Here is a 1,153,433-nt window from a genome sequence, read left to right as displayed (position 1 = left end):
ACCCTCCCTTTTCTATCCCTATCACCAAACCTCTCTTCTGGAGTGATCACTTTCTCCTGTCCTCCCAGCTCACCATCTCTACCCTTCTGGCCAAGCCATCTCCAGCACTGCCACCCACCTTCATCCAACCCATGAAGCGCGTGTCAGTTGAGGCTTTCACCGCTACTTTCACATCCCCCACCCCCATGGCTGACTCACACAATGACACAGCCCTTTCCATGCTCCACTCTGCTGTATTTGAAACTCTAGACACTCTTGTCCCTGTCATGAGGATCCGCTTTAAGCCCAAAGCCAAGTGCAACTCCTGGTATGATTCAGACCTCGTCACCCTTAAACGCAAGTGCAGGGTGGCTGAGAGGAAATGGCGTGCTTCATATACATCCTCTGACAAACTGGCCTGCCGCCTGTTCCAAAGGCAATACTGGCTCTCTGTCCTCACCAAGAAGAGAGTTCACATCCAAGCCCGTGTGTCTGCGGCTTCTAACAACTCGGCTGAACTCATTAAAATCTGCAAGAAACTGGCCTATCCGGCTGCATCCTCTACCTCTCCTGTCCCTTCCCAGGCCCTCAGAACAGCACTGGCTTCTCATTTCATCTCTAAAACTCAGGACATCCCATCCTCGCTCTCCTCCTCTCCCCTTACTCCTTCCTCCTCCTCTGGCCCTTCTTCAGCCACCTCTGCTCCCACATTTTCTGCCTTTTCCCCATTCTCACCAGACGAGGTTGCTAGACAAGTCCGATCTATGAAAGTCTCATCAAAACAGGTTCATCCCTGTTCCTCCAAAACCATTAAGGACCACATTGACTCCTTGGCTCCTGCTCCGGCTGACTTCTGCAACCATTACATCCCCACTGGAGCCTTCCCTTCCCCCCTGAAGCACTCCCTCATGCACCCTCTTCTCAAGAAACTATCTGCCGACCCTTCCTGCCCAGCCAACTATCAACCAATCTCCATCACTCCTTTCCTGGACAAACTCTTGGAAAAGCTGGCCAACTCCCAGCTCAATCATCGCACTGAATCTGTTGGTAGTCTCCATGATCATCAGTCTGGCTTCAAGGCTGCCAGAAGCATGGAAACTGCTCTCCTGAACATCAGTGAAGACCTGCTTTCCAACCTGGACTCCAAAAACCCTGTGTCCTCTTCTTACTTGATCTCTCTTCTGCCTTTGACACGGTCAACCATGCCAGGGTGCTCAACTGTCTCCGTAATAACCTGGGTATCACCAGTCAGGTCCTGGCATGGTTGACTTCTTTCCTCTCTGATTGACAGTCCGAGGTTCAACTTGGGTCCTTCCTCTCCACTTTCTCTATCTCTACCTGTGGTGTTCCACAGGGGTCTGACCTCTCTCTCTGGCTGTTCAACCAATACCTGGCACTTCTTACCCACTGCATTGCAACACTCTGCCCCAATTTACAGTGCTATGTGGATGATACCCAGCTCATCTTCAGGCTACCCTCAGCCACCTCTTCACCCTCTCTCATCTCTGACTGTCTTTCCGGCATCCAGGAGTGGTGTGCCGCCAATGATCTCTGCCTTAATGCCAGTAAGACTGAGATTCTCCTCATCAGCACACCCTCTCCCTCCTTTCCTGTCACTCTCTAGCCGGCCTCTCTTGGCCCTCCCTCTGCTCCTACCTTTGAGGCAAAAAACCTCGGGGTCATCTGTGACTCCACACTCTCCTTCTCTCCTCACATCTCTGACGTGTCTAAGAAGTCACATTACCAGCTGCACCTCCTCAGAGGTATTCTTCCTTTCCTATCCTTCCCCTAGAAGCTCACCATCTCCAGAGCTCTGATTCTCTCCAGGCTGGACTATTGCAACAGCCTCTTTCTAAATCTACCTGCCTCTACTCCCCCCCTCTCCAACTTATCCAAAACAGGACTGCGAGACTTCTCCTTGACCTCAAGCCCAGGGATCGTATCTCTCCAGGACTGAAATCTCTGCACTGGCTCCCAGTGGCTGCGAGGATTAAGTTGAAAACCCTCTGCATTGTCCACAAGGCCTCCTGGGGCCTGGGGTCTCAATACCTTCAAATCTCTCTTCCTAAATACCTTCCTTCTCGAGCCCTTCGCTCAAGGAGAATCATCTCCAGTTCCGCAGACACCTCAAAACCTTTCTCTTTGCTTATGCTTTCTCTCCTCCTCTCCCCTGCTGACTTCCTGGCTGAATCTGACACTGCACTGGTTACCTGGCCACCTTCTGACCTATGACCCAGGTCTCCTCCCCTGCCAGATGCACACCTGAACTGCCTTCGTGGCAACCCCCACGCTTCGGGAATGTTTCTGTATCCCTACAAGTCCTCCTACCAGCACTTGACACCTGTTGTCTGCACTTACCCTTGCACTTGCCACCTGCTGGCCGTACTTTTACTTATTGCTATTTATTTATCCCATGTTCTGTACTGTTCCCCCTCCCCAGCACTTTCCCACTTCCCCATCCCATGCACTTGCGTGATCTAAATGACACCTGGCCTGGTATTGAGACCCCAGGCTCCCAGTGGCTGTGAGGATTAAGTTGAAAACCCTCTGCATTGTCCACAAGGCCTTCTGGGGCCTGGTGTCTCAATACCTTCAACTGTCTCTTCCTAAATACCTTCCTTCTCGAGCCCTTCGCTCAGCCGCCTCCAACTCCCTCAGGGTCAGTCGCTTCTCCAAGCAACAAGTTGGTGGTAGGTCTCTTTGCTCTGCTGGGGCCTCCCTCTGGAACAGCCTCCCAGCTTCCTGAAACTCGAGGAGAATCATCTCCGGTTCAGGAGACACCTCAAAACCTTTTTCTTTGCTTATGCCTTTTCTCCTCCTCTCCCCTGCTGATTCCTGTCTGAATCTGACACTGCACTGGTTACCTGGCCACCTTCTGACCTATGACCCAGGTCTCCTCCCCTGCCAGCTGCACACCTGCACTTCCTCCCTGGCAACCCCCACACTTCGGGACTGTTTCTGTATCCCTACAAGTCCTCCTACCAGCACTTGACACCTATTGTCTGCACTTACCCTTGCACTTGCCACCTGCTGGCCGTACCTTTACTTATTGCTATTTATTCATCCCATGTTCTGTACTGTTCCCCCTCCCCCGCACTTTCCCACTTCCCCATCCCATGCACTTGCGTGATCTAAATAACATCTGGACTAGTAGGATCGCTGTCCGTCTTCCCTCTGTTCCCCCTCCCTTGCCTCGTCGCGCCATGAAACCCTTGTGTATAGGCGCGTTACAAATGCCATATCATATCATATCATATCATATCATATCATATCATATCATATCATTTCTAGTAAATTTTCATGCAAGTAAAGTCACTGCTGACATTCCTAGCAATGCACAGTACAAACGACTACGTGCATTCTACACACCACATCTCATAATGTACCCTGTTCCTCAAAAAGGCAAACTTTGTCAAAGAAAGGTGGTGCAAACTCAATTTATGATCTCACAACAATAGCACCAAAGAATTTGAAAACAGCTTGCACTTCATCAATTATCACAAACAAAGAAGGATGTACTGAAAAGACAAATGCATACCCAACTGCACAAACAAAGACAACTACCTCTTCAAAGAAACTCTGTGCACTTCTATCAAATGAGTCAGACACAGAACTGTCTGGTACATTCAAATTTTCCAATACAACTGGTGTAAATTGTATGCAAATGTAGCAATCAATGTTCTATTCCAATTGCCACCAACTGTTGAAAACATTGACTTAAATGGCCCAGACCAATTGTGTTTGCAAATGTTACTCCTTCACAGAAATGCAACAAACAATCCTGACAACACTTACAGTGTTTCTGGAATAAGGCAGGAATTGAACTACTTTACAGGAATAGTGAGATTCACTATAAACACACAAGAAGATCCACCAGAATTTCTAATGTACTTACTACAAGTACTGGAAAATAAAAACATACCTATAAATGAAATCTTCCACATTTCATACATGTGGAGGTATCCATGCACTCTCTGCAGCCATGTGATGCATGACCAAACCCCTAATGAACGCTTTGTGTATGTATCTATACCTAACTGCCAATCCATTCCATTGCAGCAGCTCATACAAAATGCAAACCATGGCATATTATGTACTACTTGCCATTCCGATAAGCGCTCCACCTTACAGATACAATCACATAGCCAGTACGTAATAGTAATGCTTTTACGATACAATGCAGATGGTACCAAAAACAACTGCAAGCTTACTGGCTTCACACATGGACAAGTATCACTTGGCAACAAAACCTTCACAACAGTCAGGTCACTTAAATGCATAACTTAAAAATAAATGTGGGTGAATTGAATGCAATGATACTTTCATTACTCTGAAGCAGAGATTACCAGCAAATATTGCAAATGCCTACTTAATATTCTTGAAACCAAAATGTACTCACTGATCTGAGTATGAGAGTCTACAAACTGTACTCAATAACCTTTGAAACCACCAACTGGTAGAATAAGGCAACAGCTGTATAACAATGCCCATACCAATGCAAGCAATACGCAACTACATGTAACTGCACCCATAGTGGTACTACACCACTTCACAAGAGTGAAAAATATAAATCCACCAACAAGAATGAACATGCTTGAAGACATACCCTGCAAAAGAGTGAAACTGGAAACAGTTAGAATGTGCCAACTGATATCTACCTGCAACCATAATACTACAATATTACTTCCCATTACTACACAATTTGAAATCCACCCGCAAAAATGAAAGTTCTTCTGAAGGAATCCCTTCAACACTTATTAAGTATAAACATACCCTCAAAAACTTCGAAACTATCAACAGTTAGAATATGCCAACTGCCCCCACAATTCTGAAATATTACTGTGCAATACCACAGTTCTTAGACTACATCAACAGCAACCAAACGCTTAAAAAAAAATACTGTTAAAAAGAGAAAACAAATAAACAGTTAGAATACGCCAACTGGTATCTAACTGCAACCATACTACCATCACTTCCAAAACAAAAATCATACACCATTTCAATTCCTTCTACTACAACAGACCACATTAAACATTGCTATAATTAGTGCACACATCGCTAAAGCAGACTGTGCCACATAACAACAAATAAACGTAGAAAGGGATTTTTTTAAAGCGGCATGGATATTTTACTTTACAGACCGAATGATTATGCGAACAAACACAGGAACTTAGCACATTGCACAGTACACTTGTTTGAAGCATAGTACTTGTGAAGTACTAATTATGAGGGTGCACAAAGTACACACATGTCTGCAATGCAATTAAATAATACATTACAAAGTACCTACCCTAACATTTTATGCTTTCTTTTATCACAGAGAATGAAACAACAATTTCTGCTGCATTTCCACATGCCATGCAAAGCACTGCATAGGGCCTCAACAACACAAACAGTAAGTATAAAATGATTGATGTCATACTTCTCTGCAAATTTCATTCTGTACACATATTTGTGCAAATCATATACCAGTATCACAATGTTCACTGCATAGCTGTATTATGCTGTGGTGGTTGTGGCCAGGCCCTACGCTCTTGGGTGCATGGCCTACGGCCTACAGTCTCTGGCCATGCACCTAATAGTCTAGGGCCTGGCCACAACCACTGCAGCATAATACAGTCATGCATGCAAACATCTACCCACTGTCCACAAATCACACACCTAACACAGCCGCCTGAGACCCTATCGACTTCAGTTCACATACTGTTACAATACTTCCAGCCAGTTGACAGACTCTTGGCTGCACACCCAAGACTCTACTAACTGCCCATAACCAATATAGCATAACACAGTGAAGTACCCAAGAATCTGCCCAGTGGCAACAACCCAAACAAATAACTCATCCACCTAAACCCCTGTCCACTTCACTTCACATACTTTATTATTACTTCCACCCACTGCACAGACTATGATTGACCCAAGAAACGCAGGGCACTACAACAAACCATGGCCCTCATTACAAGGTGGGCACAAAGGGATACCAGGCACCGGTAATGACACCGGTGGCGGTAATCCCTTTGCGCCCTATTCCGAGGTCCCTTAACACCTGGTTTTACCAGGCGTTAAGGACGGGATCCGCAAAGGGATACCGGGGTCAATAACGGTACCGCAATTTGCGGTACCATTATTGACGCCTTCCCCCTTCCCATGTGGGGGCTCAAATGGGGAATGGCTTTACAATTGGGGACTTACCGGTCCTGCCAAGGTCGGACTGGACCGGTAAGTCCCCATACCACCAAGTCGGTGGCGGTACCGGTATTGGTGCTAGTCATGGCGCTAATATCGCCATGACTAACACCAACCTCGGAATGAGGGCCCATGTGTCACACAGCCTATCCACATACTATTACACTACTTGCAGCAAGTCACCTCACTATTGTTTGCAGTAAGTAAGCCACCCGAGGCCCTGTCCACTTTTCTACACATACCATTAAAGTACTTTAACCAGTGGGCACACTCTTGAACTCTTGAGTGTATCGCCTCCAGCCATGCACCCAAGACTATAGTAGCTTGCCACAATTACCCGGGGTGCTAAAAAAAGGATTTTTCTTCTTACCCCGGGATGCCTGCAGTGTCCCGGTGTAGGAAGCAAAATCCTTTTCCAAGAGGGCCACCATAGAAAGGGAAGGTGGGGTTAAATACAAGGCCCCTCTTCACTTTCCATGGCAGCCTGCAGAAGGCAAAAAGAGAACCCTACGACCATATTACCACAAGCACATTTTTCTTCCCTTTCAAACCTATCCCGATTTCAAATAACTTTTCCACAAAGTCAGTCCGAGGTGGACACGGCCACTTTAACTCCATATGTTGTCCCTCGTGGTCATGGCCATTAGTCATATTATCCACATCATGACCTTATTCCATGACCCAGACAATCTGGACACTATCCATGGCCACGGGCTACCCCTCAGTCACCAAAGGTATATCATTATTTTTTGACCCGCATTATGACACTTGTCCAAAAAAAAACACGGGCGCATTTGAAAAACCATGCTTTCAGGTCCTTGCCAATGCTCCTTACACAAGTTTGGTGGAAATCCACCCATGTTTTATTTTTTCAAAAGTGTCAAATGAATGCACGTACAATAGTCATATAACCTAGCCCCCACTTGACAAAATTCATTCAGACTTTACAAAAACATTTATATCTAGATCTATAATCTTTTTGCAAACCTTTGAGTAGATTCATCAAATGGCAACACATTTATAAGCCTTTGCAATATTTAGGTCCCCCCCTCTAATTTTGCGCCCTCCTGACAAAATCCCACCAAACTTTGCAAAAGCATTTATATCTAGATCTATAATCTTTTTGCAAACCTTTGTGTAGATTTGTCAAATGGCACCACATTTATAAGCCTTTACATTATTTTAAGAAACCCCCTCTAATTAAGCCCCCTCTTGACAGCATCCCACCAAACTTTGCAAACTCATTCTGAATCAGGTCAGGAATATAATTGCAAAATTCCATGCAGTTTCATTAAGTGGCCCCAAAGTTATTAGCCATCCAAGAACTACTTTTCACCAAACCTGTAATGCAGAGGTGTCAGCGAACTTCACAGGACTGTTCGTGGACTTTTATGGCAAAATCCCCCCATTTTGTTGCTTCTAGCAGCCATATCCCATCCCATCCTCATCACCCCTCACCTCCCCAGAGATTATTTGATAAGTTTGGCAAGTGCAATGTTGTGTTTTTTAATATGTTTTTACCTCGATGTCCCCTGACAGCGGCCGAAGTCTGCGAATGCAAGATGGCGGGCGTTTCCAAAAATCTGACGCTCTTCACACTTTTCACCATCTAATCAGTGGGTGCGTCCAATGTCTGCGGATAGCACATTGCCTGCTAATCTAATCAGAGTACGGTCAGCAGACCGAACAGGGCAATGGGCCTCATTACACGGTAGGCGCTAAAAAATGTGATTTACCGTCATGGCGCCATTAGCGTGTCCGCCATCGTAGGAGACCGCTAATAGCGTCACATCACGAGTCAGCGGACACGCGCATAGGGCCATGACGGTAAATGACCCCACCGCCATGGCGGAAAAGCACCTTACCGGCTCCGACCAAAGTGCTGATAGCACCTCCGCCCTCATGCTGCACGCTATTAGCGGCCACCGCTGTTAGCGGTCACTGCTATTAGCGGTCACTGCTATTAGCGGTCACCGTAAAACACCGGAACCGGAAATAGCGTCATCGCACCGGAACGGGAAAGAGCCCGGCGGCCATCTTTAAAAACACAATCCATTGCCATCCCCTGCACTCAGGACCTGCAGCAACACCACGACTGGCAAAACCACATCCCAGAAGAACAAACAATGCCCAAGGCCCTAAAGAAAGCCGATGCGCGCCAGCGCAAAGAACGCTTCTCAAATGAGGAATTGAAAATGCTGGCAGACACCCTGGCTGCAAATGCAGAGGTAGTGTTCGCTAGCGACATGCGGCGCCCGGCACTCCTGAGAAAAAAGGAAATCTGGGCTGAGGTGGCGCAGAAAGTCAGTGCGGTGGGCTCCACCCCCCGCACCGTAAAGGACGTGCGCAAGCGGTGGGATGATCTGCGCCTCCGTGTACGCAGCATTTTATCGGCCAACAGGAATCTGGCCATGGGCACAGGAGGCGGAGGTGGATCCCCGATGAAGATGCAGGAGTGGGAGGAGACATGTGCCAGCACCATTGGCATAGAATCCATCGAGGGAGTGGGCCGAATGGAGTGTGGTGTGGCAACAACGTCAGACGGAGGTGAGTGACCACGCAAGACACAGCAATGCCAAGCATGAGTCCCTCCCCTAAATGTGAATTGGGAATCAGCTAATGGATGGGGTCATCACACACACATGTACACAACCCTGCATATATGCCCTGCACATCCCCACACAACCACATGCATGCAGCACCTCACACACGTGTCACCCTGACACATGTCCGGATGACCCACCCATCTGGCCAACAACCTGCAGGCCCAAAGTAGATGTCCAAATGCAAAGAACTGCAGCAACAACAACATATGCATGATGCACGTTGACCCATCACTGATGTTATCCCTGTCTTGCTCCCCCACAGGGTCACAATCTGACAGTGAGGAGCTGGACGCTGCAACGCAGGCCCCACCACCCAAAAAGCAGGCCAAGGGAAAGGATGCAGGCACCAGGCCCAGTACATCGAGGGGCACTGGGATATCTGGAGTGGCCCAGCGCACAAAAGCCACCCACGCAACGACCACACCAAGGGTCGAAATGCCATCCGACACTGTGGCAGCACCCCCACCACCCACCCCCACCACTCAGGAGCCAGTGCCAGAAGGCACGCCGTCCGCAGCCAATAGCTCCGTTGGGGAAGCAGCAGCCACGGCACCTATGAGTGATGTGGACGACCCATGTCCGACACCGGAAGGGCAGCGTACACCCAGCCCCCAGCTGTCCCCACTCCACAGCCCATGCAACACATCCAATGGCAACATCCATGAGGTGCATGCCGGAGATGCAATGGATGGGTCATTCAGTCCCGTGGCGAGCTCACCTGATGTCGGCCACATGCAGCAAGCTGCGCCGAGGAGTAACAGGGGCAGGGCCGCAGACGACACCATGAGCCTGATACGCCAGCGCCAGGAGGAGCTCAATGCCCTGGTTGCCCGGCAAGTGAGCGAGGCTGCCTCGACCAGGGAGGAGATCCGGGGGTTGTCAAGGGACATGAAAGCTGCCATGGACAGCAACACGACGCGCCTATGTGAGGAGATGGCCGCTGTGAGGCAGGTCCTAACGCGCATTGCTGAGGCGATGGAGAGCATGCGTCACTCACAGGGAGCAGATCAACCAGCCACGCCCTCGTCTACTAGCTCCGACCAGACAACCATCCTGCGCAGGTCCAGCCGGTCCTTGCGGCGGTCAGACTCACAACCCCCCAATGGTGGTAGTGGAGGAGGGAAGTAGGGCCAGCCTGTCCCTGTTGACACTTGGGAACTAATGCAGCACTGATGTGCACACCATGTTCGGTGGAGTTGTGGGGGAAGGGGGGTGAGGGTGTTTGGGGGAGTTGTGGGGGGAGGGGGGTGAGGGTGTTTGGGGGAGTTGTGGGGGGAGGGGGGTGAGGGTGTTTGGGGGAGTTGTGGGGGGAGGGGGGTGAGGGTGTTTGGGGGAGTTGTGGGGGGAGGGGGGTGAGGGTGTTTTGGGTGGAGGGTACATGCACGTTTGAATGTCATAATGCTCAATACAGACGTAATGGCATGGATAATCACATGACTGGACATTGATAATTGTGTATGTGTGTATTATTGTTGAAGGGTGCACTGTGATTATGTCCTCCATACACCCCGTGCCCTGAGCTGAACACCAATTGCACCCTCCTAATCCATGTGCATCAGAAACAATGGTCTATCATGTGCTGCCGCACAGCACGTCCCTCATGGGCATCGCCACCTGCATGACCTGCAGCCCCCTCTCCTCCATCCTCATCCCCGTCATCATCCTCAGACGGTGGTCGCAGTTCTATGTCAGGGGGCATTGGCACATTCCGTCTGATACACATATTGTGAAGCATGACACATGCCATGGTGATCTTGGCCACCTTCTCATGCCCGTACAGGAGTGCCCCGCCCGACCTGCTGAGGCACCGGAAGCGTTCCTTCAATAGGCCGAATGTCTGCTCGATCACCACGCGGGTACGGGTGTGTGCATGATTGTAGTCCTCTTCGTGCCTGTTCTGTGGGTTCCGCACAGGGGTAAGGAGCCACCTCTTCAGGGGATAACCTGCATCACCTGCATGGGTGCAACAATGGGTATGTGTAAGTGTCTACATAATGTGGAGCGTGCACATGTCACACAAACAAACATTGCATATTCAACGACATCCACTGATCCAAGCACGCATGGCAATCAGGGTAACTGCAATGTGGGAAGGTGAGGTGGTCCTTGCAAGTGGACATGCACCATGCATGCATACAGCAGGGATTGCCATGTCCCGCCAGAGTTTAAGTGATTTGTGTTTCCTGGCCCTGGCAACGTTAGTGCCACACTGCTAGTACACTGCCATTCCTTAGTTGATGTCCCCATGCTGTTTGATGGCAATTCTGTGGTGGGGTACGGGTGTGCCTCACCACAATGGCTACAGGGGATCCATTTGTATGCACTCATGTGCGCGGACCATTTCTGATGTAGTTTAGCGTACATTTCAGTTGTGATTTTGATATGCATGTTGCTGATTTGTGTAATGGGGGAATGGTGTGTTGTGCGGTGTGCATGTTGTTTGGAATGGCCTGTTTGGCGTAATGGATTGATATGTTTGCCGTGGCACTCACTTCCGGCATGTGGTTTTGTCTCTGGTCCATTGTGGGCTGCCTCACTGTACAGTGATGCAAATATGTATGTCCATTCTTCTCATGACACAAGTTCACGCACAGTTGGAGTATGCATCTCCCCCCCCCCATTCACGCCCAGTTGGAGTATGCATCTCCCCCCCCCCATTCACGCCCAGTTGGGGTATGCATCTCCCCCCCCCACTCACAATCCACATCACACTGACATGTGGTCAGCCTGCTACTCACCAAGTAGCCACGAACGTTGTCCAGCATGTCGCTCCATGTATCGTGGTATTGTCGAGTTCCGCAGGACCATTGCATCATGGGTTGAACCGGGATATCGGGCACAGCAATGTGTGATGATCTTATTGGAGTCACATACCATTTGGACGTTGATGGAGTGGTATTGCTTTCTGTTACGGTACACTACCTCATTGGCATGTGGGACCACCAGTTCTACATGGGTACAGTCGATGGCCCCAATGCAACTTGGGATGCCTGCCAGTGTATGGAAGCCTACTTTGGTGTTGGAGATCTCCTGGGCAGTCCGTGGCATGTATATGTGTTGACTTGTGTGCTGCAGGAGGGCATCGAGCACCTGGTTCAGTGTGCGTGAGAATACTGGTTGTGATATGCCATGCATCTGACCTACCGTATGCTGGTAGGTGCCTGTGGCCAAGAAGTGGAGCACTGTTACTACCTTCAGTAGAGGGGGGATGGCAGTACGGATGTCAATGAGACTCACAATGTCGTTGTATATCATGTCTACTATGGTGGTGATGGTATCCCAGTCCAGACGGTACAGGGTGTGTATCTGCTCAGGGGTTAGGTTGACTGGACTGGCTCTGATCCTGGGAATTGGTGGCTGCCTCTGTGGTATCACTAGGTGCACTGGTGGTGCTTGCTGCGCCTGTCTTGCCCTCCTCCTCCTCCTCCTGCGTCTCCTCTGTGCTGCCTGTTGTTGTAGCTGCTGCACAGCAATCATGTCCTCTAGCCCATGTAATGCTGCTAGTATTGCATCCATCTTGGTGTGGGGATGGGTGTGGGGAGGGGTGTGGTGTGCTCTTTTGTGCTGCCAGTCTCCATTGCCTCCACCTGTGCTGATTTTGTCCACCTGTGGCAGGTTGGAACTCTGCTGTGCTCTTTTAACGTGTGGTTCGCGATGCCGGTATTAGCGCCTTGCCGGTAAGGGTTCTTTGGGTCTAGTACATGCCGGTATTGCCATGTACGCATGGCTCGCGATGCCGTGATATTAGCGCTATGCCGCTATTTCCGGTCTGAGGGGCCGCGCGCTCACGGACTTGCCGCTAATAGTGCCACCGTACTTTGCGGTGCCGCTAATAGCGGTATGTCCGGGTCGTGATTGGGGAGGGGATTTACCGATATCGGTAATCCCTTACCGGTAACGGTATGTCCCTACCGCCTACCGTGTAATGAGGCCCAATGAGTCCGTGGACCAGACCCAGATTTCACACATTTTTGTTGGATCAACTTTTTGGTCATTTTAAAAAAAACTACTGGATGGATTTCCACCAAATTTACAAAAGCACGGCCAAGTTGCCGCTCGTGCCGCAAATTTGGTAAGAATCTGTCCAGCGGTTTGGGCTGTAGGCCTGAGCAAAATCGGTCTTCTTTCAGTCTCTGGAGAAAAAAAATGTGCAACCCCGCCTATAACTTTGCCCCCCCTGGACGAAACCTCACCAAACTTTGCAATCAATCAGAGTGGGCCATATACTTTTGCTGCAGAGTTTGGTGAGGATTCGTCCAGGGGGACCGAAGTTATAAACCACCCAAATAGTGTTCTTCCTATGGGTTTAGCAACTTAACCATAACTGCACGGCCATATATATATATATTCAGTAAAAAAACTTTGTTAAAGCGACGTTATGGTTCCAAGTAAAACCGAAAACTCCCTGAAATTCGCCAGTTATGGTAAGCTAAGCAACCTTAACTCATGCCACCACCATGCACTGCTAAGACTAACACCCAGGACATCAACGATGACATCACAAATGTCATTGATGACATCACTGATGACATCACATGTGCATTTACTTTTCATGAAAAGTCTGTACAAGTGATTCTTATTGTAATGTTGATAAAAAAGTGTCAAGGTTCATTGGAAGATATATCATGAGGTACGTAGAGCATTAAGCAATGCATTGATACACATAGCATTCTTTTTCAAGTATACTAAGGTACACATGTATAAAAATAAGCATTGTGTGCATCAGACAGGATGGAGGTGCAATATTAATAATCTTGCCATGTTAAATACTAAAATTATAAATGATTTCTTATTAGAGTTTTGCATATTGTAAACATTTAATAAGTTCCTAATAAAATCAACTTACTACATAATTGCATTATTGCAAACAAAACACAGACATCATCATATACAAATAAGAGCATATAAAGGGAAAGTGAAGTAAAGAAAAAAAACAGCAATATTACCAGACAATATTCATAACCTAACTGATTATCTTCATACACAGAAATTATTGCTCTACTTCAAAACTACTACTTCTCTATGTATAACTATCATATGATGTGACTGACCCTAAGGAAAGAAGTGTGAGTACAAATATGAGCATATCCAGAGAAAGTACAGTAATACAACAGCAGAACAATAAGAAAGTGTTGATAACCTTACTGATTATCTTCCTACACAGAAAACATTGCTATCTTTCAAGTCTGTGTTTTCTCCTATGTATGTGTTTCATATGCTGTGAATGGACCCCAAGTGAATTACTGTTAGAACATATTTGAACTATATGTCTCCAAATATAGTACATTTTGAATTTTTAGTTCCTGACTGTTACTGGCCTAGATATATCAGTGAAGGAAAAAAGAGTGAGTCAGGCATGTGATGTCATCATTGATGTCCTGAGTGTTAGTCTTAGCAGTGCATGGTGGTGGCACGAGTATGGTTACTTAGCTTACCATGACTGGCGAATTTCTGGGGTTTTTCGGTTTTACTTGGAAACATAACGTCCCCTTAACAAAGTTTTTTTACTGAATTTTATAGGTTTTTGGTAGAGCAACTTAACCATAACACGCCCTTAACAAAGTTTTTTCACTGAATTTGATACCTTTTTAGAAGCTCAACCCAATCATAACACCCCTTTAACAAAGTTGTTCACTGAATATAGATATAGATAATATAAATTTGATAAATGTTTGCTAGGATTCCCTTCGTTTATATACATTTAACATAGAAGATACTGAACCCCCTGCCCCACGCTAGTAATTTTTGATGTTAGCGGACCATGCACATGTCCGCGTACCGACGCGGTCAAGATCAATACTATCCAAAAACTAAGGGGCTATCTTACATTGTTGTCATGCATTAGAAACACTGAACATGTTCAAAAAGCAGCACATAAACACATTACATTTAATAATAAATAAGAAGTGGAAACTGTATATGTAAGACATCAACCGTCCATTTAAAGAGCATATGCAACAGAATATACCAAAACAAAATAAATATGATTCCAACATAATGACCTCACAGAAACTGCACAGCAAAAAGCAACAGCAGACCTATGCAGCAGTAACAGCAAAATTTAGCAAGAAACTAGTAAGCACACTATATTTATTTTATATATTTATAAACTCTCTGTATTAGGTACACTAAAACTAATATTATTTTTTTTACACAGAAATGTCCAGTACTTTGGAATGGCTGAAAGAAAATTTCCCTCGGGACGAAATGAGTGAAGGCAGTGATACTAATGATAGACACTTCACTTCTCTATATAAACCAATTAATAATCATTACTTTATGTGTACTTAACAATGTTTTTTTAACAGACCATACAGACACAAAAAATAATATACCAAGAGAGACGTTAGAAAATCCTCTGCAGCGAATGGAGCGAAAAATTGATATGTTAATGAAAAATGTCATTCTTTTAAAACACTTTGTGGAGGACCACATAAAAGAAAACATATCACTGTCCCACATGAACATGTTCCCCCTCTCCATGTCCCAGCCAACTATCCCCAAACCCTCCCAGAAAGAAAAATGTTATAATGAGGCTTCAATCCCTTCCTCCCCTCCCATCCATCATGTCCAAACCCCAAATTCCTGTGTATTTGTTTCAGTTTCTGCTTCTCCCACTCTTTCGTAATTTTTATACTGTTTTACAATAATAAAATATTAAGTGTGTTGCTAGTATATTCCTGTATCTTATTATTTTAAAAAGGCAGTTGGGCTGTCCGCAGACAGCGCAGCTATCCGTGATGTCAGCAATTAACAAAAATGGGGGTGTCCTAAGGACGCACAAGATGTCCATCTGTCTGCAATTAACCAAAATGGGGTGTCCTAAGGAAACTTGCAGGACGATTCATGGAATTAATGTGGGCCGAAAATTCCCACGCAGAGGTGCCAAAACGTGCGATTCGCAGTAAAAGTGCGAAAATCGCAGTGCAACTGCGTAAATCGCAGGGAAACCAGCGCACATCGATTCATGGAAGTCCGTGCGCGAGAAAAATATTGGATGTGCGCTGAAAAAGTGCGCAGCGCACAGGTCATCCAACGGCGTGCGCCACGGCCGCTGCAAAATCGCACATAGCGCGGCGCACATCACAAAAGTAGGCGGAACACGGGGCGTAACACTCGGAATGGGGAACAATGCGTGAAAATATGGGCGTCACGGGGGAAGTACAGGAGGCAAGTGCGCGGAACGCCCACACACTTGCCTACAACTCGTATTCATGGAATCAAATAGGGCAAACCAGCGCACGGGCAAAGACGCGCACAAGACCAAACAAGTACGCCACAAGAAAGCAGGCGGTAGCGTCCCTGCGCCTGAAATAAATGTGCGCCAAAATGTGCGCTAACAAAAAGCACCCATATACAGCTATGATGAATGATCCATACAGTGGCCCTCTAGGACAAATGAGGTGCAAAGGGGTACCGACAAACATGGACACCCGCTGTGTGAAAAATAGCATGTGCGTGTATTACGGGGTTCGTGGGAAGTTACACACGCGATTGGCCTGGGCACGTGTATTCCGGGGTGCGCGGGAAGTTCCACACGCAATTTCAGCAGGGTACGTGTACTCCAGGTGTGCGGCAAATTACACACGTGAATCCAGCAGCCTACGTGTATTTCAGGGGTGCCGGGGAGTCCCACACGTGAATTGGCCGTGTGGGTCCTCCCAGCTGTTCCCTCTACACCCTCCACGACCCCTGCAGGCAGACCACACCACAGGGGTCTACCCTGCACCCTTGCACATGTCCCGCAGGCAGGCCATCCACCATGGCCATACCCCCAGCCAACCCACATGTCACCTTGCACTACTGCCCACCAACGCATGTCTCCCTGCACCCCCAACACCCAGCATCCAGGGGCACCCTCCACCAGGCCCCCACTCATGTCTCCTAGCACCCCCACCCCCCTGCATCCAGGGGCACCCTCCACCAGGCCCCCACTCATGTCCCCCTGCACCCCCACCCCCCTGCATCCAGGGGCACCCTCCACCAGGCCCCCACTCATGTCCCCTTGCACCCCCACTCCCCAGCACTGTAGGGCACCCTCCACCAGGCCACCACTCCTGTCCCCCTGCACCCCCACCCCCCTGCATCCAGGGGCACCCTCCACCAGGCTGCCACTCCTGTCCCCCAGCACCCCCACCCCCCTGCATCCAGGGGCACCCTCCACCAGGCCCCCACTCATGTCCCCCTGCACCCCCACCCCCCTGCATCCAGGGGCACCCTCCACCAGGCCCCCACTCCTGTCTCCCTGCACCCCAAGCCCCCAGCCGTGCGATTTTCCTGGGTACGTGTATTCCAGGGGGGCGCAGGTAGTCTCACACGCGATTCCATCAGGTTATGTGTATTATGGGTCCGCGTGAACTTCCACACACGATACCAGCAGGGTACGTGTATTCCAGGGGTGCGCGGGTAGTCTCACACGCGATTCCATCAGGGTACGTGTATTATGGGTCCGCGTGAACTTCCACACGCGATACCAGCAGGGTACATGTATTTCACGGTGTGCGTGAAGTTCCACATGCAATTTCAGCAGGGTACGTGTACTCCGGGTGCGCGGAAAATTCCACACGCGAATCCAGCAGCCTACGTGTATTTCGGGGGTGTGGGGAGTCCCACACGTGAATTGGCCATGTGGGTCCTCCCAGCTGTTCCCTCTACACCTTCCACGGCCCCTGCAGGCGGCCCACACCACAGGGGACTACCCTGCACCCCTGCAAATGTCCCGCAGGCAGCCCATCCACCATGGCCATGCCCCCCAGCCAACCCACATGTCACCTTGCACTACTGCCCACCAATGCATGTCTCCCAGCACCCCCACCCCCCAGCACTGCAGGGCACCCTCCACCAGGCCCCCACTCCTGTCCCCCTGCACCCCCACCCCCTGCATCCAGGGGCACCCTCCACCAGGCCCCCACTCCTGTCTCCCTGCACCCCCACCCCCACCCCCAGCACTGTAGGGCACCCTCCACCAGGCCACCACTCCTGTCCCCCTGCACCCTAACCCCCCTGCATCCAGGGGCACCCGCCACCAGGCACCCACTCCTGTCCCCCTGCAACCCCACCCTGCTGCATCCAGGGGTTTCCCACCACCAGGACCCCACTCATGTCCCCCTGCACCCCCACCCCCCAGCACTGTAGGGCACCCTCCACCAGGCCCCCACTCATGTCCCCCTGCACCCGCTCCCCCCAGCACTGTAGGGCACCCTCCACCAGGCCCCCACTCCTGTCCCCCTGCACCCCCACCCCCCTGCATCCAGGGGCACACTCCACCAGGCCCCCACTGATGTCCCCCTGCACCCCCACCCCCATGCATCCAGGGGCACTATCCACCAGGCCCCCAATCATGTCCCCCTGCACCCCCCAGCACTGTAGGGTACCCTCCACCAGGCCCCCACTCCTGCTCCCAGCACCCCCACCCCCCAGCACTGTAGGGCACCCTCCACCAGGCCACCACACCTGTCCCCCTGCACCCCCGCCCCCCTGCATCCAGGGGTACCCTCCACCAGGCCCCCACTCCTGTCCCCCTGCAACCCCACCGCCTGCATCCAGGGGCACCCTCCACCAGGCCCCCTCACATGTCCCCTGCACCCCCATCCCCCAGCACTGTAGGGCACCCTTTACCAGGCCCCCATTCCTGTCCCCCTGCACCCCCACCCCCCTGCATCCAGGGGCACCCTCCACCAGGCCCCCACTCATATCCCCCTGCACCCCCACCCCCCAGCACTGTAGGGCACCCTCCACCAGGCCCCCAATCCTGTCCCCCTGCACCCCCACCCCCCTGCATCCAGGCGCACCCTCCACCAGGCCCCCACTCCTGTCCCCCTGCACCCCCACCCCCCTGCATCCAGGGGCACCCTCCACCAGGCCCCCACTCATGTCCCCCTGTACCCCCATGCCCCAGCACTGTAGGACACCCTCCACCAGGCCCCCACTCCTGTCTCCCTGCACTCCCGACCCCCAGCAGTGCGATTTGCCTGGGTACGTGTATTCCAGGGGTGCACGGGTAGTCTCACACGCGATTCCATCAGGGTACGTGTATTATGGGTCCGTGTGAACTTCCACACGGGATACCAGCAGGGTACGTGTATTTCAGGGTGCGCGGGAAGTTCCACACGCGAATTTGCAGGGTACGTGTATTCCGGTGTGCGCGTGAAGTTCCACACGCGACTGGTCCTGTGAGAGTGAGGTACGTGTATTCCAGGGGTGGGCGGGAATATTTATTCACGACTGGGCCTGGGAGAGCGTGTTACGTGTATTCCTGGGGTGGGCGGGAAGATTTACACGGTCGCCTACATTGCGCCAAAAAATAAAAGGTCCAATCCTGAAACACGTACGCCAGCATGAAGCAGGCGCACGTCCCGCGCAGCATAATAGAATGCACAAACAACAAACAAGCTCAGACGCCAGGATGAATATACCGTTCCTAGCAGCAGTGGCCGTGGGATACCGCAGGAGGAGGAGAAGGATAGTCAGGGCCAGAATCTTCACACCCAGAACCAGCCTATTTGGTATGCCTGATGACCAGGTGTATGGGAGGTACAGGTTTCCACCACACATAATACTCGACCTGGTCAGTGAGTGGGAGGATGACCTCACATCACCCACCCTGGGCTCCCAAGCACTCAGCCCCATGGAGAAGGCTGCACTTCTTGGCTACCAGATCATTTCAGCGGACAAGTGCCATAGTGGGGGGGGGTGTCACAGGCCACGCAGTCACGATGCCTACACCAGGTGTTGGCCATCATCACTGCACGCCCATCAGTCCGCAGGCACATATACCTGCCCAGAACACCTGCAGAAAGGCAGGCTGTCAGCCAGGATTTCTACAGGGTGGCACAATTCCCCAAAGTGCTAGGTGCCATTGATTGCACCCATGTGGCTCTACGTCCCCCCAGGGCATCTGAGCACATCTATAGAAACCGCAAGCACTGGCATTCCATCAACGTCCAGTTAGTATGTGATGCCAAGGGAATCATCACCTCAGTATATGCCAACTATCCAGGGTCCACCCACGACAGCTTCATTTACAGGATGTCAACCCTAAACCGGGACATGGAAGCTGGGCGGCATGGCGATGCATGGCTGCTTGGTGAGTAAAAATGCCACAGCACACGCATGCATGACAGATACAGAGTAAGGCCAATACCCCACTAATGATCCCCATCACCACCTTCCCAGGGGACAGTGCTTACCCTCTGAGCACACACATGATGACGCCAATTCGGAACCCCATCACGCCTCCCGAGGTAAGATACAACACAGCCCATATTGCAACACAGGGCATAGGGGAGCACACATTCGGAGTGCTCAAGTCACGCTTTCGCTCCATTAACCGTTCTGGTGGGCAGCTGTTATACGCTCCCCCAGTAGTGTGCAGGATCATAGTGGCAGCATGTGTCCTGCACAATTTTGCAACACGCCGGGGCCTGGCTGTGGACATGGTGGTGCCACCACATCCCAAACCACATGCACGCCCGCTGCGCATGGGAAGGGAAAGGGCACGGGGTGAGGCAGCCTGTACGCAGCTGGTGGCTAATTACTTCACATAGAAGTAATGTGGAGTGCACACAGCCCTGGCACATACCATCTGACAATCAATGATGACTCAATCTGACAATTCTGATTAATTAAGGGACAGTCAACTGTCAGAACCATAGCAGCCTGAGATTGTTCATCTGGAAGTGTCACAAGGTGTGCATCCCTACCTACACAAACACCACCAATGCAGTGTTATCAAAAGACACACTTCCATGCAGCAAAAATGAATACCCACTTGCAAAATACAACATGAGAACAGTGCCATGTCACCCAACCCCTCCCCGGCATGGCCACACAACACACCATGGCATGTCATGCAATGTGAGAGCAAACAAATTAATCCCCACAACATGCCCCAGGTGTCACCAACTACAGTGTCCCTAATGGAAACTGGCCACACATGAAATGCTCACAGTAATGCAGGACCAACAACACACATTACCAAATACTTACCAATAATACCAATCACCTACACAACCTCCAACCTACCATAAACATGACAGTACGGACTTAAAAAATTGGTAGCCTCACTACCTGATAATGCCAGCACTTCGAACACTTCCAACTATACAGTGTTAGCGCCACGCAAGAGTGTAGGTGCACTGCTTACAGCATGGACTCCAGTTCCAAAGTAGACCGCCTTGTGAAGACATGAGAAATGGACCTGCAAATTAGTAGGATGAGATGGATGCAGAGGCACATATCAATACACCATGCAGTGTACAATACAACCACAATATGCACTAGTTGTCATGCACTATGAATGTATACACAGTATTGACTACAGACTACAAATCATGTCCAGCACTGCAACATCTGGCACCACTGACAACCCCCGGCCAGAGAGGCAGAGGGGCACCAACTTCACTGCCACCGAAGTTGGTGTCCTGGTGGAGCAAGTCCTGGGGCAGTATGATGCCCTCTTCGGAAGTTTGGTGGAGGTGGAGGGTGGCCCACAGTGCTGGGGGGTGGGGGTGCTGGGAGACATGAGTTGGACATGAGTGGGGGCCTGGTGGAGGGTGCCCCACAGTGCTGGGGGGTGGGGGTGCAGGGGGACCTGAGTAGGGGCCTGGTGGAGGGTGGCCCACAGTGCTGGGGGGTGGGGGTGCAGGGGGACATGAGTGGGGGCCTGCTACTGTTGGTGCTACTTCTGCCTCAGCACCATCCCCACCCCCTCCACCACCACCACCTTCCCAGAGGGCAACCTTCCTTACCCTCCTTTCCCCTCCTTTCCTTGTATGTCGTGTTTAAAAAAAAAACCCGCCTTTCACAGTTTAAAAATAGAAGTGGCAAATAAATAGTGCTTGGCACTGTGCATTTTTAGAAGTCCACGGACAGTGCACAGACTTCTAAAATATTTGCAGTACTGCCCTGTCACAACCATTGTACTTTTCTCTGGGAGGAAGTCATGGCTCTGAAAAGAGCCTTTTTGTGGTGTTTTTTGTGATTCAAAAACTTTAAATGGTCAACACCTTCTGCAAAATGGATTGCTATATTTCCAAAAAGGGTTGCAATGCTTTTTGTATATCTCGCAGAAAAATCCGATTGCCAGCATAAGTAAGATGTACACCATCTCTATGAAAAATGTGTGTGCTAAGAAACATAATATTGTCATTGTGAAAAGAGGACATGCCAACATCTTTCAAAAAGGCACAAACAGCCTTGTTGAGATTGCGTCTCGCTTTCTCCATTTGTGGACGAAATGAAGAAGAACGCAGCCACATTTGTCTCTGCGCAATATGAGAATAAATTACTCGGGACTTTGGAAACATGTCCATCACTTTCTCAAGTCCTTCTTTCATTGCAAATTTCAAAGAGATTCCAGAGACATGTCCTAAACTGTTCCCTCTACAATGAATAATAATAATGTCTGGATGACGCTGTGTCACCAAAGTAGCACAACAAGGTACCAAATCCAGCCACTTCATTTCACGCACTCCATGCCACTGCACTTCCACATGAGGGAATCCAAGATATGCCACAACTCCACGTTGATCTGCATGCACCTCCAACCAATTTGTCCATGAGTCTCCCAAAATCCAGACAATCTGCTTTCTGAAACACACAGTCAAAGCCATCTGTTCTCCTCTCAGGAAAAATACTTTCTGTCAAAATCTCTCCTTACACATCACACCCAGTAAACCTTATTGACCAATCCCTTCTCTATTAAGTCTCATTTGCATGACTCTCAGCCTCAAAATTCTGTTTGTATTATGTGCTGTCCGCGGACAAATCAAAAAAATCTGAGCGTGGGAAATCAAAATTTAAATGGTGTGCCCCATTTTCTTTTTTTTAAGATGCTTCAGAAACACCTTTTCTTTTGTATTTTATTGTTTTTTTCTTATTATTTTCCTCCAAAATTCTTCACATTAGCTTCTCCAAAGCAATCCCTATGTTCCAAAACAGTATGGGATTTCCCATAAAAGTTAAAGACATGCCATCTTCTTTAAAATAATCAACATTACCAAAGTAAATGTCATTGTTACAAAAGAACATGCCAGCTCTAAGCATAAAAGCAAACATGCCTCGGTTGATTAAACACATAGCAATATTTTACTGAGAACAAAAAACAGAACTATTGTCCCATATTTTGCCTAGGTACCAAACCTGAAAAAATTACCTTGGCATTTGGAAGTAGTTTCATTACTGCCTCAAACACGTTTTTGAGATCTTTCAACAAAGTAGGGGCACTGACATAGGCCAAATGCAAAGCACCATAGTGCCGAACAACCACATGTGGACTATTCACCCTACCCATATCTTCACAAACTTGTACAATTGCCTGCAAATTGAAACCAGGCACAGTGCTCCACACCCCCTCCACCCCTTCTACATCAAAATTGCATGACACATTCCTACATTTTTCATACTGCTCCAAACCATGCACAAACATATCTCTAAGCACCAACACCCTGACTTTCTCCACCTCAGCCATCTTCACTACACACAACCTCTCTCAATACAAAGCAGAACCTCCACACCTAATTGGCTAATACCTACAGTCCCCTTTCCATGCTGGATTTGCTGAAAAACCCTGCTGGATGTGGCACATCCTGTCTGTGGACAGCTGCGGTGTCCGCGGAGCACCTAACACTGGGTCAGCCCTTCTACCCATTCCACTTCACTCTCTACACCATTCCCTCATTGGCTACTGTTAAGCAGTCACACAACCATCCACCAATCACATCCAAGAATTCTACATCTAACTCCATCATCACAATTCAGCACTTTAGATGTACTGTTGATCACTCTGAGTAAAATTGGGCTGTGACTGTAAAGCACTCACAGCAACTACTAGTAAACTCTCCAACATTTCTACTTGCAGATTCATGCACATTCACATGCGTGAACACAAACTACAGGTATGAATATTTTCTGCACAGTACATTTACATTTCTTGTATGAATGCATATAAACAGAGTAACTGCCACTTACCCTGTATAACCTGTAAAACAAACTTACTGCCATTTCTCCCATCTAATATGATCAAGTGTCACTTGCAAACCTGTATACTCTCCAAATTGTTATTTACACACACAACTATCTAAGAAAGTGTCATTTCATGTTAAAAAATGAGAGAAATAACAGTATAAGTGTGGAAAAAGGCTTTGTGGTGTGTTATAAAATGACACGCAGCCAGGATGAGTACATGCATCTTTATTCATGCACACAGATAAGCAATATCATTTAAAAGGCTCCCAGCTGAAACAACACCACTGCTTCTACAGCAAATCCTTCTGCTTTATTTCCCACACCTTCACAAATGCATACATTGCATGCTTTTCTGTACAGTTTCTGTCATTTACCCTGTAAAAATAGCAAAAAGAAATATGATTATATCTTCTATTTCCATCCAATAACACTGCCTTAACATACCAAGTGTGCTTTGTGCTCTTACTATTGTACTCATTTGTAAAGCACGTTCAACTAACAGATTGTAAGTAAAATATACAGGATGCACATAGGCAAAGGAAAGTGCATGTACATACTATGTTCAGTTATCAGAAAGCACTACTACTGCAAAAACGAAGAAATCAATGACTACATTAACAACAGTACTATTAACACACATGTTTACTAACTTCTTTCTTTCACAATTGCAGTGAAGACCACTCTCCTGAAAAGCAGCATCGTCTGAAGTACGAAAAAGAATTCAGAAGAAACCAACTCTTTCCATACTAAAAAGTAAGTGCAATACTACCATAATATTCTGTTACTCAAACACAGTAGAATTCCAGTATTTTAGAACAAACAATTGTATTATCCCTGTTATATTAGATTCAATATTAGTGTTTCCCCTCACCAGCTGCATACTTTGTATTGTCATCTAACCCCCAGTATAGCAACACACTAATACGAGAATTGCCTTCTCAACCTGATGTAGCTGCCATTGCCTAATCACACACCTCCACATACATCCTTACCATCATACTCAGACACTCATGCACAAAGCAAACATACACTGCATAACAGCCCAACCCACACTTTCATTTTTTCTCCAACAGACCCCAAAGAATGCCTACCAAAAAGCAACTACATAGAAAGCAACGCAAAAGTAAACAACATCAAACTAAAACTCTCCAAAATAAGCATCCACCTCTAGCAGAATTTATACAAAAAGTTAAAACAAAACAGGTAATACAGTCATTAAGCAAAACAAAACAAGCTTCCAGTAAAGAAACTTTGCCTCCTTTTTCAAAATGTAAAATGAATCAGAAAGTGATTAACAAGACTTCAGCTACCACTACTGCTAACACTGCACCTATAAATCTTGATGTAACTAAGCATACCAAAAAAATTATTTTACAAAAAATGTTCTGCCTCAGAGTCCTTCAGAACCTTATAAAAACAGGAGAGAAATCACACCCAACCCATAAAACCTACAGTAGAAAATTAATCCTAGAAGCTCTCTTAGACAGTGCAATCCTTCTCAAAAGGAGATTATTTATGTTAGTTTTACACAGAATGAAACCACTAAAAAAACTAAATTCTAAACTACAAAAAAGACTTCACAATAAACGGAATATCAACAAAAATAGCTTCTCAAACATCTGAGGAGGTGAATCGAGTCACACTACAAGCACAAAACCATATTTCAATGAAGAAGCATACAAACAAAAGCAAACAACCCAAATTGCCATACATAGCAATGGATGAGTGTATGAAAAACCTAATAATACCATTATGGAACAAGAAATGCTGCTCCCAAAAATATCCCCAGAAAAGTCAGCATCACCTCTCCATTCCACTGACCCAATACATCCAGTCTACAAATGGCCGTGGACAGCAATGTGTAAAATTGCCAAAAAATCTTTCAAACCTTTATGCCAGTTCCTCAATCAGTATGTGAAACGCAAAGACCAATTCAAAATGAAACTACTGCAAAGTTGGACGCCTGTCCAGTGCGCAAATACACAGGACTACAAGGACATTCATTAGCCTGCATTTCTGGGCCTATTTGCAAAAGCACCTTCCATCAGATCAAAATGATATCAACACATCATTCAACTATAAGAAATTTGGTCGATAAACTGCACTACGCCAAAAGTCCTGCTTTAGCACTAGCCAATTTAAATAACAATTTTCTACATGGAACAGCCAAACAAATACTTGAACAAATAGAGCATATCCCAAAAAATATTTTGGAAGTGAAAGCCACTTACAAAATGCAATAGCTTTACAACAAACTAGCAACAGCTGTACAAATGGCAACCTTCTACTACAAACATACAAAAAAGAAATACTAAAGCTTAAAAAGTACATCTGCTGAAGTACCAAACCATGTGTGTGTCTGTTGCCGCAGGACTTTTTATAAAAATAGCACAAAAACTGTAGACATAGCGTACAAAATAGAAGACAATGAAGATTCCAAATGGTTCCAATTAGCACTCTATCTTATAGCAGAAAACAAATACGACATTACTGACCCCTTAATACTTTGCAGTTACTGCACTGCAAAACTTGACAACAGCCAAACACCTTCACGTGCTATCAGAAATAAATGTGAATTATTCCCATTACCAAAACCCCTGCAACAACTCAACTTATATGAGACCATCATAATTCAAACTGTGCACCCATTTCAAGCAATAATACGCCTTCAACCAAAAACAGCAAAATGACCTCCCTCTGAATTAGTCCAAGGCATTCTTGGCAAAGTAGTTTATTTGCCATTAGAGCTCAAAGAAAATGTAAACAATCTGGGAATGCAACGTCCAATAGATCAATCTTTACTGTCTTAGTAAATGGCGTACCTACAAAAGACAAAAAAATTAAAATTGGCAACAACTTGTGGACTTACATAAAGTTAGACAAGCCCTGCAATATTTAAAAGACAACAATGAATATTACAAAGACATTAATATTGAAGAAAACCTGAGGGAAACCACTGAAATAATTCAAGAGTCATCAGAAACTGGTCAATTTCAACTTCTAGATCCTGCTACAGAATCCAATATTTTAGACCATTATACAATTCATCCATTACACTCTAAAGACATCATAGATGATACACTGGAAACATACCAAATGTGACAAGCCAAAGGTGCTCCAATCAGCATGTGGGAAAAAAGTATAGAAGCACGTGCCTTTCCTCTACTCTTTCCTACTGGAAAAGGAGGAAGGTACGATGATAGACCCACACAAATAAAAGCATCAGAATACCACTCTTTACGAATATATTCTGAAGACCCCAGATTCAGACAAAGGGCCTCATCACGACTTGGGCGGTAATGGTAACGCTATTAGCGTGGGCAGTATTAGCCCTACCGCCGAACTCCCCGGCGCTAATAGCGCCGGATCACGAGTTCGGCGGTGATGTAAGTCCCCATTCCCCACTGAGCCCATTCGAGAATGCCCCATTCCCCATTGGGCTCAATGGGGAATCTTCACGCTAATACCGCCGGTGGATTCCCCGCTGGCGGTAATAGCGCAAATTTTCAGCAGATTTCCCCCCAACTCAGAGCGGACCCTTAAATCCGGCGGTAATAGCGCTACTGCCGGATTTAAGGGTTACCGCCGAACTCGTGATGAGGCCCAAAGTGTTGAATACATATTCCATCTTCTCTTTGAAAGTGAACTAGCAACTCCATGCTGCGGAGTTGCACACACATTAAAATCAGGTATCCATTTTCAAAATATGTCATCTACGCAATTACTACAAAAAGTGCAAGAAAAAGATGAGGTTTTACAGTCAAGCATCACAAATTGTTTAGCAAACATGCGTGGTACAAAAGAATACTGGTTCTGACATCACAGAGATGTATGCTGTATGATAAGAAACCTTGGCCCACTCATTTGGTTTGTGAAATTAAGTTGTGCAGAATATGCATGGGAAGATGTACACGATTTCCTATGCATAGCAAACAAAAACAAAACAAACATAGATGTAAAAACACCAGGAGAACTCTGCTCTCCAGATCCTGTAAATGTATCAAGATATTTCCATCATCGCTTCAATGCTATTACACTTCATTTGTAATAAAACTGTTCCTCTCTTTGGAGAAGTGAAAAACTTCTTTTGGAGAAAAGAATACCAAGCCAGAGGAGCACCACACATCCACATGCTTTTGTGGATTAAAGATGCTCCTAAATTTGGTCAGGACAGTGATGCCACTGTTTTGCAGTTTATCCAAAAATATGTCATTTGTGAAATCCCTTCACAAACAACACATAATGACCTTCATGCACAAATTGTACAATTTCAAAGACACAAATGTGGAAAATATTGTCATTGCAAATATAAAAACAAAGGGAAATACTATACCAAATGCCACTTTGGTTACCCTAGACCAGTTTCAACAACAGGTCAGGTAAACAACTTCATGTCTTCAGTTAGACATAGGGCCTCATTACACGGTAGGTGAGGACCAAGGTGCTATTAGCACCTTGGTCCATGCCGGTAAAATACCGGTACCGCCTTGGTGGAAAGGGGAATTACCGCCCTAGTCCAAGGTTGGCAGGGCGGTAATTCCCCCTTCTCCCATTGCCCTTCCCCATTCCCATGTTTGCCCTATTGCGGTACCGTAATCAGCTCCCTGGTCCCTTTGCGGGTTGGTTTTTACTGCCTGCAAAAAGCAGGCGTTAAATTCTCCAACCCGCAAAGGGACCTCGTAGTAAGGCGGTAAGGGTTAACGGTCACTGCTACCATTAACGGTGACCGTTAAGCCTTACCACCGTCCATGTAATGAGGCCCTATGTCTTGGTCCTGCTAAATCTAGAAAAATAATTCTCAAATCATATGAAGACATAGAAACAATAGTAAAAAATGAGCCCAACAGCCAAGACACATTGAAAATCAATTTACTGGATACATACTTCCCAAACAGGAGTACCACTTTGGAAACCATGTGTTTATACCACGTAGCCCAAAACTTCACATACAAAAATAATATTAGACCAGATGAAAGGAAAGGTTGATACAGAGTGTCAAATTGTGAAGGCAGCTTAGTCAAACGTACCAAACGCAGCTTAATTAATCATATCAAGTTATCATTAAAAACTCCTCAACATACAGAACTGTATTACATGTCCCTGCTACAACTTTTTAAACCATGGAGAAAAGAAGAAGAGTTACTAGATACATATGACTCCTATGAAGATGCTTTCAAAGCAAATGAAAGCACTACAACTTTACACAGTACCAAACAATGTTGCACAGTGAACAGCACCACGAAGAAGAGCTCCAGGTACAGCTAGATATGGACACTCCTGACAGTAGTCAACATTCTGTAACAGGAAGCCAAGAACCACTTGGACAGCCACTGATAGGAAATGAGGCAGAATTAGCCATGATATGAGCAGAAAGTACTCTGTGCAGTATGAGAACTCTACAGAAGACTTTGCTGTACTGAAATCACAGCTAAACAATGAGCAGCATATCATTTTCCAAGAAGTAACAAAACAAATTGAACATGGTGTGCAACATGAAAGTAAAAACTATACTTGCCAAGACTACAAACCTATACTACTGTACGTGAGTGGTCAAGCTGGTTCAGGCAAAACATTCTTAATCAAAATCATCAGCAAGTTCCACCAACAGTTGACAAACAACAAACTGTCAGCTGTTGTAACTGCCCCGATAGGTTTAGCTGCCTACAACATAGGCGGTGTCACTTTAGACTGATTACTACTCCTTCAAGTAGAACAACAAAACAAATTAGACTACTACAAACTTTCTCCAGAAGCTGCAATGGAACTACGCAGAGTTTTCAAACAAATGAAAATGCTGCTAATAGATGAGGTGAGCATGGTCTCCAACCTAATGTTGGCTTTGATTCACCTCAGTTTACAAGAGGTCCTCAAAACAGACTACGAAGAGCTCTTTGGAGGAAAACACATTATTGTTTTTGGAGATCTTCTTCATTAACACCAGTGAAAGGTGAACCTATTTTTAAAACCTTAGGGCACAAACTGTGCTGTAAAACTCTTGGCAGCATAGGAAATGTCAACCTTTGGCAACATTTCCAATACAGAGAATTAACTGAAAACATGCGTCAGTCTGTAGACCTCACATACACCAACATTTTAAAAAGTATTAGAGTTTGTGTACTATCTCAAGAAGCACAAGCTATATTAAAAGCCAGGCATATCCATGCACTATATGGGCATAACTCATGTGCTACTGATGTCATGGAACAATTAGCACATACAAATGTCAATTGTATGTCCTTGATGCCAACTCTTGCAAGCTGTTCAAAATGTTATGAAACAATGTTAAAAAAAGAAATGCAACCAATAGTTAAAATTGGCTCCACGGACAAACTGGACGCACATGGTTTGACACTACCCATGTGTCAACAAGCCACAACAAGGCGAAACACCTTGGAAAACTCTATCTCTAACACAGCTGGTTTGGAGAAAATATTAAAATTATCTTTAAACTGTACAGTAATGCTTAAACGTAACCTTGACTTGGAGCACTTGGTACAGTTGTTGGCTTTCAAACATACCCACATGACAACAAAATGCAATTTGTCAATATTCTCTTTGATAAACTATCTGAAGTTAAAAGAATAGGACGCTAAACAGCCTGTTTCCTTCTTTACAAAGACATGTAGCATGCAGAGAACAGTTTTCTCTAACTCTAGCATACACAGTCACCATTCACAAATCACTAGGTCTTACCCTAGATAAAGCATTAATAGATATTGGTAGCACAGTTTTTAAAGAAGTCATGAGCAATGTAGCACTATCACGCTTACGTATACTTGACAAACTAGTTTTTAATCAACTTTGAAGCAAGTAAAGTAAATTCTGATATTCCTTGCATTCTAGAATACAATAGAATGTGTTTACTCAATACCTCATCTAAAAACCTATCAAGTTCCGCAAAAAGCAAAACGTTGTAAAAGAAAACTACTTCGGACTCAAACTATGCAGGATCTCACAGCAATTCCTCCAAAGAAAGTGAAAGAAGCTAATACTTCATCAAGGACAACAACCAAAGAAGGATCTACTGCTCAAAGTAACTAAACTACCTCTTCAAAGAAGCAAGGCACACTCCAAACAAATGACTTGGACACAGAACTGTCAGGTCCATTCAAATTTTCAAATACAACTGGTGTAAATTGCTACGGAAATGTAGCAATAAATATTCTATTCCAGTTGCCACCAATTATTGACAACATTTACTTACATGGTACAGACCAAATCCACAAGAATTTCTAATGTACGTGCTACAAGTACTAGAAAACAAAAACACTCTTTGCAGGCATGTAGTACAAGAACAAGTTCCTAATGAACACTGTTTTTTAATCCAGCATGGATTTTTTTCCCACAGACCCAATGATTTAATAAACAAACACAGGAACTGAGCAAATTGCACACTACACTGGTTTGAACTATAGTACTTCTAAAGTACTAACTATGAGGGTCAACAAAATACAGAAATGTCTATTATGCAATGCAATAACTCATTATGACCTACCTACACTAACATATAATATTTTCTTTTATCACAGAGATTGAAAACGAATGTCTGCTCTAATTACCCATGTCATGAAAGAACTGCATACAACCACAAACAGTCAAACAGTAAGTATATCATGAATGGACTCACAGACACCACAGCATAGCACACCCATTCAGGCAAACATCTAACCATAGACCACAATCCAAAATATTTGCTTACATGGGTATCTTATGCTGCAGTGCTTGTTGCCAAACCCTACAATCTTGACTGCATGGCCTGACCAAAACTCTACATACAGCCTCAACAAATGAAACAGTACACAAACCTGTGAAAACATATATCCCCTAAGCAGCCCACATACCACAGTCAAAATATTTGGTAGCATGGGTGTGTTCTGCTGCGGTGGTTGTGGCCAGGGCCTAGAATCTTGGGTGCATGGCCTACGGCCTTTGGCCATGAACCCATGACTCTAGGCCCTGGCCACAATCATCACAGCATAACACACCTATAGAATCAAACACCTACCAAATATCTACAACCCAAAAACATAACACATCCAGCTGAAAACCTATACACTCCAATTAACATTCTAAAAATAATTACAATCAATGCTCTACTAACAACCCAAAACCAACATCATACTAAAGTAAAATAGCCATTATGGCGCCCAGAATTTAGTTTTTTCCGCGGACAACTGCAGTGACCGCGGACACCGCAACCACATCAAGGCCTCCTGCCACCTAAACAAATACAGCATTTGACCCTTCTCTTACTCCCCCACCCTCTCCAAGCACTCCTATATAACAACATACTCCCCAAAATTGGATTTATATTCACTTCCACGTTGCGCTGTCCGTGGATCCAATAGGGCGGGCGCATTGAAACAATATGAAGCACCTCACACTTCATCCCAGCCAATCAGAAAATACGTCATGTGTATGCCAACATGATGCAAGCCTTTTAACCGATCGGTGTCCTGTCCACGGAGCAAACAGGGAAGTGTGTCCGCGGAGCGGACATGGATATCACTAATTTGTTTAGACTAACTTTGTGGTCATTTAAAAAAAAAACTACTGGATGGATGTTCACCAAATTTACAAAAGCACGCTTTTGGGACCAAACCGCCGCTCCTGCCGCAAATTTGGTGAAAATCCGTCCATCGGTTTGGGCTGTAGGCACAACAGAAATGTTTTCTCCATTCACTCTATGGGAAATAGTACATTTTGCGACCCCCCCCATATAACTTTGCCCCCGCTGGACCAAACCTCACCAAACTTTGCAAAAAAATTCAGAGTGAGCCATATGCAGAGGGAGCAAAGCTATAAGCCACCCAAAAAGTGGTCTTCCTATAGGGTTTTAGCAACTTAACCAGAACTGCATGGCTGCTACCGCAGGCCGTGTAATTACATGCAGTAGCGGCCATGTAGTTATGGTTAAGTTGCTCATCTCATGGGAAGAGCACTTTTTGGGTGGCTTATAACTTTTCTCCCCCTGGACGAATCCTCATCAAGCTTTGCAAAAAAAGTATATGGCCCACTCTGAATATGTTTGCAAAGTTTGGTGAGGTTTGATCCAGGGGGGGCAAAGTTATCAGGGGGTCCCAAAATTTCTTTTTTTCCCCATAGACTGAATGGGGAAAAAACTTTGCTCACGGCTACAGCCCCAAACCGCTGGATGGATTTTCACCAAATTTGCGGCAGGAGCAGCGGCTTGGTCCCAAAAGCGTGCTTTTGTACATTTGGTGAAAATCCATCCAGTAGTTTTTTTAAAATGACCAAAAAGTTGGTCTCCAAAAATGTGTGATATCTATGTCTGCTCCACGGACACACTTCCCTGTTCGCTCCGCGGACAGGACACCAATTGGTTAATTGTCTTGCGTCATGTCTGTGGACATGCAACGTGTTCGCTGATTGGATGGGGGAGAGCATGAATTGCATCAGATTTTTGGAAATGCCTGCCATCTTGGATTCGCGGACATCTGCCGGTGTCTGCGAACATCACGGTAAAAACATATTAAAAAACACAACATTGCACTTGTCAAACTTATCAAATAATCTCTGGGGAGGTGAGGGGTGAGGAGGATGCAATGGGATATGGCTGCAAGAAGCAAAAACATTGGTGGTTTTTTACTGCGAAAGTCAGCGAACAGTTCGGATGTTTGTGAACAGCCTGAAAAGTTTGCGGACACCTCAGCCTTACAGGGTTGGTGAAATGCAGCTGTTGAATGTCTTATAACTTTGGCGCCATTTAAGAGAACTGCATGAAATTTTGCATGTATATATCTGACCAGATTCCGAATGAGTGGGATTTTGTCATGAGGAGGCAAAATTAGAGGGGGGGTCCCAATATAATGTAATGGCTTATACATGAGGTGCCATTTGATGAATCTACACTTAATTTGGCAAACTGATAATAGATCTAGATATAAATGTTTTTGTGAAATTTGGTGGGATTTTGTGAAGAGGGGGCAAAATTAGAGGGGGGTGCCAAAATAATGTAAAGGCTTATAAATGAGGCGCCATTTGAAAAATCTACACTTCATTTGGCAAACACATAATAGATCTAGATATAAATGTTTTTCCGAAGTTTGGTGGGATTCTGTCGAGAGGGAGCAAAATTAGAGGGGGGGGTCCCAAAATATTGTAAAGACTTATAAATGTGGAGCCATTTGACAAATCTACACAAAAGTTTGCAAAACGATTATAGATCTAGATGTAAATGTTTTCGTAAAGTCTGAATGGATTTTGTCAAGTGGGGGCTAGGTTATGTGACGATTGTATGTGCATACATTTGACACGTTAGAAAAAATAAAACATGGGTGGATTTCCAGCAAACTTGCGTAAGGTGCATTGGCAAGGACCTACATGCATGGTTTTGGAAATGTGCCAGTGTTTTATTTTATGACAAGTGTCATAATGTAGCTACAAAAAATAGTGATATACCTTTAGTGACTGAGGGGTTGCCTGTGGCCATGAGCAGTGGCCAGATTGTCTGGATCATGGAATAAGGTCATGATCCAGACAATCTGGCTACTGGCCATGACCACAAGGGACAAAATATAGGATTTAAGTTGCAATGTCCACCTGGGACTGGCTTTGTGGTAAAGTTATTCAAAATTAGGATAGATTTTAAAGGGACGAAAAATGTTCTCGTAGTAATATGTTCATAGGGTTCTCTTTTTGCCTTCTGCAGGCTGCCACGGGAAGCGAAGAGGGGCCCTGTATGGAACCCCTGCCTTCCCTTTCCATGGTGGCCATCTTGGAAAAGGATTTTCCTTCCTACACCGGGACGCCACAGGTAGGGTGGCCAACTGTCCCTCAATTCATGGGTTTGTCCCGTAATTGCGGATGGCGACCCGCAGTCTGCCTAGTGGCTCTGCGGGATGTGGGATGTCCCGCGGGATGTCCCGATTTGCTCTTTACGAGCACAATCAGACATGCTGGGAGCGGCCGCTGCAGGGCATGCAATCCATGTTGCACAGATTAGCTGCCACTTGGCAGCCACTGTTATTCCCATTCACGGGAAATGTATGTATATGACCTCCTGCCCACTCCTAATAGGTATAACAGTGGCTGCCAAGTGGCAACTAATCCGTGCAACACTCTTAATGAGAACTTTTGTATTTCATTGCAGCCGCAGCTGCTTACATGACAGGCCTGCTGTGCAGAAGCACTAGAAGTGCATTGCCTGGAGTCCTGCTTTAATGGAAGGTGATCCACCTCCCATTAAAGCAGGACTCCAGGCGACACACTTATAGTGCATATGCGCAGCAGGCCTGTCACGTAGGCAGATGCAGGGCACAATGCATTGATTGGATGGGGTTGGGGAGAGTTTCAGATGCCAAATATTGCCAGTCTAGTTGGTCAGTGGCAAGAAGTTTACCTGAGCCTGAGGAGAGAAGAAGAACCAGCTGTCGCTGCCTGCCTGCTAGTGCTAGGACCTTTGCTGATGACAAGGTGAGAGGAATCTGCACTAGAGGGGCAGAGGTGAGGAGCTACACAGAAAGGGAAAAGAGGCACATTAATAATAGTGTGTGTGAATGGTTAAGCAAGGTAGATGGTAGATTGGATAAGGTGCTGTAATACATGTTATGAGTGCAAGTGTGTGGTGTTTTTTATGTGAACTGAACCAGGTCCAGTGGGCAGTGTTGGTGTGAGTGATGTTTCTGCAGAGTTAACAATTGGTGCGAGTGGTGCTGCCTCTGAAAGGGATGTATGTTGGTTAGATTTTTGCGACTGCTGAGGGCATGGTTTGTGGCGGCGGCACTGCCATGGAGGGCATTATTGGTTGGTGTGGTGCTGCGTGTAAGGCCCTGGGTGGTGGCAGTACACTGGGCCCTGCATGGTGGTAGTTTTCTTGCCAGTGGTGCTGGTGTTGCCCCTGAGGTCCTGGGTGGTGGTGGTGCCAGTGCTGCCTTTGCAGCCCTGAGTGGTGGTGTTTATGGGGCTAATTCTGGCATTGGGGCCATGGTGATGTACTAAAATGAGGGTGTGTGTGATGGTGACAGAGGAAAAGTATGTGCAAAGATGTCAGTTGGTGAACATGCATGCAAGGCACCGAGAACAAGAGAGCGCATGCAAGTGTTTGAGAAGGTAAGTATGCGTGCAAGGGTGTGAGAGATTGTGAGTGCAAGGGTGCGTGTGTGTGTGGATGCTGAGCCAGTGTGCACGCTGAACCAGTGTGAGAGTACTGTGTGTGTAAGTTTACCTGATGGAAGTGACACAAGTGAATCAAAATAAACACGGGATAGAAGGCAGATGGACATTCAGATTTGCAAGAGGGAGTTACAGTGAAAGGGTGACGAAACATTGAATGGGGAAGCAAGAGGAGTAGGGACAGTTGTGAAATATATACGGATAATATGGGAAAAGAGACATGGGGCAGGTAAACGGGGGTGTAGAGAGGGCTTCGGGAGTAGCACAGAGAGGAAGGAGCAAAGACATTGTTGGGAATAGGATGGCCAGGCTTGGGGAGGAGTTGCCTACAGGGGATGGAGGCATAAGGGGATCGTGGGTGGAGGAGGGTGTGTCTAAGTAAGGTGTCTTAAAAGGCACATGGGGTATAAATTGGCAAGGAGGGAAAGGTGAAGTAAATAATCTGCAAATAAATGGGAAAGGGTAGTCAAGTTCAATTACAAAAAAAAAAATAGAACAATAAAGTCACCTGACAACATATACATCCTTATAGCAATATGTTAAGGCAAAGGAATATAATTGTGGCTTTAATTTTCACATCCTGAATGGTAAACTAGTATGTGCCAGAATGCAAGATAATGGCCAACTGAAAAGTATAGTTAGCACCCCACTGTACTTTCAGTGATTTAAGACTGGTAATAAAAGAAGTTGTGTAATAAACAAAGATAGATATACAGATGATTTGTCGCAAATGTACAGCTCGTTGTCATTCATAAGGTTAAAAACATTTCATTAGTGACTTAAAGCAACTTTATTTTTTTGCATGTCAAGATTTAATGATTTTAGGGAAAACATTTTGCTCTGCTAGATATCCATCCCAATGGGTACCAGATTTGGAATACATTTTAATGTCTTCCTTCCATAATATTCCCCCTATTTTGTTTCTGTACAGCGAAGCAGTTGCTTGAGTGACGTGAGAGCCTAATAGAAAAGTGGGTAGCTAAAACCCAGGAGGAAACACCACAAAGGCAGCTGTGGGAGAGTAGAGAGGAGAGTGGCCAGAACCAGGAAGAAACTTTACCAAGAAACTTGCTGGAGGCAAGCCTTAGTGGTATATTAGCCACCCTCAAAGACTTAACATGTCTGCTATACTCAGTGAATGCAGCAGTGATGGCACTGATAATGGCAATGATATTGAAGTTGGTGGCAAGTATAATGTGAACCAATCCCAAAGCAGCATTGTTAAAAAATGTACCATAGAAGAAAAGAAAGCGCAGTTGTGTTTACCAGAAAGAGTGGGAAGTAGAGACCCACTGGTTGACTGGCTGTAAGGAATGTGACAATGAAGCCAGGTGTATCCCATGGGGAAAGTCATTTTTCATTGGCCATGGAGGTTTTCATGAGGTACAGCGACATGCGAATACAGATTTCCATAAAAGGTCTGTGCAGTCACTCTCTGCTAGGCAAGCAATCCAGTGTTTCTTTGTTAACCCTGTGGAATAGACCACAGAACATGACAAGGTTGTACTGGCAGAAGATTCCAGTGTGTACCATGGCATAATCCATAATGATTCTTATCGTTCAATGGACTGCGGAATGAAACTCGCTGCTAAGTTATTTCCTGACTCCAACATCTCATGCAAAATAAGCTGTGCTACAAAAGCCAATGCAATATCAGTTAATCTGCTTGGTTCTTATTATATCAAGGATAGTGTCCATTCTCTGAATGGGCAAAACTCTTGGAGGTTTTTCTACATTGGAAGCGATGCCTCCAACAAGGGTAACATACAACTATTCCCATTGGTAATGAGATATTTTGATATTGACAATGGGGTGAAAGATTGCTTGATTTCTATGAAGACAGTGAGGAACAAATGGCGCTGCATAAAATCTTGCACGCGCGTGCGCACATGTTACAATCCATTTTTGAGCCTCACCCCGTAAAAAGTGTCCTGCAAAGCCATTTTGAAAAGTTGGCCTCCCTAGTCACAGGTGTCCCGGTGTAGGAAGAAAAATCCTCTTTTTTAGCACCCCAGGTTTTCTTCCTAGGCTGATAATGGCCTTCATCCCCCATGTCAGGGGCTGGAATGGGGGGATAATGGTCCAGAGACCTCGTTATCCACCCACGCTTCACTTGGGCTTATAACTTGGGCTGCTGGGCCCGTATCCACCGTTCCAGTCCCTGGAACGGAGGATGAACGCCACAATATTCCCATTAGCATAACTCAAAATGCAAATGGAAATGTTGGAAAATCTTATTGAGTCTATGTACTTTACTGAGAAATATAAAGTAGATGTAGACAATATGCTTTTTTTAGTTCTATTTTTTAACTGTGAAAGGTGGTTCCTTTCTTTAGTTGTTTTTGGATGTATTTGTTTGGCGGGAGAGCTAAGAACGAAAGGTGGGGAGGAAAATGAGGGAAGAGGAACCAAACGCTAATATGGAGGGGTAGGTAGACAAGGGAAAATGTTGCGCATGTGTTATTTCTATGGTATGGGGCAGTGTTTCTCATGCTCCTTGAGTACAGCAATGGTGGTGGCTCTTGGGGAGAAGGGATGGCATTAGCTGATGCCATTTTAAGATAAATAGTAGTTTTTCTAAAAGTATGTACTGTGTACTATATTGTTAATGGGTAATGAGTAGGAATAGGTGTTGGAGCTGTGCAAGGGAAATTTTGAAGTTGAAAATTCCTAGATCAGCAGAAAATGCAGTTCCGAATTGTCCACGAAGCAGAGATCTTATCATGAAGTGCGGAGGGTTCTCGGACACGTCATTATGCAGCGCGCCAGCGAATGGTCATGTGGCACTGACCGGAAGGTCCGCTATGAAGTCAGATGTTCGTAGACATCTACGGATGCAAAACTAGTTGAAATAGTTGCAAAAAGTGTATAGAAGAGTTAAAAATGATTCCAGAAGGTGGGAAATGGCAGAGTTTTAAGGTGACACTTTGTAAATGGGACACAAATATTGCTATATTGGGTAAGTATGATATTATTAAGTTGTAGGAAAATAGCATGCACTGGTAAAAACCCATTACATTCACTGAAAAAACTTTGTTAAAGGGCCGTTATGGTTAACTTGCACTAATAAAAACCTATGATATTCAATGAAAAAACTTTCTTAAAGGGACATTGTGGTTAAGTTGCACTAATAAAAACCTATCAAATTCAATAAAAACACTTAAACACTTTGTTAAAGGGACGTTATGGTTTCAAGTAAAACTGAAAAACCCCAGAAATTTGCAAGCAGAGATCTTATCGTGATGTGCGGACGGGTGATGTCATCAGTGACATTTGTGATGTCATCTTTGATGTCCTGGGTGTTAGTCTTAGCAATGCACGGTGGTGGCGCGAGTTATTGTTGTTTAGCTTACCATAACTGGCGAACTTCTGGGGTTTTTCTGTTTTACTTGAAACCATAACGTCCCTTTAACAAAGTTTTTTCTTTGAATTTCATAGGTTTTTATTAGTCCAACTTAACCATAACGTCCCTTTAACAAAGTTTTTTCATTGAATAAACTTTGTTAAAGGGACGTTATGGTTAAGTTGCGCTTCTAAAAACCTATGAAATTCAGTGAAAAAACTTTGTTAAAGGGACGTTATGGTTAAGTTGTGCTACTAAAAACCTATGAAATTTAGTGAAAAAACTTTGTTAAAGGGACGTTATGGTTCCAAGTAAAACCGAAAAACCCCTGAAATTCGCCAGTTATGGTAAGCTAAGCAACCATAACTCGCGCCACCACCGTGCACTGCTAAGACTAACACCCAGGACATCAAAGATGACATTACAAATGTCTTTGATGACATCACTGATGACATCACATGTCTGGCTCCCCCTTTTTTTCTTTACTGACATATCTAGGCCACATGGTTTTATTCAGTAACAGTCAGTAATTAAAAGTGGAAAAGGTAGTATATGTGTAGACTTATCCTTCAAGTATGTTCTTACAATAATTCCCTTAGGGTCCAGTCATATCACATGAAACATATACATAGGGGAAGACACAAGCATGAAAGACAGCAATCCTTTCTGTGCATTAAAATTATCAGTAGAGTTATCAGCACTTTCTGATAGTCCTGTTGTTTTTTTATTAATGTACTTTCCCTGCATATGCACCTATTTTTATATTTTGTATTCACACTAATTGCTCTGCATACAGGTAATCAGTTAGGTTATGAACACTTGTTGCTACTACTGTTGTTTTTCTTACTTCAATTTCCTTGTATATACTCATATTTGTATGTGGTGTAGTCTCTTTGTGTTTTGTCTATAATAATGCAATTATGTAGTAAGTGGGTTTTATTATCTACTTATCACATGTTTCACAGTATGCAAAAGTCTAATAAGAAAACTGTTATCATTTCACTATTCAACATGGCAAGCTTATGAATATTGAACCTCCATCATGTATGCTGCACACAATGCCTATGTTTCTACATGAGTACCTTAGTATACTGGATGGACTAATTAGCCCTTGATATTTATTCCAATGATCCTTGGCACTTTTTTTTATTAACATTACAAAAAGAAACCCTTGTACAGACTTTTCATGAAAGGTAAGTGCACATGTGATGTCATCAGTGATGCCATCAATGACATTTGTGATGTCATCTTTGATGTCCTGGGTGTTAGTCTTAGCAGTGCACGGTGGTGGCGCGAGTTATGGTTGCTTAGCTTACCATAACTGGCGAATTTCAGGGGTTTTTCGGTTTTACTTGGAACCATAACGTCCCTTTAACAAAGTTTTTTCACTGAATTTCATAGGTTTTTAGTAGCACAACTTAACCATAACGTCCCTTTAACAAAGTTTTTTCACTGGATTTCATAGGTTTTTAGTAGCGCAACTTAACCAAAGTTTAACAAAGTTTTTTCACTGAATTTCATAGGTTTTTAGTAGCACAACTTAACCATAACGTCCCTTTAACAAAGTTTTTTTACTGAATTTCATAGTTTTTTAGTAGCACAACTTAACGATAATAACTTTGACTTTATGTACATGTAATATGGAACATACTGAACCCTTTCTACTGAATTTGACTGTCCGTGGACAGGTTCGGACAACAGTACCACCACCTAAAAACTCTGGGGGGGTATGTGTAATTGTTATATCATAACATAGGAACATTTAACAAATTCACAAAGCAGCACACATACAAAGTATATGTAGTAATACTTAAGAAATGTAACCCATATTTGTAACACAGTAACCATTCATTTAAATACAATGGGCCTCATCATGTCCCATTCCCCATTGGGCTCAATGGGTAATCTTCGCGCTAATACTGCCGGCGGATTTCCCGCCGGCGGTAATAGCGCACATTTTCAGCGGATTTCCCCCAGCTCAGAGCTCGGGTGAAATCCGCCGAAACCCTGATTCGGCGGACCCTTAAATCCGGTGGTAATAGCGCTACCGCCAGGTTTAAGGGTTACCGCCGAAGTCGTGATGAGGCTCAATATGTTCTAAAATGGAATATACCAAAAGAAGATAAAGTGGCTTCCAACATTATTATCTCACAGACACTCCACAACTAAGAGCAAGACCAGATAGACTACTCATCACATATCTTACCTGAAATAGTAAGTGCACTTCATTTTACTCATATATTTCTAAACTTTCTGCATTAGATAAAAAAAAATATTACTTTTTTGTTTTCTCACAGAAATGTGTAGTACTGTGGAGTGGTTAGAGGAGCATTTCCCACGAGAGGAAATGTCAGAAGATAGTGCACCTAATGGTACACACTTTTCTATATAAACCAATTAATAAATATTATTTTGTATACATTTAACATATAGTTTTTTTTTGTACAGACCATACAAAAATTGAAACTGCTACAGAAAAAGAAGCGGTGGATAACACTCTGGAACACATAAACGGAAAAATTGACCAACTTATGGCAAATTTTACCAATTAAAAAAACTTTGTGGAAGATCACTTAAAACTAACTCTCTCCATGGACCAAAACATTTTGATGACATTTCCATCCCTTCTTCACCTGATCCCAATTATGTTCAAATCCCTAACTCTCCTGTTTTTGTTTCCGTTTCTGCCCCACCTTCTCAGTCATAACTTGTTAATTTATGTCAAATAAAGTTACTTTTTTATATTGTGTTGAAATTAGTTTCAGTTCTTTTTGTTAAAACCAATATAGGTGTCCATGGACAGCGCGGTTATTTGGAAATGTTCGTAAATAGACGAAAATGTAAGTGTCCTGAGGACACTATATCTGTCCGTAATGTTCTCATGCAAGTTGAAACTGTTCTAAGAACACTCGTAGTGTCCTGAAATGTTCGTAAATAAACGAAAATGGAGGTGTCCTTAAGAACACTATGCCTGATCGTAGTGTTCGCTAGCAAGTTGAAACTGTTCTAAGAACACTCGTGGTGTCCTGAATTCTTTGTAAATAAACGAAAATGGAGGTGTGCTGGGGACGCTATGTCTGTCCGTATTGTTCGCTAGTAAGTTAAACTGTGCTAAGAACAAACGGCTGTCCGTAACTGTTCGTTTTACGTGTGACACACTTTTACAGGCCGATTCATGGAATTAATGTGCGCTGATAAAATAGGCGCACGCGTGCGAAAACGTGCGATTCGCAGTGAAAGAGCGAAAATCGCAGTGCAAGTGCGAAAATTGCAGGGAAACAAGCGCACATTGATTCATGGAAGTCCGTGCGCAAGTAAAATGTGGGATGTGCGCTGAAAAAGTGTGCGGCGCACGCCGGCGCACAGGTCATCTAACGGCGTGCGCTAAGGCCACAGCGAAATCACACATAGCGCAGCGCACATAACAAAAGTAGGCGGAACACAGGGCGTTACACGCAGAATGGGGAACAACTCGTGAAAATGTGGGCGTCACGGGGGAAGTACAGGAGGCAAGTGCGCGGAACGCCCACACGCTCGCCTACAGCACGTATTCATGGAATCGAATAGGGCAAACCAGCGCACGGGCAAAGACGCACACAGGGCCATACACGTCCACCACACGAAAGCAGGCGGTAGCGTCCCTGCGCAGGAAAAAAATGTGCACCAAAATGTGCGCTAACAAAAAGCACGTATATACAGCCATGATGAATGACCCATACTGTGGCCCTCTAGGACAAATGTCGTGCAAAGGGGTATGCGACAAACACGGACACCCGCTGTGTCAAAAATAGCGTGTATGTGTATTCCTGGCGTGCGCGGGAAGTATTACACGCGATCGGGCCTGGGGGAGCGGGTACGTGTGTTTCAGGGGTGCGCGAGAAGTTTTACACGCTATTGGCCTTGGTACGTGTATTTCAGGGGTGCGCGGGTGTTTCCACACACGATCGGGCCTGGGGGAGCGGGTAGGTGTGTTTCAGGGGTGCGCGAGAAGTTTTACACGGAATTGGCCTGGGTACGTGTATTTCAGGGGTGCGCGGGTGTTTCCACATGCGATCGGGCCGGGGGGAGCGGGTACGTGTATTTCAGGGGTGCGTGAGAAGTTTTACATGCGATTGGCCTGGGTGCGTGTATTTCAGAGGTGCGCGGGTGTTTCCACATGCGATCGGGCCTGGGGGAGCGGGTACGTGTATTTCAGGGGTGCGCGAGAAGTTTTACATGCGATTGGCCTGGGTATGTGTATTTCAGGGGTGCGCGGGTGTTTCCACACGCGATCGGGCTTTGGGGAGTGGGTATGTGTATTTCAGGGGTGCGCAAGAAGTTTTACATGCGATTGGCCTGGGTATGTGTATTTCAGGGGTGCGCAGGTGTTTCCACACGCAATCGGGCCTGGTGGAGCGGGTACGTGTATTTCAGGGGTGCGCGAGTAGTTTTACATGCGATTGGCCTGGGTACGTGTATTTCAGGGGTGCGCGGGTGTTTCCACATGCGATCGGGCCTGGGGGAGCGGGTACGTGTATTTCAGGGGTGCGCGAGAAGTTTTACACGCGATTGGCCTGGGTACGTGTATTTCAGGGGTGCGCAGGTGTTTCCACACGTGATCGGCCTGGGTGAGCGGGTACGTGTATTTCAGGGGTGCGTGAGAAGTTTTACACGCGATTGGCCTGGGTACGTGTATTCCAGGGGTGCACGCGAAGTTTCACACGCGCGATTGGTCTGGGTACGCGATTTCATTGGAGGCGCGTCTGTGACGTGACACGCGCAGGCGTTTCCCTGAACCCGGGTGCATGTTACACGTCTGAGAACTGCACGTCCCAGTGTCATTTTGTGTAATTGGAGGATAGGGCCTCAGTGCGTATACGGGAAGTGACGTTGGACGTTTGGTCCGGTTTAAAAAGTACGTGTAGGACGTCATTTCCTTGTACATGCTTTTCATGGAGAGCGAGTGGGTGAATACTGTACTTCTTGTCGGTGCACACGCGATTTACTTCACAGCGTTTCTAGTTCGTACTCCCTGTTACCTCTGTCAGTTTTTCTGATTTTCTCTTGGACCTGTTTTTTCAAACAGCTTTCACTTCTTCTTTTGGCCTGTCTCCTCAGACAGCGTACAATTCTTCTTATGGCGGGGGTGTTGCCAACGTGCACACGCGCGTATTTTTCACGCTCTTTTCCCAGGCAGACGGTGAGTCGTGCACGTATTTACCAACTGTGCTTGCCCTGTGTGTCACGTACTCCTTCAGAGGTCATTGTAGGCTGCGTGTGACACGCGTACGTTCATTATTGTGTTTCTGGGTGCCACAGCGTAGTGCAGGTTCATTTTTCCACACACGTGGTCTACGAGGGGTCGCGTGCACGTCATTTTCTGTTTTTGGGGTGCCTGTGCATTGCGTGACCCGTCATCTTTCCCCAGTGGTTCCATACAGCCTTGCTAGAGCACTAGGGTATGAATTCCATCTAGTACCCTACCCCTTTGACCCCCAATTCCCAGGACAATAGTTTACTGCAACTCCCATACGCACAACAACATCAGTGCCATGGCCGGGAGGCGAGCAAGCAGTAAGGGTGGCAAAGGTGGCCGAGCCTCAAGAGGTGGGCGTGGTGGGCGCGGTAGGGGACGTGGCCGGGATTTGCAGGCCCCCCCTAGCCCTCCACGTGTGGAGGGCCAGTCAGGGACACCCATGCCCCCCTCCCCTTCCGTGGTTCAGGGAAACGTGGCTAACACCATCTCTGCTCAGCCCTTGTCGGACCGGTCCATTGTGGCACCTGACCTGGCACAGGATGACTCCCAGGCAGGTCACCAAGTCTAGGCCACGGGTGGCGATGCAAGTCAGTGTCACCAGGTCACGTGGATCAGGGGCAGCCATGTCATCTGCTGCCCCGAGTAGGCGGGGTGGGGAGGCTGCAGGGGCAGCTGCAGCTCCGTCCACCCCAGCTCTGACTCTCCCAGCCAGGACAGTGTTGGTCCCCGTCCATCAGACTGAGGTTCCCCCTGCCAACATCACACTTCAGCTAATGCCTGCGTAAAGTCATATGGTCAGTGTGCCATTGCACACTACTACTACACAGTCCACCAGTGCTCCTGCCCCTAGTGGCCAGAGCGGCGTAGGCCACTCAGGATCCCCACCACCTTCAAAAAGAAAGAGGAAGAGTGCTCGTCCAGTACAGGCTGATGCCCCAGACAGGGCTACACAGTCCGACACGCCAAGGAAGCCTAGCTTCAATGATGCCGAACTGGATGCACTTGTGCAGTATGTGTCCGCACATGACGGCGAAATGTTGATCACTTCAGGGTGTAAGATCACACCTGCTCGACGTCAGGCACACTGGCAGTCCATCACGGACAGCATAAGTGCCCTTGGGTTTGTGAGGCACACAGCTGGTGAGTGCTACAAGCGTTGGAACGACCTTAAGCGCAGGGAAAAGAAAAAGCTGGCCTCAAGTCATGCCGCAACTCTGGTGACTGGAGGTGGGTCTCCACAAGAGGACATTGAACTCACTCTACATGAGCATGTTGCTGGGACCTACGTCACAGAGGAGCAGATCCAAGGTGTGGGAGAACTGCCAGATTACGAGGCATTGTCCGGTGAGTGCACATGCATGTGTGTGTTATCCATGTGTATGTTGTTTGTGGGAGGGGTTCTGGTTGAGTGCCAGGTGAGGGTGTGTGTGCCTGAGTGGTTCGGGTCACCCATGTGCTTCATCCAATACATTCTGCGGCCCTGGATTTGGGTATTACAGTATCCCTTCTGCCCACAGTAGACATTTTGCACTACATCACGCCAGTTGCCCTTGAAGTGGCATCCTGCAACAACATTGTTCAGTATTTTGCTGTGTTCATTCAGGATGATTGTTTGGATTCCCCCACTTTTACTACGCATTTCTCTGCCCTATTGTCACATATATGACATGCCTATGGTACATGCCATCTGTGTAATGGCATGTGTCATGTATGTGGATTGGACATGCCACTCACAGGCCAATGTGTGATGGCACTGCTAGCCAGCATGCAGCTAATGTGTTGCTCTTCCATCTTGGTGTCATCAGTGTCTGACATTTTCCTCCCCTTCAACTCAGTGACAGTGCATGCATGGGAGGGTTATAGTCATGTGGGACATCTGTCAATCAAGTACTGGTTCTGTAGCTTGTCTGGCCTAATTGTGTGCCATGGTGCTAATGCCTGTTTCCATGTTTTGTCTTTCATGTTTTTCCAGAGGATGAAGCACTTGATGCTGTTGAGGGTGAGGAGATGGTGCAGACCCAGGAGGGATCTCAAGCACGACTGGGCACCAGTGGGGGACGTGGTTTGGTGGTGGGGGAGAACCCTCTCTTGCTGCAGGCCATAGTGTCCAGGAGTGTCTCTGGCTGCACCTCCCCAGAACTCTTTTCAGGTGTTGATTCGGATGAGACCTATGTGGATTCGCAGGTATGTTTTCATGGAAGGGATACTGTTCTGTCCGACCCACCTGCACCAGGGATAGAGCCCACTATGGGGATGTCAGTGTTGGTAGGTGCGCCTTTGGTGGTTACGGATGCAGGGCCACACTCCGCAACATCTGATCCTGTTCCTGGGCCAGCAGATCAGAGGGGGAATGCAGTCCTGCAGCCTCAGGCAGTGCCGACACAGCAGGGCGCAGTTCGCCTTGCCCCAGACAGGTGTGGTGCCTACCAACGCGGTGGCCGTCAGCCACCAGGCAATACCGCATGGGGGCAATCCATATACAGTATGGCAAACCAACAGGCAGCATCATCTGAGATGATGGCTCAAGCCATGGAGAGGGTGGCCACTTCCATTGTCCCCTCAGAAAGGCAGATGGAGCAACTACAGCAGGCAACAGACTCCATTTGCCAATCACTCAGGGAGGACATGTTGGCGTCCAACAGGGACAGACGGGCGGCCCTGTACAAACTGAGGGAATCCATTTCTTTAGAGGCCCAGGGCCAGAGGGAAGCCCTGAAGGGAGAAGTCTGGCACCTCAGGCAGACTCTTGTGGACCTTGAGGCTTCCACTGTCATGAAGACGGAACAGCTGCTGGAGCGCGTCACCAGTACGCTCTCAGCAGAAATGCAGGCAACTCGGGCGGAGGTCCGGGCATCACGTCGGGTGGTGCATGGGGATCTCTGCACCATATACCTCCAGAACGAGACCTTCCACACCCGCATGCTTGCTGCCATGGAGGACCAAACTAGGGCTTTATGTGGGCTGCCTCCCATAGCACCACCACCTCCTGTGGCAGCAGCAGCAGAGGTTGAGGAGAGCGAATCCAGCGATGAATCTCCCACGATGTCGTAGCCGTGCAGGCCATGCGCCCATGGAGGTGTTTTTTTTCTCGCAACATCCACACAGGTGGCTGTTGGTGAGCACCCTGTCCTCGGACCTCCTGGGTGGCCTCCCCCACCCCCCGGCCCACACATGGCCATTTTTGATTTTTGATTTTTTGTTGCAGTGTGTTGCCTTGTGTGGCTCCCGTGGGCATCCACTGTATTCCGGCTGGGCACATGGAGGCTTGTCCTGAGTTTGGGTTAGATGCTTGGGTTCGTGAGATACACACCCCTCTTGCTTCCCGTTTCCATGGGCTTGCAAAGGGTGTGCCCAAGTGACAGTGACTTACACAGTGACGTTGGACTCCCACGACATGTGTGGGCAGTCTGTACTCAATGCTGTGTATACATTCCTAGTGCATATTGTTGTTGTATTGTGCACTGCATGGTGTATTGATGTGTGCTTGTGCATCCATGTCTCCCTCCTAATTTGCAGGTTCATTCCTCATGTCTTCACAAGGCCGTCCACTTTTGAGATGGAGTTCATGTTGTGAGCAGTGGACTTCCAGATGTGCGTGGCAACAACACTGTACAGTTGGAGGTGGTGGATGTGCTGGCATTCTCATGTTGTAAGACTACGTATCCTTTACCTTAGTACTGTCATGTTTATGCTATGTTGTATTGTGGTAAGTATTTGGTCATGTGTGTTGTTATTTCTACATTTATCTGGGCATATTGTGTGTGGCCAGTTTCCATTAGGGCCACTGTACTTTGTGACACTTGTGTCATGTTTGGGGGATGACTTTGTTTGCTCTCACATGGCATGTCATGCCATGGTGTGTTGGGTGGCGGTGCTGGGGAGGGGTTGGGTGACATGGCACTGTTGTCATGTTGTATCTTGCAAGGGGGTAATGATTTTAGCAGCATAGAAGTGTGTCTTTTGATGACTCAGCATTGGTGGTGTTTGTGTAGGTAGGGGAGCACACAATGGAACACTTCCAGATGTACAATCTCAGGCTGGTATGGTTGTGATAGTTGACTGTCCATTGAGGCATCATCATTGTCAGATTGATTCATCATTGATTGTCAGCTGGTATGTGCCAGGGCTGTGTGCACTCCACAGGGGTGTGATTTTATGTGAAGTAATTAGCCACCAGCTGCGTACGGGCTGCCTCACCCCGTGCCCTTTCCCCTCCTATCCGCAGCGGGCATGCATGTGGTTGGGGATGTGGGGGCACCACCATGTCCACGGCCAGGCCCCGGCATGTTGCAACGTTGTGCAGGACACATGCTGCCACACTATGATCCTGCACACTACTGGGGGAGCGTATAACAGCTGCCCACCAGAACGGTCAAGGGAGCGAAAGCGTGACTTGAGCCCTCCGAATGTGCGCTCCATGATGCCCCGGGTTGCAATGTGGGCTGTATTGTATCTTACCTCGGGTGGCGTGGTGGGGTTCCGAATTGGCATCACCATGTGGGTGCTGAGAGGGTAGGCACTGTCCCCTGGGGTGGTGGTGATGGGTATCATTAGTGGGGTTGTGACATTACTCAGTATCTGACATGCATGCATGCGCAGTGGCATTTATACTCACCGAGCAGCCATGTATTGCCATGCCGCCCATCTTCTATGTTCCGGTTTAGTGTAGACATTCTGTAAATTAAACTGTTGTGGGTGGAGCCAGGATAGTTGCCGTATACTGAGGTGATGATTCCCTTGGCATCACATGCTACCTGGACTTTGATGAAATGCCAGTGCTTGCGGTTTCTATAGATTTGCTCAGTTGCCCTGGGGGGACGTAGAGCCACATGGGTGCAATCAATGGCACCTAGCACTTTGGGGAATTGTGCCACCCCGTAGAAATCCTGGGTGACAGCCTGCCTTTCTGTAGGTGTTCTGGGCAGGTATATGTGCCTGCGGACTGATGGGCGTGCAGTGATGATGGCCAAGACCTGGTGTAGGCAGCGTGACTGCGTGGCCTGTGACACCCCCCCACTATGGCACTTGTCTGCTGAAATGATCCAGTGGCCAAGAAGTGCAGTACATTAAGTACCTTCTCCAGGGGGCTGAGTGCTTGGGAGCACAGGGTGGTTGATGTGAGGTCATCCTCCCACTCACTGACCAGGTCGAGTATTATGTGAGGTGGAAACCTGTACCTCCCATACACATGGTCATCAGGCATCCCAAAAAGGCTTGTTCTGGGTGTAAAAATTCTGGCCCTGACTATCCTCCTCCTCCTCCTGCGGTATCCCACGGCCACTGCTGCTAGGAACGGTATATTCATTCTGGCGTCTGAGCTTGTTTGTTGTTTGCGCGCACTTTTATGCTGTGCGGGTCGACATACGCCTGCTTCCTGCTGGCGTACGTGTTTCCGGATTAGCCACGTTCGATTCCATGAATACGTGTTGTAGGCGAGCACTTCCCGCGCACCCCTGAAATACATGTACCCAGCCCGATCGCGTGTAATACTTCCTGCGCACCCCTGAAATACACGTACCCAGCCTAATTGCGCGTAAAACTTCTCGCACACCCCTGAAATACACATACCTAGGCCATTTGCGTGTAAAACATCTCACGCACCCCTGAAATACACGCACACGCTCCCCCAGGCCCGATCGTGTGTGAAACTTCTCGCGCACCCCTGAAATACACGTACCCAGGCCAATCGCGTGTAAAACTTCTCGCATACCCCTGAAATACACGTACCCAGGCCAATCGCGTGTGAAAACACCCGTGCACCACTGAAATATACGTACCCAGGCCAGTCGCGTGTAGAAATTCCCGCGCACCCCTGGAATACACGTACACCGCTCCCCCAGGCCCGATCGCGTGTAAAACTTCCCGCGCACCCCTGAAATACACGTACCCAGCCCAATCGCATGTAACACTTCCCACGCACCCCTGAAATACACGTACCCAGGCCAATCGCGTGTGTAACTTCACGCGAACCCCAGTTATACACGTACCCACTCGCACAGGTCCTTTCGCGTGTGGAAGTTACCGCGAAACCCGTAATACATGTTCCCCGCTTGGCGTTTGCTGTTTGGCAGTCCGGTAAACTGCTTTTGGGTTGTCGCAGACCTTTGTGCTGGATTGGGGATTTTGATGCCTTTTCCTTGCGCAAGGGCGTTCTTAGGGGCGTAACTGGCGCTGCTGCAGGGTCGCTGCGCCACTCTGCACCACGGCTGGTTTTGGAGGCTAAAATCCATCATTACGCTGTGCGCTGAAATGGATTTTATAGCACACTGTGCGCCAGCCGCTTGCGCCACTTTTGTGCGAATTTCCATGAATTACCCTGTTAATTAGTTCAGGACCCGAACACTGTCCGTAGAACATCAACGAGCATGCGCAAAAGCAATGTCCGTACATTGGGTGTCCTACGGACGGCCGCTTCCTTAGTGAACATGCTCATGAAGCAATCATGTGACCGCGCCCACGCTGATTGCGTGTTCTGAATGCGGACACTGTTCGGGTCCCCGAACACTTTAAAAGTACATTTCCAAGTAATCCACAATATTTCTCATTAAAAACTCACCATACTACAAATCCCACATACTAATCCTAAGTTTTCACATAGTTTTTGTGACTTTTTGAACCTTTTTTGGTGTTCGATCTGTCTTGCAGACGGCGCGCATGTCTGTGAACCGCGTACAAGCACCCCTATAAAAGACCACACCCTAAAGCTCATTCTCATTGAATTTCTGGCTATTCCACAGAGCACACAGGATTTTGCTGCATACTTTGCAGATTTTTAGATTTCCATCTCCAAGCCGATGACATCCATGGCTCCACTATTGCCACCTGGTGCTACATCTGCTTCAGCACTACCCCCACCCACTCCACCACCACCATCTCCCCAAGGGCCTGAAGAGGGGAACAGGAGTGAGGAGACAGAGGAGGAAGAAGAGGATGACGAGAATGAGGTAGAGGAAATCCCTACTACCTGCCCTCAGCGTGATTCTTGGGTGTGGCGGTTGTTTACCGTTCATGGGAATGGTCCTAAGGCTCGTGCGAACCGTGTTGCCTGCAATGAGTGCAAAATGGTACTCAGTCGCGGGAGGCAGGGTTCGTACAGCTTTGGGACCACTACCATGAAGTGACACCTCAACTCATTCCACACTGGGGCCATTTGCCAGGTTGTACCTTGCAAAGAGCGTAGTAGGTTGATTGCCTCTACTTCATCCTCCGTTTCTGATCCTGTCACCACAAGGAACACCTCTGTGGGACAGCGTCTTCCTCAAGCTGCCTCACAGGCCATACAGAATTCTGATGACCCTTACCTTTCGAGGGTCACAGTTGTATGTATGTACTGTGACACAGTACTCTGCATGGGGGAGCGACTTCCGAGTGCTTTTGAGGCTATCGTCTCACAGCACAAGAAGACCTGCTCACTATCCAAATAAAACCCACTCTACATGTTCCTCTCTCAGCTCGCCCTTTCTTATCCCTGTGGTTGGTTTCCCCTCTTTCCCCTCCTTTCCCCGCCTCTCCTAGTGTGTCATGTATAAAAAACCAAAAAAAATACAAAATAACAAAAAAAAAAAAGGATCTTTTCAGAGCCGCCTTTCACAGTTAAAAAATAGAAGTGAAGATAAATAAAGCAGGGTATTGTATTTCTTGAAAGTCCGCGGACAGTTCACGAACATAAAAAAAATTGTGGTACTACCCTATTGTAACCATTGCATTTTTCTCTGGGAGGAAGTGGAGGCTCTGAAAAGAGCCTTTGGGAGGTGTTTGTATGTCAAAAATTATAAATACTTAACACCTACTTCAAAATGGATGCTGTATTTCTAAAAAAGGTTGCAATACTCCATCTCTGCGAAAAATGTATGTACGAAACATAATATTTTCATTGTGAAAAGAGGACATGCCAAAATCTCTTAGGACGGCACAAACAGCCTTATTAACATTACGCCTTTCTTTCTCCATTTGTGGACCACATGAGAAAGAACAAAGCCACATTTGTCTCTGCGCAATCCGTGAAAAAATTACTTTGGAGGCTGGAAACATGTCCATGATCTTCTGAAGTCCTTCTTTCATTGCAAATTGACACATGTCCTAAACTGTTCCCTCCACAATGAATTACAATGATGTCTGGATGTTCCTCTATCTTCAAAGTTGCACAGAGAGGTAGCAAGTCCAACCACTTCATTCCACGCACTCCATGCAAGTGCACTTCCACATGTGAGAATCCAAGATCTATAGATACTCCACAGCTTTCTGCATGCACCTTCAACCAATGTATCCACGAGTCTCCCAAAATCCACACAATCTGTTTTTTGAAACACTCAGCCACAGCTACCTGTTCTTCTCTCAGCAAAAAGAATATCTGAGAAAACCTCTCCTTGCACAACACACTCACTAAACTTTACTGACCAATCCCTTGCTACATTCAATCTCATTTGCATGCCTCTCCACCCCAAATTCCCCGGATGTAAGACGCAGTGTCCTAGAACTACCGCCATGTCCGCGAACATATCGTAACATGGACAGCCCTTCTACCATTTCCACTTCACTCTCTGTGACATTCCCTCATTGGATGTAGCTAAGAAATCACATCACCATCCACCAATCAAATCCAAGACCTCTACATGTAACTACATCATCATAGATCAGCACTGCAAATGTACAGTGAATCTCTCTGAGTACAAGTCTGATCCCATTGGCATGCACGATCTACGAGAAATACTATACAAGTCTCCAAGATTTCTACTTGCTGCTTCGTCCATATCCATATGCATGAACACAAACTACAGGTATGCATATTTTCTATACAGTACATGAACACATTTTCTAACCAAATTTTACCTTGTATAATCTGTAAAATGAATCTACGATAATTTTTTCATTGTCCTAAAATTAACTGTGACTTACAAAACGTTATACCGTTTAATTTCTTCATACACACACACACGCAAATAATGTTAAACTAACATTTTTGAAATAAAATATATAGACTACATATAATCAAACATAAATACATGCACACTGTATGATCAAATCTCAAACAATAATATTTGTACAAACACATAATTGGTTTGAATTTTTTTAATTTATATAATTACTTACATTTATATAGGACAAGCAAGCTATGACATTGACTCACTATTACGTGGAAAAGCAGGCTATGACATTGACTCACTATTACATGGAAAAGCTTAGTTAAAGGAATAGTGGTATACAGTGGTACATTATGAATTTCACAAGCCATATTAAAGATATTTTCTTTCCTACAGTCATAAGATAGTTTTAATGGTTTTGAGGAAGGCGCTGAGCATTTCAATTTAAAAAATCTATGTCTAAATTGAAAACAGTGCTATATACAAACCAAATTACTAATTTCTTTCTTTTACAATTGCAGTGAAGACCATTCTCCTGAAAAGAAGCAGCCGAATTTGAAGTACAAAGAACAACTAAGAAGAAAACTGCTCATTTTAGAAAAAAAGTAAGTAGAATGTTACCATAATATTTGAATTATTACTCAAACACACTGTATGGTTAATTCATGCTATTTCTGTGTCAAAAAATAGAGATTCTGCACCATTCTGACCAAAAATCCCCCCGTCTTAAACAGTGATTTACTGGCAGAATGGCCCACAAATTCCTATTTTTCAACACACAAATTACCCAACTTAGCCACTAGAATTTAGATGTTGTAGAACAAACAACTGTTTTAATTGTATAGCTTTAGATATACTATTTAGACTTCACAACACTGGCTTTCTTTTTTTCTGTCATCTGAACACCAGTTTACTAACAGATTAATTCAAGAATACCCATCCCTAGTAATTGTACTTCCCAATGCACAATCACACACCATTACATACATCTTTATCATCTTACTCAAACACTCATGCACACAACACACATGCATTGCAGAACACCCCAACCCATACCTTCTGTATGTTTTTCAACAGACCCTAAAGAATGCCTACCAAAAAGCAACTCTGTAGAAAGGAACGCAGAAGTAGAGCAAATGAAAAGAAAAGTCTCCAACATAAACATCCATCTATAACAGAATTTGTAAAAAAAAGTTGAAACACAACAGCTAATACAGTCATGTAGTGAAATAGAAGAAGTTTCTAGTACAAAAACTGTGCCTCCTCTATCAAAAAGTAAAACAACCCAAAAAGCAATTAATAGAAAATCAACTATCACTATAAATAAAACTTCTTCTATAAATCTTGATATAGTACAAAGTAAGCATACCAAGAAAAGTATTTTAGCCCAAATGTTCCGTCACAAAGTCCTTCAAAATCTTATAAAAACAGGAGAGAAACCAGGTTCAACACTTCAAACCTATCGTAGGAAAGTAATTTTAGAAGCGTTGATAGACAGTGCAATTCTTCTCAAAAGAAAGCTATTTATTTTAGTGTTAAACAGAATGAAACCACTAACAAAACTAATAACTAAATTACAAAAAAGACATCTCAATAAACGAAATGTCAACAGAAATAACGTCTTAAATATCTGTGGAGGTGAATGGAGTCACACTACAAGCACAGAACCATACTTTAATGAAGAAGCGTACAAACAAAAGCCAACAAATACAATTGCCATACATAGCAGTGGTCGAGGTTATGAAAAAGTTAATAATACCATAATGGAAAAAGAAGTACTCCTTACAAAAATATGCCCTGAAAACGTAGATTTACCCTTCCATTCAACTAAATCAGAACATCTAGTGTACAAATGGCCATGCACGTCAATATGTAACATTCCCAAAAAAATGTTCAAGTCTTTACGCCAATTCCTCAATCAATATGTGAAAAGCAAAGACAAAATTAAACTACTGCAAAATATGGATGCTTGTCCAGTACGCAAATACACAGGACTACAAGGACATTCATTGGCCTGCATTACAGGACCTACTTGCAAAACAACCTTCCATGATATCAAAAGGATATCAACGTATCATGCAAGTATAAGAAATCTAGTTTATAAACTGTACTATGCTAAAAGTCCTGCTTTAGCACTAGCCAATTTAAATAACATTCTTCTACATGGTACAGCAAAAGATCTACTAGAAGAAATCAACTATATCCAGACAAAATATTTTGGAAGTGAAACCCACTTACAAGATGAATTAGCTGTAAACCAACTTTGTAACAAGTCTGCACATGGCAACCTTTCACTACACACATACAAAAAAGAAATACTAAAATTTGAAAGTACTTCAGCTGAAGTACCAAACCACGTGTGTGTATGTTGCCGCAGAAATTTTATAAAAGTAACACAAAAACTGTAGATCTATCATACAAAATAGAAGACAATGAAGATTCTAAATGGTATGAATGAGCTCTCTACCTTATAGCAGAAAACAAATACAAAATAACTGACCCCATAGTACTTTGCAGTTACTGCACTACAAAACTTGACAACAACCAAACTCCTTCACGTGCTATTACAAATAACTTTTTTGTATATACACTACCAAAACCCCTTCAACAACTTAATTTATATGAGAGCATCCATCCAGTGCACCCATTTCAAGCAATAATACGCCTTCAACCAAAATCTGCAAAATTACCTCCCTCTGAATTAGTGAAAGGTATTCGTGGAAAAGTAGTGTATTTACCATTAGATCTAAAAGAAAATGTGCACACTCTAGGAGTGCAACGTCCAATGCAACAATCTTAAATTATCTTGGTAAATGGAGTACCTACAAAAGACAAAAAAATGTGGCAACAACTGGTAGATTTACATAAAGTTAGAGAAGCCCTGCAATATCTTAAAGAGAATAATGAATATTACAAAGAAATTAATATTGAAGAAAACTTGAAAGATACAACTGAAATAATTCAAGAGACACAAGAAGCTGGTCAATTTGAGCTCCTAGATCCTGCTACAATATCAAACACTTTAGACCATTATACAATTCATCCATTGCACTCTAATGACACCATAGAAGATGCACTGGAAACGTACCAAATGTGTCAAACAAAAAGATCACCAATCAGCATATGGGAAAAAAGTATAGAAGCACGTGCTTTTTCTCTACTCTTTCGTACTGGCAAAGGAGGAAGGTACGATGATAGACCTATTCAAATATCAGCATCAGAATACCGCTCATTACGGATGTATTCTGAAGATCCCAGATTTAGACAAAATGTGGAATACATATTCCATCTACTCCTTGAAAGTGAACTAGCAACTTTATGCTACGGAGTTGCACACATATTAAAATCAGGATCACACTTTCAAAAAATATGACAGCTACACAATTATTACAACAAGTGCAACAAAAAGATGAGGTTTTACAATCAAATATTACAAATCTATTAGCAAATATGCGTGGTACTAAAGAGTACTGGTTTCGACATCATGGAGATTTACGTTGTATGATCAGAAACCTTGGCACACCCACTTCGTTTGTTACATTAAGTTGTGCAGAATATGCATGGGAAGATTTACATGATTTCCTACGCATATCAAATAAAAACAAAACAAACATAGATATAATAACACCTGGAGAACTTTGTTCTCAGGATCCTGTTAATGTTTCAAGATATTTTCACCATCGCTTCATTGCTATGCTACATTTTATTTGTAGTAAAACTGTTCCTCCCCTTGGAGAAGTGCAACACTTCTTTTGGAGAAAAGAATACCAAGCCAGAGGAGCACCACATGTCCACATGCTTTTATGGATTAAAGATGCTCCTAAATTTGGTCATGACAGTGATGCCACTGTTTTACAGTTTATTGAAAAATACGTCACTTGTGAAATTCCATCAGAATCCACAAATAGTGATCTTCATGCAAAAATTTTACAATTCCAAAGACACAAATGTGGCAAATATTGTCGTCGCAAATACAAAAACAAAGGGAAATACTACACCAAATGCCGATTTGGTTTCCCTAGACCAGTTACAAATACAGGTCAAGTGAACAACCTCATATCTTCAGTTAGACATAGTGTTAAAGGTAAGTCACCTAAAAATACATATTGCATAAAAAGAAAAGAAGAAGAAAAATATATCAATGATTACAATGCAATCATTGCCCACTTATGGAATGAAAACATAGATGTGCAGTACATTGCAGACAATTCTACTGCAGTTGCACGATATGTCACAGCATACTTAACCAAATCAGAAAAGACAGAGCTCCAAGACCTCTGGAATGACCTGTCATCAGATAAAACAGTGTCTCAGAAATTATACAGCTTGGACATAAAAATGCTGTCCCATAGAGAATGTGGATCCTATGAAGCAGCTGATCGATTAACTGGAACTGCATTGTATGGTAAATCTGAAAATATAGTATGGCTAAGTCTTGGTCCAGCTAAATCTAGAAAAAGAGTTCTAAAATCATACGAAGATAAAGAAACAATAGCCAAACATGATCCCAACAGCCAAGACATTTTAAAAAACAATTCATTGGACATTTACTACCCAAACAGGAGTACCACTTTGGAAACCATGTGTCTATACCACATAGCCCAAAACTACACATACAAAAATAATATAAAACCTGATGAACAAAACCGTAAATACAAAGTGACAAACTGTGAAGGCAGCTTAGTAAAACTCACCAAACCAAATGTAATTAATCATATCAAATTGTCATTAAAGACTCCTCAACATACAGAACTATGTTACATGTCCCTGCTACAACTCTTTAAACCATGGAGAAAAGAAGAAAGATACTAGATAACTATGACTCATAGGAAGACGCTTTCAAAGCAAATGAAAGCAGTATAACTGATGTAAACTTTGCACAGTACAAAACAATGTTGCACAATGAACAGCAACATGAAGAAGAACTCCAGGCCCAACTAGATAAGGACACTCCTTACAGTAGTCAACCTTCTGTCACAGGAAGCCAAGAACCACTGGGAGACCCACTAATAACAAATGAGGCAGAATTAGCTATGATAGAAGTAGAAAACACCATGTGTCAGTATGAATATAAAGAAGACTTAACTATACAATAATCAAAGTTAAACAATGAGCAACGTAGCATTTTACAAGAAGTAACAAAAGAAATTGCACATGGTGTACAACATGAGAACAAAGAATGCACCTGTCAAAATTACAAACCTATTCTATTGTATGTCAGTGGTGAAGCTGGTTCTGGCAAAACATTCCTAATCAAAATCATCAGTAAGTTCCTTCAACAATTGACAAACAACAAACTGTCAGCTGTTGTCACTGCCCCCACAGGTTTAGCTGCCTACAACATAGGTGGTGTCACTTTACACCGATTACTACTCCTGCCGGTAGAACACCAAAACAAATTAGATTATTACAAACTTTCAGCAGAAGCTGCAAAGGAACTACGCAGAGTATTGAAACAAATGAAAATGCTACTAATAGATGAATGAGCATGGTGTCCAACCTAATGTTGGCTTTGATTCACCTCAGCTCACAAGAAGTACTCAAAACAAACTATGAATAGATCTTTGCAGGAAAACACATTATTGTTTTCGGAGATCTTCTTCAATTGACAGCAGTAAAAGGTGAGCCTATTTTTAAAACATTAGGACACAAACTCTGCCGTAAAACTGTTGGCAGCATTGGAAATGTCAACCTTTGGCAACATTTCCAATGCAGAGAATTAACAGAAAACATGCACCAATCTGCAGATCTCACTTATGCCAACATCTTAAAAAGTATCAGAGTTGGTATACTTTCTAAAGAAGCAGAAGCAATATCGAAAACCCGGGACATTCATGCACTTTATGGTGATAATGCATGTGCTACAGATGTTATGGAACAATTAGCCTTCAAAAATGTCAATTGTATGGCCTTAATGTCAACTCTTGCAAGCAGTTTCAAATTCAATGAAATAATGTTAAGTAAAGAAATGCAACCAATAATGGAAATTAGCGCCACAGACAAACTAGATGTACATGGAATGACACTACCCATGTGTGACCAAGCCACAACAAGACTAAATAGTTTAGAAAAATCAATCTCAAACACAGCAGGCTTGGAAAAGATATTAAAATTATCCTAAAATTGCAGAGTAATGCTGAAACGTAACCTTGACGTGGACCAAGGACTAGTTAATGGAGCACTGGGTACAGTTGTTGGCTTTCAAACATAGCCACGTGACAACAAAATTCAGTTTGTTAATATTCTCTTCGACAAACTTTCAGAAGTAAAAAGAATAGGACGCTCAATAGCTCGATTCCTTCTCTTCAAAGACATGTATGTACGCAGAGAACAATTTTCTCTAACTCTTGCATACGCAGTCACCATTCATAAATCACAAGGTCTTACCCTAGACAAAGCAATGATAGACATTGGTAACACAGTCTTTAAAGAAGGCATGAGCTACGTAGCACTGTCACGCATACGTACAATTGACGGTCTATTTCTAATAAACTTTGATGCAAGTAAAGTAAACGCTGATATTCCTTGCATTTTAGAATACAATAGACTTTGTTCACTAAACACCCCCCATCTACAAACATATCCTGTTCCACAAAAAGTAAAATGTTATAAAAGAAAAATAAATCAAACAAGAATGCAACAGGATATCACTGCAAATCCTCCAAAGAGAGTAAAAGAAAGTAACACTTCATCAAGTACCACAAGCAAAAAAGAATCAATTAGGGAAAGTAAACCAGGTACTTCTTCAAAGAAGGAAGACAAACTCCAAAAAAAGCAGTCAGATACAGAACTACCTGGTCCATTTAAACACTCAAATATAGTTGGTGTAAGTTGCTACGCAAATGTAGCAATGAATATTCTATTTCAATTACCACCAATTGTTGACAACATTTACTTACACAGTACACACCCATTGTGTTTGCAAATGTTAGTACTTCACAGAAACGCAACAAACAATCCTGACAACCCATATAGTGTTCATGGAATAAGATGACAATTGGACTACTGTGCTGGAATGGTGAAAATTTACTATAAACTCACAGGAAGATCCACAAGAATTTCTAATGTACTTACTATTAGTACTGGAAAACAAAAACATACCTATAAATGAAATCTTCCAGATTTCATACATGTGGAAACATACATGCACTCTCTGCAACAATGTGACACAAGAACAAATCCCCAATGAACGCTTTGTGTATATATCAATACCTAATTGTGAATCCGATCCATTTCAGCAACTTGTACAAAATGCAAACCATGTTAGATTATGTTCGACCTACAATTCAGATAATCGCTCCACGTTAGTAATACAAACACATAGTAAATACGTAATAGTAATGCTTCTACGTTACAATGCAGATGGTACCAAAAACAACTGCAAGCTGACTGGATTCACACATGGTCAAATATCACTTGGTAGGAAAACCTTCACAACAATAGGTATAATCTACCACACAGGAGCCACAACCAATTAAGGGCACTACACTGCATATATAAAAAAGAAATGTGGATGGTTTGAATGTAATGATAGTACCATTACTCTAAAGCAGAGATTACCAGCAAATCTTACAAACGCTTATTTAATGTTCTTAAAACCAAAATTTGATAACTAAACTGTACTTAAACAAACCTTACGTACACTTGTAGTAAAACAATATAAACTGTCACAATATTCCAAAAGCTATCTAACTGCCCAAAGATGCTACAACAACTAACCAGATACATTAATACCACTCAAATATAGAAAAAAAACAGACAGTTAGAATACGCCAATTGGTATCTAACTGTCCCAAAATTTAAAAATATTCAAACAGATAAATCAATACCACGAAATTATATAAAAAAATAAACAGTTAGAATACGCCTACTGGTATCTAACTGCACCAAAATTTTACAATATCCAAACAAATACCTAATATCTTACTGCTCCCAAAAACTGGAACAATCCAATGTATAAAGCATTAGCCAGAAACAACAAGTAAACACTGAAAACAAACAAACAAATAAACTGTAGCATAACAGAAAAAGTTTTTTTTTCAATCCAACATGGATTTTTTTTCCCCTCAGACCCAATGATTTTAGCAACAAACACAGAAACTGAGCAAATTGCACAGTACTCTGGTTTGTCATCTACTAAATATGAGGGTCAAAAAAAGAAAATGTTGATTGTACAATGTAATACGTCTTTAAAATACTAATACTAACATGCTATTTTCTTTTATCACAGAAATGAACAAGAAAAACATGGACTTCCGTTACTAAACCAAATAGTAAGTATAACATGATAAATACAACCATCGCAGCATATCACACCCATACTGGCTTATAACAATGTTCCTTATAAATTTGTTTTTGACCCAAAGTTATAAGCCACTATGAGTGTGATATGCTGCGGTGCTTGTGGCCAGGGCATAGACTCTTGGGTGCATGGCATATGAGGGTGATATGCTGCAGTGGTTGTGGCCAGGGCATAGAGTCTTGGGTGCATGGCCAAATGGCCATGCACCCAACATTCTATACTCTGGCCACAACCACTGCAGCATATCACACCCATAGATTCAAGCATTGCAACCATTTTAATGTCTGCGGACACAAGGAAGTTCCTAGAACACATTCAACTTGCCAGAGGATGATACGGACAGCGTCCTCAGGACACCCCCATTTTCTTTATGTACGAACATTTCAGGACACCGCAAGTGTTCTTAGAACACTTTCAGCTTGAAAACGAACAATTCAGACAACATCTTCAGGATACCCCCTGCGAACTCAGGACCCCACGAGTCTTCTTAGAACATTTTCAACTTGACACCGAATCCATTCTGTTTATTTACGAACATTTCAGAACAGCCGTGTTGTCCGCAGACAAATCGAACACAACAAAAGCGTCTAGCACATTAAAAAAATACAACATTGCACCTATCTCATACTCCCCAAACACTTGTACACACCAACTTAACCATAACTACATGGACGCAATGTAGTTATGGTTAAGTTGGTGTTTCCATAGGAAGAGCACTTTTTGGGCGGCTTATAACTTTGCTCCCCCTGGACGAATCCTCACCAAACTTTGCAAAAAAGACTGAAAAAGACCATAGACTGAATGGGAAAAAACTTTGCGCACGGCTACAGCCCGAACTGCTGGATGGATTTACTCCAAATTTGCGGCAGGAGTGGCGGCCTGGTCCCGAAAGCGTGCTTTTGCAAATTTGGTGTAAATGCGTCCAGTAGTTTTTTAAAAAATTACCAAAATGTAAGGCAAAAAAATTAGTGATATCTGTGTTCGCTTTGTGGACGGACTTCCCTGTTCGCTCCGCGGACAGCACCCCGGTTGGCCCAGCGGCTTGCGTCATGTCCAGACATGCGACGTGTTCGCAGATTGGGCGGCGCGGTGCGTGATGCGCATCAGATTTTCTGTTGCGCCCGCCATCTTGCATTTGCGGACGTCTGCGGACAGCGCAGTGAAAGTTTGTTCAAAATGTGTATTTAGTAGAGTGTGGTGGTGTGTAGAAGTCTTTGGGGAGGATGGGGGAGTATGAGATAGGTTCAAAGTTGTATTTTATTTATGTGCTAGACGCTTTTGTTGTGTTCGATTTGTCTGCGGACAACACGGCTGTTCTGGAATGTTCGTAAATAAACAGAATGGATTTGGTGTCAACTTGAAAGTGTTCTAAGAACACTTGTGGGGTCTTGGAATGTTTGCAGGGGGTGTCCTGGAAACGTTGTCTGTATTGTTCGTTGGCAAGGTGAAAATGTTTTAAGAACAATCGCGGTGTCCACAAATGTTCGTACATAAAGAAAATGGGGGTGTCCTGAGGACGCTGTTTGTATTGTCCTCTGGCAAGTTGAATGTGTCCTAGAACCTTCCCCCTGTCCGCGGACATAACAATGGTTGCAATGTTTGCATCTATGGGTGTGATATGCTGGGGTGGTTGTGGCCAGGTTATAGAATGTTGGGTGCATGGCCATTTGGCCATGCACCCAAGAGTGTATGCCCTGGCCACAACCACCACAGCATATCACACCCATAGTGGCTTTTAACTTTGGGTAAAAACTAATTTATAAGGAACAATGTTATAAGCTTGTATGGGTGTGATATGCTGCGATGGTTGTATTTATCTTGTTATACGTACTATTTGGTTTAGTAACGGGAGTCCATGTTTTTCTTGTTCATTTCTGTAATAAAAGAAAATAGCATGTTACTACTAGTATTTTATAATGACTTATTACATTGTACAATCAACATTTTCTTCTTTTTATTGACCCTCATATTTAGTAGATTACAAACCAGAGTACTGTGCAATGTGCAAAGTTTCTGTGTTTGTTGCTAAAATCATTGGGTCTGTGGGAGAAAAAGAATCCATGTTGGATTAAAAAAAACCCTTTTTCTGTTATGCTACAGTTTATTTATTTGTTTGTTTTCCGCGTTTACTTGTTCTTTCTGCCTAATGCTTTATGCATTGGATTGTTCCAGTTTTTGTGAGCAGTAAGATATTAGGTATTTGTTTGGATATTGTAACATTTTGGCCCAGTTAGATACCAGTAGGCGTATTCTAACTGTTTATGTTTTGATATAATTTCGTGGTATTGATTTATCTGTTTGCATATTTGTAAATTTTGGGACAGTTAGATACCAATTGGCGTATTCTAACTGTCTATTTTTTGCTCTATTTGAGTGGTATTCATTTATCTGATTAGTTGTTGTAGAATCTTTGGGCAGTTAGATAGGTTTTGAAATATTATGACAGTTTATATTTTTTTACTACAAGTGTACTTAAGGTTTAAGTACAGTTCAGTTATCAAATTTTGGTTTTAAGAACATTAAATAAGTTTGGTTTACTGGTTTACTTCCCCTAATTGATTCTTTTTTGCTTGTGGTACTTGATGAAGTTTTAGTTTCTTTTAGTCTCTTTGGAGGATTTGCAGTGACATCCTGTTGCATTTCTGTTTGATTTAGTTTTTTTTTAGAAAATGTTCCTTTTTGTGGAACAGGATATGTTTGTAGATGGGGGGTGTATAGTGAACAAAGTCTATTGTATTCTAAAATGCAAGGAATATCAGCGTTTACTTTACTTGCATCAAAGTTTATTAGAAATAGACCGTCAATTGTACGTATGCGTGACAGTGCTACGTAGCTCATGCCTTCTTTAAAGACTGTGTTACCAATGTCTATCATTGCTTTGTCTAGAGTAAGACCTTGGGCCTCATTACGACCCTGGCGGAAATCGGAAAACGATGGCGGAAATGCAATACCGCCATCGAATAGCGCTCGGTGCGACTATGACCCGTCACCGCAAAGTACGAAGCCATTAGCGACACCGTAGTGAACGCCAACGCTAACTGCACCAAGTACGCGCTCGCGCGCCATGCCAAACCGTAAATACCACCATGGCGCAAGGGTACGCGAATTCCGACCCTAGCGGACATGTACCTAACGCCATCAAGCATGGCGGAAAGTACCAATCCGCCATGGTGAGAAGTACGGCATCGCGAATCAACCGTAAACGGCCCCACTGAGTGCCTGTACACCGCTCCCTGGCCACAAAGTACAACTCCCCGTAGGTGCAATGAAGTCACAATGCAACCAGTGAAAAGTACAAGTCACCCATGCATGCCAACGAACAAAAGAATCACAAGAGGGGCCAATGGGAGCTGCAGGGCACAGATGGCACGAATACAGAAGCCATTCCAATGGACATGACCACAGTCCCCCCCCCAGAAACGCACGCAAACACAGGCACCTGTGACCAGCAATATTCCGAAAATCACAACATTCCACCAGTCCACCTGGCTGACCGGCATCTGTTACACAAAACCCAATCCCCCGCCCCTGAGCATGACAACATTCAAACAGTCATATTGGCAGCCCCCATCCCTGACCTCACTGGGCTCCGTAGGCAAACGCGCCCAGCACAGTACCACGCAACTAAACTCCGAAGCTGGAACCCAATGCAGATCTCCTCACAATACATCGCTCCCCAAATAGGAATATGCCACATCACTCGCAAAGAAGAACGCTACACGGCCCATATCAGAATAGAAATTTAATGCACAACAAAATCACCAAGCCCATACAGTCATTAGTCCATGAACTCCAAAACACATTTCACCATTGTGGGCTGCATCCGCAAGGAATGACCAGCTACTACTTGTGTGACGCCCTGTTCCATCATGGTACACAGAGCCACATTCACGTACGAAAAGGCAACATGGAAGCGCACAGAACCGCAGGGCCGTCCCAATGGGGAGGCACTAGTCCAGCTGAAAGGCCGAAATGTTGCTCCGAGCCACTAGTACTGCGTAAGGGCATGTGGCCCATTGGCGATCGTCCCATAAGATCGTAATGCTGCTCCACTGATTAACACGAAGCAGCAGGTGTTGGGAGTAAAAGCCATCTGCAGGAGTGGCATACAGATGGCAGTGGCAAAAGGGGAGGAGATACCTGTCAACCAAAAGAAAAGAAAAAGAACAGAATGGCCATCAGAACTACATTCGAACAACTCACTTCAATGATCACACTAAATCCACAGCCATATGCATGCTAGCCCACTCCAAAGGATCATCACCACCCCAAAACCACTTGCGACTCATAACCATCTATATCGAGGTGTAAACACCATCACAAACGAGTGTACCTGTGCATGCGTCTGTCAAAACAGATTCCATCAGATGGGAATGTTAACGTGCATGGACACAAGTGTCTGAAGGCGCGTCGAGACAGGGAGGGCTCAACAAGGCCAGATAGACGATGGTCCCACTATGGCAGCCCTGCATCACATAGCGCAGGGGAGGCGGATAGATTCCAAGAAGCCCTGTACATGGCAAACCCTGTATCAAATCACCTGCCCATGCATCCATTCATCAATCCCTCATCCCGGTATAAAAACGCCTGAATATTTACTCACATAACATTAGAAATTTCCATTGAGTCTGTGCGTTATGCAGCCTGCAAAATCCACAGTGCCCCAGCCCGTAATTCCAGTGTTGTGAAGTAACATGTATTTGGGAACGTCCGGCCTCATCGCCCACGTCGCTATTGCTCATCCCAAACTATTCATATCAATCATTGCATCCTCGCCATGGCCCCTGTCTCAAGGACATTGAACAATAGAACGTTATATTTGCAGTCAGACCTGTGGGCATCTCCTCGCCGCTAGCTGAAAACCGAAAGCGCCACCCTTCGAATTCCTCATTTGCAACATCACGTCGAAAAGGCATCTGTGGCCGTTTGAAATCACAAATTAGTCCATCTAGTGCGGCTGTGTGTGAAAATGGCAACTGCCTTCACCCACTAATGGGACGCCCCGCCCGTCGTTGCAACTCGGTACAGTGATGCATGAGGGCCCACCGTTACTCGAGTACTACGTTCCACTGACCCATCACAAGTCTGTTCGCGACTGCAAAGATTGTATGTGAAACAATGGGACCATAGCCGAATGTACATATCAACAAATGTTACACGGCCATCGTGTACAAATACATGATTGCAATAGCAAGATGCCATTCCTCGAATTGCAGCGTTGTGTGCGGGACGTGCTCGCCCAAAGGGGAGAGCAGCTTGCACAGGTGGAATGATTCACCACAGGTGGAGGCCATACAGCCTGAAAACACATAAATTGCACACCCAGTCTCCTCCCACAACCACACCCACTCCGAAATGCTACCGGCAGGACTCGCGATGTTGGCCCTGGGGGACATGATAGCACTGCAAGTACTCCAACTCCAAGAAGAAGACGAACACCAACTACAACCGGCCGCACGGAGGAGACGCAGGAGGAGGAGGAGGCCAAGGCAGGGCCAGCAAGGGCCGCCAGCACAGCCACTACCACCACGCAGGCAGCCCGCAATCCCACGCCTCCGAGCACATCCGTTCAACCTCACTGATGAGCAGATCCACACCCTCTACCGTTTGGACCGGGACACCATAGCCGCCATTGTGGACATGACACAGGCTGACCTTGTCAGCATGATAGATAGCCCAACCGCCATCCCACCCCTACTGAAGGTGGTGTCTGTACTCCACTTCCTGGCCACAGGCACCTACCAGCACACAGTCGGACAGTTGCATGGCATTTCTCAGCCACTGTTCTCACGGACACTATTGCAAGTGCTCGATGCCCTCCTGCAGCACGCAGACGACTACATCTCTCTACCACGCTCGGAGCAGGAAATTACCAACACAAAAGTGGGATTCCATGCACTTGCCGGCATACCGGGTTGCATTGGTGCCATCGACTGCACCCATGTGGAATTGGTCGTCCCACATGCCATGGAGGCCCAGTACCGCAACCGAAAACAATTTCATTCCCTGAATGTACAAATGGTGTGTGACTCCAACAGGATCATTACACATTGTTGTGCCAGATTCCCTGGATCAACCCATGATTCTATGGTCTTGAGGAACTCTACTATACCACGCTACATGGAGCGACACGCAGGGAACAGATCCTGGCTACTCGGTGAGTCTCATTTCATGCATGATGATGTGGGGTATGTGATGCGGCAATGACCTGGCAGGAAGGGGGGGGGGTGTGCGTACGTAGCAATGGCTTTCCACATCATACGTTTATCGTCCACATACAGGTGATGCTGGGTATCCACTGAAGAGATGGCTCCTCACACCAGTCCGGAACCCACGGGACCAGCATGAGGAGGACTACAACCATGCCCACTCACGTACCCGTGTAGTCATTGAACAGGCATTCGGCCTACTGAAGACTCGTTTCCGCTGCCTCAGCAGGTCTGGCGGGGCACTCCTGTACCGCCATGAGAAGGTTGCAAAGATGGTCATGGCATGTGTCATGCTCCACAACATGTGCGTACGTAGAAATGTGCCCATGCCCCCTGACGCAGAACTGCAAGCACCTGATGATGGTCATGATGAGGGTGGGGATGTGGCAGCACCTCAAGGAGTCTGCGAGGCACCGGAGGCCCGTGACATTCGTCAGCATCTCATTGATGCATGCTTCTAGCACTCACGCCTGGTGGCTGATACATGGACACGGGACTCGTGGCACTGTGTGTGTCTGGTACATGCACAATATGGACTGTACGCCTATGATGGCCTAGTACACAAAGATCATTGTCCACACATCTCATTGGTTGATCGTGCACTGTTTATGGCATATGTGATATCATGTTGAACACCCTATCGACCCGCCACCCAAGTGAGCCCAACACACCCCCTCCACCCTCCCCCCCGAACACCAGTGTCCAAAGATGCTCATTGTCAGTGGGCTGTCGCTATTGCAAGCCCCCTCTGCGGGTATCAGGGGCACCCCTGCCTGTGGAGCGCAGGTTCCTCCCAGATCTACGTTGGGGGCTGCCCTGGACGGAACTTGCAACGGATGATGTCTCTGCCTGCTCACGTCGATGCATGTCCCTAAGGGTTTGTGAGAGCTCAGTGAGCACACGGCGCACTGCGGCAAGTTCGGCACATACGTCTTTGGACGTCGCATGCAGTTCCCCCCTCAGGCTCTCGGTGCTTCTCTCCATTTGGACTCTCAGGCTCTCGGTGCTACTCTCCATTTGTGCCCTTAGTGTCTCTGTACTTCTCTCCATTTCTGCCCTGAGTGTCTCAGTTGATGTTTCTATGTCTGCCTTAGTGCGCCCACATTCATCGGCATGGTCCTTGAGGAGCGTGGCCAGTTGCTGCTGTTGCACGATTAACTGGTCGAGGGACTGTTGCCTCTGCTGGGCCATGGCCATTTGCGGGGGTGTCACAGAGGGGCTGTTGACCTCATGTTGCCTTGCCACAGGGCTTGTGGGGGATGGCCAGTCGTCGTCTTGTGGGTGCCCCTGCATGGTATCCTCATGTTGTACGGGATGGGACAGACAGGGGGAATGGGACAGGTCATGGATGGACCTGACTTCGACATCCCCGTCTTCTGTGTCGGAGCATGCTGCCATCAATGGGGTGTCACCTATGGTGCTGCTGCCACCAGAGGCAGTGCCTTCTGTGGCATCCGTTGGGGGGACCTGTGGTGGTGGTGTTGTGGGCATGCTGGCTGCTGGGGTGCCTGTTGATGTTCCCTCCTCTGTGCTGCCACCTGATGTGTGCAGCTGCCGTGTCTTGATGCGTGCAGCTGAGGTGGAGGGTCTTTGGCCGTTGGTCTTGGCCCTCTTTGCAGGTGTGCTGGTAGGGGTGTCCTGATGCTCGTCGTTTGGATCGGACCCTGTGGTGGAGTAAAGGAGGGCGAGGGTTATTAATGGGTCTGTGGGTATTGGAATGGCATTGTATCACATGCATTGGGGTGGTACCTGAGGGTGATTTGGGTCGGGGCCTTGGAGGTGCTTTCATTTGTGTGTGGAGTGAGGGTGCAGTTGTTTGGCAGCCTGCAGTTAGGGTGTGCCTGCTGCACGTGTAGTGGGTGTTTTAGGGGTTTTTAATTATTTATGTATTTATTGTGAGTTTTAAAGTGCGCTATCAGGGCGATGTGTGTGGACGTTCTCCTGGACATGTGTTTCTGTTGCACTATGTGGACACATGGTACTTCACATGATTGGATATTGTGGATTTAGCATTGTTTTATCTGGCCCACCTACCTGATTCTTCGGATGTCTGCACTCCTTTCTCCATCCCTCCGACTCCCTCTATGCTCTCCATTCCGATGGTGGAGGCACAGATTTCTTCCCAGGGGGTCAACTTGATGGGTGATTCAGGACCTCCCCCGGTGGCTGTGGCAATGTTGCGGTTGGCAGAGAGTATGCTGCGGACGCGTATCCGCAGGTCGTCCCATCGCTTTCTGCATTGCTGTGCCACCAGAGCCCATATGGCCTTCTTGTTCGCAAGTGCCGTCCTGGTCATTTGCGTGGAGAAGACGACGGCAGCATTCTCCTGGAGGGTCTCTGTTAGCACGGTGAGTTCCTCACGGGAGAAGTGGACCTGCCGCTTGCGGTCGCACGCTTTCTTCGCTACTTTTCCCATTTTTCTTGGTTTCGCTAGGGTGGATGACGGGTTGGGGTGTGTCTCGGGGTAGTGTTTTTAGTGGTTGTGTAGTTTTTGTGGTTTTATAGGTGTACGGCGGGATGTTTCCCGTTCCGGGCCCATGTTTTTACTTCCGTTTCCGTATATTTACGGTCACCGTACTTTCCGGTAGGCGCACACTGCGGTGTCCGCTGTGATGGGTGGCGGTATTGCACCTAGGGCGCCGTACGGCGGCGGTGTGGGCCGTTTTGGGGTCATTTCCGCCATCGCGGACTTTGCACTTCCGCCATGCCGTGGTGCTCGTGCCCGATGGGTCAGAATGGGCCGCACTTTGCTCCCTCGTGCAATGGCGGAAACGCTATTTACGCTGTGGCGGTGCGGTCAGTCACTTTCCGCCAGGGTCGTAATGAGGGCCCTTGTGATTTATGAATGGTGACTGCGTATGCAAGAGTTAGAGAAAATTGTTCTCTGTGTACATACATGTCTTTGAAGAGAAGGAATCGAGCTGTTGAGCGTCCTATTCTTTTTACTTCTGAAAGTTTGTCAAAGAGAATATTGACAAACTGAATTTTGTTGTCACGTGGGTATGTTTGAAAGCCAATAACTGTACCCAGTGCTCCATTAACTAGTCCTTGGTCCACGTCAAGGTTACGTTTAAGCATTACTCTGCAATTTAAGGATAATTTTATTATCTTTTCCAAGCCTGCTGTGTTTGAGATTGATTGTCTAAACTATTTAGTCTTGCTGTGGCTTGGTCACACATGGGTAGTGTCATTCCATGTACATCTAGTTTGTCTGTGGCGCTAATTTCCATAATTGGTTGCATTTCTTTGCTTAACATTATTTCATTGAATTTGAAACAGCTTGCAAGAGTTGGCATTAAGGCCATACAATTGACATTTTTGTGGGCTAATTGTTCCATAACATCTGTATCACATGCATTATCACCATAAAGTGCATGAATGTGTCGGGTTTTCAATATTGCTTCAGCTTCTTTAGAAAGTATACCAACTCTGATACTTTTTAAGATGTTGGCACAAGTGAGATCTGCAGATTGGCGCATGTTTTCTGTTAATTCACTGTAATGGAAATGTTGCCAAAGGTTGACATTTCCAATGCTGCCAACAGTTTTATGGCAGAGTTTATGTCCTAATGTTTTAAAAATAGGCTCACCTTTTACAGGTGTCAATTGAAGAAGATCTCCGAAAACAATGATGTGTTTTCCTGCAAATTGCTCTTCATAGTTTGTTTTGAGTACTTCTTGTAATCTGAGGTGAATCAAAGCCAACATTAGGTTGGATACCATGCTCACTTCATCTATTAGTAGCATTTTCATTTGTTTCAATACTCTGCGTACTTCCATTGCAGCTTCTGCAGAACGTTTGTAATAATCTAACTTGTTTTGGTGTTCTACTGGCAGGAGTAGTAATCGGTGTAAAGTGACACCACCTTTGTTGTAGGCAGCTAAACCTGTGGGGCAGTGACAACAGCTGACAGTTTGTTGTTTGTCAATTGTTGAAGGAACTTACTGATGATTTTGATTAGGAATGTTTTGCCAGAACCAGCTTCACCACTGACATACAATAGTATAGGTTTGTAATTTTGGCAGGTGCATTCTTTGTTTTCATGTTGCACACCATGTGCAATTTCTTTTGTTATTTCTTGAAAAATGCTACGTTGCTCTTTGTTTAGTTTTGATTGTAGTGTAGTTAAGTCTTCTTTATCTTCATAGTGGCACATGGGGGGTAATTCATAGAAATCAGCGCACAAGTGGCACACGCGGCTGGCGCACAGTGTGCGCGTGCGAATCCCTGCGCCAGCCGCGTGCGCCAAAACCCATTTCCGCGCACAGCGTATTCATGGATACCAGCTACCAAAACCAGCCGTGGCGCACAGTGGCGCAGTGACCCTGCAGCAGCGCCAGTTATGCCCCCAAGAAAGCCTCTCGCGCAGGGAAAAGCCATCAAAATCCCCAATCCAGCGCAAAGGGCTGCGCTAACCCTGTACCAGCACGGCAAGCGGGCTACGTGTATCACTGGGGTGCGCGGGAAGTACCTCACGTTATTTCAGCTGGGTACGTGCATTTCAGGGGTGCGCGGGAAGTTCCACACGCGAATGTCCTGGCTACGTGTATTTTGGGGTGCGCGGGAAGTTTCACACGCGATATCAGCAGGGTACGTGTATTCCAGGGGTGCGCACGAAGTTCCACACGCGAATGTCCTGGCTACGTGTATTTCGGGGTGCGCAGGAAGTTTCACACGCGATATCAGCAGGGCACGTGTATTCCAGGGGTGCGCGGGAAGTTCCACACGCGAATGTCCATGCCACGTGTATTTCGGGGTGCGCGGGAAGTTTCACATGCGATATCAGCAGGGTACGTGTATTCCAGGGGTGCATGGGAAGTTCCACATGCGATTTCAGCAGGGTACGTGTATTACAGGAGTGCGCTTGAAGTTCCACACGCGATTCCATCAGGGTAGGTGTACATCAGGGGTGCACGGGAATTTTCATACGTGAATTCAGCAGGGTACGTGTATATCAGGGGTGCGCGGGAAGTTCCACACACGAATGTCCTGGCTACGTGTATTTCGGGGTGCGCAGGAAGTTTCACGCGCGATATCAGCAGGGTACGTGCATATCAGGGGTGCGCGGGAAGTTCCACACGCGAATGTCCTTGCTACGTGTATTTCGGGGTGCGCGGGAAGTTTCACACGCGATATCAGCAGGGTACGTGTATTCCAGGGGTGCGTGGGAAGTCACACACACAACGTCAGCGGGGTACGTGTATTCCAGTGGTGCGCGGGAAGTTCCATACGCGATTTCAGCATGGTACGTGTATCACAGGGGTGTGCTTGAAGTTCCACATGCGATTCCATCAGGGTATGTGTATTACAGGGGTGCGCGGGGGGCACCACACATGAATTGCACGTGTGGGTCCTCCCAGGTGTTCCCTCTACACCCTCCACGGCCCCTGCAGGTGGCTCACACCACAGGGGCCTACCCTGCACATGTCCTGCAGGCACCCCATCCACCATGGCCATGCCCCCCAGCCAACCCACATGTCAACTTGCACTACTGCCCACCAACGCATGTCCCCCTGCACCCCCAGCCACCAGGGGCACCCTCCACCAGGCCCCCACCCATGTCTCCCACTACTCCCACCCCCCAGCAGTGCAGGGGCACCCTCCATCAGGCCCTCACCCATGTCTCCCACCACCTCCACCCCCCAGCAGTGCAGGGGCACCCCCCACCAGGCCCCCACCCATGTCTCCCACCACCCCCACCCCCCAGCAGTGCAGGGGCAGCCTCCACCAGGCCCCCACCAATGTCTCCCACCACCCCATCCCACAGCAGTGCAGGGGCACCCTCCACCAGGCCCCCACCCATGTCTCCCACCACCCCCATCCCCCAGCAGTGCAGGATCACCCTCCACCAGGCCCCCACCCATGTCTCCCACCAACCCCACCCCCCAGCAGTGCAGGGGCACCCTCCACCAGGCTCCACCCATGTCTCCCACCACCCCCATCCCCCAGCAGTGCAGGGCCACCCTCCACCAGGCCCCCACTCATGTCTCCCACCACCCCCATCCCCCAGCTCTGTGGGGCACCTGCCAGCAGGCCCCCACCCATGTCCAACTCATGTTCCCCACCACCCCCACCCCCAGCACTGTGGGGCACCTGCCAGCAGGCCCCCACCCATGTCCAACTCATGTCTCCCACCACCCCCACCCCCCCAGCAGTGCAGGGGCACCCTCTACCAGGCCCCCACCCATGTCTCCCACCACCCCCATCCCCCAGCAGTGCAGGGTTACCCTCCACCAGGCCCCCACCCATGTCTCCTACCACCCCCACCTTCCAGCACTGTGGGGCACCTGCCAGCAGGCCCCCACCCATGTCCAACTCATGTTCCCCACCACCCCCACCCCCCAGCAGTGCAGGGGCACCCTCCACCAGGCCCCCACCCATGTCTCCCACCACCCCCATCCCCCAGCAGTGCAGGGGCACCCTCCACCAGGCCCCCACCCATGTCTCCCACCACCCCCATCCCCCAGCAGTGCAGGGTCACCCTCCACCAGGCCCCCACCCATGTCTCCCACCACCCCCACCCCCCGGCACTGTGGGGCACCTGCCAGCAGGCCCCCACCATGTCCAACTCATGTTCCCCACCACCCCCACCCCCAGCAGTGCAGGGTCACCCTCCACCAGGCCCCCACCCATGTCTCCCACCACCCCCACCTTCCAGCACTGTGGGGCACCTGCCAGCAGGCCCCCACCCATGTCCAACTCATGTTCCCCACCACCCCCACCCCCCAGCAGTGCAGGGGCACCCTCCACCAGGCCCCCACCCATGTCTCCCACCACCCCCATCCCCCAGCAGTGCAGGGGCACCCTCCACCAGGCCCCCACCCATGTCTCCCACCACCCCCATCCCCCAGCAGTGCAGGGTCACCCTCCACCAGGCCCCCACCCATGTCTCCCACCACCCCCATCCCCCAGCTCTGTGGGGCACCTGCCAGCAGGCCCCCACCCATGTCCAACTCATGTTCCCCACCACCCCCACCCCCAGCACTGTGGGGCACCTGCCAGCAGGCCCCCACCCATGTCCAACTCATGTCTCCCACCACCCCCACCCCCCCAGCAGTGCAGGGGCACCCTCTACCAGGCCCCCACCCATGTCTCCCACCACCCCATCCCCCAGCAGTGCAGGGTTACCCTCCACCAGGCCCCCACCCATGTCTCCTACCACCCCCACCTTCCAGCACTGTGGGGCACCTGCCAGCAGGCCCCCACCCATGTCCAACTCATGTTCCCCACCACCCCCACCCCCCAGCAGTGCAGGGGCACCCTCCACCAGGCCCCCACCCATGTCTCCCACCACCCCCATCCCCCAGCAGTGCAGGGGCACCCTCCACCAGGCCCCCACCCATGTCTCCCACCACCCCCATCCCCCAGCAGTGCAGGGTCACCCTCCACCAGGCCCCCACCCATGTCTCCCACCACCCCCACCCCCCGGCACTGTGGGGCACCTGCCAGCAGGCCCCCACCATGTCCAACTCATGTTCCCCACCACCCCCACCCCCAGCAGTGCAGGGTCACCCTCCACCAGGCCCCCACCCATGTCTCCCACCACCCCCACCCCCCAGCAGTGCAGGGGCACCCTCCACCAGGCCCCCACCCATGTCTCCCACCACCCCCACCCCCCAGCAGTGCATGGGCACCCTCCACCAGGCCCCCACCCATGTCTCCCACCACCCCCATCCCCCAGCAGTGCAGGGTTACCCTCCACCAGGCCCCCACCCATGTCTCCCACCACCCCCACCTTCCAGCACTGTGGGGCACCTGCCAGCAGGCCCCCACCCATGTCCAACTCATGTTCCCCACCACCCCCACCCCCCAGCAGTGCAGGGGCACCCTCCACCAGGCCCCCACCCATGTCTCCCACCACCCCCACCCCCCAGCACTGTGGGGCACCTGCCAGCAGGCCCCCACCCATGTCCAACTCATGTTCCCCACCACCCCCACCCCCCAGCAGTGCAGGGTCACCCTCCACCAGGCCCCCACCCATGTCTCCCACCACCCCCACCCCCCAGCAGTGCAGGGGCACCCTCCACCAGGCCCCCACCCATGTCTCCCACCACCCCCACCCCCCAGCAGTGCATGGGCACCTTCCACCAGGCCCCCACCCATGTCTCCCACCACCCCCATCCGCCAGCACTGTGGGGCACCTGCCAGCAGGCTCCAACTCATGTTCCCCAGCCAACATGTCATCACAATCTAGATCCCTGGTCCCTATGGTCAGCCTCCAAATGCAAAACACCCACCCGAGTATTGCATCCACCCACTCATAATTGGCAATTACATGACAGAACACCAATTGCAAGTTTCGAAACAAAACACATGTCCCTCACATACACCCAATGGGTGTCAGTGAATCTCAAAACCCATACCATGATATGCATGAAACCAATGAGATGATACTACACATTGAAGTTTGATAAAAAAATATGTATTAAAGGAAACATAAATAGAATCAAAAATAAAGAAACAGAAATGGGAATGTACAAAAATTAAAAGAAGCATGTCCGCGAAAAAAAGCAAAACCAAAAATCATAATCCAAAGTAATGGTGTCCAAAGTCACTGTCCACAAAAGAAAATCCAATGGGAAATAATAATTGAAAGCCATTGCTCCATGGGTAAATGGTGAAAGAAAAATAAAATCCAACAATGAACTATGTACAGACGAACAAGCCAGGGTCCATTATCCCAAAAAAAGAAATGAAACCTATCTAACTACACTAACTAATAAAATAAACTATATACAAAAATGTGGCCAATGTCCAAAAGGTCCAAAATAAATCAAAAAACAAAGGAAACCTAACACTACCTACATAACTATGTACAAGGGCAGCGGGCTAGTCTGACGTCTCACTTTTGGATCTCCCGGGCCAGGGCATCATCGAACTCCTGCTCAATGTCCCGGAGGCGGTCCTCCTCCATGGCCCCAAGGGTCCGCAGGGCCGTCGACGTGTCCACCTCCAACCCCCTGAGGATTGCCTCGAGGCACTCGGCCCGCCTCAGGGCCCTCCGCATGGAGTTCTCCACCCTGACCATTGTGAGCCGTGCCTCTTCCGCCCGCTGCCGCTCTGCATTTATGGCGTGTCCCAACCGCTGCCACACGGAAGACACTCTCTGTCCTGGGTCCTCCTGCCCTCCGGCCGATGCCTGCCCCTCCGATGTTGAAGGCCCCGAGCCTTCATGGCTCCCACCACGCTGCTGCTGCTGCTGTGCCTCTGCCCATGCACTGCCTCCTGCTGCCTGCACATCCTCCGCTGGCTGGGGTGCAGTCGTTGATGTGGCAACCCCCGCTGGACATCCGACTCCCGACTGTGGCAGGGATGTCTCCTCCACCAGCCTTGCCGCACCGTCAGAGGCAGCTCCACAGGGCACCCAGGTGACTGATGGGTGGGAAGATGGCACGGAGGACGACTGGCCGTAGGGGGTTCAGTTGAGGAGGGGGTCGTAGCAAGCCCCATCAAACGGAGGAATCCAGCCTGGGTGACCTGTCCCAGCAGGCTGACGTGGTCAACGAGCCATTCGAGATGACGTGCAGTCTTCTCATGAAAAGACTGCAGGTCACCTCGCATGGCCCGTTGACGAAACGCCACACCAGTCAGGACAGGCTCAACCCGGACCCGGATAGCCACGTCCGCAGGCAGAGGAAGGCCAGTTGTCGTTTGCTCATCCCCTGCCTGAAAACGGGTCTGGACGTAGGCATCCCTGCTGGTGCAAGATGATGCAGGGACAGGATCAGGGACAGGATTGCACACAGGCACCTCCGCGGCGGCCTGTGCTGCCTCCTGTCCCTGGTCCTGCACTGCACCACTAGCACCAATGGGATCCCCACCTCCAGACCCCGTCTCTGTTGCTTGCCAGGCCTCCTCCTCCACCAAACCCCCCCACCAACCTGGATGACTCCGTGCCATCTTCCCCCGTTGGGCCCTGTGGGGTCCCAGCTGCCCCTTCTGCTGCCGAGGAGTCCAACTCCAACCTCTGCCTCTTGGACCTCCCCCCGGCAGCTGCGGCCTGGGACGCGGCACCGGACTCCTCACTCCCCGATGAGATGACAACATGGGAGGGGAGCCGGGCCTTGCGTCTCCGGCTGGCGGTGGGTTCCCCGCCACTGTGCTCCACAGCACCTTCTCCGCCCTCTTCATCAGTTGACGCTGCAGACAGGGAGAAATAAAACACAGGCATCAGGGCACTGTACAATGGACACATACTCACATGACAGTTGTAAATGAGTGGCATTGGCAAACCTCAGACATGCCATCACAATCCCCAACACACCTGTCATTTCAACTCACACACATGAGCCATACCACAGCCATATCGCAACTGCCAGCACCATCCATACCCATACAACAGCTTGAGCAGGCAAAGCTGAGCCAGACATCACATGCAACACAGGAAGTGCACCACACATGTACACCACACACCACCACACCACATGCATGTCTACACCTCTGCCAAGTGTCGCAGTGTTCAGATGGGCATCCATGTCACAACTGCCAATCAGGCTTCCACATCCGGCTGTCACATGCATCCATGTTGCATCACTGTTGCACCCTTGTCAAATACACACAAATGCACATGTGCACAGTGCTGATACATGCAGCTGAAAACAACATACATGCGTGACATCACGGACATGTCTACTTACATACACATTCATCCAAACATGTGTGCCCACACAACTGCATTTGGCATGCAAGCCTACACACACAAGCACCATCCATGTCTCACACATTACAGCCCTCGCATGTGTTAGCCCCACGGCCCTGTACACTCCCACCCATACTCGACCCCATACAAACAGATGTGCACACTACTGAAACATCACCACACGCACAGCTCACAATCAGGATGCATGTACAATTACCGCTTGACTCCAGACGGGTCTGCCTCTCAAGGACCTGGGCATGGAGCACTGGGGATATGCGTTCCAGGACCCTCATCTGATCTTCCGACAAGTGGCCCTGGCGCCCCTTGGCATCCGCTGCCTTCAAGAGGCGCCGGGCCTTGTTCAGGGTCCTGGACCTGAAGTCCTCTCAGCGCTTCTTGACATGTTGGAAGTCGCGGACTGCCACCCCCTCCGCGTTGATGGCAGTCACAATGTCAGTCCAGATCCGAGTCCGTCCTTCCTTGTCAGCGCGGGAACTTCCGAAGAGGGCATCATACTGCCCCAGGACTTGCTCCACCAGGACACCAACTTCAGTGGCACTGAAGCTGGTGCCCCTCTGCCTCTCTGGCCGGGGGTTGTCAGTGGTGCCAGATGTTGCAGTGCCCGACATGACAACCCCAGAGGCAGGAGTGGGTGGGCGATGGAATCCCAGTCAGGAGTCTTCAGTTCCAGCAGGGGTGGTCACAGCAACAGCACCCCTGGCTGATGTGCAGGCAGCAAATGGCAGGGCACGTGGGCAGCAGGCAGTCAGGCAGCAGCAGATGGCAGGTGGGAGCAAGCTCGGGGCTCTGGGGGGCAGTAGTTTGGCCTTCTGGGCAGGAGCGTGGTCTTCCGTGTGCTTACGCGTGGCCAGCTTGATACGGAGTGATTTGGCACGTGAAAATTCGGCACGTCAGCGTGTAATTCGAGGAAAGGCCCTTAGCGCGTAAGCGCGTATACGCAATTTCATTGGACAGAAGGCCCCTGAAGCGCAAGCGTCCCTGTGTCGTGACGCGCATAGGCGTGCATGGGCATTTCAGCATGCGTGAAAAACTGCACGTCCACGTGTAATACGAGGAAAGGGCCCATGCGCGTAAGTGACGTGACGCTCGCGTGCGTTTCCCTCAGCACGGGTTAAAGGTGAGCGGGCCCAGCAGTTCGCTGTACGTGCCTTTCGTGGAGACCGACGTGTGTTGCTGCTTCCTGTTGTTTCGCGCGCCATCACAACTTCACAGCTATCAAGGACGTATCTCTTCTTTTGGCGGGGTATTGGCTACATGTGTTTTTCTGCATCGCGCTAGTCAGACGGTGAGTCGCACACGCTCTTTTTCCCACTGCGGGTGCCCCTGTGTATCGCACCCATTTTCGATGTCATAGTAGCCTGCGTGTCCCACGCGTACGCGTTATTCGTGTTACTGGGTGCCACAGCATACTGCGGGAGGTTGAATCCACGCACGTAGGCTGCAGGGTTGCGTGCATGGTTTTACTGCAGTTTTGGGGTGCCTGAGCGTTGCGTGACCCGTCACCACATCACCGGGGTCACATACAGCCTTGCAGGTGCAGGGGGGCTGTTAACATTTTGCTTCCCACCCCCTTTACCCCAATTACCCCGGTCAATTGTGGTGTACACCTCCCATTGGCACCACTCCATCTGTGCCAGCACTACTACATCAGTGCCATGGTTGGGAGGCCACCAAAGGTGAGGTGTGCCTCAGCTGGGCGTCCTCCTCGTGGCGGGCGTGGTCGGGGAAGTGGCCGTGGTGACGCGGGAGTAGGGGGACTCCAGGGTGTCCAGGGCGGCTGCAGAGGGGGAAGAGGCAGGGGTGCGCCACTTGAGCACAATGTTGTGCCATGTGCCGGTGCAGTCATGCCACCACACCCTGTGGTTCCGGGGGATGCAGCTCCTGCATCTGGCACTGGCACCCATTTGACCCAGCAGTCCATTTCATTGACTGCCACTGGCCCAAGGGTAGTGGTATCTGCAGGTGCAGCTGTGGACACCACCACCCAGGCTCGGGGTCTGCCAGCGCAGGCTGCGTTGGCACTTGAAGAGCCCTTGGTAAATCTCCAACAGGCCAGGGGGGAAACCATAGGGGCAGTCATGTCATCTGCTGCCCCGAACAGCCGCGTGTTGGCAAGTGCAGGTGCCCGCAGGGGTCAAGCCCGCCAACGCGGTCGCTGCGCCAACCGCAGTATACTGAGTGGGAGTAAGACATGACTGCCCATTTAAACGGCAGAGGGCAGCAATGGAAAACATTGCTGAGAGCATGGAGCGTGTGGCCCGATCTGTGCTCCCCCCTGCTAGTCAGGTGCTTCTCCAGCAGCAGGCGGCACGGTCCACGGCCCGCTCGCTCAGGCTGGGCATGGCGGCCTCAGACAGGGCACGCCAGGCTGAAATGTCGTCTCTGCGTCAAGCAATTGCTGCTCACGCAGAGGCGCACATGGATGCCCTGAGGGAGGAGTATGCTTCCCTCAGATCCACTCTGGGTGTCCCTATGATGTCCCAGAGGCAGCAGGCAGAGGAGAGGTTTGCACATCTTGAGCGTACCATCTCGGCTGAGCTACAGGCTTGCCGGGAGGTGCAGCGGTTGTCCAGCCAGGCCTTGCAGGCCTTGCAGGAGGAACTCTGTGTTACACGTGCTACCTTGCAAGTGGAAGCACGTGTATCACGTGAGGTTCTGCATGCAGACCTACGTCACATCGCCACACAGAACCAGGCTCACCCGTCCGGCAGACTTGCTGGCGACGAGGGGCAAGCTGTGGCTAGGCATGGCCAGGCTACTGTGCCACGTCCTCCTTTCCAGGATGAGCCAGACTGGGACGACCATCTATCTCCCACATAGGTCGGGCTGTGCAAGCGTTGAGCCCATGGAGGTTTTTTTTTTGCCTCAGCATCATCGCATGTGGATATTGAGCAGCACCCTGTACCTCCCCCCTCCTGGGTGCCTCCCCTCCCCCGGGTCGTATGTGGCCATTTTTTATTTTTCTTTTAGTTTAGTTAGTTAAGTTTCTGTTTGATAATTAGTTTAATTAGGTAATGTAGGTTTTCCCTTGTTAGTGTAATTAGTTAATAGTTGATTTAGTATGAAATTGCTTGTCTATTGTGCTTTCATGTGACGGTGCGGTGCATTGTGGCTTTTGAAGGCATCCACTGTCTGTTCCAGCTGGGCCCTTCAGGCTTGTCTTGTGTATGTGTTTGCTGCTTGGGGTCCTTGACTCACATATGCCACTCCTGCCTCCCTTAGCCATGGGCTCGCAAGGATGGTTCGGTGTCACAGACTTTTACACAAGGGCTTTGGACTGTCATATCTGTGGCATGTCTGGTGCTGTGTGACTTGTGTTTACACCCCTAGTGGGGATGATTTTAGTGTTATTGTCCACTGTTCAGCTTTTGCTAGATGGGGTGTGTCATGATTAATGTGTACATTAATTGCTATGCATTGTGTAGTATGTTTCTTATCTTTACTGTACACCTGCTTGTTGCAATTCATGCTGTAGATAGTGTTCCACACTTTGGATGTGAAAGATGGACTGATGGTGTGATTTATGATGTGACTCTCTGACAAGTAATGAGATGCCTGATGAGACACACACAGATGACTTTGAAGCATTAATCATGTGTTTCATGTCCTTTCTGCAGGGGGATGAGCCTCCAGAGCACCTTTGCCAGCAGACATGGCCCATTGGACGACGGAATTCTGGACACGTTTGTTGGTGCCCACATGCACATGTGTGCACAAGCAGAGGCACAGGGGTTGCAGACCTACATCCTAGAACTGCTGACGTGTTCCAAGGAACTCCAGGCAAGGTGAGCAGCACAGGGGGGCCACAACACAGCAAAGCTTGCACCAGGCGAGTTGCACATGCAGGCTTAGTCACAGCACTGAGGGTGAGCTTAGACGAATATTGGTGTTGAAGCACACAATGCAGCTCACATGTGTTGGTGGACTGATGGCTGTTGATTGTAAGGTTGTCTGGGACACGTGCAGGGGCAGTGGCACATACCCTCCGGTACATCAAGGTCCATTGAGGCACTTGTATCACCCATGTAGCCTTCCGAGACATGGAAAGGGGCAGCTCACAGGGACATAGAGCAAGGGTGCAGTGCATATCATTTCCATGTACTTTATTATAAATGCACTGCCAACTTTGTTTCGGTCATGGTGGTACGCAACTTGCTCAGAAGTCATGGCTTGCTATATGGGTCTGTCTGCTTACCCAGGGAACATTGCATGTTGTGTGAATTGTGACACATTGGTGTTCCATTTGCTACGCACCCACCGGCGGCTGACTTACTGCAATGACTGTGTATGACCCGTCACAGGGGTAATGTTATATATGGGTACATCTACAACAGATTGTCTGTTTGGAGAGTAGTTTGTCGCTATGGGGCATGTTTGGTGTTGTGTTTTTGTGTAATTGGCACGTACAGGTTGTTTACTGTGGCTCTCTTTGCAGCATTGCAGTTCTCCTGTAACCTGACCTGAGAGTGCGCAGGCAGGAGGCCAGCACTCAAAACCAGAGCTAAGTGTCTTGTTGTTTTTCTTTCAAACTGCTCTGCATAGGCTTGCTGGGGAGTGTACTAATGCATGGATGTATCTGTGGTTCAATTTGGTATGTTTTTTCCCCCTAATCACCCAGAATCTTACGCAATTTTGAACCCTGTACCCTCTACCCGGTGTTCCTGCTTCCCGTACCTATCCAAGCAACGTTCCCTAACCCTCTTTCCCTGCTGGGGTTGCGGATGCCTGTGTAAGCCCCGAACTTGCAGGTGCCAAAACCCTAGAGGGGGTGGTTGGTTCGTACCACTCCTAAGCCTGGACTACAGAAGGCCATGACAATGATGTCCAAGTTTGTTTGGATTGTGTATGTGTTCATGCAGGTAGTACATTTTCATGCATTCCCTAGTTTCATGTGTCCTTCCTCCTCCCCTCTCCTGCCACTCATTCCAGTCATCCAGTGTGTCAACACCTGTCCCGACTGCATATCCCTGAACCTCCTTCCCCACCAGGGTCTCAGGGGCCTGTGTGAGTTTGACCTTGCAGGCACCCGGGACACGGTGGGGGTGGTTGTTTCGTGACACTCCCGCGTCTGTACACGGGACCTGTGACAGTACACATCCGTTCATGGTGCATCATCCTATGTCATGTACCACACGCGGTTCACATCCTGTTGTGACATTGTTTTACTGTGCTACCTTGGTTGTTGCATCATTGTGGTAGTACTTGGCCTTTGTGAGGTACTGCTACGTCAAGTCATCTACTGGAGGGTGTTCTGGTTCGTTTTTCTGGCTTGGATTTTGTGATTTTGGAAATGAGTGTGGATTATGAGGGTGCAGGCACCTTTTTACACACAAGGTGGGAGATAGTGACGAAGGGTAAAGGTGATCCTGTGGCCAGGTGGAATTGAGGTTTGAAGGCTCCATGACCCAGGTGCAGTTGTTCAGTGGGTCATGGTCATTTGTGAGGGAGGGGGAGTTGTTGTTGATAGTTGCCTTGCCCTGCAGTGTGATGGGAACTCTGAAATTGTAATGGTAGTATCCTATGTACAGTTTGTGTTCTGCTGATCAATGCCTGTTCATGTGTTGTGTTTACCTTTCAGGTGCGAGGGGATAGTTGTGGTTTGACATGCTGGGGTGTACACATGGTAAATGTTCACATGTGATGTGTAGAGAACACTGATGGTCACTTGAGTGCACATGCATATGTGGAGTGCATGTCCTTGCAGAACCACACACTTGTACTCTGATGCACTACATGTACTCCCACCCTTGCATATCCACGTGTACAATGTTTGCCTTCTGGTGCCCACTGTGTCCCTGCAGCACATGTTCTGTGACCAATTATGGATCCTGTACATGCCTAATTTGCTTTTTGATGTGGTCTGTCACTTAGATGTGATGCTCAGGGTGTGCATCACACACAATGGCTGTTCACTGTGCTGTGCGCTGAGCAGTGTGTTGCAGGAGTAGGACACAGCACACAGAAGCTGCAGTGTTGATTTTGCAATGCACAATGTGCATGTAGACAAGCATTCATTGTTATGTTACGTCTACAACTCTTGTAATGAATTTGGAAATTACTTATTTTGGGTGGGAGGTTGTTGGTCTGTCATTTCATCTGATTCCAGGTCAGACATCATTGACTGATGCCACTGTAGATTTTGGACATGGCAATGTGTACCTTATCGTTACTGTGTTGGTGTAAGGGTATTGCTTGCCATGTCATGTTGTGGTTTGGGAGGGTTTGAGTGACATGACAGTGATGGCCATGGCCTGTTTTGCAGGTGTGTGTGATGCACACCTTGCATGTCAGGGTCATCCGCTTCTCAGTGCAACTAGCTGGGGGTAGATCTCTCTCCGCGGCAGGGCCCTCCCTCTGGAACAGCCTTCCTGCCTCACTTGAACTTGAGGGGAACCATCTCCGGTTCGGGAAGCACCTCAAGACCTTCCTCTTTGCTTCTGCTTTCTCTCTGCCTCTCCCTTGCGGAATTCTTCACTGGAACTGCACTGGAGCTGCAACTGGGCCACTCTCACCGACCTCGGTCCCTGGCCCAGCCACTCTCCACTTGCACTGCCTCCCTGGCAACCCCTGCACTGCGGAACTGTCTCTCTATCCCTACAGCCCCCCCTTCCCAGCACTTGTCTGCATTTACCTTTGCAGTTGCCACCAGCCGACCTATTTATTTGTTTTTTGGTCTACTTCCCCTGTACTGCACTCATCCTGCCCGCCCCTTCCCCTTGCACTTTTCCCTTCCCCCTACACCTGCACTTGCACAATCTAAATGACACCTGGCCTAGTAGTACCGTTGTCTGTCTTCCCTTGTTCCCCCCTCCCTGCCTCATCGCACCTTGAAATACTTGTTTATAGGCCATATCATGTCATATGTCATATGTGTGCCTTTTGGTCACACAGGATAGCTTGTGTTTAAGTAGCTAGGGATGCAGACAATGTGGCACTTCCATGGCAACTATCTCAGGGTGGTAGGGTTGTGACAGTTGACTGTCTCTTTGTCATCATCGATTGTCACCTGGTATGTGCCAGGCCTGTGTGCACTCCGCAGGGGTGGGAGTTTAGGTGAAAAATGTGGCCACAAGCTGGGTCCGGGCTTCCTCGCCACGTGCCCTGTCCCCTCCCATGGGCAGCGCCTGTGCCTGTGGTTGGGGATGTGGGTGCACCACCATGTCCACCGGGACGCCCTGCCGTGTTGCAACATTGTGCAGGACACATGCTGCCACAATGATCCTGCACACTACTGGTGGTGCATAGAGTAGTTGCCCGCCAGAGCGGTCAAGGGAGCGGAAACGTGACTTGAGCACTCCGAATGTGCGCTCCACTATGGCCCTGGTTGCAATATGGGCGACGTTGTATCTTACCTGGGGTGGTGTGGTGGGGTTCCGGTTTGGCGTCATCATGTGGTTGCTCAGAGGGTAGGCACTGTCCCCTGGGGAGGTGATAATAGTTGAGATTATTAGGGTTTGGGTATTTGTCTGTGTGTGACTTGCATCCATGTGCAAGGGCATTTGTACTCACCTAGGAGCCATGTGTCGCCATGCTGCCCAGCTTCCAGGGCCCGGCTCAGGGCGGACATTCTGTATATGAAACTGTCATGGGTGGAGCCAGGGTAGTTTGCATAGACAGAGGTGATGATTCCCTTTGCATCGCATACCACCTGTACATTGATGGAATGCCAGTGCTTGCGGTTTTGGTAGATGTGCTCAGTGGCCCTAGGTGGACGTAGGGCCACATGGGTGCAATCTATCGTACTGAGCACTTTGGGGAAATGTGCCACCCTGAGAAAATCCAGGACAACGGCCTGCATTTCTGCGGGTGTTCTGGGCATGTATATGTGCCTGCGGACTGAGGGGCGCGCTGTCATGATTGCCAGTACCTGGTGTAGGCAGCGTGACTGCGTGGCCTGTGAGACCCCCCCCACTATGGCAGTAGTCCGCTGAAATGACCCAGTGGCCAAAAAATGCAGGACATTGAGCAGTTTCTCCAAGGGGCTTAATGCTTGGGAGCAAAGGGTGGGGGATGTAAGGTCATCTTCCCACTCCCTGACCAGGTCTAGGATGATATGGGGTGGAAACCTATACCTGCCATATACCTGGTCATCAGACATCCCAAAAAGGCTTGTCCGTGGTGGTAAAATGCGTGCCCTGGCTATTCTCCTCCTCCTGCGGTGTCCCACGATCAGTGCTGCGACAAATGGGGCATTCATCGTAGCTGTATATACGTGTTTGTTGTTTGCACGCACTTTTGTACTGTGCGTGGGGACGCTTCCGCCTGCCTTCGTGTGCCGGACGTGTTGACGCCTGTGCGCGTCTTTTGCCGTGCGCGAGTTTCCCGTATTCGGATCCATGAATACGGGTTGTTCGCGTGCGTGTGGGCGTTCCGTGTAGTTCCCTGCAGTACTTCCCCAGTTACGCCTTCTTTTTCACGCGTTGTTCCCCATTCCGTGTGTTACGCCCACTGTTCCGCCCATTTGGTTGTGTGCGCCGCGCTATGTGCGCTTTTGCTGTGCGCGTAGCGCACGCCGTGTATGCCTGCGTGCGCCATGGCTGGATTGGGTGCACGGACAGCGGGAAACACGCGCAGCGTCTTCCTTGAATCACACGCGTGCGCGCACGCTGCTTTTCTCACGCTTGCGCTCCCTTGCGCCTGCTGGCGCATGGATTTTCGGCGCACGTTTGTTCCATGAATCGGCCCCATGGTGTTTTCTAATTCTATCATAGCTAATTCTGCCTCATTTGTTATTAGTGCTTCTCCCAGTGGTTCTTGGCTTCCTATGACAGAAGGTAGACTACTGTCAGGAGTGTCCTTATCTAGTTGGGCCTGGAGTTCCTCTTCGTGTTGCTGTTCATTGTGCAACATTGTTTTGTACTGTGCAAAGTTTACATCAGTTATACTGCTTTCATTGGCTTTGAAATCGTCTTCATATGAGTCATAGGTATCTAGTATTTCTTCTTCTTTTCTCCATGGTTTGAAGAGTTGTAGCAGGGACATTTAATATATTTCTTTATGTTGAGGATTCTTTAATGACAATTTGATATGATTAATTAAATTTGGTTTGGTGAGTTTTACTAAGCTGCCATCACAGTTTGTCACTTTGTATTCACGGTTTTGCTCATCAGGTTTTATATTATTTTTGTATGTGTAGTTTTGGGCTATGTGGTATAGACACATGGTTTCCAAAGTGGTACTCCTGTTTGGGTAGTATGTGTCCAATAAATTGTTTTTTAAAATGGCTTGGCTGTTGGGATCATGTGTGGCTATTGTTTCTATATCTTCGTATGATTTTAGAACTCTTTTTCTAGATTTAGCTGGACCAAGACTTAGCCATACTATATTTGCAGATTTACCATACAATGCAGTACCAGTTAATCGATCAGCTGCTTCATAGGATCCACATTCTCTATGGGAAAGCATTTTTATGCCCAAGCTGTATAATTTCTGAGACACTGTTTTATCTGATGACAGGTCATTCCAGAGGTCTTGGAGCTCTGTCTTTTCTGATTTGGTTAACTATGCTGTGACATATCGTGCAACTGCAGTAGAATTGTCTGCAATGTACTGCACATCTATGTTTGCATTCCACAAGTGGGCAATTATTGCATTGTAATCATTGATATATTTTTCTTCTTCTTTTCTTTTTATGCAATATGTATTTTTAGGTGACTTACCTTTAACACTATGGCCCTCATTACGACCCTTGCGGAAATCGAAAAACGATGGCGGAAATGCAATACCGCCATCGAATAGCGCTCGGTGCGATTATGACCCGTCACCGCAAAGTACGATGCCATTAGCGACACCGCAGTGAACGCCAACGCAAACTGCACCAAGTACGCGCGCGCGCGCCATGCCAAGCCGCAATTACCACCATGGCGCAACGGTACGCGAATTCTGACCCCAGCGGACATGCACCTAACGCCATCAAGCACGGCGGAAAGTACCATTCCGCCATGGTGAGAAGTACGGCATCGCGAACCAACCGTAAACGGCCCTACTGAGTGCCTCTACACCGCTCCCTGGCCACATTGTACAACTCCCCGTAGGTGCAATGAAGCCACACAATGCAACCAGTGAAATGTACAAGTCATCCATGCCTGCCAACGAACAAATGAATCTCAAGAGGGGCCAATGGAAGCTGCAGGGCACAGATGGCACGAATACAGAAGCCACACAAATGGACATGACCTCAGTCTCCCTCCAAGAAACGCACGCAAACACAGGCACCTGTGACCAGCCATATTCTGATAATCACATCATACCACCAATCCAACTGGCTGACCGGCATCTGTTACACAAAAGCCATTCCCCCGCCCCTGAGCATCACATCACCAAAACAGTCACATTGGCAGCCCACATCCCTGACCTCACTGGGCTTCGTAGGCAAACGCGCCCAGCACAGTACCACGCAACTATACTCCGAAGCTGGAACCCAATGCAGATCTCCTCACAATACATCGCTCCCCAAATAGGAATATGACACATCACCTGCAAAGAAGAACGCTACACGGTTCATATCAGAATAGGAATTTAATGCACAACAAATTCACCAAGCCCATACAGCCATCAGGCCATGAACTCCAAAATACATTTCACCATTGTGGCCTGCATCCGCAAGAAATGACCAGCTACTTCTTGTGTGACGCCCTGTACCCTCATGGCACACAGGGGCTACATTCTCGTACGAAAAGGCAACATGGAAGCGCCTCGACCCGCAGGGCCGTCCCAATAGGGAGGCACTAGTCCAGCTGAAAGGCCGAAATGTTGCTCCTAGCCACTAGTACACCGTAAGGGCATGTGGCCCATTGGCGATCGTCCCATAAGATCGTAATGCTGCTCCACTGATTAACACGAAGCAGCAGGTGTCGGGAGTAAAATCCATCTGCAGGAGTGGCATACAGATGGCAGTGGCAAAAGGGGAGGAGATACCTGTCACCCAAACGAAATGAAAAAGAATAGAATGGCCATCAGAACTACATTTGAATAACTCACTTCAATGATCACACCAAATCCACAGCCATATGCATGCTAGCCCACTCCAAAGGATCATCACCAACCAAAAACCACTAGCGAATCATAACTATCTATATCGAGGTGAAAACACTATCACGAACGCCTGCTTCCATACTCACATGACATGTGAAACTTCCATTGAGTCTGTGCGTAATGCAGCCTGCAAAATCCACTGTTCCCCCAGCCCGTAATTCCAGTGTTGTGAAGCAACATGTAATTGGGAGCGTCCGGCCTTATCGCCCACTTCGCTATTGCGCATCCCATACTATTCATATCAATCATTGCATCCTCGCCATGGCCCCTGTCCCAAGGACATTGAACAATAGAACGTTATATTCGCAGTCAGACCTGTGGGCATCTCCTCGCCGCTAGCTGAAAACCGAAAGCGCCGTCCTTCGAATTCCTCATTTGCAACATCACGTCGAAAAGGCATCTGTGGCCGCTTGAAATCACAAATTAATCCATCTAGTGCGGCTGTGTGTGAAAATGGCAACTGCCTTCACTCACAAATGGGACGCCCCGCCCGTCGGTGAACCTCGGTGCAGTGTTGCATGAGGGTCCACCGTTACTCGAGTACTACGTTCCACTGACCCTTCACAAGTCTGTACGCGACTGCAAAGATAGTATGTGAAACAATGGGACCAAAGCAGAATGAACATATCAACCAATGCTACACTGCCATCAGGTACAAATACATGATTGTAATGGCAAGATGCCATTCGTCGAATTGCAGCGTTGTGTGCGGGACGTGCTCGCCCAAAGGGGAGAGCAGCTTGCACAGGTGGAATGAATCACCACAGGTGGAGGCCATACAGCCTGGAAACACATTAATTGCACACCCAACCCCCTCCCACAACCACACCCACTCCGAAATGCTACCGGCAGGACTAGCCATGTTGGCCCTGGGGGACCTGATAGCACTGCAAGTACTCCAACTTCAAGAAGAAGACGAACACCGACTACAACCGGCCGCACGGAGGAGACGCAGGAGGAGGAGGAGGAGGGCAAGGCAGGGCCAGCAAGGGCCGCCAGCACAGCCACTACCACCACGCAGGCAGTCCGCTATCCCACGCCTCCGAGCACATCCGTTCAACCTCACTGATGAGCAGATCCACACCCTCTACCGTTTGGACCGGGACACCATAACCGCCATTGTGGACATGACACAGGCTGACCTTGTCAGCATGATAGATAGCCCAACCGCCATCCCACCCCTACTGAAGGTGGTGTCTGTACTCCACTTCCTGGCCACAGGGACCTACCAGCACACAGTCGGACAGTTGCATGGCATTTCACAGCCACTGTTCTCACGGACACTATTGCAAGTGCTCGATGCCCTCCTGCTGCACGCAGACGACTACATCTCTCTACCACGCTCGGAGCAGGAAATTACGAACACAAAAGTGGGATTCCATGCACTTGGCGGCATACCGGGTTGCATTGGTGCCATCGACTGCACCCATGTGGAATTGGTTGTCCCACATGCCATGGAGGCCCAGTACCGCAACCGAAAACAATTTCATTCCCTGAATGTACAAATGGTGTGTGACTCCAACAGGATCATTACACATTGTTGTGCCCGATTCCCAGGATCAACCCATGATTCTATGGTCTTGAGGAACTCTACTATACCACGCTACATGGAGCGACACGCAGGGAACAGATCCTGGCTACTCGGTGAGTCTCATTTCAAGCATGATAGTGTGGGGTATGTGATGCGGCAATGACCTGGCAGGAAGGGGGGGGGTGCGTACGTAGCAATGGCATTCCTCAAAATACCTTCATTGTCCACATACAGGTGATGCCAGGTATCCACTGAAGAGATGGCTCCTTACACCAGTCCGCAACCCACGGGACCAGCATGAGGAGGACTACAACCATGCCCACTCATGTACCCGTGTAGTCATTGAACAGGCATTCGGCCTACTGAAGACTCGTTTCCGCTGCCTCAGCAGGTCTGGCGGGGCACTCCTGTACCGCCATGAGAAGGTTGCAAAGATGGTCATGGCATGTGTCATGCTACACAACATGTGCGTATGTAGAAATGTGCCCATGCCCCCTGACGCAGAACTGCAAGCACCTGAAGATAGTCATGATGAGGGTGGGGATGTGACAGCACCTCAAGGAGTCTGCGAGGCACAGGAGGGCCGTGACATTCATCAGCATATCATAGATGCATGCTTCTAGCACTCACGCCTGGTGGCTGATACATGGACACGGGACTTGTGGCACTGTGTGTATCTGGAACATGCACTATATGGACTGTACGCCTATGATGGCCTCGTACACAAAGATCAATGTCCACACATCTCATTGGATGATTGTGAAATGTTTATAGCATATGTGAAATTGTGTTACACACCCCATCGACCCGCCAACCAAGTAAGCCCAACACACCCCCTCCACCCTCCTACCTCCCCCCCGAACACCAGTGTCCAAGGATGCTCATTGTCAGTGGGCAGACGCTATTGCAAGCCCCCTCTCCGGGTATCAGGGGCACCCCTGCCTGTGGAGCGCAGGTTCCTCCCAGATCTACGTTGGGGGCTGCCCTGGACGGAACTTGCAACGGATGATGTCTCTGCCTGCTCACGTCCATGCATGTCCCTAAGGGTTTGTGAGAGCTCAGTGAGCACACGGCGCACAGCGGCAAGTTCAGCACATACGTCTTTGGACGTCGCATGCAGTTCCCCCCTCAGGCTCTCGGTGCTTCTCTCCATTTGTTCTCTCAGGCTCTCGGTGCTTCTCTCCATTTCTGCCCTTAGTGTCTCTGTACATGTTTCTATGGCTGCCTTGGTACCCCCACATTCATCAGCATGCTCCTTGAGGAGCGTGGCCAGTTGCTGCTGTTGCTCGATCACCTGGTCGAGGGACTGTTGCCTCTGCTGGGCCATGGCCATTTGCGGTGGTGTCACAGAGGGGCTGATCACCTCATGTTGCCTTGACACAGGGCTTGTGAGGGATGGCCAGTCGTCGTCTTGTGAGTGCCCCTGCGTGGTATCCTCATGTTGTACGGGATGAAACAAACAGGGGGATTGAGACAGGTCATGGATGGATCGTACATCGACATCACCGTTTTCTGTGTCGGAGCATGCTGCCATTAATGCAGTGTCACCTATGGTGCTGCTGCCACCAGAAGCAGTGCCTTCTGTGGCATCCATTGGGGGGGCCTGTGGTGGTGGTGGTGTTGTGGCCATGCTGGCTGCTGGGGTGCCTGTTGGAGTCCCCTCCTGTGTGCTGCCACTTGATTTGTGCTGCAGCCGTGTCTTGATGCGTGCAGCTGAGGTGGAGGGTCTTTGGCCGTTGGTCTTGGCCCTCTTTGCAGGTGTGCTGGTAGGGGTGTCCTGGAGCTCGTCGTTTGAATCGGACCCTGTGGTGGAGTAAAGGAGGGCGAGCGTTATTAATGGGTCTGTGGAAATTGGAATGGCAATGTATCACATGCATTGGGGTGGTACCTGAGGGTGATTTGGGTCAGGGCCTTGGAGGTAGTTTCATTTTTGTGTGGATTGAGGGTGCAGTTGTATTGCAGCCTGCAGTTAGGGGGTGCCTGCTGCACGTGTAGAGGGTGTTTTTAGGAATTTTAATTATTTATTTATTTAATTTGACTTTTAATGTCCGCTATCAGGCCAATGTAAGTGGACGTTCTCCTGGACATGTGTTTCTGTTGCACTATGTGGACACATGGTACTTCACATGATTGGACATTGTGGTTTTAGCATAGTTTTATTTGGGCCACCTACCTGATTCTTCGGATGTCTGCACTCCTTTCTCCATCCCTCCGACTCCCTGTATGGTCTCCATTCCAATGGTGGAGGCACAGATTTCTTCCCAGGGGGTCAGCTTGATGGGTGATTCCGATCCTCCCCCGGTAGCTGTGGCAATGTTTCGGTTGGCAGAAAGTATGCTACGGACGCGGATCCGCAGGTCGTCCCATCGCTTTCTGCATTGCTGTGGGTTGCGGGGTGCGGTCCCCACCGCACTTACCCGCTGTGCCACCAGGGCCCATATGGCCTTCTTGTTCGCAAGTGCCGTCCTGGTCATTTGCGTCGAGAAGACGACGGCAGCATTCTCCTGGAGGGTCTCTGTGAGCACCGTGAGTTCCTCACGTGAGAAGTGGACCTGCCGCTTGCGGTCGCACGCTTTTTTCGCTACTTTTCCCATTGTTTTGGTTTCACTAGGGTGGATGTCGGGTTGGGATGTCTCTCAGGGTTGTATTTTTAATGGTTGTGTGAATGTTCTGCTTTTATAGGTGTACGGCGTGCTGTTTCCCGTTCCGGGACCATGTTTTTGCTTCCGTTTCCGTATATTTACGGTCACCGTATTTTCCGATTGCCGCTCTTTGCGGTGACCGCTATGTCCAGTGGCGGTATTGCACCTAGGTCGCCGTACGACGGCGGTGAGGGGCGTTTTGGGGACATTTCCGCCATCGCGGACTTTGCACTTCCGCCATGGCGTGGTGCTCGTGCCCGATGGGTCGGAATGAGCCGCACTTTGCTCCGTCGTGCAATGGCGGAAACGCTATTTACGCTATGGCGGTCCGGTCGGTCGATTTCCGCAAGGGTCGTAATGAGGGCCTATGTCTAACTGAAGACATGAGGTTGTTCACTTGACCTGTATTTGTAACTGGTCTAGGGAAACCAAATCGGCATTTGGTGTAGTATTTCCCTTTGTTTTTGTATTTGCGACGACAATATTTGCGATGACAACATTTGTGATGTCATCTTTGATGTCCTGGGTGTTAGTCTTAGCAGTGCACGGTGGCGGCACGAGTTATGGTTGCTTATCTTACCATAACTACCGAATTTCAGGGATTTTTCGGTTTTTCTTTGAACCATAACGTCCTTTTAACAATGTTTTTTCACTGAATTTCATAGGTTTTTAATAGCGCAACTTAACCATAACGGCCCTTTAACAATGTTTTTTTACTGAATTTGATAGGTTTTTGTAGCGCAACTTAACCATAACGTCCCTTTAACAAAGTTTTTTTACTGAATATATATATATATATATATATATGTATATATATATCACAAAAGACTAAGAGAATTGAGATTTCCAGATACATTGAGCAATGGGGACAGATGGACTCATAGTTCAGGCCTAACCTCTGTCCAACAATAGTCTTGAGCGAGGGGGAAAGCAGCACCTAATAAGAAGAACATTCACATATATCTAATAATCTTCCCCCCAAGAGCCATTCCAAAGTATTTCATGGTGGATACAGGCTTTCAGGGTAATTCATAGAAATTCGCACAAAAGTGGCACACGCGACTGGTGCACAGCGTGCCCGTGCAAATGTCTGCGCCAGCCGCGTGCGCTAAAATCGATTTCCGCGCAGAGCGTATTCATGTATTTTCGCATCCAAAACCAGCCGTGGCGCAGCGTGGCGCAGCGACCCTGCAGCAGCGCCAGTTACGCCCCCAAGAACGCCCTCGCGCAAGGAAAAGCCTTCAAAATCCCCAAATAATCGCAAAGGGCTGCGCTAACCCTGGACCAGTTCACAGGGCTGGCAAACAGCAAACGCCAAGCGGGGAACGTGTATTTCAGTGGTTCGCGGGAAGTTCCACACGCGATTTCAGCAGGGTATGTGTATTTCAGGGGTGCGCGGGAAGTTTCACACGCAAAATCAGCAGGGTACGTGTATTTCAGGGGTGCGCAGGAAGTATCACACGTGATTCCAGCATGGTATGTGTATTTCAGGGGTGCGCGGGAAGTATCCACGCAATTCCAGCAGGGTATGTGTATTACAGGGGTGCGCGTGAAGTTACACACGCGATTTCAGCAGGGTACGTGTATTTCAGGGGTGCGTGGGAAGTTCCACACGCGATTGGCCCAGTGCGAGCAGGGTACGTGTATTTCAGGGGTGCGCGGGAAGTTCCACACACGATTGGCCCCGTGCGAGCAGGGTACGTGTATTCCAGGGGTGCGCGGGAAGTTCCACACGCGATTTCAGCAGGGTATGTGTATTTCAGGGGTGCGCGGGAAGTTTCACACGCGATTTCAGCAGGGTACGTGTATTTCAGGGGTGCGTGGGAAGTTCCACACGCGATTTCAGCAGGGTATGTGTATTTCACGGGTGCGCGGGAAGTTCCACACGCGATTCAATGGATTTTCGCATCCAAAACCAGCCGTGGCGCAGCATGGCGCAGCGACCCTGCAGCAGCGCCAGTTACGCCCCCGAGAACGCCCTCGCGCAAGGAAAAGCCTTCAAAATCCCCAAATAATTGCAAAGGGCTGCGCTAACCCTGGACCAGTTCACAGGGCTGGCAAACAGCAAACGCCAAGCGGGGAACGTGTATTTCAGTGGTTCGCGGGAAGTTCCACACGCGATTGTCCTGTGTACGTGTGCATCAGGGGAGCGCTGGAAGTATCACACGCAAAATCAGCAGGGTACATGTATTTCAGGGGTGCGCGGGAAGTATCACACGTGATTCCAGCAGGGTATGTGTATTTCAGGGGTGTGCGGGAAGTTTCACACGCAATTCCAGCAGGGTATGTGTATTACAGGGGTGCGCGTGAAGTTCCACACGCGATTTCAGCAGGGTACGTGTATTTCAGGGGAAGTTCCACACGCGATTGGCCCCGTGCGAGCAGGGTACGTGTATTTCAGGGGTGCGCGGGAAGTTCCACACGCGATTGGCCCCGTGCGAGCAGGATACGTGTATTCCAGGGGTGCGCGGGAAGTTCCACACGCGATTTCAGCAGGGTACGTGTATTTCAGGGGTGCGCGGGAAGTTCCACACGTGATTTCAGCAGGGTACGTGTATTTCAGGGGTGCGCGGGAAGTTCCACGCGCGATTTCAGCAGGGTACGTGTATTTCAGGGGTTCTGGGGAGTACTACATGTGAATTGGCCGTGTGGGTCCTCCCAGGTGTTCGCTCTACAACCTCCAAGGCCCCTGCATGCAGCCCACACCACGGGGGACTACCCTGCACCCCTGCTCATGTCCCGCAGGCAGCCCATCCACCATGGGCATGCCCCCCAGCCAACCCACATGTCACCTTGCACTACTGATCAACAATGCATGTCGCCCAGCACCCCCACCCCCCAGCAGTCAGGGGCACCCTCCACCAGGCCCCCACTCCTGTCTCCCTGCACCCCCACCCCCCAGCAGTCAGGGGCACCCTCCACCAGGCCCCCACGCCTGTCTCCCTGCACCCCCTACCCCCCAGCAGTCAGGGGCACCCTCCACAAGGCTCCCACTCCTGTCTCCCAGCACCCCCACCCCCCAGCCACCAGGGGCAGCCTCCACCAGGCCCCCACTCATGTCCCCTATCACCCCCACCCCCCAGCAGTGCAGGGGCAGCCTCCACCAGGCCCCCACTCATGTCTACCACCACCCCACACCCCAGCCACCAGGGGCAGCCCCGACCAGGCCCCCACTCATGTCTCCCTCCACCCCACCCCCCAGCAGTGCAGGGGCAGCCTCCACCAGGCCCCCACCCATGTCTACCACCACCCCCACCCCCCAGCCACCAGGGGCAGCCTCCACCAGGCCCCCACTCATGTCTCCCACCACCCCCACCCCCCAGCAGTGCAGGGGTAGCCTCCACCAGGCCCCCACTCATGTCTACCACCACCCCCACCCCCCAGCCACCAGGGGCATCCTCCACCAGGCCCCCACTCATGTCCTTTATTACCCCCACCTCCCAGCAGTGCAGGGGCAGCCTCCACCAGGCCCCCACTCATGTCCAACTCATGTCTCCCACCACCCCCACCCCCAGCCACCAGGGGCAGCCTCCACCAGGCCCCCACACATGTCTCCCACCACCCCCACCCCTCAGCAGTGCAGGGGTAGCCTCCACCAGGCCCCCACTCATATCTACCACCACCCCCACCCCCCAGCCACCAGGGGCAGCCTCCACCAGGCCCCCACTCATGTCCCCTATTAACCCCACGCCCCAGCAGTGCAGGGGCAGCCTCCGCCAGGCCCCCACTCATGTCCAACTCATGTCTCCCACCACCCCCACCCCCCAGCCACCAGGGGCAGCCTCCACCAGGCCCCCACTCATGTCCCCTATCACCCCCACCCCCAGCAGTGCAGGGGCAGCCTCCACTAGGCCCCCACCCATGTCTCCCACCACCCCCCAGCCCCCCAGCCACCAGGGGCAGCCTCCACCAGGCCCCCACTCATGTCTCCCACCACCCCACCCCCCAGGAGTGCAGGGGCAGCCTCCACCAGGCCCCCACTCATGTCCAACTCATGTCTCCCACCACCCCCACCCCCCAGCCACCAGGAGCAGCCTCCACCAGGCCCCCACTCATGTCTCCCACCACCCCCACCCCCCAGCAGTGCAGAGGCAGCCTCCACCAGGCCCCCACTCATGTCCAACTCATGTTCCCCTGCACCCACACCCCCCACCACTGTGGGGCACCTGCCAGCAGGCCCCCACTCATGTCCAACTCATGTTCCCCCTCACCCCCACCCCCCAGCACTGTGGGGCACCTGCCAGCAGGCCCCCACTCATGTCCAACTCATGTTCCCCAGCCAACATGTCATCACAATCTAGATCCCTGGTCCCTATGGTCAACCTCCAAATGCAAAACACCCACCCGAGTATTGCATCCACCCACTCAGAAATGGCAATAACATGATAGAACAGCAATTGCAAGTTTGGAAAAGAACACATGTCCCTCACATACACCCAATGGGTGTCAGTGAATCTCAAAACCCATATCATGATATGCATGAAACCAATGAGAAGATACTACACATTGAAGTTTGATAAAAAAATATGTATTAAAGGAAACATGAATTGAATCAAAAATAAACTAACAGAAATGGGAATGTAAAAAAAATAAAAAGAAGCATGTCCGTGAAAAAATGCAAAACCAAAAATCAGAATCCAAAGGAATGGTGTTCAAAGTCACAGTCCACAAAAGAAAATCCAATGGGAAATCATAATTGAAAGCCATTGCTCCATGGGTAAATCGTAAAAAGAAAAGAAAATCCAACAGTGAACTATGTACAGGTGAACAAGCCAGGGTCCATGATCCCAACAAAAGAAATGAAACCTATCTAACAACACTACCTAATAAAAAATAACTATATACAAAAATGTTGCTCACTGTCCAAAAGGTCCAAAGAAAATGCAAAAACAAAGGAAACCTAACACTAACTACATAACTATTTACATGGGCAGCGGGCTAGTCCAACGGCTCATTGGATGTTGTCATGGGCCAGGGCATCATCGAACTCCTGTTCAATGGCTTGGAGGCGGGCATGTTCCCTGGCCCCGAGGTCTCGCAGGGATAAAGCAGTGTCCAGCTCCAACTCCCTGCGAAGACCCTTGAGGCACTCAGCCCGCCTCAGCGCCCTCCGCATGGAGTTCTCCGCCCTGACCATTGTGAGCCGTTCCTCCTCTGCCCGCTGCTGCTCCGCACCTATCTGCTGGCCCAACTGCTCCCACACAGAAGCCACTCCCATTCCAGGGTTCTCCTGCTCTCCGGCCGATGCCTGCACCCCTGATGTTGATGGCCCCGAGCCATGATGCCTCCCACGTTGAACCTGCCGCTGCCTCCGACGCAACTGCCTGTGCCAGCACGACGGCATCCAGGCTGATGGAATCCACCGACGCCGTCGTGCACGTGCCCTGCCCGATGATGCCGTCACATCCTCCATCTGCTGGGGTCCAGTTGCTGGTGTGTCCACCCCTGCTGGACCTCCGACTCCTGACTGTGGCAGGGATGGGATCCCCACCAAGCCGGCTGCATTGGTCGTGGCAGGTCCACAGGGGGCCCTGGTGGCATCTGGGCCGGAAGACGGCATGGAGAACGACTGTTGCATAGTCTCCACAGAGGAGGAGAGGGTCGGCAGATTGGCCGACACATGTAGGAAACCCCCGACCATGGCCGATCCCAACTGGGTCACGTTGGCACGGTGCTCTCCGTGATGACGTGCATGCTCCTCCTGGGAAGCACACACCTCATCACGAATTGCACCTGTGCGCAACGCGACACCAATCAGGACCTTCTCCATACGGCCAGGGGTCCCCTCGTCCGCAGGTGGAGGGGAGTCAGATGACATGGACATCCCCCCTACCTGCGGACGGGCCTGGGATGGGGCATCCCTGCTCGTGCATGGTGGTGCAGTCACAGTGTCAGGGACAGTGACATGCACAGGCCCCACCACGGCGACCTGTGCTGCCTCCTGCCCCTGCCCCTGGACTGCAACACTTGCACCAGCAGGGATGCCCCCACCAGGCCCCATGTGCGCCTCAGTAGCGGCCTCCTACTCCTCTGTGGAAACCACCAACCTGGATGGCTCCACCCCGTCTTCCGCCATTGCAAGCCCCTGTGGGGGCTCACCCACCCCTTCCGCTGCAGCTGTGGGGGCATCCCCGCCGCTTTGCTCCACAGAGCCGTCTCCGCCCTCTTCTTCACGTGGCGCTGTGTAGAGGAAGACATAGAACACAAACATCAGGGTACTGTACAATGGTCCCCTAGACAGGAAGCAATAGCAGATGAGTGGCACTGTCAAAGATCACTTCCATCATGTCCCTCCACACCACATGGCTCAGTGCAGGTAAAACACATGCGGTAACAGGCATGGCGCATGCTATGGACATTAGCATACATGTCCAAGTGATTCTTGAAACATACACTGTTGTTTTGGAACTCACATGCATCATGGGCCATGCCTATCACATGCACACACTTCACCCTAGTTTCATCCATCTTGCCTCGTACACCACAGACACAGTGGATACAAGGATGACTAGGCTGCATCAGTGAACCTGAACATTGCGACAGACATGTGTCATGCATCCCTGGCATTCACAAGTCACAGACACCCAGATCAGACACACAGACATGGACAGCATACATGTACATGGCATCAGCACCCATCCCTCACCCATGTCCAGGAACAGAGACTGGGATGATTTCATGTGGCCATTCCGCATAGGGCAACCCATGTTGCATTTGATCACATGCACCAACCGTGTGGTTCACACATTACTGGTCTCACATGCATGACGTCCCTGCACACACACATGCATACATGGCCTATGTCACACATACAGGCAAGTATCAGACAACCAGCACACTGCGACATGCCCTGTCTCACACAGCAATGCTTGGCCACTTACCGCTCAACTCCAGACGGGTCTGCCTCTCAAGGATCTGGGCATGGAGCGCTGGGCCTATGTGTTCCAGGACCCTCATCTGGATGGTACTCATGCGGGCCCGCCCCCCCTCCACGAGGGGCCGGGCCTTCAAGAGGGTCCTGGACCTGCAGTCATCCCAGCGCTTCTTGACATGTTGGTAGTCGCAGACTGCCACCCCCTCCGTGTTGATGGCAGTCACGATGTCCGTCCAGATCCGAGTCCGTCCTTCCTTGTTGGCGCGCTTACTTCCGAAGAGGGCATCATACTGCCCCAGGACTTGCTCCACCAGGACACCAACTTCGGTGGCAGTGAAGCTTGTGCCCCTCTGCCTCTCTGGCCGGGGGTTGCCAGTGGTGCCAGATGTTGCAGTGCCCGACATGGCAACCCCAGAGGCAGGAGTGGGTGGGCAACTGGGTCCTGGGGCTGGGCTGTGGAGTGATGGTATCCCAGTCGGGAGTCTTCTGTTCCAGCAGGGGTGGACACAGCAAATGGACCCCTGCAGATGGCTGATGTGCAGGCACCAAATGGCAGGGCACGGTGGCAGCAGGCAGGCAGACAGGCAGGCAGCAGCCGATGGCTCGTGGGAGGCTGCTCGGGGCTCTGGGGGGCAGTAATTCGGCCTTTTGGGCAGGAGCGTGGTCTTCCGTGTGCTTACGCGTGGCCAGCTTGATACGGAGTGATTTGGCATGTGAAAATCCTGCACGTCTGCGTGTAAATCGAGGAAAGGCCCTTAGCGCGTATGCACGTCAGCACGCATATGCGATTTCATTGGACCAAAGGCCCTTAGCACGTAAGCGCGTCTGTGACGTGAGGCGCGCGGGTGTTTCCCTCATTACACGTGATGACAGAGCAAACGTGGATTTCCACCAATCACGTGTGGAACTTCCTGCGCACCCCAGAAATACACTTACCCAGGCCAATCGCGTGTACGCTCACTTCCCTCTGATTACACGCGATGACACTCGGACGTGCAGTTTCACCACGTGTGCTCGCATATGCGATTTCATTGGCCCAAAGGCCACCATGCGCAGCTGTGACGTCACGCGCATGGCCGTAGAGAATGGCGCGTGTAAAAATGAAGAGATACACGTCTGAGTGTCAAAGCGCGTAATTGGTGGAAATGGCCTCATCGCGTATGCGCGTCTGTGACGTGTGTATAAAAGGTATGTGTAGAACGCCATTTCCTTGTACGTGCTTTTCGTGGAGAGCGAGTGGGTGAAATCTGTACATCTTGTCGGTTCACACGTGATTTACTTCACGGCGTTTCTAGTTCGTACTTCCTGTTACCTCTGACAGCTTTTTCTCTTTTCCTCTTTTTCCTGGGCCTGTTTCCTCAAACAGCGTTCCCTACTACTGTTGTCTTGTCTCTTCAGACAGCATACAATTCTTCTTTTGGCGGGGGTGTTGCCAATGCGCACACACGCATATTTTTCACGCTTTTGTTCCTGGCAGACGGTGAGTCGCGCACATATTTAACATCTGTGCTTGCCCCGTGTGTCGCGTACCCCTTCAGAGGTCATTCTAGGCTGCGTGTGACACGCATACGTTCATTCTTGTGTTCCTGGGTGCCACAGCGTAGTGCAGGTTTATTTTTCCACGCACGTGGTCTAGGAGGGGTTGCGTGCACCTTGCTTTGCTTTTTTGGGGCGCCTGTGCGTTGCGTGACCCGTCATCTTTCCCCAGGGGTGACATACAGCCTTGCTAGAGCACTAGGGTACGATTACCATCTGGTACCCAACCCATTTGACCCCCAATTGCCCAGGACAATAGTTCACTTCGACTCCCATACGCACAATAACATCAGTGCCATGGCTGGGAGGCGACCAAGCCGTAAGGGTGGCAAAGGTGGCCGAGCCCCAAGTGGTGGCCGTGGTGGATCCAGTAGGGGACGTGGCCGTGACTTGCAGGGTGCCCCTAGCCCCCCATGTGTGGAGGAGCAGTCAGGGAGTCAGGGACACCCATGCCCCCCCCAGGTTGAGGCTACCGTGGCTGACACCATCCATGCTCAGCCCTTGTTGGACCAGCCCACTGTGGAACCAGACCTGGCACAGGGTGACTCCATGGCTGACTTCCAGGTCAGCAGGTCTAGGCCATGTGCGCCGGTGAACGTTGGTGTCATCAGGCCACGTGGATCAAGGGCAGCTTGGTCATCTGCTGCCCCGCGTAGGCAGGCTGGGGAGGCTGCAGGGGCAGCTGAGGCTCCATCCACCCCACCTCTCACACACCCATCCAGGACAGTATCGGTCCAAGTCCATCATGCTGACATTCCCCCTGACACCATCACACTTGAGATAATGCCTGCACCAACTCCCATGCTGAGTGTGCAATCCCACGCTCCTGCCCCTAGTGTCCAGAGCGGCATAGGACACTCAGGATCCCCACCACCTTCCAAGCGGAAGAGGAAGAGTGCTCGTCCAGTAGAGGCTGATGCCCCAGACACGGCTACACAGTCCGGCCCGTCAAGGAAGCCCAGCTTCAATGAGGCCGAACTGAATGCACTTGTAGAGTATGTGTCCGCACATGACCGCAAAATGGTGATTGTTGCAGGATCCAAGACCACACCTGCACAACGTCAGGCACACTGGCAGACCATTGCGGACATCATAAGTGCCCTTGGAATCGTGAGGCGCACAGCTAATGAATGCTACAAGCGCTGGAATGACCTGAAGCGCAGGGCAAAGAATAAGCAGGCCTCAAGTCATGCCGCAACTCTAGTGACTGGAGGTGGGTCTCCAGCAGACGACATAGAACTCACTCCACATGAGCAGGTTGCTGGGACCTACGTCACGGAGGAACAGATCCAAGGCGTGGGAGAACTGGCAGATTACGAGGCATTGTCCGGTGAGTGCACATGCATGTGTGTGTCATCCATGTGCATGGTGTGTGTGGGAGGGCTTCAGTTTGGGTGCCAGGGGAGGGTGTGTGTGCCTGAGTGGTTCGGCTCACCCATGTGCCTCTTCCTATACATTCCTGGCAACAGCATTTGGGTATAGCAGCATCCCTTCGGCCAACATTAGACATCCAGCCCAACACCACGCCAGTTGCCCTTGGAGTGTCATCTTGCCACAACACTGTTGCTTATTTACCTCTGTTTATTCAGGCAGATTGTTTGCATACCACCACTTTTACTCAGGATTTCTCAGTCCTATTGTCACATGTCTGACATGGCTACGGTACAGTGGACTAGCTCAGTTTCGTGGACATGATTAGTTTGGACATGTCCCTGTGCTATAGGACCATTTTTGACTGGCAGCTGCAGGTTAAACATTTGAACCATTACAATGAAAATAATCAATTATATGAACAAACTGGACTGAATGAACAATTGGTTACCTCCTCTCCCTCTTCACTTCATGGCTAGGGTACATGCCATCTGTGTGATGGCATGTGTATTTGACCTGCCAATCACTGGCCAATGTGTGATGCCACTGCTAGGCAGCATGCAGCAAATGTGTTCATCTTCCATTTTGGTGTCATCAATGTGTGCTATCTGCCTCCCCATCACACGCAGTGACGGTGCATGCATGGGAGTGTTTTAGTCATGTGGGACATGTGTCAATCAAGTACTGTTTCTGTAGCCTTTCAGCCCTAATTGTGTGCCAGAGTGCTAATGCCTGTTTCCATTTGTTTTCTTTTATGTCTTTGCAGGGGAAGACGCACTTGATACTGCTGGGGTTGTGGAGATGGTGCAGACCCAGGAGGGGTCTGAGGGCCGACCGACCACCAGTGGGGGACGTGGTGTGGTGGTGGGTGAGAACCCACAACTGCTGCAGGTCGTGCTCTCAAGGGGTGTCTCTGGCTGCACCTCCCCCGAGCTGTACTCAGGTGTCGATTTGGATGATGAGACCTACGTTCCGTCGCAGGTGAGTGTTCCTGGGAGGGATTCTGTTCTGTCCGACCCACCTGCACCAGGGTTAGAACCCTCAATGGGGATGTCAGTGTTGGCAGGTACGCCTTTGGTGGTTACGGATGCAGGGTCACACTCCGCGACATCTGATCCTGTTCCTGGGCCAGCAGATCAGAGGGGGAATGCAGTCCTGCAGCCTCAGGCAGTGCCAGCACAGCAAGGCGCAGTTCGCCTTGCCCCAGACAGGTGTGGTGCCCGCCGACGTGGTGGCCGTACGCCACCTGGCAATACCGTTGGGAGCAATCCATTTACGGTATGGCAACCCAACAGGCAGCATCATCAGAGATGATGGCTCAGGCCATGGATAGGGTAGCCACTTCCATTGTCCCCCCCGAAAGGCTGATGGAGCGACTACAGCAGGCAACCAACTCCATCTGCCAGTCACACAGGGAGGACATGTTGGCGTCCGACAGGGACAGGCGGACAGAACTGGCGACTCTGCAGGAAGCCATCTCCATAGAGTCCCAGGGCCACAGGGAAGCCCTGAGGCTGGAACTCCTTCACCTCAGGATGACTCTTGTTGAGCTTGAGGCTTCAACAAACCGAAGGACAGAACAGCAGCTGGAGCGTCTCACCCGTATGCTCTCAGCTGAGATGCAGGCAACTAGGGTGAAGGTCCGGGCATCCTGTGAGTTGTTGCATGGGGACCTCCGCACACTTATCCTCCAGAACGAGACCTACCACACCCGCATGCTTGCAGCCATGGAGGAACAGACTAGGGCTTTGCGTGGGCTGCCTCCCATAGTGCCACCACCTCCTGATGCAGCTGCAGAGGGTGAGGATAGCGACAGCAGTGATACTGCCACAATAGGGTAGCCGTGTAGGCCATGAGCCCATGGAGGTGTTTTTTTTTTCGCAAGATCCACACAGGTGGGTTTTGGTGTGCACCCTGCCATTAATGGCCATTTTTGTTTTTTATTTTTTATATTTTATTTTTTTTGGATAGTGTGTTGCCTTGTGTGGCTCCCGTGGGCATACGCTGCATTGTGGCTGGGCACATGCAGGCTTGTCATAGATTTGGTTCAGATGCTTGAGTTTTTGCCACACACACCCCTCCTGCTTCCCGTTTCCATAGGCTTGCAAAGGGTGTGCCCAAGTGACATTGACGTACATGGTGACATTGGACTCCCATGAGCTGTGTGGGCAGTCTGTAGTCAATACTGTGTATACATTCATAGTGCATATTGTTGTTGTATTGTACACTGCGTGGTGTATTGATATGTGCCTCTGCATCCATCTCATCGTCCATATTTGCAGGTCCATTCCTCATGTCTTCACAATGCGGTCCACCTTGGAACTGGAGTCCATGTTGTAAGCAGTGCACCTACACTCTTGCGTGGCGCTAACACTGTATACTTGGAAATGTTCGGAGGGCTGTCATCATCAGGTGGTGAGGCTAGCTAATTTTTAAGTCTGTAATGTCATGTTTAAGGTAGGTTGGAGGTTGTGTAGGTGATTGGTATTCTTGGTAAGTATTTGGTAATGTGGGTTGTAGTTCCTGCATTACTGTGAGCATTTCATGTGTGGACATGTTTCCATTAGGGAACTGTAGCTGCTTACACTTGGGGCATGTTTTGGGGATTAATTTCTTTCCTCTCACATTGCATGACATGCCATGGTGTGTTGTGTGGCCGTGCCGGGGAGGGGGTGGGTGACATGGAACTGTTTTCATGTAGTATTTTGCAAGTGGGTATTCATTTCTGCAGCATGGAAGTGTCTTTTCATGACACTGCATTGGTGGTGTTTGTGTAGGTAGGGATGCACACATTGTGACACTTCTACATGAACAATCTCAGGCTGCTATGGTTCTGACAGTTGACAGTCCCTTTGTTCGTCTTAATTGTCAGGTCGAGTCATCATTGCTTATCAGATGGTATGTGCCAGGCCTGTGTGCACTCCACTGGGGTGCGATTTCTATGTGAAGTAATTAGCCACCAGCTGCGTACCGGCTGCCTCACCCCGTGCCCTCTACCCTCCCATGCGCCGCAGCCGTGCATGTGGTTGGGGATGTGGGGGCACCACCATGTCCACAGCCAGGCCCCGGCGTGTTGCAACATTGTGCAGGACACATGCTGCCACTATGATCCTGCACACTACTGGGGGCGCATATAACAGCTGCCCGCCAGAACGGTCAAGGGAGCGAAAGCGTGACTTGAGCACTCCGAATGTGCGCTCCACTATGCCCTGGGTTGCAATGTGGGCTGTGTTGTATCTTACTTCTGGAGGCGTGATGGGGTTCCGAATTGGCGTCACCGTGTGGGTGCTCAGAGGGTAGGCACTGTCCCCTGGTGAGGAGGTGATGGGTATCATTAGTGGGGTAGTGACATAACTCTGCATCTGACATGCATGCATGTGCAGTGGCATTCATACTCACCAAGCAGCCATGTATCGCCATGCCGCCCAGGTTCTAGGTCCCGGCTTAGGGTAGACATTCGGTAAATGAAGCTGTTGTGGGTGGACCCTGGATAGTTGGCATATACTGAGGTGATGATTCCCTTAGCATTACATACTACCTGCATGTTGATGGAATGCCAGTGCTTGCGGTTCCTATAGATGTGGTCAGATGCCCTGGGGGGACATAGTGCCACATGGGTGCAGTCAATGGCACCTAGCACTTTTGGGAATTGTGCCACACCGTAGAAATCGAGGGTGGCAGCCTGCCTTTCTGCAGGTGTCCTGGGAAGGTATATGTGCCAAACGACTGATGGGCGTGCAGTGATGATGTTCAAGACCTGGTGTAGGCAGCGTGACTGCGTGGCCTGTGACACCTCACCCACTATGGCACTTGTCCGCTGAAATGATCCTGTGGCCAAGAAGTGCAGTACATTCAGGACCTTCTCCAGGGGGCTGAGTGCTTGGGAGCACAGGGTGGGTGATGTGAGGTCATCCTCCCACTCACTGACCAGGTCCAGTATTATGTGTGGGGGAAACCTGTACCTCCCATACACCTGGTCATCAGGCATCCCAAAAAGGCTGGTTCTGGGAGTGAACATTCGGGCCCTCACTATCCTCCTCCTCCTCCTTTGGTAACCCACGGTCACTGCTGCTAGGAATGGTATATTCATCCTGGCGTATGAGCTTGTTTGTTGTTTGCGCGCACTTTTATGCTGCGCGGGTCGACGTACGCCTGCTTCATGCTGGCGTACGTGTCTCAGGATTGGACCATTTATTTTTCGGCACGTCGTAGGCGAACGTGTGAATCTTCCCGCCCACCCCTGGAATACTACATGTACCCCACTCTCACAGGCCCAATCGCGTGTGGAAGTTCACGCGCACCCCGAAGTACACGTACCCAGGCCAATCGCGTGTGGAAGTTCACGCGCACCCCGAAGTACACGTACCCAGGCCAATCGCGTGTGGAAGTTCACGTGCACCCCGTAGTACACGTACCCAGGCCAATCACGTGTGGAAGTTCACGCACACCCCGAAGTACACGTACCCAGGCCAATCGCGTGTGGGACTTCCCGTGCACCCCGAAGTACACGTACCCAGGCTAATCGCATGTGGAAGTTCACACACGCCCCGAAGTACACGTACCCAGGCCAATCGCGTGTGGGAATTCCCGCGCACCCCGAAGTACACGTACCCAGGCTAATCACGTGTGGACTTCCCGCGCACCCCGAGGTACACGTACCCAGGCCAATCGCGTGTGGAACTTCCCGCGCACCCCGAAGTACACGTACCCAGGCAAATCACACGGCTGGGGGGTGGGGGTTCAGGGGGACATGAGTGTGGGCCTGGTGGAGGCTGCCCCTGCACTGCTGGGGAGTGGGGGTGGTGGTAGGCATGGGTGGGGGCCTGGTGAAGGCTGCCCCTGCACTGCTGGGGGGTGGGGGTAATAGGGGACATGAGTGGGGCCTGGTGGAGGCTGCCCCTGGTGGCTGGGGGATGGGGGTGATGGGAGACATGAGTGGGGGCCTGGTGGAGGCTGCCCCTGGTGGCTGGGGGGTGGGGGTGGTGGTAGACATGAGTGGGGGCCTGGTGGGGGCTGCCCCTGTACTGCTGGGGGGTGGGGGTAATAGGGGACATGAGTGGGGGCCTGGTGGAGGCTGCCCCTGGTGGCTGGGGGGTGGGGGTGGTGGGAGACATGAGTGGGTGCCTGGTGGAGGCTGTCCCTGCACTGCTGGGGGGTGGGGGTAATATGGGACATGAGTGGGGGCCTGGTGGAGGGTTCCCCTGACTGCTGGGGGGTGGGGGTGCATGGGGACATGAGTGGGGGCCTGGTGGAGGCTGCCCCTGCACTGCTGGGGGGTGGGGGTAATAGGCGACATGAGTGGGGGCCTGGTGGAGGCTGCCCCTGCACTGCTGGGGGTGGGGGTGGTGGGAGACATGAGTGGGGGCCTGGTAGAGGCTGCCCCTGCACTGCTGGGGGTGGGGGTGGTGGGAGACATGAGTGGGGGCCTGGTGGAGGCTGCCCCTGGTGGTTGGGGGGTGGGGGTGGTGGTAGACATAAGTGGGGGCCTGGTGGAGGCTGCCCCTGCACTGCTGGAGGGTGGGGGTAATAGGGGACATGAGTGGGGGCCTGGTGGAGGCTGCCCCTGGTGGCTGGGGGGTGGGGGTGGTGGTAGACATGGGTGGGAGCCTGGTGGAGGCTGCCCCTGGTGGCTGGGGTTGGGGGGGTGTGGGAGGCATGAGTGGGGGCCTGGTGGAGGCTGCCCCTGCACTGCTGGGGGGTGGGGGTGCATGGGGACATGAGTGGGGGCCTGGTGGAGGCTGCCCCTGCACTGCTGGGGGGTGGGGGTAATAGGGGACATGAGTGGGGGCCTGGTGGAGGCTGCCCCTGCACTGCTGGGGGTGGGGGTGGTGGGAGACATGAGTGGGGGCCTGGTGGAGGCTGCCCCTGGTGGCTGGAGAGTGGGGGTGGTGGGAGACATGAGTGGGGGCCTGGTGGAGGCTGCCCCTGCACTGCTGGGGGGTGGGGGTGGTGGAAGACATGAGTGAGGGCCTGGCGGAGGCTGCCCCTGGTGGCCGGGGGGTGGAGGTGGTGGTAGACATGGGTGGGGGCCTGGTGGAGGCTACCCCTGCACTGCTGGGGGGTGGGGGTGGTGGGAGACATGAGTGGGGGCCTGGTGGAGGCTGCCCCTGGTGGCTGGGGGGTGGGGGTGGTGGGAGACATGAGTGGGGGCCTGGTGGAGGCTGCCCCTGCACTGCTGGGGGGTGGGGGTCCATGGGGACATGAGTGGGGGCCTGGTGGAGGCTGCCCCTGCACTGCTGGGGGGTGGGGGTAATAGTGGACATGAGTGGGGGCCTGGTGGAGGCTGCCCCTGCACTGCTGGGGGGTGGGGGTGGTGGGAGACATGAGTGGGGGCCTGGTGGAGGCTGCCCATGCACTGCTGGGGGGTGGGGGTGGTGGTAGACATGAGTGGGGGCCTGGTGGAGGCTGCCCCTGGTGGCTGGGGGTGGGGGTGGTGGTAGACATGAGTGGGGGCCTGGTGGAGGCTGCCCCTGGTGGCTGGGGGTGGGGGTGATGGGAGACATGAGTGGGGGCCTGGTGGAGGCTGCCCTTGGTGGCTGGGGGGTGGTGGTGATGGGGGACATGAGTGGGGGCCTGGTGGAGGGTTCCCCTGACTGCTGGGGGGTGGGGTGCATGGGGACATGAGTGGGGGCCTGGTGGAGGCCTGGTGGAGGCTGCCCCTGCACTGCTGGGGGGTGGGGGTAATAGGGGACATGTGTGGGGGCCTGGTGGAGGCTGCCCCTGCACTGCTGGGGGGTGGGGGTGATGGGAGACATGAGTGGGGGGCTGGTGGAGGGTGTCCCTGACTGCTGGGGGGTGGGGGTGCATGGGGACATGAGTGGCGGCCTGGTGGAGGCCTGGTGGAGGCTGCCCCTGCACTGCTGGGGGGTGGGGGTAATAGGGGACATGAGTGGGGGCCTGGTGGAGGCTGCCCCTGCACTGCTGGGGGGTGGGGGTGGTGGGAGACATGAGTGGGGGCCTGGTGGAGGCTTCCCCTGCACTGCTGGGGGGTGGGGGTGGTGGGAGACATGAGAGGGGGCCTGGTGGAGGCTGCCCCTGGTGGCTGGGGGCTGGGGGTGGTGGTAGACATAAGAGGGGGCCTGGTGGAGGCTGCCCCTGCACTGCTGGGGGGTGGGGGTAATAGGGGACATGAGTGGGGGCCTGGTGGAGGCTGCCCGTGGTGGCTGGGGGTGGTAATAGATATGGGTGGGGGCCTGGTGGAGGCTGCCCCTGGTGGCTGGGGGGTGGGGGTTGTGGGAGACATGAGTGGGGGCCTGGTGGAGGCTGCCCCTACACTGCTGGGGGATGGGGGTGCATGGGGACATGAGTGGGGGCCTGGTGGAGGCTGCCCCTGCACTGCTGGGGGGTGGGGGTAATAGGGAACATAAGTGGGGGCCTGGTGGAGGCTGCCCCTGCACTGCTGGGGGTGGGGGTGGTGGGAGACATGAGTGGGGGCCTGGTGGAGGCTGCTCCTGGTGGCTGGGGGGTGGGGGTGGTGGTAGACATGAGTGGGGGCCTGGTGGAGGCTGCCCCTGCACTGCTGGGGGGTGGGGGTAATAGGGGACATGAGTGGGGGCCTGGTGGAGGCTGCCCCTGGTGGCTGGGGGGTGGGGGTGGTGGTAGACATGGGTGGGGGCCTGGCGGAGGCTGCCCCTGCACTGCTGGGGGGTGGGGGTGGAGGGAGACATGAGTGGGGGCTTGGTGGAGGGTGCCCCTGGTGGCTGGGGGGTGGGGGTGGTGGGAGACATGAGTGGGGGCCTGGTGGAGGCTGCCCCTGCACTGTTGGGGGGTGGGGGTGGGGGTGCATGGGGACATGAGTGGGGGCCTGGTGGAGGCTGCCCCTGCACTGCTGGGGGGTGGGGGTAATAGGGAACATAAGTGGGGGCCTGGTGGAGGCTGCCCCTGCACTGCTGGGGGTGGGGGTGGTGGGAGACATGAGTGGGGGCCTGGTGGAGGCTGCTCCTGGTGGCTGGGGGGTGGGGGTGGTGGTAGACATGAGTGGGGGCCTGGTGGAGGCTGCCCCTGCACTGCTGGGGGGTGGGGGTAATAGGGGACATGAGTGGGGGCCTGGTGGAGGCTGCCCCTGGTGGCTGGGGGGTGGGGGTGATGGGAGACATGAGTTGGGGCCTGGTGGAGGGTGCCCCTGACTGCTGGGGGGTGGGGGTGCATGGGGACATGAGTGGGGGCCTGGTGGAGGCTGCCCCTGCACTGCTGGGGGGGTGGGGGTAATAGGGGACATGAGTGGGGGCCTGGTGGAGGCTGCCCCTGGTGGCTGGAGGGTGGGGGTGGTGGGAGACATGAGTGGGGGCCTGGTGGAGGTGATATGTGGGCTGGCTGGTGGGCATGGCCATGGTGGATGGGTTGCCTGTGGGACATGAGCAGGGGTGCAGGGTAGTACCCTGTGGTGTGGGCTGCCTGCAGGGGCTGTGGAGTGTGTAGAGGGAACAACTGGGGGGACCCACATGGCCAAATCACGTGTAGCATTCTCCAGCACCACCGAAATACACATACCTTGCAGAAATCGCGTGTGAATCTTCCGCGCACCTCGGAATACACGTACCCAGGCCAATCGCATGTGGAACTTCCTGCGCACCCCGAAGTACATGTACCCAGGCCAATCGCGTGTGGAACTTCCCGCGCACCCCCACCCACCCAGGCCAATCGCGTGTGGAACTTCCCGCGCACCCCGTAGTACACGTACCCAGGCCAATCACGTGTGGAACCTCCCACGCACCCCCACCTACCCAGGCCAATCGCGTGTGGAACTTCCCGCGCACCCCGTAGTACACGTACCCAGGCTAATCGAGTGTGGAACTTCCCGCGCACCCCGAAGTACACGTACCCAGGCTAATCGCGTGTGGAACTTCCCGCGCACCGCGGAACATGCGCACATACTATTTTTCACACAGCAGGTGTCCGTGTTTGTCGGTGCCCCTTTGCACCTCATTTGTCCTAGAGGGCCACTGTATGGGCCATTCATCATGTCTGTATATGGGTGCTTTTTGTTAGCGCACATTTTGGTGCACATTTTTTTCAGTCGCAGGGGCGCTACCGCCTGCTTTCTTGTGGCGTACTTGTTTGGCCCTGTGCGCGTCTTTGACCGTGCGCTGGTTTGCCCTATTCGATCCATGTATACGGGTTGTAGGCGAGCGTTTGGGTGTTCCGCGCACTTGCCTCCTGTACTTCCCCCGTGACGCCCATATTTTCACACATTGTTTCCCATTCCGAGTGTTACGCCCCGTGTTCCGCCTACTTTTGTGATGTGTGCCGCGCTATGTGCGATTTCGCAGTGGCCGTGGCGCACGCTGTTGGATGACCTGTGCGCCGGCGTGCACGGCGCACATTTTTAGCACACATCCAATGTTTTTCTCGTGCACGGACTTCCATGAATCGCTGTGCGCTGGTTTTCCTGCGATTTTCACACTTGCACTGCGATTTTCGCACTTTTCCTGTCATTCGCACGTTTTGGCACCTCTGCGCAGGAATTTTCGGCGCACATTAATTCCATGAATCGACCCCTTTTTTTTGAGTATACTTCATCTCTTTGCATTGAATAGAGTTTGATTAAGTCATTGTTTATACTTTCAATCATGGGTTTAGTCGATCAGGTGCAGGTATCATGATGGTGAGAGAACCAGCTGCCTTAATTCTCTTCTTAAACCTTTTAACATCTATTCATGTTTTTTTGTGATAAACTGACTTGTGGGTTTTCCTAGTTTGGACCCCAAATAATAGTTGGGTGCAATTCCACCAAATACTCTATATAAACCATGCCACATTCTCTATGAACAGCAGCAGAAGAGGAGCAGACAATGGAAGCCCTATTATGTTTTTCAGAAAGACATTTTCTGCCTGTTGCAATGACACAGGGTTCTCCTATCCCCATAAGTGGCAACAGAGATTTCCTTCGTATGATAGACTTTTTGAGTTTGTAGTTTGGATGGGATAATGGTTACATAATCTTGGCATACCCCCTGTAGGTCGCCACACTGCAAGGTACTGATATTTTATATGTGGGCACCTTCTCATATTCCTGGTAAACCTTATTCTGAGGTAGTCAAATTCCTCCACATGCAGAAATGCTTTGCCAATTACTTTTGTAGCACTAATGTTAAGGTCCTCTAATGCCATTTGGCTTTTAATGAAGGGCCTTTGTAGTCCTAGCAAGGAGGACAACATCATCTGCATAGGACAATACCGAAATGTGTTCTCCCAGGACTTCCTTCTGCTCAGTAAGACTATCTTATATATCAGTCTGCCATATAATTTGGGAGCATTGGTGAGGACTGTTCTGGGCCTATAATAAATGATAGCCCTCAATACCCATATAAACACTACTGATTGGTAATAAGAAAATTACATCACTATCCCCTCTGTAATCAGTTTTTGTAGTTGGGCTGTGACATCAAAATGCCTGCTGCTTGGGCAAGCACAGAAAATAATTCCAGCTGTTGCGCAGCATTTAATTAAATCCATGACACGCTTTTCAAAAAGCCTTTCTTTTAAAATGGCTTTTTGCAGCCATTAATGAATATGGAACATTTATGGTAGTATGTTTATTTTTTGAAGCATGTTTATTTTTTTGCACTGTTAAAACACATGTGAGCATGAATCAATCTGAAGTTATTATATATTTGAAAGCACAAACCTTTTTAGTTACATTTTACGAACCTGTTTAAACTATTTTTGTGCACCCCATAGAAGCTGTATATTGTTTTCTTTGACCCAAACAGAATCTACATTGATTATATGTATCAGCAAACGGAAGATCTCAAACATTATATTAAACAAGAGGCCAAGTATTCAAAGGGATGATATTGTGTGGCCATTTGTTATGAGGATTGAAATACCCTCTTCCCTACATAAAAAGGCCTGGCCACGGAACACTTATGTGACTAGCAATATCCTTACAATGTATGATAGGGGGTGCTTCATCGCATATATATGATAAAGAAACAGTCTCTTCCTCCACTTTAAAAACCTTTGATTGTACAGCTCGATTGACATGCCATCTGATCTGAGCGCTTCCATGTGCTTTGAACATTACCTTTATTTCCTTATGGTTAAGTTGCTGTTTCCCAGGAAGCGCACGTTTTGGGCAACTTATAACTTTGCTCCCCTCGGACGAATCTTCACCAAACTTTGCAAAGAAAGGTATATGGGCCACTCTGAATTATTTTGCAAAGTTTGGAGATGTTTGGTCCAGGGGGCAAAAGTTATAGGGGGGGGTCCCAAAACGTCTTTTTTCCCATAGACTGAATCGGGGGAAAAACTTTATGCATGGCTACAGTTCAAACCGCTGGACGGATTTCCACGAAATCTGCAGCAGCTACAGGGTCTTGGTCCAGAAAGCGTGCTTTTGTAAATTTGGTGACCTTCCGTGCAGTACTTTTCTTTAAAATTATGAAAAAGTAGGTCTGAAAAAATTTGTGATATCTATGTCCGCTTTGCGGTCACACTTCCCTGTTCGGTCCACGGACAAGATACCGATTGTCTAAGGTGCTGGGTCATTACCGCGGACACGCAACGTCTCTGCCCATTGGCTGCTGCGAGAAGTGTTCTGTGCCAGATTGTTTGGATGCGCCTGGCATCTTGGATCCGCCGAAGGCGGAGCATCAACCAGCGTACATATGCTCTATTTATAAAACTCTTTTGGGAAAGGTTCAGACAGTAAGACATGGGTGATCAATGCATTTGTTCTGGGGGGTCGGTCTTCATGATGTACTTTCCATGGACAGCTTGTAGGCGCAGAAAATGAGGGATCCAATAAGGGCAGTATTTCAGACCATGCAGTGGACAGGAAACTTCTAACTGTTGAAAGCACACGCGTAGTGGTAGCCAACATTGAAATTGACAACATGCCGTGATTGCATTACTTTTCCCGATGGCTATTATTATATTCATTAGTACGCCGCCATGGGTGTCACATGCTACAGTGGTTGTGGCCAGGCCTAGAGTCTTGGATGCATGGCCGTCGGCCGAAGGCCACAGGCCTTACTTCCAAGACTGTAAGCCCTGGCCACAACCACCGCATAAGTATTATGTAGGCACTCTGTGATTGTATCAGTAAGGTGGAGCGATTGTCTGAATTGCAAATAGTACATAATCTGCCATGGTTTGCATTTTGTACAAGTTGCTGAAATGGAATGCTCTCACAATTTGGTATGGAAACATACACAAATCGCTCATTTGGGATTTCTTCCTGTATCACTTTGCTACAGAGAGTGCATGTATGTTTCCACATCTACGAAATCTGGAAGATTTAATTTACAGATATGGTTTTGTTTTCCAATACTAATAGTATGTACATTAGAAATTCTTGTGGTTCTTCTTGTGAGTTCATAGTGAATCTCACCATTCCAGCACAGTCGTCCAATTATTGTCTTACTCCATGAACACTGTATGTGTTGTCAGGATTGCTTGTTGCATTTCTATGCAGCACTAGCATTTGCAAACACAATTGGTCTGTGCTGTGCAGGTAAATATTGTTAACAATTGGTGGCAATTGAAATAGAATATTCATTGCTACATTTGCATAGCAACTTACCCCACTTTCATTTGCAAATTTGAATGGTCCAGCAAGTTCTGTATCTAAGTGCATTTTTCGGAATTTCTGTTGCTTCTTTGCCGACGTCCCTGGTTTACATTCCCTAATAGATTCTTCTATGTTTGTGGGAATTGATGAAACTTTAGCTTATTTTCTTTTCTTTCCGGAATTTGCTGTTGGATTCTGTTGCATTTCTGTTTCATTTAGTTTTCTTTTACCACGTTTTACTTTTTCTAGAACAGGGTATTGTTTCAGATGAGGGGTGTACAGTGAACACAATCTATTGTGTTCTAGAATGCAAGGAATATCAGCTTTGACTTTACTTGCATCAATGTTCATTAGCAATAGACCGTCAAGTGTACGTAAGCGTGATAATGCTATGTAGCTCATGCCTTCGTTAAAGACTGTGTTTCCTATATCTATCAATGCTTTGCCTAGGGTAAGACCTTGGGATTTATGAATGGTAACTGCATATGCAACAGTTAGAGAAAATTGCTCTCTACGTACATACATGTCTTTGAAGAGAAGGAATCGAGCAATTGAGCGCCCTATCCTTTTCACTTCTGAAACTTTATGAAAGCGAATATTGACAAACTGAATGTTGCGATCACGTGGGTATGATTGAAAGCCAACAACTGTGCCCAGTGCTCCATTAACTAGCCCTTACTCTATGTCAAGGTTACGTTTAAGCATTACTCTACAATTTAAGGATAATTTCAATATTTTTTCCAACTCAGCTGTGTGAATTTTTTAAACTATTTACAGGCCGATTCATGGAATTAATGTGCGCTGAAATTTTCGGCGCAAGCGTGTGAAAGCGTGCGAAAGTGTGCGAATCGCAGTGCCAGTGCGAAAATCGCAGCGAAACCCGTGCACAGCAATTCATGGAAGTCCGTGCGCGTGTAAATCCTAGGATGTGCGCCAAAATTCTGTGTGGCGCACGCTGGCGCACACGTCTCCAAACAGCGTGCGCTACGCGCACAGCGAAATCGCGCTGAGCGCAGAGTACACAACAAAAGTAGGAGGAACAGGGGGCGTAACACGCGGAATGGGGAACAACGCGTGAAAATGTGGGCGTCACGGGGGAAGTACAGGAGGCAAATGCGCGGAACGCCCACACGCACGTTCAAAACACGTATTCATGGAATCAAACGGGGCTAACGCGTGTGCCAAAAAAGACACGCTAATCCGTAAACATGTACGCCAGCAGGAAGCAGGCGTATGTGGACCCGCGCAGCATAAAAGTGCGTGCAAACAACAAACAAGCTCAGACGCCAGGATAAATATATATTGCCGGAGGAGGAGGAGGATAGTCAGGCCCAGAATTTTCACACCCAGAACCAGCCTTTTTGGGATGCCTGATGGCCAGGTTTATGGGAGGTACAGGTTTCCACCTCACATAATACTCGACCAGGTGAGCAAGTGGGAGGATTACCTCACATCACCCATCCTGTGCTCCCAAGCAGTCAGCCCCCTGGAGAAGGTCCTCAATGTACTGCACTTCTTGGCCACTGGATCATTTCAGCGGACAAGTGCTATAGGGGGGGGGTGTCACAGGCCACGCAGTCACGCTGCCTACACCTGGTCTTGGCCATCATGACTGCACGCCCATAAGTCCGCAGGCACATATACCTGCCCAGAACACCTGCAGAAAGGCAGGCTGCCGTCCAGGATTTCTACGGGGTGGCACAATTCCCCAAAGTTCTAGGTGCCATTGATTGCACCCATGTGGCTCTACGTCCCCCCCAGGGCCTCAGAGCACATCTATAGAAACCGCAAGCACTGGCATTCCATCAACGTGCAGGTAGTATGTGATGCCAAGGGAATCATCACCTCAGTATATGCCAACTATCCAGGGTCCACCCACGACAGTTTTATTTACAGAATGTCAACCCTAAACCGGGACCTAGAAGCTGGGCGGCATGGCGATACATGGCGGCTCGGTGAGTATAAATGTCACAGCACATGCATGCATGTCAGATACTGAGTAATGTCACAACCCCACTAATGATACCCATCACCACCTCCCCAGGGGACAGTGCCTACCCTCTGAGCACCCACATGATGACACCAATTCGGAACCCCACCACACCACCTGAGGTAAGATACAACACAGCCCACATTGCAACCCGGGGCATAGTGGAGCGCACATTCGGAGTGCTCAAGTCACGCTTTCGCTCCTCCAGTAGTGTGCAGGATCATAGTGGCAGCATGTGTCCTGCACAACGTTGCAACACGCCGGGGCCTGCCGGTGGACATGGTGGTGCTCCCACATCCCCAACCACATGCACGGCCGCTGCGCATGGGAGGGGAAAGGGCACTGGGTGAGGCAGCCAGTACGCAGCTGGTGGCTAATTACTTCACCTAAAATCACACCCCTGTGGAGTGCACACAGCCCTGGCACATTCCAGCTGACAATCAATGATGATGCCATAAGGGACAGTCAACTGTCACAACCATACCAGCCTGAGATTGGTCACCTGGAAGTGTTACATTGTGTGCATCCCTACCTACATAAACACCACCAATGCTGTGTCATCAAAAGACACACTTCTATGCTGCTAGATTCATTACCCCCTTGCAAAATACAAGATGAAAACAGTGCCATGTTACCCAACCCCTCCACAGCACCGCCACCCAACACACCATGGCATGTCATGCTATGTGAGAGCATACAAAGCAATCCCCAAAACCTGACACAAGTGTCACAAAGTACAGTGTCCCTAATGGAAACTGGCCACACACAATATGCTCCCAGTAATGTAGAACTAACAACACACATGACCAAATACTTACCAACAATACAATGCAGCTACACAACCTCAAACATAGCAAAAACATGAAAGTACTAAGTTAAAGTAGTGGTAGTCTTACAACCTGAATATGCCAGCACATTGGCCCTTCCAACTGTACAGCGTTGCTGCCACGCAAATGTGTAAGTGCACTGCTTACAACATGAACTCCATCTCCAATGTAGACGGCCTTGTGAAGACATGAGGAATGAACCTGCAAATTAGGAGGAAGACATGGATGCACAAGCACATATCAATACACCATGCAGTGTACAATACAACAAGAATATCCACTAGGAATGTATACACAGTATTGACTACAGACTGCCCACACAGCTCATGGGAGTCCAACGTCACTGTGTAATTCACTGTCACTTGGGCACACCCTTTGCAAGCCCATGGAAACGGGAAGCAGGAGGGGTGTGTGTCTCACGAACCCAAGCATCTAACCCAAACTCAGGACAAGCCTGCATGTGCCCAGCTGGAATACAGTGGATGACCACGGAAGCCACACAAGGCAACAGACTGTAAAGAAAAATCAAAAATCAAAAATCAAAAATCAAAAATGGCCATGTGGGGGCCAGGGGGGGGAGGCCACCCAGGAGGTCTGAGGACAGGGTGCGCCCAAGAGCCACCTGTGTGGATGTTGGGAAAAAAACACCTCCATGGGCTCATGGCCTGCACGGCTATGCCAATGTGGGAGAACTGCTGCTGTCGCTCTCATCACCCTCTGCTGCTGCATCAGGAGGTGGTGGTGCTATGGTAGGCAGCCCATGCAAAGGTGGAAGGTCTCGTTCTGGAGGATTATAGTGCGGAGATTCCCATGCAGCACCTGACGTGATGCCCGGATCTCCTCCCGAGTTGCCTGCATCTCAGCTGAGAGCGAACATGTGAGCCGCTCCAGCTGCTGTTCTGCCTCAAGTTAGTGGAAGCCTCAAGGTCAACAAGAGTCTCCCTGAGGTGATGGAGTTCTACCCTCTATTGATATCGATTGGCGTAGAGTCTCCAGTGCCACCCGTCGGTCCCTGTTGGACGCCAACATGTCTTCCCTGTGTGATTGGCAAATGGAGTCTGTTGCCTGCTGTAGTTGCTCCATCTGCCTTTCAGGGGGGACAATGGAAGTGGCCACCCTCTCCATTGCTTGAGCCATCATCTCAACTGATGCTACCTGTTGGGTTGCCATACCGTACATGGATTGTTCCCATATGGTATTGCCTGGTGGCATACGGCCACCGCGTCGGCAGGGACCACACCTGTTTGGGGCAAGGCGATCTGTGCCTTGCTGTGCCGGCACTACCTGAGGCTGCAGGACTGCATTCCCCCTCTGATCTGCTGGCCCAGGAACAGGATCAGATGTTGCGGAGTGTGACCCTGCATCCGTAACCGCCAAAGGCGGACTTACCAACACTGACATCCCCATAGAGTTTTCTACCCCTGGTGCAGGTGGGTTGGACAGAACAGAATCCCTGCCAGAAACACTTACCTGCGAAGGCACGTAGGTCTCATCATCCGAATCAGCACCTGAATAGAGGTCTGGGGAGGTGCACCCAGAGACACCCCTGGACAGAATGGTCTGCAGCAAGATTGGGTTCTCACCCACCACCACACCACGTCCCCCACTGGTGCCCGGTCGTGCCTGAGATTCCTCCTGGGTCTGCACCATCTCCTCAACCTCAACAGCATCAAGTGCATCATCCCCTGCAAAAACATGAAAGACAAAAAATGGAAACAGGCATTAGCACCATAGCACACAAATAGGTCTGACAAGCTACAGAACCAGTACATGATTTACACATGTCCCACATGACTATAACCCTCCCATGCATGCACTGTCACTGAGTTGGAAGGGGAGGCAAAAGGCAAACACTGATGACACCGAGATAAAGAACAACACACTTGCTGCATGCTGGGTAGCACTGCCATCACACATTGGCCTGTGAGTGGCATGTCCAATACACATACATGACACATGCCATCACACAGATGGCATGTACCATAGCCATGGTACATTCCACAAGTACATCAGTATGTCAGTGAATGAGTAATGTCAGCCATCCATGTGAGATGGACATGATGAGATGAAAAATGCTACATAGTGTGACAAAATACGCATGTGCCACACACTGCAACACATCCAGTGTACAAAAATACAGTGATTGCAGGCCGATGTACACATCAATGGTTGTACACTTCAACATGACAGGAAACAACTATCATGTTCCACATACAAACAGGCCCCAAAAATGTATGTGATCAGGCCAATACTCAATCAGCCTGAATGGTCAAATCATTCACCTAACAAGGTAACACATGTGGGCCAATGTGGGGTTCATCAATGACAGAAGCATGTTACAAATGTGACAATAGGGCTAAGGAATGCGTAGCAAAAGTGGGAGAATTTAAACAATCAGCCTGAACGAACACAGAAAAATACAAAGTTGTTGCAAGATGCCACTTCAAGGGGAACTGCCGTAATGGTGCGCTAAATTACTACTGTGGGCAGAAGGAATACTGTCACACCCAAATCAAAGGCCGCTGAATGTTTTGGATGAAGCACATGGGTGACCCATACCACTCAGGCACACACACCCTCACCTGGCACTCAATCAGAACCCGTCACACAAACAACATACACATGCATTACACACACATGCATGGGCACTCACTGGACAATGGATCATAATCAGGTAGTTCTCCCACACCTTGGATCTGTTCCTCTGTGATGAAGGCCCCAGCAACAGACTCATGTTCAGTGAGTTTGTTGTCCTCTTGTGGAGACCCACCACCAGTCACCAGAGTAGCGGCATGATTTGAGGCCAGCTTGTTCTTTGCTCTGCGTTTCAGGTCATTCCACCGCTTGTAGCAATCATCAGCTGTGCGCCTCACAAATCCAAGGGCACTTATGCGGTCGGCGATGATCTGCCTGTGTGCCTTACGTTGACCAGTTGTGGTCTTGGACCCTGCAGTCACCAGCATTTCGTGGCTATGTGCCGACACATAGGTCACAAGTGCATCAAGTTCCGTGTCATTAAAGCAAGGCTTCCTTGACATGCCGGAGTGTGTAGCCGTGTCTGGGGTCTCAGCCTGTCATGCCAGAGCACCCTTCTTCCTCTTCTTTAAAGGTGGAGCGGAGCCAGAGTGGCTTACACCGCTCTGGTCAGTAGGGGCAGAATCACCGGTGGACTGGGTAGTAGGAGTGTGGGAATGCACAATGACCATAGGTCTTGATGCAGGCATTGGTTGCAGGGTAATGTTGGCAGGGGGAACGTCAGTTTGATGGACCTGGACTGACACTGTCCTGGCTGGGAGAGTCAGAGCTGGGGCGGATGGAGCTGCAGCTGCCCCTGCTGCCTCCCCACCCTGCATACTTGGGGCAGCAGATGACATAGCTGCCCCAGATCCACGTGGCTTGGTGACAACAACTTGCACTGCCACACGTGGCCTAGACTTGCTGACCTGGAAGTCAGCCTGGGAGTCATCCTGTGCCAGTTCAGGTGCCACAATGGGCTGGTCCAACAGGGGCTGAGCTGGGATGGTGGCCACCTTTGCCTCCCTTACCGCTTGGTCGCCTCCCAACCATGGCACTGATGTTGTTGTGCATATGGGAGTTGCAGTAAACAATTGTCCTGGGCAATTGGGGGTCAAAGGGGTAGGATACTAGATGGAATACGTACCCTAGTGCTCTAACAAGGCTGTCTGTGAACTCTGAGGGAAGATGACGGGTTACGCAACGCACAGGCAGCCCAAAAGCAAAAATTAACATGCACGCAACCCCTCGTAGACCACGTGCGTGAAAAAATGAACCCGCACTACGCTGTGGCACCCAGAAACACAAAAATAAGCATACGCGTAATACACGCAGCCTACAATGACCTCTGAAGGGGAACGCGACACACGGGGCAAGCACAGTTGCTAAGTACGTGCGGAACTCACCGTCTGCCTGGAAAAACAACGGGAAAAATATGAGCGTTTGCGCGTTGGCAACACCCCCACCAAAAGAAGAATTATACACAATCTGAGGAGACAGGACAAAAGGAGAAGTGAACTCTGTTTGAGGAAACAGGCCCAACAAAAAATCAGAAAAGAGCTGTCAGAGGTAACAGGGAGTATGAACTAGAAACGCAGTGAAGTAATCGCGTGTGAACCGACAAGAAGTACAGATTTCACCCACTCGCTCTCCACGAAAAGCACATACAAGGAAATGGCGTCCTACACGTAGCTTTTAAACCGGCCCACACATACATGTCAGATATGCGTGTACGCGGGCCCTTTCCTCCAATTTCACGCGATGACACTCGGACGTGCAGTTTTTCCACATGTGCTCTGTCATCACGTGCTATGAGAAAACGGCCGCGCGAGTAATGTAACTTACGCGCTTACGTGCTAAGGGCCTTTGGTCCAATGAAATCGTGTGCGTGTGCTGACGCGCTTACGCGCTAAGGCCCTTTCCTCGAATTACACGCTGACGTGCAATTTTTTCACGTGCCAAATCACTCCGTATCAAGCTGGCCACGCGAAAACACATGGAAGACCAGGCTCCTGCCCAGAAGGACGAATTACTGCCCCCCAGAGCCCTGAGCACGCTCCCCCTGCCATCTGCTGCTGCCTGTCGTCCTGCTGCCCACGTGCCCTCCATTTGCTGCCTGCACGTCAGCCAGGGGTGTAGTTGCTGTGACCACCCCTGCTGGAATGGAAGACTCCCGACTGGGATTCCATCGCTCCACAGCCCAGCCCCAGGACCCAGTTGCCCACCCACTCCTGCCTCTGGGGTTGCCATGTCCAGCACAATACCATCTGGCAGCACTGGCAACCCCCAGCCAGAGAGGCAGAGGGCCACCAGCTTCACTGCCACCGAAGTTGGTGTCCTGGTGGAGCAAGTCCTGGGGCAGTATGATGCCCTCTTTGGAAGTTTGCGTGCCGACAATGAAGGACGGACCAGGATCTGGATGGACATCGTGACTGCCATCAACGCTGAGGGGGTAGCAGTCCGCGACTTACATCACGTCAAGAATCGCTGGGAGGACTTCAGGTCCAGGACCCTCAACAAGGCCCCGCGCCTCGCTAAGACAGCGGATGCCAAGAGGTGACGGGGCCAGCTGTCGAACCATCAAATGAGGGTCCTGGAACGCATATGCCCAGCGCTCTACGTCCAGATCCTTGAGAGGCAGACCCGTCTGGAGTTGAGCGGTAAGTGTACATGCATGTTGATAGTAAGCTGTGCATGTCGTGGTGTGCCAGTAGTGTGCAGGTTGCACATGTGTTTATGTAGGGCCATGTAGGGATGTGTATGAACATGGGCATGAGGCTGCCACATGTGAGTCCTCTCAGTTGTGAGACACATTGATGGTGTATGTGTTGGTAAGCAAGCTGGGCAAATGCAGGTGTGGGAGCACACATGTTTGAATTTCTGTGTATGTACATTGGCATGGTTGTGGCATGGATGGTGGTCCATAATGCATCTATCTGCACTGTGTACATGTGCATGTATGTGTATCTGACAAGTGTGCAACTGTGATGCAACATGGATGCACGTGACACTGATATGTAGAAGGATGAATGGCAGGTGTGACATGTATGGCGATCTCATCACTGCAACAGTTGGAGGAGATGTAGACATGCATGTAAGTGTGGTGGCGTGTGCATGTCTAGTGCACTCCTTGTGTTTCATGTGATGTCAGGCTCACCTTTGGCTGTTCATGCTGTTCTATGTGTATGGATGGTGCTGCCTGGTGCAATATTGCTGTTTAAATGTTCCTGTGTGTGAGTTAAAATGACATGTGTGTCGTGGAGTGTGATGCCGTGTCTGTAGTTAAACAATGCCACTCATGTGCAACTGTCATGTGTGTATCAGTCCATTGTACAGTGCCCTGATGCCTGTGTTTTATCTCTCCCTGTGTGCAGCGTCAACTGAAGAAGAGGGCGGAGAGGGTGCTGTGGAGCACAGCGGCAGGGATCATCCCGCCAGCCGGAGACGCAAGGCCCGGCTCCCCTCCCAGGTTGTCATCTTGTCAGGGAGTGAGGAGTCCGGTGCCGCGTCCCAGGCCGCAGCTGCCGAGGGAAGGTCCAAGAGGCAGAGGTCGGAGTTGGACTCCTCGGCAGCAGGAGGGGCAGCTGAGAACCCAAAGGGTACGACGGAGGAAGATGGCACGGAGTCATCCAGGTTGGTGGGGGGTTTGGTGGAGGAGGAGGCCGTGCAAGGGACAGACACGGGGTCTAGAGGTGGGGATTCCACTGGTGCTAGTGGTGCAGTGCATGGGCAGGGACAAGAGGCAGCACAGGCCACCCCGGAGGTGCCTGTGTGTAATCCTGTCCCCGATCCTGTGACTGCATCATCCTGCACCAGCAGGGATGCCTACGTCCAGACCCGTTTTCAGGGAGGGGATCCGCTTACAACAACTGGCCTTCCTCTCCCTGCGGACATGGCTATCCGGGACCGGGTTGAACCTGTCCTGGGTAGGGTGGCGTTGCGTCAACGGGCCATGCGAGGTGACCTGCAGTCTTTTCATGAGGAGCCGGGCCGGATTCCTCCATTTGCTGGACCTTGTTCCGACCCCCTCCTCAACTGAACCCCCTATGCGCCAGTCGTACTCCATGCCATCTTCCCACCCATGTACCACCTGGGTACCCTGTGGAGCTGCCTCTGACCCTCCGGCCAGGCTGGTGGAGGACACATCCCTGCCACAGTTGGGAGTCAGACGTCCAGCAGGGGTGGCCACATCATCAACTGCACCCCAGCCGGAGGAGGATGTGCAAGCAGCAAGAGCCAGGGCACAGGCAGAGGCACAGCAGCAGCAGCACCAAGGTGGGAGCCATGATGGCTCGCGGCCTTCATCATAGGAGGGGCAGGCATCGGCCAGAGGGCAGGAGGACCCAGGACTGGAAGTGTCTTCCTTGTGGCAGTGGTTAGGCCATGCTTTAGATGCGGAACGGCAGTGGGCAGAAGAGGCACGGCTCACGATGGTCAGGGCGGAGAACTCCATGCGGAGGGCCCTGAGGCGGGCCGAGTGCCTCGAGGCGATTCGCTGGGAGTTGGAGGAGAACATGTCGTCGTCCCTGCACGTGACACTGATATGTAGAAGGATGAATGGCACCCTCTGGGCCATGGAAGAGGACCGCCTCCAGGACATTGAGCAGGAGTTCGATGATGCCCTGGCACGGGACATCCAAAAGTGAGCCGTCGGACTAGCCCGCTGCCATTGTAAATAGTTTTTAGAGTTAGGTTTCCTTTTCATTTTCCTTTTATTTGTGGTCAATGGACAATGCCACACACATTTGTATATAGTTATATTTTTAGGTAGTTTCTTCAGTAGGTTTCATTTGTTTAGTTGGGCTCATGGACCCTTTACATCGTTGGACAATGGATTGATTTATTTTTGGGATTTTTCCACATGGATTAATGGATTTTTATTTTGGACAATGGATTGTATCTAGTTACATCGTGGATTCATTTGGATTTTATTTTTCATTATGTACATGGAGTAATGGTTTTTTTTTCAGGACAATGTATTGTAAATAGTTGGACTATGGATTGATTTCGCATTTTTATTTATCATTATGAACATGAAACAATGGATATCTTTTTTTACCTTTTTTTGGATTTGCGTTGGTGGAGGGAGAGTTTGGACTGTTTTTCTTTCACATTTTTTTCAATTGCTTATCATTTTCATTCACTCATCTTTTTCACATGCTTTTCATTTCATGTTTGATATTTTGGTATGCTTTCATTTCATTTATTTATTTATGTACATTTTCATATTTTAGTTCCATGTGTGGGATTTGCTCATTGGGTTGATGCATGTGAAATTATGGGTTTACACACGCAATGCCAACCAGTGTATGTGTGTGATGGACATGTGTTGTTGTACATAGTTGAGTTTTGGTTTGTGTCTTCAGATAGGCATGTTAGTGTGGGGTGGATTGGGAAATCATTGCGTCTCAAGAATGGGTTGCGTGATGTGGTATTTTTTGGGCCCCTGCCAGCAGGCCCCCACTCATGTCCCACTCACTGCTGACTGCTGGGGGGTGGGGGTCCAGGGGGACATGGGACATGAGTGGGGGCCTGCTGGCAGGTGCCCCTGACTGCTGGGGGTTGGGGGTGCAGGGAGACATGAGTGGGACATGAGTGGGGGCCTGATGGCAGGTGCCCCTGACTGCTAGGGGGTGGGGGTGCAGGGGGACATGAGTGGGACATGAGTGGGGGCCTGCTGGCAGGTGCCCCTGACTGCTGGGGGGTGGGGGTGCAGGGGGACATGAGTGGGGGCCTGCTGGCAGGTGCCCCTGGCTGCTGGGTGGTGGGGGTGCAGGGGGACATGAGTGACACATGAGTGGGGGCCTGATGGCAGGTGCCCCTGACTGCTGGGGGGTGGGGGTGAAGGGGGACATGAGTGAGACATGAGTGGGGGCCTGCTGGCAGGTGCCCCTGACTGCTGGGGGCTGGGGGTGCAGGGGGACATGAGTGGGGGCCTGCTGGCAGGTGCCCCTGACTGCTGGGGGGTGGGGGTGCAGGGGGACATGAGTGGGGGCCTGCTGGCAGGTGCCCCTGACTGCTGGGGTGTGGGGGTGCAGGGGGACATGAGTGGGACATGATTGGGGGCCTGCTGGCAGGGGCCCCGACTGCTGGGGGCTGGGGGTGCAGGGGGACATGAGTGGGACATAAGTGGGGGCCTGCTGGCAGGTGCCCCTGACTGCTGGGGGGTGCGGGTGCTGGGGAACATGAGTGGGGGGCCTGCTGGCAGGTGCGCCTGACTGCTGGGGGGTGGGAGTGCAGGGGGACATGAGTGGGACATGAGTGGGGGCCTGCTGGCAGGTGCACCTGACTGCTGGGGGATGGGGGTGCAGTGGGACATGAGTGGGTGATCAGTAGCGCAAGCTGACATGTGGCTTGGCTGGGGGGCATGCCCATGGTAGAGTGAACAACTGGGAGGACCCACACTGCCAATTCACGTGTAAGACTCCCCGCGCACCCCCGAAATTCAGTACACCACTCTGACAGCAAAATCGCGTGTGAAACTTCCTGCGCACCCCAGGGATACATGTACCCCACTCGCACAGGGCCAGTTGTGTGTGAAACTTCCCGCGCACCCCCGAAATACACGTACTCTGCTCAAATCGCGTGTGAAACTTCCCGCGCACCCCAGGGATACACGTACCCCACTCGCACAGGGCCAATCGTGTGTGAAACTTCCCGCGTACCCCTGAAATGCAAATACCCTGCTCAAATCGCGTGTGAAACTTCCCGCGCACCCCAGGGATACACATACCCCACTCGCACAGGGCCAATCGCGTGTGAAACTTCCTGCGCACCCCTGAAATACACGTACCCTGCTCAAATCGCGTGTGAGACTTCCCGCGCACCCCAGTTATCCACATACCCCACTCGCACAGGGCCAATCACGTGTGAAACTTCCCGCGTACCCCCGAAATACACATACCCTGCTCAAATTGCGTGTGAGACTTCCCGTGCAACCCAGTTATCTACGTACCCCACTCGCACAGGGCCAATCGCGTGTGAAACTTCCCGCGCACCCCTGAAATACACGTACCCTGCTCAAGTCGCGTGTGAAACTTCCGGCGCACCCAGTTATACACGTACCCCACTCTCACAGGGCCAATCGCGTGTGAGACTTCCCGCGCACCCCAGTTATCCACGTACCCCACTCGCACAGTGCCAATCGTGTGTGAAACTTCCCGCGCACCCCCAAAATACACGTACCATGCTCAAATCGCATGTGAAACTTTCCTGCGCACCCCAGTTATCCACGTCCCCACTCGCACAGGGCCAATTGCGTGTGAAACTTCCCGCGCACCCCTGAAATACATGTACTCTGCTAAAGTCGAGTGTGAAACTTCCCGTGCACCCCAGGAATACACATACCCCTCTCGCACAGGGCCAATCGCGTGTGAAATTTCCTGCGCACCCCTGAAATAAACGTACCCTGCTCAAGTCGCATGCGAAACTTCCCGCGCACCCCAGGAATACACGTACCCCACTCGCACAGGCCCAATCGCGTGTGAAACTTCCCGCGCACCCCCGAAATACACGTACCCTGCTCAAATCGCATGTGAGACTTCCCGCGCACCCCAGTTATCCACGTGCCCCACTCACACAGGGCCAATCGCGTGTCAAACTTCCCGCGCACCCGCAAAATACATGTACCCTGCTCAAATCGCATGTGAGACTTCCCGCGCACCCCAGTTATCCACGTACCCCACTCGCACAGGACCAATCACGTGTGAAACTTCCCGCGCACCCCAGTTATCCACGTACCCCACTCGCACAGGGCCAATCGCATGTGAAACTTCCCGCGCACCCCCGAAATACATGTACCCTGCTCAAATCGTGTGTGAGACTTCCGCACACCCCAGTTATCCATGTACCCCACTCGCACAGGCCTATCGCCTGTGAAACTTCACGCGAACCCCCGAAATACACGTACCCTGCTCAAATCGTGTGTGAGACTTCCCGCGCACCCCAGTTATCCACGTACCCCACTCGCACAGGGCCAATCGTGTGTGAAACTTCCCGCGCACCCCCGAAATACACGTACCCTGCTCAAATCACATGTGAAACTTTCCTGCGCACCCCAGTTATCCACGTCCCCACTCGCACAGGGCCAATCGCATGTGAAACTTCCCGCGCACCCCCGAAATATATGTACCCTGCTAAAGTCGTGTGTGAAACTTCCCGTGCACCCCAGGAATACACATACCCCACTCGCACAGGGCCAATCGCGTGTGAAACTTCCTGAGCACCCCTGAAATATACGTACCCTGCTCAAGTCGAATGCGAAACTTTCCTGCGCACCCCAATTATCCACGTCCCCACTTGCACAGGGCCAATCGCATGTGAAACTTCCCGCGCACCCCCGAAATATATGTACCCTGCTAAAGTCGTGTGTGAAACTTCCCAGGAATACACATACCCCACTCGCACAGGGCCAATCGCGTGTGAAACTTCCCGCGCACCCCTGAAATACACATACCCTGCTCAAGTCGCGTGTGAAACTTCCGGCGCACCTCAGTTATACACTTACCCCACTCGCACAGGGCCAATCGCGTGTGAAACTTCCCGTGCACCCCCGAAATACACATACCCTGCTCAAATCGCGTGTGAGACTTCCCGCGCACCCCAGTTATCCACGTACCCCACTCGCACAGTGCCAATCGTGTGTGAAACTTCCCGCGCACCCCCGAAATACACGTACCATGCTCAAATCGCATGTGAAACTTTCCTGCGCACCCCAGTTATCCACGTCCCCACTCGCACAGGGCCAATTGCGTGTGAAACTTCCCGCGCACCCCTGAAATACATGTACTCTGCTAAAGTCGCGTGTGAAACTTCCCGTGCACCCCAGGAATACACAAACCCCACTCGCACAGGGCCAATCGCGTGTGAAACTTCCTGCGCACCCCTAAAATACACGTACCCTGCTCAAGTTGCATGCAAAACTTCCCGCGCACCCCAGGAATACACGTACCCCACTCGCACAGGCCCAATCGTGTGTGAAACTTCCCGCGCACCCCCGAAATACACATACCCTGCTCAAATCACATGTGAGACTTCCCGCGCACCCCAGTTATCCACGTGCCCCACTCACACAGGGCCAATCGCGTGTCAAACGTCCCGCGCACCCGCAAAATACATGTACCCTGCTCAAATCGCATGTGAGACTTCCCGCGCACCCCAGTTATCCACGTACCCCACTCGCACAGGACCAATCACGTGTGAAACTTCCCGCGCACCCCAGTTATCCACGTACCCCACTCGCACAGGGCCAATCGCATGTGAAACTTCCCGCGCATCCCCGAAATACATGTACCCTGCTCAAATCGTGTGTGAGACTTCCGCACACCCCAGTTATCCATGTACCCCACTCGCACAGGCCTATCGCATGTGAAACTTCACGTGAACCCCCGAAATACACATACCCTGCTCAAATCGTGTGTGAGACTTCCCGCGCACCCCAGTTATCCACGTACCCCACTCGCACAGGGCCAATCGTGTGTGAAACTTCCCGCGCACCCCCGAAATACACGTACCCTGCTCAAATCACATGTGAAACTTTCCTGCGCACCCCAGTATCCACGTCCCCACTCGCACAGGGCCAATCGCATGTGAAACTTCCTGCGCACCCCCTAAATATATGTACCCTGCTAAAGTCGTGTGTGAAACTTCCCGTGCACCCCAGGAATACACATACCCCACTCGCACAGGGCCAATCGCGTGTGAAACTTCCTGAGCACCCCTGAAATATACGTACCCTGCTCAAGTCGCATGCGAAACTTCCCACGCACCCCAGGAATACACGTACCCCACTCGCACAGGCCCAATCGCGTGTGAAACTTCCCGCGCACCCCCTAAATACACGTACCCTGCTCAAATCGCATGTGAGACTTCCCGCGCACCCCAGGAATACACGTACCCCACTCGCACAGGCCCAATCGCATGTGAAACTTCCCGCGCACCCCCTAAATACACGTACCCTGCTCAAATCGCATGTGAGACTTTCCGTGCACCCCAGTTATCCACGTACCCCACTCGCACAGTAACTGGCACTGCTGCAGGGTCGCTGCGCCACTCTGCGCCACGGCTGGTTTGGGAGGCTAAAATCCATGAATACGCTGTGGTGGAAATGGATTTTAGCGCACGCGGCTGGCGCAGACATTCGCACGCGCACAATGTGGGCCAGCCGCGAGCGCCACTTGTGTGCGAATTTTTATGAATTACCACCTTAGTCTTGTTGTGGCTTGCTCACACATGGGTACTGTCATACCATATACGTCTAGTTTGTCTGTGGCGCTAATTTCCAGTATTGGTTGCATTTCTTTATTTAACATTGTTTCATTGAATTTGAAACAGCTTGCAAGAGTTGGCATTAAGGCCATACAATTGACATTTTTGTGCGCTATTTGTTCCATAACATCAGTTGCACATGCATTGTCGCCATAAAGTGCATGTATGTGCCAGTTTTTCAATACAACTTGTGCTTCTTGCGATAATACACCAACTCTAATACTTTTTAAGATGTTGGCATTAATGAGATCTGCAGATTGCCGCATGTTCTCAGTTAATTCTCTATATTGGAAATGTTGCCAAAGGTTAACATTACCTATGCTACCAACAGTTTTCCGGGAGAGTTTGTAGCCTAAGGTTTTAAAAATGGGTTCAACTTTCACTGGTGTCAATTGTAGAAGATCTCTGAAAATGATAATTAGTTTCCCTGCAAAGAGTTCTTCGTTGTGTCTTTTAAGTACTTCTTGCAATCTGAGATGAATCAAAGCCAACATTAGGTTGGAGACCATGCTCACTTCATATATTAGTAGCATTTTCATTTGTTTCAATGCTCTGCGTAATTCCATTGCAGCTTCGCAGAAAGTTTGTAGTAGTCTAATTTATTTTGATGCTCTACTGGAAGCAGTAGTAATCGGTGTAAAGTGACACCGCCTATGTTGTAGGCAGCTAAAACTGTGGGGGCCGTTACAACAGCTGACAGTTTGTTGTTTGTCAATTGTTGAAGGAACTTGCTGATGATTTTGATTAAGAATGTTTTCCCTGATCCAGCTTCAGCACTGACGTACAGCAGTATAGGTTTGTCATTTTGGCAGGTACATTCTTTATTTTCGTGTTGTACACCATGTACAATTTGTTTTTTACGTCTTCAAAAATGGTGCGCTGATCGTTGTTATGTTTTGCTTGTTGTACAGTTAACTCTACTGTATCTTCTTGATACTGATAAATGGTGTTTTCTACTTCTGCCATAGCTACTTCAGCCTCATTTGCTATTAGTGGTGTCCTAGTGGTTCTTGAGTTCCTGTTACAGAAGTTTGACTACTGTCGGAAGAGTCCTTATCTAGTTGGGCCTAAAGTTCTTCTTCCTGTTGCTGCTCATTGTGTAACAATTTTTTGTACTGCGTAAAGTTCACATCGTTGATAGCACTTTCATTTGCTTTGAAAGCATCTTCATAGCAGTCATAGTTATCTAGTATGTCTTCCTCTTTTATGCATGGTTTGAAAGGTTGTAACAGAGACATGTAATATAGTTCTTTCTGTTGAGGATTTTTTAATGACAATTTTACATTATTAATTAAGCTTTGTTTGGTAAATTTCACTAAGCTCCCTTCACAATCGGTCACTCTATTTGCCTTCATCGGGTTTTACATTATTTTTGTATGCATAGTTGTAAGCTATGTGGTATAGACACATGCTTTCCAGAGTGCTACTCCTGTTCGGATAGTATGTGTCCAGTAAATTGTTTTTTAGAATGTCTTGGCTGCCGGGATCATTTCTGGCAATTGTTTCTATGTCCTCAAATGATTTTAGCACTCTTTTTCTAGATTTTGCAGGACCAAGACTGAACCATACTATGTTGTCTGATTTTCCATACAAAGCAGTACCGGTTAAACGATCTGCTGCTTCAGAGGTGCCACATTCTCTATGAGAGAGCATTTTTATGCCTAGACTGTACAATTTCTCTGATAATGTTTTATCTGATGCTAGGTCATCCCAGGGGTCTTGAAGCTCTGTTTTGTCTGCTTTTGTTAAGTAGGCTGTAACATATCGTGCAACAGCAGTTGAAGTGCATGGAATGTTCTGCACATCTATGTTTGCATTCCATAAGAGGGCAATGATTGCATTGTAATCATTGATATATTTTGATTCTTCCCTTCTTTTTATGTAATATGTGTTCTTAGGTGATTTACCTTTAACATTATGTCGAACTGAAGACATGAAGTTGTTTACTTCACCTGATATGTAACTGGTCTAGGGAAACCAATGCAGCATTTGGTGTAGTATTTACCTTTGTTTTTGTATTTGCAGCCACAATATTTGCCACATTCGTGTTTTTGAAATTGTAAAATCTGCCCATGCAGCTCACTATGTCTGTTGAGAAGGGATTTCACAAGTGACATATTTTTGGATAAACTGCAAAACAGTGCCGTCACTGTCGTGACCAAATTTCGGTGCACCTTTGATCCTCCCTTGGCCCTCTTCCTGCTCCTTCCTGCAAGGCAAAAAATCTTGGGGTCATCTTCGACTCCACACTCTCTTTCTCTCCTCACATATCTGACGTCTCTAAGAAGTCACACTACCAGCTACACCTCCTCAGAGGTATCCTTCCTTTCCTCTCCTTCCCCAGAAGCTCACTGTCTCCAGAGTCCTGGTTCTCTCTAAGCTGGACTACTGTAACAGCCTCTATCTAAATCTGCCTGCCTCTACTCTCCACCCTCTGCAACTCATCCAGAATAGGACTGCAAGACTTGTCCTTGGCCTCAAGCCCAGGGACCGTATCTCTCCAGGACTGAAATCTCTGTACTGGCTCCCAGTGGCTGCAAGGATTAAGTTCAAAACCCTCTGCATTGTCCACAAGGCCTTCTGGGGCCTTGGGCCAAAATACCTTCAACTCTCTCTTCCTAAATATCTTCCTTCTCGAGCTCTTCGCTCATCCACCTCCAACTACCTCAGGATCAGCCGCTTCTCCAAGCAACAAGCTGGGGGTAGATCTCTCTCCGCAGCAGGGGCCTCCCTCTGGAACAGCCTTCCTGCCTCCCTGAAACTTGAGGAGAACTATCTCTGGTTCCGGAAGTACCTCAAAACCTTCCTCTTTGCCTCCGCGTTCTCTCCCTCTCTCCCCTGCTAAAATCACTGAACCTGCACTGAATCTGCAACTGGCCACTCACCGATCTCGGTCCTTGGCCCAGCCACTCTTCCCTGCACTGCCTACCTGCACTACGGGACTGTCTCTGTATCCTACAGCCCCTTCTCCCGGCACTTACCTTGCATTTGCCACCAGCTGGCCGTATTATTTATCTTGTATTCTACTAACCATGTACTGCACTCTCCTTGCACTTGCCACCAGCTGGCCCTATTACTTAGCTTGTATTCTACTAACCATGTACTGCACTTCCCCTCTCCCCTTCCCCTTGCACTTTTCCCAGTCCCCCTACCCTTGTACTTGCGCGATCTGAATGACACCTGGCCTAGTAGGATCGTTGTCTGTTCTCCCCTTGTTCCCCCCCCTGCCTCGTAGTGCCTTGAAACACTTGTGTATAGGCGCATTACAAATGCCATATCATATCATATCATATCATATCCACAACAGCATGTGAATATGTGGTGCTCCTCTCGCTTGATATTGTTTTCTCCAAAAGAAGTGTTGCACTTCCCCAAGGGGAGGAACAGTTTTATTGCAAATAAAGTGTAGCATGGCAATGAAACGATGATGGAAATATCTTGACACATTAACTGGATCTAGAGAGCAAAGTTCTCCCGGTGTTAATATATCTATGTTGTTTTTGTTGCTGTTTGCTATGCGCAGGAACTCATGTAAATGTAAATCTTCCCATGCATATTCGGCAAAACTTAGTGTAACAAACCAAGTCGGTGGTCCAAGGTTTCTGATCATACAACGTACATCTCAGTGACGTCGGAACCAGTATTTCTTCGTACCACGCATGTTTGCAAACAAATTTGTTATACTTGATTGTAAAACCTCATCTTTTTCCTGTACTTTTTGTATTAACTGCGTAGCTGACATATTTTGAAAGTGGGTACCAGATTTAAGAATGTGTGCAACTCTGTAACATATTGTTGCTAATTCACTTTCAAAGAGTAGGTTGAATATGTATTACACATTTTGTCTAAATCAGGGATCTTGCGAATACATTCGTAATGAACGGTAGTCTGATGACCCAATCTGAGTGGGTCTATCATCATATCTTCCACCTTTGCCAGTAGGAAATAGCAGTCGAAAAGCACGTGCTTCTATACTTTTTTCCCATATACTCATTGGTGACCCTTTGGTTTGTCGCATTTGGTAAGTTTCTAGTGCATCATCTATGCTTTCATTGGAATGCAATGGATGAATTGTGCAGTGGTCCAAAAGAGTGGATACTGTAGCAGTATCCAGAAGTTGGAATTGTCCAGTTTCTGATGGCTCTTGAATTATTTCAGTTGTTTCCCTTAAGCTTTCATCAATATTTATTTCCTTGTAGTACTCATTATTGTCTTTTAGATTTTGCAATGCTTGTCTAACTTTGTGTAAGTCCACTAATTGTTGCCAAATTGTTTTGTCCTTTGTTTGGACTCCATTTAACAAGATTATTAAATAATGCTCTATTGAACGTTCCACTCCTAGAGTGTGTACATTTTCTGTCAGATCTAATGGAAAATAAACTACCACAAATGCCTTTCACCAATTCAGATGGAAAGTCATTTTGCTGTTATTGGATGAAGGCGTATAATTGCTTGAAATGGGTGAACTGTTTGAATTATTATGCTCTCATCCGTGGCGTAGCCAGGATTATCTAGCAAGTGGGGCCTAAAGCTAATGTAGTTGGGCCCACAACAATGACATTAACCCCTGTAAAATGCCCACTCAGCGCTGCTGAGTGGGCATTTACAGATTATGGGTGGGCCTTGCCCACTCAGGCCCTACCCTGTCTACGCCACTGGCTCTCATATAAATTGAGCTGTTGCAGGATTTTTGGTAATGGAAACAATTCCAAATTATTTGTAATAGCACGTGAAGGAGTGTGGTTGTTGTCTAATTTTGTAGTACCGTAACTGCAACATATTAGGCGTTCAGTTAGTTCATATTTGTTTTCTGCTAAAAGGTAGAGAGCTAATTCAAACCATTTAGAATATTCATTGTCTTCTATTTTGTATGCTATGTCCACATGTTTTGTGTTCCTTTTGTAAAAACGTTCTGTAGCAACACACACACACATGGTTTGGTACTTCAGCTGATGACCTTTTAAATTTTACTCTTTCTTTTCTGTATGTGTGTAATAGAAGGTTGCTATGTGCAGAATTGTTGCTACTATGTTTTAAACTTTTGCATTTTGTAAGTGGCTCTCACTTCCAAAATATTTTCTCTGAATACGGTCAATTTCTTCTTGTATGTATTTGGGTGTACCATGCAGAAGAGTGGTATTTAAGTTGCCTAATTCTGAAGCTGGACTTTTTGCATAGTATATTTTATACACTAGATTTCTTATCACTTTGCTACAGAGAGTGCATGTATGTTTCCACATGTATGAAATCTGGAAGATTTCATTTACAGGTATGCTTTTGTTTTCCAATACTAATAGTATGTACATTAGAAATTCTTTTGGATCTTCTTGTGAGTTCATAGTGAATCTCACCATTCCAGCACAGTCGTCCAATTGTTGTCTTACTCCCTGAACACTGTATGTGTTGTCAGGATTGCTTGTTGCATTTCTATGAAGCACTAACATTTGCAAACACAATTGGTCTGTACTGTGCAGGTACATTTTTTAACAATTGGTGGCAATTGACAAAGAATTTCATTGCTACATTTGCATAGCAACTTACCCCACTTTCATTTGCAAATTTGAATGGTCCACCAATTTCTGTATCTGAGTGCATTTTTCGGAGTTTCTGTTGCTTCTTTGCCGACCTCCCTGGTTTACATTCCCTAATAGATTCTTTTATGTTTGCAGTAATTGATGAAACTTTAGCTTCTTTTCTTTTCTTTCTGGAATTTGCTGTTGGATTCTGTTGCATTTCTGTTTCATTTAGTTTTCTTTTACCACGTTTTACTTTATCTAGACCAGGGTATTGTTTCAGATGAGGAGTGTACAGTGAACTCAATCTATTGTATTCTAGAATGCAAGAAATATCAGCTTTGACTTTACTTGCATCAAAGTTCATTAGCAATAGACCGTCAAGTATACGTAAGCGTGATAATGCTACGTAGCTCATGCCTTCCTTAAAGACTGTGTTTCCTATATCTATCAATGCTTTGTCTAGGGTAAGACCTTGGGATTTATGAATGGTAACTGCATATGCAACAGTTAGAGAAAATTGCTCTCTACGTACATACATGTCTTTGAAGAGAAGGAATTGAGCAATTGAGCGCCCTATCCTTTTCAGGGGTGGAGACGCATGCAAATGAGAATGAGCTGAGCTAGGGATTGGTTCTTAAAGTTCAGTAGGTGTGTTCTGAACGGCGCACTTTAGTAAGATCGTCTTCTCCCTGACAGGAGACCACACAGCCATGGCTTTCCATGCTCGAAATCAGACTATCTGGATTTTGGGAGACTCATGGATACATTGGTTGAAGGTGCATGCAGAAAGCTGCAGTTTATCTGCAGATCTCGGGTTTCCTCATGTGGAAGTGCACTGACATGGCGTGCGTGGCATGAGGTGGCTGGACTTGGTACCTCTCTGTGTTAACTTTACTGACAGAGCGTCCTCCAGATATACTTATCAATCATTGCGGAGGAAACAGTTTAGGCCATGTCTCTGGAATTTCTTTGCAATTTGCAATGAAGGAAGGACTCGCGAAGCTCATGGACATGTTTCCAAATTGTCAAATACTTTTTTCCCATATTGCCCAAAGACAAATATGGCTGCGTTCTTCTGCTTTTGGGCCACAAATGGAGAAAGCGAGATGCAATGTGAATAAGGCTGTTTGTGCCTTTTTAAGAGATGTTGGCATGTCCTCCTTCCACAATGAAAACATTTCGTTTCGCAGCTCTTTCATTTTCCGCAGAGATGGAGTCCACCTCACATATGCTGGCAATCAGATTTTTCTTCGCAGTGTACAAAATGCATTGCGACCTCTTTTGAATTCACATTAACCTATCTGACAATCCGTTTTCTCCAATCCACAGTTTTTGACCCACACAACACACCACTGAAAGGCTCTTTTCAGAGCCACCACTTACTCCCAGTGTACACTTCATTGTGTTTGCTCCGCTTGCACCCTCCCTTTTTCCCCTAAGACTGTCCGCAAACTTTTCCACCACTCTGCGGGGGTCTACGACCGTCACTTCATAGTTCTATCTTTAAACTGAGGAAGGCGGCTCTGAAAAGAGCCGTTTCTGTAATTATTGTTGTTTTCATTTCATTCTACATGCTTATTAAATGTGTCCTTTTCACATCTTCAGGTTTCCATAATTACTTATTACTACTTATAATATCTTTATGTCCTTCTACGTTGTACACTTTTTGTGTAAGACAATAGTACATTTTCAGATACCCCTGCCTCTTTGGGTAATGTTGATCCTGTGCGCCCCATCCACAAACAGAGGCTCAGTCCGTCCCTTTCTATTATCAATATGGAGGGGGTTCTGTATGTTCTATGTTAAATGTATATCAAGTATGTAGATTATACTACATATCTCCCAAAATCACATCATCACAGTGTATATTCCACACAACACCTTCATTGACACACTGTCATGATTAAGTTCCCCTTCCAAAAACCTGTACAATTCACTACAAAGAAAACTTTGTTAAGGGGACGTTATGGTTAAGTTGCCCTCCCAAAAACCTGTACAATTCACTACAAAAAAAAAAACTTTGTTGAGGGGACGTTATGGTTAAGTTGGCCTACCAAAAACAAGTGCAGTTCACAAAAAAAAAATGTCAACCACAATGTTTGTGATGTCATCTTTAATGTCCTGGGTGTTAGTCTTAGCAATACGCTTAAATGGACCGAGTTATAGTTGCTTATCTTACCATAATGGGGGAATGAGCAGTGTTTTTTGGTTACGCTGTGAAGTATAACATTCCTTTAACAAAGTGTTTTTACTGAATGTACATATATATATATGGCAGGGAACGAAAACAAAGGGACTGAACTTGTGATGTCGTCAGTGATGTCATCAGTGACATTTGAGATGACATCTTTCATGTTCTGGGTGTTAGTGTTAGCAGTGCACAGGGGCGGTGACAGGTTTGGGGGCTTAGGTTACCATAACTGTCGAATTTCTGGGGTTTTTCGGTTTTAATTTGAACCATAAAGGGGAGGTTGAAATTATTTTTTAGTGAACTGCACAGGTTTTTGGTAGGGCAACCTAACCATAACGTCCCCTCAACAAAGTTTTTTTTGTAGTGAATTGCACTGGTTTTTGGGAGGGCAACTTAACCATAACGTCCCCTCAACAAAGTTTTTTTGTAGTGAATATTATTATAGGTAAATCTTTTCAGCAACCAGAAAATCCTATAATTGGGTTGAAACATGGCCGGATTTATCAGTAGGATGCTATCTTTACATTTTCAATAAAAGCATCCATTGATCGCTATGATGGAACATAAAGTTCTATCAAGAACCTATTTGCCTTTTTATTGAAGATGTGGCTATCAGTTGCAGAATGTTTGGGAATTTTACAATGTCACTGTCCATTCAAATTCATTCAAATCAATGTCTTTTAATTCAATATTAACATAAAATTAATCCAAAGGCAGCGATTTGAGGGGGGCAATTAGACTCTTTTTTGCACTTCAAGTCAAACCAACTGGATACATGCAGTCTCAATTTGTGTGACAGCTTGGCCGTTTGACCGTCAAGAAACAGCCTATCCCAGAAGTTGTAAATAATTATATTATTCTATTCAGTGTTAGGTCACACTCTAGAGGTGCATAGATTTCTGCATCACTATTGTAAGATTAATTCCACTATATATAGCTTCCGTTTTTTGAAATCCTGCCTTTATTCACAACTATGGTGACCTACGTCTTGGGTACACCTTTATGAGGTGGCAGAATTATTTAGCGAGGATCGTGGTTTCTCCTGGGGCTGGGTATACTCCCATATCGAAAAGCAGTTGCCTGTAAGATTACAAAAGAAAAATGTCATCATTAATGGAGTTACAACAATCTCTAAAAAACACCCAATTGCCAGAAGAATCTGATTTGCTATGTTGCATAACCATACGAAGTACCCATTCTATTAAAGCAAGGTGTATTTCCTTTCCCTTAGAGTCTGTGGAACAAGATCTTCCAAGACTGATTGAGGAATTGCTGCTGTGTTTTCCTCTTCCTCGTCCAACAAACCACCCATTAAGTAATTTCCAAGCTTGAGGTTGAAGTTGCCACTGCTTATGAAAATAGGGACTATTCTAGCTTGAGGAACAGTTATTTTGGCAATATCTCCCTGTGATAATGGTAAAGGGGAAATACATATTTTAGAGCTATACAAATTGACTATGTATAATGGGATTTTACCTGCCTCATCCAGTTTTTAAATAATGCCATAGAGAGAGACAATGTAAAGAGATGTATTGTAGTTCAGATGGTTTGCCACCTATGTATAAAGACTCAACAGATTTACGGACCTTCATTTGTTTTGTTGCAACGACTGCATAAGATAAAAGAACATTGATAAGGAGAGAACAGGATTGAGGTATGGGAAACAGCAGAAGTTATTAGATGCCGGAAAAAGTTTAGAGCCCTGGGTCCTGGCAGATTAGCCATCATTATCCTGATGGCTGACACAGAAGCCTGGGCGAGGATTGCTATCCCTCTCTTCAATTAAATATTAGAGACTTTTCCTCTTTCATGTAAACAAGCTGTTTTAATGCCCATCCATAAAAGGCTTCACAGCAGATCCTACGGCATATAGGTTGATAGCCTATATTTAGTTTATTTTTTATAATGTAAATGAACAAATTGAAATGTTTATTGTAAAGCTACATTTTCATGTAAAGTATTTGCTCTCAGTATTTTATTTCTAAATGAATTGTATGTATATTTTGTTTTTAATTATGGAATATGTTTGCATTATAAATATGTTATTGTTTTTTGATGATGTATTTACAGCGTAAATGTAATTACTTTTTTTAGAATTTTACTTTATAAAAAGTTGATTTGTTTGTATTCATATAATTGTATTTATTATATAATAATATTTGATGTTTTATGTTTATGGGTGAGTTAAGGTTACCATGATATTTGATTTAAATATGAAATTTCTAAATGTTTTAATACAATGATTTTATGTTGTTACCTTAATGTTATGATTTCTCCTGTGAGGCACTGTTCTAGCGGGCAAACAAAGCGGCCCTCATCTGTGCATTTCATCTCATGGAATTCAAGGGGCCACTAGTCTTTTTTGTTGGACGCTAGGGGTTGTGAGCAATTATACCAGGCACAGGTTTTCCTAATTTGGCTTACTGGCTTACTGCGCCCTTCACCATGGACGGTTTCTGTTTGTTTTTTTGCTTATCTCCATTGCATGTTCTGGGTCGCCCCGGGGGGGCGGGGCAATGCATCAGAGTTAGATGAAAGTTCTCTAGATTAACTGCACCTGGTGTGAGGGTTCATCGTAATCTCTTGTCTGTTGTGATCCTGGGATTTCCCTTAGGCACAGGCAGCACGTTGTTGGCCACGCTATATGATCTGCCTGGGCATACCATGTCTCAGGAGTTAAAAACTGTTGTAACGGATACCTTATGATCATGATCTGAATAACCCCAGAAAAAAAAGGCCTAATCCTCACATGAGATTTTAATGCAGACTGCTCCCCTGCATGTAGTCGCGTGAATAGTAGAGGGTGCAATGCCTTGGCTGAAAAAAAGGTACGGGAATGGGTGGCAGTGTTGGGTAAATTCACTCTCCATCCTTTGATCCTTGGACCAACCATTAGCAAACCGACTTGGTCTAATGGTGCTCAGGCTACTACTTTAGATTTCATTTTTGTTAATTCTGTTATCCTGAATTTGGTATCTGAGTTTAATGTGGATGATATTGATACTAGTGATCATGAGATGCTTGGCTTAGAGAGTGAGCGCTCCCCCTTCTCTGCCATGTAATCCTTTGGTAAATCATCAAGGAAATAGGCTAACATGGACAACGTGTAATATTGACAGCTTTAACTCGGCCTTCGTCTTTAGTGGCCACACTGGTGGGGAAATACTGATGACAAGCCATTGAGATGTAAGGGGAATGATGGATTTATACTGGCCCGTAGGGTCCAGACACCTTGTAGTTAGTAAATATAGTGGGAATCCATGTTCTACTTTTGACATGGGAATTGCGAAGAGGAAAAAAGGAGTAAGTAGGTCTCTATGTAGAATTACGAGAAGTCAGGCATTGGTCATTATTGAGAAAAAGGTCTGTATTGATAAGATCAAAAAGCAATATAAATAATGGTTGGAGTAAACAAGTGGCAAGACTGCTCAGCCAGGTGGACATTTATTAACATCTTAATTAGAACCCACAACATGAAAAACTTTTGGCAGTTGGTGTGGCACCATACAGTGGGCCATGCATCATATGAAGTCTCAGCTATCTCTGAAACAAAGTGGGAAGCATTCATAAAGGATCAATTCTGGCACACTAAGGGATAGTCCTTGAGTTCTGGGTTTATGGCCCTGGTGGGTACAGCAGTATGGAGGCACATTAAAGAGGCAATTCTGGAGGGTACCATTAGAAAATCGAAAGCATCCCGGGAGATGGGCATGGATTGGTTGCACTGTGATGAACAAGAAATATCCTATGTTTTGGGTGGCCCTATTAAAAGAACTGTATCTGGAAATCTGTAACAACGGCATATTCCCTGAGTCATGCAAAGAATCTATTTTAATCCCTGTTCATAAAAAGGGATCTCGCGTTGACCCTGAATGCTTTAGATTGTTGGCAATGCTGATTGCAGTGCTAAAGTGTTTGCCAATCTTCCTTTAGAAATGCTCACAGAGTGGTCTTCCTCTCAGCATTTGTTGCACACTTACCAAACGGGCTTTAAAAAGGGCATTAGTGTCTCGCACCCCAATTTGGGTTCTCCTCACTTTAATTTCAGACACTTATCGCTGCACAGGGTCCTCTTTGTACTTATGTTATGTGGATTACTGTGCTGCTTTTGATAGTGTTAATAGGATGACATTGTGGGAGAAATTGGATAAGTGTTCTATTGTTATATTGTATAAAAATGTTATACAGCGACACACGTGTCAGCGTCAGAACCTTGCAGGAGGGAGGGCTGTATGCGTCCTTTCCCACAAATGTAGGTGTGAAGCAGGTGTGCGTTCTGGCACCCCGGCTTTAGAATCTGTACACTGCTGATTTTGCACAGTTTTTGAGTGGGGAACACAATCACACTGCCCACTTTTACGAAGAGGATATTGTGTGCTTAACTTATGCTGATGATACGGTCATCCTAGATAGGATTGCAATAGGATTACAGCACTCCCTTAGTGCATTCTGCCACTATGCCAATTTAAATGATTTAAGTATAAACATCATGAAGGTAAAAATAATGATGGTGGGCAAAGGGTCTTATGGTGGTTCTAATTATAGTTGGTGGTTAGCGGGGACTGAAGTGGAACAGACCTCTAGTTATAATTACCTAGGCATTCTTGTTAAACCCTCTGCTTCCTTTTCCTATCTGGCCGAGGTTATACCACCAAGGGCCTGTAACAGATGGTTGGCAATTCGTAAGATTATTGACACAAATAGTGGCCACTCCATAAAGGCCAAGCTTCTGGCATATAAAACACCAATTATGCCCGGAATTATATTTGCCTTGCATATCTTGCATGAGACTGCAGTGAAATGGCTGTCTAAAATCGAAGCCAAAATCCTACGATCCCTCTTGAGTCTCTGTGTGTCTGTCCCTTTAGAGGCGATTAGGTTAGCGTCAGGTCAGCAGTTGCTGAGGTCACTTTTGTTGGTCTCGGTTTGTACATTCTCAGTAAATCTTAAATATTGGAGCCCTGTTGGGAGTACATTGTTGAGTCAGGCACAGGCTCACGCCAGGCGTTACTCATGGAGTACGTGGTTTAAGGACCTTTAGAGAATGGACAAATCCAATTGTATGGAAGTTGGATTGGAATGCACCTCTGAAAGAGAGGTGCCATTGTTTCTGCATAAGTTAGGCAAAAATACAGGGATATCAGGATCATGTGCATTCTCTTGTATGCTTGGCCATACTACCTAAACATGTGGTTTATTCACAGCAGGGAATGTTTGAAGCGGTCCCCAGGAGTTATTTGACCAAGCAGCTTGAACATGCATTGATTCGTTTTCTTCTATATTTGCGGTTTGGTATTTTGCCAGTTTTAGCCAATCCAGGAGCATGGGTGGCCATTCCAATGGAGAGGAGGGTCTGCCGCCTGTGTGGTGCTGAGGTAATAAAATACCCACATACTCACACATTGTACTGCCCTAAGTGCAAACTACAAGAAAGGCTACTCCGGGTTCCCATCATATGATTTGGACCAGTTCTGGTGAACGGGAGGAGCTGCTGCTGCTCCCCTTCAACAGCAAACTGCTGCCTGATGCTAAGGTGTTTCCACCATCCCAGAGGGGAAGGTACGGAAGAGCGGGTGCGTCCCTGCAGCTCTCTGGCCGGCCTCTCTTGGCCCTCTTCCTGCTCCTACCTGCAAGGCAAAAAACATCGGGGTCATCTTCGACTCCACACTCTCCTTCTCTCCTCACATTTCTGATACCTCAAAGAAGTCACACTACCAGCTGCACCTCCTCAGAGGTATTCTTCCTTTCCTCTCCTTCCCCCAGAAGCTCACTGTCTCCAGAGCCCTGGTTCTCTCTAAGCTGGACTACTGTAACAGCCTCTATCTAAATCTGCCTGCCTCTACTCTCCACTCTCTGCAACTCATCCAGAATAGGACTGCAAGACTTGTCCTTGGCCTCAAGCCCAGGGACCGTATCTCTCCAGGACTGAAATCTCTGCACTGGCTCCCAGTGGCTGCGAGGATTAGGTTCAAAACCCTCTGCATTGTCCACAAGGCCTTCTGGGGCCTGGGGCCGAAATACCTTCAACTCTCTCTTCCTAAAGATCTTCCTTCTCGAGCTCTTCGCTCATCCGCCTCCAACTCGCTCAGGGTCTCCCGCTTCGACCAAGCAATGAGTTGGGGGTAGATCTCTCTCCTCGGCTAGGGCCTCCCTCTGGAACAGCCTTCCTGCCTCCCTGAAACTTGAGGAGCACCTTAAAACCTTCCTCTTTGCTTCTGCTTTCTTTCCCCCTCTCCCCTGCTAAATTCCTGATTGAAACTGCATTGAATCTGCACTGGGCCACTCTCACTGTTCTCGGTCCCTGGCCAAGCCACTTGCCCCTTGCTCTGCCTCCTTGGCAACCCCTGCACTGCGGGACTGTCACTGTATCCCTACAGCCCCCCTCCCAGCACTTGTCTGCACTTACCTTGCACTTGCCACCAGCTGGCCCTTATTATTTATCTTGTTATGCTACTACCCCTGTACTGCACTTTCCCCTCTCCATTTCCCCTTGCACTTTCCCTTCCCCTCTTCCCATGCACTTGCATGATCTGAATGACACCTGGCCTAGTAAGATCGCTGTCTGTCTTCCCTTTGTCCCCCCTCTCTGCCTCAACGCGCCTTGAAACACTTGTGTACAGGCGCGTTATAAATGCCATATAATATCATATCATATCTGTCGTGGCAGGGCTAAGAGCAAGAGGCTGCCTGTTAGCCTCATTGACCACAGAGCACCGAAGATGCTGGGCGTTCTCCGGACGACCAGCAACTGCAGCATTCATGGTACGGCATGAGGAAGAATGAAGAAGCCAAACACAACTGGTGAGCACAGCTGGGGAACTTGGGATGCCGTGGAGCTTTTGGTATGATTGACACGCACAGGGGGAAAGAGTTGAAAGGCCGCTTGGGAAGGGCGAGAAGCCCTGGAAGAGAGAGACTGTTGCAAGAAGGGTCTCCAACCTGTTGGATTTTAAATGCATGTAAATAGGTTGCAGCCTAGGAAACTGTGTGAGTCTGGGACCCGCAGTCATATTTTGAGAGAGTTGTGTGATATGAGAAAGCCCTGGCAGGAGAACATACCAGGCAAAGCCAAGTGTATAAAGAGAATCCTAAGGAAGACCCTTGCCCTTGGGATTGTGAACTGAGTGATACGAGAAAGTCCTGGCAGGAGAGTATACCAGGCAAAGAAAAGTGTGTAAAGAGATTCCTAAGGAAGACCGATGCCCTTGGGATAGTGAATTAAGTAAACTCTCTAAGAAAATCCTAGAAGGAGGGTATACCAGGCAATGCCAAGTCTGTGAACTGAATTGCAACTACCAAGGGAGGGAGTTCGCCTCTTGGGCTATAGAGAGCTTGGTTATTCTTTGTGGTGTAGAGAAACCTGGGGAAAGGACTCACACCCAGAAACTGGAAACACCTTTTTGGAGGTATCCTTTTCTTTTGGAACTTTGAACATTTTGTGCATTTTCAAGGCCAAACCAATACCTTTAGCACCTTAGAGTTATATTTAGAATGTGAGGGCTAGATTAGGATATTGGAAACAGGACATTTTACTTGAGGCATCTTGACACAAGACATACCCTTTGTTTTTGGTTGAGGTAAGAAAATACCTCCTAGAGCAGGGACAGTGAGACATTCTTCAGCCCCTTTTATTTTGAATACAAGTTTATAGTATTCACTGTGAGTCCTGAGTGTCTGCGTCTCATTCCTGGTTCCTCAGAGAACTTTATAAGGTACAGGTTAATTTCCTTTTTCTACACTTACAGTGCCTATATGTTTTATTGCAGTATGTTGTTTTTAGTTGTACTAACTACAGTGGAACCAGATTATTTTTTATTGAAGTTTATTCAGTAGTTTGATTTTTATAAACATTTCCAAAATATATTTGTTTATGTTTATTTTGCATGTGTGCTAACATTGCTGAATTTCCTAAATCATATTTTTGAGGGTTACCCCGTTTTAATATTGATTTGCAGATGGTGCAAATTAAATTTAGCACATCATCTGGTTCAGGGGTTTAAAAGTAGTCGCCTAGATCTTAATTATGCAAAACAGAAGTGTTTCAGAGGTAGTTATATATTTGGAATGTTGCTTTTTGTGTTGGCTCATAAAAGTGCTTGAAATGCTTTTATCCAGTCAGTACTACATTTAGTTGTGGTATTCGTTCAGTTGTTGAACTTTCTGATTTATAAGTGAAAGGATTAGTACTAATAGGTAAATTATCTTTTTTTTGGTTGGTGGGCCACACTAGTTTTACTTTTTAAAATACTAATAATTGAAAGCAAGTATAATGTTATAAGAGTTGCCATTGGCACATACTTTTTTTTTAATACAAGTAGTGGAAGTACTACAATGTTTTTTTTTTCAAAAGCAGTTCTTTGCACCATTGAAATAGTACTAGTAGTACTAGTGGTAGTAATAGGGAATTCATTTCTGTTATTTGTTTTGATTTGTAGACTTTGAACTGTAGCAATCGTAGTATATTTATTATTAGGTGGTGTATGTTTTGTTTTATGTGGTGTAACATCACTTTCAATTATTACATCAGTGCTAGAACTAGTAATAGGCACTGAAGGTTGTATTTCTATTATTAAAGGAGAGGTTTGTACTGTATAACTACATTTTAATTTTGACTGAGTGCTTTTTATTTATTTTAACTTGTCGACTTTATGTGGTTTCAGAAGTGAATGTAATTCATGAGGTGTGGTACAGGTAGCTTCAGTGGTAACATTGTTAGTATTGAAAGTGTATTCATGTTTTCTGTGATTTCTTTAACATTTTCTAAAGGGCCTGAGGCTACAGATGATAAGACTTCAGCCAGTGAAATAAATGTTGTTGTTTCTGTTGTAAGTTGTTCTTATAAAAATATATTTTGTACTACATTTTCTGTGACATTACTAATAGTTGGTATAATTGTAATGTCATCATTAGGAATGTTTAGTTCAACACCCTGCTGGATAATTATATGCGCTTTTATGTTCTTTTTTTGTGTTCCTTTTTTTTAGGACTGTTTGCATTGTTTTTCTTTATGTTTCTCTTTTTTCTTTTACCACTTTCTTTTCATGCTTGATACATTGTTTATTAAACTACTGTGTTTAGTTTTTTTTACGTATTTTTACATTTTTAGGTTTTACATACAATTGTGTTTTTGTTTTTTGTGAAAAATGTACATTTGGTGAATGTTTTTATAATAAATTATACTTACAAGATTTATGATGATGTTTGTGTTATTTTTTCTCATCTTCTCATCTTCTATTAATGTTGATGTTTCACCTACACAAAAAAGACATGTTGTTAAAATATGAAATTTTATGCTGTCTACTATATACACCTATGTGATACAATTGTAAAGACATGTAATGCTACTACTTACATTCCTGTTAGCATTTTGTATAAAGTGTTATCTATGGTGCGCATTACAAATATAACTGAATTTTACATGCACACTTCTTGAAGCTATGCAGCATATGAAGTGTATTGACTTGTTGAAAAATGAATGGTATACTACCGTTTTAAGTTGTAATTATAGTTTATACTGATTGTTATATTGTATAATAAAATTAGTAACTAAAACAGTAGGTTTTATTATTTACAATTTCACATTTAAACAATGGTTGCACTCACTGATAACAGGCGGTTTTATAAACAATTATTATGATTAGTTTAACATTATTATTAAAAATGTATATACATTTGTAAAGGGCACTTACATTCCATCTGCACTGGTCACTGTCTTCAATTGAAGTGTTCAATATTGTTGAATAAGTTGCACATTTGGGTTTGTGTCTAAAGCAGAAACCGCACATGCATTTGTTGTAACGTAAGTTTGGCTGAGTGTTTTTGTATGTTGATTGGTTGGAATATCACACCCCGTGTCATCACTGAAATATGATGTTACGGACATGAACATGTGTATAGTTCACAATCTTCAAATTGTGTTTTAAAATAATAAAAAGACACATATTTACATTACATTTAAATTATAATACATTATGAAAGTGAAGGAGAATCACTGTGGGAAACAGAAATAGTGACATTTTGGGGTGGTATATGTACATGATTAGAAGAATTCATCAAAATGTTGATATGCAATGTCCTCTTGAAATGATTGGGTTGATTGATGGAGAAAGGGTCACATGCACAGGTAGGGCAATGAAAATCTATATTTCAATTGACATGATTTTTTACATAGCAGACAGTTCTGCAATTTGATTTGTCATTTTCTATACATAATTTGTTCATCCAATCTTCAATATTCTCCAATCTACTTTCAACGTTTTCTTCTTTTTTTTTTAACTCTCTTTATTGAACAATTCACGTTTCATCAACATTATTCAAACATAATTACATTACGGTGTATAATTGGAAATCTGGTGAGTTCAACATAGAGCCCATACACTGTTGGGCAAGGCACACATTCAGGATGTTGAACACTTCGGGAACATACAATGTTTGGCAGAGCACCATGGACATTTTGGGAGGTTCACCTGCTCTCCGGCCGATTGGGTCGACCCCCACAGAAAATATCATAAGCAGACTTCATCACTCCTCCCATCCCCGGTTCATCCGTTAAGCTAGATCATTGTTCCCGGGACAACAAGTAGGTGGTAAAAGGGTTCCAGATATTTTTGGGCTGGTTCTACAGCCACATAGATTAGAATATTCCTTGTCCGTATCACTAAACCAGACGAGGTCTTTCAGCCACACATTTAACCCTGGGGGGGCATGCACTCATCCACTTTGTCAAAATGGGACACCTGGCAGCAATCACGCAGGCCGAGAAGAGCTTACGGTATTGTTTCGGTAACCCCGGGAACCACCTAAAGCATGCAGCACAACAATTCATAGTGCAATGTCTGCTGCAATATCTCAGACATAGTTTCTATTACTCCCTTCCTGAATGAATGCAGTTTATTGCAGTTTATTACAGGCTCACATCATGTGCAGGAAGTCAGTCGAGTCAGCATTGCACCTCAGGCAGGTCGCAACTCTAGTGTTGTCAAACTGGTGCATGTGGGCCGGAGATAGGTACACTCTGTGTAGTGTCTTAAGCTGAATCTGTTGTAGTCAGGTGTTGAATGCCCCCCTGTGTGTAGTGTTGCAGAGCACCAGACACTGTTTGTCCGTAAGGGGCGTCCCTGCATATTCCTCCCATTTCTGTTTACACTTTAAAGCATCCCGGGGAGATTCTGTCTGGATTAACTTGTAGAGTGCACATACCACTCCCTTACTCCCGGGGGAACACCTAATGTATTTCAGTAGCAGGGTAGTGTGCAGGATTTCCAGAAACCCAAGGGACCATTCCCTGAATGCAGCTCTCATTCTAAAATACTGTAACCTCAGCTGAAATTCACCTCCCATCTTTTCTGCAAATTGCTCCTGTGTGACAAAAGTCCCATCTGGGTACATATCCTCTATACAGTGGATTCCTGCCTCCTGCCAGTCCTGGCCGATACCTTCATCACATGTTGGTGTCAAGGACTCAATGTTCCAAAGAGAGATACCCGGGTCATAGGGGAGCTATACCCCAAGCCTCTTCAGGGCTCTTTTCCAAGCATGCATTGTACATGCAACAGGATCAAATTTACATCCATCTGCTACCTTGCCTGAAATCAACACCCCCTGAAGGGAGGACGGGTACACCAAGCTTTGTTCTACATGTACATGGGGGGCCTCCGGGCTCCCGGCATCCACATTGATGTAAAGAACAACTGGGACACCAGAAAGTACAGTTCCATATCTGGTGCACCAGCTCCTCCTCTGTCCCAGGGTAAGGTCTGTGTTTCCCGGCTAATATGAGGGCTCCTTGGTTGCCAAGCTAGCCTGATCAGTAGCGCTTGTAACTCCACGAAGTAACCCACCCCCAGCCACACTGGGATGGTCTGAAAAATATATAGAAGCTTAGGGATCACTATCATATGTGCGACCTACCCAATAGTGAGAGAGGGAGTCTACACCCCTGTTTCACACTTGCCCTCAGGGTGTGTAAATATTGAACATGATTATCTTCTAACAATGTTCGGGCCTCTCTACTCACCCGCACTCCCAGGTATGTGACCACACCCTGCTCCCAACTATATCCCTCAGTGTTTGAAAGCAGTATAATGGCCTTGTTTAGGGGAATAAAGTGGATTTAGCCCTGTTGATCCTGAGACCCAAGGCCTCACCAAACCTCGCCACTTCCTGCATCAGTGGGGCCAGATTATTAGCAGGATGCTTGAGATATAAGATTGCATCATCCACATACAGTGTTATCAGTTCCCAAACCCCCCCATCGCCAGACCCCCATTTCCATTAAATCTGTGCAGCCGGGCTGCCATTACCTCTATTGCTGTAGCAAAAAGTAAAGGCGAGATTGGGCAGCCCTAAGAGACGAGATCACATGCCACCAATGCCAATCTGAGCACTTGACCCAGCACACAGGAGCCGCACTGCGGAGAGGTAATACTCTGGGACACCCAACTGGTACAGTATTTTGAATAGGTAGTTCCATTCCACTGAGGTGAGTGCTTTTTCCATGTCAAGCAGTGCCGCCACTGCTTGTACCTTGGGATCAATCTGGGCTAGTATTGAAAACAACCAGCATAGATTTAATGTGGTCAACCTCCCTGGGATAAACCCAGACTGGTCTACATGTATAATATGCGAGATGTGTGGGAGCAGCTGGTCCGCCAGCACCTTGGCGAATATGTTCATGTCAAGATTCAGCAAGGATATTGGGCGGTATGAGGAACAGTTGAGGGGGTCTTTATCTGGCTTGAGAATTAACATTATCACTGCCTTGCGCATTGTTGGGGATAGGAACCCTACCCTCAACCCCTCTTCCCATACTGCTAGCATATGTTTGGCTACTTCAGGGCCCCATTCCTTATACAATTCGGCAGTGATCCCATCCGTGCCTGTCGCTTTGGAAGAGAGCAGGGCGCGCACCGCAGTGAGTAGCTCCTCAGGTGACTATTTTCTGTGGTGACTGCAGGTAGGCTCAATTGAGGATGGGGAGTGGATTGCAGATGATATGAGGATATTTACATTGGGTGTACTATGCTGTGTTGTGTGTGGTAAGGTTCTAGCGCCTTGGGTGCATGGCCGGAGGCCTTGCACCGAAGAGTATGCCCACTGGTTGCAAGTAGGTTTCACACTGTTGGCTTGTATGTGTGGTTTGTGCGCAGTGTGCACATTGTTGGTTGCATGGCTGTGGTGATTGTTAGCACGTCCTACAGTTTTGGGTGCATGGCTGGAGGTGATGGAGTCAATAGTCCTGGACTGTGTCCACTGGGTGAGGTGTTGCAATACTGTGTATATGGAAGTGGATATGGTTCAAGTGAATGGTTTATGTGTTTGGGTTGTGCCCATTGGCCAGATGACTGAGTACGTTGCTGTATTATGATGTATTGGTTGTCAGTAGTTAATACAGTCTTGGGTGCAGGGGCAATGTTCTGAAGATTTTGTGGTTTGGTTGGAAGTAGTATAATAGTATGTGAACGGAAGTGGGTAGGGTTGCCAGAGGCTGTGTTATGTTTGTGGCTACTGGTAACTGGCTAGATGTTTGCATGCATGGCTGTATTATGTTGTGGGGGTTGGGTAAAGGTGTCGGTGGCTGTGTTACGTTTGTGAGTTGTGGTAACTGGGCACATGTTCGAATGCATGGCTGCATTGCATTGTGGTGGTTGTGGCCAAGGCCAAGCCTCTTGGGTGCATGGCCAGAGGCCAGGCCCTGAGCACACACCCACTGCAACCTAATGCAGCCATGCATGCAAAAACTGTGAGACTTGTATATGGATTTCACAAATAGGTTTGCATGCACCCAAGAGGCTAGGCCTTGGCTCCGCCCACCACACCGTAATGCAACCATGCTTGCAAACACTATGATACTGGCATATGGATTCCACAAATATGTTTACGGAGTGAATTTTATTTTGCTTCGATCATTTGGATAAGTTCTTGCCAAGGCCTAGCCTCTTCAGTGCATGGCTGGAGCCCATAGGCCTCCGCATGCACCCCAGAGGCTAGGCCTTGGCCACACCCACTGCAACGTAATGCCGCCATGCTTGCGAACACTGTGATACTGGTATATGGATTCCACAAATATGTTTACGTGCACCCAAAATGCTAGGCCTTGGCCACAGGCACTGCAACGTAATGCAGCCATGCATGCCAACACTGTGATATTGGTATATGGATTCCACAAATATGCTTACGGAGTGCATTTTTTTTCCTCGATCATTTAGGTAAGTTCTTATAACCATACGTTGCTCTATCGTACACACTTTTACAAATTCTACATATGCATCTCTCCTAGGGTGGTCACCTTTATAGAATGGTTGTGGAGGACATTTTAAACTTGGTAGAGCACTAGAGGTGAGCTGAAATGCGTGCACTTCTATATGGTGCACTTCATTAGACTTGTTGCCCATTACGGAGTGACGTGACAACATTTGCATGTGCAATGGTTTGGCCCTGATCAGACCCTTTGCTTAGGGAGTGAAGTAAGATATTGCGACATGAAAAGATTACCATAGCATTGAACATTTGAAATATGGACAATGTATGCAGCTACCCACATATAATAGAAGTTTTTCTTGAAATACCTATGTATGAAATATTGTCTTTATAGAAATGATTTGGAAAAAAAAACATATCCCATTAAAAGTAAAGGAGCATTTCACAGTGACTTACCCTTGCACTATATAATTAGTCATAGAAATATGTTCAACAAAATGAGTATGCTGTTATTCTTTTCTCCTCCATCCTGCATGGAAGGTCCAGCAGTACTAGACACACTACCGTGCGAGATAAAATGTGGACTTTACTCTGAAAATTACAGTGTTACTTGAAAGACAACATGGTGCACTGTCGCTTGTAATCAGTTTGATTTCACTTTCCTTAAGGGAGATTAGTCCTTGCTAATATCCCCTCCTGGCTCCTATTGATGTTTATCTGCTGCCATTGTAATGCTCTGTTTACACAGAGCAAAATCTTCAAATGCCACTCGTCCTGGGAGACATTTCTGCCCTGGTGTTCAATTATCACACAGAAGTGTGAGCTCAGGGCACAAAAAGTTTTAATCAGGCAGGGGGGTGAAGGCAAATTCACCATGTTTAGAGGTCCACATAGATTGCCAGCAAATGACCGGACAAAACAATCAGTGCGGGTAAGTCCCGCAAAATACAGGACGGTTGGCCATCTCACTATTACCTTTGTTTTGTGGACTTTTTCAGATGCGTAAAGAAAGCGCTCGGCATTGCCATTTTGTGCTATTATGATGTGTGCATCGCGTGCACTAACTTTACCTGAGGGTGCGGCACTACATCACAACACTCGCCTCCATAGCTGACATTAGTTGTTGACAGTAGTTGCTGAAACTGTGCATTCCAGCTACTTTCATAACGTTTTTGGTCAGTATAGCCCAACGTGCCATGTGAGGATCTAGGTCCGGAAAACAGGAACATAAACAGAAGCTAAAACAGGCATGCGCACACAGAGTGTACAGCCTCGGTCTTGTTGTACATAGTGATTTTATTTTTCATAGAATGTTCACACGAAAGTGTAAACTGCCTGAAACAGTTTTTTTTTCATTTTGCTGGTAAATTCCAGTGTAAAATGCTGTCTGTGCTTTTCTGTACTTCTTTTGTCATCTGGAAAAGTAGCAAAAGGATCAATTTATGGTCCTTGGTGATTCGTGTGGGAGAACACACTTTCTTTGTAAGTTAGGAAAGCTGACAGTTGTTGTCTCCATGATGTCTTACCTCATAAATGTTTGCATGTTGCTTCTTATTGCCGGAAAAGCAAATGGATATACAGGGCCATAGCGGTCGTCCCAGATAACGATGAGCAAAAACATACTGCTTATGGTAATCTTGTAATGATTGTTCCACATTCCATCTGTTGGCATGTGAAAGGGGTAGCACGGGCAGTAAGGTATAAGGTATCTGCGAACAAAGAGGCATAAGGATACATTTAAGTAGCCGTTATCAGTGGCAACGTAAATTATAAGGGTTCTGAGGGAAGGATGTCACAAAGGGCCCTAGGTAGCTCACCCATGGACCTTTGGGTGAGCTACTGTGCGTTATTGAGTAGCGTTGACTGTTCACCCACTGGCTTGCTCTCTGTTTTGTAGGTGCCACTTTCCTTCCACAGCTACACAAATGCGAATCGTCTTTCAAACATTGCCAACATACCCTCCTTTCATGTGTCTTAGCTTTTTACAAAAGATTCAGTGCCAGCGAGTGTCGTCAGACCCACGGCACATTCTCTCTGTGTGCGCCTAAAAATGTGTTTTCTTTTTAAATCTCCTGGGTGACCGCTCCAATTGCAGGACAATGCAGGACCTGTTTTGCCAAAACATCCAACAGTAAAAAATTACCTGTCGACGTTTCTGTGCTGGCAGAGTGGTATATGGGCATCTGGCTGTTACTAATTTTAATAGAATGAAGGCGCGTACAACTCTTAAGTGTTTGAAAAGTCATTTTAAAAACAATACAGCCAATCTTTCAGCACACTCTTGAACATACGGTGTGCTGTTTCAGTGCAGAAGTTGCATTCACTTTCAGTGTTGTGCTCTATGTATTCATTTGAATGGGTTGGAGAACCATGTCAACAAAACCAACAACAATCATAGCAGTCATTTAGGCTGAGTTCTGGAGACATGGCACTGTAACACAGCATGAAGGCTGCTGTTACAAAACCCAGTACAGTGCACATGGACAAAGTCTATGGGATGGTACCTTCATAATTATGCATACAGAACTGTATCCTACTAACTTTTAATCCCTATAAACATGTTATGTAAAGTTGTACTTACATAACTTCTGCAAATTCCATGGTTATACTGTGTTGACAGGAAATTGCTCTGTACGGCGTATTGGACAGTTGCAGACTACCTCGGCAGAGAATGTGCACTGCGACTATAATGTAAGTTATCTATCATTTGTTTTAAAATTTCATACAATATCTGCCCTTGGAGCAATTAATGCGTACCGCTTAAGGCTATTTTACAATGAGCATTTGTCCTGTTGAAAGAGAGGTATGTTAGGTTTCGATTTATGGCCACCATGTGGCTAAAAAGAAAAGATTCAGGTGGCAAGATGTTAAGATTTCACCGTGCATTTCAGAGTGTAAGTAGTGTACTTACATAGAAGTTAGTATTACGTACATGGAAAGATGATGGTACCTTATACATGGTGCAAGGAATGCACAGATTACACAATGTATTAATGTACATTTATGGGCCTCATGTACTATTTATATTTGCAGGGTCTTACAAAGCAACAATGTATGCTGGCAGACTGTGTGTGCGATGGCTCCGCATAGGTGGGTGGCAGGGCCATCTTACGCCCTTTGGTGTCTTTGGGCACAGAGATATTTGAGGTTCTCGTTCATGAAACAGGAATTACTTTATTACTTCTCCAAAAAGTGTAAATGGCGTATGGTTTTCAAATTGTGTCTCTATTACACATTAAAACAGAGAGGCAGAAGTTTGACATTTTAAGGAGTATAGCAGACTTTCGACTATGGTTGCCGAGTTGTGCACCATGTGCTCCACTCTATTGTATGCTGTATAGGTTCCAGTGAAATGGTGTTCACAAAAACAAAGATGAACTAATAGCCTAAGGGATGCCAGTGGCATGTGCAGAGGCAAACCTTACAGAAGCTAAGACAGTTACGTAAGACATGCGGATGCATGTTTGTGTTTGGGTTGTGGTGATTGTGTAGATTACTGGGTAGGTTACTGTACTATAGTGCATTGAATGTGTCCAGGTATTACAGACCTGGGTGAAGAGGGCATTCAGCAAAGAGGTTGTCCATTGTGTGGAAGTAATGTAATACTATGTGAACTGAAGTGGCTAAGGGGTAGGTGGCTGTGTTATGTGTCGGGTTTGTGGTAAGTGGGTAGATGTTTCCATGCATGGTTGTACTGTGCTGTGTTAGTTGTGGCTAGGATCTACAATACTGAGTGCATGGCTGGAGCCCGTAGACTGTAGAGTGTAGGCCGTGGGTACAAGCAGCACAGTGTAAGATAGCTGTACATTGAACATTGTGACATTGGTATGTGGATTGCAGAAATATGTGGACATAAAGAATTATTTGCAGATTATAAAGAAGTCTGACATCAATCATTGTATACTTACTGTTTCTATTGTGGAGGGCGTTTGAAGTTTTGTGTATGGGATGTGAAATAGTGTAGTAATCGTTGCCTCCTTATCTGTGGAAAAAGAGAACATAATTACATGTTAAAGCTGCTATTTCGTTATTTTGCAGTTCATTGCATTGCAAGGATTTCTACACTTTGTGGACCCTCATAATTAGTAATTCATAAGTACTATGCTTTAAACAAGTGTACTGTGCGATGTGCGCAGTTCCTGTGTTTCTTTGCATAATCATTTGGTCTGTGGGAAAAATAAAATCCATGCTGGATTAAAACTTCCACATTTATCTGCTCTTACGTTGCACAGTACATAGAAGTAAAGTTTGTACTGTTGCAGTAGGAGGAATTGCAATGGTGTACGACTTCTGCTTTGTATGTGTTGGTAGTATGGTTTCAGTTATATAGCAGTTGGTGTTTACCTGCTTCCTTTTTGTAGCAGTATTTCTTATGCATTTGGTTGCTGCTGATGTTTTGCAAGTACTGTGCCATTGCACTGTGATACTACAGAATTGTGAGGGCAGTTACGTACCTGTTGGCGTACTGTAACTGTTTACAGTGTCTCATTTTCATAGGGTATGTTTAGAAGCTTGTGGATTCCTGTTGGTAGTTTCACATCTTTCCACATTCTGAAGTGCTGGTGCGCCATTATGGGTTTACATAATGATATTTGCATATGTATTGCATTGGTATGGGTATCTTACACAGCTGGTGGCTCATTTCTGTAGTTGGTGGTTTCAGAGGTTACTGAGGACAGTTTTGAACCCTCATACTTAGTTTTTCTTAAGTACCATGTAGGAAACAATATTAGTGTGATTTGTGTACACTTATTGTTTTTCTGACTGTAATCATTGGGCTCATAAATATTGTAGAACAGACACAGTGATGTATTTATTGGATAGTTACTGTATGCTAAATTGTTCCAGTTCCACAGTGTAGAAGGTAATTCTTTTTGTGTGCAATTATGTAGGTACTGGTGGGTGTTGGGGAGAAGGGTATTCTAACTGTGTACATACATGAGTAAATTTTGGCTTCAAGAATATTAAGTAGGCATTTTCAAGATTTGCTGGTAGTCTCTGCTTTGGAGTAATGAAGTATCATTGCATTCAAAACATGACCATTGATTTTTAATGTATGCAGTATAGTGACCAGCACTGGTTTTGTGTGAAGTGTTGCAGAGCACCAGACACTGTTTGTCCGTAAGGGGCGTCCCTGCATATTCCTCCCATTTCTGTTTACACTTTAAAGCATCCCGGGGAGATTCTGTCTGGATTAACTTGTAGAGTGCACATACCACTCCCTTACTCTCGGGGGAACACCTAATATATTTCAGTAGCAGGGTAGTGTGCAGGATTTCCAGAAACCCAAGGGACCATTCCCTGAATGCAGCTCTCATTCTAAAATACTGTAACCTCATCTGAAATTCACCTCCCATCTTTTCTACAAATTGCTCCTGCGTGACAAAAGTCCCATCTGGGTACATATCCTCTATACAGTGGATTCCTGCCTCCTGCCAGTCCTGGGCGATACCTTCATCACATGTTGGTGCCAAGGACTCAATGTTCCAAAGAGAGATACCCGGGTCAAAGGGGAGGTCTACCCCAAGCCTCTTCAGGGCTCTTTTCCAAGCATGCATTGTACATGCAACAGGATCAAATTTACATCTATCTGCTACCTTGCCTGAAATCAACACCCCCTGAAGGGAGGACGGGTACACCAAGCTTTGTTCTACATGTACATGGGGGGCCTCCGGGCTCCCGGCATCCACATTGATGTAAAGAACAACTGGGACACCAGAAAGTACAGTTCCATATCTGGTGCACCAGCTCCTCCTCTGTCCCAGGGTAAGGTCTGTGTTTCCCGGCTAATATGAGGGCTCCTTGGTTGCCAAGCTAGCCTGATCACTAGCGCTTGTAACTCCACGAAGTAACCCACCCCCAGCCACACTGGGATGGTCTGAAAAATATATAGAAGCTTAGGGATCACTATCATATTTGCGACCTACCCAATAGTGAGAGAGGGAGTCTACACCCCTGTTTCACACTTGCCCTAAGGGTGTGTAAATATTGAACATGATTATCTTCTAACAATGTTCGGGCCTCTCTACTCACCCGCACTCCCAGGTATGTGACCACTCCCTGCTCCCAACTATATCCCTCAGTGTTTGAAAGCAGTATAATGGCCTTGTTTAGGGGAAAAAAGTGGATTTAGCCCTATTGATCCTGAGACCCAAGGCCTCACCAAAGCTCGCCACTTCCTGCATCAGTGGGGCCAGATTATTAGCAGGATGCTTGAGATATAAGATTGCATCATCCACATACAGTGTTATCAGTTCCCAAACCCCCCCATCGCCAGACCCCTATTTCCATTAAATCTGTGCAGCCGGGCTGCCATTACCTCTATTGCTATAGCAAAAAGTAAAGGCGAGATTGGGCAGCCCTAAGAGACGAGATCACATGCCACCAATGCCAATCTGAGCACTTGACCCAGCACACAGGAGCCGCACTGCGGAGAGGTAATACTCTGGGACACCCAACTGGTACAGTATTTTGAATAGGTAGTTCCATTCCACTGAGGTGAGTGCTTTTTCCATGTCAAGCAGTGCCGCCACTGCTTGTACCTTGGGATCAATCTGGGCTAGTATTGAAAACAACCAGCATAGATTTAATGTGGTCAACCTCCCTGGGATAAACCCAGACTGGTCTACATGTATAATATGCGAGACGTGTGGGAGCAGCTGGTCCGCCAGCACCTTGGCGAATATGTTCATGTCAAGATTCAGCAAGGATATTGGGCGGTATGAGGAACAGTTGAGGGGGTCTTCATCTGGCTTGAGAATTAACATTATCACTGCCTTGCGCATTGTTGGGGATAGGAACCCTACCCTCAACCCCTCTTCCCATACTGCTAGCATATGTTTGGCTACTTCAGGGCCCGGTTCCTTATACAATTCAGCAGTGATCCCATCCGTGCCTGTCGCTTTGGAAGAGAGCAGGGCGCGCACCGCAGTGAGTAGCTCCTCAGGTGACTATTTTCTGTGGTGACTGCAGGTAGGCTCAATTGAGGATGGGGGGTGGATTGCAGATGATATGAGGATATTTACATTGGGTGTACTATGCTGTGTTGTGTGTGGTAAGGTTCTAGTGCCTTGGGTGCATGGCGGGAGGCCTTGCACCGAAGAGTATGCCCACTGGATGCAAGTAGGTTTCACACTGTTGGCTTGTATGTGTGGTTTGTGCGCAGTGTGCACATTGTTGGTTGCATGGCTGTGGTGATTGTTAGCACGTCCTACAGTTTTGGGTGCATGGCTGGAGGTGATGGAGTCAATAGTCCTGGACTGTGTCCACTGGGTGAGGTGTTGCAAAACTGTGTATATGGAAGTGGATATGGTTCAAGTGGATGGTTTATGTGTTTGGGTTGTGCCCATTGGCCAGATGACTGAGTACGTTGCTGTATTATGATGTATTGGTTGTCAGTAGTTAATACAGTCTTGGGTGCAGGGGCAATGTTCTGAAGATTTTGTGGTTTGGTTGGAAGTAGTATAATAGTATGTGAACGGAAGTGGGTAGGGTTGCCGGAGGCTGTGTTATGTTTGTGGCTACTGGTAACTGGTTAGATGTTTGCATGCATGGCTGTATTATGTTGTGGGGTTTGGGCAAAGGTGTCGGTGGCTGTGTTACGTTTGTGAGTTGTGGTAACTGGGCACATGTTCGAATGCATGGCTGCATTGCGGTGGTTGTGGCCAAGGCCAAGCCTCTTAGGTGCATAGCCAGAGGCCAGGCCCTGAGCACACACCCACTGCAACCTAATGCAGCCATGCATGCAAAAACTGTGAGACTTGTATATGGAATTCACAAATAGGTTTGCATGCACCCAAGAGGCTAGGCCTTGGCTCCGCCCACCACACCGTAATGCAACCATGCTTGCAAACACTATGATACTGGTATATGGATTCCACAAATATGTTTACGGAGTGAATTTTATTTTGCTTCAATCATTTGGATAAGTTCTTGCTAAGGCCTAGCCTCTTCAGTGCATGGCTGCAGCCCATAGGCCTCCGCATGCACCCCAGAGGCTAGGCCTTGGCCACACCCACTGCAACGTAATGTCGCCATGCTTGCGAACACTGTGATACTGGTATATGGATTCCACAAATATGTTTACGTGCACCCAAAAGGCTAGGCCTTGGCCACAGGCACTGCAACGTAATGCAGCCATGCATGCCAACACTGTGATATTGGTATATGGATTCCACAAATATGCTTACGGAGTGCATTTTTTTTCCTCAATCGTTTGGGTAAGTTCTTATAACCATACGTTGCTCTATCGTACACACTTTTACAAATTTTACATATGCATCTCTCCTAGGGTGGTCACCTTTATAGAATGGTTGTGGAGGACATTTTAAACTTGGTAGAGCACTAGAGTTGAGCTGAAATGCGTGCACTTCTATATGGTGCACTTCATTAGACTTGTTGTCCATTACGGAGTGACGTGACAACATTTGCATGTGCAACGGTTTGGCCCTGATCAGACCCTTTGCTTAGGGAGTGAAGTAAGATATTGCGACATGAAAAGATTACCATAGCATTAAACATTTGAAATATGGACAATGTACGCAGCTACCCACATATAATAGAAGTTTTTCTTGAAATACCTATGTATGAAATATTTTCTTTATAGAAATGATTTGGAAAAAAAAAACATATCCCTTTAAAAGTAAAGGAGCATTTCACAGTGACTTACCCTTGCACTATATAATTAGTCATAGAAATATGTTCAACAAAATGAGTATGCTGTTATTCTTTTCTCCTCCATCCTGCATGGAAGGTCCAGCAGTACTAGACACACTACTGTGCGAGATAAAATGTGGACTTTACTCTGAAAATTACAGTGTTACTTGAAAGACAACATGGTGCACTGTCACTTGTAATCAGTTTGATTTCAATTTCCTTAAGGGAGATTAGTCCTTGCTAATATCCCCCCTGGCTCCTATTGATGTTTATCTGCTGCCATTGTAATGCTCTGTTTACACAGAGCAAAATCTTCAAATGCCACTTGTCCTGGGAGACATTTCTGCCCTGGTGTTCAATTATCACACAGAAGTGTGAGCTCAGGGCACAACAAGTTTTAATCAGGCAGGGGGGTGAAGGCAAATTCACCATGTTTAGAGGTCCACATAGATTGCCAGCAAATGACCGGACAAAACCATCAGTGCGGGTAAGTCCCGCAAAATACAGGACGGTTGGCCATCTCACTATTACCTTTGTTTTGTGTACTTTTTCAGATGCGCAAAGAAAGCGCTCGGCATTGCCATTTTGTGCTATTATGATGTGTGCATCGCGTGCACTAACTTTACCTGAGGGTGCAGCACTACATCACAACACTCGCCTCCATAGCTGACATTAGTTGTTGACAGTAGTTGCTGAAACTGTGCATTCCAGCTACTTTCATAACGTTTTTGGTCAGTATAGCCCAACGTGCCATGTGAGGATCTAGGTCCGGAAAACAGGAACATAAACAGAAGCTAAAACAGACATGCGCACACAGAGTGTACAGCCTCGGTCTTGTTGTACATAGTGATTTTATGTTTCATAGAATGTTCACACGAAAGTGTAAACTGCCTGAAACAACAGGTTTTTTTTTTCATTTTGCTGGTAAATTCTGTACTTCTTTTGTCATCTGGCAAAGTAGCAAAAGGATCAATTTATGGTCCTTGGTGGTTCGTGTGGGAGAACACACTTTCTTTGTAATTTAGGAAAGCTGACAGTTGTTGTCTCCATGATGTCTTACCTCATAAATGTTTGCTTCTTATTGCCGGAAAAGCAAATGGATATACAGGGCCATAGCGGTCGTCCCAGATAACGATGAGCAAAAACATACTGCTTATGGTAATCTTGTAATGATTGTTCCACATTCCATCTGTTGGCATGTGAAAGGGGTAGCACGGGCAGTAAGGTATAAGGTATCTGCGAACAAAGAGGCATAAGGATACATTTAAGTAGCCGTTATCAGTGGCAACGTAAATGATAAGGGTTCTGAGGGAAGGATGTCACAAAGGGCCCTAGGTAGCTCACCCATGGACCTTTGGGTGAGCTACTGTGCGTTATTGAGTAGCGTTGACTGTTCACCCACTGGCTTGCTCTCTGTTTTGTAGGTGCCACTTTCCTTCCACAGCTACACAAATGCGAATCGTCTTTCAAACATTGCCAACATACCCTCCTTTCATGTGTCTTAGCTTTTTACAAAAGATTCAGTGCCAGCGAGTGTCGTCAGACCCACGGCACATTCTCTCTGTGTGCGCCTAAAAATGTGTTTTCTTTTTAAATCTCCTGGGTGACCGCTCCAATTGCAGGACAATGCAGGACGTGTTTTGCCAAAACATCCAACAGTAAAAAATTACCTGTCGACGTTTCTGTGCTGGCAGAGTGGTATATGGGCATCTGGCTGTTACTAATTTTAATAGAATGAAGGCACGTACAACTCTTAAGTGTTTGAAAAGTCATTTTAAAAACAATACAGCCAATCTTTCAGCACACTCTTGAACATACGGTGTGCTGTTTCAGTGCAGAAGTTGCATTCACTTTCAGTGTTGTGCTCTATGTATTCATTTGAATGGGTTGGAGAACCATGTCAACAAAACCAACAACAATCATAGCAGTCATTTAGGCTGAGTTCTGGAGACATGGCACTGTAACACAGCATGAAGGCTGCTGTTACAAAACCCAGTACAGTGCACATGGACAAAGTCTATGGGATGGTACCTTCATAATTATGCATACAGAACTGTATCCTACTAAATTTTAATCCCTATAAACATGTTATGTAAAGTTGTTCTTACATAACTTCTGCAAATTCCATGGTTATACTGTGTTGACAGGAAATTGCTCTGTATGGCGTATTGGACAGTTGCAGACTACTTCGGCAGAGAATGTGCACTGCGACTATAATGTAAGTTATCTATCATTTGTTTTAAAATTTCATACAATATCTGCCCTTGGAGCAATTAATGCGTACCGCTTAAGGCTATTTTACAATGAGCATTTGTCCTGTTGAAAGGGAGGTATGTTAGGTTTCGATTTATGGCCACCATGTGGCTAAAAAGAAAAGATTCAGGTGGCAAGGTGTTAAGATTTCACCGTGCATTTCAGAGTGTAAGTAGTGTACTTAGGTAGAAGTTAGTATTACGTACATGGAAAGATGATGGTACCTTATACATGGTGCAAGGAATGCACAGATTACACAATATATTAATGTACATTTATGGGCCCCATGTACTATGTATATTTGCAGTGTCTTACGAAGCAACAATGTACCTGGCAGACTGTGTGTGCGATGGCTCCGCATAGGTGGGTGGCAGGGCCATCTTACGCCCTTTGGTGTCTTTGGGCACAGAGATATTTGAGGTTCTCGTTCATGAAACAGGAATTACTTTATAACTTCTCCAAAAAGAGTAAATGGCGTATGGTTTTCAAATTGTGTCTCTATTACACATTAAAAAAGAGAGGCAGAAGTTTGACATTTTAAGGAGTATAGCAGACTTTCGACTATGGTTGCCGAGTTGTGCACCATGTGCTCCACTCTATTGTGTGTTGTATAGGTTCCAGTGAAATGGTGTTCACAAAAACAAAGATGAACTAATAGCCTAAGGGATGCCAGTGGCATGTGCAGAGGCAAACCTTACAGAAGCTAGGACAGTTACGTAAGACATGCAGATGCATGTTTGTGTTTGGGTTGTGGTGATTGTGTAGATTACTGGGTAGGTTACTGTACTATAGTGCATTGAATGTGTCCAGGTATTACAGACCTGGGTGAAGAGGGCATTCAGCAAAGAGGTTGTCCATTGTGTGGAAGTAATGTAATACTATGTGAACTGAAGTGGCTAAGGGGTAGGTGGCTGTGTTATGTGTCGGGTTTGTGGTAAGTGGGTAGATGTTTCCATGCATGGTTGTACTGTGCTGTGTTAGTTGTGGCTAGGATCTACAATACTGAGTGCATGGCTGGAGCCCGTAGACTGTAGAGTGTAGGCCGTGGGTACAAGCAGCACAGTGTAAGATAGCTGTACATTGAACATTGTGACATTGGTATGTGGATTGCAGAAATATGTGGACACATTACACTTTGCAGATTATAAAGAAGTCTGACATCAATCATTGTATATCATTGTATATCATCAATCATTGTATATCATTGTATATTTCTATTGTGGAGGGCGTGTGAAGTTTTGTGTATGGGATGTGAAATAGTGTAGTAATCGTTGCCTCTTTATCTGTGGAAAAAGAGAACACAATAACATGTTAAAGCTGCTATTTCGTTATTTTGCAGTTCATTGCATTGCAAGGATTTCTACACTTTGTGGACCCTCATAATTAGTAATTCATAAGTACTATGCTTTAAACAAGTGTACTGTGCGATGTGCGCAGTTCCTGTGTTTCTTTGCATAATCATTTGGTCTGTGGGAAAAATAAAATCCATGCTGGATTAAAACTTCCACATTTATTTGCTCTTACCGAGCACAGTACATAGAAGTAAAGTTTGCACTGATTATAGCAATGTTTAAGGTGCACTGTTGCAGTAGGAGGAATTGCAATGGTGTACGACTTCTGCTGTGTATGTGTTGGTAGTATGGTTTCAGTTATATAGCAGTTGGTGTTTACCTGCTTCCTTTTTGTAGCAGTATTTCTTATGCATTTGGTTGCTGCTGATGTTTTGCAAGTACTCTGCCATTGCACTGTGATACTACAGAATTGTGAGGGCAGTTACGTACCTGTTGGCGTACTGTAACTGTTCATAGTTTGGACATTTTTGAGGATTTGTTTGTAGCACTGTGGTTGAGTTTGGCAGTTTGAATGCTGAAAGTAATATTGAAGTATTATGTTTGCAGTTAGATACCAGTTGGCGTATTCAAACTGTTTACAGTGTCTAATTTTCATAGGGTATGTTTAGAAGCTCGTGGATTCCTGTTGGTAGTTTCACATCTTTCCACATTCTGAAGTGCTGGTGCGCCATTATGGGTTTACATAATGATATTTGCATATGTATTGCATTGGTATGGGTATCTTACACAGCTGGTCGCTCATTTCTGTAGTTGGTGGTTTCAGAGGTTACTGAGGATAGTTTTGAACCCTCATACTTAGTTTTTCTTAAGTACCATGTAGGAAACAATATTAGTGTGATTTTTGTACACTTATTGTTTTTCTGACTGTAATCATTGGGCTCATAAATATTGTAGAACAGACACAGTGATGTATTTATTGGATAGTTACTTTATGCTAAATTTTTCCAGTTCCACAGTGTAGAAGGTAATTCTTTTTGTGTGCAATTATGTAGGTACTGGTGGGTGTTGGGGAGAAGGGTATTCTAACTGTGTACATACATGAGTACATTTTGGCTTCAAGAATATTAAGTAGGCATTTTCAAGATTTGCTGGTAGTCTCTGCTTTGGAGTAATGAAGTATCATTGCATTCAAAACATGACCATTGCTTTTTAATGTATGCAGTATAGTGACCAGCACTGGTTTTGTCACCTGTGTGGTTGATTATCGCTACTGTTCTGAAGGTTTTCTTGCCAAGTGATACCTGTCCGTGTGTGAAGGTAGTAAGTTTGCAGTTACTTTTGGTTCCATCTGCATTGTATCTTAAAAGCATTTATATTACGTATTGGCTATGTGATTGTACATGTAAGGTGGAAAGATTATCGGAATTGCAATTAGTACACAATATGCTATGGTTTACATTTTGTACCAGCTGCAAATGTAATGGAGTCACAGTTAGGTATAGATATATAGACAAAGCGCTCGTTAGGGACTTGTTCCTGAATGACATGGTTGCAGAGAGTGCATGCATGTTTCCACATGTAGGAAATCTGAAAGATTTAATTTATGATATGTTTTTGCTTTCCAGTATTTGCAGTAAGTACAATAGAAATTCCTGTGGATATTCTTGTCTGTTTAACGTGAATTTCACCATTCCACCACAATAGTCCAATTCCTGCCTTATTCCTGAGACACTGTGTTTTCAAGATTGTTTGCTGCATTTCTGCGAAGGATTAGCATTTGTAAACACAACTGATCCGGGTCGTTTAAATAAATGTTTTCAACAATTGCTGGCATTTAGAATAGAACATTCGTTGCTACATTTGCATAGCAATTTACACCAGTTGTATTGGAACATTTGAATGGAATAGGCAGTTCTGTGTCTGAGTACTTTGATAGAAGTACACATGGTTTCTTTGAAGAGGTACTTCTCTTTGTGTATGGAGTTGGGTATGTGTGGTCCTTTTTGGTCCATTTTTCTGTGTTTTTGGTAGTTGATGCAGTATGAGCTGATTTCAATTTCTATGGTGGTACTGTTGGGAGATCATTCAGAATTCTGATTGCATGAGTTTTCTTTCAAAACCTTTGTGTTTTTGAGGAACAGGCTACATTTTGATATGGGGTGTGTAGAGTGCACATAGTCTATTGTACTATATGATGCAAGGAATGTCAGCGCTGACTGCACTTGCATCAAAATTGACTAGTTAGAGTCACTTCAAGTGTACGTAGGCGTGACAGTGCTGTGTAACTCATGCCTTCTTTAAAGACTGTGCTGCCAATATCAATTAATGCTTGATCTAAGGTTAGACCTTACTATTTATGAATAGTCACTTCATAAGATAGCAATACAGAGAACTTTTCTCTGTGTACATACTTGTCTTTGAAATGAAGGAATTGAGCTGTTGTGCGTCCTATCCTTTTAACTTCTGAAAGTTTGTCAAACTGGATGTTGACAAACTGAATGCTGTTGACACGTGGGTATGTATGGAGAGCAACAACTGTGCCAAGTGCTCCATTAACTAAACCTTGCTCTACATCAAGGTTAAGCTTTACCATTACCATACAGTTTACACATAATGTTAAAAAAATGTTCAAACCAGTGTGTTGGAAATAGAGTTTTCTAAGGTATTTAGTCATGCTATGGCTTGTTGGCACATAGGTATTGTCATACCGTGTACGTCCAGTTTGTCTGTGCAGTGAATTTCCACTAGTGGTTGCATTTCTTTTTTCAGCATTGTTGCATTGAGTTATGCACAGCTTGCTAGAGTTGGCATTAAGGCCATAGAGTTGACATTTTTGTGTACTAATTGTTCCATGACATCAGTAGCACATGTGTTATGGCTATACAGCTCATGGATGTGTCTGGTATTTAGGGTGCACTGAGCTTCCTTCGATAGTACACCAATCTGCATGTTTTAAAATGTTGGCATAGATGTTGTCTGCAGACTGCTGCATGTTTTCAGTTAGTTCTCTGTAATGGAAATGTTGCCAGAAATTTGCATTCCCGATGCTTCAAGAGTTTTATGCCACCGTTTGTGTCCTAAAGTTTTAAAGATAGGTTCACCTTTCACTGGTGTTAATTGAAGGCAATCCCTGAAAACAATGACATGTTTTCCTCCAAAGAGTTCTTCGTAGTCTGTTTTGAGGACCTCATGCAATCTGAGGTGAATCAAAGCTAACATTAGGTTGGAAACCATGCTCACCTCATCTATTAGGAGCAATTTCATTTGTTTGTTTCAAAACTCTGCGTAGTTCCATAGCAGCTTCTGCTGAAAGTTTGTAGTACTCTAATTTGTTTCGGTGTGCTATTGGAAGGAGTAGCAATCGGTGTGAAGTGACACCACCTATGTTGTAGGCAGCTAAACCTGTGGGGGTGTTTACAACAGCTGAAAAGTTGTTTGTTAATTTCTGGAGGAATTTACTGAAAATTCTTATTAAGAATGTTTTCCCTGAACCAGCTTCCCCACTTACATATAGCAGTACAGGTTTGCAGTGTTCACAGATACAAGTTTTAGTTTCGTGCTGTATACCATGTTCAATTTCTTTAGTTACTTCTAGAAAAATGGTACACTGCTCATTGTTTAGTTGTGATTTTAGTAGAACAAATTCTTCTGCAGATTGCTCATACTGACACATGGTGTTCTCTAGTTCTGTCATGTCTAATTCTGCCTCATTTGATATGATATGATATGATAGGTTATTTATAACGCGCTTAATACCCAGAGGTTTCTAAGCACGGACCCGTGGATCAAACCTGTGTGGCTCTGTGTCATCTTGCTTCCAAGGCAAGCATGTTGCCGCTGAGCTATCCTATGAGTGGCTGTCCAAGTGATTCTTGGCTTCCTGTCACAGAAGTTTCACTGCTCTCAGGAGTGCCTACATTTAGTTGTGCACGAAGTTCTTCTTCTTTTTGGCGTTCATTGTCCAATATGGTTTTGTGCTGTGTAAAGTTTATATCTGTTATGGTACTTTCACTTGCATTGAAAGCATCTTCATAAAAAGCATGGGTGTCTAATAAATCATCTTCTTTTCTCCATGGTTTGAAAAGTTGCAGTAGAGCCATGCAGTACAGTTCTTTGTGTTGTTGAGTTTTTAATGGCAACTTCATATGATTAATCAGGCTGCGTTTGGTAAGTTTCACCAGGCTGCCTTCACAACTTTCGACTCTGTATCTACCTTTTCTCTCTTCTGGTCTAATGTTATTTTTGAATGAGAAGTTTTGGGCAATGTGGTACAGGCACATGGTTTTTAACGTAATACTCCTGTTTGGGTATTATGTGTCCAATAAGTTGTTTTTCAAAATGTCCTGGTGGTTGGGATCATTTTTGGCTATTGTTTCTATGTCTTTGTATGGTTTCAGAGCTCTTTTTCTGGATGCAGCAGGACCAAGGCTTAGCCACACTATGTTTTCAGATTCCGATATAAGGCGGTGCTGGTTAAATGGTCTGCGGCTTCATAGCAGCCACATTTTCCATGGGACAGCATTTTTATGCCAAAGCTGTACAATTTCTCTGACAGTGTTCTGTCAGATGATGTCATCCCAGAGGTCTTTACGCTCTGTTTTCTCTGCTTTGGTTAAGTAGGCTTTGACAAATTGTGAAACTGCAGTGGAATTGTCTGCAATGTACTGTACATCTAGATTTGCATTCCATAGGTGGGCAGTTTTTGCATTGTAATCATGGATGTACTTTGACGCATTAGTTCTTTTTATGCAGGATGTGTTCTTAGAAGATTTCCCTTTCACACTGTGTCCAACCGAAGACATGAAGCTGTGTACTTGCCCTGTTGCTGAAACTGGTCTAGGGAAACCAAGGCAGCATTTGGTGTAGTATTTGCCTTTGTTTTTATATTTGCGCCAACAATACTTGCCATACTTGTGTCTTTTAAACTGCAAAATGTGTGCATGTAGGTCACTATGTGTACTTTCTGTAGGGATTTCGCAAGTGACATATTTGTGAATAAACTGAAAAACAGTTGCATCACTCGCCTCACCAAACTTAGGCGCGTTTTTAATCCACAAAAGCATATGGATGTGTGGTTCTTCTCTGCTTGAAATTCTTTTCTCCAAAAGAAGTGTTTCAATAACTGAGGGGAGGAAGTTATTTATTGCAAATGAAGTGCAGCATGGCCATGAAGCAATGATGGAAGTACCTTGACACATTTACAGGATCAAGAGAGCAGAGTTATCCTGGTGTTTTCATGTCTATATCTGTTTTGTTTTTGTTTGCTCTGCGTAGGAAAGTGTGCAAGTCTTCCCATGCATACTCTGCACAATTTAAAGTGACAAACCATGTGGGTAGGCCAAGGTTGCATAGCACACACTGTACATCTGTGCAACTTCGAAACCAGTACTCCTTTGTACCACGCATGTTTGCCAAGAGATTTGTAATACTTGACTGTAAAACCTTATCTTTGTCTTGCACCTTTTGAAGTAGCTCTGTAGCAGACATGTTTTGAAAATGGTAACCTGTTTTCAATGTGGGTGCAATTCCAGAACATAGCGTTGCTGGTTCACTTTCAAAGAGGAGGTGAACTATGTATTCCACATTTTGTCTAAATCTAAGGTCTGCAGAATACATTTGTAAAGAGCGATATTCTGATGCTGTTATTTGTGTGGATCTTTCATCATATCTTCCACCTTTTCCAGCTGGGAAAGGCTTGTGCTTCTACACTTTTTTCCCATGTACTGAGTGGCGATCCTTTGGCTTGTCGCATTTGATATGTTTCTAGTGCACCATCTATGGTGTCTTTGGAGTGCAGTGGGTGCCTTGTATAGTGATCTAAACTATTGGAGGCTGCAGTAGGATCTATAAGTTCAAACTGGACAGTTTTCGAGGAGTCCTGAATTATTTTGGTGGTTTCTCTCAGGTTTTCTTCAACATTTATTTCCTTGTAGTATTCATTGTTCTCTTTATAGTATTACAAGGCTTTCCTAACTTTGTTCAAGTCCACTAGTTGCTGCAAATTTGTTTTTTGTCCTTTGTAGGTACACCATTTACCAGGATAATCAAATATTGTTCTATTGGCCTTTGCACTCATAGAGTCTCTACATTTTCTTTGAGATCTAATGGTAAATAAACTACTTTCCCACAAATGCCTCTTAGTAATTTGGTGGGAAGCAATTTTGCAGTTTTTGATTGAAGTTATATTATTGCTTGAAATGGGTGTACTGTTTGGATTATAATGCTCTCATACAATTTAAGCTGCTGGAGTGTGTTTGGCAATGGAAATATTTCCAAATTATTACTGATAGCCTGTGAAGGCATTTGATTATTGTCAAGTTTTGCAGTGCAGTATGTGCACAGTATGGAGGTGTTAGTCATTTCGTATTTGTTTTCAGCTATAAGGTACAGAGCTAATTGAAACCATTGGGATTCCTCACTGTGTTCTATTTTGTGCATTATATCTATAGTTGTTGTGCTCTGCTCTTTCTATAGAAAGTTCTGCAACAAAACACACATACTTGGTTTGGCACTTCAGCAGATGAGCTTTTGAACTTTTGTATTTCTTTTTTGTATGTGTGACATAGAAAGATGACATCTGCAAAGGTGTCACTACTGTTTTCTGAAAGTGCTGGAGTTTGTAAGTGCTCTTCTGTTCCAAAATATTTGCTTTGTATGTGGTCTATTTCTTCGAGCAGCTGTTTGGCTGTACTGTGTAGAAGAATATTACTTTAATGTTCCAGTGCTAAACCTGGACTTTTTGCATAGTACAGTTTGTAATCGAGATTTTTTACACTAGAATGGTGTGTTGCTAACATTTCGATATGGTAGAAGGTGCTTTTGCAAGCAGGTCCAGAAATGCAGGCTAAGAAATGTCCTTGTAATCCTGTTTACTTGCACACTGGACAGGAGTCCATAGTTTGTAGTATTTTCATTTTCCCTTGGTTGTTGGCTTTGACATAGTGATTGAGGAACGTTACACATTGATGTGCAAGGCCATTTGTAGATGGGGCATTTTGGTTCAGTCGAATGGAGAGTGGAATCTAAGTTTGATGGGGATATTTGTGAAATAAGTGTTTCTTCTTCCATTCTGGTATTGTCTACCTTTTCGTACCCTCGTCCACTGATATGTATGGCAATCTGTTTTGTTTGCTCTTGTTTGTATGATTCTTCATTGAAGTATGGCTTTGTGCTGGTGGTGTGACTCCACTCAACTGCACAAATGTTGCCAAAGGTATCTATGCTGATATCGCATTTGTTTCGAAGGAGTGGTTTTACTTTACAAGGTAATTTTTTAGTGGTTTCCTTCTGTTTAAAATTAATATAAAGAATTTACATTTGAGAAGGATTGCACTGTCTACATGAGCTTCCCGAATTACTTTTCTGCAGTAAATTTTAAGGGTTGAGCGTGATTTCTCCCCTTTATTTCTAAGGTTCTGGAGGACTCTGTTGTGGAACATTTTTTGTAACATACGTTTTTTGGTATGCTTCCTTGTGATGACATTCACATTTGTATGTGCTCTGTTAGTAGTAGTGATAGTTGCACTCTTTTTGGTACATTTCTTTTAATTTCTACATTTTGACAGAGAAATTACAGTTTCTTTACTGGTAGGTGCTTTTGTTTTCTTTAGTGAGTGTATTAGCTATTCTCTTTGCACTTTCTGTACACATTCTGCTAGGGGAGGATGATTACTTTCTATGCTTTTAGGTGAGCTGATCTATTCCTGTGTTCTTTTCTATGGAGTTGCTGTGTGGTAGGCATTCTGTGGTAGCTGTTGGAAAAAAAAAGGAAAGTGTGGGTGCGCAGATTTTTAAATGTATATGTGTGCACTGTGCATGAGTGGTTGAATATGAGGGTAGGCATATAAATAGAGGTGTTTGACTGTGTAATGGCCTGTAACTTTAGGTTGCAAACACTATATTGCTGTCTGGGGTAGTTCAATGGTGGCGAGATGATTATATATATTGAGGACCTAGAGAGGTGTAATGAGTAAGAATGAAGCACACACTGGTGAGTTGATGGAATTCTGTATTTTACAATACAAGAACACCACACTCTCTCAGTAAAACGTAACACAGTATGATGGTATTGTACTTACTTTGTTGGTTGTTGAGAGTAGGTTTATTCTAGGTTGTATTTTCAAGTTGACACTCCAGTGGCTTTCAGGACAGAGGTGGGTACTGCAAATGTACAAGAAGATCATAAGAAATTATGTTTGTTAATGGCACAGTAATTGCATCTGGAGAATACATTCCTTAAAAGTGTAGGGGGATGTTTTGGAAGGAAGAGTTAGCGTGTGTGTGTTATTGCATGGCTTTGTATATGAATGGGGACTTGGGAAAATCAGCATGTTTGGTAAGGGGGTAAGTGGTTTATTTGTAAGTGTATTGTATGGTGTGCACTTTAACATGTATGCGTATTGGTGTTGGACTGTTTAGTTTGATAATGGGTTAGTCCTAATTGTAGAAGGGTGAGAAAAAGGTTCGGAAAGATGTACAGATTGGAAAGGAGAATATTTTTGTGTGTGCAATTCCAGTCACTTGTCTGCAGACATATGCTTGCTACCTCAGTGGAGCATTTATTTCAGTTGTTTGATTTATTTATCCACATTTATGAATGGTATTGTTGTCAATTGACACATACTTTTTGGGGGTTTTTAAGTAATGTTGCTTTCTGTGAAGTGTGCATGGTAAGTGGCAGGCACCCTGTTGTAATGCATGCAATGTATTTACTTGGTTTTGCTTGGTAGGATACATTCAGTTATCGTTTTCTGTGACAATTTTACGAATTTCATAGGCGGTACATTAGTGGCGGGAAAAGTCGTAAATTTGCCAGAAGGAAAGAAGAGAGTAACCGTTTGCATGTTAACATGACTGACATGATTAAATGCAAACTTTGAAAGCACATACCATTGTAGGTGGCATTTGATGGTAGATGATGGGAGAAATGACAGTATGCTTTTTGAGTAGGTTATGGAGGTTCAGTGGCAGGTACCCTGTTGAGAGGCACTTATAACAGAGTTGCACATGTACAATATAAAACATGTTGATACCTGTAGGTTGTGGTGATGGGTGGCGATGTGGATGAATCTGGATGCAGAAATCTTGGATAATTTTACAGTACTTTCCATTGGAGATGCTTTTGAATAACAGGAGACTTGTACTCTGAGTGTTTAACGGTAAGCATGTAGTGTTGAACAGAGATGCTTGTGTTAGATGCAAAGGTCTTGCATGTAATTGGTGAATGTGTGTATGAAGGTTTAATAGTACCCAATGAGGCAGTGCTGGATAAACAGTATTGGAAAGGGAAGAAGGAATACCCCTGCTTTACTGGGGCATGGCCCTCGCACTAGTTGGGGAACCACACGTGCCACATGCTGTCCTTCTTAGTATGCTTGGCATGGAAAAGGGAGCACGGATTATCCAATCAGGTGTTGAGGGTGTGCTTAACAGGAAGGTGTTGTAATACTTTTTTTATTGTTGTGTACCGTGATAATGGCAGATATGCAGAGAGTACTTATCGTGGATGATTCGTTTGTGGGAGAACTTCAAAGATATGCCCACGGTAGCGGCGTTGATGTCAATTCTTTTCAGGAATGAGTGCACGCTTTGCCGTGTTTTGAAGCTGTGATTGCAGAGTGCAGAGATGTGGCCACTTAGAGTATTGTTGATGTACTAGTACTGCATTGTGGAGCACTGCATGTGTATTTTAGCACTGCTGCAAGTTTGCTCTGTGAACTGAAAGAGTTAATGAAAGCACTAATACGCCTTTTTCCCACTACAACAGTGATTTTCTCATGCATACCACCTAGACCAGCCTGGAACAATCCCGATGTACTTTCTTCTGAGGTAGAGAAGGACAGGTGTCTTGTAAACAAAGGCATGTCCGCTTTTTTGTTCGTTCCTGGGATGTTGTTCTGTGCCCATGAGTACATTAGTGCTTCTAATGTGAGGTTTTTCAGTACTGGAGCTGATTTTTTTTGTCCCCAATTGAAAATGCTCTTGTGCTACACAATCTAAAAGCTATTTTGGAGAAGCTTGTGTAATAATGTAAGGAGGAGAAGAAGAGAACAATCCCCAAAAAATACAAAAAAGGTGTTTGTTTACAAGCAACAACAAAATGGAGTCGAAAGGCCCTCGCCTCCTATCTATACCTCAGTACTATACCACATTAGTGACAGAGGGCTAATTTATTAACAAAGTTATTCCTAACAGAAGCTAATTAGCCCTATATGTAAAAAATCTCATGTCCATTTGTTTCCGGCCCTAGTTAGTGTGCCGACTACAAACGGATGTCGAGATCCTGACCCTATCCTCTCTAAACCACTTTCCTAGTGTCTAGAAATAAGTGCACACAAGGTGGGGGTCGGTATATATATTTAATGTTTCTGCCTCCAGAGCGTGTGTCTTATCACTAAAAACAAAAAAAGGACTCTATGACATATGGTCAGTAGAATAATATAAAATACTTATTTTCTCACCACTGTACTATGTTGAGGAGAAAATGAGTGGTGATAACTTAGTACATTTCTTTATACAAGCCCTTTTCTCTATGTGTAAGGGTATCGGAGTCTGGGTTATCAACCAGTACTACTCTAGAAACAGTCAACCAGTTTCAGCGGGATTCATAAGTGGCCACTTTCTTCAGGACGAATACTTGTGGATCTAGTATTCTATGGATGGTCTTCAATTCTGTGAAGTTTTGAGGATATGTTCCGGTGTCCAATGGGCTTATTGGATCAATCCCTAATCCTAAAGGATAAAAAAACAAGAGAGACAAGTGGAGCTATCATCAGTCTCAAGGTGCTTCTAAACCTAATTCCAAATGTATTTTAGATGGTTCTTCCACCTACTCAGGGGTAAGACACTTCTTACCTCTATGTGCCAATTTGCTTGTTCATGCCTTCTGTGTGCTGAGAGTGTCTTAAACTCAACTGCATGTGTTCTTTGCAGGATTCTGAAATATGAAAATAGCCCATACAGACTATGATGTAGAATCTTGACCGCGGGCAACGAAAACTCAATTTTAAACGCTCACCTCAATTTCTTACTTTTGTTGCCGCCTCTCGTATCGTGGTCCGTTGAAGCGCCATCTTGGTTTGGTGTTTGTTTATATAGTCACGTCGCGCTCACGTGATCGTGACGCCGCATATGGACTACAGGTTTACCCCAGTCAGTCCTGGGAACTGTAGTTGGTAACCATGTTGTTGAATCTTATTGCGATAAAATTTTATACGGTACACGTACTTCAGTCCGAGTCTCTGTTTGGAGCTGTCCTCCTTACTCCTCTAAGATGGCTATTCTTTTATTGTGTTGCCAGCGCTCACCTGACCATATTGTGGTCCTGTGTAGACTATAAATCAGTCAAAAGTAGTGCTGGGATTTGTAGTTCATTTTCACAAGTCCTATATTATTTTATTATCACGGTCCATGTCCTTTCTTGCGATTTGTCCCATGTCTACCAGGTGAATGTTGGCAATATTGTGATAAATGCCAAGTGGCCGTATTTAAGCAGTGGGATCGTGGTTATACTCCAAAAAGGGCAGAAGGTTATGGTTATGCTCCAAAAAGGAAGTTTTGTTGTTACCATCCCGTGTGGCGTAAATTACTTCTATATTGAACCATGTTGACCAATCTTTTCGTTTAAAAGGACCAGAGCAATTCACCCGACACGCCACAGCTATAGATATAGGCTGGAAATATCCCTGGGAACAGAGGAACTTGACAAATTGTAACACTACCAATGTAGTGTACTTAATCCAGTGCCCTTGCAATAAAAATTATATTGGAATGACGACAAGAGCCATAAAGATACGTATTGGGGAACATAGATCTAACATCAGGAGCAAAAAAAGAACTGCCCCACTGGTAGAACATTTCATTGAAATGGAACATTCTGAAAATGACCTAACATGGACTATATTGGAAAAGGTTAAAATACCAAAGAGAGGTCGAAAAATAGCAGCCCTATTACCGAGAAGAGAACAACATTGGATATACAGGATTCGCAGTCACGTGACAGGCCTTAATGAAGAAATTTGTTGGCTTGCTTTGGCAGTCCTTTGAATAGACTCCGAGAAATTATTAAACGTACTGTGAGGAAACATTCTGTTACCTACACCTAGAAGAACCTTGCTCTGGTCCTTTTAAACGAGAAGATTGGTCAACATGGTTCAATATAGAAGTAATTTACGCCACACGGGATGGTAACAACAAAACTTCATTTTTGGAGCATAACCGCAACCTTCCGCCCGTTTTGGAGTATAACCCCGATCCCACTCCTTAAATACGGCCACTTTTATCACGATATTGCCAACATTCACCTGGTAGACATGGGACAAATCGCTAGAAAGTACGTGCACTGTGATAATAAAATAATATAGGACTTTTGAAAATGAACTACAAATCCCAGCACTACTTTTGACTGATTTATAGTCTACACGGGACGACAATATGGTCACGTGAGCGCTGGCAACACAATAAGAGAATAGCCATCTAAGAGGAGGGAGGAGGACAGCTCCAAACAGAGACTGGGACTGAAGTACATGTACCGTATAAAATGTAATCGCAATAAGATTGCACAACATGGTTACCAACTACAGTTCCCAGCACTGACTGGGTTAAACCTGAAGTCCATATGCGGCGTCACGATCACGTGAGCGCGACGTAACTATATAAAAAAACACCAAACCAAGATGGCGCTTCACCGGACCGCGATACGAGAGGCGGCAACAAAAGATAGAAATTGAGGTGAGCGTTCAAAATTGCATTTTCGTTGCCCGCGGTCAAGATTCTACATCATAGTCTGTACAGGCTATTTTTACTGTAACCTGTATATTAAACTATGTTGGAGTGGCAATAGGAATACAGGATCAGCACCCAGTAATAACGGGAGCTGTCTTGAAGCTAACTAAGCCCCAAAACTTGACGTGGTACCCGCCATAGGTTGCCTTTATAGAACGTAGACTACTGACCGTAAAAATACATTTAGGACTCTATGTAATTAATGGGAGAATGAATAGCTGGATCTTGGCTGGCATGACACAACAGAAAGGCAAATGAACAACAATTGAGCCTCCTGCATAACAACGTATAGATCAGTATAAGAACTTACATCACAGCCTAAAAATTCCTGTCTTTATTACAGGAAGAACACTCCAAGGAGATAAGAAGGGATTGTGCACCTTCCCCCTCTCACAGGACTGAATGTTAAAGACAGGTAAATGGACAGATTGGGCTCTATGCATATACAGCGGGTAACTTGATCAAGAAAGTGAGATTCTAGTGTTTATTTCCCATTTCTTACAGAATCCTGCAAAGAACACATGCAGTTGAGTTTAAGACACTCTCAGCACACAGAAGGCATGAACAAGCAAATTGGCACATAGAGGTAAGAAGTGTCTTACCCCTGAGTAGGTGGAAGAACCATCTACAATACATTTGGAATTAGGTTTAGAAGCACCTTGAGACTGATGATAGCTCCAGTTGTCTCTCTTGTTTTTTTTATCCTTTAGGATTAGGGATTGATCCAATAAACCCATTGGACACCGGAACATATCCTCAAAACTTCACAGAATTGAAGACCATCCATAGAATACTAGATCCACAAGTATTCGTCCTGAAGAAAGCGGCCACTTATGAATCCCGCTGAAACTGGTTGACTGTGTCTAGAGTAGTACTGGTTGATAACCCAGACTCCGATACCCTTACACATAGAGAAAAGGGCTTGTATAAAGAAATGTACTAAGTTATCACCACTCATTTTCTCCTCAACATAGTACAGTGGTGAGAAAATAAGTATTTTAGTCCTTTTTTTGTTTTTAGTGATAAGACACACGCTCTGGAGGCGGAAACATAAAATAGATATACTGACCCCCACCTTGTGTGCACTTACTTCTAGACACTAGGAAAGTGGTTTAGAGAGGATAGGGTCAGGATCTCGACATCACTTTGTGTTCGGCACACCAGCACTAACTAGGGCCGGAAACAAATGGACATGAGATTTTTTACATATAGGGCTAATTAGCTTCTGCTAGGGACTCAGAGTTAGGAATAACTTTGTTTGTTTACAAGCACCTTTTAAAAAGAAAAACACTTTTCGATGCTACCAATACAGAGGGGATCCTCTACCCTGGTTGAAATGTGTTCCAGCTCCCACGCACAAAGGACAATATGTCTGCGGAAACCACGGTAGTTTGAGGAGCGCACGTGCCACATACAGGTCTTTAGAGGGTGGTGGGCATGGAAATGGGACTGTTGAGGCATGGGGATTGGTTAATAAGCTTTCCTGGGTGTGGTGTATACGGAGAGATTGTGGCAGAAGGCGTGTTTGCAAATAGGTGTGCTGATGCCTATGGTTATGGCTGTGCCGTTCAGGAGGCAGAGTGTATGGCTTTTGGAAGACTCCTGGATGCATTGGTTGAAAGTGCATGAAGAACTCTGTGGAGTGGTTGCAAACCTTGGGTTCCATCATGTGAATGTCCACTGGTACTGAGTACGTGAGATGAAGTGGCTGCATGTGGTTCCTCTTTGTGCCACTTTGGTGACCCTCAATCATCCAGACATTATTCTTATTTATTGTGGAGGGAATAGTTTAGGACCTGTTACCTGAATCTCACTGCAGTTTGCGATGAAGGAGACACGTGGACATGTTTCCAAAGACTTGAGTAATTTTTTCACGTATTGCCCACAGACAGATGTGGCTGCGTTCTTCCACATTTGGTCCGCAAAGGGAGAAAGAGAGGTGCAATGGCAACAAGGCTGTTTGCACCTTTTTGCGAGATGTTGGCATGTTCTCATTCCACAATGAAAAAACATTACGTGGTACTAAACTGTTTTGCCCCATGATGTTTTTTATTTTTTCAAAGTTACGTATACCCAACACTCGGTTGAGCTTGGAAGTGTTATAAGCAGGGGGGAGGAGGGTTGGGGCTGTGAATTAATGTTAAGCATTCTCCTACTGTGTACTTTTAGTTTGTCGCCAGGTCTGGCCTGGCGACCCCTGTATAAAAATAAAGTTTAACACAATTTCTTTTTAAAAGAATTGAAAATACTACGTTTTGTTGTGCCAACATTTTTCGTAGAGATGGAGTGCATCTTACTGATGCTGGCAATCAGCTGTTTCTGCGTAATATCCAAAATGCAGTGCAATGCTTTTTGCAAGTATAGCAAGCATTTCCCCAGTAGGTGTTGACCACTTCAAACCTTCCAAACACAAACAGCACAAGAAGGCTCTTTTCAGAGCCATCACTTGCTTTTAGGAATGAGTGCAATGTTTTTGACGGATCCACCCCTCACATTATTTTCCACGCTGTCTGCGGAGATTATAGGCTGCACTGCGGCCTGCATCATTTCATTGGAATTCTATTTTTGAACTGTGAAAGGTGGTTCTGAAAAGAGCCTTTTTTAACTTTTTGGTTATTTTGTATTTTTCTTGTTTTTGTAACAGACGACAAAAAAGGAAAGGAAGTGAAGGGAGGTTAGGGAAAGGACACCAACCACAGTGATAAGAAAGGCCAAGAGAGGAAGATGTTGTGTGGCCCTTATTTAGGTTGCAGCAGTCCTTCTCATGCTCTCGGACCGAAGCCTGGAAAGCACTTTGGAGTTGCTCCCCCCTGCAGAGTACCGCCTCACAGTATATACACAATACAGTGACCTTTGAAAGGTAAGTGTCTGCTGCAGTGCATATGGCCTGCAAGGCTGGTTTAGGGATCTGCTGCCCCACCGGAGTGTCCCTAGTGGTGACGGGAGCAGATGCAGCGGATGCTGTAGAAGAAATTAACCTACTGCCTTGTTCAAAGGGGACAACCCTCCGAACTGATGCCTGGTGGTTCGATTTGAGGTGTAGTCGCATGGAGGTGGTGCTGTAGCTGTACAAGCCAGGTTTACCGCGACTGAGTACTATGTTTCACCCACTGCATTTCACCTGGTTAGCATGAGATTCGGGCACATCTCCTACGGTGGTAAATAGTTTCCACACCCAGGACTCACGCTGGCTGCAGGCAATGGGGAATTGCTTTACTTCATCCTCGTTCTCTTCCTGATCTCTACCTACATTACCATGCCTGTTCCCTTGTCCAGGCCCTTCAGAAGGGGGTGGTGGTGGTGAGGGTGAGGGTGAGGGTGTGGGTGCTGCTGAGTTAGATTTAGTAGCAGCAGCAATGGTTGCCATTAGTTGCAAAGGTAATATAGCACAGCAGAATCAATCACAAAGCAATTGCAGCATGAAGCAATGTGCACCGCTGCTCTGTTGTGGAAAGCCAAAAACAGAATGCGGAGCAGCTCTGGGGTGTGGGTTTTTATAGGGCTGCTGTGGAGCATTTAGATCATTCTCAAAAATAGTTAGATGTGCAGGGGCACAGTGTGGGCACTCTGTGAGGGTGCACTTTCACAGTAACACTCCATACATTTCAGAAAACTACTTTTCCGATGTCCAGGGCCCCGGATCGTGTCCAGCAAATAAGGGCCCACGTGCAGTGTGGGTGCAGTAACATGGTGACGTCACAAATGTTCTTGAATGGGACGGCTGTCCGCAGGATGCATACTGGGTGGAATACTTTGTGCGCATGTGCATAGGTGTCCTACGGAGAGGGTTGGGATCCCTGGCACGGAGTAATAAAAAGTGCGACACACGTGCAGCGAACATTTTCAAACAAGCTGGGTGTTTGTAGGGTGCAGCCGGTGGGGTGTTCATGTGCACAGCTATCCATAGGATGTGGGAGGGTGCTTCGAACTACTAAAAGTATGTCACAAGTTTTTTCCAACATGCTGGACAGAGGCAGTGTTACCAGGACACAGAGGAAGAGATACACATGTGTGTACTTGTGCAACGGAGAAATATGCGCCCCACAACTAAATAAAAGTGCATAACAAGATGCGGATATGCAGCCAGTAGTGGCGTCGTACGGATACCTCCATTGAGATTGCAGATAGGCCGTGCAGGTGCGGTGTCCTTAGGATACCTCTATTTTGCTTAATTGTGGTCATCCCGACCAGTACTGTGTGTCACAGAGTCATAACGGGGTTAACGAAAAAATGGAAAAGCCACACACACACTCAGCAACAATTTACATATAAACCTTTATTTTCACATCATTCCATTAGGAAAGGCAAGGGGTATCAGAAATGGATACATATACAGGGGAATTGGGGAATTGTACAAGTTGGTCGTGAGGGGAGGAAGGAATTGAGGTCTCATCGTAATGTCTCTGCTCACAGAGAGTTTGCAGGGAATGTGGGCTGGGAAATGGGGAAGGGGTGCAAGTGCAGGTGGGGAAGTGGTATTTTACTTTTTCCATAATTTGTCCTTGTACAAAATCTTTTATGGCAGCAAAACTGTTTAGCAATTCCTCCATTTTGGTGTTCAGGCTGTATAGTTTGTTATTTACAGAGTTTCCTTCACTTCCTGTGGCCGTATGCTGTTGTGGAAGAGGTGCCGCTTATGGTGCATTCCCTTCATTTCCAGTATGTTCTGTTAAAGAAGAAAATATCTGTTAGGTTTATATGAAGCAATATATATTAACTATTTTACTTTTCACACTGTGGTGCGTACCAATGGGGTTACTATCGTCACTCATTTCTTCATGAGGGAAATTCTCTTTTAGCCACTCTAGGGTGTATGCCATTGCTGCGTAAAAAAATAAACATTATGCTTTTCTACTATTGTACACTGCACAAACTATGCAATTATAGGACAAACTTTAGTGTACTTACCACGTTGTAGTGACGTTCTGCTCTCAGTACTTTGCTGTCCTTACTCTGCCAATTCGTTCTTCGTTCCTATGTAAAGCAGCAGTGGGGTAACATTGTTGAAGGCAGATGTTCCTTCTCTTGTTGGTACATTCCATTATGGTGCATATCCTATGCCTTTGCTCTGTTTGTTTCATAAGTACAGAGTTTGCAGTCCTACTCTATTTTCCCTTGCAATTGACATACATGGTGCTGTTGTATATGTGCCTTCTCTTTGCTGAATGGTACCGCTATGTAAGAGAACCCCTGCCTTTTTCAGTAGGTTGGATGCCCCTCGATATCCGCGAACAGACGCACAGTCCACGGTTACTAGGCCCATCGGCATGGAGCCATCCATTTGCTATGTTGTATGGTACATTTATACAAACTAAGGGTATCCTGGTAAAAACCTATGAAATTCAGTGAAAACACATTGTTATTAATGGGACGTTATGGGTAAGTTGCACTCCTAAAAACCTATCAAATTCAGTGAATAAACATTGTTAAAGGAACGTTATGGTTCAGTTGCCCTAAGAAAAACCTATCAAATTCAGTGCACAATTTTATCTAAAGGGACATTATAGTTACTTTGCATTAATAACACCCTATCCATATCATGGTTACAAGTAAAACCAAAAAAATGCAGAAATTCGCCAGTTATGGTAAGCTCAGCAACCGTAACTCACACCACCACTGTGCACTGCAAGGACTAACACCCATGACTTGAAAGACAACATCACAAATGTCATTGATGACATCACATAAGCATTTACTTTTCATGAAAAGTCTGTACAAGGGATTCTTATTATAATGTTGGCACAAACCTGTCATGGATCATTGGGTGAAATATCATGAGCTACGTAGTTCATTAACCAATGCATTGCTATAAACACCATTGCATTATGCAATTCTTTCCAGCATAGGAACCTACTCATAGAGAAACAGAGGCATTGCCGGCAGCATGCACCATAGAAGTGCAATATTCATAATATTGCAATGTTGGATAGTAAAATGATGATTGCTTCCTTATCACAGTTTTGCGTACTGTGAAACATGTAATAAGTCACTAATAATGAATCACTTACAACATACTTGTTCTACTACACACAAAACGCAAAGAGACCACAATGCATACAAATATGGGGCATATATAGGGAAAGTGAAGTAAGCAAAAAACAGCAGTATCATGAGAAACTGTTCATAATCTAAATTATTTTAGTCATGCACAGAAATGATTACTGTGTTTTAGGCCTGCTTCTTCCCTTGTGTATATGCATCATATGATGCGACTGCACCCTAAGGAAAGTACTGAAAGAACATATGACAAGGGTAACGTCTACAAAAATAGCAGCTTTGGAATTTTCAGTTCCTGACTAGCATTGAAGAAAACCACCAGGCCTAGATATGTCAGTGAACAAAAAAGAAGGGGCCAGACATGTGATGTCATCAGTGATGTCATCGATGACATTTGTGATGTCGTCTTTCATGTCATGGGTGTTAGTCCTTGCAGTGCACAGTGTTGGCGCGAGTTATGGTTGCTTAAGTTACCATAACTGGCGAATTTCTGGAGTTTTTTGGTTTTACTTGTAACCATGATATGGATAGGGTGTTATTAGTGCAAAGTAATGTCCCTTTAAAAAAAGTTTTTGCACTGAATTTGATAGGTTTTTCTTAGGGCAACTGAACTATAACGTCCCTATAACAATGTATTTTCACTGAATTTGATAGGTGTTTAGCAGCGCAGCTTAACCATACCGTTCCTTTAACAACGTTTTTTCACTGAATTCGATAGGTTTTTAGTAGCGCAACTTAACCATAACGTCCCTTTAATAAGGTTTTTTCACTGAATATACATATATTTAACAGAACATTCTCTTGGGTGCTCTGAGACATAACACAACTGGATTTACATCCAGTTCATTTTTCTTTTCTCTCTAGCCTAGAGCTGAGGAAAGCTCTCTTTTCCCACTGAGAAGCTGTTTGTAAAATGCACTTTCACTGATTCCTTACTGCAGTGTCCCAGGTGCAAGCTGGTCGAGTTTCTTCTCCAGAAGAGGGACACACTGCAAACAGAGTCTTCTTGCTGGGGCAGACATTGGGCCTTCGACAAGCTCCGCTAAATGTCACTCACCACTAAGCACTACCATGGTAGCATAATCTGTAGGCCGGGCGGCCCCCGGGGAGCCGTGTTTGTGGGTGCTCTGGCTGGGGCAGACATTGGGTCTTCGACAAGCTCTGCTAATGGTCACTCACCACTAAGCACTACCATGGTAGCACAATCTGTAGGCCGGGCGGCCCCCGGGGAGCCGTGTTTGTGGGAGCTCCGGGACCCAGGCAATCCATGAGAAAAGAAACTCTGCTAAATGTCCTGATACTTTCAAGGGCACACCCCTAAAATCTGGCTACTGGCATCCCCTGGGAAATTTGTAAGTTGGCTGCCCCTATTCTTCGAAGAGTTTGCATAGACTCATTGCACGCTGTCAATCCCATGCCTGATTGAGCACTTGAATTGGATGGTGTAATCTCCAAGCAGGCATTTAAGTACACCCACGGGGGGCGAATGTTAATTTCCGTGCCCACCTTGTTCTAGTTCTGTTTTGCATTTTGATAACCGAGCAATCCTCGGGGTCATTCTGAGTGGATTGTGGCACCGCTCAGGCCAGGTAAGTGGTATAGGTCCACTCTGGGGAAAATGTGAGTGTCATGGGCCAATTCTGTGCCAATGTGAGGCAACTGGTCATGCGGGATGCTACGTGAGTGGCATGGGGCCATTCTTGTGGGAAATGGGTGTGGCATGAGATGCACCATGGCAAAGGACTCTTGCCTGAAATCTGATAGATCGCCCCTGTTCAATTTTTGAAATGATTTCCTGCTCTTGAGGCATGCGCGGTGATGTTGCTTCGGACTTAAACTTTCTTTGGGATTCTTTAGGCTTCCTTCATGTGCTTTTTAGTTGAGCTTTAGAATATGTTTGCCTTTTAGTGCATTTTTTCCCTGTACAATGTTGAGGAATTGTGGCCAATACTTGGCTCTCTGACTAGATACAAAAAAACAATATGTCCACGTCAGGCACGGTGCTCTGTGCTATTATTGTATCAAAATACTTGGGGTGATGGGAAAATGTGGGTATTATCTAACCACAGCCCTCGGCACAACTTCACCTTTCTCCTTCATAATACATGTATTTTGCCAGCTTATTTCTTTGCATGCATGAGGCCATGTCGAGTAAATGCAAACCGCAGAGGCCAGCAAATGTTTCGGAAATTTCTAGGTATCTTCAAAACTTACAAAACGTGTTTCACATTTGTAAAAAAAAAAAAAAAAAAAATAGATGGTGGAATAGGGGGTTGAAATAATAATTACTGTAATGTTTTTCTTTGGAACGCCTCCGTCAACCGTTCCAAGCATCTTCTGGAAAACGTTCCAAGTCAAACTCTTTGCGCGCCAAGTTGTGGCATGTTTCCGTGTCAGAGACCGGTGGGTCAAGGAGTCACTTGATATGAACGCTGCTAAATAACGGAACTAGTTTAATGCGTTGTGTAATAGGTCAACGCTGCTTTAAGTTGTGTCCCTTCTATCACTCCAAAGGAGAACTGTCGCATGTGTGTCGTGTCATATGTGGAAAGTGCAGCTGCTGTCTGACAGATTGTTTAAGCTCTTAAAATTCAGTAAGGAAACTAACCTTCAGTTCCGTACATATGGTGTCTAATTCACGGATTTTTGAGTTTAGCTGACCCGGGAAAGGACATTTGCAACTCAAGAACCAGAGAACCTATTTGGGATTTCTCATTCATCTTCCACTCAGAGTTTACGCCCGATTTTTCTTGGAAAGACTAGGGGCCTCATTACACGGTAGGCGGTGGACCAAGGTGCTATTAGCACCTTGGTCTATGCCGGTAAAATACCGGCACCGCCTTGGTGGAAAGGGGAATTACCGCCCTATTCCAAGGTTGGCGGGGCGGTAATTCCCCCTTCCACCATTGCCCTTTCCCATTCCCATTTTTGCCCCATAGGGCATAATGGGAATGGGGAAGGTGCTAATTACGGTACCGCAAATTTGCGGTGCCGTAATTAGCACCAAGGTCCCTTAGCGGGTTGGTTTTTAACGCCTGCTAAAAGCAGGCGTTAAAGTACCAACCCGCTAAGGGACCTCGTAGTAAGACGGTAAGGGTTAACGGTAACCGGTACCATTACCGGTGACCGTTACCCCTTACCGCCTACCGTGTAATGAGGCCCTAGGAGTGTTTTAATTTCAAGTTTTTATTTACAAACGTATTCTTTATAGAGTAATACATACAAAAAATGTATCCGAATGTAAAACATCCCTGTATATTAATATATAATGTACCAGCAATTTTTTAAAGAGACATGCGGCCATATTGCAGATACTTTGCACTGATGAAAATGCAATTGACACTGCCAACATTAATCCAGTGAAAACCACTTATTGTTTAAATGCATTTGTTAGACCAGGGTAATGTTTGCAACTACCCATTGTCATTTGACCCGGTTTAAACGTGCTCATTTTAAATGGGACAGGGAGGAAAATTGTTTTCATGGCTCCATTTACCTCTTTGCCCATTTTGTAACAGGGATGAGGGGCATAAGGTGGAGATAAGGGGCCTCGGGAGTTGGGCAGAGCGGTACAAATGCATCAATAATGCTGCATTACTGCTCCGCCCAATACCGAGTTTGGGGGAACCTCAGAGAATTCACATCCAGCAGTGAGCTGGAGGTAAATGCGTTGACTTTCCCCACATTTTCAGTGAGGTTAGCGTGGTACAATTACCGCCGCTGTAATTGCCCCGAAAATATCCCATTGATTCCCATGGACTCAAGAAAAATGGGGTATTACTGCACCACTGCAACTTGGGATCCGGCACTAATAGCCCCGGACCAAGTTGCGGTAAAGCTAATTGCATTGGGCGGTATCCCAGCAGGTTTACCACTGGGATACTGCCCACTCGTGATGATCTCAGCAATGCAGTCCTACTGCGTCTCATCAGTGCACCTCATTGTACACCTCCATGACGTTTTTATACACGTGTTCAACACATGGGGCCTCATTACGAGGTGGGCGGTAAGGGATTACCAGCACCGTTAAGGGCACCGGTGCCAGTAATCCCTTACCGCCCTATTACGAGGTCCCTTAGTGGGTCCCTTCCTTAACGCATTATGGAAGGGACCCGTTAAGGGACTTCAGAGCTAATAACGGTACCGTAATTTGCGGTACCGTTATTAGCACCTTCCCATTGAGCCCGAAATGGGAATGGGGAATGGCTTTTTCAATGGGGACTTACCGGTCCCGCAAAGGTCGGAATAGACCAAAATAGACCGGTAAGTCCCCATTGAATGGTACCGGACACGGTACCGGTATTGGAGGTAGTCATGGCGCTAATAGCGCCATGACTACCTGCAACCTCGTAATGAGGCCCATGGACTCCTTTGCAGTCCACATCAGTTTTGCATCTTGTCAAGACCATGCAGATTCCATAGCAATTCATTGGCAAATGCCAACTGCAAAGTGTAATATTTTCCACTTGATGGACTGGAAAATGGTACTAGTAAAAGTGGGTTTTCCTGGATTTTTCTCTTTCCTTGTCCACTCCGCCACATGGACCTGTAAAATTGCATGCAGGGGACCCCACAACATGTAAGTGCAATTTAGATTTTTTGTAAAATGTCCCTGAATATGTGTTTGCAGTAGGGCTCTCTTGACATTGAATTTGTACATTCTAAGTTAAACACCATTTTTCTGGTAGCGTTCATTGAACATATGGTAAATAACTTATCAGACGTCTTCATATTCAAATTGGAAAACATTAGCAATCATTTCAGTACCAACAGGAACACTGACCAAGGACGTCAATTTGGCAATCAACCAACTCTGACCTCCTTCTCACCTTCTGCCCCTTGATATACTGGATATTGTTAATTTTGTTCAGAAAATGAAGAATTCCACAGCCATCAAACCACCCTACTCTGCTAACATGATGACTCATCTCATCACCAATGTAGCATCACCACTCAACGTTAGAACAGACCAATCCTACTATAGCCTCAGGCGAAACATCCTCATCTGGCTGCGGTTCAAAGATCCCCATGACTAACCCTGCCATCTCACCTGCCCATGCCTTTGCTCAAACCGGACTGCTATGCACAGCATTAAATATGCAAATATGTAAGTTCAACCGTACTGTCTCTATGCACAGCACTAAATATGTAAATATGTAAGCAATTTATTAACTATATGTATATATGCACATTCCTCAAAATGTAATGCTAAGCCTCTTTTTCATGTGTGCCTTATCCTGCAACTAAGTTTTTATGTAATCCTACCTTCCTGCTCTCTTTTGCGCCCTGTTACCTCTGGGTTTTGCGTGCCATACTAAATAAATAAACAAACAAACAAACAAACATCAAAAACTCAACTTTGTAATCCATCTTTGAGCTCAGACTTCATGCCCTCCTCCTCCTAAAGTGGTCTCTGTTAAACACCTAGTCAGGATATAAAAGCTGGACCCTTCACTCTAGCAAACCAGCCGCGAATCCCCAAGCTTCCTTTAAAAGTCAAAATCATTGAAAGACAGAATTGAATGAATTCCAATATTAAAGTGAGACCAAACAACTGTTACATCTCACCAGTCGTGGTTCAGTCCAGGGAGAAGAACAGTGAAGCTACCTAATGGAATGTTTGTGTTGAAATCTTGGAAACATTTGACAATAACTACTCAGCAATACTAATTGTGTAAGAAATATCTGATGAATATGATAGAGTTGACCATATATAGACTGGAAACGTGCATGGACGTTTAGAGATAAAAGTTAAAATGGCTAAACTCCTTCCTACAAAAGTGAAAGTCATAATGGGAGATTTCAAATCTGACCCCTCCCCTGTCCCACGATGAGATACCCCGAAGGCTCAGCTTTTCCTAATATGGCTTTTTAAGTTCTACAGGAAGAGCCTTACCTCTCCTATTGAATCCTTTTACATTCCTTTCCCACTGTTCGCTGAGGACCCACAACCCACAATCAGACTGGAGAAGCAGAACCCCAACAACAGCAATCTTGCAAACTGCTTAGCCCGCATCCAGAATTGGATGTAAGGAAATAAACTCTACTTAAATGGAAACAAAACAGAAATCTTGTAAAGTGGACAAACAGACTTTCCCCATCAACTTTCACATGGCCCCCCCAAACAGGGTTGCCCACAAGTCGAATAGAAACATTGAGAAATCAAGTAACACTGCTTGAAGTTAATCTGAAGTGTTTTCCACAAAATCAACTACCTTAATTTACCGCCACTTTCAGCTCCACTTGCTCAAGAGCGAAACAGTGCTGTTAAAACTTGATTTCTGTAACACTTTGTATTCAGATACGCCAACGAAAAGCATCCAGATGCTACAATGAACCCCAGAGCCACAAGACAGATCATCATTCTAAATAAAAACATGCTCTCATCATGGAATCACTGAAAGCACTGCAAGGCTTCCCATCCCACAAATTATTGAGTTTAAGGTTCTATGGAATGATCAAACGACCCAAGAAACAACATCAAACCCTACAATCACACCAGAACCCTTTGCTCAAATCATCATGCTTACTCCAATTTGGCTGGCCCAAGTGGCACAGACTGGGAGATTACTGCCCAGATTTATGGAGTAATTTAGATTCCAGAATCTTGTGAAGCATTCCCCTTTGCATAAAGCACTTGACAACATTGTTTTCTTAATGGCTGCTTACCTCCTGAAGTAAATGTTTCACATGCATGGCCAACAATAGCCACTGTAAATGAGATTTGCTATTGTGTTTCCAACTCAGATCTCTTTCATGCCTCCAATGGCATTGCTGAGAAGACATGTGTAGGCAGAGGGTTCCTCAATTGGGCTCTGCCACATTGGCAACTGAAGGGGTCGGGGGGCAAAGAACTGTGCTCTGATGAAGATCTGGTTTTCATCCAGAGTCATTGTGAAACTTCAAAGAACTTGACAGGACAGGGACTGTTCACATGTAAGGAGACTTATATGTGTCCTACGGAAATGAGGTTGTGATACTCATGATAAACAGGGGCGGATTTAAATGTCTTCTCTTGGATCAGAAATCTATCCACGGGAAGGCACCACTGTATGATCTCTGCTCTGTTTCCTCGACTACCCTTGTGGCTCCTCGCCCTCCCTGTGGTTCCTCTCTTTCGCTCTTCTTGCTCCACTTGAATGGAATTATCTTCCCCCATGCTTCTGAGAAACAGTCCACATAGATTTTACCAAAACCAAATTAAAAGCCTACCTCCTCGCCTCCAAGCTACCCTCTTAACCTGCATCTCATAGGCCTGCTAGCTAACATTTTTCCCTTGCATCTAACCAGCCTCTGCCCATCACTTCCTATGCCTCCACTCTAGAACTTCACCCATCATGGTCACTACCCAAGCACCGGTGGTCGTACTGCTTACTAGCACTTAAAAATGGCCGATATTGGTTGTCCTTAATCTATGTATGTCTACTTATGTATTGACCCATGCCAACTGTGCCATTTACTGCCCTCAAAAACCTGGTCAGAATGTTCCTCAAACTCACCCCATTGGAAGAAGTTCACTGCTTCCCATCCAATCTGATTTCTTATCTATTTTATGTTCTGTTGTAACCAAAAGAGCATTGTTACTCCTTTATACAAATACATACATTAATAGAATAAGGCCAAGTTACTGACAGGCTGGTAATAGCATGGCCACTTTTCTCTAAATCATACGGGTGTGTCATACTACTGGTTTCCCTCCTTTCTTCACTCTGGGCCTATTGCGCTTTCTGTGCCACTGGGTTGCAGAAGTGGTTTTCTAGTTATTTGGGTTCTCCTCTGTCAGGGATTTACCCTACACCCAAATGGTGTTGGTCTTCGGGAGATCAGCTGTTGTGTTTACAGAAACATGTCAAATGGGAAAGTATTAAAGAACTTCTTAGATGTTCTAGTTGAAGGATGTGATGATATGATGCTGAGGAGACCGCAATTCAGAGAAGGCAGCTATCATACCATGCCACCCTGCCACAGACCCATCAGAGGTAAAATAACATCTGAGCTGGGTGACACATGTACTAAGGCAATTATATTTAGCTGTCACCCATGTTATCCAGTATCAATTGTAGACTTCTATTCATGCACACATTATTAGCAGGTCATATATCCTGATTCACTGCCTATTGAATTTAATACTCCGCCATCCATGGAAATCTGGGACACAAACTAGATAAGACAGAAGTTCAATGTGGCTCAACATAATTGGACCTACTATCTATGTACAAGTAGACACAGTGACACATATAAACATGAGTATAGTATTGTTCACAAAAGAGGGAATGGGTTGTCAGTTATTCTCAAAGTGCCTGATAAATTGAAACATGTATATTGATCAATAGCTGTGCAGGGCTGAAATAGGTACATGGCTATGACCTACAATCCTGTGCTGTGTCTAGAAGCAAAGAAGAAAAAGCTTTAAGCTATGTGTCCATTGTTAAAAAGCTGATAACCAGTTTTCCAAAAACTGTAATGAGTCATTGCTCACACTCACTGAAAATAAATTATCACTATAGAATTGTAAAGCACCAAACATATGAAAGTAAATATTGTTTAATTACTCTAATAAGAAATCCCAAATTTTGACTAATATCATGTGAACTAAATATTAAATAGCTGACACCATGATTATGCATTTTGCGCTACCGGGCTTTCTCTAGGCTAATACATATGATCTCTAATTGTTGAAAGACATCCCAAAACCATAATTCATAAATAGTCAATCACCCTCTTTCAAATTTGTAATTTCGTTTGACTGTTTCAGAATTCTCTTCAGGCAGATATCTGTATCTTATATTTATATGGTCAAGAATTTGTTGTTGTCAAGTGTACCTTAAATAAAGACTGAATTTGCAAATTCTTTATTTTCCATGGTTTCATCTGTAGGAGTATGTAATAGACCTTAATAGGTAAGACTGCATGGTCATCAAGAATATATGTGTTACTTTTTTGGTGAACATAGATTAGGTTGCAATGTCCAAGATTATTAGTTCCACCAGTTCATCGTCCCAGTGTGTTGCTGAACCGCTGCCTGGGTGCTCGATATCCCCCTGCCATCTGGCCCTCCATGCTGCCTGCTCACCTCAGAGTAAAAGACCCTCAGATGCTGCCGTACCATCGCAGCGTCATGTAATTGTGTCTGTGACTGAAGCCCCACCAGGACTGCTCCTGATGGCTCGTGACTCTTTGGCCATTTGCTATGTCTCAAAACCATACCAGTCACAGTCAGGACTACTCCAACACACCTGCTCTTCTGGAAATACCTAGGGATCAGTTAGGGCCTACTACTCTAGGTATATCCCACCTTTGTAGAATGGGATATTCAAGCTACTTTAACCTGTGCTCTCCCCTTTCACTGACCTATTGTAACCCCAAATTAATTGCATAGAGCTCCTTTGCATCATAGATAGGCTTGCTCCATGTACATACAAATATAGAATAGAAGAGATCAAGTCGTTATGCTATCAGTGCAACAAATACAATTATTCCTATGAGTTCAGTGATTTTGGCCTACTGTCTGAATCCCAAACTCAAATACTTTCAACTCAAGCCAAACGATCTGACATGCCCCAAATGATCAGACTTGCTTAAAGGCATATGTCCGGCTCATATACTTAAGGATATATGTCCTATATTTTTTTAACATAAACCACTACAGGGATAGTTTATTCACAATTACACCTCATATGGGGATAAAGACCTTCCTGTTAACCAAATACTGAGATATCACATACAAACATAGACAAGTACAGATCACAATTGTATACAAGTTCCAACCAATTAAATGTGTTCCCTAACGCTAGCCCTAACCAGAAGCACACCCTATCCCTATAGAGTCTGCTTTCCCTAAGCGGTCCACCACCTCCAGCCTAGGGACAGCACACTCTATAGGGATAGGGTGTGCTTCTGGTTAGGGTTAGCGTTAGGGAACACATTTAATTGGTCGGAAATTGTATAAAATAGTGATCTGTACCTGTCTATATTTTTTTTAACAACATTTAGGCTGTTCTTAATAGTTCCTTCAGGTCCGGCACCTTTTTTCGATGCACTTAACTCTGTAACTAGATCCTGAATCCTTAACCAATGTTTATCCCATCTCCAACATCCGCTTCCTCTATAAACGTTAGGACAGCACAGCCACAGTGCAAGTCCAATATTGTATGGAACAACACTACATTTGTGATGACTATCAGGCCAGGTTTAGACCAGGAATTAGGATAGAGACAATGGTTGCTTCTTTGATAGAAGACTTAAGGCGATTAGTGGATCAGAAGAATCTATGTATTCACTCGGAATCACTACTCCCAATTTGACTCTCTGCTAATACCAACTCACCAAATCCGCCCTTTGACTGTACCCCAGTTGTCATCCCTACCAAATTTCTTAAAGCGATTTAGCTCTTTCTCCCACCCTGGCTTTTTTTCACCTCATTACCCTTGTCCCTTCCGATTAAACTATGCACTAGGATGTGGGATACCCCAAGTAGTTATCCTCTCTCCTCTTCTTTTTAGTTAGTTTTTTCTGCCACTTTCAAAACTCTTATATTCTTTCAGAGCTTCCCTTTTTTAAATATGCAGATGATAGACAGATACTGCTACACATAGATGAGCATGCAGGAAAACCTCAGTGTAAATTCACCCCATGTATGACCATGGTGAGTATATGGATGATTAAACATCATTTAATGCTCAATTCAAGCAATACAATGCTCATATTCTTTGGATCTAAGACACCTTAAGTCACAGTGAACTTCTGGCCATCCATGCTAGCCCATGCTACACATCAGTTCACCAGGTCTGAGATCCGAGTGTAATCAAGGGCAATCAACGGTCCCTGACATCCCAGATACATTAAACAACTCAGATCTGCTGTTTCAAAATCAAAACAAAAAGATTTCTCTCCTGTTTTTTCAACAGCCTACACTTTCCTATTTTCAAGACTAGAATTCTGTAATTCGATTTACCCCAGTCTTCCGCAGGACTGCATAAAAAATAAAAAGAATACACACGCCCCCAGCCATAATAATGATAAAACTTATGCGCAGGTCTCAGGTATCACCAGAACGTAAGCAACTGCGCTGGATTACAGTCCAAAAGTGAATTGAATTTACGGACCTCTGCCTAACTCATAAGCCTTTCCACCAAATAACACCAGAAAAGTTATCTGGCCTTTTGCTTTACCACAGGCCAGTTAGAATTCTTTGTTCATCATCCACTAGTTTCAATGCAAGCTTTCCTCCCAAGTCATTCCCAATTATTATTGGTACGTTATAGTGAGTAGCCTAAACTCAATCCTAGAGGCAATAGGAAGCCAGTGTAAACTTCTACGCACCTCAGATACATGCGCACATTTCGCAATACCCACAATAGCTCTAATGGTACTATTTTGTGCTACTTACAGACTGTAGAGTTCTCTTTTTCCCACACCCACCAAAAGGGAGCCACAGTAATCCATTGTTGATGAAATAATGGCTTGAGCTATTGTTTCGAAGGCCTTTTGGGAGAGAAAGGGGCGAATGAAGCCGACACCAGCCTATCCACCTGAGCTGTCATGGTGAGTGCTTGATCAATAATCACTCTCAGTATTTATTTTTTATTTTTGGTGGGGATAACGTGGGATGGAATGGGTGTTCATTCTCAGCTCGAGCTGGAATAATCATAAGGATGCATTGAGGTAGGCAAACACTCCTTTGCTTATCCTTTTCACAACCTGAACGAGTGACTGACTGAGTCATATGCACAGAAATAGTGTGTCCCAGCAGGGGTGCAATTGTACTCAAAAGCATATAACATAACATAATATGAAAGTGACTTTGACTTACTCCTGATTTACGCCTGAAAAGAGAAGAGAAAGCCAGGAGTAGGACAGCGTTACTCATTATAACTTCTTTGTGAATCGGCCCTTAATGTTTCCCTTTGTACAGGTATACATGACAATAGTCGAAGATAGTAGGAACCGTTACGTGTCAAGTGCAATCGCACACTTATTAACATATTCTGAGGACCTTATCACGAGTTTGGAGGAGCTGTAAAAAAGTTGCGGTAATTCTGTTTTTGCTGGTAACGGAATTACTGCCATTTTTACCACACCACTGAATTTCAAGATAGACCCTGAAGTGTTTCATTTACCTCCAGCATCATGCTGGTGGTTTATCTCCACTTTAAAGCCAAAAATTGGCAGAATTATCATGGGTCAATTACCGCTCGTGGTAATTCCACCAAAATCCCCATGGAGTCCTATGGACTCCAGAACGGGAGATTTACACTGCCCTTCCACCACTCATAATCCTGTGCAAAGCGTTTGAACCGAGTGGAAGAAACTTTAAAACATGTTTGACTGTAATTGTGCAGATTTGCTGTCGATTTACCTCCAAACACGTAATGAGGCCCGTGATGCGAACTTAAAGCAATTCATATTTTTCTGCACACTGCAATCAGTTACAGTAGCTGCCATTTTTCAGGATTCATTGGTAGAAATTAATATGTGTACAGAAGTAACACATATAACTCGTATCTTATTCTTACCAGTGCTTGTTCTTGGCCATTACATTTTACTTAGCTCGCTGTACAGAATGTCTGTTGAAATTGAAAATAAGTCCATAAAGCCCCTTAACTCTACACAATGAGCTTGTTGCCTCTTCAGAATGGCAGGTGAGGTTGCCCACTTTTATTAACACTTCTGTTTCCGCGGCCTATGAGCACACTATTAGTGTAAACGTGTTTTCGGCTATCAAGTAATCAATGGCTGCCTTGACTTTGAGCTTTTGTAAATCATTCTCTGTTGCAGCTATGCCGGGCTTAACAGAATCAACTGATGGTGCAATACATAATAGAGAAGACGAGGTCAGGATGTCCTCAGTGCCACGCAAAGTGACTCAGAAGTGCCACCATGTACACATAAATCAGGCCCTGGACACGGCTATGGCCTTCCAGGTCAGCGTCCCCAGGACTATGGCACCATGGATAGCGCTGGTGGCAGGTGACTTGTGTACACCATGTGTGTCCCTGGGCGGGGGGCATGAACAATATAGACCGAAGAGAGCTAGGTTATCAGCTCTATGCTAGTCGTCTGGGAGAGGTGGACCGAGTCCAGCGTTGGGTGATGCTGACTCTTCCCCATTGATGGATTATCCTGACATCCTACTGCAGGAGACTAGGTAGAACTGACGTGGGAGGACTCTTCAACCTTGTGGTGGTAGATCACATGGAGCAACTTATGTTTAACCCCTTTGGGCTGACATATCCAAATTTATCAGTGTGGGTTTTCTGTGTATGATGTTGGATAGCAGCTCCAGTTGGAAGATGAGCGCAGAATGCCATACGCCCTCCATGATGGGAAAACAACATTTGGTGCAGAATATTGACCCTAAATTGACCATTTTCTGCTTCTGTTAATGTCAAGATATGTCCAAAGGGGTAAAAAACAACAAGAGTTTGGTTTTCCATGGTGACTGGAAGCAGACTCGGGCAAATCAAAAATCATGAACCAAAAAAGGGGAAGGTACTGCGACCTCCGGGTTTTGCCAATACAGGTTCAAACTCGAGAGGAAACAATTTTTGCGTTCTTGGAAACCCTTGAATTACTAGTGGAAATTGTCCAATCGTATACAGCCTATAGTATTGTCCAGAAAGAAACACACAGGAAAAGTCTGCATGATGAATAAAATTAATTATAATGAAAACAGCAAGTGGTGCTCTTGTAAATATTTGTACATATCAAGGAGTGGTGTGCTTTCAACAGAAAATGTATATCGTAAACATGAATACAGAAAACAAACACATACAAAGTGCAATAAGTCCCTCAACGAATGTGATTATCTAGGAAAACCCCAAACAAACAGGAATATACATAATGCAATGTCGTTTAGTTTACATTGATTCTTCAGACACCCAGTCTCAGTTGTAGTGAGAAAACCCTGATAGGCATATATCAAAACAATATTCTCTGGGCTGGTGTCATATCCGTGGCACTGAGAGAACTGATCATCAAATGCCACACCTTTAGTCAATGGACGGCAATACTTTAATGCATAAAGAATCTTCTAATGTGCATTGGCCAAGAAATATGATAGTTTTAGTGTGCATTGACCAGAAGAGTTTTTAACAAAAGAGGAAGGGAAGGGGGAACCCACATCCCTGCCAGGTAACACTGGTAGTGGATGGCGGAAATGCTGTGGCTGTGGTTCAAACCCGGCACCGTGCCCTGCATGGAGCGGAAAACAAAAAAGGGGAGGACGGGTGAAGGGAGACGGGGGGAATGAAGAAAGGGGGAAGACGGGAAGGAAGAGAGAGGAACAGTATGCCATTACATACAGATCTCTCTATGTTTGGTACATAATGGAGAGAAAGAACCTTGAACTCATTCTCGGGTTCCTCTCATGACCTAAACTAAGTAGGTCTGTCATCTGTTTAAAAAGAAAAAGTAATGCTGAATAGTACCTTAATTCAGATGTGCGCATGAGCGGAGTCGCTTGAGATCATGCAGAATAGAAAGTCTTAACAGAAAAACCCATGCGGAGTAGTGGGGCATCATCCTCAAGTCATACTATCTTGTACGGTTTCAAAAACCTTCGTGCAGAAACGCAAGAGGGAAATTGGAGAGACAGAAGGGGAGTATAAACTGGTTCCCCTTTCGTGCCCATTAACAGCCCTCATGTTGAGGATGTGTGTGTTTAAGCCGTCTGGAAATATTTACCAAAGGGGTAGACAATGCCTCAGCTACCTGCCAGGAGTGGCTCCTGAATACTGTAGGTCCTGTTATGAAGATCTTGGATCTAGCAGAGGAGGCCCAAGTGTGGAATCCTGAAATTATTTCAGTTGGGCCCAGAGAGCTTTAAGTACCATTGGGGACACTAATTCTTACATTTTTCAAGAGTGCAGAAACGGCTTCCTTATGAAAATAAACCCAAAGCTGGAGAGACACGCAGATGGCCCATCCCAGGGGGGTTCCAAAGAGATACTATTTGGGGACCGCTCAGTCAAGGAGAATGTCAAGTCTATTTTAACTTTACCCACAGTTGACAGGGCCCAGATGTCCCTGAGAAAAATGACGATCCAGGCGTGATTCGAGTCACGACTCATATGGATGTACGTATGTTTGCAAGACATCTTTCACACATTCCAGTGGACAATAGAATTCGGTAGACTCATATGGATGTACGTATGTTTGCAAGACATCTTTCACACATTCCAGTGGACAATAGAATTCGGTATTTTTGCTTATCGGTGTTCAGAAATCCCTGGGTGCTGGATACAGACAGGGGATATTCCCCAGGACACCATATCAGTCTAGGGAATTTGCATATCCGGTGAAGAGGGTATGGGATTTCTGCATTCCCCACCAATGGAACATACAACTATTTTCCTGATGTTTCCAACATCGTCTCAGATTGGTGTTCGCAATACTGGTGGGATTGAGTATATTGGCGACTGTCACCCACAGTTGTTCACATCCTGCAGAATCGCTGGGGTCCCCTTCAGATAGATATTTTTCCATTATACCTCAACTCCCACATCCCTATGTTTTTCAGTTGGAGGCCAAATCTGCAGACCCTGGTGACGGATACCTTCACTCAGAATTGGGGCTGGGGCACAGTTTATGCTTTTCATATTTTTGCCTTGATTTCCAGGATTCAGCTTCATGTTCAGGCACTTGGTAACAGAGTGGTGCTGATTTCCCATGATGGCCGTCTCAAGCATAGTCTCCACTGGCCCTTCAGCTCCTCATGGAAGTTCTGCATGTATTGCCAACATTTGCCGACTTTCTGCAAGGTCCACACGGGGAAGCTCATTCTGCAATGTTCCCTGCACCTGATGGCTTGGCTGATATCATCGAAACCTGGGACTCGCAGTGCATTTCTGGCATGGCTTCCGCATTAATTAAATGTTGATGGTCCATTATAATGCTTCTATCATACAAAACAGCATGGGCAGCTTGGGATTGCTGTGTTCTAGAGGGGGATCTGGATCGCCATCGGGGCTCTATAGTGGAGGTAGTGTTATTGAACTGTGAAATGTTTCACTGTGCGAATTCAACAGACCATTATTTGGTGGAAGGGTTCCCAGTGGGTGAGTATCCGTTGGTTTGTTGATTATTAAAGGGGATTCTGATCAGGACACTACTGACTCCACAATATTTATGGTAATGGGATGTCAATTTAGTACTTGAGAGTTTTGAGAGGTGGTCTGCCAATGGACATCTATGTCTGAAACATCTCTTGACAAAGTTAGTAACACTGATGTGTCTGCTCACATTCCCGTGATTAGGTTCTATGTTCATAGATCACCAGTTTTGTGCTGAATATTTTCAGCCGATACAAATCATCAAACTTTATTTTTAGATCTGGGGTTTCCCCCCAAGGAACCCCCAACATAATAGTGAAGGGATCATCCCTTCACTATTATGTTGTCCCTATTCCCCACACCTCCTACCCCATATATCCCGTTACCAACCCTCCGCCAATATTTTTCAATGAGTTTTTTTGGGTGAAAGTTTTCAACAAAAAAACTCCATGATAAAAATCCAGGCAATGTAACAAAGTCATACATTGGATGTCCACGCCTTGGATCTTAAAGGTTGAGTACTCACTTCTACTGTTGTTTCAGTTTATTTCTATTATCACACCAAAACTGCTTCTAAAGTTTATTTCCTGCTTTTCCCTGAGACCCTTGTGGCGCGCACTGCTGTGGCATCAATCTCTGACGCGAAGCCTGTTTTGGCCTGTAATGGCTGTATTCGGACATCCGAAGAGTGGCGCTGCCTGTTTTTCTTTCAACCGGCCATACGGCTCACTGCCTCATCCTGTAATTCTGGTGAGTCGGATTACCCACCCGCCCCCCGGTAAGGTTTAGTTACACCCTCCGGCTAGCTTCTGGGGTAGTATCTTAAACACATGGCCAGATTCAGCTATTCTAGGGACAAACAGTTGGCGCTTAGACACAAACCAGGCCTCATGACACTACAGACCTTAACTAAAATTGGTGACCATGGGATAGAGGGGCACTTCCCTGACAATGCCGAGTCTGGTAACAATCTGTTATGGATTTCGATCAAGGCTGCCCTAGTGAATTTATGGTCTCTAGTTCTTCATACTTTTGAGCTACACGATCTAGTTGAAGAAAATGGGTTAGACTTTTTGTTTATTACTGAAACCTGGTTCAATGATGCTTCATCTGCTATGCTGTGCTGTGCCCATTTGCTATGCTCAACCTGTTAGTTCCTTTAGATTATTCCATCCAATGTATTAATCATGCCACAAAGAAGCGGTGGGGTGTCAATAGACTAAGAAGTACCAATCATATAGGGATGCCCTGGGGACATGGCACTTAAACACATACCGGGCCTCATGACACTACGGACCTTAACAAAAATTCAGGACCATAGGATAGAGGGGCACTCCCCTGACAATGCCCAGGCTGGTAAGGATCCATTAATCCATTATCTATTTCCGACACAGCTGCACTAGTGAATGCATGGTCTGCAGCTCTATATGCATTTGAGCTACACAATTTAGTTGAAAAAAATGGGTTAGATTTTTGTTTATTACTGAAACCTGGTTCAATGATGCTTCATCTGTTATGCTGTGCCATACTCATTTTCTATACTCCACGTGTTTACCTTTAGATTATTCCATCCAATGTATTCATTGTACCACAAAAAAGGGTTGGGTTGTCAATAGACTACGAAGTACCAATCATATAGGGATGCCCTTTACTTAAAGTAGGAAGAAAGATCTTCAGGCAAGCACAGGCCCTCAACTGGATGATGCTTTGGCATCCATCAATCCATCTTCGGACTGTGCACAGGTTTTCAAACATGGGTCCATGGTAATGAATTCTTCTGCAAAGACTACCGATCGGACCAATTCAGGGCACCTAAAATACAGTCTAATCCCTGGTAATCTCTTTCGTTACCCTTATTGAAACAAATGACCGCCAAATGGAAAGCATATGGAGAAAATGTAGAAGGGCTTCCTATGTTATCAATGCAAAATCCGCCATGAAAAGCTGTAAAATAGCAATCTTCAAGGCTAAATCGAAATGTCTACACAATAAAAATTCATACATCGTGCAAGAAACCCAGAGAACTCTTTCCCTCTATTGCCAGTTTCCTCAATCCCAACTGTATTTTGGCAGCATCACACTTTCGGCAGTCCAAGCCAATGCATTTAAGAATTTTTCATGAAAAAATCGATTAGTCCATGGCACAGATAGAGCCTATTATCACTTGATCTCTAACCCCAAAGTGCCACAAAATTTGATTTTAGTCTAGTCTCCCTGGAGAATATCTCTGCCTTGATAAAGAAGCTAAAACCCACCAATGATGTTCTTCATGTCCTTCCAGCTTGCACAGCACAATCTCATGCTGAAGACTGGGAGCACTTTATGAATACTTCTATCACTCATCCGCTAAACCAATGCCTACTTCCTCCTGAGTGTCACCTCTGCAGAAACCATGCTCAGGGCTGGACTGGGAGCTAGAAGAGGCCCGGGAAATAATTACTGGGGACCAAAAGAGGCCCTGGAAATAATTTTCAAAGTGGCCCCATATGACATATTTTCAGCAAGATCAATGCTTTTCCTATGAGAAAATTTGGAAACTACCACACAAAAGAGGCCCAGAGAGCAGAGGCCGACCGGGAAATCTCCAGAGTTCCCTATAGGCCAGTCTGCCCCTGACCACGCTCAATCCGAATAATCTCCATAAGTACTGCCCTGATGCAGGCCTTCGCTGGCCAGTTAAAATCTTGGAAAAAGTGTTGACTAATCAGTTGCAGAAACATGTCTCATTGCTTGACATCCACCAATCAGGCTTTCGTCCAATGCAGGGAAACCGATACGGCATTGGTGGTGGTCTGGGACAATCTACTTCATTTGTCTGATAATGGAGAATTATCCCTGCTGTTGATGCTGAATCTCTCGGTGGCCTTTTACACAGTTGATCACAGTATCCTACTCTCGCGTTTGAAGTTGGTAGGGGGAGTATCAGATCATGCTTTGTGATGGTTTAGCTTTTTTTTGTCCAACCGTTTTCAACATGTGAAATTAGGTGGACAGTATTCTGAAATTCTATAACTGAATTGCGGCGTTCCCCAGAGCTCTTTGCTCTTGCCCCTTATGTTAAATTTTATTCAACCATTAATGAGCATATTTCGGAAATATGACTTGGGTTTTCTTTCGTACGCTGATTACACTCAGATTTATTTGAGAGTTAGCAACTCATCTGAGTCTTTCCACAAGGTAGGTCAATGCATGGTGAAAATGAATGAGACTATGGATGTCCCATAATCGACTTCAGCTAAACCCAATTAAAACAGAGATGATTCTGTTTGAACCTAAGCACCTCATCGCAGAGGAAACTAAGTGTCCCTGACCACCCTGCTTTTTGGGGTCTAGCCTCGCCTACGCCTCTACAATTAAGGTCTTAGAGTGCATTTGGCAATCAAACCATGGCAGTGAGAATTGGGTCGGAGATAAAGGGCAATCTGTGTTTTACTTTCTTCACCTTCTGTGCCATGCTCCTCCTTTTATCCCTCATTGTACTGTACACGAGGGATTAATCAATTCCCGACTTGATCATGACAATGGCTTGTTAAATGGCATTTCAAATAGACAATTGACCAAACTTCAGAGAGTTCAGAATGCTGCAGTGTGACTTGTTTATAAAGTCCATAAATCAGTTGCGATTTCACCCTTGTGCAGAACTCTCTATTGGCTCTGTGTTAAGAAGAGAATTGACTTCAAGTTCCTCTGCCTGGTTTTTACGTACTTACACAATCTTGAACCACTGATAAACCGACATTGTACAAACTAAGAAGATCACTCCGGTCCTCAGACAAGCTTCTTTGGTGATCCCAGCATCCAGATGTGTTACCAGAGGAGACAAGCATTTTGCAGTTTATGGCCCCAGACTGTGGAACTCTCTAGCCCTGAGAGCTCTGGAGTATTTCAGTGTTCTAACAATTTCGAAATCCCTAAAAAGTACCTTTTCAAATAACCAATTTGGCTAAGGGCCATCCTCTAAGATTCGAGTCAGATTGCTTTGGTTGTATATGAACTTCTCGTACTGCCACCTGCACCCAGATGCGGTTTATTATGTCAGGCTGCACAGTATACAATTCAAATTTTCCTAACAATCCTCAGTTGTCCATAGTCAAATACATCAAACTGTATAACATGGCAAAGGCTGGTTTGAGAAAATCCTATGGGTTATTATGTATTTCCTTGCAGAGCGCTTGTCCCCCAGTTACTTCCTCTATTTTGGCAAAGTGTGTCCTCAGTGTCATAAAAGAAGCTCGGGTAAATACAGAATCATTCTGTCAGAGGTGTGATGGCCTCCAGGGTCTTTTGGTCAGGGATCCATTTAGAGGATATTCTCGGGGCCACCCAATTGGGCTGATGCATCCCCTTTTTCCACTATTCTATTGCAAACCTGGTACACATGATTTTGTACACATTTATTTATAATGCATTAGTCTGTAACTAGAATTAAAAGGTGTATGGCTAAATCATGACCAATGTTCCTTGGTACAGGTACAACAAGAGCTTGACTCACAGAGCAGACACGTAGATGGCTCTCTAGAAAAGTAAGAATAAGAGTTGTACAAAATTAGAGTAAACGGCTAAATAAAGAGAACTAGATGTCGGACAAGGAAATTGAGAAATTGTTGGTGATCCAAATCAGCCTGATGAATACTTTTCAGAGCTCTCTTGATTTTGACACAAATCAGTATAGAACACAGCTCACAGATTGAAAACACGCAGCAGGGAAACAGTAAGGAAACATATGAAAAATGCAACACAGTCTGCTCTGAGGGTCCAGCAGTATAAACCGAGCAACCAACGCATTTGGGTGAACACTTGGCACACGCATGAGTAGAATTATTTCAGGAATGAACCCTGGTTGCAGGTGAGGAGGGTGAATTAAATAAAGGTCCTGTGATTATGACAATGTGATTCATTGAAACTTGACAATGTCGTCCAGGTACGGTCCATGACATGGCGGGCTCATCTGTGTGTGCGGAATCAAATATGTCTCTTGGTGAACTCTCTATGGGCAAAGAGTTTCAGAAGCAAAACAAATGCACTTCTGAAGAATGATGTCTGATTAAAAGTGTAAGTATGGAGCTTGCTGATGTGGCAGCCAGCAGAAAGAAGGGGCACAGAGGAGTGCTGAACACTGAACTCTGTATACCGATGAGAGCAAGGAATCCATGACACAAGCGCAATTAAATGCTAAATCTATTAAGGTTCCACAGATTTAGAGAAATTCAGATGAGACAGACCTTTTACAGAATATCTTTTGTAAAGGACAGTTTTCCAGGTATGGAGGGCAATCTTCCTTAAATGCTTGTGTCCATAATTAGGACAATTCCAACTGACTATATAATTCCACCGAACTTCCACAATAATGCTTTTGTTAGTGCTTCACAAATCCCTCATAAGTGTGCACTATAACGTGATAGAAAGGTGATTCGTAGGCCCTGAGGAAGAAATGTGGTAGAAGGGGTCGAAACACATTTTGGCAATAAATAAGCTAATTAATGCTAGAAAATTTAAAAAAGCTTTGGAAAAAGAAAAAGATTAATGTTATATACATATTGTATGAACCACCTAATAAGGATTTCGAAATTGATGGACTATGCACAGTGGATAAACCAACATATAGCTTATTGTATACATTAATGATAGTTCTCATTTTCTGAAAATACTGGGGGAAATAGAAAGGACTGACATGTTTTTCACAGTGGAGGTTGAAAGTCTATGGGCCTGAATTACAAAGCATACAGTCAAACATAATAAAAACTTAATACATCAAATCATCAAAATAAAATATATGTCAATTCCTAAAAAGAAGGTATAGTGTCATTAATTAATCTACGATGAAAACCATATTAAGCATGAACTAAGTACAAGAGTTTTAAAAAAAATGATCCCTCATCATGCCCTGCTTGATTTTAAGTGCATTATATAAAACGTCTAGAGTGCCCATGCTATTTCCATCGTTTTTGCATTCAAAAGGTAAATCAGAGCCGGGTGACAGCGCGGAAAACCTTCTTTCATCAAAAGTGTCACAAGATATTGCTTTCTTAGAGTGGAATACATAGGACAGAGTAACAAGAAATAACAGAGTGTTTCATAAAAAGTGGGACAGAAAGGGCATCATCTATCTTCAGCAGCTCCACACACCATGGTCTGGATTCAAATTCAGACAATTAAAGCAAGCTTTGGTTATTAAAAAGCAATGCTTTAAATAAGACGAGAAAGGTAAATAAGCAGCAGTACCCTCCGTTATTACTAGAGGCTCCATTTGTGCATTAGCATGTTTAGATATTTCTATTTCATATCTATTGGTCTTATGCAACTTGATTAACGACCCTTTAATAACAGTCATTTCACTGTTACCGCAGGGACATCCCACAATGCTGCTCAATGTTTTCCTCAGATCTTTTTCTACCTCTCTCCGCCATGGATTCCTTTTTTTTACTTTATAAGAGCTAGCTGCTCAAAGCAGAGCAGAACTTGGGGGTAGGCTGATACCCACTGTGTGGCCTTAGAAACACTAGAAACACTAATGAAGCACACACTATTTAGCCTGGGTGGAGATAGACATGTGTAATTTACTTTCTAGGAGCTCACTGCACGCAGCGGTGCAGAGCGGATCAGGTCCTCAGTGGCTGCTGTAGCTGCTGTCTCAGCTTCAATCTTGTACTTCAACAGCATTCATCAAGGAAGGCAAGAGGATTCTTGTTCATCACACACTGCCTTGGAACTGCAAGAAGGCTCCGGATGTATTTGTGATTCCTTTGTGACTTCTATCATTTGGAACTCCTGTGGATGAGCAGAGGACAATCAAGTAAGCTCTTGGTTTTCTCCACCGTACTGTGTTGTACCTTTGTTACTTTTGCTGCCTTGCTGGTTATTTCGCCAACTATCCTGTGGCATTGGAACTGGTGACTGTTTGCTGATTTTAGTATTTTAGGGTGAGCAGCATGCTTGCTCTAAAGCTACAGGGGTGGCCACCATACCACTAATGGTAAATAAAGCATTTTCTTTTTGTTCTTCATTCTTCGATTTCAGCCACTTCAGCTACTATCACTTCTGGGGACACTCCAGCCAAGTAAGCCATCAATGGCATGGCTGTTAGCTCACCAACGACATCAGAACGTATTCATTATTGATTATCCAGAGTTTATCCAGTCGGGCGAACTGGACAAGATATAACATCTGTGCCATGGTTGGATCAAGGCAGAAAACGATAAAGTGGAGAAAAGGCTAACAGAGCTTAAGACTGAACTTGCTTTCTTGAAGGGGATGTTGGAATCCGTAAATTACTTTTTAAAGGGATTTAAACCATCAGTGATGAACTCTATGGCCATTCTGGATGTCTTGGTTCAAACTCATCAGGTAAAGATTAATGATGGCATGTCCACTAAGATGGCACCCATGTTTTCTATATCTCAAAGTGGACAACAAGCTGCAGTGAATAAGAACTCTGTGGTAACCGAACTTCATAAAACTACCCAACCACTGGAAAATCAACCTTTATATTCCCCTTTCCCTCCAAAGGGACACATTTCCCCTGGTTTTTGTCTTGGTTAATGTTATTTTTTTGCTTACTGACACAGTGGAATCTTCAATCTCATTAATTAATATATCTTCCCACTGAATGAACACCAGGATTATTGGCCCCAAAATTAACCAGAGACACATGTTGATGGCAATGATGGTCATGGGATAGAAACCATTGCTGAGGATTAATTAGCAATTGTCCTGCTTAGTTCTTTGCTTTGGGATAACATTTAGCATTCTAGCCTAATTTTCCAAATTCCCATTTTGGCAAGATTAGGATGGTAGCTTTGTCCTTTTACTGCCCTATGACAAACACTGACTTCATTATGTTACTCAGAAAGCTCTCCACACCTGAACAAAGAAGGGTTGAGGCAATTTGTTTCATTTTATTTATAGTGCATTTGTAAGGCTTATGCATAAAGTAAATTGTGTTTCAAAGCGCCCACAGGGCAACAGGGAGGGAACATTGGAATGAAAAACAAATATAACATTGAAAGATAGAGGTGGACCTACTAGGCATTGTGAGCATTCAGAATGTGCAAGTGCAGAGAGAAAGAGGGGATGAGGGAGTGAGGGGTTGTAATTGCTAGGTGTATCACGAGCTAAGTGCTTGGGAGTGAGCAGCTATAAGTGCCTTAGTGGAGTGGTCAGCCACCAATAAATAACTAAGTGCAGGCCTGTGGTAGCATAGACCAGTGGGTGCCAAGGCAAAGCGTTGGGAAGGGTGAAGTCTGGAGGTGATTGGGTATGGGAGGCCAGGACCCGTGAGGACACATAAGGGCCCTGGTCACCAATCTCAGCAACTGTGTGATGTGGGATTTAGCAGAGGAGAGAGGAAGGGAAGGAGAAGGTGAAAAGGAAAGTCTTGAGAAGCTTCCAGAATTTGAGGAGATCTGCCTCAACACCAAGAGGAAGAGGAAGGCTGTTCCATAAGATGGAGCATGCTGAGGAAAGAGATCAGCCACAAGAAAAGCGGTTAACATGCAGAGAGTTGGTGCTGGAGGAGCGTAAAGATCTGGATGGAGTGTATTTAGTGAAAGCAAGTTGTAGATAGCGTGGCCCCCGGCCCCAGACAGCCTTATGGATTATGCAGAGGGATTTGAATTTGATCCTTGCAGCAACCAGGATCCAGTGCAGTGGAGAGTTTTTAGGGCTGGAGAGATGCAGTCCCTGGGCTTGAGGCCAATGATAAGTCTTGCAGCCCTATTCTTGATTAGCTGGAGGGGTCGTGGAAGAAGAGGATATGCTAAGGAAAAGCCTAGTGGAGTAGTCTAGCCTAGAGAGAACCAGGGTTTTAGAGACATTGAGCTTCTGGGGAAAAGTGAAGAAAGGAAGAATTTCTTTGAGGAGGTGGAGTTGAAAGTGGAACTTCTTGGCAAGGTCCTGAATGTGAGGAATGAAGGAGAGAGAGAGGAGTCGAAGATGACTTCAAGGTTTTCTGGCTTTAGAAGACTGAGAAGGGGGAGAGTCCATAAAAGATGGCTAGAGTGAGGCACAGAAAGAGGGAGTCCGAGTCCCAAGAGGAAGGATCTCAGTCTTGCTGGCGTTGAGGCAGAGATCATTGGAAGTACACTAGGACTGGATGGCAGATAGACAGTCAGGAATGATGGAGGAGGTAAGAAGAGAATCAGAGGAACATTTGAAGAAGAGTTGAGGAGAAGGTGGAAATGAGGTGTGCATGCAGAGCAAGGTAGTGGTTAAAGAGCCAGGGAGAAAGGTTGGAGCCCTGGGGAATGCCACAGGTGGAGATAGAGGTGGGGAGGAGAAACAGCCCAGAATAACCTGGGATGGACGGTCACTGAGGAAGGAGATCAGGCGGTCCAGTGCCCTCTCCAAGAAAGGGTATTGTGTAGCCGTTTGAGAATGGAGTGGTTGACCATGTCAAATGCAGATGAAAGATCAAGTAGAATGTGAACAGCTGGAGAGTTGGAATCAAGAGATGCGACCAGTTTCTCACAGGTGTTTCGAAGAGCAGTTTCCATAACTCTGGATGCTCGGAATCCAGATTGATGGTTGTGGAGGCAACCAACAAGTTCAGTGTGCTGGGTCCGTTGGGGGAAGACCAACTTGTCCAAGAGTTTTCCGAAGGAAGGGGTTGACAGATAAGGGGTGGTAGTTGGCTGGACACACAGGTCTGCAGAAGGTTTTTTCAGGAGGAGCACACAATGGTGTGCTTGAAGGAAATCAGCAAGTGGAGGGGCAAGGGAGACAATATTGTCCTTAATGGAGAACGAGGAGAGAGAGGAAGAGGGAGGGTGGGAGGCCATAGAAGGCAAGGGGGCGTGGGAGGGGTTTGGGGAGTGGTCTGCAAGGGGGCTCAAGATGTCTTGAGTTTTTGCAGTGAAGTGTGTGGCCAATACATTGCAAAGGGCCTGGGAGGGAAGAGGTGAGGAGGAGACTGGAGACAACTAGACTGATTTCTAACAGGGAAGAGAGGCTAACTCTGACATTTTCACTTCTAGTTCCCTAACCAAGGCTGATTGTACAAATAGTCTAGTATGTGGCTTCTTGCCGCCACCATCTTTACCAGTTTCCGTAAAAAGATGTCAAGCACTATCTTCCCTGGAAAAAAATGATTGGCTAACATTGTCAATATCCAGCTTGGTGGTTGTGGTACCAAAGCCTACTACCAGCTACAGACCTATCTGTTCCAGTGAGAATTGTTTCTTGGAATGCAGCTGGTTATGAATCCAAGTTTGACGAGGAAGAATAATTTTGCTTTGTTTGATAGAATTATGTTACAAGAAATATGGGCTACAAGCACAATTAAGCTAGGTGTTTTTGTAACATAGAAGGTGCATGCCACTAAAAAGGCTAGGGGTCGTCATTCTGGGGATCTGCTCATTCTAGTGAAGTCCTCCCTTGCCTCATTTTTTAAATTAGTTCCATTCCAAACTTTGGTTTTTAAGAATAACGGAAGTCCTGTTGTTTTTCTAGGCAATTTTTATAATAGACTATCTAAATCAAATTCTCATTAACCTTTCTTGGACATTTGCAGCATAATGGATAGACTCCTCGATCCTTCAAAGAAATGTACCAGATTGGATAATCTTGGGAGGGGGTTTTAATGCCAAGATAGGGCAAGGACCTGATATCGACTTGTTTGATGACTGTTTAGGATTAAACTATCAATAGTCCAAGTCCAGAGATGTTAGATGTTCACATGTGTCCACTGGGCCAAAGATGGGGACTCAGATCAATTAGTGGGAGACATGATAATGATTGTCCAGGAAGTCACACATTTCATGGTCACATGGTAAGTCAATAATAGATTACTTTAGCCTATCATTTTTAAAATGGAATTCTACTTTACATTTTAGAGTGTTATCAAATTACTACAGTGATCACCTTGTCACTTTTCTGCAGGCATGGTGGCCCATTCTTAACATCAAGGCACACAAATTCCTTCCTCAAATATTCTAATTTGCTAGAACAAGGCTAAGGACTGCAACAATGCAGGCTAAGGCTCAACAATATAGGAAAGAATCATAAAATCCAACTTCCAAGTGATTATGTTTATTATGTTTATTTTGGACTACTATGCTGTGGCAGATGTGGTTTTGAAGTATTATTCTATGATGATGTCTCAGGTCTCAGATATGTTATTTAAACAAAACTCAGGTAGACGTAATCCCTCTTTAAATGGTTCATGTCATGATGCAATTTGTCACAAGACAAAGACATGACTATTCTTCCTATTAATATCACCCAATAGTAGTCAATTACAGATAGCACACGCAAGGACAGTGTACAAACAAACTATTGCTAATAGAAAAGCAGTATTAGATATAGAGGCTTGGGATGAACTTTCAAAGGCAGCTGCTGACAGCAATTCTGGGACACAGTGAATATGCATGAGTGCAATAACATTGCCTCATATGTTCCAGAATCTGCCTGGGTGTCCTATTTTGGTTGTCTTCATAAGGTGAAAGCTTTGACGAAATATGAATCTATTTCCTGCTTGATTCCAGTGGAAACGCTAAAACTGAGAGTAACCTTAGAATACGTTAAACTTGCATTTTGTTCCTAAAGCTTCTGCCAGAAACCCTGGGTCTGATGGCATACCCTTGAACTTATTTAAAAATCTGCAGGATTTCCGGGCACTTTCACTTATTATCTTTTTTTAATGCATTTTTGGAATGCAATAGTTTTACCGAATCCTGGAAGTTTGCTATTATATTTTCCAATTTATAAGAGGGGTCTGAGTCAATTGCCTAAGTCATAAAGGTCAAATATCTTCTAAACTCTCAGTTCAAAGTTTTTTGAAAGGGTTGATTTGGCTAAATTACAGGACTGGTCAACTACTAATGCAATACTCTGTAAATTCTAACTTGAGTTCCGAAAGGGTCTAAGGACTAGTGAGCAGGCAATGAATTTGTATTTGGTAGTTGCTAATTCATGGTGGCTGAAAAGGGATAGTGCCTACCTTGCCTTTATGGACCTCAAGACTGCATTCGACAACGTTAATAGGAACACACTCTGGCAGTGCTTGAGGGAACATAGTTACCCTAAAAACATGATTAACATGCTAAACTTGATTAATTATAACCTAAGGGCATGTGTGAGAAGCAGCAGTAAAGGCCAATGCACTGAAACTGTCAAAACTGGAGTGAGATAGGGTTATGGCTCCGGTCCTGTTTTTATTTCAATGAGTTAATGGAGAAATGGAAACTACCATCATGCAAGCCTGATGTCCCGCATTTTGGAAATCTATCTATTTCAAACTTGGTGTATGCGGATGACAGCCTGCTTATTGCTCGAACTTCACATGCTCTTAATTCACTAATTGATATTTATACCAACTTTATGAATATTTTGGATCTGAAAATTCATGTCGACAAGTCGCATGAGATGATTTGTCATGCTAAAGTGAATTCATATAACTATCTTGGTGTGACTTTTACATTTTCTCTTGAGAGAAACAGGCACTGTACCAAGTAATCGTCTAGTATTGTTCAAGCTATGGGATGGGTTTTCCGCTTTGCTAAATCCTACAAGTGCTCTCCAGTTGAGCTGATGCTAAAGGCTTATGTGACCAAAGTCATTTCTGTAGCTACATACAGTGTGGGATTGTGGTGATATAGTAACCTGTCCCAGCTACAGGTGAATGATAACACATGTATGAAGCAGCTATTGGGACTGCCTATGTCATCTGCTACCTATCCGATACATCAACATCTTGGTTGTGTATATTTAGAGGATGGGCTCACATTGAAGCCAATGTACCCGTGACTACTGACCAGGGGAAATGCGAATGATATCTTGGCACAACAGATTATTAGTTGCCTGTTGTCCATGTCTTATTTTGATCAGTTATCTTTTAAGTTTACTATTATTGTTAAGGCTGAATGGTCACTCTCTAACCTGGCTATCACCTCAAAGTCCTTTATTAGCTGCCAGTCTTTAATAGAGCTCAAGAAAGAATAATGTATTGGATTCCTTTTGTGCCCATAAAAGGTTGGCCTTGTGGTATGTCTTTGGGCAATCTACCATTTGTAAATTGTAGAGACCATTCAAACATTAAATTATACATCATTATTACACCTTGATCAACTCTATCATTGTCTATTATTGGGGAAGTAATGTATTTTACTAAGTCTTCATTTCAAACAAACAGCCCCGATGGGCAGCTGCTCCCAATCTTTGCTTTAAAATCACCCGCTATAAGAAAAATAGACTTGGTAGAGTCTGTCAATTCAGAAAGAGCATTTAAAATAGAAGAAAGAACTTTAACAAATGTTTTTTGTTTGTCTTGAACAAGTCAGTTATGGTTCTTAGATATTACTATCCCGACGCCAGTCTGAACTATCCATTAGACTACGTGATATTCTGCATAATTGCCTATTTATTTATAATCAGGTGTAAGTACCAAAGTGAGCAATAGTAAAAGACCCCTCGAGTTTTTTCTCTCTTGTTTTTTACAGCTGGACTATTTATTGATGTATAACCATCAATGTGTAGTGTCTCTCTAGCCTATGTTTTCTGTAGCATAACATCAACATTATGCAACACCTGCAGTACTTGGCTAATACTTTTTGGATCCACAGATAGATAGAAAATATAGATAGAAAAATAATTATTAAGCACATCTTCTTAACAGAAGAAAGGTGCTACATAAATAAATATAAAATCAAATACATTAGATTAAAACATTAACAACATAATAATTTTATTAATCTCATATAAACATTTCAGATCTCCCCATAATCCTGCAGTGTTCTGTCACTCCTATGGTCCATGATAGACATTTTGCCTGCTCTATATACATTGTTCATTTCAAATGTGTTCACTGTTGTGCCTCAACTACTGATCTGAATACAGTGTGACCCCTGGGTTATTCTCCAATGAGATGAGAGAAGGGAACCACTTCTGTTACTTTTGTCTGTTGGAGCTTTTTACCTTACACTGAGTGCAAGAGTCTCTCCAGCATGTCCAAAATATGACTCTGCTATATGATGGCGGTTAAGTGTATTTTGCGAGTATCGATCCCAAGGAATTTCACTAATCTTCCAGAAGACCCCTTATCATAATCCAGGACAAAATGTAGTCTGATCAATCCTTGTTACCCAGTAAATGTACTGTCCTTGAATGTCTCTTACTGCCTCCCATAGAGATATAGAGATAGATCCTGCCCGTTTAGTTCCTGAGACCACCTTTCTCAATTTAGACCAGCCTACTATGTGTCCTATTTCTGCCATATGCTAAGTGTTACTTTGGTATCTTCCTGTGACTGAGGATAGATGGCCCTATGCACCTCTGACATTGAGGTCAAGAGAATTTCCTTGATTGTGCGTTGGGTTATTGTGTTGGGGACCGGAGAGTGGTCGGCAAGGGTGGAGTTACGCTGGGCAATTGAGATTTTTGCAAGTTGAAGTCACCAGGAAACCTATAGGCGTCTCCACTGGAAAAGCATCAATGGGGAAGTAAAGTGACTTGTGAGAACCAGAGGGATGTACAATATTAGATGGGGTATTCAAGGGTGGGGACGATACCATATTTGTGGGTGCATCACTTATTCCCATTTGGTATACTCATAAATGGAAGCAATTTCCCTGCCTTTCCCCACACACCTCTTTCTCATTTAGCTCCCTTAAAGTCTGTTTTTAACTCTTCTATTTGTCTTTTGTATTCCCTTCCTATTCATGATTATATTTCCACGTCTTTAGCTTCTCTTGGATGGCTACCTTTTCACTCTCGACTGAAATGTAACTTTCTCTTTATTGTATTTATGTCCCTTTATGGTCTTGCGCCTATCTATTTTACATCCGTTGTCTCTTTCTATGTTCCTTGCTGTGTTCTTTGTTCTCAATCTAACTTTGACGTATCTGTACCTCGTCCCCACTGTGTGCAATTGCACTTCCGCTCTTTCTCTCTGCTTGCTCCTCTCCATTGGAACGCCCCCCCCCCCTCTCTTTTTGATCCATTGATTCTTATTCTGCTTTTCGTACAGCCTTGAAAGGTTTTCTACTTCAACATTAACAGCTTACTTTTAAATTCCTCTTGATTGTCACTTAAAGGTTTTCCATACTGTTTCTGTCGGCCAACAATGAGGGTGCTGGGCGACATTAATAATAATAATTTTGCATTTATATAGCACTACGAACCTTCAGGCATCTGAGCGCTGCTTATTATTACCCAAGGTGTGTGGTGCTCATTTATTGACTTTGGAATGATGAAAGGCTGAGTTTGGCCCTGCTGGGATTCAAACCTGCGTCGGTAGGCTGTGCACTGGTGTCAAAGTGAGCGCTCTACTCACTGTGCTATCTGACCAGCATTAAATACATGGCTATGGTATATGTTCCCTGGCTTCTACGATGTGCAGTCCTCACGTGGCAAAACGTGCAGCATATTTTTATTAATCAACCCCTCAAGTTTTAAATAGCACAGAGGTAATGTGCTGGTCTTGGAAGCAAAAGCACACAGAGCAACAGAGGTTCAAATCCCGATTCTGCGCTTAGAAACAAACTAAGGATTTAAGCGTGTTCTATAAAAAAAAGAAATAACATACACAACATCATTTTCAATTCACACGTGTTGGTCCAAGAAACTCTCCTCTGCTGAGTGACGCTAATATGATGATTAAACTTTGATCTGAACTTCAAACATGTTGTCCCACTTCAATGACAAAGAAGTGCTGACACATTCCAGATTAAAGTGCTTCTTTACAAGCAGCGTTTTCATGATTTTGAGGGTTTAACAATTTTGTTGATAATGACTGGCCTGTTTTACTTTGTGCCTAATCTGTGTCTGGGGTTGGCCACATGAAGTAAGCTTACAGCACTGGCATTTTCTTTTCAGTGCCCAAGTTTGCAAATACCCTCTACAACAAAGAGGTGCCAATGAAGCAGGGTACATGGGTTGCTGTTAAGCTTGTAACATACACCTCCCCCTGAGCAGGCAGCACCTGCAAAACAGGACCACAGACTTCTACATTAGAGTAATGGTGACAGCAGAAGATGAACACCTATATTAATGGAATTCTTGATAGGTGGCTCAGTGAGTTAGTGTGTCCTTCTGCAGAGTTCTCATGTAACCTGTGGGGCCAATTTCAGCTACACAGCTTTTTAATTATATATATATTCTATCAATTGCCATAGGCATACTCCTAGGTCCATAATCCCCTTTCCTCCATACTGCATGGGCGTCCCTCGTTTGGGACGGGAACCGGGTCCTTTTTCATCCGAAAAAAACTTTTTTCCATTTAAATTTAGAGGTGCACGGGGCATGGCCCTGGGAGCATGCGCCCCCCTGACTCTGCCCACTAGTGCCACTCCCCTTTCCCCTTTTCCGGGTCAATGGTAATGGGCCGATTTCAACAGCGCTCATAGGTTTGGCTTTGGGCTTGTAATACCACACGCTCTTTGCCCGGATATTTTATTCTGTCTTTTTGGCTTCTTTTTATCAATCAGGTACTCGGTCCTCTGGCGCCACTCTCCTCCCTGGCACATGTCGACGCCAGTGGGCTGCAGCAGGTGTGCAGCCTGGGAAGGGCTCTTCCCTACATCTGATCGCCACGCTCTTTGCCTCTGCTGCCTTGGCCCCGACCATGGCTGGTAGGGTTGTACCTCATGCTACGTGTTTACGTCCTCGGCACTGTTAGGCAAGGAGGAGAAGATCTTGGAGGCTTATAGAAAGAAGTTTTATTCCAAGGCCTCGCTGCACCTTCGTCAATCCAATGCGGATGCCATGCTGACAGCCATTAACCAGAGGCTTTGGCGGCAGAGCCAGGTACGTTTCAAGGCGGGACTGGCAGAGGCTAAATTGGTGGCAAAAGACATCAGAGTCCACCGTGGCCCACATTGACATCTCTGTTGGGCAATATGCATCACCATGGAAATGAGAAGGACTGTCTGGCTTTGGGCTACTAAGTTCAACACAGACGTCCAGAACGCATATTGGACCTTCCATTTGAGGGAGAAGACCTCTTTCACTCCAACACCGATGAGGAGCTAGATAAAAACAAAAACATTTCCCAAACTGCAAAGTCTTCACCAAGGCGTACACCCAGTCGCATCAGCGCTCCAATAAGAGGTGGGCGTTCGGCGGGTTCTGGGGCTTCCAAGAACAGAGGTCTAGGCAGCCTGACTGTTCTCCGAGTCAGCACCGGCACAAACAACAAAATGGGGGGAGCAAGGGCTTCTTTCAGTCCCCCTCCTCCACAACATCCTCAGAGGGAAAGAAGGCATGACACGCCCCTTCAGGTCCACGTGTCTCTGGTGGGGCGCAGGCTTGCCTTTCACACACAGTTTTGCCATCAGAAGTTTGCGGACTCATGGATCCTCTCTGTAGTGTCCATGGAGTACCTTCTACCGATTCCTCCCTCGCCTCCCTCCTCCCCTCCACTCCCACAGATTGGGACAGCAACTCTGTTGGTGGAAATTCAGTCACTCATCGAGAGGCAGGCAGTAGAAGAAGTCCCAGCCTCCCAGCAAGGCTTGGGCATCTACTCCAGGATTTTCACAATACAAAAGCAGAATGGGGCTGTCCTGAGAGTTGTGCTGGACCTCTGCACCTTCAACCTCTCCCTCCCTCTCCAAAAATTCAAGATGGTTACGCCAGCACTTCTAGCAGAGACACTGTGCAGGGGAGACTGGATGAGCTCCCTGGATCTGTAGGACGCTCATCTAAACGTCCCTATTTAGCAGCCTCATCGATCATTTCTGCGATTCAGGATCATGGGCTGCCATTTCCAATACACGGTTCTACACTTCGTCCTCAACTCAGCCCCCAGCGTGTTTACCAGACTAATGAATGGAGTGGCGGCCCTCCTCAGAGCTCAGGGCCACCACGTCTACCCATACCTGGACGACTGGTTCATCAGGGCGAGATCTCCAGAGATGGTGCATCACACTTCCTCCGCTCTTATGACCACTCTCCATGAGCTGGGATTTTCTATCAAACTCAAGAAGTCTCAGCTGCAGCCTACTGAGAGCCCGACCATTCAGGGCCTGATATGGGACACAAGCTCTGAGAGATATTTCCCCTTGGAGGACAAGATCATGGCCATCAAGAGGTCCGTAAATCACTTCCTCAGCAGAGAGGTGACCTCGGCCTGGTGGTACCAGCATTTACTGGGGATCATGTCAGTGGTCCTACTGGCCATCCCCCACACAAGACTCAAGATGAGGAGATTACAGCTGGACTTCAAAGCCTCATGGAATTAGGAGCAGGGCTACCAAGTGAGCTTGTCAGCATTCCTCCTTCTCTCCACACGGACCTCACCTGGTGGTCCAGGGACTGCAACCTGCAGACTGGCACGCCTTTCTGGCAGGCACCCCATCAGGTCACCATCACCATGGATTCCTCCCTGGAAGGCTGGGGGGCTACACTGGACAACCGCAGTGTCCATGGAGTCTGATACCTGCAGTAGCAGGAATCGTATATCAACTAGCTGGAGCTTAAGGCTATCTGGCTAGCTCTCAAGGCTTTCCTTCCGCTTATTGGGGGCAAGGTCATCCTCATCCAGACTGACAACTCCACCAGCATGTATTATGTCAACAAGCAGGGTGGCACCAGGTCCCCTCCACTGTGCAGCCTTGGGGTCAGCATGTGGGAATGGGCCCTGGAGAACAACGTCTACCTGACTGCAATCCTACTCCCTGGCGAGTCCAACTTGGAAGCGGACAGGCTCAGCAGACTGGGAGCAGACATTACGAATGGCAATTGAACTATGAGGTGAGACCCACCAACAAAGCTGTTTTAATTGTGACCACCCTGATGTCCGTGGACGCCATTGGTTTGAAAGTTTTGTGTGCCAGGGCACCCCAAAACTACATTGAGATCCCACACGGGGTGTGGCTTCTTGATGGGAGGGTAGAGCCTGGTGAGGCCAGCCGTATGCTGTTTAACCACTCGGTAGGAGGAGGAGAAGACATCCTCCTCTGAATTCCTGTAGGCCCCTATGGCTGCCAAGTAGTAGGTGCGACAGGTGTTAACTTGCACCACTTAGCGTGTGAGGTGTGCAGAGAATGAGAGCACATAGTCCAATGTGCAATTAAAGGGGTGTAAGAGGATTCAATTCAACACTACAGCTAAGTCAATGCCTAGTCTGGGATACTGAATGGAAACCCTTATTGATATATCTTTATGTCCAGTTCATGCGTTCTGGATGACTACCCCTATATAACACCCCTCTCTTGGAATCCCCCTGACCCCACTGAGCCAAGAAGTAGTTCTGTTTTGCAAGTTAAAAGGTTTATTTGAGAATTTAAACAATATATACATATATATATATATATATATATATATATATATATATCACACTTTATAATAACTTAATAATTGAATATCACACTTAATCTGATATGATAAAGATTAACAACGGAGAATCTGGCACTAGCACACTTCTTTATAATCACTAAGGAGTTGACATGAAATGGATAAGGTAGCACACTGGTAAATAGGGACAGAAGAATAATGTGGTAGAGAATGCTTTATAGGGTTCAAGGAAATGCAAGGTTGAATGAATGAAATGCAGTATAGAAGATAAACTGATATGGTTTCACAAAAGACAAGGTAATCACTTTCCCTTTGTGGCAATTCCCTCCCCCCCCCTATACAATGTAAGGAGATGGAAGGAAGAGCACACAGTTCAGGTATACAATCACAATGTAATACAGAGTTCCAGTTTCCCAGCAAGCTTAGAGGAGAATAGATATGAGTTTTACACAGGCTCAAAATGCTTTAAATGTGATAGCAATATATTGGAAAATGTGCTAAAATGATTTTATTTCCCTCTGGAGGTTCAGGTTGAGGATTAGTTGGTTTAAATTAGTTCAGGCTTACTTTAGCAATGTTCTAGGAATGATTGGCAGGTTAAACGAATTTTTGGCAAATGAAAGCAAGGAAGCTGCTGTTTTCACACGTGGAGAAATTTGCAAATCGCGGCAAATTCGCGAGTGTGTTTTTCGCGATTGCGGCAAAAGTATAGGGAGTAGGAATGCGGTTCTAGGTTCGTTGAAAAGCCAAGATTCCCAGCTTTCAGAGGAAAGTTACTGCAAGTCTCTAAGGTCACGGAGATATGAGCGATATGGTAAAGGTCGGTTTTCAGATTTGAAATTTTAAAAGTTCAAAGTGACAAGTTACAGCTAGCAGCTAGAAATGACAGGTGACAGTTTTGCAAAATGACAAGGTACAACTTCTAGGAGACAGTTCTGGTTAGATTAAAATAGATTGAATTATATTATTTTAACTAAGAGATTGGTTCTGCACAGTTCTGCTAGGTACTCACAATATATTTTAAAATAGGCCTCGCCATGGACGGTCTCTGCGCACAGCGGTCTGGGTCAGCTCTCTGGTTCTGCGAACAGCGGTCTGGGTCAGCTCTGCTCTGCCTCTGGTTCTGGATACTGCTCTGCTTTCTCTGGGTACAGCACTGCTTCTGGATCTTTCTGCACAGCTTTCTCTGGACCCAGCGCTGATCTGCACAGCTCCTGGATGCTGCTATCGCTGTTAGGTTTGCTGGATGCTGAGGCCCACTGAGAAGAGTTCTCAGTTTGTGGGTTTAGGCCATTGCTTTGAGTTCTGAATCAAGTTCTTTGGAGTTTTAAAGTCTAAGTGTTGAATCTAGTATCTTCTGGATGTTGTGTGGTCCGGCAGAGCGCGTTGCAGCAAATGGAATTGAATGTCCCTATCTGTCCTGACTGTCTGCTTTTATGTGTTTTGAAAGTGGGTGGAGAGGCTAGCTTTCTAGACCCTACCCCTCTCCACTTGTCATTGGCCACTTCATCCTCTTCCCCTTGATTGGGGGAATGAAATGAAGTGTCATCATGATGAGGTCTGTTTATGATACAGAGAACCCACCCCTGTCAAATTACACACAATCTATATTTTGACCCAAAAGACATATTTGCACAGGTACAAATTTGTTTAAAATTACATGCACCCATCACATATCACAGGAGGTATACCCTGTCCAAATCTGCTCTTCCTGAGAGCTTGCATTGAGAAATGGCAACATTTGCACTTTTTAACTGGTTTTGCAATATCGGACATTAACCCAAATTTACACACATGTGCGCAAGGAGTATGGACATTAATTGATGAAGTGTCAGATTTTTAACATGCATACATTTTAAGTAATACCCTGTTAACTGCTAGCTTGCCCCCAGATCATACCACCGGTTGTAAAAACCTCTTAAAATGTGGGCAGAAAAATCCCAAGAATTATGGTATCATTTAAATAATTTTCACAAGTCCGCTCTATGAATGATCCATCTTTTTAGAGTTATGTTCTGGCCCCAAAGGGGCCCCAGCACAGGGTTGAATTTCTGGTTTTTCCAGTTCTGCCAAGCTCAGAGACCCTGCCCCTCCCAGCTTCTGCCAAGAGGAAGCTGTTTTACGGTCCCCCCAATAAAGCATCTGCCTGGGTCCTGGAAGGCCCATTGTTCAAGAGGAAGCCATTTATGGCCTCCCCCCAATAAACCCTCTGCCTGGGTCCTATGTTTAGTCTCTAGCAGTCCCTTGGTAATTCAATCAGAGAAGTGTCATATCCCTTTTGGTGGGAACAGCAAAAGGCAGCTAGGCCTTGGAACACAGCTGTTGTGCAAGTCTCAACTCCTGTCGGGGGTAGCTGGTGGGCAGAATTCAGTTCCTTAAACCAGGCCCCAGCTAATGTCACTTTTAGTTACCTAGTTTTCTGCATTCAAATAAAACTAACCATTTTTACATATGCAGCTAGAATGCTGATTCTAAGTTTAAAACTATGACATTTAAACAATTGCAACCTATGTGACACTCAAAAGTAGGTCACTCATTTCTTTTAAACATTTAGATTTTTAGTGTCTTTCAGTCCAAATCTACTTAAACTGCTGAAATCCACAGCTCAGACAGTCTTGTTATAAACCTTCAAGTCACTTCAGAATATAACTTTACATTGTATCCACCCCTCAGTAAGTCTTTCTTTGGCCTGCTTTGGGTTCATTTATTCAGTTTTACACAAAAAAAGTCTGGTGTTGTTTTAAAACGCCGGCTTTCTGATAGTGGTGAGTACTGGTAATCACCCTCTCTGCAGCGAGAGGAGTTGAGCTGGACCCAGCAGGTGAAGGGGTGGCCTGTCCAAGAGGCTGAGGAGCTCCGGGAACCACGGTCCTGCTCGTGGTCTTCAGCAGATGGGGACATCCTCAGGTGGACCTCTTTGCCTCCTGGGCCAACAAGAAGTGACAGCATTTCACGTCCCGGCAGGGGCAAGCCCCGGCTCCCTGGCTGATGCATTCCAGGTACAGTGTACTGGCATGACAGTGTATGCATTCCCTCCCACACCCCTGATCCATGGGTGATCTGCAAGATTAGAGAATTATGTCACCTACGCATTATTCTGATAGCTGTGGTGGGATGGGGAAAAGGTGTTGGAAGAAGGGGGATACCGTGTGTCATCCGTCAGTATACCAATTCGACTGCCTGAAGACCCCATCTGCCCTCACTTGTCCACTCCCAGGAACTGGATCCAATAGCGATGGCCGTGTCCTGGCCACCTGGATGACAGATCCCCGGGGACTAGTTAGGGAGATACCTTTAGGTTTCTCACTATACATACTGATTTTTCCCCCTCCAACCCCCCACAAAATGGAGGAAAGTTTCACATATTGGACCACAGAAGGACCTTGAAATTGTACCTATGCAGGGCGAAATAATACCAGATTGGCAACCAGCTATTTGTCATTTTCACTGGCCCTACAAAAGAAAAATCCACGATCAAACAGACCAACTCTACATGGATAGCTGGCATCAAGATTTCCAGCAACACAAACAAATGTAGCAGCTTGGCCTCTAATTGAATCAGTATGACGTCCTTCAGGTGCTTCTTTGTGTGCAAGCTCGCAGCACATCTTGATGCCAGCGAGATCTAGGCTCTGGTGGCATCAGAACCCTGTACTACTTTTCACAAAGATAAGGTGGTCATGCAAACGCACCCCATGTTCCTGCCTAAGGTAGACTCCGCTTTCCATCTAAACAAGGAGATAGTTTTACCTATGTTTTTTGCGGATCCAAAGGACAATGTTCAGAGGATCTTAAACTGTCTGGATGTCAGGCACACTCTGAAATTCTATCTGCACAGGACCAAGAGATTCCACAAGTCGGACGCTCTGTTTGTCAACTTCAGGGGGGTCAAGGCTTGGTTATCAGGCATCCAAAGCCTCTACAGCAAGGTGGATGATTTCGGCCATCAAGGAGGCCTATGAGGGGCAGCACAAACCACTGCCAGCTAACATGCATGCCCACGCTGTCAGAGCCAAGGCACAGCAGTTGCATTCCAGCGGCAGGTCTCATGGCAGATCATCAGCTGGGTGGCCACTTGGGCTGCCCCTTTGGTTTTCTGTAAGCACTACTGTTTGGACACTGGTTCTAAATCAGACTTGGCTTTCAGACAGGCAGTTCTAAGGGACCTGTTCCCTTAAGGAGGGTCACCTCTCCAACCTTGGGCTACATTTGGTTGTAATCGCCCATGCAGTATGGAGGAAAGGGGACGGGATGTAGGAGTAATTAATAGTTACTCACTGTAGTGACTAACGTACTCCTAGTTCATAATCCCCTTTCCTCCATACGTCCCACTGTCCTCCCCCCTAATAATACTGGTGTCATTAGGCAATGTTTCTTTGTTTGTTTATTGATTTGTAGGGCGCACCAAACCCTTAGGTAACTGGGCACAACAAGGTACAAAAGGATACTTAAAGCTTGGTTACACAATAAATGGGAACACAGTAAGGAGACACAGTGGGGAGCAGAATAATGCAGGAATACAAAAACAGGAAAAAACAGCAAATTGGTACAGTGGGTTGCAGTTATGTAGTATGGCAGGTACATAGGTAGGAGCATCCCAATAGGGATCATATGTCGTTAGTGCGAAACCAGTTAAGAGCATTCCGCCTAAAGCTGAAGTAGGATTGGTCAGTTCTGAGAGCTGGTGTTAATGCGTTCCAGGTCTGAGCGACTTTCACCAGGAAGCCACTTCCTCCAGCTTTTTTTTGCTTAAATCTAGGTATCGGTAGGCAATGGGAGTTGGCCACTCTAGATGGACGGGTCGAAGTTCTCCTTACCATTCTCTCTGCTAGGTAAGGGGGTGCTGCATTGTTAAGGTACTTGAATGTCAGTGAGACTTTTTTAAGTAGGATCCTATCACATATTTTTAGCCAATGTTGTTCTCTTCTAATCTTACATATGTGTTCTCTGTTGGGTATATGTAAGCCAGTTTTGAGGGCATTGATCTGTAGCATTTGGATTTTCTCAACAATATATTTGTTAGCTCCTCGGTATAGGGCATTGCAGTAATCCAATTTTGACAATATTAAGACGTTGGCGAGGATAATGCAGCTGGCTGTAGTTAGAAATAGTCTGCATGCCCTAATGAGTTTACAGGTGGAAGCAATGGATGATGCCAAGGAGTTCACCAGTTTCCTTAGGGTTAGGGTAGAGTCAAGGTAAAAACCTAACGTTTTTACCTCTTTAACTACTTTAATTACTTTACCATCTGTGTTGACTGAAGAATAGTTGGAGTTCAGTTTTTTTAGGTTGACATCGGATCCAAGAATCAGGATCTCAGTTTTGTCGTCATTCAGGCAGAGGCCATGGGATGCCATCCATGCCTGAATGAGGAGGTATATTTCATTTACCAAGTCTGTATTCTTGTCAAAATTGCTCGAAAGGGGAATGAGGATCTGGGTGTCGTCCGCATAATTCGTGTAGGTGACACCCAGTCTGTCCAATTTGTCAAATAGAGGCTTGGTAAGTATGTTATATACATGGTTGGCAAGATGCATGATCCTTGTGGAATGCCACATGTAATCTGGATCGGGTCTGCTAATGCCGAGGGGGAGAAAACTCTCATTGTTCTATTATCTAGGAAGGACTGGACCCAGGCTATTGCATTACTCAAGAAGTGGGCTGCCGACGCTAGTTTTTTGCACGGAACTGCATTGTCCACCAGATCGAAGGCCACCGACAAGTCAAGGAGGAACAGCATGGGAGTTTTCCCTTTGTCCTTGCACTCATCAATTTGTGTTTTTAGGTCATTTAATGCTGTTTACGTGTCATGTTGTGGCCTAAATTTGGATTGGCGGGAGCCTAGTAGGTGATTTTCTTCAAGGTAGTTCTGAATTTGTAGGTATGCTACACTGTCAATTATTTTAAGGAGAAAGGGTACTGTGGTGATGGCCCTATAATTAGTGGGGATGGAGGGGTCGTGGATCTGTTTCTTTAGGAGCGGTAGAATCCAGGACTCTATTAAGTTGCTTGGGTCAGTGTTGGTCATGAATGAGGCATTTATTAGCTTTGAGATGAAGGGTGCTAGGTCTCTCGCAACATCCTTGATTATTTGGGTGGGGCAGTTGCCACCCTGGCAATTGGATGGCTTCAGGGTTAAGATAATTTTTATTTGAATGGTAGTGGGATGCTGGTGGCTTCGGCGGGGCTAGTGGGTTGCATCTCCGTAGGGAGTAAGGAGGCTTTTTTACTGGCAATTATGTTTTATAGTGAGGTTATTTTGTTAGTTAGGGTGTTCTGAATGCTGGTGCACCATTGTTTGTCCTTTGGTACATTGTCTTGGGGGGTATGAGGGATTCCAGTTCCCTGAGGATCACGAAGAGTTCCTTAGTGTTGGAACTGGCATTGGAGATTCTTTCATTAAAGAGGCCTTTCTTGGTGCAAGTTATTTCCTTTTTGTAATTGTTAACAAAGTGGGTTCATTGTAGTTTATTTTCTTCTGAGGGAGTGTGTTGCCACAGGGATTCTAATTTTCTTTTTTGAAGTCTCAGTTCTTTGAGGTGAGGCGTAAACCAGGCATTGAGGTGTGCCTGCTGTTTACTTTTGCGCAATTTGACGGGCGCAATGATGTCTACGGCCTTAGTCATAGTGTTGTTAAAAGCCTCAACAAGGAGATTGGGGTCAGAGTTATGTGGGAAAGAGCTAAAGGATGGATGGAGATGTGGTAATAGCTTGTCTGGCGTAATGTTTTTTTTGCTCCTAGTGGGAATGGGTGGTGCCATGACTTTGACTTTAGGAGTTTGTCAATTGCGTTAGAAAAGTCAATCAAGTGATGGTCAGTCCACAGTTGCTGTGTTATTTTAGTGATGGAGGTTATGCAATTCAGGTCAGCTACCCAGTCGAGGGTCCAACCTTTGACATAGGTTGGGGCGATGTCTTTTTGGGTTAGTCTGTGTTCAGAAAGGATGGTCAGTGTAGCCTGAGCTTGTTTGTCCTCTGGGTCATTAAATCCCAGGTTGAAGTCGCCCAATATTAGTATTTGCGAGGACTCTTTAGTGTTATTGGCCAGGAGGCTGGATAAGTCCTCCTCAAAGGTGCTGATGGGTCCTGGGTTTCTGTATAGTAAGTAGATGGTACGGCAGCTAGAGATAGGCAGTTTGGCAACAAGCATTTCGCAGGATTTAAGTGGAGTCAGAAGTTTTATGGCAAGGTTGGCTTTTGCTATAACGACTAGGCCGCCCCCTCTAACATTGGATCTGTCCACTCTGAGTATTTGATAGTTGTCGGGTATTGCTAATGTGAGGGCTGGGCCTGCTGCGTCATGCAACCATGATTCGGTGACAGCTAAGATGTCCAGGTTATCAGAGGATAATAGGTCTGCTATTTCAGTGGCATGTGCCACTAGTGAGCTGGCGTTAATAAGAGCTCTGGAAATGGTGGCTGTATTTATAGCCTCCTGAAGTTTGGTGGGGGTGAGTTTAGGATGGTTAGCTCTGGCGTTGGATTTAGAGGGAGGGTAGTGAATATGGTTCAAGGTTCTGGGCAAGGCCTCAGGGTCTAATCTAGATGCTAATTTATGGCATTGGGCAATAGAGATATTATTAAGACAAGGATTTGGATTTGTGTTGCTATTGGTTTTGGGCTCGTAGAGACAGGGTAATCTGGCACAGAGTCTGTTATTTCTGTCTGGTAGGGAACAAGGTTGGGGCATTGCTGCTTAGATTATAGGTAGGATAATCAGTAGGAGGGTCAACAGATTCTTTCTGGTGAACATAATTCTGCGCTGGCAGCTGTAGTGACGTGTCTGTTAGTTGGTCAGCCGGGGGGATAGGCAGAGGCTGATAATATCAGAATGGTATGCTAGTCAAAGTATAGGGTAATGCAATGGCTGGGTAGTTTAGTCGTGGCCGTGGTTTAGTGACATCAGCAGAGTATGCATGGACTAGTATGGTGTTTTGTTGTACGAAAGGGTAGGGTAGCCCTTGAGGTGTTAAGTGTGGATTTGGGGCAAAATGCAAAACAAACAAAAAGGAGCAATCCACACTGTAGTTTAGACATAGAAATTAATGTCCCAGATTTACTTATTTTTACCAAAAAGTGTTTCTGTGCTCATATATAGAGTCACAAGTAGGAAAATACCAGAAGTACAGCTGGAAAAATATTGACCATTTTTTAATGAGAAATAAAATATACAAAATATACAAGGATTTCAAAAACAAGTACAGTGAATTGAACAAGGCTTGAAAATAATTATTCAAACACAGAACCAGTGAATTAAACAAAGCTTGAAAATTAAATTATTCAAACACAGAAAGAGAAGCATTTCTCAAAACATGAAAAACAGAGTCAAAGAGAATATATCATATTCAACAGTAAAATATCAGAGGCATTATAACAAAAATGGATACAAAAAATTAAAATACAAAAAATTCTCTGTGACAGACTTAATATTTTTTATTCACAAAGTTTACTAAGACTGTCTATTCTCAGAGATTTCTCTAATTTTTGTGTGTATCACAATCAATATGTGATCACGTTTTGTAATCTGCCAACGTGCCAGTTTTTAAGCAAAGAAATGATTGTTTCAGTATTGCTGATATAAAGCTTTCAATTAGGCAAAATACTGTAGACACGTTTTCGGCTAGTGCCATTTTTGTTGGCATATATTTTGGAAAAGATACATCGATGATATTCTTTGTATATGGGAATGTTCCAGATTAGATCTGGATAATTTCCTTCAATGTCTAAATAATACTGATAAGAATATTCAGTTCACTATGGAATGCAGCGATTCAGAGGTCAGTTTCTTGGATCTCAAAATCCAAAACAACAATGGCTCCTTGAAATGTAACCTATTTCGAAAATTAAGCGACAGAAATACTCTTTTGCATTTCATTGGTGTCCACCCCAGACATTTAAGAGAAAACCTGTCATTTGGACAATATCTCAGGATCAGAAGAAGTTGCACAGACATCAAGGATTTCTATGAGCATGCCAATGACCTTGACCACAGGTTGACAGAAAGAGGGTATCCCCATCGCGTGATCTCCAAATCACGTAAAAGAGCCAGGTTTTTCAATAGAGACGCTCTCTTAACTGAGAAAGAAAAAATTAACAATGAGAAACCAAGAACCACTTGTGTGATTACACACGGGGCGCATACATCCCTGATTCGTAAATCAATAAACAAACACTGGGCTCTTACCAGATTAGGTCTACCCAACGAACCGATACCTCGGTTCGCATACAAACGAGGGAAAAATCTAAAAGACCAACTGGTACACTCCAAATTCTCCAGCCCAGCCCCAAGATAAGTAAGTCTGGTGAGCCGGCTAGACTGGTATTTGCCATAAATTTGAATGTATTGCTAACGGCAGGGGCTTCAGTGGGATATAAGACGTGCGTAGGTGATGGGTAGAGCAAAGTTCTTGTGGCGTATGTTCTGAGTAGATAAGCACATAGGCGTAGAGTGCTGGGTTCGAAGTGTGTTAATTGTCGATGCGTCAAATGGGGACTGGGTGTGATTCCGGTGGACGGAGTCAGGGTTGCACATGCTCCCAGGGCCATGACCCTGCGCACCTCTAAATGTAAATGGGAAGATGTTTTATTCTGGTGAAAAAGGTTCTGTCTCCCATCCCTAGCGAGGGACGCCCATGCACTATGGAGGAATTGGGACTATGGACTCGGAGTACACTATGGTGAGTAACTATTAACTGTTCCTTTACAGCACTTCATGGCTTTGCACATGACTTGCAGTCTCCCTGAACCCCTCTTCCACAGTCCCTTCCCCTTCTCTCTGATTTGTTATGATTAGTTGCTGCAAACGTACAACCAAAATACGACCAACACTGTGAATATATGGAAATGATGTGGATGCCTTGAACATGTTCTTTCCCAAAAGATGGGGAGACAAGGATGCAGGCTGCAGTCCAAAGTCATACCAAAAGCTTTTTTTCCACTGTGTGGTCTTCACTTGCATAGTGGACATCGCTGTGCTAGCAGACTGGCAAAAAAAGGTTTTTAGAAAATGCTTTGGATACTCTGGTGGACAAGGGTATTGCCCAGTAACCTCTGCTGTTTAGGGCACATGCTCACCGTTGCCTTACGCCACAAAGACGGCCATCAGTCTGTGCTCTAGCACTTTGAAGCATCCTCTATGCGCTAGATGGAATTACCAGTAAATATCTTAGACCAAATAACCGGACAGACCCAAAGAAGTTGGTAAAATACTGCTTTAATCTCAATGAAAGAAAGCAGGGAGATGTACAGCTATCAAAATAAATGCATACATATTCACACCTCCTCTTGTTTGTACAGAGTTTATATACATTTTCATATGTCATTTATGATGTCATCCTACGTGTATTTTGCAAAGCCTACTAACAGAAGGATTGGGTTAGGGGAACACATCTACTTATAGAATCATATAAGTGTTAATATCTCAATGGCTGCCTCTTGGCTGAGCTACTTCTACTTACTAGTGATTGTTCAACACTTGGCACTTGCAAATGTCCTTGTCTCTCCTAACCTTAGCAGAAAGATGTCTTATTGACGTGCTCTGTTCCTTCCACTCCCTTTGTGCCTTTCACCCATCTCTCGAAATAGCCTTCTTGATCCCAGGCCAAGGTACTTCCTTATTCTGCACATGAAAACAGCTTCTTCATCAGTTCTTCAATTTTGCAATCCTAGGCACGTCTTTTGAGGTAATAGGGTTGATTCTTAACACAGGACCTTGTCGATTTTCTTCCAATTGTCATCCTAAACATTGTATATACACACCTCTTTTTTTAGCAAGCATCTATGTACCTTTTTTACCTTGCATTACAGCATGTTTACAGTTATTGGTCAGCACTTTATTTCATCTTTTTATATTCACAATTATTTCATTGTTAGGCACATGTTTCTCTTGGTGTTTCATTTACCTTGTCAGTTTTAAGTATTTTCATATAATTTCAGCATTGGTTCATACATCTCCTTCATGACATCATTCTGTCGTTTTCGGACTTTACTTAGAGTTCATCCATATTACTCATAACCACAATCTGGAATCTTGGAAGTGGCACCCTTCCTGGGCTCATCCTTCTTCTGTTTCTGCATGAGTGTATGATCTGAATGACTGCCTGAGTGCATATCGTCTTTCATACACTTGATGTGGTATAGGAATGTTGCATGGATTCCTGCATGGGTTCCCAATTGTAGCTCTTCGCCTGCTACTTCAATAGGGCAGGTACCAGAGTAGAGACATCCACCTGCTCCTCTACATTCCCCCTCTTCTTTTCCTCTTCTTCTGCAATTCCTGCTTCATCTTATCATATTTTCTTTTCTTTGGGACCCATATTTTCATCACCTCCCTCAGGTGACCTGCATTTGTTATATGTTCATCCTCACTCTAAGTCATATATTGACACTCTCCTGCTGGTGAACAGAATGTCCATCATCCCACATACCTCTTCCGATATTGTAAATAGTAAAACATTGTTCCAGGACGTGCAAGAGAGCTCTTCTTAATGTTTTCTCGAGTACTGTCCTCCATCTGCATCTTTTCACCAGTGCCACTGTTAATGTCAATTATTATCTTCATTTCAATAGCTTTATTGGCTGTCTTCTGGCATTGTCCCAAGATGATACTTATTAGACAGAATCCTAGCAGCACTAACACTAGTATGGCTCCCAGTGATTTGAAAGACTTTGCCAGCCAAGATGGAATCCATGAAAAGAGAGATGAAAAAAGAGAGATGAGAACCAATAGTCTCCTGCCATCTCATCAGCTTCCTCTTCCACCTTTGTATACAGGGTTAACATCGTTTTGCTTCTGTCAGGGTTCCATTTTCTCAATCATGAGATGGTCAAACGTACAGCAAGACGGCCCAACCTTGGCATAAAAACCTCCATTGTTGTTATTAGAGCTGTTGAGACTTAAAAGAAACACTTTCTGTCATTGTTTTTAAATATTCATGCATTTCATCACCCTTGCTACACTATGGGCATCTGTATTTGCCCTTGTTGGGGGAGTGAGATGAGTTCTCATACAGCATTCAATCACCAACTCATGAGGAGTCAGGTGTTGATCTGGCCAGGCTGATTCCGCAGCGCATATAGCAAGGGGGGAGGGCATGGATAGATTATGTAAAAAGAGTGGTTTTGAGGGATTTACGAAAGGAGTACAGAGAGGGTTTGGCTCTGAGAGAGTTGGGGAGGTCATTCCAGAGCTTGGGTGCTATGTGTGGGAAGCCAATGCCTTCAGCTTTAGCTCTTCTTATGGTAGGAACATGGAGTTGGTTGTCATGGTGGCTTCTTTTAGGACGGAGGGAGGATTTCCTGGTTATGGTTTCTGATAAGTAGGAGGGAGCAGTGTGATTAATTCATTTGTGTGTGAGGGTGAGTATTTTGAAATTGATTCTTTCATTGACTGGGAGCCAGTGAGCATTTTTTCGAGCCTGTGATATATGGTCAGATTTGGGGATGTGCAGATATGGAGTGCATTGTTTTGCACTAATTGGAGCTTGTTTAGGTTTTTGGATGATGTGCTGGCTAAGAGGGCATTTCAATAATCTAGTCTGGCTCCTATGGTGGCTCTAGAGATGGAGAGACAGTTAGGAGTGGTAAGGTAAAGTTTTATGGTATAGATGAGTTTGGTGGTCAGTGCGGATGAAGAGGAGATGGCACTGACTTGTCTTGTCATAGAGAGTGTAGCGTCTAGGTAGACTCCTAGGGTCTTCATGACAGTGGAGACAGGTATGTTAATGTTGTCAATAGTCATGTGTGAGTAGTCTTGACTGAGCTTGGATAGAATTTCGGTTGGGGCCAGGATGATGATCTCTGTTCAGTCACTGTTAAGGCAAAGACCATTGATAGCCATCCAGGTTTGGATCATAGAGTAGATGTTGAGGAGAGCTCTGTGTCTTGGACATAGTCTCCAATGAGGGGGAGAAGGACTTGTGTGTCATCGGCATAGTTTTGTATAGGCTATGCCGAGCAGGTCCAGTAAGTCAAAGAGGAGTATAGTGAAGAGGTTGTAGAGGGTCGGTGCAGTGCATGACCCTTGTGGGACTCCACCGTTTATGGTGGTTGGTGGAGCGCTGGCCTGGTCAGAGTACACTTTCATGGCCCTACTTTCTAGAAATTAAGTGATCCAAGTGGTTGCGTTGTGAGAGAAGTGAGCTGCATTGAATAGGTGAGATGTGAGGATGCCATGGTCCACTAGGTCAAATGCTGCGGAGAGATCGAGTAGTAGGAGGAGGACAGGTTTGCCTGTGTCCATTATTTTGGTGATTTGATTCTTTAAATCTAGGAGGGCAGTTCAGTCCCATGGCCTTTGCGGAATCCCAATTGTCTTCTGCCGAAAATAGCATTATTATTATTATTATTATTATTATTATTATTATTATTATTATTATTATTATTATTATTATTATTATTATTATTATTATTATTATCATTATTATTAGCATGGTTTTCGAGGTATTGCTGTATTTGGTTATGGGCTGCTTTATCTAGGATTTTGAGGAGGAAGGGGATGGTGGTGATGGAACGATAGTTGTTAGGAGAGGTGGGATCTAATGAGGGTTTTTTTAAGAGCGGGCAAACCCAGGCTTCTTTTAGGCATTGAGGTATGGTTCCAGAGAAGAAGGAGGCATTGATGAAAGCTGTGATGATAGGGGTGAGTGCTTCTGTGCACTCTTTGATGATCGTGGGTGGGCATATATCCCCTTTGCATGTAGAAGGTTTGATATTTTTGAGTAGGGTGGAGACTTCTAGCTCTGTGACTTCTCTAAAGACAAAGAGGGGTCTTTGCGGGAGAGGGTTGTGGGGGGAGGAAGGGAGGCATGGGGAGGGTGTTGTGTGCTTTACATTGGGATGCTATTTTGTCTTGGAGAGTTTTAACTTTGTTAAGGAGGGCTTCCTGGATGCCTGTGCACCATGCTTCATCCTTGATGATTTTGTCAGGGCTGGACTCAGAAGTGGTGAGTTCTTTGAATATAGAGAATATTTCTCTAGATTTGGAGCTAGCTTTGGTAATTCTCTGATTATATGATTCTGATTTGGCTTTGAATATGGCATTTTTGTAGGTCAATGAAATTTCTTTGAACTTGTTAAGAGTGGATTGTTTAGGTGTTGATTGCCAGTTGGATAGTGCTTTTTGTTTCTTGGTACGCAGGGCAGATAGTTCTTCTGAGAACTAGGAGTTGGAGTGCATGGATTTTTTTTCTTTTTTATCTTCCAGTGGGGCAATTGAATTAATGGCTTGGGCGAGGGCATTGTTATAGATGTTGGTGAGAGAGGTGGGATCTTGGTTAAAAGGATGCTTGAGTTCAGGGATATCAAGAAGCAGAACGAGGTTGGTAGCAGTGAGTTTTTTGGAGCTTCTGACTTTAGCGGGGGGTGTATGAGTAAGGGTTTTACGAGTGGGTGTGGTAGGGATGGAAAATTGGATGAGATCCGTCCAAGGAAGAGCTGAGATGGAAGTGATGGACGATGAGCAGTTATGATCTGCTATCCAGTCAATGGACCGACATTTGCAGTGAGTTGGTCTGGTGATTTTGAACCCCATGTGGGAGAGATCTTTGACAAGTGTGCGGCAGTCTTATCCTTGGGGTCATCTAAGCCAAGGTTAAGGTCACCAAGTAGAATGGTTTTAGTGGAGATTTTCAGGTTGCTGCCTGTGATTTAGAGGAGTTGCTTTTGGTAGTCTGGGGGAGAGCCTGGTGGTCTGTATGTGACTATGAAGTTAATAGTGCAGTTAGGGGAGAGAGCTAGTTTAGCATAGAGAAGGTCAGCGTTGTTGTCCCATTGTTGGCTACAAAGCCTAATGGCAAGGGAATTTTTATAGATGAGGGCGACGCCGCCACCTTTAGAGGTTTTGCAATCCTGTCAAAGGATGGTGTAATCCTGGGGGAGGGTGAGGTGTATGGATGGGTTGGATACTTCATGGAGCCATGTTTCGGATATGGCTAGTATGTCTAGTTTGTGGGTGGTGATGAGGTAATTGATTTCAATCGCATGGGCATGGATGTAGCGTGCATTAATGAGTGCGCATTTTAGGATCAGATTGGCTGGTGATGGATCATGAACGCTGGTGTTAGGGGTTGGCAAGGTGGCGGGGCATGTATGGTGGTGGAGAGCTGCGGAGCGAGAAGGATGGTTTAGTGCGGGTTCTTAGTCTGTAATGCCTAAGGAGTGTGTTGTGTAGTGTTGTGGATGAAGCAGAGTGCATTATGTCTGGTGGTGGTGTAAGGTCTGGGTGTGGAGTGAGCAAGCTGCGGGTGGCCCAGAGAGAGAGTAATGAGGAAAATGTAGGAAGGGGAGAGGAGAGGTGTAGGCGCTGTAAGGTGGGTAACTGAGGAATGCATGTGTAAACAAATGCTGTATAGTGCTTGTGCGGGTCTAGTTGGGCAGGTCCACTAGTACGGTATCAGTGGAGCAATCAGGTTGCTAGAGGCTGGCAGGGGCATGTACAATCACGAGGCTGCTAGGGGCTGGCAGGGGTCAAAAACATTTAGAGGCTGCTAAGGGCTGGCAAAGGCATACACAATCACAAGGCTGCTAGGGGCTGGCAGTGGCATGCACAAACGCGAGGCCGCTAGGGGCTGGCAGGGGTCAAAAACAATTAGAGGGCGCTAGGGGCTGGCAAAGGCATACACAATCACAAGGCCGCTAGGGGCTGGCAGGGGTCAAAAACATTTAGAGGCCGCTAGGGGCTGGCAAAAGGCATACACAATCAATACAATACACACAGGCTATGGGGAGATTAATCTGGCATAGTCTTTGAAGGGATAGTTGTGATGGTTAGCGTGTAGGCGGCTAAGCTAAGTAATGCACGTTACTGCAGCGGTAGTTTCTTATAGTTCCAAGGGGCCAAATGTACTTACAGGCTGAAGCTCAGCAAATAATTTGTGCAGGGTTCCTGGCCGATGGCCCATACGGCATCAGACAGGCACGGACAGGCCCTTGTACACGGCCCTTAGATGAGGAGCTGCTTCCGCACTCCGGCTTCCGCCTATCGGTGGGGTCGGTCAGCGGAAATAGATGCAATCGGCCAATCTAGTGCCGAGGGAAGGTGATAAAAGCAAATGGGGCAGTGGGTGCGCAAAGGACGTGGTGGCCATTAAACATGCTTTAAGCAATGGCGGCAAATAGCTGGAATCATGGAAATTTTGAACTTAGGTGGACAATGATGAAGGTAACTGCACGGCAGCATGCCGGGTGCAGATACAGTAATTATGCAGCGTTGTGTTGGCTGGAACAGGGTCGCAGCCACATCTCACCGTGGTTGTGGATGTAGTAGCAGGCGCTTCCCTTCACTCACTGTAAGTTGTGGATGAGAAGGCTCCTGCCCTCTCCTCCCGACGACACTGCTGAGTGCTCACAGGCACGGACAGGCCCTTGTACTCGACCCTTAGACTCTTGTGGCTGATAGGCTGATGTAAACTTGTGTCTTATGCCTAATAGTAAAACTATATTTTCAAATAGCTCATTTACGAAGAACGATCCATTAACGTATCGCAAAACTTGGCATACACACCATCTTGAAAATACTTTGCGCACAAGGAACTTGGCGGAACACGCAGCATCAGAGTGAATGAATAAACTCACCTTGATTCGTCTAGAAAAGGGACATACTACAACTAACATATATCTATACGCATTACAAGTCTGCATCATATCTACATAATCTATATCTAGATGCTGAAATGCTCCGTTTGGTCTGGGGATTACTCCTCTCACTGTTCGCAAAGTGTGTCCTGCAGTACATTTCTGGCACACAGTACAATTTATAATGAACTGTGCCACATGTTCAAATAGGTTTGGCATGAACCATTGTTCTGAAATAGTAGCAGCTAGACTCTTTCGAGTCACATGCGGTGGGTACTGAAATTGCTCCAACGCTACCCTCACTAATGCTAGAGGAATAATTGGCTTCCCATTGCTATTCTGTCCCCACATTGCCTTGGTAGGGGATATGGAACATCCCATTTATCCCATAACTCTTTTTTTCCTGCAATGCTCGTCCTTGTATTTCAATTAACTGTACAATGGATGTCATATTAAAACTGACATGCATCGCCCTGTTGTCTGTCTATTTTTTACTTCACTTTCAAATGTGGCTGGGTAATAAGCCACTTTTTTGGCCTCTAAATCTGCAGCTTCGTTTCCACAAGAGATTAAATCTGTTCTCTCTGAATGGGCTGTGCATTTTACGATTGCTATTGTCTCGGGGAAACTCAATGCTTCAATACGTTTTTCTAATAAGCCTGCATGTTGCCCTGAGCTGCTGTCTGCGTGGAGGAAACCTTCTTTTTCCAACGTGACAGGCCTTCATGCACAGTTGCTGTCACGTAGGCAGAGTCAGAGTACACCGTCACTTCCTCATCCTCAAAAGTTTTGTATAGCATCTATATAGCTACTAATTCTGCAGCGTGTGCTGAGTAATTTAGGGATAATTTTCTACTAATCATTACCTCAAATGTACCCTCTTGGTTTAGTTTTACCACTGTCGATCCAGTATGTCTCACCCCTGTCTTTTGATCAATTCTCAATGACTCATCAATGAAAGCCATTTCCCCCCTTCCTAGAGCATTCTCACTAACCTGGGGAATATCATCATAACATTCAGTATACCTTATATAGTTATGCACATCATCATCTTCTCCAACCGGTTCAGCTATAAACATTGCTGGATTCACTGTGTTAAACCTAACCATTTTGATTGCAGGGTTGGAGATAATTACCTCATACCCTGACGCTCTTTGTGTGGTCAATGTACTTTTGGGGTTCTCTAGAATGGCAAAGAATGTGTGCTCTATGAATAACGTTGCTGAACATCCCATAGTTGTACTTGATGCCTTTTCAATTGCAAATGCAGTTGTAGCTAAATATTGCTCACAAGGATAATGTCCTTTCATGACTGGATCGAAGATCCACGACAATAAAGCCATTGGTTTATGACCATGTCCTAATGTTGTTTTCTGTGTAGGTACTGCTGTAACGACTTCTCCATGTGAATGGGACAATTAAGTAACATTCTTCACTATATTCTGGCATTCTAACAAAGGAGCTGTGTTTTTTAATTCTGTGTGTTTTTTAATTCTTGAAATCCCTCAGTCATTTCTTCTGGCCATATTATTTTAGTTGTAGACATCTGGGTCTCTTTGAGGCCTACAAATTGTTCCATTTGTCTCACTGTTTTTGGCTGTTTAGTTCTCATAATAGCCTCTGCCCTTTCTGGTGTCACTTTTCTTCCTCCGTGCATGAGAGATCAACTGTCCTATATACAGTACTTCTACTTGACAGCATAGCAATTTCTCTTTATCTTCTTTGTACCCTTTCTCTGCCAGTATAGTCATACGTTTGACAATGTTCTCTGCAGCTTTCTTCTGTCTCACTGCACACTAAAATGTCATCAGCGTATTGAATTATGCTACTTTCAAGTTTAACATTACCTAAGTCCATCTGAAGGACTCTATTAAAAATTGATGGGAACTCGCAGCACCCTTGAGGCAAACGGGCATAATTCAGGCAAATCGTTCTATACGAAAAGGAAATGAAATTGTGTGAGTCTTCATGAAGGGGAATTGAGAATTATTTTTTTTTTTAAATTTAAAACAGTGAAATACTTTGCTTTCGATGGGATATTGCACAATATTGTCGCAGGATTTGGAACTAAGGGAAACTCTGCTGCAACCATATTGTTCAGAGGGCAAAGGTCCTGGATACATCTCCACAACCTCCCTGTGGATTTTTTGACAGGGTACACAGCCGTGTTATACGGGGAATCAGATGGTACCAAAATGTCTTGCTTCATTAAAGCGAATATGGTTTAGAATATTCATTCATCCGCTTCTCTGGACATCGGATACTCATTTGCACGTGGCAGAATTGCTTCTGGTTCAAGCTTTATTTTTAACTGCTCCTACTCCTTTCAATAAGCCCATGTCATTCGGACTTGTAGTCCATAAAATACTTGCTACCTTTTCCAAATCTTCCTGAAAAAATTGTGGCTTCTTTTTCACCAATGCCCTTCATTGCTATATATCTACATTCTCTACTTTGATCAAATAAGTGAGATTTGTGAAAAATACTAACTCATCATTTGAAGAGTCATTCCCAAATAGCTCCTCATCTGTCAACCTATATCCTTCATTAAGGGCTATCACCATTCTCCATCCCCTTCCCTCTCAGCTGTCCTATGAAGTGGCACCCTTTCATCTCTAACTATTGCTGCTTTTAGTTCTAAAGGGTATAGTTTGCCCTTCCTCATCGTCCATGGAGCTCTCTGGCCTGAAAAAAAACCTATCAGGTATTCTTAATAACTTACCGATCAATTTAGGCAACCATGATAATAAGACAGTCACTCCATACATAAATACTTCCTAATCTAGAGGGACTCCGGGTAAAACTTTCTTTCCTGTAAACGCTAATAAGAGCTACCTCACATTTACATAATGTATCCCTGGATTTGAACACACATTCCTTTGTTAATAAAAGATATTGTCATGTTAATTTTCGTCATTAAATCACGGGCAAGTATGTTTACTGGCGTGTGTCTGTAGTATAATAATGGCATAGACATATCATGTTCACCTATAGAAATTGGTACTTTGTCTGTGAAAGGAACTAACTCCCAGAGAATCCCTGCACATTCATGGCAATACCTGCCACTGGGTATTTTCCCTCACAGACACAGAAACGAGTTGCTCCAGTGTCCACAAGAAATGAAAACGTCTTTCCTCCTATTGTCACCTTGACCCTTGGTACCTCTTGGGTGTCTGGTGTCACAGATAATACTGAACACATCAGGTTGCTTTGTTGGCTGTCCTACTGCAGATATATATATCCATCCCTGTACCTGTAAAAGGATTCCCTCCTACCACAGTCACACTCCCTGATTTAGGTGTGGCTACTTGTCTGGCTCCAGTATCCATGTGCCATTGTGATGCAGATGCCTGTTGCATTCGAATATATTGTATTTGTTGCGTCAGTGTCTGCTGTTGTTGCCCCTGCAGCGATTGCATCTGCATTGGGACTTGTTGCATTTGCTGTGATTGTGGTGCATATGTCTAAGTTTGCGTGTGATCTTGGGCGTAATATCCTTGTGACTCTGTATTACACTGTGGAGCATATCCCATCCCTCCACTTAGAGATTGCCAATTCTCTTGTTGTATGACTCCTCTGCCTCTGCATACTCTAGCTAAATGTCACTGCAACGCTAACATTACGTTGACTGTCCGCCATTAAATCCGTCCCTTCCTTGAGGGTTTTGAAATCCACCTCATCCTCCTCCTCAAGGCCCAGTCCCTCAGCCTCTCAACAAATAATTATGCCAGTTTTGATCCATATCCTATGCCACATTATTTTGCTGTGGTAACTGCACTATTTTTGCCATTGATCCCTCATTACTTGTAAATACTGCTCCTTCTATGGTGTAGTTTGATAGTTATTCCTGCCCCAACTTTGTGTCTTCTTGTTTCCTTTCTCTCATCACGTTGTTTATCTCCATTGGTTGTTAATATATGTTTGGTTCTCAATTTCCACTCTCTTCCTTGGTATCGTCACTGCTATAAGCAGGGGACTCATAAATTGGATTAGCATACCCTGCTGCTGCTTTTATTTCCTTCACAGGAGGAAATCCCTTCTCTTCATTATTTACATCTTGCTTTTCAGGGGGGAAGAGGAGCCAAAGGTGTTACATTTTCTCCTGTATGCTGATTAAGCATCCACTCCCTCTCAGCTGGATCTTCTTCCTCACTCTGATACATTTTTCAGAGTTCTAAAACTACCAACCTTTTCACCACTTTCTTCCCTTTATGACTTGCATGTAAGTATGCCGCCATGTGACCCAATATCGATTTTGATAATGAAACCCCTGGGGGCCATGACATAAGTGTTTTATTAATCATGCCCTTGACCCACTTGGAATTATATTTCCTAAGTTTGACTGTATATCTCAGCAATGTTCTGCATAGGTGTAAAAGAGGTGTGTCCTCCATGGTAGCAAGTCAAATTAGACTGCCAACACCTACCCAGTCTATTATTCTTCTTCCTAGGTTTAAGTATATTGTATCAATCTCTTTGAGCAAGCACCATCAATCACTACTCATAATCCGTACATGGACATATTTATAAAAACTCTTTGTACCACTGTTCTTCTCGCTCCTTCATTTAAACTTTCTATTAATATTAATAATTATGTTGATCTTTGTTTTTTAGTATCTTAAGGTTCTCTTCTTTATTTGTATATTAATTTCATCTAATTGTAACCTTCTGATTGATGTCAATCCTTTGTTTACAAAATGTACCAAAAATCACTTTTATTTATTTATTCTTGCTGTTGTTTCATATCTATCAGTGTAAAAATGCAGAAAGCTTTATAGAAACATATTACCTTGCCTACACATGTGCACATTTCAATTTGTTACCCTACGTATGTCTTCCTTTACCATTCTTAGTAAATGTATCTCATCTCTTATTATTTACTCCATCTTGGAGTTTAATACACACCCTTCTAATTGGCTCTATGCCTCAGGAATCCTTAAGACTCTTAGATGGTGTTGCAGCGTCTATTCTTTCTGTCCGTCGTGGGCCTGTGAAAACGAGGTATCTTTTTATCTTTGTTAAAATCCCCAAAAATTCAGTTACACTTTCTATCTATATATACATATATATAGAACACACCATAATACAATCCCTCCCGTTTCTCTTTTACCACATTCGATGGTCTACTTACATTCGCTATTCAGCTCGAGTTCCTCAGCATTGACTCTCCCACAATCACCAGTTTGTTTTCAGTCTGCGGGACACCTGCAGGAACCAAGCAGGAATTTTCATCAAAGGCGGACGTGCCAACCAAATCTTGAAAACACGTTCTTATATGCTCCGCTCTCCACAGGAAACTCTGCGATAGTCCAGCTAATAGTAGGAGCAGGTGATCATCTGGGTCTGGATCTGGGCCTAGATCTAGGTCATTAGAGCAGAACCATCCGCACTGCTACCAAATGTGCTCTAACACTTTGAAGCGTCCTGTATGCGCTAGATCGAATTACCAGTAAATATCTTAGACTGACAGACACAGAGAAGTAGGTAAAATGATGATTTAATCTCAATGAAAGAAGTCAGGGAGATGCACAGCTATCAAAATAGATGCATGCATTTTCACATCTCTTTTTGTTTGTATAGAGTTTATATACTTTTCATACATCATTTATGAGGTCATCCTACTTGGCATTTTGTGAAACCTACTAATGGAAGGGATTGGATTAGGGGAACACATGTACTTATAGAATCATATAAGTGTTAATATCTCATTGGCTTTCCCTTGTCTGTTGGACACACCCTGAGATACTACATACATAGTACACTGATTATAGCAGAGAATATGGCAGCAAGTTGGTAAATGCATCATTGTATGTAAAAGTGTGTGGCAGGCTTTATGATTGCTTGGCAACACCATCCAACCGTGGACTTTCAGCTTGTATAGCAGCACGTGAGTGAAAAAGAAACCTAAGTGCTCAATTAATTCCTTGTTTTCCCAATTAGTCCATTGTATGTCATCAACCTGATCCTCAGCCAAGGTCTTTTGTTTTTATTTGACCTCTCTGTTCTGGACCATTTGAGGGAGTATGAGCAGACCACTATCCCCATCTGGGTTTTCAATGAACAGCCCTTGCTTTCGACTTCTGAGTCACGTTTAAGGAGACCACGATTTTGTCAATTTCAGCCTCCTATTTAGGACTATTTGATTTAATTACTATTTCTGGTCTTTAGAGACTTGCACACTCCACCTCACATAGGCTTTTTCCCTTGTGATTGTTCATCACTTGGCACTTGCAGATGTCCTTGTCTCTCCTAATCTTAGCAGAAATATGTCTTATGCACATAGTGCATTCCTTTGACTCCCTTTGTGCCTTGCACCTGTCTCTTGAATCGCCTTCCTGATCTTAGGCCAAGGTACTCCCTTATTTTGCACACAAAAACAACTTCGTCATCAGTTCTTTCATTTTGCAATCCTAGGCTCGTATTTTGAGGCAACAGGGCTCAATGGTCATCCTAAACATTGTACATTTTAGCAAGCTTCTATGTACCTTTTCTACCTTGCATTACAGCGTATTTACAGCTATTGGTCAGCACATTATTTCATCTTTTTATATTCACAATTACTTTGCCTTTAGGCACATGTTTTTCTTAGTGCTTCAGTTACCTTGTCAGTTTTAAATATTTTCCTATAATTTCGGCATGGGTTCCTACATCTCCTCTATGACATAATTCTTTCATCTTCAGACTTTACTCAGAGTTCATCCATATTACTCATGGGCACATTCTGGCATCTTGGTAGTGGTCACCCTTCCTGGTAGCATCCTTCTACTGTTTCTATGTGAGTGTATAATCTGAATGGCTGCCTGAGTTCATATTGTCTTTCATACACTTGACGTGATATAGGAATGTTGCATGAATTCATGCATGGGTTCCCAATCGTAGCTCTTCATCTGGTACTCCAATAGGATGGCGGTGAGGGGGTGGGGACCAGAGGATAGGCATCCACCTGCTCCTCTACAAGGCAATAGAAGTGAAAGTGAACTGCACCCTAGGCTACTGATGAAAAGCAGAGAAGGTGGTATGATGTTTGCATGTGCATAGCCTGGAAAAATATCTTCAAGCCAAGGAGCATTCTCGGAAATTTGTGCTGATCTCCATATAACCCAGTTAAAGGTCCTGGTGATTGTGGATGTCTGAGACAATTCTTTAAAAAGTGAAATCTCTTCATACTTACAAACGTTTTGACATTAGCGATTTCCACAAATGACGGGTACATGAGGGTGGTATGAAGTCAGAGGAACAAATTAATTTTGGGGAAATGGTAAAACAATGTTTACTGTTTTGCAGGTATGGCGCCTGCAAAGGATATGTTACCTGACTTCCACACATTGATGGGTGACAGTGATGTTGTGTACATGGGGAAATATCCCTCGCAACATTTTTCTGATGCTAATGATGTTGCATACCTGCAATTTCCAGAGGACTGAGGAGATGAAGCTCCAAGACAGCAATATCCATCAGGTGAGGAATGCATTCCTACCACACAGGGACTGCACATGCATGGCAGGGAACCGTGTGCCAAACCTAAGGGAAAGTAGTAGTAGTAGTAGCTGTCTATGGAGTTAAGGCAACATGCAATCAGGTTACAGGAGGGAGAAGAACATGACCCTAATTCTAATAGTTGGATGCTGGGGAAATCGAAGATGTTGAGGTCAGCGGAAGGGGCAGACAAGTCCCAGTTTTCTCAGGTGGTAATAAGAGCAGTTTTGGTTTGGAAAGGGGTGTTAAACACTGTTGACCAAGGTGAAAGGAATGTGAGCAGGTGTGGGGAAAGGCCTGGGCCCAGTTGTCAAGGGGAGCCTTTGGGTTCATGGAAGAGGACAGAGCTCAATTGGCCAGAGGGAAATTGAGACAGCTGGGGAGATGATGGGACTTCAGCTACATAATCTGAGACACTCATGAGCATGTGCATTTTGTTACCAACCAACATTTAATCAATCTTTGAATTAATACTTGAATTAACTAATCCTTCATAATACTGGAGACCAGTCTCTATGTTAGGGACTGGGATTCAAACCTGTGTTGCTCTGCATTGTCTTGCTTCCAAGACAAACCCATTACCTCTCTCAGGTGTACATTTTATTTTTTACTTTCAAGTAACACCAATAATATACATTTATCTGTTCAAGGTGCCATTTTTGTGTTTATTTGGCCAATCTGCAAAGAGGAATTTTTTAATCAGTTCCATTTCCAGTAGAGACTGTGCATTTTGCTGAAAATAAATTGTTCATTACATTATTTCTGTGGCCCCGGTCATCTATCGCGTTGTCCGTAACTGATAAACACTCCTCCCATTCTGCCTCAAATAAATGTGAAGTTTCTCGCTATTGCCTCTTTATTGCAAGGCTGTGCTCCATGCAACACAAAATGACAATGCAGTGCACATAACAGTTGTCCTAGGAGACTTGCATGGCTTGAAAGCGTAATTTCAGTAGTCCAACTGTATGTTCCATTGTATTTTGTGTTCAGATATGTAAAGCATTCTATTTCTCTTCCGCTACACCCATAGGCTTCACAAATTGCATCATGAGTCACTTTTTGAGAGCGTGGGCACTGTCACCTACTCAAAGAGACAGGCACTGTTGCTTTGATGGTATTATACCAAAACATTGGGCCTCATTCCGAGTACGGCGCTAACCAATGGCGCTATTAAGGCCTTGGTTGACGCCGTACCCGGACCGGCAGCGCCTTGGTGGATGGCGGAATCACTGCCCCATTCCAAGGTTGGCGGGGCGGTAATTCCCCATTCACCCCCCATTCCCAAATGAGCCCCCATAGGGCTCAATGGGAATGGGGAAGATGCAAATAACGGTGACCGTTCATTACGGTCACCGTTATTGGCTTGGAGGCCCCTTTGCGCCCTTGACTTTAACACCTGCTCAAAGCAGGCGTTAAGGGCGAGGGCGCAGAGGGAACTCGGAGTATGGCGGTAAGGGATTACCGCCACCGGTCTCGTTACCGGTGGCCGCTATCCCTTACTGCCATACTCGGAATGAGGCCCATTGAATCATATTACTGCGAGTCTCAGAACATAGAGGCTTGGGGTGTTCATTTAAGTGGAGAGGATGTGGGGGAGGCTGCAGGGTCTCCCCCGTGTATATTTGCTGTAAAATGAGGAAAAAGAAAAAAAACAATGTTCTGGGACTCACAGGGCCTCATTCCGAGTACGGCGCTAACCAATGGCGCTATTAACGCCTTGGTTGACGCCGTACCCGGACCGGCAGCGCCTTGGTGGTTGGCGGAATTACCGCCCCATTCCAAGGTTGGCGGGGCGGTAATTCCCCAATCCCCATTTACCCTTCCCCATTCCCATTCTTGCCCCATAGGGCATAATGGGAGTGGGGAAGGCGTCAATTACGCCACCGTAAATTACGGTGGCGTAATTAACATCAAGGTCCCTTAGCGCCATGGTATTTAACGCCTGCTAAAAGCAGGTGTTAAAAGCACCATGGCGCTAAGGGAACTCGGAGTATGGCGGTAAGGGATTACCGCCACCGCTCTCGTTAGCGGTGGCCGCTATCCCTTACCGCCATACTCGGAATGAGGCCCACAGTAATATTTTCAATGTTTTGAGGTGGATCGCTGTGATAATATAAAACTCTGTTCCCAGCATTGCATACAAGTAGTATGTAAGAAACCATCTTAGAAATAGTACAATATCATACAATATTGCTGAAGAACTATAAAGAAGGTAACATATGAGAAGTACTAGAAACAGCATTATTTTATATATTTCCTTGTTAATTACCAAATACTGGACTTAGAAAATAGAGAACATTTTAGATAAAGCATTCCAAAAATAAATGATGCCTCTGCTCGGTGGCCCAAGGTTATATGTTTAGAACTGTTACTTTACCAACTGTGGACCTCCCTTCCACATACATGTCCTTTACGGTGTATTGCTTGCCTGTACCAAAGATCGCTTCTGCACTCTCCTCTCCAGTACTTTCCATTTCACTATACACTCTTAAGGAACTTGCAGAACAAGCAACAGTTGCCTAATGTCCAGGTGCTGTTCTGCTGCAAGGTTATTATTATTTGCTGGTGATTACTACTATCTGTAATACAGATATCTTGTGTATATCAGGGATAGTATGCATAGCAATGCATAATCTGTAAATGTGAATAACATGTCACAGGCATGTTTATTGAGGGGCTCATTTTGCTGTTGCAGACCTTTTGTACTGTTGCCTGTGGTAGGATTATACGGGTATGCATACAATCCACAGTCTCTACAACATTTGGATAACCAGCAATACCGTAAAAAGCTGCATTCACATAACCCACATTTAGCAATGGTGCGTTGGAATCAGATTAAGTAATTGACATCCTTCATCGTGGCTTTGGGTACAGCTTAAAAAATGTTGCTCAACTTTGGTTGTGACATAAAGGCTCACATGCTCACTGTCCCCTGGTTAGATGCACTTTGCACAGAAGTGCAGCTGACACAGTACCAGCATCAGTGGTGCAACAGAAGCTTTTATTACTCTGATAGGGTCTCGACAAATCAAAATGATGGGCCTCATTACAACCATGGTGGTCTGGGAGCTACGGTACCAGTAAGCAAGCCGGTACTGTAGTGCCCGGACCGCCATACTACGTGCTCTGCTTGCGGGTGCCGTTTCACCCGCCAGGTTTTTCCTGGTGGGTGTAACAGCACCTGCGTGCAGAGCACGTCGGATGCACCGGCACAAGTCTGAATGTGCCGGTGCATCCGACGTCCCCATCCCCATTCAACCCTATGGGGCAGAATGGGGATAGGGACACCCTTGATTCCGGCACCCGAAAATGGGCAATTACCGGGTCCGCCGAGCTCAGCATGACCCAGTTCTTGCCCATTCGCGGGTGCAGGAAAAAATGCAACTCTGGCGGCAGCCGTGCCCTTAATAAGGGCACGGCTGCTGTCAGAGTTGTAATGAAGCCCGATGTCACCATTCAGCCGATATAAGGGTACAATTTGATTATTTGCTTTGCAAAAAAATAAAATCTCCCTGAGGTGTATATTTGTTCGCAGTGCTTAATCTGTAAGAAAACAAGTGCCAAAGCCCAAATAATTTCATGCATGGGGAGAGGCAGATCCCTGTCTACTGTTGGCATCACCCACTGTTGCTCCATACAGGTCACATGGCTGCTCCATACGATGTCACCATATTTGGGTTTAAAGCTCCAACTGCCACTGGTTCATTGAGGGTGAAATCAACATGACATATAAGTTGTGTCTAGAAATCAAATAAAAGTTTAAGTTGTTTTTTTAAACACATCATCATTAACATTTTGCTCTAATCCTATTGTGTCAAGCGGAGCATGTCAACCATCTAACCACAGGAAAAAAGAGCAAAAATGCTTTCACTGGTAAATTGATGGATGAATGCAGGCAAAATCATTACTGAACTGATGAGTTGCCTGTCCAACACTGCAGCAAGATCATCTTGCACAGGTTGGCACTCATAACTGGCTCTCCTGTTCGATATTGGTCTTTTCACTGACTTTGTCCCTGTGTTGGGGCTATTGGCTGGTGACTGTGCTGTTGTTGTCAATCCACCCTGCTGTTTATTACACTAGAGAATTTGCAGCAATGTCATGCAGGCTGAGTGGAGCAGTGTATGGACATGGCCAGCATCAGTGCTCAGGATTGTTACTTTGCATCTAAATTGTTTTCATGAAAATTGATAAATAATCCTGCTCTGCCAACCTTGGTCATCAGGTTTGGAAATAACAATCATCTGCCCAGGATGCAGAGACCCGGGCCAGTGTACACTGTGGTTGATAGCTATGTTACTATGTCTGACTGGCAGTTAAAATAATAAAGTTGCGTAAACACAACATAATCAAGCTGGGCTTAAAAATAAGTAAGTGCTTATTGGGTTTTATCCCTGTTAATGAGTTATGTTTTATGCTAAACCACATCAAGATTTTTTAAATAAATAAATTAACTAGTGCCGGGAATCAGAAATAAGTGCCCGGGTTGAGCCCTGGCAGGCCCCCCACAAATTAAGCACTATTTGTTCCCTCATCTTTCTGCAAACTCTGGGAACTTGTGCATTCACAGGTCTGCCTTTGTCAGCATTCTTGTGCAAAGCAAGGGGCTGTTTTCTGCATTATATTGAGACTACTCTTAACCTGGGGAGTCCCTTCCCACACCCAATCAAGGAGCCCTGTAATACTCGCGTACATTTTTTTTGTGCTGTCCTTACTGATCATTCATATAGATTCACACAAATATCCCCCTCTGTGCCCACTGCAAGCCAAGAACCAGGCCTGGTTACAGGATATATATATATATATATATATATATATATATATATATATATATATATATATATATATATATATATATATATTATATATAATGATAAACAATGGAGATCACACTAAAATGATTGTGTTAAAGGCAAGTGTTAGGGAAGCTGGACCCATTAGCCAGCAAACTCCCTCCCCCACCATTGGTTAAAATTGGCTCAATTCCATTTACATTGACAGCCTCTGTTTAGAGTTCAGGAAAGCCAGCTGGCTTTCAGGTTCCTCTGGGGGGACAGGGCGGGGGTCTGGTCGCTCCACTCTCAAGGATCCCCAGCTCCTCACCATAGGGCCCACTGAGCTTGTTAGGCCTCCCCAGCAATAGACAGATCCACCTTTTGGCTGTCAGGTGGTAATGTTCAGCAGCTCTCTCTTTTCTCACAGTGTACCCACTTTATATACCAGTGATGACAACATCAAGATCTCAATGATTGGCAGTTCCATGCAAGAGTTCTTGAAACCAGGATTGGGCAGTTGCCCTTCTCTCTCCTCCCAAATCCAGCCTCTCTCTATGATTTGGTTTTGGAGTTTGGAACCAACATATGGAAACTTCCATTTGAAATCCCCTTTTGTTCCCATGGCAACCTTTCGGCAAAAGTTTATGTGACAAAACTTTATGATTTATTAGTAACTGCCATAATGTTTATATTTTCCGATTCAGCTAATCATGGGAAATGTAATAAAACAGCCGTGTCTGCACCATTTTGCATGGCCATTTGGCAATTTTTCGCCATTTGTACAGAAAGCATATTCATTAGGAACATACCATTTACTCCCCCATTCCTAATTTTACCCTCCAAAGATTTGCCAATTCCCAAATTCGGGACATGTTCTGCGCAGCCAGGGACACATTTTAGCTGGCCATTACAATTACCTAAGTCACATGTGGATGAATTGTATTTCAACAAAATCGACTAGAAATTATCAAAAAAAATTACATAAAAATGAAGGCAGACGACTTATGGTTGCTGAGAAAAATAATAATAATAATAAAAATGCCTAATCGATAACAGTCCTTTTAAATTAATAGAAAACTTTTATGTTATGCAAATTGTAGCTATCTGGTCTCCAGGCCATTTTCCTTTCTGGGCCAACCTGTGACCATTGTTTTTTGTTATTATTCTCTTCGCTGTTTGAAGTTTAGGCTGCAGATCATAAATACCTGTGATGCACTGAGCACAGAGATCCCCCACTGCAGACATCTGGCATCCTGTCCTCTTATCTGAAGTGGACCACCATTTCTTCCAAGCTTCTATCTTCCAGTTTGTTTCAGCGTTGAGTCTTGATTGCAGCCCCTGTTTTCACACCTCCCCCTACATTCTGGTCATGCACCATCTGCCCTGCAAAGAAATGAGTTTACAGACTCCCAGTCTGGGGGAAGTTTGTTTTCAACAGCCTTAGCGGCCACACTTTATTGCAGTTGGAATCAGCTGGCATGCAAGCCAGGCTTTCAGTGGGGGAGTCCTTTGTGACATTTGCTCCACAAAAAGCAAAAGTGTGTACATCGGGCCTACAGGAACTTTTCATGGAAGCAAAGTGGGCTTTTCTTTTCGACTGTTTGCCAGTATTTTGCATGTGAAGCATGACATATATTACATCTTGTAAACACACACAATGTCTTTTCCCTGACATTTTTATGTTAGCAGGGGAACATTTTTCTTATGTCTTGCTTTAAACTGCAAACTCATATGCAAAGCCGTTTTGGTGTTAATGTTTAAGAATCCTGTTTTTCAGCTTAAAGGGACCTTTGAATTTCTTTTACCTTTGTGAATTAAAATGCTGCTTTTCCTTTTGTAATGACTGGTAGGCATTTTTCACATGGGCCTTCCTTGTGTTACTTGCAGAAACCCCACAGTCTGTCTTAATAGGCCCCTTTTCAGTGTGAATGTTTTGTTGTAAAATGTTGGCAGTACATTTTTTCTAGTTGGCCCTTCAGTTCCATTGGTCTGGGGCCTTTGTTTACACCTCACCATTTCCATTGGAACAATGATCAATTTACAAAACAGTCAATTTCCATATTCCTTATATAGACTATAGACTTACTTGGCAACCAAACTAGTAGGTACTGGTTTATGTTGAAAACAACAGATTAGTTAAATACATATAAATCGAAAAAGAGGTCACATTTATTTAACTAGACATCATAATGATGAAAAATGCATTTACATGTCTTAAGCGTATACATCAAAATTATTCATCCTGTGTAGAATGCATGTATTAAACAAATACATTAAAATTATTCATCTCATGTAGAATGGGAAAGTTGTTACAAGGTGACTGAAACTAAAACAAATTGAAAGAAAAGGGGAGTGGGAAAGAACCTGAGGGGTGAAAAAAACACTTTCAATGTGAGGTACAACTTCATATGTTTATTGGAACTTGAAAACACATTCTATTGAACAGAGGCCTACTTCTCTTAACAGCCAATACTATGCAATCTGTGATTTCATCAATATTGTGTAATTCATCTTTACTTTTTCATATAAAGGCACATGTCTTATCTAAAAACAAATGTGTAACTTGTATACACATCAGAGTTATCATCAAAGGCCTTCTGGCAGTTTGCCACCATTCTCACCTGTTATGATTTGTGGTCTTTAAAAGGCTGCAGCAGCTGCTAGTGACAAGTTCACAGGTATTTATTGGTAACTTGCATTGTTAAATGCAATGCTGTGGGCTTGAGTACTGGAACAAACTGTATTTTAAAATGAAGCTAGCCACATGATCACAAGCCAAAAATATATGTCTAATGTTTTCCCCTGAACCTAAGGAGAAGCAGTGGCGGTCGCAAGTGTAATACATACCCTCTCTTTTGAAGCATTTTGGGCCATGATTCCAAATATTTTCACAGATTTAGGATTGGGGAGGAGTGTAAAGATTAGCTTTACTCCATCCCCATGCAAGCATTTATTGAAGAGCTTTAATTATATGTAACAATGAAGGCAATATTTGATGCTATTTGGTGACCCAGCCTTAATTCGCGTTCTTATTGTTTACTATTTGCGAGTTGTACACTTTCAAAGCAGCCATTGGACAGAATCCATTTTTCTAGCATAGTGATATTGTTGGATATATTTTTGTGCAGCATGGTATATGCCTCTAGATCACACTTTATTTCATTTTTTTGCAACTATGAGTTAAAACAGCTTCAATGTCTTGGCTTGTGCACAGCTATTTTGTCTGTCTTACTCATCTAGTTTTATGAGCACAATAATGTCAATGAAGCTTGTTTCAGTTTTGAAGTATCAGAAAGTGTGTTTTATGGTTGGGAGAAGTTTGAATAACACTGGTTTATTGAGTCTTTCCTTCCTGCTGAAATAAAGTCTATGGTTTCTAGAAAATATAAAACATGCTACGTCTTGTTGCTGGTCCAGGAACCTCTCCAGCCTTTGATCTTTTATAGTATTGTTAATTAGTCTCAAGCATTCAGCCCAAAATAATGTTCACTTAGCCCTCTTCCTTTGGTAGCCCATCCAGACTAAAGCAGAACAATTTACATTTTGTAATCATCGTTCATAGGGCAAAAACAGCCTCTTTTTCCAAGAGAGTACGTAGAGGCTGATGTGCGCGTTTTGGGGCTTCTGTAATGGGAGATTTTTGGAGCGCAAATGGATAAAGGGTGACTAACAATGTGCTGCAGCTGTTTTCAAGAACTCCAACCGGGTTTTTTCCATAGTGCAAGTCAGCTAAAGGCTTCTTGTGCTACAGTGAAACCCTGGTGCAAGAATACAACTCTTAGGCAGTTCTCCTAACAGCACTAACTCATCACTGCAATCCCCCACCACCTGTACACACCCCTGAGGCATACCCATTCCCCCAGCTGCCACAGATGAGCCCTGCCAAAACCTTTTCCACCACCCGCATCCAGCACTGAGGCACCTTCCCCTCTCACTGGAACAGAGTAATTCCTACTGAACCTCCCCCCTCATCCCCAGCAGCACATCTGCTGAGGCACCCCCTTCTCCCACCAGCACAAACAAAACATTGCTAAACATCCTTCTACATAGACAACAAGTTGACGCATTGCCCCTGTGGATCCTACCCTGCCCCAGCACAAACATCTTCACACAGCAACACATGAGGGCCCTGTTGTACAGAACCAGCATAGGTCCTGGACAATCAAACTGTTTGGCAATTGTTAAAGCTGAGCAGAATCCCATAGTACCTTGAAGTTCTCTTGATCACCAGCTTCCTGTGGCATCCAGACAGGTGGGGGAACATTGTTAAGAAAAACCAGGGGGAAAGCAAAACACAGATGTATGCACTGACCATTTTGCTGAGACTTTAAAGACAATTTGGTAAGTACACACGTGGATAAACACAACCAAAAGTGTAATTTAAAGTAAAAATGACAAACATCTGGGGTCCAGCATATCTTAAACGTGTTCTGCTACATAACCAATAACCAATGTATGGCTTGCAGCACTGAGACTCGAAGTGTCCTATTAAATCCACCCAGAAGTCTGTGCTTTGAAGCGGATTGTGATAATGCAGAAAATGGCCTGGCAATGTGCTTTTCTATATTGCAACCTCCTTGAGCAAGTGACAGAGATGAAACATGCGTGCAATTCTCATGATAAGGAGATTACTTTATGTCGAACTGACATCTGATAAACAAAGTGGTCCACTGCTCAAATCTGAAAGGAAACAGAATCATTTGCATCAAGGCAAAGCAGGAATCTAGACTTTGAGTAGCGGTGTGGGGATTCAGCTCGCTGCCCATGATTGTGGACCAGAGTTACAGGTTGTAACCCACAAACATGAATTTGTTTTGATTGTACTTTAACATTAGACAGTAAAAACCTTTTGAGCCTCGACGGATATGCCAGCAACTTGCTGCAGTCTCTATAGCTGATGGAGTGGATCTAAATTTGTAGCTAAATTACATGCAGTGGGGGCCCTTGAAGCGCCCCCCACCCCCAATGCTCCACTTTAATAAATACCCAAAGCCAACCGCTCCCATCGATTTTTTCATCTAGCTTTGTTGTTTTAAATTCAAGGTTTTCTACCTCGCAGTAATTGTCTGCGATAGAATATGGTCATACTGATGGAGTAGTTGACAGTCTTGAAGGCTCAATATGGCTCGGCAGCCGAAGTCAGTAATCTCTAGTTTATTGCCCCAGAGTGACACTGATGTGTATTCAGTGCCGTGGCATAGACTGAAACCAAATTGGAGATAATATAACATATGTTTTTGGAGCCAAGCAGTGTTAGGAAATATTTTTGTAACTTTCCCTCCATAGTTCCTATTATTTTTTTAAATCTGTTCTGACTTTTTGAAGGGAAGTAAAGTCTTCAGCTTCACTCCCATAGCCTTTTGCTAATTCGTTATAGGGAAACTCATCAGGCCTTCAGACTGTCAGTACTTAGAAACTATGTTTCCCTTTTGCATTCAGTGACATTTTAACATTTAACACAGCACCTTCCAATCTAGTGCAGTGGGGATACTTTTGTATTACCCTAGATTTTTGCACATGAGATTTCTGGTTACTTTTATATGTGCCTAAAGACAAGCTGGTGGCAGTGGATACATTTTTACAATGGTTATTATTTTCAGTGTGCATGTTTGTATTTACTGTGTATGGCTACTAAACATGGCTAGTGCCAAGAGATGTTCACTTGTTCTTTGGCCATATTGTTGTTTGGTCTTCTTCCTGCCTTGCCAGGTCAGGAAATCCCCTATAAGGGTATGGATTTGCCCGTGAAAGCTGCTGCTTTTGCAGGATAGGGAGGCCTTTGTGTATATGTGGCCCAGAAAGGGGGTGGGACTGTCTGGCCCCACTCCAAATATGTGGTGCCAGCGAGTCTGGGTGCAGAAATAAAAGCAAAACTAGTAACTGTCCCTAATTTGACCACTATTGCCCATTTAAATGTTGTAGATACTTACCATTGGTGGGCTTGGACTTGCTTCCAGAAAGGTTTTTGCATACAAAGAGCTCTCCTGCAGCCATTTCTTCAGATAAGCGATGGAGCCAAGAATTCCTCATAGAAGTACAGTCGGGTGAAGATCCAAAGAGGACTCCTGAAGTGGCCCAGCATACCTTCCATTGTCTAACCCAGTTAAGCACTATAGGACTACATGATCTCTGAAAACCCTGAGCAGTGCTTCAGCCCTTGGGCTAGTGGGAACAACTAGTCTTACCACCCTCTTGAGGATTCAGCTGTTCTAAGCCTTTGGAAGTGTCCCTGGATCGCCCAGTGGACTGACCAGCTCTCTCATGGGCTTCCTTTCCAGAATCATTTCTGTTCTATGGTTACAACTGGAACTTTGATAATCGCCAGCTTGCGAAACAAATCACATTCCTTCCGAATGTTAGCATCCCAGCATCAAGGGACCAGTCCTAGAGAAGCTTCTGTGACCCAGAGTGGAAGGATGCCTGTTGTTGCCTGTTTGTGGAGACAGTCACTGGAACTCACCGTCCCCCGTCCTGTGAAGTGTCCTGAAGAGGACTGCATCAGGGTGTCTTGTGTTTCTGCTTCATCAGGGGTTACGGCTGCAGCTGTACCTGATTGGATGAATCCTTGCAACTGCAATTTATGGGCACCTCTCACTGGAACCAACAGAACGAAATCCAACCTCCAGCGACTCCCAGATGATCCAAGAAATGATCTGGTAAAATAAGAGTCAGCGCGGTAAGTAAAAACATTGTATCTGTCCCCACTGTCCTCCGTAGGATAATATTGGGAACAAGCCCCTTTGTCTCTTAACCTTCCATTGTACTGCCTTTCGGTCGTTAAACCTGGGTAGTAACTCCTGAAATACAAAAGAACATTTAATTACTTTAGTAAAATTGTTGAAGAGTATTTTGATCCATCATCAACACATGTAAATTACAACTTACCTAAAGAGACTTCATTATTGGGGAAGCATTGTGGCTCCTGAGACCTTTGGGCAGAAGGCCCCGCTCTTCTTAAGGAGTGGACTGCTTAAGCTAGGGAATGAACTTGTGATCTGGATCCATCATTGACTGCATTTCATATTAATTACCTGCTTGCTGAATAAGTTATCTTAGTGCATATATGAACCTATGGTGAATGCATATATTTATATCGTAGAAGTATTGTCTGATAAAATCAATTATTCATTTTATTTTTCAGTGTGTGTAGAAGGTCTAGACTAAATATTTGCCTTTTTATACTTACCTATCTAAATATATACATTGTGTATTATATTGTGTGAACTCATTGAGGGCCCCTGACACCATTCACACTCTCCTAAACTTGATGCCCTCCATTGCAATCTTGATTGGTTTTGGCTATCAATTCAGAGTTCTGTGTTCAGTCTAACTAGGGTGCCCTGCTAAAATCTGTCCAAAAGGCCACATTCTATACACCCATCTTAACAGGGAATGACAACCCTTTGAAGGGTTTTTGCTAGAAATGGTATGCTGGCAATAGTGCAGGTGGGTCAAGGGTCTTTAGGATCCAAAGAAGGCTTTTTTCAGTGGAGGAGTAATAAGGGTGTATTTGGAAAAGGTTGGGTAGAGAGCCTGTAACAGGACAAATGTTAAATACAGAGTGTGTGTGTGTTTTGCATGAGATATGCACTGCACAGTGGCCTGAAAGATACAGGCTTGTTGAACATTCTATTGCTGTGCTATCTATGCATGTGAGACAGGTGAAGCACTACAGTCCTGGTTCACATGTTTTTTGTGACTGCTAAAAAAAGTCTTTCTCAAGATTACTTTCAAGGCATTTGGCCGCTAGAGATTAACATAGCTTTGCAGGCTGATCTGTTAACGAGTGGGAGAAAGGTATAGTGACCTGTAAAACAAAGGCTTACTATATCTCTCCGTAAGTGACATGCCATTGCCTATAGCTAATAACATTTGAATCACTGAATGGATCTGGCTGCAATTTTCCAAAATAAATATCTGGCACAGGCCAGTGGCGTAACACAAACTCTGAGGCCCCCCCTGCAAGCCATGCAGACGGGCCCCCCCCACAACTCTGCAACAAATCACGAGTCGCAGCACACTCTGGGCTGCCCTAGATTACCACTCTTGCGCAATACGCACACACGTGTTTCTGAAGGGGTATGCCACACACTGTGGGAGAAAGATTAAATATATGTTTTAATGCAATATACAGCACACTTTCTGAGAAAAATTTACTAAAAAGCCACAGTGTTTGCTATTGTTGTGTAGGGTAACAGCAATCCAAAACATGTAAGTCACCAACAGTGCACATGAACATTAATACTTTGCTATTAAAATGACCATGCCACAATGAAAACATGTCCAACTGGTTGCACAATGTAGACCAGTGTAGACCAATAATAATATTACAGTAAAGCATGCCAGGCCACATTAAGACATCTCTAGCACCAAAATGTCAGTCGAAGCAATAAGACTCATTAAGAAGAGAGCAAACATTCAAGCCTGCGTCTCTGCGGCCTCTAACAACACAGCCAAACTCTTTAAAATCTGCAAGGAACTGGCCAATCCTGTTGCGGTTTCCACCGCTCCTGTTCCCTCAACAGGACCTGTTACGGCTTTGACCTCTCGCTTCTCTGCTAAAACTCAGGACATCCTGTCCACTAACTCCTCTTCCCCTCCCTCTTCCTCTCTCGGCCCCCTTTGGCCATCTCTCCCTCTCCTCCTCCTTTCTCCTCTTTCTCCTCTTTCTCTCTAACACCCGATGAGGTTTCTAGACAAGTCACTATGGAAGTGTCGTCGAAACAGGTGCTTGCCTGCTCCTCCAGAACCATTCAGGACCACATTGACACCCTTGATCCAGCCTTGGCCGATTTCTGTAATCATTCTTTGGCCACTGGAACTGTCCCCTCTCCCAAATTCTTGGAAAAGCTGGCCAACTGCCAGCTTACTCTCCACACGGAATTTGTTTGTTGTCTCCATGACCATCAGTCTGGCTTAAGAGCTGCCAGAGGCATGGAAACTGCTCCCCTGAACACCTGTGAAGATCTGATCTCTTACCTTGATTCCAGTATTCCTTCTGTCCTCATCATCCTGGAACTTTCCTCTGCTTTCGACACGGTCAACCACACCATCCTGGTCAATTCACTCTGTGAGAACCTGGGCATCATGGATGAGGCCCTGGAGTGGCTGACCTCCTTCCTCTTGGACATTCCCTTCCAGGTCCAACTTTGTCCCTTTCACTCCGCCACCTCTCTCTACATGTGGCGTCCTCCAGGGCTCTATCATCTCACCCTGGTTTTTCAACCTCTACTTGGTCCCTTTGACCCACCTGATCTCTACCGTCTCCTCTAATTTACAGTGTTATGCAGATGACACTCAGCTTTCCTTCAGGCTCCCCTCAGCCTACTCTCCTCTCTCGCTCATTCCTGGTGTCATCTTCAACTACGCTGTCTCTTTCTCTCCTTATATCTCAGACGCCGCCAAGAAGTCCCACTACCAGCTGGACCTCTTCAAAGGGACTCTTCCATTGATCACTTTCCCCCAGAAGCTCACTGTCTCCAGAGCTCTGGTTCTCTCTCTAGGCTGGACTACTGCAACAGCCACTTTCTCAATCTGCCTTCCTCTACTCTCCACCCTCTGCAACTAATCCAGAACAGGACTACAAGACTTATCCTTGGCCTCAAGCCCAGGGACTGTATCTCTCCAGCCATGAAATCTCTCCACTGGCTCTCGGTGGCTGCAAGGATTAAGTTCAAGACCCTTTTCATTGTCCACAAGGCTTTCTGGGGCTGGGATTCGCACTACATCCAACGCTGTCTTCTAAAATACCTTCCTTCTAGAGCCCTAGGGGTTAGATGCTTCTCCAGGCAGAGAGTGGGGGGTAGATCCTTCTCCCCTGCAGCTGCCTCCCTCTGAAATGGCCTCCCTGACCGTCCCAAACTTGAGCCATACCACCTGAAGTTCCGGAAGCAGCTCAAAATGTTCCTCTTCTCCTCTGCATTTTCTCTCTCCCTCCCCTTCTGAACTACCTGACCTACCTGTCCGCTGTACCAACTGGTTGCTTGGCTACCCTCTGTCTCACTGAGTCCAGGCTCTTTCTTGATCAGTCACCCTTGCACTGCCTCCAGGCTTATCACGCAGTTAGGGGCTGTAACTGTAACCCTACAGTCCCTTGTTCTCCTTGCACTACCCAGAGCGGTGCAGCCCTGGCGGCACATACTCAGAGCATTGCTGCCCTGTTTTCCCCTCCCCTCTCCCTTGCACCCCTCCCTTTCCCCTTGCACTTCCGTTCTCGCACTTGCACGATCTGAATGACACAAGGCTTAGTAAGATAATTTGTCTTGTCCTCCCTCAGTTTTCTTTCTCTTGTCTTGTAGTGCCTAAAAACACTTGTGTACAGGTGCGTTATATGTGACTTATCATATCATAACATATCATTTTATCACAGATGCCCAGAAAAATATACAGTGCCGCAGTAAGAAATGGCTAGACTGGCAGAACCCAAATGCCAGTCTAGCCAGGTAATTACACTTAGCAGGACTGCTTTATCAGAAATGCCCAGTTAAAAAAAGTCATACCAAACTGAGGAATGACTAGACTGGCTGCACCAAAATGCCTCTCTAGCCACTAATACCACATATCATGCCTGCTTAGCATGGACATGGACGACCATTATGATTTATTGCACTACCGTACACCCCTACACATCCCTTCTCCCTCCCACCCCCTACCTCAACCTCCAAAATCAGCTCATTGGCCTAGAATTATCTCTGTCCCTCTTCCTTGTCCCAGTGCTTACGTGTGAGGCTCCTTTCCTCACTGGTAAGTACTGGAGGAAGAGTGGGACTAGGAGTAATGAAGATTACAGGTAGCTAAGTCAGGCATTGCCTTCATGTACCTCTACCTTATCCCAGTACTTGTGTATGAGGCATAGTGCCTCATACATAAGTACTCCCTCATACACAAGTACTGGGATGAGGAAGAATAGGGCTAGGTGTAAAGAAGATTACCAATAATTAATCAAGGCATTAAACATAAGTAGTGGTTTAACACCATTGAGCTGACTGGGCGGCAGCACTCCTCCCCCCACTGAAATTGTGGGCTATGTTGACTTGATCTGGCTGACCTACAGAGCAGTTGTCAGACAGAAAAGGACACAGATGTTAAACAGCACCTGGGTTTTGCCGTTAACAAGGGCCCAACCCAGCAATTACTAATGTACAGCATTTCACTGTTTGTACCTGCATTCAAATGCCACAAGTAATTGAAATTGTGATGTGGGTTTAGTACTTGCATGACATGGGAGTGATTGGAAGGGTAGAGCGGAAACAGCAGACCAGTCATTCTCACTGCAGCCCATACGTGAGTGCTTTTAGACCTAAAGGAGAGAGTTAACTGCTTGTAACATTGAAGCTGCACTAGAATAGTCTCATTAAAATGCCTAAAGAAGTTAGATGCCCCCACACAAATAAGTGTGCTCCTCCCCCCACACATGAAGTTAGCACCTCTCCCAACGTTTGAAAAGTTAGCCCCCCTGAAATGTAGGTTTTGTTGCACCCCTGAACACAAGCACACACACCATTCGCCATATATACACACGCACACCCGGCCATCCATATATTTAAGAGTGCACTCTTTCACCATACTGGCACACCCAGGCAGCCACCCGTACATTTAAGTGTGCATCCTTTCACCATACACGCACACCCAGCCACCCATACATTTGTGTGCACCCTTTCACCATATACTCACACAGGCAGCCACCTATACATTTAAGTGTGCATACTTTCAGCATGCCCTCACACAAACAGTCACCTATACATTTAAGTGTGGACACTTTCACCATACAGGCACACCCAAGCAGCCACCCATACATTTAATTGTGCATCCTTTCACTACTCGCACACATGCATACCCAGCCACCCATTCATTTGTGTGTACTCTTTCACCATACACTCATACACGCACACGTCATGGGTTGAGGGGAGCCATAATACTTCAAAAATACATTGGGCCTCATTAGGACCCTAGCAGTGATGGTATGAATGGTGCTGGTAAGGCACTGGCACCGTTCATACCTTCCCGCTGCATTACGAGTTCTGCTTGCGGGTTCCTGACAGCCCGCCAGGTCTTACCTGGCAGGCGGTGCGGCACCCGCAAGCATAACTCATAATTGCGCCGCTACCATTATCAACGGTGCTGTCGCATCCATGCTCCCCACCCCCAGAGGATCGGGAGTCCGGCAATACTGCTACCCACGAATGGGCAATTACTGGCCCATTCATCTCGTAATCTAGTAGGATGACTTTCATTTGTCATAAAATTCTATATACTTCATTTGCAGCTTCGGCTGGCAATTTGTATTATTCTAATCTGTTTTGGTGTTCCACTGGGAGGAGGAGTAGTCAGTGTAAGGTTACACCTCCTAATTTTTAAGCAGCTAGACCTGTGGGGGCTGTTACAACAGCTGAAATATAGATATTTGTTTTGTCTTCTAAAACTGTCCTGATTGTTTTCATTAAGAAGGTTTTGCCGAAACCAACTTCACTAATTACATACAAGAGCAAAAGTTTGTAATTTTTGGTATTTGGTATTTTATTTATTTGTAAAGTGCACCAGGCCCAAAGGCATCTGGGCGCATTACTTAGGTTACATAGCAAGTATTTGTAACTGCAAGTATTATTTTCATGTTTTAGTCCATGTTAAATTTCTTCAGTGGTTTTTAGGTAAATGGTGAGTTGTTCATCATTTAAAGGAATAGTGCACTCTAAAATATTATTGCCTTAAAAGATGGCCCATAATCAAAAATGTATCTAAAAAATATTTCTAAAGATAGTCCCTATGTAACGTATTGAGCAAATGAAGCATAAACTCAAAAATGTGATGTACTAGGAGGCATCCATTTTGTGAAATGGATGCTTCCTGTGCTTGCCCTTGGGGCACTAATGAAGCAAAAGCCAGCCAGCTGTAATAAACAAAAGCTTCCACTGAGTGGCGTTTGCTTCATTGGTGCTGGGGACCAGAGACTGCAGGCAGGAAAGCTGCATCTGGGTAAGTGCTTATTTCTTTTTTTAAATAAGCACTCGCTGCGGTTTTCTTTCTAGGTGTTCTGGAGGAGCCCGGAAAACTTAGAAAGAAAACCGCAGCTTTTAAAATGTTGTATTTATGTTTGCGGGGTCTTCAGTTGGAGCCCCCGGACTCCAACCTGAAGCTACCGCAAACATAAATACAACGTTGTTGTATTTAAAAATGCTGTGGTTTTCTTTCTACGTTTCGTGTGCTCCTCCATGCCGGGGGAGCCCGAGAGACTTAGAAAGAAAACCGCAGAAATACAACTATGTTGTATTTCTGCGTGCCGTGGCTTTCAATTTGAGTCTGAACACTGATGCAGGCAGAAACACAGTGCGGTTGTGTTTTCAAATGCTGCAATGTTTCTGCCTGCAGCAGCTTTCACTTTGAGTCTCCTGGGCTCCCCCGTGGGTTCCCAGGAGACTCAAAGTGAACGCTGCTGCAGGCAGAAACACAACACGGTTGTGTTTTCAAATGCTGCACTGTTTCTGCCTGCAGCGGTTTTCACTTTGAGTTTCCTGGGCTCCCCCACGGGTGCCCAGGAGACTCAAAGTGAAAGCCGCTGCAGGCAGAAACACAACACGGGTGTGTTTTGAAATGCCACAGTGTTTCTCATTACGGCAGCTTTCGCGTGGAGTCTCCTGGGCTCCCCCAACTCGGGGGAGCCCAGGAGACTCCAAGCGAAAGCTGCCACAGTGAGAAATACAACGTTCTTGTATTTATGATTTCCGTGGTTTTCCAACCATGGCAATCAGTGTTGTATTTGTAATTGCTGCGCCTTTGCTTTTTGCCTTCATTTTAAATTTTCGGTGCTTCCCTGGGTTTGGGGAGCACCGAAAACGTAAAATGAAAGTGAAGGCGGCCTCCTCAGCTCATGCATCTCTGCTCTGGCTGCAGTAAGCAAAAGCTCCCAGGTTAGGGGATTTTGCTGCTTGTTTAGTGCCACCAGGGCAGAGCTGAGGAGGCTGCCTGAAATGGCAAAATGGATGCTCCCATGTAAAGGCTTTGAGCCTCGTTTGCTCAAAGGTTTACATAGGAACTTTCATTAAAAATATGTTTAAAGTATGTTTTAGACTATTGTCCATCTTTTAAGGCAATAATATTTTAGAGCGCACTATTCCTTTAACTGTGATTTGAACACTAAAAATCATCTTTAGATTGTTTGTGTTGATACATGCTGTCATCCATTGCTATTTTTGCTTCATTTTGAATGAGTGGTTCTCCAAGTGATTTTCAGCTTCCTTTAAGAGATGGTTGACTCCCTTCAGGATTATTTTTATCTAGTTGTGTTTCTATTTCTTGTTCTTGTTGGCGCTCATTGTCTAACATTTCTTTGTACCATTTAAAATTGTTATTTGTTATACTGCTTTCATTTGCCTTGAATGTAGCTTCAAATGACTCATGGGCACCTAAACATTCTTCCTCTTTTCTCCAAGGTTTGAACAGTTGCAGTGGGGCCATGTAATACAGTTCTATGTGCTCTGCAGATTTCAATGATAATTTGATATGGTAAGACTGGGTTTTGAAAGTCTAGACTTCCTTCCTAATTTAATACTGAACATTTGCCAGTTGACTCATTTGGCATAACATTATTTTTGCATGTACAGTTTTGGGATATATCGTACACACACATATTTTCCAAAGTAGTACTTCTGTTTGCAAAGTATGTGTCAATCAGATTATTTTTTAAGATGTCTTGGCTTTTGGGATTTCCTTCAGCTGTAGATTCAATTTCTTGGTAGGAGTTTATACTCTTTTTTGCGATTCAGCTAAACCAAGGTTGATCCAGAAAATGTTTTCAGGTTTCCCATACAAGGCTGTACCTGTTAAACGATCTGCAGCTTTGCAGGACACGCACTCCCAATGTGTCATCATTTTGATATCAAAAGTGTACAATGGTTTTGGAAGGGTTTTGTCTGATGGTATGTCATGCAAAAGGTTTTTTAGCTCAGTTTTCTCAGTTTTGGTGAGACATATCTATTTGAGCTATTCAAAGTTGAGTTTTCTGCAATGTACTGAACGTCTGTCTTAGCATTCCACAAGACTGCAATGATAGGATTGTAATCATTGATTTACTTGGATGCTTCATACCTTTTAATGTCGTATGTGTTTTTGAGATTTTGCCTTTGACACTGTGCGTAACAGAAGACATAAAACTATTTACTTGACCTTTGATAAAAACTGGTCTAGGGAATCCAAAACGACATTTGGTAAAATATTTTTCTTTGTTTTTGTATCAATGTAAGCAGTATTTGCCACACTTATGTAGTTGGAAACTTAAGATTTGTGTTCACAGGTCATTCTATATGTCTTCTGAATGGATGTCACAGGTAATTTAGTTTTCAATAAATTGTAAAACAGTGTCATCACTGTCGTGGGCAAATTTGGTAGCATTTTTAATCCACGAAAGCAAAGAATGTGGATGTGTGGTGCTGCTCTCGATTGATGTTCTTTCCTCCAAAAGAAGTGTTCTACTTCTCCAAGTGGAGGACAGTTTTAATTCTAGATGAAGTGCAACATGGCAATGAAATGATGGTGAAAGTATCTTGAGACATTGACTTGACGAGAGAACAGAGTTCTCCTGCACTGTTTATGTCTATTCCTTCTTTATTTTGGTTTACTGTGTGTAGGAAGTCATATAAGTCTTCACATGCATGTTCTGCAGAACTCAGAGTAACAAACCATGTGGTTGTCTAGGTTCCTTAACATTCAGTGTACATCAGCATGATGTCAGAGCCCATATTCTTTTGTATCATGCATATTTGCCAAAAGATTTGTAATACTTGACTAAAACCCTTCATCTTTGCCCTTTATCATTTGAAGGAGTTGGGTAGCTGACATGTTTAGAAAGTGGGTGCCTTTTTTTACTGTGTGTGCAACTCCATAACATAGAGTTGCCAGCTCGCTTTCAAACAAGAGAAGGAAAATGCATTCAACAGTTTACGATCTTCAGAATACATTTGTAGAGAACGATATTCTGATGCACTGATTTTTATGGGGTCTTTCATTGTGTCTTCCTCCTGTTCCTGTAGGGAAGAGTAGTGGAAAACAACATGCTTCTAAACTTTTTTCCCATATACTTATTGGAGACCCTTTGGCGTGACGCATTTAATATTTTTCTAATACATCTTCCATGATGTCTCTGGAATGTAGTGGGTAATTGTATACTGGTCAGGAATGTTTTCCGGAGTGAAAAGATCAACACATTCAAATTGACCAGTTTGTGGTGTATCTTCATATATTTGTGTTGTTTCTTTTAAGTTTTCTTCTATGCGTATTTCTTTGTAGTATTGTTTAGCTTAAGAAACTCTATGGCTTCTTCAATTTTGTTTAAGTCAAATAGTTGTCACATTTTCTTGTCTTTTGTTGACACACTATTAACAAGTACAATCAAAGATTCCTGTACTGGTTGTCCTACTCCTAGTGCTTCCACATTTTTGTTAAGGTCTAATGGTAAGTGTACTACCTTGGCACAAATGTTTCAAGTAATTCTGATAGAGGCACTTTGGCAGTCTAGTGCTGCTGACGTATTATAGCTTGGGATGGATGTACTGTTTGAATTATGATACTCTCACATAGATGAGGTTGTTGGAGAGTATTTAGAAGTGGAAATATTATTATTGATAGCCCGAAATGGCATGTATTTATCATCAGGCTTACTATTACAGTATATGCAAAGTATTAAGGGATCAGGTATGTTGTTCTGTTATATTGTATGTATGTTGAATTTATTTTCTGCTTTTAAATACATGTCTTCTATCTTGTAGAATATATTTACAATTGTTGTACTTTTCTTATGGAACGTGCTGCAACAACCGACGCATTGTGATGTGCTCCTGGTCAGAAGACGGACCCACAAAGCCATTAATACTTTGCCCTGAATATCCTAGTCAGAATAAACCACTCACAAATGAAGTGATTCAGTGAAAAGATGGGGGAGTCAGAATATCCCAGTCAGAATAACACACTCACAGATGAAGTGGTTCAGTGAAAATACCAGGGAAGCAACAGAAACAGGCTCCAACAGAAAATGCCATCCTGGTGTGAGAAGAAACAGAAAGTAAGAAACAGTTGTGGAATACGGCTCTCTGTCCCAAAACCCCAACTTCAAAACACAGGACACCAGAACGTATAAAGGCTTTCTCACCTAAGGAATTTTACAGTAACAAATAATTCAAGGAGACAGTAACCAACATAGAAATCCACAGGTCAGAAAACCACCCTTGTGTAAATAACAATAGACGACTGCAGCAAAGTCCAATGAAAAGTTTGATGGGACCGGTCCCAACATCATGAGCTTCATCTTAAACTGACCTGATCTTCATCTTAAACTCTCCTCCTGTCTCACTGCCATTAAAAACTGGAAGTCATTGCATTTTCTCTCTCTCAATATGGACACATCTGAAGTCCTTTTCTTCCCTTCCAGCAAACTTCCTCCTCCCTCACCCCTTCCTTCCGTTCATTTCCCCCAGCCGATCTTCCAATTTCCGCTCATGCGAGGAATCTAGGAATCTACTTTGACTCTTCCCTTTCCTTCACTTACCACATTTCCCTCACTACTCGCTCTTGTCGCTATCACCTCTTTAATATCAGTAAAGTCCATTCCTCTCTTACTTTCCATGCTACCAAACTGTTAATCTCTTCCCTCATCTTTTCTTGCCTTTTCTACTGTTCTTCTCTCTTTTTCAGTCTCCCCTCTTCCCATCTCGTCCCCCGTACATTCCTTTATCACTCTGCCGTCCGTTCCCTCTGTCTTCTCTCTCCCTATGATTCCATCTCCAATTCACTTGCCAACCCGGGCTGGCTTCCCTTCCACTCCCAACTTAAATACCACTTCCTTTGTCTCGTTTTTGAATCTCTTCATGACCTTGCCCCTCCTTACCTCTCCTGTCTTCTCTCTTTCTATGCCCCCCTCACTCTCTATGCTCTGCTTATCACTGTTTACTCTCTCTTCCACCCTCCTTGTGCCTCTTCTCATTTCCGCTCCTTCCAGCTCCTTGCCCCCTACATTGGAACTCCCTCCCTTTCTCTATCCGCTCCATCTCCACCTATTCCTCCTTCCATTCCTCCTTAAAATCACTCCTTCTTCACCCCCATCCCTGACTTCTGTCCTCTTCCTCCTCTTCTTTCTCCTCCCCACTCCATCATCCTGTTCCTTTATCTCTCCCTGTCTCCACTTTGATATCCACCTTCCCTGCTACTCCCTCTACACCCTTTCCCCTTTCCCTTTCCTCCTTCCCATTCCTCTCCTCTCCTCTTCTCTTCCTTTCCAAATGCAAATAGTTCCACATGCTTTTTTTCTGGTTTGAATCATGTATATTTTATTGCTTCTATGTTCCATGTTTAATGTTTTCTGGTTGTTATGCTGTAAAGCGCTTTGGAGTAAAGCGGTATATAAATAAGAAAATACAAATACAAATACAAATGAGGACGTCTAAAAGAAAAAAGAAACAGCTCTGTCAGAAGGAACAGAAAATCCTCAGGATATCCAAACAAATAGTTGTAATGTAATAAAAAATCATTCAGGAAAAAACAAATTCACAATCCACGTCCCATAAAAGGAGCGCAAACATTTTTAAAAATATAACTTTTGTCAGTAGCAGAGGGAACGGAGACAGCAATCCAGAAAACCGAACAACAATCGAATGCCAGGAGGTCAATCGAAGACGGGCATTGACTATGCCATTTGTGAAGCCATCTTGATGTCCTGGATGTTAATGTGAGCAGAACATGGCAGTGGCGCAAGTTATGGTTGTGCAGCTTACCTTAACCAGTGGATTTCTTTGGTTTTTGATTTTACCTTGCAACCAAAACATCCCTTTAACAATGTTTTTTTACTGAATTGCAAAGGTTTTGATTAGTACAATTTACCCATAGCGTCCCTTTAACAAAGTTTTGTCACTGAATATAGCTATGTAAATAGCAAACATCAGGGCTGCACACTATAACTACAGTCTAACAAAACCCTTGAAATTCACTGAAAATAATTTAGTTAGGTGATCAGATTTAACATGAAAAATACAGAACAACAAAACCTTTGAAATTTACTGAATAAAACCTTGGTAAAGAGAGAGCTAAGGTGATCAGATTGAATCCAACAAAACCCCTGAAATTCAGCAATCACATTTTTGAGCGAAGTGCGAGTAATTTCATATTACAAATTAGCATCATGGTAAAATTCAAAACCACATTGTTCTTTGCCAAAGATAAAAATTGCCTTTAACATCTTGAGGGACTTTGACTTAAGATATCTTTGATGGGTTAAAAGAATTCTGGAATTTGGAGGGTCATCCCTTAGACAATCCAATGTTTTGTTTAATTTATTTAATCATGTGTTTTCAGTTTATATATAACCTTTTCACATGATTATATAAAATGAGAACAAAAAAAATATAAATAGCATAATTCTAGGACATTTACAAACACATAAAACTAAATAGCATAAATTATCACATATTATCTGAGGAACATTTTAAATAAAGCAATAAGAGTGTGATTGACTAGTATGGTGTTACACCAAAAATGTATAAAGCAATTGTTTAGGAAATGGTAAGTGACAAGTGATTATTAGAATAAAAAAACAAGAATACAGATAAATCGCCGTGGGCAGTTGCTTAGATCTTAAATGGATATACCCAACAGTGTTTCAATCCTGAGCCATATATTATACATTGCCATATGTACTTCTAGACTATTTGAATTCACGCAATAATATCAAAACATAGGTTCCTCAATGGATTTCAGATCATGAACATGATTACCATAGTACAAACGGTATACTTTTAGCATGAGGGGACACACAGACAATAAATGTTTAGCTGTTTCAATGATTTGAGTGTTTTTACACACCCGGCCAAATCTCCTGGGGTCAGTTGGCTATAGCATCCTTTGTTAGCATTCAATGTTTTGATTTCTTAAATACCCTTGAAATTTCACTTTGTTTGCATTATGTAAAAAATTACAGAACCTGTGTACCTAAACCATGCTAAAGGAATCCCATAAAACTTTCAGAGCTTGCTACCTGGTTCAAATACACAGAGAGATTTGCTGCGTAAAGGTTGAAGAGGGTCAGGGCTAATAGATATCCCTGCTTCAGCCAAGGACACAGAGGGATCTCCTCACTCGCCAACCCTTTTCTGTTTAACTGAATTTGTCCTTTTGTAACCTCATATAATACTTGTATACAGTATAAGAGACATGGATTAATTCCTGATTTAACAATTTTGCTCCATATCCCATTCCGACCCACTCTGTTATAAACTGATGAAAAGTCTGTGAATGATGTAATGAGTAAAGTTGGCTGTCCAGCCAAGGCTTTTTTTAAACAGTGTAAATAGTCCGGATATTTATGTTTGTGCATATGCCTGCTCTAAAGCCAATTGTCGGAATCTGTGCAACTTCTACCCACCTGTTGCATTTGCTTAAAAGTATTTTTGAAAATGTTTTGGAAAATAGCTCAGGAGCTCCATCAGGCTAAAAGTTAAAGAAACTTACTTTTTTTTCAATGAGATGGGAATACGTCCCTTCATTGTTACTGTCTGAAAAACATCAAATAAACAATGGACTCAGTGTAAGGGTTCTGATTTAAACACAATATTACATACATGATCCGGCCCTGGGGCCATAGAAGGCTTTAGTTTCTTAATGATATCCACAATGTGCTTATACATTAAGTCACCAGTTGCGATCAAAGGACAAAGATCACAAAGGCCCATTCTTCCATTTTGTCCCAACATTTTCCAGGATTTATTTGATATAGAAATAATTAGCTGCGTTTTTTTTTCTCATCTGCAACATATTTATTTGATGGATAACATGCTCTTTCACTACTACTACTACTACTACTACTTAGATAAGGGGTCCACAATCTTGCATGCACAATGAGCAGAATGTGCATATGAAATGAAATGGTGAGCAACATCCATTCTTCAACAGAACATATTGGTGCTCCGTTGGTGGAAAAATAATTGCAACACAAATTATAAACTGTAACAAACTTAAGATTGCTAATGGACCATATTAATTTGCAGTACTTAACCGTTATCTAGACCATGTGCAATTCGAGCAAAGTACATTTGCAATGGCCTTTAACTTCATTTGATATTAAGTGGTTTACAGGAAATGTTGAGTGGTAAGTAGGACATTTGGAGACAGATGGGGCCTGGCAAGTTGTTCAAAAATATAGTAGTACTAAAGAGGTTTAGTACAAATGTTTGTATTGTAAAATTCGTCACAAATGAGGCACTGATTTTTGGCTGTACTTTAGGGTTCTCCTTGAGGAATCTCTGGTATCTTTAGTGGCAATGGTGCATTCTTAAGCTTATAAGACCAGTGATACCGTTCCTCAATCATAGATTACTGTATTGTGGATGATATTTTCTTCAGGAATGCTCTAACATTTTACATTTCTGATCAAAAAAAGCATGGTTACTATCCTTGTGAGTTAATTTTCAAATAGCCAGGGGTAGGTGCCGCAAAGATGTCCGACAGTCAGGTTGGCGATGCCTAAACTTGCGAAGGAGGCATTGGAAAGTATTACTAAGTTCACAAGAAATTAAACATAATCTCTTAAAACTGCAAAGCAGTACAGAGGCCCCAAAGGAAAGTGTCCCCTTCTTTGAGGCTCTGGTTGAAACTATCTAGGAAAGAGATATTGGCAAATGGCAGACCACAGTTCAAGAGGTCCAGGTTATAAAATGGGAGGCCCCATTGTTCCATGCAGGATCTTGAAAAAGCAATTTGATTAGATTGATAGAAACACCTTGTTACGTTTTGTTTTGGTTCCTAGTGGTTTATTAAAACATATGCAACTGTTTTATGCAGACACCTCAGTGGCTGTCCAGTATGATCAGGGAATTATTTATCATTTTCCCCCACAAACAAAGGTGTACAAACAGGATGTCTGTTGGCCCCAATTTAGTACTTTCAGACTTTAAACATAATACTTCTCGTATGAAAGTTAATGCACCCTCTCTGAAGGGTACATTGTATAGTGTACATCTGTATGTGTATATGAAAACTATTTTGGATTTGACATTGGCAGGGCTCCAACAGTACCTGCTACATGCAAATGCCTGTTTGGTAACCATAGTTTCAAATTCAATTATAAAAACAAAAATCATGGTTTTTGCAAAAGGGGAAAACCGCATAGCTGTTTTTTCAATGACCGTAGAGTTGAGATAACCTCATATTTTTATTGAGGCCCTCTCTTCTCAAAGTGTGCTGCCTGGGCTAATAATTTTAATAAAACAGCTGAAAGGTAATCATTAAGTATTAAAGGGATTTTTGAGATTGATTTTATTTCAAGTTTGGGGTGTTCAGACTGGACAAGTGCCTGGAGGCATATAAGGCAAAGCTCTGGTTCCTTGCTTTTTATGGCAGCAAAATCTGGGGTTACTTGAATGGTCATGTCCTGGAGGTGTTGCAAAATAAATTCTTGCACAGCATAGCAGGTGCACCTCCAGGTACACCTGGTAACACTTTATAGGCTGAATTAGGGGTGCTCAATTTGAACTTGGAACAGACTCCCCCTAGACCTCAGAATGGACCAACCTTACCCCAGCTTTAGGCGGAAGGTCCTTACCTGGATACGATCCAATGACATTTAGCTTGACCTCCTCCCCTCACTAAGACCCCTCGCCTTGCCACCTGCTACAGAGACCCCTGATGATTGTAACTATGTCAACTGGTTTCTGCTCTACTAGCTTTAACTGTATCCTCGTACTTAGTTCCGTACAAGTACTCTGCTTCTAATTGAACTGCATAACTGTAATTTCCTGTAACCAAGTTCTCAAGTATCCTTGCAATGTCTGCGCCCAGCTACCCTTTGGGTTTGGTTCTGCACTATACCAAATAAACAAACAAACAAACAAACAAACAAACAAACAAACAAGGTGTCATCCCAGTTAAGATTTAAACTTATTTTTTAAAACCACATCTGAAGGGTTTAGCTAATCTTAATGAATGTGGCAGCTAGGGTTAAGACAAATACTTGTGGTACGAGGGAGGTTGTGAGGCACTGCCCGCTTGGAGACGGGGGAGTAGAATATTACTACATTTTGCACATTAAGTCACCTCTATATAGCTCTTAAAGCAAGAGTTTGTCAAATGGGGAGAAAGGCAGATGTCCATAAAATACATAAGCCTTCCTGCTTAACATTGTATGCAGACTTAAGTACAAATATACGACAGCAAGGAGAAATCTACGAATGAAGATCCCCAAAATGTAGGAATGTAGGAGGCTGATGCTATGGGTACGTTCACATTTTCCCACTCAATAAACGAAAAAGGCGTGCAGAGGAAAGTACAAAGTGTGCCTGCAAAATGAGAGTCGAAGATTTGGTACATTTTTTGTTAATGCGTCGATCTGTTTTGCGCACGCTCAGGTTAAGACCCTATTTTCTGTTCAATTGTATTAGGACAACATGCATGGAAGCTATGGTTTATATAATTAATTGTAATGATCAGGTTTTTATATATAGCTTGTTTGAATATATTAAAACTGCTCTTCCGAGCTTGTTCTGTGTTTATTTTATGAAATATATGTCTGTTTTATTTTAAATGTTGCAAAGTGTTAATGAAATAATAAATATGAATAAATAAATATTGATTGAGTAATACTGGTCAGTGGCAAACATTGGTCAAATCTTTGAGCATTTGAAGATCACTTCATACTTGTGTGTGGTGGTGTTAACTAGGTATTTGCATTATTCAATTGGCTTGTTAATTAAAATGTATTAGCATTAATTTAATGTATTTGAATACAAGGCATATTATTTAACTATGAAAAAATGGCATGGATTTGCCTTATCTGCCCGTTATTCAAGTACCAGATGGTGAGTATCAGGTGTAAGAATAAATGTAGGTGACACTGATTGTAATATTTCTATAAATATAATACCAGGTGGCATCAAACAAAAACACCTCTAGTACAAAAAGCACATATGAACATTATTTAATACAGGGAAGTTAGTTATACATGCCACCTATTTGTCCTTTTTGCTCTTACTAGATGTACAAAGGAACAGTACATGACCATTTTCGCCAGAAACAAATATGGACACATGGCTCAATATCATTGCTCAATAATGCATTCGCCAGCTGGGCAAAGTATCTGAACATCACAACTTTTTATCAAGGACACCGCAATGAGTAAGTACATTTTCTGAAAAATGATTTGCTGGTGGCAACAAACTCATATCTTTCATCTACAAAAATGAGCCAACTGGAAACACAGCAGGCACAACTGACACAGTTTGCGACTCTGTCCTGGCTATACTGCGACCAAGGCCTCATCCCTTCAGCACCTCCTTCTTGACTACGCCCTAGAGCAACTAGAGAGCACCATTTTAGGGTGCTGCGAGCAACATGTTGCTCCCGAGCTACACGTTGGGGATCAGTGATTTAGATAGAGAGTCGAGCTTTTGTTGACGTGTCCAATTCTGGTAAGCTTGTTTTAATTTTATTTGTTTTATTCATTACTCCCACTATAGTATGGAATTTTTGCTTACATAAATTAAGCCTGCTCTTAATTCTTTCTTAATGACTTCCTTCTTTTCACCATAAATAATGTTTCCCTGTAGAACTGGTGGCTTTCCACATGTTTTGGACTGCAACTCCCATGATACCTTACCAATGCATGTGCAAGCCCTTGCTGTGAGGAATTGCCATGTGAAATGTTGTAGCAGCCCTGGCTTTTTAGAGTGTTATTAAATATAACATAATGCTGGTTTTTCCATTCGAGAAAGGGTGGTATGCTAACCAGACCCACTATTCCCTAAAACTCCATGCAAAATGTATAGTGACATATTTGCCCTGATGCATCAGTCTCTTGATCTGAAGCTCCTCCTCTCCAGTGGCACACAGCAGGTTAAAAGGTCATGGGTGCCTTTCTGACAGCTGCTGTGACAGCCAAGTCACTGCAGCACAGAGGTTGCATTTGAATCTGCATCTATTTTCCAAAACTGCATCATTATCATGAACTAGCATCCTCCTGGCAGTTTATCTTTAAACATAAGCCATACCTGAGTTTGGCTTATGGTGGCTGTTAATTCACATAATTATTAAAGCCACATCTGATCTGTATGATATACATGTGAACACTGTGAATCAAGGCCAGCCACAGACAGGCTATTTGTATTCTCCCTAGACTGGCTGTCCCTGCTAAACCCAGACGATCCTAAGTGGGAGCTGCCTCTATTTTGATACTTTGAGAGGTCATGTAGCATCTCTCTTCAGCATGTACGGATAGTTGGCGTGTTACAGCACAGAGTACAGCACTACTGCACAGGTAGCATTTTTATGCAGCACCACTACATGGGTGTGGTGCATTGCTATATGTGTTGCCAGAGTAACATGGACATATAAGTAAAGACAGGCTATTCAGTCAAAAAAACGATTTTTACATATAAGATGCAAATCCATTTTTACAGTTAAAAGCATACATCTGCACATTCAAAATGCACACTATTTTTCACCTGAAATGCCTATGTTGCAGAGACACATTTGAAAATTAATAACTAACCTTATTAACAACTAACCTGCCTAATAAAACTTCATTTAACATAACCCACTAATAAAAATGTGTCTCCACTGTAGAATTAGACCTACTATGAAAGTGAACTTTTAAACGCACATTCATTTTTTTCTCTGCTGCTCTGTCCATATAACTACAGGAAGCGAAGAGCTCGAAGGAACAGGAAATCAGTTTGTTACAATTGCCACTGTAGAAGTGAGCCATTGTGTAGTGAGGGAGGAGATGACATGATTGATTCTGATTGGAGCAGCGTCATAGCAAGTATCATTCTAGAGGCTGTGATTAGAACTTTGCTGGAGAAGCTTGAGAAGAGGGAAAAGGAATCGACATCTGGCAGAGCTGGGAGAAGGACCTCTTTCCTGGCTGGGGCATTCCTGCTGCAAAAGCTGAGAGTTCCAGGCAATAACCCCGGTTTGAGAACGGCAGACGCTTGTTCTCACTGGGGTTGATCTTCAAGGGAGCCAAATTCAGAAAGAGAATAGCCGGAGAAAACTCATGCTGAACAGATAAGGTAATTACAGAAGCGAGTGGGAGCTGTGCGAAAGTGTGCAAAACTGTTCAGTCAGTGTCTTAGAGGGAGTCTCAGTCTCAAGAACAATCTAGATAAAAAACAAGGGATGTTGGATATGGGGGCCACAAATAAACCAACCACTATACCAACCAACCACGCAAACTACCGCGCATATCATCTAAATAGGTCTGAATTCTGAAATAATGCAATGTATTATTGTCATGTGTGACCCAATATGAATACAGAGAGTGATTATTGCTAAAGGTATTTTGGCGGTAAGAAAATACTGCAAAGCCCCAAATATCCACAAAATACCCAACATATTTATGGTGCGTTGCAGGCCGGGAAAGTGATCATAGAGTACCTACTGGGCGTGGCAAGCGTGTCTCACACTGCCATTTGCACATTAAAGGGAACCCATTTTATAATAGCAGTGTGCCACTAAAAACGAATTTCAGAATGTCACAAAGGGAAACCACATTTTCAGACCTAGTGCAATATTTAGAGGCAAAGTTGTTTGCACATGGGATGTGGTCGTCGAACAGCACCTTAGAATGGCGTGACCGCATTCAGGGTGAGGTGCAGAAAGAAAAACTAGACAATATTTTTGCAGAAGGCAGCATAATTCAGGTCTGCCTTACAAGATTATTGAATGCAGCCGATAAAAGTGCAGAGAAAGACTGTTTAATACCGCTATGTGGCAAAATATGGTTTATTTTGAATAAGTCCCGGCGAATGCAGGAAAATGATACCCAGCTAATTAACAGGTTAAAGACTGAATTAGATGGGGCAAGTAAAAATCAGGAAATTTAAGAGCAGAATTGGATGTATGCCAAAAAGACATGCAATTAAAATGCAGAGACTTTGATGCTCAGCTATCCAAAAGCAAGAAACAATTTGAGGATAGTGAGCAATAATTGGTACACTTAAAAGCCTTAGTGGACCACATTACAGAGGATAAAGATGAGGTTGTTTTAGAAATGCAGATTTTACAAAAAGAACATTGTGAAAAAGAATGTGATCTCCAGAGTACAGAACAAGAAATGATTAAAATGACTCAAGAAAGAGACAAGAGAAATAAAGAGTTCAATGAATGCCAAATGCAAATGTGCGACATGCAGGAGGTGATTAATAAGATGAGTGATGAAAACAACTATTTGCAAAATGAAGCAAACAGACTCCTTAAAAAGTGTAAGGACTTAGAACAGCAAATGTGCATTCCCAGGTCCCAGGAGAGGCGGCAGGGTACCACATTCAATGGAGTGGAGGTGAATTCTAGTTCTGCCCAAAGAGCTAGTGCTCCAGTGACTGGGCCGGTGACTGAACTTGGTTGCAGCGCCCTTGGGGGATTTGATACTCCCATTGGGGGCAGCCACCAATCTCATACACCTGAAAACAGAATTGAATCACAAAATAGTGCAAGTCCATGCATTGCAACAAGTAGCCCCATAAAAATAATTAAATCCATTAAAGCCCTGATCAAACCATTTAAAAAGGGAGGTGAATGCTGCATTGAGGATCACTTAGAAGCGGTGCATGACATTTTTAAAGCACTCCAGATACCTAAGGAACAGTACAGACAATATTTTCATTTAACTTTAGATGCCCCGACGGCCAGCATAATATGGGGATTAAATGAACAGCAGAATATGACCTGGGTGGAGTTTGAAAAAGAAATTAGGCGTCATTTTTCTCCTTTTCAGTCATTGCAGGAGGCAAAGAAAGTCGCTTACACAATCACTGCTGGACCTAATACATCCCCTCACCAATTTTTACAAGACTTAAAAAGAGCATTTTCTCGCTTTGATGTATCTTTTGACCCAAATTCCAATGAGTTTAAAACTGCATACTTCTATGGGCTACAGAAAGACATCATATCCCAATTGGTCCGTGAATTTGACCGTGACAAGTCCCTTGAATGGATTGTACATCAAAGCACAAAACTATATGAGGTACTCTATTGTCAGGGTAGAGAAAGTGATAAAATGAAAGACACTAGACCTAAATCTAAAGAACCCTGAGCCACAGTAATGGAAATCAGGTCAGCCAAAATGTCCCTTGAGTCTGCTCAAAGCCAAGGTAAAAATAATGTGACACCTGAACAAAGGGGTAATCAACAAAGATCGCCATTTCCTGTACCAATGTTCCAATCACATGATCCTAGTAATAGGGAGATCTACATCAGCCCTAGGTATTTAGGGGACAGACCCCGGGTAGGATATCGGCCTGATATGGCAGGTATGAACAATAACCAGAGACAAAATCAAGATCAAAGAAATGATGGTCCCTACCAGTCATTGGGGACACAGAGCAGATTTGATCCCAACACCATGATATATGGTAATCAGGATAGACCCCGATATGTGGATCGATTTACTGATAATGGAAATCAACATAGGGGCCAGTACCCACAATCTGAGAGACAGGACATGAGGCAAAACATGAAATACAATCCACGTCAGCACAATGATTCCCCACCAGGGGACTATAATCAAAGGATGGGTGCAACCCGCTCCCCTCCACAAATGAATCAAGAGTTCAGAAACCATCCCAACCGACATCAATCACCTGAGAGGTATCAGAATAGATCCAATCAGGGGGAAAACAACCAATATCGACCTAGGCCACAGAAAGAGGATTCTAGAGAGATGGAAAGGTTCCAGTGCCTAGAGGCCCAAGTGAAAATGTTAACTGAGCAAATAGGAAAGCTCTATACAGCGCAAAAACAACCTTCCAAAGAGGGGGCTGATGGCCATATGAATGACCGGGGGGCTTCCGAAAAGTGACTAAGTACTCATGATAACTGCAGTGCCAAAATGACAGATTGCTCTGATATAATTTTGCATAACGACTCTGAGATGCCTAATGAATTAAAAATGAAAGTGCCAGTAAATGAACATGTGACAGAAAGTGCAAATACTTCTAAAAAAGAGGTACGGTTTAACCTAGAGCTAAATAAAACAGTAAAGATTTGCACAAATGAAAAAGAAACATTAGGAATTCCAAAAGAACAAAGGGACAGATTTAAGAAAAATGACTCATGCATGGGGAATACCAGTGAACAGGGAGTAAGTGGGGATGCTATAGCTCCTTCCCTGGGCAAGCAAAACAATGACCAAACACAGGCAGAAAAAGGAAATGCTCAAAAGGAGGGTACAAGTCAATCACCTGAAGAATTCTTTGAATCACATATTTTTGAAGAGGCTGAAAGGGCTGGTATCACACTAAATGATCACAAATGCACAGAATTAAAACATTACAAATTGCTGAATGATGTTGTTACACATGTTCAGTTGGAAGGTTGTAATGTGGTCTCTGATGTTACCCAGATGGATGGGCGAACAGTGGCCACGCTCCAAAAAACCTCTGATCATGGAGAAATGAATAAAGTCTCTCGCGCAGAAATGGGTAAAAAGGAGGGAAAATGTCTTTCCATTTACCAATGTGCTTAGCCAAAAGTGAAAAAGGCCTGAGAAAGGTGAGCCCTGAAATCAGTAAGAATTCACACTTCTTATGTGTATTAGAGGAAGTTGAGGACAGATATTATGCACCCATCACTGTAGAAGAAAAGTGCCACACCTTTGCTATGATTGACTCTGGCGCACAGGCCACAATTATTTCCAAGGAGCTGGTAAAGAGTATCAATGAAGGGAGACCCCCACAGAGTTAGATCACAGTGAAGGAAAATCAAGGTCCAGTGCATAACTTTAATGGGGAGGAGGTGCCCATCATAGGTGTAACTGAGGTTGACATAAAAATAGGAAAGCACAGAATGAAACAAGAGGTATTGATCACATCTATTTGTGAAATTCCATTTCTGATGGGGACAGATTGCCTGAAAAGATTGTCTCCTCTCATAGATGGGGTGAATGGAGTGCTGTGGTCCTTAACCAAAAAACCATTGAGGCCTAAGAAACTAAAATCACAAAACAGCAACATAAATGAATGTCACACCGTTGCCAAAACAAATGATGCTGTGGAGGTATATCTCCAGAATAGTTGCATACCTAGTGTCACTGTTATATTAATGTGTCAAGACAAAATGCAGAGCGACAATGAAAAACTACCTGTACAAATATACTTGGACCCAAGGAAAAATTGGCAGACTGCCATAGATGAGCACACATTACGTTTTTATTTAAAAGAGAAAACATGCAAACAGAATATTGCTCCTAAAACAGATTCAGAAAAACACATTACCACTCTGGCAGGAATACACATGGAAGATGAGCAACGATGGGTTCATGTTGGTATAAATGACTATTTTAAAACAATAAAAGCCACTTTAGCGCTTGGACATGAAAGGAGTTTCATTAATGAGAAATTGTTGCAAAAAATAATGGAGAGGGAAGAAATCCCGAAATTTAGGATTAAAAACCAATATGTTTCTGGGTTGGACAGTCCAGACTTTGAAAACCGAATTGCAGGCAGATGCATGCTTAAAATTAGCATTGGGCAGAAAACAATTTACCATAATGCATGGATAGCGAGTGGAGCACAAAATGAATTTTACATGGGCAATGACATCATGCACAGAATGTGTATGGTGTTAGATTTCCTTAATCAAAAAATATGGTCACGCCTAGGTGGTCCGGCACCTGAATTTGAAGACAAAAGAAGGGCTTATCATTGTGCACAACTGATTCCTTATGCAATCGAATTACAAATGAGGAAAGATACTATTATTCCTGCATTTACAAAACAGTTTGCAATAACACTGAAATGCAAAAATGGACAGCAGATGAAAGACTCTGATGCATTTGTATGCCTGAATGAATCCATAAAACAGCAAGGCCTGGATTATGAATACATTCCATTGGTAGATATTGGTGAAGGATCTGTAGAAATTATGGTAAATAATAAAGGTTGTCAGGATATTCATTTAGAGGAAAACTCCCCATTAGGATTGGCCATACAAAAATCACATTACACGGCAGATTTAAATAACATGGTGATTGGAAATATCCCTGAAAAGTATGTAGAAGCCAAGGGTGAGTTGCCAGAACACCTGGACTCTCAGCCCAAAGGAATATTTACAATTCATTCTGTGTATCCTTATGATTCAAATGAGACAGTGTGCTGCCATCCAGAGGATTGCATAATATTTAATTTAAATGAAAATGAAACAGAAAATCAGCCCATTGAAGTGGAAGCTGATATGCCAAAATATTTAAAAGTGGCAGCTTTACAAAAAGACACAGCCACACAGTTAGAGGAAAGCGCCGAGATTCCCTTACCAGAAGATTTTCCAGAATTTTCCAAAATGGTAGAAGAGCAGATCTCCTTAGCGGATGCGTGTGACAGCAATGAGGATAGGAACAATCTGAGGGAGATATTTATGGAGTTTAAGGATGTATTTGCAAAAGATGCTTATGATTGTGGTTTAACTGATTTACATGTGGCCACACTACCAGAAGGGTGTAGCAGAAGTCCAATGTTTGTACGCCAGTATAGACTACCGCTGGCATGTTTAGAATCATTGGCAGAGATTATTAAAAATTTGGAATTGCGGGGAATCATCAGGCCCATTCTTAGCACATTCAATACACCTATTTTAGGTGTGTTAAAACCAAATGGTCAATGGCGGCTATGTGCAGACTTGAGAGAGTTAAATAAAAGAGTACCAGTATCTAGATGGCCACTGCCATTCATTGATCAGGGCCTAGCTCAGGTACATGGTTCAAAAGTATTTACCACATTAGATCTCACCTCTGGATATTGGTGCGTGCCATTGGCAGAGGAGATACAGAATTTATTTTCCTTTACATTTGACAGGACTCAATACGCCTGGCTTAGACCTCCGTTCGTGTACATCAATAGTGGGAGTGAATTTGGCATATTTTTGAGAAAGGCCATGCCGGATGCAGCGGAAAGAGGAACAATAGTTTACGTGGACGATGTCCTGATAAAAAATGAAAGCCTGAAAAGCCATTTTGATGAAATAAGACATGTGCTAGGCCAATTGCAGAAAGCAGGCGCCAAAGTATCTTTACAAAAAGCACAATGGTGCAAGAAAAAAGTGAACTTTCTAGGGCATGAAGTGACTGAACATGGGCTAAATCCACAAAAGAAGAAAATAGAGACCATGCAAAGATTAAAAGATCCTAAAAATGTGAAAGGAGTAAAAAGTTTATTAGGGATGACAGGCTATAACAGAAAGTTCATTGAAAATTATGCAGAAATCACTCAACCATTGACTAAACTGCTTAAACTGAATACTCCCTGGAAATGGGAAAAAGAGCAGTCTGATGCAGTGGCTTAATTAAAGGAATGTCTTGTAAAGGCACCATGTTTAGAATATCCCATAAAGGACAGGGATTTCTTTATAGAAATAGGTTTTTCTGAACATTGTATGTCAGCAATGTTATCACAAAAACACGATTTGAATCACAAAACCATTGCCTATGCAAGTAAGGCATTTTCCCAAGTTGAAATGAAATTTAATTAATGTGAAAAGGCCCTATTAACCACTGTGTGGGCGCTACAACATTTCCGCCCCATTGTTCAGGGAGAAAAGGTGATTATTGAAACAAATCAACTTTTGCAATTGTTAGAGAGTAAAAGAATTAGATCAGGTAATCTAGCGCAGTCCAGAATCACTTCATGGACCCTGGCATTACAAGGTTTTCCTGTAGAAGTGAGATCTGTACAAAATAAAAAGAACCCAATTGCTCAAGGGTTAGCTGACTTACATGACTGCGCAGCTGAACAAATGCCAAATGAAATGGAAGTGGAAACTAGTTTGCAGGAATTTGAACAATCACCACACAAAGCTTTTGATGAAAAAACATGCAAGGATTTGCCAACTGTATATGTGGATGGTTGTGCTTTTCACATTGGAAATGACAGTAATAAACAATTAGTGGCAGGAATAGGAAATGTCTGGTTGAAATGTGAAGGCGTCCCCAGTATAGGGATGAGGATTGGAGCTAGGAGCAGTCAGGTGGCGGAATTGGCAGCCATTTATAAAGCAATTGCTACTGCAGTTGATAAAAAGTTCAGTGAAATTGTCTTGGTGACTGATTCTGACTATGCACGGAATAGCTTTGTCGAGTATTTGCCTGGTTGGAAAGCAAATGGCATGGTTACATACAACAAAAAGCCACTTAAACATGGAAAAATGATACAAGCCATAGACAAATTGGTGTCAGAGAATAATTTAACAATATACTGGAGAAAATTTCGTGGGCATTTAAAAACACCAGGAGAGGATAAGGAGGGAAATGATAAGGCAGACCACCTGGCTAAGATTGGGGCTGTGATTGTCATGATCACTGCTTCCAAGGAGTCAGGAACAGCCCAACATCCTTGGAAGCAGGCCCCTAACCGTTATCTTAGGCACCAGCCGGTCCCCACTGGGACCTTTTGGACCTTGTCCTGGCGCCGGTGGCACCAGGCTCATCAAAGTCATCGGTCCTGGCACTGGAAGCGCCGGGCTCATATTATGTATGAAGATGCTTGGGTGGACTTACCTGCAGCAGACCATGCTGCTTACTTACCAGCCACTTAGAAGTCTTCTGTGAACAGGAACTACTTTCTTACCTGGGTGGGGCAAGCTCCACTCCCTGGATACAGCACTGGAACTCTTCTAGAACTGGAACTCTTTTCTTACCTAGACAGGGCCGTGGAGGAAGACGCCTCATCACTCCAAGGCTATTTAAACCACACCCGATAGATGAAACGTGCTTCGCGTTATTCTGCATCTGCAGCAGAATGCTCACCGAGTCTGTTCCAGCCTTTCTTCTTTCGATCCTGAGCCTGCAAGAATTATACTTACCATTCCTGTATCCAGTCAACAACAGCACCTGCAAAGACAAGAAACAACAGGTTAGCAAGGCAACCTTTACACGCAGTGCTTACTCACCTGATCCATCGGCTGCGGCCATTTCTTCACGCTGCACCTCCGCCTGTGAAGACAAAAGCATTGTTATTACTTACCGGCACTCCGCGAATTCCGGATTTCTTCACGCTGCACCTCCGCCTGTGAAGACAAAAGCATTGTTATTACTTACCGGCACTCCGCGAATTCCGGATTTCTTCACGCTGCATCGCCGCCTGTGAAAACATAAGAAGAGACATTAGACAGGTATTTACTTACGCCCATCGCGCTCGTCACAATAGAACGCCTGCAAATACTCTGGCGTCTCTTCAGCACGAACTAAGCAGCAAGGGAAAAAAGACAGTTTGAGCGCTTGCATTTACTTACTCATTTCCAGGCGCTTCACTCCATCTTCCATCTCCAGAGTCCTGCAAGACAAAAAGGGAAAAGCATTATACAGAGTCCTGTTCAATATTAACGTGCCACGCACCTAAAGACTATAAAGACTAAAAAGGTGTCCGGAAACTCACCGCTCGTGCAGTTAACGACGGTAACGATACTCTGAGTTCAAGAGGCCTATGTTTCACCAGTGAAGGAACTGGCAACGGCACCCTGCACCAGACGCAGATGGAGAGTCCAGCATTCACCTATCTAAGGTGAGCACATTGACCTGGGGGCTCTACGGAGAAGCTAGGAAGAGAGGGAGAGAGAGAGGGACATTCAACAACCCAGACCCTTAACCCCCATATTCTTTCACCTGCAGAAACCTCACCCTTCGAGTTCGACACACAGTGAGAAGAGGTTCGACCCCAGAAGCCAATCGAGTCCTGCACATCACTTTTCGAGTCGCAGACACCTTCCTGCCAAGACCAGCGCCTCCGTGGGAATCAGGTGAGCGTTACAATGATGGGAGAATTGCTACCTATTGGTTATTTAATGGGTGAAATACAAATTGATGCAGTAACACGTTCTAAAGCACCAAAGGAGGTAGATCAATCAGTGGTACAGTGGAGTCATGACACGCCAGACCAAGATTTGATTGAGGCACAAAAGAATGATCGAATTTTGGGAATCTATTATAATCATTTGATAGATCCTGAACAAAATCCTTTAACAGAAAATGATTGTATGGGAAAAGAAGAGTTGAGGGTGCTATTAAAGAACAAAACGGGAATTAGATTACAGGATGGACTCATGATTAGAGAGTCCATAACAGGACAAATACAGTGGGTGATACCCATTTCATTCAGAGGGCTAATGCTACAACATGCCCATGATGCAATAACTGCAGGCCACAGAGTATTTCCAATGTTTTTTGTTCACAAAAAACATTGGAAATACTGAAGGATTATGCTTACTGGCCACATATGTCCCAGGATGTGGAATTATATACTAGAGGATGTCTAGTATGCGCCCAATTTAAACCTGCTTCACCAATGCATAGAGCCCCATTAATGAAAAGAGGCCTAACTCTTCCATGGTCAGATTTGCAAATAGACTATGTAGGGCCTTTAAAAAGGTCGAGCAGAGAAAACCGTTATATTTTAAGTGTGGTATGTTTGATTTCAAAGTGGATTGAATGCATTCCTGCACCAGATTGTAGTGCGCAAACAGCAGCCACATTGCTGGTGAACCATGTGTTCTCAAGGTTTGGCTTGCCACAAAAAATTGAGTCAGACAGAGGAAGTCATTTCACAAGTACTTTAATGAGTAAGGTATGGCAAATACTGGGTGTGAAAAGAAAACTACATATTGCATATCGGGCGGCTTCTTCAGGTGGAGTTGAACGGTGCAATAGGTCTGTTGTGGACATTTCAAAGAAATTTGTGGCAGAAGCAGGTTCCAGCTGGGATTTACTATTAACTTTGGTTTTAATGGCAATCAGATCAACTCCTGCCAAAGCAACAGGTGTTAGCCCCCATGAGGTCTTGACAGGTAGGAAAATGGTGTTACCACAACACCTGCTATACAGAACACATGAGCAAACACTTGTGAGTGCATCCACCGTTCATGAATATATTGATGAACTGAGGAGGCATTTGCAACATGCATTTGCTTTTGTGCCAACTGAAATCTGGAAAGAGCTGCTGACAGTGCAAAGTCTTACTATGATAAAAAGTAATCAGTAAAGGAATACAGTGTAGGGGATCAGGTGTATAAATTTCATTTTGGAAAAAGTAAACAGAAAAATTCTAAATTTTTAGCAGCATGGCAGGGGCCATTTCGAATTATAGATAAGGTCTCTCCTGTGGTTTATAAAATTTTGAAAAATGAAGGTGAAACGGCGATAGAGCAGTTTGTCCATGTAAATCAGATCAAGCCATGCCATCCCAGACACGAGATCAGGCGGCTTGAGCATGTAGAAACAGAAAGCCCTGGGGCTACTACCCACTGATGCACACAATACAACATAAAGTCCCTTGAACACAAAAAGAGAAAATAAATGGGTACAATCAGGAGGCAGTGACAGAGAAGTTAAAAAGTTGATTGTTATAATGGCACATAAACACTGTAATATATGTAAATATATATAATATGAAATAAGTAAATAAATAAATAAATAAAAATATTATAATGGAAGCTCATGGTTGGTGTGCAGAGAGAAATTGTATTAAATATTGAATGCTGTTTTATATATGTTTGTTTTCTTCTTAACTTGTGTTTAATTTTACCAAGCATGTTTTATTTTTGGCAAAAGGGTGAAGTTAGTATTGTGCTATGTACTTAATTTGATTATTTTCTATTTGATTTAGAACATTAACTATTTATACCGGAGGTCACGGGAGACAATGGAGTCCTGGAGTCCCCTGGATGAAGACCAAAAGATGCCTGCCTCCAGGTGGAGGTGAAGACAAGATAGCCAGAATGCCAAAAAAGATGACTCCTATGGATCCAAGATTGCCAAGATGAAAGAGTACTCGAATGAACCAAATGATGTGACATCGCTGGTCGGGACATATCAAAGGCAGACAAGAGTCCTGACATATGGAGTTCCACGTATTTATTATTTTTATTATTTATTTTAATCTGTTATGTTAATTATGTTAATTATTTGTTTTAGTTAGTTGTTTTATTTTATTGTTTTTAATTGACTTGTAAAATCGAAACTTTGGAATAATGCCACTTCCATTGGGAAGGCAAATGAAGAACATTTTGTAAACTAATGAACTCAGATGAATACTGTGTTGATTGCAACTTTTCATTGATACACATGAATATTCATTTTGTTGGATTGCTACATTGTAAAAAGAAGAAACAGAACAAGTTGTTTTTAGGAATTGGCTTGGATCGTAGCTAAGTTCTAAAAACAAAAGGAGGGTATGTAAGGATATTTGGCGTGTTACAGCACAGAGTACAGCACTACTGCACAGGTAGCATTTTTATGCAGCACCACTACATGGGTGTGGTGCATTGCTATATGTGTTGCCAGAGTAACATGGACATATAAGTAAAGACAGGCTATTCAGTCAAAAAAACGATTTTTATATATAAGATGCATATCCATTTTTACAGTTAAAAGCACACATCTCCACATTCAAAATGCACACTATTTTTCACCTGAAATGCCTATGTTGCAAGAGACACATTTGAAAATTAATAACTAACCTTATTAACAACTAACCTGACTAATAAAACTTCATTTAACATAACCCACTAATAAAAATGTGTATCCACTGCAGAATTAGGCCTACTATGAAAGTGAACTTTTAAACGCACATTCATTTTTTTCTCTGCTTCTCTGTCCACATAATTACAGGAAGCAAAGAGCTTGAAGGAACAGGAAATCAGTTTGTTACAATTGCCACTGTAGAAGTGAGCCATTGTGTAGTGAGGGAGGAGATGACATGATTGATTCTGATTGGAGCAGCGTCATAGCAAGTATCATGCTAGAGGCTGTGATTAGAACTTTGCTGGAGAAGCTTGAGAAGAGGGAAAAGGAATCGACATCTGGCAGAGCTGGGAGAATGACCTCTTTCCTGGCTGGGGCATTCCTGCTGCAAAAGCTGAGAGTTCCAGGTAATAACCCCGGTTTGAGAATGGCAGACGCTTGTTCTCACTGGGGTTGATCTTCAAGGAAGCCAAATTCAGAAAGAGAATAGCCGGAGAAAACTCATGCTGAACAGATAAGGTAATTACAGAAGCGACTGGGAGCTGTGCGAAAGTGTGCGAAACTGTTCAGTCAGTGTCTTAGAGGGAGTCTCAGTCTCTTATCAGCATATTTAATGTTACCAATTGAATATGTTCTCGCAGCTCTCACAAATTATCACAAATAATGTTGTACCATTTCATTTATTTCTGTAAAAAAAGTTAAACTGTGTTTAAAAGAAATTTCTATAATACAAAAATATTTGAAAACAGATAGCTAGTGTGTATTATTTCTCTCTTTCATTTTGCATGGGGAAAGGTTTAAACGTGGGTAGATTTTAAACAGTGCAATTGTCATTTTGAAGCAGATGTGTGCATGACTCTATTCAGTATGGACAGTTGTGAGTGACTGTTTGTAGCATAGCCTGTTGGAGGTACATGAGTCAACGGGAAGAGAGACTCTCTGGACATAGTTCCCTACCGTATATAAGGTAGTGGAAATTACCACAAAAATACCACAATAGCCCATGGTGGCACACAACACTAACACTGAAAATGTGGTATCCCTAAAATGTAGGCCTGAGGTCTCTATAGTGATCAAGAACAATCTAGATAAAAAACAAGGGATGTTGGATATGGGGGCCACAAATAAACCAACCACTATACCAACCAACCACGCAAACTACCGCGCATATCATCTAAATAGGTCTGAATTCTGAAATAATGCAATGTATTATTGTCATGTGTGACCCAATATGAATACAGAGAGTGATTATTGCTAAAGGTATTTTGGCGGTAAGAAAATACTGCAAAGCCCCAAATATCCACAAAATACCCAACATATTTATGGTGCGTTGCAGGCCGGGAAAGTGATCATAGAGTACCTACTGGGCGTGGCAAGCGTGTCTCACACTGCCATTTGCACATTAAAGGGAACCCATTTTATAATAGCAGTGTGCCACTAAAAACGAATTTCAGAATGTCACAAAGGGAAACCACATTTTCAGACCTAGTGCAATATTTAGAGGCAAAGTTGTTTGCACATGGGATGTGGTCGTCGAACAGCACCTTAGAATGGCGTGACCGCATTCAGGGTGAGGTGCAGAAAGAAAAACTAGACAATATTTTTGCAGAAGGCAGCATAATTCAGGTCTGCCTTACAAGATTATTGAATGCAGCCGATAAAAGTGCAGAGAAAGACTGTTTAATACCGCTATGTGGCAAAATATGGTTTATTTTGAATAAGTCCCGGCGAATGCAGGAAAATGATACCCAGCTAATTAACAGGTTAAAGACTGAATTAGATGGGGCAAGTAAAAATCAGGAAATTTAAGAGCAGAATTGGATGTATGCCAAAAAGACATGCAATTAAAATGCAGAGACTTTGATGCTCAGCTATCCAAAAGCAAGAAACAATTTGAGGATAGTGAGCAATAATTGGTACACTTAAAAGCCTTAGTGGACCACATAACAGAGGATAAAGATGAGGTTGTTTTAGAAATGCAGATTTTACAAAAAGAACATTGTGAAAAAGAATGTGATCTCCAGAGTACAGAACAAGAAATGATTAAAATGACTCAAGAAAGAGACAAGAGAAATAAAGAGTTCAATGAATGCCAAATGCAAATGTGCGACATGCAGGAGGTGATTAATAAGATGAGTGATGAAAACAACTATTTGCAAAATGAAGCAAACAGACTCCTTAAAAAGTGTAAGGACTTAGAACAGCAAATGTGCATTCCCAGGTCCCAGGAGAGGCGGCAGGGTACCACATGCAATGGAGTGGAGGTGAATTCTAGTTCTGCCCAAAGAGCTAGTGCTCCAGTGACTGGGCCAGTGACTGAACTTGGTTGCAGCGCCCTTGGGGGATTTGATACTCCCATTGGGGGCAGCCACCAATCTCATACACCTGAAAACAGGATTGAATCACAAAATAGTGCAATTCCATGCATTGCAACAAGTAGCCCCATAAAAATAATTAAATCCATTAAAGCCCTGATCAAACCATTTAAAAAGGGAGGTGAATGCTGCATTGAGGATCACTTAGAAGCGGTGCATGACATTTTTAAAGCACTCCAGATACCTAAGGAACAGTACAGACAATATTTTCATTTAACTTTAGATGCCCGACGGCCAGCATAATATGGGGATTAAATGAACAGCAGAATATGACCTGGGTGGAGTTTGAAAAAGAAATTAGGCGTCATTTTTCTCCTTTTCAGTCATTGCAGGAGGCAAAGAAAGTCGCTTACACAATCACTGCTGGACCTAATACATCCCCTCGCCAATTTTTACAAGACTTAAAAAGAGCATTTTCTCGCTTTGATGTATCTTTTGACCCAAATTCCAATGAGTTTAAAACTGCATACTTCTATGGGCTACAGAAAGACATCATATCCCAATTGGTCCGTGAATTTGACCGTGACAAGTCCCTTGAATGGATTGTACATCAAAGCACAAAACTATATGAGGTACTCTATTGTCAGGGTAGAGAAAGTGATAAAATGAAAGACACTAGACCTAAATCTAAAGAACCCTGAGCCACAGTAATGGAAATCAGGTCAGCCAAAATGTCCCTTGAGTCTGCTCAAAGCCAAGGTAAAAATAATGTGACACCTGAACAAAGGGGTAATCAACAAAGATCGCCATTTCCTGTACCAATGTTCCAATCACATGATCCTAGTAATAGGGAGAGCTACATCAGCCCTAGGTATTTAGGGGACAGACCCCGGGTAGGATATCGGCCTGATATGGCAGGTATGAACAATAACCAGAGACAAAATCAAGATCAAAGAAATGATGGTCCCTACCAGTCATTGGGGACACAGAGCAGATTTGATCCCAACACCATGATATATGGTAATCAGGATAGACCCCGATATGTGGATCGATTTACTGATAATGGAAATCAACATAGGGGCCAGTACCCACAATCTGAGAGACAGGACATGAGGCAAAACATGAAATACAATCCACGTCAGCACAATGATTCCCCACCAGGGGACTATAATCAAAGGATGGGTGCAACCCGCTCCCCTCCACAAATGAATCAAGAGTTCAGAAACCATCCCAACCGACATCAATCACCTGAGAGGTATCAGAATAGATCCAATCAGGGGGAAAACAACCAATATCGACCTAGGCCACAGAAAGAAGATTCTAGAGAGATGGAAAGGTTCCAGTGCCTAGAGGCTCAAGTGAAAATGTTAACTGAGCAAATAGGAAAGCTCTATACAGCGCAAAAACAACCTTCCAAAGAGGGGGCTGATGGCCATAGGAATGACCGGGGGGCTTCCGAAAAGTGACTAAGTACTCATGATAACTGCAGTGCCAAAATGACAGATTGCTCTGATATAATTTTGCATAACGACTCTGAGATGCCTAATGAATTAAAAATGAAAGTGCCAGTAAATGAACATGTGACAGAAAGTGCAAATACTTCTAAAAAAGAGGTACGGTTTAACCTAGAGCTAAATAAAACAGTAAAGATTTGCACAAATGAAAAAGAAACATTAGGAATTCCAAAAGAACAAAGGGACAGATTTAAGAAAAATGACTCATGCATGGGGAATACCAGTGAACAGGGAGTAAGTGGGGATGCTATAGCTCCTTCCCTGGGCAAGCAAAAAAATGACCAAACACAGGCAGAAAAAGGAAATGCTCAAAAGGAGGGTACAAGTCAATCACCTGAAGAATTCTTTGAATCACATATTTTTGAAGAGGCTGAAAGGGCTGGTATCACACTAAATGATCACAAATGCACAGAATTAAAACATTACAAATTGCTGAATGATGTTGTTACACATGTTCAGTTGGAAGGTTGTAATGTGGTCTCTGATGTTACCCAGATAGATGGGCGAACAGTGGCCACGCTCCAAAAAACCTCTGATCATGGAGAAATGAATAAAGTCTCTCGCGCAGAAATGGGTAAAAAGGAGGGAAAATGTCTTTCCATTTACCAATGTGCTTAGCCAAAAGTGAAAAAGGCCTGAGAAAGGTGAGCCCTGAAATCAGTAAGAATTCACACTTCTTATGTGTATTAGAGGAAGTTGAGGACAGATATTATGCACCCATCACTGTAGAAGAAAAGTGCCACACCTTTGCTATGATTGACTCTGGCGCACAGGCCACAATTATTTCCAAGGAGCTGGTAAAGAGTATCAATGAAGGGAGACCCCCACAGAGTTAGATCACAGTGAAGGAAAATCAAGGTCCAGTGCATAACTTTAATGGGGAGGAGGTGCCCATCATAGGTGTAACTGAGGTTGACATAAAAATAGGAAAGCACAGAATGAAACAAGAGGTATTGATCACATCTATTTGTGAAATTCCATTTCTGATGGGGACAGATTGCCTGAAAAGATTGTCTCCTCTCATAGATGGGGTGAATGGAGTGCTGTGGTCCTTAACCAAAAAACCATTGAGGCCTAAGAAACTAAAATCACAAAACAGCAACATAAATGAATGTCACACCGTTGCCAAAACAAATGATGCTGTGGAGGTATATCTCCAGAATAGTTGCATACCTAGTGTCACTGTTATATTAATGTGTCAAGACAAAATGCAGAGCGACAATGAAAAACTACCTGTACAAATATACTTGGACCCAAGGAAAAATTGGCAGACTGCCGTAGATGAGCGCACATTACGTTTTTATTTAAAAGAGAAAACATGCAAACAGAATATTGCTCCTAAAACAGATTCAGAAAAACACATTACCACTCTGGCAGAAATACACATGGAAGATGAGCAACGATGGGTTCATGTTGGTATAAATGACTATTTTAAAACAATAAAAGCCACTTTAGCGCTTGGACATGAAAGGAGTTTCATTAATGAGAAATTGTTGCAAAAAATAATGGAGAGGGAAGAAATCCCGAAATTTAGGATTAAAAACCAATATGTTTCTGGGTTGGACAGTCCAGACTTTGAAAACCGAATTGCAGGCAGATGCATGCTTAAAATTAGCATTGGGCAGAAAACAATTTACCATAATGTATGGATAGTGAGTGGAGCACAAAATGAATTTTACATGGGCAATGACATCATGCACAGAATGTGTATGGTGTTAGATTTCCTTAATCAAAAAATATGGTCACGCCTAGGTGGTCCGGCACCTGAATTTGAAGACAAAAGAAGGGCTTATCATTGTGCACAACTGATTCCTTATGCAATCGAATTACAAATGAGGAAAGATACTATTATTCCTGCATTTACAAAACAGTTTGCAATAACACTGAAATGCAAAAATGGACAGCAGATGAAAGACTCTGATGCATTTGTATGCCTGAATGAATCCATAAAACAGCAAGGCCTGGATTATGAATACATTCCATTGGTAGATATTGGTGAAGGATCTGTAAAAATTATGGTAAATAATAAAGGTTGTCAGGATATTCATTTAGAGGAAAACTCCCCATTAGGATTGGCCATACAAAAATCACATTACACGGCAGATTTAAATAACATGGTGATTGGAAATATCCCTGAAAAGTATGTAGAAGCCAAGGGTGAGTTGCCAGAACACCTGGACTCTCAGCCCAAAGGAATATTTACAATTCATTCTGTGTATCCTTATGATTCAAATGAGACAGTGTGCTGCCATCAAGAGGATTGCATAATATTTAATTTAAATGAAAATGAAACAGAAAATCAGCCCATTGAAGTGGAAGCTGATATGCCAAAATATTTAAAAGTGGCAGCTTTACAAAAAGACACAGCCACACAGTTAGAGGAAAGCGCCGAGATTCCCTTACCAGAAGATTTTCCAGAATTTTCCAAAATGGTAGAAGAGCAGATCTCCTTAGCGGATGCGTGTGACAGCAATGAGGATAGGAACAATCTGAGGGAGATATTTATGGAGTTTAAGATTGTATTTGCAAAAGATGCTTATGATTGTGGTTTAACTGATTTACATGTGGCCACACTACCAGAAGGGTGTAGCAGAAGTCCAATGTTTGTACGCCAGTATAGACTACCGCTGGCATGTTTAGAATCATTGGCAGAGATTATTTGGAATTTGGAATTTGGAATTGCGGGGAATCATCAGGCCCATTCTTAGCACATTCAATACACCTATTTTAGGTGTGTTAAAACCAAATGGTCAATGGCGGCTATGTGCAGACTTGAGAGAGTTAAATAAAAGAGTACCAGTATCTAGATGGCCACTGCCATTCATTGATCAGGGCCTAGCTCAGGTACATGGTTCAAAAGTATTTACCACATTAGATCTCACCTCTGGATATTGGTGCGTGCCATTGGCAGAGGAGATACAGAATTTATTTTCCTTTACATTTGACAGGACTCAATACGCCTGGCTTAGACCTCCGTTCGTGTACATCAATAGTGGGAGTGAATTTGGCATATTTTTGAGAAAGGCCATGCCGGATGCAGCGGAAAGAGGAACAATAGTTTACGTGGACGATGTCCTGATAAAAAATGAAAGCCTGAAAAGCCATTTTGATGAAATAAGACATGTGCTAGGCCAATTGCAGAAAGCAGGCGCCAAAGTATCTTTACAAAAAGCACAATGGTGCAAGAAAAAAGTGAACTTTCGAGGGCATAAAGTGACTAAATATGGGCGAAATCCACAAAAGAAGAAAATAGAGACCATGCAAAGATTAAAAGATCCTAAAAATGTGAAAGGAGTAAAAAGTTTATTAGGGATGACAGGCTATAACAGAAAGTTCATTGAAAATTATGCAGAAATCACTCAACCATTGACTAAACTGCTTAAACTGAATACTCCCTGGAAATGGGAAAAAGAGCAGTCTGATGCAGTGGCTTAATTAAAGGAATGTCTTGTAAAGGCACCATGTTTAGAATATCCCATGAAGGACAGGGATTTCTTTATAGAAATAGGTTTTTCTGAACATTGTATGTCAGCAATGTTATCACAAAAACACGATTTGAATCACAAAACCATTGCCTATGCAAGTAAGGCATTTTCCCAAGTTGAAATGAAATTTAATTAATGTGAAAAGGCCCTATTAACCACTGTGTGGGCGCTACAACATTTCCGCCCCATTGTTCAGGGAGAAAAGGTGATTATTGAAACAAATCAACTTTTGCAATTGTTAGAGAGTAAAAGAATTAGATCAGGTAATCTAGCGCAGTCCAGAATCACTTCATGGACCCTGGCATTACAAGGTTTTCCTGTAGAAGTGAGATCTGTACAAAATAAAAAGAACCCAATTGCTCAAGGGTTAGCTGACTTACATGACTGCGCAGCTGAACAAATGCCAAATGAAATGGAAGTGGAAACTAGTTTGCAGGAATTTGAACAATCACCACACAAAGCTTTTGATGAAAAAACATGCAAGGATTTGCCAACTGTATATGTGGATGGTTGTGCTTTTCACATTGGAAATGACAGTAATAAACAATTAGTGGCAGGAATAGGAAATGTCTGGTTGAAATATGAAGGCGTCCCCAGTATAGGGATGAGGATTGGAGCTAGGAGCAGTCAGGTGGCGGAATTGGCAGCCATTTATAAAGCAATTGCTACTGCAGTTGATAAAAAGTTCAGTGAAATTGTCTTGGTGACTGATTCTGACTATGCACGGAATAGCTTTGTCGAGTATTTGCCTGGTTGGAAAGCAAATGGCATGGTTACATACAACAAAAAGCCACTTAAACATGGAAAAATGATACAAGCCATAGACAAATTGGTGTCAGAGAATAATTTAACAATATACTGGAGAAAATTTCGTGGGCATTTAAAAACACCAGGAGAGGATAAGGAGGGAAATGATAAGGCAGACCACCTGGCTAAGATTGGGGCTGTGATTGTCATGATCACTGCTTCCAAGGAGTCAGGAACAGCCCAACATCCTTGGAAGCAGGCCCCTAACCGTTATCTTAGGCACCAGCCGGTCCCCACTGGGACCTTTTGGACCTTGTCCTGGCGCCGGTGGCACCAGGCTCATCAAAGTTATCGGTCCTGGCACTGGAAGCGCCGGGCTCATATTATGTATGAAGATGCTTGGGTGGACTTACCTGCAGCAGACCATGCTGCTTACTTACCAGCCACTTAGAAGTCTTCTGTGAACAGGAACTACTTTCTTACCTGGGTGGGGCAAGCTCCACTCCCTGGATACAGCACTGGAACTCTTCTAGAACTGGAACTCTTTTCTTACCTAGACAGGGCCGTGGAGGAAGACGCCTCATCACTCCAAGGCTATTTAAACCACACCCGATAGATGAAACGTGCTTCGCGTTATTCTGCATCTGCAGCAGAATGCTCACCGAGTCTGTTCCAGCCTTTCTTCTTTCGATCCTGAGCCTGCAAGAATTATACTTACCATTCCTGTATCCAGTCAACAACAGCACCTGCAAAGACAAGAAACAACAGGTTAGCAAGGCAACCTTTACACGCAGTGCTTACTCACCTGATCCATCGGCTGCGGCCATTTCTTCACGCTGCACCTCCGCCTGTGAAGACAAAAGCATTGTTATTACTTACCGGCACTCCGCGAATTCCGGATTTCTTCACGCTGCACCTCCGCCTGTGAAGACAAAAGCATTGTTATTACTTACCGGCACTCCGCGAATTCCGGATTTCTTCACGCTGCATCGCCGCCTGTGAAAACATAAGAAGAGACATTAGACAGGTATTTACTTACGCCCATCGCGCTCGTCACAATAGAACGCCTGCAAATACTCTGGCGTCTCTTCAGCACGAACTAAGCAGCAAGGGAAAAAAGACAGTTTGAGCGCTTGCATTTACTTACTCATTTCCAGGCGCTTCACTCCATCTTCCATCTCCAGAGTCCTGCAAGACAAAAAGGGAAAAGCATTATACAGAGTCCTGTTCAATATTAACGTGCCACGCACCTAAAGACTATAAAGACTAAAAAGGTGTCCGGAAACTCACCGCTCGTGCAGTTAACGACGGTAACGATACTCTGAGTTCAAGAGGCCTATGTTTCACCAGTGAAGGAACTGGCAACGGCACCCTGCACCAGACGCAGATGGAGAGTCCAGCATTCACCTATCTAAGGTGAGCACATTGACCTGGGGGCTCTACGGAGAAGCTAGGAAGAGAGGGAGAGAGAGAGGGACATTCAACAACCCAGACCCTTAACCCCCATATTCTTTCACCTGCAGAAACCTCACCCTTCGAGTTCGACACACAGTGAGAAGAGGTTCGACCCCAGAAGCCAATCGAGTCCTGCACATCACTTTTCGAGTCGCAGACACCTTCCTGCCAAGACCAGCGCCTCCGTGGGAATCAGGTGAGCGTTACAATGATGGGAGAATTGCTACCTATTGGTTATTTAATGGGTGAAATACAAATTGATGCAGTAACACGTTCTAAAGCACCAAAGGAGGTAGATCAATCAGTGGTACAGTGGAGTCATGACACGCCAGACCAAGATTTGATTGAGGCACAAAAGAATGATCGAATTTTGGGAATCTATTATAATCATTTGATAGATCCTGAACAAAATCCTTTAACAGAAAATGATTGTATGGGAAAAGAAGAGTTGAGGGTGCTATTAAAGAACAAAACGGGAATTAGATTACAGGATGGACTCATGATTAGAGAGTCCATAACAGGACAAATACAGTGGGTGATACCCATTTCATTCAGAGGGCTAATGCTACAACATGCCCATGATGCAATAACTGCAGGCCACAGAGTATTTCCAATGTTTTTTGTTCACAAAAAACATTGGAAATACTGAAAGATTATGCTTACTGGCCACATATGTCCCAAGATGTGGAATTATATACTAGAGGATGTCTAGTATGCGCCCAATTTAAACCTGCTTCACCAATGCATAGAGCCCCATTAATGAAAAGAGGCCTAACTCTTCCATGGTCAGATTTGCAAATAGACTATGTAGGGCCTTTAAAAAGGTCGAGCAGAGAAAACCGTTATATTTTAAGTGTGGTATGTTTGATTTCAAAGTGGATTGAATGCATTCCTGCACCAGATTGTAGTGCGCAAACAGCAGCCACATTGCTGGTGAACCATGTGTTCTCAAGGTTTGGCTTGCCACAAAAAATTGAGTCAGACAGAGGAAGTCATTTCACAAGTACTTTAATGAGTAAGGTATGGCAAATACTGGGTGTGAAAAGAAAACTACATATTGCATATCGGGCGGCTTCTTCAGGTGGAGTTGAACGGTGCAATAGGTCTGTTGTGGACATTTCAAAGAAATTTGTGGCAGAAGCAGGTTCCAGCTGGGATTTACTATTAACTTTGGTTTTAATGGCAATCAGATCAACTCCTGCCAAAGCAACAGGTGTTAGCCCCCATGAGGTCTTGACAGGTAGGAAAATGGTGTTACCACAACACCTGCTATACAGAACACATGAGCAAACACTTGTGAGTGCATCCACCGTTCATGAATATATTGATGAACTGAGGAGGCATTTGCAACATGCATTTGCTTTTGTGCCAACTGAAATCTGGAAAGAGCTGCTGACAGTGCAAAGTCTTACTATGATAAAAAGTAATCAGTAAAGGAATACAGTGTAGGGGATCAGGTGTATAAATTTCATTTTGGAAAAAGTAAACAGAAAAATTCTAAATTTTTAGCAGCATGGCAGGGGCCATTTCGAATTATAGATAAGGTCTCTCCTGTGGTTTATAAAATTTTGAAAAATGAAGGTGAAACGGCGATAGAGCAGTTTGTCCATGTAAATCAGATCAAGCCATGCCATCCCAGACACGAGATCAGGCGGCTTGAGCATGTAGAAACAGAAAGCCCTGGGGCTACTACCCACTGATGCACACAATACAACATAAAGTCCCTTGAACACAAAAAGAGAAAATAAATGGGTACAATCAGGAGGCAGTGACAGAGAAGTTAAAAAGTTGATTGTTATAATGGCACATAAACACTGTAATATATGTAAATATATATAATATGAAATAAGTAAATAAATAAATAAATAAAAATATTATAATGGAAGCTCATGGTTGGTGTGCAGAGAGAAATTGTATTAAATATTGAATGCTGTTTTATATATGTTTGTTTTCTTCTTAACTTGTGTTTAATTTTACCAAGCATGTTTTATTTTTGGCAAAAGGGTGAAGTTAGTATTGTGCTATGTACTTAATTTGATTATTTTCTATTTGATTTAGAACATTAACTATTTATACCGGAGGTCACGGGAGACAATGGAGTCCTGGAGTCCCCTGGATGAAGACCAAAAGATGCCTGCCTCCAGGTGGAGGTGAAGACAAGATAGCCAGAATGCCAAAAAAGATGACTCCTATGGATCCAAGATTGCCAAGATGAAAGAGTACTCGAATGAACCAAATGATGTGACATCGCTGGTCGGGACATATCAAAGGCAGACAAGAGTCCTGACATATGGAGTTCCACGTATTTATTATTTTTATTATTTATTTTAATCTGTTATGTTAATTATGTTAATTATTTGTTTTAGTTAGTTGTTTTATTTTATTGTTTTTAATTGACTTGTAAAATCGAAACTTTGGAATAATGCCACTTCCATTGGGAAGGCAAATGAAGAACATTTTGTAAACTAATGAACTCAGATGAATACTGTGTTGATTGCAACTTTTCATTGATACACATGAATATTCATTTTGTTGGATTGCTACATTGTAAAAAGAAGAAACAGAACAAGTTGTTTTTAGGAATTGGCTTGGATCGTAGCTAAGTTCTAAAAACAAAAGGAGGGTATGTAAGGATATTTGGCGTGTTACAGCACAGAGTACAGCACTACTGCACAGGTAGCATTTTTATGCAGCACCACTACATGGGTGTGGTGCATTGCTATATGTGTTGCCAGAGTAACATGGACATATAAGTAAAGACAGGCTATTCAGTCAAAAAAACGATTTTTATATATAAGATGCATATCCATTTTTACAGTTAAAAGCACACATCTCCACATTCAAAATGCACACTATTTTTCACCTGAAATGCCTATGTTGCAAGAGACACATTTGAAAATTAATAACTAACCTTATTAACAACTAACCTGACTAATAAAACTTCATTTAACATAACCCACTAATAAAAATGTGTATCCACTGCAGAATTAGGCCTACTATGAAAGTGAAATTTTAAACGCACATTCATTTTTTTCTCTGCTTCTCTGTCCACATAATTACAGGAAGCAAAGAGCTTGAAGGAACAGGAAATCAGTTTGTTACAATTGCCACTGTAGAAGTGAGCCATTGTGTAGTGAGGGAGGAGATGACATGATTGATTCTGATTGGAGCAGCGTCATAGCAAGTATCATGCTAGAGGCTGTGATTAGAACTTTGCTGGAGAAGCTTGAGAAGAGGGAAAAGGAATCGACATCTGGCAGAGCTGGGAGAATGACCTCTTTCCTGGCTGGGGCATTCCTGCTGCAAAAGCTGAGAGTTCCAGGTAATAACCCCGGTTTGAGAATGGCAGACGCTTGTTCTCACTGGGGTTGATCTTCAAGGAAGCCAAATTCAGAAAGAGAATAGCCGGAGAAAACTCATGCTGAACAGATAAGGTAATTACAGAAGCGACTGGGAGCTGTGCGAAAGTGTGCGAAACTGTTCAGTCAGTGTCTTAGAGGGAGTCTCAGTCTCTTATCAGCATATTTAATGTTACCAATTGAATATGTTCTCGCAGCTCTCACAAATTATCACAAATAATGTTGTACCATTTCATTTATTTCTGTAAAAAAAGTTAAACTGTGTTTAAAAGAAATTTCTATAATACAAAAATATTTGAAAACAGATAGCTAGTGTGTATTATTTCTCTCTTTCATTTTGCATGGGGAAAGGTTTAAACGTGGGTAGATTTTAAACAGTGCAATTGTCATTTTGAAGCAGATGTGTGCATGACTCTATTCAGTATGGACAGTTGTGAGTGACTGTTTGTAGCATAGCCTGTTGGAGGTACATGAGTCAACGGGAAGAGAGACTCTCTGGACATAGTTCCCTACCGTATATAAGGTAGTGGAAATTACCACAAAAATACCACAATAGCCCATGGTGGCACACAACACTAACACTGAAAATGTGGTATCCCTAAAATGTAGGCCTGAGGTCTCTATAGTGATCAAGAACAATCTAGATAAAAAACAAGGGATGTTGGATATGGGGGCCACAAATAAACCAACCACTATACCAACCAACCACGCAAACTACCGCGCATATCATCTAAATAGGTCTGAATTCTGAAATAATGCAATGTATTATTGTCATGTGTGACCCAATATGAATACAGAGAGTGATTATTGCTAAAGGTATTTTGGCGGTAAGAAAATACTGCAAAGCCCCAAATATCCACAAAATACCCAACATATTTATGGTGCATTGCAGGCCGGGAAAGTGATCATAGAGTACCTACTGGGCGTGGCAAGCGTGTCTCACACTGCCATTTGCACATTAAAGGGAACCCATTTTATAATAGCAGTGTGCCACTAAAAACGAATTTCAGAATGTCACAAAGGGAAACCACATTTTCAGACCTAGTGCAATATTTAGAGGCAAAGTTGTTTGCACATGGGATGTGGTCGTCGAACAGCACCTTAGAATGGCGTGACCGCATTCAGGGTGAGGTGCAGAAAGAAAAACTAGACAATATTTTTGCAGAAGGCAGCATAATTCAGGTCTGCCTTACAAGATTATTGAATGCAGCCGATAAAAGTGCAGAGAAAGACTGTTTAATACCGCTATGTGGCAAAATATGGTTTATTTTGAATAAGTCCCGGCGAATGCAGGAAAATGATACCCAGCTAATTAACAGGTTAAAGACTGAATTAGATGGGGCAAGTAAAAATCAGGAAATTTAAGAGCAGAATTGGATGTATGCCAAAAAGACATGCAATTAAAATGCAGAGACTTTGATGCTCAGCTATCCAAAAGCAAGAAACAATTTGAGGATAGTGAGCAATAATTGGTACACTTAAAAGCCTTAGTGGACCACATAACAGAGGATAAAGATGAGGTTGTTTTAGAAATGCAGATTTTACAAAAAGAACATTGTGAAAAAGAATGTGATCTCCAGAGTACAGAACAAGAAATGATTAAAATGACTCAAGAAAGAGACAAGAGAAATAAAGAGTTCAATGAATGCCAAATGCAAATGTGCGACATGCAGGAGGTGATTAATAAGATGAGTGATGAAAACAACTATTTGCAAAATGAAGCAAACAGACTCCTTAAAAAGTGTAAGGACTTAGAACAGCAAATGTGCATTCCCAGGTCCCAGGAGAGGCGGCAGGGTACCACATTCAATGGAGTGGAGGTGAATTCTAGTTCTGCCCAAAGAGCTAGTGCTCCAGTGACTGGGCCAGTGACTGAACTTGGTTGCAGCGCCCTTGGGGGATTTGATACTCCCATTGGGGGCAGCCACCAATCTCATACACCTGAAAACAGGATTGAATCACAAAATAGTGCAATTCCATGCATTGCAACAAGTAGCCCCATAAAAATAATTAAATCCATTAAAGCCCTGATCAAACCATTTAAAAAGGGAGGTGAATGCTGCATTGAGGATCACTTAGAAGCGGTGCATGACATTTTTAAAGCACTCCAGATACCTAAGGAACAGTACAGACAATATTTTCATTTAACTTTAGATGCCCGACGGCCAGCATAATATGGGGATTAAATGAACAGCAGAATATGACCTGGGTGGAGTTTGAAAAAGAAATTAGGCGTCATTTTTCTCCTTTTCAGTCATTGCAGGAGGCAAAGAAAGTCGCTTACACAATCACTGCTGGACCTAATACATCCCCTCGCCAATTTTTACAAGACTTAAAAAGAGCATTTTCTCGCTTTGATGTATCTTTTGACCCAAATTCCAATGAGTTTAAAACTGCATACTTCTATGGGCTACAGAAAGACATCATATCCCAATTGGTCCGTGAATTTGACCGTGACAAGTCCCTTGAATGGATTGTACATCAAAGCACAAAACTATATGAGGTACTCTATTGTCAGGGTAGAGAAAGTGATAAAATGAAAGACACTAGACCTAAATCTAAAGAACCCTGAGCCACAGTAATGGAAATCAGGTCAGCCAAAATGTCCCTTGAGTCTGCTCAAAGCCAAGGTAAAAATAATGTGACACCTGAACAAAGGGGTAATCAACAAAGATCGCCATTTCCTGTACCAATGTTCCAATCACATGATCCTAGTAATAGGGAGAGCTACATCAGCCCTAGGTATTTAGGGGACAGACCCCGGGTAGGATATCGGCCTGATATGGCAGGTATGAACAATAACCAGAGACAAAATCAAGATCAAAGAAATGATGGTCCCTACCAGTCATTGGGGACACAGAGCAGATTTGATCCCAACACCATGATATATGGTAATCAGGATAGACCCCGATATGTGGATCGATTTACTGATAATGGAAATCAACATAGGGGCCAGTACCCACAATCTGAGAGACAGGACATGAGGCAAAACATGAAATACAATCCACGTCAGCACAATGATTCCCCACCAGGGGACTATAATCAAAGGATGGGTGCAACCCGCTCCCCTCCACAAATGAATCAAGAGTTCAGAAACCATCCCAACCGACATCAATCACCTGAGAGGTATCAGAATAGATCCAATCAGGGGGAAAACAACCAATATCGACCTAGGCCACAGAAAGAAGATTCTAGAGAGATGGAAAGGTTCCAGTGCCTAGAGGCTCAAGTGAAAATGTTAACTGAGCAAATAGGAAAGCTCTATACAGCGCAAAAACAACCTTCCAAAGAGGGGGCTGATGGCCATAGGAATGACCGGGGGGCTTCCGAAAAGTGACTAAGTACTCATGATAACTGCAGTGCCAAAATGACAGATTGCTCTGATATAATTTTGCATAACGACTCTGAGATGCCTAATGAATTAAAAATGAAAGTGCCAGTAAATGAACATGTGACAGAAAGTGCAAATACTTCTAAAAAAGAGGTACGGTTTAACCTAGAGCTAAATAAAACAGTAAAGATTTGCACAAATGAAAAAGAAACATTAGGAATTCCAAAAGAACAAAGGGACAGATTTAAGAAAAATGACTCATGCATGGGGAATACCAGTGAACAGGGAGTAAGTGGGGATGCTATAGCTCCTTCCCTGGGCAAGCAAAAAAATGACCAAACACAGGCAGAAAAAGGAAATGCTCAAAAGGAGGGTACAAGTCAATCACCTGAAGAATTCTTTGAATCACATATTTTTGAAGAGGCTGAAAGGGCTGGTATCACACTAAATGATCACAAATGCACAGAATTAAAACATTACAAATTGCTGAATGATGTTGTTACACATGTTCAGTTGGAAGGTTGTAATGTGGTCTCTGATGTTACCCAGATAGATGGGCGAACAGTGGCCACGCTCCAAAAAACCTCTGATCATGGAGAAATGAATAAAGTCTCTCGCGCAGAAATGGGTAAAAAGGAGGGAAAATGTCTTTCCATTTACCAATGTGCTTAGCCAAAAGTGAAAAAGGCCTGAGAAAGGTGAGCCCTGAAATCAGTAAGAATTCACACTTCTTATGTGTATTAGAGGAAGTTGAGGACAGATATTATGCACCCATCACTGTAGAAGAAAAGTGCCACACCTTTGCTATGATTGACTCTGGCGCACAGGCCACAATTATTTCCAAGGAGCTGGTAAAGAGTATCAATGAAGGGAGACCCCCACAGAGTTAGATCACAGTGAAGGAAAATCAAGGTCCAGTGCATAACTTTAATGGGGAGGAGGTGCCCATCATAGGTGTAACTGAGGTTGACATAAAAATAGGAAAGCACAGAATGAAACAAGAGGTATTGATCACATCTATTTGTGAAATTCCATTTCTGATGGGGACAGATTGCCTGAAAAGATTGTCTCCTCTCATAGATGGGGTGAATGGAGTGCTGTGGTCCTTAACCAAAAAACCATTGAGGCCTAAGAAACTAAAATCACAAAACAGCAACATAAATGAATGTCACACCGTTGCCAAAACAAATGATGCTGTGGAGGTATATCTCCAGAATAGTTGCATACCTAGTGTCACTGTTATATTAATGTGTCAAGACAAAATGCAGAGCGACAATGAAAAACTACCTGTACAAATATACTTGGACCCAAGGAAAAATTGGCAGACTGCCGTAGATGAGCGCACATTACGTTTTTATTTAAAAGAGAAAACATGCAAACAGAATATTGCTCCTAAAACAGATTCAGAAAAACACATTACCACTCTGGCAGAAATACACATGGAAGATGAGCAACGATGGGTTCATGTTGGTATAAATGACTATTTTAAAACAATAAAAGCCACTTTAGCGCTTGGACATGAAAGGAGTTTCATTAATGAGAAATTGTTGCAAAAAATAATGGAGAGGGAAGAAATCCCGAAATTTAGGATTAAAAACCAATATGTTTCTGGGTTGGACAGTCCAGACTTTGAAAACCGAATTGCAGGCAGATGCATGCTTAAAATTAGCATTGGGCAGAAAACAATTTACCATAATGTATGGATAGTGAGTGGAGCACAAAATGAATTTTACATGGGCAATGACATCATGCACAGAATGTGTATGGTGTTAGATTTCCTTAATCAAAAAATATGGTCACGCCTAGGTGGTCCGGCACCTGAATTTGAAGACAAAAGAAGGGCTTATCATTGTGCACAACTGATTCCTTATGCAATCGAATTACAAATGAGGAAAGATACTATTATTCCTGCATTTACAAAACAGTTTGCAATAACACTGAAATGCAAAAATGGACAGCAGATGAAAGACTCTGATGCATTTGTATGCCTGAATGAATCCATAAAACAGCAAGGCCTGGATTATGAATACATTCCATTGGTAGATATTGGTGAAGGATCTGTAAAAATTATGGTAAATAATAAAGGTTGTCAGGATATTCATTTAGAGGAAAACTCCCCATTAGGATTGGCCATACAAAAATCACATTACACGGCAGATTTAAATAACATGGTGATTGGAAATATCCCTGAAAAGTATGTAGAAGCCAAGGGTGAGTTGCCAGAACACCTGGACTCTCAGCCCAAAGGAATATTTACAATTCATTCTGTGTATCCTTATGATTCAAATGAGACAGTGTGCTGCCATCAAGAGGATTGCATAATATTTAATTTAAATGAAAATGAAACAGAAAATCAGCCCATTGAAGTGGAAGCTGATATGCCAAAATATTTAAAAGTGGCAGCTTTACAAAAAGACACAGCCACACAGTTAGAGGAAAGCGCCGAGATTCCCTTACCAGAAGATTTTCCAGAATTTTCCAAAATGGTAGAAGAGCAGATCTCCTTAGCGGATGCGTGTGACAGCAATGAGGATAGGAACAATCTGAGGGAGATATTTATGGAGTTTAAGATTGTATTTGCAAAAGATGCTTATGATTGTGGTTTAACTGATTTACATGTGGCCACACTACCAGAAGGGTGTAGCAGAAGTCCAATGTTTGTACGCCAGTATAGACTACCGCTGGCATGTTTAGAATCATTGGCAGAGATTATTTGGAATTTGGAATTTGGAATTGCGGGGAATCATCAGGCCCATTCTTAGCACATTCAATACACCTATTTTAGGTGTGTTAAAACCAAATGGTCAATGGCGGCTATGTGCAGACTTGAGAGAGTTAAATAAAAGAGTACCAGTATCTAGATGGCCACTGCCATTCATTGATCAGGGCCTAGCTCAGGTACATGGTTCAAAAGTATTTACCACATTAGATCTCACCTCTGGATATTGGTGCGTGCCATTGGCAGAGGAGATACAGAATTTATTTTCCTTTACATTTGACAGGACTCAATACGCCTGGCTTAGACCTCCGTTCGTGTACATCAATAGTGGGAGTGAATTTGGCATATTTTTGAGAAAGGCCATGCCGGATGCAGCGGAAAGAGGAACAATAGTTTACGTGGACGATGTCCTGATAAAAAATGAAAGCCTGAAAAGCCATTTTGATGAAATAAGACATGTGCTAGGCCAATTGCAGAAAGCAGGCGCCAAAGTATCTTTACAAAAAGCACAATGGTGCAAGAAAAAAGTGAACTTTCTAGGGCATGAAGTGACTGAACATGGGCTAAATCCACAAAAGAAGAAAATAGAGACCATGCAAAGATTAAAAGATCCTAAAAATGTGAAAGGAGTAAAAAGTTTATTAGGGATGACAGGCTATAACAGAAAGTTCATTGAAAATTATGCAGAAATCACTCAACCATTGACTAAACTGCTTAAACTGAATACTCCCTGGAAATGGGAAAAAGAGCAGTCTGATGCAGTGGCTTAATTAAAGGAATGTCTTGTAAAGGCACCATGTTTAGAATATCCCATAAAGGACAGGGATTTCTTTATAGAAATAGGTTTTTCTGAACATTGTATGTCAGCAATGTTATCACAAAAACACGATTTGAATCACAAAACCATTGCCTATGCAAGTAAGGCATTTTCCCAAGTTGAAATGAAATTTAATTAATGTGAAAAGGCCCTATTAACCACTGTGTGGGCGCTACAACATTTCCGCCCCATTGTTCAGGGAGAAAAGGTGATTATTGAAACAAATCAACTTTTGCAATTGTTAGAGAGTAAAAGAATTAGATCAGGTAATCTAGCGCAGTCCAGAATCACTTCATGGACCCTGGCATTACAAGGTTTTCCTGTAGAAGTGAGATCTGTACAAAATAAAAAGAACCCAATTGCTCAAGGGTTAGCTGACTTACATGACTGCGCAGCTGAACAAATGCCAAATGAAATGGAAGTGGAAACTAGTTTGCAGGAATTTGAACAATCACCACACAAAGCTTTTGATGAAAAAACATGCAAGGATTTGCCAACTGTATATGTGGATGGTTGTGCTTTTCACATTGGAAATGACAGTAATAAACAATTAGTGGCAGGAATAGGAAATGTCTGGTTGAAATATGAAGGCGTCCCCAGTATAGGGATGAGGATTGGAGCTAGGAGCAGTCAGGTGGCGGAATTGGCAGCCATTTATAAAGCAATTGCTACTGCAGTTGATAAAAAGTTCAGTGAAATTGTCTTGGTGACTGATTCTGACTATGCACGGAATAGCTTTGTCGAGTATTTGCCTGGTTGGAAAGCAAATGGCATGGTTACATACAACAAAAAGCCACTTAAACATGGAAAAATGATACAAGCCATAGACAAATTGGTGTCAGAGAATAATTTAACAATATACTGGAGAAAATTTCGTGGGCATTTAAAAACACCAGGAGAGGATAAGGAGGGAAATGATAAGGCAGACCACCTGGCTAAGATTGGGGCTGTGATTGTCATGATCACTGCTTCCAAGGAGTCAGGAACAGCCCAACATCCTTGGAAGCAGGCCCCTAACCGTTATCTTAGGCACCAGCCGGTCCCCACTGGGACCTTTTGGACCTTGTCCTGGCGCCGGTGGCACCAGGCTCATCAAAGTTATCGGTCCTGGCACTGGAAGCGCCGGGCTCATATTATGTATGAAGATGCTTGGGTGGACTTACCTGCAGCAGACCATGCTGCTTACTTACCAGCCACTTAGAAGTCTTCTGTGAACAGGAACTACTTTCTTACCTGGGTGGGGCAAGCTCCACTCCCTGGATACAGCACTGGAACTCTTCTAGAACTGGAACTCTTTTCTTACCTAGACAGGGCCGTGGAGGAAGACGCCTCATCACTCCAAGGCTATTTAAACCACACCCGATAGATGAAACGTGCTTCGCGTTATTCTGCATCTGCAGCAGAATGCTCACCGAGTCTGTTCCAGCCTTTCTTCTTTCGATCCTGAGCCTGCAAGAATTATACTTACCATTCCTGTATCCAGTCAACAACAGCACCTGCAAAGACAAGAAACAACAGGTTAGCAAGGCAACCTTTACACGCAGTGCTTACTCACCTGATCCATCGGCTGCGGCCATTTCTTCACGCTGCACCTCCGCCTGTGAAGACAAAAGCATTGTTATTACTTACCGGCACTCCGCGAATTCCGGATTTCTTCACGCTGCACCTCCGCCTGTGAAGACAAAAGCATTGTTATTACTTACCGGCACTCCGCGAATTCCGGATTTCTTCACGCTGCATCGCCGCCTGTGAAAACATAAGAAGAGACATTAGACAGGTATTTACTTACGCCCATCGCGCTCGTCACAATAGAACGCCTGCAAATACTCTGGCGTCTCTTCAGCACGAACTAAGCAGCAAGGGAAAAAAGACAGTTTGAGCGCTTGCATTTACTTACTCATTTCCAGGCGCTTCACTCCATCTTCCATCTCCAGAGTCCTGCAAGACAAAAAGGGAAAAGCATTATACAGAGTCCTGTTCAATATTAACGTGCCACGCACCTAAAGACTATAAAGACTAAAAAGGTGTCCGGAAACTCACCGCTCGTGCAGTTAACGACGGTAACGATACTCTGAGTTCAAGAGGCCTATGTTTCACCAGTGAAGGAACTGGCAACGGCACCCTGCACCAGACGCAGATGGAGAGTCCAGCATTCACCTATCTAAGGTGAGCACATTGACCTGGGGGCTCTACGGAGAAGCTAGGAAGAGAGGGAGAGAGAGAGGGACATTCAACAACCCAGACCCTTAACCCCCATATTCTTTCACCTGCAGAAACCTCACCCTTCGAGTTCGACACACAGTGAGAAGAGGTTCGACCCCAGAAGCCAATCGAGTCCTGCACATCACTTTTCGAGTCGCAGACACCTTCCTGCCAAGACCAGCGCCTCCGTGGGAATCAGGTGAGCGTTACAATGATGGGAGAATTGCTACCTATTGGTTATTTAATGGGTGAAATACAAATTGATGCAGTAACACGTTCTAAAGCACCAAAGGAGGTAGATCAATCAGTGGTACAGTGGAGTCATGACACGCCAGACCAAGATTTGATTGAGGCACAAAAGAATGATCGAATTTTGGGAATCTATTATAATCATTTGATAGATCCTGAACAAAATCCTTTAACAGAAAATGATTGTATGGGAAAAGAAGAGTTGAGGGTGCTATTAAAGAACAAAACGGGAATTAGATTACAGGATGGACTCATGATTAGAGAGTCCATAACAGGACAAATACAGTGGGTGATACCCATTTCATTCAGAGGGCTAATGCTACAACATGCCCATGATGCAATAACTGCAGGCCACAGAGTATTTCCAATGTTTTTTGTTCACAAAAAACATTGGAAATACTGAAAGATTATGCTTACTGGCCACATATGTCCCAAGATGTGGAATTATATACTAGAGGATGTCTAGTATGCGCCCAATTTAAACCTGCTTCACCAATGCATAGAGCCCCATTAATGAAAAGAGGCCTAACTCTTCCATGGTCAGATTTGCAAATAGACTATGTAGGGCCTTTAAAAAGGTCGAGCAGAGAAAACCGTTATATTTTAAGTGTGGTATGTTTGATTTCAAAGTGGATTGAATGCATTCCTGCACCAGATTGTAGTGCGCAAACAGCAGCCACATTGCTGGTGAACCATGTGTTCTCAAGGTTTGGCTTGCCACAAAAAATTGAGTCAGACAGAGGAAGTCATTTCACAAGTACTTTAATGAGTAAGGTATGGCAAATACTGGGTGTGAAAAGAAAACTACATATTGCATATCGGGCGGCTTCTTCAGGTGGAGTTGAACGGTGCAATAGGTCTGTTGTGGACATTTCAAAGAAATTTGTGGCAGAAGCAGGTTCCAGCTGGGATTTACTATTAACTTTGGTTTTAATGGCAATCAGATCAACTCCTGCCAAAGCAACAGGTGTTAGCCCCCATGAGGTCTTGACAGGTAGGAAAATGGTGTTACCACAACACCTGCTATACAGAACACATGAGCAAACACTTGTGAGTGCATCCACCGTTCATGAATATATTGATGAACTGAGGAGGCATTTGCAACATGCATTTGCTTTTGTGCCAACTGAAATCTGGAAAGAGCTGCTGACAGTGCAAAGTCTTACTATGATAAAAAGTAATCAGTAAAGGAATACAGTGTAGGGGATCAGGTGTATAAATTTCATTTTGGAAAAAGTAAACAGAAAAATTCTAAATTTTTAGCAGCATGGCAGGGGCCATTTCGAATTATAGATAAGGTCTCTCCTGTGGTTTATAAAATTTTGAAAAATGAAGGTGAAACGGCGATAGAGCAGTTTGTCCATGTAAATCAGATCAAGCCATGCCATCCCAGACACGAGATCAGGCGGCTTGAGCATGTAGAAACAGAAAGCCCTGGGGCTACTACCCACTGATGCACACAATACAACATAAAGTCCCTTGAACACAAAAAGAGAAAATAAATGGGTACAATCAGGAGGCAGTGACAGAGAAGTTAAAAAGTTGATTGTTATAATGGCACATAAACACTGTAATATATGTAAATATATATAATATGAAATAAGTAAATAAATAAATAAATAAAAATATTATAATGGAAGCTCATGGTTGGTGTGCAGAGAGAAATTGTATTAAATATTGAATGCTGTTTTATATATGTTTGTTTTCTTCTTAACTTGTGTTTAATTTTACCAAGCATGTTTTATTTTTGGCAAAAGGGTGAAGTTAGTATTGTGCTATGTACTTAATTTGATTATTTTCTATTTGATTTAGAACATTAACTATTTATACCGGAGGTCACGGGAGACAATGGAGTCCTGGAGTCCCCTGGATGAAGACCAAAAGATGCCTGCCTCCAGGTGGAGGTGAAGACAAGATAGCCAGAATGCCAAAAAAGATGACTCCTATGGATCCAAGATTGCCAAGATGAAAGAGTACTCGAATGAACCAAATGATGTGACATCGCTGGTCGGGACATATCAAAGGCAGACAAGAGTCCTGACATATGGAGTTCCACGTATTTATTATTTTTATTATTTATTTTAATCTGTTATGTTAATTATGTTAATTATTTGTTTTAGTTAGTTGTTTTATTTTATTGTTTTTAATTGACTTGTAAAATCGAAACTTTGGAATAATGCCACTTCCATTGGGAAGGCAAATGAAGAACATTTTGTAAACTAATGAACTCAGATGAATACTGTGTTGATTGCAACTTTTCATTGATACACATGAATATTCATTTTGTTGGATTGCTACATTGTAAAAAGAAGAAACAGAACAAGTTGTTTTTAGGAATTGGCTTGGATCGTAGCTAAGTTCTAAAAACAAAAGGAGGGTATGTAAGGATATTTGGCGTGTTACAGCACAGAGTACAGCACTACTGCACAGGTAGCATTTTTATGCAGCACCACTACATGGGTGTGGTGCATTGCTATATGTGTTGCCAGAGTAACATGGACATATAAGTAAAGACAGGCTATTCAGTCAAAAAAACGATTTTTATATATAAGATGCATATCCATTTTTACAGTTAAAAGCACACATCTCCACATTCAAAATGCACACTATTTTTCACCTGAAATGCCTATGTTGCAAGAGACACATTTGAAAATTAATAACTAACCTTATTAACAACTAACCTGACTAATAAAACTTCATTTAACATAACCCACTAATAAAAATGTGTATCCACTGCAGAATTAGGCCTACTATGAAAGTGAACTTTTAAACGCACATTCATTTTTTTCTCTGCTTCTCTGTCCACATAATTACAGGAAGCAAAGAGCTTGAAGGAACAGGAAATCAGTTTGTTACAATTGCCACTGTAGAAGTGAGCCATTGTGTAGTGAGGGAGGAGATGACATGATTGATTCTGATTGGAGCAGCGTCATAGCAAGTATCATGCTAGAGGCTGTGATTAGAACTTTGCTGGAGAAGCTTGAGAAGAGGGAAAAGGAATCGACATCTGGCAGAGCTGGGAGAATGACCTCTTTCCTGGCTGGGGCATTCCTGCTGCAAAAGCTGAGAGTTCCAGGTAATAACCCCGGTTTGAGAATGGCAGACGCTTGTTCTCACTGGGGTTGATCTTCAAGGAAGCCAAATTCAGAAAGAGAATAGCCGGAGAAAACTCATGCTGAACAGATAAGGTAATTACAGAAGCGACTGGGAGCTGTGCGAAAGTGTGCGAAACTGTTCAGTCAGTGTCTTAGAGGGAGTCTCAGTCTCTTATCAGCATATTTAATGTTACCAATTGAATATGTTCTCGCAGCTCTCACAAATTATCACAAATAATGTTGTACCATTTCATTTATTTCTGTAAAAAAAGTTAAACTGTGTTTAAAAGAAATTTCTATAATACAAAAATATTTGAAAACAGATAGCTAGTGTGTATTATTTCTCTCTTTCATTTTGCATGGGGAAAGGTTTAAACGTGGGTAGATTTTAAACAGTGCAATTGTCATTTTGAAGCAGATGTGTGCATGACTCTATTCAGTATGGACAGTTGTGAGTGACTGTTTGTAGCATAGCCTGTTGGAGGTACATGAGTCAACGGGAAGAGAGACTCTCTGGACATAGTTCCCTACCGTATATAAGGTAGTGGAAATTACCACAAAAATACCACAATAGCCCATGGTGGCACACAACACTAACACTGAAAATGTGGTATCCCTAAAATGTAGGCCTGAGGTCTCTATAGTGATCAAGAACAATCTAGATAAAAAACAAGGGATGTTGGATATGGGGGCCACAAATAAACCAACCACTATACCAACCAACCACGCAAACTACCGCGCATATCATCTAAATAGGTCTGAATTCTGAAATAATGCAATGTATTATTGTCATGTGTGACCCAATATGAATACAGAGAGTGATTATTGCTAAAGGTATTTTGGCGGTAAGAAAATACTGCAAAGCCCCAAATATCCACAAAATACCCAACATATTTATGGTGCATTGCAGGCCGGGAAAGTGATCATAGAGTACCTACTGGGCGTGGCAAGCGTGTCTCACACTGCCATTTGCACATTAAAGGGAACCCATTTTATAATAGCAGTGTGCCACTAAAAACGAATTTCAGAATGTCACAAAGGGAAACCACATTTTCAGACCTAGTGCAATATTTAGAGGCAAAGTTGTTTGCACATGGGATGTGGTCGTCGAACAGCACCTTAGAATGGCGTGACCGCATTCAGGGTGAGGTGCAGAAAGAAAAACTAGACAATATTTTTGCAGAAGGCAGCATAATTCAGGTCTGCCTTACAAGATTATTGAATGCAGCCGATAAAAGTGCAGAGAAAGACTGTTTAATACCGCTATGTGGCAAAATATGGTTTATTTTGAATAAGTCCCGGCGAATGCAGGAAAATGATACCCAGCTAATTAACAGGTTAAAGACTGAATTAGATGGGGCAAGTAAAAATCAGGAAATTTAAGAGCAGAATTGGATGTATGCCAAAAAGACATGCAATTAAAATGCAGAGACTTTGATGCTCAGCTATCCAAAAGCAAGAAACAATTTGAGGATAGTGAGCAATAATTGGTACACTTAAAAGCCTTAGTGGACCACATAACAGAGGATAAAGATGAGGTTGTTTTAGAAATGCAGATTTTACAAAAAGAACATTGTGAAAAAGAATGTGATCTCCAGAGTACAGAACAAGAAATGATTAAAATGACTCAAGAAAGAGACAAGAGAAATAAAGAGTTCAATGAATGCCAAATGCAAATGTGCGACATGCAGGAGGTGATTAATAAGATGAGTGATGAAAACAACTATTTGCAAAATGAAGCAAACAGACTCCTTAAAAAGTGTAAGGACTTAGAACAGCAAATGTGCATTCCCAGGTCCCAGGAGAGGCGGCAGGGTACCACATTCAATGGAGTGGAGGTGAATTCTAGTTCTGCCCAAAGAGCTAGTGCTCCAGTGACTGGGCCAGTGACTGAACTTGGTTGCAGCGCCCTTGGGGGATTTGATACTCCCATTGGGGGCAGCCACCAATCTCATACACCTGAAAACAGGATTGAATCACAAAATAGTGCAATTCCATGCATTGCAACAAGTAGCCCCATAAAAATAATTAAATCCATTAAAGCCCTGATCAAACCATTTAAAAAGGGAGGTGAATGCTGCATTGAGGATCACTTAGAAGCGGTGCATGACATTTTTAAAGCACTCCAGATACCTAAGGAACAGTACAGACAATATTTTCATTTAACTTTAGATGCCCGACGGCCAGCATAATATGGGGATTAAATGAACAGCAGAATATGACCTGGGTGGAGTTTGAAAAAGAAATTAGGCGTCATTTTTCTCCTTTTCAGTCATTGCAGGAGGCAAAGAAAGTCGCTTACACAATCACTGCTGGACCTAATACATCCCCTCGCCAATTTTTACAAGACTTAAAAAGAGCATTTTCTCGCTTTGATGTATCTTTTGACCCAAATTCCAATGAGTTTAAAACTGCATACTTCTATGGGCTACAGAAAGACATCATATCCCAATTGGTCCGTGAATTTGACCGTGACAAGTCCCTTGAATGGATTGTACATCAAAGCACAAAACTATATGAGGTACTCTATTGTCAGGGTAGAGAAAGTGATAAAATGAAAGACACTAGACCTAAATCTAAAGAACCCTGAGCCACAGTAATGGAAATCAGGTCAGCCAAAATGTCCCTTGAGTCTGCTCAAAGCCAAGGTAAAAATAATGTGACACCTGAACAAAGGGGTAATCAACAAAGATCGCCATTTCCTGTACCAATGTTCCAATCACATGATCCTAGTAATAGGGAGAGCTACATCAGCCCTAGGTATTTAGGGGACAGACCCCGGGTAGGATATCGGCCTGATATGGCAGGTATGAACAATAACCAGAGACAAAATCAAGATCAAAGAAATGATGGTCCCTACCAGTCATTGGGGACACAGAGCAGATTTGATCCCAACACCATGATATATGGTAATCAGGATAGACCCCGATATGTGGATCGATTTACTGATAATGGAAATCAACATAGGGGCCAGTACCCACAATCTGAGAGACAGGACATGAGGCAAAACATGAAATACAATCCACGTCAGCACAATGATTCCCCACCAGGGGACTATAATCAAAGGATGGGTGCAACCCGCTCCCCTCCACAAATGAATCAAGAGTTCAGAAACCATCCCAACCGACATCAATCACCTGAGAGGTATCAGAATAGATCCAATCAGGGGGAAAACAACCAATATCGACCTAGGCCACAGAAAGAAGATTCTAGAGAGATGGAAAGGTTCCAGTGCCTAGAGGCTCAAGTGAAAATGTTAACTGAGCAAATAGGAAAGCTCTATACAGCGCAAAAACAACCTTCCAAAGAGGGGGCTGATGGCCATAGGAATGACCGGGGGGCTTCCGAAAAGTGACTAAGTACTCATGATAACTGCAGTGCCAAAATGACAGATTGCTCTGATATAATTTTGCATAACGACTCTGAGATGCCTAATGAATTAAAAATGAAAGTGCCAGTAAATGAACATGTGACAGAAAGTGCAAATACTTCTAAAAAAGAGGTACGGTTTAACCTAGAGCTAAATAAAACAGTAAAGATTTGCACAAATGAAAAAGAAACATTAGGAATTCCAAAAGAACAAAGGGACAGATTTAAGAAAAATGACTCATGCATGGGGAATACCAGTGAACAGGGAGTAAGTGGGGATGCTATAGCTCCTTCCCTGGGCAAGCAAAAAAATGACCAAACACAGGCAGAAAAAGGAAATGCTCAAAAGGAGGGTACAAGTCAATCACCTGAAGAATTCTTTGAGTCACATATTTTTGAAGAGGCTGAAAGGGCTGGTATCACACTAAATGATCACAAATGCACAGAATTAAAACATTACAAATTGCTGAATGATGTTGTTACACATGTTCAGTTGGAAGGTTGTAATGTGGTCTCTGATGTTACCCAGATAGATGGGCGAACAGTGGCCACGCTCCAAAAAACCTCTGATCATGGAGAAATGAATAAAGTCTCTCGCGCAGAAATGGGTAAAAAGGAGGGAAAATGTCTTTCCATTTACCAATGTGCTTAGCCAAAAGTGAAAAAGGCCTGAGAAAGGTGAGCCCTGAAATCAGTAAGAATTCACACTTCTTATGTGTATTAGAGGAAGTTGAGGACAGATATTATGCACCCATCACTGTAGAAGAAAAGTGCCACACCTTTGCTATGATTGACTCTGGCGCACAGGCCACAATTATTTCCAAGGAGCTGGTAAAGAGTATCAATGAAGGGAGACCCCCACAGAGTTAGATCACAGTGAAGGAAAATCAAGGTCCAGTGCATAACTTTAATGGGGAGGAGGTGCCCATCATAGGTGTAACTGAGGTTGACATAAAAATAGGAAAGCACAGAATGAAACAAGAGGTATTGATCACATCTATTTGTGAAATTCCATTTCTGATGGGGACAGATTGCCTGAAAAGATTGTCTCCTCTCATAGATGGGGTGAATGGAGTGCTGTGGTCCTTAACCAAAAAACCATTGAGGCCTAAGAAACTAAAATCACAAAACAGCAACATAAATGAATGTCACACCGTTGCCAAAACAAATGATGCTGTGGAGGTATATCTCCAGAATAGTTGCATACCTAGTGTCACTGTTATATTAATGTGTCAAGACAAAATGCAGAGCGACAATGAAAAACTACCTGTACAGATATACTTGGACCCAAGGAAAAATTGGCAGACTGCGTAGATGAGCGCACATTACGTTTTTATTTAAAAGAGAAAACATGCAAACAGAATATTGCTCCTAAAACAGATTCAGAAAAACACATTACCACTCTGGCAGAAATACACATGGAAGATGAGCAACGATGGGTTCATGTTGGTATAAATGACTATTTTAAAACAATAAAAGCCACTTTAGCGCTTGGACATGAAAGGAGTTTCATTAATGAGAAATTGTTGCAAAAAATAATGGAGAGGGAAGAAATCCCGAAATTTAGGATTAAAAACCAATATGTTTCTGGGTTGGACAGTCCAGACTTTGAAAACCGAATTGCAGGCAGATGCATGCTTAAAATTAGCATTGGGCAGAAAACAATTTACCATAATGCATGGATAGCGAGTGGAGCACAAAATGAATTTTACATGGGCAATGACATCATGCACAGAATGTGTATGGTGTTAGATTTCCTTAATCAAAAAATATGGTCACGCCTAGGTGGTCCGGCACCTGAATTTGAAGACAAAAGAAGGGCTTATCATTGTGCACAACTGATTCCTTATGCAATCGAATTACAAATGAGGAAAGATACTATTATTCCTGCATTTACAAAACAGTTTGCAATAACACTGAAATGCAAAAATGGACAGCAGATGAAAGACTCTGATGCATTTGTATGCCTGAATGAATCCATAAAACAGCAAGGCCTGGATTATGAATACATTCCATTGGTAGATATTGGTGAAGGATCTGTAAAAATTATGGTAAATAATAAAGGTTGTCAGGATATTCATTTAGAGGAAAACTCCCCATTAGGATTGGCCATACAAAAATCACATTACACGGCAGATTTAAATAACATGGTGATTGGAAATATCCCTGAAAAGTATGTAGAAGCCAAGGGTGAGTTGCCAGAACACCTGGACTCTCAGCCCAAAGGAATATTTACAATTCATTCTGTGTATCCTTATGATTCAAATGAGACAGTGTGCTGCCATCAAGAGGATTGCATAATATTTAATTTAAATGAAAATGAAACAGAAAATCAGCCCATTGAAGTGGAAGCTGATATGCCAAAATATTTAAAAGTGGCAGCTTTACAAAAAGACACAGCCACACAGTTAGAGGAAAGCGCCGAGATTCCCTTACCAGAAGATTTTCCAGAATTTTCCAAAATGGTAGAAGAGCAGATCTCCTTAGCGGATGCGTGTGACAGCAATGAGGATAGGAACAATCTGAGGGAGATATTTATGGAGTTTAAGATTGTATTTGCAAAAGATGCTTATGATTGTGGTTTAACTGATTTACATGTGGCCACACTACCAGAAGGGTGTAGCAGAAGTCCAATGTTTGTACGCCAGTATAGACTAGGCCCTCGGCGAAAGGGCGAGTCGTCTCTGTTGTGCTGCTGGATTGGTTCGACTGCATTGCGAACTGTGATTATTCTACGGACCTGACTTCGGACCCGGAGACTGCGAGGTGCGTGTGCCTTTAAGGGTGAGTCAGCTGACTTCTGCAGCCGCCCTTATCTAGGCCGCCTCAACGCCCTTGCGGCGTAAGCCCTCGGCGAAAGGGCGAGTCGTCTCTGTTGTGCTGCTGGATTGGTTCGACTGCATTGCGAACTGTGATTATTCTACGGACCTGACTTCGGACCCGGAGACTGCGAGGTGCGTGTGCCTTTAAGGGTGAGTCAGCTGACTTCTGCAGCCGCCCTTATCTAGGCCGCCTCAACGCCCTTGCGGCGTAAGCCCTCGGCGAAAGGGCGAGTCGTCTCTGTTGTGCTGTTGGATTGGTTCGACTGCATTGCGAACTGTGATTATTCTACGGACCTGACTTCGGACCCGGAGACTGCGAGGTGCGTGTGCCTTTAAGGGTGAGTCAGCTGACTTCTGCAGCCGCCCTTATCTAGGCCGCCTCAACGCCCTTGCGGCGTAAGCCCTCGGCGAAAGGGCGAGTCGTCTCTGTTGTGCTGTTGTGCGGGGAGTGCGGCCAGGACAGGGGTTATCGACTGCAGTAAAGCGGGTGTGACTAAACTGCTGCCTGCAACCCATAACCCTGCGGAGTCTGTTAAAATGAGCCGCAGAATCGAACATGCTGGGGCAAGTCCATCCAAACGGCCAAAAACACGAGCCCAATGTAAGAACTGGACGCCGATAGGGGAGGACACAGAAGAACCGGTGCAGCTGGCCTATGCACTCACAGACCAGGTAAGCTACCCAGTAACCACTCCACCATCATCCAACAGTCCACTACAAATACATAGTGGTGATAATTATGGAACGAATGCTGAAAGTATAAGTGTTACGTTACCAAAGGATAACACAAAGGTAACCGTTATCCCGCTGTCGCCTGTTCCGACTACTATGCATAATCCTATCACATGCTCGCTTACACTGATGAACGTTGCGACCTTGAATAGTGATAGCATGGATCAAACAGGAGAAGTCGATCCCTTATGTGAGCAAGAGCACAGTCGATTTCGCGGATACGCTGGGACTGCCGTTGTTGGCAACACTCAAACAATAGAGGGGATAGGCGAAAATAGTGGATACTGTAGCCAACTAAATTTCACACAAAGTTCAACTAATGACAAGCAAGGCGAAATCGCTATCGTTGTACAACGCAAGGTCCCAGTGTTAAAAACTCTAGCCTGGAATTGCTACAAATCACTAACTGGCACACAACAGGAAGATTCCGTGTATCAAACACAACGTCAGGAGCCTGGCACGCAATCCACACATCAGACACACTTAGATCTCACCAGCATCCCCTTATCTACTGGTCCGGTAAAGTCAAGATCAGTCTACTACAGCACACTAGAAACCCAAAGTGATAAAGCTCTCTCTAAACAAATACTTAATGACGATGTACTAGCTCACTTAGATGAGGAGGTGTTTTTACCGCATTCCAATGCGCTGAGCACAGTAGTTCCAAACACGACAACAAATACTGATGTCCATACTTTCCGAAAGCAAGACGCGACTGAAAACCGTCGTAACTCACTGGAAGTAGTAAACAAACTGCTGTCTGATCTAACCCGAATTAATAAAACACGTGCCCTGAGGTGCGACCCAAACATGATACCAACAACTTCACTACAAATTACAGGACATTTAAATTTGGACAACTCCACACATGAAGTACGGTCGTCACTTACTACAACTCAAAGAACGGGGTTCACAAAACGAAGTAGAAGAGATGTAAGCAGTATTGAAAGCTTAAGATGCTCCCAAAGAAAAAAATCGAAATGGGAAAGCACTGTGAGGCGGTCTTCGCCTTTTGCAGAAAGAACAATAAGGAACAGCAACTTAAACATCAACTTGGACACACAAGACTCGATTTCCTCCTCCACATCCTCCGATTCTTCAGTGGACGAACCTTACTTAAAGAAACAATCTCAGGCAAAGGGGCATAAAACCAAAATTGCCTCGCAAGACAGGCGTGCCCAAGATCACAACAGGGCCCCTCCTACAATGAATCCCAATTGGATAAGCGATATGCAAGCAACTATTCTATCATCCATGGCCATTTCTCTGGCCCCCTTCACAAAACTATATGAACATCTAAACGAAAACACTAAAGACCTCTCAACATTGGTAGCTATTTTAAACACAAAAATTGTAGCCGTGGAATCTAACTGTGACCTGACAAAAGCTGCTCAACATGACCTAGCCCTTAAGCAAGATCACATGATGACTGCGATAACGGCCCAATTAAAAAACAATAATATGGACAAAAAACTTCTGGCTGAAGTGGCAAGGGAGGCCTTGAGCATCTTTAAACATAAACATATTACAAAAGAAGTCACACAATCAAGCTGCCCAAGCAGTGTGGTTTGCCTCACTGAGCAGGCGGAATCAGAGACTCCACGTAACTACGACACCTCAAAAGCCACGACCACAGAATTGTTAACAGGATCTGACCACCAAAGCATTGAAAATAAAGGCGACGAATTTCAAAAGCCTAGCGAAATCAGCTCGTTTGACGAAGCACTGAGCGCTAGTAAGGCCATGGACAATCTGGCCCTCGCAAACCCACAGATTGCCTCAACATCAGATGACAAATACGTGGGTAACCAACCACCTGATGAGAGATGTGTAAAGAATGATATGACAGAGGATTCGACACGAGTCGCTCCTACACCACTTGCTGAACCACTGTCATTGATAACAGACGTATCTAACTCTGGCCAAGCATTTACTAACTCAGATACAACGAAACCCTCTGTGTTCGACATTTTTAAGAACACACAAGGGCAAAATCGATCAACCGCGGCAACTACTGCTGTCAACAAGCAGATGACAAAGAAAACAAAAAACCAACTCTCAAAAAAAACGAAACAGACCAACAACTCAAGAAAATTCTTGCGCAATCTGAAAACGGTAAACGTCATTGTGAACACAAATGATCGTAACGAACGAACACAAGCCTGCTCGCAGAAAAACACACCTGAGAATAACACAGAGTCAACTGAAGAGCAGGTGGCTGAGCAACTCGAACAGATAAATCTGTCAACGTACGATGACGAAGCTCTGTCCCAGGACATCGAACTGTTGGAGACCGCAAGGTCTAACGCAGAAACGGCAAAAGAAGAGTGTCTTTCAGATGATGGGAAAATTATTCAAGAGGAACTGAAACCTCAAAATAATCCGCGCATTTGTATAATTACCGAAGAAGTTGATATCAGTACTGTAACGGCTGTGGCTCACTCACCCATATTCCTAACAATGGAGGAAAAACGAAACAGGTTATCTAAACTCAGCACTGCCACAAATGACACGAAAATCGCCACGGAAAAGTTTAACGAAAAACCACATACTGTCACCAACTTCCCTAAAGTGACACCATGTAATAACACAAAGAGATACGTGGGCCCTCGAAAGAATGCCCAGAAAGCTTCAGTGGACAAATCAGAATGGTTCAGTCCTCATAAAGTGACCTTGGAAAGAATTGAAAATGTAGACAACTTGATTCTAAATCGACACAATGTGCTGTATTTGTTCCAACTAATCCCTAGTTTAAGAACGATTCAGTCTGAGGACTTGAAAATCGTTGAATTTTGCGACGAAAAAAGGAATGACAAAGTGACCCTACATATGAAATCAAATATAATCTCGGAGATTATATTGGAAGCTAGCTCCACTTTACTATCACTAGGGTTTGATACTTACAGAACCTGTGACCAAGGTGAGGAAGAAACGTCACAGACCGCTCAAAAGCTTGAGTACAACAAATCTACCCTTGAAAGAACAAATGCCAAAGATAACGGTAAAGACACACAGATAACTACCTCTGAGTTTTGCAACAAGGAAGAAACACGTATGAAGCAAAATCGGCAAATACAAATAACAATCGACGGGTCATCTACTGTTAAGAGTAGCTCTGAGGCCACCCAAAAAAAGAATAATGAGAGGAATGAATGGGATTGGATGGCGGCTGCACTAAACGATAAGTCAAACTTATAATGCCAGGTGCGCGATAAAAAAGAGTTAATTAAACTAGGATCCTGGAACACAAGAGGTTTCAGTCATCTCTTTCACACACCTTGGTTACATGATCTGGACTTGATTTGTTTGCAGGAAACTTGGCTAGCTGACACTCCCATTATGCAGGACTTTGAAATTGTATTCAACCCTGCAATAAAACAAGACAAAGGAAGACCAATGGCTGGACTGCTGATTGCGGTAAGGAAAGCAACGGGCCTGCAAATCGTCTCAGCAACTAACGTTTCACCATTCATTCAGACCGCCAAGGTGACATTCCTAAATGGCACTAATAATAAATCAGAAGCTCTGAATATCATCAACATCTACTGGAACCATGCTAGGACAGAAACACAACAGTTTATTGATCAAATAACAACAATAATAGACGCCCTTTTTGAAGCTATAGAAACTCCAAATTTGATTATATGTGGAGACTTTAATATAAACTGCCTAAAGCATGTAGATGTGAAAAATGAAGAGAAAGTAGTAACTAATGTCTGTAAAAAAACAGCGACAAAATGGTCACAGGAGATGGAAGCAAGAAGCATGTTTATGCTGAATGGAAATACGACAGGTGATATTCCAGCAAACGCTACATGGAACAGACTAAATCAACAATCAGTCTTGGATTACATATTTGTGTCAGAGGCCCTTCACCTACGAACAACTAAGTTTGAAGTTAAACCAATGGCCTACAGTGATCATGATATGGTGGTAATGAACCTAAATGTATCAAGTATGACACTGCCTGACCACTGGTCATGGCCTGTACTAGTTCGATCGAGCAGAATACGGCTCGAACTTGCAGACGCAGAGGTAATCAAAATTGTGTCTAATCTAAACTCGGCTATAAACGAGGTCGAATACTGCCACCTACTGACCGACTTCACAGAACACAAACAAGGTCTTAGGAATAAAAAATTTAAACATACACACAGTTTCGACTTAAAAATGCAACAGCGTAAAAGACTGATGCGTCACGACCTGCGAAACATAGTTACGGGGGATAAAGACGCAATGGTCTTAAAGAAAAAAGCAATCAAACAAACTTACAAGAACTGGTGTAAGTCTCATAAAGCAATCATGCTTCAAAATGACTCAGAGGCTATGTTGACAAATCTACGAAACAAAAATTCTGCGAACTTCTGGAAAACTATAAACAGCAAATTTGCCCCGCAGGATGCTATGCAGGCAAACTGTATTTCAGAAGAAACTTGGACTTCCTTTTACACCAAAATGTTCAGTGCGAATGGGCTTGTGAAAGATGATGTCCACTCAAATCTAGTGACCTGGGAGTTAAAGTTTGATCGACACGACATTTTAACTACAATAAAGCGAGCAAACGCATCGAGAGCACCTGGCCCTGATGGCCTCACGAACTATACGATCAAGCGTAACCCAGAAGCGTGGTCCAATTTCTGCATGACCCTGTTCCAAAGAATAGTCGACAAGCGACTATCGCCAACATCGTGGAAAAGTGCCATAGTGGTCCCAATATTCAAAAAAGGCAATAGAGCCAATCCTGGGGACTACAGACCTATCGCCTTGTTGGATGTAATTGGCAAAATCTACGCGACACAACTACAGCAGATGTTGGTAAGGTGGGCAGGAGAAAACAACCACATTGATCAAAGGCAAGCTGGTTTTGTGAAGGGCGTGGGGTGTGGCCTAAATTTGCTAATATTGAATCTGTTTAAGATGGAAGCAATAAGACGAAATACAAAAATACACCTAGCCCTCATAGACTTTTCCCATGCCTTCGACAGTATCGATCGAGGAATTCTATGGAAAAAATTAAGAGCCTGGAAGTGTCCGGAAAGTTTGGTTGAAGCAATCAAGGAACTACATTCTAACACAAATATCAGAATACGTTTGGACCGGCAGGGGACCTTATCAAAGCCTATAGAAACCTTTAAGGGCGTGAAACAAGGATGTCCTCTGGCCGCTGCAATTTTTAATTTGTTTTTGTCCGACGTAGGAGAAGCCTTTAGCGAAATCTCCACTTTTCCACCAAAGATGAATGGCACTCATGTGAGCTGGCTCGCATACGCGGACGACCTCATAATTCTAGACATGACCTACATCGGTCTCCAACGAAAACTAGATGCCCTGGAAACATAAGTACATCAAAATGGACTGGTGATTAACAAGCAAAAGTGTGAGATAATAACACTCCAAAATTTAAGATCCGTGAAGAAAAAACAAAATAAACAAAATTGGTACATAGAAAAGATAAAGTTAAACACTGTCTATGACACACGATACTTAGGCATGAGAATAAGTTCCAAACTAGACGATGCACCGTGGGCAGAAGTTGCAAAATCAAAATGTAGACAATTAGCATGCCAAGCAGCTATCATTAACAGACAGTTTGGAAAATTTTCGCTAAAACCAACGATTGATTTCTATCGACAAAAAGCCATGCCAGCAATAATCTATGGGGCCGAAAATGCCCTAGGATGCTCCCACAAGCTCTGGAATACTCTAGAAAATATTTTTTGGGTAAGAGTGCTACACTTACCCCGTGGCACGCCAACAGTATGTATTAGATATGAATTGGGGCTAATATCTATCCATGCTAGGGTGTGTTGGAACATTCTATGCCTCTTCAGGAAATGCTCATTAAACACACCTGTGCTGCAGTACGAAATACTAAAAACAAAACAGGATCTCGGTTGCTCCACCTTAGCACTATGGAAAAAGTACTGTACTGAGATATTAGACCTGTATGACATTAAGCTATCAACGTTATTGGAAAATCCGATGCTAGCGAAGAAAAAAGTATGGAGCTCAGATTGGCACTTAACATGCGAACAAAGACGGAATTGCAGAATGATGGCAGATGTCCCAGGGGAGGCCAGAGCGCATGGGAGTTTGCAAGCTTACTTGACGCTATTTCCCAACGCGCAAGCTAGATCGATCTACCTAAGATTCAGACTAAACTTAATGGACACCAAAGAGCGCCGTCATGCATACAACCCTACCACAGAGTTATGGTGCCGCTTTTGCAAAACTGGAAACGAGACGTTGAAACACCTTACACTCTTTTGTTCTAACCTACGTACACTAAGAACTCGCACGTTTGGTCCGGTGTTTGCAAAAATGCAGACACGGTGTGCGGATGATTGGTGGGAAGGGATATTTGAAGGTTCAAACCGCCCGTTGATGTTTGCTTTAATAACATTTCTGGAGGAACTGAACAAACGTCTAAACACAGATTTAGAAACAATAGCTTCGGAACATTATACTCAATGACACCCCAAGGAGAAATCACTTGTATCTACTGTGTAATGATGATAATTTGCACCGGTAAATGACTATTCTTAGGAGTTTGAAGAAATACATGGAGAGGGTTTAATTTGAATTTGAAAGAAGTTGTGTCGCGTGTTGCGCTTGCCTCACGGGTATAGCTTTGGGTTGTGGCTATTTTCTTCTTTTTTTTTAAAGGTTTGTATAAACCGTATAAAAATAAAAAAAAAAAAAAAAAAAAAAAAAAGTATAGACTACCGCTGGCATGTTTAGAATCATTGGCAGAGATTATTAAAAATTTGGAATTGCGGGGAATCATCAGGCCCATTCTTAGCACATTCAATACACCTATTTTAGGTGTGTTAAAACCAAATGGTCAATGGCGGCTATGTGCAGACTTGAGAGAGTTAAATAAAAGAGTACCAGTATCTAGATGGCCACTGCCATTCATTGATCAGGGCCTAGCTCAGGTACATGGTTCAAAAGTATTTACCACATTAGATCTCACCTCTGGATATTGGTGCGTGCCATTGGCAGAGGAGATACAGAATTTATTTTCCTTTACATTTGACAGGACTCAATACGCCTGGCTTAGACCTCCGTTCGGGTACATCAATAGTGGGAGTGAATTTGGCATATTTTTGAGAAAGGCCATGCCGGATGCAGCGGAAAGAGGAACAATAGTTTACGTGGACGATGTCCTGATAAAAAATGAAAGCCTGAAAAGCCATTTTGATGAAATAAGACATGTGCTAGGCCAATTGCAGAAAGCAGGCGCCAAAGTATCTTTACAAAAAGCACAATGGTGCAAGAAAAAAGTGAACTTTCTAGGGCATGAAGTGACTGAACATGGGCTAAATCCACAAAAGAAGAAAATAGAGACCATGCAAAGATTAAAAGATCCTAAACATGTGAAAGGAGTAAAAAGTTTATTAGGGATGACAGGCTATAACAGAAAGTTCATTGAAAATTATGCAGAAATCACTCAACCATTGACTAAACTGCTTAAACTGAATACTCCCTGGAAATGGGAAAAAGAGCAGTCTGATGCAGTGGCTTAATTAAAGGAATGTCTTGTAAAGGCACCATGTTTAGAATATCCCATAAAGGACAGGGATTTCTTTATAGAAATAGGTTTTTCTGAACATTGTATGTCAGCAGTGTTATCACAAAAACACGATTTGAATCACAAAACCATTGCCTATGCAAGTAAGGAATTTTCCCAAGTTGAAATGAAATTTAATTAATGTGAAAAGGCCCTATTAACCACTATGTGGGCGCTACAACATTTCCGCCCCATTGTTCAGGGAGAAAAGGTGATTATTGAAACAAATCAACTTTTGCAATTGTTAGAGAGTAAAAGAATTAGATCAGGTAATCTAGCGCAGTCCAGAATCACTTCATGGACCCTGGCATTACAAGGTTTTCCTGTAGAAGTGAGATCTGTACAAAATAAAAAGAACCCAATTGCTCAAGGGTTAGCTGACTTACATGACTGCGCAGCTGAACAAATGCCAAATGAAATGGAAGTGGAAACTAGTTTGCAGGAATTTGAACAATCACCACACAAAGCTTTTGATGAAAAAACATGCAAGGATTTGCCAACTGTATATGTGGATGGTTGTGCTTTTCACATTGAAAATGACAGTAATAAACAATTAGTGGCAGGAATAGGAAATGTCTGGTTGAAATGTGAAGGCGTCCCCAGTATAGGGATGAGGATTGGAGCTAGGAGCAGTCAGGTGGCGGAATTGGCAGCCATTTATAAAGCAATTGCTACTGCAGTTGATAAAAAGTTCAGTGAAATTGTCTTGGTGACTGATTCTGACTATGCACAGAATAGCTTTGTCGAGTATTTGCCTGGTTGGAAAGCAAATGGCATGGTTACATACAACAAAAAGCCACTTAAACATGGAAAAATGATACAAGCCATAGACAAATTGGTGTCAGAGAATAATTTAACAATATACTGGAGAAAATTTCGTGGGCATTTAAAAACACCAGGAGAGGATAAGGAGGGAAATGATAAGGCAGACCACCTGGCTAAGATTGGGGCTGTGATTGTCATGATCACTGCTTCCAAGGAGTCAGGAACAGCCCAACATCCTTGGAAGCAGGCCCCTAACCGTTATCTTAGGCACCAGCCGGTCCCCACTGGGACCTTTTGGACCTTGTCCTGGCGCCGGTGGCACCAGGCTCATCAAAGTCATCGGTCCCGGCACTGGAAGCGCCGAGCTCATATTATGTATGAAGATGCTTGGGTGGACTTACCTGCAGCAGACCATGCTGCTTACTTACCAGCCACTTAGAAGTCTTCTGTGAACAGGAACTACTTTCTTACCTGGGTGGGGCAAGCTCCACTCCCTGGATACAGCACTGGAACTCTTCTAGAACTGGAACTCTTTTCTTACCTAGACAGGGCCGTGGAGGAAGACGCCTCATCACTCCAAGGCTATTTAAACCACACCCGATAGATGAAACGTGCTTCGCGTTATTCTGCATCTGCAGCAGAATGCTCACCGAGTCTGTTCCAGCCTTTCTCCTTTCGATCCTGAACCTGCAAGAATTATACTTACCATTCCTGTATCCAGTCAACAACAGCACCTGCAAAGACAAGAAACAACAGGTTAGCAAGGCAACCTTTACACGCAGTGCTTACTCACCTGATCCATCGGCTGCGGCCATTTCTTCACGCTGCACCTCCGCCTGTGAAGACAAAAGCATTGTTATTACTTACCGGCACTCCGCGAATTCCGGATTTCTTCACGCTGCACCTCCGCCTGTGAAGACAAAAGCATTGTTATTACTTACCGGCACTCCGCGAATTCCGGATTTCTTCACGCTGCATCGCCGCCTGTGAAAACATAAGAAGAGACATTAGACAGGTATTTACTTACGCCCATCGCGCTCGTCACAATAGAACGCCTGCAAATACTCCGGCGTCTCTTCAGCACGAACTAAGCAGCAAGGGAAAAAGACAGTTTGAGCGCTTGCATTTACTTACTCATTTCCAGGCGCTTCACTCCATCTTCCATCTCCAGAGTCCTGCAAGACAAAAAGGGAAAAGCGTTATACAGAGTCCTGTTCAATATTAAGGTGCCACGCACCTAAAGACTATAAAGACTAAAAAGGTGTCCGGAAACTCACCGCTCGTGCAGTTAACGACGGTAACGATACTCTGAGTTCAAGAGGCCTATGTTTCACCAGTGAAGGAACTGGCAACGGCACCCTGCACCAGACGCAGATGGAGAGTCCAGCATTCACCTATCTAAGGTGAGCACATTGACCTGGGGGCTCTACGGAGAAGCTAGGAAGAGAGGGAGAGAGAGAGGGACATTCAACAACCCAGACCCTTAACTCCCATATTCTTTCACCTGCAGAAACCTCACCCTTCGAGTTCGACACACAGTGAGAAGAGGTTCGACCCCAGAAGCCAATCGAGTCCTGCACATCACTTTTCGAGTCGCAGACACCTTCCTGCCAAGACCAGCGCCTCCGTGGGAATCAGGTGAGCGTTACAGTGATGGGAGAATTGCTACCTATTGGTTATTTAATGGGTGAAATACAAATTGATGCAGTAACACGTTCTAAAGCACCAAAGGAGGTAGATCAACCAGTGGTACAGTGGAGTCATGACACGCCAGACCAAGATTTGATTGAGGCACAAAAGAATGATCGAATTTTGGGAATCTATTATAATCATTTGATAGATCCTGAACAAAATCCTTTAACAGAAAATGATTGTATGGGAAAAGAAGAGTTGAGGGTGCTATTAAAGAACAAAACGCGAATTAGATTACAGGATGGACTCATGATTAGAGAGTCCATAACAGGACAAATACAGTGGGTGATACCCATTTCATTCAGAGGGCTAATGCTACAACATGCACATGATGCAATAACTGCAGGCCACAGAGTATTTCCAATGTTTTTTGTTCACAAAAAACATTGGAAATACTGAAAGATTATGCTTACTGGCCACATATGTCCCAAGATGTGGAATTATATACTAGAGGATGTCTAGTATGCGCCCAATTTAAACCTGCTTCACCAATGCATAGAGCCCCATTAATGAAAAGAGGCCTAACTCTTCCATGGTCAGATTTGCAAATAGACTATGTAGGGCCTTTAAAAAGGTCGAGCAGAGAAAACCGTTATATTTTAAGTGTGGTATGTTTGATTTCAAAGTGGATTGAATGCATTACTGCACCAGATTGTAGTGCGCAAACAGCAGCCACATTGCTGGTGAACCATGTGTTCTCAAGGTTTGGCTTGCCACAAAAAATTGAGTCAGACAGAGGAAGTCATTTCACAAGTACTTTAATGAGTAAGGTATGGCAAATACTGGGTGTGAAAAGAAAACTACATATTGCATATCGGGCGGCTTCTTCAGGTGGAGTTGAACGGTGCAATAGGTCTGTTGTGGACATTTCAAAGAAATTTGTGGCAGAAGCAGGTTCCAGCTGGGATTTACTATTAACTTTGGTTTTAATGGCAATCAGATCAACTCCTGCCAAAGCAACAGGTGTTAGCCCCCATGAGGTCTTGACAGGTAGGAAAATGGTGTTACCACAACACCTGCTATACAGAACACATGAGCAAACACTTGTGAGTGCATCCACCGTTCATGAATATATTGATGAACTGAGGAGGCATTTGCAACATGCATTTGCTTTTGTGCAGAGAAATCTGGAAAGAGCTGCTGACAGTGCAAAGTCTTACTATGATAAAAAGACATCAGTAAAGGAATACAGTGTAGGGGATCAGGTGTATAAATTTCATTTTGGAAAAAGTAAACAGAAAAATTCTAAATTTTTAGCAGCATGGCAGGGGCCATTTCGAATTATAGATAAGTTCTCTCCTGTGGTTTATAAAATTTTGAAAAATGAAGGTGAAACGGCGATAGAGCAGTTTGTCCATGTAAATCAGATCAAGCCATGCCATCCCAGACACGAGATCAGGCGGCTTGAGCATGTAGAAACAGAAAGCCCTGGGGCTACTACCCACTGATGCACACAATACAACATAAAGTCCCTTGAACACAAAAAGAGAAAATAAATGGGTACACTCAGGAGGCAGTGACAGAGAAGTTAAAAAGTTGATTGTTATAATGGCACATAAACACTGTAATATATGTAAATATATATAATATGAAATAAGTAAATAAATAAATAAATAAAAATATTATAATGGAAGCTCATGGTTGGTGTGCAGAGAGAAATTGTATTAAATATTGAATGCTGTTTTATATATGTTTGTTTTCTTCTTAACTTGTGTTTAATTTTACCAAGCATGTTTTATTTTTGGCAAAAGGGTGAAGTTAGTATTGTGCTATGTACTTAATTTGATTATTTTCTATTTGATTTAGAACATTAACTATTTATACCGGAGGTCACGGGAGACAATGGAGTCCTGGAGTCCCCTGGATGAAGACCAAAAGATGCCTGCCTCCAGGTGGAGGTGAAGACAAGATAACCAGAATGCCAAAAAAGATGACTCCTATGGATCCAAGATTGCCAAGATGAAAGAGTACTCGAATGAACCAAATGATGTGACATCGCTGGTCGGGACATATCAAAGGCAGACAAGAGTCCTGACATATGGAGTTCCACGTATTTATTATTTTTATTATTTATTTTAATCTGTTATGTTAATTATTTGTTTTAGTTAGTTGTTTTATTTTATTGTTTTTAATTGACTTGTAAAATCGAAACTTTGGAATAATGCCACTTCCATTGGGAAGGCAAATGAAGAACATTTTGTAAACTAATGAACTCAGATGAATACTGTGTTGATTGCAACTTTTCATTGATACACATGAATATTCATTTTGTTGGATTGCTACATTGTAAAAAGAAGAAACAGAACAAGTTGTTTTTAGGAATTGGCTTGGATCGTAGCTAAGTTCTAAAAACAAAAGGAGGGTATGTAAGGATATTTGGCGTGTTACAGCACAGAGTACAGCACTACTGCACAGGTAGCATTTTTATGCAGCACCACTACATGAGTGTGGTGCATTGCTATATGTGTTGCCAGAGTAACATGGACATATAAGTAAAGACAGGCTATTCAGTCAAAAAAACGATTTTTATATATAAGATGCATATCCATTTTTACAGTTAAAAGCACACATCTCCACATTCAAAATGCACACTATTTTTCACCTGAAATGCCTATGTTGCAAGAGACACATTTGAAAATTAATAACTAACCTTATTAACAACTAACCTGACTAATAAAACTTCATTTAACATAACCCACTAATAAAAATGTGTCTCCACTGCAGAATTAGGCCTACTATGAAAGTGAACTTTTAAACGCACATTCATTTTTTTCTCTGCTTCTCTGTCCACATAATTACAGGAAGCAAAGAGCTTGAAGGAACAGGAAATCAGTTTGTTACAATTGCCATTGTAGAAGTGAGCCATTGTGTAGTGAGGGAGGAGATGACATGATTGATTCTGATTGGAGCAGCGTCATAGCAAGTATCATGCTAGAGGCTGTGATTAGAACTTTGCTGGAGAAGCTTGAGAAGAGGGAAAAGGAATCGACATCTGGCAGAGCTGGGAGAATGACCTCTTTCCTGGCTGGGGCATTCCTGCTGCAAAAGCTGAGAGTTCCAGGCAATAACCCCGGTTTGAGAATGGCAGACGCTTGTTCTCACTGGGGTTGATCTTCAAGGAAGCCAAATTCAGAAAGAGAATAGCCGGAGAAAACTCATGCTGAACAGATAAGGTAATTACAGAAGCGACTGGGAGCTGTGCGAAAGTGTGCGAAACTGTTCAGTCAGTGTCTTAGAGGGAGTCTCAGTCTCTTATCAGCATATTTAATGTTACCAATTGAATATGTTCTCCCAGCTCTCTGTTCATTTTATCACAAATAATATTGTACCATTTCATTTATTTCTGTAAAAAAAGTTAAACTGTGTTTAAAAGAAATTTCTATAATACAAAAATATTTGAAAACAGATAGCTAGTGTGTATTATTTCTCTCTTTCATTTTGCATGGGGAAAGGTTTAAAAGTGGGTAGATTTTAAACAGTGCAATTGTCATTTTGAAGCAGATGTGTGCATGACTCTATTCAGTATGGACAGTTGTGAGTGACTGTTTGTAGAATAGCCTGTTGGAGGTACATGAGTCAACGGGAAGAGAGACTCTCTGGACATAGTTCCCTACCGTATATAAGGTAGTGGAAATTACCACAAAAATACCACAATAGCCCATGGTGGCACACAACACTAACACTGAAAATGTGGTATCCCTAAAATGTAGGCCTGAGGTCTCTCTAGTGATCAAGAACAATCTAGATAAAAAACAAGGGATGTTGGATATTGGGGCCACAAATAAACCAACCACTATACCAATCAACCACGCAAACTACTGCGCATATCATCTAAATAGGTCTGAATTCTGAAATAATGCAATGTATTATTGTCATGTGTGACCCAATATGAATACAGAGAGTGATTATTGCTAAAGGTATTTTGGCGGTAAGAAAATACCGCAAAGCCCCAAATATCCACAAAATACCCAACAAGCAGGACTGCCCACATCAGGAGCTGTCCGGCGAACAAGGATTCAAATGACACACCATAAACTAAAGGCCTAGCCTCACACCAGGGGGTTGCACACCAAACAGTCTTTTGATCCAATGGTTTTGAGAAGCGGTGAGGTTAGAGAAGCTAGAGTGAGCTCAGCATAGTTGGCAATGGATTCCACTATATTGATTTTCTTTGTAGCTCTCCTTCCTGTCTTCTACACTTCCTTTAGCATAAAATAATTTATTTATGAGACAACCAGGCAAGGAACACTTGTCACAAGGACAAGGATTGGACCCTTTAAAACAGGCTTGCTTTCCTTCAATCCTGTGGGGCCATTCACTAACAAAAGTGCTGGTCTCTTGCTTCCTCTGAGATTCATTCAGGAGCTGCAAAAGGATTTAATTTGGACCTCCTTTGCGAGTGTTGATCTTTCCAATGTTCTCCACAGGTGAGGTGAAGATTGAAGGCTCCAAGGCAGAGGCAGGCTTGGGAGCAGTGGGGTGAACTGCTGCTGAAGCAAGACCCGCCTCTTTACCATCTATATCGGTATCCAGGGACTCACTTCAGGAGAAGCTCCCCTCCAGGTGTTAGCCAGCCTCCCCTGTGTTGGACCAGTTTTCCGACACACCAATGCAGCTTCGAATCACAAAGACCAAACAAAGTGACCACAATGTGGTATCCATGGAATGGCACAAGAAAAAATTAGTATTTCATAAAAAATGGAATCAGCAAATTGCGATTGAACCTGGCCACAACAGACTACGACTAAGAAATGAGGATATCATAGCAGTAACAGAAATGATGAGACCGACACATTAGGACTACCAAAATGAGTCTATAGAATACCATCGTCTACTTGAAATTTACAAAATAAAAAAAAAGAATGCCCAAAATAGATCCGTTTATCAAAAGCACCAATATGATCTTGAGGTTGTTCAAAGAAAAAAGAGAGCTCAGGAAGACTATAAGAGGAATTCTAGCCTCTAGAGAGCCGGACAGTAAGAGTCGGATAAGGAAAGCAAAAAACAAATACAACAACTGGTGTAAAGCGCACAGAGAAATGCTGGAGCAGAGAGACGCTGAGACAATGTTGACTGCACTTAACTATAAATGTTCAAGAGGGTTCTGGACAACAATAAATGAGTCAATGAATCCAGAAAAGGTAGTCCTAATAAATATGGTGACCGGAAAAGAGTGGGAGAGTCATTTCAAAAATCTATTAAAAAAAGTGAAAAATTCACTCGCCCCGACTTTGCAATCAACTGAACCGTGGGAACTGAAGATCGACCGAGAGGACATCCGATCGACTATTTAAAAAAGTAGTGCTTCAAGAGCAGCAGGGCCAGATGGCCTCTCCAAAGCCGACCTGAAAGCATATATTGATGAGTGGACTGAATTCTGTGATATTCTGTTTCAATTGATAATCAAAGAAGGACGGATTCCATCGACCTGGAAAACTGGTATCATAGTACCGATATTCAAGAAGGGCGCCCGTACTGACCCAGCAAATTATCGGCCAATAGCCCTGCTTGATGTGGTGGGGAAAGTCTTTGCAAGCTTGTTGCTTGAACAATTGACAACATGGATCAAAAACAGAAGATCTTTGATGAGCGCCAATCTGGCTTTATTAAAGGAGTGGGATGTAGTCTAAACCTCTTGATCCTAAACCTGCTCAAAATTGATGCCATCTCAACAGGTCAAAAAGTCTACTTAGTGTTCATCGACATGGCAAATGCTTTCGATGGTGTAGATCGTGAAACACTGTGGACATAACGCAAGGAAAGAGGATGTAATACCAGCCTAATTCAAGCTATTAAAGAACTATACTGAGGTACCCACATAAAAGTTTGTCTGGACAGCTCAGGTAACTTAACAAACCCCATACCAACAGAAAGGGGGGTGAAGCAAGGGTGCCCACTTGGAGCCTCTCTTTTCAATTTTTACATATCAGAAGTCGGCGCAGTTCTAGCAAGCGTGGTGTCATCCCCACCAATGGTGAATGGAATCCAGCTAAATCACATCCTCTATGCTGACGATATGGTCATTTTAGACTGTACACCCATCGGCCTACAAAGAAAATTGACAGTTCTAAAAGCCTTCATAGAAGAACTAGGGCTGGACATTAATGTCGCAAAATCGGAAATTATAGTTCTTGAAAACAAACAAGGAAGGTCGTCAAGCAAGATCAGGTCAAGTTGGGCCCTTGGAATGAAGTACTTGAATAAAGTCCAACACACAAGATACTTAGGAACAGTTATCAACTCCAGCATAAATTATGAACCCTTGAAGAAAAAACGTATATGTACAATTAAGCAATTAACAGCACAGGGAATCATAATGCAAAAATAAAATACAGAAAATTCTCTTACATTCCGGTAAGAAACTTTTACCAAAGTTACCCCGATACTAACATACAGAGCTGAAAACATGTTCGGATGTGACTCAAAAGTCTGGTCAAGGTGAGAAGGGTCTTTCTGGAAGAAAATTCTCCAGATTCCGCAAAGTACTCCAACAGCCTGCATTCTGTACGAAGTGGGGATCTCCACATTAAACGCTAGAATAATATGGAACAAGCTAGCATTATTCAGAAAGACTAATCCTGAAGCGAATTTGCCACCGTTAGAAATATTAATCGATAAGAATTCGCAAAGGAAATCTGCTTTGCTAGAATGGAGAAAACAATGCAAAGACATCCTAAACCAGTTGGGCACTGAAGAAACAACATTATGGAAAAACCCAGATGCAGTTAAAAGGAAGTTGTTAGATCTCAACTGGATTGAAATTGGCGACCGACGATTAAGACATAAAGCTATGCAAAATTCACCAATAGAAGCCAAAAGACTCAACACTCTTCCAAAATATCTGACTATCGCACCCTGTAAGCGTCTAGGAAGGCTCTATTTGAAATTCTGACTCAAAAAATTTTGAAACGAAAGAAATTTTGAGAAACCGACGGATCCCATTAGGAAACGCAAACTGCAGATTCTGCTCAATCGAGGAAGAAAATTTAAAACATTTAGTGCTTTTCTGCAATAAATTGAATGACCAACGAAAGAAATTCTTAAGGAAAGAACTGAATAAATATCTGACATACAGCGCAGAAGATTGGTGGAGACAATTGCACAATAGCGAGAGCAAATCACTGACATTAGCAATAATGAGATTTTTAGAACAACTGCAAAAGATGCTTGAGTCGGTGTCAGCTATCAAGTAAAGAAAGTGTACTCGTGTAGCAGTGAACGAGAACAGATGGAAACAGTGATGGTCCTCTGTGCGATTTCTGCTCCTACAATTATTTTAAAATTTAGTTATAGCCTAGTTCATATCGAGTGCATTTGAGTAGGAGTTTTTATATTTCAAAAGTTTGTACAAACTATGTGAAATAAATGTTTTTAAAAAAAGAAGAGGGCTATGCTTTTCAAGTGGTTTTGTCATTAGAGAGCAAAGAAACAAAGATCTGTGGTGTAAAATATATCAATACTCCTTATCATTATTGATGAGGCAATAATAAAGCTAAGGAAACCATGAGTGTGGCTTTTTTCAAGATCATAGGCTGATTAACAAAATCACTCTGAAGCACTGACAGGTTTGAAAGGGGCAGGTACTGGCAATGTTGACAGGTTGGCCATGCAAGACATTGGTTAAGAGGTGAAGCCTCGATGTACACCCAATCTGCAATTCCTGAACTTTACCGCTTTATTTTCCAGTTGTTACCAAGAACTAAAACAATCCCATTTTCGTGAATTAACAGAAGTACACGAATCATGTAACCCAACATGACAATGTTGGGATTTTTCTTTTATAGAAGCATACTATGCAACATGCCAATTAAAAGATTTCATCTGGTTTTCTCTTTTTGTATTTCAAATCTTTAAATCACCAAAACACAGGATTGTGGATTGGCATTTATGATGCGCAGAAGAACCTTTGAATTGTACTAAAATGCAATTTTTTTGCATCAAAAAAGCAGTCCTTAAAATATGCTTGCAAGAGTCCTCTGATATTTAGTCCGAGCCCTTCTGTCTAGAACCCCTTCCACTCACATGGACTACATAAAAAGAAAGATCAAGTAATGGGCTAAACAATTGCATCCACACGTTTGAAGGCAAACATTTCCACAAATGATCTGTGCTCCCTGAGGCCTGTAGGTGTGTGGTTCTATACAAGAAATAAAACATCCCAGTACCATGTGTTGGCAATGTCAGGATATGAGTATGAATGCTTTGTTTCCATGGTCTTGAATTTGAATACTAAATCACCTCTCCGGACTAACACCTTATGCTCAGCATTGGTGGTGGCTCCCTAGCTATTACAAATACCCATCTGAAGGAACAGATCTCTAGTCCTTCAACATACTGATGCTATGTTCGTTTTGATAGCAACCACTGAACGGTCCTCGTACTTTGGTGATAATAGCACTTATTGTGTTACAAAACAGAGTACATGTGCATGCAGGTTTATCAACTTTAGACATAGGAAAGGCTTGGTAGGCCTTATTGAAATTTGGTATTGTAATCTTGCATATGTACACAAATCTCTGCAAAGAGTGCTTAACACACTGAGCTATCTTCTGAACCATTGTCACACTCAAATTTATCAATAGTCAGTTCAACCCTGGCTATTGCAAATTAACAGTATATTCCCCACCGAAAGCTGAGAGCATTACAGGATTTATCAGAGCAGAATGTGCTTGTCAACAACAGGCAGGATTAGAGACTCAGCAGCATGCCTTATAATATTATGATGTGTGCTATTTAAATTTGGTGAACAATGGGAACTGACTTCTTTCCAACATGCACAATTCCGGACTTCCCACCGCTAATACGTGGGCCTGGGGCAAGTGCCCTTTTGGCCCTACCATTAAGACATCTATGCCATGCATAGAAACTCTCAGCTACTGACCAAGAGTTTTAGGTATTTAGGTCTCGGAGTGTCAGAGACAATTTTCTCTGAGTCACACACATTTCTATCAAAGACAAACACCTATTGAATTTTTTACTTTGCTACTGTTTGCAACTTTCTAAACCATATAATTAACTTGATGATTAATTACATTCAGAAATCAGACCCTCCAGCTTTTAGCGATTTCGTGATCATGAATAATACAGAGAAATCTGCCTTTTTTAACCCGAGAAAGGCATTTTTTGTTGTTGCAAAAACACACTAATAAATCGGTACAGTGTTTTGCAACATATCATATACATTACAATATACTGCATAAATTACTGCTTATTTACCATATCCGATTCCGTGATGTAATCCCAATCCTGATTCAAACAAGACAGTGGTTATTAATCCTTTAAAACCACTCAATCTGTCGCAAATCCCATGGAAAACCAAAATAAAAGAAAGTTCATAGAGTTCCAGGTATGCATGGTCCTACAAGCAATGCTGACACTGCAGAAGGCTCAGTGAGCGTTTATGGTTGACGGGTGCAGATGTCCAATAGAAACTACTGTTATGCTATCCAAAAGACAAGAAAGTGCTGGAGCACAAGACCACTCAAGTAAATTCTCTGCTGACTTGGGTGTGTGTTTTGGGCGTGAGATTGATGTGGAATCCCAGTGCCAAGGCATCTGCACCTTCGGCCCACTGTGCTCTTTTAATGGCATTAGCCAGCATAGAGCAGACGGGGTTGCTCCTGGGTGTTTTTAGTTTTGTTACAGCTGTGCTCCAACAGCTGGCCTGGTTGTAAGGACATGTAGATGTTGGCATATTGTAATATTGGCGACCTTCGATAGCCACAACAGGAAATTTACTGCAATCTACTGAGAGCTAAGTAAGTGATCTCTTTCAGGATTGTTCCCATACACTTCAGCAGTCACCTCTTCTAGATTAGAATGGATCTTTTTATTCTCTGATTGTCTACTCCATATATGCCAGAGCAAATGTTATGGGTATTGTAGTGCTTGGTATGGATGTGTTCTCTATTGTCAAATGCTGTTGAGTTGCATAATGGAGGTTGAAATACTTCATTCTTGATCTATTTCTTTCTAATGGTATTTCTCCATGATCAGAATGCAACTTTTTTCTGGTTAAACTAGAGACAGTGTAACATAACTTCTAAATGAGCTGCAGTAATTGATGCTGATGCTCTAAAATTAGTCTATGGGAAAACCCTATATAACTCTTGGTAGTGTTTTATAGCAGCTTTGGAGATTGAATTGGCCCAGTTCTTCGCCAGGTTGAAATCATCAGGATCATCAAATAACAAATGCTAAATAGCAAAAACGATCTGTCTGTTGATCACAGAGGCTTAAACTGGTCACCATTGTTTCTCTTAACTCAGGGCCAGCTCCAGTGGCGGCTGGTTTTTAACTGAAGGGGTGTAAATATTTCCCACAAATATGCGAGAGTGACTGAGCATAGCGGAGGTTCCTGAAACAACACAGGGGGTCCATAATGGTTCAAAATGGTGCATTATGAAGCACACTTTCTGTGGAAAAAGGGGTAAAAATCCATTTGGTTTCGTAGGGTAGGTGATGAAAAAATCCAGTTGATGCAAGTCACTAACAATGCACAGGAACATTTCCCAATGCATTTTAATGATGTCCTTACCCACAATGTATACCACTATTAAAAAAAAAGTCAACCTATCTATGCCCACACATTTCCATGCTTGCTGAACCAATATATTAAAGTATTCCTATATAAGAACATACTGATGTTTTCTTTGCTCTTAATGCCAGTAATTGAACAATAAGAAAACATGTCACAGTTGTTGCTGCCAATGTATGCCAGTATCCCCACATAAGAACATACTCCTGTTGGTTTTGCCATTAAAAGTGCCATGCAACAATAAAAATGTGCACTCTGGCTGCACCAATGTAGACCAGTTTAGACACATAATAACATGTGTTTGCTTTACCTTTGATGCCCGGTAAACAATGCCATACCAAAGACAGAAGTTATAGCTAGACTACTTGAAACAAAATATGCCAGTCAAGCCACATAATAACACTCATCAAGTTTGTTTTATTATAGAAACCCATCAAAAGATGCAACAACACAGTAGGAAATTATAGCTAGACTAGCTTTACCAACATATGCCAGTCTATTCATATATATAACACTCATCATGTTTGCCTTATCACAGATGCCAAGTAGAAAATGCCATGGCACATTGGTTGTATGAAAATATGCCAGTCTAGCTGGTTATATGTCATTTTAATGATGGAAATTTCAGATTGGTACCTTTCAGCACGATTTATAAAAAAAGAATATTTGGTGGGGGGTTCCCACAATCCCTCTGTTTTTGTATCCTTACAATGCCACCCCACCCCATTTTATTCCCTTACCCCACTACCCTATATATATATTTATTTAATATGTTCTGTGTTTTTCGGTATTATGGTCTTCAGTAGATGTACCACTCTGATTTGTTTTCGGTAAATTGACTGGGTACCCTCTAGCCATGTATTAACACATTTCATGTTTGCTTTGTCATAGATAACCAGTAAAAAATGCCATGGCTCAATAAGAAATGATATCTATACTGGCTGCATCAAAATATGCCAGCCACTTAATAACACTTATCATGTTTGCTTTGTCATAGATGCCCAGTTAACAAATGCCATGCTTCAGTAAGTAATTCTAGTTACACTGGTCGCTCCAAAAATGTCAGTCTATCCACTAAATGGACCTTATATTTGCTTTATAATAGATGGTCAGTAAAAATGCCATGCCCTAGCAAAAACATACCCCACCAGGAAAAATGAGCACCCGTGGCCCGGCACAAACGCAAGAATACACACACACATGCCTAAAAAATGTACTTGCTCATTTACATATGTACCCATAAATTATACACTGCTCATGTGCATGTGCATACCCACATACATATACTTATAACATACATTCATACATAGTTTTTTTTTATTACCTTCATCCCCAGTCTGGACTCTATTACTCACTGCCTTCTACCGAGGAACTACAGCTCACACCCAGCTAGAACAGGAACCAGGAAGCTTAGCATGCTGCTTGGTTCCTACAAATTCACAAAGCAGATAGACCGCTGCAAGCACAACACCCCATGCCTTTTGAATGTGTGGGGAGGTGCAGGAGCATCAACTATGCACATTAAGATGTGCAGTTCTCCAGTCTGCATCCCCAACGGGCCATGCAAGGATGGGGAAGCAAAACACCCCTGACATCGCATGGCTCATTGGACACGTGTGCTGGGGAACCCAGACTGTCAAAGGGAACCCCTTTTTATAGCCATTACTCTCCATATTGTTTCCCACCACTAAGCAGATATTTCTTGTTTCTGTTTTCCAAAATTGTGCTAAAGTCAAAGTTCGTTTTTAACTTGGCAGTGGCTGCATGCCTATGTGTAACTACGTTCTGCTCTGTCCCCAAGAATTACTATTAATAGGTCAATAGGTAAGTCTAAGCCAATAATTTATTTTATATGTTCTAAGATTACCTCGATTTGAGTGCAACATATAACCCATATTTCCAAATTCTCCTCATCCCCTCCAACAATAGGGAGTAGAATTGAAGTGAATTTTGCTAAGTTTCACTGGTGCCACCGACAACATAGATTTTGTGCATTCTCTTTTATAGCAGTGCATTTAAATGATTGATGTGCCCTTTGCCATATGTTTGCCCAGAATTTCGTAGTCATTTCCATTTATAGTTCCTGTTCCCAGCTCTCCCTGTTTTTTAACCTGTCTTCTGTAATTGGCATATCTAACAATTTACATTTTTTAGAGATTACCCCATTTGATGTAGCATTTCTTTTCTTTATTTTTATTCCACATAACTCCCTTTCACTATCACTGTCTTGTGCGACATCCAATTATGTATTTGCATGAATCTGAATCACTCTCTTTTACCTATTAAAAACATCTCCTTAAATTCCACAAAGGATAGAGGTCTCCCCTTTTATAAGGTAAGTATACTGTTCCATTTCCATTCTCCAAAGACATCCTTTCGCATTATCGGTGTAATTTCTGGATTATTGGTTACCAATGATAGGGGACCCTTTCTCGGTGTTATTCCAAATAGTTTCAAACTCTATTCCAGCACTCCAATGAGCACCTAGTGAAAGCTAAAAATCTCACTCACTCCCACTTTTCTCAGACCTTTCTCCATGAATCATAGCTAAATAGCAGGATTACCGTAACTCCTTATTCTACATCTCTCCAGCCCTTACACCCAGGGTTTGATACCATACAATTGTGGGAGTGACCAGTGTGGCCAAATCCCTGAGTGAAATATTGGTTTTGAGAAGGGCTACACAACTTTTCTTATCCAGGTTCTGGAGTTTTCATGACAATAGCTGATGAGTGGCTGTCACTGAGTGCCTTAGAAAGCCTAGCAACTCCAGCTTCTGCATTGGAGTGAATTCCAGCTCCTCTCAATCGATCAAGTAGCCGATGCCCTGCTGTAGGGATGCTGCCATGAAAACATGAGACTTAAGTAGTTTTAGATCCTGCTCAACTTTTGTGAAGCACTACAGGGCACAAGATAGACCAAAGGGTAGACTAACAACTAACAAACAATAGGTTTGGAGCCCCAAGGGAAACTGTAGAAAGTGCTTGTGAGGGTGGATAGTAGAATTTTCAGGTAGGCAACTATCAGGTGGGAATGAGGAGCCAATTTCCCCGCTGTAAAATGGCACACATGAGATGGATCCCTTTCATCATGAAAAGGTGATACAAGACACCTGTTGAATTCCTGGAGATTTATCCTGAGCTTGACCATCTGTTACCTGAGGACGAAGAACAAGTTGCTCAACACATCTCTGGGATTGCATTGCCAGAACAATGGCTTTGTTCTGGCACCCTATTTCTGGGCTCTGAGTTCTGCATGCACAAGTGCACCTTAGACAGCTGGATGTCGGACGATGAGGCACTGTTAGAATCTGCAAACAACACTTGAAAATGCCTATTACACGTGAACCAGGTCCCACAAAAATATCAAGAATTCCAAGATGTGATCTCTTACACCATGGAAAAGTAGTTGCCCCTAGAACATAGACCTGAGGACTGTGCCATTCATTTGCTTCCTAATGTGATTGTGCCATTTGGAAGAATGTTTATGTTGTCATTGCCTGAAAAAGGACTGAAGGACTATCGGGCCACTAATATACCCAATGATCGAATAAGAGAATCCAAGTCACCTGGAGAGGCTTCTCTCTTTTTTTACCTAAAAGAGACACTTTGGAATTGTGTCCCTGCCTCAACTTTTGTGGCCTGAATCAGGTCACAAAGACAAGTATCCCCTGCCCCTCATAGTCGACATCTTTGAGGCTGTGTGAGGTTCCAGGATCTTCTTCAAACTTGACATCTGGGAGCCTACCACCTTATCCGTATTCATCAGGGGGACGAATGGAAAATGGCACTCAGGACAGGTTTTGGACCTTTTGAATAGGTAATGATGCCATTTGAGTTGATGAATCCCGTAGCTATTTTCCAGAGATTTATTGACCATATATTCTCAGATATTCTGTATCATTACGTCATGGTCTATCTTGACAATATCCAAATTTACTCAACCGATCTCACTGACCATACTGCTCATGTGATACAGGTACTAACATGATAAAAACAGCATCAGCTATTTGCACAATCTGGGGTAGAACAGACACCTCCTTGTCCATGAGATGGGGCCCCTCTCTCAAGAAATGACGGTGCAAAAGGAGAAAGGCAGAAACATGTGAAAACGATGAATGGTTTGTAAGACTCAATCATTGTCTGATAAAACCTTCAAATTGTGTACAAAAAGTGCTGTGCGACCCCCTACACTTGGATATCCAGAAAAAATCTCTCACCTGAAGTAATGGCTGGCTGCCTAGTATTCCTCCATCATTGATCTCTGCTACCACTTCCCTGAGTAAGGAGGAAGGTCTCTTGGTGACAAGAGTCCCATTAACCAACCACTCTTCAACCTTGAAAGCTGTAGAAGCAGCGTTGGGCTCTGCTAGGTGGACAAATCCTGCCATGACTTACCTGCTAAAACACAGAAGGGGAATCTTCCCTGATGAAGTTCTGGGCTCTGTCCAGGGCCGTGAATAGGCTGACAAAACAGTTCAAATAGTTAGAATAAAGATCACTAAAAGGAGGTTTGTGGCCTTGCATGGTTTCACTATTTACTGGCACCGCTCGCTTGCACTAGGCAGAAATGGCACAATTTGAACGTCCTTAGAGATGTCACTCTCTGCACCCAACCTGGCAGTGCATGAGGATCCAGGGTACTGTCATATCACCCTGAAGACATTACTGGTCACTATGGTGACAATGGTCCCTTTTCCGTGTACCATCAAGTCTATTTGCCACACCGAAGATGGCGCTGTGGTTGTGAGTCATCACTGCATATGCTCCCCTTTCATGATGGTGCCGCTCATTGAGGGCAGTACACAGTCCTACATCCGGTTCGACACATGCTCAGCTATATCGGAGGGGAAGAACTTTGGTGCCTCTCATCGCAAAGCTAAGGTATAGTTTAACCTTGTTGTTTGTTGCTGTTTCCATGTGTGATTGCCCTGACCTTGCATATACAGTGCAGTCTACTTGACTTTGTACAAGGTATTCAAGATATGCTCACCTGCCCGACATAATTAAAATAACTGGCTAAAGAAACAGGTTGGCCTGAGTAAGCCTATTTTACGCTTTACAGACGAGTATTACATGATGATCTGAGGGATGTTCCCGGACCTGGATCCTGTGGTGTCTTTTGTCTACCAGATAGATTTCCATCTCCAAGAAAGATGAAGAGAGAGACGTAAGCAATGGGCCGCTCCTGTAAAATACCACCTTACTCCTCCTTGGTCAAACACCCCCCTCATCTGTCTCCTCAGCTTGAACCTGAACCGATGCAAGTTGGATCAGCTAGAGGCCCATTGACTACAGAAGAAAGAAGTCATCGTTTGATACAAGGTGTCTGCATGTACTGTGGTTCCCGGTGTCATTTGGTTCGGGCCCCACCACGTAAGCAGGGAAATGCTGTCTCCCTTTCCTAGAGGGGACAAGGAAATGGGAGGGTATCCCAGCCCACAATATTCCCATATTTGCTGCTGGCAAATCTCAACCATCATTGATAGTACTCTAGGTTACATTTGCTCTCCCCAAGGGGCACAAGTTACAGGCCTTAGCCCTGATTGATTGCGGTGCTGCAGGTGTCTTCATGGATGATGCCTGGGCACAGTCTCAACATATTCCTAAACCTTCTAAGGACTTGATTCAGGCTGTGGAAGGTATTGATGGTCAACCGCTTTGTTCTGGGCCTACGGTCAAGCAAACACTCCAGATCAGAATGGACATCACAAGGCATACTGAAGAATTGTTTTTTTATACCTTTAAAGCAGCCCATTTCCTGGTTGTCCTGTGACCTCTATGGTTATTGAGGCACAGCCCCTTTATTAACTGGGCGGCTGGCACCCTATTTGTGGGCTCAGAGTTTTGCATGCAGAAGTGTACCTTAGACACCTGGATGTCGGACGACGAGGCACTGTTAGAATATGCAAACAACACTTGAAAATGCCTATTACACGTGAACCAGGTCCCACAAAAATATCAAGAATTCCAAGATGTGATCTCTTACACCATGGAAAAGTAGTTGCCCCTAGAAAATAGACCTGAGGACTGTGCCATTGATTTGCTTCCTAATTCGATTATGCCTTTGGGAAGAATGTTTATGTTGTCATTGCCTGAAAAAGGACTGAAGGACTATCGGGCCACGAATATACCCAATGATCAAATAAGAGAATCCAAGTCACCTGGAGCAGCTTCTATCTATGTTTACCTAAAAGGGACACTTTGGAATTGTGTCCATGCCTCAACTTTTGTGGCCTGAATCAGGTCACAAAGACAAGTATCCCTTGCCCCTCATAGTCGACATCCTTGAGGCTGTGTGAGGTTCCAGGATCTTCTTCAAACTTGACGTCCGGGAGCCTACCACCTTATCCGTATTCATCAAGGAGACGAATGGAAAATGGCACCCAGGACAGGTTTTGGAACTTTTGAAGAGGTAATGATGCCATTTGAGTTGATGAATCCCGTAGCTTGACAATATCCAAATTTACTCAACCGATCTCACTGATCATACTGCTCATGTGATACAGGTACTAACATGATAAAGACAGCATCAGCTATTTGCACAATCAGAAAAGTGTGACTTCGACCAGCACACCATCCACTAATTACTGAATGTCATCTCAGAGTCTGGAATTGCTATGAACCCATGTAATGGTTCTGCAATCTTGAATTGCCCAGCTCCCACATCAGTAAAACAAGTACAGCTGTCTGTAAGTCTGGCCAATTTCTAGAGGAAATATATCACAGCCTTTTCCCGAATTGTAATCCTATCACTCGCCTATTGAAGAAGAATAGCCTTTTCATTTGATCCCTGGCAGCAGACACTGTGTTTGTCTTGCTTAAAGACTTATTTACTCATGCTCCTATCCCAACCTGATTCCTTCAAACTGTTCATCATGGACACCGATACTTTGGAAGCCGCTTTGGGAGCAGTCCTAAAACAAATACAAGGCAATGACCAAGAACATACACTTGCCTATTTCTCCAGAATGTTGAACAACAACAAAAGGCACTGTTCGGGGCTAGAAAAGGAACTGTTGGCCATCTAACAGGTTTGTACTGAGTCGCAACACTTACTTTTGGGTTTGGCATCACCTGTTGAAGTACGCACCAATCCCAGCAACCTGCATGCGCTCCAGTCCATAGAGTGTAGAAACAGCAGAGAGGCACGCTGGGCTTTTTTCTTTGCTCAATATCAATTTCACTTAACCTACAAACCAGGAAACAGCAACATGGTCGCAGATTCTTTGTCCGATATGCATGAAGTTTCTAACATCTCTCCTATGCCCTTTAGTACAATCTTACAAGATAAGAAGTTTATCTTCCATGTTGAACCATTTCTATCTCTCATACATCGTAAAACCCTTAGATCACCCGTTTGGTGAGATATGTCCATTTGTAATTCATTGGAGTTACTCCAGAAACAAGGGAATCTCTTCAAAGACAACTGTTTATTTATACCTTCTCCAGAACTGCACAAAAAAGTGCTTCATTTATGTCACAATTCACTACCCGCTGGACAATATAGCAACCCTTTGGACTATTCGCAGACACTTCTGGTTGCCCTTTATGACCTCACATTCACTCCTGTCTGTCAGTCAATGACACCCCCAAACAGAAACACCCAGGACTATTACTACTACCTACTCCACAAACAGTTCCATGGCAAATTATCTCAACAAACTTTATTGTGGATCTTCCGGTCTCTAGGGTTACACTACCATTATGGTCACAGTGGATCTCTACACCAGGATAGATCACGTACCCACCACTCCAGAAATGGCCAAGGTGTTCTTTACGGACATATTCAGGTTGCACGACCTACCAGAAACTATAATTTTGGATCAGGGCATTCAATACGTTTCGAAAATCTTGGCAACTCGCTGTCAGGTGTTGGGATTCAAAAGGGCACTGTCAATGGTTTATCCCCCACAGAGTAAGAGAGTCACTGAGAAGGTTAATCAGACTTTGGAGCAGTATCCATGCTGTTTCGCTCTACAGTACAGGACTATAGGGCATCATTACTTCCACTGGCTGAGTTTTCCTATAACAACTCCACCCATGCATCAACAAAATTCAGCACTTTTTTCAGCACCTATGGGTTTCATCCCTATGCTTCTCCCAACATTAGAAAAGACATCAGCCATATGCCTTCAGTGGATAAATGGATACCTGCCTTTCAAATAACTCATAAAGAAACCATAGTCAATCAAAACAGAACAGAACACCCCCATATTCCATTAACTTTAAAGCTTGGCTGTTGTCCAAGCATCTACCCAAACACCTGTGTCCATCTATATTTCCCCCAAGATACTTTGGATCATTCTGCATTGTATCCTGTGGCCTATCATGTTCAACTGCCCTTAAAGTGGAAACGGATCCACCCTGGGTGCCATGTGTCTTTGTTAAACCCTTTTATACCCATCTTCGTCTGGTAGTTGTCCGCCTCCTCCACTGACACTGCTTGTCAGGAACCTGAATTCGAGGTGGCAAGGATTTGTGATTCACGGCATTGTCACGGTTGGCTCAAAAAAGTGGCCCTGGAAGCCTGCTTTTAATATCTATGCTCCCCTGATGCTCCTCTGATGGGGGGGGGTGCTTCCCTTGGAAGTGGGGCAACTGCCATGTTATGCCGTGGACACGGCTGGTCACTATGGTGACAGTGGATGCTTTTCCCTGTACTGTCAGGACGATGTGCCACACCTAGGAACGTGCAGTGGTTGGAATAGGTCACCATATATGCACTTCTTCGCCCTTTCCAGGATGGTACTGTGCATTGATGGCAGTACGGCATCCTGCATTCAGTTCCAGACACGGCTACATTTGAGCGAAACAATTTTGGAGCCCATTCTACTACTTAAATCCTCTGCTTCGATCTTGTGGAGATAAATTGAGTGATTCCTCATTCCTCCTTGGATCCATTCTGCTTCTGTTCTCCATCTGGAAGAGAGGTTTTTCCCTTCATTGGGTTTTACTCTAATATTGAAGGTTCGCTCTAGGCACTACCCTTTTGCGGTTCATAGTGCAGACATGCTGACTTCCAGAGAGGATCGACCCTATCCGCAGGATTCCTGACTGCACCAACATCCATGGGCAAGTCACATTACAGTGTCTCTGCAACATCGTTCTAGGAAACAAGTGAGCTCTGATCCTGATAATTACACCCTGGCTCTTTCCCACAGATCCATTTTTTGGGCCAAGGGACAAACATGTCCAGCAGCTTTCCTAGAGGGATCAACAGGAATGGTCAGTACCCCTCTTTGGATCTTTATCTTTATGAAATGGTTAGTCTCTACATCACTGCCTGTTTCTTTCCTGAAAAAAAATAACTTTGCTATCAAACAAAACGGTTTGGAGTAAGGCACAAAACTTCCAAATAATACATTCAAAGAAAAAGAAAAAAATCATGTATTGGTGAGTCTATTCTCTTTCACAATCTACATGCCATCCACGTTGTCCCGTATGTGCTATGTTTGCTCCTATAGTTAAATTGGTTCCTTTTCATTACGTTACATGTACTCCTTCAGAACCAGTTCACATCTACCCCTAATTATACATAGATCACTGTTAGGGAGAATTCTCTGTTTAGGCTGAATTTCCTAACCTAGTGAGTCCCCCAGCAGCTTTGCTGGATTTCGGGAGTTTGTTTTTTCCATCCTGCCAAGAGTGAGACTCTTTTCCTCCCACTCTTGGACATGAATGTGTGTAATTCCTTTGAATGTCAATGTGTTCTATGGGCTATGGGGTCTTTTACTCCATGGGGTCTCATATGTTTTCCTATGTGTGTTACACCGCACCCTACGTGCCGTAACACTGGGGCGTCCTAGTGGACCTCCACCATAGACTCAATACCCGGGGACTGACTACTGTCTCCCCGGGCATGTAAAGTCACCATTGGCTTTACTAGACCTAAATTTACTAACAGAACTAGTACAAACCATCTTATTGTGGACGTGCTAGTAGGGGTAATTCGATTACTCCTGGGTCTGTTACTCGAGGGGGCACTGTCCCGTCCCCCCTCATCGAGTTTTGGCTGGTGGCAGTGGAAACTACTTGTTATGTTCGACCCCGAACGTAACCCTATGGGATTGGTCCCATTGTTGGAGATTGATACTTTTCCTCGTTAATCTCTAACGTACCACCGGTCTACTTATCTTAAATAAGTTTATCGGATGGTATTTTCTGCCAGAACCCGGTTTTTAAAATGGCGTCTGTGTTCGTCTCTGTGACTCCTAAACCAAAGGTTGAGCCCTTTGTTCCACTTTTGGCGGGCCTCTGTACAGAGACCCTCCAAAGTGGTGCCATTCTGTCTGGGTTACCACAGCGGTGTGGGAGGGGGTTTAGACACCCTGGACCGAGTTGCCTTGCCAACTCCGGTCGCACTCTGGTTTGATTGGCCCAAGTGGTGAGCCTCCCCGCTCACCACTTAGCAAGTGTTGATTGACAGCTAGGCTGAATGAATGGGGGTTTTCTGCATAAAAGCAGGGCTTTTGGGACTGGATCTTCAGAAGTCGCCACAGGACCTAATAAACCGACGAGGGTAACGCTGAGCCGACCTGCAACGACGACACCTCCGGTGGAGCCCTGCTGAACCGACTCACCAATTCCCGACGACAGAGGAGATCTCCCTGCCGGAGAGTCTCTTCCCCTGACTGGTGGGAACAACCAGTCCCCTTTGCTTTTTCTTCGCCTCAGGACGCGGTGGTGGAATTGCCAGTGCAGAGCACCCCGGCAACCGGATAGCCACTACCCCTGTACCGCGACCAAAAGGTGGTGCCTTGTGACGGAGCACTCCGCGGCTGGTCTCTTCACTGGTGGTGCACCGGACTTCACTTTCCTTCGACGACGAGATCATCTCTACTCTTGGCAAAGACCCGACGTGCATCCACCACCAGGAACAACTGCCCCCGCCGGAGCTGTCTCCCCACAAACAAGGTACCGTGTCCGCCTGGCTTCCCTTTCGATCGGTTCGAGTGAGGTGTCTTAATCCTCTCCTTTCCGTTGGGTCGCCTCCAAGCTTTCTCACGTGTTGTTCTGAACTAGTTCAATCTGCCGATAACAATTTGCTACAAAGACTCAAACGCATTTCCACTAGAGACTTTTTGGGACATATCGCCTTGCCTCTCTCCGAGTGGGCCTGGCCTCTGAACTTTATGATCTATTGTGGTTCTTGCCTTCTTGCCTTGCATTTTACCCGTGAAGTATTGAACTGTGTTGATTTCGTAACCTGCCTATTTTTCTCTCCCGTCCTAACTAATATTAGAGTGCCATCTAGGTTGAGGTATACACCTCTGTCTGTAAAGAAGTGATGCCGGTAGAACCTAGACTTGTCGAAATATTGTTAGGGGGTTTGATCGTTTCTTCTACGTAGAGTAATTGTAATTGAATTGTTTGCCGTGATAGTGCCATAGTGTTTTTCATAGATGTTCCGTTATAAATAAATACCTTAATATCTTTACACTGAAGCCATGTTGCGTGTTTGCTTATCTTACTGTGAAGAATTGTCCTATATTGTATACTCCACATACTGCTTAACTCTTCTTGAGAGAGGTCTGACTGCTCAGCCACAGCTACCAAGTGAATCTGCGTGGTACGGACTGCTACCAAGTGGGTTCACCGCCAAACCCCTGTAGTCCTAAATCTTTTGCAGTGGTCCCAGAGGGAACTGCACAGGTTTCCGCCTAACAATCACTAAAGTACCAGAGCCATAATTTAATGTAATCAGTTAATTTCTGATGTTCTTCCCTGCCAACTCAACATCAAAATCCAAGTGAGCATCCTGGAGTAATGGAGTAGTTAAGTGAGTTCCCTTTAATATTGCATAAATTGCTAAATCTTTCCACTTTATTGGGAATTCCTGAGTGTTTCTGATTGCTACTTTAACCCCACTATTATGTAGTTAAATCATGTTGAGGTCTTTATGTAGGCACTTGGTTTCTTCCTCTGAGGCATTCTTACATTTTTTGGTAGCAGTTTCGTTTTATTTGCACAATGTTTTACATTCCTGAATTACTAATTCCAGAAATGTATCTATTTGGTTATGTTGTGCAAATCACAGATTGAATTTGGATTCTGGTTCAGTCTATTAAATTCTATACCCATTCGTAGTAGAAGCAGTGTTTCAGTCTAATGGCTTAGGGTTCTTCTCCATGTTCCTGTCCTCATCAAGATCATCTAATTCCACTAGAGCAAGTAGATTCCAATAGTTAACCTATTGTGAGATGTTTGGGCATCTTTTTTCTGTTGTGTAAGGCATGTTTCTTTTGAAGTTTCCATTTGTAATGTATTAGATGTGTATCTGTTCTTGTTTCAGTATAATTAATATTATTGTCAAGGTAAAATGAAAGTCTCTTTTTCAAGACTGTATTCTCTGTACTCTTTATTTGTTTGTTTGTTTTCATTATTTGTAATGCAATGCGCACCTAACCCGCACGTAGCATTTATTCTCTGTATCAATAAAAAGTCTTGATTGTTGATAACTTGTAAATTGTTCTCCATTTATATTAACTGTGCTGTCTCTTCTCCCCAGAGTGAGTTTGTCTGCTGTGTGATGTTGTGTTCTTCCTTTATTTGTTGTGCTTTTATCTTGCTTGGTCTCCCTCTCACTGTTCCTTGTGAATCTCTTTGATGTCCAGAGGTACTATTGTTTCATCTATAAAAGAAAATAATCCTACTATGTAACCTCACTTCTTTTACATGAGGTCTCAATGGTAGAACATTAATCAGCTTCTTTGGATTCCATTTCTGACTGGTCTTCAGTTAAGCATGGATTATCCAACTGGGCACTGTTTCGATAACACGTTGCACTGCGATCGTAGAAGTGATAGGCAAAATTGGGATATTGCTGAGTAAAGTGGCTATCCCACTAATAGTGAGTATTTAGAGTACCCCATGCAGGGGGATATAGTATCCTTATCTGTGGTGCAAGAAATTATTAATAGGTTCACACTAGGTTTTTTTAAGTATTTCAGGTGATGTTTTGAACTATGATGTAACATATGCCTCATAGGGGTAGTGCCACTGTGAGGTTGGAGAGAAACTTGCTGTATTGGCGAAGCTATTGTGTTTGAAAAAATGTTTTGATGATAAGTATACTGAGAGCTAAATTAGGGTTGATTCTGAACTGTTTGTCATGCTGTGCAAACAAAGAAAGGCTTTTGTAAAAGAGTCAGCTCTCTCCTGATTATTATCATTATTGAATTTATTGAGCGTGGACCTTGCTTCGAGAAGCAACATAGCGCTTTACAGAGGTATACAACAATACAGGTACATATAGGATCACATTACAGAGGTGTACAACAGTACATATACATAAGGGAGAGCTGATGAATTTCCAGTTGATTTTTCTATTAAAAGGATTATGTGTGTCGAATGAAACATAATGGAATAGGAGTGGAGTGAGTGAATGGAATTTGCATGAATAACGTATGTGCTTTGATATATTGATTAGGCCTTTAAGGGCAGTGCAATAAGATAAACCGGTACAATGAAGAAATGGAGCTGACTCAAATTTGTGAAGTGTTAAAGTAGTATATGAATAAAGAGTTATATTTATATATATAATAACACGTGTCTTTTTTATAAAAATAAAATACATTTGTGTTGTATTGTACGTCTGGCTTTGCTGGTGACATCACTATTCCTGGAATGCTGTGATGTCAGTGTAGAGTGCTTGTGGTGTTGTGATCTGAACTAGGTTCTAAGAGTTACAGTTTAAGAGTGAGGCTAGCGCTGAGGGACGTACCAGTGTCTTTCCTGGCTACTATCATATGCAATAAAGCTACAGTAAACTTACCTGCTGGTCCGGGTGTTGGTGTACGGTACCACGTTATTTCAATTTGTATAATACAATGTTCAGTTTAAATTGTGGAGCTTAACACCAACTGTATATAGAGGACTAAGGATTTTGTAGGTTTCTGCATGTGTGATGCAGGCACATCATCCTGACCTTGAATGTAAATTACCCTGGAGTGACACACAACAGCTACATCTACCAGAACTCTGCTTTTGCAGAATAATTTGATGGAGGACTACAATGAATTGACTTCTGCCATGCAGCAGTGCAAGGATAAGTAGAGGCTGAAGTGTCTACTCGACCCTCACACTTCTACAGACCAAAAGTGAACACAATCATACAGGTAAAACAGGCACAGTTAAGAGATATACCTCCTTTGCCTTTGGGGTAACATGGGCTATGGGAAGGCTATACTCTCAGGAGGAGTGTGAATGTCATTCAGTAGCAACCCAATCAGTGATGTATAACTGTCCAAAATAAAGCAGTGTCCAATGAAGGTTCTATAACAATATGTATACATAATATGTATACATTAATCAAACACACCATCTGCAATAATAACTAAATATAACACACTTTAAAAACCCACCCCTGTAGAAAGAACCCATGATATGTAACATAGCAAGATTCAGCACCCTGGGTAATGAAGCAGAGTAGAAGAGGAAATGAAAAACACAAGATTCAAAAGGATATGTTCTTGAGCTGCAACAAATGACTACTGTAACCTAGCCGGTCTATATGGCCCCAAATTGACCAGGGGGCAGGGGCAGTTATCAAGCAATAATACTCTTTGCAGTGCCTTGGCGGTTCTACAATGATGAACCAGGCTTCTCTGTGCTGTTTGGCAGTTCGCTACAGTTCTAAAGCGGTTTGAGCAGTGCAAATGCAGCTGTACTTCTTTGTTCGAGCTAAGACAACATTGGGCTTTTGTATGGCACGGTGCATCAGCAAACAGGTTTGAATGCGTGGGACAGCAACTTGAAGATCAGTCTTGAAGGTCAGGTCTGGAGGGTGGTTCAATTTGGGTCAAACATGTCAGATCAAGGATATCAGCGGTTTGACAGAGAAGTGGCTTGGAATCTTGGCTGTTTTAGCTCTCATGAGGGTCATATGGTCATGGTGAGTCCTTTTCTCAGGCTCCCAGATGGGAGGGAGGCTGGCACACACCGTTGGGGGTCCTGCAGCATGGTTAGGTCCTGGGCAGCAGTGTGGGTGGCAGAGATACATTTCTTGTTCCAGCAGCGGTTCACCCTGTGAGAAATCTGAGGTGTTTCTCCCAGGTTATCCCCAGGGATCCCTGACTCAGGTCACCAAGGGAGGGCCATCGCTCTTGGATACCAACCCTGGGGGTGGATGAGTGAGGGAGGATCACCTGGGTTGGGGGTCCTTGGGGACTGCTGGAGGAGCACCATTGGGCGAGACACATTATTGCCCTTTATGCAACATAACCCCACCTGACATTCCCTCATTTGAAATAGGATAATGTCCACAAAGTCCTATTATGCCGCAATACCTGTCAGTAAAAACACAAAAACCCATTTATCCACCATCATACCCTTACCCCCTTCACCCTTACAAAAACCCACATAGTTTTTCCACTCGGAAAAACTGTCTTTTCCAAAAACCACTGAGACGAGGAAGGGAAAACCTTGAGCCATGAAGATTACCAATAGGAACAAATGCACCATGAGTTCCTATGGGCAATCTCCATTTTGTCCCACCAATGAGCCCAGGCGAGGTCAGGCCTCCCTTTTCAACTACTCACGCCTGATGATAGTTGGCTCTCTCAGGGAGTATAAAAGGTGCAACACACAGGCACACTCTGAGCGAGTTGGGGAGTTTGAGAGGATCGTGCTGTCCAGAGGATCCACGAGAAGCTGCAGAGACCCTGGGACGGAACCCTGAGAAGGAGAACAGGCTGCAAAGTCACTGGGCCTGTAAGGGCAGGAGAGGATGTAGTGTGGCAAGAGAGCTGTGCTTCCAGGGGTAGCTGGAGCTGTCTGGCAGGACCCAAGCCACGGCTCATCCCCTGGGTCTAACATTAAAACCCAGGCCTTCCAAGAGCAGGTGGTGAGACCCTGAACTCATGGACATCTCATTAAGGCCCACGGCAACTCCCAAAATCATCAGAGTGCTAAAAAGGGGAGCTAGCGAAGTGGGAGCAAAAAAGACTGTATTCTGGGATTCGAAGTCCAGAGACATTTCTTTTTGATAAAATGATAACAAGGCAATGCATGAGAAGGAGCAGCTCTTCTAGAGCGGTGGCAATTCAGGTGAAGGAGAGCAACCGGCCAGAGGACTAGGGCCAAGAATCTACAGGTCAGAGATCCCTTTTGCTAAAAATCGTTGCATCTCGGAGCTGTCAGGGCTACACACGCCAACCCAGCTGGAGAGAAAGAAGAGCGTCTGAATTGGGAGGCGCAGATGCAATGAGATTGATAGCATTATTTCCACATCAAAGGACACAAAGGCAAGGAGCCTCCTGAGACGACCGGTGAGTCTAGAGAGCACAATGAAAGTCCAGTCTGTGTGTTGGAGTGTTTGCAACAAAATAAAAACGAAGTGAAGGTTGCAAGCGGCAACATTGTATGATGAGCGCAAGAACAAAGATTGGTAACACATGTGATGAAAGACGCGAGGAAAGCCTCATGGCTTATGGATGTTTGAACTTAACAAGGAAAGATACAATACCAGTGACAGAGTGGCCTGGCACTGTGAGTGTGCTCGAACAAGTGTCTCTATGAGGTATTCAGGTAATAAGTGACAGAAATTAAAGTGACAAATAATGAAAAGAAATTGAATGAATGAAAGTGGTCGTGTGATGGTTTAAGTAAACCCCATCGCACAATCGAAAGTTTTCAGTTTTGGGTCTGAAGGAGGGGTTCCGTAGTCTGAGCCTTTGTGTGGCAGAGATACATTTTTTGTTCCAGCAGCGGTTCACCCTGTGAGAAACCTGGCGTTTTTCCCTGGTTATACCCAGGGATCCCTGACTCAGGTGGCCAGGAGAGGGCCATCGCTCTTGGATCCCAACCCTGGTGGTGGACGAATGAGGGAGCATCCTCTGTGAACCTTGTGTTAAGGTCTGAGCCCGAAGGAGGGGGATCCGTGGTCGTAGTCTGAACGAGGGAGACCAACTGTGAACATTGTGTTAAAATGGGGTCTGAGCCCAAAGGGGGGGATCCGCGGTCCGAGCCCCACAGAGGGAGGCCAACTGTGAACATTGTGTTAGGGTCTGAGCTCGAAGGAGGGGGATCCATGGTCCGAGCCCGAACAAGGGAGACCAATTGCGAATCTGTGAATGTGAAACCCTGATAAAGGGAATGGAACTTTTGTGTTTGTTTGTTACATCCGGCCGGTGCTCTAGCAAGGTTAGGCGTTTGCCTATATGTGCAAAATGTTAGAGTGGTGCTTAACTCACACTACATTTGTGCTGCCTTGCCTGTGATAGCACCGGCCCTGTCGCCCATACACTGTCTGCAGGCTGGCACTGGCGGCAACAGCAGCACCAGAGTTAGAGACCAGACTGTGCGGTGAAGGTTGGGGTTGGGCCAGGCCTGGGTCATGAGTGGCATCATGGGTATGGCAGTGCTGCTGGAACCTGCGCATTATGAACAGAGCATCCCACGTACCCCCTGCTCTGTCTGTCTTCTGTGCGTCATTAGAAGTAAGTACCAGGCATCCCACAATATTCAAAGCGATGTAGTGGGGAAAGCGGTGCAGGCAGCTGCTGAACAAGAAGAGTTTCTGCCTAGTGCCTTGGCAGAAGGAGCAGATTAATCAGATGAGACAACCCAGCCCTTCCCCACCAGCTCTGTGCCATACCCTTGTCCCTGTTGCTGTTGATACCCCTCTCTATGGTGCCTCAGCAGTTTCCGTGCATACCTGTTACTTGTAATAATGCCTCTATCTGACCATCAAAATTAATCTCCCTGCCCCCCATCAGCCCGTCCCATCAGTGTGTACATGTTTACCGCCCTTTGGATAGTGCCCCAGTCCCCGCATGCTTGTTGACTTGACCCCTGTACTTGGGGTGGCTCCTCTGATATGATCGCATTTAGGCCTTTTGTGTAAAGCGGGCCAGAGCCCCATGGAGTCTGGGACCCATGGGCTCATGAAGCGCCTTAAAACTGTGTTTTGAAACACCAGCGGTGATCCTTAATGAGATAAATTCCAAATCCTTGGCAGAGCAGGGATCACAGTCCATCAAATCTGTGACCATAGACGAAGCACCAAGGGCAGCGTTGCTAGTCCCGTCTTCAAACATCACACATGGTACATACATGAGAAGGTAAAAGTCTGGCTGAGAATACAGATGAGTATGCTTTTTGACTTTGAAGGATAAATGCCTACTCGCAAGATTTGTTGTTGGGCTGTTCAGGGGTGCTTGACTCTGGGTCATTAAGAAGTACTCGTCTTGCCCTGCTCATAGTGAGTAAGTATACACAGAACATAGGCATAGCAAGACCACCCGCAGGTGAAGAAATCACTGCAAGTCTGACTAAAGTATGGAGCTCACACTTTTCCATCTCCCCTCATTCTGGATTAGGGGAAAGCCACAGCTGTCCAGCAGCACCTCCAAGGGGTGTCCTTTTAGATTGTTTGCATGTGTGCCCTTGAAGTGGTGTGTACTTGCCTATGGAGCAGCAAAAATCGAAATAAACTTAAAAAGACATAAATAACTAACAGGAGCTGAGCCTTCCATAAATGGAGCGTCGGGGAACTGCAAGACTCAGTGATTTTGAGATTTACAGAGTGGGCAGTGATCATAAATACTTGATTACATGGTGATTTGTTTGGTAGCAATTTCTAAATGAGTTTGTGAGTAGTGCATTTGCTAAATGGAAAGTGTCTACTTTTCCAAAACAACACTACAACCGCTGAACAAGCACTGGAAATGCCAAAAGTTTCGAATTTTGTGTAGGATAGGGAAAGGTCTTTGCCAGGTACTGCTGTAATGGTACTACCTGGCCATTATTGGCAGCTGCTGTAAAAGTATGCAAGTACCTGGGCATATAACAGTAGTGCCTGGCAATGAGTATTTAATATCTATAGGCAGGCCAAACCTGTTGGCGTTGGCAATGCTTGCCTTTAACAGAAAATCAGTGCAGGACATGCACATTGCATATAAATCAAGTGCTGAAGGCACACTTGGTTAAGACATTTTTATTACACTAGTAGTGCATATAAATATCCAATAAAGCTATACATTTGCAGAAGACTCCATTGAAATAACTCTGACAGGCATTTCGACCAAAGGTTAATGCACTTCTTGATCAAGCTAGGACAAAGGGATCCCAAGAGAAAGTGCGTGCTTATAGCGGGTAGAGGCAGAAAGTGGGTGGAATGGTCATGGGGATTAACATGGCTATGGACAGTTAATGGGTGGACAAATAACCAACAACACCTACACGTTTTGTGTCCTTTAACACATCCCATCACCTTCCTAGCCGTACTGCAATGCAAGAGTTTCTGCGTATATTTGGTGCTTAGGATCACCTACTAGTAAACATCTAAAATGCCAGTGTCTTCTCTATTGACACACCAATAAGCAAACCCTGTGACCTATATAGGCTCAATTTAAACTAACTCGACAGTTTTTGCACTCTGGTGAATCGGTGCAGAGGGTCTTCTAGGTAAAATGTCACTCCATTTTCCCGTCTTCTCGATCTGCCACTGCTTGTAAGCACAAGTTCCGGAACCACTATCCACATCCTTCCATGCCTAGACTTGAGGTATGTGCTACACAACTACAGTATTCACTGTGGTGCTTTATCAGCTGTTTCCATCAATTACATTATAAATGCAATCCTGATGTTTACACTGTCAGTTTCCCAGTGTAATGGCAGGAACAGGGATGACTCTTGATCACACATACCTTTAATACATGTATGCTGCCGCTATGCAAAATTTGGTGGCCCATTAAAGACCAGCAGGCTGGTGCCTCAGAGCAGGCACACCACGCCTGGGAAAAGACTGGCCAAGGGTGGCTTCCTCCATAATCAACGTGGTGCCAGCTCCCACTCTGCCACTGTTGTGATGAGGTGATGTTTAAGTGTTTAAGTGTGTTATATTTTGATCTTTCCTCTATCTTTAATAAAATATTGTGCCCCCTTGAGCCTTCCACTTTTATCTTTCCGGGTGTGTCCGAGGGATGCAATAGAGGTATTGGCCCTTGCATGTTGCGGGCGAGTGGTAATATGCTACCCTGTGCGTGAAAAGACCTCAGTCCTTACTTGTCACCCTGGAGGGTCGTGATGCATTGGTCTGGTTTTGGTACCCATTGACTTACCTGTTTAACAGGCCACTATGAACTCATTGGCCGTCCCATGGCCAGGGACAGGGCTCTGGACCTCACCATAGCTCTTGGGAATCAGGGGTATTACGACCAAGCTATTCAGTGTGGTCATGCCTCTCATGTAGGAATGTTTCCATCAGAATTGCCTTGGGTGATTTTGGCTTGTGGGTGGCTGACCCATCAGATGCTGGGGCAACAGTTGTAATTCACAGCGTGGGAATTATGCCAGTCTCTTGATTGTACCAGAGGCACTGCATGCTACGCAAAAGAGGCGGTGGGTCTCAAGTTCACTGTATCTGACATGCAAGAGTTATGGAGCTGACTTGGTTCTACTGAGCACAGACATCAACACATTATTCCTCCTTTACCTTAGAGGACAGACGTCATGACAACAGAGCGATGTGTGATCTTGTGCTTCCTGCTGGCGTCACCTTTACAGGCCACCTCTGGAAACTTTGCCTGTAAAGGATTCTGACAGTTCCCTCGTATTCCAGTGTCCTGCAAATGTCGAGACATGAATTCCGTCCGACAGAAGGATCCTTGAAGCTGTAGGACACAGAATGAGGGTGACCTGATATTTAGAAAAGGTGTCATAAATGCACAGATTCCAGTGTCAGCGCAGAGTAGGTCAACCTGAGGACATGCTTCACAATGAGGGCGATGGGCCTCCAGGTTCATCCTGGTTAGCCCTCCACCATCTCATCACTCGTTTTGGCTATTAGGTGGAACTGAAAAGGCCACTTTTAAGCTAAAACTATTGTCATGGGGAGGGGGATATAGGAGATGGGATCCGATGAGGAAAATATTTTGGGACCTGCACACAATAAAAAGGTTATCTTTATGAAGATAGTCACCTGTTCTTAACATTAACATTTGCAGCAAAAGCGCATAACAAGGAGCTGGAAGTTTGTGACACAATCTCCATACCTAACTTAGTTTATTACACAACTTCTTTCAGTGTCTGTCTGAAATTGGAGAAAATACATTGGTGTTAAAAGGAATTGTTTCAGGCTAGTATTATCTTCATTCTGGGAATATATATGAAGCTACAAATTGAAAACCTAAACTATTTGCACCAAATACATCTTTGTTAGTCTGTGGCCAAGTGCTTAAAAAGCAGAGTGGGTTAAAATCACTGCTTCACTGTTTACCCGAAGTGTGTGATCCTGGACAACTAATTTCATCTCCCTTTGGCATAACTGTGCACAGGTGTCTAGTATGTATTATCAAAATCGCTTTCCTACTGCCTGTATTGCCTATATATAATTTACAGAAAGGATTAGATCCACACGCTCAGCACTGCATTTGTTGTTGCTGTAGTATCATTATCCTCTGGGTAAATGTGAGTGTAAGGAAAGTGCAATGGGATCCATCCACAGCAAAAGACGTAAGCACTGTGTTAGGTGGAGGTTTGTGACAGTTTGCCTAGGGTGGTAAAATTCCTTGCACCGGCCCTGCATCTGGCCATCTGCAATAAGAAACTGTCATTGGGAGAGAAACTTTGGCAGAAGGCCCTGATACCTATGTTTTGAACTGTTACCTCGTGGTGGAGACACAAGTGTGTGCAAAGCTCGAGTCTGCCACCTTGCTGAAAATGTGGGGAAGGGAAGCCAACTGCTCATCTATCCTGGAATATTGTGTCTTGAACACTTTTCTTTTGCATACATTGTTGTCCCACACCATTTGTATTTAGAAGTAAGGATTGGCAATAGGTGTATTAGTATAGGCCCTTTTATTTTGACAGAGATATCACTAGGACTGTGATATTATTATTTTATGGTTTTAGCTTGCTCCCATCCTTAGATGTAGGGTTAGATAGGCATACAACCAACCCATTGAAGTTCAATAAACACCCTTGAACTGTGATCACTTGTATCTGTTTTGACTATTGCCACCATGAGTTCCTTACATCCCCCAATGGTCCCCAGGGATTGTTTTTGGCAGAGCTTGCCTGTGCCTGAAACACCTGCTTTCACCTCACAATTGGAGGACTTTGGAAGGACTGCTCTCTCAACAGAGTTCCACAATATCTTCTTGAAGGTTTGAAATCCTGAGATGATTCAACAAAGCTGTGGAGACCCCTTCTTTTAAAGGCAATCTCACCCAGGTAGTTGGATTAAAGGTAGCCTACCTTAGGGGTCCAATCCCTGTTCTTGCAACAAGTGGACTCTGCCTTCTGACATCACTTGCTTCCTGTTGCAACACAAGGAAGACCCCCACCACCCACCCCCATATATAAGAAGGCCTTAGTCTTACACCTCTGCCTTTCCAAACCCCCCAAACCCCTTGAACCCTTACCCTAATCGCTTCCCTTAATTCTACAAACAGAACTCTCAAACCCACTCCCCCATCCACTGACCCTGCCCCAGCCCACTCTTCCCAGGCCCTGATTGGTGCTGCCGGGGGTCACATAATCCAGAACAGCAGAACCAAACAAAACAGGGAAGCAAAGCAAAGGAAGCCCACTTGCTTCCCGTCGCAATGCACATAAGAACCCCACCGCCCAGGTAAGTGAAGTCCTTAGGCCTACACCTCTGCATTCCCAAACCCCCACCCCCTTCGACCTCTACTCCAATGCCTTCCCTTAATTGTACACAATAATAACTCCCAAACCCACTAGCCCATTCACTGCCCCTGCCCCAGCCCATCCTCCCCAGGACCTGATTGATGCTGCTGGGGGTCACTTAACCCAGAATTGCAGCAAAATAGGGAAGCAAAACAAGGAAATCTCACTTGCTTCTTGTTGCAATGCAAAGAATACCCCCCACCGCCCACCACCAGGTAAGTGAAGCGCTTAAGCTTAAACCTCTGCATATCCAAATCTACCAACCCCCCTTAGGTTCCCACCCCAATCCATTCCCTGAATAAATAAAAGAAATCCCCTCACAAACTCACTCGCTCATCCACTGACCCTCCCCCAGCACGCCCTGATTGGTGCTGCTGTGGGTCCCGTAACCCAGAACAGCAGCACCAAGCAAAACAGGGATGTGAAGCGAGGGAAGCCTACTTGCTTTCGTCGCAATGCAAAGAAGACCCCCACATCCCATCCCCAGGTAAGTGAAGGCCTTAGGCCTAAACATCTGCATTCCCAAACCCCTATCCCCTCTGACATCCCTACCCCAATCCCTTCCATTAATTCTGCAAAAAAACCTCCCACACCCACTCCCCCATCCACTGCCCCAGCCTGCTCTTCCCAGGTCCAAATTGGTGCTGCCTGGGGTCATGTGACCCAGAACAGCAGCACGAAGCAAAACAGGGAATCAAAGCAAGGGAAGCCCACTTGCTTCCTGTCACAACGCAAACAAGACACCCAGTGCCCAGCCACAGGTAAGTGAATGCCTTAGGCCTAAACTTGTGAATTCCCAATCTCCCCACCCCCCCTCCCTATGTCCCCATGCTTAATTCTGCAAATAAAACCTCTCATTCCCCCATCCACTGGCCCTGCTCCAGCGCGCCCTTCCCATGCACTGATTGGTGCTGCTGGGGGTTAAGTAACCCAGAACAGCAGCACCAAGCAAAACAGGGAATCAAAGCGAGGGAAGCCCACTTGCTTACTGTCACAAGGCAAAGAAGGCCCACCCTCAGGTAAGTGAAGGCGTTAGGCCTAAACTTCTTGATTTCCAAACCTGGCACCGGCATATACCCCAACCATGATCCCTTCCCTTAATTCAACAAAAAGAAACCTTCCAAACCCACTTCCCCATACATCTACCCTGCCTCCCCTTCCCAGGCCCTGACTGGTGCTGCTGGGGATCAGTTGACCTGGAACAACACTCTTCTCTGACCCTCCCAGGGCAGCCTTGCGCAGGCAGCCATCAAAGGGCAGAAGATAAGGGCAAATTTCCTGTTTGCCTGGTGCCCAGCTCAGCCCATCAAAAACTGCTTGACTGGGGTAACTGGCATTTGTTAGCATTTGTTAACTTTGCCACATGGAAACTTGCTACTGTTTAAATTTGATATCTTGAATGTTGTCACTGTGGAACTTGCCACTTTGAACTGTGAATTCTCATACTGTGTTACGTTGCATTTTCAAATCCTAGGGTTGTGAAGCTTTGCCACCTGAATATTGCTACTGGAGAACTCTGCTGCTTTGAACTTTGCTACTGTCAACATTTCCCACATTTCCGGTAACAATGGTGCCGGTAATCCTGCAGGCACCATTGTTACCGGGCCGGCATACTCCGACTCTGTGGGGGGGAGCCATCCCACCCACCAGGGTCAGACCTGCCGGGCGGAACAGCACCTGCCCACAGAGTTTCACGGAAGCACCAGCACCGTTATTAATGGTGCCAGTGCTTCCGTGATCCCCATTCCCATTGAGTCCTGTGGGACTCAATGGGAATGGGGATTTACAATTTACTTGCGCCTGACTTCCCAGAGCACTGGGGTCATAATCCCCCAGTGTTTCCGGCAAGCCAGGTGCTGATAGCACCGGCAGGGTTACCGCCAGACTTGTAATGAGGCCCTAAATCTTGTTACTGTTAGACTAGGCCACTGTGAGCCTTTATATTGTGAGCTTTGTCAACTTGAATGTTCTTTCTATTGAACTTTAGTGCTTTGAAATGTGCTATTGTCAAACATCCCCCCCATCGATTGTCCTGCTGTGAAACTTCACCACTATGACTTTGCTACAATGGAACTTGGCCACTTTTATTTTTTGTTACTGCAGAGCTCTGGCACTTTGAGTTCTGGTACTGTGGAACTTTGGCACTTTTGAGTTCTATTACTGTGAAGCTTTGCCACGTGTGAATTCTGGTACTGTGAAACTTAGCCGCTTTACATTCTACTACTTTCGAATGTTACCGCCTTGATTTTGCTATTGTAGACCATTGCCGCTTTTGTTTTTTTGTTACTATGGAGCTCTAGCACTTTGAGTTCTGACACTGTGGAACCTTGCTTCCTTTGAGGTCTGTTACTGTGAAGCTTTGCCACTTTGAACTTTCTTCCTGTGAAACCACACCTCCCTGATTCTGTTACTTTTGGTTTTTGCTACTCAGGAGCACTGCCACTTTGATTATTGGTTTTGTGAAACTTTGCCACTTTTGAATTCTGGTACTGTGAAACTGTGCCACTTTAAACTTTGCTACTGTGAGCCTTTGCCACCTTGATCTTTCGACTGTGCAACTGTGGAGCTTTACCACTTTGTGTTTTGGTACTGTGAAACTTTGCCATTTCAAATTGTGCTACTGTCAAACTTTGCCACCTTGATTTGCCACTGTGGAGCTCTGCCACATTTGAATTCTGGTACTGTGACACTTTGCCACTTTGATTGCTAATGTGGAACTTTGTCAATTTGGGTGTTGCTACCAGGAGGCCATACCACTTTGAGTTTTGACAATGTGAAACGTTGCCACTCTGAATCTGCTTCCTTTTAAATTTTGCATTGTTAATTTTGCTGCTGTGTAACCTTGCCACGTTGGGTGTTGCTACAGTGGAGCTTTACCAATTTGAGTTTTGGTATTTTTAAACTTTGCCACTTTGAACCTTGCTACTGTGGAACTTTGACACTTGGGTTTTGCTACTGTCATGCTTACCAAGGACATTCTGCCCCCGGAAATGTCCTGCTTGCAAAATAGTCAGTCACACAGGATAGTTTTCCCCTGGAAACTCTGCCACCCAGATAGCACCCCCCCCCCAGGATAGTCTGCCCACCAGAATAGTGGGGCCACCAGATCGTTTACCAACCATGATAGTTTTCTTTTTTCCATACCAGAATAGCTCTTGCCCCTGAGATATCATTTCCTACATCATTGCCCCCACATCCTTCTTTTCTGGAGTAACCCAAACAAGCACAGTTGAAACAAGTATTCTGTGCTAAAAAACCAACCAACAAGAATACCAACCAAATAAAGGAAGCATCTCCCATGAAATCTGTGCAACTTTACATCAAGTTAAATAATGAATAAACTTTGGACAACCAAACAACTCACCAGAAAACCGGAACAACTTCATTTGAAAAACAGACAAAGAGTCAAAAAAGAAAACTATAGCGAACCAGCAAGCCACTACCACAAAAATGCCTCATAGCAGGAAAGACAGACACACAAGAAACAAACAAGAACACACAGACCCAAGACGATCAATCACCTCAAATCACCCTGCCAGAGAACCAACTAACATCAGAAAGAAGCACACCAAACTTTCCTCCAGAAGAAAGCCCCTTTGCCAGAACAAGATCAGGAAAACTAGACTTAATAATCCTTACAAACGTTACCCTCAAAGGACAAACAAAACAAAATAATCCATTGCAACCTAGTCAATGGCAGATCAATGCCAAAAGACAACACAGAAATATACAAACTCCTAAATGTGGGAGGAACAGACATACTATTCCTCGCAGAAATATAGCTAACACAAAACTTTAAGGTCACAGCACAGGAATCCCTACCCAATGACTTTAAGCTGAAACAAGCCTACAGCAAAGGAAAAATAGGTGTTGGCCTTGCTGTGGTATACAAAGACCATCTAAAGATAACAACAGAATCACCACTAAATATTCCAAACTGTGAATCTCTCCTCCTCCACCTAAAATTGGACCACAAAACTAACCTTTCATTCCTACTCATCTAAAGAACACTGACATACAACCCTGCTTTCGCTGACACATTTATGGAGGCCATCACCAGCATAGGCATAAAATGTGACTACCTGATCATACTAGGAGATTTCAACAACTGGTTTGAGGATGAAATCACAAACTCTCACCTAAATTAATAATAAATCAACTTTCAACAATGCACCTATGGCAGGTCACACCCCAGTTGCAATATTCTGCAAGAAAATCTGGTAACAACAGCTCCCCCAATGCAGATCCTATGGAGTGACCTCCTCTTAATTCCCTTTGTGATCCACCCACCAATGTGAATACAACCCAACCCTCCCCCCAAAAACCCTCCAATTCAGAATAGCAACTGGAGATCTATAAACATTATGGACCTTAACACCAGACTGGAATCCACAAAGCCATAGATCAACATCTTGGAGTCACCCAACATCAAAGAAAAAACAGAGGAAATCCAAAACTGAATCACTAAAAGACTAGACAGTGTTGCACTGGAAATACCATTCTCCCATACACAGCGGCGAGATGGAACACACCTTGTCTCTGATCACTGGGAACAATTAACAGAAAAATGGACCAAGAATGGAGGAAACACTCCAATTAGCAGAAACAAATTACATACCAAAAACAGATAGCAAAATCTTCAAAGCAAAAAGGCTATGCTACACCGAGCATATCAACAATTGAACCAACATCCAGAAATAGATGTTGAGCATCATCAATGAGCTATGAAATCCATACGCCTGTAATAACACACCTCACAAAAACTATTTGACGATGTGGCAAACCGCCTCAAAAACAAAATCTCATGCATACAACAAATCATCAACACCAGATGCAAAAACACCAATAGCACCCGCGACCAACCGACACCTGAAGCAACTGAAAAATGTATGTTCTTCCCACCGACCGCGATGTCCAAAATTCACCAGCCTTGTGAAAAAAAGCAACAAAAAAAGTCTGAATTGAAAAAACACCGGCAGAATATGTCAGCAACCTCTTTAACCACTCACTGACAACAGGAAACATACCACGAAACTTAACATGTGCATACTTCAAACCACTCCTTAAAGACCACTTGGGAAATGCAGTAGTCCTAACTAACTACCAACCGATATAAAATATCCCATACCCAGCAAAATTCCTAAAAAGCTATGGCTACGAACAAATCCTGGAGCAGGTACAAAACAATCAGCTACTAGATCAAGTGCAAGTAATATTTAGACCAATGAGAGGAATGGAAACAGCATTCCTTTCAATTTGGCATGATCTTAAAAGCAACTCAGACTCCATCACCTCTAATACTAGTAGACCTATCAGAAGCCTTTGATACAGTCCACAACGAAATCCACACCAAAAGACTCTGGGAAATAGGAATCAGTGACGCAGCTTTACTATGGTTAAAACCCTTCCTAACAGAAAGGACAAAAACAAAGTAGCTCAGCCCCTACAACTCAGCCACATGCACTGCAATCTGTGGATTGTCACAAGGCTCATAACTCTCACAACTGCTGTTTAACATCTACATGACCCCTCTCATCAATCTAGTCAAAGGACATTGACTCACTTGCTATAACTATGCAGACAACTCACAAATAATTTATAAAGTCAGCACAAGTGGAGAACCCGGCCTAACCCTCGTAAATTGCCTCTCAGAAATAAACAAATGGATGACCACCAACAGCCTTTAACTCAAATAGAACAAGAAAACAAATCATGATCATGCCCAACAACCCCTTGAACTCACACTGCATTTCATGGCCTACGGAATTGGGAAAGCAAGCCTCAAAAGTAGTCAAAAACCTCAGAAAACTATAGGACAATGACGTAACTCTAGAACCAAAAGGCAACACAGCAGTAAAAAAATGTTTCTTTAACCTTCACTCAATCAAATTATCAAATGGATACTACCCTACCTTATCTTTCAACATTACCTCCCTCATCATGTTAAGAATAAACTACACCAACAGCATCGGAATGCCAGACCACCTCACCAAAAAACTACAAAGAATTCAGAACACAGCACCAAGACTACTCTCTATACTCAACAAGAGGGAACACATCACACCAGCACTAAAGGCCCTTCATTGGCTGCCAGTCAAAAAATGAATCTTCTGCAAGACACTCTGCATAATCCATTGAGCAATCCATGACCAAGGAGCAGAATTCATCAATAACAAATCTCAATTTACAGACCAAATTGAACACTAAGATCGGGAAACGACATACTCCTCGAGCCAAAACAGTACTCTAAGCTGAAATTTGGTGGGCCAACATTCTCTTGCAACTTGGCAAAACTTTGGAACTCACTCCCGAAGGAAACTCGAACAACAGAATAACACCTAGTGTTCAGAAAACTGCTAAAAACATGGCTCTTTAACTCACTGAACCTCAAGGGAAACTTGGTAGAAGAGAAACAGCCATCTCAACACTACACAAGACAAACACCCAAAACAACCTAAACATAATGAACTGAAACCTGGCTACCCAACAAAATAAAGAACCTCAGAGTGGACTAGCAAAATAAATGTCACCCTGCCAACCCAACATAACCCCACAGAAAAGGACAGAGACCACACTCATCACTTACCCTAGCAATAACACTTCCAATTATTCTGCAAACACACCTTTAAACACCAAAATAAAACTCAAACACTCCTCTATCTCAACAGAAACCTGAAACCATCACCAATCACACACATTCAGCAGTACAACGCCCACTACCCCAAACACACCACAGAAAAATAAACCACAAACATGCAAACCACCATTCACACACACACATAAAACACAGCTTCACACCTACTGACCAAAACAAACCCAGCACACAGTGACTGTTTTTTTTTTTTACCAAACCCACCAACAGCACATTCAAACTATGTTCTGCTCTCTGTCTCGGTCCCACTAACTAACCCCTGAGCCCTGCTTCATTTTCAAATCTACCAGAGCTCGGGAGAGCATGAAAATGGTAGTGGTGCGCAGTATAAATCCCACTAACATAACATAACATCACGCCCAAAGTACTTTATGCTACAGGAAGTAGATGGGACAGGAATGATAGAGGTAGAAAAAAAAAAGGTGGAACCTTCCAGCAGCTGTAAAGAGCTCCCTCTGTCTACACAAACCCTGCCTCCTCCCTTCTTAATAGAATCAAACATACGATTCTACGCTCATCCACATGTGATATTAGTTACTCACAGAGAAGACACCTACCCGCTCACCAGGAACCCACGAGTACACATATAAACCAGCAATACCACAGAACCTACATTCAGTGTCATTAAGTCATGCTTCAGTTGCCTAGTGACTGTATGCAACATCATATCCATAGTTGCCCATCACACATGTTGCAGAAAATGGACTGAGGGATCTGGCAACAGGCATTAGACATGACCTGGTTGCATGATATTTAACATAATCAGGCAGATGTACCGCCTGCACCCTGTGACCCTTTTGCATGCATGATCGGAACTTAATCAAGCCGTTTGTCAGAGACTATATCTGACATACCAATGTCCATACAGTTGCTGCACCAACACATGATGCCAGTGCACATCCATGCCTCCGTCATGTGGTTCAACAGCTTCCCAATGTACTCTCCCAAAGTTGTGATTACATTATGAACGTCATCTCTTTCCCTTCCCAATGTACTCTCCCAAAGTTGTGATTACATTATGAACGTCATCTCTTTCCCCTTGACTGGTAAGTGCACTCATCATTCTAGACTGTATGTAAACAATCTTGTAAACAAACATTATCATTGTATTTAACATGAACAGTGTCCTAGAAATCTTTCCATAGTCACCATGAATGGAAGGGCCCACCTTTCAATTGTGAAAATGAACCCCAATACCTCTATGCCCTTGCCGAGAAATACATAACAGAAATAAAGCCCCACACAAAGCTCAAATGCAAAAAGGTGTTATTCCTGTCCTAGCTTCAGATGACAATTTACAGAAATGAAGAATAAAAACTAAACTATACCACATGTCAATAAGAAGTAGTAACACAAATAAAGTATATACCCAGTCATTTCTGGGCATGCTGCTGGCTATTCCTCTGAGTTATTCCATTACTGCACCAACCATGTCCACCATCTGTTGGATTCTATAGTGTTTGAAGCTGGGAGAAGCCAGGGTTGGGGATGAGCTCTGACTAGAGCCGATAACCGTGGCAGCCATGTACCCCTGCAGGGCTGGCATAGTTCCCTTTGCCGCTGCAATGCTCTCTGAGTTTTGACATGCCAGGACATTGGTATAGCCTCTGTACAATGGGCACAGATGCATTGCACAGCTCAGACCATCAACAACTGCTTGACTGGGCTAACTAGCATCTGTTGGCAAGGCCAGTTGGGTTCTAATTATGACCTGGTGCTGCCTCCCTCCCAAACCCCAGATGATGCAGGGGTATGTGCAAGGCCTAATCATATTTAGCCACTTTGGTGCACATATGGCTGTCTCAGGCTCACAGGTCAGGATGTTGGTTTCAGCAGGTGTTTGCTACACATCTGTGACTATTGCAGCTGATCTACGGGCATTTCTGTGTGAGTGGGTAGAGTCATTGATATGTGACTGTAATTGTAGTCATATGTCAAAGACTCCTACAAATAACAGCATTTTTAAAATGATCGTTTCTCCTGGGTGGGTAAACCACGCAACTCCCCTTTACCTGCCATCCAGTCACATTGTCACAAGGAAAAACATTTTATACAATTGGCCCTCAAACCCTCCTCACATCTGTTGTTCTGGACCCATGGCTGTGTGTACACATTTGGTGACAGGTGTGGGTGTTGCTATTTTGAATGCATCCATCATCACTGACTACAATGCACCTCAATGATGTAACCAATGATGTAGACATCATTGTAGGCACAGCCTACAATGATATGATCTCACAGGCCTCATCCAGCTCTGGCAGACTTGTAGCCATCCTCCGAGAGCTGGAGGCCCCTTCCCTCCCACCCACCACCATTCACAAAGACAACATCTGGTGAAACAACGTCCAAGAAACCCTCACCAACAAAATGACACTCTTGCTACATAAGATCACAGCCAAATGGCTCAATACCCCAGCAGCACCACCCCCATCACACCCCTTGCCGGGTCTAGGGATTTTCCTCCCTTCAGGTTCTAACCCATCAGTGACCAAACCCTTGGTAATATCATCAAAGACCTCAAACCCTCTCGATGCAAAGGGGACGCCTGCCCAGCCCCAACCATTATGGATTGCGCCAAACCCCTTCTTCCGCTCATTTGTGCCCTCATCAGGTCTTCATTCGCCTTTTGTTCTGTCCCTCTGAAACTCAAAGAATTTTGGGTGAATCCTCTTCTAAAAACTCCCTTGACCCGGCCATTCCCACTAACAACAGACCTATCATCACAGTCCCATTCCTGCTGACAATCATCAATAGAGACGCCTACTACAAATCCAGGAATTCCTAGAATCTCACCACATTTTAGGTATTCGACAGTCTGGGTTCCGTCCTAAGCACTGAACTGAGGTGGCACTACTGGACCTCAGAAAAAGCTAGACGATACCAACAACCAAGGCAACCTCTCTCTTCCCCGACTCTTGGACCTATCCGCTGTGTTTGACCTGGTCAACCACCACACACTCTGCGACCACCGCACATACTCAGCCCACTTCTCCTCTGACGCCACCAACTGGGTCAACTCGTTCCTTGCTGACAGGAACACTCAGGTCTTTGCCAGTGAAGCATTGGCGCACCCAACCCCAACATCCTTTGGCATACCACAAGGCTCCTGCGTCTCCCCCACCCTATACAACATATATACAAAACCACTCTTTGATCATCTCGACTCGCTAGGCATCTCATACAACAACTACGTGGACGACACACAGCTCCTCATCCCCCTCTCAGGCAACCACATACAGGACTCGCTCAGGGTTAATAACATCTATGAACCCATCCAAACCTGGATGGCCAAACACAGCCTCTGCTTCAACGACAAAAGGTTGGTGTTGACTACTCACTTTGCCAGTGAAGTCCACTGCACACTGCTCTCAAACACCAAATGTGAATGAGTACAGGCAGGTCAATGGCCTTATGTGAAGGCTCACCTGGCTCTGGAACTGCTGTGTCAGGTCCTCAGGTACCTGCTAAGGGGACTGTGTGAATTATGCCGGCAAAAGCCTCCTCCTAAGGTGTCCTCTATCCGGCATTCTGCTGATGGGCCTCTTCCTGGACACAGAAGCTGAGGCAGGCTTGCTAGCAAACTTGCCTTTGGTGCAGCGCCTAATGTCCCCCTCATACTTCTTCACAGCTTTGGGAATTGGTTGGCCATCACCGCTGGCGTTGATATTGGTGGTAAGTTCAGTCCATAGTACCTCCCTCACACCAATACTGGAACGTGGCAAATGCATATGACTCTTTCCTGCTCAGGCATGTAGTCAATTCTCATATTCACCTCAACCTCGATGACGTTTTTGGCTCGTGTCCACTTGGCCTTGGGTGCCATGTTGGAGTTTCTGGATGCATTTTCCAGTATTCCCAACGATCCAATGCTGCATAGTGGTGTTTTCAGACTAGCCCCTATTTTATGAAGATTTTTGAGGGTAAATGCGCTTCTTTCTGTCACATGTGAAACGATTTGCAGGTTTTGGAAGTTACGTGCATGAGAACATTTTCGTCTTTAATGTGCACACCTCACAGATGCATCAGAAACGTGCACATCGCATCTTAAATTATCACGAAATGCCCGCTTGGTTGCAGACAGAGGCGTCGCTAGGGGGGGGCTTGAGGGGCTATAGCCCCGGATCTTTTGGCTGTAGCCCCGGATGGAGATCATGGGTTACAACCAGCCCTGATTGATGCCTGCTTCACTGACTATGCGAGAGAGAAAGGGAGCTAAATTAAGCATTTTACAGTCTGCTCTTTAAATGTTTTTGTTTCCTAATTTGGGCATCGCGTGTTCACTTCTAAGGTGAGCTGTTAACGTCCTAATAGTTATGGAGTCCCAGGGGCCCACCGTCGTCCCCGACCATCAGCATGTGCATGCCTGTCTGCTCCCGCTCGTGGAGCACGATGCCGGACAAGGTTTCTATCATCATGTTCAAGGCCTCTTTCTCGTCAGAGACATTTCTTATTGGGTCTTATGTTGCAAGTTTAAAAAGAGAAAGTTAATTAAATATGGACAGAAACATCGTTTAAACCATCATGTCGGGACAAATGGAGTCCTCTGAGAGACGCTTACAAAGGGTTCAGAACAATAATTGTTCCATCAGGTATTTATGGCCGGAGTAATAAAAAACACACACTTTATTATCTATGTATATTCAATAAAATTATCAGTTTTGTACTGCGACCCCCCAGAGACCCAACAAATCGCTGTGTTGTTTTGAAATGTCTGTCAGCAGAAAAGACAATGACGGTGCCAGTGAATTTTCATAAATTACATTATAACGTCCTGTGGCAACAAGGCCTTCCATCATCCCCAAGATCGGATGCAACCGATGAATAGGCTCGCACAAAAAAAAAGGATGGCAACACCGTGCACATGCAAGGCCCTCCTTCGTTTAACAGACTGAGAGCTGAGGGTAGCCCAGCACAATGAGACTTGCTGTCAGATGGATGGTGCAGATTTAAAACTTCATTTTTTAAAATCTTTGTTTTATACCCGTGGCAGTGCTCAAACTCACATACAATCGAGTGCATGCTCTGTAGTGCCCGTGTTTTCATCATTATTTTGTGAGTCAGTAGAAGTGAGTGATGCATTTGGAGCTATATGGTATTCGTAGTAATTAGAAGTTTAGAAGTAAAGCTATATACTTTTGTTATGGAGGATGCAACTATTGAAACAGAATATAATAGTCACATGGTGGAGCCCCGTGTGCTTGCATGGTCGGTCAGTCCACCATGCTTGTTTGGTCCCATTAGCATACCCACACCTACAACTACGCTACCACACCCTGCAGCTACTTGTCTGAGCCACACATTCTTAATAACTGGTGTCAGCATCTTCTAAATACCATGAGCCTGACTTACAAAATTGGGGATTTCTCATAAAAAATCGCCTTTGTAGATCATGGCAGTCGGCTGCCACAAGTAAAACGAATCCGAGTCTGCATCATTTGCAAAGGGTAAGGTTGGAGGAAGCTGAGTGCAGCACAAATCTAAAAAAGCGGACTCACGTCTTGAACAAAGAAGACACTGCAGCACAGCGAAGATCCTCCTGCTCATGAATTCACTGCCTGACCTTAATTTCAGTCAAATGGATTCCTTCATACCCCAGTGCATAATTATTGCTCAAAAGGTCTTTGGTAAATGTACTGCTCGCTTCACAAACAAGAAATTAATCACAGAACTCGCACCCAAACACTACATTCAAAAAGCGCAATTGCTTGCCAAGAAGTAAAAGTGATACTGAGCATAGGACATACCCATGGAGAACACCCTGGCAAAACGTATACCACAGTATTAATGCATAAAGGCAGGATGCATGCTGAAGCACTCAACATGCCATGAACCAAAAGGTTAGAACTTAGTGCTTGGCAATCTAGTACAGGGTTAACTCAAACCATGTGAATGTTAGTTATTTCAAGGTAAGCAACTCTTTCAACTTTGCTGTAGTTTAGTAAAGAAAGGTTTGAGGTTCACCTTGTTTGTGGCCCTGCAAGGGAGGGTACTGTTCCAATCCCTCTTAGAGTGCCCACCAACAACCTATACCTGTTAGGCCACAGCTGTGCAGTGAGGCATCTTAAACCTTTTAAAAATATATATATTTCTGATGCTTTTTTGGACTGGAAATAAGGATTTATCAGTGGTGGAAGTGAAGCCATTGGCCACAATGTGATTGAGGGCTTATAAGTGTAATTTCTGGGTTATTCAACCCTCACAATGGACCTTTGAATATTCATGTCCAAGCATATCTTTAAATTGGTGTAATGCGAATAGTCATGCGTCAATATTTTGGGTGTTTGCCTGGACCTAGTTAATATGGATAGAAGGTATACTACATACCAGCAGAATACATCCATTTTGATGTAGCAGGGTTTAGTTTGGGACTCATCCCCTTTATTATTGACCCCTCTACCCACTACTAAACATCACACACTTTTACACAAAAAAATAGAAGTGGACGTTTACATGCAACTTCCATGTACGTTTGTGATCAGGGCCAAGGTTTTAAAACTCCAAAGGCAACAAAACACATCTATCACTGCATTTGTAATGGATGTGTTTGAATCACCTGCATATACCTCAGCTGGTCCAATTAAAATATGATCACCACCACATCATATAAAAACAATCAACATCACATTGCATCTATTGATCTATAGTTAACTCAACACATGATATGTAACAAACATTGGCAAAGCCAACAGTTTGGGGGTTTAGTGTAGGCATTTAATCACTATGTTCTGTTCATACTGCATTTCTACTAAATGCAAGGTAATGGAATAAAACCACACCAATTCTATGGTTTAAAAAGCTATGCTGGAATTGAAAATGCTTTTCATTTGTTAGTTATATTATATAGGGTATGTTTGTATCCTGCATGCTTGCCGCTGGCCACAGCTAATAAGCAGTACCATATTCGGTAGCCCTTTAGATCGCTAAGAAACATATGCACTTTTCTGGTTATTTTGGAAATATCATGCATTTGAAATATGTTTTTCAAAGATACTCTCACGGATGGAGGTGTGGGGGGAGAACCCCGGTAACGCCTTGCCCTGGTCTAGTTCAGGCTTGCTCGCTGCGCTTACTTGCTACATTATATAAATACATTCATTATGTATCCCACCACTTTTTAAGCCCACTAGCTACCCCTGTGAGTTTGTCAGCCCAACAACCAGCAGCAATCGACTTTATGGTTAATGTGGCAAACAGGTAGCTCTCCAGCTGCTGCTTAAATACAATTTCTCATTCCACAGCAAGTCTTTGGCAGTCCTGCCCAAAGACTTTTCTGTCTTATATAACCTCATACAGTATTACCTAGCACTACTGAATGAATGTTCAGAGTGGCAATATGGCTACATGTTAGCAGTACTTCCAAATGAGTATGAGCAGTATATTAATGCAATATTAACGCTTGAAAGTGCAGCGCGGCACATGCGTTCATATATTATAGTTATGCAATGTCCAAACTTGCAATGGGCTCTAGCCCCGGATCTTTCACAAACCTAGCAACGCCCCTGCAGCAATGAAATCCTTGTGTTCGGCACATCCCATGAGGCACATGATGAGGCACTCCTCATCATGTGCACAGCGATACAGATGCTGGTGTGACACTCAACATTGAGAAGTGTCAATTCAGAAAATCCAAACTGAAGTTTTTCAGACATATTTTCTCCGCTGAGGGTATGACTCCTGACGCAGATAAAGTCAGCACCATTACCAACTTGAAGGCGCCACTGCAAGTGGCAGATGTTCGATCCTTCCTGGGCATACCCGGTTATTGTGCACAATATATTCTGCACTACGCGTCCATCACTGAGTCGATCCGGAAACTCCTACAAAAGGAGATGGCATTCATCTGGTCTCCCTCCTGTCAGAAGACCTTCTACTCCATCAAGAGAGCCCTGGTAGAAGCTCACCGTCTGGCGTACTTCGACCCCAGCTGGCACACTGAAATCACAGTCGACGCCAGCCCTGTCAGCCTAGGTACCATCCTGGCGCAGACGAGCGGTGCAGACACACACCCCAGACACATCGTTACCTATACAAGCAGAGCACTCTCCACCCCTGAATCTGCCTACTTGCAAGCCGAAGAAGAGAACTTTTCAGCCATCTGGGACTGTGAGTACTCTCATAATTTGGAAAAAGTTCCCCCTTGTTACGGATCACCAAGCGTTGCTGTACGGCAACCCGCACACAAAGATGCCCCCAAGAATTGAAAGAAGGGGCATCCGACTACAAGAGTACAACTATGAAATTACAGACCTGGGGGTGCCTTGAATCCAGCAGACTACTTGTCCTGCCACCCTGCGGGCCCTCCAACAAACTGCGTGGGTGACGTTGAGTATATCGACTACATCGCAGTCACCTCACTGCCCTCTGCACTATCCCTCAAGACACTAGCAGCCGCGTCAGCCGCTGACCCAACGATGGCGCTAGCCTTTAGTCTAACAAACAACAATAAGTGGAAGGACTACCAACGAGTAATGCTAAATCACCCGGGGGGTGTGCAAGGAGGTGCTTGAAAGACTGGCAAGGGTCCATACAGAGATGGGCATCAAAGACCACGCTGTCCTATTAAGAGGGTGCTGCCTAGTCATTCCTGTGATGCTCATAGCTGAAGTGATCAAGACGGCTCATGAAGGACACAGAGGAGCAGAAAACACCAAGAGGCAATTACGCTGCCACTTATGGTTCCCCTTCCTAGACTCACTGGTCGAAGCCTGGGTTCAGAACTGTCTGGCTTGCCAGTGCCCACCAAGAGCAGATGCTCCAATACCGTTGCAGACGACACACATTCCGGATCGGCCCTGCGAGAGAGGAGCCGTTGATTTCTACGGACCGATGGAGTCAGGGAGGTACCTCCTGCTACTGATAGATGATTACTCTCGCTTCCCCATCGTCAAGAGGGTGGTTACTATAGCCTACCCTCATGTAGCAGCGACACTCAACGAAGTTCTCAGTGAGTGGGGTATTCTGAGGGTCATTAAGTCGGACAATGGGCCACCGTTCAACAGTCAAGAGATGGCGGTTTTCGCCAAACATCTGGGTTTCAAACATCTGAAGATAACCCCCAGGTGGCCACAAGCTGACGGCATGGCAGAACGCTTCATGGCCTCCATAAAGAAGACAATGCAAAGAGCTTGCATCAAGGGCACCAGTCCCCACCAAGCATTATGCCGGCTGTTGCGTGACTATCGCAATACACCACATGAGCCCACCAGCAAGGCCCCCGCTGGACTGATGGTGGCTACGACATGCACACTCTGATAGTGAGGGATTCCAAAACCCTTGATGAAGAGGATGTGGAAATCATCCGAAGGGACACGGAGGTGAAGGAGAGGATTAAGCTAGAATCAGATGTGAGGAGGAAAGCAGCATCCAAGGAGTTCCAGGTTGGGGACGAAGTTCTTGTCCAGCAGCCGATGGCCAAAAAGACGGACTTGCAATATGCCCCGAAGCCACAGATAGATTGTCCAGAAAACACTATATACGATTAAGGTTTAAATTCAGTCAATTCACAGTTATTTGTCTGCCGAGTTGGCTATGTGTAGATTCTGCAAAGATTTAGCCAGGAAAGAAAACCTGTAACATTTACTCTTAGAATGTCCTATCATATTACCGTTGTGTGTCTACTATTTTAAGAGATGTGTATCTAACCTGTCTGTGGTTGATCATGATAATCTTTGACGGAACATGCTGAATGTTTCATTGGTTGCTTTGAAACTTGCAGTGGTCAGGTTTTTGCATTTTTTTAACTTTGTATAATTTAGTATGCCTGGTTTTATGAAATCTATGTGTATAACTTAACATGCTTGTCTCTTTAGTGACTATATGAAATGTATGTGCTCTTTTAGGACTTTTTGAAGCATGTGTAATTCACTGATAATTCATTGATTTTATATGTACATGGGTTTAGTGTTTTATACAGGAGTTAACCTAGCATAATGTGTTTTCAATGTGTGTGGGGTTTAGGTGTTTGTATGATTTATTTTTTAAGGTTTATTTATGAAACCATATACAAATGTAATATATATATATATATATATATATATATATATATTACATGGCCCGCGGTAGCAGCCGTGTAGTTATGGCTAAATTGCTAAATGCATAGGAAGACATCTTTTTGGGCGGCTTATAAATTTGTTCCCCCTGGACGAATTCTCACCAAACTTTCAAAAAAGAGTATATGACCCACTCTGAATTTGCCTTGCAAGTCTGGTGAGGTTTCTTCAAGGGGGGCGGGGGGGGCAAAGTTATAGGGAGTCCCAAAATGTGTATTGTTTCCATAGACTGAATGGAAAAATAACTTTGCTCACACCTACAGCTCAAACCGCAGGACAGATTTTCATCAAATTTGCGGCAGGAGCAGCGGCTTGGTCCTGAAAGTGTGCTTTTGTAAATTTGGTGAATTCCAGTACTTTTTTTAAAACGGGCAAAATGTAGGTAAAAATATTTAGTGATATCTGGGTCCATGGACAGGACTCTGATTGGCTAGAAAGGCACTGTCATGTCCGCGGACATGTAACGTGCTCGCCGATTGGCTGGAGTGAAGCGTGAGGTGCATCACATTTTCCTGATGCATCCACCGTGTTGGATCCGCGGATATCTGCAGACAGCTCAGCGTCGAAACAGAGTCGAAATCCAATTTTGTGTAACGCTCACCTGATATCCCCGCGGGCATCTGGAAGGCTCTGGGATCTGGAACCCTGGATACGTAGTTGCCCAGCGCAGAATAACGAATCTGCAATCACAGAAGGGAGGATTTGTGATAACTGTCTCTAACGAGTGAATCTCCCACCTCCCTCTGACCAAGCCCTCTCCCACTGAGTCTTTCTCACCTTAATTGTTTGCAGGGTGAGCTATCCATCCTGCGTCTGGTGCAGGGGAGCTTGGTGTTTGTTGGCGATCTACCCGAGTTGCTTCACTGGTGCAGTGCGCCTTTCTTTGGGTCCAGGCCTGCTGTGACCCCGACTCTGCTGGTAGGCAGGTAGGTTTGTTAATTGTAAGACTTAGTTCTGTTTTATGGTGGAAATCCCCTTAATGTCTTTATCATCTTCTTTTCAGGTGCAAAGGTTTGATTCTGTCGTGCTGGATGAATAGGCACTTTCTAAGGTAAGGGAAAGCGCAAAGCGCAGTGTTCTTTATTGTCTTTTTGAAGCTAACCTGTGTTCTCTTCTTCTTATCCTCACAGGCTGCTGCAGTGCTACGAGTGGACGAGAGCACGATGAAAACTGACCCCAGGGATCCGTTAATGTAAGTTAAGCGCTATGTGGGCATTAAATATTGTTTTTCTCTCCCTTGCTTTGCAGGTCGCGATGTTCGAACGGGAGCTGTGGCCGCGGGCTGCTGGAATTCCTCAAGCTAGTACTCAGAGGTGATGTTTCTTCTTCTCTCGGTTTCCACAGGTTGCGGCCTGGTTGAAATACTGGGCTTAGGATGGTGTATTCTCAGGTAAGACAAGTAATCTTGTTCTTGTTCTTGCAGTATTACAGGAAGATGCTGAAGACCAGGAGCTGGACACGATGAGCGTCACGCTGCTAGTTGCAGAATAACGCGAAGCGTGTTCTGCAGTCTGGGTGTGGATTATATAAAGTAGTACCGGCTAAAGTAGTTCCAGGCCCAGCCACACCCAAAACACTAGACTGCATGGCTTGGTTCATAAGAACTGAGCTATGCGGTTGCTTCTATGTTGGATTTAAAGACCCATGCACATAAATGAAAGCAAGCCTGATAAGTCTCTCCTTACTGCATATGAGCCTGGTGCCAAAGGCGCCAGGACTGGCTCCAGTAGCCTTTTTAAAGAAGTTTTAAGGCCTTTTAGGTTCTGGTGGGAGCCTGTTTGTGGCACAGCTTGTGACCCCTAACAGTGGTCATGACATTTTGGGGAGTGTGTTGGGGGGAAGTGTGGCTGGAGAGAGTGGGGGAGTGAAAGATGGGTAAAAATGTTGTTTGTTTAGGTGGAAGAAGGCTGTGCTGTGATCCCGGTGTCCGCAGACACCGCAGTAGTCCACAGACAGCAGCACCACTGGGCAGATTGTTGGGTTTTTTACTACGTTATGATGTATTGCTTTTTGGTAGTTAATATAGTATTGGGTTGCGGGGGCATGCATTGAAGAGTTTGTGCATTGGCTGCAAGTACTATCTTATTATGTCAAGTGAAGTGGATAGGGCTTGAGGTGGTTGTGTTATGTTTTTGGGTTGTGGTAAGGTGCATGGCCTCTGGTCGACAGCCTTTGGCCATGCATCCAAGACTCTAGGCCATGGCCAAAACCACTGCAGCATAACACAGCCATGCAAGCAAACATTTTGACAGTGGCATGTGGGTTTCATAGGGGGTTTCATAGGGGATATGTACTGAAGAGTTTGTCCACTGTACAGTATTGTAGTAATATTTGTAGAAAAGTCGACATGGTGTGTGGCAGTTGGTTTGTTTGACTGTGTTCAGAATGTTGGGTGTATCATATCGTATGGCTGGCTACAACTATCATAGTATAATAAAGGTATGCACTGAATGCTGTGACACCAATCATTGTATACTTACTGTTTGCATTGTTGAGGCTGTATGCAGTTCTTTGCATGGTATGGGAAATGTAGCAGAAATAGTTTTTTCATTCTCTGTGATAAAAGAAAATATCACATGTTAGGGTAGGTACTTTGTAATGTGTTATTGCATTGCATAGCATACATTTGTGTACTTTGTGGACCCTTGTAGTTGGTACTTTACAAGTACTATGCTTCAAACCAGTGTACTGTACAATGTGCTCAGTTCCTCTGTTTGTTTGCATAATCATTGGGTCTGTGGGAAAAAAAAATCCATGAAGGATTTAAAAAAAACCTTTCTACGTTTATTTGTTGTAATATGGCACAGTCTTTTTTGTTGGCCGATTGTAGTAGGAGGAAATGAAAAGGTGCATGGTTTTTGATTTGTAAGTGGTGGTAATATTGTTGTAGTTAGATACCAGTTGGTGTATTCTTATTGTTTATTTCTTGTTGCATTTTAGCAGTATTCATTTATTTGTTTGGTTGTTGATCTTTTGCAAGTGCTGTGGTATTGCACAATCATGTTGCAGAATTTTGGGGCAGTTAGATACCTGTTGGCGTGTTCTGTTGATAGTTTTGAAGCTGTTGAGGGTATGTTCATACGTAATAAGTGTTGCAGGGTTTCTTCAGAAAAATATGTATTGCAGCATTATGGTTGCAGTTAGATACCAGGTGGCGTATTCTAACTGTTTACACTTTTTCACTTCTGCAGGGTATGTTTTCAAGCTTGTTTTCTCTTGTTGGTGGATGTACATTTTCACTGTTAGATAGCTGTTGCCTTATTCTATCAGTTTGGGATTTAAAGGTTATTGAGGACATTTTGTAGACGCTCATACTCAGATTAGTGCATGCATTTTGGTTTTAAGAATATTAAGTAAGCGTTTGTAAGATTTGCTGGTAATCTCTGTTTCAGAGTAATGGAAGTATCATTACATTCAAACCACCCACATTTCTTTTTAATATATGCAGTATAGTGACCTGCATTGGTTTTGGCTTCTGCGTGGTAGATTATGCCTACAGTTCTGAAGGTTTTCTTGCCAAGTGAAACATCTAAACGAAAGAATGTACCCTTACTGATATTGTTTCAAAGCATAAACATTTTGGGTGAACAGATATTTAATTCTTTGAATCTGTCCACTAACTTTAATTTATTTACCAAGAAAATTAGGTTTCAATATTCTGCGAATCCTAGGACTATCATCCGCTGTTTATAGATTTTCACTCGCTCAGTAAAATTACTGTGTGTTTCAAAAACATGTGTTTATGTAATTATTGCAATGGTTAACAAAAGTAGGAGAAATTTGTAGAAAGGAAAACAAACATTCAATTCCGGATTCCAGAAAAAAGTATTGATCATATCATTTTTAACAAGAAGCATGACATAAAATCAACATGGTTATAATCACAACCAGGGACAAAAAAAATAAGTACATCCACATGGTACAATTAGTTGAAAGTTCAAAAGTACAAAAAAGAAATGATATTATGTTGTCAGACATGCATATAGTAGAAAAAGAAACAAAAATAAATAAACAAACAATGTTATATAGTTGAATCACTAGAAAAACATGTGTTGAGAGATGGAATGCAGAAAAATCAAATGCATGATAATAGTTCAGTAAATACATTGCATGAAAGATCCCATGTGGGAGCTTGTAATTGTCCCTCCTTCAATAGTTTATATAGAGCAGTTAATGCTGCAGTGCCATTAGATACAAGATATTCTTGCCAAGTGATACTTGTTCATGTGTGAATCCAGTCAGCTTGCAGTTGTTTATGGTACCATCTGCATTTTAACGCAAAAGCATTACAATTACGTATTTGCTATGTGACTGTATCTATAAAGTGGAACGATTATCAGAATTGCAAGTAGTACATAATATGCCATGATTTGCATTTTGTACAAGCTGCTAAAATGGAATGGATTCACAGTTAGGTATGGATACATGCACAAAGCGTTCATTAGGGACTTGTTTGTGCATTACATGGCTGCAGAGAGTGCATGTATGTTTCCACATGTATGAAATCTGTACGATTTAATTTATAGGTATATCTTTTTTTCCAGTAATTGTAGTAAGTATATTAGACATTCTTGTGGATCTTCTTGTGTGTTTATAGTGAATATCGACCTTCCTGCAGAGTAGTCCAATTCCTGCTTTATACCATTGACACCCTCTCTCCAGCCCTTGCTGATTTTTGCAACCACTCCTTTGCCTCAGGATCCTTCCCCTCCCCTCTGAAGCACTCCCTTGTGCATCCTCTTCTCAAGAAACCCACAGCTGATCCTTCTTGTCCAGCTAACTATCACCCAATTTCCATTACTCCCCTCTGGGCAAACTCCTGGAAAAGTTGGCCATCTCTTAGTGTAACCTTCATTCCAATTCTGTTGGCTGTCTCCATGACCACCAGTCTGGCTTCAGAGCTGCCAGAAGCATGGAAACTGCTCTCCTGAACATCTGTGATGTTCTGCTCTCGAACCTTGACTCTAACATTTCCTCTGTCCACATCCTCCTCGATCTCTCTTCTGCCTTCGACACGGTCAACCATACCATCCTGCTCAACCGTCTGCGTGAAAACCTGGGTATCACTGATCAGGCTCTGGCTGACCTCTTTCCTCTCTGATCGACCCTCCAAGGTCCATCTTGGGTCCTTCCTATCATCTATCTTCCTCTATACCTGTTGTGTTCCCCAGGGGTCTAACCTCTCACCCTGGCTTTTCAGCCAATACCTGGCAACTCTCGGCCACTGCATTGCCATTTTCTGCTCACATTTCCAGTGCTACGCTGATGACACTGAACTCATTTTCAGGCTGCCCTCGGCCACCTCCTCACCCTCTCTCATCTGTGATTGCCTAACTGCCATTCAAGATTGGTGTGCCACCAATGATCTTTGTCTGAATGCCAGCAAGCCTGAGATCCTCCTCATCTGCACACCTTCACCATGCTTTCCCCGCACTCTCTGGCCGGCTTCCTTTGACCCTCCTCCTACCCCAGAAGGGAAGAACCTTGGGGTCATCTTTGACTCCACCCTTTCCTTCTCCCCCCACATCTCTGAGGTCTCTAAAAAGTCAAACTTCCTACTGCACCTCCTCAGAGGTACTCCGCCTTTCCTCTCCTTCCCCCGTAAGGTAAGGTAAGGGCACCGGTAATCCCTTACCGCCCTACTACGAGTTCCCTTCGCCGGTCCTCCCTTAACGCCTGGTTTTACCAGGCGTTAAGGACGGGTTCCGCAAAGGGACTTTGGAGCTAATAACGGTACCACAATGTGCGGTACCATTATTAGCGCCTTCCCCATTCCCATTGAGCCCTATGGGGGCTCAAATGGGAATGTGGAAGGGCACTGGTGAATGGGGAATTACCCCCCACCAACCTTGGAAAGGGGCGGTAATAGCTCCATTCACCAGGGCGGAGTCAGTAAGGATTTGGAGGCAGCCATGACGCTAATAGCGCCATGGTTACCTCCAGCCTCGTAATGAGGCCCGATATGTCATATCAGTGGTCTTTGAGCTCTGTTTTCTCTGTTTTGGTTAAGTAGGCTGTGACATATCGTGCTACTGCAATGGAATTGGCTGCAATGTACTGCACATCTGTATTTGCATTCTAAAGAAGGGCAATTATTGTATTGGAATCATTGATGCACTTTGATCCTTCTGTTTTTTTTATGCAGTATGTTTTCTAAGTTGATTTGCCTTTGACACTGTGTTTAACGGAAGACATGAAGTTGTTCACTTGTCCTGTTGCTGAAACCATTCTAGGGAAACCAAAGCGGCATTTGGTGTAGTATTTCCCTTTGTTTTTATATTTGCACCGTCAATACTTGCCACAATTGTGTCTTTGAAATTGTAAAATTTGTGCATGTAGGCCGATATGTGTAGTTTGTGAAGGGATTTTGCAAGTGACATATTTGTGGATGAACTGCAAAACAGTGGCATCCCTGTCCTGACCAAATTTGGCTTGATATTCTTTTCTCCAAAAGAAGTGCTGCACTTCTCCGAGGGTAGGACTGTATTATTACAACTGAATTGTAGCATGGCAATAAAGTGATGATGGAAGTACCTTGATACATTTACAGGATCAAGAAAGCAGAGTTCTCCTGGTGTTTTTATATCTTTATCTGTTTTGCTTTTGGTTGCTATGCATAGGAAATCATGCCTCTTCCTATGCGTACTCTGCACAACTTAACATCACAAACCATGTTGTTGGACCAAGTTTTCATATCATGCAGCGTACATCTGTGTGACATTGGAACCAGTAGTCTTTCGTACCACGCATGTTTGCTAAAAGATTTGTAATACTTCACTGTAAAACTTAATCTGTTTCTTCCACCTTTTGAAGTAACTGCGTAGCAGATATATTTTGAAAATTGGTACCTCTTTTCAATGTGTGTCCAACTCTGTAGTATAGAGTTGCCAGTTCACTTTCAAAGAGAAGGTGGAATATGTACTCAATATTTTGTCTGAATCTGGGGTCTTCAGAATACATTTGTAAAGAGCGGTATTCTGATGTTATTTATGTGGGTCTTTCATCGTTCCTTCCAACTTTTCCAGTAGGAAAAAGTGGAGGAAAGGCTCTTGCTTCTACACTTTTTTCCCATATGCTGATTGGAGATCCTTTGGCTTGCTGCATTTGGTATGTTTCCAGTGCATCAGCTATGGTGTCTTTGGAGTGCAGTGGGTTAATTGTATAGTGGTCTAAAATATTGGATGCTGTAGTAGGATCTAGAAGTTGAATTTGGCCAGTTCCTGATGAGACTTGAATTATTTTGGTGGTTTCCCTCAGGTTTTCTTTAATGTTTATTTCTGTGTAGTATTCATTGTTGTCTTTTCGATATTGCAATCTATTTCTAAACTTATGTAAATCCACTAGTTGCTGCCAATTTATTTTGTCTTTTGTAGGTACGCCATTCACTAGGATAATCAAAGATTGATATATTGGCTGTTGAACTCTCAGAGTGTCTACATTTTCTTTGAGATCTAATGGCAAATACACTTCTTTGCCACAAATGCCTTTCAGTAATTCAGTGGGAGGTAGTTTTGCTGTTTTTGGATGAAGGCGTATTTATTGCTTGAAATGGGTGCACTGTTTGAATTATAATGCTCTCATAGAAGTTAAGTTGTTGGAGTGGTTTTGGCAGTGGGAATATTTCCAAGTTATTAGTTATAGCAGCTCTAGGACTCTGCCCAGTGCACATCAGAAGAGCAATACCTGTTGAAGTGCCTATGACCAGACAACCTTGGGCAGCCCGGTACCCACTGAGACAACCGTACCAGCAGTTAACACGCAATGAAGACTACTTACAGACTGCACCCGAAGAGACCCAAAGAGCCTAAATGGAAGGCAAATGGTGATGACATAAGAACCTGGACAGTCGTACAGATGAACATAAACGAGGAACGAAAATTGACACCCAAGGGTGAAACGTTAGGAATAAAGTTGTAATGGACGTGAAAGAGAAAAGACGTTAATATAAAGAAATGTAACCAATAAATGAAATAAACACACGTAACTGACTAAAGTGCCTGTAAATAGGTTTGGAACGCAAGAAGCTAAGAGAACGATACTGCTTACATTGCTTAGTAGAAGAATAGAGTGGCATGCGCCAACTATATATCTACCTCAATAAAGCAAACTATACAAGTGTGACTCCATTTTTGTAAAAGCAGAATTAAACCCAGGCTGCAAAGGGTTAGCAAGGCCAAGATTCATATTCCAGCCAAAGCCAAAGGGAAAAGTGGAATCGAAACTTAGTGAGAAGTAGCTCATGCTTGGGAATTCGAGGTCAACCTAAGGAAGGGAGGAAAGCGGCAGCTCCAGAGAATCGAGAATTTAGAGCATAGCAGCCAGCCAGTGAAGGTCGAGATAAAGATGCCCCAGGCAGGTGGCGAGGCTACGGGAGACTCAAATACACAAATACAAGGGAAATGAAGCAGATTCACGGTGAACAGACACGTGACCAGCCAAGGGCGAAGAGGTAGCAATGTCTGATGTCACCTAGAACCTGAGGATGACATAACTTTCCCAGATAAGAAGCTACAGTTTAGAGGCCATCCTCAGCCAACTAATTGACAAACAGCCCTAAAGTACTGATTGATGGAAGGGAGGCAGGATGAATCTTGGGGCACAAGGCACATGGGTGTCAACTCTGCATGCTGCTAATTAAAGTAGAGATTTATGCCTAGGGGTGTAACCCACCCATTCACAATGGACCGAATAATCTAGGGTCCTATAGCTGTAGAACCAATTAGACGTAGTGCTTGTAGTGATGTCTATCATGAGTGATGTAGAGGGATGGACATAGACACCCCCCGAATAAGAGTTATGCAATCCCTACGCTTTGTTACCACATACAGATATAGCACCTATACTTAAGTTACCTTTTCCAACCAATAGAATTGCATGATAAATTTATGAGTGTTACACCTCAATGATGGCGATTTTTGGGTATAACTATTGCTGTCTGAATGAAGAATTGGGAAGTTGAAGCGATACAGGCGCTCGCATTACTGTTGATTACCATTTATTTCCCCGTTTTTGTACTTGTCATTAAACAGACTTCCCTTTGCCAAACCGTTGATCGGTCCTCATTGATTGGTGATGGAGTAAGTGAATCCCACACCCCATCCTCTTCATGGTGCGGCTATCTTGTTTAAAGGTACCTTGGGGCAAGCTCTGAATCTCATGGGCCGTTCAGAGATCGCTTTGCCCTCCAGTACATTTGGTAGCGACGAGGATGGTTAGACCATCAACTATTGATTAATTATTACTAAGACACCTATTGACCCGTCAACATGAAGTAACTCTAGGTCTTCGGCAATATCACAAGTCCTTCGTAATTCGGCTGAGTAAACTGAGGAGCTTCCTGTGGACAATGATAGTATAAGTCCATAAAATCTGCAGTGGGTCTGAAGGGACCTGCTCTACAGAGCATAAACCTTCTCATTCCTACGGGCAGCCGATCGGACGAAAAGACCAGAGAGGTGGTAACGACAGAGGGGCTGGTGATCCCGAAAATACAGAGAGGAACCATGCGAGCAGTGAGTGAACGAGAAGACTCAATACTTTGGCAAAAGTTTTGTAACCATTAGAACAAGTAAGGGTAAAGGTAACCGAGGGTGGCAGAAAATAAAATACTCAGAAGTAGAGAAGACTGTATATATATAAGGGGATAATGACTCTAGTATAATAGAGGAAAACAGTGGTTACCGGGAGGACATCCGAGAGAAAAAGTAGGTTACCGGGACAGACACTGAGAGAAAACAGTGGTTACCGGGAGGACACCCGAGAGAAAAAGTAGGTTACCGGGAGGGCACCCGAGAGAAAAAAGTAAGAGTATTTGCCTTGTTCCTGCGCTTTAACATAGCGGTCAGTAGAAATGTGAACTCAGAGCTCATATAATAGGGGACGATAAGGCTACTGTGACGATTAAAGACGTCACAAAAGGGGTTCGTTTAAACTCCATGTCAGGGTATTTGTTACGCTCACCTGGTTCCCACAGGGGTGTCGGTGGGACCCAGTCTGCTGCTGCCTCCACCAACGTGATGCGTAGTCCAGAGATGATAGACTGGACTGGCCCTCCTAATCTCATCTGCTTGATCTGCAGAAGGATTCTCCTGCAAGTGGAGAGAGGAATTTAGCCACCCGTGGATTCTAGTGATGGCATCTCCCTGCTCTCTGCCTGAGGTAAGTAATGACTAAGAGCCTGGCGCCTTAGGCGCCAGGACTGATTTCTGCTATGAGCCTGGAGCCTAAGGCTGATGTTTTACTAAATGTCTAGATGCCTGCTCCCGGGGCTGATGGGCTTGGTCTGGATGCCTGGGGGTAGGCATCATGACATTACTCCCCCCTAAGGGCCCTCCTGAAGTTGTTCTTCCCCAGGGCCCTGGTTTGTCTGGGAAGTTCCGATGGAATCTTTTCACCAACCGAGGTGCATGGACGTGGTCACTAGGTTCCCATGACCTTTCCTGTGGTCCGTAGCCCTTCCAATCGATTAAATAAAACATTTATTTAACCATCCAGATGATTTAACCATCTTGGAGTCCAGGATATTTTTTACCTCGAATTCAGGTTCTCCATCTATCAAGATGGGGTCGGGTGGTTTGGTTAATCTTGTTCCTGGTTGAACTGGTTTTAAAAGTTAAACATGAAAGACAGGATGAATGGCATTTTAGAGGGTAATTCCAATTTGATGGCTACCGGGTTGATAATGGCCTTAATAGTGTAAGGTCCCAAATATCTAGGGTTAAAAGTTCGAGTTCCCTTCAGAGGTATGTGTTTTGTAGCCAGCCAAACTTGATCCCCAATCTGGTATTGTTGAGTTTCACTTCTATGTTGATCAGCATTTTTCTTATATTTCTCTTTGGCTTGTTTCAAATGTTCTGTTGCCTCTTTAAAGGCTTGTGTAATAGTAGAATGCAAATGACTAACTGCAGGCATTTCTAAATGCTGAGGCGAATCTAGTTCTGAGGTTCGAGGGTGATGTCCATACATGGAGGTAGATCTGTAATAAAGTCTAACGATAAGGTGTGGCATGGTTTAGGTGGAATATCCAAAGGTTGTAAGAGGCCAGCTGGTTTTTTCTTCTGACTTTTGTTTTGGGTGCAAATGCCACAAGACATTACAAATGACTTTACGTCTTTTCGCCACCAGAATTGTCTCTTAATTTTAGCTTCAGTTTTTGCGATACCTGGGTGTCCTTCCATCAGGGTGTCATGATAATTGAAGATGATTAGTTCTTGTAGTTCCGTGTGTGGTAGACGCCCTTGATAATAAGGTAGGTCATTGATGACTGAGTAGTCCGGGCCTTTCTTCACCCAGTCCTGCAGGGCTGTTGGATCGAAGAGTTGTTGGATCTTTACTTGAATATCCTCTAGTGCCTGTAAAGTGGTTATGCCAAGAATTCTTTGTTCTGTAATTATAGGCACCAGTTCCGGGTTCGCATATGCATCTCCCATCCCTTTTCGGGATAAGGCACCTGCCTTGCCATTTTTACAACCTGGTCGATAAGTGATCACAAAATCGAACTCGGCAAAGAACAATGCCCATCGAAGTTGACGCGATGATTGGGCCTTGGCTGTTTTTAAATACTGCAAGTTACGGTGATCGGTGATTACCGTAATGGTATGCCTGGCACCGAGAAGATAATGCCGCCAAGCCTTGAAGGTGGATTTGATGGCTAATAATTTTTTATCGGTAACCGCATAGTTTAACTCGGGTGCCGAGAACTTTCTGGACCAAAATGCTACTGGGTGAAGTTGACCGGTTTCAGGATCCGTCTGGGACAGAACAGCTCCCATGGCTAAACTGGATGCATCAGTTTCAACTATGTATGGAAGTTCGGGGTGTGGATGCCTTAAGACAGGTGCAGACGTGAATTTCACTTTCAGCTCTTGGAAGGCCTTTTCAGCTTCTTCGGTCCACAAGAAGCGTTTGTTTTTTTCGCAAAAGTGCTGTGATAGGGTGTACAACATGTGAGAAATCCGGAATGAATCTGCGTTAGAAATTAGCAAATCCGAGCATGCTTTGTACCCCTTTAACTGAACTGGGTGATGGCCACTTGAGGATTGCGTCCACCTTTCCAGAGTCCATTCGGACTCCTTTTGGACTCAGGATAAATCCAAGGAATTCAACTTCCGTAGCATGAAAAACGCATTTTTCCAATTTTGCATATAACTTGTGCTGGCGTAGTTTCTCAAGGACTGCACGAACGTGCTTCACCTGGTCTGATTCTGAAGAGGAGTACGCTAGATTATCGTCTATGTATACAACAACACAGACGTCAATGAGTTCACGAAGGACATCGTTCATAAAATACTGGAAGGCTGCTGGTGCATCGCACAACCCGAAGGACATCACCTGGTATTCGAATAACCCGTACTTAGTACGAAAAGCAGTCTTCCATTCGTCGCCTTTCTTTACACGTACCAGATGATATGCCCCTCAGAGATCTAATTTAGTGTAGATGCAAGCGTCCTTTACTTGGTCTAGTAATTCGGGGATCAGAAGCAATGGGTATCGGTTCTTAACCGTGATCTGATTTAATGCGTGGTAGTCTATGCTCGTTCTGAGGTCACCTTCCTTTTTAGGCATGAAGAACAAAGCTGAAGGTGCAGGGGACTTGGATGGACGAATGAAGCCATTAGCAAGGTATTGGTCCAAGTATTGTTGTAGGTGAAGGTTTCCGGATTCTGTAAGGGCGTAGATCCTACTTCATGGAGGTTGTGCACTGGGTATGAGATCGATTTGACAAGCGTATGATCTGTGAGGTGGTAGGGTCTTTGCCTGTTCCTTTTGGAAAACATCCTGGAATTCTTGATATTCCTGAGGTAACTGCACGACTGGAGTAGCGACTGTGGCCAGGCCGTGGTTGAAGGGTTTTTTCGGGTAACAAGTATGTGCAAAATCCGGGAAGGTTATTCTCTTCTCTCGCCAATCAATACAAGGATTATGTGTTTCCAACCAAGGTATCCCCAGTATTATTTGGAACTGCGGGGCTTTGATTAAAACAAACACAATAGTCTCTTGATGCCCATCCTGACCCAATAGTGTCATCTCTGCGGTGGAATGAGTTACAGGCCCAGAGGCCATTTCAGTTCCATCGACTGTGGTGATGACATCTGAAGTGGTCTTTTTGCAGAGGGATAGATTCATCCTAGAAGCCAACTCGTGGTCCACATAGTTTCCTATGGCCCCGCTATCAATGTATGCCCTCACTGCGTGCATACGTGATGGCTGCCTTGGAACTATAAGGACCATTGGTATGATGAAGTGCGAGGTCTGAGTATCCTTCTTCAAGCTCGGCAAGCGGACCACTAAGCTTGTCGGGCGTGGTCGTTTCCCGAATCAGGCTCTGTTTGATTTTTATCAGCAAGTTCGACTACTTTTTTAGATGTTTTTATAGGGCAATCCCGTAGAAAATGTCCTGAGGCCCCACAGTACAGACACAATTGCATCTGCTGTCTTCTTTCTCTTTCCTTTTGAGTTAAGGGTCCCTTGACCCCCCGATCTGTATCAGTTCTGATACATCTGTTCCTTTGAGGGTAACATTGGGTTTAACCAATACCCGATTCTCAAACTTAGCTCGATCAGCCTTTCTATTCTGAAGTCGGTGGTCTAACTGGACCACTAAGTCTATATATTCTGCACAATCCTGAGGTGTGTTCACAACTTGGGCCAAAACGTCTTTGAGTTCACCCCGAAGTTCACGATGAAATAATGTAATTCGTTTTACCTCTGACCATCCGGTTTCCACCACTAACCTATTGAAAGTGGCGATATAGGTTAGTAGATCCTGGTTACCTTGTCGTAATGATAAAAGTGTGTTATCCAGGGCCTGTCCCTGTGAATGTTTGGCAAATAGTCTTTCCATGCTCAATTGAAAACCTTGAAAATCCCGAAGAAGAGGGTCAACCTGGTTAACTAATGGAATTGACCAATCCGCGGCACTGCCACTAAGATATGATAGTACAAAGGCTACTCTGGTTTGGTCGTTCAGGAAAAGCTCCAGGTCTGCATAAAAAGTGCAAGCGGCTTTGGTTCATAAACACGGCGAACTTTTTTGGGTCCCCAGCAAACGTTCAGGTGGAGCTAAAGGAATGCTCCCTGGTAGAACCACTTGCACAGGAATGCTCGCTGAAACAGGAGTTGGATTCCCCCCGAGTCCAGGTAATGGTGTTTGCCCAGCTTGGTTCTGCAGTAATTGTCTAGCAAGATCATCAGTGCGCTCCTTTGACACAATCAGTTCTCTCCTGAGGGCATTTGTTTTTTGGCGCTCGGAGTGCACTTCTTCCCTAAGTTCCCCTAACAATAGGGCTAGTTGGTCGGTTTCTGAGGTTTCCATAACGCCCGGGTGGGGATTTGTAGATAGGCTTTGCATTCTGTTACGCTCACCTGGTTCCCACAGGGGCGTCGGTTGGACCCGGACTGCTGCGGCCTCCACCAACGTGATGCGTAGTGCAGAGATGATAGACTGGACTGGCCCTCCTAATCTCGTCTGCTTGATCTGTAGAAGGATTCTCCTGCAAGTGGAGAGAGTAATTTAGCCACCCGTGGATTCTAGTGATGGCACCTCCCTGCTCTCCCCACTAATCACCTCCGAAATCTAGTTAAAAGGCGTTGGGGAGTTCCGGACGAGAGTTGACACTGAGGTTCCTGGCGAAGACCAGTAAGTATAGAGTTCATAGAGTTCAATATGTCCGAGGTTCACTTGTGTACCATTCCTTTCTTATCTTGCAGTGGAGTTCGAGAAAAGATGGTCTCGTGGCGGTAGATGGCGTTCAGGTAAGAGTCTGTATTACCCGATGCTGTCTGGTAAATGATGCATGTATTTAACCTGTTGTTTTCTCTCCGTTTTCAGATGCAGCATTTGAAGATGTGAAGAGTTAAAGAATAATGCCTCCGGTGGTAAATCAGGTAAGTCTATGGTGGTAAGAGAGTTTATATTTGTTGGCTCTCTTGGCTCACCTGCTTGTTTCTTTTGTCCCCAGATGCCGGAGCCGGCGAAGAAATGATGGAGGCAGCGCCGGATCGAAAGATGCTGCGAGGACTGGTGAGTATGGCGCGGCGATGCAGCTGTAGATGTGACACGTACAGAAATGATCTTCTTTCCAGGTCCGGAGGCGAGATGGATCTGGTATCAGGTGAGGAATTAGAAAATAGTTTGTTTCTTTCCTCTTTGTTTCAGGAGCTCCAGGTTCGAGGCAGGCATGGCAGAAGACTGGATGCAGGCTGCAGGCACGGTGAGCGTTACGCTGCTGGATGCAGAATAACGCAAAGCGTGTGTTGCTGGTCGGGCGTGGTTTAAATAGCCTCAAAAGTAGTCCCAGGTAAAAAGTCCCTAGAACCACACCCGAGTAAAAAATAGTCCCTGTAGAAAAATAGTCCCTTTCAGGCTTCATGTTGGATTGGAGTTATTTGCAGCATGGTCTGCCTGAGGTAAGTAATGACTAAGAGCCTGGCGCCTTAGGCGCCAGGACTGATTTCTACTATGAGCCTGGCGCCAGGACTGAACCCAGATAGCCCCTACCCGGGGCTGCTGAGGTTTTACTAAATGTCTAGATGCCTGCTCCCGGGCTGATGGGCTTGGTCCGGATGCCTGGAGGTAGGCATCATGACAGCATTGATTAGAAGGCAGAGATATATGTGTCCAGCTGGTGTCTGTCTGGTCTGTCTGGTCTGTCAAATGTCTATTGTAGGTGTCCTGTTATATGTCACATGCAAGAATTGTGTATCAGTGATTGTTGGATACAAAGTTACGCGATTCTGTAACTAAGAGGGAATCGCCAATGGATTGATGTTTTGAATAAATTGATGATATAGCATTTTGGCAGAAGATTGGATTGGAGCTCGCGTATTTGGTGCTCGCTCATTTTGTTGGGTGTATTGAAAGTGCATGAAAATATTGTTGAAAACAGAATTCAAGCATGGAAGAGATAACCCAATGTAAGCCCTTTTAAGCAAGCAATTGCCTAAACATGCACCCAAGCTTAAGAAGTATAGTGCGGAGTGGGTTATGGGTACCACCCACAAGATGTTTATGCTGTGGCCACAGAACGGGTCTTTGTCTAAAGCCATCTTACAGCACATGACGACTTATTTACATGCCACATATACAGGTAAAAAACTAGAGAAACGTCTTGCTGTTCTTGAACTTTGGAAAATGTTTGAGCAGCCGAAGGAGGAGGAGCCACCCGTAGACTGTATATTAAACGTATGCACGGAGGGGGGTGAGACGTCTACCGCGACACCAGCCCCGCCTGAGCTAGAGATGAGTCACCTACGTACAGTAGTGATGAAATCAAGGAGAAGGAGCAGGAAATTAATCTTACCTCCGCAGTCCCGAGGGACAGGGAGAGACGCGATGATGAAAGGAAGGACCAGGCACAGATTAGTGCACCTCTCCATAAAGAGAGAGAGGGAAAGAAACAGAAAGGAAGTGAAGACGGAACTGATGAGATAGCATTCGCAAAGGACGAATGGATGGGAGGACAGATATTATTGAAACTCGATGGTAAAGGAAGTGACGATGTGAGACCAAGAGAGAGATCTGATGAGGTACAGAGAAGGGATAAGGAGAAAGAAAAGAAAGTAAGGGATGAAAGAATAAAAAGAAAAGATAGGCTGAGGCGAGAACAGCTATATTGCAAAGAGCAAGAAAAGCAGCTTGTTCGCAAACAGAAGGCAGCCTATGACCAGTACAGAAAGAATCAGGGAAGTTTAGAAGAAGAGCAAAGAGTACATGAAAAGAGAATAAGGAATCAAGGAGGTGAGGGAGTTAGAATGGCAAGCGATCGTAGAAATGAAAGGAGAAGAGAAGACAAGACTAGAGAAGAAGCAAGAAAGCGTGAAGAAGCTGACGATGATATAGAACGTAAGCGTAGACAGAGGGCACGCGATCTTGAATATTTGGAGTTGGAAGTTAAAAAACCCAATCCTGTTGTAGAATGGGGAGATATTGAAGAATTCTCTCCTGCGTACGACTCAGTACCAGGCTCAAGTAGGGCCAATATTGAAGATGACTTCGACACCAGAAGCATCGGAGAAACGATCGATAAGATATATGATGAGATGGGGTTAGCGCGAATATCTCAAGGAGAGGGGGAAGACGAGAACTTGGAAAGCACTCAGCTGTATGACACCGAGGATATCACTCGAAGTAGCTGGTGCAGGAGACTGTCTTTGGTTAGACTAGAAATCAGCAAAACTGATGATGACGCAAGAAGTTGCGTGAACTGGGAACAATAGCGTCTGACTCTGGTGAGGAGACGGAGGATGAGGCACACGAAGAAGGGAGACGGCACGAGAAGCGGCTGCTAAGGGACAAAGGAGTACGATGGTCAGACGCCAGTGAGTCCGCATCTAAGGCATCAGAGTCTGCCACGCAGCCTGAGCAACATGAAGGAACACCCCACGGTCAGAGGGGGGTGTCAGCACCTGCCTATGTAGACAGATTGAGGACATTGCCAGGTAGACAGCGATGCGGGAATGCTACTCCAGCAATTGACAGCAGAGCCATGGGGAAAGAGAAGGAGGACTGCACATTGCAATTCCCGCTACTAGAAAAGGGGAGACTAAGACCACAATATATTCCATGGCTACACATGGACAGAGAAAACCTGAAAAACAAGCTTCCATTGCTGACATCGGGAGCCAGGAAGTGGATACACAAGTTACAAAAAATGACAGGGGGTATCACGTTAGCTATAGGGGACATTAAAGGCCTCCTGATGGCCATACTTGGTGAGAGAGCAGATGATGTATGAAAATTAGCTGGGTACCCTGGTGCAACCATAATTAACACTACCCATGACAGAGCGCCATTTCATAATTGTAGAGCAGCGGTGTGGAAAGAGCTACGAGTATTGTACCCAGACAATTCCGATATGGGAGCCATAATGACTCGAAAAATGAAAGAGTCAGAGGATCCGTTGATTTATATCCAGAATCCATGGGTGCTCAAACCTCATGAATCTTGGACGAAATCCATCCCTATATTCTACCATATACTGTGCCAAGGGTTGCCGGAACCGGTACAAAAACAACTCAAGAAATTGGTGGGAGTAGAAGCTAAACCTTGGGCCGAAATACAGTTGACAATTGCACATTACTTTAGATTGCTGCAAGAAAAGAATCGGAAAAAGGAGGCAACTCATAAGGGTGAGGAAGCGAAGCTGGTGCAAAAGAAACTCTCAAAGTATGCTCTTGAAGGAGCTATGCTGACCAGCCCAGTTGAATCGAACGTACAAAAGGCGACTAACCCATCGCAGAATAACCAGGGTAATGCAGGATTTTACCTGAGGGGAAGGGGATTTATAGGAAGAGGATGGCAGAGTAATCAGGGAGGTTTCCAGAATAATCAAGGAGGCTTTCAAAACGTACAGATGGGAAATTCAGATATGCCACATGGACAGATAGCCCGACCACCGCCAGTATGTTGGCTATGTGGTATGACAGGGCATATGGCACACGCATGCAGAAGTCAAGGCACGTGGCAAAATTGACAAGGAATGGGAGCAGGCACGGTACGTTCGCCTGCTATCCCACAACAGGGCAGTGCACCGAATCACACAGTGCAGCAGCAAGTGCCAGGCTTGCAGCAAGGTGCGCAGCAAGGGGTTCAACCCTCGAACATGGGGAACCTGCCACAAGGGCAATCCCAACAGGCACCACCGCAAATGTCTCAGGGCACTAACCCCGGAAAGTGAGGTAACCCTGGGAATGGAGAAAATACACAAGCATAGAGTGGACCTAATTTATACATGAAATAGGACAGCTCGCTGGGAACCCTGATGTGTTCTATCCTATCAGTGACACCAGACCCTAACAGGGAACCAAGGGTAAATGTCGTCATAGGGGGGAAAGAATATTCCTTCTTAGTTGACATGGGTGCAACACGCTCGTGCATACGAAAAGGCAAGTTTTCCTTGTCCGGCCAGGCCATAGATACTCAGAGTTTTACAGGAGCTCACAGCAGAGTTCCTTTTATGGACAATCTCCCATTCTCTGTAGGAGATTGTGAGATGAATGTGCCTTTACTATATTCATGTACGACCCCAGTAAACATTTTGGGTCGAGACTTGATGACAAAGTTGAATATGACTATATCATTCACAGAGGAGGGCATAGTATTCTCCACTCCAGGAATGCATTATTCTAACGTGTGCAAAATGATCAGAGCATACTCGGGACGCATAGCCATGAGGGCTATACCATTGGAACCGGAAGTCTTCGCATATGGCGTGCGAGTGCTAATGGCGGGATTGCCAGGCCTCGCAGAGAGAACTATGAGAACCCCTGATGAGTTCATGTACAGGCCCAGAATACCTATGCATGAAGAAGAGGGACAAGTATTTCCCTTATTGATACATATTGCAGCAGTACGAGGGAAAGTAGTAGTTGCCGAAGGATTCGACGACAAAGGCAGACAATGGTGTGCAATTATCGCCAATGAAGAAGGATACCAAGTGACTGACGTCACAGATGACGCTCTGTTCGAAGAGCACCCTGACTTGGAAGAGACCAGGGTGGAAGTAAGTCTCATATTCTGGGTCAAAATGATCAAACAAGAAGTGCCTCAGAGAATGATGTTGGTGCTGATCCCACCCACATACTTTGACGACGATATGGCCCAGGTGCCTGTCTCAGTATGGACTACAGGACCCTATGACATAGGCCTCCTGAAAGGGGTAGGAGAAGTGAAAATTAAACTGAAACCAGGAGCGAATCTACCATGAGCGCGGCAATATCCCATGTCCAGAGAAGCGGATGAAGGGATTGCAAAGACAATTTCCGCCATGATGGATCAGGGCATCCTAGTGACATCAGAATCACCCTGTAATACAGTGATTTGCCCTGTCAAGAAATCAAAGGGAGGGTTGTGGCGTTTAATCCAAGATTTAAGAGCATTAAACGATATTGTTGAAGCCGTGTTCCCTATGGTCCCCAATCCATCTACGATCTTGTGTAACATACCGATCGAGGCGAAATACTTCATGGTGAGTGATTTGAAAAATGCCTTTTTCTCAATCCCGTTACACCGTGACTCGCAAAATCTGACGTCATTTACATTCAGACAAATGCGTCTGAAAAGCACGAGATTGCCACAGGGGTATTGTGAGCCCTCGTCCATTTTCAACAGAGTCCTGCAAATGGACCTAAGCAATATTGCAGTAGACAGTGTTGTCTTGCAATATGTGGATGACATTCTGATCTGCAGCAACACTGAAGAGCAATGCAGGCGCGATTCTATCCAGCTACTGACCATACTGGCTGAGAAAGGATACAAGGTTGACAAGGAAAAGTTACAATACTGTCAACAAGAGGTACTATACATAGGCCAGTAAATCTCACACGAGGGGATAAAGGTTACCCCAGAAAGGGCCCAAGCTATCATGAGCATGGCTAAGCCGCTCACGATAAAGCACATGCAGAGCTTCCTAGGCCTGTGCAATTATGTTAGAGCATGGGTTTTTGACTAAAGCTCGTATACCAAGCCCTTGCTCCAGGCCCTAAAGAAGGCCCAGGGGAAAAAGGAAATAATTGAATGAACTGAAGCAGTGGAAAAGGGTTTTGCAGAACTCAAAAGAGCAATTTGCATGGCTCCAGTTCTTGGGATTCCTAATTATGCAGAGGATTCTACCTGTTCTCGCACACAAATGGCAATGTTATGACGGCAGTACTTGCTCAAAAAACCTTGTTGGTGTACAAGCCCCTGGTGTATTACAGTGGGAATCTGGACCGAGTAATGAGAGGCCAGTTCCCATGGGAACAAAGTTTAGCCGCCGCAGCATTTGCCATAGAGAAGGCAACAACCATTGTAATGGGCTGTTCAATGACGTTATACGTGGAGCACACATTGTTCGCCATCTTGGAGAAACCAAAAGTTACATTGACATCTCAAAGGGCCTCTGCCTATAAGGTGATCATATCAAATCCATCGATCAAAATAGTTCAATGTAAAACAGTAAACCCAGCCACGTTCATAGCTGAACCAGTCACTCATGGTGAGCCGATACATGACTGCGCAAACTACGAAGAATTCTATGATGAAATCCCCTGGGTGAGAGAGAATGCCCTGGCGGGTGGTGAGATCGTCTTCATTGACGGTTCTTCAAGAATCGACCAAGAAGACGGACAAAGATATACAGGTGTTGCCGTAATGAAACACATAGCAAACGGAGAATTTCAAATACTCATCAGTGCACGAATACCATCTCATTACTCAGCACAGGCTGCAGAGCTATTGGCATTGATACTCGTCATTGAAAATCACACAGACCAGGAAGTAACGGTGTATAGTGACTCCGCCTATGTGACGTCAACAGTGCATGCAGGTTTAGCGCGCTGGAAAAGGAGGGGCTACCTCTGAGCAGTTGGCACGCCAGTGCAGCATGCAGCCTTACTAGACAGGCTGATCAAGGCACTACAACTCCCAGTGGGAATAGCGGTCGTGAAATGCGGCGCCCATACTCACGGGCCAGATTTTGTGTCACGCGGAAATCACACAGCAGACACGGAAGCCAAGCATATGGCATCCAAAAATGAGACGATCATGGAAGAAGTAGTGGCACACAACCATGAACGGATGATGGTAGCTCGAGCCACACCAGAGGCCGATATAGTAATATGGGGCAGACTCAACTGATGGAGCTTCAAGGGGAGGCAGTGCAGGACGAAAAGAACCTGTGGAAGCATCGGGGGTGTTCTTTAAACACCTCAGATGGGTTGTGGTGGCAGGTCAGCACTGGTAAACCAGTCATGCCAGTAGCCCTATTGAAGATAGCATTGGAACAGCTGCACTACCCATTTCATATGACAAAATGACATTTTGCTGCAACGCTCGCAGAAGAATGGTTCATACCAAATTTAGCAGAGCATGTTTCATTCCTCATGGTGAACTGCATATTATGCCAGCAATTAATCGCTAGGCACACATTAAAAGTAGTGAGAGGAGTCATCCCCTGGCCAAATGGGCCTTTTCAGCACCTGCATGTCGATTATGTCAATATGATTCAAGTATGTAACGGGTACAGGTACTTAATTGTAGTGGTGTGTCCATTATCTAGATGGATAGAAGCAGGTCCCTGTACACACCCAGACTAAACCTGTGCTGCCAAATTTCTGGTGAGGGAAGTGTTCCCTAGATGGGGGGTGTGTGAGGTGATGAGGTCAGATAATGGGGCTCATTTTGTTAACGCAGTCTTCGAACAGAGCAGCTTGCTGCTTGGTATAAAGCACAAGTTCTCATTGGCGTATCATCCGGAAGGTAACAGAATTTTTGTGAGAGACTCAACGGATTGTTAAAAGAGAGGATAGCCTAGTTGAAGCTTACTCTAAAAAAGGGATGGCTGCACTGTCTACCACTGGCATTGTATGCTCTTCGGAACCAACCAGGCTCCGACCATCATCTTATGCCGCACGAGAAGGAGAATGAGGACCCCCTTACCCTTTGAGATAGAGCTAGATGTGATGCCCAGCCAACCCGAGAGGTCCTGGGGACCGAATTATCAGAGTATCTGAACTGCATGACATCAAGCCTTCTTATCATTACAGACCAAGTACAGTGACAACGAAAAGGGTGCAGCACAACAAACGACCCAGCAGGAAGTGCTGAAACAGACACAATTCAAGGTCTATGTGCGCCAATCATCTTCCCTGCTGATGCAGTGCTGGTAACAAACCACACAAGGAATAGGTGGGACGAGCCAAGATTCAACGGCCCGTTCATCATAGAGGACTGCACTCCGTCAGCCGTCAAACTGCAGGGCAGGAGAGCATGGATCTTCCTCAATGACATTAAACCCTACATTGACAAAATCCCTCTAGCTACACCCCACCGCGAAGAACCTTCAGACAACGGGGAAGAACCTCAGCACGTGCAGACGAGAGCCATGACGAGGAAGAAGGATGCATGAGCAGCAAAGCCAAGACAAAATGAACTCTGTTTAAAAAACTGTGGCTCTAAACTGGACATTTCCTCTAAGCAAAAAAGGGGATAAGGACATAATGGACACTCTGTACATCGTAATTGCAGGGTAAAGAAGAGAATCTTGCAATCTAAGCCACAAAGCACAGACAATATGAACTTTTGAATCAAACCATATTTGAGCATAATGGAACATAAGACTTTGATAGAATGAGAGCAAAGATTTTTCGTTTAAGAGCATAAAACAGTATCCTGAAGCAGCCGATACCAAGACTTTGGGTGCAGATCCCATGTTATCTCCCAGCAGAAATCTCACATGGGATGTACTCAGCTACTTCCAGTTAGTGGTAATTTCATATCCGTCACTCGTAGGGAGAGTCACCAGTGTCACAGACTTTATTCAAGTTCCTGCCAACAAAAAAATAATCTGGCAACTACTGACTGTCATCGCGGAAGCATTAGCGGAATTACCCAAACACAGTGATAAGGACACAAATGCTTCTGCCACAGATCAACATTGATGAACTCACTTATACGCTTTTCTTTCGTATCATAGAGGAGTGCCCAGGACTAGCCGGGAGAACAACGGACACACTAACCTACATTAGAGACCCTAGAAACATTGAACATTTGAACCAACTGTGGATCAAGCTCAACTACGTAGTGGCAATCCACGCAGCAGGAAAGTGTAAAGACTGTTCACGTCAAAAGAAAGGCCTGTGATCTCGAAACCAGGAAAGCAGGACAATGTCCCTGTCACCCGAGGACCGCAGGATGGCCCACAATGTCCTATTCCGTCTAGTCACTGACTATCCAGAAATGGTGGGGAGACCTGCCGAGGTTGACGTCATTACCTTCATCAGAGATCCAGCTAATGTTGCATACATGGGAATACTCCTCCATGGGATCATGCTCCAGGTGGAGCTGTCCAACTTTCTGTGAGAATATTTACAGAGATTCCAGTGAAACCTTCCGCCGAGGGACAGATCCAAGAGACAGAGACAAAGTTCTTAATCTTTCACTGAGGGACAGATCGAGAAGAGCAGGGAAGAGAACTTCACCTTTGTGTTTTATTTTTTTATTTTTTATTCTTATTTTTATTTTTGTTTAATTTCGAGTGATACCACCTTTTCCATCTTTTCCGCATTGAACACGTTCCAGCATGTCTTCAGGAGTAAAGCAGATTCAGGGAGTGCATTGGGAACGTACCTATTTTGAATATGCATAATGAATGTGACTCACCAAAGGGGATAGTCTAATCTTTTTCCATAGTCTAGCAAGGGAACTGTATCCCATAACCAGGGACATTCACCACCCTCGAGAGGGAGGACACTCACGAAGCACAAGACATTTTATGTTGCAAACGTTCCGAGAGAAAATAATGGAGTAAAGTGAAAGGAAGTAAACACTGACAGTGACATGATTGAGATGGGGGCCCAGAACAGTAACCTGGTCCTCCCACAAACAGAGGGGCGACCCCACTTTCCTGCAAGAAAGTGCTGCAAGTTGTCATATCGCACAGTTTTGTGTATATGCATAGTGATTGTTATTGTTTTTCTGTCCCTAACTATCAGAACTGCATTCTTTATTGGTGCACGAAGCATTCCAATTTCAGTGCACCCATCAGATAATTTACGCTTGAATCCCAGGAAATCACCCAGACCCTATATAGTCATTCCGGTTCCAAGAAAATCTGATGGTAAGGTGTTAGGCAGAAACCTGTGCAGTTCCCTCTGGGACCACTGCAAAAGATTTAAGACTACAGGTGTTTGGCAGTAAACCCACTTGGTAGCAGTCTGTACCACACAGATTCAATTGGTAGCTGTGGCTGAGCAGTCCGACTTCCCTCAAGTAGAGTTAGGCAGTATACAGAGTATTCACAATAGGTCAGAAGAGCACAGTAGAACAAGTAAATACTGACCAGAGCTTGGTGTAAAAGAGATATAGGGCCTCATTACGTGGATGGCGGAGAACCATGGCGCTATTAGCACCATGGTTCATGCCGGTAAAATACCTGCACCGTCTTGGCGGAAAGGGGAATTACCGCCCCATTCCAAGGTTGGCGGGGCGGTAATTCCCCCTTCCACCATTGCCCTTCCCCATTCCCATTTTTGTCCCATAGGGCTCAATGTGAATGGGGAAGTCGCTAATTACGGTACCGCAAGTTGCTGTATCGTAATTAGCTCCCTGGGTCCCTTTGCGGGTTGGTTTTTAACGCCTGCAAAAAGCAGGCGTTAAATCCCCCAACCCACAAAGGGACCTCGTAGTAAGGCGGTAAGGATTTACCGGTACCAGTATTTTACCGGTACCGGTAAATCCTTACCGCCATCCGTGTAATGAGGCCCACAGGCACTAATAGTAAGCAATTCAAAAACACGGTCACTAAAAGATATACACTCGCTTAGAAGAATTTTACACAAGTCTTAAGTAAAGCCCAACTTATTTTCAGACAGCGGTGAGCGCTTAACGCAAATGGCACTCTAATAATTCGTTTTAAAAGGGAGAGAAAAGCAGAGTATAATATGAAACAGATAACAACCCTTTCATAAGAACAAAACAAGAGAGGGAGGCAAGTAAAACCGTGAAGTTAGAGTTCAGAAGGCCGGATCAACTTTAAGAGGATCAGAACGAAATGTGTCCAAGGTCACACGGTTGAAGTGCACAAGAGTCTTGCAAAGGTTCAAAAAAGAGTTGGACCAAAAGAAAGGGACCCGTTAGAAGGTCAAGGCAGCCAACCCAGTCCAGAAGGTTAAGGGATTATTATTACCTTGTAGCAATCTTTAGAAAGGGAGGCCTGGCGAACACGGTACCTTAAAGTGGTGAGAATACTCCAGCGGGGGCAGTTGTTCCTGGCAGCGGATGCAAGTCAGTGCTTCATCCGGGGGAAGAGAGGATCTCGTCGGGGAGGAAGACAGGAGTCCGTTACACTGCCAGGGAAGAAACCAGCCGCGGAGTCCTCAGGTAAAAGGAGCGGTCCTTTTATTCGCGGTCCAGTGTTAAGTGGCTATCCGGTTGCCGGGATGCTTGGCATGGGCAATTCGACCGCAAGACGGCCTGGGAAGCAAAGTGAAGAAGGTACACTGGTTGTGCCCACCAGTCAGGGGAAGAAGCCTCTCCAGTCGGGAGATCTTCTCTGTCGTCGGGAAGTGGTGAGTCGGTTCCGCAGGGCTCCACCGGTGGTGTCGTCGTAGTAGGTCGGCTCAGCTTCTCCCTCGTCGGATTCTCAGGTCCTGTGGCAACTTCTGAAGTTCCAGTCCCAAAAGCCCTGCTTTTATGCAGCACACCCGCATTCACTCAGCCAAGCTGTCAATCAAACATGCTAAGTGGTGAGCCGCCGGCTCACCACTTGGGCCAATCACACAAGAGTGCAACTTGAGTTACCAAGGTAACTCAGTCCAGGGTGCCTAAACCCCCTCCCACACTCCCTGTGGTACCCAGACAGAGTGGCACCACTTTTGGAGGCTTCTGTGGAGAAGCCCGCCAAAAAGAGGAACAAAGGGCTCGACTTGGATTGGAGTCACAGAAGAGAACACAAACGCCATTTTAGAATCGAGTCCTGGCAAAAAATACCAACCGGCGAATTAATATTAATTAAATAAACCGGCGGTATGTTCGAGGCTATGAGAATTAAATAATTAAAGTTGGTAGCCTCGAACAATGGGAAAATCCCATAGGGATATATTCGCGGTCGAATATAAAAAGTAGTATCCACTGCCACCAGCCAAAACTCGATCAGGGGGGACGGAGATAATCTAGGGTCCTATAGCTGTAGAACCAATTAGACGTAGTGCTTGTAGTGATGTCTATCATGAGTGATGTAGAGGGATGGCCATAGACGCCCACCGAATAAGAGTTATGCAATCTCTACGCTTTGTTACCACATACAGATATAGCACCTATACTTAAGTTACCTTTTCCAACCAATAGAATTGCATGATAAACTTATGAGTGTTACACCTCAATGATGGCGATTTTTGGGTATAACTATTGCTGTCTGAATGAAGAATTGGGAAGTTGAAGCGATACAGGCGCTCGCATCACTGTTGATTACCATTTATTTCCCCGTTTTTGTACTTGTCATTAAACAGACTTCCCTTTGCCAAACCGTTGATCGGTCCTCATTGATTGGTGATGGAGTAAGTGAATCCCGCACCCCATCCTCTTCATGTAGAAGAGGCCATCTTCCCAGTGTAACCTATATTTCCCAGGCTCTTGCCCTTCAGCCTGAGCATCTGCCTGGTGGCGATGACCTTCCAGAGTTGGACATTTTCTCTGTCCCTTACTGAAGTCTGCCCTGTTGGGTCCACCTTCTGCCAGTAAAGACTGCAGCTCAGGATGGTCAACAGGATCCAGATCTCCAATGAGTTCCTGGCCTTCCACTAGCTCTTCTTCAGAGTTTAGTTCAACCACACAGGGTTGTACCTCCCTCTCAGCCTCAGCTGGAGGGGGAGTTACTGGTGTAACTTTGGACAACCTAGGGGAAGTGCTTGTTGGCTGCACTTGAGTGCTGGCTGTGAGGTCCTTTTTAGAAGTTTTAGGTTTCCCTTTTCCTTCTAGTTTCTTAGAGACAGCAGCTGACATCTTCAGTGGAGTAGGAGTGATCTCTTTCTTCATCATCTCCTTGGGAGTACCTCTCATGGTTCGCTGCAGGTCTCGTGAGCTCCTGTAACCTTTTACTAGGAGGTCTGCGGGTATGTGACACTACTCCAATAGTTTTTAAGTCATTACCCAGCAGAACCCTTCCTGGCACTTCACTTTGTATGCTGACCGGTATCTTCACAGTCATGTCATTACACTGGATGAGAACTGGCAATTGGGGAAGCATCTGCACAGGCCCTCCAGCTAACTTGGTGAGGCGTTTGGGTGCCTTAGCAACATCCTCAGCCTGAAAAAAGATTTGTCCACCACAGTTATGCTGACCCCAGTGTCCCTAATGGCAGGAGTCTCCTGACCATTCACCTGGACACTGTCCTTATAATACTCTTTAGTGTTATCTGGGATAGAATTATAGACATCTAAGTTCTGTTGTCCCCACAACCCCAGAGACACTAAAGAAACACTGGCTGAGACTCCAATGGGTTCATCAGCCACCAGTAAAAAGTTTCCACTTGCCATTTGTACTTCCTCCTCTGGAGCGCAGGCTAAGGAGACAAGCTGGACCCCTGAAGGTTTACCCTTGCATCTGGGATCTCCTTTCACATGGTCAGTAGAGCCACAAACAAAGCATTTACCAAATGCTTTCTGGAATGGTGGCTTGTTCTGACCTCCTTCTGGTTTTGCACCAGGAGGTACACTAGCCTGATTTGGTTTCCCTTGTGGCTTACCCTTTCGGTTTTGTTTGGGGCCCTCTTTGGAATTGGAATTATTAGAATTCTCTTTGGAGTCCTTTTTGGCTGTTTTCCCTCATCCTTTTTCTGAGTAGCCCCAGAATCCTTGTGAGTGGCCCTGTTGGCAACCCACAAGTCAGCAGCCTTAGCTAACTTCCTGGAATCTCATTCCCTTGAATCAGCCAAGTGCTGTCTGAGCTCAGGAGACCAGGCATCATAAATTGACTCCAACATTACAAGATTCTTCCTTCCTTCATAAGTGTTAACTCTGTAACCCTTAATCCATCCCTCTAAGTTTTTCAAACTTTCACTCACCCAGGTAGCCCAAGGGGTACCATCATGCTTTTTGAGGGTCCTAAACCTCTTAAGGTACTGGGAAGGGGTCTTCCCAAATCTAGCTATCAAAGCTAGTTTCACACATTCATAATCCTTCTTATCCACCTCCCCCAACTCCATTACCACATCAGTTGCAACAGGGGGAAGCCCAGAGAACAACCAGGGAAGTAACTCATTCCCTGTGATGTCCTGGAGCCCATGATTATACTCAAACATTTTTAACCAATACAACACATCCAACTTAGGTTCATGCATACCCACTAATTCCTTAGGCATCCGGGGTCTTTTGGGACTGGAACTCCTAGAGGAACCAGAGGAGAGAGAAGCATTTTCCACAGACAACTTCTTCATTTCTAGTTAATGCTTAAACTCTATTTCTCTGAGTCTTAACTCAGTTTGCTTCTGCTCAGCCTGGGCATTCATTCTTCTGAACTCTAGCTCTTGGTTTCTTTCAGATTGAGCAATAAAACGTTTGTACTCTAATTCAAGCTTCATTCTTTCAAGTTCAAAATAAGCAGGGTTACATGTAGGACCTCGTATAGGCCCAGTAGGTACAGTATGTAAGGCAGACAGAGGCTCAGAGTGGCTAACTTCATTAGGTTCACTTTCCTCTTCTGACTCATTATCGAGACTTTGATTCAGATCAATACCATCACTGTTTTCTACATTTGCTGGGGTGGTAGATTCCTCTGTACCTCCCAGACTTTGGTTTTCTAACAATCTTTCTATAAGTTCCATTTTCTTGCCCTTCTCTGAGAGATTCTAATGTCTACACAATACTTTTAAGCAATCAGCAGTTTTGGCAGAAAATGATTCTAGGGTATAACTCTCAAAAGAAAGGGACCCGTTAGAAGGTCAAGGCGGCCAACCCAGTCCAGAAGGTTAAGGGATTATTATTACCTTGTAGCAATCTTTAGAAAGGGAGGCCTGGCGGACACGGTACCTTAAAGTGGTGAGAATACTCCAGCGGGGGCTGTTGTTCCTGGCAGCGGATGCAAGTCGGTGCTTCGTCCGGGGGAAGAGAGGATCTCGTCGGGGAGGAAGAGAGGAGTCCATTGCACTGCAATGGAAGAAACCAGCCGCTGAGTCCTCAGGTAAAAGGAGTGGTCCTTTTATTCGCGTTCCAGTGTTAAGTGGCTATCGGTTGCCGGGGTGCTTGGCATGGGCAATTCGACCACAAGACGGCCTGGGATGCGAAGAGAAGAAGGTAAACTGGTTGTGCCCACCAGTCAGGGGAAGAAGCCTCTCCAGTCGGGAGATCTTCTCTGTCGTCAGGAAGTGGTGAGTCGGTTTCGCAGGGCTCCACCGATGGTGTTGTCGTGGTAGGTCGGCTCAGCTTCTCCCTCGTCGGATTCTCAGGTCCTGTGGCGACTTCTGAAGTTCCAGTCCCCAAAGCCCTGCTTTTATGCAGCACACCCGCATTCACTCAGCCTAGCTGTCAATCAAACATGCTAAGTGGTGAGCCGGCCGGCTCACCACTTGGGCCAATCACACAAGAGTGCGACTTGAGTTACCAAGGTAACTCAGTCCAGGGTGCCTAAACCCCCTCCCACACTCCCTGTGGTACCCAGACAGAGTGGCACCACTTTTGGAGGCTTCTGTGGAGAAGCCCGCCAAACGGTGGAACAAAGGGCTCGACTTGGGTTGGAGTCACAGAAGAGAACAGAAACGCCATTTTAGAATCGAGTCCTGGCAAAAAATACCAACCAGCGAATTAATTTTAATTAAATAAACCGGTGGTATGTTCGAGGCTATGAGAATTAATTAATTAAAGTTGGTAGCCTCGAACAATGGGAAAATCCCATAGGGATATATTCGCGGTCGAATATAAAAAGTAGTATCCACTGCCACCAGCCAAAACTCGATCAGGGGGGACGGAGACGTGCCCCCTCGACTAACAGACCCCGGGGCAATCGAATTGCCCTGACCAGTACGTCCACAATATGATGGTTTGTACCGGTCTCTGTTAATAATTTGGGACTAGTAAAGCCAATGGTGACTTTACATGCCCTGGGAGACAGTAGTCAGTCCCAGGGTATGGAGTATATGGTGGGGTGTAACTATGACACCCCTGTGTCACTGCACGGAGGGTGCTGTGTAACACACATAGTAAAAACACATGAGACCCTATGAGGTAAAGGACCCCATAGCCCATAAAACCCATTAACAGTCAAAGGAACACCATAAATCATGTCCAAGAGTGGGAGAAAAAGAGTCTCACTCTTGGCAGGAGAAAAAAACAAACTCCTGAAATCCAGCAAAGCTGCTGGGGGACTCACTAGGTTAGGAAATTCAGACTAAAGAGAGAATTCTCCCTAACACTCGCCCCCCCTCGCCCCCAGACTAAGGGACAGGAGGATTTAATCCACTCCTGGATGAATCTCATACCTCTAGTCGATGAGATACATCCTAGAGAGACCATCAGAATTTTGGTGGTGACACCCTGACCTGTGCTCAATGGTGAAATCAAACCCTTGCAGGCAGATTGACCATCTCAATAGTTTTGGGTTTTCCCTTTCATTTGCATTAACCATCTCAAGGGTTGGTGGTCAGTCTGAATGACAAAAGTAGAACCATACAAGTATGGCCTAAACTTCTTCAGAGCCCACACAATAGCAAAACACTCTCGTTCAATGGTTGCCCACCTTGTTTCAGGATCCTTAAGTTGTCTACTGATGAAGCAAATGTGGTGCTCCCTACCTTTCCCATCCAGTTGACTGAGGACTGCACCTATTCCTACATTTGAAGCATCTGTTTGCACAATGAAAGTTTGGTGGTAGTCAGGAGCTCTGAGTACTGGGGCTTGGCAAAGAGCCTTTTTCAAGGTTTCAAAGGCCTGATTGCATTCCTCATTTCACCTAACCCTTTTAGGGAATTTAGGAGAGTAGATGGCATTCAGTGGAGAAGCTATGGACCCATAGTTCTCAATGAAATTCCTGTAATACCCAGTGAGGCCTAAGAAGGCTCTCACTTGAGTCTGAGTAGTAGGTGTTGTCCAATTTTGCACAGCTTCAATCTTACTGGGCAAAGGCCTTATTTCTCCACCTCCTACCTCATGTCCAAGGTAGACCACTTTACTCTGTCCAATCTGGCATTTACTCGCCTTTATGGTCAGATAGGCCTTTCCAAGAGCCTGCAAAACATATCTCAGGTGGTCCACATGTTCTTCCCAGGAATTGCTGAACACTGCTATGTCATCCAAGTATGCCATGCAGAAGTCCTCCATCCCATTCAGAACCTGGTTTACCATCCTTTGAAATGTAGCAGGTGCATTTTTCAATCCAAAAGACATAACCTTAAACTGGTATAAGCCAACTCGGGTAGAAAATGCAGTTTTCTCCTTGGCATGGTCTGTCAGGGCTATTTGCCAATAGCCTGACGTCAAGTCAAATGTGCTGAGGAACTTGGCTGCACCAAGTCTATCCACCAACTCATCTGTCCTTGGCAAAGGGTGGCCATCCGTCTTAGTGACTGCATTAAGAGCTCTGTAATCCACACAGAATCTAAGTTCTTTAGATCCTGCCTTTGGTACTAACACAACTGGGCTAGACCATGGACTAGTAGAGGGCTCTATTACCCCGAGATCAAGCATCTTGCTGACCTCACCTTTAATGTGGGTTCTTACATTTTCTGACATTCGATATCCTCTGCTTTTGACTGGCAGATAGTCACCAGTGAGTATGTCATGCTGTTCCCAAGAGGTCAAGCCTGGTGAAAGTGAGAACAGGGAAGCAAACTGATTCAACATGGATTTGCACTCTTCCTGTTGCTCAGGTGTCAGATTTGAAGAGAGATTTACTCCTTCAATTTTTTCGTATAAAGGTAAGCCTCTGAGGAGATCAGGAAGAGCTTCACTCTCTTCTTCTTCCTCTGATGATGCTAGAAGCAAAGCTCCTACATCAGGTCTGGAGACATACGCTTTTAGTCTGTTGGTGTGGAAGACTGTTGGAGCCTCCTTGGGATTGCCCAAGTTCACCAGATAGTTGACCTCTCCAAGTCTACCCACAACTTTGAAGGGTCCCATCCATTTGTCTTGCAAGGCCCTCTGCCTTGTTGGAAGCATAACGAGAACCAGCTGGTCCTGAGTAAACTCAACCATGTTAGCCTTTTGGTCATGCCAGTGCTTGACCAATGCTTGTCCAGCTTTCAAGTTATCACTTGCTTCTGCCATCATTTGTGACATTCTCCTTCGGAGACCTATCACATAGTCAGTCACTCTGACTGGCTTGGGGGAAGGAGCACTCTCCAACCCCTCCTTGATCAGGGCCAATGGACCTCCTACCGGATGACCATAAAGAAGTTCAAAGGGTGAATAACCTACTCCCTCCTGAGGGACTTCTCTATAAGCAAAGAGCAGGCATGGCAGTAGAAGGTCCCACTTTCTTTTAAGGGGGTCCTCTAAAGCACCTATCATGCTCTTCATGGTTCTGTTGAACCTTTCAACCAGTCCATTTGTCTGAGGGTGGCATACGGTTGAGAACTTGTAAGTAACTCTGCAGGTTTTCCACACGGCTTTCATGTAGTGGGACATAAAATTCGACCCCCTGTCAGAGATTACTTCCTTAGGAAACCCAACCCTGGTAAAAATACCAAGGAGGGCCTTAGCCACAGCCGGAACTGTAACAGTCCTCATAGGAATTGCCTCAGGTTACCTAGTAGCATGGTCTACTACAACAAGTATAAACCTGTTGCCTGAGGAGGTTGGAGGATCAAGGGGACCAACAATGTCAATCCCTACTCTCTCAAATGGGACTCCCACTACAGGGAGAGGCACTAAAGGTGCCACATTCTTGGAGCCAACCTTACCAGAAGTCTGGCAGGTGTGGCAGCTCCTGCAGTATTTATCTACTTCAGCCCCCATCTTTGGCCAATAAAAGTAGAGTGAGAGCCTTTCCTTAGTCTTCTTGGAACTCAAGTGACCAGCCAAAGGAATCTCATGGGCTAACTGCAAGAACTGTGGTCTGTTCTCTTGGGGTACTACAAGTCGTTTGTTGTCCCTAGGCGCAGACTCCGTTGGTTCATTGTAGAAGAGGCCATCTTCCCAGTGTAACCTATATTTCCCAGGCTCTTGCCCTTCAGCCTGAGCATCTGCCTGGTGGCGAAGACCTTCCAGAGTTGGACATTCTCTCTGTCCCTTACTGAAGTCTGCCCTGTTGGGTCCACCTTCTGCCAGTAAAGACTGCAGCTCAAGATGGTCAACAGGATCCAGATCTCCAATGAGTTCCTGGCCTTCCACTAGCTCTTCTTCAGAGTTTAGTTCAACCACACAGGGTTGTACCTGGAGGTACAGCCTCAGCTGGAGGGCGAGTTACTAGTGTAACTTTGGACAACCTAGGGGAAGTCCTTGTTGGCTGCACTGGAGTGCTGGCTGTGAGGTCCTTTTTAGAGGTTTTAGGTTTCCCTTTTCCTTCTAGTTTCTTAGAGACAGCAGCTGACATCTCCAGTGGAGTAGGAGTGATCTCTTTCTTCATCATCTCCTTAGGAGTACCTCTCATGGTTCGCTCCATTGCAGGTCTGGTGAGCTCCTGTAACCTTTTACTAGGAGGTCTGGTGGTATGTGACACTACTCCAAGGGTTTTTAAGTCATTACCCAGCAGAACCCTTCCTGGCACCTCACTTTGTATGCTGACCGGTATCTTCGCAGTCATGTCATTACACTGGATGAGAATTGGTAATTGGGGAAGCATCTGCACAGGCCCTCCAGCTAACTTGGTGAGGCGTTTGGGTGCCTTAGCAACATCCTCAGCCTGAAAAAAAGATGTGTCCACCACAGTTATGCTGGCCCCAGTGTCCCTAATGGCAGGAGTCTCCTGACCATTCACCTGGACACTGTCCTTATAATACTCTTTAGTATAATCTGGGATAGAATTATAGACATCTAAGTTCTGTTGTTCCCACAACCCCAGAGACACTAAAGAAACACTGGCTGAGACTCCAATGGGTTCATCAGCCAGCAATAAAAAGTTTCCACTTGCCATTTGTACTTCATCCTCTGGATCGAAGGCTAAGGAGACAAGCTGGACCCCTGAAGGTTTACCCTTGCATCTGGGATCTCCCTTCACATGGTCAGTAGAGCAACAAACAAAGCATTTACCAAATGCTTTCTGGAATGGTGGCTTGTTCTGACCTCCTTCTGGTTTGGCACCAGGAGGTACACTAGCCTGATTTGATTTCCCTTGTGGCTTACCCTTTTGGTTTTGTTTGGGGCCCTCTTTGAAATTGGAATTATTAGAATTCTCTTTGGAGTCCTTTTTTGGCTGTTTTCCCTCATCCTTTTTCTGAGTAGCCCCAGAATCCTTGTGAGTGGCCCTGTTGGCAACCCACAAGTCAGCAGCCTTAGCTAACTTCCTGGAATCTAATTCCTTTGAATCAGCCAAGTGCTGTCTGAGCTCAGGAGAGCAGGCATCATAAATTGACTCCAACATTACAAGATTCTTCATTCCTTCATAAGTGTTAACTCTGTAACCCTTAATCCATCCCTCTAAGTTTTTCAAACTTTCACTCATCCAGGTAGCCCAAGGGGTACCATCATGCTTTTTGAGGGTCCTAACCCTCTTAAGGTACTGGGAAGGGGTCTTCCCAAATCTAGCTATCAAAGCTAGTTTCACACATTCATAATCCTTCTTATCCACCTCCCCCAACTCCATTACCACATCAGCTGTAACAGCGGGAAGCCTAGAGAACAACCAGGGAAGTAACTCATTCCCTAGGATGACCTGGAGCCCATGATTATACTCAAACATCTTTAACCAATCTAACACATCCAACTTAGGTTCATACATACCCACTAATTCCTTAGGAATCCGGGGTCTTTTGGGACTGGAACTCCTAGAGGAACCAGAGGAGAGAGAAGCATTTTCCACAGACAACTTCTTCATTTCTAGTTCATGATTAAGCTCTATTTCTCTGAGTCTTAACTCAGCTTGCTTCTGCTCAGCCTGGGCATTCATTCTTCTGAACTCTAGCTCTTGGTTTCTTTCAGATTGAGCAATAAAACGTTTGTACTCTAATTCAAGCTTCATTTTTTCAAGTTCAAAATAAGCAGGGTTACATGTAGGACCTGTGCAGTAGGTACAGTAGGTAAGGCAGACAGAGGCTCAGAGTGGCTAACTTCATTAGGTTCACTTTCCTCTTCTGACTCATTATCAAGACTTTGATTCAGATCAATACCATCACTGTTTTCTACATTTGCTGGGGGGGTAGATTCCTCTGTACCTCCCAGACTTTGGTTTTCTAGCAATCTTTGACCAATGCTTGTCCAATCAGCAGTTTTGGAAGACAATGATTCTAGGGTATAACTCTGAAAAGAAAGGGACCCATTAGAAGGTCAAGGCGGCCTACCCAGTCCAGAAGCTTAAGGGATTATTATTACCTTGTAGCAATCTTTAGAAAGGGAGGCCTGGCGGACACGGTACCTTAAAGTGGTGAGAATACTCCAGCGGGGGCAGTTGTTCCTGGCAGCGGATGCAAGTCGGTGCTTCGTCTGGGGGAAGAGAGGATCTCGTCGGGAAGGAAGACAGGAGTCCATTGCACTGCCAGGGAAGAAACCAGCCGCGAAGTCCTCAGGTAAAAGGAGCGGTCCTTTTATTTGCGTTCCAGTGTTAAGTGGCTATCCGGTTGCCGGGGTGCTTGGCATGGGCAATTTGCCCACAAGACGGCCTGGGATGCGAAGAGAAGAAGGTAAACTGGTTGTGCCCACCAGTCAGGGGAAGAAGCCTCTCCAGTCGGGAGATCTTCTCTGTCGTCGGGAAGTGGTGAGTCGGTTCCGCAGGGCTCCACCGGTGGTGTTGTCGTGGTAGGTCGGCTCAGCTTCTCCCTCGTTGGATTCTCAGGTGCTGTGGCGACTTCTGAAGTTCCAGTCCCCAAGGCCCTGCTTTTATGCAGCACACCCCCATTCACTCAGCCTAGCTGTCAATCAAACATGCTAAGTGGTGAGCCGACCGGCTCACCACTTGTGCCAATCACACAAGAATGCGACTTGAGTTACCAAGGTAACTCAGTCCAGGGTGCCTAAACCCCCTCCCACACTCCCTGTGGTACCCAGACAGAGTGGCACCACTTTTGGAGGCTTCTGTGGAGAAGCCCGCCAACAAGTGGAACAAAGGGCTCGACTTGGGTTGGAGTCACAGAAGAGAACACAAACACCATTTTAGAATCGAGTCCTGGCAAAAAATACCAACCGGCGAATTAAAATTAATTAAATAAACCGGCGGTATGTTCGAGGCTATGAGAATTAAATAATTAAAGTTGGTAGCCTCGAACAATGGGAAAATCCCATAGGGATATATTCGCGGTCGAATATAAAAAGTGGTATCCACTGCCACCAGCCAAAACTCGATCAGGGGGGACGGAGACGTGCCCCCCTCGACTAACAGACCCCGGGGCAATCGAATTGCCCCGACCAGTACGTCCACAATATGATGTTTTGTACTGGTTTCTGTTAATAATTTGGGACTAGTAAAGCCAATGGTGACTTTACATGCCCTGGGAGACAGTAGTCAGTTTCAAGGTATGGAGTCTATGGTGAGGTGTCACTATGACACCCCTGTGTCACTGCACGGAGGGTGCTGTGTAACACACATAGTAAAAACACATGAGACCCTATGGAGTAAAGGACCCCATAGCCCATAAAACACATTAACAGTCAAAGGAACACCATAAATCATGTCCAAGAGTGGGAGAAAAAGAGTCTCACTCTTGGCAGGAGAAAAAAAACAAACTCCAGAAATCCAGCAAAGCTGCTGGGTGACTCACTAGGTTAGGAAATTCAGCCTAAAGAGAGAATTCTCCCTAACATAAGGTAAACAAACTAAAATTGAATGTAATTAGCAGCTATTCATACACACTTGAGTTAACGAATGAAGAGAAAAGCTGGAGACAGGGTCAGCACAGAATGAATGAAAATGTAGCACTGACCATTACACGCACACATACACTGAATGCACACGAACAAGGGCAAGTGTAAATGGCTGCAAAACCTCAAACAATGGCAACAGAAATTACGAGACTGCCCACCAAACAACCAGTCACTGAAAATAATAAGGGCGACCGAAAAGAAGTAAATGAAAGGCCAACTAAAGAAGATATAGCAAAAACCCTCGAGAAGACAGAAGCGGCTACGAGAGAATTCACTGCAGAGACACAAATGCTGATAGATCATTTATTCCATTTTATAGCTAAAGCAAAGAAACTACACGAGGATCTGGAAAATAAAACTACAGAGACTAGAGTGACAAGTATGCCAGTTCCAACACAGGAAACAAGCACCAGGCCCAAGACGCAGTCATACGTCAGACAAATGATACACAGGTGGTTGAAGGAGCCCCATGAAAGGACACAAGAGGAGAGGAAGAAAATTGCAAAACCGCCTCTTATCACAGTGATACAACCAATGAAACCTGCTTCACCGACAAGCATGCCCAAGAGTCCTCCAGCAATCTACGCGTTTAGAGATGTAGTTATGGCAGACTACAGAAAGATACTAAGAATAAAGAGAAGCCCACATGAAGACAACAATGAATTGATCGATTACCTGGACAGCACAGCACATCTAGGAAATAACATTTGGTAGCAACACATGAAAGAGGTCGGAAGAAGAAAAGCTGAAGGAGAATGCTAATTCTAGCGCACTCCTACCGTACAGCATGGGAAAATCCAAGATCTTCGTAGCTGTAGAAATTGATGTCCCAACAGCACACTGCTTGTCACACGTAGCAATGTACACCAGAGGACAGTTCATGGGAAAAGATGCCTCACTGATATGGGCAACAGAAACAGCATATCCCGATGAAGATGACTATATCCAGGACATTAAAACAAGAAACAGAGCTCATACCAGGAATCACGTGATCAGGTATGCAAAGCCAGAAGCGAAAGGAGCAGGCACAAGATGGGAAATGAACCCGAGACTGAATGTCCAAGGTAAAACTCCAGAAGAAGCCCAAAATTGGAAGAATAGAGGCCAAATGCAGATTTGTGGAACAGTGCTATCCCTAGACGGATAGGAAGCAGGAGTGGTGATATGCCGAGCGTGGATGGTCCTTGGAGCCTGCAAGGAAGCAATAGAGAACTCACACAGATTATGCAAACCTCTATGGCCGCAATTGGTAAAGTTGTTGACATGGGCTGAAGACAGAGGAGGACCCTTGCAAATAGTACCACTGGAAAGCCCGAAATTGTGCTTCAGAAGCAATGGCACAAGGAAGATGGGAGAGAATCAAAACTGCAGACGAATCTTTGAAGCTCCCGGTATGACTCAGGGGACCTCAGTTATTATGGACCATTACTGGGCGTGCGGATCCAAAGCATATATAAGACTGTCGAGAGACTGGGGAGGCATATGCACACTAGTGAACGTCCACATTACTGCACTAGTGATCCCAAAAAGTGACCTGAGTATAGACAGTTTCCCGAAAGCAGATGGACACCTAAGGAAAAGGAGGTCTGTGGAACTGGTTCCCGAATGAAGAGGGAACATTACTTTTCTGCTAAATCAGAAGATGCATTTTATGCAATCCCGTATGAACACAGGCTGTTTAGACTCACCTCAACAGTAGTCACAACACTACTCTTGCCACACATCCAAGTAGGAGGAAATACAAAATGGTTGCAGATAACCAGATGGGAGTTATTGCAGACCATTAACACCACCATAAAAGGATCCAACGCAATCAAAGAAGAACTAAGAGCAATCCGATTGATGACCCTACAGAACAGATATGTACTTGACATGATCACAATGATGGATGGAGGTGTTTGCGCAAAAAATCAGAGAATCATGTTGCACATTTACACCTTCACATGATGAAGAAAATGGAACCTTAACAGAAGCCATAAGCATGCTAACAAACCTGCAGAACCAGATTACTGATGAAACTAATGGATTAGATGACAACACCTGGTTCAGAGCATTATACTTTTGGGTCCCACAATGGATGGCGGACATACTCAAGCTTCTGGGAGCCCTGCTACTGATGATACTATTGGGATTTTGTGTTTTCAAAATAATGATCACAAGATGCCAGAAAACTGCGAAGGAAGTCATTGGGATGAAGGTCATAGTCAATGTTGAACCAACATGGAAGCCCAGAGACCTAACTGACGAAGAAATAAGAAACTTTGTGAAGGCCAGCGTATTTGCGCCAGAAGGAACAAAGTTTGTGTATCCCAGAAAACGACAAAGGTACGAAGGAAATTGGATCTATTGCAGCCCAAATGGACAATGTCAGCTTATGACCTGGAACAAAGACGAACATGTAAAAACAGCAGGAAGTCTAAAAGGAGTGATAAAGATATGGACTCCAAAGACACACACGTTCACACCATCATGTACAAACCCAGAAAACGATGATCAAGATACTGAAGAACCAAGTAAGACGAACCCAAAGGAGGTTGCAGAAGTGGTTGATGAACCGACCAGAGGGGGGGAGTGTAGAGGAGGTCCCAGACATAGCCTACACCCCAACCACAGAGTGAGGTACCAGGATCATACTTGCCAAAGTATGTGATGTATGAGGAACAAATGAGCCAACAGAGAGAAGCTCTAGGACTCTTCCCAGTGCACATCAGAAGAGCAATACCTGTTGAAGTGCCTATAACCAGACAACCTTGGTCAGCCTGGTACCCACTGAGACAACCGTACCAGCAGTTAACACACAATGAAGACTACTTACAGACTGTCCCCAAAGAGACCCAAAGAGCCTTAATGGAAGGCAAATGGTGATGACATAATAACCTGGACAGTAGTACAGATGAACATAAACGACGAACGAAAATTGACACCCAAGGGTGAAACGTTAGGAATAAAGTTGTAATGGACGTGAAAGAGAAAAGACATTAATATAAAGAAACGTAACCAATAAATGAAATAAACACGTAACTGACTAAAGTGCCTGCAAAAAGGCTTGGAACGCAAGAACCTAAGAGGACGATACTGCTTGCAATGCTTAGTAGAAGAATAGAGCGGCATGCACCAACTATATATGTACCTCAATAAAGCACACTATACAAGTGCGATTTCATTTTTGTAAAAGCAGAATTAAGCCCAGGCTGCAATAGGCTAGCAAGGCCAAGATTCATATTCCTGCCAAAGCTGAAGGGAACAGCGGAATCAAAACTTAGTGAGAAGTAGCACATGCTTGGGAATTCGAGGTCAACCTAAGGTAGGGAGGAGAGCGGAAGCTCTGGAGAATCAAGACTTCAGAGCATAGCAGCCAACCAGTGAAGGTCGAGATAAAGAGGCCGCAGGCAGGTGGCAAGGCTACGGGAGAATCAAATACATGAATACAAGAAAAATGAAGCAGATTCACGGTGAACAGACACGTGACCAGCCAAGGGCGAAGAGGTACCAACGTCTGATGTCACCCAGAACCCGAGGATGCCATAACATTCCCAGATAGGAATCTAGAGTTTCAAGGCCATCCTCAGCCAACTAATTGACACATAGCCCTAAAGTACTGATTGATGGAAGGGAGGGAGATTGAATCTTGGGGCACGAGGCACCTGGGTGTCTATTCTGCATGCTGCTAATTAAAGTAGAGATGTATGCCTAGGGGTGTAACCCACCCAATCACAATGGACCGAATAATCTAGGGTCCTATAGCTGTAGAACCAATTAGACGTTGTGCTTGTAGTGACGTCTATCACGAGTGATGTAGAGGGATGGGCGTAGACGCCCACCCAATAATAGTTATCCAATCCCTACGCTTTGTTACCATATACACATATAGCACCTATACTTAAGTTACCTTTTCCAACCAATAGAATTTAATGATAACATTATGAGCTAATGTTAATGATGACACGTCAATGATGACGATTTTTGGGAATAACTATTGCTGTCTGAATGAAGAATTGGGAAGTTAAAGCGAGACAGGCGATCGCATCACTGTTGATTACCATTTGTTTCCCCGTTTTTTGTACTTGTCATTGAACAGACTTCCCTTTGCCAAACCGTTGATCTGTCCTCATTGATTGGTGATGGAGTAAGTGAATCCCGCACCCCATCCTCTTCATGGTGCGGCTATCTTGTTTAAAGGTGCTGGGGGGCAAAGCTCTGAATCTCATGGGCCCGTTCAGAGATCGCTTTGGTTGTTCTCAAGTTTTGCAGTGCAGTATCTGCAAAGTATTGAGGGGTTAGTAATTTTGTATTTGTTTTGTGCTATAAGATAGAGAGCTAACTGGAACCACTGGGATTCCTCATTGTCTTCTATTTGTACATTATGTCTACAGTTTGTGTGTTCTTTTTATAAAAAAGCTCTGCGGCAACACACAGACACACACGGTTTGGTACTTCAGCAGATGTGCTTTTAAACTTTAGTATTTCTTTTTTGTATGTGTGTAATAGTAGGTTGACATCTACAAGGTTGTGGCTACTCTGTTCTAAAGATAGGACTTTTTGCATAGTGCAGTTCATGAACGCGATTTCGTACAGTTGAATGGTGTGTTGCTAACATTTTGATATGGTAGAAGGTGCTTTTGCAAGTAGGTCCAGAAATGCAGGCTAATGAATGTCCTCATAGTCATGCTCAGGAGTCTATAGTTTGTACTATTTGAATTTGTATTTTGTTTTTGCTTTTCACATACTGATTGAGGAACTGGCATAAATATGTGAAAGGTTTTTTGTGCACGTTACACATTGATGTGCATTGGCCATTTGTAGACTGGGCATATTGATTTTCTGGAATGGAGAGTTGATGCTAAGTTTGCTGGGGATATTTTTGTGAGCAGCGTTTCTTGTTCCATAATGGCATTGTTAACCTTTTCATACCCTTGACACTGCTATGTATGGCAATTGGGTTTGTTTGCTTTTGTTTGTATGCGTCTTCATTGAAATATGGCTCTGTGCTGCTGGTGTGACTCCACTCACCTGCACAGATGTTGACAAAGCTAACTTTGTTGATATTACGTCTGTTGCTAAGTCCTTGTTGTAGTTTAGTAATTAGTTTTGTTAGTGGTTTAATTCTGTTAAAAACTAATATAAATAATTTCCTTTTGAGAAGGATTGCACTGTCGATGAGAGCTTCAACGATTAGTTTTCTGCAGTATGTTTTAAGGGTTGAGCATGATTTTTCCCCTGTTTTTATAAGGTTCTGAAGGACTCAATGGTTGAACATTTTTTGTAAAATAATATTTTTGGTATGCTTACTTGTGGCTACATCAAGATTTATAGGTGCATTGTTAGCACTAGTGGTAGTTGCAGTCATCTTAATACATTTCTGTTCAGTTTTACATTTTGAAAGAGGTGTCAGGGTTTCTTTCCTGCAAGCTGCTTTAGTTTGGCTTAATGACTGTATTAGCTGTTTTGTTTGAACTTTTCGTACAAATTCTGCTAGAGGCGGATGCCTATTTTGTACGCTTTTAGTTTCATCTGCTCTATTTCTGCGCTGCTTTCAATGGAGTTGCTTGTTGGCAGGCATTCTTTGGTGTCTGTAGGAGAAAAAAAGAAAGTGTGGGTTGGGAGGTTGTGCAATGTATGTGTGCACTGTACATGAGTTTGTTAGTAAGAGGGTAGGCATACATGTAGAGGTGTGTAATTGTGGAATGGGATGTTACTTCAAGTTGGGAAGGCTGTACTCGTATCTGTGTGTTACTATACTGGCGTTCAGATGACAATACAAAGTGTGCACATGCTGAGGTGCAATGAGTAATACTGAATCAAATGCTGTAGAGTAGATACAATTGTGTGTCCTACAATACAAGAACACTGCACTGTCTGAGTAACAGGCAGAACACTACAACAGTATTGCATTTACTTTGTTGGATGCGAAGAGTAGGTTTCTTCTGGGTTCTGTTTTGTACTTGAGGCCCCACTGAATTTGAGGAGTGTGGTCTTCACTGCAATTTCGAAAGAAGGATGTTAGTACATATGTGTGTTAATGGCACAGTAATTTCACTTGAAGAACAGACTAGTTAAATTTGCAGAGTTTGTCCTATGAGGTGCACTTTTGAAAGTGTATGTGTTGCAGTATTTAGTGTGGAAATGGATTAGTGACAGTTGTAGTAGGGCAAGAAAAAGGGTTGGAAACATGTACAGATTGGAAAGGAGAATGTTTCTGTGTCTGGAATTCCATGCATTTTTCTGCACATAGATGCGTGCTACATGAGTGGAGGAAATCTTTCTGTTCCTTGATGTATTTATCCACATTTCAAATAGCACTGGTCTAAATGTACACATGTATTTGTTTGGTTTTGCAAGAATGGTATGTTCTGTTAATTGTGCAAAGTATATACTTCCCATGGTTTGCCAACATACATGCAGTTTCACTTCTCTGTGTGCACTCTGGGCATTTTACATAGGACCTGCCACTTCAACTTGCTTTAAAACGGATTCCAATATGGTTTTCTTTTTTTCATGTGTAAATACATCAGAGAAATTGGTGATGAAATGGAAATATGAAGTTTGAAACAATTATGCAAGTCGGCATTAAAAGAAAAGTTTGTAAGCACACAGCTTTGTAAGTGCCACTTGTTGTTAGGAAATGGGACAAATGATTATATGATTATTTAGTAGATTATGAAAGGTATGTGGCAGGCACTCTGTTCAAATTTAAATGTATGCAATGTATGTACTTGCAATGCTTTGGTAAGATACAAACTGGTTTCCTGTTTTGTGTGCATTCTAGGAATTTCTTATCAGGTGCGTTAAGGGGGAAGTGGTTGTGAAAATGAAAGAAGGAAAGAAGAGAATAACAGTTTGCACTTTACAGTGAGTGATATGGGTAAATGAAAACCTGGAAATCACCCATCTTTGCAAGTGTCACACAATGATAGGAGATTGGAGAAATGACAGTATGCTTTTTTTACAGGTTTTGCAGGGTGAGTGGTACGTACCCTGTTCAAATGCATTTATAAAAGAGTTGTAAATGTATTGTACACACAATATTCATACCTGTAGTTTGTGTTGATTCATGTAGATGTGGATGAACCTGGAAGCAGAAATCTTGGAGAGTTTTACATGTTTTTGATGTAGGTGCTTTGCAATCACAGGAGATCTGTACTCAGAGTGATGAACAGTACATCTAAAGTGCAGAACTGTGATGACAGCGTTAGATGTAGAGTTCTTGGATGTGATTGGTGGATGCTTGTGTGAATGCTTAACAGTAGCCAATGAGGGAGTGATGCAGAGAGTGAAGTGGAAAGAGAAGAAGGGCTGCCCCTGTGTTACGGGGTCCGTGGATACCGCGGAAGTCCGCGGACAGGGCGGGTCACATCCGGGGCTTCTCAGCATGTCTGGCATGGGAATGGAACTGGGGGATTAGCCAATCAGGTGTTGAGGGTGTGATTTATAGGGAGAAAGGGCCAATCCTTTTTTTCATTGATGTGTGTAGTGAAGATGGCTGTGGTTGTAGGGATGAGAGAGTGAGTGTATGGATGGTGGGAGATTGTTTTATGAGAAATCTGCAGATGTATGCAGATATATGTGGCATTTCTTGCAATCTTGGATTGGAGGGAGTGGAGGCTATGTGGTGTGATGTGCCAGGGAAAGATTTGCAAGGTGTACTTATACTTTCTAAAAATATGCATGTTTTCAACAGTCCAGATGTCCTGGTGGTTAAATGTGGAGGATTTATTTTGGTGTATGTAAGTGCAATAACTTTGCAGGATGACCTGAAGCAGTTCCTGAAGGCATTAATTCACCTTTTTCCATGTGCAAAGATCGTCTTTTCCCAAATACCACCTATGGCTGCATGGATGTGTCACAGTGTCTTCAAGCCTCAACACGACATAGGAAGGCGTCTTCTTAACCAAGGGATATCTTCTTTTATGTGTGCTGTTGGAATGTCATTCCAAAATGAGAACCTTTTTGGAGAAAGGTGCAAGATCTTTTTTTTCTGATGGCATTACTTTGACGGATTGTGGTAATACAATCTTTCTTGGTAATATTCAATATTCAATCCGAAGGTTGTTGTGAAGTTATGTAGATTGCATTTAGTATTTGTAGCAGAAAAAATCTGAAAAGGTCCTGAAAAAAAGGCTCTTTTCAGAGCCACCCCCAAAGAGGAAATGTGCTACTTTAGTTCAATTTCTGGCTCCATCCTGACACATTGCACGATAAATCAGCGGACACCGCTGTAGTCCCCGGGGCGCACATTCCATGTCGACGGATTTTATGGCTGGCAGGCATGGAAATGAGACTCTGCAGGCCAGGGGATTGGTCAATAAGGTTTACTGGTTGTGATGTGTAAGGAGAGACTTTGGCAGAAGGTCGGTTTGCTGAGAGGAGAGCAGATGGCTATCGCTGTGTCTTCCAGTAGGCAGAGTGTCTGGATTTCAGGAGACTCTTGGATAAATTGTTTGGAGGTGCATGCAAAGCACTGTGGAGTGGCTGCACATATTGGATTCCATCATGTGGATGTGCAGTGGTATGGAGTGCATGGAATGAAGTGGCTGGATTTGGTTTCTCTTTGTGCCACTTTGGTGACACATCGTCATCCAGACATTATTATTATTATTCATAGTGGAGGGAACAGTTTAGGACATGCTACTGGAATCTCATTGCAGTTTGCAATGAAAGAGGGACTTAGGAAAGTCATGGATATGTTGTTAAAAACTCCCCAGTAATTTTGTCTCGTATTGCACAGAGACCAATGTGGCTGCGCTCTTCTTCATTTGGTCCGCAAATGGAGAAAGCGAGGCGCAATGTCAACAAGGCTGTTTGCGCCTTTTTGAGTGATGTTGGCATGTCCTCTTTACACAATGATAATATTATGTTTCGAAGCATGAGCATTCTTCGCAGAGATGGATTCCATTTTACTGATGCTGTCAATCAGATTCTTCTGTGAAATATCCAACATGCACTGCAGCCCTTTTTGCAAACATAACAACCATTTTTCCAGGTGTTGGCCATTTCAATTTATCCAAAAACAAACAAACACTACAGAAAGGGTCTTTTCAAAGCCACCACTTCCTCCCGGATAAGAGTGCAACATTTTTGATAGCGCACCATCCCAAAAATTTTAAAAGTCAGCAGACTGTTCCCAGACTTCACAGGTTGCACTAATTTATTGGCTGTGAAGGGTGGCTCTGAAAAGAGCCATTTTTTTGTTTTTTGTTGTTTTTTGTTGTTTTTTTAGACAAGACACATATAAGGAAAGGACCGGAAGGGAAGGTAGGGGAGGGACACCAACCACATGGATAAGAAAGGGGAAGTGGAGATGGGGAAGATGTTGGGTGGGCCTCACTTGGGTAGGTGGCACTCTTTCTCATGGTTCCAGACCGAAGCCTCGAAAGCACTCCGAAATTGTTCCCCCCTGCAGAGTACTGTGTTGCAGTGCATGCACAATACAGTGACCTTCGAAAGGTAAGGGTCTACTGTGTCGCGTATGGTCTGTGAGGCTGGTTCAGGGATGCACTGCCCCACAGGAGTGTCTCTTGTGGTGGCAGGAGCAGATACAGAGGGTATTGTAGAGGAACTCAACCTATTACTTTGTTCAAAGGGGATGACCCTCAGAACTGCCGCCTTGTGGTATGACCTCAGGTGTCACCGCATGGAAGTGGTCCCGTAGCTGTACAGACCCGGTTTGCCACGACTGAGCACCATGTTGCACTCAGTGCAGTGCACCTTGTCTGCACTTGCGTTGGGTACCCTTCCAATGGTGGTAAAGAGCCTCCACACCCAAAACTCACGCTGGCCAGCAGTAGTGGGGATTTCTACTACCTCATCCTCATCTTCTTCTTCATCCCTCTCTACATTTCTATGCCTGTGCCCATCTCCAGGGCTTTGGGGAGGTGATGGTGGTGGAGGGGTTAGGGGTGGTGCTGAGGCAGAAGTAGCACAAGCAGCAGGAGCAGCCATGGATGTCATTTACAAAGGTGTCAGGTTCCACCAGGATGTCAGTAAACTGCAGACACGAAAGAGAAATCCAGCAATGCGGAGCGGTGTCTGTCCTGGAAGTCCACAAACAGAATGAGGATCAGCTCTGGGGTGTGTCCTTTTATAGGGGTGCTGGGGCACGCACTGCAGATGGCTGTGCTGTCCACAGACACTTTGATCACCAAAAGGGGCTCAAAAAGTTCCAAAAAGTATCCTGATCGGTAGGGCCATAGTCTGGAACCTCTACAAGGGTGAAGTTTCATAGAAAAATATCTTGGATTGCGCAAAAAAGTGCTTTTTTAATGTCTGGGGGCCCGTCCACTGTCTGCAATTAAGGGCCTATGCTCAGCGTGGGTGAGGTCACATGATAACGTCACGGACACATTCGCGAATGGGACGGCTGTCCGTAGGACAACTATTGCACGCAATCGATTGTACGCATGCGTGTAGGTGTTCTACGGACAGGGTTTGGGTCCCCAAACTAATTTTAAGTGCGACACACGTTCTGCGGACAGTTCCGGACAGGCGCGATTTTTGTAGGACCCAAATTATGGGATACGGATGTGCACAGGTGTCCGCCGGACAGGGCTAGTGTCCCTGAACTAAATAAAGGTGTGTCACAACTTTGCAGGCATGTGGACAGGGTTGGTCTTCTATGGACACCTCCATTTTGATTGCGGACAGACTGGACAGGTTAAGTGTCTGTAGGATACCCCCATTTTGATTAGTTGCAAACATTCCAGACAGACGCCTTGTTCGTAGGACCCGAAGGTGGAATGCAAATGCACACAGGTGTCTGCTGGACAGGGCTAAAGTCCCCAAACTAATTAAAGGTGCGTCACAAGTATGCAGGCATGTGGACAGGGTAGGTGTTCTAAGAACACCTCCATTTTGATTGCGGACAGTCTGGAAAGGTTAAGTGTCCATAGGACACCCCCATTTTGATTAATTACAGACATCCCAGACAGTCGCACTGTCCGCGGACTCCTAAAGGGCCTTTACAAAAATAAAACGCAGACAAATACCGGAACAGTATACATATAACTTTATTTACATAGAAAAATATACAAATTACGAAAGAGAGGAGGAAGCAGAAATTGAAACATATACAGGGTAATTGGGGTTTTCTAGAGGTAGGGTGTTAGGGGAGGAAGGGATTGAGGTCTCATCATAACGTTTTTGGTGATGGGGAATTAGTGGGGATGGTTCACTGGGAAAGGGAGAAGTGGTACAGATGCAGGTGGGGCAGTGATATTTAATATTTTCCATGATATGTCTTTGTACAAAGTCTTTCAAATCACGAAAAATTGTTCAATAATTGATCAATTTTTTCTTCCAAGTGCAGTAGGTGATTTTCCAAAGTGTCACTTTGTTGTTCCATATGTTGTTGGAGTTCTACATGATGTACTGTTTTTGGGGCATTGTTGTTATTTTCTGTATGTGCTGTTTAAGAAAATAAAAAAGGTATCAGGTACATGTGCAATAATGTGTATTAATTGGCTTACTTTGGAAACAGTACTGTGTACCAGTAATATCACTGTCTTGACTCATTTTATCCCGTGGGAAATTTTCTTCTAGCTACTCCAGGGCGCTAGCCATTTCTGTGTAAAAAAATAGGAGAAATATTTTTTTAGTGTACCCTACTAAACAAAGTATGTTGCTATAGGAATTACTGTAGTGTACTTACCAGTTTGTTTTTTCAGTTTTGCTGGTAGTGCTTTGTAGGTGTGCTGTTGACATTTGGTGTGCAGGCATAGGTTATTTTTGTTTTTGGTGTGTTCCATTATGTTGTACATCCTGTGGAATTGTACTGTTGGTTTCTTAAGTATACACTTTGTAGTTCTAGTTTATTTTTGTTTGTAATTCATTCATGTGCTGCTCTTTGAACATGTTCAGTGTTTTTGTTGTATTCTACAAGAATGTAAGATAGCCCCAGAGCTTTTGGAAAGTGTGGATGTTGCCGAGGTCCACGGACAGTTGCATAGTCCGTGAACCCTATGGCCATTAGCATGGGCTTGGGGGTTCAGTATGTTATATGGAATATCTATATAATGTAAGGGTATCCTGGTAAAAAACGATGAAATTCAGTGGAAAAAATTTGTGAAAGGGACGTTATGATTAAGTTGCACTACTAAAAATTTATCAAATTCAGTGAAAAAACCTTGTTAAAGGGGCGTTATGGTTAAGTTGTGCTATAATAAACCTATCAAATTTAGAGAAAAAACGTTGTTAAAGGGACGTTATGGTTCAGTTTCCTTAATAAAAACCTATCAAATTCCGTCCAAAAACTTTGTTAAAGGGACGCTATTGTTACTTTGGACTAATAACAATTTATCCATATTATGGTTACAAGTAAAACCGAAAAGCCCCAGAAATCCACCAGTTATGGTAAGCTAAGCAACCATAACTTGCGCCACCACTGTGCACTGCTAAGACTAACACCCATGAAATCAAATATGACATGACAAATGTCATTGATGACATCATTGATGAGGTACATGCACTATCACTGATAGATTAATCTAGGCTAGTGTCCCCTAAAATGCCTGTCTCAGACAATTATAAGAACATGTTGAGGCCCAAAATAGAAGCATTTGCTCAAGAAGCACTGTTAGATACTGAGGATGATCTGGAGAATTTAGACGACATGTCAGATCACGTTTGTTTTGTGACATATTCTAACACCTTTCTTTTTTACAAGTAAAGGCCAGTGCGGTGGCTAGACAAAACCCACTGGGAACACTATCCTGTTCATATTCTAAACTCACCCCCAGAGTTTAAGGCACAATTTCCGTATGTACCAAAACCGCAAGAGAAGGGAGCGTTCATAGCACAGAATAGATATATATTCCACACACCTCCAGAAAATTGTCAGTCTGTGTGGCCCACACACTCTGTGGTATATGATAAAACATTCTTTGCCATAATGACAGAAAAAACATGGCAATAATCTGTCCCTCTTATCGTAACATTGGTGGTGGGGGCGAATCTTGGTGTGTACACAGAACTGGCTCTCTATACTTAGGACCTTATTTACAGAAGCATTTTATAATGGTGCAATCCCATTGGAAAACACTCTGTGAATCAGGTCCTTAGCGTGAGATCCTACGAAAACCGAATGTACCTCCTCAGTTACACTAATTCGGAAGTAATCTGTAGTTTTCAAGATTTATCTTTATATTCAGATTGGGAATCTAAAGAGGGTACATTCTTTTTGACAACTAATCAGCTTAACAAAGCAATGAACGGAAACAAAGGTGAACATATTACAAATGCAGCGCTTGTTGCAGTGGACTGAAATCTCCATATCAAGGAGTTTTATATAAGACACAAAAGCTATAGGTGTAGGTCCTTATACAGCTGTGGCTACACAGAACACTTCAAATACCTATGCCATTTCCATGGGAAATGGATGTCCATTAAGGGTGAAGCAAACACCTTCAAAGTAGGTCAATGGTGAGATAGACACAATGGGAAAGTCATGTAATTGGTCAGGAATTCTAGACAGGACAGGTCACCTGGGAAAAGTTAGGACCAAAAGAGAAAGGAAAAGTGCAGAACCCTCCTATACCTGGAAGGAAGCAGTATTCGAAATCCAACCGCAGACACAATATTCAATAGAGAAGAGCATTGAAACCGCTAATGACAACTTAATTATTTTGCAGAAAGGAATCTACAACCTGAGATATGTGGTAGTTGATATGGTGCTGATCATCTGAGAGGACTTGGAAACCATACAAGATTAACAGTGAACTGTTGTCAAACTTCTGAAGATCAAAGATTTCCCAAACATACCATCTACAGGAGTTCCAGATTGCGCTACCATAACATAGCCAGTACAACTGACGAAAATTAACTTATCAAAACAGGCTTAGTGACAAGTCATTTCAGCATCCACCTATGCTTTGCTGAGTGCCTTCAAAAGACTTTGTATGGATTATCAGCATGGCAAAATGACCTCAGGTCATGGACAATTCATGGAATCTTGAACAAGGCAACCTCTAATGTTTGGAAAATGGCAGTCCTGGGGTACCATGCATCAAGTGAAGGATCAATGGGTAAAAACCAACTATGAGGTACCCTACACCCATGCTTGCGTGACAAATGGGGACTACACTGTTCATCAGTATTCCCTCATAGAATGTGTGTGAATGATTCATGTAAGATGCCACAACATCTCAAAGGCTCTCCCATGTGAGCAGAATTCACACTATAGAGTATGTACATTGAGTGCTGTCCAAATGGAAATGTTCAGAAGAAAAGCTCTGCTACTACCTAATGGATCCTACATTGTGCACTTCAACTCTTCATGCTGTGGTGCACTTGTGGCAGTTGCCAGCCAGATCACTGTCTTTGAGGTGGTAAAATATTGTTACATCCCCCCTTATCCACCAATGCTTACTTAAATTGTGCTATTAAATTGGCCGGGAGTGAATTTGAAGTTTCTTCAGTTCCTGCATTTATCATTGAAGCTGGCATACCTCCTGACCATGAAGATTACCATCCCCAGCGCCACAGAAACCTCTGTGGAAGCATCAAACAGACCAATGCACATGGCCAAAGTTCTGCTAGAGAAAGCACTGGATTGGCTGCAAGGGGTTCAAACCTTACTTGAAAGTTCCTCCTCATCAAAAAAGAGCTCCAAGCTGGGATCCATTATGGATTGGTTGATGCATTCAGTCTCATCCTTGAATCCAGTAACACACATAGAGAACTTTAGTGGGAAAAAAGTCACAGGGATTTCTCAGATTTTCTATATCCTTGCAGCTGGATTCATCCTGATCTTGATCATCTTTTTATTTGGTCGTGATGGAGAACAGAAGATTTATTCTATACACTAGAACTCCAACATGATTAATGGATGAAAACTGTTTGTAAAATGTATGACTATTCTTCATTGGTTTTGCAGTGACTACAACAGTGAAGAGGCTTGCATCATCAACTAGAAGCACTCTACAGTCCTGAATCTGTCAGAGCCAGCTCTTCTCAATGATATATATGGGTTAGTTTGAATTATGTTTTATGCTAGGACCAAGTGCAGATCCTGAGAAAACCTCTTCAGCGACTATGAAAGGTGGAATAGTGTGTTCTCTTGTCTCTTCAATCTTATTTCCATGATTCTTGGACATCCTCAATGCCTTGTTCTATTACTCAAGGGGGGGGGGTTGTATATCTTAGCCATGCATGAGATTGAGCATTATCTCAAGCCGTTTAGCCCTTATGCACGATAACATGTAAATAGTAAAATGTATGACAATGTATGCAGTGAGCACATATCAACGAGTAGGAACATATATTACCATTGTGAGACATGCATGGTATCAAGAGCGAGGACACAGACAACAGATGTGCAGTTCTAAACAAAACTTTAGTAATGATAAGGATGGTGTAACGCCTAACTTGCCCTATATTATAGTGGGATTTTCCCTTCTTAAATAAACTAAGGCAAGTCTTTGTCTGCAAGTCCAAAATAAAAGTCTGTCTGTGTCAAAATCTATGCATGTCCTCACAACTATATCTAAACATGATGTGGGAATCTTCTTAGCAAAAATACAAGTTTTCAAAAGTAAAGGCTAAGCTACTTTCAGCCTGAGTTCTTCTTGGGTTCCCTATCTCAGGTTCAATACAGTTCCAATAGAGGTTCACTTCAATAGTGTTTTGTCAGGTTCTGAAATTACCTTCTCCAAGTTCGAATGTACCACAATTCATACAAATCAGAGGGCTTGGGATTCACTGCTCCAAGTTCAAATGTAGCACAGTTCACAGAAAATGGAGGTCCTGGGACTCCCTTCCCCAAGACAGCATTTTCTGGTTGTTTGACTCTCAGGGTTCCCTTTTCCAAGCATTTAACATAGCGCTCACGTTGGTTTCATCTGCTCAAAGTACAAAAGAAAACACCTGGTCCATTTGACCAACCTTCAGGTTTGCTTTACCAATTGTTTCACAGTTCTTTACAGTGTATTCACCATTCAGGGTTTCCTGGCCTAGGCGCAGTTCTCAGACCATACAGTCCAACAAGTAAGCCTATACTTTCCATTGGCTTGATTCTTGATGTTTAGAACTTTCACAGTAGGAGACTTTCTGGTCGAGGCTCAGTTGTCAGAACGCACGTTTCACCCATCACAGGTTGCGCAACCATAAGTCTCCCCAAAGCTGTTGGGCCCATCATAGGCTCTTCTGCCTTGGGATTTCACTGTCAACACCTGTATTCAGTAGATGTAGGATTTACTTGTGCGCGTGGACTGTTACTTATTTGTGGTCCTTTTCATGGTGCTTCGGTTAACCCAGTGTCTTCTGGCACTTAGAGGTTCTTCACAGCTCCTCCCGGCAGCTTTCTCAGAATGGAAAACAGACCACTAGTTTGCCAGCCATGTCTCCACACACACATCAGCCTCTCTGCTCTGCTCCACAGATCTGCATCCCCTCTAATCCCCGGCAGCTTCCGCAGCTCCAGCTGCAGCCGGGCTTCAGCGCGGAAGGCTTTTCTCATTCCTCTGCTGTATGGCAGCGATTTCTGCCCCCTTCCAATATGAGGGCTTCCGGTCCTGCAAAGTCCCTCTTGCAGGTCTCCTGGCATTATTGCTAGCTTCTAGACATACAGCGGATTTTCTCCTCTCTCTCTAAATGTATAATTTTGGGCTCCACCTTTTATACTCTTTACGATTATCAACAGGCTGCAGGTTAAGTGGGTTAGACTAAAGTGCCTGCCCTTGTATAAGCCTGTTAGTGTGACATGCCTGACCTTCATTACTGGATGCCTCCAGGCCCCACTTCTTCGTCCCAGTTCTAGAGTGGTTTTTGCAATAGGAAGTGTACACTACTCTTAGCTGTTTCTTCCTCTTCTCAGTATTTGGTGGGAAACTACAGTGAGAAATTGGATAAAATTGGCAATATTCCATGAAGACTGGGGGGGGGTCAGTGTTAGTGAAGGAAGGATACCATGTCTCACCTTCAGGCACCCTCTCCCCCAATCCTCAAGGAACCTCCACCCAGGTGATCCTCCTTCACTTGTCCATCTCCAGGATCAGGATACAAAAGTGATGGCCGTCCCAGGCAACCTGAACAGAGGATCTCTGGGGAGTAGATGTGAGAGTACCTTCACATTTCTCAGACCATCTACTTTGCAAGTAGGGGCTTCAAGCGAGGCTAATTAGTTTTTTTGTTTTGTAACATTGTAGATGATAGCTAACATAGCTGCTGGGCTGCAGTCCAATGGTCTGGGATATGTTCCAAGAGTTCTTTTTGTTTTAGTAAATATTACCCAATGTTCTGATAAACAAAAACTAAGTCCTAAAAAGCTACAATAAACTAAAAAGCTTGCGGGCTAGGCCGGATGTGAGGGAGATTGTTGAAGGAAGAGTTAGGAGATAATGTTTCTGGGTTTTCGAGATCAAACCGCTTTAGGATTTTAGAGACAAAAAAGCTTCAGGCTTCTGGTACACAGCTGTGCTAAGGCTACAAAAGACCTGTTTCTAGGAGCGGCAGAAAGTGCTGTTTGCAAATCCTGAAGGAATTTTGTCTGAATGGTGAACAGATCTGGAGCACCAGAGGCAAGCTGGGACTACTCCCTCCATTATGTCCTTTGGAGAGGGCAGGGGTTGATTTGCTCTCCTTTTTTCTGCTTGGATTTTGAAGCATTTAACATTTTATTTTTGGGCTCCAGACACTCAGAAGGCTTTCCTTTTGCCTTTTTGAGAGAATTAATACATTACTATATTTGACTAAGCTACACAAGTAAGGCATCCTACCTCTGGCAATCAGCTCACTACCCATCAAACTATTTTATTCAGATTTGCCTTATGTTTGCATCATGATCAATTCCGATGCCCTCATTACAATCCAGGCATTAAGGGGTTAACGGCGCCGTAAAAGGTGTCGGCGCCGTTAAACCCTTAATGCCTGATTACGAGGTCCCTTTGCGGGTGGCACTTTAACGCCTGCTTTTAGCAGGCGTTAAAAAAACAACCCGCAAAGGGACCTGGGAGCTAATTACGGCACCGTAATTTACGGTGCCGTAATTAGCGCCTTCCCCAGTCCCATTGAGCCCTAGGGGGCGAAAATGGGAATGGGGAAGGGGCATTGTGAAATGGGGAAACACCGCCCCGCCAACCTTGGAATTGGGCGGTATTTCCCCATTCCACCATGGCAGACTCGTTACAACACCGGCACCAACCATGGTGCTAATAGCGCCATGGTTTAGCGCTGGGGTTGTAATGAGGGCCTAAATCTTTGAAAGCCATGTTTACCTTTGTTGCTGCATGATGGTATTGAGAGGTGGTTTTTCCAATTGGATTTTTTTAATGGTTGAATTTCGGGATTGTTCTCGGATTGTGCAGAACACAAGCCTTCATTCAAGCACCAGGCATCCATCCTTCAGCTCTCCACTCCCTACCTGAGCAAGCAAGTCAGTTTTACCCATCTTCAATAGCACATTGGGAAGGAGGAGAGGTATAAAGAAGGCAGTCCATTTTATGAGGCTGTTTATTGAGAATTGATAAGTTATTGAGAATGCAGTTCATTTAATGAGGCTGTTTAGTGGGAATCTATGAGGTGGTCAATCACTTTTAAGAAGCTAGCATATATTTGAGATGGTTGACTCGTCTTGAGTAGACACAGAGGCCATAGGAAATGATAGCTGCATATTCATTTATAACCTTTTGCATGTAGAGTGTGGTATGTGTAGTTACAATAATAGTGGCAATGCTGTTTTATGACATATTCCTCTTAATCTCCTTTACAGGAGATTGCGAGAGTGTTCATTTAGTGTTCATTACTGCGAATTGAGTTTGAAGCATTTGTGCATGTGTATATTTTCTTACTGTATATGGTGTACGTTTTGATAAGTAAGGTGTTAGTGGAAGATTCTACCAGTAGAACCTCAAAAAGTATGACATTAGTGAATCATGTCCTGTGTGGATTAGTGAAGTTGGCTAAATCACTATAGGGGTTTGTTGCCGTCTCTCTCTTTTGATGCATGGTGACAGGTAGTTGCTTTTGTCCAGCTCTATTCCTACCACATCTCCTACCTGGGTAGGTGGGGGGGAGAATTCTAGCACAGTCCCCTTTGCATGGAGCAAAGGCGCTGTGAGGTGGAGTGATCAAAATCACGTAATTGGAAAGTATTGGAATATCACTATTACTTTACCTGGACTACATGTCCTATCATGCACCTTCTGGCAGTAATAGGAACCTGGCTATACCTACCCAACAGCCTGAGAACTACAGTCCAAAGAAGACCTGTAGCCCAGCACTGCTCTCACTTTCTCACGTCCAACGAGTGAGGAGGCAAATTACCTTCAGGTGTGATGCTCCAGGTGCTTGTGACGTACTTGCTTCAGCACAGAGCATGTCAGTATTTAAGCATTTTCCGGCAGGAGCAAAGCACTCTTGCACTGAATTTGCACCCTGCCTCTCTTGCTGTGAACCGTGGTTTCTCACTGTGTCCTCTTACTGCTGTTTCCAGACCCTATTTCTGTTCCAGCCCTGTGCTCTCGGCACTGCAACCCTATGTGCTTTCGCCTGCAGTTTCCCTGCTTCTCTGGCTACAGTCCTCCCTTCTTAGAATGCAGCCCCTGCTCTTTGCCACCTATACTCTTGCCCCTGTCTGAAACCCCTAGCTCTGTGCCCATAGACCTTGTTATCGGCAAGCTGGTATCTTGATTTCAGTCCTGAGTTTCCTTGAGACCATTCCACAATTCAGTCCCTATCATTTCAGTCCAGAGTTTCAGTTATTAGTTTTCCTAGTTACCAGTCTGCAGTGTAGTCCTTATTATTCTTGCCCAGAGTGTCTGTCCACAATTTTAATTGTTCCTAACGTGTAGTTCAGCGTACTGTTCATTGATTCCAGTCCCTGGTTTCCAGTCCGTAGTTCCAGTCTATAGTAATGTTGTGTATAGATTCCAATGCTCATGCGTATTGTTCTCAGCCTTGAACCTTGCTGATTTACTGTTCTTCCTTAGATATTATTCTGAAGGCTTGTGTCACTGTTATCATAATCACGTGTACTAGTGCAATTCCTTTGCCCTTTACTTCATCGCATCTCAGTATTGGCCATTTCTGTCAACAGTATGGTAGTTCCTGTTTAAGGAAGCAATCACTGTTCTCCTGCTGGACCTGGACAGTCTTGTTAGTGTTGTTTCCTCGCTCGTGCCTTAAGGTTCAGACACAGAAGTTCACTCCTGATGCTTCTTTCGCAGAGTGAGACCCTTTAAGAATCGCTTGCTCTGTAGGTTAGAATTATCCCTGGCTTTGTCGGAAACCTTTCTCCCTTTCTGTGTACGGCTGAAGTGGGAAACAACCATGTGTGTCTTGGTATGTCTTCCCTGTCCCTTTCTGTTCAATGCCTTTGCTGCCCCTCTATCGTGATTGCCTATCCTTTCTTGTCTGCAGGACCCCTTAATTCCTGTCTTGTGTGCACTTTTCTGTCTTCAGGTGCCCAAAATCATGTCAGAACACCAGTTGTAGGAAATCCTCATCCTGGCCTTGTGACACTAGAACCTTTTTCAGCAGAATTCGTCGTGTAAGACTACAGCTGGGCTACCTGCCAACTACGTAGCACTCGGGAAGCCTTAGTCCGTGGATTTTAACTAACTGAGCAACTTCCAAATTCACAAAATAGGTTGAACATGATATTCAATCAAAACTTGGTCTTGTGATATGAGTGCTTCGAAATGTCGGTCTAAAGCAAACAGCATGTGACTCATTCTAATCTGGTCAGCATAAAAACTCTCAACCAAAACCTTGAGACACCTTATTGGAAATCACAACCTTGAACTACAAGATACAATGCAGAGTTGAAACATCATTCCTTACTCTTCACTGGTGAAGAAGGGTCATCTGGCATGGGTTCTTGCTAGCATATGGTAATGAAGGGAACTGCATCATCACTGAATGAGTGTACATGGCATGTCAGTAGTGAAATGTTGCTGAATCTTCATAACCGTCAGTTAGGACAGTTGGTGTAAGACCTGGCTAGAGATGGGCATTGCTTCTGTAACCTATCTCTGGAACACAATAAAGGAAGATGTTAACCTCCCATGTTGTCAGAGTCATCTTTCTTGGAAGCTACGTCTTCATTTTCACATCAAAGTGATACATAGTGGGATAGCTGAGAGCGAAACCTGAGCAAAGAAAGCCTGCTTCGTTAATGGAAGCAACATAATCACAAACCACACATGGGAACTCTTTAACTGCGGAAAAGCACCAGAAAAATTGACTACACTGCAGCACCCCAACTATAACAGTTGCTGCAAAGATGTGGCCATCCACGACCTGTGCAATAGACGTGGCTTGCACAGGAGAGGGACAACTACGTCCTCTGCAGTTAAGTGGTTCAAATGTACTGTACTTCTCCTGTACTTCTCCTGAGTTCCACAGAAATGGCACTTGCTCAACTTAGCAACAGTGTGAAGAGGTACCAGTGCATTCTGACAAGATTTCAATAATTCAAAATATCATCTATATCTGGGAAAGTCCATTAATGTCCCCTTAGCCTCTATTTTCAGTCCCTCATCAACAAGTCACACCATGCTCATAATATCCTACCATTTAAGTATGCTTTCGTCCTAAGTGCCACAGAGCCTCAAGGTATTAAAAACACACATACCTACAAAACCAAAACGGAACTTTCAGGGTGGACTGGACCTCACAAAACTCCTGAGGGCATACATACACCAGCATTCAAGGCATTTAAAGATACCTTTTTCACATCACTATCAACATAAATATTTCCAGAACCCTAGAGACTTTCAACTACCAACCCGTTTACCGATGGTGATCCATGTGCTCACAGAGATTGAAACCTTCTGTGTCAGCTACATACGTTACATAGTCGTCTTCATCCTTAGTTGGCAAGATCGTTTGATAGTCCTGAAGAGAGGGTTGCTGCCTCTTCAGAGAGAAAATCCCGCTATTAACGTTTCATGGTGCTAGACTATGAGAAGTTCGATAGTGTTCTTTGGGAGCAAGCTTTGAGAGAGCACAGTGCATTTGTACCAAAGCAAGACATAGGTAGTTCCTAACTTGTAACTACAAGACCCAACTGGTAGCCTTACTACTCCTCACTGGTTATTATAGCAACTCTATCAGTGACTATGTGACCATCGCTTTTTTGGTTTTAGTTTGTCTCCCTATGTGAGAGAGGGTATGCCCAAACGTGTGACGAAACACGCCTGGGGTTGCTTTTTTGTCGGTGCAGCGGGTGCCTGGCCTAGCAGTTCGAGCAGGACTGCTCCCATTGCTGGCAGTACCTGACTGATTTGCATATAGCTGGACCCTTTTTGCAATGGCACAGACGGGCTAAATAACATTGGTGTGGAAAGTTGCCCAGAACAATGACAGTGGTTCAGACTAATTCGAAACCTTCCACCCATCCCTTTTTTTTGGTTTACCATTGCAGCTCGACAGACGTCACCTCCAATAAGCTTTCTAAGAAGGTCGTTTGGAATGTGGAGGTAAGATTACAAAATACTTCAAATTTTTATTTTTTATTCCAGCCACTACCTTTTTGACTGAAAATTGGGCTTACGTCCATCATGGGGATCAGAAACACTTTGGTGGATAATTGAATCAGATAATGGAATACCTACTGCTTAAAGGAAGGCTTCACTCACGTGTTTAATTCGACCAATCACAATGACAACTGCATTGCACCATATATCAATGTATTACATATTTTTTTTTCGCAGTGCACCTCTTGCATTTCCAAAAATGGACATCTGCAAACCTCTCCAGTTCTCATTCGCCATCGTGTGCATCTACGGTCAAGTGCCCTTGAGGCAATAAATCATAGCTCATGCCCCTGCTTCTGACATCAGTTACTGCATCAGCCATGCAATGCCACTTGTCATGACGCTAGTGAACGATGGAGCTAAACGTCCTCTGTAAGCAACTCATTTATGTATTTCTATGGAAATGCTCCAGATGCCTCTGTGTTTAATAAATATCAACAAACCCTTTCTCCCATGCCAGTGCTGTTCTGGTTCATTGCTCAGTATTCAATCAATTTATTTGTGACTTTCAATACTTTTGTGGTACACTGCTACTGACTCCACTGTCACCTACAGCACAACAGGTTCGTTTACTTATGTCTTTCTGCTACCGCAAAGTGCTTGCCTCTATGGGCTTCCAATTCATATAGTGGTCCTGATTCACAAAGCATGTTTCAATGGGAAAATCCCATAGAAAAATGATTTGTGAATCCGGGCCAATATATCTTGTATAACGCTTAAACGCTGCTTCATTACAAGTTTGGCATTGTGGGAAAAGAATGACAGTGATTTTATTACCGCCACTTTTCTCACACCACCAAATTATAATTTTTGGCTGATTTTCTGCTGACAGAATTACTGCATAACAAATCTGCTGATTTTCGGAGGAAAACTGCTGAATTCACTTCCAGCCTGTTGCTGCAGGTAAATCCTCCACTTTACCTCAGAAACTCTGCTTATTTACCACACATTAATTCAGCAGCAGTAAATCTGCTAGAAAAATCCCCATGGAGCCTTTGGACTTCAAAAATGGGGAATTATCACCACTTGTAATTCTTTAGTAACTTATTGGGACCAAGTAGCGGTAAGGCTAATTGAGTTTGGTAGTAATTTGGCAGATTTACCACCAGAATACCACCAAACTTGTAATGAGGGCCAAATGTGTCTCTACTGATGTCTTTTTTGCACCATGGGCTCACTGAACATTTGTAACTTTATTTATGTTAATTAATTTGAATAAATTATGGTTTGTCTCTTTTTCTGAATCGATATAATTGGTCAACCTCACTGTACTTTCTTAAAGCAGAATTCAACTTTCATTTTAAATGTAAATCCCTTCATTCTCTCTTTCTGCAGTCCTTTTTCTGGTTTTGGGCAATGCTGCATGGGCATCCCTCAAGCGAGGCAGGGTTACTGCTGTTACCATCTGCAGCTGGGAGAGGGGCAGCCCCAACCTCCCTGCGCCTGCTCCTCTCCTCCCCCTAGCTACGGAGACACGCAGTCTCGGCAGCACAAAAGCCACGGAAGGGCAAGGTGCGAACAGTCATCGCACCCTTCCTCCAAACAGAAAGGTGCTAAGCGCCATAAGGAAAACAACCGTCAGGCAGGGCCCAGGTTCAAAAGATCTGCCCCCACCAGGGGGTCAGACACTCGGCTACCCGGCCGGGGGCTGCAACAACAGCAGCCCCCATCACATACACAACAAAGACCCAGGGCCTCCCTGGGTCCTATAAATGAGAGCAGTATGCTCAGAGTAAACACAATCTGTTTGTGGACCCTGAACGGGGACCCAAGCAAACAGGAGGTTCACTGTTTACTCAGTGTCTTCCAAATCTTCTTGCTTCTTTAGCAATTCTTGAAGTTCACTGTACATCGCAGTGTCTTTTTCCTTCCTGACCATTGTACTGTTCAAAGCAATTGCAATGCAGCTTTAATGAAGGAAGAAGCAACAACCGAAAGGCCAGCGTGGACGCTGTCAACTTCAACATTTTCGGCATAGAAGGAAAAGCGAGCGGCGAGCGTGTCCAAAACAAAACAAAGACGCGTGCTGCGAAATCACCCTCAAAACCAGTGCGAATGAAGGAGAGAGAAGCACTCGAACAGCATGGCGCGGACGGTGACCGATGGAACAACTTACAGGCACCAGTCAACAGTTACCCAGCACGGGCAACAAATAGAACAGGCGCAGAGAACTCGCCGATAACAACAGTTTAACCCCTTGATAAAACCTTTTTCCTTTTCCTATAGCAGGCATAGAAGAACATGGGGCCCAAACGGAAAGCACGGGCACCCCCAACACCGGTGCAGAAGCCCAAATCACCACAATTGCTAGCAGCCATTGAAGCGGCAGAGCACTACGGATGGGCATGGGTTACAGAAAACATGTACGGCCTACCCAGGGAAGGAATTACCAGCCCACCCAGCCAGGAGGAGGTTTCTGCACCATTAAAAAGGAGAAAAATATCCGAAGGCGCCAGAAAAGGTACCAAAAAATTGTCAAAACTATGTGAGAACGTAGCGGAATTACAGCAACTAATGGTAGAAATAAGGGAGAAACAGACACCGCCCACAAGGGAACCTGGGCCTCAAACCCTACCTTCGCAATATAACCTACAATAACGTTTGCCAACCCACCCGTAACACTACCTAAAGCAATCCCGCCACAACAAGTACAGCAGTTGCCAATAGCGCCCACAGCTATAAATACAACAGCCTCCACAACTCCAGCAACAGATTCAGCAGGTGCCCTAAAAGCATGGGCAACCCCAGGCACAGACAACACGGGCGCGACAGGGACACCCGGCAGCAATACAACTGACATTTTAACAATCTGTAATGCACAATTAGACCAAAACATGAAATCTTTCCAAACAGAGATATTAAATAGATACAAAAGATGCCTGGCATGGAACATTGATACCACAATCAAAGAAGCCATATGGGCCAAAGAATTTATAGAAATCTTTTCCCTAATAGAAGCCCAGTGCAAGGGGAAAGACGCTTTCAGAGACCCCAAAAAAATAGAAGAAAAAGCTATTGCCAGAAACGCCCAGGTCGAACAAAACTGGGACAACTGGTTACAGGCCTTTGCCATCTTAGCAACAATATATGAAGAAAAATTCTCCATGGATGGTAGGAAGATCTGGGCATACATTGATAAAATAAGGGAAGTAAAAGTAACACAGAGGGGGAAGACATGGCTTGCATACAACATCAGATTTAGGAGGAGCATGTCAGAAAGGCCGGCCATTGAGTGGGATGAAGTCCAGAACGATTTATACACCCTCAATGCCGAACCTCCCCAGGAAGAAAATACCATGCATTCTTCCAAAAATAGCAAAAATTTGCAAGTAAGCAAATCCCATGACAATGATAAATCCAAAAAAGGGGAGCAGCCCTTTCGGAGGAACCAGCCTGGGGTGGCTAAAAATAATGCCCACAGACATAACAAACAGCAGGCTGTCAAATCCAACATCCCATGCAGAAATTTTGGGAAAAACTAGTGTACATGGGGCAAAGACTGCTGGTACAAACACGCCTGCACAAACTGCAACGGCGACCATGCAGCAAGCAACTGCACCAGACTACCAGCCAAGAAAGAATGATACCCCATTTTAGAACCAGGACGAATGCCCATCAATCCGGGCAATTTTAGGGACGCCATAAACAGCTACCCAGACAAGGAAACCAGCAGTTTCCTATGGCAGGGTTTCACCAAAGGTTTTCTCATCTCATTTAAGGGCACTGGGTCACAATACATCCCAATGAACCTAAAGTCAGCCAGGGACAAGCCCCAGATAGTAGAAACCAAAATCAAGAAAGAACTGCAACTGGGCAGGGTAGCAGGTCCCTGGGACTTCATGCCTTTAAAGGACTATTTAATATCTCCACCAGGCCTGGTCCCCAAAAAAGAACCGTGAAAATGAGACTATCCATCACCTCTCCTACCCTAAAGGCCAGTCTTTAAACGACGGCATCCCACACACAGAATCCACTATATCTTACACGCATTTCCAAGAGGCGGTAAGGCTCATACAAGAGTGCGGCAGAAATGCCTTGGTGGCCAAGCTGGACATCGAATCTGCTTTCAGACTCCTGCCAGTCCACCCAGAGTCACAGCAGTGGCTAGGTTTCACTTTTAACAACAAATTCTACGTAGATATATGCCTCCCCATGGGGTTAGCCGTATCCTGTGCACTATTTGAACAATTCAGTTCCTTTTTTCAATTGGCTTTGCTAAAGCAGAGACCAGGGACAAAAATAGTGCATTACCTAGACGATATCATGGTCATAGGGCCTCCAAATTCCGAGGAATGCGGCCGGGCTTTAGCAAAACTGGAGCACATTGCCGCACAGTGGGGAGTTCCCCTAGCGAGGGAAAAAACCACCAAACCAGACACAAACATAGTTTTTCTGGGTATCGAAATAGACTTAGCAAAGGGGCTCTGCAGAATCCCCAAAACAAAAATATCTGAACTACTGGCTAAAATACAAAACCTGATAATGAGAGAAAAGGGGACTGTAAAGGAAATACAATCCTTAGCAGGCAGCCTCAATTTCGCATTCAAAATAATACCTAAAGGAAGGATATTTTCCAGAAGCCTGGAGTTCAAAATCAAATCAGTCACCAAACCACACTTGCATATCCGGCTGGGCAGAGAGGTGAAACAAGACCTGGAAACATGGGGAAAATTCCTCAGAGATTTCAACGGGTCTTTACTTTGGGGAACGCCTTTAAACACCCGGTCAAACAGGGTCCTAGACACCGACGCAGCTGGGAGCAAGGGGTTTAGAGCCATTCTAGACTCTGAATGGGTGGCAGGACACTGGCCCAATTCATGGCAAGCAGCAAGGTGGACAAGAAACATCACCTTACTAGAAATATTCCCCATCTGGCTAACATTACACATCTGGGGCAGGCGACTAGCGAATACGGAACTTTTGATCTGGTGCGATAACATGGCTGTAGTGGGCTCCATAGTGGGCTCCATAATCAGAAGGTCTACGAAATGCCCTTTAGTACTAAAAGTATTACGAGCCATTACAACAGTCACACTACAAGTAAACGTTGTACTCAAAGCGAAGCACATTTCAGGGGCAGATAATAACATTGCTGATGCCTTATCTCGTTTCCAGTGGACAAGATTCCGAGAGCTAGCGCCGCACGCCCAGGAACAGATGACGCCAATACCAGCAGAATGCTGGGCAATAATGAGAAGACAAGAACAACGGCATCAACGCCAACGCCAGAGAGCACAGGCCGGGATGCCCAATGAAAACCAGGCACCTCTAAAACGGGTGCCAACAACACATCGGCATCAACGCCAGCACCAGAGAGTGCAGGCCGGGATGACCATTACAAAGCAGGCACCTCTAAAACGGGTGCCAACAACACATTGGCATCGACGCCAGCACCAGAGAGTGCAGGCCGGGATGACCAATACAAAGCAGGCACCTCTAAAACGGGTGCCAACAACACATTGGCATCAACGCCAGCGCCAGAGAGCCCAGGCCGGGATGCCCAACAAGAATCAGGCACATCAACAACGGGTGCCAACAACCTCACAGGCTTCCTAACGGAGATGGCAGAGAGGGCGGTGGCAAGCACCACTGCAACACAGTACAGTAAGTGTTTTCAAACAGTATTTAAGGCCACAGGTGTAAACCACGTAGAAGTAATAACGATTAAAGATATAGAAGTATTTTTAAAATGGGCCCGGGAACAAGGTTTCAAAAGGGATTGGGCTAAAAGACACCTGGTGGCAATTTCATACTTTACAAAAATATGGGGTGATTCAGACCCAACCCAGAATGCCCTCATCTCTTATGCAATGAAGGGATGGGGGAGAATAGAGGGTCCACAAGTGGACACCCGCCGACCCCTTGATTTCAGCAAACTGGTGCAGATAGCAAGCCATTTGGAAGCCATATGTTTGCACCCATACGAGATAATGTTATTTAAAAAAGCCTTTTTCCTAGCTTACTTCGGGGCTTTCCGGGTAGGAGAACTCATCGCTTCCGGCACCAAGGCCACAAAGGGTCTGGGCGTCATGGAAATCAGGGTGAGACAGGAGAGTGTTAACATAGAAATGCAACAGTCGAAAACGGCTGCAAAAAGAACCATCAATATTTGTTGCATCGATGAGGCAACAAACTGCCCGGTTTGCATCACCAACCTCTATTACGCACAACGACCCAAAGTGAGGGGGAGATTTTTAATCCACAAGGATGCATCAGCCCTAAGCCGCTACCAATTTAAAAGAGTGCTGATAAAAGCAATCAGCAGAGCAGGGTGGGATCCCAAACATTTCGGCACTCATTCCTTCAGGATAGGTGCCGCCACTGCAGCATGGCAAGGAGGATTAGCACCAGAACTACTAAAAAACATAGGGGGATGGAAATCAGACTGTTATAAAAGATATATCAGACCAAAATTGATATAGCCATCCGCCCTAAAATTTTCTTTTTTTCCCCACCTCCCACCACCACAGAAACAACGGGCGAATCGAGGACCACACTATGATCAGCATGGATAGTTGGCCACTCATTCGTTTTCAGGACAGGCAGATGGGCAGTAGAGACCAAATAAGGGCTACCTTTCAGAAACACCATTACTTCATGGTGGGGATACAGAGGCCTACGCTGGGCTGACATCCACGAAACACTAGCAGAACTCGTGGCATACAGGGACTCCCCTGAATTCCTGATCATCCACCTAGGGGGCAACAACCTAGTCAACACAGCTAGATGCATCCTATGCGAAGAAATCTGCTCCTCCCTAGCAGGCATTTCGCACAACTGGAGGGGTACTGAAATATACTTCTCAGCCATCTTACCAAGAAAGAAATGGCGAGGGGCCAACTGCTACAAATCTATAGACATATCCAGAAGAAAACTGGACAGGACTATAGAGAGATTCTGTATGACAAGAGGACTGGGTTTCATAAAACACCCAGCCATTACACTAGGCAACCCAGACCTTTTTCTCCACGATGGCACCCATCTGTCTAGCCAGGGAATGGAGCATTTATTTCGGGAAATCAATACAACACTTGCTCAGAGGGGCTGTGTCTAGGGCATACTCTTGGGGGAACACGGTCAGCCGGCAACCTGCCCGTGTGTGGCGGCACGGATCCGAGGGGGTAACCTCAGGACCCGGTGCCCAAAAGTATGATACCATCATGATATGTGATATTGTTATTGCCATAACCCATATCTGTACAATAAAATCCTACGGCATTTTATTGCCAACACTTGATACAAGTTGTGAGCCTATCATTATGGGTGAAGTTTTGGGGTTCGGCCATTACTAATGCATGCATATGGGTTCATCAGTTATGGGCAATGCTGCATGGGCATCCTACAAGCGAGGCAGGGTAACTGCTGTTACCATCGGCAGCTGGGAGAGGGGCAGCCCCAACCTCCCCGCGCCTGCTCCTCTCCTCCCCCCAGCTACGGAGACACGCAGTCTTGGCAGCACAAAAGCCACGGAAGGGTAAGGTGCAAACAGTCATCGCACCCTTCCTCCAAGCAGCAAGGTGCTAAGCGCCATAAGGAAAACAACCGTCAGGCAGGGCCCAGGTTCAAAAGATCTGCCCCCACCAGGGGGTCAGACAGTCGGCTATCCGGCCAGGGGCTGCGACAACAGCAGCCCCCACCAGATACACAACAAAGACCCAGGGCCTCCCTGGGTCCTATAAATGAGAGCAGCATGCTTAGAGTAAACACAATCTGTTTGTGGACCCTGAACGGGGACCCAAGCAAACAGGAGGTTCACTGTTTACTCAGTGTCTTCCAAATCTTCTTGCTTCTTTACCACAGAACCCGCCCACCAAGGGGAGAAGAGCAAAAAGAAGTACAAGGCACTGTACGGTGCCCACAACAAGTCGTGGGACACAAGAAGGCGGCACGGGTCCGAGGGGGTAACCTCAGGACCCGGTGCTCAAAAGTATGATACCATCATGATATGTGATATTGTTATTGCCATAACCCATATCTGTACAATAAAATCCTACGGCCTTTTATTGCCAACACTTGATACAAGTTGTGAGCCTATCATTATGGGTGAGGGTTTGGGGTTCGGCCATTACTAATGCATGCATATGGGTTCAGCAGTTACAGTCATTAACTATCCTGGTGGTATTCAGGGGTTCATGTAAGACCCTAAATACATGGATAAGGAAATGCTTTCAAGGAAAAGGCGGCAAGAAATGGGTGAGAGGAACGGTAGTGGAGGCGAAGATTCATCAGATCCAAATCGTGGAGAATGGAAGACGTTTCAACATGTGTAACTGCCATCGTTGTCAAGTGATGGCAAGTCTGCAAAAAAATAACTGTTGCCGCGCAAAAACCACCTGCATGGCCTACACCGCCGAAGATAATCCTCCGCCTTGCCTTTAGGCATCAGACTGACTTCAGGGCAGCGTGCCTGACACGCTCTTATGCAAGAACATTGTGGCGCCATTCCTCACCTTGTTCCCAGTAATGAGTGAGCGTCATGCGCATCCTTTGTATACATTAAACTACCTGAAATGTATTTGAAATTGCTGTACAATCATGACCTCAATCTGATACTGCTTCCATTTAGAGGGGGCATGGGCCACCCAAGCCCACGAGAAACACAATTAAACTGCTATCTTTGCAGATTTGCCGACTACATAATTGTGTGAGGGAGGCAGAAGGTGAGTGTCAGCCTTTAGGAAAAGTTGTGACAAAAACATCTCACGAAGACACAGACACCAACAAAACAAATCGGTGTGGAATTATTTCTTTTCCTCAATGTATTACAATCTTGCAGGAAACTCGCTTAGTGCACCATGTTATTTCAGACAAGCATCAAACGTGCAGAAATTGACTGCAGCCTATTTTGTAATGGACCCATGTCAAAGACGATTAAGCCATGTATAGTAATAGTGGCCGATTTACTAACATCTGCCCCGCGTTTCATCGAACAGTTCCCAGAGTTTGTATGCTGATGTTTAGATGTAACATTCATGACATTTCTTTTTGTATAAATTAAACTGCAACTGCAAATAAGCTCCGCATTAAAACAAATATAAAACAAAAAACTGTATCCTACGATCTTTGGTTACATAATGTGCAGTATATATGTCATATCCTAACAGTTTCTTTAAAAAAGGGTAAACGGTTACAAAGGGTAACTAAGCTAAAACAGAGTCTATACATACTTGTTTTGGAAAGCTGACAGATCCTATCTGCAGACCAGGCTGTTTTTAATTATGACCTGTTACATGACTATTGCAAAACTTCCCTTATTGCTTATCAATGTATATTATCATAAGGCGAGTGTACATGCGGGTTTAATTACACCACGTATTAGAATGTAGTACGGACATTTCCTGCATGAAAGGGGTCAATCGCTGTTTGGTTGTGGCACTTTTCCAGCTGCTGTGGTGCTCGCGTGCCCCATAAGCTCTCTGCTGGGATGGGAAATGGCCGCACTAGTACCCTACCTGCTGTCCACTCGCCTCTGCCAAAGGCAGCAAGGTCAGAGAAGCTGGCACCACAGGTTCTATGTGAATTCTTCGATTTTTTTTTCATTGAAGACGAATTCATCGATTTTTTTTTTTTTGCTTTGTCATTTTTCCGCAAATATATGGGGGCGGAAGCCCCCTGCAGACTCCCCTTCGCCCCTCTACATTAATTATTCACCTAAACCCAGCCCCCACATATATTTGCAGCAAAATCTGTTGTACAAAAGTTGATGGTTTCTACCTCAATGAAATCTACAGCAGCAAAAACTCCCTAGGGCAGCTTCCCACGGAAAGCACTGCAGGGCTTCTGCACTACGTGACAGGTCCTACTAGATGCCGGTGCACCGACTTGAGTACTTGGGCATTTGATGACAATCCAGGTCAATGCTGGGAGTACTTGAGGATTCGATGTAATTATCTGGCACTGGTGTGCGGACCTTGTCTGGGATCCCTAACAACTGGTAATCAAGGGCAATGCCTGCCAACTGTGTGGGGGTCATTACGACCTGGGTGTAAAGGGGTACCGGGCACCAGTAATGACACCGGTGCCGGTAATCCCTTTGCACCCTATTCCGAGGTCCCTTTGCGGGACCCTCCCTTAACGCCTGGTTTTTACCAGGCATTAAGTCCGGGACCCGCAAAGGGATACCGGGGACAATAACGGTACTGCAATTTGCGGTACCGTTATTGACGCCTTCCCCCTTCCCATTGAGCCCTATGGGGGTTCAAATGGGAATGGGGAATGGCTCTTCAAATGGGGACTAACCTGTTCCGCAAAGGTCGGAATAGTCCGGTAAGTCCCCATACCACCAAGTCGTCCCCATACCACCAAGTCGGTGGCGGTACCGGTATTGGTGCTAGTCATGGCACTAATAGTGCCATGACTAGCACCAACCTCGGAATGAGAGCCTATGTCTAACTAGTGAATGATGAGAGAACCCAAAGCATTTTTTAGAATAATAACATGGAAAGTGATTTGAGTGCCTTGGCATTTATTCATTATCCGTGGCAATGACGAGAAACTGGACTTCTGCTAGGTAATATTATGAGTCCTGAACATTGATGGGAGTTCCTGGAAAATGTGTAAATCTCTGGCTTCATGATAGCAATGGATGTGCACTGTGTTCCTGGCAATCGACCGTTTGCAACATCTACTTCTGCTTACAGCGCGTCAATTTTTCACTATTGCCATCACAAACTTGATCCAAGATACAATTTTCCATACTCCAGTTGGGGATCCTTTAGATTTACGAACTGACTTACAGACTAAACATGAAACACATGTTTAATTGGTGATTATGAATTATGGAATCAATGCTCATTTTTTTGTGATACCTGTCAGCCATTAAACCCCTGAAGAACCGCCAGGAAGTAGGCGGGGAAACACGTGGCGGGAATGGGCTGGACATTATTAAGTACAATTTTGTTACAATAATATTCAACCTTTGGGAACGGATTGGACACTAAATATAAGTCTGTTACAAAACACACATTTTTCATTTCATCAAGAATTTCATTGATGTTATAATTTGAATGACTCTACAATTCAAATTGAAGATATTATTTCAAACAAGAAAACCAATAAATCAAGGCAAATTGCATACATATAAAATAAGGCATTCTTTGAAAGTTTTTTTGTTTAAGCGCGGATTCCATTAAGGTCTAGTTCTAGTCTTTTTTAGCAATGGATGTTAGTTGCATACCAAGCTCTTGTCATGACAATATCTGGCAAAACAGTGAGCATCTGGGTAGCTGAAGGCAGACTTGACCAATTACATTAGCTCCTTTACATTTTTAGGCAGTAGTTGGTAAATGCTGTGAGGTCATGAAAACTGGTGGCAATACCTGTCAAATGACATGCTATGTGTTTCTTTAATGACATTAGCTGCCGTATTGAATGAGTAGCTGGGCATTCTGCATTATGCAAAACACGTGAAAAGGCATGAATGTGAATACTTCTGATATACATACACGGCACACCTGGAGATTTGAGAGCAATAACAGGCCAGTGACGTGAGCAGCTGGAGCGTTGATGTCGATGTCTGACAAATGTTATGAGTTCCTAGGATTCTGATGATAATCCCTGGCCATCATGCACATACCTGGTCATTTAATGATAATGAATGTCAATGGAGTACAATACATACACCTGTCATGGCAATGCCTGGCAATCAGGTAATCAACCATGCGTTTTAAGCCCATAATTTGCCAATGATGTGAGTGCCCGGATATTTCAAAGGAACACCTGGCAGTATTTGCACTGACATGGGGCCTCATTTTAAGTTTGGCGGTAGCCGTGCCCTTATTAAGGTCATGGCTACCGCCAAACCCGCCACCGGCCACGGTACCCGCGAATGGGCCATTACCGGCCCATTACGAGATGAATGGGCCGATAATTGCCCATTCGCGGGTGCCAGTATGGCCGGCCTCCCGACACCCATTCTGCCCCAAAGGGCAGAATGGGTGTCGGGAGCATGGTTGCACTGGCAACGTTAATAACGGTGTCGGCGCAATCACAAGTTCTGCTCGCGGGTGCCGGTCTGCACATCTGGTCAGACTACACGTGTAGTACGGCACCGGCAAGCAGAACTCGTAATGTGGCGGAAAGGTAACAACGCCGCAGGTAGCACTACCGGCGCCGTTGTTGCCTTTCCACCACATTCATACTGAGGCCCATGGTCTTTACTCACAAATGGTATGACTACTTGAGTACTTGATGTGAATACCTGCCATATGACATGAGTAAAAAGGAAAATGATGCAAAATAATGCATGTGGCATCAGAACCTGAAATATGGTTCCATGTAATAATATCCCTGCAAAAATATCGGCATACAAAAATATCACCATATTTTTGCAGCGATATCAAGGTATGAAACCTGCAGGTGGCACCCACGCAACCCCTGCATTATTTTTAAAGGAGCGAGGGACACCCCCACAACCCCCGCTCCCAAATACCCCAAGAATTACCCCCCCCAAAAAATATTGCCTATGGCCGTTCCAGACGCTCATATATACAGCAATATTTCTGGTGGGGATAATATGTAGTGATACCTGAAATATCTTATCAGCCTAAAGGCACAAAGGCTTCACTTTATTCTTGCTGTCCCCAGAAAACAAATACCTCTTCCTCATTGATCTGCTGCCCTCTCAGGAGTACATTTTTAGATTGCCTATTGCTCAGGAACCTTGAGCTGATTTGTGCATAAAACAGCAAACTGAGTGGAGAGTGTGATTATGTCCCCTGACTAGGCCAGCACAGTTAGGCGATTGGCTGAGAAGCTGGATGCCTACCTGAACCAGTTAATTATGTACTGGAGTGGGAATTGGGAGGAACTCTAGGACACTCTTCCTTTGTTTGATTCGCTTGGCAGGGTCTGTATGCAGTAGCACCACCGTACACTCTTCTCAACATAAGCCTACTACTATCAGGCCCATTCCCCGAGCTAATCGATAAGACAAGCCAACCTTTCCCCTAAAAACCAAGGAATGACAGTTGTCCCAGATCCAGTCCCTACGAATATGAATTCCAGGATAAATATAGACGTAGGCCGGCCCCCTCAGCCTTATAATGAACAACAGGAAGCTGGGATCTACAGCCAATTTGAGACCTCCAACTTGCGGTCCCTCAGGTGCACACCATTATCAAAGTTTCACCCAAGGAAAGGTAAAGCAATTTGAAGGTTTGAAGAGAGCGTCAAAGCAGCACAGGGGTTCCTAGATTGTGCGATGAATGTTTGAACTTGATCAACTCATGCTCGAGGATGGTTCAAGGTGTCAAAAGACAGGAATGCAGCTATTTTGGCTTCTCTGGTGCTGTGAGTCCTGATCCAGCACCAGAGATTGGGACTGGGATTGAAGATTTCTCTTCAATCCCAATCCAGGGAGTTTACCTAGTACCTCTTGGAGACTTTCATCTCCAGTGACAAGTCTCGGTAGCAGAGCCACTGTCATGGTATAGCCCTTGGTGCAACAGCAAGTCATCCCAACGTTACATAGAGACGGTTAGGAGACATTGCTCGCTCTGTCTGGGAGGTGCAAATAATTCTTCTTGTCTTGAAAGTTCCAAAGGAATACAAAAAAGAAGTTGGCGAACCCTGTTTTATGAAGGTACAGGGCCACAGGAGATTAAGCCTGAAATAAATGGTCCAATCCTTGTTACTGTGACACGTGACCCTTGCCTTCTTGTATCATACACAGAGTGCTTTTTCCTGCAGGAAATGAAGAGGACAGGAAGGAGAGAGAAACCCACAGAAAAGTAAAGTGGCAGAACCTTCTGTCCATTCCCTTTAGCTCTTTCTGGCTACTTTAAATCTGCCCACTTCTTGATACGACAATTCAAGAAACGTTATGGGTATGAAAAGGAGTGTCTGGAGCAAATTAAGACAATCAAGTTAAAATATAAGAAATGGGTTAGAAATCACTGTGCAATTATGGTCCAGGCAGACACCAAAGAATGTTAGCTTATCTCCAGAAGAAAGACTCACAATATTTGTGGGCCTTACTGAACAACCAAAATAAAATCTCTGGAGAACATATCATCAATGCTGTCTCGGAAGTGGATTGGGTTCTGCACCTTGGAGCCTTTTATGGCACTGAAGGGTAGTTAGCAACATAAAAGGATACTTATGCAAGGTATAATGTTGTTGATGAAGATTTTATGGGCACCATTATTTATGACCTAAATGAAGTGTTGGACGCCATCAAGAGAGGAAGTAACTCAAGAGCCCCAGGTCTGAATACAACCCCCGATAGTCTATTCAAGGGAGCCATGTCAGAGTGGGCAGGGATCTTGAAGCTCCTGTTTGACAACATCTTGAAGTCAGCAACTTACTCATTAACGTGGAGAATGATGTACATTATTTACAGAAAAGGAGATAGATGCCAAAAGTGACCGTCCCATTAGTATTCTAGATGCAGACAGTAAAATAATTGCAAGCCTCATATTGAAACATCTGGAAGCCTGGGTTCAAAGTAAAAACGTATCTCCTTTTCAGACTGGCTTCCGTAAAAACCATGGCACAAACTTCAATGGCATGTGTTGAGCTGTCTTCAGGATCTAGTCAAAAAAGGAAAATATGCTGTAATACATCTAGCAACCTTGGACACATCCAATGCCTTGGACACTGCTTCTAGACCCCACTTGGGGCAAAACTAAGGAAATGAGGCATCTTTGAGGGTCTGTTAAAGCTGGTCATTAAATTACATGAGGACACTAATGTCCAAGTCAGATTAAACATGGAGGGTAGTCTTTCTGAAAAGATTCCCACAGCTAATGGCTTTAGACAGGGGTACATACTGGCCCTCTGTCCATTTAACCTGTATGCCAGAGATGTGGGCCCATTGTTGGAGAGAGCTTCTTTTGCCACTCCTAAAGTTGGAAATATTGCCATAACTTCATTGGCCTATGCTGACGACTTTGTGTTATTGGACTGCACCCAAACAGGTCTAAGTCACCTTTTGGCAGCTTTGAAGTCTTTACGAGGGAAAATAACCTCAAGATCTAGCCCAAAAAAACACAAGTAAAGTCGCTTCTAAAGAGAGCATGAAAAACCAAGCTAAGTTGCTCTGTGAATGGGGTCACCCTAGAAGGGGTCAAGACAATCATCTATCTTGGCTTTCCAATCACAGGTTCTCCAGACAGAAAAGTCCTCATGAATTATCTCAGGGCAAGAGCAGAACTTTATATTCTACAATTGAAAAGAATTAAGTTCTGCTACTGTAAATTCTCAATTATCCCTCTAATTAGATTTTTTGAGGGTAAAATAACTCTAAAATTATTATATGGAATTGAGTTGCTGGAAGATTGGGCCTTGGATTTTCTCAATCGGTTTGAGGGTTTGTTCTGGCGCAAAGTCTTGGGGTCCCTAATTCTATGCCTGTGAGTGCCATCAGACATGAATTTGGGCTCACTTCCCTGAAAGCAAAATGCCACTGATGTCTTTTGCCATTGTATTCCAAATTTCCCTGGCCCTGCGACAACAAACTGTACAAAACTCTTGCTGAGGTTATGAATTCTGGTCAGGTACCCACTTTGGTAGAATTTGGTCGCTGTGAAACTCTATTGTGCAAACTGGAACTGGAAAAGGATGCCTTGCTAAGCAATACAGAACAGGTAAAGAAAGCTACTTTTTGAATGAGATTGGTGTGCAAATACAGAAAGGTTGCATGAATGTATCAGCCTACCTTACCTGCAACATGAACACAGAAGTAGGGGAACTCTGCCTCCTTTCTTGGTGAAATTTCAAGATACTAAGATCCGGGATTACTTTTGGCGTTTGAATATTTGAAATATTTCCCATGAGTAATCATTAACTGCATTCCTATGTTCTAACATGGCTTTTATTTTGCCATAACAATAGCAGATTTACTATATATCCAGTCACATGTATCTGTGGGCAAGTGATCTAATTTCATTTGTAGATTACATAGATAATGTGTTACCTACTTAGTTTAATTTCAAAGCTCATTCAAATATGACGCTTGGCATATGGTAAGAATCTGGTATGTCAATGTAAACATCCAGAAACCTTTCCATGTATTTACTAACACACTTGGACAGCCAATGCAAATCCATCAAAAGTTGTTTGCTAATTTCTCGTCAGGTGAAAGTCCTGCTAGTGTGAGGACAAGCAGTACCTGATGAAAACCAAAAGATGATCGAGGTTGCACTGTAATGGAGAGTGACCTTTGGACATATCACCCTTTTCTCAGTTCATATTGCCACTATTTGAGCTCCATAATTTTCACTGAGATGGGCTTGAAACAGCCACAAGGCAAATTCTACCCATTTATCTCTAGAAGTCTCTGGGGGCATTTTGGAATGAGGGGTTTAGAGATGTCTTTATCGGAGAGCAATAGGGGCAGTTGCCCCAGGCTTCCACCTTGGAGGGGGGCCCCAAAAGTATGTCTGAGCTAAAGAAGTTAGTTCCCATTGTTAACTAAACTTAAATAGCAATCGTCAGTATATTTTATGGCATGCTAACTATTGAACATTTGAGAACAGTTTGTAGTGGAGTGGTCGCTTGTATAAGAAAGCATGTTTTCTAAAGTCTCAGAGTGCTGGGCAATTCATTAAAGGAAACCTACAAAGATATTAAATAACCGGCTGAACTGAATGAAAACCTTAACAAATACAACCTCATGGTTATTGAATTCCAAACTGAACGCAAACTTCATAAATAAGTAGAACTATTACATATGGAGATCAAAAAGTGAATGAAGCTTTAAATTCAAATAAAACCACCAGGTGCCAACCTCAGAAAGGAATTAAACTTCAACCCAAGCAAAATCCTTATATGCTCAACTTTTCAAGTGAATAGAACTTTGAATATAAGGGAAACCAATACATACTGAGCTTTAAAGTGAATGGAACTTTAACAATACAAATAAGCCCACGATATGCTGAGCTTTAAGATTAATGGAACCGTGAAGGTGAACTTTAACAGTGAATCAAAGAAAGACATATTAAATAACAAAGTGGGAGAAAGTTGTACATGATAAACATATCCTTTGAAAGCTGAATGATGTGCTGCTCTGAAGTTAAACTATCAGTCAAGATATTTGCACAAAAAACAATTATACCAAGAGGGTTCAAGTGTGGCGCAGAACTCTAAGATGACTGAAAATACTATTTTTCTGAACTTAAGGGAGGGAATTCAGAGACATTTTGTTGGAACTGTTTTATACTTAGGGAAGGCAGCTTAAAGGAAGCTGCGAATGTACAGAGCTTAGAACTTTGTGTTGGACAATGCTTCTGGTGGTTGCTGACATCTCTACACACTGTGTAGATTAGTTGTGGGGGCAAGTGTAGGTTTTGGACAAATACAGATTCCTAAATTGAACTCTTTGACTTTAGTTTTATTTTGGTAGGGAAGTCCCACCATAATATAGGGCAAGTTAGGCCTCTTCTGTTTTGTTTTTTAAGTTAATAAAGTGCATTCAAAGTTCTCAGAAACATATTATCGCCAGAGTATTAGTTCACCAGCAATTTGAATACTCTCCTGTGAAGCAAGCAGCTGCAGGAGATGTTGATTCAATCTTCCCATCATTGATCTCCTATTATGTAATGTTATTCATGTTATCATATTTCTCTGCCAATTATAAATTAAAAAAAGCATGTCAAGAGATGTTGATAGATCTTCAGATTAAAGTACTACATGTACAGTACGGACATGAGCTTTTTTAGCACACCTGAATTATTTTTGGGAAAAGATTACCTGAGACTTTTCATTGCCTTCTGGTACATGCACTCCAAGATTTGCAACAAGAATATCTGGGGTAATAATTGCTGTGGGACAAGCATTCCCAAATTGGAATAGGTCATGTTGATATGTATGTGACAGGAAGGTTCATTTTGCAAGCTTATGGCAGGTCATTTATATTAACTCCAGTACAGTAACTCTGGGAATCTCTTTTTTTTATGTCATCCAACCATCTGTTCTACAATGCAATCTAGCAGGCCCATATCCATAGGCTGCTCTTCTGTGTCTTCCCCTCCTCCATAGTAACCATCAGTAGAACGTTGTGCATGCACTGCATTTCAAGTAGACAGCACTGGCCTCTCTGGTGTTAAATCATACTTTCAAAGTGAACCTGAACAATGTGCCTGATACACATTTGAGGTGCATGAAAGACTTTTCTTAGTTCATCTGTTTAATATTATATACAATATGGCTACATTAGAGTAAATGTTTATAGGCTCTAAATACTTATAATCTCAGGCAGGCACTGGCAGATTTACTGGAAGAGGCTGAGGCTGTAGCATGACAACATCGACTCAGACTTGAAACGAAAAGGCGGGAACTATGGTCGTTCCACCTGTAACATATGCTCAACCTAGCCTGCCAATGCTCTTTTCTTTTTATTTTACAGCTTCACGGGGTGTTCATTTAAATATGTAACCCATGTTGCCAACAGGGCAAGAACTGATATAAATCAACAGCATCATCAAAATATAGGGGGTGATTAATGGAAAAAATGTGCACCGAAATTTGTAGTGCAAGCTGGTGCAAGCGTCAAAAAGCTAGCGCATGCGTGCAATTTCTGGAAGGCCCTGCGCGTGTTTTTCCCAGGGTGTGCACCAAATCAGCGCTTACCTTACACGTCACTGCGACTTTCCAAACGCCTGCACGCCAGGAATGGGGAAAGTGCACAACTTCTCGTGCATACACCTAAAAAGGGGGCAGAACATGGGAAATGGGAAACAACGCGTGAAAATGTAGGCGTAGCGTGGGAAGTACTGTTGGGAAACACACGCAATGCCCACACGCTAGTGAACAACACGTATTCATGGAATCGAATAGGGAAAACCAGTGCAAGTCAAAACACATGCACAAATACGTCCGCCACACGAAAGCAGGCAAAAGCGCCCCCGCGCAGCATAAAAGTGTGCGCAAACAACAAACAAGCACATACAGCTACAATGAATTACCCATTCCTCGCAGCAGTGATCATGGGACACTGCAGGAGGAGGAGAATAGCCAGGCCCCGCACTTTTTTCACCAGGACCAGCGTTTTTGGGATGCCTGATGATCAGGTCTATGGCAGGTATAGGCATCCACCTCATATCATACTAGACCTGGTCACTGAGTGGGAGGATGAAATCACATCACCCAGCCTGTGATCCCAAGCATTGAGCCCCTTGGGGAAGGTGCTGAATGCACTGCATATTTAGGCCACTGGGTCATTTCAGCAGACAACTGCCATAGTGGGGGGCGTCTCACAGCCCACAAAGTCACGTTGCCTACACCAGGTGTTGGCAAACATCACTCCATGCCCCTCAGTCCGCAGGCACATATACATGCCCAGAACACCTGCAGAAAGGTAGGCCGTGGTCCAGTACTACTACAGGGTGGCACACTTCCCCAAAGTGCTTGGTGCAATAGATTGCACCCATGTGGCCCTACGTCCACCTAGGGCCACTGAAAACATCTACCGCAACCGCAAGCACTGGCATTCCATGAATGTACAGGTTGTATGCGATGCCAAGGGAATCATCAATTCTGTCTATGCAAACTATCCAGGGTCCACCCATGACAGTTTCATATACAGAATGTCCGCCCTGAGCCGGGCCCTGGAAGCTAGGAAGTATGGCGACACATGGCTCATAGGTGAGTACAAATGCTTGTGCACATGCAGGCATGTCACAAACAGACAAATACAACTAATGACAACCATCATCACCTCCCCAGGGGACAGTGACTAACCTCTGAGCACCCACATGATGACGCCAATATCGAACCCCACCACACCACCCCAGGTAAGATACAACGCATCCCATATTGCAACGAGGGCCATAGTGGAGCGCACGTTCAGAGTACTCAAGTCACCCATACACTCCCTTGACCGCTCTGGCAGCCAGCTACTATATGCACCCCTAGTAGTGTGCAGGATCATTGTGGAAGCATGTGTCCTGAACAATGTTGCAACGCGGCGGGCGTACCGGTGGACATGGTGGTGCCCCCACATCCCCAACCACATGCACAGGCGCTGCTCATCGGAGGGGAAAGGGTACGTAGCGAGGCAGCCCAGACCCAGCTTATGGCCACATTTTGCACCTAAACTCCCACCCCGCGGAGTGCACACATGCCGGGCACATACCAGGTGACAATCCACCCTGAGAATGTTTTCACGGAAGTGCTACATTGTGTGCATCCCTAGCTACTTAAACATAACCAATCCTGTGTGACCAAAAGGAACACATGCAAGGTGCATATCCCACCACCCCCCCTGCAAAACAGGCCATGTAAATCACTGGTATGTCACCCAAACCCTCCCAAAACCCATGACCCCTGTCCTCCATGCCATGCCATGGCATGCAACAGCTGAACAGCCAACCAAATGCACAACACATGACACTATCGTCATTAAGTGCAACGTGAGAAATGTAAACAGGCATGAGACATTCACACCTGACATGGAACCTGATAAACTCACTTGGCAAAAATCTCCCACACATACAAAGGGGGTCATTATGAGTATGGCGGTACACCATAGACGGTGCCGGTACGTCACTGGCGCCATCCATACCGTACCGCCATATTACGAGTAACCCTGGCGGGTAGTGGGCTGTGTGGTGGTTGCCACAGCTGCACCTGCAGCTACCACTACTGGTAGGCCCGTGTCAGCACATGTTACTTACTGTCGGGTCGCAAGGGTGCCAGGGTAGGATGCAACAGCAGCATCACCTGGAGCCGCAGGGGGTGGTGGCATGGCTGCACCAGCACGTGGCTGGACATCCTGCCCCTGTGGTGCACCCCTGCCTCTTCCCACTCTATGGCCACCCTGGGCACCCTGGACTTCACATACTCCCTGGTCACCCTGGCCACGTGCACGACCACTCCCAACACTGGCAGGACGCCCAGCTGAGCCCCCCTTAACCTTTGGTGGCCTCCCAACCATGACACGGATGTACTAATGCCAATGGGAGCTGCACTGAACAACTGTCCTGGTCAATTGGGGTCAAGGGGGCTGGGTACATGATGCTAGATGCATCCCTGTGCTCCTGCAAGGCTGCCTGTGGACCATGGGGATAAATGACTGTCACACAACGCTCAGGCACCCCAAAAATACAAGAAAAACATGTACGCAACCCCTGTAGCCCAAGTGCATGTAAAAAAACCTCACGCAGTACGCTGTGGCACCCAGGAACACATAAAAGCATACGTGATTAACACGAGGGCTACTATGACCTCAATAAATGGGGTACGTGACAAACAGGGGCACCCGCAGTGAGAAAAATAGCATGTAATAGCCTGCGTGACGCACCGTCTGCCTTGCGTGGAAAAGAAATACGTGTAGGCACTATAACCGCGTGTGAACCCCAAAGTAGGAAAAACACCCTGCGACAACAAACTGTACAAAACTCTTGCTGAGGTTATGAATTCTGGTCAGGTACCCACTTTGGTAGAATTTGGTCGCTGTGAAACTCTATTGTGCAAACTGGAACTGGAAAAGGATGCCTTGCTAAGCAATACAGAACAGGTAAAGAAAGCTACTTTTTGAATGAGATTGGTGTGCAAATACAGAAAGGTTGCATGAATGTATCAGCCTACCTTACCTGCAACATGAACACAGAAGTAGGGGAACTCTGCCTCCTTTCTTGGTGAAATTTCAAGATACTAAGATCCGGGATTACTTTTGGCGTTTGAATATTTGAAATATTTCCCATGAGTAATCATTAACTGCATTCCTATGTTCTAACATGGCTTTTATTTTGCCATAACAATAGCAGATTTACTATATATCCAGTCACATGTATCTGTGGGCAAGTGATCTAATTTCATTTGTAGATTACATAGATAATGTGTTACCTACTTAGTTTAATTTCAAAGCTCATTCAAATATGACGCTTGGCATATGGTAAGAATCTGGTATGTCAATGTAAACATCCAGAAACCTTTCCATGTATTTACTAACACACTTGGACAGCCAATGCAAATCCATCAAAAGTTGCTTGCTAATTTCTCGTCAGGTGAAAGTCCTGCTAGTGTGAGGACAAGCAGTACCTGATAAAAACCAAAAGATGATCGAGGTTGTACTGTAATGGAGAGTGACCTTTGGACATATCACCCTTTTCTCAGTTCATATTGCCACTATTTGAGCTCCATAATTTTCACTGAGATGGGCTTGAAACAGCCACAAGGCAAATTCTACCCATTTATCTCTAGAAGTCTCTGGGGGCATTTTGGAATGAGGGGTTTAGAGATGTCTTTATCGGAGAGCAATAGGGGCAGTTGCCCCAGGCTTCCACCTTGGAGGGGGGCCCCAAAAGTATGTCTGAGCTAAAGAAGTTAGTTCCCATTGTTAACTAAACTTAAATAACAATCGTCAGTATATTTTACGGCATGCTAACTATTGAACATTTGAGAACAGTTTGTAGTGGATTGGTCGCGTGTATAAGAAAGCATGTTTTCTAAAGTCTCAGAGTGCTGGGCAATTCATTAAAGGAAACCTACAAAGATATTAAATAACCGGCTGAACTGAATGAAAACCTTAACAAATACAACCTCATGGTTATTGAATTCCAAACTGAACGCAAACTTCATAAATAAGTAGAACTATTACATATGGAGATCAAAAAGTGAATGAAGCTTTAAATTCAAATAAAACCACCAGGTGCCAACCTCAGAAAGGAATTAAACTTCAACCCAAGCAAAATCCTTATATGCTCAACTTTTCAAGTGAATAGAACTTTGAATATAAGGGAAACCAATACATACTGAGCTTTAAAGTGAATGGAACTTTAACAATACAAATAAGCCCACGATATGCTGAGCTTTAAGATTAATGGACCCGTGAAGGTGAACTTTAACAGTGAATCAAAGAAAGACATATTAAATAACAAAGTGGGAGAAAGTTGTACATGATAAACATATCCTTTGAAAGCTGAATGATGTGCTGCTCTGAAGTTAAACTATCAGTCAAGATATTTGTACAAAAAACAATTATACCAAGAGGGTTCAAGTGTGGCGCAGAACTCTAAGATGACTGAAAATACTATTTTTCTGAACTTAAGGGAGGGAATTCAGAGACATTTTGTTGGAACTGTTTTATACTTAGGGAAGGCAGCTTAAAGGAAGCTGCGAATGTACAGAGCTTAGAACTTTGTGTTGGACAATGCTTCTGGTGGTTGCTGACATCTCTACACACTGTGTAGATTAGTTGTGGGGGCAAGTGTAGGTTTTGGACAAATACAGATTCCTAAATTGAACTCTTTGACTTTGACTTTAGTTTTATTTTGGTAGGGAAGTCCCACCATAATATAGGGCAAGTTAGGCCTCTTCTGTTTTGTTTTTTAAGTTAATAAAGTGCATTCAAAGTTCTCAGAAACATATTATCGCCAGAGTATTAGTTCACCAGCAATTTGAATACTCTCCTGTGAAGCAAGCAGCTGCAGGAGATGTTGATTCAATCTTCCCATCATTGATCTCCTATTATGTAATGTTATTCATGTTACCATATTTCTCTGCCAATTATAAATTAAAAAAAGCATGTCAAGAGATGTTGATAGATCTTCAGATTAAAGTACTACATGTACAGTACGGACATGAGCTTTTTTAGCACACCTGAATTATTTTTGGGAAAAGATTACCTGAGACTTTTCATTGCCTTCTGGTACATGCACTCCAAGATTTGCAACAAGAATATCTGGGGTAATAATTGCTGTGGGACAAGCATTCCCAAATTGGAATAGGTCATGTTGATATGTATGTGACAGGAAGGTTCATTTTGCAAGCTTATGGCAGGTCATTTATATTAACTCCAGTACAGTAACTCTGGGAATCTCTTTTTTTTATGTCATCCAACCATCTGTTCTACAATGCAATCTAGCAGGCCCATATCCATAGGCTGCTCTTCTGTGTCTTCCCCTCCTCCATAGTAACCATCAGTAGAACGTTGTGCATGCACTGCATTTCAAGTAGACAGCACTGGCCTCTCTGGTGTTAAATCATACTTTCAAAGTGAACCTGAACAATGTGCCTGATACACATTTGAGGTGCATGAAAGACTTTTCTTAGTTCATCTGTTTAATATTATATACAATATGGCTACATTAGAGTAAATTTTTATAGGCTCTAAATACTTATAATCTCAGGCAGGCACTGGCAGATTTACTGGAAGAGGCTGAGGCTGTAGCATGACACCATCGACTCAGACTTGAAACGAAAAGGCGGGAACTATGGTCGTTCCACCTGTAACATATGCTCAACCTAGCCTGCCAATGCTCTTTTCTTTTTATTTTACAGCTTCACGGGGTGTTCATTTAAATATGTAACCCATGTTGCCAACAGGGCAAGAACTGATATAAATCAACAGCATCATCAAAATATAGGGGGTGATTAATGGAAAAAATGTGCACCGAAATTTGTAGTGCAAGCTGGTGCAAGCGTCAAAAAGCTAGCGCATGCGTGCAATTTCTGGAAGGCCCTGCGCGTGTTTTTCCCAGGGTGTGCACCAAATCAGCGCTTACCTTACACGTCACTGCGACTTTCCAAACGCCTGCACGCCAGGAATGGGGAAAGTGCACAACTTCTCGTGCATACACCTAAAAAGGGGGCAGAACATGGGAAATGGGAAACAACGCGTGAAAATGTAGGCGTAGCGTGGGAAGTACTGTTGGGAAACACACGCAATGCCCACACGCTAGTGAACAACACGTATTCATGGAATCGAATAGGGAAAACCAGTGCAAGTCAAAACACATGCACAAATACGTCCGCCACACGAAAGCAGGCAAAAGCGCCCCCGCGCAGCATAAAAGTGTGCGCAAACAACAAACAAGCACATACAGCTACAATGAATTACCCATTCCTCGCAGCAGTGATCATGGGACACTGCAGGAGGAGGAGAATAGCCAGGCCCCGCACTTTTTTCACCAGGACCAGCGTTTTTGGGATGCCTGATGATCAGGTCTATGGCAGGTATAGGCATCCACCTCATATCATACTAGACCTGGTCACTGAGTGGGAGGATGAAATCACATCACCCAGCCTGTGCTCCCAAGCATTGAGCCCCTTGGGGAAGGTGCTGAATGCACTGCATTTTTAGGCCACTGGGTCATTTCAGCAGACAACTGCCAAAGTGGGGGGCGTCTCACAGCCCACAAAGTCACGTTGCCTACACCAGGTGTTGGCAAACATCACTCCATGCCCCTCAGTCCGCAGGCACATATACATGCCCAGAACACCTGCAGAAAGGTAGGCCGTGGTCCAGTACTACTACAGGGTGGCACACTTCCCCAAAGTGCTTGGTGCAATAGATTGCACCCATGTGGCCCTACGTCCACCTAGGGCCACTGAAAACATCTACCGCAACCGCAAGCACTGGCATTCCATGAATGTACAGGTTGTATGCGATGCCAAGGGAATCATCAACTCTGTCTATGCAAACTATCCAGGGTCCACCCATGACAGTTTCATATACAGAATGTCCGCCCTGAGCCGGGCCCTGGAAGCTGGGAAGTATGGCGACACATGGCTCATAGGTGAGTACAAATGCTTGTGCACATGCAGGCATGTCACAAACAGACAAATACAACTAATGACAACCATCATCACCTCCCCAGGGGACAGTGACTAACCTCTGAGCACCCACATGATGACGCCAATATCGAACCACACCACCCCAGGTAAGATACAACGCATCCCATATTGCAACGAGGGCCATAGTGGAGCGCACGTTCAGAGTACTCAAGTCACCCATACACTCCCTTGACCGCTCTGGCAGCCAGCTACTATATGCACCCCTAGTAGTGTGCAGGATCATTGTGGAAGCATGTGTCCTGAACAATGTTGCAACGCGGCGGGCGTACCGGTGGACATGGTGGTGCCCCCACATCCCCAACCACATGCACAGGCGCTGCTCATCGGAGGGGAAAGGGTACGTAGCGAGGCAGCCCAGACCCAGCTTATGGCCACATTTTGCACCTAAACTCCCACCCCTGCGGAGTGCACACATGCCTGGCACATACCAGGTGACAATCCACCCTGAGAATGTTTTCACGGAAGTGCTACATTGTGTGCATCCCTAGCTACTTAAACATAACCAATCCTGTGTGACCAAAAGGAACACATGCAAGGTGCATATCCCACCACCCCCCCTGCAAAACAGGCCATGTAAATCACTGGTATGTCACCCAAACCCTCCCAAAACCCATGACCCCTGTCCTCCATGCCATGCCATGGCATGCAACAGCTGAACAGCCAACCAAATGCACAACACATGACACTATCGTCATTAAGTGCAACGTGAGAAATGTAAACAGGCATGAGACATTCACACCTGACATGGAACCTGATAAACTCACTTGGCAAAAATCTCCCACACATACAAAGGGGGTCATTATGAGTATGGCGGTACACCATAGACGGTGCCGGTACGTCACTGGCGCCATCCATACCGTACCGCCATATTACGAGTAACCCTGGCGGGTAGTGGGCTGTGTGGTGGTTGCCACAGCTGCACCTGCAGCTACCACTACTGGTAGGCCCGTGTCAGCACATGTTACTTACTGTCGGGTCGCAAGGGTGCCAGGGTAGGATGCAACAGCAGCATCACCTGGAGCCGCAGGGGGTGGTGGCATGGCTGCACCAGCACGTGGCTGGACATCCTGCCCCTGTGGTGCACCCCTGCCTCTTCCCACTCTATGGCCACCCTGGGCACCCTGGACTTCACATACTCCCTGGTCACCCTGGCCACGTGCACGACCACTCCCAACACTGGCAGGACGCCCAGCTGAGCCCCCCTTAACCTTTGGTGGCCTCCCAACCATGACACGGATGTACTAATGCCAATGGGAGCTGCACTGAACAACTGTCCTGGTCAATTGGGGTCAAGGGGGCTGGGTACATGATGCTAGATGCATCCCTGTGCTCCTGCAAGGCTGCCTGTGGACCATGGGGATAAATGACTGTCACACAACGCTCAGGCACCCCAAAAATACAAGAAAAACATGTACGCAACCCCTGTAGCCCAAGTGCATGTAAAAAAACCTCACGCAGTACGCTGTGGCACCCAGGAACACATAAAAGCATACGTGATTAACACGAGGGCTACTATGACCTCAATAAATGGGGTACGTGACAAACAGGGGCACCCGCAGTGAGAAAAATAGCATGTAATAGCCTGCGTGACGCACCGTCTGCCTTGCGTGGAAAAGAAATACGTGTAGGCACTATAACCGCGTGTGAACCCCAAAGTAGGAAAAACACACGCGTCAGTCTCTACTGAAAGCACGTACAGCGTGCTGCAGACCCACGCGGACCATTAACACATGCAGAAGGAAATGCCCACGCGCATTAAGTCGCTTATGCGCTTACACGCTAAGGCCCTTTCCTCAAATTACATGCTGACGTGCTGTTTTTTCACGTGCCAATTTACTCTGCATCAAGCTGGCGATACGCCAACACATGGAAGACCACTCTCCTGCACAGAAGGCCATTTTCCTGCCCCCCCAGAGCCCTGGGAGCCTCCTACAAGCCATCTGCTGCTGCCTGCCTGCCTGCTGCCAACAGTGCCCTGCCATTTGGTGCCTACACATCAGCCAGCTGCAGGGGTCCAGTTGCTGTGACCACCCCTGCTGGAACAGAAAACTCCCAACTGGTATTCCATCGCTCCATAGGCCAGCCCCAGGACCCATTTGCCCACCCACACCTGTCTTGGGGGTTGCCATGTCCAACGCAACACCGTCCGGCACCAGTGGCAACCCCCCAGCAGAGAGGCAGAGGGCTGCCAGCTTCAGTGCAAATAAAGTTGGCATCCTGGTGGAGCAAGTCCTGGGGCATTAGGATGCCCTCTTCATACCATTGCACGCCGAGAAGGAAGTACAGAAGAGGATCTGGAAGGACATACTGGGTGCCATCCACGTGGAGGGGGTGGCACCCCGCAACATCAAACACATCCAGAAGCGCGGGAGGACTACAAGTGCAGGACCCTCTAGAAGGCCCGGCACCTCTTGAACGCAGCGGATGCAATGGGGCGCCGGGGGCACCTTACCACCCAGTAGATGAGGATGCTGGAGCACATTCACCCAGTGCTTCACCACCAGATCCTTAGGATGCAGGCCCATCTGGAGTCAAGCGGTAAGTGCCCATGCATTCCCGTTTAAAAGGGTGCATGTTGCAGTGTGGTGGTAGTTAGCTACTTGGCTGTATGTGTGACATGGGTCATGTATGGATGTGTGTGCAGGGAAATGATGGTGCTGCATGTGAGTCTAGTCAAGCATGACCCACATGGATGGTGTATGTGTTACAATGCATCATGCGGAGCAGCATGTGGAATGCACACATGTATGCATGCCTGGGTCTGTCCTTGGACATGTTTGGGGTGTGAGAGATGGGTGCTGCTGTCATGGACATGCATGGTGTACATGTCCGTGTGTCTGAGTAGTGTGTGAGTGACTGGTAAACGCCATGGATGCATGACACATGTCCGTGACGATGTGTTGATTCACTGATACAGCCTAGTCATCCTTGTATCCACTTTGTCTGGGGGTATAAGGGTTAGGTAGAAAGAGTGGACGGGGGGGCCTTCTTTTTTGTTAAAGGGGAGCTTGACTCAGGAAGGCGGTTTTAGCATAAGGAACAGAAAGAGAGTCAAAAGCTACCCCAGGTCAGGTAGTTGTAGGAAAATAAATTCTATTTTATTTTACAAAAGAAAACACAAGAAAAACAACTTCGGAAATATCGCATATGAGCTTCATTTAGCTTATAATGGACTTTGTGTGTCTAGGGGACTATTGCACTATTGTACAGTACCCTGATGCTTGTGTTCAATGTCTCCCTTTACACAGCGGCGAGTGAAGAGGGCGGAGACGGTCCTGTGGAGGAAAGCGGCAGGGATGCCTCCACCGGCCGGCGATTCAAGGCCCAGTCACCCTTCAGGAAATTCCATCATCCGGGAGCGAGGGAACTGGTGCCGCATCCGCCACTATGGCTGCAGCGGAAAGGGCGGGTGAACCCCCACAGGGGCTGGCAATGGCGGAAGATGGTGCGGAGCCATCCAGGTTGGTGGTGTGTACGGAGGAGGAGGAGGCCGCTTCAGAGCCACACGTGGGGCCTGCTGGGGGTGGTACCACTGGTGCAAGTGGTGCAGTCCAGGGGCAGGAGGCAGCACAGGGGCCTGTGCATGTCACTATCCCTGACACTGTGACTGCATCACCATGCACCTGCAGGGATGCCCTGTCCCAGGCCCGTCCGCAGGTAGGGGGGAGGTCCACGTCATCTGGCACTCCTCTACCTGCAGACGTGGGGACCCGTGACAGGATTGAGTCCATCCTGATTGGTGTTGCATTGCGCACACATGTCATTCGTGATGACGTGCATGCTTCCCGGGGGGACCACACACGTCATCACGAAGAGATGTGTGCCAACGTGGCCCAGTTGGGAGGGCTCATGGTCAGGGGTTTCCTACATGTGTCGCTCTGTCTTGCGGCTCTCTCCTCCTATGTGCACACTATACGCCAGTCATTCTCTGTGCCCTCTTCCAGCCCAGATGCCACCAGGGCCCCCTGTGGACCTGCCACAACCAACGTAGCCATGCTGGTGGAGATCCCATCCATGCCACAGTCGCGAGTCGGAGCTCCAGCACAGGTGGTCACCCCAGCAACTGGACCCCTGGCAACGGACGATGTGCAGGCACATACAAGCAGGGCACCTGCACAACAGCCCCGGGTGTTGCCATCTACCCGGAGGCAGTCATGGTGGCTGCGGCAGGCAGCAGAAAGGTGGCAGCAGGCTTGGCGTAGGAGGATGTGGCCTCGGGGGCCCTCTACATCATTGGGGCAGGCATCAGCCGGCGGGCAGGAGGACCCAGGATTGGGAGTCTTTTCCGTGTGGCAGTTGTTGGGCCAGCGAATAGGTGCGGAGGGGTGGCGGGCAGAGAGGGCAAAGCTCACAATGGTTAGGGTGGAGAACTCCATGCAAAGGGCTTTGAGGCGGGCTGAGTGCCTCGAGGCAACTCACAGGGAGTTGGAGGAGACCATGGCTGCATCCCTGTGAGACCTCGAGGCCAGGGAAGAGGCCCGCCTCCGGAACATCGACGTGGAGTTCTATGATGCCCTGACCCGGGACATCAAAATTTGAGCCGTCGGACTAGTCCGCCGCCTTTGGATATAGTTATTTAGGTTTCGGTTTCATTGGTTTTTATTATAATTTGGAGTTCACAGACTTTGCTCCACTTTTTGTATGTAGTTGTATTTTAGATAGGGTTTTAGGTAAGTTTCCTTTTCTTTTGGGATAATTGACCCTTCAGACTTTTGTTTTCAATATTACGGACATGTACATACTTTTTTTTTATATTCACATTGAGCAATTTTTTTATGCTTTTCATCTTGGGATTGATTTCTATGAACTTTGGGGATGGACCACTTATTTTTTCATGTTTTGGATTTTTATTTTTCCTTGGATTTCACTTTCTTTTTCATATTGCAATCATTATTTCTTTATTTGCATGTGTGATTATCATTTTGTCATTTGTTTTTATTTTTAATACATTTCATTATTCTTCATTGTTGGTGTGGTCTACTATGATTTCTTTTGTGCATGTCTCCATGAGCATTGTTTCAGTCATGTGTTGCCACTGGCGCAAGCGGGGTATGAGTATTCCAGGGGTGCGTGGGGAGTTTTACTCGTGATTTCGCTGGCGCGAGCAGGGTAAGGGTATTCCGAGGGTGCGCAGGGAGTTTTACATGCAATTTTGCTGGCGCGAGCGAGGTACGCAGGGAGTTTTACACGCGATTTCGCTGGTGCAAGCGGGGTACACGTATTCCATGGGTGTGCAGAGAGTTTTACACACGATTTTGCTGGTGCGAGCGGGGTGCGCGTATTCCGAGGGGTGCACAGGGAGTTTTACATGTGATTTTGCTGGCGCGTGCGGGGTACGGGTAATCCGAGGGGTGCGCGGGGAGTTTTACACGTGATTTTGCTGGCTCGAGCGGAATATGCATATTCTGAGGGGCGTGCAGGGAGTTTTACACGCGATTTCGCTGGTGCGAGCGGGGTACCCGTATTCCATGGGTGCACGGGGAGTTTTACGTGCGATTTTGCTGGCGCGAGCGGGGTACACGTAATCCGAGGGGTGCACGTGTAGTTTTACACACGATTTTGCTGGTGCGAGCGGGGTACGCGTTTTCCGAGGGGTGCACGGGGAGTTTTACATGTGATTTTGCTGGCGCCATTGGGGTACTGGTAATCCGAGGGGTGCGCTGGGAGTTTAACACGCGATTTCGCTGGCACGAGCAGGGTACGTGTATTCCAAGGGGTGCGTGGGGAGTTTTACACGGGATTTCGCTGGTACGAGCGGGGTACGCGTATTCCGAGGGGTGCACAGGGAGTTTTTTTCATGGGATTTCGCTGGCACGTGAGGGCTGAGTAGCGTTTTTAGAGCGTTTTCATGGTTGGGGGGCTGTATGCTGGTCCACTGCCTTTGCGCCATGTAGGGGATTTGTGCGATGTTTTTGGTGCACAGGGCAGGGTTGGCGGCATAACTGGCACTGCTGCAGGGTCGCTGCGCCACGGCTGGTTATGGATGTAAGTATCCATGAATACGCTGTGCGTGAAAATGGGTTTTGGCGCACATGGCTGGCGCATGCTGGCGCACGCTCCCTCTCTGTGCTAAATTCTATGAATTACCCCCGTAGTGTTTTCTGGACAAAGTCTGAAATCAACCTAATTTTCCTACCTGTCATTACTTATCCTTGTGTCTTCAGTTATCATTGGATGCTGGGATTCAGTGATGGTGTCGCTCTGTGAATGCAACTGTGTGTCACAGGAGGCCTCCCTAGTCCTTATTCAGAGATGGGGTCCTCAGACATATTGGTTCCTGTGGCACTTAGAGTAGTTCCATGGACAATGGCAGATAGTCCCACATGGACAAACACAAATGGGTGCACCCCTTTTTAAAATGGCGGCAGGATTTGTCTTCTATGATGTACCCAGATCCTTCATCTCTGTCTATTCCTTCAGAGTCAGCAATAGAAGTGAAACCTAGGACTGCCATATGAGGCGACACAACGTAGCACTCCTCATGTTACAATGCTCGTAGATCTATGCATTTAGTTCCCTCACTACTAAGTATTCTGGCTGCCAGAAGTTCCCTCGCTCTAGCTGTGCCTGGTTATATACTCTCCATGCTCTTCCTCTAGTCTGACTCCTCAACACCCTATTTATTTTCAAGCCTCCTGTATGTGCATCCTAATTGACCTGGTGTTGTCAGGTTGTGACACTCAAACATAGCTGCTCAAAAGCAATGTAAAAGAAGTAATGGGAGCCATGCAGCCCCTGACTACAGAAGTATAATCTTTTGTTAGTGACTTCAATGCAGCACTCCAACCAAGTCAATGCCTAGTCTGGTATGCCCTATGGAAGCCCTTATTTATATATTTGTATGTCAAAGTTCTTTAAATCTGGATGACGAACCCTTATATAACGCCCCTCTATTTGAATCCCCCTGACCTCACTGAGCCAAGAAGTAGGTTTGTTTTGCAAATTAAAAGGTTTATTTGAAGAATTAAACAATATATATATCACACTTTTATGAACAAAATAATATTTGAATAGCACACTTATAAATATGGACGGTAATCAACAATGGGTAATATTACAAAATTAACAATCTCTTTAATCACTTAGGAGTAGGAATAGGTAGGATAAGGTAGCAGCGAATACTTTTATGGTTCAAGGAAATGCAAGGAAAGAATGCAACACAGGAATAAACTTGATATGATTTCAACAAAAGATAAGATGATCACTTTTTGCCCTGTGACTGCTCACTCCCCCCCTATGCAATATGAAGAGATTGAAATGAGGGCACACAGGTTTCGAGAATACAATCAAGAATGCAGTTCAATTCCCCCCCAGCAAGCTTAGAGAAAACAGGTATGATTTTAGAACAGGCAAAAATACTTTTGAATATAATTGCAGTGAAGGTGAAAAATATGCTAAAATTATTTTAATTCACTAAAGAAGATTCAGGATAAGTGACAGTTACTTTTAATTGGTTCAGGTCAACACTAGGAATGATTCATGAATGATTATCAAATTGAAAACGAATTTCAGCAATTGAGAACAAGGAGCATTTTTTTTGACAGAAATGAAATTGAGCCAAATTGCATTTCGCAGCAATTTTTCCGCGTGCGTAAATCGCGATTACTGAAAATGACAGTTACATTTTGCTTCTAGGATGTGCGGTTCAAAAGTTACAGAGGTTTTTGAAAAGGTAGATTTTCAGAAATAAAGTCAAGATTTCCAAATGACAGATTGCGCGTTACAGATTTGGAACCAATAGGATGGACACAAGATTCTATAATGCAGTTCTGGACAGGTTAAAATGGATGGAAGAGGATTACTTTAAACTAAGAGATTGGTTAGGACAGTTCTAGACTAGATACTCACTCCTAGGCTTTGGAATGGAATGGGCCTCATCAAAGATCTGGTCAAGGGGTTTGGCTTCACTCTCGCCACCGGACGGTCTCAGGCCCTCTGGGTTCTGCGTTCAGCACTGCACGACGGTCTGTGGCCTCTTGAACTGGATCTGACGGGTCTTGGATACAGCTCTGCTTTCTGGGTCTGGACCTTGGTTCTAGCACAGGGTTCTTGGCTAGAACAGAACAGCTCAGCCCGGCTGTTGAATGTGAGAATCAGGTTGCTAGATTCTACAGGCCTGATGAGAAGAGTTCAGCTTTTGGTTTAGGCCTCTCTGTTTCAAGGTTCTATAGTTTGGCTTCTAGAGTTTTGGTCTCTGGATCTAGATCTGGAGTCTGTAGTCTCTGTCTGGATATTGTCTGGATCTGGTCTGTCAGAGTGCTTCACAGGAATCAGTGAGTAGTGGAAAAAAGAGTGTTTTTTATCTGTCCTAAATAGTCTCTTTTTATGTGTTTCCAAAGTGGGTGGGTAGGCTGATTATCTATGCCCATCCCCCTAAGGATTTGATAGGTTAGAGGATTCTCTGTCCCCTGACTGGAGAAAGGATCAGCGTGTCACCCATTGTCATGTTTATGGCTTAACTGAAATCCCTCCCCTTTGCATTTACAGAGAAAATCAATTTTACCCAAAAAACATATTTCACAGATACACAAGTTGTTCATAATACATATACACATCACAAATTACTTAAGGTACATTCTTGTCCAACTCTGATCTTCCTAAGAGCTCTAGTTCAGAAATGACAACCTATTCACGCTTCTGGTGGGTTTCCCAATATTGGTTCTGCACCAAATTTTACACAAACATATATATCCTCTCTGGGCACATTCCTGTAAATTCTTATGTTCATTGCAAAAACACGCAGCTGCAATATTAATAATTCCAGAGTTTGGTCTCAGAACATCACACAGCGTCCAGTTTAGTCTTAAATTGTGGGTGAATTTTTCATTTTAAGAATCCCAAAGTTTCATATTTTTGTCAGCTTGGTAAAATTTGTTATACGCAATTTTATAAAAACATATATTTGCTGGGCTACCTGAATCCACAATGGTTTGTCTCCGCCCCTAGATCTGGCTGCCTCAGAGGTCACATGTCCTGTCTCTCCCAGAGCAGTTGTTGACCAGTCACACCCAAATCAGCATATTCTATTCATCCCAAAGCCCCCATTGTCTTGACTGCGAGCAACATGCCAGGGTGCCCTGGCTAGTTCCTGTTCACACCAGTCTGTCAATTTCTTGGCCAAGGGTAGAAGGAAGCTTATTTGTCTAGGGATAAGGTGTGAAGGGTTCCCATGAACAGAAGGCCTCTTGAAGTTTTAACTAAATCAGATTACCTTCTAGTCAATTGCAACTTAGTTCTTTGTAAAAAAAGAAAAATACATTTATAAACTCACAATAAGCAACATTTCTTTAAATCAAGTCTTTTTCAACAATGAAATCACTGTGTGTCACTCCATATGGCATTTTGATGGACTTCTCTTCTTTGGCATATTTCACTTCTGAAACACTGCTCTCCTGTCAGAATTATAAATCGCCAGCACCTGACAGAGGCGAGTAACGGTACTACACCCATTTTGACAGCTGTCTTTCTATCAAATATCTTTAAAAATGGATTTTGTTCTAATAAGACATGATTCTTTCTGACATTGGGTTTATGTGGATTCTTGCAGTATAATGATGTGGAACACCCAACAAGGAGGTTGGATCTTTTTAGGTGGTTTGTGAGCCATGATTTTAGCAAATTTGACACCAAATAAAAACAGATTTTTGAGACAGCTCTGCATTCCTTGGCAGAGATTTTGCTCTGTGAGCAGCCAAAGGATGGGTTTTGGCAGTGGTCTCTGGTGCTCACTAAGATAGGCAAAAGTGGATGGCAGCCTATTTTTCAGGTTTTCACTGCACATTTTCTGGTGATTTCTGGTGAGCAGCATGCTTTCCAGTGGTCATTCTGATGTTTCTGCTGCCAGCAATACCTAGTGATGTTGCAGGGCTTGGATGAGTGGGTTGAGACATCCCACACTTTATTCCAAGAAAATGCTACTTTGCAGCAAGGGGTTGGCCAATTAAGAAACCTTTACTCCCCATACTCTCATTGGGGGAGTAAGCAACAGAAAGAATTTGATGGAAACCTGAAGCACTTGTTAGAATCCTTGAATGCCTGCACCATTCATTTCATGCTTGGGCAATTTACCTGGCTAATTCCAAAAGTCCCATCTCGACAACTAAGCATTCTATGGCCTCCAACAGCTGAGTTTGGCTGAGATGGCATGCATCACTCTCTTGCATAGAGGATTTAGCATTCAGTTGAAGGATAAACTTGTACCTGGACTGGCTTCCTTCTATGAGCCCGTGAAGATGGTTATTCAGTTATATTACAATGTATGTTGTTATGTTATTGTGCATTTGTATAGTGCCTTATATACCATTGGTATGATCTCAAAGCGCTTGTGGGTTGAACGCCCTTGGGTACAGTAGTACAGGTCAGTGGAGAGTGTAGCGTAGTACATAGTGCTTGGCTGCACTCAGTATGTGTGCAGCCAGCACAGTTTGCACGCATTCTAATGCTAGGTGCTGTGCTGGGGTTGTGAGAGATGAGTAGAATGTGAGCAGCAAAATAGTCGGTCTCCGAGTCTGCATTCTGGTGGCCGTTGGGCCTTTGTTAGACATTATGTGTGCAACAAGGCCGATTTCCTCGTGGGGTATAACTGCATTCTAACAGGCTGTTGAGGTGTTCAAGGAGAAGTGCAGATATGTGTGCAGCTGGGCTGAAATTGGTCGAGGGTGTAGATGTGCTCTATTGTTTGTTGGTGGAAAGTGGAGAATGAGCATGTTGGTATGAGTGGTGAGTGTCTGGGCTTACTGTTAGGAGCCCTCTGTTCTTGATTACTTTCAGCAGCCCGATGAGCTGGCCGTGTCCATCCTGGTGGTTCGTGGTAGTGGATCTCTGAGTCAGATTCTCAGGTTGGTGTGGAGTATGTTATGTTTGGCCGGTCGGAGGGTCCTTGAATCGGCTCTGTTTTAGGTGTCAGAGGGACCATTTTCTGGATCCCAGGTCATGGTTTATGGTGGATGGCTGGGTAATTCCGGACATGTTGGTGGTTATAGGTGTGGAATTATTTCACAACAGCGTAGTCCCATCGAGGCTGTGGTGTTAGAGGACAGATGGGACGGAGGCCATAGAGCCTAGTTGCTATAGCACCTTGCGTGAGGCGATTCATATCATTGTTCCTTGCATGACTAGAGCATACATCACCTTGTGTACCAAGTAGGTGACATGAAAAGCCTGATAGTAATGTATGGAGCATAGTTCTATGAAGCTCTGCAGTAGTGGCTCTGAGGGTTGATTCCCAATAGCTAGACCATGACATGGGTTGACAGAAAAACTGGGCAAAAGTAGTTGGTTGACAGGGGAGTCCAGCAATGGGTTTTTTGCGTATTAATTTCCGAATGGGAAACGTTTGGCATGAGCAGGCCCAGTTGCATTTAGCTTTCAGTGTGGCAATTGAGCTCTGAGATTGTGGCGGTGCAGAGTCTGCGGATTTGGATGTAAGACAGTGGTCCGCCTCTCCAGGGGGGATAGAGCTGTGCTTCCTTGTGGGGAGATAGTGATTAAGCTCAGTCATGGGTGATGCTGAGCTCTAGTTTCCAGATTGGTGTATACAGACATACATCTTCTGATTTTAGCGCATGGGGCATGCATGGTTGGGTGGCAGTGAGCCTGCCTGGCCAAATCATACGATTATAGTGATGTTGTGCCTTAGGTTTGCAGTCGTGGGTAAGGGATAGGGAGTGATTCTGGGTTCGGCCAGCTTGTTGGCACAAGAGGCTACAAGGCCTTAGAAGTCGAGCCAGGGTGCAGAGAGTGAGCAGTTGCATATCCTAGAGCCTACTGGTCACTAAAGCAGGCTTCCGTGCCACATCTGTTCCTATTCCTGTGATGTTGCCTTATTGGCTGGCTTCTGTGGTTCAGCTGTTATTACTTTCTGAGGAAAAGCCCTACTGGCTGTATTCTGTCCATTGGTGGAGGGTTCGGCAGCCCTAGGTGGACCATTTTATGGTTTAGGGAGAAACCCATATTTTGAATGGTTTATGGAAGCCCATATAGTCCTTGTTGTGTCGAATGTGGGGAGGCAGTGAGTTCCACAGTGTTGGTGCCATGGTAGAGTAGGCAGACCCTCCAAATCTGGCCGAATTGGAGGCTGGACTCACTAATCAGAGGGCTGTGCTATATCTTAAGGTGCGTGTTGGGAGGTAGGGCATGATCTTCTCTTGTAGCTTTGCTGGGCCGGTCTTGTGCACTGCTCGGTGGGTGATGCATAGGATTTTGAAAGTGGCCGTTTGTCCAATAGGGAGCCAGTGAAGGGTGCGAAGAGCAGACCAGATGCAATCCCTTCTAACCAATGCAAGAAGGAGTCCCCCGCGTTTTGGCTGTTTGGACTTTGTTAAGTTGGTAGGCTGGTGCACCCATGTGGAAGGACATAATAGCAGCAAGTCTGGTGGCGTAAGTGAGGTAAGGGAAGATGCGTCTCAGGAGCCTGAGGTGGTAGTCACAAGATTTGGATACATTATTGATCTGGTGGGAGAAGGTTAGGCCTGAGTCCATTGTGTAGCCAAGGTTTTTGACTATGTTGGAGGCAGGCAGGGGAGTGCTGAGGGAGTTGGGCCATGGAAGTGGTTGCAGGAGTAGAGCTGTTTTGCTGCACACCATGATCTGTGTTTTTCCTGGGTTCTCGAGGAGGTGGTTTCTTGGCATCCATAGGTATATATCCCTGAGGCAAGCTGCTAAATTGAACCATGGATTGGTGCTTGCTTTGGGGATTTAGCATAATTTGGGTACTGTCAGTGTAGTTATAGCAAGTGAGGGTGTGCGCACGGATGATCCCTGGTAGAGGGGTCAAATAGAGGTTGAAAAGGAGAGCATAGAGACAAGCGCATTGGATACTCCAGTGTTTTGTTTCTGTTGTTGAGGAAAGTGGCAATCCAGTTCAAGAGTCACGGATTCCTAGGGAGTAGAGTCGGTCAAGGAGAATTGAGTGGTTAATGGAGTCAAAAGCTGCTGAGAGGTCAAGGAGAACCAGCGCTGCGCAACCCTCAGTGTCTGCAGAGATTTTGAAGAAATCCTAGATTGATATCAGGGTGGTTTCTGTTCCACGGCATAGCCGGAAGCCTGATTGAGTCGGGTCGAGTAGGTTTTTGGATTCTGCAAAGCAGTTGAGCTGAGAGTATGCAGAGCAGTCAATGAGTTTTGTCAAGAATCGGGTTTTGGAGTTGGGCCTTTAATTCATTGGCTGGTGGGGGCTGGGAGTCGTTTTTTTCAGACATACTTTGACATGTGCTCATTTGACAAATTCTGGGAAGATATCTTCAGGTGGGTTGTGAACCATTTGGGGGATGGTGCAATGCAGGTGGCAGTAGGGTGGGAGGGGTTTAGAGGAAGTTGTGATTCTTTAAGCCAGGAGTCAAAGGATTCGATAGGTAAGGGTCTATCTGAAGACAGAGGTGCTGGCAGAGTGTGTAGCAGGGCTTCAGCCAGGTCGGGTAGTACCTTGATTTTGTTTCAGCATTTGTGATCATGTGTGGGGGCAGGTTGGGCATTGGGTGGTGGGGGCGGTGTGCGGACAGAGAAAGGTATGAGTGAGTGGTCTGTCTAAAAGAGGGGTTTGGGACTAGATTCAGAGACAAGGTCGGAGGAGCTGAAGATTGCATTAAGGGTGGGGCCTCCAGTGTGAGTGGGACCTGTGGTATGTCAGGAGAGGTTGAGTGCCTCAGGGTTGTCGACCAGGGTTTGGGTCATGGGGCTGTTGGGCACATCAAACAAACCAGATATTAACAGGAACAGCATTTTAGGAAATTAAAAAGACCCATAACATTGCATATAATCTTTGCCAGAGGGTACATCTGTCACCTCCAGATTCCCGCAATGACGTCAAGCTGATACAAGTAGTTTTGCCTCGGGGTCCTTTCACACTTCAAGACAGGGCTTGTTGAAGTTCTAAAGAACTTTTGACCTCATCAGATGTTGGGCGGTATCTAGAGCCTGGGGTTCTGGTCTGGCTCTAGGGGTCCAATGTGGGCTGAGCTGGGAAATGGCTGCACAAAACGAGAAGGGGAGGTTGTGTCAGGGTAAAAAAGGGGCTGTATGGAAGGAAAGGGATTGGGGAAATAAAAAGCACAATAGAAAGCACACCCTTACCTCCACATTGAAATACTGCTCCTTGACACGCCAGCCTCGTTTTCTTCCCCAGTCTGTTTCTTCAGGCGACAACACTGGCTAACTTCCTGGCCTATCGCCTGACTTCCTGTTCTGCACCAGCGAAACAATGAGTGGCCGGGAGGACCGGCACTCAGGCGGCTGTAATCGGAAGACAGGCAGATGCACTGCTGTAAGTTTTCCAGGAACACTTACAAGAGTGCGCTTTTTGGTAGGCACACAGTGGGGCTCATTGCCGGCCTCTTCTTTTTGCAGGCACTGGCCAGAGGTAGGGGCCGGGCCAGAGCCCTAGGTGGGGCTCGGTCCAGCCTGAGGCTTGCCGTGCTCGCTCATTTCTAGCGGTATCCCGGCGATAAATTCACCAGGATACCGCCCAATCCAATTGTGGTGGCGGTGTAAGTCCCCCTTTTTTTTATTCATGGGACACACGGGGGCATTTTCGGTGCAATTAATGCAGCAGTTATCGTGCATTCACCTCCAGTTCAGAGACGGATGTGAATCCTCTGAGTTTCCCCCCAAACTCTGATTTGGCAGTGCGGTAATGCAGCAGTAATACCATTTTTACTTCACTGCCCAACCCCTGAAGAGGCCCTTTGTATGTACACCAGAATGAAGGGTCATTTTATTATGGAGTGCCCAGAGGTTCAAAAGATGTTTTTCTATCCCTAGGTGGTAGGAGAAGTGGGCCAGTAGCTGTAACTATAACAACACGATGCACGGTTTGACTGGTTATTCAGACACCAAACGCCTTGTTATTCAAATAAAGCGGATATCAATGGACCAACAAAACTTGTCTGCCTCTCCCGCAGAGGAATTAGGAGCTGCCAGTGTCTTCATGCATGATCTATCTAGAACAGCACCTATGGCCCAGGGAAGAGGAGACAACAGCTCAACTTAAAGAAGGAGTGAACAGTCTTTGGTTTTGGAAATGGTCACCAAGTATACCACCCCCTCCTGATATTGATACCCAATCATGCCAAGACCTTTCCTTCAATCTAATTAAAGCTGCTAATTTCTAAGTTATGCTTACAGTGGTAATGCCAAAATAATTCCCTTTGTGAATTGATTTGATGTGACATGATTTGGTATTTATTATGCGCCTTGTACACAAGTGTTTCTGGGCGTCACAAGACAAGGAAAGGGGTACAGAGGGAAGACTGGTTAAACAATGCTACTAGGCCTTGTATTATTCGGATTGTACAAATGTGACAACAAAAGTTCAGGGGGAATGGGAGAGCGGAATGTGCAGGTGAGAGGACAAGGGGACAGTGCAGTCAGGGCGCCAAAGCCCTGAGTAAGTGCAGACAGAGCAACACGGCTCAAGGTAAATGCAAGGAAGCTAGGGGGCAGTAGGAGTTACAGTTGCAGCCCCTAAGTGCACTTTGGGTCCAGAGGTTGTGCAGGAAGACTGGTCATGGAGGAGCCGAGTACCCTGTGAGACTGTGAGGGTACCCAGCAGCCACTCAGGGTATAAAGGCCGGATAACAGGTTAGCAAGGAGGTATGAGAGAGAAGCCAGAGGAGAAAAGGAAGGTCTTGTGCAGCTTCCAGAAAATCAGGTAGTCAAAATCCGACTCAAGTTTGAGAGGGGCAGGGAGGCCGTTCCAGAGGGACGCACCTGCAGAGTACACAGATCTAGCCCCACTCTCAGCTTGCAGAAATGTCTGACCCTCAGAGAGTTTGAGGTAGCAGAGCGAAGGGCTCTAGAAGGAAGGTATTTAGGCAGAGAGAGTTGGGTATTGTGCAGGCCACTGCCCCAGAAAGCCTTGTGGACGATACAAAGAGTCCTGAACTTGACCCTTGCAGCCACTGGGAGCCAGTGCCGAGATTCCAGGGCTGCAGAGATGCGGCCCCTGGGCTTGAGGCCAAGGATAAGGCTTGCAGTACTCTTCTGGATTAGTTGAAGTGTGTGAAGAGTAGAGTTATGCAGATTGCGAAAGAGGCTGTTTCAGTAGTCCAGCCTGGAGAGAACCAGAGCTCTGGAGACAGTGAACTCCTGGGGGAAGATGAGAAAAAGGTAGAATACCTTTGAGGTGGTGCAGTGGGCCTTCTTTGCAAGCTCTGTGATGCGAGGAGAGAAGGGGAGAGTGGAGTTGAAGATGATCCCAAGGTTTTTTGCCTCAGAGGGCCCAAAGACAGCAGCCATAGTGTGAGAGGGAAAGCGGGAGCAGGGGTCCCAATGAACAGAATCTCAGTCTTACTGGCATTGAGGCAGAGATCATTGGAGGTGCACCATTTCTGAATCGTGGATAGACAATCAGGAACGAGCGAGGAAGGAGAGGAGGCTGAGGGAAGCCTGAAAGAGAGCTGTTTGTCATCCGCATGACACTGGAAGTTGGAAGAGAAGGTGGAAATCTGGTGGGTCAAAGGGGCTAAGTAGACATTGAAGAGCCAGGGTGAGAGGATAGAGCCCTGGGGGACACCACAAACGGAGAGAGCGGTGGTAGAGAGAAAGGACCCAAGTTGGACCTGAGATGGTCGGTCCAAGAAGAAGGAGGTCAGCCACGCCAGAACACGATCCATGATGCCCAGGTTCTCAAGGATATGATTAATCTGTATTGCGTGATTGGCCATATCAAAGGCAGAGGAGAGGTCCAGGAGGGGGAGGGCAATGGTAGAGCTGGAGTCAAGGTTAGAGAGCAGACCTTCACGGGTGTTTAGATGAACAGTTTCCGCGCTCAGTTTGTACCTTATTCCTTGGCTCTGTAAATTGCACCCAGCACTGTCGTTCAAAATATAAACTCTCAGCACCAGTATCACCACAATCAAATAATCCACAATCATATAAAGCTACAGAAGATGTCATGCTCCTTGATTGCTTCTTTGGCTGTCATTCCCGACAAATGCCTAAAAAACAGTGATGTGTTTTAGACTCTGATGAAAATAATCTCCCACCTCACTGCATCTATGGCTGCGGTATTGCTCTGATTCCTGATACCATCATTCAATTCTGGCGGATTCACATCTTGCTGAGCTAAAAAAAGGAAGAAACTCAAACAAACCTCAAGAATGTCCTGATTGCAGAGTCCAGCACTCCAGCCGTGGTCTCATTCTGATTGAACACATATTCCCTGATTTCCTGATCCATCAAGTCATGGTCTGTCTATGCGAAAATGTTTTTCATACATAAATTAGCTCACCTTTTATGTCTCAGAATTTAGAAGGCTGCAATATCATCGGTCCTATGCAAATTCTGAAAAATGTTGTTTCAATCAATCTACTGTTCCATAAACAAAATATCTGCAAGAGAGTTCGGGCAGAGTTCAGTCTGCGGCAGACGCTGGTGCGGTTGGTTGTTGTGAGGAGCTGCAGCTACACTTAGCGATCTGGAGGTCCTGTGTCTTGAACCACTACTCCTTTAAGAAAAAGAAGCCCTACTGCCCTTAAAAACTCACCCGAAGCGCGGAGCGCGCGCGGAGTTCGGGCAGAGTTCAGTCTGCGGCAGACGCTGGTGCGGTTGGTTGTTGTGAGGAGCTGCAGCTACACTTAGCGATCTGGAGGTCCTGTGTCTTGAACCACTACTCCTTTAAGAAAAAGAAGCCCTACTGCCCTTAAAAACTCGCCCGAAGCACAGAGCGCGCGCGGAGCTCGGGCAGAGTACAGTCTGCGGCAGACGCTGGTGCGGTTGGTTGTTGTGAGGAGCTGCAGCTACACTTAGCGATCTGGAGGTCCTGTGTCTTGAACCACTACTCCTTTAAGAAAAAGAAGCCCTACTGCCCTTAAAAACTCGCCCGAAGCGCGGAGCGCGCACGGAGTTCGGGCAGAGTTCAGTCTGCGGCAGACGCTGGTGCGGTTGGTTGTTGTGAGGGGCTGCAGCTACACTTAGCGATCTGGAGGTCCTGTGTCTTGAACCACTACTCCTTTAAGAAAAAGAAGCCCTACTGCCCTTAAAAACTCGCCCGAAGCACGGAGCGCGCGCGGAGTTCGGGCAGAGTTCGGGCAGAGTTCAGTCTGCGGCAGACGCTGTTGCGGTTGGTTGTTGTGAGGAGCTGCAGCTACACTTAGCGATCTGGAGGTCCTGTGTCTTGAACCACTACTCCTTTAAGAAAAAGAAGCCCTACTGCCCTTAAAAACTCACACGAAGCGCGGAGCGCGCGCAGAGCTCGGGCAGAGTTCAGTCTGCGGCAGTCCGCGGCTGATCGCTGCTGAGGCTGAAATTGCGGCCGACCACCTAGCGGTCGATGACTTGCCGGAGAGAAGGTAAGAAAGTTGACATCATGGCAGAGCTAGGGCCCCTGACCCGTGCCATGACCAGACAAACATTGCAAGCCAACGGAAAGTTGGACTCACTGAGAGTGGAAGGCTCCCAGTCCTTATGTCTGGATGAGCGTGGGCCAACGGAAGTGGTTGTCTCTCTAGAATCCAATTCATTGACTGATACTTCCTTTCAGAGAGACTGTATGATTAAAGAGGGGTTGTCAGATGGATTCTCAGAGAGTTATGAATGGGACCAGCAGAGGCTGTGCGGGCTACATACTGAGGGCAAAATACCTCGTAGCCTAAGTTCGAGCTTTGCCCGCTCTACAAATCCATCGAGCCCACACTCGCTGTCTAAACCACTGATGTCCGGCAGCATTAACAGTACTTTCTGTAATCCTTGCACCTCTATATTACGGGGTCTGTCTTCAGCACCCGAATAAGCACCTGAACTAGCGAGTGATCTCACAGTGCTTCCATTAGACTTGGAAGCGGGTGCAACTCCTCCATCGAATGCGCTACCTACACAGTCAGCGATAGATTTGCCCCTGGCAGCTCTGCCTGACCCTGTGGTCGGCCAGGAGGAAATCCTGCACGCTGAAGCTTGTGTAACCACTATAATCAGTGATCACACCGAATTAAAGAGAAACGCCCTTGCCCCCCTCATGAACGCCTCTTATCATGCGAGTGAAGAAAAAAGGGAAAGGCCTATGTACGAGTGCAACGTGACGGACCTCGAACTCATCGAGCATGAGAGAGAAATGGTGCTGGTCTCCGTTGAGACTTCAATGCTTGAACCCAAGAACCCTGTGAATAACTGCGATATCCAACAATTTGAGGCGAAAATGAGAAGCGAATACACCGACCTTGAGAGAGAGAGATCTGGTCGATTCTCGACCAAAGATATCTCAGATAACCCGAAAATCAAGTCAAGATCAAGTGCAGAAATTGCGAATAACTTGAACAAAGCCAAAGCAATTCGGAAAGAGAGATGCGCTATTGCTGAGTTGCAAAACTCCTCCGCAAACTCCCCTGCATGCAACATAAATTCGACTCAGGTGTTAGATCTAGCAGGGCGTGAAGCTAGACTCGCGGAACGCCTGAAAGTCGACTTCGAAACAATGAAGGAACGGTTGTCTATAGGCTCCTTAAGAACTGAAATGGAGCCCTTTGACAATCATAACATGAAGTCACGCCCTGTTGGCCCTTACAATGCCACAATGGCTTCTCCTCCACAATTGTTTCATCATGCGCCAGGAGAGGTGCAGAGAAATGCGGATGAAGTCTCAAGCTATCACAAAAGTAGACTCTCACGGGTTGAGACCCTAGGGGGGGACAGTGTCTACAGTAACTATCAAAATTCGCAGACGAAGTCTGTATCTACCTGTTCGACCCCGAGAACCCCGACAAATATCAATCCCATGATTAACAAAAGGGTGGGACCTGGAGAAACGGGGACAAAGAAGAAAAAGGATCTGCTAATTCCAGTTGATGGAAACCCAGATGGCGATGCAGCGGCAGCCTTCAAATCAAACCTGTCGGCTGCCGCCGCCCTCCAAATACATAATAATGTGCTAGCCGCCTCGTCGGTTGCCTTACTACCTTTCACCAAATTATATGAAAACTTACATGAGACGCTTCAATAAAATGGAGGGCTGCTTTCCCACATTGTGGACAAATTAGCTAAACAAGAACATCTTATTGTACAGTTGCAAAATAATCTTGAAACTGAAAAAACGGCGTTGTTACAGATGCAAAAGCAAGTAAACGAAGGTATGGCAAAGGAAAATCAGGAAAAGAATGACTTGATAATATCGATTGCTGCCTGCTTAAAGCAATCAACCGCATTAATGAGACTGATGCGTCCAACAGAGACTGATGATCTTGAAATTATTGCCCCGGTGTTATCAGAAAAAAAAAAAAAATTATGCGTGGATTCACTGGCCAATGAATGCACAAAAACAATGCAGGCAATTGTCCCCATAATACCGCTTCTTAAAGAAAAAGAACCCACTCTGACATAATGGAATTGAGGTCGAAAGAGTCAGTCGTGTCCAACGACGAGGCAGAAATAGCAGGGACTGCTGAGCCAGCTTCTATGTCGTCTAAACTCAAGCCAGGAGTGTTGGAGCTCGAATCTAAGTCCCAAGACACCAAGAAATGTGCCAACCAATCACGACCAAGCTCATCTTTCGGGATTTTCAATGGAGCCGCAAAAACTTTCAATGGACTGGGAAAAAACCCAATTATAGGGAAAGAAAATATCGAGAAACTTAATAAGATGCCGGTCTCTAGTAACACTCCGAAGAAACGAAAAGAAAAGAAAAATCATTGCGATCCTCGTCAACAAGCCAGCAAATCAAGAAAATTCATACGTAATCTGACGTCTCCTGTCAAACCGAATTTCTTCACAAGAATCCAAAAAAATAATACACCAATACTTTCTAAAGGGATCGAAAGAACAATTAAAGATGTCGCAGAAGTTGCAGATGAAAAGGGAAACCCAAAAAAACGTCAGAGATTAGAATTGGAAGAAGCAGAAAGCCTAACTAGAACCTCATCCATCGATCTTTGTAACTTATCAACGTATTCAATAGAGGATGATTGCGAGCCAATTAACCCAAACATTTTAAATAGCTCGACGAGTAGCCTAGAAACAAATGAGTCCCCTAATCCTGACCGAAATGAATCCTTTACGTCTAAGGAAAAAAAGGCGGGAAACCCTTGGATTCTAAAAACTAAATTTTGCTCTATGGACTCTGTGCACCGGGCCCAGTCGGCCTGTGGAAACAAAAAAATGTCCAGAGGAGACATGCATGACGCACGGACAAAATCTAAATTGTCAAATGAGGGCTCATCCACACAAGGCAAATGTGGTAGCACTATTAATATGAGAAACCTGAATCCCAAATGTAAAGCCGGACAAAGATTAAACGAGGTGGAGAAGAGCAGATCAAGGGACCATGAGTCACTGATTGATAGAAACCCACGAATCGCAATTACGAACATCCACAAAGACGATCCTGATGTGAACTTGAACAGAAGGAATGTAATGCGCCTTTTACATTCGGTGCCGGCACTGAGAATTGTGACGACTAATGATATTGCCATCATTGAATACATGTCCGAGAAATACGCAGACAAAGTTTATCTTCACATATCTTCCAAAGCAGTACGTAATGTAATCCTGGCAGCAAAGGATGAAATACTGCAGTTTGGCTTTGAGATAAGGGAAGTCCCGTCTGACTCGGTAAGTCAAAGACCATTGGATGTAAAGAATCCGTCAAATAGGTCTGGATATAAGGTGTCTCCTCAAGGAGGAATGAATTAAGAAAACATCTGAGAATCGAATTGCCTTTGCATTACTCTGGGAAAATCAACAAATATGGTGAAGGTTCCAAGTAGCTAGTCCCTGATAAAGAACAGAACTCGATTTCCCATGTCTCTTGGAACACGAGAGGCTTCCTGCATCTCTATGAAAGCTTTCCGATTGAGTTGAATGACAATCTCATAATCTGTTTAAGAAACATGGCTAAAATGCCCGCCAGTGAAAGAAGGCTATGTCACAATGTTGAATCCTGCAGGGAAAAATCCACACGGACGCCCTTTCTCCGGTTTGATAACCATGATGAAAATCGGATGTGATTGGAAGGTGCTCAATAGCGAAAACCCAAATTTGTTTGTGCAATGTACGTTGTTGCAACAAAAAGGTTGTGATGGGAAAAGGCCGCAACAACTTCTAGTACTAAATGTATACTGGAATCCGGCGATGATCACCAGTAAGAGATTAACAGTCACGGTAATAAACCTGTTGGAAAAGTACATGCATAAGAAGAACAACATCATACTTATAATATGTGGTGATATGAACTTGACCTGGTTCAACGAGAAGGGCGCGCCGTTAACCAAAAGCCGTTCCAACAGTCCCTTAAATCAGGAGAGAAGGGCCATCTGGGATAATATCATGGAGGCCTATGATTGTGACATGGTGAATGGTCAAACTGACGGAGACAGGCCACCTAAAAATACGTGGCACAATATGGGTATTGCAAAGGTATTGGACTACATATGGGTCTCAAAACATGCTTGGAACTTAATTCATGAACTGAACGTAATTCCCACTAAAAACAGTGACCACGATCCGTTGGTATTATATCTGAGGATAACATCAGGAACTAAAAAGTCAGCAGTGACTCAAGCCCTGGACCTAAATAATGGAAAAAACAGGCTACGATTATCTACTGGTCAGATATCCAGTCTCACGGCGAAACTAGATGCAGTAGACCGTCTGTCCCTTTGCAATGTGGATTACGTGTCGCTGTTACCTCCGAAAAGCTTACCGAACTTGTGGAAGAAAAACTCTGAGAAAAAACATACCCATGAATGGAGCACAAGAGTAAACGAAGAAAAAAAGCGTCTAAAACGTGACATATGTAAGCTGATGAAAGCACAAGGCGGAACTAACAGTGCCAACTTGATAAAAAAAAAGGACACAAACATATCGTAATTGGTCTAAAGCATTTAAGTTCCAACGCGACCAAGAAAGAGGCGAAGTCATGTTGACTATGATGAAATCACACAAATGCAGAGACATTTGGCAAATTCTAAACAATTGCACGGCCAACCAAGCGATCAAAATGGCAAACGTGGTCACTGAGGCAGAGTGGAATAAACATTTCAATAATGTCTTTGCAGGGGATGTGGAAACAGACACTAAACAGAGAGACCTAAGGTCTGTAAACTGGGACTGCACTGAAGCCAGGGATGACATTCTATCTGCCATTGAAAAACTGAATAATTCTCGAGCCGCTGGCCCTGATGGGATTTCTAATGTTATGCTTAAACAAAACAAACTGGAATGGGCGAAATTGATTGAGATTTTATTTGCCAACATCAAAAAGCATAGAGAAATACCGGCCTCGTGGACATCTGCAATTATAGTTCCTATATTCAAGAAGGGCGATCGAGCTGATCCGGCAAACTATCGCCCGATCGCCCTACTAGATACCATCGGCAAAGTGTTTGCGAACTTTCTGCAAAAAAAACTAACTAAGTGGGCTGACATAAGAGGAATCACAGATCCCAGACAAACTGGTTTCACAAAAGGCGTTGGAACAGAAAACAACCTGACCCTGTTAAACTTACTCAAGTTGAATGCTATAGAAAAAAAAACACAGCTGTTTATAGCATTCATTGATCTTCATCAAGCATTTGACTGCATTGATCGGGAAACCCTATGGGCAAAATTAAACAATTGGAATTGTCCAGATGAGATTCTGTTTCCGATCATTGCATTGCATACGGACACGTCCATTCAGATAAGACTGAATGAAGCCGGGGCTCTGTCGGAGAAAATGAAGACCCAAAGAGGTGTAAAACAGGGTTGTCCCATTGCAGCATGCTTGTTTAAGCTATTCATCGCGGATATTCCATCAGCATTGAAGGATGTGCGTTGCTTTCCGCCGAAACTAAATGGATCCCACCTAAACTGCTTAGTATATGCGGACGATATAATCTTAGCAGACACCACGCAGATTGGCCTACAACGTCTATTACATAAATTACATCAATATATGAACTTAAATCATTTGTGTGTAAATGTGACAAAAACAAAAATTATGAAAATTGGAACGCAGAAAGGAATAAAGAAAAACTGTTTCAAGTGGCAAATTGGAAATACGAAACTTGAGGAAGTATTGGAAATCAGATATCTAGGTATAATGATATCCGCTTCGATCTGTGAGAAGAGCTGGTCAAGGAATGTAGGCTGCCGTATGAATATTTTGGCTATCCAAGGAACAAGAATTCACAACCTTTTTGGCAAATTTTCCCTAACCCCGATCCGGCAATTCTATTTGCAAAAAGTAATCCCATGTGTTACCTATGGAACAGAAGCAGGTTGGAATCTTGACCACAAACTGTGGGCAAAACTGGAAGGCCATTTCTGGCGACGTGTCTTGAAGCTACCAAATTGCTTCCCAATCTCAGTAATAAGGCATGAACTTGCCCTGGATGATCTATATAAAACAGTAATTTGGAAATCACTAGCATTACTGAGGAAGACGATAACTATGAAGAAAGAACCTGCCTACGAGATCTTGGCAATGGATGATGTGCGACCATCTGAGCAGATTCTAACCACCTGGTCCACAAAAATTCATGACATCATGCGAGCAGCCAATATAAGTACAGAAACATTGATAAAATGGCCCCAACTTGCAAAGAAAAAACTAAAAGAATGGGCCTGGGTACGAAACATGGAGTGTCTGGAAATCATGGTGTCGGCGCCTAAATTAGGGCCAACTTCTAACAAAATAAATACGATGCCGAGATATCTTGTTCAGTTTCCCTCAAGACATCACCGTGACCGTTTTCTTCGTTTAAGAATGAATGCGTTACGAACAAAAGAAGTTCTATTAAGACGAAAAGATCCATTGATCTGTGATAACTGATGCAGATTTTGTTTAAAGGAAATCGAAACCATAAAACATTTGGTAATCGGTTGTCCCAAATTGAGCAAATATGCACCGATAAATGGAAATATGGAGGACTGGTGGTTCAGAATCCGGAGTGGGAGTTCCGTCAATCTAACTTGCTCGGTGATAAACTTTATTGACATGCTCGATGTATAAGACTGTGGGCTGGACATGGGAACTGTCGTCCTTGTGTTTTTTTTTTCTTTATTGAATAAGGGAATCGATTAGAGAATTGTGCATTTCAAAAAGTTTATTAATAAACTAAGAAAAAAAAAAAAAAATAAATAAAAATATCTGCAAAAGGATCCATACACCACGTTGACTGGTTTGTGAGTGACCATCCCCAACTGCCACAAAGGAGAGGCAGAAGTGTTTTTGGATGGCTTATTTCTACTTTCCAATGCCACCTTGATCTGCCTAACCCATCAAATGAGGAAACAGATATCTCTGCTCATACTGTAGCAGTAACACAGTGACGAGGAAGGACAATTCCGTCAGATTTCTGTTCAGAACGCTCTTACTGAAAGTGAGTGCAAATAGACAGCTCTTTACAGTGAGCTGCTGGTTATGAAACAAACCTGTTCAGACTGGAGACACAATTTCTTTGGAGGCAACTTCCAAAGACATTCTTCTTCTTGAAGAGTTGTGTGTCTATTATGTTTTCAAAGATGACACTGGTCCTGGGTCATGATTGGGAATTGCATGCCATGGACTTTCACTGGCTATCCTATCTTCTGAAATGCCATCCTGTTGAAATGGACAACTGTGTTGGAGGCTTCTTCCGTGAACAGTGTGTCGTCAAATTCCTGGTTGGTGCGGAGCAACCAGGAACCTTCGCTTTAGCATCCTGACTTATAACAGAAGCCGTGCAGGGTGACTGTAAAGTAAATCACAGCATTGCCAGTTGGTATTCATTAGACTGAAAAGGATAAATAACAGAAGAACATTTCTGACTCAGTTCATCATCATAATCAAAGGAAAATTAAACTTGGGGGAGGTGGGGGTTTCTGAAGGTGGAATATTGTTTGGAACCACATCAGGTAAGACTGATCCAAGAGGTGGAGCTCTGGGCACAGAAGAGCCGGCATTGAGACCAGAATCACACAGTACAAGAAATATCTGGATAAGAAAAGAAGCATTGCACTGTAGCACCAACTAGGGGTGAGGGGTGGTCATTTCAAAACAATTGAAATTGACAGGATCCCTCAAATTATGCCCGTGATGTATTGGTCCCTTACCAGTTCAGTCTAAGGTAGGACACATAGCTATCAATTTGGTTCTAGCAATGGAAATGCGTGTGTGCTCCATTTTTCTGTGTCCTTATTGTAGCAAGCAACAAGGAACCTTTGCTTGTCCATACTTACTCTACCAGTTGATGTGTAAGGTGAAAGAGAATGTGGTGCTTAAGGAATATTCAATTCTAAAGTAAAGCACAGCCCCCTTTGTCATTTAGTAGACTGAAAGGAATACAAACTAGGGGAACTTTCCTGGAAACCAGCTCACTTTCTGCAAGCCCCTTGGATTCTAAGCACCTATCATCAACGCAATCTAATACAATCGTGCATTGGGGAAGCTCTTGGGAGGTGCTTATAGTCAAGAAATGCAGGGAGTAGCAGGCCATGGTGAACCAAGGAGGAGGACTGATTGGTGCTGCGGACAAAGGAAAGGAGACAATTAGCCTCATGACAGGTTTGCCGGTCTGGAAATAAGGGTTCCGGTAAACTCACCGGCACCATTGTTTCTGGACCGGCAAACTACGTGTTTGAAGTTGGAGCCACTGGGCCTGACAGGTCTGACCCTGCCGGGTGCAGAGGTCATGGTAAGCAAACCCATCATGGAAGCACCCGCACCGCTGGCTTCCGTGTCCCCACTCCCATAGGGAATGGGCATTAACACATTTACCAGCGCCTGACTTCCCGGCCACCAGACTCGTAATGAGCCGGTGGAACCGGGAAGTCAGGTGCTGGTAGATGTTTTCGGGTCCGGCAGTGTTACCACCGGACCCGAAATGAGGCCCAATATCACCAGAATCACACAGTCCAAGAGCTCCAGCAGCTCAAAGAGATAAAAAGGGCAACACAAATCACATCTCCCTGCATGCCAGGGTGAATATGTGGCAGCCATGTTGTGCATTGCCAAGGAGAACCCATCACACAAGTCTCTCATTTCGTTTTCGGGCATAGCCAAGGAGAACACCACACCGAAGTATATCACGTTGAACGCGGTCAAGGCATAAAAGAACAACGCCCTAGGTCTCCCTGAATGCCACTGCAGGATTCAGCAGAGGCAGGAGGTCTGGATCCAAAGCCGTGGGAGCACGTGGGTAGATGCCACGCCAGTGAAACCAGAAGTGGAAAAGGAGGACAGCAAAATGACTATCGGAAGGGGCAGCAGAGATGTAATTGTGGCCAAATAGAAGTAGTGCCTTCCTTTTTGCAGGTTATCTGAGCTCTCGCTTCTCTGCACAACACAGGACAGACCTTCATGTGTCTGCACATCAGAGCCTGCTGTGCGCTGATTGCTCTCTAGCTTACAGGAACACGTCGTTTTGGGGTGCAGAGTCTCGTGTGTCACTCAGGTTAAAGATAAGGATTGACTGGGTGGGAGGCTATAGCATGTGGCAGAAGGTTTATGAAAAAGACTAAAGTTAATTGCAGCTAAATACTCGTGAGATATAAAGGGAGAATGTATGGCTCCAACAAACTAAGAACCTTGGCGCTTTAACCTGTCTACAGTGGGTGCATTAAACTGTGTGTAATTTGAAACTCACGTGTGATAACTGCAATTTTAAGGGAGTTCATAAGAACAGATGTGCATGCAAGGATCATAGACATAACACACATTAAAGGATTGCATACTAATGATATGTTCAGAATGCATAATGTCTTATTTGCATGTTCACATATTTTCCCTGGGCACATAAGCGCACTTCAGACCAGGGAAGTAAGACAAAACTATCGTGCACTTTCTGCTTAAAGTGTTACTTAGCCAACTCGTTTTTGAGCCAGGACCTGAAGGGCCAAACCTTTCCTAAACTCCCCTTCCTATCCACTTCTCTCTTCCTAATCCTCTAGCAAGTGTATGCGACTTTGCCGTACCTGCCCATCAATCGATTCCTAATCCTCTTTCCTCCTGCAGGCTAAGGGCTGGTTGCACTGGAATGCTTTCATCATTCTGCAGGTAGGTGGCCAGGGCAAGGTGCTTGCCACTTCCGTGAGAAGAAATGGACCCCCACACTATTACTGTAAACATAAACATTGCCCGTGAAATACTGTCTAGAACTAAAGAAGAACAGCAATGTGCAAGGACGCAACACAAACACTGAAACCAATATAGTATTTACATGGTAAGAGGCTGCCTAATTCAAAATGTTTTTTTAGATATGTGTGATTTTACTGTACCTTCCTAGGCTTAAATCATGTGCTTGCAGATATTTACAAATATGCTTTGGTCAGGCTTCTAGATCATTATGCAGCTTGCACCTATTATATTATTTTGTGGGATTTCATGCAATAAGGTGCAGAGGTTAATCCTTGATAGAGACTCTACTTAAGCATTATTGAAAATGTTTTAGAGATGTGGCAAAGTCCACAGCCTTGTTCGGGGACATCCAGTTGGGTGATTGAGAGGGCGAGGAACCTCACCAAGCCAGTGAATGATGGACCTGGGCACTGTATGGTGGGGATATCTCACTTGGCCCCCCTCATTTGGCCGGGGATCCTCACGTGCCGGACAGGGTTCCCATTGGCCCTGTATAGGAATGTGAAAGGGGCCCGCAGCCACATGCGGTACTGTGTGCAACTGTCTTGAGGCAGGCTGATCAAGCTGCAGTGTTCTACTTCCCCAGAAAGTATGGTGATGACCAGGAAGCACTGCAACACATACCTGTGGTCATGTTATCGATGCTGCTCTGCTGGATTCAGCAGGCACTGATGCTCATGCACAGGCAGACACGGTTAGGGAATCTAAGATGGCGGACTGTCTTTTTAATGCTGCTGTCTGCCCACCTTGCTGCAAATCAAATGCATGATTAAAAACTCAAGGTGTAAACACAGAAATAAACTGAACCAATACCAGCACCAAAATAATTTTGTGCACAGTTCCACCTTGTTCCATCTGGCGTTGTGGCGATGCGAATGGCAGATTGCCACTAGTTGGGTCGGTCTGCGAAATGCCACTCTTGGCAAACTCATGATCGGTGGCAACATGACGGGTTCACTTTAGCTACTATTCGGATAGTTTGTCGGTGGACACATGGTTTACTTTTCCTTTCCTACACATTCTAAATAAGCTTCAGATTGGGGTGAACCACAACCGATTATGAGTCATGGAAGCTGCCACTGAGGTCTAGAATTTAACATCTTTCTTCATGAAAAAACTATGCCTGGAAAGGAAACCTTTAGAGGTCATATAATAATTGATTATTTTATAATTCCGGCTAATTATTGGCCATCCCTAATATAAAAAGGGATCCCTAACCTCTTATTTTGTCTCCCAATATAAAAATAATACTAAGAGGGACAAGAGAGTTGTAGTCCGTGCCTCCCCCTTTTATGGGCCATCTGGTGCGACAGCACCAGCACGACAGAGACCGGCCGGTCTGTGCCAGTCCGTGGCAGACCTGGTGGATGGCTCATCCCCTTTTTTAATGGCTTGCAGTCAGCGAGTGTGGTGAGCACCTCTTTTGTTTGTATTTTACTAAAAATCAAAGGCCTTCTCCTTCGGCGATTCACCTGATACCACAATATACAAATGCTGGTAAGATATGCTGGTTATTATCGACACAACTTTAAAAACACTATACATGGAACGCTCTCACTACTGAATAAAATTAGGCCGCTCAATATTGCGGCCAATAGACCTTTGGCCCAACATCCTACTATGTCACCCCATTGACACTAGCACAGATTAATGGTTTACTGACAGCAGTTTTACTAATTTTCATCTTTTAGTACCTAACTCTTTTAAAATTAAATGGCATAACAGAGAAAACAAGAAAGGACTCGGTGTAGCCATTTTGACTAGATTCTCTCTTGAATTTACAAACTTCAAATCGCTTGACTGGGATGCTGCATCTCAGGTATTGACTTGTAGTTATTACCCATCACCTAATGAAGCTTATTGGTTGTTACTCTTCTACAGATCCCATGGCCCAGCTACCTTTTTTTAACACACTTGCTTATTTGGGGTCTGAAGCACTCCACCACTCAAAATGAATTATCCTTGGTGACTTGAATATATGGTGTAATGTCCTGGAAGAAGCAGACTGTAGATATCTTCATGGCATTCTACCGACCCATGACTTGCATCTTCTATCTAATTTACCAACCCACATTGGTGAACACTGCCTGGATCCTGTTTTCTTCAGGGGGTTGGAAGTATGCAAGCATGAAATTACCCCTGTGAGCTGGTCTAATCATGCAGTGGTGAGTTTTTCAATACCCACCAACCAGAGATCCTGTGGTCAAATTATGACCACCAATGTGCAATTGCTTTGTCGAAAGAAAGATTTGGATCCCATCTCAAGTAAAGAGCGTTTGAGGGATATAACTCATGTGTAATCTTTAACCAATTCTACAGACCTATATACTGATCCTATGTCACATCTCCAAACTAACGGCGACAACATCGCTCCTTTAAAAAGTCTACAGAAATCCTTGAAGAAAAACAATCAATGGTATTGTCAAAAACTTCAAAAGCTTTAGAAAAGCCCACTGGAAAAAAGAAAAAATATGACTTAAGACCAGAGATATCAAAGATCGCCATGTGGCCAAACTAGCTTTGGAAGAATATCAATGCATAATTTCATCAATTTAGAATGTATTTACATTGGCCTACGAGCCTCAATTCAATAGGCAAACAAGCTTAACGTTTTCTTTCTGGATAAAATGAACAATATTAGAGAAAGTATTGACACTGAGTCCATTGTTCTCGAATCTGGTCCAACAAATAAATATACTCAATGTGGAAACCATCTGTTCTAACTTTGAGTCCTCACCAGCAAGGATTGATGACATTATCAATCTGCTATATAAGCTTAAGGCAACCAATTTTGTATGTGATGTTATTCCTGCCTACCTAGTTATGCAGCACACTTGTGTACTTGGTGAGACTGTACAGACCTTAGGATAGTAAAGATTTTAGTAATTACGTCCACTTGCTGGCCTTCTCTGGCCTACCAAAATCTTCGAAAAGATTGTAACCACTCAATTGCAGAAGTTCCTGGAGAAACATAACCTCCTGGACTCATACCAGTCAGGTTTTAGACCAGGCCCCAGAACTGATAGTCCATGGCAGTCAGGGACGATCTTTTGGAGGCTGCCGACGATGGGGGTGTCAGTATGCTGGTCATGCTGGACCTGTCGGCGGCCTTAGATACGGTCAACTTTAAGATTCTTATTTCTTCACTGTCATTGGTGGCACAGGTATCTGGTGAAGCCCTGGAATGGTTTGTCTCATTCCTGACCAACTGTACTCAACAGGTCAAAATGGTTTCACATTTTTCATCTCTTTACCTGTGGATTATGAGGTGCCTCAGGGATCTTCCTTGTCCCCATTGTTGTTTAATATTTATATTAGCCCACTATTTAATATTTTCTCGGAGTTTGGTTTGCGTTATGATTCATATGCACACATGTATGTGAGGCTAAAGCAACCATTGGAGGCAATAGATTGAGTCCTAATATGCGTGGAAAAAAATGTACATTTGGATGCTGGAAAATAAGCTCCAAGTGAATCCATAAAAAATTGCGGTTGTCGTATTTGGCTCTCAAGGTTCCGCATTCCCGGTGCGGCAACCAATGAGGGCACAACACGTCCCACGCTCCCATTGGCCCTCAGACACACACACCCCTCTATAATCCACAGACGCCGGTGATGCAGATGCTTTCAGCCTGCAGCAGCGCGTCAGACCAAAAACAAACGTGCGCCCAAGAGCACACACCAGCAACGCCAAGTTCTTTGTGCAACTACCGTCCAGACGGCACCACTTTACGTGCCATGAGTTACTCCCCAGGTAATATTCGCAGCTTGCGTTAGCGACTACCTTATTAGCAGTTAGAATCACCACCGGCTATTAAGGGTCTCGTCTCCTTCATTCTCTCCCGCATGAACAGGATAAGCCTGCCAGAGCCCTTCTCCTGGTGAGCTAACGGTACGAGTGAAGTTCTGCCTCGCCCGCCGAGTCCATTTTCCAACTCCATAATCCAGGAAGCCAGTCATACCCAGCCCAGGTACCTTGGTGTCCGCATGTGGGATACACACACCCTCCACGGGAAATACAGGCACTTTTAATATCCTCCACCAGTTCTTTACACAGTCCAGGTGGAGGGAAGGTCTTTAATATATCCCACACTACTTATTTTGCCTTTATTGCATACTATTGCTGTACAATATAGCATACAGTTCCTTAATGTCAATTTCAATTTATACATTTTTGCCTTTCTTATAGAACAGGTGTGGTCTTATGCAACCCAATTCTGTGGACTGGGTCCAGCCACACATTTTCGTAGCAAGCAACTAATAATGCAGACTGACTGATCCTGCCTGTCCGGGGAGCCTGCCCCACAGCGAGATCCATTACCAGGTTCCAGTGGTGAGTTAGGCATGCTTTTCCACCACTGCTCATAAATCACAGTGGTATTTATTTCCACCCCTGTCGTCTGTTCCATTTTGCCCTCCAATTAATGAAGTCTTTTTGATAAAACCGTTAACTCGGCATCTTTCACACAATAAATTTGTGGGTACTAATTAACCCAGTTCTGTCCAGAAAGAATTAAGGTTCCGACAAACAATAATTTCTCACTTATTATTTTTTTCTTGTTTTTTCTCTTGTTTTAATTTTCTTGCTACAGGGGCCACCTACTAGCCCTGAGGAAGGCGGTTCTTGTAAAGAAATACTTATCCCTCTGATGCATTTCCAAGTTGGATAATTTCACTGCCGAAACGTGCATTATGTGCAAGGGGGGTGTACAAACCAACAAACTCCTTTGGGGTCCTTCGATCACTTATTGTTAGGCCAGTACCCTACACCTAAACCTGGCCACGTTCCCCCTGTCACGTTGGCACCTGCAAGATGAGATGCTCTTTTGAATATAAGCTACTCTAGGACCTAGATGGTTACAGGTGCACAAGTGCGCCAATCTATTGACGCCTATGATTTCCACATGTGTCACACATGGGTTATGTTTTACACTTAAAGTCATTTGTGTATCTTTCCCTCACGGGTTATGTTTTTGTACTTTCAATTTAGTAAGCACCGAAGAGCCCGTATGGGTTATGTTTTGTACTTCCAATTTATTTATGTACTTAAGAGGATTTTGATTATTAATTTTTGATTTTACTAGCTTGTTTTGTCTAGATTATGGAATTCCGCCATATGTATGTTATTTATAAATGTTTTTTTGATGTGTTTTGAACTCAATACAATCTATGTATATCCACAGCCTTTGATGTGTGTGAATTTTCTACTTTTCCCCTTTTTTCTTTCTGGACAATTTCATTGGTTACGAATTTAGGGATTTAATCCATTAGTACCAAGATACCAGGCTCCCCAATTCTAATTACATTGTTTGGTTCATTTATTGACACAAATTGGGTACGAACCTGGGTAGTAGCAGTTCTACCTCCCCTTTTGGTTTTCTAAAGGAAAGGTAGCAAATATTTTATAAACCATCCTATGTCCATCTTTGTTTGGGGCACCTACAACGTTCTCTGACAAAGTAAAGAACCTTGGCTGCATTTGGCAGACCAGTATGGTCTGCAATCTACATGTCAATCAGACAGATAAGTCTGTCTAATATCAATTGAAACTCATCAAGCCTCTTTTACCTCTAATTGCAGAAAAGGACCGCTCAACAGTGGTCGTACAACACTTACAAATTCAGAATTAGACTACTGTAATGCCCTTCTCATAGGGGTACAAACATTTCAAATACAGAGACTTCAGGTTGCCCAGAATTCTGCAATCAGGCTGATCTTCTCACTATCATGGAACTCTACTGTCTTTCAGTATCGTACAAAGCTTCATTGGCTCTCGGTACAGCAGCAAATGTTGTTTAAGTTACTGTGCCTGGTCTTCAAATGCATTCATGACCTGGCCCCAACTGATCTGATTAGAAAAATGCAATGTCATCACCCTACTCGATCACTTCAATCTATGGGACAGGGCCTGTTGGTGGTCTTAATTGCCAAAACAATAACATGAGGTGACAGGCGTTTTTTTGTCCTTTGGCCCCCGTTCTTGGAGCTCTTTACCAAGGGAGCTTCGTCAGATTGAGTCTCTATTTTTAGGAAGAAACTAAAAACATATCTTTTCATATAAGTTGTCCTTTCCAATTCAAACAAACTTCAAGCGATAGCCTAGTGAAGTCTATGACCAGCTATTAATTAACATCTGCGCCTAGATGCAGTTATTCTTGGACCCCATGGGGTATGCACATTACAATTATTAAAATCAAATCAAAGGTATAATATACCTAGAGGTAACGCTGGCAACTAACAAGTAAAGAATTTTATGTGAAAACTTGTTCCCCACAAAAATAAACATCCTAAAGGCATCCTAAAAGATATGAAGATATATTTAATGGGGTGCCTTGCATTAGAAAATGATGATGTGTCAGCAATGAATACCTATACAGATCTAATGGAAAAATGAGGTGATAAGGGGGGGGGGGTTACAAAGACTGTAGAGAGGCTTGGGATGGCCAATGGATTGTCCTTAAAAGAAATATTAGGAACACTAGAGAAATTAATGAACAATTGAGTTTATAAGATGCTAAGAAACAGGATAAGATGACAGCGAAGGGCATTTGTTTAAGCTAATTGCTAATGGAATAAACCATAAATAAAATGAGAATATTGAAAATGATGGACCAGCTTGGGCACAGTACTTTGAGGCTACCTTTTTTTGCATGACATTATTTGTGGAAGGGATCCCACACACAATACTATATCTATCCATTAATTCTAATAAACTATATTTAACATGGCGGAAATAACTAACGCAATCTTTGCACACAAATTGAATAAGAGTCCTGGGCCTGATTTAGTCGAGTTGATCTTTTTAAATATTTACCTGAGAAGTGTAACCCACTTTTATAAATCTTGTTTAAAGTGATTGCCAGTGTTAGTATACTTTCTACTACACGCAATACAGCTATAATAGCTCCCAATCGATAAAAAAGGGAATACATCAGTACCCATTTCATACTGCCCTCCAACCTTACTGATAGACTGAATAGATGCAGAAAAATAATGTGCGATACTCAGCTGTGGTTTAGGGAATGGTTGGGAACTATAAATCAAACCCTAAATCATATTTATTGATATTGAAATTCCAAATTCATAAAAGGAGAACATGTATTTGGCATTTATGGGCCTGTTCACTGAGTTTGATTTGGTTGATCTGAGACTATTATGGTTTGTTCTGGCTAATTTGGGCACATCCTGTGGTGTACTTAAATTATTGCTAGACTTACACACAAATGCAGGAGCAGAGGTACTCATTGATTCGCATGGTATTGTACAAAACCATTTACAATAAATAGCAGCTTGCGCCAAGATTCTCTACTGGCTCCAACTATTTTTAATGTTTATACAAATGCTCTCCGATCAATTTTAGAAAATTCAACTTTAGGCATTCCTCGTTTGGTTTGTAGATGGATTTCCATGTTATCACATGTGTAGTTTTTATCTCTAAGACTAATCGCAAAATCCAAGTGCAACTGAATATGCATTCATAATTTATGGAGGACAGGTCATTGAAAAAAAAGTATCCAAGTTGCCTGAAAGAAAGAATTCCACTTTTTGTTAATGATTAATGTCTAACCAATGTAACATCATATAATTAGTTGGGCATATCCTTTACTCCTAATTTAAGAGGTAGCCAACATTTTATAAAACAGTCCATTTCTGTGGTGCAGTCGATTGGTGGCATTACCAGACACATGGTATACCGGAGAAGACAACCAACAGAAGTGTTGTGAAGATCAACAAAGCTACACCTTAGGCCATCACCTTGTATGGCTCAGACATATGGGGAATAGAGCCACCAGTCATTGAGAAGAACTGTTTATACCACATATTGGATCTATCAAATAGTGCCCTCCATTTTTCTATGCACAAGGAATTAGGTTTAGTATAGCTTGAATACAGATTGTCTATGGCACCTGTCTTATTCGGGTTAACTATATGGTTGTTTTCCATGTCTTTATACCAACACATTTTATAAATAATTAACACATACTGAATATTTTATAACAAAATATTTTATAGAGAATTCATGTTTTTTTTGGTGGGGAGCCTCCCCCCGAAACCCCTGTTTCCCGTCCCTAAAAACCAACCACAACCGTTTCCCAAAAATATATAACTCTTTACCCCACTCCTAAATGCATTTTCTATAAAAATGTTCATTATAAAATATTTTATATATGTTCATTCTATATAAAATATTCAATATAAACACTGCATATCCATGGTTGAATCCTAAGGTAGTCTTGACAATTGCTATGATACAAGACATTCTGGAACATCATACATTTGTTAAACTCCTTGGTTAAATTTGTCAAAAAATTACCCAATATTGGAGCCTCATATTGGTTTGATAGACCTGAAAAGATTACCTAAAATATTTGGATTACATCTAAAGAGAGCATGCTCCTAAAGTCTGGAGAATTCGGAGAACTGATGGATGTAAAATCATATTTGGTCCAAAAGAGAATAACATAACATTTGTATTTGTAGGGCGCACATTTACCCCAAGAAGGGTATCTTGGTGCTTTTAACAACTAAATGATGTTTATTTATACCCAAAGCAAAGCCACTTATATTATTAACCTCGGAAAGATGAAGGGCTGAGTGGACCTCCCAGGATTCTAACCTGTGTCCATGAGGTCAAACACAGGCCCCTATAGTGGATGCTCTAGTCCACTAAACCCCAGACCTGGTTCGTAAATAATGTCAACAAATTGTGAGGGGAGGTTGGGAAATTAAAATGTTATGTACCCCCTTGCCTGTCACTGCAGTACTATGGTGAATAGGTCCTGTAACCTGCCATGTTTAAACATGTCTTTTCTGCGTATGCGAGGGCTAGACTGTAGAATGTACTGCACATGTCTTGGCAATGAAGGCTTCGTGCCTAGCATGTTGGGATGCTTGATTTCTCATCTTTCGCTTCTGACATGTTTCCCTTTTGACATACACAGGCAAGGCTTAGGCTCTCGCTTTCTTAAAAAACGCGGCACTAAGGAGCAGATGTCGTCATTTTGCTAATGCTCATGCTTGCCTCAAAGCACGTGGTCACCTTGACTAACTGAGTTATGATATGTTGACCTGACTGATAACACTGGCTTATGTGAAAAAGCACAGATGGTGTCAAAAGCTGATGTAATGAGGCTTTATTTTTGCTAGCAGGATGAATTTCGTATGAAACCTTGACCTGTTGGGACCACACCTTCCATTGGAAAACATATGCCTGGTTGGGTATAAAGGCATGGGGGTCGGAGGGAAGTGGGATTTCAGTATTGGTGTCTTGTGTTGCTGTTGGGTTTGTGCTGTCACTGTTTTCTACTACTAAAGTGTTCACGAATCCAACATGAGGGATCATTTTTCCTCAAGAAGGTTGATGCATTTAGATATCGGATTCCCGCTGCTCTGCGGCCAGGTCCAATGGCCGCTTGGTGCACTTAACTGTGGGCCCAGGAGAGACAATTTTGTCAGAGGGTTGAACTGGCCAGAGTGCCTGGAGACCCAAGAAGGATGGACAGAGCAGGCGCGTAAAAAAGAGCTGACCAGAAAATCATAGATTGGTAAACACAGGTAATTGTGTCAATAACTCTTATGTTTTGTGTAGTGGTGTCTGAAATGGGGGTCCATGTGGGTCTCTAAAATTTTAAAACATGAAATTCGAATCTAAAGTGTGGAACTTGGTGTGGTGATTCGAGGATGCAGGAGGTAAAGTACCCTGCCCATAGGACTGGTTATTTGAATGACGAAAATGATAAAAGTGGTTTGTAACCACAGTTTAAAAGCAGCGCTTTCATGCTCCCTACTGACTTAAAGAGAACATGAGACTGCTATACCGTTCAGAGTAGTGTAGGACTGAAGAGGGATTAGGTTCAATGTGTTTTATATGAGTGCAAAGAAAATATTTGAATGAGAGTCCTTTGATCGGCATGTTTTACGCCCTCACCTTGTTGTGTGAAGCCCTAAATGTGCAACTCAGGTTGCAAACCTTATTTTATTTCACACTCTTTTCTATCTTAGTATGGGAGCTGCAATAGGCTGTTTTTCTACCGAGTATGTGTCTTGTCTTTGACTCTTACCCATGTGTATCTCTGGAAAACTGAATACCGCTCTTTGGGTAGTATAACAGGAGATATAGGCTGTGAACCGGCAGTCATCTGAATCTGACCAACACCCATGGGTGACGAAATGTCTCTACTGGGGAAGGAACGGAGGCTGAATGTGATACATGAGTCTCTGAATAGACGTGGCAGAGCAGGTAAACTGATGAGTCATACACACTCCGCCAGCCACGGGTCTCGATAGCGTCTCGATGCAGATGGAGTTGAGAACTGACCAGGATTTGTAATAAGCCATACCTTGTCTTACCCTGTGAAAATGGGTTCAGGGCAGTCTAGACAAGTGCCACTTCCTGCTAAAGGGAACCCAGCACATGTCATTTTTACTCAAAAGCATGTTCGAACCTGGATAAATGTCACGAATATATACAGAGTGAGTCACCTAGACACTACCCCTAGGAAGGCATATTTGATTTGGACAGGATAACAAAGTTGTGTAAGGTACCAGAGAAGAAAGGTGTACATGCACACCAACGCCAATGGGTTAGTTATCTCGACTTGTATACCAAAGCTAATAAAAGACAGACTGATTCTAAGACCCAGTCGTTGAAAGATACACAAGAGAAGACCCAGGAGCAAGGGTTACGTTTTGAAAACCGAGCAATCCAACCTGCAGGCACTGAATCAGAAAACAGGATACAAACGATTATATCATTTATTTATTCATGTATTTATTTATGCATTTATTTATGCATTTATTTATGCATTTATTTATGAATTTATGCATCAAGAAATTGTGTTTCAAAGCGCCCATAGGGCAAATGGGGAGGGAAAATGGAAACAAAAGGCAAATAGAATAAAACTGTTAAACAAGAAAGAGGTGGTCCTACCAGGCCTTGTGAGCATTCAGAACATGCAAGTGGAGAAGGAAAGAAGGGGGTAAGTGCTCGGAGTTCCACAGAGGGAAGTGCCAGGTAGTCAGTTGTGAGCAACAGTTAAGTGCCTGACAAAGATCACTTGGTAATGAATGATCACCTGCCAATACAATTAGTGCAGTCCTGTGAGAACAACACAGGTCAGTGGGTGCCCAAAGGCAAATGCTGGGAGAGGGCGGAAGGCAGAAGGTGATTGGACAGAAGGCCAGGACCCAGAAAGGCACATTAGGGCCCAGGCCACCAATCTCAACGACTGTGGGGTTTAGCACGGGTGGGGGAGAGGGAAGGAGGAGGTGAAGACGAAAGTGTTCAGGCGCTTTTGGAATTTTAGGAGATCCGGCTCAAGATGGAGAGGAAGGGGCAAGCTGTTCCAGAGGATTGAGCCAGCTGAGGAAAGAGATTAGCCACTAGCTCACTGCTTAGAGAAGCACTTGACCCGTAGAGAGTTGGAGCAGAAGGAGCACAAATATCTGGATGGAGAGTATTTGGAGAGAGCAAGTTGAAGATAGCTTGGTCCCTGGCCCCAGACAGCCTTATGGACAATATAGAGGCATTTGAAGTTGATCCTTGCAACAACCAGGGGCAAGTGGAGAGATTTTAGGGCTGGAGAGATACGGTCCCTGGGCTTGAGGCCAAGGATAAGTCTTGAGCCCTATTCTAGATATGCTGCAGGGGGCAGAGAGGAAGAGGGTAGAATAAGGTAGAGGCTGGTGCAGTAGTCCAGCCTAGAGAGTACCAGAGATCTAGTGACATTGAACTTCTGGGGAAAAGTGAGGAAAGGAATGATACCTCTGAGGAGGTGGAGTTGAAAATGGGCCTTCTTGGAAAGGTCCAGGATATGAGGAAGGAAAGAGCGAGAGAGGAGTCGAAGATGACTCCAGGGTTTCTCCCTTCAGATAAAGGAGGAGGGGACAGCCTATAGAGGGTGGTGAGAGTGAATGGAGGAAGGAGTCCCAATAGGAAGGATCTCAGTCTTGCTAGCATTGAACCAGAGATTTTTAGAGCACACCATGACTGGATAGTAGGGAAGTCGGGAATGGAAGTAGGGAGAGGATGAACGGGAAGTTTGAAGAAGCTGGGTGTCATCTACAAAACACTAAAAGTGAGGGGAGAAAGTGGAAATAAGGTGAGCAAGCAGAGCAAGATAGATGTTAAAGAGCCAGGGTGAAAGGTTTGAGCCCTGGGGAACACCAAAGGTGGAGATAGAGGTAGGAGAGGAGAAAGAGCCTTGGATAACATGGGACGGACGGTCAGTGAGGAAGGAGGTAAGCCAGTCCCGTGCCCGCTCCGAGATACCAAGGGTATCATGGAGCCGTTTTATGAGGATGTAGTGGTTGACAATATCAAATGCAGAGGAGAACAGCGGGAGAGTTAAGAGATGCAATCAGTTCTTCACAGGTGTTCATAAGAGCAGTTTCCGTGCCTCTGGGTGTTCGGAATCCAGATTGATGGTCGTGTAGTCAACCAACGAGCTCAGTATGCCATGTCAGTTGGGGGAGGACCAGCTTCTCCAGGAGTTTCCCAATGAAGGGAGTGGTAGAGATGGGGCGGTAGTTAGCCAGACACGACGCATGTACTCCAAGGCAAACCCTTATTTCGGACAGGTGTAATTCGGCTATTCTTAATGAAATACCTGACAGGCGATTGACTAGTCCGGACTCTACGTAACCACCAACGTATCATCAGTCTACTCCAGTCTACTCCAAGACATCCTATGGAAGGACCATTTACACCTGAAATACAAGCTCAGATTTCTAGACTCTTCTCACCATCCTTAGGCACGTTTGAAGGGTTTCCGAATACAACGCTTAATACCAGCATTGGTGCATTCCTGCTCAGACAGCTCCCGGGAGGAGGAGATACCGTAGTGACTGTACATGCGCCATGGAGTGCTAACGATTTGTTTATCATTGTTCATAGGTTCCCAATTACAGGTTATCATTGACTGTTACAACCCGACTTGTGTTGACTTGAGTCAGTTGTTATGAGCGGTACTGCCCCCAGATACATTTACTTTGCCTAAGGTGCCTAAGGTGCACACAACTTGACTAATTGAAGAACCGGCTAAGGCTAGGCATTTGAAAACATTTACTGATAGGCTGGTTCAGACTATTCAGATGTGTTCTCTTAAAATGGATTGGTCAGAGATTAATGCATGCAAGCAAGCTAAGTGAGAAAATCCGGTGGAATATCTTGACCATTTGAAGAGATGCTTTGAATAGCATTCTGGGATTGTGGATGCAGCGCTGGTAGCACTGCAAGCTATGGAGGCCCAATTTGTGATGGAATTGCAACTGAAAGTGTCAGAAGGAATTAAGTCTGTGTTGATAGGATGGTACGGAAAAGGATTAGTGGATGTTTTTTTGGCAGTGTAGCACTTTCATGAGAAGGTTGAGAAACAGAAACAAACAAAAAAAACACTGAAGCTAAACTAATGGCACTGCAGATACAGAGTTTGCAGCCTCCCAAGGGGAAGGGAAGGGTTTGTTAAGTTCTGGGTGGGTGAGAGCATGGACGGGAAAGAGGGAGAAGTGCACCTCAATCATTAGGGCTGTGACAACCTGCATAAACCTATTATCGTAACACGCATAGTGACCAATGCAATTATTGTGAAGAGTTTGGACACTGGAAAGTGTGATGGTCGAGCTAAGGGAAATGGCGAGGATTCCGCCCCCACTGCTGTTACTGACAATCAATGTTTTAGGATTGACAAGGGGTTCCTGAACTTACTTCAATTGATCCTACTGCCGTATGTTCACTATATCGTCTGAAAGTCAGAAAAATTCATGTCTGCTTGCCCTGGAGCATCACGATCCACTTAAAAAATGTATACATTTTTTTATAAACAATGTATTCTGATGAGGTAGTCAATGTAGTGGGCATAGGAGGGACTCCAATACCTCATCCTGTGTCCATTCCGCTGAAGGTACAATAGGTCCCATTTTGGACCAACATACTTTTTTACTGAGCGCTGGATCCCCTGTGAATTTTCTTGGGTTAGACTTGGTATGTAAGCTGACCTGCTCTATTTACTGTTCGACGGATGGTGTATATCTTGATATCCCTGCTCATAAGAAGCATGAGATGCTGACAGTATTACAGGAGATTGCCTGTTTGGATGCTGGGGACCGACCTGTCACCTCCTGTCGGCGGAAAGGGCTGTTAGACCAGGTTAACCAAATGATGGTGAGCTCATGCAAATGATACTGGATAAATGATCAATGTTGAGCCAGTTAAAATTACCCTGAACCCTGCCAATCCCTTGCCATGTGCACCGCAGTATCCCATCTCCAGAAAGGCTCAAAAGGGTGTTCATCAAGTGATTGAATTCCTTCTCCAGCAATGTATTATTGTTCCAGCCTGCAGTCCATGTAATACTCCTATTTTGCCTACTAAGAAACCAAGTAAAGAGGTTTATTGTTTTTTCAGGACCTGCGTACAGTTAATGTAATGGTACTGCCAGCTTTTCCAGTTGTTCCCAATCAATATTGTCATGTATTCCTTACACAGCCAAATATTTGCCTGTCGTGGATTGTTGTTCAGCCTTTTTCTCTACACCCTGGCAGTCAGTATCTTTTCTCATTCACTCATAAACCAACTCAGTATACGTTCACAAGGCTTCCAATGGGGTACTTTGAAAGCCCTACTTGTCATGATGCCTACCCCTGGAGCACCAGGCCAGGCCCAGCACCCCCGGGAGCAGGCATCATGCCCCCGGGTAAAAGCCCAGCGGCCCCTTATAGGGGCTCTTTGAACTCTGTCCTGGCGCCTTTGGCGCCAGGCTCATGTTGGACATCAGTCCTGGCGCCATAGGCGCCAGGCTCATAAAGGAAAGTGTTTGGTGCACTTACCTGATGCAGACTATGCTGCATAATCACCTGATGCAGACCATGCTGCATGAAGACCCAAGCCAAATGAGGCTTAGGAGGGACTATTTTACTGAAGGGACAATTTTGTTACTTGGGTGGGGCTGTGGAAGAATACTTACCTGGGACTTCTTCCAAGGCTATTTAAGCCACGCCCGGACAGCCACACGTGCTTCGCACTGTTCTGCATCCCAGCAGCTGAACGCTCACCGTGTCTGCTCCTGCACCTGGACTCCAGCCACGCCCGCCTCGAACCTGGAACACCTGTAAGGAAAGAAGAGAAGAGAAAGGTGAAAACCAAGAACTTATTCAAACTTCTTACCTGCATCCGGAATCTTCACGCCGGCATTCTTGAAGAAAGACTTCCATTTAAAAGCATTGCGTTGCTCGCTGCAGCGCCACGCTTCACTCACCTGTCCTCGAGACATCTCCCGGCTCCATCGCGGCTGTCAGCACCGGTCGCCACATCTCTGCACCTAGGGGAGAGAAGAAGAGACAAAAGGTGAGCAGAGGGAACACAGGAGGAAAGCCGAATTTTCAGCCATAATACTTACTGGCTTTTCTTGGTGAACCATTCCACATTTCGGGTCAGTGCCGCTTCGTTGGCTGGTACCGCACCCCAGCCCCTATGGGGAAAGGACAAAAGACATTACTGGGGAATTATAAAGACATTTAGAGGGGTCGCCCTCATCACTAACTCACCTGATTTTACCATCTGCAATTTTCACCCCTCAACGCATCGCCTTCGTTCTGCACCTGAAATAAAGGACAGATCACAGGTTAGGAAGACAACATAAAAAGAGGCTCACACTTGAACTTTTGAATCTTCATACTTACGGCGTATCGCTCCGAAAAGTCAAGTGGATTTTGCCAGCGCCATTCTGAAAACCAGTGAAGTAACTGGACGAACGCGCGCCCCTGCACCAGAAGCAGGATGGAGAGTTCATCCTTCCAAACCATAAGGTGAGCTTAAACCGGGGGTTTTGGAGGAAGTCAGAGAAGAACAAAGGGGGAAAGGGGGGAGCAAGCACACTATTCTGCAGACAGTTAATCCCCTTTCTCATCTGCAGAAGGATATTCCTACGGGCCAGACAAGCAAGATTTGGGGGTCCTGTTCAATCGGTGGTCCGAGTTCTGCGCATCACGCTTGAAGAGGCCATAGCAACCCAGACTAGACCAGCGCCTCCGTGGGAGCCAGGTGAGCGTTACGGAACGTGAAGCCTTCCTACAAATTCCCACCCAGGCGCTATGGAAACTTCTGAGACTGACCAGTTGGCCCAACTACTGGGGGAATTACGGGCCGAAGTACACGCCGCTCGTGAAGAGACTAATGCTCTCAGGAGGGAAGTGATTGTAACAAAGGAAAGAGCTGATGACCTGGCTAGACAGCTTTTGCAAGGTCAAGCTGGACAAACTCCTTTACCCGGTTCCGGGGGGAACCCCGCTCCTGTGCTTTCCAGTAACCCGGTGCAGAATAATCTACCTGGAAACATGCCGCTGGCCCCACCCAAACGCTTTGCTGGGGACCCCAAACGATTCTCCGTATTCATGAATCAGTGTCGTTTGCATTTCCTTTGCAGACCTGGGGCCTTCCCTAATGACCAGACCAAGGTAGCCTTTGTATTGTCATATCTCAGCGGCAGTGCTGCCGATTGGTCAGTTCCACTGGTAACTCAAGATGAACCGATTCTTCGTGATTTTCAAGGATTTCAAGCAAGCTCGTCACTCCCAGGGGCAGGCTCTGGATGACGAACTTCTATCTCTGCGACAGGGCAATCAAGACCTCCTATCCTACATTGCAACCTTTAATAGACTAATTGTGGAAACTGGGTGGCCAGAGGATAAAAGAATCACGTTATTTTATCGAGGTCTACGCGGAGAACTTAAAGATGTCCTGGCCCAAGTTGTAAATCCGCCCCAAGAATGCTCAGAATATATAGACTTAGTGGTCCAATTGGATCACAGACTGCAAAACAGAAAAGCAGATCGGTCCAAGTTTGAGACCCAGGTGTTGGTCAAGACCCACGCTAACCTCAAGGTGGCTGAAGCCTCTGAGGCAATGCAAATCGGAGGGGTTAAAGGACCTCTAACTCAAAAGGAACGTGAATGAAGACGGCAGATGCACTTATGTCTTTATTGTGGGTCCTCTGGACACTTTCTACGAGATTGCCCGGCAAAGCCGCCCAAGAAGGTGGTAGGAGCCGCTGATAAAATCCATGAAAACTCTGTATCAGGAAACGACCACGCCCGACAAGCGTAGGGGTCCGCTTGCCGAGCTTGAAAACGAACTCTCAGACCTCGCATTTCATTGTGCCAATGGCCCTCGTAGATCCGGAATAGCCTAAGCGGTTGCATGCAATAAAGGCATACATCGATAGTGGGGCTATAGGAAACTATGTGGATCGTGAATTGGTCTCCAGGATTAACCTCCCTCTGCGTCCTAAAACCAGCAAAGATGTTATCTCCACAGTTGATGGAACCGAAATTGCCTCTGGACCGGTAACACATTCCACAGCTGAGGTGACACTTGTGGGTCCGGACGGCCATCGGGAGGAAGTTGTGTTTGATGTAATCAAGGCTCCACAGTTTCAGGTTATTCTCGGAATCCCTTGGTTAGAGACACATAATCCTCGAATTGATTGGCGAGCGAAGAGAATAACCTTCCCGGAGTGTGCACAAACCTGCTACCCAGAAAATCTGAAGATCAGTCTAGCATCAGTAACCTCTGTCTCCATGCAACTACCTCCGGAATACCAAGACTTTCAGGACGTCTTCCAAAAGGAACAGGCCAACACGTTACCTCCTCACAGATCATACGATTGCCAAATCGATCTGGTGCCCGGTGCACAACCCCCTTGTAGCAGGATTTATACCCTTACTGAACCGGAGAATCTGCATTTGAGACAATATTTAGATCAATAACTAGCCAATGGTTTCATTCGCCCGTCAAAGTCTCCGTCATCCTCGGCTTTGTTCTTCGTGCCAAAAAAAGAAGGCGACCTTAGACCTTGTATCGATTACCGCGCATTGAACCAGATAACTGTTAAAAACCGTTACCCTCTGCCTTTGATCCCTGAACTCCTTGACCAGGTGAAGGACGCTTGCGTATACACCAAGTTAGATCTCCGGGGGGCTTATCATCTGGTACGAGTAAAAGAAGGCGACAAATGGAAAACGGCCTTCCGTACAAAATATGGACTATTCGAATACCAGGTGATGCCTTTCGGGTTGTGCAACGCGCCTGCTGCCTTCCAATTCTTCATGAACGAAGTCCTTCGGGAACTCATCGATGTCTGTGTTGTCGTGTATATTGATGACATTCTGGTGTACTCCTCTTCGGAATCAGATCACAGAAAACATGTCAGGGCCGTCCTAGAGAAATTGCGCCAGCACAAACTGTTTGCAAAGCTGGAAAAATGCATTTTCCATACCACCGAGGTTGAGTTTCTTGGATTCATCCTGACACCTAAAGGGGTCCGAATGGACTCACGGAAAGTGGATGCCATCCTCAAATTGCCATCACCTAGTTCGGTTAAAGGTGTCCAAAGCATGCTTGGTTTTGCCAATTTTTATCGCAGGTTTATCCCGGAATTTTCACGGGTGGTGCAACCCATCACTGTACTCTTGCAGAAAAATAAACGTTTTGAATGGACCGAGGAAGCTGAACAGGCCTTTCAGGAATTGAAAGCTAAATTTACGTCCGCACCTATTTTGAAACACCCGCGTCCCGATCTCCCATATATAGTCGAAACCGACGCATACAGCTTAGCCATGGGAGCTGTCCTGTCTCAGAGAGACCCCGAAACCAACCAACTGTACCCCGTAGCATTTTGGTCCAGAAAGTTCTCGCCGCCGGAGATAAATTATGCAATCACCGATAAGGAATTATTAGCCATTAAGTCCGCCTTTAAGGCTTGGCAGCATTATCTTCTTGGCGCCAGGCATACCATCACCGTGATCACTGATCACCGAAATTTACAATATTTAAAAACTGCCAAGGCTCAGGCTTCACGACAGCTCCGATGGGCTTTGTTCTTTGCTGAGTTCGATTTTGTAATCACTTACCGTCCCAGCTGTAAGAATGGCAAAGCGGACACGCTATCTCGAATTGGAATGGGAGAAATGGACACAAACTCAGAACCTGTGCCGATAATTCCCGAACAAAGAATTTTGGGGATAACCACTTTACAAACCCTTGAAGACATTCAAGCACGGGTAAAACAATTCCTGGACTCTTCAGCCTTGCAGGATTGGATCAAAAGGGGGTCTTACTTTTCAGTCAACGATGGCTTACCTTACTTCCAAGGACGCTTATTTTTGCCAGAAAAGGAATTGCAAGAACTGGTTATTTTCCGTCATCATGATACTCTGATGGAAGGACATCCTGGCATTGCCAAAACAGAGGAAAAAAGTAAACGACAATTCTGGTGGCCTTCCTGGCGAAAGGATATTAAAACTTTTGTGATGTCCTGTGGAGTGTGCGCCCAAAACAAAGGTCAAAAAACAAAGCCTGCTGGTCTTCTTCAACCCTTAGACATTCCACCAGCACCTTGGCACACCTTGTCACTAGATTTTATCACACACCTGTCCTCTTGTAATGTATACAATACTATTCTGGTTGTGGTGGATTTATTTTCCAAGATGGCCCATTTTATTCCGTTGAAAGGATTAACTTCGGCTTTTGTTCTTGCCAAGGAATTCCTCGAAAATATCATCCGTTTGCATGGATTCCCGTCCATACTAGTCTCCGATCGGGGAAGCCAGTTTATTTCTCATTTTTGGAAAAAGTGTTGTCAACTGGCACAAATCGACGTAAGACTCTCAACCAGCCACCACCCACAGACCGATGGTCAGACGGAGAGAACGAACCAGACCCTTGAACAATATCTATGATGTATGTTGCACCAACCGGAGGGTAATTGGAAGGATATTTTATGGGTGGCTGAATATGCATACAATAACTCGCTACACTCTGGAACTGGTCAGAGCCCCTTTTATACCCTATATGGACATCACCCTCGTACTTCAGACTTGGACTCACCTTTGAGCCTTGAAATGCCCGCAGTGGACCATTTGCATTCTACGATTACTCAAGCCTTCAAGGATGCAACTTCACACTTACAACAAGCGAAAGGGAAATACAAAAAGAATGCAGATCTGCATCGAAGAGAGGCACCTCCATACCAAATAGGGGATCAAGTATGGTTGGCTACCAAACACTTATTGCTCAAGGGACCTCAGACTTTTAATCCAAGGTAGTTAGGCCCTTACTCGATTAAAGCTATAATTAACCCAGTGGCAGTCAAGCTAGATCTACCAGCTAACATGCGGATTCACCCTGTTTTTCATGTGTCACTTTTGAAACCAGTGCAACCAGGAACCAGATTAATAAAGCCACCAGAACCAATCCAGATAGATGGGGAGCCTGAATTCGAGGTGAAGAACATTTTGGTTTCTAAGATCTCAAAATCAAAACTTTTCTATCTAATTGATTGGAAGGGGTTCGGGCCTCAGGAAAGGTCTTGGGAACCCAGCGACCACGTACATGCACCTCGGCTAGAAAAAGGTTCCATCGGAATTTCCCAAACAAACCGAAACCTCCAGAGGGAAAGACCTTGGGAGGGGCCTTGGGGGGGAGTGCTGTCATGATGCCTACCCCCGGAGCACCAGGCCAGGCCCAGCACCCCCGGGAGCAGGCATCATGCCCCGGGTAAAAGCCCAGCGGCCCCTTATAGGGGCTCTTTGGACTCTGTCCTGGCGCCTTTGGCGCCAAGCTCATGTTGGACATCAGTCCTGGCGCCATAGGCGCCAGGCTCATAAAGGAAAGTGTTTGGTGCACTTACCTGATGCAGACCATGCTGCATACTCACCTGATGCAGACCATGCTGCATGAAGACCCAAGCCAAATGAGGCTTAGGAGGGACTATTTTACTGAAGGGACTATTTTGTTACTTGCGTGGGGCTGTGGAAGAATACTTACCTGGGACTTCTTCCAAGGCAATTTAAGCCATGCCCGGACAGCCACACGTGCTTCGCGTTGTTCTGCATCCCAACAGCTGAACGCTCACTGTGTCTGCTCCTGCACCTGGACTCCAGCCACGCCCGCCTCAAACCTGGAACACCTGTAAGGAAAGAAGAGAAGAGAAAGGTGAAAACCAAGAACTTATTCAAACTTCTTACCTGCATCCGGAATCTTCACGCCGGCATTCTTGAAGAAAGACTTCCATTTAAAAGCATTGCGTTGCTCGCTGCAGCGTCACGCTTCACTCACCTGGCCTCGAGACATCTCCCGGCTCCATAGCCGCTGTCAGCACCGGTCGCCACATCTCTGCATCTAGGGGAGAGAAGAAGAGACAAAAGATGAGCAGAGGGAACACAGGAGGAAAGCCGAATTTTCAGCCATAATACTTACCGCCTTTTCTTGGTGAACCTTTCCACATTTCGGGTCGGCGCCGCTTCGTTGGCAGGTACCGCACCCCGGCCCCTATGGGGAAAGGATAAAAGACATTACTGGGGAATTATAAAGACATTTAGAGGGGTCGCCCTCATCACTAACTCACCTGATTTTACCATCGGCAATTTTAACGCCTCAACGCATCGCCTTCGTTCTGCACCTGAAATAAAGGACAGATCACAGATTAGGAAGACAACATAAAAATTGGCTCACACTTGAACTTTTGAATCTTCATACTTACGGCGTATCGCTCCGAAAAGTCAAGTGGATTTTGCCAGCGCCATTCTGAAAACCAGTGAAGTAACTGGACGAACGCGCGCCCCTGCACCAGAAGCAGGATGGAGAGTTCATCCTTCCAAACCATAAGGTGAGCTTAAACCGGGGGTTTTGGAGGAAGTCAGAGAAGAACAAAGGGGGAAAGGGGGGAGCAAGCACACTATTCTGCAGACAGTTAATCCCCTTTCTCATCTGCAGAAGGATATTCCTACGGGCCAGACAAGCAAGATTTGGGGGTCCTGTTCAATCGGTGGTCCGAGTTCTGCGCATCACGCTTGAAGAGGCCACAGCAACCCAGACTAGACCAGTGCCTCCGTGGGAGCCAGGTGAGCGTTACACTACTTTATTTTTCCAAATTTTAAAGAAACACTAGGATTTTTAACAGTTTCCAGGAGGGTCAACTCTGGAGCAATATATAGATGATCTGCTCCTACCTTTCCCCGCCTAGGAAGGATGGGAGGAAGACACACTGGTTCTGTTGACAGCACTCACTGCAAAGGGTCACAAGGCATCTAAGGACAAATTACAGTTATATCTTCCTGGGTGAAGTATCTATGTCATGAGATTTCTGCCTGGGAAAAACACTTGTCCCGGGCTCAGATTGCAGCAATCCAGAAGGACCCTAAGCCCCAAACCAAGAAGTAGATTAGAAGGTTCATCAGCATGGTACATTTCTGCAGAGAGTGGGTCCTGGGTTATGTGTCCATAGTTTCGCCCATTCAAAACCTCACAAATGTTTCGATACACAAACCCCTGCCATGATCTCAGGAAGCCAGAGATGACTGTCAGCATTAGGCAAGAACTCGCAATGTCTCCGGCCTTAGAGTTGCTGTATTATAGCAAACTCTTTGTCTTGTTTTGTGTCAAGCGCAAGGGGTTTGCTCAAGGTGTGTTGATGCAGTTGCACAGTGACAAGCATCAGCCTGTATCGTATCATAGTGTGACGTTAGACCCAGTAACTTCAGGACTCCCAGTGTATCTGCGAGCTGTCACTGCTGCTGCACTGTTGGTGGAAAAAACAAACTCTTTGGTACAAGGCCATCTTGTCACAGTTTCTGTTCCTCATGCGCTATTGTCTTTGTTACTTAAGGGAGAGACCAAGCATGTGTCAAGTTCCCACTTACACGCTATGAGAAGTTGCTTATCTCTGCTGCCAATGTCACCCTGAATCATTGTTCATTTCTAAACTCTACTTCTTTGTTACCTACCCGAGAGGATGAGTAGCCCCACGACTGTCAGGTTTTAGTGTAAACACTTTTGTCTCTCTGTGTGGACCTGTCTGCTGTACAGTTGCTCCATCCTGACCTGCTCCTGTTTGTGGATGGTTCGTGCATTCATGTGCCAGAAACAGGGGAATTGGTTTCAAGATATTCTGTATGTACCACCTATACTATACTAGAAGCATACAAATTTCCTGTGGCTGAGTCCGCTCAAGTGGCCGAGCTTGTGGCTCTCACCCATGTGTATATGCTGGCCTGCAGTAGATCGGCCAGGATCTGCACTGATTCGAAATATGTCCACGGGTGGTCCACGACGTTGGTGTTTTGTGGAAGCAGCAGTCCCCAGGTACCCCAATCCTAAATAGAAAATATGTGTCAGTCTTACTAGTGGCATTGTTACTCCTCCCAGCAGTAGCTATAAGGCCCATGGAAATGATTTGACAGATGGTGCACCTCACACAGCTGCCTTGAGAGGGCCCCGGGATCCTACTGAACGTCTTGTTTATGTTGTAGTTCCATGGTCATGTATACCTTCCCTGGGCAGTCTGGCAATAATCCCTGATGAAGTTCCTGAAGCTGAAAAGGTGACCTGAACGCAACTTAAGTGCACACTGGGAGAAGATTTCCTGTGGCGTTACCCAGGCGGCTGTCTGATGGCACCCAAGCTACTTCTCCCCTACTCAGTTTGTGAAGCTCACAGTGTGGCCCATACAGATTAACAATGCCATAATTGTACAGTCACAGCAAGATTGGATTGCTCCTGGGTAGCCACCATGGCTCAGAATCATTGCAAAAATTGCATTATAGTCTAACCGATAATATTGGGAGAGCGGTGTCCATGAGGCGGTCTGCACGTCCTGTACCAGAGGGTTCCTTTTTGCATGTGCACATAGACTTCATACTGTTGCTCATGTGCATAGCATATCTTTATTGTCTAGCCATAATGGATGTGTGTTCTATGTAGGTGGAGGCCTATCCTTGTAGAAAAGCAGATGCAGTCCATGTGGCCAACAAATTGTAAGCCAAATGTCTACCTTGATTTGGATTGCCCTTATGCATAGACAGTTATGGAGGTACCCACTTTACTGTCAGGTTATCACAGAGGTGTATAAAGCCTTGGGGATAACACAACAATTCCACTGTGCCTATTATCCTCGTTACAGTTAAGGCTGTCTAAAGTGTTTAAGGAGACCAAGTTGAAATGGACCCATGCCCTGCCCCTGATCCTGTCTGCCATAAGAAATAATCCACAGTATAAACATAAACTGTCGGACCACAGGATTGTTACTAGTTATCATGTGAGGATGGGAACTGCACCTCCAGCAGTCCCCCATATGCATAGTCTCTCATTAGAGAATGACACCTTGATGAAAAATTGTAACATGGTAATTAAAATGGTTTAATCTCTTTATGCCCAGGTCCATGAAGCTCTGCCCAAACTAGATATGGGGCACTGCCACCCTCTGCGCCCAGGACACTGGGTCCCGGTGAAAGTTAATCAGAGAAAGTCTGCACATCGGTCGAGGTGATGTGGTCCCTTTCAAGCTTTGTTTACCATCAAATCACCCGTAAAGTGCGCCAGCATGTCGGCCGGGATTCACATGGCACATTGCTGCAAGATCGCCACCCCAGCAGATGACATCACCTCACTGGCCATCAATCATCTGTGGATTAGCTCCAGTTCCCCCACAACCACTGACACAACTGCCAGTGATGCTACCAAGTGTGTGTCAGTGTCATATATTTACGGGGTTCCTTGAACAAAGCGATCAGAATCAGAAGGTGAAAGCATGGCCCTCGATAAGACAGTATCCCTATGTACTGAACTGGGATTTGCAGCTCTGGAAACTGCAGTAATGTCAAGGAGGGAGCTGCTGATAAGGGTCCTTCAGCAGGTGGTCGATGCTCAGGAAGGGACGACTCCAAGTCAGTTCCTATTGTTGGCATATCAGCTACAGTGGGCACTTTCACTGGACCTCACAATGCAAATGGCCAGAGGTATGCACTGCAATCCTGCAGAAATATATCCGAGAGGCAGTAGTTCTGACCAAAGGGAAAAATGGGCCAACATACTCACCTCTGGATTTGTCTTTCCAATGATGATGAGTTCCGCTAGGGTGGCCGTGCGTTTCATTTCCATGACTCTGATATTTTTGTGGCTATGGTACTATCAGTGTCTGTAGCTTGGATACAGTCAAACACAGAGGAGTTGCGAGATCTGGAAAAGACCCGGGGCTAAGGTGATGTCGGAACTGTTGGGACTGGGGGCTAGCTAGTCTTTTGGCTGTAGCTCCTGAGATTCTATCCGGGGCTACAACCAAAAGATCAGGGGCTATAGTCCCTTTAGCTCCCCCCCCCTAGCAACGCCCCTGGTCGAACATAAACTGTAAACCAGTGATTTCACTGCCTGGAACTTGATAAATGTGGAAGAACCCCAGAACATTGATACTCATTGGGCCTCATTGCAGGTCGGTCGGTCCGGAATTAACAGTGGCGATAAACCCGCCACCACTGTTAATTCCGGACCGCCCGATCCCGAGTCCTGCAAGCGGAAAGGAAGTGATCTTCCTGCCAGGTCTGACCTGGCGGGTTGAACACCTCCCGCCTGCAGGCGGACGTGGAAACACCAGCACCATCACGAGATGGTGCCGGTGTTTCCACTTCCCCATTCCCATTGAGTCCTATGGGACTCAATGGGAATGGGGATTTACACCATTCCGCCTCCGGGATTCCCAGGACACCAGGGATGTAATACCCTGGTATTTCCGGGAGTCACGGAGGCGGAATGGTAATACAAGTCCGGCGGTAACCAGGCGGTTTTACCGCCGCACTCGTAATGAGGCCCATTATGTTGGTGAGCATAAAGACTTTAGACTGGAGAGTTGGTTCAGAGAACAGTTTCAGCTTCAATGAACGAGCAAAGGAACTTTGTCTGCAGGCCACAAACATTTGTCCTGAGGGTACAGCTCAATGACCGAAGTGGATCGTCAATGACTAGAAGCATTGGCATGATGTCATACTATACTTCTGTTAGTATAGAATTTGTTAGAAGCTTGATATATATTCATTTTATGGTTACTGATGCTTTTCAAACAACATCCCATGAGACTGATGGGCCTTCAGCCCAGCTTTGGGTTGAAAACACATATCTGCACCTCTCCTTGCAGTGTGCGCTCCGACTGCGGTTGCTGCTGGAATCAGGTAAGGATGTGCTCTGACTGCGATTGCTGCTGGAATCAGGTAAGGATGCACTTCGACTGTGGTTGCTGCTGCAATCAGGTAAGCATGCTCTCCGACTGCAGTTGCCCCTCGAATCAGGTATGATGCGCTGCAGTCTGCGGTGAGCGTTACGCTGCTATAAGCAGACTAACGTGAAGCGCTTGCATGCGGGTGAGGCAGGCTTAAATAGCCTGGTCCTAGCCACGCCCATTTGTTCTGACTTGTGGCCCCACCCTGCCACTCCCAGAAGATGCTGCACATGCAGCCCAATGCACTCCTCTGGCCACGCCTGACCTGGAGGCACGTGGATGCTTTGCAGGGGAGAAAATAGCATGTGCACCAGAATAAAAGTGTTCAGAGCACGCTTTCTCATGAGTCTGGCGCCAAAGGGCCCTTTATGTAGTCGAGCTTGTGGTCCTTGCCCTGTGGCCATGATAGTCATAAGGCCCAGAACCATGTAGGGCTGTTCTGTCCCTGATTCACTGGTCCTCCAAATTTCCCTCAGCTGACCTTAGTGCACCAACAACCTCCTGCTCTCCACCTATTATCTCCAGCAGTGGGACTCCTGTGTGATACTAACGAAAGGTTCGTGTTCATGGGAACCAGCAGACAGTATTACCTGTCCACTAACATTAGTGTGGTACTTAACAATGTTACATTTGCCTTTGACCGGAATTTCTAGTTTCCCCAGGCTGTTTATGCTACATATCCCAGAATGCATTTTATCTGTGTGGATAAGGCATCCCTTGGTTGAAGACTAATTGGGAAGGGAGTTGTTACAATTGATATGTTCCACACCACTACATTCCCCGCACATGTTCGTCCTAAGCAAAGCTTTTCATGTTGCAGGCCAGTGTTACCTGATACCCGCTCTAGGGATTGAAATACATAGAAATCGGCTAGCTCAGGTCTCACTATTGGTGGAGGCTATTGCCAATGTGAATGCCTCCTCGTTGACCATGTTGTCCCATGAACAGGTAGTCCTGCGAACTATGGTTTTCAGAACCATATGACATTAGACAAGGCTCTGGTCTCCCAGGGAGGAGTCTGTGCGGTTGTAAAGAGCGAGTGATGTACTTTTCTATACCAGATTACGCAGAAATATCTCTGACATTATTACTCATATTAGGCACACAGTAAGCCTCCTGCATCCTAGGCCAGAGGTGTCCTGGTTCTTTGGGAAGTGGATTGAGGGGCATCTGGTTCCCTAGGGGTGTCTATCGGAAAGATCCTGCTTGTAGTCATTGTTATAATCTTGATGCTTCCTTGTCTGTCAGTGGTGGGTAAAAGTCTTTACTATCGGTTGTGTAACACCTGTTCTAAGTGTCAACGCATGTGCAAGTGCTTTATTGTCATGTTGATGAAGATATGATGTATTATGATTCACCAGAATGTGATGTCTGTTCCCCCAGTGATGTTTGTAATGAGACTGGAGTGAAGGCTTCATAGGAGGTGACTATTGAGGAATATTGGGAAATTGAAATGTTCTGTACTCCCCTTGCCTCTCACTGCAGTAGTATGGTGAATAGGCCCTGTAACCAGTTATATTTAAACATTGCTTTCTGCTTATGCGAGGCAAAACCTGTAGAATGTACTGTCTCGGCAATGAAGGCCTCTCGTCTAGCTTGTTGGAATGCTCACTTTCTCATCTCACGCTTCTGATGTGCATTTGAGTGGACAATTTGAGTGAAAGGGGCCCCTAGGGGACCCTGATTCTATGGAAACAAGGCGAGTCACCACACACGATAGAGACGCCAGACACGAGGTTGTATTCCCAAAGCTAGGGTTTTATTGCAAAGCAAAAGTCTCAGTTGGCCAGCTCGGTCTCGACGCCCCGCGACGTGTATTTCTAGACCTCCTAGGACGCAAGAGAGCGAATTACGTACATCAGTTACATATATACAAAATGCATAGCAAACAATCACCTATGTCATGGTTAACACCCCTCTTCATTGGGTTTCTTTGAACTTGGTGTGACGATGGACATCTCCGGCCACTATGACACCTTCAAACATCTATTCTAGTAACAATTTGCAATTTGTGAGGGGGTAGGCATCTTCGGTTATTGAATAGAACACAGCGCTTCTGTTCTTGGAAGCGAACTACATACGGGGGGGTTGCATTCCGGACCTTGCTATCTATCAGGTGCTATTCGCGTCCTGGGAGCCGACATGCTCTTAGCGGGCTCAGCAAAGGGGGGCCGTTAGAAAAGCATAATTCAAGCCTTTAGCGGTATTATTCTAACATATTCTACCATATAACGAGACTGCCTGGCAGCTGTGAAATGATTAAATGCCCTGCGGCTCTGCTTCAAGGCTACATTAAGGAGGGAGCCGGGCATTATTCCTGGCGCTGCCTACGTCTGTGTCTCGGCGAAACTCTTGTTATCCTCTCGGCCCTGTGGCCTTGTCCTTTTCATATGCAGACAACATTGTTCCTCAGTCGAGCAGTGCAAGCGAAAATTATACTGCGAAGCAATAGGAACAGAAAGCAATGAGCAATGGTTAGAAAACAAAATGGCGATTCTGGTTACATCAAAATGGTTGTTCATTAGAACACTCGAAAACCTATATTCTGTCGTATCGTGCATGAGACGGTTGGCCCACGTCCACCAAAATACGTTTGCGGTCTCGAATAAGATTTCTAGACTGACAATCATTCAGCTGTGGGGTCCACTGCATCATTGTGTCCCATAGGTTGAATAGATGCAGCAATACTTTCCTTAATTTACAAGACAAAAACATTTTAATAATCCGAGGAGAACAATATATTTTATTTACTGTCTCCTCCAGTCACCCAGCCTGCATGAGCTCCTGTGTGCTCCCGATCCATGAGGCACCTTTCCAGGCGCTACATCAGCCATTGCCGCAATCGTAGCATGCAGGTAAGCCCAGGAGGACTTGGGGTGAAATGACTTGACATTCAGACACGTTTTACAAGAAAATGCAAAAATGAGTTTGCATCTGCCCAATGGGTAGCTGCAGCTTTCTAACATCGGGTGCTGCTTCTTTCTACCATTTTTGTGCAGTTCACCTACCAATGCCGCCATTTTAGCCCACCTGGACTCGTGTACCCACCCTGTGTCTGGCTTTCCGTCATTGCCAACATCATCTGTCTTGCGGAGTGCATCATCAGTGCTGCCTGCTGCATCCCTGATTGGACAATCTTGGATTCTTGAGAACCAATCACAGGAGCTGGCAGGCAAAGGCCGGCCCTCGCCAAGGCCCACACTAGGCCCTCTTAGTTTGATGTATCTTTCCTGTCTCCTCCAGTGACCCAGCCTGTATGAGTTCCTGTGTGCTTCCAATCAGCGAGGCGTTTTTCCATGCACTACTTCAACCATCGCCACAATCGTAGCATTCAGGTAAGCCCAGGAGGCCTTGGGGCAAATTTACTTGATATTCATCCTTGTTTTACAAGAAAATGAAAACATTATTTTTTATCTGCCCAGTGGGGACCTGCTACTTTCTAACATCATGGGCTGCTTCTTTCTACCATTTTTGTGCGGTTCAACTACCACTTCCGCCATTGTAGCCCACTTGGGCTTGTGTTCCCTACCTGGGCCTGTCTCTCCGTCATGGCCAACATCATCTGTCTTGGGGTGTGCATCGGCAGTGCTGCCTGCTGCATCACTGATTGGACAGCCTGAGACACTTGAGGACCAATCACGGGAGCTGGCCAGCAAATGCCACCCCCGCCAAGGCCCACACTAAGGCCCATGTCTGAGCCTGTCAGAGGGTGAAGGAGTTCTTCCTGGCAAAACTCTCTCAGAAACCCACAATACCTTTGCTTCCATCAGATCTCCGATTGGTATGCAGCAGTGAGGCACAACGTTTGATCCCCTTTGCCGCGTTACGAACCCTGTATCCTTGACTGCCATATACTCTTCTCCTGATCGCTTCATAGCTTCCTTGCAACCACTACATACAACACCACCATGCTATGAACACTCTAGAGCCTTTTGTGTACAAAAATTAATTTGCACATTAATACGTTGAATGCCTGATGTTGAATGATCAAATTAAGGTGGTCTTAGTTCTGTTCATCCATTCTCGTTGTAATGCTTCAGACAGGATTCTACCTGACCTGGGGAATTACCTGGCCTGGTAATGCCCCCACCACTTGGGTAATATTGCTTAATTTATGCCTTGAGGTGCCAAAGCACAGAGTTTTTCATTCCAACAACGTTTGCGTTGGGCTTACAACTTTATAAGGTTACTACTCCATCTATGAATGTCATATGTCCCAGTTGCTGGTGACTTTAAATTGCCCCTTATTATGTTCAAGCATAAGGCTGCTTTAATAATATGAAACTTCACTGGAGAGTGCAACCATGTACCAAGGCATGGGTACTGAAAACGTGCCCCATTTTGTCACTTGGTACATTTTCTGAAGCAGAGAGTGTATTAGTGTTACAGGCTGGTGGCCTCTCCTTTACATATTAAATTAAAGTTGCATCACATTAGCCATATTAATAACCCTGTTGCTGTCTTATGCCCTGTTACCTAGCCATTGTATATGTGGTGCTTCTAATTCATGTTTCACAGTAGGAATGGCCATTTTGGCAATTTTACCTATGTAAGTTCTAAAGTATTGCTCAAAAAAGCCTTGTGAGTGGATGGATTCCAGTTTGAGATGTGTGAGGGTCTGACAGACCTGGTTCTCTGCAGGACTTAAAATAGAAAAAAAGAAAATAAAACAATTTGAACGAGCCTGGAGGAAATATTTTGATCCACAGGCCATTTGTGCTTATAAGCATCACCTATGTTATTATAAGCACATGTTGATTCAATCAAAATGCTGTTATTACTCAGGCTGCATCTTCTCTTGTTGAAATATTGCTAAGGAATTGTTAAATAACTTTCACAGATTTGCTCTCCTATAGACGTGAGTAAATCTGTTTGCCTTTGCGGATCTGGTGTGATGATTTGTTCCAGTTCTTTACTGAATAAATCACTAGGATTCAGGAGGAGCTGTTGGTATCAAACTGGGGCTAGTGGAACAGATATTTCTGGATCCCTGCTTGGAGACATAACACAGATAAAACAAAAGAGATGAAGGCTGGAAGAATTCATCTTAATCTCTAGCATTGCTCTGGGAACCCCTCCAGACCATCATTCTTCACATGCCAAGCCATTACAAAAGGGAAATACCATATAAAAATCAGGCTTGGTCCCACCTCATAGGGGCAGTCCAGCTTGAACTGCCAGGTCACATCCCTTCCGCACAAGACCACAAGCATCCCCAAACATGTTTCAGCATTGTTGGGCCTCTTCAGTGAGGTCTAGCTTGGGTCTCTAGGTCCAGCAGGCACAGGACCCCTGTCTGGGCATACCCATCCCACTCGGGGTGACTACATCAAAACAAATGAGGTGATGGCTGAATTCTTTTGTATTGATCTTAACCTCTGCAACTGCTTTGGGCAACCCCAGACCATAGTTGTTTGCCTGCCAAGCCTTTACAAAAGGGGAAAGACCATATTCAAATCAGACTTGGTCCCAACCCAAAAGGGGCAGTGCAGCCTAAACTGCTAGGTCACATCCCTTCTGCATGAGACCACAAGCATCCCCACACATGTTTCAGCCTTGTTGTGCCTCATCAGGGAGGAGTAGCTTGGGTCTCTAACAGGACCCACACCTGTGCATACCCGTCCAACTCAGGGTGACTACAGCAAAATAAAAGTATTGGTGGCTGGAAGGTTTAGAATAAATCTTAACCTCTGGCATTGCTCTGAGCAACCCTCCCGACCATCGTTCTTCGACCTGACAAGCCATTACAAAAGGAGAATACCATATGCAAATCAGGCTTGGTCCCACCCCAAAAAAGGCAAACCATCCCGAACTGCTAGGTCACATCTTTTCTGCATGAGACCAGAAACAAAAGACAATATATTACTGATTTCTTGTCATTTATAACATAGCGTGCTTCCATATGCTTTTTTAGATTCTGCTTATTTTCTTCACTTTTAGAGGGAATTATTGCACATCAACGTGCACATTTTAAACATACAAATGAGATGCAGTTTGCAATGTCCATAAAGGATCTCCATTTGATAACAGATGCAGTGGAGTAGGCTTAGCATGCCTTTGACTTTACAATTTTCCTATAAAGTGTATCGATTGACAATTTGAAATATTATTGCTACTATTCCATTGCTGTATACCAAAAGACATTGAAGGGCTGGGATCTGCTTTTTTGTATGTTCACACTGTTCATTTTTATCATTTGCAAACAGTAAAATTGTTAGTTTACAGTTGAACTAACGTGAGTATATGCAAACATTTCTGGTTGTATATTTGACAAATGGAGACCATTTTATTTTATTAGAATTTAAAGTGGATATACTATCTCACTAAAAGAAGTAAAAAGAGGGAAATATAAATAAAGTCCTTAGTTCCTGGAAGTGATCAGTTCACTCCGTGCCAGTTAGAAAGTAAATACTGCAAATTTCGCTGTCTGGAACAGTTCGTGGCCTCCAGTCTACTGAAAGAATATTCTTATCAGTAGGAATCTGAATAACCAATTTTATCAGTCAGATGAAGAACAACAGAGTACAGGTGCTCATTCCGATGGTGACAATCTCAATTTGTTTCTAATAAAGCTCTAATATGACAAATACTAGAAATTTGAACTCAACATGTTTCTGTTCTCTGGTTAATTGTGGAACATTCTTCATGAGGGGTGGAAATAGGTCAAAATAACTATGCACAAAGTCTTCCCTTTGTGAAGGCTATTTCAGCTTGAATTAGGAAGAACTGGTCCGTTTGGTGGATGTGGTCCTGCAGGGGAGTTCCTAACTAATTGGGAAGCCATCTGGAAGGTTACAAGTTAATCCAATCCATAATATAAATCTGGAAACTATCAGGTCACTCTTGACTTTGATGGTGGATCACTTGGGTGTAGTAAGGATCAAATAGGGTGCACTGTGGTAGCTTCACTCTGTTCGCTGGCAGTTAGTAGTGCGTAATGGGCCTTTAGATGTATGCAAAATGTCAGGTCATCGGGTGCCCAATTGTGGCTGTCTCATATATTAAATGAAAATCGAGTATCTACAGAAGGGAAGTACCCTTTAATGCATGGCATCTTGAGTAATGCTTAATGTAATTTAATAGATCTTTCACTTACTAAAACACATAAACAAGGAAGATTCTATTTGGATTTACAAAAGCTAATATGCAGCTTCTTGCAGAAATATTGTGTAAGCAATTTAATTAAAAGCATCAACAACATTAAATTTTGTTATTTAAAATATGTAATAACATGTGGATTCTTCCTCTTGTGTGTTAAACGCCATGCACAAAATAAACATACAGCCATAAACAATTCCCTATCAGTGGATGCCACAGACAGCTATTTTACAGACAAAATGTAAAAACCTAGCCACAGCTTTAATTAACTGCTGCAGTTTGTAGCTGTGTGTCCAGTAGGAGTGTTGTGAGTCCACCACCTCCATCACAAGTGTACGTGCTTGCCTGAATAATAAGCGACTTTGAGCAGACTGGCAAAGGGAATGGGAAAAAGGATGAGATGGAATGTGTTCTCTGGCTCCTTCAGGTACAGCTAGGTTCCCCCCGTACTTCAGGTCTAAGGACAGTCCCTTTCCTTTAACGAGACAGTGACACCTCTAAAGCATCTCCTATCTGCTCTCTTCATAGCCTTCCCTCGAGTAGCCAAAGCTTCTCTTCATACCGTGGATGTGGGGAGACTGGTCTGAAAGCAAAACAAGGCCTGTACCTTCATTGGCCATGGCTGAAGAGACCAGCTAGTTCAGGCTTGAGTACAGAGAATAGTAACCTAGTTTCTTCACTAAGAAAAGTGGATCAGAGTTCAGAGCTCTTTCCATTGTGCAATGTGCACAAGTCATCCAAATTGCAGAATAATCCTAAATATCAAAAGTAGACAATGTCTGTTGATTTCATGGTATTAATACTCCTACTATTTCCTTTCAGGTGCATACGATTGTGATATTGAATAAAGGTAGTACAATTTCTTCCCACATTTCATTCAAAAAGAAAGGGCAACCTGTGTTGGAATGATTTGGTTTTACTTACTGTACTGGATTTCAGTCATGATAGTCGACCGATCACTCAAACCCCATTCTTAGATAAGGGGACCAGGGCGTGGAAATGCCATGTCATTTTGAATTAACTGGAAGCTTTGAAGCTTAATATATTCCCTTATTTTTGAAATTCTTGAGGAAAATCTGAGCAGTATGCAGACAGTTCAATGTCCTGATTGGAAAAGGTGGGCCAGTGTTTGGAAGGAAAGGAACCTCTCCCACCCCCTAGACATGTTAGTTTAAGGCAAATTCCATAACTACATTTGCGTAGTACGGGGGGGTGCTAAGAAACCCTGCATGAACACAATATTATATAAATGCGTGAACTTAGTGCGCACATATAATATATAATGCATTTTTGTAGTTATGGTGGAAACATTTGGTCCTGAAGAGTTGCACTATAAACACAGACACAACGAAGAAACCTGAACAGGTCCAAGCTCTGATGATAGAGAGAGACCCACTCTGCCAGCTCTCATAGAAACTGTCTTTTGTTCCATAACTGTTGCTAATACGTGTTATCCCAAGAAGGAATGCACCCTGCAAGGTCACAAAAAAGTACCAGGCATCTCACAATGCACATTTATTACAGTCAGGCCAAAATCAGGCCTCCCACGCCCACCCAGTCCACCATGAGTCAAGCCACCCACAACTGCCCCAGTTCAAGCCCCCTGAATTCTGCTGTAGTAGGTGACCTCAGACCACCAACCATAAAGCCAGTGGTCATAAAAGACCTAAATGAACACAGCCATTCCACCTTATTATCTAATGACACACTTTGTAATACGATGTACAGGGTAGAATAATTTGTAGTCCAAAGCGAGGGTGGAAGCCTTGGGTGCGCAGAGTGTGGTATGGACTGAGTGAAGAATGTGTGGGTCAGCATGATCTTAAGCCTCAATGATAAAATAACATTATCTTACTGTGTTATTAATTGCTGACTCAGCTTTGATTCCTTGCAGATGATGAGCCTTGTTTTGCTCCATCACAATCTCTAAACCATCCTATCGTTACCTTAAGAACTTGTAATATTGTCACAACCATTCTTGAAACCTTGCCTTTGATTCCTTGCGCTAGTGCTAACTTCTTTAAATAATTTTGCCTCGTGAAATCCCAAACCCTTAATCCTCCCTCGTTTAATCGGACTGAGTCCATTAGGGTGGGCACGGAGGTGCTGGCGTTGGTTCCGCGGATCAACTCTAGAGCTTGCTGTGTTTCAATCTGGTAACCTAGCCTGAATGCCCGAGTGTAGAATAAAACTGTCATTGTAAAAAAGCGATTTCTGTTCTTTTTCGCGCTTCCAAAAACATGACTCAAGACTTGTCCTTGGCCTTCAGCCCTGGGATCGTATCTCTCCAGCTCTGAAATCTCTCCACTGGCTCCCAGTTGATGCAAGGATTAAATTCAAAACCCTCTGCATTGTCCACAAGGTTTTCTGGGGCCTGGGTCCAAAATACCTTCAGCTATCTCTCTGCAAATACCTCCCCTCTTGAGCTCTTCGCTCCTCTACCTCCAACTCACTCAGAGTCAGTTGTTTTTCTAAGAAACAAGCTGGGGGTAGATCTCTGTCTTTGGCTGGGGCCTCCCTCTGGAACAGCCCCCCTGCCACTTTAAAACTTGAGGAGAACCATCTCGGGTTCCGGAAGCACCTCAAGACCTTCCTCTTTTCTTCTGCCTTCGCTCCCTCTCTCCCCTGCTGATCTGTTCTCTCTTGGCACTGTGCACCTGGCCACCCTCTGTCTTTTGGGCCCAGGTACCTGATCATCCTGCCACCCTCCCGCACTGCCTCCGGGCCACAACTTGCACTGGGGTCTGTATCTGTACCCATACAGCCCCCCCTTTTTCTTCCTGCACTTATCAGACCTACCCTGTCTGCTGCCTTAAACCTAGGACTTGCAAATTGCTGGTTGCATAACCACTGTTTGTTGCCTTTATTATTTATTTATTGTTATTTAACTGTTTCTCCTCTGCTTCGCACTTTCCACCTCTCCCCCTTCCATGCAATTTTCCCCTCCCCCCTCGCCCATGCACTTGCGCATTCTCAATGTCACTGGGCCTAGTAAGATCGCTGTTTTGTTCTCCCCTGTTCCCCTCCCTTTCCTTGTTACGCTCTGAAACACTTGTGTACGAGCGCGATAGAAATAAAATATCAATCAATATCAATCAATCAAAAAACCCTCTCATTCAACATTGCATAACTTACTCAGTTTAATAGATAGAAACTTCATTTCAACTCTGGATTATACCCAAGACCCATAGCTACATCCCAACCAAAAAACACACTCAAAATGAGTGGTTAAATTTTGGCCGGAATCCACATTTCTGCAATTCTGCATTCGGATTAAAAGTGTTTACTCTTGCTTAAACTATAGCTCATGATTGTTAGCATCTTTTCAATCTTGCGCCCATAGAAATTTGTATTGATTTAGGGATTTTTGCACTCATTCATTGTTTTACACAGCCATTTTCGAATGTCAATTTTAAAAAAGTGTAAGATTTCAACCCATTTTTCTCTCTTATTTGGGTAGAGAAGGTTGTATTCAAATTCTATTTACTGTTCTTGATTCTTGAATACTTGCTGCTTCCTTATATCTATTCAGAATTAATTATTTGTGGGTTGAGTAATATTGCAGGGGGAAATCCTAATTTAGGTGTTATCTTTCTGTGGAATGTATTGACCCACTCAGTTGTGCTATGTGGCATCATCCTGCCAGTTATTGTCACGACTCACATCCCAGAACCCCTCTGGCAAGCCCATGGGCAGGAGAGATCTGGGCTCGGGTCTCTAACAAGCCTTGGCATCCGCTTCCTAGGCCCTCTTGGAGCCAGTCCTGGCGCCTATGGCGCCAGGCACATACACTGTGAAAAGACATGTGCTCAGGGGACTACTTTATTTTGAAGATGTCAGCCAACATGGAGGCATCCACATAGCTTGGCTCCTAGGAACCAAGCTATGCGGTATAGTGTTTTGGGTGTGGTAGTTTAAGGACTACTTTACCTGGACTACGTTCTTGAAACTATTTAAACCACACCCGAACTGGATAACACGCTTCGCGTTACTTTGCAATCTTGCAATGTGACGCTCACCGTGTCCAGCTATACCCGCAAACCTCGGAGAAGCAGCACCTGCAAGGAGACAAAATGAACATCATTAGCAGCAGCATCTTACCTGCAATCTTCATCTTTAGCCACCCACAGCTCTTGCGAACAGCTTCCTAGGATCAGCGCGTCTCTCGGGCCGACGGATCTGAAAGAGGAAAGAAACAAGGTATTAGAGACATTACAACATCACAAACTGTGCCGAAAGGCTTACCTGGCAGGTCGCACCTCGGCCGGCATCGCCTCAGAATTCGACACCCTGGGAGAACGCTGCGACCTATGAGAAAAGAAGAGAAAATAGGTTAGCAAAGGCAAGGCATCACAGCGCTGCGCATAGCGCCTACTTACCGCATCATAGCGCTCATCACGTGCCACCATTTACCGGCGAGGCCCAGCTCAGCCAATGCGCCATGCTGAACCTCCGCATATCTAAGGAAGTGAAAGAGACATTATTAAACCAAGAAAGGCATGCAGGAATAACAACACTATACAAAAACAGCAATAAGACCTACCTGAAAGACATCAAACGGGCCGGCGTCACTGAAGTAACTAGATCGCATTCGCCCACAAAGGACAACACGCCCCTTCCAAGAAGGCAGGACAGAGAGCACACCTAATTCAACAATAAGGTGAGGAGAGGCTCAGAGGGGCTGAAGGCATACAGAGTGGTAGGAGGCTAATTACCTCAGTTGGCCAGTCTTGAACATAGCCCTCCTGTATTTTCAGGCAGAACCTCCCCCACAGGCCACATCTGGGAACCACTGAGAAGGATAACAGTGTCCAATACGGCTGGGTGGTGTCCCCGTGGATACCAGGTGAGCGTAACAGTTATGGGGAAAAAACAGCAACAATGGCGGCAAAACCCTTGTGCGTGCCAAAAACCTACAAAAACCTACCAAAACCGTGTGCTTCAGCACACAAAAAGAGGGATGCACAACCTGCCACCCATGGTGCATGTGCGGTGGAATAGAGCACACCCTGCAGAAATGTGCCAGTGGGTCCCATGACCAGCAAATAGAGTGCAGACAGATGCATTCACTTTCCTGATGCTGGCGGAGCGCCCTGCTGCTGAAATCTACATCTTCCTTGTTCCAGACTCCAGAAACTTGTCAAAGCAAAGGCCTATTGCATAGCTGAACCATTCCCAGCTAGGCCTTACACTCTAGAACAGAACACCAAAAGCCTAGGGGTGCGCTGTTAATGCTTGCCTGCTGAATTGAAAGATCCTCAGAACCAAGAGGGCAGGTCCTGTTCAGTCCTGTGCCGTGCTGTGACCAGAGCACCTTGCTGACCATGTCCAGTCTGAGGTGCCCAGCTGTCAGTCCCTGATAGATCCGATTCAATGTTCCAGAATCCTGACGGTCCAGAATCCTGACGGTCCCAAATCTTAAATCCATTTGTTTTGTGAGTTTTAACAGGAAGCTAGAAACTATTGATTACTGTGTATTATCTTGTCCCCTCCTAACCTCTGAACTATCCTTACTTCCATAATCAGTAAAATTCTCTGAATCCGTAGTGAAATCTTATTCTGTCTATCTGTAAAAGCATCCTTTTTCCTAGTCATATTTGTCAACTTTGATCTATTAATTTCATTTGAGTGACCAGCCTAGCGCTCCAAGGTGGACAGCGAGGAACCAGGACTGAGTCACAAATAACTCCTGACTCTTACCTGTGCCGTCCTGGTGGCTCAGCTGGGTTGCTCTAATCATAGTCAATATTTTTTCTGATTTTAAAACTGAAGCCTCTTTCCATTCTCGTGCCTTTCTCGCAAAACAACCTTTACTAAAACCTCTATAACTCCCTCCCAGAACCCCTTTGGCAAGCCCATGGGCAGGAGAGATCTATTTTTGTGATAGAAACGAAATTTCGCGAATATCGGGCACGGAAACGTTTGCTGCAAATTCCCATTTTGAGAAATTTTTACACGTGTGAAATAGCTTCCATTTGTTTCCGACCTGGACTTTAAGATTTCAATGGTTTTCCTTGAACTAATCATTGCTGGTGATTGTGTGCAACTGTTCAAAGCAGCTCCCCTAGGAACTTATAATAAATTAAGCATTTCCCCTCACATTGAGAGTTCTTCCTCAGCCACTTTAAAAATCATTCTGACAATTGAAAAGCCCACTTCGATTTTCTCTTTCTGTGTAAGGGGGCAAGGGGGAAGTGAGACACTGTTTGATCTGTACTATTCCTGAATACCTGCTCTCTCCTCCCATCTCTTTGCATTGCCTATTGGGGTTTGAGGGTTGTTGCAGGGGGAACCTCTAACCATAGTGCTATCTGATCTGAACCAACACAAAAGTATTATTTTCTGTGCTGCATTTGTTTTGCTCATTACTTATTTCTAGTGTATTAAAGATATTATTCTGTTTTCTGTCACCCCATTGGTGATTGTTGTATCTATTAAAATATATATTGTGATTTTGATCTTAAATAAATAAATAAATAATACCTTTTACAAACCAGCCTGATTCCTGGTCCAGCGTGACCCAGGGTATTTTTAAAGTAAGGGGTGTGATACGAGTGGTACATCTTTCAAATTATTGAATCTATAAATCAAATAAGTTTTTCCATTGCGCTGTACACTAGGCCGAGAGCAGAGTGTATCGCCTGATTGAAAACCTTAACATTTCCAAACAAACCAAAGTGTTTTTAATCTGATGTTTTATATTTTGTGTTGGTAAAAGTGAATTGAACTGTCTTACATACCTTCTTATCTGCTATTGTCACCACATTAGTGATTGCTGCTCCCTATTACAAAGTATATGTTTGATTTGAATTTTAAATAAATAAATAAATATGAACTTTACCAACCTGCCTGATTCCTGGTTCATGGTGACCTGGGGTATTTTGAGAAGGGGTGTAATATGAGTGGTATATCACTCAGAATATTGAACCTATGGACATTATAAAATGAGCATTTCAGCTGCGTGCTGCATACTAGGTTGTGACCAGGGTGTACCGCCTGATTGAAATACTTAACAAGGGCACTATTCTTTGGTCGTTAGAATGATAGTATTTCTGGGAACTTCGATGGGACTTATCTGAATGAATTTGAAAAGCGAGTCTGAACACCTCTGGGATGTTCTCTCTTTGCAAATAGAAGCAAGCTCAATGTTGCTTCTATTAGGCCTTCTGATAGACTTTCTAGACCTTTTCAGTCATTGATTTCCTTCAAGATGGCTTCCGTAGGCAACCAGGATGCCATGCCTCCTTCCTATACTATTAATCATAGCCCCAACTCTGTTTCATTCTGTATACAAAGGGAAGGTTCTCAGCCAATGGGTACATTTGAGGGTTGCACTAACATTGCAAATCTAACCAGTGAGGACAGACCTTTGTATGTAAGAGACCCTGTTTACTTTGTTTGTGGCAATGAAGCCTATCCTTGGCTAACCAGAGATTGGCAGGGTACTTGGTACTTGGGTATCTTGTTTCGAGGTATATACGTGGCTAGCAACATTGAAGTTTATAAAGCTCGTCCAAGGCAGGATGAGAATGGTGACACTCCTTTTCAAGTCATGGGTGATGTAGCAAAATCATTTGTGCCATTTTGGGGACAGATAATGAATTCTGAGTATATTAGAAGACTAGCAAGGGTATTGGAAAAGATCATCAATAGGACCACTGATATTCTGTACAACATGATGCTGGAGCAAAAGGCAATTAGATTAGTGGCCCTCCAAAATAGGATGGTGTTAAACGTCATCCTAGCTGAGCATGGTGGGGTATGCAAATTGGTGGGATCCGCGTGTTGTGTTTTTGTACCTGATTCCTCCGCTACCATATTCAAGGCAATACAAAACCTGCATACCTTGAGCACTGAAGTAGATGTCCCAGAGGGAAACTGGAATCTTAGTGCTTGGTTCTGGGACTTCCTACGATCATGGGGTTGGAAAATCTTTGCAGTCCTAATGATAGTTCTTGGTAGTCTACTGTTTTGTTGTTGTGTACAAAGTCTCCCCATCATATGTTCGATATTAGGAGGATGTTGTGCACAAACGATAGGTACACTAAGACCCAAGGTACATGCACCCAAGTAAACTGCTAATACTTTAGTAATGAATGATATTACTATCAAGGAACTCATGGCGATTGATTTTTCTGAAGAATGTGATTCAGGATGTACTTCAGGATGTACGAACATTGAGGGTGGGTTTTTGAATAGAGCAAATGTTTGAGTAATGCTCTTGGCTTAGGCCAAAAGGAGGTGTTAAACTGTATTTGTATAATACCGCCTTGTTATGAATATTGGCCTAAGCCCATTCGCGTTGTACAGAAAACCATGTTTGAAATGCTCTGATTTCTAATCAACTTCGCCGCCATTTTGAGAACTATCCACCATTTTGATTTAACTCTTGCTTTGTGTCCTAAAATGGTGAACTGTGCTTTAAACTACAGCCGAGACGAATGACCTTTGAGTTATGTCAACATTTAGGCCGAGAGCAGAATGTTTGTTCTGTGCAAAGAAACCTTGCAACTCGTGTGAACTGCAATCCAAGTGTTGTCTGCGCTCACAAGCCTCATCCTCATATATACAATGAGACAATGTAGAACAAACTCAGATCTTGTGTTTTTGCTGAACTGCATTGTATTGATTCTTGAAACCAGGTTTACTGTGGATTAGAGAACCAATGTCACAATTGTATTTTCATGGACAAGAAAACTTGTAAAATATGTTAAACAATATTGTCATATTTGTCATGTGAACTGGGCATGAACCCTAGCATGTAAATTATTAGTTTGGAGAGGCGCTGGACAATGGTTGGAATAATGTATAAAAGGGCCTACATTAAGAGGTCCAGCTCTCTCACCCCTCACTGTGGCAGCTGGTACACACTGCGAGGTGTTGAGAGCTATCTGTTTTGCTTTGAATCTGTGCAGAAATAAAGTTACTTGTATCTTTCGACCCGTGATTGGTGTATTTCATTTTGTGCTACTAAGCCTCAATATTTCTTTGGTCTTTCACAGCCCTGCCGCCATCAGAGACAGAGGGGAAATGTGCTGTGTATTGGTCAGTGTCTCAGGGACACAGGTTTGATTTGGGGTTCATTTCTGAAACTCACATTGTGACCTACTGATGTTTCGAGTGCATTTCCACAGTGTGGTAAAACATGTTTTTGTTCGTGTTTGGCAGAATATTGTTAAAAGATTTTAAGATCTATTCCAAAGTAGGTTACCTCAATGTGATCAACAAATGTGAGCCCCCCTCATAGGGAAAGCCAAGCGCTCTTGTCTATCTATCCATCTGACAGTACCTTGTGCATGCTTTTAACTTATTTGTGTGATCAATTGTTTTTAAAATTTGATTTTATCTAAATGGTTCCCTTTTGGAGTTTCAGTTTGATAGCCACAATGAAAGATCTTTTTTAATATAACTAGTGTGGGCCCAACACAGGAACAGACACAGTTTGATCCCTATTTTACAGGGCTGGAATAGCCTCAAAACCACCTAGCAAGGCTTGTTAGGTTTGAATGCCATTGTATGTATATTATAGGAAAGCCCCTCAATGCTCACACCAGAGAAAATACAACCCACTAAGGAAAAAAGGCCCATTAAACCTCTTGCAAGGATAACAAGTATTTTATTCCTAAAAAATAGGAGTGCACCAGCAAAGAGCTCTGCTGCCGCCGAACGTTCTGCAAAATGTTCATGAGCAGCATGTTAAGAAGGTACATACTGTCATCAGCTGATCCTTCTTGTCCGGCCAACTATCCCCCAATTTCCATTACTCCCTTTTTTGGTAAGCTCCTGGAAAAGCTGGCCATCTGTAAGCTTAACCTTCATTCTGACTCCGTTGGTTCACTCCACGATCACCAATCTGGCTTCAGAGTGGCCAGAAGCACGAAAGCTGCTCTCCTGAACATCCGTGAAGATCTGCTCTCCAACCTTGACTCTAACACTCCCTCTGTCCTTATCCTACTTGATCTCTCCTCTGCTTTCAACACGGTCGAACATACCACCCTGCTCAACCGTCTCCGTGACAACCTGGGCCTCACTGATCGACCCTCCCAGGTTCAACTTGGGTCTTTCCTATCTTCTATCGCCCTTTCTACCTGTGGTGTTCCCCAGGGATATAACCCCTCGCCGTGGCTTTTCAACCAATACTTGGGGGCAACTCTCGCCTACTGCATTTCCTTGTTCTGCTCTATTTTGCAGTGCTATGCTGATGACACCCAACTCATTTTCAGGCTTCCTTCAGCAACCTCCTCTCCTTCCCTCATCTCTGATTGCCTAATTGCCATTCAAAATTGGTGTGCCGCCAACAACCTTTGTCTAAATGCCAACAAGACAGAGATCCTACTCATTGGTACACCTGCACTATCCTTTGACCTCACCTCCTACCCCTACTTGCGAGGCCAAGAACCCTGGTGTCATCTTTGACTCCACACTCTCCTTCTCTGCACACATCTCTGACATCTCTAAAAAATCCAACATTCTTACTACACCTCCTCAGAGGTACTCTTCCTTTCCTCTCTTTCCCTCAGAAGCGTATTGTCTCCCAAGCTATGATTCTCTCTAGGTTGGACTACTGTAACAGCCTCTTTCTAAATCTTCCTGCCTCCACTCTCCGCCCTCTTCAACTAATCCAGAATAGGACTGCAAGACTTGTCCTTGGCCTCAAACCCTGGGATCTTATCTCTCCAGCTCTTAATTCCCTTCATTGGCTCCCAGTGGATGCAAGGATAACATTTAAAACCCTCTGCATTCTCCACAATGCTTTCTGGGGCCTGGGTCCAAAATACCTTCAACTATCCCTCCGTAAATTCCTCCCCTCTCGAGCCCTTCGCTCCTCTACCTCTAAGTCCCTCAGGTTCAGTCGTTTTTCAAAAAACACACTGGGGGTAGATCTCTTTCTTCGGCTGGGGCCTCCCTTTGGAACAGCCTCCCTGCCACCTTGAAACAGAGGAGAACCACCTCCGGTTCCGGAAGCACCTCCAGACCTCCCTCTTCGCTTCAGACTTTTCCTCTCTTCTTCCCTGCTGATCTGTTCTCTCTCTCAGCACCGTTCACCTGGCCACCCTCTGTCCTTCGGGCACAGGTACCTGCTCACCTTGCCACCCTCCTGCACTGTCTCCTGGCCACCCCTGCACTGGGGACTGTATCTGTACCGATACAGTCCCCACCCATTTCTCTCTGCACTTATCAGATACACCCTATCTGCCTAACCTAGCACTTGCCACTTGCTGGCTGCACTACCCCCTTTAATTATTTATTTTTATTTATTTATTCTGTTATCTCCTCTGTTCCACACTTTCCTCTTTCCCTTGCATACACTTTACTCCTTTTCCCCTTCCATGCACTTGCATGTTCTCACTGTCTCTGGGCCTAGTAAGTTTGTTGTTTTGGTTCTCCCCTGTTCCCCTCCCTTTGCCTGGTCATGCTCTGAAAAACTTGTGTACGAGCGCGATGTAAATGAAATATCATTTCATTTCATATTATTACATACAGTAAAAACCAGCATAGGATGCCTGATCCATAGGGGATGCCAGGCCATTGGTCCCAGCCCCTTCTGTCCATCTTCTCACATGTGGGTGATGCTGCACTCGACATCGGTCATGAGGCAGCGGCTAATTGCCAATTATGTACAAAATAAACAATACATCTCTATCTATGTAGCAGTGCACCTGGTATAAGCAGACAAGGGCCTGAGGGAAAAGCAGAGGTCATACTAACTCACCAAATTCACTCTATCCCAGACAGGCTGGCACCTCTCCGACGTCTTTCACCCTCATTCTGGACTATAATTGTATCCCTCCCTGCAACTCGCAGCACAAATCACATGACCCAAAAGTGACTGGAAGATCGATTGGGCCCTAATAGGCTTATGAACAGTGGTCTGTGGCTGGCTAGTACTTTGGAATTCAAAGGTCTTAAGGCTAGGGCTTTGGGTGCTATAACTTAGAGTTGGGACTGGTGGGGGACGGAGGCCTGTGCCCTCTTTCTTGTGGGATGCTCTTCCCTCTTCCCATGGCCTTGCAGGGCACATTGTTCCCAGAGCACGACTGCTGCCAACTTTTAAGATAATGAAGGATTCATGTGTCTCTGCGGCTTTGGTCTTTCTCTTCAGTGCCCGGGACACAACATTTTGCTTTCCTCATATTCGCTGCCTGTGGCTGCTGCGCCACGTTTGGGCGTTGCGCTTCAATATGGCTGCTAAGATCTAAGATGGCGTTTGTTCCGGCATTTGTACTACATCTAAGAAGCATGCAATAATGTAATCGGGTAAAGGACTTTGAGAGCACCCCCCCCTCCCGGTCTCTTACATTACATCTCATGCCTTATCCTGAACTGCTTGGGGGTTTCAGAAGATTGTCTCCCCTTCCAAACAATATGTATACATGCATGTATGCGACTTCTATATGGCAAGAAACAGTGCAGTGCACAAGAAGGGGAGGGGGTAAAGATTACAGGGAGAGGAGTAGCAGGTAATACAGGGGTAACTTGCCACTTCAGAAATTTAGCTGACAGTACCAGATGAGTTGTTCCTTAAAAATCGGGGTCGACGGTTGCCTCTTATAATAGTAGGGAGTGAGGGCAAGCCTGATTGATGGAAGTCATCTATAACATTGTCCTGGCACATAGCAGGATGATGAGTGTTTTCTTGGTTGATCCTCTTTGCACTTTTGTTTTTGGACAGGTAATGCTTTTTTCCTCTAATAGTTGTTTGGCCTTTCTTGAATGTATTGATATATTTTATTTTTTATCAATGTTTTGTAATTCACCAACTTCAAGTAAGATTGTTTCATACAATAGGTGGGGGAAAAGAACATAATCTTATGGGGGTTCAATGGTCTAGGTAAGACATTGGGAGTGCAAACAATCATCGTACAATAAAAGAAAAGTGCATTCAAATTTTCTGTTTCAACATAAGTTGTGGCCGTGCATCCCAAGATCCGAGATCTAAAATATGTCTGGGTGTGGTTGTAAATGAGCTTGAGTTGATGGTTTTGCTATTTGTTGAGGCCAAGATACATTGGCATGCAGTTATCCAGGTTGGCACGAACCAGGGCTCTACATTGTTCTCCCTTTTGAGCCAACTCAAAGTAACACATGATTTGCTGCAATGTGTGGGCTTCGGCAAGTGCTTGGCGGGAGACATCAGTCATTAGAGAGACAAAATATCAAGGATTAAATGGATTTAGCAGGAGATAGCACATCACACTAATTCAAGTGGAGCTTCCTCAAGCCAGAAGAGGTTGTATTTTTTTATTTGTTTTTTTTTTGCATTTGTTTTTTTAATTACATTTAAAACTTAAGCATTTTTTTATCCAAATTACAATCACATAAAAGAAAAAGAAAAAAAGACAAACTTTACAAGAATTCCAAAGGAGACGCAAGCAGAACTCAACTTGTCCCTTTCCACTTACTCACTCAACAAAACAAAATACTCTTACTTATCGTCTCCACTAGTATATAATAGTCTTTCAGCTTACGTCACCCATTAAGAATTTTAATCTTGGTTATCAGTTCTACCACTGTAAGCTCCCTTCAAACTACATTAACAAACTGGCAGAACCTATGACCCTATCTGTCTTGTTGCAAGGCCCCAAATGTTTCCTTCAAAAAAGCTAACAGGGCCAATGTGATGGACAATTGTCCTCCCAGTAAAAGTCTTTCCCACCACTCGTCAGCCGACATTGACGAAGCCTGCTTTACATAGTTACCCAGCCATTTTGTCCTTAAGTCTCTAAGGCCAGGACACATCAATGTCAAGTGGAACAAAGTTTCTCTATTATTAAGACAAAGTCTGCAAGTGAAATGTTGTGGGTCCTTCGGTTTTCTAACTTCAATGACCTCTTTCGTTGGAAATAGATTCATTCTGAAGCATAGAAATTGTGACCTCCTATATTTGCATGGAAACTTTATGAGGTACCTAGGGACTACACCTCTTGCTCTTATATCCAGAAAACTAGTGCCATGCATCTTAGAGCTGTACCTCAGATCTAACGAAGAGCTCCAATCCCTATCATATAGCTTTCTTTTTACTTTGGCTGGGTTGGACCACAAAGACGCGACTGATTCATTTAAAGACGCTAAAATTGACAAACACTCGGCCCTCCAAGCCATTAAGCGAGCATCCCCATTCCCCTTGATTACCTTTTTTATTGCTGAAAAACACCTTCTCTTTTGTCTTCTTCAGATTTTTGGAAGAGAACTAAGGGTTTTCCAGACTGTGATCACATACAACGAGTTCAGGCCCAATTCTGTTCTAATGATTCCAACTGGAACACTATTTGTCAGGGATAGACCTGCCTGCCAAAAAGCCCCCTCTTGTTGTGTCCACACTTCTGCCAACAACGTGAAAGAGGCCTCCGCCCCTTAGTTCAACGGTAGGCGTTGAACTAAGCCCTATCTAGTTTCTTCCAGCTTCAACTACAAAAGGTGACTGGTTTTGAGATGGTGCAACCCAGTGGCAGTTTGAAATGGAGAGCGCAATTCTGCTATGCTCACTGCGTTCCGTACCTTGCACCGTTAAGCTGGCCGATGTTTAAAGAGATTCTCAGATGCAAAAACATAGTCCAAAACATTCCATATTTTACCCATCTTCCATGTGGGGTTTGGTGGAACATCTCCCATGATATGTCCGTTGACCAGGAAAATGTCTCTCAGTACCAGTTCTGTTCTCCAGAGCAAACCTCTAGATATTTGTGAGGTAGCACCACTGATATGGTTTTCAATGAGCCTGTAGTTCTGGTCAAAATAATTAATATTCAGGTCGCTGCATAGACAGATTTCCAAACTTTACAACATTGTTTTGGCCTCATCGATCAGTACCATCACTGAATTTATGAACCCCCCAACCTTTGAGAAGGATTTGTTCCAATACAGGTTCATTAAAAGAATGGTTTTTGCCTGTTTTTTCCCACCCGGGGACGTTCTTACCAGTAATGCTTGAATGAGAGGAGAGGGTTGACGCCCATACACAGCCGTATATCCCTTGCTGTTGTTTAGAGTGATCAGAAGACCCGCCATTGGTCTTCCGTTTGCCCCCTTTTCTGCCGGGTTACAGTCAGTTGAAAACCGATCCAGACACGGGGAAGGCAAAGCCATGTCTATTGGAGACAAATAATATCGAAATCCTGGTATTTCAGTGAAGCTGCTCCAAATAAGTGAGTAAACCCTCTTGTGTTCCACAGACAGGGACGTGTGGGCATCTCAGCCATGACCCTCCCTGTCATGCCCCTCAAGCGACAATGCTACGCTTTGCCTCCCCCTTTTGCCAAGGTGCTGGCCAACCAACTCCAGTCCTCTTGGTTCAAGTCCCAGCGTCACACTATCTGCTCCCCTGTGGGTCGAGATTCTATCTCAGTGTGAGCCTGTTTTTTATGAGAATTCATATAAATAGTTTTCAGGGGTGGATGGGCCGGCCAGTTCCGTTGAATTTGTGTAGGGTTTCTTGACCCATCTCTGACCACCCCAGACTTGAGTGATCCTGCGGGACAGTCTCTCCCCTCCAGCCAGATTTGCTTTCTATCTGATTATCGAGCTCCACTAACCGGAATCCCATTGAGGAAAGCTTTTCCATTCCCCTTAGGATGGATAGTTTTATTTCAGCTGCTGGCACATAAATAATCACCTTGTCCAAACACGATTTTACTGGGAATTCAACCACCAGGATATCCTTCGAGCGAAGATGCTTCCTCGACATGCTATTAAAGAGCCTGAGGATGTAAGCTCTATTTAAAATCAAATTGTCATTAAACACTAGGACTCTTTCCAAGGAAAGGGCAAAAGGCTCCTTTGGGGGGTGAGAGGAGCCTTTGCCTCTCAACGTTCTCTGTCCTGCCACCCTAAATTGCCCCTCTTGTAGTCATTGCCTTCTTTCCCAGTATTCTGGGCCCAAGTCTCTCTGCTTGGCAAAATGGTTTTCTTCAATCTTGCATTGCAATGCTGTCTCCTATCTTCTACAGTACGGGGATGTAGTAGGTTTGGGCTCTTCATCAGGGCAATACCAAGAGTCCTCCTCTATATCATGTACATCGATATATCCATGCAGCTTCTCCCCCTCCCCGGGGTGTTGAGAGCTAATTTCCTTGGTGTTGTTTTGTCAGATGCTCTTGGTCCCTTGAGTGGGCATGTCAATACCCTCGCAACCTCCTTTACAACTCACGGCATGTCAACAATCTGACCCACACTTTCGGGGCTGTTAGTGTCGTGTTCCATTCTGAGGCGTCACACACTCTTAAAATGTTTCTTCCTCCTCCTGATGGCTATGTATGGATAAATCCATAAGATCCACCAGTGGTTCCACCTCAACGTCGTGATCAGAACTGATCTGAGAGGTTGCTCCCCTCCCAATATTTCTCACGATATTTCTCACGGTTCTCACCTCCAAATTTTCAACCACAAAAGGAGTGCAGTATCTACTGAGATTTCACTCCCTCCTGGTCTACCAGGATTATATTTTTCAGTATAGTTTGTTCTCTTCTAGGGCATTTAGTTCTCTTTAGATTTGCCCGCAGAAGAGGGTACTATCCTCCCACTTCCTGTTTCTTTGTCAAATTTTCTTCTGAGGGCCATCGTTTTGGCTTGTGTATATTTTTCTGAGCAAACCATTTGCCTTGGAAGGTCGTTGAATTTTGAAAAGATACTATATTGCTTAGGCGGTGAAATGCTAAACTGCTTTTGGGGGCATCGGAGGTCTAAATTGACCTCCGCTTTCAGATATGTGGTCACTCTTGGCACGTCTTTGGCCCCCCTGGATGGATGCACCGCACCCTGTCCATTGACTGCTGTGATTTTCTCCTCCGAGGAGGGTTCAATTGGCTGACAGTCCACGGGGAGGTCCTGATTTTCTTCTCTCACCCTCTCCTCTGGGGTCGTCCACCAAATCCTTTACAAGCGCGTACTTAGAGTCCATTTACCTCATATGCATCACTTCTCCTCTTGCTTTTCTCTCTGTTCTCTGTTTCAATGATGCTGTGCAAGATCTTTGGGATTTCTTCTTTATTATCACCCAGGCTACCCTGGATACCCGTCACAAAGCCTTCCAAGAATAAGAGATTGGAGTGGAGCATAGCTACCATTGTCGTTTGATCCCTTATGTGCCTCATGGAGCTTCATGAATGGCGCCAGGATCAGCTACAGGGTAGCGCTAAGGTCCGTATTAATTCTAGCAGGCGGCTGCATCTGCTGTTCTACTTGCGCCGCCGCTAAATCTAATAAAAGGTTTTCATCTGAGAGTGGGCAAATAGGAGACAGTTGGCATCCTTCCATACACCTTTCTTTAACCCCCCTTCCAATAGCAGGAACTAGGGTTGGGAAACATGACTTTAAACAGTACGGGCAGCAATGCTGAGCCCGTTCCGTATATGTTTTCAGTTTTTGACTCGAGGATCCAAATTCTCATCAGGCAATGTTATTTCTTGCTGCCTTTTGTGGGAGGCAAAACACCTCTGTTGCTCCAAGTGGACCAACCCCAGAGGTGCTACCTGCTGTGGCGATCCACCCTCCATACTTACTGTTGCTTTGCTGCTCACCTGAGCTTGAAAGTCGTCACTAATCCCTCCTGGCTTTGGGGAGTCACTTCCCAACCTTGATCTCTTACCCCAAATTTGGGGTGTGGAAGCCTCTTCCCGGTAAAAGAACCGTTGGTGAGCCAGGATATTGTCAGACACTAAGCCTTGCGGCTGCCAGAACATTTTATGGCAGGACTGGGCTTGTTTCTTTGATGTGTGTACATCGTCGAAGAATTCTCCTTCAGCATCACCTGAGGACTTCGGTGTATTAACTGCTCTCCCACCGGTAGGTCCGTCGACTCTGACTCCGCACTCTGAAGCTAATGACCCCCTTGCGCCTCCAGGGTAAGCGGGGGACTTCTTCCGTCACATTTGACCGGTGACATATCCCCTCAAAACGCTGCCATGGCCCTGATCTCCAGGCAACCATTGGTGCCTACGCGTAGGCACCAATGGTTGCCTGGAGATCAGGGCGGCTGCTGCATTTTCCAACATGTTATGTGAAGATATTGTTGTAGCCACTATCTCCACTGAAACAGAAACATCGATTGGGCAAATCCTAGTGGAGGAGAGGTCTAATAATAAGGCCAAGTCTGGCCGCAGTACTGTTTCTACCTCCTCAGGCGAACCAGACCTGACTTGATCAGCAAGTTCCTTATTAGGAATGGACAATGATGGAGTTGACATTCTTCTGCCTTCCAAGCATAGTTAAAGTTAATACCTCCACATTGTGTAGCTGGAGACTCAGAAGCCACCTGCTTCTCTCCCCCTGGCGCACGGGCTTCTCTTAGCTCTGTCCAAATGTATCAAATCTCCAAAAAGGAATAATCACCTGAGATGATCCGTACTGGGGCCAGGTGAAAATACAAAAGGATTAAGTATTTACGCAGCCAGCAACCCTTAACCTCGGATACTTTGAAAGGGCCAGACGGGCTGCAGCAGTGGGGTGGCGGGCCTGCAGACTGCAGACTGCAGACTGCCAATTAACATCCACTTTGCATCCACTTCGCGGATCGTGCTATGTTTTAAGCAGATTAGCGTTGCAGGCAGGTGGAACTCTTCTGCTTGGACACAGCATCCCCTGAGGATTGCCTTTAGATTAGCTTTTGCAGGAAAATCAGGCCAGCCGGGAAACGGTCTGCCCACCACACGACACCGACGGAGACTTCCACTTAACATCCACTTCAGGTTGTTCCTCATATGTTATTCATGAACCACACTCAAGCATCTGGTAATGGAGTCGTGCTGCATGTCACTTCTGACAAATCGCACATCACCTGCATACAGTTGCAATCTTGAAAGTACAGAGGCTGAGTTGTGTGGTCTGGTATGAGGTCCTTTTGTCATCACAGCTTTTCAGGTAAAGCAGAGTGGGTGATTTAAACATGCCATTATATAAGTACTGATACGTATGTGCACATCATTTGCACTGTACATAATTGCAGTTTTCCACTTTGTGTGAAAGCCAACTCCTTGCAAGCATTCCCAATATCTCCTTCAACTCCGGTTGTTTTTCTTTAGCTGGTTATGCATGGTATCTAAGAATACTAAAAGTGAACTCATTGGACCAAATGGCAACTTTTCTTCTGTCAAACCAAATGGTTGTAGGTTCCGGCTCATCGTGCACCTGAAATATGGGAACTCTTACATAGAGAGTAGCTTATGGCTGTCTAATGGATGATTCAGACAGAGATTCCGAACATCTAACCAAAGCCCAAGCAAACCTGGAAGGTTTAGGGCCTGATTCTGTCACGGTATATTACATGGCACACACCAACTAGGGAGCTCCTTCCCCTACAATGGATGTGGTGCACAATAAAGTGCTTTTTATTTTTAATATACTACTCTTTTTGAGTAGGCCTCCAAACCGTCTCGCCCCGAACCTCCACAAACCTCCACAAACACCCCATGTCACAATGGACTAGGAACCAGGCCTGGTGTGTACCAATAAGATATTTATTAATGTATTATTTAATGAACAAAGGAACATACTCAAAATACAGCAGCCACCAATGTTGTGGCAACACAAATTGCAATGATCTCTACAGAACAACCTGGTTAAGATATCCTATTACAGTTCACTTAGGCCTTTAATGTCAAAACAGAAAAAGAACATTTTTTACAAAGTTATAGCACCAACGGTTTACCACTCCCTCCTGCAACACTCACCCCCAAACATCAGCTAAACTTGATTCCTTCGAATGGAAGGCAGTGGCAGGGAGTAGGAATAGAGAGAGAAAATCGGATTTGGGGTAAAGCCCACCACCACCAGATGGGAAGCCAGCAAAGAAAGGGAAAACCCATTTTTGGAGCAAAAGGGAAGAATGGGATCTTGGTTATTACTCACAACTGCTAGGGGACAGAATAGAAGGAAATTCATATTGCTTACACTTAGGAGATAGAGAAAGCTGAGAGAATACTAATCAGCACACCATGGCAAATATAGAAATTAAGTGGGAAAATCAGTTTTGGGAGAAAGCAAATGCAAAGGGAAAATACAGTGGCAAATGGAAATTAATGTACACTGGGTCGTAAAATCAGGGAAGGAGTTTATCTTACAATAGGATAATCGGTTTTCAATGACAAGGACAGAGGCATATAACAGGTAGACTACTAGGCAAAGGGATTGCTCACAATGGGAATAACGGTTTGGGTTTAATAGGACAGATGCAAATGGGAATTTGTTTAGTAATGCACACAATACACTGACAAATTTGGTTTTTAGTGACAAGGAAAATAATTCTTTTGAGGCAACACTTTAATGACTATAACAGTTCAATAAAAAACACCAGGAACAAGATGGTTGATTTCGAATGTCCATAATCTTGAACCATGAATTTCAATGGGGGAATTAATTAATTTACTTAAAAAATACTAAGGATTTACACAGACACTGAGAGGTTTTTTAAAGGAGATATGCTAACATACACAAGCAAACAAGAGATTCTTCTATGGGAAGATGACTGGATTACACTGGCAATTTGGGGTTTTCCATGGGTATTGGATTAAATGTACTACTACAAAAATGAAGGGTTTATGCAATTTAGGGCTGGGATTATATGCTATTTACAAAGCAAGACTTGGTTTAGGATTCAGGACAGCCAGCTGGATCTCAGGACACTGTGTACAGATAGGACAATGGTCTGGTCACTGCACTCTCAAAGAGGGTAAGGTTCAGCAGCCTTCTATTCGTCTTAATTCTCCTGTCTCCTGATTTTTGTGTGTCTGTCTTGAGTCCTAGTTCAGTCCCCCTATATAGCAGAAATGACCTCACTAACTTTGCAATCTAGGGGGAGCACCCTGTAATTATCCCTGCTGCTCAGATTGGACATTTACCATGCCTCTCTTCGCCCCTTGTCAGGGCTGGTTCAGGGGTGGAGACAACCATCTGTCTGCTTGCATTTATTACCTTCCTTTGTTCTTTTGTTCTCATTACCACTTTTTGGCAAAAACTAGTTAGGTCTCATAACGTCAGAATTATTCTAGCCACTGCTATATGAAACAGATATGCGGTTTTAGCTGGTCATGGGGAATTAGGTAAGTGGATCGCCAACTCTGTACGATGTAGCATGGCCCTGTGGCACATTTTTGTCTTTTTCATAAAATGTACAACAGTTATGAATCTGCAAATGAGCAAGCATGTTCGTAATTACATTCTCTGTCTTTTCACCAACTGTCACATTTGTCACCTGTTCAGATCAGCCAGAAAACTAGTCTAACTGGCCATTTCAGTCCCCAAAGTCCCAGGTAAATGCAATGTATATCTTTAAACCGCCTGGAAATTACATGTAAAAATGGCCTAAAACGAAATGAATCCTCATTCTGATTGCTGCGGAAAATGCCCAAAAATTAAATCAGTCTTTTAATGTCAATTGACAGTGTCTTGTTCCACCTGTGTGAGGGCCGCTTTATCCCCCACAGCCATCTGTCTTCCTCTGGACTCAGCCTGTGACCATAGAGTTTAATGAGTCCCTTTGAAATTGACATTTTGCTCTTTGAAGTGGATGCAGGAAGAGCTCACACCTCCTGGTCATGCTTCAGCCACACTTTGCCTTCTTTGAAATCTCTGGGCTCCTGCCTTCACATCTGCAGAACAGGGAAATATGACGCCCTCAGCAGCATCAACTTATATTGCTGGATTGTAATAGGGTATGTGTGATATCCCGCGGGAAGTGGGGCTTTATAATTATGAAGTTCCTGCCTCAGCCAAATTGGTTTTTCCTGCAGAAAGTGTCTCATCAAAGGTGACTGGAGTTTTGTGGGTTTAAACATAATATACATTCACTATGGTCACCCCCTCATCATTTTTCCTTGACATTTTCTGTGTGAGCAGTGCTTTCTTCTTCCACTGTGGCTTTTTAAAGCCATTTTTCTTTTCACACACGTGCAGGTCGTTTTTGCTTCTTATGATTAAAATCCTGTCTTGCAGGTCACAGGATTCTGTGATTTCTCCTTCTTAGTGGAATTTACATTTGCTGTTTGTCCATAGATGATAATGGGTAGGCCTCTTTCCACATGGTTCTTTAATTTGAGATGAACACAAAGAAAAAGCCAGTCCATTATTGGTAGCAGTGTTCTAAGGGTTGCTGTTCATGTAAAAGGGAAAGCAAACAATGTTTTTGGTTGTAGTGTTGACATTCATGCCCCTCATGTGAAATAAAAGTAAAGCAAGGGCGTTGTTGGTTGCAGTGTATAACTTCTTGTCATTCAGGTGAAATAAAAGCAAAGCAGGGCCATTGTTGGTGACAGTGTAGAACTTCTTGCATTCATGTGTAATAAAAGCAAAGCAAGGCTGTTTTTGCTGGCAGCGTTTAAATGCTTGCCACTCCGGTGAAAGGTGCTTCTGTTTGGGGCCCTTTAAATGCACCCCACAATTTACAGAGCTTTTCCCTACAGGACTGCACTATTATAAAATGCTTTTGTGAATTAGCACAATCAGCATGAGTTAGTCAGTTGTCTGGATATGTAGGTAAAGTACCAATATCCAACATCCCTCAAACACTTTCTAGCATGTAAATGAATGTGTGTCTCCTGAATCATTCTCATCTTTATTTTAATGTTATTTTATTTTATTTATGTATTAGATATACATCTAGCCAATAGGCTTTGTATAACACATAGACACACAACATAAATACACAAAATTTAAAAAACAAATTACATTTCCAGTATATCCTACACAATACATTTTAAAATTGCCACAATCTTCAGATAAAAAAAACAACAATGAAATATATCAGGTTAATATAATTTCCTCTCATAAAAATCATCCATTGATCGGATGGTAACTCTTCAATGCCGTAAGAAACACCTTATTTTGCCTTTCCTTAATCTCACCCACAGTTTACCGACTACCATGTATTGCAGTCTGTATTTCAAAACAGCGCAAGTCCCTTCTTGTGCTCCATTGATGTGGCCAAATTGTGGTCACTTTTCCAGATCTCATCACATACATCCTTCCTGCATTCCCTTTTCCACACAATTCTGTTGAAACCCATAGCTACAATAGCATGTCTTGCTATTGGATTCATTGGTATACAATTGTGTACAGGCAATGTCATTTTTTAAAACGTGTTTTGAATTTGAAATGTGTTTTTTTGCCTTCATAGGCATGAAGATTGTTAGGTGTTTAAGATTTCACTCAGCCTGCTCATAATATGCTCCATGATGCCTTCTAGTTAAACATTCCCCCCATTGATTTAGATTCAGAATCTGCTCTTTAATGTTTAAGTATTTATGAACAACAACTCCTTGTTGAGCCAGTGGTAGGATATTAAGAGTCAAGTTAATGCCTTTTCCTGGGTATCCAATTAACTCACAGTACAGCACAGTCCTGAAGAAGACACTGGCATCATTAGGATAGGCCGAATATGCCAAAACTAGTGTTTAATATTTTACATGTTAGCACTGTTTGAGCTCTGAAATGTTCTCCCATTTGTTTCGACTAGATGACCGAGTCTCTCATTGTTGACTGAATTTGAGATCCACATTGATTGTTGTTCGATGTATCTCTTTTTGAAGACGTTTTCATGCTTGCTTAAAGATTTGTGTTGAATTGATTAATTTGATTAATTATCTATGGCACCTTTTGTATTTTACACAATGTGTGTCCAATGTATGTTGCATCTCTTGGTTATGTTTGTTTTGTGTAGATATTCGTAAAAGTAATTTGTTAAATATAGATGTAATTCGGGTATTGTTGTTGGATGTATTGCTATACAATTTTATACATGTGATGATATTTTTTGATAGACGTTTTGAATTTAAAAACATCGTTTGAGCTTGGTGGCCTTTACTAAGTGGGTTCAAAGTAATTGTATACACGGCCTTTTTAAATTCATTTTTTATGATGCTTTCCTTCGGACAGCATTGTTTTGCATTATACTTAGAATGCACCACGAATGCACCACAAAGGACCACTTGTCCTCCCACTTCTCCCATTATGTGTTCACATTCCATCTGCGATCCACACAATATGAGTGGCACTGTAGAGGGTGCAGGTGGCGCTACTGGTGATGGTTGCCAACAAAATGTACATTGTTCTATGTGGATTTCGAGGGCTGGTAGAAGAGATGGACAATGATGTTGCCTGGTTACATGGTCATCTCCAGCCCCAAATCCAGCCCCAAATCCACGGCCAGAGGTGCACCCAGCTCTGGCAAGCCACCTAGAAAGAAAGAGTCACCGTCTCCTTCCAGCCCTATGACGGACATTAGGCGAGGAAGCGCTGGAGCAAACTCCAGACACATATGCAGGCTCGTGTGTTAAGGGGAGCCTGATCCATCAATGGCCCTTCATCCGTCGAGGGGCGAGCCTTGTCCGCTGGGACTTGGCAGGAAGGTTTATATCTGAGGAAGCCCTGTAGCCATTGCTAGCATGTCCCTGCACACCATTAGAGAGTACACTGACCTGCGCTGCTGACCACATGCCAATTTGAGAGTCATAGAGGTGCTGTGCCTAACTCTGGCCTCAGCAGAAACCACTGGGCAACCCTAGACATGTGGCACAGTCATACCCACAACAGTGTAACAAAATAATAGGCCTACAGGTCCCAGAATGCCACATTAAATGCTGCTGAAATGCATACCGGCATGCATGGCATGAAAAATGTGCTGCACAGCACGAAAGGATGTCGCTGACGACATGCAAGACCTGCAAATCCAAGTCACAGTGAATGGAGAAAGGGCCAATGTAGCTAACATGATAGCGCCAGCTACTTAGCGTTCTGCTGAGCCCTTTTGGTCTGCAGTTTCTGAATTCGCCCAATTCTAGCCCATTCTCTGTCAGTGTGCATGGTCTCATGCAGTACGTTAATTTGAACTAGCACAGCTATGTTGAGCAAAATGTGCTCAAAATTCACGCTTTTTAAGACTCATAACTGTTTATGTTAAGTGTATCTTTTCCACGTCTCTGTTGACATACTCTTTCTTTAATAAATCACAAAAAGTGGATACAATTCCTACATACAGTAGAAACATATCATACACCAAAGAATTCAATGGATGTTAGTGCTACAACAGGCTTCTCCTGGAGTGCCATTACAGTGCTTGCGTCACTGCGTGCTCCAGTGAAACGGGATGCATTGAAGTTGTCAGTTAAAAAAAAAAAAAAAACGATTAATCGGTGCCGATCATGTAACCGTGAAAGGCTCCCTTCGTGCTCTTGTAAAATCTTTATAGTGTTTACAGGTTCCTAATGGGACAGAGGCTTCTGACGCGTTCTCAGTGAGATGGCGACCGTGACACGGAGAGCCATTACTCTCCAGAATTAACCACCTGTTCGTCATGTGCGTCGCCAGTGCTGAAGCGTAAAGCAGCAAAGAGGGGCAACAGGACAGGGCCCAAGGGGCCAGCCAGAGGAGCCAGTGTGCGTACAGGTGTGCTACTCTAGTAAATAGTGTACCCTGGAGGTGGTTCTTTTAACCGATGCTAGTCGACCAAAGTGTTGTAAATTACACCCTTGCCACATACGTCCCCAAACAAACATGGCCCACGTATGACTCAATTTGTTTTAAAAAGTCACGAACTGTGTTCTGTGAATGCCACTTGTTCTGTGTTGCTATTCTATGAACCTTTGCCGCTTTTCTTTTCACCGAATGGCAACTTTCGGAGCATTTTTTTCAGCAGATTTTTTTTCCACAATCAGTAGGGTGGGGGGAGCAGAGGGGTGGTTTAGCAGCACGCTCCTCCCCTCAAACCTCCCAGCCCCCTGTTATACCTTACCCCACTTTACCATATACTTGATTGTGGTGAAAACATCTGCAAAAAATACGGCAAAACCCATTTCAGCAATGTTGCCATTCTGTAAACGTGAGCTGGACCTTTGGTGCAATGGGCCTCATTATGAGTTTGCCGGTACAGTAACCACGGTACCAGTAAGGTTGCTGGTACTGTTGTTACTGTACCGGCAAACTACGAGTTCTGCTCGCGGGTACCTTTGCAGCCACCAGGTCTGACCTGGTGGCCGTACCGGCACCCGTGAGCAGAACATGACGGTAGCACCGGTACCGTATTAACGGTACCGGTGCTACCACCCACCCCATTCCCATTGAGCCCTATGGGGCTCAAATGGTAATGGGGAAGATTTTTTTCCAGCACCCAGAAAAGGGCAATTACCGGATCTGGCAAGGTCGTAATGACCCGGTAATGACCCTTTTCTGTGCACCGGAAAAAAATGAATACCGGCGGCAGCCATGCCTGTACTACAGGCACGGCTACCGCCAGCCTCGTAATGAGGCTTTTCAACCCTGACAGCAGACCACCAGCTAGTCATAAACGACTAGAAGTTTAGGTCAAAGGGATACTAATCCTCATTACGAGAACGGTGGTAACCTGCCGGTGCTTTGCGGGTTGCCGCCATCCATGCAACACCGAATTTGCCACCTGACTTCCCAGGGCCACCGGGACATTACAAGTCCCGGCAGAGCGTGAAGTCAGATGACAGATTTGGTAAGTTCCCATTCCCAATCCACGGGAATGGGTTCACGGAAGCACCAGCACCGTTGTTAACGCTGCCAGTGCTTCCATGACAACTCTACCTTCCGGGACCGTTGCGCCCGGCAGGTCAGACCGGTACTGTGCGACCGGCACTCTTATTTCCGGAACACCACACTTAGAATGAGGCCCACTGTCTTGTTTGCAGTAGCACTGTTCAGAATTAGGCTTTCAGGCAACAAAGTTATGTGTTAACAAAGTTAGCCAAACTAATCAAGCTAATCAAACCCAAAGCAGACGGCTGTATTCTGCATACACATTGCGAGCAATCTTTGCTTTAGGTTCACTTGTTTTGGGTGCAGTGCTGTGTCCTATTAAACAATGTGAACTGAAATCATAAGACGCTTCCAGCTGTTTATTGGATCATTGCGCAACCCTTTTTTAAATTGTAAAAAATAAATGGAGCGTGAAATAAGCAGTTTTTATATGTTTTGGATTCCGGAAGATTCTGTCCTCATATGTTTATTCCCAGAGACTGTGCTTCTGCTGTACATTCTTTCTGTGTCTGCTAAGAATGAATATGTGTAAAGGATGCCTGATCAGTTTGTCCACCAGACAATGATCCAGTTGTTCCAGGCAATGTTATTGGACCTGTCACAGTGATGGAGAAGTGCAGTTGGTTCAAAGTCACACAGAGCGAGAGCACAGTGTAAACACATGTGCACACCAAAGTCATTAATAAAGCCTATTTATTTATGGAATGGGAACTTGCTGCTTAAAGATGCAACCAAAACCGGCTCCTTCAGAGTGCAGCAGAGAACGAGGCTAGACAGCGGTGGCCCAGAGTGAGGCGTGGGCAGCGGTGGCCCAGAGTGAGGCGTGGGCAGCGGTGGCCCAGAGTGAGGCGTGGGCAGCGGCGGCCCAGAGTGAGGCGTGGGCAGCGGTGGCCCAGAGTGAGGCGTGGGCAGCGGCGGCCCAGAGTGAGGCGTGGGCAGCGGTGCGAGCAGACGGGGTGAGGAGAGTGGGTTGGGTAACTGGGTTAACAGTCTCGAGAGCACAACGGAAGGAGACATGACGATGTTCCTGCTGCATGATCACGAGGAGCCAGGCGTCCCCTGTGGGAAATGTTGCGGATGGAAAGAGTTGAGAGTTTGAATATTTGTATTTGTGATTTAAAACGCACACCTGGAAAACCAAGAGCTGCATTTGGGCGCCAGTCTTAAATTAAGTTTCAAATTAAGATGTGAATAATGTGATATTTAGCAAACTATTTAAATAAATATGTTTTTAATGCTTTATGGAATAGAAACAACAAAGAGATGTTCCTTTGCTCAAAAGGTAAAGAGTTCCAAAGTCACGTCCCTGTAGACTGGAAAGCGCTGTCTCCTCGTTGGGCAAAACAGGATGAATACCTTAACTGTTCTATGTGGGTGACTGGGCGACAGGACAGTTTGTGTAGATTTTGGTTAGGTATAAAATGTAAGAAATGTATAAACCACCTGTCACCACCACGTCCATCCATCTGCTGTGCTTGTCTTTTGATGCTTCTTGCTCTATGCTCTCAATAGGTTTACTGACAAAGCTTCTTTGCAGTCGGTTCTGGAGGGCAATTTGCGGATATGACCAGTAAAGTGGTTCGATAAAAGAAAAAGAACGAAAATGAACAAAAGACACAATACTAACTTATTTAAGGTGGTCAAACAGGAGATAAATAAAGAAAACGTACCGACACAAAGATTGACAAAGCCAACAGTTTTGGCTTTTGTGTAGGCATGAAAGGGGCATTTACCTGGCACTATCATAATGGTGATACCTGGCCATCAGGTGGCAACAGCTGAAAAATGGTCTGCTTACCTGAGCACAAGATAGCACTGCTTGACAGATGCCTTTCCATGCCTATTCACCAGCAAAAACCGTTTGCTATGTCAATGCTGGTGTTTAACAGGACCATTGGTGTAAGGCATAGATGTACATCAAGGGTACAAAGGCACTCTTGGTTAAGACATTTTTATTACACTAGTAGCATATTCACAGATTAAATTAAACCAATGACTCTCAATAGACTGCTTATAAATAACACTAGTAGAGCACATGTTGGTGGCACTGTTTGACAGAGCTAGCTCAATGAGATGCTAGAAGGATGTATTTTGGGTGGGGAGTGGCATACACTATGCAGGAATAGCCATACGGATTAGGATGGCCATGGCCAGTCAATGGGTGGGTAAATAACCAAACAGCACCCACAAGCTGTGTGTCCCATCTCACATGGACTCTCCCTCCTAGTTGTACTACAATGCAATTGTTTTGGTCTATAAGTGGTGCTTAGCCACCACATCAAAAATGCTACTTGTATCAAATCGCATTCCTCAGGACATGTTGCTGCTATGGTATCTTCTGAATGCTCACTGGCAGCTTAAGAACACTGTGATGTTTTCTAAGATACCACTTATATGAACTCTTGTGAGAGAGGGCAGAATGGGAGGGGCTGGACTACTCCAAGTGTGGAAATGGAGTGAGAATCCTAGCACAGATGATTATGTGTTTGGCAAGTTCCTTCACAGCTCCTATGAGTTCCTGCAGCTTAGGAAGCGTTCGGTGATCGTACAGGTCCTTCAATGAGTTGCTTTTCCTTAAGGGGTGGCCCTCCCAAAGCGTATTATGATGCAGTAAGTTGTATTGTCACATCTAGACATGGACACCCCCTTTGATATTTTCACATTCTTCTCTTACATTCTTTTTGCTTTACCCAGTCTTTAATTAGACCACAACTCTGTGATGTTTTGCTTAGTGCTTCCCATTGTTCTCTCAACGTGCTTATGATAGCGTTAAGCATGCGTGCCAAGGGCTGGAAAGGGTGTCAACGCCTGGGCCCGAGTTAAAGGCCTGAGCAAAGCGAGGGTGTTTAACGAGGGCCCCAGGACGTTAACACTCATTCTAGCCCTTGGAACGGGTGCTTAAAGCTATTAGCAGCGCAGGTGTTCAATCCGGAAATGCTGGGTGCTAAGAAAATTGTATTTTCTGTCAATGTATGGAACCCCGTGCGTGTCCCTTCATTGAATGAAAATACTGTCTCAAGATGGCCACCAGGGATGTGGAAGGAGGGGCAACATACAGAGCCACTCTTCCCTTTCCACATGGCAGCCACATAGCGGTAGCAGCAGCGCGGTGGTGGCGGCGGAGGGTCTGACACCTCTGCTGAATGAAAGAGGTAAGTGGGGTGGGGGTACCGAAAAATAAAAGATAAGGGATGGTATGGGGAAGATGGCGATGCAGGTCGGGGGAAGCAGGTTCCATGGAAGGCGGGCTGAGATTAGCAGTTTTACCCCGCCATCTAAGGAACCTGATTGGCTGCACCACCCACCCCGCGTCGTAATAAACATTGATAATATTGGTGTTTCTTCAATCATTTACTGACTCAACCTTGATGATTTTCTGCAAACGTCCTGTTTTTAATGAAGTCTTCTCTATCTTCTAAAGAGTGAGACAAAAGACGGTGGTTGTCCATGTGAGATAATGTCTATGTGCACGGGGGTCTTATGATATCGACCAAAAAGTGTCCTGCGCTAAGGTATGGTTGTCAGCTGCTCAGAGAGAGATTCCCTCAACTCCGGTAAAATATGAAACATGTTCAGGACTCAGAGAACCCTTCTCCACTTAAAATGCAGCGAAAAAAGTTTAGTAATATCCCACACACAATAATTGCAAGAAGAAAGAGTGTATTGAGTGCGCCCTTTTTCGAGACATGTGTTTCGGCGACAGACTCGCCTTTTTCCATCAGGGCTAAAGAAGGTAATCAAGAAAGTAAATGAGGTTTCAATTTGCAATGGTAAATGACAAAAAAGAAAAAAGCACAAAAACAGCAATACAATCAAACACAGCAGAGTAAAATCCAATGTTGAGCCAACATAAAGATATACATACAGGTTAATAATGACAATTATTATATCACAGAGAAGGAGGGGAGGGGGTAAGAGAAGGATTGTTATAGATAATCAGAAAAAGGGAGAGTGAGGAAAGAAAGACAAATAATGCATTATATTGATGACAACTAGCAGTTTAACGTTGACTCCAACGTGTAGTTTATGACATTGTCAGTCTAAATTACCTCATTAGTGAGAATGGAATCTTACCTAATAAGTGTAGGCAATGGTCGGATTTGCAATTTGATGGTTGCCCTGTCCAAAGGATAAATCCCGCCTGCGGAAAGGGTAAGTGCATTGGGTGATAGCGTCCCAAGTAGGGAACACAGGTAGCTGGGCAGCGGTACCATGGTTTTTATCTCATGCGAGTGTGGTTTTAGGGTTGCATACCCTACACTTGTACTGATAAGTCGTAAACATCCAAGGATAATAACTAAGCATTAAAGCATTATGTATCGAAAGTAGTCAAACGACCAAGGGTCCGTGTTTGACATGCTAGATCACAGGATTAGCATCCGTCTCGCTTACCGTAATTCAGTTAGCTGTTGCTCTCATTTTACATATTGAGTACGTATTCCATTCATAAATGTGCGCTTGTGCAATGCGTCTATAACCATTTAGTTTCACCTCATTTTACAGTTAGCTATTGCTCTCATTTGATATAATGAGTCCATATTCTAATCAATAAATGTGCGCGTATTCAAAGCGTTAATACACATTTAGTTTCCCCTCAGTAACACGAATATATTTATATGTGCTTCAAAAGAAATGTGGCGGCATTCGCGCGGCACTAAATGCAGTGCAGCAGTGCCGTGTGAGAGGTGCCAGCTGTGATAAGTATCCAGATGCTCTGAGGGGCTTAGGGCTTACCTCGCAAGAGGTGAATCCTTGCTCAAGCGTCGGCGTCAGCAACGAAGAAGCAGATGTCGCGCTGGGGATTTGTGTTATAAAAGGGGAAACCCTGGTAACCACCGTCATTACTTGCCATTAAAGCTTACGTAGAGCAGAGCGCCATGTTTAAAAGGTCAAAGCGGTGTGTTATTGTTTGGTATATAGGGCTGACGTGCGCTCTACGAATCTGAATAAATAAATAAATAAATAAATAGTGTGGGGTTCCCTCATAATAAGTTATTCCATTCAATTAACAGGGTACAGGCGCCAAGACAATTTATCTATTTTGTAACACACGTGTATTTCTGAAATTACAGAAGGGAAAGTTTAAAGAAAGTTAGTAATGACAGAAACGTCTTCTCCAAAAGTCTCATGGGATAGGACTTCAAAAAGATATTAGTATACGGTGATACAAAGTCATGGGGAGTACATATTTTAATAGGGTAGTCTGTACTATTATACGGTACAAGGATGGTGCACTCAATTGAAAAGTGAAGAGGACAAGGCATTCTATTCAGTAACATATGTTCACAAATTGGATTATTGAAGAGGAGTGTGAAGAAAGTTAGTAAGGGCAGAAACGTCATATTCAGAGGTCCCCTGGGGTGCTGTTTAAAAGAAGGTATTAGTATAGAGTCTCCAACAGTCATATAGCATGTATATTTCAATAAAGCAAGTATGTTATAAGGTAAATTACGGGATTATAAGGTATTGTTAAGAAATTGATGTAGACAGGAGCCCCTTATCTCCATCACTTCACATATAATTTGCAGTAGTATGAAACAGAATTATAGTTTTTACATTTTTTACATTTTTACATATTTACATCATATGTCGGCAAACATAGGCTCTGGTATCTTCCTCTCACAGGAAGGCTCCCATCTCGTTGTCAGAATTTAGACCCACCAAGGTGACTCTGAAGTGGCATATGGTACGTGCTTCTTGTTGTCTGAGTCGTAGTTCCTGATTGCCCCCACGTCTACCAAGACGTATTTTTCTCAGCCCAATAAAATTTTGCTTTTTTCGTCCATTTGGTGATATTTTTGCTAGTGTGTCACAAGAGGCAGTGTTGGGTTTTGGCTGCCTATTGTAGAGAGATGTTCACGTATACGTGTCCTTAATTCACGTACGGTGCTTCCTATGTAAATCTTACGACATATGCAGATGATTGCGTACACAACAAATTTAGATTTACAGTTAATATTGTCTTTAATCATCGTTGTTGTGCCAAAACTGTCTGAACATGTATTAGTCTGCTCATGTGCATGCTTACACATCGTGCATATCCCACATTTTCTGAACCCTGAGGGTGTTGTCTGTAGCCAAGTTGAAAGTCAGGGTTTGGCTTCTTCTGGCAGCATGGATGGGCTAATGTTCGATTTAAGGGTTCTGGCTCTCTGGTACGTAATTGTAGGATGATCATCAATGAACTTATTGATATGCTCAACTAATTTGAGAAGATGCCAATTTTTTCGTAGCATTGCTCGCAAGGTTATATTATCACTGCAGTACGTAGTGATACATTTTATTTTAACAGGTCTAGTATTTGAGCCTTCATTTCTAGGTATCAAAGTTGATTCTCTCGTTATATTGTGTGCTTTATCGGAGGCTGCTTGGATATACCTGGTGTTGTATCCTCTCTCTTTAAATCTATGGTAAAGAATTTTACATTCTTGTTCGAAGATATCAGTCTCAGTACAGTTTTGACGAGCTCTAATGTACTCCACTTTGGGAATATTGTTCTTCACTAGGTCATAATGGCAGCTGGTTGCAAAAAGAGTCGAGTTTACCTCTGTGTGTTTTTGGAAGGTTCTTGTCAGGAGCTTGTTATCTTGCACATAGATGGTGAGATCCAAGAAGTTGATCTGTGTTTTATTGTGGGTACCTGTAAAGATAATTAGGTTAATTTCTTTTGAAGGATTGGACATTAGTAATTTATAACAGCCAGGAGTGTTCAGGTGGTTATAGGTCATTGTCAAGTAATCATACTTAAAAGAAATACAGGTGGAAAAAGGAGAACAAATTAAATCTTGGCATAGGAAAGGACTACTTACTGATGACAAAAAAACATGGATGTGGATTAAACAACCAACCATTCCCATAATCGACTTCTTTCCCAAAGTACATACAACCTACAAATTTATACCAGAGGGCAGACCTATTGTTAATGGAATTGGCTGGAAAATAGAAAGGATCTCTGAATATTTGGACCATGTACTCAGAACCAAGGTAACCAAACTACAAGCATACCTCAAAGACACAACAGATACGATCAAGAGACTGAATGAAATCTCATGGCAACCAGATTACCTACTTGTTACATGGGATGTTAGGGCCCTCTACACCTCGATCAAACATGATGAGGGCAATGCAAATGCTGAAATACACCTTCAGAGAGGAATCTGCCTCCCACTACCATTTTGTAGATATGCTTCAGGAAATGCTATTACTAACCTTGACGAACAATATTTTTCTGTTCAATGGCCAGTATTTCAGACAGAAAATTGGCTTAGCAATGGGGTTCAAATATGCCCTGGCAATTGCAAACTTTTTTATGGGAATGTATGAAGACACACACATTTATACAGATACATCATTTCAGAAGAATGTCGTCATGTGGACTCGGTACATAGATGATGTCCTACTAATTTGGAAAGGACCACCTGAGGAATTGGATGAATGCATGCTGATAGCTAATCACAACACCCTAGGAATTATCTTTACAGGTACCCACAATAAAACACACATCAACTTCTTGGATCTCACCATCTATGTGCAAGATAACAAGCTCCTGACAAGAACCTTCCGAAAACACACAGAGGTAAACTCGACTCTTTTTGCAACCAGCTGCCATTATGACCTTGTGAAGAACAGTATTCCCAAAGGGGAGTACATTAGAGCTTGTCAGAACTGTACTGAGACCGATACCTTCGAACAAGAATGTAAAATCCTTCACCATAGATTTAAAGAGCGAGGATACAAGACCAGGCATATCCAAGCAGCCTCCGATAAAGCACACAATATAACGAGAGAATCAACTTTGATACCTAGAAATGAAGGCTCAAATACTAGACCTGTTAAAATAAAATGTATCACTACGTACTGCAGTGATAATAGAAACCTGCGTGCAATCCTACAAAAAAATTGGTATCTTCTCAAATTAGATGAGCATATCAATAAGTTCATTGATGATCATCCTACAATTACGTACTGGAGAGCCAGAACCCTCAAATCGAACATTAGCCCATCCATGCTGCCGGAAGAAGCCAAACCCCGACTTTCAACTTGGCTACAGACAACACCCTCAGGGTTCAGAAAATGTGGGATATGCACGATGTGTAAGCATGCACATGAGCAGCCTAATACATTTTCAGACAGTTTTGGCACAACAACAATGATTAAAGACAATATTAACTGTAAATCTAAATTTGTTGTGTACACAATCATCTGCATATGTCGTAAGATTTACATAGGAAGCACCATACGTGAATTAAGGACACAGATACATGAACATCTCTCTACAATAGGCAGCCAAAACCCGACACTACCTCTTGCGAAACAAAAATATAACCAAATGGACGAAAAAAGCAAAATTAAATTTATTGGACTGAGAAAAATACTTCTTGGTAGACGTGGGGACAATTAGGAACTACGACTCAGACAGCACATACCATATGCCACTTCAGAGCCACCTTGGTGGGTCTAAATTCTGACAACGGGATGGGAGCCTTCCTGTGAGAGGAAGATACCAGAGCCTATATTTGCATATATATATTGTAAAGATGTAAAAATGTAAAAAATGTAAAAACTATAATTGTGTTTCATACTACTGCAATTATATGTGAAGTGATGGAGATAAGGGGCTCCTGTCTACATCAATTTCTTAATAATACCTTATAATCACGTAATTTACATTATTACATACTTGCTTTATTGGAACATACATGGTATATGACTTTTGGAGACTCTATACTAATACCTTCTTTTAAACAGCACCCCAGGGGACCTCTGAATATGACGTTCTGCCCTTACTAACTCTCTTCACACTCCTCTTCAATAATGCAATTTGTGTACATGTGTTACTGAATAGAATGCCTTGTCTTCTGCACTATTTAATTGAGTTTATCAACCTTGTACCCTATAATAGTACAGACTACCCTATTAAAATGTGTACTCCCCATGACGTTGGATCACAGTATACTAGTATCTTTTTGAAGCCCTATCCCATGAGACTTTTGGAGAAGATGTTTCTGTCATTACTAACTGTCTTTAAACTTTCCCTTCTGTAATTTCAGAAATACACGTGTGTTACTAAATAGAAAAATTGTCTTGGCGCCTGCACCAGTTAATTGAATGTAATGACTTATTAGGAGGAAGCCCCAGACTATATACCAATCAATAACACACCACTTTGACCTTTTAAACATGGCGCTCTGCTCTACGTAAGCTTTAATGGCAAGTAAAGAAGGACGGTGGTTACCATGGTTTCCCCTTTTACAAGACAAAACCCCAGTGTGACGTCTGCTTCTTCGTTGCCGACGCCGGCACTTTAGCAAGGATTCACCTCTTTCGTGGTAAGCCCTGTTGGGGGTTTGTCCTTGGCCCCCCCATGCGTGCCCGTGAGCCCCCAACCCGACAGAGCTTACTCACACACGGCTGTCGGCTTCGGGCTCCCCGGTCGCTCTACTGGCTTCCGGGAACGCCCCGTTTATTAAAGCTGCACGCGGCGACGTGCAACGTCACGCCGCCGCGTACGCAGCCCTTACGGGGCAACGCCACACTCCTCCTTTTTCAGGAGGACACACAATTACAACATTAGTTAAACATAACACATCACACAACAAAACAACTTGCCCATGCTGAGCCCATGCCCCCTTTAATGTCAGCCACCCGGGTCCCTTCACTCCGGATGAATCTCCAACTGTCCCAACACATACTCGCTGAGGTAAGTGGGTTTCCCTCGCCCAGCCCTCTGGGGGTACCTCCCGTTCACCTCTGGCACCGGCAGTCCATCAGCAGGAGCCCCCCGAATCGGAGAGGCCGGGGCACCGAGAGGGGGCCCATCATCCTCCGGTATCTCAGCAACACCAGGGTCCAGAGGGGGTTCAGTTCTCGAGTCCCCCAACTTCTTGAAGAAGCTGACGTTTCGGGTGACAGCCGATCGCCCATCGGAGGCCGTCACCATCGACCCCTTCACGGCGACCACATCCAGGGGCGCTGGTTCATAAGGGAGGGACAGCTTCCCGTGAGGATGTCGGTTCCGGATGAGCACCTCATCCCCGGGCTCCAGCCGATGGGGGCGAAGACCTCGGCGCATGTTCTCTTGGTTGATCCTGGCCAGTCGGTCGGCCTCGACCTGCTGGTCGTTGATCACCCCGGGTTCTTTCTCCTGTACCTCTGGCAGCAGCCCCTGGGGGCATCGCTGGAATAAAGCCTCTGCCGGGGCGACACCAGTGGATGCGTGTGGAGTGGTGCGGTACACTCTCAGGAATTGATACAAGGCCCGTTGGAGAGGCTGGCCTTGTCCTTGCGGAATCCGAAATGTCTTGTTCAGCGTTCGCATCAGCCTTTCTGCATCACCGTTGGCTCGAGGCCACAGTGGGGATATCTTCCGATGTTGGACTCCACAGCTGGCTAGAAATTCTGAGAAACGCTCGCTTTGGAATGGCGACCCGTTGTCCGAGCATAGCGTCAGGGGAAATCCGTGGGTTGCAAATATCTTTTCCACGGCGACTACCACATGCTCGAATACCACCGACTCCACAAACTCCACCTCGGGGTACCGGGAGTACTCATCGACTATGGCCAGAAAGTGGGTGCCCACGGACGTGGACCCAAAGTCCGCATGAACGACCTCCCAGGGCCTGGTCCCTTGAGGCATTGCCTCGATAGCCGGTTCCCTCTGCACCGGGGAGGCTGCCTGACACCATACGCAGGCGGCCACAAAGTCATCGACCCTTTTCTCCAGCTCCGGGAACCAGACCTTCATCCGCAGCCTCGCCTTCGTCTTGGCAGCACCCTGATGCCCGTGATGGGCCAAAGTGATTACATCACCCACTTTGGAGTGGGGGACCACTATGCGATCCCCTCGGAGCAGGAGTCCTGACGCCGAGAAAGAAAGCTCATCTTTCACCTTCCACAGCTGTTACAGGGCGGTCTTCGCCTCATGGGTCCGCCCCGCGAGAGCTTCCAAGACGAACTTCCAGGATCCGCTTTGCATCGACTGCTTCAGTATTTGGAAGCACCCATCCTCGGCCGCTGCAGCCTCCAGCTCCGACAGGGGCAGCGCATTTGGTGTTGCTCCTTCCACTACCATCCGGACATGGTCGTCCGCCTCTTCTGTGCAAGTGTCTCCCACCACTCCCCCACGCACTCCGGGATGCCGGGAGAGGAAGTCCGCTGCATTGTTAGCGCCTGGGCGGTACACCAGTGTGACCCCGTACTCAAGCAATGCGAGCATCCATCTCTCAATTCTGGCCGGGGGCTTTGATGACGAACCTGCCAGGATCGGGGGCAGGGGCTTGTGATCAGTCACCACAGTCACCGGGCGCCCCAGCACATAGAGGCGAAAATGTCTGCATCCCCACAGGACCGCCAGGGCCTCCCGCTCGATCTGGGAGTAACGCTGTTCCGTTTCCGAGAGCGCTTTGCTGGCATACGCTACGGGACGGAGGTTTCCATCCCGGTCCACCTGGGTCAAGACCGCCCCCAGGCCAAACGGACTGGCGTCGACCACGATCTCCGAGGGTAGCGCTGGGTCTAAAAACGCCATGGTATCCTCCGTTGTTAAGGCGCTCTTGATGTCCTCGAACGCCGACTGCTCCAGTGTACCTCAGTGCCAGGCAGTTTCTTTCTTGGTGAGAGCTCTGAGCGGCTCAGACCTTGAGGCCAGGTTTTGGATGAACCGACCACAGTAGGTCACCATGCCCAGAAAGCTCCTCACCTCCGACACTGATTCCGGCGGCTGTGCACTCTTTATGTCCTGTACTTTCCGCGGGTCGGGTGACACTCCTCCCTCCTTAAACACGAACCCAAAGAATTCTATGGAGGGGCGCAGGAATTCGCACTTGTCCCTATGGAGAGTGAGGCCCAATGACTGCAGTCTCTCGAACGTCTTGGCCAGGCGTTTCAGGTGGATCACCTCCGTGGTGGCAAACACCAAAATGTCATCACTGATGTTGAGTACCCCTTCAAGATCAGCAAGGGCACCTCAGATAATGTTCTGAAACACTTCCGCAGCTGACGACACTCCGAAGCTTAACCTCTTGTACCTGTAGAGTCCCCAGTGAGTGGTGAATGTTGTAATATACCGGGACTCCGGATGGAGGGCAACTTGATGATAACCAGCTCTGAGGTCGAGCTTGGAGAAGAATCTGGCCCCTTGTACCTCAGCGATTATGTCGTCAATGGTCGGAGCTAGGTGTCGCTCCCTTTTGATGGCCTTGTTGGGCAGCCTCATGTCCACACAGATACGAACTGAGTCTGGCTGTTTTGGTTTCCTGGGCACGACAATGGGGGACACCCATGGTGTCGGGCCTTCCACTTTCTCGATGATGTCCAAGGCCACCAGGTTATCGAGCTCCTTGTCGACTTGCTCCCTCAGATGAAAGGGAACTCTCTGGTGTTTCAGGGCAATGGGTTGTACTGAGTCATCAATGTGCAGCCTGACTGGATCACCTGTCATCCTCCCAATGCCGTTGAACAAGGCTGCGTACTTGTCAAGTAGATCATTAATGTCTTCCAGGTATACTGAGTACGCAAAACTCACTATCCCGAGTGCCTCCGCAGCCGCACAGCTCAGCAGGGTGTTTTTGCTTATGGGGGTCACGTAGAACCGAGCCCTGATCGTCGAGCCTTCATGTTCCACCTTCGCTACGAACGCCCCGTCCAGCGGTATGGGCTCGAGTCCACCAAAGGCGAATATGCGAGCTCTTGTCACAGCCATGTTCGGTGGTGGGTCAAGAGCTTCATAATGTCCCCTCGCCATTACATTGACAGATGCCCCTGTGTCTACCAACACGGGAACAGGCGAGCGGTTCACCTCCACCACGCACCTTGGCTGCCTCCGGCTTTTTCCTTTCAGGACCCCCATGCTTGAGACGAAGAAAATGTTCTCCTCCTCCTCTTCTTCAGCCTCCTCCACCTGGGTCTCCTCTTCTGCTTGATCTACCTGGGCCACGTTGGATGGCCGGTTTTTGCGCGGAGTCCAGATCCGGGCAGGGCCTCTCGGTACCATGACAGGTAGAGCCGACTTACACACTCTTGAGAAGTGATCAGGCAGTCCACATCGGCCACATGTTCTTCCTGCCGCTGGGCACTCTGTTGGGTGGGGGAGGTCATAGCCACACTTCTGACATGACTCCCCTGATCTTCCAGCTCTGTCTCGGGGGCCTCCACCAGGCCTTCTTATTCCTCTGCCGCCTCGCCACACAGCGCACACCTCTTCGGCCTTGATTGAGCGTGATCCCGCCTCCATTTTGTTTGCCCGTGCCTCGGCCACTTTGTGACATCGACCCAGTTCTAGTATGCGGGGCAAAGTGATTCCCGGCTCTCTGAGGACCTGTCTCCTCAGTTTGCCGGAGGAGCATGCTTGGATCAGCATCGTTCGTATCATATCGTCCGCGTCCCCCCACGCACACCCTTGGGAAAGGCGGCGCAGGCGGCCGTAAAAAGTGTCCAGGGTCTCATCATCCTTTTGTTTGGCCGACAGCATTACAAACCTCTCGAAGTCCACGTTGGCGAGTGGAACGAAATGTGCAAGGAGAGCTGCTTTGGCCTCGCCATAGGTCTGGTCAACCGGAGTCAGCGACTCGAAGATCTCCTGAACCGCGGCTCCCGCCGAGTACAGCATGGTGGCCACCATGCTGTCGTCGTCCGTCACCCGAGCAGCCCTCAAGTACATGTCCAGGCGGGCCACCCACCTCTTCCATCGGGGCCCCAGGCTGGACGGGGGGCCCGTTGGATCAAATTACGGTATCGGTTGTAGGGCCGCCTGGGCTCTCGCTTGAGCCATGATGGGAGCCCCTTGTGGAGCGGCAGGCTGCGCCCCTAGTAGTGCCTGGGGTGCAGGCGCCTGATTCCCCGGTGGCGGTGGTTGCGGTGCTGCAGGCTGGGCCGCCTGACCTTCGTCCTGAGAGTCTTCCACAGGATCCGCGGCGTCACCATCCTGGTCGCTGTCGTACATGGGACTGAGCGCACAGGCACCCCCACTTCAAGTCCTGGGGCCGCAACTCAGATTCTCACCATCACCATGCAGGTGGATCCACCCCCATGCCAGGTACAGCAAGGGTCCCAGAGTGGAGGGCGGAGAAGACGGTGACGTGTGTCCCCTTCCCTGCGCACCACACAAGAATCTTATACACAAAGAAGCATCAACTGCCACCACACGTGATGATGAAGAGGACCAAGAGAAGATGGAGCACCAAACTGCCAGTACCTTGTGATGATGAAGAGGATCAAGAGAATGTGTCCTGATGATGAAAAGGGGCGAGGAAGCGCCTTGCTGCCACCCTGCAGCAATGCACCGTACTGTAGAAATCCCAAAAATTAAGCCATGTGGGTGGACTGGACTAAGCAGGCCCTGCCATAGTAGTCCTTGTCCTGGCTTGCACTCGACGTAACAGTCCCAAAATATGAGTAAAACGCACAAAGCAGGTATGAGCGTGCAGGTTATGCAGTCTGCAACCAAGAAATCCAAAAATTAGACCCGGATCACCTTCTTGTTCCGAACCGGAGCTCCGAGAAGTTCTGCGGCCTTGTGTTCAAAATGGCCGCCAGCCGCGTGTGCGGTCCGCAGCCACGGCGTGAAATGAAACGTCCGTGAACGTTCCAATATGAAAAAAAATTCCGGAAGCCTTTCACCGCCGGGCCCGGGCATCCGTCACCACTCGTCGCCACTGTTGGGGGTTTGTACTTGGCCCGCCCATGCGTGCCCGTGAGCCCCCAACCCGACAGAGCTTACTCACACACGGCTGTCGGCTTCGGGCTCCCCGGTCGCTCTACTGGCTTCCGGGAACGCCCCGTTTATTAAAGCTGCACGCGGTGACGTACAACGTCACGCCGCCGCGTACGCAGCCCTTACGGGGCAACGCCACAAGCCCTAAGCCCCTCACAGTATCTGGATACTTATCGCAGCCGGCACATCTCACACGGCACCCACCGCACTGCATTTAGTGCCGCGCGAATGCCGCCGCATTTCTTTTGAAGCTCATACAAATATTTTCGTGTTACTGAGGGGAAACTAATGTCTATTAACACTTTGAATATGCGCACATTTATTGAACAGAATGCGGACTCATTATATCAAATGAGAGCAATAGCTAACTGTAAAATGAGGGGAAACTAAATGGTTATAGACGCATTGCACAAGCGCACATTTATGAATGGAATACATACTCAATATATAAAATGAGAGCAACAGCTAACTGTGAATTACGGTAAGCGAGACAGATGCTAATCCTGTGATCTAGCATGTCAAACATGGACCCTTGGACGTTTGACTACTTTCGATACATAATGCTTTAATGATTAGTTATTATCCTTGGATTTTTATGACTTATCAGTACAAGTGTAGGGTATGCAACCCTAAAACCACACTCGCATGAGATAAAAACTACAGTACCGCTGCCCAGCTACCTGTGTTACCTACTTGGGACGCTATCACCTAATGCACTTACCCTTTCCGCAGGCGGGATTTATCCTATGGACAGGGCAACCATCAAATTGCAAATCCGACCATTGTCTACACTTATTAGGTAAGACTCCATCCTCACTAATGAGGTAAATTAGACTGGCAATGTCATAAACTACACTTTATATTCAACGTTAAACTGTTAGTTGTCACCAATATAATGCATTATTTAACTTTCTTTCCTCACTCTCACTTTTTCTGATTACCTATAACAATCCTTCCCTTACCCCCTCCCCTCCTTCTCTGTGATATAACATTTGTCATTATTAACCTGTATGTATATCTTTATGTTGGCTCAACATTGGATTCTACTCTGCTATGTTTGATTGTATTGCTGTTTTTGTGCTTTTTTGTTTTTTGTCATTTACCATTGCACTTTGAAACCTCAATTACTTTCATGATTACCTTCTTTATACCTGATTGAAAAAGGCGTGTCTGTCGCCGAAACACGTGTCTCGAAAAAGGGCGCACTAAAGACACTCTTTCTTCTTGCAATTCTTGTGTGTGCAATATTATTCATCTTTTGGCGCTGCATTTTAAGTGGAGAAGGGTTCATTGAGACCTGAACACGTTTCATTGTCCATATCAGGTTAACATGTAAAACATTATTTTACATGTCAATATGCTGGACCATGGTGCCTATTTTATATGAATGTTAAAAGTTTAGTATTGCACGTGTTCTGTATATAAATTTTGAGGTGTGAGCATGTTTTTTGCACCATGGTGCCTAATAAGCCAGCATTCCTGGGTCCAGAGGACCTTACATTATGCAAACTCTCTTTGCATTACCCTTCCCCTGTTCACCAAACTTAAAAAGCTCATGGCACATTGTCCCTAATCTGTGACACCACCCACAGTGGCAGTAATATAGGGAATGGCATGTACACAAATAGAACAACTTTTCTTAGTCACAGTCTCAAAGCTAGAGTGTAAGAACTGTATCAGGCACACCAATCTCTCTTTCAAATTACTTGATTTCATTCCTGACCTCAGCATCTCCCCACTTCCTTTCTCCTTTGCAACCACACCCTGGTCCTCTTTCTAAGACCCAACCTCGGACACTCTCTGCTGTCACCGTGCTGCATTTTTCTGCTGCCTTCTGTGTGAGAAGGTAAGATTCCCAAACATGTCACTGCACTTTGTAAAGTGAGGATGAGCACAGATGGATGAATGTACTTCGGTGACAGGCATACCTCTACGTGGAGCCACACAGATCAACATATATTTATCTGGCCCTAAATTACTAAGGAAGATATGTGTCGCAAGTCCAATTTATGCCCAAAAAGACTCGTAACTTACATGGATGGAATTTACACAAATTTACTAAAAGGACTTAAGATAAAAACAACAAAAGGCAGAGGTCAAGAAAAAGAGCATTCGTCAAAGTGGATGTTCGGTTAAAGGTGGAAGTTACTCAAATATGTAAACATGTAAATCACATCAACAACAAATAGAAATCAATATCTCTCAAAATTAGTAATCATAAATTATACAACAACAACAACAATCACCACTAAGACACCCGAGAGGAGAATGGACACCCAAAACCAAAACCAAACACACAGCCCGGACACACCACAGGTGAATACTGAATCTTCAATGCCATTACGTGGCAAAACACAAGTATCCCAATGAAGGGCACACCCCCGTGAAAAACACACAAAGCTGCAGACCATCCAACACACCCACAGACAACTCAACCCATACGCTGATACAAACCAGCACGTGCACCATGATGCCACAAGTCATGATAAAAAGTCAAAAGTCACCTACCAGCACCAGAACTGTATTCCTGCAACTTGGTGATAGAGCTATACAGACAGGAATGGCACGATGCTGCCACTGCCGCACCCTAGCCGAGGAGGAGGAGGAAACGGACAGAGCTGATCTTTCGCACCAGGGTCACCCTCTTTGCCATGGATAACAATGAGGTTTACAGATTGTATTGTTTCCCCCCGAACATCATCATGGATATTCTGCAGGAGTGGGAGGCTGATTTGCACCTCACCACTGCGTACTCACATGCCATCGGGCCACATGTGAAGCTCCTGGGCACCGTGAATTTCTTCACCACTGGCACTTTCCAGAGGACCAGTGGCATTACCGCTGGCATCTCCAAGGCTATCTGGTCACGGACCCTGCATCATATCATGCAGCCGATGCCATGTCCACATACCCTCAACCCAGGAGGAACAAAGCCATGTGGCACACAGATTGTACAAGACACACAAATTCACCAGCGCCATCAATACCATTGACTTCACCCATGTCATACTATGCCCTCCAAGCCAAAGTATACATGTCCAGGAACCGACACAGCTGGCACTCCATCAATGCACATCTGGGATGTGAGACCAGTGGCCTCTGTATGGATGTGTATGCCAACTTCCTGGGCTTTGTCCATGACAGCCACATGTTCCGGTGTTCCAGCATGTGTGCACAGTTGGAAGCCAGACACTACGGGAACATGTGGTTGATAGATACGTTCACAAACTCCCAACACATTCCCCCAGACACACGCAACCTCACAACCACACACAGGCACACCGAAACATGACGATTGAAACACATACACCTCATCACTGTGTCCACATATAAGCAACAAGCCTGCCTCCAACACCACACACGAAGAGACACCCAATGTGCATTATCACCAATAATTTCCTTACTCATGCAGGTGATGCTGATTATCCATTGTGCCCCTACCTCATGACAACCTACAGGCGGGCCACCAATACTCAACAGGAAGGGTATAATAATTCCGAAAGGGCCACCAGGGCCATCATTGAGCAGTCCACAGACATCCTGAAGTCACGATTCAGATGTCTAGATCACTCAGCTCCAGTACAGGCCACACATCGTATGCAAAATCATACATGCCTATTGCATCCTGCATAACATCACATTGCACAAAGGTGTACATGCGTAACTAGTACCTGGCCTCAGGCCAGAGCTATGCACAAGGCCACCAACCCGGGAGGATGCCAGTGCGACTGAGCACAAGTGGGTCAACAGCTTCTTCAAATGAGCATACATGCTGCCAGAAAGGAACATTGACCGCACATGAGATGGTGTCCATGATGAAAGGTAGAAAACTGCCAGGCATGGCTGGTACACCTGCACCTGCCTGGGACACCCATGTTAACAAACATGGGGCCATCCCACCATATTGGAAACATGCACGCCACAACCTAGCACTGCATGAAAAAGCTACAGATGCATAGACACAACCATTCCACCATGCCAGTACTGCAAATCCATAAAATCCCATCAAGGATGAGTCTGAAGAAACTACAGAAGAGCAGCAACTTCATTGCACATAGCAGAACTCAAACAACCATGTGCCCCTGAGCACAACCTTATTCCTCAACAGTGTCCACACATACACCCACACCAATACACATGCTTCCTACATGACATGTCACACATGACCAATCGTCTGCATGCCGTATCGACACCAATGACAAATTGCACACAACACATTGTGAGACAACGATATTACACTCGAAACAGAGCCCAAACACTCCCCAGCACTGTAACAAAAACATCACACTGGAGGAATAAGGACACAACATTGCCTGAACTGACATGCCATGCACAATGCAGAGATTGCACCATCCCCGGCGGAACATCTACCACCGTCCCATCGTCAGGAAGCAGGCAACGGAAAGAAAGCACAACACAGCACTCACTCACAATGCACATGCCCAGAAGGGGTAGAAGTACACGAGGCACAACAGAGAGCGCCCATGTGGAAATACGGATTTGGAATGGATGTGTTGGCATTGCACATGGCTGAAACCTCACAAACTATGACATCACAGGCGCACATGGCCAACTATTGGTGCACACTACATTAGGCCTGAACGGACAGGACACTGCATCCACTTGGAACAGGATTCGCAAAGTGCACCCATGGAGTGGACAAAACAAACATCACACCACCCAAAATTGCACAATGAACACCTGGAACAATGTGTGCCTGGATCCTGGGGTGCGCCCATGATGGACCAAAGCATGGTGACATAACACCAAGCATTGAACAAGAAGCACTGGTCACACAGAGTCCAAAGTCAAAAGGCAGACACATAATCTCCTCTGCAATGGGGGTGGGGGGCAAACAGGTGAGCTGAGTGTGAATCCTAAAGCAAAATCATCAAGAAACACCCTGAGAGTGTGGTGACACTTGAGAACATGCCACATGCTGTGACACTAGCAAAGGACACAACAGGGCTCTTAGAGGCCACGGTCAAAGGCCATGGCCACCTAGTGGGTCCAAAAGAAACATATTGGGGGAACATGCACAGGGGACACGGCCGAAGGCCATGGCTAGTAGCCCGTAAAAAACAATGGTATAACAAAACCCTTGAAATTTACTAAAAAAACCTTAGTTAAGGTGCAGTTAAATTGTGCAGATTTAACACAACTAAACCCTAGAAATTCAGTGGATGTGGGAAGTCATGAAAAGCTTAACTCAGACTCGTTCCCATTGCAAAGCGCAGAGCACATACATATTATAAGAGAAGTGATTCACAATGACATACAAAATGGCATTATGGGGGACATAGCGTTATGACGGACATCAACAGGAACACACAGAGTTAAACTGGTTGTGACTGCCCATATCCGCTGCATTTCAAGGGTTTTGTTGCATTAAATATGCACAACTAAACTGCACCTTAAATAAGGTTTTTGGGTGAACATGTATATACCTTCTACCCTGCAAGAATAAAAGGGTGAGTAGTGGCTTAAGTGCCTTCTCTGCCTTCAAACTGCAACAAACCCACAGTGATCCCAATCATAAGGGTAAAACAGGCACAGTTGAAAGATATACCTCCTTCGCCTTTTGTGGTAACGTGGGCAGAGGGAAGGCTACACTCTCAAAAGGGGTGTGAATGTGAATCAGTAGCAACCCAAACGACAATAGTACAACAGTCCAAAATAAAGGAAATGTCCACTCAAGGTTCTATAAAAATATAGATATACTTTAATTAAGCACACCTTCTGCAACAAAATGAACTAGAAAATCACTATACAACACACACCCATGAGGCAAGAACACAGAATATGTACAGATAGAGAGAAATAGCACTCTGCCTGATGAATCAACTCTCCATTCCCCCAACTCCCTCATCTTCGTCCCAGTACCCTATCAGTAATCTGTTGCATTACCCCCACCTCCATCCTTCTGGTTCTAGTACCCCATTGCATATCTCCCACCTCTTTCTTCCTCGTCCCAGTACCCTAATAGAAATCCATTAGATTACCCCACCTCCATCTTCCTTGTCTCAGGACTGAATTAACCCTACCTCTCTCTTACTTCTCCCAGAGCTCTAATATTTCCACATTCCCTCTTCCTTGTCCTAGTACGCCAATAGTAAGCCATTGCATTACACCCGCATCCCTCTTCCTTGTTTCAGTACCCCATTAAGTACTGCATTATTAATCAGCTACACTATTGCTACCTCCCTCTTCCTTGTAACAGTACTACATTACCTCCACCTTCCCCCTCCTTGTCCCAGTACTCCATTACGCCCAGTATCCTGTTAGAAATCCATTAGATTACCACACCTTCCTCTTCTTCACCACAGTACACCGTACTCTATTACATTACCCCACCTCCCTCCTCTTCATCCTACTACACACTATACCCAACTCCCTCTTTCTCATCCTAGTACCCAATAGTATTCTGTTGCATTGCCCCCACATCCCTCTCTTCCTTGTCCCAATAACCCATTAGCAATCCATTATAATACTCCATTACTCCGACCTCCATCTTCGTCTTCCAGTAAACCATTACCTCACCTCTCTCTGCCTTATTCCAGTCCTCCAATATCCCAACCTCCCTCTTCCCCATCCAAATACCCTGATAGTAATCCATTTCATTACCCACAAATCCCTCTTCCTTGTTCCAGTACCCCATTAGTAATCCTTTACATAATCACCACCTCCATCTTCCTCATAACAGTGCTCCATTACCCCTATCTCCCTCCTTGTCCCAGTACTCCATTACCCCTAGTATACTGTTAGCAATCCATTACATCACTGCCACCTCCCTCATCTTCACCTCAGTAACCCATAATTCATCTATTACATTACCCAACCTACCTCCTGCTTATCCTAGTACGCCATTATCCCCAACTTCCTCTTGCTCATTCTAGTACCCTAACAGCAATCTATTGCATTGCCCGCACTTCCCTCTTCCTTGTCCCAGTTCCCCTTTAACAATCCATTACATTACTACGACCTTCATCTTCCTTTTTCAGTATGCCAGTACCACACCTCTCTCTGCCTGATTCCAGTACTCCATTACCCCAACCTGCCTCTTCCCAATCCCAATTCCCTAATAATCCACTCCATTATCCCCAAGCCCTTCTTCCTCATTCCAGTACCCCATTAATAATCATTCACATTATCGCCACCTAACACCTCCCTCATACCAGTAATCCATTAGCCGTGCTTCCCTCCGCCTTGTCCCAGTTCTCCATTAATCTCACCTCTCTCTTCCTGTATCCCTCGACCAGTATCCCATTAGTAATCCATTACATTATTTCCACCTCCCTCTTCCACATACCAGTACTCCATTAATCATGCCTCCCTCCTCCTTGTCACAACACTTAATTATCAACCTGTCCTCATCCCAGTACCCTATTAGTAACCCATTACATTCTGCCATCTCCCTCTTGTTCACCCTAGTACACCATATTTATTCCATCACATCACACCCATCTCCCTCCTCGTACCCAGTACTCCATTACCCCAAACCCCTCTTCCTCATCCTACTACCCTAGTAATCCATTGCATTAACCCCACTTCCCTCTTTCTCATCCCAATACCCAATTCGTAATCAATTGCATTGCCCCACCTCCACCTTCTTCATACAGTACCACTTACTCCACCTCTTTCTCATTCTCGTACGCCATTATCCCACCCCCCTCTTCCTCATCCCAATTCCCCAATAGTAATCTATTGCTTTATCCCCACATCCCTCTTCCTCATTCCAGTACCCCATTAGTAATCCTTTACATTATCACCACCTATCTCTTCCTTGTCCGAGTGCTCCATTATTTTCATCTCTATTTCCTTGTCCCAGTACCCCATTAGTAATCCATTACATTACCACCACCTCCTTCTTCATCAACCTAGTACCACATTAGTATTACATCAATTTACCGCCACTTCCGTTTTAGTTGTCGCAGTACTCCATTACCCCTACCTCCATCTTTCTCATTCCAGTACCAATGTATAATCTATCTGTTGCATTGCCCCAACCAGCCTATCTCTCATCCATTGCCCCAATAGTAAATGGATGTGTTACCCCAACCTTCTTCTTCCTTTTCCCAGGAATCCATTAACAATGTGTTACATTACTGCTACTTGCCTCTTCTTTGTCCCATTTCTCTATTAACCTGACCTCTCTCTTCCTTGTCTCAGTGCCCCATTAGTAATCCATTACATTACTGCCACCTTCCCCTTCCTTGTCGCATGGTCCCAAGAGTAATCTGTTGCATCACCCAAAACTCTCTTCCTTGCCCTCTTTCCCCATTGGTAATCCATTACATTACTGCCACCTCCAACTTCATTGTCCCAGAATCCCATTAGTACATGATCCCACTCCCTTGTCCTTGTCCCAGTACTCCAGTAACCTCACTTGTTACATCAACCTTCCAGTACCCATTTGAAATCCATTTCCCCACCTCTCCATTCCTCCTCGCAGTACTCCATTTTCACACTGCCTCTTCCTCATCTCGGTACCCCAATGATAATCTGCTGCATTACCCCAACAGCCTTCTTCCTCATCCCAGTACCCCATTGGCAACCGGTTAAATGATCGCCACCTTCTTCTTCCTCTTTCACATACTCCATTGCCCCTACCTTTCTCCTCCTCATGCCATAGCCCCACCTCCATGTTCCACATCCCAGTACCCCATTAGTAATCTGTTCAATTACTGCCACCCCCTTCTTCCTCATCGAAGAACCCCTGTATGTAATCCATTACATTGCCCTCATCACCAAGCTCCTCTCATCAGTACTCCATTAATCCCACCTCACTCTTTCTCTTCCCAGCACCCTAATAGTAATCCCTTGCATTACCCCACCTCCCTCTTCCTGGCCCCAATATCCCATCAGTAATCCTGTACACTACCACCACGTTCCTCTTCCTCATTCCAGTACACCATTATCCCCACCTCTCTCTTCATCATCCCAGTACCCCATTAGTAATCTGTCACAGTATCATCACCTCCTTCTTCCTCTTCCAGTACACCACTACCCAATCTATCTCTGCCTTGTTCCTGTCATGATTCCTGCCTATCATTTCCCCAGCCCTCCAAGATGTCAGGCTGCAGCCAGGCCACGATCATCTACATGGCCCTCAAGGGCCTCTCCATCCCTCCAAAGACCCACTTGGAGTCAGACTTGGCGCTTGTGGCACCAGACACTCACTCCCATAGGATAACATTGGGGATTGAACTTGTAGTGCATTGATGGGGACAAGATGGATGCCCCCACATATTTGGGTTCTCAGAACTGCATGTGCAGTCTAGTCTTTTGGGTGTGGTTCAGCCCAGAGACACCTGTGATACCCAGAGACTACTTAAGCCACGCCCAGGCTGAGAAACATGCTATGTGTTTTCTCCATCTGCAGCGTGACACTCACCGTGTTCGGATCGGTCTCCAGTAGGCCTGCATCTTTCTTCTGCGCTCAGCTCCTGCAAGAACAAGAACACTGTTAGGAACAGCTTTACCTTGCGGCGCTTCTGCCCATCATTCATCGCTTCTTCTGTTCTGCTGGCATCTTCGGCAGTGTCATTCCCATCCCGGCACGCCGCTTCCTAAGGAAAAGTGAAAAGAATAGAAAAAAGGCATTAGTAAGCATTCAGCAAATCTTCGCTTTTTTTTAATGATTGTACGAGCTTCAAACGCTTACCTGAATCCCAGCCGCTCTGGGGGAACTCTGTCTCCGCAACTTCTCATCCATCTGCAAGAGGGAAAAGACACTCCAGGTTAACGTGGAAATATCTAGAGGCGCCGTATACCGCACTTACTCACCGCATTTCTTCTTCATAACCGGCATCCACGCTGAAAACGTTGCGGCACCTAAAAGACACAGAAAAAGAACTCAGTTCAATACAAATACGAAAGGGTCACATTGTGCACCGCGCTCTCACTCACCTTCAGCGCTACTCATCTCAGCAACACATCGCCATCCCCGGACGCCGGCCATCATCTAAGGAAGGAAAGGAACGAAGTTAGAGAACTGTTCAAAAGACTCATTATACTTACCTGTCGGACTCTTGCCAGTGAAGTAACTAGGCAACAACGAGCCCGCATCAATCAACGCGCCCCTGCGCTGAAAGCAGGACGGAGAGCACACTTTCCAAGAAAACAAGGTGAGCTATGGATCAAAGGGAAGGGTTGGACCCCGGTGAAGAAGGGATTCAAGCGCACAGAGACAATAGAGAGTTAAACTCTACCAATCCTGTGTTTCAGGCCCAGTCCCCAGTCGAGTAGACTCCAGGGAAGTGTTTGAGGTCATAAGAGGTCAGAACAGGCTGAGTGACGTCCCTGTGGATACCAGGTGAGCGTTAACCTTCCAGTACACCATTAATGCCACTTCTTTCTTCCTCATTCCAATACCCCAATAGTAAACCATTGCATTACATGCACATCCTTCTTCATCGTCCTAGCCCCATTAGTTATCCTTTAAATTATCTCCACCTCACTCTTCATGGTAGCAGTAATCCGTTATCCCTGCCTCTTTTCTCCTCATCCCAGTTTTCCATTAATCTCACCTCCCTCTTCCTCGTCCGAGTACCCAATTAGCAATCCATTACATTACCATCACCTCCCTTTTCCTCGTCCCTGAACCCCATTAGTATTCCATTACCTTGCTGCCACCTCCCTCTTCCTCGTCCTAGTACTCCATTACACTGACCTCCCTATTTCACATCCCAGTACCCCATTCATAATCCATTACATTGCAACCACCTGCCTATTCCTTGACCATGTACTACATTAGTAATCTGTTGCATTACTACCAAGTCCCTCTTCTTTATCCAAGTATAGTTAGCTCAATTTCCTTCTTCTTTGCCCCAGTAACCCATTAGTAATCTGTTACATTGCTGCAACTTGCCTCTTCCTCGTAACAATACTCCATTAACCCGACCTTTCTCTTCCTCATCCCAGCCCCCATTAGTAATCGATTAAATCACTGCCAGATTCACTTTCCTCATATCAGTACACCAATAGTAATCTATTGCATTGCACAACTCTCTAACTCTTTCTTCCTTGTCCCATTAGCCCATTACTAATCCATTACATTACCATCACCTCCCTCATCCTCATTCCAGAATCTCATTAGTAATCTGTTACATTACCCCCAACTCCCTATTCCTCATTTAGGGCTGTCTCTGCTCTCAGCCACATATTCCCAACTACCATAGCTGCAAAAAATAAACTGTCTTTTGAATGAAATAGGGAACTCATTTGGGCATCTCTTCCATGCTTGCCCACGTAAGAAGTCAGCATCCACACGATATTGGCAAAAGGAAAAGGCAACTGGTCAGCCTCTCATCCCTCAACTGCAAGCAATGGATGTACTTTCACCAGAATCCCACACCTTTACAAAAGAAAATGTTTCTGATTCATAGATTTTAAACCAAATTTGAACCCAATATTTTCTGCAGATCCAGAACACATAGCTCTTCATTGTGGCAGCCCAGTATTGTGGGTTACAAAATATCGCAAAAGGCAATATCTTCACTTTGGTGTAGCTGCACAACTGCAGCAACACATCAACACGAACAATCTCCTCCAAACCTACCAATCCGGGGTTCAGACCGAGAAGCAGCACAGAGACAGCAACCATACAGGTGGTCGATGATGCCTTCAACATCTTTGATGATGGCTACCTCTCCTGGTTATACTCAACCTCTCGGCTTCTTTCCACATAGTATACGACCAGGCGCTTATTTCTACCTTACATCAGCGCATGGCGGATCAGCAACGTTGTACTATGCTGGTTCAATTCATACCTTGTCAACTGCTAGCAGTTTGCTCAGATTGACTCATTTAGATCGCCAATGCTACCTGTCCCCTGTGGAGTCCCGAAGGGTTCCATCCTCTCCCCAGTGACCTTCAATCTATACATGGAGCCTCTGGGAGCCATCCTAGCCACACACAACATCCACATCCACCAATATGCAGATGACACACAGCTATACCTCAAGAACGACTTCATCAAGGACATCCAAAGGCTCAAAACCTGCCTCTCTCTCTGATCTAGTCTTGGATGTCCAGTGCATACTTGAAGCTCCAACCCTCCGAGACTGAATTCCTACTCCTCACCAACAACACCAAACACAGAGACATACAGACCTGGATATCAACCATGAGCTTCACACCTAAGCTCACCTCATGCACCAAGTCCCTTGGGTTCCACATTAACAAATACCTCTCCTTCAAGACACACGTAGCTAAGAAAGCTCAGACAGCTTGGTATCAGCTCTGCCTCCTGGTAAAAGCCAAACCCTTCCTACCTCTGGACAGCTTTAGATCCACCGTTCAAGCACTGGTCCTATCCCACCTGAATGGGAGAAATGCACTTCTCGAAGGCCTCCCATTGTCCTTCCTTGCACCCCTGACTAGTATCCTACACCCGACCGCATGCATCATTAAAGGTCTACACAGATAAAACCACATCACCCCAGCCCTCACTGATCTTCACTGGCTCCCACTGCACGCACAAATCTTGCTGCATCATCTATAAGGCAGTCACCCTCAGGTCACCCAGCTACCTTGCAGAGAAACTCAGTATCTGCAGCAGACAGTTCACCACCAGTAGCCAGGGCACATGGAGACTTGAAATCCGCTGCTGCAAAAAGGAAAGGACTACAAAACAAGCCTTCTCTGCCTATGCCCCAAGACTATGGAACCTCCTTCCAGTCAGCATCAGACTTGCTCCCACCCTCCTACAATTCAGAAAAGAACTCAAGACCCACCTCTTCAAGGAATCTCTCCTCCTCAACACATAGACCATCACATCACCCCTCGTGCCACCTGACTTACTAGAAGCCGCATGCCCCTCTCCTCCCTGCCACCCTGCACAGCTGTACCCCTCCTCTGTGCCTCTTTGTATCCCAACCCGCTGTACATCTGTTCTGTTGTATAGCTCTGTAAAGCTCTCCATTACATATCTTCATTGTTGTATACCTCTTTAAAGCGCTCCATTGCTTCTCGAAGCTAGGTCCGCGCTTAATGAATATAATAATAATAATAATAATAATAATAATAATAATAATAATAATAATAACAATATATTTACCGCATTACTCCTTTGTTGAAAGACATGGCTTCAGATGGCTCTTTGGGCTAATTGATCCCAACTGGGAAATTCTGAGTCAGCACTACTTCAGACAAACTTCAGTACCACACCTCAGCAGCGAGGACAATACTCTTTTGGTCACATAAGAATGTACAATAGATAAGAAATCAGATTTTATGAGAAGCAGTGATTTTCTTACCTAGGGGTTAGTTTGAGTGACATTCTGACCAGGTTGTGGTGGGGAGTAAATGGAACAGTCACCAGGGACAGTACATGGCTGGACATACATACATAAAGGACAACATAAGACATTTGTATGTGCAGGTAGGCGGTACTGCCAGCTGTGTTAAGGTTGTGACCATGATGGATGAAGTAGTAATGCTGAAGAAGTAGAAAGAAAGGGACTGAGTCAGGGTAGAGGTGAGGGAAAAATGTTAGCTAAAAGGCAGATAAAAGGTAGGTTAAGAGGGTAACTCGGAGGCAAGGAGGTAGGGATTTACATTTGCTTTTAACAAATCGTTGTGGACTTTTTCTCAGAAGTCCAGGGGAAGAGAATTCCATGCAGGGGGAGCACGAAGAGAGAAAGAGTGGAAGCGAGCGAAGCACAGGGAGGGCAAGGTGCAACAGGGTTAGTCAAGGAGGAAGAGCAGAGATGATGAGAAGCTTGTAGAGTTGAATAGATAAGGATAGATACAGTGGTGCCTTTTCGTGGATATATTTGTGAACCAGGAGCAGCCATTTAAAGAGAAAGCATAGTTGGGGAGACCAAAGAGGATGCCAGCACAGTAGTCCAGTTTAGATAATACAAGAGTTGTTAAGAGATACTTGGCGGTTTTGAAAGGACATCAGTGGGAATTGCAATAGATCACTGTGAGGGTATGAAAGTCCACCTGACAATAGACTTGTGGCCTGTGCTCAAGGCAAAGATTTCAGCAGACACCAGGTCACATGTCTCCAAACCTGTCATGAGCAAAGCAAAGGTTGACCTGCAGACCACCTTGTGTGTGGAAGGGTTGCCTAGTAATTCCAGAGGAGAATTGATCGCTGCATGAAAGTAAAGGAAGTTTTGGCCCATTAGCTCACTCCCCATGGTTTGTATGTAGTATTCGTGGCAGCTGACAGCTGGTCTAATGTTGTTGCTACCACAAGGTTAGGCAAAGCCCACACACATGCCTTTCTTGCCCATGTTCTCTTTCTTATGTTCCCCTACTTTATAGGCTAGTATGTGCCACTTGATGATATGGTGAGTCTCAGAAGGTCTGCATCCACTTTAGCCTCTCCTACAGTGCCTGGTGTATATTAGGAAATCTCCATTCAGGACATACCCCCCCTTTCAACTATCTGAAAACTGCAATGCAGAATCAGTGGAATTCAAGCCTCTACATACCAGAGTGTCTGCAAAAACAGTGCAATTTAGTGATCGACTATTGCAATATGTAGATCCACCAACTGGCAGGAGCCAACATACCACCTACACAGTGAAAATGTTGGTTTTGTGTTCTTTACTGTATCTATCTTTTGGAATTTGAACTAACCAAAACAATAAATGAACAAGAGATGGCTGACTGTGCAAAAGCAGGGCAACTGGCCATGAAACTGCTCCAACCGTATAAAGGGATCCACAATCCCTTGGCAGTGAAGTGGAATGTTGTTTTCCTCCTGGCATCTTTCCTAGTGCCACATCATTTTAAAGTCAAGGGGGCAACTTTCAAAAAGCATCCACATTGCCATTGGCAAGATGATGTGCAATCCATAGGAATGGATGCACAAAATACACATTTAAAAGCCTGGATGAAACAAGTAGGGAGAGAGATAAAGGTCAAAGAATAAAAACGGAGTGTGGGACTCCACCACTACAAAGAAAGATATGGACAGGGCACACTCATTCTCTTCAACTTCTGATACTGGTTCAGGGGCACCATGACAAACTCTCATACAGTGGACAATCGTGCAATGCTGTTGGGAAGACTGCTCCCCAGTCTGACTAGCTGTATGCATCAGGGTGTTTGTTTTTTAATTTTTTTTTCATAGGTCATTTATTATACACCTATACACGTGTGTGTGCCAAGGCGCAACAAGGCAAAGGGGTTGATGGGGACCAATCCTACTAGGCCTTGTACATTGAGATTGTGCAAGTGTAGGTTATTTATAACACGCTTGGTTTCAAGCGCGGATCCGGGATTCAAACCGGTGTTGCTCAGCGTGGTCTTGCTTCCAAGACCTGCGCGTTGACACAAGCTATCCTCCCTTTACCCACAGAGATATCCCCCTTCACTTCAGATGGGCAGTTATGTTCCCATGAAAATCCAGTGGTCCCACTGCAGACAATTTGGTTGATGACTATGTTCTTATCACATGTCAAATGAGAATTAATGAACTGCAATAACGGTCAGTGTGGCCATCCATACTTGCTCAATTTCCTGTGGAAGCCCAAAAATGCCCCCGGCTAGTGTGCATTGTGAACAGGCATTAAAATCAACTTGGGCTATTGTCTCAGACCATATGAGACACCTCCATGACACACATTTGAGCTTCCTTTAATAAAAAAGTAACTAGCATCTTATTTATGGCCACTGAAAACACTACGCTCATTGTTTGGCAGACCCAAACCGATTTTTCAGATGAAGAATATTTGTGTGCAAGTCAACTACAGTCATTTTATTTATTTATTTAATATTTATAATGCGCCGGCAGCCCGCAGACCTCAGGGCGCAGATGACAACAGGAGATACAGCCTAAAAAAACAGATATGCTTGTCGGAAAGAGCTGTTTTCAATCTTTTCCTAAATGATAAATGATTTCTTTCTGCAGATAAGTCTTTTGGGAGGTTATTCCACAGATATGCCGCCTGTACCTGGAACGATTTTCCCAGGCCCTTCACTTGTCTAATCTTCGGGGTAGCCGAACGAACCGCGTCGCTGGAACTATTTACTCTCTTAGGGCAAATAACCCTTACAGAGTCCTGAAGGTAACCAGGCGCATGACCGTAGTGACATTTATGCACAACGGTACCTACTTTACAACAGATCCTGGCTGCTACCGACAGCCAGTGCAGAGCTTTACGATGCTCTGTGATATGTTCTCTTCTGGAGATCCCTTTACTAAGGCGCACAGCATCAATTTTCAGAATTTGGAGAAGGATTGTCATATAGGGGTCGCCAGGCATTGCACTTGCGACCCCTGAGGTCTCCCTTGCTACACCTGTGGTCTTCCTTGCCACCCCTGAAATAAAATGTTTTAAACATCTTTTTTTTTAATTACAAATTGAATCTCCTGGGCTGTGGCCAATGCCATGTGGCTCTTTGTTTCTAGAGTGGCTGACTTTCTTTTTCAGGCTTCTTTAAAAAAACAGGGGGTTCCAAAAGTGTAACACTTTGAGCAGTGACCATAAAAAAGAAAGAATAGGAATAACAAATATTTGTCTTTCTGGAATTTTGTACAATAATGTCTAGACTCATTAAAGGTTTATTTCAGGCACACTCCAGGGGCTGAGTCACTGATTTAGTCTGCTCTTAAACACCTCAAATCCACAATGCAGAAAAAAACTTCCAAAAAGCGTTTAGAGTAGAATAAGCATCCATTTCAGACTAGGGGCCTCATTACGACCCTGGCGGTACGGGGTAAAACGGTACCGTAAAAAAGGTGCCGGCGCCGTTTACCCCGTACCGCCACATTACGAGGTCCCCTCGCGGCAACCAGGAAGCAATGCCTGGTCAAACCCGACGTGCTTACCGGGTCCCGCGAGGGGAAGAGGGAGCAAACAACGGGCCAACTCCTAATGGCCCATTGTTTGCTCCCTCTCCCATTCCCATTCCGCCCTATGGGGGCTGAAATGGGAATGGGGAAGGACCGGGTCCGGTTCTTTGGAGGGAGGAATTACCGGGGCTTCCGAACTCGGAATGGCCCGGTAAATCCTCATTCCGAGGACCCGGACCCGGACGCGATTTCGATGGCAGCCATGCCGCCAGTAGCGGCATGGCTACCGCCAAGGTCGTAATGAGGCCCTATGTATTTCCTTTTCGCAAGTTGCAGTTATACCATTTTTTTTTTTGCCGATACATATGGTGATCCATTCTTGTACGAAATGTATATCACGTTACAGGGATATTGTAACCATATTTTTCATAGTGTACTTAGGAATAATGCTGTGTGATGACACTTCCTGTTTTGTCAAGGGTTAAAAGGTCGTGTTCCATGGATTTCCATGATGTCACGTTGGGAGAGGGGTAGAGGTAAAGGGTCATGCAATGTCACTTTCGCTACCCCTGGCATTTTGGTGAAATGACCCCTGATTTGGAGCCTTGTATACAGCCCTTGCCAGCGCCAGTCATGCAATTGGAGGAGCACATTAAAAGGCGGTGGCGATTTTGTCTTTCACCGGGGTGGTTGATATGCAACCTTCCATGATCATGCAGCAGTCTGTCTTGTTGTTTCGCTCTACCAACATGATGCTGCATTTTTGCCTTTTACAATCACACAGGGTTTTAAAGATATTTGGGCTGGCCTGGGGTTGTGGAGTGCGGTTTGCTCAGTGGAGCACGACCAGTGAGGAACTGGTTTGTTATCCCACACTCTATTGTTGCTGCGAGAGGGCAGCGCTGCAGTAAGTGGGACTGTGAGACATGATGTGTGATCCTTGCATACATTGTTGTGCCACATCCTAGAGTGCTTGCCCCAGAACCCATGCCAAAGTGTAGCTGCACACAGAGAAGGATACCTGAGCACATTTTTAATACAGGGCTTTGAATGTGCAGTTCACCATTCATTTTCCAGATGTTTAACTGAGACGCGTTAATTGTATTCCATAATTTACAGTGGGGCATGTAGCATCCTATACAACATCAGTTAAGCACCCCGAAATATTACACTAGGGATCTGTTACCCCGCTGCAAGAATATAATATAAATGTTGCACCTGCTCATTTACGTTTCACCCAGATGTTGCCACCGCATGACCCCAGCGCATACGGAAAGAATGTTTGACTGTTATTTTTCCATTTGCATTCATGTCACTAAGGTCAACGATGAAAGCCACGAAAGCCAAGTCCGTGATGACGTGCCAGACACCTGCATTTCAGCTGCCTTTCTCTAAATGAATCATTGGCACACTTGACTCATGCGGGAATCCACCTATGCATGTTTTAAGGACATAACGAGTCATATATATATATATATATATATATATATATATATATATATATATATATATATATATATATATATATATATATATATATATATATATATATATATATATATGTATAGGCCATTTTTACAATGTACTTGCACTTCAGTGCTTTCTCTGAATGTACCTTACTGTGGGTGATAGTAATGGCAGCGCAGACTACATCGCCTGACCAAACATAAGGAGTTGAAGAACCTTATTTCCAGTAATAAATGCACACGTGCCGATAAGTTATTGTGACATGCTGTACATTCGATAGGTCAAAGTACGCACGTTCTTCCACAGAAGGTTTCATGAATCATGCATAATTAGCACTGTGAAGCATTCTGAGCCTAAGCTTTCATGCACAGGTTTGCAGGACTCTTGTTTGTCACCTAGTGAATAGCTGCTCACTTGACTCCCGTAAAAGCAGTCCACCACACTGCAGCACGTCTTATTAAGGGTGCATGGAAATTTGACCGAATCACTCAGGGACGTCATTTGGGGGTTGCCAGGGGTAGCTGCTGCTACCCCCGGCTCCCCTTCTGCTACCCCTATACCTGTTATTGCTAACCCATGGCCACTGGACAAAGAGGCAGTGCCAAGAGCAGATATCTGTGTTGCACCTGAAAAAGGCGGTTGTAAATGCAGCTAAATGTGCCACAGCTTTTTTCAACTGGAATCTCGATCTCGCTAGCTGGAGAAATAACAGGGATGCAGGAAGAAACATGCAGCTGCCATCACTAACAGGTTTGCAGTCCATTAGTGAAGAATGCCTGAATGGTTGGGTTCAGAGGTGTGAATGTCTATACAGCTCATACCCAGTCCTGTAGCAACAGGAAGGGTATGGGGGCTAGGTCTAGCTAGCTGGGAATGGGTAAGAGCAGCCTGAAGTACTCAGTGATAGCACAGCATGAACGCAAATCTCATCAGTGATTCTTATTGTCTGCTTTGCGCGTCCAGTGAGCCAACGGGCCTGTGATGAGAGGGGTGTGCCCCAGTAGCTTCTGCTACCAATTCTGCCTGGGCACTGTGTGACGTGAAACCAGATCTGCCAGACCTGCATCACAGGCACACAGTAGATTGACGCAAGGTCAGATAATTAATTTACATGAAGTTGCCCTCCGCATTTGAAATAAACCATCTGTTGCTTCCTCAAGCAAGAAATATATGAATGGATAGCACAGGGGCAATGCACTTGCTTTGGGAACAAGAGGATGCCGTGCAACATGGGTTCAGTTCCTGATTCAGTGCTTGGAAGCTGGAGGAAGCAGGCATTAAGCAAGATATAAAAGACCAAAGAAAAGGATTATTTTCAAGGGGTTATGGAGCTGCTGCTGCTGTTTACGTTTTAACATTTAAAAAACCTGCAATTACTGTGACCTGCAACACATCCTTCCCTTCTGTCTCCCATAAAACAAAAACAAAAAACTGTAGGATACTTACCAAATAAGCAAAACAGAAAGGTTATGGCTGGAATGTTCCAAATCATTCATAACCACTGGCACAGCTCTGGGCAACACCCCAGACCTTCGTTTTTCTGGTTGAACTTGTGTTGGTCAGTCGCTGTTTCCAGTTTATGGTCAGACACTTGGCAGGCACTAGATGTCTGCGCTTAGGGGGTTTATGTCTTTTCGAGATGCTCTGTCTGTTTACAGTTTAGCCCGAGTGATGTACAGTAGTCCGGGTTGTTGTGTTGGAGGTCCTGCTTACATTCACAGTAATGTAGTAATATGGGCCTATACACACTGACATTAATGCTACGTATGATGATTCATTATTGTATTAAATGTATATCATATTACAGTGATACAGTAACCATATTTTTCTTAGTGTACTGAAGAACAAACTATGTGATGCCACTTCCTGTTTTGTGAAGGGTCATGTGATGTCACTTCCGCTACCCCAGGCATTTTGGTGAAATGACATCCCTGGAATCACCCCCATCCTAAACAAACAACATTGGCTCCCTCTCCAGGATAGGATACATTTCAAGGCTGCATGGATCTACAAAAGAGTCACAAGATGCACACCACAGTACCTGGTGACTAAGCTCCACATATCGAATGGCACATACTCCTCGTGCAGCAAATTGACCAACCAGCTCGAATCACAACATGTTTGCAAAGGGAGGATCCGCAAACAATCCTTCTCTTGCCATGCACCCACCCTACGGAACTTGATCTCTTTGTCGGCTCAGAATGCCCCCACAATCCTCCAGTTTCGCAAAGCTATCAAAACGTGGATTTTTCAACAACATCTGACCAACGATTAATTCCAATGGATGCCCATACCGACATACAGACCGCAAATCACCAGTACTGTGTTATTGTTAAAACATTTCAGACCAAATGCTGGCTACCCACACTCTCCACTGCTCGCCAGCTAGGCTTGCGCTTTAAACAAACAAAATAAAAAAATATGTGAACAAAATATTTTAAATTAATGGTTATTTCTCTTTCAATTGGAAAGTGGTATTTGAGTATTATACCCCCCAGTATAACTGGGCTACCGCCAATGCTGCTTGTAATACTCTTCTCAACCGTCTGAACATTTTTTAATCACCATTGTGTGAAACGCTAATCTCCACCCTTGTGCTTAGAAAACTTGAGTACTCATCAAGCCTACTCCATGGCCTGCCTCTCTATTCCCAACTCCCTCAATACAGGCATTAACTTCAATTCCTGCGCTATCCACAATATACCCAGAGCATGGTCTCCACTCTTCCAATGGTCCACTGAATTAGATGGTGTTGTCTCAGTCACTTGTGCAAAGGGCTTCTAGCAGTCCAGTCATTGTACTCTTACACACGCACTGCTTTGAGAGGACACCCATTGCATCAGCCCATACCTGGCAGTGCTGCTGACTTTGCTTCACGTTGTTATGAGAGGGGCCCCCAAAACAACCTTCTTAATGCACAAAAAATGTGTCGCTGTGGTATCTAATTCCAGCTATCTGGATAAAAGAAATCACAGGCCAAAAAATCATCAAATCAGGTTCTCGCTATTCCCCGATCTGCACGCTCTTAAGAGAAACCATGTTCATACAAAGAAGGGGCCCCCCATGGAAGGCTTGTAAAGAACGACATCCAGGTCCCCCAAGTGGCACAGAATTTCATAATATTGACACAATCACATTTCTTCAGATCAGTGATGAGGTGGACTGCTAAATGATGGTTTGCCTGGTTGATGTCAGGGTAGAGGCTGGGACCCATGTTTCCCCATTCCAGGTCTGAAATGATCAGAGCTTAAACAAGTGTTCTGAAATCAGGGACTGGGATGTAACGTGTAATTCTTTTTTTATTTTTGTATTTTTTTATTTTCATTTAGTTTATACAAACTTTTGAAAAGCAAAAATCCTTAATACTCAGTACATTACTACCTACAAAATCTTAAACTTCTAACACTTCACAGAGTTCCTTAATTGCACATTAATGTCTACAGCGTTTGCTCTCAAAAGAAAACTACAAGTCTCTTTTTATGATTTCACTGGAATCCTGTCATTCGCTTGTTGCATCCGGGCGACAACTCCTGCGTTTCTTCGTCTTTTTTGGCCATCATCTTTTCCAACTGTTGTAGAAACAGGGAAAGTGCCAATGACAATTTTTTGTGAGAACTGCAATGCAGACGTATCCACCAGTTTTCTGCACTGTATGTTGAAACCTGATTTCTTTCATGAATCATATATTTTGTTCGTGCCTCTTTGAGCTCAGTGCAATGAAGTACCAAGTGCTTCAGTGTTTCGATATCGTCTTGACAGGAGCGACATTTCAGAATTTTGCCTGTCCATTTCCTTTTGTTGTTGAGAACTTCTCTTGTTTCGTACAAATTCAGTCTGAATCTCAGGTAGTATCTTCTTAGAGTTTTGCATGGAAACAATTCCATGTATTGATGTGTCTGGTTCACACCCTTTGCTTCTACTGGGCTGTTTGCCATGCATTTATGAGACCTTCTTTTCTTAGTTGTCTTGATCCAATCGAGCTCAAGGAGTTTCTTTTTTACGGCTTTGGGTTATTTATCAACAGTTTTGCATCTGCCCCTAAATCCTGCAGGTCGCTCTCCATTGTTAAAGTATCGACTGAGTCCTCTTCCTGTTCAGCCAATAACTCGAATTGAGGTCCTGCAGTTTCTATGGACTTGCCGTATAAAGAGAGCATGTTCCATGTGATTCTGGCATTCAGGGTCACCACCCCTACTTCGTACAGGGCACAAGCCATTGGATAACTGATATTTGCAGGATCTTTTTCCAGAACATGCCCTCACAGCGAAACCAAATTTCCCATGAGCAGCCGAAGATAGTTTCTACTCCAAAGATTAGTGCTGGACCTACTTTGCTCTTGTAAAAGTTAATCACTGGGCTTTACGAAAATGTTCCATATTTATTATGGACAACCATTGCTTGTGCTGTCAATTGCTTGCATTTACTTAGTGTTTTGTGTGCCATTGGTTCATCACATAAACTTGAGTTGATGTAAACTCCTAAGTATCTGCTGCTCTTCACATTTTTTAGTTGTTCCTTTCCCAGCGTCCAGTCAAATGTTCTTTTTTTCAGGGAGTCTCCTTTTAGATTTTCGAGGATCAGGATTTCTCATTTAGCCGTGTTTACTTCTAGGCCCATCTTCTCAGTATAAGCTTTCAGGGCTGTTAGTTTCCGTTGCAGACCTATCGGTGTAAGATCCAATAACACGATATCGTCTGCATATAGGAGCCAGCTGATTTGAGTTCCATTCAATGTGGGAGGTGTGCTTCTTACATCATCAAACGCTTTCCCTACTTTGGAAATGTAAAGGTTAAACACCATTGCACCCAAAGGACACCCTTGTTTTATTCATTCTGGCAGTTGGAATTGCCTTTGAGTGGTGGCCTTGGTTGTCTAGCCGGATCTTCTCCGTGGTTTGGGAGTACAACTCTCTTATCGCCAGTATGAGACTAGTGGGACATCCTCGCTTTTTCAGGTTCAGCCAGAGGGTTTCTCGGTCCACTCCATTAAATGCGTGTGCAAGATCGATTAATGCTATATATACCCTCTGGCCTGAGCGGATCACCTCCATTTTTAATAGATTGAGCAGGAGGAGATTCAGGCTGCACCCTACTCCCTTTACAAAGCCTGTTTGTCTAATATCCATCGCTTTGCTTGCTTTCAGCCAGGCAGACAATTTCTGTAATAGCAGAGTGGCAAAGATTTTCCATACCACATCTAGCAGGGCAATCGGCCGGTAGTTAGTTGGCTCCATCCGACATCCTTTTTTAAAGATGGGTATGATAATGCCCTCTTTCCATTTCAATGTTATTCGCGCTTCTTGTGTGATGTTTTTAAATAGCGTCTCGCAAAACATGGTCCATCCTTCTATGTGTTTTCTTTTAACATTTGATTTTATAGTCCATATCGACACGCGGCACGTCAGGCACTACATTTTTTGATACACTCCTTTATATCATCATGCTCGAAGGTCAGGTCCCAAGGTTGGATCATAGGGAACTCAGGAGATTTGGTCGACATTTTCTTTTCAAACAACCAGCTATAATGGGCTTCCCACTGGCTTTCTGTTACCGTGTTTTTAATCGCTGCCTTTTGCGGATTATCCACTTCGTTCATCAGCGACCAAAGGCCTCTAGAGTTTCTTTGCACTAGCGTCTTCAACATTATTTCAGCATCTTTTTGCTCTAACATGGCTCTGTGGTTTTGTAATTCTAAGGAGGAGATAAAGTTGGACTGATGCTGTCTGCATTTTCTCGGCAAACCATGCTTTGAAGGACAGATTGCTCTTGCTGGTGAATTCCAGAGAGTTTGCAAAGGATGCTAGTTAGGGGGCGATTCCATCCAGTTTCATCAGTCTCAGTCCTTCTTGGATGGCGGCTTGCTTTGAACCATTTACCAATACCTTGAATTAGTTTCTTTGGGTTCATGTTCTGCCAGACACTTGACTGGACTTGGATAAGCCAACATCATTAAGTTAGTCAATAGTAGGCAGAGTTGCAGGTTACCTACCTACTTTTGTATCTTGCTGTAGATATTTAAGACTTTCCCAGGGGTTTCATGTGCAGCTTAAAAATGACTAGGGAGTGGATGGACCCTTATAGGACACCATAGGGTACAATGCTGTGTTGGGGTCTGCATCATTGCACCTGGACAAGCTGATGTCCTATTTATAAAGTAGGAGGTGAACCATTTCAGGTCCACATCGTTGAACCCCATCCAGGTTTTATGAATGCTGTTTGAGTCGCTCTATTGAAATCAGCAGAGTGCTTGAGCAGGGCCCAATGGCATGGATCTGCCATCTATAAAATATGCTGGACATCATTGATGATATTAATGGTGCCTGTCACTAGGGTGCATCGGGTTCGGAAGCCGGACTTTTCATCTCACGGGAGACTATGTTCATTGTTCTTCTCATAAGGTTGGGAGGACACTATTTTCTCAATGATATTTCCTATGACGGGGAAGTGGGTAATCGGGTGGTAGCAGGTTAAGTCATCTGGGCAGTGGGTGGTTGATTTTGGTGTAGGGAGGGTGTGTTCATTTTTCAATTTGAATGGGAAAATAACTTCTCTGAGCTTAGGGTTTGGTGATGTGAATACACATCCTGAAATGGCTCTCATGATTGGAGAGGAGAAGATATCATCTTCCTATAAGGTGGTTGGCTGCAACAGTGATGGGCTTGACATTCCTCCATTTCTGTTCATCATGCAGATGGATATGAGGAATAGCCATGGAGTGCGTAGGGCTTTGCATATCAAGTCTGACGGTGTTCATTTTGTCCATTAATATGAAGAACTTCTTGATGGTGCTGTCTGTGAATTGAGATATGGTGGAGGGTTGACATTCTGCTGGACTGACTTGAAGAGGGTTCTGTTGAATGCTCATGCAACTGTTGCTGTGCAGCTGTTAGCTTTGGCTCTGGTGATATGGAATTAAATGTAAAGACACCCTTGTAACAAAAGGAATTCAAATATCTTTGGATTCTAATATTAAAATCTGTCATCTTCATGATACATGGTTGGAGCCTTTCATTGTGATTACAACATCTGCCCCTGTGGTCCTTGGCCCCACCCAGAATGCCCAGCAATCAATTCTCTACTGCACAAGTGATGTACTGGAACATACATTAAGAGCAGTAGCGCCCCAGCAGGGTTATCTCCAGGCGCGCGACTGAGAGTGTTTATCGATGCATATCTTTTACCCACTCTTGCATGCTTAATGCAATGCTACAAGTTAGCAGGTGGGTGCCCAAGCATGCCGCCGATGATAGGACCACACTAAGAATAGTGAGTTGGAACATCGCAGATATGAAAAATAAACTGTATGATGCAGACTTGATTCAGTGGGCATGCTTTTTTGACATAATCTGCTTGCAGGAAACATGGCTCGACGACGAGACATGATATGAATGAAACTTTCAAGGGTTTTAATGTATTTGTAGTTAAAGCAGAAAAATTGAAAACGGGTCATCTGAAAAAGGGCCTAGCAACACTGGTGAGGAAATCTTTCTCTTCCCAGGTGGTTGGATGGAATCATGTAAATCCTGTGGCATTACTGCTATACCAGTCTACGTGGGCTACACCCACAAGCCAAAAATTGGCAGAGATAAACATTTCAATTCCTCCCAAAATGAAGCGAGTTAGCACACACAAGGAGGAGTGTCTTCTACCTGCAGGGCCGGTGGGCGATGCAGAGGTTAGCATCATACTTGGAGGTCATTTAAATGCGAAATTAGGGACTCTCACCCCCTCTGATGAATTAATGTGGGTGGAAGAAACTTGTGGAATTCCAAAGAGGTGTTTTGGAAAAGGCCAAGATGCCATGGGCCGTCTAGTGGATCATTTTATGGGCACATATTTGTTCAATTAAATGGAAGATGCTTGGGTGATATCCCCCCAAAATATACTACTTTTAATTGAGGCCTGAGGAAATGTGTCACTGATTACTGTCTACTGGACAGTTTATCCTTTCACAAAGTAAGGGGTTTTGAAATCCAGGGCCGTGTGACCATAATACCCTCGTTTTAGAGTGGTATATGGCGGGACACAAGGAGAAGTATTTCTAGGATCTGGATGGTTTGGTGTTTTCCCCTCCCGTGAAAAGAGCTCATACAGACAAGGTTGCAAGAATTCTGTGTGATGGCAAAATATTTGGCATACAGGAAAGAGTCCTTCTTGCCCGATGGCCATTGGAGATAGGTCACCATTTTGAACACCTTCTGTGCCCAATTTATAAAAGAACATCTACTACCTTGGGAGTACCAAGGAGGCAGAAAGTGGCAGATAGAATTGACTCCCCCTGGTTTGAATCAGAATGAGGCATGAAAAATGGAGCCTGCATTTGGCCATAAGAGAGAGGGTAGCGAATACAGGGCAATTATGAGAAAGGAAATGACCGTACAGAAATCTGCTCAATCTAATGAAGGGTCATATATTGAGTCGCAATGGGAGATGCTGGACAAGGCAGTTTGTGAAACACATTCACGAGTATTCTGGAATCTGGTCACAAGGGGTTTTGATGCAACAAAGGAGGGAGATGTGAGGTTCATCTCTCCGGCAGCCTGGCTAGCCTATTTTCAAGAAGTATTATTTAATGGTGAGAACAATGGGTCTTCATGTAAGCTGAAGGAAAGTTAATTGACACTCAGATTGAGAAGTGGAAAACAGGTAAATCTACTGGCCCAGATGGCCTAAGATCTGAGATGTTTTTATGGTTCCAATATTGATGAACCCCAGTCTTAGACCAGGCTTTCAATTAACTGCAAGCAGCTTTATGCTGCCAGTGTAATGGAAATGAACTCTGCTTGTCCAGCTGTTTAAAAAAGGTTCAGGTTCATTTGCAGACCCCCACTGTTATCGCCCAATTTCACTCATATATATCTCAAATAGGTTTTGCGGGCTGTCTGGCAGCAAGATTGGAAGAATGGGTTAAGCAAAATCAACTCCTTCCCGACACCCAGGCTGGTGATCGGAAGTGCTTCTCTACTGTGGATCAATGCTTTTTGCTGAACACTATCGTAGAGATTCACACAAGAAGGAGTAAACATATTTTTGCACCCTTTCTATAACTATTAATGGCAATTTGTTATGGCAAAAGCTGGACCGGATCTGGATTTCAGTTGGGCTACTCCAAATACTGCAAGTGTCATATGAGGATACTTCAACTGTGGTTAGGTGCACAAGGGCAAATGAGCACTCAAGGGATTGCTGCACAATTAGGGTGGTGAAGCAAGGGTGCCCCTTAGCCCCACTATTATTTGCCTTGTTTTTGCATGATTTTAATCCACACAATGCCTCAACGAGGCTAACTCCACCTCTTCTAAATGAGGCCAAATTATATACCACACTTTTTTAATTGACCTCATGTCTGGAGGATTACAGCAGAGCCCAATATATACTCTAAAACGTATCTCAATGACAGTGGTCTGAAATGGAACTGGTCAAAAGCAAAGATCATGGTTTTTGGAAAGGGAGGTGTGAAAGCAAGCTGGTTTATTGAAAAGGAACAAATAAAGGTTGTTAGTGATTATAAATATCAGGGCCTGACATTTTACAATGAAGGTTGATGGCTGGGTCATATAAACATGGTGTCTAACCACTGTGGACCATGTACCAAACACCTTTGCTGCAGGTTTGCACATCATTAATCTAGTACAGTGGCTAGAAATTAGATGTGAGGTGCTTAAACCTCTTGCATACAGTCTTCTTTATTAAGCTTGTAATTCCAAATAATAAACAACTCTTAGTTTTTCGCAAAACACCAGTTGTATTATTTAAACCAATTTTTCTGGACTACTGTGTGCAGCCTCCACCAGAAAAAGCTACAAAATGCCCATGCATTTTGAACCCTCGGTCCATCTTCAGGGCCAGTAACCCTAAACACTTTACAAACAATCATATGCCCAGTCACCCGGACCAAATATTTACAGAAAACCAAAAATTACTGCATCGTGTTAAACATTATTCCAACAATTCATAAACAATGGCCAACAATGGCCAACAACGGCCAACAATGGCAGTTAGATTACAGCACCCTGTGACATAGGTGAAAACAAAGTGACCTAGGTGAAAACAAGCAAATATTCCTCGCCGTCCCCAACACGTCTTAAAATAGAATACAATCCGCCCATGGTATCATAGTTCAAAGCATCATAACCAAGACCTTTTCCAATGAATCCAACATGAATAACACATTCACCATGTAGTAGGTCATATAGTGAATATTTAAGTACAATGATAGTACAGTTTAGCAAGGTAAAGACAAATAATAAAAATAAAAATAAATGACAGTGTGAAGTATGGCCACGGACAGCAACAAAGACATAAAGAAAAATAGAGACAAAGGGTTAATGGAAGATAAAATATGAGTTCGCACAAAATGTGGTTAACAGTGCCACTCATTACATGTTTACAACCTGCTAAGCAATATCACACCATGATAGTCATGGTTCTTCTATCAAAGCTAAGCAAACACAATTGATTCTGTAGAAGCCCAATTCTGGGTATCAATTGATACCTGGTTGTTGAATTTGCGAAAGATGTGTGTCAGTATGGCCAAAGTTGCCGGGCGTATATACTCCAACGCGTCCATGTTTCATGCTAAGCGGATCGCGATCTCAATGAGTGAATTCTAAAGGGGAGAATAAGTTTGTATCCTCAGATGCTGTGTCTTGTTATAGTCAGATGTTCTAATGTAAGGCCCATGGAGCCTAATCTTACTTGTAAACAGAAGCTTGTGTCCTCAGACAAAGATGGACTGTGCGCCTCTTCAATCACACTCAGAGATTTCTGTTAGAGGCCCCAGTCCTTCTCTCACGTGACTACGCAAGATGCTCTCAGTGGTTAGAGCGTATAACAGCTAGCTGAAATTTAAAGGTGTATAGCCACCAACTGAGGTCTTTATGTGTTATACTATATATGTTTCACTTGGTGCATTTTGAAGCAAAGATTAAGTGGGATACTGAAAAGTATGAACTCGTGGTGCATTTAGTTCTATTGTTAGTCATCTTAAATCTCCATCCCAGAGTGAAATCGCACTGTCCAATGCTGCGTTATCTCTCATCCAAGCCTTCACATACATATATGATTAACTGAAAGGAAATAAATGTGCTCATTTATAATTGAAAAGCCTAAACTGAATGGTGTCACGTACCTGTAAACAATGTTAGTGCCAAAAGAGAAATCTTGCTGGTAGAGACCACATGTGGGGAAAGAATAAAGAGATTAAAAGAGAATGAAGAAGGAAGGAACAAACAACAGATAGCCTGTGGTAAACTGCTGAGAACAATTTCATAAACCCAATGGTAAACAGCAAAATAAAAAAAAAACAGTTGGATACATGGTCATCAACTATTGACCCCAACTGTGTCTGTGTTCAACTGCCGTAGTCTATATAAGTCACACCAGGATTAAGGGGGCTACTCTGTTTTCTACCATTGATACAGCGGTAAAAGACTTTAAAATGCTTTCTAGTGATGCAGGCTAAAGTCCAGACAGCCACCTTATATGGCAGTGTGATTTGGGGATCTATAACATGCAGGTGTCTGGAGGTCATGCAGAAGACTTTCTTGAGGACTTTCCTGAGGGAAGGGTTTGGGCTACCAGCCAGCACCTCAGGAGACAGCCTGAGGCATGAATTAGTCATTCTTAGCATGACCTGCCATGCCCAAAGGTGGTTCCTGGTCTTTTGTCTAAGGTTTTCACAGTTGAACCCTCCAGTGAATCATACTTTGGCTTGGCAATGGCTGAGCTAAGATGATTCCTATCCAATGACTCTACTAGATGGTTCTCTAGTGAGATCATTTTGTTGAAGAGTTGGGGCCTGTGGGATGTAACATCACTCAGCAACTTGTCCGAAGTGCAGCGTAAGACTCTTTTGACAAAAAGGGCAGTGGAAGTTGAGTACTGACTGAGTCCCAAATTTTTAAACTTTCGTCAATAAAGTATTATACCCCCACCTGTGTGCATATAAGGGCAACTACATTTATAGACATAATCAAATCACCAGAGTGCAGGAGGTCAAAGCTTATGATTAGGCTAATAGTGTTTCCTTTAAAAGCAAGGATGAGCTGGGTGGAGCCAGAAAAGTCATGTGAGTGCGGTCTGGGTAAAGAAGATAATAGATTGCATTTTTTAACAACTTGTAGGTTTTTTATTGATTTTAGGAAAGTGGAAGTTCTTGAACGAAGTTGTAAAGTGTTTTACATGAGTTCAGTTGTCTGAGATGGTGGGGGAGTGTAAAGTGTTGTGGGATTTCAAGTGTATGGACGCTTGCTCTGTCCGGTTCCCTGGCAGGGATTTCATGACATGAGATTCTGTGAATATCATGACAAAATTGCTGAATGAGCAGTATCTGGGTTCACAGATGAACTTTTTGATGTCAAAAGACTTTGAAGTTAACGTCTTTGGCTTTCGTGTTGGCATGTGAACGAGGTAGGCTGAAGACACAGAGGAAGACTCAACGGTTGGATGCCTGAGGTGCAAAAAATGCAGTGTTGGCCTCGAGAGGTTTGCAGATTAGGTGGAATGTGGTTGTCTGGGAGCTTGACAAAGGGAAAGGGCAGGTAAGGACTTCCATACTGTTGAGTATCTGGAATTTAAGGATGGTGTAGTTGCAGCTGTTCTTGTGAATAACTGCAAGGCCACCTATGTTCATATACTTGAAATTGATGTGTTGTACTTTAGTCTGTGTCATGTTGGAGCTGTGTGGAAGTTTGGGTGATGCAGGTCTCTGTGATGAAGAGAGAGTGTGTCTAGATAAAAGGAATTGCAGAATCAGTGATTTATTTGAATCAAAGTATGGTACAGTTTGCCTTGAGGAGTATGAGACTGCATCCGTCATTCGTGCTTTGTGCTGAGTGGCAGGTGAATGGGGTTGCGTAAGTTTGTGGATGATGGGTTTTGGGTGCATGGTTGCTGTTTATATGAGCGTGTATGAGTTGGAATGTAGATGATGTGTGGTGTGATGCAGAGGGTGATAGACTTAAAGTATAATTTTTTTAATATTGCTCGAAACAAGCTGGACAGCGAGCGAGGAGTGTTTAGAGTACACAAGTGCACAGCAGATCCTCTCCGCCCTGCTCTGCTGTGCATACGACTCTATTAGGTGGCCATTTTGGATTGGTTTACCTTTCTGAATGTAATATTGAAGCCCGGCCACGTAAAGGGCGACTGCAGAGACTCCTGCTGTTTGGCTGTGCTGCGCTGCAGAAGCGCTACTTCCTGCTACTTGTTTCAATATTTAATATTGAACTGCCAATCTCCAACCTACCTACCCTCAACGGCGTGTTTCCCCTCGCGTCCCTTGCACTCGGTGAGGTCGACTGTGTGCGAGTGAGTGAACCGTCGCAACGCGACGAAGCGGGTGGAAAGCCCCGCCCATCTTTTGGCTCTGCCCATTCCAGGAAGTGAGGCCACAAAACCAGATGCCAGCAACCCTTGCGGCGTGAAGCCCGGCCGCGTAAAGGGCGACTGCAGAGACTCCTGCTGTTTGGCTGTGCTGCGCTGCAGAAGCGCTACTTCCTGCTACTGGTTTCAATATTTAATATTGAACTGCCAATCTCCAACCTACCTACCCTCAACGGCGTGTTTCTCCTCGCGTCCCTTGCACCCGGTGAGGTTGACTGTGTGCGAGTGAGTGAACCGCCGCAATGCAACGAAGCGGGTGGAAAGCCCCGGCCATCTTTTGGCTCCACCCATTCCAGAAAGTGAGGCCACAAAACCAGATCCCAGCAACCCTTGCGGCGTGAAGCCCGGCCACGTAAAGGGCGACTGCAGAGACTCCTGCTGTTTGGCTGTGCTGCGCTACAGAAGCGCTACTTCCTGCTACTTGTTTCAATATTTAATATTGAACTGCCAATCTCCAACCTACCTACCCTCAACGGCGTGTTTCCCCTCGCGTCCCTTGCACTCGGTGAGGTCGACTGTGTGCGAGTGAGTGAACCGCCGCAACGCGACGAAGCGGGTGGAAAGCCCTGCCCATCTTTTGGCTCCGCCCATTCCAGGAAGTGAGGCCACAAAACCAGATCCCAGCAACCCTTGCGGCGTGAAGCCCGGCCGCGTAAAGGGCGACTGCAGAGACTCCTGCTGTTTGGCTGTGCTGCGCTACAGAAGCGCTACTTCCTGCTACTTGTTTCAATATTTAATATTGAACTGCCAATCTCCAACCTACCTACCCTCAACGGCGTGTTTCCCCTCGCGTCCCTTGCACTCGGTGAGGTCGACTGTGTGCGAGTGAGTGAACCGCCGCAACGCGACGAAGCGGGTGGAAAGCCCTGCCCATCTTTTGGCTCCGCCCATTCCAGGAAGTGAGGCCACAAAACCAGATCCCAGCAACCCTTGCGGCGTGAAGCCCGGCCGCGTAAAGGGCGACTGCAGAGACTCCTGCTGTTTGGCTGTTTGCTGCTTTTCTGCCGTCTGCCGACCGCAAGGCTTCTAGTGCAACCGCTCGAGAGAAAAAAAAAAGAAAAAATTCATCTGGGTACATGACGCGAACCATCGAAGGCCCCCAGACTCGGAGGAAGACGCTCAACTACCGCAGAATGGCAAATCCATGGACTGCCTTAAAAGCCCCCGCGGATGGTGGCGGCAAGGTAAGTAAAAGTGCACCCTGGCCTTCCTCTGCTCATCTGCAGGAAATATCGACTACTGAACCGAATACTACACACTTGTCAAAGAACTTACAAGTTGTATGTGAGGATGGCGTACGTCCATCGCCCCCCCTCGCGAATCTAGACATAAATAACTGCACGGACAGTCACTCCCACGATCACTCTCCAAACAATAGTACTCTCACCTCACAAGATCATCAACAATTGGCAATTGAAGTAAACGTAATTCAAAAGGAAACAAGTACAATTTTTCCTGAAACTGCGACAACCCTGGCAACAATACTACCTCCGGCGCTTAAACACTCCATCCAGCGAGCGCCGCCTGATTTATTCAATCCACCTAATACACAAACAAAGGAGTCCTCGAAGACGAATAGTGATCTTGGCGACCCGTTCTGCAATCCCAACCACCCTTTTACGGGTAGCGAGGTCACCGACGCTGAGCTAATTAATGCCGCCAATGTTCCGATCGCGGACCAAGAAACTCCCTTCAATAAAGCCAAAGAGCAGGAGGAAGGGGCTATGTCAAAAGGCACCTCTGACGAAAATGAAAATCAATCTACACAAATACTGAGCAAAAACGCCTGTGTTATTTCTATACAATCGTCTCTGCCGGAAAGACATGCAACCACAATCGAGACCCTGTCTTCAAATGCAAAGCCACAAGACACAATCGGAACCAAACCAAGCATAAAAAACAACAAGAACATAGTACTGGATGCACCCAGAGAACAAGCCGAAAAAACACATAAGGATGTCCAAAAACCGTATAATGGGCACAACTCGCACGCGACTCGAAGTAACCTCGCAGGAAATCTAACCTACGGAAACATGGAGACACGACAAACCATTCAGAGAAAGGAAAGTGAAAACCAAAGCGCATATGCATGCCAAGCCCCCGAAGATTCAAGTGAAAACAACCTGGCCAAATCAAGCAGTACTCCGATGGCCCCAGAACAAAGGCGATTTAGCCCAACATCGAAGCTGGCAAGCAAGGACTCAAGCTCCATTGCAAGAGCTTGCCGCCTTCAAAGAATCATCGAATTAAAATTAAAACTAAACCAGTCAGCCTTCGACGATTCAATGTCAGCACCCACAAACGTCAGTACTCCATGCACCAAAAACTCAAACAGTTCAAACCGAATAATTATTGAAAAAGCCCTAAACTCTTCACTTCAAGAAGATCAGTCTGATATGGAACACTCACACCAAACATCTAATGGAACCACCTCTCTGGTGCAACAAGTGATCTTATCTGCTGATACTCTAACTCAATTACACACTAACGTTGTAGCTGCCTCCTCAATTGTCTTACTACCCTTCACCAAACTGTACGAATCTTTGAATGGGACAATAAGCGACCAAGGAGCGATGCTTACAAATCTAACAAACAAAATGGAAAAACTCGAATCTTTCACAAGCTTCATACAAAAACAACTTGAATTACAGGCAGACCTATCTACTCGTTGGCAGGAACGGTTATGAGATTTGGCTGCAAGACATCATTGCCAAAACGACAACCTAACCGAAGGTTTGCTGGAGGCTGTCAAATGGATGCGTCACCAGTCTGAAAAGGTAGACAAGAAAATCCAAAGGCACGACTCCCTTCCGACGCGAGATAATCCGCCAAAAACGTCCCTTTCACAAAGTGAAAACAAGATCCTAAAGGATCAAGGTCCTAGTTTGGCAACCACGTCCCCAATAGCTGAAAGCTTACGATCACTGGCGCTGCCCCCCATGACAATCAACCGCCGCCAGCGCCTAGCAAAAAACCTGAGTCTCAAGCAAGGTTGTATCCACACTGTGCTGACAAAACTGATGTCAAGATACCAGAAGCAAACCATCAGCAAATCATTGAAGTCACTACAAATGCAAAAACCCTCTTGCAAATTGATGCCGAAAAGTCTTCATTGACAGCAGAGGCCCACATGCTACCAGCCTCAACAAATAATCGCGAGAACACGTCATTTACAATGCCCTCCAATATCATAAAGAGCTCATTTAACATATTTACTGGGTCATCCAAAACCATTTCCACGACAGAAAAATCTATCAGAACGGCAGGGCAAGGAAACAATCCATTATTCCAAGAAAATAAAAAAAGACAAACAAAGGCAAAACATCCCAATGTGAAAAAATGTATAAGGAATCTCACAACGCCCACAAAACCACGATTGTTCGAACGCACAACAGGAACATCCAAGCAGAAGTCAAATGACGTGCCTGACCAAGATCTAAATAAAGGTGGACTATGTGCCTAACAAACAATCCACAAAACGTCGGCGTCTCGACTCAGAAGAGCTGAGTAGAGACAGTTCTGTGAACGCCTCGACAATTGATCTATGTGATCTTTCCACATACTCAGCAGAAGGTGATGACCCAGATGAGCCAATAAATATATTCCATCCCAAAGAAAGTTTGAGATCTCGCACGTGGAAACAACATAAAACATTGGCTGATAAAAAACCAAGCAGGTCTGGCCCACAAAAAGAAGTGACTAGATCGGCCGAGAGACCAATGTTACCACACATATCCAAGCTAAATCCAAAATTAACGTCTAATCAAAGAAACTCCAAACCCTGTTACACATCCAGAGTACATTTAGGCAAAAATCAAACCCATAACAACCGATGTTGGAAATTACGACTTCAAAATATCCAATCTGACGACAATGAGGTCAACTTAAATAGAGCAAATGTCATGAAATTGTTTGCATGCATTCCAGTGCTACGGACAATATCGTCAGATGACATAAAAATCATTGAATACCCAACTGAGTTAACTTCGGACCAAGTACTACTACACATTGACTCTTCAGCGGTGAAAAACATGCTATTACGAGCCACAGAAGACCTACTAATTTTTGGTTTCGATCTAACGCTGGAACCCGAACACGAATTGCAACAAAATACCTTGGAGATCAATGCTCGTGAAAAAACGGTAGGATTAGACATCCAACGTGCAAATCTGCCGAAATCTTTAGCTTATCCTGCTGCAAAATACAATGGAAACAAGCCAAGTGGTTCTCCTGGTCGAATTAGGTCCGGAAACCAATTTCAACAAGGAAATCAGCATTAACAATGATTGAAGAAGAACAACACGGACCAAATTGTGCTATCCTGGAACACTCGAGGATTCATTCACCTATTTAACAACTTCGAGGTGCCTATGAACAACATCCTCGCTGTATGTCTACAGGAAACTTGGCTACGCAAGCTGCCAATTCGAGACGGCTTTATCACATTCCTAAATCCTGCCGGGAAAAATGCAACTGGCCGTCCGTTTTCTGGGCTAGTCACTTTATTGAAGATCCAAAACTGGCTGACGCCGCTCGAATCCCGAAACCCAAATCCTTTTGTTCAAGGCACCCTGGTACAAATAACTGCTACAACAACGCAGGTGAAACAATTCCTACTGCTAATAAATGGATACTGGAATCCCGCCAAGATCTCATCAAATAGTTTCATCGGCTCAGTGACAACCTTAATTGATGAGGCATCACTGAAATACAACAGCCTAACCATCATAGTATGTGGTGATCTAAATTGTAGTTGATACAAATTTGATAAAACTACAAAAACAAATACGCTGAAGGAACCCGATAAGGTTGAACAGAGAGGAAAGCTTTGGTTTGAGGCCCTAGCAATAAGAAACTGTACCATGGTTAATGGGAAAACCAAAGGAGATCAACCATGTAACCCAACATGGCATGGCCCATATAGCCAAAACACACTAGACTATATTTGGGTCTCAAGCCATCTTTTTGCCCATGTGAATTTCCTAAACGTCATACCAATGCCTCAAAGCGACCATGATCTACTCTGCCTAGTTCTGGAGACGGACTGGGGAGACGTTCGTGAAAAATGTGATTTACAAGTCATATCGAATGCAGCGGGAAATCGGTTGAGGCTCAACCGTTCGCAAATTGGGAAACTTACAACCGACATAACCAAAGAGAACACTGTGAATTACGTTCCCTTGTTGACGGACTGTCGGCCGGAAGTCATAAACTCTAGAGTAATTGGGTACTCAAATAAACACCTGTACAGCGATGTCATCGCAAAAGCAAAAAGGATTATGAGGAAAGACTTGCGGCTGATCAAGAAATTGAAGTTCCCATCAGACAAAATTGCGATTAGACTAAAAATAAGACTTCGAGAATATCGACACTGGCTAAAAGCACACTCAGCAACGAATAAAACAAAACTGTGCGGAGCTGATGCTTCAATTGCTGATCACAAAAAACATGCGTGATATTTGGGCCATCCTAAACAAAGGAAACACAAAAGCAACACCGACAATCTCAAACCCGATTGATGGCAACAAATGGGTTGAGCACTTCAAGAAAATATATAAACACCCGAATGAAGACATACAAGTTCAAGAAAATGTCTCAGAACTACCTTGGGATATAACGCCTCAAAGCGACGAAATAGAAACAACAATACAGAAGTTAAAAAACTCAAGAGCAGCAGGCCCCGACCAGATCTCAAATATCATGTTGAAGAAAAACAAAGTACATTGGGCCAAGTTCATGGAATCTCTGTTCAGAATAGTGTCGGAAAACAAGAAAATTCCTGAGTCATGGTTAAAGGCGATTGTGGTACCGATCTATAAGAAGGGCAACAGGAACGATCCGATGAACTATCGTCCAATCGCCCTTGTTGACACAATCGGGAAAGTCTATGGCTCCTTCCTTCAAAAGAAACTCACTTTATGGGCCCTCAAGACAGAAATATACGATGTTCGTCAAACAGGCTTCACAGAGGAGGCCGGAGTCGACGTAAACCTACTTGTGTTGAACATCTTAAAACTTGAGGCTCTGCGCACAAAGAGAAAAATCTTCTTTGCTTTTATAGACCTTAGGCAAGCTTTCGATACGATAAACCGCGAGAAACTTTGGTCTAAGCTAAAAAAGTGGGAATGTCCACCAACAATCCTGGAACCACTGAAAGCTCTCCACTCCAACACCTCGATACAGATCAGGTTAAACCAACAAGGCGAGTTGAGCCAACAAGTAATAACTCATAAAGGTGTCAAGCAAGGTTGCCCGTTGGCAGCTGAATTATTCTAGATCTTCATAGCTGACCTACAGGAATGGTTAAACTCAGTACCTTGTTTTTCACCGAGGATCAAGGACACCCAAATCAAACACATCATCTATGCAGATGATATAGTACTAATCGATTACACACAGATTGGCCTACAGCGCCTTTTGACACGACTGAACGAGTACATGAAGCAAATGAGCTACTGATAAATACAGACAAAACAAAAATCATGAGCATCAGTCACACTAACAAAAACGCAGGAAAAAAAATCATATGTCGAATCGCCAGTGATAAACTCAATATTGTAACATCCATAAGATACTTGGGCGTGATGTTCAACAATTCCATCTGCGAAACAGCATGGGTCAATGACATGACCAGTAGAACTCTCAAACCTGGCTTACAAGGAGCAAAAATCAACCATGACTACGGGAAATTCACTATTGCACCAATATTGACTTTCTATCATTCCAACCATCGTATTTGGAGCGGAAGCCGGTTGGAACTTGGACTTTCGCTTATGGCAAAGACTAGAAGGTACCTTCTGGAAACGTGCCTTGAGGCTTCCCCACTACATCTCGACATTGGCACTGAGATACGAACTTGCACTCAACTCGCTGTACATGACAGTAATTTGGAAATCCCTCTCCACCATTAGGAAAATGTATTGTAGCAAAAAAATACCAGCATATGAAATTTTCAAGATCAGAAACGACGACACCCAAGCTATATTAATCCAAATTTGGAAACAAAAACTTGAAGCCATCATGGATGCCGCAAATATAAGTCGACTCGACCTAATCAATCAACCGCAATACGCGAAAAAAAAACTAGAAGAATGGGACTGGATGCAAAACATTGAAAAACGCAGGAAACTAAAAACAGGTCTTCCTTTAGGTCTAGGAGAAATTAAATTACACAAGCCACCAAAATACCTACTAGACTGTCCTTCAAGATATCACAGGAACATGTTTCTAAAATTCAGGCTAAATGCCGTAAACAATCGAGAAATGCTCTGGATAAGAAAAAAGAAAGATACCGCAGACAATAAATGTCGATTTTGTGACGCGGGTGAAATAGAGTCCCTCAAGCATTTGGTACTTGAATGCATAGGCACAATTACCCAGCGGACCCTGCATTTGAATAGCTTCAAACCTCGGAACCATGACATGAATGATTGGTGGTCATATGTAAGCGCCGGCCATAACATCAAACTATCATGCAGGGTAATTGACTATCTAGCCATGATTCTCTGCGATACAACCTGTGATAAGAAAAATTAAAAAATCTAACCAATAGTGACCCAAACTTATCACCATCACAAAGAATAGACTGTGATTAAAGACTTGAGAGGACCGACGTGATGTGGAAGAGGTTCAATTGTAACACAAATTTGATATTGATTTATTGAACTGTAGTTTTCTCTTACAATAAAAAAAAAAAAAAAAAAAAAAACAATAATCGATGCAGAGATTTTGACAATAATTAAGCAACTTTTGAAAACCTGTGCCGCTGGTCCCAATGGACAATTGTGCAGTAATATTAACTAAACTTTTGAATATGATAATTACGACTCATAATATACCAAAATCATGATGAGCAATTGTAATTCCAATCTACAAAATGGGCCCTAGAGCAGATCCTGTTAATTATCGCCCAAATGCTTTAACAGACGTTGATAGTAAGATCTTCAACAGGCTAGTTCTCCGAGACCTAGAACTGTCGGCCATAAGTCAATGCATACTCTCAAAGTTTCAAGCGGGTTTCCATAAAGGGCTCTCAACCATCTTGAATGGTGTGGCGCTTAACATTCTAAAGTCGCAATCTCAGAAAACAAAATCATCACCAACTTATATCGCCTTAATCAATCTATCCAAGTCGTTTGATCTAGTAAATAGATCAAAACAATGGCCAAAATTAAAATCTTGGAATATTCCCATGGGTCGACTTCAAATCATTGTGGCCCTTTAGGACCATACATATATCCAGGTTAGATTAAACTTATCAGGTGATCTAACTCCCCCGATAGCCACGGCTAAAGGGGTAAGACAAGGGTGTCTATTAGGAGTTCCACTATTCAATCTTTATCTTGCTGATTTACCTTAATTCTTGCTCAATTTTATCTTTGATTCTCCCGCTATAGGCGATTGTAGGATACACTTCTTGGCATATGCAGATGACATAGCCCTCATTGATAACACCAGTAAAGGGCTACATCGTCTGATTAAGGCACTAGAGGCATATGCCAGGGAGAATGACCTAATAATCAACCCCAAGAAATCAAATGTAATTATGTTTGGTAAAAAAGATAAGACACCAAAATCTCAGTGGGTATTGGCTGATCAGATCATTCCGAAAGAAAAAAAGTAAAATACCTCAGACTCACGATTAGTTTGAATAATTCAGCTTAGGAGTTGACTTTAGACCTACAGAGTAAAATCCATCAATTTATGTGGCAGATGAAAACATTATTAATTTCATTTTGCAGATTTTCTTATATGCCACTCATCAAATTCTATAAGGGGAAGATCATTCCAGCGATTTTATATGGTATGGAATGTCATCCAAGTGCTCATAATATCCATTGGAATTGGCTTGAAGGCGCTTATGGAAAAATACACTTTCTATGCCTCCTTCTCTCTCCATCTCAAGGTTGAGGTATGAGTTGGGTCTGCTTTCCCTAAAATTCTAGTTCTTACTCTGTATAGATTGATCTTAATCCCCAAGGCGTATTTGCTGTACGAAGACATTCATGTTTATTTTCTCACACAATAGAACTCTTATTTGGCTAACATACATCAGGATGCCGAACTGTTCTTGAAAAACTGTGAATGATTTAGTACAACTCTTATAGAAAATCCTGACAAAGGAAAGTGTGTGATTATGTGAACTGACTGGATCAATACTGGGGCCTTAACCTGCAATTTAAAGAACACTACACATTTTCCTCTGTGTGAAAATCCTATTAAATATGTCCTCCGATACATAAGATGCTTTCCTAATCCTATGTGGAGAGCCGAGGTGTTGCGATTCTGCCTTAATTTGATCAAAACTAATGAAATGCAACAAATATGGCAAACACTACATCCTTCTGCTGGTGAGTGTACCTTGTGTGGTGACGGACTTGTACAAGACTTAAAACACCTATTCATATTTTGTAGATCTACTTTCACTCTCAGAGAGAAATACTTTTCCAGCTTTTTCCATAATGCATCCTGGATTTCTACACAAGATTTTTGGTATAGAATCTCGACGGGTAAGGAGATTCCATTGTCCATTGCCTTATTGACGTTTCTGAATGAATTGGACTTCATAAAAATATCTTTGGAAACTACAAGGATTTTAAAGATTAATACACTACTTAATTATAAGAGTAGCTTTGCCCTTTTTTTCTTTCTTTCTTTCTTTCTTTCTTTCTTTCTTTCTTTCTTTCTTTCTTTCTTTCTTTCTTTCTTTCTTTCTTTCTTTCTTTCTTTCTTTCTTTCTTTCTTTCTTTCTTTCTTTCTTTCTTTCTTTCTTTCTCTCTTTCTCTCTTTCTCTCTTTCTTCTTGAATTTAGATACAAGTTCATCTCATTGGTTTTGTGGTTATCATTCATTGGTGATTTTATAACTGTGGTAAATTGTGTATATGCTTTAGAACTGATGATCTTAAATTCTGAATATTGTGTGATTTTATATTGTTTTTCACATCCATTTTTGCGTGAAATGTGTGAAAAGTCCTTGTTGAGACTAACTGCAGAATACAACACATTTTGTTTTAAAAAGATAGAGTTAACTGGGTTAAACGAAGCAGGAGTTTTGGCCCTTCCAGGCCCTCACAGGTCCTTACAGGATTGTCGTTTGAAGTAGGAGTGGAAAATACACTGGCTGATAAAATGGGTAAGGACAATGAGTAACATCCAGTGAACTTCTCTATGCACCTGAGTATAACAACTAGAGAACTGCAGTGAAGAATGGTGTCTTGAAAATAAAACAAATGTAGGACAGGAAAACCGAAGCCAGCAGGGGAACTGTGCTGGAAGAAGGAGGGGATGGATCTTATGTATGTAACCCCGTCCCTAAACTCTTTGGGCAATGTTTAAAAACCTTTCATGCAATGGCAAACAATATGAGATCTTAAACTGCATCTGAAACAACAGGTGATGAATAAGGTCTTCGTTTAAATACACACTTTCTTGACTTTTGGGGACATGAGCTGCAGAGTAGCTACATGATTAGAGTGCTTTGCTTAACTCCCATAACTCCATATCCTAGGAACCATAGCTACAAGAAACACTAAAAAGACTCCTTGAAGCATGACTTGCTCTACACATTTACTCCTCTAGTGGCACTGTTGGCAATGAAGATGTCAATAGTAACAGTTTCTTACACAGCTACAGAATGAGAGAAGACAGTAAAGACTGGATTGCCTTTACAAATAATAGTGATGTATTTATTACCTCACTGTTATTACTATAGCAATAATCACCCATTCAGGGGACTGAAACCGGTATTAAAGGCCTGGGGTCCACGTCAATTGGGCCCGAGCAGAGCAAGGGCCTTTAACAAGCAACTGTGGGCTATTACCACATGACTAAGCCCCCCAGAACAGGAGACTATTGCTGTAATTATCCTTAGGCAAATCCTTGTGAGGATAATACAATTTCAAAAAAATCAAAGCTTGTTGTGAGTGTGGAGTCTTTGGAAAGAGGAGGAAGTGATTCACAAATGCCATGGAAATAAAAGGGTGGGTTCCACTCAGAGATTCTCCTTCATTTCTATGGCAGAGAAGGTAGGTAGTGGTGGAGGCTCCCTAGAGAGATGCAGAAAGGTAAGTAGGCAGTGAAGGGGTTGTGCGAGTGGAGGGGTGCAAGTCATTGTGGATGGAGGTGGAAGTCAGAGGCCCAGGGTGCTAGATGAGCTGCAGCATGCGGCTTGCTATGTAAGAGGATTCAATTCAGCACTACAGCCAAGTTAACGCCTAGTCTAGAATACTGAATGAAAACCCTTATTGATATATCTTTAGGTCCAGTTCATGCGTTCTGGATGACTACCCTTGTATAACACCCCTCTCTTGGAATCCCCCTGACCCCACTGAGCCAAGAAGTAATTCTGTTTTGCAAGTTTAAAAGGTTTATTTGATAAATTAAAATATATATCACACTTTTTAATAAATTAATAATTGAATATCACACTTAATCTGATATGATAAAGATCAACAACAGAGAATCTGGCACTAGCACACTTCTTTATAATTACTAAGGAGTTGAGATGAAATGGATAAGGTAGCACACTGGTAAATAGGTATAGAAGTATAATGTGGTAGAAAATGCTTTATAGAGTTCAAATGGATGTAATGTTGAATGAAAATGCAATATAGAAAATACTCAATATGATTTCAACAAAACAATGTAATCACTTTTCTCTGGCTATTCCCTCCCCCCCTTTATGCAAGGCAAGGAAATGGAAGGAAAACACACAGTTCTCAGAAATGCAATCAAATGTGATTCAGTTCAATCCCAGCAAGCTTAGACAACCGAAAACAGATAGGAGTTTTGAAATCACAGGCCCAAATTGCTTTGATATGTGCTGGCAATGAATGAGAAATATGCTGGAAACGCTTTTAATTCCCTTTCAGAGGTTCAGGGTGAGTGGTATCTAGTTAATATTAGTCCAGGCTCACACTAGCAATGATGCAGGGATAGTTAGCAGGTTAAACGAATTTCTGGCAAATGAAATCAGGCAAACAGCAGCAGTTTTTACAAGTGAAGAAATTGCAAATCGCGGTAAAATTCGCGGATGCGTGTTCCGCGATTGCGGTAAAACTATAAGGGGTAGGAATGCGGTTCTTGGTGCGATTCAAAGCTACGATTCTAAGCTTTTAAATAAAAGTTATTGCAAGTCTCTAGCCCAAACGGTCGCGGAGATATGAGCGATTTAGTGAAGGTCGTTTTTCAGATTTGCAAATTTCAAAAGCTCAAAATGACAAGTGCAGCTTGCAACTAGAAATGACAGGTGACAGTTAGGAGGCAGTTCTACTTAGGTTAAATAGATTGAATTATATGATTTTAACTAGGAGATTGGTTCTGCACAGTTTTCTAGGTACTCACACTATATTCTTGGGTGAAATGGGCCTCGCCATGGATCTGGTCAGGGTTTTAGACTGGGCTCTGGTCACTCTCTGGGCACAGCACTGCTTTCTCTCTGGGTACAGCACTGCTTTCTCCCTCTGGTCTGGTCTCTAGTTCTGGATAGATTGAAGTCTCTAGTTTGGCTTTCTGGAGGTTGATGGAGGTAAGTATGGATTTTTCCGGCAGAGCGTCCCGCTGCAAATGGATTTGGAAAGTCCCTATCTGTCCTGTCTGTCTGCTTTTATGTGTTTAGAATGTGGGTGTGTTCTAGCATCACTGACCCTACCTCTCTCTCAGCTTCTAATTGGTCAAACTTCCATTCCTCCGCTTGATTGGCAAACTGAACTGTGAGTCAGATTGATGTCATTTTACAGCCTGCAGAAAGTCCACTCCTCCTGTCAACTTACACACAAATCTAGATTTGAAACAAATACATATTTGCAGAGGTACATATTGTTTTAAAATCATATGCACCCATCATGCATCACAGGAGGTATCCCCTGTTCAAACTCTGCTCTTCCTGGGAGCTTGCATTCAGAACTGGCACATATTTCACTTTTTAACTGCTTTTTCAATTTCCGACATGGACCCAACTTTACATACATGTGTGCAGGGGGTAGGGACATTAACTGATGAAGTTTCAGATTTTTAACATGCACACATTTAGAGTAATATCCACTTTTCCGCTAAAACCCCCCTGAACATACCACCGGTTCCTACCACGTCTTAAACTGTGGGCAGAAAAATCACAAGAATTATGGTATCATTTATAAAATTTTCACATGTCCGCACTATGAATTATCCCCCTTTTTATAAAACCATATCCTTGCTGCAGGGGTGTGTCTTTTCAGGTCACATGGTACCGAAACCAGTCTTTCCAGTTTCTGCCAAGCCAGCTTGCTTCTCACAGGCAGTGCTCCTCCCAGCTTCTCCAGGAGGAAGCCACTTTTTACGACGTCTGTAATAAAAAACCTTTGCCTGAGTGGAGAGGGCTTTGTTCACTCTCTGGCAGAGCACAGGAAATTCAATTATCAGATAGATGGCATATCCTTAGTGGGGGCAGCAAAAGGAAGGTTGGCCTGGGAACACAGTGGTGACTCAAGTTTCACTGCTGATGGGATCCGTTGCTAGGCAAAATCAAGTTCCTTAAGCCAGACCTTCAGCTAACTTTTTGTTGCTTTTTAAATTAACTTGCAATTTTACACATGCAGCTAGAATGCTGATTCTAAGTGCAAAACTATGACATTTCAACAGTTACAAAGGCATGTGACACCAAACATAGGTCACTCATTTAATTTAACATTTTCGATTTTGGTGGTTTTAAATCCAGTTTCAGTTAGGCTTAAGCTGCTGACTCCATAGCATTTTTGTTATAAGCATTGTTTTTGGGCTCTTCATTTCCCAGATTTTGTAGGCACACAAAACTCCATTCTGCCAAATGTCTGCTGGTGTTCAGTAAATATTTTGCACATGTTGCACTGTTAGAAATAGGCATTTTGACTTGCCTTCAGAAACACACAGAGTGGTTTTAAAACGCCGGCTTATGGATAGTGGTGAGTACTGGTACTGCACTCATTTTTGGGATTTAAGAAATGAATTCCCCACACTTCTAGGTTGCATTTGGCAATCAGCATTGCCATTCCCAATGGTTTCAGACTACTGTGCGGGTAGTCCAATGGTGGTTTTAAAGCGCTTTGAAGCTAACCGGCGCTACTGTTTTTCCTTTGGCAACCCATTTCCCTCATGGCAACCCGGCCTTTCATTCTCGCACTGGTGGGTGGCAAGTGAGGCAACCATTTTGGTGGGCGCACAAACTGCGCAGCTTTCCTGGATTTCAGCGCACATGTGGGTTTTCCGCCATCTTGAATTTCCTAAGCCCACAGCACCAAATGTTGTAGCAGGATAGCTTAAACGTGGGTCAGGACACCCAACAAGTCCCCCCCACGCGACTGCACTTTGAGTTTGGGTCGATGGGGAGTCGCGTGCCCAAGGGTTTTGACCCACGCACCGGTCTGTCCGCATAATCTTCTTCCTCTTCTGTAGATGGCACAGTTCAGCATCTTCTTCTCCATCCGGTCAGATCGATCAGTTCTCCTCGCCGGTCCTGATGGGAAGATTGGGCGGTACCCCGGGCCCGTTGTGTCTTTGCTCCCGGTCTCCGGATCGGCCTTCTTGGTCATCCTTCATGGTTTCATCTCTCCTAGGATGATAAAGGAAGAGCGGCAATATCTACTCATAGACGATTTTCCACCACTGTTGAGGTAGTGGGGCAGCATATGCATTTCATCGTAACGAAATATTACATTCTTATTTTGAAAAAAAAAAAACAGCATCACTAGAGACAGTTTCATGCAAATCACAATATTTTAGAGACTAGATGTGGTATGTTTTATGGTTGGAACTGAATTAGTCTGAGACAGTGCCTGCTAGGATTCCAGAGGATTCCTCCAGTTGTTGCAGAGTGTGCCTGGGATGGCAACATTTCAACTGGTTTATGTGGACCCACTTGTCTTCCCCCTCTGCCGAACCGCCTTTGGGGATGCGGATCTTGTAGGCCACAGGGGAGATCTTATCGACGATCTCAAAGGGTCCCTTCCATGTAGGCAAAAATTTGCGCTGCTTGGCCTGGTTCCTTTGGAAGTTGTATAGATAGACCCGGTCTCCCACCTGATATTCCTTCCTGGAAGTTTTCAGGTCATAATGGGTCTTCATGCTATCAGCCGATCTTTCTAGATTCCGCTGAGCATAAGCAAAAGCATGTTGAAGGTGTTTCCTTAAATTCTCTACATACTCATGAGTAGTGGAGGCATTTATCAGTGTCTGCTCTTGGGTCCTATAGAGCAAATGCTGAGGAAGCACCATCTTGCGCCCAGTCATCAACTCAAATGGTGACATTTTGGTTGCAGATGAAGGGGTAGATCTGATAGCCATTAGGACCAGAGGTAATCGGATATCCCAACTTGGCCCAGAATCTGCCACAAACTTCTTTAATATGCTCACAATTGTCCGGTTATATCTCTCTACTGCCCCAGAAGAAGCTGGCCGATAAGCAATATGCAACTTCCTTTTGACCCCCAGTATCTCCCACATCTTTGTCATTACTTCACTGGTGAAGTGGCTACCTCTGTCTGACTCAATCCTTTGAGGTAGACCAAAACGGGAAAAGATGTGGTTAATCATCAAGGCAGCTGCAGTTTCTGCCTTGCAATTTGGGGCTGGGAGACATTCCACCCACTTGGTAAACAAGCATGTAACAGTCAACATGTACTTATTCCCCCTAGCCGAGCGAATCACAGGGCCTACAAAGTCGATTTGTAAATCTGACCATGGCAGTGTCATTCCCCTCTTTTGTAAAGGCGCCCGGTGTGTGAGGGATGTCGGCTGAAATTGTGCACACACAAGACACCCCTTCAAGTATTGGTCGAGGTCCTGCCCCATGTGTGGCCAGTATGCAACCTCTCTTAAGATTTCCAATGTTGTGTGAAACCCCCTATGACCGGCGGTGGCCGCATCATGGGCGTGACTTAACATCAGGCTTCGGAATGAGGTAGGAACCACCCACTGATCGTGGCCAGCTTTGGATTTCCTTACCAACAAACCGTCTTGGATTCGGAACATTTTTGGACATTTCATTAACACTCTTAGGTCCTCTTTCCCAATGTAATCGGTATCCGTCAGGGGAAAGTTCTCAGGGTCCTCAAGGTGCTGGTAAAATTTACCAATTATTGGATCCCCCTTCTGAGCGGTAATCAAATCAGCATCAGGGGTCTCCTTACTCCATTGTGCAATTGAAAGGTCGTTGTGAGCATTTGTCTGGGACCTAGTGATAGCAGTGACCTGGATTTCCCCCAACAGGGACTCAATCTCAATTAGATCCCCTTGGATGGCCCCGGTTTTGGCCAGCTGATCAGCTAAGTCATTTCCAGTTTTGTCTGGTCCCTCTACTTTGGAATGACCCTTGATCTTCTTCCAATAGATGGTCATCCCATTCGAGGTGACCAGATCATCAATGTTTTGGATTAACTTCCCATGTTTCAAGGGTTTGTTGTTAGCACATAACATGCCTCTGGTTTTCCAATTAACCAGGTGCTCCACGAACCCGTTCCGTACATAATCCGAATCTGTGATTATGACCAGTTCGTGGAGTTGATGCTGGACAGCAGTGAGGATGGCCTGATGCACAGCCATCAATTCTGCCACCTGACTACTTCGGGGACCAATTTTGTATCCAGCGGAGGGTTCTGGGGACTCATTCACCCATGCATTCCCTACGCCGGCCACCAGTTCTTTCTCCCCGTCGTTGTCAACATGGTAAGAGCATCCATCCACATAGACAGTGGGCATTCCCTCACACTTGTCTTCTTCAAAGACTTTGTGGGGGGAATTAAGGTATGCCTCCATGTTGTCCTTTATTTTTAGACTTTCGTCCTCGAGACAGTTTTCTCTGGCACAATCATGCAAGTCAGCCAGACCTTGCGCGAGGGGACTCTTCTTGTTTTGGCCATATCTGACCTCCACAGGAAAGCCTTGCATTGACAGAATCCAGGAAGTAATTCGGGAATTACTCACATTTCCGGCCCGGATTCTGTCACTTTGGAGATATTGCAGAGGCTGGTGTGGAGTCTCCACTATGATGTGTTCCCCCTGGATAAACGGGCGGTAATTCTTCAATGCCCACACCGTTGCCAGGAGTGCCTTCTCACAATCGTTGAATTTCTCCTCCACAGAGGATAAAGTTTTGCTCGCATAGGAGATTACTTTATTGACCTTGTCATGCTTTTGATATAATACTGCCGTCAAGCACGTATCAGAGAACCCCGTCTCCAGGAAGAACTCCTTGTTTCTGACAGGGTAAGCTAGGCAAGGCGCTTGTGAGAGGCTTCTTTTGAGTTGTTTTACCGCCTCGGCTTGTTCTGGACCCCATTCCCACTTGACCCCCCCCTTCAGGAGATGAATCAGGGGTCTGGTGATCTCTGCGTAGCCCTCAATGAACTTTCTGCTGTAATTAGTCAGTCCAAGGAGGCTCCTTAGTTCCCGCAGAGTTGTGGGGTCTTTCAGTTTCTGAAGTGCTTCCACTTTCTTTTCCTGGGGACAGAGGCCCTGAGGAGTAATCTCATGCCCCAAGAAATTAACACGGGTTCTACACCACTGTGCTTTCTGAAAGGAAAGTTTTGCTCCGGCGGCCCTCAACTGTGTCAGAACATAACGGATCTCCGCTATGTGTTCCTCCACAGATGAACTTTTGATGAGGACATCATCTACATAAGCCAAGTTACCCCTTGCACCCAAGTCAGGCATGGCCTTGTGTAGAAAAATATTGAACTCATTACCGGAGTTAAGGTATCCGAAGGGAGTCCGGGTCCATGTGTACTGCTGGCCCCCAAAGGTAAAAGCCAGCTTGTATTGGTCCTCCCTACTGACAGGCACGGTCCAGTATCCATTGGTCAGGTCTATTGCAGTGAATACCTGTGACCCCTGAATCTGGGCCAGCCCTTGGTCAATGTAGGGAAGAGGCCATCGGGAAGTGTGGACCCGTTTGTTGAGCTCCCTGAGGTCGGCACAGAGTCTCCACTGGCCGTTTGGCTTCAATATTCCCAGCACCGGATTATTGAAGGTGCTGTGGACTGGACGGATTATTCCCCGGGACTCAAGGTTCTTAATTATTTCAGTAAGGGACTCCATTGATGCGAGAGGCAAGCGATATTGCTTCACAAACACAGGAGTCATGCCAGGGTCCGTGGGGATTGTTGTTGTGTGGATGTCAGTGCGACCACAGTCATATGAGTCTACCGCAAAGAGATCTTGGAAATCCAAGAAAACTTGTTTCAACTTTTGCTTTTGTTCCAGAGTCACACAGGCATCAGCTAGATTGACTCTCTCTTCCACCATCTGCCTGAAGCCTGGAAAGACTTCTGGTTTGGCTATCTCCGCGGCCTCCTCCAGCTGGGTGGAGAAGTCCCTGGTCAGAGTGCTGATTTGGACCGGAGGCCTCAGGTGGGAAAGGCAGCCCTCATGGACCTGGAAAATCACCTCATCCCTCCTGAAGTCACAGGTCACATCTTCCTTACCATAGGGGCAGGAAGTGTACACCAGGAAGTTCCCCCCATGCCGGGTAAAAATCCTGTCTGGTGTTGCGTTGTCATCACTGTCACTGTCAAAACAGTCCTTGGGGATGGGTCCTAACAGTTCATTTACAAGATCAATGGAGAAATGTCGGTCATCAACCGCCATTCCAATAATGGTGCCTGCGGCTAGAGTAATACTCTTTAAGTCGCTGTTATCCACCTCTATTAGAATGGGGTCATGTTCTATGTTGACTAATGGAGTCGGGTTTACCCCCAACCCTTGCTGTTGGAGAGAAGCATTTAGATGTATGTAAGCATCAGGGTTTTTCAACTCTTGTCCCCTTTTAACTTTCACTTCCAGGGAGAATTGTCGAGTCCTTTCTGGGATGGTGACTTCCTCTTTAACCTGAATTTCAACTGCATAAGGTAGCAATTGAGCTGACCTAAATGCTTTTTTTGGATCATCAAAGCCCATGGGATTATCCGCTAATCGGGACCAAGCTTTGAAGTTTATTAGGTCCAAACTAATGGCAAAGCGATTGAGAATGTCACTGCCTAAGTAAAAGGCGGCAGTGACGTCTCGCACGACCCAACAATTATGGACTATGCTCTTGTTGCCAATGGAGATTTTGAGCATACACCTGCTTGGCAGGAGATGTTTGGAATTAGGTACTTCCAGGTCCATTTCCCATTTGTCTATCAGTTTGAAGGTGGGAATGGCTGGTTCTTTTGGGAGTTGGCGAAACATGGCTTCGCTGATGAAGCTCTTACCGTTGTTCACACACACTCGAGCGAGAACAGAGTCCTTCCCATCATTTAACTGAACAGGGATGAACAACTGCTCTCCAATTTGCTGAATATCAGCCAGGCTCTGAGCTGATTTCACATCTTTCTGGACTATAGGAGTGGGAGTTTCAGATTGTGGATTGGTATAGAATTTCAGAGTGTTTCCTTCCAGCGTGGAGTACCACTTTAGACTGGAAGGAAGGTTGATTTTCAGAAATAGAGAGGACCCCCCATCACCAGTCTGTTGTCCTACTGCTATTACTGTCACGTCTGGAATTTGGCTATTCTGGAAGTGAAATTCTACTTGGTCAGATTTTTGTTCAACCATGTGGCATGTGCCGTTTAAACTAACATGGTTGGCACTCTGTTTTAATTTTATTGGTCGGCTAGTCTGGGTCCAGAGGACCTTGTTTACGCAATCTATTAGGGGTGACAACCTTCTCAGGAGGTCATTCCCTAGTAAACAAGGGGTGCCCTCTGGGGTCACAACTATGACCGGGTGTTTCAACTTGTGTCGCCCGATCTTAATGTCCAAGTCTGCCGTCCCCTCGACGGGAATTTCCTTCCCGTCAAAGTTCTGCAGTTGTCCAGGAAGAGAGGTGAGAGGAATTTGGTAATTCTCTCCCCTTCCTGCATTCAGTTCGTCAAAGGCCCTTCTGGACAGAAGGGTAGCTTGAGATCCAGTGTCCACCAGTGCTGAGATTGTACCCTGCCCCTGTACTTGTACCGGGGCATAATATCTTCCCTCCTTCTCCTCAAGGGGGCACAGATAATGTACATTTTTGGACAACTGGTGGGCTAATTTTCTGGTTTTGGACATCGATAGCGAAGAGATTTGGGCAGAATTCTGTGGAGAGTCTTGGGAATCTGAAAGGAAAAGTTGGCAACTGGAGATCAGAGCCATTGTGGGTTCCCCTGGTTCCGGTTCTGGGCTGCCCCCCCCTTTTTGGAGGCAGTCCCCAGGATGGGTTTGAACCAGGGGATTTTCTTGCTGTTGGTTCTGGGATGAGATGGTGGGCGGCGGTAGCTCAGTCTCCACATCTCCCCAGTCTGGATTTGCATCTCTAGGGACCCATTTTTCTTTGGGGGGAGTTCCCCCCTCTCTGAAGGAGAAGATCCTTTTCTCAGGATCCTCTGAGGATCCCTCTCCCTCAAATTGGAAGATCTGTACCTCCTCCTCAAACTGAGTCTGTTTGGGTCTTTTGTTTCTCCTACCCCCCCTCTGCTCCTTAGGAGGCAGACTTTCAGGGGCAAGAGATTTTGTTTCCGGTTCCTGGGTTTCCATGGGCTGTTTACAAGTGAGGAAGGAAGCTTCCTCCAAGGCTTTACACCCCCCTTCCCTTTGTGCCTCCTCCCTGGGAACCGGTGATTTATCGGGGTGCTGCCCCCGTCATTGTTCTGGAGCACCAGGTCCAGAGTTGGGTGCGTTCTGCGCCGGCACGCCCATCTGAGGGTTCTGCTGAGCCCTCAGTATGTGACCCAGATCCCGCGCCATGTTTTGAACCTGGCGCTCTAACTGGGAAACCCGCTCAGGCTGATACGGGGCCCTGTTTTCTCCCCTGGGCTGATCCCGGGAAGGGTAGCTGTCCCTCCTCTGGTAATACCCCGGGTTGGGAAGATTTGGGTACCCCTCCACCCTTGGCCTCCCCTCTCCCGGATTCAGTGGTCTGGGCTCAGGGAATTGGGGAAAGAAGGATGGATGGTTTTGGGGCTGAAAGTCGGGAGGATATGTGGGGAAAAAGTTCTGCCCAGGGTTTGGTAATTTTCTGCCCTCCTGTGGGAAGTTTGGAGGGAAGTTCCCTGGGTTAGGTGCTTGTCTGGATCCCCCCCCTTGGGCTGGAGGAGTCCACACATAACCCAGGATGGGTCTGTTACCTTTGTAGCGAGGACTTACATAGTCAGGAGAGCGAGGGACCCCATTTGTGGGGCTGCCTCCCTGGCTCCCTGTCTGCGACTGGCCCGAGGACCTTCTGGGCCTAGCATTATTAGGTGCAGGTAGGTTTTTAGGCCCCCCCATCTCCAAATCCAAAACGGGGGTGACCTTTACCTCTGCCACCTTGGCAGCAGCAGGGGTGCTGTTGGCTTTGGGGTTTTTCTGGGCATTGCTTTTATTTTCTATGGGCTTCTGCACCTCATAGATGCGGGTAGCCTGTTCAATGACCCAGTCTAAAGATCTTTTCTCGTGAAAATCCCTCACGAGCTGGGTCATGATATATTTGGGCAAGGCATGGAAAAACGTGTTGATAAATTCACGGCTATCCGTGCGCACCCTTCTGGTGGTTTGCGCAAAAGCACGCTTTAACTCCTGCACAAATTCTCGTGGGGCCTGATCCTCCCCACATTGCAAATTGTAGGCCGCCTTGCGAGCCTCTTGAGGATTTCTGTGAACAGAAAAATGTTTCAGGATGGCCGCCTTATATGTGGACCATCTTAAATGATTTTGGTCCTCCAGCCCCGCAAAGAAACTGGAGTATTCCGGGGAGAATGTCCACTTTACATATTGAATACAGCTTTGGCTGTCCTTCAAATGGAAAGTCTCCATCATTTGTTCAAACAACTCTAAGTGCTCCCAAACAGAATACTTAGCGTTCTTATGGTAAGGCGTGATGACGCTCCTGATCGCCTTAATCTGCTTTAAGGGGTCCTTGAGCAAGGCCCTTTTTGCCTTATTGGCCTTTTTGGTTCGGGTAACCCTTGTCCATTCTTCGTCGGACTCAGAGGCACTGCTCCCAGAGGTTCCCGTCTGTTCTTCCAGGTTTTCCCGGATTCTGCGAGCCTGGGAATGGCTGGCAGAATGTGGGGACCTGGTCTCCTGTGTCCTGCGCAGTTCAGAGGAGTCTTCAGATTCCTCCTTGCTGTCAGGATTTGATGGGTACCCCCTCCACTGACCTAACTGGGCAGAGGTTTTCAGGATGCCCTTAATGGGCCTACTCTCCTGGGGTTCCCCACTGAACTGTATTGTACTTGGGTGCCCATACCCGGATGCCCACCCCTCCATTCCTGGATGGTACTGGCCTATGAGCCCCATACTCTTAGCTGGATAGTAATCTGCCATCCCTGTGGCCCTGTGCTCATGTGCGCCAGGGGACACGGGGGTGGTAGAGTCCAGGGACTGGGGAAGATGAAGGCCCCTGGTGTTAGGGCTCCTGCGGTTATGGTCAGGAGTCTCTCTTTCCCAGCGGACCTCATCTCTATCCGCCCCTGCCCCCTGTTGCAATGCAAGAGCCTGCATTTGTGCTTTCAGTTCCTCTGTTAAGGCCTTACTCGACTCTATCAGTTTCTCCTGCATCGCTACCTGTTGCTGGAGCCTATCATTGTGTTGACAGAGGGCCTCATTTTCCCTCTGTGCTTCCTGGTTGGTCCTGGAGAACTGGGCCAGTCTTTGCTGCAGGAGGGTTACCTCCTGAGCTGTGTCCCTATTGGCCTGCTCCTTTCTTGCTAGAGCATCCTCCACCCTTCTGGTGTGCTCTACCAAGTTCTGGTTTTCTTTTTGGAGGTCACCCAGTCCCTGGTGGGCCAGGTGATTTTCTTCCATTTTCCTTTTTAAATGGCAGACTTCCTGGCCTAAGGCGTCTCTTTCCTGACTAAGAGCCTGCATTTGTGCCGCCAGGTCGTCCCTTTGCCGTTGAAGGGCACCAGCTTTTTGGCGCTCCTCATCAAACTCTGCCTGGGTATCCAGGTCTTTCAAGATCAGCTTGTTGCTCTCTACCTTCACTCTATCTAGATGACTTTGCAGGGTGGCTACCTGCTCCGTGCATGCCCTGTTAAAGTCTAATTGTTGCTCCAGCTTTTTCTGGCTCTGCAGTAAGGAGTCCAAACTGTCTTGGTGCTCCTTCTGCAGGGCCAGAAATCGGGTATCCTGGTCTGTCTTTTCCTGTTGTAGGATGCCCATATCCTCTTTTATTTTAATGATATATTGCCTACTATTATTTTCTGCCTCCTGGCTCCTCTGCAGCCTCTGCTCAGAAGAGTCCAGATCAGATTGGGCCTTCTGTAATGCCATCTGTTGCCTATTTGCCAGATTTTGGCTTTCAGCACATCTATCCTGCATGTCTCCCATATATAGGTACAGGTATGCTGCTATCCTGGCAATCTTATTGTGTTCCTCTTTGGCTTTAGGAGCCATATATAGTTCACTCAGGGCCACATGTAAGGGACCCTGATCTCTATATATATCTGACCCTGTTTCAGTGACCTGTTGTGTGATGGCCTGCAACCACACATCCTGGCCCTGTTCGGTCCATTCACCTCTCACAAATAGCTTATGCAAGAGGTGCTCTCTGGCTATTTTCATGTCTACTAAGGTCGTCATTCTAGAGATTGGTCTCTGTCCTGACTTACAGAAGTTTGTATTTTATTTTTGCAGAACAGAACTTTTCTTGGAGTGTCCCTTTTGAGGAATGCTTCACAGCGTAATGCAGCGTGGTGATCCGACTGGATGTATGTATCCCGTCAGTTAGCACACTGTATTAAGCTGCACAAGTGGTATTCTAACCCAGAATCCCGGATACGAGCCCCCACTTTGTAAGAGGATTCAATTCAGCACTACAGCCAAGTTAACGCCTAGTCTAGAATACTGAATGAAAACCCTTATTGATATATCTTTAGGTCCAGTTCATGCGTTCTGGATGACTACCCTTGTATAACACCCCTCTCTTGGAATCCCCCTGACCCCACTGAGCCAAGAAGTAATTCTGTTTTGCAAGTTTAAAAGGTTTATTTGATAAATTAAAATATATATCACACTTTTTAATAAATTAATAATTGAATATCACACTTAATCTGATATGATAAAGATCAACAACAGAGAATCTGGCACTAGCACACTTCTTTATAATTACTAAGGAGTTGAGATGAAATGGATAAGGTAGCACACTGGTAAATAGGTATAGAAGTATAATGTGGTAGAAAATGCTTTATAGAGTTCAAATGGATGTAATGTTGAATGAAAATGCAATATAGAAAATACTCAATATGATTTCAACAAAACAATGTAATCACTTTTCTCTGGCTATTCCCTCCCCCCCTTTATGCAAGGCAAGGAAATGGAAGGAAAACACACAGTTCTCAGAAATGCAATCAAATGTGATTCAGTTCAATCCCAGCAAGCTTAGACAACCGAAAACAGATAGGAGTTTTGAAATCACAGGCCCAAATTGCTTTGATATGTGCTGGCAATGAATGAGAAATATGCTGGAAACGCTTTTAATTCCCTTTCAGAGGTTCAGGGTGAGTGGTATCTAGTTAATATTAGTCCAGGCTCACACTAGCAATGATGCAGGGATAGTTAGCAGGTTAAACGAATTTCTGGCAAATGAAATCAGGCAAACAGCAGCAGTTTTTACAAGTGAAGAAATTGCAAATCGCGGTAAAATTCGCGGATGCGTGTTCCGCGATTGCGGTAAAACTATAAGGGGTAGGAATGCGGTTCTTGGTGCGATTCAAAGCTACGATTCTAAGCTTTTAAATAAAAGTTATTGCAAGTCTCTAGCCCAAACGGTCGCGGAGATATGAGCGATTTAGTGAAGGTCGTTTTTCAGATTTGCAAATTTCAAAAGCTCAAAATGACAAGTGCAGCTTGCAACTAGAAATGACAGGTGACAGTTAGGAGGCAGTTCTACTTAGGTTAAATAGATTGAATTATATGATTTTAACTAGGAGATTGGTTCTGCACAGTTTTCTAGGTACTCACACTATATTCTTGGGTGAAATGGGCCTCGCCATGGATCTGGTCAGGGTTTTAGACTGGGCTCTGGTCACTCTCTGGGCACAGCACTGCTTTCTCTCTGGGTACAGCACTGCTTTCTCCCTCTGGTCTGGTCTCTAGTTCTGGATAGATTGAAGTCTCTAGTTTGGCTTTCTGGAGGTTGATGGAGGTAAGTATGGATTTTTCCGGCAGAGCGTCCCGCTGCAAATGGATTTGGAAAGTCCCTATCTGTCCTGTCTGTCTGCTTTTATGTGTTTAGAATGTGGGTGTGTTCTAGCATCACTGACCCTACCTCTCTCTCAGCTTCTAATTGGTCAAACTTCCATTCCTCCGCTTGATTGGCAAACTGAACTGTGAGTCAGATTGATGTCATTTTACAGCCTGCAGAAAGTCCACTCCTCCTGTCAACTTACACACAAATCTAGATTTGAAACAAATACATATTTGCAGAGGTACATATTGTTTTAAAATCATATGCACCCATCATGCATCACAGGAGGTATCCCCTGTTCAAACTCTGCTCTTCCTGGGAGCTTGCATTCAGAACTGGCACATATTTCACTTTTTAACTGCTTTTTCAATTTCCGACATGGACCCAACTTTACATACATGTGTGCAGGGGGTAGGGACATTAACTGATGAAGTTTCAGATTTTTAACATGCACACATTTAGAGTAATATCCACTTTTCCGCTAAAACCCCCCTGAACATACCACCGGTTCCTACCACGTCTTAAACTGTGGGCAGAAAAATCACAAGAATTATGGTATCATTTATAAAATTTTCACATGTCCGCACTATGAATTATCCCCCTTTTTATAAAACCATATCCTTGCTGCAGGGGTGTGTCTTTTCAGGTCACATGGTACCGAAACCAGTCTTTCCAGTTTCTGCCAAGCCAGCTTGCTTCTCACAGGCAGTGCTCCTCCCAGCTTCTCCAGGAGGAAGCCACTTTTTACGACGTCTGTAATAAAAAACCTTTGCCTGAGTGGAGAGGGCTTTGTTCACTCTCTGGCAGAGCACAGGAAATTCAATTATCAGATAGATGGCATATCCTTAGTGGGGGCAGCAAAAGGAAGGTTGGCCTGGGAACACAGTGGTGACTCAAGTTTCACTGCTGATGGGATCCGTTGCTAGGCAAAATCAAGTTCCTTAAGCCAGACCTTCAGCTAACTTTTTGTTGCTTTTTAAATTAACTTGCAATTTTACACATGCAGCTAGAATGCTGATTCTAAGTGCAAAACTATGACATTTCAACAGTTACAAAGGCATGTGACACCAAACATAGGTCACTCATTTAATTTAACATTTTCGATTTTGGTGGTTGTAAATCCAGTTTCAGTTAGGCTTAAGCTGCTGACTCCATAGCATTTTTGTTATAAGCATTGTTTTTGGGCTCTTCATTTCCCAGATTTTGTAGGCACACAAAACTCCATTCTGCCAAATGTCTGCTGGTGTTCAGTAAATATTTTGCACATGTTGCACTGTTAGAAATAGGCATTTTGACTTGCCTTCAGAAACACACAGAGTGGTTTTAAAACGCCGGCTTTTGGATAGTGGTGAGTACTGGTACTGCACTCATTTTTGGGATTTAAGAAATGAATTCCCCACACTTCTAGGTTGCATTTGGCAATCAGCATTGCCATTCCCAATGGTTTCAGACTACTGTGCGGGTAGTCCAATGGTGGTTTTAAAGCGCTTTGAAGCTAACCGGCGCTACTGTTTTTCCTTTGGCAACCCATTTCCCTCATGGCAACCCGGCCTTTCATTCTCGCACTGGTGGGTGGCAAGTGAGGCAACCATTTTGGTGGGCGCACAAACTGCGCAGCTTTCCTGGGTTTCAGCGCACATGTGGGTTTTCCGCCATCTTGAATTTCCTAAGCCCACAGCACCAAATGTTGTAGCAGGATAGCTTAAACGTGGGTCAGGACACCCAACAGCTATGAACCCAGACTCACATTGTTATATTATGTTGACTTATACCGTGCCCCGCTACCACCCAGGGGCAGTCTGCAGGTGCTAACGTGGCTCTGCGAGAAAGAGAATGGGGTTGGTTAGTGAGGGAAGAGGTATAGGATAGGTCCAGAACTAGGAGAAACTGGCGTCTGTGTGTGCTGAGCTGCAGATGGGTCGTTTGCATGCACTGGCTTGTTGTAGCCATACGGGTTGGGCCCAATGCATGGGTTGTTTGTTGTATGTGAATGTCTGTTATGTTGGGTGTGTGTTTGTGTGTTTTATGTATAAATTGGCTGGTATTTAAGGTTGTGGTTGAGTGAACTGGCTTTTGTATCTTTTAGGGTTAGGCCCAGTGCCTGGGTTGTTTGTTGTATGTGAATGTCTGTTATGTTGGGTGTGCGTTTTTGTGTATTATGTGTACAATGGCTGGTGTTTAAGGTTATGGTGGTGCACACTTGCTTGTTGTGTCCATAGTGGTATGGTGAGAATAAGCCTGGATCCGGAGAAACCTGATTGGCTGGCGTGGATCACCCAGGGTACTAATACTGTAAACAAAAAGTGGAGAACCATATAACAAAAATTGTCCCTACGATCTCTGCAGTATTTGCCATTTCAGGGAATACTGCAAAAGGGGCGCATGAATCTCCAATTCAGTCTTACCTAACACAGTGGGCCTCATTACGAGGTGGGCGGAATGGGTTTAACGGCGCCATTAATGGTGCCGGTGCCGGTAAACCCATTCTGCCCTATTACGAGGTTCCCTTGCGGGACCCGCTCTGAACGTCTGGTCAGACCAGACGTCCTTTGAGGGAACCGCAAGGGGACCAGGGAGCTAATAACGTGCCCATTAATAACAGGCCCGTTATTAGCTCCCTCGCTGTTCCCATTGAGCCCTAAGGGGGCTCAAATGGAAATGGGGATGGGTTTTGTTGAATGAGGAATTACCGGGTCCTCCAAGGTTGGAATGACCAGGTAATTCCTCATTCAAGGAACCCGGACCCTAGTTTGGAGGCAGCCATGCCCTTATTAAGGGCATGGCTGCCTCCAAACTTGTAATGAGGCCCAGTGACTTGATTCAGGCAGTATCCCATTGTTTCCTTTGATGTAATTTATTTTGTGGAAATGACTTTGAAAATACTTCGGATTTTAAATGTATTTGTGGGGTAAGAGGTAAAAGGGGAGTGTGGAGGTTTTTTGGTGGCTGTGAAGGGCATGGGGTATTGGGGAGACCCCCACTAACAAAGTTATTTCAACAAAGAAAATTGCATCGAAGGAATTTAGTTTTTTGAAATATCCAACCATCCGGGCAATAGAGCACATGCAGACTTCTTAAAGCATTCATCTTTAAATTTGTTGTGGACATGCACGTATCACTTTTTGTTTGGGCACATGTGATAGAGGAGACAGGTCAATGAGCCTCCAGCAGAACTGTACATGGGAGTAGGGTACACACAACAACAGGACTAAGGGCTCAAATGAGAGAGTGGACTGCCCACGGCGGTTGAAACAGGATACACAACTGTTTTGTCTATGTGGGCAAGGACCAGTGTCCAGTAGATAAGTCTTTGCTGACCTAACATTCACAGACACATGTTTTCTTCAAGTGCACCCATGGCCAAGCTTTCAGGCAGAGTTCTATTATCGTGTCAACCTCAAATTAAGCCACATGTCGTCCGGATTTTTATAGTGGCTTTGAGTATTGGGACTAGATTGGTGGGATGCAGACTCTTCGGTGTTCATCATACCGTTCAACGGCAGTGGATCGAATTTTGCTGGGAGTTTTGTGCCTAATCTCAGGGTGGAGGCCATGGAAAAACAGATGGTACTTCCTTCCACACCATGAGATGTTTGGTCTGCACACTCATGAGCCAATTAAATTGCCTTCTTTTGAGTGGAGGTGTTATCTTCATTCACAGTAGTGTTGCTGCAATAACAGCAATGCAGTTTGGTAGTATTAGCTCTGCTAATACCGCCAAACTTACAATAAAACCCTTGGCATTAGTTCATCATTAGTGTTGAATAGAAATGGGGATGGTCAGTTCGAGGTAGCTATAGGATGCCGGTTTTCTTGTTTTACAAGACAGCAATAATGTTGTCTCTTTTTGTCACCACCCGAAATTGATGCGTGAGGCTGGTTTCCCTGTAAGATCAGCCAAGATGATGCTCTCCAAGAATCACTAGTGGGCCATATCCACCAGCAATCTGTTCCAAGCTCCACCCCATAGCAATTTATTTTGGGTTTGGTCACATGATTGTCAGTCCTCACTAGAAACGGCTTGTGCATAGCATCATCTAGTTGGATTACCTTTCCACTGCGTTTTGGGACCTGAGTTACTGCCCATCTGATCGTACTTGCATTTGTGTGATCACTTGGTAAAAGTGGATGATCTAGACTCATGCCCATAAGAATGCTGACGTCTTCCAGCATCCGTATGGAACGGAGTGCAGTAGTTCTGTTACTCAGTAGACCAGAACATTGGAACGTGCATCACCAAGGGCTTGAGATGATGCTGCCATCACCCACTGAACCCGCAGCATTGAAGAACAGGAGGATCGTTATTCTAATAGGATATTAAAGTGACACTTGAACTTGTAGGTTCAACAATGAGCAATGTATGCCCTTGTTTGATTAAATAAAACACATCCCCAATACATTTCAGAACTTGGGAGGGAATTCGATTTCAAAAGATTCAATGTTTGTTTGTTTGTTTATTTACTTGTTGTGTGCGCCGGACCCTCGCGTAGCAGGGCGCATAAGACAAGGAAGTTTACAACTTGGATGCAGACAAGGTTACGGTTACAACATATGACAGAAAACAGGAAATTCCATGCTCCGCAGGGTGAGGCATGTACAATACAGGAAAAACACAGCCACGCATTCAATATATAGCTAACGTTGCCTAGTAACAGGTCAGTCTATGACAGGTGAAATGCATGTAGTGGTGGGTGGGAGAGTACCCGTTATATGGCATTTTCGGTAAGCCATTTTATAGTGTTTGTTCTGAATTTGTTGAATGTTAGGTCAGATCTAAGTGCCTGGGGTAGGGAGTTCCACAATAGAGCTGCCTTGACAGGGAAGCTTGAACCTCCGATAGTGGTTAGCTTAAATCTGGGCACTAAAAGGGAGTTGGGGCTGATTGTTCCAGTGAGTCTAGTAGGGTTTTTTCTAGTAAATCGTTCTATGAGGTAGTAGGGGGCTTTGTCGTTAAGGCACTTATGGATGAGGGATGCAGCTTTAAGGTTGATTTTTTCTTGGGTAGAGAGCCATTTGTGTTTGCGTCTTATTTCAGAAATATGTGCTCTTCTCGGGATGCTTAGGGCCGCTCTAAGTGCATTGTTTTGGAGCACTTGTATTCTGTTGATTATTTGTTTGGAAGTCCCTATAAAGAGGGAGTTGCAATAGTCTAATTTTGATAAGAGGAGGGCTCTAGCTAGGATAAGACAGCTGTCTTCTGATAGGAATTGTTTGCCGGCTCGTATTAATTTGCATGTATAGGCCGTGTATGAGGCCAGTGAATTCACCTGTTTGGTAAAGGAGAGAGTCGAGTCAAGGTAAAAACCTAGCGTTTTTACTTCTTTAGCGACCTTAATAGTGTTCCCATCGATGATGAATGCAGAATAGTTTTGGTTGAGTTTAGAGATGCGGGCTGCAGAGCCCAGGATGATAAGCTCTGTTTTGTCATTGTTCAAGCAGAGGCCGTGGTTGGCCATCCATGCTTGAACGATGCTATAGACTCTGTTCACCAAAGCCAGATCTTCCCCATAATCCCCGGTAAGTGGTAGGAGAATCTGGGTATCATCCGCATAGTTAGTGTAGGTGATACCCAGATTGTCAAGATCGTCAAAGAGTGGCTTTGTGAAGATGTTGTAAAGTGTTGGCAAGACGCAGGATCCCTGGGGCACTCCACAGGTGATAGGTATCGGGTCTGCTGCCGCTGAAGGGGAGAACACCTTCATGGTCCTGTCACTGAGGAATGATTGTATCCAGACTATGGCCTCCCCTGAAAAGTGGGCCGCCGAGTCCAGGTGATTGCACAGGACTTTGTGGTCCACCAGGTCGAAGGCGGCTGAGAGGTCCAGTAAGAGGAGGAGAGCTACTTTGCCCTCATCTCTGAGTGAGTCTATTTGGGCCTTCAAATCAATAAGGGCAGTCTCTGTGCCATGTAAAGGTTGGTAGCCGGATTGGCAGACGCCAAGGAGCTGGTTCACCTCAAGGAAATTCTGAATTTGGGTGTAAGCTCCCTTGTCTAGTATTTTTAGTAAGAAGGGCACCGTGGTGATGGGCCTGTAGTTTGTGGGAATGTTGGGGTCCAGTGTTTGTTTTTTCCATAGGGAGAGTACCCAGGATCCCTTTAGGTTACGTGGAATGAGGTAAAGGAGGCATTGATGAGTTTTGTGATAAAGGGAGCTAGATCTCTAGCAGCGTCCTTGATCAATTGTGCTGGGCATTGGTCTCCTTTTCAATTGGATGGTTTGAGAGCCAGAATAGTTTTCTCTACTTCAGTTACTGAGACCTTAGAGAAGCTGAATTGGGTACATTCATTGGGTTTGGGTGTAAGGATTTTGTCCCCGGGGGTTTGGGTTTTGGCTGGTAATGAGGCTTTCTTTAGGGCAATTTTGGATTGGAGGTTGGATACTTTGGTGGTGAGAGCCAGCTGTATGTCTGTGCACCAGGTTTTGTCTTTGATAGAGTCATCCTGTACAGCGATAGGCGTTTCCAGTTTCTTAGGATGGAGAAGAGCTCCTTCATGCTGGAATTGGCTTGGGTAATCCTATATGTTTCTTGTTTGGCCAAGATGATGTCCTTTTTGTATTGCTTAGAGATGTTTGTTAGATTGGATTTGTTTTCAGCGGTAGGATGCAAGTTCCATATTGATTGGCATTTTCTTTTTTGTAGTCTTAGGTTTTTTAGGTGGGGAGTAAACCAGACGTTTAGGTGCTTTCTAGGTTTACTATTCCTAAGTTTAAGCGGAGCAACGCTGTCAAGAGCGATGGTCATGGCATTATTGAATTCCTCCACTAGAAGGTTTGGATCAGTGTATTCTGGTAAAGAGTTGAGTTTAGGTAGGATATGGGGCAAGATATTCTCTGCCGTGATATTTCTTATTTCTAGTTAGAGTGGGTATGGCTGTGGGGGGTGTAGGAGCTATGGGTCTTTTAGTGTTGATAGTGAAAGAGATTAGATGGTGGTCCGTCCATATTTGGGGGGTAATGGCTATTATGGAGGGGTTACAATTGTGACTGGCGATCCATTCAAGAGTTCTCCCTTTGGCATGGGTGGGAGTATTCACCTTCTGCGTGAAACCTAGTTCAGCTAAGGTGTTGGCTACGGCGGTGGCCTGGTGATCATTGATATAATTGTAACCTAGGTTGAAGTCTCCTAGCACTAACGTTTGTGAGGAGTTTTTTAGCTTCTCAGAGATAACAGTTCTGATATCTTCGTTAAAGGAGCTGATAGGGCCTGGGGGTATGTAGAGAAGATGGGTGTATAATGTTCGCAAATTGGCAATGGGTAATTTGATGGAAAGAAACTCACAAGATTTAAGGTTGGGTGTGGCGGTGATTCTCATGGATAGATTAGTTTTGGCGATAAACGTTATTCCTCCACCACGTGCATCTGGTCTGTCAGCTCTGAGGATTGTATAATTGTCTGGGACTGCTAGAGTAAGTGCATGACCTGCTGCATCGTGGAGCCACGATTCCGTAATGGCGATGAAGTCAAGGTAATTTTCCCGGATAACGTCCGCTATATCTGTAGCATGAGCGACTAACGATCTCGCATTAATTAGGGCAGCTTTTAGGTCGGGTTCTGGTGGTACTATAGGCAGCAGTTTGGCAGTAGGCTTATTTCTTTTAGGATGAGGTTTATGGCTGGGGGGGCCGGTAGTTTCTAGAGGTAGAGGTAGTTTCAGACGCAGGTGGTCCAGGTTGATGTTGTATTTCTTAAAAGGTTCGAATATTTTAGAAAGTCGAGCCCGGAGTCTATGGTTCCTCTGTGCTAAGAAGCAAGGGGTTGTGAGTATTGACTGTATGTGGACTCCTGGGTCCTCGAAAGGCTGGAAGGTTAGCATGGTGATTTAGGCAGTGGTAATGAGTATAATTATCAGATTTGAGAGTGATACTCGGAGGGCTAGGTTAGGCATGTAAGAGTACATAGTGTTACTCCTGGTTAGGCTGGGACCTGTTGTTCCCTGCATTGATCGAGTATTAGCAATGGCAGGGTAGGCTATGTGTACGGAGGATGGACTGGGTGCAGCAATTAGATGCTAGGCAAAGTAGGCTAGGAACAACCATCAAGTAGTAAGCTCAGATAATAGGGTAGATGCAGCAATCAAATATTAGGCTAAGTACAATAATCAAATACTGGGCTAAATGCAGCAATCAAATATTAGGCTAAATGCAGCAATCAAATACTGGGCTAAATGCAGCAATCAAATACTGGGCTAAATGCAGCGATCAGATACTGGGCTAAATGCAGCAATCAAATACTGGGCTAAATACAGCAATCAAATACTGGGCAAAATGCAGCAATCAAATACTGGGCTAAATGCAGCAATCAAATACTGGGCTAAATGCAGCAATCAAATATTGGGCTGACTACAGTGATCAGGAGTATGGCTGTGTTAGTTGGGTGCTAGTGGGGGAGACTAGGGCCCTTCTGAGGGTGAGGATTATCATCGTGGGTAGTTAGAAGGTCTGCAAATATACTGGGCTAGCATCCAATGTAGACTGGGCAAGTGGGGAGTGGGCGTCCTGAGTAAGGCTCAGTACAGGAGGGTTGGAAGCCGCAGGATGCATGTAACATAGCGCGTGTGGTCATGCCATGGCTAAGTGATACGCAGACATTAAGCGCAATTGTGCAGTGATGGCAGGGCTGAGAACAGGAGCCGGAGGAGGTCAGGCAGAATCTGGGCACAGTTGGAGATAAAAAGCAGCATGGGAGTGACAGGAGCAAGCATAGATCGTGACAAAGAAGGGGCCGTGCAAGGCCAGTAAGGACCTTTAGTGCAGAAAATGCAAATTTGCTTGTGACACTGGATAAGTAGTTAGTGTTATTATAGTCCCTACATGACCGGTGCAGTGGTAGGGTAATAGTTAATTGTTCAAATTAAATTTCAACAACTGAGAGGATATCTGTGAGGGTACTTTCTTATCCAGGAGTGCCTTGAGCCTGTTTGAGAGGCATCGCATGGGGCGCTCAGCTAACTGGAGTGGTTAACGTCGTAGGCAACTATTTTGGGGTCATTATGTTGCGGGAGGCTGGCGAGTTACCTTGGAGATGAGGCTGTGCTGGGCCAGGGGGACTGGCAGACGGCAGCCCCAGCGGGAAACAGGCTGTAAACAGGCGCTGGCCTTCTTTCGGCAGGCCTTGATGAGGGCGGGCCGGCTCTCGCCATCCGGCGAAGGCAAATCACGGAAGTAGGCAGGCGGGCCAATCACGGGCCGTACTGGAAGAGAGCGGTTGCTAGGCAACGATATCAACTCGTGCGTCGTGATGGCGAACACTCACCACCGGCGTCAGGGACTCAGAGAGGAATGGCCTTTCTCACAGCAGGCGACTCCTTGCTGGTTTGTGGTGCTGCTAGCATCGGTGTGGCAGCTGTGCAGGTCGGATCACACAGCGGATCAGATGTGAGCAGTGATATCCATTTGCTAGCTGCAAGAAGATTGCAAACTTGCATACCATGCCTCACTTCCCATTCCTGGAATGGGACAAGTATCAGTCAATCATCCAGATACGGTGGACATGAATACACCTAAAAATCCTGAACACCCATCAGAGGAGATTCTTTGCTGAGAACATCTTCTATGCAAACCCCAAAACCCATTGGGCCTTCCTGGCATTTTTGGAAGTAGAGGTTTACTCACAACCAAATGACGATGGAAGAATAAGGCAATATATTCTATAGCTTTGATAAACCATGCCTGAGACTCATAGATCTGACCGGCATCTTTTCCGGACAACATGAATTTATAGGACCCTTCCCTTCAATGGTGCTTATTAGAGGCTCGTGCAGCAGAGTGGTGGATAAGATACTAGAGGTTTGAGCCCTGAGTAATGCAACAACATTGCTGACCTCTACAACTTGATGGCAGTCTGTAATAATATCTGGATATAGGAGGACTTGAATATCAAGCCATCCCATCATGTAAGGACACGTTCTGAATGTGATACCCTGTGTTAGATCCTCCGCTGCATGCTTTGCTGTTTCCCTAGTTTTGATCCAAATTGTTGAGACTTTTAGGCAGCATCAAGTATTGGTGTCCTGCTCCTACCTTTGGGGAGGCTCCTGAAGAGTCAACATGTGGGTCAACAATTGGGGGTTCATCCCATTCCCATTATGTTCTTTTACTTGGTGAAGTAATGGTAGGGCAGAAAAAAAAAGGGGACTGACATTGTTTCATGTCACCCTCCTCTGATGTTAAGGGACGAGACCTTTCAGGAAAACGATACAGCTTAGACTTCCAAATATATATATCGACCCACAGAGCATGTTACCTTCGAAACTCATAGTGAGGATCAGGTACTGGCTTTGTTTCAAGAGGCAGTTGTGATCTTTTCGACTGAGCCTCTGGAGGGCTATTGCCAAAGTACTTCGAATAAATATGGCCACTGATCTGTTCGATCTGTTCTGGAAAGATGGAAGGGGTGACTACTAGTGGCCCAGTTTCAAGAGCAGTTGGAGTTCCAGGCATAAGGGAAATAAGCTCAGCAAGGTCCACCATAGAAGCAGCATCTGTCTCTGTGAAAAAGATCCTCAATGAATTCTCTATGAATGAAGGACCTCAGAATCCCAAGGGGAAAAGGGGAAGGTTAGAAAAATAAGAAAAAGTGCTCCCAGCACGTATCTAAAACCTGATCAAACGCAAGACACCATTACTCTCAGGTTAGCAATGTTGTCTAACTTGATGGCAACACCCTCTGTCACAACCTCTCTATAACCACTATGTGGTTGAATTATGCTTTCATTCGGTTTCAGAGTAGGTGGCCTGCTAATATTACAGGTTGTTTCTTATGGAGAAGTTATAGGAGTTCTTTTGTTGATATCTAACTAAGCATAGACTGTCTTTGCTCCTGTCCCTTAGACTATTCTATTTGGTTTTCTATCCATATCAAGTAACCTTGCCCTACTTCTCCCTCTGGCCTTAATCAATACCTACCTAACAGTACTCCTTCTTTTCCGCCTAAGCCTTGCTTTACTAGTTTGCTTCTAATTCGTCCTTGTTAGAGTGCTTATTAAAGCACTTTTCTGGAGGAAAAGTGCGTTGATAATATTTGCTGCGCCTTGTAGTTACATTCAAAACCACTTATTCCAGGCAGCATTCAAAGTGCTACTCAGCAGTGCGCTAGGTACTACTATAATGCAGGCTCAAGAAGTGCTGAACAACACGACTGAGCTCAGTGTGACAAGACGTTTCTTCCAAAACAAAATGCTCCAAAAATTGTCAGAAATGTTCCTTTCTGATCTCTGCTCATGCTTACTTTTTTGTATGTGTTTTGAAGTGAGCACGAGTCTTCGGGTTCAGAGCTTCAGAGCCTCATTGAGAGGTGGGAGACGGTGGGAGGGTGCTCTTTAAATATTGTGTGAAGCAAGATGGCTGTCATAGTCTTTTGAGTGTTCTTTTCCTTAACGGACTTCATTGATTATATAAAGAAAAAAAAGAAAGGGTGTTGAGCAGGAAAAACAAATTTTTGCGGCTGAACTCCCACCTCTCCTAACATCTGATGATCATAGGTCAAGGCTCAGCACATTCAGCATACTGCTGCACTCTCTTCCTTTGTGTGTGTTTTAGGTAGTGTCAATGCCTTCATCTGCCAGGTAAGTCACACAGCGGCCATTAACTGGTGTACTCTCAGCAGACATAATGTGCAAAGCAGGTGGATATTGCTCTCTCTCCCCCCTAGAGGGTATGCCTTAAAAGTCGGTGGTCCTCAGGAGTTGTGATTTTTTTTCCATCGCCTACCAATGGGTATTCACCGGGGCAATACAGCCCGGCGGTCCCTGAAGCCAGGCGCCGGAAAAAGTAACTCCCCATTCCCATTTGAGTCCCATAGGACTCAATGGGAATGGGGAGGACGGTAGAACCGGCACTGTTAATAACAGTGCCGGTTCTACCGTCAAAGTCTGCTAGCGGGTGCCTTTTCGGGACTGCCAGGTGAGACCTGGCGGCCGGAAAGGCATCCGGCTCACAGACTTGTACTCTGCCAGTCCGGTTACAGCGGTGCCAATAAGCTTACCGGCACCGTTGTTACCGGACCGGCAGGGTTGGAATGTTTCCTGGCATCTTTTACATGTACTTTTCAATGTGTTCTGCTCATACACATATGAGCCTGCATCCTGTGATTCTCTGGACCACTGAGTGAGTGAGTTAGGACTAGCCTTTGAGTGATTACTAATAGAATGAAGGTGTTTAATAGCCTGAAGTTTATGCTTTGTGGGATACTTTGCTTGACCAAACACATAACACAAAAGAAGTGCAATTGGTGATTGGCTGTCCTAAAGACCCAGACACCCAAGACTTTACTTTGCATAGGCAACTCTTTTAAATTCTACCTGTCGCTCACTAATTCCTACATTGTAGGCCCAAAGAGAATGTGAAATCGCCTTCAGGCATTGCATTTCGATCCTCTTGAATGTATCCCAATCTCTTTCTAAATCATGGCCGCAACGTCAGCAATAGAATCAGGGTTTGTAATAGTCCATTTTTCATGAATTTGCAAATGGAATTACTGTTGCTTTGGGAGATCTGCACACCCCTTCCCGGAAGTGCAGGAAGTCTTGGTGTTTGGATGGCTTAGTCCAAGTGCTTGGCACTGCCTTCCAGTATAGCAGGTGTTTGGGGCACAATTTGAATTACGTGCACAGTTTGAGTACTAGGACATCCTTCGTGCCCTTTGTAGCAAAATACTGCAAAGAGCTGCGATGCTATCACAGAGGCATTTGCTATGTGGAGAAGCCTCTTTTCAAGGCTATCACCTTTTTGTATTTTTTTGGGATCTATTTGGATCAGTTGAGCATTACGGAGTGATGGAGTCGCTGTTGTCTTTCTTATTGCAGCTTGGGTTTGCTTGTCTTTCCTCTTTCACTGATCTCCTCCTGTAACATTACCCCAATATATTTATATGTGCCTATGGTTGCAAGTGGAGCTTTGAATTCATCAGTGTAAAAGATATGCATTAAAATGTTGAAACTTGCATAGGAACAATGTTTGATATCCATTGGCCATGAATTGTTGCTGCTTTTGTCCATGCAGTTAAGGTTTTTGATTGTCGATGGTGGTATTTTCCGGTTAATACAATGTAACTGATGAGATCTAAAATGTCTGGAGGATTTGATGTATACATATATATCTTTATTGGCTATATGGACATCTACGAGCTTGGAATGCTCTGAACGTGCGCAACCAGGGTTTTACTGACACCACTTAGTTATTGTCACTGTCCATGGGTTTGGTGGATATTTGAGAGATGCCTAGACACCACGCACCCTTTATTTGTTTATCTTTGTCTATTACACATTTACTTTTTCATCCATAAAATACTTATGAGCTTTGTCATGTTTTTCCATGGCCTCCACCCATTAGGTTAGGCACAAAACTCCCAGCAAAAAGTAGACCCACTGCCCTGGAAGAGCTTGATGAAAACCAAAGACTCCGTATTAGCCATCCTACCAATCTAGTCCCAATGCTCAAAGCCACCATAAAAATCCGGACAACATTGTGCTTAATTTGAGGTTGACATGGATAATAGAACTATGCGTAAAAGCTTGGCCATGGGTGCACTTGAAGCAAACATGCGTCTGTGCTTGTTAGGTCAGCAAAGGTTTATCTACTGGAGACCACTCCTTGCCCACATAGACAAAACAGTTGTGTATCCTGCTTCAACCTCCGTGGGAGGTCCACACTCTCATTGGAGCCCTTAGTCCTGTCGTTTTATGCACCCTAGACACATGTGCAGTTCTGCTGGAGGCCAATTGACCTGCCTCCTGTATCATATGTGCCCAAAGAAAATGATAGGTGATACGTGCTTGTCTTCAACAACCTTAAAGATGAATGCTTTAAGAAGTCGGCATATGCTCTATTGCCCGGATGGTTCCATGTCATTTCAAAAAGCTAAATTCCTTTGATGCAATTTTCTTTGTTGAAATAACTTTGTTTGTGGGGTCCCCCCAATACCCCTGCCCTTCACAACCACCAAAAAAACTCCACCCTCCCCTTTTACCTCTGACCCAGCAAATACATGTAAAGTATTTTCAAAGCAATTTCCACAAAATAAATAACATCAAAGAAAACAATGGGATACTGCCTGAATCAAGTCACTGTTAGGGTAATTCATAGAATCCAGCGCACAAGTAGCGCACGCGGCTGGCGCACAGCGTGCGCCTGCGATAGTCTGCGCCAGGCACGTGCGCTAAAACTGATTTCCGCGCACAGCGTATTCATGGATTTCATGCTCCCAAACCAGCCGTGGCGCAGAGAATCGCAGCGAGCCTGCAGCAGCGCCAGTAACGCCCCCAAGAACGCCCTCGCGCAAGGAAAAGCCATCAAAATCGCTAAATCATCGCTAAGGGCTGCGCTAACCCTGGACCACTTCACAGGGCAGGCAAACAAGGAAAGCAAAGCGGGCAATCTTCAAATCATGAGTACGCGGGAAGTACTACACGCGACTAGGCAGGGAACGTGAATTACAGGGGTACGCGGGAATTATCACACGCGAACAGCCAGGGAACGCGTATTACAGGGGTACGCGTGAAGTAGAACACGCGATAGGCCAGGGAACGTGTATTACAGGGGTACGCGTGAAGTAGAACACGCGATAGGCCAGGCAACGTGTATTACAGGGGTACGCGGGAATCATCACACGCGAACAGCCAGGGTGCGTGTATTACAGGGGTAGCGGGAAGTTCAACACGCGATTGGCCAGGGTACGTGTATTACAGGGGTACGCGTGAAGTAGAACACGCGATAGGCCAGGGAACGTGTATTACAGGGGTACGCGGGAATTATCACACGCGAACAGCCAGGGTGCGTGTATTACAGGGGTAGCGGGAAGTTCAACACGCAATTGGCCAGGGAACGTGTATTACAGGGGTACGCGTGAAGTAGAACACGCGATAGGCCAGGGAACGTGTATCACAGGGGTACGCGGGAATTATCACACGCGAACAGCCAGGGTGCGTGTATTACAGGGGTAGCGGGAAGTTCAACACGCGATTGGCCAGGGTACGTGTATCACAGGGGTGCGTGGGAATTATCACACGCGAATAGGCTGGGTGGGCCCTCACAGGTGTACCCTGTACACCCTCCACGGCCCCTGCAGGCAGCCCACAAAACAGGGGACTACCCTGCACACCTGATCATGTCCCCCTGCACCCCCATCCACCAGGGGCACCCTCCACCAGGCCCCCACCCATGTCTCCCACCACCCCCACCCCCCAGCAGTGCAGGGGCACCTGCCATCAGGCCCCCACCCATGTCTCCCACCACCCCCACCCCCCCATCCACCAGGGGCACCCTCCACCAGGCCCCCACCCATGTCTCCCACCACCCCCACCCACCAGCACTGTGGGGCACGTGGCCAGCAGGCAGTCAGGCAGCAGCAGATGGCAGGTGGGAGCGTGCTCAGGGCTCTGGGGGACTGTAATTTGGCCTCCTGGCCAGGAGCGTGGTCTTTCGTGTTTGAACGCGTGGACAGCCTGATAGGGAGTGATTTTGCACGTGAAAACCCCACACTCAGCGAATCGCGCGAAAACCCGTCACCAGCATATGTGCGTCTATAGTTACCTGCACGTGCAGTGTCAAAGCGTGTGATTGGTGAAAATGGATCTACACGCAGGAGTGACAAAGCGTGTGATTGGTGAAAATGGATCTACACGCAGGAGTGACAAAGCGTGTGATTGGTGAAAAGTGAGCCACACGCAGGAGTGTCAAAGCGTGTGATTGGTGAAAAAGGATCCACACGCAGAAGTGACAAAGCGTGTGATTGGTGAACATGGGCCAAGCACGTACACGCCGTAAGTGACGCTGTACGTGTGGGCCTGTATATAAGGTAGTGTTGAACACCATTTCCTTGTACGTGCTTTTCGTGGAGAGCGAGTGGGTGAATTCTGTACTTCTTGTCATTTCACACGCGATTTACTTCACGGCGTTTCCAGTTCGTACTCCCTGTTACCTCTGACAGCTTTTTCTCTTTTTCCTCTTGTACTGGTTTACCTGGGCCTGTTCCCTCAAACAGTGTCCCCTTCTACTGTTGTCCTGTCTCCTCAGACAGCGTACACATCTTCTTTTGGCGGGGGTGTTGCCAACCAAACGCGCTCATTTTTCACGCTCTTTTACCTGGCAGACGGTGAGTCACGCACGTATCTAACTTCTGTGCTTGCCCCGTGTGTAGCCTACCCCTTCAGAGGTCATTCTAGGCTGCGTGTGACACGCATACGTTCATTGTGTTACTGGATGCCACAGCGTAGTGCAGGGTTTTCCATCAGCACACGTGGTCTAGGAGGGGTATTGTGCACGTTCCTTAACTTTACTGGGGTGCCTGTGCGTTGCGTGACCCGTCATCTTTCCCCAGGGGTGTCATATAGCCTTGCCACTGCACTAGGGTACGAATACCATCTGGTACCCAACCCCTTTGACACCCAATTGCCCAGGACAATTGTGCACACCGACTCCCATACGCACAATAACATCAGTGCCATGGTTGGGAGGCGTGCAAGCCGTAAGGGTGGCAAAGGTGGCCGAGCCACACGTGGTGGCCGTGGAGGATCCACTAGGGGACGTGGTTGTGACTTGCAGGGTGCCCCTGTCCCCCCCAGTCTGGAGGACCAGTCAGGGACACCCATGCCCCCCCCCCCCAGTTGAGGGTCATGTGGCTGATACCAACCCTGATCAGCCCTTGTTGGACCAGCCCATTGTGGCAGCAGACCTGTCCGAGGGTGATCCCATCGCTGACATCCAGGTCAGCAGGTCCACTGCACGTGCACCGGTGCACATTGGTGTCATCAGGGCACGCGCATCTATGCCAGATAGGTCATCTGCTGGCCCCCGTAGCCAGGGTGTGGCTCCATCCACCCCACCTCTCATACACCCTGCCAAGACTGTGTCGGTCCTAGTTCATGCACCTCAGATCAGGCCTGACCCCATCCCACTACCCCCAATGCCTGCACCTACTCCCATGCTGAGTGTGCAATCCCACACACCCAGTACTGAGTCCACCACGGCTCCTGCCCCTAGTGTCCACAGCGGCGTAGGACACTCTGGATCCCCACCCCCTTCCAAGCGCAAGAGGAAGAGTGCACGTCCGGCACAGGCTGATTCCCCAGGCACGGCTGCACAGTCCGGCCCATCAAGGAAGCCAAGCTTCACAGACGCCGAACTGAATGCACTTGTTCAGTATGTGTCAGATCATGATAGGGAAATGGTCATCGTTGCAGGGTCCAAGACCACACATGCCAGACGCCAGGCACACTGGCAGACCATTGCTGACAGAATAAGTGCCCTTGGAGTAGTGAGGCGCACAGCTAGTGATTGCCAGAAGCGCTGGAATGACCTTAAGCGCAGGGCAAAGGATAAGCTGGCCTCAAGTCATGCCGCAACCTTGGTGACTGGAGGTGGGTCCCCAGCACAGGAAATAGAACTCACACCACACGAGTCCGTAGCTGGATCCTACGTCACCGAGGGACAACTCCAAGGTGTGGGAGATCTCCCTGATTACGAGGCATCATCCGGTGAGTGCACATGCATGTGTGTATTATCCATGTGCATGGTGTGTGTGTGAAGCATTCATGTTGGGTGCCTGTCAAGGGGGTGTGTGGCAGAGTAGATAGTGGCACCCATGTGCCTCATCCAGTATGTTCAGTGCAACACCATCTGCCCACAGCACTATCCCAACTGGCAACAGTGCACATATGGCCCTACACCATGGAAGTTGCCCTTGAATTGTCATTTTGTCACTACATTGTTGCTCATACTCCCCTGTCTATTCATCTGATGTCTTACATACCATTCCTATACTTTCCCCCAGCCAATCAAGTTTCATCTTCACATGCCTGACATGCAATGATACCACATGCTAATGCGTCCTCTGTATATAAATGCCAACCAACATGCTGTCATACTGTGGATGTTGCCTTGACATCCACCTCCTACCTGTGTGCTTTGGTACCGTCTGGTTTCGAGCCCCATTCCCTCACACTCCATGCTGCCCTTCATGGTCTATCTTCCCTGACTTCTACAGTTCAGACCATCGTGCCCTACTCACGACACCTGCTTGCTAACAGTCAAATGAGGGCACCCTGCCCTCCAATGCGACCCACCCTATTGCTGACAAGTGCATCTGAGCCTACTCAAAGCCAACTCTCACTGACATCTGCTCATACATGCCTTTGCCTGTCCCATAGACCCTTCACATGGTCCCTGTCCTCTCTCCTTGCTCCTCTTCCACCATCAATGGTGGGACCCGTTGGGGTGTACTCCTGGCCTCCTTCCAATCCTCAGAGGCCACAATTGATGTGCATGGTAATGGGAGCATCTCAGTCCAAGGCCCTTAGGCCAACCTCATTCTCCTTGAGAAATGCTAGCCACATCTCATCAACTTCCTTTCCTCTCCTGCTGTCCCCCCTCCTCTCTCCTCATCAATCCTGCACTGCCTCCCTGCACCCTCCCATGATCCTTCTCCGCCTCCCACTCCAACTCCTACACATGCTGCACCTCTGATCTCTAGCACTCCCCGTAAGTCCTCCAAGGCTGTCAACCTCCTCCACAATTACACTCCTTTCACTGCGGCTGCATCAGGCATTCCTCCGATATCTGTCACTTACATGAGGTTATGCACCTTGACATCCTTGGTCTCATGGAAACATGTCTGACGGCCAGCTCTGTCTGCATCCTTCACACACTCCTACCTGATGTTCAGGAGACCCTCTCCTTGGCCCGCCACTACTGTGCAGGGGGGGTGTGCCCTTGGCTTCCCTGAGGGTATTCCTGCCACTGTCACTCCTACTTAGACCTACTCCACTCTGGAATGGCTTGTGTGACGTCTCTCTCTACCACACCTTGACATTCACAAACTGTGCGTACTGTGTCTGGGAAAACTGGTCAAATGTACTACTTCCTTTCCGAGTGTCCTCACCTCTCCTCCTCACTCATGTCCCCAGACACAGAAATCCTCTTCCTTGTTGCTGTACGCATCCACCTGCATGCTTGTTGACCCCCCCACGTGACCTTTCTGTGACCTCAGCAACTCCCTCTCACCCTCTAGACTCCCGTCTGTCCCTACTCATTCTGCAGGGCACACTCTTGATGCTCTGATCTCATCTGACTTTCCCCTCTCCGTCCATCTCTGCACTCCTCTCTCCTGGAGTGATCACATTCTCCTCTCCTCCCAGCTCACCCTCACCACACCACAGGCAAAGCCACCCTCACCACTGTCACACACCTTCTTGGTATTCCAACCCATGAAGTGTGTGTCAGTCGAGGCTCATGCTGCCAAAATCTCCCCCCCATCCAGCTCCCCCTTAGGCTCACTCCCATCCTGACAGGGCCCACTCCATGCTCCACTCTATGTCAGGTACACTGGATGTCTTTGCCACGGTCATGACCACCTGTCTGAAGCCCCATGCCAATGCAGAGTCCTGGCATGACTCGGATCTTGTGAACCCAGACCACAGGTGCCGGGTGGCAGAGAGGGAATGTCCTGCATCATGCTCATCCTCTGGCAAACTGGCCTGCCACATGCTCCAAAGGCAATAGCGCCTCACCCTTTTCACCAAGATGAGATCCCCAATCCAAGGGCACATATCTGCGGCATGTGACAACTCTGCAGGACACATAGAAATCTGCAAGGACCTTGCCGAGCCAGATGCAGTGTGTACCTCCCCTGTCCCCTCCGAGCCCACAGCACTGCATGATTGTCTCTGTACCCCTATAGGCCACCCCCCCAGCACTTGTCTGCGCCTAACACCATCTGCCCTTGACGTTAAGTCCTACTTACCTTGTACAGCACTTCCAGCCGCCACTTCCCCTTGCACTTCATTGTGCCACCCACCCCTGCACTTGCGTGACATGAATGACACCAGCACCAGTAGGATTGTTGACTGGCATCCCCTACTGCCCCACCACCCCTCAGTGCTCCGCTGTACCTTCATACATTTCTGGACCGGTGCTTCACGAATGCTATATGATTCCTTTACAGGTGATGGGGAGGTTGAATCTCATTGTTTACTGCATTTAGTTGATGTAGACAAGGCACTGTGCATCGTGGCCAATTTGGACTAGCAGATCCATGTACAACATGTCAACTTATTGATGTGATGATGCAATGTCAGGACCAGAGTGGTAGAAATCCTAAAAAGTTGCCCTCCTCTCCCTCTTCACTTGGTGGCTATGTCACATGCCATGTGTGTGATGGCATGTGCCTTTGACATGGCAATCACCGGCCAATGTGTGATGGCAGTGCTAGGCAGCATGGTGAGCAGGCGTTGCTCTCCAATCTGTACATTGTATGCCCTGAGCCTCCCCTACAGACCCAGTGATGGTGAATGCATAGGAGTTCTCCCAGTCATGTGGGACATGTGTCGTAGAACTACTGCCTCTGTTGTTCATCAGCCCTTGTTGCATGCCATGGTGCTAATGCCTGTTTCCATTTTTCTCTTTCATGTCTTTGCAGGGGACGAAGCACTTGTTGATGCTGGGGATGTGGTGGTTGAGCCGTCCCAGGAGGGCAACCCGGGCCGACCTTCCACAAGTGAGGGACGTGGTGTGTTTGTGGGTGAAAACCCACAAGTGCTGCAGGTCGTGCTGTCGAGGGGTGTCTCTGGGGGTTCCTCCCCCGAGCAGTATTCAGGTGTAGACTCGGAGGATGACACCTATGTGCAGTCGCAGGTGAGTGTTCTTGGGAGAGAATCTCCTCTGTCCGACCCACCTGCAGCCGGGCCATTGCCCTCAATGGGGATGTCAGTGTCGGCAGCTCAGCCTCCGGTGGTTACGGATGCAGGGCCACACCACACAATCTCTGATCCTGTTCCTGGGGCTGCAGATCAGAGAGGGAATGCAGTCCTGCAGCCTGAGGCCTTGCCGGCACAGCAAGGCGCAGTCCGCCTTGCCCCAGGCAGGTGTGGTGCCCGTCAACGTGGTGGCCGTATGCCACCTGGCAATACCGCTTGGGAGCAATCCATCTACGGTATGGCCAACCAACAGGCAGCATCATCCGAGATGATTGCACAGGCCATGGATAGGGTGGCCACTTCCATTGTCCCCCCAGAAAGGCTGATGGAGCGACTGGAGCAGGCTACAGAGTCCATCTGCCAGGCACACAGGGAGGATATGTTGGCGTCCAACAAGGACAGGCGGGCGGCACTGGCGACTCTGCGGGAATCACTTTCCATGGAGTCCCAGCGCCACAGGGAAGGCCTGAGGGAAGAATTCCATCACTTCAGGTCGACCCTGTTAGAGCTTGAGGCTTCATCCCATAGAAGGACAGAGGAGCAGCTGGAGCGTCTGACACGGACGCTCTCGGCCGAGATGCAGGCAACTCGTGCGGAGGTCAGGTCATCCCGGGAGTTACTGCATGGGGACCTCCGCATGATTATAACCCAGAACCAGAACTACCAGACCCGCCTGCTTGCAGCCATGGAGGAGCAAACTCGTGCTTTGCGTGGGCTGCCTCCCATTGTCACACCATCTTCTGAGGCAGCTCCCCCACCTCCTGAGTCAGCTGCAGGGTCTGGCCAGAGCGATAGCGACTCATCTCCCACAACAGAGTAGCCGTGTGGGCCACGAGCCTATGGGGTGTTTTAGTTTCCCATGATCCACACAGGTGGATTGTGGCGTGCATCCTGTCCTCGGACCTCATAGGTCCCCCCCCCCCCCCGCCGGCCCTTTCATGGCCATTTTTTCTCAATTTTCTTTTTTCTTTTCCAAGAGTGTTGCCTTGTGTGGGTACCTGGGCATACACTGTATTGTGGCTGGGCACATGCAGGCTTGTCCTGAGTTTGGTTTAGATGCTTGGGTAGCAGACATCCACACCCCTCCTGCTTCCGTTTCCATGGGCTTGCAAAGGGTGTGCCCAAGTGACAGCAAATTACACGGTGACATTGGACTCCCATGAGCTGTTGGCCAGTCCATAGTCAATACTGTGTAGACATTCATAGTGTACATTGTTGTTGCACCTAACTATGCATGATGGTTTGATATGTGCCTCTACTTACATATGTTGCTCATGTTTTGCAGGTATTTCACACAGTTCTTCACACGGGCATACTCTCTGGAGTCAGACTACATGTCGGTAGATGTGCACTGACACTTTTGCGTGGCGCCATCACTGTACATCTGGACGGTGAGGACATACCAGCAGAATCAGGTAATGAGACTACCATTGATTACATGCATTGTGTCTTGTTTGGGTGGGCTTCAGGGTGGGTTGGTGTGTAATTTGATTGAAATTACTCTTACACAGGTGTGTAGTAGTGGCTCCAGCGCGGTTAGCTGTTCAAGTGTGGCTATGTTCCATTTGGGGCACTGCTATTTGTGACACCGGTGTCATGTTGTGATGGCCAGTTTGTTTGCTCTCACATACCATGACATGGTGTCCTCAGTGGCGGGACTGTGAAGGGAATGGGTGACATGGCAATGTTGTCATGTAGTGAATCGCCTGTGGCAATGCATATTTGATTGATGGAGTTGTGTCTTCTCGTTGTGATGCATTGCTGGTGTATGTGTAGGTAGGGGTGCACACATAGTGACACTTCCATGTTAACAATCTCAGGCTGATGTGTATCTGACAGTTTATTGTCAAGTAATTTTGTGACATTGTCAGGTAGTGTCATCATTGATTGTCAGATGGTATGTGCCAGAGCAGTGTGCACTAGCCAGCACTGTGATTCCTAGGTGAAGAAGTTGGCCACCAGTTGCGTACGGGCTGCCACCCCCCGTGCCCTTTCCCCTCCCATGCGCAGCGGGCGTGCATGTGGTTGTGGATGTGGGGGCACCACCATGTCCACGGGCAGGCCCCGGCGTGTTGCAACGTTGTGCAGGACACATGCTGCCACTATGATCCTGCACACTATTCGGGGAGCATATAACAGCTGCCCGCCAGAACGGTCAAGGGAGCGAAAGCGTGACTTCAGCACTCCGAATGTGCGCTCCACTATGCCCCGTGTTGCAATGTGGGCTGTGTTGTACCTTACCTCGGGTGGCGTGGTGGGGTTCCAGATTGGGGTCATCATGTGGGGGCTGATAGGGTAGGCACTGTCCCCTGCGGAGGTGGTGATGGGTATCATTAGTGGTGTTGTGTCATGACCCAGTATCTGACATGCATGCATGTGCAGTGGCATTCATGCTCACCAAGCAGCCATGTATCTCCATGCTGGCCAGCCTCCAGGTCCCGGCATAGTGTAGACATTCTGTAGATGAAGCTGTCGTGGGTGGACCCGGGATAGTTGGCATATACTGATGTGATTATTCCCTTGGCATTGCATACAACTTGCACGTTGATGGAATGCCAGTGCTTGCGGTTTCTATAGATGTGCTCTGTTGCCCTGGGTGGACGTAGAGCCACATGTGTGCAGTCAATTGCACCAAGCACTTTGGGGAATTGAGCCACACCATAGAATTCCTGGATGCACGTCTGCCTTTCTGCATGAGTCCTGGGGAGATATATGTGCCTGCGGACTGATGGCCGTGCAGTGATGATGTTCAAGACCTGGTGTAGGCAGCGTGACTGCGTGGCCTGTGACACACCACCCACTATGGCACTTGTCCGCTGAAAGGATCCAGTGGCCAAGAAGTGCAGTACATTCAGGACCTTCTGCAGGGGGCTGAGTGCTTGGGAGCACAGGGTGGGTGATGTGAGGTCATCCTCCCACTCACTGACCAGGTACAGTATGATGTGTGCTGGAAACCTGTACCTCCCATACACCTGGTCATCAGGCATCCCGAATAGGCTGGTTCTGGGTGTGAATATTCTGGCCCTGACTCTCCTCCTCCTCCTCCTTTGGTAGCCCACTGCCACTGCTGCTAGGAACGGTATGTTCATCCTGGCATCTGGCTTGTTTATTGATAAGTGCGCAAATTAATGCCTTGCGCGTGTTCTAGGCGAGCGTGTGACCCTCGCACCCCTGGAATCTAGTTCCCACTCCAATAGCGTGTGGAAATTCCCACGCAGCAGGCATACAGGTGCGCTGACGTACTTGCGTGTGTAAGTGCCCGCGCAATAGGCCAATGGCGTGTACGCGCACTTTTGGCCAATTACACGCGATGTAATACACGTACATTGGCCAATCGCGTGTACGCGCACTTTTGGCCAATTACACGCGATGTAATACACGTACATTGGCCAATCGCGTGTACGCGCACTTTTGGCCAATTACACGCGATGACACTCTGACGTGCAGTATTTCCACGTGTGCTCCGTCATCACGTGCTGAGTGGGGAACGCCCGTGCGGATCACGTCAGACGCGCTTACGCGGTGAGGGACTCTGGTCCAGTAGAATCGCGTATGCGTGCTGATGCACTTACGCGCTAAGGCCCTTTCCTCGGATTTCACGCTGACGTGCAGGAATTTCACGTGCCAAATCACTCCGTATCAAGCTGGCCACCCGAAAACACACGGAACACCACGCTCCTGCCCAGAAGGCCGAGTTACTGCCCCCCCAGTGCCCTGAGCAGCCTCCCACGTGCTATCTGCTGCTGCCTGCCTGCCTGCCTGCCTGCCTGCTGCCACCGTGCCCTGCCATTTGGTGCCTGCACATCAGCCATCTGCAGGGGTCCAGTTGCTGTGTCCACCCCTGCTGGAACTGAAGACTCCCAACTGGGATTACATCGCTCCACAGCCCAGCCCCAGGACCCAGTTGCCCACCCACACCTGCCTCTGGGGTTGCCATGTCGGGCACTTCGACATCTGGCACCAGTGGCAACCCCAGGCCAGAGGGGCAGAGGGGCACCAGCTTCACTGCCACCGAAGTTGGTGTCCTGGTGGAGCATGTCCTGGGGCAGTATGATGCCCTCTTTGGATCGTCCCGCGCCAGCAAGGAAGGACGGGAGAGGATCTGGGCCGACTGTGTGGTTGCCATCAACGCGGAGGGGGTGGCAACCCGCAACGTCCAGAAGATCAAGAAGCGCTGGGAGGACTTGAGGACCAGGACCCTTGTGAAGGCCCGGCGCCTCGTGGAGGGGGGCCGGGGCCGCATGAGTTCCATCCAGAAGAGGGTCCTGGAACGCGTACGCCCAGCGCTCCACGCCCAGGTCCTTGAGAGGGAGGCCCGTCTGGAGTTGAGCGGTAAGTGTGCAAGCATTACTGTGTGAGACAGGGCATGTTGCGGTGTGCTGGTTCTATGATACTTGCCTGTATGTGTGCCATGGGCCATGTATGCATGTATGTGTGCAGGGACATCATGGTAATGCATGTGCGACCAGTGATGTGTGACCCACATGGTTGTTGCATGTGTTGAAATGTGGCATGGGGAGCCCTATGCAGATTTAGGACATGAGAGCATGCCAGTCTCTGTACCTGGACATGGATGGGGGTGAAGGATGGGTGCTGATGCCAGGTACATATATGGTAGCCATGTCTGTGTGCCTGACCTGCGTGTCTGTGACTTGTGCATGCCATGGATGCATGACACATGTGTGTGACAATGCACAGATTCTGTGACGCACCCAACTAACCCTTGTTTCGCCTGTGTTCGTTGTGTTTGGGGCCAGATGGATGTGACTGAGGTGAAGTGTGTGCATGTGATATGCATGAGCCATGATGCATGTGAGTCACATATCATTGAATGTTTCAAGAGTCAATTGGACATGCATGGAAATGTGCATGGCATGCACCATGCCTGTTACTGTGTGTGTTTTGCCTGGACTGACCCATGTGTTGTGGAGGGACATGATGGAAGTGTACTTTGACAGGGGTGCTCATCTGCTATTGCTTCCTGTCTAGGGGACCATTTTACAGTAGCCTGATGCTTGTGTCCTTTGTCTCCCTCTACGCAGCGGCTAGTGAAGAAGAGGGCGGAGACGGCGCTGTGGAGCAAGGCGGCGGGGATGCCCCCACGGCTGCAGCGGAAGGGGCGGGTGAGCCCCCACAGGGGCCTGCTACGGCGGGAGACGGTGAGGAGCCATCCAGGTTGGTGGTTTGCACAGAGGAGGAGGAGGCCGACACTGGTGCACACATGGGGCCTGGTGGGAGCATCCCTGCTGGTGCAAGTGGTGCAGTCCAGGGCCAGGGGCAGGAGGCAGCACAGGTCACCGTGGAGGTGCCTGTGCATGTCGCTGTCCCTGACCCTGTGAGTGCACCACCATGCACCAGCAGGGATGCCCCGTCCCAGGCCCGTCCGCAGGTAGTGGGGATGTCCATGTCAACTGACTCCCCTCCACCTGCGGCCGTGGGAACCCCTGGCCGCGTGGAGCAGGTCCTGATTGGGGTCGCGATGCGCACGGCTGTGATTCGTGATGACGTGCGTGCTTCCCGGGAGGAGCACGCACGTCATCACGAAGTGCACCGTGCCGACGTGGCCCAATTGGGATCGGCCATGTTCGGGGGGTTCCTGCATGTGTTGGCCAATCTGACGGCCCTCTCCTCCTCTGTGCAGGCTATCCAACGGTCGTTCTCCTTGCCGTCTTCCGGCCCAGATGCCACCATGGCCCCCTGTGGACCTGCCCCGACCAATGCAGCCAGCTTGGTGGGGATCCCATCCCTGCCACAGTTGGGAGTCGGAGGTCCAGCAGGGGTGGACGACACAGCAAGTGGACCCCAGCAGATGGAAGATGTGCCGGCATCATCGGGCAGGGCACGTGCACGACGGCGTCGGTGGTTACCATCAGCCTGAATGCCGTCGTGCTGGCAGAGGCAGTGGCGTCGGAGGCAGCAGCGGGCTCGACGTGGGAGGCATCATGGCTCAGGGCCATCAAGATCAGAGGGGCAGGCATCGGCCGGAGGGCAGGGCAACCCTGGCATGGCGGTGTGTTCCGTGTGGGAGGAGTTTGGCCAGCGGATAGGTGCGGAGCGGCAGCGGGCGGAAGAGGAGCGGCTCGCCATGGCCAGGGCGGAGATCTCCATGCATCGGGCATTGAGGCGGGCTGAGTGCCTCGAGGAGGCTCGCAGGGATTTTGGTGAGCACATGGGGTTGTCCCTGCGAGACCTCGGGGCCAGGACAGAGTCCCGCCTCCAGGACATTGACATGGAGTTCGAGGATGCCCTGGCCAGCATCACCAAGTGAGCCGCAGGACTAGCCCGCTGCCTTTGTATATAGTTTTTTAGTTAGTTAGTGCTAGGTTTCCTTTATTTATTTTTATTATTTTGGACCGCTCGGACAATGGCCACTTTTTTGTACATATTTATTTTATTAGTTAGTATTAGGTTTCATTTGTGCTGTTGGGCTCATGGACCCTGGAACATTCCTGTATATATTGTTATATTTTGGGAGATACATTTTTTAATTTTTTTATTGTTTACACCATGACGTAATGGTTTTTCTTTGATTTCCTACTACATGGTTTTGCTTTGGACAAATTATATTGATTTTTTAATCCTTTGTTTTTTGGTTTATCATTTTTGTTCTCGGACATGGACCTTTTATTTACTTTGCCACATAGTTGTATGTTTTATTGGTTTACTTGATTTGTGTTTTTAATACATTTTTATATTATCTTACACTTGTGTTATTTTCTCTTTGGTTTCTTACATGTCATGATATGGGTTTTGACATTCACTTGCACCCATTGTGTATGTGTGTGTGACAGACATGTGTTCTTTTGCATACTTGCCTTTGGGGTTGTGTCATGTGATTGCATTCACTATGTGGGTGCATGCAATCCTTGCCTGGGTGTTTGTGCTGGGTATGCTGGCCATTACTGCCATGATTGTGTATCGTCAGGACCTGGGGCCAGGGGGACATGGGTGGGGGCCTGCGGGCAGGTTCCCCACAGTGCTGGGGGTGGTGGGAGACATGGGTGGGGGCCTGGTGGAGGGTGTCCCTGGTGGATGGGGGGTGGGGGTGGTGGGAGACATGGGTTGGACATGGGTGGGGGCCTGCTGGCAGGTTCCCCACAGTGCTGGGGGTGGGGGTGGTGGGAGACATGGGTTGGACATGGGTGGGGGCCTGCTGGCAGGTTCCCCACAGTGCTGGGGGTGGGGGTGGTGGGAGACATGGGTTGGACATGGGTGGGGGCCTGCTGGCAGGTTCCCCACAGTGCTGGGGGTGGTGGGAGACATGGGTGGGGGCCTGGTGGAGGGTGTCCCTGGTGGATGGGGGGTGGGGGTGGTGGGAGACATGGGTTGGACATGGGTGGGGGCCTGCTGGCAGGTTCCCCACAGTGCTGGGGGTGGGGGTGGTGGGAGACATGGGTTGGACATGGGTGGGGGCCTGCTGGCAGGTTCCCCACAGTGCTGGGGGTGGTGGGAGACATGGGTGGGGGCCTGGTGGAGGGTGTCCCTGGTGGATGGGGGGTGGGGGTGGTGGGAGACATGGGTGGGGGCCTGGTGGAGGGTGTCCCTGGTGGATGGGGGGTGGGGGTGGTGGGAGACATGGGTTGGACATGGGTGGGGGCCTGCTGGCAGGTTCCCCACAGTGCTGGGGGTGGGGTGGTGGGAGACATGGGTTGGACATGGGTGGGGGCCTGCTGGCAGGTTCCCCACAGTGCTGGGGGTGGTGGGAGACATGGGTGGGGGCCTGGTGGAGGGTGTCCCTGGTGGATGGGGGTGGGGGTGGTGGGAGACATGGGTTGGACATGGGTGGGGGCCTGCTGGCAGGTTCCCCACAGTGCTGGGGGTGGTGGGAGACATGGGTGGGGGCCTGGTGGAGGGTGTCCCTGGTGGATGGGGGGTGGGGGTGGTGGGAGACATGGGTGGGGGCCTGGTGGAGGGTGTCCCTGGTGGATGGGGGGTGGGGGTGGTGGGAGACATGAGCAGGTGTGCAGGGTAGTTCCCTGTGGTGTGTGCTGCCTGCAGGGGCCGTGGAGGGTGTACAGGTAATGCCTGGGAGCACACAGCCATATCGCGTGTGGAACTTCCCGCGCACCCCTGAAATCCACGTACCCGGCCATGTCGCGTGTGGGACTTCCCGCGCACCCCTGAAATCCACGTACACGGCCATATCGCGTGTGGAACTTCCCGCGCACCCCTGAAATCCACGTACCCGGCCATGTCGCGTGTGGGACTTCCCGCGCACCCCTGAAATCCACGTACCCTGCCATATCGCGTGTGGTACTTCCCGCGCACCCCTGAAATCCACGTACCCTGACTAATCGCGTGTGGAACTTCCCGCGCACCCCTGCAATCCACGTACCCGGCCATATCGCGTGTGGAACTTCCCGCGCACCCCTGAAATCCACGTACACGGCCATATCGCGTGTGGAACTTCCCGCGCACCCCTGAAATCCACGTACCCGGCCATATCGCGTGTGGGACTTCCCGCGCACCCCTGAAATCAACGTACCCGGCCATATCGCGTGTGGGACTTCCCGCGCACCCCTGAAATCCACGTACCCTGCCATATCGCGTGTGGTACTTCCCGCGCACCCCTGAAATCCACGTACCCTGACTAATCGCGTGTGGAACTTCCCGCGCACCCCTGCAATCCACGTACCCGGCCATATCGCGTGTGGAACTTCCCGCGCACCCCTGAAATCCACGTACACGGCCATATCGCGTGTGGAACTTCCCGCGCACCCCTGAAATCCACGTACCCGGCCATATCGCGTGTGGAACTTCCCGCGCACCCCTGAAATCCACGTACACGGCCATATCGCGTGTGGAACTTCCCGCGCACCCCTGAAATCCACGTACCCGGCCATATCGCGTGTGGGACTTCCCGCGCACCCCTGAAATCCACGTACCCGGCCATATCGCGTGTGGAACTTCCCGCGCACCCCTGAAATCCACGTACACGGCCATATCTCGTGTGGAACTTCCCGCGCACCCCTGAAATCCACGTACCCGGCCATATCGCGTGTGGGACTTCCCGCGCACCCCTGAAATCAACGTACCCGGCCATATCGCGTGTGGGACTTCCCGCGCACCCCTGAAATCCACGTACCCTGCCATATCGCGTGTGGTACTTCCCGCGCACCCCTGAAATCCACGTACCCTGACTAATCGCGTGTGGAACTTCCCGCGCACCCCTGCAATCCACGTACCCGGCCATATCGCGTGTGGAACTTCCCGCGCACCCCTGAAATCCACGTACACGGCCATATCGCGTGTGGAACTTCCCGCGCACCCCTGAAATCCACGTACCCTGCCATATCGCGTGTGGAACTTCCCGCGCACCCCTGCAATCCACGTACCCGGCCATATCGCGTGTGGAACTTCCCGCGCACCCCTGCAATCCACGTACCCGGCCATATCGCGTGTGGAACTTCCCGCGCACCCCTGAAATCCACGTACCCGGCCATATCGCGTGTGGAACTTCCCGCGCACCCCTGAAATCCACGTACCCGGCCATATCGCGTGTGGAACTTCCCGCGCACCCCTGCAATCCACGTACCCTGACTAATCGCATGTGGAACTTCCCGCATCCACGTACCCGGCCATATCGCGTGTGCAACTTCCCGCGCACCCCGGTATGCACGCACACGTTTATTTTTTCTCTCAGCGCGTGTCTGTGTTTGTGGGTACCCCTTTGTACGTCATTTGTCCTGGAGGGCCACAGTATTGGACATTGATCATGTCTGTATATAGGTGCTATTTGTTGGCGCACCTTTTAGCGCACATTTCTTGCAGGCGCAGAGACGCTACCGCCTGCTTTCTTGTGGCGGTCGTGTTTGTGCCTGTTTGTGCCTGTGCGCTGCTTTGAGCGTGCGCTTTTTTGCCCTATTCTATTCCATGAATACGTGTTGTATGCGAGCGTGTGGGCGTTCCGCGCACTTGCCTCCTATACTTTCCCCGTGCCGCCCACATTCTTCCCCATTCCGAGTGTTGTGCCCCATTTTATTCCCCATTCCGAGTGTCCCGCCCTGTGTTCCGCCTACTTTAGAGCTGTGCGCTGCGCTCGGAGTGATAGCGCAGTGGCCGTGGCGCACGACGTTGGTTGACCTGTGCGCCGGCCTGCGCCGCGCGCTTTTTCAGCGCACGTCCTCTGCTTTTCTTGCGCACGGACTTCCATGAATTGACGTGCGCTGGTTTCCCTGCGCTTTTCGCTAATTTTCGGCGCAGCGCACGTATTGGCCCCTCTGCGCCGGAATTTTCGGCGCACATTTATTCCATGAATCGGCCTGTGTGTTTTTTTTTCTTGAGAGATTGTTTGTTTCCAGAGTCAGTGAAATATTTTCAACATCAATCCGGAAATAATACAACATCTGACCTTGTTGTGGGCCAGAAGAATTGAGCAATTGGCCCGGTCCTGGATTCGTGGTAGGGAGCAACCATATTGGGAGTATGAGGATTTACTGGTAAAGACATCCAAACCTTTCCTCTTTACAAACAATCCTGTCTTGGACCATTGGAAGTAGATTTTGATACAGATGCATGTGGGGTTGGGACTGGGTGCAGCCCTACACGCTACAGCCCCAATTTGGTTGAATAAGTATATCAAGAGAGACAAGAGAATTAAATGTGTTAAACACTGGCAATTTTTTAGATTGCCAAATAGCACCCCATCTTCCATATTATGTTTTGAGATAGGATATCGTGGTATTCATTTGTAGTTGCAGCCCAGACCAGTATTACACTGGCTACGTTTGCATAGAAAAATACCTTAAAGCACTTTAAGCCCACTCTCTGATACATAACAAGAACAGATGGAGTCATGTCTTGGCAATGGTTCACATTTGTGAAAAATATCTTGTAAACTTTAGGTTTTTCCCATGTGAGACTTGTCAAAAGGGTTGGGGAGTGGCAGGTATCCCTGTCTGCCAGCAGTGGGAAGACAACCAGGGACAACCAGGGATTCACTCCCAGTCCTACCCCTGAGGAGGGCAGTCGCAAGAGAGAGACCCAATTCCTGTCCTCACCCTTATGCCAGCATGTGCGTTTGCTGACCCTTATCTCCAGCCTCACCTCGTGGTTCAGTTGCTTGCCAGTGATTTTCCTTCTTTACCAGAAGGTCCAGCACAACAGAGAAAACCACACGAGAGAACAAACACCAACCTCCACGCTTTAAGTAGCAAAGGCAGGATAAAAAGAGCCAGTACAGCTTGAAAAGATCTGACTACAACCATGCATAGTCCCCAATTGTAGGTCCAGTGCTGCACACCCAGCAGCAGGAGAAAAAGATCCACTGAAGCACAGCCCGAGAAAGGAGAGACACATAGCATAATAGCAACACGTGGCGGACAGCTTGCCCCTATGATAACAACCCGACTAACTGTCAAGAATCAAGAGGAGAGCTCCCGGGTGGGTTATACCTCCATCTCCAAGCACCAGTTAAAGAGAGAATACAGACTCCCTAACCAATTATTGAGGCCACAGGTGAGGACTGGAACTGCAGCAGCTGATCCCCAAGCCATTAGAGAGAAACAAAAGGACACAGTCAATCCCCACTATAGTACAAGGTAATAAGTGACAGTAAGCTGGTTGAATGTACCATCTAGAAGGAGTACCAGCTGTAGACAAGATGATGAAGTGTCCTCCTAAGAAAGGAGGCGAAGCATTGGAAGACACAGTTCGTGGGTGAGTCATTCCCAGTGGTAGATAGCAACAACAGAAGTTTAGAGTCAATGTTCCCAGGTAAGAACAGTTCCAAAAGCAATATCCAGGAAAACATCTGATATAGGTCACAAAAATAAACCCAGTTCAGAGTTTTCCAAATAGTTCCAGGAGAACATTCCAAAAATACCAAAACAAAAGGGTAATTCAAACCAAAATCCAGTGAAGCAGAAGCTGTGGTTTGAGAGCCAGAAAACGAAAAAAGTCACAGCAGTAATTCTCCAACAGCCAAGGGTAATCCAAAGGAATCCAGTAGAGCAAAGCCAGAGGTCAAAAACACAGAGAAACAGAGTAACAAAGCGAACACCATAACAAGCCACTCACAGAAACGTTGAGAAGCATACTACTGCATAGCACTGCAATCTGGCAAGGCTTTTATAGTTTGCTTCCTTGTTGAGGTCATGTGACCAGAGCGGAATGATGTCCTCGCACTCTGGCATCAAGGAGGTGCAATGGCCATGCAGTGAGGCAGAGGAAAAGCCATTGCCTCAGGTAAGTGAAGCGGGGGTCTCGTGGCAATGCTGCAAGGACTGCGGGTGTAGTGTGACGGAAGCATAGGAACCCCTGTCCCAGAGTGGGCATCAGAGGGAAGCACACTCCAGTGCTGGGAGGCGTAGGTATGACACTAACCCACCAGGGACAAAAGGAGGAAAGAAAACTATCATTCCCCAAGCTTACCAGGATGGCAACCAGAAAGGAACATTAAACTCTTTATGGTGACATCCCCGAGGAATGGGGAGCACTTGGAGAGAAAGAAGGTGGGCTTCTCCACCTTTTTAAGTCTTTTACCTGACCATACCCACCCGGGAAGGAAAAAAGGCACAGATTGGTTAGAGAAAGGCAGCCAATCGCATGAAGAGGAGAAAGAAGGCTGTGGTTAGAGTTGGAGGTGGAGAAAAATAAGAGACCAGCAGGAGGATGGAAGGAGTGGCGGCTTGTGAAGGGTATTGTTGGAGCAGGTGAGGTATTAGCTTAGAAGTTATATTGGTTTTGCAGTTTTAGTGTGTGTTGTTTGTCTGGCAAGTGAGTAGAAGAAGTTAGTGTAAGGAGGTTTTTGACTATCCTGTTACAGAGTGGAAGAAGGATGGCTATGTAGTTTGGAGGGTGGGTTAGTAGTGAGAGGAGGAGAGTAGTATTGGGAGGAGGAGAGTAGTAGTGGAGGGAGTAGAGTAATAGTGGGAACTGGAAAGTAGTAGAAGAGGGGATAGTATGGAAGTGGAATGGGAGGAGTGGTATCATCAAAGGGTGGAGATTAGGAATTGATGGAGTAAAACATCAGAGGGATGGCTGGTAGGAGAAGTACGGTGGAGGAAATTGTATTAATAGTAGAGGCAGGAGGAGTGCGGCAGAGAGTGTGTTGCCATGTGGAGACCCTCACATGCTGAGTCTTTTGTTCATGCCCATTGGAGGAGGCGGTCCTTAATGGAGAAAAACCTTTGCTTCAAGCGAAGCAGAGCGAGTGCGGCAGAGAGTGTGTTGCCGTGTGGAGACTCTCACATACTGAGTCTTTCACTCATGCCTATTGGAAGAGGCGGTCCTTAATGGAGAAAACCGTTGCCTTCAATCAAAGTGGAGTGAGTGCGGCAGAGAGTGTGTTGCCGTGTGGAGACTCTTGCATACTGAGTATTTCATTCATGCCGACTGGAGGAGGCGGTACTTAACTGAGAACACCATTGGCTTCAAGCGAAGCGAAGCGAGAGCGGCAGAGAATGTGTTGCTGGAGAAAACACTTGGCTTCAGGCGAAGCGGAGTGAGTGCGGCAAAGAGTGTGTTGCTGTATGTTCCCTTGGAGTCCCAGTGGAGCGTTGTGGCGGCCCTACTCGGGGACCGTCATTGGTGACACAGACGCAGACATCAGGTAACTGTCCTGATATTAAACATACTCTCCTTTACTTCTCGAATTCTGCATTCCTCATTATTGCACTATACCTGACTGACTCCTTAGTAAAGGTCTCGCCCATGCTCCATCGGTGCGATAAAAGCATATCCTTTTAAAACATAAACGCCTACCAATTTGTTTAACAATCTTTGGGGCATATTACCAGAAGTGAGCTGATGCCAAATTGCTACAATTTGAGAAGTGGCAGTTCGACTTGGGGGGACGATTTAAAGGCACCAGAATTAGACAACATGCAGAGGGAGATAGAACAAGAAATTACCATGTCCAATTCTCTGGTTGTCTCACCGCAAGTGGAATGCCAATCCAGACAGGATCACATACCATCATGGACATCTAGTCCATGTCTAGCAGCACATTCCATGAGTGCCATACTAAGGAATGACCTAGATTATACACTTTCTACATCATCAATGAAGCGTATGATAAAAAACGTGATGCCAAACAAGAGAAGATCGCTGAGCGATAATATACTTTGTGAAGGAAGAAATGTTGACCAAATACACCTGGAGGGGGTTGGTGTAGACACGGACATGAGAGAAGAGGTCCTGGGAACGTCCAATGTGGTGGGTTCATCAATTGGCATGGACTGTGGGGGTTCTTCCACCTCACAGAAGGGGCATCTATTGCCAGAGAGCGTGAATGAGGACCGACCCCCTTCCCCAGCAGCCCTCAATCCTGATAACACATTGCCAAATTCAACCTTCTCGGCACTGAGTTTTGTGCGAAACTCCCTGGTTAGTGTATTCGAAATATTCAAGACCGAAGTTCAAATGCATTTAAGAACCTTGCTCTAACTAACCAGGGAAGTGGGGGCATGTGAGTCCTCAATGGTGGGATTCAGTGGCTTGATCAATTCTTCAGTTTCTAAAGCCTTGTGCTCATTAAAGGGACAAATTCAGACCCAATCTATGATAGAGAGAGAAATGAAGTCATATTTCGTTATCCTGGAACAGGAATTTCAATCAAATTCGAAGTGAAAATCCTGCGGAGAGAGCTAAATGGGATGAATAACCTGGCTGTGGATGTCCCGCTTGACGAAACTCCTTTGTCCCAGTCAATTTTAAAAGAATTTACAAGACTGGCCCAGTCTGGGGATGTTCTCCTGGACACACCAAAGAGGGTGCCAAATGAAACAGAAGCTCAGGCAGTGACATCAATGAATCAAGAGGCAGCGCCTACCCCAACCAGTGGATTCATCCAGGAACCAGACTTCTAAAACTGCTTCTACACCGAGTACCCTTGCCCCTCAGTGAGCAGACCAATCAAGTTAGGAGACTTCTAACTGTGCCTCTACATCCAACGCAGAAATGCGAAGTCACAAGAACCATTAAAAGCAGGCAGCTAAAGGCAAATGATGGAGAGATGCCCACAACAACAAGCAATCTCCAAGGAAAATCTCAAATCCCAACCACAGAAATCCAAGAATATGAAACAAATGAAGCAAATAAATTAGGAAAAAGGTAATTCATTAAAGCATTAAACAAGGCTTCGAGTAACATCATATCTGAGGTATTAAATCATTCCTCCTCTAAATGAAAGGAAACAAATGATGTAATGCAAGAAGCGGATGGCAGTACTGGTAAGGAAACAACCACACCACCTAAAACTCAGTCTGGTCCACCAATCACCAGGATCTGTGTGGGTCTGCAAACAGACGATGTAAAAGCAGTGGAAAGGGCACCAATATGCTTGGACTCAATTTTTCTCAAGGGTCACGCTAGGTCAGATTATGAGCAGAGCACCATGAATAAAATCAGCTCTGTATCTTTACCTGGCAAGGCAATGACAGCAATAAATATAAAAGGACACAACAAAGGAGGTGTCATAAACTAAGTGGAAGATGTTACTAAGCCTTTGGATGAGAATTGTGTGCCAGAATTAAATGAGACGTCAGCTGAAGAAAATGAGTCTACTGACATAAAGGAACCTAGCCCTTTCGCAATACAGAGAATATGGCTAAAGAGAACTGATCTTTTCCAGGGTCAACCGAGCCTGGACAGGGAAAATATTCTGGCCGCAACAAAACAAATCCCAGACTTATTCCTATTGTCCTGCCATGACATTGACCGCATAAACTTTCCATACAAACAAGTAACATACATACTTGAGGTGGTAATGAAATTACAACTGGGGGCACCAGCTATGCTGAAGGCATCAAGGGAATTCCTAGACCTGGGGCTGGAAGTATTTCTGTCAGTTCCTGCATTTAAACAAAATCAAAGGGTCGGAAATAACTTCCACAAATATGAAGGGAAGAGGGGGGTCACTGGAAAAGGAAATATATATGGGCTCCAAGGGAAAAGAAGAAGTAAGTGGGAGGAGGAACCAAGGGGGAGAACAAAGCAAAATATGGGCCTTGCTACCGGGAATCCTCACTGAAGTATTTCACAAATTGAATGATGTGGAAGATTTACTCTAGTGGTGGACAGTCTGCGAATTGTCAGTTGGAATACTCTGGGCTTCAGTTCATTTAGGGGGGAACAGATGAAGAATGATATCTTTAAAGATCACCATTCGATTCTATTACAAGAGACATGGCTGAGGGATCCCCTGAAATTACATGGTTTTGCTTCATTCAGTCAGCCCGTAATTAGCTCGAATAGGGGATGACCAATGGTGGGGGCTAATAGTCGCTGTTTGCAATTTTAAGATAGGGATTATCTAACAGCTGCCCTCAAAATGACTGGGAATTTTGGCAGTCATGATACGTTTCCCAGACAATGTTGTTTGTAAACCATTGGTATTAATTAACATATACTGGAGTCCTGTTTATTTCAATCTGGCTTTCTTCTTGGAGGATTTATCAGAGATACTGTTGATGGTACGTGTTACCTATCCATGGCATAATGTCTTGGTGGCAGGTGATCTGAACTCTGACTTTGCAGGGAAAAGCTCAGGAGAAGCGCAGAGACGGGCCTCTGGTAGGAATGGTGCTATGTGGTTAAACCTCTTTGAGGAATGGAATCTATTTATGGCAAATGGTTCTGTAATTGAGGATGTTCCTCTGGCCAAAACGTGGAGAAGTGGGAAACACTCCACAACCATAGATTACATCAAAATGTGGGAACTTCTCTTTTAGTAGTGTAGGGAGTTGAAAGCAGTCGACATAGGCACTAGCGATCATATCCCATTATCAGCAGTTTTCGATTATTCCACAGTGGGATCCACGAAACCTGTGTACCAACCAGCACTCTTGGTTAACCAGGGCAGGAATCGTGTAGTGACATTCAAACGTAAAGGTGAGATACTTAACTCCAAGATGGAAGATTGAATGGGGATGCCTAGCAACAAGTCTTTAGACCTTCTATCTGACCGAGGATCTTTTCTCAAGCTTCTTTGGGAAATAGACAAACCCGCCACCAAAAGAAGGCCCAAATCAAGTGATCTATCCTCATAATTATGATAAAGAGACAGTGGAGCGTAAAAGATCTGTGCAGAGTAACATTCGAAGGCAGCACAAAGAGGGCCTCGAATTGAAGGATTTCATTATAGTGAAGAGGTCTCTGTGCAACCAATATCGAAATTGGTCAAGGTTAAAAAGGTTTGAGCAATTTGGATGGTTTGTCCATGTTAACTGCTGTTACAGAAAACAACTCTTGCAACTTTTGGGGCCTTATAAATCCACAGGCACAACATCAGTCCTCGGTCCAGTCATACTGTATCACGGAAATGACATGGATGAAATATTTCACCATGGCTTTTGAGGAATTAAAGCCCATGAGTTGCGCTGCAAACCCAAAAATGAATTGGGACCTAGGTATAGAGGGAAAAGAGATAGAAAACCTAATACGCACCTCGTCACAACCCATAGCGGAGGGCCCTTATGGCCTTACAAATGAAATGTTGCAGTCCTCGGTAGGCCTCTGGACCTCAATCTTGCTTCTCCTTTTCAATAACATCATAAATACTCGACAATGCCCCAATTCTTCAAGCACAGCAATAATAATACCCTTATTAAAAAAGGAGATCTCGGGAACCCTCAAACTATCATCCAATCACCCTAATGGACATAGAAAGTAAAATATTTGCCTGTAAATATTCTGAAAGAACTAGAAAACTGGGCCGAGCAGTCAAACATCATATCAAAGTTTCAGACAGGTTTCTCAATGCCTATGAATGACCTGGTCCTCAATATCTTAAATATAAACTATGATGCATATTAAGAGATTGGCGAATTACGGAAGGCCTCCTGGCAAATCTTATTCACCCACACGAGAACACTAAGATACAAGTGCGATTAGGCTTGGAGGGCCATCTGTCTTCCCCGATCCCAACTAATAAAGGCTTAAAACAGGGATGCATTGTAGCCCCATATCTTTTTAACCTCTTCATAGCAGATCTGTGGAACGCATTTGAAACACTTGTAATGGTCGCTCCAGCAATCAGTAACCTTAAAATCAATGGTTTAGCCTATGCTGAGGACGTGGTCCTTTTGGATCGCACCCCGATAGGTCTGCAACGTCTGATCACAGCCTTTGAAAACTACACTAGTTCGAATGATTTTGTCATGAATCGCAGGAAAACCTTTTCATGACATATAAATATACAGCAAAGAATGGAACAGGATAATTCAAGTGTAGGCTGGCAGGTGAAAATGTGCCCATGGTAAAGGAAATATAATAATTACGTTTTATGATTCAATCAAATCCCTCCATTACAGCATTGAACGCCGATCTTGGGAAAAAGGTGACCCAGCTCATATGCCAAATGAAAAAAATGCTTCCTATACAGTAGATTTACTTTAATACCTTTAATTCAATTCTACAAGGGCAAGATTATTCCAGTCTTAATGTATGGCATTGATATTGACACAATGGGCCTCATTATAAGTTTGCCGGTCCGGTAACAACGGAACCGATAACCCTGCCGGTACCGTTATTACCGGACCGGCAAACTCTGAGTTCTGCTCGCGGGAGCCTTCCCGCCCACCAGGTCTAACCTGTCGGGCGTACCGGCACCCGCGAGCAGATCATGTCGGATGCACCGGCACCATTCTGAAAGGTGCCAGTTCATCCGACCTCCTTACGGGGCTCAAATGGGAATGGGGAGCATTTCATTCCGGTGCCCGCGAATGGGCAATTACCGGGTATGGCGGGGCCGTAATGACCCAGTAATTGCCCATCCGTGGGTGCCGGAATAATTGACAAGTTTGACGCCAGCCTGCCAGTTTTACCGGCAAGGCTACCGCCAAACTTGTAATGAGGCCCAATGGCTAAAAAAAACAACTAGGTGTGAATTGATGGTCGTAAATGGAAAGAAAGTACTCAATTTAACACCATCATTATCAATGGCTAGGTTACGCCATGAACTGGGTCTTCAAACATTTCAATCCCATACTGGCTGGAGAAGGATCTCGTTATATAGATCAATCATTTACCCTTAAAAAAAATCTCTTTACTTTGACATCAGCATTTTGATGGCAAAAAACACCAACACATGTCTTCATAAACTGAAGGAAGAAGTCTCAGCCCTGCTGCTGAAATGTCAGTTCTCTGAAAACGATCTCGTGGATTACCCACTGAAGGTAAAAAAAGGCAATAGGCCCGAATGACTGGATTGAAGCAAGGGCAGCATGTGTGAATATGAAATGTTTTGAAAAGTTTTAAGTCACTGACAAACCTCTAGGATATTTACCACTCTGCCTTAGAAGGTTTCCCAATCCACAATGGAGGGCAAACTTCCTAAGATTTCATATGAATTTATACGTCACTCGTGACTTATTGAGAATCAGGAATAAGGAGTCATTGATCGACAGTAGGTGTAATCTGGGTGACGCTAATGTCAAACAAAATGTGAAACATCTTTTAATGTCATGCTCTGGGACAAGTCAACAAAGGGCCGTCCATTTCTCTCGTTTTTTCCGTAACATCGACCGGTTATACTCTGAGGAATTCTGGAAATGCTTGTCAGTGGGGCATGAGAAATGTTTGTCTCTGGAAGTTTTGAGATTTCTGAAGATAATTGAACCTCTCATAAAGGATTGAGGGGGGTCTAAATGAACTGGTGTGTTTGATCTATGAACTGAGGATGTAATTCCATTGTGAAATGTTTTTCTTTGATTCATCTTTTTTGTTTTACTCTTTTAATGTTGAATTGACTTGTCTCTCTAATTTTGCATCTTTTTTTGTTACATTTTGTATTACTCTTTGCTATTCATTATTTTCTTTCTTTATGTTCCTTCTTAGCTGTAGATGAATTGTTTTTGTATGTATTGTGAAAAGTCAAATATTGACTAACCACAAATAAAAAAATAAAATAAAAAATTTAGAGTAGAGTAGGAGAGGTGAATGAATGGGTGTGATTGAACAAGCCTGAATACCACAGAGCAAGTGCAATGCACTTTCAAAACTCCCATTAGAATACTATTCTTTTGTTAGTGTAGGGAACATTAGGAAATCCCTGAGGAAGTTAAGACAGCCTACACATAGGGAAACTGACTGAGAAGAAGGTAGATCTTAGACTGTCAAAAGAGAAATTATATCATGCCTCCTATTGTAATTAATATATGTATATTGTCCTACGCCAAGCTGCTTGTAATCGCTTGCGAAGGAATCCGTGTTGCAAGGTCCTGACCTTAGAATCAATGTAAGCCGCCATTTTGGATCAATCTGCCATTTTAGGTTTGCTTTGTAAAAGTCATCCTGGGAAGTTAAAATGGTGGACGATGTCATTCCAAAATACAACATGGCCGTCTTACCTCTGTACGTAGCTAATATGTAACTTGCCTCCAGGCCACTTGTTGAGGTCGTGAACTGAGACCTTGTCCTTCATTGACCTGTGTGTAAAGGATTACTCGTGCAATGAAACTAATCCACGAGCATACGTTAGGAATAATGTATTCAAATACTGAAAGTAGAACACTTGTTTAGCTACACTGCATTAATGTTTAAGAAGACCTACATGGAAAATCCCAGAATACACAGTTGCCGTATAGGCTTGTTGATATATGTATTAAAAGCAAACCAGTTATATGCAGATGTGCGAGGCTTGGCATGAACCCTACATCGGTGATGTATTAGTGGAATATTAACCCGAAGTGGGGCTGGACATTGTGCTCACAAAAAGTATAAAAACCAATGTATTCTAATGTACAGCGTCTCTCACTGAACACACTGAACCACGCTGGAGTTCGTTGTGTTGCACTGAGGGCCGATAGCTATCTGATTTTGCTCCATTTTTAGTAACTGGATTCAGTATAAAATAAAGTACTTTGTATGTTCCTTTGTAACCCGTGTTCGGTGTATTTCCTTTTGGGGTACTCAGCCTCGATATTTCAATTTTGTTTTCACAGTTGGCGCCCGAATAGGGACCCTCAAGATTGTTGCCGGATTATTGAAGGTTGACTCAGGCTATCAGACCGGGATCGGACGGTGTGACAGAAGGGGGCCCCACTGAACGAGATACGACACCTCAGCAGCGCTGCACGACCCGATCTCTGGACGATTAGCTTGTGGTCTGAGACAGCATCTTGATGAGGGTCCACTTATCGAGGCGGGCAGATTTGCCGAAATCACCATACACGAGGTAAGATTAGTTAGGTAAGATTCTTCGAATTCGATCGGACCTCCTTAAATTTGTTCAGGTGAGTCGTGACCCGACTCTTAATTCAACCCGGATCATTTGAATTTGGCGCATTGTATCTGCAGACACAATTATTGACCAGGTAACATTAATAATTTGATATGCCTGGGAAATTGTCTACCTGCATCAGGGCGTTGTTCCGCAGCGATAGACAATCTTTGGAATTCAGCCGTCCCGCACCACAGGAGGGGTCACCGGCATGTACTATGTACTGTAAGCATGGCATTGGAAGTACAGTATTTATTGACATTTGGCACAGACAAACCAGACATGCCTCCGAACTTCAGTGGCCAATTAATGGTAGTTTTGAAATCCCTCTTATTGAGTATTTAGAGTCAATTCTATTAAAGAAAAAGGCTAGACCTGCAGCATTTGATGTTTTGCAGAATTGGAAAAAAGAAGCATTGCAGCAACTTAAAAGAAGAGAAAAACATGCGCGCCGTCATAAGATGAACGCCGAAAAAGCATTATTGTATGACCAAGATAAACATTCTGAATCGACTAGGAATATGGATAGGGCTTTCTCACTTGGAATTCAAAAAATCTATCCTTCCAAAGACCTCCATGCTTCCGATGAATTCATAGACAAATTGTTAAATGAACGAAGGCCTGGTGCCACCTCCGTATGTTCCTCTTCCTGCTGCTTTGCCTCTTCCTCCTACTATTCCTGCTCTACCTGCTGTTGTTCCCATTGTTCCTGGTCCTCCTAATGTTCCCCTTCCTCTGGATCCTCCACCTCTTCTTATTGCACCTGTAACAGCACCTCCATTGAATTTGCCTGCTCCCTCTCTTCCAAGGGGTCCTGAGCCGCTTGTAGTCGATCTAGGTACAGGGTCGAAGGTTGTCACTCACAATATTGTACCACCAGAGAAGAAGCGTGATTTGATTGCATGGGCTAAGCATTGTACGGAGAGGGATGATCAAGCTAATGTTTTTGCCACACTTTGTAATATGGATAATTTTCCTGAGAACATTTTTTTTTTGAAGGTTTAGGGATACATTTATGTGTACTGTGGGGAAAATTAAATAATACAGATCTCCCGCAAGGGTTAAGGGATCTAAATACTTTAGCGTTTCCTAGAGACACTGTGGAGAAAGTAAATAAGCATGTCGAGAGGTTATTTGGGTATAGAAAGGAGTTAAAAGAGTTGCAGAATGAGGATGACGAGGGGGAAAGTATGTATGTACAGAAACGGTTCCTTCCTTGTCGTAAATAGATATCTGAGGAAGTACGAATTTGTACGAAGGATGCACTTAGATGGATTTCGGATATGTCGATAACTCCTGTTGAAGTATATGACACATATAGTCAGTATACACCAGAAATGCAGAGGAAAGTGATACAGTTAATGATAGAGTACCTACAGGATGATTGTGTAAAAAGAAAGATTAGTTGTCCCACAGAGTTATTGAGTATATACAAGAGAGCTTTTTCACTTGACACTTCTTCGACTGCTTTAGCGCTCGATTTAGCTCTGTTGCTTAGTAAGCGTTCGGAGCCACCTACTTCTCAGTTGCCTATGAGAGAGGTTCCTCCAACATTTGTCCTAAAGGTTGAGATTGCGGCTGATCCTGCAGCAAATATAGTCGCTGTGAACATTCCTGCACATTATGTATCACAGTTCGTTCACGTCCCGTTCTCAAGATAGGAAGTGAATACTATTAGACAATCTATTCCTGATATTAGGAAAAATCCGACAGGATTCTATAAAGAAATAGAGTCCGTCTTGCAATCCTCAGTGTTCACCTTAGGTGATATTGATTTGTTATTCCCTGTACTCCTGCCTGTAGATTTGTGGAAACAAGTTATAACTATAGACGACCCGCCAGGGTTGGGAGATATATGGGTGCACATAACTAGGCTCAATGGAGAAAGGCCAGCTGGTGAAAGACTGCCTCAGGTGATATTGACTTTGCCTGATAGAATTATTGCAAAATTAAAAACTATAATTCCAGAGAAAATAATTATTTGGGACAAATTTACGGCCTGTGTCCAAGGAAAGTCTGAGGGTGCTACCAAGTTCTTTAATCGGTTCAAACAGGTATTCTTGGATTTCAGTGGACAACACCTAGGCACAGAGTCTAGGAAAAGATTATTTGTGGACAGATTTGTACATGGATTGCTGCCTGACATCCAATCACAAATGATGTCTTCTGAGAGCGCTTGGCAGGCAAAATCGCAATCATAAGTACTGCACATGGCTCAGTACTACGAGAACCGTGTCAATAATGAAAAAGATAGAGTTGAAAAACGAAAAGGTTATTTGAAAACTAAAGTGCCATTGCAGCAAATAGTTAGAGGCCCCAGAGGGGGGAGTTCTCAGATCAGAGGTCAGTATGTCCCACAAGGGAATGTGCCCTTGGGTCCTGTGAACATTAACCAGTGCGCCTTTAGTTGCTAAGAGGGTCATTGGCCTGCACAATGCCCCGTCCTTCGACAAAGGTAGAATAACACATTTGGGAATATGGGTAGACGATCCAGAGGTCGCACGGGTGTAGGGGGCCCTGGTAGAGGTCAGTTTACACAGGATCCTCAGCAACCTTTCTCACAGGATAATCAGATTTCGAGTGTGGACACCATGAACATATTTGATCATCCTTCTGCTGCATATTAATCTGGAGAGCTTCCTTTTGATGACATTCTGTTTTGTCAGGATTGCCCGAAGCAGGGTTTGGAACCTACACCTATTCCAGTCAATCAGAAAGGTCCCTACGTTGAAATGATGTTGGGAAACAGGAAACATCAGTTTTTGATAGATACTGGAGCACAGAAGTGTTCCATTGATCATTCACGGGTTCCAAACATTCCACTGTCAGGGCAAACCAATGTTTCTATAGGGTTTTCTGGCACACCAGTTGTTTGTCCGGTTTATTCGCCGGTACCTATTTCTTTGGGTCCCTTTACGGACCACTGTCCATTTCTGTTGACTTCGAATTGTGGAGAGAACTTGCTGGGGTTGAATCTGTTAAAAGAATTAAATGCAGTGATTTATTGTTCTTCTGATGGAGTGTGCTTGACGATTTCACCACAGCAATTTTCTGTCTCGCAATTCTTGACTAGACCTTTGCCGCCAGAATTCATTAATGTACCAGAGAGCTTATGAGCTGTTGTTGACAATGATGTCGTTGTTTTACAGATTGAACCTGTTAAAATAGTTTTGAAACATGGAATTGAGCTGCCACGCATTCCCCAGCATAAGATTTCAGTTGAGGGCGAGCGAGCTTTGAAATGCATTGTTTCCGATTTTGTGCATCGCAGGGTGATTGAAGAAATTTCAGGAAGTTTGTGTAATAGTCCGATTTTACCCGTGTACAAGAAAGGCGATAATGCAATTCTATTCCATTTCATAATTGATTTACTTGCCATTAATAAAGTCGTGGCTCCACAATTTCCAATTGTGCCTGATGTAACAACAATCCTAACCATGATTCCAGCTACAGCTACTTACTTTAGTGTGGTGGATCTAAAGAATGCTTTCTTTAGTATTCCTATACACAAGGATAGTAGATACGTGTTCGTGTTCACCTTAGGGAGACTCTCGTTCACATTTACTCGTGCACCCCAATGGTACACAGAGAGCCCTAGCATCTATAGTAGAGCTTTGAAAGAACAACTTGATACCCTTGAATTGCCCTCTACTTGTACATTGCTTCAGTATGTTGATGACTTGCTCTTAGCTGCTGATTCTGAGAGCGCCTGTAAGGAGGGAACTGTGTTATTGCTTATCCATCTAGCTAAGCATGGTCACAAAGCTTTGCTTAAAAAATTTCAATATTGTTGCCAGGAGGTCGCCTATTTAGACTATGTCCTGTCAAAGGAGGGAAGAAGATTGACACCTGAAAGAATAAAACACATTTCTGGCATGTCTGTCCCAAATACACAGAAGGAAGTTAGAGCCTTGATAGGTATGGCTTCTTACTGTAGGTTGTGGATCCCAAATTTTTCACTAGTGATCAAATCGATGTTGGCTTTGACGAAGAAGGGCATTTCTTCGCCATTGCCGTGGAACGCGGAACACCAGCAATCGTTTGACTTGCTTAATACTTCATTATGATCTGCACCGGTTTTGGGAACACCAAACTATGAAAAGGCTTTTGTGTTGTTTGTGCATGAATGTGATGGATGTGCTTTGGCTGTATTAACGCAGAAACATGGAGGGAAGACTAGGCTGTGCAGTTACTTTTCTTCCGCCCTTGATCCTGTAGCATGCGTCTTGCCAAGATGTTTGCGAGCTGTGGCTGCTGCTGCTGCGTCTGTAAAACAGAGTGAGGGAATGGTCCTAGGCCATGATCTAACCCTGATGGTGCCTCACTCTGTAGATGTTCTACTGAACTGAACCCAAATGCTACACCTCACTTCTGCACAGTTGACAAGATATGAATTGATCTTGTTTGCTCCTCACATTCAAATTAAGAGGTGTTGTGTTCTTAATCCGGCTGAACTCCTACCTTTCCCGCAAGATACTACTTGCCGCGATGAAGAGTCACATGACATACTACCGAACAAGAGACAAAGGGTAGAATTGATTTGAAAGACACTCCTTTGGATAATCCGCAAGGAGAGCTGTTCTGTGATGGCTCTTGCTTCAAACCTCCGGATGGTACATCCACAGCTGCTTATGCAATCACCACATTAAGCACGGTTGTGGAAACCAAGAGAATCACGCATAATTCTGCGCAGGCTGCAGAGATTATAGCATTGACCCAAGGTTGTGAACTTTCCGAAGGGCTTGCAGTAAATATATATATATACTGACAGTCAGTATGCCTTTGGGGTGGTTCACAACTTTGGGAGACTTTGGTCAGAGAGAGGGTTCCTAACTTCACCTGGCACTAAAATCCAACACGGCTCCCTAATAGTACAACTACTCTCAGTGCTTGCGCTCTCTACTCAGTTAGCAGTTATGAAATGTGCAGCACATCGAAAGATTACAGATGATATAGGGAAAGGGAATGCTTTTGCTGATCAAATAGCTAGACAAACTGCTACTGATCCCCTTACGGAGATGTATGTTTCAAGGGAGACTATAAATGCTTATGCAATGGATGAGGGTGTTTGGTCTGTACGGGATATCCACGCTGATGCCACGTTAGAAGAATCCAAGAGGTGGGCTGAATGCTTGGGGAAACTTGATGATGACGGGTGTTGGGTGGATATAGTGGAAGGGAAATGGCTACTCCCTGACGCGTATATAATGATGATGGTCATCATGGCCCATGGTCCTACGCATGTATGTGCCCAGAAGATGACAAAAAGGTTAGAGAAAGTTTGGGCAAATGACAAAATTTCAAAAATTGCCCAGCGCTACGTCCAGGATTGCATGATTTGCCTACAACACAATGTGGGAAAGGGGACAGTAACTCCAAGGGGAATTTTTGGGCCACCCTCTGTCCCCTTCGAAGTTATCCACTTTGACTTTATTGAAAAGGAACGATGTGACAATAAGAAATATGTGCTGGTGGTCACCTGTGCTTTTAGTAAATGGGTTGAGGCTTTCCCTGTTAAGGATGCTACAGCCATGACTACTGCAAAAACCATGTTAAGGGAATACGTCCCGGGGTTCGGGCTACCAAGAGTTATCTGGTCGGACAATGGTCCACATTTTGTCACTGCTGTAATTCTGCAAATATGTGCGGCATTACAAATTGACAAACGGTTCCATTCGGCCAGACATGCTCAGAGCGCCGGACTAGTAGAAAGACACAACAGTATCATCAAGAACAAGCTCGCTAAAACGAGTGCCGGCACCAAACTAAAATGGCCGGACGCCTTACCGATCGTGTTATTATCCATGCGTACAACCCCTCAAACTAAGACTGGGCTCTCTCCATTTGAGGTGGTAATGGGGAGACCTGCCAATATTTGGAACCTTCCTAAATGCAATTCATTGAGAAATGTTGAAAGTGTATTACTTTCAGATTATTGCAGCCAGTTGACTAAAAACCTGTATTTGATTTATTACCACGTACAAGAAGCTTTACCTGTGTGATACGAGGGCCCGGGCCACAATATACGGCCTGGGAGTGGGGTGCTCATCAAGGCATTTGAGCGCTCTTCCTGCCTTGCGCCTCGCTGGCGTGGGCCGTTCCAAGTCCTGTTGGTCACCCAAACAGCGGTGCGTGTCTCTGGAAGAAAGAACTGGATCCACGAGTCCCACGTCAATAAACCTCCTCACCCAGTGCCACACGTTACAGAAGAAACAGAACCCCTCGCTAATGCTGCAACCAACGATCCCAAAGCAGTAAGTAGCACCGAGAGTGTGTCGGAGAATCTCTCTGAGCCCGTGAGGCTTGGGGAAGCCGCCATTTTGTCTCCACACTCTCCAAAAGTTTTGCATCCGGAAATTGCTGTTTCAAATTCGGCATCTTCACTTGTCTCTGACACGTTGCTTCCAACAGGAAGTGACGACATATTGTTTCTGGATCAATCAGTACAGGGAAAAGCAAGGTACAATCTGCGTCCAAGAAATTAGACTTACGGCACGGTTTAGCTGTGCATCTGATAGACTTACGGCACGGTTCGGCTGTGCATTCAAAGAAGAAAAGGATCATCGAGGGCTTGTTTTGCCCACATTTTAGAAAGGGGATTCTGTTGGCTAGGGTTGTGGAAGGACTAAGACGTCGCGCGGCCGGGAGGTCGACAGCAACAAACATTGGGGTACCCGTCTGAAGACTACAATGCCTGCTACCGCTACCACTTGTATGGGACTTGTAAATGAGGGGGTGACCAACCGGAACAATGGACAAAATGCCTGGGTCCCGAAAACGTATTGCTGTGTTTTATAATGATATTTGGGTTTTTAATAGTCGCTGCCTTAGGGTTGTGGTACCTTGAGGAAACTCATTCTTTAGAACTTTTGTTACCTGCTGAAAGTATACCTACAGTTCCTACTCCCTTTGTACATTTGCATACTCTGTCCCATAGGGACTCTCAGCATAGACAAAGGTACCACAATAATACTCTAATACTTATCATGAATGCTACGCATGCCATTTTTAATAAGTCTAACTGTTGGGTCTGCTCACATTTACCGCAACACAGGGATAAGGTGTTAGGTTGGTATATTCATCCTTCACCTTTGACAACTGCTTGCTATGCTTCTCTAAGAGCACTGTTCTTTGGCCATTGGAATGATAGCATCTCGGGGAACTTTGATGGCACCAATTTGAATAGTTTTGAGAAACGTATTTTGACTCCTCTGGGATGCTCGCTTTTCGCAAACAGGAGTAAACCTAACGTTGCTTCTATTAGACCTTCTGACAGACTGTCTCGTCCTTTCCAATCTTTGATTTTCTTTAAAATGGCTCCGATCGGCAATAATGATGCCATGCCTCCTTCTTACACTGTTAACCATAGCCCCAATTCAGTTTCTTTTTGCATACAGAGGAATGGAACTCTGTCAATGGGAGATTTTCTAGGTTGTGCCAACGTTGCAAATTTGACTGGGGAAAACAGACCTTTGTATGTAGGCAAACCTGTCTACTTTGTCTGCGGTAATGTAGCATTCCTATGGTTGCCCAGGGATTGGCAGGGAACCTGTTATTTAGGGATCCTGTTACCTGGGGTGTTTATAGCTAGTACAAAAGAAGTTTCAAAGGCTCGTCCACGGCGGGACGAGAATGGTGACACCCCAGCACAAATCTTGGGAGATATAGCAAAATCAGTTGTGCCATTTTGGGGGCAGATAGAGAATTCAGAAGATATCAGAAAACTAGCGAGAGTACTGGAGAGAACCATCAACCGGACCACAGACATACTCCATAATATGACGTTAGAACAGAAGGCGATAAGACTAGTAGCACTTCAAAACCGTATGGCATTAGATGTCATTCTGGCTGAACGTGGTGGAGAGTGTAAATTAGTGGGGTCCGCTTGCTGTGTTTTCGTATCAGATTCCTCCCCAACCATCTTCAAGGCAATACAGAATCTGCACGTCCTTAGTTCAGAAGTGCATGTTCCCAAGGGAAATTGGGATCTTAGCGCTTGGTTCTGGGACTTTTTGCGATTTTGGGGTTGGAAGGTACTTTCGGTCTTGCTGATTATTTTGGGAATCTTGTTATTTCTTTGTTGCTGTATTCAGTGTCTACCCAGTATATGTTGATTGCTAGGGGGATGTTGCGCACAAGCGATAGGTACGATGTCATGAGCACTGCTCCCGAGAGGCCAAGTCAAGCCCAGCATCCCCGGAAGCAGGCTCACGACCCTCGTCCCCGGCTCCAGCAAACCCCTATTGGGGCCCTTTAGACCATGTCCTGGCGCCTCTGGCGCCAGGCTCATAAGGAACCTCAGTCCCGGCGCCAGGGGCGCCGGGCTCATAATTCTTGCAAAGGTGCTTGGGTGGACCAACCAGTAGCAGACCATGCTGCATACTCACCTTTGCAAATGCTGGCAGGATGAAGTCCCCAGCCTTCTGCTGTCAGGAACTATTCCCTGAACTGGGACTACTTTCTTACCTGGGTGGGGCTGGTGCCACTCCTTAGCTCCGGAACACAGGAACTCTTTTACCTGGGCGAGGCTGAGGAAGAAGACACCCAATCACTCCAACACTATTTAAACCACACCCGATTGGGAAAACGTGCTTCGCGTTATTCTGCATCTGCAGCAGGACGCTCACCGAGTCAGCTCCAGCATTCCAGTGACATCTCCAGCTTCAGCTCAGCAACCTGTGGTAGAAAGACACGAGAACTATACTTACCATCCAGGAATCCAGACACCGGCAGAACCTGCAAGCAAAAGAAACATAAGGTTAGCAAGTTGCAACACGTTTGCAGCCGCGCTCGCTTACCTGATCCATCTGTGCTTTCACGGATTCTTCACGGCCTTTTCTTCAGCAGCCTAACGGCACCTGTAAAGACAAAGAACATTGTTAAGTAGGAATCGGGTGAAGGCGGCCGCATTTACTTTTCTTACCTGCTTTTGTGCGCGTATTACGATCTCTTCAACCGCAGCAGCCCGGCACCTGAAAACAAGAAAAGACATTATTTAAGTGCCATTAAAGACTGCAAGAAAGCCTAACACTTACGTGTTTCCCCACGTGCATCCGTGACTGGGAAAACGCCTGCAAGGTCCCGACACCTGCAAATAAGAAAAGAACATTGTTAGAGGTGCTGTAATAAGGTCACAGATCATTATACTCAAGTACTTCGCACGTGCAACGGCAACGGACGAACAACGCCCGCAACATCTCAAGACCTGAAAACAGAAAACAAGGGACATTATTGAGGTGTCATTGAAATTCCCATACCTACGTACAACCGCACGTGTCGCGCTCTCAGTGACCACGCCCTCAGCATCCAGGCACCTGAAAAAGACAATGCAAAGACTTCATTAAAGGTGCCCATCTCTTCAAGACTATAAAATCTTTATACCTACTGGCATCCGCTCGTGCAGTAACGGCGGCATCACCTTTTGGCAACTCAGCACCTGTGCCACTTCTAAGGCCACAAAAGACTTTGAGGACCTCCAGTGACGTAACTGGAACCCACGCACCCCTGCATAAGTCACAGGATGGAGAGCCCAGCATTTATACGCCTAAGGTGAGAGCTCACCAGGACACTGGACTTTCTGAGAGTTGGCGATTAGTGAGGAGGAAGTCCAGCCAATCGGTCATGAACCCTTTTTTCTTCCACCTGCAGAAACCTTACCCTGCAAACCAGACGGTCAATAAGAGGAAGCCTAGTCCAGAGAGTCATCCGAGCTCTACGCTTCTCAATTGAAGAGACTATAACAGTTCAGCCGGGACCAGCGCCTCCGTGGGAATCAGGTAAGCGTTACAGAACGCAAAGCCCTCCAATAACCTCCTACCCAGGCGCTATGGAAACTTCCGACACTGATCAACTGGCCCAGTTACTAGGGGAATTAAGAGCTGAAGTACATGCTGCCCTCCAGGAAACGAATGCCCTGAGGAGGGAATTTATTATGTCCAAAGAACAAACTGATGACCTCTCCAGACAGTTATTACAAACACAAGCGGGGCAAACCCCTCTACTTATTTCAGGAGGGACCTATACCCCAGCGGCTTCAGCCAATCCTGTTCAAATCAATCTGCCCGGAAATGTGCCTTTGGCTCCGCCCGAACGCTTCTCTGGTGACCCTAAGAGGTTTGCGGTGTTCATAAATCAGTGCCGATTGCACTTTCTTTGTAGACCAGCTGCTTTTCCGACTGATCAGACTAAAGTAGCCTTTGTGCTTTCGTATCTTAGCGGCAGCGCTGCTGATTGGTCGATCCCTCTGGTTACACAGGATGACCCGATTCTTCGCAATTTCCAGGCCTTCCAGGCCAATATGGAAAGACTTTTCGCAAGACATTCCCAGGGGCAGGCCCTGGACAACAAACTCCTTTCCCTACGGCAGGGCAATCAGGATCTTCTGGCTTATATTGCGTCATTTAACAGACTAATCGTAGAAACCAGATGGCCCGAGGACAAGAGGATCACGCTTTTCCACATGGGTTTGCGTGGCGAACTCAAAGATGTCCTAGCCCAGGTCGTGAATCCCCCTCAAGATTGTTCAGAGTGCAAAACAGAAAGGCAGACCACTCCAGGTTCGAAACTCGAGTATTCTCTAAGCCACTAACTCACACCAAAGGAGTTGAAGCCGTAGAACCTATGCAAATAGGGGTCGTAAAGGGTCCCCTAACCCAGAAAGAACGCGACAGGAGACGACAATTGCAGCTATGTCTCTATTGTGGAAATTCAGGACATTTCCTCCGAGATTGCCCGGTGAAACCTCCGAAGAAGACAGTGGGAGTTTCTGTTAAGAATTCCGAAAAGCCCGAGCCGGGAAACGACCTCGCCTGACAAGTGTAGAGGTCCGCTTGCCGAGCGTAAAAACCAGTTCTTTGACCTCGCACTTCATAATGTCAATGGTCCTCATAAATCCAGAACGACCGGATCGTTTGCATGCCATTAAAGCATACATTGATAGCGGAGCGATTGGAAATTATGTAGACCGCGAGATGGCTTCCAGGATGAACCTACCCCTTTGTCCTAAGGTAATTAAAGACGTCATTACCACAGTGGATGGTACGGAAATAGCCTCCGGACCGGTAACCCATACCGCCACAGAAGTGACGTTATTAGGCCAAGATGGACATCGGGAGGTAATCGTGTTCGATGTGATCAAGGCCCCTCAGTTCCAAATAATTCTGGGGATCCCTTGGTTGGAGAAACACAATCCTCAAATTGATTGGCGAGCAAAGACGATACAGTTCCCAGAGTGTGCACCTACTTGTTATCCTCGACCCAGTATTGGCCTAGCGATAGCAACATCCGAAGGACCGCAACAGAGTATCAAGAATTCCAAGATGTCTTTCAGAAGGAACAGGCTAATACCCTGCCTCCCCACAGATCTTACGACTGTCAAATAGACCTGATACCCGGAGCCACTCCCCCTTGTAGTAGAATTTACGCCCTTACCGAGCCTGAAAATCTTCATTTACGACAGTATCTGGACCAGTACCTGGCCAATGGATTTATCCGCCCATCAAAGTCTCCTGCATCCTCAGCTCTGTTCTTCGTACCTAAAAAAGAAGGTGACCTTAGAACCTGTATTAATTATCGTGCCCTGAACCAGATAACGGTAAAGAACAGATACCCACTACCTCTGATCCCGGAACTCCTTGACCAAGTTAGGAACGCCTGCATTTATACAAAGCTAGATCTCCGGGGAGCCTACCACTTGGTACGGATTAAAGAAGGCGACGAATGGAAGACGGCATTTCGCACCAAGTATGGACTATTTGAATACCAAGTGATGCCCTTCGGACTATGCAATGCACCAGCCGCTTTTCAGTATTTTATGAATGATGTCCTCAGAGAACTCATAGATGTTTGCGTAGTCGTCTACATAGATGACATTCTTGTGTACTCATCTTCAGAAGCAGATCATCGGAAACATGTTAGAGCCGTCCTTGAAAAACTCTGCCAACATAAGCTTTTTGCTAAGCTCGTAAAATGTGTTTTTCACGTCACAGAGGTCGAATTTCTAGGCTTTATTCTGACACCCAAAGGAGTCCACATGGACTCGAGAAAAGTGGACGCTATCATCAAGTGGCCATCACCTACTTCCGTGAAAGGTGTCCAAAGCATGTTAGGTTTCGCCAACTTTTACAGCAGGTTTGTTCCAGAGTTTTCACGAGTGGTGCAGCCCATCACCGCCCTCTTAAGAAAAAACAAATGTTTCGAGTGGTCAACAGAAGCAGAACAGGCCTTTCAAGAGCTAAAAGCCAAGTTCACCTCAGCACCCATACTGAAACACCCACGCCCAGACCTCCCTTACATCGTTGAGACCGACGCCTCCAGCTTAGCAATGGAGGTGGTTCTATCACAGAGAGATCCGGAAACTAACCAATTGCACCCCGTGGCATTCTGGTCTCGCAAGTTCTCGGCGCCTGAAATTAACTACACCATCACAGATAAAGAGCTTTTAGCAATTAAGTCCGCTTTCAAGGTCTGGCAGCACTATCTCCTTGGAGCCAAACACACTGTCACGGTAATCACCGATCATCGAAACCTACAATACCTGAAAACCGCCAAAGCTCAGTCCTCCAGACAGCTTCGCTGGGTACTTTTCTTTGCCGAATTTGACTTTGTAATTACTTATCGCCCCGGCAACAAAAATGGCAAAGCGGATGCCTTTCCCGGATTGGAATGGGAGATAATATTGTCAATCCTGAACCTGTGCCAATAATTCCAGAACAGAGAATCCTAGGCCTGATTTCTTCACAATCCATCGAAGATATCGAAGCAAAAGTTAAACAACGTGTGACCCCTTCAGACTTACAAAACTGGCAACTGAAGGGAAAGGACTTCATCATAACAAAAGACCTGCCTTATTTTCAGGGACGACTATTCCTACCACATGCCGATTTACAAAAACAGGTAATCTCTTGCTACCATGATTCCTTGATGGAGGGCCATCCAGGCATTGCCAAAACCTCGGAAAAAGTCAAGAGACACTTCTGGTGGCCGTCATGGAGAAAAAACATAAAGGAGTTTGTGATGTCCTGTGGTGTGTGTGCCCAAAACAAAGGTCAGAAGGAAAGACCAGCGGGTCTCCTGCATCCACTAGACATCCCGCCACATCCCTGGCATACCCTCTCCATGGACTTCATCACCGATTTACCCTCCTGTTTCGGATACAACACTATTCTAGTAATTGTAGATTTGTTTTCTAAAATGGCCCACTTCGTTCCACTAAAGGGCTTACCTTCAGCTTCAGTTCTAGCACGGGAATTCCTTGAAAATATTGTAAGATTGCACGGCTTCCCTTCGGTTTTGATCTCAGATAGGGGAAGCCAGTTTATCTCTCACTTTTGGCGAAGTTGCTGTCGTTTAGCTCAAATCGATGTGAGACTTTCAACCAGCCATCATCCTCAGACCGACGGACAAACTGAGAGGACAGACCAAACTCTGGAACAATATTTACGTTGTATGCTACAGCAGTCGGAAAGTAATTGGAAAGATATCCTTTGGATAGCCGAATATGCTTACAACAACTCGACCCATTCAGGAACCGGTAAAAGTCCCTTTTACATTTTATATGAGATTCATCCTCGAACCTCCAATCTCGACCCGCCCCAAGATCTTGGAACGCCTGCCTTGGATCAACTTCACAATGCTATCACTCAAGCTTTCAAAGAAGTGACAATCCACCTACAACAGGCTAAAGAACGGTACAAAAGGGGAGCAGACCAACACCGAAGAGACGCCCCTCAATACCAGGTTGGAGATCAAGTTTGGTTATCCACCAAACATTTATCAATTAAAGGACCTCACACCTTCAACCCAAAATATCTGGGACCATATCCAATTACAGCCATAATAAACCCAGTGGCTGTCAAATTGGGTTTGCCATCCCACATGAAAATACATCCGGTGTTTCACGTATCTCTACTAAAACCTATGCAACCTGGAACCAGACTGAACAAACCTCCAGAGCCTATTCAAGTAAATGGAGAACCTGAATTTGAGGTTAAAAACATCCTGGACTCCAAGATCATCAAGTCAAAATTATACTATCTGATCGACTGGAAGGGTTATGGACCTCAAGAACGATCATGGGAACCCTCTGACCACGTCCATGCTCCTCGTCTAGTCAGAAAATTCCACCAAACTTTTCCCAATAGGCCAAAACCTCCGGGGAAGACAAGTTTGGGAGGGGCCTTGAGGGGGGGTGCTGTCATGAGCACTTCTCCTGAGAAGCCAAGTCAAGCCCAGCATCCCCGGAAGCAGGCTCACAACCCTCGTCCCCGGCTCCAGCAAACCCCTATTGGGGCCCTTTGGACCATGTCCTGGCGCCTCTGGCGCCAGGCTCATAAGGAACCTCAGTCGCGGCGCCAGGGGCGCTGGGCTCATAATTCTTGCAAAGGTGCTTGGGTGGACCTACCTGTAGCAGACCATGCTGCATACTCACCTTTGCAAATGCTGGCAGGATGAAGTCCCCAGCCTTCTGCTGGGAGGAACTATTACCTGAACTGGGACTACTTTCTTACCTGGGTGGGGCTGGTGCCACTCCTTAGCTCTGGAACACAGGAACTCTTTTACCTGGGCGAGGCTGAGGAAGAAGACACCCAATCACTCCAACACTATTTAAACCACACCCGATTGGGAAAACGTGCTTCGCGTTATTCTGCATCTGCAGCAGGACGCTCACCGAGTCAGCTCCAGCATTCCAGTGACATCTCCAGCTTCAGCTCAGCAACCTGTGGAAGAAAGACACAAGAACTATACTTACCATCCAGGAATCCAGACACCGGCAGAACCTGCAAGCAAAAGAAACATAAGGTTAGCAAGTTGCAACACGTTCGCAGCCGCGCTTGCTTACCTGATCCATCTGTGCTTTCACGGATTCTTCGCGGCCTTCTCTTCAGCAGCCTAACGGCACCTGTAAAGACAAAGAACATTGTTAAGTAGGAATCGGGTGAAGGTGGCCGCATTTACTTTTTTTACCTGCTTTTGTGCGCGTATTACGATCTCTTCAACCGCAGCAGCCCGGCACCTGAAAACAAGAAAAGACATTATTTAAGTGCCATTAAAGACTGCAAGAAAGCCTAACACTTACGTGTTTCCCCACATGCATCCGCGACTGGGCAAACGCCCGCAAGGTCCCGACACCTGCAAATAAGAAAAGAACATTGTTAGAGGTGCTGTAATAAGGTCACAGATCATTATACTCACGTACTTCGATCTCCAGACCTGACAACAGAAAACAAGGGACATTATTGAGGTGTCATTGAAATTCCCATACCTACGTACAACCGCATGTGTCGCGCTCTCAGTGACCACGCCCTCAGCATCCAGCACCTGAAAAAGACAATGCAAAGACTTCATTAAAGGTGCCCATCTCTTCAAGACTATAAACTCTTTATACCTACTGGCATCCGCTCGTGCAGTAACGGCGGCATCACCTTTTGGCATCTCAGCACCTGTGCCACTTCTAAGGCCACAAAAGACTTTGAGGACCTCCAGTGACGTAACTGGAACCCACGCACCCCTGCATAAGTCGCAGGATGGAGAGCCCAGCATTTATACGCCTAAGGTGAGAGCTCACCAGGACATTGGACTTTCGGAGAGTTGGCGATTAGTGAGGAGGAAGTCCAGCCAAACGGTCATTAACCCTTTTTTCTTCCGCCTGCAGAAACCTTACCCTGCAAACCAGACGGTCAATAAGAGGAAGCCCAGTCTAGAGAGTCATCCGAGCTCTACGCTTCTCAATTGAAGAGACTATAACAGTTCAGCCGGGACCAGCGCCTCCGTGGGAATCAGGTGAGCGTTACATACGATAGGATATAAAGTGTATGCCTCAGATAAAACTTCCAAAGAATATGTGTTGAAAGAAATTTTAGCAAATGACCTAATGGAAGTAGATATTTCCGACAGCGATTCAGGGTGCATGGACGATGATGCATGGAGTTATTTGCAAAGAGATCCAAAGTAGTTTTAGCACTTGGCATAGGCCAAAAGGAGGGTTTGTCAAAAGAGAAATTATATTGTGCCTCCTATTGTAATTAATATATGTATATTGGCCTACGACAAGCTCCTTGTAAATCGCTTTGGAAGGAATCCATGTTGCAAGGTCCCGACCTTAGAATCAATGTAAGCCGCCATTTTAGATCAATCCACCATTTTAGGTTTGCTTTGTAGAAGTCACCCTGTGAAGTTTAAATGGTGGACGATGTCATTCCAAAATACAACATGGGCGTCTTGACCTCTGTACGTAGCTAATATGTAACTTGCCTCCAGGCCACTTGTTGAGGTCGTGAACTGAGACCTTGTCCTTCGTTGACCTGTGTGTAAAGCATTACTCGTGCAATGAAACTAATCCACGAGCATACGTTAGGAACAATGTATTCAAATACTGAACATAGAACACTTGTTTAGCTACATTGTATTAATGTTTAAGAAGACCTACATGGAAAATCCCAGAATACACTGTTGCCGTATAGGCTTGTTGATATATGTATTAAAAGCAAACCAGTTATATGCGGATGTGCGAGACTTGGCATGAACCCTAGATCGGTGATGTATTAGTGGAATATTAACCCAAAGTGGGGTTGGACATCGTGCTCACAAAAAGTATAAAAACCAATGTATTCTAATGTACAGCGTTTCTCACTGAACTCACTGAACCACGCTGGAGTTCGTTGTGTTGCACTTAGGGCCAATAGCTATCTGATTTTGCTCTGTTTTTAGTAACTGGATTCAGTATAAAATAAAGTACTTTGTATGTTCCTTTGTAACCCGTGTTCGGTGTATTTCCTTTTGGGATACTCAGCCTCGATATTTCAATTTTGTTTTCACAAGACAGTAGGGGTCAACATTCGGTAGAACTAACCAGGGGTTATGAACGCCTCGGTTAGGGAGGAGAGTCGTTATGATGGTTTTTAATGATGCAAATTACAAAATGTGTTTTATTAGTGTGGCAAACTGTTTCATGACACACACGGCTTAAAGAATACTCCAACTACCAGAGATAGTTCAGGGGTTTGTATTAGTGGATTCAGTTTAGCGCTGGGGGCATCCCTCTCTCGTCTAGAGTACCGTTTTCAACCCAAACTTAGGCATTCATAATCCTGGGTTAGTAGCTATTGAATATTGACACCTACTGTCTAATCTCTGGCTGATGGGGAGAACCTAAAGGCCTTATCTATCTAGACTCCCTCATGGATGTTCTAAGATAGCCCTACACTATCATTTGTTAGTATCTACAAGACGATCTTTGGTGCCTTTCAGACAGTGTCCTTCCTCTGATGCCCTCATGCTTTTTATCCTATTCTTTGCACTCTACTCTCCTCCTCCCAACTCCACCAAACTTCACTCCTTCTACTCACTGCCTCGCCCTCCTCTGTCACTCCAGTGTCTTAATTCTTTCTACTACTGCCTCCACCTTATAATGATACAACGCCCTCCTCCAAACTACTACTCCTTCCTCCACATTACTACTACCACTCCTCCCCACCTTCTACCCAGTCACGCCCCATTTACTCTCACAGCCACTTCACATGCACTCCCTACACTCCTAATGATCACATTTGCTAGTCCCACATGCACACTGGCAATGCAGTATTACATTCAGGCAAACATTCAAGTAGCAGGCTAAGCCCTTTCCCTTTCTTCTGTGCAGTGTCACTGTGAGGCAGCAATGGAAGCCTGCATTGCACATTATTCTTGTTCATGGGAGGGGCCTTGTCATGGCTCCCCCTAAGGAATGTATAGTCTTTGTTAGTGGTATCTCCTGTTTCATTCCCTGGTGGTGTGGGGAAGTGGTAGCACTCACTCATGCTTGTGTTGGAGAGTGGTGTGCAGCATGCCAGGCAGCAGCGTAAGCTCTCAACAATGTTTGGTGCTGTCTCCTTCTCATTTTGCCAGTCTGCTGCTGGACTGCAGATGGTGTGAGCCAATGATAGGTTGTATTTTCTTCTGTTTATTTGTTCGACTGCAGCGTTGTCTGTAGCTTTAAGACTTAGATTACATGCACTTTATGAGCTATGTGGTGATACAAGTGGGTACTGCCCATGCACAAATTTGTACTTGGGGAGGGGCAAGGGATTGGGGCTGAGCGTATTCCAATAGCTCTAGACAAAGTCAGGCTACTAGCCTTTTCACATTTAATGCTGTTTTCTTAACAGGTTTTTTTAAATACCTTTCCAACGTATCCTTAGGATCCGATCTTGTTTATGTTTTATGTTGTATAACTATAGTTAAATTCATTTATTTTTTCACACTGACTTTTAATGATTACTTACCACCTCAAGTATGTAGCACCCTTTTGAATATTTGTGTTTCATGTTTATGACCTTGATAGGGTGGGATAGGACCAGTGCTTGAATGGTGGATTTAAAGATGTTCGGAGGGAGGAAGAGCTTGACTTTTTACAGGAGGAAGAGCTGATACCAAGCTGTCTGAGTTTTCTTAGCAATGTGTGTCTTGAAGGAGTGATGTTTATCGATGTGGAGCCTGAGGGACTTGGTGCAGGAGGTGAGCTCGGGTGTGAAGCCCTTGGGGGTCATGGTTGATAACCAGGTCTGTATGTCTGGGTGTTCAGTGTTGTTGGTGAGGAGTAGGAATTCGCTCCTGGAGGGGTTGAGCTTCAAGTATGCATCCAAGAATAGATCAGTGAGAGGCAGATTTTGAGTCTGTGGATGTCCTTGATGAAGTCGATCTTGAAGTATAGTTGTACAGCTGTTTATCCTTGGTGTATTGGTGGATGTGGATGTTGTGTGTGACTAGGGGGTCTCCTACCGGCACCATGTATAAATTGAAGATCACTGGGGAGAAGATGGAACCCTGCAGTACTCAACAGGTGGTGGGTAGCATTGGCAATCTATAGGAGTCCATCTGAACAAACTGCTCGTGTTTGGCATTGTAGGACTTGAACCACCATAGAACACAGAGAGGACTCACTGAGCCAGCTTCCTTGTGAGGCTGTTTATTAATGCAGATACAGCAGAGCATGGTACATCATAAGTAAGTGTAGCAGAGAACATACACTGGTCATCCATCTAGTTAAAAAGATCTCTCTCTCTCCTCTGATCCATCCAACTGCTTTGCATAGAACCTCCCCACAGGTGACATAGCGAGGATTCCCTTTGCAGACTCGCTCCCATAAGCCGGGGCTGGAAGAAGTAGGCGATGACACCATCCTTCCAACCTTTTAGGAATGATTAATCCAAGTTTCATGCTATTTGACTCTAGAAGAAAATGTATTGCCTATTGCTCCATGGCATTGTTTACAGCTTAGTATTGTTGTGAGAAAGGGCCTTGTGTGCTTGTCATACTTACCCCATCTCCACCTAACTCCTCTCTCTTAACCTCAAGCTTCAGTGCCCAATATCTTCACATGGGGCGGATTAAACGACAACAGTATCCCTTATAGTGAGGATCACTAACAAACCTCCCATGGAGGTACCATTGCCATATTTTCTCCGGTCAGGGACTGTTTTTTTTTTTCATCTTCTGGGATTGTCACTGCTGATATGACGGCAAAAAATGTCTCTCTGGAAAACAGCAAAATAGCAAGCTACACTTTAAACATGTTGTTTCTGAGAAAGAAGCATAATAAAAATGACAAACCACCTGCCATCCAAATCAGGCCCCAATTTGCATATGGCTTCTCTGCTGCAAGAATGACACAGCAATTCACAGCATCACTTTCACGCTTCACAATCATTTTAATCAGAGTGCAAGATTGACATGCTCAACGGTGTGCGTCACTTTGGTTATGACTGTTGCATGCTACAGCCCTTCATGTCAACGTGATGTGGCTTCCCTAGTAACAAGTAGCACTGCAGGGCAACATGAAAGGCAAGGTACCCCTATATTTTTAGGCTCCCCTGCATGAGCAATGCTCAAGTGGTTTACCCTCATAAGTCCCGCACCCACTGGAGTAGCAATTTCCAACAGCCCGGTAACTGCTTACCTCTTGTGGACGTGGCATCGGGATATCCTCCTCCCATAAATCTTTCAAAAAGCATATAGTGGAAATGGCACTGGGCTGTGATCGCCCATCAACAGAGCGCCTGCCACCAGGTTCTCAGTTTTGGGGCGGGCACAGACAAGTGCCATTTCCACAATGTGTTCATTGACACCATTCATAGTCGGAGGAGCAAGTGCGGCCTCTTCAAGTGAGCTTCCTCTACCGAAGCATTGCACCCAGTACAGGAGTAATGGCTGCCTGAAAACAGGTGTATCACACCAGTTATTCCCCATTCCCAACTGTTTACCCCAAGTTTCAATACCAGGCATTAGACCTGCTATTGCAAAAACCTAAGTGTGCATATGCTAGAAGCCCTCTGCCCACCTGCTATCACCCCCACCTCATGTAGTGGGAGGTTCTCATCAAAATTGGCCCCTCAGTCTCTGTTGTCTTCCATTGGTGGTAGGTACCTCTGTGTTGGTATAGCACTTGGAAAGCTGAAATGCTGAAGTGGGTGAGTCATGGAGTCAGTCTATAGTTTCAGCCCTGTGACTAAAAGGCAAGATCTCTTGGTTCACATACAGGACTCAACACATGTGATGATTAGTGAGATGAAAACGATTAATTAAATCCCGGAGTATTAGTTTGTGCCCTTTCAGTGAGAACAGATGAGAACTGTGTTTTTCCAAGGCCACGCTCAATATGTTTGAAATAAAGATGCTGTGATACCCAAAATACATGTATTTATCTTTAATTAAGATATATCTATTTTAGTGTAGGTATGCATTATTTTCCAACCTTGTAATTAAAAAAACATGTTCTAAGTCAGTTATGCTCATTGGAGGGAGGTCAGTTAAGGCAATTAAATAGCCATCTTTAACAGGGACGCTGGCAGTAGGCCAGCTATTTGTAAGCAGCATTTCAGCTGAGGTCTACAACAGCTGGAATGAAACAACTTGCAGGTGGCTCTATGGGCAGCAGATCAGACAGCGTTACTGTTTTCGGCCCTCGCGGGCAAGCAGGGAGGGACCTACAACCAGCCATGATGGCTGAAGATGGGCAGGACATGTCTGAACACTTTCAAGACGGAGCTGTGTCCCAAGTAATGAATTCAAGGGAAATTTGGGTTGTCTATAATCTGATTTGTTTGATAATTTACACTTCAGGTGCTTTGTACGACTAATTATTACATGCATAATTTCTGTACAGTACACGGCAGCCAAGTGTAAATAAATAAACTAAGCCGTTTCAACTAAAGACGATGTGCTAGCAACGGGTAATTACCGGGTCCGGCAGGGTTGGACTACCCCGGTAATTGCCCATTGCCGGGTGCCAGTATTTTCACGAGTTTGGCAGCAGCCGTGCCGCCAAACTCATAATGAGAACCAATGAAAGAGATGGCTATGATGAAAATAGGAATCCCAAGCTTAAGGGCACTTTGTTTTTAATAGCTACCCATCAACAATTCTATCTCGTGAGTTTATCTCTAACCTGCACTGTCTGCATGGACCAGCAGTATCAGGTACAGGCAGGGGAGGCATGAGGGAAGTACATAACACATAGATTGGCATCCACTGACACCCTCCTTAAACACCAATACATACAGGAGCCGTAAATTCCTCTTCCTGACTTTGCCATTACTTTGCCAGTCCATTAGGACTTCATTTTGTGTTTGGCTGTAACTCAGTGGTATATCCGTTAAATTACCACCAACCATGTTTACTATTACTGCGAGTGGTGCAAGAGCAGTAAAAATCCCCATTTTCGCAGTACATAGGACTACATGGTGAGTTTGGCAGAATTACTGGGAGCTGTAAATCCTCTGTGGTATTTCTAGCGATTTGTGATCTTAAAGTGGAGGATTTACCTGCAGCTTTATGCTACAAGAAAATCCTCCACTTCAAGAACAAATTTCGAATTTTTTTTAAAAAATGTTTGCTTTATTCGGCTTAAAACCATTGGTAAACATACAGGCATTAAAAAAGACCCATACACAAGGGGATTAGGCATACACAGGTATGGTATACAATATCGCAGGCAGTGGAAACAAGACAAAATTGAACAAAACATAAAAAACACATGGACTGGATAAGACATTACGCACACATAGAGTTCCCAAGGGGTGGTATCTCCGCACAAGGGAGCTCCTGAAGGGAGAGCATGCTGGCACACCCTGAGGATGCCCCACATGTTTGTTCAGGCGCAAGACATTACTTCGAGGAGAGAACCTTCCATTCCAAGGAACAAGAAAAAAGTATCATAGCTTTGCATGTACTCCTTATGTTCAATAAAAACAAGACGAGTAAAAGGTACACGTCTCTCAAGGACCATGAAACCGGACATATTAATGTAAAGTGCAGGAAGGATTCATCAGCTGCATCACAAAGGGGGCATATACCAGTATTAAGAACAGACCAAGATCGAGTGTAGCATGCCGTAGGTACAAATCCTAGTCTGAAGCGCACATAAAGTGAGCGCTCGTACGTGGGGTTCACAGTTCCCCAGCATGTCAATATGCAAACATTCCGATCCCTTCTTCAGCTCATAGACTAAAGACTCCAATTTATCCCTAGAAATAGCTTTAGCCTTGACTTTCAATGCAGCTTTTGGGACAGAACAACATTCAAGAGGGGTGAGCCAGATATATCCAGCATTCAACTCCTTTAACATTGTCTTCACATGCCGAAACCCACAATTATCGGCTCCATCCAATTTAAGAACATTGCTAAGGTGGGAGACCAGGGGACGACCATAAGTGCAACCAATACAGGACAGGTCATAGGGCAATCTGGTCAGCTATAGGCCACGTTTTTAGGTCCAGATGGAGTAAGGAAGTTAGGGTTTTTTTCAGTAACAATAACAGTTTTTTTAGGAATGCGTTCTCAATAAAGCATAGGTCTTTTATTGCTGTGTGTCCCCAAGCCTCAGTGCTGTATAATGCTGCTGGGATGGCTTGTTTGTCGAACAATTCCATGGCCTGAAAGATTGCCCCACTGCCATGACTGCGGAAAAACGACAAAATACCCACACTGTATTTGGAAAGATTGATCTTGGCGTTCATCATTTGCTCAGACCAGCCCCCTGCTTCATTAAATCTGATCCCCAGGTAATCTAAATGCCGAACTTGCTCCAATACGCTGTCCTCTATCGCTACCCACAACTTATGGGACTTGGAGAAAGGGGGATAAAAAACCATAACCTTGGTTTTACTGATGTTTACTTCCAACCCGAATGCCTTACATTTCACAATAAATATCTCTAGCACTACAAGAAGACCCTTTGGGGTTGTTGCGAGGATTGCAGCATCGTCAGCAAAAAAAAGATTGGGCCACCTCTTCCAGGATATTTTTACACTTCCCCAGCGTGTCAATATGCAAATATTCCAGTCCCTTCTTCAGCTCAAAGGATAAGGACTCCAATTTAGCCCTAGAAATAGCTTGGGCTAGCAATACTGGGTGCATCCAAGGCACCTAACTCCAGTGCATCCACAATTTCCTGTATATAAAGCAAAAATAAGAGAGGAGACAAAATGCATCCTTGCCGGACCCCCCTATTGACCTTAAATGATTTAGTTTGATCTCCACCTGGCCCATAATGAATTGACGCTGAGGTGTTGGCATGGAACAATTGAATGGCTTCTATTAGTGGCTGGGGAACCTTTCTCTCTTCCAACACCTGCCACAGCATTTTTCTAGGGACAGAATCGAACACCATTTTCAAATCCACAAAGATGACGTATAGTTTCATTTTGAGAGATTTGGTATATTTTACAATAAGTAGGAACAAAAGAAAACAATGGTCAACAGTTCCTCTACCCACTCTGAAACCTGCCTGTGCGGTTCTAATGATACGTGAGTCATCCACCCACGCCTGCAGTTTGATTTGCAGGATTTTCCCAAATACTTTCCCTACACTGCCCAGTAAAGATATGGGGCGGTAATTCTCTGGTCGCTCTTTACACCCCCTTTCTTATACATAGGGACAATAGTGGCCTCTATCCAGGTGCTAGGGACTTCTTTAAAATGGATGGCCGCATTAAAGACTCTAGGCAATAGCGGGATCCAGAATGACAGATTTTCACAGTAAAATTCCACCGGAATCAGGTCCAGCCTGGGGCCTTGCCCAATATCTGGGATTGTAATGCCTGTTCAACCTCGGAGTCTGAGATGGACAGGATCCCCTCATTGCGGGTGGATGTCGGTGGCATGCTACCCTCTGGAATCGCCGCCCCCCCATCAGAGAAGAGGTTGGAATAGTGAGTCTGCCACCCCCGTTATGGGGCATTCAGACTCTTGCTCTGCCCTTCGGGATGGTGAGGCCAGTTTTCAATATGTAACTATGTCTCCAGATAACATAGCCATTGTCAAGTCATCCCAATACCTCAATGCATATGCTCTGCTCTTGGCAGAGAGTAACTGCTTACATTTTGTTCTGAGGGCCTTTAGCACCCCTTTGTGAGATGGATATGGGGGCCAGGCATAGAACACAATCTTCCTTATCGCCTGGGAACATACAGTCTACGAGAGTTTATTTTTCTCAGACCACAATTTTGGACTGCCCCAGAATTGGAATTTGACATTGCAGTTTAAAACTGTGGTATTTCCATTACTGCCCAAAAAGTGTCAGTGACAGAATTACTGCCACTTTGTTACTGCACCGCAAACTCTTATTCAGACCTTTAGTCTCCTACCAGCTACCATTGCCTTCCTTGTTAGAGCCATCGCATTTAATAAAGGGAAGAGAATACCTGATATCCACCAGAATCCCCTACCAACCTCCTGCTGGCCCTGCTAAAGGATGCTTCCGCCCCTCTGCCAACTCCCTCGCTTGCCCCCCAAAAAGCAAAACAATAACTGTCATTCTGCCACCATCCACAAGGTCTACCAGGTTCCTCGCCCGCTTTTTCCTATCACAGCATTGCTTGCTGTCAATTCTGGTGCTGTGGATCTGTCACTGTGGCAGATCCATAGCTCCATCAATGCAGATCTGTGAGACATGGCGGCCAACTGCTGATGTTCTCAATGTGTGGCAGCCTTGGGCCAGTGTCATTGATAGGAGAGCCGCCACCGTGCTGCCACAGAGCAACGCTACCTTTAGCAGGTGTCCTCCCTATGACTCGGGACTCCTGCAGGTCTGTGGGTCAGAGCGCACTGCTTCCTCTGCTTCCCTCGGATCTGGGCAAGCACAGGATACGAGGAGCGCATGCAGTTTTCGCCTATATTGATGCCACCCCCGTGAAAGGCTAGTTTCATATCCCACTGGCGTGACATCACAGTAGGACCAAACAACATTTCGAAATCGCTTTGATAGTGGTAATCACTTAAAAAGGAAGCCATTCGTAACAGAAGCCATGTTATTGATCAGCTCCAAGGCACCAGCAATGCAATCTGATTAGATGAATGCTGCAGAGGCTTTGAAGAGTGAACACCTGGCAAACATGTCAGTTCAAACGGTGACATGAGTTTATGTACAAGCATAAGCGATGAGCACCCACAAGAGTTCTCATAACACATATAACTAATGCCTTCTAAAAGGGTGGTCCTAAAACCAAGTCTTTGAATGCTCCATGACACCAACACACACTATTAAGCTGCCATACAACCAAGTCTCTAATTCAGAGAACCCTGAAGAAACTAAGGACCTAATTCATGGAATATTTAGCGCAGTGCAAAGTGATTTTACACTGGTGCAAAGTGGCTGTGCACTGCCAACAAACACCCTGATTCACAGACCTCTCTGTGAATCGGGGTTTATGTTGGCAGTGCAAAGCAACTTTTCACCGCGCTAGAAACTGCAAGAATAGGGCCCTAAGCCCCCGGTCAAAGTTCTAAACAACTCACAAAAAGTGCAACAGAAATAGCCAAAATACAAACATGGTATGGGGAACATCTTCCCAAACTTGCAAAGATGCTGAGGCTTTGTGTTGAGGAACGTTGTCAATCAATTGACATGGCCTCTCAAGCAAGCTTATGTCGTGTGTTGGCTATTCATTGTAAATGGAAGTTGTCTATGCACATGGGCAGTAATGCTGGCATTTATTTTGCCGGACCACCTACTCCAGCAAGTCTCATAATGGATGTGAAGAGTGCCATGATAAGCGTCACTGTAATGGTTGACTGCTCGGCCCCCTCTTGAGCGAAGGCACGAGACTCCCACTGCCCACATGCGCAGAAAGAAGGTGAAGAAACCGTGTCACAGCAGAACCGAGAGAAAGCAGGTCTCCAGGGTGGGCCAGCAAGTGGAAGCGCTGGCCGAGAGCCAGGGACGTCATTTGGGGGTTGCCAGAGGTCGCAAGTGCGACCTCTGAGGTCTCCCTTGCGACCACCATGTGGCTCTTTAATTCTGGAGTGGCTAACTTTCTTGTTCACGCCACTTAAAAAAGAAGAGAAATAAGAACATGAGGGCCACAACTCTAACACTTTCAGCACTGAACCTAAATAAGAAAGAAAAGGAATGCCAAAAAATGTGTCTTTCTGGAATTCTATACAATACTTGCTAGATTCATTAAAGGTTTATTTGAGACACACTTCAGGGGGTGAGTCACTGATTTAGTCTGTTCTCAAACGCCTCAACTCAGCCTTTCATCCTTCTGAGGTCAATAAACGGGTTCCAACACAGGTTGGGTGATGCTGGGTGTATATTTCTTCTATGTAAAGCGCTTAAGCGTAAGTGCTATATAATAACACATCATTATCATTTGGTCATGGACATCTGCTTGCAATCACAGTAATTTGGTAATATGGGCCTATACACACTGATCTTAATGATGCATATGGCGATCCATTCAGGTATGAAATGTACATCACATTATAGTAATATCGTAACCATATTTTCCATAGTGTACAATGCTATATGATGCCACTTCCTGTTTTGTCAACTGGTGAAAGGTCGTGTTCCATCGCGTCCCACGATATCACTTTGGGGTGGGGTCAAATAACATCACTTGCTGTGACGTCATCAGGGGGTCAAGGGTTGTGTGATGTCACTTCCGCTACCCTTGGCATTTTGGTGAAATGACGTCCCTGCAGAGAGCGTGAGGGAGTTGGTATTGCAAGTGCTGCACGTGTAGCAGAACTCTTCTGATGAACACTAGCATCAGAACTGGGGACGCCTACTGCACGTGTGCCATTGTCATCGAAAAGAAACTAAACGTGAAAGGAGAAGAGTAGGCGCACTTCAGCACTTGCACCATAAAACAATGTTTCGCCCCAATTCACTAAGTGCATCTGAATGTGTGAATCATAGTGTCGGATAGCCCACATCGTTGTGTGGGCGGGCCGCCGTTGCGGCCAGGACATTGACGTCCCGGACGTGAGGTCAAGAGAAGGGGAGGGGCGGGACCGGGGTTGCGGCAGTTGCCGCCAAGTTATCATTAAAGAAGGTTTATAGCAACTTTGTCTCCCACGTATCATTCCGCGCGCTGGTGGGTGCGCCTGGTAACGCCGCAGGTAGCGGGCTAACAATGGTGACGAGCGGGCACGGGCCCTAGCAAGTCATGCCGAGGCCTGCAGTCGAGCAGCGCAGCGCGTCGGTGCACCTCGGACACGACCCCCAGCAGTGGATGCTTTACCCCGTCTCCCGTGTGACACCACGCCCTGACGAAAGCACCCGGACGAGCGAGGACAGCACCCGCACACGGAGGAGGCAGCGGGGGAAACATGGAGCCCCCAGAAAGGACCCCGCAGCTCTCCGCCCACAACCCGTCGGCGGGAGCAGAACACTCACCCCCAGGGTGGCACGGCGCCCCGCAGGCAGCGGAAGGAAGGGGCCGAGTACTCTTGTGGAACAGTGCCCACACAGGCAAGTCACCCCACGTGCGCAGAGGTAATCATAAACCTTGGGTGCCAGACGCCAGTGTTGCACACCCCACATGTCTGCACAGAGGCAGGTCACCCCACGTGTGAGGCGAATTCAAACCTTGGACGCCAGGCACAAAAGCCACACCCGGCACGTGCCTGCACAAAAGCAAGCAACCTCGTCCAGTTGTCAGGTAGGACACGGCGAGCACCCCAGTCTCATCCTCGGGTGGGGCGGGAACGGCGACACCAGCATCATCAGGCATAGATGCGGCACAAGTGAACAACCAACAAACGCAAAGCGAGGGAGATGCATCCCAGGTCATGCAAATGCCAAACCCGTTTGAAATTCGTGATACATCGAATCTTGGACCTCGATGGACCATATGGCTCCGGGACTTTAAGTTCTACACCGGTGCCATAGGGCTAACCGACGACACATTATTTATGGCCGTGGGTCCAGCAGTAAGAGACATTGCAGGGGAATTACTAAATGTGGACACGGTCCCATATGGCGAACTGCATGCCAAGCTATCTGAATTCTTTGCCCCGCACACCAACATCGACTATGAATGACACATGTTTCACACGACCAGACAAGAAAAGGGTGAGTCAATAGACAATTTCGTAATGCGTCTCCACACTAAACTAAAACATTGCGAATTCCATACATACTCTAATGAGGAGGCTCTCAGGTCTCAAGTAATTGCAGTATGCCTCTCACAACCATTTCGCAAGCAACTATTACAGAAACAAAGATCTCTGGAGGAAATACTAGCACTGGCGCGCATGGAAGCGGCTGTCGACTCCCAACTGGACAGTCTTGGAAAAATATCTATACAACAGCCTAGTGAAAACACTGATTCAGTCAACAAACTGTATGCACACCCCAACCAAGGAAACAAACGTCCCGATGCCACATGCTTTAAATGCGGATATCAGTACCCACACATAGGAGAATGCCCCGCCTTAGGACAAAAGTGCGCTGCATGCAGAGGTATGGATCACTATAGAGCCCTGTGTAAGAACGCGCCGGCATACACGCCCACCAAGCACCGAAATCAAGACAGGCGCCGATACAGTCATCAGAGCCCACCCAGGTCCCTAGGGGACAGTGAAAGGAGACCCTCCAGAAAAGAGGACGGCGACCGCAAGAGCCGGTACACGCGTGAGGACAGACGCTCGTCGGAAGACAAGAGACGCTCACACAGAAGACGATTTGTGAGGTATGTTGAAACTCGCTCACCCACCAGCAGCGACACTCCGTCCTCAGAAGAAGATCAAAGAAGGAAAGGATACGTGTCCGGATTGCGTATTGGGGGAGTACTCGGGTTTGATCTATTCTAGATGGCCAGTGTTCATATCGGACTGTAGAATTCCTTCATCATTAGATGGAATTTGTTAATGTTCTGTAGTGCTCGCCTGTTTGGTCAATTAATTAACTATTATTTAAGAAATAACCAACTCAAAACTGTATTTTACAGCTGTCAGTTGAATCAATATAGAGGCAATACTTTTTGTTTCAGCAATGCCTTCTCCAGCAGATGATGAACTTATTTTATGATTCACACCACTCGCACAATTTGGCTAAATAGAATGATATGTTTAGCAACTCTGCCAAACTCTCTTCCTAAATATTGTTAGTTGTCTGGTAAATCTGCCAATGTGTCTTAAAAACACTAACGCACACCTAACTAATATGGAGTATTTGGCAGAGGCGTGTGTGTAGGTAGTGACTGCTCATCTGCCCCCTCCCCTGCACTGGGTTTCCTGTTTTTGCATTTCATATAGATGATGAGCAAGTGCTGAACAGTATCCACAGTAGCCTCAGTGACAGCCACTGCTCACCGACCATGAAAGGCTCATTTCAGGTGGGGGTGAGGCTAGCAACCACCTTCCAATGAGTGAGCAGGAGCTCCTATGCACACAGATATCTATCATTGTAAGAGTGTTAATGGGCCTTGGTGGGCCCCAGTTTGAACCCTTGCCTGGGGCATGTGCAACTCCAGTGCTGTGTGTTCGATAATTCCCATCAATAATTTCAGCCTTTTTTTCTTCTATCCCACAGCAGAGAACATCAGCACATGTCTGGCAACATGAAATCCCTTTTTAAAAGAGACTTAATTAATACTGTACTTCGAATTCCAGGTCCTGAAAAATTAGACAAAGCGAAGCCTAGAGGCTTATTACGTGGATGACTGTTTTTGGTTAAGTTAAACCGGTTATTTTGTGCAATCAATTTTGCATTATTATTCTGTTTATATTATTATTATTTTAAACCTATTTTAAGACTGAACTTTCAGTATGACCCGGAGGCTTTCGTAGCCGACAAGATGTGCTGAAAAGACTGCTGAAGTTGGTCCCTTCATTGTTCACAGTGAGTTTATATGGGGGCAAATGAAAGCAGCAGGAGGGCAAGGCATTGCCATCACAACAAAATGGTGTCTTGAATGTTGACTGATTGTCTTCCAGAATCACAGCCACTTGACAAAAACATGGCATCTGGCCATTTGGTACAGAGTGAAATCTTTGTTTTAAAAAATGAAAGAAAAAATCGAATTGGGATGGCCATTCAAAGACCACTCAAGACCACTCAAAGACCACTCAGAGTGGTCTTTCTTAATCAAACTGTCATGCCCCTTGCCACACGAGTGTGCGCTGGGGCTGAGGCACGGGCAGGTGAGGGAAATCGCAGGAGTGAGGTAACTGTTAGTGTGTGCGTGTGTGTGTATGTCTGTGTGCGAGGTGTCAGTTTGTGGTGTGTGTGTGTATGTGTAAATGTGTGTAGGGTCAGGGGGAATGTGTTGGTCCAAGAACAGGGGCACTTTATTTTCCATGTGTGCAACTGACTACCGAAGTAAAACACTTTGTGTGCATGTGTAGTTAGCTACCATCTCCGAATATAGTTCAGAAAGGAATTTTCTCTTCCCTGCCACTGCAACTCTTTACAAATCTGTTAAAAAGGTGCATCTTACAACACTTTTTCCAAACACATAGGCTAAAAAACAAATATTTAATATGTGATTATAAAGAGAACTCACCAATCAGTTCAAGACCTACAGATCGGCCACTGTACTAGCAAAAGTACTCCTATGCAGAGAAAAAAGTGTGTTTTATGGCACTGGAAAAACACTGAAAAAACACGTATGCCTATTACAAAAAACAAATATTGCTTATCATAACTGATGTGGCTGTCAAAGAATCAGACAGGATATAATATTTGCAGGTGAAATAATGGCAACTAAAAGGAATGTGTCAAAAAGCATGCCATTAGGAGTTCCTGAGCCACTTTAATTGAGTAAGTCAAGGGCCAGGAGAAAATGCCTCTCATAATTTGTATAAGGATGATAATTGCATCAGAATAACTGCACCACAGAATATGATGGTCAAAATGCCATGGCTTCTGCTTACTATCCACATTACGTTGAGCCAACCCCTGGCTTCTACCCACAAAGCTCCACTGATATGTTTTCAAGTCAGTGACCAGCAGAGCAGTGGCAGAGGAAGAACCTCTAATCATATTTCTGTCCTATCTCAAGATTCATTTTAAGGGGAAAGAACATCTTTTAATAAGCATAAAATATCCCTGTTGGCAAAGCCAATTAGTTGTTTACTTCCTAAAAAACATTTCACTCCAAGAAGGGAACACATTCTTATCGGAGCCTTGATCTTAATGCTGACATAGGAAGTAAAATGACAGGGCACATAATACAGCCTATAGTTTTGCCCATCCTTCCTCACCACAGCCTAGACGAAATTCAGCAAGAGCCTAACTGAGGTTTCTTATTTAGCCATGTTGAGGAAAATCACATATATATGCTTTTTAGGTTAATAGCATCAGTTCTCAGAGGTACAATAGCTTGAGTGCCTTCTTCTGTAACTAGGGATCCTTCTGTAATTCATTATCAGTTAAACAAAATGCTGTGGGATGCTAGAGCCAATAAACATAGAACGCGTGTTTATATTGAAGTGCCCTCAACAGCTGAGCATAGAAAGAAACAAAAGGTGCAGTTCTCCGGACTGTTACTAGACTTTCCTATCCTTTAACAAACAAACAACATGTTTCCTTCACTGTACTGCTGAAACAACTGACTTGGTTTTATAAAGTAGCTGATTTGTACATCACCTGCAAGGAGTGGTCTCCTGTGTCCTTCCACCTCTACCGCCCCCCACACCCCTGTCTCCTATGTAAACCTCCAATACTGGTTGACGGGGTACTGTAAAAAGTGAGGGATTGTAGCAGTAAAGACTCACTGGAATAAGTGCATACCCATAATACTTGTAAGCAAAACATATTTAGTGCCTCACCATGATATTATGTCTATTTTAAGAAAATGTGCACAATTATTTTGCACAGTGTAAAAGATTGTTTGCAACTTACCCCACCCTTATATGGTTGGGAAGGATTATACAACTGACAAGTGAACCTGTTTTTGTACAAGGGTCGAGTTACAATATAATTTGTTAAGGTCTATGCCCAATGAAACTCTAAACACTGCCTGAATATCCATTGCCCTAATACTATAGATGAGTAATTCCCTTGGCCAAGTAAATGATATTGCAATGTTGCTCTCCGCTTACACGGTAATGTTAGCAAAGTAGGAGCCGATGAGCATGGCATTTGCCTACTCAAAATTCTTAGAGAGTAAATTATTATTTGAGTTTTATAATGTATTAACTTGCAAGGGGACCGCTTCAAAGTGCTTACGTGACATGTGTACTAAGAATAGGGAGCATGGGATGAGGTTACACATCCAAGTAGCCTGCTTACTTACAGTCAGTTTCCGATATTTGAGATGATTGTTGGGTTATATAGTGTTGTTGAAACTATTATTATTATTAGGCTATTTATTGAGCACAGACCTAGCTTTGGGAAGCAACAAAGTGCTTTACAATCATAGGAGAAGAACAGAGTGAGGGAAGCAGAAGAGGGCAAGGGCGGGCAATTTGCAGCAAGGAATCTACAAGCAACCAGATGAGGAGACAATGGGGAGCAGGTCACAGAGTCTCAGGAAAGATGGGGCGTGGAGGGTGTTGGGACCTATGTGTTATGGTGGTGCCATTAATTGAAGAGGAAGGTCTTGAGCTCTTTCCTGAACTGTAACAGCGATGGGGACCAGTCGGATGTTGATGGTAGGAGGTTCCATAGTCTTGGACCATAGACCGAGAAGGCGGTTCTTCTCATTCTTTCCTTCCTGCACCAGAGTTGAAGTCTGCACATTTTCTTACATTTGGAGGATCGCAGGCCTCCGGAGATGCTGAGTTTCTCAGTGAGTTAGCTTGGGGACTTCAGGGCAGCAGTCTTGTAGATGTTGTAACAGGATTTGAAGATTATACCTGCTTGCAGTGGGAGCCAGTGCAGTTAGAGGAGGACCAAGATGATGTGGTTGAATTTCCAGAGTTCTTTAGGTTGTGCTGCATCATGCAGCACACATCTCATGAGTGCCAGGGTAGTCGCTGGACTGCCTTCCAAAAAAGCACTTTTGTTAAGGCACCATGAGTAACAGAAGTTCTGGTGCTTGAATGCTATTCAAATTACAACAAACATTTTTTTAAAGTGGAATTAGGTACAAGCTTGATAACCTGTCGCAGAGCCATGAGAGGAAGAGTCAAGGTTGTCCAGTAATATCTAAATGTGTTTTGAGGCAGAGGTTAGAGTAAGACATGGTAGAGTAAAGCATGGGAGTCATGGGTGGGGAGGGAACAGTATTTGGTTAAGTGTGCAAGCATATCTTAGATGTTTCTATTCATGGAGCAACTTTTTCATATTGGTTCTATTCTTTTTTTAGGGGTTTTAGGTTTTTAGGATCATGCTTGCATAGTAGGGTAATATAAATAATCTAGACGAGAATATCATGAATAGGGAGTTATTTTAAGAGAACGCATGTCAGGTAATTGCTCTGGCTTGTGTCTTATTAAATCTTTTTGCATAGGTGAGAATTACCTGTGTGCGCTGCTAAAAATCTTCTGAGCAGCACCCAGAATGAAGCTGGGCAAACGCACAGTTTAGAGGGAACATTACCAGGTCCCATGGTTGCTTTCTTTATCTTTCAAATCACTGTTTTTGCTCTTTTGTTAAAAGGTTACTTTATACAACTGTTGAAATTGTCATGATTTTTTTAAAATGTTATTGTATTGCATTTTTGGCCCTTTTCAGTAATACAAGTTCACATTAAAAAAAGGCAGAACACTAGTGGGAAGGTCTGAACCAAGCACTCCAGGAGGCTCCCCTAAATTAAGTGCCCAGCCGGAGGACAGTGAGATCTCTGCTAATGCATCATACGTTTACAGTCACTGTGAGCAGGGCCTGAAACACATTAGGTGAGAGTTCAGGCCATGACATTGTTGCTTGGCAGGCTCTTCTCTTCAATTCACTCGTATTCCTTTCTCGGTTCTTCCTTTATCTCACCTTTCATCTTCTTCTCTTATCTTCTTTTGATTAGTTTATCTTTTCTGTCCTTTACTTCTCTTCTCTTTCATTTGCTTTCCTTCTCTTCTATTAATGTCTCTCCTCTTTTCCTATCTAGCATGTGACCCCCTCATGTTCCTTCAAAGTCTCCTTTCTTCTCCTCCCTTATATCTGCTCTGCTTTATCCCCCTTCCCTTTCTGTCCTCCCATTGTTGAATTGCATCTGCTCTCCTCTCTTTTCATCTTGCCATCTTGTCCTCTTCGTTCTCTTCCCTCTCCCTTGCATCCCGTCCATTCCCTCTCCTCCTCTTTACATTCTTTCTCCACACTCTATTCTCACCACATTTTATTTGCTTCTCTCCTCCCCTGTCCATGTGTTTCCTCTCCTTTACTCGTATCTTCTTTTGCTTTGTTTTTCACAGGGAAGAGGTTTTACATGCAAGATGTAAGAGCGAAGAAGCAGTGATCAGCAAATTGATGACTTTAGTCTGTGGGATACGGAAGAAGTGTTAATTTTACGTCAACATCTCTCTGCCCTTGAGCCCTTGAGCTTCCTTATTATCATTCATTCATTCATCTTGGAACATGCGTTAAAGACACATGTTCTTTGTCAATCATAATAGATTTGTTTGTGCACATTTGCGTTACACAGTAATTAGAATTAGGCAAATATTTGAAAGCTTAAAGAAGGCATAGTGTGTTAAATGAACTGTCACACCTGTGCTTAGCATTACAGTCCAGCACTTATTTCAGCATGAAACCTTTTCAGCAGAATACGGTAAAAAGCCTTTTTACACCTCGTAAATCCGGTGTATATAGAGCCACTGGTAGTCTTCCAAAGTAATTATCAACATTTACTTAATTCTGAATTGGTGAGCGCTGCATGTATATAATTCACACAGGTGCATGACTTTAGCAGAAACTATATTAATGAAAATTTAGTACATATAATTCATAAGAAAATTCTTTTGGCGGCAGTACATGATCTGGGGCTCTAGAAATGACCCAGAAAGCCATCTACATGACTGTGAGATGACATGGCCCGTACAAAATGGTGGCCTACACCACAGCACTTTACAAATCAGAGTTTCTGAGAGAACATTGGTCTCGCCTTCGCTCAGTCATGGGGCAAACCTCAAACAAATGTGCTCTGTATAAGATGGTATAGCTTAGTGGCAACAGTGCTAGCCTTGGAAGCAAGGCAACATGGGGCAACACAGGTTCGATCCTGGGGTCAGCGCTTAGAAACCTTTGGGTATTAAGCACGTTATAAATAACCTATCATATCATATCAGTGTGAGCACAAGGAGAGAAATTGTCAACATATAGCACAATAACAAATGAGCACTGACATTACCTATTCACAAAGGTGACCTGGGCAATTCTAGGGGACTACTATGCAGCGCAAATGATGCAGTGGCCAACCCCCCAGCATACAGCAGAGTCGGGGTGGTTACCCTATACTGATATATGACATGTGCCTAGCACCTGTGTGGGTGGTGGGAGTAGGCTTTACAGTGACATAGCCTTTAAAGGATTGTAAAATTCAGAAAAAGGGAAAAGCATTTCTATCCCTACTAAAGTGATAGAAATGTAAGTGATATGATAGATTATTTATAACGCGCTTAATACCCAGAGGTTTCTAAGCAAGGACCGGAGATCGAACCTGTGTTGCTCAGTGTCGTCTTGCTTTTAAGGCGAGCACGTTGCCCCTGAGCTATCCTCCCGAGTGGAACAGCTATCGCCCCTGACCCTGCTATTCCACTTAAACGAAAATGCACGAAAGGGTCAGAAAAGACCAGCTCATGCACTGGTCACCCAGCCTGCACTGGGTACCCAGCCTGCACTGGGTACCCAGCCTGCACATCTTTAAACAGGCGCAGGAGAATGGAACTGATTCCTGTGAATTTTAAAGCACATTCCGCGTTTCAATTCAACATGAGTTTTTAAATGCGTAGAAGCTCACCTTAGTTGCGCAATTGAGCAAAGGCATATGCAACTGGGCATTTAAAAGTGTTATCCATGTGTTAGCCCGCTACCTGCGGGGTTACCAGGCACGCCCACCAGCACGCGGAATGATACGTGGGAGACAAAGGTGCTATGAACCTTCTTTAATGATAACTTGGCGGCAACTGCCGCAACCCCCCTTCCCTTGACGTCACGTCCGGGACGTCAATGTCCTGGCCGCAATGGCGGCCCGCCCACACAACGATGTGGGCTATCCGACATCTCCCCCCTTTTTAGCATGCAAGTCCCACAGCTTTCCTCACCCCATCTCCTCGATGAGTCGTGTTGGCTTCATGCGGCTCCTCTGGGGACGTCTCGACCGGCTCGGGGTTAGTCGTTCCTTGGCAGGCGGCGGTGTACCTGTTTTGCCTCCTGACTCTTCCCCATATCCTTGATAGGCTTCTTCTCGTGGATGATCATCCTCGCTGTCTCGGTCCATCGTCCCTTGACCTCCGGGGCCTGGTGTGACGCGTTTGAAGTGCGAGCTGTTTCTAGTCACTACTGAACTGTTGTTTCTTTGTGCGGTGACCATAGTGCCTTTCTTATGGGTTATGAGAAGAGGGGTGGACGCGAACGTGGCTTCTTCCTTTCGGCTTTTTGGTTGTCTGAGCCACACTTCGTCACCTGGCTGAATTTTGCTTTCGCTGGCTCTTCTTTTCCTGTCTGTGACTTCCTTAGACATTGCTTTCCTCACGGTGTCGTTATCTTTCGCCACTTGTTCCAGCGGCGTCAGTCCTTGCGGCCTTGGATCTTCCGGTAGCCTCGTGGTGATCGACCTCCGGAATAGCAGGTCTGCTGGGCATACTCCTGCCGTACTGTGTGGTGTGTGCCGGTATTCCCTGAGTAGCTGGTTGAGAGCCTGCTCGAAGGGCTTGTTTTGCACGTGTGCAATTTGTAGGGTTCTCTTGATGCTGGCCATGAACCTTTCGACCATGCCGTTGGCCTGGGGCCATCGGGGGGTTATTCGTCTGTGTTGAAACCCTATGTATTTCGCAAATTTCTGGAAGTCATGGCTTATGAATGTGGGACCATTGTCTGACTTTATGACCTTTGGGATGCCGTATGCTAAGAGCATTCTGTCAAGTGCCGGGATGACACTCGATGTCGCACTGCTGTCCACTATCTGGGCATCTGGGTATCTCGAGTGTTCGTCCATGAGTACGACGACGTGAGTCCCATTGCTTAGAGGTCCAAACAGGTCCACCGCTAGCTCTTCCCACACCTTGCTCGGCAATGGTGATGTCTGTAGGGGGTTCGGGTGAGGTGGCAGTGCCACTTGGGCGCAGACGTGGCAGTTTCCTACAATGGTCTCTACCAGACGGTCGAGCTGCGGAAACCAGGCTTTCTGTCGAAGGAGGCGTTTCGTGGCGACTACACTTCAATGTCCTTCATGGGCCACATGTCCTATCCTCTCCCGGAGAGTTCTCGGGATGACGACTTTGCAGCCCTTTAGTAGTACGTTGTTCTCTACTACCGTCAGTTCCTACCGGACTTGGTGAAGCCACTTGACCTCCTCTCGTGTTGTCTCTGACTCTCCCCTCGCCTGTTGTCTCATGAAGGCCATCTTGTCCTCTTGTAGGCAGTGTCTCACGATTCTGAGTGTGGGGTCCGCCTCTGACTGTGCTGATAGTTCTGCCCAGCCTACTGGCATCGTTTGTAGGTGGTGTATAATATAGTTTATGTACGCGTCTGCTATGGATGGCTGGGACGCCGTCGTAGTTTTTGGATGGCGAGAGAGGTAATCTGCGGGGTTTTCCTCCGTCCCGGGTTGGTGCTGTATTGTGAATCTGTAGTCCTGCAGACGCAGATCCCATCGGGCTATTCTCGGTGGCATCCTGGCTTTCGGGCTTCTGTATATGGTGAGTAGTGCCTGGTGGTCATTGATGATGGTGAATTCCTTGCCGAATAGAAAGAGATGAAAATATTCGCAAGCCCAGACGACTGCCAAGCTTTCCTTTTCCGCCTGAGAGTACGCCTGCTCTGTGGTTGTCAGGCTTCTGCTGGCACATGCCACTATGTGTGTGTTGTGTGATTCCTTGGGGTCCTTCTGCGTTAGTATGGCGCCGAGTCCCACGGGACTGGCATCCACGATGAGTTCGGTGTTGCGGCTGGCATCGAAGTACGCCAAGTCTTCAGCTTTGATATGGCTTTCCGTATGGCTTCGAACGCCTCTTGACAATCTTTCGACCATATGAACGGAGCATCCCTGCGTGTGAGTAGGCGCAGCGGGTTGCTGACCGTGGCATAGTCTTTTATGTATCTGGAGCAGTAGCTCGCTAGGCCCAGAAACAAACTCAAGTCTGTGGTGTTGATGGGTGGTGTGGCTGAGTTGAGCGCCTCGACTTTCTCTGGATCGGGTCTCATTCCTTTGTCCGAGAAAATGTGTCCGAAGAATCTCAGAGAACCTTTTGAGAACTCACACTTTGATTTGTTTAGTGTCAAACCTGCTTCGTCCAGAGCCTGGCACATCCTGTGGAGAGCTATGTCATGTTCTTCATGCGACTTGCCATAGACTAGGACGTCGTCTGAATAGTTCAAACAGTTCGGGACGTGTCTGATAACCTTGTGAATTTCCTCCTGGAAAATTTTGGCGATGGAGGAAATGCCAAAACTGAGTCTTTTGTACTGAAATAGACCAAGATGGGTGACAAATGTGGTGATGTAGTGGGATTCAGGTGCTATCTTAATCTGGTGATAACCTTTCGTGAGGTCCAATTTCGAGAAGATCCTTGCACCGTGCAGGAGATGGATCATGTCAGTGATCCTGGGTGCCTGGTGCCTCTCTCTTTCAATGGCGGTGTTAGCCGTGCGCATGTCTACACATAGACGTATGGATCCATCTGGTGACTTCTTGAGGACGGGGACGATGGGGGATACCCATGGTGTGGGACCCGACACAGGTTCAATGACATTAATTTTGATGAGTTTATCAAGTTCTTCTTCCACCTGTCTCTGAATCTTGAAGGGGATCCCTTGATAGTGCTGGGCAACAGGTTTGATGTGAGGGTTTATGTGGAGATGGACCTTCCTGTTTCTCAGCTTGCCTAACCCGGTGAAGAGTTTTGGGAATGATTGTTCGATTGCGTCCGGTTTGGCAAAATATTTATGCGCCATCAGCTGGTACAGGACGTGCACCAGTCCCATGTCTACCGCGGTACGGAAGCTTGGTATGCATCCGCTGTTAGCTTCCGTTTTCAGAATGTGTAGAGGGACCTTTGCTGTGTGTTCCTTGTGAGAGCACCATGCTGTGATCATGCCTCGGCACGGCAGAGGGGTCGTGGAGCCATAGGGATATATGTCTACCGTGGCTTTCTTGATTTTGGGTTGCCGGGCCAGGGATTCATATGCTTGTTCGCTGATGATGTTGACCGTCGCACCGTTGTCTATCAGGAACTTTAATGGGGTGTCATTTACCAGCAACGTTAGTATGGGACTGTCCTACAGTCCTACAAAAACCAGGCCTACAAAAACCAGGTGTTAAGGAAAGACCCGCAAAGGGAACTCGTAGTAGGGCGGTAAGGGATTACCGACACCGGTGCCCTTACCGGTGCCAGTAATCCCTTACCGCCCACCTCGTAATGAGGCCCAATTATTGTATTGGTGCTGGGATGCATGTGTGCTTCCTTTCCAGAAACTAGCATCGTTAAGTGAATTCGAACACTACAAGTAAAATATCAAGAACAGCATCATTGCTGAATTTGATCGGTTGAATGAATGAAACACATTTGTTGATTGTATTTAAGTTTGAAACTTACGGAAGAAGGATTCTGACGGTTTGTTTATCTACAGGAGTGACAGCTCAAGAACAAAAGGGTATATTTACGGCAAACATTACAGTTTCATCACAGGGATTCTAATCCTCTGTTTGTCCTGATGAAGGCCTAGATAAATTGAGGGGTGTTTAAAGTTGAATCGCCCCCTTGAAAAGGCTGACACATATGTTTGTCGACATCTTTCTGTTCTATAGTTACACAGACCATTACGTATACTAATGCAGACCTGAGACAGGTCACATAAAAGTTTACCAGTTGTCTATAGTGTATATGTTTGCCAATTTCATTTTGCCAGAAGCAAGCTTCCAAGTTGTTTATGAATATTGAACATGGCAAGATGAGAGGAATTTAGGCTGTAAATCCAGACCGACGTCTGTGGAAATTGTGCCATCAATGTTTATAATGTATGTTTTACTAGTTGATTGAGTCACTTCTACTAACCCCATCACAATCATTTGTGAAGAAGAGTCCATTTACAGTGGACACAAGACTGTTATCTTTAGCAAAAAATATTTTTGTATATAATAAGAACATTTTTCTTAACTTAAATTAAGAGCATAGACATATGCTTTTGTACATTAGACCTTGGGCATGCCATTGCAGGATGAGAATGGATTGAATGGTGTGAGATTTGATAAGACTGAGAATGAGAGTCTTTTTTCCTGGCTGGTGATTATCCAACTGGCTGCATCTGTCTTTTTTGCTCTCCATTCTCATCATCTTCAGTGTCAACCACAGTGTCAACTTTTGCTGGCATCAGGCGGTTTATGCAAATGCTGTGTGAAATGCAGCAGGCAATGGTTATCTTCTCCACCTTTTGGGAAATGTGCCTAAGAGCCCCCCCCCTATTCTGGGTCAGAAGGTCCCTGCATCAGGGGATATTCTGAGTCATCTGCAAAATGTAGGAATGAAATTCAGGAAAGGGGTACACAGACATGTTTTACAAAATCATTACTTTTGATCTTTTCCAGTGCCTATCCTGTTCTCTTCATCCACCAGTGGGTCCACGTGGGAGTTTGAAGGAGCAACAGGCACTACAAGTGGAGAAGACGGCAGTTGTGTAGATGCATTACTGGGGGTATGTGCAGGTGGGAAATAGATGGTGGGTGCAGGAAGAAACAGGGTTGTGGGTGTACAGTTGAGTGTGTCCTTATCATGCCACCAGGAAGAGAGTTTGGTATCACAGCAGCCACACCCTTCTTCGCCATGTGGGCCATCATGAATCTTGGATGAGTTCTGCTCCACAGTATCATGGCATCATTAGCAGATCTAGGGAAAGGGTGCATCAGTGGGTGCTAGTGAGGTCTGCATCATAGGTAATTTGCATGCTTGTTGTGTGCAGCTGCTTCTGGTTTTGGAACACATATTCCACAGCTTGGGGCATTGTGATATGGGTGCAGTCCAAGGGATCTATTATATAGTGAAATGGTCACTGTGGTAAAATATACCATTGGTGGCATAATGGCAATCTGGGTGGTGTGGAGTGAAATGGTTTGATGAGCCTGTAGCACTACATCTAACACCTGGGACAGAATAAATGAAACTTTGCGCTCTGTGCAATGGAGTGTTGGAATGCCGCCAACAGCAGAGGATGTGGCTCTCCACATCTATGTCCTGGAGAAGATCTATGAATTGGAGCGGTCGAGTGGCACCCGCCACAAAATTGTGCCAGCACGCCGTGGCTTTTTCTACTAGCTGGTACGGATGTGGGCATGATGATGGTAATTTGTATTTCATGCTCTATCAGCCACAGTACACACCTGGTGATGATTCTGTAGAGGCAATACATGATTAGGAGTTGCTGGTCAGTCCCAGTACATGTAAATGGTCTGATGGCTGTGCATGGCAGTCTGCTACATCCTCTCCCTTCTCCCTGTGGCCCTTGTCTCCTATCTTGCTTAAGTGCTGCTAAAATACGATCACAAGTTCATCTATGTTTAGAGCTCTACCTGGCTGCATGGTGATCTGTGTTGTTCTGGAACATTCTGTTATAGCTTAGGAAGGTACTTCTCTGTCAGGTAGGCACAGCGCGCAGACTTGTGGAACTACACATAGCTTTATTTACATCAATTACCGTAATCCAGTCATTCTTATGCTTACTTGCATCCAAGAAAGACACCCACCGGTCAAACCTGCATCACACCCTAACACGGGGCGACAACATAATACAAACATTCCTCACAAACAGTCACAACTGAAGGCCACACATAACGGAAAACACACATGCACTAACTGCAAATTAGCAAACTAAAGCATACAAAACAAAGTAAATCAACGGTGGGTTGTCAGTCCCACATTCAAACCGTGGCGTAGCTAGGTGGGGCTGGGGGGACATGGGCCCCTCTTTTGAAATTGCATGCCCTTCCTTGTGCCCCCCCCCCTCCTGGGCTACTCTCTCTGCATTGCCACCTGGTGTCTGCCCCTGCATGGCACACAAACAGTACCGCAATACTCTGCTTTTTTGACCTCCCGCTGTACCTCAGAGGGCACTGGATATGCCCTCCCTTGCCTGTACCTCAGGTGGAGGTTGCGCCCTCTGGGTCCAGGACTAGGATGGAAGTTGCACTCCACCACTCCCCTTATCTTCTTTTGCTGGTGGTTTCCCTGGGTGGTTTCCCAACCACCACTTGATCAAGCACTTTTACCTCCCCTGTACCTCAAGTGGAATGGATTTGACCCCTCTCCCCTGTACCCCACGAAGGAATGGATCTGCTCACTGCCACTGTACCTCTGCTGGGTGATGCCCTTCCCCCCAGCCCACCCCGGATCCTGTACCTCGTAGGAATGGATATGCTTTCCCTCCCCTGTGCCTGAGCTGGGTATGAAATTGCCTCCCCTCCCCCTGTACCTCACATGGGAATGGCTATTCCCACCCTCCTCTGCACCTCAGGCAGAGCCTGCACCCTCTGAGACCCAGCACTTGGGCGGGAGATGCCCCCCCCCACCCCTTTGATTTGATCCTGCCTCTGTGAAAGTGAATACGGGGTGCAGCTGGGATGTGGCTCCGTACCCCGGAGTTTTTATCTTCCTCTTCTGTCTCAGTATTGCTGCAATTTGAGACACTTTAGCTCACACAGATCTGGCTCTTAATGTGATAGATGACAGCAGCTCTCTGCTGCTGTGAACTGGTTTAATTCATCCAGAGGAGTGAGGCAACTGTCAGCATTCTCCCATGTGTACTTGCCCATTTAAGTGTGCATTGTACACGCACTAGAACCTTCATGGCACAGTCAAGCTCAACACTCTCCTGTGCACAGAGTGTATGTGTACACTCACAAGCACTCTTGCGGCACAGGCCAACTCAAATCTCTCCTGTGCACACGGTTCACGTGTGCACTCAAAATCTCTTTTGCTGAGCCTGTTTTCTTTCTTCTGGCCTGAAAGGTACACACTGCCCTCGAGACATCAGAGTGGTTCCATCTCTGCAGAAGACACAGCTTTAAAGGATCATATCTTGTCGCTGGTTGACAGCTGTTGTAGCGCTAACACTGACGCACACTGTGCTCCTCTACTTCACATGTCCACACAAAGACACTGCTGAGAAAAGAACCCACAGCACCAATTGTGATCTGCCCAGACCTTCCAGAAAAGCACCTGCAGACAGATGGGAGGTGCACAAAATGGCATCGCTAACCATGGGTATTAATGGCACACTTGTGAAAGGCCACCTACAGCAGATGCGATCGGGACACAATATGGAGACAGTATCATTTAAAAGTGCATAAAATGGCAGGTGTCCATTACCAGTCAATGACAACAGGCAAAATCTGAACAAAAATGCCCATGAAGGCCTGAAACCAGGAGTGAACCTAACTCGTGCTGTGTGTGTGCTTTTAGAATAAAAATGTCTAAGTGCTTCAAGTTCTATTAGCCTAATATTCTTCTTAATGGTTTAACGAGTGCTCAGTCATAATGTTTCAACAAAATTCCAGATCCTCCCACAACACTTTCAAAGGGACCCCAAATTACCCCACAGAGGCATTGCCTACAAAATCTAGATTGGATGGCCAGAAAACATGCATGTATATTAGTCATGATGAGACAGCATATATTACTCTGCATCACCCTCCAAATGTGGTACACAGAACTAACAATCTCTGTGCTGTCCCAAGTCATCAACCAAAAAGGCAGTCATGTCCATGAAGCACTGTCTGCTGGGCTTGGCCATTGACATTCTCTATAGGTATCATTAGCTGATGGAGCTTCATGGGAACCAGAGCTGCACAGTACCTCACCTCTCTCAGCCACCACTCCCCCTCGGCACAGAGTATCAGCAGCTCCTTACTGCTGAAAACAGAGACTGCCAGTGCATCTAAGGCAGATAGCGCAGCATCATCCCCTCACGCACCCCGGACAATAGTGTATTGCACACAGCACAATTCGAGCATAGCATGACTGCCACACACCATGATCATCAATATTGCTTTACTCGACAAGTGTCTTATGTGGGTTGAAATATATCCTCTGAATGCCAGAAATCAATAGGCCAGAGTCATTGGTGTGCATGCCCCAAAGTAAAAGGCCAGTGAAGAAAAGAAGTCTGACATAAGGTTTATGGAACCCAAATCAAAAGGAAAGAAAGTGGGCCTAAAAATCCAAAGATGCCAAAATGTGCGCAAAGAATTTCATGAAGGGAAAGAAAGACACATGGCAATGATGTTTTGACAAATCCATGAAGAGCTGCACCCACCCATATGAAACAGCAGTGCACAGTAGCTTTGATGGGATGCCCAGCATTTGCAGTGAAACATAGCATTTTACATGTAAATTAAATAAAATAAGGTCATTTTAATTTTAATTTTTCCCTCATCTAGAATGACACTGTGCTCTGTAAAATGCTTGCCAGACTGTCAAAGTGTGAACATGGTTTCTGCATTTCACAAGCTCATCCAAATGGACAATTTCAGAGCAACCCGCACACATTTTTGAAACTCTGTGCCTTTTGAGATGTCATTGAAAATGCATTTATGTATGATTTTACAGGCTGCATGCTGCAGGGTACATGGACGGTCATTTCTTCCAGTGTGAAACTAACTCCAGGACCTCCCTCTGTAGCCCTGGAAATTTAGGCCTGGTTGTCATCATCCATCAGAACCATTCCTTAAATATACAAAAAAGAATGACCTCTTAGATCAGAAATGCGTCAAGACCAGATAGGCCATCTCTGTTCTTGCAGCAGGACCTTGAGGTCACAAAGCCCATAAAGTGCCCATTAGCAGCTGTTATCAGGATATCACATGCCTTGAGGGGGTAAGCTAACATAAACCACAGATCTCTCTGCGTATATCACATGGCTGAAAGAGGAGTGAACCAGCAAATGAGGAGAGTAACTGAACATTGATTTAAAAGGGGAGAAACCCATTTTATCGCATATAATGGACAACATACATTACACAACATTCATTCAAGGTGACAGTCAACCCCTTCTAACCATGCTAACACGATTTTGGTGGGATAAACACAACTAACGTTATTCATGAAAATGTGATTTGGGCCTTTCCTTGGATTCCCAGAGATGCGAAAGTTGATAAAACCATGGCAATAAGTAGTAATATGACACCCGTAAAGTGGCATATTTTTCACTGACATGGTTCGTGAGTAAATGAAGAAAAACTGTATCTCTGCACAGAAAGGACGTGCAGACTCCAGACTAGTCTCATCTGGTTCTCTTTAAAAAGTAGTGCTTGTAAATATATGCATACATGTAACATTTGGCATATTAGGGATACTTGCCATGTAGTGAGATTTCTATGTCCTAAAAGCATGTTGAGCTGACCTGTCAAAGTGAGATGATGAAGCTCTCTCTTGGCATAGCTATCCCAAAGCACTCCACATACCTTTGTCCTTTCAGCACACAGGTGGGAGGGGTAGTGAAGACTAGCCAATCCCTTTCATGGGAATCAGGACAAGTTAGTGATGCCATTTGCCCTATAAATAAACCAGTTTGCTTCAGAGCTGGACCTCTTCCAATAATTCTGAGGGGTGACCTGCTGCCGAAATCCTGCGAGAAACATCCCAGCAGCAGAGAGGCCTAAGTCTTGCATTGGAGATAGGAGCCAGGAGACATAGAAGCTGATTGGGACCCCTCGAAAGACCTTTGACTGAACCCCTTGGCTGTCCAAGTGGTGTGTCCTGATGCTCCTTGATGCACAGTCCAGACCTCTCCTGTAAGTAGAACTAAACCAAAGCCCATATTATATAAGCCCCATATTCTTCCAACATTGTGTTAGTTAGTTCCCAATTGACAATATCCTGTTTCATGTGTAGATTCCTACTATATTTATCAAAGTAAATCAATTAATTCCCCTATTGAATTCAAGAGATCTGTATTGTTGGCATTCAAAACCAACAATCTTTTCCCAATGCGTTTTGAACCGGTATAGACATAACAACTGCCAAAACAATTAATCCCAAACCCTGCTTCAACGTGTGTGCGCGGGGGTAAAAAAATGAAATTCCTCATTGATCCCCTTCCTGTTAAATCAGATGTGGGAAGCCCCGTAGTGCCTGTACTTATGCAAGGTGAAAAAAAAAACGAAATTGCCTCTGTGTACCCATGGTGCTCTGCAAAAGAATTTCCAATTTGCATTTTCCTTCTCACATTGCAACTGTGCTAAACATCCCTAAATCGATTTTCCCATCGTGCTGTGAAAAATAAGTTTCCCATTTGCATTTTCTGTCTTACATGGGATTTCAACCCCAAACCGATTTTCTCATTTTGTTCTGATAAAAAACCCAAAGCCCTGTGTGTTATTGTTAGGTGTAGCAAAATGAATGTTTTCCATTGCCTTTCTGTCTCCCCTATTAGTTTGGGTATACAACATTCCAAAAACCATTTTACCCTTGTGTGCTGACTAAAATCCCAAAGCCCTGCCTGCTCTTTTTAGGTGTGGCAAAACAAATTTCCATTGCTTTTATTTCTTTCATATTATGTCTGTGAGTAAGACCACACATCCAATTTTCCCATTGTGTTTCCTCTCAATGCCACTGCCTTCCATTCAAAGCAATCAAGCCTAATTGATGTTTGGAGGGTGAGGGTTGAGCTTAACAAAATCTGCTATCACTAAGTGTGTCGAATTGTTCTATTCTTGTGTTTGTGGTTGATTTAAAAAGGAATTAATTGTGACAGCATATCTTTATGTTAGTGCCTATACAGAAGTCATTTTGTTCTTGTATTGCCACAACATTGGTGGCTGATATAACCTATTTGTGGTATTTGGCTGAATAAATAAATTAATAAATATATTCTTAATACACACCACCCTGGCTCCTAGTCATTGTGAGATTGTGTGCGAGACGGGTTGGAGGCCTTGCCACACTGAACTCTTTGAAAAATACAAAGTGCTTTATTGTGCGCCATCTTCATTGTGGGGGAAAGGAGCTCCCTGACTTGGGTGTGCCTGTGTAATAAACAGTGAAAAAACTGGGGGCTCATACCTTGATTGGTAAAGAGTTTTCACTCATGACAGTGCTGCTGTAGCAGACCATTCATTGAACACGGATTGTACTTTAGTGGATGGGTTGTATTGCATTGTGAAGGTGCCATCCAGACCTGTACCCTGGGTTACAGGGCTGTGTGTGTAGATTGAAGTATTCATTGATTGTCATTGCGAATACAAACTAAGTAGGAACAGGGTTGAGATTTTGCCCTTGCATAGAGAACATAGTAGGTGCAGAACACATTTCATAATGAGCACCGTAGAAATCTATCTGGCCAGGAAGCACCGTCTATCCAAATTGTTTATTAAAGGTGAATGGGTAGAACAGGAGAATGAAATGTGGCAATCTAGAATGATGCAGTAGTTTACCTCTGTAAAAGTGGATTTTGCTACTAAATCAAACTAATGGACACCAATAGAGGCAATGCCTGTGTAGAAGATGTAAATGGAATCAGCTTGCAATTTCTTTGCAGTGACTCAGCAGATTCCCAAATCCTATACTGTAAGTCATCGACTGGGTCCAGTGGTAAAGATTTTTAACTGGTCAATTAGAATTTCAACCGGTGAACGTTCATGATTCGCCCCTATTTAGATTGCACACACACTCAAGTGGCACATGTGACCAAGCACATGCACTGCCTCATGAAAAAGACAGAGCCAGTGTCCCCTGTTGAAAAGTTATACGTACATCCCAATGCACAGGCACTCCCAGTGTAAGTACATGAAGAAAGACGGCACATGGGATGCTCACAACGTGGTGGATTCTATTGTTGCATGAATGTGTTTGTGCCCCAATGCTCCCCTCAACAATGTTGGCAATCCTGAAGTCCCTAACCTGGATAAATTCAGTTCCACACATCATTAGCATGATGCACATGGGCAAACACCATCTATCCCCAGGGCCCAATCAGGAGGAAGCGTCCATATTCTGATCCTCAATTACATGGGGCAATGTCATACAAATGAGAAAAGTCCAATCTCCTTTCATGCAGGTTAATACATGTGGTACACTTGGAGAATGTATGCCTACAATGTTTAGCCCACCCATGACGCTCAAAGATATATGTTGGTAACCCTCCATTACACTTATAACTGCTTAAATTAGCCATTGTAAAGCACAGTGGTTACATGCGGGTATCCATTGTATCATGCTTACTAGAGTTCTTTGGTTAGCGTTTGTATAACGTGGAAGATATGTAGTAAGACTATAAAGGTAATCTTTCTATTGCGCTCAGAGAATCCCATTAGCCTAGTTTCTACGGCAGCCTGTCTGTCCCACCTAGAAGATGTTCTAGGACAACAAGTCTATTGCACTTGATCGACTGAAGGGTAGCCTCTCCATAGAGCTTAGAAAAGTCTATGAAGGTAGCTGGCTTTTCTTCCCCACAGAAGTTCGGATGAAACAGCAACATCAAAGATAAGCTCCATCTGAGATTAAGGTATATATAAATGCACCACTTTGGTGGACATCGCCACAGGCATGACTCTCCATCCATGCACACTCTCGAATGCAGCTATGACTGGCACAAATTCAGTCTAGCTGGTCACATAACCGCTTTGCACTGAGACACCAGACTAAATTGCTTATCTCTGCTTTTGTCCTTTCCCGCTTAGACTATTGCTCTGCTTCATTAGTGGGGGAAAGGCCAATAATTTTGGTAACAATGTTTAATTTAATTCTGAAGAACAAAAGGGTGCCACATTCGTAGAGAAAAACAGCGATAATCCTGATCTTCAATAAGGGGTACCGAGGTGACCCTCATAACTACCGGCTTATAGCCCTCTGCAATGTTTCAGCCAAGATCTTTCCTAGGCTGATTTTGAGACAACTATTGGTTTGAGCAAAAGAAACAGATGTATTAGATATATTTCATTCTGGATTTGTGCCAGATCTGTGGACCTCAGTACATTTTGTGGCCCTGGCATTAATTGAGCAGCAAGTAAAGCATACAGGTTAACTGGTATTTATTGCTTTTATTGACTTTAAATTAGCGTTTCACTCAGTTGATCGTGCTAAACCGTGGTCTAAAATGTAAAAATGGGGATGCCCAACTCCCTTACTAGCAATAAGAAAAGATTTATATTCTAAAACCTCTGTGCAAGCCAGACGAAATCGCCTCGGTCAACTTTCCAAATCAATCCCAAAAGCCAGAGTTTTAAAGCAGGGGTGCATTTTTGCTCCTGCTTTGTTTAATTTTTACATAGCTGACATTGGGTTTATTTGAGAAAGGTGAGAGCTTTTCCACCGAAATTGTGGGGGTACCCGGTTCAATGGCTCTTGTATGTGGACGATCTGGTCCTTGTGGACCAGACCTCTGTGGGCCTGCAAAGGCAGCTCAATATGCACAAACTATGCTGCCAAGAAAATGTGTTAAAAATTAATACAAATAAATAAAAACGTTATGTCTTTCAACCCACCAGCTACGAAGAAACAAAATTAATGACTATGATGGGAAATACATTCGCTTTAGTGAGGGTTCAAGAATATGGATACCTGGGTACAGGGGCGTTGCTAGGGGGGGACTAAGGGGGCTATAGCCCCTGGTCTTTTGGTTGTAGCCCCGGATAGAATCTCAGGAGCTACAGCCAAAAGACTAGCTAGCCCCCAGTCCCAACAGTTCCAACATCAGCTTAGCCCCGGGTCTTTTCCAGACCTAGCAACTCCCCTGCCTGGGTATCCTGGTAAATGACACCTGGGCGGAAACCCCTTACAGGAACAATTTAAGACTGAAAATACACAGAGACTTGTATTGCTCAAAGGTTTATGATATGATATTTTATTTGTATTGCGCTAGTACACAGGTGTGTCAGAGCACGACCAGGTGAAGGAAAGGGAACAGGGGAGAAACAAAAACAATGATCTTACTAGGCCCAGTGACATTGAGAACGCGCAAGTGCACGGGCAAGGGAGAAGGGGGGAAGTGTATGGAAGGGGGGAAGAAATAAGTGCAGAGCATAGGAGAGAAAAAATAAATGATAAGACAAATAAAGAAATAAAGGTGATAAACAGTGGCAGTGCAGCAAGTAGGTGGCAAAGTGCTAGGTTAATCAGATAGGGTGTATCTGATAAGTGCAGAAGAAGAGTGGATGGGGGACTATATGGGTACAGATACAGGCCCCAGTGCAAGGGGTGGCCCAGAAGGCAGTGCAGGAGGGTGGCAGGATGAGCAGGTACCTGGGCCCGAAGGACAAAGGGTGGCCAGGTGCACAGGGCCAAGAGAGAAAGCAGATCAGCAGGGGAGAAGCAGGGCAAAGGCAGAAGCGAAGAAGAAGCTCTTGAGGAGCTTCAAGAACCGTATATGGTTCTCCTCAAGTTTTAGAGTGGCACAGAGGCAGTTCCAAAGGAAGGCCCGAGCCCAGTTTCAGACAGTTTTCTCATGAACCATTGCTGACCTTTTATAAACAGAAAGTTGCCCCAACCATGACGTATGGAGCACAAGGAAAATTATTTTTGTTGAATTTGGATTGGAAAAAATTGGAGGGTAAATATTGGAAGAAGGTTTTAGGATTTCCAGGGGGATTCCGATCCAGATCATATGTCTTGAGTTGCAGCTGCTTTCTTTGTTGATAATGGTAAAATTGAAGTATCTGACTCTTTTTAGGAGGATGGTGTTGGCACAATCAGTTTTTATATTGTCCCTGTTAAGACCTTTGATAAAGGTTCATCAAGCAGGGTTGATGTTAGGTTGGAAGGCCAAATGTCTCACCTGGTTAAATGCTGCAAGTATATCATTGGAAATGCTATAGCGGAGGCCGGACAGTGCAAAACTTATATTTTGGAGATTTGATTGGTGCACAACAATTGTAGAATGGCTGAAGTATAACATCTTTCAGAATTGTGCTTATGAATGCAGAGCGTTGAACTCTTTACCAAATTACCTGAGGTGCTTCCCATGTCCAAGAATAAGAAGGGGCTTTTTAAAACTCTGCTTGAATTTGTGTTTACCAAGAGAGATAAGTCGAACTATAGGAAAACCAACAGTAGAAGCAAAGCTATGTCGTTTTTTTGCAATGGTCTGGATTTTTCTAGCCCAAGGCAATTATACTTCAAAAAGAACTTTGACAAATTTAAATATGCAACTGAGGAAAAAGTCTGTGTGATGATTTTTAGTGGGGTGCATGTCTCTTTGGTTTTAGCATCAATTTGATTTTTGGAAGTGATACAGATTTGAAATATTTAAGCTGAATTAAACTGTAGTAGGAATTATTGCAAGTGGTTAACCTTGTCCAGGGGTTAAAGGGTTTTGTTTCATACATTTTGTATCCAATGTATTTATTTAATGTTTATTAAATGGTAGTATTGTATATTATTGTGTCTATTAAATTGTTGAAAGGTTGAGAATTCAGCCAAAACAATAATTAAAAAGAGAGATGCACACACCCCTCCCCCAACACACACAGAGTATCTTTGTAAAACATCATTTAAAAAATAACGCCAGGGTTGCACAAGTATTTCTTTTCTGTAGACCACCAGAAACTATTTAGACAAGTTGGATCATGATTCTCTGCATTCCAGAACAGGTTCTAAATATAGGTAGAGCAATTACATTGCTTCTTACATAACTGGGTTTTCACTGTCTTCGTGGTCTATTTTGGCTGTTTGCTACTTTGCCATTTCTTCTGTGTCCAGGCTTACTCTTGTCATGGTCCTCTCTTGTGTCTGCCTGCATTTCCTTCTCAAGACTTTATTTTTCTACCCTAATGGGCTGTAATTTTCCCAGCACTTCTTCCTTGTTTGCGTGTCTGTCCATCTGTTCTCCCTAGCCATTCTGGGTGTTTGAACCCACTGTCGGGTAGGTTTTCTAAATGCCTGTCCCTCCTGGCATGTGTGCATCACACACTTCAACTCCTTTGGACTCATCTAGAACCAAGTTTAATTTGACCAACTATATATTGCTGTTTACACCAACTCACAGTAGAGCAAATCACCTTGTTTTCGTGACTTAGTGCTGAGATGGTGTGCCACATCAACAAGTTGGTACTTTTGTTTGCACTAACCTTTTTACTTGTTTCCTTCTCGACTCTACTCAACTATTGAACATATATAGGTGGGTTCTGGTCCTTGAATAAGGATGCTGGATAGCAACTGGGAGCCTGGAGGCAACAGGAACAAGGTGTGTGCGCTCGCTTATTCAAGGACCAGAATCCACTTACATAATCTGCCTTGATAAAGACCTGTGGTCGAAACACGTGTTGGCTTTCCTCGTGTGGCCTTCTCCATGTGACCAGCACTACATGTGCCCAGCTAACCACTGGACATTACGCTCTGATTAATCAAAACTAAAATCATACAAATGAGTGCCTTGGCCCTTAATTTATCGAAAGCAACCGGATGTGATTATTATTCACGGATCCAGCGCCAATACACATGGGGTTTCTACCATATTAAAATTGGCAGCCCATTGTAAATCTGTGTGCAAGTACCCTTTACATTTTTCAGATGACATTTAGGAGAACTCAGGGCTGTTTGTATTGGGGACTTACATGTTAACAAGCAATATTTTGTGCTGATTTAAAGATCCAGACACTATGGAATATCTACCCTCTGCACAGGGCAGAATATCCTAGGGACGTGTGTACCCGTGTTAGAACATCTCTAAAATTAGAAGAGTAGGACGTATAAATACGTGTCCCACCCAAGTGTTTTGCAAAAGATTAATTCTGAATACCTTGAAGGTGCATTTCCTAAAGCACTGTGATATTGATCCCTTTTGTCTCGATGTAGGTCGACACATAAATTATTTAGTTTCTGGTCATTCCAGATAAACATTTTCAAGATGAACTACCACTGAGTCTAGCAGTACCCGTGGCAGCCGTCATGTCTCACAATAACTAGCGCTCGCATCTCAGGAACTCCCCCTCCACCCATGCCAACCCTCTAACAGAGCAATAAATGTAATAGATGAGTGAAACATCAATGTAAAGACCTCCTCAAACCCTCAATGCCACCCCTAGCACTCAAGGTAAAACCCAATAACCCCATACCCAACAATTACTAAACAAACCTAAGTACATGATATGGCCAACACCAGGGGGAACCAGCAAAGTCCACTCCCATAACTCTACTTCATTGAAGAACACTCTTTAAGCAGCTGTTACAGCCATATATGTCACCTAATGTCGACTGCTCCTAACATTTATTAACCAGAACTGAAATGTGAGAACCTTATGAAATATGGAGGGTACTAGAGAGAAAGAGAAACAGAGCTGAATTAATCACTGTGAAGGGCTACCAGAAGACCTACGATCCAGACCGTGCGGACAGGATCCCAAGTACAATGTCGCAGATCTCCCCCAGAGTAGACCATTCAGAAAGTTAATGAACTTCTGTGTTGTAAGGAAAATGTGCTTTGTTTTTAGTAAACAATGCAAAGCTCTGGGGGGAAAGTCACATATCATAAGTAATGTTGAGGTCTGAGGGGTGTTTTGTAGATTCTCTAGCCCAGCATAGGATTAAGTCACAATCACTATACTTCAATAGTAGAGCTATGATTGGTCTTGCTGATTGGCCCTGTTTCAGAGTGCTGTCAAAAATCTTTGAGCTTGCTCAATCAGGGATTGTGGGGATAAGGGAAGATCATCAAGAATAACTTTGAGTAACTTCTCAATGTATGTCTCAGAGTTCAATATGTGTGTTGCCTCTGGAATCTGATGTTTCAACAGAATCTTGCCCTTTTTGGCTTGGTCTCCCTTTATAACACACAGACTAGTTTATCCAGAGTGGCTTGAATACTAGTCCCCTATCTTCTAGTGCTCTGATTGACACGGCAGCATTTGTGATCCTGTGCCTTTTCTTGTTGATTCCCACGTACAGGGTATCCATTTTGAAGTGAAGGAAGCTTTTCATTGTGCAATAACTGTCATCAGATCAGGCGGCGCCACCGGTGTGATGTCACCACCGGATGTAGGCATAACCTCCTGTACTATTACATGCTGTTTGTCAGAAGTCAATTTTTGTTAAAATCTAGACGGGATTGCCTTTCCCACACCCATCTTCATGCGATCAGTCAAGCAGCAAAATCAGCCATGTATGTGTAGTGAATTTTCCAAACAAGGACGGACAAAAAGAAAGGACTTGCACCTCCCCAGCAGTGACTTGCCACCATACTGCCTGCTGGCAGCTGGTTTGGAAAATATCACTGTGCCTTAGCGCAAACAGTGACAGGAAACAACTCAGAGCATGACTGGACATTAGTTCAGTACTGCCTATGGGGATGAGGGCTGCAGTGCTGTCACCAGTGTTAGGTAATCTGGACATCAGACCATCACAACACCCAGCTATGCATACGGAGAACTGGCTGCTGCCACCAATAATCAAAGGGGATACACTAAGGTGCAGGAGGTGAGTTTCCAGGGGCCCAATGGCATGGCGGTGGTGAGCGATTGCCGCTGTGCCCCCGGGATCACCAAACGGTTAGCACAACACATAGCACAGGTGGCAAAGCAGAATTGTGAGTGCCTGAAGAAGATTATTAAATGATCAGACTCCCCAAAACAAGCCTCCAACAACCTGTTGATGTGGTAGCACCACTAGCCACAGACCCGAGCAGGTTCTCTCTTCTTTGTCAGTTCAGACGACAATAGTTCAGCAAAAGCACAGTGCCAAGCAGCACCACAGCATCCTTTGCTCCCAGCATCCCAAGCTTACTGACACTAAGTAATGATGGCCAGGTCACCGGGTCAATCCTTGCTCTTCTGTTACAGCTCAGTTGCCGGGTCTGCCTGCGAAATCGGATCACATCAGCACCAAATCTAAGCCTTCAAATGAGTTCTGGGTGGCCCAGTAAGGGATCCTAGCTCATACTTTTGGAGAAGGAAGGATATTACAAAACTACCAATACCCGGAGCTCCTTCAAAGCACAGCCATCTTGGAGGATGGTCTTCTGTTCACTCCCCCCAAACCCCTGCCCTAACTTGTCGAACTATGCTTTAAATTCTATACCAAACAGTACTTTCCGTTGCAAGCATCTGTGAGAGATGCAGTTCCCCTTACTAATACAACTATTACTTTAATTGATTGTATTTTGGAAGATTTTGTGAAACATGATTGCCTTAAATGGCAGCTTGACATGACAAATGCCATTTTCAATGTCAAGGCAGTTTCATAAATGCAGCATCGAAATGAAAGTCTTATTTACTGCAGTGGTTTCTATACACATGAAAGTGGTTTGTGTGCCTTAAAGCCACAGCCATGAATTGTTATTCATCTCTTGAGGTGCAACTGAAGTACTCCCTTCTTTGAACAGAAATGTGTTGTATCTTTTGGTTTGGTGATTTTGTTGCTTTTCTTCCATCTGTGAACACAAAAATAATTGAGATTGTAAAACTCTAGGGAATTCGAAGGCCATAAACGATGCCGTAAAGAACGCCATGTGGCTTGCCATCCATACGTTGCTCACCAATTAATTACTCTATCTTGCAAAAACCAACATGTAAATGAAAACATAATATATAAAAATGCAGATGTATTTACTATAATGTACTGTTACATTACATATCGTAGTTCAAAGATAAAACGCACACACCAATACTATTCTCCTATGAAGGAATGCAGTGTTTCATTCACTATAATGTATCATTACTTGCTGCAGCTGAAAGTTTCTCACACACAAGGAAAATGCACACTGGATAGAAACATTGTTGCAAAGCTGAAACATAAAAGTGTTTCCCATTAATATAGCACAGTTGGAGACTAAGGCAGGTTTATAAGTGTGCTGGCAACACACATCCAACTCTCTGATAGCTGGGTTTTCTAATTCTATGTAGCAAATTGATGACTTGGTGGGCAAGGGTATCCACTAAAACATAGCCTACACACATGTGCCCAGTGAAGTCGCGAGGCAGTCCAATGCCTTCCAAAGTAGAACTTTGTCAAATTACAAACATGGCAAAGAATAGTTTCCACAATGCCAACACGATAACACACATCTTCCCCTAGTTAAGATTATTGCCATGCGAAGTGCAGCAATCCTGACACACTTGCATAGTCATTACTCCAGTAGCACCTGCTTAGTCTCTTGTTCACCGTTTGAAGACTGTGCATAATGGAACAGCGCATATGCTGCATAAACCTCACACATTGGGGCATTTCTTGCTGGCACTGCAGTCCCTCCACCAGGTAACAGTTAGTGACTGCATAGAGTTCAAATCTCTTAGCTTTGTGAATCATGGTTTTAATAACTTAGGCTGCCACTTCATAGCAAGCACATGTGCACACTGGCCGCCAAGCAATGTGTTGTGTTCCTCTTCATCCAGGCTCTGAGGAAAGTTAATCCGGTGGTGACTACTTTCTATGTTCCTTCACCCCAGCTGACAGAGTTGCCCCAGTGTCTACAGAATGGCTGCCTCTACGAGAGCCTTCACCGTGGCACCTTCATCATGCATCACAGAACAGCGGATTGGCATCAAGGCATCCTCTGCATACTGCCGCAAGAGTTCTGGCAGAGAGCTAAAGCTTTCTTACGGCAGACCTAAAAACGTGGTTTGACAAATTATGTCAGGGACACATAATATAAATGGGGGCAGATACAACTACAAACACCTGCTTTGGCATTATGTGGTTGGAATGTTTAATTTACGCAAAAAGTCATATTTTGGCTACCCCTGTAGAAACCATAATCATAATGCTTTAATGTTATTATCGAAGATCCTTCATTAAAATGATACGATCCTCTACAAGAAACAGAAAGGGACCTCCTGTGTACCTCGGGGCCAGACTAGTCTATATTAAACTGCTAAATGTGAAGAAGTGCTAGGTTGCGTTCCTTATGAAGGTCATACTATGTACGAGTAATATTACAACTCAAGGAAAGACATTTAATTATTGAACGCTTTTCAAAACATGCAGCTGGCACTGCTGCAGCAGGGCCCAGAGATGATGAATTCTCGGGCTCAACGCATGGAGTTCATGTTGGCTTTGCATTAAAGTGACAACTTCTCACTTAACTGAAGTGTAGAATATTAAAATTGGCCCTCACCCAGAAATATATCAAATGTGTGTTCTGTTGGATGGGCGTTTTGCACTTTCTTGTTTTCATTGGTAAAGCGCAGACACCTGCCAGAGACCGTCAGGATAAGCGTAGACCAATTAATTTCAAAGTATTACCAGTGAGGTTCTTCGTCAATAAGTATTCACTGTTTTTGTCAGGCCAAAAGTACCTGATTAGCCTACACGTGTGAACCCGTTGCACATGCAATGAAGCCCTTATTTAATGGTGGGCACTTTGGTAGTAACACTATGTTATGTTAAGAGTTGTTTTACACTCTGTAGTTCACCAGCGTCGTCGCATAATAGTGCAGCTACGTGTCCTGAAAATGCGATATTTGAGCCCTGCCAGTGGAATCCTCACCTTGAATTGTTAGAAAACTGCAACAGAATAGGTGAGATGGAAAAGGGGGGAAAGGTAATGCACAAAAAGCACTTGCTCAGGTAAGAAAGAATGATGACTTTTATCATAAGCAGTTCACATGAAAACTTCTGGTCTGCAACACAAATGCACAGGTGCACTCTTTTTGCTTAATATTTGGTTTTAGGTATTTGTGAAAATGTTTTACAATGTGATGTGTGCATTTTCCAAATCATTGTGGCAAAACAGAGTATTACTGTACTTTGTTTTTTTAAAGGCATACACTAATACATACTTTAAAACAACAGAGCTCAGAGGACATGCCATTCTGCTCAACCACTCTGTGATAACCTGGGTATCACCGGTCAGGCCCTGGCATGGCTGACTTCTTTCCTCTCTGATCGACCATCCCAGGTCGAACTTGGGTGCTTCCTCTCCTCTTTCGCTATCTCTACCTGCGCTGTTCCCCAGGAGTCCAACCTCTCTCCCTGGCTGTTCAACCAATACCTGGCACTTCTTGCCTACCTCATTGCCGCTCTCTGCCCCAACTTCCAGTGCTGTGCAGAGGACACTCAGCTCATCTTCAGGCTACCTTCTGCCACCTCTTCTCCTTCACTCCTCTCCGACTGTCTGTCTGCTATCCAGGAGTGGTGTGCCGCCAATGATCTCTGCCTTAATGCCAGTAAGACTGAGATTCTCCTCATCGACACACCCGCTCCCTCCTTTCCTGTCACTCTCTGGCCAGCCAATCTTGGCCCTCTTCCTGCTCCCACCTGCGAGGCAAAAAAACTTGGGGTCATCTTCGACTCCACACTCTCCTTCTCTCCTTACATTTCTGATGTCTCTAAGAAGTCAAACTATCAGCTGCACCGCCTCAGAAGTATTCTTCCTTTCCTCTCCTTCCCCCAGAAGCTCACTGTCTCGAGAGCTCTGGTTCTCTCTAGGCTGGACTATTGCAACAGCCTCTTTCTAAATCTGCCTGCTTCTACTCTCCGCCCTCTGCAACTCATCCAGAACAGGACTGCAAGCCTTGTCCTTGGCCTCAAGCCCAGGGATCGTATTTCTCCAGGGCTGAAATTACTGACTGTCTCCCAGTGGCTGCGAGGAGTATGTTCAAAACCCTCTGCATTGTCAACAAGGCCTTCTGGGGCCTAGGGCCTCAATACCTTCAACTCTCTCTTCCTAAATAGCTTCCCTCTCGAGCTCTTCGCTCATCCGCCTCCAGCTCCCTCAGGGTCAGTCGCTTTTCCAAGCAACAAGCTGGGGTTGGACTCTTTCTGCTGCTGGGGCCTCCCTCTGGAACAGCCTCCCAGAAACTTGAGGAGAACCATCTCCGGTTCCGGAAGCACCTCAAAACCTTCCACTTTGCTTCTGCTTTCACTCCTTCTCTCCCCTGCTGAATTCATTGCTGAAACTGAAACTGCACTGGTTACCTGGCCACCCTCTGATCTCGGGCCCAGGTCCCCTCCCCCACCAGTTGCTCACCTGCACTACCTCCCGGGCAACCCCTGCACTGGGGACTGTTTTCTGTGACCCTACAGTCCCCTACCAACACTTGACACCTGATGTCTGCACTTAACCCTTACACTTGCCACCAGCTGGCCGTACTATTATTTATTGGTTATTTATTCTATTTATCCCATGTACTGCACTGTGCCTCCCCCTTCCTCTCTGCACTCCCTTTACCATGCACTCGCACGATCTGAATGACACTGGGCCTAGTAAGATCGTTGTCTCTGTCTTCCCTCTGTTCCCTCTCCCTTGCCTCGTCGCGCCTTGAAACACTTGTATATATGCACGTTATAAATGCCATATCATATCATATCATATCATGTCATATCAAATCATATGTTGCCAACTATCTAGATTTGTGTTGGGCTACAATCCCAGTTTTACTTCTTAGGTATTTGTGATCATAGAAAAATCGCTTTATTTATCTGCAAAATGAACATGAACGGTTTTGTGTTCTGCATTCTGGGAAGCTAGGACGGCATTTAGGAATTTCGAGTTCTAGTTGCTGGGGAGGATGGCAGGTCTGGGTTTCGTGTTTTTGGTATGTGGAGAGGCAGCATACCAGGTACAGGCATCGTGTCATCGGTGGTGATGCAGGAAGCCTGACATTTGTGGGTGTTGTCGGAACTGGGTGCCAGGTATGGGTTTTTTATTGTTTTGGTGGGCAAACAGGATGCCTGGTAAAGGCATTTTTTTGTGGAGGTTGGGGCAGCAGGACACAAGTGTGAAGGAAAATGCAGTTGTGTGAAATGAAGGTTTAAAAAAAAGGTAGGTTGAAAAGTAATTGTAAATAAACTCAAAGACTCGAGAAAAGCACTGATTTAAGTGAACTTGGCCTCATATTCCCTACACCAGCCTTTATAGTGAGACTCCATTTTGAATTACATATATGCTTGCTGACAGAGTTTGAGCTCAAGGTTGGCACACACAAGCTGTGTTTTTACATACACGCTTGCTTATTGCACCTTCCGCACACATTTATGTAATCCCACAAATGTTGCCAAAGTCTATTGTACTCCAGGTTGACCATACTTCGAAGAGTCCCAAGTTTGATTTCTTCGATTTCGTCGATGGTTCTGGTGTCGGCTGCAAACAGATTTACTGTCAGAAAGACGTGCCCCAGAGAACTGCGGATGAGCCCTCTCAGAGAGCTCACTAAGAGAAGGTAAGACACCTGTTTTAATGAGGAGATACTGTGGGGAGCACCTGTGGGTCGGGGAGACTTCTGGTCAACTGAAGAAAGAGGTTGCTTTATATTCAGAAGATGGTTTGGTACATATCTAAGATGTAATTGTTCTTTGTGCTGGTTATTCTGTCTGCCTCTGGGATTTTTACTCTGAATCTGTTAAGTCTGGTCAGGGAGTAAACACACTTGGATTGATGTAGGAGGTTTAGAGAGGGAAAACATCAGTGTAGGAAGACCATATTCTAGCATGAATGACTCTTGAATGACTGCAAAAATATAAAAGATATGTGCACAATTCAAACCCTTGGACAGCCTTGCACTCCTCTTGGATATCTCTCCAGGTGTTATAACAGGGATAAAGTGTTAGTTCAGAGTCAATAGTAGCGAATACTGTATGGATGATGAAAAGTAACTGTGAAAGAGTTAGCTATCTGTCTGTCCACCTGACCCAATTCAAGGTTGTCTTTGGTAAACACTTTTGTTTCTGTTCTTTTTATCCTAGCAACAAAACTTGATCAGGCTTAAAGTGTCACCCCTGTGCGTATCTGTAACCCTCATCGCCTCCAGTAGCCTGTCTCTTGACTGCTACCAATGTTTAATATAATGGTCAAACTAAGCCTCAATGCTACCAATGCTAAGGCATGGTTAGTGGGAATTGAAGAACTGAACAACTGATGGCAGTGGGGGATGAGCAGAGTCAAAATACTATTACTAAGCAGTTAATTAACTAGTCATGTCGGGTCAGGTGGTTTCTCAAAACTAGGGTGGGGCATTGTGAAAGATCTGCAGATAATTCCTCATTATCCAATCCTTGTCTTACCTTTGTGAGAATGGGATCAGGGAGACTGAATCAAGTGTCACTCCCCCCTAAAGGATGTCCAGCTTATTTTATGTACACACATTATTCACAGAAGACATGGACATTTCTGGATAAATGGCACTATTTTACATGTAGTGGTGTCACAAAACAATTTCCAATTTGATCTTGAAAAGATTGCATATCTAAGAGGAACTCTAGAGACCTGGAATCAGAGCTTCACCAGAAGCAGTGGGATTTCTTTATTGGATGGTACCTGAAAGCCACTTAAAGGCATTCTGAGAAGAAGTCTAAAACTCTGGAAGATGTCCAACAGCAACTCCCAGAACAGTTACAAAAAATGAAAGCAGAACACGCAAATGTAGCCATCCTTAAGAGCAGAACATGTTACAGTAGACCTTATCCAGCACCTCAACGTGTACACCCATCAAAAGAAACTCCAGAGGACATTATAGACTGGTATAATCCTGCTATGTTGGAATTTGCACCTAATCAGACAGATCAACACAAAGCAGCTGCATTTGTGCAGCCACCATCATCAGAAGAGCAGATTTTGTTTCAGAGCACAGAATTACCCCTTCATGAAGCACCGTTATAAAGTCAGTAAACACCTATACAATCACTCAGAGGGTCTACACCTTATCACTCTTAGCCATTGATTGCTTTTCAATCAATGGTTGATTTTGAATCTCTTTTGCACCTTGCCTACATTTGATGTATCTACAACCTTTGAGAGGCCCCCTAATAAACCTCCTGGAAATGACACTGCATAGAATCCTTTGAGGCAGGCAATGCACTAGTACTTGTGCACACACTATGGAGCTCCGCAGATTTATTTAATATCATCCAAGGTTCCCTAGAATTTGTGAGGAAAATGTTAAGGTTCAAGAAGACTTACATGATATCATTGACTTTTACAATCCTAACTGTTGTGATCTGAATCAATTATTGAGAGCTGCTCTTCCTCATTATTAAAGCAGAAAAGCAATTGGTCCTTGCAAGAACCCAAACCACCCCACCCCACCGGGTGCATTGAAAGACTTTATTGATGGGCTGCTACATATGATCCTTCATATCTGTCCCAAGAAGACAAACTGGGCACATATTAAGGTGTACAAGCAGAATAGAGGAAAGAACATGGATGAATGTCTCAAAAGATTGAAAATACATGTTGATCAGTTTTCACAGAACCCAAACATGTTGACTACTGGAACACAAAGAGTGGTTTCTACATTTGATAGCAGATGGAAGTAAGGTCGAACTCCTTTTCTGGGAAGGCCAGAACTTGACTGAAGTGTTATTAGATGTGCTGCATTTTCATGAAACAGTAGAAAGAAAGAAACAAACTGAGACTAGATTAATGGCATTCATGGCTACAAATCCAGCAGATACAACCATCTCAAGAATGGGAGGGATTTGATCAGGTGTTCATTTTAAAGGAAGAGGATTGGGCAGAAGGAGAGGAGAAGCTCCTGTTTATTTTGGTGAAGGAGGAGCTCAGGACAGACAGGTGATACATGTGTATAATGATACATGTAACTATTGCAGAGTTTCAATATTAGAATTCTGATAGTTTGAATCAAGCAGCTCAGCAGCCAGTGTGACCAGCACAGCTCCCTCTTCCACCTACTACATTTATTGTACAAGTGGGCTGACAGTGGGGTATATACCATGGCTTAATTATTCTGTTCCTTATGGTAATTGTGTTAATTGTGCCGTTAGTGGCATACGTGTTTTATTTCTTTCTGATGCAAGAGTGACATACTGCACTTTGAGAGCCTGAGCGTTTCCACATGTTCAAACAAATTAATTTGTGCTGCTGCCAATTACACAACCATTTTATTTTGCATCCCTGACACTGCAACACATTTTACAGTAGTAGATCTGTGTTCTGCATTCCTTTCTATACTAGTGCACTTGGCTAGTCAGTATGTATTTTACTTTACTTATAAATTATTGCAGCATTATTTCACTTGTTTATTACAGGGCCGTGTATAGTTGCACCCTCTTTTCACAGATGTTAAACGAAGATCTTGATTTACTGGTGTTCAAAGGGCAGGTGGGTTTGTTATTGTTCACTTAGTTGACAACCTTTTACTGGCATCATGTTCATTATTAGTACCCGGCGAGGGCGCAATCAGAATGAAAGAGCCATTCTGATTGGCCCTCGCCGATTCATTAACAGGCCGGGAATCCCTCTGTTGGGATTCCACAGCCTTTGTCCACGGCGGGGGTGTGGCAGCCCCTCAGCCAATGAGGAGGCTCGAAGTGGGGGCTGAGAGGCTGCCTTTGCCCCCTGCCGGGGACTGAGGTAAGGCTGTTTTTTTCTCCCCTTTCCTCCCACCTCCCTGCCCTCCCCACCTCACTTACATTCTATCCCTTGGTTCCCAGTGGGGGACGATGGCAGCCTCCTGCCATGTGGAGACTCAGAGCGGGGGCATCCTCGTGCTGAGCCTTCACACGGCTGGAGGCTTCCATCGTCCCCCGCTGGGGACCCAGGTACATTTTTTTTTTTTTCATTTTTTTCCCATTTCGCCCTCCCAACCACACTTACCTTCTTTTTTTTCAGGAGCGGATGCGCTGGAAACGCTTCTGTTTCCAGCACGTCCGCTCCCGATGGCCGCCATGGAAAGGAAAACGGACTCTGTTTTCCCTTTCCCGGTGGCCATTTTCTTTGTTTTTGTTTTTTCCCGGAAACACTGCAGCATTTTCGGGACAAAAAAAAAGCTTTTAGTGCCCCGGTCACGCAGTTTTTACGGGCCGGGGTACTAATAGCTATATGCCCCTCGCGGCGGGGGCATTACCGACTCTGGTAATGCCCCGAGGCCTTCGTTAAGGCCTTCGCTTCGCTCTGGCCTATAACTATGGGCCCTGGGGCATTACCTGAGTCGGTAATGCCCCCGCCATTCGGGCAATATTGCTTTACTAAAAGCTTGCGAACAGGATTCTCTTGATCTACAGACAGCTCTCTAAAGAAAAGCTCTAATCATGCCAAACCCAAAACAATTATCTTAGTCATGATATATCAGCTTGGCAGAGGCAAGAGGTAAATTAACCTGAAAACAAATTAGAGGATTTCTTGGAATTGATGTTTATTGATGATAGTAGATATTGGGCTATGCTTCAATTGTCAAACCCTTGAAGGACCTTACTCTTGATTCCATTCTTGAATCTCTTTCCAAGTAGTATGAAACAGAGGAGGCTTTTATCAACATCAAGCAAATATTGTAAAAGGCTCTGGATGGCTAAACTTTCTGGAATCTTTCGCTTTGTTTTGTAATGAACAGGAAGGATTTTCTCTGGGAATGTTGACTGAAATGGATTGTGACAAGCACCACCCAATTACATATGACAGTACTGCACTAGATCCTGTGGTTGCAGGTCTACCATCTTGTCTATATTCTGCGGCAGAAACTGTATTGTTAGTAGAGAAAGCTGACACCTTGGTTAAGGGGAAAGCAATCACTGTAGCTGCCTCTGTAGCTGTTCAAGCGTTACTTCTGAAAGGCAATACTGAGGGCATTTCAAATTCACACGTAAGCTTCTCTTTTTGCAGCCAATGTAACACATACCTGGTGCTCTGTTTTAAACCCTGCTTCTTTGATTCTGACTTCCTCAGATGGAGAGCCTGATGACTGCTTGTTCATAACTAAAAACCTCATAACACCTAGAATGCATTTGAACGATGTACAACTAAATAGCCCTGAGAACATTCTGTACATTGATAGATCTTGCATGCATAATAATATGGGCAGAGCTATGTCTGGTATGTATTTTTTACACCGCACAAGATTCTGTATGCAGTTTACACACTGCATGACGTTCTGGAGACTATCATTCACCAAGTGTTCATTCTGCTCAAGTTGCTGAATACATTGCTTTTACCCACGCTTGTGTACTAGCTAGAGTTCAAGCCAGCCACACGCTATACTGATTTCCACTACTCCCATTATGTTGTTCACAACTTTAGCATTGTGTGGAAGCAACATGGCAACATGAGGTCAGCAGGTACGCCTAGCCAAAATGGGAAAATTGGTTCTATGTCTCAACCCTGTTGGAGGCTCTCCTCTAAACTTCAGATTTAGCAATAATAGCATGCAAGGACACAATGGGCCTCATTACGAGGTAGGTGGTAAGGGATTACCGGCACCGGTAAGGACACCGGTGCCGGTAATCCCTTACCACCCTATTCCGAGGTCCCTTAGCGGGTCCCTTCCTTAACGCCTGGTTTTACAAGGCGTTATGGATGGGACCCGTTAAGGGACTTCAGAGCTAATAACGGTACCGCAAATTGTGGTACCGTTATTAGCTCCATCCCCATTCCCATTGAGCCCTATGGGGGATCGAATGGGAATGGGGAATGGTTCCCGGAATGGGGACTTGCCGGGTCCTCCAAGGTTGGAATGACCCGGTAAATCCCTATTTCGGGAACCAAAAACGGCTGCACTAGAAGGCCCTGGCATTTCTGTATGCAAAGGAGATGTGGTCCAAAGGACATACAATGCTCTTCAGATTGCTGCCTGGTAGCACTCAGAGTCCTCCTGCCTCCTTCCATATCTCACCAGATTGATGCATTCTCTAGCTCACTGTGGAAAAGGGGCCATGGTCACTGTGGTGAGCAGGGACTGGTTTGTACCATATTTCTCTACGCTGGCCCAAAGGTACTGTAGTAACTGTCCTGTGTATTTGTCCCACAACATGGGAAAGGCTGTATAGACTTTGTGTACCATGCCTTCACCACTGGAAGGCCCTTTCCTAAATGTGCAGATACATTTAATCTGTCTATCTAAATGCAGTTATCATTAATTCTGCTTTATTGTGGTTGATATTTTCACAGAGCGGCTAGGGAGCTTACCCTTGTCAAAGGGATGATACTCACTTGTGGTATTTCTGTAGTCATTGATAATGACAGGTACTCCCATTTCACTAAGCAGGTGGTTAGATACATCTGCAAAGCCCTTAATATCTCTCAGCATTTTCATTTTGCTTTTCCCTCCCAATCTAAAGGAGGAGTAGAATGATGCAACAACATTAGAAACAAGCTATTCAACAAACAGGCTATCCCATTAAACTGTCCAACTTTGATTGTTTATAGATATAGAATAACAGGGGCAGGGCATCAGGCCATCCGAGGCTACAAAGAGACTGGCCTCCCATGGCTGAAGCACAGACCCTGGTATTGCTGAACAGCCCATAACATAATGACTAGATGCCCCATGCTTGTGGTCACAGTCCCTCCTTTAACAGCTGATGTTTATATGTGCACTTAGAAGATGATTATGTAACAAATTACATTAGGTTAATTGTGAAGACTATCAGAACATTCTATTTGAAGGTCAAGGAAGAACAGCTGGATCCTGTTGCATGACCCTCCCATTCCCTTAGACCAGGGGACTGGTTCTATCTGCAAGTGTATCAGAGGATCCAGCACTACAGTTAGCATGGACTCCTTCTGGTTCTCTCACCACCCAAAATGCATTTAAGAGTGAATGACATCTGATGTGGGTCCATGTCTCCAGTTGACAAAGAATACAGTCATTGCTAGAAGCACCTGGACTGGCTGCAACGACATCCATGCCCCATACTTAGATTGATACTAGAACGGGCATGCCAGCAGGATCGTTCACGTCTGCCTCTACTCCTGTATGCAGCAATTCTGACATGAGAACCGCAGATTCTCCACTTGTTCAGGATCATACTCTTCCTTCAACAATGGCTCTACTGACAGTTTCAGCTAGTGGTGCTAATTTAAATCAATCAGGAGAGCTCACCAGTTTCTCTAGGCGTTGGTATCCTCTCTCACGGTCGCATGGCAAAGGATTCCCTTCTGCCTCCCTCTCGTGACCTTCTTTCCTTTGTTCGCTGGTCCTCCACGGCTTACTCTTGACACTCCTGCTGTCCTCTTGGCTGCAGTAAGCAAAATGCTGTTCCCCGGAGTCTGCAAATGCCCAGGAGTTCTTCACCGGCTCCTGACATTCCAGCAGCATCCCTCAGTTTAGCAGTTCTTGTTCCTCCGATTGTGAGCCACCTGACTCCACCAACTCGGTCCAGACTTCTCGGATCCCTGCTCCTCGTGGAGAGGTGCAGCCCTCTCTCGCAAGTTGCCTCAGCAGCTGTGTGTCATTCTCTGTTTGGGCTGCTTAAATTTCCCAGACACAGGTAAGTGCCAGAAAATAGTAGAGCGCTCAGTCAGTAGGTTTGCAATCTCTTTTGCACGATTGGTCGATCGTTCTTCTTCTTCATCCCAGTATTTTGTGAATTCAAGGAACAGAAATCCATGGTAAACAATTGACTCATGAAATTCGGATAAGCATTTTAAAAGGTTTACATGGCAAGTCAGTTCTTATCGATTGACAAGTGGAATTGAAAGAGGTGATTTCATCACATAGGTAAAGTAGATCAAGATTGGAAGGTTGGTAAGTAGATTTGGCAAAAGGGATTTCCCTTCTCTTCATAGGAAAAGGAGTGGATACATGACAATAGGTCATAAGGGTTTCAGATATGGGAATGGTATTTTCAAGGGAAAATTGGGGATACAATGTCTCATTTGTTGGAGCCACGACATCTCCCCGGAGGTTTGTCTCCTCCCATGTGATCCTCCCTCATATAGCTGCCCGAGGGTAAGGATCAGATAGCGGCTGCCATCCTCTGGCCACGTGGGAGGAGTTTAGCGCAGGGGGATCAGTGGCGACTCCACCGGATTCATCACGGATCATTGTAGCTGCTCATGTGTACATCCTAACATGTGAACATTGTTTTAGATAACTATATATTTGTAAATGTGTAATGCAATGGGAACTAGAACAGCAAAAACATCATCCCAATTACGAAGTTGCACATTTTACTCTACAAATATTTTGGACATCCCACGAAAGAGACTCATGTTGGAGGGTCGTTAACATCTGAGTGCCACCAACTAACTCTCAGCACCCAGCACTGTTCCAAACAAATGCTTCTAAATGACGAGAACACGCATAGAAGAACTTCCCCCCTTCCTCACGATCACCTTTCGCATTCTTTTCTTCTGTCTTCCTCTTATTGGCCCTAATTTTATTTAATACAGCAATCCAGCATTGATTTTAAGGCTTTCATTATTCGTTTTTTCTAATCAGACTATTTTCCTTTTCCTACGTATCTTGTATTCGTATCCGTAGTGTCTTTCTCTCTGTTTAACTACCAGTATGTCTATTTGCCTATGTATCTATCTATTTAGCTATCTACCTATTGATATATGTATCTTTCTATCTGTCTTTCTATCTTCAGCATTGAGAAAAGGTTTGTGAAGCCAAGTAAAGTTTACTTATTTCACATATAAACCCAAGGGGTTCTTATTTTGCAATGTAAGCTCTGATAATAGAAAAAGATGACCTGATCAAACACATTACAAACAAGTATTTCAGCCATGCTTTTAGCAGAGTGAACACACACACAGTGCCTGCTGAGAATATCCATGGTGCCTCAAAGTGCCACAATGTGGCCATGCCCTCAGTACCTTAAGCACAGCCACAGTGGCGTACACCCACTGAGCATGGCCTCTGGCAAAGTGTTGACTAAACAAACTACAGCGAATGCCCAGAGGGGACACTGGGTGTCTATTAGGTGCCTGGGACATGGTCATAGTCCATGCTCTGCGTGTAGTGTCGGCTGGGCATATTGGGGGTCTAAAGGTGCTCGGGGCATCATCACTCAAGGTTAATCAACACTCAAGGTATGTTAGTACATATCATTAAAGAAAAAACAAACATAATTGAAAAGAACTTTGCTAAGCACTGTTACAAATCAAAATTATAAGCAAACATATGCAGGTTGGCCTTCTGCCCTATTTTTGTTCCTCATGAATATGAGAACTGTGGACTCGTGCATGCAATCTGTGATGCAGTGGGGTGTGCTGGGCACTGCATGGCTATGGTTGAGTTATTGTTTCTATGGGAACCGTAAGTGGAAACCATAACATACCTTCAACGATTTTTCCTGTTTTTTACAGCTGCTTTTTGCACTTCGAAGTTCAAATGATTAAAATTGAAATGAGGGTCAGGTTTGCACAAACGTAAGTGGTCTCCTCCGTACGATGTACCCACAAGTTCCAATAATATTTATTTCCAAATATCTTTGGTGTGATTCTGATATAAACTTAAAATCAAAAATACACAAAATAAAACATAGTACGACACATTGAGGTCCACCGTTGCCTAATGCTTCATGCTGTGGTGGTCCTATCATTGAGTCATACAGGAAATATAGGCGATGATGGATATTTCAAAAAGGGTGCTTTAGTAAAAGGCCTGTGCACTGGGATAACCTGGAAAGTGATGGCAGCCTGAAAGGTACCAAGTGGGCCTGATATCTTTTGGAATGCATCGCACATGTCCTCCCCTTTTGGAAAATTAGTGGATACGATGTATCTAATAAAATGTATTTGTAAAGAACGTTCCACCAATAAAAACATATTTCCAGGTTGAGAGTTTTCCCCGCCTTTGAAAGGAGTTCTTTCGTTAATACCCTTGGCACAAGAAGCGCTGTCTTGTCTTCGAGGAATCCATTGTGCCTTGCACACAGAGCAGACATTCCTTCTTCAGCAGCAGGCCAGCATTCCACTGCTTTGAGATCACAAGAGTTTCAGTAAAGAACATTTATTTTGCGCCAGGCGGATGTGTGGCTGTCAGCGGTTGAATTGCCAGTAACATTTGCTAATCCATCCGTCTGTACACTATGAGAAATGAGAAGACCTCAGGAAAAGATTGCAGATGGCAGAGTTCTCATTTTATCTAGCAGATGTGTTTGTAAAGCAAGGTGTGCCTTACTGTTTCTATTACAGTTTGGGACGACTGGCTGATGTTCAGTTGTCATTCCCAGCTTTTCATTTCAGATGCACTATGCCAGAACGTGTACCACAACTTGATTCAGTGGCATTTTAGTGATGAAGGAAATGTAAGCCAGAAAGTAAACAGTGTACATCCTTCGCCTCTATATTGGTTGACTGGACTGGGGGTAGACTATACTTTTCAAAGTTGTGGATCAACAGCAGAAGCTTCCAAAGAACACTAGCGTTGTAATTAAGTTATTAACAAAATAAAAGGAATGTCCAAAAAAGATTCCATAATTATAACAGCTGTTGCTTAAAACACAGACGAGTTCTATTTTCCGCTGTTAAGAGCTAGCGAGATTGATGCCATCCATATTGTATTGCTGTGTATACCTAGTGTCTTCTGCGTGATTCGCTGACAATTCCAGGAGTAACCTGAGGGTCATCGGTGTAGTTTGCATATCGGACGCCCAGGTTATCAAGGAGGTCAAGGAAAGGCCTAATATAGATGGTGAAGAGGGCAGGTGACAAACATGAGCCCTGTGGCATGCCACATGTGGTGGTAATAGATGGTGACTGGGCATCCCCTACAGCTACTCTCCATGTTCTTGGACCTAAGAATGACATAATCCATTGAGTAGTCTTCTCAGAGCAGTTGACAACTTCTTCTAATCTCTGTTTTAGCAGCCCATGATCTGTGAGATCAAAGGCTGCAGATAGGTCCAACAACATCAAGAGTGGAGGTTGTCCTTTCTCCATGATCTCAATGATGTTAGATTTGAGGTTCAGTAGAGGTTCAGTAGAACGGTCTCATGTTGGGTTCTGAAGCCTGATTGGTGGGACACTATTTTGTTGTCCTCTATACATTCTTGCAACTACAAATTGGCCACTTTGTTCAATATCTTAAGAAGATACGTGATGTTGGTAATTGGTCTATAGTTCTTGGTGGATGCCAGGTCCCGTGTACTTATTTTAAGCAATGGAGTGATCCATGCCTCTCTCAATGACTGCGGAACCGTGCCATCTAAAAAGGACAAGATAACCATTTTGGTGATCCCTGGAAGGAGTACCTCCATGGAGTACTTTAGAATGTTTACAGGACATGTATCCCGCAAACACGAGGCAGGTTTAAGTTTCCGAACTATGGTTCCGATTTCGGCTTCGGTACAATTGTTAAACTCGAATTTGGGAGATAAAGTGTTATTAGATCATATCAATGAATGTTGAGGTTTAACATCTTCTTCAGCCTTAGTTAAGGAAGTTTGGTGGTTGGCAATGGCCTGTTGGTGCCCAGTGGTTTTATTCACAAATTCAATTTGTATGACTTGAGACCAAGCTTCGTCTCTAGTGACGTTGGGAAATGGTGATGTTTTTGTTTCAAATTCACTCGGAAGCTCAGGAGCCAGGAGTCAGAAAATGACAGCAGACGGTACATCACTAAAATAAAGGAGGATATGGATGTGCTGCAACAGGAAAAGGCGGAGCAGGATACCAGATTTCTGGCCTTGCAGAAGGAGTACCAAGAAGGTTTGGACTCCCTACTGCAGAGCCAGAAAAAGCTGGAGCAACAGTTAGACTTCAATAGGGCATGTGCTGAGCAGGTAGTCACCCTGCAAAGCCACCTAGATAGGGAGAAGGCAGAGAGCAATAAACTGATTTTGAAAGACCTGGATACCCAGGCAGAGTTTGACCAGGAGCGCCAGAAACCTGGTGCCTTCCAAAGACAAAGGGACGACCTGACGGCACAGGTGCAGGCTCTTAGTCAGGAAAGGGATACCTTAGGCCAGGAAGTCTGCCACTTAAAAAGGAAAATGGAAGAAAATCACCTGGCCCTCCAGGGACTGGGTGACCTCCAAAAAGAACACCAGAACTTGTTAGAGCACACCAGGAAGGTGGAGGATGCTCTGGCAAGAAAGGAGCAGGCCAATAGGGACACAGCTCAGGAGGTAACCCTCCTGCAGCAAAGACTGGCCCAGTGCTCCAGGACCAATCAGGAAACGCAGAGAGAGAATGAGGCTCTCTGCCAGCACAATGATAGGCTCCAACAACAGGTAGCGATGCAGGAGAGACTGATAGAGTCTAGTAAGGCCTTAACTGAGGAACTGAAGGCACAGGCTCTTGCATTGCAACAGGGAGCAGGGGCGGATAGAGACCAGGTTCGCTGGGAAAGGGAAACTCCTGAGCATAACCTCAGGAGCCCTAGTACCAGAGGCATTTATCTCTCTCAGTCCCTGGACTCTGCCACCCCCCTCTCCCCTGGCGCATATGAGCACCGGGCCACAGGGATGGTAGATTACTATCCCGCCAGAAGCATGGGGCTCATAGGCCAGTACCTCCCAGGAATGGATGGGCGGGCATCCGGGTATGGGCACCCAAGCACAGTGCAATTTAGTGGGGAACCCCAGGAGAATAGGCCCATTAAGGGCATCCTGAAAACTTCTGCCCAGTTAGGTCAGTGGGGGGGTACCCATCAAATCCTGGCAGCAAGGAGGAATCTGAAGACTCCTCTGAACAGCGCAGGACACAGGAGACCAGGTCCCCACATTCTGCCAGCCATTCCCAGGCTCGCAGAATCCGGGAAAACCTGGAAGATCAGACAGGAACCTCTGGGAGCAGTGCCTCTGAGTCAGAGGATGAATGGACAAGGGTTACCCGAACCAAAAAGGCCAATAAGGCAAAAAAGGGCCTTGCTTAAGGACCCATTGAAACAGATTAAGGCAATCAGGAGTGTCATCACGCCTTATCATAAGAACGCCAAGTACGCTGTTTGGGAACACTTGGAGCTCTATGAGCAAATGATGGAGACTTTCCATTTGAAGGACAGCAGTAGCTGCATCCAGTACGTCAAATGGACATTCTCCCGAAAATACTCCAGTTTCTTTGCGGGGCTGGAGGACCAAAATCATTTAAGATGGTCCACCTATAAGGCGGCCATCTTGAAACATTTTTCTGTTCACAGAAATCCTCAAGAGGCTCGCAAGGCAGCCTACAATTTGCAATGTGGGGAGGATCAGGCCCCACAAGAATTCGTGCAAGAACTGAAACGTGCCTTTGCGCAGACCACCAGAAGGGTGCGCACAGACAGCAGAGAATTTGTCAATACATGTTTCCATGCCTTGCCCAAATATATAATGACCCAGCTCGTGAGAGATTTTCATGAGAAAAGATCTTTAGACTGGGTCATTGAACAGGCTACCCGGATCTATGAGGTGCAGAAGCCCGTAGAAAATAAAAGCAATACCCAGAAAAATCCCAAAACCAACAGCACCCCTGCTGCTGCCAAGGTGGCAGAGGTAAAGGTCACCCCATTTTGGATTTGGAGATGGGGGGGCCTAAAAACCTACCTGCACCTAATAATGCTAGGCCCAGAAGGTCCTCGGGCCAGTCACAGACAGGGAGTGAAAGAGGTAGTCCCACAAATGAGGTCCCTCGCTGCCTGACTATGTAAGTCCCCTTTCCAAATACATGGACCCGGACTCCCCATTCGGATACCTCAACTCCGGCAATGAATTCAACATTTTCCTACATAAGGCCATGCCCGACCTGGGTGCGAGGGGTAACCTGGCTTATGTAGATGATCGCCTCATCAAAAGTTCATCTGTGGAGGAACACATAGCAGAGATCCGTTATGTTCTGACCCAGTTGAGGGCCGCCGGAGCAAAACTTTCCTTTCAGAAAGCACAGTGGTGTAGAACCCGTGTTAATTTCTTGTGGCATGAGATTACTCCTCAGGGTCTCTGTCCCCAGGAAAAGAAAGTGGAAGCACTTCAGAAATTGAAAGACCCCGCAACTCTGCGGGAACTAAGGAGCCTCCTTGGACGGACTAATTACAGCAGAAAGTTCATTGAGGGCTACGCAGAGATCACCAGCCCCCTGATTCATCTCCTGAAGTGGGGGGTCAAGTGGGAATGGGGTGCAGAACAAGCCGAGGCGGTAAAACAACTCAAGAGAAGCCTCTCACAAGCGCCTTGCCTAGCTTACCCTGTCAAAAACAAGGAGTTCTTCCTGGATGCAGGGTTCTCTAATACGTGCTTGACTGCAGTATTATACCAAAAGCATGACAAGGTCACTAAAGTAATCTCCTATGCGAGCAAAACTTTATCCTCTGTGGAGGAAAAATTCAACGATTGTGAGAAGGCACTCCTGGCAACGGTGTGGGCATTGAAGAATTACCGCCCGTTTATCCATGGGGAACACATCATAGTGGAGACTCCACACCAGCCTCTGCAATATCTCCAAAGTGACAGAATCCGGCCCGGAAATGTGAGTAATTCCCGAATTACTTCCTGGATTCTGTCAATGCAAGGCTTTCCTGTGGAGGTCAGAGATGGCCAAAACAAGAAGAGTCCCCTCGCACAAGGTCTGGCTGACTTGCATGATCGTGCCAGAGAAAACTGTCTCGAGGATGAAAGTCTAAAAATCAAGGACAACACGGAGGCATACCTTAATTCCCCACACAAAGTCTTTGAAGAGGACAAGTGTGAGGGAATGCCCACTGTCTATGTGGATGGATGCTCGTACCATGTTGACAACGACGGGGAGAAAGAACTGGTGGCTGGCGTAGGGAATTCATGGGTGAAGGAGTTCCCAGAACCCTCCGCTGGATACAAAATTGGTCCCCGAAGTAGTCAGGTGGCAGAATTGATGGCTGTGCATCAGGCCATCCTCACTGCAGTCCAGCATCAACTCCACGAACTGGTCATAATCACAGATTCGGATTATGTACGGAACGGGTTCGTGGAGCACCTGGTTAATTGGAAAACCAGAGGCATGTTATGTGCTAATAACAAACCCTTGAAACATGGGAAGTTGATCCAAAACATTGATGATCTGGTCACCTCGAATGAGATGACCATCTATTGGAAAAAGATCAAGGGTCATTCCAAAGTAGAGGGACCAGTCAAAACTGGAAATGACTTAGCTGATCAGCTGGCCAAAACAGGGGCCATCCAAGGGGATCTAATAGAAATAGAGTCCATGTTGGGGGAAATCCAGGTCACTGCTATCACTAGGTCCCAGACAAATGCTCACAATGATCTGTCAACTGCCCAATGGAGCAAGGAGACCCCTGATGCTGATTTGATTACCGCTCAGAAGGGGGATCCAATAATTGGTAAATTTTACCAACACATTGAGGACCCTGAGAACTTTCCCCTGACGGATACTGATTACCACGGGAAAGAGGACCTTAGAGTGTTGATGAAATGTCCAAAAATATTCCGGATCCAAGACGGTTTGTTGGTAAGGAAATCCAAAGCTGGCCATGATCAGTGGGTGGTTCCTACCTCATTCCGAAGCCCGATGTTAAGTCACGCCCATGATGCGGCCACCGTCGGTCATAGGGGGTTTCACACAACACTTGAAATCTTAAGAGAGGTTGCATACTGGCCACACATGGGCCAGGACCTCAACCAATACTTGAAGGGTTGTCTTGTGTGTGCACAATTTCAGCCAACATCCCTCACACACCGGGCGCGTCTCCAAAAGAGGGGAATGACACTGCCATGGTCAGATTTACAAATCGACTTCGTAGGCCCTGTGATTCGCTCGTCTAGAGGAAATAAGTACATGTTGACTGTGACATGCTTGTTTACCAAGTGGGTGGAATGTCTCCCAGCCCCAAATTGCAAGGCAGAAACAGCAGCTGCCCTGATGATTAACCACATCTTTTCCCGTTTTGGTCTACCTCAAAGGATTGAGTCAGACAGAGGTAGCCACTTCACCAGTGAAGTAATGACAAAGATGTGGGAGATACTGGGGGTCAAGAGAAAGCTACACATTGCTTACAGGCTAGCTTCTTCTGGAGCAGTGGAGAGATACAACCGAACCATTGTGAGCATATTAAAGAGGTTTGTGGCAGATTCTGGGCCAAGTTGGGATATCCGATTACCTCTGGTCCTAATGGCCATCAGATCTACCCCTTCATCTGCAACCAAAATGTCACCATTTGAGTTGATGACTGGACGCAAGATGGTGCTTCCTCAGCATTTGCTCTACAGAACCCAACAGCAAACGTTGATAAATGCCTCCACAACTCATGAGTATGTGGAGAATTTAAGGAAACACCTTCAGCATGCTTTTGCCTATGCTCAGCGGAATCTAGAAAGATCAGCTGAGAGTATGAAGACCCACTATGACCTGAAAACTTTCAGGAAAGAATATCAGGTGGGGGACCGGGTCTATCTATACAATTTCCAAAGGAACCAGGCCAAGCAGCGAAAATTTTTGCCTACATGGAAGGGACCCTATGAGATTATAGACAAGATCTCCCCTGTGGCCTACAAGATCCGCATCCCCAAAGGCGGTTTGGCAGAGGGGGAAGACAAGTGGGTCCACATAAACCAGTTGAAGTGTTGCCATCCCAGGCACACTTTGCAGCAACTGGAGGAGTCCTTGGTAATCCCAGAGGGTACCGCTCCAGAGTAATTCAATTCCAACCCTAAAAGATCCTACCTATAGCCTATCAAATTCTGTGTTTCTCAAGGTTATGTGTTCCTGTCTCTTAATTTAAAAAAAATGTGCATGTTCATATCTGTTGAGTTCTAAAATATATATGCCACCCCACTATATCAATTGTGGGGGAGAAATGTCCATGAATAGGTATTGCCGCTCTTCCTTTGTCGTCCTAGGAGAAAGAAAACCTGGAGACTGGCCAAGGAGGACGATCCGGAGACCGGGAGCAGAGACGCAAGGGGCCCAGTGTACCGCCCAATACTCCCATCAGGACCGGCGAGGAGAACCGACTGATCCACCCCTGATGGAGGAAAGGATGCTGAACTTTGTCATCTGCGGAATTGGAAGAAGATGATGCGGACCTCCGAGCACGTGGGTCAACATCCTTAGCATCCGACATCCCCTCGACTCAATCCAAGTGCAGTCGGGCGGGGGGGTTTGTTGGGTGTTCTGACCCACGTTTGGACTATTATGCTACAACATTTGGTGCTGTGGGCTTAGGAAATCCAAGATGACCGAAAAAGCCCACGTGTGAGCCAGAATCTATGAAAACCGCGCAGTTTGTGCTCACACCAAAATGGTCGCCTGACTTGCCACCCCCCGGTGCGGGTGTGCTGGGTCAGAAGAGCCATGAGTGAAATGGGGTGCCAAAGAGAAAAACAGCAGTGCCTGTTCGCTAGAAAGCACTTTAAAAATCACCCTTTGTTTCTCTGAAGGCAAGCTCAGAATGCCCATTTCAAACATTGCAGAATATCCAACAATCTCATTGAACACCAGCAGACATTTGACAGAATAAAGTCTTGTGGGCATACAAAATCTGGAAAGAGGATGAGCCTAAAATAATGTTGATAGCAAAACTGGCTGAGCTGTGGATTTCAGCAGTTTAAGTAAATTTGGACTGAAAGACACTAAAAATCTAAATGTTTAAAAGAAATGAGTGACCTACTTTTGAGTGTCACATAGGTTTCAATTGTTTAAATGTCATAGTTTTAAACTTAGAATCAGCATTCTAGCTGCATGTGTAAAAATTGTTAGTTTATTTGAATTCAGAAAACTGGGTAACTAGAAGTGACATTAGCTGGGGCCTGGCTTAAGGAACTGAATTCTGCCTGACCTCTACCCCCACAGGAGTTAAAACCTGCTCAGCCACTCTTCCCCTTGCCAAAAGGAGTTGTCACCTCTCTGATTAGGTTAGGGGTGGAGCAGCTACAGGGAGTTGAACAAAGGCCTGTCCTGGGCCCGGGCAGATGGTTTATTAGGGTAGTCGTAAATGGCTTCCTTTTTGAACAATGGGCCTTCCAGGGCCCAGGCAGATGGTTTATTAGGGGGACTGTAAAATAGCTTCCACTTGGCAGAAGCTGGGAGGGGCAGGGTCTCTGAGCTTGGCAGAAACTGGATAAACTGGTTTCTACACCATGTGACCTGGGAAACCACACCCCTTTGGGGCAGAACATAAATCTAAAAAGATGGATAACTATAGAGCGGACTTGTGAAAATTTTATAAGTGATATCATTATTCTTGTGATTTTTCTGTGCACATTTGAAGACGTGTTAGGACCCGGTGGTATGTTCAGGGGGGGTTTTAGCGGAAAAGAGGATATTACTCTAAATGTATGTATGTTAAAAATCTGACACTCCACCACCTAATGCCCACATGCTTTGCGAACATTTGTGTGAATGCAGGGACAAATCCAATATTGGTAACCCGACCAAAAAGTGAAATATGTTGCCATTTTTGAACCCAAGCCCCCAGGAAGAGCAGAGTTTGAACAGGGTATACCTCATGTGATATGTGATGGGTGCATGTAATTTCAAACCACTGTGTATCTATGAAATATGTCTTTAGGTCAAATATAGATTGTGTGTAATTTGACAGGGGAGTGTCTATTCTGCAAGCCATTAAATGACATCGCTCTGACACTCCACTTCTTTTCCCCAATCAAGAGAGAAAGGAAAGCTTGACCAACGGGCAGTTGAGAGAGGGGCTGGCTAGTGATGCTGCACACACACCCACTTTCAAAAGACATAAAAAGAGCCACTGGAAGCTAGAGAGGGGATTCTATTCCATCTGCTGCGGGACGCTCTGCCGGGAAAATCCATACTTTACCTCCATCAACCTCCAGAGAGCCAACATAGAGACTTCAATCTATCCACCTTCAGAGACCAAGACTTTACTTCAGAATTTGTAGCAGAGAGGTCAACTACAAGCTAAATCCCTCTTTAGCAGGCCTCAAATCATTGCCACTATTCACAGCCAGGCGAGCTGTTTGAATTCTTTGCAAGAACTCTTGCCATTTGCCAGAGAGCAGTGTTGTATCCAGAGAGAGACCAGCTGAACCGGAGACCGCTGTATCCGGACCCACAGACCTGATCAGAACCAGAGAGCCAGACCAGACCAGCAGAGTAGAGCTGACCCAGACGCTGTGCGCAGAAACCGTCCGTGGCGTTTGAAGAAAACCTGTTGACCAGATCCGTGGCGGGGCCCATTCCTTTTAAAATTATATTGTGAGTACCTAGCAGAACTGTGCAGAACCAATCTCTTAGTTAAAATAATATAATTCAATCTATTTTAATCTAACCAGAACTGCCTCCTAACTGTCACCTGTCATTTGCAAAGCTGTCACTTGTCAATTTCTAGCTGCAAGCTGTAACCTGTCGCTTTGAACTTTTAAAATTTCAAATCCGAAAAACTACCTTTATTTACTCGTCCGTATCTCTGGAACCGTTTGGGCTGGGAACTTGTTTAACTTTCCTCTGAATGCATAGAATCTCAGCTTTTCAACAAGCCTAGAACCGACTTCCTACTCCTCATACTTTTGCCGTAATCACGATTCTCGCACTCGCGAATTTTACCGCGATTTGCAATTTGGTTAAAAATCCAGCCGTGTGTGAAAACAGCAGCTTCATTGCTTTCCTTTGCCAAAAATTTGTTTAACCTGCTAGTTACTCCTAGATCCTTGCTAAAGTGAGCCTGAACTCATCCCAAGTATATTTCACTCACCCTGAACCTCCTAAAGGGAATTAAAACCATTTTCAGCATATTTCTCACTGCATTGTCACCATATTCAAAGCATTTTGCCTGTGTTTCAAAACTCCTATCTGTTGTATAAGCTGCTGGGGGGGAATTGAACTGAATTCTATTTGATTGCATTCCTAAGAACTGTGTCATCTTCATCTCCTTACAGTGCATAAAAGGGGGGTGAATTGTCCAAGAAAGTGATTACATTGTCTTTTGCTGAAATCCTATCAAGTTATTTTCTGTACTGCATTTCATTCCACATTGCATCCATTTGAAACCATAAAAGTATGGTTGCTATCGTATCCATCCTATAACCACTCATCATTGATTATAAAGAAGTGTGCTAGTGCCAGACTATCCATTATTGATTACTGCTCATATTAAGTGTGATATTCAATTATTAATTTATTATAAAGTGTGATATATATATATATATATATATATATATATATATATATATATATATATATATATATATATATATTGTTTAAATTATCAAATAAACCGTTTAAACTTGCAAAACAGAACTACTTCGTGGCTCAGTGGGGTCAGGGGGATTCCAAGAGAGGGGTTTTATATAGGGGTAGTCATCCAGAACGCATGAACTGGACGTAAAGATATATCAATAAGGGTTTCCATTCAGTATCCCAGACTAGGCATTGACTTAGCTGTAGTGTTGAATTGAATCCTCTTACAAATTGGGGGCTCGAGCCGGACGTTTGGGTTAGATCTATCACTTGTGCAGATTAATACAGTGTGCCAGCTGACCAGATACACATATCCGGTCGGATCACCACGCTGTGTTACGCTGTAAAGCACTCCTCAAAGGAACGCTCTAAGGAAAAGGTCTGTTTTGCAAAAATAAAATATAAACTTCTGTAAGTCAGGAAGGAACTCAAATTCCAGAATGACGACCTTGGTAGATATGAAAATAGCCAGAGAACACTTCTTACATAAGCTATTTGTGAGAGGTGAGTGGAATCATCAGGGCCAAACGGTCTGGTTGCAGGCAATCGCGCAACAGGTCACTGAAACAGTGTCAGATATATGGGGAGATCAGGGTCCCCTACATGTGGCCCTGAGTGAACTATACATGGCCCAGAAGGCCAAGGATGAGCACCACAAGATTGCCAGGGTAGCGGCATATTTATATTTACATATGGGAGCCATGCAGGACAAAAGTGCTGAAGGCCAAGATCTGGCGAGTAGGCAACTGCTGGCATTACAGAAGGCCCAATCTGATCTGGACTCTTCTGAGCAGAGGCTGCTCAGGAGCCAGGAGTCAGAAAATGACAGCAGACTGTACATCACTAAAATAAAGGAGGATATGGATGTGCTGCAACAGGAAAAGGCGGACCAGGATACCAGTTTTCTGGCCTTGCAGAAGGAGTACCAAGAAGGTTTGGACTCCCTACTGCAGAGCCAGAAAAAGCTGGAGCAACAGTTAGACTTCAATAGGGCATGTGCTGAGCAGGTAGTCACCCTGCAAAGCCACCTAGATAGGGAGAAGGCAGAGAGCAATAAACTGATTTTGAAAGACCTGGATACCCAGGCAGAGTTTGACCAGGAGCGCCAGAAAACTGGTGCCTTCCAAAGGCAAAGGGACGACCTGGCAGCACAGATGCAGGCTCTTAGTCAGGAAAGGGATACCTTGGGCCAGGAAGTCTGCCACTTAAAAAGGAAAATGGAAGAAAATCACCTGGCCCTCCAGGGACTGGGTGACCTCCAAAAAGAACACCAGAACTTGTTAGAGCACACCAGGAAGGTGGAGGATGCTCTGGCAAGAACGGAGCAGGCCAATAGGGACACAGCTCAGGAGGTAACCCTCCTGCAGCAAAGACTGGCCCAGTGCTCCAGGACCAATCAGGAAACGCAGAAAGAGAATGAGGCTCTCTGCCAGCACAATGATAGGCTCCAACAACAGGTAGTGATGCAGGAGAGACTGATAGAGTCTAGTAAGGGCTTAACTGAGGAACTGAAGGCGCAGGCTCTTGCATTGCAACAAGGAGCAGGGGCGAATAGAGACCAGGTTCGCTGGGAAAGGGAAACTCCTGAGCATAACCTCAGGAGCCCTAGTACCAGAGGCATTTATCTCTCTCAGTCCCTGGACTCTGCCACCCCCCTGTCCCCTGGCGAACATGAGCACCAGGCCACAGGGATGGTAGATTACTATCCAGCCAGAAGCATGGGGCTCATAGGCCAGTACCTCCCAGGAATGGATGGGCGGGCATCCGGGTATGGGCACCCAAGCACAGTGCAATTTAGTGGGGAACCCCAGGAGAATAGGCCCATTAAGGGCATCCTGAAAACTTCTGCCCAGTTAGGTAGTGGGGGGGGGGGTACCCATCAAATCCTGGCAGCAAGGAGGAATCTGAAGACTCCTCTGAACGGCGCAGGACACAGGAGACCAGGTCCCCACATTCTGCCAGCCGTTCCCAGGCTCGCAGAATCCGGGAAAACCTGGAAGATCAGACAGGAACCTCTGGGAGCAGTGCCTCTGAGTCAGAGGATGAATGGACAAGGGTTACCCGAACCAAAAAGGCCAATAAGGCAAAAAGGGCCTTGCTTAAGGACCCATTGAAACAGATTAAGGCAATCAGGAGTGTCATCACGCCTTATCATAAGAATGCCAAGTACTCTGTTTGGGAACACTTGGAGCTCTATGAGCAAATGATGGAGACTTTCCATTTGAAGGACAGGAGTAGCTGCGTCCAGTACGTCAAATGGACATTCTCCCCAGAATACTCCAGTTTCTTTGCGGGGCTGGAGGACCAAAATCATTTAAGATGGTCCACCTATAAGGCGGCCATCTTGAAACATTTTTCTGTTCACAGAAATCCTCAAGAGGCTTGCAAGGCAGCCTACAATTTGGAATGTGGGGAGGATCAGGCCCCACAAGAATTCGTGCAAGAACTGAAACGTGCCTTTGCGCAGACCACCAGAAGGGTGCGCACAGACAGCAGAGAATTTGTCAATACATTTTTCCATGCCTTGCCCAAATATATAATGACCCAGCTCGTGAGAGATTTTCATGAGAAAAAATCTTTAGACTGGGTCATTGAACAGGCTACCCGGATCTATGAGGTGCAGAAGCCCATAGAAAATAAAAGCAATACCCAGAAAAATCCCAAAACCAACAGCACCCCTGCTGCTGCCGAGGTGGCAGAGGTAAAGGTCACCCCCGTTTTGGATTTGGAGATGGGGGGGCCTAAAAACCTACCTGCACCTAATAATGCTAGGCCAGAAGGTCCTCGGGCCAGTCACAGACAGGGAGTGAAAGAGGTAGTCCCACAAATGAGGTCCCTCGCTCTCCTGACTATGTAAGTCCCCTTTACAAATACATGGACCCGGACTCCCTTCGGATACCTCAACTCCGGCAATGAATTCAACATTTTCCTACATAAGGCCATGCCCGACCTGGGTGCGAGGGGTAACCTGGCTTATGTAGATGATGTCCTCATCAAAAGTTCATCTGTGGAGGAACAAATAGCAGAGATCCGTTATGTTCTGACCCAGTTGAGGGTCGCCGGAGCAAAACTTTCCTTTCACGAAGCACAGTGGTGTAGAACCCGTGTTAATTTCTTGTGGCATGAGATTACTCCTCAGGGTCTCTGTCCCCAGGAAAAGAAAGTGGAAGAACTTCAGAAACTGAAAGACCCCGCAACTCTGCGGGAACTAAGGAGCCTCCTTGGACTGACTAATTACAGCAGAAAGTTCATTGAGGGCTACGCAGAGATCACCAGACCCCTGATTCATCTCCTGAAGGGGGGGGTCGAGTGGGAATGGGGTCCAGAACAAGCCGAGGCGGTAAAACAACTCAAGAGAAGCCTCTCACAAGCGCTTTGCCTAGCTTACCCTGTCAGAAACAAGGAGTTCTTCCTGGAGACGGGGTTCTCTAATACGTGCTTGATGGCAGTATTATACCAAAAGCATGACAAGGTCAATAAAGTAATCTCCTATGCGAGCAAAACTTTATCCTCGGTGGAGGAAAAATTCAACGATTGTGAGAAGGCACTCCTGGCAACGGTGTGGGCATTGAAGAATTACCGCCCGTTTATCCATGGGGAACACATCATAGTGGAGACTCCACAACAGCCTCTGCAATATCTCCAAAGTGACAGAATCCGGGCCGGAAATGTGAGTAATTCCCGAATTACTTCCTGGATTCTGTCAATGCAAGGCTTTCCTGTGGAGGTCAGATATGGCCAAAACAAGAAGAGTCCCCTCGCGCAAGGTCTGGCTGACTTGCATGATCGTGCCAGAGAAAACTGTCTCGAGGACGAAAGTCTAAAAATCAAGGACAACACGGAGGCATACCTTAATTCCCCACACAAAGTCTTTGAAGAGGACAAGTGTGAAGGAATGCCCACTGTCTATGTGGATGGATGCTCGTACCATGTTGACAACGATGGGGAGAAAGAACTGGTGGCTGGCGTAGGGAATGCATGGGTGAAGGAGTTCCCAGAACCCTCTGCTGGATACAAAATTGGTCCCCGAAGTAGTCAGGTGGCAGAATTGATGGCTGTGCATCAGGCCATCCTCACTGCTGTCCAGCATCAACTCCACGAACTGGTCATAATCACAGATTCGGATTATGTACGGAACGGGTTCGTGGAGCACCTGGTTAATTGGAAAACCAGAGGCATGTTATGTGCTAATAACAAACCCTTGAAACATGGGAAGTTGATCCAAAACACTGATGATCTGGTCACCTCGAATGAGATGACCATCTATTGGAAAAAGATCAAGGGTCATTCCAAAGTAGAGGGACCAGACAAAACTGGAAATGACTTAGCTGATCAGCTGGCCAAAACCGGGGCCATCCAAGGGGATCTAATAGAAATAGAGTCCCTGTTGGGGGAAATCCAGGTCACTGCTATCACTAGGTCCCAGACAAATGCTCACAATGATCTGTCAACTGCCCAATGGAGCAAGGAGACCCCTGATGCTGATTTGATTACCGCTCAGAAGGGGGATCCAATAATTGGTAAATTTTACCAACACATTGAGGATCCTGAGAACTTTCCCCTGACGGATACCGATTACAACGGGAAAGAGGACCTTAGAGTGTTGATGAAATGTCCAAAAATATTCCGGATCTAAGACGGTTTGTTGGTATGGAAATCCAAAGCTGGCCACGATCAGTGGGTGGTTCCTACCTCATTCCGAAGCCTGATGTTATGTCACGCCCATGATGCGGCCACCGCCGGTCATAGGGGGTTTCACACAACACTGGAAATCTTAAGAGAGGTTGCATACTGGCCACACGTGGGCCAGGACCTCAACCAATACTTGAAGGGTTGTCTTGTGTGTGCACAATTTCAGCCAACATCTCTCACACACCGGGCGCCTCTCCAAAAGAGGGGGATGACACTGCCATGGTCAGATTTACAAATCGACTTCGTAGGCCCTGTGATTCGCTCGTCTAGAGGAAATAAGTACATGTTGACTGTGACATGCTTGTTTACCAAGTGGGTGGAATGTCTCCCAGCCCCAAATTGCAAGGCAGAAACAGCAGCTGCCCTGATGATTAACCACATCTTTTCCCGTTTTGGTCTACCTCAAAGGATTGAGTCAGACAGAGGTAGCCACTTCACCAGTGAAGTAATGACAAAGATGTGGGAGATACTGGGGGTCAAGAGAAAGCTACACATTGCTTACAGGCCAGCTTCTTCTGGAGCAGTGGAGAGATACAACCGAACCATTGTGAGCATATTAAAGAAGTTTGTGGCAGATTCTGGGCCAAGTTGGGATATCCGATTACCTCTGGTCCTAATGGCCATCAGATCTACCCCTACATCTGCAACCAAAATGTCACCATTTGAGTTGATGACTGGACGCAAGATGGTGCTTCCTCAGCATTTTCTCTGCAGAACCCAAGAGCAAACGTTGATAAATGCCTCCACAACTCATGAGTATGTGGAGAATTTAAGGAAACACCTTCAGCATGCTTTTGCCTATGCTCAGAGGAATCTAGAAAGATCAGCTGAGAGTATGAAGACCCACTATGACCTGAAAACTTCCAGGAAGGAATATCAGGTGTGGGACTGGGTCTATCTATACAATTTCCAAAGGAACCAAGCCAAGCAGCGAAAATGTTTGCCTACATGGAAGGGACCCTATGAGATTATAGACAAGATCTCCCCTGTGGCCTAGAAGATCCGCATCCCCAAAGGCGGTTTGGCAGAGGGGGAAGACAAGTGGGTCCACATAAACCAGTTGAAGTGTTGCCATCCCAGGCACACTTTGCAGCAACTGGAGGAGTCCTCGGTAATCCCAGAGGGTACCGCTCCAGAGTAATTCAATTCCAACCCTAAAAGATCCTACCTATAGCCTATCAAATTCTGTGTTTCTCAAGTTTATGTGTTCCTGTCTCTTAATTTAAAAAAAATGTGCATGTTCATATCTGTTGAGTTCTAAAATATATATGCCACCCCACTATATCAATGGTGGGGGAGAAATGTCCATGAATAGGTATTGCCGCTCTTCCTTTGTCATCCTAGGAGAAAGAAAACCTGGAGACTGGCCAAGGAGGACGATCCGGAGACCGGGAGCAGAGACGCAAGGGGCCCAGTGTACCGCCCAATACTCCCATCAGGACCGGCGAGGAGAACCGACTGATCCACCCCTGATGGAGGAAAGGATGCTGAACTTTGTCATCTGCGGAATTGGAAGAAGATGATGCGGACCTCCGAGCACGTGGGTCAACATCCTTAGCACCCGACATCCCCTCGACTCAATCCAAGTGCAGTCGGGCGGGGGGGTTTGTTGGGTGTTCTGACCCACGTTTGGACTATTATGCTACAACATTTGGTGCTGTGGGCTTAGGAAATCCAATATGGCCGAAAAAGGCCACATGTGCGCCAGAATCTATGAAAACCACGCAGTTTGTGCGTACACCAAAATGGTCGCCTGACTTGCCACCCCCCGGTGCGGGTGTGCTGGGTCAGAAGAGCCATGAGTGAAATGGGGTGCCAAAGAGAAAAACAGCAGTGCCTGTTTGCTAGAAAGCACTTTAAAAATCACCCTTTGTTTCTCTGAAGGCAAGCTCAGAATGCCCATTTCAAACATTGCAGAATATCCAACAATCTCATTGAACACCAGCAGACATTTGACAGAATAAAGTCTAGTGGGCATACAAAATCTGGAAAGAGGATGAGCCTAAAATAATGTTCATAGCAAAACTGGCTGAGCTGTGGATTTCAGCAGTTTAAGTAAATTTGGACTGAAAGACACTAAAAATCTAAATGTTTAAAAGAAATGAGTGACCTACTTTTGAGTGTCACATAGGTTTCAATTGTTTAAATGTCATCGTTTTAAACTTAGAATCAGCATTCTAGCTGCATGTGTAAAAATTGTTAGTTTATTTGAATGCAGAAAACTGGGTAACTAGAAGTGACATTAGCTGGGGCCTGGCTTAAGAAACTGAATTCTGCCTGACCTCTACCCCCACAGGAGTTAAAACCTGCTCAGCCACTCTTCCCCTTGCCAAAAGGAGTTGTCACCTCTCTGATTAGGTTAGGGGTGGAGCAGCTACAGGGAGTTGAACAAAGGCCTGTCCTGGGCCCAGGCAGATGGTTTATTAGGGTAGTCGTAAATGGCTTCCTTTTGAACAATGGGCCTTCCAGGGCCCAGGCAGATGGTTTATTAGGGGGACCGTAAAATAGCTTCCTCTTGGCAGAAGCTGGGAGGGGCAGGGTCTCTGAGCTTGGCAGAAACTGGATAAACTGGTTTCTACACCATGTGACCTGGGAAACCACACCCCTTTGGGGCCAGAACATAAATCTAAAAAGATGGATCATTCATAGAGCGGACTTGTGAAAATTTTATAAGTGACATCATTATTCTTGTGATTTTTCTGTGCACATTTGAAGACGTGTTAGGACCCGGTGGTATGTTCAGGGGGGTTTTTAGCGGAAAAGAGGATATTACTCTAAATGTATGTATGTTAAAAATCTGACACTCCACCACCTAATGCCCACATGCTTTGCGAACATTTGTGTAAATGCGGGGACAAATCCAATATTGGTAACCCGACCAAAAAGTGAAATATGTTGCCATTTTTTAACCCAAGCGCCAAGGAAGAGCAGAGTTTGAACAGGGTATACCTCATGTGATATGTGATGGGTGCATGTAATTTCAAACCACTGTGTATCTATGAAATATGTCTTTAGGTCAAATATAGATTGTGTGTAATTTGACAGGGGTGTGTCCTTTCTGCAAGCCATTAAATGACATCGCTCTGACACTCCACTTCTTTTCCCCAATCAAGAGAGAAAGGAAAGCTTGACCAACGGGCAGTTGAGAGAGGGGCTGGCTAGTGATGCTGCACACACACCCACTTTCAAAAGACATAAAAAGAGCCACTGGAAGCTAGAGAGGGGATTCTATTCCATCTGCTGCGGGACGCTCTGCCGGGAAAATCCATACTTTACCTCCATCAACCTCCAGAGAGCCAACATAGAGACTTCAATCTATCCACCTTCAGAGACCAAGACTTTACTTCAGAATTTGTAGTAGAGAGGTCAACTACAAGCAAAATCCCTCTTTAGCAGGCCTCAAATCATTGCCACTATTCACAGCCAGGCGAGCTGTTTGAATTTTTGCAAGAACTCTTGCCATTTGCCAGAGAGCAGTGTTGTATCCAGAGAGAGACCAGCTGAACCGGAGACCGCTGTATCCGGACCCACAGACCTGATCAGAACCAGAGAGCCAGACCAGACCAGCAGAGTAGAGCTGACCCAGACGCTGTGCGCAGAAACCGTCCGGGGCGAGTGAAGAAAACCTGTTGACCAGATCCGTGGCGAGGCCCATTCCTTTTAAAATTATATTGTGAGTACCTAGCAGAACTGTGCAGAACCAATCTCTTAGTTAAAATAATATAATTCAATCTATTTTAATCTAACCAGAACTGCCTCCTAACTGTCACCTGTCATTTGCAAAGCTGTCACTTGTCAATTTCTAGCTGCAAGCTGTAACCTGTCGCTTTGAACTTTTAAAATTTAAAATCCGAAAAACTACCTTTATTTAATCGTCTGTATCTCTGGCACCGTTTGGGCTGGGAACTTGGTTTAACTTTCCTCTGAAAGCTTAGAATCTCAGCTTTTCAACAAGCCTAGAACCGACTTCCTACTCCTCATACTTTTGCCGTAATCACGATTCTCGCACTCGCGAATTTTACCACAATTTGCAATTTGGTTAAAAATCCAGCCACGTGTGAAAACAGCAGCTTCATTGCTTTCCTTTGCCAAAAATTCATTTAACCTGCTAGCTACTCCTAGATCCTTGCTAAAGTGAGCCTGAACTCACCCCAAGTATATTTCACTCACCCTGAACCTCCTAAAGGGAATTAAAACCATTTTCAGCATATTTCTCACTGCATTGTCACCATATTCAAAGCATTTTGCCTGTGTTTCAAAACTCCTATCTGTTGTATAAGCTGCTGGGGGGGAATTGAACTGAATTCTATTTGATTGCATTCCTAAGAACTGTGTCATCTGCATCTCCTTACAGTGCATAAAAGGGGGGTGAATTGTCCAAGAAAGTGATTACATTGTCTTTTGCTGAAATCCTATCAAGTTATTTTCTGTACTGCATTTCATTCCACATTGCATCCATTTGAAACCATAAAAGTATTGTTGCTATCGTATCCATCCTATAACCACTCATCATTGATTATAAAGAAGTGTGCTAGTGCCGGACTATCCATTATTGATTACTGCTCAGATTAAGTGTGATATTCAATTATTAATTTATTATAAAGTGTGATATATTTATATATTGTTTAAATTATCAAATAAACCGTTTAAACTTGCAAAACAGAACTACTTCGTGGCTCAGTGGGGTCAGGGGGATTCCAAGAGAGGGGTGTTATATAGGGGTAGTCATCCAGAACGCATGAACTGAACGTAAAGATATATCAATAAGGGTTTCCATTCAGTATCCCAGACTAGGCATTGACTTAGCTGTAATGTTGAATTGAATCCTCTTACAGTATCCAATCTATGATGTGGCCTCCCCTATGTTTTTGATCCTTCATGCGATGCTGCATATGTGTCGGCTGGGTCTTCAGCCTAGAGCTTAAAGTCACCTGCGATGATGACATGGTATTTGGGTTTAGTAAGTTGTTCTTCAATAGATGACACATTTTGTGGAGGTTTATAAAGAATGTGAATTGTCAATGAGCAGCTGGAGTTGATCCTCATCTTTACTGTCAGGCTCTCATATCCCTCAAAAATGGGGGAATTTACTGGATGACAGTCAACATATTCTTTGAAAATGAGAGCTACGCCACCTCCTCGTTGCCACATGTTGTAAATTCCTAGTATTTTATATCCCAAGGGCAATGAAAGTGAGACTGATATCTGAGCTGTATCATTGAGCCAAGTCTGACTGACTGCTAGCATGTCAATGTCATGAATAGCAATGTGGTCAGCGACCTCTATCTCATGCTGTACCAGTGAAAGTGTGTTAAGTAAAGAAAAGGTAAGTTGCTGCATGGAAGAGGTAGCGTTAGTGTTTAATTTAGGACTTGGGTCCTTGGCGTGCTTTGGGACTTGATAACGTAAAGTCTTGGTCGGCTGGTGTATGGTCATTGAGTTCTTATATCTGATTTAGGTGGGTTACTGTGTAAACCAATTACAGGCTCTTTGTCAATATGTGTAAGTATAGCAATGACTTTTCAGCATTAAGTGTGGCTTCTTCTTCTTCTTAATTATCGCAGGCATGGGCGGACCCACGCAGGCGCTTCCCCATCCTATAGGATGATGTGCACCGTACCCACTAATTATTATTTAGCTCCATTTAAACTCACAACTCCTCCCACCTCCCCGTCTGCCTCACAAAATCCAACATCACACTACTCCTCCTCCTGCCTCTCTCCCCATCACCTCCCAGTAAAGCCCTCCCGCTCAGCTCAGCCACACCCAATGCAGTCATTCGAACCCTCATCAATTCTCTCTCTGCAACATGTCTCTCACACCTAATCAAAAAATGTCCCACCGTTTTAGGCACCCCACACACCGCACAGTCCCTTGATTCACGCTTCCCTATTCGAAATAGACAGTCATTCAGCCCCACATGACCTATCCTCAACCGATTCAGCATCACCTCCTCCCCCTCCTCCATTCTGAACTCCCTGCATCCACCTTCACCGACACTTTCCCACGAACACCGAACATCCACCTGCCCTTTATCCCACTCACCCACCTCTCCTGCCACTCATCCAGGACCCGTCTCACCATCACAGCCTTCACCTCATCCACACTCCAAGTCAACCTCACATCAACCACTCCCCTCCTCATACCCTCACCCGCCGCCAGATCCACCAACTCATTTCCCAAAATGCCACTGTGACTGGGAACCCACGCCAACTCCAAATCCATACCCCCGCGCACACACTGATCAATCTTCATCCTAATGTCCAAAATCACATCCTTCCTATCACCATCCCCTGCCACAATCGCCTGCAACCCACTCAATGAATCCGAGAACACCACCACTTTCTCATACCCCAACTCACACACCCTATCAATCACCAATGCAATCGCCACCAACTCAGCCGTACAAATAGACACATCATTCGTCAGTCGTCCTATTTTATACTCCCCAATGCTTTCTAGATAATACGCCATTCCCACTCTCCCAGACACAGGATCCTTTGAACCATCCGTAAACACCTTGTATCCTTCCTTTCCTGCCACATACTCCTGACCCAAAGCTTTGATCTCACCCCGCATACCTCTCTTCTTCGACACCACTTTCGCCAACTCCAAACACACCTTTGGAGATCTCATCATCCACCTCGGTCTTCTCTCCAAATCCGTATCTGTCACAATCATCAAATCACCCACACCCCACTGCACTCCCTTCTCCCACATGTGAAACCCAAAAGTGCCCCCCTTCCTCCTCCACCGATCCCTGTAGTAGTCAAACCTCCAATTATACTTCAAACATTCACGCACCGGATGAGCCACACTCTTCGCACTGCACTTCACCCACCATCTCATATTTAACGCATCCCTCCTCAACCCCAATGGCATCTCTCCCACAAGCACCTGAACCGCATTCACTGGAGAGGACCTCATCACGCCCGAACACACCCTCAATGCCCTCGCCTGTACCCTATCTAACTGCAACTTGTGACTCGACGTATAACCCACTGACACCTGACACCCAAAATCCATCACACTCAAAATCAACCCCTTATACAACATTCGTAAACACTTCTGTTGCGCACCCCATTCTTTCCCAGTCACCGCCCGCAGCAAATTCAGCCTGCGTTTACACTTATCCACCACACCATCCACTTGCACATTCCAATTCAACTTTCTATCCAGAATCACCCCCAAGTACCAAAACTCTTCCACGCTCTTCACCCTCACACCTTTCAAAACCAAATTCAACTCCTGCTGCACTCTTTTCCTTGAGAACACCATACTCACACTTTTATCCACAGACACCGAGAAGCCCCATTTCCCACACCACTCCTCCATGCGTACTATCGCAGTTTGCAACCGTCTCTGTACCAACAACAAACTCCGCCCTCTTACCCAGACCACACCATCATCCGTGAAGAAATCCACCTGACACCCAATTCCCGCCAAAGCCCGAATAAACCCATCCACCATCGCATTAAACAGCATTGCACTAATCACACTTCCCTGCAGCGTCCCATTCTCCATCTTCCAAACTTCAGACAGCACCCCCTCACTCTCACCTGAAAGGTCCTATCTGCCAAAAATGCCTTGATACACTGAAACATTCTTCCCTTCACACCCATCTCCAACAGTCTCACTAACAACCCTCCCTTCCACACCATATCATACGCCTCCTCCAAATCCAAAAAGAACGCTCCCACCAACGCTCCATCACATAATGCCTCCTCCACCCCAGTCACTAATCTCACTAATGGATCAGCCACCGACCGATTCCTCCTGAACCCACTCTGAAAGTCACTCAAACATCCATTCGACTCCAAATAAAACCCCAATCGCTCAACCACCATCCGTTCTATAACCTTACACAGCACAACAGTCAACGCAATCGGCCTATACGACTTACACTCTGTAGGAACCTTGCCACCCTTCAAAATCGCCACTACAATTGCTCTTTTCCACAACTTCGGCAAAACTCCACTCTTCCAGATCTCATTGAACAGCGCTAATACCTCTAACTTACATTCCTCAGGTAACTTCTCCAAAAATACATACGTAACTCCATCCACCCCAGGGCTAGACCACTTCCCCTTCCGAATCGCTCCATTCAACTCCACCATCGAAAATGAAACCTCATATTGCTCCTCCCAAAGCCCAACATTCGCCACCACCTCTCGCGTCTCCTCCTCTACCACACCCATTCGTATCCTGACCTCTTCTGGGAAGTTCCTCGAACCGTGAACCCCCGCAAAATACTCCCCCAACAAATTCGCCTTATCCCCATCCTCACTAATCACCTCTTCTACTTTCAACAACACAGGCATACCACCCTGCGGCCTCATTAATCCGGACATCCGCTTGAACTGTTTACAAACCTCACTCACACCAGAATCACTCCCCAGGGACCCACAATAGCCCCTCCAATATCCTCGCGTTCTTTCCATAATCACCCTCTGCGCCACCGCCTTAGCCTTCTTATATGCCACCAGATCCACCAACATTCCCGTTCTCACTGCTCTTGCTCTAGCCTTCTTTCGTGCCGGCACTGCTCTTGAACATTCCACCGACCATCAAGGAACCTTGATCTTCCCACCCTTCCCCTTCTCAATCTCCAGAATTGCTGCCACAGACGCTGCTCTCATTCCCTGCACCAGATGCTCATTCCATTCATCCACCCCCCCCTCTCTTCCCCTTGGAACAATCAAATCCCGACACACTCCCTTATACACCTCCCAATCGTTAACGTGTGTGGAAGTAGTTCCCTGTAGGTGGGTGTTTCGGGAGTAAGTAAAAACAACTGTGTCTGATAACGCTCCAGAGTGAGCGCCCATTTTGTTTTAGGTCTATTGTGGTAAGGTATTGTCCTCGGTTTGTTTGAGGCAAAGTTAGTTATTTCTCGTTGATTAAAGTGGGATATGGCAGAATCCGAGGAGGGATCACTGCGCTCAGTGATTTCAGACCTGATAGGGGCGTCAAGGGACTGGTATTTGGGTAAGATTTGAGCCTGGCGAATTTGATATCTGTTTTTTACCAAGGGAGACATTTTGTTATGTGCTAAGCAAGGATTTCAATATAGTGCAAAAAAAGTAGGCATACTGGATGGCCACAAAGGGAGTTGCTGGACTGGAGAAGAGGAAGAGAGGTTTTCTTGTGCAAATCTTGCATAAACCGGCATTAACCGCTGAGTAAGACGTGCAGGCACTAACCCACCACCGATGTGTCTTAGAAGCTCAGGTGCTGCTGGGTAATGTAGTTCAAAGGAACTACTAAATGCAGTGAAGACCCAGCGTTCAAGCAAGCAGGCTCAGCAAGGTAAGATAAACATGTGAACAGACTCAAAACAGGTGGATTGAACTGCTGAACATTCTACAAACACAATTCCCAAAATGTGGCAGTTTGAGCAAAATCGCAATATGCTGGATGCAGGGGAGAAATACGCTAAACAAAAGGCATAGGCACTGTATTCTCTACTACAAACAATATCAGAGTACACAAGGATTGGCACAGTTACAATTTAAGCACTGAGTGTAATCAAGTGTAATCAAGCAACCTGAGCACTTTCTGTTTAACAAATGCGAGGAAGTACAGTATTTCACTCAAGCAAACGTGACATTCTCATACATACAGATCAATCAATGAAATTCGTAAGAAAATGTCCCCATTAAGTACCGACGTTAACCGGCCAACCACGCCAGTGCTAACATGCCTGCCGATGTGTATTAGAAGCCCAGGTGCTGCTGGGTAAAGTAGTTCGAAGGAACTACTAAATGCAGTGAAGACCTGGCGTTCAAGTAAGCGAATTCAACATGGTAAAATAAAAAAGTGAGCAGGCTCAAAACGAGTGGACTGAACTTCTGGTAATTATATAAACATAATCCCCCAAAATTAGGCAGTTTGAGCAGAATCGCAATATGTTGGATGCATCGGCGAACTATGCTAAACAGAGTATGCGGGTCCCGTAATCTCTACTACAAACAATATCAGAGTTCACAAGGATCAGCACAGTTACAATATGATCGTAATCAAGCGTAATCAAGCAAACTGAGCAGCTAATTCACAAATGCCCTTTCTTCGTCTGGTAGAAGGCTTACTAGCATCAAACAGACCTTCTTGGTGCTTCTCTGATCAGCAGATGCTGCAGATGGTATCCAGGCTACTTGATGAGGTGAGCAGCTTGGAGATGTAAGTGATTTCAATCCAGCACTCCAACTAAATCAATGGCTAGTATGGGATGCCCAATGGAAACCCTTATTTATATGTTTTTATGTCAAAAGTTCATTTAATTCTGGATGATATACCCTTATATAACGCCCCTCTCTTTGAATTCCCCCCCCGGCCTCACTGAGCCAAGAAATAGGTTGTTTTGCAAAGTTAAAAGATTTATTTGAAGAATTGAACAATATATATATATTACACTTTTATGAATATGAATAATATCTGAATAGCACACTTATGAATGTAAACAATGATCAGCAATGGATAATATTACAATATCAACCATATCTTTAATCAATTAGGAGTAGAAATAGGAAGAATAACGTAGCAGAGAATACTCTGTATGGTTCAAGGAAATGCAAGGATAGGAAAGAATGCAACACAGAAAGAAACTTGATATGACTTCAATCAAAGACAATGAGATCACTCTTTCACCCTGTTATTACTCACTCCCCCCCACTATACAATATGAAGAGATGGAATGAGGGCACACAGGTATCAGGAATAACAATCCACAATTGCAGTTTCAATCCCACTTCCCCCCAGCAAGCTTAGAGAGAACAGGAATGCTTTAAAAACAGGTCAAACTGCTTTTGAATGTGATTTAGTAATGTATGGAAAAATGCTAAAATTGACTTTAATTCACTAAATAGTATTTAGAACTAGTGAGAGTTGCTTTGAACTGGTTCAGGTAAGCACTAGCAATGATGGTAGAATGTTTAGCAGATTGAAAACGAAATTCAGCAGTTGAAAACAAGAAACAGCTTTTTTGACATGTGGTGAAATTGAGCCAAATTGCAAATTCTCAGCAACTTTTCAGCGTGCGGGAAATGCAATTACAGCAAAACTTTCAATGTCCTTGGGTTCGTTTGAAAGCCGAGGATGTTAGCTTCAAAATGACATTTAAATTTCGTTTCTAGGACGTACGGTTCAAAAGTTGCAGAGGTCTCAATAAAGGTAGATTTTTCAGAAACAAAGTCAAGATTTCAACATGAAAGATGAGCTGTGGAAGATTTGGAACAAAGATTTCTGAACATTAGAGAGTCTATGGAGCCGCAAACTACACGACAGCCCAGCCACCTATCCAGAGGCGCCTCCGGATGGTTTCTGTCTGAACGAGACGATTGCCTTTCTCCAGAAAATATATATTAGCGCCAAGATAATTATCACTACAATTATCAAGGATTATGTGGAGGAGAGAAGAATTTAGGATAGACAACAGAGATTCAATAATGCAGTTATGAATAGGTTGGAATGGTTGGATTGGGTTACTTAATACTAAGAGGTTGGTTATGGACAGTTCTACACTAAATACTTACAACTATGGCTTGAAATGGAATGGGCCCGTCAAAGATCTGGTCAAGGGTTTGGACTTCACTCGCCACCAGACATGATCAGGGCACCCGGACTCTGCTCAGCAAGGCACTCTGGTCTGCGCGGCCTTTTGGACTGGATCTGACAGTTTCTGGATTGCAGCTCTGCTGGACGGATCTGAATCTTGGTTCTAGCACGGGGTTCTTGGCCAGAAGCAAAACAGCTCAGCCAGGCGGTTGAATTGTTTAGTTAGGCCCAGTGGAAGTTGTCATGATTCCTGCCCTTCATGTCCCCAGCCCCCCAAGATGTCAGGCTGGAGCCAGGCCATGATCACCTACATGGCTCTCAAGGGCCTCTCCATCCCTCAAAAGACCCACTTGGATTCAGACTTGGTGCTTGTGGCACCAGACTCACTCACTCCCATAGGATAACATTGGGGATTGGACTTGTAGTGCATTGATGGGGACAAGATGGATGCCCCCACATATTTCGGTTTCCAGAACTGCATGTGCAGCCTAGGCCGATGCCCTTTCCCGTATGGGGGTGGAAGAGCAAGGGTATCAGACCCCTGACCCAATAGCAATCATCCCGAGTAACAAGCTCCTAGGAATCACAGCAACCTTAACTCAGAAAGAATTACATGAAGAAATCCAAAACCTGATGAGTCCAGAGCAATTACAAGCGTGGAGTGCACAAGGAGAACATTACATGATAAAAGATCAGTTGCCCTACTTCAGGAATCGTTTATTCTTACCAAACCAAGAACTACGAGAACAAGTCATGTCCGGTTATCATGATTCCTTGATCGAGGGCTACCCCAGAATCGTTAAAAACCTAGCCAAGGTAAAACGAAATTATTGGTGGCCCACGTGGCGTAAAGACATTATCCAATTCATCCTATCTTGTGGAGTGTGTGCTCAAAACAAGTCATCCAAGCAGAAACCGGCTGGGCTATTACGACCACTGGAAATCCCACCAGCACCCTGGCACACGTTGTCCCTCAATTTTATTACTGACTTAACACTATTCTTGTGGTCATGGACCTATTTTCAAAAATGGCACATTTCATTCCTCTTAAGGGGCTCCCAAATGCTTCCACTCTGGCAAAGGTATTTCTTGAAGGCATCGTACGGCTCCATGGGTTTCCTTCAGTTTTAGTCTCAGATCAAGGTACTCAATTTGTATCTAACTTCTGGAGAAAATGCTGCTCAATGGTAACATTGAGGATTGGACTTGTAGTGCATTGATGGGGACATGATGGATGCCACCACATATTTTGGTTCCCAGAACTGCATGTGCAGTCTAGTCTTTTGGGTGTGGTTCAGCCCAGAGACACCTGGGATACTCAGAGACTATTTAAGCCACGCCCAGGCTGAGAAAAATGCTTTGTGTTTTCTGCACCTGCAGCGTGACACTCACCGTGTTCGGATCGGTCTCCAGTAGGCCTGCATCTTTCTTCTTCGCTCAGCTCCTGCAAGAACAAGAACACCGTTAGGAACAGCCTTACCTTGCGGGCATCTTCGGCGGTGTCATTCCCATCCCGGCAAGCCGCTTCCTAAGGAAAAGGGAAAAGAACAGAAAAAAGGCATTAGTAAGCATTCAGTAAATCTTCGCTTATTTTTTTAGACTGTACGAGCTTCAAACGCTTACCTGATTCCCAGCCGCTATGGGGGAACTGTGTCTCTGGAACTTCTCATCCATCTGCAAGAGGGAAAAGACACTCCAGGTTAGCGTGGAAACATCTAGAGGCGCTGCATACCGCGCTTACTCACCGCATTTCTTCTTCATAACCGGCATCCACGCTGAAAAAGTTGCGGCTCCTAAAAGACACAGAAAAAGAACTCGGTCCAATACAAATACGAAAGAGTTGCATCGCGCATCACGCTCTCACTTACCTTCAGCGCTACTCATCTCAGCAGCACGTTGCCATCCCCGGACACTGGCCATCATCTAAGGAAGTAAAGGAACGAACTGTTCAAAAGACTCATTATACTTACCTGTCGGACTCCTGCCAGTGAAGTAACTAGGCAGCAACGAGCCCGCATCAATCAACGCGCCCCTGCACTGAAAGAAGGACGGAGAGCACACTTTCGAAGAAAACAAGGTGAGCTGTGGATCAAAGGGAGGGGTTGGACCCCGGGAAAGAAGGGGTTCAAGCACACAGAGACAATAGGGAGTTAAACTCTACCAATCCTGTGTTTCAGGGCCAGTCTCCAGTCGAGTAGACTCCAGGGAAGGGTTCGAGGTCGTAAGAGGTCAGAACAGGCTGAGTGATGTCCCTGTGGATACCAGGTGAGCTTTACAGAAGTTTAGGGGTTAGAATCAGGTTGCAAAAGATTCTGAGGCCTGCTGAAAAATGGTTCAGCTTCTTGGGTTAGGCCTTTCTGCTTCAAAGTTCTAGAGTTTGGTTCTAGAGTCTGGTCTCTGGATCTATGTCTGGAGCCTGGATCTTCCTCTAGGTTGCTTCGCCAAGAAATCAGTTGAGGAGTGCAAAGTGTGTGTCTTGTCTGTCCTCAGCAGTCCCTATTTATCCATTTCCAAAGTGGGTGTGGAGGCTGATTATCTATGCCCAACCCTCTAAGGATCTGATAAGTCAGTTAATTTCCTGTCCCCTGATTTGAGAAAGGAGCAGTGTGTCATCCTGTGTCAGCATGTGTCATGTTTATGGCTTAGGGAACAACCCTGCCCTCTGTGTCCGTACAGTATATCTTATTTTTCATGAAAAACATATTTACAATATGCACAACTTGTTAATATTACATATACACATCACAGATGTCTCTGTTCAAGTCCCATGTTCCTACGAGCGTTGGCTCATAAATGACAACTTTTTTGCGCTTTTGGTGGGTTTTTCAATGTTAGTTCTGCACCAATTTTTATACATGTATGCATATCCCATCTGGGCACATTTCTGTAATGTTTCATGTTCCTAACATAAACACAATGGCTACAATATGAATAAATTCTGGGGTTCAGCCTCAGAACATCGCACGGATTCCAAATTATTCTTAAACTGTGAGCACATTTTTCATTTTAACAATCTCTAATTTTCCTATTTTTGTCAGTTCGGTACAGTATTTTAAACGTATTTTTCTTAAACATATATTTAATCCAATGTCAAATCCACATTTTCAGTCTGGCCCGCCTCCAGAGCTGGGCTGAGTCAGAGGGTCACATGGCTTGCCTTCCTGCGGGAGCAGTTTGTTGTCAGTCACACCCGAATTAGCATTCCTATTCAGCTCAAGGACTCCATTGTCTGCTTTCAGAGCAACAGGCCAGGGTGCCCCCCCAGTTCCTTTTCACACCAGCCTGCCATTTTCACTGTGGGATGTCTCAACCCACTGGTCCAGGCCCTGCAACATTCTGTGCATTGCTGGCAGCAGAAACTTCAGAAATGGCCACTGGAAGGCATGCTGCTCGTAAAAATCATCCAAAATTGCACATTAAAAATCTGAAAAATAGGCCGCCATCCACTTTTGCCAATCTTAGTGAGTACAGGAGATCACTGCCAAACCCACCATTGGGCTACCCACAAAATAACGTGAAATCACTTGAAAAAGCAATGCTGATTGCCAAAAAGAAACACACAGCTGTTTGGAAATTCGTTTTCTTGATTGTCAAAAATGTGCAAAAATCATGGCTCATAAACCACCCAAAAAGATTCAACCTCCTTGTTGGGTGGTGAACATCATTCTACTTCAAGAATCCACATAAATGTAATGGCCACAGAAGTATATGTTATCTGAACAAAGTCCACTTTTGAGGATTACTTGCTGGAAGAAATCTGTCAAAAATGGGTGTAATACCGTTACTCACCTCTGTCAGAAGCCGGCGATTTAAAACCCATCTTGTGTAAAGTTGACCATTGAACTCAAACTATGCCAAAGAAAGACTTGCTATCAGAAGCCTAAGAGGTGGATACAATTCAAAACTATTTTGTGAAAAGGCTTGAAGAAACAAATTGGTTGAAATTGGTTGATGTATTTGTTAAAAATGTCAGTTATATTTTAAGACAAGACAATTTCAGACATTGGGCCTCATTACTACTTCCCTGGTCCTGACTGTGGTGATTCTGCTGCGGCAGTAACAAAGATTCCGCGACTTCAAGGTTGCCGAAAGATTGGCCGATTACGTGCTGTCGGTCACACGCACCACGCGGAAATGGTGTACCGCCACCACGGAACATCCCACGGAAATGGACATAGCGCCGCCACAAGTAGCGCAAAACCCGTTTCCGTCCCCGTTGCCATGGACACGGAACCGGAAATACCATGATCGCCAAAACAGGAAACAGAGAGGCGGCCATCATATAAAGCACAATCCATTGCCATCCTGAGTCAGGACAAGCAAAATCCACACTTTGAGAAGCCAAAAGGGACCACCAGCATGTCTGCCTGGATTCAGCCCAGAGGCAGCGCAAACAGCGCTTTAGAGAGGCGGAGCTAACTGTTCTGGTTGAGCACATTGTGGAGCATGCTGAGATGCTGTTCAGTGCCGATCAACGGCGTGCTACACAGCAGCGGATGAACGAAGTGTGGGTGGAAGCAGCACGCAAGTGCACCGCTGTGGGCGTGACTGTAAGGAGCGTAAAGGAGTGCCACAAGTGGTGGGATGACCTCAGGTTGAGGATGCGGAACCTGATCTCCACACACCGCCAACACAGCAGTGGGACAGGTGGAGGACCCCCTTCCCCACTGAGGCTGCAAACATGGGAGGAGCGCTGCAGCAGTGTCTCCACCTTGAGGGCATCCATGGGATCGGGGATGCTGAGGCAGGAGTGAGTCCACCTGCAGATACTGGTAAGTGCGCAATTTTGAATGCCATATGATATTGAGGCCAGGAATGGCACAAAGTACCCATTAACAACCCCCCCCAGGCAGTGCATGACTGCGCCAAAGGACCCATTAACAACCCCCCCCAGGCAGTGCATGACTGGGCCAATAGACCCATTAACAACCCCCCCAGGCAGTGCATGACTGGGCCAAAGGACCCATTAACAACCCCCCCCACACCCACCCAGGCAGTGCATGACTGGGCCAAAGGACCCATTAACAACCACCCCCATGCAGTGCATGAGTGGGCCAAAGTACCCATTAACAACCCCCCATGCAGTACATGACTGGGCCAAAGGACCCATCATGATCCAGATGGTGACCGATATCACTACAATGCATTACCGGCAACACGCAGATGCATGTAAATGTCACAATTAAATGATCAACCTGTATGATGCATGTGATGCACCCATCAGGCACCACCACATAACTAAATGCATGCCCTCTGTGTCCCCACAGCCCTATCGAGTGACAGTGATACTGCACAACAGCCCAGGCAATCAGCTCCTGCATGTGTGCAAGCCAGCGCCCCTGCCCAGGAGGATGCTGCCAGCAGTTCGACATCTCTGCCCCAGTAGCAACTACAACACATGTTCCGGCCACCATCACCAACATCTCCACCTTGTCCACGCTGCCTGATGCAACACAGGTGCCATGGACACCCACCATGCCAATGCAACCCACCACAGAGAGCATCTTTAGTGCAGAGGAGGCAGCATGTAGTGACAACAGTGCCCCGGCAGTGCAGTCTGATACAGGGCCAAAGGGGGAGGTGCCCACCCTGGATGACTTGGAATCGTTCCATCAGCTGGAGTTCAGCCCCACAAGACTCCACAGTCCTATGAGGTCACCTACCCCCTCAATGGCAGAGCTAAATTCCTGCATGCAGCGGATGGAGGAGCAGCAGGCTACCCTCACCCAGCTGGTGGAGAGTCAGCTTGAGGAATCTAGGCTGCAGAGGGAGTGCTACAGCACATTGGTACGTCACCTCTCAAGGTCCATTGGAAGCTTTGCCAGCTCTATAGCCACCCTGGCACACCATGTGCGGGAGGGCAATGACAACACCTTGAGGATGATTGAGTCCATGTTGATTGGCCAACAGGCGAATCTTGCACATATGCCACCTATTCCAGATTCTGTTCCATCCAATACCACCACCCCATCCAGCTCAAGCACTGCCAGTCCAAGTCCACGGAGGCGCTCGAGTCGGCTAACAGGGCTCTCAGTCAAGGATGCACAAGCACGTAGGCGCACACGGAAATGATGGCATGTGTGTCGGGCACTGCAGGACACATGTGGACTAGAAGGGTGTGTGGGGGTGGGTATGTTTGGGTGCTGGAGAGGTCCATTAGGGGGTTTGAATATTGGGGCCTGGTTGGGGGTGGGCACGTTTGGGTGATGGGGGAGGTCCATTAGGGGGTTTGAATATTGGGGCCTGGTTGGGGATGGGCACATTTGGGTGGTGGGTGGGCATGGGTGTACAGTTTCCCTAACCATTGCACCTCCTTCCCTGTTGTTAATTCATCGATATATCATCATTTCCAAAAAACATACATGAGTGGACATCCATCATTTAATTTGCAGTCCAACAATTCATTTATTGGCATCACCATATCCATGCAATGCTGTGAATGTGCTGTCTCTCAAAAGTAAATGTGAAACAGTGCATTCCGTGCTCGTTGTCCATCTAGTGGACCCCTAGGAGGAGGTGGTGCCATCCCATCCCCATCCCCATCTCCATCCCCATCTTCATCATCTGCGTCTGGGGGTATTGGAATGTTCCTGCGCAGGCACAGATTGTGCAGCATGGCACAAACAAGCGTGATTCTACCCATCTTCACTGGGCTGTACAGCAGTGATCCACCAGATCTGCTCAAACAGCGGAACCGGGCCTTCAGCAGTCCAAATATCCTCTCAATCATGCCACGTGTGTGGACATGTGCCCTGTTGTACGCCTCTTCATGCCTGTTCCTTGGCCTCCGTACAGGCATCATCAGCCATGGCGTGAGTGCATATCAAGCATCACCTACATGGGATGTGGATGGGGGGGACATGTCAGTATTTGTGGTATCATGTCTTCATCAGATGCAGTGCAATCTTGTGTCATTGTTCATTCATGCATATGTGGCATGCAGTGGTTGGATCGGTGGGTGGTACTGTTCTTTGGCCATCGTAGAGGACGTTGGCAACTGGACATTGACCAACGCATTGGTGTGCATGTGTACTCTGCCCTGCGGGTGACATTGACTTGTGAGTATGGCATTGTGCAGTGATGTACACACATGGCAGAGTCAGTCCACCGTGATGAAGTAGTCGATGCAGGACGTCTCATGTACAGGCATCATGTGCATTGGGAGGGCAGTGTTGCATATTGTGGGTGGGTGTTTGCAGTGGCTCCAGGTGTATGGGCCAGTGATAGTTTCTGCTAATGTTTTCAAACCAACATGCACAGTTATGCTTGCACTGTAACCAAAGCAAAGTATAACCTTTCTGACCCTCTGTCTCTTAACACCTGTCATTATACTACCGCTACCGACAGTTACATCCTACTTATGTTAAGCTCAAGCCTTCTGTAACAGCGCCACGATGCCTCAGAGCAACTCTGTGCGCTTTATAAATGCAAATAAATAAATAAATAAAACTCTTGCTTCAAAAATTGAGGAAGAGATAAGAGCCTTTTTGTGATTAGTTGGGTATTATAGATGGTTTAGTGCTAATGTATCATACATAACCTCTCCTCTTACAGATAAACTAAGGAATGTGGAACCTCAGAAAATTAAATGGTGTTCTGAAGATCAAGTGTGTTTTGACAAACTCAAATACATTTTGTGTAGTGAACCTGTGTTGAAGGTGGCAGACTTCAGCTGGGAATAAATCTTGCAAACCAATGCCGAGCATACCGTTTTAGGCACAGTTCTTTCACAGAATTATGATGTATACAACACCTGATCTGCTATATAAGTAGGACGTTATTTTCACAAGAGAAAAACGATGCACTCTCGAACTTGAAGCCCTGGCTATTAAGTGGGCTTAACCTACCTCAAATAATATCTGATTGGTAAAAGGTTCAGATTTGTCACCGACCATGCCCCCTTAACTTGGTTGAGCCTTGCAAAGACAAAAATGCAAAGGCCATGCGCTGGTTCTTGGATTTACAGCCCAATTGTTTCAGAGTAGAGCATGGCACAGGAAAGGAGCAGGGTCATGTGGATTTCCTGTCCCGTTTCCCAAAAGATGCAGTGGGAATCATAGACATTAGGGGAACAGTATATGATGAATCTGATAGAGTCATCACTGATTCCCTGGTAACAATCTCCTCCCACATGGCCAAGGGGTGGCAGCCGCTACCAAACCTGACCAGCTGTTGGTATTGTGAGGGAGGATCATGTGGGAGGAAGTGATAACTCCATTGGAAGAGATGCAGTATTTCTTCAGCCTGTATGAAGAAAAGCCTATGATGCCTAATGTTCTGATGGCATCAGTGGTTGAAGTGGGCGGGAGCGGTCGGGAGCGGTGCTCCTCTACTTCTTTTAAGTTTTACCGTTCATATACTTTTATTTTAAAAAGAAACCGTTCCGGAATGGTTTCGTTTTAAAATAAAAGTGTAGGAAGCAGTTGAAACTTGCACTTTCAGTGCAGTGCACGGAACATTCCCTCAAACTCCAGGCGCATGTGTTTGGGGGTTTGTATTGTGCATGGGAGGGGGTGTGGTGATGGGTTTGCGAGGGGTGGTGCAGACCAGTAGGGAACATAGTTCCACTACTTCTTTTCGTACTCTTCGACCACTGGATGGCATACTATCACTCTAGCCAAGATACTATTTTTACCTTACACACATATAACACAAACCTAAAATCTCCTGATTCTAATGTTTTCTTAAGTAAAAGTCCTAAACAATATAATTGTATAAATCTGAGAAATTACTTGAACTCCAACTCCCATAATGTCTCAAGTACTGAGACGAGGAAGAGGAGTGAGTATTTAATGCAGATTGAAGAAAACTAAACTCTGAATGTGTGGTCTAGTTGTTTTGAAACCTCACAAGAGCGCAGGACATTTAAAGTTGCTGTCTGCACTCAAACTGCACAGAGAGCAGTAGAAGAAAGCAGTATGAGAAAGGACTGTACCCAAGGAGAACTAGAAGGCAGACAATTGCAGAGGGCAGTTTGCATTTCCACAAGCTACTTTCTGGTGTGGTGCATGATCAGGAGAGATGTCGCAGGCACAGCTGAAGGACTGCCAGAACACCGGCAGAATCAGTAGAGCAACCAGAGACACAGTCAGGCTGGCAGGCAGCAGTCTTTGGTCCCAGTCACAGACAGAAGCCGTGGGTGAGCTGGAAGGTGAGGGGAGAGCCGGGGAAGGTTTGCAGAGCAACGGAGGCTGTCCCAGAAGGGGAACTTCATTGCAATGATGTGCCATGGGTCAGGAACACTACAAAACACCAATGAGTCCGCCCAAAGCCATGGGGGACCCCAGTGCATGTCTACATGCATGTAAGACAGCAAAACAGATAATAATATTTGAATACCAAGCAAATGAAGTACAAATGCAGAACGTGAACACGTCCTCATATATTGGATATCAATATGGAGAAAATTGGAGCGAGTTAAGTCCTGGGGAAAGGACTACAACAGGCAGCGAACATTTGGGGAAAGATACCTTGCAGAGCATTATACCAGGGGATCTGCATGACCCAAATGGGATTCCTGGAAGGGGAGCATACAAGGTAATCTATTTAAAGTTTGTAGAAAGAAAACTGACATGAGAGTATACCAGGAGATCTGAAGAGTCTACTAAGAGAACTCCTGGTAGGGGATTATACCAGGAGGCCCATCAAAACTGTATTAAGAAATATACTTGTTTTACAACGCACATGCTAAAGAAGGCAGCTGAGGATACTTTTGCTATCTTGAAACAACTATTGTTTGAAAGAGACACTTTTGCCATCCTGAAGGAATTATTGTTTGAAAGAGACACTTTTTCCATTCTAAAGGAACCATTGTTTGAAAGAGACACTCGTGCCATTTTACAGGAACTGTTGTTTGAAAGATTTTGTTTGCCATCCTCAAGAAATAATCACTTGAAGATACAATTTCACCATCCTACCTAAATATCCAGGGAAAGGGAACCACCCTCTGGATCCTAGCATTTCTCCTTGGGAAAACTGCTTCGGTTGGATTTATTTGTTTTGATTATGAGCACTTTTTGCCAAGCAGAAGTTATAGATATTTCCTTGTACCATTAGTTGATAATTTCTAGTATGAATGTCAGATTATTATGTTTCAGACACATGGACAGTTTATAGGTTTTGATGACATGACACAGAATGATTCTTTCATTTTAATTTCCAAGGTAGGGAAACTCTCTTTAGGATAGGGACAGAGAGGCCTTCATCCAAACTTTTTGTTTGTAAAAAAAAGATGCCTCTCATTTCTGACCCCTCAAAACTGCAATTAGAGATGTGCATGATCAAATGAGGGATCATGGTTGCAATGATGAAGGATATAGGGGAAGGCAACCGCAAGTAGATAGTTTAGATTACAAATCCATCTGATCAGATGCTGATGCAGGAGTAACGAAGGAGTCAGACAAGCGGGGTTCAAATGAGGATCCTGGAGAAGAGGTGCCGCCTAAAGAGTCACCAAGAGTAGACAGTTTGTGGGGCCGAAGATTAAGAGTGCAACAAGCTCATATGGCAGTGGTAAAAGGAAGCAAGGGGGGAGAAAGTTAACAGTGAAGCAGGTGTAAACACAGTTTCCATTGCTACACAAAGACCCCGGCAGAGTACAGTATGTGCCCTGGACAAAAATGGATAGAAACAATTTGATTAAGTTGCTGCCCTCGGTCACTGCATGAGCAGTAAAGTGGATATATATGATCGGGAAATAGACTACAGGTATTACATTGGCAATAGGAGATATGAAAAACTGTTTTTCTGCAGTATTGCGGGACCAAGCAGATGACATTTGGAAGAAGGCAGGATATCCAGGGGTACGTGGAGGGCATCAATCATGATGGGGCACACTTTAATGATTGTCAGGCTAAAGTGTGTGCCGCATTAAGAACAGCATATTTTGGCACACTGAATATACATTCAATAATGGTGCATACTATGAAGGAAGATGAAGCATCAGCAAGGTATATATTACAGATTCAGGAGATTTGGAGGGCGGAGACAGGGAAATCATGAGACAAAACAATAGCAATATTTGATCACATGTTGAAGAAGGGACTCCCCAAGGTGTCAATCTGGAAAAATGAATACCCTTCATTTGAATGATAGACGTAACTTGATGGCCGTGGGCCAACCGTCTTATGCACCGAATTGGAGAAACATGAACTGCTATGCTTGACCGACGAGTGGCCATTTTAAATGTAGTAAGAATCGCCATTTTGCCTGTTAACCATTGCTCACTTTTTTTTGTCTAAAAACTGCTTTGCAGCTTGCAAATCTTGCGGATTCTGCTTACTCTGCTCAACTGTTAACATTGTTGTCTGAATATGAAAGGAGAAGGTCGCGGGACTGAAGAGTTTGCTGAAACTCCCCATGAGTAGCCCAGAGAGGAATGCCCACGCTCCCTCTCTGTAGCCTTGGGAGGAAGCTGCAGGGCATTTAATCACTTCACAGCTGCCAGCCAGTCTCGTACGATGGTAGAATATGTTAGAATAATACAGTTAAAGGCTTGAATTATGCTTCTCTTACGGCCCCCCTTCGCAAAACCCTTTAGAACGTGTCGGCTCCCAGGACACGAATAGTACCTCATATATAGCAAAGCTTGGAATGTGGCTCTTCCCCCGTGTACAGATTGCTTCCAAGAACAGAACCACCGTGTTCTAAAAGATGCCTCCACACGTTCTAAATTGCACATTGTTACTAGAATAGACATCGAAAGCATTATAATTGCCATACTTGTCGGATATGTCCATCGTCATCCCGAGTTCAAAGGAACTTAATACAGAGGGGTGTTGAACATGACTTTGCTGATTGTATGATATGCATTTTGTATATATGTAACTGATGTACGTAATTCGCTCTCTTGCGTCCCTCGAGGTCTAGGAAACTCACGTTGCGGGGCGTGAGATCAGAATTGGCCAATTGATACTATCTTTTGCTTGCAATAAACCCTAGCATTGGGAATTTGAAACCTCGTGTCTGGCGCATCTTTTCGTGTATGGTCATTGCCCTGTTTCCATACCACGAGGGACCCCTAGGGGCCCCTTTCAAAGGAGGTGCAGAAGAATTTGGATAAGGTTGTAGAGATTGAGCAGGGATTCAGGTGGCACGACAAGGAAATAATGGATAATGCGCAGAAGGCTGAAGCAAAGTTAGTGCAAAAGAATTTGGTAAAATGGTGTATAGAAGGAGCAGTGATTCTGGGCTAACCCATACAGCAGGTTGAACAGAAGACGGATCCAGTAGAAGTGAGAGTGGCACCTGAGTGGACCAAAGGGTATCCAGATACCAAGGGTAACAGGGTTGGCACCAGGGAGGTTACCCATGGGTTATCCACTGGGAAGAGGAGCATTTCAAAGGGACCGGGAGATAGAAGAGGAGGATTTGAAGTGATGGGCCAAGGATTTAGTGGGTCAATACTGTGTTGGTCATGAGGGAAGATGGGTCATTTTGCGCCAGTATCTAAGAGCAGGCAAACTTATGCATATAATCCCAGAGCGAATCCTAGTGAACCAACAGCCCCAGTTACATATTAACAGCAGTATGGGATGATGCCCCCAAGCGTTCCGAATGGAACGATGCCCAGGCAGCATGCCAACAGGTACAACAGCCTGAGTATCAATATCAAGCACCCGCACGCTAGCAGATTCCTCCTCCAGCACTGAACAATGCACCAGTGTATGCAGAGCAGCAGACACAACTGCAAGCCGCCCAAGTTTGGGACAAAAATGGTTTGCTGCATGGCACAGTGACATCGTACATAGGGCAATTGTGGTGTGTGCAAACCCTTTTGTATTCCCAGGGTCAAACGTTTATCCTGATTAGGACAGCCCACAGAGAGCCTTGACCTCCCCAGTCCTGTCAGTCACTGCCGAACTGGAAGAGGAACCTTTGGTAGGTGTGGAGATAAGCAACACATCATTTGTTTTTATTAGTTGACACAGGTTCAACAAAATCATGTATAAAGGGTGCTTCTCCTTATCAGGTAAATTAATGAACATGCAGGGATTCTATGGGGAAATACATTTGGTCCATTCACAGAGGATTTTCCCATCAAGGTAAGTAACCAAGAGGTATTAGTGTCACTATTGTTTGAATTTGTTGGGAAGGTATTCCTTAAGAAAATTCAATATGGCCATTTCATTTTCAGAAGAAGTGGTAGTGTGTTCCATGCCAGGAATTTGTTGTACTAGGTTCTTGGCGATAACACAAGAATTGTTCAGCAATGGCGCTACTAGGGCAGTACCCGTGCACCCAGATTTGTTTATGTATGGAGTAACAGTGTTGTTGAGTTGGGAGCCAGGCATTCAAACCAAGCCACAAAGAGTGGCGTCAGAATTTTTGTTCAGACCAGCAGTGCCACAAGACTATGTCCCAGGCCACCATTATTACGTTAGATTTTGAGGGGGTGTTGATTGTGGATTAGAAAATAGTGCCCATAGGGATTGATGAAGAGGGAGGTGAGTGGCAAACAGTTTTGTGCATTGATCCTAGTCATCCATTGAGTGGGGTGTCAGATGGACAGCTGTTCAAAGATGCTGAATATGACGGCAAAATTATCTTGGAGGTGTGCGTTTCCTGTCAAATAATGATTCAACATAGGAATGTCCCATGTCCCAAAGGGATGCCTGAACATTTACAAGATGACCTGCTAGAGGTGCCAAGCACTTTATGGATGGACAACCCTCATGAAGAGCATTGGAGCAGTACATATTAAGTTGAAGCAAGGAGCAGTGGTGCCCAGAGTGTGACAGTACCCATTGTCAAGAGAAGCATATGAAGGGATACATGACACAATTGTTGTGTTATGGCAGCAGGGCTGGGCATTATAGTACCCTCAGAGTCCCTGTGTAATACAATGACATACCCAATCTACCAAGTCAAAAGTCAAGTTGGAGGTTCATATAAGATGTGCATCCATCTAATAGTATTGTGGAAGCTGAGTTTCCAATTGTACCAAATCCCACTACGTGTATTTTCAACATACATTAGAGGCAACCGATTTTACTATTATCGATTTGAAAAATGCATACTTTTCTACCCCATTACACCCTGATTCCCAATATTTTACCTCATTTATCTCATTTATTTACTGCTAGCAGCGATTTCAACGCACTAGACTTCCACAGGGGTACTGTAAGTTCCCCAGTATTTTCAAAAGAGTATTGCACATGGATTTGGGTAACATACATGTACCACGTATGATAATTCAGTAGGCAGTTGACCTTTTAGTTTGCAGCACCACAGAAGAGTTGTGCAGAGCAGATTCAAGAACACTACTGACATTGCTTGCAGACAACAAAGGATACAAAGTAGATAAGGAGAGAATGCAGTATGCCAGAAAGAGGTGTTGTACTTTGGACAAATAATATCATCAGCAGGGAAAAGAGTAACTTCAGCAAGAGCTGATGCAGTGCAAAATACACCACAGCCTACTACACTTAAAAAGATGCAACAATTCCTGGATTTGTGTAACTACAGTAGAGATTGGATTTTTGAGTGTTCTAGTTACACAAAAGGTCTCCTGCAGGGACTTACAGAAGCACAGAAGAGGAAGGGGTCACTGAACACTGCTATTAGAAATACTCCAGTACTAGCAACCCCTGATTATATGAAATAATGTTAATTATGCTCAGATTCTAATAGACAGGTAGTGACTGCTGTATTAGCTCAGCAAACAAATCTGGGGGCACAAGACCCTAGCATATTACAGTTGTGTCTTAGATTCAGTAATGCAAGGCCAATTCCCTTGTGAGCAGGCGTTGACTGCTGCATCATTTACCATTGAGAAAAGGTCAACCATCACTGTGGGGTGCTCAGTTACATTATTTGTAGAGCACGTTGTACTGGAATGATGAAAATCCACATTAACCACACAGAGGGCCTCTGCATATTAAGTGATTTTATCCAGCCCATCCATTCATATTGTACAAAGCTGCACAGTGGCCCCTTCTATGCTCATTGCTATACCCATTGAGGAAGAAGGTGCATTATTGCATTACTTATGAAGATCTACAGGTGATTTAGTATGGGCATGGGAGGATGCACTGGGAGATGGGGAGGTGCTTTTCGTTGATGGATCTTCAAAGATTGATCAGGAGACTGGCCAAATACACACAGGCACATCAGTGGTTCACCTTGTAGATGGGGAATATGAGGTTGTTGTTCAGAAATGATTACCAACACATTTTTCTGCTCAGGCTGCACATTTCATTGCCTTAATTGAATCATTAAAAGAATCTCAGGGATGCTTGGTGACCATTTACTCCAATTCAGCATACATGACCATGCTGTACATTCAGGGCTGTCCAGATGAAAAAGGAGAGGGGGGTTTGCCGGTCCGATGGCATGACTGTACAATATCCAATCTTATTGGAGAGATTGATTTATGCATTTTTCCACCCACCTTGGTAGCAGTGGCTAAATGCACCGCCCACACCCAGAATGCAAACCATATTTCACTCAACAACGATGCAGCAAATAAGGCCACCAAAGAAGCAGGGTACTACAGGGACCCAGATGTCACTGCATTTCCTGAGGTGGCAAATATGCAGTTACAGTTAATAATTCCATGGACTGCAGTACCGATTACACAAATAATTGAGTTACAGGGACAGGCAACCCAAGAGGAGAAGGATGTGTGGGTGAAGAGGGCCTGCTCGCAGTCCCTGATGGACCTGATTTGGAGACAAAATATTACAGATAAGGTGGTAATCCACAGGAGTTGCTAATGGCTGCTTTTGAGCAGCTAAATTACCCGGCACATGTTTCAAAAACACATTGCTGCAGGTTTGTCCCCATGTGCATGAATTTCTCAACATGTTTGTGTCAAACGGCACCATGTACCACCTTTACAACACTGGCCAGATGCACAGTACGTTGCGCACCACATTGCCCCATTCTATTGGGCTGTTCCAGTAGCTGCACATTGACTATGAGGATATGTCTAACAGGGGTAGTAATTACCATTACTTTGTTGTTGAGGTATGTCTGTTCTCCCATTGGGTTGAGGTTGGGTCTTGTGCACACCCAGATGTTACATCTGCAGCAACATTTGTAGTCTGCAAGGTGTTTCTTCGTTGAGGGGTGTGTAAGGTTCTAAAATCAGATAACGGAACACACTTTTTAAATGATTTATTTAAGGAGATTGCATCTCTATTAGGCATTTGGCATATGGTGTGCTCCATATAGCAACCTTAAGCCAACGGTATTGTAGAAAAAAATGAACATTATGAAAATGTGTACATTTATAGAGCGCACCAAGCCTTAGGGCATCTGGGTGCTTACTTAAGAATATGGTTACAGTGTTGTTTGCGGTGGGCGTTGGTTACAGTCATACCACAGAAATAGCAAGATGGCTTGGTAGCACATAGTTTGGCATGGAGTGAATACATTGATGTCAGGCTCCCGTAGGAATTCCCCACACTCCTCCTCACCTGTTTCCTCCATGGAACTGTCCAATGTTTCTGATGCCTTCTTTCTTCGTGGTTTTCTCTATTCAATAGGTTTCTTCTCTTTCTTCTGATGAAGATAAGGATGTGCTCCCTCGGAGGCCACCTTGACTGGGAGTCGTAAACCAGACCAGATGAACCCCAAGGAGCAGGACCCAAACGTATCAGGGAAAAAGCCTCCTGGCTGAAAAAACCCTGGTAGATGGAGTATGGTAGTTGGATCCAAATGCTATCTTCCAATGAAGTTGTTTCGTATTGTGATACTCTGGATCTTGGTAAGTGATGAGGAACTCTGGGAATCGTAGTTCTGCCAGGAGAGAAGTCTGTAACAACCCGGTCTTGGTAAGTAATGAGGAACTCTGGGAATCGTAGTTCTGCTGGGAGAGAAGTCTGTAGCAACCCTGTCTTGGTAAGTAATGAGGAACTCTGGGATACGCAGTCCCACAAAAAGGTAAGTTCTGGTCTAGTATTCACATAATTTGTAGAATAGAAGGAAACTAGCAGGAAGTTCAGAATGATGGAAGGCTAATGGTAAGAATAGTATGATTGGAGGTTAACGGTAAGAGGGAAAGAAGCCTTACAGTAGGATACCGAAAAGGAAGAGTAAGAAGCAGAAGTTAGTAGCTCCAATGAGGTGGAAGAATACCGGAGCCGAGGAATAGAAAAGAAATGAAGGTAGAGAACAGTTATCTCGTGGACGCCGGTATGTGAGGCAAGGACGGAGTAAAGGCGTTGCGAGAAACAGAAATCCAGTGCAGCGAAGGAAGAACGCCGTGTAAGGCAGAAGTAGATCTCCGAAGACGGAGGGCTACGGAGACGGGAATAAAAGGAAAGAAAACAACCAAGGTAAGCAAAGGAGAAAGGTGTGAAAAGTAAGCAGGAAGAAAATAAGAAGGTAAACAAACCACAATACCTTAAGGGATGAAAATATCACCCGAGTGCATGGAGGAAAGTACAGAGCGTAGAGAGAACTGTACTGAGAGAGAAATAGTAGCGGAGCGTTGAACTGTAGAAGCAAGTCGTTGGACCAACACAGAAGCTCTGAGTGGCAACCATAGACGATACACCGCAAGGATTGTATCCAGATCCCTGTAGAAAAAACAGTCGGCAGCCATCTTGGAAATAGACTAGAGCGTAATTGTGGGACACCGCACCACCATCTTAAGTGTACTTCCATTTCTGCCAGCACTTCCAGGGGCGGTGCATGACAATTGATGGCAGGATTATAACTTTACATGTTAGTTAAATGTGGAAGTGGGATACAAACATACCAGGGAACTGACATAGAAATTGCAAATACTTTGAAAAGAGTGGTTATGTGGGTTGCAAAGTAAGTTGCGGGTACAGCTTAGTGGTGGTGGCTGGAAAATCCTCGGGTGTCTATTCCTTGTGGGGATAGTGGTGCATCTGTGGCAAAAAGCCAGGTTTTAATGCCATTGTGCAACAACCAGAATGGCACGTCTGCTCTAAGCACGAGGGGTGTAGAGTTACGCTGTTTGGCTGTGATTACTGGGAAGCTGCAGCCTCCAGCTTTTTGCAATTAGAATTTTGGGTTGGTGAGAAGGTGTGAGTAGGCAGAACGGGTGGGTCTTTTAGATGGGAGTTTAGCAATTTGGTTGGCAAGATAGGCTGGGGCACTTTAAGAAAGGCATTTATGATTTGGCGATAAGACTTTGAACTTGATGCGATCAGGTACTGGTAGCCAGTGGAGGTTGCACGTGGTTGTAGATGTGTGATCTTTTTTGGGAATATTAAGGGCAGCTCTGATTGCATCTTTTTGAGTTATTTGTAAGTTATTGATGTTTTGGGATTTGGAGCCAGCAAAGAGGGAGTTGCAATAGTCAATTCTCGATAAGATGAGAGCTCTGGCTAGAGTGAAGCAGTGTCTGTCGTTAGGAAAGGTCTGCTGGCTGTGATCAGTTTGGGCGTGTAGGATGCTGATGAGGCAATGGCATTGGCTTGTCTTGTGAGAGATAGGGATGAGTCCAAGTAGACTCCTAGTGTTTTTATTTCCTTAGCCACAGTGATGATGTTGCCATTGATACTGAATTATTTGTAGGCTTGCTGTAGTGAATTTAGTCTAGAAGGCTTTCTGATGATAAGTAGTTAGGTTTTCTCGTCATTTAAATAAAGCTTGTGTTGTGCCATCCAAGCTTGAATAGTGAGGTAAAAGTCATTTAGTAGTTTGGTGTCAGTGTAAAAATGACCTGAAATGGGTACGAGAATTTGGGTGTCGTCAGCGTAGATGCATGATCCTTGTGGTACGCTGCATGTGACTGGGACCGGTTGTGCTGCTGCCATGGATGAGAAGACTTTTGTGGTTTGGTCTACCAGAAAGGATTTGATCCATTTTATAGCATTGGTTTAGAAGTGGACTGGATGTTCCAGGTGTTGACAAAGGATATTGTGGTTAACAAGATCGAATGCAGCAGAGAGGTCTAAGAGGAGGAGAATTGCCAGGTTTCCTTTATCCTTGATCTGATCCATTTGAATGTTAAGGTCTAAGAGGGCAGTTTCTGTCCTGTGGTCTGGGCGGAAACCTGATTGACGGAGGCCTAAAAGGTTGTGGTTTTCCAGGTATTTTTGAATTTGAAGGTACGCAACTCTGTCGAGAATTTCAATAGAAATGGCACTGTTGCGATTGGCCGATAGTTGGTCAGGATATTTGGATCTAGAGTCCGTTTTTTCAACAATGGGAGCACCCGGGCTTCTTTCAGGTTGATTAGGGTTGTGATGAAATGTGCTAGTTTCTCAGCGCACTCTTTAATGAGAGTTGCAGGACAGATATCGCCTTGGCATCTAGATTACTTTTGGCCATTGATGATTTTTTGAGTTTCAGCAGTGGAGATGGGGTGAATTCAAATCTGGGGATAAGGTCGTTGTGTGGAGGAGGTATGTCGGGTGGCAGGTTGATTGGGGCAAGCTTAGATGATTAGTCTTGGATTTCTTATGTAGAGAGGCGACTTTGTCGGATAGGGCATTTGGATGTTAGAGCACCAGGAGAGGTCCTTGATACAATGGTCTGGTGAGGTAGCAGATGATTCGAGGTCCCGAAGAATGCTCAAGAGCTCTTTGGAGTCAGAATTAGCATTCTTAATTCTTGTGTTATACGTGTTACTTTTGGTGAAGGATAGTGGCTGTCTTGTATTCAGATGCTAGAGAATTGAAGAGACTATTGTTATGGATCGTTGTTTATTTCTCCAATTGGTCTCTGAGGTTCTTTTGGCCATGTGAAGGTTCTTAAGCTTGTATGTGAACCAAGAGTTGGAGTGGGCAAGAGGTTTTGATTTGCGAGGGCCTAGAGGGGCCACTTTATTGATGGCCTTTTGTAATGTTTGGTTATAGATCGTTACTAATGAGGTGGGTTTAGAGATGGTGCTTACGAGTGAGGAGATTGGGCGTAGAAGGGGAAGCATATTGTCAGATGCAATGTTCTTCTGGTTTCTTGCATTGGCTGCAGGAGCAGGTTGCGGTGGAGGGTTGTTAGCCTTGGAAATGTCACTGATGTTAAATTGGATGATATGTTCTGACCAAGGGCATGGGGTGTTGGTAAGAATGTCGGTGAGGCAATTCAGGTCAGCCAGCCAGTCAAGCATTCGTCCTTTGTGATGTGTGGGGCTCGTGATTCTGAAGGTAAAGCCTTGTGCTTCGATGGTGTTGCCGATAATGGTAGCTTGGGTATCAAGTGGGTCGTTTAGGACTAGGTTGAAATCACTCATACTGATAATTTTTTAAGAAGGTTTGGGGCCTCATTACACGGAAGGCGGTATTGATTTAACGTTACCGGTAATGATTTACCGGTAATGTTAAATCTCTATGTGGATCACGACCCCGCAAACCGCTATTAGCGGCACCACTAATTACGGTGCCACTAATAGCGGACACGCCGCGTGTGCGCGACCCTCCATTCCGTTAATTACGCCATGCCGCGTTAGCACAGCATCACAAGGCCAGTGCACATGCAAATAGCGGCATGGTAAATCCCCCCAAACCCCATACCGCCATGGAGCAAATACCGGCATCGCGGACCACCCGTTAAGGGAAATGGGCAGTGTACCCACCTGCCACAGGTGGACCAAATCAGCACAGGTGAAGGCAATGGAGACTGTGGCAGCTCAAAAGGAGCACACCACACCCCTTCCCACACCCCTCCCCACACCAAGATGGTACCGATACTGGCAGCATTACATGGCCTGGAGGACCTCATTGCAGCGCAGCTGCCACAACAACAGGCAGCACAAAGGAGACGCAGGAGGAGGAGGAGGAGGAGGAGGAGGAGGGCAAGACAGGCACAGCAGGCACCACAACGGCACCTAATCATACCACAGAGGCACCCACCAGTACCCAGGACCAGAGCCAGTCCATTCAACCTGACCCCTGAGCAGATACACACCCTGTACCATCTGGACAGGGCTCCCATCACCAGCATCGTGGACATGATCCACGACGACATTGCGAGCCTCATAGACATCAGAACTGCCATCCCCCCACTACTGAAGGTGGTGAGTGTGCTCCACTTCCTGCCCACAGGCACCCATCAGCATACAGTGGGACAGATGCATGGCATCTCGCAACCAGTATCCTCACGCACGCTGAACCAGGTACTCGATGCACTCCTGAAGCATGCACCTGAACACATATCCATGCCACAGACTGGCCAGGAGATTGCAAACACAAAAGTTGGCTTCTATTCACTGGCAGGCATTCCAAGTTGCATCGGGGCCATCGACTGTACCCATGCGGAATTGGTGGTCCCACATCACAATGAAGCAGTGTACCGAAACAGGAAGCAATTCCACTCTATCAATGCCCAAATTGTATGTGACGCCAGCAAGATAATCACACATTGCTGTGCCAGATTCCCAGGATCAACACATGATTCCATGGTTCTGCGGGACTCAAGTATGCCACGCTACATGGAGCCACACACCGGACAACGTACGTGGCTACTTTGTGAGTAGCAGGGCAAGCACATGGCAGCGTGATTTTGGGGGGGGGAGATACATACTCCAACTGGGTGTGAATGGGGGGGGAGATACATACTCCAACTGGGTGTGAAGGGGGGGAGATACATACTCCAACTGGGTGTGAATGGGGGGGGGAGATACATATTCCAACTGGGTGTGAATGGGGGGGAAGATACATACTCCAACTGGGTGTGAATGGGGGGGGATACATACTCCAACTGGGTGTGAATGGGGGGGGGAGATACATACCCCAACTGGGTGTTGACTGGCGTCCGTAGGGAAAATGGACATACAGATGTACGCCAATGTCCTTCAGGGAAGGCCACGATGTACCTGAGAAGCATCCACATGCAATTTGATGGTGCACGACTATGAGAACAGTGCAGGCTGCAAAATATTACACATCCATCCCCATTGCACATCATGCCACGCCACACATTACACACATCATCAACATGGCGTCAAGATGGTAATACAGAATCAGCGCATCACAGCATCAACCCAGCAATGTACCCTTGAATGCATGCAAAGGGAACACCCCTAGACATGGCACTGAACCACACACCTATAGCACCACGGAAGTGATGCTTCACAGCATGGCAACATTGGTGTCAGAATGTCAGTACACAAGCAGTGTGCTACAAAATTTGCCTGGCCCAGGGACACCTAAGACTGGGCCACACCCAGGACATGTGAAAACTACTGTTGTAGGCATTATTGTGCCATTTCTACTTGCAGGGTCGGCCACACACTTGCACGTTGCTGTCACACAGACCATCTGCATGTATGCGCACATATCAGCACTTGCATCACAATGCTATGTCAATTTGTGTGATGTGAACAGGCCGCCCTTGAGGTGAACAGTAACAGGACCCCATTCATCCCCCCATACAGGTGATGCGGCCTATCCCCTGAAAACCTGGCTCCTCACACCTGTACGGAGACCACAGAACAGGCACGAGGAGGTAATCAATAATGCACATACCCGTACCTGCATCGTGACTGAGCAGACCTTTGGACTCTTGAAGTCACGTCCAATGTGCATTACCAGGTCTGGTGCTGCTCTCCTGTATGGACATGAGAAGGTGGGCAAGATCATCATGGCATGTGTCATGCTGCACAATATGTGTGACAGACGGAATAGCCCACTGCCCCCTGACGTTGGGATAGAAGCACATGATGAGGATGATGGTGTTGATGTGGACGGAGGTGAAGGGGATGCAGGCGTTGCAAGAGGGAATGGCCAGGAGGCACGTGCTGTGAGACAGCATCTGATCAGGCAATCAATCTGCGGAAAATGTTTTCGTACTATCACATGGATATGGGGAGAAATGCACTGGTGTATGTCTCAGAGCACGCAATGGACCCTGTCGCCAATGAAGTACACACACACACAATGAAGATGTCCAAGGCTGTGTTTTCATCAGAAACCAGTGTATTGACTAACATAAAGGTGAAGAAGTGCAAGCCCCACAACATCCCACCACCCTTCCCCCCCAACAGACCCATAACACCCTTCCCACCCCCCCACAACATCCCACCACCCTCCCCCCCAACAGACCCATAACACCCTTCCCACCCCCCCACAACAGACCCATAACACCCTTCCCACCCCCCCACAACAGACCCATAACACCCTTCCCACCACCCCCCACAACAGTCCCTCATGTCTCTGCCATTTCTGCCATGGCCAATGCACACCGGGGTATCCCCATTAACCCCCTTATTGCAATTGTCCTTGGAAGGGTCTTGAGGGTTGCCAGACGTGCGCCTGGTGGTTCGCATCGAGCGCCTGAGGGGGCTTGTTTGAGTCGACCCGGAAGTCGAGGATGGGGCAGACTGGCCTTGTGGGTGAAAGTGGCGGTCCATTGTGTCTGCCATGCGGACAAGCACCTCCCTCAGACTTGCAATTTCATTGCATATCCTGTCCGTGTTGGCGTCCATGCGCTCAGTGGAGTGCCTCGCCGTCTGGACTATCTTCTCGGTGAGATTTGCAGCCTCAGCGACATGCTGCCCAACCAGCACGGTCAGCTCCTGTTGGCGCTGCAGGATGGCCGTGAATTGGTGATCAGTGCCGGGTGACCGTGCATTGGATGCCATGCCCTCAGATGGCTCCAATGCAACAGGTGATGGTAGCATGGGTGACATTATTGCAGGGTTGGTGTCATCGTAAGTCCCATCAGAACCAGGGGTCTGGGATGCCACAGGCTCTGGGCTTCCTGGGGGGGTTGGGGTGTGCATCTCCATGTGCTGGAGTAGGGTGTTCTCTGGATCGGACTGGGGGCCAGTGGCGGCTGCCTCACCAGCAGAGCTTGCCGCAGCTGATGGTGGGCCCTGGGTGTCTGGCATTGTTGGCAGTGTGTTTGCCTCCGGTGGTGGGGCCACAGTTGGTGGTGCAGCTACTGCTGCCCTGGCAGTGGCACTGTGACGTAGGCTGCCACTCTTCAGGTGTGGCCTTCCACCCTTGCCCCTGGATGTTGCAGGGGTTTCCTCCGGCTCCTGTGCCCTTGGCCTCTTTGATGTAGGTGGTGCCTTTGATGCATCAGCAGCATCCTTCCCATCTGTATGTGAGCCTGTCAGGGACGAGAAGGGGGATGGCATTGGTTGCGTTTCAATATACTCAATGTAAATTACAGGAACGATGCAGTTGTGGACATTGGGACTTAGCAGTTGCGGATGCAGGTGATGTGCCAGTTCAGTGCCTCATCCATGCATGGTTGAGTTTGGGACTTGTCTCTGGTGATGTGTGCATGTGTGTGTGTTTGGGTCTGACACTGACATGGTGATGGATGGGTGCATGTGTGGATGTGTGTCCATGCATGAGTGGGGTCTGGGCTCACATATGGGGGTGGCTGTGCATTCACACTGCATCCTGTCATGTGTACACTCACCTGCATCGGAAGTGGTAGCCACGCCGACCTCCATGCTGCCCACTCCCTCGATGATCTCGGTGGCAATCATGTTGGCGCATGTCTCATCCCATTCCTTCAGGCGTATTGGGGAGCCATCTCCGCCAGCAGTGGCAATGCGGTGGTTCTCCGCCAGGATGCCCCTCACCCGCAGCCTGAGGTCGTCCCACCTCTTCCTGCATTCGCGCACAGTGCGCGTGCTGGTGCCCACGGCACTGACTTTGACTGCCACCTCCTCCCAGATGGCTTTCTTCTTGAGCAAGGTGCCGCGGCGCATATCATTTGCAAAGACTACCTCTGCATGCTCTGCAAGGGTCTGTGTCAACATGACCAGTTCCTTGTTGGTGTACTTTTCCTTCCGCTGCCTGTCACAGGTTTTCTTCAGGGCCTTGGGCATGATGCAGGTGTCACGGTTGATTTCACACAGCTCACTACTCCAATATGGTCCAGGGGGCAGAGGATGGCAATGGATTGTGTTTTTAAAGATGGCCGCCGTGCTCTTTCCTGTTCCGGTGCGATGACGCTATTTCCGCTTCCGCTATTTGACGGTCGATGCTAATAGCGGTCACCGCTAATAGCGGTGACCGCTAATAGCATGTACAGTGAGGGCGGAGGTGCTATCAGCACTTTGGGCGGGCCCGGTAAGGTGCTTTTGCGGCATGGCGGTAGGGTCATTTACCGGCATGGCCCTATGCGCGTGTCCACTTACTCGTAATGGTGCGCTATTGGCGGTCTCCTGTGAGGGCGGACACGCTAATAGCGCCATGCCGGTAAATCCCATTTTTTAGCACCTACCGTGTAATGAGGCCCTTAGTATTGGTAGTGGGGAGAGTCGCTATATCTTCTTCAAAGGATGAAAGTGTGCCAAGCGGTATATAAAGCAGATGGATGGTGAGGGTAGATGTGGCTGAGAGTGAAAGTTTGAGTGAGATCAGTTCCCCTGATGGGAAGCTAGGGGTAGTGATTGTCCTAATCTAGAGGTTGATTTTTGCGATGAGTGCAACTCCCCCTCCTTTGGAAGTTGTCCTGTCCGTCCTAAGGATGGTGTATGCTTTGGGAATGGCCATGGATAGGATGGGGTCAGCTGCTGCATGGAGCCAGGTTTCGTGATGGCTAGGAAGTCAAGGTCTAGAGTGTTGAATAGGTCAGCTATATCTAGGACATGTACAAGGAGAGATCTAGCGTGGATTAGTGAACTCTTAATGTTTGATAATGAGTAGGTTTGGTTGTTGTTCAGCCAGTTGGATATATTTAGTTTACTCTTTTTTACTGTATCCTTCAAGATTTGGATGTGATGGGAGGCTAGGCGATTGTTTCTGAGTTTGAGGGTGCAAGGGGCAGTGTGTGTCCCAATAGTTGGCGTAGGATGTTTGCATTTATATTCTATACGGACTGGTGTTTCCTGTACACCAGTGGTCTTGGGTGAATTTTTCACGTCCTTTGGACATGGGAAGGGCAGTGTCTTAGGAAGAAGGTGGGATGGAGGGATGTCTCGTGAGTCAGGGAGCACCTGGGCCATTTGCATAGGCTTTTGTACTTGGGTGTTAGGTCGAGGGGGCATTTTTTTGGGTCCCCAACGTGCGTCATGGTGACCTTAGTTGGCACGCTGCTGACTAGCTAATGTTAAAGTCTAGCTGCAGAGTTACTGCAGTCAAGCAGAGTTGGGGCAGTGACACATCCAGATTTACTTTTTAGCAAGATTGATGCAATAAAGGCATCAAGATTTGCAAATCAAGATTCACTTATGTAAAATCGGGATGCTAGCATATTTAGGTACACTTTGTAAAATTGGGCAAAATATAGCTAAGTTTGCTTTTGCAGGGATGGGAAGCTAGAAAAATTAAGCATACTTTGTGAAATTGGGCAATACACGGCTAGATTTGCTTTAGCAGTAATGGGATACAAGCACAAATAAATACATTTGGTAAAATTAGGCAAAATACACTTTATAAATTTGGGCAAGACACAGCTAAATTTGCTTTAGCAGTAATAGGATACTAGTGCAATTAAATACACTTCATAAAATTAGGAAAAATACAATTTGTAAAATTGGGTAAGACACAGCTGGAATTGCTTTTGCAGATCTAGGATGCTGACACATTTAGGTTAGTCGTTCAGTGAAAACACTGTTAAGCATTTAAGTAATCACAAGTGAGAGTTGCCATAGTGATTCAGTAATACATGTAGGCCAATATATATGTGGATTAGATTTTCACAAATAGTACATATTATGCCGTGCAGGCGGGTATTAATAATGCACAAGAATCAGGACTGTGTATTGTCAGGGTTGGAATTGAGTTGCAGAGGTTGGGGAAGAATGTCAGGCAGGGTAGCGAGAGCATAGAAGAGCTTGCCACTGTTAGTGCTTGAGGCTTCACATCGTGCGTTTCTCTAGCCCAAGGGAGATGTAGGCGATATCGAGCTGGCAGGAGAACATTGGAGTCAGGCTAGTATCAGAGCGGCAATGGGTCTTGAACCAATATTGACTGTTATGAGGTGAATTGGAGGTTCGCAACAGCAAGCAAAGCAACTATATTAATGTACGATTTGGATGTGCCTACCTAGCACCGCCTTGCTCCGACGGGCTCAGACAGGGGCCTTGAGCATAGGCCTTTTGGTGGGGGCGGTTGTTTGCTTGCCGGCTCACTGATTGGCCTGCTTAAACAGGCATCCAACCAATCAGCATAGCCTCATGCTGTAGTGGGCAAGCACTCCTGTGCGGATGGCGCGGTGGTCATTTCGAAGAGGGATTCTCTCTTTGTGAATATATGCGCACACAGCGGGATGCACAACGAAGCAGGCAGACACCTGATCGCCCCACCTGTGCAAAGAGTTGCGCAGATCGCTGCACAGCAATATTGTGTTTCAGAAGAGAATGTCACACAATTTCTTTTTAAATAGTGGTCAACGGGCATTAAGCCTAGAGGGGCTTACCTTATGGGGAGGAGCCAGGGCCGTCAAGACAATGACCAAATGTTGCATTAGCAGCAGCGGGCAGTGACTTCCTCAGCTGCCTGGGATCCTGAAGTGAGGCCAGATGATGTTGGGGCCAGAGCGTGGGCCTTTGTTGGGGGCCGGCATTTGCCTGCCGGCTCGCTGATTGGCCTGCTTAAACAGGCAGCCAACCAATCAGAGTAGGCTCATGCTGTAGTGGGCAAGCACTCCTGTGCGGATGGCATGGCGGCCATTTTGGAAGAGGGATTCTCTCTCAGTGAACAAATGTGCGCACAGCAGAATGCACAACGAAGCAGGGAGACAGCTGATTCTTTCGCCTGTGCAAAGAGGTGCACAGATAGCTGCATGGTGAGATTGTGTTTCAGGAGAGAATTTCACACTATTTCCTTTTCAATAGCAGTCAATCCGCATTAAGCCCAGAGGGGCTTACCTTATGAGGAGGAGCCAGTTCCATCAAGGCAACGACCAAATGCTGCAGTAGCGGCGACGGGCATCAACTTCCTCGGCTGCCTGGGATCCTGATGAGATCCTGAAGATTGCAGACTATTGGGGAAGAACTATGGGACAGACCAGGCACCGGTACTCTCAAAGAGAGAAAGGACCTTGAAGGTCCTGACAACGACAGCCTGGGCATAAACGGTGCACATCATATTTATGAAAAGCTATGCCAACAGCCAAAAGAATTCCTGCACGGTTCTTGTACCAATTGTCAGAATGTTACATTTTCAATCTTGAAAGATTCAAGGGGCAGAGAGGACTTAGGTGGCTTGAGACAGAGGAATAGGGATCACCATGACACATCTCAGAAACCGGCTGTCTCTTTTCAGGACGGTGGCCTCAAACTAAGTCCAGCCAAACCCCAGGCCTTGTATCAACTCATTTTGGAGGGCCAAATATTCCAAGATATGGGGTTGGTTTTGAATTGCTCTTCTGTTCAGTCTTTGTTTTCCAAAATTGTCAATCTCATTGTTGTATCCACTAAAGACATTGAGAGTGTAGAATTTGTGAATGAAGCTCACACAGACAGATGTGCGCTTGGCTTTGAATACTGAGTGTTTTTTTTACCCTAATATTGAGGGAAGCTGAGACATTGGGGTGATTTGTGTTTGCCATTAAAACCATGGACACACCCAGAGCCTCAGATTTGATGGGGAAGATTTCAACCCCCAATCACGAACAGCCTAAATATAATACACCCTCACATCAAATCACTCAAACAATGAATGTGGGTAGACAGGTCAATATGTCGGCCCCTGATAGAGTGACAGAGAAGAGGAGTGAGTGTCAACTGTACTGGTCCTGGCAGGCAGCGACCTTAAACTCAAGTCACAAACCCCAAAAACATACATGTAGGCTCTAGCACAATAGTCTTTAAACTTACCACCTGGAATACAAGAGGTCATAATCACTTATTCAGTAATCCATCTTTGGGGTGATTGATAGGAACATTAGACCTAATGGGTCTCCAGGAGACCTGGCTGATTCAAGCACCCACAATGGATGGATATACTGTGATTGCACAATTGTCAAGCCAAGGCATCAGGGGGAGGCCAAAAGGGGGTCTTGTAACCATGTGCAGATCTGGTAGTGGCCTAAAGTTCATTAAAAAACATGACCTCAGAACTGGCCTCATGGCCACTGAATGGGAAACGCTCATTGAACTCACACCTTCTAATTTGTAACATCTATTGGCATGAGAGCATAGAGCAGCTAGATTATTTTCTCAAAGCCCTCTCCACCTTTTCCGTGAACTGGATGGAGTCCCACAAAGATGGGCACATCATTGTCCTTGGTGACTTCAACTCAACTTGTCTTGATTTGGAGGCTGATGAAGCCCTGTCATCCAAAATATCCACATGAATGATACTGATTTTGTGGATCCCCAATTGTTGGGTTTTAATGGTAGCAAATGGAAAATCTGTTTAAACAACTTGGTGTTGTACTTTTTGAATGGTACCACTAATGTGGATATAGGGGAATATTTCACCTGGCACCATGGTTATACGAGATCTTCCCTGGACTACATATTTCTTGACAGTTTTCTGATGACCAAGTGTAGTGATTGGAGCAATCACAGCTTTGCTTGTTCAATTGGCCAACAGGAAGAGATCGAGTGAAGTATAATGTTGACATGGGGCTCACCTCTGTCCTTAACAGAATTAAATGGAACCAACATAAGATAGACATGGTCAATAAAGAAGTCAAGGGTGTAGTTAAGAACACAAATTATGATTGGAAACTGCTGATGTTTACCTATGAGAATTTTGCCAATTTTCTGCAGAGCAACATAGACACTACACATGTTGAAAATCAAAATAAGGTCAAGGTCAATCCACCCTCCAATAAGAAAACTCATAGATACAATGATGCAGTGGCAGGGAAAAAGAAGGACATGAGGTTCTTAATACGATGAATCAACAAACGTTATGGGTATGGAAATGAGTTTCTGGAGCAAATGAAGAAGATCAAGTTAAAATATAAGAATTGGGTTAAAAATCAGTGTGCAATTATGGTCCAGACAGACGCTGAAAAGATGCTGTCTTATCTCCTCTCCAGAAGAAAGACTCACAATCTTTCTGGGCCCTATTGAATAATCAAAATAAAGGCTCTTGAGAAAACATCATTAATGCCATCTCAGAAGCAGATTGGGTTCAGCATCTCAGATCCATTTATGGCATTGAAGGGTTTGTTAATAACAGAAAATGCCCCTCATGAAATGTATAATGTGGTTAATAAAGGGCTTATGGGCGCCATTACATAAGACATAAATGATGTGCTGGAGCCCATTAAGAGAGCAAGTAACTCAAGAGCTCCAGGTCTTAATAAAACTTCCAAGGGAGCCATGTCAGAGTGGGCAGGGATCCTAAAGCTCATGTTTCACAACATCCTGAAGACAGCAACTTACCCACTAACATGGAGGATGGCATACATTATTCCAATTTACAAAAAAGGAAGTAGATCTGACGCCAAAAATTGCCCTCCCATTATTATTTTAGATGCAGACAGCAACATTTTTGGCAGTATAATTGTGAAGCTTCTGAAAGCTTGGGTTCAAAGTAAAAACATGTTATCCGCTTTTCAGACCGGCTTCCAAGAAAATCATGGCACAAACTTGAATGGGTATGTGTTGGGCTGCCTTCGGGATCTAGTCAAAAAAGTAAAATATGCTGTAATACATCTAGCAACTTTGGACTTATCCAATGCTTTTGACACTGTCTCCAGACCCACACTTTGGCAAAAATTAAGGAAATGGGGTATTCCTGAATGTTTGCTAAAACTGGTCATTAAACTGCATGAGGATACTAATGTCCAAGTAAGATTAAACATGGAGAGTAGTCACTCTGAGAAAATTCCAAAAATTTATGCTTTGAGACAGGTGTGCATCCTTGCCTCCCGTCTCTTTAACCTGTATGCTGCAGATGTGGGCCCATTGTGGGAGAGAGCTTCTTTTGCCTCTCCAAAAATTGGAATCATTCGTATAAGTTGGATGGCCTATGTGGACGACTTTCTGTTGTTGGCTTGCACTCAACAGGACTATGTTGCGTTTTGGTGGCTTTTGAAGGCTTTGCGCGAGAGAATAGCCTCAATATCAACTCAAAAAAATAATGGCACTTGTAAAGAGAGCATGAAAAACTAAGCTAAGTTGTTCCATGAATGGGGTCACTCTAGAAAGGGTTCAGACAACAAGCTATCTGAGCTTTCCAATTACAAGCTCTCCAGATTTCCTTAAGGAACATCTGAGGGTTCTGCTATTGTAAATTCTCCATTATCCCTCTAATTACATTATTTGAGGGTAAAATAACTCCAAAGTTGCTATATGGAATTGAGTTGCTGGAAGACTGGGCTTTGGAATTTGGAACACACTGTATCAAATTCTTGCTGAGGTTATGAATTCCAGACAGGTATCTGTGTTGGTGGAATGCACTGGTTGCTGTGAAATCTTACTGAGCAAACTGGAATTGGGTAAGGATGACTTGATAAGCAATCCAGAATGGTTAAAAAAAAATTGTTTGATCAAGATTTGCGCGCAAACACAGAAAGCTTGCATGAATACATCAGGCTATCTCACCTGCAACGTGAACACAGAAGTAGGGGGACTTTGGCTCCTTACTTGGTGAAATTTCTTGGTGTTAAGATTCGGGATGACTATTTGCGGTTTTGTTGGAACTTCCTTCCTTCTGTAGAGGTTCTGATTAGACAGAAGAGGTTGTCAGGGCTAAAGGTTGAATGTCGGTTCTGCAAAGCCAAGTGTAAAATACTAACTCCCAAGCATCGACTAACAGAATGTTCTACACTAAGAACGAGGAGGTATTGTTATTTCCAAAAATATTTTGATTCGGTTGCATGTGCAGAGCAGAAATAATTTTGAGGAAAATGTTCAGAGGGTACACAGGTTTCTATGGTGGTTTCAGTGGTCACATTCTTTATCAGCTTGAGACTAAACGATCTGATGTAATTTGGATAACAGGACTAGGTCACATTACTTGTTATACTAATCATTCTATGAGTTGCATTTTTATTCACTAATGTATTGGTTTTCATGGATTAAGTACATTGTTTTTTTGCTTTGTGAAACAATCAACTAAGAGACTATTAGATCTTGAAATGTATTTATTGGAACGTTGTTTCTTTTTTGTGGCTGTTCTTTTTTATCTTTTTTCTGTACTTGAATTGTAATTCGTTTAATTCTTCCCTTTTTTTAAAAGACTTGATTTGTTAAGGTTGAATTTGTGTAACCAATAACCCAAAAAACAAGAAAACAAAAAGAAGACCACCACATGTCCCTGCATGAGATAGTGACGGGAAGAAGGATGCACACACCTCTTGCTACTCAAAGCAAAGCATCAGATGCTTACAGGGCATCAGGAGTTATGGTGGAGTAGTTTCATAGGTACTTGCATGAATTAACCAAATGCATTAAAATGCTCTCTCGACAGATTGTTCCTAGAAGAGAAGATGCACCCATAACATTGGTGACCGATGAACTGAACTTGCCGCTGTTACAGCCTTGAAAGAAAATATATGCATTTGTAAGGTTGGCCATCGCTGGGACCAGCAAAGGTTCGGGAGACCCTTCACCGTTGACCCAGAAAAAACTGCATATTGCATTACGTTCCTGGCTGGCCCATTAAAGCTTGAACTGACCCAATTATTGACTCACTATGTGTTGCATAGTGCATTGTGTTCTCTATTGACTTATCATTGTGCACCACGTTCCCTTTCTGACTGAGCCATCGAGATTAAAGTGCATCAGCTACCAAGGTCCCTTTTCATAATTGTAGATCATTTTGATACCTTTTCTGTAATGATGGACTTTCAGTTGTTTGCATGGATGTCTGTTTTTTCTCTCCCTCTTCAGGTGCAACACCACAGATGTCATGTAATATATATGTTATTTTGTATATGTTGTTTGTTCCTTGCAGGTTGCATATTATTTTGATGGGATTATTTTATATGGTGTGGACATATAAAGGGGGTTTAGGGTACCATGAAATGTGTTTGAGAACAAAACACACTTGGGGATAACAAGATTTAGTAGGGAAACCGAAGAAAAGATAGAGTTTAATCAGTAGGGAGTTATATTTGACACCAGGGCTGATGTGCACCACCATGAATCGGACAATATGTGGTGTAATCACATGCGCGATGTGGGGAGGGAGAGATGGAAAAAGAGCTGCTATGCATGCCCTTTGAAACATCTTGTGACAGGCACACCCAAATTGTGTAAACCCCAAGAAATGCTACCTCTTATAGTCCACTGTCTGGTGCCAAGAAAAAGAACAGATGCGGTCAGGGTGCAACCATTGTTGAAGATGGAAGTATTGTTGTTTTCCAACAGTAGATGGGTGACAGGAGTAGAGTAATGAGCTGTGCAGTGCAAGGCTTAAAGGGGTTTCCTACAGATGTGGTGGCACATGTAAACAAGACCTGTGGCCAAATATGGGTTAAGTATGTGCCAAAATGTACATGGATTGAGCTAAATGAAACACCATCCAAAGTACAAGGCCAGAAGAGCACTCCATTTGCTTTAGTTGAAATGGTGCAGTACCCATAAGAATGAACAGCCATTACAACAAGACCATGTTCATGCCTGATCTAACAGGTGGCACATCAGTGGTAATGGATGTGTACTGGGCGTGTAGACAATATGCATATTTATTCCTCCCAGCATCATGTGGGGGTGTATGTTTGCTGAAAACGTTACACTCTGCAGTTTTAGTAGTTCCTGATTCCCATCTATCAGTTATCAATGTGCCGGCCCAGAACCAAATAAGCCCCCAACCATTAAGCAAGTTCATCACTCATTAAGAGGTTGGAGCCAGAAGAGATCTAACTACTTGTCCAAAGACTCCTCCGAGAAACTAAAGGAGATTCCGGACCAATACCGGTTGTCCACCAAGACAGAAACTTGTTTTGCATCCCTTCTGGTGCTAGGTATCCAGAGTGCAGCCAACACAAAATGGCTGCAGATAACCTGATGGGAAATTATGCAGAAGGTGAACCAGACAGAGCAGGGCCTTAATTCAATAAAGACCGAGTTGAGAGCAATTAGGCTTATGACTCTCGAGAACCGATATGTATTGGATCTGCACACAGCTATGGAAGGGGGCATCTGACGGGAAATTGGACGGTCTTGCTGTACGTACATATCCCCAAATGATACTGACAACGGATCATTATCCCTTGCGATAGGAGAGGATTGCCATGGGGAAAGAAGCTGGAGTGAAGCCTGATGACTGGTTTGATGGCATTTATTCCTGTGTCTCATCATGGTTAGAGATTTCTGTAGAAATGCTGATTCTCATCATACTATTTTTGTTAGTGTTTTTTTGCTAGTGTCAGATGATACTGTGACACTGCACGAAGATTTTGCCGAAGAGTGCCATGATGATGATTTTGATAAGGGAGGATAAAGCTCCACTTCTCACAAAACATAAGCACACCCAGACTGATAGGTGGGATGGGGTTGTCAGGCAAAGAATGCTAAAAATAGAGCAGCCTCTGGAACCCCTGGGGACGGTGACAACACCTCCACCAGACATAGCAAATTATATTGCTAGTTGGGTCAATTTAGCAAGAGATGGAGGGTGCTGTTTTATGTCTGGCACCATGGAAGAATATACCCGAGGTGGCGAAGTTTACGTCACATGTGTAGAGCATGGGTACATAAGGACGATGACTATAGAAGGAAGGAAGAAGAAGGCTTAGTTAATGGAGTATTAAATATAGACATGTTGGGATGCTGGGATGGACATACAGCATCCAAGCCAGGCAAAAAGGTTCTGATTGAGGAAAACCTATTAGTGTGCAACATCGTGGTGGCAGAGCAGAGTGAAGGTTGTGCCGCGGACAGCGCATACATTGTTTAGTTAGGTCTGATACATATTACTCACATATAGCAAAACAGAAAGAGCAACAAATGTAGGTCAGAGATAGGACAGTATTATGGGCCCGGTGTTAGTTGATGTACTGTAGTGACGTAGGATAGCGTGATCTGTGGGAAGGATTGAAATAGCGAAAGAGGAAGTCAGTAAGGTAGTGTGGTAACAGTGAGATTGGTGTACCATTTTGGATGTTAAGGCCTAGTAAATGACAAACAGAAGATAGCACATACCTTAGTGTGGAGCCGTGGCTCTGGTAGTTCAGCTCCAAAAACAAATCCCCTGATACATTCCCCAGAAAAGAAGCTGAGGTCAGAGTCACCAATGGTTCACAGATATGGACTTATTGTATCCAGCTGTGGGGCCTGAAGGTGGTGGGAATGGGATGATAGTAGAAGAGCGGAAAGGGTTGCAGCCTTTGAAGGACAAATACATGAGAATAGGGCCTGAGGCTGTGTGATGCCAAAGAGCCAGGCAAATATTTAGAATAATACTGGCTTCGCCCTGGGGTATTCACTCTATATGAATTACACCTAGGCGCACAGCCTAAGCAAGCAAATCCTTGAAATTCAGACTTGAGAGTGGTTCCCTGGACACACCATCCCTGGGCAGCTGGAGGTGGGTGCAGATTAGTGGGGAGCTGTGTCTGGAATGTCTTGTGATTGGGGATAGGAGGAGGAGAGGTGATGTCAAGATATTTAGTACAAGGTTTGGGGTGCAGCTCATGTGTGCCATGGTGTCTGGGTTAATGAGGGAGCCTTTTGTCTCATCAAATGCAGGTTTGGCCTTGCCAAGTTACTTTGATTGCCTCTGGAACAGCAGGGTGCACATGATGGTCCCCCATTTACAAACCTATTGATAAGTACCCGCCAATCACATACCTGGGTTTGACTGTGACGATGTAGGGGACCATGTGTAGTGTAGATGTGGCCAATAGTTCAAGGGACTATAGGGGATTAGCATGTTCTATAGGTGGAAACCAATGAAGGTGGTGGTATTATGCTGTACTCATTATTATGCATAATATTGGAGATTTACCCATCAACACATCTGAATCAAAAGCTATGGCCTTAGGCCTTAAGCAATTTCCTTCTGAACCACCAGTCAAGTGCAAGGGGAGACACTAAACTAGGTCGAGTTCAAGTATTACTTGGGAATTTCTATTTCTAACAAGTTGAGCTGGTCCAAGCAAACGTCTAGGTTATCTCTGTGTATTGGAGAAACCAAAGGGTGCCTCACCGACCAAACCTTTGGGATCTGCCATCCAGGATGCCGGGGCAGGGCCATCGCTATTGGATCCAGACCCCATGGATGGACCAGTACAGGAGGATCACCTGGATGAGGGGTCCTTGGGGAGTGGGAGTGGGGCACCTAGAGGAGCGACGCACAATCCCTGTTCCCATTTTCCTGTAGAGCACCATCATTCCATGTTCTTTCTAAGAACTTTACCTCCCCCCCTTTCCCACACACTCTCTTCTACACGAACCAAACCCTTGGTGGGAAGACATAATCACACACAGCCAGTCTGGTTGACATGTCCCAGTATCAGGGTAAGGCAGAGTCAGGCAATTAATCCTGATGACCCATACCTGAATCCCATTGCCTTTCCCCAGTGGGATAAAAGGTGTAGCAAGAGAGCACACTCGCAGCAAGGTGAGAAGGGCAATCGAAGCGAGCAAGACCAGCAGAACAGAAGGGCAGGAAATCACGGGAAGGCAACGCGACCATGGAAGCAGAGCAGACAAGACCAGGAGACGAATGAAAGGCTGTGGTCCTTCCAGCTGCGGGATGATGGTCGCTGCAGAATCCCAAAGGGGCAACTCCCTGCTACTGCAGAAGGTCACAGCGGCACCTCCTTCATGTGCAGTGTGAGGACTTGAAAGGAGGCAAGCTGTGGTGTGCCAAAAGCCTTGACTAGACGGGAGGTCTTGATAAACTGTATCAGCTGCGGCTGGTGAGTGAATTGGGAGACCGGCTTGTGTTGATAAATGAAAAGGACTTTAAAGTTTGAAGCACTTGTTTGGTTTTCCAGAAATCGCATGCAAAAGCACATGGTAGCAAGAATGAAGAATGCTGAGATTAGTTTAAAGTAAACACACTTGCTACAATTTAACAGAGTGACCCGGTGAGCTGTGATCGCCTATTGGAAGTCTCTCTATTGAGCTGGCAAGTACATTGAAGTGAAAGTTTGAAAGATTGCAAAGTAAGTGTGATGCTAGCGGTTTGAAGGCTTGCGTCCAATCGACGGAAGCCAGAACTGCCTACAGAGGAAGGTCTGAGCCCAGAGGAGGGGAACCTGAGTGAATCAGTGAAAGTTAACCAAGTATTTGTTTAAAAAGACACTAAGAGCTCCTGAGTCGTATAAGCTAGTAGAGCTGGTAACGTTAACTTAACTGTGATTTGAAGGCTACAGTGCACCCAACTGAGGGATGCCAAGTGAAAAGCAAGGGAAAGCAAATCCTGCATGTTGATAAAGTCACTGAATAGTGGTGTAAAGATGAAGAGGAACCCAACAAAGGGTGTATCATGAGATAGCCAGGGAAGAGGGGAATCCCGCATGGTGAGAGCTTGGGAAAAGTCTTGTGATGCCAAGCAAAAGACAAAAGACATTGGGCCTCATTATGAGTTTGCCGTTCCGGGAACTATGGTACTGGTAAGCTTGCTGTTACCATAGTTACCAGACTGGCAAACTATGAGTTGTGCTCGCGGGTGCCTTTCATTCCGCCAGGTCATGCCTGGCAGGCAGAAAGGCACCCGCGAGCACAGTATGTCGGATGCACAGGCACCGTTATAAATGGTGCCTGTGCATACGACCTCCCCATTCACATTCAGCCCTATGGGGCCAAATAGGAATGGAGAGCATCTTTTTTTCTGGCGCCCGCGAGTGGGCAATTGCCATGTCCACTGGGGCCAGAATGCCCTGGTAATTGCCCATTGGCGGGTGCCAGAAAATATTGCAAGTTTGGCGCCAGTCTGCCGAGCTACCGTCAAACTTGTAATGAGGCCCATTGATTCGAGGGATCCTGCCTTTTCTGAAGAAACTGCTTTCTGATACCTATAGAGTCAAGGGTTGCTCATAGTCATGCCACTGTTCTGCGAAACACTTTTGTAGATTTCAGTTTGCACTACACTCTTTTGTTATACATATCATTGACACACACCCTTTTGCACTACACTCTTGTTATATAGAGGTGCTTGGTTCACAAATACAGAATTACTTCCGGTGAGTTGCTACTATATACTTCAACTTAAATACCAGGATAAGCAGAGTGTCATCAAGAGAGTGGTTGAACTTCTGAAACCCATGATTAGACATTATTATACTCTAATAACAACCTTTGTGCCAGAAGCATATTTATTGTGGGTAAAAAATATTTGCAGCATCAATACCCATCTAATTTAGAGTGAATCTATTACCATAAAGTGAGGTTAGGTCTTTCTGTCAATGTGAGCCACCGGAGACGAAGCAATGACCTGCACTTTGAATAGTCCGGAAGACACGTTACATTTTATGTTCTTTTCCCCTAAACATGTTGCAATTTGTTTTCAAAGATTTTACCAATTTTAAGCAAATATGGTATTAGGAAATATCGCCCAGTACTGTTTTTTTAATGTTGATAATGTTTTTGTTTGCTTCACAGTGGAAAGGATTTTAATTTGTGATCTGAAAATTCGATTACATTTCTGATTTGATGGCTCTATATTTGTAATATATGTGTTTTGTAATGATTGCTTACTTTTATGGAAATTTCGAGTTTCCAAAATAAAGCATACATTGATGAATGAATAAAGGGCAGAGTCAAATCTTTCTAGTTGCGAATTGCTTGCTTGTACCACGCTTGTCCCATTTTAAAATAGACTGATGGCATAGTTGTCTTCCAATGGAGGTTCTGCCATTCTCCCCAGCCTAATGCCCCTATGGATCCTAGGCATTGCTGTCATTTGATGGTGGGCAATGAATGTCCTCGTCACACCTGAAATATCAACTGAAGGAAATTAGACAATCGCTTTGGTCTTGTTGAGGAAGCTCTTTGTGATGAGGACCTCATGAGTATTCTGGAGAACATTGTTTTTCGTTGCAATTTGACTGTATAGTTAAAATCAATGCTGGAAATTGTATAGAGGTTGCTGAACTAACAGAGCTCAGATCTCAGCCTGACTCTCCTTTAGGGAAATTGGGACACATATCAGATTAATCCCATTTGACTCATTTCCCTCCTCAGCTGCAAGCAGTGAGGTTCTGGAGCCATTGCCCCAGTCGTGTCCAGGTTATTAGGAGGTAGCTAAAATATGTGTGAGAAGTTCTAAAATAAGGGAGGGTGGCCAGCTACCCCCTGGATGGATCCTATCAAATGGTTTGGTGTACCCGGTGGGGTCAAGTTGATGTTTACCTGAAATGATTCGGAGACCACAGAGGACGTTTTGATGAATAGCACTACCTGGTTGTCATTTAGAGATAACTACTAAGTAGTGTTACAGTAGAAGTAGAAGTTGTGGAAGAGATCGAGATGGCTGAACTCCCAAGCCTGTCAATTTTAGATGTACCCAGTGTAATTGAATTCTTTGAAAGGTTTGATGTAATTGGCATCTCTGACCTTCGAATTTGAACGGTCTGGCTGACAGCCCATGATATGTAGTGCCTCACAGGATACACCCCGATGTGCCTTAATCGGCTCAGCTATCTTGATGAGTGTAGTTCTTAATACCAGTAGCTGCAAGCTGCCACCTGCAGGGGGTGGGGACATTTGGCAGACGTGGTTTGTTCACTAGCTAGTGTGCAATTATCTGACACGGGCTTGGTGGAATTGCAAGCGTGTGACCTGCACATTGCACGTATGTTTTTGTTTTTTACTTTATACTTGCCTATATTCATGTTTTTGGTCATACCAAAACATTCCTTCTGTTTCTTTAACAGCCAACATTAAGAGATATGTATATAGAGGTACATGCCGTGAAGCATAGAGCCATGTTGGAGATTGTCTGCACACCATGAACTCATATTTGATGTTTTACTAAGTATACCCTAAAGGAAATAAAGTAGAGACTTTCCTTTCCTATACTGTGCTGATGCCCTTTGCACTAATTGTCTGTGATCCATTACTATGGGTAGAGCCCACCTCTATTTACAAGGCAGGAAACACTGGCATTGTGAATGTCTAAGATCTGTGCTTTAAGTACCCAATAGAGATCTGCCCACAACACTTGGTGAACTCTGTCCGGTGTGTGGGCATTCCTCCTCGCCCCTGGCCATCTTAAAATGGATTATTCTGAACTGCCGATGTGCAATATCACTCTACAATGTTTACATTTCAGTCTGCCAGTCTATAAGGATCCTTGCCTTGTGCACATCATCTGGTATTAGTTCGCGTGTCCATAAGTTCTTTGAAAAAACAGTCATGCTAAAAAATAATTGAATACCTCTTCCAGAAATCTTCACAGTAAGCAGAAATCTTGTCTTGCTCTCTTTGGAATGTTTTACTGCAGTTGGTCTCTTTGTTTATCTACCCTCATCCGACCATCCCAACCCCCCATCATTCAAACTGTACATTTCTATCTTTCTAATACTAGCGATTGGCAGCCGGGAAAGGTTATCATTGAAAGAAAGAAAGAAAGAAAGAAAGAAAGAAAGAAAGAAAGAAAGAAAGAAAGAAAGAAAGAAAGAAAGAAAGAAAGAAAGAAAGAAAGAAAGAAAGAAAGAAAGAAAGAAAGAAAGGCAGAGGCAATGAAAGGTTCTGAAGTGGTTTGCATTAGTTAGCAAAAGATGTTAATGTAATAAATGTGTAAAGTGATCAAGTTCTTTACATGTGTATATTCAGTTGCTTGTGTTGTTGGTTCCAAACCTGCCTCATGCTTGAAATTGGATGAGAGGTCTTTATCCGTTGGTCTAATTAATCCAATTCCCTCGCCTGTGAGTGGTCTCCCGCCCACCTACCCACATTTTATTGCATTTTAGCTTCCCCCTGCTCGACACTCCCAGTGATCTCCAACCTTCCAATTCCCTCCCCTATCCTCTTCCAGCCCCTCTCCTGCACTCCTACCCCGTAATTGATCCAGGAACTAGCTCTCTTCACTGAAGGTCCCTGGGCAGCCTTGCGCGGTAGCCGGCCAAAGGCAAAGGGCCAGAGGCAAAAGGAGCTCCCATCCCTTGTTAGCCCCTGTTCGCCCATGGACACATGATGAGACATCGTACACTGACAACCAGGTAGGGTGGTACGGGTGGGGGAGCACAGACATTACTGTGCTCTAGTAAAACCCAGCCACTCCCACATTACTATCTCCCACTCATTCTTTGTTGATCTGCACTTTGCCCGGGTATTTCAATATATATAGCACTTAGCTGAATAGTGAGGGTAGGGCCGTGATTGAAATTAGAGCAGCACCCAGAGATAACCAATGTGTTGCACTTAGAATTGTGTAGATTAGCCTATGCATCACACTTGGAAAGAATTGTGTAGTTTAACCTAGGCGCTGCACTTAGATAGAACTGTGTAGATTGGCCGATGTGCCACACTTAGAAAGAAGTGTGAAGGTTAGCCTATTTATTGCACTTTAAAGTATTACAAAGGCTAGCCACTGTATGGCTCTTAGAAGATTTTTGAAGGTTAGTCAATGTATTGCACTTAGAAGAACTGCTAAGGTTAGCCTATGGAATGCTCTTAGAAGATGGTGAAGGTTAGCCCACTTATTACACTCAGAAATATTCTGCAGGTTAGCCAATGTTTTTCACTTAGAATAGTTGTGAAGATTAGCCTATGTAGTGCTCTTAGAAGAACTGGGCCGGTTAGACAATCTATTGCATTTAGAGGAATTGCAAAGGTAGTCATGCATTGCACTTAGATGATTCTTTGAGGGTAGGCCTCATATTACACTTATATTATAGACTGAATCTAGGTTATTGTCATCCAAGTGAAGGCAGAATACAGGTGGATGTAAAATGTAGCAATTGTACTGAATCTAAGTGGGCAATAATTATAGACTTTGCATTAAACTAGGTATTCATTAGAATGTAACAAATGTATTGAACCTTTCACACTCCATGCTTATGGAAATTAGCCTAAGGCACAGCCGCCGACCTGCAAGCATTTGCCATCATACACCACTCAAAGGCACTTCGCACAACACCTCTGCCATAAGAATGCAGATACCGTTCACGACAACATTCCAATAGATAGCTGCACGCATAATGACTATCCTACTTTCGTAAACCCTCTCTTGACTGACTCTCACCACCCATCCACATGCCGGCTCAACATGGAGGGCTAGCAGGGACTAGACACCCCTTCATATTTTTGTACTGGCCGTTATGCAAACACACATAGCACTTCTCACATTTTCCCATAACTGAACTCCAGTCCCCCAAGTGCGTTCAACCTACAGCACGTTGTGACCATACCAATGGTGAAATGCGTTTTGCAAATGACGCAATACAATGCAATATTACAAATTGTTTAATTTCTTAGGAATACATCGCAAAGGTTGCACACTTCCACTGGTTGAAGGAGTTCACACATGATGTATGTGAAAACGATCTGGACACTGCACTTAAGAAATGTTTAGACTTGTAGGATTACTATGAATGCTTTTATGAAATTGCCATTTAATCTGTCTATATTGTTTGAATAGGTTACATTAACCTTTCTTAAAACCTATCTTAATAAACATGACTATATCAGAAAGAACTCTCCAGTGGATAAAAGTACATCTTTTGCTGTTGATGGTGCAAGATGCAGGTTTCTGTACCTTTTATTGGGCTAACTGAAATTACCATGCAAAGGTGTTAATGATGTTAATGTTAATAGGTTAAGCATTTAATATGTAAAATGTGAGAAGTGGGTGAAAACGGTTACCTTGTCATGGATCCTTGTCATTCACTTTCCCTTGCTAGAGGGGACTTTAACATGCGCTTAGCGGCTTCTTAAGGCAAGGTAGTGAGTGCCACAGACTTTGTCGATAGATGACAAGTGGAGATGCAGGGGGGGAGGGTCATGAAAGGAAAGCGGATTGAGAAAGCACACCCAAGGCCTGGTGATTGCTAGAGCAGAGGAAGACGTGTTGTCAGGTTCAACCATTGCTGTCGGCAGCTGGTGGCATTGGGGATTGTACTCATGTGATCATGCCGTGACAGAGAGAAACCTGTGCAGTCATATGCTATCAACCGATCCTGTTATTCTTAGTACAGCTTAAACCGTACCTGTGCAGTCATATGCTATCAACCGATCCTTTCATTCTTAGTACAGTTTAAACCGTACCGCTTTGCTAAAGGGTGCCTGGCGGATCCTACAGCATTAATATTAACATGCATTGGTAATGGCAACAGTTTGGGCTTTTGTGTGGGCATGGGAAAAGCACTTGCCAGGCACTGCCATAGTGGTGTTAACTGGCCACTGATGGTAGCAGGTGCAAAATGTTGCGAGAAACCTGGCATCTAATAGCAGTGCCTGGCAAATACCTAATACATGTGCCCAAGCCAACACTGTTGGCTTTGCCAATGCTTGTTTTTAACAGAACTTCAATGTAGGACACACATAGTGCTTATAACTCAAGTGACTGAAGGCACGGGACACCTCTCTGTCCCAGAAGCGTGGGAGACCTTCTCTCCCAGCCATGAGTAAATTGTTTAAATTGTAAATTGTTTAACTACTGCGGGCCGTGCTGTTCCCACCTGCATAAGGTCCTACCTAAGTCATGCACAACCTTCCCTTCAGGCACCATGCATTTCCTCAATTGCCCCCAGCCCGGAGCATCGCCGCCAGGCCAGTTCACAGGCCCCCTGGCATTGATGCCATTGGTTTGGATTTGGTTAGTAGGGTATGGGGTTATCATTCCTCTGTTTGGGGGAGGGATGTGGGTGGGGGTGGAAGGGGTTGGGTGTTATGTTAAAAAAGGTTTGACGTCCACGGAAGGGGTAGAGCATGAGGCAGTGCCAGGTCAGTTTTACTCGGGTCGGTGCTTGACCGGCGCCTTGGGCTCGAGAGCCACCATTCCACTATGTGTTAATGACTAATGAGTACCTCTACACTGTTGATCGATGATAACCTAACGTTCATGAGCTGGAATGTATGGGGGTTGGGTAACTATAAGAAAATGAGACAATTGCAACTTCACCAGAGCGTCATGGCGTCAAAATCCTTTTTCTTCAAGAAACACACACTTGTACTGAACACTGTAAAAAGTTTGCCAAAATGGGGGCCCCCAAAGGTACTTTACTAATTACTCTAGCCAAAGCCGCGGAGTTATGATCCTAATTCACAGAAGCCTTAAATTCAGTTGCAGGTTCTCACAGATTGACCCCCAGGGCAGATATGTGTTGCTCCAGGGCACCCTGCAAAATAGGGAGGTGGCTCTGTTAAATATCTACGGTCCCAATATTGATGACCCCGGGTTTTACCTACCCCTAGCTTCCCTTTTAGATAGCTTCCCTCTGATACTGATCCTATGGGGTGGCGACTTCAATACAATATTAGATGTGAACCTAGATAGATCTCGCTCCAGACGTCGTCAACTCTCCAAAGCAGCCTATTCCATATTAACATCTGTTCCCCGACTTGCGATCGTAGATGTATGGAGGCTTATTTACCCTGATTCCCGCTCCTACTCCTTCTACTCTTCAGTACACGACTCACACTCAAGAATTGACAGATGGCTAGTATCTGATATACTAATAAGGAACCTGTCACGCTTAATGATTCTCTCTAGAACCCTCTCGACCACTCACTGGTGACCATCACCCTTTGCTGGGGTCCAGATCGAGACCGAATTAGGCAAAGGAAAATTAAACCTTACTCTCTTCTCAACACTGCCTTTAGCTCTGAACTGGAGACTGCCATTGAGGATTTATTTGAAATCAACATTAATTCGGTGTCGTCACAGGCCACCCTCTGGGAATCATTCAAAGTCTACATCAGGTGTATTGCTCTATCCAAAGAAAATGGCACCCTGAAAGTAATTTGGGGAGATATCGCAAAAAGTGAAGCTACACTTGCCACCCTTGAATCCCAATACGCACTACATCAAACCCTATCATCCCTAGGCATGGAACTCGAAGGCGTTTCGCTCTTTCGCGGACCGTGAGGTGTAATTCCTGGACAACCCTGGCCTCGCTAGAAAATACGCAGAGGGCGAACGTCCAGGTCGCCTCCTAGCCAGGCTTCTCCGCCGCGAGTTTGGCTCCCCAAACATTCCTGCAGTGGAAAGATCCAATGGCACCTTGGCCACACTACCGCAAGACATCAACTCCGAATTTTTGGCCTTTTACAAATCCCTTTATGCTACCACTGAAAGTGTCCCGACAGCAGAGATCGATTCCTACCTAGACAGCCTCCACCTAAAGATCCTCTCCCCTGAAACCATTAGTTCTCTTGAGAGACCGTTTACCCCCGAGGAGTTTTCAGAAGCCATAGATTCACTATCGTCAGGCAAATCCCCGGGCTCAGATGTCCTCCCAATTGAATTTTACAAACACTTCAAATCTCTCCTACTCCCTCATCTGATGGCCTTTTGGGAGGAATCAGGGGAAGTGGGAAAGCTCCCCCCTTCTCTCCGTGAGGCAATAATAACGGTCTTACTTAAGCCCGGCAAACCCCCCATCCAACTCGACTCATACCGCCCCCTCTCACTTATTAACTGTGACATTAAAATCTTCGCCAAGCTATTAGCCCTACGCCTGGCCCCCTACATGCCGAACATTATCCACCAAGACCAAACAGGTTTTATCCCGGGATGCTCCACCTCCCTGAACTTGAGACTGCTCTTCAACATAATAAGTAGAATCAACCCAAATGTTCAAGCAGTAGCCGCCACGCTCGATATGCAAAAAGCATTTGACTCTGTGTCATGGATGTACCTATGGCGGTTCCTCAAAAAATGCAAATTTGGTCCCAGTTTCCTCTACTTGGTTAGGCTGTTATATTCCGACCCAGTAGCCAGGGTCCGCACCGAGGACAGATGCTCTTCCCTTTTTCAAATTGCTAGAGGGACGACACAGAGCTGCCCCTTCTCTCCCTTAATCTTCGCCATAGCGATGGAACCGTTTGAGGACATGATGCGCCTATGAACTGCCGGCCAATCGGACATCATTTCTCTATGTGCTGATGACGTCCTGCTCTTCATTCGTTCCCCCGCTACCAATCTAGCTCCAATATTGGAGGATGTAGTCCACTTCGGGCACTTCGGGCACATCTCTGGACTCAAGGTAAAGTGCTCCAAATCCACCCTTTTCCCACTCACTGACTGCACACGTCCCCCTCCTGACACCATGGGGTTCAGATGGGCCCAATCGAAATTTACTTATCTCGGTATAGAGGTGGCTCGCCAGTCTGAGTTAGTATTCAAAGAAAACTATCAGAAATACCTCACAAACCTGGCGGTAAAGACATCGGGCTACCCCAACTCCTATATAGGTTCACTAACATCCCCCAGTGGCCGGGTGGGGGCTTTTTCCAGGCGCTAACTCGTACCCTCAACACCTTCTCGTGGCATTCAGGTGCGGTTCGACTTAAGCTTGGGACGTTGGCCACCCCTATGGAGTGTGGTGGCTTCGGCTCCCTGATTTCCTCAGATACTGGCTAGTGGTGCAAGCCCAATTTGCCTCGCACTGGTTCAACACATCGGATCCTCCCCCTCACGTCAGACTCGAGAGATTGGCGGTCAGAGATCGAGATATCCGCTCCCTAATTCTCACATCCATGCCAGTAGTCCTAGACTCACTTGATCCTGTAGTTTGCACATCTCTTGCCCTATCTAAAACCTGGAAACTATTAGCCACAACCCACCCTTTTCATGGTGACCTACCACTCTGGAACTTCCTCCCAGAGGTCCCGCATGTAGCACCACTCACTGTGCGCCGGTGGGCCGAAGCAGGCTATGAACTGATCCGGGACGTTTTTGAACAGGAAAACTTTATTGAATGGCCGGACCTCCCACTGTCCCTGAGACGGAAATCATCCGCATGGCTCCAATACTCATCCCTCCGGAAAACTCTTACATTTAAATATCCCAATTTTCCAACAATACCACCTGATGACTCTGTAGTCGCTGAGCTATCTGCCTCCAACTCCTCGAGGGGTATCTAGACTATATGCCCTGGTACAGGCCAAATCTACCCCTTCATTGACTAAACTGAAACATGCATGGGAGGAGGACCTGGGGTTGGAAATTACCGATGAGCGTTGGACCCTTATGTGTGCACGTACTCATAATGTATCCTTCAACTCCCGTTTCAAGTTGATTCAATTCAAAGTACTGCACAGATACCACTACACCCAGAGCAGACTACACCATATGTTAAATGACCACTCCCCAAGATGCCCCAGGTGTGGCTTCGACAATGCTGTCTACATCCACATGATCTGGTCCTGTCTTCGCCTTACGCAGTTTTGGAGGGAAATGTGCTCCACCATTTCAACTATCCTTGATCAGACTATCACTCGGTCCCCAACACGGTGTCTCTTCCATGACTTCCCTGAGCTGCGCCACGATTCCAAAGAACTGGCTGGCCTCTGCATGCTACTCGCAGTACTCTGCATCCTACTGTGCTGGCTCCGGCCCGCACCACCCACTCATGCGCAGTGGCTCAGAGCAGTCACATGGGCCTCAGATACCGAATAATCCTGGGCTAATCAGCAGCCAACTCACTCGAGGCCCAGAGACATTTGGTCAAAGTTTCGGTCCTACATGACCCCCACATGTACTGTCTCAGATGTTGAGTCTCCCACCCCCTCGCCCCTACTGACCACCTCTTGAAACACCGGTTCCCCAGCCCCTCACCTGTGCTGTGTATAATCCCCATGTTCACAATCATGACGTATATTAACACTCTGTACCTGTACTGTATGCAATGTATGTGATTTCTACCTGCCTCGAATGTTGCTCGCTTCTTTTTGTGCGGTTAAGCTAAACAAATAAAAGTCTTTTTTTAAAAAGTGGCTGAAGGTAGATCCGGTTAAGACATTTTTATTACACAAGTATCAAATTTACAGCTCCAATGAAGTCATTAACTCTCAGTTGACTGCTTTGAAGAAACACTGGCAGGCACTTCAAGTGCAAAGTTTGATTTTAAGGCTACATTAACCAAGCTCAAATAGTTCCATGAGGAGGAGTGTTGGGAGCGGGGAGAGCAGGAACTGGGTGGGAATGGCCATAGGGATTGGCATGGCCATGTGCAGTCAATGGGTGGGGAAATAACCAAACATCTGCAAGCTGTGTGTTCCTCCTCATATGCCATTTCTCCCAATCTGTACTCAAATGCAATAGTTTTGGCTTATAGGTGGCGCAAGCACCACCAAATAGCCCAAACTAAAGAAGTGCATACAAGCAGGACTGGTTCAAGGCCACCTGTGGTACCATGAAACATTGCCTACCTAGGTTCTCCTGGTGGCACCGCCGCCAAACCCTCCACCTAGCATTGTGGTGCTTTTGAACTGGCCCGGCAAGCCAGCTAAATGCTTTTATTTGCTGCCCAATAAAAATGTGTGACTCAAACGCGGCACTGTGCAATATATCATCAACCAGAGTTATATATTTTAATACTCATATTAGACATAACGTAGAGCAGCGTGTGTACTTTGTTTCTTTATTATTTGTACAAGTGTCTAGTGACTAATCTATTTGGAACTGCACCGAAATTACAACACTGATTGATCTGACACACAGTTAAACATGACATTTATACAAGGTGTGAGGCACTGCACTGACATGAAACCCACAATGATCTTATGCTGCAAGCACTCTTTTCATCTGATTGCCAGATTGTGCAACCTATGCATAGCCGGCTGGCGACGTAATGTTATCAAAGTGAAATGATACATCTGGAATGCGAGTGTGTGGAATGTGCTTACAGATGCATGAAATGGAAAGTTGACTTTGCTGGGGTTCCAATGCAGAAAGTGTACAGTCAGCGGGGGGATGTTTTACATCTAGGAACATCCTAATACAAAGATAGGGCCAGAGAGTGCACCATGCACTTGTTTCCAGAAGGAAACACAGGTTTTATGCAGTAATGGAATGCACATTCTGCCCATCCCATAGCCTACGCATAGGGATTATGGAATCATTGAAGTGACACTTAACTATAATAATTGTGCATAGGCACTCCCTCAGGGACGGCCTTCTCAATTTAAGAGCATAAGCCATAGCTGTTTCTATGAACCGTGTCTGCACTCAGATTCCAATTTTGGGAAATCCAATAAGTTCTCAAAAGGTTAACATGAACTCTTTAGCAGGCGAAAAAACTCAAATGTACTCTACCAACATGTTTCTTTTCATGACATACTCATTTGTAGTATGTGCAACCTGTTTTTGTGAAGAACCGTTTTTAATTGCTGTAGAAAATAACACAACATTGCACTCATACTTTTATTATCTTGGTGTCACTAAAGACCATGCTTAAATGCTTGCGTACGTTTCTTGGAACTTGCTAGGGACGCAGGTGCCCGAAATGCCTCTCTTAAGTAGCTCCACAAGCTGGGCCCTACAACTGTACATTTCTTTCCTCCAGCTTGGACATTTTATTTTATCTGTGGGAGTAAAGCAAACGGCTCCTGCAGAATCTCAAGTTGGCAGGTGGGCTGCAGGGGGCAAAGCAGTTCTGTAAGTAGATTAGATCAGGGCAGCTCAGCATCTTCAGGATGGTGAGTTTTGGCCTAAAAGGGAATATTAGCGATGGGTTTCTAGTTGGCTAGGGTTGTGATATCAGCATTATTTTCAGAACTCGTTTGATGTAGGGCTGTTTAACTACTGGATGAATAGTTCCTGAAAGGAGTTGAAGGAAGTGGGCTGGGTGGAGGAGAGGTTGTGTAACAAGCAGTCAGTCAGAGGAGGAGGAACATTTTTGATCTCAGGCTCTTCTTCGGGAAAAGGCTGATAGCTTGTCAACTAATGGTTGAGATGGTTTGGATTTGCTTTTCAGCCCTTTGGGGCCTATGATCACATTGTAGATATTGAACAGTTCACAGGATTTATTGGGTGTTGGGCAGCTTTTTGATTGATAGAAACTCTTTTTTGCAGTGGCGATGGCAGGCTGGTATCAAGTGGCATGTTGTTTTCTGGTCCATTTGTCAGATTCAGCTCAACATTTTAACCACATTTTCTACAATTTTCTACCTTTTCTATAAATGTCCAGCTCAATTTTAAATAATTTCTTCAACAATTTGAGCAAGGGTTTAGTGCCTGTCTTAATCTTCGTGACAAGAGTTTCCATAGTTTTGCAGATTGCGACATGACGTTTTTGCCAGGATGTCGTCAAGGGTTCTGATTGCCTGGTTCCAGCAGAGAGGCTTCATAAAAGGGACTGCAAACAATTCTGCCACAATGTTTTGAGAGGTCGGAAGGTCGGACATTGTGTTTTTACTTTTGTGAGAATTTTGAGTTGAGCATCTGGCCCGTGATAAGCGTATGGTCTAAGTAAGAGACTGGGATGACATCTAATTCAGTGATGGTAAAGGTATAGGAGAAATTATCCTATAATTAGATGTGCGCGCAACTCGTCAGATAAACAGGACTTTAAGGGGCCAATTCATGGAACAAACGTGCACCAAAAAAAGTGGCGCAAGCTGGCGCAGGCGTGAAAAGGAAGCGCACGTGCACGCGTGTGATTCATGGAAGTCCCTGTGCGTGTTTTTCTCGGGATGTGCGCCTAACCCGTGCGTGGCGCACACGGGCGCACTAGTCATTGCAACATCCCGACCGCCGTGTGCGACGCGCACAGGGAAAGCGCACAACATCCGCGCACACACCAAAAAGGGGGCGGGACACAGGGTGTAACACGCGGAATGGGGAAAAACGTGTGAAAAAGAAGGCGTAACTGGGGAAGTACTGCAGGGAAATGCACAGAACGCCCACACGCACGCGAACAACCCGTATTCATGGATTTAAATATGGGAAACCCGCGCATGGCAAAAGACGCACATAGGCGTCAACGCTTCCACCACACGAAGGCAGGTGGAAGCGTCCCCGCGCACAGTATAAAAGTGCACGCAAACTACAAACACGTATATCCAGCTACGATGAATGCCCCATTTGTCGCAGCACTGATCGTGGGACACCACAGAAGGAGGAGAATAGCCAGGGCCTGCTTTTTTTTTACCCCGGACCAGCCTTTTTGGGATGCCTGACGGCCACGTCTATGGCAGGTATCGGTTTCCACCACATATCTTCCTAGACCTCGTCAGGGAGTGGGAAGATGACCTTACTTCCCCCACCCTGTGCTCCCAAGCATTGAGCCCCTTGGAGAAGGTGCTCAATGTCCTGCATTTTTTGACCACTGGGTCATTTCAGCGGACCACTGCCATAGTGGGGGGGGTCTCATAGGCCACGCAGTCACGCTGCCTACACCAGGTGTTGGCAATCATCACTGCACGCCCCTCAGTCCGCAGGCACATATACATGCCCAGAATACCCGCAAAAAGGGAGGCCGTGGTCAAGGGCTTTTACAGGGTGGCACACTTCCCCAAAGTGTTTGGTGCCATAGATTGCACCGATGTGACCCTACGTCCACCTAGGGCCACTGAGCACATCTATCGAAACCGCAAGCACTGGCATTCCATCAACGTGCAGGTTGTATGCGATGGTAAGGAAACATCACCTCTGTCTATGCAAACTACCCTGGCTCCACCCATGACAGTTTCATATACAGAATGTCTGCCCTCATCCGGGCCCTGGAAGCTGGGCAGCATGGCGACACATGGCTCCTAGGTGAGTACAAATGCCTGTGCACATGCATGCAAGTCACACACAGACAAATACCCAAACCCTAATAATCTCAACTATTCTCACCTCCCCAGGGGACAGTGCCTACCCTCTGAGCAACCACATGATGACGCCAATCCGGAACCCCATCACACCACCCCAGGTAAGATACAACAATGTCCATATTGCAACTAGGGGCATAGTGGAGCGCGCATTTGGAGTGCTCAAGTAACGCTTCCGCTCCCTTGACCGCTCTGGCGGACAGCTACTATTGCACCCCCAGTAGTGTGCAGGATCATTGTGGCAGCATGTGTCCTGCATAATGTTGCAACACGGCGGGAGGTACCGGTGGACATGGTGGTGCCTGCACATCCCCAACCACAGGCACAGGCGCTGCCCGTGGGAGGGGATAGGGCACGTGGCGAGGCAGCCCAGACCCAGCTTGTGGCCACATTTTTCACCTAGACTCCCACCCTGCAGAGTGCACACAGTCCTGGCACATACCCGGTGACAATCGATGATGACAACTGTCACAACCTTACCACCCTGAGAATGTTCCCACGGAAGTGCCACACTGTGTGTATCCCTAGCTACTTAAAAATAACCAATCCTGTGTGACCAAAAGGAACACAGGCAAGGTCTGTATCACACACCCCTGCAAAACAGTCCATCACAATCCCTGGTATGCCACCCAAACCCTGCCAAACCACATCACCCTTGTCTGCTACACCATGACATGCCATGCAATAGCAAAAGACAAACACATGACCAATATTATACAAAGAGACATGTCATAAATGAAAACTGGCATGAGACAATGATGCCCGACATGGAATCAGATGAAATGACTGACCAACAACCTCCCACACATACAAGGTCAGACACAAATGCTTTCCAACAGTCGTAGCATGAACACAACACTGAATGCCCATTCACATGCACATTGGGCATGGCAAAATCCAAACTCCCGAACCCGTGTGCTGTGTGTGTCTCCTGCAACACACTGCACAGCACACAGCACTTTGAGCAGCCATTGTGTTGCAGATACACCTTGAGCATCACATGAAAACAACTAATGAAATCTACAACCAAATGACGCATGTACAGGGTACCCAAATGGCAATAGATCATGTGCTGCTTGGACACCGCGGGCCTGAAAATGCAATCTGTGTGCACCTGTGGCCATGGAAGGGTGGATGTACGTGTGGTGGATCATTGTGCAACTTTGTGTGTCATTAGGGACATGCACTCAATATATGCATGTGAAATGAAGTGACCCTCAGTGTCCTGCACACATCACATGTGAACATTGGACATGAGAACACCCAACCATGTCAAACCACACCAATCCCCTGACACCTGAAAAGTAAAGACAACACAGGAACAGGCATTGAGCAGCACAACACATCATTTACATAGTACCCCACAATTACAATGTCAGAGTGCCCAAAACACTGTAGGCCAAGCCAACTGTCCAACAACAAAAGGCCATCATTAACACATCACTGTGAACTTCTGAACAACTGTCTCTGGGGTATCTAGCCTTCTTCCTTCAAGTCTACCTGGCTACAGGATCACCCTACCCCTTGGGCTCCATGTTCCAGCTTGCGTGTAAATAGGGTCCAGCCCCCTCAGAGGCCACCTTGCCTGGTATAAATGCCACATCGCAGAGAACTCCAAGTAGGTAAACCCACAAACCAGTGAAAAAGGCTATAGGCACCAAAAAATCCTGGGTAGATGACTTGAGGTAGCAGGAAATGTCAAAGCACATGTACAAGCACAATGATAGAACAACCAAGGTAGCACAGTTGAACAATGGTCCAACAGGATGGGTACCATTCATGGTACATAACATACAATGATGATGCAACAACTGATGGGTACTGTCACAGCTCCGGTGTCTAGGTGCAGGAGTGGCACAAACCAACCTACCCCTCCGTGGTCTCGGTGCCTGCAAGGTCAAACTAACACAGGCCTCTGAGACCCCGGTGGGGAAGGAGGGTCAGGGATATGTTGTATGGACAGGCATTGGTATTCAGGATAACTGGAAAGAGGGGCAAGAGAGTGGATGTGGATTTGCAAGGCAAAGTAGGCAAAATACAACTAATCACAAAAACACATACTCAATCAGAGAAAACATGTTCATCATGCACATTGTACCAAATCAGTCAAATGCAAGCCAAAGAGACACTTATCTCTGGGGTGAGTGCTGGCCTCCTGCCTGCGCACTCTCAGGTCCGGTAACAGGAGCACTTCAATGCTGCAAAGAGAGCGTGATTTACCAATCTGACTGTGTGTTTACAACACACACACCCTCATCCATGCCCCAAAGTAAGTGACATCTCCACAAACAAACTCCCCTGTCTGCTGCTATGTACCCATACGTTACCTTGGGCCACCGATGGTACATACACTGTCAATGCAGTAATGCCGGCCCATGTGGCCGTGCGGGAAATGGAAGACCAATGTGTCAAGAATCAGACATGATACAATAGTGCTAGATGCGTATAGCAAGGTGCAACTTCAGTACAAGTTGCGTTCTGCCCGCCGCAGATTTAAGTAGGTAGTGCATGTGGCAATTTGCACATGCAAATGACATGCACTCAAAACAAGTCTGAGCCTCGCTGGTTGTCCCTGTGCGCTGTATCAGTTTCTGGCCAGGAACGCTACTACCCTAATTACTCTGCTTCAATGGAGCAGGGGGAACTCGAGGATATGTTTGATGGCCCCTGCATGTGCCCCCGACAACTAGTAAAGGCACTTGGCATTTGGCCCTCAACGCATGTCAGCTGTACTGTGTGCTTCTCCAACAATGCCTGGTAAAGCTTCACAGCACTGGTGCCACTTAGCATCCATGTGCAAGTGGCCTGATGGAAAGTAGTCTGCGGTGTGGGCCCTTGTGTTGCTCACCTTGCCAGGATCTCCTGCAAACACGCCTGCTTCTGTCGGACGTCTGAGCACAAGCCCTGTGCATCTGCTTGCACACACATCCACACGTCTGCACCACCGAACGTGCCCAGTTTTCTTTATTAGTCATCCCTCGTCTGCTGGCAAAGGCAGTTCCCTGTGTGTGTGACTACATGCTGGTTGTCACTGGGCCAGGTTACAGAGCTACATCCAAACTCCTCCCACCATCATTGTCACTTTGACAGGCCAAGGTTGCAGGCTACTGTCTACGGCATGAAGTGCATCAAGCACATATACAGGCAAAAAAATAACATACATCACGATCCACATCAATTAATGGAGAAATCAATCACATACTCACCTAAATTCATTACAGACATGGGGTGGATGAAACGCAACCAATCCCCACTAGGGGTGTTAACACAAGTAGAACAGCAGCAGACACACCACAGTAATTAAGGAAGTCCAAAGCCCTTGTGAAATATTTTGTAACACCGAACCATCCTAGCGAGCCCATGGATAAGGGAAGCAGGAGTGGCCTATGTGAGTCAGGACCCCAAGCTGCAAACACATACACAAGACAAGCTTGAAGGGCCCAGCTGGAACAGACAGTGGATGCTTTCCAAAGCCACAAAGCACCACACCGTCACATGAATGCACAATAGACAAACAATATTAAACTATATTAACTAATTAAACTAACAATATACAACCTACTTAACCTAATTAAAATAACTATCAAATAGTTAATATTAACTAAGTAAACTAAAATGAAAAATCAAAAATGGCCACATATGACCCGGGGGGAGGCACACAGGAGGGGGGAGGTACAGGGTGTACCTCAACACCCACATGCGATGATGTTGAGACAAAAAAAAACCTCCATGGGCTCAACGCCTGCACACCACGATCTGTGTGGAAGATAATCCATTGTCCGAGACTGCCTCATCCTGTAAAGGACGGCCTGACCACGCTTAGGTGCAGCATGCCCCTCATTGGCAGCAAGTCTGCCGGATGGGTGAGCTTGGTTCTGTGCGGCAATGACACGCAGGTCTGCATGCAGAACCTCCTGTGATACACATGCTTCTCTTGCAAGGTGACACGTGTAGCACAGAGTTCTTCCTGCGTGGTCTGGCTGGACAACCGATGCACCTCCCGGCAAGCATGTAGCTCAGCCGAGATGGTACGCTCAAGCTGCTCAAACCTCTCTTCTGACCGCACCCTCTGGGATGTCAAGAGGGCATCCAGAGTGGATCTGAGGGACTGAGACTCAGCCCTCAGGGCCGCCATGTGTGCCTCTGCGTGAGCAGTATTTGCTTGATGCAGAGACAACATTTCAGCCTGGCGTGCCCTGTCAGAGGCCGCCATGCCCAGCCTGAGCGAGCGGGCCGTGGACTGTGCCGCCTGCTGCTGGAGAAGCACCTGCCTAGCAGGGGGGAGCACGGATTGGGCCACACGTTCCATGCTCGCAGCAATGTTATCAAGTGCTGCCCCCTGACGTTCTGAATTGGCAGTCATGTCTTGCTCCCACTCAGTATACCTCGGTGGCATGCGGCCACTGCGTGGCTGGGCTTGACACCTGCGGGACCCAAGGACCGTGCATCCTCGTTGGGTTGGCACCGCCCACGGCTGCACAACTACATGCCCCCGTCTACGTGATGCCCCAGGCACATCAGCGACTGGTGTGGAGGGTGACCCTGCATCCCGATCCACCACAGGCGGAGGTCCCACCACTGTCCAGCCCCTCAGTGCAGGTGTCACGGACAGAGAAGTGTCCACATCAGAATCACTCACCCCTGACGTATGGACCTGATGCACATCCAACTCAACATGCTGTCAGAGTGGTCACCTGGGCTGGACTCATAGCCAGCCAAAGACAAGATGGACTGGAGCACACGTGGGTTCTTGTGGTCTACCACCCCACGACCCCCACTTGTGCCGGGTTGTGGTTGTGATGACAACCCTGTGCCTGGCATGACAATACCATCCTCTGGCTCCATTGTGTCATCACCTGAAAAGTGGAGAGAAAAAGATATTAGTACACATGTTAGAAGCACATGACACACATACACATAGACATCACACAGACAGCCAACACATGAAGCAGACATCACACAGACAGCCAACACATGAAGCAGACATGTCACACACAAAACAGAACCTGCCATGCATGCCTGGTCAATTTGACATTGCATCAGTGAGTAGGCATGTAGAGCGGTGTTACACGGCTCAGAAGCGGGTTGATGCAGTGCTGAACATGTGTACGTTACTCACTATCTACATGAACAAGTACGTCATGATGTGTATCACAAATCGTGAAGCCAGTGGAAGGGCTAGTTCAGGCATCATGTTCAATGTGCATGCAATGGGTTGCATGGCTACAAGCAAAGCCCCCCCCCTCTCAGTGAAAATGCAGGGATGGCTTGCTTGGTAGCAAAAGGCTGAACAGAGACCTGTGTATTGGCAGACAATGTTGACTAGCATCAATGGCATCATCTGAGTCAACTGACAACACAACAGATGATGATAGGACAGTAAGCAGGACACATGACGAACCCTCAGTAGTACACCCAAGTGTGCAAAAGCCACTACACCAGTTGGACAGAGTCAGTGGGCCTGAAACTCAGGGAAGACTGTGCCCCACACAGACTGTGACACCCTAAACATGTGTGTGATACAGGACAGGGCCAGAGTGGGCATGGGATGGCTGTAGAAATCCCATGAAATGTTGCTCATACAAGGCACATACTACAATGAGCATCCAGGCAAGGACACATAGGGGCATGCATGGAATGCACATGGAGCATAAATGGGCACTCATGTCCCTGCGGAGCATCTGCCATCTGCACAGTCCAAGTGATACACCCTGCATGAAGGGGAGAGGATGTACCCCACTGCATGTGTCTGGCAGGTTGGTTGGTGGAAGTTAGCATGTACACAGGAGGCTTGAATAGGCCATTGCAGTACGCCAAAATGATACATAAAAGTGCAATGGTGTAATTGGGGTGCTGGGGGGATGGAGGGGCAAGGGGTCATGCCTATGTGGAGTACCCGCATGCAGGCAGAGGACACCTGCACGTCAGTCATGCAATGACATATTCCGAGTGCTGAGAGGAAAACTACCCCTGGCTACATGCAGAAGGGCCAGAGAGCAGGAACATGGACCGGAGGGGCATCTGGGTGACTAACATGCGAGTAGGGTGAAAGTGTGGTGATGAGGACAGTCCCCATCTGCTCTACATGTCCACCATCCTGCACAGCTAGCATGTATCAGTGAAGCATTGCATGACTAGCACATGAAAACCATGTACACATAGCATGTAGTGGCAGTCAAGCACAACACATCACACAGGCAAAACACACATGGACTGGACATACACGCAGCAACACTCACTGGACTGGGCATCAAAGTCCTGCATCTCTTCCACTCCTTCGACCAATTCTTGTGGTATCAACACCGCAACGAGTGCCTGGTGGGGAGTGAGGTGATCCTCCTCAGGTGGTGGCCCACCGTCAGTCACCAGAGTCATGCTGTAATTAGAGGCATGCTTGGCATTAGCACTGCGTTTGAGGTCATTCCAATGCTTCTTGCACTCGGCAGCTGTGCGCACCTCATGGCCGAATGCACTCACATTATCCACGACATGCTTCCAGTGGGTATTCTGATGGGCAGCTGTAGTTTGACAATTCAGCCCCACTAGCATGTCACGTCTGTGGGCCTGCACATAGTCCACAAAGGGGGTCCTGTTCCTGTTTGCAGAAAGGCTTCTTCTTTGACATGCAGGAGGCCGTGGCTGTGTCTGGGGTCCCAGCCTGTTCTGCAGATGCAACCTTCCTCCTCTTGTATGGCGCGGACCCTGGCTGGCGAATGCCGCCCTGATCAGTATGGCCAGTGGGACCGATGGATTGACCCAAGGGAGTGGCAGTTTGAAGGATGACCGAAGGCCTGACTTGCGTCAGTGGCTGCTGGGTGCCCTGGAATGGACCCTGCGCAGCAACATCCGCTGTGTCAGGGTCATTGACTGTCCTCGTTGGTAGACTCACAACCGGGGTGTTGTTGGCTGCATATGCCCCTGCACTTGCCAACAACCGGCTGGTCCGGGCAGCAGATGACATTGCTGCCCCAGGGACACGAGTCTCGGTCAGGGCAGCCCTGCATGCACCTACGGTATTCCTCCTGACCTGCTGGAAATCTTCCAGTCACTCTTCAAGTGCCAATGCAGCCTGCGCTGGCAGACCCTGAGCCTGGGTGGTGGTGTCCACAGCTGCACCTGCAGCTACCACTACTCTTGGGCCCGTGGCAGTCGATGAAACGGACTGCCGATTCACACGGGCGCCAGTGCCAGATGCAAGAACTGCATCTACCGGAACTACAGGGGGTGGTGGCATGACTGCACCGACACATGGCACAACATCGTGCCCAAGTGGCGCACCCCTGCCTCTTCCCCCTCTGCGGCCACCCTGGACACCCTGGTGTCCCCCTACTCCCTGGTCACCCCGGCCACGTCCCTGACCACGCCCGCCATGAGGAGTACGCCCAGCTGAGGCGCCCCTCACCTTTGGTGGCCTCCCAACCATGGCAAAGATGGAGTAGTGCCGGCACAGATGGAGGAGTGCCAATGGGAGGTGTACACCACAATTGTCCTGGGCAATTGGGGTGAAGAGGGTGGGATGCAAGATGTTAACAGCACCCCTGCACCTGCATGGCTGTATGCGACCCCGGTGATGAAGTCACGCAATGCTCAGGCACCCCAAAACTGCAGGAAAACCGTGCATGCAACCCCTGCAGCCTACGTGCATGGAATTAACCATCAGACTAGCGTGATGATGAAAAACACGCATAGCCAATACCCCCGCCAAAAGAAGAGACCTTGATCCGCTGTGAAGTTGTGATGGTGCGCGAAACAATACGAAGTAGCAACACACGTCGGTCTCCACAAAAGGCACGTACGGCGAAATGCTGGCCCCGCTCACCTTTAACCCTTGATGAGGGAAACGCCTGCGCGCGTCGCATCACTTACGCGCTTAGGCCCTTTCCTCGAATTACACGCATTCACACACGGACGTGTGGTTTTTTCACATGCTGATCCACCATGCACCCGTGTTGAGGGAAACGCCCGTGCGCACTACGTCACAGACGCGCTTACGCGCTAAGGGCCTTTCCTTGAATTACACGCTGACGTGCAATTTGTTCACGTGCCAAATCACTCTGTATCAAGCTGGCCAGGCGAAAACACACGAAACTCCACGCTCCTGCCCAAAAGGCCATTTTCCTGCCCCCAAGAGCCCTGAGCACGCTCCCACCTGCCATCTGCTGCTGCCTGTCTGCCTGCTGGCCACGTGCCCTGCTATTTGCCCTGCTATTTGCCCTGCTATTTGGTGCCTGCACGTCAGCCATCTGCAGGGGTCCAGTTGCTGTGTCCTCCCCTGCTGGAACAGAAGACTCCCGACTGGGATACCATCACTCCACAGCCCAGCCCAAGGACCCAGTTGCCCACCCATGCCTGCCTCGGGGGTCGCCATGTCAGGGCAAACACCATCCGAGACCACTGGCGACCCCCAGCCAGAGAGGCAGAGGGCCACCAGCTTCAGTGAGAAGGAAGTTGGTGTCCTGGTGGAGCATGTCCTGGGGCATTATGATGCCCTCTTCACACCATCACGCGCCGACAAGGAAGGACGAGAGAGGATCTGGCAGGACGTCATGGTTGCCATCAACGCGGAGGGGGTGGCAACCCACGACAGCAAGCACGTCCGGAAGCGCTGGGAGGACCTCAGGTCCAGGACCCTCAACAAGGCCCGGTGCCTCGTGAAGGCAGATGATGCAGAGGGGTGACGGGTCCACCTGAGCAACATCCAGATGAGGGCCCTGGAACGCCTAAGACCAGCGCTCCACGGCCAGATCCCTCGGAGGAAGACCCGTCTGGAGTTGAGCAGTAAGTGGCCATGCATTGCTGTGTGAAACAGGGAATGTTGCAGTGCGCTCTTTTTCGGAAAGCACTGTTTCGACAAGGGCTGTCAGTGGCTGCACATCGTGTCTACCGATTCTTTGGATTTAGTGAGCACACTTTGCTGAATTCGTGTCTCTAACCTGTTGGATTCACGCATAGAGAAAAGACTCTAAGTCCCACCCACCTTTTACCCACGAGCCCTATATCACTGCAGGACCCGCGCTTTTGCGCGCGCGCTCTTTCGGAAAGCGCTGTTTCGACAAGGGCTGTCAGTGGCTGCACATCGTGTCTCCCGATTCTTTGGATTTAGTGAGCGGACTTTGCTGAACTCATGTCTCTAACCTGTTGGATTCACGGTATGCGTCCTGTGTCAAGCACTGAAAATAGAACTTAGTGAAAGACTGGCAAACTCTTTCAAACTCTTCCAAGCCTGATGCTCTTTTGTCTTTCTTTCTCCCAGCATAGAGAAAGGTCCCGGCCACCTTTTACCCACAAGCCCTATATCAGTGCAGGACCCGCGTTTTTGCGCGCGCGCCTTTTTGGAAAGCACTGTTTCAACAAGGGCTGTCAGTGGCTGTCTGTGGTGTGCTGGGGTGGAGGGGTGAAAGTAGACTTATATGTCATAAGCTCTATGCAACTGTGGAAGCGTGAGTACAAAAGTATAACAGCTACCACTGAGTGGTATAGTATGCTGTGCACAAGTGGAGATATTCCCACGAGATTCGATTTTTAGTAAAATCCGTGTCTTGTGTGTGTTTGTGTTAAGATTATTTTTATTTATTTATCTTGTTTAATTATAACAGTGAAATAGCTGATTGATATTATTTTACTTCCTTTGCATCAATATCCACAAACAAACTATGACACCAAAGAAGTTTACGCTAAAATCTGGTATGCCTGGGACAGCGACCGTCTCGTTGTTGCAGCTTAAAGCGCAATCTGCAGCGGCAAAGCGTCCTCTGCCCAAGTCAGCTCTTCCACGAACGGGGGCAGCGGGTGCCATTCTCCGCCGCACAGTATCACTATCTGCGGACATTCGCTCCTTCTATGATATAGAAATTCAAACAGGAGCGCGAGTGTACAAGGAGACAAACCATATTAAAAACTCATCGAAATCACTCACGATAGAGCAACAACCGGCTGTAACAGCCTCACAAGTAGCTGACCACTCTGAGCTGGATGTGCTTTCTGAGGGCAAGGAACAATTAGTTCTTGAACATACCAGCAATGAGACAACTAGTTCACCACCTATTGCCCTCCCCAACCCTGGTCTAAAATCACCAGCTAATCCATCAACCTCATCAAAGGCAACGCCCAACCAGACAGCCACGGAACTTAATGAGTCAATAACTCTGCTAGAATCGTCGGATGTTATGTCAGAAACAGTCGCGGCTGTAATCGAGTTGCCCATCGCAAAATGCATCGAAGTGCATTAGTTTCAAATGAAAAGGAGGCCGTTTGTGTGAAGTAAAGTGTGCATACAGCACCCTTCCAGACATCCAAGCCGGGCCATGATAACGAGCTTACTGATGTTACACTAGAACTAGCGGTAACATCAGGTGACCTGATCATGAAGGAAATAGATCAAAGCATAGCACCCTCAAAGGAAATCATAAAAGAGTGCACAATGGAGGGAGCGAAATTTGGCGAGATGAACATTATTAAACCAATGCCCTCAACCCTCCAACCTATGGAACCCATCATATGCTGAGTCGAAGCACAAGTAAAATTGCGAAAAGCATACAAACACGTAACTTTGATGGGTGAAATTGATCAAGAAGCGCTTGATTTCATGGATGCATCCTCTAGTTCTGAAAACTCAGAAGCTGACATTTTATATATCTGCTCAAACACAGGAGATCTCATACAGCTCCAGGAAGGTCACACACGGAGTTTGCTTGATAAATCAGACAAGTCGATGACAACCCCACAGGAGCAGGCCCACAGTGGCACTGATGACATTAATCTCCCTCAACTTAACGGCTCACCACAATCAGATGCTCAAATGGTGGACGAATCTCCCTCATTCATCACACCCACTCCACGGCGGACAAGATTCCAAGACAAAGCACAGGAATCTGATTACTTTATCCAAAAAGGGCAATCAAAGCGATTTTCGTTTCCTGAGGCTCTGGCGCTTAACAACACACTTAGCGCGATGAATACTGCTCTACTGGCGATAGCAAAACTGTATGAAACATTAGATAGTAAAATGACACATCAAACAAAATTACTTGAAAAATTTCTAGATAAGACTCTCATTAATAACTCTAGATCAAAGGAGCTGGGAAACCCAGGAACAACACAGGATGCCATAGAAAAATCATAGGATTCCATGGAAAAACCAGAATGCATTCCATCTGACTGCAATTTTGTACTATCAAAAGAATCAGAAACAACCTTAACAGAATCAAATGAGCCCTCATTATTACAAGTGGTGACGAATATACGAGAGTTGGACGCTCAACCGCCCCCAATTCAGCATTCAGAAAAAGAGGTGCAAATCATTGCATCCTCAAACCCCTCAGCGGAAATAAGTGATCAGTCACAATTGAAGAAAAACATATTCGACGTGTTTGAGTCAAGCAGCGGAGACCAATTATCGAACATTATTAAACTCAGACTGCCCAAGAATGGAAAGCAAAAGCAGGGCAAAGCCATTAACCGGCTCTAAAAATTCGAGATTGAAGAAACGCAAGTATGTTAAAATGCAACATAAAAATTCAAAACAAACGATGATATCGCAGACAACAAACGTGCCAGCACAAAAAATAGTGCCATTCGAACCTCTGGACACCTTAGTGGCACTGACCGAACAAGCAGCTCATGCAAGCGGTGCATCATCTTTTCGTGATGTGAATAAGAATGTCACTCCAGCAACTAATGTAACCAATTTCAAGGATAAGAATCCAGCGAAGGCAACAGACTCATATGCCATTTCTAGTGTCGGACCGCTACAGCCACCCACAACCATTGAAGCTTTAAGAGACGAAATCAGGGAATCCATCAGGCCATATCAGATCCATCAAACCGAGAACTCCCAGAGAAGTGATCCCTCCGCGAATTTAGCAGCTAAAAATAATATTAAGACCATAATCACAAAAGCTGCTAACCCCATAAAGGCATTTGCCCCCACCGTTCAAAAACCAGAAGGATTGAAAGAACATGGCTGGGCAGAAATTCAGAGAACATCGGAGAGCTTAAATCCTACAGCTAATCCACAGCGTCAAATTCAACCCATGCTTGACGTATCCAAAACTCAAACAACCACTGTGGACAGGCCTTTGCCTAACACCTCATCCCAACAAGAACTTTGTGAATTGATCAAAGCATCTATTGAATCCTATATAATTGACACATGTCATCATACTTCTATTCCATCGAGGCAATCAAATGTAGCTTTTCCAGAATTTGGGCCGTTATTACAAGGCCCGAATGTAGTAATTGAATCTCATGATCAACAACCAAACATGCATTTAAAGACACTCACTCAGACCAAATTGTCTTTGCAAGCCCTGGCGAATCCCAACTGGCAAAATCCGAATAAACGACAGGGCCTACCCTGTCTCAATTTGAAATGTTGAGATCATCCTTTTGAAACGTATGTGCTTAATCGCACAAGCATATTAAATATATGCACGGAAATCCAAATCCTAAAAGAACTAACATCGTCTGGTCTCGACTTGATTGAATTTGCCAGTCACGAAAATACGTCTGAAACGAACATCTACATTAAGTCTGCCCTTATATACAAACTGATATGGCAGGCCAGAATGAATTTATTTGACATGGGATTTACATTAACACAAGTTAATCTTACTCCTGATAGCCAGGCGGATAAACCGCATATAAACATCTACCAACCAAGCAATGACAGACGGAGTCAGACAATTTTACCAGTGAATAATGTGAATAGGTCATAACAACTCATCACCCAAACTTCCATTAAACTAATGTCTTGGAATACAAGAGGCAACAGTCATTTCATAAATTCTAAACAAAGTACGCTGGAAGATTATGACATCATAGCGTTGCAAGAGACGTGGTTAATGGAATCTCCGACATGGGATACTCACATTATTTTTGACACATTGGTGTCCAAAAGATTAAAAGGTAGACCATCAGGAGGTCCTCTATTAGCAATCAAAAAGTCATGCGGGTTAGTTGGGAGAATGCATTACTCCCCTTCCCCGTATTTTCAAGTTGTTAGTCTCTACGTGGCAAAACTTAACATAACCAATATATACTGGAGTAGACTTAATCTTACATCAGAATCCTTTTTCACTACTCTTCTATGGCATCTTGATAATATTGCCTCAGACACAAAATCTGGGGTTGTTTTTATAGTGGGTGATTTAAATGTGCATTTACTATCAGCTCAGAAGACGCTATTAACGAGCGACGAAAACACTTGGAATGAGATTATGAAGGAAAGAGGTCTGATCATGCTTAATAACGTCTGCAACGGAGACGCACCTCTTTGTAATACATGGCAGAGGGGCACCTCCGGTGCAATATTGGATTACATTTATGTAAGAAAAGAATTCTTGCCACAGGTCGAATCAATGGTTGTTGTACTAGCGGGCGAAAGTGACCATAACAAGCTGGTCATGTGCTTCTCTTCCCTTACTCCATGGCACACCCAGGAGACTAACAAAAACACCGCGTGCATTGCCATCAACAACCAGGCCAATCGCCTTAGGTGGAATCCTCAAAGTCTCTTGTATTTTAACAATGTGCTTTACGAGATGTATAATGACAACTTAGCTAACATCCAAAATTGTTATGTGACTAAAATGCAATTATTTAAGCAATCTAATTCTACTGACCCTCCAATTAGAGTTAGTCATCGTCAACCCTTTAACATACAGGTTCAACAAGCCAAAACTAACTTGAAAAGAGCCATTCGAACTTTAATCCATCATCCCATTAACCTCAGAAGCATGATGAAAAAGCACCTTAAAAAGACCTATGCCTAATGGCTGAGGGGGCTGAAAATTCAGTTGCATCAACAAAATAGTGAACAAATGCTCACACAACTGGTAAAGAAATCGACCAGTGGTATTTGGGCCTGTATGAATATGAGCAACTCAATACAAAAAGATGATTGGAAAGTGTATTTTGAGAATCTCTATCAATCGCCCTTCAAAAATTCAGATGGATGGTTTCAATTCCACGCCATGCCATGTTCCTTCTCAATCCGCCTGGATGACATTTTAACATGCATTAAAGCTTTGAGTAATTCCAGAGCTAGTGGACCAGACGGGCTGCATAATGGCATGTTTAAAGCCTATCCATATGAATGGGCTGTTATTCTTATGCAGATCTTTCAGAATACCTTTACAACCATGCAAATTCCACCCACATGGAAGCAATCTGTAATAGTACCAATATTTAAAAAGGGCAATAGAGCGGATCCAAAGGCCTACAGGCCTATAGCTCTTTTAGACTGTCCAGGTAAAATCTATGGACACCTTGTTCTTAATAAATTTAACAAATGGCTGGATAGCCGTTGCTTGCGTGACACGTTCCAAACAGGTTTTATACCTGAAGTCGGTACCAGAATAAATATTATCAGCCTGAATAGCATTATTTATCGGGCACAGGAGAAGCAGGAACCGCTATACATTGCTTTCATTGATTTTCGAACGGCGTTCGACTCTGTACCGCGAGAGGTGCTGTATTTAAAGCTGATGAATAGCGGTTGCCCGTGGTCCATTCTTAAATGGATAGTGGAATTTCACACAAACACCTCTATTCAAATCAGACTGGACAGCACAGGTCTCCTATCGGAGCCGATTAAGACCGCTCGCGGATTGAAGCAAGGATGTCTCTTGGCATCAGCCTTATTCAATTTTTTCATTGCAGATATCAAAGCAGGATTTGAACTTATTTTGACAGATTCACCGAAAATAGATAATATCCATGTGAGACATTTATTATATGCAGACGATATGGTCTAGCTTTCTAAAACTCCTAATGGCCTACGTGCCCTACTAAATGCCTTGGGGATTTATTGTGATCAAAATCATATCTCCATAAACGTTTCAAAAACCAAGGTTATTCAATTTGGCACAGTTAGGCAGAGAACCAAATACCACCAATGGCCATTACGATCAAAAAATCTGGAGTCAGTGGACTCTTATGTTTATTTGGGAACGTTAATAGCCCAACACCCAAGTTCCCAGGGTTCCGAAAATCACATAAGGAAAAAAGCAATTATGACTCTTTCCTAGGCGCGATTGATCAAAGCTAAGTTTTGCAAATTTTCCTTGAAACCAATTATAATCTACTATAAGCAGAAATTTGTGCCGGTTGTCACATATGGCAGTGAAACCTTTAAGATAAAAACCTATGAGTATTGGACCGTTTTGGAAGGCAGTTTTTGGAAACGAGTCCTGAATATATCATTATATGCAATTTACAAATGGAAACTTTGTGCAATATACAGAAAATGTTTAATAACAAGTGCTCGAACATATAAAGGATTGATGTATATTATAGTAAATTATTTGTTAAAATCAAAAGATGGTTTCCCAACATTATGGCGAACGAAGGCGCAGGGAATCCTAACACAATTAAATATCTCTGACGCTACGCTGATTGAGAGGCCCAATGTGGTCAAAAAACAATTACGGAAATCAGATTGGATAAAGTCAAGGGAGGCTTGCTCCATGTATCAATCCTTCAAAGATAATCCATTTAAATTGAAACAATATGGTATGATAGAAACATATATGTTACTTTTTCCAAATTCTCGTCAAAGGGATGATTTCCTGCGCTTTCGCTTAAACATATGGCCCACTCATGAAGTATTATGCAGAAGGAAAATGTTGCCACCAGAAGCATTAGCCTGCCGGTTTTGTCTATCTGCTCCTGAAACCTTGAGCCATCTTTGTACGGAATGTGTAGAGTTGCTACCCCAGAGGATTGCACACTTTAAATCCCTATTTGAAGGATCATGTATTGAGACGCCTACAGAATTGTGGAACTTATTATATCACACATCAAGGAAATCTGTTAGATATGCTACTTTAAACTTTCTTTACGGTTTAAAACTCAGTAAACAAAGTTAATGCAATGTTATAATATGTGAAAATTTATTTTTAGTAGTATTTGTCTTCTTCCTTTAAAACGTTGTTCAATCTTTACTAATTGTTGTATATGAATGTTGATTGATTTTGTTATCACAGAATTTTATATGAAGTAATGTTGAAAAAATCAAGTATTTTTATGCTTCATTAAAACAACAATAAAAAATAAATAAAAAAAGCAGTGTGCTGGTAGTCAGCTACTCGCCTGTATATGTAACATAGGCCATGTATGGATGTGTGTGCGCCGGGACATCATGGAAATGCATGTGAGACCAGTAATGCGTGAACCACATGGATGGTGCATGTGTTTCAATGAGACAGGGGGAGCTGCATGCGGAATGCACACATGTATGCATGCCAGTCCCTTTTCTTGGACATGGGTGGGGGGTGAGAGATGGGTGCTGCTCTCATGTACATGTATGGTGTGCATGTCTGTGTTTCTGAGAAGCATGTGTGTGACTTTGAAATGCAATGGATGCATAACACATGTCCGTGATGATGTGTAGATTCACTCATACAGTCTGGTCACCGTTGTATCCACTGTGTTGTGTACCAGCCATGATGCATGACCCTCCGGTGATGTGTGTGCATGGGATCAGTATGAGCCATGATGCATGTGAGTTTGAAGGCAACATTTATGTCCATGGAGGTCCTTGTACATGGATGCTGATGTTGATTGCATGCGCCGTGCCTGTTTCTGCATGTGTGTTGCGTGCATTGACCCATGTGTTCTGGAGGGACAGGATGGAAGTGACGTTTGACAGTGCCACTCATGTGTTATTGCTTCCTGTCTAGGGGACTAATGTACAGTGCCCTGATGCTTGTGTTCTATGTCTCCTTCTATGCAGCGTAGAGTGAAGAAGAGGGTGGAGAAGGCACTGTGGAGCCAAGCAGCAGGGATGCCTCCACCGGGCGGCGATGCAAGGCCCAGCCACCCTCCCAGGAATTGCCATCATCCGGGAGCGAGGGGACTGGTGCCGTGTCTGCCACTACGGCTGTAGTGGAAGGGCCGGGTGAGCCCCCACAGGGGCTTGCAATGGCGGAAGATGGTGCAGAGACATCCAGGTTGGTGGTCTCCACAGAGGAGGAGGAGTCCGCTACTGAGCTGCACATGGGGCCTGGTTGGAGTAGTAACACTGGTGCAAGTGGTGCAGTCCAGGGCCAGGGTCAGGAGGCAGCACAGGTCACCGCTGAGGGGCCTGTGCATGTCGCTGTCCCTGACCCTGTGACTGCACCACCATGCACCAGCAGGGATGCCCCGTCCCAGGCCCGTCCGCAGGTAGGGGGGAGGCCCACGTCATCTGGCTCTCCACTACCTGCGGACAAGGAGTCCCATGACTGTATGGCCTCCGTCCTGATTGGTGTCGCGTTGCGTACGCGTGACATTCGTGATGACATGCGTGCTTCCTGGGGGGAAACGCACGCCATCACAAAGAGCTGCGTGGCAACGTGGCACTGTTGGGAGGGGCCCTGGTCGGTGGGTTCCTACATGTGTCAAGCACTCTGGCGGACCTCTCCTCCTCTGTGGAGACTATGCGCCAGTCGTTCTCCCTGCCGTCTTCAGGCCCAGATTCCACCAGGGCCCCCTGTGGACCTGGCCCGACCAACACAGCCAGCTTGGTGGAGATCCATCCCTGCCACTGTCGTGAGTCGGCGGTCCAGCAGGGGTGGACACCCCAACAACTGGAGACCAGCATACGGAGGATGTGCATCATCGGACAGGGCACATGGACAGCAGAAGCAGGCTCTAGGTGGGAGCGATGATGGCTCGGGGACATCAACATCAGAGGGGCAGGCATCGGCCAGAGGGCAGGAGAACCCTGGAATGGGAGTGTCTTCTGTGTAGCTGCGGTTGGGCCAGCGTATAGATGCGGAGAGACGGCGGGCGGAGGGAGTTGGAACAGGCCATGAGTGCATCCCTGCGAGACCTCGGGGCCAGGACAGAGTCCCGCCTCCAGGAGATAGACATGGAGTTCGATGATGCCCTGGCCCGCAACATCACAGAGTGAGCCGCAGGACTTGCCCGCCGCCATTGTATATAGTTAGCGATAGGTTTCCTTTTTTAAAAAATTATTTTGGGACTCTTGGACAATGCCCCACGATTTTGTATATAGTTGTAAATTAGGTACGGTTTTGTATATAGGTTTCATTTCATTTGTTGGGCTCATGGACCTTTGTTGCAATATTTGTACATAGTTGGACAGTGTTTTTTTTTCGAACATCATTTACCCTCACCATGGATCAATGGATTTTTGGGATTTTGTTTTCCTTTGGATTTACTTTGGTGGACAAGTATTTTTGACAAACTTTATTTAGGATTCATTTGGATTGTGTCATCATTATTATTTTTTTTGTTTTGGACATGCCTTTTGTTCTTGTTTATGATTATTTACATGCTTTGAATCATTTTTATTATTTTTGTGCACAATACATTTTTATTTCTTACTTCCATGTGTGGTATTTGCTCTTTGGTTTACTGTATGTCACAATGTGGGTTTACACAATCACTCGCATCCAGTGTGTGTGTGTGACGGACATGTGTTGATGTGAATATTTGACTTTTGGTTAGTGACAAGTAATAGGCCTTTCAGTGTGGGGTGGATGGGAAACTTGATTGTGTCTAAAGACTGGGGCAGCGTGCAGTGGGATTTTGGTGGACATGAGGCCCATGAATGTGCATCTTCATGACATGTTGGGTGGGGACCTGATTCGGGCCTGACCCTCAATGCTGGGTGGATGGGGGTGCGGGGGAACATGAGTCGGGCCTGACCCTCAATGCTGGGTGTATGGGGGTGCTGGGGAACATGAGTTGGGTCCTGTGTCTCAATGCTGGGTGGATGGGGTTCTGGGGGACATGAGTCGGGGCCTGACCGTCAATGCTGGGTGGATGGGGGTACTGGGGAACATGAGTCGGGGCCTGACCCTCAATGCTGGGTGGATGGTGGTGCTGGGGAAAAAGAGTCGGGGCCCGCTTGCACATGCCCATCAATGCTGGGTGGATGGGGGTGCTGGGGGACATGAGTCAGGGCCTGACCCTCAATGCTGGGTGGATGGGGGTGCTGGGGAACATGAGTCGGGGCCTGAGCCTCAATGCTGGGTGGATGGGGGTTCTGGAGGACATGAGTCGGGCCTGACCCTCAATGCTGGTTGGATGGGGGTGCTGAGGAACATGAGTCGGGGCCTGACCCTCAATGCTGGGTGGATGGGGGTGCTCGGGAACATGAGTCAGGGCCTGCTGGCAGGTGCCCGTCAATGCGGGGTGGATGGGGGTACTGGAGGACATGAGTCGGGCCTGACCCTCAATGCTGGGTGGATGGGGGTGCTGGGGAACATGAGTCGGGGCCTGAGCCTCAGTGCTGGGTGGATGGAGGTGCTGGGGAACATGAGTCGGGCCTGCTGGCAGGTGCCTGTCAATGCTGGGTGAATGGGGGTGCTGGGGGACATGAATCGGGGCCTGACCCTCAATGCTGGGTGGATGGGGGTGCTGGGGAACATGAGTTGGGGCCTGACCCTCAATGCTGGGTGGATGGGGGTGCTGGGGAACATGAGTCCGGGCCTGACCCTCAATGCTGGGTAGATGGGGGTGCTGGGGGACATGTGTCGGTGATCACCTGTGCGTGGTGACATGTGGGCTGGCTGGGGGGCTTCGCTAGGGTGGATGGGCTGCCTGTAGGGCATTGCCAGGGGTGCAGTGTGTTCCCCTGTGTTGTGGTCTGCCTGCAGGCCCTAGGGAGGGGGGAGAGGGCCCACCTCGGAGGATACACACTAACAATTTGTTGGGGCACCCCCGAAATACACGTACCCCGCTTGCACAGGTCCACACGCGTGTGATTCTCCCCGCGCACCCCCATAATACACTCGCAGAAGGCCAATCGCGGGTAAAACTTCCTGCGCACCCCCGAAATACACGTACCCCGCTCGCACAGGGCCAATCGTGTGTAAAACTTCCCACGCACCCCCGAAATACACGTACCCCGCTCGCACAGGGCCAATCGAGTGTGATTCTCCCCGCGCACCCCCGTAATACACGTACCCCGCTCGCACAAGGCCAATTGTGTGTAAAACTTCCAGCGCACCCCTGAAATACACGTACCCCGCTCACACAGGGCCAATCGCGTGTGATTCTCCCTGCGCACCCCCGTAATACACATACCCCACTCACACAAGGCCAATCGCGGGTAAAACTTCCCGTGCACCCCCGAAATACACGTACCCCGCTCGCACAGGGCCAATCGCGTGTGATTCTCCCCGCGCACCCCCGTAATACACGTACCACGCTGGCACAAGGCCAATCACGGGTAAAACTTCCTGCGCACCCCCGAAATACACATACCCGCTCGCACAGGGCCAATCGCGTGTGATTCTCCCCGCGCACCCCGTAATATACGTACATTGCTCGCACAAGGCCAATCGCGGGGTAAAACTTCCCGCGCACCCCCGAAATACACGTACCCTGCTCTCACAGGGCCAATCACATGTGATTCTCCACACACACCCCCGTAATACACGTACCCCGCTCGCACAAGGCCAATCGCGTGTAAAACTTCCCGCGCACCCCCGAAATATACGTACCCCACTCTCACAGGGCCAATGGCATGTGTTTCTCCCCGTGCACCCCGTAATACACGTACCCCACTCGCACAAGGCCAATCATGGGTAAAACTTCCTGCGCATCCCCGAAATACACGTACCCCGCTCGCACAGGGCTAATCGCTTGTGATACTCCCCGCGCACCCCGTAATACACGTATCCCGCTCCCACAAGGCCAATCGCTGGTAAAACTTCCCGCGCACCCCCGAAATACACGTACCCCGTTCGCACAGGGCCAATCGCATGTATTTCTCCCAGCCCACCCCCGTAATACACGTAGCCCGCTCGCATTCGTGGTTGGGGGGCTGTATGCTGGTCCACTGGCCTGTGCCCATGTAAGGGTTTTGTGCGCTGTTCATGGCACATGGGGAGGGGTTGGCGGCGTAACTGGCACTGCTGCAGGGTCGCTGCGCTACTCTGCACCACGGCTGGCTATGGATGTTGAAATCCATGAATACGCTGTGCACGGAAATGGATTTTGGCGCACGCGGCTGGAGCAGACTGCCACACGCGCACACTGTGCGCCAGCCGCGTGCGCCACTTGTGCGATGAATTCTATGAATTACCCCCTTAATCTCAAGATTTTGGCTAATTGTTTGGTGTGCAGCAACAGTGAGAGATAGAATGGTAATTTCTCTAAAAACCCCTTCAAGTCAAAATGTAATTCAGTGATGTCAACATTTTATGCACCCATTAGGAGAAGCCCAAGATGTCCTTATATTGGTGGTAAGATTTTGCACAGTACCATTAGTGGGGTCCTCCAACCATTGTGCTGAAGTTGGCCAGAACTATGTGTCTCTGATAATGAGTAAGAAGAGCGGCACGGTCTAGCTATTCACTGAAGACGTGTGTCTAGACTGGGGAGGGCCACAGGTGGTAACCAGCCTTTGCTTAATTTTATATGTAAATAAGAAGTCCATTAGGTAAACCAGCATCGAGGGGGCGTGCCCTGAGCCCATGCAGTGAGACAGTGCATTAAGTGAGCTCCCATCATGATCCTGCAAGATCCTGTTGTTTTCAATGGTATTTGATTTGCTCTCTGCACAACAAGAACACTAGCTTGAGGAGGTTGCAGACACCCTGCTGGCGAGCATTGGTCCAATTTGATTCGGACTAGAATTGCCCGAGAACAGAATCACTGGCTCTGCAGGGATAAAGATGGCGGCTGAAGCAGCTGGGCAGTTGAGGGAGGAGTAAGGAAAGAGGCGAGATGGTGCCGTGCAGAGCACTTTACATTTCCTAGGAGGCGGGTTGGGCGCGGACCTGACCGCTGCTGGGTGCTGCCTAGCTGTGTGCTGGCCAGACCCCACTGTGCGTGTGCCTGGTGCCACCCGAGCGCTCCTGAGCCCGTGGGGCTAGAAGACTGGTGCCTTTGGTGGCCCGCCTAGAGCTGCAGCAGTGAGCCCAGCGAGGGATGTTGTGGGTGGCCCATGACCCCCACTCGCGATGCCCGTAAGCCCCCAAGCACATACAGACACACACAGACACGTCCGTACTGCTCGGGCTTCCCGTTCGCACTAACGCTGCCGGAAACGCCCCCTTTATTTATACTGCACGCGGCGGCGTGCAACGTCACGCTGCCGCTTGCGCGTCCCTTCAAGGGGCAGTGCCACAAGGGAGACCATCTGATTTCCCCTCCTCCGACGCGGATCGGACTGTATTAGGGAGGGAGTGAAGGCTCGGGAACGGGCGCCTGCACCTGGAGCGGCGGCCCAGACACAAGTGAAAGAGGTACCACCGGAGCATATACTGAGCCCTGGCGTGCTTGCTATAGCAGGCGCAGCGAGATCTGTACCAGGCAGCTCCATTACATGGTTGCCTTTCCTGCCGCGTGCCCTGGATTTGTGAACCCACGCTGCGTGACTGATCCCCAGAGGCTCAGAGCTGACGGATGCTGGGCCCCTGTTAAGCACTTCAGTGATTAGACACTGCTCCTGTCCGCAGATGAGACCGGAGAGGTTGTGCAAGAGCAGTTAGCAGAAATGAAACACCAGCAGGGCCGTTAACGGAAGCACTGACTGCTGGCGCCAGTCCTGCCTGGAGAAGTCTTCAGAAGGAGTGGGACAAAGGGGCACTAGCATCTATTCTATGTGGCACTGGCATCCATACTACGTTTTGGCTAGGCCTCCGGGGCACACTGTACTGAGTACTGTATGTGAGGCAAGGACTGCTCTGTGAACCTGCAGGCCTGGATGTATGTGCACCTGGGAGCTCCTGGTGGTCACCTATTGGCGCCGACTGGGAGATGACCAGATACATGTGGGGGGCACTTGCTGGGGGGATGCTTTAGCACGGAAGCTGGTCTACTGAACCCGCACTGTGGTCTTGTGGCAGGCATGATTTGATGCACGGTAGTCTAGCTTCTGGTGCCCGCAGTTGATGGACCCTCAAGCACCTTGGAGGGGATTTACACTTGTGAGCATGGGGCAGCTAGCCTGAACATGGACGTTGCTCGCCTGCCCTTTGTCTGTCTGGCTTTGACAGTGTACACCCTCGGGTGGACAAGAAATGGTGGCATGTTGGAAGAGGCGTTATTTTAACTGTCAATCTGCCAGGCTACCAGAGCACAGACCCTGGTAAATCACTGTTGAGTGAATGCTACTGCTTGCTTCTGCACTGACAGTGCTGGGCTAGGACACACACGCGCAATCGACCGTGAGGTCTCCAGAGCCTGCTTGAAGTGCCTCCCCCCTCTATCGGGGGTTTGTTTTTTGTTCTTATTTGGGATACTTACTGTTGCTGACTGTGCACCAGGACTTCCGTTGCAACCGGGTTTCAGTGGGCCTTAACTCACCCTGACAAAGGATTTCAGGACCGGCAAACTACGAGTTCTGCTCGCGGGTGCCTTTGCGGCCGCCAGGTCTGACTTGGTGGCTGTAACAGCGCCCACGAGCAGAGCATGCTGCATTCACCGGCACCATTCAGGAATGGTGCTGATGCATCCGGCTTCCCCATTCCCATGGGAATGGGGAAGAATATTTTCCAGCCCCTGCGAATGGGGAAATACAGGGTCCGCCAGAGTTGCAATGGCCCTGTATTTCCCCATTCCCAGGGGCTGGGAAAATTTGCAAGTTTGGCGGCAGCCTGCCGGTTTTACCGGCAAGGCTATCCCCAAACTTGTAATGAGGTCCAATGTGTCCAAGGGAAGCATTATCTCAGTGAGAGGAAATCATTCTGTCAGTGTATGCTGAGGCCTAGATTATTTTATTTGGAATTACTGCCACCTTATGCCAAGTGATTGAGGAGGGGAAAAAGGTTTCAGAATAAAACAATGTTATGAAACTGGAAAAAAACATCTGAAGATGTCATGAGAATCAGAAGCATCCCCTCGATAAAGAGGAGGACATAACACATTTTATGGAAAACCTATTATGCTGAGTCCAGAAAAGATGCATGATCTAATAATTATTTAATAGTAAGAAAGTAAGAAGCAGGTGTTTCCTGGGTAACTAAAAACAAACTCATCATATCTGAGGAAAATGGGTGTGCTGACCACAGTTAGTCCATGCCGGGTATGGAGTCAGTCATCAAGGTGATTGCTCGCCAACTTCACTGATTGGAGGTTGAGCGTGACGGGATGGCTGTACTCGCCATCCCCTAATGTGTTGTGCTGAACGCGTTACTAAGATTTTGTTGTGTGCTTGAGTGTAGTCAGTCATATGCATGGAATTTATCTCTGCATTGACTAAACGAGTTTCAAGTTTACATCTCTCCTGTCATGATGTTTGCAGTTTTTTTAATGTCTTGTGTGCAATAATTAATATGCATAAAGCCAGTTCTATGATCTAGATTCGAGATTGTGTCTCCCCTATCCAGTGTAGGTGGGGTGTGTGTGTGTGTGTAGGGATGACATTGTGAGTGTGTTGTGTGTGTGTGTGTCTGTGCAAGGATTGGAGGACTGCTGGGTCTGTAACAATGTGTGCTTAACTATATTACTTTTTGCATGTGTCTGGTAAGTAAGGAAAGGAGACCTCTTTGCCTGTCCTGCAGGTCACATGAGTGAGAGATCGAATGTTGGTGCATGATGTGTGCATGAGTAGCTCAGAGAATGCTGGGGGAGTGCTTTGCAGAAATGTTCCATGTGGATGTCGGTTGCGGAAGGTACTGTTATGGGCGAGGTGGCCGGGTGGTTTTTCCTGTCTTATATTTACATAAAGGCTTGCTGATGAATTGAACTGATTACATAGGAATAAAACCTTTATCATTAATACCCCTGGTCTCCTAGGTCATAACTTGAAGCAGCCAACACTGTTATGACACAAAGCAAAACTGATAGTTTTGGCTTCAATGGGGGCATTGGAAAGAGAGTGTGCAGAGTACATTGGAAAGCAGGGTGGAGGGGGGAAGAGGGGCAGTGACGAATGAGAGAGTTTTTGAGGAACTGGGGGAAAAGGCGTTGAGAAGGTATGAATAGCCATGATGAGCACATATATGTATTATGTTGAAGGAATGGACATAGGTCAGGGAGAAAGACGTGGTTTTAAACATAAATCTTGCTCTTGTCCACAGATTAAGTATAGTCATTTCACTCTATGAGTTAGTAGCAAATGTTGTAAAGATTTTACAACACTATCATAGTCAGAGGCAGCTAGGCTATTGAGAACACAATAGGCCTCATTACGAGTTTAGTAGTAGCCGTGCTAAACTCGCTACCGGCACCAACACCCGCGAATGGGCCATTACCGGCCCATCACAAGTGGAATGGGCCGGTAATTGCCCATTCGCGGGTGCCGGTATGGCCGGGCTCCCGATCCCCATTCTGCCCGATATGGCTGGGGGTGGGGAGCATGGTTGCACCGGCACCGTTTATAATGGTGCTGGTGCAAGCACGAGTTCTGCTCACGGGGGCCGCTCTGCATGCCTGGTCTGACCAGGCGTGCAGAGCGGCACCTGCAAGCAGAACTCGTAATGTGCCGGTATGGTAATAACGGCGCCGGTAGCATTACCAGCACCGTTGTTGCCTTACCGCCACATTCGAATGAGGCCCATTGCCTTCTCCATCATTGTCAGCAAGGACTATACATAGCACACAGGGAATGTCCGGAGAAATAAAGTGATTAGTACAATTCAGTAAGTCAATAAATGAGCTTATAAAAACAGCAAATACTGACCATAAAAAGAAGCCTACACTGTACCTGTCAGGGGATGCTATCCCTGGGTCTGCGGTGGTGCGCCGCCTATCTCAAAGAAAAGAGGAGGAGCGTTCCGTCGATGGCGAAGACAATTTTTTCTCTATAGCCTAGCTGTCCCTGACTTTGATAGTGTTTAGTTCGAGCAGTCTGGCTGAACATATTACCAAAGCTACCTAACTACCCGCATAGGGACCACACGGTGTCACCGTAAATCAGCCTTACTCCCTGCATCCGTGGACAGGTTCCATACAACACCGAGTCCCCATTTTGTTAGCCGTGTGTGAAACGCTGCTAAAAACGGACAATGGCAGATCAAAACTACTGATGGAGGGGATCCTGGCAAATCCCTCTCTTTTAGGCACTGCTTCGACCATGCAATCACTCACAAATGCCAATGATTAGAACAAACTAGAAATCCTAAAGAAACAAATGATTAGGGCAGAACTACACGGAGCATTGATGACAGAGTATCTCCGAGCCCATGCAACGCCCAACAGACTCAGCATCCTATTGAACCCAAAAACTTCCCTGGAGGATCTGCAATTTCAAAAGACGGGGCGGTCATCGCCATTAAATGCACCCGTGATTGGCTGGTATTGTTCATCAATACAGCTAAGAACGTGCCAGAAAAGATGATGCAGGAACTCCAGGAGAAACTAGATTCAATTAAAAACCAGACTCTACTGGAAAAGTATAAAAACAAACTGACGCATTAGAAGCCACCATGAAAGAGCTCAGGGGGGCTGAATCTCAGCAAAAAGATCGCCAAACTCACGAAAGATTTATCAGCATTTACACATGTTAGGGCAAATCCCTATACCTCTGAGGACTTAAGTACAACAAGCAAGGAGAGATGCTGCAACAGAAAATGCACAGTACCCCACAAGAGGATACGCATGGTCACGATCCAGATCATTTGACTGGAACTATTCCAACAACAGCTCTGATGATATTTGTGCGTGGAACCCCCACGACAGGGCAGACAGGTACACCTTAACGCACCACCACAAGGGGCATAACAGAGGCAAAAAGCAGTGGTAGACAGAATCCCTAAGGTTCACTCGCAGCAGGGGCCGGGGGACTTTGCAGCAGCCTCCACTCTGATTGACAACCTTTCGACACATATCCTGACCCAAGCAGAATCCCAGATCCTCCAAAATGGTCTTTCCTTTGTGCCCACGACAAAATACGATGTCTTCCAGACAATAATCATATTGACACATGTGATGCGAAAGATTAGATAAAAAAATGTTTTGGTACAGAAGAGATGCATGCACAAACTGACACCACCAGTCTGAGGCTGAAGAGAATTGAAGCCTTAGAAACAGAAATACCCTTTGCACATAACAACTGTTCAAAACAATAAATGGCTACCATTGCTAATCTTGCCAATAACAACCAAGGGGGTAATTCATAGAATCCAGGGCAGAAGTAGCGCACGCCGCTGGCACAGAGAGGAAGCGTGTGCCAGCGTGCGCAAGCCGCGTATGCTAAATTCCATTTCCATGCACCGCGTATTCATGGATTACCCAAGCCATTCCCAGCCGTAGCACAGCGAACATCCAGCAGCGCCAGTAACGCCCCCAAGAACGCCCCTTGCGCCGTAAAAAGCCATAGAAAGCCCCAATACGGTGCAAAGGGCTGCGCTAACCCAGGACCAGCTCACAGCCCCCCTACACCGTAAGCATGAAAAACTATGCGTACCCCGCTCCTGTAAAAATACCTTGAGCACCCCTCGGAATACGCGTACACCGCTCGCGCCAGCCAAATCGCATGTAAAAATACCTCACGCATCCCTCAGAATATGCATACCCCGCTTGCGCCAGCCAAATCGCGTGTAAAAATACCTCACACTCCCCTCGGAATACGCGTACCCTGCTTGCGCTGGCCAAATCACGTGAAAAGCGCCCTAATGTACCCCAGAATAACACGTACCCCGCTCGTGCCAGCCAAATCACGTGTATAAATACCTCGCGCTTACCTTGGAATATGCGTACACCGCTCGTGCCGGCCAAATCGTGTGAAAAGCGCCCTCGCGTACCCCGGAATGCATGTACCCCGCTCGCACCAGCCAAATTGTGCAAAAAGGTCAGCGCATGTTCGGTACACCTGCAAACGCACCTCGCAAGCAGCCCACACCACAACAGAGTCCCCCATCACCAGTGAGCATGCCATCAGGCAGCCCACACCACAACGGAGCCCCCCATCTCCAGTGAGCATGCCAGCAGGCATACCACACCACAACAGAGCCCCCATCACCAATGAGCATGCGATCAGGCATCCCACACCACAACAGAGCCCCCACATCACCAGTGAGCATGTCATCAGGCAGCCCACACCACAACAGAGCCCCCCATCACCAGTGAGCATGCCAGCAGGCATCCAACACCACAACAGAGCCCCCCATCACCAGTGAGCATGCCATCAGGCAGCCCACACCACAACAGAGCCCCCGCATCACCAGTGAGCATGCCAGCAGGCATCCCACACCACAATGGAGCCCCCATCACCAGTGAGCATGCCATCAGGCAATCGACACCACAGCAGAGCCGCTCATCACCAGTGAGCATGCCAGCAGGCATCCCACACCACAACAGAGCCCCCCCATCACCAGTGAGCATGCCATCAGGCAGCCCACACCACAACAGAGCCCCCCAATGACAGCAGTCTGCCAGCAGGCCCCGACTCATGTCCCCCCACAAGTCACAGCAACCTTCCAGTAGGCCCCGACTCATGTCCCCCCACCAGTCAAGGAAACCTGCCCCCCCATCACCAGCGAGCATGTCAGCAGGCATCCCACACCACAACGGAGCCCCTCATCACCATTGAGCATGCCAGCAGGCATCCCACACCACAACAGAGCCCCCCATCACCAGTGAGCATGACATCAAGCAGCCCACACCACAACGGAGCCCCCTCCATCACCAGTGAGCATCCCAGCAGGCATCCAACACCCCAATGGAGCCCCCCATCACCAATGAGCATGCCATCAGGCAGCCCACACCACAATGGAGCCCCCATCATCAGTGAGCATGCCATCAGGCAGCCCACACCACAACGGAACCCCCGCCTCACCAGTGAGCATGCCAGCAGACACCCCACACCACAACGGAGCCCCCCATCTCTAATGAGCATGCCATCAGGCAGCCCACATCACAACAGAGCCCCCCATCACCAGTGAGCATGCCATCATGCAGCCCACACCACAACGGAGCACCCCCATCGCCAGTGAGCATGCCAGCAGGCCCCGACTCATGTCCCCCCACCAGTGACGGCAACCTGCCACCAGGCCCTGACTCATGTCCCCCCACCAGTGACGGCAACCTGCCAGCAGGCCCCGACTCATGTCCCCCCACCAGTGAAAGCAACTTGCCAGCAGACCCCGACTCATGTCCCCCCCCACCAGTTATGGAAATCTGCCAGCAGGCCCCTACTCATGTCCCCCACCAGTGACGGCAACCCACCAGCAGGCCCCAACTCATCTCTCCCCACCCCCACCAGTCACAGAAACCTGCCAGCAGGCCCCGACTCATGTCCCCCCACCAGTGACGGCAACCTACAAGCAGGCCCCGACTCATGTCCTCCCAGCCCGGTGATGGCAACACAGACCCCAGCATCGTATGCACACCCAAATGTAACCCCATATCAACCCCCCTCAATTCAAATCCACAACCAACCATTGCTGCCACTTGTTAGGGAGAATTCTCTTCTAAGGCTAATTTCCCTTACCTATAGAGTCCCCCAGCAGCTTTGCTGGATTTGAAGGGTTTATTTGTTTTCTCCTACTAAGATTGAACCCCTTTTTTCCCACTCTTAGACAGATTGCTAGTGTGTGTTTTAGGCTATCTTGTGTGTATATGGTCTATGGGGTTTTCTCACCCTCATAGGAATCATCTTTTTAACATGTGTGTGCGCCACTGAGTCTGGGGTAGACAGGATGTGTGGGAGGGGGAATAGGCACCCTGGACAGGGTTGCCTACGCAACCCAAGTCACACTCTGCCCTGATAGGCTGGGGGTTTCTCCTGCCAGGAGAGCCACCCCACTGTGTGAGTGACAGCTAGGCTGTATGAATGGGGGTTTTGCTGCATAAAAGCAGGGTCCTGAGGATTGGAAGACAGGACATTGCCACTGGAACTAGAAATCCGAAGAGGAGAGAAGCTGAAGACATCTGCAATGACTGAACCATCTGTGAAGCCCTACTGCAGATCCTCACCACTTTTCTCCAACGACTCGAGAAGATCTTTGCCTGCAAGAGTCTTCTTCCCTTGAGCTGGTGGGGCCAACCAGTTCACCAATTGCCTTCCAGGACCTGCCATGGTTGAATCACCAGTGCCCTGCACTTGGATACCGGATAGCCAGGCACCCGTCCACCACGACCGCGATTTAAAGGAGCGTACCTTTTATTTGTTTTGACAGCACCGTGGCTGGCTTCATCACTGGGCAGTGCAGTAACTCGAGCCTTCCTCCACAACGAGAGCCTCTCTTCCTCTGCTGGATCTCCTGAACTGCAGGAACTGCCAGGAACTACCGCCACGGTAGTGTTTTAAATCCTTTACTTACCTACTGGGTGGGCCGCAGCTATCATCTAACATTGTCTTTTACCTTCTGCAACCGCCTTTCAAATCGTTAAACAAACACTTGACTGCAGCTACTAGAACAGTTTGATCCTGGGCACATTGCCTTGTACCATTGACTCTGGCACAGGCCTATTGACTCTGACTAAATCTGTCACAGCTGCCTTCTCTAGATTGCTTCTCACCTAGAAATGTGTTGGTGCCCCTAACTCTTATAACCACCTTTTTCATCCCCTTCTTTTTAAAATTGAGAAGTGCCATTTTGCTCGGTTTTCACCTCAATATTGCGTATGCTAAAGTGCTGCATTGCCTAACTTGTTCACAATCACTTGGGAAGTGTTGCTGGTGTGTTACAGAGTGTCATTTTGCTCAGTTTTCACTCTTGCTCAAACTTGTCTACAATTTAAATAGGGAGTTGTGTATACTTTTCTTGACTGTTTTAACTTGCTTTGATAATAGTGATTTGTGTGTTGAATTTAGAGTGTGCAAAATAAATATATATATATTCTTTTTAAGATAGAGCTTTGGTCAGTGTTTCCTTGTTCCATAGTACTGAAGCCCTATTGTGTAAACCCTGAATAATGTTCATCTCCCTCTTGAGATAAGTCTGACTGCTCAGCCACAGCTACCAACTAAATCTGTGTGGTACAGACTGATACCAAAGGGGATTTATTGCATATACCTGTAGTCCTAATCTTCTGTAGTGCTCCCTAAGGGAACTGCATAGGATTCTGCCTAACACCACTCCCCAGCACATGCCACGTCAATCACAGAAGCACACATGCATGCACCCCTAGACATGTGCAAAATAGACACACAGCAGTGACACATGACTGAGCCAATGACAACTGACACATGCATCAAGCAAATAATAGCAGAACAAACCAACACTGGACATTAATGAAATGTATTCAAAATAAAATAAATATGACAAAATGAAAAAAGAAACATGCTTATGAATAACCAAATAATAAAAATGTAAATGAAAACAAAATCCGAAAGTGAAAAGAAATCCATGAAAAACAAGACAATGAAAAATATGGTCCATTGTCCCTCAGCAATACCGCATAGCCACAATGAAAAAAAATGAAAAGAAAAAAGCATTACCTCATGGCAAAAAGAAATGTCCACAATGGTCCATGATCCCAAAAAAATAAACTATCCAAGGTCCATGAAAAATCCAACTATTTACAAAAAGTGCAGCAATGTCCAATAACCCCAAAAAAAAAACATAAAGGAAATTTATATCTAAAAAACTATTTACAACGGTGGCGGGCTAGTCCTACGGTTCACTTCTTTTGTTGATGTCTCTGGCCAGGGCATCATCGAACTGCATGTTGATGTCCCGTAGGCGGGTCTGGGCACTGTCGTCGAGGGCTCGCAGGGACGTCGCCATGGTCTCCTCCAACTCCTTGCAAGTCTCCTCAAGGAACGCTGCCCGCCTCAATGGCCGGCTCATGGAGTTCTCCACCCTGACCATCGTGAGCTGTGCCCTCACCGCCTACCGCTGCTTTGCATTGATCTTCTGGCCCAACTGCTGCCACACAGAAGACACACATAGTCCAGGGTCCTCCTGCCCATCGACCGATGCCTGCCCCCGTGATGTAGATGGTACCAAGGCCTGATGCCTCCCACGTCGAGCCTGCCGCCGCCTCAATGCTAACTGCCCCTGCAACCACGACTGCCCCTGGGAAGATGGAAACACCCAGGGCCATGGTGCACAGACTCTAATTGATTGTGCATGCACATCCACCACTGGCTGGGGTCTAGTTGCCGGGGTGACCACCTCTGCTGGACCTCTGACTCCCGACTGTGTCAGGGATGGGATCTCCACCAGCGTGGCCGTGGTGGCTTGGGCAGGTCCACAGGGGGCCCTGGAGGCATGTGGGCCGGAACACGGCATGGAGGACGACTGGCGCATAATGGATAAAGAGGAGGAGAGGGTCGCAAGAGCGCCCTGCACATGGAGGAAATCCCCGACCATGAGCCCTCCCTGTCGGCTCACGTTGGCACACATCTGTTCTTGATGATGTGCGTGGTCCCCCCAGGAAGCACGCACATCATCACAAAGGTCACGTGGGTGCAACACGACACCGATTAGGACAAGCTCAACCCTGTCATGGATTGCCACGTCCGCAGGTAGAGGAGTGCCAGTTGACGTGGGCCTCCCCCCTACCTGTGGACGGGCCTTGGACGGGGGATCCCTTCTGGTCATGGTGATGCAGACTCAGTATCAGGGACAGGAACATGCACAGGTCCCTCCGTGGTGACCTATGCTGCCTCCTGCCCCTGGACTGCTCCACTTTCACCAGTGGAACCACCCCCACCAGGCCCCATGTGTGGGTCTGATGCGGCCTCCGCCTCCTCCTCACCCACCACCAACTTGGATGCCTCTGCACCGTGTTCCGCTGTGGACAGCCCCTGTGTGGGCTCACCTGCCCTTACCACTGCTGAGAAGCCCACTTCCAACCTCCACCTCTTGGGCATCTGCTCGGGAGGCCGGCCTTGGACGCGGCACCAGTCCCCTTGCTCCCTGAAGATGACATGTCCTGGGAGGGTGACTGGACCATGTGTCCACGCCTGGTGAAGGCATCCCCGTAGCTCTGCTCCACAGCGCCATGCCCGCCCTCTTCCTCAGTCGCCGCTGTAGACAGGGAGAGATTGAACACAAGCATCAGGGTACTGAACAATAGTTTCCTAGACACAAAGCAATTGCACATGAGTGGCACTGTCAAACGTCACTTACATCATCACCCTCCACAACACACGGGTCAGTGCAAGCAACACACATGAAGAAACAGGCATGGCACATGCAACAGACATTTGCATCCATGTCCAAGGCACCGTTGGAACATCCGATGGGGGGCTGAACCTCACATGCATCATGGGACATGCTGATCAAATGCACAAACACCACCGGACAGTCATGCATCTGGCCATGTCTACCTCCTGACACAGTGGATTCATGGAGAATTAGGCAGCATTAGTGAATTCATACATCGTCATGGACATGTGTCATGCATCCATGGCGTTTCCCAGTCACACACACACTACTCAGACACACGCACATGTACACCATGCATTACCATGAAGGAGACAGCAGCATCCATGTCTCACACCCCAAACGTAGCCAAGTACAGATACAGGCATGCAAACCTGTGTGCATTCTCACATGCTGCCACGCATTATGCAGCATCCATGTGGAACACGTCTGACTGGACTCACATGCAGCACCATCATGTCCCTGTACACACACATTCATACATGGCCCGTGTCACACATACAGCCAAGTTACAAACTCCTCCCACACTGCAACATGCACTGTGTTGTATGAGAATGCATGGGCACTTACAGCTCGACTCCAGACGGGTCTGCATCTCAAGGATCTGGTGGTGAAGCACTGGGCGAATGCACTCCAGGACCCTCATCTGCTGAATGGTAAGCTGGCGCCGGGCCTTCTTGAGGGTCCTGAACTTGTAGTCCTCCCACCGCTTCAGGACGTGTTTCAAGTCATGGGGTGCCACCCCCTCCGCATTGATGCCACACACAATGTCCTCCCAGATCCTCCTCCATCCTTCCTTGTTAACGCACAATGGTGTGAAGAGGGCATCATAATGCCCCAGGACTTGCTCCACCAGGATGCCAAATTCATTTGCACTGAAGCTGGCAGCCCTCTGCCTCTCTGCCAGGGGGTTGCCACTGGTGCCAGATGGTGTTGTGTTGGACATGGCAACCCCTGATGCAGTTGTGGGTGGGCCACTGGGTCCTGGGGCTGGGCTATGGAGCGATGGAACACCAGTCGGGAGTCTTCTGTTCCAGCAGGGGTGGTCACAGCAACTGGATCCCTGGTAATGGCTGATGTGCAGGCACCAAATAGCAGGGCACGTTGGCAGCAGGCATGCAGCAGCAGATGGTTTGTAGGAGGCTCCCCGGGGATCTGGGGGGCAGGGAAATGGCCTTCTGGACAGGATCGCGGTCTTCCGTGTGTTGTCGCGTGGCCAGCTTGATGCAGACTGAATCCGCACATGCATAACCAGCATGTCAGTGTGAGATTGCGCACCCATTTTTGAGGTCAGAGTAGCCCACGTATAGTTTTTTTGTGTCCCTGGGTGCCACAGCGTACTGCGGGAGGTTTATTCCACACACGTGGGCTACCGGGGTTTGCATGTTTATTATCATTTTATGGGGTGCCTGAGCGTTGCGTGACCCGTCTTTTATCACCAGGGGTAACAGACAGCCTTGCAGGAGCACAGGGGTGTGTCTAACATCACTACCCTGCCCCCTCACCCCAATTGCCCAGGACAATTGTTGTGTGCACCTCCAAGTGTCTACATACCATCTGTGCCATGGTTGGGAGGACACAAAAAAGAAGGGTGGCAAAGCTGGGCAACCACCCAAGCCTGGGCGTGGTGGGGCACGTGGCCGGTGTGACGGGGAGTTCAGGGAGTCCAGGGAGTCCAAGGAGGCCAAGGTGGAAGCGGAGGGGATGTGGGCAGGGTGTACCACAAGGGCAAGATGTCAGGCAACTTGCTGGGACAGCCATGCCTCCACCACCAGCGCCTCAGGGAGATGCTGCTGCTGCAGTCAACCCCAGCACACATCTGACACCAAAGGTGATGTCATCTGCTGGCACAGGCAACCAGGGGGTGGAGGCTGCAGGTGCAGCTGTGGCACCACCGAGGCTCGCGGCCAGCCAGCGCAGGCTGCCTTGCCACAGGACTCCCAGGCAGATTTTCAGGGCAGCGCAGGCTGCCTTGCCACAGAACTCCCAGGCAGATTTTCAGGGCAGGAAGGCAAAGCCACGTGTGTCCAAGGTAACTGTGACCAAGGCACATGTTCCTGGGGCAGTTTTGACATCTGCTGTCCCAAGCAGCCGGGTGGTGGGAGCTGCATGGGCAGATGCAGCCAACACCACCCCGGAAGTGAGCCTCCAGCCAGGACTGTGTCGGTCACAGCCCTTGGCACTGAGGCAGTTGTGCTGCTCGGTCCTGACAACAGCACCCAGCAGCCAATCACACTATCCAGGCCTTCCGTCCTCATGCCAATTCTTACTCCCATTGGCCAGTCCACCATCGCCACTGCCCCAACTGACCAGAGCGGCATTTGCACCCCAGGGTCCTAAAAAGCAGCCAAGAGGAGGAAGTGTGCTTCTGCGCATGAGGCAGGAACCGCAGACACGTCATCGGCCTCTGGCATGACAAGGAATAATCAAGGAAGGTATAAACCCTTCAATAAAGAGGAGCTGGAATTCCTTGTGGACTATGTGTCGGCACACAACCGCGATATGCTGGTGGGTGCAGGTTGCCTGCCCAACGTTAGGTCAACTGGCAGTTAATTACAGATGGTTTGAATGAAAAGGGATATGAGAGGCACACAGCTCAGGAATGCTACAAGCGTTGGACTGACGTTCTGCAAAACAAAAGCAGGCCTCTAATTACTCCCTGACTCTGGTGACTGGCAGTGGGCCTCCACCAGAGGAGGATGAACTCAATCCACACGAGTTCATCAATCAGGGACTTATCCAGGTAGTATGAGAGATGCATGATTATGATGCAACATCCGGTGAGTCTTGATGCGTGTGTGTCCAGCCCATGTGTGTTTTGCTTGTGTGATGTGCTGTGATTGAGTACCAGTTCAGGCTATGTATTAATGAGTGACATGTGTGACACATGCAATGCTTTACTGATACGTGCTTGTCATCATGCAGTCTGCATGCAGGATATGTGCTGCACACGGGGGGCAGTCCTCATCACCACATATGCACCCTACTTACATGCAAGTCACTCTGCAGCCACTCCTGTCCATGTACAGGCTCACTGACATGTTTGCATATAGCCTGTGGTGTAGTTCCACCCAACACTCAGCCTATGTCGTCGCATGACTGACAACTATGTGAGGGTACTCTGCAAGCTGCTCCTCCTCACAGGCATGCATCCTTGCTTCTCAACCACCCTGCAGTTCACTGTCACCATAGTACTGGAGATTTCCTTGTTGGACTACTGCTATGGGCTGTGCCCCTTTCCTGTGTAAAGGCACACTTCCCTGTGCAACCCTGCCATACCTGTGCTGGGGGGTACATCCTTTGTCCTTGTTGATGCAGGGTGTCTCACTTGGACCATGCAGATGGCACAGGCTTAGAGTGCACATGAGTGATCATTCATGGACCATTGCATTCCTGCAAGACCCTATGGGTCTGTTGCAGGCTTCTCATGGTACCACATCTCCAGTATTTTATCTGTCTCATGGTATTTGCTCATCCATGTCACGCTCACTCAGGGTCACTTCATCATCATGCACATGTTTATGGTGTCCTTGTCTGTGTCAGACACAGGCCTCCCTCTGTTACAGCCACCCTGCTTCCAGGTGACTGGTGTTGTGTCTTCTGCCTGCATAGATGTACTTGGGATGGTTCCTCATGTTTCCTGCTTTCTGTCCCCCTCTCATCTACAGTAGTCTCAGTTGTCTCAGATGATGCAATTGACACCTGCATACACTGTCTGCTACTTCACAGTACTGTGGTCAGCCATGTACCTGCCATTCCCGGAGGGGCAAGGGGTGGGGGAAGTGCAGTGCATTCCTACAACCCAGTGCAAACACTTTGCACATGATGACTGCACTTGCCCTTGCAGTGCCGTCATGTCACAAGATTGACATCACTACATTTCAGGTTCTGTTGATGGCTGAGAACTTACACATGTGCTGCACTGCACCCACGTACCTATGAGCCAAGTTTCACCCTTCAACATGCATATTCACTGGTGTGCTGTCAAGGTTACCTGCCATGTATGTATCCATTTGCCTCCCTTCACCGTATTTCAAGGCACTTGCGTTGTTGCATCCTGTGACACGTGTGCTTTTATTGATATTAATGTTCTTGTAGTGCATGTTGACATGCATTTTGTTTGTGTCATGGACACTTCTATTTGACATACTGCTGTGGCTATTTGGCAATTGTGCCATGGCTATGCTACCTGGCATCTCTTAATTCACATCTGTACATTTTGGCAGAGATTGATGTCTGCCAGAAGGTTGTGTCTGATGTAGTTGATATGCAACATGCAGTACATGTGTGGGTTTTGCTTTTGGCATGCATCCATGTCTACTTTCAGGGTCCCCTTCCTTTTCATTGCCACTGCATGCATGCCAGAGTTTGTGTCATGTGTGACATGGCTGTGTCACGACCCTTACCCCAGGCCCCCACTGGCAAGTCCACTTGCCAGGTAAGGTCAGGGTTAGGGGCTCCATTTAGGCCTTGGAGGCCTTGCATCCACTCCCAAGACTCTCTTGGAGTCAGTCCTTTGCGCCTCTGGCGCCAGGCTCATATTCATTGTGGAGAGCATGTTTGAAGGGGGACTACTTTTCATTGGGCCTGCAGTTAACATGGAGGCATTCGCATAGCTTGGTTCCTAAGAACTAAGCTATGCGGTATAGTGTTTTGGGTGTGGTGGCCTGGGACTACTTTACCTGGACTACTTTGCTGGGAGGCTATTTAAAACACACCCAAGCAACAGAGCACGCTTTGCGTTACTTTGCAGACTGCAACGTAACGCTCACTGTGTCCTGTGATACCCGCAAGCCTCAGAGCAATGAGCCTGCAGAGGAGACGAAAGGAACATCATTAATAGAATCTTACCTGCAATCTCCATCCTGTTATCTGCTCTCCAGTAACAGCTTCTCCTGGGCACCACATACCTACCGGAACGAAGCGACCTGAAAAGGAAAAGGAGAAAGACACCATTAGAAAAAGGCATACTCCGGCATTGCTAAGCAACGAACATCACAAGGAGATTACCTGGCTTGTCACCTCCCGGCCGGCATTATTCCGGAGTTCCACATCCACTGGAGAAGGACAGCGCGACCTGTAAGGAAGAGAGGAGACACAGGTTAGCAAAGGCAAGACAAAGCAGTGCAGCGCATAGCTCATTATTTACTGCATTGCAGTGCACATCTCGCACCATCAGTTGCCGGCGGTGCTTAAACCAACCAGCACACCACGCCGAATCTCCCGCACGCCTAGGGAGAAAGAAAGGATGTTATTAATCACAAAAGAAAGGCAGGCAAGAACAAACAGTGCTATACAAAAACTGCTGCAATACAACCTACCTTTGAGACACTTGAACGGGCCCGCACCAGTGAAGTAACTCAGTCGCCCACGCTCACTGAAGACTATGCACCCCTGCTAAGAAAGCAGGACGGAGAGCATGCCTAATACCACAACAAGGTGAGGAGAGGGCCTGGGGGCTGAAGCCATAGGGGTGGTGGGAGGATACTTTAACTGAGTCGGCCAATCTTGAACCCAGCCCTCCTGTGTTTTCAGGCTAGACTTCCTCCGAAGACACAATCTGGAAATCAGGGAGACGGTTCTGGCAACCAACCAGGGCTGATTGGCGTCCTCGTGGATACCAGGTGAGCGTAACAGGCTGCCTCATGTGTTGGCCCACAGTATTGTGTTGTGTATGTGTGTGGTATGTGCTGCTGACATGTGTACTAATTTTTATTTTAATTTCTTTACAGGTGACGATGCACCAGAAGCAGTGGAGGACGAGATTGCAGAAAGGATGTAGGGTTCAGGTCACCATCCCAGCACCAGTGGTGGTCGTGGGGTGGTAGGCCATGAACATCCCTCGGTGCTCCAGGCCATCCTGTCCAGGCCTGCCTCTGGTTATCGCTCTGAGGATCTCTCTGACTGATGTTGAGTCAAATGCTCATGAATCCATGCCGTTGACGGTGGGTGATTCTGCTATAGATTCTGTTCTGTCCTCCACACCTGCAGTGGGGGTAGACCCCTGAAGGGGCCAGTCAGTGTTGTTATGTCGGCCTTTAGTGGTTATAGGTGCAGAGTCACACTCCACACCAGTTGCTCCTGTTTCTCGGGCAGCAGATTGACGGAGGAATGCTGTCCTGCAGCCACAGGCTCTGCCAGCACAGCAAGGTCCACGTCTCCTTGGGCCCCACAGGTATGGTGCCTAGCAACGCTGTGGTCATGCGCCACCGGGGATCACTGGGTGGGAGCAATCCATGTATGCCATTGCACAGTAACAGGGGGTCGCAATAGAGGTGTTGGCTCAAGGCATGGAACGTGTGGCTGATTCCATTCTCCCTCCTGATAGACAGGTGGAGCTCCAGCAGCAGGCAACTCAGTCCACATGCTGCTCACTCAGGATGGGCATGGTGGCATCCAACAGGGCCCTCCAGGCTGAAATGGTGGTTCTGCGCTCAGCTATTGCTGCTGAGGCAGAGGCCAACAGGGAAGCCTGAGGTAAGATTACTCCTCCCTCAGATGTACTCTGGGTGCTCTCATCATGGCCCAGGATGAACCGGCAGACCAGAAGATGCTGCAGCTTCAACGCACACTCTCGGCTAAGCTCCTTGCAAGCCAGGAGGAGGTTATTCTGGCATGTGTGGCCTCTCTGGCAGAACTCTGTGTTATACCTGAGATGGTGCATGGGGACCTCCGTGCCATATTCATTCAGAACCAGGCTCACCAGGCCCACATGCTTGCTGCCGTGGAGGGGCTTGCTAGGGCTATGCGTGGCCAGGCACCTGTGCCACATGCAAATCCTGGTGTACAACCAGGGGGTGACAATGACGACGACGTATCTCTCACTTAGGTCATGCCCTGAAGACCATGAGCCCATTGAGGATTTTTTTTAGTCTCAACATCGACACATGAGGGTGTTGAGGTGCAACCTGCACCTCTACCCTTCTGGGTGGTCCTCCCACCCCCTGGGTCCACTATGGCCATTTTTATTTTTTGTCTATTGTGCATTTATGTTGCAGTGTGGTGCTATGTGGCATCCAATGGCATCCACTGTGTGTTCCGGGTGGGCCCATACAGGCTTGTCTTGTGTTTGTGTTTGTGGCTTGGGGTCCAGACACATATGACACTCTTAGTTCCCCTTTCCATGAGCTCGCAAAGATGGCACCGTGTGACAGTAACTTACACAGAGGCATTGGACTTCTATCATATCTGTGGCCAGTCTGAAGTCCAACCTGTGTATACACTCCTAGTGGGGAATCATGATGGTTTTCCCAGTGCATGGTTGGACTGCATTTTGGAGAGTACATTGTTGACTGTGCATGATTTCATTTTGCTAATTCATGTATTGCCTTGTCTGTATACATTGTTAATGCACTTCATGCTGTATGCGGTCCCATGCCCACTTTAGCTGTCGAGGCCACTCTCATGATGGTAGGGGGACGTGTGGTGGCAATGTCACATTGAGGCACTTGTGCTATGGTGTTTGCTCACTGTCTGACATTGTGGCTGTTGGGTCTTGTGTTCATGATGTGTTATGCTGGTAAATTGATAGTCCTGTGTTGCCTTTGCTTATGATGTGCCACAGGATCAGCAATATGTTTCCATTGCAGATGTGTCCGCAACAGAGTGGTTAACATGGAAAATGTATGTTACACTGTGTGTTCATACATTTCCCATGCTAACATGCATTCAATCACCCTGCAAACACCCCCCCACAATACACACTACAGAGCCCCAAGCCCACCCCACCCCAACATCCACCCACTCACTCACTACTTGCCTTCTGAGACATGCTGTGTCCCTGCTGCACATGTTCACAGTGACTTTCATGATTGCGGACTTGCGCCGCTGGCTCATTTTTTTCCTTTGTTCATGCAGCTGCAGGGGTTTCTAGGTCACTGACACCACTCACTGTACTGTGGGAGGACAACCCTGCAGCACCCACATTTTCTATTATTTTTTGGGATTCCCTGAAATGCATGCCACCAAAGGTTCGAGGTTTTGGTGTTCAAGCCTTTGGTGGCATGCATTTACGTACTTTTAGTATAGGTTGGATGTGTTTGCTAACTCTTTTCTTCAGAGTGCGTGTCTGAGGGGATTGTCTGTGCCCTGTTTCCATTTGGTACAGTGCGCTTTGTGACAGCTGTGTCATTTGTGTTGATATTTTTATTGAGGTTTTCACATTGAATGCCATGCCATGGTGTGTGGGGTGGGTGACCTGGGGATGAAGGAGGTTTAGGTGACAGCATTTGAATGTGCCTTTTTGCATGGGGGTTTGCAATGTGTGGCTTGCATGTGTGCCTTTTGGTCACACAGGTTGTGTTTGTTTAAGTGGCTAGGGATGCACACAATGCTGCAATTCTAAGGAGACATTCTCAGGGTGTTTAGGGTGTGACAGTTGACTGTTCCTTTGTCATCATCGATTGTTACCTGGAATGTGCCAGGCCTGTGTTCACTCCACAGGGGTTGGGGGTTTAGGTGAAAAGTTTAGCCACAAGCTGGGTACGGGATGCCTCACCACGTGCCCTTTCCCCTCCCATGCACAGCGGCCGTGCGTGTGGTTGGGGATGTGGGGGCACCACCATGTCCACCGGTACGCCCCACCGAGTTGCAAAGTTGTGCAGGACACATGCTGCCACAATGATCCTGCACACTACTGGGGGCGTATATAGTCGCTGCCCACCAGAGTGGTTGAGGGAGCGGAAACGTGACTTGAGCACTCTGAATGTGCGCTCCACTATGGCCCGGGTTGCAATGTGGGCTGTGTTGTATCTTACCTGGGGTGGTGTGGTGGGGTTCGGCATTGGCGTGATCATGTGGGTGCTCACAGGGTAGGCACTGTCCCCTGGGGAGGTGATAATGGTTGTCATTAGTTGGGTTTGTTTATTTGTCTGTGTGTGACATGCATGCATGTGCACAGGCATTTGTACTCACCAATGAGCCATGTGTTGCCATGCCTCCTAGCTTCCAGGCCCCAGTGTAGGGCTGACATTCTGTATATGAAACTGTCATGGGTGGACCCGGGATAGTTTGCCTAGACAGAGGTGATGATTCCCTTGGCATCCTGCACGTTGATGGAATGCCACTGCTTGCGGTTGCGATAGATGTGCTCAGTGGCCCTAGGTGGACGTAGGGCCACATGGGTGCGATCAATGCAACCAAGCTGTCTGGGAAAGTGTGTCACCCTGTAAAAGACCTGGACCACAGCCTGCCTTTCTGCGGGTGTTCTGGGCATGTATATGTGCCTGTGGACTGAGGGGTGTGTAGGCATGATTGCCAACACCTGGTGTAGGCAGCGTGATTGCATGGGCTGTGAGAGATACCCGACTATGGCAGTTGTCTGCTGAAATGACCCAGTGGCCAAAAAATTCAGGACATTGAGCACCTTTTCCAAGGAGATCAGTGCTTGGGAGCACAAGATGGGTGATGTGAGGTCACCCTCCCACTCAGTGACTAAATCTAGGATGATATGAGGTGGAAACCTATACCTGCCATAGACCTGGTCATCAGGCAACCCAAAAATGCTGGTCCTGGGCAAACAATGCAGGGCCTGGCTATTCAACTCCCCCTGCCGTGTCCCTCGATCACTGCTGTGAGAAATGGGACATTCGTCGTAACTGTATATGCTTGTTTGTTGTTTGCGCACACTTTTATACTGCGTGGGGGCGCTTGTGCCTGCTTTCGTGTGGCGGACGTATTTACGCGTGTGCGTGTCTTTTGGCGAGCGCAGGTTTTCCCTATTTGATTCCATGCATACGTGTTGTTCGTGAGCGTGTGGGTGTTGCGTGTATTCCGAGTGGTACTTCCCCCGTTATACCCACATTTTCACATGTTGTTCCCCATTTCCACGTGTTCTGCTCCCTTTTTAGGTGTGTGCGCTAGAAGTTGTGTGCTTTTGCTGTGTGTGTCGCGCACCGCGTTTGGAATGTCGCAGTGATGTGTAAGGTAATCGCGGATTTGGCACAGCTCCCTGAAAAAGCCAAGTGCAGGACCTTCTATGAATTGTTTGTGTGCGAATTGCACGCGGGTGCTGCCTTTTTCACGCTTGCGCCACACATTTCGGCGCACAATCATTCAATGAATTACCCTGCAAATTGTTATAAAACCTGCCGATAAAGGTGGGGCTACTGTAATCATGAACACCATTGACTACCATGATATGGTTAATACCCTACTCTCTGACTGCAACTGCTATCAGGTACTCATATTCATTTCTTAGGACCATCACATTTTGGCCAGGGACGGTACTTTGGTATATAAAGTTTATAAAAAAGCCAAGGATCACAACTTCCTCCTTGCCTACAACAGTTACCACCCAAGAGTCCTAAGAGATAATCTCCCTTTTGGCCAATTTCTGAGGTATAGACACACGTGCACCAATCCAGAGGACTATGTACATCAAGGAGGATGCCTCAAACAACAACTGTTGCAGAGAGGTTACACTTATGAAATTGTGAACAGCACATATAAAAGAGCAAGAAACATCCCGCGCTAAATCACCTACAACAGAGACCAAAACCTTTGTCTAGGGATAACATTGATATTAATATTGATATTTTATTTCTATCGCACTCATACACAAGTGTTTCAGAGCGGGACAAGGCAAGGGAGGGGAACAGGGGAGAACAAAACAGCGATCTTACTAGGCCCAGTGACATTGAGAACGCGCACATGCATGGGAGAGGGGGAGAGGAAAAGTGCATGGAAGGGGGGAGAAGTGGAAAGCGAAGCAGAGGAGAAACAGATAAATAATAATAAATAATAAAGGCAACACACAGTGGTAGTGTAGCCAGCAATTTGCAAGTGTTAGGTTTAAGGCAGCAGACAGGGTAGGTCTGATAAGTGTAGGAAGAAAAAGGCGGGCTGTATGGGTACAGATACAGACCCCAGTGCAAGGGTTGGCCCAGAGGCAGTGCGGGAGGGTGGCAGGGGGAGCAGGTACCTGGAGCCGGAGGATGGCCAGGTGCACGGTGCCAAGAGATAACAGATCAGCAAGGGAGAGGGGGAGCAAAGGCAGAAGAACAGAGGAAGGTCTTGAGGTGCTTCCGGAACCGGAGATGGTTCTCCTCAAGTTTTAGAGTGGCAGGGAGGCTGTTGAAGAGAGAGGCCCCAGCCGAAGACAGAGATCTACCACAGCTTGTTTCTTTGAAAAACGACTGACCGTGAGGAAGTTAGAAGTAGAGGAGCGAAGAGCTCGAGAGGGGAGGTATTTGTGGAGGGATTGCTGAAGGTATTTTGGACCCAGGCCCCAGGAAGCCTTGTGGACAATGCAGAGGGTTTTGAATGTAATCCTTCCATCCACTGTGAGCCAATGGAGAGATTTCAGAGCTGTAGAGATATGATTCCAGGGCTTGAGGCCAAGGACAAGTCTTGCAGTCCTGTTCTGGATTAGTTGCAGAGGGCGGAGAGAAGAGGCAGGTAGATTTAGAAAGAGGCTGTTACAATAGTCCAACGTAGAGAGAAACAGAGCTTGGGATACCATGAGCTTCTGGGGGAAGGAGAGGAAAGGGGGAGTACCTCTGAGGAGCTGCAGTAGGAAGTTTGACTTTTTAGAGACCTCAGAGATGTGGGCAGAGAAGGAAATGGTGGAGTCAAAGATGACCCTGAGGTTCTTAGGAGGAGGGCCAAGGGAAGCCAGCCAGAGAGTGTGGGGAAAGGATGGTGAGGTGTGCTGATGAGGAGGATCTCTGTCTTGCTGCCATTCAGACAAAGATAATTGGTGGCACACCATTCTTGAATGTCAGTTAGGCAACCAGAGATGAAAGAGGGAGAGGAGGTGGCTGAGGGCAGCCTGAAAATGAGTTGAGTGTCGTCAGCGTAGCATTGGAAATTTGAGCAGCAAATGGCAATGCAGTGGGCGAGAGTTGCCAGGTATTGGTTGAAAAGCCAGGGCAAGCGCTTAGACCCCTGGGGAACACCATAGGTAGAGTGGAAGATAGATGATAGGAGGGACCCAAGTTGGACCTGGGAGGGTTGATCAGAGAGAAAAGAGGTCAGCCAGGCCAGAGCCTGATCAGTGATACCCATGTTTTCACGGAGACGGTTGAGCAGGATGGTATGGTTGACCGTGTCAAAGGCAGAAGAGAGATTGAGGAGGATGACGACAGAGGGAATGTTAGAGTCAAGGTTGGAGAGCAGATCTTCACGGATGTTCAGGAGAGCAGTTTCCGTGCTTCTGGCAGCTCTGAAGCCAGACTGCTGGGCATGGAGACAGCCAACAGAATTCGAATGAAGGTTAAGCTGAGAGTTGGCCAACTTTTCCAGGAGTTTGCCCAGAAAGGGAGTAATGGAAATTGGGCGATAGTTAGCTGGACAAGAAGGATCAGCTGTGGGTTTCTTGAGAAGAGTGGTTGCAAAAATCAGTAAGGGCCGGAGCGAGGGTGTCAATGTAGTCCTTGATGGTTTTAGAGGAACAGGGATGAACCGGTTTTGACGAGGCTTTCATAGATTGGACTTGTCTACCGACCTCGTCAGGGGAGAAAAGAGGAAAGGACGAGAAGGATGGTGGGGGGTGGCTAAAGGAGGGTCACCAAGCACAGATGGAGAGAGGAGAGAAGGGGTGGGTATTGAGAGGGTGGACAGGATGTCCTGGGATTTTTAAATGAAGTTAGAGGCAAGGGCATTGCAAAGGGCCTGGGAGGCAAAAGGAGGGGTTGAGACTGCAGCAGGGTTGGCCAGCACCTTGCAGATTTTAAAGAGTTCGGCCGAGATGTTAGATGCCGCAGAGACACAAGCTTGAATGTGGACTCTCTTCTTGGGGAGGACAGAGAGTCTGTATTGCCTTTGTAGCAGGCGACAGGCCAGTTTGTCAGAGGATGAACACAAAGCCCTCCATTTACTCTCAGCCGCCCTACACTTACCTTTAGGTGTAGCTAGGTCAGAGTCATACCAGGAGTTTATACTTGGCTTTGGACTTCAAATAGATCCTCATGACAGGGGCAAGAGCATCACGAGTATCAGAAATTGAAGAGTAGAGCAGACACAGGGTTGTGTCAGGATGTGAGACAGCCAGAGGTTGAGGGGGGGAGAAAGTGGCAGCAAAATCCTCAACTGACACACACTCCGTGGGCCGGATGTCCGAGAAGGTAGGTGGCAGTATTGGGGTAGGCTTGGCTTGGGGGGAAGAGAGGGAGAGATGACCGGAGAGGAGGGAGTGATTGCTCCAGGAGAGAGGAGTGGTCATAGGAATGGAGAGGGGGAGGTCAGAGGAGATCAAGACATCGGGTGTGTGCCCTGCAGAGTGAGTCGGGCCAGTGGGAAGGATGGACAGGGAGAGGGAGTCGCAGAGGTCACGGAAGAGTACAGAGGAGGAACACGGAGAGTCTAAATTCATATTGAGGTCACAGAGGAGGAAGGGTTGAGTGGTAGAGGCCAGGAGGGAGGAGGAGAGGTCCGCCCACTCAGAGAGAAATTAGGTGATTTGACCAGGAGGCGGTAGATGGTAGACACTGTAAGAGAGGGTAGGCAGAGAGAAAGCCTACAGACAAGGCATTCAAAAGAGAAGTAGGTCTGAGTGGGAATGATAAAGGCAGGAATCCACTCAGGAAAGATCAGGGTTACCCCCCCACCGGACCGGGAGGATCTGGGTGCAGAGAGGATCTTGTAGCCATCAGGGAGGAGAGTGTCAAAGCTTGTGACAGAGCTGGCCGTGAACCATGTCTCTGTAAGACCAAGGACATCAAGGTCTAGTTCTTCAAGGAGGTGGCAGATGTCAGAGGAGTGTTTGACAGCAGAGCGAGAGTTGAGAGTGGCAATATGAAGAAGGTTGCCAGTCTTAAAGACCTTCTGGGGAGGGGTACAGATCAGAGGTACGCCCTGCAGAGGAGAAAGAGCCCTAGGAGGTGCAGAGGAGGAGGAGGAGAGAGAGGGCAATGTAGCCAAGGGGGGAGAGAAGGGGACAGCAGGAGATGAGAGGAAATTGATGAGGCGAGGGAAGCACCTATCAAAGAGGAGGAGATTGGCCTGAGGGCCTTGGACCATGACAGTGCGATTTAGGTAGACATTAATGATGACTTTAGAGGAGTCGAAGGAAGCCATGAGAACTTCCCAGCGAGTGCCACCATTAATGGGAGAGGAGGAGATAGGACAGAGCGCAGAGATCATATGAGGAGTCCATAGATCTGGCGAAGGAACGACAAAGATGATGTCGGTGAGGGTCTGTCTGGAGGAAGCATTGGAGTAGGTGTCAGCGAAAGGAAGACCAGGGTTAGAGGCCAAGATATCCTTTTTGAACTTCTTCCTACCAGAAGGGAAGGATAGTCAATGGAGAAGCAGTTGGAAAAGATAGGAGAAACAGAAATCGTTCTGGGGTGGAAGTGAGCAGAGGATGGAGAAACTGGGAGGGCTATGGCAGGATGGTGTGGGACAGAAGAGAGTGGTGAGGTCACTGGGCTGGCAAGTTACAGAGAAGCATCAGTATACAAGCAAAATACAGAGAATTTCGCAATGGGCAGCAAAATTTGACTTTTTAGCACAAAGCAAAAACAGCAAGATTTGACTTTTTAGCAAAAACAGCAAGATTTGACTTTTCAATCTTGGGTTCAGATGTTAGCAAAGGTTTTTTAGGAAGCACTGTGCATCAGGATGACAACATGGGAGTAACAAGCAAAAAGGCAGTCCAGATTCCTTAGAGGAGTGAGGTGAAAAAGTAATTGTGGTTAAGGAGCAGGGAGGACCCCAATTAGCAGACAGGGAGCAGACAGGGGACTTAGAAGTGGGCCTTTGCTGAGATAAAAGCAGTATTCAGCTACTCGCCACTTTTTAATCAGCTCAAAAAGAGATTAACACACTATGGCTTATTCTAAAAACTTGTGCATACTTTGTCGGAAGCTCATTCCAATAGCAATGAAATGAAAAGACAACAGACATTGTGGGCTACAACCCCAGTGGTGGGACATGCACTGTGTGGACAATGCTCCATCTGTGCACAAACACACTGGAGCACCAGTATCAACATCGGGTGAAAAACCCCATGGTTGCAACAACAAAAAAACTTCACCAACTGTAACAGTGCAGTAGTGATATACCTTCTCACATGCCCATGCGCATCATGCTATGTTGGCATGACAGCTCAACGTATAAAAAAGAGGATCATCGAACATAAGTCATGCATAAGAACAAACAAATAACGGCACCAATGGTAGCCCATTTCGATTAGATGGGCCAGAGTGCAGATGATTTCAAATGGATGATATCAAAAAGATCTGCCCATCATGACGTGGGGGCAACTTTGAGAACATCCTGCTTAAAAAGAGCAACAATGGGTATTTCGATTGGACACTTACAAGAATGGCCTAAATGAAGAAATCTTGTGGCACAACCGTGCAGTAATGCATAACGGTACAACCAAAAACACACATGACCAGAGTGCATTTTGAGATAGCCGTCACTAGATGGTGCTCACTCTGACCTGTGGCTCGCTCTCCTCTTTTCACACCATGCCCCTATACAAATATCCACATTGGGGCAACACACACACAACGCAAGGGGACAGATAATAATAAAAAAGACCCTTTCTGGTTGCAACACAACCAGGAACTGCAATAATGTGCATCACAAGGGTGACCGTGAATCGAGGCGCCCAGGGAAGTCTCCACTTTCTGCCCAAACACCTCTTACCCCATGATTGAGCAATACAGCATGTGTTACGCGTCATGGACTTTCACATAATCAAGATGCCATCAGGTCTGCATCTGTATAGGATAGACCGGTACATGGTGGGTGAATTTGATCTTCCCCACCAGCCGTATGTATAGCAACAGCAGTCCAAGATGGTGCTGCACTTAACCTCCCAACCAAAAGCAGCTCTAGCTGGGGAGGAACCTTTAGAAATACACACGCTGCCAACGCACATTACCCTAGCAACCTCAAACTGCAGCACGTCCTAACAGATGGACACCGTGAAGTGAAGCAACAAGCCGATCGAGGTAATTGGGGGGTCCGCATTGGAGAGAGTGGTCCTATTTTGACATTCCTTGCTTTCTGGGGGTCTTGCAATAAGACGCGAGGCATGGACATCAAGTCCTTTCTGTACTCTGTTTCTCTCCGTAGACGCTCGACTGACACACAATTCATAGTCTTCATTTGACTTTTTAATACTCGTTCCTCCAGCCTGCTTGATTTATGGAGCGGCAGAGAGGTAATGCACCTCTCCAAAATATACACCTACAATTGGCACTGTCTAATGGGATTTTGGGTGATCTACGAACCCTATTGCATGTAGCATATGTTGCGCCTACAATTTTGGCATTTAAGAATCATTCACCCCCTTGGCAATCACACCTTAAGAAACTGACCCTCACTAAAAGCAACCCCTTGAATGTATGTCCATTCCTTTGCAGGTTACAAGATGGCTGCACTGATCCGCAGAACTGTGCATTATGGATCACCGATAATAAGTCTATTCTGAACCTTCTGGTCCTGAAGATGATGACTTACACTATTTACGTCATCGAAACCAGTCAACCTTAACCTGCTTTGATATCCCTTGAGTAGTCTGGATACCATTTGCAAACTAGTACATAGCCCTTGCGGCTGGTACACTGAGCCTCAAATTCTTGGCTCTCCTTTTGTGTATATTTAATAACATATGGCACAAACAGAATCTTTTAGACATATTGCTCTGTGGGGGGATAAAGAGATTTTACATCATAGACAAATTCCCCTCATTGTTGAGAGTGCAATGACTGGAGATTCCAATTGGGCCCCCCCTTTATTTCAGGCTAGTGAGTGTTTTTTTCAATTGAATTCAATAACAGGATTTGTTGATATAGCAGAGCGACAGAGCTCCTCCTCTTTTCTTTTAGTTTGGCGGCACACCACTGGAGATCTAGGGTTAACATTACCTGACAGGGACAGGGTGTGCTTCTTTTTAGGGTCAGTATTAGTTGTTTTTACAAGCTCATTTATTGATTCACTGAATTATACTAATCACTTTATTTCTCCAGACATTTTCTGTGTGTTATGTAAGGGTTTTACAAACCACTAAAACATCTTGTTAACTGGTGTTGTTGATTCTCTTTCGTTTTAGCTATCGCTTGTAATTTCCTACCCTCACGCTCAGCAGAAACGGAAAGACGCCTCATCTAGAAATTAAATGCTTCCCAGTCAACAGTGGAACTTTCTGATGACCCAGCATTGACATCAAAATAAAACTCAGTCTGTGGGCCTCATTACGAGTTTGGAGGTAGCCATGCCCTTAATAAGGGCATGGCTACCCCCAAACCCGGGATTGGGTCTGGGTTCCAAGAATGGGGAAATGCCGGGCCATTCCGACCTTGGAGGGCCCGGTATTTCCCCCTTCCGGGAACCCGGACCCAGTCCATCCCCATTCTCATTTGAGCCCCCATAGGGCTCAGTGAGAATAGGGAGCATGCTAACAACGGGCTCGTTAATGCTGGGCTGCTCGTGGGACCCGCTAAGGACATCTGGTAAAACCAGGCACCCTGAGCGGGTCCCGCGAGCGGACCTCGTAAGGGGCGGTAAGGAGTTAACGGCTCCAGCACCTTTACCGGTGCCGTTAACCCCTTATCGCCCTCCTCGTAATGAGGCCCCGTGACTTGAACCATACTGAAATGACAGATCAACACCATTGATTTGGGACACCTTGGAGCATACATTAACTTGAATTTTCTAATAGCCTTCGTCACCTTAAATTGACAATAGCCTGACTTTGGACAAAGCAGCACTGATAATTGTATAGCACTCTGCTTATTCTCATGCCTTCCTTAAAAATCTCCTGTTAGTGCTAGTTAGATTGAAAAATAATGGCGCTAGGCTGCAGCTTAAGCAAAATGGTTTGTATTATGTGGCGTATGGGTGTCTCTTTTCTGTTCTCTCTACTGATTCTGCGCTCTGTTTTTTTCTGGCAGTGAACACATCTTGGCAGACATCTTTTTCAAAGTCACAGAGCATGACAGCTTCTGCTTGTTGTGGTGTCCCACAAATGTACTTTATCCACATTTCATTTCTCAGTTCTATTTAACTTTGGCAAAACAACCCTTAATTCCAGGAATCTTTACCAATGTGATGGTTGGCCTCACAACTGCTGCATGATGACATTTGGATAAAACAAATGCATTGTGGTGGAAATCCTTGGTTAATTGTGATGGGAGCTGCAGTCCCACTAGTTGAAATATGAATTGCCTTTTGATCCATTCTGGCCCTCAGCGCATACATATGTGCTGTACTGTTGAAGACAGATGGTATTGTCTCAGACTGTTAATCTGTGGGTATGGACAATGACTGGACAATGGCTGCTAAAGTCATAGCTGAAATCTTATGCTGGTTTAAGCTGTTGTTTTCAGCATCAATAATTGTGTTAGCGACTGCTTTTTTGCAAAAGGGGAATGCAAGAGGCCATACTCTTTGAGTCACAAAGGCCCTGTTAATGATTTTGCCACTCCGGAAAAAATACTAGAAAAGATTCTGGTAATTCTGGTATTAGAATTTTTTACAGACCGGCAAAACGTAAGTTTGCCGGTGGGTGGCACGGATCTGCTAGCAGGCCTGGCAGCAGATCAGGCCCCTACCTGCAAAGAAATGCCTGAATCACCAGCACCAGTAATACCGGTGCCGGTGATTCAGGCAATCTCATCCCATAGAGTCCTACTGGAGTCCATGGAATGGGAACTTTCCATCGCCTCTGCCGCCCGTATTATCCTGATACTAGTGGGATTTTGGACGGGGGCACGGTAAGGCAGTTTTGCTGGTATCCCGCCGGTAATACCAGTGGGATACCGGTGAAACTAATGAGGGCCAAAGTGTCAAGATGAAATCAGATATTTTTAAAAGCCTAGGCATTACGTGGTATAACAAGAAGCTGACAAGATGATTGCCTAATCTTAAACTATGTAGCAGTGGCCTGATTCTCCAGAAATCAAAGTTGCAGGAGCCGTAGAACCAGTATGTCATGTCACCAAAAGACAGCAGAGTAAGACATGTGAAAATTCTTAAAACCTCACAAGATGGTGAAAGGAAGCATAACATTGAGACAATATGTATTGGAACAATGCTATTGATAATAGGCTTCCACTATTCAGTGAATGGCTCCAAAGCAGGATTATTTTCGTATATAAATATGTTGCTTTTAGAAGGTCAATCTCGCCTAACAATATTGGATTGGGAGAAGATTGGAATATTGAATGCGGTCCAGTTATAGCTTGTTCAGGAAGACCAGCTCTTTCAACTCAAAAACATAGAGGGATCTTTAAATATATGACACACGCACGCACGCACGCACGCACGCACACACACGTATTCATGGCAAAATGGCAAGAATTGATTGATATGTCATTTCCTCCATATTGTTAGATAAAAATATCAGTTGCAATATCCTCCCAAAAAGGTCTCACGATCCTTAATGTAAGCAAAAACCTACTTTAACAAGATAGGACATTAACGTGAAGCTGTAGAGGAACCCTGATGATACAGAGACATTGGCAAAGGCACTGAGAGACTGCCAAGTGATTAATCAAGGTTTGGTTGGAGGTACCCGAGTATTATGGGCCTCAGTGAAAACCTATCTAAGGGGCCTAATGCTACAGAATTCATAAGCCTACAAAAGATATGTCCAAATGCTGACAACGGTAGAAATGACACTTAAAGAGCTGACTTCTCAATACATTGTGTCACCGTCAGATCCATTACTGTGTACATTGACCAATGTCAACTATGATCTCAATTTACACTTCACAAATGAAGCAGAATATGCATAATTCTGTATTAAACAAGCACTTTATGAACAAGGTGAACAAGTGAGAAGAATGCTAGGCAAGCAGCATAGATGGACACTGACTTTGAATAGAGCATCTCATTTGAAGGTAGTCAAACCCCAACACATTTGCAGTCGTCTATGCTAATTTATATATGCTAGCTGGCCCATTAACTCTCAGTGCAGATTGTGACTTTATGGCAAAGCCAGATCTTCCAACTCTTACTAATGATGGCAGAGACTTCTATGGGGCTTCTATAACAGAAGTGGAAGTAAAAATGCTATAAAAGTATAGGGCCTCTGGAAAGTCCACAGGAAGTGATGGGTTTCATCCTGAGTTCTTCAAATCTTGCAATACTGTTAGGGTGCCTCTCAACATGAAGATGTATAATGAAGCTGGTTCAAAATGGGAATTATTGACCAAGTTTAACAATGTATTGATCACTGTTTTCCACAAACTGGCAGAGACTCAGTGCTTCAATGTTCAGCCCAATTTGCTTATATATCCTAAAACACTATTTCTGATCTCTCACATCATCTCTTTACCAGCATCCTTGTACACTGTGTCAACTGCTAATAGAATGCTCTCTCCTCCTCTTCCTGATCCCTTCATCTCTTTGACGCTTACTTCCACCGACTGCAGACTTTTTAACTTCTCAAGTCTCTTCCCTTCGTTCCTCTATTTCCCACCCTACCTTCCCATCTTAACTACTTCCTGCTGCATCTCCAACATTACCCACTTCCCCTACATTTTCCACATTCCCTCTTCTTCCGGACTCTGATATTACCTCCTTGTTTCTCGTGCCCTGCCCAATGCTCCCTCTTAACCCCCTGATATAGCCCTCTTTAATTCTTTATATTACTTCTTTTTTCAATTTTTCTCTTTCCACCTCTTCCTTCCCTATGTCATTCAAACATGCTTCTTGTATCCATCTTCTAAAAATAACCTTCACTTGACCCCTTTGCCCTTTTTTATTTTCCTTCTCTCCTCTTCACTTCTTCTCTAAACTTCTAGAAAGAGTCATCTACTCTCATGTTTCCTCTTAGCTAAACTTCCACTCTCTACCTCCTTTGACTCAATTGGGATTTCACCAAACACTCTCCATGGAAACCACCCTTCTTCATGTCTCTAACTAACTCCTCTCCACCAGACACAACACATGTTCCTCTATTCTCATTTTCCTAGATCTCTGTGTCGCATTTGACACTGCCAATCACCACACTCTTTCTGCTCCCACTGCTCTTGTTTCTTCTGACTCTGGGCCTCATCATGAGTTTGGTGGTAACCCTTAAATGAGGTGGTAACACTATTACTGCTGTATTTAAGGGTCCGCCAGATCATGGCCTTAGCTGATTTCTCCCCAGCTCTGACCTGGGATGAAATCCGCTGAAAATGTGCTGATTTTTGGTTCTATTACCGCCAGCGGGAAATCCACCGGCAGTAATAGTGCGAAAATTCCCCATGGGGCCCAATGGGGAATGGGGAATTCCCGAATGGGCCCAATGGGGAATGGGCACTAACCGTTCTGCCAAACCCATGATCCGGCGCCAATAGCACCGGGGGTTTGGCAGTAGGACTATTAACGCCAGCGGTATTGCCCAACTCGTGATGAGGCCCTCTGTGTCTCACTGGTTTCAGTCCTATATCTCTAATCACACTTACTAATTTTTTGTGCTGGTTACACTTAATCTCTGTGTTCTCTGCTTCATGGCATCCCACAAGGTTCAGTTTGTGGTCCTTTATTTTTATCCATTGTGGGATGTTTTTACCCATGCCTCCAAGCCCTACCATAAAACTGTGCAGTACTGGCATGGAAAACATGATGGCCAGAACTCCCCAGAGAGTGCACAGGGAAAAAATGAAGAATAGGCTGCCACCCATTTTTGCCTATGTTGTGAGCACAGGAGGGCACTGCCTAAAACCACCATTGGGCTACACCCACAGTAGCCTGAAACCATTGGGAATGGCAATGCTGATTGCCAAAAAGCAACTCAGAACTGTGGGGAATTAATTTTCTTAATCCCATAAATGGTTGCAATACCGGTACTCACCACTATCAGAAAGCCGGCGTTTTAAAACCCCCAGACCTTTGTGTAAAACTGAACAAATGAAACAAAACCAGACCAAGGAAAGATTTGCTAAGAGGTGGATACAATGTAAAACTATATTCTGAAATGACTTGAAGGAAGTAATTATTTAATGTATATGTAAAAATTGTCAGTTTGATTTGAATGTAGAAAACTGGGAACAAAAAGTGACATTTAGCTGAAACCTGGCTTAATGAAACTGGATTCTGCCTGACAACTACCCCCGACAGGAGTTGAAACTGGATCAACAGCTGTGTTCCCAGGCCTGGCTGCATCCTGCTGGCCCCGCCAAAAGGAGATCACACCTCCCTGATTGAATTAAGGGAGGGGACCTGCAGACTGCAGGAGGTTGAACAAAGCCTTGTCCTGGACTCAGGCAAATGTTATATTGGGGGGGGGCATAAAGTGGCTTCCTCTTGGGAGAACTGGGAGGGGCAGTGCCTCTGCTAGCAGCTGAGCTTGGGGGAAGTGGATAAACCAGTTATTCCACCCTGTGATGTGGGAAGCCACACCCCTTTTTGACCAGGGCATAATTAAAAAAAAGGTGGCTAATTCATAATACGGACTTGTCAGAATTATATAAGTAATATCATTATTCTTGTGATTTTCTGTGCACGTTTTAAGAGGCGTTAGGACCCTGTGGTGTATTCTGGGGGGTTGCTAGCGGAAAATAGGGTCTTACTCCAAATGTCTGCATGTTAAAAATCTGACACTTCATCAAATAATGTCCATACTCCTTGAGCACATTTGTGTAATTTTGGGTAAATGTCCGATATTGCAAAACCAGTCAAAAAGTGCAAAATGTTGTCATTTTTTAATGCAAGCCCCAGGAAGATCAGAGGCGGACAAGCATGGACCATAAGGAATATTTAATATGTACATGTAATGTCAACCACTTGTGTACCTGGGAAATGTGTATTTGGATCAGATGACAATCCATTTCCTTCCCCCAATCATGGGAGAGGGGAGAATTGGGCCAATGACAAGTAGAGAGGGGCTGGCTCAGTTATGGCTCAGTTATGCCACGCACACACCCACTTCTAAAACACATAAAAAGAGACTGCTGGGACAGGTAGGGACATTCAATTCCATTTGCTGCGGAGCATCCTGACCGACGACTTCACATCCAGAGATCCAGACTTCAAATCCATCAATCTCCAGAACCTGTAGCAGAAATTAACTCCAGAATTTGTAGCAGAGAGGCCTGAATCCACCATCTGAATCCTCTTCAGCAGGCCTCAAAAGCAACCAAACTATTCAATAGCATGGAGCTGTTTGAATTTTGCCAAGAATTTTTGCAAGAACATGTAGCAGTATCCAGAAAGCAGTGTTGTATCCGGAACCCGAGAGAACCACAAACCAGACCGCTGTGAGCAGAACCAGTGACCCAGATCGCTGTGAAGTGCCGAGACCAGAACCGGAGTCCAGTCCAAAACCTGACCAGATCCGTGGCGAGGCCCATTCCTGCCCAAAATATATTGTGAGTACCGCCAGAACTGTGCAGAACCCAATCTCTTAGTTAAAATAATCTAATCCAAACTATTATAACCTAAGTAGAACTGCCTCCTATAAATCATGTCATCTGTCATTTTTAAAGCTGCACAACTGTCACCTGTCAATTCTGCAGCTGCAAGCTGTCACCTGTCATTTTGAGTTTTACTTTAAATCCGAAAATCTACCTTTATTAAATCGTCCGTATCTCTTGAACCGCTTGGGCTAGGAACGAAATATAACTTCCACCTGAAAGCTTAGAACCTAGGCTTTCCAACCAACTAAGAACCGACTTCCTACTCCCTATACTTTTTCCGTAATTGCACTCGTGAAAGTTCCCGCGATTTGCGATTTGGCCCGATTTCTTCATCTGTAGAAATCAGCCGCTTTTTGCTTCTCTTTGCTAAAATTCGTTTGCAATCTGCTAATCATTCATAGAGCATTGCTAAAGTGAGCCTGAACTAATACCAACAAACATCTCTCACTCACCCTGAACCTCTAGAGGGAATTAAAAGCAATTTTAGCACCTTTTCACTTCCTCGCAAACCACATTAAAGTAATTCGCCTGTGTTTAAAACTCATCCCTGTTTCCTCTAAGCTTGCTGGGGGGGAACTGAATTTGGTATTGTATTTGATTGCATTCCTGAGAACTGTGTGCTCCTCTTTCCATCTCCTTCCATTTCTTACATTGCATAGGGGAGAGGGGTGAATTGCCAGAGAAAAAGTGATTATCTTATCTTTTGCTAAAATCATATCAAGTATTTCTGTACTGCATTTTGTTCCTCATTGCTTTTCCCTTGAAACCATAAAAGTATTTTTGCTACTTTATCCATCCTATACTAACTCCTCATTGATTGTAAAGAAGTGTGCTAGTGCCAGATTACCCATTGTTGATCAACATCATATGTCTAAGTGTACTATCAGATATTAATTTATTATAAAATGTGATATATATATATTGTTTAAATTCTCAAATAAACCTTTTAATTTGCAAAACAAACCTACTTCTTGGCTCAGTGGGGTCAGGGGGATTCTAAGAGGGGGGTGTTATACAAGGGTTGTCATCCAGAGTACTGAACTGGATATAAAAACACATCAATAAGGGTTTTCCTCAGCATCCCAGACTAGGCATTGACTTAGCTGTAGTGTTGATTGAATATCGCTTACACCATCTACAACATTCTCCTAATATTCCTTATAGAATCCTTTAACCTCTCTCAGCTACGCTGACGACACTCAACTCATTTTCAGGCTGCCCTCTGCCACCTCCTCTCCCTCTCTCATCTCTGATTGCCTAACTGCCATTCAAGATTGGTGTGCCGCCAATGATCTTTGTCTGAATGCCAGCACGATGGAGATCCTCCTCATCGGCACACCTTCACCATCCTTTCCCCTCACTCTCTGGCCAGCTTCCCTTGGCCCTCCTTCTACCCTCACCAGCGAGGCTCAGAATCTCGGGGTCATCTTTGACTCCACACTTTCCTTCTCCGCCCACATCTCTGAGGTCTCTAAAAAGTCAAACTTCCTACTGCATCTCCTCAGAGGTACTCCGCCTTTCCTCTCCTTCGCCCAGGAGCTCATGGTCTCCCAATCTCTGGTTCTCTCTAGCTTGGACTATTGTAACAGCCTCTTTCCAAATCTACCTGCCTCTACTCTCCGCCCTCTGCAACTAATCCAGAACAGGACTGCGAGACTTGTCCTTGGCCTCAAGCCCTGGGATCATATCTCTACAGCTCTGAAATCTCTCCATTGACTCCCAGTGGATGCAAGGATTAAATTCAAAACCCTCTGCATTGTCCACAAGGCTTTCTGGGGCCTGGGTACAAAATGCCTTCAGCTATCCCTCCGCAAATACGTCCCCTCTCAAGCTCTTCGCTCCGCTACTTCTAACTCCCTTAGGGTCAGTCGTTTTTCAAAGAAACAAGCTGGGGGTTGATCTCTGTCTTCGGCTGGGGCCTCCCTCTCGAACAGCCTCCCTGCCACTCTAAAACTTGAGGAGAACCATCTCCGGTTCCGGAAGCAGCTGAAGACCTTCCTGTTTTCTTCTGCCTTCGCTCCCCCTCTTCCCTGCTGATCTGTTCTCTCTTGGAACTGTGCACCTGGCCACCCTCTGTCCTCCGGGCCCAGCTACCTGCTCACACTGCCACCCTCCTGCACTGCCTCTGGGACACCCCTTGCACTGGGGTCTGAATCTGCACCCATACAGCCCCCCCTTTTTCTTCCTGCACTTATCAGACCTACCCTGTCTGCTGCATTAAACCTAGCACTTGCAAATTGCTGACTGCACTATCACTGTTTGTTGACTTTATTATTTATTTATTTATTTATTATTATTTATCTGTTTCTAATTTGCTTTGCACATCTCACTTCTCCCCCCTTCCATGCACTTTTCCTCTCCCTCTCTCCCATTGTAACGCTCACCTGATTCTCGCAGAGGCGCCGGTCTTGACTGGGCGACTACCGTATCTTCAAAGGTGATGTGTAGCACCCGGTTGGCTCTTTGGGCTGGACCTCTGTGCACTGTATGCCTGACGTGTAGAGTAAGATGTCTTAGGTAAGTGAATGCCGAGCTCTCCATCTGCCTCGGGGCAGGGTGCTGTAACCAGTTTCTTCACCGGATAGGTAGCGCAGGCCTCTTGACTTCAGGGGACTGCTGTCCGTCGTTTACTGCACGAACGGTAAGTTTCGAGTCATTCAAATGTCTTTAAAGTCTTTAGTAATGATGTCTCTTGTTTTGCAGGGTTCCGGCGATGGCGGATGACGGGCTGAAGTGAGTTGAAGATGGAGCCTGTGTGATGAATAAAAGCGCCTGGAAGCACGTAAGTAAGCGCTTGTTGCCTGCTTCACTATGCGCTCTAACTGCCTTTTTATTTTGCAGGTACGAGTTCGGAGCGGCTGCAGGGTGCCGGAATACCCACTGGATTAGATGTGGAAAGGAGTAATGGCACGTGAGTATTAAAGTTCCCCAATGTCTTTAAACGCACCTTGTTTTGTCTTTCAGATGCGGGATGCAGCGCCGAAGGCCTCCGGAGCATGCGAAGAGTTGGTAAACTTTTGTCTTTCAGATGCCGGAATGCAGTGTGAAGACCTCCGGAGCGCACGAAGAGTAGGTAAGCCTTTGCCTTTCAGATGCCAGAATGCTAACCTGTTCTTTCTTGTCTTTATAGGTGTTGCTGAAGACTGGATTCAGGATGGTAAGCCTTTTTCCTTAGGCCCAGGACCGGATGCAGAGGACACGATGAGCGTTCTGCTGCAGAGGTTGCAGAATAACGCAAAGCAAGATTCATCCACCGGGTGTGGTTTAAATAGCCTCCTGTAGTGCTTAGGTGTCTCCTTCCACAGCCACGCCTAAGTAAGAAAAGAGTTCCTGGTAAGAAAAGAGTTCCTGCCTTCCAGAAGAGTTCCAGTGTTCTGAATCTAGGGAGTGGCTCCAGCCCCACCCAACAGGAAAAGTAGTTCCAAACAGAAGAGGATCAGAGGCTCAACTGGCAGGCAAGTAAGCAGCATGGTCTGCTGAAGGTAAGTCCACCCAAGCATTATGAGCCCGGCGCTTCCAGCGCTGGGACTGGGCATATTTATGAGCCTGGTGCCACTGGCGCCAGGTCTGGGTCCAAAAGGTCCCAATTGGGACTGGTTGGCACTCGGAACCTGGGTTATGGATCTGCTTCCAAGGGAGTTGGGAAAACCCTGACCTTTTGGAAGCAGAGATCATGACACCCATGCACTTGCGCGTTCTCAATGTCACTGGGCCTGGTAAGATCGTTGTTTTGTTCTCCTCTGTTCCCCTCCCTTGCCTTGTCGCACTCTAAAACACTTGTGTACAAGCGCAATATAAATAAAATATCAATATCAATATCCCTTTTATGCTGGCTACTCCCTTATTTATTTCTCTTTCTCGCCTATTCACTCCACCATCTCAGCATGCCTTTCTGCAGTTCAAACATAGCAGTGTTGTTTAGAAAATGGAAAGGAAAAAAAAAGGAAGATGCTGGTAGGAGGTTTCAAGGAACGTAGAGTTGGAAGATGGATAGTAGTGAGAGAAGAGCACCAGGACATGAGAGGAGAGAAGTGCAAATACATGATAGAAAGAAGACTAAATTGTGCAGAGTATCTGTAAGGCACAGTCCAATACCCCTATTCGATCACTAACCTCTGGATAGAGTAGGGACAGTACAGGAAGTCTATTAGGGATTTTATTTTATTTTATTTTATTTTTTACATTTGTATAGCGTGCAGGCAGCCCAAGGCCATTGTGGCGCTGTTACTTGCAGACAACTTAGTTACATTATGCATAAGTTACAGATTGGGTACATAGGAGTAACATATAATATGCATAGAGGCATACACAGGTCAGGTATACATATGACGGGTGTACATGAGAGACGGTAGAGAATCAAGCAAACAGGGTGGTTTTCAAGGTTTTGCAGAAGGTGGTCAGAGAGGGTTCAGCTCGCAGGGCAGTGGGGAGGGCATTCCATTTTAGATAGATGGGGTATTCCACCCTTAGGTCTTAATTTCTTGTAGTAGTAAGAACTTAAGCACTAGGGTCGAATGAGCTGTATATGCTAACCTGGGGAGTAGGCACACATGGTTTAGGGAGGATTGGTGCTTTTTAGATAAGAGAGAGAGGGTCCTGATAATTCAAACAGAAACCTTTGAACCTTCTCTGAGACTACCCGACGTAGAACAAAATAGCCCCCTTCCACATTTCTCATTTGATTAATACATACACAAACACACTATGTAAACCTATCTGGCTATTTATAGACCAAGCTCTACACATCTTCCATGCTGAAAACAACTTCGTTTTAGTGAGGCTATATTTAAAGATAGCAATCCCATTATGCAAGGTGTCAAATATAGTGGCAAAGGAATTAACTCTCTCCTCCCGGGTTGATTCCCATGTACATCTCCAAGTCCCGATATGGAAAAATAATAATAAGAAGAATTTGCATTTATATAGCGCTACAAACCCTCAGGTATATGAGTGCTGCTTATTATTGCCCACGGTGTGATGCTCATTTATCGACCTCGGAAGGATGAAAGGATGATTTTGGGACCTGCCGGGATTCGGCAAGCGCTGCAAGGATGTCAAAGCAAGTGCTCATCTCGCAGTTCTATCTGACCAACAGTCATCCAATATTTGAATGAAACAAGCTGACACGACATTTTATTGGCCTGGGTGGAAGACATCACAAATACACTGTTTGCAAGATATAAACAAATACAATGTTGCCCTTTTAAGAATCATCAAACTGATTTGGCCTCAGTTTACATCATCATTTCTGATATTTGCAACTCAAAAGTGTCCTTGAAAAAACTCTAGCAATTCTGAATATCCCCTAATGACTTCCCCTTTAGCAGATCTATTTATACAATGGGCAGACATTAGAGGCATTGCAGCAGCTTGCTACAGTATTCTCCTGCCATGGATAAAAAGCCAGACATTAGGTTCATAGGATTACAGAGAGTGACCCTTGGTAAGAGGAGTGGGAATGGAGAGATTTTACTGAGACAAGCGGATGCCCGGCTCATTTGCAGATTCAGAACATTGGAAGGTGGACTAAACACAGACAATGAGATGGCATCGTTTTTGTAGACGTTTAATCTAAAACCTCGACCAGTCTTCTAGCCTATGTAATCTCAAGTATAAGGGACTGAGTACTACTAATGTGAAGGACATTTCTGACCCCGGCGTTAAGGGGTTAGGAGCGCCGTAAAAGGTTAACCCCTTAACGCATTACTACGAGGTCCCTTTGCGGCTCCCGACCTTAACGGCTGGTCTGGACCAGCCGTTAAAGTAGGGACCCGCAAAGGGACCTTGATGGCAATTACGGTACTGCAATTTGCGGTACCGTAATTGCCACCTTCCCCATTCCCATTGAGCCCTATGGGGCAAAAATGGGAATGTGGAAGGGCCATGGAGAAAGGGGGAATTACTGCCCCGCCAACCTTGGAATGGGGTGGTAATTCCCCCTTTCTCCATGGCGGAGTCCTAATGAGGGCCAATGTCTATTGCTGCTAAGTAATGAATATGGTACATGGTTTCTCAGTAATGAATATGGTATAACCCATCAGATGTGATGTTTTGTAAGTGTCCCAGACTTCTATCCTATGTAATTTCAATCATAAGTGACAGAGTGTTATTAATGTGAAGGACATTTCTGATGAATGAGAAATTGTCTAATGCTGTTCAGTAATGATATGGTACATGGTTGCTCAGTAATGAATATGGTATAACCCATCAGATGTGATGTTTTAGGAAGTGTCTCAGACTCATCAGTAATATGGAATGTTTAAGAAATTCATAATCAACAGGATAGGTGTTTAACCGCAGACATAAACATGGTGTTATCAATACAAATCTAGAATAATCAAGGCCCAAGATGAAGTGCTAAATCAAACATGGGCAAATATGACCTACGTATTACGGAGGGTGATACAGTGTGGCTGAAACATACTCAGTGATCCATCGAACAGAGTCAAAACAGAATTAGCAAGTCGGGTCAGAGGCATCATAGTCAATTCATAGAACTGTGGGGTTAAATCTGAATCTTAGTAATCAAGGCTAAGGTTCCAGTAAGGAATGAACGCATAGCTCTCAACTCACACACTTTTGGTGGGTGTCACCCGCCATGTAAAGGGCTGACTCACCCGCCAAACCTCCTGCACGCCCATTCATTCCAACGGGCGTCTCACCCGCCAAAAACAAAATCGGGTGATTTCACCCGCCTTTCCGACAAAAATGGTTGAGAGCTATGTGAACGGAGCAAAATATGCCCAATGCACTCCGAAAAGTGTTTTAGTGCGGTGGAAACTTGCTGTGTTATTTACTCAATCGTAATTACAAAGCAGATGCAACTTTCCTATTCATTTGACATATGGCATGAGAAACAAATTAGCCACCACAAGGGAAGAAACGTGAGGTAATGTAGTAGAGACCATGGGATGAACTTTGGGAAACAAAGGAAACAAGTAATTACACACATAGATTTTAATAATACAGAATTATTTGAAGTGCAGCAATTCCAGCCTTCAAAATCATGAGAGAGACGTCTATGAGAATTCTCAATAGGGTTAATGAGCATGGGAATTGCGACTCGGAGGCGGCCTCTGTTACGCTGTTACGCTGTTACGCTGAGTTCGTGCATAGGAGCCTAGGAGGTGCGGCTTGAGTCGGCGAGTCAGCGAGTGCGCGAGTGCGCGAGTGCGAGTGCGCGAGCCCGTGAGCAAGGCGCTCAGTGTTGTTGAAGGAAACTGAAGAGAAGTGCTGCCGAAGCTCCCTGCTGCCCCCCAATAGCTCCAATATTTGATTATTTGATAAACCCATAGGTTCACAACTGTACCAAGGTAAAACCTTCCCAAAAGATGGCGGCAAGACATGCTGAACAACAGAAAGGAAAGAGGGACATATGGCAACCATGGTAACCAGAGTACACAAGAGGTCGGAAAGCCTCCACTGCATTCACAGAGCCGACACGGACGAGACATGAAACTTTTAAGGTAAGCCCTAGTGGGGGCGAATCGGTTGAGCTAGCCTTATGCTCGAGTAATGTTTGGTATTTGTACGAGAGACATTATAGGCATTTTGTTAAATGTGATATGAGAAATGAGCTTTAAGACAAAAGGCCCAGCGGGAGAATTCAGGCATGTAAGACAGCGTGCCTGCTACACGCATTTGGGAAACTGAGATGCTGTTATTCTTATTTGGATGCGAGACTAAACAGAACTTTACGAATAGGGGAAGTTACATACCACATTAGAAATTAGAGCCAGAGGAGCACACGCGTTTGGGAAACTGATGCATTTTAAATATGAACTAATTTCAAACTCGAGAAGATAGAACCAGCATATCTACGTAGGACTGTATGTAATACTTTCGGATGTAAGGGTAGACAGAATGCATAATTACTTTGAATTTATGATGGAGATTTGGAAACTACAACATTATGGGAGCATCCAAATGAAATATAACAATGTATTGCAGGTGAGATTGAACCTGAGGATCTTTTGCCAACTAAAGACATGAAATAGTAAGAACTGAAAAATGTATGGTTAGAGAATAATATCTAATTATGTTGAATCTAAACAAAGGAAATAGTATAAAGGCTTACAGTGGCAAGGAATAAAACTATTGTAAGAGTAACATAGGAATATAGTCTAGACATGAAAATGGAATAAGGTTTAATGTTTACAAGTGGAAGTAATGGATATTATATAATCAAAAATGACAAACATGTTTTTGTTTAAATGAAAAAGCCATATAGAAATTCTACTAATCATTTATATATTTTTGTTCTCTCCTTTCTATTGTCTGATGTGGATTTTTTCCATCTGACCTTAACCATCCTCCCCATCACCACTCCCTCTTCTCTGGGATGTGAATACATCGAATTATTTTGCCTAACCATGACATGATTTGAAATATGTATGGCTATATGAAACTGTGTTTGTTTTTGTTTTTTGTCTTTGTTTTGAAAGCTATGTGTGATGTTGTAACACTAATTGCCCAGATTTGAAAAAAGGCACATGAAGTGCTGAAACACGTGTTATCAAAAAGGGCTCTCCAACGGGAGTTGAATGACTGAATTAAAATAACTAGACAAATCCTTGACTAGACCTGTGGCGCAGTTGGTGTGAAAGACATTTTGTTCACATTTAAGTCATATCAGTGGGATTTAAGCCTGATCTAAGCCTGATGGGAAAGCTGTGAACATATACTCAAGTGTATTAATTGCAGGTTCTGTACAGGTCAGATCCCTTTAAACCATTGCTAATATGGTACAACCATTGAGTTTTGAGGCCATTTGTGCTATGTTTTATCAATGAAAATGCAGCAAATATATGTATTGTACCTTTAGAATTGTTTTCTGAAAGTTAGGTGTTGATATATGGGACAGTGGTAAAGGAGGTCACTTAGAATCATTAGTAGGAGCCAGGCAGACCTATAGAAATGTATGCTGTAGAACCCTAAAAGTGGTTATGGCATGCCAAGTGTGTTCAGATCTATCTTGAACTGAAGATGGAGACAGTGTTGCAGACTGTGTGGTCAACCCAACAATAAAGTGTATCATCAAAAAATTTCCGCCATTGAGCAGTTGTGCAGTTAAACTCCACTGATAACGTAGTTTTATGCAAGTAGTGGTTGAGAGGGACCCGCCATTGCTTTCAGTGTGATTATGGTGCAATGCTAGAGCCAAGTGACCAGAGCACCTGCAGCGTAAGACCTTGGAGATTGCTATTTGACTCCACTGAGGAAAAGAGGACACCATTTAAGACTGGCCAAATGTGATAACGCAGTGTGATTGCAATATGTAGCTACATATGATGGGCATCTGATATATAGTTGGTGATTTATTTTGAGACAAGCCTAGTAGATAGGTAAAACAAAGAAAATAAATCGGTGTGCGGTGGGACCACTGAAAACATCTGGCACATTATTTTTCGAACAACAGCACATTGCTTAGTGTCTGAGATTAATAATAACACTGTGAACTGCTGTAAAGAAATGTTGAGCTTTCTAACAACCTCCCTGGTGTTTTTCTCAGTTGTGAATGCTGAGAAATCTATGAATGGATGATGAAAGTACCTAGCACATAGTCTACAGGCAGTTCCAGAGCTGAGACATTGTTCATACATGACGTAATAGGTTATATCCATGTCCTGTCCCAGGTATGATGGTGCATGAAGACAGCATAAGGATCTGGCTGTGAGTCGTAAAGGCTGCCCTTGTCCAGCTCCTTTCTGGACAAGGGCAGCGTGCAATCACACAGCAGACTATGGCACAGGATTACCAATGTTGTTGAAACGGGGCACTTGGGTGTTTGCAGAATCTTTTCAATTTGCAAAACATTAGCACTGACACGGGAAATGGTTACGGCCCCATTAAACATATGCGCAATGAACATGTGGCAATGTCCTTGAATCTGTGTGCACAGCCTTATGTTACCTTTGGTACCTTAAAGCTGGTGAAATGTATCTATTCTCTACTCTTTTCCACGTTCAGACATATTTTAGGCAGACGCCTAAATCTTAGTGGCCCAGCCCCTTCTAATTCATGTCCCATGTAAACTATTTGGGCTTGAGGAAAACACTGGTAACAAAGTCTTAAGTCAGTATTCATGAATCACTACTGTCTGCTCTGTATTTGACGGGGACAGTGTTAATGTGACTATAAGAGCAATATTCTTGAGTTATAATAATCTGTTATGTAAACTTTGATTACACAATGAACTTTCTAATAGCTCTTTAATTTGCGGGATCACAGTGCCGCATCACCCAATACCTCGGCAAGGAAACTGTTTGAAGTTTGCTGGACTGGGCTTCCATTATCTCACTGGGCAATCACTCCCTGGAACATTTTGAAACAAGTGCTATTTTCCTCTACAGTATTTAATCTGTTTAAAAGCCTGATACAAATTCCAAAATGTTCCTTTTTATTTCTCTCTGCTCCATTCCTCTGGTAACCGCAATAAGCAAAACAGCAGAACACGATTGTAAAAAGTGAACGAACCTGGACAGCCTGTCAACAGCTATTAATATAGGGGCAGCTGTGCCCAGGACGCACGGGATAACAACGCAAAATCCTGGATATGAGGAACACAAATCTGACAATTTATATTTTTTTCCATTTTAAGGACTTATCATAGCAAGAAGATGTGCAAAATGTGTAACTACAAAAAAAGATGATATGAAACAAAGAATGTATGGATTTTATTTGGTATTACTTCCTGGCTGTTCCATCCTCACCATACATAAAAATAAGTGTTATGAAAAAGTGAGGGGTCAGGCCGGGGTACAACTTCTTCTGCCTGCGTCCTAATATTATTTCCGTTGTGTCGCATTGATGTGGAGTAATACGGGGGAACCAACGCCCCTACCTCTGTGGTTAAAAGTGTAAAAGAAAAGGTTTCCCCATGCAATAACTTCAACACAATGTTTGTTAACACTGTTTGTTAGATCTTTTTTCCAGAAAATCTGTATTGCATTGATTTAAAAAAATAAGAAGAAAAATGGTGTGGTGCCCTTCAGTTTACACGTGTTTCGGCTGTACTTCAGCCTTTCTCAAAACAAAATAGAGCGTAATTCTAAATATGGTATCTCAAATCCACGTATAGGAACGTTTTTTCATTCAGTATGTTGGTGATGTAGTCACGGGTTAAATCCCACCTGACAAAGAACTGTGTAGGATCTTTGCGCGTCGGCTGAACAAGTACGAAAGGTTTGAGTATGAATGCAGAGATGATAGGCAAATTAAGTAAACACCAAAAGGATATGTCTTTGGATGACAAAGGTTCTAAAGTGGCCTAAGCAATCTCTATGGCCCAGAAATGGACAAAAGGGTAGTTAATAGTCAATAGTACCTTCTTGGCAGTTCTTGGTGGTTGAACTGTGTCGAATGTGGTTTCGAGCTGTTGCGTAGGTAGACCATTGTAGTTGATCCGAACGGTGATCGGACGTTGATCCAGGTCTAATACGGTGGCTCAGGAGTTTGAAGGCAGCACTCGAGCAATGCAGGTCGGTGTATTCACCAGGATCAGGTCGAAGTGGAACCAGTCTGAAAAATGGTAACCACTGCTTAGGATCAATGAGTGATGGTCAAGCAGTTTGAGTTGAGGTCCAATTTGACTTCGAAACTGTGATCCTGATGGTCCAGTGTGTGGTTCGACAAGGCGTCAGTTCGAGGTTGAGTGGGTTTGAATCGTTCAGTAACAGCTGGGATCTAAGTCAGCAAGTATCATCCCAGCAGTTCGAATCAAAGGCCAGCAAGGAGCAGTTGTTTCGAGCAGGACAAACAACAGGCTCAGCAAGGTACAAAGAGGCATCAAGTTAGTTTGACGGGTGCCAGCACGTTGGGTAGAATAATTTGAGTACAACAGCCAGGTGTTTTCAGACCTAACGTAGGTGTCATGCAGTGACACGCAAAAGTAAGTTGTAGTTCAAAACAGGGCTCAAAGGAGTGTGAATCATAAGCCCAATCAGGCGGGTTCGACCGTCTAGGTGATATCGAAGATACTGGTGACAGGATACGCAGATTAGTTTGATCGGTTAGATGCAGTGTTCGAAGATTGCTGATCAATGGCGTCCCCAAGGGTCGGGTCTGGTTGACTGTCGATGTAGATCAGCAAATAAGATGCTGGCGGTTAGACGGCTTTTCGAAGGAGGAAGCTGCAATGAGGATCTTCTGGTTCAAGCCGAGGCAATGACATGCTCACCTGGCACGTTGCAGAGGCGAACTTGTTTAAATACAGGGTAATGCAGGCAGAGATAGTAGAGTGCTAACAGCAGCTTCGGAGGGTTGTGGAGGTTCGACAGTGTTGAATGGGCTTCAATCACGGTTCTACGTTTTTTGACTGGAGAACACAGGCTTCCTGGCTATCTGGTCCTTTGTGAGTCCCAATCCAGGGACCCAAGGATCATTTGCAGTCAGTGTTCACTTGTCACCACACACAGGGAAGTCAGGCCCACAACTGCAGGTCCCCCTCAAGACAGTGAAGTCCTGGGGACCATTGTGGCTGGCAGAGAAGAAGGTCTTGTCCCAGAAGCAGTGCACCCCACTAGTCACTGGACATGGTTATGGTGCAGACGGTATCTCTGCTTTAGACACACAGCCTTCCTTCCAAAGTGGAGGACTTTGGAGAGATCAACTCGCACAGTGGAGGTCCAATTAATTCATTCTTAGGTGTTTGTTAGGGGTCCAATCACTGCTCCTGCATTGAGTGTACTTTGCCTCCTGACATCATACCCAAAGGGTGTTGTACTAAAGGAATTGGAAGGGACAGGAAGGAAATATAGAGGTAGAGAGAAACAAGATGGTGTAACCTTCTTCCATCTATGAACAGCTCCCTCTGTCTACACAAACCCGATCCCTTACCTTATCAATAGAATAAAAAGACTTTAGATATGCAGCAACCGGTTGTGAGACCAAGCCTTATGGGAATGACTGTTCACTTTGATTCCTGTTTCCAGGTCTGCTTCCTGTGGATTTGCAGTCTCTCTGGGGAGGGTGTTCCCTGCTGTGACAAATCACTGGAATGTGTCCCTTCTCCCCAAGGGAGATCCTCACCCCCTGTGATGCAAGGGAGGTGAGCCTGCTCTGCAATACACTCCCTACGGTTGGAGGCAAGTGGCACCTCACTGGGAGAGATTCCCCCTTTGGGGAAAAGCACTACCGTTCCCAAGAAGAACTCCCTATAGGATCTACCAGGATACCACCATTAAGACTTCCTGATAGTAAAATTTATGAGGAAAAGGCCAATATGTGTTATTGCAAACCTATAATGGAAAACCACATTGATAACTTCCATTCCACTGGGGCAAAGAAGAGGAAATATGGAAGAGACGAGAATCCACCAGAGTAAGAGAATAAAATACAGATTATTATGTAGGGGAAGCCCCTCGGCGACATCAATCCAAAATGAGGACATTAAAACACAGCCCACAAACTTCAAATGCAGACACACGCTGGCCACAGAGAGCAGCAGCAGAGATAAGGTCAGATAAAAATGCAGAGACCAGTCAATACATGCCGGTACCCGACATACTGGAATACCATCCAAGACGAAGGAAGGAAGAAGAAATGGACGAAGGAAAATTAGATGCCCGACTGAGAAGAAAGAAAGTGATCTGCACCAAACAAAAAGCCTGGTGACGTTAACCCTGTAAACTAAAGGAATAGGGATAACAGGAGACCCGGGGAAATGTGAGAGATTACGAGTATTGGAATGTTTGTTTGTTTGTTTATTTTATTTATAAAGCGCAGGAAGGCACGGGGGCATACGGGCGCGTAAGTTTAGATCTGGTTACAGTTACAATAGAATACGGTAAGCAAAGGTTACAGTGGTTACGGTTACAGATGAGTACAGGCATTAGTAATACAGATACATACATACATGTTGCAATGTTCATATGGCAGGCAATGTAGGCTGCCAATAAAAATATAGTATAAAATAACTTAAATTAATTTACAAAACGTACAGTCGGCAGTCAGTAATTCAAGGATCTGGGAAGTTTAGGCTGTCATTGTGTCCAAATCGTGAAGCCAACGCTTTGTGTTGCGTTTGAATAGGTTAAAGGAAGGTTCTGACCTAAGGAGCGCAGGGAGTGTGTTCCATAATTTCAATGCTTTTACAGGGAAACTAGCTCCACCTGAGTTATGGAGTTTGAATCTTGGTATGGACATGGTGTTTGCTTGAGCTGCTCTGAGTGGTCTTGATGATGTATGTGGTGTGAGTTGGTTGGTGAGGTAGGCAGGTGCAAGGTTGGCTCTGGCTTTGTGAGTGAGGGCCAAGGTTTTGAGAGAAATTCTATGCTCTACTGGGTGCCAGTGCAGATTATGTCTAGTCTCAGAAATATGCGACTTTTTAGGGATGTTAAGAGCTGCCCTAATGGCATTATTTTGAATTACTTGAAGTGTGTTGATATTTGTGTGGCTCGTGCCTAAGTAAAGGGCATTACAGTAGTCTACTTTGAACAAGACTAACGCTCTGGTAATGTGATTGGGTGTGGAAATGAACGGCCTACATGCAGTGATCAATTTGCAAGTGTAAGCGGCTGATGATGCTACTGCATTAGTTTGTTTGGCGAAGGATAAGGTGGCATCAAGGTATATACCGAGAGTTTTAGTGTTGTTTGAAACAGGGATAGGATTGCCATCTATGGTGAAAGATTTGAACGCAGTGTTAAGATTTTTTAGTTTAGAGTGGGTACCAAGGATGAGCAATTCAGTTTTTTCGTCATTGAGACAAAGTCCATGATGTGCCATCCATGCTTGTATTACTGAGTAGATTTCATTGAGGGTTTTGCTGTCTGTTAGATAGTCGCCTGAGATAGGAATGAGTATCTGGGTGTCGTCGGCATAGTTCATATACGTGACACCCAGATAGTCAAGGATATCGAAGAGGGGCTTTGTGAATACATTATAAAGCGTCGGGGACACACAAGAGCCTTGTGGGACCCCGCAAGGTACAGGTGAAGGTTCAGCTGAATCAGTGGGCGAGAAAACTCTCATGGTTCTATTCGCCAAGAAGGAGCTAATCCAGGCAGTGGCTGCGTCTGAAAAGTGTGCTGCAGTTTTCAAGTGGTGACAGAGTGTTTGGTGGTTGACCAAGTCAAAAGCTGCTGACAGACCAAGCAGTAAGAGGAGTGCAAGTTTACCGTTGTCTTTTAGGAGTTGGATCTGGGTGGTGTGATCTATTAAAGCAGTTTCCGTGCCGTGCCTAGGACGGAAGCCGGATTGCCTGAGTCCCAAGAGATTGTTCGATTCTAGGTAGGCCTGGATTTGCAGGTAAGCTGCTCTATCAAATATTTTTAATAAAAAGGGTCAGTTGTTATCGGCCTATAGTTAGACGGGTTGGCTGGGTCAAGAGTTGTTTTTTTTAGTAGAGGAATGACCCAAGCGTCTTTTAAGTTATCAGGCACTACTCCGGATTTGAAGGAGGCATTGATAAGGTTAGTAATAAATGGTGCCAAATCATGTGCTGCTGCTTTGATGATCGGGGCAGGGCAGGCGTCGCCTTGGCAATTTGATGGTTTGAGTTTCCTGATGATGTTTTTTACTTCCCAAATTGAGAGGGGTGAGAAGCTGAATGGCTTGCAAGTTGACTTAAAATTGGGTGACTTGTTAGGGAGTTTGTTTGTAGTCCGGGTCAGCGAGTAACAGCGATTTTTTTGCATTGATTTTAGATTGTAGGCGGGCAATTTTATCTAATAGGGCGTTCTGAATATTACTGCACCATAATGCATCTGTTACACATTTGCCAATAAGGGCAATAGGTGATTCTAATTCTTTTAGAATCTTGAAAACTTCTTTTGTATTGGATTCCGCTTGCATAATCCTTTTGTTGTAAGTGTCTTTTTTAGCGAGTAAAATGGCTTCTTTGTAGCTAGAGGATGCTAAGGTTAGCTCAATCTTGTTGGTTGCTGTAGGGCACTTTTTCCAATGTGCTTCTGCAGTTCTCTTAGTTTTGCGTAGTTCTCTAATGTTCATTCTCGTCACATTGGAGGGAAAAAGAACCTAACAGGGGTGATTAAGAGTAATGCTCATAGGGCCTCATTACGACCCAGGTGTTAAGGGTTAACGCCGTCGTTAACCCTTAACGCCTATTCTGATTTTAACGGCTGCTTTTAGCAACCGTTAAAATCCATGGCGCTAACCTGCCATGATGCTAATTACGCCACCGTAATTTACGGTGGCGTAATTAGCGCCTTCCCCACTCCCATTATGCCCTATGGGGCAAAAATGGGAATGGGGAAGGGAAAATGGGAAATGGGGATTTACCGCCCCACTCACCTTGGAATGGGGCGGTAAATCCGCCATCCACCATGGTGTAAACATAGTTTACACCATGGTGGTAATGTTGGCGCAATTAGCGCCTGGGTCGTAATGACCCCCATAGTCATCACAGTCGAGAGAAAGAGAACCTAACAAGAGTGACTGAGAATCATTATTGAAATGCTCATACTTGTCACAGTCAAGAGAGAGCCAATCTACTAAAGAGTGAAAGAGAATCATTATTGTAGTACTCATCATTATTTTAGTACAAAGAGGAATATTGTAAAAAAATTATCAACAGAAGAGAAAGATAGATATTTTGGGAAGGCCCCAATATATGCTAAATCCAAAGAAGGCCTGAGAGAAAAAAAGAGCAGACCAGAACCAAGAAACCTGAGAACAAGTTGGACTTTATAGAAATATACCTAGTGAAGGAGAAAATGTGAAATAAGGACTATGAATTGGTCAATAAGCCAGAAGGTTATGAGCTAAGTCTATTAGTGAAGAAGAGAAGGGTACATTCTTATAGTAAAAGACAAGAGAAGAAACAGGAATCCAGAACTCTAATAAAGGAACTGTATGAATTGATAAAAGTGATCCCTAAAGAATATCTAAAGCTCCTGTATTGATAAGTGGCTAAGAAACAAGTCATTGAACCTCAGGAGAAGGGATCCATTCTCCTATCATTGAGTTTTTAAAATAGAGGTTAGAGTTGGACGGTAGACAGTTTCATTTATAGACATTCACTGATGACTGAAGGGCACCTTAGCTAATTTTGTTAGGTGGGGACACCTTGAAGAATGAGGAAATATAGGCTTCATTCCTATTTGTTAATAAACTCCTTTGTAGACCTGTTCTTTTGACCTACCACACTGCCCTCACAAAGGAATTAAGAGAGTCCATCCCATAGAATGTAGCAGTGGCCATGTCCAGCCTGTCCTGTGAGAATACACATAAGCCTTACACAGCTTAGCTGGGCTCACAAGGCTGACACATGTGTGATACAAGATTGCCGTGGTTTGTAATAATTATGAAAAATACCATCCACCATACCATAACTCGGGAATTGCTTACATTTAAAGATGTATCTGCCACCAGGAGTGTGCGCTCATGATGATAGAGTTTTGGTACAGGGGTGCACATCTTGAATCCAGTCTTTGCGCTGCAGAGACTTGTCTGTCACTGAAGCTGTCAAATTGCCTCCTGTGAACTTTGAAACTGCTCTGTGTCACTGGTAAAGCAGGCGCTGCAAATCAGGGTACTGATGCAGCAGGGCACAGGTACACACTTTGCCTTTGACATGGAGCTTATGAAAGGGGAATCTGATTGGCAGATTACCCTTCCAGAGATGGAATGACCTGTGTATTATATTAATAGAAATCAAATTGTAAATCCGTCACAGTGTCAAATGTATCTGAAGGATTATGGCAAAACATTTAAGTGTGCTTCATCCTCTGCGAAAAGTGTGGGAAAAAGTAGATGTGCACCTTAACCTACCGGGGAGTTCAGAATACATTTTGTGACTACCCATACCATGTGAGATTGTGTACCCCTTTAGACCTTCCCATTGGAGTGTGGACAAAATGGTATTTGTACCCCATTTCCTGTGGGAGTGCAGAATAATTGTGCATGCATCCCGTCCGTGGCAGTGTGCATCAAAATTAGATGTGTCACCCCTTCCCTCTGGGATTGTGGCAGTAATTGTGTGTTCCTCTTTCCCTGTGTAAGTGCAACAACAAATAGGTCCATGGCCGTCTCCTGCAGGAGTGTGTTAAGAATTGTTTGTGCATCTCTTTACCTACATGAGTGAAGTAAAGATGATGTGCTTAGCCCTTGAATGCAGGAGTGCAGCAAAGAAGCATGTGTGTGCCCTTTAGCCTTGGGAGTGCAGCAAAAATAGCTGTGTGTCTCCTTCCCTGCAGAAGTGAAAATTGTATGTGTGTCCCTTCCCTGTTGGAATGTGGAACAATTATATGTGTTTACCTGGTGGGAGTGTGGCATACATTACATGTTGTGACAGGGTCAGGTATATGACCCTGTCAGGAGGGTACAGAGACTCCTTGTGACATGTGGTAGGGTGTCTACCAAATCTTATTCTAGAGCTGAGCCAACCCTGATGTTGGGAGAAGGAGTTGGGAAGGCCCCCAGTCCCTGAGCCCCCTACATGTGCCTTGTTTGCTGGCAAAGGTACCACTGCCGATCAACAAATGCTGTGTACCCTCAATTCTGACCTAGGTTCTCTTTATTGTCTTGCAGGATTATGGAAACCACAATGCAATGCAGTAACAGGAGAGCTAAGCGGGCTGCTGAAGAATGGTGATGACCGGGAGACACCCTGACACTGTGGCACCTGTCAAACACAGAAATGAACAACATAACTCACAGGAGCTACTAGCAAGCGGAACGCCAAATCAATATCGAGCGATGCATGCATCAGCGACAGCAGCTGGCCAAGTTGAAGTGACACGCATTGTGATGCCTGTCTTGTTGGCTGCTTTCAACACAGTAGACCATGAAGTCCCTTTATCCCACCTAAAAGATCTCGCTAGAATTTTAACTACTATAAAATTGTTTAGTTCTTTCTTATCTAATTGAACTCATCTTTCTTTAACAGAGTGGTCCTTTTACCTCTCTGTTAAAGAGAGTCACATGCAGAGTTCCTCGTGGTTTTCCCTCTCCCCACTGCTCTTTAACACTTATGTCAGGCCATTATTTAATAATATATATTATATATATATTATTAAATATATATAATAATATTTTACATAGCTGTAACTTGATGAATATCGTCTGGCACATTTTCGGCACTACAAGAATGTGTCCTTCATCTGTCACCTCTCCTAAGAAAAAGCTTTGTGATTTTTAGGCCAAAGGCCCCATACATCATAAGAATTGGATTTATAAAAAGTATGGCATAATTCTTGTGAACTGCATCACTACTTATTTTATGCATTCCTAAAAACATAAGGTGACTGGATATATGGTTGATCATTGAGTATGTTGTTATATTACTACCTGCTTGATTTATTTTTCTAGTGTGTGTTTTTGGGCCAATAATAGAGTATTTTGGTACTTACCTGCCTAAATTTTATTATTGTCTGCTTCACTGTGTGGACTCATTGTGGACCCTTAACCCCACTCAATGAGGCATGCATCCGTTCGGGTAGTGAGGGCCATTGCACACCCTGGTTCCCAATTAAATAGGGAGTTAGACAAGGGTGCGTTTTGGCACCCTTGTTATTTTCATTGTATATTAACCAAGTACTTTAATTCCTACTACACTGTAATGCTGATGTACCATGAATCGATAATACACCATTTCCCGCACTAATCAATGCGGATGATACTGTTCTTATTGCACAGACCCCGAGAGCACTACAGACATTGGTAAATAGTTTTGAGACTTTTATGTGTAGCCTGGACCTCAATGTAAACACTACCAAATCTGCCGTAATGGTTTGCCTTGGGAATAAAAGAACGTGCAAATTCCCAAATATATGGTGTAATGGCATGGTGATACCTCGGGTGTCTGACTTTAATTATCCTGGGGTTCGTTTTAATGAAAGGTCAAACAGGCAGGCCCACGTACAAACACAGGTTCCTGTAATGCGACAACTGATAGGTGGTATCTACAGATTTATGAATACCCGAAAGCAACAGCCACTATGTATAGTGGGAAACATATATAATGCTGGTATTATAGGGGCCATTAAATATGGTGCCACAATTTGGGGACATGGTGATGTAAGTCTGCTACAAAAAGAAGAAAACAGGTTTATAAAATCCCTATTGGGCTTACCAATATCAGCACCAAAATTTGCCTGCCACAAAGAAATTGGTTGGGCCTTCCTCGAGGACAACCCAGTGTTGGAGCCTTGTAGATTTCGGCTATGCATATGGTCCAATCTAAAGGCGGGGCTAACCCAAAAACTATTGAAGCACCTAATGTGCAAGAAGGTTGACAACAATATTGGCTGGCTAGAAAATGTAAGGAATATGTTGGGGAAAGTGGGTATTAGCGACACTTTTATTGAATCTGCTCAACTTATAGAAAAAAGCAGATGCTGCAACCTGATAAAGAGCCTAACTGAGTGGGTATATGACAGGAGAGAGACTGATGAAATATTGAAACCATCAAATAGAGAATTATTGAGACTATCATCAATCATTACAAAATAATACCTCACCTGGATGAGCTCTAAACCCCAAAGGGCTCCAATTACAAGGGCACGTTTTGGTTGCTTGGACCTAGATGACCTAGTAGTAGTCTGAGATCGGGCCATGAATTTGAAGCAAAATGCCCCATGTGTGATGCTGGATTAGAGGCTATAGCTCACTTTTTATTTTTCTGTCCAGCATATAGCTTGCAATGGAAAATATATTTATTACCACTGTTCATAGGAAGAGGTTTTTTTCAACATAGGCCAGCCCTGTAATATTTGTTGAATGTGCTCACATCGCAATAGCCTGCAACCTGTCATTGTATATAAGAGTTACCTGGCATATGCGAGAAAGGGGCTTAAAAGAAAGTGCAATTAGAAATAATGACCGATACAGCTGAGTTGATTTTAAAACAAGGGCTTTTTTTTATTACCCGTTTTATGATGTTTTGGTATCTTATATTTTAACTTTTCTTTCTCTGTTAGACTAATTGTAGGTAAAGCACATATGTCTCCATATTAGATTTTTCACAATGTGTGTGATATTTTATCTATCTTTGTAATAACTTGGTTTAAACTGACTTGAAAGGAAGTTAATAATGAAATATAATCAAGTGTTTTACTAATGTATATGTTGAATGTTCTGTATCTTTTACGGATTCTTGCCAATCCGAAATAAAAAATGTACCTACCTACCTAATACCTGCTTGATTAATTTTTCTAGTATGTGTTTTTGGGCCTATAATAAATACAGTATTTTTGTACTTACCTGCCTAAATTGAATTAATATGTGCTTCACTGTGTAGACTCATTGTGGACCCCTGACCCCACTCACCTTTTGCTGAGACTTGGCTACTCTGCACACTTACCTTGATTGGGTTTGGCTATCGTGTCTGCAGGTGTCAGCAGGGGAGGTCAGTGGCCAGCTGTCAACCAGCAGTGACCATCAATGTAAGTGTGGCCTGGGTGGGGAGTAGAGCAATCACAACACTCCAGAATCCCTGCCACTCTACCTACCCTCAGAACATAGCATGCCAGACTGTTAGTACTAACCAGCTTCACAACTAGTGAGGGTTGTGAATACTGACCGGTGCCACATTAGGATAGAACTGTGAATATTAACCTTGAGCCACACCTAGAAGGTACTGTGAATATTAGCCTGCATCACATCCAGAGAGGATTGTGAATATTACCTTGAGTCACACCTAGAGAGGACTGTGATTATTAGCCTATGCCACATTAAGACAGAACTGTGAATTTTAGCCTGTGCTACACTAAGATTGATCTGTAAATATTAGCCTGCATCACATCCAAAGAAGATTGTGAATATTACCTTGAGCCACACCTAGAGAGTGTAAGTAATTTCAACCCGGCACTCCCCCTAAGTCAATGCCTAGCATGTGATGCACAGTTGGAACCCTTAATTATATATTTTTGTCTATAAGATATTTTATTTTTGAATGATGTACCCTTATATCACGCCCCTCTCTTTGAAGTCCCCCCTGGTCTCACTGAACCAAGAAGCAGGTTGTTTTGCAAAGTTAAAAGATTTATTTTATGGATTTGAACAATGTATATATCACGATATTAATATTTATACAATAATCACCAATGGGTGAAGTTACAATAAACAATCTCTTTAATCAGAAGGAGTATGGATGAGAAGAATAATGTAGCCTAGAATAAAACTTTGTGTGGGTTCAGTCAAATGCAATGATAGGAAATTAATGCAGCACAGAAATAATACTTTTGTGTGTTCAATCAAATGCAATGTAATCACTCTTCCCCCCTGATACTACTCAATCCCCCCTAATATGCAATATAGAGATGGAAGGAGAGAAAACAGGTTTCAGGAATATACAATCTCAACCAATACAGTTTCAATCCCAATTCCCCCCCAGCAAGCAGAGAGAAACAGGAATGATTTCAAAACAGGTCAAATGCTTTTGAATGTGGTTTTCAATGAATGGGAAAACTTTAATTCTCTAAATTGGATTCAAAACTAGTGAGAGCCGCTTTCTATAGTTTCGGGTAAACACTAGCAATGATGATTGAATAACTAGCAGATTGGAAACTGAATTCTGAGGTCGGATGCAAAGAATAGCTGTTTTACACGTGATGAAATGCAGCCAAACGCAGATTCATGGCAAACTTTTCAGCGCGTGAGAAATGCGATTACAGAAAAAGTACAAGGAGTTGGAATGCGGTTTTAGGTTCGTTTGAAAGCTGGGAATGTTAGCATCAATTTAAGACTTAAGTTCCATTTCTAGCATGTATGGTTCAAAAGTTATGAATGTTTTAGTAGAGGTGGATTTTTCTCTGAAAGAGTCAAGATTTTCAAATGAAAGATGCGCTTTTGAAATTACAAACAGATATTCTTTACACTAAGGAGGCTATGAAGATGCAAGATACCCAACGGACAGCCGCCAGAACAGCGGCGCCTCTGCTCTGACTTTTGCCCGCCAAGACACTTCTCTTTCTTCAGCAAATATATTAGCACAAAGATGACTTCATCACTACAATTAACAAAGGACTATATGGATAAGGGAAAGATTTGGAAAAACAAGAAAGGTTCTACAATGCAGTTCTGGATATGATAGAATGGTTTTGGATTGGATTACTTAAGGATAAGAGATTGGCTATGGACAATTCTATGCTATAGATACTGACAACTATGATTTGGAATAGGCCCGTCAGGAATCTGGTCAAAGATTTTAGAATGGAATTCTGCTAGCCCACCGGACAGGATTCAGGCACCCGATTCTGCACTCAGCACGGCACTCTGGTCTCTGCACAGCCTCTGGACTGGATCTGACGGGTTAGTTCTGGGTTACAGCTATCTGGTTAAAGCTCTGCTCTACTGGATCTCTGGGTTCTAGCAAGAGTTCTTGTCAAGAAGCAGAATCAGCACAGCCCGGCTGTTCAATTTTTGGTGTGCCCCTTGGAAGTCTGGGGTTAAAATCTGGTTTCAAGATTTTAAAGGCCAGCTGAGAAGGGTTCAGCTTTGGAATTGGGCCTTCTGCTTTCAGAGTTCTGGAGTCTTGTATCTGGGTTCCTCCTGCAGAGCGCTTCGCCAGTAAGTCAGTTGATAGGTGAATCTGTCTGTCTCTAGGTCCTAAACTGTCCCTATTTATGTATTTCCTAAAAGGGTAGGCTGAATGATACTAAGCACACCCTCTAGGAATCCTATTGGTTAGAATATTTCCCCTCTCCTGATTTGAGAAGGAAATCTAGTGTCATAGTGATGCTGCATTTTACAATCCAGGGAGTACCTCCCCTTTGTTTCAGTACAGTAAATCTATTTTTCACGTAAATCATATTTACAATATCACCAACTTGTTAATAATACATATTCACATCACAGATTTAGTAGAGCACGTATCCGTTCAAGTCTCATTTTAGTGCGAGCTTTGGTTAAAAATTTACATTTTTTTGCGCTTTTGGTGGGGTACCCAGTGTCAGATCTGTCCACATTTTTCTCCATACATGTGCATGACATCTGGGCATAATCCTGTGAAGTTTCATATTTTTATAATTATCACAATTGCTAAAACATCAACATTTTGGTAGTCCTGTCTCTGAACATCGCACAGAGTTCAGAGTAGTTTCAAACTGTGAGCAAAAATTTCATTTTAACAACACTATATTTACAGATTTTTACAAATTTGGCACAGTTCTCTGTGCGCCTTTTCCAAAAAGATATTTTCTTGTGGGTCAAGATACACTTATCTGTCTGGCCCCGCCCCCAAGGTTTGGCTGGGCCAGAGCACTGCCAGGCTTTCTTCCTGCTGGCAGTTGTTTTCTGTTGACAGTTGAATCTGCATATCTTTTCAATCAAGGGAGTCTTTTGTCTTTCCTCAGAGCAACAGGCCAAAATCTCCTCCCACCTCCATTAACAACTCAATGACAGTTCCTGAGCAGAGAGCAGGGGGAAGATGCCTTTGTTTGGGGCACACTGTGGAATGTGCCGTTGAAGTACTGTGGCCAACATTAGTTCACTTTTAAAACCCCTTGTTTAAAATTGTCTTTTCTAAATAAACTTACATTTTCAACAAATATACCCACAGATCTCATAATTCCAGTCTTTTCAAACATAGAGATTTAATTGTAGCAACCTATATTGCTTTTGATGGCAAGTCTCTTCTTTTCCACAATTTGATTTTAAAACACAAGTTTTAAACTGCCAGTATAAGTAAATGACAGCTTTAACACAGGCGAGCGGCGGTACTGCGCCCATATCTGACAGATTTTTCCAGGCAAGCACCTTTTTGAATGTGAATTTTCTTGTGATGAAATGTGCTTCTCCTGACATTGTGCTTAGGTGGATTCTTTAAATAAAGTGGTGTTTAACACCCAACAAGGATGTTGGATCTTTTCTGATGTCTGGCAACCATGATTTTGCACTTTCAACAGCCAAGGAAAAACGGATTTTAAAGCACTTCTGGGTTTTCCTTGCAATGCAACACTGCCTTTTCAAATAGTTCCATTTCACTCTGTGGACAGCCCAATGACAGATTTTGTTAGTGTGGTCTCTGGTTCCACCACTGACACAGGCAAAATGGATTGGCGGCCTATTTTTCAGGTTTCCCTGCACACTTCTCAGAGATTTTTAGCGCATAGAGCTTTTTGGCGGCCATCCTGTTGTTTCTGATGAAAGCAGCACATAGTGATGTTGCAGGGCAGAGCCTAGTGGGTCAGAACATCCCACAAGAGGACTGTGAATATTAGCCTGTGCCACACTAAGATAGAGCTGTGAATATTGGCCTGCATCGCATCCAGTGAGGATTGTGAATATTACCTTGAGTCACATCTAGAGAGGACTGTGATTATTAGCTTGCGCCACACTAAGCTAAAACTGTGAATATTATCCTGTCCCACATTAAGATAGAACTGTGAATATTAACCTGCGTTGCATCCAGAGAGGATTGCGAATATTACCTCGAGTCACACCTAGAGAGGATTGTGATTACTAGCCTATGCCACACTAAAATAGAACTCTGAATATTATCCAGTGTCACATCCATAGAAGATTGAGAATATTGCCTTGAGTCACATCTATAGAGGATTGTGAATATTACCTTGAGTCACATCCAGAGAGGACTGTGAATATTAGCCTGTGCCACTTTAAGATAGAACTGTGAATATTAGCATGCATCGTACCCAGAGAGGATTGTGAATGTTACCTTGAGTCACACTGAGAGAGGACCCACAAAATGATTGTGCGTATCTTCAGACAGCAATGCTAATAACCAACACTATTAAAATGTCACCCCTTTGCATATACCTCTCAACCTCTTACTAAACACAACCATACCTCTAAAACCACAGCAAAGCGCACGCACTTCACTGCACTGAAACAACAAACAAACCACACATAGCCTTACACAACAGCGCACAACGGATAAAAAAAGATCAGCGAATGGTGTTAACCGAACGGAAGCTGCCAACAGCAAATCACAGCTCCCTTGCTCTTTCTCCAAACTTTAACGTATCCCAACCAATCCCCTTTTTTTCAAGTCCACCAGAGCACCACAGGAGCAGTTCGGTGGTGATAGTGCACAGTATAAATATCCCTTAACATTAACATTAAAAAATATCCTTTAACATTGGCTAAACTCTCAGAGTTCCCCTCTTCACTATAACTATGGTGGCCACATATAATCTGTTTACTAGGCCAGATTCTAGAATTCCTTCTTTACATCAGTCAAAAATGATTTCCTTGAGAACACAATAACCCCCTCATTGAGATGGATTACTCAGCAGTGAGATGTGCCAGTCACAGCTCGCATTGCTTTCTGGCGGGGAGGATGTTCAAAGGGGTCACTCATCATGAAACAAAAGTGTGAATGGCTTACAACAAAGAAACATATCCAAGGATCATGGGATGGCTCTTAGCGTTGTAGCCCTACTCCTTTTCAGTCCATCATGGTTCATTATGAATCTCGACAGCTTAGCTCAGGGGCAACGTGCTCGCCTTGGAAGCAAGACGACGCGGGGCAACACAGATTCAATCCCTGTATCTGCGCTTTGAAACCTCTGGGTATTAAACGCGTTATAAAAAAACAATTAAAATTATCATTTTAAAAAGTGGGATAATGTAGACGTTTTGTACAGGTAGCTAGCCAACACCAGAGGGGAGGGACTTGGATTAAGAAGTGGCAGTTTCAGGTGTCTGACTGTCAGAGCTTGCTTCTTCCTGGCACAGAGGCAGCACAAACATAGCACAAACGCCTCCCTCCCCGTTAGGTCTTAGCACCTGGGAATTGACAACACAGGCCACCTTGACCCTTTGGGGAAAGAGGGTTAGGGTTCGTTGGATGGATAGGTATGGGAAGTTAGGAACACCAGTAAGAGGGATAGTTTTAGGTTCTGGATGGGAAGGGGGAAGAACAGGGTCACATGCTCCTCGACTCCAGTTCCAAGAATACTCCGCCCTTGCACTCTTGCACTCTCCACTCACTCTCTTAGTGTGTGTCTGCGTTTTAACCTGGGCCTTTGTGCTGGAGCCCTCACCAGGACATTCTCAGACCTCTTAGAAACACATGATATATGTATACCTTTGCTTTAGCTCATACATTAACTCATGTACGACTTAGACAAGCCCCCATATTGCTGCATGCAGGGTTACAACTCTGCATTAGCTTCATGCAGCAATAGTGGCAATCCCCCAGAAATAAACCTGAAAGTGCACTTAGCTTTGGGTTTGCCTGAGTCCAATGGCTTTTCTGGCCTTTTCGTGTTGATTGGCCACGAACTTTCACCAGTTTCTCCTGTCTCTGCAAGGAGCAAGAATAGAGTCAATACATGTGCGCACAGTGCGCGTGACTGAGCTTAGGGGCTTTAGATCTTAGTATGGTTATTCCGCGCGGCGGAATAGCCGCTCCGGATTCATGCAACTACAAGTCTAATCACTCTAACACATGCGGGCATTGTTAGTTTAAGTCTCATGCAGGGTTAATGATGTTATGACATCTAGCATTCTCTTCTAGGTTCTTCGCGCTTCCTGCTAGGTGCAGGCTGGTGGGATTAGGAGCCGCCCCTATTACGTGGCCCCTCGGGTGCTACAGGCTGTCAGCGCTAGGTAAGTAATTACACTTTTCTCTACTTGTACGCGGGGCCTGGGGTTTTGCAGGCGGAGGGCGTAAACGCCCCGCGTAGGCTTGCACCCGGAGCTCCTCTGGAAAACGTCCTTCCAGTTCGCCGGTCAGGATTGCGAGCGGCGTCCCACGGGCGCGGCTCACGCATGCGCACTGGTGCGGGTGCGGTCGGGGGCGTGGCGGTCTTTCCTTGCGCAGGGCCAGTCGGAAAGCGGCCTGCTGGGAAGTGTAGTTTCCAGACTGTTCTCCATCCCTGGACCACAGTCCTGCAAAAGGGGTGGAGAACACGCCTGGAATACTTGGTGGAGTGCATTCTGGCTCCTTTTCCACCCCCAGTACACACCATAGGTGCATTTACCCCCACACCTGCTCCAGCCCTGACACTGACCCTGTCAGGAGAGGACAGGAACCTCTCCTGACCTGTTGTAGGAAGCCCACCACAGAATACACCAGGTCCGATCCCTCTTCAAGAGGCAGGGTGAGGGAGTAGGAGGGCCCCAGACTCTGAACCCCTGTCATGTAACTTGATTGTTGATACGGGTACCACTGTCGATCACCCAATGCCATGTGTCCTCAATTCTGGCCCAATCATTCTTTATTGTATTGCAGGACTACAGAAACCACAATGCAATGAGATAAAAAAGCAGTGAAGAATGCTGATGACCCAGAGACAGACTATGACACTTAGGCACTAGTCAAACACAGAAATGAACAACATAACTCAACAGGGCTCAGAGCGGGTGAAATGCTGAAACAACACTGAGCAATACATACAACGGAGAGTACTCAAACTGCTGCGCATGGAAAAGGGGAAGGGCTAAGAGGGTTTGATGTAACCTTACATTGTAATGGCCCACCACCGGGGAGAAGAACAAGTAAATATTGAGCCCTAAAGTCAGGTGGGGTGTGGCTCCAAAGGGGGAAGATGGGAGGACAGAAACAGGAAAGAATAGCATATAAAAGACCCAGAGATTCTAGAAAAAGCAAAAGGTTTTGTTGAGTCAAGAAGGTGTAGCTGTGGACTCAGAGACCAGGGGGAAGATGTAAGGTAGAGCAGAGGGCTGAAGGGTATGTGGAGGAGTTGGAGAAAGGTACAGTATTGTGTATGAGAGAGAGAGTGTAAACCAGTGGGGAGAGTGAAGATGTGATTGGGTGAGTGTATTTGAGAGAGAGTAGCAATGGCGAATAGGGTAAGAAAATGTCAGGGGGTAGGGTGAGAATGTAGAAGGGGAGAGAAAAAAATAGAGGGGGTAAGGGAGCGAGGTGAAGGGTAGATAATGAGAAGGGAGGAGTCGTAGTGAAGGGACGGGTGGAGTTAAGAGTGAGTAGTTGGAGGAGGAAGTGATGGGGTGAGTGTGCGAATATCAGAGGGACAGAAAAGGGATAGAGAGAGAAAGGTAGAGTATTTGTGAGAGAGAGGATGTGTGAAGAACAGAGGAAGTAGTAGGTGAGCGAATAAGGTGGGAGAGGAGTAGGAGGTGATGGGAAAGGGAGTAAGAGGGCAAGAGGTATAGATAGTAAGGAGAAACAAGATATGGGAGAGGAACAAAAGGGAGAAGTGACAGGGAGAGAGATAGAGAGAGATAGAGAGAGAGAGAGAGAGAGAGAGAGAGAGAGAGAGAGAGAGAGAGAGAGAGGTAGAGAGAGGGAGTGAGAGAGAGAGAGAGAGAGAGAGAGAGAGAGAGAGAGAGAGAAAGAGAGAGAGAGAGAGAGAGAAATGGAGAAGATATAACAGAGTACAGGCACCATTTTGTATGTCATTGATAGCCTCTATGTGGGAACTCTAGTGTAGGGAGCCCGTAGTAAGCCCCAGAGATAGTTAGACAGATCATGCATCCACTTTTAGACCCTCCTCCGATAGAGAGGCTAGAATAGACAGTAGGTATTACCAAACTCTAGAGTTCACACTAACCTTGGGTGACAGGGACACCGGGGTTTGGATGGAGGGAGTCCAAGGCAAGTTGACGGACCAGTCAGAGAAACTCATTAGACACATCTACCTGCAGTCTCATAAAGTCAAGTCCTATTAATGAAACCCCTTAAACCAGTCTCATGCAGGGTTAATGATGTTATGACATCTAGCATTCTCTTCTAGGTTGTTCGCGCTTCCTGCTAGGTGCAGGCTGGTGGGATTAGGAGCTGCTCCTATTACGTGGCCCCTCGGGTGCTACAGGCTGTCAGCGCTAGGTAAGTAATTGCACTTTTCACAACTTGTACGCGGGGCCTGGGGTTTTGCAGGTGGAGGGCGTAAACCGGCAGGTAAACGCCCCGCGTAGGCTTGCAACCAGAGCTCAACTGGAAAATGTCCTTCCAGTTCGCCGGTCAGGATTGCGAGCAGCATCCCACGGGCACGGCTCAGGGATGCGCGCTGGTGCGGGCGCGTGGCGGTCTTTACTCGCGCAGGCCCAGTGGGAAAGTGACCTGCTGGGAAGTGTAGTTTCCAGGCTGTTCTCCCTCCCTGGACCACGGTCCTGCAAAAGGGGTGGAGAACACACCTGGAATACTTGGTGGAGTGCTTTCTTGCTCCTTTTCCACCCCAGTACACACCATAAGTGCATTTACCCTCACACCTGCTCCAGCCCTGAGACTGACCCTGTCAGGAGAGGACAGGACCCTCTCCTGACCTGTGGTAGGAAGCCCACCACAGAATACGCAAGGTCCGATCCCTCGTCAAGAGGCAGGGTGAGGGAGTAGGAGGGCCCCAGACTCTGAACCCCTGTCATGTAACTTGATTGTTGATACGGGTAGCACTGTCGATGACCCAATGCCATGTATCCTCAATTCTGGCCCGATCATTCTTCATTGTCTTGCAGAACTACAGAAACCACAACGCAATGAGGTAAAAAAGCAGTGAAGAATGCTGATGACCCAGAGACAGACTATAACACTTAGACGCTAGTCAAACACAGAAATGAACAACATAACTCAACAGGACTCAGAGCGAGTGAAATGCTGAAACAACACTGAGCAATACATACAACGGAGAGTACTCAAACTGCTGCGCATGGAAAAGGGGAAGGGCTAAGAGGGTTTGTTGTAACCTTGCATTGTAATGGCCCACCACCGGGGAGAAGAACAAGTAAAGATTGAGCCCTAAAGTCAGGTGGGGTGTGGCTCCAAAGGGGGAAGATGGGAGGACAGAAACAGGAAAGAATAGCGTATAAAAGACCCAGGGATTCTAGACAAAGCAAAAGGTTTTGTTGAGTCAAGAAGGTGTCGCCGTGGACTCAGAGACCAGGGGGAAGATGTAAGGTAGAGCAGAGGGCTGAAGGGTATGTGGAGGAGTTGGAGAAAGGTACAGTATTGTGTATGAGAGAGAAAATGTAAACCAGTGGGAAGAGTGAAGATGTGATTGGATGAGTGTATTTGAGAGAGAGTAGCAATGGCAAATAGGGTAAGAAAATGTCAGGGGGTAGAGTGAGAATGTAGAAGGGGAGAGAAAAAAATAGAGGGGGTAAGTGAGCGAGGTGAAGGGTAGATAATGAGAAGGGAGGAGTTGCAGTGAAGGGACGGGTGGAGGTAGGAGTGAGTAGTTGGAGGAGGAAGTGATGGGGTGAGTGTGCGAATATCAGAGGGACAGAAAAGGAATAGAGCGAGAAAGGTAGAGTATTTGTGAGAGAGAGAGTGTGTGAAGAACAGAGGAAGTAGTAGGTGAGCGAATAAGGTGGGAGAGGAGTAGGAGGTGACGGGAAAGAAAGTAAGAGGGCAAGAGGTATAGATAGTAAGGAGAAACAAGATATGGGAGAGGAACAAAAGGGAGGAGTGAGAGGGAGAGAGAGAGAGAGAGAGAGAGAGAGAGAGAGACAGAGAGAGAGGTAGAGAGAGAGAGAAATGGAGAAGATATAACAGAGCATAGGCACCATTTTGTATGTCATTGATAGCCTCTCATGTGGGAACTCTAGTGTAGGGAGCCCATAGTAAGCCCCAGAGAGAGTTAGGCAGATCATGCATCCGCTTTTAGACCCTCCTCCGATAGAGAGGCTACAATAGACAGTAGGTATTACCAAACTCTAGAGTTCACACTAACCTTGGGTGACAGGGACACCGGGGTTTGGATGGAGGGAGTCCAAGGCAAGTTGACGGACCAGTCAGAGAAACTCATTAGACACATCTACCTGCAGTCTCATAAAGTCAAGTCCTATTAATGAAACCCCTTAAACCACCTAGCATCTCTTGAGATGCTGAAGGCCATCTGTCACTGTGTGTATGAACTTGATTTAGGTGTATGTCTTTCCCTGCAGGAATGTGGCAAAAATTATATGTGCACCTCCTTCCCTATGAAAGTATGGCAGCATTTATCCATGTACCACTGTTACTGTTCGACGTTGAAAACAATTGTGTGTGAATCCTGTGAAGAAGTCTAATATTTGAGGATAGTAGACAAGGTCGTAAAAGCCAAGGGGATGTATTCCAATTCCCACCATGTGATGTAGAGCCAGGATAATATAAAAGTAAGGTCAACCAGGCTCCACAGCAGATAAGAAGTAACCACATTACAATACATCAAAACATATTCCAGACAAATTAAGAGTTGGAAAGAAGACGGAACATCATAACTTCATGTGATTACAGAGTAAACAGTCAAAATGGACATTCCACCATTTCATTATTGCAACATGGGGTTTTCCCCAGAAATTAGTGAGAAGGGAGAAACATTTCAATAAAAACATGTACATAACTCAAGAGGGTGGGTACCAGGTCATCAGGTCACCGAGAAGCTTTCCCCAAATAGACAAAACCAACTATTGGGAATTTCTACCTCAGGTCTTTAAAATGTTAAGACGTTTAATAAAGCCTGATAAAGCCAAACCCTTGTGTATGTTCTGAATGCTAAGGCAGCGTTTCCATACAGTATCTTCACTGCATCCTAGTTGATAGTTCCACAGAAGCTGCAGATATTTTGTCCTTAATATGCTAAGTGAATCAGACTCCAGAACTAGATGTTTTATCAACTCAAGTTTAGAATTGCAAAAGCTACATCTCACTTCATCATTAGCTATTTGTTTTCTCCTGAGCAGAATTTCCTTAAATGGTAGTAGAGTCCACCATAGCCTGAGTAGCAGCCCGCGATAATAGTGGTTGGGGACATTGGAGCAGGATAGAAGAGAGGGATCCTCAGCAGTAGTGCTCGTGAGCAAGGTGGCTCATGGATTCATATGAATGGAAGGCATGCATTGTCAAAATTCAATCAAAGTCCAGCAGAGACCTTTTTATTTTCAGAGGGTTTTTAACCAAGGTCTCCAAATTAGAGTCAGTATTGAGGAGAATGAGTTCACATCTTTCCTTAAGGTCAGACAAATCAACAGAGGGGTTCACATTGTCGCCCAACATCTGATATAAGGAGTCAGGAATTGGGGCCATAAACATGGCAAATAGTGGCAATAAACACCACTGCACCTGGGCCCATAAGTGATATGGCCCCTAGTTTGTACCTGAATGCTGCTAATGGTAATGCATTTGGGACGCCAAGGATCCTACTTCATATCCTGCCCTCAATTTTATCCAGAGATTTCGAGATCCTATCAGTCATTAATTCAAGACCATAAGTTATTTTGGGCATGATCGTCCCTTCAAAGAACATTATGGCCGGCTTAAGAGAGAACCTGCCAAACTTGCGATACATTTTTACCATCTGGGATTCTAACAGCGTGGCCTTTTGCATCAAAGCATCAGTGCTGAGTTTTGAGCCTTTATGCACTCCAAAATTGAATCTCAGGTATATGACGGTCTGTGATATCTTAACGGGTGTCCCTTCTATATGCCACATTCTATGGTTACTCTTCTTTCTCGACTTCGTAAATGCCATGATTTTAGTTTTTTGGGGATTTATAATGAGGCCATTCTCTTTAGCATATCCTGCCAATATGTTTAGCAGCCTCTGCAGACCAACCCTTGTCAGATCAAAAATCAAGAAGTTGTCTGCATACGCCATCCATGCAATTTTAGACTGCCCTACTTTGGGGGCTATCAACCCTCCTTTAGCCAGGCTGATTGCGACATCGGACATGTATTGATTGAACAGCCAGGGAGCTAGAACACATCCCTGTCTCACCCCTCAATAAGAGCGAACATTTTTTGAGAAATATCCCCTTTTTGGCTTAGACGGACTTGGATCCCACAGTTCCCATAGATCCCATTAATAAGCCTCATCAGGCCAGCCGGCATTCCCCATGCAGCCAATTTGGCCCAAAGTCTACTGCGGTCTACACAGTCAAATGCGGCCAATAGGTCGACCGAGGCCATGAATGTGCAGCCATTGGGCCTCCTCCACTAGTCTTCCAGGATACATAACAACCAGCCCATTAATGTTGGTTGAATGGACCTTCTGAAAGCCTGTCTGCAATCTATCAAGGGGGTACAGTCGCAGCTCACTCTTCCAGGTGTGTGAGAAGGAAAGCTGAGATGATCTTACAGTCAGCGTCCATATGAGAGATTGGCCGATAGTTCTTTGGATCTGACCTACTTCCACACTTAAAGATCGGAATCAAATGGCCCGTGCTCCAAGAAGATGGAGTAATTCCTGTAGAAATTATATCTTTGAATTCCACATACAGTAGATTCACCCGAGTTTTCCAATCAGCCTTAAAGATATTATTAGTTAGGCCATTGGGTCCAGGTGCACGTGACATTTTGCATTTTGTTAGCAGAGTGTGGATAGTACAGATCTGTAAGGGAGGTTCCCATTTACTAGTGTCCAACATCCCAATAGTTTCTTGTTCCACCTCATGATCCTTCGTTGGGGCACCAAACCTGCTTTCAAAGGACTCAACCCACTCCGACTCATGAATCGCATTTAATTAGCTAACTGCATAGTTAGGTTCCTGTCCATTGACAAAAGACCAGAAAGCACTCACCTGAGCATTGAATAGTCTCAACATCCCACTGCAATAGGCTATGTTTTACTGATTTGCAGACGTTTTTAAGTTTCTGCATGATTTTACTAGTGAGTGCAAGACAAGTGGCCCCATCGAAGTTCAGTCCCCGAATGCATCTCAGTTCCCTCCTCATAGCAGATTTTGCACTGGCTAGATCACTGCTATAACAGTGGGCATGTCTAACAGTGCTATTTCCTTTTGTGTCCATCCTATAGCGAATTCCAGAGCTAAAACACCAATAAGCCTCTGGATCTCACATGTATTAAAGTTGTTAATTATCCAATCAAGAGTTGTTGTGTTCATAATGGCCCTTTCAGTCTAGTTCAGAGGATTAATATTTAAGTCTGTCCATCTAATGGCATTCCCTGCCGCATTAAGAACTACCTGTGGGCTGGCATCTGTACTCTCTAGTGTTTAATACCATGTCAAAAGCTGCCATCAGAATGAAATGATCACTCCATGCATTCCTTGACACTGTTAACGACACACAGCAATTTATAAGGTAAAAGTATAAATAGATATAGTCCAATAGAGGGGAGCTTTTCCCTCGATGCCAGGTATGCCATGCTGACTCATTCGTTTTTGGACACAACATCCCCACCAGAGGCTGCAGGCCAAGTGCCTCCAATCTCACATACCAAGTTTACCCTGCTTGTCGTTTAAGGGTAGCACTTTCAGAGTCCAGGTGCACATCACACAGTTCCCAAGCAGTGTTTTGGAATCCACACTCAGAATTTAGATCACCCACAACTAGGATTCTGCCCTTCAAGTCCATTGCAGACCATTCATCAATTGTGTGACACACTTTCTCCACAAAGGAGTCAACCACTGAGATACCTTTGTGCCAATAGATGTTGACAATCAATATCTTGCCAGAGCCATCTCGGGAATCAAGGTCCACCCCCAGACCCTCAAAGGGTAAACTTTCAGTGGTACACCCACTGAGGTCCAGAGCATTTTCCACTGCAATGTGCAAGCCACCTGACGGCTTCCCACCAACGCTAGCTTTTGCCAGTTGAGAGAACATTTTAAAACCATTCAAGATAGGTACAGATGTCAACCAGGTCTCTTGCAAAGAAATACAGTTGGCCTCTCCTAGTTTGGCCAAACATATTTGGTTGGTAAAGAGATGTGTACTATCATGGGTGTTGCAGGATTTTAGGCACAGGGAGATCCCTCTCTGCTCAGTGCCCACACATTTTGGCCGATTAAGGGACTGGTTTCTATCGCAAAGTTGAGGTGATGGTGGCCCAATCTATTTTCTTCTCATGCCCAAGTTCAACCACCAGTCCCATACGTTCACTCAGATTTTCCGCTGATCAAACCACAATTCTCAGATGTTCTCTTTGGCCCACAGAGCCCCCTCCTCCATATGCACCTGCTTGATATCAAACCCTAAATTAAGAAGGCCAGCTCACTGTGAGAGGACAAGATCTTTTACTAATGGAAATTTCAGGTAAACGGTGCAGATGCCTGGGTGATCTCCATCAGGAAAAGCCACTCTCCCAATATCAGAAGACCTTACCGGTGGTCGGTCAAAAGGCCGAAAAAAAATCTCGAATAACAAAAATCTCTAAAAAAAAAGGCTGAAAAAAAAATATCGAATTTTTTTTTTAATATATATTTGTATTTTTTCGGTCAGGTAAGTAAAAAAAAGGGTTAAAATAAAAAAAATCGAAAAAAGGGGGGTTGGGGGAACCCCCCCATTTAGAAAAAAAAAGTCATAAAAAAAATTAGATATTTTTTTTTTGGCATTTTTTTTCGAGATTTTTTTTTCCGAGATTTTTAAGTTCGGTATTATGACTATAAACCGACCTTACCAGATCCAAAGCTGGGATTCCTGCAAATATCATCAGAATATTTGATCTATTCAAGTAGACCGGATAATCTGAGCCCAGCATACTCATCATTTTGAGTTGATCGGACCCCTGGATCAGAATCGTGTCATTCAACCATCTAATTGGAGTACTCCTCGTCTTTGCCCACAGGGACTCTGCTCCTCATGCATTTTGTAGAATACTGCAATTGCCCCGAGCTGAGGCATGTCGATCACTGTGGAAGTCCCTTGGTATATAGGTTGTAGGCGAGTGGAGGCGATGCAATAGATCCTTTACTCCTGAAGCCACATTTGGATAAAGAGACTTCGGGAGCTTTTCCTCGGCTCTGGAATTCCCAGTCCCACAACCCTCACAACAAGCCGTTCACCCCAGGCCAACATTAACTGTAGATTGTGGTAAATTAGACACCACCTTTCTTCATCCACAGCTTGATTTAATCAAGCACTGCCTACGGCAAGATGACACTTCCTCAGTGCACTTTGCACTCACTGAACTCAGTCATTGCCCAGACATACTGCCTCCACATTCATACACGTGATTGTTATTTAGAGAATGGTCATCCCCCTGAATGTGAGCTGCAGAGAGTCAGCATAATACCACTCCTCCCCCTGTGGGTGGGAGCTGGTGCACAATTACTGGCTGGGCATGAATCCCCAACTGGGCCCCACCATCAACCAATCCCAACCCTGAGGGGGGTTCCTCCTGGGCATTACCCACCCCAGTAGAGATATGACCAGGGACCCCTGAATGGGGTTTGGTACAGCCTCAGGGGACAGACCAAAAGGCCTGATCAGCTTGTCCAGTAGAATCAACAGTTATTGCTTTAGTAGGCACCACCAACCTTAGGATTCCATCGTCAATAACTGGAGACAAGTTTGCTCTGAATAGGTCTGTAAGGGTGGTTCTGACACTGTTATTAGGAGCCCTTCACGACACTGGTCTCCTCTTAACTTGTTTCACTTTTTTTCCCTTGGTTTGGGTTGTTTGGAGATTGCTCCTCAGGTACCTCTACAATGACAGGCAAGCCCTCCCCCAGATCGACAGAGCCACCTCTTCCAGATAAAGGCTGATCAAGCGGAAGTCAAGTGGAAGACCCTGCATTGTGTTAACTTTCATGGGTGAGCTTGCTGGTAGGATACCCAGCTTCGAACTTAATGATACAATGTAAATTGGGCAATGATCTAGGCCCTCAGATACATTAGAATCAGAGATTCCAATTATTTCTGAGTAACTTTCAACATGAATAGGTTTCAACGTGCCCCCCCCCACGGAGGCCACCACATCAATTGGCCCTGGGACAATTGGACCAAAGCACAGCTCAGACCCAATACCATCTAATTTATTGTTCACCTCGGCCATCAACACGTTCGTAAATTTCAGTTCTGCCCAGATATTGTCATATAACGAAACACATGAACTCAAGACTATGTTAAGTGCAGAGACCATTGGGTGGGTCAGGCTTATTCTCGTCGATTTCCCTAAGGGTGTGGTGTAGTGCAGGGAAATCATGTTGGTCGCCAGGTTCCCCTGAGCTATCAGATTGCATATGGACATTGCCCTCAGGATAATTTCCAATGTCATACTTGTCAATTAAGTTAGTAAGATCATAGGTGAGTCCTTCAGCGATGCGTCGCAGGTTTACTGTACCACACTGTCACCGTTATCACAGGCAACCAACTCTTGATTAAACTCCTGCTCCACTGACTGGTCAGCAAATTCAATGATGCTGATATCTGTAAGATCTTTTGGACCACCAAAGTTTTCCTGCGTGGTCATTACAGGGTGATCCAACATAGCTTTTCCTCTTACTGCTGGAAAAAGTTTCAATTCCATCCTTGTTGTAGTCGATTTTACAAAGTAGTGGTCCTAAATATAAGTCTTATATATTGCAGCTATTGCAGAAGGATTGTCAAAGATATGGTGAATCATCTGGTGGTGATGGCGCCTCAAACATGAGCTGAAAAGTTTCTATTCTTTTAATTGGAAACTGCAGCTCAATTAATGCTGCTCTGTTGTTAGGCACTTTCTTTTAATTAGATGCCTTGTGTAAAGGGCTCGATCCCTACAAGATGCGGCATCTTGGACAATCCTTCTGCAATAGCTGCAATACACAAGACATATATTTAGGACTTGGCCTTAGCCTCAACAAAGATTGCCTTGAAAACGACGAACGTCGAAACACGTGTCGGCTGACATCTTACATCAATAAACATATTGATGATATATTTCTGACTCCAACAGCATATGACTTTGAAGTTTGTGAATTTTTTACCTTGATATTTGGGCATGAGCATGCATGCCTGTCACACTTCAATCATTATTAATGTCAGTTGAGGCATCAGATGTCCATCAATATTTCCTGCCTCCAACTCCTGACTCTGGTTCTCCCCAGTGCTGTTTGGTGGAGAAACCTGCAGAACGAAGTCGGCACTAGTGGAAGAGCTTGGTTATAGCTGCCCAGCATCGCAGAACACCCAGGCAGGTCTGTAGGTTTTGGGATAATAGAACTTCCCGGTTGGCAATCTTGTCCCGATTGACTGAGTAGGCCAGAACGCATTTTGACAATTAAGTTTTCAGTAGGCAGATCAAGAACTCCAATCAAACTGTCCCCAAAAAATACAATTGTCACCAACCAGAGTTGTCAAAGACACTACCAGAGCAGAAACTGCCTAGAGGTCAGTGAGAAAAGTAAACTGCTAACAAATGTCTTACACACCAAAAGCAGAAGTAAGACAAAATTAGTTCACAGGATCCACCAATGAGTCAGCAGGTTTCCCCAGCTTAGATAACGGCCCAGCGGCCCGGAGTGCAGTAATAGGGCATGCCATTCCCAGGGTGCTTAGCAAGGTAGAGTAGAGGTAACCTTTATCCCAGATCAAAGGGCAAACTGCCTATAGGCAGCCCCACAGTCTCTGGGAAGGCAATTGGGAACTAAGCTACACACCATTTACCGGAGCGCCCACCAAATAGGGATGGCCTCCAGACCCAGATCAAAGAGAAAGGCACCTAGTGGTAACCCCACAGTCTCTGGAGGGCACATATGACACTTAGTCTGCGTGCTGTTTCACAGTGCCGGCGCTAAGTAGTAATAGACTCCTGGCTCCGTTCAGAGAATACGAACACGAGGGGAAAAAAGATAGAATAAAGCTTCTTACTGGCCTGTAGAAGGGAAAAAAAGAAAATGGAAAACCCAGGCCTTGCACGTAGCATCACGTAGCTTCAGAGATGAATATTAATAGGAGTTTGTCACAAGCCATATGGCAGGCGAAAGCAGAGTACCAGGATAGGGCAAATCAGTGCTGCACTGCACGTACCAGTTTCCCGTGCCTCAGGATTGGTAAAGCGTGTCAATATAGCAGTTTGTGGCTCAGACCCCAGCTCCGCACTCGCACTCGGTACTACGGACTGCAGACTGCTCCCTTAGCTCCTCACTTTGCGCCCTGCTTCATGGGGAGAAGCAGTTTCATTGAGTTCATTGAAATTAGGACACGCCTCCAAAACAAAGAAATGAAGAAAAGTGTAGAGATACTGCCAGAGTCCTCTGCATATACTGCAGACTGCTCCCTTAGCTCCTCACTTCGTGATCCGCTTTGCGGGGAGAAGCAGTTTAAGTGAGTTCGTTGAAATTAGGGCACGCCTCCAAAACGAAGAAACTAAGAAAAGTGTAGATATACTGCCAGAATCCTCTGCATACACTGCGAACTGCTCCCATAGCTCCTGACTTCGCAACCAGCTTTGCAAGGAGGAGCAGTTCAAGTGAGTTTGTTGAAATTAGGACACACCACTAAAATAAAGAAATGAAGAAAAGTGTACAGATAGTGCCAGAATCCTCTACATACACTGCAGGCTGCTCCATTAGCTCCTCATTTCGTGAGTACGTCTATTTGGGATTCCTGATTACTATAAACGACCATATGTCATGCTATGGTGAATACCTACTAAATAAAACATGGACTAAATGGCTGACTGCCAGACAGTATGTTATCCATAATGGGGACTACAATATACAAGGACCGTTAGATATATTTCGCACAGCTATTATTCCTGGTATCCTATATGCAATTTTGCTTTTGCCCGTAGGCCAGGTGAGCTCCTTAAACCGCTTAGAAGTGAAAATATTATGTAAGGTTATTAATATGCCGCAAAGGGTTCCAGTGGAGACAATCAGACTTCAGTTTGGGCAGAGTTTGCTTCATTCTCTATGGCAAGTACAGAGGTTTCTTTTCTTTGCAAAAATAATGCAATGTAACTCAAACTCAAATCCCTTGCTAAAATGACGTGGTTCTAAATTGCAAGACATGGAAACAAACCAATATTTACTTGAACTGAAAGGTAATGCTGCCTCATTCCTTGAGGGTTTAGGGTTTGATGACGAAACACTGGAGGTGGATCTCAATTATGAAATTAAAACAAAAAAGGCGGCCAGATCATGGGATATGTCTTTTAATATTGTCTTTTAATATTGATGCTTTACATATGAAGAAAAGATAAACGGAATACACACATTAGAGTTTTGTTGTCTCTAAACCACATGGGTATCTTGTGAAATTATGCTCAGTCGAACAGAAACCTAAGTTTTAAAATCTTACTGACTAGGGATCTTACTGATTATAGAACAAAAAAATAAACAATATAGGTGTATGTAGAATGTGCCAATATTCAACTGAATCAAGTCGCCACCTGTTAACAGCAGGCCCTGCCCTTATAAAGTGATATATGAAAGAGTATGCAGAATTTTGTTAGAAAGATAGAAAATATCAGGAGTGATCCATTTTGGTCGACAGTATATGGGGCAGAATCCACTGCCATATCGACTGCTGCTTTTATGATTTTTAAAACATTTGGATGAGTGTTGGAATAGGTTTTACAAAGATGCTATTGTGTGATGGGTTGCTGTTTTGATTATGGTTATGTTGCTATTTATGGAAATATATCTTAATAGGGGTGGGGCTACTCGGTTATGGGGGTTTTAATAATGATCTTATTTAATTGTTGTTGATAAAATGTATTACTAAAATATGTTTATGTATCATGACGTACTATGAACAGTCTCTTGTAACTGTGCAAAAAGTTTATAATTAACTATTGCACAATGCCAAAAAAAAGAAATGTAGCTAAATGTAAAATAATGGCGATCAAATACAAACACTTTTTCTACATTTCTCAAACTGATGTAAACTGCTGCTATGCTGGGTTAAAAAAAAACATGTATGCTTTCCTGTAAAAGATATGTGATAGCTTAATAAATAGCTTAATTCCCCTTTTGATTACCTGTCTGATACTGCACTGGTCACCTGGCTACCCTCTGATTTTGGGCCCATGTTCATACCAACCCAGTTGCACACCTGCACTGTGTCCCAGAAACGCTTGCACTTGGGTCTGTATCTGTAACCCTACTGTCCCGCTACCTGCACTTACCCTTGCACCTGCCACCTGCTGGCCGCACTTCTTGTCATTGTTTTCATGCCATGTACAGCACTGCCCCCTCCCCTTTCCCCTGGCACTTTTCCTTTCCCCACTCCCCTGCACTTGCGCGATCTCAATGTCACTTGACCTAGTAAGATCACTGTCTCTGTCCTCTCTCTGTTCCCCCTTCCTTGCTTCGTCGAACCTTGAAACACTTGCCATATTATACAAATGCCATATTATATCATATCATGTAGCTGTCATTTCTTGCTGGGCCTACATTTAATGCCTTTCACTGAATGGGCTGTTTATTTGTTTTTCTCTTTTCTTCTGTGTCTATTTTAGTTGGATTTTCAGAGGTTGTATTTTCATGCAGATTTAGAGTGCTGAATATATGTGTCCATATTTATATACTCACCTCCAAAATTGTACCAGCGCTGCTACTTCAATAAGTGAATTGTAGATTACACACCTGTGTATACAAAACGGATACATATTTAAGATCAGATTTTATTTCTTGTGTTGAGGCCGATATACAAATAGCATTTCATTAAATACATTGTTAAAACAACTTTACTTTAATGAAAAACTAAGCAAAATTGAAATTCTTTATTAGGAGAAAAATATATTCAACATGAAAATAAGGTGAGAACCTCCACATCATTCATTATTGATACATTATAATATATTGATTGAAGCACCAAGTCTAACATAATTGTAGCCCTCATTTTAGATTTGTTTTGCCTTATCTCCATATTGTTGTTTTTTCTTTGTATTCGGCCCTGAAGAAGCAGAGTGGAACGGGTTGCATTAGTTGATGGCTTTCACATTCATTGTCATATATAAATATAATATTGGAAGATATTGGCCCTCATTACAAGGCAGGCAGCGGACCATGGTGCTATTAGCACCATGGTCCATGCCGGATTCTGCCATGGTGGATGGAGGAATTACCGCCCCATTCCAAGGTGAGTGGGGCGGTAATTCCCCATTCACCATTTGCCCTCCCCATTCCCATTTTTGCCCCATAGGGCATAGTGGGGATGGGGAAGGTGCTAATTACGGCACCATAAATTACGGTGCCGTAATTAGCACCAAGGTCGCTTAGCGCCTTGGACTTTAACGCCTGCAAAAAGCAGACGGCGCCGTTACACTCTTAGCGCCTGACTTGTAATGAGGGCCATTGTTTATATTCTTAGCATTGCTACCACGGGATACAAATGTATCATCTGGAGGAGTACTTACATGTTCTATTGGTACATGTGGTTGATAAACAAGATAATATTTCAATACAAAAGTAACAATTAATATATGTAATGCCTCAGAAGGGTGAGGATTAATCCAACATTTTCAATACATCACTTTTTGCTGACTATATTAGAAAAAGAAATCACAACCACAACACAGAAGTTTAGATTCAAACAAGGGGCCTATGGTGCCACACACTGGCATGCCAAATGAGTGCATCCACTTTCTGACAACAGAGGGACAGCGGGGTTGCTTGAACAAAAGTATTAAACACTCATTGGGTAGACCTGTCACTCTTCACATGTTACTTGAGATGCTGCAGTAGATTGTGTATGCTGTGCTATGCTGTTTGGTCATGCAGTATGCGAGTCAAAGGAAAACAGAGTGGACAGAGGAGTCAACAGACAAAAGGAGAATGTAGATGGTGAGAATGTTGAATATCATGCACAGTTCAGCAGCTCCATATCTGAAAATGATGCAGCCCTGCCTCCTATAGAGATATCAAATATCAGACATTCAAAATTACAATCTGGCTCTGAAGAAGGTCCTTACTACAAGCAGTATTATTTTGTGTCTATTGCAATACACCTTAACAGAGTTTACAGGAATATTAACTCATCTTTAATCTTTACTCCGTTGACTAAATCACACCTGCACTGAATCCCCTTCACTAGCTATCAATCAAGGAAATAGCTCAGCTATAAACTCTGTGTATTATTCATAAGATCCAACATGGCCATATACTAGATGTACTCTCCAAGGTCTTTCAGCATCCTGTCCAGTCATTTCGAATACAAAGTTTCGAAAAAAAATAAATTGAATACATTTTTTTTCATGTTTCTGGTTTTATTTTAGTTTCGTATAGAAAAAAAAGTTTGTTTTAAAAAGAAAAAGGGGGTTGGAGGGGAATCCCCCCCATTAAAAATGTTTTTTTTTTAAATGCATTCAAAACTTTTTTTTTCGATGCATTTGTGTCGAAACTTTTGCCATTCGAAACTATGACTGTCGAAACTATCACTATAAACCTTTCAGCATTCCAATCCTACAAGATACTGGAGGTAATGTACTGCAACGTATTATTCAGCCCAAACAAAATACACAGGAAGTGGTAGTGGCATGTACAAGAAAACAATTCTTGAACTGATTCCCATCAGACCTAAGAGTCAAATATGGCTTTGAATGTTTCCAAACAAACTTTAAGGCTCACTTTTTCCACCTGATGCACAACTTGATAAACTATAGCCCAGCATACTCCACCGTCTCTTCTTGGACAAACCAGTTTGATGTATTTCCTAATTGACATTGAAGATTGCCAAAGCGCATAGCACAGGAAGTCTTGATTCTATTAAAGACACGGAGGCGATCATTATGCTTATTCTTCTTTAATACTGCTTAAAACACAGCTCTTTAAATCATGTTCATTTTTTTATTTTTTTATTTTAACAATAGATGTAAAACAAACTCAAAACTTTATCCAAAATGGATCATCTAACCAGACTAAGCCATGTCTCTACTACATGTCCCATGAGGCTTCAGGTATCCTGTAGTCCCAGCCTCAGTGTGAACCACCAATAGGACTCCCTTTCACAGTATAAATCCTCCTCTGCCTAGGTGCTTTTCTCTTCTTTTCTGTTGCTCTGCCTGAACTCGTCTTAAAAGTCTCACTCTTAACAACTGGTATCTTCATTCCTGCCTTTAAGTAGCGAGGGTTGCCTCTCTCGGGTATAACATTGCATCACTCTCTTGAGTTTTTCATCTCTTCCCCTTAAAAGAAAAACAAATAGATATGTTAGGGTGGGGAATTCGCCACCTATTCTTAAAGGAAAAAACATCACATTAATGATAAGGCTGCCAAATTCTTATAGAGCGACATTCCCTCCGTGTCTTTAATAGAATCACGACTTCCTGCGCTATGCGCTTTGGCAATCTTCATTCTAGCGAACATTGCATCTGCAGTCATTGAAAGCTTTGAACAAGCATAATGATCGCTTGATCATTATGCTTGTTCAAAGCTTTCAATCACTGCTTTCAATCACTGCAGATGCAATGTTCGCTAGCGGTTTAAAATAGAAGGTTCTGAAAATTGAATCACTAGACCAGTCTGCTGCCTTCAAGATCTCCTGCAGCGGAACTCCAGCTGCGAAATCTCCCGAAGCCATGGATCCCCTGGTCGAATGAGCTCCCAAAACAGAAATGTCTATGCCAGCAAGTTCCATAATTCTTTTCACCCATCTTGCAATGGTAGCCGGGGCTAAGGCTCTATAAGGCTTTCTTCGCGCAATGAGAAGCTGAGTGACACCATGGGGCCTAAATGCTGCTGTTGCTGCTTCATAGCACTTAATGCACCATGCTACGCAGAGCTTGCTGTTTTTGTCTTGGTACGCTGCGCCAGGTTAAACGCTATGCCTTCTGGATAAAAGATTTTTCTGTCTATCTCTAGAGCCTTAACGTCTGATACACTCCTGCAGGAAATCAAACATAGTAATGTGGCTAGCTTGCCTGACAGTTGTCTGTTCGATAGTAGGTCATTCCGAGGCCACTGTTCGAACAATTGTAAAACCTTGTCAACGTCCCACAGTGTTGAATATTTAGGTAAAGGTGGTTTAGTAAGCTTTACTCCCTTAAGGAGTCTAGTTATCGCTGGATGTTCTCCCACTGGATTTCCGTCTATGTGTTCGTGACCCGCCGAAATGGCCGACCTGTAAACCTCCATTGTCCTGAAAGCTTTTCCACTGGCTGTCAATGCTGCTAGGAAGTTTAGTATATGTTCTATAGGAGCTGAAACGGGAGAAATCCTCCTTCCCCTGCACCATCTGACCCAGGCCTGCCAAGCAGAATCATAGCTCCGGATTGTGGAGGGGGCCCATGATACCTTGATAAGCTCTGTAGCTTGCTCTGAAAGACCTGGCAGGCAGCATCTGCGCCTGAAATTCTGCCCGCTATGAGGTGCAGTGTCTTGTTCTGAATCAGCGGGTGTGACTCGCCCCTCGGAATGAGTAGGAGATCTGTCCTGTGGGCAATCCTCTGAGGGAAATCCATAGAAAGTTCCATCAGAACTGAAAACCATGCTTGCGACTTTCATTCTGGTGTCACTATCACTAGCTCTGCTCCTTCTCTGCGAGTCTTTGCTAGGGCCCTCGCCAGCATCACGAAGGGGGGAAAGGCATAGTGAATGGGTCCCTTCCAGCTGTGCAAGAACGCATCTGTCCCTGATGCTTTTGGGTCCAGCCTCCAGCTGAAATATTTTGGCAGGTGGGCATTCAGTCTCGATGCAAACAGATCTATACCGAAAGGACCCCATTTCTGTTGCAATTTCTTGAAGACTGATTCGTGCAGCCTCCAGTCGCTGGAGTCTGTTAGATATCAGGAGTTCCAGTCTGCTACTGTATTCTTTGCTCCCGGAAGATACTCTGCTTTCACTGCTATCTCCTTTTCCAAGCAAGCATTCCAAAAATCCTTTGCTAATTCGGCTAGCATCTTAGATTTCGTGCCTACCAGCTTTTTGATGTATCTCACTGCTGAGATATTGTCCATGCGCCGAAGGATGCAGCAACTCGCTTGATCCTTGGTAAATGCCTTGACTGTGAATGATCCTGCCAATAGTTCTAGGCAGTTTATGTGCATGTCTAACTCCTCTTTTGACCATTTTCCGCCGGTCTGGATGAGACTGCATCTCGCGCCCCAGCCTGATCTGCTGGCGTTTGATTCTATGACCATATCCGGAATGTCCCCGATAATGGCTCTGCCGTTCCAGGCCTCCATGTTGCTGAGCCACCATTGCATTTCCGACTTGCTGTCTATGTCTAAAGGAACTAGGTGATGATACCTCCATCCATTCTGAAGGAATCGTATCTTGAGCCTCTGAAGAGCTCGATAGTGCAAAGGCCCCGGGAATATTGCTTGGGTCAAGGCTGCTAGGAGACCCACTATCCTGGCTAGATTGCGAAGCGATATAACCGGCCTCTTCAGAGCTGTTCTTAGATCCTTCTTTATCGCTCTGATTTTGGCGACGGGAAGTTCCAGAGAAGCCTTCCTTGTGTCTATCACAAAACCCAGAAACTCCATTCTTTTGCTGGGCACCAATTCCGATTTCTCTGTATTGATGAGAAACCCCAAGTCTGCAATCAGTTTGCTTGCCCATTGAATTTGACTTACTAGTCTCTCCCTGTCCTCGGACATGAAAAGAATGTCATCTAAATAGATGATCATCCGTATACCCTCGTCCTTGAGGGCAGCTGCAAGAGGTCTCATTAGGTTCGTACATGCCCATGGCGCTGACGCTAGACCAAAAGGCAGTGTATTGAACTGCCACATCTGGCTCCTCCAGATAAATTGGAGAAACTTGCCGTCCTGGGGGGGCCACAGGAACTGTCAGATATGCTTCCTTCATATCTAACCGAGCTAACAAGTCCCCTTTCCTGAGAAGATCCACCAGCAGATGGACTCCTTCCATCTTGAAGTGCTTGTAGACTAGCCGGATGTTCAGCTCTTTCAGATTTATAACAGGTCTAACTTTGCCTTTCCTGTGCACTAAAAACATGTTGCTCAAGAAACCTGTTGAATGAGACTGCGCTCTCTCTTTGGCTTGTTTCTGCGCTAACTCTCGCAACTCCCTGTCTAGTAAGGTTGCTTCTGCCGCTGAACAATGTAAGCGTGGTCGGGGTTTTCTCTGCTTGGGGCAACTCACAAAATCTAACCTGTAGCCCTGTGCTGCTTGCAGAACCCAGGCATCTGTGGAAAGCTTTCGCCAGTTGTGCATAAAAAGCATGGTTCTGCCCCCTGCTGGTGGGTATATCGCTTTGCATACGACAGTATGCACCTCACCTGAGTTGTTAGACTGGTACCTGAAGTAGCCTCTTCCTCTTCTTCCTCTAGAGCTTCTACCTCTATTTGGGAAGAAAGCGTCTTGCTGCCGCGATTCCCAGTATTGGGCTCTCGGCCCCTGTGGCCTTCTGTTGGAGTTAAACCGGCTGGTCGAGCGGCCTCTGTATTGACCGGCCTCGGCAAAAACTCTCCCGGGAAAAACTTTCTTGATAGACGCCTGTGCTTTCTCGAGGGCCGTATAGGTTCCTACGAACCAGCTCATCTCTTTCACAAAGGTGTCCCCAAAGAGCAGACCTTGAGCGCCCGCTCCCGCTTCGTGCTGAGTTTACATTTCCTAAAAGATATACGGCTCGTTGAGCCCAATTAGCCAGGACGTAAGGATTTACTGGTTCTCCAGTGTCTTTGGCTCTTTCCACGAGGTCCATAATCTTCGCAATGGGCCCTGTCAGGTCCAGTACTTTATCCTGGCAGGATCACCAGGCTCGGTCCATGCCCTTCCTCACATCCTTATTCGCTTTAGACACGAATGTGAGCATTTTTGGGTCTAACTCCGGAGTCTCAGTGATTTTCCCGTTCAGCTCCAGTCTGGGGCATTCTGATCTGTGTCGGAACCTCGTTTCCTTTTCAAGAGGTTTCTGAGCCATGTAAATAGCCACCCTCGGTGAAGGGGTCCATTCTGTGGAGCGTGGGTGCCTGATCGCATCCGGCTCGAACATATGAGATATGTCCTTGTCAGGGGTAGCCTCCACTGTGCTGGCTTTACTCTTTTCTGTTTTGGGTTGTTTCAGAGGTTTCTCTGTGCCCAAAAGGCTCTCGTCATCTTCTACTTCTTCTCCATAACCTTCTGACGATGAGCCTTCGTTCCCCACATTATCTGCCCCTGGATTCTGGGGTACGAGACAGGGCACTGCTGATTTTGCTAAAAAGGCCTCTTTAAGTCTATAAAAAGCATCAGCTGCCTCTTGGGGCTTTTCTCCTTGTCCCCTGATAGAGCCCGGGGGGGTAGAAGAGTGTTTCCTCTTCCGTGTCGCTTTACACCCCTATTAACATTCTCCAGAGGTCTTGTGGAGGTCCCTTCCCCTGGATCTTCTTGACTGCCAACTTTAGTGCCCAGTAAACCCTCCAGGATCTGGAGTCTGTCTTGTAGTGGTTGCACACCTTGAGCTACTGATCTAACCAGTGAGTCGCCCAACACACTCTTGAAGCTGAGTGAGAGGTCTCTCTCCTCTTCCTGCATTTCCTCCTCCTGCTCGTAGTATTCCTCCCAATATTCTTCTTCCTTATCACTTGCCATGATGTTGGTTTGAAAGGCTGGGCCTTCAATGGGGCAAGGTGTGAATAGGATTTATGGAGTCTCACCCAGTTATATGGGAGCCTCTGAGGAGGAGCTCTCCTTCAGTAGAAATATAGCCACAGATTAAATCCCTTTTCTTTTTTTCTTTTTTTTTATACAGGTTGCCTCTGGAATGTGGCTGCAGAACGTAGCGGCGTGGGGTTCCCGCGGACGCAGAGACTCCGGAGCGGAGGAAGGCTTTCGGCGCTTAGTGACAGAGATTCGACCATTAAATGATCAAAATCTCGTTGCGCGCATGCGCAAAAGCAACGCGCCGGCAAGTCCACGGCGCCACCGCCGTGTTCAGGAGGCCGGGCTCCCACGGCCTCTGAGGAGATACGTATTATTTCTTCACCGAAGAGGCGGGCGGGCCCCTAATGCGAGCGATAACGCTTGCGGGGCTCTGCCTTCCTTAAAGCTTTCAAAATGAATCGCGTTCTAAGATTGACCGACGCGACTTCTATTTATACCTTATATATGCGAAAAGCATAATACTGAAGGTTAAAACACGCATGATAATTTTTATTAACATTAAACAACATATGCGCGCGGCTTGGTAAGGCGGTAACATGATTATGACAAGTCACACAGTAGAAATTACACAGTGTACATTAATAGCGCTATAGAGCCTAAATTCTACTTAGCTGTGTGAGCAGCAAAAAGAAGAGGAAAGCACGCACCTAGGCAGAGGAGGACTTATACTGTGAAAGGGAGTCCTATTGGTGGTTCACACTGAGGCTGGGACTACAGGATAACTGAACCCTCATGGGACATGTAGTAGAGACATGGCTTAGTCTGGTTAGATGATCCATGTTGGATAAAGTTTTGAGTTTGTTTTACATCTATTGTTAAAAAAAAAAAAATGAATGAACATGATTTAAAGAGCTGTGTTTTAAGCAGTATTAAAGAAGAATAAGCATAATGATCGCCTCCTGTCTTGTCATAGAATCATATGCCTGACACCACCACCATAACTTCAATACGTCATACCATGTGGATCCTGCTTTTATTTTGTCTCTTCCTGACAACTTGATAGGGATCTTCTTACCTACATGAAATTGTGTCAATGAGCAGATCCACAAGACTTCACCTCCATAATATCATGATGCAACCTTATTGGATTTCTACAAGTGCTATAAAGTGGCCAGAAAATATCACTTTACAAAAACTATACAATTCATACAAAATGTCAAATGCCACAGAATGGCCCCTTCCTAAACTATTAAGAGTTTGTTTCCACCTAAGTTGCATTTTCACACTCTAGAAAATCCAATGCAAGAAGAGCGATTTACAAGATATGCCAGTTGACAACCACCTACCAAACTGAGTTCACTCTAAAAGGCATCATGCTTTCCTAAATATGTTTATTGATATATCTCTCAAATCTGGAGAGATAGAGCGAGAGAGAGAGAGGGAGAGAGAGGGGGCCAGAGAAAGAGAGAGGGAGAGAGAGAGAGAGAGAGAGAGAAAGAGAGAGAGAGAGAGAGGCAGAGAGAGAAAGAGAGAGAGAGAGAGAGAGAGAGAGAGAGAGAGAGAGTCCTCCTGACACTGCAAACACGTGAGCTGTTTTGGGTGAGAAGTGTGTATTTGACTGTTGACCTCTCCACTCATCTTTACATTCATTTTATGTTTTAATGAAACAGTTACCAATGAGATCTTTTATGGTCTGTTACCTTTGTTGACCAACTGCTTGATGTTGCTGTATGCTGCTTGACGGTGTACTATGCTGCTTGATGGTATATTACATTTGTATAGTATATTTTCAAATTAGACTTTTCTCGTCATCCTCTGTGATGGCAGTGTGCTTGTCTAGTGCAGGGGGTCTGAAACCTTTGACACTACAGATATTTTGGGCTACGGCACCCATGATCCCTCAACATTGACTGTATCCAGTAGGGCTGTTGGGAGAGTTGTAGTACAGAACATCTTGAGAGCCAAAGGTTGCAAATTCCAGAGTGCTATTGGGACATTCCAGGTGGTAGGAAAAGTAAGCAAAATATGGCAACACAATTTTTTTTAGCCCATATTTTCTGGTGCCAGCATATGTGCCATACCACATTATTTTCTGTCTACCAAATGTCAACTGAACAATAACTAATATGGAGTAGGCATTCTATCTGCTTATCAGCGGTGTAGTTTGGTTTTGCAAAGTGTGAAGTGTCAAGGCATGGGCAAAGGGACTTCAATGTCTTTTCATCAACTGCAAGCATGATAGTTTGTCTGTGTTGTGGAATGTGGGTAATCATTACAGAACAGCATTTCTTCCATCTGAAACCAGAGTGTACCCTCTCTATATGTCACATGATTTGGCTTAAATGGACAGGGTACACCTGTGAATTCTGTACCTGTGATGCCTCGCGCCTCCCAGCTAAGTGGTTCATCTTGTCACTTGTAGACTTAGCCACTAGCAACGCACCAGAGGGGTGGTACATAATGGTGCTGTTTCTTAGTACGAGAACATCACATGGCCCTATTATACACGTTCACAGCAGTGTGTGTCAGCGGTGGATGACGTATAGGGAACTCTGGAGAATTCCTGGTAGGACTCTGCACCATGGGTCTCTTTTGTTTGGTAACCTATGTTATTTCCAAGGCTTCTTTTGGTTCCCAGTCCACCCCTGGTGTGTTTGATTGTGACTTTGATGAACAAAGCACAAGTGCCACTACATTCTGTTTATCCTGCATGTGCCTAACGTTTATGTTCATGCTGGTGTTAAACCAATGGAGGCAATACAAGCAAGCAGATTGCATAGAAATCCACTATAAACACTTTCTGCAGTCAGTGAAATATGCAGGCGGCAGTTCTTAAGTTTTAGCTTTTTACCTGCTGCTCCTGACGGCGGTCACTGATACCAAAGACCTTTTGGGAATTCCCTGTGTTACAGACGTTGGCCTTTGCATAACATTCTTTGCTATTTGCCACTGAAAATACTATGTACTGATTGGCCTGTCCCAGATATGGCATCAATACATAGGGGCTCATTATAAATTCCTCGGTATCACGCCGGTATTTCCGGCGGGATATCGGGGAGCTAACGTACGTCGCCGCCGTCTGATATCTCGATGTTACAGCGATATTCAGAGCGGTGAAGACGCCAGTATCTCCCCATCCCATGGAGTCCCAGAGAACTCCATGGGTATGGGTGGCTGCAATCACAGTGGCATTTATTTGTCGGTATGGGCCTGATTTACCAGCATGTCAGGACTGCCTGTAGATCACAGCACAGCATAGTTTGCGGAGTTATCAATCTTTTAGGTGCTGATCCAAAAAGATGTGGCCATCAAGAATATTGGGGCCCCAGGGCTACACATTAAACAATTCTGTTTCAAGATGTTTTTAAGATGGCCGTTGAAGGGCCACCATTTAAATGTCAGTTGAGAAGAGAAGGTAAATAATTCTGGGTGTTATGCGCACCAGGGAGTTGAACTGATATGGAAGCCATTGGACCTGCAGGAGTGCTAGACGAGCAGACGAATACCGCTATTTCAAGATACGAGCGCTGAAAGTACCTTGAACATGCAGCAATGGATGATCAAGTCCCCAAAAAAGTCACAACAAGGATATTTATTGGGGCAGATTATTGGGGCAATATTAGACCACCAGCACCTCAAGGCGTTCCATAACCACAATTGAGCACTGTTGGAGGATAAAAAGCAAAGGTAGTGCGCAAAATTAAACAGCAAACAATCAGGGAGGCTATATAAGGTGTCTTGATAAAAGTATAACATACAGGAAATCTGTCACATAGTTCAGAAATTCACGTGCAACCAGCGTCATGAAGGGTCTTAGTGAAGAATTGGAGCAAGTTAATGCACAAGCCCCACAATAGCTGAGTCTGCGTGCGCTCCAAGCTTATCAAAACTGCCCCAAACATTGTTTTACTAAACAATCTGACATCTCTGGAAGCCATTTAGTATTCTATTATGCTACCTAGCAAATCAACTGCAACCACCTGGCATTGGCTTTGTCACAAATAAAAACACACATTTCACCCCCTGGGTCTGCCATTCCCAAGCCAGGAAGGATGTAGCCCAAGTGTCAGGTACAGCAACACTGAAACGGCAACAAATGACCGACCTTACCAACAAAATCTCCAACTGACCCAGCTACGGAGCTTATACTAGATAAATGAAATACATTGCAGCCACTTATGGAACTAACTAATGAGTGTCTTCATGTCATAGATCCAAGTGGGATGACCCCAGCGCATGTTTGTCTGATTCAGAGACATAAAAGTGCAGGAAATAGCACACACACACTCAGAGCTCTGCAAAAGGAGCGTGCGCAACAATCTTTGACTCTTTAGCCTCACAGAGAGGGCAGAACGACAGTAGTAGTATACCCTTTATTTGTAAAGCATCCATTAACAAAAATCATAAACAACGCAACATTGTCCATAACATTCTCTTCATAAATAATCAAAATCAACATAAGAACCTCAGAGTGCTCTAGAGATTCTTCTAATATCCACACTTACCACATTTCAAGCAGCTTGCAGAGAATTCATACCGTTATAATTCATAAACAAGACCATGCATCCATACATGACCTGATATTCTTTTATTACTACTATGAGACCTTAGCCATCTCCTTCTAAAATCTACAAAACCACGTGTGCACAATATTCTCTTCTTTACCCATGCCGCAAGCACACAACCTGTTAATACCCAAAGCAACTCATTCAGGCCTTTAATGAGAGCACATTTAATTGACTCATCAAAGATGTCCTTCTGCACTTAGGGGGCTTCATTCTACTTATGAAAATATATGCAACATTAGTTGGCCTTAAACCCACATGTGTTTTACTGACTGTACATTTTCAATAGTGGAGAAAGTTCTACGATGCTTTACTTCTGCTTCTCTTTTTTTTAAGAAGGGCCTTGGTTGTAGTTTAGACATATTACTCAAAGCAGCAACATTCCCAAAGCCACACCTCCTCATCAAGGCGCGCCTCAGTAAGTGCCTTAGCAAGTGCCTTAGCAAGTGCCTGCTTGAAGCCTGCCTGAAGCTCTGCCTGAAGCTCTGTCTGAAGCTCTGTCTGTTCTCTGGCTGTGGAAGCTGCTTTTTTACAGACTTGAACACTGCCTTTGCTACGCGCACATTTAAACTTTGGAAAACGAATCGAGTGTAGACTTCTGGCTTTTGTGGACGCCCGAGGATTCTTGGAGCGTATCTGTCTTGGCTTCTTGGTTCTTTGGGGCTTCTTGGGGCTTTTGTGGTCTTTTGTGGACTTCAATGAACCACAGTTGTTCAAGAGAAGTCTCTAAGGGGCCAATTCATAGAATTCGGCGCACAAGTGGCGCACGCGGCTGGCGCACAGTGTGCGCGTGCGGTAGTCTGCGCCAGCCGCGTGCGCCGAAACACATTTCCGCGCACAGCGTATTCATGGATTCCAGCCACCAAAACCAGCCGTGGCGCACAGTGGCGCAGCGACCTTGCAGCAGCGCCAGTTACGCCCCCAAGAACGCCTTCCGCGCAGGGAAAAGCCATCAAAATCCCCAATCCAGCGCAAAGGGCTGCGCTAACCCTGTACCAGCACGGCAAGCGGGCTACGTGTATTACAGGGGTTCACGTGAAGTTTCACACGCGAATAGCCTGGGCGCGTGTATTTCAGGGGTTCGCGGGAAGTTTCACACGCGATTTCAGCAGGGTACGTGTATTTCAGGGGTGCGCGGGAAGTTCCACACGCGAATAGCCTGGGCGCGTGTATTTCAGGGGTGCGCGGGAAGCTCCACACGCGAATAGCCTGGGCGCGTGTAATTCAGGGGTGCGCGGTAAGTTCCACACGCGAATAGCCTGGGCGCGTGTATTTCAGGGGTTCGCGGGAAGTTTCACACGCGATTCCAGCAGGGTACGTGTATTTCAGGGGTGCGCGGGAAGTTCCACACGCGAATAGCCTGGGCGCATGTATTTCAGGGGTGCGCGGGAAGTTCCACACGCGAATAGCCTGGGCGCGTGTAATTCAGGGGTTCGCGGGAAGTTTCACACGCGATTTCAGCAGGGTACGTGTATTTCAGGGGTGCGCGGGAAGTTCCACACGCGAATAGCCTGGGCGCGTGTATTTCAGGGGTGCGCGGGAAGTTCCACACGCGAATAGCCTGGGCGCGTGTATTTCAGGGGTGCGCGGGAAGTTCCACACGCGAATAGCCTGGGCGCGTGTATTTCAGGGGTGCGCGGGAAGTTTCACACGCGATTCCAGCAGGGTACGTGTATTTCAGGGGTGCGCTGGAAGTTCCACACGCGAATAGCCTGGGCGCGTGTATTTCAGGGGTGCGCGGGAAGTTCCACACGCGAATAGCCTGGGCGCGTGTAATTCAGGGGTTCGCGGGAAGTTTCACACGCGAATAGCCTGGGCGCGTGTAATTCAGGGGTGCGCGGTAAGTTCCACACGCGAATAGCCTGGGCGCGTGTATTTCAGTTGTTCGCGGGAAGTTTCACACGTGATTTCAGCAGGGTACGTGTATTTCAGGGGTGCGCGGGAAGTTCCACACGCGAATAGCCTGGGCGCGTGTATTTCAGGGGTGCGCGGGAAGTTCCACACGCGAATAGCCTGGGCGCGTGTAATTCAGGGGTGCGCGGTAAGTTCCACACGCGAATAGCCTGGGCGCGTGTATTTCAGGGGTTCGCGGGAAGTTTCACACGCGATTTCAGCAGGGTACGTGTATTTCAGGGGTGCGCGGGAAGTTCCACACGCGAATAGCTTGGGCGCGTGTATTTCAGGGGTGCGCGGGAAGTTCCACACGCGAATAGCCTGGGCGCGTGTATTTCAGGGGTGCGCGGGAAGTTCCACACGCGAATAGCCTGGGCGCGTGTATTTCAGGGGTGCGCGGGAAGTTCCACACGCGAATAGCCTGGGCGCGTGTATTTCAGGGGTGCGCGGGAAGTTTTACACGCGATTTCAGCAGGGTACGTGTATTTCAGGGGTGCCGGGGAGTCCTACATGTGATTTGACAGTGTGGGTCCTCCCAGGTGTTCCCTGTACACCCTCCACGGCCCCTGCAGGCAGCCCACACCACAGGGGACTACCCTGCATCCCTGGTCATGTCCCGCAGGCAGCCCACCCAACATGGGCATGCCCCCCAGCAAAGGCACATGTCTCCTTGAACTAATGAACACCAACTCATGTCCCCCACCACCCCCACCCCCCAGCACTGTGGGGCACCTGCCAGCAGGCCCCCACCCATGTCCAACTCATGTCCCCCACCACCCCCACCCCCCAGCACTGTGGGGCACCTGCCACCAGGCCCCCACCCATGTCCAACTCATGTCCCCCACCACCCCCACCCCCCAGCAGTGCAGGGGCACCCACCACCAGGCCCCCACCCATGTCTCCCACCACCCCCACCCCCCCAGTCACCAGGGGCAGCCTCCACCAGGCCCCCACCCATGTCTCCCACCACCCCCACCCCCCCCAGTCACCATGGCCAGCCTCCACCAGGTCCTCACAATCCCCAACACACATGCACGTCAGCGTGTAATACGAGGAAAGGGCCTATGCGCCTAAGTGACGTGACGCACGCAGGTGTTACCCTCATTGCACGTGATGACAGAACACACGAGGATTTCCACCAATCGCGTGTGAAAGTTCCCGGCACCCCGGAACACACGTACCCAGGCCACTTGCGTGTACGCACACTCCCCTCCAATCACACGCGATGACACTCGGACCGTATCCGAACACGGGAAACACGCGCACGGCAAAAGACGTGCACAGGCGTCAACGCGTCTGCCACACGAAGGCAGGCGGAAGCGTCCCCGCGCACAGCATAAAAGTGCGCGCAAACAACAAACGCGTATATACAGCTACGATGAATGCCCCATTTGTCGCTGCACTGATCGTGGGACACCGCAGGAGGAGGAGAATAGCCAGGGCACGCATTTTCGCAACACGGACAAGCCTTTTTGGGATGCCTGACGACCAGGTCTATGGCAGGTATAGGTTTCCACCCCATATCATCCTAGACCTGGTCAGGGAGTGGGAAGATGACCTCACATCCCTCACCCTTTGCTCCCAAGCATTGAGCCCCTTGGAGAAGGTGCTCAATGTCCTGCATTTTCTGGCCACTGGGTCATTTCAGCGGACCACTGCCATAGTGGGGGGGGTCTCACAGGCCACGCATTCACGCTGCCTACACCAGGTACTGGCAATCATGACAGCGCGCCCCTCAGTCCGCAGGCACATATACATGCCCAGAACACCCGCAGAAAGGCAGGCCGTTGTCCTGGATTTTTTCAGGGTGGCACACTTCCCCAAAGTGCTCGGTGCCATAGATTGCACCCATGTGGCCCTACGTCCACCTAGGGCCATTGAGCACATCTACCGAAACCGCAAGCACTGGCATTCCATCAATGTACAGGTGGTATGTGATGCAAAGGGAATCATCACCTCTGTCTATGCAAACTACCCTGGCTCCACCCATGACAGTTTCATATACAGAATGTCCGCCCTGAGCCGGGCCCTGGAAGCTGGGCAGCATGGCGACACATGGCTCCTAGGTCAGTACAAATGCCCTTGCACATGCATGCAAGTCACACACAGACAAATATCCAAACCCTAATTATCTCAACTATTATCATCTCCCCAGGGGACAGTGCCTACCCTCTGAGCAACCACATGATGACGCCAATCCGGAACCCCACCACACCACCCCAGGTAAGATACAACGCCGCCCATATTGCAACCAGGGGCATAGTGGAGCGCACATTCGGAGTGCTCAAGTCACGTTTCCGCTCCCTTGACCGCTCTGGCGGGCAACTACTCTATGCACCACCAGTAGTGTGCAGGATCATTGTGGCAGCATGTGTCCTGCACAATGTTGCAACACGGCAGGGCGTCCCGGTGGACATGGTGGTGCCCCCACATCCCCAACCACAGGCGCTGCCCATGGGAGGGGACAGGGCACGTGGCGAGGAAGCCCGGACCCAGCTTGTGGCCACATTTTTCACCTAAACTCCCACCCCTGCGGAGTGCACACAGGCCTGGCACATACCAGGTGACAATCGATGATGACAAAGAGACAGTCAACTGTCACAACCTTACCACCCTGAGATAGTTGCCATGGAAGTGCCACATCGTCTGCATCCCTAGCTACTTAAACACAAGCTATCCTGTGTGACCAAAAGGCACACATATGACATATGACATGATATGGGCCATACACAAGTATTCCAAGGCGCAATGAGGCAGGGAGGGGGGAACAAGGGAACACAGAGAACGGTACTACTAGGCCAGGTGTCATTGGGATCGTGCAAGTGCAGGGGTAGGGGGAATGGGAAAAGTGCAAGGGGAAGGGTGGGGGGGAGTCCAGTACAGGGGAAGTAGCCCGAAAAAATAATACATAGGTCACCTGGTGGCAACTACAAAGGTGAGTGCAGTCAAGTGCTGGGAATGGAGGGCTGTAGGGATAGAGAGACAGTACTGCAGTGCAGGGGTTGCCAGGGAGGCAGTGCAAGTGGAGAGTGGCTGGGCCAGGGACCAAGGTCGGTGAGAGTGGCCCAGTTGCAGCTCCTGTGCAGTTCCAGTGGAGAATTCTGCAAGGGAGAGGCAGAGAGTAAGCAAAAGCAAAGAGGAAGGACATGAGGTGCTTCCAGAACTGGAGATGATTCCCCTCAAGTTCAAGTCAGGCCGGAAGTCTGTTCCAGGGGGAGGGCCCTGCTGCAGAGAGAAATCTATCCCCAGCTAGTTGCTCTGAGAAGCGGATGACACGGACATGCAAGGTGTGCATCACACACACCTGCAAACCAGGCCATGGCCATCACTGTCATGTCACACAAACCCTCCCAAACATCAACATGTCATGGCACGCAATACCCATACACCAATGCAGTAACGATAAGGTACACATTGCCATGTCCTAAATGCACAGTGGCATCGGACACTGCTGGCTGACCCGGAATCAGATGAAAGGACAGACCAACAACCTCCCACCCAAAATAAGTCATTTCAAAATGCATTACAACAGTCGTAGACGTAATATCACAATGAATGCCTGTCTACATGCACATCATGCATTGCAAAATCAACACTGCAGCTCATGTGTGCAGTGTCCTACTCCTGCATCACACTGCTCAGCACACAGCACAGTGAACAGCCATTGTGTGTGATGCACACCCTGAGCATCAAATCTAAGTGACAGACCACGTCAAACATCAAATCAGGCATGTACTGGATCCATGATCGGTCACAGAACATGTGCTGCCGGGACACAGTGGGCACCAGAAGGCAAACAGTGTACATGTGTATATGCAAGGGTGGGAGTACATGTAGTGCATCAGAGTGCAAGTGTGTGGTTCTGCAAGGACATGCACTCCACATATGCATGTGCACTCAAGTGACCATCAGTGTTCCCTACACATCACATGTGAACATCCACCATGTGTACACCCCAGCATGTCAAACCTCAACTATCCCCTTGCACCTGAAAGGAAAACACAACACATGAACAGGCATTGATCAGCAGAACACAACATGTACATGGGATACCACCATTACTATGTCAGAGTTCCCATCACACTGCAGGGCAAGGCAACAATCAACAACAACCCCCCCCTCCCTCACAAATGACCATGACCCACTGAACAACTGCACCTGGGTCATGGAGCCCCCAAACCTCAATTCCACCTGGCCACAGGATCACCTTTACCCTTCGTCATCATCTCCCACCTTGTGTGTAAAAAGATGCCTGAACCCCCTGAATACACACTCATTTCCGAAACACAAAATCCAAGGCATAAAAACGAACCCAAACACCCTCCAGTAGATGACTTGACGTAGCAGTACCTCACAAAGGCCAAGTACTACCACAATGATGCAACAACCAAGGTAGCACAGCAAAACAATGTCACGACAGGATGTGAGACATGTGTGGTACATGACATCGGATGATGCACCATGAATGGATGTGTACTGTCACAGGTCCCCTGTACAGGCGCGGGAGTGCCACGAAAAACCACCCCCACCATGTCCCGGGTGCCTGCAAGGTCAAACTCACACAGGCCCCTGAGACCCTGGTGGGGAAGGAGGTTCAGGGATATGCAGTCGGGACAGGTGTTGACACACTGGATGACTGGAATGAGCGGCAGGAGAGGGGAGGTGGAATGACACATGAAACTAGGGAATGCACGAAAATGTACAACCTGCATGAACACATACACAATCCAAACAGACTTGGACATCATTGTCATGGCCTTCTGTAGTCCAGGCTCAGGAGTGGTACGAACCCACCACCCCCTCTAGGGTTTTGGAGCATGCAAGTTCGGGGCTTACACAGGCATCCGCAACCCCAGTGGGGAAAGAGGGTCAGGGAACGTTGCTTGGATAGGCACGGGAAGCAGGAACACCGGGTAGAGGGTACAGGTTTCAAAATTGCATAGGATCACGGGTGATTAGGGAGAAAATAACATACCAAATAGAACCACACATACATCCATGCATCAGTACACTCCCCAGCAAGCCTATGCAGAGCAGTTTGTAAGAAAAAAAACAAGACACTTAGCTCTGGTTTTGAGTGCTGGCCTCCTGCCTGCGCACTCTCAGGTCCGGTTACAGGAGCACTGCAATGCTGCAAAGAGAGACACAGTCAACAACCTGTACGTGCCAATTGCACAAAAACACAACACCAAACATGCCCCATAGCAACAGACTACTCTACAAACAGACAATCTGTGGTTGATGCTTCGTACCCATATATAACATCACCCCTGTGACGGGTCATACACAGTCAATGCAGTAAGGCAGCCGCTGCTGGGTGCATGGAAAATGGAACACCAATGTGTCACAATTCACACAACATGCAATGTTCCCTGGGTAAGCAGACAGACCCATATTGCAAGCCATGACTACAGAGCAAGTTGTGTACCACCATGACCGAAACAAAGTTGGCAGTGCATTTATCATGAAGTATGTGGAAAAGCCATGCACTGCACCCGAGTATGTCCCTTGCTGCATGTCCCTGTGAGCTGCCCCTTTCCATGTCTCGGAAGGCTACATGGTTGATACAAGTGGCTCAATGGACCTTGGTGTACCGGAGGGTATGTGCCACTGCCCCTGCATGTGTCCCAGACAACCCTACTATCAGCAGCCATCAGTCCACAAACACATCTGAGCTGCATTGTGTGCTTCAACACCAATATTCGTCTAAGCTCACCCTCAGTGCTGTGACTAAGCCTGCATGTGCAACTCGCCTGGTGCAAGCTTTGCTGTGTCGTGGCCCCCCTGTGATGCTCACCTTGCCTGGAGTTCCTTGGAACATGTCAGCAGTACTAGGATGTGGGTCTGCAATCACTGTGCCTCTGCTCCTGCACACATGTGCATGTGGGCACCAACAAACGGGTCCAGAATTCCGTCGTCCAATGGGACATGTCTGCTGGCAAAGGTGCTCTGGAGGCTCATCCCCCTGCAGAAAGGGCATGTAACACATGATTAATGCTTCAAAGTAATCTGTGTGTGTCTCATCAGGCATCTCATTACTTGACCATGTCAGAGAGTCACATCACAAATCACACCATCAGTCCGTCTTTCACCTACAAAGTGTGGAACACTATCTACAGCATGAATAGCAACACGCACATGTACAGGAAAGAAATGAAACATACTACACAATGCATAGCAATCAATGTCCACATTAATCATGATGCACCCCATCTACCAAAAGCTGAACAGTGGACAATGACACCTAAATCATCCCCACTAGGGGTGTCAACACAAGTCACACAGCACCAGACATGCCACAGATATGACAGTCCAATGCCCTTGTGTAAAATGCTGTAACACCGAACCATCCTTGCGAGCCCATGGATAAGGGAGGCAGGAGTGGCATATGTGAGTCAAGGAACCCAAGCAGCAAACACATACACAAGACAACCATGAAGGGCCCAGCTGGAACAGACAGTGGATGCCTTCAAAAGCCACAAAGCACCGCACCGTCACATGAAAGCACAATAGACTAGCAATTTTAAACTAACTCAACTATTAACTAATTACACTAACTATGGAAAACCTACATTACCTATTTAAACTAACTATCAAACAGAAACTTAACTAACTAAACTAGAAGAAAAATCAAAAATGGCCACATACGACCCGGGGGGGAGGGCAGGCACCCAGGAGGGGGGAGGTACAGGGTGCTGCTCAACATCCACATGCGATGATGCTGAGCCAAAAAAAATACCTCCATGGGCTCAACGCCTGCACAGCACGACCTATGTGGGAGATAGATGGTCGTCCGAGTCTGGCTCATCCTGGAAAGGAGGACGTGGCACAGTAGCCTGGCCACGCCTAGCCGCAGCTTGCCCCTCGTCGGCAGCAAGTCTGCCGGACGGGTGAGCCTGGTTCTGTGTGGCGATGTGACGTAGGTCTGCATGCAGAACCTCCCGTGATACACGTGCTTCCTCTTGCAAGGTAGCACGTGTAACACGGAGTTCCTCCTACAAGGCCTGGCTTGACAACCGCTGCACCTCCCGGCAAGCCTGTAGCTCAGCCGAGATGGTACACTCAAGCTGTGCAAACCGCTCCTCTGCCCGCTGCCTCTGGGACATCATAAGGACACCCAGAGTGGATCTGAGGGAAGCATACTCCTCCCTCAAGGCATCCATGTGCGCCTCTGCGTGAGCAGCAATTGCTTGACGCAGAGACGACATTTCAGCCTGGCGTGCCCTGTCTGAGGCCGCCATGCCCAGCCTGAGCGAGCGGGCCGTGGACCGTGCCGCCTGCTGCTGGAGAAGCACCTGCCTAGCAGGGGGGAGCACAGATCGGGCCACACGCTCCATGCTCTCAGCGATGTTCTCCATTGCTGCCCCTGCCGTTCGGAATTGGCAGTCATGTCTTGCTCCCACTCAGTATACAGCGGTTGCGCGCGGCGACCGCGTTGCCGGGCTTGACCCCTGCGGGACCCAAGGACCGGGGGTCCTCGCTGTGTTGGCACCGCCTGCGGCTGCACGACTACATGCCCCCGTCGACGTGATGTCCCAGGCACATCAGTGACTGGTGTGGAGGGTGACCCTGCGTCCCGATCCACCACGGGCGGAGGAACCAAGACTGTCTGATCCCTCAGTGCAGGTGTCGCAGACAGAGGAGTGTCCACATCAGAATCACTCACCCCTGACACATGGACTTGATGGTCATCCAACTCAACATGGACGTCAGAGTCGTCATCAAGGCTGGACTCATAGGCAGCCAGAGACAAGATGGACTGCAGCACTTGGGGGTTTTCGTGGCCTACCACCCCACGACCCACACTAGTGCCGGGTTGATGTGGCGTTACCAACCCTGTGTCTGGCATGACAACACCATCCTCTGCCTCCATTGCGTCATCACCTGAAAAATAGAGGGGAAAAGGTCAATACACATGTCAGTAGCACACGACACACACACACACCGACAGCAAAGGCATCAGGCAGACATGTGACACACAACATATGACCTGGCATGCATGCTGGGTCTACTTTGAATAGCTTCTGTGATCAGACCTGTTGAAAGGTGGCAGTTTCCATGGAAGTGGGTCTATGCAGTGCAGAAAATGTGTACGCCACTCACTACCTACATGTACAAGCACTACATGGTGTGTGCCAGGAAATGTGAAGGCAGTGCAATGTCAAAATCAGACATCACGTGCATTGTGCATTCAATGTGTACCATGTCCAGAAGCCAAGCACCCCTCCACCCCAGTACCAAAGCAGGGATGCCTATCATGGTATCAAAAGGCTGACCATACACCTGTGTATTGACAGGCAGTGTTGACTGGCATCAACAGCTTCATGTGATTCAAATGACAACACTGCAAATGATGCTGGGACAGTGGGCAGGACACATGATGGAAACTCCGGAGTCTGCCCACGTGTGAAGAAGACACAACAAGAGTTGGACAGAGTCATTGGCCATTGAACAGGCTGAGGCCTGTGAGCCACACAGATTGTCAGAGCCTAAACATGTGTGCAACGCAGGACTGAGGCACAGTTGACATGGGAAGGCTGATGAGATGGCAGGCAATGTATGTAACCAAGGACTGATATTACAGTGATCATCCAGTCAAGGACACATAGGGGCATGCGTGCAATGCACATGGAGCATGAATGGGCACTCATGTCCCTGCGGGACATCTGACCCATGCACAGTACAAGTGAGATACCCTGCATCGAGTACTAAGGCTGTACGACATGGCATATGTCTGGCAGATTCTACGCTGGAAGTTAGCATCTACACAGGACACATGGACAAGAAACTACACATTGGCAAGATTGGATCAGACCAGTGCAAAGGTGGAACTGGGGTGCAGAGTGGCGGAGGAGGGGCAAGGGAGCATGCCTACATGGAGTCCCGCATGCAGGCAGAGGAGACATGCATGACGTTAGCATTGCATTACTTACACATCAGAACCATGTACACGTCACATGTAGCAGCAATCATGCACAACACATCCCACAAGTGTAACACACACGTCCTCAACAAACACGCATCAACACTCACTGGACTGGGCATCGAAGTCCAGCTTCTCTCCCACTCCTTCGACCAATTCAGGTGGTATGAACTCCGCAACGAGAGCCTCATGCGGAGTGAGTTCTTCCTCCTCTGGTGCAGGCCCACCGCCAGTCACCAGAGTCAAGTTGTAATTTGAGGCACGCTTGGCCTTAGTGCTGCGCTTGATGTCATTCCAACGCTTTTTGCACTCCTGCGCCGTGCGCACCTCATGGCCGAATGAACTGACATGTTCCGCAACATGCTTCCAGTGGGTGTCACGTTGGGCAGCCGTGGTCTGACTATTGGCACCCACTAGCATGTCACGGCTGTGGCCCCGCACGTAGTCCACGAGGAAGTCCAGTTCCTGCTTACAGAAAGGCTTCTTCCTCGACGTGCAGGAGGTCGTGGCTGTGTGTGGGGTCGCAGCCTGTGCTGCAGGTGCAACCTTCCTCCTCTTGGACTGTGGCGCAGACCCTGGCTGGCTAATGCCGCCCTGACCAGCATGGCCAGTGGGTTCGGTGGATTGAGCCAACGGAGTGGCAGGTGGAGGGATGACCAGAGGCCTGACTTGTGTCAGTGGCAGCTGGGTGCCCACTAATGGACCCTGCGCAGCAACATCAGCTGTGGCAGGGTGCTTGGCCGCAATGGTCCTGGTTGGCAGGCTCACAACCGGGGTTCTGTTGGGTGCATCTGCCCCTGCACTTGCCAACACCCGGCTGTTCGGGGCAGCAGATGACATGACTGCCCCAGGGACACGTGTCTTGGTCTGAGCAGCCCAGCGTGCCCCTATGGTTTCCCCCCTGGCCTGTTGGAGATCTACCAAGGGCTCTTCAAGTGCCAACGCAGCCTGCGCTGGCAGACCCTGAGCCTGGGTGGCGGTGTCCACAGCTGCACCTGCAGCTACCACCACCCTTGGGCCCGTGGCAGTCGATGGAATGGACTGCCGGGTCATATGGGTGCCAGTGCCAGATGCAGGAGCTGCATCCCCCGGAACCACAGGAGGTGGTGGCATGGCTGCACCGACACATGGCACAACATTGTGCTCAAGTGGCGCACCCCTGCCTCTTCCCCCTCTGTGGCTGCCCTGGACACCCTGGAGTCCCCCTACTCCCTGGTCACCACGGCCACATCCCCGACCACGCCCGCCACGAGGAGTACGCCCAGCTGAGGCGCCCCTCACCTTTGGTGGCCTCCCAACCATGGCACAGATGTAGTAGTGCTGGCACAGATGGAGTGGTGCCAATGGGAGGTGTACACCACAATTGACCTGGGCAATTAGGGTGAAGGGGGTGGGAAGCAAGATGTTAACAGCCCCCCTGCACCTGCAAGGCTGTATGTGACCCCGGTGATGTGGTGACGGGTCACGCAACGCTCAGGCACCCCAAAACTGCAGTAAAACCGTGCACGCAACCCTGCAGCCTATGTGCGTGGATTGGACCTCCCGCAGTATGCGGTGGCACCCAGTAACACGAATAACGCGTACGCGTGGGACACGCAGGCTACTATGACATCAAAAATGGGTGCGATACACAGGGGCACCCGCAGTGGGAAAAAGAGCGTGTGTGACTCACCGTCTGACTAGCGCGATGCAGAAAAACACGCGTAGCCAATACCCCCGCCAAAAGAAGAGATACGTCCTTGAGAGCTGTGAAGTTGTGATGGCGCGCGAAACAACAGGAAGCAGCAACACACGTCGGTCTCCACGAAAGGCACGTACAGCGAACTGCTGGGCCCGCTCACCTTTAACCCGTGCTGAGGGAAACGCACGCGCGCGTCACGTCACTTACGCGCATAGGCTCTTTCCTCATATTACACGCGGACGTGCAGTTTCCATGCGCGCTTACGCGCATGGGCTTTTCTCGTATGCGCGCTTACGCGCATGGCCCTTTCCTCGTATTACACGCTGACGTGCATGTGTGTTGGGGATTGTGAGGACCTGGTGGAGGCTGCCCCTGGTGGCTGGGGGTGCAGGGTCACATGCAGTGGGGGGGAGTAGTGCAAGTTGACATGTGGGTTGGCTGGTGGGCATGGGCATGGTGGGTGGGGTGCCTGCATGACATGTGCTGGGTAGGCCCCTGTGGTGTGAGCCACCTGCAGGGGCCGTGGAGGGTGTAGAGGGTACACCTGGGAGGACCCACACGTGCAATTCAAGTGTGCTGCTCCCCGCGCACCCCTGTAATACGCTCCCCCAGGCCCGATCGCGTGAGAAACTTCACGCGCACCCCTGAAATACACGTAGCCCGCTCCCCCAGGCCTGATCGCGTGAGAAACTTCACGCGCACCCCTGAAATACACGTAGCCCGCTCCCCCAGGCCCGATCGCGTGAGAAAGTTCACGCGAACCCCTGAAATGCACGTAGCCCGCTCCCCCAGGCCCGATCGCGTGAGAAAGTTCACGCGAACCCCTGAAATACACGTAGCCCGCTCCCCCAGGCCCGATCGCGTGAGAAAGTTCACGCGAACCCCTGAAATACACGTAGCCCGCTCCCCCAGGCCCGATCGCGTGAGAAAGTTCACGCGAACCCCTGAAATACACGTAGCCCGCTCCCCCAGGCCCGATCGCGTGAGAAAGTTCACGCGAACCCCTGAAATACACGTAGCCCGCTCCCCCAGGCCCGATCGCGTGAAGAAGTTCACGCGCACCCCTGAAATACACGTAGCCCGCTCCCCCAGGCCCGATCGCGTGAGAAAGTTCACGCGAACCCCGGAAATACACGTAGCCCGCTCCCCCAGGCCCAATCGCGTGAAGAAGTTCACGCGCACCCCTGAAATACACGTAGCCCGCTCCCCCAGGCCCGATCGCGTGAGAATGTTCACGCGAACCCCTGAAATACACGTAGCCCGCTCCCCCAGGCCCGATCGCGTGGAAAAGTTCACGCGAACCCCTGAAATACACGTAGCCCGCTCCCCCAGGCCCGATCGCGTGAGAAAGTTCACGCGAACCCCTGAAATACACGTAGCCCGCTCCCCCAGGCCCGATCGCGTGAGAAAGTTCACGCGAACCCCTGAAATACACGTATCCTGCTCAATCGCGTGTGTAACTTCCCGCGCAACCCCGAAATACACGTGCCCCGCTCGCACAATTGCTGTATGTTGCCACTTTTGTAATGCGCAGGGACGCTACCGCCTGCCTTCGTGTGGCGGACGTGTATCGGCTTGTGCGTGTCTTTCGCTGTGCGTGGCTTTGCCCTATTCGGTTCCATGAATACGTGTGGTTCGGGTGCGTGTGGGCGTTCCCTCTGCTTCCCTGCAGTACATCCCCAGTTACGCCCTTGTTTTCGCAAGTTGTTCCCCATTCCGCGCGTTACGCCCCGTGTTCCGCCCACTTTCTAGTGTATGCGCAGAGGTTGTGCGCTTTCACTGTGCGCGTCGCGCACGTCTTTCGGGATGTTGCAGTGACGTGTGCGCCATGCACGGGTTTGGCGCACATCCCGAGGAAGACACGCGCAGGGACTACGTGCGCCTCTTTTTTTCCGCTTGCGCCTGCTTGCGCCTGCTTGCGCGTAGATTTTCGGCGCACGTTTGTTCCATGAATCGGCCCCTCAATCTCTTTATTTTTTGCTCTTCCAGAATCGAGTGTAACCCCGCACCTTTGGAGGCCAGTGTTAGCATAAAGGCACTGGGCACGCGCCCCATGTGCGCGCCCCAGTAAGTGCATTAGCAAGTGCCTGCTTGAAGCCTGCCTGAAGCCCATGCCTGAAGCTCTGCCTGAAGCTCTGCCTGAAGCTCTGTCCGTTGTCTGGCTGTGGACACTGCATTTTCACAGACTTGAACACTGTCTTTGCTATGCGCACATTTCAACTTTGGAAAACTGTGCGTCACTGACTTCTGAGGACCCCCGAGGATTCTTGGAGCGTATCTGTCTTGGCTTCTTGGTTTTTTGGGCTTCTTGGTGCTTTTGTGGTCTTTTGTGGACTTCAATGAACCATAGTTGCTTAAGAGAATTATTTAGTCTCTAAATCTGTTTATTTTTTGCTCTTCCAGAATCAAGTCTATCCCCGCCCTTTTGGAGGCAGGTGTTAGTACAAAGGCACTGGGCATGCGCCCGTGTGCATACGCCCCTGTAAGTGCCTTAGCAAGTCGCTGCTTGAAGACTGCCTGTTTGCCTTTTTGCCATCTTCGCAGGCTGACCGGCGCTGGCTTATCTTTGCACTCGCTCTGAGTATTGGTTGTTTGCTTATGTCCGCAATTAAATCAAGGGGAGTGCGGTCATCAAGGAAGACGGTAAAGTATACTTACTCCCGCACAGGGCCTGTAACTAGGAATGAGAGTATGTCGGGGTGTAGACAATACGAGGACATTTTGTCGGCACCGTTGATATTTACTCCTGTCAAATGAACATTGAGAATGGCAATGGCAATGCCCCTCCCACTTTCCCCGCCAAACCCGACTGACGAGGCTACATTAGCTGGAATGGAAGGAGACTCTACTACTTATTGAGTCAGGCACGCGGGGAATAAGCCCAAGAGAGTCTGACAGGGAATCTCCTACTGTCCCACTTAAAGAGGTTGACAAAGCCACATGCACAGTACCAGACTCTTACTCCTTCCCAGAATGTAAATGTGGACAGTTCACTTTTGGCCCTTTCCCAATACCCTTTGAGTCAGGAGAGTGTTTGGAAAAAAATATCGTCTGGTCAAAGAGAGGCTCAAGAAAAATCCATCTCAAAATGCCCTACTTTTGTTAAAAGTATTGGGAAACAGGAGGGCATCAGGTTAAAGTTTTTTCCTAAGAAACCTGTCACTGTGAAAGTTGTGATTACACTTGATATTCCCATTGAGTCCCCTTTTCCCTCTAAAGCAAATACCGATCAGGGGACAGGGACCAATCACAAAAAGAAAACAGAGGGTCAATATTCAAACAATAGCCTGCACAGTAAAATTGGCGCCATTACAGTAGTTACACCAATGAAATGTGTGGATTTACGTGATACCGTTTATGCTGTTGAATTACGAGCTGAGGCTCCTGCTACTAAACTAGGAACTATCAAGACATCGTTAACACAACAATCAGGGGCTAATTTAGATCATGAGAATATGGCCTTTAGGTCCCGTCAAACAACAAACTCCATACCAATTGAAGGAAATAGCTCTATAGGGCCCACGGTATGTCAAGAACCGTCTGACCCACTTCACCTAATGGAAGAAATTGTGATGAGAGTGGTAAATGAAATAATGGCTGACTCTCAAGAGAAAGATAAAAATATTCTGGGTCATGAGAAAACCTTAAAATTGGGCGTACCACTATTGCCACCAATAGATGTTGGCCAGCAAAGTGAAGAATTAGGGAAACCTGTGTTAATTCTGGAGAGTGGTGAAGCCTTGGGCTCTAGGGGTTTTAAAAAAAACTGAAGTGGGGTCCCAGTTTGAAAATTCACTTCCAGAGCAAACAAATGATAAGGAGCCACTGATTGAGGTCAAAACGATAGGTAGTAGCTCGGACAATAATCTGGCTGTAACTCCTATTGGGATTAATCAACAGCATTTGTGGAATCCCTTGGCCAACCAACCTCATCTCAAAAGGCATAGCCCGGTTCTGGCTCTGAGGCTTGATCCACCTAAGATGGTTCAGGCCAGTGATCTAAGGGGGGTTAAATGGAGGCAGCCCTGTCATCTTGATTATCCGAGTGTACTAATATATTATTTGTTTGAGCATGGGGGTCCTGTCTCATTGCATAGAGGGAGAGTACTTGAACTCTTGAATGAAATTCCGGCTTTGAGAGCCTTATCATCTGCAGACATAAGGCTGGTCCACTTTATTCATCCAACGCGACTGGATCATGTTCAGCTAGTGCTGAGCTCAAGAAGGGTGTATGATGTAATTTTACAGCAAGTTCAGCACTTTAATAGAATGGGCTATGATGTGCTATCTTTTCCCCAGGGTCATTTAGACTCAGACACCTTGAATGTTGCCACTTTATCAAGTGATGCTACTCTTGGGGTGAGGGGTGCTCCGCTAAACAATGATAGATCACATGACAGTGGAGAAGATGTTACTAGCTGGCACTGGCTAGCAATTACCCTTAGGGATTCTATTCATCAATTGAAGGACTTAAGGTCTAACCTTTAATAGTGGAGAACTCTCGCTCTTGTCATGGAACATTAGGAGCCATGGTCATTTAGAGAGTTCTTCAGAATTGTGTGCAAGACTTGCTACTCATACTTTTTTATGTCTACAGGAAAACTGGATGACCTGCCCATATGTCCTTGATGGCTTTGAATTTTTCTTTGTACCTGTCCGACAAAGGCCTTTTGGTCCTCCAGGAGGTGGCGTGCTAATTGCTGTAAAACTGGATAGTAACATTAAAGTTGTCAAATGTTCTATCATTGCTCAGGGGTTTATAGGAATTAGGATTGATAAAGTTAAGTTGGAATGTACTATACACCTGCTGCTGATACATATCTATTGGTCACCTAAAAGGAATCTGCTCTTACATTTAGATCTATTGAATAAGTTCATTTCTAAAGAAATGACTAATTGTGGTGGTTTGCAGATTATTGTGGCAGGTGACTTAAACACTCATATTGAACATGTACAGAACCCAGCGGTATTAGACAAAGCATGGGATGGTGCTAAAAGCAAAGTAAAGAAAACTGAACTGGTAGAATTATGGGCTGCCTTCTTTTTTGACTGGAGTTTATTCTCTGTTAGAGAGTATGATCATACCCAATGCCAATGTCCGACGTGGTCAGATGGTAAAAACTTATCTGTGATTGGCTATGTTTTTCGAACACAAGGTTTACTTAATGTAACATCACATTTCAGAATACTGTAAACTGAATTGAGTGATCACTGTATGTTGTTAACAACATGGGACATGTGCACAAAACCAAAAACCCAGTCTTTATTGTGCATTAAATTTAACGGTGAATCAGGGTAAATCAAATGTTAATTAGCATCAAGGGAATGTTAAGAAAGTTAATAAACTTTTCTTGAAAGATAATACTAATTCCACATTTAAGATGAAACAAGCCCTGTTTACTCATGAATTCTTTGGACATTATATGGACAAAATAATTAGTATGACAGTAAATAAAATGGTTAATACTCACTTACATGGGGACAAGCATAGACACAAGTATGATAACCAACTCAGAGAATAAAAAAATGCTTGTAATAGGGCTATTAGCTTTCTTAGAAATTCAGGCTTAAATGGGGTGTCTATTGCCCTAGGCATTAAGAAGAAACTGAAGCAAAAACATAGAAACTGGGTAAAGAATCATAGGATGAGTCAAATGTAAGAAGAAAATGAAAACATGCTTGAAGCAATAAAAGATGGCTCCAGCAGAACCTTTTGGCTTTTAAATAATAAACTAGAATCCAGCCGAATATGTTACAGACGAATCCCATTCGTGATTTAGCCTGGTCGGGGCATTTTGGGGAAATGTATGTCCAAAAGGGAGATCCCACAAATTGGAACGCTACTATTCTGTTGCCCTGGGACATGAAATTCTAGATTGAGGCTATTTAGACTCAAATTAAAAAAGCTAGTACCTCCAGAGCGGCTGGTCCCAACTACGTATCCAATGCACTAATGAAGGGTGACATTGGAACATGGGCTAAGGCTCTGGCATTCCTATTTGAAGATATAATTAGGATGAAGATTACTCCAGCATCTTGGAAACTGTGTTATATTGTCCCCATTTATAAAAGTGTGGACAAAAACAATCCGTAGAATTATCGCCCTAAAGTGAGCATGGATGCAGACACCAAGATTCTTTCAGGTCTAATATTGAATGACATTGAGCAGTGGGCTGAGTCCAGCAAGATTCTGAACCCACACAGTTTGGGTTCAAAAAACAAATGGGAACTGATGCTGGGGGACTGTTACTGTCTATACTGCAGCATAGGGCTTGGAAGGCTGGATCAATTCCTATATATCTTTCAGCCATCGATTTGTCGATGGCTTTCAACTTAGTGGACAGAGACACCATATGGTGCAAATTACTAAATGTAGGCCTACCCAGTAATCTGTTGCCATTGCTTATTCATCTGCATAAGGACTCATATGTTCAGTTTTGTTTGAATCTGGAAAGCCTACTGTCAGATCCCATAAAAATTGTCAACGGTTTAAGACAGGGATGTATATTTGCTCCAATGTTGTTGAATTTATATGTGTCGGAAGCTCGCAATTGCCTGGATGATGCCTCCTTCATCAAACCAAAAATTGATGCGAAGAGGGTTGCATGGTGTGTGTACAACAATGACTTTCTTCTCTTCAACCAATCTGCCAAGGGACTGCACCGTATGATCTCGGCTTTCAGCATTTATGTCAAACAAAATCACCTAAAAATCAATGCGAACAAAACAACGATAATGAAACTGAGTTTTCGTAGAACTCTGAAGAATTATGATTGGTATATAGACCATGGAAAGCTCACAGTAAAAAGTGAGATGACATTTTTGGGCTTTCCAAGCTTTGAGAAATGCAGGAAGAGTTTATATCAAGATAATTTGGCGCACAAAATATCTTTGCAGATTGGTCAGATGAAGAAGGTATACAAGAAATTTGGTAATTATTCAATGATCCCTTTAATACGCTTTTACAATTTAAAGGTCAAGAGTGGAAAGGAGATGGTGGTGAAAACAATTGGGTGATCAGATATGGTGTGACAGTAGTATTAGTGGCTGAGAGAGAGGTGGAGATCCAAAGAGGTACCCCCTGCATGCGAAGGTAGGTTATGGATAGAGTGGAGAGAGTGGTCATTAAGAAAATAATGAAGTTCAGATTTCTGAGAAGTAAAGTGTTCCAATTCTGAATCATTCCAGAAAATCAATATGCAGTTCATTATAATATATCCTTTCAAACATGAGTGATGTACTCATGTTTTATATCTAATTTTTGTGACTACCATGATACATTAAAGTTAGCTGATTGTGCTTAGCCCATGTTTCACAATATGACATGTCACTGCCATGTCTGTGGCTGTTATGAAATGACCACATTCTCTGAAACTCAAATGTAATGTTTTTATTAGGGAGCATGTTACAGGTTTGGGATGAATAGGTTTAGAATAAATTCAACTAGAGTGTCAGGATCAACTGAAATCTTATGGTGACCGGAAAGTCCAAACTCAACTAAAAGTACAAAGTAAACTAAAGGTTTGGGATAGATTTTCCTTCGGATGGGCTTGCTTCAGTGTTCCAAATCCCAGATGAGCTTCACCTAAGTCCTTCAATAAACTCTGTCACTTTTTGTGGTATTGCAGCCCCCCCCTCATTATTTACAAGTGTCAGGCACCCACTATTATTGAATTGATACCGATTTGCGTGCTCTATCTATCGGTTTAGTGTTTCTGCAGCGTGTTCAGCAATCCTTCCACGTTGCTCATTAGCGACTGGAGCCGGGATCACTCCACATCTCAAAGTGGCCTGCTTCTGCTGCAGATGCTCCTTTTGCTTTTCCATCCTGTTTTCCCATGTGTGTCCTCATGTTCCTTCCTATAAGTCAAGTCCAAAAAGTGCATTTTTGATGCTTTGATGCTTCCTCGGTCATCTATCTGGACATTATACTGTCTGAGAAAGGCATTTCAACGAGCCCTCATAATATAGAAGCAATTTTACGGTTTCCATCTCCCAGAACCATGAATGAGGTCCAACAGTTTATCAGATTGGCTATAGGAACTTAAATTCCAGGTTTTCAAATCTAGTTCACGCTTTGACTCGCCTATTGCAAAAAGGAAATGTTTTCTGTTGGACGTCGCAGACGGAAGCAGCATTTGACTCGCTGAAGGCAGCCTTCACTTCTGCTCCTGTTCATGTACAGCCTAACAGTACTTCATAAAAGGCAAAACACCCTATTACAAAAAATGTTCCCACACGGTCAGGGAGTGACCTAAATATGTTGATATATAAAAGGGATCATTATACTATATCCCATTTTGCTGATCTAAGTACATATATGGAAGTGTGTGCCCCACATTCATAAAACCTGCGGTCTTGAAAAAATAGACTCAGTGTTAGTTATTTCTAAAAAATACTTTCAATTTTTAATCATTATTTCATCATTAGTTCAAAAATATATAAAAACACTTATAAAAGTGTTTGGTATGAGTAAAACCCAACCTCACACAGCATGGTACTAAACAACAATACAAATATACAAATTCACATACATACAACCACATAGAACAATAAAAAACTTTTACAAAACAGCAGTGGATGAATTTAACAATTTTCCAAATACTGAGTATAATAACTCAGATACTAATAGCTCCCGACATGTTTCAGTTCTTGGTTTGCTCAAATGCATGAACTTTCTTCAGGGGAATAAAGATTTCTGAATTTCCACCATGCAATCCAAGGAAAGGGTTCTGGGTTCTCACAAATTTCCTCTTGACTTGGTACCAGTAGTGCCAGTGTAGCCCCACCACAAACACATGTACAGCCTAATACTTCCCGGCAATTAATTGTGGAAGCTGATGCTTTGAAATTGTTTTTTTCTCTCTAAGACCTTGATGGATAGCAAGAGGAACTATTTCATCTTGGAAAAGGAGTGTCTCCCTATCAAGACGACAAGTCGTTTTTTTGGGAACCAAATGCCTAGTGGAAATGTGTGCGCACCATAAGAACCTGAATAACTTCCAGCGATTTGTATGCAGAAACAGTTAACAGGCCAGGTGGGCTTATTTTTTTGCGCATTATGATTTTTACATCACTTATGTACCTGGGTCTGAGAACCTAGTTGCGGACTACTTTTCACAGGATACAACAAGACCACCTTCAGAACCTCCCTTGACTGAATTGGTTCCACAGGAAAAGAAGTTTATCTTTTACATTTCTTGATTTCTCCAGCAAACATGTCTAGACATGGCTGAAGCCGGTATACAGCAATATTGTGAAACTGTAAAAGGCCCATTTACCCAACATGAAGGATTGCTGTTCATGGATTCACACCTGGTTCCGCTCACCAAAGTGCTTCGACAGCAAGTTCTTCCCCGCAGCCTTCATAGTCTTCCGGCAGGACATCAAGGGATATCAAGTTTTTTGGACATTCTTAAAAGGCATTTCTGGTGGCTTTCAATGAAGTTGGATGGGCAAAAGTATGTTTCTACCTCTACTATCTGTGCAGAGGCTAAACGATCTACCAGGAAACCCCTTTTCATGTTAATGCCCCTGACTGTACCCGCTTCTCTCTGGCAAGCTGTCTTTACTGATGTTGTGGTGGACCTACCACCATCCCACAGATTCACTGCTATCATGATTACAGTAGACTCTTTCAGTAAAATGGCCCATTTCTCTCACTTGCAAAAAATACCCTCTGCTCTTGAAAGGGCACATGTTTTTCTTCAAGACATATGCCATCTACATGGACTTCCATCTGCCACAGTTTTTGACCAGGGTTCACAGTACATGTCACGCTTTTGGGCCACACTTGCAGACTCCTTAGAATTCACTGATTCATGTCCTCCAGTTACCACCATCAATCCAATGGCCAAACTGAACGTTTAAACCAATCCAAGGAAAAATAACTTCAATGTTCCTCACTAGCAATGGATTCCACATTGTCGGACCTCATTTGATCTGCAGAGTTTGCTTATAATAACCCCTTCAAAATGACACCTTTCTTTTGTACTTACAGTTTCAATCTGCGTGCTTTTCCTTTGGATTTACCACACTCTTCGTCTAGTCCATCGGCTGTGGCTGTTGTCGCTCCCATCCAATAGGAACACAAGAAGGCAGAGGCCAATCTTACTGCTGCCAAGTTTGCTATGAAGAGATATGCAGATGCCAAATGTTCTGATTTCCTGGACTTCAAAGTAGGTAAAAAGGTAAATCTTTCTGCTAAATTTGAGCCTTGTCATCTGACTCCTTCCAAACTGGATCCCCAGTGTACGGGTCCATTCAATATTATTCATGAAATCAACCCAGCAGCCTATGAACTGCTTCTTCCTTTGTCTTGGCACAGACTCAATCCCGTTTTTTCATGTGTTTCAGCTGAAGGGTCATCGCTCTAACCCATATCCGGGTAGGATTTTGTCTCTGCCTCCCCCTTCTTTTCATGGGTCTCAGCCTGAATATGAGGTTGAGAGGATGTGTGATTCTTGTTACCATCATGGGACACTGGAGTACTTGGTTCATTGGCAGCAATATGATGTCTCTAACCAGACGTGAGAACTCTTATCACATTTCCACGTGCCCCTACTGCTATGCCGTTTCCATGCATTTAATCCTTGGAAGCCTGATTCCCAGTCCCCCAGAGAAGGGCATGATGTTAGGAACCCGCTATTATGAAACCAATGGTAGTCTGTGGGCCAATGCTGGATGGGACACTCTCGGCCATCATGCTCCCGCGGATGTTCTCCATTGGTCTAGTGTTTCTGTGGCCACTTCAAGGTTGCTGATTAGTGAGTGGGCTTGGGACCAATCAGTAGGGCAACATTATGGCTGCTCCTTTTCCTCTTCCTTCCTGTTTTCCAGTGTTTGCCTTTCTGTTCCTTCCTGATTCTGCTCCTTTTGGCCTCCCAAGTGCCTTGCTATCCTGCTTAGCCAGGCTTCCTTCCTCCTTCTCTTGATACCATCTCCTGCAAAGCGGATTCCTCATTTCCTTCTGGATAAATTCCTGGATTCTAGCTCCTATCCTGCTATGCAGGTTTTTACTGCAGTGGAGTTTTTCCCTTGTAGGACATCTCTTCTATTGCCTCCTTGCATCCTGTTGTTATACTTAGACATCAAGGTGGCTACAGATCAGGGCCGGCCTTACCTCTTCACTTGACAAAAACAGAGAAGCAAGGCAAGGTCGCTTTCTGACACTTCCCTCCTCAGTCATTGTCACACCTCCATTTGAGTCCATTGGAAACCACATTAGTTGTCCCGGTGAGGGCCCTAAACAGGGTCTTGGCTGATCTCACCTTCTCCACCAGAGAGGGTGGTTGGGTAAGAGGGTGGCTGCACTGATCCTGTCTCACGTGAGTCACCCAGTCCTCTGCCCTTCTCATTGCTCACCCTCTTCTGGGACCCCACTCTTTTTAAATTTCTCATATTAGACTGTTTACGAATTCTTCCTCCCGGTCTTCTATTGGCTTCTTCTTTCTTCTCCAGCTCTCATCTACTACTTCGTCACGCATTTCCTTCTCACCTTTCGGGCTCCACCTTTTTTACCCCTTTGAACATGTCCCATTTACAAAGAACCATTCTCTAGTGGTGTATTGCTGGCCTCACCAGCTTCACCCTTTTTGGATTTACTCTCTTCCCAAATTGCACTCTCAAATAAAAAGTGATCTCTGAGTTTCGTCCTCTGGATATTATTTTCCTCTTCCATCCCTTGATATACTGATCCTTCCAGCTTCAGATATGTACTTCCTATTACTTCCTTGTAGACATTTTTCCTGATGTCCTTCACAGTGTACCTCTTGAGGTTCTTTGGTCGCCAGGTCATTATATTCTTTAATTTCCACCTCCTCATTACACCTCTGTTCACCTCTGGACATTCACCCTCTATCACCTCCTGAAAATCAACTTTATCCTTCTCAAGGGGTTTATCTCCTTTTTGATTCCTGAACCATACTGCCTCTAAAGGCCACCTCCGTCTTCTTCCCAATGTTGTCCCTTTTTCACCTCCTGATAATAACTCTTCTCACCTTTATGCTGATATTCTCCCTCTTTGGTCGCTTGGTCATCACTCCCTCTTTCACCTCTTTCCTGATATTCTTCCTCTTTGGCCACCACTCTCACCCTAATTGGCCCTTTCACCTGCTTTATTGGTTCCTTTGGCTGATCTTTAGGTCTTTCCTCCAGCTCTCATCTTCTAGCCTCATGGCCTGCTCCAACAGTCTCATTGGTTTTACACAGCCTCTTGCCCACTTCTACAAACACACTCCTGTATCCACTCTACATTCCCCCCGATCCTTTGGGCTTTTATATAACTTTGGACCTACCTTCTAGTCTCTCTTTGGGGAAAGTGGACTCATGTGTTAGGTGGCATTAGGATTACCCACCAGTCTTTGCCCCTGGGGAAGAATGACATATGTTATATAGGATTGGGAGCTGGCTACCCACCCTTAGCCCAGCTGTTCTTAGCTATATGAGTATGGAGGCCTCTGTGACGGATGGGTAGCTGACTGTTGAGTTTTGCATCCTAATTCAGGTCCCTCTCTTTCGCCCTGTAGAATTATATGGGATTCCTGTACCTGCACGATGAGAGCCAAGTCCAGTTTTGCTGGACCACCAGTTCTTGATTCTTGTAAAGGGGATAACATTTCTGTTGTGGCAATGTGACTGTACCCTTCCCTGAAACTGGGACAAATGGGGATGACTAAGGGATCCTCGTCCTCATACCACCACCAGGCGCATCACCCTCTAGCTTATGGAGGCACATGGGCAACTTGGTCACCCCACTGAAGGTCTTAACAGTGAGTCAGCGGACTTCCGCACACACCTTTGTGTAAAATAACCGGTTACATGTGGTAATTTGTACATGTTCAATAAAACATGGAATTTCTATGTTTCATAGCCTCATTATTTTGATTAGCAAGATGAAAGGAGTCAGGTTGCATACCAATATTTGTGTTTTCAGACTTCCTGGATTTACTTGTAGTATTTCTGGTGGCTTCTCTTGTATTGTGGTGGGGGATCAGATACATTTAAATTACACATATTTAATAAAAAGAAACAATATTCTAATGTAAACAGTCTGTTTCCCATATTGTGGGGTTGAATTGTGATTGCATAGGGGAATACAATAGTGTTTGCATCATCTGTTAGAAAGCCTGAATTAAATAGTTGTGTGAACCTGGTTTTGGGGTGGGTTCTTAAGTTGCCCTTATAGGAAGGTCACTGATTTAATGTGCTTATCTGAACACAAAGAAGAGACCTTGTGGGTCATGACATAGTACGGCAGCTGACCAAACTCAAGTATGTAGGCATCCTTCGTTAGCATGTTAGGAAAGATACAATATCTTGGAACATGACAAATATGTGCAATGATTCAGGGAGCGTATGGATACGTGCTCTGCTCAGCACTTGTTATGGTGGGGAATAACACACACTATTAAAATGACAAATGACTTCATCAATAATATACTGTCTAACTAAGTTTTCAATGAGATGGTTTGTATCCTCGTATGCTTCAATTGACAATGTGTAGCCTAGAATAACACTTGACAAATTGAAAGCCCCAAAGTAACACTTGACAAATCGAAAGCCCCATAGGCTCAGGATAGGAAAGACCTAACTGACTCTAAAACTTCAAAAGATCCCTGTTGCCACCAATATTTGAGACAACAGACCACATTTCATTGTTGAGTACAATTTAGACTGCAGCTATGCACTGTTTCTCTATTTTGGCTACATTAATTATGGATCATCTCTAAGACCAGACAACCCTCCTATGACGATATATGCTACTCATACACTCAGAGAAATTAAGGAGGGACAGGAACTTTTAGGAAACTCTATTACAAAGTACCATTGTGTGCAACTTGCATACCAAAACTAATGGATGGTCTACTTTCTGAAAGATTTGGGAAGGATGTGGGATTTTGTGTGTTTATTTGCAGTATCAAAATGGAAAGTTTAAACCCTTCAGCCAGATTATGCTGTGCTATTATCTTCCCCAGGATGATTTCTGAAACACATGCAATTAGTTGCATCTGTTAGTAAGATTAGTTCGTTGAACTCCTACTTCCTGATCCCTGTGTACGAACTGAACGATGATGACCACATATGAATTCTCTCTTTGGATGCTCATGACCTGAACAGACTTCCAGCAGTCTCCTTAAAGCTTCCTTTCCTCAGCAATTGGATAATGCTAAATGGAAATTGATGTTATATACAAGTCAAATGTCTATTGATGAGGGGTGGGAGAAAGATATAGCGAAAATACACTGAACTTCCTCTGCCGCTAAAATAGCGCAGTCCCTGTATATGTGGTTACACAGAGCATACCAGGAACTCTGACCCATATCAGATTCCAGAGTAAGCTAGTCAAAGATTTGTTGTTCGAAGATGCAAGACATTTTAGGCTTTAGTATCCCTCTAAGGCTGCCTGATGTAATTAAGGGTGGATTTTTGTGAACAGTGCACCAATTGGCATGCTCTTTGTATAATGATCTGTGCTGCCCCCATTTCTATTCTCACAATCTGGAAAGATTTCCTAAAATTGAAGTTTGGGTTATGGTGGAATCAGATTTCATGAATTTGAATGAAGAGTGACTAAACGTGTGTTGGGGGAGACGTGGTCTTTTCCGACCCCTCACCATTCCCATGCTGAGGAGACCCCATCTAGGCTAAAGGGGGGAGAATCCCCCTACCATTCGCAGTGGTTCACATTGACTAACAGCTGTAAACAAACAAATAGCCAAGCCTGATTCGATGCCTATGGAGTCCATTTTGTGATACAACTCACGCCATCTTTTACTAGGCCCAAAAATGATCTCTAAATACTGTCTCTCCCCAGCCCAAGCCACCTCCGCCTCCTGCCAGCTCTGCACAAGCCCTGTTCTCATGGATGTCCAGCCATTTATTGTTAAAACATTTAGTACAGATGAGCTCACTGAACTGTGTGAGACCGGAGCAGACCCCAGCTCGTACACACATCCATCTCCACAAACCTGCCTGAGCACCCCCTGACTCCCACCCCGCCATAGCACAGTCCACCTGCCCATGTCCCTCTGGTCTTTGATACAGATACACATCTGACCCCTCGCTGTGACCAGATGGGGACACCCACCATAGCCCTAATCTTGGGCACCACTATATCCTCCTTAGACCTACCACATGTATACCCGTAACATGAGGCATCAGGTAGATCAAAACCCACGTGGCAGGCACTCCAGTCTGGGGCACTGTGTTTTATGAACCTCTGGTATCTGCCAATGGGTTCTAAAAGTACCCTCCATTCATGCTAGAATTGTATGCTTACCATTTTTTTCATGCTATCAGTTCCTGATGTCTTAGCTTATGTAGACAGAAATGTAGCTTTCCTCTGACCGGACCATCACACCGCAGAGATGAGCCCAGCAGACCCACGTGTGCCCGGAGCGAAGGGGAGCAATGTCCAATTAGCATCCAACCTCCCCTATGTGAATGAGTATGGCATAGGCCTTCCCCCAATCAATTGCCCACATTATTACCCTATTTGAAACGTCACAGCTGATGATGTGTGTCCTTTTAATGTGCTGCCTGTGTATTGTTTGGCAGAGCGCTCTCGGGCAGCAGAGTCCTCTGCTTGAATTGATTTTATATGCATTTGTTTTACTTGAAGTTATTCTCCTGGTCTCATTCCCTAGTGGGGTGTGTCCTTTATTTGGTCTGAGGTATACGTGCATTGTTGGGTGTGAGCCTTCACATGCTATTCACTCCCATAATTGCTAATTGATTTGGGCCCATCTAATGGACTGCCTATCAGACAAACATATAGGGGCAGTTCTCTCTGCCTCCACAGGACCTACTAAAGAAGAGAGTTATCGAACCACAGTCTGGTCATACCACAGTGTGCCAGTTTGCACAGTCAACAACTGCAGTCAGGCAATGCCTGGCCAACGAGCTGGGAACAAAGGAACCATTTTTGTGGGGGCAGCAACAGTTGAACTTTCATATTAGACAAATGATGAGAAATAGTGTGCTTTAAAAGAATATCATCTATATGGACAGCAATGTCTTTGAAAGAACAGTCATTGTTTTTCAATGGCTAATAACTCAGCAGAGCTAGAACTTTCCTCAATCGGAAACCCTGAAACCCATCTGGGCAGCCAATTCTCCTTCAGCTTTCAACTTTGCCTTACATTTGCTTGTTTGTCGACTTAAATTACTTAAATTAAACCCATTGGAGTCACTAAGTCTCCCGACCCACCACCTTTACCCAGTGTTTGCTTGTTTGTCAACTCAAATAGAATCCTTATGTTGCAAATCATTCTTCCTGCCTCCTGTTGTTCTCCTATCCTTAACATTGAATTGTTTTCAGGCTTCTTGAAACCTGGAAAAGGAGCTCCTCTGAACTTATACTACATGGCAGGGGCACCTGGCATGTGTAGAGGTTTGAGTACATGAATTCACTTTACCTTATCAAAGAACAGTTTTTGCACTAGATTTCCAGCCGTATATCTCGTGTTTAAAATATATAGTTAGTGCACCCTGATCCCGAGTTTGGGACATCGTTTCTGAACCACGACTGAACCTATTCATGGTATGTTGTAAAACCCTTGAAAAACTAAGTCATTAAATGGTTTGAAACACCTACCTGGCCCCTCCCCTAGGAGCATGTGGTGGCATCACCCTGTGCTTTGTAGACCCTCTTCCAAAGAACCTATTCCTGAAACCAGTTGTGCTCTTAGCTAGGCCTTGCCCTGAGGCCTTGTTGCTGGGTGTTTTGCCTTGTGGCATTTCCTCTCTTAAACCCATACTTGATAGCTGTTGTGGGAATTCAGTTGAGGTCAATGTGTCCCCTGCAGAGCCACAGCCCACCTTGGACTTTGAGAGAGCTGCTCCAGCTCCAAAGCCAGCGAGCCAGCAAGGAGTGAGATAGAAATCCATGACAATGTCACTACTGACGCCTGTCCTGTAAATTAGAACCCACTAGCCCCAGTAACTGTGATAACAGCAGTTTTGACCGAAGCAGAATTAGATTTGGTCGAATTTTTTCCAATGTATTTTGCTGAAAATATATGTTGAGGGTGGGTTTAGAATCAAAATTAATGTCTAGGGGGCAAGGGGGCCAGGGGCGGGTCCCATGGGTCCCACCCCCTCATTCATTTTTGGCAAAATCAACCATTAAGAAAAACATAATTCGACAAAATCTACTTCGATAAAAGAATTTGATTAAATCAGCCAGAACAAGTAACTTTAAGGCAAAGGAAGGTTGTATTAGCTGTCCTTTACTCCACCTTAATGGCTGCAGTAGCTAGATACCAACGGAGAAAGAAAGCATCTCCCGATCATTTGGGGCCTGGTAAGTCCCTTCCCCATGCCACAAGAGGGAGTTGTGGTAGAGTTTGGCTCCTGCCTGACCAACAACCCCTAAGTTAACCCCTGGCAGAACTTGCCCCGAGTACCTTAGATGATGAATTGGTCACTAATTCCCCCTTAAGTACTTTTCAGATAACCTTCTTATGTCTCTAAAACACAGATTAAACAAGTGAATGTATTGCTGAGTATCAATAATCAAAATGGAGGTGAATAATAGCACGTTATTCAGGTTGGTTCACATGTTCCCTGCTCGTTCTGAATTTGTATGCAGTTAGGTAGTACTTTTCAGTCCATATATTTGTACACTGTGTTTTCCCTGTCTGAACTATGTAAAGCAGTATATAGTTAATAATACCACCCTGTCACTGTTTTGAAAAAATACAGTGAGCTGTTCTAAGATTTACCCTGTTAAGGCTTTACCAAAGAGAGGGACTCAATACAGTTTCAGTTGCCTCTGCATACACACTATCCCCTGTGCTTTTTTAACTGTCTGCATTTATTCCACGTGTGTAATATTCAACATGATTCAAAGTTTCACCCATTGAACTGTGCAAAAACTATTTTCATATTATCTTACCATGTCAGTATAAGCTGCTAATATTCTTCCTTGCTGTATCTCATTTGCATATAGCGTTCTAATTACTGTGCCTTCTTGTGTATCGCCCTATGAGACCGAAACATGTCTGGGGATGCTTGTGGTGTCATGCAGAAGGGATGGGACCTAGCAGTTTGGCCTGGACTGCCCCTTTGGGGGTGGGACCTACCCTCATTTGCATGTGGACCTTCCCCTTTCTGTAATGGCTTGGCAGGCAAATAACCATGGTCTGGAGGGTTGCCCGAAGCAGTTTTCAGAGGTTTAAGATTAATTTTAAACCTTCCAGACATCACCTCTTTGTTTTGCTTTACTGCATATCATGAGAATTTACCTCACGTTATTTCTGCCATGTTGTGTATTACTTGCATTTACCGTGCATTTTATTATGTCAATTGATTTTCACTAAACATAAGTTCTCACTTGCATCCCTGTTGTCAGTAAACATCACCTTGGGTGGGAGTCATTCTTGTGTGCTACAGCTATTTAAAATTGGTTTTTCATTGCAAAATTGTGTTACCAGTCGCACTGAGGACCACAGTCCACTTCTTCCTCTCCTCCAAGCAACCTAATTTGTCAGGTGTGCACTATAGCGACCCCATCCACGCAGTTGAATTGAAGTCAGGAACATTTATCAGGTTACCCCTTTTTCATTCAGCACTCATTTTAGAAGTTACTTGCTACTAAGAACATTGGTCAGTGCTGGCCCTCAGCCAGTGAGAGGCCTGCAAGTAATCTGTGTTGGTATGGTATGGATTTACACAGCCATGCTGGTAACTGTATCAAATGTCCTGGAACGCCGCATGCAAAACACAGAAATCATTTCAATGCAATCTCATCATTGATTGAATCACCTGAACACTTTCTTCCTCACGCATAAATGGATCCATGGGAGACAAAATACCTCAGTATCAGAATGTAACACTGTATCCTTGGGTCCTCTCTTTCTCTCTGCATTGATCTAACACAAATCTATTAAATTCCCATTGAACATGTGACAGCTCAAACCAAAGCACAATGTTTGCAGTTGTAAGAGAATACCCTGTAACTGATGCTCACTAAATATGCACATAAGGCTAACCATCCTGTATTTCTTTTAAACAAATCACAATTCCTCTTCTTTCATTTGCGCCCACTTTTTTATGCCAGCAGAGTTGAGAGGTGATTTGGGTAGCAGAAGTATGATATACAAGTCTGCTCACATTCACTTATAGAATTTCTAGTGCAATGTTCAGCATTATCTCATGTAAGTTTTTTGTATCCTTTCTCATATCCTACCAGAAGTGACCAAAATAAATATTTGTATTGAAGAAAATGGAATGTCACTTAACATGGAAGCTTCTGTAGAGATATGTGCATGAGTCTTCACGCACTTTAGTACAGAGATTTGCAAACATTGGTTCTCCAGATGTTTTGGACTTCAACTCCTAACCTCCCCCCCCAGCCAGCACAGTCAATGGTGAGGGATGATGGTGGTTTTAGTCCAAAACCTCTGGAGAGCCACAGGTTACATGCCCCTGTTTTAGGAGACCAATCTAATAGTGACGCATGATAATTGGGTTTCTGTGGCCCTGGGCTGAGTAATGCCTGCATTCCTAATAAGAGATTTGGTTGTATTCTGTAAATGTACTTTTAATTTCCTGAGTTAAAAATAAAAATGTCATCTTTCTGGTATTTATTAGTGTGTGGGATTCCAGATATATCCCATTATTTTTATATAATTTCTTTAATTTCTGTCTAGTTAAAATGTCTTCACAGTGACACCACCCGGAATATCATGAATATAATATATGAAACCTTTGAGAAACAAGACAAACATGCTGGACAGGGTGGATCGGCCATTAGGACTAGCTTTGAAGTAAGGCTAGCATTGCATATGGTATCACTCACTTACCTTGAAATTAAAGTGTTGCATAATGTTTTGGTTGTGAACCCTTACCTTTTTATTGTACCTCTGCACTTGCATGAGAATTTGAGTTGTTTTGGATGTCCATTTACCTAGTAGTCCGTGTTTCTATACTGTGCCTTATTACACTGACCACTCATACCCATGCAACATACACTACCCTGTAACTCCATTCATCCCCACAGCTTCCCCACAGCTTCCCCCACGCTCCACTCCCCTGTGTACCAGACATGGATGTGCTAGTGACTCCTAGCCCTTATTTAACCCCACCCTGATTGCTGTTCCTAATATCACACATTGCGTGCACTAAACCCAAACACCAACTCAAACAGAGCTGCTTCTTAGTGTCCATTCCAAGGGCATACCTCTCCTACTTGGAGTCACAAATGCAACACTGAAGAGTGATGGGTGTAAGGAACGGAATAGATCAGACCCACAGGCATTGGTCTAGACAGCTCTCCAAAGCATTGTCTTCAGTTCACATTACAATTGAAAAAGGGGAAAACCATGTGTAATTAAGTCTTGGTCTTAATCCATAACAGGCAGTTTAGCCTGAACTTCTTGGTAACATCCCTACTTCATGAGGTCACAAGCATCCCTGACATGCACCGGCCTCATTGGGCATCATCAGTGAGGCTCTGAAGAAAATACTATTGGAAAGGACCTCTACCCAAACTTGTTAAAGCCACCCAACAGCTGAGCCTTGCTCTTGGGTTTGCAAAATATTAAGAACCACACAGACCATCTTAATTGGGATTAGGCCTGGCAACTCTAGTGGCACTTGGTCTATACTAAATGCCCCAGATGAGGAATGTTTTGAGTTGCTGTTTATACTTATCCAGAGTTTGTGTGTCCTGGTAAAGAATAATTTCTCAAATGGGGCACAATGAACCCCACAGACAATCTCTTTGAAGAAGGTTATGTATATTATGACTTCAAAGATGGCTGACAAATGCCCTGAAAAAATGAATGTTTCAGTTGCACCTTATTAGACAGATGTCCATACTTCTGAAAGGCGATCCATGTAAAACTTTCACACATTATGGATGTTTCAGTGAACAGCATATCAGTGAAGATCTCTTCAGCCTCAATCCATTGCTTTGTGTACACTACCAGCTTATCCTATTAACTGAATTCACATCTCCTCCTTCTTCAACCTCTCTCTATCAACTGGTATATCTACAAGAAAGTCACAGTAAAACCACATTAAAAAAACATACAGCAAGTCTCAATAATCCCTCTTGTTACCATTCCATCTCCTGTCTACCTCACAACTTATCATTATAAATATAATAACTCTAAAACCCTTATGCACAGTCTTACATGGATTTTTCAGACTCAGCCCTACCTATGGACAGATTCTGAAAGGTCACTGTGATGAATTGAGGGAATTTGTCCCTTCTCCCCCAGGGGGAGCCCCCCTTTGAGGGTAGGGTGCTGATCCTGCTCCGGAACACCCTTCCTAGGGGTCGAGGCAAGTGGGGCCTCACAAGGAGAGACTGTCCTTTTGGGGACACGGACTCCCGTTCCTGTGAGGAAGTCCCCGATGGACTCCAAGTGATGGCTTATATGGATGTATAAATATACCAGAATCTTATAAAACCTATGAAGATAACGTGAAGTTATATTATGAACAACTAGAAATGGAAAATATGTGCTTTGGTATCATTGGAGGATCTCCAATGGACTGCAACAAGGAGGTTGACAAGGGATGTGAGACCACCAATTGAGAGAGAGGATGCCGAGAGCAGAGAGAGGGCATATAGTCAAGAGAGGGATGGAGGGAAAGCTTCCTTTATGTAACGGAGCAGAAGGAGGTGGGGTTGTGGGAGAATGCAGAGCTGACGTGCGACAGAGCCACTCCAGAGTGGATCCAGAGGTGCCATGCTAGAGCAGAAGAAAGCCAAGTAAGGTGGAGGAGTAAAAGCGGTGGTGGCATGACCATGGAGTCAGGGTGGTGGGCAGTCTGCCTGTACAACAGCACTAAGACCATTCAAGGGAGTAAGCAGCTCCCAGTCTGAGTCATGATTCCCATGATGTTCCAAAGACAAGAACTGCACATCAAGGAAAGAAACACTGTGGAAAGCAAGCCATGTGGCGGCAAAAAGAAGCAAAGAGAATCCAAGGGCCTGCTGGTACTGCTGACGTTGCCCAGGAATCAGAAGGTAAAATGGGGAATGGGAACACCAGCAAGCCAAGCGGGACTTATGATAACTTAAGCAAAACTTGTCCCAATACTAATGGGAAAACTATGGAAATAATGTGATGAGATAAGAAGAAAATCAAAAACCACAAAATGGAAAGGAAATACATTTGGAGGCTTATCACTTTGGGGAAAAGGGAAGTCCCACCCATATGTCGAAGATAAGAAAGAGAGCACAGAAAATAGAGACATTTGGGGAGAACAAACCTGTGTAGCCAGTAAGGCCAACCCCATACATGAAACTGCACCCTCGGAATGGGGAATTGTAATTTGAATTTGATCTACCATCAAAGAGAAGAATGTATACCTAAATAGACTTAAACTGACAAGGAAAAATAATGACCAGGGACATACCAGTCCCCTAAAAGAACTATAAAACTTGATGCAGTGCATGACAAGAGACTATTTCCATATGGGCTACTGAAAGGAGTAAGAGAAGTGAGGAGAAACTTGTGACAAAACACGAGCACCAGGAGAAGGGTGACCTTAATTAGTTATAATAGTGGTAGGGTCAGATAGCTTAGATTTGTTTGGAGGACAGATTTGTTTTTGGACATTCATCCTGACTGATGAGCACCTTAGTTAGTAAGATAGGAAGGGAACACCTCATAGTGATAGTGAGAGATAAGCCTTATTTTACTTTAAATAAACTTCATATTAAGAACATGCCTTTACCAGGTCTGTGTTCTTCTTCTGATTCTTCTGAACATACAAGAAATGTGTAGGCAAACTAGTCTGGGTAGTGTGACTGAACACCAAAGCATAAACTCAAGAGGTTGAAAGAGTGGTCAAGGGTTCAGTTAAGCAGTCACAACATTCTTAATAATACAAGTTAGGCAGAATGTATAAAATACAGTTGTTTATTTAGGCCTTAGACAACTCTTAATGATGAAAAAGACTGACGTAAGTAACACACTGAAACATTTTCCACTAATATATACACATTCACTTTGGTGTGCTCTTCTAAGAGCACTAACATTTCACGTTTAAATACAGATAGAATTAATAATTGTTCAATAAGTGTAGCAAAACAAGTTCATAAAGAAATAGAAGCAGGTAAGTAATCAATACTTTGAGAACTAATAGGTTGAAAATAAAGGAGTTAGCAAACACCATGCAAAAACTTAGAATTAAAATTCGAACCTTGAGACGTCCTTCACTTGGCCTTCTGGATTAGTGCCTTGGTTTCATTGGAGGATGTCCAAGGGTCACGGGTGAAGTGGTTAATTCAAGTGTTGGTTTATTGAGTTTGTCTAAGTTGCGATTCCATGCTCCAAAGGGCAAGATTCTGGATTCTGGACAGCTGGACTCACAGGACACAATGTATTCAGGGCCACAACTCAGACAACGACCTCAGAGGACTTCCAGGATGCGATGCAGGAGACAAGCAGCAATGGACACTTGAAGAAAATGGCAGAAGACAATCCTCATGGAAGAAACGAAGTAGCTGGTCCTTTCAGGCCCCACTTCGTGGTGGAGAGCTGCAAAATAAGAGAATTGCTTCTTGTTCCATAAGCTAAGGATCTGCAGAGTACCAAGCCTCAGCTCAGGATGGCAGTATTCGAATCAAAGTAGCTCAGGGGGGCATCTGGCTAGCCCACATGAAGGTTCTGTGACTGTTGTGTGGGCCTCCAGTGGCTGGATCTTGAGCAGAGGCTAGGAACGGTGTTTCCCACCAGTTTGGGGTCAAAGTACCACTAAAGGACTTCAGGGCATCTTCAGACAGCGCTTCACCAGGCAATCGAGCAAAGGGCTGCTGGTGATCTTCCAAACATGAGTTCTGGGTATTCAGTGGGTTCCTTTCCTTCATAGGAATCTTGGCTCCAACAATGATCTGGTTAATTGCTCCAGGAGCCCCCCCCCATATCCAGGATCCAGCTTGAGTTGCCACTAGACCACCAATGGAAAAGACCTGAGCCATTGAAACTGGTAGGAGCTGTCCAATCCTGGACAGCCTGTGGCCACGGCATCTTCCCAGAAACTGACACACCTGGCTTGGATGTGGACTAGGTCCAGACAGACCCAGCTCACAAAATGCGTCCAAACACACAGACCACCACTTTGCTCATGAAAGTTGGATCTTTCCCTGGGCAAGGGCTTACCATACATGGAAAGTTCAGCCACTCCAGTGAAGGAAGAAAGCCAAACTAAAGGCTAGAATCTCTTCACAAAGCCATTTTAGAGTTTTTGGTACTACAATTGGCATTAAGCAGTCAAATACATAAGTGCACGGAAAAAGCAAAAAGTGTCCACTGCAACCAGCCCTACCAAGTAACTGCAAGTAACCACAACATTACCAAACACAAAGCTACAGGGATGCAAAGTGTCCCTACTGCACTTTATATAAGGTGATATGTGCAGGAAAAATAAACAGAGAACTTGACTATGGAGATCAGAGAACTGATCAGAGCCTACAAAACAGATGAGCTTAGCAAGGTAAGTGTAGAAAAAAGGTTTGACGTACCTCCAAAAGTCAGGAGAGGTTCAAAACAATAGCAAAACATAGGATGTTCCATTGATATATATGAAGGGAAAGCAGTAAAAAGAAAAATCCATCAGTACGGTGTATTAGTCCACTGGTTTATGAACTACCTGAAGACCAATGCACTGTGTAGCCCCTTCCATTCTTGATTCTGCATAACATTACCATATGAGCTCAACACTCTTACTTTCCACTATCGTCACTATACGTGATCTCACTGCTGCTTTTGAAGCTGCAGATCACCCCTCCTCCAAAATCATTCCTGCTACCCAAATAAGGTACCTCCTCTGCCCCCTTCCCGTTTGTGCCTTCTCAATAGGACTTCCTACCCATCCAAATTTGATGTAAACATTATTATTGTAAAGTAGATGTAATCCCAGCATTCCCCTGCCCAAAGAGTTCCTGGAAACTGGGGACAACAGTTTTAGCATTCATCTTGACTTATATCCGTGTTGATGAGGTGGATGACTCAATGACCTCACCTAATCCAAGTCTTGGTGGGCATAGTAGTGATTGAGGATTCATTCTCCCTAGTATCCTCCAAGTTCTGGAGCAGAGCGTCTAGCATTCATCCTACGACCACTGAGGAGCAACTGAAACAGAGGATGGCCCAAGTAAATGAGCAGAGGGCACAGGAACTCACTCTTTGACCCCTGACATCTCTCTAAAGTGGACAGGGAGAGAGTAAGGAGGATGGCATTTATTGCAGTTGGTGCAGGTTTGATGCTTGCAGTGAGTTATCTAGAGAAAGTCAGTTAGCATATGACTGGGTCTTAATAATGACTACTAAACATAACATATTTTAAGTTGAATTGTCAATAGAATAATACAACAGTTATAATACCAGCAGGTGTTTACCTATATCAATAAGAGTAATTGTAATATTTTGTGATATAGCTGTCTTTTTGAATGTTGTTCAATAAGATGTGTGGCCATAATTCCATTGAAACATTACTATGCTTTTTTACATAATACGTTTGATCCAGGAGACAGATGGGTAATCATTAGATGAAAGGTTAGTGAAAGGAAATATAATGTAGCATCACTATGAGCTCCAAATCAAGGTTATTCTGTGACATTTATTCTCAATTACTGCAATTAGTGTTGCCAGTCAACCTCTGGATTCTATGTGGGGATTTTAATTTTGTGTTTACCCTTATCTAGATTGCACATCTTGTAGTTGCAATGTTAATAAACTCCTTCGAGTGGAGGCGTTGGACCTGATGATATATAGTGGCTATCCAACTGCTCTGCTTGTGATTGAATTTCACAGATACACATAGAAATGCCAGGTTATGCACAGGACCTGGTGCCCTGTTTAGACAGAACAATGGCCGGTGTTTTGCCTCACGTATTAGTTTGCAGCTATTTATGAGGATTTAGGGGTATATTTGCAAACATTTCTTGCTACTCCAAATTCATAGATTTATAGACTTTTGAGATAATAGGGATTCCCAATATATTTCAAGATGTAGCTGGCCAGCAGTGAGCGTACATAGGTGTCTGTGCTGTGGGCCAGTCATTTGGCAGAGAACATTTTTTAGCTGTAGTTGATTTGAGATCTTAACACAGTCTCCCTATTTTAGCGTGATTGAGCCGAAATATACAGCACTGATTTCTACCATGCTGAATTTGCTTTTTTCAAAAGGAGACAACAGGGGAAGGTACCATTTCAAGATACCTTAATGCAAATCTGTAGATATTATCAATTTTCTGAGAAGAATGAATGCTTGAAAATGATCCAGTGTTGAAGTCCTGAGCATTCTTTTCCACAATGTTTTGGAGCCCTGAGCAGCCTGGTAAGGCATATCTTTTTGTCACCAGGTCTATTATTCCGGTGCTCACTTTGATACCTATGTTGTCGAAGTGGAGGCATCTATATGTAATATCTCTATGGTGGAATTTACTAATGGTTCAATACACAATGGAAAAATGACGGTTCTCAATAGAGGGGCTCCCATATCTATGTAAATGTTTGTACACAAAGGATAAGACTATTATCAAGTAAAGGAACAGGACTCCTAAAATGTTATTTGTTTGGGCCTGCCTATTCCCTCTGTTGATCATTATTGTGCTCTATGATGGTATCTCTATTCCTGTGGTGATATGTATTATGCTGTGTGATTTGTACTGGCTCGTAAAGATGGCTTTAGAAAGGAATGATCTTTTTACTGGGATTAGCGTGTACGTACAATTAAAAAGCTGTGTCTAATACAGCTCTAAACTGTAGGCTCACTGAAACTGCTATTTTTTAAAGGATGAAAAAGTGTCAGCATGTTGTAGGTCTGAACAATATCTGAAATTTGACAGCAATGTACACATAACAGAAACGGATTCTAAAATGAATGGAAAAGTGGCTGTTATCAGTGACTTTAAGATTCTCCATAAACTATGAGATGAGCACACACGGTCCAGGCCAACCAGTGTTTATTGTATGTACGAGCAAGGAGGAACTGCAAGGAAGATTACATGTTTAAGCATGAATTTGGCATTTTAGATGAAAGATTTAAAGAGAGAGGTTAAAATAAGGATTGTGTGATGAAGGCCAAAAATAGATAGGAGCCTGTGGCCCTCATTAGGACCCTGGTGTTAAGGGGTTAACGGCGCCGTAAAAGGTGTTGGCGCCGTTAAACCCTTAACGCCTGATTACGAGATCCCTTTGTGGGACCCGACCTCAATGGCTGGTCTAGACCAGCTGTTAAAGTAGGGGCCCGCAAAGGGACTCTCGATGTAAGTACCGTACCGCAATTTGTGGTACCGTACTTACCGCCTTCCCCATTCCCATTATGCCTTATGGGGCAAAAATGGGAATGGGGAAGGGCCATGGTGGCATGGGGAATTACCGCCCGCCAACCTTGGAATGGGGTGGTAATTCCCCATTCTGCCATGGCGGACTCCGGCATCGACCATGGTGCTAACAGCACCATGGTTTACCGCCGGAGTTCTAATGAGGGCCTGTGTCTCAAAAGGCAAGATTTGTTATAACCAAAAACCAAATGCAGAGAGGATAATTTTAAACAGCCAATAATGGTGACTCAATATTTGGCAAACAACAACACACTTTATAATATGTTGAGAGCACATTTGAAAATACTGAAGCTTGATCTGGCAGAATATATTGGAACACAACCTAAGATTTTTTACACTAGAGCACCCACACTAAAACATCATTTATGTCCATTGTTTTTAAAACCACTGACTAAAGAACCTCCATGGTTGCATGGCAATGTGAAAGGGTTTCACAAATGTGGACACTGTTCAATGTGCCAGCATGCACAGGAGGGACATGCATCACAAATCAATATAAAGGAAGAGGTTAAAATTTGTGAATTTATAAATTGTAAAATCATATATGTGGTATATGCGATTATTTGCGTGTGTGAATATGTTGGCAGTACCATTAGAGAGCTGTGATTTAGAATAAGAGAGCATGTTAATACCATTCAAAGGTAAGATATTAGGCTACCACTAGCCACACATTGGGAAAGTAAGCATCAAATGGACCATAAATCTGGGATCCGATTTATGGGTCTCAAAACTGTTCCCAATAATTTAAGAGGAGGCGATAAGCAGCAGGAATTGTGTCAAATGGAAGCTGGACTGATCTGTAAACATAGAACAGTCTTGATGGGGTTGAACTCCAATCATGACAGTTTTTTTTTGTAATCATCACTTTAATGGTTGCGAAAATCTCACTGGTGGTCACAAAGGTGGCTACAACAGGTATGAACATTATCTCTAGCATCCATCTGTTCTGGAGGTTAGCCTAATCAGAAACTATAAGCAGAATACGGAATACATACTGGCAGAATGTGGGATAAACCATTATTCAATTGAGATTATACGTGGTTGCCTGACGACAAAAGTGTGTACCAAGTCAAATTAAGGGAACTACATGTTATCCACTTGAACAAGTGTAGAGATAATTAATTAAGAGAAATCATTTTTTACCAAGAGGTTCATTCTTTTTAAACCTAGGAAAAGGAGATTTGTGAAACGATATTACTAATTAATTAAGTTTGTAAGACGTGTGTTAACATCCTCTTATATAAGGCGTAGTACCTAATTGAGGAAGACTTAATAAGTAATCTACTTTTATAGCCCAAAACTATCAAAGCATGCTCACTTTGATACGCGGGGGCAACACTTATGAACTGCTCGGTTTTCTTCTGATAAAAGATTTGATACTCTATTTGGCATTTACCTGACATTCTTTTTCGTTCCACCACTCTCTCCCCTTGTTGATACAAGGGACTTTCTTTCCGAATACCTTTGAAATACCAAGGACAGATGAACTGGTGGACAAACTTGGTTCAGCCAAGTACCTCAATACATTTGATCTCACGTCAGGCTATTGGCAAATAGCCCTGAAAGACCATGCCAAGGAGAAAACTGCATTCTCCACCCCAGCAGGCCTCTACCAGTGGACTAAAGAATGCACCTGCAACATTCCAAAGGATAGTTAACTTGTATGACATTGGAGTGTTCCGCCCTACTTGGAAAGAGCATGTTGACAACCTAGGATATGTTTTGCAGGCTCTTGAGCAGGCCCATCTGACCATAAAGGCAAGTAAGTGTCAAATTGGTCAGAGTAAAGTGGTCTACCTTGGACATGAGGTAGGAGGAGGTGAAATCAGGCCATTGCCTAGCAAGGTACAAGCTGTACAAAACTGGGTCACACCTACTACTCAAACCCAAGTGAGAGCCTTCCTATGTCTCACTGGTTATTATAGGAACATCATAGAGAACTATGGGACCATAGCGTCTCCCTTGAATGTAGTCTCCTCACCCACATTTCCCAAGAAAAAAAAGGTGGAATGAGGAGTACACTCAAGAATTTGAAGGATTTAAGAAAGCCCTTTGTCAAGCTCAAGTTTTAAGAGCTCCTGGCTACAACCAAACCTTCATTGTGCAAACAGATGCTTCCAGTACAGGTATAGGTTCAGTTCTGAGTCAGCTGGATGAGAAAGGTAGGGAGCACCCCATTTGCTTCATCAGCAGGAAGCTGAAGGAACCAGAAACAAGGTGGGCAACCTTTGAAAGAGAATGCTTTGCTATTGCGTGGTTACAGAAGAAGTTTAGACCATACTTGTATGGATCTACTTTTGTGATTCAGACTGACCACCAACCCTTGAGATGGTTGATGCAAATGAAAGGGGGAAATCCTAAACTATTGAGATGGTCAATCAGCCTGCAAGGGTTTGATTTCACCATTGAACACAGGTCAGGGTGTCACCACCAAAATGCTGATGGTCTCTCCAGGATGTTTGATCGACTGGAATAAGGAGATTCATCCAGGAGCAGATTGAATCCTCCTGCCCCTTAGTCTGGGGGGACGAGTGTTAGGGAGAATTCTCATAAATGGAATTTCTCAAGTGTAGTCTGCGCCAGATCTAGACAGAAATGTGATTGTTAGCATATGCCACACTTAGATGGAATTTCTGAAATGTGACTGTTAGCATATATGATTCTCAGCATGCACCACACTTAGAATTCTGAACCTAGTTTGCGTCGCATCTAGATAGAAATGTGACTGTTAGCATGTGCCACACTTAGAATTATGAACCTAGCTCGGGTCAAATCTAGATAGAAATATGACTGTCTGCATGTGCCACACCTAGATGGAATCCCACAATTGCAAGGATAGCAATGCCAACTAACCAACCAACAATTCCATCCCTCAGCATACACCTCTCAAACTATAACCAAACACAACCACAAACCTAAAACGCAGCAATCTGCACAAACTTCACAACAATGCAACAACAAAACAAACCACACATAGACTTGCACAACAGCACACAACGACTACGGACCACAAAACACCCCAAGCCCAGCCAACGGACCCACCGGGTTGAGGCTGTCAACAGCACATCACTGCTCTCTTGCACTTTTCCAGCTTATTCCCACTAACCCACCCCCTCTCCGCCCCTTTTTCAGAGCTGCCAGAGCGCCAGGAGACCACTTCGGTGGTGAAAGTGCGCGGTACAAATGTCCTTTAACATTAACATTAACATTAACATTAACATTAACATAAATGTGCTAATTTTCATTAAGGTGGTGGGCTCTTAATTGGTGCTAGAAACAACTTATCACTAAAAGAATATAATATCAATAGCTACTCATACATACTTGCCAGAATTGTCAAGATTGACAGTCATCTGGAAATCATCTTGATATTCATTATTAACATTTATGAACCCCCTAGTCACGGGAACCCCAACAATATCATTGAAACTATTGAAAAGGTCCTCCATGATTGGTTACGCAGAACAAAGATGGACGATATGTTGTTTTGGGAGACCTAAATTACCAGAGAATTGCTCCTGCGGACATGGCTGATATTATCTCCAATAAATTTGGGGTCAAGGCAATCCCCTGGAATGTACTGCCTGCCTCTCCCCTATTCGCCACATGGGGGTATTTTATTGTGGCTCAAGATCTCTACCAACTAAACAGGAACCACATGGATTTGAGGAAGCCTGTGTATACCTGGACCAATGGACATGTGTATAGTTGGATAGACTATCTCCCGGGGGTGGTTTTTTAAAAAAAACAGTGATTTCAACCTAATTGAAAACAAACTTAGTGGCCATGTCATTTGTATGCTCACACTACAATACCCTTGAACACCCTTTCTAGAATTCAGGGAGAACTAAGGGCCAAAAGAGCTGGAAGTCGAATTTGCTGGAATGTTTTGAATGTAGGGATTTTCAACGAGCAATTAACCACAGGATTTAATGTGATGGAAAGACATAGACACTATGATAGAGGCATAGAAACTGTGGTAAAAGATGCATACTTATACATGCTATCCTACGGGAAAAAGCTCTATCGCAATAGGAACCTGAACACGGACAACTCCTTTGACAAAATTATTACAGAGAAAAAGATTGCTTATCGCAAGGAGCAGAAACAAATCAAACGTATGGAATTAGAGGACGCACATGAGAGAGTATTGCTTAATAAACTAAAAACTAAATATAAAAATGGGGTGAGGGATCAGAGAGCCTTGATGCATGTAACAAAATAGCAACATTGTTCAGATATGTACATGATTCTGACTCTCAGAGATTTAGTTAATTTTGCGATTCTTGGACGGAAATTACGGATAGCAAAAATAAATGAAACAACATTCCATGACTATCCCTGAGAGTTGGAATCCACAAATAGAGATCTCATGTGTTCGCCTGAAGATATCAAGGGTTTGAAAGTGACGCTGAAGCATCCAGAGCACCCGCCCCTGATGGAATTCCCAAAATCATACTCAAAGCAGATCCAAATTTATGTACAATGGTGGTTCAAATACTCTTTAGTAATATATTTACCACTTGCAAAATACCAAAAAGCTAGAAAGAACAAATTTCCATCTTTATCTTTAAGAAGGGAGACAAGCTAGACCCTCACAACTATTGGTTATTAGGGATGGTTGATTCCAGCTTTAGCCTTTTCACCCAAATTATTATGACACACATTAAAGAGTGGATAAAAAAGAGAACAGTCTCGAAAATCAACAAGCGGGCTTTAGAAAAGGCTCTCTCCAATCTTTAGACCCTATCCTATTTGATTAAGGAGGCAAAACTAAACAATGAGCAGACCTAGTATATCTGTTTTATAGACGACAGGGCAGCCTTTGATAACAGAGCACGCTTATGGGACAAACTGGAGAAGTGGGGCCTTAACCCAGCCTTGCTGCATGTACAGAAAGGAATTCTACACTAACACTTCTGTGAGAATCCGCACCAATCAAGAGGGATTCCTCAGCGAGGCTGTACCCACTAACCACGGCCTTACACCTGCTCCTCTATAATCTCTATGTTGCAGAGCTGCAAGACAACCTAGCGAAATGTCATAATTTCCCTCCTCGAGTTGGCCAGCAACCAGTCTCTCGGCTCTCATATGCTGACGACACGCTTTTTCTGGATCAAACTCCAATTGGGTTCCAAAGATTATTATCTGCTCTGCAGATGTTTTCTCAAGCAAATGGTCTCAAAATAAACTACAAGAAAACAAAAATTATGATCTTCCTTGAAAAGAATAAAACATTTTAAACTGTTAATTGGACGATGGAAAATGAACAGATTGAAAAAGTATATAGACATACTTACCTGGGCATCCCTATTTTTGAAAAAGATAACAGGGATAAGTTGAGGACTATGTCATCACCGGGGGCGTGGCTAACTAGCCATGGAATAGGACATGCCTGGTAGAGCTGCTCCCGTGGAACCGACATTGATCCAAATAAATATGCTGAAAAAATGATCCATGCTCCCTGGAAATGAAGGCAAGGACATGGGAATAGGAGCCCTGCAGTATTGAAAAAAGCAGACAAATTGAAGGAAAGAGGAGCAAGATAAAGGCTCCGCAATGATCAACAACAAAATGGCGGGCAACAAAGGAACTGAGTTTGCGGCTGCCAAAAATGCATAGACCAGTGCGCCGGAGGCTGGAGAGAGGGACCGGCGACCTGTGACGGTGTGGGGCTAGGGCGCGCCTGTCTGGGAAGGTGTGGACAGTGCTTCGCTTTGCTCCGCCGAGCCCATTGTGGAACTTGGGGCGGTGGAGCGCTCGACAAAGGGGGCACAGCGGTCACGAACGGCGAGCCCGCAGTGGGGGGCCTAATGCGTCTGTGGCAGCAGCAACGACAATGTGCTGACGCCGCGGGACTGAGGCGTCGCCTCATTGTAAAGTCCGGGCACGATCCATGCTGTGCGAGGAGCCAGCGCGGGTCACATCACAGAGTCCCGCCTTGCACGGAGGGCAACGGGTTTCTTGACGGAATAGCAGACACATTGGCTCCAAGAGCCGGGCAACAATAGCAAGCCCTCGAGGTGCGTGGTGCGCTCCGAGTAGCCCTGGATGTCAGAACTAGACAAGCTGCTTGAATGAAACATTCAAACTAAAAAATAGTTTGACGGCGGAGCGATAAAATTGTCTCCTCGCATCCGACAACTATAGCAGAGCCCTGGAGGTGCATGGTGTGTCCCCAGCAGCAGCTGATGTGAAAATAAGGACAAACTGCCGGAGCGAAATACTTGAATAAAATAATAGCGGTGAGCCGAGCTGCAAGTGAGAAGGCAGCGAGGCCTGCAAAATACATGCTTAATCACAGTGGGGCACAGAAGGCCATACTGGACAGAACAAGCGCCCTACACGATGAGGCTCACATTGGTCCTCAAGGGGAGATAGGAGCCGACCTTACTAACTTGTAGGCAATCACGCATTGGGGAACTGAACCAACTTGATATTATCGCTGGAGTGAGATCAGAAGTATGGCGGTAGACGCTGAGTTAGACTCATAACACCAAGTGCCACACGAGCCTGAGGTATGGGGGTGGCGGAGGAGAAGGTACACCTAGAGACCTTTGGGAACAGGTGAAGAGGGTATTGTCTGCAACAGTCAGAGCAGGTACGTGGAAGGATACAACCCACTTGAAGTCGCGATGCGGCGCATGCTGCCAAATGCTCCAGCTCTCTGAGGGGGACGCTCCCGGGCCCGAACTGTTCTGGTGACGCCACAGAGACATTGGGAACTAGAACTTGAACGACACGAAGGGACCGGACCTGTACAATCATACAGGGTTGCAGGATGTCGGTGAAAGGACTCAGGACAAAGAGCAAACAACCCACAATGGAGGCCTTTGCCAAGATGCCTCAGACTCCCACCGCCCCAGTACAAAGTTCGGCCACAACTTCTGTGGACGGTACTCCAATGGGAGAAAATCACCAGGTCCTAGCAGCAATAACGGAGCTGAGTACCACATGGGGGACAGCAATGGCGGACCTACGAAAGGCTCTGGAGAACAAAATAAATGCAGTGGGAATAGAAGTCACCCTGCTGCTGCAAGATGTCAGAGCGCTGGCAGAAAGAACGAGTGGTCTCGAAAGTGCAGTGAAAACCAACATGGAAACCAGCACGAATAATGCGAAGGAGGTCCACATATTAAAGCAGCAGGTGGCAAATCTTGAGAACCGAGCAGAGAAGCGGAAGGGAGGGCGAGACGGAACAACATCCATGTGGTTGGCTTGCCAGAGGGAGAAGAAGAAGGAGAATTAGGCCAGGACCCCACGGACTATGTGGAGAATATGATCCTGCAGGAAATAGGGGCAGACAAGCTCTCACAAGGGTTCACTGTTGAATGAGCACATCGGGCCCTGATGAGGAAACCACGGCCTGGGGCCCCTCCTCGGGTGATAATCGCGAAGATTTTAAACTATAAAGACAGAGAAAAGATCTTGGAGTACTTTCTTAAAGGTGGAACGATAGAAAGGGCATCTACCAACATCATGACGTATCCTGATTACACAATGTTGGTGCAGAGGCAGCGATACAACTATGTGGCGGTCAAGAGGAGACTGCCCACGGCTGGGATCATGTATATGGTTTTGTACCCTGCGAGGCTAAAATTTTTGCATAAAAGTAAACCATTCTTTTTCGATACCCCAGAGGAAGCGGCAGCATGGCTGGACCTGCAGGGCTGCCCGGAGCAAGATGAGGAACAGGATCACGAGAAGCACGATAAGTGAGGGGGATGCATTATGATCACTGGGGTGATAAGTGAGGGGGCAACCCCATCGTGAGACAATAGAACATTTGAATTGTATTATGTCACCCCCGGACTTATTGATCCTGTTGGACTGGAATATAGTGAATAAAATGCATAATGTGACTGGATAGCATTAGGCGCAGTGTATTTGTAGTAAACAGGAGTAGCAGAACGAAGGCAACCTAACCCCTAGGAGTTAGTAGTAAGACGGCCACTAGAGCGGCTTGATCCTGCTGAGCCACAAGTACGGGTTATTGCCTGAAAGGGATAGATGCGGGGGTGCCTGAGATCCAGGGATGGAGCTGGGCAACAGTTGGGGAGGGTGTTGTTGGGATGGGGTAGGGAGGCGGGAGGGTGGGCGGTTGGGGTGTTTGTTGTGTTTGTAGTTAAGGGGAGTTTGAGCCCATATAGATGGGGAATACATTTGAATATGGACTGCATGAGGGAGGGGAGGAGTGGGACTCTGATAAGTCATGGGAGACCTTAAAATAGTTACTTGGAATGTCACGGGGCTTAATAGCTATTTGAAAAGGAATAAGGTTATGCTATAGCTGCGCAGGCAGAAGGTGGTCATAGCCTTACTGCAGGAGACGCTCCATAAGATGGAGATGATTGGGAAGAAATGGAAAGGGACGGTGGTGGGCTCATCATATTCAGCTTTTGCCAGGGGAGTGATCATCTGGGTGGCGCCACATGTCCCGTTTCAGCCGCTACTTACGACAGTTGAGCCTGATGGGAGGATGGTCATGATGAAGGGATTGGTGGAAAATCGGGAGATAAGCATTATAAATATGTATGCCCCAAACAATAACATGGCAGCATATTTTAGAACCCTATACAACAACCTTAGCATGTGTGTGGAGAGCGCGGTGATCTGGGGGGCGGGGGGGACTTTGATTGTGTATTATACCCCAAGGTTGATAGATCAGATGGGAAAATGGATAGACCCGCCCCAGTCGCTAGAGCACTGCATACATTGTTGGAAGACTTTGGGTTTGGAGATGTGTGGAGGTTGCGACACCCCCAAGAGAGGCAATATTTGCATTATTGTGCCCCGCAGCAATTACATACAAGGTTGGACTATGTCTTCGTCACACAAGAGATAATGATTGAAATCATGCAAGCGGAATATAAAGCGAGGGTCCTTTCAGACCACTCACCCTTGATCATTGGATGGCAATATCGGCCCCCGAGAGCGAGGATACCGATGTGGCGCCTCAGAGCAGAGGCGCTAAGGGACCTCTGCTTTAGGGAGGATATGATGGAAGAGATTGTGAACTACTTTGAGACAAATACGGGTAGCGTGGACTCGGCAGGCACGTTGTGGCTAGCCTTTAAAGTTGTGGTGAGGGGGGTAGCCATACCAAAATCTAAAGGATTGCAGGGAGGGATCCTGGCTGATCTGCGGGAAAAGGAGGGAGAATTGGAAAGGGCACTGAAGGGGGTAAATAAAGACGACACTGAATTGATACTCAGGCTTCAGCAGGAATGTGCTGGACACTGGGATAGACTGTGCAACCTTAACTATAAAAAATACATAGAGAGACAGCATGCGGGAGGGGATAAACCAGGAAGGATCTTGGCATAGCTGTATAGAGTGAAACCCGAAGACCCACGTTCAGAACAATAACAAGGGAAGATGGCAGTATAGTCGATACCCAAGAAGGAGTTAATCAGGAGTTTGCAGACTATTACAGGCTGCTATATGGAGATGACAGGGACAATAACTACGCGATGATAGCGGAAACATCGGAGGATACAGGATTGCCTCAGATCAGTGCGGAGGAGTGGGAGGAGCTAGATGCACCGATTACCCTGGAAGAGTTAGAAGAGGTGGTGAGACAGTTGCCTACTAGCAGGACTGTGGGGGCGGATGGACTCCCAAGTGAATTCTATAAAATATTTAAAGGAGAGGTGCTACCTCCGCTTTTAGACATGTTGAATGAGGCATATGAGCTGGGCAGACTGCCAGAGTCCCTTAGAGAAGCGATGATAATACCACTTCCTAAACCAAACAAACCTGGGCATAGCTGTGGTTCGTATAGGCCCCTATCAATGCTGAATCAAGATAGCAAAATTCTGACGGCCGTCTTGGCGGGTAGATTGAGGAGGGTTATTGGCAAATTAATACATCCTGACCAGACGGGCTATGTCCCGAACAGGGACATGTCTAATAACCTCAGACGACTCCATTGGGTTATCGAACACGGGAACGAAAATGACAGTGAATTGGCAATTGTATCATTAGATGCAATAAAGGCCTTTGACTCGGTCAAATGGCCATGGTTGTTGGTGGCTTTCACGGGCTATGGAATGGGGCTGGGATATTTACAATCAGCGGAAATGTTATATAGTGAACTGTTGGCCAGGGTTAAAACAGGAGCAGTGATATCCGAAAGATGGCAGCTCTGTAGTGGTACCAGACAAGGATGTCCATGGTCTCCTATGCTCTATATACTGGTTTTGGAGCCCATAGCGATATATTTAGGGCAACAATATGACACGATAGGTATTGCTGTGGGTGGGGAACGACACCTGATCTCCCTATATGCGGATGACATGCTGCTATACTTGCGGCATCTGGAGGAGAACCTTTTGTACATCTTGGAAGTGATGGAAAGATATGCTGGGCTGTCTGGCATAGTGGTGAACCCTCAGAAATCTAGCATGTTTCAATTGGGCGGTTATAAGGGGATTCCATAGGAACGGCTGCCGGTGTTACAGATACCATGGGAGGCTAGCACATTTCGCTATTTAGGGATAGAAATACGCCACACGGTGGAAGAGGAGCATAAGTGCAACACAGAGGTAGCCATTAAGAAGATCGGAAGTTGCATGAGGTTTTGGGTGAAGCTGCCTTTAGCGATGAAGGGACGGGGGGCAATGTTGAAGATGGTGGTTTTACCTAGACTTCTGCACTACTTTGGAAATATACCGCACTTGATACCCAAAAAGTTCTTTGTTAGACTGGATAGTATGTGTAGGGATTTCCTTTGGCATGGTACAAGGAATAGAGTGGCCCTCTCGAAGTTACAGAATTTCTATGAGAAAGGGGGAATAAAACTGCCTAACTACGAAGTTTATTATATAGCAAGCCAGTTACAATACCTGGCTAAATGGCTCTCAGAGGGGGCGACTTCTGAGTCCAGGCTGTTTGGGCAGGATTGTGCCCCTTTTTATTTAAGGGAGATTATGTGGCTTCCTAAAACGAATGGAAGGGTGCCCCAAGATGATGCCACTTGGGTGGAAGATGTGGCGTAGGGCTTGTCGAATGATGGAGAGCTCATCCCTGTGTTCTCCACAGATACCATCGGTGGCGCTAGCGGGGGAAGAGAAAAAACTTAGGATGGCAATCAGGGACCACTGGGAATCGGTTGGGATAGCAACAATGGGTGATGTCTGGCAAGAAGGGACTATAATAGATTTCAAGGCGTTGAGGGAGGAAACATATACATATAGGCCAGTATATCACGTATCATAGAGTGGTGCAGAGAATCAAGAAGACATGGCCTGAAGTGGTACTAGAAGAGGAACCCGATGCCACCATAGATATAATATATGACGTAGCAGAAGGGGGACATGAGATATCCAGAATATACGAGATGATGATGTCCAAAGTGGGAAAGGAGGTAGTACAACTGAGACAAGATTGGGAGGCGGAAGTGAGAACCCCGATGGATGATGGGATCTGGGAACGAGCCCAAGGGTACCATATGAAGGTATCGAGGAATGCAAGACTAAAGCAGATACAACTGTATATCACGCATAGAGCGTATATGACGCCCCAAAAGATAGCTAGGTTTAAAAAGGGTGGGACGGCAAGCATGCCCCAAATGTGATGAAGAGAATGCTGGTATGGTGCATATGTTCTGGTCATGCCCGGTTATTGAGCGTTTTTGGAGTGAAGTGGCACACAGACTACCAGAAAGAGGTATTAAGATTGTAATTGATACAGCGTGGGCCTGCTTATTGGGGGGTTCACTAGACCACAACAATTCAAGCATGTGAGCAAACTAAAGGACCTGGCATATGTGCTAGCAAAGAGGTGAATTGCCATGGGGTGGAAGACGTGCCATAGTCCACTGCTAGAGGTATGGTGGAAGGATTTGCAGAAATGTGCCGAGGCAGAAACCATGGTATGGCAAGAATCAAGTAGTGCTGGGAGGGAGTAGGAGACAGAGACCCTGATGGCCTGGAAATCATTAACAGCGGAGTTATTTGGGTCGATGCGAGACCCAAGGGCACCCATGGCAGAGGTCACCCTGTCACACGATGCAGGAACAGAATCTGAGAAGGAGGAGGCTCAAAAGGGGGGAGGGATAACGGGAGCAGTGAATGTAATCAAGTGATGCACAATTGAAATGTTACTATATGTACTGCAAGTTTGGTTTGAATTGTTTGTGTGAATAAACCAATAAAACATTTAAAAATGTTTTAAAAAACTATGTCATCACCAAAACCCTAAAAAGAATGTATGCGATAAGGCAACATATGAGAGCAAAGGGAGGCCACTCGATTGAGGGCCTCCGGAAAGTCTATACGATTAGCACTATCCTGAGTATCCTCTAGTGATCAGAGATATTTACAGAGAAAGACACTGCGTGGCTGGATCCGCTAGAGGGAAACCTTTGTGACGAGCTTTGGGCTTACCAAATTGCACGCCCTTAGAAGCAATACGCTGCAAACTAGGCCATATGGCTCTTAGAACACATAAGAAAGTAAATAATGCACTTCCCTTTATGAAAATTAGAGAAGAAGGCAGCAACTTGAATACAATGTACTACAATTTTAATCTCTTAGCGCACGCACCCTACCCTAAATCTGCGCTAACTATATAGTTGAAAGAAATCCTTGAGTTCCTACATATGATTGACTATGATCTAAACATTTCTGATAACATTCGGATTGTAATCAAAGAAATTAAAGAAAAAGCAGGGATATGGGATAGGGATAATAATTTTCAAATCCTCTGAGCTAGATCATTGTATAAAAGATTTGTATTTCAGTCTTTCCCTATCAATGCCCTATTCCAATATCTACAAACCATTAGAGACGTAAAAACTAGACAATTTATCCTACGCTTACGCCTAGGTTTACTCCCTACCCTATCCAGAGTGGGAGCTTGGAAGAACCTTGCTTGGGATGACCGCATATGCAGACTAGGAAAACTAGAGGTAGAAACTGACAGATATTTGTTAACGCAGTGTCCTATGACCAGCCATATTTTGGATACTCTTGACAACTTGCATATCGATCGAACCTGGGCCATGGTTTTCTCTGGAAATAGTCTGACTTTGTACTATACGGTCCATTATATATGGCTGGAAATAGAAAAAATTGCTGAATATAGGCTAATGAGATATAGTTGCAAATAATGTTATTGCTGTTTTTAGACAACTGTAAAAATGATTTACGTATATGAAATGTGATTTTAATGAATTGCCTGAATTGTGTGTTTATAAAATCATTTTACCTAATGTATTTTGAACCAACAATTTAATTATGGTACGATCAATGTGTATGAGGTATACATAGTGTTTTGTATCATGAACTATTATGTGTAAATGATTAACTCACACTATTTAAGAAATAAAAAGACCAGTACATTGGACAACAAGAAAGTACTCAACAGGCAAGAAGAAAGATATTCCATCCACTTAGAGGCATTCCAAGGAGACCTGTATGGTGTAAGGGACAACCGTATGTCCCTCAAAAAGGACTAGGTAAAGCCAATCAACACCCCATCTCTGAGAAAAAACATGATTCTAATTGCCTCAGGAGAAATGGGTTGAAAATGCCATAGCAATGCACCAACAATTGAACGATACAGGGATGTCATTTCAGCAAAATGCCAGGGGTAGCGGAAGTGACATCACACGACCCTTGACCTCGGATAACATCACAGGAAGTGATGTCATTTGACCCCACACTGAAGTGTTATCGCGGGAAGCGATGGAACGTGACCTTTCACCCCTTAACAAAACAGGAAGTGGCATCACATAGCATTGTTCCTAAGTACACTATGACACATATGGTTATGATTTCACTATTATGTGATATACATTACATACAAGAATGGATCAACATATGTATCATTAAGATCAGTGTGTACTGGCCCATATTACCAAATTACTGTGAATGCAAGCAGGCGTCCATGGCCAAATGATAATGATGTGTTATTATATAGCACGTATGCTTAAGCGCTGTACATAGAACTAAATATACATACATTATCACTCAACCTGTGTTGGCACTCATTTATTGACGTTGGAAGGATGAAAGGCTGAGTTGTGGCGTTTAAGAACAGACTCATTCAGTGACTCACCCCCTGCAGTGTGCCTAAAATAAACCTTTAATGAGTCTAGCAATCATTGTATAGAATTCCAGAAAGACACATTATATGGTAATTCTATTCTTTCTTATTTAGGGTCACTGCTGAAAGTGTTAGACTTCTGGAACCCCAGCTTATTTTTTTTTTTGTTAAGAGGCCTAAACAAGAAAGCCAGCCACTCCAGAAGCAAAGAGCCACTTTGTGCAGGCCACAGCCCAGGAGCTTGCACAAAACAAAACAAAAAAAAGACACTTTCTTTTTTATTTTTTTTTTAGGGGTAGCAAGGGAGGCCTCGGGGGCAGCAAGGGGGACCTCAGGGGTCGTAGTTGCGACCTCCTGGCGTCCCCTAAATGACGTCCCTGGGCAGCTGTAAGACTTCAGGTGTGTGAGACCTCCCTGGACAATGTTTTCTGTTATTACCGAACCCATTCTATCTCCAAACATACAATGTGGCACTGCAACAAAGAGCAACTGGTAAAAGAAGTTGATAGGCATCACGAATATTACCGCACGAGAAGGAGTTCACTTTTGTGAAAGTGTAGAGGCATTATGAAAGCATGGGACGAAAACAGAAGCTTTGCTGGCTAACGGGTAAACAAAGCCATCCATTGCAGAACCTCCGAGGCTTGAAAAGAAAGCGTAGCTTAGCTAGACGACCTCACTACTTGCGGCAACAGGGTATATATAACACAGGGGACGGACACATTTGACAGGCGTTGCTAAGAAAATCTTAAAAACTCCAACAAATGGCAGTTATGCCCATCAAACACAGGTTTCTTGAACCGCTGTCAAAGAAGGTACTTGCACAACAGCCACAAGTTAGCAAATGTATATAAAATTCCACTTTTGACATCTAGGTGCTGCCATCATTTGCCAGGCAAAGCTCGGTATGGACAGATACACGATTGCCAGGCATTTCCCTAAAATTCCCTGGTGCCACACTATAATTAGGTATTGCCCTGAGACGTCTAGGTACCCACTCCATCCCCAGGTATTGGCATTAAATGCTCACGTACTCCCACTCTTTGGTAGGTAATGTCATGATGTTCTCAGGTCATGGCAGCATAAACCCATGCACTGAAACCATTGCCAAGCATTGCCAGCATATGTCCAGGTACTCCATGATAGGCCTGGATCAGTCAAGTGGTGGAGCATTTCTGCTCTCTGTCTGGTGCAGCTCAGCTGCCAACCTCCCATGCTCCTCTGCTTCTGCCAGGGATAGTAGTGACACTTAAGGTTGTGTGGAAAAAGGATGGTGGAGCAGTGCACTGCACTACCATAAACCAGTGCTGATGAGGAGCAGGATTCTGGAGAGCAGTGCAAACATCCAGTGATGACCTATTTCCACCCAGTTTCACAACCTCTCTGCCCTTGCCTTACTTACCCTTCAATCTTACAATAATCGCTGTCAAGGGCAGGGGAGCATGTCTAAAATTTGACAGCTGGGACTAAGCAAACCCTAAACAATCCTGACATGGAGGTACCAGAAATATCGATGCATCCACTTTTGGGTATGAATTCTGTTTCTTTTGCCCATTTCTCAATCAAGAGAAATAGATCTGTGAGAGACTGATCAACCTTAAGGCATAGAGAGTTGTGCCTCATCATAGATGCCCATTGTGGCCGTGTTCAGCATAAGGACCATCGCCTAGTAGACCCATAATTTGGCTGTAACCTAGATACGTGAAGTGGCCCAGAAGCATGGTTGGGGCGAAAGATCAGCCTTGGCCATTTGTGACATCCCTGGGATCATGCATGGACCTGAAAGACACTCATTTAGCTCTTCACCTGTGCCATCTATGTCAGTCAGTAGCTCTTGAACATCCTCATACCGACTTATAAATGAACCTGCCCTGTATACATACTCAGCTATATCAAATGGCTGGAAGTGCATGGCTTCACTCCTGCGAGCAGGGCCTGAATGCCCACCTCCTCCACTACCAATAGGTGCGCAAGCATTGATGCCTGATCCGTGGCGTGGTTTCCACATGGGGCTGCGCACTATGAAGATGCGCAATCTGGGCTCACTTTTGTCTCAGCAGCATTTTCTGGGATGGAAAGTAAGGACTAATTCAAATGAAAAACATTGAAGGCATTGGAAGGCAGAAAGGCGGACAACCAAGCTTCATTACGTGGACTTAATTTCCTGTTTTGGATCAAAGTGATTTTTCTTCACCAGTAACACGGTGGACGGGTGAATTTAATAGGAAGGAATGTAAGGGCCTTATTTGGGAACACTAGCGAAGTAGAATTAATGTTAGCAGGCCTCATGTCTTTTATTACTCAAGTGCACCATACTGTTACATGATACTAGATGTTACATAAATCTGTATTTTCATTACTAAGCAACTTTAGGATATGTAGTGTGTTCTCGAAAAAGACATGGCAATAATTCACAAATAATGGGTGCCATGTGGGGAAAATGCAATTTCACCTACCCAAGAAACACAAAACATGTTTTATATTTTCAACAGTTTCAGAATGAAATGAACAAGGAATATCTCATGCACCTGTGAAAACATATTTGATCATAGTGGCGAGTGCCGCATTCTTAGTGAGGGATTCATATTTCATAACTATTTTTGTTCAAAGTACAAAAATGATTATAATGTTAAGTATTTCCTGAGTTTATTGTGATGGATGACAGAATAAGTATCTTTCACTCATTAAAATATAGATTCGGATAATTTAATAAATGCTTTTAATGTGCAGATGTTCAGAACAGCTTTACCAGGGTGCACATTAATCATGTCCTTTATAACCTGTTCTCTTTTATATTTCGAGAAGAAAATTTGCAGGAGCCAACGGTTTATTAGATTCACATGGCGCGCGTCTGGGATCAAGTATCGAGGCCGTGGTTTGAATCCTGTCAGGGAATGGAAGCCATTTTGGACCTACGCATTTGTAAACGGAAAAAGGCTGCTTATCTAGTTTGTAAGGAGTCGTTTCTAAGTCTCTGCTTAAGCTGCCGCTCGAATTACACTACTTTGTTAAAGAATGCTGCTAAATCGGGGACCCGGGAAGAGACCCAAAATATGTGCCCTTGTATGATTACGTTTCACAGGTAAGTAGTCTATTTTAATGTACACAGAAATCTATCATATAACATGTGTGGTCTTTCGATAAAGCCTTGAAAGAGCCGAATTCAATATTGATGCGCATTTGTTTCTCCTAAATATTGCATGCGCAGTCCAGGATGAGCTGTTTTTGGAAACTGTTGTAATTTTCTAAAGTACTTCATACCCAACTCACAAAAAAGATTTGAAAAGAACAATGTGTGAGTTAAATGCCGATTCATGCTGATTAAAAACATGATTGGGGCAAAAGCAGAATACTCTACAGGCCTGGTAGGTATTTAAATATTTTCAATATCAATGACAATGCGAGATTTCCCCAAAAAGTGCTTGCGCGATCGCGCCTTTCATCACAATGCATGTATTCGCAAAGAAAACCAAAGAAATTGCTTCATGCCAAATACAGCACAAAATGCTCTGCAAAACATCTGCAACCAGGGGCGTTGCTAGGTTTGTGAAAGATCCGGGGCTAGAGCCCATTGCAAGTTTGGACATTGCATAACTATAATATATGAACGCATGTGCCGCGCTGCACTTTCAAGCGTTAATATTGCATTAATATACTGCTCATACTCATTTGGAATTACTGCTAACATGTAGCCATATTGCCACTCTGAACATTCATTCAGTAGTGCTAGGTAATACTGTATGAGGTTATATAAGACAGAAAAGTCTTTGGGCAGGACTGCCAAAGACTTGCTGTGGAATGAGAAATTGTATTTAAGCAGCAGCTGGAGAGCTACCTGTTTGCCACATTAACCATAAAGTCGATTGCTGCTGGTTGTTGGGCTGACAAACTCACAGGGGTAGCTAGTGGGCTTAAAAAGTGGTGGGATACATAATGAATGTATTTATATAATGTAGCAAGTAAGCGCAGCGAGCAAGCCTGAACTAGACCAGGGCAAGGCGTTACCGGGGTTCTCCCCCCACACCTCCATCCGTGAGAGTATCTTTGAAAAACATATTTCAAATGCATGATATTTCCAAAATAACCAGAAAAGTGCATATGTTTCTTAGCGATCTAAAGGGCTACCGAATATGGTACTGCTTATTAGCTGTGGCCAGCGGCAAGCATGCAGGATACAAACATACCCTATATAATATAACTAACAAATGAAAAGCATTTTCAATTCCAGCATAGCTTTTTAAACCATAGAATTGGTGTGGTTTTATTCCATTACCTTGCATTTAGTAGAAATGCAGTATGAACAGAACATAGTGATTAAATGCCTACACTAAACCCCCAAACTGTTGGCTTTGCCAATGTTTGTTACATATCATGTGTTGAGTTAACTATAGATCAATAGATGCAATGTGATGTTGATTGTTTTTATATGATGTGGTGGTGATCATATTTTAATTGGACCAGCTGAGGTATATGCAGGTGATTCAAACACATCCATTACAAATGCAGTGATAGATGTGTTTTGTTGCCTTTGGAGTTTTAAAACCTTGGCCCTGATCACAAACGTACATGGAAGTTGCATGTAAACGTCCACTTCTATTTTATTGTGTAAAAGTGTGTGATGTTTAGTAGTGGGTAGAGGGGTCAATAATAAAGGGGATGAGTCCCAAACTAAACCCTGCTACATCAAAATGGATGTATTCTGCTGGTATGTAGTATACCTTCTATCCATATTAACTAGGTCCAGGCAAACACCCAAAATATTGACGCATGACTATTCGCATTACACCAATTTAAAGATATGCTTGGACATGAATATTCAAAGGTCCATTGTGAGGGTTGAATAACCCAGAAATTACACTTATAAGCCCTCAATCACATTGTGGCCAATGGCTTCACTTCCACCACTAATAAATCCTTATTTCCAGTCCAAAAAAGCATCAGAAATATATATATTTTTAAAAGGTTTAAGATGCCTCACTGCATAGCTGTGGCCTAACAGGTATAGGTTGTTGGTGGGCACTCTAAGAGGGATTGGAACAGTACCCTCCCTTGCAGGGCCACAAACAAGGTGAACCTCAAACCTTTCTTTACTAAACTACAGCAAAGTTGAAAGAGTTGCTTACCTTGAAATAACTAGCATTCACATGGTTTGAGTTAACCCTGTACTAGATTGCCAAGCACTAAGTTCTAACCTTTTGGTTCATGGCATGTTGAGTGCTTCAGCATGCATCCTGCCTTTATGCATTAATACTGTGGTATACGTTTTGTCAGGGTGTTCTCCATGGGTGTGTCCTATGCTCAGTATCACTTTTACTTCTTGGCAAGCAATTGCGCTTTTTGAATGTAGTGTTTGGGTGCGAGTTCTGTGATTATTTTCTTGTTTGTGAAGCGAGCAGTACATTTACCAAAGACCTTTTGAGCAATAAGTATGCACTGGGGTATGAAGGAATCCATTTGACTGAAATTAAGGTCAGGCAGTGAATTCATGAGCAGGAGGATCTTCGCTGTGCTGCAGTGTCTTCTTTGTTCAAGACGTGAGTCCGCTTTTTTAGATTTGTGCTGCACTCAGCTTCCTCCAACCTTACCCTTTGCAAATGATGCAGACTCGGATTCGTTTTACTTGTGGCAGCCGACTGCCATGATCTACAAAGGCGATTTTTTATGAGAAATCCCCAATTTTGTAAGTCAGGCTCATGGTATTTAGAAGATGCTGACACCAGTTATTAAGAATGTGTGGCTCAGACAAGTAGCTGCAGGGTGTGGTAGCGTAGTTGTAGGTGTGGGTATGCTAATGGGACCAAACAAGCATGGTGGACTGACCGACCATGCAAGCACACGGGGCTCCACCATGTGACTATTATATTCTGTTTCAATAGTTGCATCCTCCATAACAAAAGTATATAGCTTTACTTCTAAACTTCTAATTACTACGAATACCATATAGCTCCAAATGCATCACTCACTTCTACTGACTCACAAAATAATGATGAAAACACGGGCACTACAGAGCATGCACTCGATTGTATGTGAGTTTGAGCACTGCCACGGGTATAAAACAAAGATTTTAAAAAATGAAGTTTTAAATCTGCACCATCCATCTGACAGCAAGTCTCATTGTGCTGGGCTACCCTCAGCTCTCAGTCTGTTAAACGAAGGAGGGCCTTGCATGTGCACGGTGTTGCCATCCTTTTTTTTTGTACGAGCCTATTCATCGGTTGCATCCGATCTTGGGGATGATGGAAGGCCTTGTTGCCACAGGACGTTATAATGTAATTTATGAAAATTCACTGGCACCGTCATTGTCTTTTCTGCTGACAGACATTTCAAAACAACACAGCGATTTGTTGGGTCTCTGGGGGGTCGCAGTACAAAACTGATAATTTTATTGAATATACATAGATAATAAAGTGTGTGTTTTTTATTACTCCGGCCATAAATACCTGATGGAACAATTATTGTTCTGAACCCTTTGTGTGCGTCTCTCAGAGGACTCCATTTGTCCCGACATGATGGTTTAAACGATGTTTCTGTCCATATTTAATTAACTTTCTCTTTTTAAACTTGCAACATAAGACCCAATAAGAAATGTCTCTGATGAGAAAGAGGCCTTGAACATGATGATAGAAACCTTGTCTGGCATCGTGCTCCACGAGCGGGAGCAGACAGGCATGCACATGCTGATGGTCGGGGACGACGGTGGGCCCCTGGGACTCCATAACTATTAGGACGTTAACAGCTCACCTTAGAAGTGAACACGCAATGCCCAAATTAGGAAACAAAAACATTTAAAGAGCAGACTGTAAAATGCTTAATTTAGCTCCCTTTCTCTCTCGCATAGTCAGTGAAGCAGGCATCAATCAGGGCTAGTTGTAACCCATGATCTCCATCCGGGGCTACAGCCAAAAGATCCGGGGCTATAGCCCCTCAAGCCCCCCCCTAGCGACGCCTCTACATTGCTGTAATTCATTGCGCCCTCGATGGGTCTAATGATCTGTTTTATGGCCTCCTGAAAGATTTTGTACACTAACGAGATGCCAAAATTCAGCCACCAATATCGGAAGAGGCCATCATGGTTAGCGAACGTCATAATGCCTCTTGACTCAGGGTGGAGCTCCAGCTGGTGTATCCCTTGATCAGTTCAAGCTTTGAAAACATCCCAATTTATTGAGTTGTACTATCATGTCCTCAATGCACGGCCCTGGGTGTCGCTCTCTTTGGATATTGCAGTTTTGCCATCCACATGTCCACGCAGAGGCGTAGATGTCCACCCTTCTTTGGCACGAGAACTAGGGGGGACACCCATGGGTCGGGCCCTTGGCTGACTCGATGATGCCATCGGTTGGTAATTGGTTGAGTCCTCTGGAGACCGCTTCTTGGAGATGGAAACCAACTCTTCTGCTGTGCTGGGGGACAGGTCGCACCAATGGGTCAATGTGGAGCTTGACTGGGGGACACTTCAGCTTTCCAACTCCTGTGCATAGTTAAGGAAATCTTGTTAGGACCTCGTCTTTGGTAATGGGGGCATGATGTTCAGACATGTCGACTGTGCACACAGTGTCTTCACACCTGTTGTTCTCAGCAGATGAGTGTATTACGTCCCCTTCACGGAAGTGGATGTCAATGAGACCCAAACACGATACTGTGTGGTAGCTGAGGAGACACTAGCCTTTTGTTGGGCTCCTGATGACATGGATGGTAGTGTCCACCTTGAAGCCTTTGTGGATGAGCTGACGCTTGAAGTGTCTGATGGCATGCAGGGGTAATGTCGCCCCCCACTGGAAGATTCTCAAGTACGTTTTTTCAAGTGACGGTCTGTCGGGTATTTTCAGATACTCTTGCTCCCCCATGATATTGACAGTAGCGCCAGAGTCTACTAGGAAGTGAAACAGTCTGTTTCCCATCTTGACAGGGATCTGTGGGGCTTCTCTTCCTCCCTGTAGTCCTGGATGAGGTTGACAAACTCATCATAGGGTGGTTGGTCATAGTTGGCAGTGCTGTGGTGGGGTAAGGCTTGGATCGGGTCCTCATACTCCTGGTATTCCCGAGGGGGTTCATCATATTCATCGACCATGAGGCTGGTCGTAGTAACCATAACTGTGGGGGTAGTCAGACGTGTGGTAGTCCTCTACAGCTCTGATGTAGTGTCGTTGGTTGAGTTGGTAGGACCTGCCCTGGGAGTGTTAGGACTGTGGTGAACGGTTGAGCGACCTGTTGGGCCACTGTGGTCTTCAGGTAGGGAACATCTTCCCCTCTATGCAGACGGATTGGAAATGCCCCTCTCTTCCATAATTGGTGCACGTTTGCAACAGGGCAGGTCAGGACCCTGAGTGGGGAAATGCCATGCCACACCTGTAGCACTGTCTATGTTGTTTAGGGCTAGGCTGCCCAGTAGATTTGTAGGAGGGGGCACTTCTTTTCCCCTGGTCACTGGGTTGTCTGCTGCACAGCGGCGACGATTTCAGCACTGTCGTGTTTTGATGTGGGGCTGCCCACCATGGAGGCGGCCGGACATCGACCCTTTAAAAAATCCTTAAAAGTTCGCTGACATCATCTATTGAGGGGGGCTTCTTTAGCAGCTGCTTCATGAGGGAAGGTGACATGCAGCCCCCGATGACCCTCAAGAGTATGGCCTCATCAAAGGAGAATGCATGAAATTGACAGTGGGCCCCCTTGACCCTCAGACTAGTGATGAACTCATCGACTGTCTATTTGGCCCTCTGCATGCATTGATTGAACATTTATCTCTCGTAACGCCTGTTAGGTTCAATCACAGGTTTCCTGTTCAAAGCAGCAATTATGGTGGTGAAATCAGGTTGGTCTGCATCCAGAGTCATTTTAACCATCGTTTTACTCTCGCTGCCGACCAGATTGATGAATACGTCACGTAGGTGGGGCGAGTCCCCTTCCCCAGATGCCCTCACAAAGTGATAAAAGTCCTCCATCCACTCGGTCCATCGTGGACTCTTGTCCACCTGCGGGGTCATTGAGGAGAGGAGTGGCATGCGCAGCATTACAGATTTGGCTCTGTGGACAGGGGGTGGCGAGACAGGTTTGCCCATTGCCACTGGTGTGCCTTACACTGGTAAGAAATAAATCCTTCGGTGTTCAAAAGGCAGGGTCTGGCGGGGTCTGTGGTTATTGTGTAGGGCGTGGGATCACTGAGGGGAGCGTGGTTCTGGAGGTTGGATGGCTTAAGTCCCCATGAAGGGCGTGCTGCAGATTGATCCTGGGTGCTTACAGCACCTGATGAAACGTTCCCTCTCCAGGCCCCTTGTAGCATTGGTAGGAGCTGGGGCCACGTGATGGTGAAGGCAGTGTATGCGAGGGGGCTAGGGATTTCCAGCACTGCAGTGCTGAGGAGTAGGCCCCGGACTGTGGCACTAGTGTGGGAGGTGTAAGGGGCAAGGGAACACCCACCTCAATCATGTGCTGCCATGTTAGCACAAGTCCCACGAGTCAGGGAGAGCAGGGAGGAAGAAACCGCTGGTGGATTGCTGTGCCGCCTGCATGTGGAGAGACTTCTGTCACTCTCCACGTGGAATGGACCGGCAAGAGTAAACAGCACGATTGCCCTACTTCGTGCTTGGGATCGAGCATTCTGGGCTGCACAGCGGGATCGCTGGTGCACGTGGTTGAGATACGCAGACTGCATTTCTCGCCTTGGGAGGACGCGTCGTTGAGGGATTCTCCAGCCGACAGCACCGCAGGAGCAAGGAGGGATAGACCCCGTGAAGGATTGTGCTCAGGTCTCGACTGTTGTTGCTGGGAATGGGCCTGTAAGGAAGGACACAAGACCGGAGTTCAGGAACACGTATCACTTTATTTAAATACAACTTGGAACTGAAACCCCGTTCCGTTAACTCACTCCTCCATCCTCACTCAACGTCATTAACTCCTCCTCTTTCTTTCAGAGGTCGCTTCCTTAAAGCGACAGGGCATGTAACACTCACCAAACTGTCAAATTGTTTAACTACTCTCACACTTTCAGGAGCACTTGCAGGGAGCGCATGTGCAGGAGCATGACTCAGAGTTTTTAAATATCCTTTGAAGGTCAGTGGAGGCGGGTCAGCAGTTAAAGCAACAGAATAGCACCACAAAGGGAATGAATGGAGCAGCAAGACAACTCCTTAACTGCTCTCACACTTTCAGGAACACTTGCAGGGATCGTGCGCGCATGAGAACGATGGTCAGCTTTTAAATGTCCTTTGAAGCTCAGTGGAGGTGGGTCGACAGTTAAAGCAACAGAGTAGCTCCACAAAGGCAATGAATCCAGCAGTGAGACGACTGCATAACTGCTCTCACAAATTTAGGAGCACTTGCAGGCAGTGTGTGCGCTGTTTATATACAGATACAGTATATATATATATATAATATATATATATATATATATATATATATATATATATATATATATATATATATATATATATATATATATATTTCCAGAACACTTAACACACTTCTACCTTTCCCTCATGTTCCCTTACAAGTCATTACCCACAATTTTTATTTTTTATATTTTTTCTTTATAGTGTTTGTGGTAAATTAAAACCTTAAACACTTATCAACATATCCAAACATCTTAATATCATAGTACATATCGATATTAACACTCCATGAACAATTAAATAAATTACATAAGTAACATAATCAGTTAAAATATTTCCATAGGCAACATATCCCAAAGAATAATAATAATCGGGAAAACAGACAAGTAGTTACACATTAGTAAAAACACACCTATTCAAATTCCCTATTTATAATACCTTAAAAAGTGCTCATACATAAATTAAAATTTCCTTCTAGAACCAATTTCCCTTCCAAGCATACTTAAAATGGTAACCTATCTCTGCATTTGTGATATCTTTTTTGACATTAAGCTCTATTATTTTTAATATCATACTTCAACATCCAAAAATAATGATATGTATGGGTTCAATCTGTCACCAATTTTCTATTTGCCCTTTGTTTTCTCTGAAATCAGTTTACAACCTTTACCAATTAAAATGTTTCCCATTCCAACAAAATTATTTTCCATACATAAAACGCAGCTCAAATACACAAAAAAGGTTCTGCCATGTAAATTTCAGACCAAAACTGATCCGTCATAATCATTCTTTTGTCCAATAATATATCATTGTAACCTGTATGATACCATCCCAGCAATTTATTACATGCAGTTAGTAAGTATCTTGATGTCTCCAGCTCCAGTTTGAAAAATCTACACAATCTTTCTTCTAGGGGGATACCATTCCAAGATCCCACATATTCATAGCTGGGTAACATGTTGAACCTTAACAACAATGTAAATCTGGTAAATTCCCTATTATTAACCTTCCATAAATAACTATGAGGTATATTAGGAGACATCCCTTGGAGACAATGGGCCTCATTACGAGTCCGGCGTTAACCGAGGCGGTAAAACCGCCTGGTTAACGCCGGACTCGTATTACCATTCCGCCTCCGTGATTCCCAGAATTACCTGGGCATTACAACCCCGGTTTTCCCGGAATCACGGAGGCGGAATGGTGTAAATCCCCATTCCCATTGATTCCTATGGGACTCGATGGAAATGGGGATCATGGAAACACCGGCAGCATCTCGTAATGCTGCCGGTGTTTCCTCGTCCGCCTGCATGCGGGAGGTGTTAAACCCGCCAGGTCAGACCTGGCGGGAACATCACCTCCCGCCTGCAGGGGTCGGACTCAGGTGGTCCGGAAACAACGGTGGCGGCGGGTTTACCCCCACCGTTATTTCCGGACCGCCTGGGTCGTAATGAGGCCCAATATGTAGCAAACCTGTAGCAAACCTACTTTTTTCCCGAAACTGTCCAGATTGTCAATTAGGTCCCAGCTTATAGCTTTCATTTTACGTATATTATACAAACCATTTACATTCTGACTTCCTTTGGGTAATTGCAAATTGATCTCTTTAAGGAAAGTGAGAGAAGTATTAGTTAAATCCTTCAAAGCCTAATTTTTAAGATCTTTATTAATAGCTTTTTTTCCCGATGACATTCATCAGACTATCTTTCTTGTTTACTTCTAGAGTCATTTTTATATATAATTTGCAACAGCTTATTTTCCAAAAGGTCAACAGGAATATCAGTCCTAATTCACATCAGATGGCCTCAATAGGTGTGGATTTAGCTAGTCTCAATGCCGTTTTCCAGTGCTTCCCCTCGATATTTCCTAGATTCCGTGTGTACCTAGCTGCCACCGTCTCTAATGCATACATGGCTCTAGGTATAATGCAGGGTTTATATATTTCCAATAAACCTTCAACCGAATGTCCCCACTTAGCAGATATAAAGGCTCTCATTACATTCAATTTTTTTAAGACCTTTTTCTCGATTATATGCACATAATGATTTCTAGGTGGATATTCCCTGACTGGGTCTATGTGTTAATATCCCCGCAAACATATCGCCATACAAAATTATTGCCATATTATTGTGGCGATATTAAGGCATGGAACCTGCGAGGGGCACCCCTGCCACCCCTGTATTATTTTAAAAGGAGTGGGGGGACAACCCTGAAACCCCTGTCCAAAGAAACCCTAATATTATCCCCCACTAAAAATATCACCTATGGCTGTTCCCGACAACCATATATACTGCAATATTTTGGTGGGGATAATATTACCTGATACCCATCTGGCATCCCTAGGTACCTTTCTACCACTTCAATATTTTGCATTTCAATTTTCCATCTATATTTAGATGTTTTCTTCTTCCCTCCTTTTCCCCCGAATATAAGTATTTTGGTTTTCCCGACATTAATGCTGAGGTTGTTTTCTTTAGCATACGGATTAAGTTCATTGAGCAACCTCTGGAGCCCAATCAGGTTTTTATCTATAATGATCGTGTCATCTGCATATGACATCCAACAAATAGGTATGTCTCCAATCTTGGGGGGGAAATTGTTAATGTTATCGAAGCATTCCCCCATGTCGGGGACATACAAGTTATATGATGTGGGTGAAGTCAAGCACCCCTGTTTAAGACCTATATTAGAATCAATGGGAGAAGACCTTTCCATTCCTTTCTTCACATACATACCTACTGTCGTTTCCCCGTACATTTCCTTTAGAAAATGCAATAACATGGGGCACCTTTTCAATTTTTCTAATTTGCCCCATAGTCCCGCCCTATCCACAGAATCAATTGCTCTAGAGAAGTCTATAAAGCAGGCATACAGTTTCATCTTTTGCTTCATTGCATCAACAACCACAAAATGTAATGTTATCATATTTTCAATAGTGCTGTACCCTGCTCTAAACCCTGTTTGCAAGGGCGGAGATGAGCTTGTTATTCCTACTCCATACATTTATAATTTGAAGTAGGAGGGAGCAAAACATGTTGCAGCTGGAATCTGCCACTGCTAACAACCTATAGTTTTTCGGGCAAGCTCTTGCCCCTTTTTCATAAACTGGGATAAAGATGGCCTCTCTCCAGCTGTCTGATATCTTCCCACTGCCCCTAGAATTCTGATTGAGCTGGCACCCAACCCGTCTCACACCCCCTTTAACAAATACCCTGGGTCACAATGGACAATGAACTAGGCCGTTGGGTGGTAATACAATATTTATTTAATTTAAATTCAAAGAAAATCACACAAATTTAATATTGGCCAGCAATCACCAATGGGGTGATAATTACAAGGTACATTGATGAAATACACTTAGTTTGACCTTCTACTATAACATATACAAAGCACAAATGAATGGGAGCAATTTTACTGTTCAAGTAGAGATTTACCCCTGCAATGCGCCCTGACACCCCTATTATTTGAGTTTTGAGTGGATAGAAAGGAGCATCATGGAATCCGGTATGCTAGGCAGCAAACATAATTAAAATGTGAACTTTCTCCATGAAATGGGAGGCTAAATCGGATTTTAAAACCTTTGCAATTGCATAAAATAGCACTCGGAATTACTAAATATTTAATTTAAATGTGCGGTTGAATGAATGAGGTAAATATGAGTTATAACAGTATCAGGGATGTAAGAACACTAGAAACTACAACGCAAGGTACCAACAATGGGCAGACATTTCAAAAATCAACTTTGAAGTGACAACACAGTGCAGCCAAATCACACGCGTAATAATTGCATTTGCTAATTTACACAGGTTTAAATGTCAAAATGATTTGAAAAATGCGTGAAATAGACAGAATTGGAATGCGTTTTTTAGGCTGAATGACAGATGCACATCACACAGATAATAGGCAAGTGAAAGAGTGACTCTAAATTAATGACAGGATGAGATTCTCAATGGGAAAGGAAATACGGTTTTAAAGATAAAATCAGTTGACATTGAAAATTGGTTTGAAAAGGAAAGGACAAGTTTTACAGAAACTATAATTTAGTGGCTAGAAAAGAGAGACGCCGCCCGTGACACAGGTTACTTTGCAAGTGTAAACCCTTTGCACCGTGTGGCTCTCTATGTGGGAATTAATTAGTTTAATCAAAATAGTACTAAGGATTTACACAAGACAGAAATGAGTGAAAGAATGGCGCTAACACTTGGCGATCAAGGACAGGATGCACAGAGGATTTTGCACATTTTAAGGATTTCTGCTAAGGCAGTTATGGGATTTCTATGGGGTTCAACCTAATACAAGGTACAGGGCAAAGGATGCAATGTGTGGATTTTGAATACTCACAAAAAGCAGTTGAATGGGGTATTTTGGACAGTGCACCAGGTTTCTGGACAGCAAGGCAAGATCTGGTCCCTGGTCACAGCGTCAAGCTCTCCCAGAAGAAAACAGCTGGGCAATGGTGTGGTCACGACACAGCGGCACCTCAGCTGGATAGAGCGGTTAGCAAGGCAAGCAGGCAGCACTTGAAAATCCCACTGAGGGTTCAGCCACCTTTCCCCTTTCTCCGTGAATCTCTTGGGATTTTTAGTGTTTTTTTTCTGGATCAATGGTCCTGCCTGGATAGGGTCAGCTATGTTCTGGCCTGGCAGTGGAGTCTGGAATCTTGCAGAGTGACAATGGAATATCTAGATGCACAGGAGCTGGGAAATTCAGAAGATAGTGTCCTTTTTCTCCCCCTTTTATAAGGCGGGTCACATCACAGGATTTACCATGGGGGCAGGCCTTTGGCTTGATATGCCTCTAACAACTGGATTGGTCAGGGTTTACTGTTACCGCCTTCATGTCAACCGGTTGGGCTTCACAGATATGACATCAGTTTTATGGTGTGAGCTTAAATTGCCCATGCCCTCCCACAGTCATTTTTGGCAAAAATCAGTTATGACATACATTGCACATTTTTACAGTTGTGGCATTTTCGAAAATCACATAGGCAAATGACACATTTCATACAGAGCGTGGCATTCCAAGTGTACTTTGTCATTTCAACTCCTAATAATCTTTTGCACTTATCAGTAGGAAATATTTAACATATAATTCTACAATGTTATATATGTGTACCTATTATCACAGAGCATGTTTGAATTATATTTTAAAATTGCACTTTTACCAAGATTTACATTTTTCTGCCGTTTGCGTCTCCTACATGCTAGGGAAAGCCACAATATCTTGTTTTAATGCCACAAAAATTACATTTAAACTGTTAAACCTTTGCATTCCCGCTTTCTCCAGTTGCAGAAATAAAGTCTTAAAGTTTATTAATTGAGAACAGTATTTTGCACCAAATGGGCCAGCATTTTCTTCTAAATAAGGGAATTTTTTTTCAACCCACAGCCAAATGTCAGGCACTAGCCCTGTTGTCATGGATTTGTCTTTGAAGCTCCTCTTTTTGAGTGGTGGGAAGGTGCTGCTAAAACAGTCACACCAATGTGTCCAAGAAATCCATTGTACCCGGCTGGAGCACTGTCACAGAGTCTGATGAGGGTGTGAGACACATCACCTTTGCCTATTCATATGCCCCAGATGCTGGTACACTTGGGGCAAGGTAGATCCTGTAGTCAGTGCTTTGAAGCCAGTGCCTAAAAACCTGTCCTGCTGGTTTCACAGTAACTTTATTTATTTATGTATGTATTTATTTATTTATTTATTTATTTATTTTTCTTTCCTGAACCAGAAAGCAAGACTGAAATCTGTTCAAAGCAAGGGGCCATATAAACCGACATGAGAAAAGAAAGAGAGAGCTTGTTATGAAGGGTTTATCTGTGTCATTTTGTTGCAAAGGAAAGTGTTTTGCATGTGACTTGAAGTGAAGTTTCTTTGTTATTTCACTGATCTTGCCTGACACAGCATGTCATTCAATGAGACATGCCCCATTTTTGCTGGCGCACAACCTGAATATGGAGGGACCTAGCTGGGTCTCACTGGATCAGAACTGGGTACTGTTGAACAGATGAAAAAGAGCATCAGGGCACAGTCATTTTAAAAGGCAGAACTTTTCCCTTTTTCAGTGGCAAATTTTAAGCTGGCAGTCTAGCAGCGCTGCCCTTAATTCTTTTCTCTGGTGCAAATGAAGAAATTACTGGCAGCAATTCTCAAGGTGTTCTGTGTTTCATCTTGCCCCATGTGTGGCTGGTAAGACGACGAAGCCATAATTTTGGAGACTGCAAAGCGCAGTTTTAATGCAAGGTGATAATGCTCAACATAGCCAGCGCAGCCATTCTGATGGTGACTGCTGAGATGTAGTTTGGTGAGGTAGGGGAGTTCTGCTGGGCTGGTCAATGTACCCCACAGACCCCCCCTTCTTCCCTGAGACTTCGTGTTGAGGGAAAGTAGGGCAAAGTGGGGTTCATCAGGCAGAGTTGTTTTTTTCCATCAGGGAGCGGTACGCCCTGACCCTCCCTTGGTCTTTCATCAGAGTATGGAGTGACACCCCCTTTTTGGGTCCCTTAGTCTTTCATTGAAGTGTGGAGCAACACCCCCTTTCCAGGGCCCTTTGTCTTTCATTGGAGTGTGGAGCAACACCCCCTTTCCGGGTCTACGGGGAAGTCCTCCTTTGTCTACGAAGGACATCTTCGTCGGTCTGACTTAATCCTTTGGGGTAGGCCAAAACGCGAGAAGATGTGGTTGATCATCAGGGCAGCTGCTCTTTCTGCCTTGCAATTTGAGGTGGGGAGACATTCCTCCCATGTGGTAAACAAGCATGTTACTTTTAACATGTACTTGTTCCCCCTAGAGGAGCGTATTACGGGCCCAATGAAATCTACTTGTAAATCTGACCAAGGCACTGTAATCCTCCTCTTCTGGAGGCGGGCTCGGTGTGTGAGTGAACTTGGCTGAAATTGTGCACACACAAGACACCCCTTCAAATATTGGTCGAGGTCCTGCCCCATGTGTGGCCAGTATGCAACCTCCCACAAAATTTCTAGAGTAGTATGAATCCCCTGATGACCGGCTGTGGCCGCGTCATGGGCGTGACTTAGCATCAGGCTCTGGAGTGAGGTAGGCACAGCCCACTGGTCGCATCCAGAGATGGATCTCCTTATCAACAAACCGTCTTGGATTCTGAACATTTTGGGATACTTCATCAACACCCTGAGGTCCTCTTTCCCAATGTAATTGGTATCCATCAGAGGAAAATTCTCAGGGTCCTCAATGTGCTATTTCCCAATAATCGGATCCCCTTTTTGTGCCATGATTAAATCAGCATCTTGGGTCTCCTTACTCCACTGGGCAGTTGAGAGTTCAGTGTGAGAATTTGTCTGGGACCTAGTGACAGCAGTGACCTGGATTTCCCCCAACAGGGACTCAATCTCAAGGAGATTCCCCTGGGTGACTACAGTTTTGGCCAGCTGATCAACTAGGTCATTCCCAGTTTTGTCTGGCTCCAATATTCTGCAATTACCCTTAATCTTCTTCCAATAGATGGTCATCCCATTAGAGGTGACCAGATCATCAGTATTTTCTATTAGCTTGCCATGTTTGAGTGGTTTGTTATAGCACCCAGCATGCCTCTGCTTTTCCAATTTACCAAGTGCCCCATGAACCTGTTCCAGGCATAATCTGAATTGGTGATTATGACCAGTTCGTGGAGTTTTTGTTGGACGGCAGTGAGGATGACCTGATGAACTGCCATGAACTCTGACACCTGACTACTGCAGGGACCAATTTTGTACCCAGCAGAGGGTTCTGGGGCATCATTTACCCAGGCGTTCCCCACGCCGGCCACCAGTTCCTTTTCCCCGTTGTCAACATTGTAGGAGCACCCATCCACATAAACTGTGGGCATTCCCTTGTACTTGTCTTCTTCATTGACTTTGTGTGGGGAATTCAGGTACGCCTCCAAGTTGTCCTGGGTTTTGAGACTTTCGTCCTCGAGACAGTTTTCTCTGGCACAATCATGCAAAGTCAGCCAGACCTTGCGCGAGGGGACTCTTCTTGTTTTGGCCGTATCCGACCCCCACAGGAAAGCCTTGAATTGACAGAATCCAGGAGGCATTGCAAAGGCTGGTGGGGAGTCTCCACTATGATGTGTTCCCCCTGGATGAACGGGTGGTAATTTTTCAATGCCACACGATTGCCAGGAGCGCCTTCTCACAATCAGTTTTTCCTCCACAAAGGATAAAGTCTTGCTTGTGTAGGAGATGACTTTATTCACCAAGCATGTATTCGAGAACCCTGTCTCCAAGAAGAACTCCTTGTTTTTGACAGGCTAAGCTAGACAAGGCACTTGTGAAAGGCTTCTTTTGATTTCCTTTACTGCCTTGGTTTGTTCTGGAGCCCACTCCCACTTGACCCCTCCTTCAACAGATGGATCAGGGGTCTTGTAATCTCTGCGTAATCCTCAATGAACTTCGTACTGTAATTAGTCAGTCCAAGGAGAATTCTTAGCTCGCGCAAAGTTGTGGGGTCTTTTAGTTTTAATAGTGCTTCCACTTTCTCCTCCTAGGGACAGAGACCCTGAAGAGGTATTTCAAGTCCTAAGAAGTTGACACGGATCCTGCACCACTGTGCCTTCTGGAAGGACAGTTTTGCTCAGGCAACCCTCAACTAGGTCAGAACATAACAGATTTCCGCTATGTGTTCCTCCACAGTTGAGCTTTTAATCAAGACATTATCAACATAGGCCAGGTTACCCCTTTGACCCAAGTCGGGCATGGCCTTATGTAAGAAGATGTTGAATTTGTTGCTGGAGTTTATGTATCCGAAGGGAGTCCAGGTCAATGTGTACTGCTGCCCCCCGAAGGTAAAGGCCTGCTTGTATTGGTCCTCCCTACTGACGGGCATGGTCCAGTATCCATTTGTCAGGTCAATAGCAGTATATACCTTTGACCCCTGGATCTGGGCCAGCCCTTGGTCAAAGTAGGGGAGAGGCCATCGGGACATGTGGACCCGTTTGTTCAGCTCCCTAAGGTCTGCACAAAAAGTCTCCATTGGCCATTTGGTTTAAAAATCCCCAGCACCGGTTTATTAAAGGTGCTTTGGACTGGACTAATTATCCCACGAGACTCTAGATTGTTGATTATTTCCGTCAGGGACTACACAGCTGCGAGAGGCAAGCAATATTGCTTCACAAACACAGGAGTCATTCCAGGGTCTGTGGGAATTGTGGTAGTGCGTATCTCAGTGTGACCACAGTTGTACGAGTCCACAGCAAAGATATCTTGGGAAATCTAAGAAAACCTGTTTCAACTTTTGCTTTTGCTCCTCAGACTCACAGGCATCAGCAAGGTTGGCCTGGAGAGTGGGTTTCAGGTAGGAGAAGCAGTCATTATGGACCTAGAAGATCACCTCATCCTTCCTGATGTCACAGGTTACCTTGTCCTCCCCGTAAGATCAGGAAGAGTACACCAGGAAATTTCCCCCTTTCCAGTTGAAGATCCTTTCTGGTGGTATGTCATTGTCACTGTCATAGCATTCATTGGGGATTGGTCCTATCAATTCATTTCCTAAATCCATGATAACATGGCAGTCATCAACCGCCATTCCAATAATGGTGCCTGCGCCCACAGTGATACTCATAGGGTCACTGTTATCCATCAATATTGGAATGGTGGTGTGTTCTACATTGACTAATGGTGTTGGGTTTAACCCCAACATCTCATGTTGAAGATGGGCATTTAGATGGGCATAGGCATCAGAATTCTGCAGTTCCTGTCCTCTTTTAATTTTTAATTCAAGTGGGAATTGCCAGGTCCATCCTGGGATGGTGACCTCCTCTCCAATATGAACTTCAACTGCATATGGCAGCAATTGGGCTGACCGAAATACTTTTTCAGAATCATCAAAGCCCATGGGATTGCCCCCTAGTCTGGACCAGGACTTGTGATATATCAGGTCCAAATTAATTGCAAACTGGTTGAGAATGTCACTGCCTAAATAGAATGCAGCAGGGACATCTTGCACGACCCAACAATTATGCTCTATGCTTTTGTCAACTATAGACATTTTAAGCATACACCTCGATCAATTTAAATGTGGGAATGATTGGATCTTTAGGGAGCTTTCTGAACATTGCTTTGCTGATGAAGCTCTTTCCATTGTTCAAGCACACTCGGGCGAGAACAGACTCCTTCCCCTCATTTAACTGAATAGGGAGGAGCAACTGTTCTCTAATTTTCTCAATGTCAATTAAACTTTGAGCTGGTTTTTCATCACTTTTGACTATAGAGTTGGGATTTTCAGATTGAAAATTGGTATAAAATGTCAAAGTATTTCCTTCCAATGTGGAATGCCACTTAAAACTGGAAGGAAGGTTGATTTTCAGGAATGGAGAGGAGTTCCAAGCACCAGTTTGTTGTCCTACAGTAATTACTGTAACGTCAGGTGTTTGATTATTTTGGAAATGAAACTCAATATGATCAGACCTTTGTTCAACCATGTGTCATGTGCCATTTAAACTAACATGGTTGACACTGTTTTAATTGTATTGGCCGGTTAGTCGGAGTCCAGAGGACCTTGTGAACACAGTCTATTAGGGGAGACAACCTACGAAGGATATAATTCCCTAATAGACAGGGGTTTCCCTCTGGAGTCACGACTATGACCGGATGCTTCACCTTAAGCCATCCAATTTTTACGTCCAAATCCACAGTCCCTCGACAGGAATTTCATACCCGTCGAAGTTCTGGCGTTGTCCAGGAAGTGGGGTGAGATGGATCTGGTGTCTTGCCCCCCTTTCTGAATTTAGCTGTTCAAAGGCCCTTTTTGACAGAAGAGTGGCTTGGGATCCAGTATCCACAGTGCTGAAAATGCACATTGCCCTTGAACTCGAACAGGGGCATAGAATCTCCCCTCCTTCTCCTCAAGCGGGAAAACGTAATGGGCATTTTGGGCTTGCTGGGTGGTAAATTTCTTTATTTTGGACTCCGACACAGTGGAGTTTTGGACAATATTCTGTGCCGGAGTCTGGGAATCTGTAATAAAAATGTGGCATCCTGAAATAGATGGGATTTTGGAATCCCCTTTTACCGTTAGCTCTGTGCTACCCCCTCTTACCTGGTGGCAGTCACTAGAACCAGTTTGTGGGGAGGATCCCTCCTTTACTATTTTTTTCTCAGGATGACAATTCTGGGGTTCAGGGATGGGTGAGTCTGAATCAGTCCCCACACCCACCTAGTCTTCATTCAGATATATTGGGACCCATTTTTCTTTGGGAGGAATTCCCCCGTCCCTGAAGGAGAAGATTATCTTACCAAAATCTTCCCCTTCAAACTGGAGGACACTTTCCTCCACAAAATGGCCCTTTTTATTTCTTTATTTCTCCTACCCACACTCTGTTCCCTGGGTTGCAGATTTTCAGGTGCAGGAGATTTTAGTTCCAGTACCGGGGGGTCCTGGTGCTTTTCATGGGTGAGGAAAGAAGCTTCCTCTACAGCTTGACACCCTCTTCCTCCCGTGACTCCTCCTTTGGAACTGGTGAGTTGTCGAGGTTCTCTCCCCGTCATTGTTCTAGGGTGCCACACCCTTGGTTTGAGGGGTTCTGAGCCACCATGTTCATCTGAGGGTTCTGCTGAGCCCTCACCATGCGACACAGATCCTGCGTGAGGTTTTGGGCCTGGCGCTCCAGTTGGGACACTTGTTCCGGCTGGTACGGGGGTCTCTGTTCATACCTAGGTGGTTCACGGGAAGGATAACTATCCCTTCTCCAGGAGTGCCATGGGTATTAGGGATTTTGGTAACCCTCCACCGTTGGCCTCCCCTCTCCCGGATTGGGTGGTCTGAACTCCTGAAAGCAGGGAAAGAATGGAGAGTTGTCCTGCAGGTTGGGGTTTGGTAGATACCGGGGAAAGAAACTTTACCCAGGATTTGGGGGATTACTGCCCTCCTAAGGGAAGTTAGGAGGGACGTTTCCTGGGGCAGTACTTCTCAGATCCTTCTGATCAAGGTTGGCGGAGGATCCCTCCACTTCCCTGATTGGGTGGAGGTCTTCAGAATGCTCTTTTGGGGCCTCATTTCATGCTGTCTTTCTGCAAATTGAACCAAATGGTCCCTTTGGAGATAGTGCATCTGCAGATCTAATTCCCTGACTTTCTCCTCATAGGAGGCTTCCTGGTCTGAGACATCAGCCATAATATTTTTGTCTTTATACAGGGACGCCCGTCCATCAATTTCCGAGGGGCGCTGACCTGTCAGCTCCGTCATGCTAGGCCTATTTAATTCTGACGGCCTCATGCTTTCTGGCTCATGTGAACCAGTAGACATGAAGTCAGCAGTGCACAAGGTATTACATAGGTTTGAATCCCTCAGTACAGAGGGTATTACACTGTGATCAGGGGTAGCCTTGTCCCTCTCTACCTGTTTGGGGTCACTCAAGTTTAGATTTAGCCTGGCATATTCTTTATCTAACCTCCCTAATTTCTCCTTCTCAGCCCATACCTCTTGATAGCAGGCAAAAGTCTGCGTTTTTGCTTTGATATCAGGGCTTGACTGGCCTCTATGACACCCTCTTGAGCTGCCACCTGCTTGTGGAGTCCATTGTTCTCCTCACAGAGGGCCTCATTATCTCTTTGTGCTACCTGTATGGTCTGGGAACATTGAGACAATTTCTGTTGCAGGAGGTGAATCTCCTTTTTCTGCACATTTAGAGCCTCTATGAACTGATCTTACTTGAGTGTTTCCTAGGTCCCATTCATTTTTCACATTCTTCTTTTATACCTGTCAGTCCCTGAAGGTCTGACTCTCTTCTCTCCAGATTGGTTTTTAATTTACACATTTCCTGGTATAGGGCCTCTTTCTCCTTATACAGAGCGCCCCTTTGTTCAGCCTGGTCATCCCTTTGTTGTGTTATGGTGCCTCATTTCTTGCACTCTTCCTCAAATTCTGATTCAAAGTGGAGTTCTTTCATAATTAATGTATTACTTTCCTCTTCCAATTTTTTATCTGATGCTGTAAAGTGACTATTTGCTCTGTGCTGACGTTATTGTATCTCACTTGTTGCTTTAATTTCAGTTGACTCTCTTCCAAAGAGTCAACTTTTTCATGACACTCCACTCTTAATGTATTTAGGGGCTGATTCATGGAACAAATGTGCGCAGAAAATCTTAGCGCAAGCTGGCACAAGGTGGCGCAAGCATGAAAAAGCAAGCGCACGCGCACGCGTGCGATTCAAGGAAGTTCCTGCGCATGTTTTCCACTGGTTGTGTGCCAAATCCGTGTGTGGCGCACACGGGCGCACACGTTATTGCAACAACCCGAACGGCGTGCGCGACACGCACAAGGAAAGCACACAACGTTGGCGCACACACCGGTCAAGTGGCACAGCGAGTAGAGCAGCGGGGTTCGAATCCCGGTGGGCCAAACTCAGCCCTTCATCCTTCTGAGGTCGATAAATGAGCACCACACACCGTGGGTAATAATAAGCAGCTCTCAGATACCTGAGGGTTCGTAGTGCTATATAAATGCCAAATTATTATTAGTATTATTATTATTATTAAAAAGGGGGTGGGACACGGGGCGTAACACACGGAATGGGGAACAACGCACGCGTGAAAAAGAAGGCATAACTGGGGAAGTACTGCAGGGAAATACACGGAACACCCACACGCACGCAAACAACTCGTATTCATGGAATTGAATACGGGAAACAAGCGCACGCAAAAAGACGCGCACAGGTGGCAACACGTCCGCCACAGGAAGGTAGGCGTAAGCGTACCTGCGCACAGTATAAAAGTGTGTGCAAACAACAAACACGTATATCCAGCTACGATGAATGCCCCATTTGTCGCAGCACTGATCGTGGGACACCGCAGGAGGAGGAGAATAGCCAGGGCCCGCATTTTTTCCACCCGGACTAGCCTTTTTGGGATGCCTGACGACCAGGTCTACGGCAGGTATAGGTTTCCACCTCGTATCATCCTAGACCTGGTCAGGGAGTGAGAAGATGACCTTACATCCCCCAGCCTCTGCTCCCAAGTATTGAGCCCCTTGGAGAAGGTGCTCAATGTCCTGCATTTTTTGGCCTATCGGTCATTTCAGCAGACCACTGCCATAGTGGGGGGGGGGTCTCACAGGCCACGCAGTCACGCTGCCTACACCAGGTGTTGGCAATCATGACTGCGCGCCCCTCAGTATGCAGGCACATATACATGCCCAGAACACCCGCAGAAAGGCAGGCCGTAGCCCAGGACTTTTACAGGCTGGCACACTTCCCCAAATTGCTTGGTGCCATAGATTGCACCCATGTGGCCCTACGTCCACCTAGGGCCACTGAGCACATCTATCGAAACTGCAGGCACTGGCATTCCATCAATGTGCAGGTGGTATGCCATGCAAAGGGAATCATCACCTCTGTCTATGCAAACTACCCAGGCTCCACCCATGACAGTTTCATATACAGAATGTCTGCCCTGAGCCGGCCCTGGAAGCTGGGCAGCATGGCGACACATGGCTCCTAGGTGAGTACAAATGCCTTGCACATGCATGCATGTCCTACACAGACAAATACACAAACCCCAATGATCACAACCATTATCACCTCTACAGGGTACAGTGCCTACCCTCTAAGCAACTACATGATGACGCCAATCTGGAACCCCACCACACCACCCCAGGTAAGATACAATGCTGCCCATATTGCAACCAGGGGCATAGTGTAGCGCACATTCAGAGTGATAAAGTCATGCTTCCGCTCCCTTGACCGCTCTGGTGGGCAGCTACTCTATGCACCCCCAGTAGTGTGCAGGATCATTGTGGCAGCATGTGTCCTGCACAAGGTTGCTACACGGCAGGGTGTACCGTTGGACATGGTGGTGCCCCCACATCCCCAACCAGAGGCACAGGCACTGCCCATGGGAGGGGATAGGGCACGTGGCGAGGCAGCCCGGACCCAGCTTGTGGCTACATTTTTTACCTAAACTCCCACCCTTGCGGAGTGCACACAGGCCTGGCACATACCAGGTGACAATCGATGATGACAAAGAGACAGTCAATTGTCACAACCTTACCACCCTGAGAATGTTGCCATGGAAGTGCTACATTGTGTGCATCCCTAGCTACTTAAACATAAACAATTGTGTGTGACCAAAAGCAACATCAGCAAGGTTGGCCTGGAGAGTGCGTTTCAGGTAGGAGAAGCAGTCATTATGGACCTAGAAGATCACCTCATCCTTCCTGATGTCACAGGTCACCTTGTCCTCCCCGTAAGATCAGGAAGAGTACACCAGGAAATTCCCCCCTTTCCAGTTGAAGATCCTTTCTGGTGGTATGTCATTGTCACTGTCATTGTCATAGCATTCATTGGGGATTGGTCCTATCAATTAATTTCCTAAATCCATGGTAAAATGTCAGTCATCAACTGCCATTCCAATAATGGTGCCTGCGCCCACAGTGATACTCATAGGGTCACTGTTATCCATCAATATTGGAATGGTGGTGTGTTCTACATTGACTAATGGTGTAGGGTTTAACCCCAACATCTCATGTTGAAGATGGCCATTTAGATGGGCATAGGCATCAGAATTTTGCAGTTTCTGTCCTCTTTTAATTTTTAATTCAAGTGGGAATTGCCAGGTCCATCCTGGGATGGTGACCTCCTCTCCAATATGAACTTCAACTGCATATGGTAGCAATTGGGCTGACCAAAATACTTTTTCAGAATCATCAAAGCCCATGGGATTGCCCCCTAGTCTGGACCAGGACTTGTGATATATCAGGTCCAAATTAATTGCAAACCGGTTGAGAATGTCACTGCCTAAATAGAACGCAGGAGGGACATCTTGCACGACCCAACAATTATGCTCTATGCTTTTGTCAACTATAGAAATTTTAAGCATACACCTCGATCAATTTAAATGTGGGAATGATTGGATCTTTAGGGAGCTTTCTGAACATTGCTTTGCTGATGAAGCTCTTTCCATTGTTCAAGCACACTCGGGCGAGAACAGACTCCTTCCCCTCATTTAACTGAATAGGGAGGAGCAACTGTTCTCTAATTTTCTCAATGTCAATTAAACTTTGAGCTGGTTTTTCATCACTTTTGACTATAGAGTTGGGATTTTCAGATTGAAAATTGGTATAAAATGTCAAAGTATTTCCTTCCAATGTGGAATGCCACTTAAAACTGGAAGGAAGGTTGATTTTCAGGAATGGAGAGGAGTTCCAATCACCAGTTTGTTGTCCTACAGCAATTACTGTAACGTCAGGTGTTTGATTATTTTGGAAATGAAACTCAATATGATCAGACCTTTGTTCAACCATGTGTCATGTGCCATTTAAACTAACATGGTTGACACTGTTTTAATTGTATTGGCCGGTTAGTCGGAGTCCAGAGGACCTTGTGAACACAGTCTATTAGGGGAGACAACCTACGAAGGATATAATTCCCTAATAGACAGGGGGTTCCCTCTGGAGTCACGACTATGACCGGATGCTTCACCTTAAGCCGTCCAATTTTTACGTCCAAATCCACGGTCCCTCGACAGGAATTTCATACCCGTCAAAGTTCTGGCGTTGTCCAGGAAGTGGGGTGAGATGGATCTGGTGTCTTGCCCCCCTTTCTGAATTTAGCTGTTCAAAGGCCCTTTTTGACAGAAGAGTGGCTTGGGATCCAGTATCCACAGTGCTGAAAAAGCACATTGCCCTTGCACTGGAACAGGGGCATAGAATCTCCCCTCCTTCTCCTCAAGCGGGAAAACGTAATGGGCATTTTGGGCTTGCTGGGTGGTAAATTTCTTTATTTTGGACTCCGACACAGTGGAGTTTTGGACAATATTCTGTGCCGGAGTCTGGGAATCTGTAATAAAAATGTGGCATCCTGAAATAGATGGGATTTTGGAATCCCCTTTTACCCTTAGCTCTGTGCTACCCCCTCTTACCTGGTGGCAGTCACTAGAACCAGTTTGTGGGGAGGATCCCTCCTTTACTATTTTTTTCTCATGATGACAATTCTGGGGTTCAGGGATGGGTGAGTCTGAATCAGTCCCCACACCCACCTAGTCTTCGTTCAGATATCTTGGGACCCATTTTTCTTTGGGAGGAATTCCCCCGTCCCTGAAGGAGAAGATTATCTTACCAAAATCTTCCCCTTCAAACTGGAGGACACTTTCCTCCACAAAATGGCCCTTTTTAATGTCTTTATTTCTCCTACCCACACTCTGTTCCCTGGGTTGCAGATTTTCGGGTGCAGGAGATTTTAGTTCCAGTACCGGGGTGTCTTGGTGCTTTTCATGGGTGAGGAAAGAAGCTTCCTCTACGGCTTTACACCCCCTTTCTCCCGTGACTCCTCCTTTGGAACTGGTGAGTTGTCGAGGTTCTCTCCCCGTCATTGTTCTGGGGTGCCACACCCTTGGTTTGAGGGGTTCTGAGCCACCATGTTCATCTGAGGGTTCTGCTGAGCCCTCACCATGCGACACAGATCCTGCGTGCGGTTTAGGGCCTGGCGCTCCAGTTGGGACACTCGTTCCGGCTGGTACGGGGGTCTCTGTTCATACCTAGGTGGTTCACGGGAAGGATAACTATCCCTTCTCCAGGAGTGCCATGGGTATTAGGGATTTTGGTAACCTTCCACCGTTGGCCTCCCCTCTCCCGGATTGGGTGGTCTGAACTCCTGAAAGCAGGGAAAGAATGGAGAGTTGTCCTGCAGGTTGGGGTTTGGAAGATACCGGGGAAAGAAACTTTATCCAGGATTTGGGGGATTACTGCCCTCCTAAGGGAAGTTAGGAGGGAAGTTTCCTGGGGCAGTACTTCTTAGATCCTTCTGATCAAGGTTGGCGGAGGATCCCTCCACTTCCCTGATTGGGTGGAGGTCTTCAGAATGCTCTTGTGGGGCCTTATTTCATGCTGTCTTTCTGCAAATTGAACCAAATGGTCCCTTTGGAGATAGTGCATCTGCAGATCTAATTCCCTGACTTTCTCCTCATAGGAGGCTTTCTGGTCTGAGACATCAGCCATAATATTTTTGTTTTTATACAGGGACGCCCGTCCATCAATTTCTGAGGGGCGCTGACCTGTCAGCTCCGTCGTGCTAGGCCTATATAATTCTGACGGCCTCATGCTTTCTGGCTCATATGAACCAGTAGACATGAAGTCAGCAGTGCACAAGGTATTACATAGGTTTGAATCCCTCAGTACAGAGGGTATTACACTGTGATCAGGGGTAGCCTTGTCCCTCTCTACCTGTTTGGGGTCCCTCAAGTTTAGATTTAGCCTGGCATATTCTTTATCTAACCTCCCTAATTTCTCCTTCTCAGCCCATACCTCTTGATAGCAGGCAAAAGTCTGCGTTTTTGCTTTGATATCAGGGCTTGACTGGCCTCTATGACCCCCTCTTGAGCTGCCACCTGCTTGTGGAGTCCATTGTTCTCCTCACAGAGGGCCTCATTATCTCTTTGTGCTACCTGTATGGTCTGGGAACATTGAGACAATTTCTGTTGCAGGAGGTGAATCTCCTTTTTCTGCACATTTAGAGCCTCTATGAACTGATCTTACTTGAGTGTTTCCTAGGTCCCATTAATTTTTCACATTCTTCTTTTATACCTGTCAGTCCCTGAAGGTCTCACTCTCTTCTCTCCAGATTGGTTTTTAATTTACACATTTCCTGGTATAGGGCCTCTTTCTCCTTATACAGAGCGCCCCTTTGTTCAGCCTGGTCATCCCTTTGTTGTGTTATGGTGCCTAATTTCTTGCACTCTTCCTCAAATTCTGATTCAAAGTGGAGTTCTTTCATAATTAATGTATTAATTTCCTCTTCCAATTTTTTATCTGATGCTGTAAAGTGACTATTTGCTCTGTGCTGACGTTATTGTATCTCACTTTTTGCTTTAATTTCAGTTGACTCTCTTCCAAAGAGTCAACTTTTTCATGGCACTCCACTCTTAATGTATTTAGGGGCTGATTCATGGAACAAATGTGCGCAGAAAATCTTAGCGCAAGCTGGCACAAGTTGGCGCAAGCATGAAAAAGCAAGCGCACGCGCACGCGTGCGATTCAAGGAAGTTCCTGCGCATGTTTTCCACTGGTTGTGTGCCAAATCCGTGTGTGGCGCACACGGGCGCACACGTCATTGCAACAACCCGAACGGCGTGCGCGACACGCACAAGGAAAGCGCACAACGTTGGCGCACACACCGGTCAAGTGGCACAGCGAGTAGAGCAGCGGGGTTCGAATCCCGGTGGGCCAAACTCAGCCCTTCATCCTTCCGAGGTCGATAAATGAGCACCACACACCGTGGGTAATAATAAGCAGCTCTCAGATACCTGAGAGTTCGTAGTGCTATATAAATGCCAAATTATTATTAGTATTATTATTATTATTAAAAAGGGGGTGGGACACGGGGCGTAACACACGGAATGGGGAACAACGCGTGAAAAAGAAGGCGTAACTGGGGAAGTACTGCAGGGAAATACACGGAACGCCCACACGCACGCAAACAACTCGTATTCATGGAATCGAATACGGGAAACAAGCGCCCGCAAAAAGACGCGCACAGGTGGCAACACGTCCGCCACAGGAAGGCAGGCGTAAGCGTACCCGCGCACAGTATAAAAGTGTGCGCAAACAACAAACACGTATATCCAGCTACGATGAATGCCCCATTTGTCGCAGCACTGATCGTGGGACACCGCAGGAGGAGGAGAATAGCCAGGGCCTGCATTTTTTCCACCCGGACTAGCCTTTTTGGGATGCCTGACGACCAGGTCTACGGCAGGTATAGGTTTCCACCTCGTATCATTCTAGACCTGGTCAGGGAGTGAGAAGATGACCTTACATCCCCACCCTCTGCTCCCAAGTATTGAGCCCCTTGGAGAAGGTGCTCAATGTCCTGCATTTTTTGGCCTATCGGTCATTTCAGCGGACCACTGCCATAGTGGGGGGGGTCTCACAGGCCACGCAGTCACGCTGCCTACACCAGGTGTTGGCAATCATGACTGCGCGCCCCTCAGTATGCAGGCACATATACATGCCCAGAACACCCGCAGAAAGGCAGGCCTTAGTCCAGGACTTTTACAGGCTGGCACACTTCCCCAAAGTGCTCGGTGCCATAGATTGCACCCATGTGGCCCTACGTCCACCTAGGGCCACTGAGCACATCTATCGAAACTGCAGGCACTGGCATTCCATCAATGTGCAGGTGGTATGCCATGCAAAGGGAATCAGCACCTCTGTCTATGCAAACTACCCAGGCTCCACCCATGACAGTTTCATATACAGAATGTCTGCCCTGAGCCGGCCCTGGAAGCTGGGCAGCATGGCGACACATGGCTCCTAGGTGAGTACAAATGCCTGTGCACATGCATGCATGTCCTACACAGACAAATACACAAACCCCAATGATCACAACCATTATCACCTCTCTAGGGTACAGTGCCTACCCTCTAAGCAACCACATGATGACACCAATCTGGAACCCCACCACACCACCCCAGGTAAGATACAATGCTGCCCATATTGCAACCAGGGGCATAGTGTAGCGCACATTCAGAGTGATAAACTCATGCTTCCGCTCCCTTGACCTCTCTGGTGGGCAGCTACTCTATGCACCCCCAGTAGTGTGCAGGATCATTGTGGCAGCATGTGTCCTGCACAATGTTGCTACACGGCAGGGTGTACCGTTGGACATGGTGGTGCCCCCACATCCCCAACCAAAGGCACAGGCACTGCCCATGGGAGGGGATAGGGCATGTGGCGAGGCAGCCCGGACCCAGCTTGTGGCTACATTTTTTACCTAAACTCCCACCCCTGCGGAGTGCACAAAGGCCTGGCACATACCAGGTAACAATCGATGATGACAAAGAGACAGTCAATTGTCACAACCTTACCACCCTGAGAATGTTGCCATGGAAGTGCTACATTGTGTGCATCCCTAGCTACTTAAACATAAACAATTGTGTGTGACCAAAAGCAACACATGCAAGGTGTGTATCACACACCACTGCAAAACAGGGCATCACAATCCCCGGTATGTCATCCAAACCCTCCTAAACCACATCACCCTTTTCTGACACACCATGACATTTCAAGCAATAGCAAAAGCCAAACACATTACCAATAATATACGAAGTGACATGTGATAAATGGAAAGTGGCTTCAGACAATGACGCCTGTCATGGAATGAGATGAAATGACTGACCAACAACCTCCCACACAAAACAAGTCATACCAAAATGCGTTCCAACAGTTGTAGCTTGAACATAACAAGCAATGCCTGTTCATGTGCTGCAGGAACACAGTGGTCCCCGGAAGGCAAACTGTGTGCACATGTGGACATGGAAGGGTGGATGTACATGTGGTGGATCATAGTGCGAAAGTGTGTGTCAGTAGGGACATGCACTCAATACATGCATGTCCAATCAAGTGACCATCAGTGTCCTCTACACATCACATGTGAACATTGCCCATGTGCACACCCCAGCATGTCAAACCACACCAATCCCCTCACACCTGAAAGGTAAACACAACACAGGAACAGGCATTGACCAGCAGAACACATCATGTACATAGGATACCACAATAACAAAGTCAGGGTGCCCATCACACTGTAGCCCAAGACAACTGTCCAACAACCAAACACCCTCCCTCATTCACATATCACCATGACCGAACAACTGTGTCTGGGGTATGTAGCCTTCTTCCATAAAGTCTACCTGGCCACAGGATCACCCTACCCCTTTTTCTCCATCTTCCACCTTGCGTATAAATAGTGTCCAGCACCCTCAGAGGCCACCTTGACTGGCAAAAATAGCAAATCGAAGAGAACTCAAAGGAGCCAAACACACAAGCCAGGCAAAAAGCCTGTAGGCAGCAAAAAACACTTGAAGAGTCTCCAGTAGATGACTTGAAGTAGCAGTAAATTTCAAAGCACATGTACAAGCACAATGATGGAACAACCAATTTAGCACACTTGAACAATGCTACAACAGGATGTGTACCATGTTTGGTACATAATATACAATGATGCAGCACCAACTGATGGGTAGTGTCACTGCTCCGGTGTCCAGGCGCGGGAGTGGCATGAACCAACCACCCCCTCTGTGGTCTGGGCGCCTGCAAGGTCAAACTTACACAGGCCTCTGAGACCACAGTGGGGAAGGAGGGTCAGGGATATGTTGTTTGTTTGTTTGTTTATTTATTGTGCGCACCGGACCCTGGGGTAGCAGGGCGCAAAAGAACAAGGAAATTTACAGCTTAGTTACAGACGTTACAAGTTACAGGTTCCACGGCAGGCATGGTAGACATTTCTTACATTTAAAAGGTAGGACAAGTGCAAGTGCAGATAGAGCGCACAATCAGCAGCTAAACAGTAAAATCTGTAGTGTCAGACAGTATAGCAAGTCAAAGCGGGCAATATGGCATGTCATTACGTATCAAGTGAGGTGCAATTGGACAAGCGAGGGGTGGAGAGACATTTATGTCGCATTTTCAGTGAGCCATTTTATAGTGTTCTTTCTGAAATTGCTGAAAGTTTGGTCAGATCTAAGTGCATGAGGTAGGGCGTTCCATAATTGTGCTGCCTTGACTGGGAAGCTGGTACCTCCAATAGTGACTAATTTAAATCTAGGCACTTGGAGGCAGTTAGGGCTGACTGTCCTTGTGAGTCTGGTGGGATATTTCCTGTTGAGGCGTTCTGACAGGTATCGGGGGGCTTTATTATTTAGGCATTTATGGATAAGGGAAGCAGCTTTGAGGTTCATTTTTTCATGGGTGGAGAGCCATTTATGATTACGTCTTATTTCTGAAATGTGTGCACTTCTGGGGATACTTAGGGCCGCTCTGAGTGCGTTGTTTTGGAGCACTTGGATTCCATTGATGATTTGTTTGGTAGTCCCTATGTAAAGGGCGTTACAATAATCTAATTTTGATAAAATGAGGGCTCTAGCTAGGATAAGACAACTGTCATCTGAAAGGAATTGTTTCCCAGCTCGTAGTAGCTTGCATGTATAGGCTGTGGATGAGTTCCAATGTCTGGACAGACATTGTTATTCTGGATAACCGGAAAGAGGAGCAGAAGAGGGGAGTCGGATTGTCAAGGGAAAGTAGGGAAAAGACAAAAATCTACTATTCCCAATAACACATACTCAGAGAAACCATGTACATCATGCACATTGTACCAAATGACTCAAATGGAAGTCAAAAAGAGAGTTATCTCTGGGGTGAGTGCTGGCCTCCTGCCTGCGCACTCTCAGGTCCAGTAACAGGAGCAGTTCAATGCTGCAAAGATATTAAGAGTTACTAATGTGTGTGTCTATAACACACACACAACACCATACATGCCCCAAAGTAAGTAATTCCTCCACAAACAAACACTCTTGTCTGCTGCTTGAACCCATACGTAAGATTCCTCCCCTGATGGTTCATACACTGACAATGCAGTAAGTCAGGCACACATGGGCACGTGGCAAATGGAAGACTAATGTGTCAAGATTCACACATCATGCAATGGTCCCTGGGTAAGCAGCTAGATGCATAAAGCGAGGTACGACTTCAGTACAAGTAGTGTTCTGCATCCCCCAAATAAAAGAGGTAGTGCATGTGTCAATTTGAACATGCAAATGATATGCACTGCACACAAGTCTGTCCCTCGCTGGGTGTCCCTGTGCGCAGCTTCTTTTTCTGGCTTTGAACGCTACTGGGTTTATACAACTGCTTCTATGGAGCATGGTGGACTGGAGGATATGTGCGACAGCCCCTGCATTTGCCCCTGACAACTTGGAAAGCAACTTGCCATGTGTCCACCAACTCATTTTAGCTGTACTGTGCGCTTCAACACCAATAACTATTCAAGCTCACCATCAATGGCGCTACTTAGCATGCATGTGCAACAGGCCTAGTGGAAGGTTGGCTGTGGTGTGTGCCCTTGTGCTGCTCACCTTGCCTGGAGTTCCCGGAAACACGTCTGCTTCTGTCGGATGTATGAGCACGAACCCTGTGGCACTGCTTGCGCACACATGCGCATGTCTGCACCACCAAACGTGGCCAGCTGCCAGAAGTACACTGGCCCATGTCTGCCGGCAAAGATGGTCTGGAGGCTCATGTAACGCTCACCTGACTCCCACGGAGGCGCTGGCCTGGTTTGAGCTGCTGTGACCTCTTCTAAAGTGATGCGCAGGACTCGGAAGACAGACTGGACCGGACCCCCAAATCTTGCTTGACTGGCTCGCAGAAGTATCCTTCTGTAGGTGGAAATAGGGGATTAGCTGTCTGCGGGGTAATGCGTCGGCCTCCCACTTACCCCTCTCACCCTCCTCAAAACCCTTCTGTGCTTCCCTGTGGCGTCTCACCTTAGGGTCTGGAAGGACGAGCTCTCCATCCTGCTTCTGATGCAGGGGCGCGTTGGTATCCAGTTACTTCACTGGATTTTCGGATTGGTGGTTTGTGATGCGGGGGCGTGTTGGTATCCAGTTACTTCACTGGATTTTCGGATTGGTGAGAACCAAACTTGCTTGGCTTCCAGGTAAGTTTTTGATAAGTGGTTCCCCTTGTGTCCATGCATTAATGTTCTAATGCTAGTGTCTTTTTCCCCATAGGGGCCGGGGTACGGAATGCCGGGGCGTGGTTTAAATAGCCTTGGAAGAAGTCCCAGGTAAGTATTCTTCCACGGTCCCCACCCAAGTAAAATAGTTCCTTTAATAAAGTAATCCCTCCTAAGCCTTATTTGGCTTGAGGCTTTATGCAGCATGATCTGCGTCAGGTAAGTGCACCAAACACCTTCTTTTATGAGCCTGGCGCCTTTGGCGCCAGGACTGATGTCCAATATGCCAAAGGCACCAGGACAAAGTCCAAAGAGCCCCTATTAGGGGCCGCTGGGTTTTTTCCTGAGGGCATGATGCCTGCTTCCGGGGGTGCTGGGCCTGTCCCGGTGCTCTGGGGGCAGGCATCATGACAGCTCATTCTCCTGCAGAAAGGGCACAAAAAACAGAATTAATGCTGGAAAGTCCCCTGTGTGTGTCTCTTCATGCTGGTTGTGACTGGCCCATGTCAGAGACGTACATCAGATGTCATCCCACCATCAGTGTGACTTTGACAGGCAAAGGGTGGCGGACACTCTCTACAGCATGAAGTGCATCAAGCACATGTACAGTAAAGAAAATAAACATACAACACAACGTATAGCAATTTATGGACACCTGATTCATGAAACCACCCATTTCTAATGCTGAAATGCCGTCGATAAGACCCCTACAATCCCCAGTAGGGGTGTTAACACAAGTAGTACAGCAGCAAACAGGCCACAGATATGACAGTCCAAAGCCCTTGTTAAATTGACTATAACACCGAAACATCCTTGCAAGCCCATGGATAAGGGAAGCAGGAGTGGCCGATGTGAGTCAGGACCCCAATCTGCAAACCCATACACGACACAAGCTTGAAGGACCCAGCTGGAACAGACAGTGGATGCTTTCAAAAGCCACAAAGCACCACACCATCACAAGAAAGCACAATAGACAAGCAATTTTAAACTATATTAACTAATTAAACTAACTATAAAAAACCTACATTACCTAATTAAACTAACTATCAAATTGAATGTTAACTAATTAAACTAAAATGAAAAATCAAAAATGGCCACATATGACCCGGGGGTGGGGGGGGAGCCAGGAGGGGGGAGTTACAGGGTGCAGCTCAACACCCACATACGATGACATTAAGTAAAAAAAAAACCTCCATGGGCTCAACTCCTGCACAGCCCGACCTGTGTGGGAGATACCTCGTCGTCCGAGTCTGGCTCATCCTGAAAAGGAGGACGTGGCACAGGAGCCTGATCACGCCTAGCCGCAGCTTGGCTCTCGTCAGCAGCAAGTCTGCCGGACGGGTGAGCCTGGTTCTGTACGGCGATGACACGTAGGTCTTCATGCAGAACCTCCCATGATACGCGTGCTTCCTCTTGCAAGGTAACACGTGTAACACAGGGTTCTTCCTGCAAGGCCTGGTTTGACAACTGATGCACCTCCTGGCAAGCACGTAGCTCAGCCGAGATGGTACGCTCAAGCTGCTGAAACCTCTCCTCTGACCGCGCCCCCTGGGACATCGAGAGGAAACCCAGAGTGGATCTGGGGGACTCATACTCACCCCTCAGGGCCTCCATGTGTGCCTCTGCGAGAGCAGCAATTCCTTGACGCAAAGACAACATTTCAGCGTGGCGTACTCTGCCTGAGGCCAACATGCCCAACCTGAGCGAGCGGGCGGTGGACTGTGCCGCCCGTTGCTGGAAAAGCACCTGCCTAGCAGGGGGGAGCATGGATTGGGCCACACGCTCCATGCTCACATTGACGTTTTCCATTGCTGCCCCCTGGCGTTCTGAATTGACAGTCATGTCTTGCTCCCACCAGTATACCTCAGTGGCGCGCAGTCACCACGTTGCTGGGCTTGACACATGAGGGACCCAAGCACCGGCCATCCTCGTTGGGTTGGTACCGCCCGGGGCTGCTCGACTACATGCCCCCGTCGATGTGATGGCCCAGGCCCATCAGTGACTGTTGTGTAGTGTGACCATGCATCCTGATCCACCACAGGCGGAGGTCCCACCACTGTCTGACCCCTTAGTGCAGGTGTCGTGGACAGAGGAGTGTCCACATCAGAATCACTCACCCCTGACGTGTGGACCTGATGCACATCCAACTTGACATGGACGTCAGAGTGGTCATCTGGGCTGGACTCATTGCCAGCCAAAGACAAGATGGTCTGTAGCACATGTGTGTTCGAGTGGTCTACCACCCCACGACTCCCACTTGTTCCAGGTTGCTGTAGCGATAACAACCCTGTGCCTGGCATGGCAACACCATCCTCTGGCTCCATTGCGTCATCATCTGAAAAGTAGAGAGAAAAAAAGATTACTACACATGTTAGAAGCACACAACACACACACACATAGACATCACACAGACAGCCAACACATGAAGCAGACATGTCACACACAAAAGAGAACCTGCCATGCATGCCGGGTCAACTTGACATTGCTTCAGTGATTAGGCATGTCGAAGGGTGTTATACGGCTCAGAAGTGGGACGATGCAGTGCAGAACATGTGTACGTTACTATCTACATGTACAAGTACTTCATGATGTGTATCAGAAAACGTGACGGCAGTGCAAGGTCAAGTTCAGGGATCACGTGCAATGTGCATGCAATGGGTTGCATGGCTACAAGCAAACCATCCCTCCCCCTAAGTGGAAATGCAGGGATGCCTTGCATGGTATCAAAAGGATGACCAGAGACCTGTGTATTGGCAGACAGTGTTGACTAGCATCAATTGCATCATCTGAGTCAACTGACAACACAGCAGATGATGACGGGACATTAAGCAGGACACATGATGAACCCTCAGTAGGACACCCATGTGTAGAAGACACCACACCAGTTGGACAGAGTCAGTGGGCCAGAAACAGGGTGAGGCCTATGAGCCACACAGACTGCCACACCCTAAACATGTGTGGGACGCAGGTCTGAGCCACAGTGGGCATGGGAAGGCTGATGAAATGCCATGAAATGTAGGTCACCCTGGACACGTACTTCAATGATCATCCACTCAAGGACACATAGGGGCATGCATGGAATGCACATGGAGCATGAATGGGCACTCATGTCCCTGCGGAGCATCTGCCATCTGCACAGTCCAAGTGAGACACCCTGCATCAAGGACATAGGATGTACCCCACTGCATATGTCTGGCAGGTTGGCTGGTGGAAGTTAGCATGTACACAGGAGGCATGAACAGGCCATTGCATTACGGCAAAAGTATGCACACCAGTGCAAAGGTGAAATTGGGTTACAGGGGGGCTGGAGGGGCAAGGGAGCATGCCTAAGTGGAGTACCCACATGCAGGCAGAGGACACATGCACCTCAGTCATGCCATGACATAGTCCCAGTGCAGAGAGGAAGGACACCCCAGGCTACATGTAGAAGGGCCAGTGAGCTGGTACATGGACCGGAGGGGCATCGAGGTGACCAGCATCTGAGTAGGGTGCAAGTTTGGTGATGAGGACAGTCCCCGTCTGCTCCACATGTCCACCATCCTGCAAAGCAGCCATGCATTACTTGCACATCTGATCCATGTACACATGACATGTAGTGGCAGTCATGCACAGCACATCACACAAGTAAAACACACATGGCCTCGACAAACACGCAGCAACACTCACTGGACTGGGCATCAAAGTCCTGCATCTCTCCCACTCCTTCGACCAATTCAGGGTTTTATGAACTCCGCAACGAGTGACTCGTGCAGAGTGAGGTCTTCCTCCTCAGGTGCCGGCCCACTGCCAGTCACCAGAGTCATGTTGTAATTTGAGGCACTATTTGCCTTAGCACTGCGTTTGAGGTTATTCCAATGCTTTTTGCACTGTTGCGCCTTGCGCACCTCATGGCCGAATGCACACACATGTTCCGCAACTTGCTTCCAGTGGGTATCACGATGGACAGCCGTAGTTTGACAATTAGGCCCCACTAGCATGTCACGGTTGTGGTCCCGCACGTAGTCCACGAGGAAGTCCAGTTCCTGTGCACAGAAAGGTTTCTTCCTCGACATGCAGGAGGTCGTGGCTGTGTGTGGGGTCCCAGCCTGTGCTGCAGGTGCAACCTTCCTCCTCTTGGATAGTGGTGCGGACCCTGGCTGGCAAATGCCGCCCTGATCAGTATGGCCAGTGGCACCGGTGGATTGAACCAAGGGAGTCGCAGGTGGAAGGACGACCGAAGGCCTGACTTGCATCAGTGGCTGCTGGGTACCCTGGAATGGACCCTGCGCAGCAACATCTGCTGTGGCAGGGTCATTGACCGCAACTGTCCTAGTTGGTAGACTCACAACCGGGGTGTTGTTGGCTGCATCTGCCCCTGCACTTGCCAACACCCGGCTGGTCAGGGCAGCAGATGACATTACTGCCCCAGGGACTCGTGTCTTGGTCAGGGCAGCCCTGCGTGCACCTACGGTGTTCCTCCTGACGTGCTGGAAATATTCCATGGACTCTTCAAGTACCAACACAGCCTGCGCTGGCACACCCTGAGCCTGGGTGGTGGTGTCCACAGCTGAACCTGCAACTACCACTACCCTTGGGCCTGTGGCAGTCGATGAAACAAACTGCTGGGTCACATGGGCGCCAGTGCCAGATGCAGAAGCTGCATCTTCCGGAACCACAGGTGGTGGTGGCATGACTGCACCAACACATGGTACAACATCGTGCCGAAGTGGCGCACCCTGCCTCTTCCCCCTCTGCGGCCACCCTGGACACCCTGGAGTCCCCCTACTCACTGGTCCCCGCGGCCATGTCCATGAACACGCCGGCCACGAGGAGTACGCCCAGCTGAGGTGCCCCTCACCTTTGGTGGCCTCCCAACCATGGCACAGATGGAGTAGTGCCGGCACAGATGGAGAAGTGCCAATGGGAGGTGTACACGACAATTTTCCTGGGCAATTGGGGTTAAGGGGGTGGGATACAAGATGTTAAAAGCACCCCTGCACTTGCAACGGTGTATGTGACCCCGGTGATAAAGTGACGGGTCACGCAACGCTCAGGCACCCCAAAACTGCAGTAAAACCATTCATGCAACCCCGGTAACCCATGTGTGTGGAATTAACCTCCCGCAGTACGCAGTGGCACCCAGGTACACAAAAAACACGTAGGCTACTATGACCTCGAAAATGGGTATGCGATACACAGGGGCACCCGCAGTGGGAAAAATAGTGTGTGCGACTCACCGTCAGACTAGCGTGATAATGAAAAACATGCATAGCCAATACCCCCGCCAAAAGAAGAGATACATCCTTGATCCGCTGTGAAGGTGTGATGGTGCGCGAAACAACATGAAGTAGCAACACACACGTCGGTCTCCACGAAAAAGGAACGTACAGCGAACTGCTGGCCCCGCTCATCTTTAACCCGTGGTGCGGATAATGCCCACGCGCGGTACGTCACTTACGTGCTTAGGCCCTTTCCTCGGATTACACACATTAACACGCGGACGTGCTATTTTTTCATGTGCTGAATCACTATGCACCTGTCACGAGGTTAACGCCCACGCGCGTAATGTCACAGACGCGCTTACACGCTAAGGGTCTTTCCTCGAATTACACGCGGACGTGCACTTTTTTCACGTGCCAAATCACTCCGTATCAAGCTGGCCACACGAAAACACACGGAAGACCACGCTCCTGCCCAAAAGGCCATTTTCCTGCCCCCCAGAGCCCCGAGCACGCTTCCACCTGCCATCTGCTGCTGCCTGCCTGCCTGCTGGCAACGTGCCCTGCTATTTGGTGCCTGCACATCAGCCATCTGCAGGGGTCCAGTTGCTGTGACCACCCCTGCTGGAACTGAAGACTCCCGAATGAGAGTACCATCACTCCACAGCCCAGCCCCAGGACCCAGTTGCCCACCCACACCTGCCTCGGGGGTTGCCATGTCGGGGAAAACGCCATCGGACACCATTGGCAACCCCCAGCCAGAGAGGCAGAGGGTTACCAGCTTCAGTGCCAAAGAGATTGGTATCCTGGTGGAGCAAGTCCTGGGGCAGTATGATGCCCTCTTTGGAAGTTCATGCGCCGACAATGAAGGACGGAAGATGATCTGGATGGACATTGTGGCTGCCATCAAAGTGGAGGAGGTGGCAGCCCGCGACATTCAACATGTCCGGAAGCGCTGGGAGGACTTCAGGTCCAGGACCCTCAGCAAGGCCCGGCACCTCTTGAAGGCAGCGGATGCTGAGGGGTGCCGGGTCCGCCTAACCGACATCCAGATGAGGGTCCTGGAACGTACACACCCAGCGCTCCACATCCAGGTCCTTGAGAGGCAGTCCCGTTCGGAATCGAGCGGTAAGTGTACATGCGTACTGATTGGACACTGTGCATGTAGAGGTGTGCCAGGAGTGTGCATGTTGGACAAATGTGTTTGTAGGGCCATGTGTGAATGTGTATGTACAGGGAAATGAGCCTGCCACATGTGAGTCATGTCATGTGTGAGACACATCAATGTTGTATGTGTTGAAATGCATGCTGGCCAAATGCATGGGTGGGTGCACACATGTTTGAATTTCGGTATATGTACTGTGCCATGGTTTGGTGTCACACAAGGATGCTGGTTCCACCTGCATGTATCTGCACCATGCGCATGTGTGTGTATTTGCGCAATGTGCAACTGTGATACACCATGGATGCATGTGACACCCACATGTAGGGGAGTAATTTGCAGATGTGATATGGATGGCGATGATTTCACTGTGACAGGTGGTGGCATTGTACAGATGCATTTATGTCTGGTGAGGTGAGTGCATGTGTTTGGCAGACCGAATGTTGCATGTGACGTGGGGCTGACCTGCGGATGTACATGCTGTTGTATGTGTATGGATGCTGCTGCCTGCTGCACGATTCTTGTTAAATTGCGCATGTGTGTGTGTTCAAATGATATGTGGGTTGGGGAGTGTGATGGCATGTGTGCATTTTGGAACTGCCACTCATGTTTAACTGTCATGTGTCTATCATACCATTGTACAGAGCCCTGATGCCTGTGTTCTGTGTCTCCCTGTTTGCAGCGTCAACTGATGAAGAGGGCGGAGACGGTGCTGTGGAGCACAGAGTCAGGGATCCCACCCCAGCCGGAGAGGCAAGGCCCAGCTTCCCTCCCAGGTTGTCATCTCGTCGGGGAGTGAGGAGTCTGGTGCCACCTCCATGGCTGCAGCTGCCGGGGGTAGGTCCAAGAGGCGGAGGTCGGAGGTGGACTCCTCGGCAGCAGAAGGGGCAGCTGAGACCCCACATGGGCCTATGGAGAAAGATGGCACATAGTCATCCAGGTTAGTGGGGGGTTTGGTTGAGGAGGAGGCCATGGAAGTCACACACATGGGGCCTGGAGGGGGGATTCCACTGGTGACAGTGGTGCAGTCCAGGGACAGGAGGCAGCACAGGCCACCGCGGAGGTGCCTGTGTGTAATCCTGTCCCCGATCCTGTGACTGCATCATCCCGCACCAGCAGGGATGCCTTCGTCCAGACCCGTTTTCAGGGAGGGGATAGCTGCACAACAACTGGCCTTCCTCTCCCTGCGGATGTGGCAATCCGGGACCGGCTTGAGCCTGTCCTCGGTGGGGTCGCATTGCGTGTTCGTGACATTCGGGATGACGTGCAGGGTTCTCATGAGGACAGTGTACGTCATTTTGAATGTCTCGAAGACCGCGTCAACCTACTAGGCGGGATCACCAGTGCTGGGTTCCTCCGTGTGCTGGAGCTTCTACCAACCCCCTCCTCAACTGAACCCCCTATGCGCCAGTCGTCCTCCGTTCCATCTTCCTGCCCAAGTGTCACCTGGACGCCCTGTGGAGCTGCCCCTGACCCAGCGGCCAGGCTGGTGGAGGACACATCCCTGCCACAGTCGGGAGTTGGAGTTTCAGCAGGGGTGACCACCCCAACAACTGGACCCCAGGGGGAGGATGACGTGCAGGCAACAACAGGCAGGGCACATGCACGGCAGTAGCAGGCTCAAGGTGGGAGCGATGATGGCTCGGGGCCAACAACATCAGAGGGGTAGGCATCGGCTGGAGGGCCGGAGGACCCTGGATTGGGAGTGTCTTCCGTGTGCCAGCGGTTGGGCCAGCGGATAGATGCGGAGCGGCAGCGGGCGGAAGAGGCATGGCTCACAATGGTCAGGGCAGAGAACTGCATGCACAGGGCGCTGAGCCGGGTCGAGTGCCTCGAGGCAATTCGCAGGGAGTTGGAGGTGAACATGGCATCGTCCCTGCAAAACCTCGGGGCCATGGAACAGGCCCGCCTCCAGGACATAGACTAGGAGTTCGATGATGCCCTGGCCCGGGATATCGAAAAGTGAGCCATGGGACTTGCCCACCGCCATTGTATAGAGTTTGTAGTTTTAGGTTTCATTTTTGTTTTGCATTGATTTGGGGCACTTGTACTATGCCCCACCTTTTGTATATAGTTATTTATTAGGTATTCTTTTTTTATAGGTTTCATTTCATTCGTTGGGCTCATGGACCCTGGATTTCTTCGTTGTACATATTTGAACAGTGGATTTATCTCATTTTTTATTTTTTTCTCACCATGGAGCAATGGATTTTACTATTTTCGTTTCCTTTGGATTTGCTTTGGTGGCCGGACACTTTGGACAAAATTTCATTTGGATTATTTTGGATTGAGACTTCGTTCATTTTTTTCTGTTTGGGACATGCTGCATTTCATTTCTTGTTTGAAATGTTTTATGTTTTCATTTCATTACCTTCATTTTATGTATAATACATTTTGGTTTATTACTTCGATGTGTGGTATTCTCTCATTGGATTCATGCATGTCACAATGTGGGTTTTCGCAATCACTGGCACCCATTGTGTGTGTGTGACGGACATGTGTTGATGTACATACTTGACATTTGGGTTGTGTCATGTAATTGCCATTTCTATGTGGGGTGGATGTAATACTTGATTGGGTCTTTAGAGTGGGGTGGAATGCAGTGGGATTTTCGTGGACATGAGGCCCATGATTGTGGATCTTGATGACGAGTTGGGGGAACATGAGTCGGGGCCTGCTGGCAGGTGCCTGTCAATGCTGGGTGGGTGGGGGTGAAGGGGGACATGAGTCGGGGCCTGCTGGCAGGTGCCCGTCAATGCTAGGTGGGTTGGGGTGGAGAGGGACATGAGTCGGGGCCTGCTGGCAGGTGCCCATCAATGCTGGGTGGGTAGGGGTGCAGGGGGACATGAGTCTGGGCCTGCTGGCAGGTGACCGTCAATGCTGGGTGGGTGGGGGTGCAGGGGGACATGAGTCAGGGCCTGCTGGCAGGTGCCCGTCAATGCTGGGTGGGTGGGGGCGCAGGGGGACATGAGTCGGGGCCTGCTGGCAGGTGCCCGTCAATGCTGGGTGGGTGGGGGCGCAGGGGGACATGAGTCAGGGCCTGCTGGCAGGTGCCCGTCAATGCTGGGTGAGTGGGGGTTCAGGGGGACATGAGTCGGAGCCTGCTGGCAGGTGCCCGTCAATGCTGGGTGGGTGAGGGTGCAGGGGGACATGAGTCGGGGCCTGCTGGCAGGTGCCCGTCAATGCTGGGTGGGTGGGGGTGCAGGGGGACATGAGTCGGGGCCTGCCCGTCAATGCTGGGTGGGTGGGGGTGCAGAGGTACATGAGTCGGGGAATACACATACCCCGCTCTCCAAGCGAAATCGCGTGTGAAAATCCCTGTGCACCCCTCAAAATACACGTAGCCCGATCTCCAAACAAAATCGCGTGTGAAACTCCCCGCGCAACCCTCAGAATACACATACCCTGCTCTCCAAGCGAAATCGCGTGTGAAAATCCCTGCGCACCCCTCAGAATACACGTACCCCGATCTCCAAGCGAACTCTCGTGTGAAACTCCCGTGCACCCCTCAGAATACACGCACCCTGCTCTCCAAGCGAAATCACATGTGAAAATCCCTGCGCATCCCTCAGAATACACTTACCCCAGATCTCCAAGAGAAATCGCATGTGATACTCCCCGCGCACCCCTCAGAATACAAGTAGCCCCCTCAAACAGCAAAATCGCGTGTGGAACTCCCCGCACACCCCTCAGAATACACGTACCCCGCTCAGACAGCAAAAACACGTGTGGAACTCCGCGCGCACCCCAGGATTACACGCATGCACCCCATCCACCCTCAACATTCCCCACAGGCAGCCCATCACCCCAGTGCGTGTCCCACTGGCGGCCCACACCACAGGGTGGAGTTTTACACGTGATGTCGCTAGCGCGAGGGGGGTACGTGTATTCTTAGGTGTGCACGGGGAGTTTTACACGCGATTTGGCTAGTGCGAGAGGGGGACGTGTATTCTGAGGGATGCGCAGGGTGTTTTACATGCGTTTTTGTGGTTGGGGCTGTATGCTGATCCACTGGCCTTTGCGCCATGTACTGGATTTGTGCGCTGTTCATGGCACACGGGGCGGGATTGGGGGCTTAACTGGCACTGCTGCAGGGTTGCTGCGGCACTCTGCGGCACGACTGGTTTTGGATGTTAGAATCCATGAATATGCTGTGCGCTGACATGGGTTTTGGCGCACGCGGCTGGCGCCAGCCGCGTGCGCCACTTGTTAGCCGAATTCTATGAATTACCCTGTTAATTGGGCCTCTTGGTCTGAATTATTTTGCTGTTGTAGAGCCAAGTCTTCTTATAGCTGTTTGATGTAGTTCTCAACTTGGACCTCAGAATCTTGGCTCTATTGCAATTTCTCCTCCACTAATTTTAGCTCAGTCTGGATTTGAGTTAAGAGTTCAGATTAGTTTTTTGTACAAGAGTTCTGTTTTCTTCAGATTTTTTCTGCATAATCCCCATATGGAGATATAGGTATGCTGTTATTCTGACCATTTTAACTTGCTCTTCTTTAATTTTTGGGGTCATGTACAACTCGCTCAAGGCTTGATGTAATAGGCCACGATCTTGCCACATATCCCTGTCCATGGCGGTGACCTGTTCCATAATTTCTTCTATAATGTGTGCAGAAGGTGCTGCCTTGCCATGTTTATCTCTACTGTGGTCATTATGGAGAGTGTTGATTTTTTATTAATTTATTTATATAAGGATAACCTGTGTTCTGTTGCTTTTTGTCTAGTTTGGGGGTTGATTTTGCTTTAGTTTTACACATAGGCCTGGAACTTAGGGTCTATGTTTTGGGAGGCACTTCTACAGTGTAACACAGTGTTCTAACCCCACAAAGTATCACTACCTTGAAGGTTAGCCTGCTGTGTTAGCCTGCCACGGGTGGAAACAATTTCTCAATCCCCGGCACAAGCCCCCAATCTGTTAAGGATTCTAATCAGGTGTCACTCACCAGACCCGGACTCTTGCTCCTACCCTAGGATGCAGCGCACAATTAAAAAACTTTTACTTAATTTCCTAGAATTCAGATTGAGCTGGCACCCAACCCGTCTCACACCCCTTTTTACAAATACCCTGGGTCACAATGGACAATGGTGGGTGGTAATAAAATGTTTATTTAATTTAAATTCATAGAAAATCAAACACATTTAATATTGGGCATTTAAAATGGGGTGATAATTACAAGGTACATTGGTGAAATACACTTAGTTTGACCATCTACTATAACATATCCAAAGCACAAATGAATGGGAGCAAATTTACTGTTCGGGTAGATAGCACCCAAGTTAAGATTTCCCCCTGCAATGCTCCCTCAAACCTCTATTAATCGAATTTGGAGTGGATAGAAAGGAGCAGCAAGGAGTCAGGTATACAAGGCAGCAAACAGAATTAAAATCTCCCCATGTAATGGGAGGCAAAATCAGATTTGAAAACCTTTGTAATTGCATAAAATAGCACTCGGAATTACTAAATATTTAATTTAAATGTGCGGTTGAATGAATGAGGTAAATATGAGTTATAACAGTGTCAGGGATGTAAGAACATTAGCAACTACAAGGCAAGGTACCAACAATGGACAGACAGTTCAAAAATCAACGTTGAAGTGACAACACAGTGCAGCCAAATCACACGCATAGAAATTGTTTTGCTAATTTACACAGGTTTAAATGTCAAAATGGTTTGAAAAAAAGGGTGAAATAGACAGAATCGGAATGTGGTTTTCAGGCTGAATGACAGATGCACATCACAGGGATAATATACAAGTGAAAGGGTGACTCTAAATTAATGACAAGATGAGATTCTCAATGGCAAAGGAAATTCGGTTTTAAAAATAAAAGCAGTTGACATAGAAAATTGGTTTAAAAAGGAAAGGACAAGTTTTACAGAAACAATATTTTAGTGGCTAGAAAAGAGAGACGGCGCCCGCGACACAGGTTACTTTGCAAGTGTAACCCCTTCGCGCCGTGTGGCTCTTCATGGGGAATTAATTGGTTTAATCAAAATAGTACGAAGGACCTAAACAAGACAGAAATGAGTGGAAGAATGGTGCTAACTCTTGGAGATCAAGGACAAGATGCACAGAGGATTCTGACAGTTTTAAGGATTTCTGCTAAGGTAGTTACAGGATTTCTATGGGGTGGAACCTAATTCAAGGTACAGAGCAAAGGATACAGTTTGTAGATGTTGGGGAAGCGAATACTCAGAACAAGCACCCCGAATAGGGTATTTTGGACAGCGCACCGGGTTTCTGGAAAGCAAGGCAAGATCTGGTCACTGGTCACAGCGATGAGCTCTCCCAAAAGAAAACAGCTGGGCAATGGTCTGGTCACGGGACAGCGGCGCCTCAGCTGGATAGAGCGGATAGCAGGGTAAGCAGGCAGCTCTGGATAATCCCACTGAGGGTTCGGCCACCTTTTCCCTTTCTCCCTGAATCTCTTGGGATTTTTAGTGGGCTTTTTCTGGATCAATGGTCCTGCCTGGATAGGGTCAGCTATGCTCTGGCCTGGCAGTGGAGTCTGAAATCTTGCAGAGTGAAGATGGAATATCTGGATACGCAGGAGCTGGAAAATTCAGAATAAAGTTTCCTATGTCTCTCTGAGTCTTCCCCTTTTATAAGGCCGGTGACCTCACAGGATATACCATGGGGCGGGCCTTTGGCTTGACATGCCTCTAACAACTGGATTGGTCAGGGTTTACCAGAGGCATTGCTAAGGGGGGGGGCTAAGGGACTATAGCCCCTGGTCTTTTGGTTGTAGCCCCTGATAGAATCTCAGGAGCTACAAGTAAAAAGCTAGTTAGCCCCCAGTCCTAATAGTTCTGACATTAGCATAGCCCTGGGTCTTTTCCAGACCTAGAAACACCCCTGGGGTTTACTGTTACCGCCTTCCTGTCAACCGGTTGGGCTTCAAGGACATGACATCAGTTTTATGGTGTGAGCTTTAATTGCCCATGCCCTCCCACAGTCATTTTTGCAAAAAATCAGTTATGACATAAATTGCAAATGATTACAGTTGTAGCATTTTTGAAAATCACATAGGCAAATGACACATTTCTTACAGAGCATGGCATTCCGACTCCCAAGTCTGTACTTTGTCATTTCGCCCTCCTAATAATCTTTCGCACTTTTCAGTGGGAAATATTTCACCTCAAATTCTACAATTTTATATATGTGTACCTATTATCACAGAGCATGTTTGCATTACATTTTAAAGTTGCACCAAGTATACTTTTACAATGTTCTACATTGTAATTGCCAGGGCAATTATACATGGCAGGACCGCCATTCTCCACCTTTTGCACCCAGCGCGACGAGCAGATTCGAAGTCTGCATAACCTGCCCTAAATCCAGCAAAATCGCTTGATCAGTGCTCCGTGCAGCTCCGTGCCACGGACACTGCACTGAGGCTATTCCTCGCTATTGCCCGCCATTAGCCCCCTCGAGGCTACCACCTACTCCAAGATGGCCGCCCGCCCGCAATAGCCAGGTCACACAGCCCACCTCAGTGTGAACCCGGCCTGATTGGCTCCCCTCCCGCATTTCAGCCAATCCAATCGCCGGCAGGCGTCAAGCCGGCACACCCAAGAAGGCCACACACTAAGGCTGCCTGTCTGGAGCCTGTCCGGAGGCGTCCTAGGCCTGAGCCACGGACCCTGGACCCACTGCGGTAAGCCTATCATACCGTTTACCTGATATGCGCAATGGTCGGTATCGCCGATCGCCCATAATCGGTACCCGCTGCATGCACCATAGATATTATGGGAAAAATCGCTGCATGATTCAGCCTACACACGCTGGCGCTGACCCACACCGCAGAGGCAGTCACCTGCTGATACAGGGAGTCTCTTATTCAACACAGACATAGACTACTCTCCTACAGTAAAACAATTCCCCACAGGATCGCTACTTTGCCTGCTATTGTGCACACCGCCTATTTAATGCTTCCTACTAGCCACAATGTTGATAGACACACACCATCTGTCTAGTCTTCATGTATGCACCTAACCATCTCTCTCAGTATATACAGCTGTTCCCATCGCCCAAACGCAATCCTCAATTCTAGGTGTCCCACAATGCATGCGTTTTCAAAGTACTGTTCCCTGGCCCTATTGCAATAGTCAACCCTAGGTCATCAGAAAATACTATCCAATTGTGTTGTGCATTATGGTCGCTAGAGACCACTGAACCACTGTGTTGTGCCTTATGGTCGCTAGAGACCACTGAATCACTGTGTTGTGCCTTATGGTCGCTAGAGACCACTGAACCACTGTGTTGTGCCTTATGGTCGCTAGAGACCACTGAATCACTGTGTTGTGCCTTATGGTCGCTAGAGACCACTGAATCACTGTGTTGTGCCTTATGGTCGCTAGAGACCACTGAATTTTTTGTGTTGTGCCTTATGGTCGCTGGAGACCACTGAATCACTGTGTTGTGCCTTATGGTCGCTAGAGACCACTGAATTTTTGTGTTGTGCCTTATGGTCGCTAGAGACCACTGAATCACTATGTTGTGCCTTATGGTCGCTAGAGACCACTGAATTTTTTGTGTTGTGCCTTATGGTCGCTAGAGACCACTGAATCACTGTGTTGTGCCTTATGGTCGCTAGAGACCACTGAATCACTGTGTTGTGCCTTATGGTCGCTAGAGACCACTGAATTTTTTGTGTTGTGCATTATGGTCGCTAGAGACCACTGAACTACTGTGTTGTGCCTTTATGGTCGATAGAGACCACTGATCTACTGTGTTGTGCCTTTTGGTTGGTAGAGTTCTCTGTGCCACAGTATTGTCTAACCTATAAGGCATCCCAGCTCCCTCAGTCCTATCCCAATATGTACACCACTCACACACCATACATCCTCTTAGGTATAGTCCACATCGTACTCACTAGCAGTATTGCCTACCTCCTGCCCATAGGGCAACTCAACAGCCATAGCATGGAACTCAGACACTCCACCACACACGCTACTCCCCCCAATATGCCAGAACTCATACTTAGGCAGCCCAGACTCAGAACACGTACATTCCCATTAGCATTCCCCTCCACACCTATGCAGGTAACACCTAGGAACTCACGTCTAGGCTCGCGCACCCATGCTAAGACCCTCCGCCCGCCAAACAACATTACCCATAAACACCTTAACAAGGCTCCAACGCTTGCTCCTCCTAGACCTCACTTGACTAATAAACCCACTCACACTACCAAAAAGCTTATTCCAACCACCGACCTCAAGCCACCACAATCAATAAAGCTCCAACACCTGAAATGTGCCCTATTAAATGTTCGATCACTCAACGCCCACGCATTAGAAGTCAATGATATTATTACCAGCCAAGACTTAGATATGTTAGCCTTAACAGAAACTTGGTTGCATTCTGCATCTGGCCCTACTATCAGCCTAGCTCTACCGCCAGGATACTCAATCTTAAGACAGGACCGATCAGCTAAAACAGGAGGAGGGGTCGCACTAATTTTTAAAGATTCCCTAGCCCTAAGGCAGACCTCCACCACCGGGGAAGACACCACTGACATTCTGTCGGTCAAACTCACCCTCTCTCCTAAAGAAACAGTTAACATTCATGTCATATATAGACCTCCAGGCCCTGCCAATAACTTCACAAACATAGTCAACCACCTCCTTGGAAAAAACATCAAACAAACCTCTAAAACCCTGCTTCTAGGAGACCTAAACCTTGGATACAATGATAAACTTGACAAAGCAGCCACCTCACTCGCTAGAAATCTCACAGACCTAGGATTCACACAGATAGTTACTGCCCCGACCCACAATAAAGGCCGTATCCTAGACTGGGTGGCAGATCACAACTGTGGCTCCACCATCAACTCTAACACAGCCCTCCCATGGTCCGACCACAACTGCCTCCAATTCTACATCCCCATATCCTCATACTCCAAACCACTTATACCTGCACCAGCCAAGATGGTCAGAAGTGCCAAAAAACTTACAGCAGACAATATACGTCCCTTTCTCAACAACCCTTGCCTAGCACCTCCCTTCTCCTCTGACCCCAACATTCTAGCAGAGATTTTCAGAGATACACTCACCCATGCCATCAACGCCGCAGCTCCTCTTGAAAACAAAAAAGAAAAAAAATCGTTCCATTCCAACTCATGGTTCACAGAGGACTTATTAAACCTACGCCAGTACAAGCGCCAAGCCCTCAAAACATGGCAGGCCAATCCCTGTGACGCCACCAAAATAGACTTTCTGCATATTTCTAAAAAGTACAAAAGTGCTATATTTCCGGCTAAGTCTGAAACATACAATAAACGTATTCTGGAAGCCAACTCCCACTCAAAAGAGCTTTTCACCATCTTTAAAGAGCTCACTATCCCCCCAATCTGTACAGATGAGATTGTTAAGGACGAAGCATGGTGCAATAGCATCCAAATAGCGATGTTAAATAAAATAGACCTTCTTCAAAATAAAATAGCAGACCACTTCAAGGCTCTGCACCCCCAACAGACCCCTGTCGCCAATACCGCTAACAACCAGCACGCCTCCAATTTTAATTTTTCTCCAATCAGCGAAGCAGATGTGCTCCAAATCCTTAAACAGCTTAAACCATCTCAATGCAAAGGAGATATATGCCACCCTAACATCATTAAAGAATGCGCAGCACCCCTCACACCGATCATCACAGCATTCATCAACACCTCATTCAAGATGGGCATAGTCCCTGACAGCCTTAAATAGGCTTGGGTGCGTCCGCTCTTAAAGAAACCAACCCTGGATCCTTCCCAACCTAACAATTACCGACCCATCACAACGGTCCCATTCCTTCTGAAAATCTTAGATAAAGCGGCACACATGCAGATACAGTCCTACCTGGAAAACAACTCTGTCTTAGGTAAAAGGCAGTCCGGATTTCGCAAAGGTCATGGCACTGAAACCGCCCTACTAGATCTGAAGAACCAAATTACCCTAATACTAGACAAAGGGAAACTGGCCCTTCTGCTCCTATTAGACGTCTCGGCGGCATTTGATCTAGTTGATCATGCCATCCTCACGAACCATCTCACCCAGGCCACACATTTCTCCACACAAGCCACAAACTGGATCACCTCCTTCCTCGAAGGAAGAGTAATGAAAGTGTTCTCCAATATAGCTAATGCAGAGCCTACTACCATTAAGCATGGAGTCCCGCAAGGCTCATGCACGGCGCCTACCCTCTATAACTTGTTTACCAAACCCCTCTTTGATAAACTGGATGCACTGGGGATCACATACACCAATTACGCTGACGATACCCAAGTACTCCTCCCGCTCACGGGACTCTACCACCAGGACGCAGCCACCCTCCAGAACATATACGCCACCATCCAAGCTTGGATGGCCACAAACGGCCTATGTCTTAACGGAGACAAGACCGAAATTCTCATCCTCAGTCAAAAATCCACCCTCACTAACCTAGACCCACTCTACACCAACTTCTCCATAGACAATTGCATCATCCCAGTTCTACCTTCTGTAAAAACACTAGGAGTACACATTGACGCCTCACTCTCCATGGACAAACAAGTCAACTCCATTGTTTCTGCCTCCGCTCTGAGCACTAAGCTCATCAATGCCATCAAACCCTTCCTAACTAAAGATAACTGCCTCTCTATCGCCAGAGCCACCATTGGAGCCAAACTAGATTATTGTAATGCGTTACTGGCTGGCACCTCCAATTCCAATCTCATTAAACTCCAAACAACACAAAACAATGCTCTAAGAGCAGCTCTTAATATACCAAAAAGGGACCACATTGCACAAGCCAGAAAGGCAGCACACTGGCTACCTGTCAAAGATCGCATCACATTCAAAATACTCACCACTGCACACAAGTGTATCAACCTGTCCGCACCCTCCTACCTGTCTGACACCCTAGTCAGATCCAACTCCTCCAGACCAACGAGGCAATGCCACTCCAACCAGCTCAGGGTCCCACGCATCAAACGAGCTAGAGCAGGGGGAATAAGCTTCCCCTACATTGCCCCTAAGCTATGGAACGCTCTACCTAGCACGCTCAGAGCAGAAACTTCTCTCATTGCCTTCCGAAAACAGCTGAAAACCATCTTGTTTAACTAATTCCTCTCCTTCTAGTTCGCTACGCTCTCCTCATCTATCTCCACTCCTCTCTTCCTCTCCTGTAGCTATTTCTCGTTCTTTTGCAACTAAGTAATGATTTCAATGTATGCACAACTAACCATCTCTCATAGCTGCAATCTTCTCATGCAACTATTAAATGACTTCATTGTATGTACAACAAATCATATCTGTAACGAGCGCCACGATGCCCCCTGGGCTGCTGTGCGCTAAACAAATGCGAATAAATAAATAAATAAATAAATAAATACATTTTTCTGCCATTTGCATCTACTACATGCTAGGGAAAGCCACAATATCGTGTTTAAAGCCACACAAATGACATTTAAACTGTTTAACTTTTGTATTCCTGCGTTCTCCGGTTGCAGAAATAAAGTCCCTAAAGTGTATTCATTCACAATAGTCTTTTGCCCGAAATGGGCCAGCATTGTCTTCCAAAAAAGGGAATTTTTTTCAACCCACAGTCAAATGTCAGGCACTAGCCCTGTTGTCATGGATTTGTCTTTGAAGCTAGTCAGTTTGAGTGGAGGGGAGGTGCTGCTAAAAATGTCACACTTATGTGTCCAGACATCCATTGTACCCAGCTGGAGCACTGCCACAGAGTCTGATGAGGGTGTGAGACGTATCACCCTTGCCTATTCATATGCCTCAGATGCTGGTAGACTTGGGGGAAGGCAGATCCTGCAGTCAGTCCTTTGAATCCAGGGCCTAAAAACCTGTCCTGCTGGTTTCACAGTAACTTTATTTATTTATTTATTTATTTTCGTTTTCTTTCCTGAACCAGAAAGCACGACTGTTGGAATTAAACATCCTATATATGTTTTAAAACAAACCTCCATCACATTTCTATGCAGGGACAGGGCCTTAATTCAACATTTCACTTTAAAACAAGATATTTTCTTGTTTGTAAAAGCACCAATTTACACGTGGTTCATTTTTCTTGACTGTCACTTTACAATGCAGCTTTTCCTGGTATGTTTATTCTGAGCATTTCCATGGCCATAGTCAATTTCTACTACACAGGAATCTGTTCAAAGCAAGTGTCCAATGAAAATGACATGAGCAAAGAAAGAGAGAGCTTCTTATGAAGGGTGTATGTGTCATTTTGTTGTAAAGGAAAGCGTTTTGCGTATGGCTTGAAGTGAAGTTTCTTTGTTATTTCACAGATCTTGCCTGACACAGCCTGTCATTCAATGAGACATGCCCCCTTTTTGCTGGAGCACAACCTGAATATTGAGGTAGCTAGCTGGGTCTTACTGGATCAGATCTGTGTACTGTTGTACAGATGAAAAAGAGCATCAGGGCACAGTCATTTTAAAAGGCAGACCTTTTCCCTTTCTCAGTGGGGAAATTTTAAGCTGGCAGCTTAGCAGCGCTGCCCTTAAGTCTTTTCTCTGGTGCAAATGAAGAAATTACTCTCAGCAATTCTCAAGGTATTCTGTGTTTCATCTTGCCCCATGTGTGGCTGGTAAGATGGCACAGCCATCAATTTGAGACTGCAAAGCACAGTTTTAATGCAAGGTAATAGTGCTCAACAGAGCCAGTGTAGCCATTCTGCTAGTGACTGCTGAGATGTAGTTTGGTGAGGTAGGGGAGTTCTGCTGGGCTGGTCAATGTACCCCACATACTGGATTGCGTTTTAACACAATATTGGCAAATTTATCTGGTCCCGGTGCCCTTGAGGATTTCATATTTTTGATACTCTTTAACACATCCGCTAGTCCAAATGGAAAAATCATTTAATCTGTTGTCCATTTTATCTCGATTAACGGTGTGACCTTATCTTCCTCATAATAGAGTAACGATATGTGCTCTATCTAATCTTCTATGGTTATTACATTTACATCTGTATTCTCCTCTTCTGCCATAAACTGACGATAAAGATACCAAAACTTTTTCATATCATGGGTCCTACAAAGCTTAAATACAATTTTCTAATTTACATTCTGTAGATTATGCTTATATGCCTTAAGCCAATTCTTAATTACATACAAATCCTAGAGATCATTTGGGAACATTCCCTCTCATTCAGATTCAATTCTCTTTTCGCACTTTTAATTTCTTTCTTTTTTATTTCTATCTGACATTCGTAGGGATTTCTATGTTTTTCTGCCGTCCTTTTGTTAATGGATATTCTGCTCTCCATCATTTGTATCTTCCCTTGGAACTCTCCAATGACCATCTGGCCGTTTATAGCCAAATCTTGCCCGCTGATAGGTAGGATATTAAACATTTGATCAAACTTGACCAGATTGGAATCGGTCCAGAATATCCTATTTCCTCTCACATTGCTTTGAATATTCAAACCGGCGTTGTTATTCCGTCTCCTCCTTCGATAGCCATTTAGTGTACATTTTAATATTTGATGGTCACTATGGATAGTTGGCATATGTTCAAATCCTTTTTTTCAATTTACTCAACCCATTGTTCATAAACATGTTATCCAACTGGCAGGAAACACTAACATTGGTCCATGACGGGTAACAGCCTCTTGGAACCCTCAATTCCTGGTTCCAGAAAATGGAGACCCCAACTTTGTAACATATTGAGCCAGGTGATTCCATTTGGAATTTGCAGGTTATGATTATGATTATGATTATGATTATGATTATGTTGGGAACCAAGATATCCCAGGTCACTTGGAAGTGATAGCTCATAGTCCCCACACAATTCCTCCCACTCTTCCATCTTTGCCTTAGCCTCATCACACAAGGAGTTGAAATTCCCCACTATCATTATGTTAGCCTTTGGGGCTTAAATATGCCAACCCTCCATAGTATCCACAACAATCTTCACAACTTCCATTAAGTTAACTCCCTGAGGGCGTGAATAAACATTTATGAGCAGAAATTCCTCCCTAGTAACCATATCTCCTATAATGTCTGATTTGCCAAATGTATCATATTGCCTCACTCTTAAGGTATTATTAACCCCCACACATAATCCCCCTTCAGTTCTTCCACTTGTGCCCATGGTTTAGTCAAAATATTATACCCATCAATTAGTATAGACCCTTGCACCCGAGTTTCCTGTAGGACAAAATATCACAACTTGTCAAAACAGCAATGATTTCCATATGCAATAATCACCAAAAACCCCTACTATTCTAGGATATAATATAACCATTTCTATTATACCTCCCTGGCTAGTCTCAGTCCTTTTTTTTTTGTCTCAGATAGTGATCCTTTTCCTCGTTAGTACCACCAATGTTATTACACACAATTATTTCAAAATCCTTGTTCCATAGCTCATTTAAATGGTGTTTAATCAATTTGACAATAACTGATGTCCTTATTGAATTATCAACCAATTCTCCCAACTTCCAGCCTCTGGCAATATGACCCTATCTTTATCAGAGGTTTTAAAATATTGTAGTTTAGGTACTGAATTTAGACAATTGAGTAACCAACCTCGATTTAAAAAAGGGCTATCATCTTTTGGGGACTTCTCTATTATTTTAATACTCTTACGACTACTAATCAACCTTTTATCCCTTACCCCCTTCAATTCACACCTTTCTTTTACTTTGTCATTATGATTCCTACTCATCGCCAACCTTTCAATTTCTCCTCTATGTATCTCCTTTTATCTGGTATTAATATCCCCCCCTTTCCATGTTAATTTTAACTTCCAGGAATCTCATTCCTACCTCAGTGTCTTCCAGTTGTTCCATGTTTTCTATATTAACTCAGACCGGGGCAGTCTCAAATTATCGACAATCAGGTGCCCAGTACTAAAAGAATCCCTATCCGTACTTTCACTATTACCTCTTACCTCACACTTTCCTGTGAGCCAATCTTTCAAACTCCCTTCTTTTTGTCTTCACATTTTGCCTCCCAGGTGTAGCTCATATTTATCAGAGACCTCTGCATTCTCTGTCATTAGCTGAGGTCTTAGCCAAAGCAATACTATTCTTTTTAGCTGTGTTCTTCTTTCTGATATTACCTATTTTACTTTTTTTTCCCCTGTTTGTACATTCTTTTCCGGTTAATGCATCTTTTCTGTCACTGTGAGTACTTGATTTCCCCTTCCCCCTGAACCTCTAAAATTCTGCTACTTTCTAGATCAGTTAGAATAACCTGTGAGCTCTGCAATTCCAACCCCTCTTCAATAATCTCAACATGTTCATTGTTAACCAACATAGACAATTCACTTAACTCATCTCCCATTCCTTCCCGTAAACTAACACTTACTCCAGTTGACGCTTTCTGCTTGATACCGTCAACAAGCAGATTTATTCCTTTTACATGTTCATACGTGATTGCCACCAATCCTTTCAATGATAGTTGCTCATTCATCATTTTTGTGCAGATGTCTAGTAAAGTATCAACCGTCGTGGTCAGTGCATCCATTTTACCATTTATACTTAAAGTACTATCAATTTCTAATTCGGAATCACACCACGAGCCATTTTCATCTTCATCAAACGAAATATTCACTTGTGCCAACTTTTCTAAATCAGGAGTCATTGGTAAATTAGTCCATAATATACTTCATTTCCTCCACATTCTCCAAGCTTTTACTGATCAGTATAGTATTTTCCACATTAACCGCCCACATACAACGCCATTGAAAATCATGCCGCATATTAGTCCATTGCACATTGTCAATTATTTGTCGATCAGTGCCTGTCGGAAGGCCCAAAGAATTATCCACCATGAAGCTTGTATCAGATTTGGGGGCCATCCCCTCTGATGGACATCCTTTTCCAGTTTTCTTTATTATTAAAAAATCCAAGATTTTTGCTCTTGCCCAATTGCATTAATTTCCCCTTTATTTAATATTTCCCTTGAGGCTTTTTTAGTCATAGCCTTGCTAGGATTGGAACCTTTAGTACATTTATTTTTTTTACCTTTGTATGACCTATGTTTAGGGGTCATCTTTACATTTCTTTACTATAAACACGGTGCAATGTAACCTGAGGATCGAAGCAAAACTCAGTCTTTTGTAGTCGCTGACTGTCCTTCACTTTAATGCTTGAAGAGATTGCTAGAAAGCTCACAATCTCAGGAAAACAGGAAAAATAAAATGTCGCCACGTTCACCACGTTCTACTATGTCAACAGGCAGCGAATGAATAGTTTACCTTTCCCTATATATCTGAGTTTGAATGCAATATCCAAGTGAAACAAAATAGTATTAGAAGGCGTTATGCATTAACAGTTTAAAATTCTTAATTTTACCTAACTCGGAGGAAAAATAAGCTCCACAGCCCACCGCCTAAGCTGCCGAAGTCGCTGAACAGCAGAACAGCGACTTGCAAGCGACTTTCAAAAGCGCGTGGGCAAAAGTGCATGCTCCTTTAATATATAGGACTCTTGGGTAATGGGCGGTGTGTCTTATAATTAATGCAGTTTAACTCTAAAACATGAAGAGAAAGAAGTATTAATATACTTTAAAATCAACATTAGTGCCTAAAATAATGTCTTTGTTTCCTGTTTCCTGGTTTCATACCAATAAAAGTCCTTTCAAATCCTTTGGAAGTGTTTGTATTCCGCGACGGGCAGCAAAATGCGACCTGCGAGAACAGCGACTTGCAAGCAGCTTCCAAAAGTACACGTGCAAAAGTGCGCGCTCCTTGAATATGTAGGACTCTTGGATAATGGGGGGTGTGGCTTATAATGAATGCAGTTTAACTCTAAAAAATGAAGGGAAAGAAGTATTAATATACTTTAAAATCAACATTAGTCCATAAAATAATGTCTTTGTTTCCTGTTTCCTGGTTTCATACCAATAAAAGTCCTTTGAAATCCTTTGGAAGTGTTTGTATTCCGCGACGGGCAGCAAAACACGACCAGCGAGAACAGCGACTTGTAAGCGGCTTCCAAAAGTGCACAATACAAATGGGTTGGCCCTATACAAGGATCTCTAATCCCCACAATCTCATTGGCTGCCCAACCTTCTTCTTTAGTTTCTCCCTGTAAAACACAGAATCCAAAAATGGCGTACAATACATTTTTACTACAGCTTTCTCTTGGTCATGGACCTACAATGCTAAATATGACAGCAATGGTTTATGTATGGGCACTTTTATGAGGTTATGGAGGGCAAACAAAAAAAACTCCTTTGACCGTGCTCTAACTAATTTCTCCATGCAATCTGATACTCTAAATATTTATTCTTGGTGTTCTCTCACCTTTCGCTACAACCAGTTCAATCCCTTTAGCCTCTATTTCCATTATAATCGTTTTCCTGCAAATCCATTTAGCCTTGTCAAAGGCCTGCAGTCATTCTCTGCTCCTAGTCAGCCTGTTACAAATGTAACTACTACCCCTAAACTACCAGTGCCCGGTGTCAGATGCTTCTCTGGCTATTCACGTAATTATTTCAAAGCTGGAAACACTGGGGCATTCTATTTTAGCTCGAAATAGCCGTTTCCATGTGATTTCAGCTGTCACCCTGCCAATCTTGTGGCCAGCCAATTCCCTAAACAAGCTTCTGTGCTTTGTCTATTTGTAAGTGCGTGCGTCCAAGACTACTGCATATGGGAAATGTTATGATTTGAAATCTTATCGTGGTAAGATGTACAATGTGCTCCCATATTATATTCACACATTTTGCTACATGTATGCAAATCTAAAATGTATCACACTAGATACAAAATAACACTAAAAGTAACCTTTTAAAAACCTTATTTAACTATCCTACATACACACAAAACTGCAACATTGTCACAATATTGCATCCATTCTTAATTGAAATATGGTGGATGTAATGTGAATTTCTGTCTCATATTTGGATAAAATCGATTTACCCCAACACTTGTCTTTATCTTGGTGATGTGGTAAGACTTCTTCCCCATGGATGGAGTCCCTCAGGAGATGTGTTAGTAGCAGCTGGTCTGGCTTGTTAAGAGAACTATAAGAATTGTACATGTAAGGCATATCGAAACAAAGCAACTCATAAGGTGTTTTACTCTCACATTGAGAAAGGCAAGGTAAGTTATTTATGCTACACTGCACTAAAGGTACAGGATTTAACCAAGTACCTCCAGAAGAGAGGATGCATTTAGCCAAGCCTTGCTTTATTATCCAATTGGCTCTCTCAACCACCTCATTAGACTGTTGTCAAAACGTTTTTCAGAAATGCAGACTACAAACCCAGCTTGACAGGGCCCCTCCTAAGGCTTTGCCAGAAAAGTTTTACCCGTTGTCCGCTTGGAGCAGTTTTGGTGTTGTCATTGCTACTAAGAACACAAATACCTTCATGACCTCTTTACAATCAGCTTTCTTCTGATGAATTAACCAGTTGATCTGGTGCATGAGTCTACCATGACTAACAAGTATGTGTACTTTTTGACGAGTGTTAGTGGACCAATGTGATCCATATACATGCATTCAAATGGCACTGTCACCTTAGTTAGTGTGCTTTCTTGTGGTTTTTGGGAATTATCCACAGTTATTTGCAAACATATGCAACCATGTGCTATGTGTTGCTGTACATATCTGTCTGACAAGAGATGTGTATTAGCCAACACCCCAAAGTGGGTTGCATATACACTTGCATGTGCTGCAGAGATTAACTTCAATCTATCCTGCTTATTTGGTAATACCTTGTCAACAGGGTCTACCTTTGACCTAGGGATAGTGACCATCACTCTATTTTCTTAAGTAGTGGGGAACCCTTGTGACTCTTTGCATCCAAACATTCTTTTATATCCTCATATACGTATGTAGCAGAGCATGTAAATCCTACCAACACCATTTTTATAGTCCACTGTCTTGCAGACTGATCAGCCAGCATATTGCCTGCACTGTGCATAGAATTATGTGTGCTTTTGTATGCATAACTCAGATGAGAGGTCTGGCCTCTTTAATGTCCCATACCTCTTGCCACAGTTTCTTTGACAATATTTGGTTGCCTTTGGAATGTCTGAATGAGTATGCTTGCCCCATTGTAGGTCAAAATTCTAACCTCTTACTACATAGTCTGAATCAGAGACAATTAATGTGGGGTTATGTTGGCTAACTTGTCGCACTGCGAGGAGGAGGCCATGTGGCACCCCAACCTGAGCTGATGTATCACCTGAATACTCTATTTGTGTATCCTGGTGTTCAAACTCATCCTTATGGTTAAAACAACCTTTTACAGCACCATGGGTAGCAAAATATTTAGAGTGCGTCTCGACTGCTGGAACAGCACTCCCATAACAGTAAATCACATTTGTAAACATCCAAAGTGGGATGCCTGGTGCTGCTGAATCTGCGTCTGGTTTGAAAGACTATCCCAGTTCATGCATCTGTTGTAATTCTGGGGGTGCTGCTTGGGTGGATGACCATTGGTCCCACTTTCAGTGCCTTTGTATTTAAGATACTTCAGTGTGTAGCTGCTTCTTACTGCACTAAGGGTGTGTTTATGTGCATGGTTTTATTTGCAGCTAGAGTGCCCTCCTTCTGGTATGGTATTTTTTATTTGTAAAGCGCCTATACACAAAGCAAGTGTTTCAAAGCTCTCAAGGAGGGAGGGAACAAGGGGAAAAAACAACAGTCATTCAGAGCCATTGAATTTCTGAATGATACAAGTCTGAACAGGAAAAGTAGGTGCAAGGAACAAGTTCATATAATACAATTAATGGTGTAGATAACAGCAAATAGGTCTGATATCGATTTTGCAGTTTTTACAAGTGCATTGAGGTGCTACCAGGCAAGGAGGGGAGACAAAGGAAAAACAGATAGGCGATTGTCATGGCAAGGTGCATTCAGATTGTGCAAGTGTGCAGACAGGTGCAGGAGAGGGAAGGGGGTGAAGTGCAGGGGTTGAGAGGGGACCAAGTGCACCCAGTCAGTCAGAAAATGGGGTAAGTGCTGAGAGATGCCACTCTCAAGGGTCATTGACCAAGTGCAGTAATGATGAGGCAAGTACAAGGGCCGGTGGCAAGTGCGAAGGGACTTGCGAGGGTGCCAGGTATCTGTGAGACTCTGAGGTACACCAGACGGACAGTCAGCTGGCTGCGTGGAAAAGGAGGGAGAGAGGGATAGTATGGAGAGAAAGGTTAGCAGGATAGAGGGAGAGAGAAGGAAGAGGAGAAGAGGAATGTCTTAAGGAGTTTCTGAAACTTAAGGAGATCTGGTTCAAGACGGAGTGCAGCAGGGAGGCTATTCTAGAGGGCGGCCCCTGCAGAGGGTAAAAATCTCCCTTCAAATCTCTGCTTGGAGAACCGGCTCACTCACAGAAGGTTGGAGGTAGATTTTGTATTTGTATTTTATTGAATTAGCAAAATATTGCAGATAGGTAGGTCCGAGGCCCCAGAATGCCTTGTGGGCAATGCAGAGTGTCTTGAACTTGATCCTTGCAGCCACAGGGAGCCAGTGGAGGGATCTCAACACTGGAGAGATATGGTACCTGGGCTTGAGACCAAGGATAAGTCTTGCGGTTCTGTTCTGGATCAGTTTCAGAGAGTGTAGATCAGAGGCAGGGAGGTTGTGAAAGAGGCTGTTGCAGTAGTCTAGCCTTGAGAGAAGCAGGGCTCTGGAGACAGTGAGCTGCTGGGGGAAGGTGAGAAAAGGAAGAGCAACACTGAGGCGGTGTAGCTGGTAGTTGGACTTTTTAGAGATGCCCAACATGTGAGTGGAGAAGGAGAGAGTGGAGTCAAAGATGACCCAAAGATTTCTTGCCTTGCAGGTGGGTGTGGGTGCAGGGCCAAGGGAGGCCAGTCAGAGTGAGAGTGGGAAAGCAGGAGCAGAAGTCCCAATGTGAATGATCTCAGTCTTACTGGCGTTGAGGCAGAGGTTGTTTGCAGCACACCATGACTGAATTGCAGACAGTCAGATATGAGTGAGGTAGAGGAGGTGGCTGAGGGTAGACTGAAGGAGAGTTGCGTGTCATCCGCATAATACTGGAAGTTAGAGATGAAGGTGGCAATCACACATGCCAGGGCAGATAGGTAGACATTGAAGTACCAGGGGGATAGGTTAGAACCCTGGGAACAAATCAAATAAACTAAACTATCAAATCAAATAAACACGACAGATTGAAAGAGTGATAGTAGAGCGAAAGGACTCAAGTTCCACCTGGGATGGGCAGTTGGAAAGGAAGGAGGTTAACCATGCCAGAGCCTGACCTGCGATTCTTAGGGTGTCATGTAGACGTGCGATCAGGATGTTGTGGTTTACTGTGTCCAAGGCAGAGGAGAGATCAAGAAGAATTAGGACAGAGGGAGAGTTAGTGTCGAGATTTTAGAGCAGGTCTTCATGGGTGTTCAGAAGAGCAGTTTCTGTGCCTGTGGATGCTCTAAAGCCAGACAGATGGTGGTGGAAAATGTCAGTGTGGAGGGTGAGCTGAGAGATAGCCAGCTTCTCCATGAGTTTGGTGAGGAAAGGGATGATAGAGATAGGGTGGTAGTTTCCTGGAATGGTGGGGTTTGCAAAGGGTTTCTTAAGTAGCGGATGCTCAAGGGAGTGCTTAAGAGAAGTTGGTAAAACTCCAGTGGCAAAAGAGAGATTGCAGAGATCAGCCACTATTATCAGCCACCATCTGCACTATTATTTGAACTGCGCAAGAATCTTTTCTGCATTCAGACCAGGAAACAATATCACTTCTAAATCCTTTTCTGTGTTTCTTTCCTGAAGAGGACTACTCTGAGTCATTTGCTGGTATATGAGCGCAAAATGCTCCCACTTCTAGTCTGATGGACGGAAGTTGGTTTTCAACAGGTCATATAGGCGTTTCACTAAAGCTGCACATTCTGCAATGTATGAACGTCCAAAATTCAAAAAGCTAAGCTAGGCCTGTAACTGTTTAAATGTGCATGTGCACTGCAGGTGTGCACATTGCTACAGGAATTTAGGTGCAAGTTCCCTTTCCTCATCAGATAATAAAGAAAACAGAAATATATGATATTATTGACAGATTGGGAACCGCAGAGTATCTCTCCACGATTGATATGACCAAGGGGTAATGGCAAGTACCAGTTAATCTCGTAGATAAACCAAAAACAGCATTTCCTTCTCCCCTATGTCTTTTTCAGTTTACATTTTAGCGTTTTGGTTTACATGGGGCTCCAGCTACCGTACAACATATATTGATGTGGCGCTTGTGATGTACTGTGAGAGAAGTTTCTCAACTAAGGCTTCCGAGATTTAGATGTATGGGTAGAAAAAGTGTTTATTATTTTTGCTGATACATATGTCACCCTTTAGAGGCCGTTTTCAAGGCTGATTATTGTAAGGACTACAACCAACATGTGTGATGTCCCACGGGTAGGAGGAACCATGTAAGGCAGGCCATACAGAGAGGGAGTAAGGAGAAAAGGGAGAAGGAGAAAATAGGTTAGTAGCAGTAGCAAGGATGGCCCCTGTGAGGGGGGGCAGGCAAAGTTCTGATTAGGTTACTGGTTATTAACCTGGGTTTAACAAGATAGTTGTGGTGAGACTGGTTAATGCATCTCGTCATGAGTACGAGGGATGCCCCTGTATTGGTTCTGGTGGTTATTCCACAGTCCTGGGTGGGTGTGGAGTTTGTGCAGAACAAGGGGAGGTAAAGGTTCAGACCCAAGTGGGTGGGTGCAGAGTCAGATCAGTTAGCAGGGGACCTGATGCCGCAAGGGTGGTAGCAAGCATGGAGCTCTGGGGCTGAAGTGTTAGACCATGTAGCAATGAGTTGTGTGACTTCATTAAAGGGTGCAGAGTACTAGTAGTCCACGTAGCAATATCTTGCCCAGTTGTGCATGTGCCTTATGTGAGGAGACAGTGAGGTGCAAAAGAAGAATAACTGATGGATGAGTAGGGTGGGTAAAACCTACTAGAAAATAAAAAAGAAATAATGAATATATATACACTCATGCCATGGGCCACGTCCGTCTGGAGCCCAAGGCATTAGGAAAAGCGGGTGGGTTCCCACAGGCTAGCATGTGCGAGCGGCATGTGAGCCAAGAGATTTGGTAGAATGCAAGGGGTGTGCAAGTCTGAGAATTCAGACAGAGGCTGTCCATGAAGTTGACACGGCACGTATCAATTTAAAGGCATAGGCAGGAGCCCAGTTCATGCGTGGCAACACGAAAAAAAAATAAGTGCAAGAATCAAAGTCTAGGTGGGGCAGAAGGTGGGCACGTAAGCCAGTCGGCGGGTCAATAGGTGTTCCGGATCGCAGGGCTGGGAAAGTGACCACTGGACCAGTCTGCCAAGAAAGAATGCTTATATTGATGATCTAATTATTCATAGCCAATAGATAGAGTTCTGAGGAAAGCAGGACTTACTGCAAACCCAAAGAAATATCATCTCGCTATATCTCCAGTAAAGTATTTTGGGTTAATTGTGGGGAACGGATTGGTTCAACCCTAAACTGAAAAAGTCAAAGCAGTTAAGAAAACTTCCAGTCCTTCCTTCCCAGCCCAGGAGCAGGAGCTCCTCGACCAGGATCAGCCCCTGCAGGTGCAGCAGGCACCCAGCATGAAGATCATCTAATCCGTGCTGTATTAACAGCAAGCGCTGTACTCAACACGCCTGCATTTGGAAAAATGCTTTGTACGAGCACCGGAGCCCCTAAATTCGAAGCAGCGCTGCTGCATGAAGAAGAATAGGCTGCCCGCTTAAATACAGCTGGTAACGCTACTGCTGCACTTTTCTACTCCATTAAGTTACACGAGGAGCAACACGCTCCAAGATGGCTGACCGTTCTTTGCTGACAGCCTCCAGAGCCTAACCAGGCCTCCAGCAGCCATTGACACTTGCCGATTGGCCGCCCAGCCTTTTTTACCTCTGATTGGCCGCCGGCAGGTGAAGCCGGCCCACTCCCCTCAAGGCCCATGGAATCAAGGCTAGGACCTGTTCCATGCCTGTTCTATGCCGGGTCTGCCGTCTGCTAGTCCCCCTTCCCCCCACACCCGGCTCCACACAAAGCCCTAATTTGCTTATTTTGCCTGGACAACGGCGTATTTTGGCTTGTATCCAGCATTTTCAGCCCACTCACCTCGCCGGCAGGAAGAGCCGCTGTCCCGGGATTACCCAACATCAACATGCAGCTCCAACACCTGAAGTCAAGGGGTAAGCCACTTATCAGCTCACTGTGCGCACACCCCACCCAATAAGCTGGCTACCCTTGCTCTGTGCACCACTCGCTTGTCCCACCCACCTGCTCGCTACCCCACGAGTGTACCCGCGTTGTACTCCGTGCACACACAAGTTCACAAACCACAGCCGCAAGGGCTTCATTTCCCGATATGCACCACCTATAGCACATGGGCCCGATGCCACAGCAGCCACCTAAACCCTGTGCGTCTATTGCATCTTGAACCTGCCCGTACTGCCTTTAATTGCTGTGTTTTGCACCTAGCTGCACCCATTGCCATTGTGTGCTGCACTCTGCACCTGCCTGTACTGCCTTTAATTGCTGAGTTCTGCACCCAGCTGCACCCCTCTCTGACTACCTACACTGCCATTGTTTGTTGCACCATGTTGCCTGTACTGCCTTTGATTGCTGTGTTTTGCACCTATCTGCACCCATTGCCATTGTGTGCTGCACTTTGCACCTGCCTGCACTGCCTCTGATTGCTGTGTTTTGCACCTAGCTGCACCCCACTGCCATTGTGTGCTGCACTTTGCACCTGCCTGTACTGCCTTTAATTGCTGAGTTTTGCACCTAGCTGCACCCCTCTCTGACTACCTACACTGCCATTGTTTGTTGCACCATATTGTCTGTACTGCCTTTGATTGCTGTGTTTTGCACCTAGCTGCACCCACTGCCATTGTGTGCTGCACTTTACACCTGCCTGTACTGCTTTTGATTGCTGAGTTGTGTACCTAGCTGTACCCCTCTCTGACTACCTACACTGCCATGGTCTGTTGCACTATTTTGCCTGTACTGCCTGATTGCTGAGTTTTGCACCTAGCTACACCCCACTGCCATTGTGTGCTCCACTTTGCTCCTGCCTGTACTGCCTTTGATTGCTGAGTTTTGCACCTAGCTGCACCCCTCTCTGACTACCTACACTGCCATGGTATGTTGCGTTATTTTGCCTATACTGCCTGATTGCTGAGTTTTGCACCTAGCTGCACCCCTCTTGACTGCTGCCCTAGCATCCAGATGCATTGCCATCCAATCACAGCCCTTTATGCTCACAATGCATCACCCTCAAGCACCCAGCCCACCAGCCGCACCCTCCCACCTTCCCCTCCAACATTCCCCCACTTACTTTCTACCCTCCTTCTTCACTAAAAGCAACATCACAGCCACCTATCCTCCACCCACCATAACATCATACACTAGACCCACTAACATCAGGAACCAACTCCTGGGACTCCGCTCCAGACACCCAAGCATTACCCACCAAGCACCACCCAACTCTCCCAATACCACAGAAACGGCCACCCTCACGGCCAAACCATCCTTACCCACAACAGTCTTGGCACACCCCAACCCTGCCTCACCGGCACCACACAACACCACCCTCTCATCATCCCAGACCCCACACAGCCTACAGTGTGCCCTTATTAACGCTAGATCCATCCCTGCTCATGCCACTGAAATTCACAGACTCCTCATCAACTTGGACCTCGACATCCTAGCCATCACGGAGACCTGACTTCATAGCGCCGCAGGGCCAGCCCTCAACCTTGCCATCGCACAGGGCTACTCCATCATCAGGCAAGACCACCTCTCCTCAGTAGGAGGTGGGGTAGAACTCATCCTGAAAGACCACCTAGAGGCCAGACAAACTAAATCCAATCTGGGTGATACCACAGATTCCCTTGCTATAAAAATCGCCCTCTCGCCCAACTCCACCATCACCATCAACCTCGTCTACCGCCCATCTGGCCCACTATTGGAGTTCCATGAGAACCTCCTACATCGCCTAACAGAAAACCTAAAACTCACCTCCAAAAGCATCCTTTTAGGTGACCTTAACCTAGACTACAACGACAAAAAGGATAAGCCAGCAAAATCTCTCTCAATAGCCCTAAAAGAACTAGGCTTTGACCAAAGGATAACCTCACCCACCCATAACAAAGGCTGCATCCTCGATTGGGTAGCCTACCACAACTGTCACATCAACATAAGCACCATCAGCCCGACTCCTTGGTCAGACCACCACATCATTCACTTCCTCATCCCAGCCGCATCTAAATCCAAAAAGCCTATCCCCATGCCCCCAGCCCTGACAAGATGCGCAAAAAATCTTTCCAAAGACAAGATCACACCACACCTCAGCACCCTCACAACTGACCTTAAGTCCTCCAACCCATCAGTGTTAGCAGATATCTATAAGTGCACCATAAGCACTGCCATAGACACCATTGCCCCACTACAAAACAAAAAAGCCAAAACAGTGAAACACTCAAACACCTGGTTCTACCCTGAACTTAAACAACTCCGCTCTCAGAAACGGAAAGCACTGAACACCTGGCAGAAATCACCCACCCAGCCACCCTATCCTCCTACAAAATAATCACCTCTCAATACAAAAAGGCAATAATCATAGCCAAGTCAGCTTCCTACAATGAAAGAATTGCTAATGCAAGATCCGAATCCAAAGAACTCTTCGCCATTTTCAAAGAACTTACCACACCAGCTAGCAAATTACAAGATATTGCTAAAGACCAAACATGGTGTAACTCCATACAATCCGCCCTATTGAATAAAATCAAACTCCTACAAGCTAAAATCAAGGAGCACCACAAAAACCTATCACAGCACCTCCAAACAACCATCACATCTGACCACCTGCCCACCCCCAGCCCAGTGCCCCCTTCCGCCAAAGCCCCCATAACGCTTTTCAAATTCAAGGAAGTAACAGAACAGGAAGTCATTGAGATAATGAACAAGATTAAACCATCCAACTGCAAAGGAGACCCCTGTCCATCCAGTCTCAGTAAAGACTGCACCAAAACACTTGCCCCCTTTCTCAAATCCTTCATTAACGCCTCCTTCAACACCAACACAGTTCCAGACAGTCGAAAAGAAGCCTGGGTACGCCCCCTTCTAAAAAAACCTACTCTTGACCCAAAAGTTGCTAATAACTATAGGCCCATCACCACCGTGCCTTTCCTGCTCAAGATCCTGGATAAAGTTGCCTACACGCAAATCCAGGAATATCTTGAAACCAACCATATCCTAGGAAAAAGACAGTCAGGATTCTGACCAGGTCACGGGACAGAGTCAGCCCTACTCAACTTAAAAATGCAACTTGGGGACATTATGGACAAAGGCAAACCGGCACTCCTTCTCCTACTGGATCTGTCCGCTGCCTTTGACCTTGTCAACCATGATATTCTAGGCATGCACCTAAAAAATGAAGCACACTTCTCCCCAGAAGGTATCAGTTGGGTGGCCTTGTTTCTAAATGGTAGACTCATGAAGGTCTTCTCAGACACTGCCTCAGCAACTCCCACTATCATCCACTGCGACGTCCCTCAGGGCTCCTGCACCGCCCCTACACTCTACAACATATTTACCCTTCCACTCTTCAATGACCTCGACTGTCGCAACATAGCGTACACCAACTACGCAGATGACATGCAGGTACTACTCCCACTAACTGGGACCTATGCTGAAGATGTGACAGCCTTAACTAAAATCTACACAGCCATTCAAACCTGGATGGCTGCCAACGGCCTCTGCTTAAATGGGGATAAAACCGAGATCCTCATAGTAGAGACCAGCGAAACTCTCAACAAACTCCCTCCACAATATATATCCTTTAACATCGATAACTCCATCATCACAGTCTCCAAGACTGTCAAAACCCTAGGTGTTCACCTAGATGCCTCACTATCCATTTCCCGCCAGGTCAACGCCATAGCCTCCTCCTCAGCGCTCACCACCAAGGTGATCAACGCAGTCAAACCCTTCCTCTCCACCAAAAGCTGCCTCTCCATCGCCAGAGCCACAATAGGTATCAAATTGGACTACTGTGATGCCCTTTTCCTAGGCACCTCTGTCAACAATATAATAATCTCCAAATCTCACAAAATAATGCGCTCAGGACAGCGCTGACCATTCCTAAAAGGGAACACATCTCTGAAGCCAGGAAAGATGCCCATGGCTACCGGTAAAAGAATGCATACTCTTTAAAGCCATGGCCATCACACATAGGTGCCTTACATCAGATGCCCCACCCTATCTCTCGGAAAGAATCACCCTCAACAACTCCAACAGACCCACCAGAGCACACCGTGCCAACCAGATCTATGTCCCCACGTTCAAAAGAACTAGAGCTGGAGGGTCTAGCTTCCAACACCTCGCACCCAAAAACTGGAATGCCCTGCCAACCTCACTAAGGAATGAAGAATCATAGACCACCTTTCGCAAAAACCTAACAACCTTTCTTCGGCTGTGTGTGTCATGTGGCAGGGTGTGTACAGGCACACTGTGGTAACCTGTCATGTGTTGCTTTCTGATGTTTGGGTTCCACTGTCTATTCAGTTGATGGCCGGGGGGGTGATGCATGTGCAGTCACAGCGGCACACTCACATTGCTCATTGCCCTGGACACACACACACCACTTCCACAGGGTCGGTGCATTGGCAGCTGTACTCACGGAATAGCCATGTGCTTTGTCCAGCATAGCGTTCCATGTACCGTGGCAATGTGGAATTCCGCAGTACCATTGAGTCATGGGTTGAGCCCGGGAAACGTGCGCAGAAATGTGTTATCACTTGCGTGGCATCACATACCATCTGTACATTCAGTAGGTGGTACTGTTTCCTATTGCGGAACACCATCTCATTTGCACGTGGTACTGTCAGCTCAATGTGGGTGCAGTCAACTGCACCTATGCAATTTGACATTCCTGCTATGGCATGGAAGGCCAACTTGGTGGCAATAACCTCGGGGAGGGTGCGGGGTAGGGCTATCTGTTCAGACACACGGCACAACAGAGCATCCAGTAACTGTACCAGGATTTTGGAGAAACAGGGTTGTGATAGGCCGTGCAGCTCACCAACTGTGTCTTGATAGGTGCCGGTGCCAAGGAAATGAAGAACAGACACAACCTTCAAGAGGGGGGGTGGCGGTGGGGGTGTCTATGTGGCTGCTGATGTTGTCCTCTATCATGGCGGTGATGTACAGGATTGTTGGATGGTCCAGCCGGTATAGTGTGTGGATCTGTCCTGGGATAAGGTTCCAGAGTGAGGCCCTGAGGCGTGGTATTGCAGGCTGCCTGCGGGGTGGTGCCGGCTGGACAATGGGGTTTGCCATGGGTACAGGGTTAGCTGGTTACCTCCTGCACCGCCTACGCCTCCGCCTCCTCCTCTGCAACAATGCTGCCATCATGTGCAGTGCTGCCTGTTGGTTGAGTAGGCCCAGTCCCAATGCTACTAGAGCTGCTGCCTGCATGGTTCTGTTTTGTGTTGGGCTGGGTGTGGCCCTTTTGTAGGCTCCCAGTGGCCTGCTGGGTCCAGCTGGGCTGATTTGGTGCACCTGTGCCCTGATTCAGGTCAGCAGGCACTGTTTTTACGCCATTTTTCAGGCGGTGTTTCCGTGTCCGCGCTAGTTGTTATGCTCGTGGTGTTTAGTATTGCTGGTAACGGAGGGGTTTCCGTGCAGGCGGAGTTTACGGGAGCCTAAACTCCGCGGTGGCGGTTGGAGGTGGTGCTATTTCTGGGTACGCAGGTCATGATTGGGCAGACACGGAAACGGTGCCGGTATGGTTATACCGGCGGCGTTAAGTCCGGACCGATGTACTTGTAATGAGGCCCATTGTATTTAAAAGTTAATGTTTCCCACACTTGGCTTCAAACACATTCCACACCTCCTCCCTAAACAAAGGAATCTTTTCGCCTGTGCTCTGCTAAGAAACTGGCAGGCTGGTGTGAAAAGGAACTGGGAGGGGCACCCTGGCCTGTTGCTCTGAGTGCAGACAAAGGGCTCCCTTGAGCTGAATGGAGATGCTAATTTGGGGCATCAATAGAAACTGCCCTGGCAGGAAGAAGGCCATGTGACTCTCTGACTCAGCCAAGACCTTGGAGGCGGGCCAGACTGAAAATGTGGATTAAAACTGGACTAAATATATGTTTAAGGAAAAGTCTTATAACAAATTCTACCGTACTGACAACAATATGAAACTTAGAGATTATTCAAATGAAAAATTTGCTCACAGTTTAAAACTAATCTGGAATCTGTGCGATGTTCTGAGACTGAACCACAAATGTTTTTAATATGGTAGCTATTGTGGTTGTGCTAGGAACATGAAAAATTACAGGAATATGCCCAGATGGGATGTGTATGCATGTATAAAAATTGGTGCAGAACTAACATTGAGAAACCCCCCAAAAGTGTGAAAAAGTTGTCATTTGTGAACTAAAGCTCGCAGGAAGATGAGGGTTGGACAGCAATGTACCTTAGGCAATCTGTCATGTAATTATGTATTATTAACAAGTTGTGCATCTTAGAAATATGTTTTTTTGGGAAAATAGATTTCCTAAGTTAAAGCAAAGGGGAGGGATTTCCTTTAGATCATAAACACAGTGTCACTCTGACCCATATGACACACTGCTCCTTTCTCAAATCAGGAGAGTGGACATTCTCTGACCTATCAGATCCTTAGAGGGTTGGGCATAGATAATCAGCCACCCCACCCACTTTGGAAATTGATAAATAGGGACTGTTGAGGACCCAGAGACACACACTTTCCACTCATCAACTTATTCTTTGGTGAAGCACCCTGCAGGAAGATCCAGACTCCAGACTCTAGAACCAGACCCAGAATCCAGACTCTAGAACTTTGAAGCAGAGAGGCCTAACCCAAAAAGCTGAACTCTTCTCAGCTGGCCTTCAGAATCTTTTGCAACCTGATTCTAACCCCTAAACTTCCAAGGGGCACCACAAAAACCAACAGCCTGGCTGAGCTGTTTTGCTATTCTAGCTAAGAATCTCGTGCTAGAACCAAGATCCAGACCCATAGAGCAGAACTGTATCCAGAACCCATCAGATTCCGTCCAAGAGGCAGTGCAGATCAGAGTGCTGTGCTGAGAGCAGAACCCAGTGCCTGGTCCTGTCCGGTGGCGAGAGAATCCCAGCCAAACCCTTGACCAGATCTTTGATGGGCTTATTCCATTCCAAAGCCATAGGAGTGCGTATTTAGTATAAAACTGTCCATAGTCATCTCTTAGTTTAAAGTAATCCTATTCAATCCATTCCAACCTATCCAGAACTGCATTTTAGAATCTTGTGTCCATCCTGAATTCTTCCCATTATATAGTCTGTGATAATTGTAGCGATAAACATCTGTGCGCTGATATTTTTTGAAGAAAGTCAAGTGTCCTGGCGCACAGCAATCAGAGCGGAAGGCGTCCTGTTCTGGTGGTTGTCTCGTTGGGTATCTTGTACTTTCATAGCCTCTTAGTATAAGTCCATATTGGTTCCTAATCTTTAAAGCGCATCTTTCATTTTTGAAATCTTGATTCTTTTCTGAGAAAAATCTACCTTCACAAAAACCTCTTTAACCTTTAAAACATACGTCCTAGAGACAAAATCTAAATGTCATTTTAAAGCTAACATCATCAGCTTTCAAATGACATTCCACTTCCTGATAGTTTTGCCGTAATCGCGTTTCAAGCACGCAGAAATGTTGCCGCAAATTTGCAATTTGGCTCAATTTCACTTCATGTAAAATAGCTGTTTCTTGTTTTCAACTTCTGAATTTCGTTTTCAATCTTCTAATCATTCATAAATCATTGCTAGTGTTGACCTGAACCAATCCAAAGCCACTCTCACTAGTGCTGAATCTCCTCTAGCGAATTAAAATAATTTTTAGCATTTTTCCCATTCAATTCAAACCTCATTGAAAAGCGATTGACCTGTTTTAAAATCATACCTGTTCTCTCTAGGCTTGCTGGGGGAATCAGGATTGAACTGCATTGTTGATTGTTATTCCTGATACCTCTGTGACCTCATTCCATATCTTAATATTGCATAGTGGGGGAGTGAGTAGTCACAGGGGAAAGAGTGATCACATTGTCTTTGATTGAAGTCATATCAAGTTTATTTCTTTGTTGCATTCCTTCCTATCACTGCAATTTCTTGAACCCATACAAAGTATTCTCTGCTAGATTAATCCTCCTATTCCTACTCCTAATTGATTAAAGAGATTTGTGATATTGTAATATTACCCATTGCTGATCATTGTTCATATTCATAAGTGTGATATTCAGATATTATCCATAGTTATAAAAGTGTGATATATATATTGTTCAATTCTTCAAATAAATCTTTTAATTTACAAAACAAACCTATTTCTTGGTTCAGTGAGACCGGGGGAATTCAAAGAGAGGGGCGTTATATAAGGGTACATCATCCAGAATTAAAAGAACTTTGACATAAAAATATATAAATAAGGGTTTCCATTGGGCATCCCATACTAGGCATTGACTTAGTTGGAGTGCCGGATTGAAATCACTTACAATGTCCCACCTGGTGGTAAGACAACCCTTCATAGACAGCCCCTTCTTGCTTCTTATTAGCTTGATATATTAATTTAAATTAAATATTTATGTACATTGTTCTCTTGATTCTATTTTCTTTTATACTGTGTTTGGAGCTATTTGTCAATCTGTCCATCCACATCACTATATATCTTCACAAATTGTGTCTCATGTCGTACAAAGGCAGATGGTTAAAATACACAAAAACAAATGAACAAACCATCCAGGCATAGGCTTAGTGTTTCATAACTATGTCAAGAGAGATCACTTCACACAATAGCACTTCCTAATTGAATTAAGCAAAATCTCTCACTGGGGTGTGATACAATCCTCTTCTCAATGTGAAATGTATTTGCGAAAGGGACAGACATTTCAATGACGTGCCACTACCTGCCCGCCCACAACCCAAATCATGTTTAAACATGTGTCTTGATAATCAAAATTCATAAACATAAGAGAATAGCCCTAAAGTTTGCCTCAAAACATTACAAAAGGAGACCATCTTAAACACGTAACACTAACACTAGTTGATTGAATTCAGCAGGATGTCCCACTCTGGTTTGATACACGTCTTAGAAGATGTCATAGTCCATGCATTTCTCAAAGAGGAACCAACTTCAATGTCAACTATATTTCCCTGCAGACCTGGGCAGTTTGGCATATTAAAAGCACCAAGGCAAACATTTCCCTAGTGCAGAAAAGATGTATTTCTACTGCACTTTTGCGCCTGGGCAAAGTTTGCCCTAGTGCTAATACGGAATGGTATTAGCACTACGGCAAACTTTGCGCTGATGCAAAAATGCATAAAAAATGTATCTTTTTTGCACTAGGGACATTTTTGCTCTGGTGCTTTTAATATGTCAAACTGTGCTTGTCATGGTGCAATAGTTTTCTAATGTGTCCCAGTGTATTTAAAAATAGGAAAAATATTGCCCTAGTGCTAATACCGTGCAACTTTGCACTTGCACCAGTGCAACGTTTCTGTAATCTGGCCTCATGTGTGTCTTGCTGATCAAAACCAGATGGTCAAAATACACATAAAGGAATATACCATCCTACCTCCACATTAAGATTACCTGACTACATCAAGAGGACACAGTATAAATTGAACAATTGCACTAGCTGATGAATTCAGGAGGATATTGCACTACAAGCAGTGCTTATGGTACAATTTCCGGGAGGGAGTTTTTTTACTATCTATTTTTCAAAGTTGGAAGTACATTGATTTTTTAGGAAGTATAGCAATCAGTCTCATTCACAATGGGAGTATTTTATAAATGAGAAAATATTCAACAATAAAACAGAAAAGGTTTGTGTAATAAATATTTCTTTGCACCTAGTTATTCATACACATTAAAAGATACATATTTTTGTATCAGGCAATGTTTTCCCGTGGCACACATATGCATTGTGCTATGTTGAGGAAAGCAGAGGGATAACCTCTCATCTGTTGGTTTCCATTTTTATTTGTTGGGAAGATTGCTATTCCCTATTTTTCATTTTAGGGGGTATTTATTAGGGAGTAAAATACTTACATGTAGGGATGGGTACAAGTGTTGGCACAACAGTTCTCTCTTTATAGTCAATTTACTTCTAAAAGGGTTATAAGCTTCAACAACATGCAGCCGTCTGCCCCTACAGGCCTGGTGTGTCTGCTCAAAACCAAACAGTCAAAATACACAGACATAAGACAACAGGCGATCCTGGCTCCGCATAAGTGTTGACTGACTATATCACGATAACACCATAAACTCTCAGCAGTAGTAGTAGCTGATGGGATTCAGGAGGATTCCTCACCATGGTGTGGGGTACTGGAGTATGGTACAAGTCTTTAAAGTGGATACATCGCCACTTTAGTTTCCATGTACTCTTCATGGAACATGTTGATTTCATTGAACGAATGGATCCATTTGTTTTAATGGGCCTCATTCCGAGTTTGGAGGTAGCTATGGCGCTATTAGCGTCATGGCTACCTCCAAACTCGGGTCCGGTCTGGCTGAATGGGGACTTACCGGGTCATTCCGACCTTTGAGGACCCGGTAAGTCCCCATTTAGTAAACCATTCCCCATTCCCATAGGGCTCAATGGGAATGGGGAAGGCGCTAATTACCGACCTGCAAATATCGGGCCTGTAATTAGCGCCCTGGTCCCTTAGCGGGACCTCGGAATAGGGTGGTAATGGTTTACTGGCACCGGCATCCTTACCGGTGCCCGTAAACCCTTACCGCCCAACTCGGAATGAGGCCCAATATCTGTAAAGATATGCACGGGGCAGCACAGATTTTCACAAAACATATTCTGCTGATCTGACAATGGCTGCTGAACTGTGGCGGCGTCCAATCATATGACATAGATAGATGACCAATTGATGTCTTGGAAGAGGAGCAAGGACATTGATTCTTGGTATGAAGACAACAGGTTAGCATGGATATGTATGAGTCGGATGAATTTGCAAAGAAGGGCAAATCCAGATTGACTAGGCTATTGCTTGCAATAGCTGTACCCTTGATCTCCACATAAATGTGAGCCATTGAGTATAATCTAGATAATGATGTGAAATCATAAGTATTCATCCCTTTCATGTGGATTTTTTTAGTTTTCATTTCCACTTTGCCTCTTAGTCCATTCTTCTTGACAGATGGATGAGACTTAGCCGGCCATTGCTGTTTCGAGCCCCTCCAACACATTTCCCTCTAAGAATTGAAGCTAGTCACAGTGCATTAGAGCAAATTGTTTTAGTGAGTTATAATTGTGAGAAGGCATGTCACTAATATCTCTATGTAGTGCTTAGGCCCAGTGGAAAGTATTGCCCCATCAAATTTTCTCGTTTTGTAACTGTGTCTTTTTCTCGTAGGCCCGTTAATTTGTAGTCCGCAGTGGGAGACTGGGACAGCAGGTGATTTCACTGCACCATCAGACACATTTCATGAAGCACAGGTTTGCCACAGGAGACTACTTTGTGCGATAGGGAGGTCTGTCTCTGGCATTACAATAGGGAACATGCATGTCACTAGTATTTGTCCAATTAATATCTAGGCTGGTTGGAGGTTGTTGACTCATCAAATGCTCGTTTGTCATACCTGTGCATTTGCCTCATGGCTTTTTTATTTCTTTTCCACAGTGGGTGCCCGGGACATCCAGTGCTTTCACCGCACCAACCAACACATCACTGGGCCTATAGGTATGCCACTCAGGGTTGCTCTGTGCATTAGATAAAATAGTCCTGCTTCTTATTATTGATAACATATATGTCACTGTTATCTTAGAGTGTATTGACCAGGCTGTGTGCAATGTATTGCCCCATTCCATTTGCTCTTATAATAACAGTTGTTTTGCCACATAGCTAATTTAATTTTACAAAGGAAAGGAAGGCTCAGCTCAGTGCTGTTTCATTACCCACCAACAGACTGCACTTGACACACGTATGCCATTCATGGTTGCATTGCTCAATATTGTCAATTTCTTTAGTGCTTTGGATTTGGGAGCAGGAATTCCATTGATATTTGTCTTGATAGCGCCTTGGCCTCATAGAACGTGTTGCCCCCTCGCATTTGCTTTTGTCTCAAGTGTGTTTTTTAATATTTGCCCTTTCCTTTTCCTTGCCTCAGGAGTAGACTGGGACTTCAAGTTCTTTCAGAACACCCTTCAACACACCTTATGGTGCTTAGGTATGCATCAGTCACAGTTGCTTTGTTCATTAGTTTTAGTGAATTACAATTGAGAGAAGGCATGTCATTAAGATGTGTCACTGTAGTGAATAGGCTTTCTAGAAAGAATAATCCCATCACATTTGCTTGTGTCATAACTGTAGCTTTTGATGTTGGCCGATTTCAGTTCTTTGCCACAGGAGATCAGGATGGGCATCACTTTCACAGCAGCCTCTGACACATCGCATGCAGCAGAGGAGTAAGGGGTTACTTTGTGTATAAGGGAGGTCCAACCCTGGGGTTACAATAAAGAACATGCATTTCACCAATATTTGGCTCTGTAGTGTGTGGGCCTTATGGAATGTATTCTCCCATCCCATTTCCTTGTGCCATTTGTGTGCCTTTGCCACATGGCTCATTTCATTTCTTGTCCTTGGACTAGACCATAATGGCCAGTGTTTTCACAATACCATCCAGAGCATCACAGGGATCCCAGATAGGCCCCATTGTGTTACATTGTGCATTGGGAAGGTCCGTCTCTTGGGTTACAGTTGAAAGCAATAATGTCACGAATATGGGTCTATGTAGTGGCTGTGCCTGGTGGAATGTATTGCCCCATCCTATTTCCTTGGGCCGTTAGTGTGCCTTTGCTGCTCATTTTATTTCTTGCCTTCTATTTCTTGATCTCAGTTGGAGACCAGGAGAGCCAGTGTTTTCACAGTTCTGGGTTTGCCGGTATGCTGCTCAGGGTTGCTTTGTGCATTAGTGAGAATGTTCTTTTTGATAAAGCATGAACTAGAAACTGTCTTTCAACAGATGAGGAATCTAAATACTATGAACCTTTTCAGTCTGTTCTGTGTAGATTCACAGAAAAAACATAGCAAGCATTATACTGCTGATATGTGTGCAATTTTTATTTTTTTATTTTTATTGTTGTAGCCTGAGTCTGCCAAAGGCCTAGAATTAGTTGTCAGACCTGTTGCACCAAAAGACCCAAAAGATGAGTACCAAAGAAATTGATATCCACCAACAGTGCCTCAGTATCCGGCCACTGCTTCTGGTCTTTAATCTGGCTCTTGTTCTAATGTGGTCCTGACTCGTCGACTTTATTGTACCTTTGTTGACTATTTTGCATCCTGGGTTCTAGGACAACTGATTTGTTCCTCAGCCACCTCAGTATTCCTGTACTTTGTATTTTACATGCTTTTTCCTATGTTGGCACATCAACTAATTTGTAACCTCTGTCAACAAGCCATGTGTCCTTTTTTCCTATATGTATGTACCTGTAACAATTACCTACGTTCAAGCGCCCAGAAACCGCAGGGTTAGGTGCGCTCTACAAATAATAAACTAAACTAACATGTGAGCATAGCCAAATTCATGGGAGAGATGTTCCAACAGATCTAGCATCAGCTGCAGGGAAAGAAAAGTTGTGAAGAACTAATCAAATGTTCATAGTCAATAAGCATAGTGAAAAAAATAGGTCCTGAGAGCTAACTCAAAGAAGCACGTGTGCACTCATAGGGATAAATCCCAAAGACTGTTTCTGAAACATTTCTTTCATACACCTTGAGCACCAGAAATACTACGTTATTACAACTAAATGAACAAAAAAATCAAATTAATATCATTGAAATTGTAGTGCACACCCACTGATACTATACCATACAGGCGTGGCTATAACTCAGGGACACCACACCCTGAATTGCTTAATAAAAAACAAATGCCCTTCTCAAGAATTGAGGGGCGCACTATCAAGAGCTGAGACTCTTTCTTTCTCAGAACAAGAAGCAATTCATATTTTAAATGTAATTAAATCAACAGGTGAGGAATTGAGCCATACCAAAAGACCAGAAGAACTTATCTCCCAATTGGAGAGATTGATCAGAAGAAAGATTAGCCAGAGACTACGTGCAACTACTCTATCCCAGTACTTTAGGTCTCAGAGGATACAAGAGGATTAAGGGTTGAGTTAGAGCTAATGTTATTTAAGGACAACCCTGCATTCATGAAGTGATGGAGACAGATACTCAACAAATGTACCTTGACTTAATTTTACCTATGATAGCGCAGCTAGCAAATTCTTTGAGTACCCTCGAGGCAGACATTGAACTTACTAAATCCACACTTGGAACACTTCTGACCAAGGATCAGACTACAACGACATAGAAGATATCTTTGGAGAGGTGCACAAAAAGAAATCAAATAAAAAAAAAAGTTATGACATTTTGCAGAGATTCTGTGGACTACAAACTAGATATTTTTTACATGTGGGAAGATTACTGCCATCAGAGGGACAATTCAGACAACTGACGAAACCAAGGCATTTTTAACAACAGACCACAATCAGAGACAACATCCTCAGACACATCCAGTACTGAACAAGAAGATCAAACCCCTATTACTGTTCCTGAAACCACGCTTCCAGATCAACAGCTAAATGTAACCCTTGGATCCGCACCCTCAGCCTCTTCTTTTTTAGAGATGGCCCGATTTAGAAGAAATCAGAAGAAAAAATCTGGTACGGAAAGTAACGTTTCCACAAAAGAAGACTTAGTAGTCAACATCTCTTCTTACCATCCGATAGCATTTGAAAAGAAGACCCTCCAGAAAGGGATCTCATTTGTGCCTAATTACTGCTGCTCACTGCTGAAAGAGAAAATGTACTTCTTTCCTCTAACAAGAAAGATGAAACTGAAGTTATTCTGTGAAACATTGGATACATCCGAAACACAAGAGAAATCTACATTTCTAGAAATAAGGCCAAAAAGCACATTTATGCCTCCAGTCCATGACCTTGTTATGTAAGCCTTTCAATAACAGGTTCTGAACGACATGAAGGAGAAGCAAGTACTGGACTGCCTATGGATTAACAGAGACATCATATTAAAACCAGCGGATAAGGAAGGAGCCCTGGTAATTATGGACACAGTATAATATCATCAAGAAGTTGAATCGCAGTTGGAAGCATAGATACATATCTCGAGGTGTATGGTGATGCGACAGAAAGATTGAAAGACATTATCAGAACTGTACTTGGTGAGACAGAACAAAATGAGTATAGCACTAATCGAGCAAAGGCATTTTTAACTAACAGTCATCCAGTCATGTCAGTCATATAAAAATTCCGAAAATACATACAAATCTTGAAAATCAACCTGTGTGCCCAATTATAGCAGCAAGCAACAGCCTATTGGAGCCCTTGATGCAGTACATAGACTAGATTATTCAGCCACTGGTACAAACCACAACAACGTATCTGAAAGACACGAATGACTTCTTTATGAAAACCCAGGCACTTGAATTTGACAGAGTGAATGAGATGTAATTTATCATGGATTTAGGTAGCTAGCCTCTACTCAAATATCACCCACCAACCTGCAATTGAAGCGATGGAATGGCTACTTCTATCAACAGATCATTGTAAAGTAGATAAGGTTTTTCTGCTGAGTTTATTAAAGATTGTATCGAGCAATAATTTCTTCATGTTCAAGGAGAGATTCTTTGTGCAAATAGCCAGAACATCAATGGGAGATGCGATGGCTCTGAGCTATGCCAACACATATATGGCCTAGCTAGAAGAAAGAAAAGTAATTTGAAGGAGTATAACAACAAGTTGATAGTGTTATTTATAATCTTAATTGTTTTATTACACTTTACTTTGAGACAATCAGACACACTTCGCGGAGGGCAAATAAACTGTCCCGTTTGTGACGCCTAGTCCCACGTGAACTGCCTGATTGACCAAAGTGTGCAGCTTTGGGGAGACTGAATTCCCAGCTGCAGTTTTTAACTAACCTTGTTCACACTGGTGTCTTAAATAAGACAACTATTTGCCAGTACCTTGCCTCAAATTTACCTCATTTATTGTAGGAATAGGGTGAGTTTCTCTTCATCTATCTCTTTCGGATAGGCTACAGCGCTCTCTAGGTCCAGTAAGCACCATGAAGGGAAAGGGTGTTCTTCCGTTTAAGGAGAGTGTTAGGGCCACACATTGATGGTTTATTAAGTGACTAGCTCGAGAGAAGCTTTTTCCGTTTTCTGTTGTGTGTGTTAATATATAAAAGATAACAGAAAGGATAAAGTACCCCAGACTTGAGGTATTAATCTATAGATTTCCCTGTTTTGTTTATATGACTAACTAGAAGAAGAACATGTGCTTAACAATGCACAGTGAAATGGACATCTAAAATGCTGCTATAGGTGCATAGGTGACATCTTTGGAATCTGGTCTGAAATGGCAGAACAGCCTGCAGATATCACCTAGAGTTAAATGTAACTCTGAATCTAGTACCATCTCAGTAGAATTCCTTGATGTTCTAATCTATGTGAAAGAAGGCAGTCTTCAAAAATTGGTTTATACCAAACCGACAGACAAAAAAAGTGTTTTATTGTCCTGCAGCTTCCATCCTAGGAGGACCATTGAAAGCATTCCCTATAGCCAGTTTTTAAGATATAGGAGAATTGTCTCAGAGGAACACCAATATTCTGAAAAATCTACAGAGCTACAACAGAAATTGCTCAGGAGAGGAAATGTGCATAACAATTTGGATCAAGTGACATAGAAAGCAGGATCAATTACCAGACACCTGGCCCTCACGCCTAAAATAAAGGATTCAGAATTCAACCTTGTATATTTTACCACATATTCCCAACGGAGCCATAAGATCAAATACATTTCAAAAGAACGCTGGAAACCGTTACAACTGGATACCGCCGTGAGCCAGCTATTCCCAGATGTATCTACAGTTGCCTATCAAAAAATCATTCCATCAAGGAGAGTGTAATTAGGGCTGACATCAATTACCCCAAAAACATTCAAATAACACATAAAAGAACCTCCCCACGTAACACCTGTCAACATTGTCACAATATAATCAATGGAAACTGCATTAAAAATTTCATACACAATTTGGTTGAAACATTCCACGTCTTGTGACTCTGCCAACGTGGGATAAGGTGCCCTTGTGGCATCATGTATGTAGACATGACCATACGCAAAGAGAAAACCCATTGGACAGAGCACAAGTCCAACATCCATACCAAACCAGAAAAATCTCCACTTGCCCAACATTTCATACAAGCACGATACATGGTGACAAAGATGCAAGCCATCATTTTGAGCAGGTGAAAGCACCCAGGCGTGGGGGGAGACATACTAATGAATCTACTCCAGAAATAAATCTTTTGTGGTGACAGATTAGATTGTTTATCCCCCTGTGGTATAAAAACAGAATGGGACCTTAGTTGCTATCTGTGGCAGTACACTGAACACATGTAAACATCAACTTCTGGGAACTCCGCTCTGACCAACACTCATTTACATCATGTGAGCACATAGGGCAATTGAATGAAGATTACAGGATTGATTATAAGACCTGGCATATGGGAAGATCAGAGATAGGATGATATTACATCTAATACTTTTCTCTACACTATACAATGCGCTACAGTAGTATTTATGAAAGAACTATGGAGTAGTCAGACAATGCATGTCGATTGACTATAACCTGCATTGCGGTCATTAATAATTTGATTAGTGCTTTATACAAGACCACGAATGGGCAAAGATGGACCTCATTTGAGTTATAAAACATCAGAGCCTCCGCCTTACATCAAAGATCTATAAGTGGGGTGCAAGTCTTTACTTTATTTTGTTACATATGTACGACTCAGGATAATAGTCCTACTATAATGTCTAATACCATGCGAGTGGAGAGTCATGGCCCCGGCAGGCGACCGACAACGCACGTCAGGCTAAGAAGTTAGTATTAAGCTGGGCACAGGATGGGAGGTCACTTTCAAGCTGCTCTCCGTCCTGCATCCGGCTTTCTACCGAACAAAGCATGTGAGAAGAGATACGCATGCACATACTGATGGAAAATTAAATCGGGGGGGGGCATATGCACATTGATTTAAACCATGTTATCTATCGCCTGATGTTATTGCAGGAACAGATTGAACTTTCATGCCTATAAGTGTTTATGGGCTTTACTTGATATTGAATTGCAGACCACATGGTTCACACTTATTTGAGGATTTAGTAACATTTACAAAACACGAAGTAAGTGTTCCATGCCTAATAATGATTATGACTATGCCAACACTCTGATCTAAACCTTGTTGAAAGGGACAGTTTATTTATTATTCTTTTAGGAAGACGGGATGTATCACACCTGATGAAGGGGGTGGACACAAACTCATACATTTTGGAAACAAACAAAATGGAATCACTCCAGAGTTCACATCCAGTTGAATATTTGTTCTATAATGATTTGTGTGTGTACCTATATATGCAAAATGGACATTATAATTTAACAGCCTTTCGTGGGTAATCTGATTGTGAATTTATTGTACAGTTTGGAATTTTCCAAAGAAAACAAATGTTTCTTGGCATCAATTAATTTGGTTGTTTTGAGCATGGCGGAACAAGTGGGTCCATGCTCGTATGACGCCGCAAATTGCGGGTGATTACGAGTGTGCGAGAACACGTGTACCCCCAGATAGCGGCATCACGGGACCCACTGATACCGCCACCGCCTAGGAGGAACCCCTAAATACCGACCCGGTAATACCAACATGCTAATACCGGGCTCGTAAACCCGGACCCGGAATTAAACGTCATTGTGTCGGAACGGGAAACTGGCCGGCGGCCATCTTTAAAAACACAATCAAACCACCAGTCGAATCCTGTTGTGCCCTGTGGAAATACCCAGAGGATGTCCAAGGCTACCCGGAAGACCACCCCCCGACAGCGGAAACAGCGTTTCTCTGACGCAGAGCTGAATATGTTGGTGGAAACTTTCGCTGCACATGCAGACATCATTAAAGCAAATGATATGAAGGGTGAGGCCCAGCTCAAGAAAAAGGAAATCTGGCAGGAGGTTGCCCGGAAGGTGTCGGCCGTGGGGACCACCCCACGTACAGTCCGTGACTGCTGTAAGAGGTGGGACGACCTCGGCTTGAGGGTCCGAAACATCCTGTCAAGCAACAGGAGGGCGTCCATGGCGACAGGCGGGGGTCCCCACTCACCTGCAAAGATGATACCCTGGGAGGAGACTTCTAGCAGCTTCATTGACCCTGAGTCGATTGAGGGATTTGGGGAGATGGAGATGGGTGCAGCATCATCCCCAGAAGGAGGTGAGTGACCCTGTACATCCCAGCAGGGGAAACCATGATGTAGCACAAGTGATGTGGAAGAGAGACTAGGCAGGGCAATGCATGTCCCTACACCCACATCAACATATCCAAGTCCAGATTGCGGGCCAAACCCTGCCACACAGAAATGCATGCTGAGTGACAATCCCATAACCAACACACGGCCAACACACCTGGACCATGCCCATGTAATACATCACACAAACCCCAAACCAACAGCATGCCACCTGCCATGCATTGAATGCCAATATGCCCCCTCACAACACCAAGTGTGACACACCTGTAAGACATGGATGCATGTATGTATGAATATTGAACAGCACAATTGTATGCCAGTCAGGAGAAGACCGCAAGGGCATCCACATCACACTATAAGAAAATGGCCACCGCCACCACCACCCCCCTGGCAGACAAGCAGGCCACACCCACAGGCAGTGTGCCTGACCGGGTGGAAACACAGCCACCGACACCTGCTGCCACTGTGCTGGGCACACATCAGGCCCAGCAGCCCACACCAACACCAGTTGGAGGGGGGTCCCTTCCTGCGCCACCCACCACTGAGGACGTCTTGGCTGGCAATGTGGACCTTGAGGGAGTCACAGTAGTGACTTCTTCACTCACCCCAAGCCCCTTGCCCACCCCCCGCCCTATATGGAGCCCTCAACCACCGACAGCAGTGATGATCCCTGCCTCCATGACTCTAACCTGAGGGGTTTGGACCTGTGCCCCTTCGAGGAGGACATCACCCAGGATGTAGGCCCCGTGCATGCACCATCTCCCACCGCTCCAGCTCCCACCACTCCAGCTCCCACCAACACCCCATAGTCACACCTCTTGACGGAGGAGGCCCGACAGGAGGCCATGTTGGATCTCCTGCGGCAGTATATTGCTGATGGTGAGGACACAAGGAGGGGTATTGCAACTGCCATTGTGGCGACCACAGCGGCCATCACAGCGAACACAGCCACCGTGAATACGTCGGCTGTGCTCATGAGGGACTGTCTGGGGGCAGTAACCCAAGTCCTCACTTCCATCCTGCTCCATATGCAGCGGCCACATCTTGGAGCAGGGGTGGAACCTGCCTCGGACTCATCCACTGCCACCACAACTGCATCCTCAGTCCCTGCAAGCCCAGTGCGCCCGACCTGGAGGAGTGCACGGCACTCTGAGATGCCACCCACAGACAGCAAAAAGTCCCGCAAGTAGTGTGGCCAGACAATGGGAGTGGGACACATGGTTGTGGGTGAAGGAGACCATTTCATGGAGTACATTTGGGGACTTTTGGGGTTTGTTGGGTGGGTTTGGGAGTTCACTGGGGTTTTTGTTGGTTTGTTGGGTGGGTTTTGGAGTTCACTGGGGTTTTTTGGGGTTTGTTGGGTGGGTTTGGGAGTTGACTGGGGTTTGGGGGGGAGTGGTCACATTTTTCTCTGTTTGAACAAATACACCCGTTGTGTGCAAAAAAATTAAATGGCTTGACATTGTTCATTTTGTGTATATCCATTTAATGTGTGACGGTGGTCAGTGGCCAACTCCCAACAATCCCAGTGTGCATGTCCATATGGACCCAGTGTGTCAGTGACACATGTCTATCATAGTCCCTGTGGTTCAGAAGTATTCATGAATCAGTGCTTGGCGTACTGCAAGGCCAACCCGTGCATCACATACTGGCAGGGGGCCTACTTCACCTCCGTCTCCATCCTCATCATCCTCACCCGGTGCATGCATGTCAATGTCAGGTGGCAGTGGTACATTTCTCCGGACGCACATGTTGTGCAGCATGACACAGGCCATGGTGATCTTTACCACCTTCTCAGGACTACATAGGTGTGCCCCACCAGACCTTCTTAGGCAGCGGAAATGTGCCTTCAACAGGCCAAAGGTCTGCTCAATCACAACACGGGTACGAGTGTGCACACAATTGTACTCCTCTTCATGGCTGTTCTGCGGGTTCCGCACAGGGGTAAGTAGCCACGGCCTCAAGGGATATCCTCCATCACCTGCAAGCAAATACAAATAGGTGTGTGTCACTCTGAGCTGCCATGTGTGATGATCTTGCTGGAGTCACATACCATTTGCACATTGATGGAGTGGTATTGCTTGCGATTGCGGTACACCGCCTCTATGGCATGGGGGACTACCAATTCCACATGGGTGCAGTCCAGGGCACCAACACAATTGGGCATGCCTGCCAGTGCATGGAAGCCTACTTTGGTGTCGGCTATCTCCTGGGCAGTCCGTGGTAGGGACATGTGGGTGCTTGCGCGCTTCAGGAGGGCATCCAGCTCTTGGTTCAACATGCATGAAAATAGTAGTCGTGAAATGCCATGCAGCTGCCCCACTGTGTGTTGATAGGTGCCTGTGGCCAGGAAGTGGAGCACGGGCACCACCTTTAGTAGCGGGGGGATGGCAGTGCGTATTTCTATGAGGCTGGCAATGTCGTTGTGTATCATGTCCACTATGGTGGTCATGGTGTCCCGGTCCAACCGGTACAGGGTGTGGATCTGCTCAGGGGTTAGGTTGAATGGCCTGGGTCTGATGCAAGGGATTTGGGGCTGCCTACAAGGCACTGCTGGCTGTGCTGGTTTTAAGTGCTGGGCCTGTCACACCCTCCTTCTCCTCCTGCGTCTCCTCTGTGCTGCCTGTTGTTGCTGCTGTGGTTGTTGTTGTAGTTGGTAATGTTGCTGTAGTTGTAGCAGTATAGGCATGTCCTCTAGCGCGATGATTGCAACAGCTAGTGGTAGCATTTTGGTGTTGGAAGGGGTGTGATGTGTGGGTGTGCTCATTTTATACTGGTCCAGCCTCCATTGACTCCACCTGTGGTGATTGTGTGCACCTGTGGCAGTTGGCTTGATTGCTGATTGCTGTTTGCGGGTGGTCTGCAATGCCTGTATGGCCGGCATCGTGCAGCCCGTGATTACCGGCTTCTGGATGCCAGTATTTGCATGTCTGTGTGGGTTGGGATGTCCTCCGATTACCGGCATGCCGCTATTTGCTCCCCGAAGGGGCGCGTGTACACAACCATGCCGCTATTAGGGGCACCGTTATTTAGGGTGCCGCTATTAGTGGGTTTCCGGGTCATAATACACCGGAGCGGTAAGCGATGCCGGTAATGCTTTACCGGTATCGTTTTTCCATTACCTCCAACCTCGTAATGAGGCCCCTCGAATTGTGAACAATCAGAAGACCGTTCCCAAAGGGTCATTCACTTCTGCACCATACTGACAACAAATATTCATGGGAAGCCAACACACAATTTCATGCCTGTGAACATCTGAGAAAGGAAAATGAGAGGAGGAAGACATGGCTGGATACTGGGTTGCTGTCTCATGCAGCCCTTCTGGAGATTGTATCCAAGGGATTTAGTTGTCTTCCATAACATAACTACCCCCTTACAAGGTAGCATTTCAGCATCAATTTGATGGAGGCGAGAATATGCTTGCAAGCGTTAACACACAATGAAAATGTGAGTAGGCAGCATGCCAGAACTGGTGGCCGTACAATCGGAAAGGAATGAAGTAGATAACTGCGTTATGGATTGGCTTCCACCAAACAAAAGAAAGAGTGTGTAGCCAAGGCAAATTTATTTAATAGAAAACAGTTCATTATTAACTGTATAACTAGCAGCCAAGTAGCCCTTTCAAATGTGTGACGCCTTGGGCCAGTCCTGGTGTTTACTATTGATGCTGGGACTTGTAGTTTTGATTTATAAACGGTAAGTATTAGCGTACAAGACCCAGCATGCAATGGGAATACCAGCACTGTCTCAAGGTTGACACAGGAACACTTATGCAGCTAGTACATAGTGAAAAGGCATGTGTGTGATTTGTTAATGGGGAAATAGAAATTACCTGGGCTAAATGCTGTTATGTTATTCGTTTTTATTAGATATTGCCTGAAGACTTGCATGTGCCATATCTTACTCTACTGCCCAACTGGCTCTTCATGCATGGTTGGGTGACATTCCTACCTAATGGCCAAATGCTGTTAGTGATGGCAGTGGATCCACAAAGGCCTGTTTGCCCCCAAATAGTTACTGTTATTTACAGCAGTGAAATGCAGATAAAGAATTGCCCTTCATTAGAAGAAGAAAATGGATTAAAAACCACACCCTGCCATCAGTGTTGCTGTTGCAAAGAATACAAATCTGTTCTCTTCCCTTAGTTTTGTGGATAAAAGGACAAAACATATCACCTTGACTGAATGGTATGCCCCCTTTACTTCTCCCAGAAAACTTCATCTACACTTACTTCATCTGCATTCACTTCACCAGGAATTTACTTCATCATGCATTTATTTCTTCTTGCTTTTACTTCGTCACTATGGTCCGAAAAGTGGACAAGGAGATCTTTCCAAAATACCTTAAACTGTGCTTGGTGTTTCGACAGCATTGGATTGGATCTGTCAATGCTGTGCTTGGTGGGGGTCGAACCATGTTCGATTGTGGCCAGTCACAGTGGTCCAGGCAGAAAGTCTGCTTTGAGTCAGATTCAATGTCAAGCCTTGTGTGGTTCGATGTGGTGCCAGAATCGTGAAGACCAAAGAATCCATCAGGTTGGGTTCAACGGTTCAGCTAGTTCGAGATGATGGGTATTGCTGGGTACTGCTAGATAGGGTGGACTGGCAAGCAATGCCTCCAGTGGTTCGAATCAAGGCCCGGTTTGGTCATATGCAAAGATCCTGCTGGTTTGAGGAGCTGGTTGAAGACGTGTTATTTTAAGGCCTCCCACAGCAGCAAGCTTATTGTTTAAGTTGGAGCGTCGGTACACAGGATCCCAGCTACTTTGACTTCACTGGGGCTGTGAGTCACAATCCAGGATCTCTGCGACAATGTGAGTCGGCTTACTCTTTACTACCAGTCCAGTGAATAGCCTGGGTACTGGTGCAGGCCTTGGTCCAATATCCTTCACCCCCAAAGTTCCCTTGTGATGGTTACGACACATACCACTCTATCTGCACCTTACACCTGGAGGACTTTCAAATTAACTACACTCCCAATTGAGAGCCAAAGAATTCTTTGTTTCTTGATGTCAGTCCAAAATGAATGCAGAAAGTGGGTGACCCATTCCTTTTAAAGGTAAAAGGCCACAGGGGGTTCGACAAAAGCAAGCCTCCTGTAAGGGGTCAATTCCTATGATTGTGACAAGTGAACCCTGCCTTCTTGCATCATACTCAGAGTGTTTTGTCCTGCAGGAAATGGATAGAGAGCCTCCCAGTAAAACAAGATGGCAAAGCCTTCCCTCGGGTACCTTCTGCTCTTTCTTGCTATTCTAATCCCGCCCGATTTCCAAGTCTGCAGCTTCAATACAGATCTTTTGCATGCCACACCGTGATGGGAGAGTGGCCTTTCCTATGGCTGTGCCCATTTGAGACATGGTTCCCAGGAGCGCCCCTGCTGGGCTTTTATTTAATTTACACTTTCAGGTGGTTAAACCTTTCCTGGCAGCCAAGTACAAATTATAACACATTCACAGTTACAAAGAATAAAATGCAAAATGCGACAGAAAACATGACAATCTTAACACACAGATTAAAAAAGACCACAGCCATATCCTGCCTTGTAAATATCAAATGGCTACTGAGGAGGGCAGGAAAAAAGAAAAGACAATCTACAAATTCCTAGCTCACAGCCCCAGAAAGTCAAAGATACCAGAGAGCCCAGTGCTAAAGGCAGAATATCAGATCTGGCGAGGGCAAAGAGGCACCTGATCTGGGGGGTAGCAAGAGTTCATGGTCTCCACCCTCCACAAATATATCCACCTAGCCTATGCGATCCAAACTGGCCAGCTCGGCCTCTCCCACCCTCCTTTGGCTTATCCCTTGGTCCTCTTTCAGTTTCGATAGCAGAGTCACACGAGGAACTGTGGGATGGTACAAAGGGTCCAAAATACACTTTAAACCGAACTCTATAAGGTCTACTGACAATTGTTTTCTATACAGGGAAATAGAAGATTGGGGAAATATTTTCTTGCCTTTGACTGCATATCTGTCTGGGGAGTCCCTTATCCTTCTCTCCTGTTTCTGGAAACCAATGTCTGTATGTAATACAGAAGATGGAAAACCTTTTTGTAAATATAAAAGTTGTTTCCCGAAATTCCATTCACAAATGCCAACTTGGTTAAAAGTCTTTTCTAGACCCCAAAGACCCCAAACTGAACCTCCAAATTTCCCACGGAAAACGGTCAAGGCCAAAATGATCATTAAATGTACACGCAAATCCTATAACGGCTCACGTGGGCTTTCCAGGCAAGGTTAGAATCAATACCTACAACCACCTGGATTGATTTATAAGTACTGATTAAAGCAGGGCTTAGATTTGCCACTGCAAAGACTATTACGGACCATCACGTTGGACTTCGACTTATTCAAGATTAGATGGTTTAAAGTGCAATAAGTTGTCACAGCCTGGTGTTGGGCTCTGAGAGCATTTGCTGTCCGGGCACGAAGGACTGGGTTGTTGGCATACAGTAGCATAGGCTTATTACAACAGTTTGTCAGAGCTGAGAATCAGTGTTGGAGCTGCACCTTTGACAGACTGTCCAAAGAGCGGCTCCCGCGCTCACTCAGATCCGTACTAGGGGGGAGACGAGTGGCGAAAATCATAGAGATGGAAACTAACAAAGGAGTGGACCCACCGGCCATCCATCCATCCCCAGCTCAGGTTCCCAACTGACACTCTCAGAACATGCACACACAGATCCACCCAACATTCTCCTGAGCTGCATTCACGCACCAACATTCTCACAGCAAGCACCCAGGCTAGTCACAAGACAAGAGTACACTACAACATCTCCCTTTCATACCAGACTCAATCACACACAACTCCCTTTCATACCAGACTCCGCACAGACTCACCACAACACACAGAAGCATATTTCAGGAAAATCCGTTGCCTTGGTTCAAAAGTGATGTTTTAACAAAAGTCACACGAAAAACTAAGCAGTCCATCATTTAGTTGCTCACATTTTGCGCACATAAAAGTATTTAAAAATAAATGTCTTCCTAATCTAAGGCCCCTGGTTCAGGTTTAGGTTCTACCCCCTGCCCCTCGCTCTAAATACCAGACATTTTAGTCACTACAGGAAGAATACACAGTTTGGGGAAAAAAAGACTCACTTTGGAAAAAAGAGCACAGTTCAAACAAGAAAAACACCTCTGCCAGACGCGAGCAGCAGTGCAGCTGCAGCTGCAGGGAGTGATGCAAGCGTGTTTCCAGCATCTGAGATTACAGGCGGCCTGGTTTGGACAGCTTGACATTTGGGAATGTCATTCCCCGCCATAATGACGACAGACCCAGGGAGAACAGAGCCTCGGCATGTTATTACTTTGAAGAGGCATTTTATAGAAGGTCAGAATTACGCGGGCTACAAAGCACGATTATGATTGCAAAAGGGCCCCGAAGTTAGCAGTCACCCAGGATAATGTCTGTTTACTGCCCAGTAAACGCAGAACTGGTTTAATATATATTTACCCACGTTTTACTGTTTGCAACATACAGTGGGGCATTGAACTGTAATATAAGTGTAGGCACTTTTCTCACAAAGCGTAGTTTGTATTTGCTTTTTTCTTCCTGTTTTACAATGTAAACGTTATCGACGCAGTAACTCCAACAACGCCACGCCCATTGCAGCCTTGTATCCTGTTAGTGAACAAGGCTAGGTAGAGGGGGTGCTCCCTTAGTATTGCAAAGAAGATTATGTTGCTAGAACAGCACGCTGGCTCTACCAAAACCCTCATTTGAGCAATGCCGCTCATCCACTCACCACACAAATGTCCATTTTGGAAGCAAGTTGATTTGCTACCTACGATCATCCAAGCCGAAACGAAACAACCATATTACGTTTTGGTAAGACGTTTCTGTGTGAAATGCTTCAGTTGCTAAAGGAGACATATTTTTCCTGACATCAGATGAAGGCGAGTTCAAAGGCGCTATTTGCCAAGAGTGCACGCCTGTGTGATGCAAGGCACGTGTATCTGGCCCCTAGGCCCACGCAGGCACACGCACACAGACACGGACCAAAAGAACATGCGGGACGCGATGCTGCTTGCTCCGCGTCCCGGCGGGAACTGCCGCACGGACGCACTTTATTCAACCACGCATGCGCGGGACCATGACGAGGCCCGCGCATGCGCACCAACAAACTGGGACGTCACATCCCTTTTTAATATTAACCAAAACAAATTAAACAGCTAGGGGTGCCTCCCCCCGCACGCCGGGTACCCGGGTGGGCGGACATATGACCACCTGAGAGTCTCACCTTGCATCGCTCAGCTCAGTCACATGAGTCCAGGACATAGTCCTTGAGATGCCCGGGCAATCGCCGCTCGCGGCGGATCGGGTACCTTGGTGATGCGGGAGGTGGAGTCGAATCCTCACGTTCAGGTCTCGGGGAGTCCCTGCCCTGCTCGCCCTCCTGATCTCCTGGCGGACCATCCTGCCCTACGCCTTCCTCTGATGTCCCATTTTCAGTCGGTCTTTCAATGCGTTTGAAGAACGACCGGTTGCGCGTGACTGTTCCTCGGTCGCAGGCTGCCGTCACCAAGGTGCCCTTAACATGCGTTACCTTCCACGGGCGCGGCTCGAAGGGCAGGGACAACTTCCCCTCGGGGTGCCTGTTCCTGACCAACACTGTGTCCCCCACTCGCACCTCCTTTTCTTGCAGACCCCTTCTTTCACTTTCTTTGTCGTTGCGCCTGTCCCGTTCTTCCCTGACACCATCATTGTCTATTACTCCGGGCAGACGGCCGTCCTCTTCCGGTAGCATTCCCCTCGGGCATCGCCCAAATAGTGCCTCGGCTGGAGCCACTCTCGTGGACTGGTGGGGCGTCGTGCGGTATTCCCTCAGAAACTCCACAAGCTTCCTCTCCAGGTCTTCACCGCCGCAGGCGGAGATCCTCAGGACCTTGTTAAGAGTCCGCATCATTCTCTCGGCCTCGCCGTTGGCCCGCGGCCAGAGCGGGGACACCCTGCGATGCCGGATTCCCCTTTCTTGGAGGTAAGCTGCAAATTGGCTGCCTGTGAACGGTGGCCCATTGTCCGAGCACAGGAGGTCTGGGAACCCATGGGTGGCAAACATTTTATCTAATGCCTTCGTTGCGAACTCTGTCGCCGTCGACTGTACCACCTCCACCTCGGGGTACCTGGACCATTGATCCACTGCCACCAGAAAGTACATTCCCCGACCAGTCGAGCCAAAATCCACATGGACAGTTTCCCATGGTCTGCAGCTACGCTCCATCGACCTTATCGGCGGAGCTCTGTCTCCCGGGGCCGCTGCTTGACATGCGATACACCTCCTCACGAAACTCTCCACTCGCCCCTCCAAGTCCGGGAACCATACTTTGATGTCTCAGCCGAGCCTTCATTTTGACAATCCCCTGATGGCCGATGTGGGCTAGTTCGAGGACCCTTGACCTCAGTGCCCGTGGGATGACGATTTGCCGCCCTCGAAGTATAAGCCCATCGTCCGCGACCGAGAGTTCATCCTTCACCTTCCAGAGCGCTCGGAGGTCGCTCTGAGCCTCCGCTTGACGGCGGGGGTTGTCGTGAAGCACTTCCCTCCACTCGCCGCTCCTCACGGCATTCTTGACAATGGTAAACACCTCGTCCTTGGAGCATTCCGTTGCCATCTCAAGTCTCGATATGGCCATCGGAAGAGACCCTTCCACCACCTGACACAAAAGCCCATGGCACTCATTCGCCCCAATGTCGGTGACAGAGTTCTCCTTGCTGGGGTGGCGCGACAGGTAGTCGGCCGGGTTATTCGTGCCTGGTCGGTATACGAGTTTCACCCCGTACTCCATCAGGGCTAGCATCCACCTTTCGATCCTGGGGGGCGGCTTGGATGACCCCCCAGCCAGTATGGGGAGGAGCGGCTTGTGGTCAGTTACCACCATGACAGGTTTGCCCAGTATGTACAACCGGAAATGGCGACAGCCCCACAGGATGGCTAACGCTTCCCGTTCAATCTGTGAGTATCTCATTTCCGTGTCCGAAAAGGCCTTACTCGCATAGGCGATGGGGCGCATGTCCCCACGTTCGTCAGGTTGCAGTAGCACCGCCCCTACTCCCACTGGACTCGCGTCAACCACTACCTCTGATTCCACTTTGGGGTTGAAGTATGCCATGGTGTCCCCATCGGATAGGGCATTTTTCAGAGTCTGGAATGCCTCCTGCTCACTGGCTCCCCATTTCCACACAGCGTCGTTCCTCGTTAGCACTCTGAGTGGTTCCGCCAGCGACGCTAGCCCCTTGATGAAACGCCCACAATAGGTCACCATCCCCAGGAAGCTCCTCACTTCCGTAGGGGACTGCGGGGGGGGGGGCGGCTTCCTTAATGTCCTTCACTTTGGCTGGGTCGGGCGACACATCGGCCGCGTGGAAGATGAACCCAAAGAAACCAATACGGTCCTTGAAGAACTCGCATTTTTGTCGATGAAGGGTGAGCCCTAAATTCTTCAACCTCAGGAGCGTGTCCTCCAACCTCTTCATGTGCTCCCTTCCGGAGTCCGCAAAGACTAAAATGTCGTCGCTCATGTTCAGCACCCCTTTTAGGCCAGCCAAAGCCCCTCTAAGGTGTTCTGGAAAACTTCGGCGGCCGATGAGATGCCGAAGCTCAGTCGTTTGAATTGGAAGAGGCCGTCATGCGTCGTAAAAGTAGTTATGCACCTGGAGTCCGGGTGCAGTTCGAGCTGATGGTAGCCCGCTCGTAGGTCCAACTTCGAGAATACTCTTGCCCCCTGAAGCTCTCCGATAATGTCATCTAGTGTGGGTGTAATGTGCCTCTCCCTCTTAATTGCAGCGTTTGGGAGGCACATGTCTACGCAGATCCTCACTGCCCCAGGCTGTTTTGGCTTGGGAGCCACCACTATTGGGGACACCCAGGGCGTCGGCCCCTCCATTCTCTCAATGATGTCCATCTCTACTAGTGACCGGAGTTCCTCCTCCACCTTTTCCCTTAGGTGGAACGGGATCCTGCGGTGCTTGAGGGCTGTCAGTCTGATGGACTCGTAGATATGCAGGCGCACTGGGGGTGCTTTAAGTTTCCCTATGCCCTCGAAGATGCCCGAGAACCTGTCCAATAGTGTCTCAATGTCTATCTGGTATACACCATACGCAAAATGAACCAAATTGAGGGCCTCCGACGCCGCGCAACTGAGAAGCGAGTGAGGGCTCACGTCTGTGACAAAGAACTTTGCCTTGATGGTACTATCCCCCTTCGACACAGGTGACACGAACACACCCTTGAGTGGCAGTGGGGTGTCTCCTCCAAAAGTAAATATCTTCGCCATGGACTTGTCCACTGCCGGCGGGCCTAGAAGTTTCAGGTAATCTTCCTCTGCCAGCACGCACACAGAGGCTCCTGTGTCTATGAGTATCTGAGTCGGCACACCCAATATGTCCACCAAACACCTGGGTTGCCTCCTCCGTTTGTCTTTCGAGGAAATGTTAGAGAAGAAGAACACCTCTTCTTCGTCCTCCCCCTCTTCTTCCTCTTCCTCCGCGAGTTGTAGCCTCCGTATCTCCTGTTTGAGGGCTGCAATGCTGCGTTGCCTTCTGAACCCGCCGCCTCTCATTCTCGCGGGGCCTCTCTGGGTGGGTACAGGGGCCGATGCGCGGCACATGCGAGCATAGTGCCCTAGTCCATTGCACCGTCCGCACGACCTCGTCTTGGCGGGGCACTCCTCTGCATGTGGCAGGTCATATCCGCAATCTGGACAAATCGACCCAGGCGTGGACGGATGTCTGTTCTCTGATGCCTTCGGGGCCCACTTCTCCTTCAGCTTTGTTCTTCTGGAAACGGCAAAAGCCTCCTCCCTTGCATTCGGCCTGACCGCCACGTCCATGCTAGCACCTCTGGATTCCGCTAGCGCATATGTCCTTCCACTGTCTAGTATCTGCTGCAGTGACCACCCCGGCTCCCTCAGCACTTGCCGCCGCAATTTGCCCGAGCTGCAGCCCTGGAGCACCTGGTTCCTTATCATCAGCTCGTCGTTGTCCCAGCGACACGTGCTGGCTACCAATCGCAGTCTGGCACAGAATTGATCGAGAGATTCTTCTTCCCTTTGCTTCTCTCTGCAGAATAGGAACCTTTCATAGTCGACATTTGACTGTGGGATGAAATGGTTTTCAAGCGCGGTCTTGACAGTGTCATACGTTACCACTGGTAGGGCGAGTGATTCATAGATGCGCATAATGTCCAGGCCAGCTGAATATAGAAGGGTCGCCCTTTTTGCGTCATCATTCGAAGTCCCAGTTGCAATAAAGTACATTTCCAACTTCTAGACCCATAGGAGCCACCTGGGTCCTGACATGTCAAACTCCTGCATGGGCAGCAGCGATCCCTGTTGTGTCCTCACCACTCTTGTCGCCACTTCCGTTTCATCCTTGCTGCTTGTCATCTTCACAGGTCGCACAGGCACCTCTCGGGGTGGTAGAGGCCGCAAACCTGGCTGGTGTGCTCTTCGACGTACCTTCTGCTGTGGTCAGCCGCTCTAGCCTTGTGTCCGGCTTTTTTTTTTTTTTTTTTTGGATTGTCCCCAGGTTGCTGGGGACAATCAAGAGTTCCAAAAATTTCCTTCGTGGAAGCGCACGAGCACCTTTGCAGGTCGCTACTGCCTCGAGGCGAAAAAAACGTTCGCACTCGATCCGCGTCGTGCACTCGCGTGCCGACGATGTTTATAGTGCGCCCACGTCCGTTGGGCGAACGCTGTGGCAACGATCCCGCCTCGTCGCCAGTTGTTGTATCTGGCCCCTAGGCCCACGCAGGCACACGCACACAGACACGGACCAAAAGAACATGCGGGACGCAATGCTGCTTGCTCCCCGTCCCGGCGGCAACTGCCGCACGGACGCACTTTATTCAACCACGCATGCGCGGGACCATAACGAGGCCCGCGCATGCGTACCAACAAACTGGGACGTCACAGCACACACACCGTTTTAAATGTCTGCCGCTATCACTGACAGATGAGTCGCGGATGTCCAAGGCAGATGTGAAGTACATTTCCCAGGGGTTTCCTCCCAACACTAGCAGTGGATGTGGGGGAATACCCTGACGCCAGGAACAGACTGTTCTGATCATTGTATCTGAGCACCCATCTAGACGTTTGTATTTGGCTGCTCTGCAAAATGTTGACATAAGAGGTGTGGTACACTCATTCTGGAGCTGGGGCACCAATAAATAGCCACATGGGCCAGTACTTCCGGCATTGCCCCACAGCATGTCCATATAGGCCAGTCCTAACCAGGTTCAAGGCTGCATAGACAAACAGCACTGACAATTGTCAACAAATAACACCTCTCCCCTACAAGCTCCATCCTCCGCCCCCTCCCCGGGCTCTAATTCAGAATTGTATTGCAAGGAGAATTTATTCTCAAGTGGAAACTCCTCCAGAGGAATATTGTCTCCCACTCTCATTCACTTAATTTCCCCTGGTTTCAAATAGTCCTTCATCAACCATTTTTGTTACAGAGTATCAAACACTTTAAACCCTCCCCATTGGACGGCGACCATATCAGCACAAACTATCTCTTTTCCTGGGGAGACTGTTTCAGAATAAACTCTCCTTTGAAAGTAGGGACTGACTATCAGAATACCTTCTTCCCACGGAAGCTTGCTAACCTGTACCATAATACACGCTCCTCCTTGAAGCTGTACCAGAATAAAACTTCACCCTTGAAGGGGAAAATATTGAAGCAGAATAAGTATCCCCTTGAAGGGGGGTGGTCCTTATCAGAATAAACTTTATTTTTTCCACAGTGAAACTCTGCATCCGAGTAAATTCACCCCATGAAGGTAGGCATGATATATAATGGTAGGCTTTGAAACACAATTTACTTGATGCATAAGCGCCTTACAAATGCAGAATAAATAAACAAACAAATAAATAAATAAATAAACAAGCTCTTCCAATTAATGAGGGAGACTCAGTATCAGGAACTGCTGTCAAGCTAAAATGGGGAGACTCAGTATGCGAACAAACTCTTTCCTTTGCAGGGGGATCTCTAAATCAGTATGTCAGGATACTGTCTTAAAATTGAAAGAGGAGCCTCGGAACCTGGAAGGGGGGTCTCTGTACCAGTACAACGTCTTACCTTTGGAGGGGGAACTTTATATCAGAGTAAACTTTCCCCTTAAAAGTAGAGACTATGCACAGTATCAAAATGTCCTCCCTACCCCTTGAAGAGTGAGGTTCTGTATCAGAATAAACTCATGTTCTTCGGGCAGATCCCTTGTGTCAGAATATATTGTCTTCCTTCGGGGTGAGGGATCTTTTTCAGAATGACTGCCCCTTCCCCCTTGATGGAGGAGGCTCTGTATTAGCAGCTCACCTCTTTGATTGCGGAAAATATGTATCAGATTAAATTCTCCCCCTTGTAAAGTAAGATACAATATTATAAGAAACTCAGCTTTTGCCAGTGGTAGACTCTGTAAAAGAATAAAACATCTTCCTAGACGCTGACAAATCTACCTCTTTTGAAGAATAACTCTTTAAGTATTCACAAGGTCATTAGTCCCATGGGGAAACTCAACAATTACATCAGAATTCTGATGTGTGAATCAGTACCTATTCTGTCAATAGCAGCTTTACAAGACCAGTAAGATGTTTACCTAGTTTACTTTTCACTGGCTTTCTGAGCATGTGTTTAGCAACTTCAAGGTTGAAATCCTCAACACAAAGTAACTTTTAAAATGTATACTTGACTAAAAACCACCATATATCACATCAGTATTTTATTTTGCGATGTCCTTGGTATGCATATACCAAGTAACACAGGCCTGAGTTTTTTTGTATAAAGGGGAATTTACACCACGTAAACAGCTTCACATTGTTTTTTACCTTGTGACAGACATTTGTTTAGCCTAATTTCGGCAAAGCAACTTTTCCTCCTGATTACCAACCAAGCCTAAGCTCTTCAGCTGCCTGGGTCACTGAAGAACTCCCTGCATGCTGCATAGCCGCCTACTGTGCTCGTACCCTAAAGGTTCATTGCGGGCTGTCCTCCCATTAGTCTGACTCTCCTTGTTACATCTGATCCCTTGGATTGTCCTGATACTGCAGGCTAGGCTTCATTGTCAGCATGTGACCTGACTGTCCACTGGCCTCCAACATGTTCTGAACTAGCATATTAAGCAATTGTGGTTATTACCCTGGCCTGGGACCTCCACATGCTCCTGTTGGGAAAGAGCTATCCCCCCTGCTGCCTGGCCTCCTCGCTGTGCCCCCTATATCCATCATGGATGGCTGCAAGATGGACCCTCTAAGTTATATCTACGGTGGTCCTGCTGTGCATTGGGCCATTGATATCACAAGAACAGGCCCGGGAACCAGACATAACCCTTTGTTCCAAGCCTGCATATAAGACTGAAGTGGGGCAGCCTTTCCTTTCCTTGACCAGCAGCCTTTGCTTGATTACTACCATGGTGTGCTTCCACCTCAACACCGTGTCTCTGAAGAACTTGCCCTCTCTTGCCACCTCTTCTCCCTGTGCCTCTACTACAGTGTGCCATCGCAGGACACCCTTCAATCATGATGGTCCCCTGGACCTACCCTCCCTGTTAGCTCTGTGGGGGTCCCTTAGATTGGCATGGTGCTGCATGGTAGGCCTTAATGTTATAATGTGACTGAGCCATCATGCTCTTCTGGAAGGAAAACTAGGCAGATTCAGATGTTTGGCTTTGCGCAGAGAGTTGGGCATCTGTAAAAATGTTCTTTCTTCACAGAGCTTGCCCCGACCCCTTTGCACTTTCGCAGCCAGGATCGCAGCATTGCACCATTACTTCCTGCTATTCATAAGCACTAACCTTCTCACTTTGCTCTCTTACTATACTGGCTCAAGCACTTCCCCTTTTCCCTATGCAGCCCCCAGCTTTACCTCTGTGGCTTGAACCTCTGTGTCTCTTTTGGCAACTGCCTTCTTGTTTGCGCTACTCCCAGCTTCTTCCTGCTTAACCCTGAGCCACCTTTCCACTGTGCACGATCACACACCTTCTTATGCTTCCCTCGGCTTTCTTGATGGCCATCTGAAATGCCATCTGTCTTTCAACTTCTTCGGGATGAAGCTTTCTTCAACCTTGTGCTTGTGAGTGAGTAGAACTGTTCATCAAGTGTGAATATATTTTAGCATGAATCTGGAAGGAAGAATGTTGAGGCCTGGATGATCTGTGGAATGAGTTGGATAAGGAGGCAGTTTGTGAGAGAGAAGACAGGAGCTGGAGGTGGCTGGGGGCCCCATTACCCACACACCTATGTTATATGAACTATACCAATAAAGATGTTCTTACCAGAGCATCACGTGGTCTCCCTGTGAGGAATTCAACCATCCACATGGGGAGTGTGCACTCGCCTGGGCTTTTTTGAAATTTTGTAAGATATAGAATAGTGGGAAATGAATCTCAGAAAATGTGTGAGGCTAATCCGTACACATTTTCCTATGCTCACCACACAACAAACACACAGTCAGTTGTACTCTGGGGGACACAGCCTACAGGTGTAGTCCTCCCTGTCACATTTAGCTGGAATGTGACAGGCAGGGGTACACCAAAGCATCTCAAGAAGAGGGAAGGAAACACCTTCCTCCGGCCATGGCCAGCCTAATTAAAATATCAAAGGCTCCATGGATCTGCCCTGCCTATTGTTAAGTTCAGTGTGGTGGCAGCAGATACTGGTGAGCTTAAATTGAAGCAGGCCTACGAAGAGACCTGTTCACAGAACTGACAAAGGACAGGAAACTTCATCACCTTTTTGATATGCAGTGTATCAGCTTGAAGCTAGCTCCCTCCTCTCTGTATGAAGGGCAGGGAATGTCATGTCTGCGATAACTGTTTACAGTAGGCAACCACTGCAGGGAACCCCCTTTCAGAGGGAAGAAGTATGTGATTTGATGGAGACAGAAAGTCTGTTCTTGCCACAAACTGCAAGGGAGACCTGCGGAGTCAAAGTGAGCTCAATTAACCAGAGAGACACTTTGATCCACAACAGACAGGAAGATGGGTGGGACTTAGTAGTACATGTTGTCAGCCTTTACCTTTCATGTTGCAAAGCACTCTGGTTATAACCTCACGCATAACAGAAGATTGTTGGTGGGGACCACAGATTGATTCAATAAGGTAGGCTTAACCTGCACCAATCATTGGGGCCCAATTGGTTTTAAAAGTGGGTTAAGCCCCTACCTTGGCAGATCATCCGACAACTTTGAAAGAGTAAGAAGAAGGACTCAATTGGACCCCACCTGAAGATGCAGTCTGCCTTACAGCTTTTGCCAGAGAAGGAAAGCCAGGATTCCCAAGAGGGAAGCAAACTCCCTCCCTAAACATCTCCCAGGGAACAAAGGGATACACCAGACTCATAGAACCCATCCAGCAGCTCCAGAACCGGAACCCAGCCAGCATACAGTGTGCCCTGCTAGGTTCTGCCAGCAAGCTTTCTAGAGAGTCTCTGAACAAAGGACAAGGTCGTTGCCTGCAAACACTCTCCTCAGCTTTGGGCCGTCCACCTTAAAGTACAACACAAGCCCTGCAAAGAAGCTCGGAGGAGTGCCACAACAAGCATCAACCAGCATCCATCTTTTAAGGACATTTTTGAGGCAGTCGAGCCCTCAAACCGTGACCAGCTGCACCACTGACTGTTGTCACGCTGCAGTCACTAAAGTTGTCTGAGATGCCTCAACCAGCGTTCCAGATCCACCAAACAGCACAGAGACAATGATTCTTGACCCTGAGCCACCGTGTAGGCCAGCCTGCAGCCGTCCGTCCAGCCTCACTTGTCAAACTGCCTGCAGCCTGATACCTGCAGCTGTCTCCCATCTTAAACTCTGTCGCAGAAGCTGCAAAGCATCCTGGAACTGACTCAACGCTGTCAAGCATCAAGATCATCTCAAGCACCAGGTACAGTGTGGTTCTGTTCACCTGGTCCTTCTTTGAAGGCCCCTATTGACATTTACAACCCTTGACTGGACAGTCCCTTTTTATCATTGGGTAATTAATGTATTTTTGCTCTGTTGCAACAAACCAACTATCCACAACCTTTCAGAGATAAGCCTGTCGTTCCATCCACGCTACCAAAATTGGACAAGGAGGTTAATAATTTACTTGTGTTTCCAATCTGTTCAGAATTCCTACTGGTGTACTAGAGGTGTGGGGCTGATTGATGGTTTAGAAACTGATATTCATCCCTAGACCACTGGTGCCCTGGAAGTAGTTTTGTAACACTCCCAGTATCACTTTAGCACTTTCCATATATGCAACTCCCTGTACCGCTTCCTCTGTTGCCTTTCTCCGCATCCCCTTTTCTCCATCTGTGCTTGTTGCTGCTGCAATGTCTTTTAACACCGATTTTGGCGTGTCTTTTAACCGTGCCTGACTGCCACTCTGAAATGATGCAGAGACCAGGTAAGTACATAAATCTTTATTGAAGATAACAGGTAGAACCCGACCGGCTTCGCTAGCAGTTTACACCTCTCTTTATAACTGTGAACAGGAGAGTGGGGTGCCAGGTAAATGCGCGCTAGGGCCAGTCAATTGAATTACAACAATATGCAAGAAAAAGGAATGCCGCAGGCCAATGGAACTGATAGATTACCCCAAACTAATCTATAAATGCAGTGGAACACCAGTTTGTTTTTCTCGCTATAACTGCCCTTCTTTTCTGCATCTTTCCTGCACATTTCCACACTCCACCTTCTACATTCTATGTGCTACACTACATACTATAACATGATGAATGTTATACAAATCCCTTCTTTACAACATTCTAAACAAACCAAGAACTCACATACTGCAACACAAACATGGAATAAACAATATTCAACCAAACATATGAAATTAATAAAATTAATGTAAATAACTTCCATGGTATTAAAATGTACATGCTGTATTGTATAACAATGCATGGCAAAAGAAATATTGCACATCTACTAGACAGTGAACACAATGAGTATAATTAAACATAGTTGGCTTACTGTTTATCTATGCAAGGAGTCACAGGATCTGCTGTAGAACTAATAGAACATGTGCATGTCTACTCAACATTATCTCTCAAATATTCCCATCTGAAAGAGCACTGTAACAACCTTGCTCCAATATTCTTGATCGATTCTCTTCACAAGCACTCTTCCTTTCCCCTCTAGATTCCGCCCTTGCAGAATTCTCAACAACAGACTTTACACCAACACAGCTGCAAACCCTACTGACATTCCAAACTCTCCCATCAGAGGTTTTGACAGATCCATGTAACTTCTCCACAACTTTCCCAGGCTCAGACCAGTTCAATCCCCAATCTTTCCTGCCTTGAAGATGTTTAATGCGCACCCAATCTCCTTTATCAACCATACATTCATTTGTGGCCTTCTTACATCAAAATTAATGTGACTACCCATCTGCTTCTTATTGATGTTGTCATGATTCGACGTTTCAGTCCCTTCTGGACTACATGGTCCATAAGACATTGCTACATTCCTTCCAAGGTACACCCAACATGGCCGATGCTAGTGCATGACTACCGCTCTAGTGTTTCCAAGAGTTTGCCAGTTCCTTGAAAAGGGACACGCCCCCGCGGCGCTTCGCGTCTCAACGCTAACTTCCCAAACTTCGGCAAGTGTGGTCGAACTTTCCTTGTGCTAGTACTCTTCCTTTCCAGGGTCTGTTTAGCCCCCTCCTCTACCCTAGCTCTCTTATCAGTGCCCTCCTTCCTAGGGCCTTGCCGCCCATAGCGCTTATTCCTTACCGCCCTTGTGCTTGTTCTGGTTCCTTCCTGTCTTCTTTCCTCCCAGGACTCTGCGAATTATCGCTCTTCCTCCCTGGATTTGAATGCATACTTACCTCGGTCGGATTTCACCTGCACGCTGGCAACGGAGGAAACGCGACCTTGTCTCTACAACAACCGAGCTGTCCGGAAGAAGGAGAAACCACAGTCCATGACATCGAAAAATAAACAGGTCAGAAGTCAGGCAAAGTGTGACAGATGTTCTCCCTGATTGATTGCAGATCAATGTGCTTCTGACACGCCCTACCCAACCAAGGTATACAAACTCTAGTATTGGGTTTCCTTCCTCTAAGCATTTCAAATGGTGAAACCCCTGTAGTTGAATGAGGAGTAAACCTGTAAGCCACCACAGTATTTTCAACATCTTTCTTGCTTTCCTCCATTCTCCACCTTTCGAAATGGCAGACATAATACTATTTTTATGACCCTATTAAACCTCTCTACAATTCTATTGGTTCTGGATGATACACTGAACTGGTCCTGTGCTCTATGCCATTCCCCTTTAAAAACTTCTCCATTTCCTCTGAAACAAGCTAAAGACCATTGTCTGTAAACATGATAAAGGATACTCCTCTCTCTTGAATATCCCATCCAAATATTTGATATATCCTTGGTACAAATATTCTGTGCCCAAGAAATCTCCATCCAACGGGACAACATATCCACAAGCACAGCACAATACCTCAATGTTCCTTGACTCCTTCCTGGCCCTTCAATGTCTAAACCTACCTGCTCTCAAGGTGCTGAAGGAACAGACATTAGAGTCATTGGTTCTACTCTTGCTACACACCCTTTAGCTGCATCCTCACGCATTGGACAGTCCCTGATCAGCTTCTCCACTTGCACATCCATAACAGGCCAAGAGTAATCCTGTCTTATCAAATGTTTTGTCTTTGTCATGCCCTGATGACCCTCCTGACTTTCCCTCTCTGATACTACTTCTTGAGTAATTCCTAGTACTTTATCCTCTTTTTCATCACCGTCTTCTTCGTCTTCAACCACATTCATCAATCTTGAAAGACAATCTGCTGCTTTATTCTTTACTCCGGTATATATTCCACTTTCCAATTTTAATCCTGCAAACTCACAACTCATTAGCAAATCCTCAAAGATACTCCGTCTAACCATTTCATGGTTAATATTTCCTTTAACGGCTTATGGTCTGACCTACAATGAACTTCACACCTCACAAAAAGGGGCAAACCTATCAATGGCCCATTTGATTGCCAATAACTTCATCTCAATCATGGAATAATTTCTTTCTGCGTCTTTACCCATATCTTTCTGGGACAGCATCACACCTAATCCATGATTACAGGGGTCTGTTGTCAACACGCTTCTTGCTTGGATCAAAGTTGCTTGAAATTGGAGCTTTATCCCTTTAAACTATTCTCACACTCACTATCCCAATGGAACCTCACACCCTTTTTTTTATCAGTTTCCTCATGTTAACACACCTATTAGCTAGATCTGGAATTAATTTGCAATATTATTCGCCCATTCCAAGAAACAATACCATCTTTTCTTTATCAGTAGTACTAGGAAAACCCAGAATACTATTCACCAAATCTATCTTCAGTCCAATACCTTGTTCTGAAATCTCACGCCGAGATATTGTATGACAGATTTGTGAAATTTGCATTCATCTCTTCTAAGCATTAGACCAGCATCCTTGAATATATCTAAACCCCATTTTTGTCTTGCATCAAGTTCCTCAACAGTTTTCCCATACACTAACACATCATCCTGAAAGATCAACACCCATTTTTCAAGATGATACATAATGCACTTAAATAGTGCCACAGCAGAAACCAAACCAAAAGGCATACATTTTCATTGGACTTACCCTTCTGGAGTGATGAAGGCTGTGATGGTCCTAGAGGTTGTGTGCAATACAATCTGATGGTAAGCAGACTTCAAATCCAGAGTCTTCGCACCAGTAATAGTGTCCAACATATCTGTTATATTGGGTAAAGGGCGTCTGTCTGGTATTATGCAGCGATTCACATACCTTAAGTTGATACATAGTCTCAATATGCCTTTCAGTTTATGCACAATCACCAGAGGAGAAACCCATTCAGAGGACTCAACTCTCTCTAGCACGCCCTGCTTCTCTATCTGTTCTAGCTCTTCTTTCACAGCAGATCTGAGAGCTAAGAGTACTGTCCTTATTTTCTGTGCAACAGGAACAGAATTAGACATCATTCTGATTCTGTACATACATCCTCTCATGCTACCCAATTCTTCTCAGAAACCTGCATGATGCAAGAGGTTTCCAGTCAATTTATCGCTCATACTGTCCACAGCATAGACTGTTTCCTCAGCATTCGGATCAAGTCTTATGTTTAACCTTTTCTGATGGGACCAGCTTAAAAGTAGATAACTTTCGCTGTTGGAGACATACAGTTTTCCTTTAGTTGATCTGTCTTTAAATTTCATGACATTACAGAACTCCTCCAACTCAATTCCTTTACCACCATACGCTGAAGGTGTTCTGTCTACTTTGTTCAGAGTAATGGTCCCTTGCATCTTTGCTTCAAAAATAACCTTAGGCATCAGAGTATGCTTAGCCCCAGAGTCTATCACAATTTCTATGTTCCTTCCTCCAATCTTCATGGTGGACATGGGTCTTTCAACATCGGCATCCCCATCCTCATTGATACCGACCACTTCAGTCCTACTATCAATGACATAGGTACCTCCATCCAAGTCTTCACATAACTCATCCACACAGTAAACATTGTCAAGTTTGATTCAGCAACAGTTAGCGTAATGGCCCCAGCTCTTACACTTCTTGCATAGTGCCTTAACGACAGGACACTTCTCACTGTCGGCAAAATGATGCAAACTATCACAGCGAAAACACCTTTTCCTTTCCTCTTCATCTTATTTCTCTTTGAATCTCCCCATTTGTACTGCTTCTTTTTTGTTCCTTGTTGCTTCTTGTCTAGCTATTTCCCTTGTATTACCAGAACCTCCATTACTTGTACTTCTACCGTTTTGTGTCCAGCTATGCTCTTTTTTTCTAACTTTTTGACAGATTTGTGTGTATGCTCTACCTCTTTTGCCACCCTAATAACTTCATCTATAGAGGGATTAATCTTCGACCACAAGGTTCTCTCACTTTTCCATCACTGAATTCCAGCATGAATTGATCCAGTAGCGTTTTATTTAGAGTGTTCCCAAATTCACACAAGGCTGCCAAACCCCTGATAGTTATTATATACTGTTCCACGGATTCCCCTTGCTGCTGTTTCCTCTTTCCAAAGTGATACCTCTCTAATATAATACTCAAAGATTGATCATAATCCTTATCCAGCATCTTTATGCACTTTTCATATTCTGAGAGATTTATTGATTCTTCATCAGATAGCAGTGGACGATTCCCAAATTGTTCCTGTCCATAGCTTCCCAAACAATGCATCAAAAGGCGTATTTTCCTTTCAAAGTTCAAACCATGATCCGGCAGTACATAATGATCACAGCGCTTCTTCCAGTGCTTCCAGGGTATGTTAGGTTCCCCTTGAGTAACAAAAAAATAATTTGATGGAGGTACACTTTGCATGACTCCAATGTTGGCTTTCTTCCTGCAGTACTATTAATATATATCTTTAGTGCGTTTTTGTCCTTTACCAGTCTGTATTCTCTCTTTTTGTTATAAGACTTTCAGTGTGGACAAGAAAGTGCTTATGCTTACAGTTATTCTCGCTTTTGGTTATAGGATTTTCAGTGTGGACAAAATGCCTATTCTTATAATCATACTAATAATTATTCCTGGGATACGTTGGCCTCTCCTTTGAGAGTGCAGTCATCTCCATCGAGTGATCGCTGTTCTCTGCCCTTTTTGCCCTGCCATGCCTGGCACATTTCCCCTCTGCCTGTCTCCCACTTGTCCCTGGTATTTACCTTTCTCTAACTGCTTTCTTCTTCCACTCTTACCTCTAGACTGTCCTTGTCCTTCTTCCCCTCACTTTTATTTACCTCTCTCGATCACCTCACACGTGCCCTTGCTACTGCATGTCTCAATTCCTTACCACCTCTGGTTTCTCCTTGCCCTTTCTTTTCTTTCTGCAGCTGCAACAATAGCTCTCTACTTCATCGGTTACCCTCTTCATGGATTAGGCATTGCCTACCTACCTGGTTCTCCCTGTAGGTCTTGCTGTTCTCTGCTGTTCTGTCTACTTGGCCCCTCATCTTCAACATTGTGTTCCTTCAACTTTAAAGCCATCACAGCACAGAAAAAAGTGCTTTTCAGAAGTTACCTGTCAGCTGATATTATTTATTATCTCCAAATGTTCTCTTGATTCAATGCCATCTATTCACTTTGGCCACATTGCTCCATTCTGAGCATTCCTTCTCTTGCTCTGTTAACGTATTGTCTTCCTTCACTCTCAACTTGTTGAAGACTGTGAAAGCCTTATAGTTTATCACTTACAGCTGAATCATGATCCCTGCCAATGGATGTTCCCTTCCATCCTACTTAAATTTCCCCCATGCACACACTTTCCACATGCATACAGGTTTTCACTTTTCTGATTAATAGCTACCATTTATCTCTTGCCAACTACATTGCTTATATGAGGATTGCTGCCTTTCTCCAAGCATTTGACTTTCGCAGCTCTGATTAAAAGCAGACACAAGATCAGTTCTTCTCATCCTACTTGCCTATCACCTCTTGCTCCTATCACACTGACAATCTATCTGTAGAAAAAAGAGGAAGAGGTGCGCACTCTGGTTCCTAGTCATGTTTATCTGCAACTCAGTTTGTCTTCTCCTCCAAATGGTTTCTTGTCTCAAACAATCATCAAGGAGGCTGTTTTCCTTTTGAGGTGTTGCTTATTAGTTTCCATTTCAAAGGATTCTGGTAGCCGTAGTAGCACAATTTATTCACTTCAGGTGACCAGGAACCAACTCCCCTCCAAAGCACAAATCTTACCATTGATCGGGCGAGGGGGAAAACCATCATTATGGCTCTCCTTGGTAAGGCATGGTGACCCAGGTGCTGCTGTCTCTTAAGCCTGGGACTTTAGTAACACTTTGTAGAAAAAAAGAGGAAGAGGTGCGCACTCGGGTTCCCAGTCATGTTTACCTGCAACTCAGTTAGGAACCAACTCCCCTCCAAAGCACAAATCTTACCCTGTAAATCTAGTTAGTGTTTTTGTGGAACCCTATTTTCCTCTCCAATATATTAAACTCAATTCCTATACTGGTGACAGGTCCCTTTATTCAGTTCTGTTGCTACTACTAAGTTGCATCTTGCATGTTGCATACATCAATGAAATTCCATCTTCTCTAAGTGACTGGGCATTGTTTCCCCCTAAGGAATAACGCCATTTCTAGCATCTTCAAGAATTGCTCAGCCATTATCTTTCTGCCGGTTGTTCATGCCATTAAAACAGATAAACTACTTGTGCTCTTGCACCTTGAAGCATCTTTTCTGCTCAATGGAATTACAAATAATGATCTCAGACCAAATAATCGGGCAGACTCAAGGAATATGGCAAAGCACTCATTTTTTGTCATTTAATAAAGTAGGGAGAACTCACAGACATCGGACTGATGCTTGCACACTCGCATAGCAGCTAGATTACATAGAGGTTTCATACCTGAATATGCGTCATTCTACGTGGCAAAATATAAAACTTAATGAGGGAAGGGATTGGTTTAAGGGTACATATCTAATTATAGAACATATAAGGATTAGTACATCATTTGCTACCCCTTATCTGTAGAGCATGCTTTGTATTACCACTAAATACATGTAGTACTGATTATATCAGACAAAATAACAGTGTGTTGGTCTATGCTATTATGCACATTAGGTTGTCCCTCAACCCCATTGATTGGTTGGCATACTATCCCAACCTTGGACTTTTGGCTCTTAAGCAGCATGTACATGAAATTAAATCTAGGTGTTTGAATCACGTCAGACTACTCCCACTTTTGCCAATTAGTCCCTCATCTCTCATCGGTAGGCCATCAGCCAACGTCTACTGTTTGTAATTTGCTATCTTGGAACATTCAAGGGAGTGTGAGCACATCACTATCTTAGCGTGAGGCTCTAATGAATAGCCTTAGTTTTCGACTTCTGAGTTACGTGTGAAGAGACCACAAATGTGTCCATTTTAGCCTTCTATTTACAAATACTCCTAATAATGTTTTCTAGAGTTTGTAGATCCAGGTCCATACCCCCTTCTTGGCAGCAGTCGGCCCTCATTCCTGTGCACAAAAAAGGCGATCGTACAAAAATAAATAGCTACTGGCTGTTGTCAATGCTTTATAGCACAGGGAAGATTTTCACCTCACTGGTCCTAAGGGAACTGCAGACATGGGTAATTAAAAATAACATTCTCAATTTAGCCCAGACATGTTTTTGTCCCGGATCTGATAACTCCAATAACATCAGGGTAATGGACCAGCTCATTCATGCCACTCAGAGTTGCAGGGGCGTAACATTATACAATGCCTTTGTGGACTTTAAGAGTGCGTTTGACCAGGTCGACACGGACATATTATGGGCTAAGCTTCGAGCTTTACATTGTCCAGATTGGATTGTTCACATCTTGGTCTTGCTACATAGCAATAACAACGGTAGAGTACGGTTGGATTATGGGGGAGGAGTTACTGACCCCATACTTATCAACATACGTGTGAAAAAGGGGTGCTTCGATGCCACTATTGTATACAACTTGTATATAGCGGATCTACTGCCCCACCTGATTGGAGTTGCAAACTGTCCGCTGCGGATTGGTGACCTGTCCCTAGTGGGTATGCTATATGCGAATAACCTAGTCCTTTTTGACCGCATGCATAAGGGAATGAAGATTCTACTTAACAAATTATCTATATATGCCCAAGAACTGGGGCTGACCATCAACCTGGAAAAGACCAGCATTATGCTGGTCATCAGAAATGCGGTCAATAGGACCCGGATGGACACAACATTTGGCATTATTGACTATGTCAAGTCCTTCCCATATTTAGGCTTGGAGGTCAGTGCGCAAGCTGATTATCACCTAATTAAGATCAAGAAAATCCGCAGAGCTAAGCTACTAATGCTGCAGGCATGCAAGTTTGCTGGGGGGAATGCAGGATTCTCATTGACCAGAATCCTCCTGCTCTTCAAACAATTGATATTGATATTGATATTTTATTTCTATCGCGCTCATACTCATGTGTATGCATAGCTGGTTGATTAATACATAATTTATGTTTTAAGTTCAAGTCTATGAGAAGACTAAAGTTAGATACTTTTTATTTTATGATGAATTATGTGTGTGTTGCTTGTAACGTGCATCTTTTAATGTTCAACATGCATTCATTTTTATAACCTTCTAATATGATAATGATTGTCTTGCCAACCCATCTCAACTGCATTTCCTATACTGCCTTCAGTCTGTCTCTTACAGCCTCTGGATGGTCCCAGTGGTATTTTGTGAGAATGAAGGATGGAACTGGTAAATTTCCTTGAAGGACCCAATGGGGATAAAAAAACAAAGAGTTAAATCTGCTTCAATAAATAGCAGAAACTGAATGTAATGTTATGTAGTTGGTAGCACAGACAATGTTTGTACATAGACTTGCATTATCACGTCTTCTACGTTTTAAAATGTGTGTTTTAAATGTCTGTTTTAATGAGCTATGTCCTATTGTGACATATGTGAGTTCATGATTTTATGGTATTATGTTTTCTTGATTGTATATGACTCATATGCATTGTCTGATGGTATAGTGGAAAGTTGTGTAAAGTTCTTAATTGAACTACACCACAATAAATATTTATTATTATTATTTATTTACTGCTATTTGATTTAACTATGCAGTGTGCTGTTGCTCTTCTTAGCCTCTAGAGACTTGCTCACTCTATCTTACATGAGCGTTATACACTTTTAATTGACCAGCAGAAAGTTTGGCTCTCACAGATATTTTCTTTTTGTTACATCTAATAAGAATGTCCCACATTCAGAGCGTATCCATGTACTCCCTTTGTGCTCTGTGCTTATCCTTTGAAATAACATCCTTAATTCTGGGCCAACCATGACTCATCATCAGCTCTGCACACACACCTGTTTTCCTGCATCTCCTGATTCTGCAGCCTTGGTGTTTCTTTGAGGTACCTTGGTTGAATTCAACATGAGCCAGCGTCCATCTTCCTACTATGGCCGTCCTTGCCATGTTATAGATTCCTCTACAGCAAGCCTCTATATGCTTCCTTTCTACCTTGCGTCACTGCGCATTTACAGTTATTGTTCAGTATGTTACTTCATCTTCTTTATTTTCGTGATTACTTTAGATTTTAGGTACATGTTTCTCTTGATGCTTCAGTTACATTGTTGCTCTTGAATATTTTAATATCGTTTCAACATAGGCTCATATATCTTCTTTATGACATTGCTTTCACTTAACGTATGTCCATGAAGTCCATTGGTGCATTTTCAAATCCTTGCATGCAGCATCTTTTCATGTGCCATCCTTCCACACTGCATCCTTCCATACTATCAGTGTGAAGGTACATTCTGTATGGCTTTCTGAGTGCATAACATCTTTCATATAATCAATGCAGTATAGGAACGATACAGGGGGCCCCATGTACTGCTCTTCTCCTGCTGTTCCTGTCTGACAGTGGTAAGGGGATGGGAGCTAGTGAGAAAGCATCTACCCGATCCTCTAAATTCCCCCTCTGGTCAGAGTTTCGACCAAATTCTCTTCTTCTCCTCTTCATCAATTATCTGTATTTTCTCTTCATCCTGCTTTTTCTTTGGGATCCAAATCTTTGCCACCCCCTTCAGGTGATGTGCATTTTCTATATGTTCATCCACACTCCAGGTCCTATGACGGCACTCTCCAGATGGTGAACAGAATATCCAACATCCTACATATCCTTTATGATCCTTGTGGTAATAGAACTTGGTTCCTGGAGGTGCAAGAACACTTTTTTTTCTTTATATTCCCTGAAGTACTGACTTCATTTAGCATCTGCTCATCCATTCCAGCATCTATGTCATTTTCTTCATCCCACTAGCTTTTTGGGCTGTCTTCTCACATTGTACCAAGATTATCCTTATGGTACAGAATCCTAGCAACACAAACATTAGTATTGCACCAAGCATTTTAAATGCATTTGCCAGCCAGTTTGGAATCCACGATAATAAAGACAAAAACCAGTCATCGCCTGTTTTCTCGTCAGCTTCATCCTCCATTTTCATAGGCAAGTTCGTCAGCATACTTAGTGCCTCTTATTTGTGCCTTGAAATACTTGTGTATCGGTGCATAATAAATAACCTATCAATCAATCAATCAATCAATCAATCAATAAATATGTCCAAGTTCCATTTCCTCCATCATGTGATGGTGTGAACGTACAGCAAGAAGGCCTGATCCTGGCTCACATGCCTTCTTCCATTGCTGTAATCAGGTCTAGGACATATCTGCTCTGGAGTGTCATCAGCCTGTTGGCTTTCATCCTCATCTGAATCTCTACGAATGTTCCTCTTTCCAAGCCCTCCAAATGGTGATGGTGGTAGTGGTGGGGGTGGCTCGGAAGGAGGAATGGCCATAACAGATGCCATTAGAGCAGATAAAAAAGTCTTCAAAACAGATCTGCAAAGCAGGTGCTCTCTCCTGGACTGCCAGATTGAGAATGACTGAAAGTAATGGGTGGGTCCCTTCAGAGGAACCGTCTGAGGAACTCCAAATAGCCTTGGAAAGTTGTAAAAAGTTGACAGATAAAATAAGAATGGCTCTAGGAGCGCTGGAAAGGTAATCTTCCGACATGAAACACCCTAAATTGACCAAAACTGCAGTTCTAAAGTGTCGACGGAGCACAGACATCATTCACAGGCATACCATCATGCTGCGTGGGTGCGGTCAAATGATGAAGTCCATGGATGTCTGCGGCACTGACAGCTGTCCGGCAACACCATCTGGCAGGAGACTGCCAGGCGCATGCCCATGGATGTATGCAAACGGGTGCTCTGTCCACGGACTAAGTAAAAGTGCACCATGCGAGAACAGACATGCCGAGATACGGCGCGCTGTGCACGGACACTGCCATTTTGAAAACAGACACCCAGGCAGTCGTTATGTCTGTGGACTATTAATTGCCGTTTTAAAAAAAAGAACATGAAAGAACAATATGCATAATATTTATGGTATACAATATGAATTTATTTATGAAAGGGTTGGCATATCAGAATGGGAAACATACATGGGAGAATTTGGAATTTCAATGCAAAGTTCATCAGTGGAGGGAGGGAGTGAAGTTTCATCAAAGCATCTTTCATTTATATTTTGGAAATTTGATGGGGATGATTGCTAGGGATAAGGGGGGCAAGTACAAGAAGGGCAGTGATAATCAACATATCCAATAACATGATTTATAACATAATTTAAAAGTTCCTTATAGTGATGACTAAGTTCATCCAATTTTGCAGACAAGATCATGATTTTATTTTGTACAGTTGGGGATAGAGATTGTCTTTCTGATTCTTTGAGTCTTCATAATTAAATTGGGGTGTTGTTTCTTCTTGTAAAGTATGTACTATAAGAAAAGAAGAAATGATTATTTCACTGAGGTATGTAAAAATCACGTTATTTGTTTATATTAAAAGGTGTATGGTTTACCATTAGAGATGTTATCATCACTCATTTCTTCTTTTGAAAGGTGTTCTTGCAACCACTCAAGTGTTTATGCAATTTCTGTTGAAAATAAAAAATTGTGATATTTGCTTGTAAGAAATGTTTACATAATACATGGTAATAATAGAGAAATAAATAGCGTCCTTACTGTTTGGTGAGAGATTGTTTTGTAATGAGCGCCTGGTGTATGTGAGTCTGTAAAAAGAGTTTTATTGAAGTGATAATATGACGTCTACAGTTATTCTTTGTTCTTGTTGCATTCCATTATATTGTGTGATAAATGAACAAATAATGTGTACATTTTCAACTGATGGTTTGTACAGAAATGCATATTTGGTTACAGTAAATATAAGTAATGTTGTTTTGTGTAGATGTGTTTGTTGGGTAATGGGTTGAACCTTTTCTATTCTCCCCTGTGCTTCTGGATTTTGAGAATGCTGCCTTCTGTCCTTGGACTGTAGTACTGTCAGCGGACTTTACAGCTGCTACATTGGGGGTGAGTATAATATAAGGAACTTGTTGCAAATTAAGGGTGCACTGGTAAGAATCTATGAAATTCAGTAAAAAGTCTTTGTTAAAGGGATGTTATGGTTAAGTTGCACTAACAAAAACCTATGAAATACAGTGAAAATCCTTTGTTAAAGGGATGTTATGGTTAAGTTGCACTAACAAAAACCTATGAAATACGGTGAAAAGACTTTGTTAAAGGGATGTTATGGTTACAAGTAAAACCGAAAAACCTATAAAAACTACAAGTTATGATAAGCTAAGCAACCATATCTTGCGCTACCTCTGTGCACTGCTAAGACTTACACCCAGGACATCAAAGATTACATCACAAATGTCATTCAAGACATCACTGTTGATATCAATTATGAAATTAATTGTAATGAAAAGCCCCTACAAGAGGTTCTGTTTATAATGTTGGTAACACGATTTCAAGGGTAATCAGGAGACACCTATTATGAACTAGTTAATGTATTAAAACATGCACTCATCTAAACAAAACATTGCACTGGAGTGTTGTTGTTAATACAGGAACCTAACTGAACATACACACAGGCCATGGCTGCAGCGTGCACCAAAGAAGTATAACATTTTCAATCTGGTAATTTTGGATATGAAAATAATGAATGCTACCTTATCATTGTTTTGAGCAATGTTAAACATGGAATAAATAGCTAACAATTCAAGACAAACTTGTGTTAGTACAAAGAATACATATGAAGACTCATAAGGCATACAAATCAAAGCCACATAGAGGGGGTGTAAAATGAAGGTGGCATTAGCTGAATTTCAGGGGTTTTGTTGCATCAAGTTCTCACCTTAACGTCCCTGCAACTAAAGTTTTTTATTTGAATTTCAAAGATTTTGATACAATGGGTCTCATTACGAGTCCGGCGGCAACCCTGCCGGTGCTACCAGTGTGTTGCTGCTGGACTCGTAAGATTTTACCGGCACCTGACTTCCTGGTGCCACCGGGCTATTACAAGTCCGGCAGCCCGGGAAGTGAGGTGCCAGTAAAATGTAAGTTCCCATTCTCATAGAGTCAGATATGACTCTATGGGAATGGGGACCCAGAAGCACCGGCACCATTGCTAACAGTGCCTCTGCTTCCGTGCACGGTTTGCCTACCGTGGCCACAGTGCCCGGCACTGTCAGACCTGTCGGGCACAGCGGCAAAGGCAGACAGACATGTAGTTTGCCGGTCTGGAAACAAGGGTGCCAGTGAGCTTACCAGTACTCTTGTTTCCGGACCAGCAAACTTGTAATGAGGCCCAAAGTATTACTCACCTTAACGTCCCTGCAACTAAATATTTTTCCTTTAATTTCAAGGGTTTTGTTATTCCATACATAATTGACATTAATAACACGGACGATTGGGCTAATGAATATGTTGTATCATGTGTAGGAAGTAAAATGACGAGAAATTGTGCAACCACATCCCCCTAAATATACCTGTTCTTGAATAGCTTTGTGTGTTTACTTAACTTTTAAAACTGCCTGATTCATGGGGCATATAAATGTAAACACTTTTGGCCTGATTCATGGAATTATTTGCGTGAAAAACACAGATTTGCGCGCCTTTCTGCCCGAAAATCCCCATACTTCAAACAGGGATTTTCGGGCAGAAAGACACGCAAATCTGCATTTTTCATGGAAATAATTCCATGAATCAGGGCAAAAGTGTTTACATTTATAGGTACTGTTAATTAATAGAAAGTTATTAAAGTGTTACAGTAACTGTGTACAGAGACTACACTCAATGTATCCTAAAATAAATCTTTACAAGACTACTTTCCACATATATATGTACATATGATTTTTTTTAAAGGTTTTATAGCCGCGGCTACCAAACACGCATCCATGGGCAAATGGGGCCACGACTGCAGAGTGTTACCTGGATAACAGTGGCTATAATGAAAACATAGGGATATTTCATTTTTAATACACTCTATTGAAAGGATCTAGTAAGGGTCTTTCATCCGTATATACAGTATGAAAAGTTGGTCCTGAAAAGGACGGTTTTGGGGGGTAAGGACAAAAAAAGTAGAAACTGCGAAGGAAAAACACTAGGATTCATACATATAATAAAAGGTTAAAAAACATGTTTGTTTATTTTTTTTTCAGTTTTTTTCTAAAGAGTGGGGTAAAACAAATGGACACTTAAAAATATACCTAGTGTTGGAAATTATCCAAATGTTCTGAAATAGCCTTGTCCCAAGAGTCTAGGGTACCACCTCCTGCCTTGATCAAGCTGTGACAGGTTTTGCACATCACGATAAAATTAGAAAGATCAGGTGCAGGAAAGATGTACTGAGATTGGGTGTTAATTGGTGGAAAATAGCTAGTAATTTGATTGGATGTCTGTGACACAGATGATAAATACTGCTGTGCTGATCTTACTCCATGTGCTTTGATCGTATGTTTCACATGAGCCTTCCTATATGATTCATCCACTTCATTCCGATGAACATGGACAAAATGTTGATTTAACGCAGAAGTCCCCAAGCTTTTGGATGGCTTGTGTGAAGGTCCCCTCACCAAAACCTTACCACAGACATTGCACATGACCTACTCAAACTCCTTTTTGCTGTGTTGATCCTTTGCATGGAAATATTGCCAACTATCAGCAATTTGTTTTGTGCACATTGTTTCTTCTGTGGTGGTACAGCTGAAGCCACCCACACCACCTCATCCTCACTGCTGGTCATAGTCATTTTGAAATGCAGGGCCGTGGAGGAAAAATGAAAACTGTACAAATACACAACACAAAAAGGACTCTGTCTCAGTTAATATGACTTTGTTTCTGGAACTCAAGAGGCTCTGCGCATTTATTTCAAACGGAAAATAATGATCTTGCAAACTATCAAATCATTTGTCTACAAGAGACATGGATCTATGAACAACCACTCTGTGACGGCTACCTGTCTTATATGAACCCAGCGATTCATTGTGCAAAAGGACGTCCATCTGCCGCTCTTCTAACTTTGATTAGAATACACTCAGGTTTGCAGTTTTTAGAAACAATGGGCCTCATCACAAATCAGGTGGTCCGGAAATAATGGTGGCAGTAAACCCGCCGCCACCGATGTTTCCGGACCGCCGGGAATCACGGAGGCGGAATGGTAATACAAGTCCGGCGGTAACCAAGTAGTTTTACCGCCTCGGTTACCGCCGGACTCGTAATGAGGCCCAATGAATCTTAACTCGTGGGCTCAATTCACCATTGTAGAATATCCAACTCAAATTAACATGCTGGGAGTGAATCAACAATCAACACTGCCTGCTCAACAACTGGGTGTTATGAACTTATACTGGAACCCAGTACCCATCAATGATGAGTGTTTTATAGATGCGTATTTTTCCTCTATAGACATAGCAAAGATAACATTTCCTGACAATTGAATATATTGTTTGTGTCAAGAAATTGTTGACAAGAGCCTAATGATGGTCGAAAGAAATCTGGTCATCTGTGATGGTTCTGGTACTCGAAATGGAACATGTAAACCGACGTTGACTAGAGGATCTTCATCATCCACTTTGGATCATATCTACACTTCCATTAAATTAAAAGAAAGACTGCTTGCGACAGATAACATTCAATCATTAAAGAGTGATCATTATAAAATTACCATCTTCCGCCTCTTGAGTTGAACAATGGCACAAATAGATTACGTCTAAGTGACAATCAAGTGAAAGATCTACCTGACACTTTCCTCAATATATCTCTTGGAGGACCAGCAAAAATGGACTACAAATGGCTGTTGGTTCCCTTCAAACATACCAATGACCAGATAAAACTGTTACTCACGGTTGAGTTGGCCAGGCCGGGGCGTTGCTCCCACCTCGAATCAACAGATAAGAGGGAGCGAAGTTGAATAGTTCATCTCAAGCTGGTGTGATCCCACTAGGGATTTCCCAGAACCAATCCTCCTCAACTTGAGGAGCTCTTTTAGGCAATACACCCCTCTGTCTTAAAAAACCAGACAGAGGAGTTGATTCCTCAAAACAGCGGGGATGTCCACACTGCAGAACCAATGCTGTAAGAAAAATACGAGATATTAGATATCGGGATGATACAATCTCTTCAATAGGATGCCCTAAAAGAGTGACTCTACCTGGTAGGGTTGGACCAGAACAACAGTAGGGTTAGTGTCTTTTTAGAAGAGCTGCAACTAAAAAAGAAAGGAAGGTGGGTAAGGTCGTCTATCTAATAAGTCAGAAAGATAGTAATCAACACTGAATCAGCTTATCCAATGTAGAAGAGTAAATGGACTTAAAGAAACAAGGGAGGTATAAAATAATAAAGAGGGGGTTAGTAAGGGTACTACTTCCCGGACGGCACGAGGGACGCCAACTAGTGTCGGGATGGTGCACAAAACAGGGTAGCATACAGGAGTGCACGTTGGTTCCAAGAGTGTCTTTATCAAACAGCACTGTCCAAATAAAGTATAGTATAGTTCCAAAGTTGTAGGTATCCAAACAGGGCTGAAGAAGGGTTGGGTCGTATGACAGGCAGTACCACAGAAGAGGATGTCAAGGCAGGAGAGAAGAATTGGTTGGAGCGGCTGACAGTAAGTTAAATGGAAGGTAAGTTGTATACTGACTTACTGTGAGATCTAGAGGTAGCGAAGTGGAAAGGTTTCCCAGGTAGCAGGATCTTGTCCCCAAGAGCGGAGTAGGGAGCCAACCGCAGAGGCATCAGGAGGAACCAAGATCAGAGCGACCCGAGAAACGCAGGTAATGAAAAGTGAGCGAAACCTGGAATGCGTCAAATATTCGAGTCCGGTTCATCAAAAAACAGAAGGGGCAGGCCGTAGAAAGTCGAGTGGGCAAGCAAAAGTCCAAAATACAATGAATCTGTCCAAAACGAAGCAGGATGGAAGGATGCTAATTAGAAGCAGCGTCTTCCGGGAAGCAAACGTTTATGTGTGTTTGTTAAGGGGTGGAGTCTGCCTCGCTGCGTCCCGATTAGCTGACTGGGCACGTGACCCGTTCGAATCCTGACCCGGGAAACGCTATGTCTCCACGGCAACTGCCAAAGCTGCAGGAACGAAGCGGCAAGTCACCCATACCTGTGGGGAGGAGACAGAGACGTAACAAAAACTCCCAAGAAAAGACCACAACCATAGCTACAACCTTCAAATATCAACAAAAACAAAGGGACTTCGAAAGCAACTGAAATGTATAGCCAAATCGGGAAGAGAAGATAAAGTCAAGCTGTCTAAATTAGCAAAGCAACACCATGGAAACTAGTTACAAACAACAAGTCAATGATGAACCAATTTGATGCTGAGATTATACCTGAAGCGTGGAAAAATAAAAACTCAAAAAATCTTTGGAATTTATTAAAGCTGAATTTGCACCAACAAGAGCACCTTCTTATAGAAGTTCCCAACGCAGAGTGGATAGAATATTTTAGGATGGACCAGTAAAAATTCACTATGATGAACCCTAAATGAAATGGAATGTTACATGGGATTTGGAAGAGGTGATTACTCATATAAAAAATCTGAACGCTTCCCGGACCCTTGGACCCGATGGTGTAAGTTTGTTTGTTTTTGTTTGTTTATTTATTTATAATGTGCACCACACCCAAGGTTATTAGGGCGCAGAAGAACTAAAGAGGATTGTTCAGCTTAGGTTACATTGCTGTACGTATACAAAATAGTAATAATAGACAGTGCTGGCCTAAATCATACAAGTAAGCAAAAGGTAGCCCAGAGCATCAAGCAACAGTTATATACAATATATACAATTATACAGATACAGATATATATATATATATATATATATATATATATATATATATATATATATATATATATATATATATACATATATACATTTATACGCAGTGATGGACAGTGGTGTGCTAGTGTGGTAGAAGGTCAAATGTCATGCTCCTTAATCCATTGGATGAGGTTAGATCTGAAGCATGTGTAGGGCAAGTCTTCTCTTAGAGAGGGTAGGAGTGATTTCCAGTTTTGGGCAGCTTTGCCCGGGAAGCTACTACCACCAGTCTTCTTGTGTTTGAATCTAGGCACTTGAAGTAGGTTAGTATTAGCTGTTCTGGAAGGGTGGTTAGTGGAATGTCTCCGGAATCTGCAAGTAAGGTACTGGGGGCGGCCACATGTAAGCATTTATGAGTTAGGGAGGCTGATTTGAGGAGGATTTTATCTTTGGTGGAGATCCAGTTGTTGGATCTTCTAAAGTCAGATATGTGGACTTTCTTAGGAATGTTGAGGGCTGCTCTTAAAGCATTATTTTGTAAGATCTGGATCTTATTGGTAATGTATTTGTTGCATCCTATATATAGGGTGTTACAATAATCCAGTTTAGATAATACCAAGGCTCTTGCTAAAGTAATGCAGTTGTTAGGTGTAAGAAATGGCTTAGCTGCTCTAATTAGCTTGCATGTGTAGGCTGTGGCCGAGGCCATGGAATTTATTTGTTTTTTGAAGGTGAGAGTGGAGTCTAGGTAGAAGCCAAGAGGTTTCACTTCCTTGGCTACTGGGATGTTGTAGTTCTCTATGGTGAAGTTAGAATATAGGTGGCCTAGTTTATTGAGATTAGCGGTAGTGCCCAAGATGAGGAGTTCAGTCAGTAATGCCTTGCTCAAACGAAACCCTGAAATAGGGGCAAACCTCTGTATTCAGATATTCAAACTAATCTCAGAATTTAACATGATTCCCTAGACATGGGAATCCGCTATCCTCATTCCAATTTACAAACATGGATATAGGAAACTAGCAGCCAACTATCGCCCTATAGTGCTGCTTGATCTCCTAGGAAAAATCTTGGCAGCCCTCCTCCTGAAGAAATTAATAGATTGGGCTACAAAACACCACAGACAAGACTCCAGACAAACGGAGCTTGTAAAAAACATTGGAACCAACATCAATTTATTGCTCTTAAACATCATAAAGCAAGAAGCAATAAAGAAGAAATTGCCAATTTATGCTTCATTCATTGCTCTCCAACTAGCCTTGAATGCAGGGAACAGAAACAAACTCTGGACAAAACTAGCCAAGTGGGACTGCCCAAAGGAGATTCTTGAGCCAATTAAAGAATTGTATATGAATACGACAATCAGGATAAGATTATCGCAGAAGGGAGCCTTATCCAAACAGATTCAGACATGGAATGGGCTGAAGCAGGGGTGCCCTCTTGTGGCCAGCCTTTTTAATGTGTATACAGCAGATGTAGCAGACAATCAACGGTTCTTGACCGCAAATCCACCAAAAGTGAATACGACACCGCTCCCCTATATCATGTATGCAGACGATCTAGTCTTACTAGACCAAACCCAAAAGGTTTTCAGAAAAGCTTGAGAAACTTGGAAGTGTATGAGAAAGACAATGATCTGAAGATCAACACGCAGAAATCAAAAATGATGACCCTGAATCATTCAGGGAAAGCCAAGTATAAATCTATGCCACTTTTTTTGGACAAGAAAAAACTTGACCATGTGAACTCAATCAAATACTTGGGCATATGGCTTAATCACTCTGAAGTCGAAAAGGATTGGGAATCCCACCTAATCTCCAAGGCCCTCTCACTGGCAAGACAAGGGCTCATGCTGCATAATACATTTGGCAAATACTCAATGCTACCTGTGATTACCTTCTACAGGCAGAAGGTGGTAGCCATTCTCTTGTATGGGAGTGAGACTATGTTAAATATGGATAAAATAATCTGGCAGAAAATCAAAAGGATCTTTTGGTGGAAAGTTCTAGCGCTGCCTCAGGCATATCCGATGCCTCGGATACATTACAAAATAACTTTGAAGTAGCTAGAATCCGTAGTAAGATGGAAACATTTAGATCTTTATCGGAAGACAGTCATAGATGACCATATTCCAGAAACAGAGATTCTACGACAACCATCAAACTCAATATGCGATACAACAATAAATCTGTGGAAAAATGCTGCTATGAGGATACTGCAGAATGAAGACATATCTCTGGAGATGCTCAAATGCCACCCACAACAGGCAAAAAAGCATTTACAACAGAAAAACTGGATCCAGACAATGATAATCAAGGCATAATATAAGCTTGCACTCAATTGCGATCTAGAGACAAGGGCGATAAACCAACTTCCCCAATACCTAAAGATATTTCCTTCACGTCACATCCGGGATACCTTCTTACGTTTACGAATTAACCTGTTGCCTACATTGGAAATTTTGGTCAAGACAAAGCAGCTCACTTCGGACTTGTCTCACTTTCGCTTTTGTCTCCTGCCTCACACAATTGAAACTTTATATCATATTGTAATGGAATGCATGTCATTAACCGAGAAAAGGAAACTATTTCGAGACATGTTTCCACCAATAGGATCTGACGTTGATGCGACTGAAAGATGGGCAGAGATTTTGCTGGGAAACAAAAAATCGCTTGTGTTCTTGATTACACATTTCTGGAACAATATAATGCTCTAGTACATTTACTTTTTTTGTCCTTAAGACTTAATAGATCTCAGTTGATTTACAAGAAGCAAACATGTTATTTAGTTGGCATGTAACTGAATAACTGAAATAAACGAATTTCTTTCTTTTTTTTTCTCCTTGTTCTGTACCTTGGAAAAGTGTGAAATAAATGAAAAGTTTGTAACAAAAAAATAATAATAATAAAAAAAGTGACAAACTAAAAAAGCACAAGACAAAGGACAAAGGTAAAAAAGGAATGGATACACCAAGGTACAGCTTTTAAAAGTTCTTAAAGGCTTACAGAGAAGTTCACCTACCAAAAGACAAAAAATAGGAAAGAGGTCTTGGGTGAGGTGCATAACTGTGGTTGCGCGATACAGCAAACCAAAATGTATTTTCCGACGTGCCGATACACTGAAGCACAATCACATGTTTGTGCCTAAATTATTGGCTAATCGCCTAAATCAATGAGAAGACATGCCTGCATGTGGCCGTAGCTGCATGGAGGGAAGGCCCAATCACTTTCAAAGCTGTGTTCATGCAGCTACATGGCATCGCACCTGTTTTCCACAGCCAATCGTATCACAGGTTGCGCTCCCTCATTTAGCTGTGTCAACAACCGGTTCAATCACACACTACAGTATATTGATGTAGCCACGCCCATGCCAAACATAATCTGTGCATGCCAAATCACCCAATGGGACATCTCTTCACGCCGGTAGTGCCAGCCAATCACACCATGCGCTGTGTCTGCATGTCTACACATGACATCTGGCCACATCAACAAATGGACCAATCACACGTTGCAATGTATTGACACGGCTACACCCATGCCTTGTGATAAAATCTACCTGAGTGAAATCACTCAATGGGATGTCAAGCTTCTTCAAGGCGGCTACGCATCTTCATGCCTGGTGCACCAGCCAAAAATATCACACTCTGCAGCTGTGCATCTACACGTGATTCATATCCGGGTCAACAAATGGTCCAATCATACCTTGAGGTGTATGATGAAATCCACATGTACGAAAGTGACCAATCTGAACGTGCAGCAGTGCGCAGCCGTGAACAATCCCCCATAAAAAAAGTTTATATTAATCTTTGCTACTAATGATTGTTAGTGAAAGGTTTACCAAGTAACTACAAGAACTTTTAGTTCTTTAACCCTTTAACCGTTCCTCCTTTGTATTGTATCCACTTTTACCCTAATTGTCTCCTCCTCGTCTTGACATTTTTTAAAGTCCTTAGATTGCAGCCTTTTGAAAACCAGTTTATCTTTCACAGGAGTTAATTGTAAAAAGTCTTCAAAAACAAGTACATGTTTACCTCCAAACAAAACATTGTAGTCAGTCTTCAAAACCTCTTGCATTTGCAACTGAATGAAAGCTAGTATCAAGTTAGACACCATTTCTACTTCATCAACAATCAAGGTATTTCATTTTCTAAGAACTGTTTCTACTTCTTGTAGTGCACTTGATAGAGGTTTTCGATAACCTAGTTTGCTGTCATGCTCCACTGATAGCATCAACAGTTGGTGTAAAGTAAGACCTCCTACATTGAATGCTGCTAAACCTGTTTGAGCAGTTACAATACATGACAAAGAGCAATTAGTTACATTTTGGATCATAGCTCTTATTGCATGAATTAAAAAAGTTGTACCTGTTCCTGCTTGCCCACTAACATACAACAATAAAGGTTGGCATTGGACACAAGAACATTCATGCTTGCTATTCTGGAAACCATAAAAGAAGGGTACACTGTCCTTTCATCACCAGACTTTTTTGGATGTTTTTTTAACAAAAATCTTTCAATGAAAAAACAAATCGAAAAATATGGGGGCGGGAAAATGCATGTCGATAAAATTACATCTTTGATTTTCTAAAAAACGTATTTTTGCTCTATATTAATTTTACTATTTCATTATATTTCGTATCTTCAACTTTAGTTTGTTGCATTGCACTTTCTACTTCTTCCATGGCAAGCTCAACATCAGCTCAGTATCAGTTTGAATAATTGGCTTATAAAGCACATTTTGCTGCAGAATCTTTACCTCCCACAGGAGTCTCTTTCGCCAATTCAGCTGAAAAATTCTTCTTCTTGGCATAGTACCTTCTATAGTAACTTCAAGCACTGCTCATATTTTTGGATGTGTAATTAAGCTTTTTTAGCAAAGTTTCAAAACTTCCAAGCAAATCACTCTGTGCACGTAGTGGGAAGAACAACCGTAAAAGACAAAAATGAAATAATTACTTTTTCTCTGCAGTTTGGGAAGATAGTTTTATGTGGTTGATGAGACTTGCCATCTCATGTTTCACTAGACAACCAGTACATCCATGTACTTTAAACCATCCTCTGTCACTGTTTGCTTCAATGTTTCGATATGAGTAGCATTCTGTTAACTCCTATAAACAAAGATCCTCCAACTCTACAGATCGATTTGGATAATATGCATCAATCAAGTTGGTTTTCAGAATCTCTCTACTCTCTTGTAATGTTTCAACAAACTGCTGAATTTCACTAAAAGGCTTCAGTACCCGATTTCTAGTACTAGCTGTGCCAAGACTTAACCAAAGTACATTAATGCTACGTCCATACAGAGGCAAACTAGTTAGCCGATCTGCAGCTTCATAGCTGCCACACTCTCTATGTGAGAGCATCTTCAGACCAAAGCTTAGAAGTTTCTGACTAAGGGCCTCATTACACGGACGTCGGTGGACCAAGGTGCTATTAGCACCTTGGTCCATGCTGGTAAAATACCGGCACTGCCTTGGTGGAAAGGGGAATTACCGCCCTATTCCAAGGTTGGTGGGGCGGTAATTCCCCCTTCCCCCATTGCCCTTCCCCATTCCCATTTTTGCCCCATAGGGCATAATGGGAATGGGGAAGGTGCTAATTACGGCAACGCAAATTGTGGTACCGTAATTAGCTCCCTGGTCCCTTTGCGGGTTGGTTTTTAATGCCTGCAAAAAGCAGGCGTTAAATTCTCCAACCCGCAAAGGGACCTCGAAGTCAGGCGGTAAGGGCTTACCGGTACCGGTAAAATACTGGTACCGGTAAACCCTTACCGCCTACTGTGTAATGAGGCCCTAAGACTTTTATCTGCTTATAAATCTGCCCATACCTCAGCTGCATTGCTCTTTTCAGCTTTTGTCATGTATGCTGTAACATAAAGAGCACCAGCTGTTGTATCATCAGCAATGTACTGTACATCAGTATTTGCATTCCAGAGCTGAGCAATGACAGGATTGTAATCATTAATGAATTTGCATTCCGTATTTCATTATGAATAATAGGTATTTCTTGATGACTTAACAGTAACATGATGTCAAACAGGTGAAATCAAACTATTCTCTCGACCAACTAGTGCCACAGGCCATGGAAAGCCAAATAAGCACTGAGTGTAGTACTAGTCTTTACTTTTGTATTGTCTCTAACAGTACTTTACACATTAAGGCCTTTGAAAACTTTCCACCTGGTTCCGTAGAACAGCATTCACATTCTGAGCAGGAATGCTACAAGTAAAATATTTTTCTATGAACTCCATCACACAGCCATCACTTTCTTTCCCAAACTGAGGAGCATCTTGAATCCACAACAGCATGTAGATATGTTGAGCCCCACATGCCTGGTACACTTTCCTTCAAAATAAATGTTCCACAGTGCCTAGTGGTCAATTTTCTTTATTACCTATAAAGTGAAACATGGGTAAAAATCTGTGATGAACGAACCGCGATACACTTACAGGGTCCATAGAACACAATTCTGCTGGTGTTATGTGTTCTAGGTCTTCTTTCTGTGGATTACTTTCACAAATCCACTCTGCAAGATCATCCCAAACATACTCAGCGCAACTAAAGTCACAAACCAAGTTGGAGAGCTTACGGTTCTGAACATGCATCCAACATTGGAGTGTCTCCTATACCAATATTCCTTGGTTCTTCTCATTGTAGCAAGCATATTGGTAAGTATCCTCTAAAACTTCTTTTTTTCTTTCACCTGTTGCAGCATCTCACATGCAGAAAGATTTAGAAATCTAGTTCTGGTCTGAAGTGTATGAGCAACATCATAACATAATGGGCCTCATTACGAGTCCAGCGATAATTCGGCCGGTGCTTCCAGCGGGTTGACACCAGACTCGCAACACTTTACCAATACCTGACTTCCCGGTGCCACCAGGACATTACAAGTCCCAGTAGATTGGGAGGTCAGGCCCCTGTAAATGTTAATCCCCATTCCCAAGGAGCTTCATAGGACTCCATGGGAGTGGGGAGATGGAAGCACCAGTACTGTTGCTGACAGTGCCGGGGCTTCTGTGAAAACTCTGCGGGTGGGTGTCGTTGTGCCCGGCAGGTCAGACCTGCCGGGTGCAACAGCCCCCGCCCTCAGTCTTGTAATCCGGCAGTCCGGAATGGGTGCCTGTACGTTGCTACCGAAATCCTTAATTCCGGACCGCCACACTCATAATGAGGCCCAATGATGAAAATTCACGTTCACACAATACGTGAAAAATATGTTCAATCATTGCGGAATCGGCATTCTTCAGAATACATTCTTGTACAACGATATTTTGCAGAAGAGATTGGAACCTCACGATCATCCAATCTGACTCCTGTACCAGTAGGAAAAAGCATAGGGAAACACCAAGTTACTAAGGTCTTTTCCCAGACACTGATGGGTGCAACTTTGTTTCTTTAATTCGATACAATTCTAAACTGTCGCCCACGACTTCACTTGAGTGTAGAGGATGAATAGTGTAATGTTCATACAAACTATTCCCTTCTGCAACAGATAAACAATGAAACTGACCTTCACTGCTTTTGTTTGTTAACTAAACATCAAGCATAGACAAGTCTGGTACAGTCACACTGCCTTTGTATAAATCATTGTGCTCCAATAGAAACGCCAATGCGTTTTTCACCTTTCCAATATCTATAACTGTTGCCAAATGTTGTTATATTTTGTGGCAACACCATTTACTAAAACAAAGAATCTGCAATGTCACTCTTCACTCCTACAGTGTTGACATTTTCTTCCAAATTGAGAGGTAATGTCACAACTTTGCCTCTCACACCTTGCACTAATGATTTATGAGGCACGTTTGACATCTGTGTTTGCAATCTAACAATGACCCTCATTACGGGTACGGCGGAAACCATGCTGGCAGGTAGCCACCGGACCCATAGTGATTTACCACTGCCTGACTTGCCAGAATCGCTGGGGGATTACGACCCCAGCGTTCCAGGAAGTCAGGTGCCGGTAAATGTTAATCCCCATTCCCATTTGAGTCCCATAGGAAAAGGATGAACAGTTTTCAATGCAATCACTTCAGACATGTAACAACAGTGATATCTGGCACTACCATGTCGTTCAAGACACTTCTTGCAGGAATAATTGTTTAGTTATAAAACCCAACACAGTGGGTCTCATTAGAACCTTTCCTGTACGGAAACAAAGGTGCCGGTAGCACTGTACTGGCACCGTATTCGAGACCAGTACATTCAGACCAACAATGGTGTTAATACCATCACTGCAAAGGGACCCCCATGGTGCTACTGCACCCGGTAGCCCCGTGATCGCACACAGCGAGATGATTGGCCGGACGTCCCTGAATTACCATCACATCGATATACCAGGTACATTATGAGTACCATGGAAACACCACCATAAAAAGGCTGGTAGCACAGTCACCCCTGTGCCTGTATACCGGCACCGCAGACCAGGCGTTAAACAGTGCCAGGCGAGCAGCAACAGGCCCCAGGTGTGCAAAATTAGCCCAGCTGCACACCATTGGCCACTGGGAACCTACAAAAGGACCACACCCAAACCACCTTCCAACACAACCATGCTGACAGTCGGTCTAGCAGCAATTGGGATGGGGAACCTGCAGGCATTTATGGAGGTAGAAGCAGCACTGAGGCAGATGAGGAGGCGCAGGCACAGGAGGCAAATGAGGAACCCGATGGCCATCTCATAAATCATTGTACAGCAGGTACCACCCTGCATGCAGCCACCATTATCCCACATCAGGGCCTCATCCTGGAACCTGACCCCAAGTCAAAGCCACAGATTATACTGGCTTGACAGGGCAACAATATTATCAATTGTCACCCGCATCAATGATGACATCTGCACCATAATCAACATCGGGACTGCAATTCCACCCTTGCTGAAGTTAGTGTTGGTACTGCACTTCCTTGCAACTGGCACCTATCAGAACATCGTTGCTGAGCTGCACGGGCTGTCACAACCCTGTTTTCCAAGGATACTCTTCCAGGCACTGCATATGCTGCTCTGCCATGTGTCAGACCACAATGCCCTACCTTGAACACCTGCACAGGTCAATGCCACCAAAGTGGCCTTCCATGCCCTTGCCGGCATTTTCAATTGCATTGGTGCCTTAAATTGCACCCATGTGGAGTTGACTGCCAGATATGCCATTGAGGTGGTCTATTGAAATCGGAAACAATTCCACTCCCTGAACATACAGATGAACTGTAATGCACATCATCTCATTATGCATTGCTATGCACGTTTCCCAGGTTCGACACATGGCTCAATGGTACTGCAGAACTCCATGTTTCCAGGGTACATGGCACGTTACGTGGGAGAAAGCACCTGGCTGTTGGATGAGTAAAATTACCAATACATGACCTCTATGTAGTGGGGGTGGGGAGGCAATAGACACTCACCAGAGTGTCCTTGACTGTTGGGTGAGTAGAATGACCAATGCATGACCTCTGTGTAGTGGGGGGGCAATAGACACTCACCAGAGTGTCCCTGGCTGTTGAGTGAGTAGAATGACCAATGCATGACCCGTGCGTAGTGGGGGGGGGGCAATAGACATCCACGAGAATTCGCCATGCTTACTGCTGCAATAGGTACATGCCAGTTTACCATGTCACGGGAAAACATACTCTGGCTTATGGAAATACCCCCTAACCATGGAGTGGCACACCATGCAATGGTGACATGTGAAATGGAGTATCCTCACCGGTGATAAAGTAGTAGGTGCTCAATGGCTATTTATCCCACTCTGCGAAGTAGTTTCTTCACTCCTGTGCGCTGCAGGTGCATGATGCAGATTTTGCCAGCACCTTACAAGACATGAGGCATCTAGTACATAGGAACACACCTATTAGTGTCTCTTGGTAATAAATGATAATGTACTCACTATGGCTGTCTTCAATGCTTGCAGAAGTAATTCCTCGGTAGATGTTGTTATATGAATGCTTCCCACAAAGTGTCCAGAGGCCAGTAACTGGGCTCTGTGCACCCCGGGGGCAGCACCCTTGGGAAACCGTCGTGGGGCAGAAAAACCGGCAGGCAATGGAGTGATTGAGTTTCAAAGAGCCGCGAGGAGGTGCGTGAGAAAGACCGTCCATGGCAGCTGATAATAGAGCAGGGTTCTGTAATGCTGTTTGTCCTGCGAAAATGCCAAGGAAACCTGCCTTGACTGGAAAGACAGCTGCGGTTGGAGTTGAGAGAGGAGCTGTGGATGCAGCGAGTAGCAAATGAAGGCTGAGTAGGCTTGATAAGAAAGCAGCGGCAGGAGGCTGTAAGGAGCTGCGGGAGCCATTATAGTTCGTGGAAAGGCTGCTGCAGAGTAAGAAACGAGGGGCTGAAAAGGCTGCGAGTGGCAACCCGCTTAACAAGGTAAAGGAAAGGAGTAGAAAACAAAGTGCAGTGAAGGTAAGCACGGAGTGAACAGGCTAGAAGGACAGATAGAAGGCGGGAATGAAGGACCAAGGAAAAAAGGCAGAGATAAAACTGCCGAACTGGAAGGAAAGGGGAACGGCGAAAATAAGTGTAGAAAGCAGGAAAAGAGAGAAAGACAGAGTGGAGCGAGAAGGAGAGAGTCCCGCTAAGGAGGTAGCGGGGAAGTTTACACAGCGCAGAGGTACAGCTTCGGCAGTGTAAAGCAGAGCGAAGTAGCGCCACACCCACCCATTCCTCCCCAGTGATAATACAGGAATGGTAGGAAGCGGATGCCGCCATCTTGAAAAAAGACTAGATCCACTCACAGGTTCCTTGGAGATGGAGCCGAGGAGGCACCATCTTGGTTTCCATTTCAGGTAGTGAGGGTGATGTTTCTTTCAATTCATCCAGAAGGACCTTGAGGGCCTTCTAACAAAACCATTGTGTAAATTGAAAGGAATGAGAAATGTAGTTTCCTAGCAGGCCATCATGGATGCAGACATTGAGCAGGCCAAACAGTTTTGGTAGGAATGATTGAGCCAAGTGTGTAATATTGAACAGTTGATAGAAGTACATTTTGCATAATGCATAATGAAATCTGTGGCCTGTACTAGGTTGTGTGCTAATATCATACAGTGACTGTGTACATGCTATCATCGCAGACACCAAGTCCCACCACAAACATCCTATCACCTTTCTGGCACTCCCATGCAGGTGATGCCAGATACCCCCTCACGCCATGGCTTATGACACCTGTCAGACGACCATGGAACAGTCATGAGGAGGCCTACAACCAAGCACACATATGGACACAGGGCATGATAGAGTGCACCTTTGGACTATTTTTCACAAAATGAAAACAATTTGATCGCCGGAGGCAGCTGCAACCTCCTGTTGCAGAGCGGCCTGACGTTTCCTGGACCCCAGAGGGTCCTTTACTCTAACTTCCTTGTTGAGCATGGCGCGAGGACCGCAGGCTGCTACCAGATCCCGATAGCAGTGCCAGCTGAAAAGTTTTCTTCTACCCAGATGCAGATTGCTGTACCCAGTCCTCTAGAGCCCAGGTACAGCGGCTCCCAAGTAGTTACCCAGCACCCCTGGAAAATCTTCTGTGTGGAGACGGATTGTTCAGCTGGCGCTATTATATAGCACGGCACGGCACTAATCACTGAGTGGGCAAGCTCCCACTCCCTTCCATGCTTTTGCTGTTCTAGCACCCTGACATGTTCTGTATTTGTCTTTGATTTGTCCCCACACATTTGAGGAGCCGGACTCGGATTAGCAGCTGCCTCTCCGGTGTCAAATAGGGACCACTATCTGAGGTTTTTCGCCTAAGCTCTCACAGGAGACAAAGGGTATACAGGGTAATTTTACTACGGCTGTAGAGCCCAAGGCACAAAACCCCACCTGCAAGAAGCTTGACAGGGATTGGGGTGGTACATCACCAATTCATGATATTATTGTACCTGCCACTGCAGAATGTTCCACGGGAAGGGACAATATTGACCCTGGTATGTCAGCTCTCTCACCTGCAGTGACCTCTCTAATAGGAGGGATAAAGAAATACACCAAGAGGAATCTTGATTACAAGACTTCATCACCTGGAACTCTAGGAAAGGGCCCCAGGCTTTCCGCCACTCACCTGAAGAAGCTACTCTTTGCCAATATTTACATCTTAAAGAGAGCATCTTGAAAGAACTGCACCAGTGTCACAGCCTACAGGATATTCGTTCACTTATGGATACTTTGAACGTGTTTGTCTCGGCCATATGCCCTCACAGGGAAAGCATTGCAATACAGACTGTAGTACAATCTCCTACAGCTGTGTTGAATCAGCCGAATAAATTGGATAGTGGCTGCCAATCCAACATATCAGTGGAGAGCTTGGATCAGGCCTCCCAAACTAACCTTATTGGAGGTACTCTTTAGGTAACTTCCAGTTCCTTACCTGCTGCTGACAGTCAGACCAATCACTCCAGCATTGACTCCAAGTGTCAAGTCAAGGAAACACCAAAACACTGTAACCCTGATACTGGATTATAACCATCATCAAACCCTTATTGCACGGGCTACAGAGGTTAATGTTGTTCCTAAGCAGGCACCCATGCGAGAAGTGTGACTAAAAAAATCCTTAATGCCAAGTATCAAGGATAGCAGCATCCATGACTTCATCATGGATCAACGAAATGTTGTCATCTCTAACATTGGAAAAGCAGATGGAACCAAGACTAGAGATGCCTTACGCAATAAAGTTCTACCCTGGCTGCGCTCACGTACAGGACTGGGTGTTGTTAGACTGTCCGACCTGAAGGTCATATGTCAAATTGACTTAAGGGCGTGGTGTTCCTCTCCTAATACTGACTGTGTCATAGAGGGTTGCGGTGTTAGTACGCATCTGCAGTTTCTCTGCATTTGCAACTATTTCCCAAAAGGGGGTGCAAACTGTAAACTAATACTTTAAGTGCTGTGTTAGTGGGATACTTTACAATGTCATACTTTAGCTCTTCTGTTATCATTGTTATAATATCAATCTTTTTGGGTCAACCTGGATTTTTAGGTTGTACTTACTTTGCTTTATGTTTTATGTTTTATGTTGTATTTTGTTTACTGTTCTGTTCTGTTAGGCGCCATCATGCCTATGGGTCCATTGTTTGCCATATAAATAAATAAATGTAAATGTAAATGCTGAAGGCCAGATTCCACTGCCTCAGCAGATCCAGCGGGGCATTGCTGTACAGCCCCGTAAAGGTGCATGTGCCATGCTGCACAATATGTGTATACGAAGCAACATTCCGCTGCCCCCGGACATGGACCCAGCAGATGAGGAGGAAGAGGATGAGGACGATGATGATGGGTTTGCAACCAGGGCGCAGATGCGCCGCCAAGGGGTGGCCAAGGGGGGCCACGGCCACCCTTATAACAATGCTAACAATGCTGGCCGCCCCATTTGCCCCCTGCGAAATTTGAAAAGCAAATAAAATAATTTTTCGCACTGAACTGTGATTACCCATTTCTGTCTGAAAAAAAAAGTATTTTCTTTTTGCTTTTGCTTTTTTGCCGTGGTTTGTTGCGGCGCGCCGCCCGCGATGGACTAGAGGTTTGAGGACCTGACAGACCCAGAAATAAATACAGCCTGGAGGCGTGCATTTCTGCTTTGCCAATTGGCTTGCACTTCCAAGGCTGTGTTTATTTCCGGAATATGGGTTTCCAAAGTTCAGGCTGCAGCCTGTATGTAGCATGTGCCGTGTGCAGCACATGTTGTTTACACACGCAGTGCTGCCAATATTTTTAGAATGGTGGCACTAAGGAGTCCTGGGCTACTGCTTGCGGCGCTGAGAGATTCCATCACCTGAGGTAAGGAGCCCTGGTCCACTTTCTCCAAAAGGGCCACTGTTAGAAAGGTCAAGGTTTTGTGTTGAGTTGTGGAGAATGACTGTGCTTACAGAAGTTACTGCTCTCCGCGATGTGGGTGTGGTCTGGAATATGAATATGTTTGTTGTGCAGTGTGTTGTTGAGTGTGGTAGTGCTTCTAATTGGGGAAGGATTAGAAGAAAGACTTGTTGTGGTGTGGATAGGTGGGCATACTGTTCAACATACTGAATGGGTGAAGGTGAGTAAATCAGATGTGGTTGCCACTGTGGGAAGTCAGAAGGAACTCCTGCATTTTTGACTGCATGTTAAGGTTTTCCAGCGTGGGTGAGGCCATTGCTATGTTGGGAGGGTGAAAATATGTACAGGCTGGGTGACACTCTTCAGAAGAAGGTGAGTTGTAAGATACAGATTGAAGAAAATGGCAATCTTTTTTTGTGTCTTTTTATTTTAAAAAGCGCTCACACAGCTCAGAGGCATTAAGGCGCAGTTACAGTAGTTTTTTGTCTTAGTTGCGTATTTATAATGTGCTTAAATACCCACAGGCTTCTAAGCGCGGACCGAACCTGTGTTGCTTCGTGTCATCTTGCTTCCAAGGTGAGCACATTGCCACTGAGCTATCCTCCCAGGACAAGTACCTTCCCCCTCTTTTGTGTCTATGTTCGTTCATGTTCGAAAGTACAATGTTCACACTAGCCTCAGGATAGTGTACACTACAAATATACATGTTGTGTGATCAAAATGACCCTCTACTTTTATGCTTCTCTTCTTTTTCATTTATTTTCCCATTCCCTCTGGACTCTCCCACCCTCCTTTATACCTATATTCTGTTTAAGCACCTGGCATGCTGCAGCCATTTGCATAGTTGTCTTTATGCTTGTGTATGCTTAGGCCTCTGGCCAAAGGCTTGATACATTGGAATTTGATTTCCACTGTCTCATTCAAACTCTTTTCAGTGACACCATACCAGGCTTATGATTACAATTCAATATTCACCTTCACTGTTATTTGACACAGCCTCATTTTTCCTAACCCAGCATCATTCATTAGAATCATAGCCTCCCTTTTTTATTAAATATGTTACAAATCTTTCACCTTTGTAGCCTCTTTTTTGCAAACATCAAATATGCAAAGTGCCGACTCGGACACTCTACTTCACAAGTCAGCAACCTTTGGCTCTCCAGATGTTTTGCACTGTGACTTCCAGGATCCTCCATCATTGATTGGGCTGATGGGATATGTAGTCCACAACATCCAGAGAGACAAACCGTGCAGATCCATGCTCTTCCTTAATCGAGCTGCTGATGAGTCCTGTGCTGTCAGTGCCTACTGCAGGCCTTGCAATTAAACTGATATCAAATAAGAGAAGTTGCCTTTCAGTTGTACACAGGGAAGCCAGGGTTGGTGTGTCAGAGATGTATCTATGTTTTTTTAATACTGTGAGAAGACAGTTGTCTTCAAAACGGAACAAATAATTTCTGGAATGAACTGTAGAGAACCACAGAAAATGGCCCTTATAGCAGATTTGTCTCAGTTAATTCCATTAGCTTGGGCATAAACTTTCCAATATTACATTGTCAAGTTTTTTTGTTTTGATTGAACAGTTTGCATCTCTGGGAGTTCTTGAAGTATCTGTTTTACCTGCTGCTTTCAGCATTTATGTCAGGGTTCCAATATCCTGTCTGCTTGGGCTGGAAAAGTGGTTGTTTAAGGTCATGCTTTTGGAATCATTTCAGGGTTGGTTCAGAATATTAAGTGAAGAAAGAAAGGGTAGTCTTTGTGCAGCGAGGGCTGTTTGTGGGTGTACTGTAACTTTGAATGTCTCCTGTTGTAGAACTGGTCCTATGCGGTTGTACCACCACTTTTCATTTGACCTCTTATTTACTGCCACTTAGTTACTGAACTGTCAGCTCATTTCACCTTAAAAATGCAGGGGGCACTCTGCATTACCTTTTATGAACAAACTCCACCCCACCTCTGCAGCAGCACCACCAAGGGGTTGCAAGGGAGGCCACAGCCAACCTTACAAAAAGATTGCCCTCCAGCACCAGCCCACCTGCCGGTTATGTGTTTTTTTGGTGTGCCACCCCAAGATTTCCAGTGACCCTATCAGGCCACCCCTATAAAAAATGTCTGGGGGCGCCACTGCCAGGGTGGGGTGCCATGGATGGACAACATGCACAGGGAGCACTTATTAACAATTTCTTCTGAACAAACATCACATGCACATGGAGCACATTAACACACATATCGTTTGTAACACTTAGATTAAATGATTAATACACACACCGAAGAAGATTGTCCACTCGTAATTCAGATGTATAACCCAGTGCATTATGAAAAGAATTATTGAAACAGGTGCTACAAGAATATGCGGCCAAACATAATGTATCCACCCACCTTTCAGGCCCCAACTCCCTATCCCCACTATGGACCCCCCCACCTCCCAAACGTACCCAGCCACCTCCCAGGCCCCATTCCCTATCCTTACTATGGACACCCCCATCTCCCAAATGTACCCACCCACCTCCAAGGCCCCATCGCCCTATCCCCACTATGGACACCCCCACCTACCAAATGTACCCACCCACCTCCCAGGCCCCAGACCCAATGTGCCAACATATGAAACAATTGTCAATCAAACTGCACTACTTCTTGCCACGCTTGCCCCTATGTATGTCCCTCTCAGATGCCCTAGACAGCCACATGGACCTCCTCCTGGGGCTGCCTGCCTGTGAACTAGATGGAGTGGGGCTGGTGGAGGTCATTGTGGGGTTATGTGGGGGTAGGCGTTTCATGATTGCCTGCAACATTGTTTCTGCAATGTTTTACTGGACACTGTTGCCCTCACGGACCTTCCGTGAGATTAGGATGCTTGAAGTGGCACAACACCCAATGGCACGTGCAACCCGGCTGCCAATTTTCTGGTTGCTCTCGCATTGCTGCCTAGACTCCTCACATTAAACACTAGACTCCTCGATGTGTCGCTCAACCAGTGTGGCCAGCATGTCCTGTCGTTCCTCAATCCATCAGAGATGGCTGCTGATCTCCTGCAGAGATGGGGTTGGGTAGCGCATGGGACTCCTGAGGCTCATTTGGTTGAATGCCCTCAGTTGATCAGGGGTGTTGGGGTTCTCCTAACTGGCTGATCCAGGTACCTCACCCGGCTGTTCCTCTTGACTGCTGTCCATGCTATGTGACTCGGCCTGGTGTGGTGGTGGTGCACTTCCCAGTGGGATAGCAGTGGCAGCAGGGGTGTTGGGCTAGGGTTCCTGCTCTGTTCCATGGGCAGAAGGGGTGTTGGGCTGGAGAGCCTTCTGTGTTCCAGGGGCAGCAGGGGTGTTGGATTGGGGTGCATGCTGTGTTCCAGGAGCAGCAGGGGTGTTGAGTTGGGGTGACAGCTGTGTTCCAGGGGAAGCAGTTGTGTTGGGATGGGGTGCCTGCTGGCTCCCAGGGGCAGCAAGAGTGGTGGTCTCCTGGGCGTGGTGTACCTGGGCTGTCATGACTTCCCGGATGGCCCTGATGTTGACTGGCCGACATGCACGCCCCATCTCCCTCGACGTCCCCGGTTGACCCCCATCGGTCTCAGATGATGTTCCGGTAGGTGACTGAAAGGCATGCTGTTAGTGGTCTGACAGGATGTGTATAGTACTATTACATGCAACACAGTAATCAAGAAACATCACATTGTGTTTACACACATTGATGTGTGCTGCATTGTCCTGTGGGTGTGTATGGTCATACTTGGGTGCAGGCCATCTGCCTGGCTTGAGGGGGGCATGGCAGTACTGGGTGTGCTAGGGGAGATGTGGACTGTGATATGTGTATTTCTGTGCATTGATGGGGGAGCAGGTTTAGCTTGATTCACATTCATATTTTTGCTCTTTCAGTACTCACCAGCCTCGTCAGGTGTCACGGCTCCTGCTTCCGCTGCACCGACTCCCTCGATGCCCTCGAGGTCCAGCACGCTGCTACACTTTTCCTCCCATAGGAGCAGCTTTAGTGGTGAGTGTGGTCCACCACCTGTTGTAATGCATTGATGTCTGTGGGCTGCCAGAAGGTTGTGCACCCATATCCGGAGGTCATCCCATCTCGTATGGCAGTCCTTGACTCTATGAGCTGTGACCCCCACAGCTCACACCTTCTGGGCAGCCTCAGCCCATATGGCCTTGCTCCTCAGCTGTGTGCTGTGCCTCTGGTCAGATGACAAAAACTCCCCTGCATTTTCCACTATGTGGTCAACAAGCAGGGTGAGTTCTTTTTCACTGAGGTGGGGCTTGTGCATGCGGTTTTGTGGGATTCTGGATGCCATGTCCCTCTGTATGTTTGGCCACTCACAGTTTCTGGATGCCTTCTGGAACCGGAGGATTGCAGTGGATTGTGATTTTTGTAATGGCTACCGCTCTCTTTCCGGTTCCGGCGATCACAGTATTTCCCGTTCCGGTGTTTCCGCCTCCGTGTAGGAAGTTCCGCTATGTCCAGCATACACGCTGCAGTGGCGGATGCACCACCAACATTTGTGGTGGTACATCCATCTCCGCCAGTGTTTCTGTGATGGCGGTTTCACCGGTTCGGTGCATTGCTGATGCACGCGACTGCCAAGCCATAATCCTATCTTGTTTCTGCCACCACGCAGTGGTGGAAACGGTACCACCAATATCACGATAACACCAGATTTGTAACGGCATCTTGTAATGAGGACCAGTGTCTGCAAATATGAAGTCCCTCACTTTTGTCAAATCGTTATTTTACAAGCAAATGCAGATTACGTTATTTCCAAACATCTTCTACACTCTGTTTAGTTTTCTCCTCAATGTACACTAGTTACACTTGAGACTTATAAAAAATGTGTCAGAAAGATACACAAACAATGTCAGGTCCTTCAGTAGAAGCCAACTCAAACATTATATTTATCATTTGCAGTGTAGCAACTAAACCTTCTACAGTTCCAGTCAAAAGTGTTTAATTTAAAAGTGTAAGAGACATACTTGGTGTTTGCCCTCAAATTGTTTAACTAATGTATCTCATTTTAGTATGATGCGCAGCCTGCATCCGTGTATGATAAAACTGACTGTTATATCTAGTTTTCAAGCTAGAGAGTTATCCAGAAGTCCTGTTTTTCATGAACTTGACAGCCATCTATTCTCTGTAGCATCTTAATCTGTCTTTAAACATTATTATTGTTGTGCACGTCCATACCTCACTTTGCTTTTTAGGATTTTTTTTAGACTGACCTAAACTTTCAATTTCTGTATTATCAGACCTTAGCATTTCTTCTTTTTTAGAAATCAGACAGTTTTGGACTTCATAGCTTCTCCCACTTTCATCAATAGCAAGTGGCACATTCGTTCCTTAAATGTAACTCTCCCCATTAAAAAATCTTTCCTTACAAGAAGTGTGTTTCCACTCTCTGCCAAACACTTCACAAAGGTTGTCACATGTAAGTAAATGAACTATTTCTATATTTCTATGGAATGGTGTAGTCACCTTAAGTAATTTACAATTTTTCTTTTCACGTAAAAAGATTTTTAAATTATTACTTCTACTTTTTTCTTTTGCAAAAATAAAGCTTTACGACATATCTAGATGTTGGTTTCGCACTTCTCCATAAATTGGAAAAAACTCAAGAATGGTACATTTTCCTATATATTCAGCTAAAGCCACCTTAAATTTGTGCCCCCTGTTCAGCAGCCTATGACCACAATGATGACATCACAGATCACATCACTGATACTATCAGCATAAAGGGGGAAGGAGTCGAGCCCTCAGCTCCCCTTACCTTGCCTGAAGCAAAGAGTGTTGCTATGGAGGAGATAGTAGTGTATCCTTTAAAGGAATAAAGAGCAGCAATGGGGTACAGTAATCCAATATATGAACCCCTGTGTACAGTAGCGACAATAGTCTGGAAGAGATAAAAGAAAGGAAAAGATGTAAGTTCATACAAGACAAGGAAGAGAAACCTGAGTGGTCAAATGTATCGACAAAAATAGACAGGAAGATTAAGAGATGGAAAGGAGAAAAGGATAAGGCTGACGAAGTAGGACTAGTACCAAACTAATGGGAGGACCGATATTACTCAAGATAGATGGGAAAAGTTTCTAGGAACATGCTAGCATGGAACTCAAGGGAATGGTGAGAGATCCCCAGTACCTCAATCACAAAGTGAGGGAGGAACCCTATTTATTGATGAACGTTGAGCATTGTCTTTGAGCAGACTGAACTTAGACAAGGCTGAAGGGGATGGTAGTCACTAGATGGGGCCTAGACATGTCAGATGAAGAAAGAGAGTCCGGTCTTGGGGCAGAAGGAGGGAACACATGTGCCCCTGAAGGAAGCCTGCAAATGGATAAGGAAGTGAGATGGTTGGATCTGGAACAACCTAAAGATAGAACGCCAGATCCTATAGCATATCCTGAGCGTTCCTGAGGACGATCACATAGTGCGAAGGGAGAGTCTCCACCATATGTAAGCAGGTTAAGGTCCATACCGACAAGGAGACAGACGGGGATGATTATCCCTGCCATGAATAGACTAATAGTGGGATCTGACTATGGGATGGGGTTCACACAGTTCCCCTTGTTAGAGAAAGGGGAAGCAAGACCGCAATGCATTCCATGGCCACAGATGGACAAGGATAACTTAATAAGCAAGCTCTCTAGTTTGACTTCGGCGGCTGGGAAAATGGATATACTAATTAGAAAAAAGGACAGGAGGAAATACGTTGGCCATAGGGGACATAAAAGGTCTCCTGGGAGCCATTCTTGGAGAGAGGGTCGATGAAATATGGAGGAGAGTGGCATGTTTAAGTGTGACTGCACATTTAATAGTTGTAGTGCAGACGTTTGGAGGGCTCTCAGAGTATAATATCCTGACACATCAGATATGGGTACAATTATGACACAAAAAATGAAGGACGATAAATACCCTATTGCTTACATTCAGGATATACAGGAGAAATGGCAACTTCAAACTTGGGAGCCATTGGAAAAGACAGTGGCATTATTTTACCACATTTTACCACATTTTATGTCAGGGGTTGCCTGAACCAGTACAGAGGTAGATTTATTTATTTATTTAGGTATTTATTTCTTCACACAAAGCCCTGAGGCATCTAGGCACTAGCTACAGATGCAAGAATACAAATATGGTTACAGACAGAGTGGTGTGTGTGTGTGTGTGTGTGTGTGTGTGTGTGTGTGTGTGTGTGTGTACAATGACTGGCGAGGTGTCACCTCATGTTACAGGGGGATAGGCCCAGCAGCATACAGCTCACATAGGTATGATTGCACAAACTGGCAAAGCCTCACCTCATGTTGCAGGGGGTTATGTTGGGCATCATATAAAGTCACATAGGTATCATTACCCAGAGTGGCAGAGTTGCTCCTCAAGGAGTGAGGGGCAGCATTCATTAGACAGCCACACAGTAAGCACTGCTCAGGTGAGCAACCATTATTGGAGAGCACAGAGGCAAGGTCTCAATCACATGTGGGCCCATTGTAAAGCACACAACAGGAATGGCTACACAAGTCTAAAAGCAGCTAGATCTAATTTTTAAGCACAGCAGGCACATTAGGGAATGCATATGATGGTGGTGTGGTTGTTGGTGGTGCAGCAGTGTGCTTCGGTAGGTGGTGGAAGGCAGGCAGGATGGAAAGGCTTCATGGGGGCTATCTTCAAATTGGGTCTAGGTCCCTGCAAAGTCAATGCAGGACTTTGCAAGAATGCTAGAGCTTCGGTGTTCTTGGGCTCATCCTGTTGCTGGAGTGTTCCCCAGGGTAAGAATAGGAAAGTCCATGGCCAAATAGTGAGATACAATCGCTGTGTGTTTAGTGCTTTGTCTGGTAGCATTCTGGGCACAGATGAAGTAGGGATGGAAGCGGAGTGATGGGCTGAGATACAGTTCATGATAGTGCACCATTGTCGGTTCTTACAAGAGAAAAACAAGAAGAAGGATGAGAATAGGAAGATCAAGGAAGCCAAGTTAGTTCAGAAGAAGTTGTCCAAATTTGCCATAGAAGGGGCGGTACTGACAAGCGGAGAAGGCTTGCTAATGCAGGAAGCAATAAGTACATCGCAGGCGAATGGTTCGCGCCCAATAGACCAAGGTGGGGATGGGTTTAAGCCACAAGGCAGAGGTATGGGTTATAGGGGAAAGGCAGGCAGATTTCAGAAAAAACAAGCTGGGTTTCAAAATACACAAAATGAGAACTAGAGTGCTCATGGAGGATATCACCAAGGAGGGATTAACAGGAGGGTTTCTCCAGTATGTTGGAATTGTGGAATGACACGACATATTGCGCGCGTATGTAGAAGCCAATGAATTGTACAAAATTGCCAATTTTCCAGAGGGGATACAGTTTATCCTCTGCCATACAGCACACAGACTAGAGAGGGCTTTGCCCAAGATCACACATCTTATCAGGAACAAGCACCACAAGTACAGCAGGTGCAAGCAGGTGCAACAGATGGGGCAAGTACAAATAAATCCACCAGAAGGGCAGTCACAACAAGCCCCTATGCAGACACAGCAGTATGCAAATAAAGGACAAGTATTGACACCTAGAATAGGAGGTGTCACTGTGGTAGGAGGAATCCTTTCCCAAGGACGGTTATGAGCTTGTACCCTCAATAGGACAACTCTCAGGGTGATTTGATGTGTTCAGTGCTATTTGTGACACCAGACCTGCAAGAAGAAGCACAGGTCGTCGTTACGATAGGAGACAAATCCTTTTCTTTTCTTGTAGACACTGGAGCAACTTGTTTATACAAGAGGGAAAATATCTGATGTCAGGTATTGCCATGAATGCTCAAGCGGTCTCTGGAGCTACAAGTCAAGTTCCTTTTACTGATAAAATACCAGTCTCCACCGGAGAATGTGACATGTCCATTCCTCTGTTATATTCACAACAGACACTGGTTAACATTTTAGGAAGAGATTTAATGACGAAACTAAATATGACAATTTCATTTATTGATCAAGGAATAGTGTATGCCACTCCAGGATTTCACTATTTAAAGGTGGGAGAGTTCATACTGGTGTTCATAGGGCAAGTGGCTCTGCTAGGCGTTCCAGTAGATCTTTAGATTTTTTTTATATGGGGTAAGCATTTTACTGACTGGCTTCCTGGCCTGGTAAGAAAAATTGTGAGGATACCTGATGAGTTTTTACTTAGACCACAAATACCTATGGATGAGGACGGTGGGCAGACTATTCCTATAGCGCTGGAAGCAGCTATAGTATGAAAAGAAATGGCAATGCTCGAAGGAACAGACAATGAGGGAAGATAATTGAGAAAAGTGATATCACTTGAGGAGGGGTACAGACTGACTGAAATAACTGATGACGATATGTTCGGGGAAGACCAAAGCGATGATGAAGTTGTGTTCTTTATGAGCATTACATACTGGATAAGGATAGAAAATATGGGAGTACTACAAAGAATGGCGATAATGCAGCATCAACCAGCCTTTTTTTCAGGAGGATCTTGAAATGGTATTGGTATTGGTATTGTTTATTTATAAAGCGCCAATAAACAGGCAAGCTTTTCAAAGCGCTCAAGGAGGGTGGGAACATGGGGAAAAACAATAGTCACTCAAAGCCCTTGAATCTCTGAAGCGATAACGGTCTGCACAGGCAGATTAAGGGGATATGGTACATTTAACAGTTAGGATACAACAAATAGGCCTGAAGACGATTCTGCATTGTATTCAAGTGCACATTAAGGGGAAGACAAGGAAGGATAGAAGGATCTACAGGGAGAGCTGTAGTGCAAGTGCAGGCAGGACGAGGGAGGGGCAGGGGACCAAGTGCACTCAGTCAATAGAGACTGGGGAAGTGCAGAGAGAAGCTCTGAGCATTTATTGCAAATGCAGTGAGTCGGTGGGGTGCAGGGCCCTGAGTCAAGTGCAGTAGGACTGGCAGGGGTGCCTGGGACCTGTGAGACACTGGGGTACACCAGGCGGCCAATCAGTGAGCTGTATGGAAGGAGGGAAAGAGGGAGGAGCAGAGAGCTAGATTAGCAGAGTGAGAGAGAAGGAAGAGGAGAAGAGGGAGGTCTTGAGTAGATTCCAGAACTTAAGAATATTAGGCTCAAGACAGAGGGTGGCAGGGAGGCTGTTCCAGAGGGAGGCGCCTGCTGATGAAAGGGATCCCCCTCCAAATCTCTGCTTGGAGAGCCTGCTCACTTGCAGAAGGTTGGCGGTAGATGAGCGTAGGGCTCGAGAGGGACAGTATTTAGGAAGGCAACATTGAAGGTAAGTAGGTCACAGGCCCCAGAAAGCCTTGTGGACAATGCAGAGGGTCTTGAACTTGATCCTTGCAGCCACTGGGAGCCAGTGGAGGGATTTCAGTGCTGAAGAGATGCAGTCCCTGGGCTTCAGGCCAAGGATAAGTCTTGCGGTCCTGTTCTGGATGAGTTGCAGAGGGCAAAGGGCAGAAGCAGGGAGGTTGAGGAAGAGGCTGTTGCAATAGCCCAGCCTATAGAGAACCAGGGCTCTGGAGACAGTGAGCCGCTGGGGGAAAGTGAGAAAAGGTAGAGCGTAGTTTTTTGAGATGTCAGAAATGTGTGAGGAGAAGGAGAGAGTGGAGTCGAAGATGATCCCAATGTTTTTGGCCTCACAGGTGGGGGTGGGCACAGGACCAATGGAGGCCGGCCAGAGTGAGAGGGGGAAAGCAGGAGCAGGGGTCCTTATGCAAACAATTTCAGTTTTACTGGCATTGAGACAGAGGTTGTTTGCAGTACACCAAGCCTGAATATTGGACAGACAGTCAGGTATGAGTGAGGATGCAGAGGCGGCCAAGGGTAGCCTGAAGGATAGTTGCGTGTTATCTGCGTAACACTGCAAATTAGAGGTGAAAGGGGTAATCACATGTGCCAGGGTGGCCATGTAGACAATGAAAAACCAGGGGGATAGGTTAGAACCCTGGGGAACGCTGCAGGTTGAGAGGGTGATAGTCGACCGAAAGGCACCAAGTTCGACCTGGGATGGCTGGTTGGTGAGAAAAGAGGTTAACCAGGCCAGAGCCTGACCTATGATTGCCAGGGTGTCATGAAGCCGTGAGATCAAGATGTTGTGGTTAACCTTGTCAAAGGTGGAGGATAGATCAAGGAGAATGAAGACAGAGGGAGTGTTAGTGTCAAGATTTGAGAGCAGGACGTCATGGGTGTTCAGAAGACCAGTTTCCATGCCTCAGGATGCTCTAAAGCCAGACTGATGGTCATGGAAACAACTGATTGCTTCTGTGTGGAGGTTTAGCTGAGAGATATCCAGCTTCTCTAGGAGTTTGCTCAGGAAAGGAGTGCTAGAGATTGGGTGGTAGTTTGAAGGAATGGATGGGTGAACAGAAGGTTTCTTGAGCAGAGGATGCACAAGGGAGTGCTTGAGAGCAGTTGGGAAAACTCCAGTGGAAAAGGAGTGGTTGCAAAGGTTAGCCAAGGCTGGTGCGAGGGAGTCAATGATGTCCTTGATGGTTTTTGAAGGGCACATGTTCACTTGCTTGGATGATGCCTTCATAGACCAGACTTGTCCGGCGACCATATCGGGTGTTGCGGGAGAGAAAGAGGAAAATGGAAGTGGAGGTGGGGCAAAGAAAGGCACCAGTGCTGGTGTGTGAAGTTGTATAAGGTGAAGGGAGGAGAGGATGACTTGGGTTTTTGTGGTGAAGTGTGCTGCCAGGGCCGAGCAGAGGTCCTGGGTGGGAGTGACAGAGGAAGAGGCTGCTGTTGGATTGGCCAGTTCCTTGTAGACTTTGAAAAGTTCAGATGTTGTTTGATGACGCGGAGATGCAGGCTTGAATCAAGACTTGGAGCAGATGCAGAGTCTATTGAAGGGGATAGAGGAGGTTAAAATAAAGCTTAAGCCATGATCGATTTTACCTCGAGCAAAGCAGTACCCCATGTCTCGAGAAGATGATGAAGGTATATTTACGACTATTTCAGCACTGATGAGTCAGGGGATTCTGGTGCCATTAGGGTCATTGTGTAATACTGCAGTGTATCCGATTAAAAAACTATAGGCGGGGCATGGAGATTTATCCAGGATTTGAGACCTTTTAACCAGATTGTAGATACTGAGTTTACTTTAGTTCCTAATCCGGGGACAATATTGTGCAGTATCTCAGTAGAAGCACAATACTTCACGGGGATCGATTTGAAAAATGTGTTTTTTCGCGATCCCGTTTCAGATGGACTCCCAAGACTTGACTTCATTTATGTTTTGCCAAAAGAGACTAAAACACACTTGTTTGTCTCAAGGGTACTGTGAGTTCCGATCAATCTTTAACGGAGTCCTACAGATGGATCTAGGCAATATTGATCTCGAAAGTGCTGTGATACAATACTTAGATGACTTATTGATTTGCAGCAAAACAGAAGATGAGTGCAGACAGGACTCTATTCGATTAATGACTATTCTAGCAGATAAGGGATATATGGTGGACAAGGAGAAGTTACAGTACTGTTAAGAAGAGGAGTTATACATAGGCCAGTTGATTTCACATGAAGGAAAGAAAGTGATAGCTGAGAGAGCTGAGGAAATCATGAAAACCTCAAACCAAACACAGTGAGACAAATGCAACAGTTTTTGGCTTTGTACAATTACATTAAAGATTGGGTGGTTGATTATAGTATGCACACAAGGCCACTTCTGCAAGCAGTAAAGAAAGCACAACTTGGTAAAACAAAACTAGAATGGACAGAAGAAATGAAGGAAGGATTTGAAAAATTGAAAAAGCAATTTGTACAGCCCCAGTTTTAGGAATTCCTAATTATGGCAAAGAATTGTATTTGTTTTCACACACGGATGGGTCAGTGATGGCAGCAGTGCTTGCAAAAAAGAAGCACATTAGGGTACAAACCTTTGGCATATTACACTGGGATTTTAGACCCAGTTATGAGAGGACACTTCCCTTGCGAACAATCTTTGGCAGCCACTACATTTGCAATTCAGAAGTCCACAAGTATTGTCATGGACTGCTCCATGACCCTTTACATGGAGCATGCCCTATTTGCCATTTTAGAGAAACTCAAGGGCACATTGACATCCCAAAGAGCTTCAGTTTACGAGTTAATGATTTCTAACCAGGCGATTAAAATTGTAAGGTGTAAAATAGTGAACCCAGTGACAATTATAGCCGAATCCATAGAAGAAGGTGATCATGTGCACGACTGTGCCAATTATGTTCAATTTTATGATGATATACCCCGTGTGAAGGAGAATGCTTTAGCGGGAGGGGAGATTCTTTTTATTGATAGTTCTTCAAAAAAATTGATCAGACTAGTGGGGAAAGGCATTCAGGCGCCGCAGTAGTAAGACCCAGATTAAATGGAGAATTCAAGGTGGAGCAAGCGCAAGGCTACCGTCTCCTTTTTCAGAGCAATCAGCAGAATTAGCAGCACTTATTGTTGCACTTGAGAAACTTGAAGGCAGGAAGTGTGCAGTGACTCTGCCTATGTGAGGTCAACCGTCCATGCAGGGTTGCCACGTTGGAAGAGGTTTGGCTACCTCCACACAGACGGCTCTTTAGTGCAGAATGTGTAAAAACACAATCATCAACCAGCTTAATTATGGACGCTATAAAATTTCCTAAAGTAATCATGGCTGGGTTCCAATAGGTGTTAATGATCATTATGTATTCCGCATGATCTTTGTCATAGCTTGCATATTACAGCATGGCCCCTTGCACAAATAGATTTGGCTTAAAGGTCTTTATTATTGATAAGCTTGATGTCTTTCTTACCATAGTTATTGACCTGAATATGGTCTTTCGAAGCAATTTTTTCCTGCTGCATTAAGTAAAGTTATATACTCATCGCTCACCAGGGTTTCACACAGACAGGTTTCTTTTAAGCAGACTATGGTATCTTCCTCCTTGTTTAAGCCCACCGCATTAAACAAGTGCATGAAACCTCTTGTGTTCCATGATATTAAGGTTACTTCACATGTCGTCTTGATTTTGTTTTGCTAGTAGTTAAGAGAATTTCTCTCCATTCCTTCTCATCCTTGTTTACAATTATCAACCTGTAGCTTGTTTGCATCTTTACAAATGTCTCTTCCTTCATACCATGTCTTTAGGATTTCTCTTCTACTTTCATTTTGGTTAGCATCAATACCCTCCTTTCTCTTTGGGACCTCTGCCACCTTCTCTTTGTCACCAGGACATTGTGTGTACCGTATCAGCTCATATCCGAAGAGAGAGTGCAGTTCTTGCCTCTAATAAGGTACTTTGACTGATTTTTTCGAATTCACGTGCAGGATTATCCAATCCAAATGCGATTCTGTTACATATTCAACTATGTTGATGTCATCCGATAAAATAGTTCTCAGTGTGGGAACGCAATATAGCAATTTTGTAAAAATCCAGTGGTGATAGTGCGCGTACAAATAACCTTAAACATTAACATTAATATTAACATTATATTGCGCCTGTTAACGTTCACTTCATTTTTATGTGAGAATATATTTTCCATTTACAGTTTCCCACTTTCTCTCCTTTTGATGACTCCTCCCCATGTGTCACATTTACCTTTGTCTCCCCTCGTTTGGACTTGGGTGCTGTAAATTTCAGATTTAGGTTGCAAGAGTCCATCTTTAATGCCACCTTTCTCACTGAACTCTTCTTAGTGTTTGTGCATGTTCCTTTGCTTATCAGCCGAGGACTCTTGTGACTTGCCTCTGTCTTCCCATGCCACTCCATCTTCCTGCTTTCCAATGTGGTGTAATTTGGAGTCTTCAGGCAGCCTTCTAGGGCTATTCAAGGCGGCTTTTGAATGACACATTGATACTATTTCTTTCATTGGCCTTTGCAAGGATCTACGCCACTCTCCATTATTGTACGGTGACAGATTTTCCTATAATTCAGTTTCATCCTCTTCAATCTTGCTCTTTTTTTGCATTAGAGGTGAAGTCTATTTTTGGCTGATGTATACTAGGTTTTTCTTTCGTCGCTACACTCTCCACTACTACATTTTTATTACTTTTCTGATTGTACAGTGCAGTTGGTGGGGGGCTTGTTAGATTTCTAATAAATGCCCTTTATCCATTAGATTTCCCTTTTCTAGAATTTTGTATCTTCATCACTTTCAACATTTTGGTCAAATCTGTTATCAAAAATTATTAACAGTAGAATTTTGAGGGGTTCCGACTCACTTTAACTATAGGGCGGCAACCTCCTCCTACCCCCACCTGTGAGGCTAAGAACCTCGGGGTCATCTTTGACTCCACCCTTTCCTTCTCCGCCCACATTTCTGAGGTCTCTAAAAAGTCTAATTTCTGACTGCACCTCCTCAGAGGTACTCTGCCTGTCCTCTCCTTCCCCCAGAAGCTCATGGTATCCCAAGCCCTGGTTCTCTCAAGCTTGGACTATTGTAACAGCTCCTTTCTAAATCTACCTGCCTCTACTCTGCGCCCTTTGCAACTAATCCAGAAAAGGACTGCAAGACTTGTACTTGGCCTCAGGCCCTGGGATCGTATCTCTCCAGCCCTGAAATCTCTCCATTGGCTCCCATTGGATGCAAGGATTAAATTCAAAACCCTCTGCATTGTCCACAAGGCTTTCTGGGGCCTGGGTCCAAAATACATTCAGCTATCCCTCCGCAAATACCTCCCCTCTCGAGCTCTTCGATCCTCTACCTCCAACTCCCTCAGGGTCAGTCGTTTTTCAAAGAAACAAGCTGGGTGTAGATCTCTGTCTTCGGCTGGGGCATCCCTCTGGACCAGCCTCCCTGCCACTCTAAAACTTGAGGAGAACCATCTCTGGTTCCAGAAGTACCTCAAGACCTTCCTCTTTTCTTCTGCCTTCCCTCCCCTTCTCCCCTGCTGATCTGTTCTCTCTTGGCACGGTGCACCAGGCCACCCTCTGTCCTCCGGGCCCAGGTACCTGCTCACCCTGCCGCCCTCCTGCACTGCCTCCGGGCCACCCCTTGCACTGGGGTCTGTATCTGTACCCATACAGGCCCCCTTTTTCTTCCTGCACTTAGCAGACCTACCCTGTCTGCTGCCTTAAACCTAGCACTTGCAAATTGCTGGCTGCACTAAAACTGTGTGTTTCCTTTATTATTTATTTATTGTTATGCTTTGCACTTTCCACTTCTCCCCCTTCCATGCACTTTTCCCCTCCCCCTCTCCCATGCACTTGCGCGTTCTAAATGTCACTGGGCCTAGTAAGATCGCTGTTTTGTTCTCCCCTGTTCTCCTCCCTTGCCTTGTCGCGCTCTGAAACACTTGTGTATGAGCGCAATAGAAATAAAATATCATATCATATCATAATATATATATACACATTACATGGCCTGCGGTAGCGGCCATGTAGTTATGGTTAGGTTGCTAAACCCATAGGAAGACCACTTTTTGGGGGGTTTATAACTTCGATTCCCTTGGATGAATGCTCACCAAACTTTGCAAGTAAAGTATATAGCCCACTCTGAATTCTTCTGTTTGGTGAGGTTTGGTCCATGGGGAGCAAAGTTATAGGGGCGTCCTAAAATTTATTTTTTTCCAATAGACTGAATGGAAAAAACATTTCTGTCGCGCCTACAGCCCAAACTGCTGGACGGATTTTCACCAAATTTGTGGCAGGAGCAGCAGCTTGGTTCCAAAAGCATGCTTTTGTAAATTTGGTGAACATCCGCCCAGTAGTGTTTTTTTAAAACAACCAAAAAGTAGGTCTAAAAATAATAGTGATAACTAAGTTAATGTTAATGTTAATCTTAATGTTAGAGGACATTTGTACCGTGCACTTTCACCACAAGAGTGGTCCCCTGGCGCGCCTCCATGTCCGCTCTGTCGACACACTTCCCTGATCGCTCCTCGGACAGGGCACTGATTGGATAATCGGCTTGCCTCATGTCCGTGGACATGCAACGTCCTCTCTGATTGGCTAGGATGAGGCGTGAGGTGCGTCAAATTGTTTCGATGCGCCCGCCATATTGGATGCGCAGACATGCGCTGGAAGTGAGCATAAATCCAATTTTGGGGAGTGTGGTGGTGTGTATGAGTGGTTGGAGAGGTTGGGTGAGTAAGAGATGGGTCAAATGCTATATTGGTTTAAGTGGTAGAAGGCCGTGATGTGTTTGTGGTGTCCACAGACATAACAAACGCTGGGTGAACTACTGGCTACTTTAGTTTAGTATGATGTTGATTTTGGGTCATTAGAAGAGCCTTGGGTGAAGAGGGTATACATTGAAGAGTTTCTACATTGTTTGTAATTATTTTTTAGAATGGTAATTGAAATGGGTAGGTTTTGAGGTGGATGTATTATGGTTTTGGGTTGTGGTTATTTGGTTGGTGTTTGGTTCTATGGGTATGTTATGCTGCGGTGGTTGTGGTCAGGGCCTAGAGTCTTGGGTGCATGGCCGAAGTGCTGTTTGACTTTTTGTGGTTGTATGCAGTTTTTTCATGCAAATTACCAAGAGGGGTCCTGGGAGTCCCTCAGCTAGACATTAGTGCTGGTTAGGAGAGACTTACCCAGATTCTTCATCTCACTATCTTCCACAGAGAAGAAATATCCCAAACATATCAGTCTTTGTCCTGCCGTGGGGCAGTCCAGCACCGAAATGCTAGGCAATTCTCCTCCGAAGAAGAGTACCAATAGCAATCCCGGGCACCCCTTTTTTTGCACATTTAAGTAACTTTGGGTCACACCCTAAGTTAGTAGTGGAATCCAGACGTGGACCCCTTTGTCACTATTCTTAGAGAGGCACAGCTCCAACCTACTGAGGAGGTCCAACCAGACAGAAACACGTGTCTGGGATTGCTGTTGGTACTCTTGTTCAGAGTACAATTGCCTAGCTTTCGATTCTGGACTGCCCCTGGGCAGGGCAAAGATTGATATGATTGGGATATTTCTCCTCTGTGAAAGATAGTGAGCTAAAGAATCTGGGTAAGGCTCTCGCACCCAGGACTAATGTCTGGCAGAAAGACTCCCAGGATCCCCCTTGTTTTTTGCACATTTATATAACTTTGGGTCTCACTTTAAGTTACTAGGGGATTCCAGATGTGGACCCCTTGCTCACTATTCTTAGAGATGGATAGCTCCACCCTACTGATGAGGTCCAATCAGACCGAAACACGTGTCTGGGGTTGCTGTTGGTACTCGTGTTGAGAGGAGAATTGTGTAACATTTCGGTGCTGGACTGCGCCTGGGCAGGACAAAGACTGATATGATTGGGATATTTTTCCTCTGTGAAAGATAGTGAGATAAAGAATCTGGGTAAGGCTCTCATACCCAGGACTAATGTCTGGCAGACAGACTCCCAGGACCCCCTTGTTTTTAGCAGTTTTCTCATGACATGGGTAGTTGGAGCAGACATTTTTCTTCAATCACTGTGATAAAAGAAAAAAACACATGTTAGTGTAGGTAGTTCATAATGAGTATTGTATTGCATAGCAGTAATTTCTGTATTTTGTAGATGCTCATAGTTAGCACTTTAGAAGTACTATAGTTTAAACCAGTGTACTGTCCAATTTGCTCAGTTCCTGTGTTTGTTGATGAAATCATTGGGTGTGTGGGAAAAAAATCCATGCTCGATTAAAAAAAAACTTTCTACGTTGTGGTACAATACATTTCTTTCATTGAGTTCGGTAGGAGGAATTGAATACGTGTATGGTTGTTTTTTTTTTTAATTTTTTTTAAACTTTGGTTTTATTGGTAATTTTTCAGAAAAAGAAACAATGACAACACCGGGAGCAGTATGAATATCACATTTAGCATCGTCATCAAACCCCCGTAGTCTTCTCCCCCCCTCATCCCCCTCCCCAACTCCACCCCTCCCCCTAGATCAGTGTCCTTTCGTGAAACCAATCGCAGGAGTCGTCATCAGTACTGATAGTTCGGTGCCTTGGAGCCATGCTATTGGGTTCCCTTAAAAGCTGTGTTAGGCGGATCCGCTGTCTCCCGGGCCGTGGGCTACACCATTGTTCTTGAGTGGTTCTATCTGGGCTCCATCGCCCTCACGCCCCATGTTGTTCACATAATGTCAGTGAGCCTCCCACCCCCATGCCTGGTAAACCCCATACCAATTTGCCTGGAAGGTGCTCAGTTCATTGTTTACCATGGCCGTCAGTTTGTCCATGAGGAACATGTTCTTCAGTTTTTTTAGCCAGTCTTCCTTAGAGGGGGTCTCTGGACTTTTCCACCTTTGCGCTAGGGCCACCCTTCCTGCTCGCAGCATGGTCTCCCACATTCTTGGGTACCTATATATTTCCGCCTCCTCCGGTGGGAGGCCCAATAACATCATTAGTGGATTGAGTGGGAGTAGTTCCTCTGTGACCACCGCCATCCATCCCCGTACCTTCTCCCAGAACCCCTGCACCTTAGGGCAGAACCACCACACGTGACCCCTCGTCCCCACTTGGCCGCATCCTTTTGGGCATCTGGGGGACACCCCCGAGAACATCTTGGACAACTTCAATGGGTCTCTATGCCAACCCTGTAAAATCTTAAAGTTGTGCTCCATGTCCGACGTGAACAGGTTCCCATGGAAAGCTATTTTAAACACCCTGGACCATGCATCCTCCGAGAGAGCCTCTCCTGCCAGGTCATTCCAGAACCCACAAAACCTTCTCCTCCCTTCCAAATTAACAGTGTTCAATATTTGGTACATTTTAGATACTGCCCCCTTCCTCGTTGTGGCTGTGTCTAATAACTTTTCAAAGGGGGTCAGCTGTCTCCGCAGATTCAGGCCCCAGGTCTGGTCACAGAGGATGCCCTTCAGGCGCAGATATTCAAAGACTGAAAGAGACCCCCGCCCAAGCGCATCTCGCAGCTCCTCGTATTCGAGGAACTCGCCCTCCTTGAACAGCTGCTCCGCCCATTCCTGTCCCCCATCCGACCAGGACTGGGCATTCCTAAATCCCCTTCTACCCAATTTGAGCGGGTGGCCCCAGAGCGAAGACATCGGAGAGGGCCATGAAGTAAGGTGCGCGGTTGTGGGTCCTTCTTTCCAGATCGACCAGAGAATCCCCAGGTTGGGTGGGTCTGCAGTCTAGTTGTGATGTGTTTACGCGGCAGCCACAGAAGGTCACATACTTTCAGAGCGTGGGCATCCATGTCCTCCAGATAAGACCAATAGGTGCCCATCCCCCCCTCATATGTTCCAACAGGACCCTTAGTAGAGAAGGAAGTCCGGCAGCCCGAAACCACCCTCCTCCCTAGGTAACGTTAGAATGGCCTTCCCTATCCTCGGGTTCCGCCCTTGCCAAACAAACTCTCGGACTGCCCTATGTAGGTCTCGAAACATCTGGTCGGGGACCCCCGTTGGGAGTGCCATGAAAAGATACAGCAGTCTTGGGAGGATGTTCATTTTCACCGCTGTCATGCGCCCGTAACAGGACAGGCTCATACCTCCCCACCTCCTCAGGTGTGATTTTATCTCCGCCATAATGGGCCCATAATTCGCCGAAGCAAGTTTTGAGAGATCCCTTGTGAGGAGTATACCCAAGTACCTAATGGAGTCCCCCCCACCACAATCCCCGCACACCTATCCCGGTGGTCCAGCCCCGGGTCCTGAGCCCTCATTGGGAGTAACACTGATTTTGATGCGTTTATTTTTAGCCCCGAGAATTCCCTGAAGGTCGTCATCAGGGACAGGAGGGGGGGGGGGCAAGGTGCTGGGCTCCACCAGGTATGCTAGAATGTCGTCAGAAAACAGGGAGAGCTTGAACTCCACCTCTCCTCTTTTAATCCCTTGGATTTTGGGGTGAGCTCAGACCGCTATGGCCAGGGGCTGCATCGTCAGAACATATATTAAAGGGGAGAGTGGGCATGCCTGCGCATCCCCCATGTGAGAGGGAATGAGTCGGAAAGTTCTCCATTGACCTGCACTCTCGCCGTTGGGGCTCCATATAGGGCGGAAATCCAGTTCCTGATGTGAGCCCCGAAGCCCATTCGATGGAGGAGGAGTTGCATGTACCTCCACTCCACCCTGTCAAAAGCTTTCTCGGAGTCCAGGGAAAGCAGACTTGCCTCGAGGTCTGATTCTTGGGCATGGTGGATTAGGTCTATCGTCTTCATGATGTTATCAGAGCCTTGCCTGCCCCCTATAAACCCCACTTGATCCCCGTGAGCCAGCTTGGGCATTATCCCCTCCATCCATTTTCCTATCACTTTGGCCAGGATCTTAACATATATATTGAGAAGGGAGATTGGTCGATAGGAGGAGCAATCAGTGGGGTCTTTGCCCTCTTTGGGCAGGACCACAATTATGGCCCTCATCATGGTATCCGGCAGGGAGCCCCCCTCTAACATCCCGTTAAACACCCTCACCAGATATGGGGCTAGGATAGCCCGGAACCTCTTGTAGAAGTACACAGAGAAGCCGTCTTCCCGCGGGGACGTTCCCACCTTCATCCCACTGATCGCGTGCTCCACCTCCTCTTCCGTCACCCAGCCCTCTAGACCCTCCGCCATATCACCTGTCAAGGAAGGGATCTGGATAGAGTCCAGGAAACCCTCAATCTGAGTGTCATCCCCGTCATATTCTGACGAGTATAACTTTTCATAATAACGGCGAAAGGCTGCCCCGATGTTAGAGGTGTCGTGATCTAATGATCCCCGATCATTCTTCACTGCCTTCACCGTTCAGTTCCTTTGAATCTCTCTGAGTTTCCAGTCCAGGATTTTGTCAGCTCTGTCCCCCTTCTCATAATATCTTTGTTTCACTAGCTGGAGGCTCCGCTCTGTCTTATGTAGCAGGAGGTCTTTCAACTGGAGTTTATAGTTCTCCAGGGAAGCAATCTGATCTCTTTCCAGGGGAGCCTGCGGGAGGTCACCCGGCTGGAGTTGGGCTATCTTTTCCCTCAGGGACTTTTCCTGGGCCTCCCTCTCCCTCTTTTTCTGGGCTCCCATTCTAATGAGGACACCGTGTAAGGTCGCCTTAAAGGCATCCCACAGCACATGTGTGCCCACCTCGCCGTTGTCGTTCAATTTGAAGTACTCCGAGATAGCGTCCTGCACTTCCTGTACTAGAACTTCGTCCTTCAGCAGGGAGTCATTACACTTCCATCGCCCTCTCCTGCCTTTCCGCCATCCCCCTACTATGGTGGTGTGGACCAAGTCGTGGTCGGACCAAGGAACCAGGTCAACCCTGTGGCCAGAGACATGTGGAAGAAGGGGTTCGTCTACCAGGATATAGTCTATACGGGAGTATGATGTGTGGATTGCTGAGTAGTATGTGAAGGAGGGGAGGCCTGTCCTGGGAGTTGGGATGGTGTCCACTAGGCCCAGCTCCGCGTTGACCCTCTGGAATATACGGGCCATGGTTTCATCTGCAGCCCTGGTGAGCTGCGGCCCCAGACGTTTTCTTTCCGCGGTTGGGTCTAGGACCATATTGAAGTCCCCCTCCACCACCAACATCCGTGAACAAACAATTTCAATTTGTCCTTCACTCCCTCCCTGAATTGCGTCTGGCCTTCGTTAGGGCCGTACACGACTGCCAGAGTCAGGGGGGAACCCCGCAAAGAGCCCTTTGCCAGCAGATAACGGCCCTCTGGGTCCTTCACTGTGGCTTCCACTTCAAAGCAAACATCCCTGGCTAGCAGTATAGTTACCCCCTTTTTCTTGGTTCTGTGGGATGCGTTAAGGACCTCCCCGATCCCGCCCCCTCACAATTTCGGTTCCTTCCCCAGGGCCCAGTGTGTTTCCTGAAGAAAGAGCAGGTCAAGCTTTGCCCTCCTAAATTCCCTGCAGACCAAGGATCTCTTGGTTGGGGTGTTCAACCCCCGCACGTTAAGGGAACCCACGCCCAGGGCAGGCAGATCCTCAGCCATTGTCTAGAATCGACATCTTACTGGGTAGCTGACTTGTGGCACTTTTCCTTTCCTGCTCCTTTTGTGTTATAACCTGATCTCCCCTACCCCCTCTCCCCTCCCCCCAGGTGGGCCTTAAACCTGTCTCCAACTGGCCCCTGGTCCCTTCTCTGAACTGAACAACCCCAACTGTTCCTTCAACCACCACCCCCCACCCCGGCGTCCAGCCAAATAGTTCCACCATTAATGGTAATTGGCCGGACCACCAGCCTACCGCCTCCGGCTGGGCTGATGTCGAAAATCACTCCTCCTTGAGCCCCCCCCTTTATCCCCCTCACCCCCCCACCAGGCCCCCGTCCCCAAGCAACTGGTATACTTGCTGTCCTTAGACCACGTAGTCCTGGAAATCAACTTGTCCTTGTGCCGGGCCGGACGTTGTGATCATGCATTGAGTTCTTTGCCCGGTTTCCCCGTACCATTTTGCACTTCCAGATTGGTTTTCCAGCTTCCAGGCTACCCCGGGTTCGACCGGCCCGCTCCTCCGTGACCGGGGTCGACGTCTTCCTTGTCCGTCGTCGGGGACGGCGGGTTCAGTTTCTTAAATTTCCGTGGACCCATCTTCTTTCTCCTCTCTCCTTGTGACCTGCGTTCCCTGGCTCCTTCCGCTGCGAATCCTGTGGGTTCTCGCCGAGGGGCTGGGTTCGACACATACTCTTGGATGGCTCCCCTTATGTCCTTCTCTGTAGTCAGGGTCAACCGTTGACCCTCATACTCGAGCGAGAGGGAGAAGGGATACCCCCATCTATAGCGCACCCCCTTCTCTTTTAGCATTTGTGTCAGAGGGCGGCACATCCTGCGTTTGGCCAGTGTGTATGAAAAGAGGTCCTGGAAAATGGACACTTGTGCCTTGTTATAGGTTATCTCTCGTGTCTTTCTGGCCTCCTCTAGAACCTTCGCCTTCTCGGTGTAGTAATGAAAGCGGACCAGGATCGACCGGGGGCCCCCAGCTCTGCCCCCCGCTCTGTGGACCCGATCGAACGTTGGCTCGGTCGTCATCTCGTCCGAGAAGAGGAGGGTGATGATGTCTCTCACCACCCGGTTCAGTTCTCTTTACGTTTCTCCCTCCGACTCCGGGACCCCAAAAATTCTGAGGTTGTTCCTCCGTTCCCTATTTTCGAAGTCGTCCATTTGTCTGGCCCTCTTCTCATCTCTTTTTTCTAGAGCAGCTATTCTCATGGACATGTCCATCTCTTGGGTCATTGTTGAGGACTGGTTGGTCTCCAGCTGCAACAGTCTGTCCTCGACCTTGTCCACCCTGCGTTCCATGTTCTCTATTTTCTGGGCAATGTCCGCCCGCATGTCTCTAATCTCCTGCAGGAACGAGACAAAGTCCTTTTCCATTGTAAGGGTGGGCAGGGGTGAGTTCTCGGGCTGGGACATTCTAGTCATCCAGTCCAGGCCGCTAATCTCCCTTCTGGCGTCCTGGTTGCGATACTCCTGGAGGGTTTGGCGCCAGCTCATCTGATCTTCCTATCTCTCCCTCTGGTCGGTGGTCTTCGGGTGCCAAGAGCGAGGATCCTGCTGGGCAACCGCCCTTCCTCCTCCGGGCAAAACCGCTCCATGTGGGGCTATCTGTGAGCGGGCACACGCCCCACCAGTCTCCGGCGGGGGCCTCACACTCTCTAAACACCCTTATCCCGCTGCTTGTGGTCATCTGTCCCTGCGTTGGGGGGGTGGCGACGATGAGTATCAAATTGTAGTCGGATGAGGGTCCAGGATAGGCGTGCTGGCTAGGTACTATCGGCCATGTTTACTTCTGAGTTCGTCTCCAGGCGGGCACTCACCCTGGGACGGAGCCCAGGGGCCACCACCTGTAGTAGTCCCTCACCTTCTTCACCGGCCATGCCCCGCTGTTGTCCGCAGTACACTGCTCTGATGGCCCTGGTCAGGGTCCGTTGGTCGGGGTCCTGGCACCCCTGTTGTTCGACTCCGTGATCGGGAGCTTGGGACAAGCGGACTACCTCTCATCTGGCAGATCTGAGATCGCGGCTTGAGTCGCCGCCCCTGAGGGCTTCCGCTCTGGGCTGGTCGGTCCTCCTGTGCTGCGGGGCCCCGGCGGTGGAGTCCCCGCCAAGCGCCGGCGTGCTCTGTGGCCGGGGTAGAGTGGAGGGGTCAGGCACGATTACAGACCTCAACAGCTACTGCGTACCACAACTCCCTGCGCAGCTCTGGAGGCGGGCGGGGCCTCCCGCGGATTCTCTCGTTGGGCCGCGGGGCCTTGTTCTTGGGCATCTGAGGGACTTTCGGCGTCGCTCTTTCGCCTGGGGGGTCCCCCGGGGTTCACCGCCACTGAGAACCGCAGCTATTTCGTGGGGGAGTTGCGGGGGGGGCTCAATCCCTCTACACGGCCCAGTTTCGGTGGGAGCGGCGTCTTCAGGCAGCCATCGCCTGTGCGCCCCCTGGTGGCCCCTTGTGTATGGTTGGTTTATTTGGAACTAGTGGTAGCATTGTTGCAATTAGATAGCAGTTGGCGTATTGTATTTGTTTATTTATTTTCCCATTTTAGTGGTATTCATCTAGCTGTTGGCTTGTTGCATATTTTTGGGGCTGTTAGATACCTGTTGGCATCTTGTAACTGTTCATTTCTTGTTTCATTTTAATGGTATTAATTTTTTTGTTTGCATGTTGCAGAATCTTGGGGGTACCTGTTGGTGTTTTCTAACTGGTCATAGATGTGAAGTTCAAGTTTTCTTTAAGTTCATACACAGATTAGTTAGTACATTTTGGTTTTAAGAATATTAAGTAAGCGTTTACAAGATTTGCTAGTAATCTCTGTTTTACAGTAATGTTTGTATCATTACATTTGACCCATCCACAATTCTTTTTTATATATGCAGTGTAGTGATCTGCATTGGTTGTGGCTCCTGTGTGGTAGATTACCTATTGTTGTGAAGGTTTCCTTACCAAGTGATACTTTACCATGTGTGAATCCACTTAACTTGCCATTGTTTTTGGTACCATCTGTATAATGTAAAAGCATAACTATTACGTATTTACTATGTGTCTGTATTTGTATTTGTAAGGTGGCAAGACCTGCACACAGGTCACGTCGCTAGTGACCCAAAGTGAGATAGTACAAACACACGTGTGCAAATTATAGGCCTCTAATATATAACCGCGGTCATGGGGTCACGGGACCGCGGCCTGGCCAGAGGGCGTTGTAGTAGGGCTTGGTGGCAAATTTTCATACCAGCACGTTTTGTCAGGGCGCGAGACTTGATCCTTGTGAAGAATGTTTACGTGATTTGCCGTGTGAAGAACAGATGGGTTGAGCTGACAGGTGGTGTGGCCTGCTTGTGGGAGTTGCTGGGAGGGTGCGAAGTTCCCCAGAGGAACAAAGTAGATGCGTAGAAATGGCACCCGCATTGGTGAATGGTAGCAAACAATTGATATCTTTTTAAAAAATATTTCTAATGCCAGTATGGTGTGAATGGCTGTTGCCTCCCATTTGGAGTGAAGGTCAGCGCCGTTGAATTTTCACTTTCGGGGTGAGCAAACCCACGCATTGTACACAGTATAAGGTTCAATTGTTTTTTGACCTTGAAAGAAAAGGAGGATTGCAAAAGGAATGCAAGAAGGGATATGTAACACTGTTAAATATGATAAGGTTCACCATTCCAAAACTGGACAAAGGAAGATGTAATTTCATTTTATGAACATGCGTGGATCTGAACGGAGTGTCTGTGTTACGCCAAGAGAATGGAAATGCCAAATATTATGTAAGTTTTACTTTCGACGATTTTGTAGACCAACGAGTCGACTCATCATTTGTCGACCGTTATTGCTGGCTTATATTGTACTCGGTTGTTGTTTGTGTCATATTGCAATGACACGCAAATACAATTTGTGTGTGTACTTCCCTTTGTCTCAGGCTCATGGGCAGTCCAGGATCGAGATGCGTGTACTCCAGTAGTGGGTTCCCCCAGGTTCCACAAATGCCTAATTCAAAGCTAATATTTAATAAAAATTCCGTCTATGTGTTCTTCGAATTGTAGCGTCAGCCTCTGCATCCCATTTTCGAGCTGAACATACTGCATAACACTAAGCTTTGAAGTAAATTGAACACTACTTTCCACATTGTTTTCTCTGTGTTCCCATTGTTTCACGTCCGTATTCATCATTAGTTTTGACACGGGCCGAATTAATGGGTAAAATTATAAACTGTACTAAAGATCTGCTACTGAGACACAGTTCTGTTATCATTTTTAAACAGCTACATCCTGCCTTTCTGCGATTGTCATCGATTCCAGATACCAACTGATGGGTTTTTCAACCGGCAGCTGCAGATACATGTGAATGGCTGGATAGGAGTGACTATTTTTTGGGACAATCTCCACGAGCTGATATGCCCTTACATTTGTACCAGTGATAAGGAGCAACCTGACATCGTTTACGGTGGCCTAGCACCAAGCTAATGCCAAAGCCTTGCGATTTACAATGCGTCCACGGCACTTTTTATACCCAAAAGGAGCACTGCGTGCCTCACGATAAACATGTGTGGATCGAGAACGAAGAAAAAAATTACCCATTTTCTTGAATATGGCAATCACTGGATGTTTTTGGAGCGCTTATTGTGAAATGAAAGTACTTCAAAAATTGTACAGTTTTGCTATTTCCTTTAAAAGTATGGTTTTATATTCAAAATTGGGACGAGCTGTGTTGTGAGATGATGTGTGTTGATATTCCGGGTTCTGCGTCAACTTAAGTTATGACGTAGGTGATGACTGGGTGTGTTTGGCTACGGTGTCCAGTAACGTCTTGGAGATAGGCAGAGAATATCACTAGGTTTGGTGATGTCAGCCTCAGGGGTGGGGCATATGAATTAGTGCTGCCAGGGCAGTCCAGCTTGGGCGATGTGGCAACGGATAAGATTTACACAAGATGGCCGCACCCTGTTGCCTGATTTTGCATGTGTAAAAAAGAGGCAAACTACAGTAAGGTGCATAGGAAATGTTTGTTCGATCGATCAAAGTATGCTTAGAAACACATGCCCGAACCCTCGGGACAATAATATTTCTGAGCGCACTATTCCTTTAATAGATCAATTTTTTGCTCCATTCGCTGCAGATGATTTTCTAAGGTCTCTGTTTCTGAATTCTTTTTAATGTCTGTATGGTGTGTTTTAAAAAAAAAAATAATTTGGAACATACACAGTAAGTAATGGGTAATAATTGGTTTATATAGAGAAGTGCAGTGTCTACCATTAGTATCACTGCTTTCACTCATTTCAACCGGAGGAACATTTTCTTCCAGCCATTCCAAAGTACTAGACATTTCTGTTATCTGTATATCTGTATGCAGTGAAAATAACTTTGTTACAGGAACGGTATCGTTAAGTTGCACCACTAACAACCTATGAAATTCAGTATGACAACTTTGTTAATGGGACGTTATGGTTAAGATGCGCTAAAGGGGTCACTTAAGAGGTCAATAGACAGATTATGTGCATGGCAGAGCAGTAAAAAAGTGGCGGTAACAGTATTACGGGCACTTTTACTGATCTCCCATATTACGACTTTGGCCTTGGAGTGGAGGATTTCCCTCCAGCATCCTCCAACTTTCCGCTGAAAAATCAGCAAAATCGGTGGAATTACTGCCTGTGGTAATTCTGCTGAAATCCCCATGGCATCCTATGGACTTCAAAGAATGCGTACTAACTCCGTCTACCACCATTTCTAATCTGGTGGTAAATCCGCAAGGCCAAGTGGCAGTATCGGTAGTTCCAATTGACAGTATTCTTGCAGATTAACCACTGCAATACTACCAAACTCGCAATGATAGTCTATGTGTTTTCATATATCACTGTTATTTCTTTTGTAATTAATCAGTGCTTAGCATTCTGCTGTTCCTTACGGTCAGAACTAAGCTATTCCCAAATAAAATGAGAACATTATTCTAAATAGAAATTTGATAGCCAGGGGAATCCATTTTGATCAGAAAAGGCGTACAATAGCACATTTGCAAATGGTGGAGGCATTCCCATGAAGGGTGCTCGAACAAAAGCACAACAATGAGAAGAATTGATTAACCAGTTAATGAGGGTGCAAAAATTGAACATATACCAGGAGAAACCAAAACAAACAGAAACAAAAAAAATAATGCACATATGCATGTTTATATATATATATTACACAGCCACGGTAGTGGCTGTGTAGTTATGGTTAAGTTGCTGTTTCCATAGGAAGAGCACTTTTTGGGTGGCTTAAAACTTCGTTCTCCCTGGACGTATCCTTACCAAACTTTGGAAAAAAAGTAGATGGGTCACTCTAAATTTTTTTGCAAAGTTTGGTGAGGTTTGGTCCAGAGGGGGCAAAGTTATAAGGGGGGTCCCAAAACTTCTTTTTTCCCCATAGACTGAATGGAGAAAAAACTTTGCTCACGCCTACAGTCCAAACCGCTGGACGGATTTTCACCAAATTTGCGGCAGGATTAGCGGCTTGGTCCCGAAGGCGTACTTTTGCAAATATGGTGAAAATTCGTCCAGTAGTTTTTTTTTAAATGACCAAAAAGTAGGTCACAAAAAATTTGTAATATCTATGTTCGGTCCGCGGACACACTTCCCTGTTCGCTCCGCAGACAGTGTCCTGATTGGATAATCGGTTTGCGTCATGTCTGTGGACATGCAATGTGTTCGCTGATTGGATGGTGAAGTGCGTGAAGTGCGTCAGATTTTTGTAAATGCCCGCCATCTGGTTCGTAGACAAGTTGAGACTGTTCTAAGAACACATCATGTGTCCTGGGATGTTCATAAATAAACAAAATGGGGGTGTCCTGAGGATGCTATACCTGTTCGTACTGTTCATAGGCAAGTTGAAACTGTTCTAAGAACACATCTAGTGTCCTGGGATGTTCGCCAATAAACAAAATGGGGGTGTCCTGAGGACGCTATGCCTGTCTGTATTGTTCGTAGGCAAGTTGCAATTGTTCTAAGAACACATCAAGTGTCCTGGGATGTTCGTAAATAAACAAAATGGGGGTGTTCTGAGGATGCTAGACCTGTCCATATTCTTCGCAAGCAAGCTAAAACTGTCCTAACAACACACACGGTGTCCTGAAATGTCCATAAATAAATGAAATGGGTGTGTCCTAAGGATGCTATGACTGTCCGTATTGTTCGCAGGCAAGTTGAAACTGTTCAAAGAATACAGACGATGTCCTGAAATGTTCGTAAATAAACGAAATGGGGGTGTCCTGAGGACGCTGTCAGTATTGTTCGTAGGCAAGTTGAAATTGTTCTAAGAACATGTGTCCTGGGATGTTTGTAAATAAACAAAATGGGGGTGTCCTGAGTACGCTATACTTGTCCGTAGGCAAGTTGAAATTGTTCTAAGAACACACGCAGTGTCCTGAAATGTTTGTAAATAAACAAAATGGGGGTGTCCTGAGGACGCTATGCCTGTCTGTATTGTTCGCAAGCGGATTGAAACTGTTCTAAGAACAAACGCCTGTTCGTAACTGTTCATTTCGTTTGTGTCGCACTTTTAATTAGTTTCAGGACCCGGACAGTGTCCGTAGAACAACAACGTGCATGTGCAAAACAGTTTTAGTGCATTTGGTGTCCTTGGGACACTTTGATTCTTTTTTTTTGGTGTTCGATATGTCCACGGACAGCGTGGGTGTCCGCGAACCGCGCACAAGCACCCCTATGAAAGGCCACACCCCTGAGCTCATCCTCATTGTGTTTCTGGCTATTTTACAGAACAGAGTGCATTTTTGCTGCCAATTTTACAGATTTATTTCTGAAACCTGATGGCATCCATGGCTGCACTACTGCCACCTGGTGCTACATCTGCCTCAGCACCACCCCCGCCCCCACCCCCTCCACCACCACCTCCCCAAGGGCCTGAAGAGGGGAACAGGAATGAGGATGCAGAGGAGGATGAAGAGGATGATGAGAATGAGGTAGTGGAAGTGCCTACTACCAGCACTCGCCGTGAGTCTTGTGTGTGGCAGTTTTTTACCATTCATGTTAACGTACCTAAGGTGCGTGCAAACCAAGTCACCTGCAACCAGTGCAAAATGGTACTGAGTCGTGGGAGGCCTGGTTCGTACAGCTTTGGTACGACTACTATAAAGCAACACCCAAGGTCGTTCTACGCTGGGGCCGTTTGCAAGGTTGTACCTTGCGAGGAGCGTAGTAGGTTGACTTCCTCTACTACATCCTCTGTTTCTGATCCTGTTACCACAAGGAACACTCCAGTGGGACAGCGTATTCCTCCAGCTGCCTCACAGGCCATTCGCAATGCTGATGACCCTTACCTTTCGAGGGTCACAGTTGTGTGTATGTACTGTGATGCAGTACTCTGCAGCGGGGAGATACTTCGAAGTGCTTTTGAGACTCTGGTCTCAGAGCACGAGAAGACCTGCTCACTACCTACGTAAGGCCCACCCTACATCTTCCTCTCTCCACCCACCCTTTCTTATCCCCGTGGTTGGTGTGCCTCCTTACCCTCCTTTTCCCTCCTCTCCTAGCCTAGTGTCATGTGTAAAAAACCAAAACAAAATATAAAACAACAAAAATCAAAAAGAAAAGGCTCTTTTCAGAGCCGCCTTTCACAGTTTAAAAATAGAAGTGGAAAATAAATGGAGCAGGGCCTTGTGTATTTTTTTAGAAGTCCGCGGACAGTTCACGATCATCTAAAATGTTGGGGTGCTGCCCTATTATAATCATTGCACTTTTGTCTGGGAGGAAGTGGTGGCTCTAAAAAGAGCCTTTTGGTGGTGTGTGTTTGAAAAACGTGAAATGGTCAACACCTACTACAAAATTGTTGCTGTAATTCCAAAAAAGGTCGCAATGCATTTTGTACATTTATCAGAAAAATCTGATTGCAAGCATAAATAAGATGGACTCCATTTTTGCGTAAAATGTATGTGCCACGAAACATAATATTTTCATTGTGAAAAGAGGACATGCCAACTTCCCTTAGAAAGGCACAAACAGCCTTATTGACATTGTGCCTCGCTTTCTCCATTTGTGAACCAAATGAAGAAGAACGCAGCCACATTTGTCTCTGCGCAATCCGAGAAAAAATTACTTCAGAATTTGGAAACATGTCCATGACCTTCCCAAGTCCTTCTTTCATTGGAAATTGCAAAGAAATTCCAGACACATGTCCTAAACTGTTCCCTCCACAATGAATTACAATTATGTCTGGATGATGCTCTGTCTCCAAAGTAGCACAGAGAGGTAGCAAGTCCAACCACTTCATTCCACGTACTCCAAGCTAGTGCACTTCCACATGTGGGAATCCAAGATCTACAGCTACTCCACAGCTTTCTGCATGCACCTTCAACCAATGTATCCACGAGTGAGTCTCCCAAAATCCAAACAATTTGTTTTCTGAAACATACAGCCATAGATATCTGTTCTTCTCCCAGGAGAAAGAGTATCTGACAAACTCTCTCCTGGCACAACACACCCACTAAACTTTACTGACCAATCCCTTGCTCTGCTCATTCTCATTTGCATGCCTCCTCACCCCAGAATCCCTGTATGTAACACGCGATGTCCACGGACTACCGCCATGTCCGCGGACATTTCATAACATGGATAGCCCTTCTACCATTTCCACTTCACTCTCTGTGCCATTCCCTCATTGGATATAGCTAACCAGTCACACGACCATCCACCAATCACATCCAAGACCTCTACATCTAACTCCATCATCATAGATCAGCACTTCAAACGTATTGTTAATCACTCTGAGTACAAGTGTAATATTATTGGAAAGCACCTTCTACAAGAAATACTGTACAAGTCTCCAAGATTTCTACTTGCAGCTGGATGCATATCCATATGCATGAACACAAACTACAGGTATGCATATTTTCTGTATCGTACATGTTCAATTCTTATACATTCATATAAACAGATTAACTGACTTTTAACTTGTATAATCAACTGTCACTTCTAAACCTATCTGCTATTTAATTTCATTTTACACACACATTTGCAAGGCATGTTGAACTAACATATTTAAAGTAAAATATAAAGAGTGCACATAGTCAAACACAATTGCATGCACACACTATTTTCAAATATCAAACAACAATACTTGTACAAAAACATAAAAATCAATGTCTAAATTAACATCAGTGCTATAAACACACAACATTACTAATTTGTTTCCTTTTGAATTGCAGTGAAGACCACTCTACTGAAAAGCAGCAGCAGAATTTGAAGTACAAACAACAACTAAGACGAAACCTGCTCATTCAACAAAAAAAGTAAGTTAAATACCACCATAATATTTTTACTATTACTCAAACACACTGTGGGGTTAATTCATGATATTTCTGCGCCTTTAAACAGAGATTGTGCACCATTCTGTACACAAATCCCCATTTGTTAAACAGAGATTTACAGGCAGAATGGCGCACAAATCCCAATTTTTTCGGCGCACAAATGACATATCTCAGCCCCTAGAATTTTAATATTATAGAACAAACAACTGATTTAATTCTATACCTTTAGATTTACTATTTATGCTTCTCCTCACCCCTAGCTTACTTTGTACTGCCATCTGAACCCCAGTTTAGTAGCACATGAATTCAGGAATACCCATCCCAACTAGTTGTAGTTGCCCAATGCACAATCACATACAACTTTATCATCATACACAAACACTCATGCACACAGCACACATACATTGCAGAACACCCCAACCCATATCTTCTTTATTTTTTTCAACAGACCCTAAAGAATGCCTACCAAAAATCAAGTCCGTAGAAAGCAACGCAGAAGTAGAGCAAATGAAAATAGTGTGCAAAATAAGCATTCATCTCTAGCAGAATTTGTACAAGTAGTTCAAACAAAACAGCTAATACAGTAATTTAGCGAAACAAAAGAAGCTTCAAGTAGAGAAACTTTGCCTCCTCTATCAAAATGTAAAATGAAACAGAAAACGATTAACAAGAATTCAGCTACCAATACTGCTAAAACTATTCCTACAAACCTTGATATAGTGCCAAGTGAGCATACCAAAAAAAGTATTTCAGCAAGAATGTTCCGCCACAGAGTCCTTCAAAATCTTATAAAAACAGGAGAGAAATCATGCACAACCCTTAAAACCTACCGTCGAAAATTAATCTTAGAAGCTTTGATAGACAGTGCAATCCTTCTCAAAAGAGTTATTTATTTTAGTTTTAAACAAAATGAAACCACTAACAAAACTAATGACTAAATTACAAAAAAGACTTCTTAATTAACGAAATGTCAACAGAAATAACTTCTTAAATATCTGTGGAGGTGAGTGGAGTCACACCACAAGCACAGAACCATATTTTAATGAAGAAGCATACAAACAAAAGCAAACAAATACAATTGCCATACATAGCAGTGGACGAGGTTATGAAAAGGTTAATAATACCATAATGGAACAAGAAACACTGCTTACAAAAATAACCCCAGAAAACTTAGAATTACCTCTCCATTCAACTGAACCAGAACGTCTAGTATACAAATGTGTAACATTCCCAAAAAATCTTTGAAGTCTTTACGCCAATTCCTCAATCAGTATGTGAAAGGCAAAGACAAAATCAAAATTAAACTACTGCAAAATATGGATACCTGTCCAGTGTGCAAGTACACAGGACTACAAGGACATTAATTGGCCTGTATTTCAGGACCTATTTGCAAAAACACCTTCCATCATATCAAAATGATATCAACACATCATTCAACTATAAGAAATATAGTCTATAAACTGTACTATGCTAAAAGTCCTGCTTTAGCACTAGCCAATTTAAATAACATTCTTCTACATGGTACAGCAAAAGACCTACTTGAAGAAATCGACTATATCCCAAAAAAATATTTTGGAAGTGAAAGCCACTTACAGAATGAAATAGCTTTACAACAAATTAGCAACAATTCTATGCATGGCAACCTTCTACTACACACATACAAAAAAGAAATACTGAAATTTAAAAGTGCTGCTGAAGTACCAAACCAAGTGTGTGTATGTTGCCGCAGAACTTTTTATAAAAGTAACACAAAAACTGTAGACCTAACATACAAAATAGAAGACAATGAACATTCTAAATGGTTTGAATTAGCTCTCTACCTTATAGCAGAAAACAAATACGAAATAACTGACCCCTTAATACTTTGCAGTTACTGCACTTAAAAACTTCACAACAACCAAACTCCTTCACGTGCTATCACAAATAATTTGGAATTATTCCCACTACCAAAACCCCTACAACAACTCAATTTATATGAGAGCATCATAATTCAAACAGTGCACCCCTTTCAAGCAATAATACGCCTTCAACCAAAAACAGCAAAATTACCTCCCTATGAATTCGTGGCAAAGTAGTGTATTTACCATTAGATCTAAAACAAAATGTGCACACTCTGGGAGTGCAACGTCCAATGGAGCAATCTTTAATTATCTTATAAATGGTGTACCTACAAAAGACAATACAATTTGGCAACAACTGGTAGACTTACATAAAGTTAGATAAGCCTTGCAATATCTAAAAGACAATAATGAATACTACAAAGAAATTAATATCGAAGAAAACTTGAAGGAAACCACTGAAATAATTCAAGTGTCACCAGAAACTGGTCAATTTGAGCTTCTAGATCCTGCTACGGTATCCAATGCTTTAGACCATTATACAATTCACTCTTTGCACTCTATTGACACCATAGAAGATGCACTAGAAACGTACCAAATGCGACAAACAAAAGGATCACCAATCAGCATATGGGAAAAAAGTATAGAAGCACGTGCTTTTCCTCTACTCTTTCGTACTGACAAAGGAGGAAGGTACGATGATAGACCTATTCAAATAACAGCATCAGAATACTCGTTGCGGATGTATTCCGAAGATCCCAGATTTAGACAAAATGTGGAATACTTATTCCACCTACTCTTTGAAAGTGAACTATCAACTCTATGTTATGGAGTGGCACACACATTAAAATCAGGAACCCACTTTCAAAATATGTCAGTTACACAATTATTACAAAAAGTACAACAAAAAGATGAGGTTTTACAATATAGTTTACAAATCTATTTGCAAACATGCGTGGTACTAAAGAGTACTGGTTCCGACGTCATGGAGATGTACGTTGTATGATAAGAAACCTCGGCCCACCCACTTGGTTTGTTACATGAAGTTGTTCAGAATATGCATGGGAAGATTTACATGATTTCCTACGCATATCAAACAAAAACAAAACAAACATAGATATACTAACACCTGGAGAACTTGTTCTCTAGATCCTGTTAATGTTTCAAGATATTTTCAACATCGCTTCAACTGTTCCTCCCCTCGGAGAAGTGCAACACTTCTTTTGGAGAAAAGAATACCGAGCCAGAGGAGCACCACATATCCACATGCTTTTATGGATTAAAGATGCTCCTAAATTTGGTCAAGACAATGATGCCACTGTGTTACAGTTCATCAAAAAATATGTCACTTGTGGAATTCCATCGGAAGCAACAAATCTTCATGCACAAATTTCAAAGACACAAATGTGGCAAATATTGTCGTTGCAAATACAAAAACAAAGGGAAATACTACACCAAATACCACTTTGGTTTCCCTAGACCAGTTACAAAAACAGGTCAAGTAAACAACTTCATGTCTTCAGTTAGACATAGGGCCTCATCACGACTTCGGCGGTAACCCTTAAAATCGGCGGTAATGCTATCTGCACCGATTTTAAGGGTCCGTCGGATCACAAGTCCAAATACCGCCGGTGCCATTACAGCCGGCGCAAGTTCAGCCGGCTGTACAAGTGTTGGCTGTAAAAGCGGCAGTAACCATTCGCGCTAAAACATCAGCAATCACAAGTCCGGTGTAGGCGCAATTAGCATCAGAAAAGCAGCGGATAATCCGCCGAAAATACCTCCAGCAAGATAGACGTAACATAAAACAGGCAACAGCAATAAGGGCTCGGGTGAAACCAATGCAGATCAGAGGCCTACAAAGGACCCACCCATGCACAACACACCCTCCCCAACACCATTACACTAGCAGGAGCAGGGAGGAGACAGCAATAAGGGCCCAGGTGAAACCAATGCAAATCAAAGGCCTACAAAGGACCCACCCATGCACAACACACCCTCCCCAACACCATTACACCAGCATAAGCAGGGAGGAGACAGCAATAAGGACCCGGGTGAAACCAATGCAAATCAAAGGCCTACAAAGGATTCATCCATGCACAACACACCCTCCCGAACACCATTACACCAGCAGGAGCAGGGAGGAGACAGCAATAAGGGCCCAGGTGAAACCTATGCAAATCAAAGGCCTACAAAGGACCCACCAATGCAAAACACACCTTCACCAACACCATGCTGCCATTTGGAGCCGGGAGCCTTGATGTTGACTTCTACCTGCTGCGCCTGGAGCTACAGTGGCCAGCCAACCAGGCCAGGGCCCTGGGAGTACAGGGGGTAGTGGGGATGAGGAGAAGGAGGAGGAGAGCAGCACCGGCAAGGCGGCCAGCCATCCCCAGGGTCAGGCCAACACCCTGGGCACTGACTGATGGCCAGTTGGTGACGGAATATCGGCTGGATAGGGCAACCATCACCCAATTGCTGGACACAATCCAGGGGGACATCGGCAGCCACATAGCCACCAACACAACAGTACCTCCCCTAGTGTAGCTTGTGTCTGTGCTTCAATTCCTTGGTACGGGCAGCTACCAACATACCATTGCCATGATGCATGGAATGGCCCAGTCCACATTCAGTGCCATGCTGGGACAGGTGCTTGATGCAAATGTTGAATCATGTGAACGAGCACATTGCATTGCCAGCCACACAGGCACAGGTGCACCAGCTGAAGGGTCAATTCTATGCCATTGCCCAAGTCCCGAATGTAATAGCAGCCCTGGATTGCACATATGTGGCACTCGTACCACCCCAGGCACATGAGGCAGCCTACAGAAACTGGAAACAGTACCATTCCCTCAATGTGCAGATGACATGTGGTCCTGACCTCACCTTCAGCCACTGCTGTGCCCGCTACCCAGGATCCACCCACGACTTCATGGTCCTGAGCAACAGTACCCTGCCGGCGTACATGGAAAGGCACAGAGGCCAAAACACATGGCTGCTGGGTGAGTACAAATGTATACCATAATGCATGTCAAACCACAACTGATGGTGCTTGTCACAAAATCCATGATTCCCAATAGGCAGCACCATTACTGCAGCATTCACATACAAGCAGCTTGCACGGAAAATCTTGGACATGTCCAACACAGCAGAACACACCCATTCAGGATGTAAAAGACATGTGGCAGAACAGTGACATACGGAAGCCCCACCACCATAAAGCCTCCTGTGTGAGTAGCACGGATGGCTCCCAACACCGACACAGTGCAGAAATCCCACCCTGCCCACCCACCAGTAATGAAATTCTAACCCATAAACTGGCACATCCACAAATGCACCACACATAAGTAGCCTGAGTAATGGCAATGTACATCTCACAAACACTGTCCCCAGAATGGCCAAGCAAATGCATGGAGAACATTACAGAATAGTGACAACCAGCAAATGCAACTGCAGCCAAATGGAATTGCAATGACACATGAGGCAGCCACTTCTGTCATGCAGAAGTAGATGGAAGGGCCCCCTTACCCAGCGACAAGTGAATGAGTAATGTTACATCCAGAAACATAGGCGTACTAAGTTGAGAGTACCTCATTAATTCAATTGTGCCCGTAGAACAGCACACTCCACAATGTTGTAGACCTAATGACAATTATGGCAAAATGACACTGATGACAGAGCTCTGTACACGCACTGGACTTACCTTGTCCCCATACCGGCTTTCTCTCCCATGCAGGTGATTCTGGATATCCCCAGTACACGTGGCTCATAACCCCTGTGTGTCATCCATAAACGGCAGCGGATCGGGCATACAACCTTGCACATGCACGTACATGGATCTGCGTGGAGAGGGCATTTGGACTGCTGAAGGCACGCTTCCGGTGCCTCGACCGCACGGGAGGGGCAATGATGTATGCACCAGAAAAAGTTGGCAAAATTGTACTGACATGTGCCATGCTGCACAACATCTGCTGTTGCAGAAATGTGCCACTGCGCCCTGATGTTCATGTGCAGCCACCTGAGGATGGGAGTGAGGGTGAAGACGTGCCAGAAGGTGTTGCACATGCACAAAAGTTTGGGCTGAGGGAGGGGAGGTTGGCCTGACAGGGATTGATTGATGCATTTTTCTAACACGGGTGATGGGTAAATTGAACAGATGTCACCTCAACATTCAATTGGATTTGTCAACAATCACTACTGTCCATGCCTTGTGATTTTTCAAACGTGATTTATTTTCAGTCCAACAATCCCCCCTCCCCCCAGTGAACACCCAGCATACAATCCTCCCTCCCCCAGTGAACACCCAGCACACAATTCCCCCTCCCCAAGTGAACACCCAGCACACAATCCCCCCTCCCCCAGTGAACACCCAGCACACAATCTCCCCTCCCCCAGTGAACACCCAGCACACAATCCCCCATCCCCCAGTGAACTACCCTCAACTGTGCTGATAGGTGCATGTGTCTTATCAGGGCACCAACAATGATGCCATGCACCACTAGGATGGTCGTGGGCGCTTTCCTTTTCCAGGCCCCTCACGGGTGCGTGCCCTCATGTGGCGCATAGACCGGCGCCTAGGAGATGGCTCGAGGGAACACTCCGTGGGTGTGATTGATTTTGAAGGGACTGAAGCAGCAGCCTGCATGTGCTTTCGCATGAGGTTGGTTCCCTCCCTTTTTTGCTCAGCAAGTGCTGACACTGTCTCGCTCAACTCCCTCACTCGTTGTCCAAACCCTGTAAGGGCAGCGGTACATTGTTCCACGACTCTGTGTGTGCGCGCATTGTCACACGCTATGTATTTGCATCCATGCCGTATAGATGCACTGACAGCCTTGATGTGCCGGCTCTGCACCTTGGCCATTGATTCCACCTTGGCCTGTTTGGCCTCAATAACGTCGAGTCGGCCCATCACTGCTGCCCCTGTGACAAAGGGCAACCCTGGTGTATCATGTGCTGGCCTGCAACTTGTGCGCTGTCGGTGGGGGCTGCATGGGGACATGGCGCCGGCTTGGATTGGGCTGCCAGGCTCTGAGTGCCGGTCTTCTGGGGCTGCCATATGATGGCGTGTCCTCATCCGGCTGTGATGTGCGGACACGACGCACAGGCACATATGGGCTTTGTGCTTGCTGTGTGCCAGGCCTTGGGGTTCCCTGTGGTGAGACCATCCCTTCTGTGTCACTGCTTCTGGGTGAATGCTGTCCTCCTGCATGATGATCACGTGGATGACTACCTCCCACGTTGGGCTCCGATCCACAGCTCAGTCCCTCTTCATCGGGGCTGTGTCCAGTGGCTCGGAGCGAGCCGGCGGTGGCCTCCCTGCGGCTATGTGGGTGCTGCTGTTAGGGCTGCTTTGGGGTGAAGTGGGGGGTGGCGTGGGTCGTCTCCCCTCTGTGCGGCCTCTACATGGGGTGGTGGTGCTGGTGGAGGCTTGCTGCCATGGGTGCTGTGTTGGTGTGGCCTCCTCCCCATCATCCTCGTCCTGTTGGGTTTGACATGTGCCTGTGGGGTACATAGGGTGTGGTTTGAGTTCAATGCTACCTACATTTGTGTGATGCAGTTCATGCCAACAAGTGGGATTGAAGACAGTATCAATCACGCATTCAACTTGCATTCTGTTCGGTCGCCATGTGGTGCTTGTTGTGAGTGGGTATGGAGGTACACTGCATGGGAATGTCGGAGTGACACGATTGCATGCGTGGTTGGGGTGCACTGCGCTCAGGGTTTTGGGGGTGTATTCATGCACACTCAAACTCTACGTCGCTGTCCCATGGCTAAGGATGTCTATCCCCTGCCCCTGTCATTCATGCACTGCACGTGCAGGGTCGTCTAGGCAGCTCTACAGTTCAATGGACGTAGGCCTCACTTATGGGTGTATGTAGTTCCTCACACACATTTCTTCGCATTCATTCACTCAGGGTCTGCATGTGTGTTACTTTCAGCTGCATGCATTCGGGGGTGGGACTCACCTGCAGTTGGATCAATGCAAGTGCCTGCCTTTGCTCCACCAATTCCCTCGATGGTGGCAACATCTATCAGGGCACTCATTTTCTCTTCCCAAGGTGTGAGTTCGGGTGGTGGTGGCCCTCCTCCGTGCCCCTGCTTGCACTCCTGTGCTGTGACAGGATGCCGCGGACTTGCATGCGCAGGTCGTTCAGGAGCTTGCAGCAATCGTTCCCATCCCGGGGCACACGCCCCACAGCAGTGACCCTTTGGCTGATGGTGCGCCAAATTTGTGCTCTGCGCTGCTCACTGGTTTTGCGCTGCTGCAGCTCCTCATGATGGGTCTCAGCCTCCTCCACCAGTACAGCTAGCTCCTGGTCGCTGAATTACGGCTTTCTCACACTGTCCAGGGCAGTTTTGCCCCTAGTGCGCTCCTGTGACATGTTTTGGTGTCAGATGGCGTGGATGGCTTCCAGGGGCTGTGATATCCGATGGATTGTGATTTCCAAGATGGCCACCGCTTTGTTTCCCATTCCGGCGGTGATGCGTTTCCCGCGCGCTCATAGCGCATGCTATTAGCGTGATATGGCGGTAGCGCACGGACCGTCGGATTTAAGGGTTTGCGCTGTTTGCGATAACGCCATGGATTGGGGCGCGTGCATGATAACGCTTGCTTTGCCGGATTATCCGCCGGGGGAGTTGGCGTTAGCGCTATTTACGTCCAACGGGAAAACCGCCGCGTTACCGCCAAAGTCGTGATGAGGCACATAGTGTTAAAGGTAAATCACCTAAAAATACATATTACATAAAAAGAACAGAAGAAGAAAAATAGATCAATGATTACAATGCAATCATTGCCCATTTATGGAATGCAAACATAGATGTGAAGTACATTGCAGACAATTCCACTGCAGTTGCACGATATGTTACAGCAAACCAAAGCAGAAAAAAAACAGAGCTCCAAGACTTCTGGAATGACCTGTCATCAGACAAAACACTGTCTCAGAAATTATA

Source organism: Ambystoma mexicanum, chromosome 4p (assembly GCF_040938575.1).
Source record: "Ambystoma mexicanum isolate Mex_15411 chromosome 4p, UKY_AmexF1_1, whole genome shotgun sequence".
Taxonomy (NCBI): domain Eukaryota; kingdom Metazoa; phylum Chordata; class Amphibia; order Caudata; family Ambystomatidae; genus Ambystoma; species Ambystoma mexicanum.
The sequence above is the reverse complement of the archived record's forward strand: the minus strand, read 5'-3'. Positions refer to the sequence as shown.